Raw genomic sequence first — 1,153,433 nt, 5'->3', positions numbered from 1 at the left:
ACTGAAAGCAACTCTTTCTATTGGAAGGGTGTCAACACAGGCAGGATGAAGAACTGGGACTTCTTCAAGGGAGTGAGGGAGTGACAAAATCTGGGTTGATGAATGCTGACATTCTGAATAAAATCACTCCATGCCTTCACCTAGGTCAAGAAACGACATTGTTTTCCTGAGCCACGGTGACAGCGAGGTGACAGAGATTAATAGCTTGGTATTGACTGAGCAACTTCGAGTTCCTTATCTCTGTCAAGTCAAGGCTGTGTCCAAGGGCTGAAAGTGTTATTAGACTTATAATTGCAAAGACATTTAAAGGGTTTCCCCTTAAGGGACTATGAAATCCAATAAACCTTTCACAAAACCTCAAGCGCTCGAGTGCAAAGCCCCTGTCTGGGAGAGCTGCATGCTCCCAGCCAAGCGCCAGGGAAACCTTGAAGCCGCCAACATTGAATAATGTTTGATTTATGAAGTTGGTTTTGAATTTGTATCAGTTGTTTTATTAAAAATATATGAAAGGAAGTTTTAAATATGAGCAAGCCCTGTAGGCTGTTGCCTGCATTGTGCCACCTGTCTGGCTAAGCCACCTCCTTCTTCCTTGCTCTGCCGCTCAGACCCAGGAGGATGGAGGAGAGACGAACAATGTGGCTAATTTGCGGGGTTAATTTGGTCTGCGAGGGATTAAGTCTCAATTTTTCACCTGGGCTTACAGAAGAAGGTGGGAGGTTCTGAACAATGCTGAAGCAGGCACATGCAGAACCAGTGGATTTGATTTGCCATCTGTAAGGTGGCCCAGGGACATCCCTCAGCATGCTGGATTTACTTGTCAAATGGCAACACAGACAAGCATGTCAACTTCCGGAAAAAGCACTTCCGCTTCCTTCTAGGAAGCTTCTAGCACTGGAGGCTATAGGCAGGGTGAGGTTGGTTTGCAGGAGACCTGCTGGAGGGCACTGGGTGTAGGGATGTGGGATTACAGATTGGTGTGGGACTCTGGACCTCAGTTTCCCTATCTGTTGGATGGACCAGACTCCTCCTTCCAGGGTCACCCATGGATCTAAGACTCCTTGGACCTGTGAGAAGAGCCCACCCAATAGGGCATGACCTTCAGGCTTGGTCCCTTTTTACCTTGTGGCCAGAGAGAAGGGCAGAGGCAGAGGCCTAGAGATCCAGGGAGGTGGCTGGTAAATGCTTCATCCAGGAATGAGGCCATGGGTTGTCAAAGTGTGTTTGTGAAAGGGAATCTCTATTGCTAGGGCCAGAACACAGTCTCTTGGGGGTTGTGGGCACTTGCAGAGATTTGGGGGCTGGGACACCTATTTTGTGTGCAGCCTGGGATGATCCCAACAGGTGGATGCTTCTTAAGGTGCTGAAGTACCATCTGCCAGTCCACCCCTATGCCTTCATGGAGGCGGAAGGACCCTGGGTGGCCTCAGAAGCCTGTCCAGAGGTGCCCTCTCCCTCTCTCTCTGCCATGTTCCTGCAGTGAGAAGAAGACTCAGCACCCTTAGGCATCCACAGTTCCGCTTTCATATCACTGCCTTGTTTCCTTCCCTCCACTGCCTCCGTGTCAGGCACACAGTAGGTGCTTAATAAATATTGGCCCAATGAATGACTGAAGGCTCCCAATCTACTCCCATTCTCCCCTCCAGACCATCAGCGCCAGCCAAAGGTGGCCAGATAGCATGGGAATTCTGCCAGAGGCTGTGGGAACTTGCCAGTATTTCAGGATGGGGGGTTAATTTCAGGTCTGATCTGGGAATCTCCCTATAGGTGGGTCCTTTTGAAAGTCTTAAGGTACTCCCTGGGGCTCTGAGGCTGTGTCCCCAGTGAGGAGGTTGGGAGTAGGGGAATGAGAGCCATAAAGGCTTCCAGAGGTCGGCCCTGGGAACTTTTCTAAGGGTGGTTCTCTCTCTCTCTCTCTCTCTGTCTCTGTCCCTCTCTCTCCCTTTCTCCTGCAGTGAGGGAAAAGTTTAGGCATCCTTGGGGCTCCCACAGCCACTTTTGTGTCACTTTTCCATTACCACAGTGGCACCCCATGCCTGGCACAAGGTAGATAAATATGTGTTGAATAGATCAATGAATGAATGAAGGCCATCCACCAACTCCACTCCTACCCTATTAATGGCCTATCCAAGGATGGCCAGCCTTGGTTGGCTCTGCTAGGGACCTGTAGTTATTTCAGCCTGTGGCTAACTCTGGAGCACCATGTGGCATTGCTGTATCTTCCTAGGTAAGCTCTGTCCTTTGTTAGAACTCACCACCAGCCTTCTGATACCTTGGGTTCCCAGTACCTTTTGGTTATCCTCCAGACAGCTTAGCAGCCTTCCCTGAACACCTCCCACATGCCAGGTGTAGTAAGACCTGGCAGGGGAGACACCAGGGAGGGCAGTAGGCAGGCAACCTAATTACCCATGGTTAATAACATGCCTACCCCAAGGTGTCTCTCCAAACCATGGAGAATGGAGCAGGAGGAGGAGTGCTGCCCTGTGTGTTGGGAGAGTACACTGGGTGGTGGACCACAGTCCAGGTTGGCGGAGAACGGCCCTGGATGAGTGCCTTGGATGGTAGAGGACTACCCCATGAGGTGGAGGAGCGCCTAGGTGGTGAATGACTATCCCAGAGGGTGATGATTGCCCTGGAGGAGAGCCTCCAATGGTAGAGGACTGCTCTGGGCAGTGGAGGAGTACTCTGGCTAGTAGAGGACATCTCTAGGTGATGGGGCAAGGTGCAGCCTGCCCAGCTATCTGACTTCTAGGGTTGGAACCCAAGGCTTGGGCTTCTTCCCAGTATGGCCCTATGGAATCCATTCCCAAGGTGCTCCACTTTTTCTTAGGATAGGGAACAGAGAGCGTCTTCCTGAGGAGAAAACCAGACCAAGACAGGACATTGCATCTCAGCCTGGGCTGCGAGGAGACAAGGGCTAGGTGCAGGGTAAGAGGCCTGCATGCAACATGTGGGTTTTCAGGCACAGCTAGAACTCCCAAGCTGGATGGTTCTCTGGGAGCAGGAGTGAGGAAGGGCCAATCTCTGGCCCTCCTCTCAGTATGACTTCTCCACCTGTTCTGACCAAGAGGGCAGTCATGTCAGTCAGCAAATTCTGGTCTCCAGGACAGACAGAGAGAGGGGCCTCCCTCCCCATCCTGCTGTGGTCAGGAGGCCATTCAGAGAATCTCTCCTCCTTCTGCAGGGCCCCTCTGTTCCTAAAGGAGATGGCCTCAAGGCCTCCTCTAACTCACCCTTCTTCCCTGCACCCCTTCTTTTGCATGTTCATTTGTTTTGGGCTCCCTGGACTTCTTGATAATTCCCCTGCTCGCATGGTCTATTCCTGCACCAGCTGAGCCCTGGTGCCCCCATACCTCCAGTGGATGTGGTCCTGGTAAAGTTCACTGGCAATGGCATCACCTCTCAGCACCAGGTTCTTGCCAACCTTCACCTAGCCAGCATGATTACACATGAACTTGGGGCAGGCCCTGAGTGCCTTGTCCATCACCTACGGGCTTTTGGATCTTATAATTTGCTGAACTCTCTATTCTTCCCTACCTGCTATTTCAGACTGACTCAGGCTTTTGCAGAGTTGAGTTCTCATGACATTGAATTAGTGGGACTGTGGGCTGCTTGGATGTTTGTCTTCGAAGTTGGCCTTCAACAGTCAGTCGTGCTTTGTACTTATATCTGCATTTGAATAAACTTCAGCAGAAGTTTTCAGTGTTCTGGGGATTTGGCCACTGGAGACACCAAGGATTGGGGGAAAGGACAGGAACTTGAAAAGGATGGATAGCGAGACAGCGATCTACAGTTGCCCCCACACTGGCTACAGATCCCAATTAACCTGGGCCTCCTTTGCCTTGGGTGAATTCAAGGCTGGGGTTAGGAGGAAGGTAAAAAAATGTCTACACTCCACCACCAGGTCCTTTAGAGGCCAATCAACTTGCTTCATGGAGGTTCCACTGTCCTGTGTGTCTTTTCTTTGGGATTTTCTAGGGCTCCGTTAACTTACATGATAAACTAGCTTATGCTGCTAGAAGGTCTTCTTCTACCAAGGAGTTGAGCTATTCTTTAATTGCAGTGGAGCAGTCAGGATTCTTTTGAAGCAAATGATAAACTCAAGCCAAATGAAAAACTGTGTGGTCCCTGCAACTGAGAAGTCCAATTGTAAGTTAGACACAGGAGAATTTGGGGGTGCAAACATTGATTTTAGAACTTGGCTTCTCTACTTCTCAGCTTCCTTTCCTATAGGTTCACTCTTTTCAAGCAAACTGACCCCAAATGTTGACACCAGCAGCTCCTGATGTACAACTTTCTTGGTTGCTCTGGCAAAATTCTGGAGGCTGAGTCTCACTGGACTCACCTGGGTTATCTGCCCATCCCTGAGTCAATCACTGGGGCTGGGAGGATATAGCGTATTAATTGGCCCAAGCAAGGTCATGTGCCTGACCCTGGAGTTTGGTCAATGCCATGTGAACACACGGATACAGTGTGGAGACCAGGCAGGGGAGCAGAACTAATGCCCATTAAAGGGGCCTTTGTCATCATTTGAACTTTCTAGCTTTCCTGCATTTGCTTCTATCACTGCTTCTACCTGGAGACGTCGTCCCTCTTCTCTGCTTTGTTCCATGTCCTTCACTTCCTATCTTGGAAGAGATCCTTCCTTTCTATGTCTCAGTTGATACCCAAAGTTAGAATAGGTGGGCTTGATGGCTCCTTGCAGATTCTGAATGCTACATCTAGTTTCATCCTTCGGGGTTCAACTGAAATGCCATCTCCTTCAGTGTTTCCCCAATTTGGGTCTCCCCAATTTGCACAACTCTCATTTGCCCTGAGTCTTGGTTGTTTATGTCCACATTTTGTCTCCCTCTTACCCCATGAGCTCTTTGAGGCCAGGGATCATGCACGATTCATCCCTGGTTTTCTTGTCTTTTTTTTTTTTTTTTTTTTTTTTTTTTGAGATGGAGTCCTGCTCTGTTGCCCAGGCTGGAGTGCAGTGGTGCAATCTCGGCTCACTGCAGCCTCCGCCTCCCGGGTTCACACCATTCTCCTGCCTCAGCCTCTCGAGTAGCTGGGACTATAGGCACCCGCCACCACGCCTGGCTAATTTTTTATATTTTTAGTAGAGACGGGGTTTCACTGTGTTAGCCAGGATTGTCTTGATCTCCTGACCTCGTGATCCACCCTTCTCAGCCTCCCAGAGTGCTGAGATTACAGGTATGAGCCACCGCCCCCCGCCCATTCATCCAGGGTTTTCTAAGAACACCACACACACAGTAGAGGGCTCACAAGACTTCCAGGAGCTCAGAGAGACCTGACTCATCTATCTTTATTCTTTGATTCATCCTGGATAGTAAAAAAATGAAGAGATGCCAAAACAAGGCAGCAAAATTATTGCATATTTTAATTTTTTCTTTGAACAAATTAACACTTTTACACTAAAGCCCATTCAACACAATAACTTACTAGTCTGTGTCCATCAGTTACATAACTGAAGAATTTTGGCTAATGCAAAATATCAGAACATTTATGGCAAAAAAATGACACCAGAACTTTTGATAAAACAGAGTGTGTAGTAACAATTATGGTTTGAATGACAGCTACCCATAATCTCTTGACTTCATTTTGCTTTCAGTGTACTATTGCAAGTGGCAATGTCCTACCATGTAAATTGTCATTCACAAAGTAATTACAGGATTTATTTTTTAAAAAATTCACAGCACACGCCAGGCAGTGGGTTCTGGCAAGGGGACTCACATTTAAAGCTGGAAGACAGGATCTTCTTTTAGTCCTCTTGTGCATTGCTGTGACTTTATGTATAAACATATTTGGTTACAATGTCAATTTTAAGTTTAAGGATCTCTGTGAATATGCAGAAGGCCAAGTAATTACTCCACCCACCCCCTGTTCCCCCACACCCACTATGATGCGTGCTCATGTGAGCTTGTGCAATTGCTTTGAGTGTCGCTAATTCGGAGGTCTGACAGTGCAGTGGAGATTCGGGGACAGACAGTGAGGGAAGGGGTGCTCGGGCTGGCTGACATGGGCACATTTGGTGACAGGCTGTGATCACACTGCGGGTGGCCAGACAGCCTTCTTGGCCCATGCATATGCATTGTGGCAGCCCTGGGGAGCTGGGGAGTTGGCCAGCCTCCAGGAAGGGCACCATATGGAAAGTGTGTGGGTTTTTTTCCCCCTAGGACTTTACCAAAACAAAAGAAGTAGAAAAGAAAAAGGAGAAAAAAGAAGAAAACTTAGAGAGAGGCTCATACAAGGTTAATGATGAAAAACCTAAGGACCAGCTAACTGCCCCAGTCTCCCCATGGCCCGGATGGGGAACGGAGGCACAATGAGTCAAGGAGGCTCTTTGCCCAAGTTCAGATGGAAGGTGGTGCCAAGGGCCACCTTTAAGGTTATGTTGGAGAAACATAATCTTTGGTTCCTAAGTTTCCTCCTGATCTCTCTTGGGAATCTCTGACCTGGAGTGTGGCCATCTGTGGCCACAGTAGATTAGATGTCTGGCCTCTTCTAACAATCAAATAATTTGTTGATAATGTTTTATACTATCCTTTCTCCAAATCTATCGCCCAAGGTAATTCTTTTTAACTATACAGCCTTTAAATTCCCATTTTTCTTACACCATTAAAAAATTTTAATAGTGTCAAAATGCACATAACAGAAAATTTACTGTCTTAACCATTTTTAAATATTGCAGTATTTACTGACGTGGGAATATTTGCACAGTATATTCTTTTTCTATTGTGGCAAAGAAATAACATAAAGTCCATCCTCCCAACAATTTCCAAATGTCCAGTATAATATTGCCAACGACATACACATTGCTGTTCAATACATCACCAGGAGTTCCTACCCTCTAGTGCTGAAACTCTGCACCCACTGAACAGCAGCTACCCACTCTTCCTCCCTGAGCCCCTGGCAATTACCATTTGAATTTCTGCTTCTTTGAGATTGGCTATTTTAGATAAGTCATATGAATGGAATCATGCAGTATTTGTCTTTTTGTGACTGACTTATTTTGCTTAGTATAATGTTCTCGAGGTTCATCCATACTGTAGCATATAACAAGATTTTCTTCTATTCTAAGGCTCAATAATATTTCATCATATGTTTATACCACATTTTCTTTATCCATTCATCCATTGATGGACATTTAGGTTGCTTCCGTTTCTTGGCTACTGTGAATAATGATGCAAGGAATATGGGTGTGCAAATATCTCTTTAATATCCTGTTTTCAATTATTTTTGGTTATATACCCAGAAGTAGGATTGCTGGATCATGTGGTAGTTCTATTTTTAATTTTTTGAGGAACCTCCATACTATTCCTCATAATGGCTGCATCATTTCACATTCCCACCAACAGTGCACGAGGGTTCCTGTTTCTCCACATTCTCACCTTCTTAACCATTTTAAAGTCTACCATCCAGTAGGGTTAAGTACATTCACATTGTTGTACAACCCATCTTCAGAACTTCTTTATTGTGGAAAATGCTTAAATCACTTGGATTAGGTAAACCACTTGGGTTGGCTTGCAAGAGCCCTAGTTTTTGTGCTCCTCCCCCACCCCCACCCCGACCCCCCCAGTAAAGTGCTCCGGTATCTTGGAGGGAGAAAAAGTGAGACAAGTTCCTTTTCCCTCTCAGGTGCATCAACACAGCAGAATATTCTTAGTTTGTAAAGTGGGTGGATGTTGGGGTCACTGGATAAAGTTGTATCCTAGGACTTGTGATAATGTTCCATAGAGGTCAGAGGACACCCCAAGGTGCTCCGTAGGGGGAAGATAATAACCCACAGTGCTCAGAAGCATGGGATTACATATGTGGACCTTTGCTTCCTAACTGACATGGAGAACTGTCACTTTAGCCTAACAAAAACAGATGTTCTTTCCTTAGCCAAGTGGATCCACACCTAGTATCTTCTGGGGGCACTTATTAAATATACAGATGCCCTGGCCTTGTTCTTTCTCTTCAGGATGGGGGATTCTTCAACAGGACATGCCTCAGTTCCAGATAAACTGTTCCCAAACGCAAAGGTTGAAGCAACTGTTTGCCTTTCGGACAGGAACCTTGGCACCTGTCATGGACTTCTCACGTCAGGAGAGGGCTGCTTTTGAGAGCACGTGATATACGATTCCACCTGCATTTTATTTTCTTTTCCTTTACAGGAGGGCTGCTGAAGATCATGTCACAAATAGAATGTGTGTCATAATAGATAGAGTTCTTCCCAGAAAAAGGAGGTAGTTGGGAGAAATGAGTGCTTGGCTCGGTAATTTCAGCAGTCCTGATTTGTCAAAGCCAAGAATAGCCTTGTAATAATAAAGGGGAAAAATTGCTTGAGATTCCAAAGGGAGTCATGATTTAGCAATAGCCTCGAAGGAAAATTAGGGTCTATGTATGATGGCACTGCTCTTTCCTGCTGCCTCCTCAGAGACGATTACTCATTTGTAATTTATTAGCTAATTATGCATGGGCGAAGGAATATGAATCACTTCATTTAGATGATAGCAATTAGCGAGGGCTTGTTGGAGTTCTTTCTGTCGGGGTTCTGGGTATGTTTAGACAACACAGGTGCTGCCAGGGCTAGCACACCTCTGGAGAGGAAACATTCCATTTCTCCCACCCCTACTGGCTTACCAAATAGGTTCCTACCCTAACTCCCCAGACCTCTCCCTACTATATCACTTCCTTATGTCTTCACCACTTACAGACTCTATGAATTTTGACAAGTCACCTTATTTCTCTGGACCCCATCTGTAGATTGGAACCATTCACTCATTCTGCTTGCACACAGTAGGCTGGCTGGATGGACAGAAATGTTAGACCATAAATTTGGAACCACTGGTTGTTTGGTTTACTCCTAACATCCCAGAGGGTTAAGAAAATGCCAGCCCTTAGGACCTAGAGACCCTACCTGCCCCAGAGATGCACTGCATGTGTGCATGTGGATACAGGGTGTTCTTTGCATTATAGCATTTATTAGCAAAGGACAGCAACAATCCCAATGTCCAATAATAGGAGAATAGCTAATAAAATGTAGTATATACAAAAGTTGAGCACTACCAGCCAGTTATAAGGACTGACCTAGGTCTCTATATGTCAACATGGATGGTGGCATGGATAGTGAATAATACATCCAGAGAATCCTGTTTGTGCCAAAAGTTGATATAAAATAATGTTACATGTTTTCTGTGGAAAAGTATATGCCAATCTACGCATCTATTGTATGTATGTATGTATGTATCTTTCTATCTACTATTTATCTTCTGGCAAATGATAAAAATGGTCTAGAATAACATATCAAATTAATAGGTTAATAGCATCAGAACTTCATGGATAAAGTCCCTAAAACCACTTGCTCTGCAATCCCAACTCACTGATAGTGAGTGGGAGCTGGGTTTGGGAGGTTGACAAAGAAGACCTGTTTTATCAGAATGTTCTAAATTTTAAAGATGGTTATTAGGCAGCTATCAACACATGATGCCCTCACTTGCACGGGGCGCTCTGCTCTGTGCCCTGGCAGTTCCTCCTGTCCACTGCCACCCTGCCTGGCCCCTCCCTCCCTCAACCCTGCCCTTCTCTTTATCCTAAGATAGATTTTAATAAAGTTGCTGCATGCGGAAGAGGATTATGGGCTCATCTGATTTCTGCTATTTGAAGTCCTGGGGGAAGGAAAGCCTTGTTTAACTCAATTCATAACACTATTAATCCAACCATAAACCTTCCAATGACTTGAAAGGAGAGAGGAGAATTCATTACAGCACATCTCTAAGTGGCAAATCCTGCATCTCACATGCCAGCAGGTGAAACTCTCTGGGGCCCTGGCAGCTCCCTGTCTCTCCGAAGGTCATTCTCAGAAGCAGTGAGCCCCAGCACTGAATGGGCTTCCTGGGGCTCATGCGGAATCCCTCTTCTGCTCCACACTTCAGAGCGGGGTAAGTGGGGCCCAGAGAGGTGTGTCAGTTATCTGAGAACACAAAGCTAAAAAAACAGAAACCCGATCCAACTCAGTACTCCTGATTTTATGTCAAGGGATCTACGTGTTGTAAAACTGCAAAAACAGTTTTAAATGAACGAGGTTTACATGCAATCATTCTACTTCTGGAAGTCTAACCTCCCTTAAAAATAATTCTAAATATGGAAAAAGCCATATCCCTAACATATTTATTACAGTATAACTTATAATGTAACTTACTTTATTCTTTTTCTACATCCAGGATGAAAGAATCATATGATGTAACATCTTGCTTGAGTTGAACTAAATGTATACCTCTAGAAAAAAGGCCATTAACAACAACTCGATGGGTTATTATGCAACTATTAAAAACGTTTCAAAAGACTCAACTAACATCAATAATAACTATACTATGCTGAGCAAAAAACAGCAGGGTGAAAACTGTGTGTATAAAATTGTTTGATTGTAACTTTATGAAAATATATGCATAAGAAAAAAAGACTGAAAGGAATAGAGCAAACTGTGTTATGAGGGCTTGTCAATTTCCCATGCATTTACTAATACAAGAATGAATGTGCTTTGAATTGGTATACTGGGATTATGATATTTACTTCCCTGTTTTGTTTCTGTTCTTCCCAAATATTTTGTAATGCACTCAGGCTATTTTTTAATCAACATGTTTTAATTTTTAAAAAGTGGCTTCACCCATTGTCTTAGGTTAGGCCTCCTGTGAAGTGAGAGAGAGAGAGTGAGATGAATTTGCACACAGAAGTTTGTTAAGATCAGCTCTCAGGATCAACACCTGTGAGGGGTGAGGGGTGCTGGCTTGAGCAGAGAGAGAAGTTAGGTTGCAATAAGGTGGCTTTAAAGTCCTTAGCTGATCCCACGGAAGCTTTGTAACTGGGATGGTCTTCAGAATGTCCTGAACGATGTTCCTGCTCATATGGTGGTTTAAGTTTCACAGGGCATTCTAAAGTGGTAGTGAATTAGTGAATTGCATGGCTTCAGAGTCCAGGCTTGGGGACCAGAAAGGCTGGGTTTGAATCTGGCTCCCTTCTTTTCAAGCTGTGAGAACTAGAGTGTGTTTCTTCCCTGCCTCATCACATCTTTCTCTCTTTCTCTCTTTTTCTTTCTCTTTCTTTCTCTTTCTCTCTCTTTCTCTCTTTCTCAGAGTCTTACTCTCTCACCCAGGCTGGAGTGCAGTAGTTTGATATCGGCTCACTGCAACCTCTGCCTCCCGAGTTCAAGCGATTCTCCTGCCTCAGCCTCCTGAGTAGCTGGGACTAATAGGAATGCACCACCATGCCCAGCTACTTTTTCATATTTTTAGTAGAGATGGGGTTTCACCATGTTGGCCAGTCTGCTCTCAAACTCCTGACCTCAGGTGATCCACCCTCCTCGGCCTCCCAAAGTGCTGGGATTACAGGTGTGAGTCACTGCTCCTGGCCCACATTTTTCTTATCTGTGAAAATGGGATGATGGTAGCAGTACCTGTCTCTGTGTCCTTTCCAATTATATTCACACACTTCACCTCCTTCAGTTCTTAAAGCACCCCTGCAAGGTGGGCAGGGCATAAATGTAGCCCCCAGGGTCACTTGTGGTGCTGAGGTGTGTGATGAATGTCTCCCAAATCCAGAGGCAACTGCTGCATCCGTGGAGCCCAGATGTTTTGGTGGCCACTGCCTCTTTAATCCTGAGCAGGGAACAGCTGCTCACCTGTTGCCACCCCGACTTGGTGGCTTAGATAAAGGGTCACCTTACATACTCACACATGGCCTCTGGGTGCCCCTCATCACTGGGGGCCTCCCTTGCACCCAGGATAAAGCCAGCCTCAGCAGGGTCTGGAGGTGGGGCTCTTCCCCATGATGGGAAGGTGCTTGAGAAGTCCAGTTTCCTGACTCCAGCACACATTGCCAGGAATCTTCAGATATGTTAACTGCTGCTCCTGTGTATACAAATAATTATCATTTCTTAAATTTTTCTAATTTTAATTTTTTTGAGATGGAGTCTCACTCTGTTGCCCAGTCTGCAGTGCCGTGACACAATCATGGCTCACTGCAACCTTGAACTCCTGGGCTCAAGCGATCCTCCTGCCTTAGCTGCCCAACTAGCTTGGACTATAGACATTTGCTATCATCCCTGATCATTTTTTAAAAAATTTCTTGTAGAGACGGAGGTCTCACTATGCTGCTCAGGCTGGTCTTTAACTCATGGGGGATCCTCCCACCTCAGCCTCACAAAACACTGTGATTATAAGCCTGAGCCACCATGCCCTGCTAGAATTTTTAAATAAGTTCTAAATGTAAATGTAACAATGACATCTGATGAAAACAATTCAGATACCATGAGAAGGTAAACCACAGAAACTACATACCTCTTTCTCCTTCCACAGCCCTCGGAATTTTATTCCCTAAGGAAATTGCTGTTGAGAATTTCTTGTGGCCTCTACCAGCCCACATATGTATGTATTTTTAAAATGTATACAAATGGGGTTATAATATATGTGCAGTTCTGTGTTGTGGCCTTTTTCTTAATGTTTGATAGATGTCTACCTGTTAGTACCCATAGAACTATTTGATCCCTTTTAATGGAGGTAGTATTAATTCTAATGATTTTAAATGCTACCATTAATTTCTAATTCTCTTGAATTTTTCTGTTTGTGTCTATTTCTATTTAATCTGTCCACGATGCTGTATTTAACTAAGAAGCTCTTGATGCCCATTCCAATGCTGTGATGAACATCTTTGAACATGTATCTTTGAGAACATCCACTTAGGATAAATTCCTAGAGTCAATCTTATTTTAAAGCCTTCCATGGGGATTTAAAAAAATAGATTTCCTCTGTCACGCGTTTCTACCCCTAAGATGAGGAAATGTTTTGTTGGAGACAATCAAAATCTCTTGCTGAGTAGGGAGTGACATGAGTTTTGATCATGTCAGTGCTGTAAGAAAATGTGTGCTGAGTCCCATCCCAGTGGGAGTTCAGAAGGAGAGACGATATGTACAACTCCAAGAGCTGCTCATTTACAGGTAGCAGTTGACCTCTGCTCCTGTACTCTAGACTTGGAAGGATTTAAGCACGTGTGGTGGCTTATTACAAACCCATCGTCCCAAATTATGAAATGCTCTTTGTGCCTCTCAGTGCCTGTGTCTGGCAGTAGGTGTGTTGTGGACGTACTTTTTCTAGTTCTTTGGAAGGCAGGTCACTGAGTAGCAGCAGTGCCAACCTCCTCTCGCATACAGGGTGTGTGGTATGTATGAGACCCAGGGCAGATGTCACAGCACAAAGTAATGATTATAGGTAATATGAATTGACTACTTAGTATGTGCCAGATGCTGTTTTAAGGGCTTTGGGTAATTAACTTATTTAATTATCAAAGCAAACCCATAGTAGGTACAATTTTTATCCACCTATTACATGAAGGAACTATAATAGTAATTGGTGCTGTTTGACATTTTTTTCTGGTTTTTCTTCTAAGCATACCATGAGTTTATAGTTTCCCGTTCACTTTGAAGTTAGGTATGTCCATGTGACTTGTTTTGACCAACGGTGTGTGAGCATAAGTGGCATGCATCTCTTCCAGGTAGCATCTTTAAGAGCCAGCCTGTGATTGATTCCCTTGCCTCTGTCACAGAGACTAGCAATGCACCATGTGTGTCAGAGTCCCAAGGGGAGGGTCACTAGTACCAAAAACCCCCAGACAATCCATAATGGAAATGGAGCATGAGCAAAAATTACATTGTTTTATTTTGAATCACTGTGAGCCTGGGATTGCTTGTTATTACAGCATAACCTATTCTATCCTGATACAGGAACCAAAATCACAGAGGTTAAGTTAGTTTCTCAAGGTCACACTGCTGAGTGAAAGAACCAGGGTTTGTACTCTGACATTCGGTCTCCAGAGTCCCTTTGTCTCCCACATTAGTACATAGCATACCTAGCTAGTGGCTCCAAACTGGAGCTTAAGGAGCAGAATCAAAAGCTCTCTCTAAAATTCTGAGTGTGTTTGGGAGTAGTAGTCCAGAATGTTGGGTTGACAGGGATTTCATTATCTGGGTTTAATGAGTGACAAAGGCTCAACTCAAACTGATGTAACATAAATACACACACACACACACACACACACACACACAGTTTTGAGGGTGTTCATATGTCTGAAAAATCTTTGGGTAGAATTGGCTTAAGAACAAGGGGCTCGCTGGGCGTGGTGGCTCATGCCTGTAATCCTAGCACTTTGGGAGGCTGGGGCAGGCGGATTGCCTGAACTCAGGAGTTTGAGACCAGCCTGGCCAACACAGTGAAACCCCATATCTACTAAAATACACACACACACACACACACACAAATTATCCTGGTTTGGTGGTTTGGTGGTCTGCGCCTGTAGTCCCAGCTACTTGGAAGGCTTAGCCAGGAGAATTGCTTGAACCTGGAGGCAGAGGTTGCAGTGAGTCGAGATTGCGCCCCTGCACTCCAGTCTGGGTGACATGGGTAACAGAGCAAGACTCCGTTTCAAAAAAAAAAAAAAAAAAAAAGCCAAAGGGCTCAGAAAACATCCTTAGGACACTGTCTCCCCATCACTTCACTCTGCTTTCATTTGTGTTGGCTTCAATCCTAAGCAGCCCCCTCCTTAGTGGGCAAAAATTCCATCTTTTAGCTTAGCACCCCAGTGAGGATGCATTTTTATCCTTGACAATGTGGTTAAGGACTGGGTGAAATGTGTGTGAAGGTGATTGTGAGGGAAAAGAAGCATACATGTCCAAGTTTAGCTGATTGGAGCTAGCTGATGAGAGTCTAAATGCTTCCCCTTTCACGGGTGAGGGGAGGAATTAAAGATACTGAGGGGAGACACAGCTGCAGAGATCAGACTGAGGGCCCAGCACACAAAGCCCAACGGGATGATTACAGTCCCCAAGAGGCAGGACCCAGCACCCAGGGGGCAAGGCTGCAGCAATAAGCATGGCCAGGTGGGTTGCACAGCAGCTGATTCAAGCCCTGGTTCATGTGTATGGTAAACACAGTTAGGGGGGCTCCTATATTGGGCTCCTCCTTCTCTAGAATGTGTGCTCAATCCCTGAGGGGTGCCCTCCAATGGGCATGTCCGTATGGCATTAGTCAGGGTCAAGGGGGATGTGTGATTAGGTCTGGGTGGGAGTGGAGAAGGATGACCAAGCTGAACTGATCAGATTTCTCCTCCTGGAAACATGACACTTGGAACTGAGACTCAGAAACTCGGGCACAATCATTCTTTTATTTGTAGAATTTTATTGAGCACCTATTATGTGTCCGATATTGTTCTACATGTTGGGGATTCATATCTCTTCATGCCAACATAGATTTTAAGCAAACAAACAAACACACAAATAAATGCAAACATAATTTCATATGATAACTGCTATCAAGGAAATAAAACAGGGAAATGTGTTCAAGAATGACCAGGTGATCAGAGAATACTTCTCAGAGAAGGGTCATGGAGGCTACGTCCTAGATGAGAAGAACTGGGGAAGGGAGTTCCAGGACAAAGGGGCAGAAAACCCCCTGAGGTGGGGACACATGACATTATATAGTATTAGAAGCGGGTCTGACATGGCTGAAGGGTGGTGAGCCAGGGAGAGAGTGTTATGCCATGAATCTGGAGAGTCAGGCAGGACTGGATCTCATGGGGCCTAGCTGGCCATAGCAAGATATTTACCTTTGTTCTATGGGCTCTCCATGGTCAGAGATGAGTCCTGGTAAGGCCAGAGCCTTATGGAGAAAGACTTGCTGCCACTGAGATCCCGGGAGCTGTCCAGGGTTCTGCCTTCCAGAGGTTGGTCTCCTCTGTGTGTCTGACAGGGTGATCCAGGTCCCTTCCCCTCTCCACATCCTCCATCAGATGACCTTCATTTAGGGGAAATGTCAGTCAGGTCTGGCTTCTGCATGAGCCACCCTATTCTTCCTTCTGCTGAAAACATCTTGTCTAGTGCACAAAGACATCTTTGGTCAGATTCCCTGAAATCAGAGCCTGGGATGGGAATTCTCATGCAAGTGATTTATCCAGAGAGTGTGCTAGGAAGAAACAGGTAAGGAAATGAGAAAGGCAGGATGGGGCAGGTGAAGAAGAAGAGATGTCGTTCTAGCTGACATGGAGTCTCAGCTTGGTCTCTCCAGGAGGTCCTGGAACATGAATGGCCACACAGAACTGTAGCTTTTGAACCCCTGTGCCAGGTACTGCTCACAGGCTCCCTGTAGGGCAGAGATGTGGCTGGGACTAGTTCCACTGGTTCCTCCAGGCAAGGTGGTTCCCATCAGTCAAGGGCAATCCTCCAGATCAGGGTAGAGTTGTGAGCCCTTAGCACCCCAAACTTGCAGGGCATATGGTTTATAACTGGCCCAGTGAAGGGGATGTGGTTGGGGCACCAACAACATCTTATATAAGGAGCATGGCATGTTTCCTTGCATGGAAGCTTGAGGCTGAGTCAAAGACACAAGCAACTGTAGAGGAGGTACCCCCCAGGCTTTAGAGGCCAGCCGATCCTTGGACTCTACCTGTTTGTGAGCTGGAGGTGATACTGGGCTTGCTAGCCCAGTTAGGACTGGGGAATGAAAGTAGACCATGACCTGTGCCAAGGGCTCTGCAAATGACTCCATTTATGCTGCTGCCCAGCCTACAATGGCATGGGGATCACTCTCCCTATTTTACATATGGAGAAGCAGAGGCTCAAAGAGGTGGTGTGGCTGGCCTAAAGTCACACATTTCATTGATAGGAGAACTAGAACTTGAATTTTACAGGCTTTGGAGCAGGAGGGACTGTGTCTACAGGAATGGGGCTGGAGAAAGACGAGAAAGAAGAGTGGCCTTGTTTGATGAGGTCCTCTGGGGCCAGCCTTGTGCCAGTGCATCTTCCATCCCATCTGGAAGGGCCTTCCACACTGCAGTTTCTCACTTATCAAGTTCTCATTCCTCTTCATCTCGGGCTGAGGCACAAGATTATCTTTCCTTCCAGCTCCTGCAGATACCACTTATCTCTTCCCATCCCATCGTACATCCTCCTCTCTCACTCAGCTACTGCAGAGCCAGGCAACAGCATGTAAAGTGCATGATGGTAGGTGCAGTGGGAGCTCTGGCTCACCGTTCATTTTCTTCAGGGTCCTCTGAGACCTTGGTGGTGACCGTAAGCCACATGCATGAAGGGGATGAGCTGGTGGCTGGCATGGGAGTGGTACAGAGCTTTCTGTTTGTATATTACTTTCACAATTTTTTGCCATATCTTGTTAAAGCTTGGGATATCCTTTAACTGCTTTTAAAAATATGACTCATATTTAGAACCTGAATACATTTATTTTAAGAACAAACTTATACCATAAATAGAAAGCAGCATTCACTTGCCATACTACATAACTTTACAAAGTTCTCAAATGCATAACAATTAAAATTATTTTGGAGACCAACTGTGTTACAGGTTTGACATTTTAGGAGAAACACTGGCTAGTTGAAAGAGCACTTGATTAGATGTCAGGAAATTATATTCTATTTCAAGCTCTTCTGCCAACAGAACAACAACAATAATATTTAACAATTATTGAGCATATATTATGGGTCAAGTGTTGTGGTAAGAACTTTCCGTGAATCCTTTTGTTTAATCTTCACATTTTAATTTGGCGTCCCAAGAAGCAGACCCTGGAATAAGGATTCATGGGCAAATGATATTTTAAGAAACTTCTTTCAGGAGACACAGGAGGTGAGTGCAAACTCCAGGGTATGACTGGTTTTAGGGAGCTGATGCAGAATGTATTATAGGCATGGAATATTTTCTGTGCTCTTCAAGTTACAGTAAAAAGGCGTTTCATCAGTCAGGCATCTTTTGGTTGTGACAGAGACCCAAGTTAACATGTCTTAATCCAGGGGAATATATTGCCTCATTTTAACTTAAAATTCTAAGAGTAGCTTCAGCCATGGCTGCATCCAGTTGTCAAACAACATCCTCAGAGCTCTGCTTTCATCTCTCATCTCTGCTGTTGGTTTGCTGGCTTCTCCCACCACGCAGGCTCTCCCCACGTGATGGCTCCAGGTTTACATCATGCTAGATTGTCCATAGCAGAGGAGAGAACCTCTTTTGAATGATTCCTTCCAAAGCCCTAGTGAAGGCTCTCATTGGTCCAGTTTAAGTCACATGCCTATTCTTGACGTTATCACTGTGGCCAGGAAACGGGGTGCTCTGATTAGCTAGACTTGGCCACCACGTGCATGCTCTTGGATGCCGAGGAGTGGGGAGGAGGCAGCTGCATCTGAACCCCATGGACTGAGACTGAACATGAAGGCACACCTACAAGAAAAGCTTGCCAGTAGAAAACAAATGTCCATTTCCACCTGTCTGCATGCCAGGTTTGCTCTGCAGGTCAGGGGAGAAGTGCAGAGGACAGCAATGAACCGAACACTTTCAAATGTGCTGACGACGGTCCGAGAGGGGGTTCCCACCGGCAGCTCGGAATGCAATCAACTGGCTGCTTTTGCCAACCCCAGCACCTGTCATATTTCATCTTCTTTTAAATAACTTCAAGGATATGAAAGTCATAAAACCAAACCCAGGTAGGGTCAGAAGTCACCGGCTGCTCTGAATGGAGGGCTATCACTATTTTGCTGTTTACCCTGCCTCACATTTGCATGGCCCCCAGTGAAGCTGAGCACAACCCCAGCAAATATTAATCAAATGAGGCTCATGGGTCCAAGTGGAAATAAATCAGAACTGCTCACCCACCCCCAGGACGTACTCAAAATAAAAAAAGTACAGTGGAGATTACCTTCCTCATAATTGTTATATATTTTGTTGACCTCACAGCAGCTAAAGTTGGCTTTCAAAGGAAAAAGTGTTGTTGCTGTGCAGCAGAGAAACATTTTAATGAACACCACAGGGTTTACTGATCACTGTTAATGAGTGAAGAACGAGTGTCCTGCAGAAACCTTCTGTCTATCTTTAGAAAACAGTCCTGGATGATGGAGGGGTGGAGAGTGATGGAGTGGACACATGTCTGCAAACCAGGAAATAAATACATCATGTCTTTAATGCCATCTGTAATAGACAATTCAGGAGCCAGCCAAAACTCATTTGCACCTTTGTTTGTGCCTTCCCCGATCAATAGCAGCAGTTAAACCAGGATTTACTGACTTCTTTTTTTTTTTTCTTTCTTTTTTGAGATGGAGTCTCGCTGTCTCCCAGGCTGGAGTGCAGTGGCACGATCTCAGCTCAGTGCAAGCTCCGCCTCCCGGGTTCATGCCATCTTCCTGCCTCAGCCTCTCAAGTAGCTGGAACCTCAGGCACCTACCACCACGCCTGGCTAATTTTTTGTATTTTTACTAGAGACAGGGTTTCACTGTGTTAACCAGGATGGTCTCGATCTCCTGACCTTGTGATCCACCCGCCTCGGCCTCCCTACTGACTTCTATAAAGGGTTACAACAGCAATATTTAAAGAAATGAAACTCAACAGAAATATTTCAATCTCTCTGAGCCCTTCACCAACCATTGTTGTTTGGAGGTCACTTGATGCGAAAGGTTCATTCTTATTGCTGTACTTTCTGTAGGGGTGTGTGTGTGCATGGTGTGTGTAAACATGTGCACACCCATGTCTTTGAGTACCCACACATGAGCAGGCTCTCAGTCTGAACAGGGCTGGAGAGCAATTTTGTCATCCAAGGTCACCGGCCCACGCTCCTGAAATCAATTGGAGGCCTCAAGAAGTAAGGAGCAATTTAATATAGCCAGCTTCTTGGTTTCTAGAAATGGCAACATTCTCCTTGTTATCTTATTAAAATTAAGAGCAGGGAAAAGAACAGTCTATTAACTATACATAATAAATATATAAAATATGCTTCCATTTTATTTTAGAAAGGAAGGGAATGAGGGTGACAGGCAGATAGAAAAAGACACACATAGACCTGCACTTAAAATCAGCAAAGAATTACAGAGACAGGTGAGGAAGCAGTAACATGGTGACTCACTGAATGCTGTGAAGGGCAGAGGGCTTTACATTGACCCCTGTATTAATGCGTTCCTTATTGGGGCAGGCACTGTTCATGTCCCCTTTACCCAGATGAGGACACTGAGGTTTAGGAAGGCTGAGACATGTAAGACCACGCTGCTAGGAAGCAGCAGGGCTGTGATCTGACTCCAGGCAGTTCAACTGCAAGGTCTCTGCCCTAGAGCACTTGGGTGTCCCAAATATTGTTGTCCAAGGGATTGTGTGTGTGTGTGTGTGTGTGTGTGTGTGTGTGATTCTGCATCTTTTGTTTTGAATGTGTAATATATTGACTTAGCACAGAAATCAAAATGGCGTAAGAAGATGACAATGAGGAATTACCCTCCCCCTACCCTGTCTACATGTGATGTGTGCTCTGTTTCTGGACACACCTGTACCAATGTTGCCACCTGGCTCCTCTGGGTCCACCAATGCCCCTCCCTATAGCCTTTGCAAGCCTGTGACCCTCCTGGCTTTGCCACACTCTCCCCAGTCCTGGACGCCTGTCCCTGCTCTCTCCTGCCTCCCAGGGTGCTGCACCACATCACACTGGATCCTTTGGTGGGAAAGCAAGCTGGTGCTCTCTCATGCTTTGCTGGCCAGAAAAGAGTTTTTTGTTTGTTTTCGAGGCGCGGGGTTTGATATCTTTAACACCTTTAAAATACTTGTTAATCTCTCATTTTTTTGATTTGTTTTGTTTTGTTTTGAGATGGAATCTGGCTCTGTCACCCAGGCTGGAGTGTAGTGGCGCGATCTCGGCTCACTGCAACCTCTGCCTCCCGGGTTCAAGCCATTCTCCTGCCTCAGCCTCCCAAGCAGCTGGGACCACAGGAGCGTGCCACCACGCCCGGCTAATTTTTTGTAGTTTTAGTAGAGACAGGGTTTCACCATGTTAGCCAGGATGGTCTCTATCTCCTGACCTCGTGATCCGCCTGCCTTGGCCTCCCAAAGCGTTAGGATTACAGGTGTGAGCCACTGCGCCCAGCCTGTTAATCTCTCCTTTATAACAAAGAGGAAGCAGCTCTTAGGTGCAGAGCGTCCCATCACTGACATTTAACTGGAATTGAACAACTCTGCGATGTTTAAACATACATTTTTATGTTTTCTTTCTTTCATTTGTGGCAGACAATACTGGTTTTCCGGTACAATAAGTGAAACAGAGTTACCACGTGAAATGCATTTCTTACAAACTCAATATAATTTCAGATGAGACTGGGCACGTTCAGGGTGGTATGGCAGTAGACCCAAGACAATTTCAAAGAAAAATTTTAAGTAAATAGTCATACAGGTTTTACAAAGAAATGCCAGGATAGTGAAGTTGGGAAGCCAAGGCCAAAGGTGGAGAAACACTGCCTTGGGCTTTAAAGTTCAGACCCAGGTTCACAGGGCCCCGTGCTTGTGAAGCCTTCCTCAACCCCTCCCCTGCCACATCAGCCACCGGCTCCCTCCCGCCTTAAGGTATTTAGCTCACGCTGTGGGTGTTATCGTTGGCTCTGTATCCTTCAGCTGAGTCTGAGTCTTTTTTATCCCTGTTAGCACTCTCAGTTCTTTCTATCCTTATTCAAATGACATGGTTTTGGATCCTTTTCCATTTTAGTCACCCTCTTGCAGATAAAGATGATTTCGTCAATGTTCTTCGGAAATTTGATACTTCAGTTATAGCTCCTGTGGTCTGGTACTTCACTTCTATTGATATAACCCAAGATGGCTTGTGTGTATGTGTCTGTATGTGTCTGTGTGTGTGTGTGTGTGTGTGTGTGTGTGTGTAGGAAAGAGAAACATTTTTCCTCCAATAAAATGGGCTCATATTATACAAATGGTTTCCTAACTTGTTTTTTTCTCACTTAATCACACATCACAAGCATCTTTTCCAAGCAATAAATATGTATCTCCTCCATCTCTGTTAATTGCTACATAATAGCCTATTGATGTGTGTGTCATGATTTACTTAAACAGTAATTTAGATTTCTCTGAAGTTCCCCCAACTATGAACCAGTCTAATAAGCTCAAGCCAGAATTTGTGACAAACTATTGTCATTATCTCTTGGAGGGATTTCCTGGGATCTCTTTTGGCCAGTGTTCATGGTGTGTCTCGCCTCTGTGCCGGGAGCTGTTGGAGAGGCTGGGGAGGATGAGCAGGCTGGGGAGGACAGATCATCACAGTACTGGGTGCTGGAGGGTGTTCCTTGAGATGTGTTGAAATGTTCTGGGAGCAGGAAGTAAACTCTGGCTAACTCTGTCTCAGAAAGGTTGAAGATGGCTTCACATAGGTGGGGATACTTAATTCAGGCTTTAAAGAATAAGTAAGAATCCAGTTTTGAAGACTAAATTGAGCTGTTGGCTCAGCTGAAGCCACTCTGAACATCCCAGTGAATCTAGGACCAAGCTCCTGAACAACTCGGATCACCTGGAATGGTTCAGGTCCTTGGGCCATGACTTCCAAAAAAAAAAAAAAAAAAGACTTGTCCCTGGGCCAATTTCACTTGTTCCCGGACACCACAGTCCTGACTTTTCAGTGTTCAAGGATCTTAGGGGCAAATTGAAGTCCAGGCAGTGTGGATGTAATCTCTGAACCTTCATCACAACAAACCAGAGGATATGGAGCCAGCTTTTGTGAACCCCTCTTACTCCCAGCCGGTTAACTGTGTGTAATCTCCCCCCAGATCCACATGACTGGTTCTGGCTGGTTAGAATGACTGACAGGTCACTTATTACTCCTGTCTGCCCCTACCTGGCCCCTCGAGAAGCTTTTATTAGCCCCGCACCTGGGTGAGTTTGGGCTCGGAAAACACCTCTCCTGGAGGCAGTCTCAAGACGATGTTTTCTCACCTGAAATAACGGGCACATTTATTGTTTTTGAAAGAAAGAAAAATCTCATAATTGAAGTAAAAGAGGAATATGCTTCTGGTTTTCCTAATGTGTGTCTATGGAGCAGGGAGGCAATTCTGCCACCGGAGGGACTGCAGTTCTGAATAAGAGTGCGGTCCTGCCGTTATAACTCACTCCAGCAGGACTCACCCGCCACAGCCCCCATTTGTTAAAATGCCTACCTAATGGTTATGGAAAATGCACTTGCAAATTGACACCTCATTGGGTTGAAAAGCTCTTAAAATTCTGGAATGTCATCACAAGCCTCACTTCTCCTAATGTAATAACGCCTTCCTAGAGAAAACATCCTCCACCAGCCCCCGTCACTGCCAAGGAGAAAGTCGGATGGAGAAGGTTTTCAGCAAATTGACAAACTGAGCTAGAGTTTATTTAATTTAATTTCAAAAAGGATAGATCTGGAAATAACATTGCTGGATTCACGTGCTGGAAAAATCGATGCTACGATTTTTTATCTTCTTCCTTTCTACTCGCTTGCCAGGGGCTGGTGTAATAAGTCATTAGGACTGGTAAAGCAAACAACCAGCACCCCGCCTCTCCAGCTTCTCATCTCAACCCCAGGGGCTCTGGTGATGGACAGGCTTGAGGACTCCAGCTCTTCTTTCAACCAGCAGCTCACATTTACACTGAGCAGGGTCCCCCCTACCCCAAGGAAATATTAATAGAACAGTGTTTACCACTTCTCTGGGCCAGGTACTGTTCCAAGTGCTTTATGTGCATGATTTCAAATGAGCATTACTACTCTCCGAAATAGGAATTTTTAGGAAACTGAGGCTTAGAGGAGTCAAATCATTCACACAGGTGATAGATCTAGCACATAAGGAGTCAGGATCTGAATCCAGGTGGTTTAATTTCAGAACTCAACTGTGAGCAGATGAGGAAAGCAGGTGGAGGTCTGCTCCCAGCTCACTCTGCACTCCTCCTGGGGAGAGGTGGAAGGGAAGGGCTGTAGACCCAGCTGTCCTCAACTTTCTTCAGATGAATTTGTCCGGCAAATGCTGTTTTTGTGCTTTTGTTTGGGTAAAAAGCCCCACCTTTGGAGGAAATCTTCCTTTGTCCCTAGGGAAGGCCGGGGAGGTTAGAAGCGCCTCTGCTCTCCCTGGAGTTTTCAGTCTCCAAGACAACCACCAGGCTGAGAGGAGAAGTTCCTGGGCCACAGGGAGGCGATGTCCAGGCACAAAGCTGGTCATGGGCTGCCTGGCTGGACCTCGCTGGGGGCCGGGAGCCTCCACAGGGATCTGGCCTTGCTCCTCCACTTCAGTTTGCCACAGAGAATCCCTGAGATGAGTGAAGTCTTGAATCCAGCCTCAGCTTTGAGCATTGTTTGGAAGGTGGCAAGAGTCAATGCACAGAAAATCAATTTGTCAAACGAGCAATACAGTACACCAATTGCTCAATATATCCAGTAATTGAGGAATCTGTCAATGTTTAGTTTTACTCCGGCATCTGTCCCAGAGGCTGTCAAATCATACCTTAACCTGGGCCTAGGGCAGCCTTCTTTAGCTGCTTTCCCTCCAGAAAGCAGAAAAGACAGACACCTGCAACTGTAGAGAAGACACAGTGTGCTTAAGAAGAGGCCCATTTGAATTTAAAAACAGCAGCAGGATTAAGGGCAAATAATAATTTTCCTTAACAAAACCTCAGTGAATTCAGTGAGTCGGTAATTTGATGAGTTGAAGGAGGACCATTTCGTCCTCAGTTCCTTGGGCAGTTACTTTCACATGCCTCAGACCAAAGTGCCCCAACAATGACCAAACTACCTCTGTGGTCACCTGGACAAAGCTCCTTCTTGACCTCTTTGATTTGAGCACCTCCAGTGCCAGTGAACTCACGACCCAATTGTTGGAGGTTCTGATGTTTAGAAAGTGGATTCCTCAAATCAGCTGATATCCAGCTCTCTGGAGCTTAAACACATCCTGCGGAGTTTTGCCTTTAGGGGCCTATGGAACTTTTTATGTGTGAGAAGCCAGGCAAGGGTCCAGTATAAAACGGCATGAAAATAATTAATCTTCACTGAAGCAATATATGCATGTGGCTAAAAATAATTGACCCATCAACTGGGCTGATTATGAAAAACAATAGTGCCCCATCTCTCCCTTCATTTTTCCTAGTCCTCTCCCCAGAGGTGGTCACTTTTATTTAAGGAAAAACTTAATTGAAATATAACTTACAAACAGAAAAACACACATATATCATAGGTATGTGCCGATGATTTTCTCAAAGTTAACTGTCTTTAACCAGCACCCAGACCAAGAAGTGAAAGAATAATGCACCCCAGAAACCAGCCCCCACCTCCCAAAGTCAGCCACTATTTTGACCTCTCACACCATAGAGTACCTAGAAGCCACCAATTTAAAGCTTTCTGTCTTTAGTTCCACTGGTGGTTACTTCCACATGCCTAAATGATATAATTACACAGTTGTTCTTGATTAATTCATCCTTAGACACTGTCTTTTGACTTCCTCCCATGATAAAACATTTAGTTTCCTCATAGCAGCCTCTACATTCCGGCTTCTTTTCTCCAAATAGAATTGAATCACGGTTTTCAGTTCCTCATTACTCATTGGTAATCGCTGCAGTTTCAGCCTCATTCTAAAACTTCCATTTCTTCTTTCATCCACCATCAACAATAGCATTTGCCTCCTCATTCCCTCTTGGTCCCCACGACCCTTCCAAGTGCTTTGTATCTTTTATTTTGTTAAATTGGATAACATTTATATTTTGTCCTGTAACTGTAGGTAAACCTGTGGGGTTTGTCTATAGGTTGATCTAAAATATTAAACACAAAAAATTGTCTTTAAAAGTTTTTTTTTCTTTTTTTTACAGAATCTCACCGTGTCACCCAGGCTGGAGGGCAGTGGCACAATCTCGGCTCACTGCAACCTCCGCCTCCCGGGTTCAAGGGATTCTCGTGTCTCAGCCTCTTGAGTAGCTGGGACTACAGGCATCCGCCACCATGCCTGGCTAATTTTTTGTAGTTTTAGTAGAGACCATATTGGCCAGGCTCGTCTTAAACTCCTGAGCTCAGGCAGTCCACCCACCTTGGCCTCCCAAAGTGCTGGGATTACAGGCATGAGCCACCGTGCCCAGCTAGGAGATTTTCATAATGTTATTCTTTGCAGAACCAAGCAGCATCCTCAGATTATAGATCCTTCTCTGTGAGTTTGATGTCATGCCTCTTGTGCCACTAAATATTCTTAGAGTCTGCAGCACCATTGTACATATTTTCACATTCTTCCTGTAGTGACTGCAAGAGGGAGGGACTCATGAGTGTCAAGTAAACAGCCTGAAGCTTTTGGTTTTAGCAATACCAGGATAAAACTCACATATGCTCTCCATATTGGTGGCAGTCTTGTGTTCTGTTTTTATCAGAACCAACCCTGATTGGAGTGTTTGCTTTTACACCAAGATTTCTGAAGGGCTGGTCCTCAAATGAGAGGCAGCATTTACCTTTAAGATGACTTAAATACTTGGGCAGGTGATGTCAAAAGTCTATGGGTTCTTAATTGCAGGTAGTCATAAAATTGGTAGCTGATTGATTTATACCAGCACTCAGTTTTAGGAAAAGGGCGGCTCTGAGTGAAAAATACAGTATGTGAAGTGGTTTAATTTTTTTTGGATTACCCTTTACCAGGTAGCGTGTAATTGTATTAGTAATCAGAGTCCTTCGAGCAGAATCTCAAACAAAGGATTAGTGGGAAGGAAGATGGAAGAATGCTGACTTCACAATAACTCACCGCCTTCCTAACGTGATTATATAAATAAATTCAAGCAATATTTTCCAAGACGCTGGAGCCTGATCGTAAAGGCGTGAGGGGGCCCGGGGCCTCTGCATGGCCCCTGGTTGGCGGGCAGTAACTGATTGCTGTGGTTGCGAAGGGCAGTCCCCAGGTGGTGAAATATCCAATATCTCTGAATTATCTGTCAGCACTCAGAAATTATTGAAGCCGTGCAGACTTCTCCAGTGGGGAGCAGGAACATCTTGGCTTCATTTGGCTAAACAATGGGGCTAAAATGGAAACGCCCCTGCTGTGACCTCCCCACCGGCCCATTGAGGTCATCTGACTAGCCGTCAGCCGTGGGAACCACGCAGGGCCGGCTCTGGACACTGCTAACTTCTTGACCCCCTGAGCCAAGGAGTCCTTGGAGCTGAATTTCAGGCTCCTATCTCACCACCAGCAGGGGATTAGCTAATCCATCCTGTTTTGTTCTTCCCGTCCACATCGACAAAGGCGGCAGGTACGATCCTCCCTCGCTGAATGAAGCGAGGTCTGGAAGACACATCAGAGAGCAGTGACATGCTGTCCACATTGTCTGCCCGAGAGTCTTTGAATCGCTGTTTTCACTTAAGCCCCAGCACTGCCTTTGAGGCCTCAGTCATTCCATTTCTGTTTTGCCGAGCTAGGCATGACAGAACAATGGAGCAAGACACTTTCCTCCAGGTTCCCCCAGACATCTGTCCAGTTGCTTGAGAGAATGGTTAAAATTCCAAGTGCTTCTTAGCTGCTTTCAAAATAAGTCATGGGGCCGAGCATGGTGGCTCACGCCTGTAATCCCAGCACTTTAGGAGGCCAAGGCAGGTGGATTTCTTGAGCCCAGGAGTTTGAGACCAGCCTGGGCAACATGATGAAACCCCATCTCTACAAAAAATACAAAAATTAGCTGGGTGTGGTGGCACACACCTGTAGTCCCAGCTACTAGGGAGGCTGAGGTGGGAGAATTGCTTCAGCCTGGAAGAGGAGGTTGTAGTGAGCTGAGAACGTGACACTGCACTCCAGCCTGGGTGACAGAGCGAGACTCCATCTCAAAAAATGTCATAGAATCCAGGTTACAGGAAGCTCTGGACCATGGAACTCTCCATGGGAGGTGGACGCTAGGCCTAGGGGATTTTGGCAATGGATATCACCCCCAAGGGCCGGGAGTGGTGGATGTCAAAGTTGCCCAGCAAGGCTTGAAAGCCAACCTTACTAGCTGTGTGCAAGCCACTTGATTTCTAAACCTCAATTTCCTCATCATTTAAACAGGAATAATTACAATTACATTAGTGTAGGGACCCCATGAAACAATGGATGGGGCAATGATTCGCAGACTTTATGCAAAAGTGAGGGGTTGGTGTTACTTACCTGTTTGGCTATGCTCATTGGCATATAGGCTGAGGGCTGATCAAATGAGTTTCCTTGGGGCCCCTGATGAATTTGGCATTTTCTGGCTTTGTTCATTCAGCTCTCCGCCTGGAATGTTCTCATCTCCCTCCCTGCCTGATTTCCATCCAAAGCTTGTGGATTATCCATAGCATTTCCTTGGTCTTCATGGAACAAGACCTCGTTCAGCCTCTAATATCCCAATACCTTTGCCTCCTACAGCCCTAACTCGGCATGGTATCCCTGAGCACAGTGGCAACCACTACATTGGTGGTTGCATTGCATCTGACGCTGGGAGTGCCTCCAAAGAGAGGCCCAAAGGAAGCTGGCAGGAGTGGCTCTGTCAGTCTTTGCTGAAGAATAGGAATCATCATGAATGTGAGAACTCCTCCAGCGCAGAGATAGAGATTTACGACCCAGTTGCTGGGTCACCATTAATTTAAGTTAGCTATTTAAATGGAGGCCTTCTGTGTCCAGCCTGCACTTGCACGAAGCTGAGAGTTGTGCCTCCTTACAATTTTTACCCCAGCACTTCACTTACCTCACCCTAGCACCAGCTCTGCTTTTCTGTGCCAGAAATGCTGGGGAATTCAGTGACAAACAGTAAGATACAGTTGTTGCCTTCGGGATACTTGTCGTCTCCTAGGAGGGACTAAGCAGGACTAAGCAGACATATTAGCATAAATAAGAAATTTCAATTTAGTTATTTGTGCAACAACTATTTACTGATCTTTATTCCAGGCACTTGCTAGACACTGGATTCAGGATGGGATGGGCTCAGTGCTGTTGCCCTTGTGGAGCTCACGGCCCTGTCGGGGAGATGGACCTGTGCTTGGACAGTTCAAGTCGAGTGTGATGAGCGCTGTGGTAGGGATGCGCAGGGGTTTGGGAGAACACCAAAAAGACAGTGCAGAGTTGGGAAGTCAGGGAGGCTTCTCAGAGGTGGCAGCATCCAGCTGAGATCCAACAGGAGAGGAGTTGGCCAGACAAGCTCCTCTTGGTAGGTAGATAAGAGAGCAAAACGAAGACAATTTGGTATTGCTAGAGCTCAGAGTAGGATGGGTGGCAGGGATGGAAAGTGTGGTGAGTCATCGAATGAAATCTTGGAATTACCCTGTAAAATCCTTGGAATTACCCGGTAAACTTACAAGATTGTCGTTATTACGTTCACATTACAGATGAAGAAATGAGGTTGGGTAGCTTGTCCAAATCACAGAGCTAGCCCTGAAATTTTGAGCTTGACTGGTCCAGTTCCAAACACCTTGCCCTTGGAGGGGTGTGATAGCATGGCCTGGGCTGTCTGCTTCTACTGCCAACAAACTATGTGACATTGAGCAAGTTAATTAACTGCTCTGTGCTTCAGATTCCTCAGCCACAAAAATGGGGATGCAAGTTAATATCTAACCCACAGGGCTGGGTTTTCCAAGGATTAAACAAGTTAATACATGTAAAGAATTTTATAGACAGTCTAACACATAGTAAGGGCCCAATCAATATTAGCTATTATTATTAGGGTGGATGAGAAAGGAGAGAAACTAAAGAATCACATCTCAATTTGGAGTCCTTTGCAATTGTGGGGCTGAGAGGTATTGGCATAGAGGGTGAAGAAAAGGGTAAGTGTGTAGATAAAATGCCATATTCCCTTCTAAAGCTGTTAGTCTAGAGACAGCCTCAGCCACTTCTGGCCTTGGTTTCTTTGTCCCTTTCTGCTGCCCGCAGATAGGAGGGGACGAACGTGTGCTGCCTTGAGAAGGGTTGGTGCTCCTGATAAAAATATAGATTTCTTTTGCGAGCTTCAGAAAACCGCATCCCAGTGGGCACTGCAGTATTGACTGACCTGCTGGGACGTGTGGTTGCCAGGAGCAATGCAATCAGCTTCTTGGCCCAGTCCTTCTCCCTGTGGCTCCCAATGACTCTATTTCCATCCGAGTGGTTTAGGGCCCTGTCACTTCCCAGCACTTTCTGTTTTCCTTCCTGGAGGTGGGGAGCCAGATGCTACAACGTGGTCAGAGGCAGGGTGGATGGAGGGGTTAACCAGGGACTCCCGAGCTGGGTGAGAAGGAGACAGCTGGTGGAGCGCCGTGCACCCTCTGTGAGTCAAGCAGCTCCAGCTTCGGTGGAATCTGTGGGCACCGAGAAGAGGCGCCACCCCATAGCATCCGCTGGTCCCTCCTCTTTCAGGCCTTGGTGCTCTCAACCTGGCTGGTCATGTCTTTGGGCAACTTGCCTGACCTGTGTCTGTTCACATGCTGGGGACTGTGGTAGAAAAAGTTCAGAGCAAAGAGAGAGTCAGCAAGGTTTGAGGATGTTAGGGGGAGCTTTGGGGAAGAGGGTGGTGAGGAGGGTAGAAGGAGGTTTTCTGGAAAGAGAGGGAGGGAGGGACAGGTGCTGCAGTGGAGGGAGCATCGGACTGAGCTCTGAACACTCTGATGGAATCCTCTCCATCTAGTGTCCTCGCTGCATTCCCAGAACTAGCACAAGGTCAGAGCAGGAGTGCACCAGAGTCCAAAAATGAGTGAATTAATGCCAGGGTTGGAGGTTTGGGTTCTAGTTTTAGCTGTATCATTACCTTGATTTGTGACCTTGACAATTTATATTCACTTTTAGAACTGGGGGTGTGGCCAATGCAACACAAACCACAAGACCTGAGAGTGGAGATGATGGCAGGTCCCCCAAAGAAAAACTGGGGGTCAGGAGGGTGTAGTGGCTCACGCCTGTAATCCTGGCACTTTGGAAGGCTGAGGTGGGAGGATTACTTGAGGCCAGGAGTTGGAGACCAGCCTGGTCAACATAGTGAGACCCTATCTCTACAAAAAATTTAAAAAAGTCATCAGGCATGGTGGTGTGTGCCTGTAGTTCCAGTGACTCGGGAGGCTGAGGTTGGAGGATTGCTTGAACCCAGGAGGTAGAGGTTGCAGTGAGCAGAGATCATGCTACTGCATTCCAGCCTGGGCGACACAGCAAGACCCTGTCTCTCTCCACCAAAAAAAAAAAAAAAAAAAAAAAAAAAAAAATGGTGTCATTACGAGAGGCAGGAGAATGGATGGTAGGAAGGCCTTTGCACACACACACACTGACTCTCACACACACTTACATAAACTCACACACACACACACACACTCACACACACACATAGAGGGATGATTGTTCAGTGGTTCATTGCTCCCTATGACTCTTCCCACATCCCTCACAAAAGCCAAGTTATTCACAGCAATAACCATGGGTCAGTGCATTGTTGGAGGTTCTGAGTAGAAATTGGGACTCCAGCTTCTCAGCTCAGTAGTGGGGCTTCTTCACACCACCCTGGGATAGATGCTTAAAGTCCTGCAGAATCCTGGAGTATGATTTTTCAGGACCTGATAAGATTCCAGAGGGGAAAGAAGGGAAGATGCATTGACTGACTAATGTGTTCATTCACTGTGAAGCATTCCCAAGCATCTTTTCCTTGTCAGGCTCTGGGGTTGATTACAGAAAGTACATGAGTCAGTGCAGGCTACATTATGTTGGCATAACAAGCATCCTCTCACCTAAATCTCCAGGCCTACTAACAACAAAGATTTATTTCTTGCTCATGCTGTGAAATCGCAAGTTGGCTGAGGGTTTATTGTTCACCCTTCCTATGGGATTGAGCTCATAGAACAGCCACTGTCTGAAATATTGCTCTCCTTGTGGCAGGAGAGTAGAGCGGTTGAGGCACAAGCTGGATTTCAGGGGTAGAGGTGAGTGAAGTGGGGAGTGGGGGAGGGTAGGTCTGGTAAAGTGGGTGGAGGCTTGATGGTGAACTCCTTAAGGAGTTCATGGTAGGAGTTGGACTTCATCTTGTAGACAGACCTTCCTCAGAGCTGGCCTCACCTCTAGAGTTGAACTTGAACTTTCCCTTTTGGCATCCAGGATGAGAACAAGTGCCAGCTCAGGACAGGCCCATGGTCCTGGGGAACTCCTGGTCACAATTTCGCACATCATCAGATCCTGCCTTGGTGTGGTCTGACCTGGAAAATCTATGTCACGGAGGAGAAGCCGTTTAGAAGAGATAACTGGAATGTGCTCTCAGTTTAGATTTAAGCTCTCACCATCTCACCATAATTAAGTGCCAAGTGGTTATTAAACAATACATTTGCAGAATTCTGACAACTGTGTAAGAACCGTTCTTCTCCTACAGCGAATATTTTCCCGTAAATAAACTTGTAATACTCCACTGGCTTTTAATTAACCCTACTCGCCTTTAAACCCATTTATCTTTTAAAAAGATTGCTGTTCCATGTGCAATATGTGTCAATAGATAATTAAAATGTTTTTCTTAGAGAATGAACAGGGAGATGTGATCTATGCATTTCAGAACCTTGTTATTAAAAATGTTTATTTATTGAGGTTTAACACCTGTTACTAGGTAACCATATAGTGACCGTGTTTCTTTAATATCCAAATTAAACTGGCACTGCAGACAGAATGTGAGATGTTAGCAAATCTCTTGGGTCATAATTAAGTAGTACAAGTGACAAACGTTCAATTCTTGTTTAGGAATCAAACACCACGATGTGGCTTCCTTACAGTCAGGAGGTGGGAGGGCGTGTCCTTGTTGTTCTGGGAACAGCCTGGCTGTGTCGCTATTTCAAACACAGACATTTTGTGTTTTCCATTGCAGCAGTTTTTTCTAGAAATAATAGCTACAAAGTACTTTGGGAACCTCAGAAGAAAAGATGACGTGAAACTGCTTTGGTGAGTGGAGACTTTTCCAGAACTAGCAGCTGACCCAGTCCCCACTCATGGAAGTATATTTGTGGTCTGGTGGTCTCTACTCTCAGAGAGGAGTCCCCATCCACTGGAAGCAGGCAGCCCTGGCAAAGGGGCTCCTGCCTCACTGGGCTGCCCCTGTCTACCCACCCTGGAGAAGCTTCATGCCCACACCTCAGTTTAAAGATGCCGCTTACTATTTCATTTTCCATTTGCCCCATTATGATTTGAATTGTGTCCCCTGAAAGATGTCAAAGTCCTAACATCCAGCACCTATGAATGTGACCTTATTTGAAAATAGGATGCTCAGTTAAGATGAGGTCATTAGGGTTACCCTCCCCCCACATCTAACATGACAGTGTCCTAGTAAAAAGGGGGCATTTGGGATTAGAGACAGGCAGGCACACAGGGAGAATATCATGGGAAGGGGAAGGTAGTGCTGGGAGTGGTGCAGCTGTAAGCCAAGGAATGCCAAAGATGCCCAGAAAATCCCTCTCAGCAAGGAAAGAGGCAGGGGACAGGTTCTCCCTCACAGCTTTGTTAAAAGTCAGCCCTGCTAGCACCCTGAGCTCAGACTTCCGGCTCTAGAACTGTGAGACAATACATTTCTATTGTTTAAGGCTGTGGTCCTTTGCTACAGCAGGAAGTGAGTCTACCCGCTGACAAGTAAACCTCACACTCTGCTCCTCCTGTTAATCCTCCCCGAGTTCTTGGGGGACCATCACCTGGAGACCGGAGGAGCAAATCAAAGTACTTGGCCATTTAAAGGGACAGGGTACACTGACGTGGGGTGCACAAGGCAGTCGATTTGGGTTATGGAAGAAGATATTATAATACATTGTTTCCTTATCAATTCCCATCTTTGTGTATATTTTATCATGTGCAAAACATAAGCATTGTAGTACATGTATGTGACTTATAAATAAACCTGTACTCATATTAAGGGGAGGTCCATGCTCAATAATTATTTTGTTTTGTTTCACTATATTTATTGTTTTTAGAGATGGAGTCTTACTCTGTTGCCCAGGTTGGAGCACAAGTGGCATAATCATAGCTCAATGTTGCCTCAAATTCCTGGGCCGAAGCAATTTTCCAACCTTGGTCTCCAGAGTAGCTGGGACTACAGTGGACCATCACACCTGGCTACTCAATAGCTTTTGACTGATAGAGGTGTGTGATCAAACAGGTGGGAGGCCACAGTTCCAACAGAGGGAGTCAGTGTTGGAAAATTAGAACAGGTGACTCCTGGTGAGGCAGATTTCAGGTAAAAACCAGAGAAGGGATTTTAAAACTCAGATGAGAAATCTCAGGAATGCAAAAGAAGATTCAACAAACAAAAGGTTGGTGAGGAAGGGGCAGTCCTCCCCTCACACTGCAACAGAGACAGATCCTGCGCTTACTTATGATGTCATCACACTTATCACAATTTGTAATGCCCTGACCTCCTTCAGGGAGGGGCCCTGATTGTCTCTCCTGGAGGTCCCCCGCGCCCCTCCCCACACCTGTCCATGGGAAGCACAGGAAGAGGACAACAAGGCCCTACCTAGAGGGAGCTGCATTTGGCCTCAGTGGGGTATGAGCTCTGGACCCAGAACATAAAGACTCTTTCTTTTCCAACCACCCCATCCTGGGAGTGACAGGAGAACTGCCAGTCAGGGGAGGCAAAAAGGGACAGAGTGAGAGAGAAGCGAGAAGGCAGAATGCAAAGGGAGAGGTAAACAGAACTGTGCAGGAGGACAGTGTCAGAGAGGCAGAGCTAGAGATGGTCAGTGAGGGCTGACAGTGGAGACTGGAAGGCAGAGCAAAACCAATAGACAAGTTCAATGCTGCCGAACGGTCGGTCATTTGGTCATACGTTCTCATTTCAGTTATGTCTAGGGCTTTGCTTCTTCATGATTGCAATCCGTATCTTGTTCACTCATTTGAATAAACATTTATGCACAGACATTTACACCTGGGCATCTGGAGCATTATATTATGCATCCCAAGCTGCACCCTTGTCTTAGAAAAGGGTATCATTTTGGGGGATCCTGAGGCAACAGTCTTCAGGCTGTGGAAGGGAAACTCTGGGTGTCAGCCATGAAGCCACCCATGCAGGTGTCCTGGTCCCTCTTCCCCTGGGAAGCTGAGAGTAGATCCTCCCCCAGCAGGGGTTCTTCCTGTCCTGTAGCTGCCTTGATTCCAGGAGAGAGGAGAAAGAATGCAGAAGGGCTCGGGATGCCTCCCTTCCTCTCCTCCCTGTGTTACCATAGCATCTCGTTTCCTTGGTTACCAGTGGCCAAGGAAAGGACACTGGGTAAGTGCAGGATTTTGATGGAGCTCTCTAAAGAGAGATGTCAGCGAGGACCTTGTCTCTTTTTAAAGCACACACATTCTGAGAGGTTGCTCAAGAATGGGTGTGGGGAGAGAATGGGGCAGTTCCTTATGAAGTTGGAATTTAGAAATTTCATCTCACTTGATAGAAATGAGCACTTAAAAGACAACTCTGAGAAATCAAAGCCAGGGAGACCTTAACCAGCTTTACACATTGCTGGAGATCTAGAATGGGCAGGAAGACCAATATGCTAATTAAGAAATGATTTCTGCAAATGCTCACTTTTTCTGCAAATGGCTCCTAGGTTGGATTAGCTCAGTAACTCTGGCCTGCTGCTTCCCCCTCATAACTAAGCATCCATGGGGACCATGGGGGATATGCCATTTCTGCTGTGAGCATCTTGGCATCAACCTTGAACTTTCCCCAGAAGCCACATGAGACCTATGAAACTTCTCCAGGGATCCTTTGGGTGTTTTGTGGGGTTTTGTTGTTGTCATTTTTTATTTGTTTGACAACTAAGTGATGTTAAAGACAGCAGCCTTCAATTCCACTCATTTTTAAATTATACTTTAAGTTCTGGGGTACATGTGCAGAACGTGCAGTTTTGTTACATAGGTATACACAGGCCATGGTGGTTTGCTGCACCTATCAACCCATCACCTACATTAGGTATTTCTCCTAATGTTATCCTTCCCCTAGTCCCCCACACCCCAACAGGCCCCAGTGTGTGATGTTTCCCTCCCTCTGTCCACGTGTTCTCATTGTTCAATTCCCACTTATGAGTAAGAACATGCGGTGTTTGGTTTTCTGTTCTTGTGATAGTTTGCTGAGAATGATGGTTTCCAGCTTCATCCATGTCTCTGCAAAGGACATGAACTCATCCTTTTTTATGGCTGCATAGTATTCCATGGTGTACATGTGCCACATTTTCTTTATCCAGCCTATTATTGATAGAAATTTGGGTTGGTTCCAAATCTTTGCTATTGTGAATACTGCCACAATAAACACACATTTGCATGTGCTTTTATCATAGAATGATCTATAATCCTTTGGGTATATGCCCAGTAATGGGATTGCTGGGTGAAATGGTATTTCTAGTTCTAGATCCTTGAGGAATTGCCACACTGTCTTCCACAATGGTTAAACTAGTTTACGCTCCCACCAACAGTGTAAAAGCGTTCCTGTTTCTCCACATCCTCTCCAGCATCTGTTGTTTCCTCACTTTAATGATCGCCATTCTAACTGGCATGAGATGGTATCTCACTGTGGTTTTGATTTGCATTTCTCTAATGACCAGGGGTGATGAGCATTTTTGCATATGTCGACTGGCTGCATAAATGTTTTCTTTTGAGAAGTATCTGTTCATATCCTTTGCCCACTTTTTGGTGGGGTTGTTTTTTTCTTGTAAATTTGTTTAAGTTCTTTGTAGATTCTGGATATTAGCCCTTTGTCAGATGGATAGATTGCAAAAATTTTCTCCCATTCTGTAGGCTGCCTGCTAAAGGGTTAATCAAAATATTATTTCCCCTGATAAGTTTTCCCTGACTTCTCTACCCAAGTTAGGCACCCTTCCTTAAGAGCTCAAAGAGCTCCATGAATGTTTCATCATTTACTACATTGTTTACTTATTAGATGATTACTAATCTGTTTCCTCCACCTGACTTTGGAGTTTTCTCATTTTTATGGCTTTTTCTTCACAGTGTTTAAAACACTTCACAGTGTTTAAAACACATACAAGTGTTTTAAAATAATTAGATCAATAGAAAGAAGTATATAATGGAAAGCCTCTTCAATTTGGAGACCCTCATTCCCTGTCTTCCACCCCCTGCCCAGGGGCAACCATTATTTCAAATTCTTATGTATTCTTCCAAAGGGTTAATGCAGAAATAATTCATTTTTCTGCTCCACTTCCTACTCCTTCTTGAGCCTCTATCTTCTTTCTTCCCTCTCCCCGTAACACAAATGATACAATATGGCACCCTATTTTCTCATTACTCTTAACAAAATTAATCTATGTTGAAGATATTATCCTATCAGTATGTATAGAATGGTTTTATTTTTTAAAACCACAGCATAGCATTCTACTGTAGGGCTCTCCCTCTGTTATCCATCCTGGGTTTCCAAAGGCCTCCATTGCAGAGCCTAGTGTGTAGTAGATGATAAATAAAAATTTGTCAAATGAATGAATGAATAAAAATTCTCTATGCCAAGAGAGATTTTATTTACAGCATCAGGAATATGGAAAGACCAACCACCTGAGAAACGCTTTTCCCCTGGAAAGTGAGATATATATGTATTTGGCCAGGGTGGTGTGAAGGAATACCAGTGGACCTGCTAGGGAAAGTGAAAAAAGAACAAAAGGGCCATAAATGGAACTGGACATAAGAGCCAAGCTTGTTGGGACTTTTATTTGTATTTATTTATTTGATGACAGGTGGCCTCTCAGCTGGTGTTCTGTGGATACTGTTTATTCTTTAAAAGGGCTGGCCTTTTGAAGTATGGGGCCTGGATTTGTTCCTTCTCTCTGTATTTTGGGGCTGGGGGCAATGTGAGAGCCCTCTTTGGCTTTTGTCCCTGGCTCGCTGCTAGCCCTATGCAGCTGACAGGTTCAACATGAGGCTGGGCTCCTTGGAAAATGGTGTAGGGCATTCCAACTGGCCTCACATTTAGGGTCACCTGTAGGTATTCCAGGTGCATGGAACTCCTGAAAATGGGACTCCCTTCTCCTACTTTCTTTCAGCCCTAAAGCTAATTGTTTAGGGTGATCCATGTACAGTATAGGTTTCCCCCTTAGAGCCTCTTGAGTTTAATCCTCACCTGTGCCTGCCATTATTGTGTGCCCACTTCGAAGCAAACACGGATATCCAGGCCTCTTGACAGAGACTGTGGTCGCTGCAGGAGGTGGCAGAAGGGGGTGGTGTAGGAATTCAAATGAAGACTCAATCTATATATGTACATATATAGATATATATGCTTATAGATACTTATGTGTACATATAGATATATGGGTAGTTTTATATTATCAAATGTTATATTATTTATATTACTTATATTATAATATATAGATCTGTGTATGATATACAAGTATATCATATGTGTAATTTTATATTATAAAATGTTATATTATAATTTATATTACATATATTAATCTATATATTACATATATGATTATATAATATATGTATTAATGTATGTGTAATGGAGATTAATATATAGATTAATCTGTATACATTATATATCATCTAACTATATATCATCTATATATCATCTCTATATATCATCTATACATATACGTGTGTGTATATATATATAGGAGTTTTTTTGAGATGGAGTCTCACTGTGTTGCCCAGGCTGGAGTGCAATGGTGTGGTCTCGTCTCACTGCAACCTCTGCCTCCTGCGTTCAAGTGATCCTCCTACCTCGGCCTCCTGAGTAGCTGGGACTACAGGCATATGCTGCCATGCCTGGCTAAGATTTTTTTTTTTAACTGCTTTTGGTAGAAACTGGGTCTCCCTGTGTTGCCAAGGCTGGTCTCAAACTACTGAGCTCAGTTGATACTCCTGCCTCGGTCTACCACAGTGCTAGGAGGACAGGCATGTGCCACTTTGCCCAGCTTGAAGACTCAATATTAGTGGTGCCTTGATAGTTGATGGAATAGAAAGGGCCTCCAGAGGCTGCGCTGCCAGTTCCCCTCCCAACTCTGTTTTCACAGATGAGGTCCCATAGTTCAACAGACCTCCTTTTCAAGGGACCAGAAGCAGCTCCTGCTTATTCCTGTGTAGTGGGTTTCAGTGCCTTGCCAGCCCATAGAATTCAAACAAGACATCTGCCTTCTCCTGCAAGAACTGGGGACCACCTCACCCTCTTGACACTGCAAAGGTTGCCTCTCACAGTCCCTGGTTATTCATTAATTTCTTGAGTGCAGCCGCTGTGTGGCCCTGTGTGCCATGTGGTGCCCTCTTCCTCTGGGCTCTGTGTCTATATGACTAACAACTAGTGTGGGTCATCTGTCTAGCATTGGGTGTTGTGTATTCACCCTTGTCCATATCCCTAGGATGGGAATTCCTCCAGCACCGATGAGGTGAACAAAAGGCTTAGAACAAATGAAGGCTTGTCCTGAACTCTTCCTTGAATCAGTATCACCTGGGACGATTGTTAAAAGAGAATTTCTTAGGGCTTTACACCCAAGTGATTCAGTTGGTCTGGACTGGAGCCTAGGAATCTACATTTAATGAGCTCAGGAGAGTCTCACTTAGGCATGGAGGGCCCATGAGTTCCACATCCCCTCCTTGCAGTCTGAGTGTGGATGAAGAGGCCTGAGCTATCCTGTTCACCAGGGAAGGGCAGGAAATACCATATTCTACTCCTCTTGAGTAACCTCCTCTGTTTCCCTGCTGAACTCCACCCTTGCACCTATAAACAAAAATACAGGCTCACCAGCCCCATTAACCTTGGCTCTGAGGGCCAGGGATGATAGCAGTGAAGCATTAATGAGTTTGTCCATTTCAAATTATCCTGGAAGGTTGAGCCATGGATTCCACTGAGCGTGGAGCTCGAGGATCTGCATGAGAGGAGGGGAGTGGGAGTGTAGGGAAGGGTGGAGTACAGATCTACACACAGTGTGTGCATTTGTCAGCACTCACAGAACAGGTGGCCATGGGGTGGGAGTTGCCGCTGTGTGATAGAGGAGCAGGAGGAAGCCTCTGAGGCTGAGTGCAGTGAGGGAGGGAAAGACCAGAGAAGAGCAGCTAGTGATGCTATCCCTTGTAAGCCAGAGTGAGGAGCTGGAGTCTCTGGTGCTATCATGGGAACTCTGGAGGGAGAGATGAGGCAGGACACTCATGTGTCCAGTGGACCAGACTGACTCTCGTGTTTTCACTGCTTCTTCTAATGTCTTTTTTTTTCATATTCTTAACAATTGGCCACACCAATCCAGTACCTTAGAAACCATTAAAAATGCACCACTAATGGAGACTTTGCCCTGATGGGGCTTACAGATTGGTGGAAGAAGACATCAAACAGAACTAAATGGAACATGCTATTGACTGATGCATGTACTATGAAGGAAAATGTGCTATGAGTGTACGAAGGCTTCTTAGTTAGGATTCTTTCATTTGCCAGCAGCAGAAACTCAACTAGAATAGTCCAAGTAGAGAAGATGAACTGGCTCAGGTAACTGGGAAGATAAGTGGTGGCTCCAGGGAGACACCCTCCATTTCGCTACCTTTCCTCTGCCAGCCTTCTCCTCTCAGGCTTTTCCCCAACACTAAGATTTCTAGCAGGGCTATGGATATGTTCTTACAGCGTGTGAGCCAAGGAGAAACAGAGAACTTAACTCTGAAAATCCCAGGAGAGGACTTTGGCCATTCAGCATTCACTCACCCAATCTGTGACCAAGGGCTGTGGGTAGAGAAAACTGAGATTCAAAGCCCCACCTCAGCCACAGGGACTGGGGAAGAGAGACATCTTCAGAGATAGGGTGGTGGAAGGTGGGGAGAAGCAGTGCTGCAGACCGATAAAGACGGTATTTGCCACACAGAAGAATCTCATTTGGATTCGGGTTGTCGGTCTGGGAAAAGCCTCTCATAGGAAGTGCTATTCAGATAGAGTTCTTCCCCACTACTTCTGAGGAGGCGTAGATGCATTAGAGGTGTGAACAAGAGAGGGGACAGCACATATGAACACGTCTCTAATATCTGCAAATCTTTTAAGGAAAGGGATGTGCAAAGAGGGTTTCTAAATAACAACATGTCCATTCAACAACTGTTGAGCTACTCAAGGGAAACTCACCTTGAGTGGAGTGGGTTCCTCCTTCCCCAGAGAGGCGAGTGTCCTCTGTGACTGCTTCCAATGGCAGCAACTTCAACACTACATGGGGACTGGAGCTGGCGCACCTCCATCTTGGATTCATACTTGCTTTAACATTAAAAAAAATTAACTTTTATTAAAAATTGTAAAGGATATATACAATATACAATGTTTATCTCAGAAGTAAATTAGGAAAAAATTAGATAAGCAAAAAACAAAAAAATTACTCTAAATCTCACTTTCCACTGTGAACATTTTAACATATAGCCTTCTATTTCTTTTTCCTTTCTACTCACCCCTCCTCTCTTTTTTCCTTCATTTTCTCTATCACCATACACACACACACCCCCCCCAATATATACCTATACATATGCATGTATATACATATATATTTGTGTATATATAAATGCATATAAAATGGACTTACAAATTGTTCTGGAATCTGAATTACATTTTATATAAATAAGTATAGCATTATACCATCTTTTAAAATGTCTCCATAAGCTTATGAGAAATATTGGTCTGTGGCTTTATGCTCTTGTAATACCTTCGTTAAGTTATGGTATTACAGTTATACCAGCCTCACAAACTGAGTCGGGAAATAATATCTCCTCCTTTATTTCCTGAGAGAGTTTATGTAGGATTAGTTGAATTTCTTCTTTAAAAATGTTGGTAAAATTGGCCAGGTGCGGTGGCTCACACCTGTAATCCCAGCACTTTGGGAGGCCAAGATGGGCGGATCACGAGGTCAGGAGATCAAGACCATCCTGGTTAACACAATGAAACCCTGTCTCCACTAAAAATACAAAAACTTAGCTGGGCATGGTGGCAGGCCCCTATAGTCCCAGCTACTCAGGAGGCTGAGGCAGGAGAATGGCCTGAACCTGGGAGGTAGAGGTTGCAGTGAGCCGAGATCATGCCACTGCACTCCAGCCTTGGTGACAGAGCGAGACTCCATCTCAAAAATAAATAAATAAATAAATAAAATAAAGTAATAAATAAAAAAATAAATAAAAAGTTTGACAAAATTTACCAGTGAAGCTATCTGGGCTTGGATTTTTCTTTGTGTGAAAGTATTAAAATTCACTTTCTTTAATAGATATAATATTACTCTGATTTGTATTTCTTTTTCTGTGAATTTTGGTAATTTTTGTCTTTGAAGGAATTTGTCCATTTCATCTACGCTTTTGAATTTATCAGTATAAAGTTGTCTATAATATTTTCTGTTGTTATGTCTTTAATTTCTATAGGGTCTATAGCACTGTCTCTTCTGTCACGCTTGGTTGGTTGGATGTCCCCCTCCACCCTGCTCTCCCTAATCTCTCTCCCTATTAATCTGCCTATACATTTATCAATTGTATTTGTCTTTCCAAATAACTGGCTGTTGGTTTTCTTGATTTTAAAATCTTTCTTCTTTTCCAATATAAACATTTAAAAGTATAAATTTCCTTCTAAACCCTACTATAGCTGCATCACACAAATTTTAATATGTTGTGCTTTTTATAATAATTTAGATTAAATATGCCTTCTGATTTTTCTTGTGATTTTTTTTTATTTGTAGGTGCTTTAAAGGTATTTTGTTTAGTTTCCAAATATTTGACTATTTTCCAAATATTTACTTGTTAATCATTTTTAATTTCATTTCATGTGGTCAAAGTACAGACACTGTATGATTTAATCCATTTAAATTTATGGAGAATCTTCTTTCTAATGGCCTAGAGTATGGTCTATCTTGGTAAGTGTTTAAAATAAGGTTCCCAGCACTTTGGGAGGCTGAGGCAGGTGGATCACTTGAGGTCAGGAGTTCAAAACCAGCCTGGCTAACATGGTGAAACTCCATCTCTACTTAAAATACAAAAAATTAGCCAGGTGTGGTGGTACGTACCTATAATCTCAGCTACTCAGGAGGCAGAGGCAGGAGAATTCCTTGAACCCGGGAGGTGGAGGTTGCAGTGAACCAAGATTGCACTACCACACTCCAGCCTGGGCAACAGAGTGAGGCTCTGTCAAAAAAAAAAAAAAAAAAAGAAAGAAAGAAAAAAGTAAAGTAATGTGTATTCTGAGAATCTTGGTTGTAGTGTTCTATAAATGTCAGCCAGTCAAGTTGGTTGAGAGTGCTCTTCAAGTGTTTTGTATCTTTACAGATTTTCTGTCCACTTCTTCTATCAATTACGGAGAAAGAACTGGTAAAATTTCCAACTGTAATTGTGGATTTGTCTTTTTCACCTTTTGTTTCTGTCAGTTTTTGCTTCATAGATTTGAAATTCTGTTATTGGGTACAACTGCATTTAGGGCAGTTATCGGGGGCATTGATTGCTATGATCATGAAATAAACTTTTTGAGGCAATGGAAATGTTTCATATCTTGATGGGGGTGGATTACAAATCTACACACAGTGTGTGCATTTGTCAGCACTCACAGAACAGGTGGCCATGGGGTGGGAGTTGCTGCTGTGTGACAGAGGAGCAGGAGGAAGCCTCTGAGGCTGAGTGCAGTGAGGGAGGGAAAGACCAGAGAAGAGCAGCTAGCGACGCTATCCCTTGTAAGCCAGAGTGAGGAGCTGGAGTCTCTGGTGCTATCATGGGAACCCTCCTCAGCAGCCAGCTGTTCACCGAGGGTCTCCCCTGTGTTCAGCACCATGCCGGAGGCTGTGGGCAAACAAGAGTGGATGTTCAGGCCTCTGCCCACTTCCTAGAGAAAGCTTGGTCTAGTTATGGAGTTAAGACTTGCTTGAAATTCGCCCAGCGTGATGGCTCATGCTTGTAATCCCAGCACTTTGGGAGGCCAAAGCAGGCCGATCACCTGAGGTCAGGAGCTTGATACCAGCCCAGCAAACATGGTGAAACCCCATCTCTACTAAAAATACAAAAATTAAGCAGGCATAATGGTACATGCCTTTAATCCCAGCTACTCAGGAGGCTGAGGCAGGGGAATCACTTGAACCTGGGAAGTGGAGGTTGCAGTGAGCTGAGATCGAGCCATTGCACTCCAACCTGGGTGACAGAGCCAGACCCTGTCTCAAAAAAAAAAAAAAAAAAAAAAAAAAAAAAAAGGACTTGCCTATTTGCCTAAAATCATTAATGAGTGGCATAAGGCAAGATCAAAATTCACTAATAGCTTGGATGGCTGAGGAGTACAGGAGTTCGGAGACCGGATGACAGAGCAGACTTGAGTTTTGGAGTTCCTGCAGAGACCTTGATAGAAGATCCCCAAATCCAGTCCAGTTCTACCAAACCTGCTGGGAGAAAATAGACACTCTGGAGTAAACCCAGTGTGGTAGCAGCTACCTCACCTGGAGCTGTGCCTGCCCCACACACTCACACAGACATTCTGCCTCTTTAATACCTGTGATCCTGGCATACAGGATAAGTTCATAGCTGAACATTACTAGTCTGACCTTTAATGTCTGTAGGTAAATAGCAGTGATCTGAGTATGGGAGACGGAGCCCTCAGCTGGAATCATGCAGTCCCTGAGGACTGGCCCTGCAAGTCATGGCCTGATTTCAGTATGTTCAGAAAGCGCTTCTCTGAAGCAACCAACCAGCCAGTAAGTCAATCAGCATTTATTGAGCACCTGCTGCTTGCTTGGTGACACAAGCCTGATGTGTGTCTTCAAAGAGCTCACAGCCTACTAGGAAGGGCAGCATGCACAGGGAACAATTACCAGGTGACAGCGGGATGGTGAAGAGTGTGGCTTTGGACCCAGGGAGTCCTGAGTCAGACCTTCCATCTCCACCATTTACTTATGAGTTGTGGAAACCAGAAGTTCCCCTTTCTGCTTTAGATTCTCATCTATAAAGCAAGCATAATCATAAAATCAATCAATTTTTCTTTCTTTCTTTCTTTTTGAGATGGAGTTTCACTCTTGATGCCCAGGTTGGAGTGCAGTGGCGCAATCTCAGCTCACTGTAACGTCTGCCTCCTGGGTTCAAGTGATTCTCCTGCCTCAGTCTCCCAAGTAGCTGGGATTACAGGCATGCACCACCATACCCAGCTAATTTTAAATTCTTAGTAGAGATGGGATTTTGTCCTGTTGGCCAGGCTGAAGCTCCTGACCTCAGGTGATTTGCCCGATTAGGTCTCCCAAAGTGATGGGATTATAAGTGTGAGCCACTGCACCTAGCCAAAATCTTTCTTTTGGGTTGCTGTGAGAAAGAAGCACAAGTTCTGGCAAATAGTATGCACTCCACAAATGTTAGCCTTTTACAAATACAGCTGTCATCCATATTAACATACTTATTTAGATTGTCAATAATAATTGTGTTTCTTAGCGTTTTTAAAAATAATATTGCTTGTAACTGTTATCCATATTTTCACACTTATCTAGGTTATCAATAATTATTTTATGTTGTAGATTTGGTTAAGATGAAAATATTGATCTTGGACGGGCATGGTGGCTCACGCCTGTAATCCCAGCACTTTGGGAGGCCGAGGCAGGCCGATCATGAGGTCAGGAGATCCAGACCTTCCTGGCTAACATGGTGAAACCCCATCTCTACTAAAAATACGAAAATTAGCTGGGTGTGCTGGCAGGCGCCTGTGGTCCCAGCTACTCAGAAGGCTGAGGCAGGAGAATGGTGTGAACCTGGGAGGCAGAGCTTGCAGTGAGCCGAGATCAGGCCACTGCACTCCAGTCTGGGCGACAGAGCGAGACTCCATCTAAAAAAAAAAAAAAAATATATATATATATATGTATATGTATATATATTTATTTATTTATTTGAAGTTACTTGCAAGTCCAGAGCTCTCTGTGCTGGAGCAACTAGAGGAGGCTTTATGGAGGAGGAGTGGCCTGATCTGGCCCTGAAACGTGGCCAGGGTTTGGATAATCAGAGCTGATATAGTTTGGATGTGTGTCCCCACCCAAATCTCATATTGAAATGTAATCCCCAGTGTTGGAGGTGGGGCCTGGTAGGAGGTGATTGGATCATGGGGTGGATTTCTCATGAAAGACTTAGCAACATCCCTCTTGGTGCTGTCGTGGAGACAGTGAGTGAGTTCAGGTGAGATCTGGTTGTTTAAGTGTGTGGCTCTTCCCTTCTGGCTCCTGCTTTCACCATGTGACCTACCTTCTCCTCCTTTGCCTTCTCCTATGATTGTAAAATTCCTGGCTGGTGCAGTGGCTCATGCCTGTAATCCCAGCACTTTGGGAGGCTGAGGCAGGTGGATCACGAGGTCAGGAGATTGAGACCATCCTGGTTAACACGGTGAAACCCGTCTCTACTAAAAAAAAATACAAAAAAATCAGCCGGGCATGGTGGTGGGCCCCTGTAGTCCCAGCTACTCAGGGGGATGAGACAGGAGAATGGCATGAATCTGGGAGGCGGAGCTTGTAGTGAGTTGAGATGGCACCAATGCACTCCAGCCTGGGTGATAAAGTGAGACTCCGTCTCAAAAAAAATAAAAATAAAAATAAAAGATTCCTGAGGTCTCCCCAGAAGCTGAGCAGATGCTAGCGTCATGCTTCCTATACAGTCTGCAGAACTATGAGCCAATTAGACCTCTTTTATTTATAAATTATGAGGTCTCAGGTATTTCTTCATAGCACTTTGAGAACAAGAGCCAAGAATGGAGGGGTGGTGTCCAGGTAGAGCAGAGCGACAGCTAGGATCCTGGCAGATATGCTGTGAAGGGCTAACTGTGAGATAATAAATGATTTTGTTTAAAGCCACTATGTTTGGGGCAATTTGTTACATAACGCTGGCTGACTGCTGCATCAAGTCAAGGCATAGGAAACAAGTTACAAGCCGGGCACGGTGGCTCAAGCCTGTAATCCCAGCACTTTGGGAGGCTGAGACGGGCGGATCACAAGGTCAGGAGATCGAGACCATCCTGGCTAACACGGTGAAACCCCGCCTCTACTAAAAAATACAAAAAACTAGCCGGGCGAGGTGGCGGGCGCCTGTGGTCCCAGCTACTCGGGAGGCTGAGGCAGGAGATGGCGTAAACCCGGGAGGCAGAGCTTGCAGTGAGCTGAGATCCGGCCACTGCACTCCAGCCTGGGCGACAGAGCCAGACTCAGTCTCAAAAAAAAAAAAAAAAAAAAAAAAAAAAAAAAAAAAAAAGAAACAAGTTACAGCTGGATATCAAAATGTGATCTCCAGTCTTTCCATCCCTGGAGAAAGGAGAAACAGGAAAGTGGTAGCTACCCAGAAGACATCATGAGGACCCTCATGGTCACTGGGGAGAAGGGTTTGATCTGAGCAAGGTGTTCAGAATGGATGACTACCAGGTTGCCTGGCATTGGGATAGAGCACAAGTAGCTATGACAGGACCAGTAAATGAGTTTTGCTTGGCATTTTTTTTTTTTTTTTTTTTTTTTTTTTTTTTTTTTTTTTTTTTTGGGTAGGGTATATAACGAGCACATAGTATACTTGTGCTAAACTCGTCATTTACATCAGGTACACTCCCATTCAATCCCTCCCCCCTCCCCCCCCCCAAATGAGTTTTCCCCTTCCTGCTTCTTGCTTTTTTTAATGTTTGAAATTTGTTGTTTTTGAGACTGTTGCCATGATTTAGGATACAGATTTCATATAAAAATTTAGATTTCCATCTTTTATTGCAAAATTGGATCTAGTAACACTGTCCTGGCGTCCTGGCACTCCAACATGGCAGGGTCTTGTCATAGGAACAGGTAAGTCATCAACCTAGGTGTATGGGGAGATTTGGATATTTATAAAGGTATGGGTCGAGGGTTAAAACCAAGAAGTGGTGCAGCACCCTGAAAAGAAACAGATGGAATGATTACCAACCCTAGGGCTGAAGGGGAAAAGGAGGGAGCAGTTACAAGAGGCCAGAGAGAGTGGTTATTGGAGAGGGCTCCCTGATAGGAGATGGGCCCTTGACAGAGTCACAGTCGAACCCAGCAACCTGGCAGAAAAGAAGCTGGGGGAACAAACATCTTCACTCACTGTCTTCCCACCCTCTGTATCTCCCGCTAGGGTCTTGCCTAGTTGAACCAGTGCTGTCCAATAGAACTTTCTGTGATGATGGAAATGCACATCTGTACCATCCAAAACAGCAGTGCCTTGCCACTTGTGGCTATTGAGCACTTGGAATGTGGTTAGGGTGAGAGGAATGAAAATTTAAATGTTATTTAATTTTAAGTAATTTAAAATTAAATTTACATAGCCATATGTGGCTGAATTTTGTACAGCACAGGCTGAACTATCTGAAAGCCAGAGGCTTAGGGTGCCCTTAGATGCAGTCCACAAAAACTGGCCTCCTGGGCATGGAACAGAGTTGCGGGGCCAGAGGGGTGAGTGGAAGGTGTCCCATAGCTACATCTAGCTGGAGCTGAGACTGACCTCGTTAGATGTAGCACATGCTGCTTTGCCACAGTTCCCACCCAGGTGGGGGTCACTCATGGATGTGACCTTTCTGGCTCCTGTTGGGTCCCTCACACTTGATGAATGACGTCATGGGCTGGACTGTGTCTCCCAAATCTATATGCTGAAGTCCTAGCAACTAGTATCTCAGAATGTGACCTTATTTGAAGATAGGGTCTTTCAGAGGTAATCAACTTACTGTGAGGTCATTAGGATGGTCTATAATCAAATATGACTCCTGTCCTTACAAAAGGGGACATATTAATCCATTTTCATACTGGTAGGAAGAAATACCCCGAGACTGGGTAATTCATAAAGAAAGAGGTTTAATGGACTGACAGTTCCATATGACTGGGGAGGCCTCACAATCATGGCGGAAGGTGAAGGAGGAGCAAAGACATGACTTACACGGTGGCAGGCAAGATAGCGTGTGCAGAGGAACTGCCCTTTATAAAACCATCAACTCTCATGAGACTTACTCGTTATCACAAGAACAGCACAGGAAAACTTGCCTCCATGGTTCAATTACCTCCCACGGGTTGCCTTCCACAACATGTGGAGATTATGGGAACTACAATCCAACATGAGATTTGAGTGGGGACACAGCCAAACTGTATCGGGGGAAATTTGGAGACAGACATGCATAGAGGGAAGACAATGTGAAGAGACACAGGGAGAAGGCAGCCATCCACAAGCCAAGGGGAGAGTCATGCAACAGGTCCTACCTCAGCTTCAGAAGGAAGCAACCTGCCAACCCCTTGATTTGGGACTTCCAGCCTCCAGAATTGTGTTGCATAAGACACCCAGACCGTGGTCCTCTGTTACAGCCAGCTCTGAAAACAAAGACAAATAGGAAGGCCATTTCCCACACCCTAACTTCCAGGATTCTGTCTGCCCATCCCCGCAGAGTCAGCTTGGAGGGATGGTAGGACTCTTGGGGAGAGGAGGTTTGAAATCCCATGAGGCACTGCATACCAGGCCGTCCTATCTCAGTAAGGCCGTATGACGATCCCGCCACTCACTCATCACCACCATGGAGGCCTTCTCTCCAAAACCACTCTCTCAGCCTCGTTTGGCATTGCAGAGCTTTACAAAGGCCATGGGCTGCTAATTGCAGCTCTGTCAGTTGTACTGGGCTTTCAGGATGAGGGAGGGGGATGCCTTGTCTTGTCCTGGTTGCTGTGGTGCCGCTCTCATAGGGTCTGACAAGCCCCCTCTACATGGATGCTTTTAAGAACTCAGCCTCCTATCTGTCTGGATTAATTGGTTGGTAGCTATGAGCTGGACAAGTCTATTTTTACTGCATGTGCCAGCAAGACTTATACCAAATTAGCACTTGAAAAATTTTTTACAACAGCAACCGCCATCACCACAAAAGAACCTGCAGATGTGTCTGTATTTTTGAGCCCCCTTTGAGGCTGTCTTCTCACCCACTTTCCCCTGTTAAACAAGGCTCTCTCATGCCATCACTATGATACGAAGATACTGAAAGAGACCTGGAGGTGCCCTTATCCCACAGCCCATTCTTCTTCCCTTTGGGGTTCCTAAGAAAGGGAGCTTTGCACACAAGGAGCAATCACAGGGTTGAAGGTGCAGTCTCATTTCGTTAATAGCTGAGTTAGCATTCGAAGTGGAGCTCTTCTCCTTTTTCTAAAATGTTCATTGACAGATAATAATTTGTATATTTATAGGGTACAGTGTGGTGTTCTGATACATGTATACATTGTAGAATGATTACATCAAGCTAATTAATGCATCCATCACCACACATGGTTACCATTTTTTAACAGTTACAGTTGTATTTAAAATCTACTATCTTAGTAATTTTGAAATATACAACACTATTATTAACTATGGTCCCCATGCTGTCTAATGGATCACTAAAAAGTATTCCTTCTGTCTAACTGGAACTCTGTACCCTCTGTAATATCTTCCCTTTCCCTTCCCTTCCCCAACCCCAGCCTCTGCTATCCACCACTCACTCTGCTTTATGAGTCTGACTTTTTTGGACTTTTCAGATTTCACATGAAAGTGAGGTGATGCAACATTTGTCCTTCTGTGCCTGGCTTTAATTCGTTTAATCCCTCTGGATTCGTCCATGTTGCCACAAATGACAGAATTTCCTTCTTTTAGTATTCCATTGTGTATATACAATGAATCCTCACTTAATGTCATCAATAAGTTCTTGGAAACTGACTTTAAGCAAAACAACATATAATAAAACCAATTTTAACACAGACAAATTGATATAAACAAAAATTAAGTTCTTGTGGCACATTTCTGATCACAAAAACATCACCAGACTTCTAAAGACCCAAAACACTTCTAATATTGAACCCTGAAATAAATGTGAGCTATATATACATTCAAGAAAGATTAATAAAAACAAGTACGGGAATTATTTGCCTAACTTTTATTGAAACAGTGACTGGCAGCAGTTGTCATAGTGGTGGGTTAAATCAGGAATAAATGTTGGTAAAGTGAAAATTGTCAGGAGCATCTCCTGCCACCACACAGTTCAAAAGCAATCACCAACATAGCGTGTTCACTGAGCACTTTCGAACAGCATTGTTTACTGTCATGCATTTGTGAGATTACCAGAGACTTTACATATTTTGTACAATAATTTGTACTCATTAATTTATTTTCTAACCTGCTTATTCCAGTTCAGGGTCATGGGTGACCCAAGTCTTTCCTGGCAGCTCAGGGTGCAAGGCAGGAATTTGCCCTGGCTAGGGGGCCATCCCATCGCAGGGCACCTTCACACACACACACTTGCTCACTCACGTGCCCATACTCACTCACATACATGCATGCTAACTCACACACACTCACATTCGTGCACACCCATACTCACACCCATACTCATTCATACGCCCACACTCTCACATACACACTTGCTCACACACACTGACACACACTCAGTCACACACACCCATACTCGCTCTCACACACACCCATACTTACACACACACGTGCCCATACTCACACACATGCATACTCACTCACACACACCTATACTCACACCCATACTCATTCATACACCCACACTCGGTCACACACACACTCACACACACTCACACTCGTTGACACACACACTCACACCCACACTCACACCCACCCACCTGCACTCACACACTTGCTCACACTCATCCATACTCACATACCCACACTTACACACACACTCACACACCCACACTCACACATGCTTGCTCACACATGCTGTCACTCACACCCACCCACACTCAATCACACACATCCACACCTGCTCACACATGCCATCACACACCCATATTTACACACACACCCACACTCATCCGTATTCGCTCACACACCCATGCTCACACACACCCACACTCACACACACCCACACTTGCTCACACACACCCACACTCACATACATTCATACACACCTGCACTTGCTCACCCCCACACACACCCACACTCATTCACCCACACACCCACACACACACCCACACTCGTCCACATATACCACACCCACTCCCACACACTGACAGTTGCTCTCACACACACACACTCACACACACCCATACACACACTCCCCCATACTCACACCCACACTTACCCACATTTGCTCACACACTCACACACCCACACACTCACACACACCCACACAAGCTCACACATACCCATACACCCACACTTGCTAACACTCACCCATATTTGCTCACACACCCTCACACACTCACACACACCCACAAACACACATACACACACTCGCTGCCACAACCACGCTTGCTCTCATACACTCACACCTACCCACACTCACACTCACACTCTCACACACCCACTCATTCACACACCCAGCCACACTTGCTCACACACCCACATGTTCACACACAATCACACACACCCACACTCACACCCATACTCACACTCACCCACACTCAGTCACACCCACACTTGCTCACACCCACCCACATGCTCACACACCCAGCCCCACTTGCTCACATACACTCTCACACACACACACTCACACTTACACATACCCATATTCACTCACATTCACCCACACACTCACACACACCCACACTCACACACACCCACACTCATGCTCCCACACTCACATACACCCATACTTGCTCACACACATACTAACACACACCCACACTCACACACACCCACACTCACACACCCATACTCTCTCACACTCACCTACACTAACACATACCCCCACTGGCTCACACACATGCCCACACTCATGCTCCCACAATCCACCCATATTTGCTGACATACTCACTAACACACCCACACACACCCACACTCACACACACCCATACTCTCACACACCCACACTTGCTCATACACACCCACACTCATGCTCCCACACTCACACAAACCCATACTCACACACATACACACCCATACACTCACCCACACTCACACCCACACTCACACATACACTTGCACATACCCACACTCACTCACACCCACCCACACTGCTCAAATCCACCCATATGCTCACACACCCAGCCATACTTACTCTCACACACACATGCACATTCACCCACACACCCACCCACACTTGCTCATACACATCTACACTCACACACCCTCACACTCACTCACATACCCATACTCTCTTGCACTCACCCACACTAACACACATCCACACTTGCTCACGCACCCGTCCACACTTGCTCACGCACCCATCCACACTCACACTCCCACACTCAACCAGACACATGCTCACTCACACACATCCATACTCATACCCATGTTCACACACTCCCACATTCACACACACTCACACTAGCTCACACACACCCACACTCACTCACACTTTCATTGGGGCCATGTGCCCAGGCCAATGAACCCCATGTGCACAGCTTGGAGATGTGGAGGACACCAAAGTGCCCTAAGAAAACACACAGATATGGGGAGAAAGTGCAGACTCCACAGACAGGGACACTGGTCAGGAATCTGTTTTTTCTCTTATCAACCTTGTAGGAAAATGACGTTGAACTAAATGATGTTATTTGAAGACCTGCTGTATGCCACATTTTCTCTATCCATTCATGAACACTTAGGTTGTGAAGTGGAGTTTTCCAGGACCCTTCTCAGAGAGACTGAGACTTGTGTAACAGAGGCCAGAAATGACAGTTCATAAACAGTGTAGGAGCCTCTTTCTCTCTCGTGTGAAAATGTCTAGGCGTGCTGTCTAGGGCCAGCATAGAGGCTACACAGCCATCAGGGAGCTGGGCTCCTTCACTCTTCCTGTCCACCATCCTTTGATGCTTGGCTTCCATCACCAAGTTGCCTCCTGGTCCTGAAGGGCATCTGGAGCTCCTGCTATCACAACCATGTTCCACCCAAAAAGCAAAAGAGGAGGTAGTGATCATAGGGCAAATGTCAGCTGTCATTTTCTCTGGGTGCATGCCTCTGCATCCACCCAACATGTCTATCTGCTTACGGCCCACGGGCCGCTATGAGCATCAAGGAAGGCCAGGGAATGAGGCCTCTTCACTGGGCACATCAACTCCAGAGTAAAACAGAATTCTGTTACTAAGGAAGAAGGGAGGATAGATATCAGGTAGGTAACCAGCCACCTCCACCACAACCTAGACCAGTTGCTACCCAGCTCAGTTCAGCACGTGGAGGCAGGATTTTCAGACAGGGGGATGGCTGGCCCTGTGTGGGGGACTGAACACTTGGTGACATTAAATGCAAGGAAAAGTTTCACCGTGGCGTAACCTGTGAATGCACATGGGTCTCCTGCACTGGAGACTCACAGTAGCCCTGTGTACAACTGTGGCCAAATAATCTGTGGTATACCCAGACTGGAGAATGCAGCATTTATTAGTGAGAGCATCTCCACCCACTGGCATGGAACAACATACACAGGAATCCCTGAGCAGCCCCACTGCCTCCCTCCCCTCAATTTTATTTTCCCTTAGTTGTCCTGATCTTCCCAAGGGTGGTTTAGAGACTCGGGTGGAGAGGTCTGCTTGAAGAGGGAGGGAGGGGTCATCATTTTCAGGAGGCCCTGGGAAAAAGAGAGTCAATGTGGAACCTGGCTGGCCTACCCCACCCCTGCAACGGAAAGAAGTCGACACTCAGCTGGAGTGGAATTGAGAGTCTGTGTTTCTGGATCTGAGAAATGCTTTAAGTTACTCAGAGCCCAGGCATAAAACCTTGAGCAAACACGGGGCCAAGTTATAATCTTCCCCTTAACAAGTCAGCTCCCTCTTTCTGCAGTGAAGTACTTGGAACTGGATGCACTTTTCCCTAAAAATGGTCTCTCTGGGGCTCTGATGTCTCAGGAGTCCACTTGGGACTATTTAGCACAAATTTACAAGTAGTTTCTGCCAACTCCAATTTTAACTGATTTTTTAAAAAGTAATGCTTTTGATTTCTGATTATAAAAGTTTATTATAGTCAACAAGGCTTATGTGAGCAGGAGGATCGGGGTACTTTTGTGACACAAAATTTCTGGTATTATGTTAAAGAAATCAATTACATATTTTTGAAGAATGATCATCAAAAATTTCTCAATGGAAAACTTATTGGGTAACAAAGTAGAGTAAAGATCATTGCCCACTCATCACAAAATATTTTATTGTAGAAAATTTAGAACATACAACAAGCAGGAAGAAAAACAAACAAACAAACAAACAAAAATTACCCACAGTACCACAGCCCAGAGACAAGCATTGCTAACATTTGGGTATATTTTAATTGACTCTATTTCTTTATATGCATGTATATAATTTGCTTTTTTAAATAACTGTATCTATTATGTACTGTTATTTACTCTTAAAACATTTTGCATTGCATCATGAGCACTTCCCCACATCCCTAATTCTTCCTCTGTCACACAGTGTGTGATGGCTGCATGCATGCTATTTCCTTATTGGGATGAACCACAATTGCTCTCCCCAAACCCCTATTTTTGGACAATCATGATAAGCCCAGTTCTTTTCTATTGTAAACAAAGGTGCCTTGACTGTCCTTAAACACAAATCCTGGTGACAGTATCGATTACTGCTTCAGGATACACTTCTAGGAGGAGAGTCACAGTTGAAGGCATGCACATTTCCAAGGCCTTTGACATGAATTGCCAAAGTGCAAAGTTTTCCTTTAGAAAAGCTGGGGCAATTCTCATTCTGAGCATCAAAATGAAAGCAAGATATAAATGACAGTCACAGTTTACCCCTCAGAAACATTTATGGAGCACCTACTGTAAGCCTTCCTCTGTCCTGAGTGGAAACAGTCCCTGCCCTCAAGTCTACTCCAGAGGAGGAAAAGGGCCATGGCACCAGCGACCACACAATGCAATCCATCCCATAATCGCCGGACAAAGGGACCAGGAAGCACAAAGAAAGGCATTTGCCTGGTGGGGATCAGAGAGCATGTCAACAGCCCGGAGAGGACTCTGAAAAGGTAAACTCAGTGTTCCTCTGCAAAAAACTTTAAAACATTCAAACAAGACTATTAAATTATTTCACGGGTATAGCTGCTGGTATCTTGCTGGACTTTTCAAAAGTGGCAGTGAAAATAAGTCAGTTTAGCAGGATGAATACTGCATGATTCCACCTATGTGAGGTATCTGTAAGAGTCAGACTCAGAAGCAGAGAATAAAATAGTGGCTGCCAGGGACTGATGGGGAATGAGGAGTTGTTCGATGGGTCTAGAGGTTCAGTTATGCTAAATAAATACACTCGAGAGATCTGCTGCACGACACAGTGCCTATGGTTAGTTAACAGTGCTGTGTTGTCGTGCACCTTAAAATTTGTTAAGAGGGTAGACATCATGTTAAACATTCTGTTTTTTTTTTTTTTTTTTTTTTTTTGAGACGGACTCTTGCTCTGTCGCCCAGGCTGGAGTACATTGGCTCGATCTCTGCTCACTGCAACCTCCGCCTCCAGGGTTCAAATGATTCTCCTGTCTCAGCCTCCTGAGTATCTGGGACTACAGGCATGCACCACAATGCCCAGCTAGTTTTTTTGTATTTTTAGTAGAGACAGGGTTTCATCATGTTGGCCAGGCTGGTCTCAAACTCCTGACCTCAAGTGATCCTCCCGCCTTGGCCTCCCAAAGTGCTACAGGTGTGAGCCACTGCGCCCAGCCTATGTTAAATGTTCTACACACACCCTTCCCCCAAATAAGACAAAAAGATACAAGAAATCTTTGCGAGGTACTGGATATATGAGTTGCAACTCATCAAGGTTTACGTATAAATGTATGCAGTTCTTTGTGTATCTATTGTGCCTTGACAAAGCTGTTTAAAACTGGCCTCAGCAGAGGCATTCTCCCTCCCTGGTGTCTGGGAGAAGAGCCTGAGGGGCTCTGAGAGGACATGATCGCTGTTCCCTTCTGCCTCCCATACTGTTCCACGTGAACCATCCTAAGAATTGAATTTCTCATTTTCATCCCCATGGGAAGAGGCTTTCCCTATTCCCTTGAGTAACAAAACTTCACAATCTGGACACTCTGCAAGAGTCTTTATGGCTAAGCTAATGCTAACTGTAAATTTGCTATAAAGGGACAGGGCCCGCCTCCACTACCAGACATTTTGGGGCCCAGAACAAAAGGCACCCACAGGCTGAGCTTTGTGAGCAGCTCTGTGCTGTGTGGCTAATCTGGGGGTTTGCTCGGGCTTTGGTTTTCCTGGAGCCGGGGACTGACCTTCTTTCAGTTACTGATCCATGTAATCGCCTGCTGAGGAGAGAAAGGAAGGAGAGGACCATGTGTCTTGACTGATGTCCAGTCGCTTGCCCTGGGATGTGGCTCGTGGGTGAATCCTTTCTGCTTCCTTTGGCTGTCCCAAGATCCACACACAGGGAGCTGGATGTGGCTACAATAAATGCAAAATCAATCAAAACCAAAACAGAGAATGTCTTCAGGACCTAAGTGCGAGCTGAATGACCATAAGGAAGTCAAGAGGTCATGGATGGCTAATCAGCTGGAATCATGTGGCCTGTTGCCCAGGACTTGTTGGATATCACTTTATTTTTATTTTTGTGGAGACTGCAGTCTCACTATGTTGCCCAGACTGGTCTTGAACTCCTGGACTCAGTGATCCTCCCAGCTTGGCCTCCTGAAGTGCTGGGACTACAGGTGTGAGCCACTGTGCTGGGCCTGGACATCAGTCTGTAAAGTGGTCTGTGGCCAGTGCTAGGTAGAGACGTGTTGTTGCTGACTTGTCTTCATTGGCACTGGACAGACCTGAGTGGACCTAACCTACCATGTGTCAAACACTGGGTCCAGGAATATGAGGCAGGCACTCTTACAGTTCTCAAGCTCTGCCAGACAAGCTGAGTAATTTGTCTTGGAAGGCAGAGGAGGCAGGACTGTGTGTTTTCAAAGCCTGTGCTCTTAAATACCGCATTGTAGGGGAACTGGGTCCTGGCTGAGACTCCCTGACTCTGTGAATTAGAAGGACCTCAAGGAAGATATGTTTTTAGTTATGTGGACTGCTTTGAGAGGCAGCATGGCACCAAGTGTGGGTTCTGAGGTCAAACCACAGGCGAGTAAGTCCTGGGTCTGAGAGTGGTGGCACAGAGCCTGGATGCTGCCAGCACTGGGGCAGCAGCCTGATGGTACGGCATTTCTCTGGTGTGATTGTTAAGGGCAAAAGTTGGGATTCATGCAGACCCACTGAGTGACCTGAGGCAAGTGTCTCCAAGCCTCACTCCTGTGTAAAACACGGGTAATAACAGAACTCCTACCTCATAGGGCTGTGTTGAGTATTCAATTAATTAATTCATAGAAAGTACTAAGAACAAAGTCTTGTGCATTAATCCTACTCAGCAGAGCTCATCCTATGGAAATGTATGACTTTCTTGGCATTCTACTTCTTGGACAGCCTTAAAATTCTTCCTTATGCTTTGTGAAAACCCCCAGGTTGAGTCTGTAACGTGCTTCTTGCTTGGAGAGGGCTGGAGATGTGGAGAGAGGGAGGCTCCTGGAACCTGGGCTTCCAGAGTGTGGGCCCCAGAGCCATGCCCCAGGCCAGCAGGAGCACAGGTGGGGACTTAACTCCCCCAGAGCTGTGGAAGCATCTGTGAAATTTCTCAGTCACTCTCAACAGGTCTTCACCTTGCAGCCTCCTCAAGCCCAGCCAAGCTGAGACTCAAGGGGTCTTTCTGCTTTTCTGTCTTTGAGGTCTGACTTTTGCAGACCTGTGATGAGCTGGGTATCTGACCTCAACCCCTACTGTGCTCTAAGCTTCACTATTTTCATTAGGAATTCACTCTGTTGCTAATAATAAGACTAATTTTAAAAATAATAATTCATTACTGATAGCAACTAACCTCTATGGAGGATGTGCTCCAAGATGGGCCCTGTCCTAAGCAGTCTACATGTCCTAATTTAACCCTCGAAGAAACACTACTAATGTTATTGCAACTCCATTTTCCAGATGAGGAAACAGGTTCAGAGAGGGAACTTACTCAAGACCACAGATGGATTCAAACCCAAGTCCATCTCAGCCCCCATATTTACTTGCTTGGGGTTAAGACCTCAAATAGCTCAAGAATATGGAGACACCCAATGGTGGAGAGTAAAGGGATCGGTCAGGAACAAGTCAAGTCCATGCTATTTGTTCTAAAATTAAGGATGCTTTCTTGGACACCAGAATTCAAGGCCCCAGGTTAGTTTTGTTGAGTTTGCAAGGGCCTCTAACAAATACCAAGATGGCTGTTGAGTAAATGCCAGGATCAAATCAAGGCCTAGCCATCCTCCAGCAAGTCAGCTAGGCACCTGGGACTGCAGTGCCCAGGGTCAGAAATGGGGAAGGCCAAAGCATGTACCAACCTCACTTCATCCAGGAAGAGGCCCCAGAGTCCAAATAAGCCAGGCCCCTCCCATACCTTCCTCCACAAGATTCTATAGAAAAAGGCCTTTCAAGACATTTGCCCCACCCCCCCCACAAGATTCTATAGAAAAAGCCCCACCCCCCCACAAGATTCTGTAGAAAAAGGCCCTTCAAGACATTTGCTCCATTTCTGTAGTTTACAGACCTTGTGGCCCAAGAAAAGGAAGGTACGTAGCATTACCTTGAAAGAACCAGGGTCCACATTTATTGAGTGCTTTCTGTATACAAGACCCTGTCCTCATCCTATACCTGCTTTATCCCTGTTGACCCCTGCCACAGCCCTAGGAGGTTTTTTTGTTTTGTTTTGTTTTTTCAGAACTTGAGGTTCTGACTTCCAGATCACAATCATTCAGTTGCACCTCTGTGTCTCCTAGTAGCCACGTCTCAAGAATGTTGGCTGCTCTCCTCTCAGAGGAGCCTGGCTGAGCCCCATTCCGTAGCCACCAGAGGAAGGTGCCCATTGCACCATTTAGCCTCAGCTTGGCCACCTCTGCGAGCCATGCTGCCTGGCTTTCAGTGCCTCCAACAGGCCAATTTTTCTTCCTCAGAACCTTTGTACGTGTGGCTCTCCTCCCTCGGGAATGATCTCGCTGTCCCGTGGCTTCCCCCTTGGCCAGTCCAGCACTACTCATCCTCATGTTTCGGGTTAAATATCTTGTGCTCAGAGAAATCTCTTCTAAGTCTCACCTTATCTTTAAATGAGATATCTTCAGTTATTCCTTTTTGTTCCACCTAATTTTGTTTCCTTCATAGTACATATTCCAATTTGTTGATCGGGCTTATTTGCATAACTCCTCTTTTCTGCTGGACCACGAGGTCATTGAGGGTGGGATGGTGCCTACTTCGCTCACCATAGAATGTCCTTGACCCAGCACTGCGTGGGGCACAGAGCTCACTTGACGTCTGTTGAATAAACGATGGGCAGTCAGAAGGAACAGAAGAAGGTTCACTTAAAAGTCTTTATCTCCACCACAGGTTTCTGAAGTACAGGCTTAAATAGAAAGATTATGGGAGAAATCTGCTGAACTTCCTAAAAATCGATCAAAGTATGTAGAAATCAAAATCAGATTTGGGGGTCTAAGTGGTGCATTGACTCAGAGCTGTCAGAGGCTATCAGGGATGCAGAAGCTGATGTCCAAAGAGTGTGAGTGACAGTTCAATGAGAAACAGGCAAGCTGGGGCTGCCCCGAAGTTTGCTTGTCTTGTGGAAAAGAAAGTTACAATACTGAGTCGTCTTCATTGGTAGAAAAACCCAGTCCACAAAGAGCAAGATTTGAAAAGCAGGGCACACCATGCTTTTGTTGGGTGAAGGGAAAGTCCTAGAAGTTTACACATGGATACAACTACGCTAGAGCATCGGGGAGTTGGTTGAGAGCTCCTGAACAATAGAGAGCTGTTTAGTGCAGCCATTAGCTCTGTTATGGACCTCATTTATGATTTTATTTACTTAACAATTCAGTCTTCCGTGTCATGAATTTTTGAGAGAGACATTCAATTAGGAATTATGACTGTAATTTAAAAAAATATATTGCCTCCCTTCTAGGTGGATGCCAACTTTCTTTTATGGATGTGCCTGGATGCATTCCAGAACATTTGGAAGAAACACATTTTAGCACTTTTTCTCCATTTCTCCCTCAAAACCTGGGACTCCTGCCAGTTAGAAAAACCTTCCTGTGTCCCCTCAATACTAGGTATGGAGTCATGTTGGCAGCAGGCAGAGAGGGCAGCTGGCGCCCTGGTGATGTAGCTCAACTGGTTCCTCTGTACAGATCTTCCCTAAAATCCCACCATCTCAAGTGCTTCCTCAGACCCCACACAGGCACTGGAGTTTCCTCTTTAATGGGTCTTTCTCCAAGCTACTTTCATTCTAATCTTCACTCTCAATGCTTCCCCTCTCATGAGACCCCCAAAATTCATCCTAAGCTTGGGACAGAAAGACTCACAACTCCTCCATAAACCACAATTTTCCATGTGGACTGTGCTCCAATAGTGTTCCTTGGTTATAAGCAATGGGAATGCACTCTGTCAAACAAGCAGAAAAACTGATTAGTGGCTCATATAATCACTGAAAGGCTGAAAGAACTAAGGAAGGAAAGGACAAAGATGGCAGGAAAGCTGAACCATCTCCCCAGTCAAGGCAAATGAACTCCAACCATCACTGCTCTCTGCATCCCTCAGCTCAGGATGGAAGTTCAAAGGGAGAACAGCATTTGGCTTAGCCTAGTAGGTGAGCCCGGGGCACTTTGATTGACGATCACATCAGATTATGTGTGTCCAGCGGGAAAAGTGGTCCCCCCTAAATAAAACAAGGTGTCGTTGTCCAAAGAAGGTAAAAAACAATCCAAGCAGGCAGACAAAGGCCAACACAAGTCCACTAAAACTGGGAGGAGGAGTCTAGACACTATGCCACCCCAGGAATGGTTAAAGGAGTTGAGGCTTTTTAGCCTGGAAATGAGAACACCTATATTGGGGTCTTTAAATTCTTGAAGAGCTGCTATTTGCACGTATTGCTAATTCCTTACAACAATGTAAGGTAGATAGGATTATTATCCCCGTTTTAGTGACTAGAAGACTGAAAATCAGAAAGATTGAGCAGTTGGTACAAAGTCACAGTGCAGGAGGCAAAGCTGGTTCAAGCCCAGGTTTGTTTGACTCTCAAACCCATGCTGAGAACAGCATTTTTCTTCTTGACTCAAACGTAGAGTTAAGAACAGAGAATAGAATGGGTAGAAAAGCCAGGCAGGACTTGTTTTCACATTATGGAAAACTTTTTTTTTTTTTTTTTTTTAAATAGAGCTGTCTAGCAGTGTTCTTTAGAAACAGTGCCATCCCTGGGATGAGTAATTGCTATTTTTATTTCATTGCCCTTATTTACCCTTTCTTTTGCTAATAAGGGGCCCATTTTGCTTTTCAGACAACTTTAGGAATCCCCCTGGCTGGAAACACACTGGTGACTGAAACAGATACTTTAGATCTAGCAGATAATTTGTCTGGGATACTGTGAATAGATTTCTTGAATAAGGGAGAAGCAGAGAGAGACGAATTCCAGGGTCTTATTCAACCCTTGGATTCAAGGAGTCTGTGAATGCTAAAAAGGTGATAGTACGAGACAGAGAGCATTCTACTTGGATTTACTTCTGATGCTCACCAAAGCCTTGTGTGCATACATGACACGTGTGTGTGTGTGTTGGTGGGTAAATGTGCCTGGCTCAGGATCTCCCTTTCTGAGATAGTCTGTCCTTGGCCACAGGCTCCTACCTATCCCTGTTTGTACTATGTCAGGATCCTGCTCTTTTCTGCCCATCTTTTGGTCACAGCTGATTAGGCTGGGATAGATCTGACCCAGTGTACCCATCCATTATCTTCACTGAGCCAATCAACTTCTCTTTATCTTGAATTTAAAGAAAAATAAACTGTATCCAGGGTTTCAACCTGGTGGCCCATAGGTATACAGATGCACTTGCCTGCTTGCTGACTTTTCTTTATAAATTAAACTTGAATACATTTGTTGGGGCATGTATTCTCCAGTTTGGCATGGTCCCTGCCCACCCTTATTGCATCACTCAATGCCTGGTTCAGAGGTTTATATTACCTGTTTGGTCCCTGTGGGCATTTGAATTTGCATCCCTCATGGAATTCACAAGAGCTAGTGTTTTTAAGCATTTCCTTGCCAGGCCTAGTCCTGAGTGTTTTTCATGAATCAACTCATTGGATACTCACATTAGCTTTATGAGACAGAAACAATTATAATTCCAATTTTACAGAGGAGGAAACTGAGGCATACTGTGTCCAAGGTGACACAGGTAGTAAGTGACAAAGAGGGAATCTGAACCCCATTCTCCTAACTCCAAGTTTATATTGTCTTGATTATGGTGGTGCAAGACTTAAAGTAAAAAGCAGGCCAAGCCACCTCATAGTTGATATTTTGGAAGATCAGAGAGGTCACGTGTCAGCAGAAAACGGCAGATTGCATTTTCTCCAGCCAGGGGATGGAGCAGATGTTCCAGAAGAAGTGGAGAGGAGTGATGAGCAGCACCATAAAAAACAGAGATGCAGTCTTGGATGCTGGCTGTCCAGACCCAGACACCATGTGGCCGAGTGTCCTTGGTTTCCTGTCCTTGGCTAGTCACACCTTTTCCAAATCCCTGTTATCTGAGCTGGTTTGAATGAGCCTCTGTTTCTCGCCTCTGTTTTCCTACCAATGACTGCTCCATGAGGCATACCTCCTCCTGGGGACAGTCCACAGAGTCTGCTCTCCACTCAAGGCTGGGACAGCCCAACCAAAGGGTGGGGAGTGCAGCACCCCCAGAACCCTGGACACTCCTCAGGAGAGGACTGTAGAATGTTTTAAGTATCCTTGACTTTGAAAAAGCTCTCAAAATATCCTGTTTGGGAATGACATTTTTGCTTGCTGAAAATGTATGCATGCTTATTTTGGTTTTAGAAAATCAAGGCTTGGCTTACTTCAGCCCACACCCTTAGTAGCAAAAGTTGAACCCTAGACACCCCAGACAGAGCAAGCTCCCAGGTTGTTTTCTGGGGATCAGGCTCTCTCCAGACAGCCATGAAGTCCTCTTTAGGGTGCTGCAGGCTTTTCCTGCTGCTCGCCAATCCCAGGCTGTTAGAGAGCATGGCTGTCAACTTCTTTCTAGGACATTCTGTTCAACAGAAAAAAATGCTCTGAGCCTCTCACAAAACGAGCCTCTGACTGGTGACAGAAGATCCTCTGGGACTGGAAGGAGGATGGTTTCCATGACACAGAAAGGCAGAGGAAACGAATTTCTCACTCCTCTGCAGGAGGGCTCCAAGGTCACCCTCCTACCTCCAAGGTTAAAGGGACACAGGGAACCTGGGAGACTTGCCTAGGCTTATGGTCGGTACCATTGAGAAATGTCCTTCCGTGTGCAGATCAATAAAGAAGACAGGAGGCCACCTTTTGCAAGGACAATTCTGTGGCCTGTTCAAGTGGACCAGAACAGGTTCAGCCTTCCCAAGCCAAACCCAAGGGTGCTGACACTGGAGTGATTTCTCTTATCAGCCCTTACCTGAGATGAATTTCTTAAGGGAGGGTGCTTGTGTGGGGTGAGGAAGGCACATTGAAGCAGGGAATTCAGGAAGACTCCTAAAGTAACTGGTTTGGAATGGCAGCTTCTGACAGGAAAAAAACAGACCCCATGCCAAGCTCTTACCCACATCGTCTCTCTAAATCTTCATTATAGTCCAAAGACATAGACTGTTGTTACCGCATCTGACAGAGGAGGAAACCAAGGCTCAGGAAGGCTGGTTTATTGCCCCAGGGGTAGAGCTGGGACTTGAGGTGGTGATTCCAGCCTCAGAGAGATGGAGCCTGATCACAATGCCGCCTACCCACAGTCTTTGCTCTGGAGGGGTTTTTACAACTCAATTTTCTATCTCCTACCTACCCCCCTGCCCCGGTTTGCCAAGTCCCTTTCTCTGTGGCTCTTCTCTTCCTTCCCCTGTCCTGGCTGTACCCCTAGCAGTCCTCACTGTTTCCTGCCACCTGCCTCCCACCTCTCTGCACACACTCCCTGTGCCACGGAGTGCCCTGCCGAGAGACGGTGATATGATAGCTCAGACCCTCCAACTCTATTTCATCACAACCACCCTCTCCTATCTGAATCATTGACCTTATTTTTCCTTCCTCTACTTCTCCCTCCAGCTTTATTTGTAACCTCTGCATAGAGTTCTGGATTTTTCACTCATCCATTCATTTCCTTATGCATTCATTTAGTTGAATAAATTTTGAGTATTTTTATGGATCTGGGGCCCTGTTCTATGTCTTGGGGATACAACAGCCAATAAACCACAGAAGATCCCTGCTCTCTTAAGTTCAAGGTGTTGAAGTTCAAGTTTGGGAGACAGACCACAGGTAAGAATACAAATTAACAAAGAAGATAAATAAACAAGATTGTAACAAGTGTCTTGAAGAACATACTCAGTCTGAGGAAATGAGGAGGAACCGGGGAGGGGCGACCTCAGATGGGATGACTGGGTAGCATCTTCCCGTGGGCTAAGTGCCCCCACTGACCCACTGATGAGACCCGAGCAGGGGGTGAGTAACCCTTCATCACGCTTTAGTGTAGGTTCTCCAGGTGTCTGTCCCCTACTGACACTTCTTCCTTCCCCAGGTCAGTTGCGAGTTCTTAGGAGGGGAGGGAGTTAGCAGCCAGACTTAATAAAACCTAGTGGAGGAGGAAATTTTACTCCTGTGAATTTTACTCCTCCTGTTCCAGCCCTGGAAGGAGTGTCTAGCCTTCCCATGGGGTTGTTCTTTCCAGCTGCTGGAGAGGTGGTTCCATCACCCACCTGCAAGATTACTTGTCAGTGAAGCAGAAGGTCAGCCTCAAACTCTCTTTTGTCACCTGTCCAAGTTAACCTGAGGCTTCCCACTTCCTTGGTTTTCACCTTTGCATTTCTGGGCACCATTTTGTAACTGCCTCCATTGACCTTCTGCGAGGATATGTTTGTAAGACATTTCATTTATCCTCTGGGGTTTCTGGGAATCTGAAGAGGTTTGAGAATGGCTTAGTCATGTGGGGAGATTTTCTTTTCTCTGGGAACCGTATCCACCTTCCACAGAATGTTCTTCACTCTGAAAGTCTAGGTAAATAGTTGGTGTAGCTTCCTACCCCGTTAGGATAATTGGACTAATGCTGCCCATTAGTGCTATCCTCAGGCGCCTGAACCCATGAAATCATCAACTAAAAACATCCATTCGCCTGCAAAAGCCCAAATGGCTTTCAAACCAAGTCAAATTTTTTTCTCTTTATAGATTTATGAACCGAGCCAAGGTAATTTTCTTTTTTCTAACATCAGCAAAAGACCCTAATGCCCACTGAGCCAGTTTGAACTTATAATGAACTTAAAAATTGTCTGCAGCTTTTGAACCATCTCCTCAAAATAATCTCTGAAATAAGCCTAAACAACCATTGCTGCTAGGCCATCCAAGCTGATTTACCAGTGTTGCTTCTGGCCTGTTGCGGAGGGAGTAATCCTGTGAAATTTGAAAGGTCTTTGCAAGGCCTCCCAAGGTGTGGCAAGGTGCTGAATTGACACACACCAATCCTGAACTGGTTCTCAACAGGGAACATCAGAGGTCAGAGAGCTGTGGACACCCATGTGTCATATCTTCCTCATGTTAGAGTTTGGTGGGAGTCGGGGGGGGTGGCAGTAGAGGACCAGAGGTGGTGGGACAATCCAATTTCTGCACCTAAGATGCATGCATTTTTTTGGACTTTGCCCCATCACAGAGAACTGCATCTTGCAGCACATCAGAATCATTTGGGAGCAGGAGAACCCTTCTGACCATGAAAGCAATTTATTTCCCAGAACTAATCTAGAAGAGGCCGCTTCTCCTACTGATCCTGACCAAGCCAAGAGCCAGGCTTGTGGTGGGCTGAACTGGGTCTTTTCGGATCAGAGCTGGTCAGAATGAGCCTAGGCTGCCTAGACCTTGCCATCCCCAAGCCTCAATTTCATTTCCCTAGCTATAAAGTGCAGGACCTGTTCTAACTTATCCTAGCTGCTGTACGATTCTTCAATTTCAGGGAAAGGACAGGAAAGCTATGTGAGTTCAGAGCCATTACCCCATTCAACTGGCATTTCCAGTGCCTACACAGTGCCTGACACATAGCAGCACACTATAAAGATTTGCTGGTTATGAGTAAATGAATGAATGAATGAACGAGCAAACAATACAAGCATAGGAATAGAAATTCCCCAGACATGAAAACACTTGGGCTAGCCTCTCTCCCATTCTTTGCCGGGTTCTGCTGTAGGTATGTAATTGTTTATTGAGAGAGATGCAGGGTTAATACTGCTTAGAGTCCAATTCTGATTCCCCTATATTCTATCTGTTTGATTTTGATAAGTTCTTGGATCTGCATGAGCTTCAGTTGCTGCTTGTGTAAAATGGGGTAATAATAGTTCCTGTATCACAGTGCATGAAAAAACACTTGGCACAGTGCCTGACATGATAGATGCTCGAATGTTATCTATGATCAGTATTCGTAGAAAGGGTTTGTTTTCGTGTATGTGTATCTGTATCATCTGTATCTATTTTTAGTTATTGACCAGCCATAAAGCTCAGGGCTAAGCAATTGCTGTGTTTATCAAACAAATATCTACAGCTCCCTTTAGAGCTCTATTTGCCCAACTTATTTTCAGCTCTGAAAGAGTTACAGTCCACGTTTTAAGTGTCACATAACACTTTCTTTTTGGTTACCAGAGTTACAGCTTATCAACAGCTCTCTTAAATTTTCCATGCCTGTTTTCTATCACTTGTCTCCCGGAACCATCCACTTGGCAAAGCTCTCGGCTCCCTCTCTCTCTGTATATCTCCCCTCTCCATCATCTGATGTTGTGTCTGTCTCCTCTGTTGTTTTTCTGTTCTTCCTAGGTTCTCCTACTTCTTTGGCAGAAATAGCAAATGGTTTTCATCTCATGCATCAGCTCAGATAGCCTGGAGAGCTACATTGAGACTTCTCAGGCCACATCTAGACTCGGTGAGAAAGAGCATTATGATTGATTAGCAATGTCTGCCACTGTCACAAGAGGGAAAATAGGGCTGTGTGTGGTAGCCATTTGCCATCCTTATTTGGGCAAAGGAAACACTGTGACTCATCATTTTACAGCTTTACTACAAATCTTAGCACAAGATCAAACACAGGCTGAAATACAAAGTTAAATCATCTAATACGATATGCCACAATTTGGACAGGTGCTAAAAAATGATTTCTTCTAATCTCTCTCTCATAGCCAGAGGGAACATCTATATCCCTCTGTCTTTGGGAAGCTGGGCGTCCTCGGTGAAGAATGTTCTTCCTTTTTTCTAGAAAGCACAAGCTACAACAGAAAGATTGTTCCAGTCCTAGTAGTAAATCTGCTAAGAAAATTCAAGGATCAGTTTGGGTAGGAAAGAAGCCAGGCTAAGTGAAGGTGAGTGTGGCCTGTGTGGTAAGGCTGACATCCACTGACCTAAGGTCAGTCCTGACACCTGCTTGCTCGCCTCCTAAGAACCTTGAATAAGGCCACCTCACCTTAGCCCCTTTTGTCTCCTTGTTTCAAGAGGAGGTACCTGGATCAGGGTTAACTTGTGAACAGAGAGCTTAGAAGTGTCCATGGCAGGGTATTAATGCTTGTATTACATTTGCTTGGCATCTTGCCTGTGCTAAGCCAGGGGCTCATGTCAGATTCAGGAGCTGCATCCTTCTTCTGCTCCCGTGCTTAGGACAGACACAGATTAAGCCCTTGCCATGTTTCTATATCCTGCCCCGGCCCATGCTCCCATGCCCGAACCTCAAGGTTCTCTTGCTCAGAAACCTCTTCTCTGTGCAGAGCCACAGAGCCAGCAAGTCCACCTCCGTGCTTGTCCAGACAGCCCTTGTTCCAGGCCACCCCCTGAGCCCTGCCTGTCAGTAGTTACAACCTTGCTGATGATGGCAGCTGCAGAGAGGTTCCTTTATAGTCTGTTAGACCTTGGGCAAGCTTCTCAACCTCTCTGTGCTCAGTTTCCTCATTTAGAAGGTAGAGATTATCCTAAGAATACATACTTTGTAAGATTGTTTTAAAGACTAGAGGAGTTGGCCAGGTGCGGTGGCTCACACCTGTAATCCCAGCACTTTGGGAGACTAAGGCAGGTGGATCACGAGGCCAGGGGTTCGAGACCAGCCTGGACAATATGGTGAAACCCTGTCTGTACTAAAAATACAAAAAATTAGCCAGGCATGGTGGTGGGCACCTGTAATCCCAGCTACTCAGGAGGCTAAGGCAGGAGAATTACTTGAACCTGGGAGGTGGATGTTGCAGTGAGCCGAGATTGCACTACTGCACTCCAGCCTGGGTGACAGAGTGAGACTCCTTTAAAAAAAAATTCTAGAAGAGTTAGAAGAGTTAACACAGGTTAAACTCTCAAAACAGTGCCTAGGGCATAGTAAATGGTGAAAATGTTAACCATTATTATCAAAAGTGTCTCCCCTCTTGTCCTGTTTGATCCCCACAACACTGTGAGGCCAGCTAGGGCCACAGGGTTAGAACCCTTTTTCTAGAGGAAATAGAAGTTCAGGAGAGCTAGGCTGGAAGGGCTAAGTTGGGCTGGAGCCAAGTTCTTTCGACTCCGTGTCCAGGACTCTTGTGTGATGTTACCTGTGAGTTTTAGTATTTGACTTCAGACCACACTGGTGCCTGATATTGTTTTCCCTTATAATTGTTTACAAAAGAGGATTTTATAAACAGTCTGAAATCCTCACAGTCTCAAAGTCAGCCTGGAATAGGCATTTATATATGTAAATATGTCAAGTATACACCTTGGTATTACAATTAGTGATTCAGCATTCTTGGGAGAGGAGACAGGTAAAGGCATTTCTTTTTTTTTTTTTTTTTTTTTTTTTTTTTTGAGGCAGGATCTTGCTCTGTCACCCAGGCTGTAGTGATATGGGGCAATCTCAGCTCACTGCAACCTCTGCCTCCTGGGTTCAAGTGATTCTCCTGCCTCAGCCTCCCGAGTAGCTGGGATTACAGGCACACACCACCATGCCTGGCTAATTTTTGTAGTTTTAGTAGAGACAGGGTTTCACCGTGTTGGCCAGGCTGAACTCAAACTCCTGACCTCAGGTAATCTGCCCGCCTTGGCCTCCCAAAGTGCTGGGATTACAGGTGTGGGCCACCATGCCCGGCTGGCATTTCATCTTTTTATCTTTTCTGTCTGTAGTGGACTGCTGCCATTTTACTGGTTTCAAGACCATTTAACTTCTTTTGCAATATCACCCGACTTTCCTCTCGGGGAATGATCACACAGGGTAAGCAGTGGGGCTCTCAGTTCTTACTCTTCTTGTCTTCAAGTGGCTAGGCCTCTGTCAGACCAGTCCCCCAGCCTCTCCCTTTCCCTCCATTCCTCCCCAGGGAGAGGGAGTGACGCATCTGTTGGGTGCTTTTGAGGGAAGAAACTGGGCATGATCTGCTCAGCTTCCTCTGCCTCCTTCTCTCTTGGGGAAAACACATTCCCTTGTCTTCTAAGCTATAATTTTACAGGGCCAGGGCCCTGAGGGGGAGACCTGCAGTTATCCAGTTCTGCCTGTGATGGGCTGTCTGTTCCTGAGATTTTAATACTTAGAAGCTCTTTGCAGCCAAACAATGAAACTACATTCTCCAAATCTGTGATATTTTGCACCCCATATGCCTAACCCTGTGTCTATCCTCTTTTAATTGTTCTTAATTGAGTCAGGGAAAAGAAGGAGGTAATTTATTAGCCCCTCATACCCTTACCCCCTCCCTAGCTCTCAGTCCATAGGATTTACATGGGGCTGGCCCCCCCACCTACCCAAGCCTGGGTCTGTCATATAATCAGGTCGTGCCAGTCAGCACATTTCCATCCCTTTGGTCGTAGCAATTAGTTCATACTTAGGCACACAATCCAGATTGACTCAATAACTCCTTGAGAGTTATTGAAATATTTTGAGAAAAGAAGTTATGATTTCTGCTGGGATGACTCAGAGAATATAAACCGAGACTTACTGAGCTTCCTCCCGCCATAGAAGAAGTGCCTGCTTGAATAGAGTTGACAGAGCAGAAAGCAGAGCACAACTTGCTGATTGGACCCCCATCCCATCTTGCCCTGATGTTGGCCAATATTTACCATATGCGTCAGCTTCCACTGAGCTTTCTGTGACCTGAGGTGTCCTACAGGGACAAGTTACCCTACCGGATAAATAAAGGCTGACTGAGCCTGGCCTATTGAATGGACTTCTTCATTTGTATAACAATTAATCACAGAACTTAATGTGCTTGGCAACTGTTACCTTTAGCACATTCTGTGTGATTCTGGAACTAATCACCATTTTTGTTATTCTCTTAAAACGCATGAGAAAGACGCCCACACCACTCCCTAATTCCCTCTGCACTTAACCAGAAGAGAGAGAGATGATGATCATCATTGCCATCGACATCTTCTTTTGCTTTTCTTTCTGTTTTAAAGTCATGTCAGATAAATGGCTAAATGTAAACCTAAAGACAGGTGGAGGGAAGTGTTTGCATCCGTGTGTGAACTAAAATTAACATAAGCTTCTGGTCAGGACAAGTTTCAGAAGGGGCTAAATGAATGTTAATCCAATTCTCCAGATGAGAAACTGCCTGACTCCAAAGCCCAGGCCCTAGGTCACTGTGCCACCCACTTCTCTGCATAGACAGACTCTTAGTGCCCAGTGGGTAAAGATTGATTTGCTCCTTTCCAGCTGCTAAGGTCCACTTTACCATGGGCTGTGCCGGCTGGGAAGAAATCCTCTGTCCTCTGCACCTCAGAGTCTTGCCTGTCTGCACCCCTTCTTGGGTTCACTACAAGACATATATTGTCTCATAGAGAGGTAATTTTTTTCCATCTTCACTCCAAATAAGTTGTGATAATATTGCTCAGAAGATCAAGTTTGTAGGAGTGAAATCAAGACAGACTCAGTTCCAATCCTAAATGGGATTACGAAGGTGGTGATCTAGACCCCTTCTTTTATTGCTGGTTGGTGAGAAAAGTTATGACACCTGCTGGCTATGAGCCCCCCGACCCCCTCCCCACCGCTGTCCTTACACGCTATGCCTGAAGTGTGAAATGGTGAAACCTTTTCTGGGGAGGTGGAGGAAGCAATTTGATGTCATACGGCAAGAATAAATGTGCATATATGGCCCATTGGTTTTCTAGGGCCACCGTAATAAAGTACCACAAACCAAGTGGTTTAAACAACATAAGTTAATGGTCTCACAGTTCTGGAAGCTAGAAGTCCAAGATCAAAGTGTCAGTGGGGTTATTTTTTTCTGAGGGATACTTTGTTCCATATCTATACTGTGACTTCTGGTGGTTTGCTGGTCATCTTTGGCATTTCTTGGCTTACAAAATCATTATCCCAATCTCTGCCCTTATTTTCACATGGCATTCTCTCTGTAGGCACGTCTCTGTGTCCAAGGACAACAATTATATTGGAATAAGGCCCACCCTAATGACCTCATCTTAGCTAATTACATTTGCAGTGACCCTATTTCCAAATAAATTTATATCCTGAAGTGCTAGAGGTTAGGACATATTAATTTTGGGTAGACACAATTTCATCCATAACACCTGGGAATTTTGCTCCTAGAAATTTAGTCTGGTTATCTATTTGCATGTGTTCACAAAGACGTATTTTATAAGGCGATTTGGCAAAAGCAAAATTGGAATCCTATGTCTTGAAAAAGAAGGTACATCCACATGTACTACCATGAAAACATTTCTAGGGCATATCATTAAGTAAAGAAGCATCTCATAAAAGGTGATGTGATCCTAAAACAGAACAAAACTCCTAACTTCATAAGTATGCACAGACATGATCAGAAGAACAGACAAACCAAACGGTTGACAGCAGTAAGTCCTGGTGAGAAGAGAGAGAGTAGAGGATTGTTAAAGTGCCATTTGAAGTTTCCTGGCATATTCTGTTGATTTGAATTTTTTTTAAGTTTTACTTTAAGTTCTGGGATACGTGTGCAGAACATGCAGGTTTGTTACATCAATATACATGTGCCATGGTGGTTTGCTGCACCCATCAACCTGTCATCTACATTAGGTATTTCTCCTAATCCTATTCCTCCCCTAGGGCCCCCACCCCCACCCCACAACAGGCCCCAGTGTGTGATGTTTCCCTCCCTGTGTCCATGTGTTCTCATTGTTCAACTTCCACTTACGAGTGAGAACATGCGGTGTTTGGTTTTCTGTTCCTGTGTTAGTTTGCTGAGAACGATGGTTTCCAGCTTCATCCATGTCCCTGCAAAAGACATGAACTCATCCTTTTTTATGGCTGCATAGTATTCTATGGGGTATATGTGCCACATTTTCTTTATCCAGTCTATCACTGATGGGCATTTGGATTGGTTCCAAGTCTTTGCTATTGTGAACAGTGCTGCAATAAACATAAGTGTGCATGTGTCTTTATAGTAGAATGATTTATAATCCTTTGGATATATACCCAGTAGTGGGATTGCTGGGTCAAATGGTATTTCTGGTTCCAGATCCTCGAGGAATCGCCACACTGTCTTCCACAGAGGTTGAATGAATTTAACCTTTTGTAATGCTAATGTACTCACATTTTATTACTTGAGTAAAAAATAAAGATTGTTCTCTTTCCATACCCAGTGGTCAGGCTAGACCCAAAGCAATGTAGTTCAAACCAGACAGTCCCCAGAGGGTCTCCAGGGGTCCAGGGAAGAAGGGGACTTTGGAGGCTGGACAGAACCAAAATCATCCCTTACCCACTGGACACCAAGAATCTCAGTGCAGAGGGGTGAGTGACATAATGGCCAAGGGCCTGGGCTTTGGAGTCAGGCAGGTGTGAGTGCTACACAAATTATTTCACGTCTCTGAGCTTTGGTTTCTGCAGAGTTGGGTTAACACCCACTTTAGGGGATCCCTTCTGAAACCATGCCCTGGCCATGACCCACATTAATCTTAGTTCCCATTCATGTATGGACCAGATCATATTTTAAACATTTGCCAGAAATACTTTCAGACACTGGACCAAGATTCTGGCATTCCAATCAGGCATTTGTGAAATTCTCAAGAAAAAGCAAAACTTTTTGAGTTGGGTCTTAAGATATGGGTAAGATTTCAGTAGGTGAGAAAGCGGAGCTGTATGCCAATGACAGGAGAAGTGAAAACACTCCCTACCACCTCACCATGTCGTCTTCTGTCTTTTTTGCATTTAAACTTTTTTTTATTCAGGTTGGTTTTTTCGCTTTTCCAATTTTTAAAACAATTTACCCATGTATATACTTGCACGTTGTCATAGTATTCATAGAAAAAATATGCACATATACGTGAATCTGTGTGTGTGTTGTGAAAAATGAGGAAGAGAAAGAAAGAGACAGAAATAATTTCTATTAATTTCAAACTGGTTAATGAATAGGAAAATGGGATCACAACTAATAAAATAGAAATTCTGATTCCATAAGATATGGTACAAATACCCCTTATAAATGACCAGATTTCAAAAGATTAAAGTCCAACAAAATTCTCTTAATTGAACATTATACCAATAGCTCTCTAATCTCTCTTTTGGGATTTAGAAAGACCTTCAAGGTTTGAGTGTGCTACGTGTTCACCATTGTAAACCTCCATGAGCAATGAGCACAGTTCTGGTTATCTGAGTGTTCTCGGTGTTTGGATCTGTATAAAAGGAAGCTGGAGTTTCCACCTTTTTCCTCCAGCTATCTGGTGGCTACAGCTCTGTCAGCTGCCTGTGTAATTAATCGTTGGGCTTAGCTAATGCCTTCTAAATTAATGCAATTATCAGTGTCTCCAAATAACCACCTTCATGCACTGCTATCAAAATACACTGTTGACAGATCTGCAGCCAAAGCAGTGATGTTTTGAGACTGGAGTTGGGATTGATTTTAATTAACTTGTTTCTCATATTACAAAGGTGAGAAATACCAATTCTCCATAGCTCCAGATTAAAAAAATGCAAGAGGGGTGTGTGGATCAGAAGAGACTCATGAAAATAATGGCTACAAGGTATTTTTGTTCCGCAGCTTCACATCCACTGGCTGTGTTTTATGATTGCAGTGGCCCGGGCTCAGGCTGGAGCCCTTTAGCGCTCTCTCTGATGCATATTGCAGGGGCCCCTGGTTTAATCTGCTCTGGGCTGAGTGTGGCAGGGGGAGTCTCAGGATCAGGGCAGACACTTCTCCTCCTCACCTCCTTCCATCCTGAAATATTTCATTAAACGTAGGGCATTGGAGCCAAATGAAGGTGACAGAAAGCACATTCTGTTGGTTTGAATTTGTTTTATGCTGTAGCTTCACTTTTAAAGGCTCCTGTTTCCAAGACACACAGCCCAGTCTCTTATGTGGAAGGAACGCTTTCTCTGGGCAGACACTTTGGAAGGGGTGACTATTCCTGGGTCTGGGTCTGAGCAGCATGGTGTGGAATGGTGTTTGCAGTGTGCATTCTGCTGAACATTAGTTTGCAAGATGGTCCCAGGAAAAAAGAAAAATCAAATAGGTGGAAAATACTGTCTATTCCTGCCCCAGGACTTTTCCTATGTACCAGAACATATCAAAGGCTCTGACAAGTCCTGCATTAAGGAAATGTGCTTATCCCTGCTCAGCCTAGTGCTACCTGTGACCACAGGCCCCCATACTTGGGTTTCGTCTGGATTAGCACAGGGCAGAGGTAATGTTATGTGAGGTTCACCTGGGGAATTCCCCTGAGCGAGATAAAACGTGGGCTTGTGGACCTACCTGGGGACCTTGGTTTTCCCCTTCTCTGCCACTACTTACTGTGTGACCCTGGCAAGCTCCTTCCCTGCTCTGGGCCTGAGACTTCCCTTTTGGACAAAGAGGAAGTCCTGCCTTAGATTCTCTGACTCCGTCAGGCCTGCAGACCAGGAACTCAGTTCAAAACCAGAGGATGTGAAAGGTCAGGGAAAGGGGAGGAGAGATTGACTTAAGGAAGTAGGAAAGAAAGGTCTAAGGAGGCTTCATAAAGAGACCATTGTATAAAACTGGCTTTTTTTGACTACAAATTGGGTTCACTATATACTTCTCGGGTAATGGGTACACCAAAATCTCACAAATCACCACTAAAAAACTTATTCATGTAACCAAGTACCACCTGTTTCCCCAAAAACCTATGGAAAGAAAATAAATTTAAAAAAATAAATGGTTGTTGCTTTCTAAAAATTAATAATAGTACAATAATAAAAACTGACTTTTTAAACATTGACGCATACTAGCTGTACATATTTTCAAGGAACATGTGACAATTTAATGCATTCATATAATTTGTAAAGATCAAATCAGTGTAACTGAGACATCCGCCACCTTATATATTTGTCTTTTCATTATTCTAGAAACATTAGAATTATGAGACCATCTTGAGGAAGGTGTTTTTCTGTGGAGAGGGTTCGAATTGGAATGAAGCACCTAAGCTGGTTCTCCTGAACGAGGGTCTCTGATTGTGTTGGAAAAGGGGAAGACTGACCACCTTCCACGTCTGCCATGCCAACAGGACTGTTGAGAAGCTCCCCCACCCCCAGGAGCTCCAGTTTTGCTTTTGATCTTCCCCCTGCCCACCCACCCATCCCACCTCCCAGCACACAGCAGTGGCCGTCATCTTCTGGCCAGGGCACAAGTGAGGAGAGGGCACTCTCCTGCCCAGCAGCCTGGCCCCTGCCCCTCCCCCCGCCCCAAGCCTTTTCTGTAGCTCAAGGCTGCTCCTCTTCTGGCGAATGCTGTCCTTGTGGTGGAAAGGTCCAGCCCCAGAGCTCAGCCAATCTGGCTTTAGGCGACTCAGAAGGGAGAGTGCCACTTTGCAACAGTTGAAAACGAAGGATTAATAATCCTCCATGTGAGTCTTGTTATAACGTTTTTCATAGGCCCGTAACCTGGGGGGATTAGTTGGTGCAAACAAAAGGAGGGATGGAGTGGCAAAGTGAGGCTTATTTTCTTGGCAGGGTTGCTTTCTCAGCCGCTTCTCATTCTGCTCAGATTAATTCTTCTGGGAGAAGGCGCTGGCGCTTAGTAATAATCATCATAATAAATATCTCGAATCTTAAGTAAAATCATTTTCATATACCTGAAATCATTTTTAAAACGTAAGCCACATGGAGCCTTTGCTGTGAGTCAGACACTGAGTAGGAATATCTGTGCAAGATTTTTTAGCTACTCTTACTGCAACCCCTGGTGTTCTGTGCTATAGTTATCCCATTGTAAAGATGAGCAAATAGAGTCCAAAGGTATAGCAGGCCTGAGACCCAAGGCCTGGGTTTTCAGGCTCTTCTCCTCATCCACCTGCTTAGAGCAGAAGCTCTGGCCCAGGTACTCCCTCTTGTCTAGCCTGCAGGACTCAGATGCCCTGTGGATTAACGTGAGAGATTTTGCCTGACTGGTCCCGTTGGTCTCTAAAGGTTCTGAAATCTCAGACAACCAGCTCTCTTTGGGTTTTCAAACCTCTTTTGTAGAATGGTCACTGGCTGCTGCTCCCACACAGTGGCCCTCCTGGTCCCCGATGTCACTGACAGATGCTCCTTGGATGGAACCTTCAGAATTCTCCACGATAGTGACACTGGGAGGAACAAACAACTAGAGAACAAACTGTCATCTAGTTGCACAGCCCCTGGCAGCCGGTTGAATCCGAGCAGAGCAGCCTAACCGCAGGCAGGCCAGCAAACCACAGCAAAGTTGATGTGTAAACTCCGCTGCCCAGGGCTTCTTAGATAACGTGGCAATGGGCCAGTCTGTCATATCTTCTCTTTTGAGTACTTTGAACTTGAGCTATGGAGAATGCGAAGTCAGTAGAAGGAGGTGGAGTGAGACAAAGAGCCACGTCAAGAAGAGTGGAGGCAGGAGGAAAATGGACACACGGAAGGTCAGAGGCGGTGGCAGTGGAATGGTGGAAGCTGAGAGGAAGCACAGATGAATCGGTGCAGTAGGTGAGAGCCATTGGGACCAGGGAGTCAAGGAAGGTCCCAGGGAGAGGGTAATTAGAGGCCCAGGTGCTGGAGTTGCCACCTACCTGCCCCTGCCTGTCTTGTGTCCCGGTGTGGGGCTGGGCAGCTTTGCCTATCGTGCCCTGTATTCTAACACTAATCCTATGTAACCTCTATAAGCGACTGGAACATGCCTCTGGGCCTGGAAACCAAAAAACCAAAAGAACGTACCTCGTGACTCCAGGACTCTGTTAATGACTTCAGCTCATTAGGTGAACTGTCCGCTGAATCACTTCGCTGGCACCCTTCCCGCCCTGTCCATCATCAAAGGAGACCTGGTGTAACTCTCAGAATCTCAGCCCTTGCCCTGTCACCTGCTCCTCTCACTTCTTCCATCCCTGCTGCCTCCTTTCTCTCTCTGTCTGTCCTGCTCTTTCTTATTCTCTCAAATGAGACTTCAGAGCTGCTTGGAGTGGGACAAGGAAGCAGTGATGCTCTTTAAAAAGCCTGTCTGATGAAGGTGTGGGAGGATTTTACTTGATAGATAAAGTGAGAGCCAGAGAGAAAATTTCCTGGAGAAATTTGTCAAGTAGCTTCTTACAGCAATCTGCATGCCCTGTTGGACATGGGGTGTCAGTCTTCAGTGGAAGCAGAAGGAAAATGTCTAATTGTGTTCATTGCACTGACGAAACTTATGTTTTATGAGTGCTGCACCCTGCGTGTCCCAAGCCCCCTTTTAGAAGAACCAGGTCCCCGCAGGTCTGAGACTGGAGGCACAGCTGTCCAGGATGGAGCTCTTGGTGACTGCTCCCACCCTGCTGACTCAGCATTTATGAACAGTACTGCAGAGAGACCTGATGGTGTCCGGTCTCCAGGTCTCAAAAACCAGACAGATTCACATTGGGCCACCAAAGAGCATGCAGCAAGCCACACTTTCTAAGGCAATAGCTGATAAACTGCCTAATATCTTCTCCAACCTTTTTGACCTTTGATCTTGTATATTTAGGATTATCTGGTTGCCAGTGACAGAAATCATTCTTGCTCAGCTGCTTTCGGTGGCTCACATCTGTAATCCTAGCACTTTGGGAGGCCAAGTAGCAGATCACCTGAGGTCAGGAATTAGAGACCTGCCTGGCCGACATGGTGAAACTCCATCTCTACTAAAAACACAAAAATTAGCCAGAAATTGCTTGAACCCAGGAGGTGGAGGTTGCAGTGAGCCAAGTTTGTGCCACAGCACTCCAGCCTGGACAACAGAGAGAGACTGTGTCTCAAAATAATAATAATACTAATAATAAATTAATTAATAAATAAATAAAGAGAAAGAAATCACTCCAGCTCATCTAAACTAAAAACAAAAAACAAAAACTTCTAATAAGAATATGGGATTGCTCAAAGGGAGAGCTTGACAATGAGCCTGGAGACAGACTAGGCTGGTTCTGGTGGGTGAGGGAACAGGGCCTCTGTTTAAGGCACTCCTGGCAGCACAAACCATCAGCCAGTGCTTTTGGCCCTTGTGTCCCTCTGCTCAAGGTCCGCATTGTCATGAGAGAGAGATTAATGGAGCTGGTTGTGATTTGCCTGGCCTTTTGCTGGAATGCCTTTGATTGGCATTTCCATCCAAACTACATACAATGAGGAGAAGGGTGGCTTCTACAAAGGAAAACCAAGGTCTTATCAGAGGAAGACAGCATGGATGTTGGGCAGCTGCGGGCATCATCTCTCCACACTGATCCTGATTTTCTTTCCTTTTTTTTTATTTTGGGAAGGGGAGCCCCATTTCTTATAAAGGGTTGCGGTCTGCAGGGTGGCCATTCTGATAGGCTGTGAAGCACAACCTCCAACCAGAAGCTGGAAACAGATACTTCAAGGGAGGGACAAGAGGAACAGGAATTGATGCTGAGTGGTGTGGCCGGATATACATATTTGTAGAAGGGGAAATGTGTGCATGCACAGTTGAGCTTCATGCCCCTTCATGGGCACCATGTACAATAAATGGCAGTATTAGCATGATCCAAGGGTGGAGTTTTTGACCCTCTGACATCAAAAGGTGACACAGAGGACATGAAAACCCTTACACGTGTTCTCTGTAGACTGGCCAGAACAATTCCATGGTCTCCTATCAGGCAAAAAAGGAGAGGCAGTATCAGGCAGTTGGTTTATGTCAGTGGTGGCAGGGGGGCATCTTTTGAAAGGGCTGGTTTCTGTTCAGCACTTAGGGAAGAAAGGCTGATCTTAGCGAGGGAGGGGTTATAACAAGCCGTGTCTGACCCTCCAACCCCCCATCAGGGCTGAAACTCAGTTTTCAAGTTTTCTCTGGGGTCCCCTTGGCCAAGAGGGTGTCCATTCCATCAATGGAGGGGCTTAGTATTTTGTTTTTAGTTTACATTCTCCCCCTTTTGGCCAAGATCTTCCAGAAGCACCTGTAGGTCGGGGTCGTGGGAGGAATTGTAGGAAAAACGCAAACCTTCTTGGAAGGCCAAGGGGTTTTGCAAAGGTTTGAGGGAGAATGAGCCAAAGGTGGCCGTTCTTACCCTGGGGCAAAGGGCAGGTACAAAAGAAAGCAAGGGAGTTTATCTGAATAGCTTGTTTACTCATGTCTCCAGAAACCTGGCCTTTAATCATCTGCCCACAATTACCCACAAGTATGTTGACTCAAGGCCTTTGTCATTAAATCTATATTGAATTAATGCCCACAGCATAAGTTGGTCGAAGTTGTGGCTGCTGACTCTTTACAGCACCCTCCTCAGGGTCTGTAAGCAGCCCAGTCCCCTAGCCCACTGTTTCACTGGATACCTGTGTCTGTGTCTGAGTGCATTTGTTCATCCGTTGTTCAGCCACGGTCTGCGGGTCGGACCTGGCAAGCATCATCAAAGGCCCAGCTTTTATTTTGTCTTGTCCTGGGTCCATCCTATCCTTCTCTGGAACTCTTATTGCCAAAAGACTTAGAGTCAAAAGACGTAATGCCAATTTAAACATTCCAGGCCAGACAGGAATGGAGGTGAGCACCAATCCTGATTTCCTGTGCTTGTCTTTGTTCAGTCCTCCCTGCTCTCACTATGCCATTCGCTGGATTTGGTGGTTTCCTCCAAATTCCTCCTGAGGTTTTAAGCCTCAGGCCTCCATTATTCATTCATTCATTCATTCATTCATTTGCTCATGCAATGAGAATGTATTGAGCACCTACCAGGCATCATACACAAGGTAAGAGCTTGGGCTTGGTGCCTCCTTTGACCTTAGCATCTTTCATTGCCCACTGTGGTCCCTGACTTGGTGAGACCTTCCTGCCTCACCTTGTCTCTTCCCATCTCTTTGGTGTCCCAGCCTGGCCAATTCTAGGCTCATACTACGCGGGAAAGATGAGGAAGGATTTGGAAATATGTGGTTCATGTCAGTAAAGGCTCTGTGGTCAGCTTCAGCTTTAGCACCTGGGAGTGAGTCCATGTGTGTCCCTCAGATGGGATGGATCAGTTTGGGTGAGGGGATGGGAGAGAAAAGATCTGCTATCTTAGGTGCTGAGGAAGGCAGCTCATTTGGGGGTGACAGTGAAGGTGGTCCCAGGCACCTAAGTGGAGGTGAGGAGCATGCAGGTAGACGTGAAGCATGGCCTGGTGCCAGTGGCTCAGCCTTGTGATTCTAACACTTTTGGAGGCTGAGGCAGGAGGATTGCTTGAAGCCAGGAGCTTGAGACCAGCTTAGGCAACATAGGAAGAACTTGTCTCTACAAAACAAAAAACAAAAAAATTAACAAGGTGTGGTGTTGAGGATCTGTAGTTCCAGTTCCAGCTACTTGAGAGGCTGAAGTGAGAGGATCGCTTGAGCCCAGGAGTTCGAGGCTGCATTGAACTATGATCATACCACTGTACTCCAGCCTGGGGGACAAAGCAAGACCCAGGAAGGAAGGAGGGAGGGAGGGAGGAAAGGAAAGAAGGAAGGAAGGAAGGGAGGGAGGGAGAGAGGGAGGGAGGGAGGAAGAAAGGTAGGGTGAATAGGACAGCACAATGAGGGCCTTGCTGGAACTTAACCCTACCCTCCACCAGCTGAGCATGATGAGCGTCTACCTGGGTCTCTAAAAGGGTCTATCTCCTACGCCTTGCCCAGCTTGAACAATCTCAGCCTTCAGAGCTAACATCTTTATTTCACTCCAGATTATGTTGGATTTACATTTCCTCTTTATGTCAAAGCCAAAGGAAACAATCCCAAGAAGCTGTCACTTAAATCAGAGATTTATTACTTTTAACCAGGGAGAAGCTTGTTACCAATGGAGCAGCTTAGATGTCATCAAGATGGGGGCTGGGCTTGCAGTGCCCTTGGCTGCCTGTCAGGGGCTCATCAGCCATCAACACCAGTCATGCCTTTGAGGCACAGTCATCGAGGGTGGGACAGGCTTACGACCCTTGGCGTGGAGCCTTAGAAAGAGAACTCAGGGTCTTGTCCTCAGAGGGAGAAGGACTTTAGACCTATGCACTCTGGCCCCACATGACCTCTTGTTCCTTAGGATTTTTTTCTCATTTCTGCAGAACTAGAAGACTCGTTTAAAATGACCCTGTATGCTTATTCTCTGGTCAGTCCAAAGCGTGAGTGGGATGGAATTGTTCCTCCACAGGTAAGCCATCAGGGAAGGCTGGCCAAGGGTGATGCTTGCTGGACCACAGGAAGTTGAGCAGGCTGGGATTGGCTGTTGCCCTTCACAGTGCTGGTTGATGATACAAGCTGATGTGGATAGACATAGGGAGTAAGAAGGCATGGGCCTTGCAGAGAACAAGGGGGGTCTTCGTTCTGTCTTTGATTGAGAAAGACACCTCTCCAGTATCTCATTAGGCTATGGACCAGGGATATTCCTGGCAAAGGTTGTGGTGGGCACAGTATTCAAGTATTCAGAATGGCAGATGCTAAGTTTTAAAATGATGTCTGGTTGTGTTTGTGCTGAGTGTTAAAAACACAACCAGTAGAGACTGCAGGAAGTCTCTTGGCATCTGGGAGCATCTGGAAATAATCTCTGCCTCTCTGAGTTGTGGTCAGGACTCAGACTTAATAGATAGGAAAGTGTCCTGAAACTGTGAGGTGGCATGAAAATGTAGTCATGTGATTATACAGGAACAAGCAGGCGGAGAAGTTTAAACTGGGCCTTGTCTCCTCTCGCTGGGTAGGAAGGCGTCCTCCAAGGTCATGAATTCTCATCTAGGTCCTCATATGCCTGCAACTAAACTCAGAGTTCTCTAAGGGTAGGGGTCGTGCCTTTCACTCCATTTAACCTTTCCTCAGTGCTTAGTAAAACACGAGGAACACAAGAGAGGCTCAATAAATACCTGTGGAATAAGAATGAACCGTGGTGTTAAAACCACAATCTATTAAACAAAAACAGCCATCCTCACAAATGTGCATGCCTTCAGGGGTCCCACAAATAACCTACGTGAGTGAGGTGGACTGGGTAGAGCGATAGGGAGTGGTGGCAACTGGGGGGAACTGGAGTGCCCCTGTCCCTTCTCTTCAGGGCAGCTGCTCCTCTTCTTGTTTGCCACAGGGGGACATGTACTCAATGATGCCAGATCTTCTGAGTATTTTTTTTTTAAGCCTGGAATCTACATTTAAAAAATAATGACTCTCTCCATTTTTTAAGTATAGGCAACTAAATAAAATATAAAAATAAGACAAGCATTGTGTGGAGCCCTCAGCACACCTGCCAGCCAGGCTTGGTATGAGGGCCACCCTACAGGGCCTCAGGCTTCTCCACTGCTCCCTTTCATGGGTGAGGAGACCAAGGCCCAGGGATGGGGAGCCACTTGCCAGAATGCAGAACTGGTGACAGCAGACAGTTGTGATGGGGAGGAGAGCAAGTGAGTGGCTGGGAGCATCCATGTGCCTTCTGGGAAGGTGAGATACCTTTCCTTCACTCACGGGGGTCCTTGAATTTTGTTATTCAGCCCCCTCTAAGAAGGCTCTGGAAAGGGCAGCCAGGGCACCGGATCTCACTGCCATGAAGCGGTTGTCTTTGTACTCTGTGCACTAACAGCACTTGTCATGGGGCTTACTCGCCAGGAGGGCCTTGGCACTGGCAGGTGGAACAAGAGGAAAAGCAAGAGCTGTGATGCTGCAAAGGAAAGGGGCTTCCCCGGGACTTAACCCCATTGCCTTGGACCCAGCAGCCTGGAAACAACCCTGCAAGCCTGCAGACGAAGGAGGGACAGGGAGGAGGGACAAGGAAGCCCAGGAATGAGTGTAGCAACTGCCATGAGGTGTTCCCTCCCCAGTAGCCCCCTCCCCTCCACAGAGCAATGGCTTGAAGCCCAGGAATGCTTGGTTTGCCCACAGATCCAAATGGGATGACATGCACATCATCTGATTGGCTGAGAATGGCTTGTTAATTAGGAAATCAAATTGGGGCTGCATGCTCAGAGCTGTTTGTGGGTTTGTGGGAGTTTGTTTGCTTTGCTTTATTGAGTGGGTGGCTCTTGCCATCATAATAGAGAGCTGATAAACAGAGAAAACACAGGAAATCATTTGGCCTTCAGCCCAAAATGAAGGCTGGAGGGAACCAGGGTTTCAGCGCTGGAGGAGGGGACGGCAGCTGTTCTTGCCTGTGTGGGGACAGACTCATCTCTTTTTGGCCAGAACAGACCTCTGGGCCCAGGACGCCACCCCGGCTTCTCATCCTAGCCCAAGTCCCTGCTGATAATCAGGTGTGGATGTAGGCTCCATGGGGAAGCTTGTCTAATTGTGGGATCCTCTTTAAGAAAATTAGGTATGAAAGTGAATATTGATTTAGAGCAAAAAAAAAAAAAAAAAAAAAAAAAAAGAAAAGAAGTAATGAATAAGAACAGTTTAAAATCTGACTTAGATAGTGCTAGTGGCTTCCTGAAAGCTATACAGCACCACAGACGGGCACCACAAACATCAGAAAATCCAGAAAAATAGCGTGACGTTTGTATTCATTAACTGCTGACACACCTCTAAAATATTTTCCAAATTCTCTGTATGTTTTGGCTTTATACTCTTTGATTGCCTCTTCCCATGACAATGATTATGTGTCTACAGAGAAATTAGAAAGATTTTTTTTTTGCAGAAAAAACTCCCATTTTGATGAGGCATCAGCAAAAGCCAGCTTCTTCATTTCCCATTGCACATGTCTCAGGATTAGAGGCACGAGCCACAGACTAGCTTCTAGGACCTACACTTTTTCACTCTTTTCTGGGGTCAAGCACATTTGGGCCAGTTCATCTCATGATGTGACCTCTGGCCTTGTTTCTTCATGTCATGACACAAAAGGAGCCTGTAGAGATATTCCTGGAAGCCATGCCTCCACCAGAACAGCTGGCAAAAGCTAAAGTCTCCATGAGATCGATTGGAAACTGTGTAAATACATCCCTTTATGTTCATGCTAGATGTAACTCTGACACAACCTCTTCCCAGTCAGATCCCCAAATGCCCATGGTTTCCCAACATCGCCTGGCAGGAGCACATGGCCGGGGAAAGAAATAGCGGAGTCAGCTGACGTGGTTCAAATACCTTGCTTTTGCAGGTTGTACAAAAACATCTGAACATGTGAGCCCATTGCTAGTGCCTCTCCCAGGGTCCTGGAATGGGTCAGTGCGAGTGAGGGCCCTGGAAAGGGCCAGTGGGAGTGAGGGCCCTGGAAAGGGTCAGTGCGAGTGAGGACCCTGGAAGGGGCCAGTGCAAATGAGGATCCTGGGGCTTCATCAGCATCATGGTGACTTCCCTTTCATTAGCAAACAGGCTCTGCCAACTCTTTTGGTTCTCCTCTCCTCCACCTCAAAGCTTCTCAGGGTTGGCGGAGTGGAATTCCAATTCCCAGCCCTGGCACAGGCTGGCCATGTAGCTTTCAGGAAGCCATTAGCCCTATCTAAGCCACAACCACCTTGCCTAGATGATGAGAAAACTCCAGTTGCGAAGAGAAAATGAGTTTTCTCCCTTCCATTGGATGCATCTTTTGCAAAAGGAAGAGCAGAATCAGGTTGAATAAGAAACAACACCACTTTAGGAGATGCAACAGACCTTTGAGATGACTTAGCTCAGTATTTCCCAAAGTCTATCCTGTGAAACACTGGTCAGCTGTTTAGACAACAAAATGTATTGAACACCTGCTATATAGCAGACACTGGTCTAGGCCATACAATCATAGCAGTGAATAACAAGGCAAGGCCTCTGCCCTCACCAAGGTTATATTTCAGTGAGGGGGTGGGGAAGGGAAGGCCTTTGAAAAAAATAATACTGTTTCAGGTAAGGATAAATGGCTTGGAGAAGACAGTAAACCAAGACTACTGGTAGAATGGAGGTTGAGGCTGCTGAAGCAGGTCAGGGGTGGCTTTCTGGGGTGGTGACATTTGAGTTGAGGCCTGAATCATGAGGGACAGCCGTGTGAAGCCCTACCGAAGGGGTGGTCAGGTGGGACCCTGTCCACAGCAGTCCTTGCATGTTTGCAGGGCAGACAGAGGCCAGTTGCGCGGCAGCACGGTGGATAATAGAGGATAAGAAGAGATGAGTTTGGTAAGGGAGCTGGAGCCAGCGTGCAGGGACTTAATCCCAGGTAAGGAGGTGGGATTTCATTCAAATGGAGCTGAGAAGCCATTGGAGGGTTTCAAACAGGGGTGTGATGTGATCTGTGGTGAATTTTCATAAGATTATTCTCACTGCAAGAAGAGTCTTTTATATGGGTTTAAGAGCACAGCTGAGACCAGTTCAGAGACCATTGTGTCAGTCAAGAGAGATTAGGGTCACCGTGCTAGGGTTCTAGAGGTGAAGGTGGAGAAAAATGGTTGGATTCAGGATGTATTTTGGAGGCAAAGCCAACATGATTAATATTTGCACTGGCTATGGAGTGCAAGATAAATGAAGAATTCAAGCATGACGCCTATGTTTTTATTTTTTTGGCCTGAAAAGCTGGGTGAATTTTGGTTGAGGAACGTTGAAGTTCGGGGTTTCCATGTTGGAGTAGCTGATTTGGGAGGTACATGTTGCTGGGTAACAAATCACCCCAAAACATAGTGACTTCAAACCACAATAATGATTGATTGTTCTAATGGCTTCTGTGGGTTAGGGATTTGGGGTGCTTGCTCAGGGTGTCTGATGAGGCTGCAGCCTTTTGAAAGCCTGATTGATGCTGGAGATCTGCTTCCAAGGCATCTCTCTCACATGCAATTTGGTGGATGTCTCAGTTCTTCCCTGGGCCCCTCCAGGGGCACTGATTGAGTGTCTTTATGACATGACGGCTGGCATCCCCAGAGGGAGCAAGGTAGAAGCTGCAGGGTTCTTTTTGGCCTACCCTTGCAAGTGACACACAGCGACTTCTGCAATATCCCATTGGTCACACATGTCAGCCCTATTCAACGTACAAGGGGATGGCACAGGGGCCCGAGACATCCATGCCCTTTCTTTGCACATCTACTGAACTGTTTCAGCTGCAAGTGACAGAAAACACAGTTCAAGCCAGCTTAAAATGAAAAGAAATGTATTGGTTTACACAAAAGGAAGTCCAATGGAGGAGAGATGGCTGTTTTGCGGAGCTCAGATAGTGGTGTCAGAACTCAGTATTTATTCTTTTCTTTTCTTGGCTCCCATTCTTACATGGGTCAACTCCTGAAGATGGCGAGGTGGCAACAGCCTCATTAGCTTCATATTCTCACAATACCAAGTCAAGCTGAGAAGACAGCCTTTCTTTCCCAAGAGTTTGAACAAAAACTCCCAGACCTAATGACCATTCCTACTGACTGACTTAATAGTCAGGGTGAGGCAGGATGAGGTGGCTCACCCCTGTAATCCCAGCAATTTGGGAGGCCAAGGCAGATCGCTTGAGGTCAGGAGTTCAAGACCAGCTTGGCCAACATGGTAAAACCCCATCTCTACCAAAAATACAAAAATTAGCTGGGCATGGTGGCACACACCTGTAATCCCAGCTACTCAGGAGGCTGAGGCAGGAAAATTGTTTGAACCCAGGAGGTAGAGTTTGCAGTGAGCTGAGTTCACACCACTGCACTCCAGCCTGGGCAACAGAGAGAGACTCTGTCTCAAAAAAAAAAAAAAAAAAAAAAAAGAAAAAGAAAAAGTCAGGATGACACTGAAATCTCATAGAGATGGGAAGTGGGGCCAGATCTCCCAAAAACACATGGATCGAGAGAGAGCGAGAGCTGTCTCCGTGTCCTGCAGACACTGTGATGGGAGAAATCAAGTGCTCATCCTTACAGAGCTCACACTCTGGAGGGAGAACAGATACACACATATATGAATAATTAACATACGGGTGAGAAGTGCCATACTAAAGGGGCCAGAGTGTGCTTCAAGAGGACCTGAGAGAGGCACCTGATTTGCTTTGGAGATGGCTCTCTGGGTGGGGTCGCACCTGAACTGAGTCTAACAGTGTAAGAAATCACAACATGAGCAAAAGTCAAGAGTCAAGAAATAGCAGAGTGGGGGTGAGTGGAGGACTACAGCCAGTTCTCTGTTTTTAGAGGGTTATAGCAGAAGTGACAAAGAAATGATCCAACCTGGGAAGCTAGGCTTGGACCACTGCCAGGCTTGGGTCACCCCAAAATGCATGTGTTGGAAACTTAATACCCAAAGCAGCAGTGTTGGGAAGCAGGGCCCAGTGGGAGGTGTTTAGATCATGCGGGCTCCACGCTCATGAATGGATTAATGCTGATTATAAGATGGTTTGAGGCTGCAAGTTTGATCTCTTGCTCTTTCTTTGCCCTTCTGCCATGGGATAACACAGCAAGAAGGCCCTTACCAGTTGCTGACCCCTTGATCTTGAACTTCCCAGCCTTCAGAATTATAAGCCAATATATTTATGCTAATTATAAATTACCCAATTTCAGGTTTATGTTACAGCAGCACAAAACAGCCCAAGACAACAAAGGGCCTTGCATGCCACAGTGAGGAATTTGGGTTTTCCCTTGGGATGCTGAGGAGCCTGAGGTTAGGCAGTGGACCACCCCATCAAGTTTACATTTTCAGTAGGTTCTATCAAAGAGTAGAAGCAGATTAGCCAGGGCCGAGGCTGAACTTGGGGGGTGGCCAGTGAGAAACCACGGTGGTGATGGTTGAGGTAAGGGGTGGGTGGGTCTGAAGGAGAGCGGGGCCAATGAAACGGACTAGAAGCTGTGATTTTGGAAAGCAAGGTGAGGTCACCAGCCAGCACTGGTGATTGGCTGAAAGGGAAAAGAAAGACCCCTGGGTTCCTCGGGCTGGATAGTGGATGAGGAGGGCAGAAGTGACTCCATTTCTTGAGAGCTACAAGTCCAGCTATCTATGCTTGTCCCCAAAAAGCCCTGGCATGTGTCCCAAAGGGTCTGTACAAGGAAGTTCCCTGCAGTGCTCTCTGTGACTGAAAAAAATAAAGGTAGAATACAGCCTAAATGTCCTGTGATAGGGAATAATTAAATTAATTATGGTATATACAGCTTATAAAATAATATGCAGCAGTTTAAAAGGTTGATATTTACTTGACTAGGAAGAGAGTGAGTGGTCAAATGATATATTGACTATAAAGTTATTTAAGTAAACAAAACAGACACACATGCATCTACATATCTATATGTGTGCGTTCACGTGCAAATGCCTTTAAAAAGGTCTGGGCTCATGCAAACCAATCACTAATGGGGCTCCCCTCCAAGGAAAGGACGGGATGGGATGTGGTTGAGGGGGTCTTTAGTGGTCTCTCTAACGTGTAGATGTTTACAATATAATGGCTATTGAGTTTAGGGGCCTATAGTACCCCAAGTGGAGAATTCCACCAGGCAGTTAGATATATAACTCTAGGGCTTAGAGAAAATCCAGATTGGAGGCTTATTCAGTATGTCCATGTTGCAAAATGCCATGGTTTCAGACTCTTTTAATCAAGATTGCCTTGGTTACAAGAAACAAAACCACTCAAGCTGCAGTACAGCAGAAAAGGGAAGATGCATTAAGAGGACACAGATCTGAGACTCCAGGACAAGTAGTTTTAGGGCCAGGTCTCAGCAACATCTAGAACCAGGAGCTGCAAATCCACCAGGGATCCAGGCCATTGTCCTGTGATGTGTGCTCTCCTTCTGGTCTGGAGAGGGCTTGTTAAAGATCCTTCCCTGGCCCAAAGCAAGGGGTTCGCTTAGATGGGGCCTTTCCGTCCCTCCCAGCCCCAGAATTCTAGCGGTTATAAACCATGTCTCTAAACCTCACAGCCTCCCCCTCCCCAGGGGGAGAAGACCCTCAGCCCCTCACCTGAAGCAGCCAGGCAGCCGCCTCCCTCCTGCCGGCCCTGATCACAGCAGTATCTGTGCTGTCCCCTGGGGGTGCCACACAGCTTCCCCCGCTCCCACCTCTTCCGTGCTAATTGAGCCCTGGCTTGGTTGCATTTGCTTTGCTGGCAACTTCATAGAGACTAAAGGGAGGCATCAAGGAAAAGTGGGGAAGCTGCTGGAGGCTTTCCTGTGACTCACTGCTAATAAAGTTGATTAGACTGACAAGTCTCTCTTGTCTTATTCCTGACAGCTTGTGTCCTCATTTTGATTTTTCACCACCACCCCTACCTGAGTCAGGAGTGGAGATTAGCCCAAATTAAAGCTTGGGTGACTCAGGAGAGGTGAGACGTGACAGCAGAGGGGGCTGAGGGAGGCGAGTGGGGGGCACAGCTGATGCCCCATGGGTGGGATGCAGACAGGCCGAGGCAGGCCTCCTGGAACCAATGAGGGGGTCCCTATGATTGGTTTTCCTTCTCTTCATCTAGGGAGCTGGGAGGATTGGACTGTTGTTTTTCTGGCCAAAAAGGGAAGACAGTCCACAAATAAAGCTTGTGGGTGTTGCATGTGGCTCTGCCAGTCTCAGGAAGGTAATAAATCTTAGTCAAGACCCATCCCTATGGACACCTGGGAACGTGAGAAAAATTGTCTCCAATATGAAGTTATACATTCTGCCCTTGTCACCCTCTTTAAGAAGCACTGGAGCTGGGGCCATAATCCAACTGTTTCTAGGTGTGGGTTGGTCAGAGGTGCACACGGCTGCTACATGTAAGCCCCTGGGGGCGGCATGGAGCCTTTCTGCAGACCCTCCATAAAGGTCTTCTTAAAGGTTCCTGGCTGCTTGCAATTCCCAGATTTATCACTTAGCTGCAAATGCTGGCAATTTGACCCCAGGCTTTCTGTTTCCCCCTGAGAATCTTAATTCCAGAGACCTCTCAGGTCTCTTCAAAGAGCACAGATAGTGAGTGCTCCATCACTGGAGGTAATCAGGCTGGTCTAGGCAAACACTTGGAGGAGACTTGAGTCATGACTCTTTGAGATTCTTTCCCAAGGGAGCCTCTGGGACATGGTCATGAGCAGTGCAAGGTTAGAGACAACCAGGTCCATGCATGTTTGTGTCTTTCCGCAATGTCAGGTTTTTATTGATGCTGCTTCAATCACAAAAGCCACAACCTCCGTGGAGTTCCCAAGGAGACAATTCTCTTCTCTTCAGGACTTCCCGTTCACTCAGGAGTCAGAGCCCACAGGCACACAGGGTCAAGCCATTCCTCAAGTCAGTCAATATTGTGAACCATATATAATAGTATGCTTAATATACAAATGTTCTAGATTGAACATTCCACAATAAACAAAATAACATTTAACACAAAGAGGAAAAAGGAGAGAAAAGGTTAATGAGCCAGTCCAGGGAGAATGAAGAAGACAAAAGGAGTCCTGGCTGGTACTGCTTCCATAGGTCCCTCTGTCTTGCAAAGAAGAGTCCTGGATGTGGCAGAGCCTTCTGGCCGAGGCCAAGTTCTTATCACGAGTAACTGCAAGATGGTGCCAGTGGAGACTGCCACTTCGAGCTGCGGAAGTTCTGCTCTTTCTTTCTTTCTTTCTTTCTTTCTTTCTTTCTTTCTTTCTTTCTTTCTTTCTTTCTTTCTTTCTTTCTTTCTTTCTTTCTTTCTTTCTTTCTTTCTTTCTTTCTTTCTTTCTTTCTTTCTTTCTTTCTTTCTCTTTCTTTCTTTCTTTCTTTCTTTTTCTTTCTTTCTTTCTTTCTTTCTTTCTTTCTTTTTTCTTTCTTTTTCTTTCTTTCTTTCCTTTCTTTTCTTTCTTTCTTTCTTTTAGATGGAGTTTTGCTCTTGTTGCCCAGGCTGGAGTGCAAAGGTGTGATCCCGGCTCACTGCAACCTCCGCCTCCTGGGTTCAAGCAATTTCCTGCCTCGGCCTCCCAAGTAGCTGGGATTACAGGCATGTGTCACCACGCTTGGCTAATTTTGTATTTTTAGTAGAGACGTGGGTTCTCCATTTTGGTCAGGCTGGTCTCGAACTCCCAATCTCAGGTGATCCGCCCGCCTTGGCCTCCCAAAGTGCTGGGATTACAGGTGTGAGCCACTGCACCTGGCTTGGCCTGGCCTGCTCTTTTATAGTCACAGAGTCCTTCTGGCAAGAACTGATCATGGGAGAGTGCACTTGTGTGTATCCTTATCTGGTTGGATGCAGTCTTTATTTTTTTTATTTGTTTCTTAAGTGAAACATCTTATCCTTGTTGGCAAAGTGCCCTATGAAATATAAAATGGAGTCTTTTTCTAAGATGGAGTTAGTTATGTCAAGGGTGCTCTGTATAGACACCAAACTGAGAAAAATCCTGGAATAAACAAGTAGAACATTGATATTCACTGGGGTGGCCATTCAGCAGGAAAAATAAAATCTAGATAGCCCCATGATATACCAAAGATCCAGGGCTGAGTGGACAGGTCCTGCTTCAAGCCCTGCTCACCTCACTGCAACTCCATCAGCACTGAGCCTAGGTCCTAGAGCACAGTAGACACTCCCCGGGTGCTTGCTGAGCACATGAACACTGAGCTGAATGAGGGAGTGGAATTCAGAGCTAGATGGTTAGAAGGCTGCTTCAGACAATTTAGGTCCCTACAACTCAGCTCTTGATGCCTGTATCCAAGTACCTTCCTGACATTTCTGCTTGAGTGTCAAATAAAGATCTCAGTGTTAGACATTCAAGTCAGGACTTTTGATTTCTCTCCTGTCTTCCTCATCTCAGGAGTGGGCAAGACATCCAATCAACCAGCTGCTCAAAGCCAAAACCTAAGCGCCATCCCTGAATCCTCTCCTGAAATTTCTCCGCTACCACATGCACCAGCCGATCCCATTACCTCTACCTCCAAAATATACCCCATTCAACCACTTCTAACCCTCTCTCTGCTCCCATCCTAATTCAAATGTCCATCACCCTTTGCCTGGGCTACAGCTGTAGCTTTCCAGTCAGAGCTTTCTAACTGTCCTCTCTGCTTCCACGCCTCCATGCTATCCCACTCCAGCAGTCCATTACCCATGCAGCAACCAGAAAGAGCTTTCCAAAACATAACTCAGGACAACTGTTTCCTAACACAATTCCTTTCTATAAAAACTCACATGTTCTTACACAGTAATCAACATGTTACTCATCTTGATTAACTTTCATTTCACTCACTACTTTCTCACCACACAGACATTCATTTTTATTCTTCCAACCAAAACTTCTTTCCACCTAAGGGTCTTTGTATTTGCAGTTTCCTCTGTCTGGAAGGACTTTGCCCCAGATCTTCACATAGTGGCTCCTTCCTTTCATTTAATCTCAGCTAAAATACTACCACCTCCCCACCACTTTTTTTTCCTTTCAGAAATGCTATTCCAAGATTTAGTAGCTCTTTTACAATTTTCCCTATAGCATCCTCACTATCTGATGTTTTCTTGCTTACTTGTTTGTTTGTCTATTTATTTTCTACTTCCTCCTACCAGAATGCAAGCTCCATGAGCTAGTCTATAGTGTTCACTGTGGTATCCCTGGGGCCTAGAACAATGCCTGGTACACAGTAAGAATACAGTGTATATATATATACATAAATAAATGAATATTTATTGAATGGATAGAGGCTGAAATATAGTTGTTCCAATCAAACATTAATTTGGAGGCTGCATGGCCACATTTCTTATTCCTAAAGATGCCAGGGCCATTGTCTTTATGAATGGAGCTTAACTCCTCACTGTTATGCCATCAGCACTGAGCCTACGTCCTAGAGCACCTAGAGCACCTTGGCATCAGGAAATCAGGTCATCTTCAAGGGGAAGCCACAGTGATGGGATAAGGAAAGAGCTCTGCAAGAACAATCCTCTACCTGCTGCCCAGCTTCTCTGTTCTTCTCAACCTTGTGGGGCTTCTCTGTTTTACAGATTTTGTTTTCATCCATGTTGTCCACCCACCCCCTGGAACATTTGCTTTGGGTTTCCAAAACCCATGCCTCTAATTTGCTTTACCTGGACTACAGCCATAGCCATCCAATTGTCTTCTCTGTTTCCACTCCTCCATGCCACCTCACCCCAACAGTCTATTACCTATGCAGATCTGAAAAGCTGGACCAGGCTCGAAGAAGCCTAACTTGCAAAAATAGCCATAAAGTTGAGCTTTCATCAGAGAAGATAAAACTTGTTGTATTGATTGGGGTAAAGGTAGGAGGGGTAAAAGGGAGCAGAAAGCAGCCAGAAGCTCCCATTTCTATGTGATTATAATGAACTCAGAGGTTTGGCTTCTCAATTTCATTACACTGGAGAAAAAAGAAAGTGCCAAACCTAACCCCATCTTCACAATCTAACACAGCTGCAGGTAATATCTCTAGCTTTCCAAATCTTTTTTTGTTGTTGTTAACAATTTTCCTTATTAAACTTGCACTAGGTGAATCTCCACTGGCCTATTGATTTGAGTATCAGACTGTGTATCAAAGATATGAAAATACAAATTGTTGTTTCAGAGAGAAATGGCTGTCTTTATATTGCTTCTGTCTCTAGGGTTCTGAATATTCCCTGGAGTTTCCAGGCTGAATGGAATTAGAACAAGGGCATCTTCTTGGCAAATGTGGAGTAGATTTCTGGGTAGATTCTGAGCGACTTCCTGGTGCTGTTGCTGAGGGGCCACTAGCAGGACAGGTTTTTCTATTTACTTTTTTTTTTTTTTTTTAACCAGCTATCAGAGTTTCATTAGAGAGGTTTTTTTCATTAGAGAGGGATCTGCATTGATACAGTTCCTGGATATGTTGTTTCAGCATTTAAATCTTGGCAGTAGCCTCTGTGTAGGATCCTGTCCGTGGCTGTGTATGTCAGAGTCCTGGTACCTTTGATTATCTTTGGCCAATGTGAAATTAACTCCTGAGTGATGGCAGAGTGAGCGGAAGAGGGACATGGAGATCTTGATGGAAGGAGAGAAGGAAGAAGGTGCAATTAGCTAGTGGGCTTTCTGCTCATTCTTAGAAGCAGGCAAAAGTAATCTCAGGCAGAGCTGGAATTGTGGTTCAGTCCATGGGTCTTTCAGGAAGCATAGGTTCATGATGCTTGTGACATTCCTTCTCCTGCATTGACACTGATTTACACTGGCCCATTGTGTATGGTTTTGCAGATTATGACCTGAAATAAGATGGCTGGCTGATGCGCTGTGGGACTGAAATGCTGCTGATGCTCTACTTACAATCCCATCTTTCATACCCAGTTTTGTTTCATTCCATCTCTACAAAGTACCCTCAGCTCGGATGCTCCTCACCTCCTTCACATCAATTTTAATTCTTTCAAGTGCTTTTTGTTTTTTCATTTTAAACACTATTTTTCATTTCTAGAAGTTCAATTTGGGTCTTGATGTTTTCCCCGTTTGTTCTTATTATTCTTATGCTTTCTGCTACCTTCTTGAACACATACAGTACATTTATAATAGCTCTATTAATTAATGTCCTTGTCTACCATTTATATTCATCTGTGTTATTTCTGGATCTGTTTTTGCTGTTTTTTGGGGGTGGGGGGTGTGTTATATTTTTCTGACACTTTCTTTGTCTGGTAATTTTTGACTGAGTATAAGACGTTGTGAGTTTTACCTTGTTTTGAGCTGGATTTTTTTGTATTCAGTTAAGTGTTTGTGAGCTTTGTTCTAAAATTTATTTAAGTTACTTGAAAATTGTTCAATCTCATTAAGACTTGCTTCAAAAAACTTTGTTAGCTTGTATCAGACTGGTCTTTAGAGCTAGTTTGGTCTTATTAGTGAGGCAATCCCTTTCTGAGTGCTCTCCCTGATGCACTATGTGGTATGAGTCTTCTCCACTCTGGCTGTTGGGAATGTGAATCATTCCAAACTCTGTTGGAGCTCTAGTAATTGCTCTGCCTGCTCATGTCCAGTGGATCTTTCCCCAGCCTTGAACATCCCCCTCACATGCATATGCAGTTCAGTACTATGCAGAACACTAGAGGGTGAATCACCGGAATCCTCTTTCTGTGCAGACCTCTTCTGTGGTACTCTGCCCTGCAAACTCTAGCTCCCTTGCCTTCTCCAAACTTCCAGCTGTATCTCTTCAACTCAGAGAGACCACTGAGCTCTGCCTGGAATGGCCCTCCCTGCACTGCAGCCTGAAAACCCTTTCCAGGCAATAAGCTGACAGAATTGAATGGCTCACTTCATCTGTTTCTTTATCAGGAATCTTGCATTGCTTGTAGTCCAATGTCTGAACGTTATTGTTCGACATTTTTAAATTTTTTTATTGTGGTAAAATATACATATACAGGAAATTTACATAAATAGCATAAAATTTACTATTTTAACCTTTTTTAAATACACAGTTCAGTGACATTAAACACATTTATAATGCTATGGAACCATCACCACATTCTACGTCCATAATGATTTTCACCTTGGAAAACTGAAATTCTGTACCTGATAAATACTACTCTCCCATTTCCCTCACCCCCCAGCCCCTGGCAAACATGGGTCTACTTTCTGTCTCTATGAGTTTGACTAGTCTAACTACCTCATGTAAGTGGAAGTATACAGTACTTGTCTTTTTGTGACTGGCTTATTTCACTTAGCATAATGTCCTCAAGCTTCAGCTACGGTATAGCATGTCAGAATGTCCTTTCTTTTAAAGATGGGTGACATTCCATTGAATGTATGTACCACATTTTGCTTATCTAGTCATCTATTGATGGACACTTGGGTTGCTTCCATATTTTAGCTATTATAAATAATTATATTGTGAACAAGGGCATACAAATTGTTCCATATATGTTGTCTGGTTTCTTAGTTGTTTAAGGTGGGAAGATGAATCTGGTCTCTGTTACTTTATGTTGGTCAGAAGTTAAGGTGCCTCATGTCAATTTATATAATGATTTTGTCTCATTCAAAAATATATTTCTTTTAACAATTCAGATCACTTTTTGTTTGTTTGTTTACCTGCTTGCTTGTACAAGAGTCAGCTGGCTTCAGTGGAACAGATATTAATATTCCCCCACTTTTTTTTTTGTTTTGAGTTAGAGCATCACTCTGTTGTCCAGGCTGGAGTACAGTGGTACAGTGTCAACTCACTGCAACCTCTGCCTTCTGGCTTTAAACAATTATCTTGCCTCAGCCTCCCAAGTAGCTGGGACTACAGGCATGGGTTATCATGCGTGGCTAATTTTTGCATTTTTAGTAGAGACAGGGTTTCACCATGTTGGCTAGCTGGTCTCGAACTCCTGATCTGAAGTAATCTGCCCACTTTGGCCTCCCAAAGTGCTGGGATTGCAGGCATAAGCCACTGCACCTGGCCAATTAATATCCCAATTTTAAAAGCAGAGGAACTCAGGGTTCTAGATGCCTACCCAACAAGATCATGCAGCTGGTGAGTTACAGTGCCAGAAGCCCAAACCCAAGACACATGTCGTGTTCTTGCCCAACTAAACCACTGTGCATGTCTTTACTTCCTCAGGTCTCACCACTCACCTCCTCAGAGATCCATCCCTGACTACCCAGATTACCAGTGCATCAATCATCCTTGCGATTTTTGAGGTTAAAAGTATTTTCCCAATTCTTTCACAGGGGCTCAACGAATATTTGTTGAATGAGCAGAAAAGACAAGTTCCCAAGAACAAAACCTCTTTGATCTAGGGTTCAAGACAGGGTTTTCTTGGACACATGAGTGGCCTTCTTGCTGCCCTATTTGTGCCATAAGAACTCATTCAGTCACAAGTAACAGAAAACGCAACTTAAATTGGGTTAAACAAAAAAGAGTGTTGTCTTACCAAGTTATGTCAGCTTCAGGCATGGCTAGCTCCAGCCACTCAAATGCTCCTTGATCATATCCCAGTTGTGCTGTCCTCCGTGTTAGCCTCACCCTGGGACAGGTTGTCCTCACAAGGTACCAAATCGTCTGCAAGCAGCCATGGGCCCATGTCTGTAAAGATAGCTTCTGGTCCCAATAGTTCCATCTAAGTTTCAAGTCTTTACCTTATTGGACCAGCTGGGATCACTTCTTTACCCCTGAAGCAATCACTGTGGCCAGGGGGATGGAATGTGAAGACTGAGTAAGCCCAGGTTAAGTGCCCACCTATGGAATAAGTGTGGATATTGGGATGTGTCAGCCACACCCTAACCACACAGAGGAAGAGTGAGGAACGGGTCTGTCTTCAGAGGACAGATGAGTAGCCATTGCCAGAACAAGAGAAGAATGAGTTTGGGCAGGCAGAAACAATAGATATCCACTGAGTTACCTTAGATTGTGTGTGTGTTTGGGTGAGGGTGTGGGTGGATAGCCATTACCTAAGACGTCCTCTGATAAGGACTCCCTTCCAAGTACTTCTAAAGTCATGTGGCCAAGTGGAGACTCTTGAGGCTCTCAGAAGGGAAACTACCTAGAAGTGAAAGCATATCCCCAGAGGGCCTGCTATCCATTTCTGGGCACCTGGTTGCCCACAGAGGAATGAGTCAGAAGACCCATGGACCAGCCAAGACTTCATGTGTCTTATCACCAGTCATAGAGGCTATAGCTCAGGGTTAAGTGAGGCTACAGTATGCTCAAGGAGTTCATTTATTGATCTTGCATGTGCTGAGAGTCTGCCACATGCCAGGCACCATGCTGAGGGCTGTGCTGGATAGGACCTGTTCAAGCTGGACAGTGAAGCTGTCTGGAGAACAGGATTGAGCAGGGGATTTAGGGAGCACATCGCCATGAGGCTTGAAGTTCTGGCTCAGAGAGGAAAAGGCAGGTTGCCCCTTCCTTCCACTTCAGGATTTTGGGGGCAAGACACGAGCCCTCTCAGGCCCTAGGACCAAACTGTAGACCTAGCAGCAAGTCCAAGACCATACGCAATAATGTGGTTCAGACCTTGGGTTCTTGGGAGTTTGGGTAGCTCCCTTGCTTCTATGAGATGGCCTACGTTAAATCCCAGGTGGTTAGAAAAGCAGAAATGACTCTGGCTCTAGTCTCAATGCCTTCTGGCCTTGTAGCTCTGAGAACATCCTCCCCGCCACCTATCTATAATTCCAGGTCCAGCTCATGGCACCTCCTCCAGAATGCCTCTTGTGACCCCCCAGTTATATTATCTTCTCCTTATTCCCACGGAACTCTGGCTTCCTTCATGGTTTATTCTGAAGTCCTCACTGTAGTATTGGTGATAATGAGAGTACTAATGATTGATGATGATGACGACAGTGATGATGATGATAAAAATGATACAGATAGCATTTATCAAGTATGCACTATCTGCCAGGAATTTTACATGTGTTATCCCATTCAGTCCTCACCGCGCCACTGAGATAGGCACTGTTGTTATTCTCACTTCACCGAGAAGAAAACTGAGACATAAAAACATGGAGTCTTTGTTGCATGCTAAAGAAATGTGGCTGATGTCCATGTCTGGTTCCTGGCTGCTCATAGGTTGGGCCAAGCTGGGATTCTGAACCTAAACTTTCTGATTCCAGAATCCTGCTTTTAACCTCACTGTGCTATATCTATTGTTGTTGCCCATCCTCCCAAATAGCCCATGTTCCTGATGGAAAGACTCCAGTCTTGCTTATCTCTCTCCATTCCCACAGTGCCTAGGATGCTGTTCACACATAGTAGGTATTTGGCAAACTATCCCAGAAGTGAGTGCCAAGAGCAGGAACCTCTACTCTGAGATAGAGATGGAGTTGTTTACATCAAATCTTCTTCTCTGCCAGGCTCATCTCTTTTTGCATAGACACTAGTAGCTCATGTAAACAATATTAATCTTTTGGAACAGTCAACTGCCTCAGCAGAAGGACTGCAAGGATCTTCGTGCAGGATCTATGTGTATGTGAGAGTTGGATGCCGCATCTTGCTTTGGCGTAGCCCTTCTGTGGTCTCATCCATTTATCATCCATGGAACCGATGGTTTGTCTCTGTTAGAAACAAACCATGTTTGTTTGTTTCAGTATCACGGTCATGGGGAAGGTATTGGAAGGTTTTTGCTGGGACCAACTGGTCCATGCTGTGTGCTGAGGATGTCAGAATAAGTTCACGGATCTGCTTCATGAAAGGTTAAGCCATGGGTTAGTGACAGAAACCCAGTGCAAGCTGGCTCAGGCGCACAGGATGCACTGTCTTATGTAACGGGAGACTATGGTCTCCAGAGGCTCAGGTGAGGTTGTTTTCTTCCTCTGTTTCTCTCTCTCATTTCATGGTTTCTCTTCTTATTGGCCACCATCACTTCTACTAGCACTGATGGACTCTGTCCCTGCAGTGCAGGGAGAGTAGGCATTACCTTGCCCAGATCCAGGCTTGCATCATCTAACTCAGCAACGTCAAAAGAAAGAGTGTTTCTCCAGGCACATGGGAGGGAAAAATCCACGATGGACTTTGATTGATCCAGCTCTGGTCTTTAGGCCAATCCTGGACCAGAGATTGCTGCCTACGGGGAGGTAGACTATGATTAGCCAGGCCCATGTTTATGTCCTTTCCTTGGCCCACTGGGCAGGGCAGTGGGATTGGCAGCTGCTCCACAAACATGTGACATGGGAAGGGAGAATTCACCAGCAGAAGCAGTTTGCTCTTGCAGATGGAAGGGTTGTTAGCCAGGCAAAAACAACTGATATCCTTTGCACACTAAAAAGGCCAGCAAAGAATCTGGAGGGGCCACAGTGCTGGTGGTCCTAGCAGATGGGACATCAGAACAGGAGTCCGAGCCTGGGTTGCTGGAGCCTTCAGGTGGGGATGATTTTACAGCTGCCCTAGGCCGCCTATTGCCTTTTTAGTGGGAGGACCTCTGGTCTTCCCAATCCCACACACACTCTCTGGCCTACCATTCAATTTATAGAAGACCCTGCCAGTCTCTTACCAGGTCTTCAGTATGAGAAGAAAGCTACTAAATTTAAGTTTTTTGTTTTTTTGGTTTTTTTTAAATCGAAATGATTATTGAGGTAATTGTAGATTCATATGCATTTGTCAGAAATAATTCAGAGCAATTACTTTTATACTTTGCCCAGTTTCTCCCAATGAAAACATTTTGCAAAATTATAACATAATATCACAAGGTGGATATTGGCATTTATACAAAAATAAAATGAAAGTTCCTGAAGTTTGCCTACCTTGAGGAAAGGATCAAAGCCTTGGTGTTGACTTTCACTTGCAAATTTCTTACCATGGCCTTGAGCTCTTTAATAAGCTTATCCCCACCTAGATTCTCCACATTGGAATTTGGCTCGTTTTTAACTTTGAATTGAGTTCCCGGGTAATGTTTATGCCTTGGTCATCATGGTGAAATCACCTCGACTTTAGGTTCTTATTTCTCATATGGAGAGGAGGTTTAAAAAGCACTCTTGGAAAAAGGGCAGACAGGGCCAAGTCCTCATGGATTAACCCCCTGACATCCCAGTTGTCCTTCCACCCATAGGTGACATTCAAAATATGTAAACCTATATGGCAAAAGGCACCATGGAATTAGAACAAATGCCAGTCGGTTATATAACCCAGGCCCTACTCTGCCAGCTGTGAACCCTTCAATTTTCAAGCTGCAGGGAGATCTGAGACTCTCAGAAGATGGCCCAGGGCAGTGGAGGTTGCAGAGGAGTTTTTCGGGGAGCTCAAGGTAGTAGCTATTTTAAAAAGAGTCTGGACTTATTTTAGTATCTTAACAACCAATACAGCTCCACTATTACATGCCAACTAAATGCCTCTGCTTCTTCCCTTACCCCAGCACTCTTGATTGCTGAATTATCACATCGTTCATGTCAGGGGCCATGTGTCTGTCTTGGTTACCACTGTACCTAGTGTCTAGCGCCATGAGTAGGTGCTCAGTAAATATTTATTGAATTGGTATATGCATGGTGAGTCCTGCCTATGCCCGGAAAACAGTAATACCTCTGATCACTTCAAGCAATAATGATTTCTCTCCTTTCTCTGACCTGTTATGTAGGCTAGACAAATGCACAAACAATAAGGAAAACAAAGACTAGGATGTAGCAACGTTTTAGTGCTGGAAGGCCAGCCTTCCCTCCCCTCCCCTTCCCTCCCTCCCTGCCTCCTGGCCTCCCTCCCTTCCTTCCTTTATCCGTTCTTTCCTTCATTTTCCTTCCTTTTCTTTTCTCATCTTTCCTTATCTTAAAAAACATACATTTTTCTCAGCAGTGGAGGTGGAATAGTAGACCAGACAGAGAAGATAACAGCTCATGTGGCACTTCCACTCTGGAAAAATAGAGCAAACGAGAATGAGCAGGACCTACCAGGAAGGTTGCATGGATGAAGTAGGCTTACAAAATGAATGAGGTTAGGGTATCAAGAACAAAGTCTAAGGGGGCAAGCAAGTAGAGGCAATAACAGGAGGAGTAGGGTGGGGTTAGGAGCAAACTTGTGGGAGGAAGACCGTGAAGCCAGCTGAACTGGCTGGGAGAAGTTTGCCTTGGGAAGCAGCAAGCCATTGGAGAGAGAGAGAGAGAGAGAGAGAGAGAGAGAGAGAGAGAGAGAGATGCATGAAATCATGGTCCTGGATTGTCAAGAGTCACAGTGCCGGGAGGAGATGGGCACGTGAGCAATTGTCAGGTGGTGCGATCTGTACTGTAGCAGGACTGAGCACAGGGGAATGCTGACACAGGTGTCAGGCAGAGGAGGAGCAGAGCCACAGAGCTGGAAGGGGAGGATGCTGTCTGATCACCATGGACCCTCGATGCCCTGAGGAGGAAGCAAATAATCCCTCAAAGGTTTGTAAGCAGGAGAGTGGCAAGACCAGGGTGGTGCCTCACGAAGAGAATTCAGGGGGTTGTGTGAGGAAAGACTGGAGAGGGCAGAGTCATTGGACAAAGCGATCACATGCAAGAAGGTCGAGGTCGTTCAGGTGAGATGGTAGAGGTCGTTCAGGTGACTGGTGGGGCAGGTTGCAGAGGCAGTCAGAAGACACAACAGGTTGTTCATTGTATGCAGGAGATGGGCAAGGGGAGAAGTTTGAAATGAGTGTAGTTTCCAGCTTGAGGGATGAAGCGAATCAGGATGTCATAAGCCAGGATCGAGGACACTACATGCTCTGCCTGTGTTGCACAGTGCAGGCATGGCAAGGGGTGGTGTGGAGAGGAGGAAGAGGAGAGCTGCATTTCAGACATATGGATTTAGAAGTGCCCTGCAGACCTCCTGGTGGAAGGTTCCAGAATATCTGCTAACTGGAGGAAACAGACAGACAGGACAGGGGGTTCACAGCCGCAGAATGAATGCAAGAAAGAGAACCACAGATTCTTCCCTTCAGGACGCCAAGAGGTGAAGTGGGGAAGGTGCCATCTAAGCAGTTTTAGAGCGTGGTGATGGGCTTTGTCAATATTCTGCTCTGCGATGCTATGACCTCTACCCGGGGTCCTGGAGTGAAGCCTTCCTCCTAGAGACTGTCTCCAGAAAAACATGCAATTTATACCTGCCTCTTCCTGATGTCCCCAACCTCCTGGCACCAATTAATGTATCAGTGGGCCTCAGAAATTTTCACCCAAGACGTTGCTTCTGCTGAGAACATCTGGCAACATCTTTAATTTTATTTGGTTTCTTTCTTTTTTTTTTTTTTCTTGAGGAACATCCTGAAGGGAGCAGATGGCCATGCAAAAGGGCAGATCAATGCTGAGGAAAGCGGCCCTGTTTGCCCTTGGATTCTCAGAGGCGCATTCTCTGTTCCCGAGAGTGGCTGTTAGAAGCAAGCTCTTAAGGCTAATTATTTGTGTGTCCCAAATATCTCTGGGGAGTCAGTGCTTGTTTGACTTGTTTACAGCTATATTTCCAGACTTTAGTGCAGAGCCAGGCCCACTGCAGATGCTCCAGAATTGCATACATTTATGCAGCAAATATTTATTGAATGATAACCATGTTCTAGGCACTGTTCTGGGCACTGGGGATTCAACAGCAAGCAAAATGAACAAAAATGTGTGCCCTCACATAGCACATATTCTAGTCATTTTGTTAATTGGTTGGTTGACAATCAAATTTTCTGTTGCTACCATATGCCAATCAGTGTTCTAGGTGCTGGGGATATGGTGTGGTAAGCAGTCCAACATGCTCCTGACTCCAGGGTCTTGCATTTCAATGGTGATACAACATCTCATCAGATCTGCCCAACAGTTAGGAATCTTTGTTTACAAGCTACAGAAATGGGTGTGGGTTACTTTAGGCAAAGAGTAACTTATTAATATTAGAAGACTACTAGGGTGGCTGGGAGTGGTGGCTAATGCCTGTAATCCTGGCACTTTGGGAGGGCGAGGTGGATCACCTGAGATCAGGAGTTCAAGACCAGCCTGGCTGACATGGTGAAACCATCTTTACAAAAATACAGAAATCAGCTCGGCATGATGGCAGGTGCATGCAATCCCAGCTACTCAGGAGTATTGGGGGAACCTGCCCCCAATATTTCAATGTAGGTTCTTTCTATTTTTCCTAAGTGTTGGCCAGTCTGAGAAATAAAGAGAAAGAGTACAAAGAGAGGAATTTTACAGCTGGGCTGCCAGGGTGCCATCACATATTGGTAGATCCGTGATGCCCACCTGAGCTGCAAAACCAGCAAGTTTTTATTAGGGATTTCAAAAGGGGAGGGGGTGTACAAACAGGGAGTAGGTCACAAAGATCACATGCTTCAAAAGGCAAAAGGCAGAGCAAAGATCACATGCTTCTGAGGAAACAGGGCAAGGACAAAATCAAAGATCACAAGGCAAAGGGCAAAATTAGAATTACTGATGAGGGTCTATGTTCAACTGTGCATGTATTGTCTTGATAAACATCTTAAACAACAGAAAGCAGGGTTTGAGAGCAGAGAACTGGTCTGACCTCAAATTTACCAGGGTGGGATTTTTTTTCCCCACCCTAATAAGCCTGAGGATACTGCAGGAGACCAGGGCATATTTCAGTCCTTATCTCAACGGCATAGGACAGACACTCCCAGAGCGGTCGTTTATAGACCTCCCCCCAGTAATGCAATTCTTTTCCTAGGGTCCTAATATTTAATATTCCTTGCTAGGAGAAGAATTTAGCAATGTCTCTCCTACTTGCATGTCCATTTATAGGCTCTCTGCAAGAAGAAAAATATGGCTCTATTCTGCCTGACCCTTCAGGCAGTCAAATCTTATGGTTGTCTTCCCTTGTTCCCTGAAAATGGTGGGAAGAAGTTGTTCTGTTCTTTTTCAAGGTGCACTGATTTCGTATTGTTCAAACACACATGTTTTACAATCAATTTATACAATAGTGGTCCTGAGGTGACATACATTGCCAGCTTATGAAGATAGCAAGATTAAGAAATTAAAGTAAAGACAGGCATAAGAAATTATAAGAGCATTATTTGGGAACTGATCAATGTCCATGAAATCTTCACAATTTATATTCCTCTGCCATGGCTCCAGCCGATCCCTCCACTTGGGGTCCCTGACTTCCCCCAACATAGGAGGCTGAGGCAGGAGAATCACTTGAACCCAGGAGTCAGAGGGTGCAGTGAGCTAAAATGGTGCCACTGTACTCCAGCCTGGGCAACAGAGAGAGACCCCTCCCAAAAATAAAGAAGACTATTAGGGTATAGTGGCAGAGGGGAGAGAATTCAGCTGGCACTGTTGGTTGTCTAATGCCTAAACCATCTCCCTCATTACCTTTTTCCTTGATAGTAAAGCCCTGATTATATGCATGTGTTCATAGAATTAATCAACCTTTATACTGCTAAACCTTTGAACTTCCAGTCCTGTGAGATAATACAATCCCCATATTGCTTTCAGAAAGCTGTTATTTGCAACCACACGCAGCCTAACTGATGAGAAGTGTTGGCATGAGGTTTAGAAATAGGCAGAGACCGTGAAAGTTTGGGATGACCAAGGTGCAGGATGCAAAAAGCACAGCATTCTTATGACCCAAATTAATTACTCTTCCACCCAGAACACCTGAAATGGGAAAGCAAGATTTTTGTAATTAAAAATAGAGAGAAAATTGCTTCTGGGAGACAAAATTGAACAGCTATGCATTATACTCTGTAAAGTAAAGTTGTGATGGACCAGCACTTGCTATGAGTGACACTCGTAGCCTCTTTGGAGCTATACTGGCCTCTTTGGAGACTGTGTAGTATGGTGGGAAGAAGTCTGGATCAAGAGGCTTAATTTTTTTAAATTATGAATTGTGAAATAGATCACCTTTATGGGGGTGTACAATGGTATGAGTTTTAACACATAGATGCGACTACAGTCAAGATGCAGAACAGTTCTATCACCCCAGAAAATCCCTCTTGCATACTTTCATAGTGAAACCATCACCCTGTCCTGATCCTTAGCAACCACTGATCTGTTTTCTGTCTTTATGGTTTTGCTTTTTATATGTATAGAATCCTAGAGTGTGGAGCAACCTTTGTCTCTGGCTTTTTTCACTCAGCATAATGCCTTTGAGATTCATGCTGTGTGCATCAGTAGTTTGCTCCTTTTTATTGCTGAGTAGTTTTCCATTGTACAGGTGTACCATGTTTTTTAAACCATTGAAGAATATTTAGGTAGTTTCCAATTTTGAGTGGTTACAGAGAAAACTCCTATAAACATTCATGTACAGGATTTTGTCTGAAGACAAGTTTCTATTTCTGTAGAGTAAATACTTAGGAGCGAGATTACTGGATAATATATTAAGTGTATTCTTAATTTTATAAGAAGCTGCCACAATTATTTTCCAGAGTGATGTGCTATTGTGCCTTCCAACCAGCAATGAGTAAGAAAAGTTTACTACTACCTCCTTGGTAGCACTTGGTATCATCAGGTTGTTTTTTCCTTTTCTTTTTTTAAGTTATTCTAATAGGCGTATAGTAGCGTCACATTGTGGCCCTAATTTCCATTTCCCTAATGACTAATGATGTTGATCATCTTTTTATGTAATTATTTGCTATCCACATATTTTCTTTTTGAAGTGTGTTCAAATATTTGCTCACTTTTTAATTGAGTTGTTTTCTTTATTGTTGAGTTTTGAGTTATTTAAATATTCTGGGTACTAGTACTTATGTAATTTGTAAATAACTTCTCCCTTTTTGTAGTTTTTTTTTCATTCTCTTAACAGTCTCTTTTGCAGAGCATAATCTTTTTAGTGAAGTCCATTTGTTTATTTATAAAATTTTATTTTATTTTATTTTATTTTATTTTTAGTGTAAAACATGTCTAAGATCTCTTTACCTCACCTAAGGTCAAAAAGTTTTTCACCCTATGTAGTCTTTTAAAAGTTTTACAGTTTTATATTTAAGATCTGTGGTCTATTTTAAGTTAATTTTTGTATAAGGTGTGAGATATATATCAATGTACTTTCTCCTTCCTCCTTCCCTCCATTCCTTCTTTTCTTTCTTTTTCTTTCCTTTCTTCCTTTTTTTCTAAAAAAGTTAAGTCTCCTTTTCTTCCTTTCTTTGGCATAGGTGTGTTCAATTGTTCATGTACCATTTGTTGAAGAGGTTATTCTTTCTCCATTGAATTGCCTTTGCAAAAATTAATACACTCTATTTATGTGAGTTTATCACTGGACTCTCCATTCTGTTTTATTGATCTATGTGGCTATCTTTGGCCAATCCTGTACTATCTTGATTACTATAGCTTTATAGTAAGTCTTAAAATCAGAGAGTGTGCAATGGAACAGAATGGAGAATCCAGAAATAAAGCCACACACAGCCATCTAATCTTTTACAAAGTTGGCAAAAATGAGCAATGGGGAAAGAACTCTCTATTCAATAAATGGTGCTAGGATAGCTGACTAGCTATATGCTGAAGAATGAAATTGGACCCCTACATTTCACCATGTACAGAAATTAACTCAAGATAGATTAAAGACTTAAAGGAAGACCTCAAACTATAAGAATTCTAGAAGAAAACCTAGGGAACACCATTCTAAAAATCAGCCTCGGGAAATAATTTATGACTAAGTTCTCAAAAGGAATTGCAACAAAAACAAAAATTAACAAGTGGAACCCAATTAAACTAAACAGCTTCTGCACAGCAAAATAAATCATCGACAGAATAAACAAACAACCTAAAGAATGGGAGAAAATATTTGCAAACTGGGTATCTGACAAAGATCGAATATTAAGAATCTGTAAGGAACTTAAACAATTGAACAATCAGAAAACAAGTAACTCTATCAAAAATGGGCAAAGAACATGAACAGACACTTCTCAAAAGAAGATACACAAGTGGCCAACAAACATATGGAAAAATTCTTCACTTCACTAATCATCAGAGAAATGCAAATCAAAACCCACAATGAGATATCATCTCATACAAGTCAGAATGGCTATCATTAAAATATTTTTTTAAAAATAGATGTTGGTGAAGCTGCAGAGAAAAGTGAATGCTTATGGACTGTTGGTGGGAATGTAAATTAGTTCAGGCATTGTGAAAACCAGTTTAGAGATTTCTCAAAGAACTTAAAACAAAACTACCATTCAACCTAGCAACTCCATTACTGGTATCTACCCAAAATAAAACAAATCATTCTACCAAAAAAACACATGCCCTTGCATGTTCATCACAGCACTATTCACAACAGTAAAGAGGTGGAATCAACCTAGCTGCCCATCAACAGTGTACTGGATACAGAAAATATGGTACATACACACCATAGAATACTATGCAGCCATAAAAATGAAAGAAACTATGTTATTTTGCAGCAACATGGCTGCAGCTGTAGGCCATTATCCTAAGGAACAGAAAACCAAATCCTGCATATTCTCACTTATAAGTGAGAGCTAAACATTGGGTACTAATGGACATCAAGATGGCAACGATAGACATGGAGGACTACCAGAAGGGGAAGGGGGGGAATAGGGGGACAAGGACTGAAAAACTAATTGTTGGGTACTATGTTCAGTACGCGGGTAATGGAATCATTTGTACTCCAAACCTCAGCATCATGCAATATACCTAGGTAACAAATCTGCACATATATTCCCTGAATCTAAAATAAAAGTTGAAAAAAAAAGCTGACAGTATGAAATTCTCCAAATTTGTTCTTTTAAAAAAAGGTTTTTGGCTATTTTGACTTTCCATATAAATCTTACAATTAATTTGTCTATATCTACAAAAATTCCTACTGGGATTTTGATGGAAATTGCATTAAATATCTAGATCAGTTTGGGAGAGAATTGGTATCTTAACCGTGTTGAATTTTCCAATACATGAGCACAGCATGTCTCCTCAATTATTAGATCTTCTTTAATCTCTTTCATCATTGTTTTGTGGTTTTCAGCATACAGATCTTGCATACATCTTTGTTAGATTTATGTCTATGTAGCTAGTTTTCCTAAAACTTTTGTACATGTTGCTTTTTAATATTCCAGTTTTTAACTGCTCATATCTGGCATGTAGACAACTCTTGACCTTGCTAAACTCAATAGTTCTCATTTTTGTTTTTGCATTTTTTGAAGATAGAATTCTTTGGAATTTTCTATGTATTGTATACAGTCGTGTTATCTATGAATAAAAAGGGTTTTATTTCTTTCTTTCCCAGTTCTGTGTCTTTTTTTGGTTTTGGGCTTGTTACCTAAGACAGGATTTTCATGACAAATTGGAAAATTGGAGTCGTGTGAGTGAATATCTTTTTCTTGTTTCCTATCTTAGGATGTAAGCATGTAACTTTTTTCACCATTAAATATGATGTTGGCTGCAGTTTTGGTTTTGTTTTGTTTTGTTTTTGTTTTTTTGGTGGATAACCTTTATCAGATTAAAGAAGTTCCGCTTTATTCCTAGTTTTCTGAGAGTTTTTATCATGGATAAATGTTGAGTTTTTAAAAATGCTTTTTTTTTTTTTTCTTGTATCAGTTGGTAAAACCATGGAATTTTTCTTCTTTAATCTGTTAATATGGAAGATTACAGTGACTGATTTTCAAATGTTGAACCAGCTTTGCATTCCTGAGATAAACTGCATCTGGCCATGATACATTACCCTTTTAATATATTACTGGACTGGATTTGCTAATATTTTGATGAGAATTTTGTGTCTATTTTCATGAGAGATATTCATCTGTAGGTTTCTTGTATCGTCATTTTCTGGTTTTGGGATCAAGGTAGTTCTGGCCTCTTAAAATAAGTTAGAAGTGCTTCCTCTTCTATGTTTTTGGAACAACATGTGTAGAAAATTTTCTTTACATGTTTGGTATAATTCACAGAGAGACAATCTGAGTCTGCAGTTTTCATTTTCAGAAGATTTTAAGCTATAATTTAAATTTCTTTATGGATAATGGGCTACTTAGATTGCCTGTTTATTCTTGGATAAGTTTAGTAATTTGCGGTTTCAAGGACTTGAACGATTTTATCTAAGCGGTCAAATATATATATATATGGCTGTTCATTAAACTTTTAACATCTGTATAATCTGTAGTGACATTTTCTCTTTAATTCCAAATAATAGTAATTTGTATTGTTTCTATTTCTTTGAGAGTCTGGCTAGACTTTTATCAATTTTATTAATTTTTTCAAATGACCAACTTTTGATTTTTTTTTATTTCTCTATTTTTCTTTTTTAAATTTTATTGATTTCCACTCTTATTAGTATCTCCCTTTTCTTCTGCTTACTTTGGGTCTTTTATCTTCTTCAGTTTTTTTAAAAGATAAATACTAGGTTGTTAATATGAAACCTTTACTTTATTAAATGTAAGCGTTTAATGTTGCACCTTTCTCTTTAAACATTGCTTTAGCTGCATCCCATAAATTTGATATGCTGTGTTTTATATTTGTTCAATTATTTGTTCAAACTAATTTTTTAATATACTTTAAGTTCTAGGGTACATGTACACAACGTGCAGGTTTGTTACATATGTATACATGTGCCATGTTGATGTGCCACACCCATTAACTTGTCATTTACAATAGGTATATCTCCTAATGCTATCCGTTGCCCCTACCCCATCCCCACAATAGGACCCGGTGTGTGATGTTCCCCTTCCTGTGTCCAAGTAATCTCATTGTTCAATTCCCACTTATGAGTGAGAACATGCGGTGTTTCGTTTTCTGTTTTTGTGATAGTTTGCTGAGAATGATGGTTTCCAGCTGCATCCATGTCCCTTCAAGGGACACAAACTCATTCCTTTTTATGGCTGCATAGTATTCCATGGTGTATATGTGCCACATTTTCTTAATCCAGTCTGTCACTGGTGGACATTTGGGTTGATTCCAAGTCTTTGCTATTGTGAATAGTGCCGCAATAAACATACATGTGCATGTGTCTTTATAGCAGCATGATTTATAATCCTTTGGGCATATTGGGTATATACCCAGTAATGGGATGGCTGGGTCAAATGGTATTTCTAGTTCTAGATCCTTGAGGAATCACCATACTGTTTTCCACAATGGTTGAACTAGTTTACAGTCCCACCAACAGTGTAAAAGTGTTCCTATTTTTCCACATCCTCTCCAGCACCTGTTTCCTGATTTTTCAATGATTGCCATTCTAACTGGTGTGAGATGGTATCTCGTTGTGGTTTTGATTTGCATTTCTCTGATGGTGAGTGATGATGAGCATTTTTTCATGCATCTGTTGGCTGTATGAATGTCTTCTTTTGAGACGTGTCTGTTCATATCCTTTGCCCACTTTTTGATGGGGTTGTTTTTTTCTTGTAAATTTGATTGAGTTCTTTGTAGGTTCTGGATATTAGCCCTTTGTCAGATGAGTAGATTGCAAAAATTTTCTCCCATTCTGTAGGTTGCCTGTTCACTCTAATGGTAGTTTCTTTTGCTGTACAGAAGCTCTTTAGTTTAATTAGATCCCATTTGTCAATTTTGGCTTTTGTTGCCATTGCTTTTGGTGTTTTAGACATGAAGTCCTTGCCCATGCCTATGTCCTGAATGGTATTACCTAGGTTTTCTTCTAGGGTTTTTATGGTTTTAGGTCTAACATTTAAGTCTCTAATCCATCTTGAATTAATTTTCGTATAAGGAGTAAGGAAAAGATCCAGTTTCAGCTTTCTACTTATGGCTAACCAATTTTCCCAGCACCATTTAATAAATAGGGAATCCTTTCTCCATTTCTTGTTTTTGTCAGGTTTGTCAAAGATCTGGTGACTGTAGATGTGTGGTATTATTTCTGAGGGCTCTGTTCTGTTCCATTGGTCTATATCTCTGTTTTGGTACCAGTACCATGCTGTTTTGGTTACTGTAGCCTTGTAGTGTAGTTTGAAGTCAGGTAGCATGATGTCTTCAGCTTTGTTCTTTTGGCTTAGGATTGTCATGGCAATGTGGGATCTTTTTTGGTTCCATATGAACTTTAAAGCAGTATTTCCAATTCTGTGAAGAAAGTCATTGGTAGCTTAATGGGGATGGCACTGAATCTATAAATTACCTTGGACAGTATAACCATTTTCACAATATTGATTCTTCCTATCCATGAGCATGGTATGTTCTTCCATTTGTTTGCGTCCTCTTTTATTTCACTGAGCAGTGGTTTGTAGTTCTCCCTGAAGAGGTCCTTTACATCCCTTGTAAGTTGGATTCCTAGGTATTTTATTCTCTTTAAAGCTATTGTGAATGTGAGTTCATTCATGATTTGACACTCTGTTTGTCTGTTACTGGTGTATAAGAATGCTTGTGATTTTTGCACATTTATTTTGTATCCTGAGACTTTGCTGAAGTTGCTTATCAGCTTAAGGAGATTTTGGGCTGAGATGATGGGGTTTTCAAAATATACAATCATGTCATCTGCAAACAGGGACAATTTGACTTCTTCTTTTCCTAACTGAATACCCTTGATTTCTTTCTCTTGCCTGATTGCCCTAGCCAGAACTTCCAACATTATGTTGAATAGGAGTGGTGAGAGAGGGCATCGCTGTCTTGTGCCAGGTTTCAAAGGGAACACTTCCAGTTTTTGCCCATTCAGTATGATATTGGCTGTGGGTTTGTCATAAATAGTTCTTATTATTTTGAGATATGTTCCATCAATACCAAATTTCTTGAGCGTTTTTAGCATGAAGGGCTGTTGAATTTTTTCAAGGGTCTTTTCTGCATCTATTGAGATAATCATGTGGTTTTTGTCTTTGGTTCTGTTTATATGCTGGATTATGTTTATTGATTCGCATATGTTGAACCAGCCATGCATCCAGGGATGAAGCCGACTTGATCATTGTGGAAAAGCTTTTTGATGTGATGCTGAATTTGGTTTGCCAGTATTTTATTGAGGATTTTTGCATCGATGTTCATCAGGGATATTGGTCAAAAATTCTCTTTTTTAGTTGTGTCTCTGCCAGGCTTTGGTATCAGGATGATGTTGGCCTCATAAAATGAGCTAGGGAGGATTCCCTCTTTTTCTATTGATTGGAATAGTTTCAGAAGGAATGGTACCAACTCCTCCTTGTACCTCTGGTAGAATTCGGCTGTGAATCCGTCTGGTCCTGGAATTTTTTTGGTTGGTAGGCTATTAATTATTGCCTCAATTTCAGAGCCTACTATTGGTCTATTCAGGGATTCAACTTCTTCCTGGTTTAGTCTTGGGAGAGTGTAAGTGTCCAGGAAATGATCCATTTCTTATAGGTTTTCTAGTTTATTTGCATAGAGGTGTTTATAGTACTCTCTGATGGTAGTTTGTATTTCTGTGTGGTCGGTGGTGATATCCCCTTTATCATTTTTTATTGCGTCTATTTGATTCTCCTCTCTTTTCTTCTTTATTAGTCTTGCTAGTGGTCTATCAATTTTATTGATCTTTTCAAAAAGCCAGCTCCCAGATTCATTGATTTTTTGGAGGGTTTTTTGTGTCTCTATCTCCTTCAGTTCTGCTCTGATCTTAGTTATTTCTTGCCTTCTGCTAGCTTTCAAATGTGTTTGCTCTTGCTTCTCTAGTTCTTTTAATTGTGATGTTAGGGTGTCAATTTTAGATCTTTCCAGTTTTCTCTTGTGGGCATTTAGTGCTATAAATTTCCCTCTACACACTGCTTTAAATGTGTCCCAGAGATTCTGGTATGTTGTATCTTTGTTCTCATTGGTCTCAAAGAACATCTTTATTTCCACCTTCATTTCGTTATGTACCCAGTAGTCATTCAGGAGTAGGTTGTTCGGTTTCCATGTAGTTGAGTGGTTTTGATTGAGTTTCTTAGGCCTGAGTTCTAGTTTGATTGCACTGTGGTCTGAGAGACAGTTTGTTGTGATTTCTGTTCTTTTACATTTGCTGAGGAGTGCTTTACTTCCAACTATGTGGCCAATTTTGGAATAAGTGTGATGTGGTGCTGTGAAGAATGTATATTCTGTTGATTTGGGATGGAGAGTGCTGTAGATGTCTATTAGGTCCGCTTGGTGCAGAGTTGAGTTCAATTCCTGGATATCCTTGTTAACTTTCTGTCTCATTGATCTGTCTAATGTTGACAGTGGAGTGTTAAATTCTCCCATTATTATTGTATGGGAGTCTAATCTGTTTGTAAGTCTCTAAGGACATGCTTTATGAATCTGGGTGCTCCTGTATTGGGTGCATATATATTTAGGATAGTAAGCTCTTCCTGATGAATTGTTCCCTTTAGCATTATGTAATGGCCTTGTCTTTTTTGATCTTTGATGGTTTAAAGTCTGTTTTATCAGAGACTAGGATTGCAACCCCTGCTTTTTTTTTGTTTTCCATTTGCTTGGTAGATCTTCCTGCATCCCTTTATTTTGAGCCTATGTATGTCTCTGCATGTGAGATGGGTCTCCTGAATACAGCAAACTGATGAGTCTTGACTCTTTATCCAATTTGCCAATCTGTGTCTTTTAATTGGACCATTTAGTCCATTTACATTTAAGGTTAATATTGTTATGTGTGAACTTGGTCCTGTCATTATGATATTAGCTGGTTATTTTGCTTGTTAGTTTATGCAGTTTCTTCCTAGCATCGATGGACTTTACATTTTGGCATGTTTTTGCAATGGCTGGTACTGGTTGTTCCTTTCCATGTTGAGTGCTTCCTTCAGGATCTCTTGTAGGGCAGGCCTGGTGGTGACAAAATCTCTAAGTATTTGCTTATCTGTAAAGAATTTTATTACTCCTTCACTTATGAAACTTAGTTTGGTTGGATATGAAATTCTGGGTTGAAAATTCTTTTCTTTAGGAATGTTGAATATTGGCCCCCACTCTCTTCTGGCTTAGAGAGTTTCTGCTGATAGATCTACTGTTAGTCTGATGGGCTTCCCTTTGTGGGTAACCCGACCTTTCTCTCTGGCTGCCCTTAACATTTTTTCCTCCACTTCAAGTTTGGTGAATCTGTCAATTATGTGTCTTGGAGTTGCTCTTCTCAAGGAGTATCTTTGTGGCATTCTCTGTATTTCCTGAATTTGAATGTTGGCTTGCCTTACTAGGTTGGGGAAGTTCTCCTGGATGATACCCTGCAGAGTGTTTTCCAACTTGGTTCCATTTTCCCCTTCACTTTCAGGCACACCAATCAGATGTAGATTTGGTCTTTTCACATAATCCCATATTTCTTGGAGGCTTTGTTCATTTCTTTTTACTCTTTTTTCTCTACTCTTCTCTTCTCACTTCATTTCATTCATTTGATCTTCAATCGCTGATACTCTTTCTTCCAGTTGATCAAGTCGGTTACTGAAGCTTGTGCATTTGTCATGTAGTTCTTGTATTATGGTTTTCATCTCTATCAGTTCTTTCAAGGACTTCTCTAGATTGGTTATTCTAGTTAGCCATTCGTCACATCTTTTTTCAAGGTTTTTAGTTTCTTTGCACTGGTTACGTAGTTCCTCCTTCAGCTCTGAGAAGTTTGATTGACTGAAGCCTTCTTCTCTCAACTCGTCAAAGTCATTCTCCATCCAGCTTTGTTCTGTTGCTGGCGATGTGCTGTGTTCCTTTGGAGGGGGAGATGCGCTCTGAATTTTTGAATTTCCAGCTTTTCTGCACTGCTTTTTCCCCATCTTTGTGGTTTTATCTGCCTTTGGTCTTTGATGATGGTGATGTACTGATGGGGTTTTGTTGTGAATGTCCTTTCTGTTTGTTAGTTTTCCTTCTAACAGTCAGGACCCTCAGCTATAGGTCTGTTGGAGTTTGCTTGAGGTCCACTCCAGACCCTATTTGCCTGGGTATCAGCAGCAGAGGCTGCAGAAGATAGAATATTGCTGAATAGCGAGAGTTGCTGCCTGATTCTTGCTCTGGAGCTTTGTCTCAGGGGTGTACCCAGTCGTGTGAGTTGTGAGGTGTCGGTCTGCACCTAGTGGGGGATGTCTCCCAGTTAGGCTACTCAGGGGTCAGGGACCCACTTGAGCAGGCAGTCTATCCATTCTCAGATCTCAACCTCCATGCTGGGAGATCCACTGCTCTCTTCAAAGCTGTCAGGCAGGGACATTTACCTCTGCCGAGGTTTCTGCTGCTTTTTGTTTAGCTATGCCCTGTCCCCAGAGGTGGTCTACAGAGGCAGGCAGGCCTCCTTGAGTAGTTGTGGGCTCCACCCAATTCGAGCTTCCCAATGGCTTTGTTTACCTACTTAAGCCTCAGCAATGGTGGGCACCCCTCCTCCAGCCTCGCTGTTGCCTTGCAGTTAGATCTCAGACTGCTGTGCTAACAATGAGGGAGGTTCCATGGGCATGGGACCCTCCGGGCCAGGTGTGGGATATAATCTCCTCGTGTGCCGTTTGGTAAGACCCTTGGTAAAGTGCAGTATTAGGGTGGGAGTTACCTGATTTTCCAGGTGTTTTGTGTCTCAATTTCCTTTGGCTAGGAAAAGGACTTCCCTTCCCCCTTGCACTTCCCAGGTGAGGTGATGCCTCACCCTGCTTCAGCTCCCACTGGTTGGGTTGCACCCATGGACCAGCACCAACTGTTCAACATGCCCCAGTGAGATGAACCCAGTACCTCAGTTGAAAATGCAGAAATCACCCGTCTTCTGTGTCGCTCACACTGGGAGCTGGAGGCTGGAGCTGTTCCTATTCGGCCATCTTGGGCATGCCCCCCCGTTTGTTCAAACTATTATTTAATTCTCCCTGATATTTCCTTCTGACCAACGGATTATTTAGAAGTATGTTGTTTATTTAATTTCTATATATTTGAAGAATTTTTTCCAGATATCTTTATTACTGATTTCTAGTTTAATTCCAAGAGGCCTGTGTTTTGAGGCTCATATCCTACAGCTGGAGGTAGAAATTGGGGCTAGTTTTGGGAATAGGTACATCAAACTCTTTAGAAATGTTTTTACCCTTTGACTCAACCTTTCCACATCTTTGCTTGTATCCTAAGGAAGTATTTATTAATGTAGACATAAATTTGTGTGACTCCCCCAAATTTGAAAAAAAAAACCCAAATGCCAAACACTAGGAAACTAAACTATGATAATCCAAACAGTGGAATATTATGCAGCCACTAAAACTTATGCCTCTAATCCCAGGGCTTTGGGAGCCTGAAGTGGGAGGATTGCTTGAATCTGGAAGTTCAAGACCAGCCTGGGAAACAGAACAAGACTTTGTCTCTGCAAAAAATAGAAAAATTAGCTGGGCATGGTAGTGCACACCTATAATCCCAGTTACTTAGGAGTTTGAGGCAGGAGGATCCCTTGAGCCCCAAAAGTTGAGGCTGCAATGAACTATAATTGCACCACTGCACTCCAGCCTGGGCAGCAGAGGGAGGCCTCTAGTCTTTAAAAAAAGGGAAAAAAACGACTCATCCTTAGGACAATGTGGAACATCATGGGAAGGAGCTAATGATCTATTAAGTACTTGGTTTTAGGTCAACTCCTGTTAATCTGAATTAAATAACAAACTTTGCCTCTCTTGTTTATTGGTCTTTCTTTAGTGCCTGGAACATAGCAAATACTCAGAAATATTTTAGTAAATAAATAAAGAGGAGGAAAGTATATTTCTCCACCTCATTATTGAGATGTGTGTGTGTGTGTGTGTGTGTGTGTGTGTGTGTGTGTGTACACCTGGTTCTGCTTTTCTTTTCTTTTCTTTTCTTTTATTTTATTTTATTTATGTTTTTGAGACCGAGTCTCACTCTGTTATCCAGGCTGGAATGTAGTGGTGTGATCCTGGCTCACTGCAACCTCTGCCTCCCAGGTTCAAGTGATTCTCCTGCCTCAGCCTCGCAAGTAGCTGGGATTACAGGCACCTGCCACCATGCCCGGCTAATTTTGTATTTTTAGTATAGATGAGGTTTCACCATGTTGGCCAGGCTGGTCTCAAACTCCTGCCCTCAGGTGATCCACTCACCTTGGCCTCCCAAAGTTCTGGGATTACAGGAGTGAGCCACCACACCTGGCTGTTCTGCTCTTTTTATGTGAGTTGCATTCTTGTTTCTCACACTGGCTACATGTGATAAGCATGTTTTCCCTTCTTTTCTCTATGACTCAGTCCCTGATCCATTTCAGCTGATACCCTGACACTTCACATTTGTGGAGTAAGTCCTATTTGGGAGGTATTCACAGTCATCATCTTTGATCACTAATTATGTACAGCATCCTTACAACTAGCAGGTATAAGTAACCTAATTTTTCTGAAGGACAAATGTGGACAACCGTCACTGCCTAAAGGTCTGTGGTGAGTGAATGGCAGAGAAGCATCTTGGGCCAGGATGTCCTGCTTCCAGCCCAGTATCCTTCCCTTCACTCCCCATCCCAGCAGCCCTGGCCTACCCAAGACAAGGGCTCTGGAACGTCTGGGACCCCAATTTCATCAGCGGTGTCTAGCTTACCAGTGCCATGTGAAATGCCACAGTGGCTCTACAATCTTGCTGGTTCCTGTGTTCCCCAAATATCAAAAGGGCACAGTCTTCCATAGCAACTAACAGTCTGAAAATGTAATGACTTTTTAAAAATCTTGGGCAACTGGGCCACTTGTGCTTTGCTGCTCTCTAGCTTATATAAAACCACATAAAATACTGCAAGTAGACTCAGAAACCCTCAGCAGCCTCCAGTGAAAATAAAATGGGCTTGAGTTTGAGCTGATCAAAAGTTTTGGCCCTGTCACTGGGTGAACTCGGGTACATTACTGAATCTCTCTGAAAGTCACTCACCTCACCTGATACATTGTGATAAGTGGGCATTAAGGGTGATATTACAATGAAATGATGACTGTCTTGTGCCTGGAAAATAGGAAGGGTTCAGTAAAGGAGGTTTGTGTTATAACTGTCCTAGTCAGCAACGACGCTCTCAATTCCTAAGTGTCCCACTTTTAAGGGAGGAGTACTCCAGTGGAACCGGAGTGAACTCTGCCTGTTCCCGACCTGCTTTGCCTGTTTGACTCACTTCCCTCTTGTGTTTTCTTCCTTCCCCAAGATCTTGCACAGTCTCAACAAGAGTCCCTGATGGTAGGTGAGATCTTGCAGCTTCACCAGCCTAACTTCTGAGATGAGAGACATGAGTGGAGCTTTTCACCTGCTCCAGATCTGCTCTGAGTGGTCTTTGTTAAGCGTGTGAATTGACACTAGAAACCGTCGAGAGACACTTCGATTTGGGGAACTTTTTCTGAGGCTGAGAAACTGGGAGACTCCTTGGCTCTGAAGGAGAATCTCAGAACTGGTTGTCCATGCTCACCACAGGCCAAGGCTCCATGGGGGAAGGACAGTGTGGATACTGGAGGCCCAACTCCCTTGCCTAGCACCGTTTCCTGCCCTTGTGTTTCCCCAGCATCTGAGAACTTCCTCCATTGCAACAGCACTCCCCCACTGGTAGCATAAGCACCTGGATCCATTTCCACCCTCCCAGCAGACTAGGAGCATCCTGAGAGTAAGGGCTGTGGCTCACTCATCTCTCTATGCCCAGTACAGAGTTTAGAGACGTTCCCTGAAAGAAGGAATGAAAGATGAGTTCATTTGAAGCCTGAACTGCAGGCCACTAGGCATAAAAGGATAGCAAAGCTCTCGCCCATCCAGCCACACCTGAAAATGTGGATCCTTCAAACAAGTTTAGCAAACAGGCTTTGTTCTCAGGTACAGAGACAGCGTGACATTGTGTGAGTTGCTCTTCCTCTCCCTCTGCCTCTTTAGTGTCTGAGCAAAATGTTCTGCTTTTCGTTGTCGCTCTTCAAACAGTATGTTATTGTCATGGTTCTGCCTTCTTTAAATAAAGAGGAATGAGGAGGGTTTTCTTGTACATGCAAAATTAACACAAATAAAAACTGCTGCTGTTCTTTGATCCGTCCTGGACTCTGATTCGTGTCAGCCTTTTCATTTTCCCACTGAGAGTGTTCAGCTCAGGAAGGATTACATGGGGAGGAAAACCGCTTACCACTTCCCATTTGATTAACACAATTTAATGCAGCAATAATGCCAGGGAAGTTCATTACAAGGGAAAAGCTCTGATGCAGGCTGCCCACGGTGTCTGGGGACAGGGTCTTTTTATTTAAAATGCAATCAAGCCCCTATGGTGAGTGGATCCGTGAAATCCTTCCTGAGCTGGGGAAGGTGGAATTGCCATTTAATGTAGACAGACAAAAATCCCTTCTGTTTGTACAGCTTTTGACAATTTATTCACGCTGTCTACGAATATTTAGTGTGGCTTGTTATGCTCCAAACCTTGGGATGAGGAAAACTGAAGAGGACTGTACCTTCATTATGCTTACAGCCTAGAAGGGGCAGTGGACATTTTTCATAGATGAGCACATTGCTGACAGGTCAGGATGTCATGAAGGGGTCACACCAGGAGCATGGGAGTGGGCGGCGCAGCACCTGTCTGGGAAATCAGGGAAGACCACCCTGAGGAGGTGACATACATGCCAAGTTCAGAAGCATGAGTAAGAGTTGATGTGAAATGAACACAAAGGGGAGAAGTAGAGCTCTTGAGGTTGAGAAACTCCTGTGTGAATTGCGAGGCAGCAGGAGCCTGACCCGCTAGCCATACTGTCAAGTTGTCCATGTGCCTGGGGCAGATGGGACAGGGGACAGACAGATGGGGATGGCACTGGAGAAGAGTTCTGACGTGCTCCAGGCCCCCAGCTGCCTCCCTCTTACTCCACGGCAGCCTGGTGTGAACGACGTAGAGTCTCTCTCATGACCAAGGAAAGATCAGGAATGTGTGACCTCTCAGCCTGGGCAACACGGCAAAACACTGTCTCTATAAAAAATACAAAAATTAGCCGGGTGTGGTGGTGCACACCTGTGGTCCCAGCTACTCAGGAGACTGAGGTGGGAGGATTGCTTGGGCCTGGAAGTTGGAGGCTGCGATGAGCTGTGTTCAAATCATTGTACTCTAGCCTGGGTGACAGAGTGATACCCTGTTTCAAAAAAAAAAGAAAGAAAGAAGGAGAGAGAACAAGAGAGGGAGAGGAAGGAAGGAAGGAAGGAAGGAAGGAAGGAAGGAAGGAAGGAAGGAAGGAAGGAAGGAAGGAAGGAAGGAAGGAAGGAAAGAAAGAAAGAAAGAAAGAAAGAAAGAAAGAAAGAAAGAAAGAAAGAAAGAAGAAAAAGAAAGAAAGAAGAGAAAGAAAGAAAGAAAGAAAGAAAGAAAGAAAGAAAGAAAGAAAGAAGAAGGAAGAAAGGAAGGAAGGAAGGAAGGAAGGAAGGAAGGAAGGAAGGAAGGAAGGAAGGAAGGAAAGGAAAGGAAGAAAGGAAGAAAGGAAGAAAGAAAGGAAGGAAATCTGGGGCCTCCAACTCAGAGCACCCCCTGCTTCTCAGCCCCATGGGGACTCTCCTCAGCTCCTAGGGTGGAAACACGACCGCCCAGAAGGCCCAGGCTGGAAGCCCATCCCTGAGTCATCTGGTTCACTTGTGTCTCAGTTTCTGCCTCTGCAAAATGAGCCCACCGGGGTCAGTCTTTGCTTGCCTTGCGGCACTATTGGATGGACAACCTAAGACAGGAGACTCAAGCAGTTCCATGGAGTTCTGGAGGAATATCAGGGCTAATGAATGGTAATCACTGGCAAAACCTGCAGGGTGGGAACCAGATCGGCACTGGCCGGGCATGAGGAAGGTGCCTTGAACTACATAGAGATTGGGAAGATTCTGCCTGACTTCCAGGAATAAATTTGAGTCTTGTGAGGAACTGGGGCTCTGAAATTGTCCTTGTGTCACCATAGGCTAAGATACGTTGCAGTAAAAACAAACCTCAAGTCTCTTAGTGCCACAGAAGCTTATTTCTTGTTCACATGAAACTGGCTTCAGGTCTGGGCAAACATCCAGGGCCACTGTCCTTGATACCGCGGGTCAACTGTCCAGGGGAGGGAGGCTGCAGCTGACTGCCACGGGTCATCAGAGTCTCACCCCACCTGGAAGTGACACGGCCCTTCCACACTCATTGCAGCAGCCCAAGCGGGTCACATGGCCACACTCATGCTCAGGGAGCAGAGGCCCGCCATCGTCCTGCATGGCTGGAAGAAGAGGAGAGCGAGAAGTTTGGGAGAGCAGCGCTCACAGCTACTCTCCTCCTCTTGGGCCTCCTCAGCTGTGTTCACAGGACTCCAGCAGAGTCCATTCCCAGCCCTCCCTCCACTCAGGACAAAAGCCAGACCCTGCTGTAATGAAGGAGCTTTCCAGATGGGCCCCCACTGTGCATCCAGCCCACTCTCCCCCAAGCACCAACGCCAGCCAGACTCAACTGCACTAAGTGCCCTCCCGCTGCTTCCTCTCCTCCATGGCTCTCAGCCAGCTGCTTCCACCTTTGGAACCCATTCCCTGCCTTCCCAGAATAACCCCTGCCGAGGGCAGGCATCCCTGCTTTGCAAACCTGCCCTGCCCTGCCCCTGCCCTTCCCCTCTCCACCCCCAACTTGGGCCAGCTGCTCCTCCTCCAGTCGTGACAGTGTTCAGGCCACTCTGCCACCTGTCCCCGCAGCCCTGACCATGGGCCTCCTGCCTCCTTAGCCCACATGCCTCCTTTGATCCCATAACATTATCACCTTGTAACACGCTACATATTTGTTTGGTTCTTATGCATGTTGTTTGTTTCCTGTCTTCTATTCTGGAATCCGGACTCCACAAGGCGGGGACTTTGCTCTCTTTCACTTGCAAATGCATCCCACATGCCTAGCATGGGGCCTGGCACTTATTAGGTGCTTAAGAAATACATGCTGAGTGTCTCCAGGGAATGCCCAGCCACGCCTTGGTTTCCCCAGGTGTTTAGTTCCAGAGGATGGAAGCCTCTCTTTCCAGATCATCTTGCTTGCATTTACAGGCAACCAAAACCCCTCGGAAAATGCAGGATCTCCTGGTCAGCGTGTCTGCCCGTCAGGATGTTAACAGTAAATGACAATGCCTCATTGAGGCCCAGTGAGAGGAAAGGAATTGTTGAAGGGTGTTGCCACCAGGGCTGCCTGCCTCTGGCCAGGGAAGCCAAAGGAAAGGTCAGGAGAGGACTGATGAGCACCCCAGTGGGAGGGAAGCCCAGGAGAACACGGTCTCCAATCCCTGAATAATCCTTAAAAGGAGAGAAGGGCCAGCTCTTTCTCATTTCCCCTGAATGGCAATGGCAGAGGCCGTCTTGAGGAAGTACAGATTGCTCTGATTACCAGATTCGAACCAGAAAATTAGAGGCTAGAGATATAAAGAAAAAGACACACAGGCCAAGGGTGATGGCTTACACCTATTATCCCAGTGCTTTGGAAGGCCAAGGCAGGAAGATTGCTTGAGGCCAGGAGTGTGAGACCAGCCTGGGCAACGTAGCTGCAAAAAAGTTTGAAAATTAGCCGGACGTGGTGGCACACATCTATAGTCTCAGCTACTTGGGAGGCTGAGGTGGGAGGATTGCTTGAGCCCAGGAATTTGAGGCTGCAATGAACTTGGTCTCTTTGTGGTCTCGGGTGGAGGGGACCAGACTGGAGGGCTTGTCGAAGTTTTCTTGCTGTTTCCTATTGGGGTGAATTCAGCTTTCTCATCCTGTACATAACTGTCACATGCAATCTTAGGAACGCACTTTACTTTCCTCTTGCAGGCAGAAGACACATCTGTAACTAGCCTCCTCTGTGGGAGAGAAAATACCTGCATGAGCGAAGCGAATTGAATAGAGGGAGGAGAGCCTCTTTTTGCCAGCTGAGAGCCTGAGCCTGGCTCTGTGGAGCCACCTGGGCCTTGCATGGTGACAGGAACTCTTTGCTGACAAGCCCTTAGTCTGTGGGAAGGTTTATGTACCAGCACTTTCATAAACTCTTCATTATAGCAACTCACACCTGGTGACCTTTACCCTCTTTGGGGACCTCTATGTGTCACTCACTATTTATTCACTGCCTCGAGACTTCCAGGCAGGAAGGTCGAGACCTGCTGTAATTTGATAAACATTTGGGTTGTCAAATTACAAAATCCAGCTTCTTTTCCCCTTTGGACAACAGAAATAGTGTGCTGATGTTTGGTGGTTCTTCCTCTCCCGTTCCTCTGCAGTAGTGATTATACTCCCCCAGCTTGCTTTCTTTTGGTTTGTCACATCTGTGGGTGAAAGGGAGGGGATGGGCTTATGTTTGGCCTCTGGGAGCACGTGAAGAGTCCTAACATGGTGGCTTCTGTTCATGTGATGCTCTGACCTTCCCAAGGGCCTCCACATCTGTGTTTTGTCCTTACAGCTTCCAGGCCAGGAAAATCAGGACAAGGTGTGTTCTATTTGCAGATGGAGCTGTTCAGTCCAGAGAGGAGCTGTGATCTGCCTTAACGTCCAGAATGAGCTAAAGACAGACTTAGTGAGAACCCAGCTTGCCTGGATTATGTTTACTAAGGTGTCTGGCAAATATTTAGCAAGTTGTTACCCTATGCCAGACATTTTTCTAGGGGCTGGAGAGATGCTGATGTAAAAACAGACAAGGTCCGTGCTCAAGTAGAGTATCCATCGGAAAGTAGAGGTAGTTTTAGGATATTCTCTTGCTTTTCTGCCAAATGGTTGTGTTTTCCTAATTTGACTTTAAAACAAGGCTTAGGATATAGCACTGTCACTTGGAATCTCTTTCTTTCTGTTTTTCCTTTTCTACCCCTTTTCTCCTTCTTTTCCTCTTTCTCTTCCTTTTTCTTTTCTATTAGGACCTGCTGCAGGGGAGACAGGGTACAAATTTATTGCCACAGCTGTCTACTTCTTTTCTTTCTTTCTTTCCTAATGATTTCAATAATTTTTGATACAATGCACCAAAGGTTTTTCTTGCACGGGAACAAAAGGTGAAATGTTAATATGATTTTATTTGGGCTCAGACTGGATGAGGAAGACCTTTTGTTTCCTACCTTTCATCTTCAAGTCGGCACTCGTTAATTAAATCAAGCCCGTGGAAAGTGACCTTTGGGGGATGGAGACTCCTGAGAATAGAATATTTTAATCAAAAATGGGCAATAAATAAACAAGCGAGAAAACAGCGGTTAGACAAAGAAACACTCGGAAAACTTTCAGATGAGAGCTCTTGAAGGAAAGGTAATTTGCTTTTTTGGGGGGTGGTGAAAGTGCATACTTAGGTTACGAGCCACGACGGTCCTGCAAATGGGGCCACTTGGACAAAATCCTTCACCACTTCCTTCCATACATGCTAGAACAGGAAAGAGGCCCCTGCTGATTTTACACCCCCAAGACCACCGTGGTGCTTTTCTTGCAGTCGGATTGCAGAAGGGGCAACCCCATTTCTCTGAGCCCTCGCCTTACCTGGCCACAAGGCGGCGTAAAAGAGTCCTTTTTTTTTTTTTTTTTCCTATGCGTGCAGAGGTAACCTGTGAGGCTGCTCACCTCTGGGCCAGGCGTGGCTGATGAATGACTTGGTCCTCTGGGCTTGGGAGGACTAAAAGGGTGCTGGGCATCTGCCTGCTCATGGGAGTCAGCCTCACCCCAAAGCTGAAAATTCGTTATGCTGGGGTCAAGACAGGCTTCCGCTGTACAGGAAATAAATAGATGGGAGTACTGTGGTGGGTGACAGTGTGGGCTTTGGAGGCTCTGGGACTTATTTGCTGTGTGATTTTAAGTGCAGTAGTTAGCTTTTTTGAGTCTCAATTTTGTGAACTATAAAATGGGGATAATAATCTCACTTTATAAGGTTCTTGAGAGGAGTCCATGAAATTATAAATATAATAAGTTGGCATGAAAGTGACGGGTGCTCAATGCAGAATGGTCATTACGACGTCTCTGTCCCTCCACGGTCCTACCCTGCCCACAAAATGTGCTGCCTGCAGAGAATCCAGGCATATCCCACTGCCTCTTTTTTTCACATTTTAACAGAAAGTTATACTTAAATATACAGTAAGTCTTCTAATGGAAGTTGTCTTTTTTTTTTTTTTTTGAGAGACAGGGTTTCACTCTGTCACCCAGGCTGGAGCACAGTGGCACAATCACAGCTCACTCCAACCTCTACTTCCTGGTCTCAGGGGATCCTCCCACCTCAGCCTCCCGAGTAGCTGGGACCACAGGCATGTGAAACCATGCCTAGCTAATTTTTCTATTTTTTTGTAGAGATGGGGTTCCTCCGTATTGCCCAGGCTGATCTCAAACCCTTGGGCTCAAGTGATCTGCCTGCCTTGGCCTCCCAAAATGTGATTGCAGGCATGAACCACTGCACCTGGCCAGAAGTGGTCTTTGAATCTAAATATATACATATGTGTGTGTATATGTATTCATTTGTTCATGCATGCCTTAACTATTGAGTGTCTAGCATGTGTCAGGTACTCTGGAGGCACTGCGCATAAAATAGAGAGCAGAGAGCAAGCCCCAGTGCCTGCGCTCATGGACCTCCCAGTGTAGGCCAGTAATGTTCAATAGAATGTTCTGTGGTGATAGAAATACTTATCTGTGATGTTCAATATGGTAGCCACTAGCCACATGTGGCTACTGAACACTTGAATTGTGGTAGTGACGGGAAGTGTATTTTCATTTTAAATAGTCATACATGACTAATGGTTACTCTATTGGATGGTAGAGGTCTAGAGGACAAACATGAAAATGTTTAGCACAAAGCCTGGCATACAGTCAGTACTCAATAAGTGCACCTTTTCTTTCCCTCCCTCCACTATGTGGCACCTGGTACCATGTTTGTTAACTCTTCTGCTGCTGTTACATGTTCTTAAGGATGAGTAAGATCATCTCAAATAGACTCTAGAAAGATAGGCCTCAGTTTGGATTATTTATGTGTGCCTTCCAGGATTTTGCACACAGTAAGTGCTCTTTAAATGCCTATTAAAGAGAAAATATGGTGTAAGAAAGGGAACATACTTTGGCGTGAAGAATAAATGAATTTACATCTTGGCTCCATCACTCAGCAGCTGCACAACCTGAGCAAGTTACTCAACCTGTCTGGGTCTCAGCTTTCTCTCTGTTCAATGGGGTGATGATGGGCTGCTACTCTGTGGGGGTAGTTGTGAAAACAGATGAACTCATGCATGAAAATAACCCAGCATGGATCCTTACACAAAGCTGCTCTCCAAACAGGAGAAAGCCAAGCAGAAGACAAATGATGACGCTTCTTCTTTGGATGTTCCCAGCCTCACAGATGTGGGCCTTGTATTCAATGAGTGTGACTCTGTTGTCCTAGCTGTGATGACTTGCTGAGGGAGTAGCAGCTGATTCCAGATAAGCAAATCATATTACTTACCTGTTTGTTGTTGTTGTTATTTATTTATTTATTTTTATTTATTTATTTTTATAGTAGATCTAAGGGGAGAAGTTCATCTCTTCTCTGCTGGTCCCAGCCATAAGAACTTCTCAATACCAAGTTACCCCTTAGGTGGAGAAAGCTGGTCTGCAGTAAGAAATAATAAAATCAACAACGCATGCAAGAGAAACTGAAATACATGGTGGGAAAAGGCATGTGAGTCCTGGAAATGTTCATGCCCTGACCCCTGACCCCTGACCCCTGACTCAGCCTGCAGACCCAGCAGAAGGCCTCCCAGGTGGCAGGAGATTCCTTACCCATCCTTCATAGACATTCTCCTTTCCTCCTGAGCAGATTTGAACTGGGTTTCTCTCACTTGCAATGAAACGATTTCTAATCAAAACAGCAATCATCCAGACATGCTGTCTGTCTTCTGTTCATCTGCATCCCATCAGAACTTTGCCTTGAACTCTGTCCTGCCTTCTCTTTCCACACCTGCTGTGGCGTAACTCAGAGCCTGGAGTGGTTTCAGAGTTGGGGAGAGTGCTATGTCCCTGGGAGTTAATTAGTGCAGTTGGAGTCATTTTCTGTAATGTTTATGTGATGTTGCCTCAGGACAATTTAGTAGCAAAAGAGCAAACGCAGGTGTCTCTGAAGTGCCCCTCCGAGAGGCAGCCCTATGTGTGCAGCAGAGAGCAGGCTGAATCACGAGACAAGAACACAGGTACAACGTCCCCTCCTGAATGCTCACCAGTGTAAACTTGGGCAAGTCATGGCCTGGGCCTCAGTTTCCTTGCTGGCAAAATGGAGGTGATAATATATCACACCTGTCTCATGGCAGGTGCTGTGTGTTTAGATAGAATTCATAAATTCAACACAACTTTATGGAGAGGCTGCCCTGAGCCTGGCACTGTGTCCATGCAGAGCATTTTGAGAACTGTAGGCTCTCATCCATCTTCATCCCCCCTCCCTTAAGGAAGAACTGGCAGGTGCATCTGGGGAGGACAATCTTTACCTGTCCTTTCTCAGATATCAGATGAACCAAGGAGGCAGTGGTCTCATAGCAGTCTCTTAAGTCTCTTAACTTACGTGACAACTGAATGGCTTCCCCCTGAGACCAGCTCACATCTTGGGCTCACCTTTCCCTGAGATGATCACCCCAGCAGGCGCCACCCGCTCTGTTCCCTGCTGCTGAGTGTGGGGGCTTCCTTCCCTTTCTGGAGATCCAGAAACAAGAGGCTTGCTTCTCCCACAGTCCTCTAGTTTCTTGCCCCCGCCTTCCCTTTCTCAACGGGCCAAAGCCAGGGTCATTGTTGCCTTGGGCCCTGTTGCGTCTTGACCTTACACAGTCATAGTTTCTGGGTCCTTCTTTGAATATTCCCAGCTGCAGCTAGCTGGCTCCAGGCATGAGCAAAGCCACACAAACTGAGAGCTGGCAGCCCTGCCTAGGTCCTGGTCCTGGCTTTGCTCTCAGACCTTGGGCACGTCATGTCTCACATTCCCTGCTCCTCAGAGTCTTCATCTATAAAACAGGGATAAAAATACCTGCCCTTCTGACCTCACGGATAGGAAATTAGATTAGAGCTGTGAGATGCAGCAAAGCACTATGTGACTGCAAGGTGCTAGTATTATTTTTTATATAACCTTAAAAATCTTATTACAAAAGAGATATATGCTTATAGGAGAAAACTTAGAAAATGCAGATAAGAGAATGATGAAAATAAAAATGGTCTGCCATCCCATCATCAACAGAGGAATGTGTAAATAATTTACTGGATATCATTCTAAGATCTACACCTATTTACTTGAAATAGGATCATACTCTTTGTGCTATATTTGCAATTTGATTTTTTACATAATAGCAGGTAATCACTGGAGGTATGCCCTGCCAGAAATTAAACGTGTAGGATTTCTTTCCTCAATTCAGAGCCAGAAAATCTCCCTGGAATTGTAGAAAGTCATCCTCCCCATCCTCCAAAGAGTAGATGTTCCATGTCTACTTGACTCACTTGGGACCCTCATTCTGGAGGAAGGGCTGTGGTGCAGTGTCTGGGGAAGGAGGGTTATATAGTCAGACCCTTGGTGCTTTGAGGTTAAAGAAGGAAACCTGCTTGTTCTCTAGAGGAGGGTCCCTGGGAGGTAGGGGTTGGTGGCCCAGGTATAGCGAGGAGGTAAGAAATGGATCTAGGGCTGACCCTGAATCCCTGGAGCTGCCTAAATCCCTCAAGGTGGTGGGGGACCAGGAAGAAGAAAAATGATCTGCACTCCTGCATGTAAAACTCTAGAGACCCCCGGGCCAAGCTTGGCACTGAAGGAGTGATATTGCTGTCTCTCCCTCAAGAATAAGGTGGCCTCTACAGTGATCTAGACTAGGAAGAGATAGTAGCAGCAGCTGACCAGCATTCAGCTCAACACAGTGTTGGATGACCCACAGCAGTGGTCCTTGGATCCTTCCCCAGAGTTTTCTCCATGTGGAGTGCTGGATTGACCCTCTGTTTTCTCTGGACTGCATTAAGTCCCCAGGAATCTTGGACAATTCATCATTGGTTTGGACCTTAAGAGGGAGAGAGTAACACTTCTATCAGTTACAAAGGTGAAGCATTGAACAACTAGTTAGAAAAGTGTAAAAGACGTCATTACTTGTAGTGGGTTGAATGGTAGCTCCCAAAAGATATGTTCACCTAGAAGCTATGGATATGACCTTATTTGAAAAAAGAGTCTTTTGCAGATGCAATCAAGCGAAGATCTCAAGATGATGTCATCCTAGATTTGTGATGGGCCTGAAATCCAATGACAGGTAACCTTAAGCAAAACAGAAGGATATTTAAGACAAGGCAGGGGGGATGGGAGGGAGTCACCAGAGGGGTATGGCTTGGAACATCCAAGTCCCTGAATTGGAGAGCAGAGTGAGAAGGGTGTATTTGGAGCTGAGATTCAGCAGGTGTGGTGTCTGGCACAAGAGCCAATGGTTCTGTCTATATCCACTCCTGGTTTTACAGTGTTCTGTGGACCCTGAAAGTGTCTTTTAGGCTTCCAGGAGATCCATTTTTGTCAAGGCAGCCAGGGTTGCTTTTTATTGCTTGCAACAAAAAACCTACCAGAAACAGATGTTAGCTTATTGGGTCCTGACACAACTCCATGAAGAAAGTAGATAGTGTGATTCCCCTTTTACAGATGAGCAAACTGAGACTTGAAGAAGCTAAGTCTCCTACTCAAGTCTTGATATGGTTTGGCTCTGTCTCCACCCAAATTTCATGTTGAATTGTAATCCCCACAAGTTGGAGGAGGGGCCTTGTGGGAGGTGACTGAATCATCGCAGTGAACTTCTTCCTTGCTTTTCGAACCATCGTGAGTTATCACAAGATCCGGTTGTTTGAAAGTGTGTACACTTCCCGCTAATTCTCTGCTCCTCTTACTCCCAGCATGTAAGACTTGCTGGCTTCCCCTTTGTCTTCCTTCATCATTGTAAGTTTCTGAGGCCTCCCCAGCCATGCATCCTGTACCGCCTGCAGAACTATGAGTCAATTAAACCTCTTTTCTTTGTAAATAACCCAGTCTCAGGTAGTTCTTTATAGCAGTGTGAGAATGAACTAATACAAGCATGGTCAGTGATGGGGTTAGGGCTAGATCCACTTCTTCATCTAAGATCTTTCCTCTCTATTTGCTTCTTACCTGGCCTATGAGGAGGACCAGAAAACGGAAGAAGCTCCTGAACTTCTTCAGGATTGATGATGAGCTCCACGTTTTGCAAAAAGTCTGTTTATATTCCTTGCAGTCAACTGTTGCAGTGAGTCTGTTTAAGCCAAGTGTTGGTCTGCCCATTACCTTGATGGAAGAGAAGTGAGTGTAACAACTTTAAGTTGTTGAAGCAACAACAACTTAAGGCAGTTGAATTTGAGATAAGAGGCCTTTAAATGTATTCCCAGAATGACTTTGAGATGAGTCTGAGAGACAGGGAATGTTGCTTTCCTTCTAAACCCTCTCCTGCCTCGTTTCTCCAGTAATCTCTCAAGTGTCATGAAAAAAAAACAAAAAAAACAAAAACAAAAAAACCCTGGGAAAGTTTATTCCCTAGGAGGGCTCTTTCCTGTGGATTCAGGATGAAGCAAGGGTTTTCAGTCCCTGAAATGAATCTCTTTAGGCATTCTTGAAAGTTGTCCATAAAGACACATTGCAGGGTAAGGTGTCTGCGAATACTCTGAAATGGAATAAAATCTCTTTATGGTTTAGAAAATAAAAAATGACTGAGACACCTATTGATTTTCTTCCCCTCATCTCACACTACTAGGTGAATAAATTATTCTTAGAGGTTTTGTACAAATTACTCAATAAAGTCACAAGCAATGAGCCTGGTAAATGTGGTCTGCTTTGATTCCAAGTTTGTAAGGCAGGAACTGCTGTTAGAAAAGACCTTATGGGTCATGGAATCCAACTCTCACCGCACAGGAATGAACAATGGGAACAGAGATTGGGATACTTACCTGGGAGCCACAGAGCAATTTGATGACAGAGCTATTAGCACTCAGAACACTGGGTTGCACCACAGTATCTCCACATTTGCAGGTATGTGAGGTAAGAAGGAGTCTTGGGGGGTCTCTGTGATGGTTAGTTTTATGTGTCAGCTTGACTGTGGATCCCCAGACACCTGGTCAAACAGTTTTCTGAGTATGTCTGTGAAGGTACTCAGATTAACATCAAATCAGTAGACTCGGCAAAGCAAACTGCCTTCCCTATATGTGTGGGCCTCATCCAGGTAACTGAAGACCTAGATAAAACAAAAAGGCTGAGTAAGAGGGAAATCCTTCTGCTTCACTGCTTAGAGCTGGGACATTGGTCCTTTCCCACCTTAAGACTCAAACTGAGACGTCAGTGCTTCTCTTTTACTTTGTTTGAGACAGGGTCTCAAGACAGAGTCTTGCTCTGTCTCTCAGGCTGGAGTGTAGTGGTGCAATCACAGCTCATTGCAACCTCTGCCTCTCTGGCTTAAGCAATCCTCCTACCTCAGCCTCCCGAGTAGCTGGGACTACAGGTGTGCACACCACACTTGGTGGTGCTAATTTTTAAATTTTTGATATATATAAGGTCTCACTATATTGCCCAGACTGATCTTGAACTTCTAGGCTCATGTGATCCCCCTGCCTCAGTCTCCCAAAGTGCTAGAGTTACAGGCATGAGCCACTGTATCTAGCCATTAAAAAACAAATTATTTTTTCCTTATTTTTTAAGAGATGGGATCTCACTACATTGCCCAGGTCAATCTCAAACTCTTGGCCTCAAGAGATCCTCCTGCCTCAGCCTCCCAAAGTGCTAGGATTATAGACATGAGCCACTGCACCCAACCTCAGCTCTTCTTGGGTCTTGATCCCGCTCGCTTTCATACTAGAGCTAGACATTGGCTCTCTGAGTCTCTAGCTTGCTGGCTGCTGATTTTGGGACTTCTCGGGCTCCATAATTCATGAGCCAATTTTTAACAATGAATTTCTGTGTGTGTGTGTGTGTGTGTGTGTGTGTGTGTGTGTGTATCCTGTTGGTTCTATTTCCCTGGTGAACTCTGACTCATACAGTTCCCCAAAAATGAGAGGAAAAAGTGATGATTTACCTAAAATCTTGACTTGTGAAGAAGGTGAAAAAGATATTCAAGAAATATTCAACATTCTTACCTGAAACATGAATCTTCAAGGGATCCTGAAGGGATCCATGTTTCTTCATGGATTCCTTGTTTTGCTTGTTTTGATTAATACAGAGCAACTTTGGCCAATAAAATTGCTTACCATTTCTTCAACTGCATCTACAGATATGGTTTATAGCAGAGGTTGCAAATGATAGCTTCGGGTTGGTGTTGCCCTAAAGATGTATTCTGTTTGGCCCACATTATAGGCTTTCTTCCCCTCCCTACACACACTGTATTTTTGCAGTTGCTTTTAACACGCTGTATCTAAAGCATTGTTAAATTTACGTTTAAAAAGCCAAGAGATTGCACATAAAAATCCCATGTTTTTGCTTTAAAAACAAAGATCTGGTAACACTTGGCTCCTAAATGGACACGATCAGCGAATGCTAAGTAGCAGCTGTCTTTTCCACTCACATACCTGTTGTCAGTTCACTCTAGTCCCCACCCTTCCCAAATGTCTCCCTGATGCTGGAGCTGAAGGTCAGTGCTATTTGTTATCATGGTTTTGCTGGCCAGATCAATTATCGAATAATTCAGAATATCTTTGGAATGAGGACACTGGTTCAATCTATCATCATTTCTTAGCTACTAACTATAATCCTGGAACAACGTTAGGAGGTGGCAATGCAAAGACAAATTTGACATGGCTTTTACCCACATGCAGTCACAGAGAAGTGGTTTCTGTATTCCTGTCTCAATCCATATTTTTGTAGCCTCATCAGGTACACAGGTTGCTGGTTTGCCTGGAGCAGGTGTGTATTGGAGAGAAGTGAGGGTGGGGTAGAGAGGTAGGGCAGTGTGAGGGCCATATCTGTGGGTGTGGGGATGTTGTGGAATAGTTTCTGAGTGAAAGTACTGCATAATAACAACAAAATAACTGTGGCAGAGACCAGTTGTCCACAAGCCACTCCTCTTCTTCCTGAGCACTCAGCTGGACTACGTTTCCCAGCATTCTCTGCAAGCAGGCAAGACCATGTGACTGAGTTCCCACCAAGGGAACAGTGGGTGGGAGTGATATGCTCTTCTAGACCTGGTTCCCCCAACTCTCCCATGTGAGAGCTTCCATCTTCTTTCTCCTCTCAACAGTTGAATAAATAGATCCTGAGGCTGTAGGTGTATCATGGAAAGAGCTTCAATCCCTGAATCATTGTGTGGAGGGGACACGTGCTGTGGACTGTGATGTAAGCAAGAAACAAACGTTACTTTGTTCAGCCACTGAGATTCTAGGATTTATTTATTACAGTAGATATCATTTTCTTAACTAAAAGCAGTAACAACAACAAGAATGTACTAAGTCTTACTCTTTGTTAGGCACTGTTGTAAGTGCTTTTGATACATTATCAAATTAAATCATCACAATTCTACGATGTAGGTGTTATTATTATTGCTACTTAATAGTGAGGGAACTGAGGTACAGAGAGGTGAAGTCATTTGCCCAAGGTCACACAACTACTAATTAGAATCTATGCTTTATGGCAGGATTATTCTGGAGTGGAGGAGAAGCATGGAGGGAGAATACTTAAAGGAGGCAGAGAACCATCTGAGCACAAAGTGAAATGACTTACAGTTCCATGTGGTTCTCCTGAGCCTAATTCTGAGCCAGCAGTGATTCAGAAACTCAGGACATGTGAGAACATTGCAGGCCCCCATGTTTCCCACACCCATGCTGGGCAGGACAGGACCTTGCTGTGTGGGAGGATAGTTGGGAGCTGAAGTTGCATCCTTAGGTTTGAGGACTCTTTAGCATCACCAGAGAGCCCTTGTTTCTCTCTGGCTTCTGAAGCAGTGAGTACATAATTTTGATAGAAGGGCCTTTGAGGAGGAAGTGTCCCCAGGGCCCAGAGATGGTATTTAGGTGGGAACTTCAATCTGGGGCCTGAAAAACCACCCCGCTGGTGCCTGCCCAGACCAAAGAGAAGGGGCTCTGGGGTTCAGGTGGAGGCCCTGGCCCTTGGTGGGGTTCATTCCCTGAGTTCCGGGAATCCTGCAGGAATCTCTGTGAAGAGTGGTGACTCAGTGACAACTCCCATCAGAAGAGACTTTGCCTGCAGAGGCGTTTCTCCTTCTCATTCCCAGGTCACACTGACCCAGACTTTGAGCTCCGTCATCAGAGAAAGCAGGAAGGAGCGGTGGAGGCAGCTGTCTTCCCTCTCAGCTTCTTCTCTGAAGCCAGATCCAGAGCTCTCCTTAGGGGCGAGGGGTGGGGGTTGCTGCACCGGATCGCGGGTGGGGCAAACCCCCCACCTTGCCTGCTGCCCTCCATTCCTGAGTGCCTCACACAGTCAGCCAACAAGGGCTCATCAAGCACAGACTTTGTGTCAAGCACTGTGCCCAGTGCTGGGGAAAGCACTCCCAGCCCACAGGTGAACAAGAATCTTCCTCTCCCTCCAGAGCTCCCATTCTCCCCTGGGGAGATGGCTGGAAAGCAAGGAAATGGATGGAGGAGATCTTTTCAGAGCTAAGGAACGTGGTGGCCCTGTGGTGGGGAGGGGGGCACTGTAGCCGGGGACTGGTGTCAGGGAAGCCCTCTGAGGAGCTGGCACATGTAGAGAACGAGATGTAGACCAGCCCATGAGCACTGGGGGAAGTACCCCTGGAGGGGACGGCAAGGACAAAGGTCCTATGCTGGGAGGAGCTGCTGCGAATGGCATAAAGTCCAAGCTACAGCAAGGTGGCCAGGGAGCTGGAGTGGGGTGAGTGAAGAAGGAGAGTAGAGGTTGGCGGGGGCAGAGGGGCCTGGTCACGTAAGCCGTGTGGCCACAGGGAGAAAGGAGCACTGGCCTCCACTTTCTCTCCTTTGGGGACTCTGGGGAATGAGATGCCTAATAGGTGGCCCAATGCCCGTTCTCTGGAGAAACTGACTCCACAGCGAGTTTCAGGGAGTTAGGTGAGGTCTATGTGGGAGCATTCCCTGGGGTTGGGGGAGATAGTATAATGATGGTCAGGGAATCTGGGAATCTTCGAGTCAGATGACCAATATTCAAATCTCCAACATTCAAAATTCTAACAATGTGGTCTTGAGTATCTTACATAACTTGGGTTCTACTTTTTTTGTCATCAGTGTAAAAGGAATAATAGTATACCTACCCTTTGGGGCTGTTGTGAGGGTTCAATGCAATGGTGAATTCTAAAAGTGAGCACGCTGTCATGCTCCATCAGTAGCAGCCATGGTTGTTGGTTATGGTTAATGGGATATGTCAACTATTAGGACGGTTTGTTGAGGAAGGTAAGTTCTTAATCTCCTCAGTCCTTTTGGAATGATGGTTCTATTAGGCCATTCTTGCATTGCTGTAAAGGAATAGCTGAGACTGGGTAATTTATAAGGAAATGGATTTAATTGGCTCATGGTCCTGCAGGCTGTATAAGCATGGCACCAATATCTGCTCAGCTTCCAGGGAGGCCTCAGGGAGCTTTTACTCATGGCAGGAGGCAAAGTGGCAGCAGGCATGTCACATGGCCAGAGCAGGAGCAAGTGAGCGAGCGAGAGAGCGTAAGGAGAGGGGCTGCACACTTTAAACAACCAGACCACTCTTGGGGGGGGCTGTGAAATTCCAAGGGGTCACTGGACTGAACAGATGGCTGGCAGATATTGGTTTTAACTCACACCTGGCTGAGTAAATAATGTTTACTCAGGAGCACATTCCTGAGGATAGGAATGTCATGAGGACAGCACCAAGTCATAAGAGATCAGGCCCCGTGAGCCCAAACTCCTCCCACCAGGCCCCACCTCCAACATTCCATGAGATTTGGAGGGGATATTCAAACCCTATCAATGGTGACAGTGGTGGAAACATTGTACTATATCCCAGACTCTGTGCTTGCTGATCTCATTAAATCCTCAGGATCCCAGGAAAAAAGACTCTTTTAATCCCATTTTTCGGATGAAAACAGCAATGCCCAGAGAAGTCAGTTGACTTTCTAACTATCCCATGGCTGCTGTGAGGCAACGCCCAAACTGGACATACAGGTGTGTCTAACTGGAACCCAAGACCATGGCCACCTTGCTAAATGGCCTCTGTAAGAATTATCTCCTCCCTCTTTGAGTTCCCTCAGCTTTACCCACATGGCACATCCCTCCCCACCTCCACACATGAGATGCTACTCAGACATGTGTGTTTCCTGCTTTTCTCCTTAAAGATATGAAGTGAATCCACCATTTCTAAAGCATCCTGCAGTTTTTCAAGGCCATGCACATCTATCATCTTTCTTAACCATCACTGTAACCCCCATCCCATCCCCAGGAGTGTCAGCCAAGGCTCTGAGAGGCTGAAGCACAGCTTGTCCAGTGGCAAGGCTGGGACCAGTCTCCAGTGCCCTGATTTCAGTTCAGTTCTTCTGATGGACAGCACGCTGTTTCCTGGCACCTGGGGCTAGAGCAGACACTCTCAAAGTCATTGCTGAGTTTGATTGAACTGAATTGGGAGGGAGATGGATTCCAGAACTGAAAGCAGGGGAATGCAGCATCCTGGACGCTCAGTCCCAGAATTGTCCTTATCTGCAGGCTTCAGCTCACCAGCTGATGGCCTTGATGTCATGACCAGGCCTGGGTTGAGCCAGGCCTCCGGGAAAACCCAGCCAGGAGCCACAGTGTGGGAATCCACTGCACAGACACAAGCCATGACGGCATCTCTTGCCTGCCGGCCAAGCTTTCCTCCCTCCCCCTGCTGACGGACGCCTCCACCCCAACCCTCACCTCAAGCACCAGCAGGAGCTCTCGCTCTCCTTCTGCCCCCACCCTGCTGCCATCTGCCAGGCTGTGCACTGGCCTAGCTGTGCCCAGGACTGGGCACCAAGCCATGGCAGCACACGGGCCTGCAGGCTGGGCGGCCGGGTGAGCATGTGTGAGCCCTGCATGTGCTGTGAGGCTGCAGCGCAGCCGGGCTCCTTGTGCGGGGGGAGGTGGCCATGTGGCATGATTGGCAGGAGGGGTGGGGGTGGAGGCCTGGGAGGGAATGCAGGCAGGGGGCACACTTCTGCAGCTGCCCCAGTCGGACCCCCAACCTGCATTGGGACCGGAGGAGCGGGTTGAGAAGTGGAGCAGCTGAGCTGAGCTAACAGTGCAGCATCCGGCGTTGCTGCTGAGTCAGCTCTGGGCAGACGTGGAGGGGCTCAGAGGCCTCTGCCTCTTTGCAAAAACCTTGTTTTAGCAACAAAAGAGTGGCTCCCATTCACTGAGCACTTATTGCAGGCTGGGCACTATGCCAGGCAATATCCTTAATGGTACCAAATCCTCACCACAACCCCATGAGGGAGAGGCTGCTACCAAATCCTCACCACAACCCCACGAGGGAGAGGCTACTGCCATCCCCATTCCATGGCAGAGGAAACGAATATTAGGGTTGCTAAAAGTTATCCCGCTAGTAAGCGTGAAAGCTGGAACTCAACACCAAGGCTGCTCAGCTCCAAATGCCGTGATTGCCTCCTGATGGTGCTGTTCCCAGCATCCAAGTCCTCCACGCTCAGGAGGCTCCTGCCGGCTCCCTATGACCTGTGTTTTCTTAAGTGGCATTTATGGGACACTTACAGTTTACTCGAATGTGTTGGATATTAGTGAGGAGCACATAACAGAGATGGCCTTCCAGCCATGTATTGTCCCACCGAGAGAGTAAAAAGTGAGCTGGCAACCAAGCAAAACCAGCTGGCAACTAAGCAAAACAGCTAGACCAGAGCCTTAAACCCTACTAACAATGAGACCCACCAGGAAAGCTTAAAAAATACCAATGCACAGGACCTACCCTGGTTCCCTGAGTCCAAGTCTGTAGGAGAGGGTGCTAGGATCTGGATATTAGAAGGTTCCAGGGCAGTTCCAGTGATATATCAGCCCTGAGATCCTCTGGGATGGAGAGATCATGATACCAAAGCTCAGAGGAAGAAATCATTCCTGGAGGTTGGTGTGGTCAAGGAAGGCTTCCTGGAGGAAGAGAAACTCAAGCATGTGTGTGTGTGTGTGCGCGTAAGCACGTGTGTGTGTGTGTGTAATCACGTGTGTGTGTGTGTTGAGGGGTATAATGGGGGAGAAGAGAGGGTATTTCACATGGCAGATGGAGCAGGGACAATAGGTGTGAGGCCTCAGGGGCAGGCAGGAGCAGCAAGTGTTTGTGGATGGAAGGAAGGCCCATTCAGTCAGAGCACAAGGATGAGAAGTGAAGTCCTCAGGGAAGAGGCCAGAAAGCAAGAAGCCAGTTATCACTGAAGGCTCAGATGCCAGCCTAAAGAATTCCATTTATTCAAGTCAACAAACATTTATTGAGCACCTACTATGTGTTGGGCACTGTTTCAGCCCCTGGGGATTCATCAGTGATTAGACAGATGGGAAGTGGCGTGTTAGCTGTGGAAAAATAAGTGAGCATGCAGTGAGTGAGAAGATGATGCCATACAGGGCGCTGGGTGTGTGCTCCTCAGAGAATGAGTAGGGCTTTGGATGATGTGAGGGAAAGACTGCTGTCTGGAGGAAAAACACTGCAGGCAGAGGCAACAGCAGGAGCACAGGCTCTAGCCCGGGACAAGACGTGCTGGGAGTGCCCAAGGAACGTCTCTAAGTTCAGTGTGGCCGGGGCAGAGTGGGCAAGGGAGAGGGTGGCAGGCTGCGCTGAACTCTGTCGGGCCGGCAGAGCAGGGCAAGGCCTTTAGATGGAATGTGAAGACCTCGTGCCTTTCCCGCTTTGGGATCAGGCCCTGCTTGTAGACTGACTTGAGGTTGTGTGGCTGGAGATGTGGGGCCCAGGGGCCTGGGTGGGGAAGAAGCTCCCGGTGCACTCTTCCCCTGAGATTCCTAAGGATCTTCTCTCTCCCACCCGCCCTCTGGCAGCACTCTCTGCAACCCCACCTTTGCTCAAGCTCCCAAGCCTGCCTTTGTCCCAGTGATTAGCTTCACAAGCCACCTTGCCACCTGGCCCTCCGCAGAGCAGCCCACCCTGCCCACACATCGAGTTAGCCAAGCTCCTGCCCCAGCTGTGGATGGGCTGTCCTCAGGATACCCAGCTCGGCACTGAGTTCCCCTCCCCACCCCCGCAGCAGCCCTTGCTTCATGCCTGGAGTTCCGCGAAGACAGAAGAATTGGCTTTAATGGCGGCTTTGTTCCGTGGGCAGGCAAATTGGAGTGATTTGTCTCCTTCACACTCACGATTTACTGTACAATTGGCCCAATGCAGCAGCATTAAGAAATTTAATGTTTTTAAGTAAAAGTTAATTGATTGAAATTAGGCAAACGGCAACAGCTGCGGAATGGCAAAAAAAAAAAAAAAAGCACTCATTTAACTGATGAAGCTCAAGTTAAACTGGGTCTAGCCATGCAACCACTCAGCTTGGAATGATGTGAGCTGTGTGTGAGGGCACACACATTCCTGTGCCTGCAGTGTGTGTGTGTGTGTGTGTGTGCATATGCTGTGAGCATGCATGGTGTGCGTGTGGTGTGTGGTGTGTGTGGTGTGCGTGTGTGTGTGGTAACTGTGTATGGTGTATGTGTGCACATGTGTGCATGTATGTGGTATGTGTATGTGGTGTATAATGTGCATGTGTGGCATGCATGTGTGTGCATGTGTGTGTGGTTTGTGTGTGGGTATGTGTGAAGTGTACATGTGGTGCATGTGTGTGGTGTGTAGGTGTAGTGTGTGTGGTGCAGGTGTGTGTGGGGTGTATATGGTATGTGCGCATGTGCAGTGCACGTGAGGTCCATATATGTGGTGTGTGAGTGTATGCACGTGTGTGTGTGTGGTGTGTGTGGTATGTGTATGTATGGTATGTGTGATGTGCAGCTATGTGTATATGGTGTATGTGCCCATGTGTGGTGTGTACTTGGTGCATGTGTGTGATGTGTGGTGTGCATATGTGTGGTGTGTGTGATGCACAGGTATGTGTGCATGGGTGTATATGGTGTGTGTGTCCATGTGTGTAGTGTGCACTTGGTGCATGTGTGTGCTGTGTGCATGTGCATGCCTGTGTGTGGTGTGCATGTGTTGTATGTGTGTCTGTTCGTGTGTGTGTGATGTGTGTGGGGGGTGGGAGAAGTGGGAATCAGATTACTCTCAGAATCCAGAGGTTCATCTGGCACAACGGCCCAAGCATGGTCTCACTCGTTCCCTTCCTTAACCCAGGGATATGCAGAAAACCTTTTTGACAAACTTTTTTGTTACAAAAATTCTTTCTCAGGCATCCTGCCAAAGCACCAAGGTCAGGGAGGGGGACACACAGGGAAGAGGGCCAGGACCCATGTCATCACCAAGAGCATCAGTGCCAAGCTCCCTTCCTTGGGAACTGACATTTTGACCAAATCTATTTTGACTTTATTTTGGCGAAGCCCCCCAAGAGCCAAGGCAGAGATTAATGTAATCAGTACATGGGGCTCTGGCTGCAGAGAGCCAGCGTGTCCACTGTGCAGAGGGGGAGTAACTCATTAAAGACATGCAAGAAGGCATGCGTGATCTGTGCCTGGGGGTGCTGGAGACCCCGCCTGGTCCCAGGCTCTGCAGAAGAAATAGACTCATTAGGGCTGGTAAATAATAATGCCCGACACTGATTCAGCGTTTCTGCACGCTCAATACATTCCCTCCCTTTGTCCCTACATATTGAAAAAAATCACAAAAGGTATTTACATAGTGAATCCCTTTTCAAATATTTTCCTTCAATCAAACCAAGGCCAGTTCCACAGATATTGAATTAATCACATGTAGGTTCTTATATGCTCAAGCTCTTATGATCCATTTTTCAGGATCTTCCTTCTCTTTTCCAGTCAATTCCTCCCCTTCCTTCACAAGTCCTATGTTCCAGCCACACTAACCTTCTTTCTGCCCTTAAAACTCTGAGCCCATCTTTGACTGGGTCTTACTTCTGTTTCGACTTTGCAATATTTAGTGTTAGCTGATATTCTGATTTGAGCCCAAATTTCACCTCCTCACAGAGTCACAGCCAGCCACCTTAACTAAATTGGTACCTTCACCCTCATGATTGTGTCACAACACACTGCGTCATTGTCCTGTGTCGTGGCCATGATCCAAAACTGTCACATTTCTATTGATTCCGTACCTATTGTTACTCTTGAACAAGGATCCACAAACCATGACCCATGGGTCCAATTGAACAAATCCAGTCCACTGTCTATTTTTATATGGCCCGTGAGGTAAGAATGTTTTTTATGTTTAAATGTTAAAAAAAGAAAAAGTCATATTCCACGACATGGAAATGATATGCTATTCAGATGTCAGTGTTCAGAAATACAGTTTTCACAGAGCACAGCCATGCTCATGTGTTTCTGGATTGTCTGTGGCTGCTTTCACACGTCCACAGTAGCAGAGTTGAGTGTTGTGACAGAGACCGCATGGGTTGCAAAGCCTCAAATATTTATTACCTGACCCTTTCTAGAAAAATTTGCAGGCCCTTGGTCTAAATGAGAGTTGTAAGCAGTAGAGATTTATCTGCCTTGCTCTTCATTTTTACTATTTGCTGAATGAATTTGCATTTTCCTTGGTCAACTCTTTTTTTTTTTTTTTGGCAGGGTTTCGCTCTGTCACACAGGCTGGATTGCGATGGCACAATCACAGCTCATTGCAGCCTTGACTCTCCTGGCTCAAGTCATCCTTCTGCCTCAACCTCCCAAGTAGCTGGGACTCCACGTGCCACCACGCCCAGCTAATTTTTTGTATTTTTTGTGGAACCGGGGTTTTGCCATGTTGTTCAGGCTGGTCTCGAACACCTGGACTCAGGCAATCTGCCTGCCTTGGCTTCCCAAGTGCTGGGAGGACAGGCATGAGCCACCATGCCCAGCCTCCTAGTCGACCCTTAACTTGGCCTTCAGGACTCAACTGAGATCCTGCTCTCACAGCCCTCACTGACTTCGCCCCCAAGGCTGGGCTGAGTCTTTCTCCCTGTGAGCCCAGAGATCCTAGGCTACTGCTCTCACAGACTTGGTAGTAACAGCAGCTGCCATTTGTTGAGTCTTTGCCCTGGGTGGGTCAGGCCTCCGTGTTACTTATTTTGCTTGCATTTTCTCCATCATCACCACATCCCAGTGAGATAGTGACTATTAAGATGCCCATTTTACAGATTAGGAAGCTGAGGCACAAAGGTCACCACCCCAAGGTCACACAGCTTTTAGATGATAGACAGCAGTGTAAACTTAGGCAGTCTGACCCCAGAGCCACACTGATAACCACCACACGGACAATTTGGTAGTTTTATTCTCTTATCTGTCTCACCGCTCAGAGGAGCTCCTTGGGGGTAGTGCTCACGCCTTATTCACTTCTGCATCCTAAGCTTGATGGAGTAGGAGCTCAAAAATAATTCAGTGAATCCATTTCTGCTATGCCAGCAAATTTGGGCTTGTCCACCATGTACATCTGCATTCTTATCTCCCATTCACACAGACAAGATTCATCCAAACATTTCTTCCCCAGGAGGATACTCAGGACAACGCCAACACCCTCATCGGATGCATGGGCAAACTGAGGCTCGGCAGAGTTAAGAGACTTGCCAAAGGCCAGTGAGTGGCCACTTCAGGATAAAAACTCAGTCCCACCTTGACGTTTCACCAGACCCAGCTCTTTGATCTGTGGACAGAGAAACAATCTTATTGACAGGCAGACCAAGGGGTATGTAGTCATGCCACGTTCTTTGTTATCAAGGATTAAAACACTATAAGCTCCCCCTATCCCAGGCAATTTACCCAAGACACCCTTGATGGTGATTTTGCTTGACAGGTACTGCCCAGGCACACACTGCAATAAAGGGCTGGCCTTCTCCCCACTCCACCCTCTCCCTCCCTCTTTCCGCACACAGGCTCCTGCCTCCAAGGGCACTGGCTTCCTGACCAGCCAGCCATGCTCTAAAGCGCAAACAGGGTAGGAAATGAAAACCCCGGGAAGAGCAGATGATGCGGGCAGGAGGTGGAGGTACCTCCACTCAGTGCGATCTGTCGGCTCCCCAGGCTGGCAAGAAAAACTTAAACATTATTTACTCAGCCATGTGCAAGTTAAAACCAATATCTGCCGGCCATCTGTTCAGCCCAGTGACCCCTTGGAATTTCACGGCCCCCCCTGTGACGTCAGCATCATTCCTTCTCATCTCTCTCTGCTCCCTGGCTCTGCTCCCTTCCCCAGGGCCGGGATGGGAAGGGGAGGAAAAGGTCTGTGGTGACCAGGGCAGCACCACAGAGTTCTTTCCAAACGCACAGCCATGGAGATTATTGTTAAACTTCCCACACTTGGCATTCGGGGTTACTTGTGCCTTATGAGGCTTCTCTCATATTCAGTGGGGTTCAGTGGGAGCCCTAGATCCTACCATTCACTTCCAGTGGCCCTGACTCTGAATGGTGTGACCTTGAGCAAGTCGCTTCCTGGCAGTGCTGGGTCTCGGCTCCTGATGGAGGAAATGGACCAGTTCTTCTTTAACATCCCCTTGAGCTGTAATGTCTCCCCAACTCCTCCTTCTTGGGTTTTATACCCCATTTCTGACTCAGAACCCTCATACCAGACATTGCCACATTCTCCTCCTCCAGGGAGGCTCCATTCCCTGCTGCGCCCATTTATTCATATCTGCCAAGGAAGGCTCCTCACCATGATGCCTTCCTGTTACCTGGCAACCATCATCACCTCACAGGGCTGCTAGCCTGCTGCCCCGCCTTCCCTGTGTGCACACACTTACATACACAAGGCCCGGCCAAGGAGACTGTGAGGCACAAAAGCAAGCTGTGGCGCCTGAGGAGGAACCAGGAGGGAATGCGCAAAGAAAGGGTCCTGGCACAAAAAGCGCTGGGTAGAGAAGGAAAGTGGCGCTCCAGCTGCGGCGCTGAGGCCTACTGCTGTGCACCCTTACATAAACTCTTGCCGACTCTCAGCTGCACTTTCCCACTTGTGCAGCCAGGGTGATGAATTCGGTTATTCCTTACCAGCTCCCCAGTGCAATTATTTTGCACAAGAAAAGACCTGGGTAATCTTGGACGATATCTGGAGTTGGGTATAGTCCTTATAGCTATGGCCCTGCTGCATTTCTCTACTTGCAGACAGGAGTTAAGGAAGTGACTGAGGTCAATCAGGTGGTGGCTCGAGCACAACTAATGGTGTGCTCGAGACCCTTCCCAAATGGGTGTTCAGTGAAATTGTGTCGGAAGTTTGGACACTACATTGGCCATAGTGGGTGTATTTACTTCATGAAAATTGGCGAGTGCTACAAATCAAGGATCTTTTTTTTTTTTTTTTTTTTTTTTTTTTTTTTTTTGAGAGCCTGTTGTTATGCATTTATCAGCACACTTACTGTCTTCAGCCCCTTTAGACGGCCTGCAGGAAGACTTCTCACCAAGGGAACTTCCTTCCTTCCTGGGTTTCCTCCAATGACTTCCAGACCTGTGTGTTTTAGGGAAGGCATTCCATTGCCCACTGACAGCTTTCCTGCCTGGCTTCCCCCGTGGTGGGCTTCCAGGAATGCAGATACAGAGTGGGGAGAGAGAAGGGAAACGGGAACTGGCTTTTAAGGACTACCTGTTCATGGCAGGCCAGAACAAATTGCACAAAGTCTAGATTACTTATGTACGATTAGGAAGATCATTAATATTAGGTGTTAAAATATGTAAATAGCATAAATATGCCCCACATCCTAATTACTGTTTTGCATGATCAAGTCATTTACTCTTTATGACATTTCATGACTGTTCAGCTGTGTCAGTGAAAATCTAGCACAACCTCCTACCACGGATGATGAAGCTGTGGAGTTTTCCCAGTTTCCTGGCCAGGAACAGGGGGATGGGGGTGGGGGCGGCATCAAGGCAAAACAAAGCCTCCCTGTCCCTATTCCAGGTGCCTCCACTGTGGAGGAAGACACCCATTGTTGGAGATTCTTTTTGTGTGAACAACATATGTTCTTGCTTCCTGGCATTTTCCCCGACGTTCTGTAATCCCGATTCTGGTGGAGGCAGATTTATATGCAGGCTAATGAGAGCTGACATTTCTTGTGCTGGTTGCTACACTTGCTGTGTTGATTTAACACAGTGCAGGTGTCAACCAACCGCAAAGCAAGTTTCCCTGAATCTTTCTGTAAAGCAACTTAATGGTCACAATTGGAGAAGCTGCCTGCTCCGTGAAGCACGGTGACTTTCGGGATATCCAACCAGGATCCCAGAACGGAATTCTGCCTGCTCTTTGGGTTTTCTGCTCAGTTTCAAAAGAAGCTTCTTGCTGGCATGGAAGTGTTTGAATTTGATGGCCACTTTGCTTTATTTGAAGAGTTAGTTTAAACCAGAGGTCTCACCTGGGTGGCATAAAAACCAGTTACTGTTCATAGGGATATTTTGTTTGGCTCTCACAGTGTTAAAAATGATTTTGCTTGCCAATTAAAAAAAATGGGATATTTCACATAAAAATTTAGATTTCTGGCTTCTCTGAAAAAATACAAAGGTCTGGAAATGATTGCCTGACATTACCACGAGGCAACCTCCAACTAGGGGTGTAGGAGTGCATATAGCAGAGCGGGCAGGATATAGCTTTGGACTTCATTCAGAGGGCCTGGGTTCAAATCCAAGCTCCACAGCTTAATTGCTGTGTGACTTTGAGCCATTTACTTACCTTCTCTGTGCTTCAGTCTCTTCATCTGTAAAAAAGGAGATAGCCCCCATGCCACTCAGTTATAAGCACTTAGAACAGTGTCTGGCACTTATGAAGAGCTGTTTAAGAATTATTCATTATGACAAACAGCTACTGCCTTTAGATGGGGCTTATGAACGCCCTGTGTGAAACCCTGGAACTTTCCTGAGTTAAGACACAAGATGTGAAGCAGAGACTATCTTGTGGTGAGTCTCATGAAGCTTCCAGCCATCGGTAATATTGAGGGTGAGGGGTTTGGGGTCCTTCTGCACAGCCAGAGAGGAAGCAGGAGGGAAACGGAATATCCTAAGAGTGCTCCTTGCATTTTTACCATCAACTGTTTACAGCAGTCAAGGTCCAATGTATTCCCCCAAATGACAGGTTCACAAATGACAGAGCGCACAACTGCGTACTGGAGATTGTTAAAAATCGGGTGTTGCTGGCAGGAAGAAGGGAACGGAGAGGTGAATGGAAACAATTTCCATTAAAATGGAGTTTGGAGACAAAAGGCACACGGAGAACTATTTTGAGCCTAAGGCAGGTGACACTGGATTCAAAATTTAATGAGCCTTAAATGCCATTGGATGAATATAGCCGGAGACGCACGGTTACATCAGAAAGGGCCCACACAGTTGCATGCTTTCCCACAATACTCCATTTTTTTAAAGGCTCCTTAGAACTAACAAGCTAAACCTCAGTCAAATGAGGGAGTCATAGTCATTTGCAGCTAAGTGATCTTTCGGCTGCTGGGGAGCCGGCAGTGACTCAACCTGGGCGTGGGGACAGAGACTTCCATGCTTGCCTGAAGGTCCCCTGACAGATCGACCATCTGCAAGTACCCACCATGTTTCCTGGCTTTCCAGGTCTTATGCCTCCTCTTCCCCAAGCCTTCACTGGGATGCACCCTTGGCTTCACGGTGGGGTGGGTTTGTCTGCTGTCTGGACAGTTGTATTTCCCTGCAGGGTGCTGCTCAGTGGCTGGGCTCAGGTAAAGAACTTGCATTTGTCCAATGCTTAAACAGGGGGAAGCAAATTCATTTCACAGCCGAGGTTGCCAGCCTCTGACAAGACCAGGGAAGTTGGAAAAAAAATGAAGCCCCCTGCTGCCTGTGAAATGCCTGTAGATTCAGATGCAAGAGCCCCTACGATAGCATAAGTTCCTAAGGGCCTTTCTAGCCTCGTCTGCAAGCCTGGGCAGCCTTCCACATGGACTGTAGCCATGGGAAACAGACATCCGGGGTCGGGTTTTCCAGGGTCAGTTATGGAGAAGGACTAACAGAGGTGTCAGGGCAGACTAGAACCCTCTCCTGCCCCCTTCACGCTTGCTGACTCACACCCCTGCACCACTCCACTCTGCCAATTTCCTGCAGATCAATGCTGCACACATTTGCTCATGAAAATACTCATCTCCGAAGCTTCCGCTGTTCTCACCCCACTGTGCTGATTTTTGCCACGCCCCTCCTGTCAGTATTTACTTAGTGTAGGACATTTTAACACCTCTGCTAGCCTCAGCGTCAGCCATAAAGCCTGTAAAATCACAGGTCTGAGGTGCCAGCTTTATTGTTTTCTACTATACATTAAAATCAATCCTAACCACGTGACAAATGTTTCTCTGCGTGCCACCTAACATGATCCTGTGAACCACAGGTGCTGTAGGTACGATACTTCTGGGACACTGTGCTGGAGGAAGTGGGATGAACTCATTGCTGCGGAAATCCCAGAGGGGATGCGGCAGAAGGTTTGTGGCTGAGGAGGACTTGAATTCAGACCCAAAGAATGAGAAAAGCAATCTCTGGAGGTGTGGTTGGGAGATGCGTTCCACCCCCACCTTGCCAAAAGACTTGACTGGTCTTTCAAGTTAAAGATAGCAGGCATTTTAGGCTTAGAAATCCAGACATGAAAATGGAAGCATAAAGAGAGAGGGGTGGGCTGAGAGACGGGCACTGGCTTTCATTTGGGAAGGAGGAAGGGGCATGTTTCTCAAAGTAGCTCCTGGGAGCTGGCAGGAGGGAAGGTTTGTGCTGCCTTTGGAGCTGTTCTTCCTGGACAGCAGGGCCACAGAACAAAAGGTCTTAAGGCCTGAATTAGTGTGCTTTGGCTGGCATAACAAAGGACCACAGGTCGGGTGGCTTAAACAACAGGACTTCATCTTCTCACAGCTCTGGAGGCTGGGAGGCCGAGATCAAGCTGTTGGCAGGGCTGGCTTCTCTGAGGCCTCTCAGGTCGGCTTATAGCCGGCCACCTTCTTACCGTGTCCTCATATGGTCTTCCTTTTGTACAGTCTACGTTCCAGTTTCCTCCTCTTACATGGGCACCAGTCAGATTGCATGAGGGCCCACCGGAATGACCTCATTTAACCTTAGTTACCTCTTAAAGACGATATCAATCAGATCACATTCTGAGGTACCTGGGGTTAGGGCTTCAACATATAAATTTTGTGGGGTTGGGGAGTACGGGCAGGGAGAAAAGTCAACTCATAACAAGGCCTTTAGAATCAAAAAAGAAACTGATGTGTTAGAACCCCATCTGCTGCCGCCAGTGATGGGAATTCCAGTTCAGCCTCAGGAGTTCAAGGAGAACAGGAACCTCCTGGCATCCAGGAGAGGTTTGTGTTTAGCCCTGTGGGGTCCAGAGGGCTTCAAGGACTGGGGTCCTGGCTCCTCCATAATAGGGATTAGTGGCTCTTTTCCTTTATTTTTCACTGCTAGAGTGCCTCTGTGCTCCAGCATGTCTGCTTCTCCTTAGGGTCTTCTCATCTCTTCCCCTGCCTGAAGCCAGCTGGACTGTCCCTATGTCCTGATTCAAATTCCAGACCGAGAGAATCTGGCCTGGCTGATACCTGCCCCACAGCTTTTTCTCAAGCCTGGCCACCTCTTACTTCCCTGGTCCCCTGAACAATGAGTCAGGGTCCCACCTCAGACACAGGCATTGCAGTCAGGCGGGCTTCCTTTCGCAGGTGACAGTAACTGGCTAACACCACTACTGATACAGAGGAAAAATATCCAGAAGAATTAATCGGGGATCCCCGCTGGTATTTCCTATTATCTCACAACCCTCCCCACTGGGGCAGGAGACCATGGACCCTCCAATCTTCAAGAGAGAGGTGTCACATCAGAATCTGAGGGCAAAGGAATCAGACTCATAACCCAAGGTTAAGGCTGAAGACAAAGACTTAGAAGCACACATGATAGTTTCAGGCAGGTTTTGCTGCCCCAGAGGAAAATTCTCTAGTCTTGGACAGGAAGAGAAAAATTGGACAGGAATATAAAGAGTGACAAGGCCTGTGATGTTCAGAAAGGCCATGAGGCAGCCTCCCAGCACTTCTTGGGATTCCAGACTAAGGTTGGAGGGCAGCCATTCCTCCCCTGCCCGCTGCATGTGAGAGGAGCAGGCAAGTCACTGACAGCAGGAGCTGGGCTGGGAGAGGCCCAAAGGTCAGGAGTGAAGGACGCTGCAGACACAGCCCGCATGTTGTGACAGCCAGGAATCAGATGCACGATGCGCCACTTTCAAGGACACCGGCACGGACACGTCACAACTGAGGACCAGACACTCCCACCCTCATCTCCAGCTGCCTATGAATCCTGCCCCCAAAAGTTAGCAACGACCTTGGGGGAAGGGGAAATCTCAACTTGGCTGAGTGTAAGTTTCCATTATCTGGTGGGATGGAGACCTCAACGATTATTGAAGTTTAATATATCAGTTTTCTATCACTGCTGTAACCAATTCCACAAACTTAGTGTCTTGAAACAAAACACATTTATTATCTTACAGTTCTGCAGGTTAGAAGTCTGACATGGCTGCTCCCCAGGGCTAACATCAAGGTGTCAGCAGGGATGTATTTCTTCTGGAGAGTCTAGGAGGGAATCTGTTTTCTTGCCATTTCCAGCTTCCTCCGGCCTTCCACATTCCTGGGCTTGTGGGCCCTTTCTCCAACGTCAAAGCTGGCAATGGCAGGTTGAGTCCTTCTTACACTGCGTCACCTGAGCATCCTACAAGGTCACATCTCTTTCTCTGCCTCCCTTTTTCACTTTAAGAACGCTTGTCATAGGGACCACCTGAATAATGTTAAAGCAAGTTGATTAGAAACCTTAATTTTATTTGCAACCTTAAGTTCCCTTTGCTATGTGGTCCCGATCCTGGGAACAAAGACGTGGACATCATTCAGGGACCATTATTCTACTTGATACATTTAGTGAATATACAAATAGACATATTCCTTGCCTGGCTGAAGTGGTGGCCTGAGATTTGTGGTTATGAACTGATGTGTCTGTTACAGGGAGAAATTCTGGTTTTGAGGTTCTAGACGGGAGTCTGAGTTTTCATCCCTGTAGGATGCTGCTCTGAGAAGCATGGTCAGACCTACCACTAGGCCCAATCTTGGGAGTGAGACTCTGAACTCAGAAGTCACAGACTCTACAATCTTAGAACTGTAGAATCCGTAACACCTCAGGGTGGAAGTGGTCAGGGAAGGCCACTGATCAACCTGTCTCACCTGGGACAGGAATCCATCTATATTCTTGTACTTCCATCTTCACCTCTACCATCTGCTCCAAGAGTTTATCGTTTCACTCCAAGACTGGCCTCCCAAGTCAGCTGCCTGCCTCTGTTGCTCCCCTGCTGGTCATATGACCACACACTTGTCAGAGAGATCTTCTAAAGGGGAAAATCAGATGTATCACTTCCTCACTCAGACCCCCCAAGGTTCCCCTTCCTGTAGGGATGAAATCTAGACTCTGCACCGTGGCCTCAGTGGCCCACCTGATGACTTACCTGTCTCCCTGACCTCATCTTCCACCACACTTCCCTTCTGTAAGTTCTAGCAAACTCGGTTTTTCCTCTGTTCTTAGCCCGTGTTAAGCTGGCTCTCATCTCCTGATCTGGGACTTGTTGTTCCCCGTACCTGAAAATGTTCTCTTCTAGGTATTTCCATGGTTCCCTTCCTTCTATGGATCTCTGTTCCTTCGATGGGCCTTCCTCAGCCACCATCTACTCCCTTGTTAGAGTCGTTCATTGCCTGTACCAACAGCTTTCACCACAGGACAGGTTTTCCTCTCCGCTCTCTGTTTCCTTCTCTAGAGTATACACTTCTTGAATGCCAGAACTCTGCCAACTTTATCACTGTATCCACTGTATCCATCACATTGCCTGGCACATAAAAGATGCTAAAGATTTGTTGAATGCATGAGTGAGTGACTGCCCCAGTGGGCCCCAGGGGCATTTAAGAAGCTCCTGTTGCCTGGGACTACTGCACTAAGTTATTAATCAATGAGACCTTTACTTCACTCAAAATTAGAGTAACCACAGAATGCATTTCCATCATTAGAGGGAACTGTTCAAATTCAGTGGGCAGTGAGGACTTCCCAGAATAGGTAACTGGGGGATAGTCGGGCTCCATGAGTTTAGACAAGGCTCGCAGCATGAACACTAATCACATGTCAGGACCATTGTCGGTACACAGAGGATAACAAAGACTGACAAGAGACAGCCCCTTCCCTCAAGGAAATTGTAGACTGCTAGGAGAAGATAGACACATACACACATTTTTCTGTGTTTCTGACACAGGAAGAGTGACGTAAAAACATGAAATATGGATAAACCTCAGAAGAAGCAAACAAACTTTGGCACCTTCGCTGCCTCTGCAATGGTGACCTGGGTCTCCTATCAACTGGCTTCAATAGGAGGACTTTAATTATATTGCTTAATTACACCAGAGCACACCAGGATTTTTAATTTTTTTTTAACTTTAATTCCCCTCTGGGTTCCTGATATTTGCCTTACGTTATTGCCAAGCACTGGAGAGGAGCGACAAACACAAGAAGGGTCTTAATATTTGGAATTCTCAGCCCTGCAGTGTGTTATTTGCCTTTCCATTTGGAGCTCGATGATGCAAACCCTTCATCTGTTCATGGTGACCTCTGAGCAGAGCTCCAGGAACCAGGGAGGGCTGGGACCTCATGGCAAAGCATCCAGAGGCTGCCCTAGACTTTGTGAAACACTGAAAACTTTCTCATTTGACCTTTTCAACAACTACATGGAGGACATCTCAGCTCCACTGTTTTACAAATGAAGAAACTGAGGCATAGATTGGAGAATTGATTTGTTTGCCTATAAATAAATCTGGTCAGAGCAAGAGATGGTACTGAAATTTATATCTTTAAACTCCAGCCACTAGTGTTTGCCTTGAAACATGAGCTTTTTGCCAAGATATTTTCATCTGTGCCAAATCATATGACAATACACTGGGCAACTTATTCTTTACAAATATTTATTTTTTGCCTTTTGGCAGCTTCAGGTTAGCATATGTGTTTAATTAACATTTCTAATTAAAATCACAATGTGTAAAAATCAAATATTGTCCATGAGTTACATTCCCCCATATCTGTAAATGGTGCCAATTTGCACATGGTAGGTAAACTATTTTAACTTTTCTAGTAAGACCTTCTGGTAAAATTTTATAAAATAAAATCAGTGGGAAGAAGTTAAAAACTCTCAGCCAGCTCCCCACCAAGGCTGAGATCATGAAGCAGGAGCTGCACTATGGGCATTGCTTACTGAAACTGGAATGCGTAAGCATGTTCACCAGGTGTAATGAGCTAAATCTCTGTGTCCCCCAAAGTTCATATGTTGAAACCCTAATTCCAGCATGACAGTATTTGGGGGTGAGGCCTTTGGGAGGTAATTAGATCATGAAGGTGGCCCTCTCATGAATGGGATTAGTGCCTTAATAGAACAAGACAGAGAGCGCTCAGTTTCTTTCTGCCATGTGAGGATACAATGAAAAGTCAGCAGTCTGCAACCCGGAGAAGGTCCTCACCAGAACCTCACCAGGCCGGCACCCTGATCTCACACTTCCAGCCTCCAGATCTATGAGAAATAGATTTCTGCTGTTTATAAGCCACCCCATCTGTGAGACTTTGTTGTAGCAGCCTGAATGAACTAAGACCTCTGGGCAACATGCATCGTCTCCTTAAGAAATTCATTTGGGGGAGGCAGGTGGTTGGATGGTATGGGATGTAAAAATGGACTTTGCTGCCACACGGCAAAGAGAAAACAAATCTATAAAGCTGTGGTTACAAAGTAGAGGGGATTTTAAATGAGAACTACTTTGATTTGTGACTCTATTTCTACATGGCCCTAGAGGATTAAAAACAAGTTGTAACATTTACCTACCAACACACACAGTGGATTCCTCTTCTCTGCAACAGGATTTCCCAAACCTTAATCATTGCTCAACTTTTGTCACATCTTAGAGCCACCTTTTCACCTAATAGTTTTACTTTAAATTGTTTCATTCAACTTAAATAAATTTTTTACAAAGGAACTTTCACATGACTATCATAAGTGGAAAAGTGGTGTAAATAATACGTATGTCTATATATATGCATATTAAGATAAATAACCATTAAGAAATGTCTGTGGGCCTCCAATAACCATCTCACTACTGTTGATGGCCTGTGTATCACGCTCTTGAATGCACTGGACTACATTCTATTGGGGCATCTTCACAGAGAATTGATAATGTTGTGGAAATGTGTAATAACTTGGTGACAGTAGTCTTAAATTCATAACTGAATTAGTAGACAATTCATGGCTGAAAAAGAATACTGATAAATGAAGGAGCCTCTAAAAAACAAAGCAGTAATGAAACAAAAACAGAATAAAATATGTGACCTAACCATGCCTTTCTTGCAATTGCCCCCTTGGGGAGGCAGATATACCTCTATCTTCCCTTTCCCATCCCTCTTCCCTCTACCCCAGTATTTTGGCTGTGCAAAGTGCCAAAACATTACAAAGCCCCTTGAATCTCAAGCACTGGAGGATTTCTGTGGGGGAGTCCATCATCCCAGCCCTCATGGTCCCTGGAGGCGGTTCTCTGTCCCTTCCCTGCCAAGCCTGGGATGCATGACCCTCACTCTTTGCTGAGGCTGGGATGGGAGACTCTGCCTTTCCTTCCCTGTTACCCTAAAGACACTTCTTCTCTCTCCTGGTTCTTTCACACTAGAACTAGGTAGCCCATCAAACCAAAATCCAGAAACATCAACAACTAAATTTTTTACAGTATGTGTGAAGGTGGGTATTGCTGTCTCCTTGAATGCAAACTGGGCATGATCTGCCTCAAGGCAAGAGTCTAGTGTAGCCTCTTCTTCCACTGCAGCAGGAAGACAAGGAAGGAAACAGAGTTAACTTTCTAGTGTAAAACTAGCTGATTGTTCATGTATTGCTAGTATCATCACAACACAATTTGGTTTTGACTGAGGGATATTACGTACCAGGCATCTCTTCTCAGTTTGTCCACACCACAGCCAGGAGAGAGGCACTGCTGTTATCCCTGCTTTAACACAGATGAGAACATTGAGGCACAGAGAAGCTGAGCAACAAGCCCAACATCACCCAGCTGGGTAGTAAGTGGTCAAGTCAGGATTTGGACCTCAGCCTGGTCACCTGGTTGCCACTTTGCTTAACGGTCACGAGGCTCACTGGTTGGTTTGTGCATCAGAAGCATCTTGCAAACCACAAATACCAACATGAATATCAGACATTATTGTTATTCCAAGGACCACTATAATTATTCTCCTTACTTGCAGATAAGGATAATGAAGGTGGGATGTGAGGAACTCTGTTCCCATTGAATCTCAGCCCGATGGTGCCTATCTTGGCTATTGGTGCCCAAGCTAAAAAAGAAAACAAAAAGTACATTGGAAAGGCTTAATTATTTTCTAATTATAAAGAAATATGTGCTGAAAAAATAGTATTGATAATAAAAGTGATAACAAAACAGTTTGGGACTTTTTTTTCTGGAGGAAAGGGTGGTAGAATTATTACAGTTTTGAAGAGCATGTGGCCTGTGACCTAGCACTGCTGTTTCTAGATAACTCTCCTTGGAAGATCCTTGCCCAGGTACCCAAAGAGGCACAACTAATGAAGTTTGTCTGTAGAGAAAAATTTAGAAATGATGGACATTTTATCCAATGGGATACGTGAAGCGTGTCCATGCTGTGGAGTTCCATGCAGCGGCTAAAAAGTGGGGGCTAGATCTCTGTGAGGACACTGAGAACTCTCGCATAATTAAGAGGAAGAAAAATAATTTGCAGAATAATAGGCATACTGAGGTTCATGTATTATTTGTGCTTTTAAAAAGTGCAAAAAGAAAACCTACATTTTTCTAAGTGTGCATGGACCTCAGTAAATCAATAGCAAATGGTCTGCTAAGACATGAACTACACTGGTGAAACTGGTATTTAACTGATCAACTGAAACATGAAGGGGAATTTTCTTTCTTTGTCTGTACTGTTTGATTTCTTTTTTTATAGTGAGGATATTCATGTTTCCTGTGTAACTCAAAAATAAAAATTAATAATGTTCACTCAGTCCTATGCTTAGTACCCAGATGGTAAAATAATCTGTACACGAAATCCCTGAGTCATGAGTTTACCTATATAAAATCCTGCACATGTAACCCTGAACCTAAAAATAAAAGTTAAAATATTTTTTAAAACATAAAAAGAATTAAAATTTTAAAATAATGTCACTTAGATAATTTTAAAATTACAGATATGTAGGTAAGTTATAAGGAAGATAACGTAAATTAACACCTGGAGACAATCACCATTAACATTTTCACATGTTCTTTTTGTTTTTTTTTTCTTGGTTACACACACTCTCACACATGTCTTTTATGTAATTGGGAACTGATATATCTATTATTTTGTATCCTAATTTTTTTTTAATTTATTTATTATTATTATACTTTAAGTTGTAGGGTACATGTGCATAACGTGCAGGTTTGTTACATATGTATACTTGTGCCATGTTGGTGTGCTGCACCCATCAACTCGTCATCTACATCAGGTATAACTCCCAATGCAATCCATCCCCCCTCCCCCCTCCCCATGATAGGCCCCGGTGTGTGATGTTCCCCTTCCTGAGTCCAAGTGATCTCATTGTTCAGTTCCCACCTATGAGTGAGAACATGCGGTGTTTGGTTTTCTGTTCTTGTGATAGTTTGCTAAGAATGATGGTTTCCAGCTGCATCCATGTCCCTACAAAGGACACAAACTCATCCTTTTTTATGGCTGCATAGTATTCCATGGTGTATATGTGCCACATTTTCTTAATCCAGTCTGTCACTGATGGACATTTGGGTTGATTCCAAGTCTTTGCTATTGTGAATAGTGCCGCAATAAACATACATGTGCATGTGTCTTTATAGCAGCATAATTTATAATCCTTTGGGTATATACCCAGTAATGGGATGGCTGGGTCATATGGTACATCTAGTTCTAGATCCTTGAGGAATCGCCATACTGTTTTCCATAATGGTTGAACTAGTTTACAATCCCACCAACAGTGTAAAAGTGTTCCTATTTCTCCACATCCTCTCCAGCACCTGTTGTTTCCTGACTTTTTGATGATCGCCATTCTAACTGGTGTGAGATGGTATCTCATTGTGGTTTTGATTTGCATTTCTCTGATGGCCAGTGATGATGAGCATTTTTTCATGTGTCTGTTGGCTGTATGAATGTCTTCTTTTGAGAAATGTCTGTTCATATCCTTTGCTCACTTTTTGATGGGGTTGTTTGTTTTTTTCTTGTAAATTTGTTTGAGTTCTTTGTAGGTTCTGGATATTAGCCCTTTGTCAGATGAGTAGATTGCAAAAATTTTCTTCCATTCTGTAGTTTGCCTGTTCACTCTGATGGTAGTTTCTTTTGCTGTGCAGAAGCTCTTTAGTTTAATGAGATCCCATTTGTCAATTTTGGCTTTTGCTGCTGTTGCTTTTGGTGTTTTAGACATGAAGTCTTTGCCCATGCCTATGTCCTGAATGGTACTACCTAGGTTTTCCTCTAGGATTTTTATGGTATTAGGTCTAACATTTAAGTCTCTAATCCATCTTGAATTAATTTTCGTATAAGGAGTAAGGAAAGGATCCAGTTTCAGCTTTCTACTTATGGCTAACCAATTTTCCCAGCACCATTTATTAAATAGGGAATCCTTTCCCCATTTCTTGTTTCTCTCAGGTTTGTCAAAGATCAGATGGCTGTAGATGTGTGGTATTATTTCTGAGGACTCTGTTCTGTTCCATTGATCTATATCTCTGTTTTGGTAGCAGTACCATGCTGTTTTGGTTACTGTAGCCTTGTAGTATAGTTTGAAGTCAGGTAGCTTGATGCCTCCAGCTTTGTTCTTTTGACTTAGGATTGTCTTGGAGATGCGGGCTCTCTTTTTTGGTTCCATATGAACTTTAAAGCAGTTTTTTTTCCAATTCTGTGAAGAAACTCATTGGTAGCTTGATGGGGATGGCACTGAATCTATAAATTACCTTGGGCAGTATGGCCATTTTCACGATATTGATTCTTCCTATCCATGAGCATGGTATGTTCTTCCATTTGTTTGTGTCCTCTTTTATTTCACTGAGCAGTGGTTTGTAGTTCTCCTTGAAGAGGTCCTTTACATCCCTTGTAAGTTGGATTCCTAGGTATTTTATTCTCTTTGAAGCAATTGTGAATGGAAGTTCATTCCTGATTTGGCTCTCTGTTTGTCTGTTACTGGTGTATATGAATGCTTGTGATTTTTGCACATTAATTTTGTATCCTGAGACTTTGCTGAAGTTGCTTATCAGCTCAAGGAGATTTTGGGCTGAGACAATGGGGTTTTCTAAATATACAATCATGTCATCTGCAAAGAGGGACAATTTGACTTCTTCTTTTCCTAACTGAATACCCTTGATTTCTTTCTCTTGCCTAATTGCCCTAGCCAGAACTTCCAACACTATGTTGAATAGGAGTGGTGAGAGAGGGCATCCCTGTCTTGTGCCAGTTTTCAAAGGGAATTTTTCCAGTTTTTGCCCATTCAGTATGATATTGGCTGTGGGTTTGTCATAAATAGCTCTTATTATTTTGAGGTACGTTCCATCAATACCAAATTTATTGAGCGTTTTTAGCATGAAGGGCTGTTGAATTTTGTCAAAAGCTTTTTCTGCATCTATTGAGATAATCATGTGGTTCTTGTCTTTGGTTCTGTTTATATGCTGGATTATGTTTATTGATTTGCGAATGTTGAACCAGCCTTGCATCCCAGGGATGAAGCCCACTTGATCATGGTGGATAAGCTTTTTGATGTGTTGCTGAATCCGGTTTGCCAGTATTTTATTGAGGATTTTTGCATCGATGTTCATCAGGGATATTGGTCTAAAATTCTCTTTTTTAGTTGTGTCTCTGCCAGGCTTTGGTATCAGGATGATGTTGGCCTCATAAAATGAGTTAGGGAGGATTCCCTCTTTTTCTATTGATTGGAATAGTTTCAGAAGGAATGGTACCAACTCCTCCTTGTACCTCTGGTAGAATTCAGCTGTGAATCCATCTGGTCCTGGACTTTTTTTGGTTGGTAGGCTATTAATTATTGCCCCTTATTTTTTAAAATAAGGTACTTCCTGTGTCACTACACAGAAAAGAGAGTTTTTTTTTTTTAAATTTACCTACTAGTAAAGTGACACTTTTCGTACTTTTATACACTATTTTTAAAAATGTTTAATGAGATAAAACTCACAGAGCATGAAGTTCACCAGTTTAACCATTTTAAAGTGGTAATTCAGTTGGTTTTAGTATGTTTTGCAACCATCGCCACTACTTAAATTTCAGAACATTTTCATCACCTGAGAAACCCCATATCCATTAAATAGTCACTTCATTTTTTCCTGTCCCAGCCCCTGGCAACCACTAACTACTTTCTGTTTCTAAGAATGTGTCTATTCTGGGCATTTCATATAAATGAAATTATACAGTATATGCACTCTTGTGACTGGCTTATTTCACTTAGCGTAATGTTTTGGAGATTCATCTATGTTGTAGGATGTAACAAAACTTCAATTTCATTATATTGTGAAATGCTATTTCTTTGTATAGATATACCACATTTTATTCAGGCACTCATCAGTTGATGAATATTTGGATCATTTCCATATTTTGGTTATTATGAATAATGCTGCTATGAGCATCTGTGTACAAATTTTTGTGTGGACACAAGTTTTTAATTCTCTTGGGTACATACACAGAAGTAGAACTGCTGGGTCATATGGTAACTATGTTCAACTTTTTGAGAAACTGCCAAACTTTTACTCAAGACAGGTGCACCATTTTGCATTCCCACGAGCAATGTATGAGAGCTCCAATTTTTCCACATTCTTTGCAACATTTGTTATTTTCCATTTATGTAAGTATAGCCATCCTAGTTATGAACTGGTATCTCATTGTGGTTTTGATTTCCCTTTCCCTAATTACTAATGATGCTAAGCACCTTTTCATGTGTTTGTTGGCCACTTATAAAGCTTTGGAGAAATGTCTATTCAAGTACTTTGCTCATTTTCCAACTGAAATATTTTGTTCTTTAACAAAATTATGAGTTTATCATATATTCCAAATACTACATTCTTATCAACATAGTATACAATTTACAAATATTTTCTTCAATTGTGTGAAATGTTCTTTCACTTTTTTGATTGTGTCTTTTGATGCATAGAAATTTTAATTTTGATGAAGTCCAAATTATTTGTTGTTTTCTTTGGTTACTTGTGCTTTTGGCGTCATATTTAAGAAACCTTTGCCTAATCCAAGTTCACAAAGATTTACACCCATTTTTCTGTCTAAGGGCTTTATATGTTTAGCTCTTCACTTGATCTTAACCAAAAGGCTGAGAAACAATATTGAGCTCTTAAATTCAGATCTTATCCATTTTTGAGTTAATATGTATGTATGGCATAAATTCACTCTTTTGCGTGAGGATATCCAGTTTTCCCAACAGCATTTGTTGAAAAGACTGTCTTTTCTCCATGAATGGTCTTGGTACTCTTGTAGAAAAATCATTTAACTATAGATGTATGATTTATTTCTGGGCTTTCGATCTCTTCCATTGACATATATGTCTACCCTTATTTCGGTACCACACTGTTTTTCTTACTGTAGCTTTGTAGTAAATTTTGAAATCAGTCATAAAGTGTGAGTTCTCCATCTTTGTTCTCCCTTGCAAGATTGTTTCAAGTATGCTGCGTTCCTTGCATTTCCATGTGAATTTTAAAATCAGCTTGTCCAGTTTTGCAAAAACAATGTTTGGAAATGTTATAAGGATTGCATTAAATCTGTAAATTAATTTGGGGAGTATTGCTATTTGGCAGTATTAAATTCTTCAGTCTATGAATGTCTTTACATTTATTTAGGACATCTTTTAATTTTTTCCAACAGCATTTTGTAGTTTTCAGTGTACAAAACTTATACTTTCATGGTTAAATTTACTCCCAAGTATTTTATTCTCTTTTTTACATTATTGTAGATGGAATTGCATTCTTAATTTTATTTTCAGATTGTTCATTGCTGATGTATTGGATTATAACATATTTTTGTGTATGGATCTTGTATCCTGCAACATTGCCAAACTCAATTACCAGCTCTAATAATTTTGTTGTTCTGTCTTTAGGATTATGTATATATAAGATTATATCATCTGTAACTAGAGATAGTTACACTTCTTCCTTTCAAGTTCAGATGCTTTTTATTTGTTTTACTTGCCTATATTCCTTGGCTAGAACTTTCAGTGCAATTTGAATAATCACATGAGAGCAGACATCCTTGTCTTATTCCTGACCTTAGGAAGAAAGTTTTCCATCTGTTCCCATTAATCTGCTGTTAGCTGTGGGTTTTTCATAGGTGCCCTTCATGAAGTTGAAAAAGCTCTCTTCAATTCCCAGTTTGTTCAGTTTTTTTTTTTTTTAAATCAGGAAAGAGCGTTGGATTTTGTCAAATGCTTTTTCAGCATCAATTAAGATGTTCATGTGGTTTTCTTCTTAATCCCTTAATAAGGTGTTGTATTGCACTGATTGACTATCTCATGTTGAACCTTTGCATTCCTGGGATAAATTCAACTTGGTCATGGTGAATAATCCTAATGTGCCACCAGATTTGGCTTGCTAATATTTTGTTGAGGATTTTAAAATATAATTTTGATAATATTTTATGGAGGATTTTTGTTGACGATATATGTATAAAGATCTGTATTTTCTTTTCTTGTGATGACTTTGTCTAGATTTGGTATCAGAATAAATAAAACTGGTCTCATGGAATGAGTTAGGCTGTGTTCTTTCCTCTTCAATTTTTGAAAGAAGTTGAGGACTGATGTTGATTCTGCTGGAAACATCTGGTACTGGGCTTTTCTTTGTTGAAAGTTTTTAAAATTTATCACTCAATTGCTTTATCTGTTGTAGATCTATTCAGATTTTCTAATTCTAGTTGAGTCAGTTTTGGTAATGTGTGTTTCCTGGAATTTGTTCATTTCAGCTAGGTTATCTAATTTATTGGCATACAATTGTTCCTAGTATTTTCTTATAATCTTTTTTTTTTTTTTTTTTTAATATCTGCAAGGGCAATAGCAATATCTCCACTTCCATTCCTGATTTTAGCAATTTGGGTTTTCTTTATTTTTTTGTTTGTCAGCCTAGCTAAATAATTGTCTATTGTATTGATCTTTCTGTTTTCAGCATCAAACATTTATTGTCTACCATGCTCAGCATTTTAAATGTATCTTATTTGATTCCCAAACACCTTGATGAAGTATATACTCTGATTGCCTCCATTTTAAAGATGAAACAGAAACTCCGCGTGACTTAAGTGAAGTATCTAGGGTCACAGAGATGGTATCTAATGCGATCTGGATGAGAACATAGAGCTATCTGCCAGCAGCTGTTAGGCCAGCCCCAGCCCTCCATCACTGCATTATAAGGACCATGTCGGGAGACAGCTCTGGTTGCTGGGTCTCCAGCCACTCAGCCTTTGAGTGAGGCAGCCCTGTGCCTGAAGGCTGTAACCTTGAGTAAGAAACAATGTAATTTCTCTTCTCCCCCAGCCCCTGCTCCTACAGTGAGGTTACCAGAACTCCACGCCCATCACTGGGGCTTGTGTCTGTAGCTTTGGCAGAAATGGGCCTCTCAGTTCTGGTAACTAGACCTGTTCAAAGGACCGAAGACCCTGAAACAGACAGAGTTCTCCCTTCCTGAACTCCTTCCCAGAAGAGTGAGGGGAAGGGAGGAAGAAAGACACTTTCTCAAGGAGAGCAGAGGCCCAGGGAGGAAGGCCTACTGCACTGTACATGTGTGACAGAGCTGGCCACCCCCCAGGTCCCAGTGCCAGCTCTACCTGCCAGCCCTGGATGGGCCTCTACTGGCTGAAATTCAGCATGGCAGTACTCCCTCTGGTGAAGGGCGTCCTTCACTCCCTCAGGAATTCACTTACACCTCTCTCGCTCTAAAAAAACCTTTCCTGAACCCGCAGATCAGGAAGGTCTGGCTTTAGAGTCACCACGCTGGTTGTGTGTCTACCTCCCAGAACGTAAGCTCCCTGACAGTGTGTCTTGTCCTCAGCTGTCTCTCCAGAGCCTTGCCCAGGACCAGGCACAAAGGAGGTGCTTCAATAACTGTAGAATTAATAAGTGAATCAGCTCCCTACGCTTCAGCTTGTTCATCTGTAAAACAGGAATAATAAAATGGCTACTTTGTGGACTTTGTTTTGAAAATTTAGCAATCTTTTTAAAGAACAATTTTTTGTTTTTATTTTCTCTATTTTTTTATACTCAATTTTATTTATATCTACACTAATCTTAATGATTTCCTTCTTTCTACTTGCTCGAGTTTAGTTACTCTTATTTTTCTACTTTCTTAAGGTTGAAGGTTAAGATACTTACTTAATGTCTTTTTATTTAATGAAGGCATTTGAAAATTATTTCAAATAATTTTGTATTGACAAAAACAATTGAGCATTTGAGTATATTTATGAGGTACTTTTTCTTTTTTTTGAGACAGAGTCTCACTCTGCTGCCCAGGCTAGAGGGCGTTGGCGCGGTCTCAGCTCACTGTGACCTCTGCCTCCCAGGTTCAAGCAATCCTTCTGCCTCAGTCTTCTGAGTAGCTGGGCTTACAGGCAGCACACACCACCACACCCAGATAATTTTTTTGTATTTTTAGTAGAGACGGGGTTTCACCATGTTGGCCAGGCTGGTCTCAAACTCCTGACCTCAGATGATCCAACAGCCTTGGCCTCCCAAATACTGGGATTGCAAGCATAAGCCACACATGTTTACATTGAGAGATGATTAAATAAACCTAAGTAACAAATCTATCAACTCACATAATTATCGTTTGGTGGTGAAAACATTTAAAATCTACTCTATTGGTAATTTTCAAATATGCAATGTATTATAATTTCTGAAAGTAATTTACTGCTATAAAGTTCCCTCCAGCACTGCTTTTGTAGCATCTTATAAATTTGATTGTGTTGTCTTTTCATTTTTGTTAATCTCAAGATTTTTTCTAATTTCCCTTGTGGCTCCTATTTTGACCTACTGGTTATTTAGAAATGTGTTTAATTTCCACATATTGGTGAATTTTCCGTTTTACCCTCTATTATTGATTTTCAGCTAAGTTCCACTGTGGTCACAGAAAATATTTTATATGCTTTAACTCTTTCAAAATGTATTAAGACTGGTTTTGTGGTATAACATATACTGGAGAATGTTCCATATGCATCTGATAAAAAATGTATATTCTGCTGTTGGGTAGAATGTTCTGTAGATGTCTATTCGTTCCAATGGGCTTACAGTGTTGTTCAAGTCTTCTATGTAATTGATAATCTTCTGTCTACTTTTTGTATCTATTATTAAAGGAGTTATCAATGCCTTCAACTATATTACAGTTGGACTATTTCTTCCATCAATTCTGTCAGCTTTTTCTTCATGTATTTTGGGGATTGATTTTGGATGCATATGCACTTACAGTTGTTATATCTTCTTGTTGGATTAACCCTTTTATCATTGAATAATGTCTGTCTTTGTCTCTTGTAACTTTTTTTAAATCTTAAGGACTATTTCGTCTGATACTAATATAGCCACTCCAGCTCTCTTTGATTTCTCTTTGAATGATGTATCTTTTTCTTTCAACCTATTTGTGTCTTTGACTCTAGCCTAAGCATCTTATAGACAGCTTACAGTTGGATGATTTTTTTTTTTAATGCATTCTGTCAGTGTCTGCCTTTTGATTGGAGTAAGTCCAATGTTTGGACTTCACCAGGGATAATTTCTATTGATTAGTTTTATTTTTCTGTATGGGTAATACTTTCTTGATTCTCTGCCAGCTTTGTAGTTTTTAGTCAATAACCTCACATTTTGCATATTATAACGTGGTTTTCTGTTGCTGCTTGTTGTAGTTGTTTGTTTGGTGACTTTTCTGAACTGATTTTATAAAGTCTGCATTCTTTGTAATGTGTGACCACTGACATCTCTGTTTTATCAGCTTAATGGTCAGCTAATAACAGAGATTTCATTAATGCCTGGAACCAAAGCATCTTCCAGTCTTTGAAGACGTACTGTGTGTATTGTGGGATATGCCTTCAACAATCAGCCAGGGAGTTTACAAATGTGCTTTAGCCTTCACTTCCTATTTGCACAGAATTTCATCATCAGTCAGAGGTGAGATCTTAGGGCTTTCTTAGTTCTCTCCTGAGCAGATGCAGCGCCTTGGGAATGCACATGGCCCTCTAGATTCCCAGGAATAGGTTGAAGCTTTTCAAAGCCCTTATTCTCCAAAGGATTTCAGTCCTCAGTCTTCCCTCCCAAGCTTTTTGGTTAGTGTATTGCTTGCACCAGCTGTTATCCATTGCCTCAGGTGTTAGCAGCTGAAACATTTATCTGTATGTGTTTTTGACAAATGCCCCATGTAGCTGCTATAGTGCCTGGTGGGCACAGTTAGGTGAGGTAAAGACGAGCCTTTGAGCTGGTCTTCCAGAGAACCACCAGTGGGTACTCGGCTAGTAATTACAATTCTTGGGGCTTATTGTGCTCCTCTTATGCTGGAAATGAGAATATGGGACATTATTTTTAAGGCTACTACATTGAAGACTGGTTAGTTTTTCTTAGTTTGATTGTCAGACATTGATTGCGACTGTTTTTGCAAGTTTGTTTCATTGTTTGATACAGTGGTGGACTTTTTGTTTTCTTTTTTTTCTTTTCTTTTTTTTTTTTTTTTAAGATGGAGCCTCACTCTGTTGCCCAGGCTGGAGTGCAGTGGCCCAATCTTGACACACTGCAACCTCCATCTCCCGGGTTCAAGCAATTCTCTGCCTCGGCCTCCTGAGTAGCTGGGATTACAGGTGCCCGCCACCACGCCCAGCTGATTTTTGTATTTTTAGTAGAGACGGGGTTTCACCATCTTGGCCAGGCTGGTCTTGAACTCCTGATCTCGTGATCTACCTGCCTCAGCCTCCCGAAGTGCTGGGATTACAGTCATGAGACACCGTGCCTGGCCACAGTGGTAGACTTTTAGAATCCCTTAATTCACTATTTTCACTGACATCACTCCATGACAGAGAGTTTTTTAAAACACTCTATTTAATGGTTGCATCATATTTACTGCAATATCCCTAACTATTGTTACATTGATGGACATTCATCGGTTGTTTTCATTACCTCGTATCTAGTGCTGCAACACACACATTCATCTTTGCTCATATCTCTGATTATTTCCTTGGGCTAGATTTCTAAATGTGAACATATGGGTGAAAGGATATAAATTTTCAAGGCTCATGATATATGTTATGTAAATAATTTCCAAAACAATGCTTTTCATTTACACTTCCACCAGCTGTGTTGGAAAGTGCTGCCTTGCCATGGTCTTATCTTCAGTAAGTATTATCACTCAAGACATTTACTAAGCAGGTAGGAAAGAAAATAGTATCTCATTATTATCAACTAGTGCAAAATATTTATGGCATTTATTTGATGTTGCCGTTTCCTCTTCTCTGAATTCTTATAAATGCTCTGTGTTATGAGGCATCTGCCTTTGTATTTATTTATAAGAGCTACTTACATAGGATAATAACCCTTATTGGTAATAACTGTCAATATTTAAAATACAGGGCTCTATCCCAGCACTTTGGGAGGCCGAGGCAGGCAGATCATTTGAGGTCAGGAGTTCAAGACCAACCTGGCCAACATGGTGAAACCCAAGCTTTACTAAAAATGCAAAAATTAGCTGGGCATGGTGGTATGCACCTGTGACCCCGGTTACTCAGGTGGCTGAGGTGGGAGAGTCACTTGAACCTGGGAGGCGGAGGCTGCAGTGAGCTGAGCTCCCACCACTGCACTCCAGCCTAGGTGACAGAGTGAGACTCTGTCTCAAAATAAATAAATAATAATAAATAAAAATACACGGCTCTAATAGTACTTTTATTTCACATACCCAACAAGTTTTCTTTGGTAGCTCTTAGTCATTGTATTAGTGTCCTATTGCTGCTGTAAGAAATTATCACAAATTTGGTGACTTTTTTTTTTTTTTTTTTTTTTTTTTTGAGGCGGAGTCTCGCTCTGTCGCCCAGGCTGGAGTGCAGTGGCGCGATCTTGGCTCACTGCAAGCTCCGCCTCCCGGGTTCCCGCCATTCTCCTGCCTCAGCCTCCCGAGTAGCTGGGACTACAGGCGCCGCCACCACGCCCGGCTAATTTTTTTGTATTTTTAGTGGAGACGGGGTTTCATTGTGTTAGCCAGGATGGTCTCGATCTCCTGACCTCGTGATCCGCCCGTCTCGGCCTCCCAAAGTGCTGGGATTACAGGCTTGAGCCACCGCGCCCGGCAAATTTGGTGACTTGAAACAACACAGATGTATTCTTTTATAGGCCTGGGAGTCAGAAGGCCCAAAGTCAAGGTGTGGGCAGGACTGGCTTCTTCTTGAGGCTCTGAGTGGATAATTTGTCTCCTTGCCTTTTGTAGCTTCTAGAAGCTGCCAGGATTCCTTTGGCTGTGGCCTCCTTTTTTCCATATGCAGATCACATCTCCAGCCTTGGCTCCTGTCATCACATCACATTCTCTGATTCTGACTTCTTCTGCAATCCCTTTATAAGGACCCTTGTGATTACATTGGACCCACCCAGATCATCCAGGATAATCTCCCCATCTCAAGACCCTGAATGTTATCACATCTCCAGAGAAACAGAATCAATTAGATAGATAGGTAGATAATAGCAATGATAGATAGATAACAAGCAATGATAGATAATAGATACATGATAGGTGATAGATAGATAGATTAGATAGATATATAGATATAGACACATTTATTTTAAGGAATTGGCTCACATGATTATGGAGGCTGACAGGTCTAAACTCTGCAGGGCAGGCTAGCAGGCTGGAGACTGAGGAAAGGGTTGATGTTGCAGTTCTGAGTCTGAAGGAAGTCTGGAGGTATAATTCTCTTTTTAGGGGAATCTTATTATCTTCTCCTAAGGCCATGATTGATTGGATATGACCCACCCATTTTATGGGGGGATAACCCATATTACTCAAAGCCTACTTATTTAAATGTGAATCACATCTAAAAATTACCTTCACTGTAATATGTAGATTGCTGTTTGATCAAGAAACTGGGTACCAGCCAGGTGCCCTGGTTCATACCTGTAATCTCAACACTTTGGGAGGCTGAGGCTGGTGGATCACTCGAACCCAGGAGTTCAAGGCCAGCCTGGGCAACATAGTGAGACTCCATTTCTAAAAAAAAAAAAAAAAAGTTTTAAAAAACTGGGTAACGTAGATTTAAGTGGACAAATACAATTAATCACCACACCACATAAGGTAACATTCACAGGTTCTAGTGATGAGGACCTGGACATTTTTGGGGGCATTTATTTAGTCTACCTCAAGTGCCTGAGGATATTTCTTTAAACCAAAAGAGATCATCTTCTTTTGAGAAAAAGTAGATACTAATTCAGACTAACTAACTAAAACACTTCTAAACTCTCCCATGCTCATCAGAATTTTACAGTAACAGAAGGGAATTTTCCCATGATTCATTTTACCTTCATTATGTGCAGTTTTGAGGAGAATTTCATATCATATTATCCTCAGTAATAAAAAGAAAGATCTGCTTCTCTGATTAAAAGCCTTTTTTCCATACTTTTGAAGAAGAAAATCTCTCTCTCTCTCTCTCTCCTTTTCTCTTGAATTGCTATTCTTGGCAGGAAATATTTTATCAGCTCAAGCTCCTAATTGGATAGGAACATGGCTATTGTGGTGCTTTTCTGTTACAGACAGGAGACCTTTAGGTTTGGGAGACTGGAGACATATTTAAGCAGGAATCTTTTCTCTCACACTATTTGAAAATGACTGTGAAGTCGGAGGAATAGGAGGAATCCCAGAGAATGGTTCCAAATTGCCAGAACTTCATTTCTGAGCTGCCTGCTTCCTCTAAAGACAAAAGAAACTGAGAAGGAAGAATATACTTTTAAGAAGATCTTATGTGAAAAACATAAAATAACATGCATTGATGTTATCTGAATTATTACTTCTGCTTCATACTCTTTGCTGCCACAAACCTTTTATTTCTTTACCAAAGGAATTTTAATTGTGTTGGAAATCTTTGTTCTATTTCAACATAGCATTTCCTCAAGACTCGAGCTATGGGAGACTGTGTTAGACACCCACATGGCTGGGGACTAGGTCTGGTCTCTCCTTTCCCAGTTACATGGACAAAGAGGGTCTGATCTCTGGATCAGGTGGACAGTTCCCCACGTGGCTGCAAGGGCAGCATAATCAAAATAGCAACTGCTGTCCCTTGAGGACTTAAATTGTCCCAATTCACATGTTTAATGCACTGTAGACATTATTTTAGCACTGCCTTTAAAATATCCCTCTCAGGGATGGCCTCTTCCTATTCACATTTTACAGATGAGGAGACTGAGGCCTCATAATGTTGAAGAGCTCTTCTAAGTGAGGTCCCACATGGTTGGAATTCAGGACTGTGTAACAGCAGAGCCATATTTAGCGCTGTTATGGGATTAACTTGTATCCCTTCCCAAGATTCATATTTGATCTCATTTGGAAATAGGGTCATTGCAGATGCAGTAAGTTAAGAGGAGGTCATGCCAAAGCAGTGTAGACCCCTCATCCAATATGAATGGTGTGTTTATAAAAGCGGAAATTTGGACACAGGGACAGATAGTTGTAGAGGGAAGATGACATGAAGAAGCACGGAGAGAAGGCAGCCATCTACAAGCCGAGGAGAGAGGCCTGGAACAGACACTTCCTCAAAAGGAACCACCCCACTGACACCGGGACACTGAGTTTCCAGCCTCCTGAACTGTGAAGCAACACACTGCTGTTGTTTCAGATGCCTAGCTTCTGGCACTTCATTACTGCAGCCCCAGAAAATGCATCTGGCCCCTAAACTCTACTGCTTTCAATACTCTTTCATGTCCCCACAAGTGAAATGCCTGTCTGGCCTCTGCTTCCAAATGTGTCTCACCCTTAGAAGAACAATGGGCTCTGTGACGAGTGTCTGAAACATGTCACCTCATTTCCATGCTAGCATCCTCCAGATCTTTGCTCGGTGCTGTTATCCCAACCTCTTATTTTCATGCGACCCTGAATGCTCAGAACTGAGGCCCAGAGAGGCTGTGGCTCATTGAAAGTAGTCTTTCTCTCTTTGCAGTGTTTCCTCATGTGAGTAGAGCAGGTACTCTCCCAAAGGATGTGACGAGCCCATCACAGATGTTTCCCTCACTGACCTGTGGTGCTGCTAAACTCCTACGGGTAGCAAGAGTCACAACAAGGGGGTTCCTGGAGGGGAGACACATTAAGGGCCTAAGTCACCAGCATGGGATGCTGCAACCGATCAACTGCTTCCGCAGGTATGAATAACATCCCCAGAAAAATTGAAGGAGTTTTGAGGGAGTGAGAGAGAGACAGAAGCTGCCAAATTGGAATGCAGCATGCTAACCTTGGAAGGTACAGGGGTCAATGGTTGAAGGTGAAGAAAGTTGAGCAGAGGAACCTTAAAAGCACCAAGACAAGCTCACCAACTTCCCATTTTGCCAGAGCAGGCCCTGGCATGGGGTGAACTGCCCTCTTTCCCCACACTGGGCCTGGAAACCTTCCCAGACTGCACATCTGTCAGAGCTGGGCAGCGCCCCCTCTGGAGGAGAAATCCGAGGGAGGCGGGAGGTGGACAAGTGAACACTTCCCTCACACACCTATGCTGCCACAGCAAACACCTGGGCTGCCATCCCCCGGCCCCCCACCTCCCAAGCCATCTGGCCCAGGACCATCTGCCTGGAGAGTGGGGGTGCTCTGAAATAGCTCCACAGCCCCTTTGTCAGTTTGTATGTTTAACTCTCTACTTGGCCCAGCTAATAGGCTCCCAAAGAGTCAGGGCTTCCCCACGGAGGCAGGAGGAGCTTACTCACATTTCCCAGGATGAAGGATTTAGAAAAAGAAGCAGCTCATTTAAGCGGTGTCTGCTCCATTTTCTACGGTGATCTGGGTGTTTTCATAATCTGTTATCTCACTTAACTCTCAAAATAGTCCAATGAGGAAATTATACCCATTTTATGGATGAGTAAACTGAGACTCTGAAAGTCTCCATGACTTGGTACTTAAAGGTCTAAAGTTCAAACTGAAAACCTGAGGTCAGTCAACTTGCCCGGCTCCTCCCCTGATGCCTCAGTGAAGAGCTGGAGGGAAATTCCAACAGGAAAAAGATGCCCTCACATGCCTGACTCAACGCCCCTTTCTTTGAAGCTGTACTAAGTACCAGCTTAGGGGGCAGGGGTCCTTCAAAAAATCAGTGTCCTGCCTTGAAGGCAGTGTCATTGCAGCAGAGCCAACACGCATAGACCCAGCCCATCATCGTGTTTTACAACAAGGATTATTATCTGGAGTTTTAAACATGTAGCATGTTGGTTTGTACCAAAATCACATAATTGCACATATGTTTTTAAAAATCTGGAGCATTAATACATACTTTTTTTTAAGCCTAGGGCTTTTTTTTTTTTTTTTTTTTTTTTCTGAGACAGTGTCTCGCTCTGTTGCCTAGGCTAGAGTACAGTGGTGTGATCTCAGCTCACTACAACCTCCACCTCCTGGGCTCAAGTGATTCTCCTGCCTCAGCTTCCCAAGTAGCTGGGATTACAGGCGTGTGCCACCGTGTTCAGCTAAGTTTTGTATTTTTAGTAGAGACGGGGTTTCACCATATTTGCCAGGCTGGTCTTGAACTCCTGACCTCAAGTGATCTCCCCGCCTCTGCCTCCCAAAGTGCTAGGATTACAGATGTGAGCCACTGTGACTGGCCTAAATCTAGGGCATTAAAAAAATATCTACAGCCACCAAAACATACTCAGTGGTATCACTATGATTTTGCTCCAACAAGTTCTGAGAAGTGGAAAGCTTTCTTTTTCTCATTTTTCACAGCAACACCTGAGACATGAACCTTAGTATTTGCTTCCTTTACTTATCTGGTGAGCTCCCTGGCAGACACGCCATGTGCCAGGAACAAGATAACATGCAGAGGCAGGAGCATGGCTGGCTCATGCTGTTGCTATCATAGTATTTGATGCCAAAGAAGCACTGGAAAGAGGGTGGAGTACAATGCATGGAGCACCGTAGGATGGAAAAGTAGCCACATCCCTCCAGACCTACTGAGTGCCTAGCCTGAGTGTTCCTTGCACACATCACCTCATTTCATTCCTCAGTAACACAGTCACATCAGGAGCCTCACTGTCCATTGCACAGCTCAGGGAAGAGCCTGCGGAGTCTTTTTAAAACTCTCACCTAAGAGGTCACACTGTCTGTATAGACTTTCAAAACAGAACTTGGGCTCAGGAAATCTGACTCCAGAGCCTGGGCGCAGAATCACTGCACTGACAAAGACGGTCTGGTGGCCGGGAGGCCTCTACAGCCCAGAGTGTGATGAAGGCTCATGAGAGGAGATCACACTGCTTCCCACAAACCAAGCTTTTAACCTGTGGTTCTCAGCTGTGGTTGTGTACCAGAATGACCCGGAGAGATGTTTTTAAATGTTCCAAGCCCGGTTCTGACCTCAGGGTTTCTGATTTTCTCATTCTACCCCTTGGAACTTTTCAGATGTGTACGCTTCCAGGGGTTGAGACCCACAGTTCTAAAGGAGAGGAGCAGGCGGGGGAGCTATTCATCTCCTGAATAAGGGGTGGACCCTGCCTCACCTATCCAAGTGTTGAATTTCCCCACATCTTAGTAATTTATGTATCTGGCTTAATCCTCTGGCTTGATTGTGGCCAGGAGTGAGGGGTGGCTATTGGGTGGGGTCATGTGTGGAGAAGACTGAGTACAAGAGGGAAGGGGTGACCAACATGAGATTGGGTTGACGCATGGGGCTAAAATTTGAGAGTTAATGAGTTAATGCAGTGGTGGCTGCATCCAAGCCCTCGGACCTGCTGAGGGAAGGAGAGCGGCCTCATGTTGATTTGCTGTTGGTGCAGAGAACAGATGTGGAGGTTTTAATGGCTTCTGCACCAGGAGCAGCTGCCAGGTGACTTGGCTGAGTTATGGGCCCAGGCTGCCCCTTCCCCGGCCTGACCTGGCCTTGCCAGGGAGCCAGTTTTGGAGAAGGATGTGAGCCCCAAGGGTCTGGGGTGGGAACTGGAGTCAGCAGGGGGAGATGGGTGGGTGGGGTGGCCCAACTCCAAGCCTGAGATTCCTGACTCTGCTCATTTCCCCTGTTAAGGTTGGACAATATCTTGCTCTTTCTAGCTTCATCCATAAACTGGCCAGAGGAGCTCTCCTGTCATTCTCAGCTCTGAATTCCTAGGACTCTCAAGGTGAAGTTGGAGGGGGGATGTCGGACTTCTGTGACCGAGGCTAGAAGAATAGGCAAGGATTGGGATCGGCAGAGAAGAGGGAGAAGCAACTGCCATCATCATTCATAGAAAGGCATTTACTGAGCATCTCTTATGTGCCAGGCCCTGTGCTGACAGCAGAACAGCTTTAATTTGTTTATCCTTCATCCTTAGCATCTTTACTCCTATTTTACAGATGAGAAAACTGAGGCTCAGTGAGGGCATAAGTGTCAGAACTCTGACTCAAACCCAAGGTTGTTGGCCTCTCAGGGGTAAGCACTTGGCCCCCATAGTGGCTGCCTGCCATGGTCAGAGGCTTGCACAGTGGTTTAGAGCCTGGACTGGCCACTCAGCCAAGGCTCAAATTTTGTGTCTGGCACTTTCTGGCTGATTCACATTTGGGGGAAATCACATGGCTTTTTGTGCCTCAGTTTCTAAGTGTGTAAAATGGAATGATAAGAGTCATACCAATACCAGGGCTGCTGCGAGAAACAGATGCCTTCGCATATACTGAGCACTTAGGATAGCACCTGGTGTACAGGGGCCAGGGAAATGAACTGCCACTACTCTACGTCCTCGTTAGGCATTCTCCCACTGAACCTTGTGGTCCTCAAGCTAAATTTGGAAAACATAAGTAATTAATACTTAGTCCCTGGTAATGAAGCTGTTGGTTTTGTGGCTCCTGAGACGTTCCTCATCTTTAGGCAGGGCCAAGTGTGTTCCTTTAGTTCACATGTCTCCAGTGGTGACCACAGACAATTTGATGAGCAGAGAAGAATGGGGGGAGGGCATTTGCTGCTGCAGCCAGAGAAAGCTGTGGGCGGGAGGGCAGTGGCCGGTGGCCCCAGGTGTGTGGAGAATGAAGATCTGGCCGTCATGGGAGCATACCATGCCGGCATTTCTTTGTGCCCCTAAAGCAGGCCCTTGCCCCGAGGGTGTCCAGCCCTGTGTTTGTTTGCTAGAAGCACATCCCGGCTTCCTGGAGGGGAGCCGTTGTGGCCCAAGAATGAGTCGATCTGGGGGTGCCATGGTCTGCAGTTAGCTAATACGAAAATAGATCTGTTTCCCAGCCCTTTTATTCCACACACAATGGAATCACCCAGCCACTCTTTCTTTCTCTTTCCAACAACAATGATGCCATCAATACCCTCCTGGGGACATCTTTATTTGAAAGCTGGGAGGTATGAATTTTATCATTACAGATAATCCTACTAGTTACAAAATATTCTAACCAAAGTGAGCCACTCCAATTGCTCATGGAAGCTGGTTTTCTGGAATCAAGTGAACTTTTATTTGCCGAGTTTGCCTCCTGTCCAAGCCTCCGGCCCTTCTTCACACATCTTAATGACCTTTGCCAATGGAGGAAGGCTTTCCAGAAAGTCTTGAAACTTGATTTCAGCCCAGGAATGAGCCTTCTGTGGAAACAATGGTGTATTTGAACTGCTCTTAGAGGACACATTCTCAATTTCAGTGTGCAACAGTTTGATGGATGTAATATCGTTCGCCTGGAATTGAGTCAGAGAATCTGAGACTTGGAAGGACCCAAGAGACCACCTGGTAACTAAATTCTAGTCTAAACTTGCATCTCAGGTAGGAAAACTGAGGCCCATTGAAAATAAGTGACTCAGGCCAGGCACGGTGGCGCACGCCTGTAATCCCAACACTTTGGGAGGCCCAGAAGGGCAGATCACCTGAAGTCAGGAGTTTGAGACCAGTCTGGCCAACATGGCAAAATCCCATCTCTACTAAAAATACAAAAATTAGCCCAGTGCAGTGACACGCGCCTGTAATCTAGCTACTCGGGAGGTTGAGGCATGAGAATCACTTGAACCCAGGAGGCAGAGGTTGCAGGGAGCAAAGATCACACTACTGCACTCCAGCCTGGGGGACAGAGTGAGACTCTGTCTCCAAAAATAAAAAGTGACTTGCCTAAAGTCACAGAGTGGGTGGGTGCCACAGATGAGACTTGAAGCTCTGCTCCAGTGTCCCCACCCCAGTGTCTCCCAGGTCCAAGATATTAAACACCATTAAGAACATTGATTCATTTAGAGAGACAATAATTCCCTTTCCAACTTTATTTTACTTTGGCTCTTGATGGCATCAGGGAGAAAGGCTTGACTTGCTGCTAATCTGGCCTTCATGCCTCTGCAACATTATCTATCTCCCTTTGCAACAAACACAGGGCAGGCCTCTGGTTGAGACTAGGGAACAATATCTGGTTTGAATTTAATAACATTCCTTTGTTTTCATTGTGTTTATAGTTAATGTTACCACCTAATATTACTCATTTTCCACTTATAGTTTTTTAATGACTATTTAAAAATAACTGTATTTTTCATAAATTTAAAGTAACTGTATTTTTAAGGTTTGTTTTTTAAGTGGGTTCAATTAAAGATAAGGTGTTAAGTAATTAACAGTACAGGTGGTCTGTGGGCATGACAGAACTCATGACTGTGGCAACAGGAATGCCAGGAGATTAGAAATTGCTGCTTTGTATCTAGTGCTTCTTGTAAGTGGTTTCAGAGCTAAACTAAGTCTGTTGGAAAAAATATTCAGAAAAAAAGATGCTGAACCTGAATTCATTAAGTGTTTTGTGTGCCTGCACAGGTCTCACCCTTCTTGACGTATGTATCCTAGCAGACATTCACTTATTGTTCTTATTAGTGACATTTTGCTCTAACAGAAGCAGGATGGTACCCATTCTAGGTGCACGCATGGAGTATTTCTTGGGTACCGTGCTGGCCTTAGGGTCCCGGATCAGCCCCTTCCTGGCTGTCCCACTGCAGACAGATGACTGCCTACTTGTAACTGACTCTGGCTTCAACTACACATACGAATACTTGTGATGAATAGAACAAGTGCGTGTTTAATTTTTTTTTTTAACTGTGATGTTGTGTAGTGTAATGGGTGTTCCAGAGCCAGTCTGGATGGATTCAAATCCTCTTTCTACTACTTCTTAGCTATGTGCCTAACCTGTCTTGGCTTGGTGTCCATATCTACAATTAAGGGATTGTGACATGGAAGCTGAGGCCCTTATGTCATTCAGTTTTGCACCATGGAATGCTATGCACATCTCAGATTCACAAAAGTCCAGCATCCTGAGGGCATCTGATGAGCTAGTCAGGCAAGTGGGAGAGTCAGAGGAGGCTGGCAAGGTCATCTGCACACAGGCTTCTGCTGCCACAGCCACCATTAATAATCTTCCCTGAGGTTGGGCCCCCACAGTGCCCAACACATTGCCAAGAACCCAGTGCGCATTGATTTAACTGAATTGAATGGGTTTAAATGGGATCATATTGGACCGAGTGGTTCTAATCATTTATTGATTCAACAAATTCTTTTTGAACATTTACTGTGTGACAGCATGGTGTCCTAAGAGGGCCAGCTCTGATGTCAGCCCCACTGAATAGGCTTATGAATCTGCTGCTTCTCATGTGACCTTGAAGAAGTTACTGAATGTCAGCTTTCCCATTGCCTTATCTATAAAAACGGATCTAATGATAGTGCTTACCTCATAGGGCTACGAGGAAAGGAGGAGGGAAAGCAGGGTCATTCCTTAGAAAAGTATCAGCACAGAGTGAGGCACCCATACATTTCACTGTAGCCATGGCGACTGTGCACTAGGGCTGGGATGGAGCAGTGAGCAGTGGATAAATGCATGCAGCCCTGTCCTCGTGGTGCATACCATCTAGCAGGGGAGGCAAACAAAAACAAACAAACAAGCAAAAATGCGCAGTTAGAAACTGCAGAAAACAGAGTGTTATGAGAGAGAATGATGGTAGGGGCTACATTTTTAGATTTTGACATCAGCTCCAACCCCTCTGGGAAGATAATATTTAAGGTAAGTCTGGAGCGTTGAGAATGGACAGACTCTGCAAAGCAATAAGGGGTGGAAAGAAAGGCCTGTGTGCCTGGGGCTGGAAGAGAGGCATGAGCTGGAGAACAGCAAGGGTCTCTCCCTGGAGCATTCCGGAAGGAAAATCTCATAAGGCCAAAAAGAGATGCCACTGTCTTAGCTGAACTGACTGTATGACATCAACCCGGGAGCGGCCTAAAAGCAACTCTCTGGGAAGGGTTCTTATATTCAGCTTTGTTGCGCCCTGTCATTGTCTGTCAAGCGTGATGCTGGAGACAGCCTTCTTCCACCTGGCCACACTCAGCTTCCTAATTCTGCCATTTTGCTCAAGTCAGGAAACACCCTGTGGGAGAGATGTTGCTGTATGAAAAGTGCTGGTCCCTCGGGACGCCAGGGCTCTAGGGACCCTGCAGAGGGTGAGGCTGTGGCCAGGCTGAGCAAGGCAGTCTGCCCAGTGATTCAGGCACCACAGAGCAACTCGGGCACCAGGGCTGTGGAGGGAGATTTATGGCTCGAATTTACATCTTTATATGTCAACCTGAGAACAAGTCTCTTGTTTAAAAAATGCTTTATTATAGGCAGCCCACTCTATCCCATTTAAATCATAAAATCTAGGTGGCTGTTGTCTCTTGGCCTCCAGTGTCTACAGTTTGAGTTTTGAGCAGCTGCCCTGGAATTATTCTTCTGGGTCGAGGTCCGGCAGAGACATAGTTCTGTTTGTGCATTAAGCAACAATTAAGAACAGCAGAGACTGATCAGTGCCTAGGACTCCACCAGAGTGTGTCTCCTGTTCAGGCCTCCCAGCACTGTGACGCACGTGTTATAATTCTCTCCATGCTAAACAGGGAGCATCTGTGGCACAGGAAGGTTGCATAACTTGCCCAGGACCCCACAGGCGGCCAGTGGCAAAGGCAGGACGCAAACCTACGCAGATTGGACTCCAGAGCTCAGCATGTCACAGCAGGGCTATGCTGCCCTCATACTAGTACAGTCCCACCTGTGTATTATTAATAGGAAGGACTTCAACAACAGCCTTTCATTTGGGGTAGAACTTACCACGCACGTAGAGCATTTCACAAAATGTTCTCAAGTCTGTGCAGACTGCTCAGCTGCTCCCCCAAAATTAAGAGTGTGAACAAGATATCAGGCACCCTGACCAACTCACTTCATAAAATAAGGGTGGGGGCAAAGCCTCACTTCTCTGCATTGGTAACAGTGCATGCGCATGTCTTTTATGGTAACATGAACCCTTGCTATTTAAAGTAGGGAGCCAGGACCAGCCGCGGTGATCTCATCTGGGAACTTGTTAGAAATACAAATCCCGAGAATCAGAATCTGCATTTTAACAAGGTACCCCCATGAGTCTATGCATCTAAATGTTTGAGATGCCCTGGTATAGACCATTATTGATTCATTTATTACAAGTATTATGCAGTGCTTAGTATCTGTGCTAGACTAGAGATGACAGAAGATGAGATGGGAGATGAGATCGGAGATGAAAATCGTCAGTGGATTGTGGCCTCTGCCCTCCTGGGACTGCATGGGAAGCAGGCCAAGTGCAGGAAGGGCTAAAGTGGAGGCTGGTTCTACATACCTGGTGCTCTGAGAATGCCAACAGAGACGTTGAGACAGTCAGGGGCAGGGTAGGACATCAGAGAGGGCTGCCTAGAGGAAGTGGCATTTGCTAGTCAGGTGGGGAGGGAGAAACTGGGGTTCCACAGGCAAAAGGAAGTTGATTTAGAAGTTTGTTAGTGCAGATGACAGGCCCCTACCTTTGTCTGGCCCTGGGCATAGGTTCAGATGAGCCCTCTGCCCTTACTAGCTATAAAAACGTATTATCTGTGAATTTATGTTTAACTTTAAGTGTCACTGTGACCTGTCAGGAATGCAGTCTGGCTTTCTCTGTGTGAACCCCAATGCTATACTCAATGGCCACCCACTCCCCAGTCTGCCCAGTGCCCACTGAAACTGTCCTGTGTGGACCTCTCCCAGAAGAGCCTGCCCAGGGGCAGGGGAAGTAGTTTCCCATGAGGGTCTCTCCCATGAGCCACCCAGCTGGGAGCACAAGCAGCTCCCTTTGGCTGCTCCTAATTTCATCATCTGTTTCAATGGCAATGATGCTAATGCAGTAATGATTCCTGCCTATTTCCACAAGCTTGTCAGTTGTTAAATTGTGCAGAACCGTAGGCCAGATCTGTAAAGATTTGTTTTCCTCCTCTGGTGCTTTCTATGGAAATGGCACAGGGCACACTGGGAGTCTTCCGAGAGGTGGCTTGCAGGTAGCCTTGTCTCAAAAGGGAAGGCTGGGCCTGCGGGACACAGGAAAAGAGCTCTGGAGGCTTGTCTCAAGTTTTGAAAAGGAGCTATTACATGCTTCTCTTGAGCCTTCTAAGAGTCCTGTAATTGCTGGTGTCTTTGCAACTGGTCAGATTTCAATAGAATCATTTAAGATTGTGATTGTCATGCTTCTACCTGCTCCCCACGCCTTTTGTTTTGTTTTGTTTTAAAACACACTGTCTCTTTCTGTAGCCCAGGCTGGAGTGCAGTGGTGTGATCCTGGCTCACTGCAGACTTGAACTCTTGGACTCAAGTGATCCTCCCACCTCAGCCTCCCAACCCAAGTAGCTGGAACTACAGGTGGCGCCGTCACACCTGGGTTTTTTGTTTGTTTGTTTGTTTGTTTGTTTTGGTAGAGAAGGAGTCTTTCTCTATTACCCTGGCAGGTCTCTAATTCCTGCCCTCAAGCAATCCTCCCACTTCAACCTTCCAAAGTCCTGGGATTACAGGCATGACCCACTGTGCCCAACCCCTTCTACCACTTTCTAATGCAACCCCAATTCTTGCCATCAGACACTTTAGTGAAAGTGTTTCTGCATTTTTTGTTTCTGAAAAAGCACCAAACAAAACAATCCCAGATTTTAATTTTTTTTATGAATGGATTTTCCATCACCAATTCCTTTTCCCAGGATGGTTGAGTTATGGGAACACCTGATATTTAGCAGAGAGGAAATAAACCACACTTCCTAAATGGTTCGGTCTCATCTTTCGGGTACCTGGAACCAGGCATGAGAACCATCAGACTAGTTTCATACAACTTCTCATTTAAACATTTCTTGAATAAGATAATTTATTTGACAAATATTTACTGAGCACCTACTATGTGCCAAGCACTGCTCTAGCCACTCGAATAAAGTGAATATTCTAGTGGAGCACACAGGCCACAAATTTTTTTTTTTTAAATGAATTGATAAGATTATTTCTGAAAGTAAAGGATGCCACGAAGAAAATGAGATGAGATAATTCTTATGTGAAAGCTTTGGCTGTATAGTTTGGCCCACAGTAAATGCCTCACTTGGGCTGAATAAAATCAAACTTTTCAATTCAAATGGCCATCATTTGGCATATAGAAAAGAGATTGAAATTCAGAGTAAAATGGCTATGAATTGTACTCTAGCTCTCTCACTTAGTGCCTGTGTGTCCTTGAACAAGTTACTTAACTTCTCTGTACCTTGGGGTCCCTATCCACAGCTGGAACTAGGGTGTGGCAAGAGGCACTTAAGGAGCAAAGTTTAAGGAGGCTGTCATGTCAGGGTCATGGAAATGAAGAGCTGACATTGATAGGACCTTGAAAGTGAGTGCTTCCTTAAATCTTGCAGCCTGGATGCTTCTTTTGCTTTAGTCTAGCCCCAGCCCTATTAAAATAGGAGAAATAATTGCACCTACCTTCTAAGGTTGTCATGAAGTAAGGATCAACTGAGATGTGAAATGAGAAATGAGAGAGTGTCTTGCAAACTGGCAGCTCTTTGTGACTATTTGGAGAAGCAAGTTGCCAGATCAGGCTGTGTCAAGGTAGCAGGCTGGGATTCAAACCCAGCTCCTTTGTGCCATTTTCCAGTGCTAGAGAGAAAGTGGAGAAAGTGGGAGAGCTTCCACGTGCTGTGAGTTCTATTAGCACCTAGATCCACCCTCGCTGTTGGGCTGTCCATGTGCTGAGTGCATTTTGCCATCATGGCCAGGGCAAAGCTAAATGTCTGTCTCTGGACACACACTCACATTCACACTGGATGCAGCCAAGACTGAAGGATTTTTGTTTTTCTAATTTCAATTTTTATTTTAGATACAGGAGGTACATGTGCAGATTTGTTGCATGGGAATATTGTGTGATGCTGAGGTTTGGAATACAGATCGCATCACCCCGGTAGTGAGTGCAGGATCCAATAGGTAGTTTTTTTACTCACTACCCCTCCCTCCACCCTCTAGTAGTCCACAGTATCTATTGTTCCCTTAATTATTTTCATATGTGCTCGATGCTTAGCTCCCACTTATAAGTGAAAATATATGTAGTCCACAGTATCTATTGTTCCCTTAATTATTTTCATATGTGCTCGATGCTTAGCTCCCACTTATAAGTGAAAATATATGGTATTTGTTTTTCTGTCACTGCATTAATTTGCTTAGGATAACAGCCTTGTGTTCTATCCATGTTACTGCAAAGGACATGATTTCATTTTTTTATGGCTGCATAGTATTTCATGGCACATATGTATCATATTTTCTTTATCCAATCCACCATTGATGGGCACCTGGGTTGATTCTATGTCTTTGCTATTGTGACTAGTGCAGTGATGAACATATCCAAAAGAAAATAAATCATTCTACCAAAAAGACACATGCACTCGTATGAAGGATTTTTATTTTATTTTGTTTTTATTATAAATATATTTTTTTGCAGGCTCACCTCCTAGCTTTGGAATTAGGATTTTAGCTTTCCTCTGAAAAGATTGGGTAAACCACACAGGATAGACTTCCAGAAAGTCTGTCCCTGTCCCTCCCCAGCCTGGGCACTGCAATCCCCCATGAAGCGACCCTGCCATGTATGACCCAGCATGGGGTTCCTGATGGAAAATGGCCAGAGGCTATTAGAGTTTTGCAAATTAAGGGTCCTTTCATTTATTACCACGCTCTGCTAAGGATGAGCATTAATTTCTTTTCTCAAAGCAAATTCACTGGAAACAGACAGTTTAGAATTTATGCTCCTAATGATGGCTACATGGGCCATTAAGACCACCTCTAAGTGAGCTTAATTTGTAGCAGATAAATGTATATGTCTACATATTTTTCAACATAGTTTATGGTGCATCTTGCACAGCTGCGCCCAACTGATTAAATCCTCACAAAATTTAAATAGGAAACCCATTACGTAGACAGTATTATAGCCATTCATCATGGAAGCTGTTTCAGGTTAACTCTTTCAGTGCCAGGCTGAGAGAAGTGCCAAGATTTTTTCTGGGGTGTGGGGGCAGGTCGAGAATGCAGGGGGTCCCTGTTCCCTTTCCCTTTTTGCTTCTACATTCCTGGGGATGCAGGGAGCCTTAGTACAGGGAACTTTTGAGCACAGGGAGAATAGACCCCAGGCTCATAGAGGCAGTTGGATCCTTGCTGTCTAGTAGTGGAGGTCTTCACAGCACCTGTGCATACCCCACGTTATTCACACAGCACTGGTCAGAGCGTCCGGACCAGCGCAGATCCATCTCAGCAGTTCCTGCAAGCTATTGAACCTGCTTAAATCTCAACAGAGCACAAGAAGCAGCAGAGTGGAATAGTGGTGGAAGAGTGATCAGAGCATGTGCTCAGGCCTCAGTAGCCATGGGGCGAAAGTTCCGCTCTGCTGCCTGCTGGCAGAGTGCAATCCTGGGCAAGTTACCAGAGTGCGGTCCTGCCAAGTGCTTAGTCCTGTGTCTGGGACATCGTCCATGTTCAATTATTGGAACCTTGTTATTATCATTGTTACTATTTCTAATAGACACTGTCACTGCCCCACCCACAGTCCCCTGGTATTTGCCATTCCAATGCTCACCAACTGAAAACACCCAAAGATTTTTGCTTGAGGAAATTTATGCAAGTAAATGATCAGAGCTTATTAGGATGGACCCCAGGTTCTCCAAATTCAAGCTCTTTCCATGACTCCAAATTTCAAGGGAGTTTTGTTTTGAAAGAGGTTATACAGGTGGTATCCCTTTGTTATTTTTATTTTTTAAATTTTATTTTAGCTTCAAGGGTACATGTGCAGATTTCTTATATAGGTAAATTGCATGTCACAGGGGTTTGCTGCACAGATTATTTCTTCACCCAGGTAATAAGCATAGTGCCTGATAGATAGGTTTTTTATTCTTTCCCTCCTTTCCCCCTTCCCCCTCAAGTACACATGGTATAGTCATTTAATACAATAATATATGTCTGAACATTTTCATTAAGATCCTTTAGAATCTTTTTCTAAATGTATCTTCAGGATATGGGGAGGTGGCAATTTAAAAAGAATATGAGAGCCTGATGACCATTCATAAAGAAATCAGTATTTCTTGAGCACCTCTTCTTTGTCAAGTCTTTCAGATCTGAGTTCAGGTCTGTCTCTGACACTGCCTGTGTGATCTTGGACAAGCCACTTAACCTCTCTGAGTCTGTTTCCATCTCTATAAAATTGAGAAAGGAATGTCCCTACCTAACATGAACATTGTGATGGCATTGTGGAATTGTCCACCTGAAGCCTACTGTGCTTGGCACTGGGGTTTTATGACTCAAGGACACTGACGTCAACTTGTTCCCAGTTTGAAATAGAGATCAGGCTTGAATACAGAGAATTTTAATTCAATGATATTCATTCAACAATTGAAATATATTCATGTCATTTCAAGAGAAACTGTTTCTATGAGAGGTGACTCAGAGAAGGCTTCCTGTAGGTGGTGATGTCAGAGCTGAGCGTCAGAGGAGGGGAAGGGATGAAGTTTTCCAAGACAGCAAGGAAAGGAGGGCATGCTGGGATGGAAGCGATATGTGCATGGCAGGGCAGAACCATGAGTCTTTTACAGCCACCACTGCTTTGGTCTTGCTAAAGCCTCTACCTTACAGCAGCAAGGAGGGAGCAGGAAGGCGAGTCGGGGGCTGGGAGGCAAGTGGCATCAGTATCTTGATGGGTACTCCCTGCCGTTATCTGAAGCTGAGACTTGATCCTGATGTTAGCAGGGAGACTTTGGACAGTTTTAATCAGGAGCATGATGAAACTGAATTTGCATTTTAGAAGGATCTCCTTTGCAGCCACACGGAGAATAGCTTGAAAGGGAGTAGAATAGCATCAGGGGGAGCAGTTAGGAGACAATGGCAGGTGTCTCATTAGTGCTGGAGATGAGGGTCTGGGACAGTGGGAATATGGGTGGAGAGACGCTTTGGAAGCAGAATCATCAGATTTGGTGACTGATTACAGGTGGGGAGTGAGGGTGGGGGCAAAGAGGATGCTGAGTCTATAGCTTGGAGCCAGCCAAGGCAGAAGGGTGGCTGGCTGGGAAGGAGGAGGGCAAGGACGTGGGACCACTTGGGACCTGTTATGTTTCGGATGCCCTTTGGTGGTAAATTTGTATTTTTATCTTTTATTTTTATCTAGCAAGGATCCTTTGGCCTGAAACAATACCTCCCCAAACAAAAAAAAAAAAAAAAAAAAAAAAAAAAAAAGAAGAAGAAATTGATGGATGGGTAATTTACTCTAAAACCCCAGCAGATCAGCAGATGACTGTTGGCACCCAGCAAATCTCCTTCCTGTAAACTGTGTTTCGTTACAGTGAAGACTCTGACTGGCTGTTTATTAACTCCGGGGTCACAAGTAAACAGCGTGCTTCAAAATGTGGCCAATTAAAGACAGAGTGGAGGTGTGGGCCGCCTCACTCTCTGTTTGAAAGGAATCAAGTGAAATGTTCTAAGTGTTCAATTTCACCTGTCAGAGATACTGAGCCATCACTACTGGGTGCCCAGTTCTCAGAGTCTGTGCAGTTTATTAGCACATCGTCCTTTTTCTAAAGAACTGTGCAATTCACTCCCTGGATATCAGTCAGGGGAGCAGAGGGGAGGCTTCCTCTTCCTCTGTGACCTTTTAAAACTTTCTGTCTTCTATCTTGAATGAACAGGCACAGGAAGCAGACTTAAGAAAAGGGAAACTGACACGGAAATACCCCATATGTGGCAGGCATCATGCTTATAACTTCATTACACTCATGAGTGAATGGTGAGGGGGGTGGCATTCACCACTGCTTGCTCGGGGCTTATCCCTGGCCAGCACTGTGCTAAGCCCTGTACATGCATTATCCCATCTAATACTTTCAACAACTCTAAAACTCTGCAGATCCTATGGTTATCCCCATTATACAGATAAGAAAAATGAACTGGGTTGATTAAATAACACGATCACCATATAGTCAGTCAGCGGCAGAGCTGGGTTGCTATACCATGATTGTGGGCTCTTTACAAACCTTTGGCTGCCTGAGCCACATGGGCTGATGTCCCTGCATTCTTCTTATTGTCCCCAGTGGACACTGAGCAGCTATGGACTGCACAGAGTAGGTGCTCAGGAAATGTTTGCAAATTGGGATACCCCAGGTTCCCTCTGCCTCTGTGCTTACACAGCTATCCCTCCTCCTGCCTGGAAGGTCACCTTGTTCACTATCTGTCTTTCCCTTTTTTCAAGTTTAGCCCAGTTTTACCTCCTCCAGGAAGTGCCACCTGATTAGCTTCTTTGTCTGGTATCTCCAGGGACATTGGTCAAGACTGCTCCTGCTACCACATCCATCTATGCTGGTCTAACTTGGGTTCTTCAGTGCCTGTGTGTGAGTGTGTGTCTATGCATGTGTGTTTTAGTGTGAGTTTACCTGTGTGTGTCTGTCCTTGAATGGATCTCCTGATCTTCTAGTCCAGAGATCACTTTCAACATTTCCTCCATTGGATAAAATTCATCTCTGTGACTGGCAACCCAGGCATCTATTATCTGGCTATTTTCAATCAAAACTTATCTGTTATTTGCCATTTTCTGTGTAATCTTGGACAGGATTAATTTAACTCTGTGATTAATATTCTCATCTGTAAAAATGGGGGGTAATATTAGCACCCACCTCCAAGGATTATTTTAAAGATTAAATAAAATAATATGTAGACTGCTTTTAGTATATCACCTGGTACTAAGTAGGTGTTTAATAAATGGTAGCTACTATCATCATGGGGTCAACAAAGAGCTGTAGAACAGCTTGCATGTTAATAAGAATAGCCCCTTACATATACAAAGCACTTCACAGGTTTTGAAGTTTCTTCATTCATTGCCTCCTTTGATTCCTATAACCACATTGAGAGACAGAGAGAGGGAGAAACAGAAGAGTTTATCATCTCCTTGTGCAGTTGTTATTTCTGGAAAAAAACTCACAGCTGTACTGTGGCTTATCAATGGGCTCTAGAAGATGTCTGAACTCCTAAAATTAAATGTGCATTATTTATGCGTGCATGTTTATGATGTTATTCCGAAGAGAGGACCCCACTACTGCCTTAGATTCTCAGAGGTCCCTCGGATCTCAAAAGGCCAAGAACCATTGGTCTAAGCCAACTGTCCTTATTTTATAAGTGTAGCTACTGTAGCCCAGAGAGAGAAAGGGACATGTTCTAATGCTCACAAGTTAAGCAGAGCAAGGCCTGGGGCTTGGTGTTTTGAGCCCCAGGCCAAGGTTCCACCTACCCCCGACTCAGCCTACCCTAGGCGGGTGTGTGGCGAGGACAGCCATCAGCTGGGGCCTGTCAGGGCCTGAATGAGGGCAGCCTGGCTGAGGACCATCACAGCAGAAGGAGGAGAGGACTTCAGGGCAGGGGACCTGGAAGCCACTAGCGCCTGCTTTTTGTGTGAGGTGGACACTGGTTCCACTGGCAGGGAGTCATTGACTGGCCACTGGGGCTGCTGTGATGAGCTCCTGGAAAAGCTCTGGAGCTGTGGTGACTTAGGGAGAGCAGGGCTCGAGTGCCAACGTGGGAACAGGGCCTGTCGGCCAGGCGAAGGAGAGCTCCAGGCTTTTACGCATTGTTTATTTTCTCCTTAAGGAGAAATGAGGGGCATAGATTAAAAACCTCACCTACCCACACACATGCGTACACATGCGCACACACCTGCTTGGGCACGCACACACGTGCACATGCACATACTCATACCAGCATTTGCATGTTAAACAACTGGGCTTCTTTCTAAGAAGAACCTTCCACCTGCTCTTTTTTCTACCCAAAATAGTCGGGTGTGAGGAAATGGGTTTCAGCTACTGGCAGAGAGAAAGAAGTTTTCAGGAAGCCCTTGGAAGCATTTCCAACCTGGTAGGCATGATGCCAGTGGCCGTGACAAAAGTAATAATCTTTCAATTCAGAAAATACATTTCCAAAGTTCTTTCATATACATATTCCCACTTGAGTCTCAAATAACCCAGAGAGAATAGGACACATGTTTAATATTTGCACCACTTTTATTTATTTAGTTTGAATTATTCACCATTTAGTGTGGTTTCATTGTCATGTACATGGGAACTAAAAACAACCATAGAAACAGGATTTTAAAATTTTATTTGTAGGCACCAAAGGTGTTAAAGTTTATTAATTGGGGCACGGTGGCACATGCCTGTAATCCCAGCACTTTGGGAGGCTGAGGCGGGTGGATCACCTGGGGTGAGGAGTTCAAGACCAGCCTGGCCAACATGGTGAAACTCCATCTCTACTGAAAATACAAAAATTAGCCAGCTGTGGTGGCGGGCGCCTGTAATCTCAGCTACTCAGGAGGCTGAGGCCGGATAATTGCTTGAACCTGGGAGACGGAGGTTGCAGTGAGCCAAGATCGCACCACTGCAGTCCAGCCTGGGTGATACAGAGAGATTCCACCTCAAAAAAAAAAAAAAAAAAAAAAGATTATTAATTGGCCATCAATTTAGATTTTGTTAAAGAAATGTCTGTACATATTTAGAAAACCAAATGGGAGAGAGAGTGAAATGTATATTTAATGTTATAAGAGTATTTATAATAAATATTGATAGTATTATGCCTTCTAGGCATAATAGGGATGATATAAGGTGGGATCGATAGACTAATATTCTCAGCAGTGATGTAGTATGTTAATATAATATTGATATAAATAGAGGGCATTTGGTAAATATGGTCTATCATATGTGTGGTGTGTTGTGTTTAAATCTACACACAGCATAAAGTTTAAAGAGTAAAGAAGCATATCAAATAAACTTTAAAGATCTGTTCTCCAACTTTCTAAGACCTATTCCCCAGAGGTAACCAAAGGAAAGTATTGTGAGCCCCCTCTTTATAGTCTCAGAGAGGGTAATCGGTTAGCTCAACATCACACAGCTGGGCTGGAGAGCGCTGAAGCCCTGTTGTTCACCGCATGTGTAGCCTGTTGTTGCAGGCTTATTTTAGCAGATTTTCTTAGCCTGGGGTCCAGGAATGAGCATGAACCAATTGAAATAATATACTCTGGACTCAATGACAGCAAAATGCAAGTAAAATTCTGTGTGCACCTGTCCACATGTACTTTTCTGTGGCAAGGACTCATACAATTTTAAAAATCAGATATCCAAAGGGGATTTTAAAACAAACAAGAAGATTAAAAGCCATAGCATTAGAGGAAGCCACTTGGGAATTTTAATCGTTGTCAGCGTTACAGTTGTCGCTCTAAATCAGAGACGTAACAAGAACCAAAAAAAGCTGTGTAGTTTGGAGAATATGTCGCTGCTTCTAGATGATTCTAGGAGAGGGATTATAAGTGTGATCCTGGACTGGCATCGTCAGCATCACTTGGGAATGCTTTAGAAATGCAAATTCGCAGGCCTCGCCGGACACCTACTGGATTGGAATCTCTGGGGATGGGGCAGGAGAATGGCATATGTGTTCTAACAAGTCCTCCAGGTACACCTGATGTCCCTTAATGCTTAAAACCACTGACCAAGTCACTAATTTATATATATGTTTCTGCTTTGAAATTCTTCACTGGTGTTTTAAAATGATCTATTTAGGTTAAGTTTATAATTCAATTTCTAAAGTAGATTTTCATGGAGGGTTTAACAACTTAAGTGCAGCTAGTTTGAATTTGGGGTCAGTGTTCAGACTGGCTCTGGTCCTGCCCCTTCAACTCCCCATCCACTCCTGCAGTTGCAAAATTACCTCCAAAACAAGCTTCTTCATCAGCAGCTTGCTGGGAGGTCAGCCAGGGACGCTCAGAAAGCAGGCTAATAACAAATGGTTCAGACACTTCCACCAGGACAGGGCAGGTGAGCAGAGGGAACAAACATCCTGAAGCCATGACTAGAGAGCCCTGCGTGACTGTGCAGACTGAGTACTGCTAGGTGGTGAGCTGCTGAGTGCCTGACTGACAGCAGGGATGAGAAGACTCCCCCCACCTTCCTGCACAGTTGTCCTCAGCAAACCTTTATTCCACCTGTCCCCATAGGTGACTATGCTATAGACCAACAGGCTGGTAAGACTGCTGTGCAGTAACGGACAATTACACTGAGACAGTAGAGTTTGCTGCAGAGAAAGAGTTTAATGATCACAGCATGCTGAATGAGGAGATGGGAAGAGACCCTCAAATCCATCTCTCTGACGATTCTGGCCTGGGGTTTTTAAGGGGATGGTGGAGGGTGAAGGGGTTGAAAAATTGGATTGTTGATTGGTTTGGGAAAGGGGGATGAAGTCTTTAGGATGTGGAAGCTGTATTCTTCAGTGAGTCAGCTTCTGGTGGGGTCCATGAGACCAGCTGAGTCAGCAGTTTCATCAGTATATAGGACCTGAGGGATCTTTTGAAGGGAAAACTTAACATTTCATTAGGTTCAAGCTGTTACCTATAGATCACTTAAGAAGATCGATAATCCTGTAACGGGGTCTATGGGATTCTAGGACAACGGGCACTAAACAACCTGGAGCAAGCAGCTCAGAGAGCGGCTGACCTTGTGATGAATGCTGGGTGTGCAGCAAGCTGGGCTTGTTTCCTTTCTCCCCCTACCTTCTTCCCTAATTAATTTTATAAAGTTTATAGGGACGATTTCAGTTACTAACACAAAGTATAATATGGCTCAAACCAGGCTTCCCTCCAGAGTCTTTTTCTTCTCATCTGAATCTTCCCTTCAGCTTAGTTCTGTTTTCCTCTGATTTACGTGTCAGCATCTGAACCATTTTTGGAGACCCAGTTCAGAGTTTACCTCCTCCAGGAAGGCTTCCAAGACTTCTCCAGCCCATCTTGTTCTCTAAGCACCTGTTCACATCAATAGTATCTCACGATTTGGAACGTACATGCTTTGTTTGAACTGTGATCTGGGTTCATTGATTTCCTTCCAGTTCACTCATACATTCCAATTCAACCATTCAATAAAACACTTTTATAAATGTATCTGGGCACTGTACTCGAGGCTAGGAATGATTCAGAGCCAATTTGGCCTTCCAGGATCCCATAGATTGATAAAACAAACAAACAAACAAAAAAAAAATGACAGCAGCTGCTAAGCATGTTAAAAACATTATCTGGTCATATCTACAATCTGAAATGATCTTGTTTCCTTCTTTGTTTATATCTCTATTGACTACCTATTCCATTAGCAATTAGGTTAAGTTTGGAAAAGATTTGTTAGGTCATAGAGTAGTTGTATAGTTAATTTTATAAGAGACTGTCAAAGAATCTTCCAAAGTGCTTATAACATTTTACACTCCCACCAGCAAAGTATGAAAGTTTTCATTGCTTCGCATTGTTTTCAACATTTAGTGATGACAAGTTTTTTAATGTTAACCATTTTAGTGGGTGTGAAGTAGGATCTCATTATAATCTTATTTGAATTTCTCTGATGACAAATGATAATAAATATCTTTTCGTGAGACTCTTGGTCATTTATATATCTTCTTTTGTAAGATAAGTTTTCAAGTCTTTTGTTCATTTTTTGGAGGGTATTATACTTGTTTAAATTATTATATGAATTATATATACACTGCAAGTTCTTTGTCAGATATATGTCAGATATACAAATACTTTTTGCTCAGTGAATGGTTCACCTGTTTGTTTCTTTCTTTCTTTCTTTCTTTTTTCTTTTTCTTTCTCTCTCTTTCTTTCTTTCTTCTTTCCTTTCTTTCCTTCTTTTTCTTTCTTTCTTCTTTTTTTGTGACACAGTCTTGCTCTGTCACCCAGTCTGGAGTGCAGTGGCATAATCATGGTTTATTGCAGTGTCAACTTCCCAGGCTCAAGCAATCCTCCCACCTCAGCCTCCCGAGTCACTGGAACCACAGGTGCACACCACCACACCCAGATTTTTTTGTTGTTGTTGTTGGTATTTTTGGTAGAAACGGGTTTCATTTTGTTGCCAGGCTTGTCTCAAACATCTGAGTTCAAGTGATCCATCCACCCCCACTTCCCAAAGTACTGGGGCTACAGGCATGAGCCATCATGCCTGGCCCTTTTTCTTAATCATGTCTTTTGATAAAGAGATATTTTAAATTTAGAAGTTTAATTTACCATTTTTTAAATAATTTGTGCTTTTAAGGCCCATTCTAAAAGCTCTTTGCCTACCTCAAAGCCATGATGATTTTCAAAGATGTTTCCTTCCAGAAGCTTTAGAGCCTAAGCCTTTACATTTAGGTCTATGATCTAGTACAAATTGAACTTTTGCATGGTATGACATAGGGGTGGAGGTTAGAATTTTTCCCATACAGTTATCTAGTTGTTCTACTACCATTTGTTGAAGTCTTTCTGTTCCCCTTTTGAACTGCCTTGATACATTATTGAAAATAAACTAACTGTAGATCTTGTAAATCTATCTTAGGCTTTACATTTTATTTCATCGTTCCATATGTCTATCCTTATGCCGATATCACACTGTCTTGATTTTTTTGCTTATTAGGAAATCTTTAAATCAGATAGTGTGACTCCTCCAACTTTGTTCTTTTTTAAAAATTGCTGTAACATTCTAGGTCCTTTGCATTGCTGTATATTTTACAATTAAGTTATTCATTTCTTTAAAAATGCCCATTGGTGTTTCAGTGGGGTTTGCATTTAATATATACACTAATTTGACAAGAATTACATGTTAAGAATATTGAATATTCTAATCCATGGTATTGTATAGTTCTCTATTTGTTTAAATCTTCTTTTAAATTTATCCCAGCAATGTTTGCTGGTTTTCAATGCAAAGGCCTTGAATATATTTTGCTATAGTTATGTCTAAGTATGTATGGTTTTACATTTTGCAAGTGGAATTGCTTTTAAACTATGTTTTCCTGTTGTGCACCGCTACTATAGAGTTTATTTTTGTATACTGACCTTGCGTCTGTTGACACATTGTTATCTTCACTTCTCTCCTGTCACATGTTCCCTGTGTCTGTCAACTGACCTGCATCTTAATATTTAAAGAGCATGTCTTAGAGAGCATATAGTTATGTCTAGCATTTTTATCTATTCAGACAGTTTCTGTCTTTTAATGGGAATGTTTAGTCCATTTACATTTAATATAAATATTGACATAGCTAAGTCTGTTATCTTACTGTTTTATGGGCTTTTTGTTCTTTTTTGCCTTGTTTCACACTAATTAAATATTTTGTAGTGTTCTAGTTTATTTTCTCAGTTGGCTTTTGGCTATACTTTTTTGTGTATTTTTATTTGTGGTTGCCCCAGATAGAAAAATATGTATCTCTAATTTTCCATAGTCAATTTAGAAGTAATATGGTGCTGCTTTTCATAAAATGTGAAACCAAATCAGTATAATTCCTTTTACCACTCCCCCAAACTTTGTGCTATTACTGTCATATGTTTTACTAATACATAAGCTACAAATTCTACAATGCAATGTTATTATTTTTTGCTTTACATGGTCAGGTGTCTTTTACAGAATTTAAGAAATAAAACTGAGTCTTTTATTCATATACATATATTTACTATTTATTAGTAAAGGTCTCCCTTTCTTTTCTTACAATAGACTGGATTTCCTATTTGTTGCTAGTTCCCTTCAGTTTGAGAACTTTATTTAGCATTTCCTATAACACATATTCCCTGTTGGGGCATGGCTTCAGCTTTTGCTTATCTGAACCTCTTTCTATCCCTCTTGTTTTCGAAGAATATCTTGTTTTGTTTGTGCTTTGCTGTGTGGGAGTGTAGGACATAGAATGTTGCGCTGGCATTGTTCCCCAAGCATTTTAAAGATACCATCCTTCTGTCTTCTGGGCTCAATTTTTTTTCTGGTGAGAAATCGGCTATTATTTAATTAATCATTCCTTCATACATGATGTGACTTTTTTCCTCTGGCTGCTTTACAGATTGTCTCTTATTTTTGTTTCTTAGCAGTTTGACCGTGATGCACCTAGACCCTGTCTTCTTTGTAGTTATCCAACTTGAAGTTCTTTAGGATTCTTGGATCTGTACATTGATGTTTTTCACCAGTTTGGGAGATGTTTTGGAAATTATTTATTCCTGGATTTTTTTCTCCGTTCTTTCTTCTTCCTCTTCAGGAAATTAAATTGCACATATGTTTGACAACTTGATTTTGACCCACTAGTTACTGAGTTTCTGTTCATCTACTTTCTAATATTTTATTATGAAATTATTCAAACATACAAGAAATTGAAGAAATTATAGACTGAACACCCATATTCTCACCGCTAAGATTCCATAATTAACATTTTGTTTTATCACATATCTAACCATCTGTTCATTCTCTAGCCATCCATCAGTCTATCTAATTTTAGGATGGCTTTCAAAGTAAGTTGTGGGCATCAATATAGTTTGTCTTCAAATCCATGTAATAGCATAGACACTATTACAAGAGTTTAATATTTGTTTACGGTTTCTTTTTAAGGTAAGATTTATATCTAGATATAAGTATATACATATAAACCTTATACCTATAGATTGTCAAAACTCATCAATGATACACTTAAAATTATAAGTGTACCACTTGATGAATTTTGACAGATGCATACACTTGCACAACACAAACTGCTGTCAAGATGTAGAACACTATCATCACTCCAGAAAATTCTTTCATACTCTTTCCTAGTCAATTTCCTCCCTGGAGACAACCACTGTTGTAATTATTTTTCACCAATTATTTTTCACCAGTTTAATTAATTTTATATTAACCTGTGGAAAATTGAAGTTATTTTAAAGTTTCTTATAAAACTTTGTATAGGCCTAGCATGGTGGCTCATGCCTGTAATCCCAGCACTTTGGGAAGCTGAGGCAGACGGATTATGAGGTCAGGAGTTCAAGACCACCCTGAACAATGTGGTGAAACCCTGTCTCCATTAAAAAAAAAAAATTTAAATTAAAAAATTAGCCAGGTGTGGTGGGGCATGCCTGTATTCCCAGCTACTTGGGAGACTGAGGCAGGAAAATCACTTGAACTCAGAAGGCGGAAGTTGCGGTGAGCCAAGATCATGCCATGGTGCTCCAGCCTGTGTGACAAGAGTGAAAATCCATTAAAAAAAAAAGTTATAGAAATAAAATAATGCAGGATATACTCTTTTTTTGTAAGTTTTTTTTTTCTTTGCTTAATGATTTTTTGAGAGTCATGCTGCTGCATGTAACAAGAGTTTGTTCATTTTTGCTTCTTAGTAGGATTCCACAATGTGAAGTTGCCACAGTTTGGTTAGCCAGTCTGCTGTTAATGACAACCTGGGCTGTTTTCTGCTTTTAGATATTATAAATAAAGCTGCTATGAATCTTCTTATATAAGTTTTTTACTGTGAATGTGTAATTCCCTTTGTCTTGGGTAAATGCTTAGAAGTGGAATTGTTTGATCATAGAGCAGGTGTTTATTTAATTTTATAGGGAACTGTTGGAACTTTTTTCAAAGTGGTTGTACTTCTTTATATTTCTACCAACAGTTTACGAGAGTCCTAATTGCTTCATATTGTTTCCAACACTGAATGTTTTCTGTCTTTTGAATTTTAGGTATTTTGTTGGATGAATTTGTACAGACACTGAATGTTTTCTGTCTTTTGAATTTTAGGTATTTTGTTGGATGAATTTGTACAGATCATGGTTTTAATTTTTATTTTCCTGAAGACCAACAATGTGGAGCACTCTTCATGTGGTAATTGACCAATGATGGACCTCCTTTTGTGAAATGTCTGTTCAAATTTCTTTTACTTATTTCAAAAACTGGGGATTTAGGCTGGGCACAGTGGCTCATGTCTATAATCCCAGCACTTTGGGAGGCTGAGGCAAGATCATTTGAGCCCAGGAGTTCCAGACCAGCTCAGCAGCTTGGGCAACACAGGGAGACTCTCACCTCTACCAGAAAACAACAAACAAACAAACAAAAATTAAGCCAGGTGTAGTGGCATGTGCTTGTAGTCCCAGCTACTCAGGAGGCTGATGTGGGAGGATCACATGGGCCCAGGAGTTCAGGTTGCAGTGAGCTATGATCACGCCACTGCAGTCCAGCTTGGGCAACAGAATGAGACCCTGTCTCTAAAAAGTTGTATGCATTCTTTTTATATTTTGGACACCAATCCTTTGTGAAATATATGTTTTGGGAATATTTTCTCTTAATCTGTGGCTTGCTTACTCATTTTCTGCTTGGTGCGTTTGAGAAACAAAGGTTTTAATTTGATGATATCCAATTTATCATATTTTTCTTTTATAGTTGTTGTTGGTTGCTGTTTGTGTCCCACTTAAGAAACTTTGGCTTACCAAAATCACATCCTCTTATGCTTTCTTTCAGTGTTTGTATGGTTTTAGACTTTACGTTTAAAATCTAAACCATAGATTGAAAGATGAATCATCTTTGATTCATCTCAAGTTGATTTTTGTATATAGTTTGGGGTTCTTTTTTCCACATGTCACTATCCAGTTTCTTCTATACTATTAATATTTGCTGATAAGACTTTCTTTCTCCATTGAAAATCTTGACACATTAAAGTCAATAGCAATGGTTATTCATTTTTTCTAAAAAACTCTTTTTACTCTCTGTTCTTCAGAGTGAATAATTTCTATTGATCTATCTTTACATTTCCTGACCCCTCATTTATAATAGCTGTTGTAGAGTCTTTCTGTTAATTACAATACCTGTGCCATCTAAGTGTATGTTTCTATTGACTACCAGTTGCTTGATTATAGATAATATTCTTTTTGTTTGTTTCACTTGTCTCACTGTAGGTGGGATATTGTGGATGATACCTTGTAGGGTGATTGGATTATGTTGTTTTGCTTTAAATGTTATGAGTTTGGCTATTAATTTAGACATTTAAATACTGATGAATTCTCATGATCCTATTACACTTTGTTTTCTTTTGTTGTTTTGTTGTTGTTGTTAGGACTGGTCTATTTTCATTTCATCATTAGTCATAAGATGTGGTCGTTACACTAGGGCAGTTATTCTCAACTGAGAACAATATTGCTCCCTGTTCCAGGGACATTTTACAATAAGAAACATTTTGGTTTCTCATACATGGGGGTGGGGTGCTACTGGCATTTAGTGGGTAGAGGGCAGGGTTGCTGCTGAACATCCTATAATACCCAAAACAATCTCCACAAAAAAGATGACCTGGGCTGAACATGGTGGCTCATGCCTGTTATCTTGGCACTGTGGGAGGCTGAGGTGGGTGGATCACCTGAGGTCAGGAGTTCGAGACCAGCCTGGCCAACATGGTGAAACCCCGTCTCTACTAACAATACAAAAATTAGCAGGGCATGGTGGTGCACACCTGTAATTCCAGCTACTTGGGAAGCTGAGGCAGGAGAATCACTGGAACCCAGGAGGCAGAGGTTGCAGTGAGCTGAGGTCATGCCATTGTACTCCAGCCTGGGAGACAAGAGCGAAACTCTGTCTCCAGAGGGGGAAAAAAGGACCTGTTTGAAATGCTATTATTACTGACACCAAGAAACTCTGTGGTAGGGTGTAGTCCTTCCCCTAGAAGCATAGTCTTTACTGCTAATACACAGCCTTTATGCAGTCTCCACTGAGATGCACACCAGGTTTCTCCGTTCTAGCTGAGCTGGAACTCCCAGCCCTGCAGAGAGTCTCCCTACGTTTCCATTCTGTTCCCCAGCCCTTAGCAGCTGCTCTCTGTTAGGCTCCACCAAGTCTTGCTCTGTTCTTCAAAGCTCAGGCTTCAACCAACAGCCCACAGGACATACGCATACACATTTCTGGGGTTTTTGTTCTCTCCCTCTGCAGCTTTCCTTTCCTGTTTTCTGCCCCCACAGATGCCAGCCACTTCAGCAGCTCAAGCTCCGAATTCTGCTCAGCTCCATCAGACCACTGTGGTCTGCCTGGGTTTCCCCTCCCTGTGCTTCACCGGGGCAGAACCTGGGCAAACACAGGTCTCCCTCCCTTAAGTGTTGTCCTCCTCTCAGAGATGACAGTTCTGCACTGTGCCTCTGGTCCAGTGCCTGGAAATTTTTGCCTCATTAATTTCGTTCATTTCTATTTTCATGATGGTGAGAAGGTAAGGTAGTTGGAGTTTTTAAAAACACAGCTTCCCTGAGCCCCTTTCTGAGAGATTCTGATTCATTGGTGTGGGCTGGAAACTGGGGGTTTCTATTTTAAAAATCCTTGGAAGATGCTGATTCAATACCTAGATTGGGACCACAGTGGGGCAGGATAGCCATGTCTCCTTGCTCTAGGTCCTCAGATGCCTTCCATGTGGTCGCACTACAGATTTAACAGGGAGAGAGGTCCTTCCACATCAGCACGCTGTACATACTGTAGCCACAGAGGCTGAGAGAAGATGTCGCCTGAGGGTAAGGCCTCTCAGCACTTTATTTCTCTGGGCCTCCCTGAAGGAAGAGATTCTAGAAGCTGCAATGATTTGCTGTGTTGGGGGACGATGGATCCTTTGAGGTTCTTCCCTGATGTCACTTCTGGATTCTCAGAGAAAGTCCCTTTCTGCAGCCACCAAACCTTCCCCGAGGGCTCCTGAGACCTGGATCTAAAATAAAAGAGATGTTTCCAGGTTCACTATGTGCTCACTTTACCATTAATGGTAATTTATGAGTTTTAATCATTCTGTCACACAGGAAAAATATGACTAGGAGTAGTTGCAATAAGGAAATCCATCTATTTTTATACCCTAGTCCTCATCTCTGCAGCATCCTCTCCAAATTATCTGCTCCAAAAGCCTCATTAAATGTTTAGAGAGGAGAAGCTCAAAGTCTTCCTTTCCTCCCTACCTAAAACAGGCATCTCCGAAACTGAGGTACAAATTATCCATAAACTCCAACCAGCCTAACTTTCTACAGCCCAGTATGCAGGACAACTTTGCAGAATTAGTTGACGGGTGAATTCACTACTAATGCATTAGATGGAGCCAGCCCAGGATTTTATAAACACATTTTACTCATGTATTCATACTCAGTCATTCTTTGCTCATTCATCCCCTAGTGTATTCACTGATGTGGTAATGATGTACACATTCAAAACAATATTCACCCTTAATATACTACGCACTGTGTCTGGCTCTAAGAATGTGGATATTGGTAAGCGTTAATTCATTAACTCATTTATTTCATAAATATATTTCACCACTGGGCCACTGATGTCAAGCAGGTTACCTGGTACAGAGTAGGTTCTCAATATTGGAATCAGTGATCCGGTGGTGAAAAGACAGATAATATTACCATTCTTGTGGCTTATTTTTTTAAACTAGGGGACAATGCAAATAAACAAATGAATAAGGAAGTAAGTGAGATCACTTTAGAAATAACAAGTGTGATAAAATAAAATAGGTCAAAGGAATAGGGAATTGTCAGGGTGATCCAGGAGGACTTCCCTGTAGTGGTGACATTGAGCTGAGACCTCATTGACAAGAGGCAGCTGACTGTGCAAAGAATCGGAGGCAGAAAGTTCCAGGCTAAGGCAATAGCAGATGCAAAGCACCCCAGAAATGCACTGTGGCTGGAACCCTGTGTATAAGGGGAAGAGTGGCAGGAGATGAAGCCAGAGAGGCAGGGAGCAGCAGATCAGGCTGGGCCTTGTAGATTAGGGAAGAGTTGCTGGAATTTTTTTCTTCACAGGAGATTTGTCTATTCTCCCCTATTTATGTATGTATTTATTTATTTATATCAGTTTGTACTTATGGATATTTATTTTACACTTTGAGTTATAATCCAATATTATTTTTATTTTGTTGCTGAAATTGTTCCCTATTTGGCCATTGGGAGCTTTTTTCAGTTGGCTTCTATGTCCCTTTGACATATTCCCATAGTTGTGGTTTTTTTTCTTTTTCTTTTTCTTTTTCTCTTTCTCTTTCTCTTTCTTTTTTCTTTCTTTTTTCTTACTTTCTGGCACTACAAGATGCTTCATGCTAGGAGTTTTGGAGAAGTACCTGGAAGCTACCAGAATGCAGTAGGGTGACTTGAACAGGTTTGTAGGGAAACCCCAGAAGCCCTAGAAGTTAATATTAATGACAAGGATGAGTTCTCCCTGGTACCCAACAAAAAGGTGACTTTTCTACCAGCCATAATTCTGTTTGACACTTATTCATTGACTATCCATGAGAGGAGAGGAGACATAAAGAGATTTAAGACTTCTATGTCTGTGTACCTACAACCCCTTGAAGAACTGGATGGATCTTGCAAGAGAAAAAAAAGACTCACAATGCTTAACCTCTCCTTCCCCATCTTGCATAAAGAGAGGCCTTAGGACCAAAGGCCTGTCAATCATGGGGTGTGTGGATGCTGGAAGTTTCCTTTTATTATTATTATTATTATTTGATTCTAAAATGGCTAAACTCAAGCACAGGGTAATTTCTCAGTAGGTCACCATGCTATGTTAAATTGTTAACATCATTCTACCATAATACTATGAGGCCTTAGAATCTAACCACAACTCCACTCCTCCACCAACTTGTGCTATTTTAAGGAACATGCTGAGTTTCTTAACGTCTCTGGGCTGGGGTTGTCTCATCTTTCTGAGACTGTGATGTTACATTCATAGCCATGTGGCGTGGACTGCCTGGACTTTGGGGACCCACAGGGCAGTGAAAATATTCAAAGTAGTTATCTGCTGCTTTCTGGATATATTCCCAGCACCCAGGACACCCAGCATGTTGGAGGCCCTCAGTGAGTGTGTGTTGAATGAATGAATTGTTAAAGCCCTAATGAACTTGCTGTCCAGCTCACACCTATAATCCGAGCACTTTGAGAGGCCAAGGCAGGTGGATCACTTGAGGTCAGGAGTTCAAGACCAGACTGGCCAACGTGGTGACACTTCTTCTCTACTAAAAATACAAAAATAAGCCAGGCATGATGGTGCATGCCTATAATCTCAGCCTCTCAGGAGACTGAGGCAGGAGAATCACTTGAACCCGGAGGCAGAGGTTGCAGTGAGCCAAGATAGCACCACTGCACTCCAGCCTGAGCAATAAAGCAAGACTCTATCTCAAAAATAAATAAATAAGTTAACTAATTAATTAAATGAACTTAGTGTCCAAGAGAAGTCTGACAGATTTCAAAGGCCCTTGAGTGATAAGTACTAAAACAAGAATCTTCCTCTTCTTTCCCCCATCCAGATCCAACAAAAATCCTAACAAGAAATGAGCCCACTCCACCAAACAGAACTGCAATCATTCCATCCCATGCTCCACATCTTATCAATCGCTCTTGCATGCATCACTGTATCATGTTACTCAGTCCACGTGAGATAATTGGAGTGGCACCATTTTACAGAGATGGGAAACTGAGGCCCAGAGAGACCTCAAGTCTCACTTAGGGTCCCATGGCACACCCAGGACTAAGACCTAGGCCATCTGGCCACATATGTGCACTGTGGCTCTTGATGTTCTGAGCTTCTGTGAAGACCCAGTGGACAGTGCTGTGGATGGAAGGAGGAGGTCTTCACTTAGAGGACGATTGTGCTTCTTATTCTGCTTGGCATCTGACCCTCACTGCCGGAGCCACACACTCCCGGGCTGTGATGGGCACCTTTTTCTGTTTCTGGCAAGGATGACTGTCAGGTAGGAAGGTACAATAGCAGCCCCCATTAACTGAGCCTGCATGTTGTGCCTGGCACAATTCTAAGCACCATTTAATCCTCCCAACCAGCCCCATGAAGAAGCTTCTGTAAATATTTCAATTTTTTAGATAAAGAAATTGAGACTTGGTAAAGTCAAGAAACTTCCTTAGGGTCATGTGGTCAGTGATGGAGCCTGGCTGTAAACCCAGCTCTTCTGGATCCTGTACTCATCTTCTTAACCTGCCTTCTCCTCAGCCACCCTGAACTCCTCTGGACAACTTGATGCAGATGACCTTGTGTCAAGTCCAGGCACATAAGTAGTTCCCCATCATCTTGTCCCTCACTGACAATCCAGTGGTCACTGCACTGCTATTGATGGGAACTTGTGGCTGGAGCTGGAACCTGTCTCTCCTGGTTGCTTCAGTTCCTCATTTATATCTCATTGCCCATACTAGCAGAGGTCTTTTTTAACTGGGAAAGGGTTGCAAAAGCTCCTTGAATTGACCTGGCTCTGAGGTTCTCTCTCCGGGGCTCAGAGTAGCCTTCGGAGAGACATCGCTCATCCCCGTTGGTCCAGTCTTTGCAAAATTGCCACATTCTCTAAGCTTTCCTTCTCTCAATATTCTGATTCACATCTGTTGTCCCCTTTTTACTTGTGGATGTTTAGGCAGCATTGAGAAAAGATTTGGGGCTATTTTTCTGATATTTTTAAAATCATGATGTGTACTTAATAAAAATTACCTCATTACTTGACTAAACTTATTCACAAAATAATATTTTGTAAATAGTTATAATACCTTTTGTAATATATTTTGTTTTGCAAAATAATATTCCATCTCAATTCCAATAGAGTAGAATTTTACCTACACATTTATTGAATACCTACTGTGTCGTAAGAAATGTTCTTGGTGTAAAAATGCAGACAAAAATAAGTTAAATAATCCCTGCGCTGGAGGAATCCCACAAAGCCCAGCCGCAGTTCAGCATGAGAAATGTTCAGGAAAAGCCAAGTTATGCAGTATACACAGGGACAGGAGAGTCCCACAAACTCTGCCGGGAGTATCACAGTAGGCTTCAGGGAGGAGCCACAACTGCAGCTGAGTTATCCAGGAAGATAGCAGAAGGGGAAGGGCATTCCAGGCAAAGGGAACAGCATGTGCAGAGACCATGTGAAGGGACATGTGGTGTCTGGGGACAAGGATGGAATGAGTAAGAGATGAGGAAAGCACCCCATGACTGTACCTAGAGGTGGGGGAAAGGAGATCCAAAGGTCGAGCAATTGTGCATGGATTTACCAGCGCCTGTGTCTTTCATCTGTTGATGAGTCCTCCCCTTACTCCCAGAAGAGGAACCACATAGAAGAGCAAGGCAATGAGTTGTTCTGAGGAGCTGCACTGTGTGCTGCATAGATGGGTGGGTGTGCACACACACACACACACAGACACCGTTGTGCACAGAGGTCTGCAGAGTTCAGGACAGGGTGAGCCATCTCCAGCATCGGTGGGAATTCTGAAGGCCATGATGAAGTCATGCCAGTGTCTCACCACATCTTAGCTACTGGCAAGGAATCCCAACAGGACAATTAGGATTAATTGAAATCGGCCTGATTGATTGGTGTGTATGAACTTTCATCAGAGCAACCTCAGGGCAGAGGTAAACAGCTGAATCGGCTCTAACAGACCTCAGCCTGCAAGAGTAAATGCAAACCGAGGTCTGTTCTGGCCTCCAGTGAGGCAGATGCCAGAGTCAGCTCCCAGCTTCCCACACTTGGTCATGGTTTGAGTCTCTACTGCTGTTGGAAAGGTCTGGGGGTTATATGTGGAGAAATTTAGGTTAAGAAGGATCTTTTCTCCCTTGTAAATGTAGTGTGGGTGTGGGATCTGCCTCTCTTGCCTCATCTACCACTGCCCCTGGCTGGCTTCCTGGCTGATCTAAGATTCTTGTAATTCCCTGGACAGGTCCAGATTTCTACCCGCCCTTCTTCTGCTCTGTTCTCTCCTCCTACACGAGCACTCTCAGGTCTTACTGTGCCCATGAATCAGGCAGAGATCTTGTTACAATGCAGATTATGATTCGGCACATCTGGGAGGGGGCTTGCGGTTGTGCATTTCTCATAAGCTCCCAGACGATGATGATGCTGGTCTGTGGACCACACTTTGAACAGGAAGATCTGAGAACACTTTTTCCCTTTATTTATTTTCCTACCTCTCTTTCCACCTGCAGAATTCCTATTCAGTCTTGGAAACCCAGAACAAATATGTTCCCCAAGAGACCTTTTCTGATACCCTTGCCCTATCCTCTGTGTGGATGCATCATGTGATAATTACTTTCAGTATAGTACTTATCCTTCTAGATGGACTTTATCTTTGTTGGATTAATCTTTTGTCTCTCCCGCTTTACTTGTGCCCTTTAAGGCCATTGACAGGTCTTTATTCACTCCCAGTGCCCAGAGCAGGGCCTGGCATGCAGCAGGCATCAATACATGTTTGCAGAACTGAATTAAACACAGCAATTCTCACTTTTTCATGCTCTTCCTCCTTTACCCTGCCTGAATTTGTCCTGTGTACCATAGGGGTACAGTTGCATACAGGTAGGGTTGGGACAGGAGCCTCTGAGCCCAAACTAGATTCAGAGTTTGACTGTTTACAGAATGATAGGCATCTATTTTCCTGACCTGAAATGAGGCTTCTTTTATTTTGGCTAACAGAGAAGGAAGATGCTTTAAGTAAAGAGATTTATTCTGGAAGATTCAACAGGATACAGCAGGGACAATGATTTTTTTGTTTGTTTGTTTGTTTTTGTTTTGAGACGGAGTCTTGCTCTGTCACCCAGGCTGGAGTGCAGTGGCGTGATCTTGGCTTGCTGCAACCTTTGTCCCCAAATTCAAGTGATTTTCCTGCCTCAGCCTCCCGAGTAGCTGAGATTACAGGTGCCTGCCACCGCGCATGGCTAATTTTTGTATTTTTAGTAGAGACGGGGTTTCACCGTCTTGGACAGGCTGGTCTTCAACTCCTGACCTAGTGATTCACCCGCCTCAGCCTCCCAAAGTGCTGGGATTACAGGCACGAGCCAGCACGCCTAGCCAATGGTGGCCTTTTAAGCTACCTGGCCCCTTGGGTTTTGACCAGGCAGATAAAGTCCTGGACTATAATTTATATCTTAGGAGAGGCACTAGAGTTAGGAGAGCTGCGCTGGGGCAGGCACAGGGTCAGGAAAGGGCCATTGTCTGTGCCTGAGTACAGAAGCCAGCCCTGCTCAGGCCCTGGAGGCTGGGTGGCTTTGGAGAGGTGGAGGAAGCACCATCAACACACACAGCCCTTCCTTTGAATGCTTGACAAAATTCCTTCCAAATGGACAGAGCTAGCTCGATTTCCTTCAAAGGCACGGGACCCAGGATTTTGTTGGGAAAAAAAAATAGAAAAATAAAATCATATTGGAACCTAATTAGATATGAAAATGAGCTATAAGATTTTTGCTAACCTAGGTTAAGGTAAGGGTTAAATTACTCCCTAAGTCTGACATGTGTTTAAAGCTTCTCCTTTGGGAAAAGCAAGAAACTGACCAGATATACTTACTTCTCTGGGATGGTACCTAAACATTTCTAAACATATGAATAGAAATGGAAGAAAATCCACAAGTTGTTTTCAAATGTCCAGATATTTGGATTTGTGTCAACTCTTGATTTGGCTACAGAATTTAGTTTTTAATTGATGCATTATGTGTTCTAATGAATAAAATATAATAACCAGCATTTGTGAACATTTAGTAAAAACTAAATACCATGCTAAGCATCTTACATATGTTTTCTCATTGAACCTCCTAACAACTCCATGAGGTAAATATGACTTTTGTTTTACAGCAGTGGAGACTGAGACTTTAACAGGGTTTTAAATAAACTGTGCAAGGTCACACAGCTAATAAATGATAGAGTCAGAATTCACTCTCAGACAATCTGAGACCAGCACCCACTCTTTTAACCAACATGTGCTTTTCCCCAAGACTCCTTGGATCCTTGGAAGGCCCCCATGTAGTCTGGAATATGCTTTTATACTCTTTCTCTCGAAGCAAGAGAGTACATGGAGGGGAATATGGCCTTTGTGAAGTACTGAACCTTCCAGAAAATCATTTCTGTCCTCACCTTGTATGTTTTGTTTCTCTCCTCCTGATTGTCAGCCAATTTGGGCCATCTCTTTAATGACCTGGTCGAGATTGTCCTTCAAGTTATGTCTGTCTCCCTTGGAGATATAAGTACATTAAGACTACATATTCTTTGGCTAGTATTAGTGTGAGCCATTTACTATATTAAGGATAATTCTAAACACTTTATATGTATTTATTTACTTAATCCTCACAAAAGCCATAAAAAGTAAAGATTAACAACCTCATTTTATACGTAAGGAAAGGAAGGCACAAAGTGATTGCAGACCTTTCCTATCTTGGTGGAACTGTTTAATTAGTTGCTTTACTTAATATTCTTTTCCTTACTTTCTCAAGAACAGTCAATGGCTTCTGAAACTCCTTAGCCTGTCCCCAATCTGGTCTCAAATTACATTTTCAGAGTCATTTTCTGCCACTTGTCCCCTTCATATGTCCTTGTCTCTAACTAAAGTGTGTGTCACAGTTATCAGACACACCTCTTGCTTTCTGGCCTGCACACCTTGCTATTGCTGATCTCTCTACCTGTAGCACCATCTAAGGTGTGGAGAGATTTATAGCAACTGATCTATAATTCTCATAATGCATCAGTCATACTCTGCCATATGGCATAATTCTGTAAGGCTTTTTTTTCCCAATTAGGCTGTGAGTTCCTTGGTGGGTGTGTTCATACCCTTAAATCTCTCTCACCAGCAAGCACCAGTGCCAGCACATGAGTGTAAGGCAGAGACTGCCAAATGTTTACATCTACCCATGTGCTTACATCATCTACCCATATGCTTACTTCTACCCATGTGCTCTTCTACATTTCTCAGACTCCCTTGCAGCTAGGCAGTGTCAGGTGACTGAATTCAAGCCCAGAGAACGTGAGTAAAAATGATGCAAGTCACTTCCAAGCTAACTCCTTAAAATCATCCAATACAATTTTCCACTCCTCTCTTCCCTGCCACCACAGCCTTGGAAGTTCCTTGTTCTGACAGCATAGCTATAAAATGGGAATGGCCTGGATCCCTGTGTCACCACCTGTAGCACAACTATACATGGGGGACACCTAAGCTTCACAGGAATTTGTACAAGTGAGAAATAATCCTTACTGTTATAAGCCACAGAGATGTGAGAGGTTTCTGTTGCAGAAGTCAATATTCACTACTTTGACTTACAGAAGTGGTATAATGCAAAAGAGATAAAAATAGGCATATCAGACATGTTCTTGACTAAGTGGTATTACTTTTGATAACATATCTTACCTCCATTCATTTATCTCCAGAAAGAAAAGAAAATGTCAGGCCAAAAAAAGATCGGCTTTATGTTGCTACAATCAGTGCCTAACATCATTTACAAATACATATCCTTCCTCCTTTAAAAAAATGCTTAAGTTTATTTGTAATCAAGAAAACGTGAGAAATGATGAAACCCATGAAATTGGCAAAATTACAAAGTCTTAGGACAAGAATAATAAACTCACACTCTACTTTTTAAGAAAAGAAGATTCCAGGTTTGGGTGACTGCCCAGGAATTCCATCCCAGCTTGAACTCCTTACAGCCAGCATCTGTGAATGACTTCAAGTCTCCGATGCACCTTTACACTTTATTGCTTTGCTCTTTGCAAATATTCATAGGATGAATCCAGAGTTAGGGCCTGCAGACCAGCGTGAGGCTGCGCAAATCCTCAGGACCCTGCTTTGCAAGTTTGTAAATTCACGGTTCTGCATTTCCCTTTGGTGTAGAGGGAGAGTATATAATGTGATTTCTTTCTAGGCTACACCAACTACCAAGAGGAAATCTCTGGGTGCTTAGAAATGAGGCTTTCCTCCTGGAGCTACCCAAGTGCATCTTCAGAGTGGTTATGGCTGTCTTGCAATGGCCCATTACACATTTCCACATGCCAGGGAGCAGGCTTTATTTTAATAGCTTGTTAGTTTGGAAAGGAACCAGAAGGAGCAATTCCTGGGGACTACCTTATTCTGGGCTTCTGCTACCTGATCAGTTCCTAGCTCACAAATCTTTGAAGGACAGAGTTGGTCCATTAACAGCCCATCTGGAATCCAGGAAACAGCTAGGAGTGCTTTGAATCTGAGTTCCCTGAAAAAGCACCCCTGGACGTAGAGCAGCAAACAGGGAGTGTTAAATGAATGAATAATCAAGTGAATGAATGAATGACTAAAATAACAGACCATGTAAGTTTAATGTCTTACAGTTCATAAATGGCTTTGGGCTAATTATTTAATTCTCACAGCCACCACATTCACACTAGAATAAAATTTAAACTTCTTGCCCCAGTCCTCAGGAGCCCAAAAGTCTCACCCTGCCTACCTCTCTGATGTACCCCCTACAGCTCTTTCCCTCACATGCTCTTTGGTGTTCATCACACACACCGAGCAGGTCCTGACACTGGGCCTTTGCGTGTGCTCGCCCCTGCCTGGAATGCCCCTTTCAGACGTCTGCTTGCAGGGTTCGTGCCCTACTTCTGGTTCACTGCATGGCTCACATAGAGTTCCCTCAGAGAGGCCTGTCTTGTCTACCCTTCCTAAAAGAAAAGTTTTTACTTTTTTATCCCCACTCCAGCCTATGTTTAATCATCTGTAATAGGGATCATCATACAGCATAAAGGTTGCAAGAATTAAATAATTGATGTAAAATGCTTGCTTAACACAGGGCCAACCCATAATGAGTATTTAATAAATATTTGATAGTGTTGATGTTGTTATTATTTTATTCTCTGTTTTTCCAACCACCCTCCTCCTGCAGCCTCTGCTCTGGCCAAACTTAATCCCCAGAAACTGATGTTAAGTTTAAGCTGGGGAGTCCCTTTGCCCTAGCAGTGTTATAAAATGAGAATGAAGGAGGCAAGGGGACAAGTAAGATGGAAGGACCACACTGCGTGTGTCAAGTACATGATGATTTCCAGAGCTATTCCAATGTGTCAGCAGATCCGTACTCAGAGGGTGCTTCCATGGGGAAAATTATTGCTGCTTAGCAAATGACACAAATGAAACCTAGAGGGGCCAAATGTTTGGAGAAAGACTCCACAGCCCAAGGAAGGAAGAGCAGAGGACTCAGACCTCCAGCAAAAAAGAGATCTGAGAGCCCAAAGCACATTTTTCTAGAAGGACAAAATTCCTCTTGGCGTGATCCTTACTCTGCTTCCCCAGGGCCTACGTCTAGGGCGGAGGAGAGGGTGAGTCCTCAGCCACGCCAGGGCATTGGCCAATGCTCAGCTCGAGTACCTTTCCCAAGGGCCACAGGCATGGGTGCCTGCACTCACACACACCTTGACCAACCTGGCTTCATGTCGATATAAATGTATTTAAAATTGGTATTTTCTTTTCTTCTGAGAATCGTGTTATTTACTAGCTATATTGATTGCGGTCATGTTTCTATTGGTGGAAAAGTAATTTATCTCATCGGAGTCATCTGTGTGGAGGTAGTGAGGGCCCGGTGGAAGCCAAGATATTAGCTGGTTTTGCCAGCAGGTCCATCTTTATTAGCAACAACATCTCTCATCAAAAATCCTATTTCAGAGCAATATAAGCTATAACCCTGTGGCTCGTTGACCATGCAGAGACCAGCCACAGGGCTCTGAAGACACAGAGTTCAAACATTACTGAAAAGGCAACCACTCAAGAAGCATAAGGCAAGGGTGGAATGAAATCCGTACTTTAGACGAGGCTGGCAGGTGGGAGTTCGTCATCGTGGGGATGGCTCCAGCAGAACATTGCCTCTTGAGTCATGGCACATGGAGGAAGGGCAGAAAGGTGGGTCTTTGTGACAATCCTTAATCCTGCAATTCTATGAAACTGAGAATCTACATTTGTGATTCTAGGATTTGCACAAAAAGCAAAAGGACCAAACAACTAGTCAAACTTTCCTTATGGAAACTTTAATAAATACATAAAATATTACAGAATCCACTTTCAAAATTCACAGCTTGGCTCTAAGTCTGTTCTCCTTCTGAGACACTTCCTGCCTTCTTCATGCTCTCCGCATTGTCAGAGGCCCGCCCTGCAGAAAAGAGAAACAAGATGTACACCAGTCAGAACAGCTATTATTAAAAAGACAAAAAATATCAGATGTTGGCAAACATGTGGAGAAGAGGGAACACACATACACTGCTGGTGGAAATGCAAATTAGTTCAATCTCTATGGAAAACAGTATGGAGATTTCTCAAAGAACTTAAAAAAAAAAGCAGCAACAAAAAACTACTATCAGATTTGGCAATCCCACTATGGATATCTAAGGAAAAAGAAATTATTGTATAAAAAAGGTAACTGCACCCATACCTGCACGTTATGCACATGTACCCTACAACTTAAGGTATAATAATAATAAATAAATTTTTTAAAAAAAAGGTAACTGCACTCATATATTTATCTCAGCACTATTCACAATAGCAAAGATACGAAATCAACCTAAGTGTCCATCAACAAATGATTGGATTAAAAATGTGGTATACATATACCATGGAATACTATTCAGCCACAAAAAGAATAAAATCATTTATTTTGCAGTGACATGGATGGAACTGGAGACTATTATTAAATGAAACAGACACAGAAAGATAAATATTGCGTGTTCTCACTTACAGGTGGGAGCTAAATAATGTGTACACATGGAAGTAGAGAATAAAATGTTAGACAGTGAAGACTTGAAAGGGTAAGTGGGTAGGAGGGAGTTAGAGGATGAGAAATAACTGAATGGGTACAATGTAGGCTATTCGGGTGATGGATACCTAAAAGCCCTGACTTCACCACTACGCAATCTATGCATGTAACAAAATTGCACATGTAGCCCATAAATTCACACACAGAGAGACTGCCTCCCTCCATCCAAAGGCCCACCACTTGGGTATTTGATGGCAGCAGTCCCACTCCCCCAAGATGAGGCACCACTGTCTTATCTCCCCTGGCCCCACTCCAATGTGTCTCATGCCTCTCATTACTGTGGGGAGTCCACAGAGAGGTACAATACTTATTTCCCATATACAGTTATTCATCAAAGACTCACTGAGCCACCACTGTGTGTCCGGCACTATGCTAGGTATTGGGGATCTGCTGAGGAACAAAACAGAATCTCTTCCCTCGTGGGACTGCCAATCTAGTGGGGAAAGAGGACAACTAGAACATTACCAAAATAAATACATTATTACAAACGGCTACATGCTCTGAAGTAAATAAAGCTCAAGGGTGTGTAGAATGTGTCACAGAAGGGCCTGCCTGCCTTGGTCTGGTGGACATGATGTCTGAGCTGAGATCCAGAGAGTGAACAGAAGTTACCCAGGCAACATAGGAGTGGAGGAGAACATTCCTAATAAAGGTAGCTTCAAGAGACAAGACTGGGACAACTAACAAAGGAAAACCAGGGCCAGTGTGCCTACAGCAGAGGGTCTACCTTGTGCAGCTCAGAGGGGGACTTGCAGTGAATTAGTGCAGACTATTTTGGGTCCAACGGACAAAATCCAATTCAAACTGGCTCATGACTAAAAGAGACAGTGATGGCTCACACAACTGAGAGTCATGCAGAGCATCTAATTTGAGGCTCAACTAGATCTGGCTGTCTAAACTAGGCCAACTAGAGGATTGTCTTCCATCTCCTCTCTGCTCTTCCTCTTCACTGGCTTCCTATTCTCAGGCAAGCTATGCCCATGTGGTACAAATAGGGCCACCAGCAACCCCATGCCCATTTCCTACCAGCTGGACTTTCCCAAAGGAAAGGGCACCTCTTTTCCAATTATTTATTTCGAAATCCCAGGGCTGATCTGCATTGCCTTGAATCATTCCTGTGCCCACCCAAAGAAACTGCAATAGTCCAATTTGTCAGTGCTCGTACTGGGGGTTTGGGGGTCAGGGGTGGCATAAACCCTACTAAAATCACAGCATTGAAAGTGGTTCCCAAGAGCAAGAGACAGCTGCTAAGACCACAGAGAGGATAGAGAGCAGGCAAAAACACCAATGTCCATGACAGTCACCTTCTGTGTGCTATATACTATGCTTCTACTGTACAGGTGGAGATTATTTGGGCACCTCTAAATAATAGCCCTTTCTTGCCCTACTCCAGGATAAGCCTTCATCCCACTTCTGCTAAGTGGTAGCACATGCTGCCTCCTCAAGTGTGTTAACTCCTAAGGGTTCTCATCAAATGTGAGACCAGACAGAGGGCTCTAAAGACACAGCTCACGCATTACCCCAAAGTCACCCCACTCGAGAAGTGTAACAAAAGAGTGGAAATGGACCTGCCTTTCAGAAAAGGCTAGGAGGTGGGAGTTCCTCATCACAGGGACTGCTCCAGCAGAACACCAACTCTTGAGTCATGTCAATGGGGGCTGGGGGGTGGGCAGGAAGTTGGATTTCTATGATAATCCTTAACCCTGCAATTCCAGGAAACTAAGAATCTATGTTTTCTATTCTTTGAACATAGAGTAAAAGGACTATACAAGAGGTTGAACTTTTCTCATGGAAACTTTGATAAATACATAAAATAGCATTACATAATATAAATACATAATATGGTAAATACAGAATCCAACTTCAAAATTCCCAGCTTAACTCTTAGCTAGCTCTTTCTCATACTGAGTCAGTACCTGCCTCCTTGATACTATCTGCATTGTCTGAGACCCACCTTGCAGGAAAATAGAAACAAGACTGCCTTCCTCCATCTGAATGCCCACTCTTTGGATATTTGATCACACCAAAGGAATTGTCTATCATACTGGAGTTACATATCATGGGGAGATGGAATGTGGGAATGCCACGCTAATTGCCAGTCGCTGGCCTGGGAGTATGAGCTGAGCCTAACGAGCTGTCTTAGCTAAGGGAATTGCAGCGAGAGGCAGGATAAATGGCCCTAGGGATGGCAGTAGAGGACAAGTTGCCAGTTTTGAACAAGTGGAAATATTGATCCAGGTCAAGGTGAAATTAAAGCATGTGTTATTTAAAAGCCAGGCTTTCCCCACTATCTTGAGAATGAGCTGGAGAAGGAATTAATAAATGAAGAGGCAAAGGCTCATTCATATAAGGCAAAGAAACTCTTTAGGGAGAAAAATCTTCCTAAGACACACCAGAAAGGGAGGCAAACAGGCAGGAAAAGAGCAGAGACTTTGCTATTGAAACCTATTTATTTTCTCATTCCTTCTAGAATAAACTTCATAATGTCCTCTGCTCTTGGGTGGAGCAGAGAAGAGAAGCTTTAAGATCAGAAAAACCAAGAGTCAGACTTGGAAACTGCCCTCTGCAAACTTAGTGACTCAACAAAACTGCTTATATCTCTTGAATCTCAGTTTTCCTGTCTGTAAAGTAGGAATAATAACTCCTAGTTTTAAGAAAAATATTTGAAAACTATGCATCCAACAAGAACTAATATCCAGAATCTACGAGGAACTTACACAACTCGACAAGAAATAAAACACAAATAACTCTATTAAACAGTGGGCAAAGTACATGAACAAACACTTCTCAAAAGAAGACATACAAACAGCCAATAAACATATGAAAAAAAGCTCAATATCACTGATCATCAGAGAAATGCAAATCAAAACCATGAGACACCATCTCACACCAGTCAGAATGGCTTCTATTAAAAAGTCAAAAAAATAACATATTGATGAGGTTGTGGAGAAAATGGAATGTTTATACACTGTTGGTGAGAATGTAAATTAGTTCAGACCCTGTAGAAAGCAGTTTGGAGATTTCTCAAAGGACTAAAAAGAGAACTACCATTTGACCCAGCAATCCCTTTACTGGATACCAAAAAGACACCTGCACTCATATGTTCACTGCAGTACTACTCACAATAGTAAAGGTATGCAATCAACCTACATGCCTATCAACAGTGGACTGGATAATGAAATGTAGTACATCCTCATTACATATACACCATGTACACTGTAGTGTTCATATATACACCTTGGAATACTACACAGCCGTACAAAAGAATATATCCTTTGCAGCAACATGAATGCAGCTAGCAGTCATAATTTTAAGTAAATTAACACAGGAATAGAAAACCAAATACTGCATGTTTTGCTTACAAGTAGGGACAAAACTTTAGGTGCACATGGACATAAAGATGAGAATGATAGACACTGGGCACTCTGAAAGGAAGGAGTAAGGGAGGCAAGGGTTGGAAAACTGCCTGTAGGGTACTATGTTCACTATTTGGGTGATGGAATCAATATAAGACCAAACCTCAGCATCACACAATATACCCACGTAGTAAACCTGCATGTGTATCCCTGAATCTAAATTTTTAAAACCCTCCTAGTTTTAATAGTAGCAGTAGTGATGATTAAATTAAATTGTATATGTAAAATACTGAGTACAAAGTTGGTAAGCGTTTGAGCGTTTGATCATTTCTGTCCCCTGTGGGTAGGGTAAACGGATAATAACTTACATTTGTAGCACTATTTGTGCGAAAAGGTAACAAGGCAAGCAAATCGGGAGACAACTGCCACTAAAGAGACAGCTTGTTATTCACCGTTCCCAAGAGGAGAGGGCATGCCATAGCACAAGGGCCACACAGGGAGACACCAGGGTGGGTCAAGAGGCAGAGGCAGTAAGGAATGGCAGCAACAGCCTTGGTTGTGGTTTCCACTGGAAGGAAGTGGCAAAACAGGGTGGGCAGGTTTAGGATTGGCTAGTTTAAATAATTTCAGCAGGCTCTGGAGCACAGGACTGTGGGATGATTAAGGCAGAAGGATACTGACCCGGAGTGTGAGAGCCCCATAAAGGAGGTGATTGCAGGTGTGGATTCTGGGTTGGTTGGTTTGTATATAAAGAGCACACCCTCAGGTGAACTGCTTGCAGTCTCTAGGAATTGGCTAACCCTGGGATGGGTAGTCTCAGGGTCAGCCTCAGATGTCAAAGCATCGGAATACAGAAAGTAAAAGCCATAATAATACACTCAGGTCTTTTCATTGAGTCGTCAAAAGAAGCTTGTGGGAGATGCATTGCTTTATTGTTATTATTTATATTTTATTATTTACCAATCTTATTTTACTATTAATTATTATTATTTGGCAGTTACCATAGAGGTTAAGAGTGGATTCTGGAGCCAGACTGCTTGGGTTTGATTTGAATCATTTTGACCCAATTACTTAATTTGCCTGCGCTTCACTTTCCTCATCTTTAGATTGGAGATAACAGCAAATACCTCACAAAATTATTATCAGGATTCATGAAGTTTATAATATAAAGCAATAAGGCAGCATCTGACATGTAAGAGCTAGCTATTATTTATGCAATTTTGCAGATGAATAAAGTGAGGCTCGAAATGGATGTGATTTGCTCTGCACTGCCCAGTGACTGATCGGGTCAGGTTTAGAATGTTGATCTCCTGAGCCAGAAGCCACTTGCCCCTACCCATCTCATCTCTAGGGCTTTTGTCTCCAGGGTCCCTTATGTGAATGTGGAGCCTCCTCATCCACAGAATGGCCCAACTCACCTGTCCCAGGAAGCCAGAGAGAGGATCCAATGTTCTATATAACAAGTAGCCATTTCTGCTGCTGTTAGCCACTCCGCTACCCTGCCCTGTCCATTGGGAAGAACAGTGGCTGAAGTAACAGAAGACCTTGACTCTGCCCAGAGTCATTCAGGAACTAACTTTGCTGAGTGCCCCGGGGAAAATGTCTGGCCCTCTTTAGGCCTCAGTTTCCCTAACAGGACTAGCAGCCCCTAAAAGGCCCTTCTGGCCCTTCATCTTAGGGTACTGTAAGCCAGCTAGCCAGCTGCTAGCACCATCCCTGTCTATATCCTAAGCCCTATCTAAGGTCAAAAGGTAGATGTTTCCTTTTTTCTTCCATGATGCTTCACTTTGTCAGCAGGGCTGAGAGCTGGACTTGCAGGCTCCATTGTCCTCAGGGCAGTTGGCCCATTTCTGAGCTGCTCTCTGACTTCAGCCACTTAAACTGCAAAAGCTACAGCACAGACATGAGTCTCAGTGGCCCCTAAAAAATGGCTGTGCTGTGTAGCTTAATGGAAGCCTTTCTAGGCATCAGGAACGATTGTGAAAGGCAAAAGCACTGAGATATCACGGCCCCCTCCCCTTTGGCCCATTAGGGAGCCAAATGGGTGTTTTTGGCAATGATTAGACTTAGCTTTGTTAGGTTTTATTGGTTCTCTTTGCTGTTTACCCCCAAATGGATCATAGTATTGGGTTCTCAGGAGTTTGCAACTCAGGCAAAAATGGATACGTGTCAAGTGCAAGAGGGAGACCTAATAAATACTAAATTCATAAAAGGGCTTTACATAAACCCTCAGAGGATGTCTCAGAGAGAAATTGAGAAGGAAACGGCTGAACAGGAAAGTGTGAGCTCTCATTGGCTATCGGCTCAAACAATAGGCACTGACAAGACAACACAGCTGCTGACAACAGTGAGGACTTGCAGCTGCATTGATTGGGGTATCGTGGTCTATTCAAGGGAGGCGATAGCCCCACTGTTCTCTGATTGGTCTGTCAGCTAGAATTCTTTTGATAGAAAGTGTCAGAAAACCTGACCCACTGGCTTAAGCAGAAAAAGAGAAAATGTATTGATTCATTGAATTATTCAGAACTGGACTTTAGATTTTGCTTAATTCCAATGTACAAATGACATGCCTTCATTCTCTCTTTCTTCATTTCTCAGCTCTACTTACTGGAATGGTTGTCTATTCTTGAACAAGCTCTCTTTCCACAATCCTTAAGAGCTTGAAGCTCCTAAGACTCCATATTTCAAGTTAAATTCAGTGACAGAGGATGACAATCTGAACCCAGCATTCCCAGCTCGATACCCTTTCTCTCTCATTGGTTCAGATTGGATCAGTCACAGTGGGGGATGGAAGGCACTGACTGGCTTAGACTTAGGTCTTGCATTCTGTTTCTCAGCCAAGAATGGAGCCCACTCTACCTGATGCACATGAGCTAATAGTGGGATGAAGGAAACCTTCCCTGGGGCAGAGACTGGCAGCAAAATGGCAACACCCATACATGGTGTGCGGCTGCATGCTGGGTTCTATGTTTAATGAGGCATGGATCAACTAGAACAGAGCCAGGAACGGGTAGTAAGGGTGATGAGGGAGATTTAAAATTTTGTCATGTGGAGAAGAGTTAGAAGAAATGGAACTGCTCTGCCCAAAGAAGAGGAGATAATGGGGAATCATAAACACTGTCACCAAGTGTTGGGAAAGGCTAGATTCACTCTGTCTTCATGGATGGTGTCAGAGGCAGGGAGGGAAGAACTGATTTCTACAGACATAAATTTTGGCTCAATAGATCAGATGGGGGTCAAGGCACTATCATCGCTTGCAGAACTGGCTCCAAAAGCCATACAGTTGGTTTCTGCTATTACCGACTCATTCCCCTACAATTCAATTCCCACCCTGCAGCCAGAGTAACCATTTGCAAGCGTAAATGAGCCTCTATGGTTCTTCAGCTTAACAACCTTCACAGTTCCCATTGCAGAGTTTAGATTTCCCAAGGCAGGTGTATCTGGTCTGTCCCTGTTCACCTCGTGGGTTCATTCCACAGCTTGCCTCTACTCATTCTTGAAGCTTCTACCATGCTAACTAGCTTTCCCTCTGTTTCTCAAAAATGCCAAACATATTTCCACCTCAGGACCTTTGCACTTGTGGTATGCTCTACCTGAAACAGTCACTGGTCTAGCTTCTACATGGCTAGCTCCATCTCCCTAATCAGATCTCAGCTCGATACCTACCAGCAACCTCAGAAGTCAGTGCACACATCACCTCCACCACCCCACAGCCATTCTCTATTATCTTTCCCTGTTAGACACAATAACCAATGCTCCTCACTTTCTGAAATTGTCGTATTTAAATTGTTTAATTATTAACTTACAGACTATCAACCATCACAAGATTGAAGCTCCCTGAAAACAGTGATATTGTTTCTCTTGTTCACTATGATATCCACAGTACCTGGGGAGTCTCTAGGCGCATAGATATTTTGTCTCACGAATGCATAGATGGATAATTTCTACAGCTGTTTGGCTGGGTGAGGTGATAGACTTCTAACATAGAGTGTGTCATAGCTCAGACTGAGTGAGCATTTCTCAGAGATGGATTTCTGCAATGAGCAGGAGCGGGGCACTTCCCAGATGGAAGGAACCTGTAATGTACCTCACAACAAGTAAATGACAATCACCTTGGATGTAATTCCTCTGCTCCTGCCACATGCCAAATGGCAATTTCTTCCTGGCCTATACTGCTGGTAGCAGGTATTTTTTAATTAAAGACACTCTTTGAGGAGTTGTGCTAATCCTGCCAGGATTAACGAATTCCTCTTTTCTCTCTATGAAGGGAAGGCATATCGGCCACCCTGGCCCCAACTGAGTTGTTTTCCAAGAGAAGAACTTTAAATCCTTCCATGCACAATAATGAAATATGATACAAAACAGGCCGTGTCAATAAATCTACAGGAGAAAGGTCAGGTTTACATTGCTGGACGGGATTGGCAAATACATTTGTTCCTGCAATGTCTGTGTTTTAAATGCCACCCTCCAATGAACCTGGCGCTGAAACACACTTTGGAGTTTGATGAGATGTCAGTTTTGCTCAGCCCTGATCAAATAAGATGAATGAAAGTGAAACAAGAACAAAAGTATTACTTCTGTCATTTTTTTATGCATTACAGGAATTGGGTCAGTCGGCGAGATTTCTCTTAAACAAATACCAATCGCTGCACAATGTGACCCACTGCTCTGCCAGTCAGCAGACAATGATGGCTTTGCATAGGAAAGGGCACACCACTGCAAGAGCAAAGACCAGGGCAGCACCTGTATCAGACCATCTACCCTTTCAAATCTTCAAATCCACCCATCTGCCTTCCATTCTCACTTCAAATAGTGCCATATGAGGATTTGGATTTCACCCTGTATTGAGCAAACATAGTTAGAGAACAAAGTGGAATTTCTCCTGCAAGAAGGAATTACAATCGTTAATATTCCATTTATCCAACTTAAAACATGTGGACCAAATTAAACAGAAAACCAGAGACCTCTCTGACTTAGCCTGAAGGACATTGGGGTTACAGCATGAGGTCAAAATAAATGATGAGATCTGACATGAGAAATAAATAGTTATTCGAAAGGAGCCAAAGACTAGGAATCAGGAAGGTGTATGAGGCAACAGGAGACAGTGGGAAGCTGGAGACACATGGACCGTGTAAGCCAGGGACTGCTGGGGAGCATCTTCGCCCCATGTGGGTAAAGCCTGGGAACAAAGGCAGCACAGAGCCAAGCAGAGCCAAGAGAAAGATAGAGGCAAATTCCCAGTGACATCACTTGGATACCTGGATCCAGTCTTGGCTGCAGGCTGGTGTTCCAGACTTTTCAGTTACATAAGATAGTATTTTTTCTTTCTTATTAAAATTTTAAATCAAAACATAAATGAAATAAAGACATGAGTACTTGCCTGCCTGATTACACCACAACGGATCTGAGAGCACCACACAGGACCCAATAACTTGCGTGCTGGGAAGGCAGGCTGACTCTTCATATCCAAGGTCCTGGATTATACAGGGAGAGGAAGAGCTTTGAGTGTTGTACCTCTACTGTCATAAGGTCCTCTGCTTTCCCAGGCTAGACCAACATAAAATCCAAGGGCCAATCTGAGAGGTATGTCCTAAAGTGACTATTGTGCTGGAAGATTGATGGGTTTATTCAGCTCTTTACAACTTTAAAGATTCACCAAGAGTCATTGTGGAAAGTACTTTCCATGTCTTGTGAACAGAAAGGTCCCTAAGCCTCTCAGGACACAGAGATGGGCAATCCTAGCTCTGAAGCCACAGCTCTTGGCAGTATTCTTTCCAGAGCAAGGCCACAGTTCACCTTGGTATCTCTGTGCTTGGTGTAGGGTCTGGCAGAGTTCAAGTATATACATCTTCTAAGTGAGCTTATCTGTGTCAGAAATCCTGCTCCCAGTTTGGCTATTTCTCAAAGAACTAAAAATACAATTACCATTCAATCCAGAAACCCCATTACCGGGTACATATCCAAAGGAAAATAAATCTTTCTACCAAACAGACACCTGCATTTGTATGTTTCTCACTGCACTATTCGCAATATCAAAGACATGGAATCAACCCAGGGGCCCATCAAAGATGAACTGGATAAAGAAAATGCAGTACATATACACCATGGAATACTATACAGCTGTAAAAAGATTGAAATAATGTCCTTTGCAGCAACATGGAAGCAGCTGAAGGCTATTAATCTAAGCGAATTAATGTGGAAACAGAAAAGCAAATACCATTTGTTCTCACTTATAAGTAAGATCTAAACATTGGGTACACAGGGACACAAAGACAGGAACAATAAACACTGGAGATTCCAAATAGGGGGAGGGAAGGAGGGGAGGGTAAGGGTTGAAATTCCCAGTGACATCAGATATATATATACACACACACACACACACACACACACACACATACACACACACACACACACAAATACCACAATTTCTCTACCCACTTGTTGATTAATGGACATTTGGGCTGATTCCATATTTTTGCAATTGCAAATTTTGCTGCTAAAACATGCGTGTGCAAGTATCTTTTTTGTGCAATGGCTTCTTTTCCTCTGGGTAGATACCCAGTAGTGGGATTGCTGGATAAAATGGTAGCTCTACTTTTAGTTCTTTAAGGAATCTCCACACTGTTTTCCATAGTGGTTGTACCAGTTTACGTTCCCACCAGCAGTGTAGAAGTGTTCCCATTTCACTGCATCCACACCAACATCTATTTTTTTTTATTTTTTGATTATGGCCATTTTTGCAGAAGTGAGGTTGTATTGCATTGTGGTTTTGATTTGCATTTCCCTGATCATTAGTGATGTTGAGCATTTTTTTCATATGTTTGTTGGCCATTTGTATGTCTTTTTTGAGAATTGTCTATTCATGTCCTTCACCCACTTTCTGATGAGATTTTTTTTTTCTTGCTAATTTGTTTGAGTTCATTGTAGATTCTGGATATTAGCTATTTGTCAGAGGTATAGATTTTGAAGACTGTATCCCACTCTGTGAGTTGTCTGTTTAGTCTGCTGACTGTTCTTTTTGCTGTGCAGAAGCTCTTTAGTTTAATTCCCACCTATTTATCTTCATTTTTGTTGCATTTGCTTTTGGGTTGTTGATCATGAAGTCTTCGCCTAAGCCAATGTCTAAAAAGGTTTTTCTGATGTTATCTTCTGAAGTTTTTATAGTTTCAGGTCTTAGATTTAAGTCCTTGATCCATCTTGAGTTGGTTTTTGTATAAGGTGAGAGATGAGGATCCAGTTTTATTCTCCTACATGTTTGCCAATTTTATAAAAGTTTAATTTAATTTAATTTAATTCATAGAAGAATCCCCTGCTTCCTCACAGAGGAAATACTGGCTTAAAAACACCAAAATCGTTATCTGAGCTATGAAGCTCAAATTAGAATGTTTCAAGATACTGGGTATCTTGCATCAGAACTATGTTGGAGAAGGATTCTGGCCTACAATGAATCAAAGCATTGATGTGGTCACCAATTCTTCTCTACTACCACCATGGATTTCAGAATTTGCTAATTTTTGCCAGAGCTTCTGAATAATAATACTAATATACATTCATTTTTTGCACTTAGAAAATTTGCCTTTCACTTTTCCCCAGCCATTATGTTAGATTTACGGATTTTTCTATTATTCTATTCAACTAATATTAGACCTGAGGGAAAGAAGCCAAGAGATACTCTTGGTGCCAAGATTTTTAGGAATGTCTGCATTTTCTAGGCTTGTGAGTGTAGTCTTGTGACTTCTTGTGGGCCCATAAGAAGACAACAGAAGGGGCCATTCACAAGGGTGTAGGAAAAATGTCATGGGTGGCAGTTCTCAAGTCTTCCCTGATAATGTGACTCCCACTCCCTGGCTTACAAAATGGATTTCACAGAACTGAATAATGGATGAGACTGTCTTGGGTCTAGTTCCCTGGATAGTAGGCTATAAGACAGAGATATGCATGCAGGAAGTTGATCAGGGAGTGACCTAGGGATCAGCATCTGTAGAAGAATAAAGACAGTAAGATTGGGGCTGCTATATCCCTATTAACATGTCACTGAATGCAGACTGCAACCCTCCTTTTCCAGGTGGTATGTGATATAGGGTAAGGTGCCTCTCTTTGGCTGAGGGTGATTCCTGGAAAGGGATTTAGCTGATATCCATTAGCCTCCAAAACTTCCAGCAGTAGAGAATGCATGCCTTCATCTTGAAGGGGAAATCTGAGCCATATACCACAGGACCACAAAGACCATTTCTTGCACCATTCAGATTTACTCTCTTTACATAATAAGTTCTAGGAACAGCTTCTCCAAGATTCCACTTGGTCTGTTTGCTCACACCTGATACTCATTATCTCCCTTCTCTACCCATTCTAGATTCCCCTTATCCTTGGATGAGCACTTCTGCTGGTCTAGGTGACTTACCTGGTCAGTGACCCAGACCCTTGTCCCTGAGAGGTCCAATACCCTAACCAAATTAGAATGCTGTAGTTGTTTACTTACTATCAAAAATTGGGAAAGGAAGTGCCAAGAAACATAAAACACCTGGACACCAAACATATTATTTTCTGCCTTCATATTGACATCAGAATGACCTCCACCTGATGATCCGGGTCAACATCCCTGCCAGAATGGTCTCCTTTGCTTTGCTGCTTGTCTCTCAGCTTGAGGAGCTCAAAGTGACTAAGTTGCAGCTTTAGAGTTGGATGGGCCTGGACTGCATGCTGTGTCACCTAGTGGAAACATTCATCTCATTCTCAGAACAAGAACCTCTATCCCCACAGAGACCAGAGTCATGGGGCAGGAAGCACAAATTCCCCAGTAGGGCCACTGAGGGCCATGGCAAGTAGAACCACCTCTGCTTCCAGCCTTTGGTTCTCAAATCCATGGGTTCCACTTACTAGAGACAGAGCAATACATAATGGCCATTAATTTGGGGTTTCTACTGTGACCTAGAGGATAATGCCCCATCTTCTCAGGGAGTCATCACCAAGCTGTTGCCTCAATTGTGCTTTCAAAAAACCCTTGTATGACTTCCTGGTGGAAACTTCTGAAAGGTCCAGTTTTGATAGGACCAGTGAATCCCATGGTCACAGATCCATTCCCACACTTCTTTGCTATAAAGTGGAGCCTTGTTTAGAGGTGGTAGTATATAGAGTCCACGTCAATGGATCAAGCACTCGTAAGCCTCAGATCCTGATATTGGCTGAGACCTTGAGAGGAGGAACGACAAACTACTACCCAGATATGTGTCATGTCCAGTCAGGACAAATCACTGATCCTTCTGGGGAGAAGAGGTCCAAGGTAATCAACTTGCCTATGGCAGATGATTGGTCTCCTCAAGGGATGGTGCCACACTGGGGGCTCAGTATCGGTCTTTGTTGCTGCAAGTTGACATTTGGCGGTGGCAGTAGCAAGATCAGCCTTGGTCAGTGAGAGCCCATGCATAGCCTCAGTCCTGTTGGGCCCATACATAGCCTCAGTCTCTGCCATGTGGTTCCTCCATTAGTGTGCCAGCACTTTGGCAGCTGATGGCAGACACTGGGTGATTTCAACCATCAGGGATAACCCTTCTATGTATTTGGTTATTTAGTAGCCTGTTCATGGTGGATGCTCTCTCATGAGCATTCACATGATGCACAAAGACCTTCAAACTTCATATTTATTTATTTATAGCAACATGCCTCTTCCTTCAACCCCTTTGACTCTGATCTTCCCATTTTGCTCCCTCCAGATGCCTAACTCAGACATTTGCCACTGTGCGTGAGTCCATATATACACACACTCTTACTTCAGGTCACTTCTCTTTCCATTCAAACCTAGTGCAATGTTCAACATTCCACTAATTGGGAGAATTTCTGTATTACAAAGACACCTCTACATGGAGCTGTAGTTAAGTGGCAATCCATTTTTGACTCACAGTGACCTGATGAGTGAGTACATCCATGAACCAAGCTCAGCCTTTTCCTCCTCTGTCCCTGGTTATAAAAACCTTCCCATGGGCCCATGTGTATAAACAGAGGCAGATGTGTCAGTGCAACAGTTTTAATAAGTGGGGGTCTGGGTCACACTTATGCAGTCTACTTGTACCTCTTTCCCTGATAATGCCTGAAAGTGCCACTTCAATTATACATTGGATTGCTCCTGGATCTGCTCCACCTTATAGCTAGGTGGGTCTGACAATCCAGTTCACAATAACCAGTCCTGGTCATAGGCTCACTTTGTATCTCATGTTCAGGAGCTTCATTCCTGCCAGAGGTCTGCAGCACACCAGAAGTGTATATATATGTGTGTGTGTGTGAGTGTGTGTGTATATATATATATATATATGGGATGGTATATAATTCTTTGCTGCAGATGTCATGGTTTTTCTCTAAAACTCTAAGGTCGATAAACTTGACACAAACTCCAAGTGAAATCCTGAGAGCCACTACCACTACCTCTAATACCGTAGAGTCTGCTGGGCCATATAGCCCAAGTGGCAGAGCTGCTTACACTACAGCCTGTACCAAGAGCCCTTTTCTGCTCTTGGCTCTACCCAGAGTTAGCAGCCTTTCATGTTACCTGATAAATGGGTGGTAGCATTTATTAGCGTTTAAGTATGGAATATGCTGCCTCCAGGGCCCAAAGAGGCCAACCAGGATTTGTGCTTCCTTCATTGTAAGAAGAGGAAGATGCAATATTTCTTTTTATAGTTGGATGAGATGTCCTAGCATATTTCAAACTTCTGGACCCCTAAAATTTTCACTAATATTGTAGGACCTGAAACTTTGAGGGGTTTATTTTCCACCCTTTTGAGTACCTGTGCCTCCAATGGATTTGCCAGTTCTTGCTCACCTAGTATGACCAATATGATGTCATCAATATGGTGAACCAACATGATGTTCTGTTAATGTCAGAATGATCTATATCCCTTTGGACACTCAATTATAACAGAAGGTGGGAGAGTTAACATAGCCCTGGGGCATGACTGTAAATGAATGCTGTTTCTTGCCCCAACTGAGTGAAAACTCTTTCTGACCCTTCTTACTTACAGGAATGAAGAAGAGTACACTCATTCACCAAATACATGGGACCATGCTACACATCAGAGACTAGGTTAATCTACTTTGGCACATATACCACATCTGGCATAACAGCTACAATTGGGATTACTATCTGGTTGAGTTTCCACAGTATATTTTCTTTTTCCAAGATCTGTCTGGCTTTTTTAGGAGCCAGATCTATAAACCAGAATATTATGGGGGCCACCACACCTGCATCATTTAGATTTTAAAGGTAGTACTCATTTATGCCAATTACCTGGTTTGTGATATTGTTTGATATACTATATTGGGGGACAGTTTCAGTGGCCTCCACTTGGCTTTTCCACAAGCACGGTAACCAGTATGGTGGCTCTATTATTTACCAAATATGTCAGTTGGCATTATATATTTGGGAAGTGGGGAAATGACCCCTGGGTGAAACTGTGGACCCAGTTAACCCAACATGATCTACAACTGGGTTAAGACTGCATTTAATACGTGGTTCCTAGCTACTCTCACTTAATAGAAGGATTATAACGTTGCTTTAGTTCCTGGTGCAATGTCAACTCCAACCCTGTGTCTAGCTCCAGTGTTTGGATGTTCTCTTTTTTTAGCATGACTGTTAAATGGTCATAGGTCCCTTTTTAGAAGAGCTGTGTGAATCATTTCCATATATCCCTGCCACTGTATTACAGAATACTTCTTCCTGGAACCCTGGCCTCTCCTTAAGTCAGTTACAGGTCTAAAAACTAGTCAGATGCAAATCTCCTCTGTGGACTATAAATTTTTATTGTGTCAATTGCTCCCAACTTCCTGATCATTCATTCTTCATTTATTTTGATTGTATAGGTGGAGCAATGTAGTTGTTGGCTGTCCATCTGTCTCATCAATAGGAATACTGGGTTCTATTAACCCTCTTCATATCTCTCAGAGGGCCAAGGCCCCCTGACTACCACTCTGACCTTGTCACTTACTACAATAATTGCATCTTCCTTGCTTCTGATGGCTGAATACTGCCATCTCACCTTGGCTGACTGGAGATTCTGTCGGCATCAACCCTACTGCTATCAAGGAAATACGATAGGCTAATGACAGCATTTCTTACCATTACCCTGGACTATAGAGGTCAGCCATCAATGGACTTCTGAACAATGTTCATGCCCCTCTCACCAGTGCATTCCTTTTCATTTTGTAAATAGAGTGCCTTCTGGTACCACCTGCAGAGCATAGTTGGCTGATGGATTTTGGGCTTTAAGTAATATATCAATTCGAACTTGCCAACTTCCTTAAGCTTTTCGATCCCTTCCTTCAGAATTATCCTAGAAGTTCTATCATTTTTACTCAACTTGGACCAAGATTTTGTCCATTCTTCCAAGAGCAGTGCATGCATGTGTTACAATCTTTTGTGTTCCCATATTGATAAGTTATCCCTTATTCAACTGTCCCTTTGACCCGGTACCCTCAGTATCCAGTTTCATTCATACTGTTCTATCTCCTCCTGGGATACGTTTGCCAGGTCCTATGGCTCCTTCAAGGTATATGCCTGTCCTCTCTTAGCCGGACCAGGGTTTCCTCTGCTGACTTTTTTCATTTGTAATTTAACCCTAGTAATTTGTCTGGTGACAAGGAGATGAGGTGAGGGTAGATCCTGAGGTGGGGGGAGGCAGTGTATGTTTTCATGCAAAGTAGGGGCTTCTACATAATCATCAAGCGAGGAGAATGCTATGGACTGAATTGTGTACCCGCCCCCCCCCAACCAAATTCATGTGTTGAAGCCTTAACCCTGAATGTAACCATATTTGAAGATAGAGCTCTTAGGCAGTAATTAAGGTTAAATGATGTCATTAGAGTAGGACCCTAATCTGATAATATTGGTGGCCTTATAAAAAGAGGAAGATAATCTCCTCTCTCTCTCTCTCTCTTTCTCTCTTTCTCTTTCTCCATCACATGAGGACACAGTGTGAAGGCAGCTGTCTGCAAGCCAGGAAGAGAGTCCTCCCCAGAACCTGACTTTGTTGGCACCCTGATCTCAGGCTGCAAGCCTCCAAAACTGTAAGAAAAGAAATTTCTGTTGTTTAAACCACCCAACCTATGGTACTTTGTTATGGAAGTCCAAGCTGACTAAGACAGATTTTGGTACCAAGGAGGTGCTAGCCTTTAATGGGGAGGAGTGGATCCCTTCTTTCAGCTCAGGGTATTAAGAGGAATCTGTGGATTCAAGACTTTTGAATGCCTCAACCAGACGTTCCCACATCCCTCATCTTAGTGTCCCATTCCTTCCTAAACTTGACCCTTGTAGGGCAGATTTGCCAAGGTTGAGAATTCAACCACCACTAGTCCTTGATGCCCTATTAATTAAATATGAGGCTTGATGCTTAGCGTTTTATGTCATTAGGTCACAAAAGATGGAAGGCTCTTTTATATGCAGCCAAAGATGCCATATGACTTTCAACTTTGCCTTTACAAACTCAGCCAGCCATTCATTGTCTTTTCTTAATGCACGGACTGTCACAAAAACCATCTAATTCTAGACAGGGCATGGCGGTTCACGCCTGTAATCCCAACACTTTGGGATGCCAAGGCTGGAAGAGCACCTGAGCACGGGAGTTCAAGACCAGCCTGGGCAATATGGAGAAACCCCGTCTCTACTAAAAATACCCCAAATTAGCAGAGTGTGGTGGTGCATGCCTGTAGTCCCAGCTACTCAGGAGGCTGAGGCACAAGAATCGCTTGAACCTGGGAGGCGGATGTTGTGGTGAGCCGATATTGGGCCACTGCCACTTCAGCCTGGGAGACGGAGTAAGACTCTGTCTACACAGATACACACACACACACACACACACACACACATACACACCCATCTAATTCCACAGTCCTTATAATCATGACTTCCCTTACACTTCTCAAAAGCCTGAGACAATGCCCCTTCCAGGATATTCTCTTCCACTGCTATCCCACCTTGTTCAGCACTGGTGAGTTTTAATAACTGCACTGCTCCAGCATTATCCATGCTTCACCTACAGCCAGTGGCAGTGTTCTCACTGTCAGGTGCTTAACAGGGGATCCAGCTCCAAAACTCCATTTCAGAGTCTGCTTCTTTAAACTGCTCTTGACACCAATTGTCTTAGGCTTGGTTTCTAAGGAAACTGACTCTGAAATAGAGTTTCCTCAGAGGAAGCTGATTGAGGAGGATCTTCAGGACCACATCTGTTGGGGAGGGGAAGAAGTAGGATTGTTCAAAAGGATAGGCTGGGCTATGATGCAGCCACAGTTAGCATCAATTAGCTTCAGTTAACCCCAAAGGAGCTCTGGGGCTGGGAGCACCACCTTTGTCCCACTTTGAGGCAAGGGGGTTGGGTCTTTATATCCCACATAATAATGGAGTCATTGTCTGGAAGTTGTTCCTGTGAAGAGGTCATAACCTTGGGTGAGACTGCTCTCTTCATCTGAGGACAACTTCTGGAGAGCATCTCAGCTGACATCTGTCAGCCAACGACAGTCCAGCACCTGGGGGATGAGCACCTTTATCCTATAGGAACCTGGGTGGCGCATCCCAGCATCCACTAGAGAGGGGATTATCAGAGGCTTCACTGGGATGAAGTCTTGTTTTCCTCTTTTTCATGAATTATGTCTTCTTCAAGGTATCCATGTGGAGGCTGAGCCAAAAACATTGATTGCCGTGGTTCCTGGGCAATCCAGACAGGGAACATGAAATCAATAAAATCATCAAAAATTTTGTAAGCTAGAACAATGGTTATTTTATAAATGTGGCAATGACTTCTATTTGTTCAACAAAACCCATTTCCTCCTGAGCACACATCTAGATTGCATCCCCCATCTCTTTCGTAGTTATGTAGTCATGACCGAATTCTGGCCAAGGAAATGTGTGTAAAGTGAATGTGTCTGTCCCAGTGGCCCATAAAAACCTTTCCATATGCAATTTTTTCTCTCTTCTCCTGTCTTCCAGCTGAATTTAAAGGATGCAGCAGGCCACTCTAGGGCCACAGAGGATGCCAACGTTGTAAGATAGAAGGACTCTGTGTCCCTGGATCAGCACGTGAAGGTCAACAACCAAACACCTACAGTGCATTATATGAGCAAGAAATAAAATTCCACTGTGCTAGACCACTGAGATTTTAAGGCTGTTTATTACAATTCATCTGCCTGGACAAAGACAGTAATTTATCCCAGATGCCAAAACTTTTTAGAAAAGAGTCATTGTACTAATAACAGAAAACCTAATCGACAATAGAAAGAGTTAATCCAAACACAGCACACTCTAAACATTTAGCTCCCATTGTCTGTATCTTCAAGGTCCTTATTCAAGGTCCATATTCTCTGACCACATTAGGAAACAGTAGGGTACAGCCTGGACTTGCACTGTGAGTTCAGATCCTGGCTCTGCCACTCATTTGTTGTATGACCTTGGGAAAATCATTGAATTTCTCTAAGCCTGAGTTTTCTCATTTGCACAATGTGCATAGCAACATGGCCTACCTCATAGGGACCTTGTGAAGTTTCAATGAGGAAAGGTAGGCAAGATGCTGAACACTGTGGCTGACACATCAATGAACACAAAATGTCATTCTTTACTACTATTACTAGCCACCTTTGAGCCTCAGGAAGTCCCAAGAGGTAGGAAGGTATCTTTATTCCTATTTTACAGGCTGGGAACTTGGAGCTGTAGACTTTCTCAAGGCCCTTATCAGCAGCAGTAGTCCACCCTGGACTTTGGATCTTGCAACTCCTGATTTCCTGTTATTCCATACACGATGGCCACTTTCCCTCTATGTCTCAGTCATGACACTCACAACCACCTCAGACATGGTTTCACTGTTTCCTGTTAAGATGCCTTTTCCGATGAAGGCTGCTGTGGCACAGCTGATGCCTAAGCTGACAACTCTCACTGCTAAGGTGCCATGTCATTGCCAGGCTTGCAGGAAAGTCTGCTCATTCCTGCCTGCAGGCACTCTCTGGCCTCTGCTCCCCATCATCCTTCCTCCTTCCAACAGCAAGGTCTGCATAGGGGGCCAGGGCATCTCATTAGAATCTCCCGCAAGCACAGGTGCTAGACTTACATGGGAGGACTCTCCCTAGGGAGACACATTCAAGTATTTAGTGGTTACTGTACCGTAGTATTTTCTCAAAAGGCAACATTTAAGAGGCAGAGTGGTGTATCAGAAGAGGAAAGGATTTATATTTTATATTAGTTAGGATTCATTCAGGTACAAATAAACGACATCAACCCAAGACAGCATAAGTTATTTCTATCTATTGCTCTATCTACCTATCTATCCATCTCTATCTATCATCTATCGATCTATATACTATCTATCTTTCTATCATCTATATATTTATCCATCTATCCATCTCTACCTGTGATCTATCTATCGATCTATATATTATCTATCTATCTATTTAGCCATCTATCCATCTCTATCTTTCTACCTATCTATCATCTATTTATCCATCTGTCCATCTCTACCTATCTATCATCTATCAACCTATCTATTATCTATCTTTCTATCATCTATCTATCCATTTCTATCTACCTATCTAGCTATCTATCATCTCTGCATCTACCTACCTATCATCTATCTACCTATCATCTATCTGTCTGTCTGTCCATCTAGTTGTTATCTATCTACCTACCTACTATCTATCTATCACCTGTCTATCTATCTATCTATTATCTTAGCTATCAATTCCTCCCTCTTTCTAGTAGTATGACTGGTTTCAAGCTCTGCTGGATCCAGAAGCTTAAATAATTGTATCAGGACCTGACCTCACACTGTCTCTCAGTTCCAGTTTTCCTTGTCTTATGTCCATTCTCAAATAGAATCTTTTTGGTGGCTTCCAGACAATCCCTTTAGAATGGGAGATTTTCTGTTTTCAACAATTTCAACAAAAGTCCCAGAACCAAATCTTGCCAACTCCACTTGGACTGTGTGCTTCTTCCTGAGCCTGTCACTGTCATGGTGCTCTGGCTGGCTAGGCCTGGGACTCCTGCTTCACCTGCTTCTCTCTGGAGCTTGGGGGAGTCAACTGCATTTGAAATACATGGACTGAAAATAAGAGAAGCGTGATTCTATAAGGAAAGTTAGGAGGTGATGTTGCTACCAAACAGAAAAAGGAAACAGGCCAGGCAGAAAGAAATAGATGCCAGTACATCTAGGATTTTAGCAGCGTGGAGTCTGTTTCCTGGCCCTAGCTTTCATCATTTCTAGGGACTCAAACAAGTCATCTTTTTCTTTGCTGCTGTTTCTTTGTTGTGGAGATTTATCTCTTGAATCCTAATTTTCTGTACTTTTACTTGGATACTTCCCAGGGTACTCACTATAGTATCCATTGCAGTGTTCAGAACTGACTTGTGTTTGCATTGAGGTGCAATGAGTGTTTATATTTTTATTGTGTGGTAGAAAAATTGCCTAATCAGTTTTTCAAATTACTTCACATCAAGTAACACATCAGTGACATGTTACATTTCTCCTTGATCTCAGGAGATGCCTCCTTCTTAAATATCAGCCGCTGGTGTTGGTTTTAAATTTCTTCTGTGTAGCTGTCCCCATAAGGTCTCAGTTGGGTTCCAATTTTTGAACTTGTAATATTGCTTTAGAAAGCAGGATCTTTCTGACAATAAACATTCTGTGTGCTTCTAAAATTCAGATAACCTGCTTAGATAACAGAAGGGTTATTAAAAGGTACAAATTCTCACTGTTAATATTTTTAGTATACAATAATAATTATTATGTATCATTTGTTGAATACTCCTAGGTGCCAAGAACCGTACAAAATATTTTACATACACAATCTCACTTTATCTTCTCAAAAAGGTCCCAAGCCCTCTCTCCAGTCTGAGTATTGGAGGTTCTTGTGTTTTCTCCTTTCCCTTTTCACCATCTGCACCATTCTATTCCTTGTGACCAGTGTTTTCTAATATATAACTCACCTTCTTCTCTGGTTTCTCTGTTTGTTTTTGCTTCCAGATTTATTCATTGCTTCTGTTAGGGTCACAAGTGGCCAGGTGATACCCAGGTAACATATACTCCTTTTGAATGCAGGAGGCAGGGAAGAGGCATCAAACCCACAGCTCCTTAGGCCAGAAGTGGCTTCCCTCAAACCAAAAGCCATGCTCACTTGCAGAGGCAGGGCAGAAAATCCAACACACAGGCCCTGTCAATGTTGCTGAATGAGGGTGGCAGTGCCGTGTAAGTCAGGGGAGATTGTGGTTACCTCTGGGAGTAACCTTTTCCATGCCACATGTCCACAGAGCAGGGCAAGGCCAGCCCTGGAGCTAAAGGGATTCACACTGGTGGGAGAACAGACATTCCAAGGAATGCCAGAGGGGCCTCGTGGGCTTAAATCTAACAAATGAACAAAGTCAGTTTTAGACAAATAATTAGGTAGGTGTCCTCAGTGCCTGGCATTAATATGTTTGTATTTGTACACCAGCAAGCCCTTAATAAATACGTTCTCTCCTGTCCCATAAAAATAGTCTGTAAATAAATAACAGGACACCCCACTTTTGCTGACAAATCATTTTTCCTTTCTATCTGGGTGCCAGTCGCACTTTATAAATGACTTTAATTTACAGTGCATTATGTTTCCTTGTATTTCTTGCCTCTAAATCCCCATGCAATATTTTGTATCCATTCCCGTGATAGTTTAACTGTCTTTAACCTTTTCAGTGAGGGGTGTGTGTATGAGTATAAATATATGTGTTTGTGTGTAAGTATCTGTGTGTGTCTGTGTGTGTATGTTTGATAACACCATATATTTCATTCCATCATTTCTAAATGGATCAACTCAACATTGTCATTTTTGCCATATGTTTTATAATCATTGTCTTTCCATTAACATCAATTGTATTTGCTGGTCCCTGGATGGCTGCACTCAGAGGAAGCTGATCACCTTTGGTGTGAATGTCAACGCAAACACTGAGTTGGGTTGGGGGAGTTCATTGTGGAAGTCAAAGCAGATGTCACTGACCAGACTTCTCATCCATTTCAAGTGAAATTCTCTAAAAACTCACCTGAAGCTTTCCCCCAGAAAACACCAAGGTGCAGTATTCAACAAAAGGCAAACTAATACTAACTACTATTTATTAGGCACCTACTGTGTGCAAAGTCTTCTACTTGTACAGTTTCACTAATCTTCATAAAGATGCCCTAGGAGGTGGGTATTATCATCACCATCTCCACTTGAGAGCTTGAAACTGAAGTTCAGAGGAAATGAAGTTAGTACAAAGCTCAGCTGCATTTGAATCTGTCACCAAAGCCTGCCTCATATCTCTGACCAATATAGCCAGAATCTGACTCTAGAGGGTACAGGGATAAGGACTTTGCATACAGAGTCAGATTATTTGCCAGTGTTGTGTGCTCTTCCCTTGTAGCTTGGTCCTAGGCTGCCCATGAGTTTGCCAAAAGTGTACTGCAGCCCGCTCTGAGGCAGGGCAGAGCAGGGCACTGAGGTTGGGCGGCTGAATGCATCTGACTCTGGTGCCTGAGATTCTCACAATCTAGTGGACCCCTAGACAAGCCAACAGATACCCCTACCCCACTGCAAAGTAGAGATCAATCCATCCATCCATCCATCCATTCACTCATTCATACAGCAAATATTTATTAAACTCTGTGCCAGGTACTGTTGTCAGCACTGGGGTTACAAGACAGACAATAGCTCTGAGCTCACACTAAACAAACTAGCAATATAACAGACAATAATTAAGAGGGTTCTGTCTTAGTTTTCTATTGCTGCCACAGCACACTACCATGAATCTAACAGCTTAAAACAACAACCATGTATTATCTCACAGTTCTGTAGGTCAGAAGTCCAGGTAGGCGCATGTGAGCTCTCTGCTGCAAGTCTCACTAGGCCAACATCAAAGGGTCAACCATCTGGGCTCTTCTCAGGAGATTCTGGAAGGAATCTTCCAGGCTTATTCCGATTGCTGGCAGAATACAGTTCCCTGTGGCTGCAGGACGGAGGTCCCTGCTTCCTTGCTGGCCATCAGCCTGGGGCGACTCTCTCAGCCTCTGGAGGCTGCCCGCCTTCCTTCTCATCTCATGGACCCTACACCTCTTCTCATCAGCTACTGTGCATGCTGGAATCGTGCTGGTTTCCTTTTCTGCCCTTACTCTCTGCATTTAAGGGCTCATATGCTGGTATTACATCTACTTGGATAATCCAAAATTATTAATACCTCCCTATCTTAAGGTCAACTGACAAGTAACCTTTATTACATCTGCTGAGTCTCTTTTCCCCATAAAATTACACCTTCATAGGTATACCAATGGCAAAGAGGGCCAAAAACACAGAAAAAAATAATGTGATCATCATTCATTCAACGAATACTTATTGAGCACCTATTATACACCAGGCACTGTTCTAAGTGCTGGTTATACAACAATGAACAAAACAGACAGAAATGCCTAGCGTCCTGGAGCTTACCTTTTAGTGAGAAAAAGACACCAAAAAACAAGATAAATAGGTAGAAATATATGCTGTGTCTGGCATTGATACATGCTATGGAGAAAGATATATTGAGACAAGTCTAGGGAGGCATTGGGAATGTGGTTATACTTTGAAATAGAGTGGTCAGGGAAGGACTCACTGAGAAATTGAAGGACGAGAGAGACCATGCCATGCATGTAACTGGGAAAGAACTTTCTAGAAAGAAAGAACAGTAGGTGCAAAAGTGCTGAGGTGGGGGCATGCCCCACAGGTTCAAGGAGCAGCAAAGAAAGCAGTAAAGTCTAAAGCAGGAAGGAGAAGGCCCCTCAAAGAGAGCAACAGCCAGGTCATGTGAGGCTGGGGCATGGCGTGATGGTAACAGGAGGTGCAGGGTGGAGAGGGAGGTGCTGATTTAATTTTTGTGGTCAGAGAAGGTGTGTGTATTGGTTAGCTATTTTTGTACAACACATTAGCAATTCAAAACCACAAATGTTTGTTTTCTCAGTTTTTAAGGGTCAGGAATCTGGAAGTGGCTTACCTGGAGTGGGTCAGGCTAAGGGTCTCTCACAAGGCTGCAATCAAGTTGTCAGCTGGTAGTTCAGTCATCTGAGTCTTGACTGAAGCTGGTGGATTTCCTCCCACATGCAGCTGTTGGCCTGCAGCTTCTGCTCCTTGCCAAGCACGTCTCTGCAGAGGACAGCTGGAATAGCTTCCCCCAGCGCAAATGATCTGCAGGAGAGGAAGATGCCACACTGCCTTTTATAATAGTCTCTGAAACACACACACACACATGGGCACACACACACATACACACACACACCTTATTTTGTTGTTTAGACTCAAGTCACTGAGTCCAGCCCTCACTCAACAGGAAGTTACTGCACAAGATTGTGAATACCAAGAGATGGGTATCACTGGGGCCACCTCAGAGACTGGCTGCCACAGAAGGCTTCTCAAAAGATGGGATATTTGATCTGAGAGCTCAATGATGAGAACAGTCCAGTCAGCTCTTCCAGGGCAGCTGACTCTTTCCGACAATGAGCCTGAAAGAAGCACCTTGGACAGAGGGAAGGAGATATTCGCACAGACTGTGGTTCTCTTCATCCTCACCAAGTCCAGACTCATCATGCCTCCTCCACCTCTTCAAATGCTTCCCTTCTTCCTCCTCCACTTTCCTTTCCCATCAGGCCACTGGAGTTTGTAGTTGAAACCACATGCCCCAGGGTGTTCCTGACCCCTGCTCTTTGCTTAAGCTATTCTCCTACCCAGCATGCCACCACCTCTTCCCTACTTCCCTAAACATGGACTATACTCAGAGCCAACCCAAGCCACCACGTCCTCTTAGTAGCCGCCCCTGATGTTGCAGCCCACACTGATGGCTTTTCTGAATCAAGGACACCTCATAGCAGGAAATCTGGTCCCATTTCTATCGGTGTCTCATGTCTCCAACTCCATTGTAAGCTCCCGGGGGCAAGGACTGTGTTATACTTACTTCTGACGTTCCTAAAGACCCCTGCCACAGTTGGAGTCCTGGTGGTCAAGAAATGGCTCACCCAGATGGGGTTATTTGAGGAGTATTAATAAAGGAACTTGTTTACAGAGTTTAGAGAAACTAATAAAGGATAGTATGGTGTCCAGGACTGGCTAAAGCAGGGAGCCGATACCCCCACCTGCACCCCACCGTCTGAGGCCTGGAGGAGCAAAGGGAGCTGGCAGTTTCCCAAACTGGAGAGAAGAATGTAAAGGAAGAGCCACCTGATGGGTGATGTGGCCTGCAGGGCCAAGCCACAGTGACCTGGCAGGAGAGAACAAGGAATAAAACCCTCGCCTCTTGCTCCTCCCATCTTCCTATCTTCATTGGCAGCTTTCATTGGCCAAATGCAAGCAGAAGCCAGAAGGCAGGGGAGTCAGATCAGTTCACATAGGTCAGCCCCTGAGCTGCAGCAGAGTGGAGAAGAGTAGAGAAGGAATCTGGACAAGCCAATAGACTCTACAGTGTAAGACTCAGAGCTGGAAGCCTGCTTAGTTCTCTAGTGCCTCCTCCCAGCCTGGTACCCAAATCCCTGCTGACAGGACATCTGCCCCATCTGCAGTCCTTCTCCTATACGGTTAACATGGCTCCATAGCTGTCTAAAAAGTGCATCTCTGAACCATTGACTTTGTGATGTAAATATCCCAAGAAAGCAAATCGTGTTTGTGCTGGGGTTGACCCTTTTCGTGTTCATGGTAAGCTGACAATGAAAGTAGCATCCTTACTCCCTGAGGAGAGCAGGTGCCTCCATGATTAAGGAACATGTTGGAAAGGGTGGGAACATTGGGCTCTATGATAATTGGCACATTCTTCCATCTGGTCCCTTTACAATGCTTGGAATTTATAAAGCCACTGCTGGAGTTTATGCAAAATCTCTTGCTTTTAATTAAGTGGCCTAGTTTCAGTAAATAGTGTGACAGGGAGGAATCTATCAGTAGGGACTGATGTTATGAGCAAAAGAGTTGCCAGGCCCAGTGGAAATGCAGTCTCCATATGGAGAGACTTGGAGGGAGCTGCTCTGGCAGGACGTTGCCATTTCAGTGATCACAGACCAAACAGAAGCCTCCAGACGCAACTCTGGAGTGAAATGAAGCCAAGACTGTCTGCTTCCAAGGAGAATAGCTGCAGACCCCAGACTGCCCTGTGGACACCGCAAGCCCAGAATTCACACAGCTGAAAGGGGCTTATGGACCATCTTCCCAGCTGCTGGCCCAGGGCCAAAGATGGGGCTGGATCCATGGTGCAGTTTTCACCACAGTCCAAAAAGAAGTGAGAAAAATGACAGCAAAGTCAGCTCTTTAAAACTAATGTAAAATTTGGCCACGCAAGGTGGCTCATGCCTGTAATTCCAGCACTTTGGGAAGCCGAGGTGGGTGGATCACTTGAGGTCAGGAGTTCAAGACCAGCCTGACCAACACGGTGAAACCCCGTCTTTTCTAAAAATAAAAGAAATTAGCTGGGCATGGTGGTGCACACCTGTAATCTCAGCTATTTGGGAGGCTGACGCAGGAGAATTGCTTGAACCCAGGAGACAAAGGTTGCAGTGAGCCGAGACGGTACCACTGCACTCGAGTCTGAACGACAAAAGCGAAACTCTGTCTCAAAAAAAAAAAAAGAACAAAACAAAAAACCCAACAAAAAAAAACCACCACTAATGTAATTCCATTTAACGAACTTTTTAAAATTTTGTATTTTTATACATTGTATTATTCCTTCTTTCTTTGCCTGATGTGAAACTGTCTTTTGTTTAACAAGAGATTTTAAAAGTAGACAGTCAGGGTTTTTAAAAATGTAGTTTCCTAACTTGAGCTCCATCCCCCCCACCACACACATACACATTAAGAAATATGAGTGGTCCATGAAATCCCAAGCACTGGCCACTCATGGTCTAACGATGTGTCAAGATGCCCATGTTCAGATGGGGAAGATGAGATTCTGAGACTTAAAACAGGTCCAGGAAGGTAGGTGGAAAACTGTCATCCCACAGTCTTGCTGCTTTTCCCCAGGCCCCACAAGGTTGTGGTGACTTAACAGTGGGGAGAGGAGGCAGGGAGCCTGGGAGCTCCCCCCGACCTCTGCTGGGGCATGCCTCCTCCAAGTGAGTCACCCCTGCCTGGCACTCCAGGAGCAGCATAACAGAAATGCCTTCACCGCATTAGAATCAGGCTGTGGCCCCTCCCGCTCTCTTCTTCTTTGACTTCCACGGGATTCAGATGGCATCCACATCTTCAGCTCACATTTTTAAGGTTCATGCTTTACTGCCCAAGAAGATGGACCAGTGATTTGAAGTTAAGCAGGCCTGGCCTGGCCACTTAACCAACAGAAACTTGTCTTCGGTGAGCTTCCTAACCTCTCTGATTCCCCAATGCCTGATCATTTATTTGCTCTCTACTCCACTAAAACTCCAGGTGGGCAGGGACTGTGCCAATCTTGTTTACAGATCTGTCTGTAGCACCTAACACAGGGCCAGGCTTATAGCTAGCACCTAGAAAATACACTTTAAAAAAAACCTCATTCTGTAAAGGTTTCAAGACTACAAGCCCACATCTGTGGAATGGATGTGATAATGATACCTTTCTCTTACGTTTCTAGGAAAGCTTTGCAATATTATGATAATTATGGCCACAGGTACACTTGCAAACTGTCAGTTCCCTACCACCCAGACACCAAGGACTGTAGCAGGGAGTGTCAGCATGACCAGGGAACAAGATTTCCCATGATCCAGTCCTGGGAGACATCAGCTGTGTAGCAGAATTCATGGAAATCCGGCAAGGTCCAGAGCAGCTCCCCAAGAAAACAAATCAAAGGGAAGGCTTTGGGCACACCCTGCTCTCCACCAGACCCAGGCTGCCTGACTCAGGTGTCTTTCCTACCGGGAGATGCTGTCACAAAGTTGGTATTTGTGTCACACAGGGAGATTGTAAAATGCTGTATTTGGAAACATGAATGTGTAATGTCTCCCTGGAAATCTACACACCTTCTCAGTGAAAGATACAAGTGCAGTCCAAGACAGACATGTTTAATTAGTGGGCAAACTTGACATTTCCAGTGTTTGGACTAGACAGAGGGAAAGCCAAGAGCAAACCGAGGTCTATTCTTCATCCCCTCCCCCCAGCTTGCTGACAGAGAATAATTTATTGGGTTTAAAGAAAAATGAATGTCTTTACAATAACAGCAGAGAAAAGGCCAGGAGATCCAAGGGTGGTTATTAAATAATTGTCACCACTAAACACGCATCTCCCTCATCTTCTCCACTCCTGCCCTTCTTGGGACCCTGCTTGATCAACATGCATATGCTCATCCTGGCGTTTCTGTCCACCCAGTCTCTTGGGTGCTGGGTCTCAGAGGTGCTCTTGTGTTACCCACATCTGAGATCTGCAATTCTAATTTTTTGATATCTAAGATATCTGAGTCCTCCTTATCTTTCTCAGGCTCATGATTGCTTGCAGTAACTTTCTTCTTTCTTTCTTTCTTTCTTTCTTTCTTTCTTTCTTTCTCTTCTGTCTTTTTCTTTCTTTCTTAGAGACTGTGTTTCACTCTGTGGCTCAGGCTGGAGTGCAGTGGCGTGACCTCACTGTAACCTCAAACTCCCGGGCTCAAGTAATCCTCTTGTCTCAGCCTCCTGAATAGCTGGGACTGCAGGTGTGTGCCACCATGGACAGCTAATTTTAAAAATTTCTGTAGAGAAAGGGGTCTCGTTATGTTTCCCAGGCTGGTCTCAAACTTCTGGGCTCAAGCAATCATCCCACCTCAGCCTCCCAAAGCACTGGGATTACAGGCATAAGACACTGTACCCAGCCAGCTTATTAACTGGTCCCCACCCCTCCTGCCCTCCCACCACTCTGAGTTTACACATTTCTGCCAGAACAAGTTTTGCAGAGCATGGCTTTGTTTGTGTCTCTTCCTTTTACCAAGGTTTTCAGTAGTTCTTTATTTATTAAACAAAATCGATTGTATACCTTTCATGGCCAAGCCCCGGGAGTCAATGATGTCTAAGGCTGCCTTGAGATGAAGCCCAAATATTTAATCTGGCATTTAGTCATACCTCAATGTACCCTTCTGAGTTTATCCCTCCTCCCTCCAATCTTGTACTTTTTATTTATTTATTTGTTAGAGACAGGGTTTCACCTCTGTTGCCGATGCTGAGTGCAATGATGTGATTACAATTCACTGCAGCCTCGGCCTCTAGGACTCAAGTAATTCTCCCACTTCAGCCTCCCAAATAGCTGGGACCATAGGTGTGTGTCACCACACCTATCTACTTTTTTATTTTTTGTAGAAATGAGGTTTTGCTATGCTCCCGGGCTGGTCTTAAACTCCTGGACTCAGATGATCCTCCTTCAAAATGTTGTGCTTTAGACACATCCACAACCCGCTGGTTCTCTGATACTCCCTGCATATCTCCATCCTCAAATGCACCTTCACTGAAGAACTTCCGTGCACAGTGTTGAAGACTTTTCATCTATTTTTTTGTTCATTACTGGCCATTATTTACAAGACCAGGATTCTTACTGCTCATGCCTTCATTTACACAAATCCCTTCACCGAAATGCTCCTCTTTCCTCCAGCTCCCTCATTCTTTAATGGCCAAGCTAAATGTCACATGTGATGCTCCTCGTGGTATTATCATTCACCCACCTTCATGTTGCCATAGAACCTTCCTTGAAGTCCCCTTACACTACCTGACACACTTTACCCTATAGATCATGGAATAACTCAGAAATTGATAACCAAAAGAACATATCAGTCAGAGTTCAATCAAAATAAATGAATCATATGATAAATGTTTGAGGTGATGAATATCTTAATTACCCTGATTTGATCACTACCCATTGTATGCATTTAACAGAATATCACATGTACCCCTAAAATATGTACAATCATTATGTATCGATTAAAAAGTAAACCACTCTGATATGTCAAACAGAGGGAACATAATTGGTTACACAAGTAATGGAAAAACAGAAAAATCAAGCAAACGATGCAAGTCAGCCAAAGATTGGTGATGGCAAGAAGCTGCTACCACCACAAGACTGGTGGGCAGGCAGTAAGTGCGGTTACCAGAGCCCTGGTTTCAGGTCATCCAGCAGAAGCTGGAAATGTGGTAGGTCATTCAGTAAGGGCTAGAGCCTCAGAGGAGACGTGACCTCTAGCAGAGATGTTGCTGGAGGCCATGGAGGGAGATGCCCTGCTTCTCTCCTCTTTTCACCATCTGATTCGCCCCAAGAGCTGCCTGTGGCTGAACCCAGATGGAGGTGAGCTGGCGTGGGAACCTGAGACTCCTGGCTCCATGATATAGAGCAGGGCAGGGCAGGAGTGGGGAACTACACAGCTCGCATGCAATACCTCATGTTTCTAAAACTAGAACACTTCATTAAAGTAACAGCGTGTTTCATTAACTCATCTCCAGCATGAAACCTTACATAATACTTTTAAGGAAATGCAAACCCTTCAGTGTAGCTTATTTCCCTCGTTCACCCTCCATTCCTAGCAATTCTTCACTTTGCTCCAGCTGCCTTGAGCCTGACGCCAAGGAGAACCACCGTGACCTTTTCCTGGGCTGAGGCTCGTGACTCATTTCCCACCAAGCTCAGCTCTTGGTTTGTGGAGTCACTTCATTTGCCCTAAGGAGACTTCAGTGGGTTATTCTCTACTAATGCTCATGACCCAAAAGGCTTACACTTGCCCCGTTGGTCTCTTCCAGGACACCACGTTTTCCTGCCATGGCAAGGCTAAGGGAAGTGCTCCACCAGGGGACAGCAGAAAGTAAGATGAAGGCTGTGGGCTCAAATCTCAGGGTTTGAACTTCAAACGCACACCCTGCTGTCTTGGCTACTGACCTTGGGCATTGACTTGATCTCTCCAGAGTTACAGCTTGCAATGGGAGCATCTACCTCATAAGGTTACTGTGAGGATTAAGTAAAATGATACATGTAAAACAGTTGGCCCAATTCCAACTACGTAATGCATTTAGTAGCTGTGAGCTATCATCATTTTTCCTTTACAATCAGAACAGCCAAACCATCATGAAAGCCCATGGGTTGTGTGGATGTAGCAGCCAGCTCCACATTCTCCAACAACTTTGTTTTTAATCAAGCAAACATTCTTTTCATAATTACTTTGTATGTCACTAAGTCCAGCTAATTTCCAATGCTTCAGAATCATCTTGGAATGTTACAGCTGGTAGAGAGCTTAAAGATTGTCTGGTTTAGTTCTCTCTCACTACGTAAAGAGGGCCAAAACACAGGGTAAATTCGTCTTCTGTATATACGTATATAGATAGATAGATAGAGAGAGATATCCATATATACAGTCATGCATCACATGGCATTTCGGTCAATGATGGACTGCATATATAACGGTGTCCCTGTAAGATTATAGTATCACATTTTTATTGTTCTTTTCTATGTTTAAATATGTTTAAGGACACAATGTGCTGCAATTGCCTACAGTATTCATCACAGCAACATGCTGTCCAGGTTTATAGCTTGGGAACAATAGACTATAACACATAGCCTAGGTATGTAGTCAGCTATACCATCTAGGTTTGTATAAGTACACTCCATGAGGTTCACACAAATGATGAAATTACTTAATGGTGGATTACTCAGAACATATTTCCTTCATTAAGCAACACATGACTGTATATATCATGGCAAAAAGAAACAAGAAGAAAACATATAAGCATTTATGAACTTACCACTTAGAGATAAATAAGTTATCATTTTCTACATAACCATTTAGTGTTTCTTATAAATATTTTTAAATAAAGATGAAATTATAGCATACCTACTCTTTTAAAAAGTAACTTTTTATCCAAATAACACTATTTCTTCATCATCTTTCCATGACATTACATATCATTTTAAGAGCTTCACTTGTTTATTTTATTTAATAAATTCCACTTTTTAAAAAATTGGAAACATTTAGGATGGTTCCAATTTTTCACCATTATAAACAATGGCTTCAAAATGCTTCTGAACGGGACCAAATACCACCTTTTCCTCTGAGCACTTTAAGTCCTTTGGGCTACAATAAGATGCTGAGTTTTCAAGCAAACTGTCTGGTTTCTTCAAGCTGCCTCCTCCAGCAAGGAGATTTCTCACCTGTTGTTACATGAACCTATTCTTGCAGCATGTCCATGAGGTCAGCCCTTGCAGAGCTACAATGAGTGAGTCTGAGGAGCAGGTCTCAGCATGGCTGGCTTCCTTGGCCTTTTGCCAGATGAAATCTATCCACATGTTTTCTTCAGGTGTGGGCCCACGTTACAGGCACAGGGGCATTATGTGAATCTCCACAAATGCTTTCTTAAAGATGATGCGTGATATCACAAGGTGACTCTATGATGTGTTTTCCCATCCTCTGCCTTTTCAGGACCTGCAGGGCAGGCTTTGTGTTATATAGGAAGCTTCTGAACTGAGAGCAGCCCCTGGGAGCGTCAATCAGACTCCCCAGACTAGAAAGAACTTAGAAGCAGTGGCCAATGTTCTTGGGATGTGGCCAGTGATGCTGCAGTCTCTAATTCCAGGCCTTTTGTGTAGTCATAAGAGGCTGGTGTCCTGGAGATAATTATGGGGCACTGGGAACAATCCCTAGCCCCAAAACTTATTCTCCAACAACCTGTGACAGTGCCTCAAGCTCTGCCCTAACAAGATATCAAGGTGATAGATATGAAGGCTTTCATAAATTCCTCTGATAAAATCCACAAATCTCAGGAGAAGGAACATACTAATCTACGACCAGCCCCTGGTCCTCCCCTAGGATTCCCTTGTGAGAAGGAGTCAGTATTCGTTTGCTTGGACTGCCATTACAAAGCATCGGACTGGATGAAGAACAACAGAAATTTATTTCCCACAGTTCTTCGGGCTGGAAGTTTGAGATCGAGGTGTTGATAGGGTTGGCTCCTTCCTTCTGAGGCCTGTGAGAGAAGGATCTGTGCCAGGCCTCTGTCCTTGGATTATATATAGATGCTACCATCTTCTCTCTGCATTTTCACACGGCCTTCCATCTGTAGGGGTCTGTGTCCAAGTCTCCTCTTCTTATAAGGACATCAGTCATAATGGATTAGGGACTGCCTTTGTGACTTTATTTAAACTTAATTGCCTCTTTTAAGATCCTATCTCCAACTACAGTCACAGTCTGCAGTACTGGAGGTAGGATTTCAACACATGAATTTGAGTGTGTGACACAATTCAGCCTGAAATGGAGTCCAAGTACAAGAATTAACATAGAAAGATCTCCAAAGAATTGTAGACAGAAAGAAAAAGCAAGCTGATAAATGATATTCTCTACACTATCATTTATGAAACAGTTTGAAAACATATAAGTTTATATCCTACATTTTTCTATTAATTCATAAATGATAGAGACTTAGACAGGAAGGATAAACACGACTTTCACAATAGTTCCTTCTGAGGAAGAAAAGAAAGATGGAATTGTGAAGATTTCAAAGGGTAAACTTTGCTGTATCTATCATGCATTTTTTAAGCTGGGGCACGTATAGCAAGCCATCAGTACTTGTTCCATCTGGAGGCGATTACATATGTGTTACGTAGAATACTCTGTATTCTTCTCTGTTTCTGACATTTTCCATGATTTGGGCAATGAAGAAAAGAGGCCAGGGATCATCAAGGAAACCCTTGGTCTCCCTGGCTTTTCTGATACTCTGGGGCGTGATGGGATTGAATCATTTGACCTCTAAGGGTCGGTGGGAGGGCCGCGAGAGATGAGAATGTGCATGCTTCAGGAAAAAGGCTCTCAGCACTAACAACCCTGCCCAGGCTCCTCAGGACATGACCCTGGAAGCCTCTGAGATAGAAGCATAAAAACCACAAGATGGAGCCTGCCCCTATCCCAGTAAGAGGAGTGAGGGTTCTCCACAGCCTGTTCAGTTTCCTTGTACAGCAACCTCCTCATTGTTCCCCAGAGCTCCCACCTCTGCCATCTTCTTCTCCAAGGGCACCAAGTGCCTATGAAGTGTTTACCAGCCTCCATGGGAAGAAGGAGCCCCATGGTGACCTCATAAGAGAGCAGTGGAGCAGCTTGTGTCCAGGTCTGTTTTATGCCAAGCACAGAGACCAGCCAGGAAGGGTGATCTACCAACTCCGTGCAAGCAGAAAACTCACCAGGAGGTGTGCCAGCCACTTAGAGGGCACCTGAAGCTCTTTTAGATTTTTTAAATTTTATTTTTATTTATTTTTAATTTTTGAGGATGGAGAACATGTCTTTTCGCCTTTACACTTATTCTCTCCCAAACATCCAGTCAGAGTCCACCTATTACATGTCTTAAACAATATTTTTGGTAAGCAGTTCTGTGGAAAGTATACAAAAACAGCAAAGTGAGAATAGAAAACCAAAGTATGAATGAAGAAGCACAAATATCAACATTATTTACAGTCTTTCTGGCTTTTTGGTATTTGTAATATCATTTGATTCTCACAATAAACTGTGGGCCAGCTGGGATAGAGAGAAACAGACCAGCTTGCAGTCACAAGGCCCAGAGGCCAGAGGTGACTTGCCCACTCTCCCACCTACCCAGCAGCACGCTCTCCTCAATTCACCTAGACCCCATCACACTCCGTTGTCTGCCCCATTCCTTTCACACCTACCACCCCTTCTCTGCCTTGCTTGTCTGATCCCCTCAATTAGGTTAAAGTGTGAGAACAACAATTCAAATGCTATCCTCAGATGTTCAAACATGTGGCATTTTTTACATTCTGTAGCTGAGTTAAATTTCCTATGAATCCCTTACTACTGACTGATAATGGAGCATACAGAATTTAGGCTTTCCAATCAACATCTCAGTATCAAATGGTTGCTAACATTGTTGAGTAAACATTTAGGAAATTCAGGTTTAGTCAGGGCTGTCTCTGCTACATCTTTTCTGGCTTTGTATTTTAATGAAGCTAAATTCCAGGGAGTTTTGTGTGGCAACGTAGTGATGATGAGGTAGGAGCTGCAGAACCAAATGCCATTGTTTTGTTTGTGGGGAGGGAATTCTGGACCATTTGTTTCTGGGGTGGCCATGTTCTGGCACATACCACTAAAGTCGTGGTAGTAAAATGTATAGTGCCCCAAAGAACCAAGCCTGTCTTGGTCCCAGCTGACACAGTCCCTCCAAAGCTGTAGGGATCCCTGCAGTGCAACTCAACTGCCAGCATCACTCCCTTTGAAAGGCTATGAGATCTCGGTGCTTCTTTCATGGTTCAATATAGTCAGGGTGATTGAGAGACACCAATGTCAACCCTCTCACTTCCTACATCATCACTGCAGCTGGTCCCAACTACAGTCTACGTGAGATCATGCTATTCCAGCTCCATGTTAAACATGAGGATTTTTCTCAGAAGCTTGCAATATTTTTCAGGTTGACCCCCATGAAGTAAGAAGCAAATTCTCTAATCCAGAAGTTCTCCAAACCTATGAGAGCTTTTCTAATTTTGTCTAGGTCTCCACAACTCCTCCCCTCAAGGGGGTACCTAGAACCCCAATTTGTGATCTCTTGCCTTCCTTCCACCATTTTTTTCTCCCAAGAAAATCTCTTTCTCTTCTTTCCTGATGAACACTCTTTATTTTAGCTGCTGAATTTTCTCTGCCTGTGGTTACTAATGAAGCTGTAGGGTCCAAAGTAGCTAGAGCTGGTTATTGATTTATAAATAAGGCAGCTCTTGGAACTCAACCTAACTGTGGTCTTAAAAAGTCAACTTTGAGATTCAAAACTGACTAGGAAAACAAGATGTTTGGGTAATGAATACACATCAAAAACTACAGTCTGGTAGTGTAACCATAAGCATCTTGGAGGGTAGGAAACCACCACAAACCTGAATGAAGAGTATCATATCAACCTTTGTTAAATTGGGGAAAGAAGGTATAAAAGATGCTCCTTTCCACCTTTCTCACCTCCTGCTCTGCCACACCAAAATGTCTCCAGAGGTATACCAGACGGTGGAAACATCACTCCTACATTCTATTTTGCCATTTTGTGCAACTTAAATATATTTTCTCAGGTTCTTTTCTTCACTCATTTATCCCTTCCCCCTCTCTCATCTAATAGAAAACTGGGCAGCTGCTTTGAAATGTCACACCTGAAGTTAGCTCAGCTTGAAAAGTTTAAAAATAGTCAACACAAGGAACAAAGGTGTTTACCAGAAACAAATACTGTTAACAGCTCCTCCTAGACACACTTCAGGTTCCCACAGGGTGACAGAATTGATGTGTGAACAAGGACTCTCCTGCTTCTGCTAGGCTATGACTTTCAAAGTCCTTTCTTCACGGGCAAGTCAGGTCTGCCCCAGACCCAGAAAGCTGAGCACAAGGGAGGTGGCTCTTCCCACATCTGAATCCTTGGACCTTTGTCACAGTTTGATTACTCTAGTGTCTTTCAATATCAGTGGCATAAAAAGTACAAGTTTTATCTCAGTACATATCATTCTATATTATAATCATTCATTTTATTTGTTTGTAGAAAGGCAGTGTAGTGACTAAGGGTATAGGTTTTGGAGCAAGATTGCATGAGCTCAAATTTCTGGCTCTGCCACGTGTTAGGTGTGTGACTTGAGCCAAGCAGTTAGCCTCTCTGTTCCTCTGTTTCCTCATCTGCAAACTAGGATAATAATAGTTCTTACCTCATAGAGTTGTAGTAAGAATTAAATGACTTAATATAGTTAAAGTCTTACACTAGAACTTGGCAGAAAGCACACTTTATTGTGAGTGTTTGCTATTAATAATGTACATCTGGACCTCTTTCCTCCACTAGGTAGCAAGCTCCCTCATGGCAGGGACTCCATGGTTTGAGGGCTTCAGGACCATGGACAGGGCCAACACCCCATAAAGGTCTTCATTCTTTTTGTTAATTCCCTCTTAGTCATATTTCTAAGAACATTTTTAAAATCTAACTACAAGATAAATATATATTATTGGTATAAATGGATATTTGTTGAAAATTGGATTGATGAATGAATAAAACAGCTCCACGTTTTCAGGGTCATCTCTGCACCCCACACTCCCACTACTGCGTTCTTCAGTGGGTTTTTTCTCTGCTCACCCTTTCTATTGCTATTCTTTGTACCAGTCATGTGCACATCCTGGCCATTGTTTTGAGTTTATCAGAAAGGACGGCATGAGATGGGCCAGGGCAGGGGCATTTTCAAAGTCTGGAGATGCTGATACCTGGATATGTTCAAAAGTTCTCTTTTCATGGGGACTTCCCAAATCACCATATCTAAAATTGCACCTTCACTTTATTTCTTATTCTTCTTCCCTGCTTTAGTCTTTCTCCTTAGCATTTATTGATATCTGCCTTCCTATTTATTTTACATATCTTGCTTGTTGTCTATATCCCTCATAGAATGTAAGCTCATGTAAGCTCCCTGAGAACTGGAATGTTTATCTTTTGTTTTTCCTTGTATCCTTAGATTCTTGAATAGTGTTTGATGAATTGTAAGGTCTTGATAAATATTTTTGAATGAATGCATAATATACATGCATATATACTTTAAATAAAATAAGCTATACAAATCTCCAAGCTGAAAATGTGAGTTTGTGTTAACACATGAACCTGATTAAACTTCCCTCCTCCAACTCCTAGCATGCAGTCTGCAAGTGAATCAAGACTGCCAAGCCCTTCTCTCTAGGGTCACAGAGAGATGATCTTGGTGAGGTCTGAAAGCAGGAGGAAAACATTCACTTGACATTTAACAGTTCATTGAAATAGCAAACCTGATGTAGAGAACCAGTGCATTTTCAGCAGCTGCCTGCTTCCTTTCCAGTAAATGTCTTGGTTCTGTGTCTGACATAACTCTGCCACAGAATCTGGCAGACTTAGAGGGAAAAACATTTGTTATCTAGAGCTAAGTGCCACCCACACTTCATCAAGACATCTGAGAGACAGCTGTGAGGCTACAACTGGCTAGCAAAGGGTAACTTGTACTTGTTAAGCCGCTACTACATTCTAGGTGCTTTAGTAGGAGCTTTATTTAGAATATCTCACTTAATCCTGGGTACCATTTTGTATCCATAAAAATGATAACTCTGGGATGTTAAGTGACTTGCCCAGTGCCCCACAACAGGTTAGTTAGAGCCAGGATTTGCTTCAAGCCCCAGCTTCCACATCATGTTGGTTTCCTGCACCATCTGAAGAGGGTGAGATACAAACAGGTTGCCAGTTTTGTCTCATGGGGCCAAGGCTCATAAAGGATCAGTTTCTCAGTATCCTTGCCCCAGCTTCATCACTTCCACTTACAGCTCATTGGTCTGAATGAGCCATCAAGCCACACCCAAGCACAATGGACTCAGAAAGTGAAATCATGCCATAGTCCAGAAAGAGAAAAGGGAGCAGAATAGTTGACAATCAGTATTGACAACTACCTCAATGAGTAAAGCACCAGCAGATCAGCCAACTCTGGAATGTGGGGATATCTCCTATCCTGACCAAGACTGAATTCCCCACTGACCTGGTGGGACGGGAGCTCAGAGTTCAAAGCAAATAAAGGATAAACATAATTTCTGGTTTCAGGCTTCTGTGGACTGAGGTTTACCCCTGCTAAATGTCTGAATTGTAACAAATGCATTTGAATTTCATACCAGAGATTCAGGCTTAGTCAACACTCCACAAATGAATATTATAATCAAGTGCAGCCTGTGCTATAAGCTAACAAAAGGTCATTCTTCATAGCAGAAGAATGAGTCTTGTTCTATTCATTGTTCTTCCCATGTGTCTTTGTTTACTGGTAACACCAAGGTCCAAAAATGAACAGGCAAGAGGCTTGGGATAGTCGTCTGCTTTTGAACTGATTAAAACGACTCTTTAGGATCAAGAGAGTCCCTTCTTCAGTTCTAAAAGCAATAATTGACTGCCTAAAATGAATGAAAGTGATCTGGCATGGGGCCACAGAATGGAGACTATGTGTAGATGCAAGTGCCATATATCCAATTTCTTCTGTAATAATTCAGCAAAGAATCATTGCAAATATGCTTTGTGTATTAATAATAGAAACACAAAGCTCAGGAGGACAAGAGACAGAGACAGAATGACAGGGAGAGACACAGAGAGAGGCACTAGGGGTTAGCCTCACAAGGCAGTATTAAACATTTATTGAACACTCTGTCAGGCGTTGCCACATACGATCTCATTTAGTCCTCATTGCAATTCAGTGGAATAAGCATATAATTATCTCTACTTTAGAAGTGAGGAAACTGAGAGTCAGAGAGGCAAAAGTGACTTTCTTAGGGTGTTGTGGTTAATAAAAGACAAAACTGGGACTGGAATCCAAGGGTTTTTTTACTTCAAAGCATTCCCCCCCGACCATTTTTTTTTTTCTTTAGAGACAAGGTCTTGCTGTGTCACCCAGGCTGGAGTGCAGTGGCATGATCATAGCTTACTGCAGCCTAGAGCTCCTGGGCTCAAGCAATCCTCCCACCTCAGCCTCCTGAGTAGCTGAGAATATGGGTGAGTGCTACCATGCCCAACTAAATAAAAAAACAAAAATTAGAGACAGGGTCTTGCTACATTGCCAAGGCTGGTCTTGAACTCCTGACCTCAAATCCTTCCACCTCAGCTTCCTAAGTGACTGGGAACCGTGCTAAGCCAAAGTATGTAGGTTTAGGCACAACTCTGGCAGCCTGCCTCTTGGCAGATAAATCTGCTCATATTACCAGAGCCAAAAGTGGAGACTGGTTGGCCAATTAAATAAAGGGAAGAGCCAACAAGATGAAAACAGGGTCTGGAGCCTGGCCTAACTCAGGACAGATCTGACCACATCTTTGGGCTCCCAGTTAGGGTGACACTCCTTCTCAATTTTGCATGTTACATCAGCATAATATAGTGTCCCTTCGCATTCTGAAAGCTGTTTTTGTTTGTACTCTGAATTCTATGGTCATCCTAACTTGGGCCCAGATTGGGATGGGACTCCTCATTGGAGCTAACCCCTGCTCCTTGGTTGTCTTTTGTGACTTAGCAGCTTGCTTTGGAGAAACAACTTTGAAGCAGAAAAATGTGACTAAGAAGCAGAGCTGAGGTCAGTAACACTCCCCAGGAGACTGTGGGTGAGCAATTATTTGTCCAGGGAGCCTGGGTGGTTGAAAGGATTGCTGAGCAGCCCAGCCAGGAGAACCTGGTTGTTGGCTCATGGAAAGAAGGGCTTGGAGACCCCTCACTTTCCTCATCCTAAGCTCCAGTGGGGCAGGAGTGGGGGCTGTTCTCACGTTCTCTCTGACATTTTGAGCATGAGCTCTGTTCCACACTGCTAGCCTGTGGCAACCAGGCAGCAAGATGAAACTCTACTGCGTCCCCCAGCCCATAAGGCCTGCCCCTGCTCCACAGTGAAAATTATAGGCTGATATTACAGGGTGTATGATAAGGAAGTAGCCGGAGGTTCCTGAAACAATCAGAGTTCAGGTAGCTTTATTGAGAATTGTGAAATGAAACTACGTTACCCATGTGCCCAAATTTGAACGAGAAAACTCCCCATCCCACAAAAAAAAACAAACAAAAACAATAACTGAAGCTATGTTTTTTCCTTCTTCTTCTTTGTAGAATTATTGTAGCAAGCTATAGCCAGGAGCCCAGAATCTTTTTCCCACTTAAAGAGAAAGCAGCTGGGCATGGTGGCTCATGCCTGTAATCCCAGCACTTTTGGAGGCCAAGGCAAGTGAATCACGAGTTCAGGAGATTGAGACCATCCTGGCTAATATGGTGAAACCCCATCTCTACTAAAAATCCAAAAAGTAGCCGGGTGTGGTGGCAGGTGCCCAGCTACGTGGGAGGCTGAGGCAGAAGAATCGTTTGAACCTGGGAGGCGGAGGTTGCAGTGAGCAGAGATCGCACCACAGCACTCCAGTCTGGGGGACAGAGTGAGACTCTGCCTCAAAAAAAATAAAAACAAAAATAAAAATAAAAAAAGAGAGAGAGAAAGCAAGTTTCCCAAGAATAAAGCAACACTCTAAGGACCAAAGAATATTAAGACCATCTTTGCTGCCGTAGCCCCCAGGGCCGCAGTTTCACGTGGAGTTCCTTGGAGCACTAGAGATAAAACAGACAACTCGAGGGATTTGGGGAACAACACGGAGGCCCAGGGCCCAGGACTCTGAATTCACACACAGCTGTAACTGCAGCATCTCCACATTAGTCATTGGAAATACCGATAATCTGGATATGAGTTTGCTAGAAAACCATTTTTTGTTTTACTGCTTTTTAAGGGTTGTTTTTTATTAAGGCAAAACTCAACTATGGTAGAATACATGAGAAAATTGTAACTGAGGAGTAGAGGCAGAGATATTCCAGGAAGGGGTATGAGAGAACCTTCGGGAGTGAATAAATGCACTAAAGCTTAAGAGGGTTTGGGTATATGCATTTGTCAAAATTAGTTCAATGGTACACTTAAAATTGATGCATTTTACGCTATATAAATTTAATCTGAAAAGAAAAATAACTGTAAACCCAAAGACTGAACTCTAGTTAACAATAGGCATGCTGTAGTATTTAGGGGAAAGTGTACTGATGCCTACAATTTACACTAAAATGCCCCAAAACAAAGACAGCCTGGTGGATACAGAGAGAAGTGGATAGATGGATAGATATGTAATAAACAAGTACCTTCAAATGTCAGTGGTAGAATCTAGGCTGTGGAAATACTCAAGTTCACTTTAAACATTTTGCCTTTTTCTGTATGTTTGAAATTTTTCATAATAAGATATTGAGAGAAAATATTACATTTATTAGATCAGTACTTCCCAAGCTTTGCCGATTAGAATCTCCTGCAGTATTTGTTTTAAAAATACAAATTCTAGCACCTCTCCTTGCAGATTCAGGTTCAGTAGAGCTGGGGCAGGCTATCTGCGTTTTTATTGAGTCTTCCCCAGGGAATCCGAGGATGAGGAAGATCTGGAAACACTGGGTTATATTAACTTGCCCCCAGAGAAACTGATGTTGGATGGAAAGAAGAAATACAACTCAGTGAACTCTGACAGTGGGAACAACTTCACATACAGATCAGACTCAGGTGTGGCACCAGGAACCTCAGGTTGAACAAACTCCTTGCATGACTATGAAGTACAGGAAGTTGTGAGAATCATCAGTTTTGGAAACATCTGCCCCAAGAGAGAAAATCTCAGCCCAACTCTGGCTAGTCATGTTCCTAAAATTCCCCCAAATGTGTGAGTAAGCCATAAGTTAGGGGAGAGAATGCACCAGTGAGTCCACAGTCCTCTTCGCACATGTTTGTTGCTGGCTGTTGCAAGTCGGTGTCTTTTGCTTCCCCTTGGGCCCTCCTAAGGCCTAGAACTTACAGTACAAATTACCCAAGACTAGATGAGGGAGACAATTTACCCCCTCATGCCTTCACTGCCCACAACCCACTAAATGAGATCACTTAGCAACTCCCACTCAAATCCGGTATTGTGCTGTGAGGTGGGGTAGGAGAGAGGAGTTGCAAAGACAGATGAGTCTCAGTGGCTGCCCTCAAAGACAAATGAGCCCAGTGGTGGGCAGGGCAGGACAGCCAGTACCGAGTGGGTCCAGACAAGAGGGGAGTCGGTAAGAGCTGGGGCACCCATGGGACCTCCTGAAAGACTGCAGACTCCAAACGGGCTCAGAGAATTGGGACAGATTTCTTTACAGTAGAGCAAAGAAAAGTAGCAATAAAGCCAGCCACAAAGAAGCATGTGATGTCTGGTATCATTATACAAACGCAAGCATACATAAAACGGTAATCTATGTCAGCATTAATGAGTGAAGTATAAAACTATGCAAGGGAGAAACACAGAACAACGTCAACAAAAAGTGCCTCTGGAGAGGAAGGGGACACTGGGAGGAAGGCAGCAAAGGAAAGGGCCCTTGGTTGCATCTATGCCAATTTATTTCCCAGGAGACAGAAGATAAAGAGTAAAAGGCTCAGAGAGGTGACGTGACCCTGATCTTTGCATTGTATTCTCTCCCTGAGACACTTGATGGGTAATTTCCACACCCCTGATTTTGGTAAACCCTGACAAAATAGAAAACTGAAGCACAACTCTGTAATCCCACAGCCAACCTCATAGCCTGGTAAATGAAGTATCGGTTCCCAGTGCCCTAATGGAACCTCTGTTCCCTCCATTCTGACTCAAGCATGTCTTTGCTATCACAAGGGATGCAAGATGCAGGGGTGCTACATGTGTGTTTGCATCAGCTCTAAATAATAATAATAATAGAAGAAGTCTAAACTTACCTTCTATTGAGCTTAGACAGGATTGGGTTCTCTCACCAGATGTTGGGTTCTAGAGACTAAGGTAAAAATCAAGTTAAGTCCAAATAACTCTCGAATACAGCTTAAATCATCCATTAAGCCCAAGGTTCAACGTCATATGGGAATAGGCACAAAATAGAGAGTGGCACTTCTCAGTTGGTGTTTCAGACAACGTGTAGTTTGGAGGTGGAATCCCACTCCTAGTGGCAAGGGGCATTTTGAAACGCTGGCGGCTGAGGAGCACCCCAGGCATGCCCCTGGTTTCATGCACATTCACTCCTGAGCAGAATCATAGAAACCATTCAAATTGCTCTTTTCTTCTTTAGAAATTTTTTCTATATAAAGTGTAGATAGTTTCCTTACCATAGAGGGTATGTATGTGGAATGCAGCTCCACTGAACTCAGTATAAATGGCTGGGAAGCTGCTGAAAATTATGGCAGTACCACCTCCAGCAACCACCAGCATGATTTATAATGTGAGTTTCTGCATTGCATTTAACATTCATGGTGGGGGCTGTGCCTGTATCCAGTGACAGTGTAGGGGGCAACTGCTAGGCACAGATATTCTAGTCAAGGGTCCTGCTGTAAGAAGGAGTGTGAGTAGTTTCTGCTGCAATCAGAGAGACAGCCTGGGGAAGTAGGGAGATCACTCTGATTTAGAGAAAATCCCACCCATCCAGATAGACTTGTTTTCATTATCAACCTGTCTCTGATGGCCAGGTGAAGGGGACACTACTAGCAACCTTGATGGCAGAAAGTTAGTGAGCATGTGGGGAAAAAAAAAAGTGGTTCTGGATATATCTGCTTTGAAGTCTGCCCCCAATACAATACTGGGCCATTTCCTGAAGAAGGCATCAGTGTTCTTGGTTGTGAAGTTTTCTTCTAATGAAATTTGAGCAGAAATCTCACTTCCAACTGGCCAAGAAGTGATGCCCCCTGCTTGGCAGAGAAAACTGACAAGAGCACACTCATATCCCAACCAGGCAAAGGAGGCAGGTGGCTCCCAGCACCCATCTCTTGCCTTCCCTTCTAGTCCTACATCTTCCTGTGAGTGGGTTTTTGTGGGGAGGGGAGTTTAGGACCTGAGGCAGAGGGAGGTGAAGATTAGTAAAAGGTAATTGTTGAACAGGAGCATTTGTGAATAATTTAGCAACTGCCTAGCTCCCCTTTCTTCCACATCTACTATAATTTTAACTTTTGCAGTACATTAGTAAGTGAGAATTGCTCTGCAAACAGCACAGCTCCAGATTCATTTTTGTAGAGACAGACAATGAAGAAACAGAGATTTGAAAAAGTACTTGCTTAGCTAGTTTCTATCATGGCCCACTCCTCACTCATAGAGCGCTTGCATCTTCCAAATCATTTTCACATCTGCTTTGTTTATTTCTCAGACAGCTGGCAAGGATGGGGAGCTTTTACAGAGCTGGGGAAACTGAGGCCCAGATAAGCTCAGTGGCAGCCCAAAGGACACACTGATGGTAAGCATCCCAGCAGAGACCTGGATTCAAGAAACTCCTTGTGGATGTCCTTTTTCCTTGAGGATTTCATGGCAAAATAATTAACAAGGCTTGGTTACCATGAGCCCTGGGGATGCCTTACTCACCTAGTGCTTGCACAGTGACAGACTTTACCTGTGGCTGCAAACAGCCCCAGACAGGAATGAGTTCCAGCCCACAGGGGATGCCTGAATGAGCTGTCACCACCCTCCTCCCTTGCATGCTGACAGGGACTCCTGGCCCCTCCCTGCTGTGACATTTCTCAGCATCAGAACTCAAGCAGACAAGCTCCGCTGGGCCAAGACAGTTTGGGCTATCAAAGTCTGCAGCTGTGATGGAGGCCTGGCATTTGAGTCTATTGATCAACGACAGAAGGAAAACACGAGGCGAAATATGCACCGGGAGATCTTGTTGTCAGAACCAAATAGAGGCTTCTCCTCTCTGTTTTGAAGGCAGCTGAAAAAGCGAGAGAGAGGGAGGAGGAAAAAACAACCACAAAGCCAGGAGAATGTGGCACCTAAAGATTTTTCTTAGTGTTTAAAAGTCTAAGGTAGGGGCTGCTGAGAGCAAAGGGCACTCGACGAGGCTCACATGGGGACATGGTAGGAGACAAGTTGGGTGAAGTTCTAAATTTTCAGATGGAGGCGAAGTCTGTTTGTGTTCCGCAGCCCAAATGCAAATGTTGTGGCTGTATGCTCGCAAGGTGAGAACTTTTTGCCGTAAGTGCAAGACAGGCCTCGTGCCTTCCTGAACTCTACTGATGTGATCCAGTTGTGGGCACTCTTTTCTGTCTCTGTAAATGCCAGCCCCAAAGAAAAACTTAGGCTCAGTCCATCTTGCTTGAATGAGAAAAGATGCATCTGCCTCAAAAGGAGGGAAAAGAAGGGCCAGAGGAAGTAAAGGGACCCTCAGCATAGGGGAGACCACATTGGATGGAGAAGCAAAGTACTTGGGCTGTTCTGTGATCTAGATCAAGTCAGTCATCTTCCCCGAGCCTCAGTTTCCTTATCTAAAATATAAGCAGGTGAAGGTGATGTTTTTGAAGATTCCTTTTGCTCCCATGAAATGACTTCAGTAATTCATCAGCTTGCAGAACTGGACTGGAGTGGAGCAGAGAGCCAGGCTGACCCTTTCAAGTAAAAGAAGATGCTGTCTGGGCAGAAGTAGTACCTTGGAGGAAGGAAGCCCAGGAGGCTGGGAGTCCTTAAACTTTAGTGAACATCAAGGAATGCCCAATGAATCTGCAGAGATTCTGACCCAGGGTGGAGTCTAAAAATCTGCATTTTTACAGTTTGGCTACTCCAGGTAATTAAGATGCTGGGAACCTGTGGCCAACACGCGCTGAGTGAAACTGGCATTACTGTTAAAGACACGAGCTTTGGACTCAGAAAGCTGGGTCTACCTCTGTCACCTTCCAGCTATGTGCCCTAGCCTGGTTGCTGACTCTTTCCGAGCCTCAGTTTCTTCATGTTGTTGGATAGGGATGACCATACCTGCCTTACAGTGTTGGGGGAATTAAATGAGCTAATGTGTGTAAAGCACTTAGTCAGATCTAGCATGTTATAAATGGTCAGTAAATAGTAGTTGATGCTATTATCATTATTGTCATAATTATGATATTAGAGGGGCTTCTGTAGTGAACAGTTCAGCTAAGAGAATTAGTATGAAGATTTACTCCAAGAACAATAATTCCACAGCAGCCCATATTCATTTTTATCAACAAAAAGAGTGCTTACTGATGCTTAAATTTCATGTGTAATATTTTAAGATCATTCACTTTTATCTTTGTAACCTCATTACTAGTTGTTCCTGAAAGTGGCCACACATTCTGGTTTAAGGTAAGGAATTCCACCAGCCAGAGGTAAAAGCTCTTCACCACTTTCATCAGCAGTTGTGCCTACTCATCCCCTGCATTAGTCCATTTGTGCAGTCATAACAGGGATTTATAAATACCTGCGTCTGGGTATTTATAAAGAACAGAAGATTGTTTTCCCACAGAGGCTGGGAAGTCCAAGATCAAGGTGTCAGCAGATTTGGTGCCTGGTGAGGGCTGTTCTCTGCTTCCAAGATGATGCCTTCTTGCTGCACCCTCTTCACATGGGGGAAGAGTGGAAAGGCAAAAATGGTGAACATCATGTTCTCATGTGGCAGAAAAGATGGGAGGGCCAGGCTAGCCTCTTTTGTAAGATCATTAATCCCATTCACAAGGGCCAAGTCTTTATGCCTTAGTTACCTCCCAATGGCCCTAGCTCTTAATACCATGACCTTGGGGTTAAAGTTCCAACATACGAATTTTAAAAGGACACAAACCATACACATCCAGATGCTCTGGTCAAATGTTGTCCTTCAGCCTTGAGCCATAATTAGTTAACTCTCTTTCCTGGCATGAAACTGAGGGGTGGGGAGGAGACAATATAAAGGAACCACCATAGGCTTTAGAGGATCTCAAACTCTAAAACCTACAGGGGCCAGGTAGGAATTGCCAATGTATGAAGCAGCCCCAGTGGGTAGATACTGAATGGCAAACTGGAAAGTGTGTACCCCATCTAAACGAAGGAACCCCAACTCAGTGCAACCACTTCTCATGGTGTAGAAGTGGGGTTCTGGGTTCCCAGATGTGATTTAAAAAAAAGACTGCTATGATCAGAATGTCTGCTTCTTCCTGACATTTTATGTCAAAATTCTCAGTGATGGTATTAGGAGGTGGTCCTTTGAGAGGTGCTTAGGCCACAGAGGCAGATCCCTTATGAATAAGATTAGTGCCTTATAAAAGGGATCCCAGAGAGCTGCCTTGTAACCTTCCACCATGTGAGGACAAAGTTAGAAGAACAGTGTCAGGAAGCAAATGCCCATTAGGCAGCACCAGTGCCTTGGTCTTGGACTTCCCAGCCCCCAGAACTGTGAGAAATAAAGTTCTGTTGCTTATAAGTTACCCAGTGTAAAGTATTTTGTTACAGCTGCCTGAACGGACTAAGACAAAGACATAAATCCATTTTTCTTGGTAAAGCCTTTTCATAAATGTTGATTGAATTATTTCTTTTTCAAAACACACACAAAAGATCCAGAAATCCTCTACCTCCTCCAGAAAGTCATCTCTTTTTCCTTTATCCGACACTGTCTTTCTCTCTTCCTTATCCTCGCCATCCTCCCTCCCACCCCAGTGCTCTGTGTCTGACCCGCCCTAGTTACCCACAACATCCTGTCTTGTTCAGGTTGTTCATGTACTTACTAAGAAGCATGGAGTTTGCCTTCAGACAGTCCTGGGTTTGAGCTCTATTAATCTATTAGTCCCAGCTCTATTAGTCAGTAGTCACGTGGATGTATCTAAGCCTCAGTTACCTCACCAACAAAATGGGGATCATTGTAGTGTCTAGCCACAGTGCTGGCATAAAAGTTGAAGCACCGGGCCTGACTATAGAAAATGCTGCCCAAATTGTTGCTCTTTGAGTCCAAGAACTGCATTTACTTCATCTCCCCCACAATGCACAGGACTAGGCAAAAGGTAACATCAGTTTCTTTATTCATTTTTTAAACACAGAGATTTTTAACTGAGAAATGTTGATTTTAAAGATTTTATACATGTTACCATGCAGGTCATGCACAAAAAGGAAAGAAGCACTGGTTTCTAACCATGAATACTAGGAGTAAAGGGATTTTGGGTTCCTATGATATTGACAACCTATAGCCACCAGCCCATCATGTGAGCTCAAGTTGACTTAGCATCGTTTGGAAAAAGTGAGAAGAGTCAAAAATGACCTCAAGATTGTATATTTGCATATTGTCTGTGTTTTGCTGACAAAACAGGATAAGTTGGAAATTGCAGTCCAACCAAGCTGAAAATGGGTGCCCAGGACATTTCTTTCAAGGAAAAATGTCGCTTCTACTTACGATTAGCTTATTCTGTGGCCTTTGATTTCAAAGGCATCAGAGGCTCAGCTTCTTAAAGAAGTGTGTATACGTCAAGCATACAGGGAAAGTTTGTTCGTTAGACAGTAAGAACAAATATTTGGGTAAAACAGACCAAAGAAGGCAAACATATTTGGGATTTTGAATTTTTGCAAGACTCCTTCCTCTAATGACCTAATCAATGATGGAAAAAATAAGTGCCACTGGAAGAAAATAACCAGTGACTATTTTGGTCTAAGTGAAGTAGAGAATTACACCAAATAGAGTATATAGATAATTCATATCTGCTATTACAGGACTGGATTGGCAGATGAGAGTGGGAAAGAAACATAGCTTTAGGGACAAAGACACCAAAGTTATGAAATCTAATACTGGAAAATCATGTCTTTTATCTGACAAATGTTTATGCACTAGACTCTCACAGGCTAGAGCTACTATTGATAAACAGCATATAGATGTGCTTTCCACTGAAAACTACAGCTCAAACTAGAGTGTCTGGTCTGCTTTAATCCAAGCCTCGATTGTCACTCAAAATGCAGAGTTCGATTCAATAATCACTTAATGCACATCTATTTGTTATTGCAAACGCTGCCAAATACTGTTGAGAATAGATAGATGAACAAAGCAGATGTTGTTCCCAGGTAGCCCTTAATAAAGGGGTAGAGATAAGCGAGATCTACATACTAATGCCATATAATGTAGAATACATAAACACCTATAAACAAAGCATGAGCAGAGTGGTGTGAATGTATGAGAAAAGTACTATTTCAAACTGAGAAGTAAGAGAAAACTTTATGAAATGATTAGTCATGAATGAGAAACGGAGGATACATAGAAATTCGATGAAAGGTGATTTAGAAGCACACTAAATAGAAAACCACATGGGGAAGACTCAGAAGAGGAAAGGCCATTTTAGGGGAACCCAATAAGTTCTAAAAAGAGGTTGCTAAAGGATGTAATTATCTATCGAACCATAATATTAGATTAAATAGTTTTTAATTCTCCAAGATTAATTATGTCATTTTTTATTATGTGGTCCTAAGAAGATTGTAAACATCTTGATTTCATGGAATTCTCTTTTCAATTTAATAGTGCACCCTCCGTAGGAGTTTAGTAATAACATTTGATAATGAGTTAATCGTACCCAATAGAGTGTAAGTTCCTCCACTGGTTTGCAAATGTATTGAAAAATGGATTGTAAATTCAATAAAAAGTTTATTCACATCATTATATCCAGATTTTAGCTAAGTTCTTTGTAATAGTTCGCCTGGAATAAATGTAGTTTTATTGTCGTAAGAATATGTGGGGTTTGTGATCAACTGTTCTTCTTTAGATCTCATCAATTTCTGGCTTCTGATGTTACTTGCTCACACCTGGTTCCCAGTAAGAGGTTTGCTTCTGCAAAACATAACGTGCAGCTTGGTCAGCAGAGCTTTTCTCTCTGTGTCCATTGTCCTTGTAAAAGGTGTTGGTCCAGTCTGCTAGACCCATCCTCTTCTCTGAGAACTGCCCACCCTACCCCTGCCAGGGATTAGCATCTGGCAGGTATGTTCCTAATTATATGACCTCGCCCCCCTGAGGTACAGATATTTGGATCAAGTGGATGCCAAATGTGCCAAATTCTCTCTCCTGGAACATTCTGATTGTGAGATATAGAATAAAGGTGGTAAGCAGACTCAAGTCAGTGGAAACTTTCTAGAGGGGTGGCCTATGTATTGATCAGGGTTCCTTTGTTGCCAGCAGAAGAGACTGACTTTGGTTGTTTATTGCAATGGGTATTTATGATAATATAGGTATCTCATATAATTGTTGGAAAAGCTAAAAACTTGATAAGACACAGAACCCAGGTGACCCTTTAATAAGTGGTAACTTTGGGAATAGTTTCATGGTAAGAACAAGCTGTTCCAGGCACTACAGCCAAAAGAGATAAATCCCAACTGTTTTGAGTCTCTTAAATTTCTGATTAGGGTTCAACTTTCGGGATTAAGCAGCCAATTGGACTCTCTTGTGTGATATGGCTTTTTCTTAACCAGGGCCTCTTTTTATAATTCCACCAGGCTGTGTTCGAAAGGGAAATAATACTTTTTCAGAAGGAAGTTTGGAATGGTGTTAAAAAGAGGAATCAATGTTGGGTAGCCTAAAATAACAGTACTCAAAGATGTCCTGCTCCAGCCTTTTCTAGAGATGTGATTTTTCTGTCTTTCTGTGATTCCACGAGAGGCCCCACTCTCCTTCCAGCAAATTCCTTTTTCTGTTTAAGCTGACACGAGTTGGTTTATGTTACTTTCAATCAAACATTTATTAACCAAGACACCATTCATCCATTTCTACAAGAAATTAACCTCAACCTTGGCCCTCCATTGAAACAGACCCAAGTATCAATTGGGTAGCCCATAAGAAATTAGTAACCTGTAAGATTAGAGTTGGTGTGCACCAAGTGAGCTGTGTGTGTTGGCCTTGGATCAGTGTCTCTAGTCAGTTCATTTCCATTCACAGAGACTCTTTATGTCCATCCATGCCCTCTTCTCCAGTTCCTGAGTGGATAATAGAATAATTTTTAAATACAACAAGGAGTCTAAGGTTGCAAATGCTCTCGCAGCAAGCCAAACGAGCCCATGGAGCCATGGTAACCGTGCAGATGTGTGCTCCATTACCTTGAATCCTACAGAGAGATATACTCACTGAATCCCAGGGCTGCAGGGCCAGTCAAAGATAATTTTAGAGCAAGGATATTCTGCAGTCCATTTTCCCTGGATTAAGAAAAGGAAATTCTCTGTTTAAGTGAGGGAACGGGTTGGGGCAGCAGCCTGAACCACATAAATTGGGTAGGGTGTGTGTAAAGGCTTCGAAGTCTTTTTCCTTAGAAATGTTCCTATTTGAAAGTGTAATGTTAATATAACAGTAGCAACATGAGTACTAACAAGAGCTCAACTGCTTCAAGTAGTTTCTACATTTCTAGCTCTGTATTAAATGCTTAAGATTAAGTGATTAAGATTAGTCATTTCTGTTAATGGATTGGTCATTCATGCCCTTAAGAAGAACAATAGTCATGTACTATAACTAGATTCTCCCATAGATACACTTTTAAAGGCCCTTGTTTGCACCTCTTTTTGGACATGTAGCATGTTCTGTGGGTTTTGTGGTTTTCTGGCTCAATCAATCATCTCTTAACTAGCTGTGGTGTTGTGTGGATTTTGGGAAACTAAAATTGGGGAATGGCACAGAAGAGTAATTAGACATGTGCCTGCCCTCAGGGAGCTCACAGCTGAATGGGAAAGATCAAAAACAAAAGAAGAAAAGAAATACTAATAGCCAAATAATAATATCCTGTGGGTTCCCACTGATATATTTTCCAGTCCTATGGCAATGGAGAATAGATCCAAATGACAGAATGTTTCCTTCTGGAGTAGGAACAGGCATGGAAGAATAGAACACCAAATCCATCCCTGAAGGCTGAAAAAGTCTACAAGGTGAGTGAGATGCTTCTTATTTCCCCTCATATGTCATGAAGATTTGAAACATTCAATTCAACTTTGAATTCTCTTTCATGCTCACCAATCTCAGGTCCTGGGAGAGGACATTGCACACAGTAGGTGCAATGTTTCTTAAACTGGCTCAAAGGACATGAAGTCTCAAAGTCAGACTTGCTTGTTTTAAAAATAAAATTCAACAAGTTGTGCTTTGCTGTGAAAGGTATAGACTGGCATGTTTAAGTTGAAGTGTAAATCATTCTAAGTTTGGACTGTGTTAAAGACTCTTGAGATTCCTTCTTTTTTCAGAAGAGGAAGAAGGGGAGGATATATATAGACAGATGCAATTAATGATGGAATTTTCCAAAGCGAGGGTAAATTTAATATATTACAGACAGCCTCCCCTGCTCATACTCAAGGTGTGTAGGCTTCCAAAGGGAAAATCCTACATTTGTTAGACATTCTAACTTGATGTCAGCTCCTACCACTCTTTTTCTGCTCTCCATACAGCCACAGAGGCCTTACAGATGCTCCTCACACAGGATACACCTTCCCCATCTGTACTTGCTACCATCAACATGCAAAGTCTCTGAAAAGCTAAGGACACTAGGAATCCTGATGCTTTCCATTACTGATTGAGTGATCTCAGACAATGACCTCCTTGGACTAAGGCTCATTCTCCTCACTGGAAAAATAAAGAGGATGGGTCATGCCCACATCCTTTACAGAGCTGTCGAAAGGATTAACTGGGATACTATGGATGAGGGTGTTTTGAAATCATTTCCAAGGGTTCTACATTTTAATGAATTATTGTTCTAACATTGCCTCATGTGAATTAATTGATAAGGTTACAAGTCCCTTAGGAGGTAAGGTGGAGGACTGGGAAGTTTCAACAGGGGAGCATGAGAAGAGAGATTCAAGAGGAGTTGGAAAGAGACTATGAGTTCTGTACCTAGAACACTCAACCTGGGCAAAGGAACTCACAACTGGATCCCAGAGTCTTAAAATTGTACACAAAGCATACATAAATGTAGAGTTGTGCATTTTCCCTGAGGGACAAAGTCTTTGCTTTCCTCAGTTTCTCAAGTAGTTCCATTGTTTAGGATGCTGATGAGGCATTGACCTGTGGTGGTGGGAGTCATGCAAGAGCATAACTCCCTGCATGGGATCAGGAAGGCAGGAGCAAATTTGGGGTTAGTTTGGAGGGAGGGGTGCAGAAGAGCTGGAAGGATGATCAAATCAAACTGACTCTGCCATCATTTTGCCTGGTGCCCAACCACTCAACCAATACACCTAGTACAACCAGCTTTGTATTTTATCCCTGGATTAATTTGCTCCTGCTGCATAACAAAACATCCCAGAACCTAATGGCTTAAACAATAGCATTTATTTACTGTATGATTCTATGGGTCAGCAATTTGGACTAGACTACGCTGAGTGATTCTTTGGTCCCAGCTGAGCTCACTAGTGAATCTACAGTTAACTGCCAAGTTGTCTGTGGGCTGGTTGATCTGGGCTGGCCTCAAGTGGGGCAGCTCATTGCTTGTTCATAGGATAGCTGGGCAGGAATCTATGATAGCAAGAGAAAGCTTCTGGGGCCTAGGCTCAGAATTGGCACACCATCACTTCTGTGGCACCGTCACGGGCTATTCTGTATTCAAGGGAAAGAGGAATTGATTCCATCTCTTAGACTGGGCATGGTGGTTCACACTTGCAATCCCAGCAATTTGGGAGGCCATGGCAGGAGGATCACTTAAGGTTAGGAGTTCAAAACCAGCCTGGGAAACAAAACAAGACTCTGTCTATACAAAAATAAAAATAGATTATCTGGGTGTCGTAGCACGTGCCTGTAGTCCCAGCTCCTCAGGAGGCTGAGGTGGAAGGATTGTTTGAGCCCAAAAATTTGAGGCTGCAGTGAGCTATGACTATACCTCTATACTGTAGCCTGGGTGACAGCAGGAGACTCTATCTTAAAAAAGTACACCTCTTGATGGAACGAGCTAGATAAAGTCATATTGCAAAGGACATGGATATGGGGAGTAATGAGGGATGGAGGCTATTTTTGCAATCAACCACATCTCTCAATCCCTCGCCTAATTCATCAGCCAATTTGGGATTCCCTTCCATTTAACAGGAATTCTGTTCTCCTTGATCTTATACTGATATCTTTGGTAAAAAGAGAAACCCTCAAAAGGAGATTATGAATGGGCTTAGAGAGGAGAGTGACTTTCCCAAGATCACACAGCAAGGAAGCAGCAAGGCCAAGACCAGCACTCCCTTCTGTCATTTCTTTTCCTTTATCAGCTACACACCTCACTCGATTCCCAATGTTTGGGGACTTCTGAAAGCAGGAATCTTCATCAGTGTTTCTCAAAGTATTTGTGAAGGAGAACAAGTTTCTGTTGTTGTTGTTTTGTTGGTTTTATTTCTCACCCATCATGGACCACTGGCATGCAGCTCAGGCCAGGTATGCTGTATCCTGTGAATTTGGCAATACCTAAACTGCCTCATGATCTATTGAATGAAGCATGTCCCTGGATCACACGCTTGGATGTCACCACAATATTAAATTGCTATAGAAGTTTCTAAACACTTACTCTTACTTTCTGCAATCATCCTCCTGCAGACTGGTAACACACACTTGGCAGGGTGCTATCACACCCTGAGTGGCTTTTGCTCCACCTCCATTGTCTCATTGTATTTCATCCTGAGGAGGTAGGAAAACTGAGGCTTGGTGGCCCTTCTGAATCAGATAAGGAAAGTGGAAGCCTGGAAAAGTAAAAGGGCTTATATAAGATCACAAAGGGATAAGCCAGGAGTAGGATGCAGGGCTCCAGACATCAGTGCTCTCCTTAGCTTGCACCATGTCACTCTGCCTGCCTCAACTGCAATTAAAAAAAAAATAACCAAATGGGTTTAGTCAAAGAAATCAGCTTTCTCTTCACATCTCAAGCCTAAAGCTCAACCTGAGTTGCTGAGGCTGATGAAAGTTTACCTTGCACATTTGGGATTTATGCATTATTTACATAATCAGATTGATCTCCCTATGCTCAGAGAAACCAATTCAAAATGTAGCTACACGATATTTCACGTTTAAGCCTTTAATGGGCTCTTCATCACTCCCCTAGGAGCATGTGGGCCCCAGGGCAGTGATGGGAAGGTTTCTCCCAGGTGCTTCACAAAGCCAAGCTGCTGATGCAGCAGAACCAGTCCCCACTTCCCTGCAACCGGTGGCTGCATTCTCCTTGGCTGACACCAGCAAAGTCAGAGAACAGGAAGTGGTGGTGGTGGGAGGGTGGCAGCTCCACAGCTCGAAGAGGTCCCAGCCCCGCTTCCACTGTAGAAGGGATAAAGAATATTCACCTGCCATGTGCACCCTCCACATGGTCCAGGGAAGGGCACGTTCTTGCACCACACTGTCATATTCCATGACTTAATACAGGAGTAAATGGTTCCAGGCTGAGGTCTTGCCTATCTGTGTTGCTGCGCTGTGGAGACCATATGACTCTGGTCTTAGAAGAGGCAACACCCGCCTGCCCTCAACCAAGTTCTCTTCTGGGCCTGTGCTCTGTGATGCTTCAGAGTTGAGAGGAGCCCTTTTGCCCTGACTTATCAGACCTTACACTCCCCAGACACTATGCCAACATATAGGCAAGACAGCCAGGACCTCCATGGGGCAAGCTTTAGGGGTCACAGTTTGACATGAAGACATTGAAGAAACCAGCAGGGTCACTCTTGAATCTGAGAGTTCAGCAAAGAGGCCTGGATCTTTGGAATTCTGAAATTCCAGGCTGATGGAGGAAGGGTCTTTAAGCATCATCTCATCCAGGATTTAACTGTGCTCCGTATCCTCACTGTTTTATATATTAACCATCAGACAAAATTTGCCTTGGGGTCAGGCATGGCCATTCATGCCTGTAATCCCAGCACTTTGGGGGCAGAGGCGGGCAGATCACTTGAGGTCAGGACTTCCAGACCAGCATGGCCAACATGGTGAAACCCTGTCTCTACTAATACATTTTTGTATTTTGTAAAAAATAAAAAAAAATAGCTGGGTGTGATGGCACATGCTTGTAATCCCAGTTACTCAGGAGGCTGAGGCATGAGAATTGCTTAAACCCAGGAGGTGGAGGTGGCAGTAAACCGAGATTGTGCCACTGCACTCCAGCCTGGGTGACAGAGGGAGACTGGGTCTAAAAAAAAAAAAAGGAAATGAAAAAAATTTTTCTTTGAATAGAAAGCTCAGTAGCTGGAAATACAAAAGGAAACCACTGAAGTATTTCAACACCCTAATTTCTAGTTGGGGATTGGGGAAACTGAGGTCTAGGTGGGGAAAGTGAATGCCCAACAAGAGTAACATGCTCAAGGCCACCTAGCTAACAGAGACCAGACAAACCACAAGGATCTAGTAGTTTTTCCCAGTGGTCCAAGGATCTTTCCTCCACACTCTCCTAACATTCCAGTTCCTCCCTATTCCAATGCCTTACCTGGCCTCAGGTGCAGGGGCATCAGTTTAAAGGGGCAGAGGCCTCCAACACTTTGAGGGACCTCACTGCTGCCTCGAGGTCTTACACATTCCCTCTGGCTGAAAGGCTCTCCCTGTAGATGTTCATTTGGCTGGCTTCTTTGTGGCACTGACATCTTGATCCAGTGTTATCTCAGAGAAGTTTTTCCTGCCTTTCCTTTATAAAGTGGCTTCTCTACCATCCTTACAAACACATGCCAGGCACCTTTTTCCACATTTTATTTTCTTTATAGCCCTTATTAACAACTGAGCTTGTCTTGTTTGTTTGTTAGACTAATTAACATCTGTCTTTCCCAAAAGAATGTAAAGTCATGATCAGGGACCTCGTCTGTCTCATCTATTTTATCAGCATGCTGCCTGCCACATAGTAGGCACTTCATATGTCTTTGAATGAATGAGTGTTCACTTCATTTTGTATATGAAACCTAAGACTTTCAGAGTCATTGCAATTTGCTCCAGTGTTCAGTGGGTTTGTCACCTCAAATTGCTCCAATCACACTCATCACACACATTTGTGAAGGAATCTGCATGAATCCTTCATCTTCAAGATGCTCACAGCTGAGCTGCTCTGGCAACATCTCAGCTGCTAAATACAAGGGCCATAGAAAAAGCATCCAGATCCACTTGGCCTTGGTTTCCTGGGTAACCAAGGTTGTGTGCTTAGATGCACATGACCAAACAGGACTCTCCCAGGGGACATGGGTATTGAAAACTAAGGCACCAGCTGTGTGTTTTCTACTTGCTCAAGTAGCCATGGCCTGAGACTCTGACAATCAGCTCAGTGGCTTGATCTCCAGGGCCAGACCCAAAATATCAGTGGACAAGATGCCCAGCCCCAATACCAAATGTTTACATCCAAGCCCAGGGAATGTATGGGCTCCAGTCTGTTGAAGATGTAATTGTATATTCATTCACATTTTGTTGTATGTGTACTATTATAATCAGACAAAAATTAAATGCCCCATTCTTCTATGCATGGAACAAAGTCACACTTAATATGCTAACCTAAAAGCATTCCCTTTCACGTCAATTCATCAAGAAGGTAGGGCAATTGTAAATATTTATGTACTCAACATTGGAACACCCAAATATATAAAACAACTACTAACAGAACTGAAAAAAATATAAACAGCAATACAATAATAGTAGGGGACTTCACTATTGACCCTCAACAATGATAGATTACCCAGACAGAATAATCTATCAAGGAAGAAATGACAAATTTGAACATTACTCCAGATCAAACAGACCTAGCAGACATATACAGAATGTTTCATTCAACAGCATTAGAATACACATTCTTCTCAAGTATGCATAGACATCCTCCAGGACGGATCATATGTTAGTCCACAAAACAAGTCTTAATAGATTCAGAAAGATCGAAATTGCATCAAGCATCTTATCTATTACAAGGATATCAAACTAAAAATCAATAAGAGGAAAAGTTGAAGACTTTACAAATAAGTAGAAATTAAACAACACACTTCTGAAAAACCAATGGATCGAAGAAAACATCAAAAGGGAAAGTGGAAAGATATCTTGAAATAAATGAAACTGGAAATGCAACATATCAACACCTATGGGTCACAGCAAAAGTAGTTCTATAAAGAAAGTGTATAGCTATATGTGACCTCATTAAAAAAATGAAAGATCTCAAATAAATGACCTAACTTTACACTTGAAAGGTCAAAAAACTAAGTCTAAAGGTAGCAGAAGAAGGGAAGTTACAAAGATTAGGGCAGGAATAATGAAAGACTAGAAAAGATCAACAACACTAAAAGATTTTGTTTTTTGAAAAGATAAGCAAAATTGACAAACTGTTAGCTAGATTAACCAAGAAAAAAAGAGAGAGAACTCAAATAAATGAAATCACAAATGAAAAAAGGATATATTAATCCATGCCACAAAAATATAAAGGATCAAAACAAACTTTAACAATTTTATGCCAATGAATTTTGTAACATAGCAGAAATGGATAAATTCCTCAAAATATACAACCTACAAAGCCTAAATCATGAAGACATAGAAAATATGAATAGACCAATAATGAGTAAAGAAATTGAATCAGGAATCAAAAATCTCCCAACAAAGAAAAGTCCAGGACCTAATGGCTTCAATGGTAAATAATATAAAACTTAAAGAAAAACTAATGCTAATCTTTCTCAAACTTTTCCAAAAAATTGAATAGAAGGGACCATTTCCAAACTCATTTTATAAGGCCAGCATTACCCTAATACTGAATCCAGATAAGGACACCACCAGAAAACAACATTGCAGGCCAATATCCCTAATAAACTATATTAGTCTGTTCTCATACTGCTATAAAGAAATACCTGAAACTGGGTAATTTATAAAGAAACGAGGTTTAACTGGCTCACAGTTCTTCAGGTTGTACAGGAAGCATGGCTGGGGAGGCTTCAGGAAACTTTTGATCATGGAGGAAGGGGAAGCAAGCATATCTTATTAATAACTGAACTTGACTGGACTGAGCATGGCTGGAGCAGAAGGAAGACAGTAAGGGAGGAATTGCTACACACTTTTAAACAACCAGGTCTCATGAGAACTCACTCACTATCACGAGAATAGCAAGGTGAAAATCCATCCCCATGATCCAGTAACCTCTCATCATGCCTCTTTTCCAACACTGGCAATTACAATTTGACATGAGATTTGGGTGGGGGCATAAATCCAAACCATATTATAAATATACGTGCAAAAATTCTCAACAAAATGCTAACAAACCAAATTCAAAAGCACATCAAACTATCATTCACCATGATCAAGTGGGATTTATCCCTGGGATGCAAGGATGGTTCAACATAAACAAATCAATAACTGTGATACACCACATTAACAGAATGAAGGATAAAATAATATAGTCCAAATAGATGCAGAAAAAGCATTTGACAAAATTCAGTATTCCTTCACGATAAAAATTCTCAGCACACTGAATATAGAAGGAATAAACTTCAGTACTGCATGGCCATATATTACAAGCCCATGAAACATCCTACTCAATGGTGAAAAACTGAGAGCTTTTCCTCTAAGATCAGGAAGAAGACAAGGGTTCCCATTCTTACTACTTCTATTCAATGTAGCACTGGAAGTTCTAGTCAGAGCAAGTAGGCAAGAGAAAGAAATAAAATACATCCAAATTGGAAGGAATAAGTAAAATTGTCTCTGCAGATGGCATGACCTTATATATAGAAAATCTCAAGGACTCCACCCAAAACCTGTTAGAACAAATAAAGGAATTCAGTAAAATTAAAGGATACAAAAGTAACATACAAAAATTCATGGCATTTCTAACAATGAACTAACTGAAAACTAAATAAAGAAAATTTCATTTACAGCAGCATCAAAAACAATCAAATACTTAGGAATGAATTTAACCAAGAAAGTGAAAGATCTGTACACTGGAAACTATAAAACACTGATTCAAGAAATTGAAGAACATACAAATAAATGAAAGGACATCCCATGTCAATGGATTAGAATAATTAATAATGTTAAAGTGTCCATACTACCCAAGTGATACATAGATTCAGTGTAATTTCTATCTAAATTCCAATGGCATTTTCCACAGAAATAGAAAACAATTCTAAAATTTATGTGGAACCACAAAGAAATAGCCAAAACAATCTTGAGAAAGAAGAACAAAGGTGGAGGAATCATTTCCTGATTTCAAAATATATTACAAAGCTACAGTAATCAAAATAGTATGGCATTGGCATAAAAGCAGACATGTAGACAAATGGAACTATATTGATACCCCAGAAATAAATCCATACATAAGTACAACTAATATTTGACAAGGGCCTCAAAGATAGTCTCTTCAATAAATAGTGCAGGGAAAACTGGATATTCACATGCAAAAGAATAAATTGCACCTATCTGATGCCACTCACAAAAATTAACTTGAAATAGATTAAAGGTTTAAACTTAAGGTCCAAGCCATAAAATTCTTAGAAGAAAACATAGGAAAAAAACTCTTTGACAATGAATTTTTTGGATGTGACACCAAAAACACAGTAACGAAAGCAACAATAAATAAGTCGGACTACACCGAACTAAAAAGCTTCTGCACAGCAAAGGAAACAATCAACAAAATGAAAAGGCAACCTATAGAAGGGGGAAAATATTTGTAAATCATATATCTGATAAGGTTAATATCCAAAATATATAAGGGACTCATACGACTCAATGGCAATAAATAAATAAATAAATAAACAAACAAATAAATAAATAAATTTTAAAATGGACAGAGGACCTGAAAAGGCAGTTTAAAAAAAAAAAAAAGACATGCAAATGGCCAACACGTTCATAAAAAGGTGCACAACATCACTAATCATTGAGAAAATGCAGACAAAAACCCCAAGATATCACCTCACACCTGTTAGAATAGCTGCTATCAAAAAGACAAGAGATAAAAGTGTTGGCTAGAATGTGGAGAAAAGGGACTTCTTGTGTACTGTTGGTAGAAATGTAGATTGGTACAGACATTATAAAAAACTGCATGAAGATTTCCTTTAAAAATTAAAAATAGAACTGCCATAAGATCCAGCAATCTTGCTTCTGAGTATATAGCCAAAGGAAACAAAATCAGTATCTCAAAGAGATACCTATACTCCCATGTTCATTGCATCATTATTCACTATAGGCAAGATGTGTAAACAACCCAGGTGTCCATTGATGGGTGAATTATTGTGTAAACACATATATGTATCTGTATATACACACATAATGGAATACTATCCAGCCATAAAAAAGGAAATCCTGCCATTGTGAAAATGTGGATGAACTGAAGAACATTATGCTAAGTAAAATAAACCAGGTACAGAAATACAAAGACTGCATGATCTCACTTGTATGCAGACTCCAGAAAAGTCAAACTCATAGACGTAGAGAGTAGAATGGTTGTTGCATGAGACTAGCAGATGGCAAGGTGATGAGGAGCTCTTGGTCAGAAGGTATAAATTCTCAGTAATAAGATAAATTCTGGGCATCTTGTGTACTATATTGTATACTTGAAGTTTGTTAATAAAATAGATCTTAAATATTTTAATTTAAAAAGATAACTGAGGTTATGGATAGGTTAATTAGCTGGTTTGTGGTAACCATTTCACTATATACATATATGTATATATACATATATGTATATATGTGTATATACATATTTATACACATATGTACATATATATAAAGATTACATTGCATATACTAATTATATTCCACTTAATTTGTCTATTATACCCCAATACAACTGGAAAATAAATAACTTTTAAAATATAAATTTTAAAATTAATAACTTTCCCTTTCATTTTAGCTACCCTTTTCCTTGAGAGGAGGAAGAAGACCATGAACACAATTCCCTTTACTCCACCTTATCAGCCTAAATACTTATGTCACCAAAACCTCTACATATTACCAAATTTCTACATGTTACAGAAATTTGTGGAGAAAACGTTGCACACCAGTGGTTCATGAAAACAAGAATGAATAGCAGATGTATTATGATTAGCCAACATAGTATTTTTTCTTAAGTAATTGCCTCCATTAAAAATCAGGAGTTTCTCAGAGAAATCCAGATTTCCAAGTTTGCTTAACAGTAGGAAGATCTGGCAACAGCAGGCCTATATCATGGCTTGGTTTCCTCTGAAAGCAGGCAGTGAGACAAGGGCTTTGGTGTAGGTAGTTTATGCAAAAGGTGATCCCAAAAATCAGTATGACGGGAGCAGGAAGGAGAGAGGGCTGACAAATGGATAATTACTGCTGTAACCAACAGGCTTGATTGCACTGGAATTTCTGGAATGCAAGCAGAATGCTTTCCAAAATTAATGGCCTGAAGGACAATCAGCTACAGCATTTATGTACCAGTGCCCCTCTCCCCTGGAGACATTTTGCAGACTTTTGAAAACTGAGCCACATTTGCTCATAAACTGACTGGGTTCCCATGACTGGAGAAGAGTCTATGGCTAAAAAGAGTGACATGTGGAGAATGACAGCTCGCCATGTTTGAGGGGAGATGCTCTCCTTGGTAAGTGAGTCAGAATTGTCCACCACAGCTGCAGTGGAAATCAAAAGTGGAATATGGAAATGTGACACAGTACCAAAAAGCATCTGCTACAGTCCACCCCTTGGACCTGCCAGGTAATCATGGCTAGTTTCTGATAATAGCTAATAACTGAAGTTATACAGTTAATAACTGTAGCTAATCACTGTAGTTTCTCCTAGTAGGTAATACTTCTCTGATATTCTATCTTGGCTGGAGGATGGGATGCTTTGTAGATTCCACTCAGCCTTTTCTACTTCAATGGCTCATTCCACAGGTCAGGGACTGATATGAGCACTATATCAACAGTTTAGTATATTCATCCCACTTATGTACTCAGAGATTGGGTAGATACATGGACCCATGTGTCCACTGTGAGATGAACTTGAGTCAGAATTTCATTTATTATGTGTCCTCCTAACCTCTAATCTAACCAAAGGGCCATGATGGTGTTTAGATTCCCCTACATCACTGGGATCACTGACTTCATATGCCCTAGTTAATTAATTGCAATAGCTGTAGTTAATCTCTGGGCAATTCTTCTTTTCTCTGTTTACTCAGATAAATCACCACCAGTTCTTTTAGGAAGGTTTAAGAGAATATTTATTGAATAAAGAAATAAAATGCCACTATGGTGGAATTTCAAAGTCTTTCTTCAAGAGCAACAAGTCCCTCTTTAACCAATAGGTTCTGAATTTGATAACTGATTTACATCTAGAAATTGAGTAAGAAATTGCAATTTTCCATTTCTGTAGCTGATGTCAGCTTCTGCTCATCAATTCTAAATTATTTCTCATTGTACAAGTCAAGGAATACCCTCATCCACTTCCTGCTTATCTCACCCCTAAGAACGTCATCATCTATCAGCCATGCTGACCAATTCTTGTGAATCAAAGAACTCTGGTCATCCTAGCTTGGCTGCCAACTGAGGTCATCATGATGACCTTTCCTCTGGTGTTAATGCTGCCAGTTGGCTTCTTGATCCTGGAGCCCAGTTCCATTGCACTGCCTCCTGGCCTATAGCAGTCAGCCACCACTGAGCTTTCTATTCATGTGGGTGCCCCCTTACTTATATATTCCTAGTTACCCAGTGAAAGGCCTGACCTCTGAGTCCTCCCAGGGAAACAGTCAGGAGAAGGTACTCAGTGGTACTCCATTCCAACATTTTTACTTTCTTCTGCCTTATTACTCATTCCACAATACTGCATCATACCCAAATTACTTACTGTGTCTACCACCATCCCCAAGCTTCAAGTAATTATTCCAGAAGCTTTATAGGACTAGCTCCTGGTATTTTTACCAGGATGCTAAATTCTAGATTACAAGAATGTGCTTTCATGTCAGTAAACCCACCCTTACACATCTTTGTGTTCTGTCTTACCTGATCCACATCCATCAAGGTCTTCTCTTCTGCATATTTTTGGGGGTTTCTGCTGGCACCAATACCCAGGCCACACACTCTTTTAGTGAATAAGCTGTTTTTTCTCTGTAAGTGGATTATATTTACTCACTTTACCTATGCTTAGGACTGTTATCGATCCAGTTTTTAGTATGAAAGCAATGAGGGGAGGCAGAGGTGGATATTTGGGAAGAAAGCATCATTTGGAGAAACATCCACCCCAGGAAAGGACTCTTGGAGACAGGAGGCTATTCTCCTCTACCAAGAGAAAGGGGCTGCATCTACTACCTAAGAGGGCCCAGGAAAATATGGGGGTTCAAGTTTTATAGACATCCACCCAAATGTCTTGAGTCCATGTCTCAGGGACCCACTCCTTCTCTAACATGGTCCTGACTTTAGCACGGGGTATCCGTTGAAGTTGTGCATTCCATCTGCAGCCATAAAAGACAAGAGTCCTTTCGAAGTTGTCGTAGAGACTTTCTACATTTCACAATAGAAGGGTGAATTACCAAATTTCTGCTAAAGGCAATGAGGGCTCAATTCTACTCTAACCTCTAGAAGGCATACAGAATGACTCTTACAATTATCTCCCAGAAAGATAAGAGGCCAGATCATTTGTTCATGAGCTCCCATCCAGTGGCCCCCCAGGGTGTTAACCTGCCCACATTTCTAGATTCCACTTGTATGCAAGTCAGTACATCCCACAACTTTTGGGAAGACTTTGAGGCAGAAAGATGGGATGTTGTCATCACAAGATGACTTAGAGCTCACGTGGATCTGTCCTCTAGAACTGAACTAAGAACTAGGCCAAGAGGACTCAATGTGCCATCTTCATTTACCTCCAAAGATCTTCTAATGTCTAGAACATGGCAATGGTTACCTGGAGACAAGGGGTGCGTGACCACCTTACGTGGCACATAACTCTTCAAATTTCCACACCCTCTTCTTGACCAACTTCACTAACTTAGAAAAATTTACTTTGCCTCTGTAGATGTTAGAAATTGGGAGTTAGAATAGCCAGGGAACGTAAAATTTGAAATGAACAAAAAGATAACATGAACCAATATTTTCATTCTATGACTGAGAAAACAGGTCTATCTATCAAGATACAATTGACTTGATATTTAGATATCCAATTTTGTGATTCTTTCTCATTTGCCTCTCTCCATACCTCAAGCCCCAGCTAGTTGTCTTATGAGAGGAAGTAAATGACTTCATGGAGCCCATAACTGTTTCTAGAAACATATCTATGTTCACCAACCAGACTTCTGGATGGCCGCCAGGACAATTGTCCCCTGCTTACCTTCACTGTGATACTTCACAGCCACTTCAAACACAAAGCTATCCCAAAGAGAACCCTCTTTTCCACAAATCTACATCTCTTCCTAAATTCCTGTTAATTCCATATTTTTCCTTTTCTCATACACTGTTGCTCATATCTATTTTGGGTTTGAAACTCATTGTCATCATCTTTTCCTTCAACCACTGCAATAATCTTTTAACTGGTCTTCCTGTCATTAGTTTCCCTCCCCTCTAATCTGTCTTCCAAAAAGCACTGCCACAATGATGCTTTATAAAATGCAAAAAGGAACAAGCTACTACACTTTCCAAAATCCAGTGGTTCACTATCACACATAACATACAATTATCTTTTCTTTTAACAAAGAAGTACTGAGCACCTGCCTATTTTCTTGCTAGGTGCTATGTTTACAATGGCAGACAACACAAACGTGCACCCCTAGTCATGGAGCTTTAATTGCCATGAACTTTTAAAAAGTTTTATTCCCTTAAATGTGTTCTACTAGTACAGTCATGTTGTATTTCCTGCTCATGTCCTAAAATTATTTCTTGAAACACTTCCACCTCTGCAAAATTGTTTCAGTCATATTGACTTGTAGATCCTTTAAGAAACAAATCCCCATGAAAGAAAAGTTTTATTAGCTGGCCAGCAAGTTTGCTGAATGGACAAATGAACAATAAACCGCTGCAGGGTAAAACTAGGATGAGCCAAACAAGGCACCCAAGGCACAAAATGTAAGGAGGCACTCACTCTCAGGGTGTGCCCTCCGTACTCTGTTGCTTTACTCTAGTTTGGGTCCTGGACAGCCATTGGAAGCGAAGGATGACCGGGGGTGAAAGAAAGAAAGGTGTTTGTGTGAGCTGTCTATGGTGCTGATTAGGCAACTGCCATTGTGCACTGTCCAGGGTTCTGTTTAGAAGCTGCACGTCTACGGTTTCCTTTGCCCGTGTGCAGCCTTGGCTTTCCACAGATCTTTGTTTGAGGATCAAAGTGGCTAAGGTATGTGGCAAACCACAGGTTCCAGGCTTCATTCCAAAATGCACCAAGAAAACCGGACAGAATATGTCTCTATCATTTGGTTTCTGGAAAAAAACAGGTGCTGTGCATTCTCTGGTGCCTAGGGAAGCTGAAATATCCACCCCTTAACTCTGCAGGGCCTTTATAAAAATGTGTTCTCTAAATTGTCTCTATAAATAATATCCAGGAATTTTCAAATGTCTCTGGGATGCCTTTCAATCCTGAGAGCTAGAGGTGCTTTAAAGAGTTATTCTGAATCTACTTAAAAGTACTGGCCTCATTAACAACTCAAAACCCCTGTAAACAACCCAAATAGTCTCTACTCACATTGGGAAAAATCTAGGTAGATTAATATTTTTTTCACTAAATTTTACCCTACACGACACAAAGTTTATCCAGAATGAAGATAAAAATAAAGTTAAAGGAAGAAGGAAAAGAATGGATTCCTCTATGGCAGCCTGCATTAAGCAGAAGTTTGGCTTGTTTTTATCTGTTTGTGTGGTTTTGTGATTCTTTGAGTGAAAAAAAAAATCTGTTAAATTGTGCATTGGTTTTGGTTGGTCTTGTCTTCTGCAATATATACACAGACTCAATTTCGTGGGAAATTTCATATAGTAGTAGGTGAATAGAATCCTAAAATGACAGGCCTTGAAGATAACTAGTCTAACTTCTATATTAAACAAATGAAGAAACTGAGGTTAAATGGAGAGTATTTTCTCTATCAAGGTCATAAAATGAGCTATGGCAGAGCTAGAATCAGAGTTTAGATTTTCCAACTGCAAAACAAAAATTCTCTTCTCACATGAAAATTCACCTTTCCCATAAGTTCTGGTCACCTGACATTGGAACTATAAGGAATATATAAGGGAAATAAGATTGCAATATATCGTAATAGTACTATGTACTAAACACTGTGCTTTAATCAACGACTCTATAAAGTAGACATGACTACTGTTGTTTTATTATTTGTTGTTTCTTATTGCTGTTATTCTTATTATCATCATCATCACACTTCCTTTACAATGAAGAAATTAAGGTTTAGAGAGGTTAGGTAACTTACCTAAGGCCACAGAGATAGTAAGCAGCTGAACAGGGATTTGGATTTAGATTTGGCTCCAAAATGTGTGGCTCCTTCACTAACACACTGTTCTACCTTCCTATTTTCTTCTTTGCTTGCTTTGAAAACATTTGGTTTTATGTTCATCTACGTGAAATGCACTAAATCTCTGGTGATGGCAGTGTTTAACATTTCTAACCAGATGAGACTGAGCAGATCAATGCATGAAGTAAATCACAAAAGAGAGATTGAACGTAACAGGTAAGTTTTCCTATTGTCTATAATTATATAAGCTCAGTAGAATTCAAACAAATGGTGCTTATATCATGATGTTTGGCCACACGTGGTTAAATAATGCCTGCTATTATTTTTTATATTATTAACAAAAATAATAAACACTATCAAATTTCTATCATATGCCAGTCAATTTATAGATGAGACTTCACATAATCTGCAAAACAACCTTGCATTATAGGTACAATTAACCTTGTTTTATGGATGGAGAAACTGAGGTCCAGAGAATTTAGATCATTTGTCCATCTTTTAATGTCATTTTGGCTGATTTTGATGTTTTCAGGACTTGGCCTGCTTCAAATGACAAACCATTCTCCAGTGGGGCTGTGTCCCACATTTTGCTAATTTTGCCAGGGCAGCAAGTGCCTGGCTTATTTCGTTTTATTTTTGTTCCAATGTATTTCGGTGTATATTGTGATAGTCGCTCAGCAGAACTGGATGGCTTACACATGGCCAAGCACATCTCTCATTATCTCACTGCTGAGTGTGTGCTCATGTTCCCTTGTCCTGGAAAGCCCTTCCTTTCAACTCTAGATACTCAAATCTCAACTGTTGAGGCTCAAATGGCAACTCCTCCATGTCATTCTTCTTGACGTCTGCCCCAGAAAAATAATTTCTACTTACTTTTGATTCCCATAGAAGCTCATTTAAGTGACTCATTACATATTCACTTATTAATTTATTAATTGAGCAAGAGAGGATTTATTCCTTGCCAGACATTCTACTTAAAAGTTAAGTTGGTTTTAAAAAGCCACTTATTAAAACATCTTATGGGCCAGGCGTGGTGGCTCACGCCTGTAATCCCAGCACTTTGGGAGGCCGAGATGGGTGAAATCATCTGAGGCCAGGAGTTCGAGACCAGCCTGGCCAACATGGTGAAACCCTGTCTCTACTAAAAATACAAAAATTAGCTGGGTGTGGTGGTACAAGCCTATAATCCCAGCTACTTAGGAGGCTGAGGCAGGAGAATTGCTTGAATCCAGGAGGTGGAGTTTGCAGTGAGCTGAGATCATACCATTACACTCTAGCCTGGGTGACAGAGTGAGACTTCATTTAAAAAAAAAAAAAAAAAAAAAAAAAAAAAAAAAAAAAAAAACTTATGGTATTTATTGCCTTCTATTTTTTGAGCTGCTTATTCACTTTAATTTTACTTCCATACTAATACACACCAAATTCTCAGGACAAAAATCACATCTTATTTATATTCATATTGGGACTTGTGATACCAAACAAATTTCCAATAAATCATTATTAGGAAAAGTGTATTATTTGCAAAAATGAAAATATTGGTTAATTTTACAATTTACATAAATTACTAAATCATTATTTCTAATAACAATTGGTCTAATCACATACACAGTAACCCAGCAAGGATGTCATCAAAAAAAAAAGAAAAAAAAAGAAAAAAAAAAAGACCTAGAAATGAAGGCAGAGCAACACTCCTCATTTCATTTGATTCTGGTTTTGTTTTTCCAAAAATGTTTTATGTTTATCTACGTGACCTGTCCCAAATCTCTGGAGAAAGCTTATGTTATGCAAACTGGTGCCAGAGGTAAATTACAAAACAGAAGTGAGCCTTAAGAACAATTGAGGTGCATCATATCGCTGGGGCCCATTGAAATTCTTCTTCCTCTCTGAGGCCTTGCTCTGCGAAGAAGTCAACAGTTGAACCTATTCCTAACTTAACTTTCATTCTTAGTACCTGGGACACCTGGCTTGGTGTGAGTTTGTTTTTGTTTCTTTTAATATGACTGTGTGGTTCTCTGGCACCAGGCAGGCTCTTCCCCTCAGTTGGTGACTTTACTTTCTGCCATCTGTGAGCTCACCACCTGCAACTAGAATCTATAAAACTCAGTGGGGTAAAGTTCTGGTTTTTGTAATTGTTGCTGAAGCATATTTTTTCCCTCTTTAAAAAAAATTTCCTTTTTAATTTTAAAAGAGTCTTTAGCCATGTGCAAGGTAAATAGCATCTATGAAATCAACTTCAAAACCTCCAAGTTGTCATAACGCTGTCTTAGGGAAATGTTAGGTTGACTCTTGATGGACATTGAGTCTAGATCTTTTTCCTATCTGAATCCTATTTTCTATTCCTATCCTAGGAGCACACTGGAATCTACAATCTCAAGGTACTAGGGAAAAATCTTTCTGAACATACCACCTATCCAAAGGATGAAAATCTAGCTCACTTCCAGCCTTTTCAGTTGTTATTTCCATACTTGCTTTACAAAATTCTGTACTTTTCTGTTGCAATTGGCAACAGTAATCATGCATGTGTGTATGGAGGGGGCATCCTCTTTAGGGAACATATTAAATTGACTGTGCACATCTGAATATCCTCTGTGATCACTAAATGAAAACCTCCAAAGGAAAGGGATAAAAGGAAGAGCTCAGAGAAGGGGGCAGAACATAACTGTGGCGCAAAGGAAGTCTTCCAAAGAGTTCTATTTCAGTAAAGTATGTCTCGTTTTGATGGTACAAGTCTCTCTATATGTTTTTTAAATCGCTGGCAAAAGAGTTTGAGAATCAATTGGTGAAAAGATTTCCAAAGGCTGATCTGTTTGTTGAATTCGTCTTCCGTCAATTACCTAGGAAAATACACCTGATAGAAGCCTTCCCCATTCCTGGACACTGAAAAATCTGCATATAAATAAAACATCTGTTAATCTCCTGACTGATTTCCTGCCCCACTGGAGGCACAAAGCTGTGTTGTTATGGAAATGCAGCAAGATGGGGGTCACAATGCACTTTTTGTCTTTATTATCATCTTCTCTGCTATAGAAAGTGTTTCGATGCAAGGCCACTAAATTTAGTCTCATTTCATAGATGTTATAGAAACACATTTATTCCACCTGAAGGACTCAAAGGCCATGGTGAATGGGTTCCTATCTAGGAAGAAAGTCAGCCTCATTGAATGGAATCTTGTGTAATTCTAGATGTGATTATCTCCTCCATTCTGATAAGAGCAACCACATGGCTCAGGTTTACAGCAACGCTATCTGTACTTGTGGAAGCAGGAGACAACTGTATGGAGAAGAAACCTCCTTGGTTCTTTAATTTGCTCTTGCAGGGAAAATATGGAGAATGCAGGAAAACATCCAGATTGAAATTTGGCTGCCCAAGCTGCAAATACTTAGGAAACCAAACAACTGGTGTGTTGTAATTGATGAAATAAGGAGTAGGGGGAAATGCACTTTTAAAGAGATGGAAGAATACACTGTATGAGTTAATAAGCAATGCTGCAGAGACCTAAAACATGAGCCAAATTTCACCATTTTAATAAAATAATTCCATTGGTTTGGGGCAAATTTTTTTTCCTTTAAAAAAAATCCTCATTTTACAATAAATATTTGTTGATCCCTTTTTGCATGTCTAGCCACATAAATTTTCCATGAAGTAGTTACCTTTTGATTCTGTGGTTTGAAACCTGACTTGTCATGTTGCCTCGATGAGCCCTTTTCTTTCTTTATAATAAAGAACTAATAACAATGCTGAAGTTGAACATTATTATGAGGAGTTCATCCCTAGGATGAGCAAGGTATCTATAGACCTGAGTTAGAATCCTTGCACGTCTGTTATGACCTTGAATGTTATTTTATTTTTTTGAAACTTGCTTCTTGGTCTATAAAATGAAAGTAATGAGATCTACCTCTTAAAGGTGCTCTGGAGATGAAATTATATAATGCATGTAAAGGTCATATCCTGGTGTGCCACACATAGTTTAGGAAATGTGAGGACTACTGAAAAGGTGACACAAAGCCACTTCTTTCCAGAGGCTAACGTTTAATTAGAACAGACAAGAAGTGGAACCAGAAAGATTCCAGTTCTGTTCACCAAATGCAACTGAAAACCTGGATAGAATGCACGGAACTAAGTGAGGACTCCAAAAAGTAAACAGTAGCAAGCACACAGGAGAAGGAAAAAGAACTTGAACTGTATGTTTTCTAATGTAACACCTCCTGAATTTTCTTCCTTCTGATTCTCCAGGCCTGACATGAAACACAGCCCAAATTCTGGAACCTCATACAAAGTGTGAACCTAAGATACTTTAAGAGAAGCCACTAATTTGTGGTTCAGAGTGAAAAGGAGGGCACCTACAAAACAGGGAGAGAGGCAAATTCCCGAATTTTTTTTGTGGTTTTCTCTTCCTGTCCCATTCCAGTTCCCAGGCAATCCCCAGTCCCAAAGCTGTAATCCCACAGCCGTTGAGAGGCAGCAGGACAGGGGCAAGACAGAAATGTTGGTGGTTGCCAGCAAATACCTAAAACTCTAAGGGAGGGTAAGTACTATCTGAACAAGATAGAGGGGCTCACTGTTGCATTCAGCCTTTCTCTCTCTTCCTTCTGTTTGACCACAGAGACAGAGCCCTTTATTGGAACTGTGCAACAGAGCAGGGAGACTAAAATCTCGGCTTTTTAGCTGGAGGACCAAGATGCAAAAATCTGGGGAGCCAGAGAGTGTCAGAAAAATTGAAGAGAGGAGGCAGCTTGAGAAATGAATTCACAGTCATTTGTGAATTTTGGGCTCACCCACAAGCTGTGCATGCATGGATATGACTCTGAACAGCATATCTGAGGCTTTCAGAATTGAACCACAGAGCAAACGTTTCCCAGAGTTATGCACATTGGAAGAAATCTAGGCAGCACTGCAAAAGCTTTGAAAACGAACTGACATGGGAACCACAGCCCATTAAAGATTGGCTACTGCCTGAATGCAACTGAGTTGATTGTCTTGTTTTTTAAAAAGAAAAAATCCATAATATTAAAACAAGAGCAAAAGTCATAACATAATACTCAAAATTCTTAGGCTATATACCAAAATTATTTCCCATAGGAAAAAAAACCTCAGCAACTTGTAAAGGAAAAGAAAATCAACAGACAGCATCCAAGGTAACAAAGATGTTGAAATTATCAGACAAAGACTTTAAAGCAGCTATTATAATCATACTCAGGAAGTAAGGGCAAATGGTCTTGAAACAAGGGGACTATAGAAAGTCTCAGTAGAAAAATAAAAATGATGAAAATAATGGAGAGGAATATTATAAATAAAAACAATAATAACCAAAACAAAAATTTCACTTGACGCATACAAAGTAATTTCCAGAGGAAAGAGTCAGTAAACTTGAAGATAGACCAGTAAAGAGTATCTAACCTGAAAAATGGAGAAGAAAAATGAGGAAAAAACCAGAATAGAGCCTAAGGAAACTATGAGAAAAGACCCCAAAATTTAACTTCTGTGTTGCCAGAGTATCAGATGGAGAGGAGAAGGAGTGTGGCACAGAAAAAATGTTTGAATAAATAATATCTAAACATTTCTAATTTTGCAAATGATATAAATTTGCATATTCAAAAAACCCCAGTCCAGTGAACTCAAAACAGAAAAAAAAAAAAAAAAAAAAAAGAAATCCATGCAAAGACACATTATAATCAAACTGGTGAGAACAAAAGACAATAGAGAAAAATCTTGAAAGCAGCCAAAAATAAATAAATAAATAGAATAAAGAGGAAAGTTACCTATAGGATAGCAGCAATTCAAATTACTGCTGACTTGTCTTAATGAACCATGGAGGCCTTAAAGTAGTGAAACATTTTTTAAATGCTGAAAGCAAAACAGATTCTGCCAACAACAACACACCCTGCCAACCCAAAATTCTGTATACAGCAACTATCTTTCAGGAATGAAGTTCAAATGAAAATATTCTCAGATAAAAGAAAACAAATAGAATCCATGACCAGCATTAGGAGTGAAAAAGAGTAATAGAAATGGCAAACATCTGGGTAAATTTAACAGATTATTTTTCTCATCTTAAGTTCTTTAAAATACATATGATGGTGTAAAGGTATCTGTATCTTCTTGGGTATGTTTTGCTTGTTTGAGGCTTTAGAGGAATTGGTTCACTTTATTTAAGATATTAAATTTATATGCATAAATATCCATTTAATGTTTGTGGGGCCTATCGTGACATCTTCTTTCTCATTCTTGTTACTGGTAATTTGTGTCTTCTTGGGTTTTCATTTGTCTGGTTAGATGTTTTTCAACAAATAGTGATGAAACAATTGCATATTTCTATGTCCCCAAAAGTTGCATATTTCTATGTCCCCAAAAGTGAGCCTCATGCCTTATACAAAAATTAAGTCATGCCTTATACAAAAATTAAGTCATATCTGAATGTAAAACTATAAAACTTCTAGAAAAATGGAGGAAATGTGTATAATATTATGCTAGGTAAAAATATTCTTAATGATTCCAAGTACATGATTCTTAGAAGAAAATACTGGTAAATTGGACTTCGTCAAAAATTTTTAAATTTTTTTTAATTTTTAATTTTTGTGGGTACATAGTAAGTATACATATTTTTTAAAAGATTACTTTCCAAAAGACACTTAAGAGAATAAAAACTCAAGCTACAAATTGAGAGAAAATATTTACAAGTAACATATTCAACAAAGGACTTAAATCCAGAATATATAAAGAATTCTTAAAACTCAACATTAAGAAAAATAACTCAATTAAAAATATAAATGGGCAAGAAATTTGAAAAAAAAAATGCTTCATGAAAGAAGACATTGAGGACAAAAAAGCACATGAAAAGATATACATCATCAAACTTACATCATGAAGTAAGTTTACTATCAAGTGCTACCTACAATACAGAGCAATTGGAATTCTTGCACATGCTCTTGGTGGGAATGCAGAATGGTATAGGCTCAGCCACTCTGTAAATAGACAGTTTCTTATGAAGTTTGACATATGCTTGCCTTGAACCAAACATTCCACTTTGGCCAGGTGCGGTGGCACATGCCTGTAATCCCAGCACTTTGGGAGGCCAAGGCAGGTGGATCACTTGAGTCCAGGAGTTTGAGACAAGCCTGGCCAACATGATGAAAACTCATCTCTACTAAAAATGCAAAAATTAGCCTGGCGTCATGGCTTGTGCCTGTAATTCCAGCTTATTGGGAGGCAGAGGTAGGAGAACCGCTTGAACCTGGGAGGTGGAGGTTGCAGTGAGCCAAGCTCCCACCACTGCACTCCAGCCTGGGGGACAGAGCGAGACTCCATCTCAAAAATAAATAAATAAACAAACAAACATTCCACTTTTAGGTAACTATTCAAGAGAAATGAAAACATATGTATACAAAGACTTGCACACAAATGTTTATGGCAGGCTTATTTATAATAGCTAAAAACTAGACATATTCCAAATGTCCATTCGCAGGTGAGTAGATACATTATGGTATCTACATAGAATGAATTACTACTTGCAATAAAAGGAATAAACTACTAATATGCAACACAACGTGAATGAATCTCAAAGGCAGTTTGTTGAATGAAAAAAAAAGCCAGTCTCAAAGATGACATGTTGTGTGATTCCATTCACATGACATTCTGTGAAAGAAAAATTATAGGGACAGAAAATCCCAGTGGTTTCCAGGGATTTGGGGTGAGAAGGGTTTTGCCTACAAAGGCACAGTACAAGAGAATATGGGGGATCGTTAGTACTGTTCTGTGTCATGATTATAGTGGGAGTTACATGAATCTGTACATATGTTAAAACTCCTAGAGCCATACACCAGAAATAATTAGTTATTTGTATATGTTTAAAAATGTAAACGATTGTTTAAAGTAGAGGTGAATATCATCTAGGTTGGGGGACTAGTGATTGGCTTTATGTCAGAGATGACGTTTGCCTAGAAATTAAAGAAGGATGTCCAGGATGGGAATGTTGAGGGGAACAAAGAGTTTCTGGTTGACTGACTAACACAAAAGGTGTTAAGACAAGGCATAATATATTTGGATAAGGGGAAATAAAATTGCTTCTATTATAATAGCAAACAGTAGCAAGGAAAAAAAAGTAGTGGATCATAATTTTGAAGTAAGTTAGAGGCCAGATTAAAGCACCTCCTGTTCGGAGGTACCACATTAGGCCCTGGTTCCCAAGAATTTTCCCTCATGGCCCCTCAAATGGATAACAACACATGACCTTCTCCAGTTTGCATTACCATATTGGATGTAATGCCCCCCAAATCACTAAAATAATTATAATTTCCACAAATATAAAAAGTAACTCAGTAAGGGAGACTCACTGCAGGTTGTCACGTGGTTTAAAGGCTCTTGTGCTGCTCATAATGCCCCCACGCCCTTGTAGTCTCATTCAGAAAAGCATCTTGGAATTTTAGTGACAGTGATGCTATAAGGACAGTCTATCATAGGTTATTAAAAATAAATAACTTACCAAAAATTGCAAACTTTAGCACTTTAGTTAATTTGACTATTTTTTCATAATAAATTGCTTGCAACAGTATATTAGGTTATTAAAACCTTAGAACGAATTTTTACAGTCGTTTCAGTAGGCCCTGAAGAAACATGGTATCATCTCCTGTGTTGTTGTGGAGCTTATTTCACCCCTCAATTCTGTTGGTATTAAGTGGTAGATAAAGTAGACAAGATACTAATCCTCACGGAGCTCTGTGCCTAGTGAACATGAAAAAAATATATGAATGAGACATGGTTAAGGAAAGACAAGGTTAGAGGAGATTGAAGGAAGGGTAGAAACCCATGCTGCCAGGAGGTAATTTGTATGTGGATGGAAAAATTTGTCAAGACTCTTTTTGGTTGCAAATTATAGAAACAGAACTCAAATTGGCTTATGCATAAGAGGGCTATCATTGGGTCATGCAACTGAAAATCCAGGGCTGCTAAGCAGGGCTAAGTATATCTCATCAGCAATCCAGCTCCACCTCTGCACTCTGCTTTCTCCGAGTGACTATACTCAGACTGCCTTATTCCACACAGTGTCAGGATGGCCACTAGCAGTCTTATACTTACCCCATAATCCCAGAAGAAAGGGACTTACCTTTTTCACCTTTTCCAGAAATCACAGGACAGACCTTTATTGTCTCAGATTGGCCCATAAATCATGTAACCATCTCTGGCTCAATTTCAGAAACACAAAAATGATGATGGGTTGAGTGGCCAAAGCCAAGCCATATATCCATCAATGGAGCCCGAGTCTAGGGTCATTCAAATTTGACCTGATAGTTGGGAATGGGAGATTTTTCAACCCAAATGTAGCTACTTTATTTGGATGAAGAGGGAATAGCTGATGGCAGGCAAAGCAATGAAAATAGAGTTTTGGGGGCGTAGCAAGATGGCCGAATAGAAACAGCTCCAGTCTCCAACTCCCAGCACGAGCGACACAGAAGACCGGTGATTTCTGCATTTTCAACTGAGCCTCTGCTGCTGATACCCAGGCAAACAGGGTCTGGAGTGGACCTCAAGCAATCTCCAACAGACCTACAGCTGAGGGTCCTGACTGTTAGAAGGAAAACTATCAAACAGGAAGGACACCTACACCAAAACCCCATCAGTACATCACCATCATCAAAGACCAGAGGCAGATAAAACCACAAAGATGGGGAAAAAGCAGGGCAGAAAAGCTGGAAATTCAAAAAGTAAGAGCCCATCTCCCCCGGCAAAGGAGCGCAGCTCATTGCCAGCAACGGATCAAAGCTGGACGGAGAATGACTTTGACGAGATGAGAGAAGAAGGCTTCAGTCCATCAAACTTCTCAGAGCTAAAGGAGGAATTACGTACCCAGCGCAAAGAAACTAAAAATCTTGAAAAAAAAGTGGAAGAATTGATGGCTAGAGTAATTAATGCAGAGAAGGTCATAAACGAAATGAAAGAGATGAAAACCATGACATGAGAAATACGTGACAAATGCACATGCTTCAGTAACCGACTCGATCAACTGGAAGAAAGAGTATCAGCGATTGAGGATCAAATGAATGAAATGAAGCAAGAAGAAAAACCAAAAGAAAAAAAGAAGAAAAAGAAATGAACAAAGCCTGCAAGAAGTATGGGATTATGTAAAAAGACCAAATCTACGTCTGATTGGGGTGCCTGAAAGTGAGGGGGAAGATGGAACCAAGTTGGAAAACACTCTTCAGGATATCATCCAGGAGAACTTCCCCAACCTAGTAGGGCAGGCCAACATTCAAATCCAGGAAATACAGAAAAACGCCCCAAAGATACTCCTCGAGAAGAGCAACTCCAAGACACATAATTGCCAGATTCACCAAAGTTGAAATGAAGGAAAAAATCTTAAGGGCAGCCAGAGAGAAAGGTCGGGTTACCCACAAAGGGAAGCCCATCAGACTAACAGCAGATCTCTCGGCAGAAACTCTCCAAGCCAGAAGAGAGTGGGGGCCAATATTCAACATTCTTAAAGAAAAGAATTTTAAACCCAGAATTTCATATCCAGCCAAACTAAGTTTCATAAGTGAAGGAGAAATAAAATCCTTTACAGATAAGCAAATGCTTAGAGATTTTGTCACCACTAGGCCTGCCTTACAAGAGACCCTGAAGGAAGCACTAAACATGGAAAGGAACAACCGGTACCAGCCATTGCAAAAACATGCCAACATGTAAAGACCATCGAGGCTAGGAAGAAACTGCATCAACTAACGAGCAAAATAACCAGTTAATATCATAATGACAGGATCAAGTTCACACATAACAATATTAACCTTAAATGTAAATGGACTAAATGCTCCAATTAAAAGACACAGACTGGCAAACTGGATAAAGAGTCAAGACCCATCAGGCTGCTGTATTCAGGAGACCCATCTCACACGCAGTGACATACATAGGCTCAAAATAAAGGGATGGAGGAAGATTTACCAAGCAAATGGAGAACAAAAAAAAGCAAGGGTTGCAATACTAGTCTCTGATAAAACAGACTTTAAACCATCAAAGATCAAAAGAGACAAAGAAGGCCATTACATAATGGTAAAGGGATCAATTCAACAGGAAGAGCTAACTATCCTAAATATATATGCACCCAATACAGGAGCACCCAGATTCATAAAGCAAGTCCTTAGAGACTTACAAAGAGACTTAGACTCCCATACAATAATAATGGGAGACTTCAACACCCCACTGTCAACATTAGACAGATCAACGAGACAGAAAGTTAACAAGGATATCCAGGAATTGAACTCATCTCTGCAGCAAGCAGACCTAATAGACATCTATAGAACTCTCCACCCCAAATCAACAGAATATACATTCTTCTCAGCACCACATCGTACTTACTCCAAAATTGACCACATAATTGGAAGTAAAGCACTCCTCAGCAAATGTACAAGAACAGAAATTATAACAAACTGTCTCTCAGACCACAGTGCAATCAAACTAGAACTCAGGACTAAGAAACTCAATCAAAACCGCTCAACTACATGGAAACTGAACAACCTGCTCCTGAATGACTACTGGGTACATAACGAAATGAAGGCAGAAATAAAGATGTTCTTTGAAACCAATGAGAACAAAGATACAACATACCAGAATCTCTGGGACACATTTAAAGCAGTGTGTAGAGGGAAATTTATAGCACTAAATGCCCACAAGAGAAAGCAGAAAAGATCTAAAATTGACACTCTAACATCGCAATTAAAAGAACTAGAGAAGCAAGAGCAAACACATTCGAAAGCTAGCAGAAGGCAAGAAATAACTAAGATCAGAGCAGAACTGAAGGAAATAGAGACACAAAAAACCCTCCAAAAAATCAACGAATCCAGGAGTTGGTTTTTTGAAAAGATCAACAAAATTGACAGACCACTAGCAAGACTAATAAAGAAGAAAAGAGAGAAGAATCAAATCGACGCAATTAAAAATGATAAAGGGGATATCACCACCGACCCCACAGAAATACAAACTACCATCAGAGAATACTATAAATGCCTCTATGCAAATAAACTGGAAAATCTAGAAGAAATGGATAATTTCCTGGACACTTACACTCTTCCAAGACTAAACCAGGAAGAAGTTGAATCCCTGAATAGACCAATAGCAGGCTCTGAAATTGAGGCAATAATTAATAGCCTACCAACCAAAAAAAGTCCAGGACCAGATGGATTCACAGCCGAATTCTACCAGAGGTACAAGGAGGAGTTGGTACCATTCCTTCTGAAACTATTCCAATCAATAGAAAAAGAGGGAATCCTACCTAACTCATTTTATGAGGCCAACATCATCCTGATACCAAAGCCTGGCAGAGACACAACAAAAAAAGAGAATTTTAGACCAATATCCCTGATGAACATTGATGCAAAAATCCTCAATAAAATACTGGCAAACCGGATTCAGCAACACATCACAAAGCTTATCCACCATGATCAAGTGGGCTTCATCCCTGGGATGCAAGGCTGGTTCAACATTTGCAAATCAATAAACATAATCCAGCATATAAACAGAACCAAAGACAAGAACCACATGATTATCTCAATAGATGCAGAAAAGGCTTTTGACAAAATTCAACAGCCCTTCATGCTAAAAACGCTCAATAAATTCGGTATTGATGGAACGTACCTCGAAATCATAAGAGCTATTTATGACAAACCCACAGCCAATATCATACTGAATGGGCAAAAACTGGAAAAATTCCCTTTGAAAACTGGCACGAGACAGGGATGCCCTCTCTCACCACTCCTATTCAACATAGTGTTGGAAGTTCTGGCTAGGGCAATTAGGCAAGAGAAAGAAATCAAGGGTATTCAGTTAGGAAAAGAAGAAGTCAAATTGTCCCTCTTTGCAGATGACATGATTGTATATTTAGAAAACCCCATTGTCTCAGCCCAAAATCTCCTTGAGCTGATAAGCAACTTCAGCAAAGTCTCAGGATACAAAATTAATGTGCAAAAATCACAAGCATTCTTATACACCAGTAACAGACAAACACAGAGCCAAATCAGGAATGAACTTCCATTCACAATTGCTTCAAAGAGAATCAAATACCTAGGAATCCAACTTACAAGGGATGTAAAGGACCTCTTCAAGGAGAACTACAAACCACTGCTCAGTGAAATCAAAGAGGACACAAACAAATGGAAGAACATACCATGCTCATGGATAGGAAGAATCAATATCGTGAAAATGGCCATACTGCCCAAGGTAATTTATAGATTCAATGCCATCCCCATCAAGCTACCAATGAGTTTCTTCACAGAATTGGAAAAAACTGCTTTAAAGTTCATATGGAACCAAAAAAGAGCCCGCATCTCCAAGACAATCCTAAGTCAAAAGAACAAAGCTGGAGGCATCACGCTACCTGACTTCAAACTATACTACAAGGCTACAGTAACCAAAACAGCATGGTACTGGTACCAAAACAGAGATACAGACCAATGGAACAGAACAGAGTCCTCAGAAATAATACCACACATCTACAGCCATCTGATCTTTGACAAACCTGACAAAAACAAGAAATGGGGAAAGGATTCCCTATTTAATAAATGGTGCTGGGAAAATTGGCTAGCCATAAGTAGAAAGCTGAAACTGGATCCTTTCCTTACTCCTTATACGAAAATTAATTCAAGATGGATTAGAGACTTAAATGTTAGACCTAATACCATAAAAATCCTAGAGGAAAACCTAGGTAGTACCATTCAGGACATAGGCATGGGCAAAGACTTCATGTCTAAAACACCAAAAGCAACGGCAGCAAAAGCCAAAATTGACAAATGGGATCTAATTAAACTAAAGAGCTTCTGCACAGCAAGAAACTACCATCAGAGTGAACAGGCAACCTACAGAATGGGAGAAAATTTTTGCAATCTACTCATCTGACAAAGGGCTAATATCCAGAACCTACAAAGAACTCAAACAAATTTACAAGAAAAAAACAAACAACCCCATCAAAAAGTGGGCAAAGGATATGAACAGACATTTCTCAAAAGAAGACATTCATACAGCCAACAGACACATGAAAAAATGCTCATCATCACTGGCCATCAGAGAAATGCAAATCAAAACCACAATGAGATACCATCTCACACCAGTTAGAATGGCGATCATCAAAAAGTCAGGAAACAACAGGTGCTGGAGAGGATGTGGAGAAATAGGAACACTTTTACACACTGTTGGTGGGATTGTAAACTAGTTCAACCATTATGGAAAACAGTAATGGCGATTCCTCAAGGATCTAGAACTAGATGTACCATATGACCCAGCCATCCCATTACTGGGTATATACCCAAAGGATTATAAATTATGCTGCTATAAAGACACATGCACACGTATGTTTATTGCAGCACTATTCACAATAGCAAAGACTTGGAATCCACCCAAATGTCCATCAGTGACAGATTGGATTAAGAAAATGTGGCACATATACACCATGGAATACTATGCAGCCATAAAAAATGGTGAGTTTGTGTCCTTTGTAGGGACATGGATGCAGCTGGAAACCATCATTCTTAGCCAACTATCACAAGAACAGAAAGCCAAACACCGCATGTTCTCACTCATAGGTGGGAACTGAACAATGAGATCACTTGGACTCAGGAAGGGGAACATCACACACCGGGGCCTATCATGGGGAGGGGGGAGGGGGGAGGGATTGCATTGGGAGTTATACCTGATGTAAATGACGAGTTGATGGGTGCTGACGAGTTGATGGGTGCAGCACACCAACATGGCACAAGTATACATATGTAACAAACCTGCACGTTATGCACATGTACCCTAGAACTTAAAGTATAATAATAATAAATAAATTAAAAAAAAAAAAAAAGAAAATAGAGTTTTCCTGAATGGGATTAATATGGGACATAAGCTCAACCCACTCTAGATATATTAATAAGATTCCAGAAAGACTCTAAAATGGGAGAGCTCTAATTCAAAAGTCTGCCCTCCACAGGTACTCATATTATGAAATTTGTTACTTCTTCTCACACTTATTTCACTTAGGAGTTGGTATCTTTTCTGTTGTGTCTCAGAACTTCAGAGTTAAGATCCTTCCTGGGTGATGGACAAAGGAAGTCATTGTCCAGATGAAAGACTCATGAACTTGGAGACAGGTGATTTGCACATGAATCCTGAATATCCCTACTTTCCTGGCTCTCAGCCCCTCATCATGACAATGCAATTGGTGTGAAAATCAAATGAGCCTTATGTTTCATGTCAGATTCTAGAGGAAGACATTATTGTTGTTGGCTTCTCATAAGTTAGTCTTGCATTATCAGCTTTACTGCATACTCCTTAAGGAAGGAGAATGATTTCTCGCCCTATTTGGTATCCCAAAAGGCCTATTACAAGCCTTTGTAGGTTCTTTGCATTCGCATAGTAAGTTCTTCCTAATTGCTTATGAAGTGAGTAAATCAGTGAGTTAGTGAAGGAAAGAGAGAATGACTTTGGGCTTAGATGCCAATACAAATTTCTCAAATGATTTATTTTATCATGATCACATTTTTAACATCAATGAGCAAAGATAAAAGCCTAATTCTCTGATCTCTGGAAATATTATGTGTAGTTCTGGCCATACCTTTAAAAGACATAAAGAAGCTAGGGGAAGTGAGGGGGAGGACATCGAAAATGATCAAGGAGGTGGGGACAGAGATGCCATTCAAGGATAGATCAAAATGAGCCACTTTGTTCTGGAAATATAAAGGCTAAGAAAGAAATGATCAAAGTCTCTGAGCTCCTGGAGGGGATAGATGGGGTGGAGAAGATTTCCTCTGCCTCCCCCTCCACCAAGTGTCCCTTAATGCTCACATCACAGGCAGAATTTGGGGATTAACCCAATGGGGTCTTTCTCATGACTTTCTCATGCAAATTGAGAGCCATTTTTGAATGAGCCATTTTCAAATTCACCTTAGGAATGAAACCATTGAAGCAACTTGGACGTCGGGAATTCACTGAAGACCAGACTAAAGAGGGGCTTGTTCTAATAGTAATTCATCTAAAATGTTGGAGATTCTGTAGAAGATCTGATGAAGAGGGCCAATCACTGAGGAAAAATGATAGCATCCTAAAACAGTGGGTAGTAAGGGAATCAATATGTCTGATCTTTTAAAGGAAAGAGGAATTGAAGAAATCCTTACAGTCTCCTCCTGGCTGAATTGTAGGCTCAATTTCTTTAAAGAATCTTCTACTCCCATCAAACTTGCTGACACCTGTCTCTCTGGATCATACTATTGTACTAAGAACAGAGATTCAACATCGGATTAGAGTTTAAACACTGGTTTCTACAATAGTTAGGAGTCATTGTGTCACAAGTGATAATCTAATTCAAATTGGCTTAAGCACAAAAAGAATTTTTGATTCAAGTCCATGCAATTGTAAAGATGAGACAGGACTCTAACAAATATCATCAAATCAAAATATCTCTTTATCCTTTCTCCTCTGTGACTGTCTGTCTCTAACTTCCACCCTAAGATAAACTCTGATTCCTACTTTGTTTAGCCCACAGAAGCTCATGGATTACTCCTGTGTTGCCTAACAACTCCAAGGAAATTAGAACTCCTTTCCAGGAACTCTCATGAAAGTCCTGGGATTGAGTATCATGGGACCAACTAGGTCACAGGTCCCTCACTGTGGTTAGCAGGAAGAAAAAACCCAGCTGGCCAGACCTGAGCCACAAGCTCATTCTTGAAGCTGAGGGAGTGTGGCCACCCCCATTTGAATCATATGGACTAATGGGGAGAGCCCCAAAGAAAACTTAAAGAGCTATTAGCAGAAGAAGAGAAAAACGGAAGTAGGTCAGCTAAAATAGCAAAGGTACATTTCAGTTGATGAACATGCCCAGCATCTCCTCTGAAAAGCATTTTTCCAGTACCTGTACAACTCCTATGCCTCTTTGTAAGCCTTGCTCAAGAGGCCCTCCCCCAAAAATCACCCCCACCATCACCCTTCAGCTCTTTCTCCTTGCTCTGAATTCCAATGGCACACAATTTGGCAGCCTGTCTTCTCTCTCCCAGAGAGGTCTTCAGAGATGGGGACCATATATCACCCTCCTCTTATAGTGTCTGTCCAAAGCAATGTCAGCTGGAACAAATCAGAACACATAATGTGCCCCTGGAAAACAAGCCTCTTTCTAAACAGGGAGGTGAATTTCAACTCAAACTGAGGACAGGCTTTCCAATAAGCAGAGTTTCCCAGCAAGTGTGAGACAAGGACTGGACCTCCCTGATTAGGGAAGCACCAGAGGAGACTTATGCTCCATCAGGAGAGTACCTGAGCTAGATGAATTTAAAGTTTTGTCTTAAACCTGGTCCTACTGAAACAGGAAGATTTGGAAAGTGCTCTTGGGAGATACACCTGTAGAGATGTAAGGAAGATTGGATTAAACAGAAGGAAAGGCTGACCCACAAGAAGGCTTCAGCTGAGGATGCAGCCAATCCTAAAGGCAGTTCTGGAACCAGGATGGCTCTTCAGAGTTGTTACAAATTGAGACAAGGTGCTGGTATTTTGCATCAGCCAGTCATTGGCTGTGAGCTCTCCTATGGGTGGGTAAGGCAGTTCCCCACTCCCAAGGGCAACTTCCAGGGAGGGATGCAGCTGTGAGCCCATGCACCGGACATTCCCAACAATGGAGAATGGATATGTTGCTCTTGAGGAGTGGATGTGGATGGAGTATCCAGTAGCCATTACTTGTTCCATCTAGCCTAAGATATTTTGAGATGCCCACTTGTTTTTGAGACCTAGTGAGAATTATTTGTCATTCTCTATCTCTGACCCGCTCGTGCCAAATCTTAGTACCAGATATAAGTGGAGTCTGGTTGCTTGATCAGTTGCTCAGATCAAAGTGGGAAAAATAAGAAAATAAATAGAAAAGTTGGACTTGATCACTTTCCCTAGAAGTTATTTCCATTAACAATAAATCATTTTCCATATGGCTTAACTTCGTGCTAACAGCTCTCCCAGCCTCCCTAGCAACCCCACCTCCCATTTAACTAGCATGACATAACCATGAGAGCAACTTCTTAGATACTGAGAGGCTTTGATACAAACATCTTGATCACTGCTAGAGGCACTGCCCAGCCAGAGAACCCACACTGCCCTCTGAGACCCGGTTGTGTGACATGCAAGTAAACGTTCCACAGCAGGCTCTGGCCAGGGGAGGGCATTATTGTAGCATTCGCCTATTTCTGTGGTGTAAATACTCCCACTGTGGCCAATTTCAAGCTAACAAAGTGTCATTACTGAATACAGAGTTGGAAAAATGTGCACACAATCGTTTCTTGCAGGTCTAGGCTTGCATTGGATTAACTCCAAGATAAGGTTTCCCAGAAAAAAAAATGGTTAAAATACCGTGGTATGATTTTTGAAATTTGCCCAAATCTATGGCTGAGAAAGCATTAGAAAAGATTTGCATTGGGTAAAGATAAAACTAAGAGCTAACTTCACCCAGTCGTAGCCACATCTTCAAGTATTACAGTGATAGGTATATATGCAGATTAACTTCCTGGAAAATCCCTGTCGAAGCTAATTTATTTTCTCTAAGGCTTCAGCCCCATCCTTGGGTGAAGTCACATAGGCTTATAGAAAGCTCTTATGACTGTCAGCTCTCTGCCTCCCACTCTCCTCCCTGAACTTGAGTTCTTTCTTCTAATCTCTCTTTTTTATTTTTAGTAGAGATGGGGTTTCACCATGTTGGCCAGGCTGGTCTCGAACTCCTGACCTCAGGCGATCCGCCCACCTTGGCATCCCAAAGTGCTGGTATTACAGGCGTGAGCCACTGCACCCAGGCTTCTAACCTCTTATCTCCCTGATTTCCATCCTATTTTCTCGTATCTCTTTTAGCATGTCTTTGCATTAATGATCAAACTTGACTCTCTGCTAGATTCTCAATCACATTATTTTCTTCTGGGTCTTTCAGGTGTTTTGTGACTCCACACTCTGCCATTCTTAGGACCAGCTGGTGACTTTGTCCTTCATTTATTCATTTAAAGGACCACTGAAAAATACCAGGAGAAGGCCTGATTCAGCCCTTTCTGCTGGGGCATGTTTGAGGAGTTTTGGAAAGGAGCAATATGGATGTCTTCTGTGATGTCATTTCCAGAAGGCTGAGATGTGTCACGAAGACATTCCTTTCACTCTCTCTCCCCTAATTTATTTCAATACCCTCTGATGGGAAATCCTTCTACACTTCCCAGTTCAGGTTGGTCTCACCTTCCTCAAGTCCCTGGGCACAGACCAGAAGAGGTATGTCTCTGCCTACACGTCTCTTCTGCCCTATGAGAAGGAAGGACAGCTGTACCTCCTCCTCGCTTCGCATGTCCAGCAGCCCTCACCACAAGGCTGGGATGTGTCCTGGAGTAGAGCTCTTCCTCCCAGATGCATGACCCTTGTAATCAGAAATAACGCAGGCTTCTGGGAGAAAGTCCACTTTCACTCATCCTCAAATCTGGCTCGGCACTCAGCAACAGCCAGACAGTGACCCCGTGCTGGGACACGAGAACGTCTTAGGATTGTTCACTGCCACCTTTCTCTATAGCAGTCAGACATCTCTGCCTCTGGGTATTGGCTGAGTTCTTCATGAGGTCCAGGGGAATAGCCAGAGCCCCCCAAAGCCTTTTTTCTTTTATTCTATGATTACTATAAAACAGAGCCATTCTTTAGTTATCTTTTGTGGGTTGGTGCTGATGGTGGCAAATTTACGTTTCTTCTTTTCACCTTTGTTCGTTATGACCTGAACATGACTTGAACATGGAGCACCCAGGAAACTTGTCATCTCAGTCATGGGCAGTTACTGGCACAAGCACAGCCATGCTGGAGACATGGAGAGAGTATCCAGAGGAAGGGCTTGGGCCCCACATGGCGGGGCTGCAAGGGAGTCATTCAGGAGGGATTGGAAAGAGGACACCAAGAAGGTTTCAAATTTGCAGGCCTTCCTAGGTGAGAGACTGCAAACCAGTGGCCTACAGGCTAGATCCAGCCCTTACATACATTCAATCGATTCATCCCGTGTTTCTCTTTTGATTGAAATTCTTGCCAAAATTTAAAAATCAAAAGACTGCATATATATATCCAATTTCCTCTTTCTCTTGAAAAGTCATATCTGGTAATGCTGCATGTATATTCCCTCACAGCAACAATGTTTAAAACTAGGAAACTGCTGCCTGCTTGATACAGAGCGAGAGCTCTTGGCTTCACCATGCCCCATCAGGCCCACCTTATCCATTTGTAAGTGCTGTGTTTTATGTTTGCCACCCTCACCCTGGGTCTTAAAGTGAGTTTTTGTTGTTGTTGCTTTGTTTTGTTTTTTCTTCCATAGCTTCTGTCTCCTCTTCGCTCCATACCTCCGCATTTTTCCCCTTGGTCCTTCCTGAGATCTCTTCCTGCCTGTCTATCTCACTGCTATCCAAGGTCAAAGCATGCAAGCCACAGTCTTGGGCACAGTCAACCCGACCTTCTCTCCCTCATGGCTGATGACTGCAAGTGGCAATCTGAAAGAACACAAGCTATGGAATCAAATTGGGTTTAAAATTCCAGCTCTCCCCATCAACTTCTCAGTCCTGATCTATAAAATGGGAATACAAGTCTCTAAATCTATGGCCCTTCACTTTATCTCTTCCTCTTAGAATCCTACCCATCATCAAGACCCAAATAAGAGCCCACATTGTGTTGAAAGGTTTTCCCATTGGGCCGTCTTCTTCATATCCAGTCTTTTGTTGGAACAAAATATGTCTCTTTAGAGCAGAGGTCATCAAACTCTTTCTGTAAAGTATTTTAGGCTTTGTGAGGCCATTTGGTCTCTATCCCACCTGCTCAGTTTTACTCTTGAAACACAAAAGCAGCCACAGACAGTATGTAAACAAATCACAGGGGCTGTGTGCCAATAAAACTTTATGGACACTGAAATTTGAATTTCATATCATTTTCACTCATCACAAGATAACATTCTCTTTTTATTATTTTTCAACCATTTAAAAATATGAAAACCATTCTTAGTTCACAGGCTATGCAAAAACAGGAAAGCAGTAGGCCAGATTTGGTTCATGGGCCTTAATTGGCCAACCCCTGTCCCAGAGAGTAATTGCTTGTAATTGTTCATTCTCTTCTCCCTGCTCCCCATTCCTCCCTCTCTTCCTTCCTCTTTCTCTACTTTTCTCTTCTCCCATGTACTCTGCCTTGCTCTCTCCCCCACCTCCCTCTCCCCATCCCAACTTTCTCTCTTTCCCTCCCTCTCCCTCCCCTACTAGGCTTTGAGCTCCTCAACAACAGGCACATATTCACCTCTCCACCACCCAGGCTTAGCACAAGAAAGGATTTCTCCAGAGTAATTCACATAATTATCTCTCCGCTTTAAGATACTGCTACAACTTCAGGCTAGTGTTCAGATCTTGCCATTGCCTTTATGCCTTGAGTGGATTCATAGGAAGCACAAATTCTAATAGAGAAAACATGTTTTTATGAAATTTCATTTTCTCATTAACAGTTGGCAATGTAGAAGAAAACATTGCCAACTGTTTTGAGAGTTGGGGGGAAGTTTGCTCTAAACCCTTCAGATGACTAAACCTATGAAGACCCCAAAGTCGTGATGCCACATTTCTAAAATGCTGTCTAGCCCAAAACCTGGAAAACCTTTGTTACAGATCCTGTTCCCTCCAGCTCTCCCTGCAGCCCTGAATGGGCAAAGATTGTCATCCTATTTTTACAGCTGAGGAATCACTGCTGAGAGAGGTTAAATAACTTTCTCAGAGGCTCAGCATGCCAAGGAGAGAAAGCAGGTTGTCTATGCAATTTTTCCTCTCCTAGGGCTAAAGAGTTAGAAGTTCATCCAAGACTGCAAGCAATTAAGTTGGGCTTCATTTGCTGAGTCTGGGGCAGACAGCCTGCTCTGCCAGGGTGATGTTTTATCATAAATTCTTCTCCACCCTAGCGTTGTGTTTGGCATTTCCCTGGGTCTCCAGAACACAGTTGCACATACTTTCCGTATCAGCACAGAGTTTTAAAAAATTATCAAATCATCTACTTCATCGTGATTGGTGCCATGACAGAAATATGTTGTTTTTCCTTTCCCAACATTGATCTTCCCTTTTCAGATGACACCACCTTAGATTTCTTCTGAAGAAACAACCCCTTCTTCAGGCTCAGTCCATTGGTTCATGTGAGGTCTCATCTTTCAGTTTCAAAAGAGATGCATAGCTCAGTCCTGATCAATCAGAATATTTCATCTCCTTGGGCCTGGGAATTAGTTCAGGAATGGAGATGTGACTTCTTCAGGTAAATAAGATAAGAGTCCCGGCCGGGCGCGGTGGCTCAAGCCTGTAATCCCAGCACTTTGGGAGGCCGAGACGGGCGGATCACGAGGTCAGGAAATCGATACCATCCTGGCTAACACGGTGAAACCCCGTCTCTACTAAAAAATACCAAAAACTAGCCGGGCGTGGTGGCGGGCGCCTGTAGTCCCAGCTACACCGGAGGCAGGAGAATGGCGTAAACCCGGGAGGCGGAGCTTGCAGTGAGCTGAGATCCGGCCACTGCACTCCAGCCTGGGCGACAGAGCGAGACTCCGTCTCAAAAAAACAATAAAAATAAAAATAAATAAGATAAGAGTCCCTTGGTTTTGTGGGAACTATTGACAAGGAGAACCCATCTGCACTAGCTATCTATTATTACGGTTCATGTTACTATTAGCAGTACTGCTACTACTAGTTCCTTATACTTATATATTATTCCTTATAATGTGGTCATAAACATAAATCCAAACACAGGCACCATATGGCAGAAATCCATATAAAGAGTTTACCTTCATGATCCAGAGTATTATCTTTTTTTTTTTTTTTTTTTTTAAGATTCTCTTCAAAATGGGACCACAAAACTTAAAAGAAATCAAGATCCTGAGACTACAGAAATAGCAACCAAATTTGCCAAAATTTGAAAGTCTGTGCCAGTCACGTGCTGACCCCGGGGGATCTTTGAGGAAGAAGTTGTTAGAAGGCTGTAGATAGGGGACACACAGTCAGAAGATTTAGCTGAGAGAAGGTTTGGGGGTGCAGAGACGTAAGACAGTAAAAAATAGTACCTTTTCTTGATATCAGACTGACCATATAGCTGACTATGGCCCCAGAAAATGTTATTAGAAATGCAGCACCAGTGGAGTCCAAATGCATTTTTAATATCTTCTAAATGCTTAATTTGGTTTTGCTGGAGATGTGTTTCATCATTCCCTCCTGTCCCTTAATTAAGCTAATGACTTTATTTCTTTCTCCTTTCTGATCAGCTCTTAACACATTTCCCAGGCTGGTCTCCCTCCTCAAGCCTGTTGTTTTTGATCTGGTTATTAGCTTTCAAGCTCTCATTGTTTTCCATGTGTCAGAATGTTACTGACTGACACTGATCCATTCCGGAGGCTCTGGGGCTGGGGGGACTTCAGCTGGCACCATCCCTCCCACTCTTACAAAGAACAAAATCCCTTCCATGTGCATGCCACCTAGCAATTCACCAGGCACTCACACACACATTATCTTGATTGACTCTCCTGAGCAACCACCAAGGTAGGCCTGATTAACCCCTCCACTTCACAAACCATGAGCCTGGAAGCCAGAGCAGTTAATAACCAACCCAGGCTAAACAGCATGGAAGTAACAGAGCTGAGACGCCACTCGCCTGCCTACGCTCTTGACTCTTCATTCTGCACCACTGTGCCTACTGCAGGCTTTTTCATTTGAGCCCATGGTGCTTCTCTGGGCACTGCAGGTGTGCACACAGTCATGGCATTTCAGCCAGGCAGGCGTAGACCACTAAGGATACCTCAATAGGATCAGAGAAGAGCCGTACTCTGAGTGGATGCCCTCACTCCATTTGTGCTCCATGGAGAAGTTAGCCGTTGTATAAACCCAAAAACAACAGCTCTATCTTTGATGGGTCAATTAAAGGAAGTTCTGAAGATGCCTTTCCTCTGGAGAACGACTTCATGAGGATTATCTGAAAACTCCCCTGGCATGACTCAAAAACTCTTTTGGGGACCAATGAATGGGGTAAAGGGGGTAACTAATACCCCCTTCCCCAAAAAGTCAGCCTCGCACCATTAAGAACTCCAGGAAATAAGAACTTACTTCCTTGGGAATGTGTGATGATGACTCCATTTCCAGATTAATGAGTAAATTCAACAATGAGTTGAAGGACCATGAGAAATCTCTAAGGTCCCTTTAACAGCTAATCTATGGACTTCACTAATTTAATCAACTTACTTTACAGAGGAAACATCTGCTTTGATGGGGCAAGTGACTTATCCAAGATCACCCATCTAGTTAGAGATGGTTATCTAGAAAGGGAACACACTCAGAAGGAGAGGATGGTGTAAGGGTGAGAAAGTAGAAGGATTAGATCACTCTCAGACAACTTATATTGCCTCCTTATTGTAAGAAATGCCAGTGGAACGATGTCATCTTACAGGAGGAACAGAACTGCTCTGTTTGCTTGTGGGTCTTTGTGCTTGGTAAAAACAGAATCATTTAGAAAACCAAAGTTTTCTTTACTACGGAGATGAATCTGCAGAAGTCCCAGGGATATCCTGGTCGTAAGAAGTTTCAGGTACACTTATCCAAGATGGAACAGAAGTTCAAGAGCACGTCTATTCACTGGACCAAATAAAGCTCCATGGTAAGACAGTTTGCATCTGACAGTCCACTTGTGGCCCTTCCCCCACATCCCACACTCTTGATGAGAGCTGAGACCTTCACCTCAGTGGTACCTGGGCCCAGGAATAGCCTGAAGGTAAGAGCTCTGCGCCACCACCTTGGACAATAAGGACATTTAAGGAGACTTAGTGGACCAAGCATGATGCAGAGGAAGAAAGATGGGCTCAGACTTCCGTGCTGAGAAGCTGAGAAGCAGAACAAAAGGAAGGAAGGTTCCCCCAGGTTCTAAAATAGTTAAGCTGAAACTCAATAAGATGAGAGATTGGACAGTCACAGAGAAAACAGAGATTTGGCCAGGGATTTTGCCCATGGAATCACAATCTGGAAATGTTTCTTTCTGGCTGTCCTGGAAGTTCACCATTTCCAAGCTGCATGAGAAGCTGAATGGGCTCTTTCTCCAATGGATTGATCATTGTGCCCAAGCTAATTACTGCCTTAATATCCTACCTCCTGCAGATGGCAAATTGGGCACAGATAAGACAAGTGGCTTGTCCAAAACCACAGGCTGAGTCAGTGGCAGGGATGGGAGTAAGGTTGAGTAACCAGTGGCCCTTCCTTTTGTTACCCTGGCCAAGAAGCAAGCCCTGCCAGAGCAGCTGCCCTTCCCTGGTGCACTGAGATGGGCTGGGATGACACAGTTGAGCCCTGCTCCACCCTCTGCTCCCTAGCTGCCCAGGTGAGCTGTGGCCTGCAGATCTGCTGTGCTGGGAGAATCTTCTTGCTGCAGGATAATATTAGCTCACTTTTATTGCCATGGATTGGGCGCCCTCCAGCAGCTTGGCTGTAAACCTTTGATCCACTGGGCTCCAGGAGCTGCAAATTTTGACTGTGTGCTCAGCCCTAGACTGCCCACACACTGCGTGGGGCAGGTGGAGAAAAGAGGGTCCCAGAGGCAGAAATTCAACTCATCTGCAGCCACCTCAAAAAACGGCAGCACTCTGAGGTAGTCAGGTTAGGAGGGGAGAGGGACACTGTTATACCATCGTGTTCTCTAAGACCCACAAGTAAGTGTTCCTCAGACCCAGATGCTTGTATGCCATGCTCGTAATTTGCCCCATAATAACTGCATTATTTATTCTATATTTGTATTTAAATTAATTTAACATGGATGGTAAAACTCAAATTTATTTTGAAAGAAGTTTCAGAATACTTCCACAAATAGAAAACTAATACCACTTGCTTTTAAAAATCAATATAAGATCACGCCTATAATCTCAGTGCTTTGGGAAGCAAAGATGGGAGGATTGTTTGAGTTCAGGAGTTCAAGACCAACCTGTGCAACATAGCGAGACCTTATCTCTACAAATAAAAAATAAAATATTGGCCAGGCATGGTGGCTAATCACTTGAGTCCAGGAGTTTGAGGCTATAGTGAGCTACGATCCCACCACTGTACTTCAGCCTGGGCAACAGAGTGAGATCTTGTCTCAAAAACAAACAAAAAAACCAATGTAAGAAAAATGAAAGTACTTGCTAAATTTCAGCTAGACACTGTTTCTTACCTTGGACTCTTGGAGTTTCTTACCTTGGACTACTTCAAGTTTGAAGTCTGGAAAGTTAAGACAGGCTAGCGCCAAACTCATACTTTCTCCTTGGCATAATGAGAATTTTTAAAAGAACTGTGGAGACAATGAGGTCATATACCACCTAAAACCAACCACTGTCTCTCCTGAGTTACATAGACCACCTCTCAGGAAATACTGCATCCTTTTGGTTTCCCCCACCCACTAGCTCCTGGATCCATCAGCACTTTTTACCTAACATTACATGTGTTTGTAGACATATGTGCTCTTTCTCATGAGACTGAAAACATCTTAACTTCTAGTCACCCTTTAATATCTATTTGAGATTAGGAGTTTGTATCAAAACATCTAAATAAGGCCTGTCACAAAGTAGACAAAAAAATAAGCATTTGACATTTCTCTTGGATTTGGTTTCGTTCATCTTAAATTTCTTTTCTTTTTTTTTTTTTTAATTTATTTATTATTATTATACTTTAAGTTGTAGGGTACATGTACATAACGTGCAGGTTTGTTACATATGTATACTTGTGCCATGTTGGTGTGCTGCACCCATCAACTTATCATTTACATCAGGTATAACTCCCAATGCAATCCCTCCCCCCTCCCCCCTCCCCATGATAGGCCCCTGTGTGTGATGTTCCCCTTCCTGAGTCCAAGTGATCTTATTGTTCAGTTCCCACCTATGAGTGAGAACATGCGGTGTTTGGTTTTCTGTTCTTGTGATAGTTTGCTAAGAATGATGGTTTCCAGCTGCATCCATGTCCCTACAAAGGACACAAACTCATCCTTTTTGATGGCTGCATAGTATTCCGTGGTGTATATGTGCCACATTTTCTTAATCCAATCTGTCACTGATGGACATTTGGGTTGATTCCAAGTCTTTGCTATTGTGAATAGTGCTGCAATAAACATACGTGTGCATGTGTCTTTATAGCAGCATAATTTATAATCCTTTGGGTATATACCCAGTAATGGGATGGCTGGGTCATACGGCAGCAAAAGCCAAAATTGACAAATGGGATCTCATTAAACTAAAGAGCTTCTGCACAGCAAAAGAAACTACCATCAGAGTGAACAGGCAACCTACAGAATGGGAGAAAATTTTTGCAATCTACTCATCTGACAAAGGGCTAATATCCAGAACCTACAAAGAACTCAAACAAATTTACAAGAAGAAAACAAACAACCCCATCAAAAAGTGGGCAAAGGATATGAACAGACATTTCTCAAAAGAAGACATTCATACAGCCAACAGACACATGAAAAAATGCTCATCATCACTGGCCATCAGAGAAATGCAAATCAAAACCACAATGAGATACCATCTCACACCAGTTAGAATGGCGATCATTAAAAAGTCAGGAAACAACAGGTGCTGGAGAGGATGTGGAGAAATAGGAACACTTTTACACTGTTGGTGGGATTGTAAACTAGTTCAACCATTATGGAAAACAGTATGGCGATTCCTCAAGGATCTAGAACTAGATGTACCATCTTAAATTTCTATCATCCTCCCACCTGCCAAAAAAGAAAGCACGGGAACTTGCAGTAGAAACCGATCTGTTGGCTGGTGTTCACATACACACGGTGTCAGGAAGAACTGCTAACATCCGTTTGATTGATCCAGGCCTGGAATTCCGCTACCACAAAGGAGACTGAGCTCCCTAGCATTGAAAGCATTCAAGTAGAGGCTGAGAGGCTGCTAGCAGTGGATAGGGATTTGGGTGAGATTACTCAGAAGTGCATTCTAACCCTCAAAAAGCCGAGACTCCAAGACTCTGGGCTCAGGGTTAACTAACCTTCCCGAAGTTAGTAAGAGCCGTGCATGGCCAGGTTTGGTGTATGTGTGAGCACAGATGTGTGCATGTATGTGGTTGCGAATGTGCACAGGGTCACTTGTTCCCTTAGGTCCAGCATTTCTTCATCTCATCTGGCAAGGCCAGTTTAACCCCTTAGTGCCAGGCACTGGGATCGCCTGCTGTCTCTCTGCTGACAAGCTTCCTTGCAGAGGCCCCAAGGGGTTAATTACGTTTTATTGAGCCAGAGTTTATTGCAGCTGTCTCTTGTCTCTCTCCTTAAACACCTCTGCTTCCTGGGAAGCCAGAGTCCTCTGGGACAATATTTTTAACTCTGTTTAGTTTGCCTGTAACCTGTATTTTATTTTATTTGTTTTTCGAGATACTCTAAGGGGAGGGTGGGTGAGGTCATTTCCCCCTGTCCTGCTCTTTATCTGTTGGTGACTCCATTAAATCAGATTGTTTAAATGGAGCGCAGATGTTGCTGATTTTTCGTATAAAGGAATGCATATTCATTTACATAAATTTCAGTGAATGATGGCAGTTTGGGTTTTATACTGCGTGTGTGTTTGTGTGTTACACAGACTTGCCGGGCTCCCTCCAGTAAAGAACTGTCAAAGGCTTAAATAGGAAACCTTTCATATTCATGATGTGTTCATTTCCTTGCCTTATTTTATTTTATTTTTGAGACTACCAATCCTTTTCCAGTTATCTCTAATAGCTTAATACGATTAGAGATTTCCTCTAATCACTGCTCAATGTGTTTCTGCTCTATTAAAGATTTATATGAAAGCTTTATGGAACACACCTTTTTAGAATTCAGAAGGATTTTGCAGGTTATTATTCATAACATCTGCCACTTACTGCAAAGAGCCTTAAAACACCCTTTTAATGTGTATTTAATGCTTCTGATACAATATAATATCAAATAAGACGTGTTTTATTATGGCAGCCGTGTTTGTGTAACCGCACTAAAGATGTGCCACTGTTGTACGCTGCGGTGGAGGGTTTATAATGGTCATAAAAACCTGCATAGAGCTAAACTTGGCATTTAAGGACACACAGAGAGAAATGGTGCTTTAGGGTTTTTCTTTCTTTCTTTCTTTTACTTGTCTTGGTGCAATGTGGAAAGAAGCAATTTCACAATTTAAAGAGCCACTGAACATAATCCGGGAATAAAACAGTGGTGGTCTTTGGAGAAGTATTAAGGTAAACTGTTGTTTGAAAATAGACCTCACCAGCCTGCACTCACAGATCTAAGCTGTGGCCAGTCTGGGCCAACCAAGATTGTGGGGTTCAACTGATTAGTCCAGGGGTTTCTCTGACCAAAAGAATGTAGTGCACCTTTTATTATTCTTCCCCATTAACCTGACTTTTTTTACCAAACAGCATCTCTTAACAACTCATTTTCACATTTTAATGTATGAAAGATGTACACAGTATATATATCTTTAACTAAAAAGGTGTGATACATATTTATCAAGATGCTAACGACAGTTGTGTTAGGGTGGCGGGATGGATTCTGCAGTGTTGGAGAGGGAGCAGAGCAGAAAGAATGCAGAAATGGGCTCAGCTGCTAACTAACTTGCATGACTTTGGATAAGGTATCAATCCCTTTACCCTCTGTTTGCTCACCTGTGAAATGGGAATAATGCTTATGAACAAAGTTTGCCTAATTAAATGAAATAATGTATTCAAGGTGCTTGGCAAAGTGTCTGGCACTTTGAAGGTGATCAGTGCTCTGTCCCATTTTTACAAGATGTTAATAGTATGTTTGGGGTGAAAGAAATACATATTTAATTCTTTGTTATAGGGTATCTGTAACTGCCAATCAGAACTTTGGGTCACCAACACTAGCACACTGAGTAGGCAATTCCAGCAATGACTGTCACTTCTTTATGAACCTGTGCTGCTTTGGTGTCTAAATGCATGCTGTGTCTTAGGTTTTAGGGAATACTGCAAATAGACTACAGAGTCTTAGAAGGCCCTATATGGGAAACTTCTGAATGAATCTGGACACCCTCATTTTGCAGAAGGAGGATCTGGGGTCAAGAGATGGAAAGGGACTTGCCCCAGTCACACTGGGAGAAAGGTGTAAACCGGGGTCCCTACCTATCTCTCACCCCTGACTCCAGCCAGGGGCAGATGTGGGCCTTCATTGTCTTGAGGCTGAGGCCACTGCTCTTTAATGAAAACATATGGTAGCAGCCCCTCGGAATTGCAAGCTCTGCTTTTCTTCACGTTTGCTTATCCCTGTATTCTGGTCCCACGCATTCCTTTTTTGTGGGCTTAACCCAAGAAGCCCTGTGGTCCTGGTAACCATCTCCAGAATCTGCAAGCTCCACAGGAGGAAGCAGACAGTTATCTATCCAGACCTTGGGTGTGCCCAGGTGGTTGCTGCTGGGGGTAGCGAAAGTGAGCAGCAGCGGCCCCTTCAGGTGTATGCATTTACTACACCTGGTGATTCTGAGGTTGGAACTCCCTAAGTGCCCACTGGCCAAATTTGCTGAACACTTGACTCTCAAACAGCCTTCATTAACGATACACAGCCATCTCCTTTCTGATGGGTTTGGAGTAAATATGTAATCGGGGAGTTTTTAAGCCATGTTCTGTAAAGTGCCGTCTGTGTCTGCTATTTGGTTATTTTATGCGGTCGTCAAAGCTATTCCAGGGACAAAGGGGAGGAATGATACAGGCAGGGTGGGAACTGGGTAGACATTGATACAGGCTGCCTGATCTACGGGGTTCAGTGACCAACATGGGTAAAAATCCTGAGGACCTGAAAAACACTCATTCGTATACAGAAGGTTACATATCCTTTCAGCACTCCTTGGAGACTCAGAAATGACAAGGTCACCCAGACATAAATGACAGCTCTGAAATATTTTCTTTCTCAAAAAACATTTTAGAGTTCTTTTATTACCAATATTTTATTATGAAAATATTGAAGCATATAGTAAAGTTAAAGGAATTTTACAGTGAATCACAATATCTAGATTCTACTATGAACATTTTACTATCCGTGCTTTATCACGTTATCTACCCATCTATCCATACTTTTAGCCATCCATTAATCCATTTTATTTGGGAGATAAGTTAAAGTAAATTGAAGACTTTTATATTTTCCCCTAAGTAGCCCAGCGTGGATTTTATTAAAAGAGTTCAAATTTTGTTTGCAGTTTCTTTGTGTTGATATAAAATTTACATATAATAAAATGTAAAAATCCTAAATGCATTCCATGAGTTTCAATGAGCGTGCACACCTGCGTAACTCAAACCCCTACCAAGTTCTAGAACATTACTATCACTGCCAGGGAATACCCTCTTGCCTTTTGACTATAAATTCTTACCCCCATTCCCCAGAGGCGACTGCTATTCTGATTTCTCCCCACTGTAGACTGGTTTTGTTCTGTAGAATTTCATATAAATGAGTACATAGTAGACGTACTTATGTAAGGCTTATTGCATTCAAAATAATGATTTTGAGATTCATCCATGTTATTGCATATGTTGGTAATTTATTCCTTTCTATTATTGAGTAATATAGCATTGAACAAATATACTGCTTTATTCATTCTCTTGTTAATGGACATGGGTTGTAACTATTACAAATAAAGCTTCTGTGAACATTCCTGCACAAACCTTTTTGTAGACATATATTTTCTTTTTCTGTGGGTCAATGCTTAGAAGTGAAATCACTGGGTCATAGGATAGCATGTTCAGTAAAGTAAGAAATCACCAAATCTTCTTCAAAAATGATTATAGCATTTTATGTTCCCATCAACAATATATGAGGGTTCAAGTTGCTTTACAATCTTACCAATATTTGGGGTTGTCCATTTTTTCAGTTTAGCTATTCCAACAGATGTAGAATAATATCTCAGTGTGGCTCTGATTTGCATTTCCCTAATGACTAATGATGTTGTCCATTTATATGTGTTTATTGGACATGCATATATCTCCTTTTGTGAAGTATCTATTTAAATCTTTTGTCCACTTTTAATTAGGTTGTTTGTCTTTTTATTGTTGAGTAATAGGAGTTATTGATATATCCTAAATGCCAGCCCTTTTCCACATATATGCTTTGACAATATTTTCTTATCTATGACTTGTTTATTTATTATCTTACATTTACCTTTTGGTGAACAGTTTTAATTTTGATGAACTCTAATGATTTTTTATTGACATGGCTGTCTGTGACCTGTTTATAAAATCTCTGCTTATTTCTCTAAAAGATGTATGATTTTAGGTCTTGCATTTACATCTAAATATATCTTGAATTGATGTTTGTGCATTGTATGAGGTAGGAATTGTGATTACTTTTTTAATAATATGGGTTCAGAGTTCTTCCAATACAATTAATGGAAAAGATTTTCACTTCACCATTTGATTACTTTGCTGCATTTCTGGAAAATCAAATCACAAATGCATAACTGGGCATTCTCTATTTCATTTTAAGGACCTATTTGTCAGTCTTTATGCCAATATCGTACTGTCTTCATTACTGTAGCTTTACAGTAAATCTTGAAATCAGGCTAAAGAAACCCTCCAGCTTTGTTCTTATTTTTTAAGATTAGATGGTATATTTTAGATCTTTGGATTTTCATGTAAGTTTTATAATCAGCTTGTCAGTTTCTACCAAAAAAATTTAAAATCCTGTTGGAATTTTGTTTGAGATTGCATTGAATCTTTAAGATGATTTGAGGATAATTGACATCTGGATAGTGTTGAGTCTTCCTATTCCTGAGCATGGTATCTCTCACTATTTCTTTAGGTCTCCTTTAATTTCTCTCAGCAATGTTTTCTAGTTTCTAGGGTGGAGATTTTACGTAGCTTCCTTAAATTTATTCCTAAGTATCTTAGGTTTTTGACACTATTTTAAATGAATTTTGTCTTTTAAATTTTATTTTCTAATTGTCAATAGTTTATAAATATACCTTTTATTTGCGTATATTAAGTTAATGCCCTGCAGCCTGATTAAATGCATTTGTTAGTTTTAACAATGTTTCTATAGATTCCTTAGGATTTTCTACATAAATAATTATGTCAGTTTATGATAATAACTAAATTTTGCTTCTTTTTTATCTTTATGATTTTTATTTGTTTTTCTTGCCTTGTTGCAATAGCTAGGGCCCCCCCAATATCATATTGAATAGCAGCAATGAGAGTAGGCAAACCTTCCCTTGTTACTAATCTCAGGAAACTTGCATTCTTTCATTATTAAGTAGGATATTAGCTGTAGGGTTTTTGTGTGTTTCTTTTTAAATTTAAGCCAGAATAGTATTTTGTTTACTTAGAAAAATAATTATAAATGTGGCACTGACTGAACTGTCATATACTCTGATTTTTCCAATGAAGAATTCTATATTTAGACAGATCACAATCAGAAAAAATAACAATATTAAGATTTGACCAAAAAAAATCTAGCCTATGAAATCCAGTTTACAGTAGAACCCCAAAATAAAATATGCATGTGTATTTTTATTGTTGTTTGGTACTATATTTTAAATTTATATCATCTCTGAAAGTGAGTTTTATTTTTCCAGCTTTATTGAGGTACGATTGACAAATAAAAATGCATATATTTAGGGTGTGCACTATAATGTTTTGATATATGTATACATTGTGAAATGACTAATGTAATCAAGCTACTGAACACACCCATCACCTCACATAATTACCATTTTTGTGTGTGGGGGAAGAACATTTGAGATTTACTCTCTTAGCAAGTTTCAAGTAAATGACTCAGGGTTATTAACTACAGTCACCATGCTGCACATCAGGTCTCCAGTACTTATTCCTCTCATAACTGTAGGCTTGTACCCCATGGCCAACATCTCTCTTTTTCCCAACCTTCCAGCTTCTGGTAACCACCATCCTACTCTCTAAACAAATGCTGTATGATGTCTCCTATATGTGGAAGCTAAAAAAAAGTCAAACTCATAGCAGTAGGTATTTTTGCAGATATCTTTTATCAGATTGAGAAAGTTATGTTCTATTTGTAGTTGGATGAAAATTTTTTACCAGAAACTGATTTTGAATTCTCAAATGCTTATTCAACATCTATCAAAAGGACCATATTTCTGTTTTTTTGTTTTCTGTTAAACCATCCTTGCATTCCTGGGGTAAATGCTGCAATGTTATGTTGTCAACTATAATTTTTATTTCATAATTGTTAAAAGTATCCTTTTATACATATTTAGACATAAAAATAAAATATCACTCTTGTACATGCATAAAAACAAAAATATAAACTACACAAATAGGTTAAAGTATTCACAAAATTTCTTTACATTCAGAGTCCAAATCTTGTTGATTACTTTTGTCTTTGAATCATTAGTGCTGCTGTTTTTCTGTACAGTGTTGTATTCTTTGCAAATCAAAAGGATTGTGATGTAGAATTTACTAAAATTATATTCCATTATTATCTTCAGGATTTTCTTCCAGGTTGTTGTCACCACTGCTATAAGCTCTGGTGTCATGCACAAACATTGACAACCACATAATAACTCTCATCTGCCAAACACAATTGTAGGTTAAAATGTAAACAAAATGTAGATTATACCACTGCTGAATATAGTAATAACTTTAATTTTTCTTGTATTACTAGACAGATTTGTAATGGGAAATTTTATTTACCACATGTTGGATGTTTGGTCATGTTTGAAATTTTACAGGGAGAAAATACTCAGACAAAAAAAAGTTATTTTATCTTTTTAAAATAAAGAACATGATTTTTTTCAAATAAAAATCACATATATTTATTATATACAACATGATGTTTTGAACTATGTATACATTTATAATAGCTAAATTGAGCTGATTAACATATGCATACCTCACATACTTATTATTTTGGAGTTGGAGAGATATTGGTCAAAGAACACACAATTTCAGTTAGGTAGGAGGAATAAGTGTAAGTGATCTATTGTACAACATGGTGACTATAGCTAATGAGAATGTACTGTATTCTTGAAAATTGCTAAGAGTAGCTCCTAGGAAAAAAATTTAATAAATACTTAAGAAAATTAAAAGCCTTCAGGAATAGTTTATGCCCACTTTTAACTCTAGAGAGTTTACAAATAAAGGGAGCTTTGGAAGATCATCTAGTCCACTGAGATCATTGAAAGTTTGGGATATGGACACTTGACTAGTCAATTAGACCATAAGCTTCATGAGTGCAGAAACCAAGTGTGTTTTGGTCATCATAATAACACCTGTGCCTTCATATCTTTTGATATGCAGTTAGTACACACTAAATACTTTGTGAAAGAATGGATAAATGAATGAGGCATAGAGAAGGTATCAATTTGTCCAAGGTCACATGGAGGAGATTTACTGTCCGATGGGACTAGAATTTGGGTCACCTGACTCCATTGGCCTATACTCGGTCAACCACCACATCCAACTAAGAGTTGGAACAGTTTTCTGGCCTTGCACAGGTTCTCTGTGTGTGAGTTTATGTGTGTGTGCCTATGTGTGTCTGTGTGTGCCTGTGTGTGTGTTATAATTTTGGGATCCTTTGTGTGCACCATGGATCTTTCCTGATATAGCATCAAGTACAAAAGTCTAGACCTTGTTGTCATACCATAATGGGAATTTCTGTCTTTCTTGTCCCCGTGCCATCACTGAAAGTGAGTCACAGCTGCAGTATGCAGCTATTAATCACTCCTGTTAGCCAGACTGCATCTCAGTGGCATGTTGTGCATTATTAAATTATGCCATCACTCACTCTTGGGCTGCTGTGTTTAACTGCATGGAAAGAATTACTGATCAAATCTCCCCAAATACTTTCTTCCCTAGCACAAATCAAGCCCTGTTTGTTTGAGCAAAGGTCACATGGCTAAATGCCATGGATAATGAAAACCTCTTCAGGCTCTGGCACAACCATCTCCAGATACACACCAATTGAGCCAACCCCCCTCTTAGCTTAACTTCTAAACACAGGCATCTCCATTTTTCCCTTGTTCCAATCCTTTATTCTTATCAAGGCCCATGTCAATCTGAAAGCTGAACTCATGATCCCTCTGCTGTCAATCACACTTGTCCTGTCTCCTCTTCACCTCTTCCCCATCTCAGTAAATGGAACCGCCATCTACCAAGATACTGGAGCCACAACCCGGGAAAGAACCTTGCCCTTTTCTTCAATCCCTAATTGAAAAGTAAATTATATTTATTCCACTTCCAAAGAAATCTCAAATCTGTGCATTTCTCTCTATTCACCTGCTCTTGCTCCCTGTAGCCTGTTCTACCCACAGCAGCCACAAAGATCAAAACCCTCAAAGAGAACATGTCCCTTCTCTGCTCAGCACCTTTCATGCCTTCCCATTTCTCATGGCATACAATCCAAACTGTTTACCACAGCCAACAAGACTGCATATCTTGCTACTGCCTAACTCTTCATCCACAGCATGTAGGACTCTCCCTCCATGACCACGTAGCAGTCCCAGCCTTTTGTTTCCTTCAACACACTAAGTTCATCCCTGCTGCAGGATCTTAGCGTATGCTATTTCCTCTGCCTGGATCACTCTTAAGCTGGCTCTTCACACTGCCAGACCCTTGTTGTAATTTGCATATTAGCTTAAATACCACTTCCTCCAAGAAGTCTACCTAAGCTCCTTATGCAAAATAGGATCTTCCCATGATTCATTTCTCTCCGAGCACTTATCACCATCAGGTGATTATTGTATCTGCCCAGTTATTTGCTTTAGATATGTCTCCCCTCATTAAGCTATTAGGTCCTCTAAGACAGAGCTTTGCATTGGTCAATGCTAGCACATATACCTGCGGGTGCACATATACATACACACATATATTGGAATAAAATCCCACTTCCTCCATGAAGTCTTCCCAGCCTGCTCACCCACACTCATCCCTCCTCCCTCTTATTTGTCCTCACTGGATCCAGCAGAGGTTCCCATAACTGTATACTTCACCATCTCTACTTCTTTTCTGGGTGCCTCTCATCTAGCCAATGTGATTGTAATTTCCCTCATGAAGGGGATTTCTAACTCCTTTGCATGTAAATGCTTTTTTCATATAAATATTTGAAGAAAATTTTACATTCTACTTTGTGTTTTAGTGATTTCTGTATTTTTTATGTTCCTCTGATGGTTGGCAGGCCCTGGCCAGGACCAGCAGGCCTATTGAAAGCACTTGGTGAGAATTACCACCAATTCCAATGTTCTGGAATGCTCTTCCAGAACATTAACAAGGAGAGAATGTATTTTAACTGATTAATGCAATGAAAAGGCCAGGGTAGTGCTGCCTTCAGGTACAAATGGATTCAGGTGCTCCCATGATATTATCAGGACCCAGTCTCTCCCATTTCCCGCCTCTCCTCTTCTTTAAGTTGGCTCTCCTCTCAGGCTTTACCAGGGAACAGGATAGCAGTTAGAGGCTCTATCCATTTATCCTCATTTCTGGACACTCTCAGAGAAGCTCTGAAGTTTATTCCAGTTGGGTAGAATCTAATCATCTGCTCTCTTTTAAGCCATCACTGAGGCCAGGGGAAGAGAATTCCCAGGTTATTTTTGACCTGGTTTCTATTTCCACAGTACAGGGTATGGGTGGGTCCCCAAGTCAAAGCCAAGGACTGAACTAGAGAAAAGGAGAATGAATGCTCAGGAGACCATTGGTTCACTCAGTAAACATTTATGAGACTCTCCTGTGAACCAGATGCTGGAGACACAGAGATAAGTAAGCTGTCAGGTCTCAGCCCTGGAGGAACAAAGGAGGAAAAGAGATATGTGATCAAACACTGTATCACATGAGACCAATTCCAGGGTGGTCTGGAAGCTTACATGAGGGAGGAAGAGGGTTTCAGGAAGACAGTGGCATTTGAAATGGGTCTTCAGGGAAAGGGGGCAATTGCACTTGAAAAACAGGAGAAAGGACTTCTCAGGGGAATGGAATGCAAGTCCCAGAGATGTGAAAAAGAAGGTCCTGGTGCTTGTGCTGGGATTGGAGGAAGCATGAGCATGGGAACATAAGAGATAGAGGGAAAGTTCTAGAACAAAGGCTCGGTGCAAAGTTTATAAACTGGCAACCTGCCCCCAAATCCAGTTTACACCTATGTTCTGTTTGACCCATGTAGTGCTTTAATTTTTAAAATGGCTTTTAACTTTAAAAATTAGGGGATTTTACATCAAATTCAGATATTCAGCTTCTCTGAAAATATTAGATGGGACATCACAGGTTCATATTCCCTCATGTCCATAATCAACTGGAAATGCATTATCCCTATCCCACATAGATGGGAATGGGATAAGTGAGTCTCATTTCCTCACAGCCCCCACCAAGCTCTCTGCATGCATCCCTATTGCCTGCCTGGCCCTAGAAGTCATTTGAGTTTCAGATCTCTGGCCTGATGAAAGAACATGAATCTAGAATGGTGAGTGTTTTCTTTGCCAAGTGAAGATATTCAGATTTTATCCTCAGCAATGAGTATCCACTGACAGTTTCAAAATAAGTGAATGTCATGATTTGTTTTTATTCATCTTTATATTTTCTTCAACAATTAGCACAATGACTCTCACAAAGCAGATGTTAAGTCATTATTGAATGAATTAATTAAAGAAGGAATAAATCTTAAAAATTAATGAGTAACAACTACTTCAAAAGCTTTTTGGAAGTATGTACCAAAGCTAAATATACACTAACCTACGACCCAGCAGTTCCACTCCTAGGAATATCTTCACCAGAAATGCATGTGTGTTTACTATAACACATGAATGAGAATGTTCATAGCAGGCAAAAACTGCTCAAGGGAAAAACACATAAGTGTTCATCAACAGAAGAATGGATAAATACATGGTGGTGTATTTACACAGTAGAATGCCACTAAATGGCAATGAGAATGATGATCTACAGCCACAAACAAAAATATGGACGAATCTTACAAGCATAATATTGAGTGAAAGAAACAAAGAAGTACATACGCTATGATTCCATGTCTATAAAGTATAAAAACAGGGGAAATTATTCTATCCCATTGCAAGTTAATAATATGGTTAGTCTCGGAGGAGGGCTTAGTGACTGGATAGGAGCCTGTGGGGGATTCTGGGCTACTGTCTTGCCTGATTCTTGATCTGGTTGCTGATAAACAGGTATATTTTGTTTGTGAAAATTTGGAGGCTATACCCTCTAGATAGGCACACTTTTCTGTACACAAAACAAACCTATGAGTCCCTTTCTGAAATCTCACAACATCCAGCATAGCAATTGCTCAATACATTCTGAGTGATCAATTCAAGCCAAATCTGTTCTCCTCTCATAAACTATCCTAACAACCTAGTAAGTGCATCTTTTGTTAAACTGATTAATTTGGGAAAATGGAAGACACTTCAGCAGTGTGGAGACTTTGGGAATAGCCAGTATGGAAGCGAGGGGCCAGGTTACAGCAAGAAGTGAGTGAGAGAGACCTCAAGCCTCTGATGGTTGGCAGGCCCTGGCCAGGACCACCAGGCCTAATTAAAGCACTTGGTGAGAATTAACGCTCTTCCAGAACATTAGCAAAGTCTGAGAACTCGCACTTCGTGAGGAAAAAGAAATTAGTCTGATGCCAAGTGAATCCATTCAGTAGAGCTCTACTGAGCACTTGCTACAAGCAGAGCTGGCTGGATCCTACAGGGGTGGCAGCAACGGGAAGAGGAGAGCCTGTCGTTTAGATGCTCAGGATATGGTAGGAAGCAAGCAGATGGAGGCCTGGGATAACTGAGATGTCAAGAAGAGGATGAGCAGCTTGCTCCTGAGAGCCATTCTAATTTCAGGACCAGAATAGAAAGTGGGAGATGGTCCTGCAGGGTGGAATCAGAGTTCACTGGGAAGTGACAACGGGTAAACATTCTCCAGCTGGAGGGATTGTAGCAGCAAAGCCCTGAGGAGTGAGGGTGCCTGGTGTGTCTCCAAGGGGGATGCAGTCCAGGGTATCTAGAGATCCAAGTGCATGGGACACTGGAAGGGATAAGGGACAGGCAAGATTTTCCAGGTCCCGAATGGCTTTGAATGAGTGCTTGGCTTTTTTACCCTGCAGGTGATTGGTGATGGTGATGGTGACAGTGCTGGTGGTGGTGGTGTTCGATGGGGGAAGACCTCAGGATTTTGAGGAAATGGAGAACACATTTCAACCTGTATTTTAACCAACATCAGTCTGGTGATCTTATGAAGAAGGGTGAACCTGAATAGGGGTTACAGACTCAGTGCCCAAAGAATTAGGCATCCAGTGCAGGAAGAGGGCTAGGCAATATTGTAAGTGCCATAATAAATGGGAACTGCTATTCTGTCGTTACTGCTGGGGAAGAAGAGGGAGTGGTGGAGATTGCTATAAACCGCTCACTGGTGCACCCAGTGAGGCAGTAGATATGCACCTCCAACTGACGATTGTCATACAGAGACTGGGCCCGGTGTTATAACACAGTCCAATTTTATAGAAAAGCTAGCGATCTGGATGTTAACATCCATACAATCTATTGTGAAGCATCATGCAGTCTAAAAAAATTGTATCCCTAAAGGCAGATTAGGCCAGCAGCTTGTGACCTCTGAAAAATAAAAATCCACATCACTGAGATATTCTACTCCACTGTCCTGTCTTAGGAAGCTTGGTAAAAACACCGGATGGAAAAAAAAAATGTGTGAGGACATCCAAATACTGTTTTGCAACAGCTAAAGAGAACTGGAACAGCTGCTAACTGTTCTGCTTTGCAGACGTCTGGGGTATACTCGGGACAACATTGATCATCACCACAGTGCTTTGTGTTTCTAAGTCTTATTCATTTGTTATCTGCACTGCTGGGTTTTTTGCCATCAATATTTTGGGTGAAGAGAGACATCTCCCTCTAATGACGCCCTAATCGTTACTAACTTCCTCTGCATGGATTGTGCGCCATCAGGTATAATGAGCACATTTGCTTTTAATGCTCCTGCTACAAAGAGTTCCTGGGAAATGGTTTGCAGGCACGTGCCCAAGCCGACAGCAGACAGCAGGGAGTTCAGAGGCATCGCCCATGTGGGAGTGAGCAGGAGGTCAGCCCATGGCAAGAGGGCTGTCCAGCCAGGGGTAGGCAGGACACGAGCCAGCCGAGCGTGAGCCCTCCTCACCCCCAGAAGCCTCCACTCACATTAATAATCTTAACTCCCTGATTTGCAATTAACCCAAAAGCTCTGTAATGATAATGGGATACGTGCGTAATTTGGTGCCAGAAGATGATAGATCGGCAGGACTGGAATCTTTATTCATCTCTCTGTGTTGTCGCGCTGAGTGAGGTGAGAATCATCTGATCCCAGGCTCCCTGCAGAGGCAACCGTGAGTCAGGCCTCCAGGTAGCCCAGCCTGAGAGACCTTCCAGCGAGGAGAGGTGGCTGCTGAATTTGCCCTGGGAACGATGAAGTGGGGTCCTGAACTGCTCCTGCCCTGGAGCTGAGTGTACCCAGTGATCATGTTTTGTTTGGCCTACACAATGATCTTGGGAAAATTGGAAATCATTATTAACATCTCCAAAGCAGGAGATTTCTTATAAACATCCAGATTTCTGGTTTCTTTAGGAAAATAGGAGTATCTGGCAATAGGGGACTCATATTCCCACAGGGCAAGTTTCAGCTGGAGCTGAAGCACCGTGGGGTGTGTGCTTGCTGTTTGCCCTGTTCTCCACCCAGCCCATTTCACCTCCCTTCCTGCCTGGACCCACAGGCAGACATGTTTGTGACCACCTAGAATAAGGAGTCCCATTTCAACCTCAAACATGGGAAGGGCTCCCCTTGCCCCATCCCTGGGTTGAACCTGGCTTTTATTGCTTTCATTTGCTTGGATTTTGCTTGGGAAAAGAACATAGAAATGATTTCTCCTCCAGAAATCCACTGGAGCCTGTGCCTGTTCATTTGGCAAACCTGTTCTGATGTCTGTCCAGATGCAAGGAATCAGAGTAGAATGGGTCAGATATAAGGTGACAGGGTCAGACACATGGGAAACCACTGGACAAGGATGGGGAGCAGGGGCTGACTTATTTTATGGACCTCCCAAGGATACAACAGCATCGTCTAGTGACAGGATGGCAAATGGACTGCAAATGGAAACCCAGCCCTGATCAGGTAGCTGTGACTTCCTATAAAGAGTCCTGTGGCTCTTTACAGGCTCTTGTGGCTGAGATAGGGCTCAGGAAGAAAGAACTCTGTGATTAATTAATGCAATTGCCCTTGGGCACAGGAAGAAGGGCTTGGAAGCACACAGCTTCTGTGTTTGAAACTCCTGGTCCAGTGAAAGAACAGCAAAGTGAGGCTCAGGAGACCTGGGTCATAGTCCAATCTCTGGAACCTCTTTGGCGTGTGACCCGGGGATACGGTTTGATAGGGTTTTGCTGTGTCCCCACCCAAATCTCATCTTGAATTCGTATGTGTTGTAGCAGGGGCCCCGTGGGAGGTAATTGGATCACAGGGGCGGGTCTTTCTCATGCTGTTCTCGCAGTAGTGAATAAGTCTCATGAGATCTGATGGTTTTAAAAAGAGGAGTTCCCGTGCACAAACTATCTCTTTTTTTGCCTGCTGCTATCCAAGTAAGATGTTACTTGCTCCTCCTAGCTTTCCAGCGTGATCATGAAGCCTCCCCAGTCATGTGGAACTATAAGTCCATTAAACCTCTTTCTTTTGTAAATTGCCTAGTTTCAGGTATATCTTTATCAGCAGCATGAAAATGGACTAATACAGGGTTACCTGAGACAATACAGAATCTGAATTCCAGGTAAACAAGCATTTCCTGTGCAACATTGGGGATATACATACTAAAGGATGATTTGTTCATCTGACATTTGAATTGAATCAGGCATCCTGTACGTTCGTGGCTAAATCTGGCAGTCTTGCCTGGGGCACATAACTCCCTTTCCCTCTCTGCTCCTCAGTTTCCTCATCTGTCAAATGGACTCAAATAAGATCAGTGGCTGTCAAAGGGCTTTAGCTACAGAACCTTCCTTCAAAATTAAACTATCAATAGAAGCTAAAGGTATAACACAGATAAAACCGAGGCCACTCTGATGGAAGATGGGGTGAGGCCTCTATTAGTCACTGATAACATTCACAGCTGATGTTCTGTGGTATCAAGCATCATACAGTGAGATAGAGCTCACCTTAAGGAAAGTAGTTATAACAACTCCATGTAATATTCCCTGGGTGCTTCCCATGGCTGGGTTCTTTACATACATTACGTTTTTGAGTACTCACGACAACTGGAGAAGGAAATACCACAACTACTCCCTTGTAACAGATGAGAAAACAAAAGCACGGAGAGATTCAAGAAGAAGCCCAAGCTAGTGGTAGATCCAGGAGTTGGATTCAGAAAGTCGGATTCCACAGCCCACACTTTCAACACCAAACAGTGATCTAGATATAGTGGATTAGTCCACTAGTAGGGCATGAGCCTATCTGGGATGAAGGTGGGCAAGCTGAGGCCAGGTAACTGTCTTTAAGTCTTGTGTAGAGTGGTTTATTGATCTATCCTTTTGGCAGGAGTTGGACTTAGCAAAGCTTCAGAGTCCTTTTCTGCTCCAAGACTGTAAATCTGTGGTTCTCAGGGATTTTACTGAAGGACATGAGACCTTGATCTTCATTCTCAAAGATATAAAAATAATAATAAAATTCTTCCCTAATGACCAGTCCCATTCATTTCCCATAATAGTTATTTGGTAATTACCGTCAACCCATCAGGAATCTCAATACAGCTTTGTTGCGACTTTTGACTTCTCACACTAAATTATTATTGTACATATAGGGACCATTAATTGAGGTGACATTGCACCTGTCCTGGCTGGCAGAGGTTGCTATAGCTACTTTCCTCTGACCACTCTCCATTTGGAGTTGGACTGGACCATCTTGAAACTTTCCAGGAGGTGGAAATGGCACTTAGGCTTATCTCAGAGGCAGTTTCCACAGCAAGAGAGTGTGTTCCTGCCAAAGTCCAACATGGAGAAAGAGCGACAATGAAGAAATGGCCCAGAAAGATCAAGCATGAAGACCTACAGGGGTGTGGAAGTGGAAGGGCTCCCAAGTTTAGCTGGTCCAACCTTGCCATCTGATGGAAATGGAATCAGAGAGACCAAGACCCTAATCCCATTTCTGTTGCCTACTGCCGTTTGGTGATGCCAGCCCAGAGTTCCCAGACTTTGTCATTTTTTTCAAGAGAATCTAGAAATAGGAGTTGTTTTTTTGAAGATAGAATTTCCTGATCCTTCAAAATTGGCAGCTTATCTTTAATTTTTAAACATTCTTTGGGACACATGAGACATGCCTGTAAGCTAGTTTCACTAGTGGACCCTCCCTTAGGATCCTCTCTGGTCTAGATAATTAAAAGAGCCTGTGAAGTGCTCCTTCTTGAAAAGACACAATAGCTGCAATGTAAAAGCCCTGGTGGCATGTGGAAATGTTGACCCCAGGCTAAATTATACCAGCCTCATGATTCTGAGTAAGAAATCCCTTTACTGCTCACCAAGAGCATGGAGCAGATCTGGCCCTGAGCCTCACACCCAGCACAGCCACCATCAAAAAGAGAAATACAAAGAGTCAAAGTCTTGCAAGTGCACCTAACACCACCACCTCTGCCTTAACTCCGGCCTTGCCACAGCTCCAGAATCTAGAGGCCAGAGCCCCCAGTGCAGCACAGGCCCATCTGAACACCATGGTCTTCTACACCCTTCTCACATATGCATGTGTGCACACACACACACACACCCCTTGCCTAGAGAGCCCAGGAAAGGTGTGGGCAGAGGCCGGGCACGGTGGCTCAAGCCTGTAATCCCAGCACTTTGGGAGGCCGAGACGGGCGGATCACAAGGTCAGGAGATCGAGACCATCCTGGCTAACACGGTGAAACCCCGTCTCTACTAAAAAATACAAAAAACTAGCCGGGCGATGGCGGGCGCCTGTAGTCCCAGCACTTGGGAGGCTAAGGCAGAAGAATGGCGTGAACCCGGGAGGCGGAGCTTGCAGTGAGCCGAGAGGCCAGGCACTCCAGCCTGGGGACAGAGCGAGACTCCGTCTCAAAAAAAAAAAAAAAAAAAAAAAAAGAAAGGTGTGGGCAGGATGCAGAAGTCACCATCCTGGGTTCCCACTGAAATGAAATCATTGGCTTTGGAGAGAGATACCTGTATCTTTCACCCATAAACAATAGCCATTCAACCCAAACAGGCTTTTGCAGTACAGGGGATAATTTTACTAAAATAGAAATGCCTAGAACAAAAATGGTTGAATCCAGCAATCTTGTCAGGAATCAGTCTCTCCCCATGTCTTTCTTCTCTGTTGGCTTAATTCTCAGCTAATGTGGCCACCAGTACTTCCAGGCTCACATCCTACCAGCTCACATCCTACTGTCCCCAGCAGAAAACGAATACTTCTTTCTCCCTGATTCTATAAAAGTCTCCTACCCACAACCCTCAGCCCTCAGTGGCTGCACCTGGGTTATGTGCTCACCCTTGAGCTAGGGGCTGAGTCAGCCTCACTCAAACCTAATGGACAGGAGTGGGAAGGAGTCAGGTCCCTACAGGGAAAACGAAGGAGCCTGAGCAGACAAAAACAACTGATGCTCCGAGCAGCACCCCACCCCAGATGGGAGCCTCTGCCCTGACCTAACAGGAAGAGAGAAGTGGGGACACCTGTCTCAGCTGGGTGGAGCTGTGGCTCCTGTCTGTCTGCTTTGTGTTGTTCTCTGATAGAATCCTCCTCCCCCTGCCTCCTGGCTCTAGCATTCCTAGGTCATCTCTACTTCAGTCTTCCCCTACTAATCTGTACCAATTCAGCTGCACAATATCTCCACATAGCGCCCCAAAGGCAGTGCAACCCCTCCCCTGCCTATGCTAAGGCTAGTGTATGCTTGTGATGAAACCTGTGAGCCAGACCATCCAAGCTTTTTTTTTTGAGACAGAGTCTCACTCTGTCGTCCAGGATAGAATGCAGTGGCGTGTATGATCCTGCTGGGGACATCCTGTCATCCCCATCATCAGGTCGGGCTTCCAGGAGCTGCCCCACCCCCCGCCTTCTCTGCAACCTCTTCACTTTGTAACTCTCCCTCCAGGGAATCCCAGCCTCACACTTGTCAGGCTGCCCCCACCTCTTTGACTGTCTCTCTGCTGGCAAGGTTCTGCCCCAAATGCTTACTCTTCCTTCAGGATGCAGCTCTCTATCAACCCTCCCAGCACCTGCCCACCTGAAGGCCAGGCTAGCCGACCTCCTGTGCCTGTACCCCCTCTGCCCCATGTTCCCCAAGACAGTGGCATGATCCGATCCTAAGCTCATCTTCCCTATCAGACTGTGAGGTCCCCTAGTATGGGCTCTGTGCCCCGGGGCCTTTGCCCCTGCTGTTCTTGTTTCCCGGTTCCTCTTTCTCTACTCTTTGTTTAGCCAACTCCTACTCATCCTGCAACATCCCTTTCATAGCTTACTTTCCCAAGCCCCCCATTAAGGTGCAGTTCCTGGGTTACACTCTGTTATTGACTGAATCGAGTCCCCACAAATTTCCTCTGTTGAAGCCCTAACCCTCAGTACTTCAAAATGTGGCTGTATTTGGAGACAGGGAGTTTAAAGCAGTGAAGGAGTTAAAATGAGGTCATTAGAATATGTCCTAATTCAATCTCACAAGTGTCCTTATAAAATTAGGAAATTTAGATACACAGAGAGACCCCAGGGATGCGCTTGCACATGTGAGGACCCAGCAAAAGGGCAGCCGTGTACAAGCATAGGAGAGAGGCCTCAGAAGAAACCAAAGCTGCTGCCACCCGGACCTTGGACTTCCCGCCTCTGGAACTGCGAGAAAATACATTTCTGTTGTCTAAGCCACCCAGTCTGTGGCATTTTGTCATGGCAGCTCAAGCATCAAGGCACACTCTATCACAGAATTCTGTTCTGTTCCTTTATACACTTATCCCCATTGTAAATACACATTCACAGGGGACACTACTGCTGCTAACCAAGATTTCTAGTCCTCCTCCCTCTGAGGACATGGAAGGATTGGACTTCCTAGCCCCTAGAAGCTAGGAGAGTCTATATGACTGGCTTTTGCAAACAAACATGAGTGGACGTGAGACATGTCACTTCCAAGTGACAGCATCTAAGAGGCACAGCCGGTTCTCTGTGCTCTCTCCACCACAGTGACAATTGTGGAACACATGTCAGCACAGAGGTGCCACAAAGTCAGAGCAACCCAGAAGGCTGAGCCACCACATGGAGAACAGCTGCCCTGGAGAGCCACCTGGACCTGCAGTCAAACTTGAGTGGGCAAGAAATAAACTTCTGTTGTGAAAACTCACAACACAATGTTTGGTTTGTATTTGGAACATAACCTAGCCTGTCTGTCCTGCTGTGACATATATTTGTAGCTCTTTACTGATTGTCTGTCTTTATCAATAGAATATAAGTCCCTTAAGGGGAGGGACTTGGCTCTTTTGCCCATCTCTGCATCACCAGTGCCTAAGACACTAACTGGCACATCTTAGGGCACTTGGGAGAGTTTTGCAGAATGAATGGGTCTGGGTTCCCTCCATTTGCCCAGGACAAAGGTTGCCACAGTGCATGCTCAGTTAGTGTTTCCTGAGCCTAACAGAATAGAATGGGGTTGGACCTCCTCCCCCATGAACATTCATTCCTCCTTGCCCCACTGCCAGACCCCAACTGTCCCTCCTCCCCAGAGGAGGCAAGTTGTCACCCTGCCTCAAACCGTCACTATGGTGTGTTGCATGCTCTTGGGTTTTGCACCTCTCCATTTGCTATCTCAAGATTAAGTCTGGCAGGTTTTGCTGAAGCTGCACTTGCACCGTGCTGAGTTAGGATGACGTCCCAGCAAACAAGATAGACAAGGCCCTTCCCTGGGAGAGGATCACACTCAGCAGAGGCATTTTTGAACTCCTGCTGAGTGGTGGAGTAAGATGAAAGCCAGAAGCCTGGCAAGCGGGTCTGCATCTCTGCTGCCTCTCCAAGAAGCCCTCTGTCCTGAACTGAATACAGTCTCTTGGACCCAGCATCCACATGAGCAAGAGGAAGCAAAGTGGGGTGGACACCATCCTGGACATTTTGGCAAGATCAAAAAATATGCTCACATCCTTGGCATAGCAATAGATCCGGGGTGGCCAAAAGGTCTCATGTTTCATATCAACTCCATGAAGTTGAGTTGACCCAGTTTTAAAAAGTTCTGGCATCAATGTGTGAGGTCTCCCTTGGCTATGGGGTCGTGATGGAGACAGGGGGAAGGCATGTACACTTAATTTCAATCATTCCCATTGTAAATACCCAATAAAGGTTGACAGAAATCAATAAAACACCAACATTAGATTTCCCCCCGAAAGAATCAAAGATTATTTGAAGATTAAAAAGTCCCCAATTGGTCATAAGTATAGATTGACTATCAACTCTGTGCCCAGCTCTCTGCAAGGACAGACAAGGGGCCTTTGACCTCGAGAAGCTTGTGTCTTTCTCAGGACACACACACATACACACACACACACACACACAGAGACAATGACAGCCAAGGTAGATGGGAGCTCATTGTTCCTTTTCAGCTATGAGAATAAAGGTCACTGGAGGCCTGTTGTTTGGGGTGAGGATGAACAGGGAGGAGGAGTAGTCAGACAGGAGGTACGGAGGTGCTTACCAATATGCAGCTGAGTCCTGGCTCCCCGACTCTGTGGAAGGCACTGCCTGATCACAGGGGAGATGGTGTGAAGAGAGGCAGTATCCAAAACCCTGGGTCATTGACAAGCCACAGTTTTTGCCATAATGCTCTACCACCCCTATTATCATGTACTTAAATTGCTTTTGTAAATCAACTAACTTTGTACCTTAAATAAATTTATCTTTAAAAATAAACTTTATAACATTCCTATGCATAAAAGCAGTATAATTTGCCACCAATAGAAGATTACTGTCAAACAATTACATAATTATTAAAACAGGAATATCTATACCTGTATCTCCTGAAATCACTTGTATGACATTTGGGGAATGCAGGTCCAATGGAAAGAGCACTAGATTAATAACCAGAGCAATGGGAACCAGTCCTAGTGCTGCTCTAACACTAAAGGTCTTTTTTTGTTTGTTTGTTTTTTGAGTGCTGACTGTCAGGCACTGTGCAGATTTATCCTCCAGTCCTTATAACACCCATATCAGGCAGGTGGTAGAATCTCTATTGCTCAGATGAGAAAACTGAGTGTTAAGAAGGTAAGTAATTTGCCTGAAGTCACACAGTTAAAAAGCGTCCAAAGGCTGGGAGCTGTGGCTCACGCCTATAATCCCAGCACTTTGGGAGGCCGAGGCAGGCAGATCATGAAGTCAGGAGTTCGAGACCAGCTGGACCAACATGGTGAAAACCCGTCTCTACTAAAAATATAAAAATTAGCTGGGTGTGGTGGTGCGCGCCTTGTAATCCCAGCTACTAAGGAGGCTGAGGCAGGAGAACTGCTTGAAGCCAGGAGGTGGAGGTTGCAGTGAGGCGAGATCGCGCCACTGTATAACAGAGTGAGACTCTGTCTCAAAAAAAAAAAGCATCCAAAGTGGGATTTTCACCCAGGTCTGACTGAGCTCAGGTGCTGGGTCTCTCCTATGACACCAGTCTGACCTCTCCAAACTGCTGGCCTCTCTGGGCTTCCATGTGGTCACTGTAAGATGGGGATACCAGACCAGACATCCTCTCCGAGTTTTGGTCTCCAGTAGCTGAAGACAGGACCACAAACCCGGAAGCATTTCCACTTCAGGCTCCATAGAGTCTGGGCCAAATGACACACTCATTTGAAGAGACCCAAGCAGGCCGGGGCAGCTGAGGAGATTATTGGAATGTTCTGATTCATGCAGGATGCTGATATAATTGACTATATGCCTAGAAGAAAACAGAGTAAGACCTCTGTCTGACACTAGCTACAACAAGAAACTTCAGGTAGATTGACAGCTTAAATGTAAAAAAGACAACAAATTAAAAACTTAGTTAACACCTATACCTATTGTCCACAATGTATTAAGTGGGATTAACGAGCAAGCTGCACAGAAATGTGTGTCATAAAATCCCACTGGGGGAAAAAGACAAAACGTAAAAGCCCATAGAAAACGTATATATGTCTGTAATTGTCTATCCAGGCTTGGAGAAGGATCTGGAATCACTGACACCAGGCAGTTAGCACTGATTTCCTCTGCACGGCAGGGAACAGAGAGTGGGGAAAAGGAGACAAGCAGAGGGGGTGTAAGATAGAAAATTTAAAAGGATTGCTACGAAATGGAAGAGAAAAAAGCATGGTAAGTAAAAATACAAAATATAAAATACTATCTACATTGCTGCTGCAAGTATTTACAAATTAAGTGACCATGTAGACAAGGGTTCTAATGGAACAGACTCAAATAAAAAACATTGCCTTGATTAGGTAATAAAATTGTAGGTGATTTTTATCTTAGATTTTCTGCTATGTTAATTTTTGTTTGTAATTTTGCAACACAAACATAATGCTTTGCCATGCTTAAAGTCATTAAAAAATATTTTTAATTTTTTAAAATATTTTTCTGGATATGCCCAGAAAAGAAAAAGAGATATTTCACTTACACTGCACGAGGTGTTGCAAAGCTAGCAAGGTGGCTCTTAATGGTGAGGTTAATACCCTGTTTACAGTTATCCTCAGTCTAAATTTCAACAGGATTTTCCAGACTAAAACAAGACCCCTTATGAACTATGATTTCCTCTGTAAAACTTTCATTTTAGACATTTAACTTGAATTAAATGAGCGAGAGAAACTGATGACAAAAATTTCTGGGAAGCAAAGGTCACATTGGCAAGGTGGGAAATATTGCCATTGATTGACTTTCTGATTTCGACTTCTCCAAGGCACCCCAAGTCTGTGCTAATCAGAAGAAAGTGGTCACAGCCTTCCTTAGTAGAGAGAATGAAAGTTTTCATCTTTTATTAAACACTAGAAATCGCTAAAAGTGCTACCCCTGAGAGTCAAGGTTTAAAGAAGCAAACTGATATATTTTGCTAATTAAACCATTAAAAACCTCATTTAGGTGTAAATAAGGAAGGCCCATTAAATCTTAATGTACAGCATGGGGTGTGAGGTTGGCTCCAGTACTAAGCACCCACCCCCTGACACCAGGAAAATGATTAAAAATAGAACTCCCATCAAAGCACTTCTTAACCCCTACTGGAATAGGGGATGCTCCTGAAAAAAATGAGGTAGCATTTCTATACATCACTCCTACATACACTCACAGAACACAGACCACCATGGAAGGGAGGATAGTCCCTCCACCCCACTTGATTACTCACAATTTTAGAGAAGGGAAGCTGTAGGATCCAGCTAGAGCCAGAGAGACCCTGGAGATCTTGAGAAGCCTGTAAGTCTGAAAGGGAGCACGGCTCGCTGTAGAGTCTAAGACAGCCCCTTGCCATCTGTAAGCTTTTAGATGACTCTGTGTCCCTGAGCTTTTGCTCCACTGGTAAAATAGGATTGAGACGAATCAACCCTGTCCGCAGAATCTAACGAGAATTGAATGAGATAATGTACATAAAATCAGTTACAGCAGGGCTTGGTCTGTTGTAGGTGCTCAATAAATATTTTAGAAACACACTCCAAAAACTAAGAATACAATAAAAAGTCTTGAAAAATATACACTGAAAATTTCCAGTATTCTCTTTGTGGTATTATTATCTATGTTTTCTAATTTTCTACAATAAATATGTATTATAAAAAGTTTTTAAATACTGGGGAGACCTTAATTTTCCGCCAGCTTACCACACTGTGGTAAAGACAGGAGATGTGGATTTACTTCTCACACTGTATGCTTCTGTATCTTTCTTTCAACCATGTGCATGCATTAGCTTTTGCAAAAATGTGTGAAGGAATTAATTAATTTTCAAATAAAAAAAGTATATTATAAATGGGGGAAACGAGGCTCTGAGAGACAAAAATAATTGTCAAGGTGGTAAGTGAGGCCTCCCTCATCCTAGCCTGTATTCCCTCAGCATGACTTCTGTTCATATGACCCTCTTAAGAAAAAGAGTATTAGAAAAAGAAGTTGTTCTTGCTTTTGGAGATATATGGCTCTTAAGTGGTGAGGCACAAATAATAAAGGGGAACAGGGAGGCCCTGTGTCCTGGGGTTTGGCTGCACCTGCAGAGCGAGTGTGGGAATAGATGGAGGCAGCTGCCCATTTGCTCAGAGAACTGTAGAGAAATAACGCTGGAGGCAGAGGGTGCAGTGCACCCCTAATGATCGATGCATTCATTGGTTCATTCAGCAAATATGTCCTGAGAACTCGCCATGTGCTGGGCACTGTGCTGAGGACACAGAGGTGAACGGCACAAGCTTTTAGGGAGTTTAGAGGCTGGTGGGGGCAGCAGCAAGGAGTTCAAGACCAGCCTGGCCAACATGTTGAAACCTCGTCTCTACCAAAAAATGCAAAAATTGGCTGGGTGCAGTGGCTCATGCCTGCAATTCCAGCACTTTGGGAGGCTGAGGCAGGCAGATCGTGAGGCCAAGGGTTTGAGACCAGCCTGACCAATATAGTGAAACCCCATTTCTACTAAAATTACAAAAAAAATAGCCAGGCGTAGTGACATGTGCGTGCCTGTAATCCCAGCTACTCAGGAGGCTGAGGCAGGAGAATCGCTTGAATCTGGGAGGTGGAGGTTGCAGTGAGCCAAGATCACACCACTGCACTCCAGCCTGGGCAACAAAGTGAGACTCTATCTCAAAATAAATAAATAAATAAATAAACATGCAAAAATTAGCTGGGTGTGGTGGCACGCACCTGTAATCCCAGCTACTCAGGAGGCTAAGGCTGGAAAATAGCTTGAACCTGGGAGGCGAAGGTTGCAGTGAGCCAAGATCGTGCCACTGCACTCCAGCCTGGGCCACAGAGCGAGACCGTGTCTCAAAAAAAAAAAAAAAAAAAAAAATGCATCTCACTTATGCAGGGCAAGGCCATAATGGACAAGCCAGGTGACCTGGTCGGTGGCCATCCCAGAGAGGCTCTCTAAAGAAATAACTAAAACTGACACCTCAAGGATATGCAAGGATCAGCCAGGTTACAAGTAGAGGGAAGATCCTTCTAGAAGGAGGAATTACATATGAGAAGGCCCTGAGACAACAGAGAGATTTCTTTGCTTTCTGGCCAGGGTGGTTGAAGGGTAGTGAGCTTGAAGGTGGAAGGATGGGATCCATCAGGGATACGGCTGGGTGAGACAGGGCTGTCGAGCTGGATAATATCGAGATTATCCTAAATGCCATGGGAAGCTGTAACAATTTTAAGCAGGGGAGTGACATTATCTTCCTTCAATATGTAAAAGGCCTCTCTGGCTACCGTGTGAATCTGGTGGCACATCAGTTTCCCTTTCTGGCTTCTCTATGACAGTTCTCATGCCAGCAACCTAGAAGTCAATGTGGACTCTTCTTTTTGTCTTTTGTCTCCTTCAACTTTTTTTTTTTTTTTTTTTTTTTTTTTTTTTTTTTTTTTTTTTTGAGACAGAGTCTCGCTGTGTTGCCCAGGCTGGAGTGCAGTGGCGCAATCTCAGCTAACTGCAACCTCCACCTCCTGGGTTCAAGTGATTCTTGTGCCTCAGCCTCCTGAGTAGCTGGGATTACAGGCACCCGCCACCAGGCCCGGCTAATTTTTGTAACTTTAGTAGAGATGGGTTTTTGCCATGTTGGCCAGGCTGGTCTTGAACTGCTGACGTCAAGTGATCTGCCAACCTTGGCTTCCAAAGTGCTGGGATTACAGGCTTGAGCCACCATGCCAGGCCTCCTTCAACTCTTTATCTACTCTAGCAACAAGCTCTTCCAGTTTTGCCTGCTAAATATATGGTGAATCTGTCCACTTCTCTCCAACCTTAAAGCTGTTATTTGGGCCTCAACTTATTAGACCCCAAATTTATTGAAGACAAATAGACCAAGCCCTGCCCTAGCTGGTTTTACATACATTATCTCCTTTATTCCTTGTTAGATTCTGTGAAGAGGCTTTGATTTTTCCCAGTCCTCTATTATCAATGGAGTAAAAACTCAGGGACATGCAGTCGTCTAAAAGCTTACAGACAGCATGAAGCTGCCTCCGAATCTACGCCTAACCTCCTAACTTCATTCTAGGCTGTCACCATTAACTGTAATCTACACTCTGATCGGGAACCCTAAAGCAGCTGAAATGATGTGCAGACTGGCTGTGGGTGAGAAATTACACTCTCCACACCCTACAAAAAAAAATCCCTTATACATGCTGTGGACAGTTAACCTAGGGCAACAGCCAGAAGTTCATGGGAGCAGCTAGCAAATGCTGAGTAGTTTGGTGGAATTGCCCTCATGACCTTCTGGATCCAGGTCTTCTGGATCCCCCTGACCCAGTTGGGCCCTTGTCACTATGCACACAGCCTAGGCTTATTACTTGAAGTCTAGGCAGGGAGCAGCAAGAACTAGGGCAGGGGAACTCTCAACCCATCTGGGTGGAAGTTGAATATTTTCTGTACGCCCAGCATGCTCTTAGGACTTTGGTAGAGGATACAAAAATTCCAGAGTTCAACATATATTCTTGTTGAGGAAGCAAAACACATGAAACAAGGTGTCCCATCCAGATCCATCTCGCTCAAAATAATCTGTGCTGTGCTCCATTCTTTCAGGTCCAGGTAGGTAAGGTGCATGCTAAGGTATTTCTGCCTTGAAATCATGCATCAATAATCCCTGCACTTTAGCAGGGCTAGGGTTTAATGTTGTAAGTCAAGAAAGACCACTAGTGGGTATTAAGGTTCTATGGTAGAGACTGTGGTTATGTGGGAGGCCTCTGGTCTGCCCACTAAATGTGTGACTCTAGGCCCCAGGAAATCATTCACAAGGCCCTGCAAAGTCAACTCCTGTGTTTCATCCTCTCTCTCTCTCTCTCACTCTCTCTCTCTCTCAACTCTGTCAGCCTTCCTTTAGCTCCTGGAAAGTGCCAAGTTCTTTCCTAGCTTAGGGCCTTTGCGCATGTGTAACCCTTCTCCTCTTACACACTTTCCCCACCTTTATCTCACTCAGCTCCTCATACTTGTTCAGCAATCAGCACAAGCCTCACAGCTTAGGGCAGGTCTCCTCCAACTCCCTCCTTCTTCCCAGCCAGGTTCCTTTGTTAATGTGCACTTAGAAGACTCTGTCCTCTCCCTAATGGGGATTCCCCAGTTCCTAATAAAACATCCACTCATGTCATTATTTGAGTAATGTCTGTCTCTTCTACTCCTCAGTATGTCCCATAAAAGCATAAAGTCTGTTTTTTGCTCATCCCTGGTGACTAACCTATACCAAGACCTTAAAGAATGAAAAAAAAAAAATGAGTCATGAGTGCATGAATAGGTGAATGGATGAATGAGTGATTCCTTCATGGCAGCAAATGTCTTGGATATGCTTAGTGGTCTTGGTGCTGGGGTTATGCCTCTCAGAGGCCACCCAGGGCAGTTAGGCAGAACCAGCCCTGGCCAGAGCAATCAGAGGAGCCAACTTTGCCTCTCCAGTGCTTGGTAGGGTGCTTTGTTCTTCAGTTCATTGAGGCCATAAATGAGCCAGCTACTGGGCCAGAAAATGATTGCTGTGGCCACTGCCTTCTGAATCCATGATATTGAACAATTCCATCATTTCTGACTAAGTAGTTCTAGACCAGTAACTCAATGAAAGAGCAAAAAAAAGTGATGGATAAACCTCCCAGCAGTTCTCCTGCTCCTGACCAGCTGAGATGGTATTTAGGATATCAAAGCAGGTAGGATCCTCAATTTGATCTCTTCATCCAGGCCAGGGATCTTCCTTCCAGTGGAGGTTTCTGGTCTCTTGTGCACTGTTATCCTGGCAAACAAAATCCCAATGGCTTTGCATATTTATTTTCTGGTCCTGTGGGTATCTAAGTCCTGCTATTCTCTGATAGTCTGTAGTACTGGGGAGTGGAGAAGCCCTCCGAGCACAGAGTAAAGCCACTGGGATTGGGAAACAGGATGAGAAGAAAGATCAAGTCAGAATTCAAATCAAGCCCAACACACTGGGAATCTTTCTGGAGGAAATGGGATGCAGCCTTCCTGCAGGAGAAGGTAGGAGTCAGAAGGTGGGGGAAGGGGAGAGTGGACGAGGGGGAGGTCTCTTGTCTGTGCAGGTGTGGTGATGTGTCAGGCTAGCTAGAGTGACTAGGGGAGTTGTGCCCATCCCCTGCTTTGATGTTAGAACCACAAGGAAGCCAGCTAGTGCCCTTTGGAGAAGGGAAGTTTTCAGGTAGACCAGCAGGTTGTGCAGCGTCTAATCCACCTTCAGAGTTTGTGGTTGTGTCTGCCTTCATGACAAAGTGAGAATGGCTCTGGCTATCTCCATTTCAGACGCTGTTTTTGATGTCTGGCTGACACTCAGAATGCCCCACTGCACTCTGCAACTCACTGGCCCAAGCTGAGTTGTAGCCTTTCAAGAACCAGCCGTTCATCGCATAATAATCAAACCAAGATGGATGGAGGAGGAATACAAAGAGCATCCCACTGGCTTGGCTCCAAGTCAGGGGGCCTTCCCTAGTGTGACAGACAAGAGAAGAGGCTTCAGTAATCCCACTGTCTTCCCCAGGATGAGTGGAATTAGCATTTGTATGTGTACTCCATGGATTCAGGCAGCAAAAGCCCTGAGCTAGGAGGTCACAACCATGCCCTCTCATCCTGGGTCCCACTACACTCTCTGGCTTTGGGGCATCAGGCAAATTGTTACCCTTCCTGGATAATTCTGTTCCCATTTGTAAAATAAAATCTATAGAACCTAGTGGCCTGGGTAGCCCTCTCCAACGAGGCAATATTTAAGCAGATACCTAATTTGGAGAATAAAAAACAGAAGTAAATTTCTGGTGGAAGTACTTTCTAGGCAGAGAAAATAGAAAGTACAAATGCCCTAAGGCAGAAGAAAGCTTGGATTATTTGAGGAATAGCAACAACAGTAATGAAAGCTGGTGTGGATGGATCAGAGCTGGGGAGAAGATTATATCAAGAAGTAGTGAGGAGCCCATAAGTACGGCCTTAAAGATCATGGTTTATATTATGCATGATGAGAACATGTCAAAGTATTTTGGGCAGGTGTGTGAAAAGATGTGATTTACATTTGTAAAAAAGCTATTCTGGCTGCTATGTAGAAAATATGTTGGAGTAGGTGAGAGACAAGATATAAATATGAAGAACATTTATGAGGCCACTGAAGTTATCCAGGCAAGAGATGGTGACAACACAAATAACTGATGGTACCTTGGGCCAGAATAAAAAGGTGGAGATGGAGAGGTAGACAGATTGAGGACACAGGATTAAAATCAGTAAGACATAGTTCATGCATAGAATCTTAGAAGTCCAACAGCCTTCCTTCACTTCATCCTATCTCTGTCCCCTTCAGTTCAAGCTGGTAGCATTTCTACTGAGAGAGTTGATTAGATCCTCAAGTCACACATCTAATCTCTTTAGTGAATGGTTGTTCAGCCACACCCTTGAGTGTTCTTTTCATAAGATACCTTCTCATTTTTTGCAATACGGGTAGGCTGAGAATTTTCCAAATCTTCCAGTTCTGGTTCCATTTTGCTTAACAATTTCTTCTTCAATTTCTTCCTTTCCTCTTGCATTTTACTATAAGCAAAAAGGAGAAACCAGTCCACACCTTCAACACTTTTCTCTCTCTCTCTTTTTTCTTTTTTCCCCAAGATGGAGTCCTGCTCTGCTGCCCGGACTGAAGTACAGTGGCGTGATCTCGGCTCATTGCAACCTCTGCCTCCTGGGTTCAAGCAATTCTCCTGCCTCAGCCTCCCAAGTAGCTAGGATTATAGGCCGCACCAGCATGCCTAGCTAATTTTTGTATTTTTAGTAGAGATAGGGTTTCACCATGTTGGGCAGGCTGGTCTCCAACTCCTGACCTAGCGCTCTGCCCACCTCGGCCTCCCAAAGGGCCGGGATTACAGGCATGAGCCGCCGCACCTGGCCTTCAACATTTTTCTTGAAATTTTTCTCAGTTAAGTATCGAAGTTCATCACTCACAAGTTCTACTTTTCACAAATAGTGTGCAGTTCATCCAAGTTTTCTGCCACTTTATAACAAGGATCACTTTTTCTCCAGTTTTCAATATGATGTTCTTTATTACCATCTAAGACCTCACCAGAAGCAAGTTTAACATTCACATTTCTAGCAACAGACTCTTCAAAGCAATTTAGGCTTTTTCTATCATGTACCTCCTCAAAACTCTTCCAGACTGTATGTATTACCCAATTCCAAAGTTACTTCCACGTTTTTAGGTATTTTTTACAGCATGCTGGTGCATGGGGTTAGCGAAAAGAAGATGGGGGGGAAAAGGAATCTCAAATAATATCAAGATTGTTTAAGCTGGAATAACTGGGTGAATATTAGTGCCATTTATTTATTTATTTATTTATTTATTTATTTATTTATTTGTGATGGGAGTTTTGCTCTGTTGCCAGCCTGGAGTGCAGTGGCACAATCTCGGCACACTGCAACCTCTGCCTCCCAGGTTCAAACAATTCTGCCTCAGCCTCTCGAGTAACTGGGACTACCAGTATGTGCCACCAAGCCCAGCTAATTTTTGTATTTTTAGTAGAGACGGGGTTTCACCATGTTGGCCAGGATGGTCTCGATCTCTTGACCTTGTGATCCACCTACCTCAGCCTCCCAAAGTGCTGGTATTACAGGCGTGAGCCACTGTACCTGGCCAGTGCCATTTATTAACATGAGAAGACGCAGATGTAACTTCAGGGAGTGGCTGTTAGACATCCATGTGGAAATGGAAATAAAGCATTTAGAAATACAAACTTTAATTTATGGGAGAAGTCTAGGTTTAAGGTAGATATTTGGGAGTCATAAGCAATATTACCAAATATTTGGTAATAAGGGCATCCAGGGAGATGCCCTTAGGTAAAGAGATGGCCAAAGACTAGCCCCTGGAGCCTCCTAATCTTTATGGGTCATGAAGAGGAGAAAGTACCAATCAAGGAAATTAAGGAATAGCAGCAAGTGAGGTTGGTGGACGGGCAGAGAGTCAAGTGTTTTAAGGAGGACGGAGGGATCAATTATACCAAATGAGGCTGAGTGGCTGGGTTAGATGAGAATAAAGAGGTGGCCGCTGGCTTAGGAAACATGAACATATTGGTGGATTTGACAAAAGTACTTTCAGTCAAGTAGTGTGAATAGAATTTTGAACATCACTGGGATGAAGAGAGAATAAAGGTGAGAAAGTGGTGATATGGTTATGAATAACTCATTTGAAAACCTTTGCTGCAATAGGAACAGAGCATTCAGATAGTACCTGGGAGAAAGTGGGGAGTGAAGAAAGGATTTTTAAAGTTAAAATCAGATACTCAGATAGAAACAGAAAAAACAGAACAGTGGCTGGGATTTAGGCATAGGGTGAATGAGAGTCAGAAAACAGTTCCTGGTACTGATACCGGAGATTTCCATGGAGGTCCTACATGTCCCTGTGGAGAGGGAGGGGCTCTGCAGGGCACCAGGTGCAGCCAGGCATCTGCCTTAGTAGTCTCTCTCCTGTCCTTACCCAGGAGCCTGAAGAAAAGGAGGGAGAAAGACTCAGAGAAGCAGAGATCAAAGAGCCAGGAAGAGAGCCATTTAAAAGGAGGAAGAAGAAAGGCAAGAGCCAGCATGAGTTCTGATTCTATCAGGATACAAGCCAACCGGTGAGGAAAGAATCTTATTAAACACTGCTTTTCTATCTTCTACTTGGTTTATCTAGCCAGTAAGTTTAGTTTACTTTGGAGACTTTCCATTTATTATACATTTGGGTTTTTTAAAGCAAATTTCTAGCCTTAAATGAATCTCTCTTACACACACACACATGCACACACAGGCACACACACCACCTCCACTCAGTACATGTGGTAATGTTGTATCGGGGCAGATGATCCTAAAATCTGCCCCAGAGGGTTAAACATCACTCATCTCCAGTCAGATATCATATTCCATTATCTGGGTGACAGTGACTGACTCAGACATGACTGCTTTTGACCAGTACGATTCAATCCTGGGAATTTGCCTGAATTATTGGAAAAAGAAACCCTCCTCTTTCCAAACAAGTGTCAAGCTAGTAGAACACAAGCCCAAGGCTGTCAGATACATGTCTTGGCCACTGCGTAAGTAGAGCCTGTGTATTAGTGAGGGTTCTCCAGAGGGACAGAACTAGCAGGATAGATGTATATATGAAGGGGAGTTTATTAAGGAGTATTGACTCACATGATCACAAGGTGAAGTCCCACAATAGGCTGTCTGCAAGCTGAGGAGCAAGGAAGCCAGTTCAAGTTCCAAAACCTCAAAAATAGGGAAACCGAAAGTGCAGCCTTCTGCCTGTGGCCAAAGGCCCAAAAGCCCCCTGGCAAACCACTGGTGTAAATTCAAGACTCCAAAAGCTGAAGAACTTGATGTTCTATCTTTGAGGGCAAGAAGCATCCAGCATAGGAGAAAGATGAAGGCTCAAAGACTCAGAAAGTCTAGTCCTTCCACGTTCTTCTGCCTGCATTATTCTAGCCTCACTGGCAGCTGATTAGATGGTGCCAGATTGAGGGTGAGTCTGCCTCTTCCAGTCCACTGACTAAAATGTCGATCTTCTTTGGGAACACCCTCACAGATACACCCAGGAACAATACTTCGCATCCTTTAATCCAATCAAGTTGACACTATTAACCATCACAGCCTGCTTGAGAACGGAGCTGAAAAGACAAAAGCAGAGCTGAGAGAGGGAGATGAAGCCAGAACTACTTTTGAACTTCTAATTTTCATGAATACAAAAGTGATTTTTCTCCTTTCCCCCAACTCAAGTAAACCTGAGTTGGTTTCCTGTCACTTACAACCAGAGTCCTCCTGGAACCACCCAATGCGCATAGCACAGACTTAAATACTAAGATAGCAGAGGTAAGCAAGGCAACCTCAGGATCACTGGGAAGGCCAGGACAAAAGGAGGCTCACCTGACCTAGGCTTAAAGGTAGATAGAGGAGCATTGAATGAAGTCCAGAGAAAGAGGAAGCTCCAAGACTAGCCACAGGCAGTGTCAGCATTTCACAATGTGCTGTGCATCTTTTACATCCATGGTCTCATTGGAGTCGACAGCAACCCTGTGAATAGTGAGGAAGCCACACTCTGTTTTATGCAAATAAAACAGTCTCAAAGGAGAGAGAGGACTCACTCTAGCAGTGCCCAGATCCCAAACCAAGTTTTCTAGCTCCAGGAAGAGTACTTGGCAGGATCTCCGCCAGCTCAGGTGGAACCTTTGTACTAATTAACAAAACATGCACTGTCCAGGCACTCACACCCCCTGGGCAGATGGGCTGGCTGCTGTCTTTCTCTAATTCCTGGAAAGGCATTGCCTCTTCTCATCCCAGGGCTGTTGTGCAGAGCCAGCCTGCACACTGTGTCTTGAAATTCTGGACCACTCACCTTCCTTCCCTCTTTCTCCCTCCACTTACATTCTGTGTTTCCCTTCCTGTCTCTGAGCCTCAATAAGCCCCACACAAAATGAAGTTGGGTTAAACACAGGTCCCCAATAATCTTTTCTATTTTGAAATTCTATTACTGTGCTTCAGCTGACGTGGTAAGAAGCAGCCTCCCATGAGATATGATGTTAGCATCCCAACAGCACCCCCAAAATTGCCTTCACTGGGATCATAACTTCATCTTCCATGGAATCCTTTGGAATTTAACCATTGAAGACAATCATGGCAACATGAAACTGGGGGCTCACAATGGTTGACTGTTGGATCCTTATTGTGTATCATTCCATTTCATCTGAGATACATATTATTATTTCCATTTCAATGATGAAAATGCCAAGATCAGAGAGGTTTAAGTGTCTTGTCTAAGGTCACATAGGAGGCAAACCTAGTTCTATCTGATCCTAAAGCCAGAATCTATCCACCAGATATCCCAATCATCACCGCTTAATGCTCGATACCACTTCATCCAATTTCACCCAGGACATTCTAGAGATGCAGAGCAGTTGAGCTTTGACAGGGAAACAGTGAAAAACAAACCCTGAGCAAAGCCAACATCTCCAGGCAAAGTGGAGTGGAGGTATGGAGGCTGCAGCAGCATGACCTCTGCTCTCAGAGTCCCCCACTGAACCACCCCTCCCCACATGTTGTGTGTCTGCAAGCAAGTTCCTTCACCTCTTTGGGTCTCAAGTTCCTCATTTGCTGGAAGGAGACATCAAGCCATTTTTCTTCTTACAACACGGAGCTGTCACATGGGCATAGAAAGATGACATGTGACCCAATGCCATGCAGGCGCAACATCCTCAGTCTTACATGGTCAGCCTTTGTGATGACTAACAGCCTCTCTGCTCTCACCATGGCTTCGGGTCCACTCTTTAAATTGTTGGCCTTAGTCATGAAGCTACAGAATTCAACTGAGGAATGCAGTCATCCCTAAAGAAAAAAGAACTGTCTCCTTCCAAAAACCCCTTGCAAGGATAAAACTACATTTGCCCTTGTCCCTCGTTTCGAGGTAAAGTCACATACTCAATTATGCTGGCTTCTCTGTCTCCCTTTGCAGGTGCTGGGTGAGGTTAGACCAGGGTTATTGATGCAACATTCCTATTTTAAATGCAAAACAAAAGAGACATCATTTGTCTTGAATGTAAAATGAAGCCCCAGTGCATTTTTCAAGCTGCTAAGGCACAATTGGTCTAGTATTCATTTCTGTGGCAAATACAGAAACAAACGAAAACCTAGCAGGTTTGAGGTATTTTTTTTTCCTGTGAATATAATCAAACAAACTCTAAGGAGGCGTTTTCTAATTTGCTTTTGCATTGGATCCTTAAGTTTTTATAAATAGTGCTGGAAATGAAACTCTTGTGTCTTCATAATCTTACATCTGATGTCGAAACCAAACTCTCCCCGGATTTAAAAAAAAAAAAAACTGGAAGTAACTTAACATCAGATGCATCTCTCTAAAGTATTGTTCTTCATCATTTTTGTAATGGCTGAGACAGTAGTGATCTTACAGCAGCCTTTCCACTGAAGCTTTGCATTTGCATAGGATCAAATCATAAGTATCTGTTAGAAAACTCATGGCTCAAAGGACCCATTCCAGGCTTCTACTATCTGTAGCTGATTTCCTTTTCATAACAGAATTGTCTTTTTTCATTGACAGAACGAGAGAGAGAGAGAGAGACATTATTGAATCATTAGAATAATTGGTCCCCAATAAGTAAAATTTTCTTTAGATGGTTAAATTAATTATAGGGGGAAAAAAGAGAATTTTTCCAGTAAGCTCTTATGTCTTGCTTCTTACTCAAAGAAATAGTCACCACTTTTGCCACCCCACCCTCCTTATTGTACACAAACACAGACAGCAAGAATTTGCTTTCTATTAAGGGGCAGGTGTTTAATTTTTCTATATTCAGAAGCCAATGCTTTGGTTCTCAATGCTTCTTTTCAATGGACGCCTAGAGACAACACATTGATGATGCTGGTGGGAGAGGGGCGGCATGTGCCTGGGTGATCTTTCAATCATTCTCCTCTCATTCCTTAAGGCCACACACCCAGCTCAGTGGCAAGCAGACATACCACTTTCACTCAGTTCCATAACTGTCTACTAAGAAAGAGACTGGACAACACCAGTCTCAGAGCTGTAGGACAGACAAAGAAACATGAGTAGTGACTCTCTCGTGTGTGCAAAGCTGTTGTGGGTCAGGCCCAATACAAACTTTGGGTGCCATGTGGTTAGTGGGTATATCAGGAGGGCCAACAAAGATGTCACAAGAGAGTAAAGAAGCCCAAATCCAGGCTGATCTGGTTTTCAATCTTGACACCACTTCATAATAGCTCTGAGATCTCAGACAAATGAATTCACGTTCCAAATTTCCTTTCCTGAAAAATGTGACTAATATCCTAGTGCTTCTAATAGAGGTAAGGCAATGCAGTAGAGATGGGTGTTTAGCACACAGTGCCTGGCACCCATCAGATGCTCAGTAAATAGCACAAAGTACACCTGGGTCAGAGACAAGGGAAACACTGTGCTCATTGAGATTAGCCTCAGAAACTTCTTGGAGAAGGCAGGTTTTAAGTGACAACGAGTAGCTGAGTTTGACCAGGCCAAAAAAAGAAAAAAATCCCTTTTACCGTATGAATAGCTGAACCAAAGGCATAAATGGGACGCTGGGCATGACTCATAGAGAAGACACTAAAGAGAATGGCCTGACACCCACCCTGAAGCCTCCCTGTCACCAACAACCCAACTGCCTCAGTCTGGATGGTTCAGGAAACATAAGATGGTTCTTACCTTTTGTCCATTTGACATAATGATAAAGGCAAGATTGCAAAAAACAAAATTTTCAGAGCATTTCAACTTGAGATATGCATGTTGATTCAAATTAGCACAAGGCTTACCAAATAGCTGCTCAATAAACCCTTGTTGGTAAATGGCACTGCTCTCTCAATTACTATGGACAACAATGAGTAGGATGCCTTGCAAATTAAGTATCACATTCATTCACCATAATTACCCAATATACTAGTGTTGTTGTTCCCTGCATCTACTTTTGAGAGGAATACACAGACAATACCAAAAACAGCTCTAAGCTGACATGTAGTCTTTTTAGAACTAATCACCTTCCACAGTTTGTTCTGTGCTCAATGAAAGTTCAATCTCTGATAAACAGCAACTCGCATTCAGGATGAAGACTTAAGGTTTACCAGACCCTTTAAGAGGGAAGAAAGATTTCACTATGGCCACTAGTCTGTTTTTGCTAGGGCAGGAAAGTGGACTCATATATTTTCATAGAGTATAAGAGCTGGAAGTAACCCTAGAGGTCACTAAATCCAGTCTTCTCACTCACAGATAGGAAAACCGAGACTTATCAAGAAGATATTTATTTTAAATCAAACAGTTAACAAAGCACAGCTAGGGCTCAAATCCAGGATGACTGACCCTTGCTCAACTCATGTGTGCTGGAAAGATGCTTAGCAATAAAACTTAAAGTCAACCCAATAAAGTTAGATACATTCTATTAGATAGATTCATAGAAAGTATATTAGATAGAATCATAGATTACATAGATTCATCTATTGATGACTGATTGATAAGGATGACAGAGATAGATACACACATACATAGATACATAGATAGATACATAGAGATGATAGATAGATAGATAGATAGATAGATAGATAGATAGATAGATAAGAGAGAGATTATATGGACAGGTGATAGGTGGATAGATAGATAGAAGACAGAGATAGATAGATGATAAATAGAAAGATAGATGATAGAGATGATAGGTACACGATAGAGAGGAATCTCCATTCCTCATGCACTTGGATAAAGTTTAACCACTTATTAACCCCACTTCTATATAATGGATAGTTTCATTCTTCACCTATGTCCTCACGAAGCCACCCCTAAATCTTTCCCTTTAGAACAATCTACTTTTCCCCTTCCTTCCTTCCTTCCTTCCTTCCTTCCTTCCTTCCTTCCTTCTTTCCTTCCTTCCTTCCTTTTTGAAAAGGTCTTGCTCTGTTACCCAGGCTGGAGTACAGTGGCACAATTGTGCATCCCAGGTAAATCCTGTGAAATGGTAACTTCAGGCAAGGAGCCTGCCTCTCTTCCCCTCACATTCTCTATAGCAGAGAATCCAAAACGGTTTTATGGACTGGCTACACCGGAAAATTCATTGGGGAACTTTCCAAACATTCCTATTTCTGGGCTCCACTCACAGAAATTCTGGTTCAGGAGGTCTGAGGTGGAACTAATAATCTGTATTTCTGCAAAGATCTGGGTGTGAATATGAGGATTAGGCAAGTTTTGAAGCACCCTGCACAGAGCTAATATGCCATGAGGTCTCAGTAAATACCTTCTAAATGACCTTTGAAAGAGAGATTCAAGCCTTTACCTTAAAACCAACAATTTTTCAGAAATACGAGAGGATTTTCATTCTAACAGCTGCAGGACATTGTCTTATCATTTTCTTATTCAAAAATCATAAAGGAATTAATCTCCTTTTTGAGATAATTTGTTACAGACTGTGCAGGTGGATGACTAGAAGATATTTAATCATTTATAATCCCGCAGAACTTAGCTTCAGCGTGATGTAAGGGTATTAAAAATTACCTTTGGATCATTTGACAAACAATGTCAGAGAAAGAGGGAGAAAGAAGATGAAAGCCTGGGGAATGGGGACATTCCTTTGCCAAGACCAAAATAAATTGCACCTACTCTATTATGACAATGGCTTTGCCTGAAAGAGGTTGAAAGGAAGATGATAAATAAAGATGTTCATGGCCAGAGGCCCAGTATCTGCCTGGAAGGCAACGGCCAAACCCAGGCACACCTTCCTTGGCCCATGCCAAAGCTTCAAACAGATCACCAATAACTGAAGCCACCAAGGTGACCCAGGACTAAGACTGATCTATCCAGATATTCCATGTGATCAGTTATTTTAATATTTACTAGCAATAAGCAGATGGCTTGAAGGGCAGAGGCAGTTAATGTAAAGATACAGGGATACATCATGGGGTAAAGTTAGAATGGTATAAAGGTCCCAAGAAGTACTCCCACCTCCAAAGTCTAAGTCTTGAACCTGGTAAGATATTTGAGACAGGGTAGCTAAAAGGCTCTTTGGTCTACAGTTGTGGAAGAACCAGCTCCTGTTGCCTAAAGAGACACCATAGAGGTCAAACTTAGAGACAAGTTGATGGTATATCATGCATATGAATAAGCACTGTCACATCTTGATAGATGACAAAGAAGACTTCTAAGATGAATTTTTTTTCAACCTGGTGGCCTTTTCCTGATTCTAAAATAATAATACCACAAGAAGAGATGAGCCAACTGGCAAGCATCCATGAGCAAGTGATCCCAATGAGAACTGCTCATGCTCTGCCCTGCTGAACAATGTGACACTCTGCTCCCCAAACTGCGTGTTCAGCAAACCTTCCCACATCTGCATGTCGGCACCTCAATACAGCAAAGTCATCCTCAGAGCAGAGGAAAGCTCAAGGAATTTGGACGAAAATGGATTTGGGAGTCTAGAGACAGGAGACTCAGAAGATTCATTGTTTAGTATGTGTCCTCTTCTATGCACAATCAGGAATACAAGAAGTGGTAAGAAACAATGAGCAATTCTCTGTTTATCTAGTTGGACCCTGTATTAGTCCATTCTCACGCTACTATAAAGAACTGCCCAAGACTGGGTAATTTATAAAGGAAAAAGGTTTAGTTGACTCACAGTTTTGCAGGACTGGGGAAACCTCAGGAAACTTACAATTGTGCCAGAAGGAGAAGAAAACATGTCCTTCTTCATATGGCAGTGGGAAGGAGAAGAGTGAGAGCCAAGTGAAGGGGTATGTCCCTTAAAAAACAATCAGATCTCATGAGAACTCACTCACTATCACAAGAACAGTATGGAGGTAACCACCCCCATGATTCAATTACCTCCCACCGGCTCCCTCCCATGACACCTGGGGATTATAGGAAATACAATTCAAGGTGAGATTTGGGTGGGGACACAGCCAAACCATATCAGACCCATGTTAGAGGACTCAAATAGACTCCCAAATTTTTCTGGGATTCCTAAAATCACAGAATGTCAGAGAAGGGCATGCTTTTAGACATTTCATAAGGCAATCTTCTCAATTGACTAATGGAGAAACTGAGGTCAGGTTTGCCTGGGGACTAGGTGATGAGTTAAGACAAAGCGAATTTGAGAATCTCATTTTTCTAAAATGCTCAATGCTCTTTCACATATGCCATGAAAGAGAAAGGCATGATGGGTGGGTGGGTGGATGGATGGATGGATGGATGAAGAGGTAAATGGGTGGATGATCCTTTGGCCTTAGTACATAGAAAAAAATGAGACAATGCAGAAATATAAGATCTAACATTAGATCTTAGATAAGCAGTTTCTTCTTTCATTCATTCTCGCATCTCCTTCAATTGCCTCATTCCCCCATAGTTAAGGTTATTATATTCAAAAATTGGAGGCTCCTGGTCCAAGTTTTAAAGCTATTCTCTCTAATATACAGTTTACCCTTGAACAACACTGGGTTAGGTGTGCTGACTTCCCACACAGTCAAAAACCCATGTATAACTTTGTACTCTCAAAAACTTCGCTACTAATAGCCTACTGTTGACCAGAAGATTTGCCAGTAACATACACAATCAATTAGCACATATTTTATATCTTATTTGTGTCATACAAGTCTATATTCTTACAATAAAGCAAGCTAGAGAAAATAAAATGTTGTTAAGAAAATCATAAGGAAGTGTAATATATATGCTATTCATTAACTGGAAGTGCATAATCATAAAGGTCTTCATCCTCATATTGTCTTCACATTGAGTAGGCTGAGGAGGAGGAAGAGGACAGGATGGTCTTGCTGTCTCAGGGGTGGCAGAGGTGGAAGAAAATCCATGTATAAGTGAACTAGCACAGTTCAAACCTGTGTTGTTGAAGGGTTAACTGTATATCCTCACTCCTTTACTGAGCTCATTTCATCTCATGACTTTACATTATTATTTAAATTGACAATTCCCCTGTCTGTGTCTCCAGACTGGACCTCTATCCCTATCTTCAGACATACATCAATTGCAACATCTGCCTTTGAATGTATAATGGATGTCATAAACTTAGCATGTCCTAAACTCCTGATCTCCAGTCCCCCCACACTGGGTCCTCCCACAATCTCCCCCATATCAGTTAATAACAACTCTGTTCTTCTGAGAGTTTCTAAATCCTTGGACTCATCATCATCGAAAATTACATTTTTTCTCTTACATTCCTCATCCAAACCATCTGCAAATCTTGGTTGTTTCTACTTCAACAAAACAATCAGATCTTACAATTGTTGCCACTGACACTGATTCCAATCCTGGTTCAAGCTACCATAATCTCTCTGCTGGAATCTTGCAATTACCTCTTAATTCTGCTCCCTGATTCTACCTTGTTCCCCTTTGAGATATTCTTAACACAGATCAGAGGGATCCTCTTAGTGTGTAAGGTAGATCATGTCACCCTTCTGCTCAACACCCGTGAGAAGTTCCCCTCTCACTCAGAACGAAAGCTCAGTTCATTAAAATGAGCCAGAAAGCCCCACATGATCCGGACACCCTTATCTCTGACCTCATCCTCTACTCTCTCCTGCCATTCCAGTCATACTCAACTCCTCATTCTTTGGGCACAGCAAGCCTGCTCCAAGCTCAGAGCCTTTGACTTTTCTGCTCTCTCTGCCCAGGATCCTCTTTCCCCTGTTCCTACCTGGCTCACCTTCTTGTCTCCTGCATGTCTTTATTCAATGTCACCCTCTCAGTGAGGCTTTTGCAGGCCACATTTACAACTGCAGTCCCCACACTCAAAACTTCATATCCTCTTCTTTGCTTTATTTTTCTGAAATGCCTTACAGCTTCCCAGGCAGTCCATATTCTGCCAAGAAGTAGAAAAGAATTAAATTGTTCCTAAAAATAGATGCTGAATCTCCCTTGGTCTTCTGCTGCCTTTTCATGGAAAATGTGCAAAACTTATGAGGCTTGACTTTTTCTACATTTCCCTGGAAATCAGGCACTAAATCCAGAGCAACAGGCTGGAATTAAAGATTTTGATTTGCTTAAATGAAGCACATTCTCTGAAACCTAGTTTAAAGGAGAAAAATATCTCTCGATGCTGTCAAGACACTCTACATTTTGCAGCCTTGAAACAAATGCCAGGAGAATTGGTTCTTCTTTTGACTTTTTTCCCTCTGTAATATTTTTATTGTATTTTAATTTACCTTTTTGTTACCTAAGAGCAGCAGAAAAAAAAAATCGAACAAAAGTACTGCCACGGCTTGGGATAAACTGAAATGTCAGTCTCTCTCTCTCTCTCTCTGTCACACGCACACACACACACATGCACGCACACACACATTTCTGACATGGTCCTCTTTACAAGTTTATTTATCTCTTCTTTTTGACATGGAAGCATCAACAGTCCAGCCTGGGAAGTGTGTCAACAAATGCTGAGACCCTTCCTGGGTAGTGGCAAATTCAAGAACAAGGTTCTGACAATGTTACTGTTCCCAGCTTCATTCATGTAAGGACATTTTGGATTATTTATTGCTTAAGAGGCTTGGCAATCATACATTCATAATCACTGCAAACAGGCCAGCTGACTGGCCACTCCTATCCCATCATCGTCATCCAGGCTTCTCCTTCTCTGTTTTCCACACTCACTACCTTTTGATTCGTTAAGGAACACAATGACTTGAGAAGACTTGTCTCTAAAAATTCTCATCTTGCATTTTACATGACTGACCAAACCATTTTTCTCCTGCTATCTATAAATGTATCTCCTCAGGGGCTAACTCCTCTCTGAGATGATAATAATTTGTGTAATAATCCAGTATTTGTTGAGACCTCAGTATGTCCTATAATAGGAGCCTCCTAACTAATCTCTCTGTTTCTAAACTTACCTCCTTAGGTCAACTAAGAATGCCTTTTTAAAAAGATAAATGGAGGGAGGTTCCAAGATGGCCGAATAGGAATAACTCCAGTCTACATCTCCCAGCGTGAGTAATGCAGAAGACAGGTGATTTCTGCATTTCCAACTGAGGTACCAGGTTCATCTCACTGCGGCTTGCCGAACAGTGGGTGCAACCCACGGAGCATGAGCTGAAGCAGGGTGGGACATTGCCTCAGCCAGGAAGTGCAAGGGATCAGGGATTTCCCTTTCCTAGCCAAGGGAAGCCGTGACAGACAGTACCTGGAAAAACGGGACACTCCCACCCTAATACTGCACTTTTCCAATGGTCTTAGCAAACAGCACACGAGGAGATTATATCCCACACCTGGCTCAGAGGGTCCCATGCCCACGGAGCCTCGTTCACTGCTAGCACAGCAGTCTGAGATCGAACTGCACAGTGGCAGCAAGGCTGGGGGAGGGGCATCCACCATTGTTGAGGCTTGAGTAGGTAAACAAAGTGGCCTGGAAGCTCGAACTGGGTAGAGCCCACCACAGCTCAAGGAGGCCTGCCTGCTCTGTAGACTCCATCTCTGGGGGCATAGTTGAACAAAAGGCAGCAGAAACTTCTGCAGACTTAAACATCCCTGTCTGTGTCTGACAGCTTTGAAGAGAATAGTGGTTCTCCCAGCACGGAGTTTGAGACCTGAGAACAGACAGACTGCCTCCTCAAGTGGGTCCCTGATCCCCAAGTAGCCTAACTGGGAGGCACCTCCCAGTAGTGGCCAACTGACACCTCATATGGCCTGATGCCCCTCTGAGACGAAGCTTCCAGAGGAAGGGTCAGGCAGCCACATTTGCTGCTTTGCAACATTTGCTGTTCTGCAGCCTCCGCTGGTGATACCCAGGCAAACAGGGTCTGGAGCAGACCTCCAGCAAACTCCAACAGACCTGCAGCTGAGGGTCCTGACTGTTAGAAGAAAAATGAACAAACAGAAAGGACATCCACACCAAAATCCCATCTATATGTCACCATTATCAAAGACCAAAGGTAGATTAAAACCACAAAGATGGGGAGAAACCAGAGCAGAAAAGCTGAAAATTCTAAAAATCAGAGTGCCTCTTCTCCTCTAAAGGAATGCAGCTCCTCACCAGCAATGGAACAAAGCTGGATGGAGAATGACTGACAAGTTGAGAGGAGAAGGCTTCAGACAATTGGTAATAACAAACTTCTCCGAGCTAAAGGAGGATGTTCAAACCCAAAACAAAGAAGCTAAAAACCTTGAAAAAAGATTAGACAAATGGCTAACTAGAAAAAAACAGCATAGAGAAGACCTTTAATGACCTGATGGAGCTGAAAACCATGGCACGAGAACTATGTGATGCATGCACAAGCTTCAGTAGCCAATTAGATCAAGTGGAAGAAAGGGTATCAGTGATTGAAGGTGAAATGAATGAAATGAAGCAAGAAGAGAAGTTTAGGAAAAAAAAGAGTAAAAAGAAATGAACAAAGCCTTCAAGAAATATGGGACTATGTGAAAAGACCAAATCTATATCTTATTGGTGTACCTGAAAGTGACAGGGAGAATGGAACCAAGTTGAAAAACACTCAGGATATTATCTAGGAGAACTTCCCCAACCTAGCAAGGCAGGCCAACATTCAAATTCAGGAAATACAGAGAACGCCACAAAGATACTCCTCAAGAAGAGCAACTCCAAGACACATAATTGTCAGATTCACCAAAGTTGAAATGAAGGAAAAAATGTTAAGGGCAGCCAGAGAGAAAGGTCGGGTTACCCACAAAGGGAAGCCCTTCAGACTAACAGCAGATCTCTCAGCAGAAACTCTATAAGCCAGAAGAGAGCGGGGGCCAATATTCAACATTCTTAAAGAAAAGAATTTTCAACCCAGAATTTCATATCCAGCCAAACTAAGTTTCATAAGTGAAGGAGAAATAAAATCCTTTACAGACAAGCAAATGCTGAAAAATTTTGTCACCACCAGGCCTGCCTTACAAGAGCTCCTGAAGGAAGCACTAAACATGGGAAGGAACAACCAGTACCAGCCACTGCAAAAACATGCCAAATTGTAAAGACTGTCAATGCTAGGAAGAAACTGCATCAACTAATGAGAAAATAACCAGTTAATATCATAATGACAGGATCAAATTCACACATAACAATATTAACTAAATGTAAATGGGCTAAATGCTCCAATTAAGAGACACAGACTGGCAAAGTGGATACAGAGTCAAGACTCATCAGTTTGCTGTATTCAGGAGACCCATCTCACGTGCAGAGACACATATAGGCTCAAAACAAAGGGATGCATGAAGACTACCAAGCAAATGGAAAACAAAAAAAGCAGGGTTGCAATCCTAGTCTCTGATAAAATAGACTTTAAACCAACAAAGATCAAAAGAGAGAAAGAAGGCCATTACATAATGGTAAAGGGATCAATTCAACAAGAAGAGCTAACTATCCTAAATATATATGCACCCAACACAGGAGCACCCAGATTCATAAAGCCAGTCCTTAGAGACCTACAAAGAGACTTAGACTCCCATACATAGTAATGGGAAGCTTTAACATCCCACTGTCAACATTAGACAGATCAACAAGACAGAAAGTTAACAAGGATATCCAGGAATTGAACTCAGCTCTGCACCAAGCAGACCTAATAGACATCTACAGAACTCTCCATCCCAAATCAACAGAATATACATTCTTCTCAGCACCACATTGCACTTACTCCAAAATTGACCACATAGTTGGAAGTAAAGCACTCCTCAGCAAATGTAAAAGAACAGAAATCACAACAAACTGTCTCTCAGACCACAGTGCAATCGAACTAGAACTCAGGATTAAGAAACACACTCAAACCACTCAACTACATGGAAACTGAATAACCTGCTCCTGAATGACTACTGGGTACCTAACGAAATGAAGGCAGAAATAAAGATGTTCTTTGAAACCAATGAGAACAAAGATACAACATACCAGAATCTCTGGGACACATTTAAAGCAGTGTGTAGAGGGAAATTTATAGCACTAAATGCCCACAAGAGAAAGCAGGAAAGATCTAAAATTGGCACCCTAACATCAAAATTAAAAGAACTAGAAGCAAGAGCAAACACATTCAAAAGCTAGCAGAAGGCAAGAAATAACTAAGATCAGAGCAGAACTGAAGGAGATAGAGACACAAAAACCCTTCAAAAAATCAATGAATGCAGGAGCTGATTTTTTGAAAAGATCAACAAAATTGATAGACCGCTAGCAAGACTAATAAAGAAGAAAAAACAGAATAATCAAATAGACACAATAAAAAATGATAAAGGGGATATCACCACCGGTCCCACAGAAATACAAACTACCATCAGAGAATATTATAAACACCTCTGTGCAAATAAACTAGGAAATCTAGAAGAAATGGATAAATTCCTGGACACATACACCCTCCCAAGATGAAACCAGGAAGAGGTTGAATCCCTGAATAGACCAACAACAGGCTCTGAAATTGAGGCAATAATTAATAGCCTACCAACCAAAAAAAGTCCAGGACCAGACAGATTCACAGCTGAATTCTATCAGTGGTACAAACAAGAGCTGGTACCATTGCTTCTGAAACTATTCCAATCAATAGAAAAAGAGGGAATCCTCCCTAACTCATTTTATGAGGCCAGCATCATCCTGATACCAAAGCCTGGTAGAGACATAACAAAAAAAAGAATTTTAGGCCAATATCCCTGATGAATATCGATGCGAAAAACCTCAATAAAATACTGGCAAACTGAATCCAGCAGCACATCAAAAAGCTTATCCACCACAATCAAGTTGGCTTCATCTCTGGGATTCAAGGCTGGTTCAACACACACAAATCAATAAACGTAATCCATCATATAAACAGAACCAAAGACAAAAATCACATGATTATCTCAATAGATGCAGAAAAGGCCTTCGACAAGATTCAACAGCCCTTCATGCTAAAAATTCTCAATAACCTACGTATTGATGGGATGTATCTCAAAATAATAAGGGCTATTTATGACAAACCCACAGCCAATATCATACTGAATGGGCAAAAACTGGAAGCATTCCCTTTGAAAACTGGCACAAGACAGGGATGCCCTCTCTCACAACTCCTATTCAACATAATGTTGGAAGTTCCGGCCAGGGCAATCAGGCAGGAGAAAGAAATAAAGGGTATTCAATTAGGAAAACAGGAAGTCAGATTGTCACTGTTTGCAGATGACATGATTGTATATTTAGAAAACCCCATCGTCTCAGCCCAAAATCTCCTTAAGCTGATAAGCAACTTCAGGAAAGTCTCAGGATACAAAATCAATGTGCAAAAATCACAAGCATTCCTCTACACCAATAACAGATAAACAGGAGCCAAATCATGAGTGAACTCTCATTCACAATTACTTAAAAGAGAATAAAATACCTAGGAATCCAACTTACAAGGGATGTGAAGGACCTTTTCAAGGAGAACTACAAACCACTGCTCAATCAAATAAAAGAGGACACAAACAAATGGAAGAACATTCCATGCTCATGGATAGGAAGAATAAATATTGTGAAAATGGCTATACTGCCCAAAGTAATTTGTAGATTCAATGCCATCCCCATCAAGCTACCAATGACTTTCTTCACAGAATTGGAAAAAACTACTTTAAAGTTCATATGGAACCAAAAAAGAGCCCGCATTGCCAAGACAATCCTAAGCCAAAAGAACAAAGCTGGAGGCATCACGCTACCTGGTTTCAAAGTGTGCTACAAGGCTACAGTAACCAAAACAGCATGGTACTCTCCTATATAACAGCAGCCATCTCATGGATGATGGCTCCACCCTCATGACGTAATCCCCTCCTAAAGGACCCATCTCTTAATATTACTGCATTGGGGGTTAGGTTGCAACCTATCAAATTTTGAGGTGACACAAAGATTCAGACCATAGCACCACCTCCTTTCTCCTCATTTTTTGTGCTCCTGCCATATTGGTCTTCTTCCTGCTCTTCCATAAGTCAAGCTTATTCCCTCCCCAAGAGTTTTGCACTACTGTTACCTTTACCTAAAATCTTCTCCCAAATGCCTGCAAATAATTCAGGTATCATACCTTCTCTTTAAGAGCCTTTCCTGACCACCCAGTTCTCCTACCACTCCTGGGAGTTACCTTCTACTCTGTTACTTTTTGTAGCACTTATCCCAAGCAACAATTCTCTTTATTGATTTACTTATCTGTTTTCTTTATTTGTAATATAGGATAATAATAGCACCCAGTTTATTGGGGTTTTATGAGGAATAAGAGAACACAATTAAAGTACTTAGCCCAAGTATCTGTTGTATAATAAGTGAGCAAAAACCAGCAGTTATTGCTGCTATCATCATCAACATCTCCTTCAAGTAAAGTAACGATTATAGGAGTTGGGAGAAATAAGAAAATAATCTCTCTGGCTTTTCCAAGCCTTGATTCTGTGATTCTAGAATTTCTCCAGACCAGCCTATCTCTCTACCTCTCCTTAGGGCTGAGACAATGCCCTCTTGAATCCTCCAGATTTGCCACCTTGAGCCCTCCCTTTCCGAGACCAGAGCCAGCCACCTGTCCCTGAAAACTCAATGCTTTCCTTAAAACTGCCCCACAGAAACACAGACATGGGCATACACACTCACAGGCTCACACCTGCTCTTGGAGTCCTGCTTAGCTTTCAAAGGAAGGAAAAAAGTTGTTCATGATGATATTGATGTTGCTCTTTATCAAATTGTGGCAGTTTATGTTACAGCCCCCGCATGCTCCCCCAGGTCCCTGCCTGCAGAAAACACACTCAGTTTTAGTTTTTCTTCCTCACTACCAATTGGACAGACTTTGAAGACCCTTTTAGGACATTTTGGGGTATTGTTTCCCATCATACGTGGGCAGCATTACTATTTCCATCCCCTCAGGACTACTTAACAACATCAGCAAAGCAATTAAGCCCAGTTTTCAGGAAGATGCCAGCGGCTCTGCAGTGTCTGGATGGGAGTCTCAGCCCAATTATTTCCAGCTAGTTGTGAACTGCAGAAAAGTGGACTTTACTTCATTAAACTTCAGTTCCCACTGATTAAAAGTCGGGTGTGTTGGAGACAGTAAGGAAAAATGAAACAATTAAACTTGTCATCAATAAAATTGCTGCATATTCCTCAACACAGGGTTTTACTTCTCTCCAGAGGAGTGATTAAAATGAACTGATTGAACTATAATTTGACTGACTAGAGAGACTCTATCCATTGCATTGAAATGGAACTTCCACTTATGGCTCTTCTTGGCTTGGAACATAAAACCCTCCTGCAGGCCTACCAGGGCCCAGTGACAGATGCTGTGAATCCATCAGGTGCTGGCCCTGCCCAGAGATCTGCTGAGGTACTGTGGTGGGCAGAATAATGCCCCCACCAAGATGTCCATGCCCTCGCCCCAGAATCTGTGAGTGTACTAGGGGACTAAGCCTTGATTCTGTTATTCTAGAATTTCTCCCATGGCAAAGGGGACTTCGCAGATGTGATTCATGTTACAGACCTTGACAATGGGAGAGTATCCAGAATCATCCAGGTGGACCCAATCTAATCATATAGATTCTTAAAATCAGAGAGCTTTTCCCAGCTGGCTCAAAGGGTTATGTGACTGCAGAAAAGTCAGAGATTCAACATTGCTAACTGTGAAGATGGAGGAAGGGGACAGCCGGTAGGAGCCTGAAAAGGCAAGGAAACGGATTTTCCACTAGACCTTCGGAAAGAAATGCAGCCCTGGCAACGCCTTGCTTTTAGCACAGTGAGACATTGCCAAACTTGAACTAACCTACAGATTGAAAGAAAATAAATCCATGTTGTTTTAAGCCACTAGGTTGGAGGTAATTTCTTACAGCAGCCCTAGAAAGCAAATTCAGAGATCCAGGCAAGCTTGGAAAAGAGGGGCAAGCACTGGAATCTCCACGCTCCAGAGGCCGAGGGCTGGAACCAGATACGGGAATGTGTGATACAGGGCAAGCATTTGGGAAGAGGGCAGACAGGGGGACACTCCTCATGCCCCTAGCATGCTGCAAAGGAACCCAGGGTCTGAAGGAGATTTTATTTCATTTGTTTAGCCAAGACTCTGCACACAACAGGTGCTCAATAAATGCTGAGTGATTGAAAGGTGAATGAAAAATATGTTAAAAGAATGACTAAATGGTTTAGTCTTGGGAGAGTGTAAGTGTCCAGGGAATTATCCATTTCTTCTAGACTTTCTAGTTTATTTGCGTAGAGGTGTTTATAGTATTCTCTGATGGTAGTTTGTATTTCTGTGGGGTCGGTGGTGATATCCCCTTTATCATTTTTTATCGCATCTATTTGATTCTTCTCTCTTTTCTTCTTTATTAGTCTTGCTAGCGGTCTATCAATTTTGTTGATCTTTTCAAAAAACCAACTCCTGGATCCATTGATTTTTTTGGAGGGTTTTTTGTGTCTCTATCTCCTTCAGTTCTGCTCTGATCTTAGTTATTTCTTGCCTTCTGCTAGCTTTTGAGTGTGTTTGCTCTTGCTTCTCTAGTTCTTTTAATTTTGATGTTAGAGTGTCAATTTTAGATCTTTCCAGCTTTCTTTTGTGGGCATTTAGTGCTATATATTTCCCTCTACACACTGCTTTAAATGTGTCCCAGAGATTCTGGTATGTTGTATCTTTGTTCTCATTGGTTTCAAAGAACATCTTTATTTCTGCCTTCATTTCATTGTGTACCCAGTAGTCATTCAGGAGCAGGTTATTCAGTTTCCATGTAGTTGAGCGGTTTTGATTGAGTTTCTTAGTCCTGAGTTCTAGTTTGATCACACCAGTTAGAATGGCGATCATTAAAAAGTCAGGAAACAACAGGTGCTGGAGAGGATGTGGAGAAATAGGAACACTTTTACACTGTTGGTGGGATTGTAAACTAGTTCAACCATTATGGAAAACAGTATGGTGATTCCTCAAGGATCTAGAACTAGAAGTACCATATGACCCAGCCATCCCATTACTGAGTATATACCCAAAGGATTATAAATCATGCTGCTATAAAGACACATGTACACGTATGTTTATTGCGGCACTATTCACAATAGCAAAGACTTGGAATCAACCCAAATGTCCATCAGTGACAGACTGGATTAAGAAAATGTGACACATATACACCATGGAATACTATGCAGCCATAAAAAAGGATGAGTTTGTGGCCTTTGTAGGGACATGGATGCAGCTGGAAACCATCATTCTCAGCAAACTATCACAAGAACAGAAAACCAAACACCGCATGTTCTCACTCATAGGTGGGAACTGAACAATGAGATCACTTGGACTCGGGAAGGGGAACATCACACACCGGGGCCTATCACAGGGAGGGGGAAGAGGAGAGGGATTGCACTGGGAGTTATACCTGATGTAAATGACGAGTTGATGGGTGCAGCACACCAACATGGCACAAGTATACATATGTAACAAACCTGCACGTTATGCACATGTACCCTAGAACTTAAAGTATAATAATAAAAAAAAACATGTAAAAAAAAAAAGAAAATAAAGTATTATATTTTATGAATGTAACTCATGCTAACCATGGCAATAAAAGCTCCATCAAGCAAAAAAAAAAAAAAAAAAAAAAAAAAAAAAAAAAAAAAGAATGACTAAATGAAAAAATATGTAAATTAAATGAATGTTAAATGAATAAAATTATCATATCCAAGTTTATTAGTGTGGACACTTTGACATTGGGTTAGGAAACTACATGTTTTTGACAGGGCAGAATTTCGTGGAAACGAAGAAGGATGAGAAGGAGGCAAAGTATGAGGCCGACTTTCAATTTCCATGATGCCTCCGGGTGCTTTGAGCCCATTTCTAGGGCTTGTCTGAGATTTGTACCTAGATTTGGGGCCAGAATATGAGTTGGGACTTACTGTATGTCTTAATCTGTTCAGGCTGCCATAACAAAATATCGTACACAGGGTGACTTAAACAACAGAAATGTATTTCCTGTAGTTCTGGAGTCTGGGAAGTTCAAGATCAAGGCACTCACTGATTCAGTTCCTGGTGAGAGCTATCCTCCTGGCTGCAGACCAATGACCTCTCACTGGTCCTTATGCAGTCTTGGTGCATGTATGCTAATTTCTCTCTCTCCCCCTCTTCTTAAAGGCCACTAATCCCATCATGAGGGTCACACCCCCATGACCTAGTTTAACCCTGATTACTTTCCAAAGGCCTCATCTCCAAGTAGCATCACACTGGGTATTAGGGATTTATCATATTAATTTTGGGAAGACACAAACATTCAGTCCTAACACCACAGCAGCTGTGTAACCCTGTCTGAATCACTTAACTTTGGTGACTTCTGTCAACTCATCTGAAAGTTGGAGTTTGGGATACAATAGGCAGTACTTAACGAGTGCCTGTCACATCCTAGGCTCTGTGTTAAGTGCTCTTTGGGCATTAAAACTCTTACTACTCCCGAACACTCTGTACAGACTGAGAGCATATTATAATTTCCATTTCATATATTAGGAAGTGGAGGCTTAGAAAGACAAAATGACTTGTCCAAGATCACAGCCACGCAGCCAAAATTTGGACTCAACTCTGAGTCCAGAACTGGGATTCTTAACTGGGTATGCAGAAATATTATGGTTGAGGCTGGTGTCATGATTACTTGAAAGTTCTTCAGTGGTGGAAACATTTTAGGGAATTAGACAAAGGCAGTTTAAGCCATGTGACTCTTCTTGCTTATTAAGGAAGTTCTGAAATATCTATAAATGAATAACCAAGGTGTGTGTGTGTGGTTACTCATGTACCTTTGCAGACATTGTGCAGAAACTATCATTGTGCAGCAGAAATGTCATAGGTAGAACAAAGCACTGTATAAGGCCTGCCATTCACAAAGCATCCCCTAACAATTTATGCCTGCTACCATTTTCCACCGCAAGAGAAATGTGATTTCTGTACATCAGGCGACAGTGTTTAAAAGGCCTCCAATGATTCATATTTCAATGTATATTTACTCCACTCTGACAAACAGCCTATGCAGTGCCTCTCCACTGCCTTCTTCCTAGCAACCAAGGCCTCTTGTCGTCACAGTGTCAAATGGGCTCATGGTCTCTTTGTGTGTAGGACTCAGGTTCCTAACGCCAAACCTGTCTCTCCTCTCCAGCTCACTGCCTTGAAAGACGAATCAGTGTGGCCACTATCTGATCAGTGTGGCCACTAACTGAATGAGTTCAGTGTTAAAGGCCCATGTGAATCTTGTTTATGACAGTCCTCCAGCACAACCCAGTGCATCCTGTTGCTCAGAAGTAAGGACCTTGGGTAAGACACCTGGTGTTGAGACTGAGCAGAAATTGTGCTGTTCCTCTCCTTTGAGGCTGGATTATCCCCACTGGCCTTTGCGCAAGCCTCCAAGGGGCCCACACACTTGATCCCCATGATGGAAGGGAAAGGAGGAAGAGAGAAGGGGAAAGGCAACTTGAACTTCCTAGGCTCCATCTGACTCTGCAAACAGATCTTCTCTCGTCTTTACAGATAACGTCTTTCCCTAGGCTTTCAAAGAGCACCTCTGTGCCAATGACTGCCAAGTCAGGCTTCACCAAAATGGCTTCACCAAAGTCTAGACTCAAATAACCAATACCTAATAGCTGTCTCCACCTGCACGCTTTACAGACATCTCAAACTCTACATGTCCACCTGTTTGCTCTCCCACGTGCATATACACGTGTTCTTATCTTAGTCTTACCCATCTCATCTATTATTGTCTATCTTCTTCTGTAGCCTGAAAGTTCTGAGCAAGCTTGTTTCATCCCTGAAACAGAATCAATGCTCTGTGACTATTTAATTAGTCACCATACAAATGAATGAGTAACCTGCCCGAGATCCCACAGCTGACAAGTAATAGAACAAAGATTCAAACTCAGGGCTGTTCCTCTCCAACACCCATGACTTTAAGGTTGAATCATGGGCCTCCGGGCTGGTTCTTGGCAGAGTTTTACATCTCCCTGTCTCACCCTGTGATGCTGCAAGTCCAGTGTTGCTACACTGCCATTCCCACCAAAGGTTTCAGTGGAAAAGGTAATCCTCTAACAGAGGGATCAGAGGAAGAATTCCAGGAACCAACAGGAGGAGATGTGGGGAGATTCAATGTACCTTCCAGGTAGCTTTCTGGTCTACCTGTGTTTTAAATTGTCCCCCTCTAGGACACATACTCTGCCTCTGTGTATGGCATTGGAAAGTACAGTCAACTACTTCCTGAAAACTTTTCCACTCATCTATGTGTACTCAGAGACTGAGTCCCAAGTGTGTGAGACTATGAAGGCTTTCAGACCCTTTCTGGTGGTCTGGGGGGGTTATTATAAATACCTTATGTGTCCCATGCCATATGCCCACTCAGTTTCTATGCAGCTATCAAGGAACCACTGAGCACACAGCTAGCATCTTACCTCAGATATGCTGCAGTGTCTCTCCCCTTCTTTCTGTGCCAAGATGCTTTCCACAGCCAAGCAGGTCCTTCAGCTGTTAGCAGTTGTAACCTGAAAATGCGTGCTAGACAGTAGCCCCAAAGGAGGTCCTCAACCAATGGGAGTGAAAGTCAGTGGCTACGCTTTAGCTTCCTGTTCTGCAGAGGGACAATTCTGCAGTGCATTCTACACAGCTCTTGAGGAGCCCCAGCTGCCCGCTGTGGCTGCCCACCTTTTGCTGGCTTTTTCTCTTTCACTAGCTCACTCTCCCTGCTTCCTCACTTTGCCCATTGGGTCACCCACAATTAAATGACTTAGACCCTGTATTAGTCCCTTTCACACTGCTGATAAAGACATACCCAAGACTGGGCAACTTACAAAGAAAGAGGTTTAATGGACTTACAGATGCACATGGGTGGAGAAGTCTCACAGTCATGGCAGAAGGCAAGGAGGAGCAAGTCACATCTTACGTGGATGGCAGCAGGCAAAGAGAGAGCTCGTGCAGAGAAACTCCCATTTTTGAAACCTTCAGATCTCATGAAACTCATTTACTATCAGGAGAACAGTGCAGAAAAGATCTGCCCCCATAATTCAATCACCTCCCACTGAGTTCCTCCCACACACATGGGAATTGTGGGAGTTACAGTTCAAGATGAGATATGGGTGGGCACACAGCCAAACCATATCACACCCAACTCTGTGTCTCAGGCTCTTCATTCAGTGGAAGGCAAATTAAGAAAGCTTGAAGCCCACTGTAGTTAGTCACCACCCAGAAAAGTATAGAGGGTTTGTTGGGAACTCAGGCTGCAAAGAAAAAAAGCCAAGTATTGGCTCTGGTTAGTGCCCCCAGAATAAGTAAGTTTGCAAGTACAAGTCATTGCAATGTGAGAAAACCTTTCCAACCTGAGGTAGTCCTTGGCCCTAGACCATCAGCGAGCTTGAAATTCTGAGATCATCACACTGTGCTCTAAAACTTTGCATAACTTCCTTGTCCCTTACCCTGGCTCTTAGGCCTTTTATAGTCTGGCTCTGCCTAACCTACAGCCTCACTGCTCTTCCTACAGTGATTCCTTCTAACTTCTCCACTACCCATGGTCCACTGGGACACCAGCACTTCCCCAACTCAGGACCTTTGCTTTTTATGCCACCAGATAAGGCCAAACTTCATGGCCATTAACTTGTGCAGTTACATTGGGTCCCACCTTTAGAAGGGCCCTGTGCTTGGTTGAATGTTCTGCTTTTGCCATTTAAAAATTCTTAACCATTTATTAAACAAGGGGTTCTGCATTTTATTTTGCACTGGGCACTGCAAATGATGTCACTAGTCCTGCTTCTGGAGTACGTAGAATGAGATCTAGCTTTCAAATAATAGTAATTTACCATACAGGGTTATTAAGAAATTGTCATCTCTCTTATTAGGATGGAATCTCACTTTTTCATTCCTTATCTCTCACACCAAAACACTTCTTTAAGTCAAAAGTGGATTATTTGAAAGAAGGAGAAAACTGTTTCAAAGTTGTCACTCTACCCATTTCCTTAGTGAATTTGGGGCCAAGGGCAGAGGTCATTCCCAGGGGTGTCACATATTCCCAGGTGCACAATAAATATTGTCTAAAGGTAGAGGTTCCATCTGTGAGTTGCAAGGAAGGGAATTCCACGAGCATTCTTTCATTCTTCCTTTGTTGAATCTCAACATCTTATTCTAGTATTTTGCAGGTCTTTAAATATCCATGTTTTATTTATGAACTGAGGGTTATTAACTGTTTGAAACTTCATTAAGTCCTTCCCTGGGGACAGTCTCGGCTGAGGTCCTTTTAGATGATCCCTCCCCAAATATCTAATTTAGATTTAATAGAACAGTTTATTGTATGTTGATAAAATAATAATGAATTAATAAAGCCTTCACTGAGACTTAGGTAACAGATACATAATCTATCGTTCTTAAAATGCCATGCAAATGTTTTTAATAATCAGCATTTAATATGCAGCAACCCAGACGTAAATCCAGCCTAAACACACATTTGGAAACTCATTTTAAGCAGCTCATGAGTTTCTTGGAGATGGGTAAACCTTAAGGCTGACTGTACAGCAGGCCATCTGGTGTCCTTGAGCCCCTTAAAACCTGGTAGGGATACAGGGACCACAGGAGAGGCAGAGAGTCCATTGTCAGAAGATGCCCCTGGCTTTCTCTCCCCAAGCTTGGGGTTTGTGGATTCTTGCTGCTGTATCATGCATTTTAAGATGTTCCACCCATAAAATGCATCAAGGACATTTTTAACCAGGAGATTCAGAATCCATGATTATTTATAACATGACAAATATAACATTACTGCAAAGCTTCCCAGGGCAGTAGGTAGGATCTATAAAGGGTCAGTCTATATGTATATGATAACTAAGTCTTATCTGCTTTTTACTTTCTCCCAAGCTCAGACTTGCTCTCTGGCTGGAGTTTTCCAGAAAGGGGGATCTACACCAAATATTTAACCAAGATATTATAATAAAAACTATCTTTTATCTCCCCCTTTACTGTATCTTATCCTTAAAAGAACATCAATACATGGGCAGCTGACACTTGTGGTCATCTTAGATTTGGGCAAAAGGTCACATGTCAGGTTGGGGTTTTTATTATCTTAGACAAGTTCCTAAGAGAGGTGAAGGCAAGTTGTCATGTTGAATCCATTCAGGAGGGCTTCTGTTCCCACATCTCAAGAAAGTCACTCTACTCACAGATAAAGACCTATAGTACAACCAAACTATCTCCGCCAATGATCAGTCTCAACCTGAAGCTCCCACTATCATCACACTTCTTTAGTAAATCAGAAGTTGGTTAAGTGAGAAAAGTACTGGGTTTGAAACCACAAGACTTGAGTTCAAGGCCAGTATACCGCTCACTAGCCATGTAACCTGGGCAGGTTACATGTCCCTTCTTTAAGCCTAAAGAGATGTTAACTTGAAGTGCACTTAGGACTTCTGTGGTCTGTCCTGGAGAAGTGAGACATTTAATGTCATTAGTAGCCACACTCACCTTACCACTGATTAATTTGCTCGATATGGAAACAGCTTGGGAAGCAGAGAGCAGGTCAATAAGAGATTGGCCAGCACCACAGACGATTGTGATGAAGGTGAAAAATTGGGGTTTGCAGTGGCACTGGTTAGAGAAGTTCTAAATGCAGCAGTGCCCCCTGTAAGAAGCTCCAGGTGTTGATGGATGTGGTGTGGACACCTTCAGAGCAAAGAGAAGAATGAGGACAGAAGGGAAGAAAGGCAAAACAAAAACTTCGCTGGGTTGAGCTTTCAACCAGAAATGACCTCTGGTCACTGGGAAGAAGAAATCTTAGAGCTGTATGGCTCCTCCTGGAGAAGCTTTGTGCCTAAGGTCACAGCCAGAGCTCTCCTGCCTGCCGTCCAATCCTGCCAGGTTACTTGCACTCACTGTGCCTTCATGTCTTCTTCTGGAAATTGGGACTGATAATTCACCCGAAGCTGTTGTGGGAATCAAATGGGTGCATACATGTAAAACTTGGCTCAATGTGGGTGTGCTATCACTAGGATTCCCCCACCCCTGCCCCTGGGCTCCTATTTTGTGGGGAGAAGGAAGCCTGGTTCCCCTGCTGATATTTGTATATTTGTTTCTTCCAACGCCCATGCTGAAATGTAGTTCCAGTGCTGAAGGTGGGGCCTGGTGGGAGGTGCTTGGGTCTTCGGGTTGGATCCCTCATGAATGGCTTGGTGTCCTCCCCAGAGACATGAGTGAGTTCATCCTTAGTTAGCTCACGTGAGAGCTGGTTGTTTAAAAGAGTCTGGCACCCCCTCCCCTCCCTCTCTTGCTCCCTCTCTCACCATGTGACACACCAGCTTCGCTTCCCTTTGGCCATGAGTAAAAGCTTCCTGAGGCCCTCACCAGAAGCCAAGCAGATGCCAGCACCACACTTCTTACACAACCCACAGAACCACCAGCCAAATAAACCTCTTTTATTTGTAAATTACCGAGTCTCAGGTATTCCTTTATAGCAACACAAAACAGACTAATATGCCTGCTCTGTGGTGGCAGGCCTCTTCCTGCAGATCCTGCCATCTCCCAGACTCTCAGGCCAGGACCAATGTCTGGGACAATGGCCTTGGGCGACATAAAAAGGATTTATAGTCTAGCTGGCAACTCAGGCCTCTGCCTCCTCTCAGGGAATTTTGTCCTCAGAGGCTCTGAAATTCCCAGGAAGAGATTACAGTGTCAGCTCTTAGTCCTGCCACAAGCACCTCCCGCACGCTTGTCAGCATTTCCAGATATGTGTATACACAGACACATGTGCACACACAGGTATGCAACAATACACATAGGAACACATGTTCACAGACGTAAGTACCCATATACACATATACAAATCTGTAGAGAGATTCATAGACTAACATGCACGCATATACATGAAGCAAGATATACATCCATATAGAGAGACATGTACTTACAGCCTAATGCACATACATCCACAAAAGATAAACATGCATATATATGTGTGCACTAGTAAAATGTCACCTGGCACACTGTTACACTGTCACACACTGTGCAGTCATGAACTTGACCACATGTGCAGCACCTTCAAGAAACAGAGAACCTAGGAAGCCCCCAACCTCTGTTCTAGCTCAAAGTCCACATTACACAGGTCCAGCTTTGTAGCTGTGCTGATGGCCCAGAGCAGAGGGAGGAAGCAGATGAAAGGAGACAGTGCTCTACTGCTGGGAAAATCCAGCTGTAAGATACTTAGGCTTGGAAGCCCTGAGACCCCAGGGAAGTCAACTCTAGCAGCCAATGGCTGTGCTGCCCAGAGTGCTGGGCAAGAATTGTTTCTTAAGGCTTTTGGTCCCCAAACCAGCTTTCCTACCAGCTATGAAAAGGAATTTCTGAGCAGCTCCTGGTTGACTGAGGGCAGAACCAGCCAAGAATGTGGCAAGCTTTATCCTGATTGGCTTTACTGAAGAAGAAAATGAAAACCAGCACTCTGGACAGAGTTCACCAGGAGTGAGTGGGAGGGGATGGGTGGGAGGTGGGAAGCAGAAGAAGCAGGACCTAGTCAGGAGGTACTTGTAGGATGTGGGAAGACATGTGGGAGGGGCCAACCTATGGTCCTCTCCAAACAGAAGACTCTTTCTGGATTAAGCATTATGATTTGCATTTTAGATAACAATTCTGTATTGCAAATTTCTGCCTATTCCAAAGTCCTGTGCCTTTAACATCATTTTGTAGATTCATCATTAATTCCCTGAATTCATCAGGATGTCATGGCCATTCAGACCAGCCCTTTCATGATGCATGAATCCGCAATCCATGGATCCTCCAGCATACCTTCTGCTTTTTCTATTAGAAAGCCCCACTGTGGAATTTCTGTCACATTTCTCTCTGATGCTGGATTATGGCTTACTATTCCCAAATGCTTTCCTTCTCCCCTTCAATAAGGCTTTCAATCTCAGAACCAGCATCCTCACCTGGCAGCTGTTGCGCACCTCAAGATGACAACTTCTGCCTGCTGAAGACCCCAGAACCATGACCAAGACAAATGAAAAGTTCTAAATGGTGGAGAAGATGACCAGTGTTGCTGGCCCCACTGAAGATTCGTCTAAAACAATCTACATTGCATGTTATCTGGAGGCACAAAGGAGAACCAAAGCACCTACAAAGAAACTGTGCCCGCCTTGACTGCTTAGGGTGATTCAGAGAGGATGTTGATTCTCAGGAATTCCCCCACGTTGTTTGCTATATTTTGTCTGGGACCATTTAAAAAAATCATTTATGGGAGGCTTCCATTCAAATACACTTGGAACAAGTAGTATATTTACTGTCAGGAGCTATTAGTGAAAGGAGAGCTCGTGGGAAATACGCATTTTGACGGAGGGCACCCTGAAATATTCGGGATTCTTTGGACCTCTCATTCAACTGGGCTACCAGGAATGAGTTTACATTCCCTTCCTGCCCAATTTTAAATGGGAGTCCTCAGGCAGAAATTAAACAACTCACCAGTTAAGAGGTGCTTATGGCAGGATTCATGCATCTTTCAAGGGTGGTCTGAATGGCCACAATATCCTCACCAATTCTGGAGTTTAGAATCTGTGAAACTGTGAAAAAGGCACAGGGCTTTAGAGTAGGATTTGGTTCTGGATTTTGCAATAGAGAGTTGGTATTTGAGCTGCAAATCCGAGTGCCTAATTTGGAAAGAGGTTTCTGTTTGGAGAAGGCCATAGGACCAAAGGATCAGTTGGCCCCTGCAAGGCTTCCCACATCCTACAAGGTCCTCATGACCAGCTCCTGATTCTTCTGCCTCTCATTTACACGGACACTATGCTCCAGTGTGGAGTGAATTGGGATCTGAGAACACACTCAATGCTCCATTTCCATGACTCTGCATTTGCTGTTCCCTAAGCAAGTGTTCTAATTCTCTTATTTTTTACCTGCTGGTTCCTACGTATCCTTCATTCTCAGTTTAAGGGGGATCCCTTTGGAGTAGTCTTCTTTGACTCACTTTTCCTAGAGGCTTAGTGTCTTTCCTTGAGCTCCCTGAGTATACGGTGGGAATTTTTGCTTTTGTCTCAATTTCTCCACTTGACTGCATGAGCTTTTTAAGAAGAGAGCATTTAACTTACTTATCTTTATATCCTTGACAGTAGCATGAAGCCTGCATGCAGGCAATGTTTAATAAGTATTAGCTGCATGCATGCATGGACTGCGTGAAGAAGAGGTAGCTGGTGTAGCAGTGAGCTTTGGGGCCAGGCTGCCCAGGTTTGTATCCTAGTTCTGCCACTCCTTGATAATTGGACTTTGATAAATTCCCTTATTTTCTCTGCACCTTAACTTCCTTAGTCTGTAAAAGTGGAATAATAATAGGGCTGTTGTAAGGATTAAGTGAGCTAATATATGTGGAAATAGTGGCTAGTTTATAGTAAGCGCTCAACACATTAGTCATTATGATTACGTCAAATGAGTCCAAATCCATTCCCATCTGAACATCATCAGTGATTCTGAAGACTTTTCTTCTAAGTCAATATCACCAGAGAGGAATCAAGAAATGACTCTACTTGCCCTTTGGGTCTTGTAACAATTTCTCTTCTGGTGCCCAAAAACCCTCTATTGAGGCTGAGTGGACTTTATTTACAAGGGCCTAGTTAATCAATTCCATCTGTAATGTAAATGTGCTTCTCATTATGCTAATACAAGCACTAGACATGCAAATCCATAAGCATTTGCATGCCTAATACAACAGTTCTTGTCCATCCTGTTCTGTTGCTATTTACTATCTAGTTTTTATGACTTATGGATTTCCAACCCTTTAAATTTATATCAGCGCCGTGACATATCTGCAAGCAGTGACAGTTTTATGAGCAGTAAAAAAGCTGCAACATACCACCACTAAATACTAATGACATAAATGGTAGTTGTAATGGCCCCTATTTTTATTACAATACCAAACCTCAATATATTGCAATTACCTCTGCATTCAAACTAGACCAAGTCAAACTGTACAGGAGCCATCCCAGTGGGGGAAAAGAGACCAGCAGCAGAATTTCTGGGTCGAGCCAGTCTATAGCCCTGAGAAGCTGAGGTCAGCAACTGCGGCAAAAATTTCCTCTGAGAGGCCACTGGGCCTGCAAATTAGAAGCCTTCATCAGGGAGAGATGTGCCCAAATGCTAAGGTGGTCTCACAAGGCTTAAGTATTACTTAAAGGTGGTTCATAAGTTTTAGCCATCCACTCTCTGCCATCTCCATGAAAAGAACGATTGGAATGGAGAAGGAGGCACCAGGACTACCCAGTCCCAATCCCAACCGAGTCCCTAACCTGTGTGACCCTGAGTAAGTCCCTTCCTTATCTGAGCCTCAGACTCCCCATCAGGAGGGGTAGGAGTTCATCTCTCTAAGGGACTTTCTAACTCTGACACCCTGAGACTGACTCTATGAGAAATTCAAGCCCAAGATGTAGCCATTAATTTTCTCCAGAATGAAAATATATCCACCAGGACATTTTTATGCTTGGTTTTATAAGTTCTGATTTCATGCCTTAAAATAATAACACCTTGAATTTATTTTATGGCATTTTCCATCTAAAACACTTGTCTGCCTGTTATGGCATTCATTCTCAGTGTCCCTGGAGGCTTATCCTTTCAGCTGTGCCAGTAGGGAAACTGAGGTCTGGAAAAGGGAAGGGATTTGCCCAAGGTTATGTAACACATCAGGGCCAACATCAGCATTAAGGCCCAGGTCTTTTTTTATGTTTTTTTTCTTTTGAGTCTCTCTCTGTTGCCCAGGCTAGAGTGCAGTGGCGTGATCTCGGCTCACTCCAAACTCTGCCACCCAGGTTCAAGTGATTCTCCTGTCTCAGCCTCCCAAGTAGCTGGGATTATAGGCGCATGCCACCATGCCCAGCTGATTTTTGTATTTTTAGTGGAGACAGGGTTTCACCATGTTGGCCAGCCTGGTCTCAAACTCCTGACCTCGTGATCTGCCTGCCTCGGCCTCCCAAAGTGCTGGGATTACAGGCATGAGCCACCGTGCCGGGCCAAGGCCCAGGTCTTCACTGGTGACCTTCTATTAAGCTATGTTTCTTCCTCTCCAATAGCCACCCCTTCCAGAATCTGCAAGTAAGAATAACACCTTCTTGGTGCAATGAGAAGAGCAACAGAAAGGACTTTGAAGCAGCCCCTCTTCAATGCCTCAAATTCCACCACGAGGGTTTTGTTCATTTGGCTCCTGAACTGGGCCCCTGGGAGAGGGAGCTACCTAAACAGTTACCCATCACTAATATTTCAGTGTGGACTTGTTTACAAGCTCACTTTCCCCAAGGATAGGTCATTAAGGGCAGCCTCGGATGGGCAGTTGTAGGATGCATCAGTTAAGTGCAGAGGGGTATTTTTGGGAGACAGGAGGCCTGGAAGGGAGATACTGGATGATGAGAGGACAACAGGAGAGGAACGGGCTTGAGAGGGAAGAGGAGGGTCCATGAGAACAAACTTCCCAGTCCTACTTTCATTTGTGCTCTAGGCTGGGATTTCTTTCTGCTGGCTGAGTGCAGCAGCTGATACAGAGAAGGTGCTTAACCAGTGTCTGCTGAGCAACATTTTCAACACTAGAACTTCTGATCATCATTCTCCTAAGGCAATTAAAATCCATCTGGAATTAAGAGAAATTGCTGGGATTGGCTGAAAGGTGGTGTTATGCACTGAATTTTGTCCCCCCCAGAATTCTTACTGAATTGGTTGGGGGGACACATAATCCCCAATGTGACTGTATTTGGAGATGGGGCTTTGGAGGAGGTAAGTAAGGTTAAATGAGGTTACGAGGGTTGAGTCCTAATCTAATAGGACTAATGGCCTTATAAGAAGAAGAAAACACATGCATGCACAGAGAAAAGGCCATGTGAGGACACAGGAAGAAGGTGACCATCTGCAAGCCAAGGAGAGAGGCTTCAGAAGAAACCTAATCTGCAGACACCTTGATCTTGACTTGTGGCCTCCAAAACTGTAAGAAATACATTTCTGTTGTTTAAGCCACCCAGTCTGTGGTATTTTGTGTGGCAGCCTGAGCTAAGACAGACAGAGAGAAGAGGTTTGATGCCATATCCTGCTGTGGATGGGCGGTTGATTGATCCACTGCCCAGGACACATTTACGTAGGAATGGAAAGAGTTGTCAGGCAGCAAAACTGCTCTTGTGGAATGGCAGGTGTCAGGTTGCCACTGAGAGACACTGGAGTGCACCTATGCTCTCTATTTAGAGGGCAATTTGGGCAATTTGGGGTTTATGGAGGAATTTCTCCCCACTTTATGAGGTGGTGGCAGTGGGAGACCTGGTATGCATTTATCCGGCAGAGAGAAAAAATTAGCAAATCAACGGATCATTGTTCATGAACTGAAATCCTAGTTCTGCCACCACTCAGCTGTGTACCCCTACACCAGGCTCATCTTGGTGCCTCCTCTTTTATCACTAAAACAAAATCACTGGGTAAATCAGTGTTCCCAAAATTTGGTCACTAAAGTACTTGCTACAGAATGTTTGCCACACTCATATGCCGATTGAACTATTATCTCCTGGATTCATTTCCTAGAATTGCCATAGCAAAGTACCATCTCTGAGGTATCTTAAAACAACAAAAATTTATTCTCTCACAGTTCTGGAGTTGTGAAGGCTGAAACCAAGGTGTTGGCAGGGCCAGGCACTCTCTGAAGTTTCAAGGGAAGATTCCTCCTTTGCCTCCTCCAGCTTCTGGTGGTTCCTGGAGTTCCTTGGCTTGTGGCAGCATCAGCTTAATCTCTGTCCCCGTCTTCTCACAGCTTTGTCTCCCCTGTCCCTTGCCCTCTTTTATAAAGATGTCAATCATATGGGATTAAGAGCCCAATCTTCTGTATGTCATATATACTATGCTTAGCTCATACTATATAGTTTACTGTTATTACCCATTTAATTCAGATTTCCAGAGAAGAGACTGTATTCAAAATGCCTCATACAGTAACTGGCACAGAGCCCATAATCCTCCCCATGTGTTTCTGCGTCCTCTCCTCCTTTTATAAGAACACAAGTCATTGGAGTTGGGGCCCACCCTAAATCCAGTTTATCATCTTGAGTTTAACCCAATTACAACTGTAAAAACCCCATTTCCATATAAGGTCACATTCACAGCTCCTAGGGGTTAGGACTTGGACATATCTTTTCAGAGGACACTATTCAGCTCACTACATATGCCAAATATTTTTATTGTATTAACTTTAAACCAGTCCCTCTTTTACTTGCCTTGTAGTATCCGTGAAGCTATAGGTTTGATGTGTTCACTATATTTTCCTTAAAAATATTTTTAAAAATATATTTCAAACCTGCAGAATAAAAAATTTAAACATAATGAACACTTGTGTATCTACCTTTGGCTTAACAAATCTTAGTATTTTGCAATATTTGTTTCAAATCTTTATTTCTTTCAAGATATAAAATATCATAGAACTATGTTAGGCTGGTTTTGTATTCTTTCAGATCCCATTATCTTCCCCAGAGGCAACTACTCCTTAAAGTTGGTATGCATTATTCCTATTCATATTTCTATACTTCTTAGGATGTTAATATGTCATATAACATATATATCTGTCATACATAATCTCAAATCAATCTGGACTCCCGTGTTTGTTACAACACTGTTCACAATGGCTAAGATTTGGATGTAATCTAAGTGTCCATCAACAGCTGAAAGGATAAAGAAAATGTGGTACATATACACAATGGAGTACTATTCAGCCATAGAAAAGAATGACAGCCTGTCATTTGCAATAACATGGATGGAAGTGAAGATCATTATGTTAAGTGAAATAAGCCAGGCACAGAAAGACCAACATTGCATGTTCTCACTTATTTACGGAATCTAAAAATCAGAAAAATCGAACTCATGGAAGTAGAGAGTAAAATGATGGTTACCAGAGGCTGGGAAGGGTAGTGGAGGATTTGGGGTGAGGTGGGAATGGTTAATGGGTACAAAAACAATAGAAAAAAATGAATACAACATACTATTCGATCACATAACTGGGTAACTATAGTCAATAATAACTTAGTTGTACATTTTAAAATAACTAAAAGAGTGTAATTGGAATTTTTGAAACACAAAGGATAAATCGTTGAAGAGATGGATGCCCCATTCTCATTGATATGATTATTTTACATTGCATGCCTGAATAAAAACATCTCATGCACCCCACAAATATATACCCTACCATGTACCCCAAAAAATAAAAAATAAAAAAAATCTCAGATTACATATTTTTAATCTTACATAAATACTATCATTATACTCTTCATTTTGAAACTTGATTTTATCATTCAACATTATGTTTTTGAGATTTATCCATGTTGTCACTTGTATCTATAGTTCATTTATTTAACCTAGATTTGACAAATTTTTTCTATAACTAACCTGATAGTAAATATTCTTGGCTTTGCAGGCCATATGGTCTCTATTGCAACTACTCATGAGACTTTGCTTTTGTAGTATGAAAGTAGGCATAGATAATATGTTAATGATACTTATTGGAGCATGACTGTGTTCCAGTAAAACTTTATTTATGAACACTGAAAACTGATTTTCATATAATTGTTACCTGTCATGAAAAAGTATTCTTTTAATTTTTTTCAACCATTTACAAAAATAGGTAGTACGCTGGATTTGGCCCAAAGTTTGCCAAACCCTGGGTTAAGCGATCTCCAAGTTGCCAGCGGGAATTCTGAAAGTCTGTACGTACACTCGCTCAATCCCCCTCTCATCATCTGACTTGAATGAGGCAAGATCCCCCACCATCCCATTGCTTCACATACTGCAGGGCCCCTGGCAGTCCTGTGAGTATAAATGGCTCTGGTTGGCTCCCTCAGAAGAAAAGCTGCAGAGGTAGGCTAAACCCCACACTAACTGGGGATCTGTGTCTGAAGAAGCTGAGGGTATAAAATGACAGAAAAAGGCAGAATCATCTTCAAGAAAGTATTTTAGAACCTCAAAATCCCATGCAAGAATGGCCCACCTAGAATCAGATACTAAGAAAACTTTCTGGGAAAATGTGGGTAAATGGCAGGTAAGAAGAAGGAAAAAGAACCTCAGCAAATAAGCACGCACCCTGGTGCCACATACCGGGATACAGTCACCAGGGAGTGGGCACATATTTGGTGAATTGTATCTCCCCTTATGAGGTCTGAAATTCTTCCATTAAAGGGTCATCTACAGCATTTAGGCATTGTTCTCTGTTCTCTGGCATGACAGAGTTTATTGACCACAGATTTCTCTTGCATTCAGAACTTTTATTTGGTAGACAGCAAAAGTAAACCCAGTCCACATGACCTGAACAAAAGAGAATCCTGTAATATGAGGATCCTGTAAGTAAAAAGTTCATGAGTAGAAGAGTTTTCAGGAATAGCTGGAAGCAGAAGCTTAAACAATGTCACTAGGATATGGTTTTCCTCAGTATTACTCAAGTCATTTTCCTCCATATTAGTGTGATTCTCATCAAGCTCCTCCCTTCTGATCTCATAATGCTTGCTACTAGCTCCTGTCACATCTCATCAGCTTCAGTGGGATAACAGGAACATTTATGAACCATCACGGTGTTCAGATAAACTCAAGCCTTTGATTAGCCTGGCCAGAGTCACATGCCTGGCTGTACAGAAGGAATTGGTTTCATCTGAAGCACACAGATTGTTGCCTAGGAATGGGGGTGCATCACTAATAGAAAATTGGGAGCTTCTACAAAAGGTAGAACATATGTATGGTTGGATGGTCAAAATACAACCAATGTCCACACAGACATGACTCTTTCACAGGTAAATTCTTGAGTGATAACCTCAGAGTCAGAAGAGGAAAAATAGATAGAGGCATTGTTCAAGGAAGACCAGTCTGGATGGGAGATCTGGATCTCCCTCTGGAGGTGAGGAAACCCAAAAGGGAAAAATGTCAGGCCTGGGAGCCAGAGACCCGAAGGGCATTGCCAATGTTCTCAGCCCCCATTGCTTTGGACACCTTCGTGATGATGGCAGGCCCCAAGGGGTGGTGAGGGTGATCTTTTCTATTGGAGAAGTCATTTTCATCCTTCAGCACCCAGCTCAAAGTCACCTCCTGGACTTTTGGTTTTAGATCTTACATATAAAGGGCTTGGAAGTCATCATTCTCATCCTTATAACAACAAAAAGGCTAGCAAACCAAAAATTAATGGCTTTTCTTGAACTTATTAGAGAATTAAGGCTGCAGGGCAGAAATCTGAAGAGTCAAGCAAATACAGAGAAACAGTCAAGATCAGCTTACTTGGAGCAGAAGCCACTGGAGTATAAACTAGTAGGACACTTAAATTCTAGCTTTGGTGAATTGCTGGAGGTTGAGTAGGGACTAGCTTAAGATTGAGAAAATCATGGGGTCCATAGTCCCAGAAATACTCCCACACTTTCTTGGGTTTTACCTCCAGGAACCCCACCAGATTCTCATGTGAAGAGCCTGTGTTTCTGGCGGGGCGAGTCCTGTGTTCCTGTGTTTCTGGCGGGGCAAGTAGGGGACAGTGGAAATTAACCATTTTGAAATATGCTCACTCTACCCTCCATGGCAAAAGCCTACTCTCCAGTGAAAATACTTTACTAGAACCTTATCTCACATAAATAGAAGAGCAATTACCCAATCTCAGCCCCGTCTAGCCTTCCTGTCTCACCTAAGTGTTGAGGAAGGAGTTGCAATAAGAAATACTTGTGAAGATCACAGCCCAGGATCCAAGGCCCACTAAAAAACTAAGATTTAATCATAAAATTATAGAACCCCTCCCCTTATCCACACCATACTACCACAATAACAGAGTGGCAGTGTAACAGCAGTGGAATATAGCTGAAAGAGCTGCAAGGCTCAGATTGTGCTTATTTAAGAAGTAAATTTTAGGAAAACTCAAAAACAGGAGAGACAAAAAAAAAAACCCACAAGGATACAAGAGGAATTTGAAGTCCGTAACACTTATGGCTACAGAAAACATTAAACGTACACCAATACTTAGCCAGATTAATATAAAACTTTACACTAAAGGCCTACTTACATCTCGGTTCCTATTTCCCTAGATATCATATCTGACTTTCAACAAAAAATTACAAGACATGTTAAAAAGCAGAAAAAACACATTCTGAAGAGATAAATCAAGCATTAGTATGAGACTTAGATATGACTCAGATTTTGGAATTATCAGATAAGAAACTTTAAATAACTACAATTAATACATTAAGATCACTCATAAAAAAGTAGGTAACATATAAGAACAGATAAGGAATGTAAACAGAGAGATGACAACTCTTAGAAGAAATCAAAAGGAGATGCTACAAATCAAAACCTCTGTAATAGAAACAAGGAATGCCTTTAATGGGCTCATCAGTAGACTGGACATGGAAGAGGAAAGAATTCACTAGTTTGAAGATGTGTCCATAGAAGTTTTACAGATTAGAATACAAAGAGCAAAAATAAAGGGGAAAAAACAGAATAGAATACCCCAAAACTGTGAAGCAATTTCAAAAGTTTTAACATAATTCAGCTTAGAAGGAGCAAAGAGGATGGAGCAGAAAAATACCTAAAGTAATAACCACCAAGAACTTTCCAAAATTAATGACACGCACCAAACTATAGATCTTGGAAGCTCAGAGGAACGTCATGCAGGATAAATGCTAAACCTTCTACACCTAGGAATATCAAACTTCATATTCAAACTTCAGAAAAAAAACAGAAAAAGACAAAGAGAAACTCTTGAGAGACGCCAAAGAAAGACAAACACCTTTGCCCCTACCTATAGAGGAGCAAAGATGAGAATTACAGTGGACTTCTCATCAGAAACTATGCAAGCAACAAGAGAGTGGAGTTAAATATTTAAAGTGTTGAAAACAAAACAAAACAAAACAAAAAAACACCAGCCTAGACTTCTACATCCAGCAAAATAATCCTCCAAGAGTGAAGAGAAAAATGGGGACTTTGGCAGACAAAAACAGGAAATTCATGACCAGCAGACATGCCCCATAAGAGACGCTAGGAGAGATTCTTCAGAAAAAAGGAACAGTATATAGGTCAGAAATGCAGATGTACATGATAAAAGGAAAAGTATCAGAAAAGACATAAATAAAAATAAAATACAATATTTTATTTTTCTTATTCTTAATCTAATAAATAAATGTTTACTCAAAACAATAATAGTAACAATGTACTATGTGATTATAACATATAAATAATTGAAATTAATTACAGCAAGTTTATAAGAGATAGGTGGGAGGAATTGGACAAATTCTATTATAAAGTACCTGTACTACCTGTGAAGTATTATAATGTTATTTGAAAAGTACACTTAGATTATTTGTGAAGATATATTGCAAACTCTAGTACAACCACTAAAAAATTTGAAAAAGAAGTTTACTTGCTATGAAAAAAGAGGAGAGAAAATAAAATAATATATAATGTGAATTAAAACCAGAGAATAAAAAAAAGAACAAGTACAATGAATAAAAACCATTTACTAAGTAGATAGATATCAATAGATACTTCAAATATTACTGTTTCAAGTACACCAATTAAAAGACAGAAATGTCAAAGCTGAACTTCTTTTAAAAAAGAAAACCAAACCAAAACACACATATAGATTAAAAGTAAAATTATAATGTATTGTGTATCTCAATAGCTAAAAGAGATAATTTTAAATATTCTCAACACAAAGAAATAACTATTTGAGGTGATTGATATGATGACCAGCTTGATTTCATCTTTCCACAACATATACATATATTGAAATACAACATTGTACTTCATAAATACACAGTTGTTATTTGTCAAAAATGAAATAATGCTTTCAAGTCACTTTTTAAAAGGTAAATGGGTACAAAAATGGGTACCAAATGATACCAAAGCCAGACAAAGACACCACAAGAAAAGAAAATTACAGGCCAATGTCCCTAATGAACATAGATGCAAATGTTTTTAACAAAATAATAGCAAACAGAATGCAACAGCACATTAAATGGATCATTCACCATGATCAAGTGAGATTTATCCCTGGTATGCAAGGATGGTTCAACATGTGTAAATCAATAAATGGGATACAACACATTAACAGAATGAAGGACAAAAATCACGATCACCTCAGCAGATGCAGAAAAACATTTGACAAAATCCAACATCCTTTGATGATAAAAACTCTGAGAAAATTAGGAATAGAAGAAATGCACTTCAACACAATGAAGACCATATATGACAAGCCACAGCTAACATCATACTCAGTGGTGAAAAACTGAAAGCTTTTTCTGTAAGATGAGGAACAAGGCAAGGATGCCCACTCTCACCACTTCTATGCAATATAGTGCTGGATTTCTTACCCAGAGTAATCAGACAAGAAAAAGAAATAAAAAGCATCCAAATCAGAAAGAAAGAAGTAAAATTGTCTACTGTTTGCAGATGACATGATCTTATATAGGGAAAACCCTAAAGATCCACTAAAATACGTTTAGAACTAATAAATGAATTCAGCAAAGTAGCAAGATACAAAATCGACACACAAAATCCAGTTGTATTTCTCCATATATAATAAACTAACTGAAAAGTAAATAAAGAAAATCCCATTTGGAATAGCTTACAAAACAATAAAATACTTAGGAATAAATTTAACCCAGGAGGTGAAAAATCTATACACTGGAAACTATCAGACAGTGATGAAAGAAATTGAAGAACACACAAATAGAACAATATTCTGTGTTCATAGATTGAAAGAATTAATATTGTTAAAATGTCCATACAACCCAAAGTAATCTACAGATTTAATGCAATTCCTATCAAAATTTCACTGACATTTTTCATAGAGGTAGGAAAAACGATCCTAAAATTCATATGAAACTAAAAAATTTTCCACATAGCCAAAGTAATCTTGGGCAAGAACAAAACAATATTGGAGGTATCATATTATCGAACCTCAAAATATACTACAAAGCTATAGTAATCAAACCAGATACATAGACAAATAGAACAGAATAGAAATCCCAGAGATAAATCTACACATTTATGATTAACTGATCTTCTAAAATGGTGCCAAGAACACACAATAGGAAAATGATCATTTTTCCAATAAATGGTCCTGAAAAAACTGAATACCTATATGCAAAAGAATGAAATTGGGCCCTTATCTCACAGCACATACAAAAATCAATTCAAAATGGATTAAAGACTTAAATATAAGACCTGAAATTATAAAACCACTAGAAGAAAACATAGGCAAAGGCTCCAAGACATTGGTCTGGGCAATTATTCTTTGAAGTATAGCTCAAATAGCACAAGTAGCAAAAGCAAACATAGACAAATGGAATTGCATCAAACTAAAATGCTTCTGCACAGCAAAGAAAATAATCAACAGAGTTAAGAGACAACCTACAGAATGAGAAAAAATATTTGCAAGCCATACATCTGATAAGAGGTTAATATTCAAAATACATAAGAAACTCAGAGAACTCCAAAGCAAGAAAATAAATAACCCAATTATAAAAGACCTAAATGGACATTTCTCAAATGAGGGCATACAAATGGCCATCAGGTGTCTGAAAAGGTGCTCGATGTCACTAATCATCGAGAAAATGTAAATCAAAACCACAAGATATCACCTCATATCTTAGAATGGCTATTATCAAAACGACAAGATAACCAGTGTTAGTAAAGATGTAGAGAAAAGAGAACCCTTGTACACCGTTGGTAGGACTGTTCCTCAATGTATGCACATTTTTGAAAATTAGGAGTTTTGAGAATCCCTGGAAAGAATGCAAATGTGACAAGAGAATCTTATGTACAATATAAGTGTATGAAGCAATCTCAGTAAAAGGAGTGGGAGAAAAGGTGCTGACCTAAGAAACCTTGGAATGAGCAGAGTCTGTAAGACTAAGGGCAAAAGGAACTTCACACAAGCTTTGTACTGTATTTGAAAAAGTTATTTCCTACATGAGTACAGGTTAACAATTCTGAAACCACTATTCATGTATACCAGAACTGAACAGTTAAGTAAATAAATGGTGGATGGTTGGAGCTAGATTTCTTGCTGTTAGAGTGAGAATTTACAGAAAAGCAACGGGAGGAGGCTAGAATGATCCATGTGGTAAGAGACATCAGTATGAACTCATCTTTAGCCTAGTATAAATATAGATATTTAGGCACAGAAATACTTATTAATATATGTATATACAAGGGTTAATATACACATATATTTTCTTTCTCTGTCAGCTAAGAGGTCCTACAAGCAATGACACCCCATGACAATGAAAATACCCAATGCCCAGATCTTGGTTTCTAATACCAAAAAAAAAAAAAAAAAAGAAACCAGGGCTTCTCCGAGAAATGGCTGATTCTAGGATGGGAGCAGGAAATGTTTAAAATGATCCTGGAGTGTCTTGAAGTGCCAAAACGTGAAGAAGTCAAAAAAAAAAAATGCATTGAAAGGGGTATATTAAGTGAACACAGCAGCTAACTGAAAGAATTCCTAATGCCCCAAACTGGAAGAATTTGAGCAATGAAATTAAAAAGTACTGCCTTATAATCTAATGTATAAAATAAATATCCATGAATCAATACCGATATAAATAAATGATTGAATAAAGGGAAGAGACAAATCTTTCTTGCAAGAGAATTCAAAATAATTTATGTTCTTGGCTTTCAACAAGAGGAAGAATAGTTCTTCACTCCTTAAATATATGCTGGACATAGTGACTCCCTGCCAAAGAATACAGTATAGAAAGGAGGGAAGGAGGTGGAGATTAACTTTACAGTGGAGAAACCTGAAAAACACTACCTAGCTAGGTGACGAAGGTCAGTATCAACAGTGATAAGTCACGCTGATAGCATGCACTATTAATATATGTGTTGACAAAGCACTTTACTTTTGCGGTCTTCCTCCCAAAAGTTTGTAACTCGTCTATAATCATGAGAAAAATATTAGATACATTCTCATAGAGGTGTATCCTACAAAACACTTGCCAGTACTCCTTGGAACTGTCAAGGTCATCCAAAGGGAAGTTCTGAGAAACCATTACAGCCAAGAGGAGCTTAAGGAGACGTGCTCACTAAATATAATCTAGTGTCCTGGATGGGATCCTGGAACAGAAAAAGACATTAGATAAAAACTAAGGAAACCTGAAAAAGCATGGACTTTAATCATAATTTATGATTATTAAAATTGGCTCATTAATTGCAATAAATGTATCATACTAATGTTAGATGTTAATAACAGGGGAAGCTGGGTGAGAGGGAAACTCTCTGTGTTTCTATATGGAAACTTTCTGTGTTATCTTCTCAATTTTTCTGTAAACCTACAACTATTCTAAAAAATATAGTCTATTGAAAACAAAATTACTTCCTCCCTGAAATCCTCTGCCTCCCCTGAGATCCCATGGGACTTGGCACCTCTGTCTACTGTGGCACTGACCACATTTGTGCATAAATATCCCCAGCAGTTCCTAAGCCTCTGCCACAGCACCATCCCTGCCACTGTTTGAGAAAAGGGGATTGCATTTTCTGAGAACTGCTTTGAAGACAACAACCTGTGCTTGCTTGCAGATGTCCTGGTCTGTTCCTGAAATAGCCTTTCCTACTTCCTGTCACCAACTCCAAGGACACTGCTGTCTCCATTAGGGGACTCAGGTGTCCCATGTGGACTGATACCTTCCCTTCAGAGGCCAGGGAACACTTTGGCCCATTCCAAGATGAAGCTCCAGGACCAGAATCCAGTTAAGCTCCCTCCCCTTTTGTCCAACTGCTCTCCACCTCCTCTCTGGGGCTCAGGGACCCTCTCTGCCTCAGTGGTGATCAGTTGCTTAGAATAAGGAATGCCAGCTTTAGTTGGGATTGTTTTCCCCACCTGAAGCAGTTAAGAGGTTCTATTTTTAAAGCCCTGGGTTTCTGTCTGTCTCGCTCAGAGGGTGGCTGGTGCTCCAGGACTCTGCTCAGGAGAAATGCTCCATCTTTTGCTCTTCTCTCTCTCCTCAGCTTTTATGCCATCGCCAATATCATCCTCCCCCTGGTGCTATCAGGGAAGAGGGGCTCGTAATTCTTCCAGGGAAGGCATTAGAAAGAAAGAAATTAAGTTCAATCAAAGTGTCAGGCCTGAATTGTTTGTGTGTGGAGGTGCAGGTGAGAGGAGCTTAATAAGATCACCTCTGTGCCTCAGTCTTCCCCTAGCTTCTCTCCCCACCCCCACCCCACCGTACTGTAGGCCCTTGACCTTCATTAGGTGACCAGAGAGGCTAATCAAATAAACTAGTCCCAATCCTCTATCAGAAGCCAATCACAGCAGCAGTCTCAAGGGGATAGACTTGGCTACAGGAACACACATACACACATACACTCACACAACACATACACACACATGCACATACACAGGTATATACATATACACACACATATACATACACACATACACATATGCATACACATACATGCACACACGTACACATAGACACACATACATACACATACACACAAATACACACAAACACACATACACACATGCACATACATACACATACACACATACACACACGCACACACACACAGAGCAACCACTGAAGTCTTTGTAACACAACAACACGGGCTAAGACCCAACTGTCTTGGTGTCCCCCTCAGCCAGCTCATCTCTGCCAAGGCTTCTTGACCCACTTTAACGCTGGTGAGGCTGAAGTCTATTCCTTCAGCTCAGACCTGTCCTCTGGCCTCCAGACCCTGATATCTTGCTGTCTGTTTGCCATTAACATGTAATACCTCAAAGGAACCTCGAATTCCACATGTCCTCACTGACCTCACTTCCCCTCCCTACCATTTAGTTCTTCCCTCAAGGAGTGGCAGTGTATAACATAACCAGAAATCTCAGAGAAACCAGAGACCACGCTCCATGCCTCTCTCCCTGTGCTGCATCCTAATCCATCACTAAATCCTCAGGATTTAGCTCCTAGATAGCTCTCAAATCCATCTAGTGTTCTCTAACCTCACTGTCACAGCCCTAGTCCACCTGCCTTTATCCCTGAGCCTGGTGACCATCACAGCCTCTCCAGCATCTGCCTGCTTCCATTCCTGTTCCCTTCCAGGCCATCCCCTTCCCCACAGCCCCCATGGTGTTCTATAGATGTACAGACAATTGTAGCACTCCTCTACTTTAAATCTCCCCACAGGGGCCCATTGCTCTCAGAATGAAGGCCTAAATCTTCATCCTGGCCTGCCAGGACTTCCACGATCTGACTCCTGCAGCTCTCCAGCCTCATCCTGACCTCCATCCCGCCCTTACTTTTGGGGCAACACTATCCCTTCCTCAGTCTTTCCAGTGCTTCCACACTGGATTCACAATATTTTCCACCCTAGGGGTGTTGCCCATGCTGTTCTTTCTGCCTGGAATGTTCTCTCCCCACCCAATCTTGGCCTACCTAATTCCTAACTTCAAATCTCAGCTCAATGTCACACTCCCTGAGAGCTCATTGTTCTTCATGTAGGCATTTACTCCATCGTATTTATAACTCTTTGCAATTACGTAACAATATTATTATTGAATTAAGGAGTACCTACTAGCTTGAGGGCAGGGACTGTGTCTGGTTCATGCTGTAGTCTAGGCCCCTGGAACCACGTCTGGCTCATTGTAAGGGTTCAATAGCTGCTTTTTTTTTTGGTTCCTTTTTTCTTTCTTTTTTTAAATTATACTTTAAATTCTGGAGTGCATGTGCAGAACGTGCAGTTTTGTTACTTAGGTATACATGTGTCATGGTGGTTTGCTGCACCCATCAACCCGTCACCTAAATTAGGTATTTCCCCTAATGTTATCCCTCCCCTAGTCTCCTACTCCCCAATAGGCCCCAGTGTGTGATGTTTCCCTCCCTGTGTCCATGTTTTCTCATTGTTCAACTCTCACTTATAAGTGAGAACATGTGGTGTTTGGTTTTGTGTTCTTGTGACAGTTTGCTGAGAATGATGGTTTCCAGCTTCATTCATGTCCCTACAAAGGACATGAACCCATCCTTTTTTACGGCTGCATAGCATTCCATGGCATATATGTGCCACATTTTTTTTTCCGGTCTATTATTGATGGACATTTGGGTTGGTTCCAAGTCTTTGCTATTGTGAATAGTGCTGCAATAAACATACATGTGCATGTGTCTTTATAATAGAATGATTTATAATCCTTTGGATATATACCCAGTAATGGGATGGCTGGGTCATAAGGTATTTCTAGTTCTAGATCCTTGAGGAATCACCACACTGTCTTCCACAATGGCTGAACTAATTTACACTCCCACCAACAGTGTAAAAATGCCCCTATTTCTCCACATCCTCTCCAGCATCTGTTGTTTCCTGACGTTAGAATGGCAATCATTAAAAATGGCTGCTTTTCTATAAAAACATGGGTCCTCCTAAGAACTCTGACAAGTAGGATTTTATTATCCTCCTTCATATCTGGCTCAGAAATACTCTACAACTCGCCCAGGTCACACAACTGTTTGTAACAGAGACAAGCTTTGAACAAGACCTAGATGCCTATAAAGCCATGCTCCTGATCAGTATTTATACTGCCTTGTCCCTCTTCATTCATGGGACCTATGGGCCAGGTATGTCCTGAGACTTCCTTCCTCCTGACCAAACACTACTCATGCAGGGGTAGGGGGTAACGAACCCCACAGAGCCAGGGTGTGGAGGTCAAGACATACACAAATCCCATGGAGAAAGCGCTTGCCTTATTGGCCACCCAGCATATCACCATATGTGCACACCTTTCGTTAGTCTTATGAATAATAACTACAAATGGCCAAAAAACATATGAAAAATGCTCAACATCACTAATGATCAGGGAAACGCAAATCAAAACCACAATGTGATGCCGACTTACTCCTGCAAGAACGGCCATAATCAAAAAATCAAGAAATAGTAGATGTTGGCATGGATGTGGTGAACAGGGAACATTTCTACACCGCTGATGGGAATCTAAACTAGTACAACCACTGTGGAAAACAGTGTGTATATTTCTTAAAGAACTAAAAGTAGAACTACCATTTGATCCAGCAGTCCCACTGTTGGGTATCTACCCAAGGAAAAGAAGTCATTATATGAAAAATAAAAAAATACTTGCATGTACATGTTTATAGCAGCACAATTTGCAATTGCAAAAATGTGGAACCGACCCAAATGCCCATCACACAGCAAGCGGATAAAGAAACTGTGGTACATATATACAGTGGAATAGTACTCAGCTATAAAAATGAATGAATTAATGACATTCACAGCAACCTGGATGAGACTGAAGACTATTATTCTAAGTGAAGTGACCCGGAAATGGAAAACCAAACATCATATGTTCTCACTCATAAGTGGGGGATAAGCTATGAGGATGCAAAGGCATAAGAATGACATAATGGACTTTGGGGACACAGGAGAAAAAGGTGGGAAGGGAGTGAGGGATAAAAGGCTACAAATTGGGTTCAGTGTATACAGCTCGGGTGATGGGTGCACCAAAATCTCACAAATCGCCACTAAAGCACTTACTTATGTAACCAAACACCACCTGTTCCCCAATAACCTACAGAAATAAAAAAATTAAGAATAATAACTAACATTTGCTGGGTGCCTACTGTGTGCCTTGCACTGTTTTAAGTGTCTCACATATTCCTTTAATTAAGCCTCACCACCATCTGAAGATGTGGTCATTATTATTATCTCCATTTTCAGAGGAAAAAACTGAGGCCCACACAAAAGAGTAAATAACTTACTGAAAGCTACACAGCTGATCAGGGCAGAGCAGCTGGCAGAATACAAACCCAGACAGGCTATGCCTCAAAAGCCCACATTTTCAGCCATCACTTCAACCAGAGGAGCTTACTTGGCTCCGCTGTCTACAGCTTTGAACAATCAAGATGCCCAGTCTGCCCCTAGATGAAGCTATCTGGGTTTGTATCCCAGCTCTGCCCTGATCAGCTGTGTAGCTTTCAGCAAGTTATTTATTTTTTGTGTGTGGGCCTCAGTTTTCTCACGTGAAAAATGAAGAGTCCTCTCTCCAGGGACATTAAATGTTAAGTCTAGTGACACAAGAATAAAAATCACATCGTTGATGCATCCTGAAGGTGGGATCCCAAAGGCACTGTCATCTGTTCCTGTCTCCTAGAACTCCCAGCTTAGAGCTGTCCTCCTGCTCCCTGTCTTTTCCTGAGCCCACTTCTTTAGCCTTCACTTCAATGTTGTGTGCCTTCTGAGGGCATAGGAAGAAATTCCTTTTCTGCCTTAAATAGCCAATTTCTGTTCTTTGCAACTAGAGTCCTCATGGAACTCCCAGTTGAGGCTCAAATCATAGACTATGGCCTTTGATGTTCTATGGCAGGTTTCCTTACACTTGGAAATTAAGCCAACATTCTAACAAAAAAAGAGGGCAGCAGGGAGCTCAGTGCCCATCACAGGGAAACTCAAGGAGGTGGTGGAGAGTGGACAGGGGCCTCCTAGACCATGAGGGGGATCAGAGATGCACAGCCCAGGAATGGGTGTGAGAAAGGCAAGAAGGTGGATGCTCACATTCAAGGGGGCAAGCAGATCCAAGAGTGGCCACGGGCAGGGAGGGACAGCAGACAAGGTGGCTTTGGCAGTGTTAAGGGCCAAATCCAAATGACAAGAGTCAGGTGGGCAGGCTCTCCAGCAGGTACAGTTTATATAAGGGCCTTTGTGAAGCCGCCTTCATCATCGGTGCAGAAGCCAGGCAGAAACACAGTGTGCAGCAATGGGCTGTCACCATTAAGGCAGAAAGTGAAGGATGCAATAACCACATAGCCTGCCTCCCAGGCATCCTATGGAGAGGTGAACATGTTAGCCAGTACAGGCAGGATGCCCCTTTCTCCTGCAAAATGCATTGATGCTAATTACACTTCACAGATGAACTCCTCAGTATTACAGAAGTAACATCATTTGTATAATCAAATTTCACTATGGGAAATAATAAGTAACCCCATTTCCCTCCCACATTCCACTCCACCCTGAAAACCACACACAATCAGAGGGAAAGATGAGATGCTGATTCAGCAGATGTTGATTCACTACCTCTATGCCATCACCCACGCCAGGTGTTGGGAGCACTTGTTTACAAAACCGGGCTGCAAATCAAAATCACACATAGAACTTGTAAAACTGCAGAGGGTCCAGACCCAGCCCAGAGGTACTGGATCAGAATAGTAGGAGGAGGAGCCAGCAGGTGCACTTCACACAAGCTACTGGGTGAAGCTACTGGGTGAACAGTAGATGAGGCCAAAGATTTAGTGAGGTAAGGTGGGATGTGGGACAGATCATAAAGGGCCATGACAAATAGCTTAAATTTTATTGTAAATGAGCAGGAAACCCATTCAGAAGTTTAGCAGAGGAGTGCCATGATCTGACTCACATGCTGTGGCTGCGGTGGGGAGAATAGATGTAGGGCAAGACAGCAGGCCAGGAGACAAATGAGGGACTGCCATTGTCCAAGGGGGAGGTGATGGTGGCCTGGATCAGCTGACTTTTGGGTTTATTTTAAACATAGAGCAGATATGACTTTGGGGATGGATTGGATATCAAGTATGAAAGAGTAAGAGGAGTTCAGGATGATGCCAGAGTGTTTGGTCTGGGCTACCAGAAACATGGAGTTACCATTAACTGAGAAGGAAAGGACTTTGACAGGAGCAGCTTTGGAGACCAAAGACCAGGGGCTCCATTTTAAACATGTTATATCTGAGATACATGTTAGCCATGTGAGTGAATATGTGGAGTGAAGAGTTGGGTATCAGAGTCTAGGGTCAGGATTGAGGCTGGGTGGTCCTTTAACTTCCTGTGCTATTTTTCAGTTTTCATTTCAAATCCTCCTCCTCCTCCTCCTTCTACACACACACACACACACACACACACAATCCTTGAGGCTTAAATGAAGTGGACTCCACTCTCTAACGTGATGAGGGGGATATGACTTAGACCCTGCATTGCCTTTCCATAGAAATGGATTTAGAGATTGGCATGAGATTCATTCACAATTTCTTCCACAAAAGATTCCTTTTCTTATGTGGAAAAAAGACACATTTGTGACATAATTAAATAACAATACCAGGGTGCATGAGCATGAGAACTTTTCAAAGACTTTTGGGATGGAGAATTTGAAGCAGAGACAATGAAAGGGTTGGAGCTTCTGCAGCTTTATTGTGACTGTGAGGAGTGAAAACTGAGTGCATGAGAGACAGAGACCAGGCGTGAGTGATCAAGTTATGTCTACAGTGATCTTTGTCTTTCATACTTACTTTTCTGTTATATGAGCCACCAGTAAATTCTCTTCCAAAAGAAAAAAAACCTTCCAGGTCCGCTATAACTCATCTGTGGACTGGTATTTGGAAATAACTATGGTCTATATATGGTCCTATGCCATCACAACTCAAGCGTGGTGTGCAAACTCATAACTTGGGAGCTTGTTAGTATCAGGAAATCTCCGGCCCTAGCCCATATCGAAGGAATGAGAATCTTCCTCTTAATGAGGTCTCCAGATGATCTGTATGCATGAATAAGCATTATTAGGCCACAAGGAGCTTGGGCTCTTCTGCAGAAAAAAAGACACATTTGTGATATAATTAAATAACAATGCCAGGGTGCATAAGCATTGGCAAAATTGCCTTGGGAGCAACAGTAATAACAACTACTATTTACTGTGCACTAACTCTGGGAAAGAGCTGCCCATCTCACTATCAGTTGGCTCCAGAGCAATGCAAAGAAATACCAGCTGACTAATGGTATGGGATCCAGCTATAGCTGGCATACAACTGTGAGCAAAGAAGAGCCTTTGGAGCATGCTTCAGGAGGCATCTCACAATTCTAACAAAGACCAAGACATGCTCAAAATTATGTTACACCATTCAGTAAAGTACAGACATTTGCTTTTGAACCCCTGTGGAAATTCTAGTTCCCATTTTCATAGGTAATGACTTATCAATCCTAATAGAACTAGACATTACTGCTCGATTCATTTTAACAGATGAGGAAACCAAAGCCCAGAGATGTTAAGCTCTCCACCTAAAGTCACACAGCCAGGAAGTAGCCAAGCTCGCATGCATTCCCCTTCTTTAGTAACACCTGCTCCCGGGTAAGGCTACCTCTTCTCAACTCCATCTCCACCCCCACCTGGCTCCATGCTTGGCCAATTAGCTCATTTCTTTTTCTGTGACCATAGATATTGGTTCTGGGAATGTACATGACTTAGAGTTGGTTGAATATCCATCAACCGTGGAATTTTTGCTGGCACTGTAGGGGAGAAAAGTGCTCTTTTCCTAATGGGGAAACTAGGCAAGGAGAATGTGAGCTTGTTATTGCTGGAGTCAAATTGTCACAATTAGGGACCTAGAAATAGGCCTGCATGTGTGAAAAAGGGCTGATTTCTGATGTATTTAAGCACCTGGATTCAGCCATACCTGAATTCAACACCCCTTGGATTTTTCGGTTCTGGGAGCGAGTAAATTATTTTGGGAGGGTGGTACTAAAGCCAGTTTGAGCTGAGTTTCAGTCATCTGTACCCACAAGAGTCCTGAGTACAGTTATAAAGTCAGTCTTCAAAACTAGCTCTGCTTCAAAGCCTGTTCTCTTAATCAGTGCTTGCTACTCTGCCATATAACAGGGGTGAAATCCAAAGGTCATGAAAATTGAGTTGGACCATGAGGCACTTACTATGGTGTGGGAGTGGCTTAATGCAAGTGAAATAGACAGTCAAGCCCCAACCTTACTTTCTTATCCTTCTCTGTACTACACTCTCTTCTGCTGGACCGTGGGTGAGGCAGGCTCCCCGCCTGGTTTTTCTACAGGACCTGCAGAGCAGAGCTGCTGCTGGGCAGGCACGCAGCGATTCTGAGGTCAGCACTGTCGAACCAATGTTTTGATTGGCAACTCCAGGCCACCTGGGTATTTCTGTGGTGGATATTTTATAGTCTGAGGATAAGTATCTTTTCTCAGCAGCTTTAGACTCACATTGCTGCTATTTCTGCCCCCATTGTTCCCTTCTCCCATCTTGGGGAGAGTCACGAAGCTGCTTCTGTCTCGTGCATGACCCTTCAGGCCTCTCTCTCAACCCTGAGTCCTCACCTCACCAACCACTTCTGCTCCGTGTTGAGCAACAGCTTCAGGAATGACATCCAGGCTGCTTTTCACCTCTGCCCCAGACCAAAGCCCCTCTGCTCCTTGTTCTCTGTTTCCTACTTGCAGGATAAATTCTGCAAGAAAAAATTCAATAATTCACAGCTAACTTCAGTTTTCCCTAGCCCAATGACATGTTAGAGCTGAATTATGCAATTTTAACAGCAGATATTAACAAGGAAAAGGCCCATTTATTGGGCATGTGGCTAGGACACCAGTTTTCCAGCTCCATCATTGAGCTCACAGCTCCCAGCGCACTTCCCCTCAATATGAAGATGGTTTCCGGTGGGTGACATGTTTAGTGGCTGCCATGGACCTCAGCTTCTCCTGAGCTCCTGAGGAGAGGGACTAATGAGGAGATGGCTCTGCTCTGATGGAGCAAAAACCCTGAGCTCTGGGGACCAGGACTGGATGGCTGGTTTGCCATTCCATCATTCATACATGAATCAAGCCCCTACTATTCTAGGCTCTCTTCCAGTCACTGGGAATAAAGTAAGGCACAAGACAGCAAGGTTCCTATCCCCAGAGAGGGAGAGAGGCAGGAAACAAGTGAACAGATAAATGAGCATTTTCCAGGGTCACGACTGCTATAAGGAAAATAAAGCAAAGCAGTATGATAGAGCTCAGTTGGTAGAAGAAGAGGTGTCTCAATATTAGACAGAGTGATCAGGATGGCCTTTCACTGCAAAGGTGACTTTTTAGCTCAGATACAAAAGTAGAGAAGGAAATGGCCACAGCAATAAGTGGGAGATGGAAGAGTATCCCTTGCCCATAAAGGATCGACAGGTGAAAAGATTCTGTGACAGGACACAGCTTGGCATATTCTAGAAACTAACAGAAATCCAGAATGAGCTACTCTGCAATAGAGAAAAACAATAGAGGATGAGGTCTCAGAAGTCAGCAGAGGCCCCATCATGGAAGGCTTGGAGGCTACTCTAAGGAGTTTTGGTTCACACTGGATAGTTTTAAGTAGAAGAGTCACTTGGCTTAGTTTACATTTTGAGAAGCTCACTCTGGCAAGTGAAGAAAAAAATGTAAGAGGAGTCCAAAGAAGACTCACAGCCAGGCTCACGCATGTAATCCCAGCACTTTGAGGCAGGTAGATTGCTTGAGGTCAGGAGTTTGAGACTAGCCTGGCCAACACGGTGAAACCCCATCTGTACTCAAAAAAAAAAAAAAAAAAAAAAAAAGTAGCCAGGAATGGTGGCACATGACTGTAGTCCCAGGTATTGGGGAGGCTGAGGCAGGAAGGTCATTGGAACCTACAGGCAGAGGCTGCAGTGAGCCGAGATCAAGACACTGCACTCCAGTGGGCAATAGAACTAGACTCCACCCCCCCACCCTCCCCAACTACCACCTCCCAAAAAAAACAAAAACAAAGAAGACTCCCATCAGATCTCTAACAGCTGGCCATCAATGGCTTTTTCTGTGGGTTGGGGCTACAAGGCAGGATGCTGGTGACAACTTTAAGCTGGAAATGCAGACACAAAGACCCTCATTGCTGTCTGCAGAGTCTTGCATTGCATAAACTTCGAGTTAGCATGGGACCCTAGAGGCTGTGTGGTGTCACTCTTCGGGGAACAGACTTGTTTCTGCTCTCAGCCTGGATCCCAACTTTTCATGACAGAGACAGGGACATATTTAGGCAATCAAGGAAAACAGCTGCAAGCTTCACAGCCTCAAAGAGCACCACTGTCACTCAATTTGATGCAGGAGGTTATTGAGGCCCACATGCTGGTGAACCTGCCAAATAAGTCCCCACTTGGGAAGCATCAAAAGCCCAGAAGGGAGGAAGAAAATGCATCAGACACCCAGATGCCACGTGAGGATGAGCTGTGAGTTTGCACCCACAGCTCAATTGGTATTGCTAACATGCCCTTTCCCTCAGCACCTTCAGAATAAGTAAATAATCCATCTACCTGAAATGAACTCCAAAAAGAGAGAAAGAGAGAGAGCATTTGGAACATTTGCTGAGACCTAAATTGACCAACTTTGATCAAGATGAGTTAGTAAAATAGCAGGCTCCTCATCAGCTGCATTTTAATGCCATATTTGGAGCCACTCAGTCATTATAAAATCATCTGAACTTCTCAGCAGAAGTACACATTGGGGAGTTTATTTTTGAGTCTCTCAGAATACAAAGGAGAGTCTTTCCAATACAAGATCTGGGCAGAGCACACAGCTTCTTTTTAAATGAGGAGGAAGAAAATGTCCAGTTGCCTCTCCTTTGTTAGTAATTCCCTCTTCCCTCTTTGAAAGTTTCCCTGAAAGTGTGCAGTAATTTCTGATGATGGAAGAAAAGGCTCTTGAACCTCACCTGAGTAAGCAGGTTGCTGCTGCTAGCAGAGCATTCCAGAGACCCTTTGTCAGGCTGAACTCCCAGCTGGACACTGGGTCTGAGAAATGTAGGGGGTTGGGGGAGTCTTTGATTTTATTTAGAAGAAACCAGCAGAGCCCACTCCAACTGCATGTTCTGAAGCAGAACCCAAAGCTATGAGGGGATTTCAGAGTTCATTCTGTATCCAGCTAGAACAAAAACCCAGTGACCTTATGGCCATCTGTGAACAAGGAATTACCAGCCCCCTCATTTGCCAAGACCCTGTATGTACTTTTTACATCCGACCAGTGTGCCAATATCATGGGAAAGCCTGCTGGTTAGCACCCTCTGACCTTTGTTACCTACCACTATCAGTAAGGTGTCAATGCCCATTCATTGCCACAGGCTGAATGGCTTGATCCTGGATTAAACAACCAATCAACCAATACCAAATCCCATTATTAAATGCTGGTGGGGAAAGGAGAGTATCCCTCTCCTTTAAGGAAAATAAAATATGGCCCCTGCCCTCTAAGGTGCCCACAGTATGTTGGGCATGGGGACAAACAGCATACAAAAACAACTCGTGCTATAGAGTTGACTCCAGACAACAGGTACAATGCAATTCCATTCCAAAATAAACATTCAGAGGAACAGTGAAGATTTAGAGAGGAGCACAGTACCAAACCTACACCCTAGAATCTCATAGTCCCATGAGTCCCACTTCCAAAGTATTATAAAGGTAATTCTTCATTCATTGAAGAAACGCTTTTCATGCTGACCATATTCCAAACACTGTGCTAGGCACTGAGGACACAGCTATAAACAAGGCAGAGAAGACAGACACCTTTGTGGAGTTCCCAGTCTGGTGGGCCAGGAAGATGCATTCACAATGCAACCAGTAAGCCCTCCATCCATCTGTCTACACAGTCATATGTTCATTTACTCATGCATTCAAGGAACATTGAAAGAGTATTTACTACCTGGCACTGTGCCAGGCATTGGGCACACTGCAGGGAGCCTGCAGATAAGGGCCTGATCCTCTTGGAGCTTAGCATGCAGCAAAGATGTGGTCAGGGCATGATCTGAATAGGAGAGTTCAGGTGGTCAGCAGATGACAAGCTGCTGAGTAGGGGTCAGGGAGGGCTTTGCCAATGAGGTATAGGGTATAGGAATGTGCTCAAATAGAGCACTGAGGTCAGGTTGGAGTCTGCTTAGATGAGACACCCTGACCCTCAACCTACACCCCTTCCTTGAAGTCTTTGGAGCTTAGCAAGATGAACAAAGATCTCCCTAGGCTCTGGGCTGTGGCCTCACAACCGGAAGGCCTCTGCTTAGAATCACGAGGCTCTCCTTCCTGACATCAGCAGCGTTGTGTTTCCTTGCTGCCTCCTGAAGTGCAGGCAGCCTCATCTATGCACAGCAAATCATTTTTTCCAGTGAGAAGACCTAGCAATAAATCCAAATACCAGCCCATACATCTGATTCTGGCCTCTTTCTCATTGTCCCTGCTCACTGCCTTCTCAGGATCACAGCTGGGACTTGCTGGGGACAGGCTGGGCTCAGATTGAAATGGGAAGAGGAGATAAAAGCAAGTGCAGGTACCTAGAAAGGTTTCCGTCTCTGCCCAGGATCTGGGAGCGCTTCCATTTCAGCATTGTTCCTGTTAGTGATATAGGGGGTGGGGAGACGGGAGGGACTGAGAGGTCCAGGAAGTCCCCTGAAGGGCACTTTCATTGGCTGTGTCCATATCCTGCAACTGTGCCAGACACAGTTTGGGTTAGCTTATGACATGATCACAGGCCACCTGCTCTGTGCCAGGCACTGTGTAGGTAGCACAGGACCAGGCAAGATGAGGAAGACACAGTTCTCACTCTGAAGGGCTCACCCTCTGAAGGGACGCAGACATGCCAACAGAGCTCTTGGTCTGATGGGAGAGTCTACAGACATGCAGACAACATTCATCCACAGTGGTCGATGCAAATATACAAGCAAAGGGATGAAGAGGAAAGATATTTAGGGGGTAAAATCTCCTATGCTTGTGGTTGATGTGGGTGAGGATGGGATCAGTATGCAGGAACAAGAAAGAACACAGGGTCCTTTTCCTACATCCACCATTCAGGTTCACTTGCTCTCTGGTTTCAGTTTTCACATATGTTTGATGCCGCTGGGATTACCCACATGTTCCCCTACGTCCTGTTTCTGTGATTGTGGGATATGCCAAGTGTTGATCGCTCCTTGGTATTGCTAGTTTTATTCAGCACCTACTATGTGTCAGGCAGTGATGAGCACTTTCTGGACCTTTTAGCATAGTCTTCACGACTACCCAGTTGTGAAGGCATTATTGTTCCCATTTGAAATGCGAGGACGCTAAGGCTCTCCGGGAGTGCCTATGTATCCGCTATGCAAAAAGATTGAGAGATCTTTGTAAATGCCCCTGGGCAATCCCACCCCAACCCCCCGCCTTTTTTGTTTGTTTGTTTTTTGTTTTCTTGTTTTGTTTTTTTCTCCGTGGAATTAGCTCAAAGGGAGCTGTGCCTGAACTTTGGTTCCGGGGCACCACTGCCCCCCTGCCCACTTTCCCACCCAGAATCAGTATTAGGTTTCAATGTTTTGTTTGAAAGCCTGTTGAGGTGATTAGGCCCAGCACCTGCGGGAGACAGGTGGCTGGACACCAAGATGAAGGCTTAAACTCACCCACACTGATCATAAAAGTAAGACCGCCTGGAAGTAGCACTAGACGTCTTCTAGCCCATCTCTCGCATTTGTGAGTTGAAAAAAAGTAAGGCTGGGATTCGGGGAGTATTCTAAGGTCTCATATGAAGCCAGAGGCCAAGTGCAGCGCACACGTCTGCAGTTCAGGGTCTTTCGCCTTCCACTGAGTCCGCCCCACCCCAGGACCCAACCTGAAACCTGTGGGAGAGTCCCACGCCTTCCCTCCGCCCCGCACTATCCCCTACTACCACCCCATTAAGGCAACAATTAAGGAGCGGGGTGAGGCTCCCTCTCCATCTGGGTAATTATGTTCTCATTAAGAGCGGATGCGCCCGGTCTCTGAGCATTAGCGCTCCAGAGCAGCTTGAAAGGCGCGCTCCCAGCTCGGCTTACGGTGGAAGCGGCGGCCGGGGAGCAAGCGAGCTGGGGGGCCGGTGCGTGGCCCAGCGCAACCCAGCAGAGACCACAGTGATCACCCTCGGCTCCTCGCCTGCGCGGCTCCCGGGCCGCTTAGCGTGGTGTGGAGAACCCGGGCGGAGAAGGTCTGGGCTCGTTGGGTCCTAGAAGCCTCCCTGAGTTCCACTCACCGTAACTTTAAGCCTGGCTGGGTGCCAGAAACGCTGTGCAGAATAAGACACAGCCTCTGCCCTGGGAGAATTGGCGGGGTGCGGGAAGGGAGGAGGCAGGCTGGTAAGAGAGGCCACACTCCAAAGAGGGAGGCTGGAGAAGAAAGGCATGAAAGGCTTCCGGGAGGAGGTGACCAAGGTGACCTGGGCTGGGGAGGAGCCTTTGGGACCAGGGTAAGGCTGAATGAAGGGGTGGCTTTGGAACCCCTACAGGCTTTGTTCTGAAGGGGTTTATTTTAGATGAAAGCAAGAGGCGGGCCCCAGATCCAGAAGGGCCCAAAGGATTCTAAGCATGAAAGGATGCCACTGTGAGGTATGGGTTTCCGAATGGGTCCCCTCCCTAACCTCTGGCTGGGGGAAGGAAGGTAGTCTCTACCTAGTGCTCCTCCTCTTCCATCTCTCTCAGTCTTCAAGTCTCTGGTTCCCTTCCGGCTGAAGCCCAGTGCTCAGAAGATGGCTCCCCTGCCTCTAGCAGAAGTAACACTCACCTCACCTTCACCCCAGAAGCCAGGGAGGTGGCCCAACCACACCTGCCAGGACCCTAAGGACTCAAACCTCTAGGTCCCTGGGGAGAGCTATCCACAGCCCTACTCAGGCCACTGGTAGGCTCAGGCCTGGCAGTAAGGGCAGTTTGGGAGACATGGAGCCCCACATCTCCCCAGGCCCTCTAGGGTGGGGATGCCAGGTTAGCAGGCTAAGCGCTGTGTGGGCTCTCTCTGCCCCCATGGAACCCACACAGTAAGAGACAAGCTCAGCCCCAGATGTCTCCCTTCCCAACCAGCACAAAACAAGGCCTGGTTGGAAGGTGCCGAAGGGGTGTTGAACCTCGGGGAAGCAATGCCTGTATTGTGTGGATAGAACCTCCTCCCAGAGCAAGCAGCCTTTCAGCTGGACTTCTTGGGTCCTCAGCAGGATAGGACTTTGCAAACTGGAGGAGAGAAGGGGTGCTTCAACTTGAATCAGGAACAGCAGGTGTGGAGGCATAAAGACAACAATGGGAGGTGGAATCATCAGATGGCAAGGGAAGGGGTCAGCAGGTGGAGAAAGAAGAGGGAGGCTAGAACCCAATTAAGAAGGTTCTCCAATACTAGGTTCGGACATTGTGGGAGGCAGGAATCCTTTACCAGGAAGGAGGTCTGCTGAGCTACAGCAGAATCAAAGGAAAACCAACCCCTCTTCTTCCAATCTGGGGACAATTTGCTCCCACTGTACTCACCTTCCAGGCTCCAGAGCTGGGGCTCAGAAGCGAGTCCCAGTTCCAGGAGACACAGGCTTCCCCTGGCCTGCACCCTAGCCCAAGGCCTAGTACTCAGGAGCTGCCACTTGGCAGCCAGGTAAGCACAGGCTGCAGCCAGGACTCACTCACCCAGGCAAAAGAATCTGCAGACTCCCAGTCTGGGAGCAGAGGAGGGCTGGATCCACAGAGCAGGAGGAACTCTGAGAGGTGTTTAGATTTCTCCCTGTCTTTATATAAATGGGCAAATTTAGTGCCTGAGAGCGGACTTGCCAAAGTCACTCCACCGGGACACAGCCTGGTGACCCCACAGAACAGGCAGCCACGGAAACCAGAACCCTGGTGGTTCTCGCCCTCAGAAAGAGAGTTGACCCACCCACCTGCAGCCCGGGTAGCGCCAAAGCGTTCAGGGGCAGCTTCCTCGAGCGGTGGCTCTCCAACCTTCGCGGCCCTAGAGCCTCGAGCTTACACTCACCCTACTGACTCTAGGGTCTCCACAAGCCCGAAGGGCTGGCCCTGCAATGGCAGAGCTGCTGGGTGGAGCTAGTTTCGCTGCCAAAGGCTCCAACTGTCTCCGACCTCTCCTTCCCAACCAGGAGACTTCGGAAAAAGCGCGTCTCTTTATTGAAAACAGTTTTTCTTTAAATCCCTTTAAGGTCCCTTATTTCTTCTCATTCCCACTTCCCTGGGGCCTGACAGGGTAGAAGGGAAACTGTTGGGCAGAAACAGAAAAGTACTCGGGTCCACTCCTCACTCGCGAGTCCCTATCTATCTCTGCGGGTCCCGGAGCCACTGGGTTGGAAGGGCTCCCGCTATAGCTGCTCCGCGGCTTACCGGATTGCATGCAGAGAAGAAACGGGCCTGGGTTTCAACAGAGGCCCGGTGCTCCGTGAATTTCTAACTCGAACCAGCCGCTGGGATAAATCCGAGAAACGTTGCTTATTGTGCTATTACTAACTCTCCCTTCTCCCCACGCCCCTTAAAGGAAATAAAATTCATTACTGAATATTGGGCCAGGAAAAAGTTTCTCTGAAAGGAACCACAACTGCAGGGGACCAGCCGGCTGCAGCTCCCAGCTCCTGGCCCTTCGCCCCAGGATGCCCACTCGCTCCGGCTCCCGACCTCCCCGCTGCCGAAGCAACTGGGTCAGCCTTCCAGACTTAAAACGAAGTCGTTTATTTCAATTTTGCTTTCACATTATGTTCCGATACAATTAAAACTCCTGGACGAACCTCTTGAATAAAGTCCTGTGAATGACCGGAATCATAGGTCCTGGGCGCCCGAGTATGCGGCGGGTGGACTCCGGATTCAGAGGCGGTGTATAAAACATACGCTGCTTCGGGAACTGCAGGGCGGACGCGGTGGGAGACATCCGGGGACAGAAGGCGTGAGGAGTCTGCCGCCCCAGGTAGAGTGGTTTGGGTCCTCAAACTGGAACTATTCCTGATGCATTTGGAACGCAAAGAAAAAAAATCAAACTTCGCTCCCGGGTCGGCGGCCGCGCCTGGCCAAGGAAGATTTCGGCCACGTTTCTTACGTTTGCGTCAAAGCTGTAAACACAGGCGAATGCAGTGCTGGCCCCTGGCCTGGCACAGGAAGGAGCGCAAGGCTGGCTTTGCGAGGAAGCCCTCGCGCCCAGGCCTTTCTATGGTTGCGTTCCCCCAAGTCTCCTGCCCTTCAGAACCTCGCCCTTTGGCACCCCCGACCCCCAACCTCCCAGCTGGGGAAGATGAGGAGTTTAGAAAGCTGTTTCAGAAAAATAAAAGTCCCGCTTCGACTTTATTAGATTAAAGCAAAATTAAATCTTGGCTATTCACACATATGTTACAGAGGAAGAGGAAGCGTCCCGAAGAAGCTCCTTGGCGTTTCGTTGAGCCGCAGAGCACGACGGCATTGACAAGCATCAGAACATCAAGCAGCCTTAGATTTCACGATCACTCCGAGTAGGACATAGAAATACGGAAACACAGCCAGTTTCCACTGGCAAGAGTTCTTCGTGTACAAATGATATATATTTATATTTTTTTAAACCAGTCACCACTAAGGTGAGTCCTTTCTCTGCTAACAAGCAGCCGAGGACACTAAGTATCTTCAGCTAATTAACTTGAGCAGTGTTTTAAGAAGAGCAACACTTGCCAAATTAAAAGTACCTTCCCCATCCAAAACAAAACAAAACAAAACAACAACAACAACAAAACTTACCCCCTCTCCCAACTGAAAAAAAAGGTTGGGGGCGGGGAATATATTAGATTTCAGTAGGCAGAAGGATTCAGAGGGGGCTAGGCAGAAAGATTTGAGATTATGTAGTGAAATACAAAGTTTCTTTAAATAAATTGCAGGGAACATGAAGTTGGGGGATAAGAAACAACGACAAGGCCGTCTCTTTCTTGATTACTGCAACTGGAATGGGGGAGGCGAGTTTATTTTTGGAAATGGGAGTGCGCAGAGCTAAGCGAAATTTATGTCTCCTAATAAGGAAATGGACAAAGTTGTCCCACCGCTGGCGCGCACCTTTTTACCCAGATACAGTTAGAGAACATGTAGGAAGTTTCAAGTCGTGCTGCTTTCTCTCCCTCTTAATTTCAGCCTCTTTTTCACTCCCCTTTCTGCCTTCGCCCTCTCCCCACCTCCCTTCAGGCTATGAGCCAGTCAGAGAGGAAACACGAGGAATCCGGAGAAGGTCGAGTACTTCCAGCCCCCCATCAAGTTTCCCCGCTCCAGCTTGAGGTATGCTCGGTCGCCTTTCTCCATTTGGATTAGGACTCCGTTGCTGGCGGCCTCCCGGGTCACGTCCTGGTCACCAGCGAAGGCTGAAATCACCGGCCACCCGTTTAGCATGAGGCTCACCTGAGAAAGAGAAAGGCCCGCTTCAGAGGCGCAACCTAGGCAGGCACTGAAGCCGCGGTGGAGCGAACCTCCCCACTGCTTGGCTAACAGCCTGTAAGACCTGGAAGCACGGAGAGGTGGTGGTGGCGGGGGGCGGGGGCGAATGGTGGAAAACGGGCTTTGGAGTTTACTACTGAGGCTCCAGTGGGGCGAAAGACCACACATCTGGGTGACAGGAAGGGTCTGTCCCCAAAACGGGAGTTGCTCTTATTCCAGTTTCTCAAATGAGCGCGCCAAGCGAATCTCGACTGTGCTCTGTGATCCAATTTAATAAACTCATGAGGTGGCTCTAGCGCCCTGAGACCTTTGACCTCTCTCCCGTTTCCCCTCAGCCTCAAAAAACAAAGAACAAACAAAAAAGCCGCAGGAACTCAGGCTCCCTCCGGCGCTATCGGAAAAACAAAACCGAACAAACAAAAAGCCCCTAATCCCTCCTGGACCCAGTTGCCAAGACACAGCGGAGAAGCCACTGTGATTTCTGATTAGAAATCTCGCACCGAGCGGCACAATGTATTTTCTCCCCAAACCACGGGCTCAATTCCAGCCCCCATCCAGCCGCGCCCGCCACCGCCTGGTTTTGCCCTTGTGGTGGCACCGTCAGCCAAGGGCCTCGCGCCCTCTCCCCAGCTGTGCGTCCCGCCTCTCTCGGCGCCCAAAGGAAACCTGGACACCTCTGGGGACCCTAAGAGCCGGCGAGTGCTTGCTGGGACACGGCTGGAGCCGGGAAAGAGTAGCACTACGCCCCCTCCTTCCCTTCTCTCTCCACCCCTCACCCCCCCGGGCTAAATGCTGCTAGCTCAAAAACCCAGAGTCCGCACGGGGTGGGGATGGGGGCAAGTGGGAGAAAACGGGGGCCCTGTCCGTGGTGCTGAAGACAAGCATCCAAGTCCGGGAAGGCTCCCCAAGCGGCAGCTGTCTGGGGCGCTAACAACAGCAGTTACAAGGAAGTCCCTGCAATCCAGGGAACCCTTCGGAGGGGCCCGGAAGGCGGAAGCAGAAAATTCTGTCTCTGGAGGGATGGAGCTGGATCCCAAGATCCAGAGACAGGGAAAGCAGAGGGCAGTTGAAGCCACAGAACTGAGAGGCCCCGCTATCTGTCCCTCCAAGCAGCCCGAAGTACATGCAGCCGCCACTTCTGCCTACCACCTCCGGACAGCCCGAGCACCCCTGCGGCCAGTAACCCCGCTACGGGGCCAGGGCCCGGCCCGAGGCGGCGGCTGACCTGTATGGTCTGTCTGTTGTAGACTTTTACCACGTGGAAGTTAAAACTGTAGATCCCTTTTCGCGGGGCGATGAAAGTGCTGCGTTCTGAATCAAAGTTGCTCCCAATGTTCACTAGTACCTATAACGAGACGGGAACGAAGGGGAGTGGGCAGCAATCGGTCCCGGACTGTCGTCCCCGCGCCTCCGCAGAGCCCTTGCAGAGGACCGGGCATCGGTCTTCCATCCACCCCTCCCTCACCAGCCCAATCTGCACGCCGCGGGAGGAAGGATCTCTCACCTGGTCGAAGTAGATGATCATGGTGCGATTACTCATCTCGGACGGCTCGTGGTTGGTGCTCCTGATGGCAGAGAAAGCCACCTTGGCGCTGCCAGAGCGCACAGAGATGCCCAGGGCTGTGCCCGTAGGATCGGACGTGGGGTTGGAGTCGCACACCACCAGGCACTTGCCCTCCAGCACGATGGGCTCCGTCTCATTCTGCCCGCGGGCCGGGCCCGCCAGCCACGCAGCCCCCAGCAGCAGCAGCTCTACGGCGCCCAGCATCGCGCCTCCGGCGCCCACCCCGCCCCCCACCCCCGGGGCTGCTCGCGCCAGCCGCCCCCCCCGTCCCAGTTCCTCTCCGAAGCCCCCTCCTCAGCTCCGTGCGCAGCTCCGCCGCCGCCGCTCTGGACACTACAGCTCTTCCTCGCACTCTGGACGAGCGTCCCCTCCGCGCTGTGTTCCCGGAGCCCCGCCCGGGCCTCAGGGGTGCCGCGGCTGCCCAGCCGCACTTGGATGCATAGCCGCTGCTGCTCGCTCCCACTACTGCCGCCACCTCCTGCCCGCAACCGCCGCTGCCGCCGCCGCCGCCGCTCTGAATTATTGATGCAGCCAGCGCTGCAGCCGGAGCGGGCGGAGAGCGCGCGCCGGGCACAAAGGCGCGGACCGCGGCCTAGACCCGCCCCCGGCGCCTCCCGGCCCGCCTCCCTCAGAGGCCCTGTCCCCGCCCTGGCCGAGGCCCCGCCCCCCAGCCAATCCTGACGCGCCGCGCTCCCCACCGAGCCAATGACGGCGCTGTCCGCGCGCGGCCACCTGACCCCGGGCGCCGTTGTTATTAGGCTCGGCGAGGCGGGCGGCGCGCGGCAGCAGGGTTGGGCTCTGGCCGGGAGTCGACGAAGGGAGCGCGGGCGCGCGCCCGCGTCCGCGCACAGACGGTCCGCCGCGGCGGGTCACTTTCTCGCCTCCCGCCTCGATCCTGTTCCGCCCCCCTCGGCCCTCCCACCCGCCCCCGATGCTCGGCCCTCCTGCCCGCCCCCGCTGCTCGGCCCTCACGCCCGCCCCCGCTGGTCGGCCCTCAGGTAGGAGGAGGCGCGCGCCGGGGTCGGGAGTGGAATAGCTAGAGGCCGCGAGTCGCCAGCCCGCCTGTGGGCGCGCCGGGTGGGAGGGGAGCGCCTCCCAGCGGGCGCGGGCGGGAGGGCAGCCGGCGCGCTGGGCGAGTCTAGCGCAGGGTCCCGGCGGCGGGGCTGCAGGGCGCGTGCGCGCGCGGCGGGGCGGGGCCTGCGCGGCTTGGGGTGGGCGCACGTGGTACCCGGGAGCTACTAGGCAGGCACTCGCGGCGCCGGGCGTCTCCGCGTCCCTCTGCTCCACCAGGCGGCCGCGACGGTGGAGCTTGGCCTCTCGCTCTCTCCCGCCTCCCGCAGCGACTGCTCTGCTCTGCCAGGCGCGGAGGTCGGATCGAGAGGTCATTCATTCATTTCTTAATTTGTTCACTTATTCAGGAGAGATCATTGAACCCGTACGGAGTACCGGGTACTGGGCCGGGCGCTGAGGACGCGGGGCTAAGCGAAAACAGCTGAGGCCCGCCTTCGTGCCCCTTAAAATCCAGCGTGCGGGGCGGCAACGAGCACTGCTTTTCTGTTTTGCACTTAAAATTTACATTTTGCATCCGTACTTTTTATTTACTGTGCACCCTTACGGCGTGCTTTATGCACCCGTGCCTGCACCTCCTAGCCTTGAGTGTAGAACACCAGATGGGCGATTTTTCGAGAATAATTTTTACCCTAAGTGGATTTTCGTGCCACGCATGGACTTGGAACTATACACACGTAGTCAAAAATGTGAAAGTCAAAATGCAGCTTTGCCAAGTGGCAGGGAGAGAGGAGAGCTGCGAAGATGGGGAGAGGAAGGGAGCGATCCAGGCGTTCCAGGCCGAGTGCGGGAGACTTAGCCCTGCAGGATGAACGCGGGCTGGTAGCCGGGCGGCGGGAGGGCGGGCGGACCTGTCCGTCAAGTACAAAGCAGAAACGCGGCTCCGGACCCCAGGCAGAGGCCGGCTGGAACATTTACCACCGGCTCCCGGCGCTCCGGTCCCCACTGGGCGACCTTGAACCTGGCGTGATCAGTGGAGTTAGCGCAGCCTTGGGAGCTGGAGAGACGCGGGGCGCCGGCGGAGTGCTCCTGCCTTGGGCCTCGGGGCTAGCCTCTGGTCCGGCCTGCCGGCCGCCCCCAGGGTACGCTCTCCCCCACGCGGGTACACCAGCTTTGGGATCGCCAGCAGCCATGTCTCTGCTTCTAGATCTCTTTTTTTTCTTTAAGACTTAGTTGATAGCTGTTTAAGGAATTATGTAGAGGAAGTCTCACCTCCGACCGCCGCCTCCGTTGAGCATGGCCGGGGTCACTGGGTGGGCCAGGAGGAAAGGAAGGGGCGGGGAGGAAGCAGCAATTTTACTTTAAATAAATATGACACAAAAATATTTTTTCAACTCAGATCTTTCTGAGACATCCCCAGAAAGCGTTGCCAGCTGTGATTACACCTAATGTGAGAGCATGAACTAATTTAAGAGGTGAGAGCTGAATAATGAGGCAGCATCCCGTGTAGCGGCCAAGACTGGCGGCTCTGGCAGCGTGCTGGAGGGCACCGGGAGGGGCACCCTTGTAGAACCAGCCCCTGGTGCCCCGGGGTCTTCTCAGTGCCCTAGCGCTGCGTTGTCGGTCACTCCACAGATATTTACTGGATGCCTCCTGAATGCCGGGTTGCAATCAAGAGCAAGAGATGGGGCGAGTGAAAGAGCCTGTTTTCAGGAGCTCACGGAGCAGGATTACGATTACTCAGAGGGAGGTGGTGGCCAGCCTCTCCCTCTTCTCTTCATGCTGAGGCTCTGGTGGGCAGTGCCCAAGTCTGAACTGCCATCTGTATGCCAGTGGTTACCCATCTTGTATTTCCAGTCTTAGCCTCTCTCTGGTCCAGACTTGTCATTCTAAGGGCCCTGTTTCACTGACCCACACTGTCTCCTCCCTCCCTGCCTTCCACACTCAGCCCTTCCTTTTTCCCTTTCCCACTGACAACAGCTGCACCCACCCAGAGCTGAAAACTCTCAAGAACCCCATGTCTAACCTAACTCCCTCTCTATGCCCTGTTGCTTGAGCCATTCTCATTAGGCTGATTGTTAGGAGTTCATTATCTCCTAATTTTTCATCCAGGAATTGAAGAATCACCTCCTGCCTCTCCCATATACTGTTTATTCTTTCATTTGATGATGTCTGTTAAGTGCCCTGAGATATGTAACCTCCACTTCCCTCCCATATAAGTGAGATTTCACACTGATTGCTCCCTTGGCTTTCCCCATCCCTTGTCCACATAGTATGTGTTCAAAATAATGAACATTAATTTAATGTTAATAGACATGTGCTTTTTTGAATTGTGAGGATTAAATGAAATCATGTGTCTAGGGAGGAAAATCCATTAGAAACCTCAAAAGCAGTCATGTTTGTTTTTGCTATTGTCACATTGTTAGAGTCAGAATTCTTTTAGCTGCAAGTGACAAAACTTAAGGACTTTACTTGGTTGATGCAAAAAGCCTCGGGTTAGGTCCTGCCATTTAAGGTAGGGCTGGATCCGTCAATCCGGGTTACCAGGATCTGTTTTCTAGTTGTGGCTTCATTTTCAAACAAGTTGTTTCCATATGATAGCCTCCTAGAAGGTACTACCAGCTTAATCCTAGCAAGAAAAAAGAGTACTTATTCTTCAATATTTGCAGCAGAAGTCCCAGGTCTGTCCTTATGAAGGCAGTTTGAGTCGCTTGCTCTTCTCTGAACGTGGAGAAGGGACTGTTTAGATAACTGAAGTTGGATTCAGGTGCATCCCCTGGAATGGGGTTTGGCATTAACTTCACGTGGTCTAGAATAAAGGGGTTCTCCAAAGGAAAATTAGGGTAGGAATGCTGAGCAAGCAGAACCAACAGATGTCTACTTTAGTCCTTCCCAAAGGGTGAGCTGCAATACATTGCACACCATCAGAATGGTGATGAAGACGGATACAGTAGCCAAGACAATAGATGTGCGTTTGTCATGGTCTTTTTCAGTCTTCAAGACCTCAGCTAAACATGAAGTCAACCACTCACTATGATGTTATTTGAGGTTTAGCTTTGAAGTGTAAATGTACCACAAATAGTAGAGCCAGATAAATATAAATAAATAATGTTAACAGTCGACTCTAAAAGATTTCTTTGGTAACATTCTGTTGGAATTGGTTTCTATCTTTTCATTTGTTAGGTTCCTGGAAAGTGAAAATTTCATTTCTTTGTGGACAGGCACCTAAAACATCTCATAATTCATCAATTAATGAAAAGCAAATGAAAATTTGAGAGAGATATTCTGAAGAATAAAAGGATCAAGTTGGGTCATTTCTAAAATGTAAGACTATAAGGTTTCACTTGCTAAGGCTATTGAGGGGTTGAATTATTGGTAAATTATTATAGAACCGCTTCTCTGAGGCTTTTAAAAGTGATGTGTTACAGAGATTTAGGGAACTGCAAGTTTGCAGATAAAGAATTTGTACTGTTAACTGTTCTATACTTCACCTGCTGCTTTAAATGTGGCCTTATATTTTGAAGTCAAACATTTATTTTCTCTTATTGCGTTCTGAATTTCCTACTACAATGCATTTTGAGAAATGAATATAACAGCAGTCTTGATAGATGCCGTATTCATGGCAACTCTGTCCACCCCCGACACCACACCCTGGAAAAAAAACCAACTCTCTATTGTTGGAATGAGACAACATTTTCAGGAAAAGGGAACCATTTTCTCACAGGATATAGAACAAATTCATCCTTTTATTAAATCAAAATGGATTCTCTAATGTTTATACATATCATATAGGATTTCATCTCTTTCAGTCTTGGTTCAAAGGCCCAGACAGTACCATTTCCTAGTATTTAGTCCATTTGCTCATAAGGCAGAAGAGAAAAGCTACTTTGTTCTGAAGGGTGTTAGATTTAGGATTTCAAGGTTATTTCAGATTAATGCCTGGAACTAGACTATAAAATGCAGGAAAGATTCTAAGTTGTTCGAAGATGAAATATCTTAACTTTCACCAAAATCTCTGTCTTCTGGGTATATATATATATTTTTTGCCTGTCCAGATTTATTTTAAATACAGTATTTTGGCTGTTTACATTTTTAAAAGTTACATTTCAAAATTGTTTGTAATTGGACACTTTCATAAAATGTAGGAAAATGCAGTTTTACTTTTTAATGAAGGACAGGTCTGTTGATAACATTTTGATTCTTAAAATTATTTTTATCTTATAAAAATGAAACAGTGCATTTAAAGTGTCTTCAGCTCTTATGTTAATACCAAATTATACATTTTCTTAGCCCATGTTCAGGAGAGACAATATATCTTCCAAATTAAGAGATGCTGGCACCATTTTTAAAACAAGGCCTTGAATCTGCTGTGGTATGTGCTGGTAGGAATTTTGTATGAAGCTGTTATTGAAGTAGATGACATTAAGGTCAAAGGGAAAAAAAAAACAGAAAATAATGTAATCCTACAGAGCTGCTCTTGAGAGAAAAACCACATAGGTAACATCAAACACTAGCTGGAATCTTTCCAAGAAGTAATTATCTGTGTGCTGTTTGCACTGGTTGATTATGGGGACAAACCAAGGTTTAGCCAATTCAGCAAACATTTATGGAGTGCCTGCAATGTGCATGTCACTGTTTTAGGGCCTGTGCGTACTGTAAAGATGACCCACACATGATGTCTGCCTTGCCGGAGTTGGTGTTTAGCGATAATAAGAGATGCATACCTGAAAAGCCTATTTAAGACTCCTCCAGTTCTACAAAGAAGGCTTCTTGAAAGTGGTAGGTTTAATTATTCCTTGGATTTATTTACATTTATCCTATAATCAGAAGATATACAAAACAGACTCATGCATATATAAAATTAATAGATTAGAAAGCACTTAAATATGTCAGGTATTTATTTCAAATGTATTTGGCATTTATCAAAGAAACAGTAAGTGCTGTCATCCATGGGTGGCTGGATTAACATGTGGGACTACTTATCACCAATTTTGTTAGGGATCTTAGGGAAATTCCTGGATCTTACATTCACTGGCAATTGTGTAAATACTTCCCACAGCTCAGAGACCTAACAGGGTGGGGTCTTAGAGAAACGTCTGTTGAGCCACAGACGTCTTTGTTACCAGAAGGAAAATGAAAGAAGGAATTTAAATACAGCTTGAAGAGAGGAAAATGCATGGGAAATGGGGCTGAGAGGGCAGCTATTTTTTAAAAAATTTATTAAATGGAAAAATCCCCAAATGTTATTTCCGGTAGATTTCTTAGAAATTAGGTCAGAGAAGCATGCTCAGTCTTCTCACCCTTATCAGGCCTCAGTGACAGGTATTTGAACAACTGAACCCCTAATGTGCATGATCCCCCACCCCTGAGCCAGTCTCTGCCCTCCTCTTCCCTCCTGTTGCCCCTGGAAACTGATCGCCACCAACTGGCCTCTGGGAGGATTTGGCCAATGGAAGGCACTGGCAGAGGGAGGAAAGTGAGGTTAGGATATTTCTTCCTGCTGTCTCCCTGCTTCCCTGCAGAGAGTGTGAAGAAATGACCCTGAAAAGTATCTGGCAGAGGATTCTTCTTTCAGGATGGTGCCTCCTGCTCAGCAGCCCATCCTCCTCCCTTAGGCTCAAGCTCTCACTACAGTATCACTCCTTCCTCCTCCATCTTTAGGGAGAGGTTTGCCAGTTGGTGGGTTCTAAGCATATCTCACTGATTCCCCCTGACCCTGCCAACACCTCTGTAGGTTGTCCCTTCATTAAAATCTCTCCATTTGAACTATCTGAGTTTAATTCCATTTCCTTCTGGCATCTCAGTGATACATGGTATCAGTATAAAATCTCGCTTCACCTTCAGAACCAAGAGATTTGAGACATTTTATCCTCTGTGGAACCATTAGTTATTTCATCATTTGTTGTATCAGAAAAAAAAAAAGGAATGCAAATCATTCTTACAAATTCAGATTTTCATATTACCAATGTTCCATATTTTAAACAAAACTGTTCATCGTAAGTTTTAAAAATTAACTACTGGAATAGTTAAAGAATCTGAATGTAATTATGTAGCTTTCATAATATTAAAGTAAAAATACTAAAAGAAGTATTTCTTTTTTTTTTTTTTTTTTTTTTTTTTTTTTTTTTTTTGAGACGGAGTCTGGCACTGTCGCCCAGGCTGGAGTGCAGTCGCCGGATCTCAGCTCACTACAAGCTCCGCCTCCCAGGTTCCCGCCATTCTCCTGCCTCAGCTTCCCGAGTAGCTGGGACTACAGGCGCCCGCCACCTCGCCCAGCTAGTTTTTTGTATTTTTTAGTAAAGACGGGGTTTCACCGTGTTAGCCAGGATGGTCTTGATCTCCTGACCTCGTGATCCGCCCGTCTCGGCCTCCCAAAGTGCTGGGATTACGGGCTTGAGCCACCGCGCCCGGCCAAAGAAGTATTTCTTAAAGAAGCAAATGCTCGATCTCCAAGTAAATTTTATTCTCTGCTCTTCCAGTATAAGAATACGCTAATATCTTGAAAAATATATTATTTTGTGAACTCATGAAGCTATTTGAGTTTTTGTAAAATGAAAACCTTATGAAAATGTATTTTATTATTGGAAAGCTTGACCATTACTACGATTTAATTTTTTAAGCTTGTAAACTTTATTTGTGCATATTTTCAGCAAAGAAGGATTTTATTGTTATTACATAAAATAGGCGATTTCTACATTTTAAAATCACAAATTGAAAGTAAGGCACAATAAAGTATATTTCAAGATATAGGTACTCAGGAGGCATCCTTTTAGTCATCTGTTCAATGTAGCCATCTATTTTATACCTACTGTCTACTATTGTTTGAGGTCCTTGCCAAAGTATTACAGGCTAGTTAGGAAACATAAAACAATTAGAAAGTAATATTTGACGAGTAAGCTATCTATAAATGGCAATGAAGGGTAGAATAAATTCAATGAAAATATTTATTTAATCCTAGTGTTTATAGGTCTAGAAGAATAGGCTGAGTAAATTAGTGTTTCTCTGGCTGTTGTGGTAACACATTGCATGCTGTAACAGTTTTAAGTAATTACAGTTGCATTAAAATTTATCTATGGCTTTGTCATTATATTCTAAAATGTCATGAGTACTTTTTTCTGACTTCAATTAGTATGAAATTGGTTTCCCATATTTAATTAACCAAGAATATCAAGATGATAGGGTGTTACTGAAGTGAGACATCTGTAGCCTTTTCAATAAAGACCAGAATTTTGGAGTGCCTTGAACCCTAATCATTGATCCTTAATTCTTATTAAGTCAACTGCCCACCTTTTAAAGACTGAGGCCCAGGAAGAGTAAGTTTCTCTGAGACAATGTGTACAGTACAGTGGTTCTTGGGTATTGGCTCTAAGACCAGATACAAAGAAAGGCTAAAGTTCCATTTCATGACTCATGAGGTGAGGGCCCTTTGTTAAGCTGTATAACCTCTGTGCATAGTTTCCTCATCAGCAAAGTCAGAAAAAGTATGTACCTAAAGGACTGATTGTAAGGCTGGGATTAGAGAATCCATGTGATCAGCCCTCACCAACAGGTGCTGCCCAGTTCATGAGTGCTGCTGCTGTCCTGCCCAAGTACCCAGCTTGCAGGAGTGCCGGAATTAGAGTCCCAGGGGTGTTCTCCACGGCCACATGCTTGATCCAGGTCTATCAGGTGAGTTGGCTCTTTGCTAGTGGTTTTTCTTCTCTTGCTGTACAAGAGTCCAGACAGTAATGTCTTTCTTTCATTTTTATAGATATATTCCATTGAAAGTCCTCATTCTCAAATTTAAAACAAAGACTCTTTGTGTACCTCAATAGCAATGTACACACAGTTGGCTTCACAAACATACTGTACATTTCTTTTTTTCTCTATTTATTCAACAAATGTATATTGACTACCTACCATATGACAGGTGTTGTTTGTTGGCAGAACCAGGCATCATCAGCAAACAAAACTGACAAATCTTCCTGCCCTCTGTGGAAGGCATCTGAGGAAGAGACTGGATTTTGTAGCAACATGTTATTCTCATTATAAACTTTATTATTGGAATACTAAAGCCAAATCATCCCCCATCTCCTTGATCAGGGTGCCCACCTAATCCAGGCAGCTACACAATTGTGAGAGTCCTTGTTTTTTTCTGCTGAAACATCCTTAAAAGGATACCTCACAATCCAAGATTTGGCTTTTCTTAAATATGATTTTTAATTTTTTTCATTTCTATCTAGAGATTTAATTGGAAATGGAAAATCATCAATTTTCCAATTAAATATCTGCTCCAATCAACATTATACCTTTTAGGTTGTCATTGTCATGTTTAAGTTTAAGCAACTTTAAGGCTTTTGAATCTGGCTGCCTGTAAATTAAAGGTGAAAGTAATTGTGTTGCATTGGTACATTTTGTCAATTGAGACTGGTTAGCTTGTTCTTAGTGTACGAAAAGTTTATTTTTCTAATGTAGATTAATAAAGGAGATAAAGAAAAACAAAATTAATGATTTATGTGGATGAGAAAATAATCATTTCCTTAAGGATTAAATAAAATTCATACCTTTTGTTTCTTTTGAAAAGTTTTTAAAATAAATTTTAATGTGTCCTTTAAATATTCCTTTAAAAATATATCCTATTTTAAAATATACTCTCTCAGAGAAGGAATTGATATTGATACCTGTGTTTGAAATAAAAAATAGCATGCATAAGGACTGTTTTTCTAGTTGGCTGAAGCTTTTTCCCTTTCTCCTTTACATCAGTGAACCAGCATCTTGCCCTTCAGACCCTACAGCACACTCTTGGGCTCATGAAGTGTATGACACATCCTCCTTGGAGGATCGGCCATGTCCTCGCTGTCATGACCACATGAATTCTTCTGTATGTCTTTTCTCACAGCTGAGTACTCCTTTCCTGACCCCCTTGTGGAGTGGGGAAAGGAGGCTCTGACATTATGCTTGTGCAAACATAATCTAGAGTTTTCTGAGTCTCCTGCATCTTCATAAATGATTTTTTGTTTTATGCTGGGACAGTAGTTCTTTAAGTAGAATATTCTCCCGTGGAAATCGCCCACAATGCTGAGAGTACACCTTGCAAAAGGTAAGTCTAGAACATAGGGTGCCTCCTCAGCATTGCCCAGAAGCTGAAGTTAGGACTCTCTGGAATACCAAAAACAAATTTATAGCAGTTCATGAGTGTAAGGAATTATGAACACCATGTGCACCATTATCCATAGATGAAACAAAGAGCCACCACGCAAGTACAGACACAAAGCCCTGAAGAGGAAGCCATTGACGGGGCTCTCATTTATTCTGTAGAAACCCACTTGCCTGTTTTTGAACCAGTTTTCTTTGGAGCATATGTCTCACTGTGCAACCAAAGTGGTGTTTATATCCTAGTCACTTGGGAAAAATTCTGTCATTGCTTTTTAGGCCTGAAGCGTGGAGCTGGTAATAGATGGGATTTGGTACTTCCGAAGAAAAGACCCTACTGCAAATTTAGAGAGTTAATTTTTTCTTTTGTTCACCATAATATTATTGTTAGATGGAACTACCTTTTTTGACTAGAAGTTAAATATAGAGGCCTAAATCAGTTTGGTAACTCCCACTCATTCTAAATGAGAACATGTTTGTTTCTCTCCAATGAGATGGGAAATATTTGAGGCTCTTCATGGTATCTCTATCACCCACTGCATTTTTTCATTTGATGTGTGTTTCCCCATGTATTTGAGATCATTTTCAAATAATTGCCCTATAGAAATCTACTTGATATTTAATGTAAAAAAAAAGCAAGATGCAAAATTATTATAGGATGCATTTACAGAAATTACAAAATTTCTGTAAACTATTTATGGAGGAAAACTTGCAGAGTATATGTCAACACATTGCTTTATTATTGTCCTTGGTTATGAGTTTGGTTTTCTGAAACCTGCTTTGTAGTTTTGGTGTTTTCTCATCATTGGTACAATCGAGGCATTTTTCCCTCTTCTTCAATCTTGCAAATCACACGTGAGGATGCTCATAGAAGTGCCTCTCAGATAGGCTGTTGTTTTGCTTACACCAATAAATCATTTATAATTAGAAGTAGAAAACTTTTCTTCCCTGTGCAAATACATCCCTTTCAAAAGCAGTTCTCTTTTTTGTGAATGATGTCTAGGGTCTAAGAAACTAGGGTAACCTTTATTATATGCATTGCTCTAATCAAAGCATTGTTTTGTATAGTGAACTCAAGGTTACATGTTTAAGAAAAGCATCGGGTTAATTCCATCAGGAAAATTGTCTTATTCATAAACCTTTAGCCGTTGGAAAAACACCATTAGGAGGCCACGCAGATGTGTATAACTGTATAGAATTTGACAACCAGCAAAACACAACAATAGCCTACGTTTGCAGAGTGCTGTTTAAAAACCAACATATCTTTCACCAACAAATACATATTCACCTCAACACGAGACTTTCATGTGGTTATTAATATCAAATTTTTGAATGTCTAAATTTTGGAGTGTAGTCTACAAGAGGTAAACTGATTTGCCTAAGGTCCTTCAATTGACAGAGGTAGAATTATTTTCTGTCTCCTGGCTCTGAAAACCTGTCAAGATCCTCTTGCAACACTGTCCTTCAAAAACACACTTCTGCTGACTCCAATGCTGGTGATGTCATGCTTTAGCTAGTAGTTATCTGTGACTTAACTTTAAATATGGAATCTTTTTTTCCTATTAAGCAATGAGGTTTAGTTTGAAAATTCTTAGAGATGATAAACCCCTCTCCTTTTTTCCTTCCTTCTCCTCTTTTGTCCTGAACAATGTTCCATATATGTTACTGCCAGAAACAGATTCTTGACATTCCTGTTATGCTTTTCCTACCTTGTAATCATTTCTACAGCTGTTAGCATTGCCAACAATTATATTTCCACTTTTAAAAAATTGTTACAAAGATGCAGAGAGAAAAGAGGAAAGCCAAGGAATAAACTACAAGCAATTACAGGATATTTTTGTGATGTGACATTTTGGGAACTCAGGGGTAATGCATCACTGATACTGCACTACTTTTTAATATCTAGATTTTAATATTTTGTATGAAGATAAAAATTCACATGCCTTAAACCTGACCACAACATAATAGGGCATTTATTTTTCTAATTTTCATACCATCCACATTCCTTAACTATAAGAAGAATGCTTATGTTGTACTAGGTATATGATGGTGCCAAGAAGTAGATGTGTACAATTTACTAATACATCCTTTTGGAAAATGCATATTAATAACATATTAAGGAGTAAATTGACATTGTGCAAAGTGAGCCCGTGAGTTTAAATGTATGGATTGTACACCTTGCTCTTCCCAATTGCAGATTTAACGGGATTTGATGACCTAATGAGTTTATTTCTGAATGATTTATATTTCTTTGTCAGTTTAATGATTTAGTATTTTAAATATTCCTAAATCACATTTTATTGAGATATGCTATTACTGTTTCTTTCCCATCACTTAACAAAGTTAAGTCACTCCTCTCGCACCCCACTTTTGTACCTACCAATGTTTTTTGACAGTTACAGGCTGATTGGCTTGACATGTCTTAGGATACCCACCCAAAGAGAGCTTCATTTTATAAATACCAAGCTCATTTTCCTAAATATTTTCAAAAAGATGGAATTTATCCTCATATGGTGTATTCAGATTAATAATTTCAGAAAGGGTCATGTGACCATGGTATTACATAGCTGTGGAAGTCCCTCCAAGATCTTGTTTTGGGATAGAAGGACTCAGACATCCCAACTTTTAAATTAATGAACTTACTAAATTCTAAAACTTTGTAACAGTGTTAATTTGAGATGTGTGTTTTGCCTAAGGTGTGTTTTGCTTTGCAAAATGCATCTCCTTCATTTTCATATTATGTTGGAAGCTTAGCGTGAAAGAACATGCCTCAGAGGGAAACCATAGGTAAGCATACGTTAACAAAAGTTAGTGTCATCATGTTTTTGTCTTTGCCTGTGGTTTTTTAAGTGTATAATGTTTAATGTTGATTTGGCTATCAAATTACATTTTCTTTTGTTAAAAAATTCTGTAAATTAGAAATGTACTGAATCATTTATTTAGCAGACCGAAGGTGGGTAACGATGGCTAAAAGGTTTAAGCTACAGTAATTTGAAAACGAAAATACATAAAATAATGTCCTTTCTCTTCTACTCAATGTTTCTTCACCAAATAAAGTCCAGCCTGCTCTGAATTTGTTGCCAGTAGGACCAATGTTCCAGTGAATCATGGTTTAATATACCTTGAAAATGGCACATCTGTTCTGCGATAGCATACCAATTTTAGCCTCTTTATAAAATATGAAGAGTTTGTCAACCAGAATAATCTAGAACCTGGCAATTCAAATACTATTCAAAGCAAATGTTTTATCTAATAACTAGAACTAAATGTTAGGCCTCATGACAGTTCAACATTTACTAAACAAGTTTAATAACAGGGTAAGCCCTCAGTATCCAGAGCAGAGATAAGCACACCATATTTACATATACAAATTCTGCCTTTAGCCATCTGAAGGGGCCCCGAACTATTGCAGCCAGCAGAGAGTCTTTGCATTGTCCTAAAATCCATACTATACTTTATGTTTTACACATTTTAATAGCTAGTTTAATAAAAAGTACCATGCTTAATTCTCTGTATGCATTATTTCAAGTAATTATTGGAATAATCTTATAAAGTGGGTACTTTTTGTCTCAGCTTACAGGTGAGAAAAGTTAAATAGATCACCCAGGGCTCTGCTAGAACGTATTGAGCATGGATTTCATCCTGTTCAGTCAGACCCCAGAAGTTGTGTTCTTAACCATTAGTAACACATCATCCCAGGCAGGCCCTACATGAGCCTCATAACGAATTTTATGCTGGATAATATTATCCCTATTTCACAGATGGCAAAACTGAGGTCCAGAGACTTTAAGGGACCTACTCAAGATTACAGTCATGAGCAGCGGCACTGGGATGTAGGGTCCTGGCACTCTACCTCACGTGGTCCTCTTTCCTGTTTTGGGTAGGTCTCTACTACCACTACTCATTTCTGATGCTGGAAAGGCTGTGTTTTATACATTTCTGTTTCTGGCTTGGAACGAAACACTCTCTGGGTCTCTGCTTGATCAGTGACCCCTCTAAACTGCACCCCACTACAGCAGGGATGGCATAAACTTCTTTACACAGCATCTTTTTGTTCCCACCTCACCCCCAGAGCTGTAATAAGTAGAGCCTGCCAAATGTCAAAGAGATGATTTGTCTTGTCACCACTAGTTTCCCTTTTCTCTGCCTTGTATGTAACAGGAATATTCTTTAGTTCCCCCTTATGTTCTAAAGCAACTTCCCAACCTAAAAATAGAAAAGGAGCTGTGAGTCATTTACACCTTAGTGTGAATGTGCTCTTGTGACTGTGCCAAGGCTGTTGTGCCTAACTCTTTTAATGTAACAGCAGAATGAGAGTCTCTGGATTCTCCTTGCTCCTTCCCTGAGAAGAATGAAGTGGGAATTGTTGGTCTAGACATCAAGACTACCAGAGACCTATTGCTCAGAGATGTTTGGGCTGTACAATTGCTGTAGATATGCATCTGGAGCAGCCTTTTCTGAGCAATGGCATTATCAGTCCAGGTTCTCTCACTCTTTCCATCTCTCCACTTGACCCAGGTGGACTCTTGCCCTCCACCCCTTCCAACTTGTCAGTGATTCAGAGAACATTCTCCATCCTTCGAATAATTACATTCCTTCATCTTGCGGGGGACCCAATTCAGTGATGGAGCGGCTCTTGGGAGCAGCCTTGGCTTATAGTGCAGCTCTCTGCTATCTTCAACAGGCTAGTATTCGGGGAGCTTGGATGTAACTGGTTGCACACTCGTGTGTGTATGTGCATGTGTGTAGAGCAGTAAAAGCCTTCAAGGTAGATGCTCAAGGAAGCCTCAGACATCTAGCCCCATTACTGGGGCAATGTCTTACTTGGGTTTTTCCAGAAACAGACCTGGAGACCAGGATTCAAGTGCCACTGGTATATTTGGGATGTGACTCCTGCAGTGCTGGTAGGAGAGTGGAGAAGCGAGGCAAGGAAAGGAAGGCTGTCAAGGAGCATGTTAGGAAGTCATTCACCCCCGCAGGCAGCCCGCTGAGGACCTCTGGGAGGAAGTGTGGCACACAAGCCTCAGTATTGCTGCCCTGTGCCTTGAGGGGTAAGGGATGAGGATTTTCCCCACCGGTTCCCTATAGTCCTTGGTGAGAGCTTCTGGGGTGGAGGTTAAGGCCTTTAGGTCAGAGAAATTTTCTTTAGTTTAGGAAAAACCTTTCAGGCCAAAGTCCAGACACTCACTGGAACACACTGAAGTGGTTAGGTCCAAGGGCTGTAGGCAGAGCTCCCATATGCTTCTGCAGAGGTGTTTCAGGTGGAAGGAGTAGAGAGAGCCTTCTCTGCTTGCCACCGTCTTCAGCAAGGGTTTCTGTATCTGTGCATTGAGAATTAAATTATTCACATGGTCAGAGAAGCCCATCACCACTGATAATTATTGTAGGTATGGAAAACTAACGACTCAGAAGGGAGAAAAAAATACCAAGCAGTTGGTTTGGCTGAACACAAGTAAAGCCTCTCACAGTCACTGATGTGAACTGCTTATTATCAATGTCTGATTACAGTGCTGCATACTAATGATTATGCGTGTCATTAAATGTGTCAGATTAACTTTGTTATAAAATTTATGACAACATTAAATTTTATTACATGCTCAGCCTTCATAATGTATTGCTTCTGTAGCATGGTTATAACTTCAGAAAAACCTCCAAGACAGTGTTGTCTTGATGACTACACTGCTTATCAGTGAGTCTAGTTTCCCTGTTCATGTAAAATATTCACATTACATGACATTGTCACCAGCTCTGTCTCAGGCACTAGCAGTGCCCAAGCGATTCAACTTGCCCAGTGATTGAGGCTGGGGAGATTACTCCCCTCTCTTTGTGAATTATCTTGCTGTGTATTATTCATTAATTCAACCAACTCTTATTTAACCCTAACCATGCAACATGCATTGTGCAGGTGGTGTAGATTTAGAATATGGATTAGAACCTGATTCCATCCTCAAAGAGCTCCTGATCTAGTAGAGAATCACATCACTTTATAGATGATTGTTCAAGAAGGAAGCTTGTTCAAACATGAATAAAAGACTGTGCATCTTCTGACTTTGTAGGTGTGGAATAACAAAGCTGTTCCTTTATTTGGTTTCCAGAAAACATCTCCAAAGCTATACCAGTCATCATGTTGTGCTTTCAGAAGTGAGTAACATTGTAGGACAGTACTTACTGCATGGCCTTAGCTTTGTGTGCTAGCTGAGCATTTGTAAATGGAAGGCATTCACGGGTAAAATGTGTTTCTTTTAGTCAAACGCACAGTGGTAGTGCCTTTTTAGAATCCAAGCTAAAGATGTCATCAGACGCCACATCCACACACTTCTTAACAAAAAGCCAACTGGAAGAACTTTACTATTTACAACAAAGGCAAATGCTTGTATCAAGAAGTAGGCTTAGTACCACAGGAAGCAGAGTCAAATATGTTCTTGAAATTTATTAGTTGACCTAAAAATAATGTTTTGGGAAGCCATGGCTTGCTGTTGTCACCTCTCAAAATTGAGCTTGGCAGGAGAAATCAGGGTCAGGAACAGAATAGAGATAGTCAACAGCAGACAGAACAGAACATCCTGCCCATTACAAAGGATGGGCAGGATACAGGGAAGCCACCAGGAACAGCCGCACTCCAGGCTACTGTTGTTCCTGGAATCCAGTGACCGCCCAGGTTTTGGTGAGGTACTGGCAGTGGACTAAATAAGTGGATCCATCCTAAGGTGGAGAGAAGGTTCATATGGAGAGAATTTAGAGAGCTGACTTTTAGCACTTCCAAAGAATTATATATTCCTAACTGCCAACCTAGGAACATCCTGGATTAACTTGCAATTTAAGGCTGTGGTATATCAGTAGCAAATAAAATAGCCCCGTGAATAGCAAGGAAGTCAAATGATAGCAACCACGTTTGAAACAACCTCCTTCTCCTGAATGGAACAGTGATTAAACACAAGGCATCAGCTTAGAAAATGCATGTATTAGCAAATGCCTAAAATGAGGAAAGATCTGGGCATGCCTAAAGCCAATGCCATTTTTCCAAACCTGTGCTATGTGATGAATTGCCAATATTAAAAACATTGCCGCCACCTACTTCTTCCGGCTGGGACTTCAGGACCATCTTTGAATCCTCCTTGACTCTCCACAACCAGCAGAGCAGCAACCCCACACATCTCTCTCTCTTTCTTTCTTTTCTTTTTTTTTTTTTTTTTTTTTTTTTTTTTTTTTTTTTTTGAGACAGAGTCTTGCTCTGTTGCCTAGGCTAGGGTACAGTGGCGCGATCTCGACTCACTGCAACCTCCACCTCCTGGATTCAAGCGATTCTCCTGCCTCAGCCTCCTGAGTAACTGGGACCACAGGGGCATGCCACCATACCCGGCTAATTTTTTGTATTGTTAGTAGAGATGGGGTTTCACTGTGTTAGCCAGGATGGTCTTGATCTCCTGACCTCGTGATCTGCCCACCTTGGCCTCCCAAAGTGCTGGGACTACAGGCATGAGCCACTATGCCTGTCCTATCCCTCACATCTCTTTAAATATTTTTCAAATATCTGCCTTCCCTTTCAATCTCATGACCTTGGCTGTGTTTATAGCCTCTTGTGAGAGAGTTTCTTGCTTCCATTTTTCTCCCCCTTCAATCCATCTTCCAAACCCATGTCAGTGGCTTCTCCTGCTTGCACAGAAAATGAAGTTCAGACAGTTTGTATTTGAGCCTTGGCTCACTTTCCCAGCCTCACTTTCCCAGCCTCACTTGCAGTGACCCCCTTCTCTGCCCAACCCTAGTCCTTCTGAGCCCATCTTCTCAGGACACTCCAGGCAACTTCACACCACCATTCCTTGCCTATGCTCTTCTCTTGGCCCAGCTCACTACCTCTCTGAAATGTTCCAAAACACTTCCAGGCAGAATTAATCATTTTGTATCTGTATTCCAAAAAGCAAGTTTCCATCCTCTATTTATCATGGTGATGATAGTGATTTACTTATCACTCTTACTTAGCTTTGTAACACCTAGCACAGTAACTGAAACAGTAGATGCTCAAACATGGATTTATTTTTAACTTAAAATGAGATGAGTATTTTAGGATGCCAGAATCATTGGGTCAAAAAGATGTTGCTTGGTTTTCATATCAGGCATGGCTCTTAGTTTCAAGCAGTGAAACAACCCTGGCTCATTCAAACAGGAAGGGAAAAAAATTCAAGGCTATTGAGTTGCTCACAGACTCTGAGAGGTTCATAGAGGCAGATGTTGGTGGCCCCAGAGGAAGGAGTACACAGACTCTCCACAGAGAACCCATTCTGCCACTGCTGCTGGGTGCAGACTCTGGTTGCACCTCCCACACCCCAAGCCTGATGCCAGATTCTGCTTCTCCCTCTGGAAACTGATGTCACTCCCAGTGCAGCTGCCACCCCAGCCCAAATGGATTCCCTGCAGCCCCTCCTTACCCCATGTCGTGCCAAAAGTTAGTGTCATCTGATTGACTGAGCCTGAATCACATGCCTGAGCCCTAGCTGCAAGAGAGGCTGGGAAAGCAAGCATCTGGCTTCTGTGGAGTTGTTGGTCTCTGCCCCCCATCAAGACTCATCAGGTGGCTAGGCATGGACATGGTGGTTCACACCTGTAATCCCAGCACTTTGGAGGACCGAAGCAAGGTGATCACTTGAGGCCAGGAGTTCAAGACCAGCCTGGGCAACAAAGTGAGACCCCCATTTCTGTAGAAAGAATAATAATAAAAAAAACTTACTCATGCATGGTGGTGTGCACCTGTAGTCCCAGCTACTGGGGAGGTTGAAGCAGGAGGACCACTTGAGCCCAGGATGTTGAGGCTGCAGTGAGCTGTGATGGTGCCACTGCACTCCAGCCTGGGCAACAGAGTGAAATCCTGTCCCCACCCACCAATAAATTCATACATACATACATATACACTTGAGGTGGGAAATCCACACATTCAGCTCAGATGCTGGGTGGTGCTGCAGATGGGGGACGGGGGTGAAAGAAGGTGCAAAAAGAATGAGAGATGTCCACTAGAACTTTCTTTCAGAACACCAGAACCCTGGTTAAGAGCTTCCTTTGATGGTATGTCTGAGACTTAGCAGGAAAAGCATGGCATGCTCAAATTGAGTAACTTGAGGAGAATTGAATAAGGGGAACATTTACAAAGGATGGGCAGGATGCAGGGAAGCCACCAGGAACAGCTGCACTCCAGGAGCAGTAACACTGGGGAGCTTTTACCACCCCAGGCCTGAAGAGGCAAGGAGAGGGACAATTACTAGACCTGGAGACAGACACAGGGTTGTGCGTGTGGAGAGGTCCCTGGCAGGAACCGAGACTGCATTAGATAGACACAACCAGCACTGGGCAACTCCTCAGTAGGGAGTAAATGCTCCAATTCTCCCTTCCTTCCCTGTGGTCCCCTGCTGAGGCTTCCCGTAAGCCCCATGTGGAAGCCAGAGGGCCAGGGAGCCCCACTCCTCAAAATGAGCAGAGTATGTTGAAGAAGGGCAGAGAGTGGATCCAGAGGGACAAGTAGAAGACAGCCTGCCCATGAGGCTTCATCAATATGTCACCAACATTTTTCTATTCATTTTATTCAATATCTCCTTTGGGGATGTCACTTCATATTTTAAGTACCCGAGCCCACAAGATCGATGTGATCTTAAAGTGTCCTTCTGCTATTGAATTTAACAAGCTGCTATTTTCTCCTCGTTTGCTGTTTAGAATGCTCTATCATATGGTTCAACAATTTGTACCATTAAAGGTTAACAAATGCCAGCCAAAAATTCATTTTTTTCCTTCCTGGGCTTGGTAAAAGAGGATGTGACATGTGACCTACACAAACACAATGTCAAGAATCTCCCTTTGCGAGTCTCCACGTAGAAATCCTCTCTAGGATTTGTGTCGGCACACGAGATCTCCTGCTGCTTGTCTCTGCCTCCTCTTCATTAATATCTAGCCTCCTAAATAAGGCAGATAGAAGAATGGTCATAAAATTGAGCCATACACAATTACCAGCAGCTGTAGGTCTCCCCAAGGATTCAGGTGCTGTAACCCCTGATTCTTTCAAAGCATCTGGTAACTGTGTCCTCAGGGATTGCTGAGGATGTGGTCTTGGAACAGTATGTACTCTACTTCTCCTTCAAGGTCTAGTCAGCCCTCAGGTCTTCAAGCCCAAGACAGAAAGTGCACCCTGTATCTCACTCTGGGAGGACAAAACCCATTTGCAAAGCTGTAAACTTGGGTGGTGTCTCATGACAGCCACTTGCTGGGGACTCTAGAGCTGCTTATATCTATTTACTTATGTGTTAATTGTACATTTCTGATTTACCACTGTCCTACCAAAATAGGAATTTGCTTTCTTATTTTAAAAAAAAAAAAGAATATAAATATATTCTTATAAATATAAATATAACTAACTATAAATATCTGAAATTCTTAGGTATGATTTTTGGCATTTGTAGACATTAGTTGTTTGCCAGGAGGAGAATATGTATGCTGTCATTAGAAAGAGTGTCATGAAATGAATATAATTGATATTTAATGTGAACATAAGAAATACTTGTTTCCAGTATTACACCAAACACATAGAGTTTTCTATATGGATTTTAGGGATGTGTTGCAAGGATTTTGAGAGCTGCCTCTCTGTGCTTTGTCCTTCAGGAAGAAATCCCTGACCTGGCCCACCCTGGCTCTTCTCTTGACTCCTAGATCACATGGTGTCAGTATCCCTCATAATAGCCCGTACTCATCTGATCCCAAGTACTGTAAATGAGCTGGCATTTGTGTACCAGGCTCATCTTAGCAGATTCTAAGTTCCTGGAGGGCAAGGAATTTGTTCCAGGATGACACATAGCCATTTGACTGAGTTCTTCCATCCTTCTTTTCCATGGCTTTCCTACAAGACCCTAAACCTTTGTCTGCATTACAACTATGGCAAATATCCATGCTGGATTAATACAAATGCCCACCCTTGGCAGCTGTCTCCTTCACCCGTAGCCTGTTCACCACAGATGTTACCTCCTTAAAACACACACACACACACACGCACACAATGGAATGAATCCATCTACTTTTTTATATCTTCATTGCCACAACTTTATCCAACCAACATCATCTCTCCTAAGTCACTGTAGTAGCCTTCCAGTTGGTTTCCCATCATCCATTCTGAAGCCCTTCCATCAAAGAGCCCTTCTGCTCTTTACACAGTGGAGTTACATTTTCAAAATGCAAATCTGATCATATCACTCCCTACTTAAAATTGTTCAATAGTTTCCTATTTACCGTTCAAGAAAGACAACACTTTTCCTATAGCCTAGAAGGTCTTGCATGGGCTGACCCCACTTGCCTCTCCAGCTTGTCTTATGTATAATAAGCTCCCCTTTGTCTCTGACCCCCAGTCCAATTGGCCTTCTTCCAGTTCTTCGCTGCTTTCCCCTGCCCCTGAGATCTTGCACATGCTAAGTCTCTGCCTGGAAGGCTCTTCCAATCCCCTTCACTTAGTAAAATCTCCTATTCATCATTCTCTGTTAAATCAACACTTTATGAGTGAAACGTTCCTTAAGGTCCCTTGTGTATGGATCACTTTGCCATGCACTTGTCCTTAAGATTTCCACAGTTTGTTATTAAGCAATTATTTTTTGAGCATTTGTTTAATGTCTGTCTTTCCTACAAGACTGAGGTCTGTGAGGGCATATGCCAAATCCACTGTATTCGGATCCAGTTTTTATTCATCATTATGTCTGCTGCACCACATCTAGCATATGGTAAACTGTTTCGTAAATATTATCGTAAAATACAGAAAGAGGTCAGGTGTGGTGGCTCATGCCTTTAATCCCAGTACTTTGGGAGGCCAAGGCAGGAGGATCACTTGAGGCCACTAGTTCAAGACCAGCCTGGGCAATATAGTGAGACCCTGTTTCTACAGAAAATACAAAAATTAGCCTGTTGTGGTCCCAGATACTCGGGAGGCTGAGGCGGGAGGATCACTTGAACCCAGGAGTACTTGGCTGCAGTGAGCTGTGATCAAGATACTGCACTCCAGCCTGGGTAGTAGAGCGAGACTTCATCTCTTAAAAATAAAATCATAAATAAAATATTAAAAAATAAAATGCATAAAGGGGGGAAAGAAGGAAGGGAGGGAACAGAAAGTAGGAACAGAGTAAAGAAGGTGGGAAGGAAGTTGAAAGATCGTTTTTATTTATTTATTTATTTATTTTTATTATACTTTAAGTCCTAGGGTACCTGTGCAGAACGTGCGGGTTTGTTACATATGTATACATGTGCCATGTTGGTGTGCTGCACCCACTAACTCATCATTTACATTAGGTATATCTCCTAATGCTGTCCCTCCCCCTCCCCCCACCCCACCACAGGCCCCTGTGTGTGATGTTCTCCTTCCTGCGTCCAAGTGTTCTCATTGTTCAATTCCCACCTATGAGTGAGAACATGGGGTATTTTCTGTTCTTGTGATAGTTTGCTGAGAATGATGGTTTCCAGCTGCATCCATGTCCCTACAAAGGACATGAACTCATCCGTTTTTTGTGGCTGCCGAAAGATTGTTAAAACACTAGTTCAGGTGCCTACTTTTAAAACTACTCAAGCGCTTCCACGCTTACTACTTAAAATTGCTTCTTTTGCTGTGGAATTTGCTAAAATCAGTTTCTTTTAATATCTTCCTTTGGACTACATGCTGTGTATAAAATTAAATGTTTGTCATGTAGATCCTCTTATTCAGCCTGACTCAAATACCCAGCTGCCTGCTGGATACCTCCACCTGGATTTCCCACCAACCAGTATGCGCAATACTTAACTCATTGTATCCCTTTCCCTCAAAACTCTGATCTCCTTCTCATTGCAATACCCTCATTAATGACTTTACATCCCACTAGGAGCTAGATTCCTTGCTCGCTGACTGGACATCCAGTCAATCACCAAATCCCACTGATTTGCCCAACAAATACCTCACCTACCTCTCTATTCCTGCTGCCATCTTGCTAGTGCAGTCACTTATTTTGTCTCACCTGAAGGATTGCGGTAATCTAATTGGCCTCTGAGTTCCAAATTCAGGAACCTCCAGCCCAGCCTCCCCTGAATTGCCCCCAGAGTTCTTTCTTGAATGTGCAAATCTTATCATGTCAGTTTCTGTAGATAATTCCTCAATGACTGGCTATTGCCCTTGGATTAACAGGGAAACATAACATGGCATTCAAGGCATTTTATCCCTCATCCCATGTCTTGCTCTCCAGCCTTAATATCTTATTGCTTCTTGAACTCCAGTCACACGGAGCTGCTTGCCCTCTCCGCACCAACCACATGGTGCTGATAGACACTGCCATGCATTTATACATCATGTTCCCCTGGCCTGAAATGCCTCCACCCCAGCTGATCTGGCAAACTTCTCATCCTTCAAGTGCAAATGACATTATTCTCTTTACACTTGCTTTGTTCCTTGTGACAGGAATGGGGCAGGAAGTCTGGTTAGAGGTTACTGATATGATCCAGCTGAGACTAGGATAGTAACTGGGGAAAGGGAGCGGAGAAGGCCTAGGACATGCTCTAAAGGTAGAGTTTTCAGGACGTGCCGATGGCTTGGATATGGGGGTGAGAGGAGGGGAGGGATCCAGGAGGAATCCTAATCAGAGCAGGCAGCTACCACAGCAGGAACAAAATTATAAGGAAAAATAATTATATACGCATTATCCACTTCAATAACTATCAACTCCTGAGTCAATTTTTTTCCCTTTATGCTCTTACCTGCCTCTTCCTCCTGCCCACCTTTACACACATAATGGATTATTTGGAAACAAATCCCAGACATTTTGTAATTTCATCTATAAATATTCCAGCCCCATCTCAAAAAGACTCTTTAAAAAACATAACCATAGGTTGGGCATGGTGGCTCAAGCCTGTAATCCCAGCACTTTGGGAGGCTGAGGTGGGTGGATCACCTGAGGTCAGGAGTTTGAGACCAGCCTGGCCAGCATGGTGAAATCTTGTCTCTACTAAAAAATACAAAAAATTAGCCAGGTGTGGTGGTGGGCACCTGTAATCCCAGCTACTCAGGAGGCTGAGCCAGGAAAATCTCTTGAACCCGGGAGGCGAAGGTTGTGGTGAGCCAAAATCGCACCACTGCACTCCAGCCTGGGAGACAAAGTGAGACGCTGACTCAAAGAAACACACACACACACACACACACACACACACACACAAACACACACAAAACATAGCCAAAACATAACCATATAATATCACTGCTAAAAACATTAATGAAGAAAGAACAAATGAAAAATTAATAATAGGACTTCATATCACCAGGAATACAGTTTCCTGCTTGTCTTATTTTTTCCAATTTTTTTTTGTTGTTTGTTTGTTTGAATTGGGATCTAAATTGTCCTTGTATATTGATTCATTGCTGTGTTCCTTAAGTCTCTTTTAACCCCCATCATCTCTTCTCTTCTTTCCCTTCCCTTCCGTTCCCTTCCCTTCTCGTCCCTCCCTTCCTCTCCCCTCTTCTGCCCTCCCCTCCCCTCCCCTCACCTCACCTTCCCCTTTCCCCCTCCCCTCCCCTCCCCTCACCTCACCTTCCCCTTTCCCCCTCCCCTCCCCTCTTCTCCTCTCCCCTCCCCTCTCCTCCCTTCCCTTCTCTTCCCTTTGCTTCCTTTTTTCTCCCCCACGTTTTTTCCTATTTTGTTGTTTTCATTGGTATTGTTGCTGTGTTAAAGAAACCTGAATGTTTGTTTCATAAAATATCAGAAATTATCTGATTGCTTCTTTATGGTGCTGTTTAACCTGTTCTTGTGTCTCCTCTATTTCCTGTGGATTGGCTTTATAAGACACAGGGGTTTTGTTGTTTTGTTGCCTTTGGAAGGGGACAGCAAGATTGTTTCATAGATTATGTTTTATACCTCCATCAGCAAGTTCATAATGTCTTATAATCTCTATTTTTATGGCATTAACAGCTGTTGATTATTGCCTATATCTGTTCATTTATTACAGGTTGCAAAAATGACAATCTGTAATAAATATTCTCATTCTATTATTTTTCTCTTCACACGTCAACTTAAATGTTCTGTAAAGAGAAAATTTTCCCCTTCCCGCATTTGACTACCGTGGGGTAAAGTTTATACAGAATAGGTAGGATATATGCTTTATTTTTCCCTGTACATAGCAGTTTTCAAATAATGAGGTGTTTCCTGGCATCTTCCAAAGGTGTGCTTGTTACTTTTATAATTAATATTATTAAGAGTTTATGTGTTAAATATGTTTTATATGGTGATTGCAGTTACTGTATTTTATAATATTTAAATTGTTCAATCTTTGACCAGTGGAAGCCTGATCAAGTCAGCTCTGGACTACTTTTGACATGGCCCTAATTGTCTTTGATAGCTTCCTTGCTTTCTAGTATCTTCTAGGTTCATCTTGTATATATCCTACCCCAGACCTGGAATCAGCCATTTCTCTTAGGGATTCCTGGTTCCTTTTAATGGGAGATATTATTTAGAGACCACATTCTGAGCAGTAAGTGTGCTCATTGCTTCTGGGCTGGTTATTATTTACAGTGGACAAAGATAGAAAACATAAGTTTTTAAACAAAATGATTAATCCAATCTGATATGTCCAACTCAAATTCAGGACAACCATGTTTTTACTTTACTTCATGGACCTTACATTCGTAAATATCTCCCTTCTTCTGTGCTGAAAATCCTGATTCTAAATAATTCCAATGTAATTACTAATTTAATTTGCCATGTCCCACACAACATACAATCAGCCTCAGAGTAATTATACAAAAACTGTGATAACAATATGGCTAATGAAAACATTTCTCTTTGTCTTTCAGATATATCCCACCAAGGATGTACCGTCAAATTACTGTGTTGTAGAATTACTTAGAATTGTTCCTCTGTGTGTAGCTATACCACCAACTGCTTATATAGTTAGGTTCACTTGCTTTATTTTGCTTTACATTTTTAATAATTCATTTTTAAATTAAATTTAATTTATCATTATAAAAATATTTACATGATTACAAAGTCAAACTGACAAAACAAGAGCTATTCAAAGTCCAGCATCCCCTCACTTCTATTTTCCTATAAATGACCATTTAAATATATGATTTATCCTTTCCCTTTTTATATAAGAAAATGTGTTGACATACTTTTCTCCTCTGTGTCATTCTTATTTGGTATATCCTGCCCGGTGATGACCTCATGATGACAAATACAAGTCTTTGTATTGGGCTTCTGGCTGTAAGTACCAAATAAGGACAGCAAACGAGTGTTTAATAGATACCTGCAGATTCTCACTCCTCTCTCTCATATGCCACAGCTGGTCTGTCAGGATATAACTTCAACTCCAAAACCTGATCCCTTCTTACCACCTCACTGCCACCATCATGGCCCAGGGAGATCACCTACTGCTGGGATTATCACAGTGGCCTCCTTACTGTTGTCCCTGTCTCTCCTGCTCCGTGACCTGTGCTTTGTTCTCAATACAGCAGCCATCAGGCCCAGGAGAGCAAGGATCTTCTCATGGTGACCAGAGCATTACTTCTTCCTCCGCCATGTCCCGATGGCTCTGGAAGTAAGAGATGAGGGCCATGTGGTACTTCTTTCCATCAGGTAGACAGCTGACAGATATAATAAGTGCTTGCAGTTTATATAATGTTTATTGTGTTAATATAAGCTTTGCATATATCAATTAAGTCCTTTAATCCCTACAGCAACCCAGCAAGGATGGTTTCACAATTTTCCTAATATTAGAGATGAAGCCATTGAGACACAGACGGATTTCAAAATTGCTTACAACCAAGTAGTTCACAAGTGGTAGAGTTGGGATCAGGATCCAGGGAGTTTGGCTCTAGAGTCCATGCTTTAAGCCAATGCTGTCCAATAGAACTTTCAGTGATGAAGGAAGTATTCTGTATCTGTGCTGTCCAATCTGGTCACCTCTAGCCACAAATAGCTATTGAGGACTTGACATGTGGCTAGTTCAACTGAGGAACTGAGGAACTTTTTTTTTTTTTTTTAAACAGAACTTTGCTCTGTTGCCCAGGCTGGAGTGCAGTGTGCTATCTTGGCTCACTGCAACCTCTGCCTCCCGGGCTCAAGTGATTCTCGTGCCTCAGCCTCCCAAGTAGCTGAGATTACAGGTGTGTGCCACCATCCCTGGCTATTTTATTTTATTTTATTTTTTGTATTTTTAGTAGAGACAGGGTTTCACCATGTTGGCCAGGCTGGTCTTGAACTCCCAGCCTCAAGTTTATCTGCCTGCCTTGGCCTCCCAAAGTGCTGGGATTACAGGTGTGAGCCACTGCACCTGACCAGGAACTCAGTTTTTAGTTGTATTTAGTTTTAATTCATTTCGATTTAAATGAGAACACATTGTAACACGTATTAGACAGCTCAGTTCTAAACCACTATACTATTGTGCTTTTTAGATATGACCAGAAGAGTGGCACAGAGTTATTTAACTCTTAGTTGCAACTGTTGTTTAAATCCAAAGATACAACATCTTTATGGGATTCCGGCTGCCACCTGTGAATTTGAAGTCTTCTAAACAGTGCCATCCATAATCTATGAAACATATGCCTCTCTAATGTCAAAGCTCTGTTAGACCAAAAACAGTTATCCAAATACATTATGTTCCTGTTTATTGAAGGAAATGGAGGACCAAAGTGTTCTGACTCTGATTTGTCCTTACTTAAGAGCATAATTGTGTAAAATAAAAATAAAGAAAAGCTAATCACAAGAGGTAGAGCATGACATTGCAGATTTAGTTGAAATTTACGAGTTGTATTTTTTATTTTGGAAAATTGGAAATGTATAAAACTATTTTTAAAAAGAGGAGGAAAGAAAAATCCAAGAAATCTTCACCAACAGGAATTAATCACTGGCATATTTGAGTCAGTCTTTTTTCCTATGTATATAATATTTTTTAAACTGTATGAATTAATTCTTCACTTTAAAAAAAAAGCGCATTATTGACTTAACCCTCCCCCTCCTTGTCTATCACATTAATCACAGTAACTCTCCTTATTCTCCAGAAATAGACACTATTCTGAACTTGGTGTGTATGCCTTCAGCCCGTTTTGTAAACTTTTACATGTATATTCACATATCTTTAGAAACACGTAATATTGTTGATGTGGGAACTTTTTAAAACACATTTCTGTAAATGATATCACACTGTATGTTGTTCTGCAACTTCTTTCCACTTGTCATTTTTGAGCTGTATGCATTTTGGTAGATTTACATCTAGAGTCATTCTATAACTATTATATCTTAAGAACATACCACAGTTTATTCATTTCTTGCTGGTGGATATTTAGGTTGTGTCAGTTTTCCATTATTTCAAATTATGTTGCAGTGAACATCCTTGTACATATCCCCCAGTGCATCTGTGCAAATATTTCTCTCTGCAGATAATTTTAAGATGATAGAATTCGCTCATCTTCAATATTACCAGGTACTTCCAAAGCACCTCCAACTTGGCTATGATGTAGACTCCCACCAGCAGCGTATGAAAGTGCTCATATCCTTTGCCCACTTTTTGATGGGGTTGTTTGTTTGTTTCTTGTAAATTTGTTTGAGTTCTTTGTAGGTTCTGGATATTAGCCCTTTGTCAGATGAGTAGATTGCAAAAATTTTCTCCCATTCTGTATGAACAGACATTTCTCAAAAGAAGACATTCATACAGCCAACAGACACATGAAAAAATGCTCATCATCACTGGCCATCAGAGAAATGCAAATCAAAACCACAATGAGATACCATCTCACACCAGTTAGAATGGCGATCATTAAAAAGTCAGGAAACAACAGGTGCTGGAGAGGATGTGGAGAAATAGGAACGCTTTTACACTGTTGGTGGGATTGTAAACTAGTTCAACCATTATGGAAAACAGTATGGCGATTCCTCAAGGATCTAGAACTAGATGTACCATATGACCCAGCCATCCCATTACTGGGTATATACCCAAAGGATTATAAATTATGCTCCTATAAAGACACATGCACACGTATGTTTATTGCAGCACTATTCACAATAGCAAAGACTTGGAATCAACCCAAATGTCCATCAGTGACAGATTGGATTAAGAAAATGTGGCACATATACACCATGGAATACTATGCAGCCATCAAAAAGGATGAGTTTGTGTCCTTTGTAGGGACATGGATGCAGCTGGAAACCATCATTCTTAGCAAACTATCACAAGAACAGAAAACCAAACACTGCATGTTCTCACTCATAGGTGGGAACTAAACAATGAGATCACTTGGACTCAGGAAGGGGAACATCACACACCGGGGCCTATCATGGGGAGGGGGGAGGGGGGAGGGATTGCACTGGGAGTTATGCCTGATGTAGATGACGAGTTGATGGGTGCAGCACACCAACATGGCACAGGTATACATATGTAACAAACCTGCACGTTATGCACATGTACCCTACAACTTAAAGTATAATAATAATAAATAAATTAAAAAAAAAAAAGAAAGTGCTCATTTCCCCACACTTACACCAAACATCTGATACCAACCAACTTAAACATTTTGCACATCTGAAGTAAGTAGCTTATTGTGGTTCCATTTTGAGTTTCCGTAATTGCTAGTGAAGATCAACATCCTTCCATGTTGACTGGCTGTTTGAATTTCCTTTTCTCTGAAATCCTTGAACCTATTATTTATGCTTCTTCCTTTTGAGTTGCCTGTCTTACTGACTTGTAGGAGTTCATTGTCATTTCTGGTTAACAATCTTCTCTTACTAGGCATGTTGCAAATATTTACTCCCTATGTATAGCTTGTCTTTTAACCTTTTTTATGATGTATTTTGTCATGCAGAAGTTTTAAGTTTTAGATTTAATGATGGCTTCCAACAGGCTTCTCTCGTTCTTGTTGAACTGATTACAAGCCTTGTTAAATCTTCATGTGTTAAATTCTAGGAAAAGAGAGGAGGCTCGTGTGTGACTTGCTGATTTATTGGCTGATTGCCATTTCTCAGAGAAAAATATTTTCTTGTGCATATTTATAGCATTTCCTTAAGGAACAAAGTCCGTTTTTATATCATTGTGAATGTTTTGTTGTGGTGGTAATGATTTTTTGATATCTAACAATAAAATGTTGACAGGGGTAAAATCCTTGCGATAGCTTATAAAGCAAGAATTGATTTTGCTCTTCATTGCACGCTCTTTGAAAGTGTATATTCATGGCTCTTTTTCCTGGATTTTTCTAGTTATTTGGATCTGCTATCTATAATTATACTGAAAATGAATTTCATATGTTTAAAAATTATTTTAGATATCATCTGTCTTCAGGCAGAAAGCATAGCAGACTGGCAGAAAGCATAGCAGTCTACCAGCTTTAAATCCCAGCTGTCTCACCTATTAGCTGGAAACCTTAGGCAAACCACTTTAGTTTTTGCTTCTCAGTTTCTTAATCTGCAAAATGGGGTATGTGTAAAATAATAGTGCAAGTGTCATGAGACTGCTGTGAAGATTAACTGAGTGGTAACACATCAGAGGGTCCTGGAGCAGTGGTTGGCATAGAGAAAACAGTCTACAGGGCCTGGCAGTCATTGTCCTTCAACTACCTTAAGATCCATACGAATGAGGAGAAACACTGTAGATTTAGTGCTCTCTGGAAAGTATATTCAAGTCAAAGAGCAGCTGACGTCTCTAATTGTCATTTCATATGCCGTTAGTGACACCAAAAAGTAGATGAATATAGACAATGCCGAGCACAACTCATCTATACGAAACTATCATTTATAGATTCTCCATCACACACTTTCAGCCACCCAAGCTCAGTGCTTTCTTACTACAAACACTTAAAAAACAAGTTAAAAACAGACACACACACACAAAAAAAAAAACTCACAAAAGATATATCCTTGAACCACAGCTCCAAAAGTCTGGCCCATCACAAGTATGATCGTAGAGTTATCTGGGTGAGAATGTGTTTGACCCCACCTGCCCCAGGAGTCCACGAAGCTCTATGAAGGCCAAGGCCGTGTCCATGCCAAACACATGTTGGTGGAATTCAGTCATTTCTAGGTGCTTAGCATCAGGTGGGTGCTGCCTTCATTCTTTGTTTTAACTGACAAATAATAATTATATATTTATGGAGCATAATGTGATGTTTTGATATATGTGTGCAATGTGGAATGATTGGTCAAATCATGCTAACAAATCTATCACCTCACATACTTATCTTTTTTTGTGGTGACAACACTTAAAATCTCCTCTTTTAACAGTTTGGAAATATACAATGCATTATTACTTATTATAGTCACCATTCTGTGCAATAGCTCAGCAAACCTTATTACTCCTGTCTAACTAAAATTTTGCACCCTCCTCTCTCACCTTTTTCCCTCCAACCCCCTTTCCCAGTCTCTGGGAACCATCATTGTGCTCTCTGCTTCTGTGAGCTTGATGTTTTAGATACCACATGTGAGAATTACAAGTTAGATCATGTGGCATTTGTCCTGTGCCTGGCTTATTTCATTTAACATAATGTCCTCCAAGTTCATCTCTGTTGTCAAAAATAACATAATTTCCTTCTTTTTGAAGGCTAAATACTATTCTCTCATGTACACACACGTTTTCTTTATACATTCATCCAATGGTGAACACCTCGGTTGCTTCCATAACTCAGCACTGTGAATTCTGCAGTGAACATAGAAATGCAAATATCTCGGTGGCACACTGAGTTCAGCTCCTTTGGATCTCTACCCAGAAGTGGGATTGCTGGCCCCATGGTAGTTCTATTTTTAGTTTTCTGTGAAACCTCCATGTTGCTTTCCATCATGGCTGTGCTAATTTGCATTCCTACCAACAGTGCACAAGGGTTCGCTTTTCTCCACAGCCATGCTAACACTTGTCTTCCATCTTTTTTAATAGTAGCCATTTTAACAGGTGTGAGAGAAAGGGGCCCCTTTGTTCTTTCCAAACGTTTTCACGTGTTCTTACCCCCGCCCCTGGCTGGCTGGATGCCGGGATCAGGGCGTTTTGAATGCTTTCCACAGCTTCCCAGGAGTGCTGGGCTCAAAGTGGGAAGAGCTGAGTTTGAGGCCCGGTCCCTTACTAATGAACCAATAATTAATATAACCTCTCTGGCTTTAGGGAGTCTGGGGGACGTATGTCATTAAAGATTGAGTGAAATTAAGATGTGAAATGATGTAACAAAGTGGGACTTTAAATAGTGAAAGCGGAATTTCACCAGAAATTACTTTGATAGCCACAACTAGATGTTAAAATGAAAACTGATGCATACATAGGACAGCACATGAGCCACATTATTTTATTTTTGCATTTCTGCACTCTCTTCTTACTTCGGTAAGTCATTTTGAAACAAGCACCCCCAACCCTGCAGCTCGTCCATTCATGAATGATGCAATATTGAGCTATGATATTTTCAGAAGTGTTTGCTAAGCATTGGCAGCTTAACTGAAAGCATCCTCTCTCTTTTGCTCTTGCTGTTGCATATGGGATCACTGCTCTCACCTGTTAACCCCTAGCAGAAAATCCGCCTGCTGAACAATAGCTTGCAAACGCAGCGTGGCACTCAGTGCCGGCATAAAGGAGTCAGCGAGCAGGGCGTTGGGTCAGCCTGCTGTTGGGGGCAGGCTGTTTTTGTTGGCACATCCCTTTTGTGAAGGATGTAGTCCTTGTTCTACCATCTGTACCAGGCTGCACACCATCTATTTATTTGCTATCCTTGAACTAACGGGGTATTTTTCCCCAGCCATAAATGGGTTGGTGTGAGAGAAGCTTCTCCTGCTGAGGGACTCACTTCTGCACCGCATCCTCTTTGTTAATCTTCTGCAAAATAAGGCAGTTTTCTGTTGAAGAGAAGGCAATCATTAATTTTTCATAAGAGCAGCAAAGTTGTGAATAGCAGAGGACCTCTTGAATAAAGAGCTTAGAGGTTCCAATGAGAGACAAATAACAAACCCCTGGGGGGAAGGAAAAAGTATATCCTTTTGTATACTATTTATCATCAACCCCCTTCCACGCCCCCGCCCCCCCATCATCCACCGTTAGGAAGGAAGAAGCCATTTATGCAAGCTAACAGTCCTTCAAACCTCATGAACCTTAATTTTAATCCTTATCAGTGCCTTTTTAAATGAATAATACAGTGACCTTCAGCTTTGTCCTATATTATGTGAGGTTGATTCGTAAAGACTGCTTTAGTTTTTTAAATTAAGGCAGAAGCTATATGTATCCTACTCAATTCTAGCATTAGTGCTATCCCAAGTGTGGCATTTATGTTCTTTTGCTTCTTCGGTATAAATAAATATCAAAGTAGGAAGACCAGTGTGAATTCTACAAGGAATAATAAACTAAAATAATATGGCATTGATTTTGTTCAGGATGTCTAAATGTGTTTTTATGATTGTGTATGTTTATAGCTTTTTCACACAAGTGACATGAATTCTGGGCAATTAAAAAGGGCATGAATTTCAAGGCATTTAGGAAGAGAATCTGTTTTCTAATAGCTGTACCTTTTACCAAGTTGTGATTTTTGAGAAAAGCATTGTCGATTTCAGACCTCCACCTTGAGAAACTGGCGAGTTATTGCCATTTTGTGTTGTTTTACAATATTATTACCATGAGACCACATTAGAGAACTTTATTTTGGCTGCCAAAGTGCCATATGTGGATATAACAATCTCATAAAGAAACAGAGAAAGATTCCTTTACACTGCATGTGTATTATCTTTTTGAGTTTCTTCTGACTAAGGGTTCTTAGACTGTAGCTTTGAGTCGTCTTAGTAAGGTCTCAACCCTTCCTACTGTTGAGGGAGGCATGGGCCCCAGGAGCCTGTGAGCCTTGGACAGTCACAGAGGCAATTCATTTACAAATGGGAGGGGAGCCCAACGTGGATGGCTTTCCACATGATGAATTTATGACAACTCATGTTCTCGTGAATTTCATAAACTAACAGACAGTAACAGACCCTATGCTGCTGGTCTAACTTCTCTATCCCCTTCTCTCAGTCCTTCTTATGTTATTAGTGCTTTTTTTTAATCAACTTGTTGTTGCATTACATAAATTACTCAAGTATTATTTAAATTACTCAAGTAATACATAAATATCAGCCCCTTGAAAAAATTAGAACATTACAGATAAGTTAAAAATCACCTTGAACCCCTACGGCCATAAAAGTTCCTGTTCCCCCTCCTCTCCTCAATACCCTCCACCTTCCCAGTAACAACTACCAGTTTAGTCTGAATCCTCTGAAATATTTTTTATACATTTAAGCACAGTACTGTGAATCTGTAGCACTAAACAACTAGATAGCATTATTTTTAAATGGCTTTTTCACCTATATAGGCATAACATTGAATGTGTCTTCTGCAGCTAGCTTTTTACTAACATTTCTTTAAGATCTTTCCATGTTAATTCATATAGCTCTACCTCATTGTTTCATAGTATTTCATGTTGTGCCTATGCTGTAATTTATGTAGCTTTTCTCTTATTCAGGGGCATTTGTGTTCCAATTTTTCACTATTAAAAATGCCACTGTGGTGTGTGACTTCTTATGCACATGAGTGCCTCTCTAGGTTTATACCTGCAGATGGAATTTCTGGGTTACAGAATTGTGCACATTTTAGATAGGGTCAAATCGCTCTCCAAAGTGGAGTTAATGTACGTTTCTCTTATTACTAATGAGATCGAACCACTTGTCATGTGTTTATTGGCTATTGGTATTTATTTCCTCCCTATTATTTGCTTATTCAAACACTTTGACCATTTTTCTATTGGGTTATTAATTTGTCTAATTAATTTGTAGGAGTTATTTGTGTATGCATGTGTATATATACATACACACATAAATACACACACACACATATGTATATACACATATACACACTGCATTGTGATCCTGTATCTGTTACGTAGGTCTCTCTCCCAGACTATGGCCTGTCTTTTCAGTTTGTTTGTGGTGTCTTTTGTCACCATCGTTTTTGACCTAGATTTATATTTTTCAATCTTATTCTTTTTTCTCCAAATTTCCTTGTAAATGTGCTGTAATTATCATCGTAAACTTATTATACACTGGTTAGTAGAGAAATAACCAGATTCATTTGCGGTTTGGAGCTGAGACTGTGCTGACTCCTTGCTGTCCATGCCTCAATTGTAGGGGAGCCTCATGTGGGGAGGGCATGGTCATTGCTCCTGAAATCCATTTCCAGCAGCCTAGATGATAAAGCAGCTTTGGTGTGAATCTTTTCTTTTGCAAATTTATGTGGATTGAAGGCTTGAAGTTTGGGGCAACATATATGTGGAGAGGGTGAGCGCATTCATTAAATGTGGGAGGGTTGTTTCGTTTTTATTTTATTTTTTTTTTTCTGGTATAATTGGGAAGAAAAAGATACAGCTCAGCACTTTCCCTGCCATCTACTTTTCAGAAACTATGGGCCCACAACTCCCAAGGCTGTATTCTAGGTTTTATTGTATACTTCAAATTGGGATATATCTCAAAACAGTTGCATTTAATTGGGAGATTATTAAAAAGTGTGAGCAAATTCAGAGTTTCTCACCCAGAAAATGCTGCCAGTGTCCAACCTAAATGAGGACATTCTTCCCTTCCTGTTTCATGGTCCTGCCAGGAGCCATATGAAGAAGGCAAGCCAGTACGGGTGATGGGTACACCAAGGCTCAGACTTTACCACTATGCAATATACACACATGAGCAATCTGCACTTGCACCCCCTGAATATACACATATAAAATAAATAAAAACAAATTTTGATAAAGGTAAACGAGGACAGGGCTTTTACCAGACTGGTGTTCCCTAAACTTCAGTTATTTGCAAACCATCTTGACAAATGTTGCCATAACAACTTGCCTCCTATTAATATGCTTAATATTCTTCTAATATTAATATCCTCCTAAGAATGTGCTTAATATTCTTCTTAAATTACCTACTTATTGCTTGTAAATTTATTTAAAAGGATAAATTTAACCTTTGTCACTAGCCACAGATGGAAAACCAGTTTCACTTTTCATATATAAAATAGACAGTAACCATGAAAATAAACACAAATACAACAATCAAATATTAGTGAAATACTCTGAGCCAGAGGTCTGAGAATGAAATCTTTTAACAAGAGTTCTTGTTTAAAGGGCTACCAAACTAACATTTTTCTCCTTGATATGCATAGAATTGAAAGAGAATTGAAAAAGGAACAACTTTTCCCATGAGACTCAGGGTCATACTGATTAAAATCTTGCATCAACTTAGAATGAATCAATCATACAGAACTTTGGGTGTCTGCATGTTCTTGTTGGTGTGAGGTCATCTGTGTATCTAGGTCACATACTTTGCCAGGCTACCTTGTCCCCACACCATTTGACTTCACACATAAGCATTTTTCCATCAGAGTCACAGAACAACAAGGCTCTTTGTCACCATGAGAGAGAGAAAGACAGGGGCGAGGTGGGGGGCAGGAGGGAGACAGCACAGTAAATTCAGTGGAATTGAAGCTTATATTGGTAAGAAAACAGCCGACTATTAGCTGTAATATAGACATTCACGGCCATATGTAAAGTGCAGCCATGTTACTCAATGGTCCATTTCATTTGTTCTGGGCTCTGATGTCACCATGCACCCACTGAGGTTTTTTTTAAACACATTGAAATCATACAAATAGTTAATCAAGTAATACCAATAGGGTTATTAAGTGGTTGCCTATTAAATTTTATTTCCTACCCCATCTTTTTTCTCCTCTCATCATACTTCCAAAGGCAGCCAGTTTTAACCCATTCTATTGATAGGGCTTCTGGTGGTTCGCTCCACGTTTATAAATAATATGCTTACACCTTTATTTGGTAGTTTGCCACCTTAAAACAATATATTTCAAATTTTTGCTGTGTCAGATGAGAATTTAATTAATGTTATTGTCCTAACCTTTTCCTCTAACTTCATTATGTTTTGACCATTGAGAAGTCCCTTGTCAGTCTGATTCTCAGTTCTTTATAGGCGATCTGTTTACTCCCGTGGAAACTTTCAGGATCTTTATTTTTGTGGTTCTGAAATTTCACAGTAATATATAAGATTTTATGCCCAAGTATTTTGGATTTTTAAAAAGATGCCAACTCAGTTATTTTCTGTAATTTCTTAGTATTTCATATGTTTTGATACTGTTGTAAATGCTATCTTTTTTAAAATTTCATTTTCTGATTATTCATTTTAGCATATAGAAATGCAACTAATCTTTGTAGAATGATCTTGTATCCTACACCTTGGTCAACTCACTTATTATAGCATTTTTGTACACTACATTGGATTTTCTATGTTGGCAATAATGTCATTTGTAAATAAACAAAGCTTTGCTTCTTTTACAGTCTGGTCTTTTATTTATTTTACTTTACTTTTTCCACTGGCTAGGAATTCTGGTGCATTATTGAATAGAAGTGGTGAGAGCAGACATCCTTGTCTTATTTCTGATCTTAGGGAGGGAAATTCAGGTTCCATAAGTATTCAGTCTTAAGTATTACACCATTAAGTATGATGTTAGCTGTATGGTTTTTTTGTATATGCCCTTTATAATACTGAGGATATTCCCTTTAATTCCTACTTTATCGAGAACCTTTCCAGGAAGGTATGTTAGATTTTTTCTGATGCCTTTTCTGTATCTATTAAGATGATCATATGGTTTTTCTTTATAGTTTAGCAATATAGTGCATTATATTGATCTTTGATTGATTTTTGAGTGTTAAACCAATTTTGCATTCTTGAGACAAACTCTGCTTTACCATGATATATTATTCTTTTTGGCGTATTGCTGGATTCAATTTGCTAAAATTTTCTTTAGAATTTTTCTAGGTTCATGAGGATATTGGTCTGTCTTCTTTGCTTGTAATGTCTTTGTCTAGTTTTAGTATTAGGGCAATGCTAACATAGAATAAATTGGAAAATATTTCTTCCTTTCCAATTTCATGGAAAAGTTGTGTAGAATTGGTATTATTTCTTCTTTAATACTTGATATAATTCACCTCTGAAGCCATTTGGCCTGGAGTTTTCTTTGTGGAAAGGTTTTTTTGTTTGTTTTTTTTTTTTTAATTGCAAATTCAATTTCTTTTATAGATAAAGGGCTATTAGGTTATCTATTTCTTTTTGAGTAAGCTTTGGTCATTTATGTCTTTCAAGGAATTTGTTCATTTAAGTTGTTGAATTTGATGGCATAAAGTTCTTCACAACATCCTCGTTTTTATATTTTCAGCATCTGAGGACTGAATAGTGATGCAACTTCTCGCACTTCTGCTGTCAGCAGTTTCTTTCTTCTCCCTTTTTTTCCTGATAAGTCTGGCTAAAGGTTTATCAATTTTATTGATCTTCTCAAAGAACCGGCTTTTTGTTTCATTAATTTTTTTCTATTGTTTTTCTTTTTTCTATGTCATTGTTTTCTGTTCCTATTGTTGTTATTTCCTTCTGCTTAAAGTTTGATTTGCTCTTTTTTTTTTTTTTTTTTTTTTTTTTTTAGTTTTTTAAGGGAAAAACTAAGACATTTTTTCTTTTCTGATATAAGCTGGTATTATAAAATTTCCCCTAAAAACTGTTTTAGTGGCATCCTCCAAATTCTGATATATTGTATTTTAATTTTCCTTCAGTTAAAAATACTTTATAAATTCCCTTTTGAATTCATCTTTGACCCATGAGTTATCTAGAATATGTTGTTTTGTTTCCAAATATTTGAGCATTTTCCAGAGATATTTCTGTTGCCATTTTTTAATTTAATTCCACTGTGGTCAGATAATATACTTTGTGTGACTTTAGTTATTTTCAATTTAAGAGGACTTATGGACCACTGTATGATCTATTGTTATAGATGTCCATGTGTTATTGAAAAGAATGTGTATTCTGCTGCTTTGGGAGTGAAATGTTCTATAAATGTTCATTTTAAAAGTTACTTGATAATGTGGTTCAGATCTTCTATTACTGATTTTCATTTCATTTGTTCTATATATTATTGAGACAGAAGTGTTAAAATATCTGACTATAGTTTTGGATTTGTATGTTTCTTCTTGCAGTTATACCAGTTTCTATTTCGTGTCTACTGAAGCTTTGTTAGTAGGTGCATAGACATGATTTGTGATTATTTCTGTCTTTTTGATGAAATGACTCCTTATCATTATGAAATGACATTTCTCATGCCAAGTAATACTCTTTGATCTGAAACGTCTTTTGTTTGATATTACTATAGCTTTCCTTGATTGGTGTCAAGCGTGGTATATTTTTTCCATCCTTTTACTTTTAACCTGTTTGTGCCATCACACTTGAAATGTGTTTTGTGTAGGCAACATATGGTTGGGTCTTCCTTTTTAATCGAATTTGACAATCTCTTCCTTTTAATTGGGGCATTTAGACCATTTCTATTTAATGTGATATGTGATGTGATTAGGTTTACATGCTAATTTTGTGGGAGGGTTTTGTCTCATCTCTTCTTTGTTTTTTTTTTCTCTTTTCCTGCCTGATTTTAGATTAAATGAATAATTTTACAATTTCTTTTTGTGTCCTTCGTTGGCTTGTAAGTTATAACTTTTTGTTTTGTTATTTTACTTGTTACTTTAGGACTTATAGTACATATATTTAGTTTATCACAGTTTACCTTCAAGTGATTTTATGCTCACATATAGTGTAATAATCTTGCAATAGTATATTTTGATTTTTCCCCTCCCAATCTTTTTTGAAATTATTGGAAAACATTTAACCTCTACAGATTTTATAAACCCCACATTATGTTATTATTTTTATTTAATTAGTTAATTGTGTTTTAAAGAGATTTTTAAGTTAGAAGTAAAATATGTATATATATGTATGTGCGTATACATACACATATGTGCACACACACCCATTTCCAATACTCTTCATCCTTTATAGAGATTCCTATTACCATCTGGTGTTATTTTCATAATTCTTAAAGGATTTTTTTTAATTTTGTGGTGAAATCTGCCAGTGATGAATTCTTTTAGCTTTTGGTGCCTGAAAAAGTCTTTATTTCCCCTTCATTTTTAAAAGTTATTTTACTAAATATGAAATTCTAGTTTGACAGTTTTTTCCTTTTAGTACTTTAAAAATGTTGCATCACTATCTTCTCACATGCATTATTTCTGTCTAGAAATATATTATACAATAATCCCTGCCTTGATTCTCTCCATATAATGTGCCTTCTTACCTGAAGCTGCCTTTAAGATTTTCTGTTCATCACTCCTTTTGAGCAAGTTGATTATGATGTACCTTGCTGTAATTTTCTTAATATTTCTTTCACTTGGGGTTTATTGAATTTCATAGATCTCTGGTTTTATTGTTTCTGTCACATTTGAACATTTTATATCCATTATATCTTCTGATTTTTTCTGTCCTGTCCTCTTGTTATTTCAGGGACTCCAGTTTCCTAAGTACATGCTACTTGAAGTTAGCCCACAACTCACTGATGCTCTACTCATTTTATAAATTATCTTTTTTTGTCTTCCATTTTAAATATTTTTATAGCCATGTGTTCAAGTTCACTAATCTTTTCTTCTGCAGTCTCTAATTTGTCATCATTCCCATCCAGTACAATTCTTATCTTAGACTTTGTTTTTTCATTGCTAGAAATTTGATTTTAGCCTTTAAAAAATATCTTCCACTCGTATCTACTTAACTTTTTGAGCATTTGAAATGCAGTTATAATAACTGCTAATTCTATGTTAATTTGAAGTTCATTTTGATTGATTGATTGCTATGCTCTTATGGTCCTATTTTCCTGCTTTTTGTGTCCTGGTTGATTGTTGACTGGGTACCAGATATTGTATATTTTACTGTTTTGGTACTGGACATTTTTGTATTCCTATCAACATTTTCAAGCTTCAATCTGAGACACAGTTTCATTGCTTAGAAGCAGTTTTATCCTTTGTCCTCACTTTTAAGATTTATTAGGTGATACCAAAGCAATGCTTGGTTTAGGTGTTATTATTCCCTACAGTGGAGGCAAACTTCTCTATGTCAGAGAATCTTAAGGTTTCCCAGTCTGACTAGTGGGAATAGACTCTATTTCTGGGTCTGTGTGAGTAGCAGGCACTGTTCTTCAGTCTTTTTGTGTGGGTTTCCACCTGACCTTAGGTAGTTTCCTCACATGCATACACTTTTCAGCACTCAGCTGAATACTCAAGGAGGACTGTCTTTATTTTTTAACATTTATTTATTTATTTAGAGATGGAGTCTCACTCTGTCACCCAGGCTGGAGTGCAGTGGTACAAACTCAACTCACTGCAACCTCCTCCTCCCAAGTTCAAGCGATTCTTCTGCTTCAGCCTCCCAAGTAGCTGGGACTATAGGTGCAAGCCACCACACGTGGCTAAATTTTTTGTATTTTTTTCATACAGATGAAGTTTCTCCATGTTGGCCCAGGCTGATCTTGAACTCCTGACCTCAAGTGATCCACCTGCCTCGGCCCCCCAAAGTGCTGAGATTACAGTGGGAGCCACCATGCCCAGCCAGGACTATCTTTAGATCTTTGGAGTGTTCTCTTTGTGAAGCCTTCTCCTCTCCAGTACTCTTCTCTGTAAACTCTAGCTGCCTAGGTGTCCTCAGACTCAGCTTCATCTACTCCACGTGAGAAGCCCACCAGGCTTTGCCTGGATTTGCCCTCTCATGCTGTAGCCTGGAACTTCTCTCCAGGCAGTAAGCTCAAAAATCACCAGGCCCATCTCATTTGCTTCCCTTCTCTCAAGGATCCCTGATTGTTGGCTGATGTCCAGTGTCTGGCGTACTATTGTTTAATATATTTTGTCCTGGGATGGGGGGAGTGATGTTAGGTGGGAGGATAAAGCAAGTTCCTTTTACTCCATTTTGGCTAGAAGTGGAAATTTGGGATTTACTCTCATTTTAGTGGGGTTTTAGTTAGGACAAGAAATAATGCATGTGCTCATTGCACCATATTGAGCCAGGAGCACATTGCACATTGCACATTTTTAAAAAGATCCTGCTGCTTGTATTATTGGAGCCTCTATAACACTTAGCTCATGGTTTTGTTAATTAATTGTCCAAGTTCATATTCTCTAAATGGACTTTTTGAGAAGTGGAAACTGTGTCTCATTCACTTTGGGATAGTCTCATTGCTAAATTGGAGCTCTATAAATATTTGTTGAATGAATTAGTGAGTTAATACTGTTGTCTTATTGGTAAAATTGCACGTTTAAAGAGTCAGGACTGAAGGTAAGAGTGCTTTTTAATTAAAACCTTTGTAGGGAAATACAATTTACCCTTCAGGACATTATTCGTTTCAGGCTGCAGCTTTTTGAGAGCTGTTAACATTAGCACCCACTTCTGACTTTGTGGCAGGAAACACTTCTTAAAAATGTTGTCACACATTTTCTGGTAGAATGTATATGCAACACTTGGGGGAATTTTATTCTTGGCCATTTATCCTGGTCATTTTCTAATCTGATCTCAATGTAAAAGTTATTGTGGAATAACAGAAAAATATATCTTTCCAATCCATCTATTATCTTGTTTTTTTGTGTGTATGAAATACTAATTTACTCTTTTAAAGGATTCTTAAGGTTCCATGTATAATTATAAAGACAAATGAATATATTTTAAGATCAAATTTCTTCAAATTTTTTCCTGTTCTAAAGAGTGTAGAATTGTATCATGTATTCACTTAATCTTTCAAAGGTTCAGAAGCTAAGAAATTAGAGCAAGATCATCAAAATATGTCACTTTTTAATTCCCCTGCTTATAAAGGCGGCATAGCATAGTGATTCCAAGTACTGTAGAGCCCGATGGCCTGTGTACAGCTCCCCCTTTTTTTTTTTTTTTTTTTTTTTTTTTTAACACGGAGTCTTGCTGTGTCACCCAGGCTGGAATGCAGAGGCGTGATCTCGGCTCACTGCAAACTCCCCCTCCCCGGTTCCAGCGACTCTCCTGCCTCAATCTGCCAAGTAGCTTGGATTACAGTCACCTGCCACCACACCTGGCTAATTTTTGTATTTTTAGTAGAGACGGAGTTTCACCATATTGGCCAGGCTGCTCTCAAACTCCTAACCTTGTGATCCACCCACCTCGGACCTCCCAAAGTGCTGGGATTACAGGCGTGAGCTACTGCGCATGGCCACAGCTCCACTTTTACTAGCTGTGTGACCTTGGGCGAGTCACTGAATCTCTCCAAGCCTGTTCTCATGTGTAAAAGGGCTTAATAATAGTACATTCTAGGGTTGTTAAGGAGATTAAATGGGTTAATGTTTACAAAGTGTTTTAAATGGTGCCTGGTATACATGGTAAGTGTAATATAAGCAAAATAAAATATAATGAACTTAAATAAAAATAAAACTTTATTTTATAAATCTTTCTGCATTTTATTCTTCTGACTTTCCCAAGAAATAAAAATTACCCTCTTTCATGAAGTTATGTCATACTTTAATAGCTTGCATTTTTGGAAATCAGTTGAATATTGAGGGAATAAAGAACCCTTTATTGGTGGAATGAGCACATGCATTGTACTCTAATTTTCCTTCAAGATCTTCTATATAACAATGATGCCTGTCTCCCTATTTGTCTCACAGGGTTGTGTTTAGCAAGGTTTTTTGCTTGGTACCTTTATTTTTCCTTTAGTCTAAACCTTCGGTTGTCCATGATTCAACTTTAAATTATATCTCTGAACAGCCTCCTCCTCACCACGAAGTTGATTCTAGAGATTTTTTCCCATCATAATATTTAAGATCCCTTTTTTCTTCTTCTTCTTTTTGAGACAGAGTCTCACTCTGTCACCCAGGCTGGAGTGCAGCGGTGCGATCTCGGCTCACTGCAACCTCTACCTCCCAGGTTCAAATGATTCTCCTGCCTCAACCTCCCAAGTAGCTGAGATTACAGGCACCCACCACCACGTCCAGCTAATTTTTGTATTTTTTTAGTAGAAACAGGGTTTGTCCATGTTGGCCAGGCTCGTCACGAACCCATGAGCTCAGGCGGTCCACCCGCCTCGGCCTCTCAACGCGCTGAATTACAGGCATGAGACACCATGCCCAGCCCAAGATCTCCTCTTCTCTCTGTTATATTGCTATTACCCAGGACACTTTAATACCATAAATATGTTTTCTAACCTTACTGAGTTCTTTTCTAATTTAACATCCTTATTTTCTATAGTGCTCCAATTATGAGCATCTGTGGCTTGCAGAATTTTGTCAACTTGTTAGAGACAGACTTTTGATTTAGCATTCGTTTCCATTTTTATGCTTATCTGTCTTTTTTATTTGTGTTTGCAGAATTTTCAATTTCTTATCAACCTCTCTGGGTCATTCTTGTCCAGATTGTCAAGAAGTTAAGAAAGCTTAGTCAGCAGTAGATGGTTGACTGTATTTTGTAAATATATGACTCAGCTAATGGCTCTTTGAAATTTACATGGACTTTTTTTACTTAGTAATCTCAGTCTGTGTAATGCCATCTTTGAAGGACTTCTGTGCACAATCTCATATCATCTCCATATATTTGTTTCTAACTGGGTATTTGAGGCTAGATAGACTCACAAGGAGTTTACAGAAACAAAGATGCATCAAAAATCCAAATCTCCTAATTAGTGTAATTTTCAATACAGCCCAGTCCTGTCCAGCATCAGGAGACTTGACAGCCCCCAGACCAAAAGGGCATCTGAAATACATATTGCTCATCCCTCCACCTGCCTCCCCCATGTGGAGGCAGGAGCTGTGGTGAGCGTGTGGATGGCATAGGCTCTGCGGGTGTCTGACTACAGAGCCTCAGTTACGTGCTCTCCACCTCATCATACAGCAGCCCCGTGTAATAGAAATCTCTTATTATGAGGGTTGGCTAAATAAAGGCACATTGTGACCGGTCACAATTTCTAAATGAATCCTCCTGACCGATCTGGTCCTGACACTTTCAAGGTTATTACTGAACCTGAACGTGTGGAAAGAACAAGTCAAGACAGAATGATAAAATTCTTGAATGCTTTTGCTTAAAATTATTCATTCTCTTGTGTGTGTGTAAATGAGGACACACACACACACACACATACATTCCATAGACACTCTCGCATACTTAAACGGTTCCCTAGGTGCACTTTTATCATTTTATCTCATCTCACTATGGTAGTTTCTATTGTAGTCCTTCTGTAGACTAATTCTCTAAATATTTAGAAAAATAAGAGGATCTTTTGTCTGTGTGTAGTCGTGGATTTTGCTGCCTCTTAAAGCATTATCTTTTCTAAGTTCTTAAGTGTTAGAAGTGGGAAAACCATCTTTCTTTTAAATTTAGCAAATGACACTTATGTGCATATGTACTGATGCCATATACACACTTACACTGTAATAGAAACATCGTGGAATAGCAAACTGTAGGCTTTTAGCACAGGCACGAGCTTTTTCCCTCTCATCTCCGCCTGGAAAGATGTTTAGGAGAATGAGAGGCCTCTCTGAGTCTGTATTTATAAGCCTTACTGGAAAAAAAAAAAAAGTCAATTATTTTTTAGACTCAGATCACACCATAATAAATGTGAATCTAAACAATTGCTCAAGTGCTTTCTAAGCAATGGTTCTATCTATGATCACTCAGACTTCCTTCTTTTATTGAGTAAAAAGGTAACAAATAAGAATGGAGTGCCATTTGCATGTTTCATATTTTTACTCAATATGGAATCCAGTGGTTGAGTTGGCTCATCTGGTAGCAAAGAGAAGCAAACAAAATTGATTTCCTGTAGCCCTCAGTGACTTTCCCTAGGTTTAGAGAGCAGGTGATTCTAAGATGGTTGTGGGGTAAAACTCTCAAGGTTTTGCTAGTGAGAGACCTGGGCATGCTGAAGGAGAAACCAGATGTCATCCTTGGGAAGTTGGGGCCTCTCTCCTCCTTGAATGAGCTCTGTTTTAGGATGTTGCTCATGTGAAAGTGTTGCACTGACCTTGGCATAAAATGTCAAGCCATCACATCCTTGGGATAGAAACAAGGAAGGATTTATGTTTGTAAAAACATGTGCCTATTAAGGTAAGTAATTAGGGCAAATGAAAGAAAGATAATATGGAGATGTAAAAATTGGGGGTTCTGCAGTCAGACCCCCTGGATTTAAATCCTAGTTCCACTTGCTGAGTGACCTTGGGCTAGTCATTGAAACTTTCTGAGCCTCAGCTTCTTTCCCTGTGAAATGGAGAAACCAATGGGTTTATTGTGAATATTAAATGAGTTAATACATGCAAAACAATTCATACATAGCAAGCATGAAATAAATACTAATTATTATCATTGTTATGCACTAAGAAAGGATTTTTGCAACTAAAGTGTCAAAAGAAATAGAGATGCTAAGGAATTCTTTGGCTTTACAAGATGAATTCCAGTACAAAATGAGGCTATTTGACAACCAGATTCTATATGACAATCAGAAAGTTCCAGCACAGTACCTCAGGCTTCATCTAGGGAACATGTTTAAAGGTACCAATAATTTTGGGGTTTTTTTCCCCAATTTTAATAAATTAAATTCTCATTCCTTTCTGTCTGTCTCTCTGTTAGCACTGTTGCTTTCTCTTACTCTGTAGTCTGTATTTCTCTTCCTAGTTTCTTTTTTTTAGAACTAGTTGTGAATTCTTTATTCTCTCACATAGACATATGACAGTGGGGGAGGAGGGCATGTGTGTTTCCTAAATGTTAGCAGAAGTCTGTCTTGCCATCTCCATAGAGTGGAAAATTCAGCAAGTAGAGTCTGTTAATGTCATTCCCCTTCAAATCACATTCAAAAGTGTGCTTAATGCACTGTGTACATTAATCAGACATTTTGATCATGAGTAATGATGATGCCTTTAGAAGTTTGGGATGAGGGTGTGGGTTTTATATGTACTGGAAGGAAGTCTAAGTCCTCGTGTGACTTTGAAACAGTCTCTATGGGCGCTCCACCCACATCCACTGTATCTTTGTCAGATACATGGACCCTAGGCTCCACTTTGTCCATAGGCATGGAAAGATGAAAGTGCCTGGGAATTAATATCTCTCTGGGGACACTCTTAAGCAATGACTGCTGGTTGTATGGGTATAAATACCCCAGCTCCCTCACCCCTTAGCTAAAGTAATTCCAAGGCATGTACTTTGCAGTTTTCCAGTGTTACCATGTGAGAGTCAACTGTCGTCACCCACTGTGGTAGCTGACTCAATAATGCATCCTATATTGTGTGGCCACCTTCCCTTCCCTGTCTAACTTCTCCCTCACTACCCAGGCTCTCTGTGTCTCCTGATACACCACTCACTTGTTCGGGGTCACTTCCGGAGTTTCCAACCCTAGATGATGTGCACACTTTCAGACGAAGAAGGGAATCTACTAAGCCTAGACTAGGTATCATCAAAACCACTCTGAGCCACAAATTGGCAGGGTGCAGGCCACAAATTTGGCAGAGCTCTGCTTTCCCTGGGTTTGGAATTCCACTGACTCAGAGTCTGAACTATCGTGGAGGCAGACCTATCAAGGTGTTACCTGAAGAGCTGCTGGGGAAGTGGACCAGGACCACAGTTGCCCATTCTGTCACCCCACCTTCCTTCTGCAGAGTGGCTCATTTGTGCTTCAGAAGGAAGAGTGCAGGAGCAGTGGTCAGCATGCTGTGATCGTTGCTTTCTGAGTGTGGGTGGGCCTTGACAAATGCTCCTATCCACTTCATTCCCTCTTAATAGACCCACCAGACAAGTGCTTGTTGTTTTCCAGTGCCAACCTAGGTAAACCAGTCATCATGTGCCCCAGTGTGTCAAAGGAAACACCTGCTTCCCAGAAGGTTTCCCACTAATGGGGAAAAGAAAGTTGATTCACACAGCCTTTTATTGCAAACCAGCTTATTCTTTGGCAATCTGAAACCAAGACTGCACATTTAGCCAGGCAGGTCTTTTAAAAGCATGTCCTTTACCATATTGTCCATTGAAGACTCTCATCCGTATCTTCTTGTTTTGTGTTATCATTTTTGTGATGTTTTAATGCTCAATACACGAACTGAAGCTATGTGGCATCTGTATCACAGTGTATTAGGATTCCAAAAAAACATGCAATCCCTGAACAGGCAATAAATTTGATTTTGCACAAGTGGCATCCTTTATACTTTGCTCATAAGGCGATCTCTCAAGTGTATTTTTTCTTAAACACAACACAAATAGTCTGATGAAGTAAAAATGGGTTGTATGATGGGTTTTGTGCTCAGCAAAAAGAACTTGGACAAAGCAGCCATGCTGATGTTCTTATTTACAAAGGTTGCCATCTGGGAAATTAATCTCTGCTGTTGCTCAGTAATTAGGAAAATTTAGGACCCCTAGTGCTCCAACATCTTGCGTTAAAGGTTGTATGTCATTGGTGTTTTCATGAGAATTTGCTGGATTTCTGTCATTAATAACCGGCATAAGCCCAGCAAGCAGTAGAATATGCATTGCATTTAATCAATTTGCTATTTGTATTCATTATGCATGTCATCCATTTTGAGTCATGAAAAATTGAAAGGCCATTACGAATAGAAAGAGCATCATGGATTACAAATGATGTAACAAGAGCATAAACGCTATTAATTGGTCAATTGTGCTTGTCGGTACATTTAAAGTGATTAAGGCAGAAAGATTAGAAAGGACACGAATGTGATTGGGAAACAGAAGCATAGCAACACAAGGGCTCTCCCAAGTCCTTTGTGCCCAAATAAATGCAGCAAAATCCAATGACATTTATTCCAGCTAATTCATTCAACAGATATTTGTTGAGCACTTACCATGTGCTGAGTACAGGGATAGCACTGAGTATAGCAGAAAACAAAATAAATGAAGCCCTTGACCTCAGGGATTTACATTCCAGTGGGGAGGGGGAAGTATGAAATGAACAAATAGATATACAATATAATATATTGTAGTTGTAGAGACCATGAAGACCACCAGAAGCAGAGAGGAAGCCCTCTTTGGGGAAATGACATTTGAACAGAGGATTAAATGAAGAAAATAAAAAGACAGCGGCGCTGAGCACAGTAGCTCATGCCTGTAATCCCAACACTTTAGGAGGCCAAGGCAGGAAAATCACTTAAGCCCAAGAGTTTGAGACCTGGGCAACATGGTGAAACCCATCTCTGCAAAAATACAAAAATTAGCCAAGCATGGTGGTGCATGCCTGTAGTACCAGCTACTCAGGAGGCTGAGGTGGGAGGATCGCTTGAGTCCAGGAAGTCAGGCTGCAGTGAGTCGAGATCGCGCCACTGCACTCCAGCCTAGGTGATAGAGTGAAACCCTGTCTAATAAAAGAAAAAATAAAATTAAAAGGCTATATGGATATCTGGGGGAAGAATAGACCTAATATCCCCCACTCCCATTCCAACACTCAAGAAGAAAAGAAAATTCTTGCAATTATTTTTTTACTCAAGTGATTTTGTGAGGCTTGACCCAATAATGGAATGGCTTCCCCAAGGCTAGAAAACTCATTCAGCCCATTTTCCCATTACAGGCCTCTTGCGTGGTAGCAATTCTGTTAAAGTGGAAACTGATGGCATCATTTGCCATTTTTACTGTCCCCATACATAGTCCTTACCATGGCATGCAGACCCCTATGCTATCCGGTTCCTGCCTCCCATTTCATACCACTCCTTCTCCTGCCAATTTCTAGCCCCTGGACTTTCTGTTGCTTGCATTTCCAGCTCATTCCTGCCCCTGCACCCATCATTTGCTGTCTCCTGCCCTCAGAAATCCAGACCTAAGCTCCCAGGCCACATCCTCAGAGACACCCTCCCTGACTGCCAGGGCTGCACTTGCTGCCTCGCCCCTGTGATTTGATCCTCACTACACTTATTATTGCCTGCATTCTGTGCTGTCTGCTTACTCGTTTCTTACCTACCTCCCATGTTTGAGTGTAATTCCATGAGACTAGGCCCAGGTCACTTGAGTTTACTGTGGTATCCCGTCACCTGGAACAGTGCCCAGTACAAAGAGGCTCAGTACGCCCAAATCAAATGAGTGAATGAGTGGATCAATCAATCAGCCAACCAGCCAAAAATAAAGTGAAAAATTGACAGTTGGGTTTCTGCTTTTATATTCAGGTAACTATTTTAAAATTTTGTGCTTAAGTAGCTATTTTTTAAACCTCATGGAAGAAAGGGATGTTCATTCTGCACAGCATTTTCTGGAGTGATTAGGTAGCATTGGTATTTGTTCTGTTTTGCTCATGTGTCTACAATCTATTGCCATGCATTTCTAATAACATAATATTCCTTTTCAATATACTGACTTGTTTCTTTTCTTTTTTGTTTTTACTGGCTAAATGCTATAGCATTGTCTTTGAATATTAACAAGTAATGAAACATGGGCCAATGGCGAACCATGGCAAATTCGTGTTCCAGCAATCCTGCTTCTTTAGAACTGACAGTCTGGCTTTTTGGTTAATTCGAAGCATCTGAGGAATACATCAGGAGAAGGTGATACTGTGGCATGATGGCACCAGGATTCCAAGTTCATTCCAGGTACAGTCAGTGCATCATTCACAGCAGACTTGTGAGTGTCCGTCCTGTGCCAGACTCCATCCCAGGTGCTGGGGATAACAGGCAGAGGACACAGTGTTGCCAACTGTCAGGAAGACCTGACGGTCAACAATCGTGCTTCCAAAGCCACCTGCATATTATACTTCCTTGGGGGTCGGCTGTAATATACCTGTGCCTAGGCCCCATCCTATGCCAATGGAATCAGAGTCTCTGGGCCTAGGGCTGACACCCATCTTTTTTAAGCCTCAAGTGCTGTTCATAGGCAGTCAGGGCTGAGACCCCCTGCTGGAGTAGAAGGATGGTGCATAGGTAGCAAAACCACAAAGCAATGGGCAAAGGCCAAGCCGCAGATGGCAGTTGTGTAAGCTGGAAGTGGTGACATTTTCTGTTCAGTTCATAACCACAACTCAATGAAATATTTGTAGGGATCAGGAGGCTAAGTGACCTGGTATTGAGCCATAGATAAATGTTGCATCTATTCATCACCACCCCCAAAAAACCTTTTAAAAATGGCAAATACCATTCATTAAATGATTACTTTTCCTGCACGAGGTCAAACAAATAATCTCAATTTTCTCTATACGCCCAAAATGGGATGTTGTATAGTAAGTCAAATAAAGAATTTTAATAGAGACATAATGTCTTTCCTAACCAGCAGGTATGAGAGAAAGGAAAATAAGAGAATCTTCCTGGTAACCATCAGGGGGAAGGAATTAACGTGTTCTCTAAGACTATGTTAAAAGGTCAGAGCCCAGCACAGTGGTACATGCTATAATCCTAGCACTTTGGGAGGCTGAGGCAGGAGGATCACTTGAGCTCAGGAGATTAAGGCTGCAGTGAGCCATGATCACACTACTGTACTCCAGCCTGAGCAACAGAGCGAGACCCCTTCTGAAAAATAAATAAATAAAAGGTCAGAATTTCATGAAGTGGGATGGCAAAGTTGATGTGAAATTCTCTCCCTCAGATACCCTCTGCCTTTGATGGTAGGCATTAAAATGTTTAGACTGGAAAAAAAAGCAAATATTTCTGGGTAATTAATTGAAATTTATGTTATTCATTTGAAGATCAAGCTTTGCTTCTCCCCTTGAACACAGGTGAAAATAACAGGCAAATGATAATAACTTTATAAGGGCCAAATTATTACTCAGAGTGGTACTTGTGAGTGTGTGTTGGAAAATTACATCTTTTGTCAAGTGATAAACTCTGATTTTTTTTAAAAAAAAAAAAAAAAAAAAAAAAAAGCAATGTTCGTGATCTAGTAAGCACTTTACAAAAGCTAACATGCTTTATGAAAGTGTGTACACAGAGTGCTTAACCTCACACTTCAGCCTCACTCTCACACACTCTACAGCCCTCCATGGGGGAGCAGAAGCTTCCACCCACAGGATGACTTCAGACGAACGCTTTTGATGCTGGGAGCAGCAGCCACCCATGTCTGCAGATACCTGTTCCTCTGATTCTGCCTCCTTGGATTTTACAGTTACCAACAGTTCATCATGATCTTCAGATATGTTCACAGTTTCAGAGGAGCCACATACTTGAATGTTTAAAGAAAGCAATATTTTACAAAACACAAGGATGACCCAAGAGAGCCACAGGAGGATCTAGCAGCCCTTTGTTGGGAAATGAAGGTAACCAACAAGATCAGGCCCGAGAAGACCTTCCTGGCCATCCCCCACCTCAGGACATGCTCCCTTCTGTGAAGCAGCGGTTCTCAGCCCTTCCTGCTCATTGAAGTCATCTGGGGTGCTAGAATAATACTGATGCCTGAGATTCTCACTCTATTTCCCAGGCTGGAGTACAGTGGCATGGTCATGGCTCACTGCAGCCTCAAATCTCCTGGGCTCAAGTGATCCTCCTGCTTCAGCCTCCCAAAGTGCTAGGATTACAAGCATGTACCACTGTGCTGGGCTCTGACCTTTTAACAGACTTTTAGAGAATATGTTAATTTCTTCCCCCCGATGGTTACCAGGCAGATTCTCTTATTTTCCTTTCTCTCATACCTGCCAGGATCTCATATCTATGCCAGAGATTCCTGAGAAAGGAGGGGCAGTGTATTTTGGAAAAGCTCCCAGGTGAATCTGAAGTGCAGCCAGGGTTGGGAACCACTGATGTAGTCCCAGATTAGTGACTGAAATGGGTAATAAGGGAAGCAGTGTTGGCAGCACATTCTACCAAGCTCAAGGTCTCGACATGTCCTGGGGTCAGCAGAGGGCAGAGACTTCATTGTTAAGGGAGAAGCTTTAGTGGGAGAAGATAAATAAGTCTGTGTCCAGGCAAATGTCCCCTTTCTGCTGTCGGCTTCCTGGCTATTTCTGCCCTGCCTGAGCCTGAGGATTTAAACGTCACTTTCACGTAAATGCAGGCTTTCAGGTCTCTCCACACGTTAATGACATTGTGGTGAGAAAAGCCACTTGCAAATGAAGTAAATCCTTGAAAGAGTCAGACAATAGTGGGCTTTGTTAGCTCTACCTTACAGTAGAGCCTGCAGGGGGATTTTCAGTGATCTATGCAGGGATCAAGGTGCCATGGCCAAGGCTCTCAGGGCAAAGGCCTCATGGAGTGTTTTGCTTGCCACTGCATGTGACTTTACACCTGCATCTCCTACAGAGCTCTCCCAGGACAGATGAGTAAGAGAGTGGAGAAGCAATTGGGATGAAACCAAGACTCAGCCTGATCCCAAGAGGGGCTTTGCAGCATAACTTACACCTCAGAGTTAGTCCAGCCTGGGGCAAAGGAGCTGCGAGGCATTTTTCTCCACATGGGTTAATCATTGGCTACCTGGGCTCTCGGTAAGAGTGATGCCGCTCCAGAGCCTAAGAAAGAGTGGCCCCTGGGGTCTTGGGGTGGGGAGCTGTTAGCAGCACAGCACTCAGAAGCTGCGAGATGGGTGTGCAGAGCTGATGCTAGGGATCTGGGAGTCCGGGCAAACACCACTGCACGTGCTCCGCACGTGAAGCCTTGCCTCCTCCATCCATCAGCTCAGCACCCTGTACGGAAATGCAAACTGTGACATGTGCTTCTGTGTTTCCCACCTCTGATATGATAGATGGCGCCTCAGTGCTTTTTCTCTTCCTCAGGGCCCATTTTCAGGCTGGACTGCAGTGGTGCAGTCTACCCTTATTGCAGCCTCCACCTAAAGCAATCCTCCCGGGCTAAAGCGATCATCCCACTTCCCACCTCAGCCTCCCAAGTAGCTAGGACTACAGGTGCATGCCACCACACTGGCTAATTTTTGTATTTTTTGTAGAGACAGGGTTTTGCCATGTTACCCACGCTGGTCTTGAACTCCTGGACTCAAGCAATCCCATCTGCCCACCTCGGCCTCCCAAAGTGCTGGTATTACAGGCGTGAGCCACCGTGTCTTCATTGTTGTTGGTTTTTTTCTTGTTACTATCACAGTAGAAAATCTAGCATGTTGGGGAAAGGGTGTGACTAAGGGAAAAGAAACAGGGAGGTCACTTCAACTATGACCTGTGCATCAGTTAAGATGCTAGTGGCAGCAAGAGACAAGATGCCCAACCACAAGGGAACCCCAACACCAGAGACTTTTTCTCATGTATTGGGAAGTCTGGCAGCAGGTGGCCCAGCGTTGTGTTGCTCAACAACATCAGGGCTCTTGTTGGCCACTCTGCCATCTTCTTGGTGGCAGGGTGGCTGCAGCAGCTCCTGGCATCATATCCTCACACAGTAATATCCAAAATCAGGGAAGGAGGCCGGGCGCGGTGGCTCAAGCCTGTAATCCCAGCACTTTGGGAGGCCGAGACGGGTGGATCACGAGGTCAGGAGATCGAGACCATCCTGGATAACACGGTGAAACCCCGTCTCTACTAAGAAATACAAAAAACTAGCCAGGCGAGGTGGCGGGCGCCTGTAGTCCCAGCTACTCGGGAGGCTGAGGCCGGAGAACGGCGTAAACCCGGGAGGCGGAGCTTACAGTGAGCTGAGATCCGGCCACTGCACTCCAGCCTGGGCGACAGAGCGAGACTCCGTCTCAAAAAAAAAAAAAAAAAAAAAAATCAGGGAAGGAGAGACAGCTTCTTGTCACACATTGTTCTCTAGTTAGAAAGGAAAAAAATTCCCAGATTCAGCCACAGACTTGACTTTGCAGGAGAAGGGTTGCCCAGGTTTGCATCTGGAGGCTGGGAAAGTGATTATCTGGCATTTGAGCTTCTGTCTGCCATGCCCTGAAAAAGAGGAGGCGCTGGCTTTTCTCCAGTTATCCCTTTGGGTCCATTCTCTGTCCCACTCTACCCTCTTCCTGGCTCCGTGCCCTTGGAGTGCCCTGGATTTCATCACTGGGCGCTGCCCTTGGACTTATCATTTACTTCAGCCAAAGGGAGGCACCAGGAGGAGATGGGAGGCCCAGGGAGAGAGGCTGGGTGTTTCCTCCCTACCAAATGCCACCTTTACCCAAGGCCATGAAGATACTGCCCTTTGTCACTTTCTGAAGCATTGTGTTCCCTCCCTAGTTAGACCTGCTGTCCACCTGGAAGTGATTTCCCCTCTGATTTTTATTATGAAAATTTTCAAGTCTACCGAAACGTTAAAAATAGCTTAATGAACACTAATATCCTTCCACTAAATTCACCAATGGTTAATGTTTTGCCGCGTTTTTTCGAAATATAGATAAATAGATAGGTAGTAGACAGATTGTGCATTGAGCTGTAAAATTTTGTTTTATTCCGAACCATTTGAGTGTTTTAAACATTTTGACATTTGCCTCCTAAATATTTCAGCATGCTTCACCTAAGGATAAAGACATTATCCTAACAACCCAAAATTAACATCAATTCAATAATATCACCCTATTACACTTTTTTGCTTAAAATATACTTTCTTAATAATCCCTGATATTTGATATTGCTTTGCAGCTCACAAAGCACTTTCTCTCTCATTATTTCCTTTTATTTCCACAGTAGCCTCTGAAGCAACTGTGATCAGCTTCCTTTTCTAGGTGAGGAAAAGAATCAGAGAGGCTAAGTGACCCACCAAGGTCACACAGCTAATGTATAGAGCAGTCTGGGATTCAAAGGCCGGCCTTCCAACTCCAAATGCCTCGCACTTTCTATGGCATTACAGCCCCTTCTCACAAGTGTGTTAGTTTTCCTAGAACTTAGACCCCTAAACACTTCTTATATTTGCCCCCCACCAACCTTCCCATCCACCAAAAATGAGGATCCCCTTTCCAGCTTCAAATAGCAATACTCTAGTGATGCTGGTGTTTAACCTGGGCCTCTGTTTGATGTGGGAAAATGCTAGGCAATGCGTTTGGACATTGCATTTTATTTAAGCTAGTGTGATTGATTACATGATATTTCTTAACTGCATTACTCCTGATTCTCCTCTCATTCCCTGGGCTCAGAGTGAAAGAAAGCTTTCACTTCTTTTCACTTTTCACCTCTGCAAACCCTTGGGTTTATCCTCCTTGATGGGGAGGAGCTGGTTTGTACTTTTCAGTAAGCAGGTGAGAACGAGTGTCCTTGAAGCCAACAAGGGCAGGATCTCTGACTCTCCTTGGCTTACCGGATCTGCCTCCCAGCATCTCTTGAATCAGCCCATGCCTCTCCTTCACCGTTGCCGCTGCATCCGTTCAAGCCACCTCCGCTGGGAAAACGCAGCAGCCCCTCGCCTGGTCCCATGTGGCTGAGTGTCTCCTCCATTTGACAGCTGAATCTCATCAGGCTGCTATTCCACCCAGATCCCTTCTGTGGGGTTCACTACGTGTAGTAAATTTCAGTGCCAGGTGTGGTGGGTGCACCTGTAGTCCCAGCACCTCGGGAGGCAGAGGTGGGAGGATCACTGGAGCCCAGGAATTCAAGGCTGCAGTGAGCTAGGATCATGCCACTGTACTTCAGCCTGGGTGACAGAGCAAGACCTTATCTAAAACATAAAATAAAACAATAAAATAAATTAAATTAAATATAAGAAAATAAAACACACAGTAGAAGGTGTGCTGTGGCCTTCATAGCCTCCTTGGTCTGACCTCAACTGGCCTCACTGCCTCCTCTCATACCATGCCCCCCTCCTTACTCCAAGCTCAGCCTCATTTTCCTCAAAGAAGCCTGGGTCCCGTCTCAGAGCCTTGGGGCCTGCTTTCTTCCCTGCCCCTCATTTCCACCCCAGTCACCTCCTGATGCTTGTGCATCCTTCAGACCTCAGCTTGAGCACCAGCCTTGAAGCCTGCAGCTGGATTCCACAAGTATTTCCACAATGCCCTGCCCTTTTCCTACATGCACCCCAGCATCTTCATACAATAGGTGCTTAATAAATTGTCCAGTGACTGAATCCTCACAATATCTCTAGAGAAGATGGCAAGACACAGAGAGGAGGAGTCACGCCTGAAGCCACACAGCTGGCATCAGAACCAAAGCATGAGCCTCAGTCTCTCTGACCCAGAGCTGCCACCCTTGCTGCCTTGGGAAGAAGGAGGCCCCCTCCTGTTCTATCCTTGAGCTGCCTTGGCAAGGAGGGGCCCCTTGCTGCCACCACCCTCACAGGACACCACCCACATGAGAGGATGACGAGCTCCACTTCCACCTTTTCTTCATGTCTGCTCTTCAAACTGCACATGTTGATTCATTCATTCATTCATTCATTCATTCATTCCCTTCATATTACCCTTCATTTATTCATCAAGTATTTATTGAGCATATTTATCTGCATGGCATTGTGCTAATCATAATCATGATCATATTCATCAATGCTGAGCAGAACAGTCAGGGTGCCGCCCTCAGGGAGTTACCGTGTAGTAAAGGAGACAGATGGAATCACACAAAGGAATGCACTTCTGATTGTAGCCCGACGGGAGTGCCATGAAGGACACCAAGAGGGCAGGGTGAGGGAGAAAGCACGGGACGAAGTTCCCGTCTTCCTTCCAACAGAATCTCAGTTGCACTCAGTTGTTGCCCTCCTCGAACCTCCCTTGAGCCTCAGGAGAAACCACCCTGACTCCCAGGTCCAGAGAAGACCTGACTAGCCCAAGGTAATTCCATCCCCTTGCCAGGATGGCTTGGGCAGGGACACGGGACCCATTTCAATGAGGCCAATGAGACAAAGGTAATCCTGCTGGGGAGACAGGGGCTTCAAGCAAAGTGTCCTTGCTTGAAAGGGAGAGCCACTGGAAGAGGCCTCTCTCCTTCCTCAGGGTGTCACCATGTCTGGATGTGATGCCTGGAAGTGCTATAGCCACTCACGCCCAGCCTGAAGATGAAACCAACTCCAAACACAGCCAAGCAGAGAGATGGAAAGAACTAAGACCCTAATTATACCACTGAGCAGCTATAGCAACCAGTCCCCAGAGCCCTCTGACTTCCCGCCAAAGTGAGATGATAAGATACTGTTTAATTTCTCTCTTTTTATAGCCAAACGCACCAAAATTGACACAGAGATGTGAGCCATACCTACTCCTCTTACTGCTCCATCCCTAGCTCCAACCATAGTGCATGGCGCATGGTAGAGAGCCAATAAACACTTGAAGAATGAATGGTGCATATTGAGTGGGATTTTCCAGAGGCAGACCTGGAGACAAGGCTTGAAGTGCATGTGTTGTATTAAGGAAATGCTCCCAGGGGACAATAACAGAGTGGCGGAAATAGGACAAGGGGGCCAGGGAGCCAAGCACAGGGAATCAATCGTCTAAACAGAGCCCCCTGGTTTTTGTTTCACCTAGGAGTAGCTTCCACCTGATCCCCAGGGGAAATCTAGGATGTCAGTGACTGCTCAGCATTGTCCCTGAGGCAAGGGAGCTGGGTTTTCCTAATCCCCCACTCCTCAGTCTCTGGCTAAGCGCTGTCCCCAGGGGACTTAATCACCCAAGCACTTCCCCAAGAGCGGCACCTGCTGACCACTGGAGGCACTGGTACAGTGAAGCGACAGAAGAGATTAGAGAGGGTCCAGGTGGGGTACAGCAAAGTGGCTGAATAATAACTATATTAATTCATATTGTTAATTCTCAAGCAATGGCAAAGTGTAGGCAGCTTCTTGTCTACAAACGTTTCCACGATATCTCTCCTGCGGCCAGGCGAGTCTTTTCCTGCTGCCTACACAGAATGGCCACGGAGCGTCCAACTCTTATTAAAATGGGGAAAAAAAGCCTTTGCATTTCAATCTATTATTGCACTTTATGACTCATCTCCAGGTTCTCTCTGCAAAACGTTGAAAGCCAGATCATAATTTGATGATGAAATATTGATTATGCATTTGTATGTAGAGGTCTATATAGATAGAATTCCCACCCTGTAGTATCTTCTATTTTAAGTCAATATGAAGATGGATGTTCCCCCCAAGCACATTTTGATAAGATACTTGTGTCAATACAAAAAGACATTAATGCCAATGTGAATCAATACGCGCTTACTGGTTTGGGTTGCTTCTTCTCCACGCAGCAGCTGGCTCCAAGAGGGGTTTCCAAACACCAGCAGCTCCCGGCCAATCTGCATATTTCTGTATTTAAATCATGAGAGTGGGAAGTGGCAAGGGAATGGTGGGTTGGCAGGGGCCTGCCCACGCCCACTCCCAAATTGAAAAGGGAATGAAAATAAAGCAAACGCAACTTGTCAACAAATCTGGGAGAAGCTTTATTACCATCATTAGCAGTGTGCTTGTCCTCTGCTGCTTCCAAAAAGAATAAACTTAAAATGACAGAAGAAGAGCAGTCTCCATCCTTGCTGGGTTCTCGGCATACAGCAGGGACTGGGCTTATCTTGACTGTGCATCTGCTGTGTTTCCTGCCCAGCCCCCACTGGCACCTGCAATACCCTGTATTTAGTGCTTCTTTAAAATCTAATTTATTGTCTCCCATCCCCACCAAAATGTGAGGTCCAAAAGCACAGAGGTATTTTTTTTCTTTTTGTCTTTTTTGTTTTTTTGTGGGGCGTGGGGTACTTTTTGTTTACTGCTGAATTTCCAATGTCTGGATTTTGAATTAATTTCTTTCTGCTTCATTCATTCATCTAACAAATTGAGCGACTACTATGTGACAGAACCCTCCAGGTTCTTAGGATACATCAGTGAATACAACAGACATTCTAGTGGGTGATAGGGCAATAGAGATAATAAGTGCCATATGGAGAATATTAGAAGGCAATAGTTGCAGCTGGGTGCAGTGGCTTACGCCTGTAATCCCAGCACTTTGAGAGGCTGAGGTGGGCGGATCACCTGATGTCAGGAGTTCAAGACCAGCCTGACCAACACGGTAAAACCCCGTTTCTACTAAAAATACAAAAAAATTAGCCAGGTGTAGTGGTGGGCGCCTGTAGTCCCAGCTACTCGGGAGACTGAGGCAGGAGAATCACTTGAACCCTGGAGGTAGAGGTTGCAGTGAGCCAAAGTCGCACCATTGCACTCCAGCTTGGGCGATAAGAGCGAGACTCCATCTCCAAGAAAAGAAAGGCAATAATTGCTATGAGGGAGTGGAAAGCAGTTATGGTAAGAAGGATTGGGTGGGCTGAGGAGAGGAGTTCTAATTTTAAATAGGGGGGTCAGGATCAGCTTCACTGAGAAGGTAAGTATGAGCAAAGCTGTGCAGGAGGTCAGGGAATGAGGTATGTAGCTATGCAGGGATGGGCATTAGGAATTTCCAGACACATAGACTGGCTAGTGCAAACATCCTAAGGTAGGAATGTGCCTGCTTTATTTGAGGACCAGAAATAAAAGGAATGGCTGGAGGCCGAGCATGGTGGCTCACGCCTGTAACCCCAGCCCTTTTGGAGGTCGAGGTGGACAGATCACCTGAGGTCAGGAGTTCGAGACCAGCCTGGCCAACATGGCAAAACCCCATCTCTACTAAAAGTACAAATATTAGCTGGGCATGGTGGCACATGCCTGTAGTCCCAGCTACTCAGAAGGCTGAGGCAGGAAAATCACTTGAACCCGGGAGGTGGAGGTCGCAGTGAGCTGAGATCACGCCACTACACTCCAGCCTGGGTGACAGAGTGAGACTCCATCTCAGGGGAAAAAGAAAAAGGAATGACTGGAATGGAATGAGTGGATGACGACTGGACAATTAAACAATTGAGTCTGAGGCTTCCAGGGGCCACCTTGCCCCCCAACCAGCCTCTCCCCATAAGAAGAATGAACTAAGTAGAGACAGATCCAGTCTCTTGCTCTGATCCAGCTATGCCTCAAGCAACTTCTACCCAACATTTTTTCAGTGCTTAAGGTGATTTAATTCCTTTTTTAAACCACTTTAACTGAAATAATATTGACAAAACACTGAGACTTGAGTGCCTAGAACACCTGAGCTTCTGTGCCCACTGTGGGATCTTAACAATGCCTGCTGGCTGGTCCTGGGCAGTGGGATGCTCAGCCTTGGAGGGCGAGGCCTGGAATCCATCTGTGCAGGGGAGGCCTGGACAGCTGACAAGTGAGAAGGAGCCTTTCAAATTTGCAATTTTCAAGTGTCAGAAGGATATTGTGCTGCTCCTCTGACACCTGGCATCTTAGGCAGATGCGCCCCATTTTCTATCAACACGTCTGCTGTGTAAGGTGTGGCCTTTGCACTCACAGGATCCGGAACCCACACCTGAGAATGAGAACTCCAGGTGTTAGCTTCTCCAACAAGTCACATTGGAAGGACCAGGCAGACCCCTTTCCTTCAATTACCAAAGTTGGTGACACGACAGTTTCAAAGGATTCTATTCAATTCAACAAGCGCTGTAAGCAGTGTCTCTTCAAGATGCTAGGGGATTGGGAGAAACACATGATTTGGTCTGTCCCCTTAAAAAGAAGATAACCCAGTGGGCAAGTGACTTAATTCATTCCATTCACTATGTGTTCCATGCTAAAGGCAAGACACTAGGGGCTAGGATGGAGACTCCCCAAACAGAGGAAAGAAGAAGTTTGCATGTGCGTACTTTGTGTGTGACCACTTGTTATTCATCCAGCAAACATGAAGTAAGAACTTCCTGCATGCCCTGCACTCTTTGAGGCTCTAAGGACACAGCAGCCAGCAAGATGGACAAGATCCCAGTCCACACAGAGCTTATGTCATGCTGGAGGATAAAGATAATAGGCCAGGAGAGGTGGCTCACGCCTGTAATCCTAGCACTTTGGGAGACCAAGGCAGGAGGATCACTTGAGCTCAGAAGTTCGAGGCAAGCCTGGGCCTCCTGAGCTCAGGAGCTCAGGAGTTCTAGGCCAGCCTGGGCAACATAGCAAGACCCTGTCTATACACACGTACAAAAAAAAGTTAGAAATAAATTAACCAGGCATGGTGGTGTGCACCTATAGTCCCAGCTATTCTGGAGGTTGAGGCAGGAGGACCACTTGAGCCCAGAAACTCGAGGATGTAGTGAGCTATGATCATGCCACTACACTTAGCCTGCGAGAAAGAATGAGACCCTATCTCTAAAGAAAAAAAAGATAATAAAGTGAAACTCATTTTTAAAAGAGTGATTTCTGAAATTAATTCGTGCAGTGAGGAAAGACAGTGGGATATTACAATGGAGAGACGCTGGGCAGTGTGGAGCAAGACGGAGAAGTCAGGGAGGGCTGAGCTGGACGGAAGTGGCCGGAAGGAACCAGCCTGCAGAAAAGCAGGGCGTGTGCTCTGGCAGAGGGAGTGGCGGGGCAAAGGCCCTGTGCAGGGGCAGGGGCAGGGTCACAGTCACGGCTGTGTGGCTGGAGCTCAGCGGTCCAGCGGGAGAGGGATGGAAGGCAAGGTCAAGGTGGGCCAGGGCTAAACCCTGCAGTTGCTTTGTCAGCCATGGAAAGGATTTGGGGTTTTATTCTAAGTGCATCTCAGAGTGCCGGCACCTTTATCTTGGGGTGATGTTGGCATACTCCCACCAGGATAAATTAACATTCTCACCTTAACAGATCATTGGGTAGAGACTAGAAATGTACCGAGCAGTGCACAAAGAAGATGAGGAGGGCTCTACAGTTTCTCCAGATACATACCATAGCAATTTGGTTTTTTGTTTGTTTGTTTGTTTGTTTTTGAAGAAGAAAGCCTGCAGATAAGTACAGCCGAAACTAAAGGGGGCCACAGCAGAGGAGGGAACAATACCACACAATGTGAACAGCAAGGAGGGAGCATTCATTCTGAGCAGAGGGACGTGAGGAGGTGGGAGGACACGGGGCGCTGACTGCCCGAGGCAGGGGAGATGTGCCTTCTCTGGGAGAGAGCGGCTTGGGACGGTGGTGGGGCAGGTTCCCCGGGGAAGACCTGGACCAGGGGTTGGGGGTGGGAGTTGGAAAGGAAAGTGGGGTCTTGGGAGCAGATTTAAAGTTAAGTGGCCTCCATGGAGCCCATGTTGCCCTGTCCGTTTCGACCCTCCTGGGAGATCCTGAGTCCTAAGCCTGGGCGGTCTTGTCCTGTCTCTGCTGAGCACCCGGGCCATGGCAGCCATCAGGATGCTGCAAGGTGGGGTCCCGTCCCAGCAGTTGGGAAAGCATGAAGGAAGTTCATTTCTCGGCAGCAGCCATAGTGATCATGAGGAGAAGTAACTGAAAAGGTCAGACACACACTTCACTTACACAGCTCGTAAGTCAGTAAAGAAGCAAAGCCTGAGACTTCCTCAGGAGGAGAGTAGATCCTCTGCCTTGCCAAGGCCTGCAAAGCTAGGCTCGGGGCCAGCCAGTCTAGGGGAGTAGCTTCTCCTGCTCTGGTTCCCAGGGCCCTCTGAAGACAGAGTGGGCTAGAGGAGCTGTGCCTCTAGAGTTGAAAGGAAAGGTACCTTAGGGAGGGAGTGTGGGGTTGCAGTCAAAAGAATGGGCTCTGGACTGGGCTCTGGACTCATAAAAACATCAGTTCAAATTCAGACTTCACCACGTATTTGCTGTGTGATCCTGGGCCACTCACACAACCTCTCTGAGCCATCGTTTCTCCTCCATATTGTAGGGCTGATAACAGTACCCAAACCATAAGCCATTGAGAGGATTCAATGAGGATCATACAAGTAAAAGAGTTAGATCAATGCCTAAGTTCCCACTGCATATTGACTGTGGTTACTATCTTTATCATTTAAATCATTCATTATTATTAACACTTTAATTGTACCAGCCTCCAAGATGACCCCTGTGACCCCTTCCTCCTGCTATTCATGCCTGCCATTCAACTGGAATAGGGTTGATCTGTGTACTGATAGGAGATTGTGGGGATGGCAGAATGTGACTTCCAAGGTTAGGTCCTGAAAGACGCTGTGACTTTCGCTTGAGTCTCTTGGGTCACTCGCTGTGGGGGAGGGCTGCTGTTATGTCATGAGGACACTGAGGCAGCCCCATGGAAAAGTCTGCATGGTGAGCACCCAAGACCTCCTACCCACAGCCAGCATTAACTTACCTGCTCTGTGAGCAAGGCAGCTTGGAGGAAGATCCCCCCACCCCAGATAACCCCTAAATGACAGCAGCTTCCACCAACATCTTCTCTGCAAGCTCATAAGGGAATCTAAGCCAGAATCACCCAGCTAAGCTCCTGAATTCCTGACCTGCAGAAACAGTGCGAGATCACAAATGTTCGTTTTTTTAATTGAAGCCATTAAGTTTTGGGGTGATTTGTCATGAATCAATAATTGATACAATTATTATACTGAAAATTTCTCACTAGGACGTGTCCACTCATTAGGCAGCCCCAGCCTTCAGGCTCTGTCCAGCCCAGTAAAAGTCAGTTATTTTTGTGCCAAAGATCCCTGAAAGAGACCGCATCCTGTTTGGGTACCACCTCCTCCAGGGAGTCTTCCTGAGCCTTCTTGACCAAGTCAGGAGCTTTTCTCCATGTGCCCACAGAAAGGTCCTTTGTAATCCTCTACCACACTGCATTGTCATTATGGAACCAATCATGTTTTCATCTACGCTTTGGCTACTGGGAGGCTCAAACTCAAATTTTCAGGCCACTGTGAAGACTTAATTTATTCTTGCCCTGGTTTACTCATCTATTTACTTGTGTAAATTATCACACATCCTTTGTGTTCCTTGTGTAAATTATCACACATCCTTTGTGAAATGAGGTGGCATGAAGCATGTCCTCGCTGAAGGTCCAGGGCATGGTGAGATAACCTGAGTTTAAGACACAGACATTGGCCGGGCGCGGTGGTCACGCCTATAATCCCATCGCTTTGGGAGGCCAAGGCAGGCGGATCACGAGGTCAAGGAGATCGAGACCAGCCTGGCTAACACGGTGAAACCCCATCTGTACTAAAAATAAAAAAAAAAAAATTGGCTAGGCGTGGTGGTGGGCACCTGTAGTCCCAGCTACTTGGGAGGCTGAGGCAGGAGAATGATGTGAACCCGGGAGGCAGAGCTTGCAGTGAACTGAGATCGTGCCACTGCACTCCAGCCTGGGCAACAGAGTGAGACTCCATCTCAAAAAAAAAAAAAAAAAGATGCAGACATCACCTGCTGGCAACAGGCAGTATCCTCTCAGTCAGGCTTGATGTCCCCCTCCCTGGATCCTCACTTCTCTCATGGCAACCTCCCCCTCTCTTCGGGTGGGGATGGGATGCACAGGCTTGATCAGCCCTTCACTGTAAATGCCTGACCTCTGTCACTGCACCAGGACTGATATGGTTTAGTTGTCCATGGCTGTCATCCAAACATCAGGGTGGCACTTGTGAGGCAAAAACAAACCAACAAGCTATCCTAAAAGGAGGCTGGCAGCATGAGGAAGGGGTTTGCTGTCCCCTGTGCCAGTGTGGGAAGACCAACCCAGTGCCCACCCCACTGTGGGAGCAGACTCAGCTGTCCCCGCACCCAAACGCAGGTAACAAGGGCAGCAGCCTGAGCATCTCAGAGCACAGAGCAAGAGAGTTAGCAGATTGCTTCCAGCATCATCTGGGGCACAGTGGGATCTTGGTTCCTCAATGGGCCTGAATGGATCTAACTCTAGGAAGTTAGATCCCAACAGCCATCATAGTTTGCAGACAATGTCATTAAGACCATCCATGTGTCTGTTGGCTGCATAAATGTCGTCTTTTGAGTCACTGGCTGTCAGAGAAATGCAAATCAAAACCACAGTGAGATACTATCTCACACCAGTTAGAATGGGGATCATTAAAAAGTCAGAAAACAACAGGTGCTGGAGAGGATGTGGAGAAATAGGAACACTTTTACACTGTTAGTGGAACTGTAAACTAGTTCAACCATTGTAGAAGACAGTGTGGAGATTCCTCAAGGATCTAGAACTAGAAATACCATTTGACCCAGCCATTCCATCACTGGGTATATACCCAAAGGATTATAAATCATGCTGCTCTAAAGATGCATGCACATGTATGTTTATTGCGGCACTATTCACAATAGCAAAGACTTGGAACCAACCCAAATGTCCGTCAATGATAGATTGGATTAAGAAAATGTGGCACATATACACCATGAAATACTATGCAGCCATAAAAAAGTATGAGTTCTTGTCCTTTGTAGGGACATGGATGAAGCTGGAAACCATCATTCTCAGCAAACTATCACAAGGACAAAAGACTAAACACAGCATGTTCTCACTCATAGGTGGGAATTGAACAATGAGAACACTTGGACACAGGATGGGGAACATCACACATCTGGGCCTGTCGTGGGGTAGGGGGAGGGGGGATAGCATTAGGAGATATACCTAATATAAATGACGAGTTAATGGGTGCAGTGCACCAACATGGCACATGTGTACATATGTAACAAACCTGCATGTTGTGCACATGTATCCTAGAACTTAAAGCATAATAAAAAAAAAAATGTTAACAGAAAAAAAAGACCATCCAGGTAACTTCGTAACTCCAGTTTTGTGCCCACCAAGCATCCTTTTGATTTCAAATTGGTTTCGCATGCCATGTTCAACTGGGAGAGAGTGTGTGGACAGAAATGGGACCAATTGACTATTTCCCTTGGCTGTCGTATTTTTCACTAATAAACTAACTCTCCAGACACACATACACACTCAAAATGCCTCTTGCTACTCCAGATCCTCCATTCACTGTGAAGGCAATCATGGGGATTATGAATTCCATCTCCCAGGTGTGGATTAAACTGCATACCAGGGGAGGTTTCTGTGGTTGCAATCTACCGCGCTTAGTACATCAGAGCTCAACAGGATCAGGTCAAAGCTGGAAGGACCCTGAGAGCCCACTGAAGTAATGACTGCTGTGCTGAGGTTCACAGGAGTAGCACTGGGGTCTGTGAATTCTTGGCAAAAATTCAGAAAACCTAAGGGAATCCATGCATTAGCCGATAATGAGGCCACACAGACTAACTAAAGCATCAGCCACCTCATTAAACTGGAAAGCTTAATACTGTTTTTATTGCACAATCATTTCTTAATGCCTTTTATTAATAAAATTGGGGAAATGAATTTGTTATTCTTTAATAAGTGCAGTGTGTTTAACTGACAACATTTTTACAAAGATGGGGATCAATGGATTGCAAGAATACTAAAAGATGTTCTCGTTCTGCAGGGTTGGAAGCCCCTAAGCCACAACCAACTACCCATTATTTGGAACAAATAAATCCATATTTTCCCTCAAGCTTCAGATTCCCTTTAAACTCTGAGGATATCCTATAACCCCCTGTGGCCTATGGCAACTAGATTCATGAGAGACAATCTCTCTAGAGTCAATCTGGTTTTTCTCTTAATTCACTCAAACCTCTGGGAATGAGAGGTCTAGTCCTTGAAGGCTGCTTTTGGTAGAGGAGGAGGTTCAGGATTAAAAAGGAGGACAGAGGATGGAAAAGAACACAACTACATCAATAGTTTATCCATGTTATTTGATGTTCAGAACAGTCCCATGAAGAAGGTATAATACTCCCTTTCTACAAACCAAAAAATTAGCATTTGGAGAGGTGGAAAGACCATGCAAGGGAACACATGTTTAGACAGCCCAGTTCTGTCTAGTGTTTAAGTCCTGGCCCATTCAGCTACTCTGCTCTGTTAACTATCACCCATTTCAGCACCGCGGACAGAGGCAGAGCCCTCAGTCTTCCCTGTAGGTGGGATTGGGGCAGACAGTGGGAAGATGGGTGCTGAATCCCAGGCAAGATATGTATCCACCAAAATGCCTGAATGATGAGAGGGAAGTCAGAGCTGAGGAAGGACACATCATGGTCATCTCTTTACATCTGTATCAAATTGTGTTCTGTTTAGAACCATTTTCTAGCCTCCCACCAAGGACACAAGACAGGACAAGCACTGTCATCTGTAAAGTGCCACTCCCAGACTGCCACCCAGAGTTCATAAAAGGCACAGATGAATCAATAGGTGGGAAAGTTATCTGAAATTTATAAAAATTCACTGTTAAGGAGACGATTGTCACGGACAAATCTCAAAATCAGTGGTTTAACACAATAGACATTTTTTTCTGACTTGTGTAAAGCCCCAAACAGGGATTGCTGCCTGTCCAAAGGCTTGCCTGGTACTTGTCATGAGGCACACTCTGGCGCCCAGGTCCCTTGCTCCTTGTTGCTCTGCCACCTCTGACTTGGCTTCTAAGGTCACTGTATTTATCTGTGTCAAGCCACAGGAAAAAAATCATGAATAAATAAACCCAGGGAGATTTGTATGAGCCAAGTCTGAAATTGGCACACATCACTTTGGCTCACACATGGAGGACTGGGAGTGCAGAAGGATGAGGAAATGGGTCTTACTGAACACAGAACCACAGAACTGTGTCTCCCTCCTGTCCAAAGCTGAGAAATTGCCACAATCAGAAAGTGTGAGTCCCATCTGAGAGTTTAAGAGCAGGAACAGATTAAGAACAAATCATGTAAAATACGTGGACTCCTGGGCTTGCCAGTGCATTCAGCCTGAGCCATCTTTACCTGTGGATAATCTTGGATTTGCCAACTGGGTTTCTTGCACACTCCATGGTAGAACGTCAGAGGAAATTTTTTCAAGCGAGATCTGTTAGATCATGAGATTCCCCAGAAAAATACAGATACAGGTAAATGTCACATTACTGGAGATTCTAATTCAGCTACCTTCACAGGCCTGGGAATGTGTTTTTGACACAGGGGTATTAGGATTGTTTCAGCTGCAAGTGACAGAAATCTATCTCACACGGTCTTAAGCAAGAAAGGAAATGTATTGACTCCTGTAAGTGCACCAGGGTCTAGGTCCACTGTCAGGCACAGCTGGATGCAGACTCCAACAGTCTCATTGGGACTCCCACCCAATCCTCCCACCTCTGACCATCCCAGGCAGGCTCCCTTCATGGGTCAGGGTGGCCACCAGTAGCTCCAGATACATCTTTTATTCAACAACCCCAGGAGAACTTCTCTTTCTCAGTAAAATCCCACAATGTATTTTTTGGCACTAACTGTCCTGGCTTGGTCCCATTCCTATCCTGAACCAACCACTGTGACCAAAAACATGGTATCCTCTACTTGTCCAGGCCTGAGTCATGAGCCCACCCCTGAGTCTGATATGAGGTCCAGTCCATGCAATACACATGAGCTAGGTGTGGGGCATGGTGGTTCCCCAAGGACAACTGGGGTGCCCTTCCTAGAAGAAGGGGGGCAGGGAATGGGTGCTGGGCCAGTATCAGCAGCAGAATTCTTATGCACTAGACTGGGGGGGGCTCAGAGAGGCATGGGAGCCCTGATGTCCCCACAAGGTGTGGGATGGTCTTTCAGACCTTCAGGGGGGTCTCTGCTCACCAACCTGCTCAAAGCACTGTGGCCCACACCGTGGACAACTGGAAGGTGCCAGTTCACTGAACATGTGTGATTGGCATGAATCTCCTGTCTTCCTTTGTCAGAAGGCAAGGAGTGGATTTGACCCCTTTACCCAGACCCTCTCAGCAGCCCTGCCCCCACAGGCTCGCCGCAGCAGGGCCCAGTGCTTGGCTGCCAATGATGCCAAGGACATTAGCTGACAGTGACTTGAAGCAGGGGTTCATGACCTCAGGGTAACCCAGGAGTACCTGAATCTGAATTCATCAGTCTGTGTATATGAATGTGAGTGCCTCTCCTTTCCCCACAGGAAAAAATCCACAACTTTCATCAAATTACTCAGGGAGACTTATGCTAAAGAGATTGAAAACCACCAACATCAATTTTGGCTCCTATGGACATCTGTAAATAGCTTCAAGATTTTCAAGGTGAAATGTCATGTACCATAATACACATTCTGGAGAAGCAGGAAGCTACAGGCCGACTTGAGATGAAAATCTCACATCAACATCTTCCCAAGTGTGTTCCTTGGAATACAGGTTGATGTGATATGATGCCCAGTGAGGGAAACAAAAACATACTCATGTTCAAATTAGTTGGGGAAATGCTGGACTAAATAAGGTTTGATGGGATTCTTCTTTCTGCAGGACTTCCCAGAGCCTTTAATATTCTAACATGCTTTGTGACTCTCTAAAAGGGGCTAGAGTAGGCAGGGTTTCCCAGATTTACTTAATAAAAGCATTGTTTCTGTGGGAGTTTCATTTGGTTCACAGCATCTTATTACATGTTTCCTGAATGCAGATTCATAGACTATCCGTTGGGGAAGCCTCATCCTCACAGGATGTATGTTCATGGTGGTGTCTTCAAGTTTGTGCCATTGTGAAGCATTCTGGCAGCAAGCATCTGAACACTTCCAAAAGGGGGCGATATTTAGGAGAAATCGCTCAGCCTGAGTTAGAACAAATGCAGCCGCTGGTGTCTCTTGGTGCCTGGGAGCCCTGAAGTGTCAGAAGGAGGAGCGTGCACACTGGAACCAGCAGCCTGGCGCTGCGTCTCAGCCCTGTCGCTAACTGGCTGTGCATCTCTGGGCATGGCCCTTAACCCTTCTGAGCCCCAGCCTGCCATCTGTAAAAATGGCTTGATATGAGGATTGAATGAGATCATGCAGGGAACACAGTGTCTGGCGCTTGGAAGTGTCTACCATAAACAGTCAAGGCAGTAGATGGCCCATCTGGGTTTGGTCTGTGCAGAGTTTACCCTCTGCCCTGGCGGCTCCAGGAAATGCTGCCATGTAGCTCCTATTGCCTTAACCACATCTGACTGGTTCCTGACAGCTCCCTACATCTCCAGCTCCTTTGCTGGTGCTCCAGGCACCTCCAAACGTGGCGAGACCCTCTCCCCTGCCCTCTTGTGGCAGCTGACCTGGCAGGAGTGGGACCAAGACGTCCAAGACAGGCTCCTTCCCACCTGCATGGACACTTTCCTTAGGACATCCTTGCTCCCTGCACCACCTAGGGCCAGCAAGCCACATGGAAATGGATACAGAGGCACCATTGTTTGCTGACAATCATACACTGTCCTTAAGGTCACCCTTGGCGATCTGTCACCAGGACCAGACAAACCCGCACCGTGTCTGTCCCATCAGAGCTTGTTTCTATCTGCATCTGTCATCGCTGATCGCATTTGAATGGGTTTAGTCTCTATTTTAAATAAAAGATTTATGCCTTAGCTGTCAGAGCCTGCCTTTATTTGAAAATTTAATCTTGTTTCTAGGAGTCTAGATTAACTTATTAGATTTAGGCATCCCTCGTGTGTCTCTGAGAGAGGAGGAGTAGATTCTCTTCCCTGCATTTGGCCCTGCACACGCGACAGTGAGAGCCAAGAGCTGGATGGGCTTCTCCTTCCAGCACACCCAGGTTGGACAGAGGCCCCCATCTCAGGCAGCTTTGTTGGGTAACCGAGTGCCCAGGGAGTGTGCTTTCTTGCACCCTCCATCTCTCGGTTGGCTTCCAGGGCCTGTGCTCACTGCAAGGGACACCCATCAAGCTAGCCCTTTCTCAGAGGTTTTGGGGAAGCTTCAGGAAGGACCCCCAGTGGGGGCCCAGCTTGTCAACATGGGCTGTGCCAAGGAGTTCTGAGTTTCCTTCAGGTCTGTATTGTATCTTCCACCCCCTCAGAGCTCCCGCCCTACGGCTTAGACCACACGAAGCTGTGGGGCCGTGGGCAGCCACTTCACTTGGCCGACCTTTTCTGCAGGTGGAGACAGCGGCAGTGCCCCTCCCGGGCTGCTGCGTCACTCAGTGTAAAAGCGGGGAGGCACTGGAGAGCTACTGTCTGCAAGTTTGTCGCTACTTCAGCAGGTGCAGGTGGGCCGTCACCTTCTTTAGAGGTGAGGATGAGCTACCCAAAGGGAGAAGGAGCTACTCAGCGTCGCAGTGGAGTCACAGCCAGGCTGCTCACACCAGGCGTCCGGACCTGCACCAGTGCCACGGGCTCTGCGCCACCTTCTCTTCCCTTTCCTTCGCTCTCCCTCTCTCCCTGTCTCTTTCTCCTCTCTCCATGCTATTGACTGAATGTTTGCATTCCCCTCAAATGCATTCCTAATCCCCAAAGTGACTGTTTGGAGACAGGGTCTTTAGGAGGTAACTGCGGTTAAATGAGGTTGTAAAGATGGGGCCCTGATCCGATGGGACTGGGGTCCTTATGAGAAGAGGAAAAGCGGTCCCTCCCCATGCCGGGACAACCACAGCGAGGCAACAGTCACCTACACACCAGAGAAGAGGCCTCAGAGGGAAGCTTTGCTTCACCGGCACCTTGATCTTGACTCGTAGCCTCCAGAATTGTGATAAATTTCGGTTGCTTAAGCCCCCCCCACCCCGCCCCCCAGTTTATGATATTTTGTCATGGCAGCTCCAACGGATTCAGATGCTCGCCCTCCTCCCTCTCATTCATTCCTTCCTTCCACCGACTCCCCAGCACCAGAGGTCCCGGACTTTCCCGTTGCAATTCCGCCATCTGCTGGTCCGTCTGAAGATAGCGGGCAAGATCCGTGCCTCGGAGCCGCTCTGTCTCCTCTAGGGCAGCCCAAGCCAAGGGTGGCCCTTCCACAGCCAGCAACCCCCGCCAACGCACACACTCATACGCACACGCACATGCACACACACACATGAAGAGCACAAACGCGCACACTCATACATGCAGACAGGTACACACACAATGCACACTTGCACACTTACACGCATACAGAAACATGCACACACACAAGTGCATGTGCACACTCATACACATGCCCACAATTACATTCACACACACACCTGCACATTCTGGCACATGTGAACACACAATCATATACTCGCACACACACATGCACATTCTCACACACAAACATTCACACATGCAAACACATTCATACATGTGCACACATACTAACATACATGCATTCCACAAACACCTACCACCCACCCCACTCACATATGACACACACACACACACAGCCAAGGATGCACCAAGCTGGCTTCTCGCCACCCCCTAGTCTGCCCTCCGCACACTTTCCCCCACACATCTCAATTCCTGAGGAATGAGCAAAACTCCTTTTATTGAGCCACAAGTTTCTTAAAGTCAGGACCATGGCCAGCTCCTCTCCTTATCAACCCTCATTGCCACCCGCTCAGAGCCTAGCACACAGTAAAAGTGCACTGAGTGTTCAATGACTAAAGGAGGCAGTTCTCTTTGGGGGATTGAATTGGTTTTCATCTCTTTGGGGCTATGAGCTCAGAAGTGGGCATCTTCCTCCTGGTTGGAGCCCAGGCTCACAGGCTGGTGTCCCCATACTTGAGCCCCTGCACACAGCCCCGGGCCACCTAAGGAGTAACTGACAAGAACATTGTCTCCTGTCTCATTAGAATAGCCCCAAACCAATCTCTGCAAACCAGCTTTGAGCCGGGACACATACCTCTTGCTTTGTCACTTGGCAAAGCAACTCAAAGGGAAGGAAGACACAGTGACTGTCTCCACAGTTCAGCTGCATGGGAGGTGCTGTTATCTGGTGGGCTAATGAAGGTGGATCTATCCAAGGGGAGATGGATCTATCCAGCTTCACTGTGCAACCTGGAGCCTCCTCCGTGGCCCTAGCTCCTAAATCAGCCCAGTGAGGCTGGGGAAGATGAGGCTCCCAGGCCTGGAATGCTCAGCACAGTCTCACTTCAATCTCTGGAGGGAGGGCCAGGCAGAGGGTAAGGGGAGGAGGGCCCACCTCAGGCTCAGCCTAGAAAGGGGCATAGTAACAGGATCATGCACAGCGAGCACTGCCCATCCTCCACTGCCTGTGCTCTGATATGGCTCAGTACAGTGACCACGGTTACTGATCTTGTCTTTATTTAAAATTTTGAGGCCAGGCACCATGGCTTATGTGTGTAATCCCAGCATTTTGTGAGGCCGAGGCCAGCAGATCACTTAAGCCCAGGCGTTCAAGATGACCATTCTGGGCAACATAAGGAAATCTCATTTCTACAAAAAATATATATATATAAATTAGCTGGGTGTAGTGGCACACACTTGTAGTCCCAGCTACTTGGGAGGCTGAGGCGAGAGAATCACTTGAACCTGGGAGGTTGAGGCTACAGTGAGCCATATTTGTGCTACTGCACAGTAGCCTGGGTGACAAAGCAATACCTTTCTCAAAAAAAAAAAATGATATTTTATTCATTGTGGATTTTTTGCACAAATTTTGATTTTTTTAAAAAATTACTTTAACAAAAGTGAGTACTCAAACAGATACATGTTCACCTATGTTCCTGGCAATGTTATTCACAACAGCTGAGAGGTGTCAGCAACCTAAGTGCCCATCATCAGATGAAAGGATCAACAAAATCTGGTCTATCCACACAATGGAATAATATGCAGCCTTAAAAAGGAAGGACATCCTAACACAGGCTACAACATGGCTGGACCTTGAGGACATTATGCTAAATGAAATAAGCCAGTCACGAAAAGACAAATCCTGTATGATTCCACTGCTATGAGGTACCTAGAGTCATAAAATCATAGAAACAGAAAGTAGAATGGTGGTTGCTGGGCAGGAGGGGGAAGGTGGAGTTTTTGTTTAATGGGGAAGAGAAAGAGCTGGGGAGATGAGTAGTGGTGATGGTTGCACAATGGAAATGCACTTACTGCCACTCAACTGTTCACTTTAAAATGGTTACAGTGACTAATTTTATGTTATGTGTACTTTACCACAATAAAAAATACTGCGTGATTTCTTCATCTTGATTATTTATCTTCATTACCAAGTTTTTTTGTTGCCCTCTTAAATTTTACGCATGAGTTGAGCGCTTCCTGTCTCTCCCATGTCCGGCCTTGAATTCTCCATGTCGTCTTTGTTTTACAGAGGGTGGGGCTGAGCCTGAGGAATGTGAGAAGTTAAGAGGCCTGCCCAAGGCCATCTAGCAAACTAGAGGTGAACCAGAAACTCAAAAGTCAAGCTCTTAGCTAAGGGCTTAGCCGGTACAGCTTCCTCTGCTGCCCACCCCCAAGAAGCTTACAAGGAGCTCTGTCTACACCACCATCCTTTGCTGCTCCTAGAGGGGAGACTAACTCCACAGGACAGGGCCTCACTGGACCCAGAACTCCTAGGGTCCAGCTGTGCCCACCCCTTTTGAAGATGGTCTCCACATCGACCCCACAGAGAAAGTTCTGGGCAGATGCAGGGTTGCTGGACAAATGGGGAAATCAAACTGGGTCAAGTCCAATTTTTGCATTCTCTGACTGTGACAGTGGCTGCGACTTATGCTCCTTCATCCTTCATCCTTCTCTTTTCCTCCTTCACTAACAGAATCCATGTTTTCTAGCCTAGACACAGGCTGTTGGGAAACAAAGCCCACATTTCCTAACTTCCTTTGCTGGCTGTGGCTGCCTGCGACCTTAGATCTGGCCAAAAACCCAGAGTCAAAACATCATGTACAACTTCAGAAAAGTGTCCTTATAAAGAGCAGCGCCCCCTTTCCTCTCCCGCCCTCATTCTGCTGTCTGGGAAAGCAGGTGTGATGGCCAGTGCACGTGCTGCCACATAGGAAGAAGCCATGTACTGAGGACAGCGGAGCCCAGGATAAAGGGGGCTTGGGCCAGCCCTGCACCACCAACCTGCTCTCTTCTGTTTGAGTTTTGGGTCTCAGAAGGACATAAGGCCATAAGCCCCGTGACAGCAGCCACCATAGCTTTCCTCTCCATAGGGCAAGGCCTGTGTCACGGAGACAGTATGTAGATCATTCTCCAGCCCCTGCTGGTCTTTCCTGGAACACTTCCCAGTGAATCACTTTCACACAAGTCCTCTCTGGGTGGATTTCTGGAAGCCCAACATAAGACTTCTCTCCCCTTCCCAACTGGTCTTTCATAGGCCACATGGTGTCCAGTACAGCTGAGGGCCAGCTCGGGATCACCCTACCCTGTAAGTGAAGACAGAAACTTCTACCAAGCGTAACTCACTGCTGTGTGCCCTTGGGCAAGCCTCTTGGCCTTGGTGGCTTTAAGTTTCTCACCTGTGAAATGCAGATAAAGCTAAATGAGAAAGTTGGCATGAACACATTAAGTAAAATGTAGAGTCATGTCACAGACTGAATGTTTGTTCCCAAAAAATCTATGCTGAAATTCTAATCCCACAATGTGATTAGGAAGTGGGGCCTGTGGAAGGGGATGAGGTCGTGAGCGTGGAGCCCTTGCGAGTGGGATTAGTGTCCTTATAAAAAAAGACACAGAGGCTGGGTGCAGTGGCTCACGCCTATAATCCTAGCACTTTGGGAGGCTAAGGCAGGTGGATCACGGGGTCAGGAGATCGAGACCATCCTGGCCAACATGGTGAAACCCCTTCTCTTCTAAAAATACAAAAATTCGCTGGGCGTGGTGGTAGGCACCTGTAGTGCCAGCTACTCAGGAGGCTGAGGCAGGAGAATCACTTAAACCCCGGAGGCGGAGGTTGCAGTGAGCAGAGATCACGCCACTGCACTCCAGCCGGGGTGACAGAGCAAGACTCCATCTCAAAAAAAAAAAAAAAGAGAGAGACACAGAGAGCATTCGTCCTTTCTCTGCCAGGTGAGGACACAGGGAGAAGATGGCCGTCTGCACCCCAGGAAGACAGCCCTTACCAGAACCGAGCACACTGGAACCCTGATCTCAGACTTCCAGCCTCCAGAACTGTGAGAAATATGTTTGCTGTGTAAACCACCTTGCCTATGGCATTTTTGTTGCAGCAGCCCAAAGCAGTTAAGATGAGGTACTTATTTGTATGATCTGGTAAGTGACCAAACTTTAAAACCAACAGCTCTCCACCAAATCAGTGACGGTCTCTGAGCCCAGGGTGTGTATTTATTTCCAGCAATTCTGGCTGAGAGATCCATCCCTCAGACTCTTCTATGGGGAACATGCCCTGAATGTCCTCTGTGCAGCACCAAGACTGTGGGGACCGGCTTGTCCGAGGTGCCGAGGACCTGCCTGCCCTCCACAGTCATCATCACATCAGCCATTCCCCAGATGCCCCCACACCCTCACCCGTGGCCACCTGGCCTCTGTCTGCAGGCACCCTGTGTGCTGCCAGTTCTGCTGACTTCTCAGCCAGGTCTCCTCACTGGGCAATGAAGTGACAAGGTGCTGGGGCAGCTCACAGAGCAGCCTCCTCAGCAGGAATGCAGGGACAAGGTCCTGCCCCCAGGGCGAAGAGCTGGAAAGGAAAGAGAGGGAGGACACTGTGGGGAGTGGGGTTGACACCAGCAACTCCCTGCTAAGGTGTCACAAAACCCACACACTTCACACTTTTCAAAGCACTCCCTGTCTACACGGTCTCCTTATCCCCAGTGAGGAGACAAGGGTTCAGATACTTCAGATGGTGTGCCAAGGTCACACAGCAGTGAGAACGGTGGTGTCCCTCCTCGTCTTCTGATTGCAGGACACTGTGTCCACTCACCTTCAACATTCCTCAGAATGTGGAAAATGGTCCAGATACTCGGGCCCTTGGTGGTAGACGTAGGAAGGACAGGAAAGGACATGCACCTGCTGACCATTTCCCTGCTGTGACCCGGCCCCTTAAAGAAGGGCCTGAACAGATGTAGAGGCAGAGGGAGGGCATCTTTCTGGGGCTCCAGGCCCCACCACATGCTCCTCCCAAAAACCTGGACCTAGCTTAGTTGAGGAAATGCCTCAATATCCACTCCCCTCTTCTGATGCTAGCACCCCAGTCTTGATTTGGGGAACCATCCCTCCTTATGGGATACACTCTGAGTCTCTTGGCAAAGGTCCTGCCCTCCCCTGACAGAGGGGTATCCTGTGACCAGCAGCCAAGCTGACCAGCTGTGTCCCCCACCAAAATTCGAGCAGAGGGACACACAGATGGAACAGCCAGCGGAAGCAGATGGCACGTGGCTCTGTCCCCAGCTCGGGCTTCCCAAGACCCAGATTTCCACCTTTTCCTGCTGCTCTGAGAGCTACTCCAGCTCCTTCCAACAAATGTGTTTGGTCCAAGTGAGTCAGGGCCAGTGGCTGCGGCTTGCAACCCCAGTGCCTGCCCAGTGGCCCAGCCAGGCCCAGCAAAGGGAGACATGGCGGAGTTCAGACCCAGCGGGCCACAGGGCCACAAGCCTTGTATGAACTTTTCCTGTTGGACCATGGGGACTTGGAGGGGGCAGGGCGGGGGCAGCATTCATGATGCTGAAGTCACAGCTACTCCCAATCATGTACGGTGGCACTTAATCAGAATCAGGAGCCAGGGAACTGGGTTGGAGGGCATGACAGCCCACACGGCTCCAGGGGTGCCAGCCCAGGGTCCTCCATGGAGACGCAGTGCCTGAGCTGCTCCCTGCAGCTCTGCCTAGAATGCAACGTGGGGGCAGCTCCCACCTGCCTTTCAGGCCCCCCAGCCCTCCCTGCCTCAAGGTCCCATGGCTCTCAGTCCCCAGCTTCCTTCATCTGGAAAGAGCCTCTGAGACATTGGAGCCAAAATCACAGCTCAGGCTTATGGCCCTTCCTTTCTTTCCTGGGCAGAAGTGTCTCTCTGCTTTGCAAGCTAATAGCATCATTATTATTTCCCACATGTTTACTGTGTTCAAAACCTTTATGTGGATTAATCCTCACCACCACCTGGGAGCTAGGTGTTATTATTAACCCAAATGTTGCAGGTAAGGAAACAGAGGAAGAGAGGTTAAAAATTGTGTCCATGGTCATATGGGCAGTAAGAAGCAGAGCTGTATTGTGCAGTCTGGCAATCTGGTTCTAGCACGCCCCCTAACCTTTGGACCACACTGCCCTGAGATAAAGAGGGCTGTGCCCTCTCTCCCAACCCTGAGCTCAACCTGAGACTCCACCCAGGACCTATGGCTAACTCCCTCCCTTCTTGCCACCTTCCTGACATCTCATCAGGCTCAGCCTCCGCCTGCATGGTGGTCACTAGATGCTGACAGTGCCCCCTCCCTTCCTCTCCAGCCCCACCCTGCCCAGCCTTTGCAGTGATGGCCACACCTTCCTCCTCCCACCAGAGTCCCCTTTCACTCTCTCCTGTAAGCTTTAAACAAGAGGCACAGCTGGGAATCTGCTCAGCAAACTGCTGGGACGCCTACACTGGGGCTCCCAAAGCCCCCTGCTGGGGCTGGCCGCCGGAAGGCAGACATTTGGAGCTTCTCAGCTGACTCCAGCAGAGAAGTCACCGCCTCATCACCGACTGCCACCATGCTGTGATTAGTTAATCACTAAGTGTGTGGAGCTTTTAATTAACTGCCAGCTCTGCACGGGCAGCTGTTCCACGAACCACATCTGATCATGGCATCCCCAGTCCGGGCTAATAGAACACTTCAATCACACAATTGATGCTTGGATATTTTGATGCTGCAGGGATGGCAGCTGCCACTTCTGCAGCTGTAATGGAAGCCACCAACCATAGAATAAAGAATACACCATATTCTGTATGGAGGAAGAGAGCAGCTATGAGTTGGTGGGCCATCAGGTGCACAGGGGAGAAGCAAACTCTGCTCATGATATGTGAGTGTGTTTCTAGCATAATGTTTATCTATTTATTAGAACTAAACTCAAACAAGTCTAAGGAATAAAGAAACCTAGAGGTGCCACATGACCAGAGAGTACAAGAATTCAGGTATGGCTGGCTCCAGGAGTACAAATGAAATTACCAGAGCAGATGGGGCTTGAACTGTCAGAAGGGCTGTATTTGCAGGCTTGACAAAATCAACTGAAGCTCGGGAACATATTTGAGACACAGAGGAGACAAGGATATTGTCACTTCCCCCATGGGCGCTGCCTTTGCTTTCCTCTGATGCGGTTATTCCCCTTACTTCTGGACCTTGAAATAATTCTGTCCCTGCTTCTGCCATAGCCTTCTCGCATTTAATTTAACCATTCGGCCACATGTCTGTGTTGTCCAACAGACTAGAATTTCCCAATTTCAGCACTATGGACAATTTTGGCTGAACAATTTTTTGTCGTGGAGGCTGCCCCATGCCTGGCAGCATGTTTAGCGGCATCCCTGGCTGGAGTGCACACCATGGCTCCCTTATTGCCCATGTGACCAGAGACACAATTTTTAACTTCTCTTCCTCAATGACCTTACCTGCAAAATTTGGGTTAATCATAACACCTACCTCCCAGGGTGGTGGTGAGGATTACTCCACGTAAAGGTTTGAACACAATAAGCATGTGGGAACTGTTAACAACACTATTAGCTTGCAAAGCAGAGAGACACTTCTTCACAGGAAAGAAAGGAAGGGCCATAAACGTGAGCTGTGACTTAGGCTCCCATGTCCCAGGTGATCTTTCTAGGTGAAGAAAGTTAGGGACTGAGAGCCACAGAGCCTTGGGGTAGGGAGGGCTAGGGCAGCAAGAAAAGACAGGTAGGAGCTCCCTCCAGTTCGCATTCTGTAAGCAGAGCTCCACAGATGGCAGTAGCACCCACCAAACCAAAAATGTTCATTGCTAACTGTCTGCTGGAGGTTGGAGGGGGGAAATCACCCCCGCATGAGAGCTCCTGCAGGGCAGCGTCTATCTCTGGTGCAGGGCCTGACACCCACGGGGTTTCAGTGATGCTTTGTGGGCAAAGGTGAGAGGGAGGAGGTGAAATAAATGCAGCCATGAGAATGCCAGGGGGAGCCAAGCACGTGGGCTCACGCGCTACAGAGGGAGATCCATGTGATGCTGTGTGTCCCGTGCACTGGAAAGATGAATTCTTGTGCTGGGTCACTGAGAAACTCCTGTGGCACAGCAAAATTGCAGACTCGGAATTGGAGGCAAGTGGGTGCTAAGAAACTGAGCAGCAGCAGGGAAACAGACTCAGGGAGTGGAGAGTCTTGGGGGGTGGGAACCCAGCTCCCCATGTTCTCCCTGCAGCTCCACACCACTGTTCACATGCACCAAAACAATGGCGGCCGGCAATTCCATATGCCAGGCACCGCTGCAAGCACTTCACACCTATGGCCTGATTTCAGAACTCTAAACAGTGATCTATGAGGTTTGTTATATCGTTTTGTCCCATTTTACAGAGGAGGAGAGGGCAGCAGAAAGGGTTTTGTTGTTGTTGTTTCTGTACTTGTCAAAGATGTCCAGTGGCAGAGCTAGGATTTCAATCTTAGTGACCTGGCCCCCAGGTTCATTCACGTGCCTGTTACACTCCATTTGCCCCTGCCAGAGGACAGAGAAGCTGGCCTCTTTTTTGCAGAACTGCATAGAGGAGATGTCTCTGGGGACAAGAAGTGGCAAAACACCTGTGTGAAGCTTTTGAAAGGGGCTGGCAGTTCCATCGTGAGGGCCTTCCCCATTGGGCTAACTGGAAACGGCTGTGGATTCGAGACCTGGGGGCTAGCTTAAATTCTTGACCCTCCACTGATCAGCTATGGCACTGTTGCTTCCCTTCCTGGGCTGCAGTCTCTTCATCTATGCAATGAGGAAAAGAATTCCAGTTTCCTGAGAAGCAAGAGGAATGGGGACTCCACTCCCTGCCACTGGTGGGACCTCAGTCAGCAACTTCACCTCCATGACACTTGATTTCTCCAGCTATCAAGTCGGGATTATGGTACCTCTTTTGCCAGTTCGCTGGGAGAATTAAATGAGAGAATACATGGAAACGTCTAGCACAGCACCTGGTTGGCAGCGAATGAGACCACCCAAGAACCAGTATCAGCCTCGTATCACACCCTAGATGTTTCCTCCAGGGCCTGGCAGCCTTAACCCCAGCTCCAACCCTCACTCCCAACCCAACTCTCATATCCTAGGGTCAAACAACAAGAAAGCTGGGACACCTATGAGCAGCAGTCAGCTCAGCCTCCTCTCCCCACCCCTATGCACAAAAACTTCACACCCAGGGCTTTTTTTCTCAAGGAGAGAATTGCAAGACTGGTTCCGCAAGATGGCTTCCTATAAAACAGAAAGGCAGTCACCGGCATGCCTTCCTGCAGTGTGCGCGGCTGTAAGCGGCCACTGCCCTGAGGGCAGCAGAGGGTGGGGGGTTGTTACTACTTAAATTACAATGATTATAACCGGGCTGGGACTTGCCAACCAGGCCACCAGTATGGAGCAGGACTAGCTTAAGGTGGCCAGACTAAACCACCCCCGCTTGATCAATTTACCAAGAATCTGGGTTCAGTCACCCTCTGTCTACCCACTGGGCCAGACCTCTAGGCTACCAGGCTGGGCTTTCTCTAGGAGACTGGTAACAGAGGGAAATGAGCCCTGAGTTATCATCCTGGACAGCAGGACAAACCCTCCGAGAGCCTACACCCGGCCCCAAAGCACCTCCTCATGGATTCTTGCCTCCCTGCTCCAGCTGTAGTGCTGATGACCTGCGGGAGGAGGAACCAGGGCAAGGCCATTGCCTGGACTTTGCTGAAGGTGTTTCTGTGCTTATCCCCCTGCACTGGTCCCCCTGGTTTGGCCTTCCCAGGGCCTTCATTCTGTGCATTTCAGCATCATTCCCACCCTTGGTCATCATAGGCCCATGTGTTTGTCCATATTCTGTATGAAGAACCTACTGGAAGCCTGGCACTTGGTAGAGATATCTCATTGGATGCCCACAGTCGCTTGGAATAGGGATTATTATTGACTTTATTTTACAGAACACAAAACTTGGGCCAGAAAGATTAAGCAATCTGCCTGAGGGCACACAGCTGGCACATGGTGGATTTGCCTACAGAGCCTGTGCTCTTAACTCTGATGCTATCATCATCATGCTGTCATGTGCCCTGAGTTTCTGCAACTTTGCGAAGCCCTTGGTTGTCTCATGAGCACCTCCACAAGGAAGCAAGGGTGATGTTAATGCCATTTTACAGATGAGGAAAATGAGGTCTATGAAAAACTGGCCTCCCTATAGTCAAGAGATCAGGAGGCCCCAAGGAAAGGAACAGAGTCCGTGAATCCCCTGATGCCCAGCCCTGCATTCTGCCCACTACCCTGCCCAGCCTCTCTATAAATCCCTCATCCAAAGGCCTCCCTCTCCCTTCTAGTTCCCCTATGGCATGCAAAAACAGGTGCACCAGAGAACTTTACATGTGTTCCCAACCCCTTAGCCTTTCCCTCTCTCCTCCCAGTGGCAAGCAGTGAAGTGTCAGGGTTTCACTGGCAATGAGACCTACAAGGACCCTTAGCCTCAGTCAGCTCAGGTATGCACTGCAGATAAATCTCCCACCTAATGAGAGCTTGGAAGGAGGTGGGGCTTGAGCTCAGACAGGTGTGAGTACAGCTGCACCGTATAGTAACTGACAGCCTGAGTGAACACATGTCTTGGAGCCTTGGGCTCCAAACCTATAAAATGGGATAAGAATCTCTACTTCTCCAGATCAAAGATAGGGAGATACAACTTTGTCTTTGTAACAGTAAAGTGGGTGGAATTATTACCTAGTCCAGGGGTCACAAACACATGTCTTCAAGGGATAAGTAGGTTCCATAGATGGGTGAAGCTGGCCAGGAGGGATTATAGCAACAGGTGGCACCCCCACTGCTCAAGGGGGCCAGTGCTATCCAGGCCATCATATCAGACTATTTATTTACTTAAATCAGAAATCTGAGAGAGAGAGAGAGAGAGAGAGAGAGAGAGAGAGTGTGTGTGTGTGTGTGTGTGTGTGTGTGTGTGTGTGTGTGTTTTTTATTCCCTGATTTCTAAAACACTTTGCAGGTTGAATAAAATATATGTGTGGACTAAATATCACTTTAATATGGTTTCTCTGTGTCCCCACCCAAATCTCAGCTTGAATTGTAATAATCCCCATGTGTCAAGGGTGAGGCCAGATGGAGATAATTGAATTATGGGAGTGGTTTCCCCCATACTATTTTCGTGGTAGTGACTAATTCTCACGAGATCTGATGTTTTTGCAAGTGGGAGTTCCGCTGCACCAGCTCTCTTGCCTGCCACCATCCACGTAAGACGTGACTTTGCTCCTCATTTGTGTTCTGCCATGACTGTGAGGCCTCCCCAGCTATGTGGAACTGTGAGTCAATTAAACCTCTTTCCTTTATGAATTACCCAGTCTTGGTCATGTCTTTATTAGCAGCGTGAAAACAAACTAATACAACTTGTGCCAATTTGCAACCCCTAAACATATCCTTTTCACTTCATAGCAGAAGGGCAAGACTAAAGAGGCCATGTAGTAAGCCCAAGGTCATCCAGCGAATGGACACAGAGCCCAATAGGCCTCATAGCATATCTCTGGTTCCTGGATCAGCCTGATCTCCACAGTTACATGCTGTTCCTTGCCTGGTCTTTAACATCACCCTCAAAGGCATCCATCTCCAAGGCCTGTGCCCCTTGGGAAGCCAGTAGTCTCCTCAAGCGCCCTGCAGAGCCAACGAAGGATATTTCCAGAGCCAAAGAGACTGCAGGGCTCTGAGTATGTAAATCACAGTGCACTCCACAGCACATCCATCCTGCGGCCTAATTGAGACATTTGTTTGTAATGTCCTAGAAAATAGGGCAAATGTGACATTCCAAGAGTCAGAGCCACTCGCCTGAGATGCCCTGCTGAGACGGGGGACCAATGGCTTTTCTCCGGAACTTAGACCAGCAACAAGGAAGCCAGTTCTCACTAATAAGATTATATGTTCTTTAGATGGTTTTTGTTTATTGCAATGATACCGGATATTAAAACAGCAGAAAGTAGTACAAAATAAAAACAAGACAGCTGCCCCATCTTTTCGGAACTGTGCAGCACCAAGGTGAAAAATCCTGTGGATTTCACCCTCATGAACACCCCAGGGCTGGAGATGTGTTCAGACCTTTCTCCACTTTCAAGGCCCCCTCATCCTTGAGGGATGACTGCTACCTGAGTCCTGTTTCTCAGACTCTTCTCTTGTGGAACCCCACTAGACTGGGGGTCAGGAGAACTGGGTTTGAGTCCTGACTGTTCTTATTCCCAGCCGAGTAGACTTGAACAAGTAGCCTTCCCATCTCTGTGCTTCAATTTCCTCTGCAGTCACTTGGCCTGACGTGCCTCCTAGCTGTGGTGAGGGTTGAACGAGGCAGAAACTGCAGATCGGCCTGAGCACGATCACATGAATTTTGTCCAAATAATAATAACAATAAATTAGCATGCTTTTCTTTTTTTTTTTTTTAGAGACAAGGTCTCACCATTGCCCAGGCTGGAGTGCAGTGTCACAATCATAGCTCACTATAACCTTGAACTCCTGGGTTCAGCCTCCTGCTTCAGCCTTCTGAGTAGCTGGGACTATCGGTGCACACCATCACACCCAGCTAATTTTTAATTTTTTGTATTTTTTTTTTGTAGATATAGGTGTTTCATTATGTTGCTCATGCTGGCCTCAAAACTCCTGGCCTCAAGCAATTCTCCCACCTCGGCCTCCCAGAGTACTGGTACTACAGGCATATGTCATTGATCTCTGCCAACATTTTTTTTCAAATTGGTTTCTGTTGCAGTTTGGACTTTTGTCCCCTCCAAATCTCATGCTGAAAGTGATTTCCAATGTTTCACCTGGTGAAAAGTATTTGAGTCATGGCGTTGGATCTCTCCTGAATGGTTTCGTGCCACCCGAGTTAATGAGTGTGTAGTCCCTCTATTAATTCACATGATAGCTGGGTGTTTAAAAGAGCCTGACACCTCCTCTCTGACTCTCCTTCTCTCACCATATGACACACTGGTTTCCCCTTCTCCTTCTACCACAAATACAAGCTCCCTGAGGACTTACCAGAAGCCAAGCAGATGCCAGTGCCATGCTTCTTGTATAGCCTGCAGAACTGTGAGCCAAATAAACCTTTTCATAAGTTACTCCACCTCAGGTAACCTTCATAACAACACAGAATGAACCAAGACAGTTTCCAACTAGTGTCACATACAAATCAAAATTTCTAGCTTCCCAAAAAAAAAAAAAATTAGAAGATCTGACCACACTGGGCTCACCTTCTCACATGGCCACGGCCACCTGACACCAAGTGACAGCCACCCTTTTAGGAAGGGCATGTGGTTGACAGTTCACTCCACACACTTCCTACTGCCTTATACTCAGCCAGCTTCATTCCTCTATGTCACCTGCATGACACCTGAATTTGAGACCCATGACCTAGCACAATAGATATGAAAAGTCTTCATATTGCCCACCTCTGGCATCTTGTACCCCTTTCCCATGATTCTTCCCTTAGGGTGGGCTGCCCACGAGTGCTGTGCCCTCCTTACCTTTGGGAGGTGAGCACACACAGTGTGTCTAGGAAGTTGTATGCATGCCCATCTGAGGCTTTCTTCCCTTTACCTGTGGTGTGCCCTGGAAGGTTATACTCCACCATTTTATCTCTTAAGGCATGTGCCCAGGAAGTTGCTTCTCCCTGGTACCTGCATTCAATTAACACTTTCGTGCAACAACAGGTGTGGGCCATCAAGAAATGGCCTCTCCCTAGTGCCAGCTGCCAATTTATCACTTTTAGAGAGGCAACGTGATGACTGCCAAACCATCACCCAGCATCCCTAGTGCATGAGAGAGAGCCCGCTCCTGCCCCACTCATACCTGTCTAACTATGTCTAACAGTACCAGATGACCATCTGGAGCATGGTGGGCCTGGCCTTTGGTGTCTTTTAAAATAACAGAGAAAGGCCAAGTACAGTGGCTCACCCCGGTAATCCCAGCACTTTGGGAGGCTGAGGTGGGTGGATCAGTGGATCATTTGAGGCCAGGAGTAAACAAATTAGCTGAGCATGGTAGCACATGCTTGCAGACCCAGCTACTCAGGAGGCTAAGGTGGGAGGATCTCCTGAGCCCAGGAGTTCAAGGATGCAGTGAATTATCATTGCACCACTGAACTCCAACCTGGGAGACAGAGCAAGACCCTGTCTCTAAAAGATGAAAGAGAGAGCTAATACTTTGTATTTGCAAGAGTAGAATTCTGGTAACCCAATCCCCAATCCAGCCCCCGACAAGGCCTCCAGTTGCCTTCTGTGGAGACAAGGGCAAGGCTTCCAAAACATGTAGCTGCTGGTCTCTACTACAGATTTGGGAAAGAGAAACTTTGGGTGAAGAAGCCTGAGAGTCACCCCCACGTCTTGTTCATTCACTCATTCATTCACTCGCTGGCTGTATTTTTGCCTGTTTATCATCGCCTCCCCTACCTACAGACCTGCTGAATGGGAACAGACAATGTAACTGTGGCCTGCCAGCCTGTGCCCACCCCCACCACCCTTGAAAAGATTGGGATAACAGTTGACCCAAAGAAAATCAGGTCTGAGCCAAAGAGAGTGGACTGAGTCCTTTAGATTTCTTTCTTTTCAGGGGGCTGTTGGGGGAGGATTTGAACCAAGAGAAAATGCAATTTTTGGTGTCATCAAGTCCAAAGCTCACACCACTTGCAGCACAATAGCCGATAAGTCAAGAGACAAGGTCTTGGGGCAAGGAAAGTGACTTTATTTCAGAGAGGCAGCAAACCAAGAAGATGACAGACTAGTGTCCTAAAGACATCTTACGCGCATATGAATTTGGGATTCCTTAATATTATGGGAAGGGAGGAGGGAGAGGGTAGTGGTCAAAAGGTGACTGATGACGACAGACATCTGTGCGTCGGCAAGGGTAACTTTCTTTGGCCTTGGTTAGGTCACGATGCTCCTATAAACCTTTAACACAACACTATTAACCATGTATATACCCTCCTTATCTTCTCAGGGGTTAATTTTGGGAAGGGGCTATTGTCGTCCTTGCTTTAAAGGTAAACTATAAGCTAAAATTCCTCTCATACTTGGCTTGGCCTACGTACAGAGGCAAGCAAAAGCAGTTAACCTAAAAGATAATCATTACATGAGGCGGGAGATTAGAATCAAAATAGAGTTTGTGATGCTAGACCTCCTTTTCACTGTTACAGTGGTAGGCACCTACGCTGAAACGTCTTGTAAAGAAAAGGATGTAGGTAAAATGATCTAGAAGACACTAATTGTGATAGAGACAGAAGCAGAAAGCCAGAATAAAAGGAGAGAAGGCACAACAGCTAGACAGACAGATGGACAGGAATGAGAGGGATGTGGAGCCCTCAGCCTTGGCTCCCATCTATTCTGTTTCTGGTTCCAGTACCCTGAGGCCCAGCTGGGTACCCTGGAGCCTTGGGTTCTAAGATTATCAGTAAAATTTCCGAGTGGACATTTTGGGTGTGGGCTTTCCATCCCAGTTCACGCGGTATCATTACTTCTATGTTCTTGTGGAAACTTCCTTCCTTCTCAACAGAGAAACACTGTGTTAAGTTGTTAAGCAATAGCCTGCCCTCTCCTAGTGCTATTTTTACCTGGGCTAGTCTGAGTAGGTTTCTGTTCTCTGCATCTAAAAATGCTTTGACTAGTACAGATATTGATACAGTGATTCATTCTAACCTTAACTCATTGATTGATGCCCTCACTGGTTTTATCTACTCAATATTTCATTTGGACAATTCAGTCATTCATTTACACATTGATTTGCTATTTATTATAGCAAAAAATAGTTGTCAAGCACCTGCTATGTGGCAGACCCTGTGCTTGACACCCCAGGTGATGTGGAAATGAACCAGGTGTGGTCTTTACTCTCAAAGTCTCATGAATACTAACATGGATGGAATACAATTAAGTATAAGGTAGACATTACTAAATATCAATGTTGGTAAGTCAAGTTTAGCCTAAAGCTCCCTCCTTACATATTTTAAGTTTTGGCCTAAAGGTTTTTCTGTATATCATGAACTGTAACAAATGGAAGTGTAAACAGACCATAGCCTACACTTGTGCCAATTACTGAGTTTTGGCAATCAAATGTAGCCAACTGTTCAAACGATATTCAAATAAGGCAAATGCCAACCTGTAACCAATCTAGCTGTTTCTGTATTTCACTTCTCAGAGCCTACTCTGGCCTGGGAGGCTGCCTGATTCACAAATCATTCATTGCTCAATTAAACTCTTAAATTTAATTCAGCTGAAATTTTCTTTTATCAATGTGCATTGTACATTCAGTAGAAAGAAAGGATTTCAGGATAAAAATCAGAAAAGGTTTCTTGGAGAGACTAGGCCATAAAAGAGCTTCTACTTCATTTTGAATTTGGAAATTAGAAAGAAGGGAAAATAAGAAAAGCCAGTGATGTTTCTTAAGTTTAATAGTAGCAGCCATTTGTGAAATGAGAGGGTATCTGAGAGATTAAAGAGCCCAGATCATTGGAAGAAAGTTTCTACTCTTGGAGACATAACTAACATCATGGCTTGACTTTGATGGCTTCTAAATACACCCTTATCCCACGAGGCCAGGAGCCCACTAAAAGTGCCTTCTAGTCCCTGGGCCAAGTCACTCCAGACCCACTCTGCCTCTCCGTCCTGTTGGGAAACTAACCTGGGCTTCTGTTTCCCTCCTACCACCAGTGTTTCTGAGGTGTTCCAGTCAGAAAAAATGTAATAAAGCTTTTTAGCCCAAGGTTAATATCCTTTGAGGAAAGTGCATTTCTTTTTCAAGGTTGATTTGTTTGCATGAATGTTCAGGGAAAAAAATAGACCTTGGAAGATAAACTTTCATCCATGGAAAACTTTCAAAACAGAACTTCTCCCCACAAAAACTGCAGAAATAGAGTCTAGACAGTTTTGATTATGCTGTTAGTTTTCAGCGGGGTTGTACCATTCTCTAAGAGACATTTAGGAAATTTGGGGGATTACCTTTGTAAGCCAAAAATAAAATCCTAAGTCACCCTAATTGACTGCACAGACCTCTCTGGGACAAGAGAAACCTGAAAAATTGAATTCTTTGTCTTGATAAGAAGGAAGATTGAATATGCCTCAGGATGGTCCCTCCCTTACTGAGTTTAGGCACAAAAGAACAGAATTAACATTAAAATAGAGATCCCTGCCGGGCGCAGTGGCTCACGCCTGTAATCCCAGCACTTTGGGAGGCCAAGGCAGGTGGATCACGAGGTCAGGAGATCGAGACCATCCTGGCTAACATGGTGAAACCCCATCTCTACTAAAAATACAAAAAAATTAGCCGGGCGTGGTGGCGGGCGCCTGTAGTCCCAGCTACTCGAGAGGCTGAGGCAGGAGAATGGCGTGAACCCAGGAGGCGGAGCTTGCAGTGAATCGAGATCACGCCACTGCACTCCAGCCTGGGCAACAGAGCAAGACTCCACCTCAAAAAAAAAAAAAAAGAGATCCCAAGTTTCACAAAACAGACTCTTTGGCAATAAGATACCAAATTCCAACCTAACACTGGTATAACATCACATGACAGATAGAAGACCCTGAAGGAAATGAAACTATTTTATCCCAAGAGATTTTTCTTTGACATACTTTGAAATGGCCCTGCAAAGCCATCTTTTGTAGGGGAAAGTTTGCATCTGTAAGGAACCTCTGTTAATGCAGCCAGGCCTATCCCTGATCTAGAAGAAATTAGATACCTTTTAAGGTCTACAAAGAGACATTTACCATCTATTCTTTCTGAAGCCTGCCACCTGGAGACTTCATCTACATAACAAGAACCTTGGTTTCCACAACCCCCTTTATCTTAATTCAAGCATCTATTTCTACTGACTTCAAGTCTTTAGCTTAACTCTTTCAACCTATCACTAATCAGAAAATCTTTGAATCCACCTGTGACCTGTAAGCACCACCCCACTCCACTTCAAGATGTCCCACCTGCCTGGTGGCTCACACCTGTAATCTCAGCACTATGGGAGGCTGAGGCAGGCAGATCATGAGGTCAGGAGTTCAAGACCAGCATTATGAAACCCTGTCTCTACTAAAAATACAGAAAATTAGCTAGGCATGGTGGCATGCACCTGTAGTCCCAGCTGTTCAGGAGGCTGAGGCAGGAGAATTGCTTGAACCCAGAAGGCAGAGGTTGCACTGAGCTGAGATCACACCACTTTACTCCAGCCTGGGTGACCAAGCAAGGCTCTGTCTCAAACAAAACAAACAAACAAAAAATATATATGTGTATATATGTGTGTGTGTGTGTGTGTGTGTGTGTGTGTATAAATATCCCAGCTTTCTGGGCTGAACCATTATATGTCTTACATATGTTGATTTATGCCTTTGCCTATAGCTTCTGTCTTCCTAAAATGTATAAAACCAAACTGTAACCCAACCACCTCAAGTACGTGTTCTGAGGATCTTTTGAGACTCTTCCCTGGGCCATGGTCACTCATACTGGCTCAGAATAAATCTCTTTATACTACAGAGTTTTCTTTTTTTGGTCAACACAACTGACCAGCATTAACATTAAAACAGAGATCCTAAGACTCTAGTTAGGAGAAAATCATAATCCAAATTTGCTACAATATTTTTAAATTGGCAAATAAAGTTGTATACATTAATAATAAACAACATGATGATATATTGTGGAATGACTAAATTATTATCAATTATTTTAGTTGTGACCAGATATTATAATACTGAAATATACCCAAAGGGAGACTGTATTGTTTAAAAGTTTCTTTTTTATATTAGTTTAGAGGATTATAGCAATTTTTTTAAATGTATGTATGCAAATAAGTTTTATATGGGTTTCATTTCCAAATAGCAAAGAGGGTATTACAAAATGTATTAAAAGGGCATTAGCAAGGGAAATTGTCTATGGCCAAGTGAAGCAATAATAAATCCTCTTCCCAAAAAACAACTATAAAGCTCAAAAACATTGATCAAAACCATTATACAGCACTCCAGAAATCAACTGGAGGCATATAACAGTTGGAGTAACATTTATGCTTGAGAACTGCAGAAGTCTGGGTAACAACAGTGAGAATCTTTGGCACTCTAGCCTAAGGCTGCTCCCATCTCCTGCTCCTAGCTAAGTCAATAGGGAGGCTCCTCCAGGGTGGGGCAGACTGGGAGGAGACACAGTTTCTCGGCGGTAAAGGGAGCTTACTTGACTTAGAGCACTGGGCCACATCCACTCTTGGCAGCCATGTTGGTTTAAGTAAAAGTTGCCAAGGTAGAAAAGCAGGAGGGCCAAAAGGTCCTTTAGACTGAGAACATCACTTTAGTCATGACTGGGGCAAATGTCTCTAGCTAAAGCTGCATGCTTGCATAGCAGAAACCAGAAAGGGCCCAGTCTAGCCAGACTCTGCTGGCCAACTCTGAGGCTACACAGATATACAGAGGAGATGAAAAAGAGCCCAGTAGAAAGCAAAAAATAGAGGAAAGCATGAAAATAGACTGAAGTTTGAATGTATTCCTATGGTAGGCTGCTTCTAAAATGGCTCCCATAAATGCTGTCCTCAGTATTAGCACTCTGTGTAATCCCCTCATTTTGGGTGCAGCTGACATAGGGACTTGCTTCCAATAAATCATATTCTAATATGGCAAAAATGGTGGATGTCATTTCCAAGGTTAGACTGACTTCTGCCTTGCTCTCACTCTCTCTCTGGTTCTTCCCCCTTCTTGTGCTGATGAAGCAAGCTGCATGTCATGAGCTATCCTATGAAGAGGCACATGTCACAAGGAACAAAGGGTTTCTTGTGACAAAGAAGTGATGTTCTCTGTTCGATGGCCTGCAAGGAACCCAATCCTGCCATCAATCACATGAAGGGTATGGAAGCAGATCCTTCCCCAGTCAAACCTGTAACGTGGCCACCACCTTGATTGTTGCCTGAGCCAGAGAACCCAGCTAAGGCACACCCAGATTCCCAACCCACAAAATCTGTAAAATCTTTCTCTTGTTTTAAGCCACTAAACTTTGAGATAACATTAAACAGCAATAAGATAACTGATACAGCTCCCATACCCACATGTAGATTCATCAGCAGATCTCAGATGGCGTTACTCATTTAAGGTGTTTAAGAACAATTTCCGTCCAATTAGATATGCAGACACAGAGATAATGCTTAGGAAGCTAGCCTTAAATATTTTTAAAAAGCAAGAATGTAAGAAATGTCATCAGAAATTTCAGCAGCTTCACACAACAGAGAAGACAAGATTCCCAGATAGCAATTCCATGATTCACAATAAAACATGGAGTAGGGAAAATCAGAATCCAAAGTTTTTGCAATTTTTTTAATTGGCAAATAAAATTGCATATATTAATGGTGTACAACATAATGATACATTATGGAATGGCTACATCAAGATAATTAACATATCCATTACATATCAATTAACATCCTTTGCAATATTTTCGATGCCCAGTTTTCAACAGAAAATTACAAGATATGCAAAGAAATAGGAAAGTGTGACACATACTGAGGAAAATAGCAGATAGTAGAACCTGTCTCTGAGTTTCCCTAGATTCTGTATTTCGCAAACAAAGATTTCAAATAGCTATTCTAAATATGTTCAAAGAACTGTTTAAATTTTTAAATAAAATTATGATAATAAAGAATCAGCAGAGAAAGATTCTAAATAAGGAGATAGAAAGTATAAGGAAAGAAATGGAAATTCTGGTGTTGAAAAGCATAAATTACAATTTTACTGTAAAGACCTATTACAACAGATTATATATGGCAGAGGAAGGGATCAATGAACTTGAAGACAGAGTGATAGAAAGTATCTATCTGAGGAACAGAGAGAAAAAAATGATTGAAGTAAAATGAACAGAACCATAGGGGCCAGTGGGACAACAACAAGCCAACAGATGTATAATGAGAAAACCAGAAGTAGAAAATAAAAAGGAAGGAGCAGAAAACATATGGAAAAACCAATGGCCAAAAACTTTCAGAATTTGACTTTAAAAAATTAAATACATATCCAAAATGTTCAATAAACCTCAAGTAGGATAAATATGTAGAGATCCACACCTAGACAAATTATAGGCAAGCAGTCAGAAGACAGAAACAAAGAGAAAAACAAGAAAGAGAAAAATGACTTATTACTATAAGAGGCAACAATACAATTAACAGCTGACTTCCCAAATAAAACAATAGAGGGCAAAAAGCAATCAAATGACATATACAAAGTGTTGAAAAGACTGTTAACCATGAGTTCCATTATCCAGAAAATCTTTCTTCAAGAATGAAGGTAAAATAAACATATTACCACATAAACAAAGACAAAATAATTCACTATTTCAAAATCTTACAAAAATATTGCAAAATTAATAAATTCAGATGTAAAATATCACATGTATATTATTTTGTTTATATAAAACTCAATAACAGGAAGAAAAAGTTTGAAATTGGATGATAAGGCCAGACACGGTGGCTCATGCCTATAATCCCAGACTTTGGGAGGCCGAGACATGTGGATCAGGGTCAGGAGTTCAGGACCAGCCTGGCCGACATGGTGAAACCCCATCTCTACTAAAAGTACAAAAATTACAGAGTGCCTGTAATCCCAGTTACTCGGGAGGCTGAGGCAGGAGAATCGCTTGAACCTGGGGGGCGGAGGTTGCAGTGAGCTGAGATCCCACCACTGCACTCCAGCCTGGGTAACAGAGAGAGAGACTCTGTCTCAAAAAAAAAAAAAGGCAGAAATTGGATGATAAGATGATATTTACCCTTGGAGGGTGCTAATAACTACCAGGGGCTGTAGGGGAGATTCTGGGGTACTGGTTACATAGATGTCTTCATTTGTGATTCTGGCACATTTCTGTATACTTAATTTACTTCAGTAGAAGTTTACTAGAGCAAAAAAGGGAAACCTGACCATGCCACTCCCTCCCCCTTTTTTTTGAATTCCTTTATTGTTTTCCTTTTGCTCCCTTTCCCTTCCCAGTCTGAGCAGAACCCGTGGCCACCAAGTTCCTGGATGGCCTGGCCTCTGGCCACCTCTGTACCATTGCCTCTTTCCCCCTGGTACTCTAGCCACTCTTGCCTTCTGCTGTTAGTGCTATGCCTCCCACTTTGCACAGGCATATGTCTCTGGTCTAAAGCCTTTGCACAGGGCCTTTGCACAGGCATATGTCTCTGGTCCAAAGCCCTTGTCTTAATCCACTCGGGCCTATGACAAAATAGCACAAAGTGGGTAGCTTGTAAACAACAAACATTCATTTATCACCTTTTTGAAGTCTAGGAAATCCAAAATTAAGGCTCTGACAGATTCTATGTCTGCTGAACCCATTTCCTGGTTCATAGGTGACACCTTCTCACTACATCTCCACATGGTGGAGCTCTCTCTAGTCTCTTCTGCAAGGGCACCAATTCCAATCATGAGAGAACTGCCCTCATGACCTAATTACCTCCCAAGGCCCCACGTTTTAATGCCATCAAGAGGGACACAAATGTCCAGTCCATAGCAGCCCTGTTGAAGTCTATTTATCCTTTAGCTCAGAGCTCAAAAGTGGCCTACCCACCACCCCATCCCATCCAAGTCTAGTACCATTGCTATGGCCTTTCTTAGAACTACATTCCTTTCTTTGAGAGCACTCATCTTCACTTGTCATTATGGATTCATAGGGTAATTATCTGCCCTGCTTTTCCACTAGCCCATATGTCTTAGGAAGTCTGCCTATGTTTTTCTCCTGCATCATATCCCCAGCACCATTCCCAATACTTAGTAAGTGCCTGATAACCACATGTTGGATGAATAAATGAACATAGACGAATTGGGCTTATAAAAAACTTTCTTCTAATTAGAGTACACTGTAGAAAGACAGGATGCCAAACTAAAGAATTTAGACTTTTTTTAGATAGGCAACAAGGAGCCATCGAAGGTTTTTGAGAAAGTAAGACACATGGGCTGACCTTTATTTTAGTAAGATCTGTGTGGAGATGGAGGTGGAAAGGCTGCAAGGAGGCTGTGGCAGATTCCAGAGGAGACATAACGCCTGAAGAGGGGTAGTGGCCACATGGGGAACAGTGGGAGGTGGCCAATGTCTCACCTCTACTCTGACCCCAGAGCCAGCTACCAAGCCTGGCAATGACCTCACAATCACTCCCCAGGCCTTCCACCCTTTAAAGCCAATATCCCAGTGTCTTTGCTCACTCTGCCCTTTATGTTCACATCTTGAGGCCACACCTTACCTTCTGAATCACCAGGCCATCGAGTCCAGATAAAGGGATCAAGAGAGTGAGAGAGTGCCAGCCGCCTCCCACCCAAGCCACTAGCAAGACTCCACAATGTCAGAGCAACCAGTGTACCTGAAGGATTTAATGCCCACAAAGAGGAAATCCATGTGGAAGACTGTCGAAGAGAGGCGCATGTCTGACCTCACCCGTGTGCTGGAGTGGCTGGAGCGGAGGCAGGGGAAGAAGAAACAAGCTCCCGAGGTGGGTACCATCCAAGAGAAATGGCAGGAAGACTTTGCTCAAGATAGTTGCAGTAGGGGAGAGAGATTGGACTTGACTCTCCTGAAACCAAAGGCGGGATGGTTTTGAAGTGCTGGGATAAGCTAGTGAGAAGTACCCAAGGACATTAAGGGGGTGGGGGGATTAGTTAATATGATTAGGCTGTCTGTGTTGCTAATTTGCACTTATCAATGTTAGGCTCCCATCCTCTCACAGAGACTGAGAGACAGGATACAATCTTTCTTGATGATTATATTTCAAAGGGTCCTCCCAGGTCCTTGAGAAAAACATTCCTGGATTGTAAAACTAGCAAGAGGCTGATAAATTTACATCTCAAAGGGGCAGAGAAAAAATTTACAAATGCAAGTTTTCTAGAGGAAAGTTTCTCAGGAAAAGGAGGCCAAAGACCTATCATCAGGAAGAAACCTGTCTAAAGTTTAGTTAAGCTGGGCAAATGTTAGTATTGGTCAGAATTCTAGAAGGGCCAAGGGGCAGTGGCTTCTGGGTCTCCGTATTGCAGGATGGGATCTTCCTACTGCCCTCAGCTCTTCCCTCCTTGTGATGCCTTCAGAATCAAAGAACATTCATTCCTCACTGCCATTACTGCAACTGCGACTCCAGCTAACATACCCCCTTTTCTACTCTACATCGAGCTAGTTCTAATCTGCCCTTCCCTCTTTCTCCAAGAAGTATAGCAACCAAGTTTGCCTCAGTTTTTCCCAGAGCTCCCCCAAGACCCATCATCTATGAAGAACCAAGCCATGTCTTTGGAAAGTGGTGTCCTCTGCAGAAGATGCCACCTGGTCTTTCTTGAATCTCCCGACCCTAGAGCAAAATGAGTAAAAAATGCCATTACTAATGACAATGCTCATCACATCACTAACTTTTAATGTTTACTGTGGTGAAGGCCCTGTGCTTAGATTTGTACCTGGGTTATGTGGTCAACTGCTCCCAGTCAGGCCACCAGGGAGGCGCTATTTTTACCCCCAGTTGAAGGATAAGGAAAGTGAAAATAAGTCTTTTTATTGCTCTCACAGAAGTAATAAAGGGCAGAGCCAGGGCTCAAACTCAGATTTATCCAATTCCCAAATGCATGGGCTTTGCTGGGCCAACTCCCCATAACTGCCTCCACTTCCTCTGCTTTATCCAGGTCAGCACCTGCCTTTGGGGAAAGCTTCCATTCTGTTCATGTACTTACTTACTATATTAGTCCATTCTCACACTGCTACAAAGAAATACCTGAGACTGGGTAATTTATTTAAAAAAAAAAAAAAGGTTTAATTTTCTCATGGCTGTACAAGAAGCATAGGGGATTCCGCTTCTGGGGAGGCCTCAGGAAGCTTACAATCATGGCAGAAGGCAAAAGAGGGGCAGGCACTTCACATGGCCAGAGCAAGAAGTGGGAGGATGAGGTGCCACACACACTTTTAAATGACTGGATCTCACGAGAACTCTCTCCTTCATAACACTACCAAGGGGAATCATGTTAAACCATGAGAAACTGCCCCCAAGATCTAATCACTTCCCACCAGGCCCCCACCTCCAACACTGGAGATTACAACTTGACATGAGATTTGGGGAGAGACACAGATCCAAACCATACCACTTACCATTTATAGTCAGAAAGATCTCGAGTGCCAATTCCATCAGACTCATCTGACAAACATATTTTACTCTAAGGTGCTAATGATTTACAGATAGCCTACCCACTGCCTTGATTTGGGGGCGAAGGGGAAGCTTGACTTCTGGGTCTCTCCAAACTCAATTTAGTATCGATCACAGGAATTACATTCACTTCCATGGTTAATATGTTCAGGTCTATCTCCTTTTACCAGGATAAGATTCTAATCATCACATTTTAACAGCTTTACCTTAAAAGTGGCTTTTATTGTAAATAACTTTGGACCTAGAGAGGGAGAAAGTTTACATGGGAAATATAATTAAGTCATCAAGCATCATTACCTTTCCCAGAAGCATCTGGGTTTTTAAAGAAGCTTCTAAGAGGAAGATGACGTGTCTTGGCAGGTCTCTGATAGCAGCAGGTGACGGCGGAGGACCCTCTAGTGAGAAGGTTGGGGTCTATCTTCACCACTCAGGGCCCTCTGTGGCCTCCTCTCCTGGGGTCTGGCCTGGCCATCCAGATCTCCCCACAATAGACTGCTCATGGTATTTCCCCTTGTGAGCCATTTGGCATCAGTGAAGACCGCTGAGGTCTGAAGTCTCAGCCATGGAGGATGCTGAATCCGTGAATGTTGCACTTTCCTTAAGTCTAAGGCATTGCCATGTCGATTCCACTCAGGCTTCCCCAAAATGGGGGCTGTGTGGGGAGCTACTCAGATGACTTTTCGGGGGAGGCTGAGGATTGAGCTGGGGACGGTGGAAAGGGCTGCCCTGGAGGAGATGGGTCATCCTAGCTCCTCATAGCCTGAAAATGCAGCCTTGGTTCTGAGTTGCACTGTTTCTCCACTAAGCCAAACAAAACCCCAAAGCTAACCAGCATTACCTTCCTTAGAAGGCAACTTGCAACATGAAGCAGAGCCTTGGACAGCTTCCTTCCACACTCCCAAACGGCTTATCGAAACTTCCCTTCCACCCACCCCGCATAATAACCCACCCCCGATAATTCATGGAGGGCATTGCACATGCATGTCATAATTCAGTTATTGCTCTCAGTAACCTTATGAAGTAGGTCCTCCTATTATCCCCACCTTTCAGACAAGGAAACTAAGCCACAGAGAAAGCAGAAACTTGCCAAGGTCACTCAGCTCTCAGCCGTGGATAGAGCAGGAATCCAGGCAGTCTGACCTGGAGACTGCAGTCCAGGCCACTGTCTCCCCGTAACCATAAGCAGCACATTCCCAGAGGAGACCCAGTCTATTTAGTTTTTCCCATGATACTCTGGCACCCACCCCTACTCCTTATAGACTAGGCGGGATGCTTCCTGGGTGGCCCGCCCTTTATGTGCTTCTGCTGGGCTCCTGGACTGTGGGATCCTGGAGATCCCTAATGACCCTGCCCTCCCTGCATAAGAGCAGGAGGGCCAGGAATGTGCCATGCACAAGGAACTCCATTCACGGCAGGGTGTGCTCAGCTCTTGGGCGGGTGGTAAGGAATACCTGGGGAAAGAGAAAGACAAGGTCAGTGATGACCACCCCTCCAGGAAGACTGAATGGGGTGGGTGCCTGGGGTGCTCCGGGACCAAGGGAGAGGCCGGGCTGAGCAAAGGCCCAGAGGTCTGGATCAGCAGCACCTGCTCAAAGTCAGGGCAGCCTTCCTGTGGCTCCAGACTGGAGGCAGGGGCAGGAAAGTCACAGCTGGTAAGGCCACATGGAGGCTGGAGGGGCTTCTCACCAGGCTAGGGAGTGAGGCCCTTATGTGGGGGCGGTGATGGGGAGCCCCTGATGGATTCTGAGGTTGAGAGGAACAGGACCAGGCCTGAAGCTTACAACGTCGCTCTGTGGGCGGCGACATGTATACCAGGGTGCATCCGGAAGCAGAGGGACAGTGACAACGGGACCTAGAGTGTGTGCACTGAAGCCTGTGGAGGGGAGGGGCAGCCCCTCACCTGGGAGCTTTCTCCTCGGGGAAAGGGAGGGGACGCTGTCAACACAGGGATGGCTGCAGGGCTCTCTTCCCTTGGCTTTTCAGAAGCAAAAGCCCAAAGTGGTGATAGTCGTTAAAGGAAATGAGAAGAAGGAAGAGAAGAAAGGCAAAGGCCTCATGACGGCACGGAGAGGGAACCACAAGGCCACGGAGACTTCCCAGCTGGTAATGCGGCCCCCCCATCCTCCCCTCACCCGCACTGGGTCTTCAAATGAAGGAGGGGGTCCCCGCTTCTCTCCTGTATAATGTCTGCCTGCTTTCTAAATTTTAAGGCTCTGAAATTCACTCTGGCCCCACATTAACACTCATATAAAATCTCCACCCTTCCCTACCCTGTCCAGCTGTGCTACTCAATTGCTGCCTCCCTGTAGTTTCATTCTTCACTAGTGTCACATCCTCCCTCGCCCATATTTGTCCCCCGAAACCATTCAGGAAGACCACTTGGAAGATGAGAACACAGTGGCTCAGTGAGGGACAGGAGCTTTCTGGCTAGGCGGCTAACAGGGCAGACCCACCCAGACCTAATGGCCTCCAAGGGCCTGTGTTTCCAAGGCCCCCAGGGACCCCTCTGATATATGGTGGGAAGAAGAGGGAGGCGTTGGTGAGCAAGCGCCCATGGGCAGACCTTGCCCCTCCGACCTCTGCCAGGGCCCGGGGAAGCTCCCTCCTTGGTTGCCTTTGCCTGCCTTTCAGCAAACCTTTGAAATCATTGTTTGTTTGCTTGGGATGGAGGTGGGGAGGGTGAGCCAGGTCCTGTAACTGGGGTGTGACTTCTCACCTGTTCCCTCCAAGGCCTTAGGAAAGAGGTTCAGGATGGACAAGGACGCGGTCTCCTACCGAAGGCTCTATGGAGTGGAGCAAAAGGGAAAACGCCTCAGCATGGTCCCTGGCAGCTACATCAAGGATGGCCCCAAGAAATCTGGTAAGGGAAAACCCTTGGCCCAGCCGCCAGAATCCTCCTCCATAATCTCTTCCTCTCACGCCATCCTTAGAGCAGTAGCGTCCACCGCAATCCAACCATTGTGCACACAGGAGTCAGAAGCCCGCATGGAGGCTTGGGAGGGACGCTCCTGGGGTCGCTCTTGGCAAGCGGGATGTGACGTGAACAGGAGGTGAATGTCTGTCAAGGCCCTGGCCCTCCCAAGTGTTCCCTTCTCAGGAAACCAACCTCATGTGTCCAGGTTCCTGAAGCCATTTTGGTGACATCAACTTCATGAGTTACAAATCATCTAATTAATTCAGATACTGTGACAATATCAACTACAGAAGGTACCACTCCTGCTGGCCTGAAACTTGCCAGGAGTTGCTCACCTCTAGGAAGGGACGAGCTTAGGCTGTGCCAGATCCCCAATTTCAAAGACTGCCTGGGTCCTGACCCTGGCTCTACCACTTTATAAGGAACTCAGAGTTGTATAATCCTGGACAACTTATTCCACCTCCGGAGTCTGGTTTTTCATCTGTAAAATGGGATGATAATAATACCTGCCTCATAGTATGGTTGTGAGGTTTAAGCAAGATGAGGCATGAAAAGTAACTAGCCTGACCAAGAGGAGGAGCTGAATGAATATTAGTGGTTTTTTTCTAAGTAAAAATTTTGCTAAAGTTTCAGGTGGTCTTTATTGTGGTGTTGGAAAAACAGATGCGTTTGTTATGTCAGGCCCTTTGGGACAGAGGTGTAGGGTAAAAGAGAAATCTGGAAGGGATTCCAACTAGCCCAGGAGAAAAGTGCACAGGAGCCTTTAAGCAGAGGCTGTCAATTCTCATACATAAAATTGCCCCCATTGTGCCCAACAAAAACAACAAAATCTTTTCTTCCCCTTTTCATTTAATATACCAAAGCCATTGTGACCAAATTGCAGTCACTTCCCTTTAAGATTTAAATGCAGTCAGCTTTCAGTGCAGTTTAGGATCCCAGATTAAATCCTAGAATAGCACTTTAGGGGCATTACTGGTGAAATCTGAAGAAGTTCTATAATATACAAAAAAATCTTAATTTCTTAGTCTTGACAAACATGTCATGGACGTAAGATGTTACCATTAAGGGAAAATGGATGAAGGATATACAGGAATCCTCTTTATTTTCTTTGCAACATTTCTGTAAATCCATATGTGATGGTTAATATTGAGTGTCAACTTGATTGGATTGAAGAATGCAAAGTATTGTTCCTGGGTGTGTCTGTGAGGGTGTTGCCAGAGCAGATGAACACTTGAGTCAGTGGACTGGGAGAGGCCAACTCACCCTCAACCTGAGTGGGCACCATGTAATCAGTTGCCCGCACAGCTAGAATAAAGCAGGCAGAAGTTGGAAGGATCAGACTTGCTGAGTCATCTGGCCTTCATCTTTCTCCTGTACTGGATGCTTCCTGCCCTTGAACATCAGACTCCGAGTTCCTCAGCTTTTGGACACTTGAATCTATACCAGTGGTTTGCCAGGGGCTCTCAGGCCTTTGGACACAGACTGAAGGCTGCACTGTTGGCTTCCCTACTTTTGAGGTTTTGGGACACTGACTGGCTTCCTTGCTCCTCAGCTGGCAGACTGCCTATTGTGGGACTTCACCTTGTGATTGTGTGAGTTAATACTCCTTAATAAACTCCTCTTCATATATACATCTATCCTATTAGTTCTGACCCTCGATGGAACCTTGACTAATACACCACAATTATTCTAAAATATTTGAAGTTTATTTTAAAAATAAACTAGATTGCCTTATGCCTTATGGGAAGCCCCATACCTTCCCCAAACTTTCTGTGACTACCAGTGTAATGTCTGGCTCCAAAATCCCGGTCCTGCTGGGCCCTGGAGCTTCTGTAAATATTGCTTCCAGTGGCTGCTATTTTGTCTCTTTGATTTCTCCTAAAACCTCTTACATGGAAGTCATTGTGTGTAAATACATTCTGTTGAAGGCTTGGGGCCAACAGAGGGAAAGAATTACATCACGAATCATACAGCAAACAAATTAGAGGTTGATGATTAGACTCCCTTGTTCTTCAAAGTCCTTTATCCGACCCTGCCACCAGGAGATTTTTCCCTAGCTACATGTCTTTGCAGGAAGTAGCCCCCTGATGTTTTTCTCAACTCCAAGACTGGGTAAGGCGAGGCGAGCCGGGAGTTGAGGCCACCAAATTTAAGGAAGCACTCACTCTCAGATGCCAATCATGCACTAGTGTGAGTCTGAGAGTGAACGCCTGAAAAGATATTCCACACAAATGGTAACCTAAGGAGAGCATCAGTGGCTATACTAATATCAGATTTTAAGTCAGAAACTGTCACAAGAAAAAAAGAAGGTTGTCATATAACAGGGGATTGATTCATCAAGGAGACATAACAATTGAAATATTTATTCACTCAACATCAGAGTACCTAAATATGTTTAAAAAATTAACAGAACTGAAAGGAGAAATAAACAGCAACACAATAATAGTAGGGGACTTTAACACTTCACTCTCAACAATGGGTAGGTCATGCAGGCAGAAAATTAATAAGGAAAAGAGCAGATTTGAACAAAACTGTAGACCAAATGGACCTAACATATGTTTACACATCCCGTCATAATACACATTCTTCTCAAATGTAAGTAGAATATTCTCCAGAAGTGATCATATGTTGGACCACAAGTCATTTTTTTTTAAGTGCAGCAGTACATGTGCAGATTTGTTACATAGGTAAATTGTGTCATGGGGGTTTGTTGTAGAGATTATTCATCGCCCAGGTGATGTACCCATCAGTTATTTTTCTTGATCCTCTTCCTCCTCCCACCCTCCACCCTCAGGTAGGCCCCAGTTTCCTTTGTTCCCCTCTATGTGGCCACGTGTTCTCATCATTTGGCTCCCACTTATTAGTGAGAACATGCAGTCTTTGCTTTTCTGTTTCTGCATCAGTTTGCTAAGGATAATGGCCTCCTGCTCCATCCCTGTTCTTCCAGAAAATATGGTCTTGTTCTTTTTATGGCTGCATAGTATTCTGTGCTGTATATGTGCCATATTTTCTTTATTCATCCTACCATATATGGACATTTAAGTTAATTCCATGCTTTGCTGTCGTGAATAATGCTGCAGTGAATGTATGTGTGCATGTGTCTTTATGGTAAAATGATTTATATTCCTTTGGGTATATACCTAGTAATGGGATTACTGGGTCAAATGGTAGTTCTATTTTTAATTCTTTGAGGAATCACCAAACTTCTTTCCACAATGGTTGAACCAGTTTACACTCTCATCAGCAGTACATAAGTATTCCCTTTTCTCCACAACCTCACCATCATCTGTTATTTTTTGACTTTTTAATAATAGCCATTCTGACTGGTGTGAGATGGTATCTCATTGTGGTTTTGATTTGCATTTTTCTAATGATCAGTGATGTTGAGGTTTTTTTCCATATGCTTGTTGGCTGCATGTATGTCTTCTTTTGAAAAGTGTCTTTTCATGTCCTTTGCCCACTTTTTTTTTTGTTTTTCTTTCTTGTAAGTTTGTTAAAGTTCTTTATAGGTGCTGGATATTAGACCTTTGTCAGATGCATAGTTTAATTTTTTTCTTCTATTCTGTAGGTTGTCTGTTTACTCTGTTGATAGTTTCTTTTCTTGTGCAGATTTGGTTTGTCAGTATTTTGTTGAGGCTTTTTGCATTAATGTTCAAGGAATTGGCCTGACATTCTTTTTTTGTTGTGTCCCTGCCATATTTTGGTATCAGCATGATGCTGGCCTCATAGAAAGAGTTAGGGAGGAGTCCCTCCTCCTCAATTTTTTGAAATAGTTTCAGTAGGAATGGTACCAGCTCTTCTTTGTACGTCTTGTAGAATTTGGCTGTGAATCTATCTGGTCCTGAGCTTCTTTTGTTGTTGTTGGTAGGTTAATTACTGATTCAGTTTTGGAGCTCATTATTAGTCTGTTCAGGGATTCAGTTTCTTCCTGGTTCAGTTCATTCTCGAGAGGGTGTATGTGTCCAATAATTTATCCATTTCTTCTAGATTTTCTAGCTTGTGTACAGAGAGGTTTTCATAATATTCTCTGATGGTTATTTGTATTTCTGTGGGGTCAGTGGTAATATCTCCTTTGTAGTTTTTACTTATGTTTATTCGGATCCTGTCTCTTTTCTTCTTTATTAGTCTAGCTAGCAGTCTATCTGTTTTATTAATTCTTTCAAAAAACCAGGCCGGCTGTGATGGCTCACACCTGTAATCCCAGCAGTTTGGGAGGCCGAGAGGGGCAGATGCCTTGAGCCCAGGAGTTCAAGACCAGCCTGGGCAACATAGTGAGATCCTATCTGTATTAAGAAAAAAATTAAAAAGAAAAAAACCCCACAACTCCTGGATTCCTTGATCTTATAAATGTATTTTTTGGGTGTGTGTGTCTCAATCTCCTTCAGTTGAGCTCTGATTTTGGTTATTTCTTGTTTTCTGCTAGTTTTGGGGTTGGTTTCCTCTTGGTTCTCTAGTTCTTTTAGATGTGATGTTAGGTTGGTAAATTGAGATTTCTCTAACTTTTTGATGTGAGTGATCAGTGATATAAATTTCCCTCTAAATACTGCCTTAGCTGTGTCCCAGAGATTCTGGTATATTGTATTTTTATTTTCATTTGTTTGAAATAACTTCTTGATTTCTGCCTTAATTTCATTATTTACCCAAAAGTTATTCAGGAGCAGGCTATTTAATTTCCATGAAATCGTATGGGGTTTTTCTTCCTAAGATAAGGTCTCACTTTGTTACCCAGGCTGGAGTGAAGTGGCAGGATCGTGACTCACTACAGCCTCGACATCTCATGCTCAAGCAGTCCTCCCACTTCAGCCCCTCAAGTAGCTGGGATTACAGGTGCACACCACCATGACCAGCTAATTTTTGTATTTTTTTGTAGAGATGAGGTTTTGACATGTTACCCAGGCTAGTCTTAAACTCCTGAGCTCAAGTGATCTGCCCGACTTGGCCTTCCAAAGTGCTGGAATTATAGGCATACCCCTTGTGCCCAGCGAAATTGAATGGTTTTGAGTGATTTTCTTGGTCTTTTTTTCTAATTTTATCGCACTGCACAAAACACATCTTAACAAACTCAAGAAGACTAGAATTATATTAACTATCTTTTCTTACCACAAAGGTATAAAACAAAAAGTCAATAAAATGAGAACAATTAGAAAATTTAAAAATATGTGGAAATTAAACAACACATATCTTCACATGTGTTTCTAGCTTGTTCCATCTATTCTTTGCTTTCTCTTTCTTCTTTTCCTGCCCTCTTTTAGACCAAATAATGTTTATGATTCCATTTCATCTCCTTCATTAGCTTCCTATTTATAACTCTTTGTTGCAGCCGGGTGTGGTGGCTCACGCCTGTAATCCTAGCACTTTGGGAGACGGAGGTGAGTGGATTACCTGAGGTTAGGAGTTCGAGACCAGTCTGGCCAACATGGCAAAACCCTGTCTCTACTAAAAATACAAAAATTAGGCAGGCATGGTGGCGCGTGCCTGTAGTCCCAGCTACAGGAGGCTGAGGCAGGAGAATCACCAGGAGGCAGAGGTTGCAGTGAGCCCAGGTCGTGACACTGTGCCCCAGCCTGGGCAACAGAGTGAGACTCCGTCTCAAAAAAAAAAAATACAAAAATGAGCCAAGTGTGGTGACGCACATCTGTAATCCCAGCTACTCAGGAGGCTGAGGCAGGAGAATCGCTTAGACCTGGGAAGCGGAAATTGCAGTGAGCCAAGATTGCACTCCAGCCTGGGAGACAGGGCAAGACTCCATATTTAAAAAACACAAAATCATTTTAGTGATGATGTTAATGTATATAGCATATATCTTTAAACTAGCACAGTCTATCTTCATTTTATGTAAAGCATAAGAACCTTATGAGAGTATACTTCCATTTCTCCTCTCCCCTTCTACATGCTGTTGTTGCCACACATTATATTTTTCCATATTATAAATCCCACAAGTGTTATGATTTTTACCCTATGCAATTATGTTTTCAAGAGACTTTTCTGTTTACTCACACATTTAATATTTCCAGTGCTCTTCATTGGATCCAGATTTCTGTCTGGAAGAATTTTCCTTTTACCTGAAGATTTTCCTTTAATGTATCTTGTGGTGTGGCTTTGTTGGTAATAAATTCGTATAGCTTTTGTATATCCAGAAAGGTCTTTATTTCACTTTTGTTTCTGAGAGACACTTTTGCTGAGTGTAGAATTTTAGACTGTCAACCTTTCTTCATCCAATACTTTAAAGTTTGGTCTACAGTCCTCTGGCTTGTTTGCAATGGGAAGCTGGCTCTCTTCTTAATTTTTGTTCCTCTGTAAAGTATGTTTTTTCCTCTGGCTTCTAAGATTTTCTTTTAAGAAAGGAGCTTATGATGTGCCTTAGTGTCATTTGCTTAATGTTTCTTGTGTTTGTATTTGGGGTTTGTTGAAATTCTTGGTTTACAGTTTTCATCAAATTTTACCAATTTGTTGGCCATTATTTCTTCACAAATTTATTTCATTTCTCCATTCTCTCCCCTCTCTTTCAGGCACCCAAATTACACATATTTAAAGTCCCAAAATTCATGTTGTGTTTTTCTTCATCTTTCAGTCTTTTCTCTTTGAGTTTCATCTCGTACAGTTTCTTGTGCTATACTTTCAAGTCCACTAATCCTTTCCTCTTCTATACCGAATCTGCTGTTAATTCCATCCAATAGAATTTTTCATTTCAAACATTGTCATTTTCATCTCTAGAATTTCAATTTGGGTCATTTTAAATCTTTTGTGTTTCTTCTTAATGTGACCCTGCCTTGGAGGGCATAACAGCAGTATGCCATACTAGCTGTTGCCGTATTCTTGTCTACCAATTCTTTCACTGGAGTACTTTCTTTTCTGGCTTGTTCCGGCTAGTCCTCAGCTGAGAGGAATCTTTGCATAACTCTGCAGTTCTTGGCGCAGCTTTTTCCTGTTGTTCTAGCTCTTACAGTTTACCTAAACTATCTGGTCTCTCTCCTCAACTCAAGGGGACTCCTAGGCTCTGTCTAGGCTTCCCTGCTACCCCACGCTGCAACCTGGAAGCATCTTCCAATTGAAGGCTGGGGCAATCATGAGGCTCCCCTCATTTCTTTCCCCTCACTCAAGGATCACTGCCCTGTGTCGTGTGTTGTCCAATGTCTAAAAACTGCTATTTCATATGACATGCCCAGTTTTTTAATTGCTTAAGGTGGAAGGATAAATCCAATCCCCGCTACCCCATCTTGACTGAAGGCAGAAGTCTCAAATTGGCCTTTCCACAACATAAACCTGATTAAATGCAATAACAAGTCACTGAAAAGTTTTACGAAGGAAATTACTAAGTTGAATTTAAATTTTAGAAAGGTTGCCCTGGCTATGAGCCAGGAAAAGATTCTGGGAAAACAACTGTAACACCTTGCCAAAGTAAATCTTGGTAAAGTCTGAGTAGCTAGACTGGGAAAGGGAATTCCCTCCCTGGGCACCTTATGTCCAGGACATTGTGTAGACACCAGGCCAAGGATACATTCCCTAATGCACAGGGCTAGAAGGCCATACCCTCTTTTGTCTCCACGAGCACAGAGTGAGCTTCTGGTGTCCCGAACATGGCTCATTAGAAATATAACCTATCTCTTCAGCCACAAACCGAGGAATGTGGGTCACTTTTGTCCAAAAGAGTGGCCAGGACAGGCTTCCAGAAAAAGGCTCTGACAATGTGGGCTCAGGTCCTCAGTTCACCACTGATAATCTGTGGCATCTTGAGCACATTACCTAATCCCTCTGATCCTAGTGTTCTCCTTTGTCAAATGGACATGACGTGGTTGTGAGACTAATGTGTCCCCACTGCCAGAAAGCCCTTGAACACTGCCTGGTATGTGAGTCACTCAACACATGTCAGCTAATCTGTGTAATTGTCATTAATTTTTATATTGCTACTGCTCTTTCCTTCATGAGACCCACCTTGCACGGAAGAGGATCAGATGTTTCAGGAAAGGCAATTGCCCTTTCTCCAAGGAATTTCCTTATTTGTGTCAAGGAGAATGTGCAGCTCATGATCCTCCCATAGCATAGCGCCAATTTCCTGCACGTACAAACGGACTGCTGAGGCCACCTGACCTGATCACCCTGTCAAGGACCAGCTAGAATGCCAGAGCACCATGTGCCATAAAGAGTCCTAATTCAGCTACTAACTCATTGGGACACTTTGGGCAGGTCACACCCACTCCTCAGGCCACTGTCTCCACATTTATGTAATTGTGGGAGGTCTAGATGCATTTCGACTAGGAATATCCTGATAAAATTCCCAAACTTTGTTGATGAAATCTTACAAGCTTACAGACAGAATAATTTACTTACAAGGGGAAAAAAAATCAACCTGCCATCAACCTGGAAGTGGAATAGCACACATGCATTGCTAAGAATGAAAACTCCCATAATACTGGCCCCAATTCACATAAGTCACTATCAAATGAATGAATTATATTTGTAGATTCAGAAATATTTAGGGATTTTTATAAGCCATACATTCTTTCATCTGCAGAAAATTCTCTAGGAGAGACTGGAAACAACATATTGGCAAGTAATTTAAAATCAATATCTAGATAAACATTTAAAACCAGGTGAGATAGAAAGGTTGACGACAAAAGGAAAAGCAAAGAAACAACAAGGAAGTGCAAGTAGATGAGTTAGAATTGAGGCTAAAAGAAACACATAGAGTAAAAGAGAGACCTTTTTAAATGTTAGAATAAGTAATAACCATAAACCTACATGCATCAAAAAATGTAGAAGCTAAATAAATAAAGCAAGACATTTAGAAATGCAGGGAGAACCTGTTAAAGATACAGTTATGGTGGTCCATTTTATTTTATTTTTCTTTTTTGACTTTTAGGTTCTAGGAGTACATGTGTGGGTTTATTACATGGGTAAATTCTGTGTCGCTGACGCCTGGTGTATAAATGATCCTATCACCCAAGTAGTGAGCATGTGATGTGGTTTGGCTGTGTCCCCACCCAAACCTCATCTTGAATTGTGGTTCCCAAGTGTTGTGGGAGAAACTGGTGGGAGGTAATTGAATCATGGGGGCGGGTCTTTCCCATGCTGTTCTCGTGATAGTGAATAAGTCTTATGAGATCTAATGGTTTTGTAAATGGAAGTTCCCCTGCACAAGTTCTTCCTGCCTGCTGCCATGTAAGACCTCCCTTGCTCTTCTGCCATGATTGTGAGGCCTCCCCAGCCATGTGGAACTGTGAGTCAATGAAACTCTTTCCTTTATAAATTACCCAGTCTCAGGTACATCTTTATTAGCAGCATGAGAACAGACTAACACAGCATAGTAACTGGATAGGTAGCCTTTTAACCCATATCTCCCTCCCATTCTCCCCACTATGGGGGTAAATTTTAATACATCTCCTTCAGAAACAAATAGAAGATCATACAGACAATAACAGGAAATACATAGAAGAATGTAACTATGCAGTTAACAAACCATAGCTTTACATCTTAATAGAGAACATGTATTTTTTTATATCCAAATAATATTTACAAAAATCTCCTGTGTGCTTCATCACGGAGAAAATACTAACATTCACAAAAGTAAAGATTTTAGGGCTACCTACATCATCCCAAACCAACAATTAGAAATAACCCTTAACTATAAAAATTGGAAATTAAAAAACATACATCCAAATTACCCTTGTGTCAAAGAAAATAACTAATGAAATAAGCCTGTTTCATACCAAAACCTATGAGACAAAGGCAAAATATATGCTCAGAAGAAAATGTACGGTAAAAACTAAAAGTAGTAATTCTTTATAAAACACATAATAAAAGAAATTTCCAACACTTTTATTAATTTAGTAAGTAGAAGAATTATGAAAAAGAGAAAATTAATATATTAAATACTGGCTGGGGTTAATGAATAATATCAACATCAAAAGTTGTTAAAAGCCTAAGTATAAAGCTAGCTTTTTGGCTTTTTGAAAAAGCAAGTGACATGAAAGCAATTGCTATGAAGTAATCATAAGCCTTGTTAAAAGGAAGAGTAAAAATACACAAGATTGTATATGAGAAAGGATGTAAATAAAAGAACTGTAATAGAATACTATACCTCTATACAATATACAATACATTTTAAAACCTAAAGGAAATGGATGATTTTCTATTATACTATATATTATCAAAATTGGTACAATAAAGAGCAGAAAAATTGAGTAGGGCAATTTCTGCAGTGAAGGTTGAAAAATAATTAACATTTTCCCACTAAAAAATGGCACTAAGACAAATGGTTTCATGCAAGGTTTTAACATTTAAAGAGCAAATAATTTTAACGTTACTTCAACTATTACAGACTGTATAAAATATAGACATTTCTGCACTAATTTAACAAGCTATTAAATTAATGCAGAACTTTAATATTAAAACTTATACCAAAAAAGTTGGCCAATCTCACAATAATATAAATGCGAAAATCTAGAAATTTTTAGCAAATATACTCGATGTATGAAAATACATCACATGTACAATGTCTGAAATGAATTCCACCATGAACAAGTGAGCTTTATTACAGCAGGTAAGAAGTGGTTCATTATCAGGATATCTAAGAACACAATTTATTACATCAACATATTAAAGGAAAAATGTGATTATATCAGTAGATGGCAAAAAAAAAAATGCAATGAGTAGAATCAAGCAATTATCACCAGTAAAAACTCTATGTTAACCAGGGATAAACCACTAAAATATTATAAAACATATACCCCAAATAGGGGCAAATGTCATTCTAAAAGATGCAATGCCCAAATTACTTAAAATCGGGAACAAAATGAGGCTTAATCCCTATCATCATTATTGGCAATGTTTTAGAGGGTCTGTCAAACGTAATATATATTAAAAAGAATATGTAATTTTGATAAATATTGGAGGAATGATATGTTCATTTTTTCCCCCTAATATGATTGTATATCTGCAAAACTCATGAAATTCTAGTTAAAAAATAATAAAATTTACCGTGGTTGCTGGTATACTAGACAAATACAGTTTTTTGTTTGTTTGTTTGTTTCTTTGTTTTTGAGACAGGGTCTCTCACTCTGTCACCCAGGCTGAAGTGCAGTGGTGTGATCATGGCTCACTGCAGCCTTGACCTCCTGGGCTCAAGCAGTCCTCCCAAGTCAGCCTCACAAGTAGCTAGGATGACAGGCATGTGCCACCACACCCCTAATTTTTTTTTAATTTTTTTTTTTTTTGGTAGAGATGGGGTCTCACTTTGTTAGTCTTGTCAGGTTAGTCTTGAACTCTTGGCCTCAATCCATGCTGCCCAGGCTAGTCTTGAACTCCTGGGCTCAAATGGTCCACCTGCCTCTGCCTCTCAAAGTGCTGGAATTATAGACATGAGCCAGCATGCCCAGCTGACAAATATAGTTGTTCAAAAAAACAGTATATTTGGCCAGGCATGGTGGCTCACGCCTGTAATCCCAGCACTTTGGGAGGTTGAGGCAGGCAGATCACGAGGTCAGGAGATCGAGACCATCCTGGCTAACAAGGTGAAACTCCATCTGTACTAAAAATACAAAAAAATTAGCCAGGCGTGGTGGCGGGCGCCTGTGGTCCTAGCTGCTCAGAGGCTGAGGCAGGAGAATGGCGTGAACCCAGGAGGTGGAGCTTGCAGTGAGCTGAGATCACACCACTGCACCCCAGCCTGGGTGACAGAGCGAGACTCCATCTCAAGAAAAAAAAACAAACGGTAGACTTCTCTCTATATACTTGTCACACCAGTTAGAAATGGAAATGAGTACAAAATATTCCATCCTCGTAAGTAAAAATACATAAAACACTTAGAAGGAAATTTAGGAAGAAAAAAATATTAAGGTGTCCAAGCTCTAGTCCAACCTTCACACTGGCCACATGGGACCCAGGACGGATTTGAATGTGGCTCAACATAAATTTGTAAACTTTCTTAAAACATCACGAGATTTTTTTTGCGTTTTTTTTTTCTCATCAGCTATCATTAGTGTTAGTGTATTTTAGGTGTGGCCCAAGAAAATTCTTCTTCTTCTAATGTGGCCCAGGGAAGTCAAAATGTTGGGCACCCCTGCAAGTCCAACAACATTTTGTTTGGTACAAACCCCATATTTGGGTCACATCAGACACTCACCATTTCATTTCGTGTATTTGTGCCTTCACACATTCTGTTCCTCTGCCTGTGATCCTTTCCTTCCTTTTCTAACTGATCAACTATTCACCCTTTCAAACCCAGCTCAAAGCTTTTCTCTTCTGATACCTTCCCTGGGATATCAGAAGATATCCTCTAGGCTACCTCCCCTATGCTCATTCCACTTAGGGGAACTCCCACTGGGAAGGATGGAGAGAACAGACAGAAAGAAGCAGAAAGAGGGAAGGAGGGAAAGGAAGGGAGTTGGAACAAGGCAAGGAGAAAGGAGGGAGGGGAAAAAGGATTGAACAAACAAAGAAGGAGAACCTGGGTTAGGCGCGGTGGCTCACGCCTGTAATCCCAACACTTTGGGAGGCTAAAGCAGGTGGACCATTTGAGCCCAGGAGTTCAAGACCAGCCTGGGCAACATGGCAAAACCCTATCTCTACAAAAATATAAAAGTTTATCAGGAGTGGAGGCATGTGCCTATAGGCCTAGCTACACGGGAGGATGAAGCATGAGGATCACTGAGCCTGTGAGATAGAGGCTGAGGTGAGGTATGATTGTGCTACTGCGTTCCAGCCTGGGCCACAGAGTGAGGAAACTCAGTCCCAAAAAAAGATAGTAGGGAAGGGGTGTAGAGAACCTGTGAAAGCCATGAAAAGACCTCATATCTCAGAACAGGTATTGTTTGAAGTCCATGCATTCCTCCAGCATTCATCCCCTTCCTGCCTACCCCATCTCTCAAGTCTCCCATGATCTAACTCTTTGATGACATCTGTCCAATTTCAGTTACAGATATCAAGGATGCAGTCGACCCAGAGTCTACTCAGCGGCCAAACCCATTCCGTCGACAAAGCGTTGTCTTAGATCCCATGTTACAGGACGGTACCTTTAGCAGCCGGAGGGCAACCTTCATGAGAGACTGGTCCAACAAGATGCCTGACACGGCTTACGAACGCAAGCTAAAGAGCCTCATGGAGAAAAGCACCGAGCCTAAGATGGAAACCATAAGGATGCTGAAGCCAGAGGAGGTGCTGAGCTGCCGGTGAGAGCTGCCACCCCCTGGGCAGGGGGGTGGGATCCCAGAACAGGCTTTGCTTACTCCTGTCTCTGGCTCAAACACCTTGGCTTAATCTGAAGATCTAGGAGTAGGGGCTTGGCGTGGCTGAGCTCTGCCCTTTGGTCCCAAAGGACTGCTCCAGGGCTCAAGCCAATGGGTCTTCAGCAGCTCACCTGCTGGTAGACCATCGCCTGAATGGGCATGTCATTTAGGTGCTGCCATTTTGATGCCACACCTTTCAACAACCCTCCCAATATTTCCATTTGTTTCAATATTACTCAAAAAGGAAAGAATGTGGCTTTGTCTTAACAGGAAGATTTCCCTACAATCCTTTGCACTGTGGGGTTGAGTTGCTGGTGATGGTAGCCACCATCCCCAGTGACCTATCTGCTGTATGTTTGGGCTTTTAGACTGTCTAAGGGATCATGAACAAAGTGTGAAACCATTTGCTATTTACTGCTCTTCCCAAAGAGTCTCCCTTCTCACTTGCTCTCTGTCCCGTTTATCAGGGCTTTCTGCGTTTTAGCAGTGGAGCCCAGATTCCCCCACTCCTTCCAAAAACAAGCATCCTTCTCCCTAGCCCAGTGTTTTCCTTTACTCTAAAGTTGTAACTGACAAAGTTCGGAAACTTTAGCAAAGAAGGAAACAAGACAACAGAGTAATGTAGTTGTTATCATCCTTGTAAGGTTGACATCAGTAAACTCATCTGTAGGTTTAAGATGGCCTTAAATGTCTGGTAATCTAATAACCCCATCACAAAGTCCTGCTCTGCTCACTGACTGGCAGAAGGTTAACGCTTCAAGATGAACAGGCAGAGACCTCAGCAGACTGCCCTTGCTAGTTAGTTCCATGACTGGATGACTTTGGCCATGGCTTTCAGATGGACCATGTGGTTCTAATTGACTCTGGGCAACAGGCAGCCTACCTGGGTTCCATGGTGGGGGAAAAGAGATTTGGACAGGACTCCTGCCCTCCAAAGAGACGGAAAGAATATTTGAAGAGATAGCATACAAAACCATTCAAGAAACAACCAAGAAAAGAATGGAGTGGTTCAGAGTGAGATTTATTATTATTGTTATTATTATTGAGACAGTCTCTCTCTGTCGCCCAGGCTAGAGTGCAGTGATACGATCTCGGCTCACTGCAACCTCCAGCTCCCAGGTTCAAGCAACTCTCATGCCTCAGCCTCCTGAGTAGCTGGGATTATAAGCGTGCACCAACAAACCCAGCTAATTTTTGTATTTTTAGTAGAGATGGAGTTTTGCCATGTTTCCCAGGCTGGTCTTGAACTCCTGTTCTCAAGTGGTTCGCCTGCCTTGGCCTCCCAAAGCGCTAGATTACAGGTGTGAGCCACAGTGCTTGGCCAGGATGAGATCTTAACGAGTGTCCCCATATACTTATGCATGAGACCCTCAGAGGCTGATCAGGGAAAAAGTAGTCCAAGTGTGGGCACTCGTGAGGGAGTCTGAGCTGGCCATAAGAACAGATAGGCTCTGGGAAGACCTTAAAGAACAGTGGCCATTCCTAACAGGCAGAAAATCACATTATATCAACACACAGTGCCTCTCCCATAGTCTGTGGCAAAGTAAGCAACCAGCAGGCAGCCTGAGTAGGGGCCTACACTCTGTACTAAAGCTGGGACCAAGGTCAGGGTTGCTGGTAGAATAAGAAGCTCTCTGGATCACACAGTATAAATGGGATTGATCCCATTCTTCAGTATCAATCAGAATTTTGGGGCTCTAGCTAATATTCTAGATCAATGGTCTGATTTTTAAATTGTGTAGATATTATTTAAAAACAAATGCTCTCCGCTATGCCTGCAACTTTGCTCAGCGGTTATTTCCACTGTCTGTATCTTTCTCGGCCCGTGGCCTCTCTCAGTGTATGTGCGCATGACAGTGACAAATCACGTAACAATTCACATTCTGCCTTTTCTCACCACTTGGTACTGTCACAGCCATGTGACATCATCTTCTTCTTAATGCCATTCTAACTATGGCTTTTTAATTAAGCTCCTTGACATGAGGTAGTCCATTATCAGATTGACTATTTCTCTGTTAGTGGATTTACTCATTTTCCTGTTGTTGACAATCCCAAAATGAACATCTTTTATTTATATAGCTTTTCTTTCCATTGACTTCTCTTCTTAGGATACATCGAGAACCTGAGTGGGGTTACTGAGTCAAAGATAATGAATGTTTTTTTCTTTGGAGGCAACTGACTGCCAAAAGAGTTACACCAATGCAAACTCCCACCTCCTTTGTGGGGTGTCCCACTGTCTTATAAAGTCTCTATCAGCTCCACGGATGACTGGGAGAGCCAGCCCCTTGCAGAGCACCCACACTTACTGCTGCTTAAATCTAAGCTCTTTTCAATAAAGTTAGAAGCTGCTGTGACTCCACCTTCAACTGACCTCTTTTGCCTTCTCTTGAACAGATACCTGAGGTTGTCCAAGGAGAACATTCGGACCTTGCTCAAGCTGTGCAAGGATGCAGGAATGGATGTGGATATCCACCCCCACATGGTCGAAGCGGACATAGACGCTAAAAAGGTGTTCACCGGAATATGCAGTGTGGCACTCTAAAAAGCTCCTCTCGCCGCCACCTTCAGGCTCCTTCTGTCATGGGACCCTTCGTCTCCAGATGCCATCCTCTGGCACACTACAAGTGATCCTTCCAACCTAGTGCATCCCTTTAGAAAATAAGCAATCAGAAAACAAGCCTCAGTTGTGTGATCATTGTGCTGCGGTAAGACTGGTCCTTGACATCCAAGTCAGAACCAGCTTAGGAGAAACTGTAGTTTTTCTCCTGACCAAAAGAAGAATCCTTAGAAAGGGCTTCTTAGGAAGGAAGGCTTAGGAATTAAAAAAAAAAAAAAAAAGTTGGGGGGGGATCCAGGGTCCTCAGAGGGAAATTAGAAAGGACAAAGTGTAAAGGGGCTGGTTGAGAACACACACACATGCCCCACGCCCATGTGCAGGACTTGGCTTTGTGGGGACCTGGCCTCCTTGTGTGCAGAGTGGGGGACTGATCAGGGGCAGTGAGAGAGGGAAATGCTACCAACATATGGAGGCAAGGAAGGAGACCTTTGGGTGCTTACAACCACAGACCCCAAAAGAGGCCCGAAACCTTTCAGAACTGGTAGGTGCCTCAATATCAGCAAGTCCAGGACCTTATTCATTTCAAGAAAAGAAGCTGCAGAGGGCAAGGAACTTGCTCAGAGTCACATAGATGAGAAATGGCAGGGTTGAGATGAAAACAGTATCTTCCCCAAGTCTCCTGCCCTGCTGTCTTGCATGATTGTGGCCAATCCTGCAGAAATCTTTTGAGACAGAGCCTTCCCATCTGGGTATGCTGGCCAACCAAGGTCACAAACTCAGGCCCTTCCAGTCCCTGCAAGTGTTTCAAGCAAGTCTGAATCCCAAGTGTTCTACTTAATCGCTGTGTGACTTTAGGAAAGTTCCTTTACCTTTCTGTGCCTCTGTTTCCTCGCCTGTAGAATGGGGTTAATGACAGTATGTGCTGAGCAGGGGTGCTGTGAACAGCACATGAGAGCTTGCATGTGAAGCAGGGAGCACAGTCAGTGACAACCGAGAACTCCATACAAATATGGGCTGTTTCCTAGTTCGCTGGGGTAGACGAGGAGCTGATTTTCCAGCCGCTGCTTTTCTGAGAGGGATCCCCAAAACTAGGCACGTCAATCCCCATGGAAAAGCTGCTAATACCAAGTCCATATCTGCTCATGGCAAACCTAAACATCTAATGATCTCTGGGTCTCCATGAGCTAGGACACACCCCAGAGAGACTCCCGTACAGAATCTCCGCTGGGCAGCCACTACTCCAGCCAGTCTTGTGAGCAGGTTTTACTCCTTGACTCCGTGTACTAAAATAGCAGGGATTTTCCTTCCATGTACTTTTAAATTTCCATATCCTACTCTGAGGTTCTAAAGTGATCCCTTGAAGGTAAGTAGTTCTCTCCACTGAAAGTCATTGCCACTGGGGCTCAGAGAGAGGCCCTGGAGGTTGCCAGACCAATCCTCCCCCACCCCATGCCAGCCCACCCTAGGGCTGCTGTCACCACTAAGGAATACAACCCCCCTCCAAGGAGCGAGCAGGCCAGAGAAGCGTGAGCCCGTGTAACTTGCCTAAAGTCACACAGCTACTAAGTAGGCCACTTGGGATCCAGCAAGCCATGTTTAGACAGAACTACAGTGAGACCCAAGCCAGAATCCAAGGAAACAGCTGCAAAGGATTAAGAGATACTCCCTCTCTCCAGCAAATACCAGTCCCTTGGGTAGAAATGGCGCTGCAAAAAGGGGAAAGGAAACGAATTTTCTGAGCATCACAAGTGTCAGGCACTTTGTCAATATTACCTCAACCAAAATCAAACCTGAAAGCATCCTCAGAAGCCTTCACTTCAGTATCACAGATCTGGCAGCCAGGGAAAGCAATGCCAACCACTATCCTGCATTGAGGACCCTAGCCTTGATTGTCTGGTAAATATTCACATTCAGGCAGGACTAGTGATGAGGAACAAATTAAACAACAGATAAAATGGCCCTAAAAAGTTAAATGTCAGATATATTAACCATAGTGATGTAATATGACAGTGACCATTTAACCATTTCATCTTCAGACTTGTTTTTTCCACAGTTTTCTGTGATACAATTCAGTTTGATTATCTCTGCAGTATCCTTAGTGTGTCCCTTTTAAAAATTCAATAGCCAAAAATGGAGCCAGAATAAGGCATGAAGCCAGTGGCTGGATTCCTTTTTTGTAATAAGGACTGACTTCAAGATGACATGTAGATTTTATGTATTCATTTTTCTCCTCTACCAGCTGTATTATATGGCTGATGTGCTATACTTCCCTTATGGTCCACTAAGACCCCTGGATCATTTACTGAAGAGCTGGAGTCATACATCAGTTCCATTCCTCCACAACTCACTAGGAGCCCCAATGTGTAGAAAGGTATTCAGAAAAAAGGGAAGCCCAGCCCTTCTGATGTCACAGAGAAGCTGAGGGAGATGCCAGCATTCTGGCCTCAATCAGGAACTCTCCTCACTGTGTTGAGGTTGGTAGTAGCAGGAGGATGTATGTGATCCCAAACACTGCATCCACTCTCCACTTCTCCAAATCCACCCAGGGCCCACATTGTCCCTGAATTTTCACAGATTTCGATTCATGTGCGGTCAGAGAAAGAGGGCAAACCTTGAGCTCCTCTAGTCCATTGGCCTCCAGTCATATTCCTCAATCCTGACACTCAGCCATTACATAGCTACTAAGCACCCACCTATGGGTGTGTCATCCCTGCCCCTATGGGAGTCCAGGGATGCCGATATTAAGAAGACCTGGTCCTGCCCACATGGGGTTTATAGTCCTGAAGACAGAGGAATAACCAGCTATTTAAGAGCACCGTGTGATGAGTGAGGTGAAGGGAATCCAATGTCCTCAGAGAACAGGGGGAGGAGGTCCTTCACCATGGGCTGGGAGCAGCAGATGATGGAAAAGCTTCTTGAAGGAGGAGATGTATAACATAACACTTTTACGGATAAATAGGAGTTTCCAGGATCTTTGTATAGGAGGGAAGAGCAGACAGAGGGAACAGAATGTACAAAGGCTCAGAGGCCAGAGACAGCGTGGCATGGCGGGAAAACTGCAGGTAGGTCAGTCTGAATGGAGTGGACGATTAACAGAAAGCACAGTGGCAGGAGCTAACATGCTCAAAGGGTTTGCAAGCTTCACGACAAAGGCTCCCCTCACCGCTGAAGGTTATTCATTTGTTATCCATTCATTTAGCAAATATTTATTGAACACCTACTATGTGCCAGAAACTGTTATAACTGCTAAGGACACAGCAGTGAATCAAAGCAGTGCTTTGATTTGAGCTTACATTCTAGTTGGGGACACAAATAATACGCACTACAGCAAAGGCCTTTTTTTTTTTTTTTTTTTTTTGTGCAAGTAATGACAAAGATTTTAGCAAGTAATGAGAAAATAAAAACAGGGTGGGATGCAAGAAAAGTGACTGGGAGGAGGGTAGGAGAGGATGGCTTTAGTCAATGTAGTCAGGCCAGGCCTCCTGGAGGAAGTAATTGGGTTGGTACCTGAAAGATGAGAAGGAGCCACTATGAGCAGACCTGAAGGGACAGCCGCAGCAGAGGGGATGGCAAAAGCCAAGACATGTTCATGGGACTTGCAGGAAGGTCAGTGTGGTGGAAGCAGAGTGAACAAAGGAGAGAGTTGGGAGAACTGATCGAGTCAGGCCTTGAAGGCTATGGCCCTGAGTTTGGAGATAATTCTAGTTGCAACAGAAAATCATGTTGGAGGGCAAAAGTACAGGAGAGGCCCCTCTGGCTTCTGAGAGAAGAAAATATTCTGTGAGAAAGAAAGAGAAAGCCTGGAGATGATTGTGGAGGTATATCAGTCAGCTACAGCTGTGTAACAAATAACCTCCAAAATATAGTTTAAAACAACACAAATTCTCGTGATTCCACTGGTCGTTTGAGCATCTCTACTGATCTTGGTTGGCCAGGCTTAGCTGAGCAAGGCTGGAGTTACACGTCTGCAGTCAGCTAGTGGGTTAACTGGGTCTGGCTGATCTAGTGTGGCCTTGTCTGGGATGGCTGGCCTCTCTTCCATGCAGATCTTCCTCTAATAGGCTAGCCTGGGCTTGTGCTGATGGTAGCAGCATTCCAAGAAGTGCACAAGGTCTCTTGAGTACTAGGCTCAGAAATGGCACACAATCACTCTCACCTCACTCTAGTCTTCAGTGCCCAACACAAGTCCCAAGGTCAGGTCAAATTCAAGGATGGAGAAATAACCTGTACCTATAGAAGGAAAGAGTTTCAAATAACTTGGATGCAGGAAGTAGTCCAAGACTGTGGGCAATTCTGCAATCAGCCTACCACAAGAGGCTAGTGTGCAGTTCAAGAAAGAGAAGGTTGGAGGCTTAAAGTAGGATGACCATGGTAGAAGCAAATTACTGAGAATATATTTTGGAGGTAGAGCTGGAAGAATTTGTCACTGGGTTGAGTGTGGACATGAGGGAGAGGACTCAGGAATGACCCTTGAGCCATCCTTTGGCCTGAATGACTGTCGGGTGTGCCATGAGATGCGGTGGGAAAGAGCAAAAGAGAGAAAGACATGAGTTGGGATTTGGGTTAGAATTGGTTAGATGGGAGATGCTGCCAGCATCCATGATGTTCCAGGGGTTAGTGAAGAACCACTAATGGGTTTGGAGCAGGAAATGATGTGGTGAAGGACAGATTGGAGAAGCAAGCCCGGAGACAGGGTGCATTCATTTCTCAGAGCTGCTAGAATGAAGTACGACAACTGGGTAGCTTAACACAACAGATATTTCTTCTTTTTTTTTTTTTTTTTTTTTTTTTTTATGAGATAAGGTCTCACTCTGTCACCAGGCTGGAGTGCAGTGGCATTATCATGGCTTACTGCAGCCTTGACTTCCTGGGTTTATGCAATCCTCCAACCTCCACCTCCCAAGTAGCTGATACTACAGGCATGTACCACCACACCCAGCTATTTTTTGTAGAGACAGGGTTTCACCATATTGCCCAGGTTGGTCTCAAACCCCTGGACTCAAGCAATCCTCCAGCTCTGGCCTCTCAAAGTGCTGGAATTACAGGTGTGAGCCGCCACACCCAGCCCAGGCATTTTTCTCACAGTTCTGGAGAGTAGAAGTCCAAAGTCCAGGTGTTGGCAGGACTATGCTCCCTCCAAAAGCTCTCAGGGAGAGCCTTTCTTATCTTTTTAGCTTCTTGCAGCCCTAAGCATTCCTTGGCTTGTGGCAGCACAACTCCAGTCTCTGCCCCCATCTTCACAAGTCCCTCTTCTCCATGTGCCTCTGTCTCTTTTTAAGGGCACCAGTCCTATTACATTAGAGCCCACTCTATTAACATGATTATATCTGTAAAGGCCCTGTTTCCAGATAAGATTATTCCCAGGTATCAGGGGATAGAACTTCCACATATCAATTGGAAGAACACAACCCAACCCATAATACAGAGACCAAAGGTGGAGTTAGAGGCCCAGAGACGGGTGGAGCATCCCCTTGTGATTCCCTGAGTTCATGGTAGAGTCACTGCTGGAAGCCACATGCTTAACACTGTCCTCGACCTGCCCCCAGAGCCACACCCTGCTGCCCATCTGTGCCCAGTGAAAGTGCCAGAGCTTGAGCCCCAGGCTGATGGCCCTGCGAGGCAGGTCCATCCCACTGCCCCTCCAGTGGTACATTGAGAGCCAGGCCTGGGGAGCTTCTCCCCCTGCAACTTCAAGGCCCCTGTTTGGGGACCTGTACATCAACATGAAAACCCTGGTCATGAAGTAATTTTAGCAAGAGATCTAGCCCAGCCCCTGCAGAGCTGAATGCCACATCCTCAAGAGACTGACTCGTGCCTCCAGAACCTCCAAGGAGGAACTGCTGTGGGAAGCCCACCTCTCAGATGCCAGATGCACCTGTAGCACCGGACTGAAGGCTTTTCTGGGGTTCGGCATGAACTGGAAAAGGGAAAGAAAATGAAAGCAGAGAAGAGACCTTTCCCCGCACAAAACAGCTGAGGCTACACAGCTCCCTCTGTGGGTGCAGAGTCCTTTCATTCTTGGACAGCACAAACATAAGAAGCCTCAGATTCATGTTCCTGACATCCTGGCTAGGCGAGCCCACAGTGAGCCCTAAGAGTCACAGGTCACATTGAGAAAGGAATTTTTATCAGACAACCCCAAGCCAGCGTCCATCAGCAGACAGCACCACCTGCAGCACACTCTAAACTGGTGTTTTACAGACTCTGAAATTGCCTTATGAATAGTATAATTCTATTGCCCTCTCTAAAACAGTTACCACCAGATACAGAAACAGACAAACACATACACCAGGAACAGATTCATGCGTGTACTATCCCCTGGTTTATGGCAAAGGTGACACTGTGGTGCAGTGGAGAAATGATGGTCTTTCCAATAAATCAGGCTGGTCAATTAAATATCCATATGGAAAAAATATTGACCCTCTGCTTCCCACCATATGCAAAAATCAATTCCAGATGGATGCAGACTGTGGAAGTTTTTAGAAGACTGGTAGATGACAATCTCCATGACCTTGGGGTAGGCAAAAAGATTTTGAACACAACACAACAAGCTCCAATAATAAAAGAAAAATTTAATAAATTGTATTATATTAGAATTCAGAATTATTTCTGGCCAGGTGCAGTGACTCACACTTGTAATCCCAGCGCTTTAGGAGGTTGAAGTGGAAGGAATGCTTGAGGCCAGGAGTTCAAGACCAGCCTGGGCAACATAGAGAGATCCTGTCTACACAAAAGAAAACTGTATTTAATTAGCCAGGGATGGTGGTGGATGCATGTAGTCCCAGCTGCTCAGGAGGCTGAGGTGGGAGGATCACTTGAGCCCAGGAGGTTAAGGCTGCAGTGAGCCATGATCATGCCACTGCACTCCAGCCTGGACAACAGAGCAAGACCCTATCTCAATAAAAGAAAAGAATTTCTGCTTATCCAAGACATCACTAAGAGAGTGAAAAGGCCAGCAACACAAGCAAGAGAAGATATGTCTTCTGACAACATATCTGACGAAGGACTCCTATCCACGTGATATATTTTTAACTCCTATATATTGGTAAGAAAAAGGCAGGTCACTCAGTGGGAAAAAAACAGTCAGAAGTCTTCTATTAGTATAGAAACTTCACAAAAGAGGATAGCCAAGTGACCAATAAACATAAAAAAAAAGTCATTAATCATCAGGACATGCAAGTTATAAAACACGATGCAGAATCACTACCCACACAGTAGAATGGCTAAAGACTGGCAATGGCAACGCCCATTGGTGAGAATCTGGAGCAATCAGCACTCTCACACTCTGCCATTGCCCCTGCAGGTTGGCACAACCACTTAGGAAAACTGGGAGCATCCAGTAAAGTTGAATATACACTCCTCTATGGTCTGGTATTTCCTATGCATACATGCTGAACAGAACTGCATGCACACGTGCACCAATAGATGTGTGCAACAATAGACGTATGCACCAATGGATGTGTGCACCAATAAACGTGTGCGCCAGTGGACGTGTGCACCAATAGACGTGTGCACCAATAGAAGTGTGCACCAATGGACATGTGTGCCAATGGACGTGTGTGCCAATAGATTTGTGCGCCAATGGACGTATGCACCAATGGACGTGTGCACCAATGGACGTGTGCAGCAATAGACATATGCACCAAGGACGTGTGCACCAATGGATGTATGCACCAATGGACATGTGCGCCAATGGATGTGTGCAGCAATGGACGTGTGCATCAATAGACATATGCACCAATGGACATGTGCACCAATAGATGTGTGTGCCAGTGGATGTGTGCACCAATAGACATGTGCACCAACAGACATGTGCTAAATTTTGCAGCAATTTTATTCTATATAACCAAGAACTGGAATCAACCCAAATATCCATCAGGCAACAGTAGAAAGCATATCTTGCAGTATAATCATACAATGGAATACCGCATAAAAACAAGAATGACCAAACAATATGGATGAATTATACACATCATATTGTGCAAAAGCAGCAAAATACAAAACAGAACACCTGTAGAGTTCCATTTATACAACCTTCAACCCAGGCCAAACAAAAAGACCTAGACCTAATCTATAGTGTTGGAAGTCAGGATGGTGGCTATCCTTGGAAAAGGCAGTATGTGACCGACTGGAGGCCAGTTAGCTTAGAAAATTCATTGAGCTGTGCACTTGGGATTTATGCCCTTTAGATGTGCATATTGTACTTTAGTTTAAAGTACATTTTAAAAAGAAATATACTAAGTGTTTTTTGTTTAAAAAAAGTTCTGGTTTCATTTGCTAAAAACAATAGGCTCCTCAATGGTGAAGCTATTCTAGTTCCTTTCACCTTCCAGAGGCAGAGGCTAAACCTAAGTCCCTTAAGGCCTGGCCCATGTCCTCCATGTGTGCAATGACTGGCTGGGCGTGGCCTTGTGCAGCTGCTGGGGTAAGTTTCTCCCCTTCCATTTCTTTCCCTCCTCTTCCCCGTCCCCTTCCCTTCCTGCGCCACCAGGTGGGGCTCGATCACAGCAGAAGGCTACTCTCCTGACGGTGCCCACACAGTCTGGCCCGGCTGCTGGCGAGCCATCAGCCCATCCAGGCCCTCCAGCCTAAGCCTCGGGTGGGTGGACACAAACCCAGCTACTCACTAACATCACTTTTCTGAGACTTCAATTCTTTTCCTCCAAATCAGGGCAAGAAATACAAGTTAAAATAACCACGAGGTATCACTCTATAAAACTGAAACGTGTTAGAAAGCTAGGGAAGGCCAATGTTGGCATAGATGTGGAAACGAAGGAAGCTTCATGCCTTGTGGTAGGGAGTGTGAGCCACTGGAGTCGCTCTGGGTTAAATTACACATGGACACTGCAGGGACCTAGCAAGCAGCCCCACTCCTGGACGTATATTCCAAAGTTCTAATCCAGGAGATCTATTTAAGGACCTCAGCACTGGCAGGAGTGTCTGGGTGCTGGTGGATGGCAAAACGAGGTGAGTGAAAAAGATGGGAAACAGGATGAGAAGTGACACTCTAGTCTTAATACAAATGGAAAATACACACATATAACAATACACTGCTTACAAGAACACATGCAAATACATTCAGACAACTGGAAAAGGATTAGGAAGGGAAGAAGGAAGAAATGAAGGAAGGAAAGGAGGAGAAATAAAATGTGAAAGAAAATACCAAGTTTCAAGTGTTGGTGTGAAAAGAAGAATCCAAATGAAGTTTCGAGAGTCTCTAGCACTTAGCAGGCACCCAGGAAATTTTCATTTTCTACATGTGCCTTTAAGCACTAACATTTCTTGAGTGCCTACTGTGTTTTAGGCAATGTACCAGGCTTTGTAAAACAGTAATGAACAAAGACCAAAAAATGAAAATTCCTGCCCTTGTAGTAACTTTGAGACCTTATTCCACAAACTTGAGTATAGGAGAAAAGGCACACCCCCTAAATCAAATCACTAAAAATCTGATTTCAGGTCCCTGCTGAGCTGGACTGGTGGAAATTCAATTTCCATCCCTTAGTGGGGCTCCCTCTCTTATACTCCCAAGGTCCTGGACAGAGCAATACCTTGGGGTGTGTAGGATTCCCAGAGTCTGGTGCCAACCTACACTGGTCACTGCTGAATTACTGCAGGTCACAGCCCAAAAAGCTCAAAAAGTCTCCACTCACAACAACCACTTCTCTACCCTCTAATCCCGCCGCTGCCACATTATCTTCTGAGGCTTATGCCTTCCTCTCACCCCAGTTCTCAGCTCAAGGAGTATGGGCTTCCAGACCAATGCAGGCAGGCTGTCTGTGGACCCCTTCAACTCCCTGCCTGGCATCAGAACCTTTCTGTGGCAGGTAACTGAGCGCAAAGCTACTCTCCTCTGGTAAGGTGGGCAAGGGAGGGAGACAGAGAACAAAGGTCATCAATTCTCAGGCTTTCAAAATCTTCTCCAAGATGATGAACAAAACATAAGTTAAAATCACAAGAAGCGGCCCTGACTTCATATTTCTAGGATTTTAATTTATCCGACATGCACTGGTTGGGCACTTACTGAATGACACGTGTTCCAGGGCCTAATATGAGTGGTGTGGTTGCTGATGACACTGTGAAGATGATGCTAGCGATGGCTGTACCTAACTTTGGCAGAAAAAGGAAAATATATGTTCATGTGTATACATATGTATGTTTATATATGTATGGGTGCATGTGCATGTGGTGTACATAAATATTTGTATGTGTTTATATGTATATATGTATATGTGTCTATACATATATATGCATGTGCGTTTCTACATGTGTGTGCGTGATGTCAAGTAGCTTCTGGAAATCAGTCCAATCATTTCCTGATCTAGTCTCTCTGGCTCAAGATACAAATTCCAGAGAGAGGGTCTCATTGTCCTCTCTAGGGTCAAGGCTCCCATCCCTTGGCCCAAGGAAGATGGAACACCAAAAGTGCCAGTTCCACCAAGGCCACACACAGTGGAAGAAGGATAGTTCCTAAGGGGAACTGAGATACTTATTGGTTCTTTTGCTGGTTAATAATTTCTCCCCAAACAATAACAAATACATATCATCCCACATGGTTCCTGTGGATCAGGAACACAGTGGTATAGCTGGGCCTGTGATGAGGTTGGCATCAAGCTGTCAGCCAAGCTGCAGTCATCCGAAGGCCTGGCTGGGCTGGATGATCCATTTTCCAGGTAGCTTAATCTCACAGCTGGCCAGCTGATGCTGGCTGTTGGCTGGAGGTTTCAGCACCTCTCCACATGGGCCTCTTCACGGGGCTCCTTGAGTGTCCTGACAACATGGCGGTTGGCTTCATCCAAGCAACCAGCCCAAAAGGGAACAGGGCAGAAGCTAGAGGGCCCTTGCTGCTGTCCCCTGGGAAGTCACACACCCTGCTGCATTGCATCTCTTCTGTAATGTCCTATTGGTGACACAACTCAGCCCAGGTCAGTGTGGGAGGGAACAACACAAGGGTATGGAGACCAGGAGCCAAGCATCACTGGGGGCCATGGTGGGGACTGGAGACCACAGGTGCTATTACAGAGCGAAGTGGATCTGGAGGCAAGGCAGGCAGGAATGACAGATGCTGACCACAATGATGATGTCTTTGGAGCTCACAGTCTAGAGGAAGACAGAAGATAACACTGCCATCAGTAATTCAGCTGAGAACACCCTAGTAATGGGAAAAAGAAAAAAGAGGGTAGGACCTAAGAAGGGGCAGCAACTGACCTTGTCTGGAGGAGTCACGGGGGTCCTTGCAGAGGAGGTGACATTTGCATTGGACCTTGTAGGGAAATAGAAGATGGGATGAGGGCACCCCAGGCAAAGGCAGGAGATGGGAAGTGGGTGGAGTCTAGCTTTGCTGAGTGGTTGAATGGGGCTAGCACAGGAGAGTGGGCAGAAAAAGACTTTCAAGCCTCCCAAGCCCCATCTGCCTGTGCGAGACCTGCTCCCAGGCCCTCCTCTGCTTCCTGCCCCCAGAACTCAAGATCTCTGACTGCCAAGGGAGAATGGGCCTGGTTTCTCTGCAGCCAGGACCCATTTCCCCCAGTGAAGTGGCCCTCTAGGAGGACAAGTTACAGGCCCTGCCCTTCTGGGAGAAAGACCTGACTCCTGCTGGGTCCTGCCACCCACCCCAGCTGAGAGGCAGGGGACAGGGGAGTGGAGCTCTTTGCTTCCCGGAGTCACTGGGCCCTGGCCAGCCCCACCATTCCATGCCCCTTTCTGGGATTGATAACAGCCAGTCAGGGTCCTGCCATTGCACTTGGCCATTCCCGAGCTCTCCCCACCTGCTGCTACAACACACACATGAATTCCCACTTGCTCCAGGCCAGCTGGGATCAGCTTCAGCAGGGCCAGCTCGAGACACTTTGCTTAAGGCATCACCCTCCCCAGGGTGCATTAGGCAGGCTTCACTGGCCAAAGAAGGATCAGCCTGTAGGGAAACAGGCTCCAGGGGTTCAAATCCCCAAAGGGAAGGGGCTGCCCGGCCCCAGCTGTAGAAGCAACAAAGGGGTGCAGCACACAGCGGCCCCTCCCTCTTCGTTCAGGCGGGCAGTGAGGCCATGCTGCATCCTAAATGGTCAAGGCCAGAGTGACGTCCATGCCTCCCATGGGCAGGGCTCAGTACCCAGGACCTCTCAGGCCCCCTCCCCACAGGGGCCCAGCAGCAGAAAGCCTGCCACTCTGGACCCAGGCAGGAGGGGAAGAGCAGCTGCCTGCTCCCGGCATGCACCCTCTGGGCCCCCGCACTGAACACCAGCCTGCTAGCACTGCCCCCAAACCAACCCGAATCCAAGATAAAATTCCCCACGTCCTCCAAGCTCAGGAGGGTAGTCTTTGTCCCAGATCCTCCAAAAGCTCCAGAAGAGTGAAACCTCTGCTTGAACAGCTCCCAGCTCTGGAGCAGAGAAAAGGGGAGAAATCACACCAAAAATCACCACTGCCAGCATTTGCCTCTGAGTTACAAAATGTTTTCACTTATTTTCCACCATCAGACACCCACTGCAACTCTGCAGAAGGAACAATTTCATCCTCGTTTTACTAATGGGGAAGCTGATGCCCAGAGAAGGGGAGGGACCTGTTCAAGTGCACAGTCAGGAAGCTACCGAGCCAGCATTAAGCCAGGCATTTTGACAAAACCTGGGTCCTCTTTTTAAATCACTCATTTACTCAAGCATGCAGTCAACTTGCAGCAAACATGCACTGAGCTCTTACCACAGGTCGAGGGATGGGCTCACCACCCCACTGCAGTGATGAGCAAAGACAGACATGGTTCCATAAGGTTACAGCTTAGTTGGGGAAGCAGTTCTTAAATAAGACTTTAAAAGTACATAATGGCAAGTGAAAGAGCACCGTGAATAAAAGAATGATTATTTAAGTTATTAAAAACAAAATTGGAAGAGGAATGACTTCCCCCAGAGGGTAACCAGAAAAGAGTGTTCTGAGGAGATATTTTGAAACCATATCAAGACACAGCAGAAATGAGCATCAGGATTGATTAATAATGTCTGCCATGGCCAGTGGATTCAGAAGTGGTGGCATGCATGGCAGACACTTGTTTATCAAGTTTATGCCCTCACTAGGATCCTTGATATCAAAAAGAACTAGACATAATTTTAATTCTCCTGGAACTCACCATGATGTAGAGTAGATAAACATTAGCAGAAGAAGCCATAATACAAAGCAGCTCACTGGCTTCATTAATAGAAAAATCAAGGAAGTAAAATACAGCCAGTGAGGGAGTAACTGGTACCCGATAGGGTGATGCTAGCAAGGCTTGGAGGACTCTTTGCTTGGGACATGGGAGCTTGTTGAAAAGAAGGCCCTCCTTTTAAAGAGGAGAAGGCACTTAGCACCAGAGGATGTTGAGACATTTCTGTCTATGGCCTAAGTTGGGGGGACAGCTGGTTGCTGCTCTGACCTCCTCCACATTCCTAACAATTCCAGGCACAGTCTCTGCCTGGAGATACTTCTCCACTAGCGCTCAGAGCACCAGCCTCGCCTCAGATCCACCGTGAGGACTGAGTTTCTTCCAACAGTCCCCCTAGGCTCAGCATCCCATTAAGTGGCCCATCAAGGCAGCTTATGGCTCCTTTTGCCACTGGTGTAGGGCAACCTGCTCAAAACCCACCAGATGTAAAACAGCATCCTTGAGAAGCAATTGTTAGGTCTTTCTAAATATTCAGAGCAGCCTGCACTTAAACTGTCATTGCACTTATTCTGATGGTAATCAGACATTTCTGTGGCTCTTAATTCATTGTCTGTAAGTCCCAAGACAATGGAGCTGGGTATAGGATACTCAACCCCAGATCCCCAGTGCCTGGCACACAGTGGGCCACTCAACAATTTTATTGAACGAATGAACTATTCTGCAAAAATAAAAGAGTTGTGACAACACAGAGAGGCTGATAGTTTGGGTTTTGCCCCACGGGATAAGGGGCCCTCCAGGTTTCGGGGTGGTCAGCAGAGGGTGACAGCACTATGGTGGCAGTTTCTCTTGAGTTCTTCCCTCCATCCTCAGGGATGGAAGATCTCCAAGACAGGGTGGTGAACCACATCATGTGCACCCTCTGGTCCACAGCCTGGCCACTTCATGCTGTTTGGAAGAGGCCATTACTTTCTTATTGTGCCCACTCTGTTGGTCTTGTGCCATGTGCTGGCACCTCCCAGCCAGAACCCTTGTTTTGAAAGAGTTAAAAAGTCCTCTTGGGAGAGTAGACTAGAAAGACAGTCAATGAGATGGATCAAAGGCACCTAGAATCGGAACTCACAAGAGCTCAGTGAAGATGGGCTCAGAAGGCTCCTGGAAGTCAGGTTGTCCAGGACGAGTAAACCTCACACAAGCAGACAGGAGAATCTTTGGAGAAGGGGACCTCCATGGAGGAGGAAAGAATAATGTGGGATCAGGGAGAAGATTGGTCTGGTGGGAGTAGGGTCTTGGGAAGGTGTGGGGACTGGCAAGAGAAGGCGAGGTGGAGCTAGCTCATGGCAGCCCTTGGCTGCTGGCCGAGAAGTTCAAAGTTGAGCCTGTGGGCACCAGGATGCAACCATGAACCTTCAAGAAAAGACAGTCTGAGCTGATTGTCTGGGGCTTTGAGGGGTGATGGGCAGAAAACATATCTGTGCCTCCTTGGCAGCCGGATTTTGTAGAAAAGGGGAGAAAGGCCCCAGGGAGCCAGCCACGGATGACTTCTGTAGACCTTGGTTTTCAGAACATGCCCCATCAAAGCAGTCAGTCGTCTTGTTAGTTCTCCAAACAGCACATCTTCCCTAGATCAAGACTCCAGTGGAAACACAATGGCCACAAAAGTGGTTTTTGTGTCTTGGTTTTCTGGGTCTCCCACTCCCTCCTCCCTCCAATATCTATTCTCCATTATTGGCCAGACAAAGCTCATCCCAAGATCCCTGCGTCTCCGTTGTAGCGAACATCTGTCCTTTCTCACCTGCGCATTTACCCATCTGCGTCTCCACGAAATCTTTCATCCCATCGACAATGTAAGGATTCAAAGTAAGGAGGTTCACGTTGTCAAAGAAGCCTTGATCTGAATGCCTTCCCCCCACTTTCTCCTTAAATGAGTTGTTAACAGGAACCCAAGTGTCTGTTGAACCTAGAATACTTTTTTTTTTTTTTAATAACATTTCAAGGTAACTTACGGGCGCACTTTAAGAAGCGAGGACTCAGCGTGTCCCTGGCGGCTTCCTCCTTGAAGCTCTGGTCTTCAGGGCTGTGGGAGGCATCCAATCAGACAGGCCGCCGCTGAGGGCCAGGGGAGGAGGGCTGCCAGGGTTTTATTTCAGATTCGAGCTAAGACCATGAAATGGAAGGCAGGAGGAAAAGTGAGTGAGTGCGTGTGTGTGTGTGCGTGTTTCTGTGTGCGTACGGCCAGAATAATGAGTCGCACTAATTCATAGAATTCCATTTTGGCCATCACACACGGCTCCCTTTTCTCTTGAAGGCCACTTTGAAAAATCCCGTTTTCATAAGTCATTTACTTCCCCTAGGAGGGCAGGCCTTCTAAAAATATTCCCCACTTCTTACACCTCAGAAGCAAATTATTTATGTTAAAGCAGCTTCGTTATCTGGGCCCCACCGGGCCAGCTTGGAAATGGAGGTGACTTCCAGATAGCGCCATTGTCAATGGCAAAGTCCTAGAAGGGGCCCATTCCCAGTGAGGCAAGGCTTTCCGCCAAGCCCATGGGGCCCAAACAGCACTTGCGGATCCATAAGGAGAAGCTCCCTTCTATTTTTCTACAAATATTTACCTACCAGGCACTGCCCTAGATCATGAGTAACCACCAAGCAGACAAGGCTGCTCTCACAGAGCTTGCATTTCAGTTAGGGGAGACCGACCGTTGATAAAAATGCAAATAAATATACTGAGAGCGTGAGGGCAAAATGATGGGAGAGGCCTCCAAAGGATGCACTGGACATTCTGCAGGGTAAGTAGTCAGGGCCCTTTGCAGCCACACCCAAGTAACAAGGAGGATGCTCTACAAAGATGAAGGAAGTTGTGTTTTCCAACTAGAGGGTACCGCTCAGGGCAGAGGCGCAGAGGCCAGAGGAGCTGGGTAGCCCGAACGCTCAGGGCAGAGGCGCAGAGGCCAGAGGAGCTGGGTAGCCCGAAGGAGCATGAGAGGCCTGTGTGGCCAGAGCAGAGGGAGCAGGGTGGGGTGCAGAGGGAGGGGAGGCCAGAGGGCCCAGGGACAGAACCACGAACCTTGAGCCCAGGGATGAGAGAGGGGAGTTTTTGTGTGCCTGTTTGCTCTCCATGCTGCCCTGGACCACAAATTTACTGCAATTACAAGCCCCACAGGAACAGCGTGCCCCAGTAAGAACCAAGATACAGGGGCTGCTGCCGAATGTGAAATTCCCCGCGCACCCCTCATCTCCACTCCCTTTCTCCACCTGGGAAAAAGCAATTAAAAATCACCTCTGAAAAGTCGGAGGGAGGAGGAGTGGAGTTGAGGAGGGGGCATGCTTTAAATGTAGGTGGAACCTGTCACTGGCCCCCCAGAGGGGAGTTTGTCTTCCCCCTTTAATCAGTCACAAGTCCTGTCATTATCCAGTGGGGGAGAGAGAAAGCACGAGGCGAGGAACCGCTCCCTGGAGAAGCCCCTCCATTCTTTCCATGTCCATAAGGCAATTAAGTCTTCACGTTCTCAAACCTGAAGGCTTTCATGGGCCGAGCCAATTGGTGTGTCTCCATAACGAGGGGGGCCTTCTGCTCCGGGGGCACATTTTCCCGGTAGTTTCCAGGCTCATCCTGGCCTGGCAGAGAGGCATCTGCTGCAGGCTCTGAACTCTGCTGCCCACCCAGCCCTGGGAGGAGAGGTCGGAGCAGGCTCGTTTCTCCCAGGGTTTACCTGGGACCGCAGACACAGCCCAGGACACCTCACAGGCTGGGGGGTGGGCCGCAGCCAGGCTAGGGGTGCAGGGCCGAGGCCCTGGTGAGCAGGAGGGTGGGCTCTGACACACAGCCAAGGCGGGGGCTCTATGAGCGGCACAGGGCTGGGGCCCAGATGAAAGGCCTTCTGTGAACAGGCTCATTACCAACGAGCCCCAGATTAAGCCTCTATTATGGGCCTATAATTGGAGAGTTAATTATTCAGCTGCCATTGTGTGCTGCGATGGAACCAGGATGGTTCACTCAGATACCAGGCCTCGGCTCGGGGGTCTCCTGGGTTACCTGGCAGGACAGGACCCGTGTCAGGTGGGGAAGGGCCTCCGTAAACCAGGTCTTACCCTGGAAGCCAGGGGTATAGTGGGGAGCAGCGCAGACCCTCCCTGCCTGCCCTTATGGGGTGGGCAGTCGCACAATGGAGAGGGAAGCGGGGGAGATATGGCCACACAGATAAGAAGAGAAAAGGTGTGGTTGGTGCAGTGGCTCACGCCTGTAATCTCAGCACTTTGGGAAGCCGAGGCAGGCAGATCACCTGAGGTCAGGAGTTCAAGACCAGCCTGGCCACCATGGTAAAACCCCATCTTTACTAAAAATACAAAAATTAGCTGGGCGTGTTGGCACACGCCTGTAGTCCCAGCTACTTGGGAGGCTGAGGTGGGAGAATCACTTGGAGGCGGGAGAATCACTTGGAAGTGGCAGAATCACTTGAACCCGGGAGATGGAGGTTGCAGTGAGCTGAGATCGTGCCATTGCACTCCAGCCTGGGTGACAAGAGTGAAACTCCATGAAGAGGAAGAAGAATAAGAAGGAGGAGGAGGAGGAGGAGGAGGAGGAGGAGGAGGAGGAGGAGAAGGAGAAGGAGAAGGAGAAGGAGAAGGAGAAGGAGAAGGAGAAGGAGAAGGAGAAGGAAAGGAGAAGGAGAAGGAGAAGGAAAAGGAGAAGGAGAAGGAGAGAAAAAGTGCTGGGAGGAGATAGTGCGGGGTGGCCCGTGAGTGGCTGCAGAGGCCGTGGCTTCAGACCCCCGCTGGGAGAGCCAGGTCAGGAAGAGGCATTTCAACCTGGGGGAGTTGAAGCAGGGGAAGAGAGGCTCCCAGCAGAGGGAGCAGCAGGTGCAAAGGCCCCAGTGAGATATATGAAGAATGGGTTCGGGGTATGAGGTGGAGACCCAGGCAGAAACCAGACTAGTCAGGAGTTTTGTGTCTTAAAACAAAGGAATGACCAGGCCCAGTGGCACAGGCCTATAATCTCAGCAATTTGGGAGGCTGAGGCAGTAGGATCGCTTGAGCCCAGGAGTTTGAGACCAGACTGGGCAACACAGTGAGACCCCATTTCAAAAAAAAAAAATTAAATTAAATAGTTGAATGTGGTGGCACACACCTGTAGTTTCAGCCACTTGGAAGGCTAAGGTAGGAGGATGGTTTAAGCCCAGGAAGTTGAAGCTGCAGTGAGCTATGATTGCCCAGAATGCACTCCAGTCTGGGCAACAGAGCAATACCCTGTCTCTAAATAAATAAAATAAAATAAAATAAAATTACAGAAGACTGGCAGGTTCAGCTTGGCATTTCTTACAGCTAATCAGGGCCATCATGTGGAGAGAAACAAGGCAGGGAGCAGAGAGACTTAGCAGGAAAGTACCATGGGCTCACCAGAGCTACCATCCGTAGAGAACCCAGGGGTGGCAGGGGAAGGGAGAAAAGTAGGCACTGAGGGCTACGCTGATGTTACTAAGGCCAGAGACACAAGAATACCCAATCACTTCCCTACCAATTACCACCAACTCTCCACGCTGCCAGGAGAGCTACACACAGGACCAAAGAGCAGGGCACCTCAAAACCCATCCCGTCTTGGCCATGGTGAGGGAGGCAGAGGGCAGAACCTGTGGGGCAGTTGAGGCTTCACTGATCCTTTCAAACGCCTTCCTGGAGGAGGCGGCAGTGAAGGGGAGACAGGCAAGACTCCCAGAGCAACCAGATCATAGCCACCACCTCAAGTCTTCAGGAATCCCAGGGGCTGGGCTTTCTGTGGTCTCAGCTGTGTGAGTTTTGAGGCAAGGGTGAGCCATCCTAGGAGTCAGCCGTGGCTGGCAGTAAGGAGTGGGGAACTTGGAGACTCTGAGAGACCTTCCAGTCCTAAAGTCCCAGGATTCCCCTGAGTCTGGGGGTCAAAGGGCCTGGGAGAATGGATTAGAACAGCCACTCTCACTGCTAGGGAAGGGGCTCTATGGTCACCACCCTTCCAGGTGCCAGAGACAGCTCTGAGAAGGGAAGGAGCCCAAGCCAGTGGCTCACACAACCCCAAAACCCTCCTGGCTGAGGTTTTTCACACCCAAGATCACCGTGGTGGCAGTATTTGCCATGCCGTTCTTCTAGGACTGCTGGGGGGAGGCCTACTGTTTGTTGATAAGGAAAGAAATGATGCACACAGAGCCCAGACATGCCATTACCCCTTATGGGCATCCTTTTTTTTTTTTTTTTTTTGAGACGGAGTCTCGCTCTGTCGCCCAGGCTGGAGTGCAGTGGCGCGATCTCGGCTCACTGCAAGCTCCGCCTCCCGGGTTCCCGCCATTCTCCTGCCTCAGCCTCCTGAGTAGCTGGGACTACAGGCGCCCGCCACCGCGCCCGGCTAATTTTTTGTATTTTTAGTAGAGACGGGGTTTCACTGTGGTCTCGATCTCCTGACCTTGTGATCCGCCCGCCTCGGCCTCCCAAAGTGCTGGGATTACATGCTTGAGCCACCGCGCCCGGCCAAGGGCATCCTCTTCCTAGCCCCATTTTACAGATAAAGGACAGTCTTAGAGCAGTGATGGGAGCTGACGATAGCCTCAAAAACTGAAACTGTCTGGTGCCGGGGCTGAGCTCTTGACTTTCTCAGCGTGGCACAGTACCAAGATGGCATTTGGTGTCGGGGGATGCATGGAGCCACTGTGGCCGCCCTGTGCACTGAGACCACCAACTGGCACCTTCACAGAGCCAGCGAAGAGCTGGGGCCCTTCTCAGATGGGCTCTACCCCAGAGGCCCAGGGCCCCCACCACGGGCCCCAGGCTCTCATCACACCCGCCCGACACCCCACACAGGCAGGCGTCTTGGCTGGGAGTCATTGTCTCTAACAAGTTAATTGTGATGGTGGAGTGCGCCTCCCCCTCTCCGGCATTCTAGCGCCCCATCAAAGCATTCCCATAATGACAGGAGGCCGTGAAAGGAAACTTGCAGGTGGTTAAATGCAGTTTCTTGCCTGTGCAAGGCAGCAGGGAGGGGAAGGACTGTTTTGTTTAAGGAAAGCTGCCACGCCACTTTGATGTGAGGTTCATTCTCTCACAGAGAAGATGCTGGTGAATGAAGCCGGCACCAGGGCGGGTGGAAGCTCAGAGCCTCACTTGCCATGGCAGACAGAGGCAACAGGCAGAGACAAGGTGGCAGAGCCAGGCCAGGGTGCATGTGGGCAGCCTGCTCACTCCTGCTCCAAGAAGCACCATAGACATTGTCTGGAATGAGGCTCAGGGCTGGCCACTCAGCTCAAAAAAGTGCAGCAGCTCCCCATCCACAAATGGGTTTTTCAAACTCCCAAGCAGCCAATATATTACAGCCGTTAGAACTCTTTGGTTGCAAGTGACAAAAACTACAACCCAAAGTGGCTAAGCAAAGAGGGAAATGTGCTAGCTCTTGTTAACTGACAGGTCCGTGGACAACCTGACATCAGATACAGCTTGATCCAGGAGCTGAATAGATCAGCTCAGCTCTCCTTCCTTTGCAGGCTCTCTTCTCTGACAAGGTCTCCCCTCAGATAGTAAGGGGGCAGTGCCACCCTGAATTTATCCCTTTCTGGCTTCAAGCCCAGCAGGAGGGAGCCAGAATGCTGCTTCCGGGTCACGCAAATGCCCCTTGACTGACTCTGACTGGCTAGGCTTGGATGACAAGGCCTCCTCCACATTGATCACTTTGGCCAGAGCTCTGGAGGGCCTCTAAGAATCAGAACAGGGAGATGATCTTGGAACTTCTAATCTAGCGTTCCTCCTGGGATGCCACCTGGCCCTAGCCATGCCTAACTCTGCTCTTACTAGGGCACTAGGGAGCAGCATCGCCTGATGTTCAATCACAAACCAGTGTATGCTTAGGAAAACATTATTTTTTCCAGCCCCCACAGGAAAGGCACAGACACTGGCTGCTTCATGTCCAAGGCGTGAAACTGGCTGCTTTTTTGCCGTCAGCCTTCCAAGCTCCTGTAGGGTTGGCCCCTACGGGCTGAGTCTCCCTTGTAACTTAGCCCGGATGATAGACAACCAGTGACTAATAGCTCAGGTTCTAGAGTCAAGTCTTGATTCTACCAAGAAAAGTTATTCCACCTCCAGCAAGCTTAGTTTCTCCATGTTCAAAATGGGGATAATAAAAATACCTAATTTATAGCATCATCAGGAGAATTCAGTAAGGTTATGCATGCAAAGTGCTTAGCCCAGTGCCAGCGTGTCTATTGTGAGTTTGATTCTGTGCTAAAAGCATTTTATACACTAGTCACTCAGTCTTCAATGAGTTCTACAAATACATGTTTTTAACTCTTTAATATGGAAATATTTACACCTACCAAAGGTAAGAGAATAATAGAATTAACCCAAGTGTACTCGTAACTTTCATTGTTGTCAACATTTGGCCGTTGCTGTTTTGTCTCCTCTTGCCCCCATCCTACTTTTTTCTTAAACTGGACTATTTTAAAGAAAATTCCATTGGCTGGGCACAGTGGCTCATGCCTGTAATCCCAGCATTTTGGGAGGCCGAGACGGGAGGACCACTTGAGCCCAGGAGTTCGAGACAAGCTTTGGCAACATAGAGAGACTATCTCAACAACAGCAGCAACCGCAACAACAAAACTTAAAAAGAAAAGAAAATCCCAGACATGCCATTTTACCCGTAAATACTGCAGCTTGTAACAAACAGCGAAGGCTTCTTTTTTCATCCTAACCCAAATGCCATTATTATACTGAACCAAAGTATTAATTTCTTCATATTATCTAACACCTAGTCCTTATTCTATTCTTCTCAATTCTCTCCAAAATGTCTTCTTACAGTTAGCAAATATTTTGGAGCACCAACTGTGTGCAAGGCTCGCTAGCAGGCACCTGTAGGAGCAGCAAACAAGAGACAGAGTCCCTGTGCTCGTGGAGTGCCCTTGGCTGTCGGGGAGGAAGATCACACACAAGAACATAAATAAACACTGTTATTTCAGAGACCAGTGAGGATCAGGAAGAAAACTAAAGCAAGATGGAGGGTGGAGAGATGCGAGGGGTCATTCCAAGCAGATCAGTCCAAGAAGCCTCTCTGGGAGATGACGTTGGGCCCAGAACTAATTGATGAGAAGGAGCAGGGCATGAGGCACAAGCAGGGAAGATGCTCCAGGCAGAATGAGCACCAGGGCCCTGCTCAGGCATAGGCTTAGTGAGCACTTGGAAAATGTGGCTGGAGGGGCTGTGAACGTGGGTGGGGAAGGGGTGGGAGGGAGAGAGGGTCAGATCACTGAGGACTCTATAAGCTGCTGCAAGGAGCTGAACGAGATGGGAATCACGATAAGGTTCACAACAGAGAAGTGGTGTGATTGGACAGAGGCAGGGTGAGTCTGTCAAGAGTCCTGTGTGGGGCACATGACATTTTTGATGAATATTAAGCATTCGGGATGAGCTATCAAGCACATTTCTAATTCACAAAACAGCCCTTGAGAAATATGGATCATGAGCCCATTTCATGGGTGAGAAAACATGGGCTCCGGGGGTGAAGGCCACGGTCGCTCAGCAAGCCCATGGTAGGGACAGGCCCTTACCCTCATCATGGTGCTCTGCAGGTTGCTGCTGGTCTGGGGGAAAGGTAGCAGAACAGACGAGGAGCCCAACCCATAGGTGGAAAGATGGAGGCTTGGAGGGCTTGGGTCAAGGCCACATGGGCCAGCAGCAGCAGAGACCATGCCTGCTGCTCCCATCAGCACCATTTGGAATGGCTGGGGTTGCCCACTGAGTGCATCTACACTGAGAGGCGCCCACAGTCCAGGCATCGATTCCATTTTCTGGAAAGCCAGCCTGGCCACAAGAGTGGGTGTGCACCTGAGTTTGTTCCTATCGATGCTTGGATTTCAGGAAGCTGCTCCGCACTCCAGATGGATTCGCCAAAGGCAAGGAGAGTGCCTCAGGAGGCCTGGACTCTTAGGAGTGGTGGCTGCCTTTCAGGTGGATGTTCCTGACAGTGCCCTGGGTCACATGCTAAGGATGGGAAGGAGCAGCCTGGGAGGCCCTGACAGGGAGGGCCAGCTGGAAAGGCAAGGTTCAGGAGGGAGGCAAGATTTGCCATGAAAAGTGGAATTCAGCTCTGGGTTACTCCGAATCAGAGCACCTCGCCTGGAGCCTTCACCTGGGTCTTGGACAGAAGATATCAGACCTTCAAGATGAAACATGGTATTTGTTCCCCAATCTCCTAACAGCCCTTAACACGATACTATGACCCACATTTCAATACGAGAAAACTGAGGCTCAGCTTCATGGAGTCTGTGAACTAGGATAGAAAAGAAAGGTGACATCTTTATTTTCACCCACCTCTAACTAAAATTTCCTATTCCCTTAAATTACAAATGTAGTAACAAATTAAAATAGTCTGATCAGTGCCTTCCACTTCATCACCGCAAGAAAGCACAGACACTGTCCTCATCATACCACGGTGTTGCAGATACCTCTAGACAGCACTTATGCTTATCGCTGCTGCAAAATGATAGTCACTTGACACGAGGTAAGGTGCTAACAAGGAAGCCTGTTCCTACTTCACGATTTAAAAAAATATTTTCATAATTGTGCTTCCATAAAATTGGCTTCATTTACAATGCCATATCTTTTATTTTATGCATTTCAAAGCATTGTTCTGAGACTGTGAAGTGTTCCATGGCACAATAAAGGTTAAGACCTCCATCCCCCACAATGGGTGAATGCAGTGCCCGGTGCAAGGTAGGGACCCAGGAATGGTTCACCCATCATCCTTCACAGGGTGACAGAGACAGATGGTGGCTCAGTCCAAGAATAACCTGACTGCTCCTCTTCTGGAGGACCCTGGAGAGCCCCAGAGGAGACTCACTGAGTCTTACAGATCAACCTGAGCCTCTACTCCCTCCGCTAGCACTCCCTTGCCACTCAGGGCTCTGCCTGGGGTCTGGCTATACCACAACCCCACCTCCCAGCTCAGTGCAGACCACCATTCAGTGCTGAGCTCCCAGCAGAGCCCAAGCCCTAAGAAAGCCACCTGGACCTCCCTATACCCGCTGCCTTGTCTCCCTGCTTCTATTCTGCCTCCCCTAACCCCACCCCACCTCCAAAACCACCTACCACATTACAGCCTAGTGAGCTTTTAAAAACATCCCAGCACTCTGGGAGGCCAAGGCAGGCAGATCACTTGAGGTCAGGCGTTCAAGACTAGCCTGGCCAACATGGTGAAATCTCATCTCTACTAAAAATACAAAATTAGCCAGGTGTGGTGGTGCGTGCCTGTAATCTCAGCTACTCGGGAGGCTGAGGCAGAAGAATTGCTTGAACCTGGGAGGCAGAAGTTGTACTGAGCCAAGATCACGCCACTGCACTCCAGCCTGGGCGAAAGAGGGAGACTCCGTCTCAAAAAAATAAATAAATAAATAAATAAATGATAAAAATTAAAAAAAGTCCCGTCTCATATGTCCCCAGTCCACTTCCAATGCTCCATCACTGTCCTTGCTCTTAGGATAAAGACCTAAATCCTCAGCCTGCTCCATAAGCCCCTGCCTCATCCCACACCCATTCCCCTCTCACTTCCACTCCCTCTACTTTCTGTTCCTCAGATGTACACCCACCTCGCAACTTGGGACCTTGCAGGTGCTGTTCCCTCTGCCTAGAATGCTGTTCCCCTTCTCCTCACCTCCTTAACCCCTGCTGCTGCCTCACTAGGCCAGCTCCTTCTGACATGTGCTGTCATGGCTTCAGGGACCTTTCATCAGAGCACTTGCTGTGGTTATATTTTACACATTTTATTTAGACATATTTATAATACATAATTCTGGTCTCAGTGTGTATTAGTCAGCTTTAGCTAAGATATGCTTAGATAACAAACCAGCCACAAACCTCACCAACTTACAACAATAAGGATTTACTTCCTGCTCTGGCCACACATCATCCCTGACTTGGTTCTGCATGTCATTTTCCTTCCAGGATCAAGGCTGAAGGAGCATCTCCACTCAAGACATGCATTTGCCATGGCAGAGAGAACACAGCAATGGCAGAACCAAGGGATGGTCCTTCTGTTCACAGTGGCCACACCTTCCATTGGTAAAGCAAGATCCATGGCCTGGTCAGAGGGTGGTGTGGAAGCCTCACCCTCCTGCAGTGTGAGACACTGCAAATTCCAAGCAAAGTCCTAGTGGGCAAAGGTCTTCTGATCTCCTTCCAGGAGGCAGTCAATAACTGGGGACAGAAGAACAGCCTGGCACATCTCACTCAACAACTGTGTGCTCCTTAGGGCAAGATTGAGGCTGGGTTTTCTCATCACCGAATCCTACAGGACGTGTGGATGGGTGGCAGGCAAAGGAAAAAGAATTATGGAGGATGAATCCCAAGTTTTATATCCACTGAGGACAGGGGCCCAGCCCAGGTTGTCAGGGGTGAGGAAGGGAATCACACAGGGACAGCTACACTAACTGGTGGTCTCCTGGCAGCTACCATATAGGCCTGAAAAACCTGGGGTTCTGGAAGGAAGGGGGCAGAGAGAAAGATGTTGGGGTTGAGCAGCCAAAGGTCTCTACCTTGGCAATGAAGAGATGGGGTAGCCACCATTGCACCAGCACGTCCTCAGCTTTTTGCTCAGAGCATCCCATAGCGCTTGTTATCCCTTGTCTGGCTAAATGTGTGCAGGCTCCCTTTCCTCCCCTTCACTCTGGGCTTTCCCTTCTATTTCTGTTCTGTTAAAATTATCCAAGACTTCCTGCGTTGTTGGCTGACCCATATCCTTTTAGGAATGTAATGGAATCTTTTATTTTTTTTTAACCAAACTTATAACAGAGGGAATGGAATTTCTAACCTGATTTTACTTAGAGAGAAACTGACAGTCAGAACTTATGAAGTGACTTCATCAATCTGTCACATCAAGCAGGAGTGCTCAGAGCTCAGTGCTCCTTCTGCGACTCTGCCCTGGTTGGGGGGACACACCCTCGCTCCACCCCTGCCATGTCCCGCTGGAAGCAGAATTCAGCCGGTGTGGCCAGGGTGTGACTCAGGGTCACATGTCCCAAGTTCTCACTGCTACTTTGGGGTCCCAAAGTATCTGGGAGTGGGAAGAAGCAGCCACTGTCCCCTTCCCCACTTCTACCACCAGATTAATCCTCCTGCCACCACACAAAATCAGAACTAACACCTGGCTGAAGGATTACATGTTTCTAAATCTTTCTACTCCTCAATTCTAACAATCAGTGGAGGCCAGGCATGGTGGCTCACACCTGTAATCTCAATACTTTGGGAGGCTGAGGTGGATGGATCACTTGGGGCCAGGAGCTCAAGACAAGCCTGGGCTACATAGCAAGACACCGTCTTTACAATAAAAATTTTAAAAATTAACTGGGCACAGTGACATGTGCCTGTAGTCCCAGCTACTTGGGAGGTTGAGGTGGGAGGATCACTTGAGCCCAGGAGTTTGAGACTGCAGTGAGCTATGATTATGCCACTGCACTCCAGCCTTGGTAACAGAATGACACCTTATCTCTAATAAATAAATAAATGAATAAACACATAAAAGTAAAAGTCAGTGGAGAAATCTGATGTCAAATTTTCTATGATTCTGGGAGCTGTCATATCTTTGGCCACATGCTGACCTGGAAGGTGAAAGGGGATGGGGTGGGGCAGTAGGAGGGTGATGCTTTGGACTAGATTTAGACAGAAGGGCACCCCAAATCACAAAGCTGCAGAGTAGCCGATTATGGGAGGAAGCGCAGCCTTTGAGAGTGTGGCCTCCTAAAAGCTTTGACAGTTCCATATCTCTGAGCTCACTTTGGGAAAGTCTTCTATATTACCAAGACAATACTGTATTAAGAGAGATTTTGTATTTGGTGTATTTAATGAGCAAGCAACTCCCAAAAGACCTTTCAATAAAGCCAGTAAATTTAACAGGAGAAATGCATCAATCGGCTTTGCTTTGCTGGTTGAGAGGCCGCCGCTTTCTGCGTTTACAGACCCCAGCATGTATTATGCTAAGAAAGCCCTGGAATCAGTCTCTGAGAAGAGGGCTGAAAGATGGGTGCAATTAAGCAGCTAACATTCAGCCCCCACTTCCCCAGGTGAAGTGATTATTTTAATGTAAAAGCAATGAAGTTGATGAGAAGTCGCTCAACTTAGGGAGCCACCCACTCACCATCAGAATGTCCCTGCTCTGAAGAGTCTCTGAGAGTCAGGCTGTTCATAAAGGCAGGCCAGAGACCAAATCAAAGACTAAATACATAAAGGTATGCTGCACCCCGGACAGAGTGCGCGAGTGAAATTGATTTATGGAAAGCAATATTGTGGGTTTTGACAAGAAGGGAGAAAAGATAAAATATTCATATCCATCATCTTTTTAATGTGACTGCAGGGCCATCTTGGTGCCCTTGGGTGAAAGTTATGTATGGGATAGAGACTTTGGAGGGTGACCAGGGCTCTGCACTGGGACAGAAGAATGGCCCTGTTGTTGTCCATGAGCATTGCAGAGCCTGTGCCAATCACTTCCCCCACCCAGCTCCCAAACTCAGCTGAAAACTCTGCTGGTGGTTTTCTCGTCTTTTTTTTTTTTTTTTTAATTAATAAACTTTATCCTTCAAAGCAATTGTAGATTCACAGCAGAATTGAGCAGAAAGTACAACAAGAGTGCCCGTATGCCTCTTGCCCCACCTTCACACAGCCTCCCACTATTGACACCCACACCACAGCCATACATTTCTTACAATGGATGGACCTACACTGACACATCATCACCCAAAGTCCATAGTCTGGTAGTGTTTTGTAAATGGAATTCAAACACTCATTCTTTCAACAGACATTTACTGAGTACTTACTACAGGCCACACTCCAGGTCAGGGACTGAAGAAACAGAAGTAACAGGCAGCTCCTACCCTAAAGTAGTTACCATAGTAGACATCAAAAAGGAAAATTTGGTGAGCTCAGGCCTCCAGTAAAAATTCACAGATAATCTTTCATCATGAAACACCTGGATTACGCAGGCTATATCACTTAGCTTTTTCTGCAAAATGAAGTATCCCAAAACGCAGTAGCCTGAAACAAGTATTTATTTAGCTCCCGATTCCAGAGGTTGGCTCATTGGGCTGGACTCAACAGGGCAGGTCTTTTGGGCTTGGCTGGGCTGCCTCTATGGTCTGCTACAGGCCACAGGTTGGTAAGGCGGTTCCACTTGTAGAGTTGGCTGGCTGTCGACTGGGGCAAGGTAGGGCTGGAAAGGAGTCCCTGGCACACAGGTCTGCCATCACCCAGCAAACTAGCCCAGGCTCGACCACAGGTTGTCTCACGGTTCCAACAGCAGGGAGTGGGCAAGCCCCAAGCACAAGCTCTATTCAGGTTCTTGGGTCAGGTTCACCCAGGCCCACTGGTGGAAGCAAATCAAAGGGCCAGCTGGTTAAAGAGGTGGAGAATGACTCTCCCTCTCAGTAGGAGCTCCAAGGTCTTTTTGGATGGCTACAAATACAGAATGGGGAAGAATTTGGGGCCACTTTTACCCTCTGCCACATAGATGTGTCTGGTTGGAAAGAAAACACAGAAGTAAGAGAATCATTCAAATCCCTCTCCTGTTCAGCATTTCTTCCCAGCTACCACCCTCCTTATCCATCTTTCTTCACCTTGCAAACTTCCCAAAAGAGCAGATGACTCTTGCAGTCTTTGCCCTGGCTACTTGCCTGTCTCTGCTGCAGTGGGGACACCACTCCACCCAGCCTGCTCTCAATGAGTCTGGTGGAGATCCAGTGGGGACATCACCCCACCCAACCTGCTCTCTGTGAGTCCGGTGGAGATTCAGTAGGGACACCACACTATCCAGCCTGGTCTCAGTGAATCCAGTGGAGATCCGCCAATTGCAGCCCTGGACAAGGTTTTTCTATCTTTATCATCCCTCTGTCTCGGCTACATTTTGCTCTGCTGGTGTCTCCTGTCTTCTGCATTCTCTGTACCTGTGCTCAATTGTATGTCTGTGCAGGACATATGTGCCCCCACTCTGGGAAGGATTATAATTCCCTGTCTTGTGGACCCCAGGTTTGACCTGGGACTGGCTTTGGTCAATAAAATATGAGCAGGAGTGACATCTGCCACTTTGGAGCAAAAGTCTCAAGAAGCAGTGCATGGTTGTGATTGCCACTTTACCTCTGCCATGAAACAGATGGCATCACAGGGAGAAGCTATGTTACCCACACAATGACTGGTCTTTCTCGCTTGGTAGGTGACAGTCCAATGACCACAACCAAGGAGAACTTAACAAGGGAATTTTATGACTTACAACAAGTAAGATGGACACAAGGGATAGTTCGCAAAGCAGTGCCTCCCGGAACACAGGTAAAAACTGGGCTGTGTTGGGCTGGAGAGCTGAGTCATCATATGCAGAGGTGGAGTAAAGTCAGCGCAGGTGCAGTTGCGGATCATGCTTCTACATAAGTCACATGTATAGAAAACAGTGAGTAAGCTCCTTTCTGGGCAGGGTTTTTAGTATGGATATATGGGTAATTCTTCAAAGATCACCTCCAACTCAGGCATTTCTGCATCCAACCAGTTTTTGTTTTACCAGGGCTGGGCTTCTTCCTGGAACTTTTCTGAAACAGCAAGAAGTCAAGGTGTGACAGTTGCAAGTGGGTATTTTTTTCACAGTGTGTACCCGAAAAACCAAAACCCAGAGACTCTGGGTTACAGCTGCACCATGCCTGGGCCCTGGCAAAAGGCAGAAGCTGTCTTGACATGGTTATGTTACTCGATCTCTGTTTCTGAGATTTGGGGGCTGTTTGTCACTGCAGCACAACACAGCAGACCCTGACTGATGCAGAATTCCCATGGTTTCCATTGCACCACTCTTCTTTGTTTCTGGGCTGCCACTCTTGCTGTTCCTCTCTTTCTGCCCATCCTGCAAATGTTGCTGCCCTTATTCTGTGTTTGGCCTGCTATTTCTCACTCAGTTGCTCCCTGGTTTCACTCTCTCTCAATGATCCCCAGGTCCAGATCTTCAGCCCAGACCTATCCTTCAAGCTTCTACCTCATATGTTTAGTTGTTTCTGAGTGATTCATCTGGATGTTTCATGGGTACCACAAGACCTGCCCCACTGCTGCACTCCAGATCTCCATTGTTGGCCCCTTGTCCATTAGCTCACCAAGTTGTTTTGTCCTTGATATGTCCCTCTTCCTCAGTAGCATCTCAGCAACCGAACATCCCACTCAGTGAATGCAACATCCTACATCCATCCCCCAACTCCCCTCCTATTCATTCTGCCTCCACTTTCTCAGTTCCAGCTACCAACCACTATTTCCTGAACCATGGCTACAGCCTCTGAAAACCTTTACTTTTCTCTCAAGACTTGTTTCCCACTCCCTCCATCTGCCACCCAGTACAGACCATAGCTCATCTTGGCAGTGCGTGAGAACTATCAAAAATATACATCTGGCGAGGGTGATGTGTTTGCACCTACCAAGGCTCCCCATCGCCCAAGACACAACCCAAACTCCTCACCAAGGCCTGCAAGATCCCCACCAGTGGGATTCCTACCAACCTCACTCACCCACCCCAGCCTACACATCTGCACAAGCCAGGACCCTTGTCTCATTGTGCCTCCCTAATGGCAGCCTCTCTAGCTGGCTAGCACGCACCATCCCCTCCGTGTGCCCTGAATAAGTCCTACTTACTCTTTAACACTAAGCTCAGATGTCATCTCTTCCAGGAAGCCCTCCCTTACCACCACCACACACACATACACACACAGCGGATTAGCACCCACCCTCCAAGCCTGTCCCCACCACGCAAATCTCCAGCACTGTCATCGTCCCACTAAAATGTACTTCACTGTTTAATGTCCCTCTCTCCTCTCTGATGACGCACTTCTCTGCCAGGCTGGCATTTACATGTCTTCCCCGTGACAGCTAACGTGTGGAGCTGGTCAAATGTCTGTCTGAGTGAGAGTGAGGGCAAATAAAACAGCAACCATTCAGGCCGGGCACGGTGCCTCATGCCTGTCATCCTAGCACTTTGGGAGGCTGAGGCAGGAGGATCACTTGAGCCCAGGAGTTTGAGACCAGCCAGGGCAACATGGTGAAACCCCATCTCTGCCCAAAAATACAAAAATTAGCCTGGCATGGTGGTGTGTGCCTGTAGTCCCAGATGCTGGGTGAGGTGTCAGAGCCTCATCAGGAGGCTACATCAGGAGGTAGTCGACTCACAGGTTGGTAAGAATAATTTACCAACAACAGTACAGCTTTGAAAAAGGGAAGATTTTTTTTCTTTTTTCTTTTTTTTTTTTTTGAGACAGAGTTTTACTTTTGTTGCCCAGGTTGGATTGCAATGGTGCATTCTTGGCTCACTGCAACCTCTGCCTCCCAGGTTCAAGCAATTCTCCTATCTCAGCCTCCTGAATAGCTGAGTTTACAGGCGCCCACCACCACGCCCAGCTAATTTTCATATCTTTAGTAGAGATGCGGTTTCGCAATGTTGGCCGGGCTGGTCTTGAATTCCAGACCTCAGGTGATCTGCCTGCCTCAGTCTCCCAAAGTGCTGGGATTACAGGCATGAGCCACCGCGCCTAGCGGAAAAACGGAAGTTTTATTAGAAAAGCAGAACAATGCAGAAGCGTGCAGTAGGGCACCTCGGCAAGCGAGGACTGCATGCGTTTACTTCAGATCCCTCAAACAGGAGTTTCGTGTGTGTCTGGATGGCCTACTCGATGGCTGCCAGGTGGTCTTTGCTCCCTTCATTACACCCGGATGTCACAGTGAGCCGTGATCAAGCCACTGCACTCCAGTCTGGGTGACAGAGCAAGACCCTGCCTCAAAAAATAAAATAAAATAATAAAATAATAATAATAGCAATAAACCTTGTCCAGTTTTCAGCCAGTCTGTGAATCCCAGGTTCCAGCTCCACACAGCACCCTTGCCATCCTCCAGGTCGGCGTTCCCACAGTGGTGTGCTGCCCTCAACATCCCGAATCCTGACGTCACCACTCTAAACGGAACACTTCCCAGCACTCTCCCACGGCAGCACCGTGACTGCCCGCACAAGGGCCCCCACGTGTGAGCTGTCCTACCCACTCCGTTATGGGGCTGCATGTCCGGTACACGCCTGCCGCCCAGCTCTGATTTAGAACCATGTGTGCGAGAGCTGCTGTGCCAGTGCTGTGTGCTTATCTCATTAATCCGGAAGCAATCCATCAGGTCGGCTGGAACAGGTCCCTTTCACAGTTAGGAATCTGAAGCACAGGTAGGTGAGTAAGTTTCCCCAGGGCACACAGCTTCTAAAGGGTTTAACTGGGTTCTGAACCAGGTAGGCAAGGTCAGCCTCCAGGGCTTGCTCTGAACCACATCCCACCGAGCATGAAACATCTAAGGGCTTGAGTCTGGGATAGACTGATTGGTTATTCAGATTTGACTTGCCCCATCATTTTGGCCTAATATCTGACCATATTATTTTTCTGAAAATTCAGCACCCTGAGACATGGGTTGCAATGGAAGGAACTGGCTACAAGTCTCAGTTCAACTACACCATCCATGTGACTAACCCCTCTGACCCTCGGCTCCTCTTCTGTAAGATGGGTGGTATTGCAGATGCTGGAGCAAGAATTCCCAGAGGTAGCAGGGGCACCCCATTGCCCACCCAGAGTTCTCCTGGGGAAACCTCCACTATCCATTTCCACTGGAGAAAAGCCAGGGGCACAGTGCCCTGCCACCCTGGGGCTGTCTAGGGAACAACCCAACACAACCAGCCAAATGGCAAGAGGAAAGCACCAGTTGTTCCATCTACCCTGCACTGCAAATGGACTTGGCCATTTCAGTGTCTTTCTCAGCTGAAGTGATTGATTGTTTCGGCATCATAGGGGCAACCTGCACTGGATGCCAGAGTATCTCATCAGTTCCGTCAGACCAGGTGTCGGGCTGCCGGGCGCCAGCCACCAGCGCTCCGAGGATGCCTTCCCTCACAAACGGGTCGCAATGTGGAAGAACCGGTGGAGCTGAGTCGGTAACCAGGTGCTAACCAGCTGTTCAACTGGAACCAGCTATTTTTGTGTGTTTGTTTAATCCATTCATGCAAGGTATTTGATCAGCCCTACTCTGTGCCTTGCACTAAGGATTCACTAGCAAATAAAACTGGGCTCTTTCCCCAAGAAGCTCACCATTCAGAGAGAAGTCAAACAAATAAAAACGCAGCCGATGCACGCACCACAACAGAAAAGATGCAGCCCCATCTTGCCCAGTGGCAGCACGGTTCTGACCAGCATGGCATGCACACTGTGCCCTGACAAGAACACATTCCCCATAGCTCTGCTTCTCTCCTTACTGATGCTTCCTCCCCACTCTACACAAAGAACCCTCCTCCTTCCAAGCCCGCCTGCCCTAGGAGCCCTCCAGGGACTCTGTCACCCCCATGAGTCCTCCTCCACTGAATGTTTGGCTCTCTGCACGCATGGTATGACCAGTCTCTTAGGAGGGGACTACGCTGCCCTGTACCACAGGCTATGCTATGTGCAAACAAACACACAAACAAAGCCTGTTTCGGGTAGCCCAGATCATGTGTCTTCATTTTATTACATGTAGGTAAGCAACAACAACAAAAACTCACCTGTTAATATGAACAATGTGATGTCTAACCTTCCAGTCCTTTGTTCTGTGAATACATTTGCTTGTCTGGATATTTCATTGGTGTGGTGTTGTTTTGTAACCGCTTCTTGAAGGCAGGAATCATGCTCTCCCGATCTCTGCACCCCCGAAGGACCTCACCTCCAGTGCAAGCTCACAGCCTTGATGGGTGATTATTTTCAATGACAAGGGCTCGCAAGGCTGAGAACTTCTCATGCCCAGGCCTACTGCCACTCAGGGCTTCAGGGCCCTTGAGAAGGAGCTGCTTCCGGGCAGAGGGCACTGGTTACCCAGTGAGGGACCTACCAGCAGGCTGCTGAACTCTGGTTCCCCTATAAAGGGCTCCTCTCAAGGAAATCTCACCAACCGGGCTATCAGATCCCCAGTTCAGACATCTCCTCTATGCCTGACCCACTGCGGGAGGGTGAGCTAAATAAATGATTGGTGGCCCCACCACCTTCTCTTGAGGAACTCATCTCTCACGGGTGATACAGACAAGGGAAACTCAAAGAGGAACACCAAAAGGAAGAGAAGGGAGGGGTGGTGAATTTAACCTGAGGGTGCCTCCAACGGGTGTAAACCTCAAGATCTTACACTGCCCCTTTAGAATCAGATCTTGTTCATTCATTTATCCGCATCCTACAAGTGTTCTTGGAGCACCTACTATATTCCGGGTCTTTTTCTAGTCTCTGGGGATGCAGCAGCAAACAGCACAGATAGAGGCCCTGCCTTCATGGTGCTCACATTCTCATGAGAGTACAAACAAGTGAATTGATAAGCAAGCTGAGCTCCAGAGGGTAGCATAGGCAATAAATGGAGAGACAGGATAGAGTGGCGTGTGGTGGGGAGAGGGAGGCTTCTCCACAGTGAGCGGTCAGAGAAGGCCCCTCTGAGGAAGTAAAACGTGATCTCTTACAGAATAAGAGATTGGTCATGCCAAGCAAAGATGGGGGCAGAGGCTGCAGTAAGTGCAAAGGTCCTGGGACAGGAACAAGTTCTACATATTTGAGGAGCAGAAAGTAGGCTCCTTTCTAGAGTAAAGTGGGGTGGGGAGCACAAGATGATATCAGTGAGGGTGAGGACCCTACAGGCATGCTGGGGAGCTGGGATTTATTCTAGGAGACATAGAACAGGACTGGAGGGTGTTGTTCACCAGGGGCTTCACAGAGCAGAACATCCTAGAGCTGGGCCAGGCTTGGGTGCAGCCCCAGGATAAGATCTAGAGAAGATGAAAGTGGAAGGAAGATTGAACAGCTACACATAGTTCACCAAATATCTTCATTTTCTCCCTTTAAAATAGCACCATATCCAGGCACAGCAGCCCATGCCTGTAGTCCTAGTTACTTGGGAGGCCAAGGTAGGAGGATTGAGTGAGCCCAGGAGTTTGGGACCAGCCTGGGCAACATAGCAAGATCCCATCTCTACAAAAAATACAAGAATTAGCTGAGCATAGTAGTATGTGCTTGTTGTCCCAGCTACTCGGGAGGCTGAGATGGGAGGATTGCTTGAGACCAGGAGTTTCAGGTTGCAGTGAGCTATGATTGTGCCACTCTGCACTCCAGCCTGGACCACAGAGTGAGACCCCATCTCCAACAAAGTAATAATAATGCATTTTTTAAAAATGGCCCGACAGCTAGAAATATGGGGCACTGGCTTTCCAAGCTATAGATGCCCCAAACTCACTGACCTCCCATGGGATGCCATCCCCGCCCCGTCCCCCACCTTCATGCAACCCACCTCCACGCCACCCACCTCCACTCATCAGTGGCTGGAGGGACTGTAGTTCATTCTGCCAACAAGTCCTTACTGAAGGGCTTCCATGGGACCTATGATAACCAAGCCCCATCATGCTGAGGTCACGGTCACGGCCTCTGACCTCACGAGGCTATACTTTGACAGGAAAGCTAGATACTAAGCAAATGCTCACACATATGCATCATTTCAACCCAGAAGAGTGTGAAGAAAAAGATGAAGGTGCTAGGGGAGCTTATTACAGAGGCCTAGTGTAGACCAGGGCTTAGGGGAGGCAGCTTTTCATCCGAGATGTCAAAGCCCAGTGGGAATGAACAAGGCGAGACCAGAGAGGGGTGGGGACAAGTCCCAGAAGAGAACAGCATATGCAAAGCCCTGAGAAGAGAATTTGTTGAACAAGGCAGACATGTCCCCTGCCCTACTGGAGCCAACAGCCTACCAAGAAGAAGAAATGAGTTCAAGTCCAGCCCAAGCACAGGTTCCAGCTTCCACCACCGGCACGGAGGCCCACAGTTGGCCTGGATGTCAAGGCCCAGCCTCAGTACAATCCCACTGAGACTCTTAGAAGCATGTTCCTTAAAAAAAAAAAAAATTAAAGGCCAGGCGCAGTGGCTCAAGCCTGTAATCCCAGCACTTTGGGAGGCCAAGACGGGCGGATCACAAGGTCAGGAGATCAAGACCATCCTGGCTAACCCGGTGAAACCCCGTCTCTACTAAAACATACAAAAAACTAGCTGGGCGAGGTGGCGGGCGCCTGTAGTCCCAGCTACTCGGGAGGCTGAGGCAGGAGAATGGTGTGAACCCGGGAGGCGGAGCTTGCAGTGAGCCGAGATCCGGCCACTGCACTCCAGTTTGGGCAACAGAGCAAGACTCCGTCTCAAAAAAAAAAAAAAAAAAAAAAAAATTAAAAATGTTTTGGGCAGAGCAGTTAGATGCCCACAGCACAGTGTGGGGACCATCACCTGATCCCAGGGTCTTCTTAGAGGATTAGACACAGAAATTCTTTATCAAGCTCAGGCTTTTTCTTCCACTCAGAGGGCAGCCCTTTCTGGGCCTTGATTTCCCCATCCCTCAAATGGACATAGCAGCCTGACCTACTCCACAGGTATTTCCTGGGGGCCAGACAAGATAATAGTCATGAACACACTTTACAAAAGCACATTTTTGAAAAACAGCCCAACAGCTGGAATAAGGAAGGCACAGTCCTTCAGTGACTGGGGCTCCCAAATCTTCCTGCAAATATCCTCTGAGGAAAGAAATCCTCAAGGGAATCAAAAGTCACTATAACGTAGACTGCTTAGGAACATGGATTTTACAATCAGAGCAAGGTAACACTGGGCCGGTGCCTCTACCTTTCTGAAACTCCATTTCTGCATCTGTAAAATGGAGATGGTAAGAGTGCCCACTTCATGGAGCTTTGGTGAAGATTACATAAAAGGGTACATGTGATGTATCTAGGACACTAAGGCCTCATTGATACTGGCAATTGGTATTATGATCCAGTTTCCCCCAGATCTGACATTTCTAAAGCTGGCAGAGTCACCAGTCCACAACTACCACAGTGCTCCTTGTCCCCTGCCCCTCAGTGTCACAGTCAACATCAGGAGTCAGGACAGAGGTGAGTGAAGGTCAGAAGGGTGCCTGGGCAACCTTTGTGAGAAACCTGAAGAAAGGGGATGATTTCAAGTTCTTAGCTTCTAGAGAACCTGGGCTGCTCCCCATCTGGCCTAGCCTTACTGTGGTAACCCAGGTTCTGGGCTTCCCATGGAACCAACCTCAGGTTAAATCTACTGCAAAAATTCCAGAAGCCAGAAACAGAGAAGTGCCGGTGGTGGCAGCTGAGCCCACCAGCAACAGGGGACACCTATTGAAGAGGACAGTCCCAGCCACTAGGTTCAAAACCGGACTGAAGGCAAATGGAAAGAATCCAGGATCCACGTGCTTATTGTTTGTTAAAATCAAAGATAACATTCCAAGCCTTGTTAAGGTGAGGGCACATACTCTCTAGACTCGAGCAAAACAGTTTCAAATACAGATGCGACAGAAAAGGGAACGAAACCCAGGGGAATCAATGATCCTGGGTTTTGTGGGCGCAGACATGTGCCTTAGGGCATGGTGAGTGTGTGCACCTGTTCGTGCACATGAAGGTACCAGTGCATGCTTGGGGGAAGGAGGAGTTGCTGGAGAGTGTGTGCTGGAAGTGGCCGCAAAAGAAAACTTTTTCCCAACACAACCTTGGAAGACAGTGTGAGCTTTATTTCAGGCAAATGGCTGTAGACAAAGGGGTCCAGTTGAGACTTTTCATGCTTGACCTTCTCCCTTGCTCTGTCTCTGTGTCTAGTTTTCTTCTCTCCTGTCTCTCTTTCTGTGCCCCAAGGTCTTTTATTCTCAGTTTCTTTATGTTTGTCTCTGCCTGTATCAATGTCTCCATCTTTCTCTGTCTCTACTTCTCACTGTCCGTCCATCTGTGTGTCCCTGTCTCCTGTTTCTCTCTCTCTCTCTCTCTCTCTCTCTCCACACACACACACACACACACACACACACACACACACACATACTCCTTTGGGACTCTCCATTCCTCTGTTTCTCGGTCTCTCTCTCCCTCCACGTGTCTCCTCTCATCTCTCCCCCTACCAATCTTATATCTTCCTTCATCCCAAGAACGCCTTTTCTTTCAGCTCCATCAGCTGCTTCCTCTCCGTTTGTGCTAGGAGAGGTGCTGTCTTCCAAAGGAGCAGAATCCCGGGAGACACAGGGTTTCCGGGTCTGAATGCTTAATTTCCTATTCCCGTTCAACAAGGGCAAAGATTCAAGCCACATTGTATCCTGACTTATCACACACTCCCCACTGGCCCTGGTGAAATCACCCTCTTCTCCTCCCCAAACGGGTGCTTGGCTGTTCCTCCTGAGAAGCGGGTATGTTGCAGGGCTCTTTTCAATGGTTTTTGTCCCCAGAAATTCCAGGCAGGATCCTCTCCCACTCGGTATCCAGAGAGTGGGCCTGGGACTTGGGCAAGGTTCAGCCAGCTTGGATTTCCTGAGGTTCACATCCAGGCTCTTTATTTTGTTCTCTTCCATCCCAAGAACAAGTGCTTGCTGGCTTCCAATGGTAGTTAGCTCTAGTTATAATTTGCAAAAATGAAGACCTAAATAAAATATGTACAAGTTCCTGGACAATTCAGATGAATACATACACACATAATTCTAAACACTTTACAATATGAACTCATGTACTCTTTATAAAGTACCCCCATTTTTCAGATGAGGAAATTGACACACAGAGAGGTTAGATAACTTGCCAAGGTCACACAGCCACCCAGTGTGGATTTGAGCCCAGTCATCCATCCTGGGGCTCCAGTTGGAAATGCCTCCCTCTGCTGCCTTCCCGTGGCCTGCAGTACAGTCCTTCTGGTGGGCACAGTGCCCTCCCCGCCTCGGTTCCTAGAACAACCAAGCCCTTCGCTCCCCAGAGCTTTGGGGCTAAGCTTCCTTTCCCCCACTTTTCTGCAGGGCTTGTTGCCTCTCACCCTTCGGGTCTCAGCTCAAACATCATTCTCAGGGGCCTTCCCTGAGACCCCCCAAGGAAAACAGCCCCCTACCCCAAGTTCCCCAAGACATCACTACTTATTTCCTTCAAAGTTTATCACGTTGGGATGTCCCTGCTAGTTTTTATCTGTTTTCTTTGTTACTACCTTTTTCCTTTCCTGGAATGGAAGCTTACTACAGATAGAGACCTGATCTGTCTTGTTCCTACCAATAATCCCAACAGAACAGAATCCAAGCTGCAGAAAGGTCTAGTAAACTAGTAAATGGAAGTAAATGGAGCTGGCACAGCTCAGAGGAGTGAGGTGGTCAGGGATGTTTCAGGAGGAAAGGATGGTTGAGCAGAGGCACAGAAGTCCACAAACGGATGTGGGATGGGCAAGGTGGCTCATGCCTATAATCCCAGCACTCTGGGAGTCCGAGACAGGAGGATCACGTGAGGTCAGGAGTTTGAAACTAGCCTGGCCAACATGGTGAAACCCCATCTCTACTAAAAATACAAAAATTAGCCAGGTGTGGTGGCAGACACCTTTAATCCCAGCTACTGAAGGGCTGAGGCAGGAGAATCACTTGAGTCCAGGAGGGGGAGGTTGCAATGAGCCAAGACTGCAGCACTGCACTCCAGCCTGGGTGACGGAGAGAGACTCTGTCTCAAGAACAAACAAAAAAACGTGATGTGTACCAAGGGGTGCAGTCCCTCTGTGCCACGCACTTTCAGGGGTTGTGCTGGCAGGAAAGATCCATCAGCTCCGATCCTGTATTTGAGGATGAAGATGATCATGAATTATGGGCCTTGAATGCCAGGCTTAGGAGTTTGGGCTTTACCAGCAGGTAATGAGGAGCCAATGAGGGAACTAGAGAAGTGCTGTCTGCTCTTGTTTTGGGAGCTTGACCCAGCAAGGTGGTGGGACAAGGGGAGACTGTAGCAAGGAGATCCCCCATAGGACCTAGAGGAGGACTCTTCCTGACAGGAGAGATGCAGGATCTTGGGGAAGAGGCAGGGGTGGGGGAGCAGAACTGAGAGGGAAAGAGCCTCCCATTGCCGGAAATTGCCCAGATGTATTTTCTAAAAATCAGAGCAGGTCGGGATCTTTGTTTTCTATTTTCCCCCTGCCCACTTCAGGGCGATGAGGAGTAGATTGTGTTTCCAAACACATCACAAGAATCTGCAGTGGAAGTTGGAAGAATAACCCCAGGCTTCTTGGTCTAATTCTCAAGGTCAACTGATATCATTAGAATAACATGAACTCAATTTGAGTTACAGCAGGGAAATCATGTTAGGAAATATGGGTCACTCATCACCGAGTAATGAAGCTGTTACCTTGCGCGATCGGAAACACACTTGCACAGAAACCTGTCAACTGTCCTCGTCCCATTGTAGGGCTGGCTTTTAACAATGGAGTTGCCCACAAAAACCAAAGCCCGCTCCGAGAGGGAGGATTGAGCAGGGACAGTTTTCGTACCTGCAGCCTCAGAGCCAGCGGGAAGAGCAGGATGTCCTGGAACAAAGGCCGGATTTGTTCCCGTTGGTTTTCATTGAGAAGCTATCTCTATGATTCTTGAGATTTTCTTTAAAGGACACAGTGGGAAATAGGGCAAAGGGAAATGCCCTAAGGTCAAAGAACAGGCAAAACCCTGTTGATTGAAGAGAGAAACACCAATGCTTAGCACAGAAGAACTAGGCTCCAACAGTAGCCCCTGCAGGGAGTAAGACTCATGACATGGATAAGTAAATGAGGGTGGTGGGTCAGGCCTACAATGGAATGGTGAGACACCCCCCAACACACACACCTACTTTGCAAAAGGGACCCCTCCCGCACAGCCAGAAAGTGTCCCAGCACGGCCAGGTCTCCCAATATTTCCATGAAACTTAGGAATTCAGAAGTTTATGTAAAAATCTCCTTATTTTAGAACAGTGGTAACTCACTAAAAATAGTGCTACGCAAAGCATGAATCGGTGCTGCCAGTTTGTGGCTTTTGGGGTTAAGAAATGCTGATGGTACTCTGCCAGAGATAACAGCCCTGGGTTAGGAGGCCTCTGTTTCCACAGACTCCCAGTGCCACCATGAGGGAGGGATGGCAGCCCAGCTAGGGAGCAAAGCTGGGCAAGCACTCGAGCCCCTTACAGCGGACACCATGCTCTTCCCAACTCCCCTCCAGGGGCTTTAGGCATGCTGATGGCTCTGCTCCTGGCTGAGCCCCTCTCAGAGCCTTACCCTCAGCCGAGAGACGCTTCACACACTGACACCCCCCCACCCTGGGGTGGCCACATCTAATGGTTAATGTTGGGGGCTGGTAGAAAAGCCTGGATTCTTCACCCCAATTTGGAACATCTCTGAATGATCACAGCCATGCCAGGGCTCCCAGGGGATCAACAGAGGCCTTTGCTGTGACTGCATCATGGCCCAACTCCTTCTCTGCCCCATCCTGAGTCCCTCTCTCCCTACAGAGGCTGGTTCTGCATACAAATATCCACCCCAGAGCCTACCTCCCAGGACACCCAACGGTGACACCCTCTAAACCCTCATGTTCTCATGTGTCCTATGGAGAGATTCACCCACCTTATCATGCCTTTGAGGATGTAAGGAGATGACGCAGGCAGGCAGCCTAGCTGGGAGTGTGCCACGCGTATGGGAAGTGCTCAGTGATTCCTTGCTGAACATCGTGGACCGAGTGCTTAGAAGAAGGCAAGAAATATGTGGCAATGGCTCCGAGCCACCTGGAGTTCACTCCCCTAAACCAGAGCTTCTCACCCTTGGCACTGTTGACATTCTGGGCCAGATAATTGCTTGTTGCAGGGGAGGAGGGGCTTGTCCTGTGGGCTACAGGGTGTTTAACAGCCTCTACCCACTAGATGCCAGTAGCAACCCCCAATTGTGAAAACCAAAAATGTTTCTAGACACTGCCAAATGTCCCCTGAGAAACAAAATTGCCCCCGGCTAAGCAGCGCTGCCCTAAATCATTAAAGTTCCCTGAGCCACCGCTGGGAGAGAGTCATGGTTTGGGGCCAAAAGTCAATCAGGGCCCTTCCTAGGCCCCTCCACAGGGATCCAGGAATCTCAAGTAAGGCCAAGGGGAAACGTGGGGCAACGGCAAGAACCCACGCATGGGGGTGGGGACACTGCTTCAAACCCCAGCCACTCATCCTGCACCCCGCACAAACCGGTCCCCTTCTCCCAGCCTCAGCACCCTGAGACGGGAAATGGAGACAGCAATTCTTAGTGTGTCGCGTGTGAAAGTATTCCAACAGCAGTAAACGTGCTGTGCAGAAGTACAATGGGGTTGACTCCCACAAACAACCATCTTACCCATATTCAGCTAAGAGAATGCAGACAAAGAGAGGGAGAGAGATAGGCACGCAGAGGCCCATGTATTGACCCTGTCGCTCTTCCCTCATCCCCACCGCCCCAGGGATGGGGAAGCCACAGCTAAAATACCCAAGAGACAAACAAACAAAATAAGTGAAATTCTCAGAACCCATCAGGACTTTTGAAGGTGAATTTTACTACAGAAGATGTTGCCGTATTGGGCAACTGTCCATACCTTGAGTAGGGATATGACTGAGTTTTGTTTTTTACTCCAAAAACAGTGAATAAAAAGCATTTCAAAGAAAGTAATGCCAACTTGACAAACCCATTCCACCAGCAGTGGGCAGCAGAAACAGGAGGAAAAAAAAGAAGTTTGCCTCTGAAACACCTGGTGGATGTAGACCCAGGCCTCCGCCTCCTCTCCACTGCCTGCCCTCCATCCTGCCCTCCCCGGCACAGAAGGAAGCAGCGAGATCCTGAAATAGCCTTGTTCTCAGCAGTGAGACAGGAAGCCACCAGCCCCAGGACTGAAAGCCATCATGCAGTTGACACAGGGACCCCGCTGACGCCCCGTCATTTACCTTCGGGGGACTCGCAGCCGCCCCCGCAGCCTGGGTTGGGAAGCCGGTGGAGGTCAGCCAGAGGCGTGCTTCCTGGGGACATCCCAGGGAAGGCCCAATGATTAGTTGCTCCAGGGCAAGTGGCTTTTTCCCCACTACCCTTCTCTGAAACCCCACACTCTGGTTCTTCCATCCCAGACCCAGGGGCTTGATTTACCCCATAAACAGTGTGGGGTCTATAGATTCTTTTCAGGGGCCATTAAACATGCTTGAGATCTAAAAAGAAAATAATAATAATAATAATTGTGACTCTAAAATATAAGAATAAAACTGAAAAATCAAAATAAATTAACAAGTTCAAAACCACAATTCTAAAACCCTTTTCACTTTTTAAGCAAAATAATTGTACAAAACAATTGCATTCTATGTAAGCTGAGTCGATTTTTTTTTAGTCTATTGCTGTAGTGTGGAAAAGGGTCTCACAGAGATCTTCAGTTGAACCCCCAAAAAAACTTACTCCTTTTACCTCCTAGAGGTAACTTTCTCTTGTCTTGCTGTGTCTAAATGGGACAGTGAGAAAGAAAATCTGCCAGTCCGTACAACACTTCTCTTCCTGAATCCGCAGGACAGTCTCTGAGACTCCAGGGCACAGCCACAGTGAAAGCCAGTCTTCTGGAGCTACAGAGTTTTAGCACAGATCTGAATTCTTGGATGCATCCAGGAGCTAATTCTAAACTTCTGTCCCCCCAACCCAAGCTGTCAGTCACCTGGTTCATCTCTGCAAGTTTAATGGAAGACTCCAGGCTAGAAGTTAGGGGTGGGGGTTCTTAGACAAGCCTGGCCCTCTGTCTTTCTTATAGAAAATGGAAATGCCATCATTCTGCTCCAATGTCACCACCAAAACTAGAGAAAAACAGGACAGACTGAGAGGGCCATTTTCATTAAGAAATAAGAGCAGGAAATAGTGCCTTTCACCTGCGTGAAAGAGACCCAGTTCTTTGTGGAAGAGAAAACGATTCTCACTGATTTCAGATGCAAGCAAAGCGTGCCTGTGTCTTCCATCTTGACATCCACTTCCCTCATTTCCCTGACCTACAAGCCCTAAGATAGGTCCATCCCAGCCCTGCCACTCTGCGATTCTCTACTGCCCCTTCTCCTCCAGGAAATCACATGCGGTTGATGGAGGGCAAATGCCTGCCCACTGCCTGCGGGGTCCCCCAGTTGGCAGAAATCTTTCTCCACAGTCGGTGGGCAGGGTTGTGTTTATTTTGCAATTAACAAAGAACAAAGGAAGTGGCAGGGCGCTTGGATGTGGTGCTTCTGGCTTGCTTTTGGGGACCTGAATTCCTGCCTTGCTCTTGGCTCTGTCGCCTCCGGCTCCTGGGGTGGGAGGGGAGTCACTGCCCTCAATCATTTCACAGCGGTCTGTGTCTTTTTTGGCCAGGTCACCAGCCGCAGCAGATGGGCCCTTTCCTTTAAAAGCAAAGCAAAGAGCAAAGCTCTGCCCAAATGGGGCCCAGGGCCTGCTCAGGTCTGAGGTGATGAGTAAACGTATCCCCCTCTACTCATTGATGGTGTCATTGAGGGACCAGTGGACCAAGAAATTCCCTGCCATGCGAGTGTCAGAGAACAGCCCCTTTGTCATGCCCTCTTCAAAGCGTGACCAGTGTCCCTATGCACTACGTTGGGATGGGACAGAGTCCTGCTAACAAAAACTGGGAGATTTGGGGTGCTCGGGGGTGTTGATATAGCAGATAGGGCTCCAAGTTACCTACGGTAAACAAAGCAAATTATATTTACTTCCATGGGAGCCTGAGATTTTGACAGCAAAGAGAGACTTATGGTAGAGTTGTTGCTGCATTTATATTTAATAAATTTAAGAGAGAGATGAAATAGACTTTAGCAAGGCTGGTGAAATATTTATAAAAGCACACCGAAGCCGTGTAAGGGAGAGAGAGGGAAATAAAACAGCTCGCATGTGGGATCAAATCGAGCAAGCCAGCTTTTAACCTGACAGCTCCCTGTGCACTGCGGGCAAGAGAGCTGCCAATGGGCCACAGATGCACCACACCTGAGCTAGCCGGGAAGACAGGGAGGTGTAGGGAGGGGAGGACGGGGTGCGGACGGGTGTGTGTGCACAGGCACAGCCAGCTCCATGCAATCCAGGGCATCTGTCACACCTGTCCAGCTGCTCAGGTGCACCTGGCACCTTGCAATGCCAAGCAGAGCACATTCTCCTGCCCCTGGCCTACATCCAGTTAAGCCTATGGCCTGGTAGGAACATACGGGGATCCTGGGGGGGCCTTAGACAGTAGGGGCTGAACACCCTGGGCTTCCATCTCTCAGGAGAGCCTGTCTGTCTTCAAGCCACTGTCCAAAAAAGGTCTAGTCTTGGGATTATGAGATTGAAGGGAAATGCATTAGATTTGTTAACTTGCAGATTTATAACATTTTTTAAATGCACAAGTACTGCATATTCATAGTGGAAAGGTAAAAAAAAAAAAAAAAAAAAAAAAAAAAAACCACATAAATTAACAAACATGCAAACCCCATCATCTATACTCTCAATCACTGTTGGCGTTTCCAGACTGGCTGCATATCTTTTATCAAGGGTGATTTTAATATTATGCAGGATCATTTCAGAGCAAGCTCTACTCACTACTGACATGTTACAGAACGTGCTGCTCTTTGTACATCTCATCCTTACCTTCAGATCAGGGCCTTTCTCTCTTTTCCTGTCCTGATCCAAATCTAAATTTATCTTGCAGACCCATCTTAGTCCTGTCTCTCCAAAAAGACACTCACAGGGGCCTGTGCTTCCCTTCCCACTTGTTTTTCCCTCCCCACAGTCCCCATGTCATCTTTTAAGTCACCATGTTTATTCTTAGACTGTCTTGTTTGTTGGCCACGCTGTGTGTTGACCTTTCTTGTCTTCCTATCCTCATGGAAGGTCCTGCATGACCTTTTATTTCTCTCTCTGCCTTCATCGAACATCCCTAGTACAGCTTAGGCCCACTGTGGGCTCCGGACAACACCCAACACCGCCCATAAGCACATCTTCTGGCTTCCGTAGAGTGCCATGAACGACTTCTGCCCTCCCTTAGGGATTGCGACGACACTTGTCCTTCCAAGTGGCTGGAGAACGGGGCCTGAAATGGGGAGGTGGGAGGCAGGAAGAGAAGTGGAAAACTGCTTTGCAGAAATCCCTTTGCCAAAAGCCAATCTGTAGAAATTCAGTTCACCAGACGACTGGCTGACCAGGCTACTGTGGGATAGTTTGGAAAGTTTTTGTTCTCTCACCCCAGTCTCTGCCCCTACTTCTGCCGTTTCTCATGCAAATACACAAGTTGTCCCAAAACTCTGCCTCTGCACCTGGCTTTTGGACTCACAATGGCTCCAGAGGACTCTGCTGGATGGAGGCTAAGATGTGTGTCTGACAGTTCACTCAACAAAATGGACTCTGCTCAACAAGTTTTCTGCACATTGACTTCGTGAATTGACCTAGTTCTCCTGGGCTGGAGTGTTGACCCTTCTGTCTTCTCATCCTCATGGAAAACCCTGCATGGCTCTTTATTTCTCTCTCTCTCTCTCTCTCTCTCTCTCTCTCTCTCTCCCCCGCCTCCCTCCCTCTCCCTCTCTCTCTCTCCCCCTCTGCCTTTTTCTCTCTCTGAAGGAGGCTCCAGGGTCCATCTCCCTGGCCCCTAAAGCCTCCACCTCCAGCATCTGGCCTTGTGGCCCTGGGATCCTGACACCTTCTCCTTCTTCCAGCTGACAGCCTCTTTTCTGCAGTCCCTGAGCCCTGACGTGCAGGCTCTGGCTCATTTGAACAACTGCAAGGAGGGGCTGAGTGTTACAGGCACCTAAAAGAGGCAGAAAAACAAGATAGAATTGGGCCAGGCCCGGACACTGTCTGAAGCTCCCTGGAGACTTCCGAATGAGGCATAGAACACAGGGTAGGATAATCAGCTTCCTTCCTGTCTCCCACCTCCCCATTTCATGACCTATTCTCCAGCCGAGCCAAGACGCCCTGTTCCTTCTCACGTCCAGGCCTTTACAGAAGCTGTGACCTCTGCCTGAGCACCTCCACTCCTCTCTCCCTCTCTACTTTCTACTTTTAACAGCTCTAGTGAGGCTGTATTTACACACAATAAATTGCAGACTTTTAAAGTGTTCAATGTGACAAGTTTTGATACATGTATACATCCATGAAACCATCACCACAATCAAGGTAGGAAGCCTGTCCATCACCACCAAAGTTTCCTGCTGGCTCGGTAATCCCTCCCACTCACCCCTTGTCCCCATAGCTAAGCAACCACTGATGGGCTTTCTCTCGGTGTAGACTAATTAGCAGTTTCTAGCGTTTTATGTACGTTGAATCATATGCTATACACTCTTTTTATCCCTGGCTTCTTTCACTAAGCATTTATTTTGAGATCCATCCACATTCTTGTGTATGTCAGTAGCTCATGCCTTTCTTTTGCTAAGTGATATTCCATTGTACAAATGCCGTGCCATTTGCTTATCCATTCACCTGTTCATGAGTATGTAGGTCGTTGACAGTTTGTAGCTATTAAAAATAAAGCTGCTATGAACACTCATGTACAAGTTTTTGGAGGTACACCTGCTTTAATTCATCTTGATATACCCTAGGAGTGGAATGGCTGGATTGTACGACAGGTGTATGTTCAAATTTCGAAGAAACCACCAAATTGTTTTCAAATCAGCAAAATAAAAGAGTTCCAGTTTTTCCACGCCCTGACCAACAATTGGTCAGTCTCGTTAATCTTAACCAGTCTAATAGATGATCAGTGGTAGCTCCTAGTGATATGAATTTGCATTTCTCTAATAGCTAAAGATATTGAGCAGCTTTTCCTGTGTTTATTGCTATCCATGTATCTTCTTTTGTGAAGTTTCTGTTCAAATCATTTGCCATTTTCCATTGGTTTGTTTTCTTATATTAAATTTTGAAAGGTCTTTATGTATTCTAGAAACAAACCTGTTATCAAACATATGGTTGAAAATATTTTATCAAATTTTGTGGTTTGTCCTTTCATTCTTCTGGTGGCAGCTTCTAAAGAGCATCAGTTTTTCATTTTAATGAAGTCTAATATATCTTTTTTTTCTTTTAGGAGTCATTATTTTTGTGTTGTCTCCAAGAAACTTTTGCCTAATCCAAGGTCACAAAGACCTTCTCCTGTTTTCTTAAAGAATTTGTATGGCTTGATATTTTACATTTAGGCTTATGATATATTTTGTGTCAAAGTCTGTATGTGTAAGGTATAAATCAGAGTTGACGTATTTTGTGTATTGATATCCTGTTGTTTCAATGCTATTTGTTGAAATGACTATCTTTTCTCACTGAATCACCTTTGCACCTTTGTCAAAAGTCAGCTGTCCACATGTAGAGTCGGAGCTCTATTTCTGGGTTCTCTATTCTGTTCTATTCATCTCTTTCTCCGTCTTTACTCCAGTACTACAGGCTCTTGATTACTATGGCCTTATTCTCAGTCTCAAAATCAGATAACATTGGTGCCAACTTTCTCTTTTTCAAAATTGTTTTGGCTATTCTAGCTCCCTTTACATTTCCAAATCAATTTGAGAATCTTCAAAATCGCCTACAGGAATTTTGATTAGGGTTGCTCTGAATCTATAGATAACTTTGGGAAGAATTGACATCTTAAACATATTGAGCTTTCTGACCCATGAACAAGGCATGTCTCTGTTTCTTTAGATCTTCCTTAATTTCTCTCAGCATTGTTTTAGAGTTTCCAGTGTACAGATGTTATATGTCTCTTCTCAGACTTATCTCTAAGTGTTTCATGGTTTTTGATACTACGGTAAATGGTATTTTAAATTTTCAATTCTGATGGCTCCCTGTTAGTGTCTAAAAATACAACTGCTTACGTATATTAATCTTGTATTCTGCAACCCTGCTAAATATCTTTATTAGTCCTAGTGGTTGTTTTATAGGTGTCATCAGATTTTCTATATAGACAACCATATTATCTGCAAATGCAGACGTTTTTACTTCTTTCTCTCTTTCTTTGTCTTCCCCCTATTTCACTGGCTAGAGCCTCTAGTACAATATTGAATAGAAGCAGTGAGAGATGATGACATTCTTGTCTTGTTCCTTAAGAGGAATACGTTCAGTTTTTCATTATGTATGATGTTACCTGTAGTTTTTTCCAGTTAAAGAAGTTTTCTTCTATTCCTAATTTGTTGAGATTTTTTCTTAAAATCATCACTGGATATTGAATTTCATTGAATGTTTTTTTCTGTGACTACTAAAGTGATCATACAATTTTTCCCTAGTTTATGAATAAAATGAATTGCCCTGATCAATCCAAATACTAAACCACCTTGGTCATGATATGTTATCACTGAATTCAATTTCCTAGAATTTTACTTAGGTTTTTTGCATCTATGTGCATAAAGGATATTGGTCTGTAGCTCTCTTTTCTTGTAATGGCTTTGTATGGTTTTGAAGACAGGATAATGCAGACCTCATAGGATGAGACAGAAATATTCCCTCTTCTTAAATTTACTGGAAGAGTTTATGTATAATTGGTATTATTGCTTTTTTAAATGTTTGACAGAATTCACAAGTGAAGCCACCTTGGCCTACAGCTTACTTTATCAGAAAGTTTAAAACTACAAATTCAATTATTTTACTAAACATGGAGCCATTCAGGTTATCTATTTCTTCTTGGATGAGATTAGGTAGTTTGTAGTGTTTAAGGATTTTGTCCATTTCATCTAAGGTAGAGAGATGTTCATAATACTCCCTTATTTCCCTTATTATCCTTTTAATATCTATAAATTCTGTAGTGATGTCAACTATCTCATTGTTGATATTTGGATATTGGGTCCTTTTTTTTTTTTTTTTTTTTTGAGATGGAGTCTCACTCTGTTGTCCAGGCTGGAGTGCAGTGGCACGATCTCGGCTCACTACAACCTCTGCCTCCCAGCTTCAAGCAATTCTTCTGTCTCAGCCTCTTAAGTAGCTGGGATTACAGGCACCCACCACCATGCCCAGCGAATTTTTGTATTTTTAGCAGAAACGGGGTTTCACCATGTTGGCCAGGCTTGTCTCAAACTCCTGACCTCAAGTGATCCACCCACCTCAGCCTCCCAAAGTGCTGGGATTTTAGATATGAGCCACCACAACTGGCCGATATTTGGTAATTTCTGTCTTCTCTTTTTCTTGATCAGTTTGACTAGAGGCTTACTATTTTTACTGATCTAAAAGAACTAGCTTTTGGTTTTATTGGTTTTCTATTCTCTATATGCTCTATTTCGTTAGTTTCTACTCTGATCTTTATTTTCTTTATTCTGCTTATTTTAAGCTTAATTTGCTCTTGTATTTTCTATTTTTTAAGGCAAAAGATGAGATAACTGATTTGAGACCCTTATTCCTTTCGAATATAGGAATTTAGTACTATAAATTTCCCTGTCAGCACTGCTTTGGATATATAATGTATTATCACTTCCACTCAGTTAAAAATACTGTCTTCCTATCAGGCGCAGTGGCTCACGCCTGTAATCCCAGCACTTTGGGAGGCTGAGGCAGGCAGATCACTTGATGTCAGGAGTTCGAGACCAGCCTGGCCAATACGGTGAAACTCCGTCTCTACTAAAAATACAACAATTAGCCAGGCATGGTGGTACACGCCTGTAGTCCCAGCTACTTGGGAGGCTGAGACAGGAGAATTGCTTGAACCCAGGAGGCGGAGGTTGCAGTGAGCTGAGATCACGCCATTGCGCTCCAGCCTGGGCATCTCAGTGAGATTCTGTCTCAAAAACCAAAAAAACAAAAACAAAAACAAAAACAAAACAAAACAAAACAAAAATATATATATATATCCTCTCTTTCTTTTCCCCTTTTGATTTCTTTTTTGAACCATAGTTTATATAGAAAGTGTCACCTTGTTTCCAAATATTTAGAGTCTTTCCAAAGATCCTTCTGTTATTCATTTCTAATGTAATTTCATTATGGTCAGAGAACATATTGTATGGTTTAAATCATTTTAAATTTATTAAGACTCATTTTATGGCCAATAATATGGTCTATCTTGGCCAATGTGTATTCCATGTGTACTTGCAAAGAATGTGTATTCTGCTATTGTTGGGTGGAATGTTATACAAATGTCAATTTGGCCAAGTTGGTTAATACAGTTGTTTAAGTCTGCTATACTCCTACTGATTTTCTGTCTGTTAATTATTGAGAGGGGGTATTAAGACCTCTGTCCATAATTGCAGGTTTGTCTGTTTCCCTTGCAGTTGTCTTATTTTTTCCTTCATTATTCAAAACTCTGTTAACAGGTATATAAAAATTTAGAATTGTTATATCCTCTCAATGTACTTACCCCTTTATTTTTATAAAGTGACCTTTTTACCCTAGCAATATTCTTTGGTCTGAAATCTACCTTGTCTGCTTTCTTTTGGTGACTGTTAGCATGTTATACCTTTTTCCATTATTTTACTTTTACCCCTATTTGGGTATTTCCATTTAAAACGGAGTCCTTAAGCTTTTGTGTGTCTGAACAAATCTTTATTTTGCTTCATTTTTGAAAAATATTTTCACTAGGAATAGAATTCTGAATTGACAGTTCTTTGATACTTAAAGTTGATGTGCCACCATTTTCTTCATGTTTTTTGTGTTTGGAGTTCATTGAACTTCTTGGATCTGTGGGTTTATGGGTCTCATAAAGTTTGGAAAAATGTTGGCCTTTATTCCTGCCCTGTCCCCTTTGGGCCACCCCAATTCCACGTATATTAGACCACTGAATGTTGTGCCATGGCTCATGTATGCTCTTTCAATGTATTTTTTCAAACTATGTTTGCTCTCTTTATTTCATGTTGGATAGTTTCTATTGCTATGTCTTCAAGTTCACCAGGTTTTTTCTCTGCAATGTGTCATCTTCTATTAATTCCATGCAGTGCACTTTTCAGTCTCAGACACTGTGGTCTTCATTTCTAGTAGTCTGATTGCATCTTTTTCATATCTTCTATATCTCTAATTAACTTCTTGAACATGCAGGATACCATCATAAGACTTGTTTTAATGTCCTTGTCTGCTAAGTCTAACATTTACATCAGTTCTAGATCAGTTTTGATGGAATGATTTTCCTCTTCATCATGGATCATATTTTCTCACTTCTTTGCACAACTGGTAATTTGTAAATGGATGCCAGACATAATGAATTTTACCTTTCTAGGTGCTGGGCACATTTGTATTCCTATAAGTATTCCTGAGTTTCGTTCTGGATGCAGTTAAAGCACTTGGAGACAGTTTGATCCTTTGGGGTCTTATTTTCTAGATTTGCCAGGTGGGGCCAGAATAGGGCTCAGTCTAAGGCTAATCATTTCTCACTACTGAGGCAAGAGCTTCCTGACGCTCTACTCATTCCCTGTGAATTATTAGGTCCTCTAGTCTGGCTGGCCAGAACAGGCACTATTCTTTGTGTGAGCACCAGATACTCTTCACTCTGATCTTCTGAATGATTAATTCCCAAGCTCCAGGTAGTTCCCTCACATGCACATGCTGACTGATTTTCTGCTGAATACTCGAGCAGAATCTCCAGAGCTCTTTCTGAGTGCAGTTCTTTCTCAGACCTTCCTGCCTGCAGACTCTCACCACCTTGGTCCTGACTCTCAGCTCTGTCCCCTCAACTCAGAAGGCCTGCCAGTCTTCCTCTTTGGTTCCCCCTCCTTGTGCCATGGCTCAGAAGCCCTCTCAAGGCAGTAAGCTGGGGCAATCACAGGGCTCGCATCATTTGTCTCTCTTCTCTCAGGGAACACTGTCCTGCATTCCTTAATGTCCAGTGTCTTACAAACCGCCTTTTCACACATTTCATTCAGTTTTTTCAGGCAGAAAAGTAAGTCTGGCTCATGTTATTCCATCTCGGCTGGAAGTAGAAGTTCCCTCATTAATAGCTCATGAATCTTCACAATTCAGCCCATGTGTCACCTCCTCCAGACAGCCTTCCCTCATGGCCTACAGACCAGGTTAAGTGTTCCTGCTATGGACCCCCCACAGCCACAATGCTTCACCTATCACAGTTCTTATTCGTCTATATTGTTATTGCTTATTTATTTGTCCACCTCCTCAACTAGACTGAAGGCTCCCAAACATAGAGGTCTGTGTCTTGTTCAGTGGACTCTGGCTGGCACATAATAAGTGCTTGACTAATGCTGACGATTTTGAACATGTCTTTTAGCTCTAGAAGATTAAAACAATGTTATCAGGGTTTTTCCCCCTGTGTACAATCAAATACTGGGGGAACAGGGAAGTTTCATCTAGAAAGGTAGGGGTGTAAGGGGCACCTGAACCCCCTGGGGCAGGATGCTAACTCACCTGTTTGTGTCTTCAAGACCCCAGAAATCACAGCTGGTAGGTAGTCAAGCAGCAGTGCGCTAGGGGCGATACTGAGGTAAGGATTGCAGGCAGAACCAGGGAGGAGGTTAAACAAGGGCTGGGCTTCCTTAGGATGTAGGGAGCTTCCCAGTCTCATAATGAAAATCCTGTGGCTATGCAGCCATGTCATCCCCGCTTCTCCCCAAACATCGGGGTTCCCAAAGCCTCAAGGTTTTGTGGAGGCCCTCCAGCCTAGGTAGTTAGGGAGTAAAGCAAGTTTTCAAAATGACGGGATTTCGAATAATATTCAAGTCTGTATTTGGTGAGGGGAAAAAAAAACTCTTTTTCAAAGAATGAAAGGTTCCCCCACCCTCCCCTTCCTTTCTCTTCAATGATGGCATTTCCATAAGAGAAACTGCTTGATAGGCCTGTTCCCTTTAAATTATTTTCTAACGATCCAGGCAGTCACACGCGCCGGCTGCCTCTCCTTGGCTCACCTTTCCTTTCAATTACTTTCGTTCTTCAGCTGAACAATGGCAGCGTCGCAGCCCCTCCTGGCTGGGACTGCTACCACTCAGCGCCTCTGCAGCCAGGTGCCCAGGCTGGGCTCCGGCTTTGTTCCCCTGGCCAGACGGCCGTCGTTTCATCTTCCTGTCTCCCCTTTCTGTGCCATTTAAACTTTAACCTGGTAGTAACTTTGCCCGCCTTGATTCCCGATTCAAAGCCTGGCAGATGAAAAGCCCTCCCCTTGGATGTGGCTTGAAAACTTCATCCTCAGTCTCTCTCTGTCTTTGAACTGCCTTGGAGCCTTTTTGCTCAGGCTGTTTTATTCTCCCTGGGACTCTAGCTTTTAGGCCTGGGGGCTTAGGAAAAACAGCAATAGGGGCTTCCCAGTTGGGGCCCTGGAGGACCCCCAAGTCCCCCTGAGGTGGGCAACTCAGGTGCCCCCAACATACACACCATCCCACCCCAGGAGCCTGGGAGCTGTAGACCAGGAGATCGTCTCTGGCCTTCAGGGCCAGTCCCCTGCCTCCACGCAGCCCTCCCCCATTCCAGCTTCCCTTCACAAGCCCCAGACCCACAGCAACTTCAAGGCTTCTAGCCCCAGGTGGGTCTTCCAGAAACTTTTTCCTTTTCATTGCCAGGCAGACCACTCACTGCTCTCAGATGTCGGGCAAGGCACAATGGGAGAATTTTGCAATCACAGAAAAATTCAGGAAGTCAAGACCAAATGGGACCGTGGGGAAAATAAACCACGGAGAGGGTCAGAAGTAAACTCAAAAGCAGACACAACTTTTCCTCCTCCTCTTCCTCCAAGCAGGCCCCATATGACCAGGCCAGGCAGCACCGCACGTCAAAGTCTCATGTGGCCCTGCTCTGTTGGATCCTCAGCTATGCTGGTGTTTGTCCAGCAAGAGTAGACTGTGCGCCACCTTTGTCTCCGCCGACAGAGGTAACGAATATTGAAGTGAGTTACATGGTGGCCCTCAAAAAAATATGTCCCCATTCTAACTCCCGGAATCTGTGAATGTTACCTTATAGGGAAAAGGGTCTTTGTAGGCGTAATTATTTAAGGATCTTGAGATCATTCCGGACTACATTCAATGACAAGTATCCTTATAAGAGACACACAGTGAAGAGATGCAAAGACAGAGGCAGAGATTGGAGGGATGTGCCCATGAGCCAAGGAATACCTGGTGCCACCAGAAGCCAGAAGAGGCAAGGACCAGATTGTCCCCAGAGGCTTCAGAGGGAGTGCAGCCTCGTGGATACCTTGATTTTGGATTTCTGGTCTTCTGTTACTTTAAGCCAGCAAGCTAGTGACAATCTACCTTCAGGAAACTAATGTAAGTATGCAAAGTGCAGAAAGGAGATGCTATGGTCCTTACTGGAACCCGGTGCTGGGTGATGGCTCAGCCCCTCCCCACCTTGAGGACAGGCTCCCGCAAGTCTCAGCCTATCAGGGTTGTCTCAGGTCCCTCACCAGTGATTGGCCTAAGGGTGGGCATGTGACCCCATTTTAGCCAATGAGAGGGGAGGGGAAGGTGCCCTAGGGGAAAAATGGCCCCTCTTCCTTCCTAGAGCGTGACCATCTGTACCTGTGTGCCCACACGGCTGGCCTGAGCATGAGGGTGAAAGGGAGCGATGGAAAGGCCTGCAGAAGGTGGGGCAGCAACAGGTTATGATACAAGCCAGAGCCTAATCTCAACTGCAAACTGCCCACCAACGTAGAATATAGGAAAATGCTTCCTAAAGGCGAAACTCTCATACAAGACACTGGGGTCCCTGACGGGACAACCTAAGCCTGAAGCATGTCTCCTGATGGAAACAGAATATATCCAGGTATTGGGGGTGGAAGGAGCAGGACAGGGCCACCAGGAGTCTCCTAGCATCACGGGTTGGGAAGCCCCCTGGAATACAGTGCCTTCTAAAGGGAAAGCTGGGAACACCAGCTTAGCTTTAACAAAGGTCTGAGCTCGGGGCAAGGAGAAGCCAGGACTCTAGTGTCTGACAGGTATAGATTCGTCTTCTGACCACACCTCCTGGATTCATGCTCACTCTAAGTCCTTGGGAGTGAGAAGAGCGTCTCTGCAAAAATTGAAATTTTGGTTTTCATGGAGATTCAAAAGACAGTGAGACTAAGCAGCCTCTAACAGAGAGCAGCAGTGACGGGAAGCCCACTGCAGCTCCAAAGTGTGGGAGTGTCAGCCCACCAGCACTGGGGGCGAGGCGCTCAGAGGCCTCTAGGGTCAGTGGGGAGGATGGCCCAAAGGAGACAGCCGGGGGGCCCAAGGTGTGTCTAGCTGACATCACGGTGCCTGAAACAGGTGCGGGATCCCGCAGAGCATGGGGACAGGAGCCATGGGACCCCAACAACTGCTTAGGCAGCAGACATAGATGCCCCTTGGTAGCTGACAGACACGTTTGTGAGTCTACAGGAGGCAAGCCTGGAGTGTCCCCAAAATAATTGGGTGACAGTTTGAGGGGGTTTCTGGGAGTCTTGCAATATATAGTGAAAGCAAAACAATACAAATATATGTCACTGCTGTGGATGCCCCCTCTGTGGCCCTAGGTTGGTGTGGCCAGGCAAACAGAGGTTGCTTTGACGGCAGTTCAGTCCACAGCTACTCCTTTGAACCACCCCTTGGTTCTCAATCCTGGCGTACCTCAGAGCCATGTCACCTGGGGGCCTGTGAGAGACAGCCATGCCCAGGCCCCACCCCTACCAGTGAAATCAGGAGCTCTAGGCAGAACCCAGGCTCCTATTTGTTTGAAGCTGCCCAGGAGATGCCACACAGGCAGAGTTGACACCCATTCTCTTCTGGTGCATTCTGTCCACCTCAGTGGGAGGCGAGACAGAACCCCAACCTCTTCCCCAACCAGGGACTCTCAACTTCTCCAGCTCTAATGTGGGATGTTGGGCTCAGCAGCTTCCCAGGACCCACCTGGCTCTGCTGCACCGTGAAGAGTTGGAGAGCATGAGACTTCCCCAAACTGAGAAAGAGGAAGAAGGGTGGGGAGAGGGAGGCAGGAAGGGGGTGGCAGGGACAAGGACTGCAGAACCCCCTCCTCCCAGCTCGCATCACAGCCACTGCTCATGCCCTCTTCTCTGCCAAGGCTGAGTCCTCTGCAATGCACAGGCCTTGGGTGGGAGGGTGGGGGTAGAGTGGTAGGATGTCCCCCACCGGGGGAGGAGTTGCCCCTAGTGTGCCCATACGGGAGCTTAAAAACTGCTAATGGGCCTGCGTGGTCATTAGGCAGAGGACATACCTGCTCACGGTGCCATCTAAACCCCATTTAACTCATCATTTAAATTTACTAACAGATGTAAATCCCCCTCAATGAGAGAGAGATGGGCCATCAGCACCCTGCTTCTGATGCACTCCAAGGAGACTGGGCTTTAATTTCAGGGCGGACGACCTTCTGGAGAGCTCTGGGCCCTGTAATGGCCATTTGCAGGAGATGATGACAGGCAAAATGGAGGGCAGGCAGCCTCGATGCTCTCCTTGTGAGAGGCATCCCCCGATCGAGAGGCTCCCTTCCACCCCACGAAGGTCTCAGTGCCCTTCACCAACCTGCACCAGGGCCTCCCCCATACATGGCAGCAGCCCTAGGCTCAGCAGGCTTCCTGGTCCCAGGGCAGTGACGGTGACATCCAACTCCCTGGAGTAGAATCTATCTTTTCCCCACGGGAGAAGTGGGGGTCCTTGGGATGCCTAGGATCCCCTGAGCTGCGCCCCAAGATGCTTGCTCCCTGAGGGACTCAAGGGGCTCAAGGGGCCGCTCGGGCAGTGCTTGAAGAAGGAGCCATTTGCAAGCTTCACCATTGCTTGTCTGTTGAGGTAGAGCCGCTGGCCATTTTGGAATGGTCTTCTCTGCTCAGGAAAGGGCCTTTGCTTTAGTGGACACATGTTAGCAACCATGGCTAAGGAAAGGATGTGGCCCCAACTTTGGGAACCTGACTGGGGCTAACCCCATCCTTCCACACTCTCTACTTGCCAAGCTGTGACACACTGTTCTGGGGCCAACAAGCCTGAAGGGGAGAGAATTGACACTTGCCTTCTTCCTTCCCAAAGCAGTGACTCCTGACTGGAAGGGACCCCGAGGACCCTAAATACCCAGAGGAGGCTCACCACAAAGAAAGGGGAAGTACAAACTGTCTGAATGGCTAGGATGGGAGGACGTCGGTTCTGACACAGCTTGGGGCCTACTCCTGACCCAGATGCATGGCTCGGAGGATGGGTTTCAGGAAGCCTGGCTGAGGGTGAGCACAGCAGGCCGAGGCAGCCAGCTTGCTTGAGCCCGGGACTTAGAGATCAGCCTGTGGCAATGTGGCAAGACCCCATCTCTACAAAAAAATTCAAAAATTAGTCAGGTATGGTGATGCATGTTTGCAATCCCAGCTACTCAGAAGACTGAGTCAGGAGGGTCACCTGAGCCCAGGGAGGCCAAGGCTGCAATGAGTTCTGATCATGCCATTGCACTTCAGCCTGGGTGAGTTAGTGAGACCCTGTCTCAAAAAAAAAAAAAGCTGGAACCAGAGGAGACTAAACATGTACAAAGGCAAGTAGGAACACCCTTCTTTAAAGAGCCTCTTCCACCTGCTGGGGCTGGAGCAGCCGCAGCCTCAGCCTCAGCAGACGGGGACCCAAGTCATCCACAGCACGACAGGCAGTGGCCCAGGAGCCTGCGCAACATGTTACCACCATTGGTCCTGCTCATTACCTCTCAACCTCCACTAGAGACCTGTGAAGACAGGTGTCTTGTCCTGTTCTCTTCTGTCTCCCCAACACCTAGTACATAATTAATAATTCATAGCTTTGGATCAAACAATGAATAAATGATACATCTGAAACCCATTTAATGTGCAGACACACCTTGTTATCCACGTGCATCTCCCGCTCTGTGGATTTTCCACAGCAAACACCTCCTCCTCCTGGCTCCCAGCCCACTCCTGGGCCATCCCACCCTCACTTTCTGTGAGCTCAAGGATTACAGACTAATCCTAATATATTTGCCTGAGCAGAACCTAATTAGGAAGGTAAATCTGCAAAAAATAAAAGGTAAAACAAAATAAAAACCCAAGGAGAGTGGCCTCTAACCCCTGGAGCAGAAGGAAAGATCGTTTGGGCGTCCTTGTTCTATAGTGTCCCTCTCTCAGCTCAAATAAGGGGAAAAGCCTTCTCTCCCCAACAGGCAAGGCCAAAGGGAAGAGCAGAGGGGGGTTGGTAAAAAAGGCAGCTGCACCTGCAATCCCACCATGGAAGTGGCCTTGGGGGTGCATTTTGCCTATCTTCCTGCTTCCAGGGCTTAGAATTTCAGATCCATCAGAGACTCCAGCAAATGGCTAGATATTTTTATTGCAAGGTAACTGAAAACCCAATTCCAAATGGCTTAAGGAAAAAAAGGCAGGTATGTGTGTGTGTATGTGAGCATGTGCAGACAAGCAGAATTTATTGGTATATGTAACCAAGAAGTCTGGGGGTAGGTAGAAGTGGCAAAATACAGCGACTTGAACAAATAACTTATTCCCCATCTCTCCTCCGTATCTTACAGGCAGACTGTCTGCAAATGGTGCCTCTGCCAGCAACCAACCTCGACCCTCCCCACTCCATGGCCAATGGCCAAGAGTACCTTTTCTAGTCCAGGGAGCAAAAGTACCAGACTGGCAGTGATTGAGCCTGCTTGGCTCCTCTTTGGCCACATGGGCATCCATGAGCCAATCATATGGTCGGAGGGACTTACGACTTGAATGACTCAGCTCTTGGTCACACGTTCTTCTCCTGGGAGCAGGGTAGTGTTCATCCACCTGCTGCCCAAGGATGGCAAGTAAGAGAGCGTGTGGTTCCTAAAGGAAGATGAACAAACAGAACGTATTTGCTCTAATAAAGGGAAATGGAGGCTGCATGACCAAGAGGAGATGTCCACCATAAAACTGAATAGTGAGAAGGACAGGGGAAGTTTTAAAGTTCTATGGGCTGGGCAAACAATGTCCTGGAGATGGGAAAAGAATGACATGTGTTGAGTAGGACTGGTGGAGCTGGGCTGATGACAGAGGAGGGTTCCAAAACCCAGATCCTCAGTCTCCGTGTGTAACCATCATTGGCACATGGCCTGAGGTGCTCTGGGGCCCCATGGTGCTGTAGAGTCCTGAAGGGCCTGGGCTGGCTGTGGAAAGAAGTATCTGAAAATCCTTGCTTTGGGGGACACCAAAATGATGTGTTAGCCTATGTCTGCTTTCTAGGGTAAATAAAGGTACACACACACACACACAAACTAGCAAAAGAGAAGAGGAAGCAGCAGAAACATCAATCATAGGGCTGAAGGTGGAGCTGAGGAGTTGCTTTGTCTCCAAATCCATGCCTACTTTGGGTTTTCTGAGGTAGAGGAGCCCTCAAGGAAAGCATCAGGACATAACAGAGAGCTGGTCCCAAGGCACTGGGGACTGGCTAAAGTGTGGGGCAGCCCAACCCGGGGCAACTCTGACGGGTTGAGTTTCCAAGGATCAGACATAATTCAGTCCGGGGGCATTTAGTAGGCATCTAGCATGTGCAGGCCTATGGGCTGTGTAGTACAGAGCAAATGGTCAAGAGAAGTGCCATATGGCCTCTGAACCTTGAGCCAGGCTCATCACTACCACATCACAGGACGTCATCACTCTGCCTGCATCAGCTTGTCAGTGTACCTCTGCAAGGGCAGAGATACCTCTCATTCCTCTGGGAGGTCTCCTTGAGTCTGCACATAGCAGTTACTCAATATTTGCATCTGTTGACAAATAAGTGAATGAATGAGTTCCTCAACAAAAATGGACGTGATATAAAGGAAGTTGCCATTTATTGAGCACTATTTATATGCCAAGGAGTTAAGAATGCTCAGTGATCATCTATGGTCAGGTGTTTATTGAGTGCCCACAGTGTTCCCATGCTGGAAATATACAGTGCATTTCCAGCCAGTCTCAAGAACTTACGCTATAGAAGGTATCACCACCTCCATCTTCAAATGAAGGAAACTGAGGCTAAGAGGGATTAAGGAGAATGCTCGTGGTTGCACAAATATGAAATGGAAAAGCTAGCACCTGCCAAAAATTAGATTAAGATGCAAATCTCTCTGATTCTAAAGACAGACCAACCCACCACTTGCTCCATTATTAAGTGACATAAAAATCAAATTCACTTATACAGGCAGAAGGCCGGGTTAATTCTTACTTGGGTTGGGGAGGTAAAGGTCTCCCGGAGAGGGTGGCATTGAGCTGAACCTGAAGGATGGAGGAGTCTTCCCGCGTAAGGTAGCATGAGAAGGGTGCCAGGAAGAGGGACCAGTGTCAGCGTTGCAAAGGTGCCAGGTGAGTGGTGGCACTACTGGGATGGCACTTTGTGAGCAAAGAAGATTCCAGATGGGCTAAGCAGCTGATGAGGATGGATAGAGAGAGAACGGCCAGCTCACAGGGGTCTGAGAGCCCAAAGACTTGCCCTAATAGGTTGTATTTATTAAGTCTTCACTCCGTGCCAGGCACTATATCTAACACTTTCCATGTGTCATCTTATAGCATAATTACTTATACGATTCGTAAGTACTTATTACTGTTATCTTACGGTAAAGTATTACTTTCTCCACTGTACAGATGGGGCAACTGAGGCTTAAAGGGTACAAGTAGCTGCCCTAAGTCATGTGGCTAGAAGCTGGAACACAGGCAGCCTGCCTGCAACCATGAGGTCTACTGCTGCTGCGTGGAGAAGGGGAGGTTTGGGGGAGGCAGGAAGATGAGGACCCCCTGCCTCTTTCTCCATCAGCACCAGCCCAGCTGGAGGGGAGCTGAAAAGGAGGTTGTCGCTTCAAGGCCCGCCCCAATCCCTGAAAAGGGGCTCTCACTTCGTGTGCCCCTTCTAAGCAGACAAGCAGAGCAAGGAGCAGATGGGAAGTTGCCCACCCAGGGACCAGCTCCAAACCTTCTAGAAACCTGCAAACATGAAACAATCGTAGATGAGACGAGGCTTGAAAGCCACCATTTTTAAAATAAAAGGAAATCGCATAAAAGCTCTGGCAAAGATGACAAAAAAAAAAAAGGAAACTTGTTAAGATCAAAAATGCAGGCAAACCTCAAAAAAGAGGCTTGGGATAAAGGAAGTGGGGGTTTTACCTGGGGGCTTCCAAGGGGGCTTCTAAAGTGGGTGAGGGCGGGGCTGTCCCCAGCCGGGGCTTGGGCGAGCTGGCGCCTCTGTCCTCCATGGGCACCTTTCATGTTACCCCCCTGCCAGGACCGTGAGGTGGGAGGATGGTGTAGAGAGGCTGGACACCCATTAAGTTTTCCAACTTAAAACTTATTCCTTTCCCTTTAAACTCAGGAAACTTGGAGCCCTTTCAAGGCACAGACAGGAATTCAAATGGCACCCATCTCTGACTTCTCAGCCCTGCACAGGGAGATCGGGTGCTTTTCTGTCCCTGCCCCAGGAGAAAGTTAATTCTTCAGCAAGGTGACGAAGCACTAGCCTGGTGGGACGCCTCTGACCAGAGTCACATTATCTGCCATGATGAAGGAGCTTTAGCAGGGCCTTTCTTGTCCTCAGACCCTTAAGGTGTAGATGGCAAGACGAGTGGCCAGCGCAGTTCTAACTTCGAGCAGGCATCCTGTGTGGATTTGCTGAATAACATTTGTAAAGAAGAAATTCGCCATGCCACACAGCAGAAGGCAGAGGTCAGGGTGTAGGGTAGGAGAAGGGCAGATGGCAGCCTCCAGGCCTCGAGGCTTAAGGACTCAGAGTGGCGCAGTCCTCCCAGAGGGCCAGGGGGATCAGTAGGGGTTTGCACAACCTTTGGCTGTAATGGCTGACATGTTTGCTAAGCCTCCCTTTTTCGCAGCACAGAGATAAATCCACAGGGCCCACTGTATGCCAACAGCAGCCACTCTGGGCCTAGCCTGTGATGCAGATCAGGGAGGACCTGGAGGACACAGGTGGGGTGGAGGTGGGGGCCACAGGGATTAGGGGGTGTGGCAGGTACCTCAGGGCAAACTCAGCCACAAGCACACAGACATGGGCCCATGCTCACACGGACCACAGAGGCTGGGGCTCTCATCCAGGTCCGCCTGACGGCGGGGGATAAGGCACACCTCACCTCGCACGTCCCGGCTCAGCTTCCCCAGCCTGGGCAGGGACCAGGCCCTTGCCCTGCCTGCTGTGTGGGACGATGACATGAGGGTCACCCGGGACTGGTCTGTCATGATGTGCGGGGCTTGCTGAGCCTGGGAAGGGGCCACAAACTGCATGTTTTGAGAATTGAGGGAGGGGGAAAGGGGAGAGACAGAGATGGACAAAAAATTAGAAACAGGGGCTGGGCACGGTGGCTCACACTTTAATCCCAGTCTTTTGGGAGGCCAAGGTGGGCAGATCACTCGAGGCCAGGAGTTTGAGGCCAGTCCTGGCCAACATGGCGAAACCCCGCCTCTACTAAAAACACAAAAATTAGCTGCGCGCGGTGTCGCACGCCTGTAATCTTAGTTACGTGGGAGGCTGAGGCACGAGAACTGCTTGAACTCAGGAGGCAGAGGTTACAGTGATCCACGACTGCTCCATTGCACTGCAGCCTGGGTGACAGAGTGAGACCCTGTCTCAAAAAAAAAAAGGGGAAGAACTGAGAAAGAGAGAGCAAGAACCCAGGAAATATGGAGCCAGAGACACACAGTCAACAAGACAGAGAATCTAAACGGAGACAAAGCGGGAGACGTAAAGGAGATGCAGTTGGGGGAGATCAAAGACGGAGCAGAGACAGAGAGAGAGGGGCAGAGCTAGACAGAGAATCAAAGACGAGAGGAAGGCAGAGAGAGGGCACAAGATGTAAAGAGACAAAGGGAAACTGAGACAGAAAGAGACATGGACAGAGGAACGAGATGGAGACCACAACAACGAAGAGAGAAAGACAGAGAGGTAAGAGTGAGAGCAAGTCCCAGAAACCCAGAGAGAGGGAAGGATTCAGACAGAATGCCAAGCCACCTGCTCCACCCCACAATACACACACTCACAGGGACAAAGGTCCAGGGAGCAACAAACACGCTCAGTGCCCATCCATCCCTCCATGCCTGCATCCAGTCAAGGGACCCAGGCACAGTGCTCACTACCTCCAGGGTCACAGGGCACTGGACTGTGAGTCCTGGGCTCCAGTGAGATTGGAAACAGAAGGCATTGCAGCCAGGAGCATAGGCTCTGGGGCCAGACTGCCTGGGTGGAAAACCAGCTGAGTGCCCCTTAGCTCAGTCTCTGAGCCTCAGTTTCCTCATCTGTGAAATGGGGTCGCCATGTGCCTCCCTGGATGTGGCTCAGTACTGGCCAGGCCTCGTGAACATGGGCCCTCACCCCCATGGTCTTTGGCCGCCCTTTCTCCTTCTCTTCTCTGTCTTTCCAGTAGGATCCTCTCCAGCCCTCCCCTGTGCCTGCCAGGAAGCAAGGGAGGCACCAGATCAGCCGCCGCTCTTTCCACTCTGACGGACACCTGCCCACTGCAAGCAACAACCAAAGGCCTCCAGAGGGGGTCTCACCTCAGTGCACTCTCCCCAGGACTTGTGCTCTCCCTGCAGGAGACCTCCTCCCAAGGACAGCCACCAGTGCAGCCCACGACACACCCCACAGCTCCAACCCCTCAAAAGCCAGGAACATAAATGTCAAAAATCGTATTTCTCCCCTTAAAAAAATAAAAGTGGTACATTCACTGGCAGCAGGGAGGGATGGCAAGGTAGGGGGAGAGTGCAGAGCGTGTGGGCCTCACTAAACCTATGAGCTGCTTTCATTCAGGGATTTCAATGCTCCAGTTACAAGAGAGTTGTTAACCTCGTGATTAAAACCTCTGGACCCAAGTCTGAGGAAAGGCCAAGAGGTCGGGATGGCTCAAAAGTACAAGATTCATAAAGGCAAGGGAGGGAGGCTAAGGGACCTGCAGGGAGATGGTGGCTGCAATGTCACTCCCTCAGAGAGGCCTTTCCTGGCCACACTCCCCGAGGGGGCCCCCTCCCCTTCTTCTCTGAATGTCACCAGGGTAACGCATGCATTTCATGGCACACCTGGCTTTCTATCTGCCCTGACAAGATTGTGGGTGGGAAGTACATCTAGTTTGTTCAGTCTTGATGCTCTGAATCTGGCGGTGGAGATGCCCTTGCAGTATTTTCCGAAAGGAAACGTGTATTAATTCTGGCTAACAGGGCAGCTTGCAACAGATGAGCAGATGGGTTTCTAGAAAGGGGAAAAGTCAGCTGAATGTGGTGGTGGGCACCTATAATCCCAGCTACTCGGGAGGCTGAGGCAGGTGAATCATTTGAACCCGGGAGGTGGAGGTTGCAGTGAGCCAAGATCGCGCCATTGCACTCCAGCCTGGGTGACAGAGTGAGACTCCATCTCGAAAAAGAAAAAAAGATTTAGAAGTCAAAGGGAAAGTTCCAGGCAAGAAGCCTCAATCCTAGGGGACAAGCCAACAGGATCTCAGCCCTCTGTCACTGCCTGTGCAGCCTGGAAGACCCCCTGACCTCCCTGTGCCTTGGTTTTCCTGTCTGTAGAAGGTGGGGGTGGGGGCCGGCACGTAAGTGGGGTAAGTCCCTGGGAACACTCTGGCCCTGGGATTGGATGGGGTGTGGCAGGTGTCATATAATTAAAAATTAGCATTCTATTGAACCAGGTGAAATTGATTTCTTGTGGATGAAAAACAGTCAAATACAGGCAATTTCATATGGTTCCACCTACACAATAATTCTAATAATCAGACTTTGCAGGGACCATGATAATAGGGTTGAGTCATACAGTAGATCCATTTAATACAAATAAATGAGGGGCTGGCTAAAAGGATCCCTGAGTTCTCTTTCAGACCTGTCTATTTTGGGGTGTTGAATTTGCCCTGAGTGGCACAAAACAAATCACCCTCTCCACCTGTGCCAAGCAAAGAGGGTTCACCTGCCCCGTTTGGTCCACAGGGCTGTTTCAAGGCGACAGAGGGGTAATGCTTGGAAGATGGAAAGAGATGTACAATGCAAAACAAGATCCCCTCCTTTCAATGCTTGGGACCCCGCACTCCCACCCCATTCACCTGGCATAGAAGCAAAGATCCTGGGGTGGAGCAAGAAGGGTGGAGAAACGCCTAAAACGGGAAGGGGAAGAAAGGAAGAGCAAATACACAGAGCAGGACACACAGAGCCACACGGGGACACAGGCAGGGACACTCACAGGGACACACTTGGATACACACGCACACGCTTGTCAGTTCATTGCTGAAGCACGTAGAGTGTTCAGAAAAGAGGGGGATGTTGAGACACAGGTGAAGAGCTCTGGAAACGCTGAAAGGCCCCGGGGCCCAGTAGGTGGCGCTGTGACGAGCGCCCGGTGAGGGTGAGGGCTGCGGGCGAGAGGGGCACTGGCATCAGGCTGCGAGGTGGCAGGCGGGGCGGACTGCGGGGAGGCGGAGAGGGCTGAAAAGCCCCGGGGCAGCCTGAGCGCGGGGTTCCCTCGGCTGCGGGCTGGGAGTCTGGTCTGGCCCCGCCCTGCTGTCCCGGGTTCTGACACTGACCCAGACAGTGCCAGACCCCAGAGACCCTGAGGTGCCGGGGAGGTGGGGCCGGACCCAGGAGTGGCGACCGGCGGGGCTGTGGCTGGTCCCTTAACGATGATGGCCACCTCACACCTGGGTCTTGTTAGAAGAAAAAAGCTCCGGGATGTGAGGGCCCCAGCGGCCTCTGTGAGCTTCCCTGCACCCGGCTGTGTGAGGTGGGGAGAGCTGGGATCCACCTACAAGGAGCAGAGGCGCCAGACAGCAGCACGAGGGTCCTGCTGCAGGCGGCCATACACACGGCAGCCGAGAAACTCCTCTCCCCCTTCAGGGAGTCCCCAGCTCTTACGTGCAATTACTGCAAGAGCCCACATCGGCCAGGGGCCCCACCTCCCAGCCTCCGGGGATAGTTCAGGGGTGTGCAGCACCCCAGGGAGGACAATCGGAGTTCTTCACTCCAATCGGTGTTGAGAGGTTGGGAGCTGAACTGCGGGTTGTTGGCAGCGGGTATTTTCTGCTGCATCAACCAAGAAGTAGAAAAGCCTGATCATCAGAGAGAAAGGAGTAAGGGCAGGAGATAGACTTCCAACAGGGTCTGGGCGCCTAGCTCCTGTTCTTGAGATCAACACAGTCCTGCTTTTAACCTCCACCAGTCACCACAGGGCCTTTGAGCCAAAGTCTGTTTTTGCTTGAGCTGGTTTGAGTTCTGTCATTTGCATCCCAAACAGCACTGATGACTACACAATACACACACACGCACACGCACATGTGCACACGCACACGCACGTACACACGCACACGCACACCCACACACACACGCACACACACGCACACACATAGTAAAGTAAAACAAGAAAGGACAAATGTGAACAAGCTTTCACGGGAAGAGCTCTGAGAACTCTAGCTTCCCCACCTCCCTGCTGTGTGACCTTAGGCAACTTCCTAACATCTCTGAACCTCAGTTCCCTTACCCGTGACATAAGAACAATAATATCTATTTTGCAGGATTGTGCAATGCCCTCCAGCCAAAGGCTACCAGGAACATACCTTTCAGTTGAACAAAGTTGGCTTTATTGACTCATTGCACTGGAGGGGAATGCGCACCCCTGGATGTCTTGGGGAGGGGATGTTAGCAGCACAGATCATGGGATTGGGGCTTGAGTTAAGTGATTTTGCAGGCTGTTTCTCTGGGCTGGATGCTGTCAGGAAGCAAGGGTAATTCTGTGATTGGGTATGTCCATGATTCTTTTCTAGATGGCAGGAGGAATAGAGCAAAGCTACAGCTGTAATTAGTTAAGAAACATTTGAGCCAGGAGGGGGAATGTTTGGGCAGTTTTGTCATTTGGACAATGTTCATGTTTTCGTCTGCATTCAGGCAGGACTACAGAGTGGTCTCATCTTTGTTTGATCCTTCATGGTTACCGAGCAGTCTTGTCTGATGTTTCTGGGCTGTAGAACTGTTCATGTCCAACAGAACACTGTGGCCTGGCTGTGAGTGCCAGGCCAGCCCAGGCTGTCAGAGGGCTTTCCCCTTTCTCGGTTGTTATGAGGATAACGTGCCCACACTTGGCAAACCATAGGCGAGATTTCAGTTATGCTGGAGCAGTGATGATCTGGAGCTTGACACATTATGTGGCAGAGGCTGCCCGCACCACAGAGTCTCAGAGAAGGATGAAGTTGCACAAGGACGCTTCCAGCAGCAGTGTTTAAGCTGAGTTTTTAAGGATGAATATGAGTTGCAAGAGGAGGAAGGATGACTCCAAATAAATTAGAGCAGAGGGCTGATTACCTCACTTCGGTTGGTTGTCACGGTGCCTCTCTGCCGAGAGACAGTAGTCCCCCATAGTTGGCTGGGGGTCCCCCGTCCCCATTTCAGACAACGGGATCTGGGCTGCACCAGGAGGAACACATGACCGTGCCAGTCAGCACTTCACATCCCCATGGCCATGGCTGTTTAGGGCAGGCGTATGACTGACTTGTCCAATAAGATAAGATCTCAAAACAAATCACCTCTCCACCTGAGCCAAGCAAAGAGGGTCCGTTTGGTCCACAGGGCTGTTTCAAGGCCCTGTTCTCAGCTTCCTGTTCAGGATCGAGTTTCACAAATGGATCCTTCTCCTATGTCAGGCCTTCTTGACTTCTCACCCTCTTGGCTACTCATGTTAATGGCAGGTCTCTGTGAGAAGAAGCCCTACACAGGCGCTTATGGGGCTCCTACTGGATGCATCCTCGCAGCCATCTGCAGGGGAGGAAGGAGCACCCCCATTTTATGGATAAAGAATGGGCTCACAGGTCCAAGGTCCCATCACCGTTAAGTGGTGAGGCTACATGTAGCTGATTTCAGAGATTTGCTCACTATGCCAGGCTCCTCTCAAATGCTGGCTTCTGGTCAAGTAAATTAGTCCAGAAAAGTTATCCGCAAACTGTTATTGAGCACATAGGATTGCACCCAGCTTTGGGTCAGCGTCTGGCACAACCCTTTGAAGATGGGGCATCCTAGGATTAAGAAACCAGCTCCCCTCACATAGGACCACCCATCAGCATAACAAAGATGCTGGGTCTGGGGTGCCAATAGCCATGGAATGGGAGCTTCACTACGGACAAACAGCAGCATCTGCTTTACAGAGGAGGGCCCGAAGATCAGGCAGGAATGGAGAAAGGAGGAAGAAGGTGAAGTCTCTTGCTGAACAATAGGAAAACACTCCCTTGAGAGTCTGGACCTGACTCCTGGCTTTGGGGTCAGGCACAGCTGGGTCCCTACCTATCCTTCCCTAGCTGTGTGACTTTGCCTGCCTGAGCCTCAGTTCCTCTAACTGTAGAGTAAGGATAATAATGGTGCCCTTTTCTCTGGCTATCGGATGGCTATTCTAAGCTGCTCGACTCATTCCCCCCTCCCAGTCCTAGAGCCTAGCACCTGGGCTGGCATTAACCTTCCAGGAGCTGATGATGCACCCTGCTGGCACCAGGGTGCCTGATGGACCAAGCTGCTGCTTGAGGAGGGACTTGCTGGCTGTTTCCTCCTTTGAATCCCACTGGACCCATGAACTTGGGCCTTAGGCTGAGCTGGTGAGGGAAGGACACGAGGCAAAGACTGAACTTGTAGTCAGGTTCCTGGGAGCCAGTTGGCCCCAGGAACTGACCATATAGGACCCAGTCCCCATGCTCTTTATAACTTCCTCTCACTATCCCGGACCACATGAATGGAAGAGCCAAGAAGACAGGGCTTTTGATTGCTTGGTTCATTGATCCATGCCAGCACCTGGAACAAGGTCTGACAAGGATGAGGTGCTCTGTACACATTTGTTGAATGAATGAATGAGCCTCACCCTGGCAGAAAGGTGGCTGTTTGGTAAGGTAAAGAAATAGAGATGTTATTAGCCTCCTGCACACAGGAATTTTCCTAAGAGAGGCCATTGACAAGGTCTGTTTGTTTTTCTTCCGTGAAGAACTTGAAATTGCTAAAGCCGGGTGCTCAAAAACAAATGCCTTCAGAGGCCAGGCAGGTGATGGAAATGGGGATCCGGGCACAGGTGTTGACCAAGAGGGATGTGTGGGGACTATGGGCAAACAGAGAGGGCTTTTTGCACCTAAAGACATTCAAACTGCAAAAACTAAGCACCACTTCTACAGCCAACAAGAGGCCATCTGAGGGCCATGTCCATCTGAAGGCCTATCCCACTCAGGGCCTCCCAGGCATGGTTCCTGAATCCTGTCTCCCTCCAAGCCTAGCGAGAGGCCTGCCAGAGTACTGCCTTCATGTGCAGCATGGGGACATCCAGGCCCCAGGTCACAGCTCCAGCTCCATCTGCATCCTTCATGCACCCTAAGAGCCTGGCAGCCCAACTCTTCAGAGGAAGTAGAGTCCCTTCCCTACTGCTGTTGCTGCCTTCATAGCCTGAGCTGGGTCCCTGGGGTCAGCACCTGGCAACCTTATACCCCCAGGGCCAACACTCAGGCCTGCACATGTGTGCACAGACACAGGACATGGCTGTGTGCACCCGAGCACCTGCCCCCAAAGGCATACTCAGGTGCTTTTGGGTACCTTCTGCTCTATTCATAGATCCCCTTCTCCAGGAAGTCCTCCCTGACTACACTCCCTCACTCTGCATGCTAGATCTAACCCTCCCTCTCTCCAGGCCTTCATCATACCTCACACTGACCTGTGGCATCCCCTTACCTGAGGACAGTGGCTCTGGTGTGGAGGAACTGTATATGACTCACCTCTGTGCCTCCAACACAGGCTTGGCACAGAGCAAGTGCCTGCAAGTGTTTTGTTTGTTTGTTTGTTTTTGAGACAGAGTCTTGCTTTGTTACCCAGGCTGGAGTGCAGTGGCCCAATCTCAGCTCACTGCAAGCTCCGCCTCCCGGGTTCACGCCATTCTTCTGCCTCAGCCTCCGAGTAGCTGGGACTACAGGCGTGCACCACCACGCCCGGCTAGTTTTTTGTATTTTTAGAGACAGGGTTTCACCGTGTCAGCCAGGATGGTCTCAATCTCCTGATCTCATGATCCGCCCGCCTCAGCCTCCCAAAGTGCTGGGATTACAGGCGTGAGCCACCGTGCAAGCCACCGTGTTTTTTAAGTGCACAGGAGAAAATTAAGCAGCATCACAGATATTAGGCTTCCTCGGTTCAAATCCCTGTATGGCTACTACTTGCTGTATGACTTGAGCACGTAGCTCAAACCTCTCTGTCCTCAGTTTCCCCACATGTGATATAGGGATAATAACAGTGTTGGCTGGACACAGTGGCTCACGCCTGTAATCTCAGCACTTTGGGAGGCCAAGGTGGGCAGATCACCTGAGGTCAAGAGTTCGAGACCAGCCTAGCCAACATGGTGAAACCCCATTGCTACTAAAAATATAAATATTAGCCGGGCTTTGTGGAGTGCACCTGTAATCCCAGCTACTCTGGAGGCTAAGGCAGGAGAATTGCTTGAACCCAGAAGGCGGAAGTCGCAGTGAGCGGAGATTGTGCCATTGCACTTCAGTCTGGGAGACAAGAGCGAGACTGTCTCAATAAATAAGTAAATAAATAATAGTGCCTAACTCACCAGTCTGGTGAGCATTCAGGGTTTGTGCAGCTGGTCTGGACACACTGCTCTATGCACGAGTGTTTGCCACCATTGCCGCATTGGTTCCACGCGGGTGTGGGAGGATTCAGTACAATCCGGAAATATTCCTGTGGCCTTTGCAGAGACACCCCAGCAGAGGGGCTGGACAGCAACCTCCCAGATGTCCTGGCCCAGCAGCTGGGCTCCCTTAGACTCAGTATTGACCCCTCCTTGTCATGGGGCACGTGGCCTCTTCCCTGAGCAGCACCACGTGGCGGGGATGGGCAGGCCTCGCAGGTCGAATTGATTTTGAAATCTTGTCTCTTACACAGGAAAAGGTCATGTTTGCAGGCGGGTGTCCCAAGGCCTCTTTCCAGCAGGGCGCCCTGTCTGAGCCACGGGACTTCCATTAGCATTAATGGGGGGCCCTGGGCAGAGGGCTTCGGCTGGGGGTGCCTGGGGGCCTGGGTGTGTATGGCAGACGTGAAAATCATTCCTGATGAAGCTGCTTAGAGAGTTGGTCTGCAGGGCAGGGGGGCTATGAGGGCAATTCCGGCCTTGTCTGCCTGAGTTTGCCAAGAGCAGGTGGGGCTGTGATGTGGGGGGACCCTGGTAGTCCCCTCAGCACTGGGGTCCTCAAAAAGGCTGGAGTAGAAGGCTCTCCATCCTCAGACCCTCAGACAGGGCTGCATCCAGCTGCCTGCTGGATCCTGCCAAAAAAAAGAAGCACTGGTGCTGCCCTGGGAGTGGGGCACAGCTTCCGCACCCTCTGTATCAGCCTTCGCTCTCATTGGGACAGGCCTGGGAGAGGAGGCTCCTGCGAGAGAGGAGTTTGGACCAGCCCTCAAGACCCCTGAGGCTCTAAAGTTAGAACTAGATTTCAGATCCCTCAGCTCTGCCCAAATTCCCACCACTGAAGACTTCATGCCCCCCTCTGGCTGTCCCCTGGGAATGGAACCAACAGTTCAGAATCATGCCCTGCAGGGACCTCAGAGCTGATACCAAAAGCCATGAACTCTTCACAGGCTGGCTCCGATCTGTCATTGAGTTTTGTCTAGCCATAGCAGAGGTTTTTTAATATCATTTTTTTAAACTAGGTGTCAACATTTCAAAGTTGGAGGATTTCACATTTTAAAAGATAGAGGTTTGTAGCTTGGCTTGAAATATTAGAAGCTCTGGCTACTCCAGGCTGGCATTCCCACGTCACCAGCCAGTTGCCTGCTACAGACCTGCCTTGTCGCCCACAGTCCCCACCGCTCCCTATCACCTCCCTCACAGGCATTGAGTGTAGGGTGTCTTTGTCATCACAGTTCTACCTGGTTCACCTCATTCATTTTTTTTTTTTTTTTTTGAGACGGAGTCTCGCTCTGTCGCCCAGGCTGGGGTGCAGTGGCCAGATCTCAGCTCACTGCAAGCTCCGCCTCCCGGGTTCACACCATTCTCCTGCCTCAGCCTCCTGAGTAGCTGGGACTACAGGCGCCCGCCACCTCGCCCGGCTAGTTTTTTGTACTTTTTAGTAGAGACGGGGTTTCACCGTGTTAGCCAGGATGGTCTTGATCTCCTGACCTCGTGATCCACCCGTCTCGGCCTCCCAAAGTGCTGGGATTACAGGCTTGAGCCACCGCGCCCGGCCACCTCATTCATTCTTATTGCCTGAAGCCATGGGTGTTGGAATTCATGACCCTGGCTTGTTGCAGTGACTGAGGGCCAGAAAAGCCAGCCCATTTGCACCTTAGAGCTTTTGCACTTGCTGTTCCCTTCACCTATGTTTTGTTTTAATAGAGATAGGAGTCTCCCTGTGTTGCTCAGGCTGGTTTTGAACTCCCGGCCTCAAGCGATCTTCCCATCTCAGCCTCCCAAAGTACTAGGATAACAGGCCTGAGCCACCACACCCGGCCATTCCCTCCACTCAGAATGCTCTTCTCCTGGATGGCCACATAGTTTGCCGCACATTTCATTCAGATTTCTGCTCAAATGTCCTATAAGCTGTTCCTGCCCACACCCATTATTTCCCCCTCCGGCTTACCCTGCCTCATCCTTCTCCAAAGCGCTAATTTCCTCCGGGCATAGAACACATTCATCCGTTTATTCACCCCTTGTCTCCAGTCCACCCCCACGGAATAGCTCCGATAGAACGTCAGCTCCCTGAGAACTGTCACTTTGTGTGTTTTATTCATTGTCTTGTCCTCAGCCCCTGGGTAGGACTTGGTACACAGCAGTGTTCAATGCATACTTTTGAACGAATGAAAGGGGAAAAAGGAAGGATGTGAGGCTCTAGACAACGAAGGAGCCTTGCATGTCAGTCTAAGGAGCAGGAATGGAACCTTTCCATGAGCTACGGACAGGAGAGGAATGGGTCAGATTTGCTTTGCTGACAATTTCTCTGGGAACAGCATTCCAGGCAGCTCTGTGGCCCCTTTAGGCACCTCATTTCCACATCAGCCTCATGATCTATATAACAGGCAGCCACCATGTGGTCAGCAATCTAGGGGGTGGGTGCAACAGCCATGGCTTCTGCCCTTAGGGAGCTTCTGTTTAATTGGGCAGAGAATAGAGCACAGGATGAAACAGGGAGAGGGAGGGAAGAGAGGAAGAGGGAGCACATTCCCACCAGCCTGTAATCTCTTTGGGGCAAGGTCCCCTACATCATTCAACAAATATTTATTGAGCACCTACAATGTGCCAGGCCCCTGCCCTTAGAGTTCAGTCTGGTAATAGTGATAGGCATTTGACCACTGAACACACACATTCTAAATACAGGTCAATGGGGGCTTGGGAGGAAAGGAGAGAGGCTTTGCAAGCCTCTAGCTTGCTCTTCATTCATTGAACACACAGTAGGTGCTCATATCTATTTTCCAAGTGAATTAGTGAATGAATGCAGGGCTCTCTTGGGGGCTAGTTCAGAGAACAAGGGACCTTGGGGAGCTAGCTGCAGGAACAGTGCTCGAAGACAGGAGGGGAGGAAGATGGAGGACTAGGGAGGGTGTTACCCCAGAATCAAGGGTTTGCTCTTCCCTACATGTGACCCCACACTGGGCACTGGGCCCTGGGCAGGATTCTCCTTGGGAGAAGAAGGGGACCTCCCTCCCCTTTCTTAGGAATGCATGCTGCCCCTACCCCACCCTGGGCGAGCGGGGCACCACTTGGTCTGCCATTTTGATGCTTGTGGCGGGACCAGGATGCTGTAAACACCCATACGCGACTCTCCTGCAGGGTCTCCGGGTTGCCAGCAATCACGGCCATCTGCTCACATGGCACTGCGCCCAAGCCCCTCACCCGGGGAGCCGTGCCAGGCAGCGATTGGTTCTGAGGCGTGCCCCTCAAACTGGCGGGGAGCCTCCTCTTCTGAGAGGCCCCTAGGGGAGTAGGCGAACAAAAGACAGATTTCTTTTTCCTAGGGAAAAAAAGATCAATTTCACTTAAGACTCAGCACAAAATGAGGAGTGGAGGAAGAACCAGAGAAGAGTGTCTGTGGGGTCCTGAATATTCAGGAGCTGCCTTTGCATAGCTCAGAGTCTGGGGTGATGGGGGAGGCAACCAGGGCACGATCCATGTTTAAAACATCCTTCGAAAGTGGCGGTTTCTTCTCAGAGGCACCCCCTTCTCCAGCCATCCCTGGTGGCTCGGCCTCTGCAGGGGACCAGGGGAGGGGAGCCAGGAGGCCTCTTCTCCTGAGAAGCCGCAAAGAGTACTGGCCTGGGAGCCCACCCAGCTGGACTATGCAAGAGTGACATGGCTTTGCACAGTCCACTGGCTTCTGTGAGCCCCTCATAAGACAGAGGTGACAGGACGGTTGTGGGGATTACATGGGACAGGAGGCAAAGTGGCATGTCTCTGAAGCAATGAAAGGCCCAGCAGTGGTGTGGCTCGGTGCTACGCATGTCCCTTGCATGTGTGCATACAGTTGTGCATGTCTAGTGAGCATGCTTTTCTACATGTGATGTGCTGGGATCCAGCTGTGTCTCTGTGGGCATGCCTGTACTTGACCATGTCTCCAGGTGGGTCCCTTTGGGTTTGCATGTGAGACTCCAGGAGCTTATCTGGTATGTTCTGGCTCTTGCCCATATTTGTGCCTACGGGTACGTGGAGGTTTGAGCATGCACCAGTGTGTGTGCACACAAAAGGCTCATGCTCTGGGCTCACCCGCCTGTGGGAGCCCCAGTGACAGTGGCAGATAGCGGAGGGGGGAGCTGGCTTCAAGTGAGGTCCTGGACCCCAAGTTCTTTTCCAGCCACTCTCCCTCCAAGGTGGGCCCTCCTGGAGCAGGCAGAGGCCATATCACCTCCCTGGTGGCTTATCCTCAGCACACCCTGCCTACTGTCCAGCTGGCATATGCCAGAGGCTGGCACTCATTTCAAAAATCCACACCAGAAAGAGGCTGGCCGTGGTGAAATCACCCTGGGCACCCCAGCTCCACACGGTGCTGTCTACACCAGGCCCTCACTACCAGGACAAGCAACCTAACATCCCCGCCAGGCGACAGACACAAAGGGGTCCCACTGTGTTGGCCCTGTCTCCGTGCTCCCTGAAGCAGGCTGGAGATGGGAGAAGAGCTATGGCTCAAGGGCCCAAAGGGAGGTCAGAACAAGAAGGGCAGGGAAGAGGAGGCCAAGCTGTTCACTGCATATGACACACAACAGTTTGTCAGTTTCCCTCCCCTGCAGTGGCCTATTTCATCCTCTGCCCTGCCAGGCCAGAATGATAATCAACGCCACTGCACGAGTGAGGAAGTTGAGGCTCCAAGAGGGGATGGAAATTGTACTGTGATGACATTGGCCCTGGCTCCAAAACCTCTTCTTTGGCAGATGAGGAGGCACACGCATGTCAGCTTTGTGGGTGAGAGCCTTGTTTCCCGGGACAGTTTAAGTAGTGGGGGCCAGCTGATTGCGCTGATGAGCCAGACACTGTTTTTGTGTATTTGTTTTTTTGTTGTGGGGGGTTGTTTTGTTTTGTTTTGAGACAGAGTCTCACTCTGTTGCCCAGGCTGGAGAGCAATGGCACAATCACAGCTCCCTGCAACCTCCACCTCCCAGGCTCGAGAGATCCTCTCACCTCAGCCCTCTGAGTAGCTGGGACTACAGGCTTGTGCCACCATGCTTGTCTAATTTTTTGTAGAGACAGGGTCTCACTTTCTTGCCCAGACTTGTCTCAAACTTCTAGGCTCAAGCAATGTGCCCACCTCGGACTTCCAAAGTGTTGGGATTACAGGTGTGAGCCGCTACACTTGGTCCAGATGCTGTTTTAAGGACTTACTTAATCCACTCAACAATCCCATGAGGTGAGTATCAGTATTACCTCATTTTACCCATTGAGACATTGAGGCCCTCAGAGGTGAATTAATTCACTGCAAGTCACACAGTGAACTTGGTGCGGGTAGTTCATGGCCACCACCCTGGGCTGCCTCCCACAGAGGCTGAGGGATTTCGCAAACTCATTTAAAAGAACAGATAGAGGAGGAGATAGAACCACTTCTTGCCTCGTCTTCCTAAGTGAGGTGTGAAAGTCGCCTGTTCTGCTGGACAGAGAAGTTCCCAGCATCCAGATGCCGCCTCTGCCCATGAGTTCCAGGTGGGAATCCACTCCCAGTCAGAGCAGGAAGCGAGTGACAACTCAGCCCCAGGACCAGCCAGGGCTTCCTGGGCACTCCTTCCCCTGGGGACCCCCACCCTCCCCAGCCTGCTAGAAGGGGCAGCTCTGACAGCTGCTCTGCTCTCAGTGATGCTTTGGCGAGGGGTTCCTTGTCCACACCGCTCCAGAGTCTGTAGCAAGGGGGTGGCTGGAGGGGATGGAGGGGCAAGGAGGGTGTCAGACTGGGATGGGCACCCGGCCCCACATCCGCCAGCCCTCCACAGCTGCCTCTGCCTACACTGAGCACGCTGGATTATTCAATGTAACATTTAATTACACTGAGAGTCTAACGAACACAAGGAAAGTCAGATGTGGAACTCGCGCCCCCCGCTGAGCCTCCTGGAAACTGTGGGGGAGGCAGGGTTGCTCCATATGCCACTACGTGGGTGTGCACAGGTGCGTGCACGTGTATGCATGTGTGTTTGTGCAGCCCGTCTCTGTGTGTGCCTGTGTGTCCAGGCGGGCAGTTCATGCACATCTGCCCGGTGTGTGCTCATGTGTGTGTGTGTCCACTGTGTATGAATGTGTACCTCTATGTAGTCCGTGCAGTGTGTGTGTGTCTATCTGCTGTGTGTGTACCTCTCTGCTGTCTGTGTGGTGTGTGTGTGTGTCTCTGCTGTGAATGTACACTTCTCTGTTGTCAGTGCCGTGTGTGTGTCTACCTGCTGTGTGTGTGTATTTCTCTGTTGTCTGTGTGGCGTATGTGTGTTTCTCTGCTGTGACTGTGCACTTCTCTGCTGCCTCTGCAGTGCGTGTGTATTGTGTGTTACTTGCTGTGTGTGTGCATGCCTCTCTATTGTCTGTATGGAGTGTGTGTGTATGTGTGTGTGTCTATCTTCTCTGTGCTTGTGCACCTCTCTGATGTCTGGGCAGTGTGTGTGTGTGTCTACCTGCTGTGTGTGTACCTCTGTGTTGTCTGTGTGGCATGTGTGTGCCTATCTCTGCAGGTGTGTGCACCTCTCTGTGTGTGTATGATGTGTGTGTAGGTATTCATGTCTGTGGTACAACTCCAGGCCATTGTGTGTGTGTATGTCTGGATGTGTCTGGGCTGTGTGTGTCTGTGCGGGCCTGGGTGTGTCTTTCCACATGTGCCTCTGTGTGCCTGCCCATTTTTGTCATGGCTGCTAAAAGCAGTTTTGCTTCTAGTGATAATGTTTTTCAGGCCCCCAGTAAGAGTGGACTGGTTGGAATTCCTCTGGCGTTCATACTGCTGTATGACACTGTTCAGCAGGCCCTCTTGGGGACTGCCAGGTCCCCAAGGATTAATAATTCCATTTGCTCCATCTTCTTTTGCCAGGGACCAGGTAAGAGTGGGCACCGCCTCTTCTCTCCTCTCTTCCCTCCCCATCTTTTCCTTCAGGACTTCTCCCTTGGCCAGGCCTAGACCTAGGTGGCCCTCTGGGTGGTCTTTTTCCTATGTGCTCCTTTCCAGAATGTCATATTGGACCCTGAATTCCTCTACTGACTTTGTGTGCAGAATCAGATCACCAGGGACTGAGTTCTGCAGGTGTCTTCCCTGGTGTGTGACCTTGGAGGAGTCATTTGACCTCTCTGAGCCTGCCTTCCTGCATGGCAGGGAGCTCCAAAGCAGAAAATGTGTATAAAGTGTGTTGGGTGCTATGGTGCAGTCAGGGGAGTGCATTCCCCTTACAATGGGAATGAACGAAGCTGGATCCTTATCCTGAGGGAAGAATGACGGATCCACAGGAGGACATCCCTGAGCCCTTACCAGGGCTGCCCCTGTGGGGGCAAGAGCTGCTGGCAGGGAGAAAGGTGCATATTCTCACGTGCTGGCTTCTTTTCTGATCTCAGGGAATAGGCCTTGAAAGATGGCAGTCACAAGGTGCCATCTCCTAGACACAGGGTGAGGCTGCACCAAGACTCATCAAGAATTTTCCAGAGATCTGTGCAACACTCTGACATAAATTGAGGCAGTCTACTTGTTGTGGGACTTGATGCATGCTCTCTCTGGTCAGTACCAGTCCAGCTCCCTCCACCATCTTTCTCTCCTTCTTTTCTCACCAAAATCTTCTACCCTAAGAATCAAATTATTAAGTGAAATTCAATCTGCTCAGTTACAAATCCATAAAATGTTATACACACACACAAGGACCCAAAGATCTAGGCACAAAGATGTTCACTGCAGCATTGTTCACAACACATAAATGATGTCAATCAATTATGACTTATTCAGCCAATGAGATGCATTGTGGCCATTATAATAAAACAAGATCTGGAGGAACTTCTGCTTTCAGCAAGATGGAATAGACATATTTCCCTACTTTTCCTGCTAAATATAACTAAAACCCTTGGACAGTAAATATTTTTAAAAGGAGATGAAGAAGAAGAGGAAGAAGAAGAAGAAGAAGGATGAGGAGGAGGAGGAGGGGGAGGGAAGAAGAGGAAGAAGAAGAACAAGAAGAAGAAGGAGGAGGAGGAGGAAAGAACAAGAGGAGAAGGAGGAAGAGGAGGAAGGAAGAAGAGGAAGAAAAGAAGAAGGAGGAGGGAAGAAAAGGAAGAAGAGGAAGAAAAGAAGAAGAAGGAGGAGGAGGAGAAGGAGGAGGAGGGAAGAAGAGGAAGAAAAGAAGAAAAAGGAGGAGGAGGGAAGAAGAGGAAGAATAAGAAGAAGAGGAAGAGGGAGGAGGCGGAGGGAATAAGAGGAACAAGAAGAAGAAAGAGAAGGAGGAGGAGGGGGAGGGGAAGGAGCAGGGGAGGGGAGGGGAAGGGGGAGGAAGAGAAGGAGGAAAGAAGGAGGAAGAAAGAAGGAAGAAGAAGGAGGGGGAGGAGAAGGAGGAGGAGGGGGAGGGAAGAAGAGGAAGAAGAAAAAGGAGGAGGAGGAAGAAGAGGAAGAAAAGAAGAAGAAGAAAGAGGAGGAGGGGGAGGGAAAGGGGAAGGGGGAGGAGGAGAAGGAGGAAAGAAGTAGGAAGAAAGAAAGAAAGAAGAAGAAGAAGAAAGGGGAGGAGGAGGAAAAGGAAGAAGAGCAAGAAGGAGGAGGAGGAAGAGGAGGAAAAAGAAGGAGGAAGAAAGGAAGAAGAAAAGAAGAAGAGGAAGAAGAAGGAGGAGGAGGAAAGAAGGAGGAAAAAGAAGGAAGAGAAGAAGAAGAGGGAGAAGGAGGAGGAAGAGGAGGAGGAGGAGGGAAGGAGGAAGAAGAGAGGAAGAAGAAGAAACAATAGTAGCAGCAGGAGGAGGAGGAGGAAAGGAGGAAGAAAGGAAGAGGAGAAGAAGAAGAAAAAGAAGAAGGAGAAGAAGAAGAGGAAGGAGGAGGAGGAGGAAAGGAGGAAGAAAGGAAGAAGAGAAGAAGAACAAGAAAAAGGAGGAGGAGGAGGAAGAAGAAGAAGAGGAAGAGGAAGAGGAAGAAGAAGAAGGAGAAGGAGAAGGAGAAGGAGAAGAAGAAGAAGCAGAAGCCGCCAAAAAGTGAAGAGAAAAGACTGACTAGAAACCTCCGGATCTAAGGAACAACATTATGGTGGGTTCCTTTGGTTTTCTTTTTGCTTCATATGTCCCAGAAAGGGCCAGCAACACGGAAACACCAATGTGCCTAGACTGAAAAGCCCCATCAAATGTCTGCTTTTTTTAGCCAAAGAACCAGTAAAGAATCAGCCTAGCAAAACAAAATCTCTTGGGTAATAACCATGCTACTCTAGCTAAATGCCACAGAAAAAACTGTGGCTCCGCCTGCACACTGCTTTCATTCTCACCAATCTATAATGAGATTCCTCAATGCTCCTCACGAGGGTGGGAAATCAGAGAAGGCCAAACAGGAACCTAGGATTTTCCTCCTTGCTGTGCAATGACAAGGCCCAATGCCGTACTCCACAGTGCCAGGGGAGCCTGAATTTCCACTCCCCATCCAGTAGTATTAAGGCACCTCCGCCCCTGTCCCCATGGGGATGGTATCAGAGGAAGTGCTCTGTAGAGGCAGGACTTTTGCCGCTACCCAGTTGTAACAAGGTCACCTGCCCCTCTGTGGTATCAATGGAGACTACTTGGGAACCAGTAACTAGACACTCCTACCCCTCCCAGCCAGGGACGTATCAGTGAAGACCTAGTGGGGAGCTGGAACTCCCACCCCCACCCAGCTATAGTAATGAGCCCCCCACCTAAGGTGTTAATGGAGGCTTAGTGGGGAACTTGGGATTCCACTCCCATCTGGCATTAAGGAGGCACTGAGATCCCGCCCTGCGCCACTATCTTTCCCTTCTGGGGAGGTATTAGAGGAAGCCAGCTAAAAAAGGTTTAAATAAGACCCAGGGTTTCATAACATAATATACAAAATGTAAAAGTTTCAACAAGGGATCAGTTGTCATGCCAAAATCCAGGAAGCTATCAAACAGAATGAAAAAAGGAAATCCATAGATGCTGAAAGTGAAATGACAGAGATGCTAGAAATGCCTGGCAAGGGTTTTAAAGCAGCAATCATAAAAATGCTTTAACAGGAAACTACACACCTGCCTGAAACAAAGGAAAAAATAGAAAGTCTCAACACAGAAATAGAAGGTATTAAAAAGTGCCAAGTGGATATTTTAGAACTGAAAAATTCCACAACTTAAAAAAAATTAAATCAACAGGCTCAACAAGCAGAATGGAGGGAACAGGAAAAAAATTTGCAAACTAGAAGACACAATAGTAGAAATTATCCAATGTTTATTTTTTTTTTTGTATTTATGTTTCCACCTAACTATTAACAATCTTAATTTAAAAAGAACAAATAAACTGGGAAAAAATTAAACAGAATCTTAGGAAACTGTGAGACTATAACAACAACAACAACAACAAAAAACCCACTAACATTAGTGTCATCGGAATTACGGAAAAAGAGGAGAAAGAGGCCGAGCGCAGAGGCTCACGCCTGTAATCCCAGCACTTTGGGAGGCCAAGGCAGGCGGATCACAAGGTCAGGAGATCAAGACCATCCTGGCTAACATGATGAAACTCCGTCTCTACTAAAAATACAAAAACAAAACAAAACGAAACAAAACAATTAGCGGGCGTGGTGGTGGGCGCCTGTAGTCCCAGCTACTCAGGAGGCTGAGTCAGGAGAATGGTGTGAACCCGGGAGGCGGAGCTTGCAGTGAGCGGAGATCACGCCACTGCACCCCAGCTGGGTGACAGAGCAAGACTCCGTCTCAAAAAAAAAAAAAAAAAAAAAAAAAAAGAGAGAGGAGAAAGAGAGTAGAGCCAATAAAACACTTGAAGAAATACTGGCTTAACAAAATTTCAATTCTGGCAAAAAAAAAAAAAAACATGAACCTATAGATTCAAGAAACTGAGTAAATCTCAAAAAAGATAAAACCCAAAGAAATCCACACCCAAGACACATTACCGTCAAATTTCTGATAACTAAAGACAAAGGAAAAGTCTTCCAAGCAGCAAAAGAGAAATGACGTTTACCTAGAGGGGGAAAAGCAATTCAAATGAAAGTGGATTTCTCATCAGGAATCACAGGAGTTAGAAGAAAGTGGCACAACATTTTTCAAGTGCTGAAAGAAAAAAAAAAAAACTGTCATCAGAAACCTATATCCAGTGAAAACATCCTTCAGGAATTAAAGGGAAATCAAGATATCCTCAGAGGAGGAAAAACTAAGAAAATCTGTAGTGAGCTGATCTTGTTAGGGCTGATCTTTTGCCCTAAAACATGGCAAAATGAAGTTCTCTAAACATAAGAAAATGATAAGAGAAAGGATCTTGGAACATGAGGAAGGGAGAAAGAACACAGTAAGGAAAAATATAGGTAATACAACAGAGTTTCTGTCTCCTCTTGAGTTTTTAAAATTATGCTTAATGGCTGAAGCAAAATATTTAACACTGTCTAATGTGATTCTAAATGTGTAGGAGAGTATTTAAGATAATTGTATTATAAATATAACTTATATATATAAGGGGAGGGTAAATTGATATAAAGCGAGGCAATTTTTTTTTTTTTTTTTTTTTTTTTTTTTTTGGAGACAGAGTCTCACTCTTGGGCCTGGGCTGGAGTGCAGCGGTGCGGTCTTGGCTCACTGCAACCTCTGCCTCCTGGGTTCAAGTGATGCTTCTGCCTCAGCCTCCTGAGTAGTTGGGATTACAGGCATATGCCGCCATGCCCAGTTAATTTTTATTTTTAGTAGAGACAGGTTTCACCACATTCGCCAGGCTGGTCTCAAACTCCTGACCTCAGGTGATCCGTCCGCCTTGGCCTCCCAAAGTGTTGGGATTACAGGTATGAGCCACTGTGCCCTGCCTGGGGCAACTTTTCTACACTTCACTTGAACTGGTAAGATGACGAAACCAGGAGATTTTAATATGCCACATGTATAGCATATATATAGTAATATCTACAGCAACCACTAGAAATGCTGTAGGAGATATACCCAAAACACTGTAAATAAACCAAAATGAAATTCTAAAAAAATGTCTAAGGCAGAAAAAGGAAATCAGAGGAATTAAAAAAAAAGAACAGAAAAAAATATAAAATAGCAAATTTAAGTCCCAACATGCCAATAATTATATTAAATATAACTAACCTATCACAGCAACTAAAGGAGATTGGCAGAATAGATAATCCAACTATATAGTCTTTACAAAATATTCACTTCAAATATAATAATATAAACAGGTTAAAAATAAAAGAATGGAGAAATATCTATCACGTAAACATTAATTGAAAGAAAACATGGTGGCTATATTAGCATTAGATAAAGTAGACTTCAGAGCAAATAAAACTAGAGACAAAGAGGTATCTTACATAATGAGGAAAGGATGGATTTACCAAGAAGATATAGCAATCCTAAATAGGTACACACCAAACAACAGAGCTGAAAAATATGTAAATGATGGAACTGAAAGAAGACATAGACATATCCACAATTACATTTGGACCCTTTAACAACCTTTTCTTGACAATTGATAGAACAATTAGAAAATCAGCAAGGATACATAACTCAACAATATCACCAGTTTCAGGATCTAATAGACACCTATAGAACATACCACCCAACAATAGCAGAATATACATTGTTTCAAAGGCCCTTGGAACATATACCGTGATAGACTATATCATAGGCCATAAAACATAAATCACAACAAATTTAAAAGAATTGAAATCACAGAGTGTGTTCTTCAACCACAATGGAATCAAACTTGAAATTAATAACAGAAAGATAATGAAAAGTCACCAAAAACTTAGAAACTAAACAACACAATTCTAAATCCATGGATCAAAAACAAAGCCTCAGTATAAATTTAAAGATACATTGAACTGACTGAAAATGACAATACGATGTATCAAACATTTTGGGACACAGCCAATGCAGTGCTGGGAAAGAAATGCATAGCACAAAGTGTATATATTACAAAAAAGAGAAAGTGTTAAATCAGTCATTTAAGTTCCCCCCTCAAGAACCTAGAGAAACAAGAGCAAAATACATCCCAAGCAAGCAAAGGGAAGGAAAAAAAAAAAAAAAGAGCAGAAATCAATGAAATTGAAACAGAAAACCAACAGAGAAAAATCACTGGAACAAAGAGTTGGCTCTTTGAAAAGATCAACCAAATGGAAGAACCTCTAACAGGACTAACAAAGAAAAAGAGAAAACACAAAGTACCAGCATCAAGAATGAAATAGTGGATATCACTACAGACCCACAGATACCAAAAGGATAATAAAGGAATAGGATGAACAACTCTGCATGCATACATTTGACAAATTAGATTATAATACCCAATTCCTTGGAAAACAGATCACCACAACTTACCCAACATGAAATAGATCATTTAAGTAGCCTCACATACAACTTATAACTATTAAGGAGGTTGGATTCATAATTGAAAAACTCCTCAGAAAGAGCAAGATCTGTGAGTGCTCACATGAAAAGAAAGAAACGGAATATTTATAAGAAAGTGAAAAGTCATAGAGCAATTCACAGAATAACATAGATTTTATGAAAGAAAGGAAAGAACTATCTGTAAATGTATATATGTGTACAGATTATCTTTGGAAAGAATGAGACTGGGAAGAGTGTAAGACGGACAATTGATTTTTAGTGACTTTTTACTTTATATCCTTCTAAGCAGTTTACTGTTTTTTTCTTTTATTATTTAACATTGTTTTAAATATCAACACCCACATGGTTTGCCTGGCTGCTCAGTCCAGAGTAGCACAGAACATAGGAGCCCAGCCTTTACAGACACATCACCTATTTTCCCATCTCAACTTTACCACCCACTATCGGGTAGAGGTGACCCCAGCTTCCCTTACTGTCAAACAAGGACAAAGATCATGAGGAATAAGTGTCTGGGAGTGCCAGGACTCTGAAACTAACAGAGCGGCACGGTGTACCTCGCACTGTGCTGGGTGCTGTGAAGATTTAGGAGCAAGAACAAATCCAGAAAGCACCTGAGGGGAAATCGCAGGAGGGCGGGGGGGCTCCCTGAAGGTGGTGGCTCTTGAACTGAGCCCTGAAGGAGCTATAGGATCTGTTTGGGCCCAGGAGAGGAGAAATGTAATTGTAGACAGAGATGTCAGGAGGCAAGGCAAACCCACCGACAGAGTGGCCAGGGGGCACCTGGGAACCCAGCCAGGAGTTCTTAAGCTGTCAGGGCGGGCAGTTCTCCTTCAAGGAGTCCGATCGGAGCTCTTACTTCGTTAAGAAGACAGTAGGGCCAGGGTAATGTCCTCATTGTATTCTCAGAGCTGATTTTCTTTTCTGTTTTCTATGAGGCTTTAAAAACTATCAGCTAATAAAACTGTACTTTGGGTGCTCAGTGTGTTGCCAAGTGCAGCACATCCTCATATCCCCTCCACAGCTCAGGGTGCAGACATCCTTGTCCCCAGGTACAGATTCAGAAGCCATCTATGAGCCCCGTCGCAGATCCAGCCTCCCAAGGAAGCCTCATTCGCACAGAGAGCTCCAAAGCCAAGATCATCTCAGACAGCTGTGATTAAACCCTCATTTCACAGATGAGGAAACCGAGGCCCTGAGTAGGAAAGGGGCTTGCCCAGAGTCACAGGGGGAAATGGTGACAGAGAAGAGCATGGATGCCCAATCCAGTGCCCGTGGCTCTGCATGAGAAACACACAGCAAGGCCCTGGTCCATGCTTGCTCAGGTGATGCAGGGGTTACCATCGGTGGCTCTGAAATTCTCTCAGTGTTTCTGGGGTTGTCTGTTTTGAATCAATGGTCAGGTCATCCCTCAGAAGTGCAGGGAGAGAAACCCAAGTCCAGGGAGGTCCAATGGCCAGGCAGAAGTCACAATGCTACTGAAAGGCCCAACTGGAAACTGTCCACAGTTCCAGCAACCCCCGGGCCCTGACTGTAAGCCCCATTCTCAAGGCGAGTGCATGGGTAAGGGACGGCCCCATCAGATGGGAAGCACCACAGGTGCGGAGAGCCAGAGGGGCAGGAGTTTGGAGGACCGCACGGACTCTGCAGAATGTTCTGGAGACTCTGACATCCCGGAAACCCTCAAGGGTGGGGGCCGGTGGAGGGGAGGGCTAAGCAGGCCACATGCCTCAGGACCCAGCCGGCAGGCTGGAGGAGGTCCTCCGCTGGGAACTGTCTCTAGGTCTCCCGAAAATGCCAGGCCAAAGAACTGGGCAGCCGCCACTCTTCCACCAGTGACCTTGACCCAAGCTGGGCTGGCCTCTCAGAGACGACACGGCCCCTTCCCCTCTGATCCTCTTCCCAAGGTCGCAAAAGGAGTCGGCTTCTGGGTGGCAGGACTTTTGCAGAGACCCTCGTTTGCAGTTCTGGGGCTGGAGCAGGGTGGGGCCCGTGACTGGGCTTGGCGTGAAACTAGAAGCGGCCAGGCCAGGTGTAAATTATGCATAGCTATTTCTGGAAACTTCTCAGATTTCTCAAGAGAGAGAAATTAATTTGCCTGTTTGGGCAAATAACACCAATTTTTTTTTCCCCTGCTTAAGGTCATTTTGTTAAAATAAAATTGATTAACGTTCTCTTTAAAGTTTAAGTAGAAACTACTCAAACATATTTTTATGCACAGAAGCACGCTTTGCGCCCTTCAGTAATTAATAACTCCACAAATAAGATAACACCACGCCGCTCGCAGTTCGCTCAGCCCGCGGCCCCCGGTGGGTGGGGCCGGCCCGAAGAGGGCCAATCAGGGCTCAGGGGAGGGAGGGGGCGGGCCGGCCGCGCACCAACCCCAGGCTGGGGCCGCCCGGGCGCTGTCCCGGCTCTGGCACGTCAAGGATCCGCCCAGCCAGGAGCGGTCCAGGTAGAGGCTGACCCCAATGGACTATCATCTCGAACCAACCCCAGTGATGAGTATCAGGAGCTAACCACTTCTCTCCTTTTCTCCTTCTCTCCTTCTCTCCCTCCCTCCCTCCCTTCCTCCCTTCTCCCCTTCTCTTTCTTTCTTCTTTCGAGACAGGGCCTCGCTGTGTCATCCAGGCTGGAGTGCAGCGGTGCAGTCACAACTCACTGCAGCCTGGAATTCCTGGGCTCATGTAATACTCTGCCTCAGCCTCCCGAGTAGCTGGGATTACACGCGCGGCACCACGCAGAGCTAATTTTTATTATTATTATTTGTAGAGACAGGGTCTCGTTATGTTCTCCGCACTGGTCCCCAACTCCTGGTCTCAAGTGATCCCCCCGTCTAGACCTCCCAAAGTGCTGGGATTACAGGCATGGGCCACTGTGCCCGGCCTGGAGCTAGCCATTTCTTATGTGCTCTGCTCAAGGGCTTCTTGGGGCTGGGAACAGGGCTTTGGAGCCAGACTGCCAGCATTAGAATCTGAGCGTTGGGCAAGTTAGCATCTCTCTGCCTTAGTTTCCTCAGTTGTAAAAAAGAGATAACAGTACCCACGTGATAACGTTGTTGGGTGGATTAAAGGAGTTAATACACGATGCCTAGGAGAATACCAGACACCGATAATGTTATTAAACGTCACCATCATTCTTATTTTAATTTTACCACTTTGTGAGATAAGTACTATTTTTTATTTTTCCCATTTACCAATGAAAACACTGAGACTCAGAGAAGTTAAGGGCTTTATTTGAGGTCACACCGCTAGTAAGTGATAGAGCTGAGGTCGGAATCCAGGTATCATAGTCCACAGAGTTTAGGCTACAAGTTGTCTTCATACACATGCTTATCTTCCCCTAGACCTTTTAAATTGTCATTAATTCACTTTCATATGCAATATCTGCATTCATTTATTAAATATCTTATCTGCTCCAGATCCTGTGTAGGGTGCTGGTTATAACGACATTTACTAAGAGTCACGCTCTGCCCTCAAAGATAGTCAGAGGCAGGTGGGTGGAAGGTGAAGGCAGCTTGGGTAGTCATTAGTGCAGTGTTCCAAGCCTTGTTGATTCTCACTTCTTCCAGGCACAGAGCAGGATTGCACTTCCTGGCTCCTGTGATAGAATGGAGCCATGTGACAATTGCTGGCAATGCATTGTGAATTTAAGAGCTCTGTATTTGTGTAAGTCCTAGGCAAGAGCACTGAACTGCCAGTTCTCTCTCGGTCTCTCTCTGCTTGGTTGCTGACCATATTTAAGGTGGTGGCTGCTCCCTGATCCTAACTTCTGAGTGACCATGATGAAGAAAGCCCCCTGGATATCCAAGATGGCTGTGGAATATGAGTCGGGAAGTAATCTTTGTCGTGTTAAACCATGAGAATTTGGGCCCTTTTGTTAATGTGCCATATCCTAGCCTGTCCTGATTGATATACAGTCCCAGAGACAAATAGGTATAAAAGGCAGTACTGTGCATGCCCAGTGATGGACTTACACACCAGGTAGTATCGGAGTTCTTATTATGAGAGCATTTTACTTAGCTGTGGGTGTCAGAATAAGTAGCCTAAAGAATAAACTGGGCCAAGACTAGGGTGAGATGAATGAGGCACTTGCTTTGGACACAAAATTGAAGTGAATACAAAACAAACAAACAAAAAGCCAAAGTAATACTTTCATGTTTCTGAAAATAAGTTAATTAAAAAAAAAATTCCATGATGAAAAAAATGGCAAAGTGTTAAGTAAAGACAGAATCTGATGCTACATTTGTGCCATCCCACCTCACTTGCCAAATCCCAATCCCAGCCCTGGTTCCAGTAAAACTTTATTTTCAAAAATGGGCTGCCAGGCTGCAGGTTATAACCTGCCAATGTGATTTTTAAAAATATTACATGAAAATATTGTTTATTTTGATTACTTAGCTTTTTGGCACCCACTTAAGTTTTGCTCCCAGGTGAGTGCTTCACCAACGTCACCAAGTCTTGGCCCCAAGAATTAGACAGCTGAGCTGGGTCTAAAAGTAGGAGTTAACCTGGGGTTGGGAGGGGGAGAAGGGAAGGGCATTCCAGCAAGAGGAAGCACCATGAGCAGAGGCATGGAGGGAAAGGACAGCCAGGGGCGTGCATGGCAAATCATACTTTATTTTTTGGAAAGAGATCAAGCAAGATAGAGTTGCAAATATTCAGCCATTGTTGAGTGTTTTCTCCCGTTCTGTGACATCAAGAGAGCTGTGCAGGGTGTATAATCATTGAGCACTCTCCCGGCAAGCCTGAATGAGCCAAAACCAACTGTAAGTTGTAAAATAGTGGCCCCATGGACTTGCTTTGAAGGGTAACAAGCATCTGGGGAACAAATCCTTGTAGGGTGTCTCTCTCTTCTCCAAAGGTAAGTTCCAAGCCATACCAATAAACACATAACACCACATGTCACAGGTGCTATGATAGACAGGAACCAGAAGTGATTACTGGGGTAGTTGTTACCTCATGGTTCAAATGGCTTCTGGAACACCAGCTATTGCAGCCACGTTCCAGCCATCAGAAAGATGGAAGGAATGAACTCATTTCTTCACTTTCAGGACAATTCTTAGAATTTGCACATACTCCTGTTATTTACACCCTATTGATAGAACCTATGGCTACCGATAGTAATAGGACCACACCTAACTTCTGGGAAGGATAGGATATATAATCTGCCCCTTCCCCTCTCCAAGGTAACCTCTGCTCAGCTATAAATTGGTTACTGTATTAATGAAAAGAAAGAGAACCAGCAGTCTTTCCTGTACAGTACAATACCACTTTATTGATTGTCATCATCATGATTATTATAATAAAATTAACAATGGAGTCAGACACCCCAGGCTGGAAGGTGAGGCACCGGAGTTATAGTCGCAAGTCTATCCTGAATGGTATGATCTTGGACAAGATTCTGAACTTCTCTGGGATTAAGTCATCTAGAATTGAAACTCCATAGGAATACAGATCTCTCAGGGTACTTCTGGCTTGTTTCCAGCTCATGGCTTCTGCATTTGCAGTGCTCTCTTCCCACTGCTCTTGGACTGCCCACCTCCCTTCTTTCTTCAGGTCTCAAGCCCCTGCCTCAGCAAGGCCTTCCTTAATGCACCCCTGTGTCTCATACATGGGTCCCTCCATTAATCCCTGGCAGCTTCTGGCTTTGCCATCACGGCACTCATGACGAGGGGTCGCTATGCATTTACTGGCATGCTTGCCTGTGCCACTGTGGCCTCCGTGAGGCCAGGGGCCACATCTGCTGGTCATCTCCTTATCCCCAGTGCCCTGTACAGTGCCTGGCACATGGGGGCAGCTCAGTAAATATCTGCTGAATGGATGAGTGGAGGAAGGCATGGATTTGAGTTTTGGTCCTATTTACTGAACATTTGTAGGTACAGGTCCCATTCCTAGGAACACATACCTTAGGAAGGAAGAAAAACAGGTGAAAAGTTCAATATTATGCAACTGTGAGATTAAAAGGAGAATTCTTTAAGGATGGGGAACTCGAGAAGATTCCTCCCATGACAGTGTCTCCACTGAGACTGAAACCCTGCCCTGCCTGCTTCTGGGCACTCTGGGCAGGTGCTCCGTGACAGGGGCCTGTGGTCCAGGGTCCTGGTCCACTTCCCAGCCCGGGCAAAATTCCTCCACCCAGAGTGCTGCTAGAAACTGACAATTTGTACATCTAAATACAGCAGCAATGAACCTCAGGCTTTCAGTCACCTCGCCCACTCCCCAAAGCCAAATCCACATGAGAGGCTGATTCCATCGCGCCCTCCTGGCTGAAAAGGTGCCCCCCTGCAGGATGCCCGGCGCCATCATTGACGACCATGCTGCCTGCAGGTCTCTGTGTGCATCCCTTTGTCGGGCATCATTTCATACAAGCCTCCCAGAGACCCTCCAAGGCTCCTCACAGTTGAAAGGCAAGTGTCTCATCCCAGCTCCAGACCATTTCTCTGGAAAGGGGTAGCGAGTTCTCCGAGGCACAGGTTTATAACCCTACACTGCTCCCCAACCCTAATACCGCCTGATGGTAAAGAATGCCAGTCCCAGGAAGGGCCTCAGTGTCCCCACTGCCAGCCCCCTTCCCACACGAAGTCACGAGGGGCTCTCGGTCGTAGCAGCGGGGACAGAGCCAGCCAGAGAACAATAGGGCCGGGGTGAGGGGGGAGTCGGTGGGGTTCCCTGGCTGCCTTGTCACCGCCATAAACCTCATTACCTCGCGGTCCCCTAGGCCGCCTCTCTCCTTACCCAAGGCATCAGCCGGCTTCGCTGCTGATTCCCACATGGCGTGAAAAGCTCTTAAACCCCCCGCTGTATTTTTAATGGGGGCAGTGACTAATTTAGCCCTACGCCACCAACCGTCAAATCAGATCTTCTATTGGTACTTACTGAGGGCTCACCTGGGCTCCATGGGGTTTGGGATAAATCCAGAGCTGGAGAGGGCCCTGAGTCGGAGATGTGGCAGGCCCTGGGACACACTGGTCCCATCGACAGTCCCAGCACTGCCCAAAAGGCAGGCCTGGCTGTGGACATGTGACAGCCTCACTCAGACATAGCCTGAGCCCCAGGCTCCAAGCCCCAGTCCATGGGTGGGCACACTTAGGGGAACACTGGTGTCTACCCTGGGGTCTGACCCCAAAACTGCCAAGTCTCCAGAGGCTGAAAATTGGCATTCACAGCCTTCAGTTTCCAGGAGGCAACAGCCCACTACTGGCAGGGTCTGCTCTATGATTCACACGTGTAAGATGCCTTTTGAAAAACTGAAAGCCCCGCCCGTGTGAGAACATTACATGAGGTGACAGAAAGAAAGGGGAATTCTTATAGGTCACCAGAAGCCCCTTGATATGGGAGTCTTCTAGAAGATGATGGGTATAATTGCTCCAAATTCCACGCCCGTGACTTAGTATTACATTATAATTAGGTGCAATCTGTCTGCCTGTTTCATTTCCGCTCTGCAGAGGGTAATAACCAATTTCCATGCCCCTTGTGAAAAGTTAGCAAGGAAGGGTTTCCCCGTGCAAGTTCCGGCCTCTGATTGGCAAGTCAGCTGAGCACCAGCATGAAGGAGGTGTGGGAAGTAAAATGGAGGCAGCCTGGAGACCAAGGCTGCTGGGTGGGCCCTGGGATGCCAGCAGGGCCAGGAGTAGGTGAAATAAGCAAGGTACCTAGAGTGTAAAATGCAAGAGGACACTCATTCCCAGCACTTGCAGGTGTAAGGGGGCTGTGACAGTGAGTGCCCCCTGAAATAATGTACCCCAGGCCCCTACCTGCCTCACTCCAGACCTGGCCCCGGCCACCAGTCTCAATGCTCTCACATCCCACTGATCTCTATGACTGGGAACCTGCGGCTCCTACTTGGCTCTGCTCTGCGGTCCCCAATCACACATCTCCTCAGAACCCAAGTGCCACCTGGAGTCCTGGCGAGGGAAGGGCTAACCACTTGCCTGCCAGTATCCAACACAGGAGAAAGCCAACCCTGAAGGGAAAACCAAGAAGACATCGCGATGAGCATGGTGACCAACCTGCTGCGTGGCCTTGGGAAAGCTGCACGTTACCCCTGGGCCTCTGCTTCCCGATCCATGAGTGGGAAGATCAGGGTATTCCATCATTAAGGAGTCTCTGCTTTGACTTCTATGGCCACTGCCAGCCTGTCCAGTCTGCGTGCATTAGGTTACTACGATTCTTTTCCAAGGGAAGCAGGGTCTATGGTGTGCAGGTCCCCAAGGGCGTATGCAAGCCCACAGGAACTTGTAGGGGAACACACCTCACAGGAGCTGACAGCCCCCCACGCGGCCCTAGGCTGGGGAGGAGAGAACCAGGCAGCCGGATGCTAATCGCATGGATTCCCTTTATTGAACTGTACTAGTTACTGCAGTCAGATTAAGTCACATTTAAAAGCAGACCATCCAGTTGCACTGAAACCGATTATATTCATTACATAGTTTTAATCACTGTCCGGTGAACTGGCAAATCCAATCAAAGCATTAGTCTTTAATTAAAAAATTAAAAGGAAATATTCAGACAATAGCCAAGCAATCACATCACAATGCACAATTACCTAGAATTGCAATTAAAAAGTAGTTAACTGAAGGGGGAGAAAGAAAAACAAGAAAGAAAAAAAAAGAAGCAAAGAAAAAAAATCACACTAATTTTTTTTTTAAACTATCAATATAATACATGAAGGAACAAAGGACAATAGCCTTAAAAAGCGGGTTTCTCTAACTCTAGAAATGTAGTCTGCGGCGGAAACTCTAAAAGCACACTAGCTGTAGCAGGACAATAAAAAATACTGAGCATGGAATACTTTTAATCTCTGCCATTAATATTCATTTCCAGCTGCTTATAATAGCAGCGCCTCATGGCCAAATCATTAGAGTTTTACATCTGGGTTGCAAATGACACTTTGATTGGATGTAATGTTCAAATGGCCCTCCCCACGGCGTCTCCGGCAAGCCTTCTGCGGAGAGGTGTCCTGTTGAGCGATCCCTCACTGTGCGTGCTGGCTCATCGTGTGGTTCTGCAAAGGCGAAGAAAGGAGACACACATGAAGGAGAAGAATGGAGAGCATGCTCGTCCCTCCCACTCAGTGCATTTACGCCGGGAGCCGCAGAAAAGCGTCTCGATTATAACAAAACAAAATGCAACAAGGAAAAAGTGCTCCAGGGACGCAGCTGCCAAGACGCCACGTTGATTTGGGGCTTGGGGATAGGTTCCTGTTACTGCCAACTTGGACTCCCTATATGTTGTTTTTTGGCTTTTTTGCTTTTGTTTTTTTTTTTTTAAAGACCATTCAGGTCTTACCACGGGGACTGGCAAGGTGGAGGGAAAGGGGAAATGCCGGGGAGGAGGCAGGAATTAAAAACATCCCTGTTCACCTCTCCATCTCCCTTTTCCTCTAATGATGAGGAGGAAACTCTGATAGCCTGCAGGCTGCCCTTGCATCCCCCTCTCAGTCCTCCCCGTAGCTGCTCCGAGCCTAGCAGAGGGAGATAGCAGATGTGCTGTGCAGCTCTCCGGCCAAGAAACACCCGAGCGGGCACAGGCGTGCTGGGGCAGTGGGCGGCCGTGGTGCCTGCGGCCCAGGCAGGGGATGGGTCACCCGGCAGGAGGACGCGGGAGGAGCCTCTGCTGCTGGGCTCTGGGAGCCTGCCTGCCTGGTCGCATGGCAATGGCCCAACCAGAGACAGGGACTCAGTGCAGTTTGGCCCAACGCACCTAGGAATCCAGGGCCCAGGTGGGACCCTGTGGCCAAATGTTTCCCTCTCATTACAGCCAATGGCATTTCCTCCCCCTGCTAGCCAGAGGGGGCCAGCAGGGTTGATCTATTTCACAGGAGCCAGCGGCCTGGGACCAGGGGTGGGATTTGGCATCTGAAAGCCCAGTCTTTTTGTTTCTTTTCAGTGGTTCGTGTTCCAAATTTAGACCCATTTCATCAAAGCCTTAGGTGGTGCTCCACCTCATGACACCTGGAGAAAGGAGGCAACATCCACCAGGGGCAGAGTGGCCCTGTCTGGGGCCGCACAGGACCCTAGATCCCCGGGAGAGGCTCCTTCTGGGCGCCCTCCAGGGCCCGGCGACTCCTGCAGCTGTGCCGCTGACCACCAGGGGTCAGCAGAGGCGCCGCGTCTCTCCCGGGCTCGGGTCCGCGGCGAGGGCGACCAGGGTATGCCAGCAGCCTAGTCCGGAGGCCGGGGCCAGGGCCGGGGCCGGGACCGAGACGGGCCACTCCTGCTCCCCGGAGCTGGGCTCCGCGCAGCCCCTTCCCGTGACGGGCACTGCGAAGGCTGCGGCCCCCGTGGTGATGTCACCGACGCTTCCTGCGAGCTCCTGGCCGGGAAGAGGCAGCCCGCGCCTGCCTCCCAGCAGATGCCCGCAGCGCCAAGCGCCAGCGACAGCCTCGTGCTCGTGCGGGCCAGGCAGGCGCACGGCCGGGGCTTGGCGGGCATGCGTGCTCTGTGCCGTGGCAGGCACCACTGTTTCAATCCTCACAACAGCCTTGCGAGGTGGGGCGTCTTAAGATGAAGACATTGAGGCCTAGGAAGGCAAAAATTACAGGCCCAAGGTCACCCAGGTTGGAAGCACAGTGCACTGAACCAGACGGCTGGAATCCACGAGAGCAAGGGGCTTTTCAGGGGAGCCGGGCTTCCCAGGGCCTGTACCCCATGGGCACCGCGGTCTGCAGATCACCCGCATTCTGCACTAGACACAGCGCCACCTCTGCCGGCCAGGCCTGACACCTCAGTCGGGGGTGTCAGGGACCCAGAGGCGCAAGGCAGGTTGTCTGAGGCCACAGATGGGATGCCGGCGGTTTCCATGGGAACCCGCACCCTCCAGCCGAGGCACCTCTCCCTGTACTTGTGCAGGGACAGCCAGCTAGTCCTGTGGGGAGCCGAATCCACACTCCGCAGCCATCCTCCTGCTAGCTTCAAGCCTCTGCTGACTCAGTTCCCGCCTCCCTTCTCCTCCCTCCCAGCCAAGCCGCTCTCAGAGTCCTCTAGGCATATGGAAACTTCCCCTCCCTGCAGACCTCTCCAGGCATCTGCAGCCCACCTCCCACACAGCCACACACCTCTCATGAGCTAGACTGACCTCCTCTGCTGAGCTGCGCACAGGGGGGTGGCAATTCCTTTCTCAGGACCCAGGGCTGGGCATGCACTGTCCTGACCATACCCCTGGGCCTCCAATCCCCAGCAGGCACAGCTGCCCAGAAGCAACTTGGAGATCGGCACTTTCGCACCCTGCCAACCGCCAGTCAAAAGCTCCTGCTATCTTGGTGTGGCTGGGTCATTCTTTATTAGGGGGAGGAAAGGGAAGAGGAAGAGAGGTGACATGATGAAGGGAGACATGGACAGCTCTTTCTTGTCCTCAAAGCATGGTTCCTAGGGCCTAGCACAAAAGAGACACTCAGGCAGTATTTGTGAATGAATCAACGGAAGGAAAATGAATGAATGTATGGGTAGGATGTGGATATGTGGAAAGGGGAGAGGATACTCCAAGAGGAAAGAACAGCAGAGATGGAGGTGTGGAGCCTAGAATCCAAGTGGCAGATGCAGGCACAGGTCCCAGCACAGAAGTCACAGGAAGGCTGGTGGGCACATGGCCTATGGACAGTGGAGGCCCTGAGTACCGATAAACATAGACTTTGTTTCACAGACCACAGAAAACCAGACATGATATTCCATCTCCACAAAATCCCCAAGGACCACCCACTACCAACATGGGCATAGGGGGTGCCTAGGATCTCTGGAGAATGAAGCAGCCTGTTGCCAGGATGCCAAGAACAGGGTCGGTGTGAAACACGTGGTCCACACTGGCTCACCAGGGCACTGCTGGTGCAGATGTGCTGAAGGCTGGAACCCACGCTTGGGACCACTGGTGAGGAAAACTCCAGAAAGCCTATGCCATGGCTAAGCCACAGTGTGCCTGCCCACTTAAATAGCAGTAGCAGGGGGCTCTGAGGTTAGACTCAAGAAAGAACTTCCTCCTAGAGGGTTCAGAGACAGAAGGATAAAACTTCCTTCCCCGAAGTTTTGTGACAGGAACAAAAGCCCAGGATGTCACAGCAGATGGAAATGTCAAAACTTGATGCCCCAAGGGGATCAGCCACCAGAATTCACTCAGCACTACGTTATTAAGCACCTGCTGGATGCTCTGCTCTGCGCTGGCACATTGAGGGGGAGGGCAAGACAGCAGCTGGGCCCACTCCTTGAGAGGCCTGATTTAGAGGGGCTAGACACAGACACCCAAACATTTGTGAGATTAATGGTGCAGCTGGCAGCTCAGCTAGGGAACTGGTCAAGGCCACCCGATCAGTTTGTGTGATGGTGGTGGGGGGCACAGAGGTGCCCAGGTGCTCGGCCAAGGAGGGCACCAGCTCCTCCATAGGCCAAGGGCAGCATCTCAACAGGCGGAGGGGGTGGTGGGACCCCGTCCCCAAGACTCACCAGTCGCCCAACACCAGGACACAGAGCAGCTCTCGACAGCCACTGCAATCAGCACAGTTCAATAACCCTGAAAGAACCTGCGGTCCGTCCCCTACAGCTAGAAGCTGTGATTTGAGGAACGTAGGGAGGTTCAGCAAACCTTCTTAAAGAGTTCTTTCCATCTAGCATAGTTCTCACAAGGGCCTTCTGCCTTAATGTCTTTCTCTGTTTATGCCTGTGCTATATTTAGCCCCTTTAGAGAAGGAAGAAAATAATTTTTTAAAGATGCTACCCACCCCACAGATGAACATTTCCCAGCACCATAAAGGCCGGGGGTGGAGACAGGGGCCCAGGGAAGGACTAGAAAATGCCTAGAGGGAGAACTGGCATCCACTCGGCCTCGCTGCCTGCCAGGGAGACACAGGTGTGGGCCAGAGAAGCAGGTGAGAAAAATAAAACGGGAGAGCAGGAGGGGGTGGGTAGCAATGGTTTGCAGCCTCGATCCATCCACTCGGCAGAGCTTGTGTGCTCTCCTGGATGGAGATGTCTGGTACAGCCTGTTTGGGGAGCCTCTGCCTGGCACACGGGGCCAGGGACACAAGACAGTGGTGGCCAAGGGGATGGCATGGGCCTGGGCACAGAAACCTGTGTGCTGCCTATGCTGGGGGCAGGCCTACTCTGGGTCTTGTTGAGACCCACAAAAAGAGCCCTCTCTGTGCAAATCGTCAGCAGAGCACTCAGGAACTGGTTCCCCGACACACCCTCAGCCTCTGGAGGGAAAGAAGCCCAGCATTCATTTACATGGTTGCTCATTCATTCATTCATCTTTGAGCCAATGAGCCACTATGCTTGTGGCTGGGAATTCAGCAGCAAAATGATCCTGATCCTGAACCCAATCCAGGGTAATGCTTTGTGCATGGAAGGAGCGGGACGGAGCACAGAGCCTGGTGGCTGCACTGTCCTTCCCAAAGCACCACCACACACTAGAGTGAATGGGCTCCTTGGAGGTTCAGTTTTGCCCGCCCCAGGAGGGGGCCCTGGCTCAGCGCACCTCCATGCCCAACACAGTCACAAACAGGAACACTGTGTGCCTCTCCCCGGTCTGAAGCCCAGGATTGCTTCTCAAGGTCTTGGCTCCACTCTCTGTTGCTTAGGCGTGGGACCCTGCCTGGTCTCCCCGTGATACCTACCCATCGCCGTGTCAGGTGGGAGAGACATGAAGGGCTTAAGCATGCCGGCTGCAAAAAGCAAAAAGCTTCTCCACACACCCTATTAGCTGCCTCTCCTGGCTCTCAGCTACTCTGATGACACTGTCTGTAAAATCCTAGCACCTTCCCTTGTTCTTAGCAAGTGCCCCATTGCTGCTAGCCGCTGCCCTGGTAACCCCAAGGCAGGCAGGAAGCTTTAGTGGGCCAAGATGGGCTACGCCCTGGGTTTGAATCTTGGCTCTGCCACTTACTGGCTGTATGGCCTTGGGCAAGTTCCATGACCTCCGGGTTTTGGGGGTGGTTAATAACACAGCCGTCTTCCTAAGATGCTGATAGGGTTTGGATGTTTGTCCCCTCCAAATCTCATGTTGAAATGGGATCCCCAGTGTTGGAGGTGGGAGGTGTTTAGGTCATGGGAGAGGATCCCTCATGGACAGCTTGGTGTCCTCCCTGCAGCAATGAGTTACCACGAGATCTGCTTGTTAAAAAACGTCTGGTGCCTCCTTGCAATCTCTCTCTCTCCCCATGTGACGCACTGGCTCCCCTTGCCTTCCATCATCATTGGAAGTTTCCTGAGGCCTCACCAGAAACAGACGGCGGCACCTTGCTTCCTGTACAGCCTACAGAACTGTGAGCCAAATAAAACTGTTTTCTTCATAAATTACCCAGCCTCAAGTATTTCTTTATAGCAACACAAAACAGACTAATACACATGCCCTGAGGACTCAGGAGATAATGCCCGCATGCGTCCCAGGTCTGGCTACAGTAAATGCTCCGCAGATCTCCATCGTGGTGTCTGTGCTGGTCTTCCTGACCTGGCAGGATGCTCTGTGGCATAAGGACTGTCTTCTGGTCTTCCTGACCCAGCAGGGTGCTCCATGGCAGAGGGACTGTTTGTCCCTGCTGCTTCTGTGGGACCAGGCACGATTGGGGCTTACAGTGAGGGCCTCATAGAGGGGTACACCTGGACTGACCAGCTGTACCCCTCCCCCTCCCCATCTGGGTGTCCAAAGGGCTGGCAAGGTCTTAAGAACACTCCTGAGATGGCTGAACTTTGGATGGTCCGGCCCATGGAGCAACAGGCGTCATTATCCCCTCCCCATAATCCCCCCTGTCTAGAACCCCTGTACCCACAAATCACTGCTTTCTCCTCCCCACCTCAGGAACAGAATGCCATATCTTCAGGGGAGGACAGCCTCAGGGAGACTCCATGGGGGATGGAGTAGGTGTGCACTCATCCATCCATTCACCCACCCATCCATCCACCCATCTATTCATCTATCCATTCACCCACCCATCCGTCCATCCACCCATCTATTCATCTATCCATCCACCCACCTATCCATTCATCCACCCATCTATTCATCTATCCATCCATCCATCCATCCATCCATCCATCCATCCATCCATCCATCCGTCCATCCGTTCATCCATTTCTTCCACAGACGTTCACTGAGTTCCTGTCTGTCAGGCCCTGGGCTGGGCACTGAGCACAGACAGGTTAAGAAGCTCCAGCGCCCTCCCGTGAGGGGCTCACAGTTTCATGGTGAGGGTGACGACGGCCAAACTCATAGACCCTGAAGACCCTGAAGAGGCAAAAAAGAAGGCTTGGCTCTTCTCTGGAGACTAGGCTGTGGCTCTGGCTCTTGAGTCCTTGAATCCCTACAGCATATGAAGGCACAGGAACACTCAGCCCCACACCCAGAGCATCCCATTCTGCTCTCCCGGCCCCACCTACAGAACCACCTGGCCCGCACATCACCTCACTATGATTTCCGGTTGGGAAACAGGTTGTGGCCAATCCCCCTTCTCCCCACTGCCTACCACTGGCCACTCCCTGGCAGGCTCCAGCCACAGTGGCTCTCACAAGGCTGGCTTTACAACTCACTTTCTCCAGGAGCTGGAGCCAAGCCCGAGAATGCGCCTTAACCACTGAGAGATTCCCTTCCCAGGGGAAGAAGTAGCCCTTGAGACTGAGGTGGCAGCCATGTTCATGCTCGACAGGGGTGAAATTGGGTCCCGTTATTTGTTCACTTAGCAAACAAGGCACCTGGCCCTGTACAGTGGATGGAAGAGAGCAAGTGAGGCACAATCCTGGCCTTTTAAGGACTATAGAGAGAGGACTTCCGATAGGAGATGCTTAAGGAAGAAGCTGGCCTTTTAGCTGCCCTTTAAGGACAGCCCCGGTGGGGATTTGCACTGGCTGTGTGTGTGTGAGCTCGAAAGATGGCTTTCCAGGCAGAATGAACCACCTGGATAACAGCATGAAGGTGGGAATGGCACTGAGCGTGATCACCGCTAACACTGATCGTGGACTCACTGTGTGCCAGACACCATTCTTAACCTCCACCCATATGAACTCATTTAAGCCTCATGACTGCCCTGTGCATTAAATACTCTCATCATCCCTATTTTACAGATGAGAAAACTGAGGTGCAGAGAGGCCCAGGTCCTGCCACTGGTGACGGCAGTGCTGGGTCTGCACCCATGCAGTCTGTCTGCAGAGCCCACTCTTCACCATCGTACTGTTCTGTCTGTGAGATGTGAAAAGTGCAGCATATGTTGGGGGAACAATGAATAATTCAGCTTGGCAGAAGCACAGGGTATGTGCCATGGAGACCAGCCTAGAGAGGAAGGCGGGGGCCTTATTGATGAGGCTCCTTGATGCCAGATGAGGCAGCTTGCCCTTAAATCTGGACCATGGGGAGCCATCGAAGGTATTTGAGCTGTGGAGTTACAGGAGAGGCAAGACACAGGGAGATGCTCATGCCTCCAGTCAAAAAGGTGTGTCAGCAGGGCCTTCTCGCCCATCGTTTCCCTCTGCTCCCATCCCCTGTTCCCTGGAAAATCTTCCCCTTTTCCCCCACACTTTCTTTCTTTCCCTTTGGGGAGGGTAGAGATACAGGCAGCCTTGCCTCCCCTATCTGCTGTGTATCACCTGGGCAGCCCCTCTCTGCTTGTGAGCACTTATTTTTAGAAGCGTTTGACAATCGTCCAAGGGTCTAAGACGAACAGATGGCCTGTCTTAAAGGCTCATATGTTCACTAGTTTGCACTTCTGACAAACGGTAAGCGTACTCGAGAGCACACCATAAACAGCGCCGAATGAATACTCAGAACACAATTTAGCTAATGCATGTCATTAAAATTAGGAGTGAGTGATGGCCAAGGTTCCCTCTAAATGCCTGCCCGGTGACGCAGCCACTCCCCTGGGACCCAGGCTATGACGTGGACACACCCCACTTCTCCCATGGCCCCCACCCAGCAAGCCGGGGTTTGCCTCGTTTACTCAGAGGGCAGGGCGAGATTTGCCCCAGTGGATGTGACACCCATCCGTAGCCTCAGAGTGAAGCTGGTGGCCCACTGGCCTTGGACAAAGCCCTGAGATGTCCTATGGCAGAGGGAGCAGCAGCTCTTCCATGCACGGGATGTGCATGAGATTTTCCCGTCCCTGCCTCCCAGACAGTGAGACAGCCTGTCGTCTGCCACCCCGGAGCAGCAGGAAGTGAGTGTTGCAACGCTCAGCCAGGGAAGCTGTCTCTTATGTGAGAGCCTCAATTCATCCGGAACTCCCGGCCTAGAGGGAGATTCCAACTTCCAAGGAGCAAGGGGATTGGCTTGAGGTGGGGGTTCTGCAGCTTCCTTGCCGAACCAATAGCAGAAGCAGATGCAGCGACCTGAGTCACCTGGGGTAACATTCAAGAAAGAGCCACATCCACACAGCCTGACCCAGACTCCTTTTATTGGCGCCAACTGGATCTAGGTTTTCTGTGTTCTCCAGATGCTCTATGGAGGCGAGGCGGGGAGGAGAGTGCCCCCCACTCTCTGTGAACCCCCTCTTGCCAGGACACAAAAGACCAAAGCACGTGGTTTGGTCAACAATCAGTTCCATGAGCGGGAAACTCTTCCCGCATGTGAAAACGTGGGAGAAAATATTGTGGGGAAGAAGAAAGCCCAATAAACTCCCAAGGGGGCAGGTTCTGTACTGCCCGTACTTTATAATAAAACCCACCAGGGAATAGATTATTAGGAGGGAACCGAAGTCTTCTATTAGGAACCCAGCCCGTAAACAGGCTCCCATTCAGAGTCACCCAACAAAACAAGGGGACTAATATCTGCCTGGAGGGACAGGGACTCAGGGGAACTGCACTTCAGAATGCAAATGGGCCCCGTCGGTCTGTTTGTGAGCAGAAAATCGGGTGAGCGGTGAGACTTTAGATAGCAGCCGTGCAAGGGAAAATGAGAGTTTTATGGCTGTTGTCACAAGCAAAGGAAGATGGAATGCTTCCAGGGCTGCTTATCGACTCGCCCCTCCTCAGCAACAGAGTCCATGCCTGACTCCGAGTCCTGAGTGAATGTGACCCCCCACTACTGCCGCTGTTTCTCCAAAGAAGGTGGGGACACCCAGTGGCTAAGCCCCTTGGGGACAGGGTACCTAGCAGCAGATTCGGGACTGAAAATCGGGGGTCCCAGCAACAATGTGCCAGGTGACCACAAGTTCACTTCTGTGGCTTTTGGCCCCCTCCTGGGTAGGAATGCTGCACTGGTCTTGTCAACCTGTGGCCACTGTGAACTCCATTCTAAGCACAGTAGCCTGCTTGGAACCAGGCCCCCAGGGAACAGCTCATCTCAAACAAGAATTGGTACAGTCTCCTGCCCTAAAAGAGCCTGAATCAGACCCCTAAAAGATGGGACCCCAACCTGATGCTGCTGGGCCAGGAATCCAATCAAGTGTACCTCTTGCAAAGCCTTGGAAGAGCCCATTTTTTTACGAAACTCCATAAAAAATGGCACTGGAGCTGGGTGAGTGGCTCCCGCCTGGAATCCCAGCACTTTGGAGGCTGAGGTGGGAGGATCACTTGAAGCCAGGAGTTTGATTCGGTCTGGGTGAAACCCCATCTCCACAAAAAAATAAAAATTAGGTGGGTGTGGTGGTGTGTGCCTGTAGTCCCAGCTACTCGGATGGCTGAGGTGGGAGGATCACTTGAGCCCAAAAGTTTGAGGCTTCAGTGAGCTAAGATCGTGCCAGTGCACTCCAGCCACAGGGTTAGACCCCATCTCAAAAAAAAAAAAAAGGCTATTGGGTGGATGGGTTCTCAAAACCAAAAAAGGGTTCACTCTTCTCATCTACTTCAAAGTATATCTGCCGCTCTTAGTGTGGGTCAAAGAAGATCATGCATGTGAAACAGTTTGGGAAGACGGAAGCACCTGTCAGCAGGGGTACCAACAGTTGGAAAATGTTTATGTCATGAAAAAGAGCAGGTGAATCCCAGGAGATCTGTCTGCAGTGAGCAGGATTCCTTTGACCACATGTAGCTGCAAGTCTGGATGGAGGCCTCTAGATTAGGGTGTGGGTGTTGTCAGGTTCACACCGTGGACAAATGCAGCCCAGGCCAGGTGCAAAGCAGTAAGACCCAGTGGGGTCTGTGTCAGCCCCAAGAACTCAAACTTTGTCAAGAAAAGGCAGCACTTGTCAGCTCTAGGCAATGACTGCCACACGTGAATATGGGCCCAGTGTTGCTTCTGGTTGTGCAAGAAAATTGGAAATGTAGGTTTTTTTAAATATAAACTTTCTTATGGGAATACACTGTTGTTGGGAATGCAAATTACTTTAGACACTGTGAAAAGCAGTCTGGAGATTTTTCAAAGAACTAAGAATTGAACTACTATTCAACCTGGCAATCCCATTACTACAGATGCATTCAAAGGAAAATAAGCATTCCACCAAAAAGAAACATGAACTCATATGTCCACTGCAACACTATTCACAATAGTGAAGATATGAAACCAACCCAGGTGCCCACCAAGAGTGGGATGGATAAAGAAAATGTGGGGTGTGTGTGTGTATATATATATATATATCTCTCTCTCATAGAATACTATGCATCCTTAAAAATGAATAAAATCAGGTCCTTTGCAGCAACATGGATGCAGCTAGCAGCCATTATCCTAAGTGAACTAACGCAGAAACAGAAAACCAAATACCACATGTTCTCACTCATAAGTGGGAGTTAAACACTGTGGTGTGCACAGACATAAAGTTGGGAGCAACAGAAACTGGGGAATAAAAGAGCTGGGAGGGAGGGAGGGGACAAGGGTTGAAAAACTACCTATGAGGTACTATGCTCACGACCTGGGTGATGGATTTAGTCGCACCCCAAACCTCAGTAGCATGCAATATATCCATGTAATTAACCTGCATATGTATTCCCGGAATCTAAAATAAAAGTTGGGGGCAAAAGGACGTAAAATAAATCCATAAACTTTCTAGATGTTTAAAGCACTATGCAAGTCCACGAAAACATATCTGCAGGTCAAATGTGGCCGTCGGGCCACCAGCTTTAGACCTCTGGGCCTCTAGAAGCCCCAGACACCCTGAAGTGAGGTGGGGAGTGGCGCCATTAAGCAGCAGATGGCCCAACATTAGTTGAATCCTCACCCAAGGGGCTGGGATGCGGGACTCGGTGTGGTTAAGTTCTGATGAAGAGGGTAAGGGTAGAGGATGAAGTTCTGTTAAGACAGAACTATCCGCATGTCCTGGGTTCTGCTGCCTCATGGTCATGTCCCACCTAGCCAGCCCAAGTGTTTCTGGGTGCGCCAGGTGCTGGCAAACCTGGGAGACCAAAAATTCCCACTTTCCTAGAGCCACCCAGGATGCTCAACACGACTGTCTCGGTGGTTGTCCATGGGCCATCTGGAGACACCAGCATCAGAGTTTGCCACATGACAGCATTCAAGAATCTGGACCATAAGTAACCCCCATACCTTCCTTGCTTCAAAGGACCTGAGAGCCCTCCCTTCTACCCTCCACAGTGTCCCATGGGGAAAAGGAGAGGCCAGGCATGGTACAGGGGCAGCCCCTCGGGGTGCTTACGAAAGCAGCCTGCCAAGACAGCGTTCCTATTACTGCGCACACCCCACTCTATATGCATGCACACACACAAATACTCTAGTCACACACACACACACACACACACACACACACACACCCTCCCCACACACTGATACCCCGCAATCCCATGTGCACACACACACAGGTCCCCACAATCCCACGCGCACACATGCACACACACACACACACATGGATGCCCCACAACCCCAGGCACACTCACGGATACCCTACAACCTCATGCAGGTACACACTCATGGATACCCTCAAATCACCCCCCCCACACACACCCCAGTCCTGACACTAACCGTGTACTGCTAAGCGGTTAGAGGCCAGTTACTGTTACTTTGGCCTTCTGCTCCCCACCCTGTGTGGCTAACCTGCCCCACGTTCACCCCACTGCTGGGTCCCTCCAGCAGCCCCACCTGCCCAGGAAGCAAGGGCCCCTTGAAGGCCCCCTTTCTGGCAAAGGAAAGCTGAGAAAACAATGTGAAGCACAGTCTGGATTGTCTCCTCGAGGAGGCAGAGCTGTACGAGGGTTTCTGCTTTTTAAACTCCCCGGCGGGTCCCACTCACACCCAGAACACATCCAGACTCTGACCACAGCCCAAATGGCCCTCCATGGTCTGGTTCTTGCTGGCCCACAGCCTCAGTCACCACCTTCTGCCAGGCCCCCAAATACCGCAGCCCGGTACCCCCTCCTCCCCCCAGCAGCACTCCCACTATCCAGAGTGGTGGATAGCGCACACCCCCCACACCCCAGTTTTCCCGGGGCTTCTCCACATCAGAGCCATCCTCCTGGAGCAGGCTTCCTGTCCACTGACTACAGACTCCCATCACAGCATCGCTCTGCACCTTGCAGAGGTGTCAACTCGGCACGTCCTGCAACTTGCAGTGACCTGGTTGTTGATGCACCATGGTCAACTGCCCCTCATGACACCATCAGCGCAACAAGACAGGGACCTCATCTCAGCTCTCCACTGTACCCCATTATCTCAGACCCTGTACTTGGTAAAAACTCAATGAATGTTTCTGAAATGATAGCCTGCAAGCTACTGTAGCAAAGCCAAGCCTCCACTGATAGGGTCAAGGGAGAAGAAGAAGAAATACAGTTGCCCCCACTCCACTGTCTTCCCCATAACCCTTGCCTCGGCCATGCCCAGAGCAGGTTATACCTTATTCTTAAAGCTGGGAAGGATCCTTTGAGGACATTAGGCCAGGTGGAATGAATTATTATATGATTTCTCTTGCATGAGGTGTCTAGAACAACCAAATCATAGAGATGGAAAGTGGAACAGTGGCTGCTGGGGGCTGGGAAAAGGGGAAATGGGGAGTTAATGTTTAACAGGGACAGAGTTTCAGATGAGGAAGATGAAAAAGTTCTGGAGGTAGATGGTGGTGATGATCGCACAACAGTGTCAGTGTGCTGAATGCTACTGAACCAGCACTTTAGAATGGTTAAGATGATAAATGTTATGCTATGTGAATTTTTACAATGAAAAACAGGTCAGGCACAGTGGCTCACACCTGTAATCCCAGCACTTTGGGAGGCCAAGCCGGACAGATCATTTGAGGCCACGAGTTCAAGACCAGCCTAGCCAACATGGTGAAACCCCATCTCTACTAAAACAACAAAAAGTAGCTGGGCATGGCAGCCTGTGTCTGTAGCCCCAGCTACTTGGGAAGCTGAGGCAGGAGAATCATTTGAACCCAGAAGGCGGAGGTTGCAATGAGCTGAGATCATGCCACTGCACTCTAGCCTGGGTGACAGAGTAAGACTCTGTCACAAAAAAAAAAAAAAAAAAAAAAAAAAAAAAAGTGAGCAGGATCTTAGAAGGTAAGAGAGAGGGTTGCTGCACCAATAGCTAAGACACTCAGCGACATTCCTGGCTGGAAGGTGCACAGATCATAGCAGCCTGAGACATCCTCAGCTGGGTGGGAGGGAACCACAGCATCGCAGGACAACATGCCACCAGCTAAGCACGAGCAGAGGGGCTTTCTCTGTGCTGCCCGGGCTGGGCCATCCACTGTTGTCTACAGTGTGGCTCCCAGTGCCAGCCAGTGGAAGAACAGAAGACCTCAAGAGACTCGTGGAACTGGGAGCTCTTTCCCCTATGGAAAGGCCTCACCTGCAGTCATAGGCCAGTCCAGCCAAGGGGGTCCTGATAGTTTACAAATGCTGCAGGAAGTGTCTGGTTTGCTCTGGCAGGGCAGGTAGGAGACAGGAAGGTGAGCACAGGGCATACCTACACATGACATATTTTGCCAGGTTGGAAAAAAATAAGTGAGAGAAAATTTTTTTCTGACTCTGCAAGCCTTTACCACTTTAAATATTTATTCATCAAAATATGATGAGAAAACTGAGATCCACATAGAGTCACCATATTCCACAAACCAAAAATCAGGACGAACAGCCAAGAGCTGGGATGGAGTACTTGAAATCAGGACTGTACTGGAAAATCTAGGTCACACGGTCACTAATTATACAGAACACATATGTTCAGGTCCCCAAACTAACCCAGTGCTTTTAGGATTTGCAAATGATATAAGGAAACTTTGATCGTATCCATTTCTACTTTCTTCCACATTCTGGTTAAAAGCAAAACTTTCCTGCATCCTCAAAATTTCTAGAAAATTAAGTCCTACAGACTAAGAAGTGTTCTGGTGGATATTCTGAGGGGGCCTCATCAGCAAACATGGCCCATCACCCCCCAGGAATGGCCCCCAGCCCCACATGGCCCAGCCCCCTTGCTAACAGACCCCCAGGCTGCGGGGCAGGAGCTTGTAAGGATGGACCTAATTTGCTGTGATGAATTGTGTGCACGCACCAGTGATCAAAACTGCAGCTGAGACCGATTACACTTTATGATTGCAACATTTCTTGGGAAACACGTAGGTGTACATCCTTGCCAGTCCAGAGAGGGGGTCCAACCTGGCACCCAGCAAAGGGTGATCCCATCATTCAGAAAGGCAGGGCTCCATGGGCTGCCCACTCTTTGGAAGTTGGTCCCACTGATGAGGCTGAAAAATGCCGTGGTCTGGCCCCAAATGCCTTGTCTGCCCTCTCATACATACCCAGCTTCCAACCAAACAGTGAGCACATTGTCACTGCCCAGACACCTGCCCCACAGTGACCAAAGGTCCACCCTGTGCCCTCCCTTCCATCACCAGGCAGAAGCCACTGCTTTTCATGATGTAAATCAAGAATTAACTGTATCCCTAGTCTGTTCCATCCCACTCATCTCACCAGAGGAGTGTGTGTGTTCGTGTGTGTGTGGGTATACGCACAGTTTTAAAGTAAGGAGAGGGATAGGTAACAGTGAAGTGTGAAATTAAGAGCACATGAAGAAGGCATCCTAAAAGCTGTGTGGTTCTTGACACTTAGCTCACACTTGATACTGGAGGGTGATGATGGTGAAAGAATGTGTAGCTGGATGGATAGGGAGATGGATGGTAGACGATGGATGGATGGATAAATGATGGATGGGTGGGTAGATGGGTATGGGGGAATGGATGGTAGATGGATGATGGACAGATGGATGGATGGGTGGATGGAGGAATGGGTGGGTGGAAGATGGATAGTGGATGAATTGGTGAGTAGGTGGATGGGTGGACAGATAGGTTGGTAGGTGGAGGAGAGGAGTGGATGACAGATTGATGGGTAGATGAATGAATAGATGGATGGATGGATAGATGAAATGGTGGGCAGGTGATGAACAGATGTATGGATGGATGGAAAGGTGGGTGGATAGATAGGTGGAAGGATCGGTGGACAGATTGGTGAGTGGATGGGTGCGTGGAGAGATGGGTAGGTGGATGAATGGGTAGGTGACAGATAGATAGATGGATTGATGGACAAGTGGATGGGTGGCTGGAGGATGGATGAATGGATGGATGCATAGATGGATGGATGGGTGGATGGACTGGTGAGTGGATGGATGAGTAGATGGATTGGTGGGTGGATGGATAAATGTGTAGATGAATGGATGAATGGTGGGAAGAAGAGGAGTGCATGAATATAAGTGGGTAGGACAGTAAATGGGTCAATGAGAAGACAATGGGCTTTGGAGTTCAAATCTTGCCTTGGCTAATTACTGTCTTTCTGACCCTAAGCAAGTCACTCGCTTCTCTAAGTACTCCTTCACTCACCTGAAAAGTAAGACTAATAATATCTACCTCATTGCCTTGTTAGAAGCTTCAAGTTAGATAACATAAGTAAAAGGTTTTGCAACATGTAAAATGCTATATAGACACTTAATAGGGTCATAACTAATACTAACCACAGGGCTTTGTCATCTCTGTCAACTAAAAATCATGGATGGTCCCAAATTTTTTTTGTAGAGACGGGGTCTCATTATGTTGTTCAGGCTGGTCTCAAACTCTTGACCTCAAGCAATTCTCCTGCCTCAGCCTCGCAAAGCACTGGGATTACAAGTGTGAGCCAGCATGCCTGGCCAATACCACATTTTTGATGCGGCAGCTTCTGAGGCAAAGATGAGGAAACAAAGATGGCACCACAGGTCAGGGCTGCAGCTGTCTAGACTAGACTACACCTCCAGGTGTGGCCTCAGCTGGGAAACCGGTCACTGGGCAGGAAGCAGAGAGTTTCACCTGCCTCCCCCACTCAAACACTCAATCCCTAATGAGGAGGACACATTCCCCACTCCCACCACAAGCCCCACTTCTCCCTGCCAGTATTCTACTTTAACGCCCAGGTCCCAAGCCTGTATTCAAGTCTGCAAAATGGTGAGAATCAAGAGCATTTCTAGCAGCTCCTAGAAGGTTGCAGAGGCACCAATGAGATAATAATTGCAAACTGTGAAGGGTTTCAACAGGGGTTACAAACTCACAGTGCAAGTTGGTAACAAGCCAGGTAAGGAAGGCCAGGTATAGGCTGTGTTGAACCAGGAAGCACATCCCAGTATCCAAAGGGGGTCACACAGAAATGTCGGCCAGGGGCTGCCAGGCCTGATTTATAGAAAAATCCATAAATCCAGCCATTTAGTGTGGTGGTGAAGAGGACAGAATCCAGGGCTGGTGGTCTGGGTCCAGCACTGACCAGCTCTGAGGCCTTGGGAGGTTAGTTGACCTCTCTGTGCTTCATTTTGCTTGTCTTCATATTAGAGGCATTGTGAGGATCAAATGTTTCAATGCCTAAAAGTACTAAGAACAATGCCAGGCACTCAAAAAGCACTAGCTAAATATGACTCTTTATGATGATGGGAACTCTCTGTTTTAAAATACAACCAGCCAGGCGCGTGGCTCATGCCCGTAATCCCAGCACTTTGGGAGGCCAAGGCTGTAAAACTGCTTGAGGCCAGGAGTTCTAGGCCAGCCTAGGCAGCATAGTGAACCCTATCTTTACAAAAAATTAAAAAGTTAGCTGGGTGTAGTGGTGTGCACCTGTAGTCCCAGCTACTCAGGAGGCTGAGGTGGGAGGACTGCTTGAACCCAGGAGTTCAAGGCTGCAGTGAGCTATGATCACACCATTGCACTGCAGCCTGAGCAAGATTCTCTTTCTTAAAATAAATAAATAAATAATGAAAATAAAATATGCACAACCCTCTGAAAGTTCCACAATCTCCAGGCCATGGACTGTGAGTTTTCACCCTCTGTTCTATAAAAATGTTCGTTGTTTTAAAGACAGTGACTTTTCCTTGTGCGTCCCTTCTCCCCTATGTGAGGAGAGACTGGGTTAGATTGTTCTGGATGCTCCTGAAGGGAGGGCAGGGGCAAGCATGGTTCCTTATCCCACTGGAAATCCCCTCCCTGCCCTAGAAAATTTCAGCATCTTGCTCCTCACCTTCCACCATGCTTCCCACCAACGCCGTATTTTATTTACCCTAGAACCCCAAAGAGCGCAAGATGCTCCAGTACTTTATGTATCACAACAAACAAAAAAATATGACCAATTAAACTACAGCACACAGATGAGGTATTGCAACTTAACATAAGAGAGGCTCTACGGAGGAAAGTTGTGTATCTTAAAATATAACCGTGAAACACGGCAACAGCTCCCATATACTGAGCTCCTATGATGTGTCAGAAACTGGGCTCTCTGCTCTTTATATATTATCTTTACTTCTCCCAGTTGTTCCCATTTGACTGATGAAGAAATTGAGGCTCAGAAAAGCAAAGCAACTCGCTAAGTCATCTAGCTGGTAAGAGGTGGCACAAAGATTTTAGCCCAAATGGCCCAGTCCTAGGATGACTACCTCCTTCTCTCCCACTGTTCCCTGCCACTCCCATCCCTGCTGTCCTCTGGGACACCTAAAGGAGACACCAAACTGAAACCATCACTTTCCCTTGCTCATATTGCAGCTACACAGTGAATCTTAATGCAGTCCCGGACAAGCCCCAGTCCGTCCATGATTGATTCTGTCTAAACTTCAGAAGCAGAACGAGTGGAGCCATGTTCATTATTGACACAGCGAAATTAATTTTCTGCCATCTCCTCCTCCCCATGCCCGGCCCCCAGCACCTCGCCTCTCCTGTGAGCATTGGCGCACGGCTGCTGACGGGTGCTCCTGAAATGCCAACTTGCATTTCTCATCATTAATTTCTTTGTAAATGTCATTAGTAATTGTTCCTGCTTGACCAAAGAGTACAATCCAGGTTCCGCCCAGAGCACCCTGGTCTCTCGTGGATGGGGGCTAAGACATTCCCATCCATGCCAGACCCCAGCCTCCTCATGCAGGCAGCCAGTCCCACTCCCAAAAAGTCAGGAACACAGGCTGCTATTTTAAGAAAGTTCTGACACAAATGGAGTTCAGCAACACAAAACATCCTGCCCTTGGTGTTAGGACAATGGTTGCATGTTCAGGCTGCCTGGGTTCAAATCTCATCTCTGCCCAACTATGCCTCAGTCTCCCCATCTCTGAAATGGGGATAACAGCAGCACTGGCTTCATAGGTTTGTCCTCAGAACGGGAACATCAAGGCAAAAGGATTCCCTTAGTGCCTGGTTGGTGGTGGTGCTACCACCGTCCTTCACCTCCTCCTTGCCTCTTACCACCAGAGTTGCAGGCTCAGCTCTGTCACTTACGAGCTGTGGGACATGACATCAAGTGAGTGGCTTAAACTCACTGTTGAGCCTGTTTCTCCCATCTGTGAAAGAGGGACAGTGATACACGCCAACTCTGCCAATTCCACCCCAGATGTTGCTTCCTCCATATGGCCTTCCTAGGGGACCAGGCACCGTGCTCAATGATCCACAAGCATGATGCTGTATCCCGACAGTAACCCTCCAAGAACGGCACTGGCGGCCCACTGTCCAGGTGATGACAGTGAGTCACCGTGAGGGAGGTCACATGCCCAAGGTCACATTGACAAAGCAACTCTGAGGCCCCTAAACCTCATCTCTGGTGAGTGGACGTTGACTGTGCTCCTTGTCCTCAGAAGGCCCAGGACACAGGCCTGAGCCCTTCGCTGCGAAGTAGTAAAAATGAGGCAGTGCTTCCTGAGTGCTGCTAAGGACCTCAAAGCAAGCCATTCTCGTGAGTACCTTCTTAGGATCTCACATGAGTGTGTCTCCTTGTCGTAAATGGGTAAACTGAGGCTCCCCATGTGGGCAGAGCTGCCAGGGCGGCAGAGCTGTGAGCCCAGGCAGTCTGACAGGAGTGTCTGTGTCTGTGTCTGGGGTCACCCCCTTAGGCCCCCAGGCCCCATGTCTTCCCATCTGAGAGGCTCCCTCTTTGTCTGAGTCAATGCGGGGCAGGGCTTTGCAGGGTGCAAACCTCTGTGGATGTGGAGCCAGTGAGGCGCCACTGCTCGCAGTGTTGTCACTGTTACTAAGAAACTGAAGGCATGTGGTCCCGGCTAAGACAGCGCCGGGGAGGGGCTCGGCTCGCCACATATACAATGGCCACCGGCCGGAGGCTCCTGGCAGCTCCCCCGTGCCCATCTGTCGAGATGGCATCGTGCCCTCTAAAGTTGGTTGGCCCCCCGCCCTAGGGCATGAATGACAGGCTCCAATGGGCAGACGGGCAGCCCGAGGCTGATTCCAAGTGCCATCTCTGCCTGGAGCTGGGCCTTGAGGGGAGGCTCCCCAGTCCCCACCTGGGCCTCCACACACTTCATTGCTCAGGCGAGCTGACCCTCAAGGCTCACGAGGGTATCTGAGCACAGCTGGGCACAGACTTCTGTTTCAACACTACCCCTCCAGTGCCCGCTCCTCTCTGCTCCTCTGTGGTGACCAGGGAGAAGCCATTGCTCACCCAGGGCTGTCCAGACCAGCAATAGTATCATGCCCCAGGAGCTGCATGCAGCCTCCACGTCACCCTCTGGAACGCCTGCCTCGCTGGGAGGGGAGGCCCACTCAGAGACCCCTGTGCCCAGAGACCTACCCTTGGCTTCTAAGGGCTTTGAGAGTCGTCTCTGACCCCACTGCCTCAGCCCGCAGGCTGCAAACACAGGCACTCGTCCACTGGCAGCTATGTGTACATGGGGAGCCTCAGTTTACCCATCTATGACAAGGACCTCATGCCTGAGGTCCTAAGAGGCTGCCCACATGAAGGCTTATGGTCAGGTTCCCAGTAAGTACTCAGGAAATGCTGTCTCATTTGTACTACTTTGGGGTGAGGGGCTCAGGCCTGTGCCTTGGGCCTTCTAAGGACAAGGAGTGTGTCCACCCCAGCCTTCTCCCAAGGCTGACCCCAAACTGCCACACATGGCCCCTCAGGAGACACAGCTGCCCCCAGTGGTGGCAGCAGTAATAATAATGTCAATGACAACAGTGATGATGATGATGCCACACCTTATTAGGTTGGGAACACCCTTGCCCCACTTGACAGTAAATAAACCAAGGCTTAGAGACACAGACTAACTGTGCTCATAACACAGTAACTTACAGTGAGCAAGGGCAAAGCTCAGGCTCCATGGTTCCCCTTAATGTCATGTGGGGGCCCAACTGTGGGGCTCTGTTGTGTGTAGCACTTATGTTGTATTTAGTACACAGTATGAGTGATATGATATGATGCAGCACTATACTATACTATATACTATACCATATTACTTCATATCATATTCCACAAACACATAAGAAATATTCTGTTTGTCCTTATTAGCTTACTTTCCCCTCCCTGCAACATGTGAGGGGCTTAGTCTATGCCTTTGTTTGTCTCCAGCACCTGTGCACAGCTGGCACAGATCAGGTGCTCAGTAAACACTTGCGGGCTAGATTGAGCACGTCCACACATGATTGATTGAATGAGTCAATGAACGCATTAACAGAAGGCCCACCACCTCCAGACCATAGGCAGAGCAATGACTACATGGACTGGGGCTCACCTACCTTTGACTCTGAGCCAGACCCAATGCTGGGAGCTTTTCAGTCATCACTGCCTTCAGCTCCCCCAGTACCCAACAAAGAAGGGATCTTCAATAACCCTGGTCTCCTGAAAGCAAGAAAAGGCCAGTGACTTGCTCACGGTCATGGAGCTGCTTGGTGGCAGGGCTGGCATCTGAGGCCAGACTGTGAGCTCCACAGCATGGGCACGGCATTGCCACAACATGCGGTCACATTCAATAGAATTCAGCCTGTGCTGGGCTCTGGTTTCCTGCCCTAGTGGGAAAGGCAGGAAGCACAAAGTGATCCTATTGGAAAAGGGCCACAATGACCCTCAGCGATCCTTATATCCTAAGTGCTACAAAGTGCTTTACACACGCGAACTCCATCTTCACAACAACCCAAGGCAGCAGGTCTTACCCCATTTAACAGATGTGGAAACTGAGCCCAGAGAAGAATAACATCTGCAATAGGAAATGATGGGCGGCAGGGCACAGTGGCTTACACCTGTAATCCCAGCACTTTGAGAGGCCGAGGCAAGTGGATCACTTGAGGTCAGGAGTTCGAGACCAGCCTTGCCAATATGGTGAAACCCTCGTCTCTACTAAAATACAAAATGAGCCAGGCCTGGTGGTGGGCACCTGTAATCCCAGCTACTCGGGAGGCTGAAACAGGAGAATCACTTGAACTCGGGAGGCGGAGATTGCAGTGAGCCGAGATCGTGTTACTACACACTCCAGCCTGGGTGACAGAGCGAGACTCTGTCTCAAAAAACTAAAAAAGAGAATAATGGCGATGGGGAGACCTCGAGGGGTCAGCAGCCAGCCAAACTTTCAGCCCTCCCCAGGCTCCTGGCCTCACAAGTGACTGACTCCAGCGTGAGCAACAGGTGCTCACTCTGGAACCACCACTGGGTGTCAGCCAGCAACTCCAGGCCACGCCCAGCCAGGCCCTGGTCTCCCAACAGAAGTCACGTTGACAAGGACTGGGCAATCTCTAAAGCAGGAGGGAGGAAGATGCCGCTACTCACAGAAAGCGCAGCCAAAGTCAAATGCTAAGTAATGCGCCTAGAGCACTTTTGATTTTTAATTATTATTAGTTATAATTATCTGGCTGGATCCAACAGCAGCAGTACAAGGAGACAAGGAAACGGGCCTCTTTGGTTACCCATCTTATAAGGACCAGGGATTTTAAAAATGGGCTCCCGGAATCTGTGGGTTTCCCCCCTCTTTCTTTTCCTCCTTTCCTGCTTGTGTTCTCTTTCTGACTTTGTAGGAGCTCAAAAAATACGTCAACACATATGGGGAGGGAGGGAGGGAGAGATGGATGGATGGATGGATGGATGGACGGATGGATGGCAGGCAAAGGGTGCCTTCACTCTCCAAAAACTCACATCAGAGTGGAGAGTTTGGTATAGACATAGTGACTTACAATAGATATTGGCAAAGGAATCAGGAGGGTTAAACCAAGGGCTGGAGAAACCAAAGGAAGGAGAATCAGAGAGGCTTCTCAGGGGAGGAGGCGCTGGAGCTGTGCTGACGCATTAAGAGAAAGAAAGGGTACTTCCTGCAGGCGGATGGGCAGGTGTACGTGCATCTAGGTAGCCCTGTCTCGATCTCACTGGGTAGGCAATGCAAGGCCAGCCCAGGAGAATGATGCCAGAAGGCAGTGGCCGTCTGTCCTGCTTGCCCCCATCTAGTACCTCTGCCCTTTTATTCTGTTCCGTGAATACCCCATATCTGCTTGGGCCTCAGATACTTGGTACTGGCTCTTCCCTCTCCTGGAGGATCCCCTAACTCTTCCCCACACTGGCTCTGCAACTTCCAGGATTCGGCTGAAATGCCAGCCTTTCCTGACCTCCCAAAAGACACACACACACACACACACACACACAGATAGACACAAATGCACGCACACACACACGCACATACACACACCACTCTCCATCACAGTACACCGTTTTATTGTCTTCAGAACTCACACTCTGAAATCTCCTAGTTCATATATTTACTGACTTATCATCAGCGTCTCCCAAAGCATGTCAGCTCCATGAAAATAGAAACCCTGTCTCCTTGTTCCCAGCTCTGTCTCAGGCCCTGAGGTGGCGCCGGGAGTAGGTACTCAGTAAATGGAATCAGGGCAAGGGCCGAATCAAATGTTCTCAAGGGCTAGGAAGGAAGGGTCCCAAGGGAGCTGAGATCCCGCCCCTGTCTCAGAGAGCCCTCCCTCTGGCTGGGTACCAGGACCCAGCCTGGCAGAGCCCGGCTCACCCCATCGGAAGGGCTCCGGGTTGCTTGTTAGAATACCTAGCTCTGCTTTTAATCAATTGTAATCATTTAGCTGAGAGCAGCATGATTAGGCACACACAAGCAAACAGCGTGAGCTAATCCTTTAAATGCGCCGGCTCAACGCTGGGCTGGCCGCTTTGCCACCGCGGGCCCGGCTCACAGAATCGCTTCCTGCAGCCCCTGGCTTTGTCAATGAGGGAGTCAAAATTCCAGGGCGTGGCGCTGGTCCAACACCCCAAAACTGGCTTCATCAAGGACAGGTGCGTGTGTGCGTGCACACAAACATGCGCTGCGAACCCTGACGTGCCCTGGCAGGCAGTGCCCTGCAGCTCTGAGATCCCAGAAGTTCTGTGTCTAAAAAGGCATCTCTCTAGTTCAAGTTCTATTCCCCCATGATAGGACCAAGCAAGTCACAAAGGGGAGAAAGGTGGCAGCACCAGGAGCCTGAGGTCTTAGGAAGTCCCTGTCTCCATGATGACAACGAATCCTTCCTCTCCCCAAGCCCAGCCTAAGCCAAACCCATCCTGATGCTCATTTGCAAGCAACAGGGTTTGCACAGTCCTAGCCTCGAGCTGCAGCCTGGCAAATGCGGCCATGCACATCCCTGGCCCCGTGTGCACAGGCCCCATGGTGTTCCCACCTGGGCTCACCCAGGAGCAATTTTTTTTGCATCCCCTGTTACTGCTACTTGTGCTACCTGCTTGGCCCAACTACTAAAATAGTTTCTGGGTCCCCTGACAACGAAAGCTTTTTATAGTTCAGCACTGCAGGCCTCATTTAAATCTATTAGCTCATATAAATGGCAATTTATTTAAACTTTGGAGGCTTTCTGTTTGCCTTGGTGGCAAAGACAATTCAGCTTTATATGTGGCTCTGCCATTTGCAAATGACCCTGGGCAAACTACTTAACTTCTCAGAGCCTTAGTTTCTGTATCTGTAAAGGGGGATAAGAGTACCTTGTTTATAGGGCTGTGCTGACACAATCCATGCAAAATGCTTAGAACAGAGCTTGGCCCACAGCACAGACCTAGGGCCCAGGGGTGAAGGCTGTGAGAGTTGTCTCTTGTACAATTTCAGGGGAGCTTGTCCACTGTCTAAGTCCAGCCCTGTATGGCTGGTAAGCCGCACATGACCCTCATGCATGCATCCCCGCAGTGAGGATGAAGAACAGGAAGCAGCAAGGCTATTAGGATGGGGAGATGGAGGCATCATCCGTGCCCAGTGTCTGTGGGCACAGAGGTGCCCATGGGGATGCAGAGACAGCTGGGCTGGTGGGCAGAGGCTGCCCCTCCCCTCAGGTTGGCTAACCGCTGGCATGGGGCCGATAGGGCCCCAGGCTTTCATCTGCTGAGGCCTGAGGCTGGGAATGCAAGGCCAATAGCTCTGACATTTGCAGGCTGTCCTGCACCCCCAGTCAAATCTATATACCACCCTTCACGGTGCCCGGACATGGCTCAGAAATAGAGGGTCCTGAGAAAAGAGCCCAGGCCAAAGGCGCTCAGAGAAGTAGAGGAAGGGGGACCCGAAGCCCCGGCCCTCTGACCCCCATTCCATGCCCTTTATGCCCCGTCTCACTGCCCTGGGTACCTGGCTCCTCCCCATGCCCCAGTGTGGGGTCTCCTGTGCCCACAGCCCTGAGGCTTGGTGGGATACCGCACAAGGAAGGACTTGGAGTCTCACTTTGTTCAAACTCAGGCCAGAAATCATGAACGCAGAGCAAACTCCAAGGGGAGGGAACCCCCAAAGCCATCTGATCCTCAAACTGCCCAGACATCAATGTCAGTAATAACAGGCAGCGTCTGCTATGTGCTCTGTGTGCCAGCCACTGTGCCTAGGGCCTTTTGCAGCTGAACTCTTAAGTAGGAACTACTCACACCCCTGCCTTAGAGATAAGGAAACTGAGGCTTACAGCTGTTGCATGACAGAGCAAGGTTTTAAATACGGAGCTGCCCTCACAAAGACCCGGCCACTCCCTGCTTCACTCTTGGCAGCATTTCAGACACCATGCATTGTTTGTGCACTTCTACCAACAGGGACCTCAGCACTTTCCATTTCTAGACAGTTTTCCCACATACTGCAAATGCACAGTGTCCATCCAGGTCATACACTCCTTCCCTGAACAGCACCCTGAACTTGCTGGTTTATATCGCATGGCTCTACCCCCGGCCACAGCTCACTGGAACAGGGTGGACAGCTGACCCAGGCTCACCTACCAGATTCCCCTTTCCAGGGATCTAGCACCTGTTGCCTGAGGGCTGGCTGCCACCACTGTCACTATCTCTGGGGTTTCCTGGGTGTTCCTTCTGGCTACCCATGTCACCAATCCTCACACTAAATCCTCTCTGTTGAGCTACCTAGGGTGTCTGTCTTAGCTGAATTGACAGGAGCTGTGGAACCTTGACCACCTTCCTCCTTGTGCAGAGGAGTCCAGAAAGTCAGGCTGTAGAGAGAACAATAAAAGCCAGAAAGAGGCAGAAGGCAGGGACCAGGCAGTCTTAGAGAAGACAGAGCGTTGCTGCCTTATTTAAGTGACACTTGGCTCTGGGAACAGGGCTGCCAAAAACCCAACACTGCTTCCTGATCTTGGCATCCAAAATCCATCCATGTCCCTACAGCTTAATTTCCCTTCTAACTTGAGCCAGGTCCAGAGAGTGATGCCTGAGCCATGACTATCGAAGACCAAAACCCCTGCTCTGAGTTGGTGCCCACTGCCAAAATTCTTGGGACCACCCGAAGCAGTGAGAACCCCTCCAGGACCCAGAGTTCTTAAAATGCTCGAAGACAACTGTCCCTGCACTTCTTCTGCAACCCATCCAAGTCTTCTCCTGGTTAAACAGACACAGGACAGACTCCTCGAGGTCAGACTGGATCCCCTACTGCCTGGGTTTTCAGGGTGTGGGGTGAGCGTGGGCAAGTGTATATGTGGGCGGGGGTACAGGTATATGGACCAACCTTAGTCTCCCCTATTTCTTTCTTTTTTTTTCATGCTTTCGGTCATAGGATTTATTTTGTTTTGTGAGATTGAAAGCTTTAAGCTACAACAAAATGAGAGAAAACTTTGTTTTTTTTCATTGTTAGATCAGGCCAGTTAATGGTGAGTTTCTTGGTAATATCCTTTCTCCACCCTGTGGCTTCGATGTTATCACTTGGGCTACTTTCACTCTGTGACTGGTTGTTGTTACTACTGCTGTCTTCTGAGATAGATCTGCTGCTTACTGTTCCCGCTTTACTCCAAAATCTCTTCATTTTATTCCATTTAAGACTAACAATAGCAATTAAAATGAGCAAAGGTAAAAAACATGTAGAAGCTGAGGAAAAGACCATTGTTTTTAGGAGCAGCATGTCGTTTTGGAAACAAGGGTACACTGTTTTCTACCATAAGCCAAAATCCGCCATCGACACTTCCTCCTGGTGATGATATCGCCGGCTCACAATCTGGAGGAGCGTAACCAGGATCACACTGACAATGGAAAAGTTCCTTGCAAGCCCCATTCTCTCTGCAATTTGTGTTATATCTTGTTATATTTATGTCACTAAGATATTTGCATCCTCAGAATCTACATACCCTGTGTTGACCACATGCAGTTATAGCTTCTGCATAGATCCCCCATTGTTTTGAACCATTTCTTGCATGTGCAGACAAACACACATGACCCCCAAGGTAACTATATTGTATATCAAAGTCTGTCACTGGTACTGGTTCTGAATGTGTCCAGTCCACAAAGAATATCATAAAAATGACAACGAGAACCACAGTTTCCAAATTTGTCATTTAGAAAATTCACTTTTTCTGTACACAGAACACTAGCAGACTTAGAAAATTTTCCAAATAACTGTGCACACTGTCTATCTCTATCTCTGCACACTCCTATAAAGCAATATCTAGTCATATTACTGCCGTATTCTATATCAGCAGCTTTCACATCAGGTACACAAAACTCAGATGTTCCATTGCAAAAAAAAAAAGTCTCCCCTATTTCCCTGTTTCTTCCCCCCAACTCTGACCTGCAGCCACTGACAACTACTGGTCTGTTTTCTATTGTGATATATTTTTGCCTTTTTCCAGAATGTCATGTCAATAAAACCACACAGCATGGAACCTTTTGAGTTTGGCTTTTGTCATGTGGCATTTGAGATTTATCCATTGGGCCAGGGACAGTGGCTCACACCTGTAATTCCAACACTCTGGGAAGCCAAGGCGGGAGGATTGCTTGAGCCCAGGAGTTTGAGACCAGCCTGGGCAATATCGTGAGACCCCATCTCTAAAAATAAAAGTTAAAGTTAAAAAATTAGCTGGGTGTGGTGGTGTGTACCTACAGTCCCAGCTACTCAGGAAGCTGAGGTGAAAGGACGACATGAGCCCTGGAGGTTGAGGCTGCAGTGAGCCATGATCACACTCCTGCACTCCAGCCTAGGTGACAGGGCCAGACCCTGTCACTTAAAAAAAAACAAAAACAACAACAACAAAAAACAAGATTCATTCACATTGTTATATGTATCTGCAGTTGTCTTTTACTGCTGAGAATGTACACATGACCTGTATGAATGTAACATATGACCCCATCTTTTACCCATCCTCCAAATAAGGGACAACGAGGGGGCCTCCGGTTTGGAGCCATGACAAAGCTGCTATCATCATTCATGTAGAGGTATTGGTGTGAGTGTAAATTTTCCTTTTTCTTGGGTAAACACTAAGAGTGGGATTACTGGGTCTTATGGTAAATGAACGTTCATAAGAAACTGACAAATATTTTATCACATGGCCGTACCATCTCGCACTGCCACCGGTAATGTGTGAGAGTTCCGATCCCATCCTCACCAACTCTCAGCATTGTAAGTTTTTCGTTTATGTGGGTGGCATCAGGCTATGGTTTTCACTTGCCCTTCCCTAATGACTAATGATGTTCATTTTCTTTGGTGAGACATCTGCCAGAAGATTTTTACTCTTTTTTTGGTTGTTCCGTGTCCCCTCTCATTATGGAGTTTTGAGAGTTCTTTATATAGTCTGGATACAAGTGCTTTATTCGATATGTGATTTGCAAATATTTTTGCCCAATCTGTGACTTTTCATTCTCTTAACCACGTCTTTCAAAAGCAAACTTCTTATATTTTGATTCAGGGTGTAAATCAGGTAATATCTGTCCTCTGCTTGGTTTCCCATCACGATAGAGATAAAATCCAAAGTCCTTCACTGTCCTGAAAACCTTGCCATGATCTGGGCTCCATTGCCTCTGCCCCAATTCACTATGCTTCAGCCGCACTCTGCCTTCTGTCATCCTAGCCCTGGCAGCCAATGGCCACAGGGCCTTTGCACTCACAGCTCTCTTCCACACAATCCTGCCTTCATGCCATCGGGCCTCAGCTTGCATGCCACCTCCTCAGGGAGGCCTTCCCCGACCACACTTACCAAGGAATGTCGGACTTCACTCCCCCAGCATGCTCTAGCCCATTATCTGGTTTTATTTTTTTCATGTCATTGGCTCTTACTGGAAAGTGCTCATCAATCTCCTAGAATGGGGACCTCATGGGTATTTCTTCATCTTTTCGCCACTGTTTTCTCAGGTGCTAGAAACAGGGCCTGGCACATCATGGGACCTCCACATACTTGCTTCAAACAAATGAATAGGAAAGCTAGTTCCCTCTCATGTTCCTAATCATTCTATTGTAAATTTGCAACAGTTTGTCCAAACTCCTTTAAATTAATCTCAGCCCTCCGAACTTGGAATCAAAGAGGACTCACACCTCCCTCATACTGGCAACCGTGCTCCTGTTAAAGCGTCCTAAGAAAACACTACGTTTGGAGGGAGACATGTCAATGTTGACAGAGACCAAGCCTGTCGTGATTTAATTCTACCTCCTATACTTCTATTCCTGCAGCAGCACTTCCTGGTCCTACAGTGAGCTCAATCCTAAGCCTAGAATCTTCTCAAGCCCTCACAGCCCATAGTCCCTTGTGCCTGCAAATACCAGGTTCCCGGAATTTCCGTGCATGACCTCAAACTAAACATGGCCACAAGAAACCAGCAAGGGTAGAACTCTAGCTGGCCTTGCCTCCCACTGCCCCACCCAAACCCCCAGCTCGTTCCAAGAAACAGCACACTTGCCTGTTCCACCCAACCAGGGCTTTCCAGCTCCAGCTTCTGTGTAGGGACAACGAACACTCCAATGCCTGAAAAACCCTCCTCTCAAAAACCAGAAAATTGCTATTCAAGTTACTTAACGAGAGCTATTATTTGCATAGATTTGGCGTTGCCACAACACTTCCATATTTAAACGGTCTACAATTAAAATCATTAATTGCAGAAAATAGTGACTCGTTAAGGCTGTAATTTAGCGGTTTCTCAGTATTTGAGGATCTGACTTAAAGGTTAATGGGATGACCCAGGAAACCACCAGCTGACATGAACCATTCTCAGGTGAAGTGTGGCCCACAGCTCAAGATAGGTGGGATCGAAGCGAGCTCCAGATTGAAAGCAGCAGCTTCCCACCACCTCTGCGCTTATGAGCTAGGCGCCCAGCCTGGTGACACTGATGAAGCTCAAAGACGTCAGGACGGGAAACCTTCTCTGGGAATAATCTTAAGGCCAACAGAGAAGAGACCTCTTGGCATTTGGGACAATACAGGGGAGCCAGGCAGGAGCTGAGCAAGTCCAAAGTGTAAATAAATCGTAGTTTATATGCACCAATGGGTTTAAAAGAGGCCTGACCTGTTGGACCATAGAAAGCTTCCTCTCTCAGGGGACCCAGGCCTATTTTGATAGCTGAGCCATGCAGGTAAGGCAGGTAGGATAAGGCGGCTGCATGGACTGCACTTGGGAGAGGGTGCACATCCAGCACACGAGCAGGGAGGCTTCCTGGATGGCACCAACACCCCACACATCCTAAGCACAGCGACATCGGCTCAGTTAGTGGATCAATGGGGAGACAGCAGTGGCATGGTCACGTTCACTAGCTCAGTGGTGGCCTTTTGGAAGTGGAACCCCCTCTCTGGGCCGGGTCTGTATAATTGGTTTCATAACTCTGTCCCACACTGTGACAATGGGATAAAGGCCTCATGTACAATACACATATTTATGAGCACCCTAAGCATGAAAAGAAACAGGCTTTCCGCCACACCAGCTGGATGCTCCTCGGGGCCAGCCCTGAGCTCAGCCTGCCCAGCCCTGGCATGGGGCCAGCCTATGGAAACAGGACTTGACCATCGAATGGTGAATCCCGCCGGCCCCCACATCCTCCAAGGGCCTGTTTGCATGTCCTCCAGGCAACAGCCACCAACAGCTGTGCAGACAGGCAGGCCCAGGCCTGGCAGTGTGGGTGGGCCGCAGCACAGTAAGAAGGGGGCCCCCTACAACAGGCCACAGCTGTGCCCCTCTAACCCCAGAGACGGGGGCACCACTGTGGTCATTCAAGTGACTCTGCACAGGGTGAGTGGCCCCAGCCTTGTAACCTGGGTGGCTTGGAGACTGCTGCATGCAGGTGCGGCAGTGGCATGGGGATGAGGGAGGGAGCTGCTGGGTGTGGGGGGTCTGTCCTGGGGGGCCAAACTGGTGTGTGTGAGTCCTTAGGGCTCCCTTCTCCTTCCAGGCAGAGGGTAGAATTCCCTGCCTCACCCACTCGGAGGTTGGGCATGCCCGCGGGGGTCACTCTAGTCCATACAATGTGAGAGAAGGTGGCAGGCATCATTTCTGAGGGGAAACTTGAAGAGCTGGTGCAGAGGTCACCATCTCCCTCTTCTCCCTGCCTCAGTGACTACGGAAACGGGGACACACATGGACCCTCGTGGGTCCAGGTCACTGAGTAATATCATGAACAGAGTCCCTTCCCCATCACCTGCTTGGCTATGTCATGGGCAACAAACAAACCTTTTGTTGAGGATAGAGAGACCAAGAGGACGTTTGTTATTGCAGCCTAACCTACCTGTATCCTTTCCGACAGGCCCATTCTTGGTACGTGACATTTCAGCATGTCCGTCTGCGTGTACGTGTGATCTATCTGTGGACGTGAGTGTGGTCCTTCTTTTGGGGGTGCAGTGTTGTGCTGCATGTGTGTGGTATTCCTCAGTGTGCGTGCTGTGTAAGTGACATCTCTGGGCATAGGCACTGTGATAGGAACTGTGTGTATGCACCTTCCCTCTGCGTGTGTGATGCTACAGTCCAGGTACAGTGAATGTGAGATTTTTCTCTGTGTGTGTGCTGTATTTCTGGCGGGCATGTGATCTCTCCAGTGTTACAAGAATTTTTTGCAAAATCCAGGGGGAGAGAAAGCGGTTTCACTTGGGCACAGATCTTGCTCCTTGGAAAAATCAGTAACAGGTGAGAAGGGGCCCCATGGGATTCCAAGGGAGGCAGCTGGGAATGCCTGGGAAGACCGTCGCAGCAGCTTCCTTTCCCAAGGTCCTCTCAGCTACCACAGGCTGGGGATGAGGATGCAAGGAAGTTGGCTGAGGCCCCTGTCCCTTGCCTGAGGGCCACATTGGTCTCAGGACCTCTGGTGACTGCCTCCAATTTGGGGCACTTGGGCACCACGACTCTTACTTTTCTGGCTTTTCTGGGCAAAGCTGGAGGCTCCAAAGCCCCAGAGCTAATTTCTGTCCCCACACAGCCCCAGGACCCAGCCACAAAGACAGCATGAGCTACTAGCCACAGAACCAAACTCAGTCAAATATCATTTTACAATAGACGCAGGGAAATGGAATCCCCAGGAGCAGACAGGACTTGCCACGGAACACCTCAAACGTAAGCTTCTGACTCCTGCTCTGGGTTAGCTGGTGGCAGTTGGTTCTTTTGAGAACGCTGGGCCGGCAGAGGCCAGGGGGCTGACACTCCATGCCTGCCAGCCAGGAGGTCAGTCCCTGATTGCAGACCTGCCAGCATAAGATGCCACCATCTTGCCTTAACCCTGAGACCCTCGGTGCTGACAGGGGAACCGAGGACCATCAGGCGGCGTGGTACAGCAGATGTGGGCACCCACCTGCAGCTCAGTCTGGAAGAAGAACTTCTGAGGGCACTGCGAGCAGTCGTAGATCTTGTCCTCCTGCCCGTGCACGGCAAAGATGTGCTGCTGCAACTTGTTGGCCTGGACAAAGACTAGACACAGACACGGCCGTCAGGGCCAAGCTCAGGACACCAGCCCAGCCTCTTGAGGCAGCTGCCCCCGACAACACTCGCAGGCAGGGATCACTGTGGTGTAGGCACAGTCAGCCAAATAGTGGGCTACTGGGAGCATTCTTAGCACCTACTAGAGGAGGCTCGAGTTAGATAAGCTGAGCTCTGGTAGTTAGTGGCTGTGCAACCTTGGGTAAGTCACTTAACCTCTCTGGGTTCCATTTCCTCACTCAAAAAATGAAGATTATAGTATGTCCCTGGCCGGTGGCTGGGAGGATCAAATGGGTTAATACTGATAAAGTGCTTAAAAGATGGCCTGCCACAGACAAATGAATGCTGTCCTCCTCATCCCCGTCATCAACAGCCAGACACCTACAGGGGCGAGCTCCTTGAACCTCCCCCAGGCCTGTAGGACAGGTGCTATTATCCCCATTTTATACAAGAGAAAACTGAAGTGCCAGGAATGTTAAATGGCTTGTCCAAGGTCCCACCACTAGCAAGTGGCAGAGCCTAGACTTGAATTAAATAAGCTCAGCACAGGGTCTTGTACAAGAAGTTGCTCAACCAACACAAATTCCTATTTTTATTGTTGTCAGCATCCTTGGGCCCCCACACAGAGGCCCCCGTGTCCTGGGTCGGCAGACAGGCAGCTGGGGCCCCTCAGTGCCAGCCTCAGAGTGTGACAGTGACAGATGGGTGGGGGCTCCTGAGATGAGGGGGAAGAAGGCATCAGGGTGCTCAGGGACTCTTGGGAGCCCCAGGGGTGTGTGTTTGGGGGATTTGCCCCAGACTGGATACCCCTGGGCCTGGCATGGAGCAGGTCTAGCCCCGGCTTCCCGGTGGCAGGAGTCCCGAGGTGGCCCCGGCCCTGGGCACACACAGGAGGCGGCCCAGAGCAGCTGTGTGTCTGGGAGGTGAGCACTTCAGAGATACCCTCCCGCCAGGCGTCCTCCCCAGGGTGGGCTTCCTGCCGTGGCAGACAGCAGATGTCGGGGGAGGCAGGGAAGGCCAGGCTCTCCCACGCACACCGGCTGCCATCTGGGCAGCAGGAGGGGGCCGGCAGAGCCCCTGAGACTTGCCTCGGGCTGGGACAGCCATTTGCCTGGGCTGGCAGCCAGTCCTGGGGCTGGGGACTTGGCCAGCAGAGCTGCCCTTGACCCCTGCATCCTGGAGCACGGATGGGAGCTAGGTAGGCCAGGGAAGAGGGGAACCAGGAGTATGTGAAGCTGGGAGCCCCAGCAGAGCTGAATAGAGCTCAAGGCTCAGGGAGACAAACACAGGGCCTGGGAGGGGAAAACTGCAGCACAGGGTTGAGGCTGGGTTGGACAAAGGGCTTCTAGCCACTGTGTGCAGAGGGCGAGGAGAGGGTGCCAACCAGCCTGTTGATGAGGAGAGGCCAGAGAGCACTGAAGGAAGGCTTGTGTCAGCTCTGAACTGAGGGACGTGGGGCAAAGGGCCTGTTAATCCCTCAGGGTATCCCCCATGGAGTCCTGGACTATAATAGGTCTGCCAAGGAAAGAGGAAGAGCACACGCTGGGATTCTGAAACAACAGGACAGGGCTCCTGCGTCCATTTCTCTCCCCCGAGGGGCACACGCTGGGTACCTTACCTGTGAAACACACAGGGCATTTGAAGGTGCCGCCCATGCCCTCGAAGCTGTGCTCAATGAGGTGACAGAGGAGCTTGGCCGGGGAGTCGAACATCTGGTTGCACAGCTTACACTCATGGTTGATGCCTTCCTCTGAAAGGAAAACCCGTGACCAGTCAGTGACCAGGATGCCATGTCCCCCAGACAGGTGCCCACAAGGCCTCCCATAGACCCCAGGGCTAATCCCCCTCCAATCCCCAGCACCAGGCTTGGTGAGGGGACCGCAGACACCAAGACTCATCCTGGCTCCACATGGCCTCACCCCTAGAGGCTTACAGACCCCAGAGGACCGGCTCCAAATATCTGGCCCTTGGAGGTGCCATTTGCTGTGATTTCTCCTGCTGATCAAGCAGCCAGGTGTGCAGGCCATGGTCAACAGCGTTAGTCCCAAGACTGGGTCACTGTGCAGAGGCACCCAACTTGAGGCACCAGATGGAGAAGGTGGTCCAACCAGGATTTTTAAAATTCCAATCAAATATTTATTGAGCATGTACTACGTGCCAGGAACTTTGCTCTAAGGATTCTTTAGGCAACTAAACAAATCATGTCTCTGCCCCCATTCTGGTGGTGGGGTAGACAGATGATAAACAAAATCATCAGCACATAATGCAGTGTCAGGAAGTGATGTGAATACGTGGTGAGAGCACTCTAGGAGAGGGGTGGGGGCAGGGCCCTGAGGTGGGTCGACGCCGTGCTGGGCGGGCTTAAAGCCCAGCATGGGAACAGAGTGCCTGAGCTCGGAGGGCCAGGAGTGAGGTCAGAGAGGCCACAGGGATGCAAAAGAAGGGTCTTGTCAGCCCCTGGAGCACTTTGGAATTTTACTTCGAAAGTGACGGGCAGCACAGAAGATATTGCACCAAACGCTCTTTTTATCTGCTTTTCTTTTAAACAAATGGTCTATGCAGTGGATGATGGACAATGGGCAAACTTGCCATCCTGCTTCAGATCAGAACACAGCTCCTCCATCACCCCACCTGGGAGCCGCTGAGACCCCAAACCTTCACCCAAAGGCGCCAGAGGACACACAGCGCCTGAGCACCAGCCTTGCCAGCGTGGAGGAGGCTCAGAGCCCTGGTGTCCTTGCCCACAATCGAGCAGCACCAGGTTCAAATCCTGGCTCCTCAGCCCCACACAGCATGCTGTGGGCACTAGCTCATGTGCAGTAAGATGGGGACAACCTGTCCTCCCTGCCTCACGGGCTGCAAGAGGACAGAGGGGCCCAGGGGTCAGTGGTGGGGATGGGGAATCCCCTGGTTTGAGCCTCACATCACCTGGGGTTGGAATCCGGCCCTGCCCCTTACTGGGTGATCTTAGACAAGTCACACAACCTCTCTGTACCTCAGTTTCCTCTGTCTGAAACACTCCATCACAGCTTTTCTCTTATAGTTGCTATGAGAATTAAATGAGCTAATACATGCACAGGGGTCTGGAACAGACCCTGGCACACGGCAAGTGCTCAATAAATGTTTACTGCCTGGCATGTCAGTGTTGGTGAGAGTATTATCTGGGACAACCAAGGACACGGGTTCCCCTTTGGGCTCCCCCAGGGAACCAGCCTCACTGAAGGCGCCAGGTGCTCTGATTTGCCCTTAAAGGCAAGAATTAGGTAGCAGAGGGGTTCTGCCGGTGGCAAGACATGAACACAGATGGGCTGAGGCTTCTGGCGAGTCCCTGGGTCCCCAGGCCCTGGCAGGGGCTGGCAGAGGCAGCAGGCATTCCCCCCGGCCCAGCCATCCCCCGCACCCCCGGGCACCCCACTGCAGAGGCACACACACACACGTGCACACACAGGTGGGCCTGCCCCACATAGCCCACTGGCTGGAATCTACCGGGTGTTTGTCATGCCCCTGGAGCCCTGGCAATTAGGCCACATACACCCGACAGAGACTCAAACAGATCTTCCATTTATACTAGCGGAACAGGAATTCATTGACAAGTTTTGGGACACAGGGCAGGCACAGCACGCTTGCCCTGCAGGCCCCTTGCTCGTCCTCCGCCTCCCTTGGGGAGACTTTCATCATAATTAGAGATGGCCTCCAGTGTGGGGGGGCTGCCTCGAAAGACCCTCCAATGCATCCCCTGCCCCCTGCCCAGTGCCTGGCACAGGGTGTAGGATCAAGGAATGAAAGAGACTCCATCCTTAAATGTGACCTTAGTAGAATGAGGACACCCCTTGGACATTAAGGAGGGAGGGGGTATGTGAAGTTGACAACTGTGCAGAGTTTTCTGTAAGAATAGTTTATAACATATTTCAATCTCAGAAATAAGCCAGCTTGCTCGGAAAACTGCACTTCTGGGAAGAAGAAATGGGTTCAGAGAATTAGACCATTTACTCAAGTAACACAGCCAGATGGGGGTGGTGCAGAAGAGGATACAAAACCATTCCTATATGCATGTACCCCCGCCACCGTACACCACCTCCAGGCAGCCTTCCTTGACTTGCACCCCGCCACCGTACACCACCTCCAGGCAGCCTTCCCTGACTTGTACCCCGCCACCGTACACCACCTCCAGGCAGCCTTCCCTGACTTGTACCCCGCCACCGTACACCACCTCCAGGCAACCTGCCCTGACTATTCCAGTTCATGAGCACACACACACACACGCACACACGACTACCCCCTCACTGGGCACAATGACCCTTGATTCATGTAACCATGTGAGTTTTTCTGACCCTGGCAATTAGGCAATGGGCATGGATGATGTTTTCTCCTCCTGTGGCTTGAAAAGCATCAGGCCCCTCCTGGGCTCACCTGAGGGAGGGGCTTGGACATACTCACAGAGGAGAGACACCCCCAGGCGGGGCCCTCTCTCCCTGCCCAGCTGGGGGCTCTGGGGGCTGAGATGGCAAAGAGGATTTACTGCTCTCTGCCGAGCGGGGGTCTTTAGCCACTTGGCTGTGAATGGCGGTGTGCCCATCTGATACACAAACACCGAGAGGACAAAGAAGCCTCCTGCAACTTATAAATCAGAGAAATCATGTCTGACAGTCACTTTCCGTTCTCCGAGTGCCGAGCAATTCATCAGCCGGTCCCCCCTGATTCATAACCACAGCTACACCCAGCGCCCACGTTCATAAATATGTGCACAGTCAGGCAGCCCTGGAGCTGCAAGCCGTGCGGGGCCCGAACGGCTACCATTTAAGCAGATCACAGCCCCAAACCAGTGTCAAAGTAAGGTTCCAGGCTAATTAGATCAAGAGCCCAACAGACCACTGTGTGTCTCGGGACCCTTTCCTCTCTCTCCCCCAAGTGTTTTAAGAGAGTCAAACCTGGGGAAAGAGGGGAGGAGAAATAAAACAAGCAAAAAGTGAAAGTGAAGGGAGGGGGTGGAATAAAGCCTGAGGGGTTCCCGCAGAGCTGGGACTCGCTCCCACTCAAGGCAAGACCTTTTGATTTGCAAATCTTTCTGAAGACGAGGCCTTCTCCCCACTGGAGGGGTTCGAGGTACTCCCTTGGGTGTCCATTACGTGTACCTCTGCCTATGAAACCATCCAGGAAAACAGGGGGAGGGCCGGGGAGGCGGAGAGGGCGGGGAGGGGCTGCCCTAGTTAGTGTGACAAACACTCCTTTGCGTGCTGGTGACCCAATGTGAGCCAGCCCATGGATATTGATAGAATTTGCTAGCACCATCACTCTCACCCCGCAGGCGCTGACAACCTCTCGTTCCATCCCAAGATGCAGGGTCCGCCGATAGCGGCACCCTCCGAGAATCACTTTCCTGAATTATATAAGATCGCATGGTGCTCGGCCGACACCTTGGAGCAGAATGACAAAGCTGTCTGGGAGCCCGCAGGCCCCTCCGCCCCGGCGTGGGGACTGGAGGATTTTGTGAGTTAAGACGCACGATCGCTTCCCTTCCTTTTCGGTGCCTTTTTTTTTTTTTTTTTAAATAGCACATGACAGGCATCCATAAGAGAGACCCACACAACTCAAGTGAATTATGCAGCCCCGCTCATTTGTAAAGTGAAATGCAGATTTCACCTGCTGAAATTCAGATCTTGCCTCCTGTTCCCTCTAAGTCGAGGCTGGCACAAGGAAATCTATTGATTTATTATGATTTAAAAAAAATAAAAATAAATAAAAACCCAAACTGCCAAACAAACAACCCGCCAAGCACGAAAATCCCAAAGTCCCTGTCTCTCCTTTCTCCCTCCTCTGCTCAGGAATAATAAGCGTTAATTTTACACTTCATTTCTCAAAAAAATAATAGGATGTGCTTTTGCTTAAAACCAAGTCAGCCTGCTGGAACCTTTCAGGCTGAAACTGTGTCAGCCCAAAAGAGGAGCAGAGGGCTTTGTGGAAGAGCATCGTGCCGAGATGATAGCTCCCTGTAATGTCCCTGGTACCGACTTTTGTCTCCAAAAGCATTTGATCCCTGGCAGACACATACTTATTTCCATACGGGTCTTGGGGGAAGCCGGGAGCAGAGAGAACTGATTATCAGAATCCTGAAGGTGAAGCTCAGGTAGGCCCCACTGATGTCAAAGGCAGGCCTTGGGCACACATTCGGAGGCCATAATTTGCTGCCTGGGAGGGAGAAGCGGCGGCTGCAGCGGGGTGTGGACGGAGCATTGTTCTCGGGCTCTGGCGCACTGAGCGTGACCTGCTCCAGCCACAACGGATGGTCCCTGCCTACCCCCTCTCTTAGCAGGAACCCCCCTCGGGAAAGCTGACCCCAGAGTGGCATCATTAATGCACACACCTGTCTAGGAGAGGACCAATGACTTCCGCCTGGTGTTGACAAGGGCATGACTAGCCACCCACATCCAGGACGTGGCAACGAAGGACACAAAAGCTAGAGCCGGAAACACTTGGGTTTGAGCCCCAGTTCCACCACTCACCTGCTGTGTAGACTGGAGTAAGTTACTTTGCCTCTCTGAGCTTCTGCTTCTGCCACTAGCAAACAGGCAGAGTCATTACAGGGCAGCCAAGCAGGCTTCTTCGGCCACAGGACATCTGCCCTTGCTGAGACCCCCCAGACCATCCCACACTCCTTCCCTCACTTCACTCAGGGGTCTGCCTAAAGGACACCTCCTCAGAGAGGCCTTACTAGAGACCCCCAGCGAACACAGCACACGCCCCCAACCTTTCCAGCACCCGGCCCACCTTTAATTCCTGGACAGCGCTTACTACCACCTGGTATATTACAGGGTTCATTGTTTAACTAATTCATTCTCATTCCCTCCCTCCCTCCCTTCCTCCCTCCGGCACACAGACAGAGTAACATAAACTCCACGAGGGCTGCTTTGCCCACTGCTGTGTCACCAGTGCCTAGAACAGGATCCGGCACCCAGGAGATGCTTGATGAGCAGGAAATGGGAGATTTATGTCAAGCACTTAGCACAGAGTTTGGGGGAGGGTGGGAGTGCTGGTAAATGCCATCACTATGCACCCATGGTCACCCCTAATCTCACAGGACTCGGCTTGTAAAACCTCAACTCCAGTAACACTTTCTGGATCCCCACAGAACAACAGCCTGCTCCAAGACTGCGGGCATGGAGAGGCTCCCTCAGCTGACAGAAGAGGAAGGGACACTTAGAGAGGCAGGGCCCCTAACAGGGATGTGGCAGGGCAGGGCGGGGCAGCAGCAGCCCTGCTGTTCACCCCCAGCAGCCCTCTCTGGCTTTAGAAAATTCAAGAAACAGTGGCCGGGCGCGGTGGCTCAAGCCTGTAATCCCAGCACTTTGGGAGGCCGAGGCGGGCAGATCACAAGGTCAGGAGATCGAGACCACAGTGAAACCCCGTCTCTACTAAAAATACAAAAAATTAGCCGGGCGCGGTGGCGGGCGTCTGTAGTCCCAGCTACTCAGGAGGCTGAGGCAGGAGAATGGCGGGAACCTGGGAGGCGGAGCTTGCAGTGAGCCGAGATCGCGCCACTGCACTCCAGCCTGGGCAACAGCGTGAGACTCCGTCTCAAAAAAAAAGAAAAAGAAAATTCAAGAAACAGCCACAAGACTTAAAACCTGGGACCCAGCAATCCACCCCTGCTCCCTGATCACCCAAAAAATCCGGGTGAGAAGGAAGACAGAGCCGCCCTCTGCATCTCCATGTTTGAGCCTGGGGGTCCCCTCGCCAGCACAAGCGCCAGTTGGCCACAGGGCTGGGGCTTTCCCTGAGGAAGGGGAGGAGGTAGCCCTGCATGTGACAGCATGGGCCAGTCCAGGCTGCACCTCCTCTCTCCAAGAGTGCGTCTGCAGGTGGAAGCAAGGCAGGGAATGCACAGGCTGCTTGGCTGAGCTGAGGCCCCTCCACTACCAGCCCCAGAAATAAATGCCCCAGAATGACATTCCACAGCACCAGGGGCTCAGCCTGTGGCCCACATGCCTAGTATCAGGTCAGGTCCTTAGGTCCCAGGGCTCAGACACACACACTGCAAATGGGCGCTGCACATGGTCCTTGGAGAGAGGAAGCATGGGAGTAGAGGTCCCAGCACTCATCCGGGCAAATCTTGCCAGGAGGCAAGAGGGTGAGGTGAGGGTGACCCCAGGAGAGGACCCCTCTGACACCATCCCAATAGATAACCACAAATAGTGTGGAACAGGAGCTAGGAACCGGAGCTGGGAACCTGAACTGGTGGGACACTCTGTCCTTTGTTCCCTGTAAGAAACAAAGACCCCTGGGGAAAAAGAGGAGGGCAGGTGATAATACCTGGGCAGCCAGATTGGGCCGTTTATCTATTGATCTGTCATTAAATGACATGAGGAAATTAACCAGGCCAGGCTGAGGGGAAGGGGAGAGTGACATTTAGGCTGAGAGTCAACCAAGGTCATAGGAAAAATCAGGGTCTGAGGAGTGTCCCTTGTCAAAGGCTGGGCAAGAGCTGGGAGAAGGTGAGTGGTGATGAGGGATGGCCATGGGAGCCCCCACACCCCCAGCCCTGGCAGCCCACAGGAACCCACTTCCCTGCCAAGCAGCCCTGGCAGCACCTGGGAGCTTGAGAGAAATGAAGAGTCTCAGGCCTGCTGCAGAGCTGCAGCATTTGAAAAGTGCCCCCATGTTTGGGGCATCCATTAACGTGTGAGAACCACTGACCACTATACAAGGGGCTTAGGGACGCTGATCTTGTTGGAATCCTGCTGCCCCAAAGCTGGTTTGGGAACTGTCCCACTGCTTTGACCAATATTGTATGTGGAAGGATCTCTTAAAAGGCGGGAAGTTTTCTAGTCACTTTTTGTCCACATTTTGCAAAACACTGAAAAATCGTCAACAATGAAAAATAATTCCCTGTGGTTACTCCAGGGATGGAAATGAAGTGAGTATCTTTGAAGAGGCTGCTGGAGACTCTGAGGGTGGGTGGCTAACACTCCCCAAAACCATCCCTGCATCGCGGCCCTCCTGACCCCAAATGCCAGGGGCTCTCCACCCTTCGATGTCCTCGTCACTCAAGACCACTCAGCCATGGCTTGAAGGCACAGCCCACCACACTGCTCCCATTTGGGGCTCACATTTTCCTAATTAATGCTGGAGGATGGGCTGTGCCCTTCCTCCTCCCCCTGGGGGCACCTTCCCAGGCCGTTCTGCCCAGAAGGGACCCGTCCTATGGTCCCCCGTGTTTCACAAAGGCTTCTAAATGAGCTCTGGCAGCCTGACCGGGCCCCACGGGGGACCCAGAGCCTCTTCAAAACAGAGCCCTGACAATTAGGCAGTCTGAGTTTTGAAAGGCTTGGGATTGATGGTGTGGACAGTAAAAACATCACCTGGGGAGCTGGGTGTAGTCCTCCGAGGGTTGCCTGAGGTCAGTTGCCATGGCAACGGAGAATGAGCTCAACCTTGTAACTGACCCTTATCTTTTTTTGATCTGTGGGCCACTTGGGGCCAGGGCTTGAAATCAACTGGAAAATAATCTGGTCACATATCAGAAAGAAAACTATTTATACTTATTTACCCAGGTACCCACCAACGTCCCCCTTCGACAATGCTGTCGATGCCGCAATACACCGACATCACATGTGCAAAGAACGCTACCCGATGGCAGGAGGAAGGGGGAGACCGAATTCCCTATCTGGGTAGAATGTCAATTCCACACACGGGCCTGTAGGTGTTGGTGGGAAGGATCACCCCCGCCCTGCAGCCCCGCCCTTCATCGCTACCAATCACAGCAGACTGGACTCTCCTGCCTTCCAGCATCCGGTCCAGGCCCACCAAGCGAGGGCCTCTGTGATCTGCCCTCTCGCTTGCTATGCAGGCATGTTTCAGCCTGGCTTGATCACTAGGTTGCCTTCCTTGATTCCAGCGTCCGACAAGTCTCCCCTCTGCCAGAGGCTGGACAGAGAGGCCAGGTGGAAGTTCATCACTTTCTACACCTGGGGGTTGCAACGGGATTCAGGGAAGGAAGGCTGAGAAAAGAGGAGGACGGAGGCCTTCCTTCCTGGTCCCACACCCCAGGAAGGGCTGGGTGGCTCGACCACCCCAGCATTCACCCCAGGGTTTCCATGGCAAGGTCGGCCATCTGGCCAAAGCCCATCTCCAAGACACTGCTCTCCTAAGTTATAAGTACTTTGCTCACTCTCTCCTTCTCCGAAACTCAAATCTGAAGACTCCAGATGGTTCCATTGACCAACTGCTCCCAAGAGCCAGGTCAGACGGATCTTAGCTAGGGATCAGTTAAGCCTGAGAATGATTCCGGGTAAACTCCCTGCGAGATTTCCCATCACAGCAAACAGGACAGCTCAGCGGACAGCCCCCCACTCGCCCTTGTTTCATCAAGACTAGATCCTTCAGGGAGGGGGGAAAACATGGCTGCATGGAGGAGGATCCTGGCTCTGCTGCAGACGCCCAGGGTGACACTGGGCCAAGCGCTTCCCTCTGTGTCTCAGTCTCTGACTTTGAAATGGGGAGAAGGTTGTCCACCTCACGGGGCTGTTATGAGAGTAAATGAGAGCCAAGTAAAGAATATGAATCATGACCCCCAGCACAGTGGCTTATGCCTGTAATTCCAGGACTTTGGGAGGCCAAAGCAGGAAGATTGCTCAAGTCCAGGAGCTCGAGACCAGCCTGGACAACACAGTGAGACCCCATCTTTACAAAAAAGTAAAAAATTAGACGGGCATGGTGGTAGGTGGTACAGGGAGGCAGGAAGATATCTTCAGTCCAGGACTTTGAGGTTACATTGAGCTATGAACCATTGCACCCCAGCCAGCCTGGGTGACGGAGGGAGACTCTGTCTCTTAACAAAAGCTCAAACAATTTTAAAAACTAAAGAAAAACTAAAGAATACTGACCATAATGCTACCACCACAACTACTATTACTGCTATTGTTACTTCTTCTTTTTTCTGTGGTTTTTTTTTTTTTTTTTTTTTTTTGAGACCGAGTTTCACTCTTGTCACCCAGCTGGAGTGCCATGGCACGTTCTCAGCTCACTGCAACCTCCATGCCCTGGGCTCAAGCAATTCTCCCGCCTCAGCCTCCCAAGTAGCTGGGACTACAGGCGCACACCACCATGCACAGCTAATTTTGTATTTTTAGTAGAGATGGGGTTTTACCATGTTGGTCAGGCTGGTCTCGAACTCCTGACCTCAGGTGATCTGCCTGCCTTGGCCTCCCAAAGTGCTGGGATTACAGGAGTGAGCCACCACACCCAGCCTGCCATTGTCACTTCTGACATGATTCTACCTGAAACTCCATGCCTAGGCCTGGTGACATGGCACATACAAGCCCACTGTGGGGGCCATCAAGGCAATGGAACCCTGTTTCTCTTTCAGGGCACATGGCCAGCCATGCCCATGCCCCACCCCCAGTAAATGTTTAAAGACCCTTAGCACCTGGGACATTGTGCATTCTCTCATGGCACATCCGATGCTACTTCCATCTTCAAAATGCCTCTGTGTCAGCTTTCTTTGTCTCCATCCTCCTCTACCTCCACACCACTCCCATATTTGCAATAGCGAAATTTGTGTCCAGATTTCAAGCCCTTTTGTTCCCTCGTGGCTGGCTGCAGCTTCCTACTTCGGGTCATATGAGTTGACTTTGCCTCCCCTCTGATGCTCCTGGACCCAAGTTTCCTATTTCTTTATGGTTCTCCTTGCTTCTCTCTCTTGAAACTCCCTGAGATTTTCATGAAGGTCAGAGCAGGGCCCGACTGAGACAGGGGCGCGATCGGCTGCATGCACCCCCCCCCCACCCCTGGGCCCTTGGCCAGCCCTTCCCCGTAGCTGGGCCCATGCAGAAATCTCCCTAACTTGAAAGGCCTCGGTGCCAAAAACCGCAGAGAGAGGGGCCCAGCCTGGATGGGATTGCCAATGGAGGCTCCTTCCAGCTCTGAGAGCTGATTCCACACTACCAGGGAGCTAGCCCTGTGGTGCAAGCGGCCCCGGGTGGTTAAGGAGAACATCACCATCACAGAGGGTCCTGCTTGCTAACTTCCTATGACGCTGGCGGACATGTCCACCTCCTGGCTCTCTGAGTGATCAGCAATTGCTCAGAGACCCATCGCTGTCAGACACATCCAAATCCCGGCTCTCCGAGCAATCAGCAATCATGACGGGTGGTGTTTGGCAAAAGAAAAGACAAAGATCAGGTCCTGGACACAACACCAAGAGACAGGAGGTAACTATCTCAACTACTTAATGGAAAGAGAATGGATGTCTGAGTGATGAAATAGACCACACACAAGAGAACAAATGGGACTTCACTGAGAACCGAGGAAAGAGAACTCTTGGAGTTCTATACAACTCAGAATTTCTCAAGCTGCACACTTCCAGAAGGCATTCCACAGCCCTCCTCACACACATCCCCTTTTACCTGCAAAGAACTGAAGACCGATCGCCTCAGAAAATGAAGATTCCACTATATCCCTGGGGATCCACTAAGTAAAAACAAGTCGCTTATTCTTTCTTAACACATCAAACACTTACTGATGTATATCACTGATCTTCAGATTAAAGTTTTCAACAAGACGATTGCCTAAAAATCCATCATGTTAATAATCCTCAGATTAATGGCCTCTAATAATATACAATTAACATGACAGGCAGGTTGCAAAACCCTTATTGTCACTGACCCTGCCAGGGACACATGAATTACCCCTGCTTCTACTACAAGGGTTTTCTCTACTGCCGACATCATTTTTTGTACTCACCAAGATCATTTTTTAAAATGAGCAACAGCAATGTGTCAAAAAGCCTGACAGTTACCAATGAGCACACACAAACACAACACACACCTGCAGAATGCAAGAAAGCAACATTTTTCAAAAGTTCCCCATCCAGGTAAATACAGACAGAACTTCCCCTGCAGTGACTAGTACTCAAAGCAAAACAAACAAACAAACAAACAAATTCCAGAGTTCAGCTTGGAAACTGGAATTCACCACTTTCTCGAAGTCCACCTTGACCCGGTTCACTGGACACCGAGCCGTCCCCATCCTCTAGCTGAAAAAATAAACAATGAGACTAGAAAATAATGACTGCTATTGAAAAGCTTTAAAAAATATGAAATATGTATCTGCTAGATCCACACTGTCAGTCTAGTAGAGCCACCTGTGGCTCTTTTGTTTCTGGGTTTGTTTTTTATGTGTGGGTTTTTTTTTTTTTTTTTTTTTTTTTTTTCGAGACAGGGTCTCACTCTGTTGTCCAGCCTGGAGTGCCACAGTATGATCACAGCTTACTGCAGCCTCAAACTCCTGGGCTCAAGAGATCTTGCCGCCTCAGACTCCTGAGCAGCTGGGACTACAAGAGTGCACCACCACACCTGGCTAGATTTTTAGTAGAGATAGGATCCTGCTGTCTTGCCCAGGCTGGTCTCACACTCCTGGCCTCAAATCCCAAAGTGCTGGGATTACAGGTGTGAGCCACTGTGCCCAGCCTGTGGCTATTCAAATTTAAATTAAAGTTGAATATATTTAAACATTCAGTGCCTCAGTTGCAATAGCTAACGTGGCCAGTGGCTACCACTCTGGGTAGTACAGAATATTTCCAACATTTTAGAAAGTTCATTTGGAAAGCATTGTGTTAGAATACAGGCAAGGTGAGGGCAGGGGCTCTCCCTGTCTTATTCAACACTGTAATCCCAGAACCTACAACAGCACTGGCGACATAACAAGTGATTAACAAATATTTATTGAACTGTGGAATGTGAGTGTCAAATATTGTGAAGAACGCCTCAGTCCTTTTGCTGTTAGCACTTGCTTGCAACTGCAATTGCCCTGCCTGGGAAACCACTTAGATGTGAACTTTCCCAACGTTCAGCATAAACCTACACCCTGATAATTATGTGGGCACTTTGCCCAAGGTGGGTAAGAATATGATGAACACAGGAACACTGCAGAGTCATGAAATTTCTCTGAAGGATGTAACCCAAATACCGTAACTTTGAACCAATAGGTCATATGGTGGATCAATAGCACCTGGGCTCCCAGCCAGTCAAGAAGCCCACAGGCCACAGCACTACTGAGTTGCCTTTTAAGCCGGCTGAGCCCCGTGGCTCATCGAGGAAATAAATGCTTGGATTTCCGATGCTGAGCTAAGTGGTCTGTGCAGTTTCTCAGCTCTGCTTCTGCAGGCTATGTCTCAGAGAGCCGGGTTTTTGCTGTGACCCAAGTAAAATGAAAATTGAAGCTAAATTGGAAATTCAAACGCAACATGGAATAAATGAATACATTCAATTCAATGATACTCCCTTCAAGTAGTCACATGATTCTGATGCTAATACCAGTGTTAGGTCTACTCTAGGGGAGTGGGTCTTTCTTCAGTTCGGCTGAAAAGCCACCCAAGCTAGCGAGGCTTACGGTCACAGTGCACGGGGCCCTCTTAAGGTCTTTTCTGAGGTCACGTTTTCCTCTCGGATCTACTCACCTCTTCCCTTCCTTCACTCGCTCCCCTAACAAAATACCACCTTCTTGAGGCCAGGCCCAGTGCTCGGCCCTTCTCTCTTCAACAGACCCAGAATTGAGACCAAATGAGGCCTATGGGATGCCCAAGCTCACACTGGCTTGTTGATGTTTTCAGCTCCCAGAGCTGAGCCCTCCGAGACCATTTTCTCAGATGGTTTGGGACCAGATGAGGGGTCTGTCACTTCTGGGCAGCTTAGACCCCATCGCCAGCTCCCAGAGCCCAGCCAGCCCTCCTGTCTGCCCTTGGCTGTGCCTCCACCCACCAAGCAGGTGCCTGCAGCCTAAGGTCTAGGCTGATCCCATCCAGCAGCCACTTCTGACCCACAGAGGCAGAGCTTACTGACAGCTCCTGACAGACCCCACCAGGAGAGGCAGGGACAGGCAGAGGGGGACTGGGCAGGTGAAGAATGGGCTCATTGCTGAGCGGCAGGGGAGCGAGGGGTGGAGGTCACCTCCACGCAGCCTCCAACTCTCCAGCCCGGTGTAGCGAGCAGAACAGCTGCCATTAGCTGTGATGAGATGTGAGCAGTGCCAGGCCCACGCACCATAGCAGGAAAACGCCCAACCACACGGCTCTGGCTGGCATCTTGCCTTTTTCCTACTTGGAAAAGACATCTTCATAGACACCTTCATCAAAAAGCACATGCGACAGACACCTGGCAATTCATCCTTTGCTCTCCGCCCCTGGCCCCACCTCATCATGACTGCTCCAGTCTCTCCCCCTGCCACATTCAGACCCACCCCCCAGATAATCCTCCCCAGGCTCCGCAGCCATCATTTCCCTCTCCTGCTCAAGAATCTGCAGTGGCTCTGTTTTTCCCAGTGCAAAGCTGCACTCTTCTGCTAGACGGCCCTGGCCCTACCTTCCTAACACCCCTACTTTTGGCCACACCCACCTTCTTCCTGCCCCAAGAGCTGCATTCACAGGGTCTCACTCATTCCTGAGGGTTAGGGCTAGAGTTAGGTTATGGATTCTATACCCTTATTCAAGCAGCTCTCGATGCCTTGCCTCTGTCCTCCAAGCAACAATTTTCCAAAAAGGAGTTTTAGTTGCACCCAAGTTATTCATAGCTATGTGAAATAAAAAGGTATCTTTCAAAACATTCCTTCTCTTTGCTTAAGTTAACTTGACTTTCTGTCACTTCCAACCAAAACAATCCTGGCTAATACATTATCTGAGGATGAAAAACCAACTCTTTCACTTTCCTGGTATTTCTTACAGAGCCAGACAAACGCGAGGTGCTCAATAAACGCTAATAGTTCGCTGTGCACATGTGTGTCCATCTCTTGATCATGTCCCGTGGGAAGAGCGATGTCATCCCTATAGACCATGCCCTTCAGTGGCAGCAGGACACTGGTCCCTCACACTGGCCCCTGATGGATAGAGTCCTGCCTCAATTATACCCCCCATGGATCTGGACATCAGCCCTGGAGCATTCAGGTCCAGGTCTCAATGCTGTCCCAAATGCAGGAGCCCAGACACATGGCTCTGGGTCCACAGATGCTACTCTTCATGCCCAAGAGTAAGGCTTGCTTTGTGGGGGGTGATGCAGCGGGCCTGCATCTTCCCAGAAACCCCATACCACCTCAGCCACCATGCCATTCTCAGGGCTGGACACACCCCCTCATTTGCTCATCAGCTGCATTCAGCTATTGCTTTCTGGTGGCACAGCATACGAACAGAAGTGCAGTCTCGGAGTCAGACTGCACAGGTTCAAATCCCCCACCACCATCTACTAGCAGTGGGATCCTGGAACCCCACCTCCCCGGGCCAATGTTCCCCACCATGTAAAATGAGAATGATCGTAGTGCCTACATCATAACTGTTGGGCGATGAACAGGCTTAATAGCTTGAGTTATTAATATCACTGTCATGGTTATTACTGACCCTGAGGCAGGCACTGTGCAAGGCGGTGGGTGTGGGGGATTTGAGTGTAACAGAGACCAGTGAGACGCTGTCACACCCAGCTTGCTTAGGAGGAGTCTGGGAGGCCAGGCCAAGGGACATACTTTGTGTGACAACACAGTCACCCAGAAATCCTAAAAACCCAAAACCAAGCCCTTTAGGACCCCAGAGTATGGAAGTAGAGCTCGAGGGGAAATGCCATGGACATCTGGGCTGGCAGGAGTTGGAAGCCCAGCAGCTCAGCCCCGCCTGGGCCAGAGCTGTCTGTCCTGCCTGTCATGCCACAGGACAGCCTCAGTGACCCAGGGCCCAGAACGCAGGAGCCGCTCTAAGAGGGCAGGCAGAAGGGCAGAGGGCCAGTGTGAGGGACCAATGTCCTGGTGCCACTGAAGGGCTTGGTCTAGAGGGATGATACCTCTCTTCCTACTGGACATGACCAAGAGGCAGACACACACGTGCACAGCCTCTAGAATGCTGGCCTCAGCTGGGGAATCTGATAGTTCACTGCTCCAGAACCTATTTCAAGGTCCTGCATACTAAGGAATTTCCAGTAAGAACCTCCAGTCACAGTAAAGACTGTGGCCCTGAATTCCATCCACAACATTTTTTTGTTTCGTTCTGTTTTTAAGACAGGCTAGAGTGCAGTGGAGCAATCACGGATCACTGCAGTCTCCAACTCTCAGGCTCAGGTGAGATCCTCACACCTCAGACCCCTGAGCAGATGGGACCACAGGCACAGGCCACCATGCCCCACTCGTAATCTTTTTTTCTTTTTTTGGTAGAGATGGGGCCTCACTATGTTACCCAACTGTTCTCAAACTCCCGGCCTCAAGCAATCCTTTCACCTCGGCCTCCCCATGTGCTTGGATTCCAGGCATAAGCCAACACACCTGGCCCACAGTGTTAAACTCAGATTTTTGGGGGAAAAGCAAATCCAAAGCCGATTACTCTGCCTTCACTTCATGCTTTAATCATACCCTGAACGCACAAGGGCCGGACTTGAGTGACAATTTAGAATTCCAGAAGCCAGGACTTTGTGAAGCCTGTTGAATCCCACTTCCAAAACAGACTGTGTCTCCGACCCGTGCCTCCATACCCTCAGGTGGGGACCCACACCCGGCCCTATCCTGGCCTCCATGTGGATGGCTCCCTTCTCCCCATCCAGAACTGAGAAAAGTAGGAATCCCAGACACCATGGAGGGGCTGTGTATGTGCTGATAGAAACAAGCTCCAGCATGAAAATGGGGGTCCCAGTGGCCCTCTGTCTAGTTGACAACAGAGAACACAACACCTCCCCAACTTTCCACGGCTGAGCCCCTCCTACCGAGAGCAAGATGTTCTCAGAACCTGGCTGAAGAACTCAGCTCCACAGGGACACTCCCTGCCCACCTGCCCCTTGTGTCTGCCCCATCAGGGACTCCCACTCTCTGCACCCAGAACGTATGCTTCCCTCCTCTAGCATAGGCAGGGAGGAAGGATGGACCACCATCTCTCTCACACTGCATAGGCAATTCCCAGCACCTAACAACCTGGCACACAGTGGCACTCAATTAATGCTTGTTCAATGGCAGGGAGCTTTCTTTTTTTTTTTTTTTTTTTTTTTTTTTTGAGACGGAGTCTCGCTGTTACCCAGGCTGGAGTGCAGTGGCCGGATCTCAGCTCACTGCAAGCTCCGCCTCCCGGGTTCACGCCATTCTCCTGCCTCAGCCTCCCGAGTAGCTGGGACTACAGGCGCCTGCCACCTCGCCCGGCTAAGTTTTTGTATTTTTAGTAGAGACGGGGTTTCACTGTGTTAGCCAGGATGGTCTCGATCTCCTGACCTCGTGATCCGCCCGTCTCGGCCTCCCAAAGTGCTGGGATTACAGGCTTGAGCCACCACGCCCGGCCGGCAGGGAGCTTTCTAAAGACAAACAACATTTAGTCCCTGACCACAGCCCTGTGGACCAGAGACAAACGTCTTCTCTAAAAGGACAGATTAACAATCACTCAGACTAACAATCTCCCACTTCACCCACAATTAAGTGGAAATACACAAAACCAGGTACTAAACACAATGCTATTTTGGTTAAGAAAGAGAAGAAAAGAAAGTGGGGGAAAGAAGGGAATGACTATATTTGTGTGTGCTTGTGTGTGCTGAGAAACTTGCTGGAAGGACACACATTAAGGTGTTAGAGGGTCGTCTCTGGAAGGCAGGATATGTTTTTCTTATTTTTGCTTGGCTGGATTTTCTAGTTTTCCTGCAGTGAACATGTATAGCCTTTGTAATTGATATAGTTTGGCTCTGTGTTCCCACCTAAATCTCACCTTGAATTTTAATAATACCCACCTGTCAAGGGTGGGACCAGGTGGAGATAACTGAATCATGGGGGCAGGTTCCCCCCATGCTGTTCTCATGACGAGATCTGATGGTTTTATAAGGGGCTTCCCCCTATGCTTGGCTCTCATTCTTTTCCTTCCTGCTGCCATGTGAAGAAGGACACGTTTGCTTCCCCTTCCATCATGACTGAAAGTTTCCTGAGGCCTCCCTAGCCCTGCGGAACTGCAAGTCAATTAAACCTCTTTCCTTATAAAGTATCCAGTCTCAGGCAGTTCTCTACAGCAGCATGAGAACGAAGTAATACAATACAATAAAAGTTTTTTAAAAATTTGAATCCACTGACTAGTGATGGAGACAACGTTGGTAATGACTAGGTCTGGGTCTCTCTATCTATAACTGGAAGTGGTTGGACCAGAGAGCTCCACAGCCCCACTCAGCCCCTGCCTTGCAGATTTTCAGACCAGAGATTCCCAGTGGCAGTGACTCTTCACTCAACAGCTCTTCCTGGGCTGAGGCCTGGGCAGATCTGCCTTCTGGTCCCTGCTGGGTCTCTGCCTTCATGGGGGCAAATTGCTCCCGCTGGCCTGGACTCCGTTCCATCACCTGTCAAGTGGAATGGACAGGCCAATTTTCAAGCCCGGGCTCTGCCACTGAGTGCCCCAGTGGCTTCATCAGTAAAATGGGGATATAATTGTTTTTGATGCATAGGGTTGAGTGATCCTATGCATTTGTAGAGCTTGGAGTGAATGTACCTGCTGGGCTGGTCCCTATGGATGGTCTTGAAAAGATGTGAGTCACCATCCACTCTCATACCTCACACAGTGTTCTGCCCCATGTGAGCTAGAATGTGCCTGCTGTGACGCATGGCCAGAAGGCCAGAGACCAGGAAGTGTGAGGAGCTGGGAGGTGAGGTTCGGAGTCAGGGACAGAAGCCAGGGAGGCCTGGGACCCCCCATGAGGAGGCTGCCACGTGATGGCTCCCATAGCCAGTTCAGACACTCTCAGCAACCACTGCATGTGGCTTGGGTGCAGGCTGGGCCCCAGCCCACCCTGGGGAGGAGGCAGCTCCACAGGCTCACCCGGCCAGATGCCGCCTGCCCAGATCTGCGTCCTCCATGAGATTGAAGATGACAGGCTCTAGGGGTGGGGAGGAGCCAGGTCAGCGGAAACTTGGCAACGAGAGAGGCAAGAGGAACAGCTGAGCTCAGAGAACCCCGTGGCCCCCACCCTTTCGAGGGCACAGCAAGTGGTTCTCCCTGCAACCCCTCAAGTCTCCTAGTGGAGTGGAAATGTTCCTCATCTGAGGCTTGGTTTTGTCACCCCTTCCCAGCCTACCAGCTTCCAAAGAGACAGCAGAAAGTGATCCAAAGATCCAATGTTTGTATTTTGAATGCTAATTTGACATAGAGGAGTGGGCATGGGGAGTGTTTATAATCAGCACTCCAATAAGCCCACAAATGACGCCAGTATTTTATAAGCTTGTTAGAAACAAATCACCCCCTCAGCTGATATTTACTTACTGATGAATCATAAAAGGGCTCAACACACAAAGAAAATCCAAAAAGAATGTCTTTCTTCGGTCCCATCTTCAGCAACAATGCTGGGAGCCTGGCCTGGGTAAGCCTGAGCACCGGGCCTTCTCCAGCACCGGTCCCCAGCCCCCTACACCCCACAGCCTCCCCAGGGCCGGCAAATCATCGGTGCCAGCCCCATCTCCGTGCCCACTCCTCACCCCTGCCCCTACCCATCAACTGGCCTACTCTGAGGCTCAATTCAGCGCTCCAGAGGCAGCTCCGTCCTTCTGCTGCCCCCAGAGTCCCCTGCGGGAGCAGATCCAATCCAGCTAATTTGCATAATGATGAAGCCCTCCAGTGCGGGCTGGGTCTTAAGAGGGTTGGGAAGAAATATGCCCTGTCCTTTGGAGAGGCACACAGAAGGCTCAGTGCAGCCCGGGAGGAATGGGGCGCCTGGCGGGTGGGCAGGGGCAGCATGGAACCATCAGCTCGCCCGCCAAGGACAGCTCAGCCCTGTCGCCCGCTGAGCCTATGTCCAGCTGGCCCAGCTGAGGAAGGACTGCCCAGGGCTGTAAACCAGCAGGAACTCAGGCACAGAGCGCCAGCTCCAGACGCAAGCCGGAGTCATATGACCCTGGTCACAGCGACTGCCACTCACGGGCTGGCTGACCTTGGGCAAGTGGCTAACCTCTCTGAATCTCAGTCTGCTGATCTGTAAAAACAGAGGGAGATCTACCCTACAGGGCTCTGTGAGGACCAGCAGAGGCGCCTATAAAGCACTGAGTAGAGTGGGCTGATAGAATGCAACAACTGTCAGCTGTTATATTAATACCGTCATTAGTCTAATCCCCGTGGTATTGGGTCCATCCATGCACACATCCATCTGTCCATCTACCCATCCATCCATCCACCTATCTGTTTATTCAACAAATGCCAGGTATTGTGCTAAGCAGTCTAGAGAAGAGAGGATGAATTAGACACACCTGCCTTTAAATCACCTCTAGCAACAAAATGACTGTAGGGTCCAGAGGTGAGGCCAGTGCTTGCCTTTGAGGGAGGCAATAACAGGAAGGAGTGCAGGGAGCTACCAGAGGCCACTGGGTTCTGATTCTCGATCTGGATGTGTTCTATATCTGCAAACTCATCAAGCTGTGCACTTAAGAGGTACACATTTCTCTGAATGTATGCTATACTTCAACAAAGTTTTAAAAAACCCTCGCATCTAATTAGGGAGGGAGATCGGCTGGGTATGCACATAAGCATTACACCAGGCAGGAAGGGGTAAGCTCCTTAAGAAGGGTGAATAAAATATTTGGGATGGGGGTCGAGGTAACACCAAGGGGGAAGAAACTTCCTTCTTGACAGGTGAGGATCACCTTAGCACGTGTCTGGTGCATAGGTACCTACTGAATGGATGAGTGAATTAATAACTTCCTGGATGAGGTGGCCTTGGATGAACAGGCTGAGATGTGCAGGCAGGGAGGGCGTTCCAGGGGAGGGTGCTTGCAGGGGCTAAAGGCTTGGGAGGGTTTTGCTCACTGAGCCAGGTGCCAGCATGCAGCAGTGACCTGGGAGCCAGGGCTTTTGCCCTTGCTGGGCTCACAGTCTATAGGCATCAGACATCTAAGACATAACTCCAGGGGGTCGCATCCTTCTTCCATTCTGCAGAAACTGAGTGCCCAAGCGCAGGGTGCAGCACTGGGTGCTGGTGATGTGCAGCAGAACAGGACGACAGGACCCCTAACCTCACAGTGTGACCAGAGAATCAGAGCTGAAGCGAAGCCAGCTTGACACAGTCACTTGCTCATCACAGCGGCACTATGGGGCTCGTGCCGTTATTATTCCCACTTCACACACGGAGAAAGTGACACTGAGTGAGGTAAAGTGATTGTCCCACATGGCTGATCCAGGACCAAAATGCACCTCTTAACCTCTGCCAACACCGGCCCTTCCCCCTGGCCTCTACAGAACACTTTATCCCCAGGTCTGTTTCTCAGTCATGTGAGTAAGCTGGATGGAGGTGGCATGCTTTGTCCCATTCTGCAAGCTGGAACACTAAGTTTCTAAGTGTCAAGTTGCAAAAGATAGTAAGTGACAGAGGAAGTGAATCCTAGGGGCCTGACTCCTTGTTCAGTGCTCCTTCCCCTGCCCGTTGCTGTTGGACAGGACAGTGGGGACTGTCATGAAGAGGAGGGGCCAAGCAGGCTTGACAAGGGCAGCCCAGCACATGTTAACGTGTGCAAGCCTGGGCCCTGGCTCCCACATGACCATGCCACCCCATCAACCCTGCTCAGAGTCTGTGAGCTACACAGGTTGTCATGCTCAGCCCTGCCAGCCAGGGTGACCGCCCACTCTAACCGTTCAGCACCGAGCCTCCGACAGAAAAGCAACCCCAGACTGCAGGGGTAGCTCATGCTGAAACAATTCTCCCAAGCTGCTTTAAATGGCGATTTTGCAGTTTGGGGTACAAAATTATTGTTCACGGCACATGGGGAGTGGGCAGAATGGATTTGCCTGTGCTGAGCCACAGTTCTGTCTCCCAAGCAAAGCTGAACGGACACTGGCCAAGACTGGGCTCGCTAAGTTAATAATGATTAGGTCTCCTGGACTATCTTAGAGGTATTCAAGTGCTAACTACCTGCCAGGCATTCAGCTAAACACTTTACATCTGGGATGGGCTCATAAAGTCTCTACGAGGAGGTCACAATCTTGTCCTCCCTTCACAGTAAGTGACAGCGCCCAGGCGCTTCAACCACAGAGCTGTGCTCTTAACCCCAGGGCTGTGCTAACTTCCTTACCATTATTCATAATCGCCATTGGTAGCATAAGAATAGAGGCAATTCAATTCAACACTTAATTTCTGTTATGTGCAAAGCATAGAGCCAGGTGTTGAGAACATAAGCAGAAAGAGAACTGACCTCTGTCTGCAAGAAGTTTCAGATTTTTATACCCACAAATGCAAGATGTCTTTTTACTAAGATTTTTTTAATGATCAAGCACATTGCCCAGCATCTTGCATAATAAATGTCTTCTGACTATACAAACAAACAAAAGTTAACATTTTTTAAGGAGAACACATTTTCCTTTCCTACTGGCTGTTCTCGATTCCATTTCAACACCCCCTCCATCCACTTAAACTGTGACTTCCTTCACTTCCAAACAGTACAAACGCTTTCATTAAGAAACTGCTCGGTGGGGTGTCCTTGGGTAAGTTGGTCCCTTTTCTGAGCTCAGAGACCTCATTTGTGAAAGGAGGAGGTAGGATTCGATAACTCACAAGGTCACTCGGGGATAGAGTACTAGGATGTTAATGGCCAGTCCCCATCCTAACTGTAGAGGACTTTATCAGATAGTTGGCGGCTATAAAGGGATGAGCATGTGAGACTTCCATTACAAAGTTCAAGATTTAAACTCGAGGGCAAGACATCAGAAGGAGGCACTCATAGTGAGCGTGCACAGCAGCTGAAGCTATCCGTGGAAGCTCGAGATGTCATCAGGGGGCACAGAATTAAACGCCAAGGCTGAACCTTAATGCTTTTCGAATATTCCCCACACTTCTTACCAGTCCCTATTGTCCTATACTCCTCAGCCCCACCCCGATCTGCTTGACCTCAAAGGTCACTGAGTTTGTGACCCCTGCGAAAGAGAATTCATTCTTCAAAGGCAAAGCAAGAGAGAAGAAAGAGCATAACATTTGTTAACTGGGGGACGTCGATGCCTGGTGCCTGGAAGCTGTGTGATCTTAGGAAAGTCACCTAACTCCTCTGAGCCTCAGTTTTCTCACTGTCCAGAGGGGACAAAAGTTTTATCTACTTGATATTCTTTGCAGAAAAAAAAATAATAATAATCAGCCAGCTTTCCCACACTCTCAACACCCTGCAGAAAGTCATGAACTTTAGAGAAATCAATAAAGACCTGTGTATTAGGATAGGGAATGTTATGTTGTAGTAACAACACCCAAAATCTCAAGGGGTGCAAAGGTTTATTTGTCACCTGCCCTTCATGTCCATTGCAGGGGGTTCTGCTCATGAAAAACACTCAGATGCTGAGAGTGCCCCAGGGAAAGAGAGAATGCTGAAAGGTTCCACCCTTTTGGTTAAATGCTCCACTCACAGCTCTCTGGCCAGAATCAGCCACAAGGCTTCACCCAACACAAAGGGGCCAGGACCAGCGTGATCCTCCCACATACTCAAAGACGACTCTAAGGATTACCATGTTAACAAGAAGAGCCACGAGGCTCAGCAGAGCACTCTAAGAATCTCAAGGGAGGGAGTCAGGGACATAAGAAAAAAGATGAAACCTGAAAACTCAGGATAAAAACAAAGGATGGTAACAAAACTCAGGATGGAACTCAAGAGGATGTTCCCGTTCATCAAGGCCCAGGAAGAGCAGGGGTGAGCAGCTGGCACCATGCTCTCCAACTCCCTGGGTCAGCTCCACAGTGGCGAGTGGGCCCTGATGGGGAACCTCCAGCCCCCACGCCCTCTCCTGAAGGCGGAGCGTGGCGCGCTCCTTCCAGCGCTCCGCCACAGCCACCCGGCTCTCCAAAGAGCACAGCAGGTAAATGCCGGGCGTTGTCCTGGGGCTTCCCGCAAAAGTCACTCTTGACGATAATGGCTTTAGGAGGCTATGCAACTGCACGCCTGGCATCTGAAACATCATCTGAGGCCAGGTGTTGCATCTCTAATTAGGATGGGGATTTTTTTCACCCCACACAGAATTTACATAATTGGGAAGGAGGTTACAACGAGGACCATCCCCACCAATTGTGCGTTTTCCACAGCCTCCTTCCATTTTCCCTTGCACACCTCAAATTTAAGGCAGAAATGAATCGATTTGAATTTTTTGAAATTAATTATCATCATTGCCATGGAAAATGTATCTGCCGCTTTCCTTGGGGAGTTGAGAGAGGAGGGGTGATCTCATGTGGAGGGGTGCTGGGAGTGCCACATGTCACCCACTGTCCTCTTAAGGAAAAACCCCCACCTCACCCCACCTCACCCAATGGGTCCTCCAAGCACCTCCCAGTTTGGTCTGAGCATTCTTCAGAATTTTTTTTAGCACCAAAATTAATGCTTTAAAATGTCACTTGCTACAGTAAAATTTATCAACATTATTATATACCATAGAAACTGCCATCCCAGACAAATGCACGACATTAAAATTTGGTCTAGAGCTCCCCAGAGGAAACGTTTGCTGCAATTTGTATAACAGTTTATATATTTATGCTATTTAATGGTACAAAGCAATAATTATGACTTCATTCACTGATAAGCAACGGCATTACATAAATCTGATGCGGATTTAGAACATGCCAGCTCTGACACCAGTGTACTAGTTGTAAATTATGTTGCCGTTAAAAAAAAAAAAAATCCAAGCAAATATGAAGGAGCAGCAGGAAACTAATAATGCATCTCCAGCTGTTCCAGTTAACCTGCAAATGTGGCCATCTGCACCTCGGGAGAAAGAGAAGGGGAGAGAGATGGGGAAGGCAGAGTAGAGAGAAGGGAGAGAAGGAGACAGCCGCCTTCGGGGAAGCACAAAGCCTTCCCCTGACATCGAACCAATGACCTTGCTCCCTGCTGCCAGGCAAGCCGTGCCTGAACGAGGAAAAGTTTCCCAAGAGCGCAGGGTCCGTTCTCCACTCCTCTGGTGTCCACACTCGGACCCACACTTCTACCCCTGGCCAGAAAGGCGGCCCCAGTGTCATCCCTCTTTGCTCCGCCTCTCTAGAGACTCATCTTGCACCTTCCAGTTCCTAGTTACTGCAACACTGGTCTGACCAGGCAGCTTCCTCTACAACTTCATTTCTTTCTTTTTCCTTTTCATTTTAACACTTCCTCACAGGCCTATCTTGCATTTTTTTTTCTTAAGTGGGAAGAGTAGTGAAAAAAAGTAGTTATTGTCATAGATGTGTGCCCACTTCAGATGGTTGAAAATGGAGCCACAGGGTTCAAAGACTCAAACTATCGAACAAAATGGAAATGCTTAGATGGTGGCAGATCACAGATCTGTATGCGGGGACTTCCATTGGCTTTGGATTCCTGGGGCCGTGGGGCTCTTGACTCTGCCCACTGAATGGTGGGCAGGAGAGATGGTCTTGGGGTCACCAAAGACTGAGGGTGGGAACAGGCAGGAGCTGCAGGCTGGGGGTCTGGGCTGCAACTCAGGCCATGCCCCACCCTGCTTGCACCCCCCAGAGCAGACAAAGGTCCCACCTGACCTCTAGCTAGAGGGCAGAGAAGAGCTCTTACCAGGAAAGTGCATGATTCTGCTTAGGGGCATGGGCTCCCCTGTGAACGTGCCCACATCAGCTGCAGCTCCCTGGGACTGTCCCTGGGCCCAAACAACTGAGGCACAGCAGACCCATTTCCTCTCCTCCCCTCCAGAGGTTGGCTGACCAAGAAGGTGACAGGTCTGGGACCGCACCTCCTTCCCTAGGTAAAAGGGTGCATCTACAGCTTCAGCAACAGCAGCTAACATGGAGCATGGATTGTGTGCTAACGTGCTGAAGACGTTACATAAATTCACACATCCGGTCCTTGTAACATCCTTTTGTGCTGGGCACTACTGTTATTCCCATCTTACAGATAAGGAAACTGAATCACAGAGAGATTATGTAACTTGCTCAAGATCAATCCAGCTACTAGTGAACTAACTACATTTCTGAACTATAAGGCTTAGAAGAATGTTTATATAAGCTACTCTGTATTTTTCAAAAATGTTTTGATTTTTCCTTTTTTTTTTTTTTTAGAGACAGGTCTCATTCTGCTTCCCAGGCAGGAGTGCAGTGGCGCAATCACCGCTTGCTGCAGCCTCGACCTCCCAGACTCAAGTGATCCTCCCACCTCAGTCTCCCAAGTAGCTGGGACCACAGGCACACGCCGCCATGCCCAGCCCATTTTTTTTCAATATAGACAGAGCCTTGCTATGTTGTCCAAGACGGTCTGGAACTCCTGGCCTTAAACAGTCCTCCTACCTTGGCCTTCCAAAGTGCTGGAATTATAGGCATGAGCCACTGAGCCCAGCCTTAAATTGTTTAAACTGCAACCCACAGCAAGAAGCATATACATGATGACCTAGCAGCACATTAATACACATGGAAACCAAAGCAAGTTTCAGGGAACCACGTGTGAGCTTATTCAGTAGGATGGATTCTGACATTATCCTTCCTTTTCCCCTTTTCTCATCCCTTCTGTGTTCCGCTCTGCCCTACTGTTTCCTCTTTCATTTTTTTTGGCTGTGGCTGCCTAAGTTGATTTCATGATTTGCTAATGGGTTGCAGCCTGCAATGTGGAAAACACTGCCTATTTCGATTCCCTCGTTTTACAGCAGGACAACTGAGGCTCGGAAAGAGAAGCCTGCTTGGCCAAGGCCACACAAGTCTGTGGCCCAGCCAGGACCAAAGCCCATGCCTCCAGCTCTCTTTCTATAGCACCTGCAGTCAATGCCATCCCTAAGCCTTTCCTGGACCTACTCAGTGCCCACTTCTAACCACACTGGGGATAACTGGGTCCCTGGCCATAGCATGGGGACATCATTTGTGGATAAGGGACAGCTGTGGGCCAGCAAGGGACAGATAAGGGAAGGCAGGGCTCCCCAAAGGGGCTCTCTACTCATGCCAGCAATGATTTTGGGGATGTGGCTGGCTCAACGAGTCTAGCCCTGAGGGCTGCTTACCAACTGCCCACAGCCTGCTGGGCAGAGCCCATGTGGTCACACACACAGAAGGGGAGGCACCGCCTGCCTGGGAGTGACCTGCATCAGGGTGGGTCTCCCTCTGCAGGCACCTAGAGGGGCCCCTTGGTGGCTGGGTTTGCAGGAAGTTGCTGGACTGATGAAGACATAGAGGAGGAAACAGGTGATTCTCACAGGGCCACAGGCAGAATCAGCACCATCTCTCCCCACTCTCCCTTATCATCATGTCCCTAACAGAAGAGCCATCCCTTTCCCACTTTCAGGTGGGCCCCCCACGGAGGGCCCTCAAGCTGGGACACTGGGAGGGATGTGTGTTCCCACTACCCTCCTTCCTGCTCACAACTTCCCATCATGTTGACAAAATGTTTTTGCAACTAAGAAAACAGCATTTTTTTGGCTGTTTTAATTCTCACAGATTTTCAACCCCAGTTCCAACATCCAACACTCCGCTTTTCTGCCAAAAAGTTTCTAAAGCTTCCATCAGTCATTTTTGCAAGGTGCAAGGAATTGGTTCCTATTAGCATCTCAAAACACAATTTCATCCCCCCTCCCAAAATACACACACATCAGCTTCTTCAAGAGACACACTCTAAGTACCCAGGATACGGTCTTTTTCTTTTTATGATCTAAGCAGAATCATTCCAAGGACTAGAAAAACAATCCCTCAGTGAGAACCTATTCCGTGACACTCCCAGGAGGTCCCGGAGGCCAAACTAGTAGCTCTGTCTCCTTGGCAGCATGGGGGCAAAGGACAAACCAGGCAGGAGGTGGGATCAGACCTGCACCTGCTGCAAAACGCAGGGTGCGTGGAAGCTGGGATCCAGAGAGGAGGATTGCTTAGGAAAGGCCTCCTTTCCTCCCAGGAAGGGTGAGGAGAGCCTCAGGGGCACAGCTGAGCCACAGTGGGTGGGAGCTGGAAGACAAGGAGCTGGAAGGGACACCGAGAGCGGGCCCCTCAACTCTGTGGCTGGGACAAGTGGAATGGCCAGGAAGTCATCTGACATGGATGGAAGTCAAGGTGTTTGGACACCTGGACCAAGGGAGTGACCTCCCACTTGTACACTGTGCAAGTCTTGTACCATCTTCAACTCAAATCTGTGGTTCTGTTTTAGGGCCACATGTGTGTGTGTGCATGCACTCAGGCACTTTGTAATTAGTTGCCAACATTTAAAATACAAGAAATTTTATATTAAAATCTGGGCTTTTGGCTTCTCTTGAAAACTCAGAACATCTGGACTCTCCCATATGCAATTCCCTGGGCAGCCATGGAAGGGGTGTGGGCTCTCTGCAGAGTCTGCATAACCCTCACTGTCCCATGTGCAGCTGTTGCACCAACTTATGTTAATGCCTGGCCTCCGCAGACACAGAGTTGATGACCCTTGAACTAGGAGACCAGGGTACCAGCTTCCTTTGCCACTGACTCACTGTGTGACCTTGGGCAAGCTCCTGCCCCTCTCTGGGCCTCAGTAAAAACTGTGCAATGAGAAGGGTAGAAATCAATTCTCTTATACTCGATGCCTCCCTGATGCAATCTTAGGCCCCTGCAAATGGGGGGTGGGCCAGGAGCAGTTTTCCTGGTGAGAAGACAGGGTGGAAGGGGGGTAAGGGGCCGGCGCAGCTCCTGCAGCCAGCCCCGCCATGCCCAGGGACCGTCCCCGAGGCTGTGCTGACGCCACTCCTCCAGCTTGATATGAATATTGTGTCAGAGATTGGAGATATTAAGAATGACAATGCATTATTACTGCAGAGGGAAATCTCAGGAGTCCTAGAGATAGGATTTCGAAATCCTCAGCCAAAAATCAATAGTAATGCCCAAGAATTTATAAAAGAAGCACGTCAGTCTGCATTTGAGAAGACACACTTTCGGTTTTCAGCTAAACCAAAGGGACAAGTGCAAGCGTGTCATTCAGGAAGGGCAAGAAGCAAAAGGCAAAAACCTCACACAGGGTCCTGCCTGGGTGATGGAAGGCAGCTTGTAGGCTCTCGCTCAGAGGCTCAACCACGATCCCACAAGGCAAGCGGAGGAACCAGCGGTACTCCCCAAGGGCCCCCTCCCCTCCAGGAGTGATGGGGGATGCAGGAGAGACCCGACCACACCTGGACATGCTCTACCCTGGAAACCAGCATTTATAGTGCAAGCAAGAACAAACAGAAGGCCCAGGGCAGAGGCACCAGCAGGGCTATTCCGGGCTGTAAAATGGGTATAGAAAAACGGCCCCAGCTTTCTCCTGGGATGCTGTAAAGATTAAATATTAATTTTTAAAAAATCAAACATGCTTTCGGGAGTGTTAAGATTCAACAGAGCACAGACTCTGAAGGCAGAAGGAGCTGGGTTCAAATACGCATAAAGCCACTGGAAAAATGATAATAATAAGGCTTACCTTATACAGGGATGTTAGAAGTGTTAGAGGTACTACCCATGCAGTATCTGGCACAATACTGAGTTCTAATAATTACAACAGTTTCAATATTATGGTCATGATTAAAAATATAACCATTATAATTTTATATATATTTCTTTTCTTATGTTTTGTTTTTTTTGAGACAGCGTCTTGGTCTTGCTCTGCCACACAGGCTGGAGTGCAATAATGCAATCATAACTCACTGTAGCTTTGAACTCCTGGGCTCAAGAGCTCCTCCTGCCTCAGCCTCCCGAGTAACTGGGACTACAGGCATGCACTGCCCCCACAAGCTAATTTTTTACTTTTTTGTAAAGGTGAAGTCCTGCTAGGTTGCCCAGGCTGGTCTCAAATGCCTAGGCTCAAGCAACCCTCTCCCCTTAGCCTCCCAAAGTGCTGGGATTACAGGCATGTGTCACCAAGCCTGGCCTATTTTTAATTTTTTTTAGATATGGGGTTGCCCAGGCTGGAGTGCAGTGGCATGATTAATTTTATATGTATTTCTTAAAAACAGCCACTCTTAGTAGATTAGACAATAATTTTAAGTCTTTTTATGAAATAACATCTTTCCCCGGCATAGGGCTCCCCTGTTTATAAGATTCTCTCATAACATTTTCATTAGGGTTGCTCAGAAGATGAAGTGAAAGATTCCCCATTACATGGGGGAACTGAAGCCCCCCAAAAGTGATATGACTGAACCAAACAAATTTGCCAAGTTAGCAAAAGGAAGAGCAACGCCTTCAGCCCATTACAGTCCCGCCTTGGAGGCGGAGGGGACCCCCAACAGCCCCTCCAGTGCCCATTCCTTCGCTGGGCTTCATGGTCCCCCCAAAACAATGATATCTTTTCTCTCCCGACACTGGCACTAGGCAGACTTAGAACAGGATGCTGGAGAGCCCCAGAGTCAAGCTTATCCAGCTTCCAACTTTACAGACCCCGCACCTGAGGCCACAGCTCCAACTCCACGTTCAAATCAGGAGTCTGAAGCATGCCTAAGGACTTCCTCCCTTCCCCAATCCTAGATCCTCAGGTAGTAAGGCCAGGCACAGCAGGCCAGGGAGCACGTGCACTAAGAATGAGAATGCTACCTCTATCCATTTGCCATAGCTCGGGGCAAGACCCACACCACCTTCACAGCCCACCTTGGTGACCACACCTTGACCCAGGCCCCCAAATCCCAACTACCTCCTAAACAATCTGGCCGAACATCCTCTCCCTACTTTGTCCAGTCTAAACCATTTCAACAGGGTGCTCTAAGTGCCAAGAATCAACTGGGCAGCGGGTGGTGGGCACCTAGGGTGTCTCCAGGACCAGTTGTTCTGAAAACGCCAACTCAATGTTCTCCATTTGTTTTCAGGGACTCATTACATTAATACACTCCTACGGTATCACTTTGGCTATTATAAATGGCTGTTCTTCTGGTTGACTGTGAGCTCTCTGATCTCCCTGAATTATTTTCAGTTGGCTTTTCTGATATGAAATCGTTATATGATTATTCTAGGAAATTTGCAAAATACAAAAACAGATAAAGATCGCCCTTAATTCTACCCCTCTTAGAAACCGACTGTCAAGATTTTGGTCTATTTCTCTCTGAAGATATAAATCTTACACGAGACCTTCAGGACAAAAGCACCTGGCACAGTGCCTGGTACACAGCTGGTGCTCAACACATGTAGCTTGAAGAAATCTGTGAGAACAAGCAAAGAATGAGTGAATTTGGATGTAAGTGGCATTGAGCCTGTGCTTTAAAATGGCACTTTAAAATTAAGAGCTTGGTCAAGATGGAAACTGGGATGTAGACAACTCACTAAGGAGTATCATTTTCTTCTGTCTTTCATGGGTTTATTTCATAATTAAATGTTAAAAAAAAATTAAGAGACCTCATGGACACATATTAAACACGCCTACATCAAAAAGTAGGATAAACAATAAAACAACAATAAAAACAAAATATACTGGTCATTCCTTAATGATCCTTAATGCCTATGTCAGTAGGTCCCTCCTGCTCCAAAATCCTAGCCCTTGCCACAGGCAGAAGCTGGGAAGGAAACTCTGCAGTCTATACCTGGAGCACCAGTAATTCAGTTCAGGCTGTGCAGGGTGGCATCCAGCCTATAGGCATCACTCAATAAACAGAGGCACCATTTACTGAGCCCTCACCATGCCAGGCACTGTGCTAAGCACTTTGCATGTAGTATCTTATTTAATTTTGACAACTAGCTTCTGTTGTCCTCTGCTATTTTTTCCCATTTTGTAGATGAAAGGGTTAACATACGGGTTAAGTAGCTTTCCTAGGACATAATGCTAGTAAGTGTTGAAGGTAGGACATTAATTCAAGAAATCTGACTGCAGAATCCTTGCTTTTGATCCATATACTATAATGTCTCATGGATTATAAACAGATAGATGGATAGATGGTGGATGGGTAGATGGACATCTGGCAGGTGAATGTAACCATGGACAGGTGGATGGTAGATGGTAGATAGAAGAATGAATGATTGGGTGGATGGATGGATAAGTGTATGGGTGAATAAATAAATGGATGGGGGGATGATGCATGGATGGATGGATGAATGGAATGAAGAGGTTGGGGAGATGGAGAGATGGATAGGCTGATGGGTGGATGGATGGACTGATGGGATGAAGAGGTTGGAAGGATGGATGGATGGGTGGATGTCAGGTGGATAACAGTCATGTGTCAGTCCAGATCTGCCATGTGTCAGTCCAGATCTGCCTCCTTTCCTTAACCCAATGCCTCAGCACTGGAGCACACACAAGAAGATGATCCACAAGGCTGCTCCCATCAAAACTACAATAACATGAGAACCACAGACCTGCTTCCCTCCCATTGTACCTAGGGATTATTTCCACTCAACCCATCAAAGGGCTGAGTTTTCAAGCCCACCGGATCGCTTCGGAGCTTTCCAACTGTGGGCAGTAAAGGATTTAAAGGGCATTGGGGAAAGGCAAGCCACATACAGAAAGAGGCAGTCCATGCAGCTTGCCCAGAATACCGCTCGTGTGCTGAAGACTGACTTTGGTTTTGTTCATTTCCAAACATTCCCTGTGGCTCTTATCACCCTTCAAGTCAGAGCAGAAGTGTCCCCTCTTCTCCAAAGCCCTCCCTCTCGCCCTAGGCAGAGTCAGATGCCCCTTCTCAGAGCTCCCATACAGATTTTTCTATCCCAGCATCTCTCGCATCGATTTGCTGGCTGTCCTCTCCCATGGGACTATTCACGTGAGAGTGGAGATTTCTGCCCTATCAACTTGGAGGCCCCCACAGCCCCCAGCTCAGTACTTTGCACATAGAGGAGCTCAATAAATATGTGTGGAATTGATTCCAACATCCCAAACTGAGACCTCCACAGACTCTGCAGCCTCCCGCCGCCCTTCTTGGCCACAAGTAAACAAGAGTCCAGCCACTGGGCTGCGGAATTTAGCCACCTGCAGTTACTTCTTTATCCACAAGAGAGCACAGTGTCTTGAAGCTCAGCACAAATTCTTTTGTAAATGCCTGGTGTACTTATAGAACACTGTATAACTCAAAAATTATAATTAAAATGTCTTAGCTCCTGTATTTATAGTAACATTTAAACTACTGTGCTTTCTTGAAGTCAGTCATTTACTTGAGAACAGCACACTTTATGGTGAACAGATCTTTGAAACAGTACCACGGGGATCTAGCCCAGGCACATGTAACTCAATATATGTCAACAGCTGTAAAAATATTGGTGGGAGAAGGCAGGAAAAAGCTATGAGCCCAGATCAAGTGCCCTGTCTCTCACATCTGACTGTTTTCAGCTGCTCCCTCCTCTTCCAAATAATTGGGCCATTTTGGTGCCCGCTGTCACACAAGGCGGGCCCTCTTTGAGGCTGGATGATCAAAAAGGTTATAAATGAAAATGATTTCGATGTTGGCGACCTGGAGAGTGACCAGGGCGTGTGGGGCGGCAGAGGGGCTGTTCTAATCTTAACAACTGCACGCCACCATAGCAGAGTATTCCTAGGGCGCGAGCAGCTCCCCAGGGTGAGGCCCTGGTAAATTCCGCCTAATCCCTTCTGCATACAAATGAGCGCCTGGCAGGAGGAGGGAGGGGGGCAGACGCCGCAGCCCCTGCCCGCTCCTCCTCCCCAGGTTGGCTGTCTTGGCTGAACAAACAAGCCAGCGACAGTGGAGAGGGCTGCAGGCTGGGTGGAATGAGAAGGAGGAACTCCTGGGGCCACCAGGGCTAGGGGAACCGCATGAGGGGATCCTAGAAGCAGGTGCCCTCGGGCAGTGCTCTGACCCTCTGACCCCAGGGGCTGGTGGTGGGGACACGGGTGCTTGGGTGGAAAAGGATGGCATGGCTGCAGGGCCCCGAGGTTGGGCCAGGTGAGAGAATCAAATGGCAGCAGAAGCAGCCTCTGGGCCAGGGCTGGAGGAGCTGTCAGGTGATGGGGCGGTTTGGGTGGGAACCTGTCCTTCTGAAGACACAGCGCTGAGTTCAGAAAGTTGCAGAAACTCATCTCCCACAAAGGCCTCACGGATGGCAGAAGGCCTCCTCCCACCCACAGGATGAGACCGCAGGAGTCCCAGGGAAAGCCACGAGGAAGAGGCACCATCCTGAGCCCCCTTGGTTGCAGCCCTGCAAGGAAATGATCAGTGCTGGCAGCCAGATCTAGAGAAGGAGCCCAGGCCTGGGCACCTGGGGTCCCCAAAGCTAGAGAGGGCTGGCTCCAGAGGGGCTGAGCCTCAAACAGGGAAACAGCCCACAGAGGGGAAAAGGCATGCATCCCACCACAGAGAGAGTCAACAGACAGCGGGACTGGAGCTACACAGTGTCATCCTGCAGTGGTGGGGGTTTCTGAAGCCAGTTTTGCTTGCATAAAAACAAAGGCAAGGACTGTTTTTGAGATCAATTCTGAGCCGGGTGATCAATTCACCAGGGCAGGCATTCATAGGACCTGTGGATGGAGCTTGCAGGGCCCCAGACCCCTGCAGTGGTGGGCAGATTTCACAGGTGCACTGCATTTGATCGTCACAATCTCTGCACAGGGCTAAGGGGTGACTTAATGAGTTAAATAAAGGATGCACAGCACTTAAACTCTGCTTGGCACACGAGCACTCAAGGAGCATTAGCTAGTATTGTTTACTTGTTGGGGGCAAGGAAAGAAAGTTCTGTGGCATGAAAAAGGTGAGTTGCCCTGGCAAAGATCCCAGCCCCAGCCCTGGGTCACTTCCCAACTTGAAAGTGATCCAGGATAAGAGGAGTAGGCCCAGAAGTGGCTGTAGGGGCCCTCCCCAGTGTGCAGGAGAAATCATGCCCTTTGCTCAGTAATGGACCCATCAAGAGGCCCACGCACCTGCACAGATATGCAAATCCACACAGCTCAAAAGCTAGCATCAGCCCAATTCTGCTCAGGGATCCACACACACCCACACACATACGCACACACTTGTACATGCACACACATCCCACGTCCACATCTTCCATGAAATCAGCAGGAATTGCACATTTTGAGGACCCAATTAGGCTCAGTGTGTATTTGACAACCTTTCAACCTCCAGAAGACATTTATTTTTACAACACTCTCCAGCTGAGAAATTACTAGGTTTCTGCCCTTTCCTGAACAGTCTTGGCATTGGGAAGCACCAAGGTATACCTGGAAGTGAGTGCAGTTTTTTGAGGGGGTCCCAACCTGGAGGGGCCCAGCAATGACATCAGAACCACTCAGAAAGGGAGTCTCAGAGGCAGGGATGTCCAAGGTGGGGGCAGGTCTTGAGCTCCTTAGGGGCCACACGGGCTTCCCCCAACCTTGGACATCCCTGGCCCAGGCTGGCCCCAGGCATGGCCTGAGTCAGCTGCCCCTTCCACCTTCTCACCATCCCCTGGGCTCCTAAACGCCGCTCTGAAAGACAGTTATGTGTCTGGGGTGGGGAGTACTTTCCATCTCACAGATAGAGAAACCGAGTCCCGGAGAGGTCTACTGACTTATCTGTGGCTCGGCCACACAAAAGGGGCAAAGCCCTGGGATATTGCCACTTCCTGCTTTGTACTTTCCCACTCAGTACCAAGAGGGGTCAGGGAACAGGGTAGAGTATGGGAAATAAAAAGAAAAACAGAAAACAAAGCCTTCCCTGCTAATGAGGTATGGTGGGCTGGAGCATCAGCATGGGGCCAGATGGCGAGAGAGATTCCCCCTAATCTTTCTAGGAGGCCCCAGGGAACATCCTCACCAGTCTCCATCCATCCCTGATGAAATTACTCCAACTCCCTCCTGCTGCAGAATGAGTGGCTGGACCCAATCCTATCTCAACATCACTGACTTATCTCTGTCCCAAGAGCATGAATCTTCCCCCCCTGAAAAGACCAGGACTTAATATCCTTGTCAAGGAAGAAGAGTTGATGACAACGTGTTTTCCTGTGGGCGGTCTGCTCCTGACTCCTGGCTCTGTGGACCTTCGCCAAGCTCCATCTTTTGTGCATTTGAACTAAGGTCTACTGTCTACATCAGTATCATCAGGACATTGCTGGCCATTGGTACCCAGATGCTTGAATTTCATGGGTATTTCGTAGCAAGGTCCCGTACTCACTAACATTTTCAAACAAAGCTGAGTGAAATGAAGGCACGATCCCAGTCAAGAAAGCCCACAGACGTCCTCCCAAGAGAGGTGCAAATGATACTACTGCTTGTAGATTTACCCAGTGCACATCTATGATTTCAATGTCAGCCTCTCTTTGGTCTTTGGCCATCTAAATGTCATGGTGACTTTGCCTGGGCAAAAGGTGTGCCCAGAAAATTGCCACCCTGTCACAGTAGCCTGAGAGCAGGGTACCGAGTAGAACATATGCTCTGTATGGCTTTGTTTGCACCTCTGACTCTGCTATCTCACAAGCAGCAGGTTGGCGATTAACAAAATAGCAATAGCGTCGAAGCCGGTGACAACTGCCATCATCACGGCAGTGACGACAGCTGTCACCAGGAGCCAGTGAGCCTGCTCCTTCCCACCCCCGGAGTCCCCAAATAGGCAGGAGCTCTGAGCATTTTAGGGAAACTTGGCCAATCATTTCCGTGAATCTTTACTGCCTGGACAGATTAAACCCAGGCCCCAAGTGGCTCTCCCAGTTGACAATTTTTCTTTCAAAAAGGCCGAAGTTGCTGTGAGCCAAGTTCTTGCAGCCGAATTCCTGGACACAGTTTCCAACTATTCCAATCAGCCGGCTCTGCGGTTGGGCTGGGATTTCAAGCTTGCCACAGTATGAAGTCCAGTTTGGGCTATATTCCCTTCCCTCTCGCAGCGTGATGAAGGTTTCCCCGCAAAATCAAAAGGCTTACTGTCAAGTTTTCGATTGGTCTGGGCTCCGTGCTATCGTGTGTGGTGTGGGAAGGAATACGAATGTGGTGCCGGCTCTACCATGGGGCCTTGAGGCCTCGTCCAAGCCATCCAGGGACCTTATGAAAGTGGAACGGAACTCTTTTCATGTATATTCCAACTGCTGAAATTCCCCAGACGCGCCACAGTGTGCAAACTCGGTGTAAAAAGAACAATGGCTGGATAAAAACCGAGGCGAGTCCGCCGAGTACGCTGAAGACAAGCCAGTGTTGCTAATGCAAGGGAAGCCAAGCCTGGATTCTCCCCCTCCTTCTTCACCTCTTCTTTTCTTCTTTTCTTTTCTCCTTTTGCATGTGGAACTTAATGAAAATAAAGTCACTGTGTTTCCAGGGCAGGAGGCTGCTCTTTACTTGAATAAAATGTACATGCAAATTCACTAAAGGAGGCTGGCACTTGGGAAAACACACAGATGATACTCAGGGCTCAAACTGATGGATAGCATTTATGTTTCCTTTCTTTTTTTCTTAACCCATAGAGATAATATGTGTCTGTCTATATGCACGTACATGTGCACATATAAAACAGGGCTGTGCTAGAGCCAGTTCATACTGACTCCTGAGAGCCAACTGTGAGTTTCTCTTCCCAACTCCAGATTCAGTGAAATGATATTGGTAGACTGAAATTGGCCCACAGTGGGAGTATTTACACCACAGAAATCGGCAAAGGCTACAAAACCAAAATTCTGTTTTTTATCGGACAGTGAGTTATTAAATATTTACCAACTATATTGCTACTACATCTACTTTACTGTGGGTATGTGTGTATATAGATGTATAGAGGGATATATAGATATATACACACACAAATTACATATATGCACCAGATACATAGAATACAGATGGCATGCACATACTTTTCACCTTTGTATATTCCCCTTAATTCATAACCTCTTTATTCTTTGAAAGCAATATGAAAACCATGGATCTAAGTGAATCTGTATGCTTTTATCACAAAAAAGCATGAAAAACCAATCTGCTCTTCCAAAATATAAAAGCAATCACTAAATTGATTCCTTTTTTGCCAGGCATTAACTTTCTCCTATTACTGCAAATTTGGTGCACTTGTATTTTCTTCCAGCCCCAGAATTAAACACACTTCTAATTTCTCACTTCAGGTGCATTAAGTGCAGTATAGGGCACAAATGAATAATTTTATTGATAATAAATTTTATAATCCATGCAGCACTTGCTGAAAAATGGATGTGTTCTGGATGCATTCATTATTTCTCCTCATTTGAAGACCCCAGGATTGCAGCCACCTTGCTCACTGAGCCTCTGGTAATTGCTGGCTATTTTCTACTGCTTTGAGGGCCGATTGACAATTCAGGCACATGCTCTGCTTTACGGGGATAAATTACAATAACCAGTTTATCAGATTATTACTTTTATTAATTTAAGAGACTAGACAACAGTGGTGAGTGGTTTCTGTCTCCTGCAGACAGAATTTATCCTACCAGTTTAATGGTGCTGTGAGAAGCTATAGATGTAATATCTCACAGAAGGTAACATCCCTATACAGTCTCCCCAAATCACGCAAATAAAACATCAATGGGAAGAAACCATTATGGGAGACTGGGCTGACTGCAGTTGAGAAGGGAGAAGCAGAGAAAAACACCAAAGAATTGGCTGGTTCTGAGCTTGCTTGGAAAGGATAATGGTTAGGACATCAGACAGATTTCAGTCCCAGCCAGCTGAACTGGATCTGTGTGAGTCTTAAACAAATTAACTCTCTGACCCTTTATCCTCGTCTGTAAAATGGAGGCAAAATAATATCTGTCTCTTAGGACACAGGAGGATGGATGAGATCCTGTGGGTAAAGTGTTTGGCACAGTACCTGGCCTGATACGCACCCGATGGGTGGCAGATTCTTGGGAATCTATACTGAAGAAGCCAGGAAAGTATGTGTATCAAGTGAGAACCACCAAAAAAGTACAGTCTGGAAACTAGATCCACAAAGAGTTGTCTATGATTGATTGTAATGGCAGCCTGGGGTGAGTTCACCATCATGGCAGGCATTCAAGAAAAGTTGGGCATTTGTGGAAGAGATTCATGAATGGATTCTAGAATCAGATCAGATGCTTTGAGGTTCTACGATTCTTGTCAAACTATTCAAGATTATGGAAGAATTTGACCACATAGCCAACGTTCATTGGGTACTTAAATGCCCAGCATAGCTGTAAGCACTTTTTTTTTTTTTTTTTTTTGAGATGGAGTCTTGCTCGGTGGTCAGGCTGAAGTACAGTGGCACAATCTCGGTTCACTGCAACCTCCACCTCCTGGGTTCAAGCAATTCTCCTGCCTCCCCCTCCCGAGTAGTTGGAATTACAGGCATGAAACGAGCCACCAAGCCCAGCTAATTTTTTTGCGTTTTTAGTAGAGATGGGGTTTCACCGTGTTGGCCAGGATGGTCTCAATCTCCTGACCTCACGATCCGCTCACCTTGGCCTCCCAAAGTGCTGGAATTACAGGCGTGAGCCACCGTGCCCACATGGCCAGCTATAAGCATTTTACATGTTGCTATAGTTTGGATGTTTGACTTCTCTAAATTTTATGTTCAAATCTAATCCCCAGTGTGGTGGTGGTGGGAGCTGGGGTCTAGTGGGAGGTGTTTGGGTCACAGGGGCAGGTGCATGAGTGAGTTCTTGCTCTGTGAGTTCCCGCAGAGCTGACATGACCTCTGCACAGGCTCTCTTCCCTCTTATCCTATGAGTGGAAGCAGCCTGAGGCCCTCCCCAGATGCTGGTGCCATGCTTCTACAGCCTGTAGAACTGGGAGCCAAATAAACCTCTTTATAAATCACCCAGTCTTGGGTATTCCTTCACAGCAACACACAAGGTCTAAAACAAATGATATCTCACTTAATCGTCACAACAACTCTCTGAGAGAGATGCTGTCATTATCTTGATGTTATAGTCAAGGAAAGTGGGACAGCCTGTCCAAAGTCATAGAGCCAGGAAGGGGCAGAGCCCACACTCAAACCAAGGTGGTCTGCCTCCCAGAGCCACGTCTTTGGCCTCTAGGCCTGTCTGCACCGTCCCAACCGCACCCTTGGACCAGGCCAATGGCATCCACCTGCACCCCTCCCTCACCCCTGAGACCCCTCCCCATGGCCTGCCACTGAAACATAGACATTCCACTGGTATGGCCAGCTCAGGAATCCAAGAAAACATCTGCAACCTGATTGCTCATCAGGCAAGAAACCACCATTCCACGTCTGCTCAAGAGCCTCCAATCACGCCATCAACGGGCAGAGCTTATTTCCCACCATCTGACGGGCCAAGGCCATGCACAGCAGCTTTGGAAGCCAGGCCTCTTCCCAACATAAGACTGCCACAGTTGATGTGTGATACCAGCAGGCTCTTTGCCCAGGTTTGTGTTTCCTTGATGACCCAGTGCACCTGATGCTTAGAGCCACACCTGCAGCTGATGGACTGCCCAGTGGCCTGCCCAATGGCCTGCCCGAATGAGGACACAGCAAGTTGTTAAATGGATAGATTTGCTATAGATGTACCACAAACACCACTGCCACTGAATTATGGCCATATATTGTACTATTTATAATCACAATGTAGTTAAGTTGGATTTATTCCTTTTTTTCAGCAAAGACCTGACTCTTCCAGCAGGAAGTATTTTGCTTATTGCAAAAATAAGTACATATCAAAAAAAAAACAAAAAACAGAGAATATTTCCAGATCTCTTTCTCAGCATGCTGGGGTTTTTCTAAGGATGAGGGTGTGCTAGATTTGTTCTCAAGTGGCATCTGTGACAATGGGAAGGACCCCCTTCTCCAGCCTTGAGTCAGACTCAGGGGCCAGGACCCGATCCCTGCCAAGAGCCTTTCTCAACACAAGAGAAGTAGACATCCCTTAAATGTATCAAGCCCAAACAGCCCCCATGTTGTAGCCAGGGAAAAGCAAAGGCCAGCTGGCAGCAGGTGGCTCTACAGCGAAAATTCCCAGGACAAAAGTAGATCTGTGCAGCTCCCCAGATCCGAGAATCACCCTACCATTTCAGCCACGGGGTCTGAGCATGGTGTGGTGGCACTGAGCTCCTGGAGCCTTTGGACATAGTGTGGAAACACGCAGATGTCCTTCTTATTCACCCAACTCCCAAGACATGCCTGGAGCAAGGCAGAAGGAGGGGGTGCTGTGCCCAGCCCTGGGTCCCCTGCCAGCAACAGCTTCTTTGCTCCCTGGCCCCAGAAATCACAGTTCTGTACAAAGTTCCTGGTCTGGGCGGACACTTCCACCAATCTCCTCCTTGTCCTTAACTTCTAAGTCCCCGGCATTCCATGGGTCCCTCTTCCCGCTCTCCTGATTAACAGCCGGCCACCTCATTTAGAAAGCTAACTTTTCTCAGAGTTCCATCCTGTTCTTGAGGTTTCGGTTGGAAACTTGGCCTAGATGACAGCTGTGTGGGCCTCTCCCCAGCTCGACCCAGCAGGAGTTCTAATACACTTCATTCTGGGGCTGGTTGCTGCTTTTAATCTATCAGCACGGCGCCGCAGCTGCTGTAAGCTAGCTGAAAATTGTCTGCATACGGGCAAACCGTTTGTAACCCTTTTCAGTGCAAACCCACACTTTGGCAGAAATGCACTGTCCAGCTCTCCCACACCTACGAAACGTGTGGGCCCAGAGTGGCCAAGGTCTTCCCTTACACCAAGAGGTCCCCCACCTGAACAACCAGGAAACTTTCAAAAAGCCTGAACACATTATTGGCTTGGAAATTTCGCCTCCGGACCCAACTTCTCATCCCAAGGAAAGCCAAAATGCATCTTCAAAAGCTCAAGCCTGAGTGCCAGAGCACCATGGGCCCCTCTCACTAGGGCTCTGCCCAGGAGTCCACTGCCACTTCTCTTTGATTCTCAGTAAGAGAAAGGGGGTCTTCTCCCCTAAGGAAGCAGGTTGAGCTTTGCAGAGGCCCTCCCACATGCTTCCCACCCTCAGAACCAATAAGGACCTGACTCAAGGCAACACCACCTGATTCTCAAATCTGCTGGTGCCATCAACTCAAAGGGTCTCTAGTCGATCCACTCAGCAACATCAGACCCAACGGGGCTCCGTGAACAGGGGAGGGCAGGAGTTGAAATGCTTGCCAAATATTAATAGTTACAGTTCTTACACAACAGCCAGTACCCTTCAGGCATCAAACACAATTTTAGATGTCAATAGGGAAAGAGAAAAAGGAAGAAAAGTAGGAAAATAAAATGGAAAAGATAAGGATGGAAGGAGAGAACGAAGAGGAGAGGGGAGGGGTAAGAAAGGGAGGGAAGAGAAGGGGAGGGGAGGGGTGATAGGAACAAGGTGGGTGCCCCCATCAGAAGGCTCCTTCCTTCCTTCCTTCCTTCCTTCCTTCCTTCCTTCCTTCCTTCCTTCCTTCCTTCCTTCTTTCCTTCTTTCCTTCCTTCCTTCCTTCCACCCTTGCCTCCATCCTTAATCTGTCTTTGCAAACCCCCTGGTGGTCAGTAGTAGGAGGCCTGGTCTAGCCCCGCTTCTAGTGGAGATACTCAGAGAAGAAGTTGACTCCTTTCCCCCAGGCTTCCATCACTAGAGGAAGAGACAGGCTTCCTGGCTTCTCCACCTACCACAGAGGCCGCCAAACAGCCCTCACAGCCACCTCTGCTGCCCAGTGGGGAGAGAAGCATGGAGAAGGTCCTTCCTCTTCTACCACTCAAAGAAGGCCCACGGCTCTCCAACCTGGCTCACTGGTCATTAGATTTCTCTGCTTGCATAGCAGCACCCATAAGAGTCTGGATCACCCAACTGGGGCAGGACCCACACCCTGTTCCTGGAGCAGATGGGCGCAGACTGCCTAGACTCTCACCCCACCTGCAGCCCAGCCCCAGTACTGGCTGGGGGAGGAGGGGCTACGAAAGACTCCACGACCCAAAGAAAAGAAGGGCTGCAGGGGGCCTGTGGGGAGGGATGTCCCAAAATGAGTCCAACTCAAAAATCCAGTCTTCCCTCAGAATTGATACGGCAGCAGCTGTATCTCTTTCATTTGAGTAATTATCATATAATTAAGTGCATGAATTACAAGAGAGCCAAGGCATTAAATTAAAATATTTAATGCTTGTAAATCTGAAAATGATTACTGTGCTGATGCGCAGCCAGTGAGAAGGGAGGCTAATGGCTTGGCGGGCAGTGCTGGGAGGTGGTGGCAGTGCCAAGTTTCACCTCAGAAGTCAGAGAAGGAGAGGGGAAGAGGGTGTCAGGGAACTTTGGGGAGGGGGTCAGCAGCAACCTTGAGAGGGGGCAGCCTGTGCACAAAACTCACAGCTGATTTCCTGAGTAGGGAGAGCCATTTGTCCTAAAATGAGAGCCACGTGTTCCAAAGCTGCCAGCAACAACAATGGCACAGAAGAGGGGTAAGATGGGGTCCTCTCACTGGGACTTTCATTGGGACAGAAAGGAATGGGACCAAACTGATGACATCACTCGCGAATTAAGTTTTACCCTTCAGAGAGTATTCGTGTTCCTGTGTGGACAAATAAGGAATTTAAGGCACAGAAAGGAACGGAGACTTGCCAAAGATCACAAGGCAAGTTGCAAGCAGGGCTGAGGCTAGGACTAGGGCCTCTGACAACCTGAACCTCCACACCTGAGAAGCTGTGATGAGCTAGCTCACCCAGCTTTAGCTGGCTTTGATGTGACCCAGGATGGCATTAGCTGATCCTTTCATTTCCCAAGCCAATCTGTCTCCCTCTCAGGACAAAAGGGAGGTACAAAGCTGCCACTGCGATGCTCCCATGATGCTGACGCACAGCTCCACAATGTGGAAACAGGGGTGAGCTTTGGGTTTCTGTCCAGAAAACACTATGCGCTGCCCAGATAAAATCAGGCTAGACAGACCCCAGAAGGGTTCAAAAGAAAAAGGTCTCCCAGTCAGAGCCAGCCCTTCCATGTCGGTCGCTGTTCATGCTGGCCAACCAGGAATCCGACCACAAGCGGCCTTAACAAAAGCTCCCATTCCCACCCTGAAATGCACTCACCAGGGAAAAGGGAAGGCATTGAAAAGAGCCCAGCCCCAGTAGGGAGGATGCAAAGAATAACCGTTCAGTGCAGGCGGAAGCAAATTAGGTGCATGAGATGTCAAGAGAGGCTAGGGCCTCCTCTGCCCTTGTGGCCTCCACCAGGTGTGGCCATTCCTTGGCCCAGAAGACCCCCCTTTGCATGGACCCAGCCCTCTCTGATGGCCAGCTCCTGACATCCCACTTGACAGCGTGGACCCCACTCTAAGTACTCATTCCACTACTTCCTGCAGGGGAGAGCCAGTCTATACTTCTACGGAAGTGGACCTTGTTTTTATTCCTGCCAGCATCCATTCTCCCTCCTTTTGGGAACAATGACCCAACTGCCTTTTGGGGAACCCCCATCAGAGAATAATGGCACTCCTGAATCATAGTTGAGCATGTGATTCAGTCCTGGCCAATTAGTGTATTCCATGTCTCTGGATAAAGAGATTGGATCCGGGATGAGCATGTGACTAAGGCCTGGCCAATGAGTGTTTTCCATGCCTCTTGATAAAGTGATTGGTTCAAAGATGAACATGTGACCAGGCATGGCCAATCAGAGCCAATTGTAAGAATTTTGTGGTATTATGGAGGTTTAAGGACTCTCTTGTCATGGAACCCATGGAACTACCAGCTAAGCTGGTAGGATGTAGGCCTGGAGGGGCTAGTGGCCGTTTTCCGTACCATACTGCAGGGTTTTGGCAGAGAGGGAGGCTAACAGAGAAAAGGAGGACCGAGAGCTGGAGAGAGAGGGCAGGGCTGGGCCTGTTGCACCTTGAGAAGCCCGAGTTTCAGCAGCAGTGAGCCCTTCCCCTTGTTCCCTAGACCAGCTGGCAGCAGGGTTCCAGCTCTTGCAACTCAAAAAACCTCTGACAGCTGTATGCCTCTTAAACCTTCAGTGCCTCCCAGGGAGGGCTTTTGTCCTTTTTTGTCTGTCTCCCTTCCTGCCTCCACCTGGTCTCCTGCCCCACAGTATTAGGACATTGATGGTCTAACAAATGAATGAATGAATGAATGACAAATGCTGTCTGCACAAGCCTTTGGGTCCAATGAGGGCTCCCCAATCTCTCCCACACCCATTCCTATCCCTGGAAGCCTCTCCTGGGCACTAAAATTCACAGCCCACCCAAATCTGTGGAATAGCTGGTGTTGGATGTCACCCTGCTTGTGCCACAGTTGGCTGCAGTCCTCTTGTCCCAGAACACACAGGGAGCTCCTTGAATGCAGGAATCTTCTCACATCCTCCTCCTCGGCTCCCCAAAGCTGGTCCCAGGGCCTTCCCACCTCCAAACCTTTACTCTTCATGTCTTTACTGTGTGAAATGACTCCATCCCTCCTTCAGGAGTCAGATAAGACCCCACCAGCCCCTTCTAGTCAGGTTTCCCAGAACAACATCCCTCTGAGGAAAACCTCCGCCTCTAAAGAACTCCAGCACCTACTGCGCATGCCAGTGGTGACCAATCCTGTTTTCTCCACAGTCTACCCTCTCCTTTCCACCTCTGCTACCAGCATCCTTCTTCAGGCCGCCATCTTTTCCCTCCCGGATGACAAAATCCTTCTAACCAGTTTCCCCTCTTCCAGGAAGGATGAACCTGTCCTATCACCTCACTCAACCCAGAATGAGCTTTTCATGGACTCCTGGAGAAGGCAGTTGCTAACGGTCAGAATGTCCCATGAGGGTCAACATAGGAATCCTCCAAGATTTGTGGACAATCCACTGATACTGCAGATGTGAAAGTCTGCACAGAGCAGATGCCCAGTTAGGTTCAGGGTTGGGAGGTGTGTTTTTCTGAGTGGCAGCATGGCAGAGTGAAAAGAGAGCCGTTTTGGGGCTCCACAGGCTTGAGTACAAATGCTAGCCCTGTAACGTCCTGGCTGCCTATATGGCCTCAGCTAGATTACTTTAAGAGCTGAAGTTTCCTCCCCTGGATGATGAAAGTAACAGCAGGCTTGTTGCAACAGCCATGGAGAATGGATGTTAAGCACCTCCTCTGGGCCTTCCACTGACACATGGTAGGCACTTGATAAATAGGCACTGCTGTTAATCTGGGGCTGGTTGTGTGGTGTATCCCTAGCCTAAATAGTGGAGTGCCCATGGAAAAAAACCGGCAGCTTAAAACGGGCCATTCTTTAAATAAATGAATAACAAAACTGACATGTATTGGGAGCTTTTACTATGTGTCAGGCACTGTTTAAATGCTTTCCATTTTTAAATTCATTGAATCCTCACAGCAACCTAGGAGGTCAGTAATAATTAGTGATATCCCATTTTACAGAGGAGGAAGTTGATGTGGCAGGAGTGTAAGCAACTTGCCCAAGGGATTCAGAGCTGCTAAACCAGGACCTGAAGCCATCTGAGGTCTGCATTCTGACCCTCCTCACCTATGGAGCCTGCCTGCTCTGAGCTGTGGACTATGGGTGTCACAAAATGAAACAGGAGAGTCCTTACCCCTGCTCCTAGAAACTCACAAATACACTAGCACACTCGTGAAATGCATTTGGTAGAAAAAGGACGCCGAATCTGGTTCTGACTGATGAAGCATATATCATCCAGCCTCAATGCACCTCCATGCCATCATGACCCTTTAGTGAAGGCCTGCTTTGTGCATAGAACTGTACCAGGCAGCCTCTTTCTTTCATGATCTCATTTAACTCTCACGGCAACCCTGTGAGATGGGTGTTACCATCCCCATTTTACAGATGAGAAGGCTGAGGCTCAGAGAGGTTAAGTAACTTCACCATGGCCACAGAGCACCACAGTGCTAAAAATTAAAGCCCATAGTGGTTCCAATAAATCAAGCTATCTTCATTTATATGGTAAGTTGGGGGGGTATTTATTTAATTCTTTTTCTTCCTCTCCCTCATTTTTAGCTCACAGGGAGTCAAGAGAGGTGCCTGCTAATGAAGAATGAAACAGTTTGCTATAATTTGCTCCAAAACAGTATGCTTAATTACCACAACCTCTTCCCCAACCAAACCACTTAATTGAATTCAGATAGCATGTTTGATGTTATATATAATATTTGGCAAGTTGGCCCTCTTTGGGGAGTGTATTGATTGAGGAGGAAAACAGATGTTCTAGAAGATGTTTCCATATCATGCTGGACCAGACAGCTCTGGAGTTGAAAAGATTACAGAAGTGCAAAGAGACTCATGATACCAGGGGTCAGAGGCCAGGGCAGGCTCCATCCCATCACTCACCAGAAGGCAGCCCCCAGCACAAGTGGGTCAGCAGAGGTCTCTAGGGCCCCATGGCCACGCTCCCCCAGGTCCTGCCTACGTGCTGGGGTAGAACAGGCAGGAGGGTCAAAGGCATGGCCATGCATGGCCTCCTGAGCTAACAGGGCAAGAGCAGGAGGGCAGGATGGACAGACAGTATCCCTGGTCTGGAGAAGGCCTAACTGGAAGAGTCATTGGCCGGGCTTTCCAAGAAGGTACTGAGCCTTCTTGATTTGCTTGGGTTTTTTGGTTTATCCAACAAGAATTTGATAGGCATCTATAGTGTGTTGTCCATTTATTCATTCAGTAAACATCTACCTACCTTGTATCTATTTTTTATCCATTTATTCATTCATTCAAAAAAACAAGCATCAAATGCTTACTGTGCATAAAGCCTCAGGTCTTGGTAGGGCCTGCCCACCAGCAGCTCCCAGTCCAAGCAGGGAGGAAGATATTCACCAGTTGCACACACGAGTCACCACCTAACCGCAGCCTGAGAGATGGACGTCCAGGAGGGTAAAGAAAGGGGCAGCTGCTCCAAGGGCATCAGGCCTGTGTCTTGGCAGGTCTGACATGTGAAGAGCAAAGTCCCAGAAGAGGAACAGCATGCACAAAGGCCTGTGGCTGGAATGCAGAGCGAGGGGCAATTGTCAGATGGAGGGGAGAGGAGGATGGGGGTGTCTGACCACCCTACAGAGCCTTGTGGGCTACATTGAGGATCTCTACCTAAGGACAATGGGAGCAACCGAAAGCTCCGAACAGGGAGACACATTCAGAAGGCCACTTCCAGTTCACCACAGAGAACAGATGAGCGGTGGGGCACGCAGAATAGACCAGAAGAGCAGAGAGGATGCAGGTTCTGACTGGAAGTTCAGAAGTGAAATGCACAGCCCTTCCCCACTCGAACCCATAGACCACTCCAAAACAGGGACAAGGGACATAGACCACTCCAAAACAGGGACAAGGGACATAGACCACTCCAAAACAGGGACAAGGGACATAGACCACTCCAAAACAGGGACAAGGGACATAGACCACTCCAAAACAGGGACAAGGGACATAGACCACTCCAAAACAGGGACAAGGGACCTAGACCACTCCAAAACAGGGACAAGGGACATAGACCACTCCAAAACAGGGACAAGGGAACAGGCAGCTGCCCTCCTAGATGACCAACACTGTAGAGGGCAAGTTGGGTTCTGAATTTTTAGTATTACTCCTGCTTTCTTTGCTCCGTATTTATTTTGAAATTACAAACATTAAAGGAGAAGGTAAACATTTTCATTCATTCTTCCACTCAAAAAATACTGATTGAGCACCTACTATGTGCCAGGCACTGTGTGTACTAAAGGGAAAACAACATTCAAGGCCTTTTAACCCAACCGTTAGACCCCAGTAGCCCTTTTTAGGTCTTTCCCTTACAACACGCATCTTAGACACACGTAACTAAGCCCTGAACTGCCGGATTCAGAAGCAGCACCTACTATGTGTCAGGCACCGGGCAGTGACCTGGAGTGGAGATGACACAGACCTGCAGCTGCCTGAAATCTGCTGTGAGCAGGAGACTTGCAAACAGGAGTCAGAAACATGACAATTCCCTCTGCAGAGAGAAGGTCCCATCCCAGTGGGACACAAAGACAGACCCCATGAGTAAAAGGAGGGGGAGGCATTGGAGCAGGACCACGGAGAGTGGGAAGGATTTTAACTGGGGAGAGTGAGGCACACGGGGTGAACGTGTTTTCCACAGGAAATGGCATGCAGAAAAGCATGAAGCCAAAGCACATGCCAAAAGCAGTCTGGAAACAGCAAATCACCCACTCTGGCTACAGCACAAATTGGAAACCAAAGGGCCATAACATTGATACCTAGACTGGGCCAAGCACAGAGAGCATCAGATAGCTGAGCAAAACAGTGGGCTTCTTTCTACAGGCGCTAAGGAGCCCACTGGAGTCTTTGAGAAGTAGCATGATCAAGTGTGGTACTTCCAGATTGTGAGTGATGGCATGAGTTGGGAGAGGTTGCTTGTGGGGAGACCAGCTGACACACCTCTACCATAGCTCAAGGAACTGTGAGGAAGGTGTGGATGGAAGTAGTGGTGGTACAAAAGACGAGAACATGAGGCTTCCCACAGTGCATAGTGGAGAGGGATGCTGTCAATAGGAGGAATGGAAGAGCAGGTCCTAGGAAGAGCTGTGGAGAGACTCAACAACTGTAGTCATAATCCTGGCTCAATGGTCTCTTACAGAACTCACGTGACCAACTCATGTGACCTGGGTTAACTTAGGTTTCTACTGGTTGAGAATGATATGGAGTGCCTAGTACATGTAGGCTCTTCATAAGGGAGAGTGGGAAGGTTTGGCTAACTAGTGGACAGGTAGATGGATGAATGGGTGGGAGGTGAATAAGCAAATGGGTGAGTGAATGGTGACTTAAATATTTGGATGGATACATGAACACATGGACAATGGATGATGGATGGATGAATAGACTGATGGAAGGTAGAAGTGGGTAGAGGAGTAAATGGATACATGGATGGACCAGTGGATGCGTGGATGCGTGGGTGGACTGATGTATGTCCTGCAGTAACTCCCAGCAGAACATGTCTAGAGGATGCTGGGAGACTCCAGGCCAGTGAATATATTCTGGGTTTATAAACCATGGGGCATCTCCTTGGCTTACCTAATCACTTCCAGTTGAAACCTCTTCTCTCCCAGCTCCATTGTCTTACTCCATTTTCTTTTGCTATAACAGAATGCCACAGACAAGTAATTTATCAAGAAAATAAGTTTATTTAGCTCATGATTCTGGAGGCTGCAAAGTCTAAGAGCACAGAGACGACATCTGGAGAGGGCCTCCTTGCTATGTTATAATGTGGTGCAGGGCATCACCTGGCAAGAGGGCAAGTGTGTGCATGTCTACTCAGGTCTCTCCTCTTCTGGTAAAGCCACCAGTTCCATCATAGGTCCCACCTCCAAATGACTCAACAACAGATTTTGGGATTAAATCTCCAACTCATGAAATTTGGGGGACACATTCAAACCACTGCATCTATCCTCTGCATTCAGAAAGATAGTCCAACGGAAAGATCTGGAATCAAGAGACCTAGCTGATTACTAATTCCAGTTTTGCTCTGATGTGCTGAGTGGCCTTAGACGAGCCCCTTCCCCTCTCTGGGCTTCTCTTTGCTATCTAGTTCAGTGAAGGAATAGGACTAGATCAGGGATGCCTACATGTGGTGAGCCTGCTGATCATCCCCACGCCCTCATCCATACCTCACAGCAAGCCGTACCAATCTCTAAGGAATCATTGCATGCCTAAGCCCCATTTGCTAGGTGATCTTTAAGGAAAGTGGTTCTCAAACTTTAGTGAATCAGAATCAGCTGGAGAGTCTTTTAAACCAAAGATTACAGGCTGGGATCAATGGTTCACACCTGTAATCCCAGCTCTTTGGGAGGCTGAGGCGGGAGGATTGCTTGAGGTCAGGAGTTCGAGACCAGCCTGGGCCACATAATGGGACCCCTGTGTACACAAAATTTTAAAACTTAGCCATGCATGGTGGTACACACCTGTGGTCCCAGCTAATCAGGAAGTTGGGGCGCAAGGATCACTTGAGCCAGGAGTTTGAGGCTGCAGTGAGCTATGATAGCACCACAGCACTCCAGTGACAAAGCAAGATCCTGTCTCTAAAAAGACAGAACACTGATTGCCAGTCCTCATCCAGAGTTTCTGATTCAGCAGGTGTATGCGGGGCTGGGAATTTGCATTTCTAGCAAGCTCTCAGGTGAGGCTGATGCTGATGCTGCTGGTCCTTGGACTCTACTTGGAGAACCACTGATCTAGGGACCCCTGCTCTGAGAGTCTTGGTGAAACCCAGTAGATATCCCCATGTCGGGGGCAGCTTGCCATACCTAAGACAGGAAGCCTGTTGGAGCCACTGTTCCCTCCAGTCATTCAAAGGCATCCTTGAACCCAATGACAGGGGCACTCTCTGCCTACAGCCAGCTGCACTCCAGGTCCTGTGTCCGACCTCGCCCTGCCTTGCTCCCTCCTGCCTTCCCTCTCTCCCAGAGCCTGGGAAAGCACCAGGCCTTCTGCTGCCTGTGTGCTGCCTGCCCCTGCCGCCCTCGGAACAGCTGTGGGCTTAATTATCAAAATAACATTTTAATAGTCTCATAACCAAACTCCCTTCAAAACATGCCAGCAGAGGAGGTGGGAAGGATTCTTTTTAGCACCTCTTCCTGCCCGACTTGCTAATCGGAGGCATTTAAGCTGCTGGAAGGCCCAGATGCCCGGCACTGCCCACAGAGCCCCTCCTGCCACCACACAAGGATGCAGCTTCCACACACGGATGGAGGACCCATACCAGACTGCCAGCCGGAACCAGGAGGCATTGCGGGAGCCGCTCTGCACCTTCGTAATGAGAAGAAAGCGGCTCATTCACGCGAACCCAGGCATCACTCAGGGAAGTGGATATGCTAAGAGAACTTAGGCAATTCATTTGCAATCACCAGGGGTTTCACTTGCTTTCAACACATTCTTTTTAGATTTAAAAAAAACTGCTATCACCAGCATTAACTCTGGCTCCCCATCTCCCTGCCATTTCATGTAATAATTCCACAGGGAGTCCTGGTGGGTATTTAGCTCCTAAGTTAAGCTCCACTAAACAAGCCCAGCGCAAAACTAGCTTCTCAGATCAGCAGTTTCCCCTCCCACTTGCCACAGCCACTTCACTCTCTAGGTTCTTAAGGCCTCTAACATCACACCCAGCCAGCATTCACGATGCCCAGGCTGTGTGCTAAGTGCAGAGCATGTGTTAGCAGTGCTGCCCCAGTGTTCGTTCAGCAGCACAGTGAGATAGGCCCGACTGTGTCTAGGAGGAAATGAAACCAGGACAGGCCACATCCCGAAGCTGTATGGCTAGCAGTGGGCAGGGCTTCGACAGAGGCCAGGCGGGAGGGCACTGTGCTACCTCCCGCAGCGTTTGCCCTGGGTGTCCTCACTTCCAAGTCAGCCCTTCTCAAACTTGACTGAGCATGCAAATCACCTGGAGTTCTTTTAAAAATGCAGATTCTGGTTTGGCAGGACCAGGTGAAGCCTGGCCTTTGGTGTTTCTTACACACTCTGAGACACTGCAGATGGTGTGGGACACTGGACCACACTTCGAGGAGCCTGAAGGAGGCACGGGCTAGCCCTCCAGGGTGGTTAGATCAGAGACCAAGTGCAGGCTGGGAGAAGCAAAGGCCAAACTCTGTCTTGGGGTGGGGGTTCTGGTTCTCCCCTAGCTCTCTCCTGATCACCCCAGACAGTGCTCCCGACTCCTGGGAGAGACAGAGGGGCGGGGCTATTTCAGAGCTCAGGGTTCTAACCCTACCTTGTTCATCCCGTTTCTCAAACTCCATACCCAGACGTGGAACCAGAATTTTCCTTTGCTCTCTGAAGGAAATTGCCAGAACCAGACAATTCCCTTTGGCCCTCATCATATTTCCTGCTGCCCACGTTGACCACTTACTGTATACCAAGATAGACACTGGGAACACTGGGAACAGCAATTATGGCTGTGGTCCCTGTGCTCAGGCAGCTGACTGGGGGGTCTGGCCAGCTGCTGTCCAAGGCAGCTCATGGTGCCAGGTGGACTCGTGGTGGGGGCAGGGGCAGGGGTGCAGGCAAGAGCAGCAGCTGGGCTGGGCACTGCCGGGTGTCCTGAACCTTGAGAGAGTCAAGTCCATTGAGTGTTAGCCCCAGTGCAACTACATTCACTACCAATAAAAACGGAAGTCACCATGCCACCCGTGGACACTACCTGGAGGCAGGCACTCTTTCACAGTCTTGCAGACTCAGGCCACGGCAGCCCCTAGTCCAAGGTCAACCCTTAGCAAATTGGCCCCTACCCATCAGAAAATTGGTCCTGTTGGAAAACCCCCAGAGCCCAACTCTCTGCTGCCCACACAGTCTGCCCCAGTAGAGTTCAGAGCCCTGAATTCAAGTCCTACCTTTGACTTTCCAAGTGCTGTGACCTTGAGCAAATTAGTTTTCTTCTCTGAGCTGAATTTTTTCAATTGGCACTGGGTGTGATTCCCAGGGTCTGGCCCAGAGCAGATACCGTATGATAAGGAATAGATGCGCATATATTCTTTATTATATATAGTCTTTGAAGTGAAAGACCTTTACCTTTTAAAAAATGTAGTTTAATACTATTCAATGAAGGAAGTGATTACTAAACATTTACCAAACCCAGAATTTGGGGGCCAGAAATGGGGCACAGATGAGAAGACAGGCAAGTCCCTGTTCTCAAAAGAATCTGGAAATAACTGAGATGTGCCAAATGGATGTGACAACATTAAAGACAACCCGGGCAGACAACGAGGCAGTAAGGCTGGGTGTCCAACCACCCAGGGCAGACAATGGAAGACCTGGGGTCAGGCCAGCCAGCGTTGGGGGGGTGGGGTCCCTGCAGGAGGGGTGCTGCGAGCCAAGTCTCCAGGAATGGGAAAGAGTTGTAGGAAAAGAAATCAACCACCACAGCCATAATAAGGTCAAACATTTATGTACTCATTGCTACTCCATGTCAACACTGATCTATGCACTCTACATACTTAGCTTATGTAATTCTCACTAGCACATAAGGAGAGGGTACCGTTATCATCACCGTTTTACTGAGGAGAAAGCAGGCACAGTGAGATTACATGACTTGCCTAGCTGCCCAGAGAGCAGGGCGCAGAACTGAGGCTCACACCCAGGCAGACACCAGGGCCCCAGTCCAGAGAGGCCCAGCGGCCAGCCAGGAGCCAGCATCTCCACAGAGAAAAGGAGGGCTGGGACATCCCTCCGAGCAGGGTCAAGAGAGAAGGGAAACGTGGTGGCAAGACTGGGAAGGTAGGGCAGGCAGTCCAGCAGCCTCTGAACTTGCAGCAGGTAAGTGCAGGAGGACAGCAAGGCCAGGAGGTGACTTAAGGCCCGCAGGAAACCTTGTCGGCAGCCACAGGCAGTGCCGACCCTCCTCACTCACAGAGAGAAGGATTTCCCCACGCCTCACTGATGGTATGACAGGGAGATCTCCACTGTAGAAGCAGCTTCTGTCCTTCCACCATGCAGGTGCAAGAGGCCTCTCCAGGACATAACAACCTCTCTAGTTCCTATTTGCCAGCGATAGAGACCCAGCTCCCAGCCGCCCTGGACCAGGCTGCCTCTGAAACTCTGCACTCACATTGCAGTAAAGGCCAGTGCCTGCTCGATCTAGACACATGGCAGGCACACACTGTGGGCGGGTGGAAGAAGGCGGCAGCGGGTGAATGTCCAGCACCTGCATTTGGAAGAAAGGCAAGACCAACAGAGCCTAGAGCCACAGTATTCCAAGATCCTCATTTCTCTGGGCAGGGAGCTGGGCATGCCATTGTCCAAGGTCTTTGAAGCCACACAAATGGCACCAGTCCCAGTAAACATCCCCCAAGACAGGATAGGAATCTGAATCTTTGTCCGCAAATGGCCACCTACCGGGGACCCCCTTTAGCAAGAAGCTCCTTCTCCCAATCCCAGAGGCGGCCTCTGTCCAGCCTATCCATAGCAGCTGGAATAAGGCATCCCAGTCCCCTGGTTCCAGCGGGCGGGAGAAGGACTGCTTCCATTTGCTAAGGGTCTTCTTCATTTCCTTCACCTTCTCACAACTGCACTTTCTAAAACAGGATATTAAGGGAAGAGAAACCGAGGGCTTTGGGGTTTTTTAGCCTCCGCTCCAGGGAAAAACAGACACTCATCCCTGTCTGAAATTGCTTCACTCCGAGAGCTTGTGGGCCGCAGGAGCCTCCCGCCACAGATGAGCAGAAAATAGAGTTTGTTTCTCTATTTCCCAGCCCCCTTGCCTCTCGCCCTCTCCTTCTCTCTCCCGCCTCTTCCTTTCTGCCTGGTGCATGGCTGGGGGCTGGGGCCTCGTGGCTCCACACGGCTGCCTGGTGCCACAGAGCAGGGCATGGGCTCCCACAGCACGCAGCCTGGAAGGGAGGGGGATCAGCAGAAACCCTGCTCGCTTCCTCCCATGCCCCCGAAACCCCTCCAAACCAGTCTTCAAATAACCCTGGACGGAGGTAGACCCAAGGACCTTTTGTTCCCTGAAATATTCAGGTTTTCAGGTCATTCTCTGGCCTTGCCAGGAATGCAGTGTGCTCCTGGCTTGAACAAAACGCACTAGTGTTAAAATATTCATCTGGTTTTGGTTGGGACTGAGGGGGTGTGTGTGTTTCAGGGAAACAAAAACATTATTTTCCCCGCTTCCTGTGCTCCTAAGCACACCTGGGAGGTTCATGCTCCACCTTGATTTTGGCAACTTTTTTAGATTCCTCCATGTTCCCCAGGATGCAGAGGGTGGGAGAGACACAGATGGATGGATTCAACCAGTTGTTGCTTCTCCAAGGGAAAGGGGAGGGACATTAGATATTTTCTTGGAAGTTAATTCAACTCGAAGCTGGGCACTGGGAATATTCTGTCCAAGCAATTAATCCCTGCCCCCCCACCCCCACCCACTGCTTCCCCGCCCCAGCCCCTGGTGGTAGCTGCCTACCCTCCAGAAGGTCAGGTGCACACATGCCCACTGACCAGACCCCCATGGGGCAGGACCCCTCTTGGGCCAACTGGACCAGACTAGGGCCCTCAGGATCCTTTAATTATGAGTCACTCCACTTCCTTTCCCTCCGCTCCTCAGTCCCAGCACAGAAACCTGTCAAGTGTCCACCCCAAGGACTGGGAAAATCAGCTACCTACTGGCCTTGGTCTTTAACTAAAGGCTTGAGCTAAATTATATTGCAGACCATGGGGAGCTTGGGAGTGGTGGCTGGAGGAAGGGCTGTTGGTGGGCTTGTGGGGAGACAGAAGGGAGGGTCCAGGCAAGCTAAGCATGCTGGCATCCACTTCTCAAGAAAAGTTGGGGAAACTGAGGCTTGAGTAGGAGTAACATAATTCATGGGGGGCTGGGGAGGCAGGGAATCCAGCCAGCTCCTGCTCCATCCTTTCTCAGGGACCACCATAAAGGGTTTCAAACAGTCTTTGGGGAAAGAAGATAGACATCCCAGGTAGTCAGTCCTGTGAGATGACCTCCCCCATGGGAGGGCACAGGGAGGGCTGGCAGAGGACCAGCTGAAGAAACTCAGTGGCCCAGAGTCATCCAGACCAACACACCTTCCTGCCTCGCATGCAGTTTACCAGTGAGTTTGTCCACCTGCCTTTCAAATTATACCTTGACGCGGCCTCCCCAGCCACTGCCACCACTGTGGACTGTCATCTCCAGCCAGTACAGCAGCAGCAGTGGCCACCCATGGGACCCTGAGCTTTCCCTCTCGCCCTTGGATGTTCCCATCTCCACCCAGAGGCCGTACCAATCTTTATACAAATTAAAAATAGGAAAATGTCACTCACAGCTTATAACATTGCAATAATTTCCTATTGCAGAGAACAAAATCCCAGTTCTCGGCCACGTCCTGCAAGGCCCAGTATCTCCTGGGTTCTGCTGGCCTCTCTCACTTCGTGGCAGTCACTGTCCCGGTCACTACCCACACTCCAGCCCCACACCCAGCTGGCTCCCTCTCATCCTTTCAACCTCAGCTTGACCAACATCCTCCCAATTTTCCCTATCCCTGCACCAATAACACGTCTCTTAGTTTGTAATTATGTATTTACTTGTTTTCCTGTTTATTCCTGGCTTTCCATCAACACAGTAAACTACATGGAGGTGTGGAAAATACATGTGTTCATTCCCCCAGAGCCCAGCAAAGTGCCTGAAGCAGAGCAGTCTCTCAAATGTTTGTTGAATGAATTAAAGAACACAGGGCTTCCAGTTAGCTCAAAGCAGAACTTCCCCATTGTCAAGGGATAGAGAAAGGAGAGCTCTGAACACTCGAGACCTGTAGAAACAAATACTCTTCCACCCTGTGATGTATATCAACCTTCCCTGCTCCTTCTTAATTCCTGATCACATTTGGATTCAGATATTTAAGAAGCCAGAGAAGCAAATGTTATACAATGCCCTGAGAAGGCCCCAGAGATTCCACATTCGAGGGTAGAAAAGTTTCACTTTCATAAAGCCTAATAAAATCTTGCTTCCACCGAGCAGGCAGCGGAGAACGCATTCAGAGAGCCTACAGGGTGCTCTGTGGATCGTGAGAGCATAGAAACGTGGACTGTGACCAGAATACCGGAGTTCACAGGACCCGCCAGGAGGACAGCCCGAGGCCTTGCCAGGCCCACCACACACAGAAAAAGGGCCCTGAGAGTTCACGGGCTGAGTAGATGTACGCTCCAGCCATGATATTTATAACAATAAATGATTCACGAGATTGCCACAGCCCACCGCAGTCCTCCTTAAGAACCGTGGACAAAAACAAACACGTACTCACCGCCCCCTCCCCAAAAAATAAACAAGGGGGGAAGACAGGCGGTATGTTCCTCCAGCCCCACTGATGTGGGCTTACCCATTACTCTAATGTAATCAGAAGAACATTAAACATTTCTAAAGTCTCCTCTCTTTTCCATGGCTGATTAAGCAGTTGGGAGCAGAGAGTTTACTGTGAAAAAAAGCAAACAATTATGTGCTATCCGAGGTAAACATTACCTTAGTAATGGAAGCTGAGATGCACAGCCCCATTGTCAGTAGGGATTATCATTATAATACTTAAAATAACATTTATAACACTTACTGAAATTACACGAATGAAGTCTGCAGAGACACCGAAATGAAATCAGCTCAATGTGTTTTTATAAGAATACTGAAATCTCTGTCCCTTGGAGGAAAGTTATAGGCATTAACAGTTTTTGCTGGGCCTCCATTAACTGGTAAAATTTGAATACTGTTTCTTAGGTAAGCTCTAATCTTCTTTGAATCCTCCCAACACATTTTATCTGTAAAAAATTGTAGTTAAAAATTTAGTTTGATGGAATGATATTTAAGTGCTTTTCCTCATCTAACTCTCTGAAAGCGCCCCAGAGAGTCTCCCTGTAATTTGTTCAAACGAAATAATATTTTCGTTTCCCCGTTTCTCTTTGTTGTCTTGGGTGATGAAAAGTAACATTTCTTTTCTTTCAATCCTATTAAGCGAGGCTAGAGGAATGCCAGCCACTCAATCCAAATGCGATCTGGCAGACAGGCACTCGGCTTAAAAAACAGGACCTGCCAACCCGGGTTTCTGTCAGGAGCTGACATGTCACCAGGCGTCAGTTCCGTGCAACATTTCCAAAGCAATAACCAGGGTTATCAGCAAGCTGAGTGGGATTTTTCCTTCTCTCTCGCTCTTTTTATTTCAGTTGACATGCTGGGAAACTTGGCTCAAGTATCTGGTTAGTTGCACATACTCTGTCTGCACCCCCATGCAACTCACCATGCTCACACAGTCTCCTGAGCCCACCTGACGTCTACACGCAAGCTGGGGATGCAAGAAACTGTCCCATTCTCCAACTGCAGGACTTCCTCCCAGGGGAAGGCCCTTCCGGGCAGGAAGGTGGATGAGATCCTACTGTACTCCCTTCCTGAATCCACTGAGTCTCCTATTCCTCTTCTCATCCCCCATGGCTTCCTTCCACATTGCAGTCATTGATCAAACTTACAAACTCCAAGCCACTCTTCAAAACCTGTTATCAAATGTCACCTCTTCTCTGAAGCCCTCCCCAGCATCCGAGTTGTATCTGTGCTCCCATTGCATTCTGCAGATGCTTTTACTTCATTCAGAAAGGTGTGATTAAATAAGTTATGGTGCAGCCATAAAATAAAACACTATGCATACTCTAATTTTTAATGAAGCAGAACCAAATGGGCTGAAATAGAAAGAAGTCCACAGTGCAGTCCTAAAAGGGAAGGAAGCAAGATGCAGAAGAACCAATGTAATTGATCCCATCTGAATGATACATGGGAATGGGCATAGGAAATTCTTGGAGGCAGATAAACATCAATAAGACTGGTAGGTGGCTTCTAGGGAGTGGAAACTGAGGGAGGAGTCAAGAGGGGTTAGAGAAGGGAGAATTTATATTCTTCTATGTTATTAAAAATCTCTTTTTCCACAAATAGGCATTACTTTTGGATGAAAAAACAATAAAACCTACCTATGTTGATGAAAACAAGACTTACCAGCACCATTTTGAATTTCTACATTGAACTCATTGGAATGAATGCTATCATGGGATAAATCACATCACCAAAGATCAGTTTTATCACACAACTTTCTAAATGACCCATACTCCCTATCCATATGTGAATGTCTTGCTGACATCACAACTGTTCATTTATTGTATGTATGGAACCCCTCTGAAGATAAAATTATCTTAGCGACCTACTCAAAATTGGGCTCTGCCTTCCCCTTTCTGTTCCTTCCTGGCTAGTAAACAGAAGAAAAGGCCAGCCAACAAGAACCACAATGAGACCTCAGAGGTCACCTACGGAGCGCAATTTCGGACCCTAGCAAAGGGGCAGTACCCTAGGAACCCTCCTGGACTGATGGAAACAAATGGTCATGTGTTTGAGGCATTTTGGCCAACTTCCAATAGTGGGTTTTTTCATTTCCTGTGTGTTCCTATCCTTGGATGAAAGAATAGCAAGAACAATATGACCAGGGATGCTGGCAGGACACTGACATTTGGGTTTTCCAGATAAAGCTGCCATTTGACATTAGAAAAGCATCTTGTGATGATGCTAATCACACCATAAGTGGGGGCAAAAAGTCATGATGGCAGCATCATTCCCATTCTATAAGAAATGCCTATGGATTCCAAATGATTTGAGAATAAATACATATGCACAAAAATATTAAGCCTATCAATTTTATTCTAATGACATAATTTTCTTTACAGATGCATTAACCACCTACCAAAGTACTAATGACTGTATGCGTATTTCATATATATTCACACACACATATATATACACATATACATAAATACATACATACACACACTTATATGTCGTCAAGCTCAATGACCATTACCCAGGGAGAAAGGGTGGATACTGTACCAAATCTATATCCAATAATGGCAAATGCCTAGCAAGTGTGACATAGTACCAATGAAAACCATCAATAAAATATATTGATCAGGTTTAGGCTAATGATCCTATAACCAAGTACCACAACCTTGCAAATATCAACAATCTGTCCTGAAGTTGGGAATCCAAATGTTTACTGCTACTTTGCTAAGTTATAAGAGAGCTAAATTATTTTAAATTATGGACTGGAGCTAGGGACAGGAGGAAGTTGGAGCCTGGGGTGCTCACGAATGCGTCAGTCCCAGACCCAGCTTGTTCACTGAGCAGATACCAGGCCTAGAAGATGCTAGAATAAGCTCTGATAACCACAAGCATTGTCTTCCAAACTTAAAAAGTCCCTTTTGTAAATATTGGTTTGTAGGCACCAACACCCATGTGCTTAGAGAGGGAAGATGCAAGAATGAAAACTTCTCCCACACTTCCCATGAAAATGAGAGCTATAGCTGGTTGGTGCAAGGGTGTAAGGGGCCTCTGTGGAGCCCATTTCAAATGACAAAGAAGATCCCTCCGTCAGCCCCCACTGTGTCCCTTAGTAGCTAACTGGATATAATTGTGTCCCTTAGTAGCTAACTGGATAACTGGATAACTGGATATTCCTTTTAGGAGCTGGGCCTCTATTGTGGAATGAACTTGGAGTGGCTGCTATCTTCTGCCTAAGCTTAGGGCATCCTGTACTTTGTCTAAAAACTGTATTTTTCAAGCTTTAAGGGGGCTGCTGAACTTCGGTTTTCTGGGACTTTTCTAACAGCCCATACCACAGCCTCCCCAAGTCTCCTAGAGCTACAGGGATTACCTGTACTTATACACTGGGGCTGCCATAACGAAGAACCACATGAAGACTGGGTGACCACGCAACAGAAATTTATCTCCTCACGGTTCTGGAGGCTGGAAGTCCACGATCAAGGTGTCAGTGTCAACAGGGCTGGCTTCCTCTGCGGCCTCCCTGCTTGCCTTGTGGGTGGCCCCCCCCTCGCTGTGTCCTCCCATGGTCTGTCCTCTGAGCACATGTGTCCCTGATGGCTCTCTGTCCAATTTTCCTCTTCTTATGAGGACACCAGTGAGATTGTATTAGGGCCCAACTGAGGACCTCATTTTGATTAAATTACCTTTGTAACAATGCTATCTCCAAATACGGTCACATTCCCAAGTACTGGGGGTTAGAGCTTCAATATGTAGAATGCATCGGGAACATAACTCAGCCCAGAACAGTGTCTTCTTGGGTCTCTGTTACTCCGGAAGGAAGGAGCCTCAGCTGTCTTGTCTGTGTCAGATCCAGAGCCTCCTCCCCGACACTCACTTCATTAGCTAAGTGCACCAGGCTTCTCTAAGCACTGCCATGGCTTTCTCAAGGCAGAAGGGTCAGAAGTGCTCATGAACTTCCAGGGGCGATGACCCTGACTTTCTCCCCCCACCACCCTCTTTCTAAATTACCTTTAGGCTACGGCAACTGGGACTTGAAGGTACCTTCATCCAATCTCTTCCCCCAAGACCCCCTCAGGGTTGCAAGACCTGATTGGAAGACCTTGCAGAAGGAAAATTATAGGAAAGAGCCGTGGCTGCCCCCAGAACACAGATCAGGCGTGGGTGAGAAAGCGCTCAGGAGGCAGGCACTGACTCGGCCTCCCAGCCCCCTAAGGAGCAGCCCACACCTTCCCTCCCACTCCCAAGGTCCCCCCAAGTCTCACAGCTGCCAATGGAGGGTCAGACCCCCCCACACTCGCACCCACAGCCCCTGCACAGCCAGCCGTTGTTACACAGGTCTCGATGGGGGGATGAGAGTTTGGGAGGTATTTTTTAGTTGCATGCATTATGAAAAATCTGTTCATGTGTGAGATGCATCCTGCCTGTGCTGCAGAGAGCAGGCTTTGCAATCTGAATCGGCAAATTTGTTAACTGACTGTTGAGTCTAATGTTATACCACTATTCTGCCTCTCGTTAGCAACACAAATTACCGGCAATTAGCCGGCTGACTGTTCAAAGGCAGTTCAATTTCATGTATAAAGAGAACTATATAATGCTTAATGTATCTATCAAATGTAACAGCCCAAACAAAATTAATGATATGAATACAATGAGTGCTTATAAGGGATAATTACAAGGTGTCCGTCTTGAGAGGCGAGCTATGGAGTCAGATGCACAATTCAGGCAAACAGTCACCAAAGTTCTCGAGGCTGGCCTAGGCTGTTAGGAGAAAGAAAAGGAATTGTGATCCAGAAGAGGCTCAGCCCTGTCACTGAACAGGGTGGGAGGGCAGGCCGCTGTGATGTCTGAAATATACAACTGTGATTTCAAGCCCTGAGTGAAATGAGACACTGGGCTCCATTTCCTCATCTGTAAAATGGGAACAATAGCATCTGCCTGCCACAACCTTAACCTGGCACAACACAACCAGACGGCAATGAAAGAGCACAGCTAACTCTCCTGGCCTCACCTGGAAGAAGGTGGCGATGCTGTTGATGTTCTTATTATTACATAAGAATTTCCGAGGTGAGGCCCAGCAGACCTCTTCCCGCCTGCCTCGCTGACAGAGTAGCGTGGCGTGATACAAACGACACTTCGATTTAATTACCACCTTTTTTTTTCCTCCTGTAACTAAACATTTTCCTCTGCTCAGTATCCCTGGAATGACTGGGCCATTCCCAGTGTATTACTTGCATATCTATAATTAAATAATTAAGAATTGTTCAAGCCCTTCCAAACACAACAAAAGGCGATGATTATTTCAAAGCCACTTTAGGAAGAGTCAAGCCCCTATCAGCTCCATTTTTTGCTAATAGTTATGCAAGGCTGCACCGGCAGCATTCCCTCTTGCATGCCAGCACACCAATAAATTAAGATATTCCTGGCCGCATCTGCACGAGGGAAATTAGAGCATTACCTGGTCCCCGCCAGTGTGCCAGCTCCGAGCGGCAGGCGCAGCCCACGCTGGGCGACCAGCTGTCTGCGAATGTGGCGTGTGGATCACAGCTCAGAGCCAGGGGATCTCTTAGGAGGTCTGCTCTAATATCACAACTGCCTCGCTGCAGGACTGTTCCCTTCACAGCACAGTATTCAAACACTTCTTCCGCCTCTTTCTTTCTAGCTCCGAACCAGGGAGAATCGGGACCTGGGACCTCCAAGCCAGTCCCCGGTTGCCAACATGAGCCTGGCTGATTTTTCTTGTTCACATCGGAATCCTTAATGGTGAGGACAGCACCAAGGCACTTGGTTTTCTGAAACCGCAGCCCCAGCTGCCTTGGAGGAGGGGCGACCTCATTCCTGGTGGGTGTAACTCCACCAGGCACAATGTCTCGTTGGTTTTGATGAGGGACAAGTGGCCCTTGTGGAGACTTAACAGCCAAAATGATTCCACAACGGTTTACACAAGCACAAACTCACTGTCCCAAAAAGAGGGAAAGACCGATTTTCCCAGAAATGGGTGGAGGCTTTCAGCTTGGGAGGCCAAGTCCCAGAGTGTGTAACGTCTTGAGGGTCAATATCCAGTTTCCTGTGCGTTCCTTTAGGTCTGAATCCCTCTCCCTCTGCAGAGCTCCTGAGCCCCTGACCATGACAGACAGGCCTTGGAAACGGTCCCTGTGCTTTGGACAAACAAAAGCAAAAAGAACGAAGTGCCACTGACCCTGCATTTGGCAAAGGTTCGAGGCATCCAGATGAAGCCTCTTTGGCAAAATGACCTGAGGTGCCACAGGCCTGAGTCAGAGCTGGGGCTTGGCAGCTGGGAAGAGTGAGGTTATGAGCATCGGGGGTCCAACAACCATGTGGGTAGAGGGTGTGGGGACAGGTGGAAGGAGCTGATCTAGGAGCTGCTGCTGAGTCAGAAGCACTGAGATGAGGGGCTTTGACACTGGTGTGGGAGAGGGTGAAGACAGTTTCAGGCAGCTGGCTGTGGGGGTGGAACAGGAGAGAGAAGGAAGCCAGGGCTGGACACCACTGATTTGGGGGTTTTCAGACATGCCTGAGGACAAGAGTGTTTAAGGAGTGGTCAACAGAGTCTAATGGCCTGGAAAGACTACAAAAGTCATCAACTTCTGCAATCAGGAGTCACCGGTGACTCTAGCAAAAAGAATTTCAAAGAGCATCATGCTCTTTGCAATGCCTCTAACTTTTGCTGTACTTAACACCTAAGAATTATCTTTCACTGTTTCTTTGGGTGAACTCCTATTCATCACTTTAGAGGCCCAACGCAAATGCCCCTCCTCTTTCAAACTTCCACTGACCACCCCCTATCTTCACATATCTATTCCCACGCACACATAACCAGGACAGGCAATCACTTCCTAACCCATTCATACTACTTAGGAATTTGCACATCTATGCATCTACCTCTCCCATCAGATTGGATATTCCTCTAGGATAGGAGCTGTGTTTGCCTTAGCTCAGGGTCCCCAGCAATCAGCAAAAAGCCTGGCATGGAGCTGGCAGAAACAGACCGGAAAGCATGAGAGGAAAACTATTCCAAGCCTGGGGTGGAGAGTCTGAGAATCTTCCCCGCTGCAGGAGGCTCCCTTAGTAAGTTGCACTGGGGGTCAACTCCTGAACCAAAAGGGCCAGAAACCAGAAGACCATAGGCATCCATGTGTTTGTACTCAGTGCACGAGATGAACGTCTTCTTCCCAGGGCACACTGAGGGCATCTGCCCAGAGGGGTGGCAGCTGGCTCCTGACCTTACATACACTGAGGCTAAGCCCCATCCCCAAAGGACAGAGCCCTCACCAGGTCCCATGAGGTCCACAACAAGTGAAAACTGGATTCTTCTCCCTTTCACTCCATCTGGGTATGAGCTGTTGCAAATTATGCTGCACCTTCTTGGCTTCATGAGCAGGTTAAATTCCACCCAAGCTGGTCTCATCAGTACCCAAGCAGGCTACATCCTTCTAAACCTTTTCTGACTACATCATCCTCCACATTCTCTTTCCTGTCAAAAACTTGGACTCTAGTATTCAATCCTAAACTGCCTATAACATGAGATGTTTTACGGTAGCTATGTCTGCCTCCCAAATATGCTGAAAGTTTCTACAGGGCAGCAACAAATCCTATACCTTTTTAAATATCTACCTTAATCCAAAGTCGAGCAAGAATATTTGATAGGAAAGTAGTGGGAAAGTGCTGCCTGCTACCACTATGCCACCAGTGGCAGACATGGCCAAACAAGCACCTATCGGCTATCTTGTGATGAACGATTCATGCATGCAACTTGATCACTTCTGCCAGTTTTATCGGACAGCTGCTCTCCAACAGAACTATGAAATGGATGACTTCAAGGAGGCCCCAAGAAGGTACTGCTCACAGCAGCAATGTGCTAGGATGTAGCCCCTCTCTGAGGTCCTCCCCAGCAGCCCTTCTCTGTCAACAGCTGAAGGGGCCACAGAGAATCAGGAGAAACAAAGACAACAGCCACCATCCCCATTCTTGGCATTTCCCCCAAGAGTCACTGAAACCCCTCTTCCCACTCCACATTCCAGTCTCAGTAGGTCAAAGTCCATTGCAAAGGGGAAAACCCAGCTCGCTAGGATGTGCCCTTGTCCAAGCTGTCCCATTGCCTACACAACCAAAATCAGACAAAGAGATAAGACAAAAGGTAGGAACTCTTGAGCCATCCATCTGCTGTCTTTAATATTAGTTTATAAACATGATTTCTTCCTCCTCTGCTACTCGCTCTACTCTGGGCTAAGAAACATAGCTCAAGACCTGATCTGGGTATCACTTTTCAAATGCCCAAATCCCTGTAAAGGTTTAGTGTCTAGCTGTGTGCATTTTGCTCAGTATTAACATGTTCAATGGAGTACTTTGATTTTTTTTTTATCTAGACGCCAGAAGCTGGTGAATATATGCTTCATAGCTTCAGATAAACCTTTTGTTCTTCTGGGGCTGATCAGCTGGTGGAGCAGCGAGAGGGAGAAGGGGAGGGGAATTCACAGGGGCTCAGCGGTTTCAAAAAGTCAAATTACCTCTGAGCCATAGCAAGGCTGATAATTTAAATGAAAAAATATATATACAGGCTGCAGCACACAACACCGTCTCTGTTAGGACTTTTAATGAAGCCCCAGTTGTGATGACACTGAAGCCGGGAACGCTACAGTGGGATAATTACTTGGCTCCCACACAGCTGAGTTCCATAGATGCATTATTAACGGCACATTCCTCGCCATAACGAGAGCTGAACAGAGGTAGGCTCCGCAGACCTTGGCGTCCGCCATTAGCGGCCTGGCGCAAACACAAATGAGTGTTTTCACAAAAGCACGCAAAGGTTGTGAAATTCCAACGAGTCCTGTGCTGGGAGGTGGAGACGGGGTGGGGTGAAGGGGAAGTGGTGAAGGAGTGTCTGTGTGTGTGTGTGTGTGTGTGTGTATATATATATATTTGGTCCATACAGACGTGACCAGAGATGTCACCTTTCCCTGCGCAAGGTACTTGGAGTAAAGCAACCTGGGAAATTATGGAGTCAGAACACATTGATTTTCCCGCAGCAGATCCAGGCAGCAGCCCTGATGAAGAATTACAGAGGAAACGCAATAACCTAATTCTCCTCCAACCTGGCCCTGCCGCGCCTGCAGCCCTGAGCGTACCTGGCTGGAGTCGCGGGCTGCACCTCCTGACCCGGGCATGCTGCACAGCTGGACTCCCGTTTGGCACTGCCGGGCAGTCCCTCCTTCCCAACCCCGGCTCACACCCAAGCCACAGCACTCACACTGGCCACGTTTTTAAGACATGCAGGCATCACGGCTGCTTCGGGGGCAAGTGTCTTCTGGAAAAGAGAAAGCCACAGATATGGGCATTCTTGCTCCCAGCTCACCCCAATTACAAGCAGGGATAAAGACACATACTCATTATCATCCGGGGCCAGGGGGAGCCTCTGCACATCCCATACGGGGGCTCCAGGACACCAGGGTGACTTAGCAGAGGCTGGTGGGAAGCCGTCCCCCCAGCCCTGCACTTCCCCTTGGCCTTCTCCTCGATTTCTCTTCCCCTGGAAGCGTCTGTTTCAAGGTGACCCTGTTTCGCGAGTTAGCCCCAGCATCCCCCGCCTGCTCACAGAACCAGGGGCCTCCCAGTAATTAACACCCGCACTTGATGAGGTCCAGCTGGCAAACTGAAGCGATGCCAGCATCCTCACGCCACAACCTGGTCTCCAGCCGGCCCAGTAAGGGCCTTTCCCCCACCACCATTCTGGCCACTCTGTCCCCAGAGGAGGAGGGGAAAGTCACCCATTTGGTTAGCATAGATGTTCAATAGAGAGTTGTTTCTAATAGTGAAACTACTAAAAGCTCCAACGGGAAATTTAAACTGTGGCACTTCTTATAATGGAACACCAAGCAGCCACTAAAAATGATGGTGTAGAGACATGTGGCTGACACAGAAAACTGTCACTGTCTACTGTTGGGGGGAAATGATTACAAAATAGCACGGGCATTGTAACTCCACTAGAAACCAAACCAAGTGTGCTAAAATAGTATGGACAGTATAAGTCCACTGCAAACTAAACATAAGTGTGCAAAAATAGTATGAGCATTGTAACTCCACTGGAAACCAAGCCAAGTGTGCAAAAATAGTATGGGCATTATAACTCTACTGGGAAGCAAACAAGTGTGCAAAAACAGTATGGGTATTGTAAGTCCACTGCAAACTAAACATAAGTGTGCAAAATAGTATACGCATTATAACCCCACTGGAAACCGAGCCAAGTGTGCAAAAATAGTATGGGCATTGTAAGTCTACTGAAAACGAAACATAAGTGTGCAAAAACAGTATGACCATTATAACTCCACCGGAAACCAAACCAAGTATGCCAAAATAGTATGGGCATTATAAGTCCACTGCAAACTAAACACAAGTGTGCCAAAATAGTACGGGCATTATAACTCCACTGGAAACCAAGCCGAGTGTGCAAAAATAGTATGGACATTGTAAGTCCACTGCAAATTAAACACAAATGTGCAAAAATAGTACGGGCATTATAACTGCACTGGAAACCAAACACAAGTGTGCAAAAGTCTGTGCATTGTAACTCCACTGGAAACTAAACAGTATGGGCATTAAAACTGCATTGGAAACCAAACACAAATGTGCAAAAACAGTATGGGCATTAAAACTCCGCTGGAAACCAAACACGAGTATGCAAAAGAGCAGGCAGTGATTCCGTTTCTACACAGGAAAAAAAAAAGGCACCACTGTCTTTGCTATTAGAAGTCAGGGTTGTGGTCCTCTGGGGGCTGGGATGGGACGGTGCAGGAGGTGAACTTCTGGGATGTGGGTCACACTGTGTCATGATGTAGTGCTTACCTGGGTTTGGTCTGGGAAAATTCAGCAAGCTATCTGTTGCTTATGACAAGTAAGCTTTTCTGTAGGTAATGCATCAATAAAGGGTTATTACATTAGATTGGTGTAAAAGTAATTGCGGTTTTGCAATTACTTTTAATTTCTATGTATTGATATGTCTACTTTTCTGTATAAATATCAAACTACAATAAAATGCTTTTTAAAACTGTATCTATGCATGTGTGAACACACAGAATTGGGAAAGGTAAACACTAAATTGTTAACAGCAGTTTTCCCTGGGAGGTGAGATTAAGGGTGATTTCTATCTCTTTCTTCGTTTATCAGCATTTTTTTTTCTTGTAAGGAAAGTGTAGTACTTGAGTTTTTTAAAACACAGATTTTTTAAAAACAGGAGGGGCGGTTCAGCTGAAATGTTAAGGAACACAGGCAATTAGCAAAATTAATAACCACCACCACATCATCATCTACTCAACAAATAAAGCACTACCATGCAGTTTGGGACCTGTTCAACCCCGGAGTCTTCTTAATGCAGGCTCCCCTAAAACACGGTGACAGAATTCTTTTGCAGAAGTCACTTGCAGGAGTGAATTCTTTTTCCCTGGCCTGGCCCATAAGCCATGAACCAAAACATGAATAAGACAGCTCTGTGTGCCAGGGCATCGCTGTAAAGCCCATCCTGGTCACCCACACCAGCCAGGAGTCGGCCACGTGCAACCAGAGAATAGTCACACAAAAGACAAAGCAGGCAGGAAAACCCACTCAGCAAAAGTGTGTGACGCCCCCACCTCTGCCAGAACCCGCGGACCTGCGGGGCTATCCCCTCCCCTCCCATCCCCTCCCCGCACGCTCCTTGCTCATTTTAGATCCATTTCTAACAGATCAGTCTTCACTCTGCAATTCCCAGGTTCACAGGCTTAACTTCTCACTGCCATCCATAAACAGGGAAGAAGATAAGCTGGCAAGATGTGGAGAGAGAGCGCTCATGAGGTTGTGGGTCTGGAGAAGGGTCAGTCATCCAGGTGGAGTCATCATTTCACCCTCCCCAAACCAAAATCCTTTAAATACCTGATCAAGATGGATTTGGAGGAAAGGTTGTGTTGGGGAGTGAAGAGAAGGGGGACCCCTGGTGGTGACTGCTGTCCACAGCAATCCAGCTCTGACCCCAAACTCATCCCCACCCCACAGAGGCAAACCTCTGGGCTCTGCGTGGTGGCTCACACCTGTAGTCTCGGTGCTTTGGGAGGATCACAAGAAGCCAAGAGTTCAAGACAAGCCTGGGCAACATAGCAAGATCCTGTCTCTACAAAAAAAAAAAATAAAAAATTAGCCGGGTGTGGTGGCACGTGCCTGTGGTCCCAGCTACTCGGGAGGCTGAGGTGGGGGGATCGCTTGAGCCCAGGAGGTCAAGGCTGCAGTGAGCTATGATCATGCCACTGCACTCCAGCCTGGGTGACAGAGTAAGACCTTGTCTCAAAAAAAAAAAAAAAATCTCTTTCATTCACAGACCTCACTCTTGTCCCTTGGAGGTCTCACCCCTGCCCCTCCGATCAGAACCCTCTCGAAGTCTGGCGGGCAGGGTTTGCAGAGATCTCTTTCTGGTGGGATTGTAGCACCTCCCACAGGTCAGCTTCCAAACTCCACCCTGACTCTCTGCAACCAAGCCATAGGCCCTCTGTGCCTTGGTTTCTCCATCTGTATACATGAAACACCAAGCACCAAGCCTGTTCACACAGAAGAGAGAATGGCCTTAGGTCTCCGAGAAGCCCCCAAGACCAGCACTGCTGGTGTGGGACCTGGAAGAAACCCACTTCCTTTGCAAAGTGAGTAAAGCTTATTTAGGAAAGCACAAGGCAGGGCGGCGGGGGGTGGGGGGGAAGGGAACACACTACTGAAGAGAAGACCAAGCACTCTGCCAGGGGCTCAGAAGGCAGCAGAAATCTCTATCTGTAGGAGGCTCCTCCTGGCCCCCCATGGCACCTGCAGGGCCCCCAGAGGCAGCTTCCTGTCCCCTGAAGGAGAACAGGAGGAAATGTTGTCCTAGATTACTGGGAATGGACCAAGCCAGAATAGAACTCAAAAACTAGCAGTGCAAAGCGAGTCCTTGAGAACCATCCCCTCTCCTCAGCCCCCTAGCTGCCTGCCCTTCAGCTGGGGAGTAAATGGAAGTGGGGACATTTCTGGATTAAGAACCCACAGCAATAAATGTTCCCTCTCAGATTGTGCAGGGTGTTAGACCCTGGTTCAGTTGCCTCTCTCTTTATTAAAATTCCATACTTCCTTCCCATGCTCTATCCCCTCTGGCCCCTCTGGAATCTCTTCCCTGCCTCCTCTCTCCTCTCCTTCCATCAGAAAGTTTGGTGGAAAGAGATGGCCACACCCTTGTGGTAACACAGCCAGCTGCTTCTAAGCTGAGAAGCTCCCAGGCCTCTCAAGAAAGGGTCTGTTTCCTCAACAGAGGGAATGCTTACCTCTCTCACACAGATACACACACACACACACACACACACACACAACTGCATACTGACACAAACGGAAAAACACAGGCACACAGAAGAGGGGTTCACTGTCACATCCAACACACACACAACACACAAACAGGAATATAGAGACACACACTCCCAGACAGGCACAAAAACACAGATAAATAAACTCACAGATCCAAATACAAAGCGTTAAACACATAAGGCCACAAACACACTCAAAGACAAACACAAAACACAGAAAGAAGCATCCAGTGCGTTAACCCAAAAACACACCCACAGGCACAAAGACATCTAAACACATAAACAGAAGACTCAAAACAAACTCACAGGGATGCAGATAGGCAGGCGCAAATATAACATAAATCAGAGCACTCATGGCCAACAGCAGCAAGAACAACATGAATACGCAGAGGCCACCACTCAGGTTCAGAGACATACCCTCAGGAGCTATGACAGGCACACACAGGGCTGTCAATGCAGATGTCTTGGGAGAGCAAGAGGGTGGAAGGAGGCTGGTTCTTACAACACTGGACCTTGGTCCGTTGCTTCCAGCACACAGGCAAGGCCCAGCCAGGCTCTTTCAGAACTCCTTGGCATCCTCTTTCTTGTTTCGGTCCTTAAGTTCCTCTCCGCCCCACCACCTTGCCGTTTTCACCCTGAACACCCAGGTGACCCCAACAGCACGATCTCCATCACAGCTAAAGGCAGGAGGGCAGGGAGTGCTGCTGAGGTGGGGGTGGGTGGTCTCTCTTGTGTCCCCTCCTGTTGGTTTTCCTCCCCAGTGAGGACTGTACAAAAGAGGGGCTCAAGAAGTTAGGGTTTCCCTGCCACTCCCAGCTCCAGATGGAGCTCACATGTGGCAAAGCCACACTGGGACATTGTCGCTGGACACAGTTCAGTGGCTACAGACAGAGGCTGAAAATCGAGGTCAAATCTTTCCCGAAACCCCAGGGCTAAACTGCCCTCCAAACAGCCCCTGATCCTGCCTGAATTTAAATTCCCAGGAGCACTCACTAGCATCTTCCTGCCCTCCCAGCCACAGACCAGCTTAGCCTGACTGATTAATAGGGAGAGATATGCAACTCATATTTAGCACTCAATTGGCGGGATTCACAGGTAAGAATTCTATTTAAAAAAATAAAGTGCCCACCAGTATCTGCATCCAATGATAGCTAACAAAATTTTTGTATGCAGTTAGTTCTGAAACAGTCAAGTAAGAAATGAACTCAAAAACCAAACCTAGATTCACTAATCTTGAAACATCCACCAAAATAGCACCAAACTTTTAAACCATGCTCGCTTGCTGGAAAATAAAAATATCAATTGTCTTTTTAAACCTCTATAGTATTTTGTCAATATTTTTTTATTACAGCAGAGAATGTATAAATATTTTATTATAAACCAAAGGCCTAAAATAAACAGTTTAGTAAATAGTTATTACATTACAAGGAAAAACATCTGTGGAAACTGCTTTCCATGTAATTATTCTTGCTATTTTACATTAGCACTCAACGTGAATTTCTTTGGCACTAATGTTTCACTTGTTCTAAATCTTCCTCCTTGTTGCTATTATTAAAATCTTAAAAAGGTGCCAAATCTTAAATGAAGAAAAAAAAATGATTCACTAGAAATTATTCATATCACAGTGAGCCGCTACTAAACCTGGCAGGGGTGCAGTATTTTCGGTGAAATTAACATAAAATATACAACTGCAAATTATCCAGGAAATAGCTATGTTCTTTACGGCATGCTTTTACATTGGGAAAAAAAAATGTTCTTCTCCATCTCGCACAAAGCCGCAAACAGCTCCATTCCGGCAAGTTTTAAAGGGAAAGTAATAGATTTGTCAAAGGAGCATGGGCTTTGAAAACGGACTAACAAATAGCTCAGGGGTGGATCAGCCTTAGGTAATTACCAGAGACAACGTCAGCCCTGGACAGCCGAGGAGATACAGAAGGCAAGAAAAACAACAGCCCGCAGCTTCCTTCCCCCTCGATTCCAGAGAATGTATTTTCTCTCGAAGGCCTCAGCCCTTTCTCCTAAACACAAGAAAAACTGTAACACCATGTAAAATGCAAATCTCGCTGTAAATATTTTATAAAATTGTTGCATACATCCCAAAAGCTATAGGTCTTAATTGAGAGCAGGCGATTTTTCTAGTCAATATATGGAAATGGAAAATGCTAATTTGTGTTTTTCTACTTATGAAAAACCCTGGAGAACAGCAAGCCACAAATGCACTCACTTTAATATTATAAATATAATTTGGCTCCCTCTCTACCATCCCCACAGCCCTGGCTTTTATCTCCCCGTGGCTGCAGGAGAGACAGAGAATCGCTTTCACAGCATCAGCCGGGGAAGGTGGCCTTGGATGCTGTGCGGAGGAGGGGGATGTCAGGCACAGGGCTGTGTGCGTCCCCACCCCCACCTCTTCACCCCCTCGGGACTGGCAGGCAGGGATGGTATATGGCAGGGCCACATGCCAGGAAGCACAGCCCAGCCATTCTGTTCCAGCAAGGGGCAGAAGCAAGAAGGATGGCTGGGGCTTCGGCCACGTGGCTCCTCTCTGCCCTGTTGGGCCGGCTTGGGCTTCGGGCTCCATCCAACCACCTAAGAGCTCTCTCTGGGCATCGAGAGGTCTCTCTGAAGGTCGGCCCTGGAGCAGCTGTGATGAACAGGAGCAGCTGGCAAGATGGCTGGAGCACTCCAAGTTGGGAGTGTCCGTTTCCAAACCACAAAAAGAGTAACGCCACTGCCAATGTTCCCTAAGAGCCTTCTCCTCTGGCCAGGGGGATATCAGCCCACAGTCCAGGCCTCACAATGCACCTCCCAGTAGGAACCTAGGGGAGGAGGGTCTCCTACCTAGAGCTGTCCTATCCACTCCAGTTGCCACATGTGACTACTTAGCAACTGAAATGGGGCAGGTCTACCCTGAGACGTGCTGTCAGTCCAAAATACACACCATGTTGTTAAGGTTTAGTATGATCAAAGAATGTTTAAAAAGTCTTATTCATAATTTTTAAGTTGATTATACAGTCCATCATAATATTTTGGATATATTAGGTTAAACAAAAAGTATACTATTTTATTTCACCGGTTACCTTTTAATTTTTTTTAAATGTGGCTAGTAGAAAATTTGAAATTACACTTGTGGCTCAAATCCCATTTCCCTTGGATAGCCTGCTGTAGAGGATGCTCCAGTCTGCCATGGGCAAGCCTGCCTGGTGTCCATGCACGTCGGTGCAGTTCTCTTAGGTACCATGTAAATGGGAGGCCCCCATTTACATTATGATTCTAGTGACATTATGATTCTAGTGACATTATGATTCTAGAGCTCTGCAGTTCTCAGAGTTTGGGATTCTGCGATTCCAACAATCTGCAAGTCTACAGTTCTAAGAGGGCACAATACTCAGAGATTATATTACTATTAGTTCTCTGCATTTAACACAGACTTTACAAATACCATCATGAAGAGGGCAGGACCGCAGCCCTGGCCTTGTTCACTCCTCAGTTAAAAAGGGCTGGAATATTTGGTAATCACAGCTACCTTCCCCCATCCTCTCCTAAACCAAACATAGCTCAGCCCTCCCTACAGCAGCCTCCTGGGTGACTCCTACCCTCCCTTACTCTACCCTGCCCAGAATGCAGAACAGGTCCTCATGGGGAGAGCTTGTCAATCACGCACAACCTCCTTCCCTGGATAGTATCCGCATCCTGGAAACTACTCCTCAACTTCTCCTCAAATGTGTGTACTTGAAGAAAACAGCCAGAAAGAAGACAGGAGTGGTGAGAAGGACACATTTAGAGTTAGGTAGCCTGACTACACCTCCAGGCTGTGCAACTTTCTGAATGTGAGAGCTCAGGTGTGTTACTGAACCTCTCCTTGCCTCCATTTCCTCATCTGTCACACGGGAACAATAACTCCTACTTTATAAAACTTTGAGGGAAAACTGCAATAATGCACGTAAGGTGCCTGGCCATAGCATACACTCCATAAAAAGTAGCTCTTATTCCTTTTACCGTCATTATCATTTTTGTCATTCCAGAGATGGCGCTTGGAGCATCATTCCTGGGGGCAGAAGCAGCGAAGGGAAACAGGTGTCAGGCCAGAGTGAAAGCCTGTGTAGAGGAGAAAGGGGGCTGCCTGGAGGAGATTTGTGGCCCCTCGCTGCTGACAGACACCAGCTGGCTGATGAGCATGCGCACTGGGGATCGAACTGGGTAGGGCATTCCACTGTGTAGGAAACCCAGCAAGGGAGCCCATCACACCAAAAGGCCCAGGCCTAGCCCTGCAATCCTGGCTGTGCAGAGACACCTTAAAGTCCAAGGTAAGGGCTGTCTGCTGAAGAAATTCACTGCTTCACTTCCACACACTTTTGGAAATATCCGGGGAAAAACTGAAATGGTCGGGGGTGATGTTAGGACTGGATGCAAGTTGTCTATAACTACTGCAGCACTGTAAATGACTGCTTCTAAAGGGTCTGAAAGTATTAGTCTGAACCATATGAAAATGTCATTTTGGTAGGTTAAAAATTGGATGCTCAACTTGCTATCTTTAACACCTGAAAGTGGGGTGACTATTGGCAGGAATCAAAGGCTACATGGTTTCTAAGAAAGCCCCAGTTTCTGAACTGTGAGTTGGAGGCCACACTTCACACCAGGCACCCCAGGCTCAGCAGAAATCCCTCCCTAACTGTACACGTGTGTGTGCACACACATGGACACACACAGACATGCATGCAACATGCTTGTCTGCCTTTGAAATTGCTTATAGGTTGGGAGTAAATTAAAAACCAAGAAAGAAGGGAGGGAAAAGACACAGACCCATCTAGGCTTGTGCAACTGCAAATTTCCATATTCCAAAGAAAAAGGCTGGGTTACTCAGCAACCTTTAAAACTCAAGGGAAACCTCCCCTGCACGCTCACCCCACTGCAATCAGTACACAACAATCTGCACCTAAGTGAAGCTCATTGACGTAAAAGGCTCTAATCCCTCAGTGTTTCCCTGGGACTGTGCTGAGCACTTGACCATAGATTCCTTAATCCCCTTATTTCACAAATGTGCAAACCAAGACTCAGAGAGGTTAAGGAACCTGCACAAGGTCACACAGCAAGTGAGTGGCAGAGCCGGATCCCAAGACCCCAGAGCCAGGACTCATAAACAACATGGAACACAGATGGGCTTAGCAGCACTGTGAATAACAGCCCAAATCCAGGTACAATCCAAGCACCCAGCAACAGTAAAATGCATATTTTCCCATATTCACACAGTGCAACAAACACACGGCAATACAAAGGAATATACTCCTGATACACACACAACGCGGATGGATCTCACCAACTAAATGTAGAGCCAAAGAAGTTAGACACAAGGACCACAGGATGCATGGGGACAATTCAACAGAAATGACACTCAGAAACAGACAAAACTCATCCATTGTGGAAGACATCAGAACAGTGATTGCCTTTGGTAGGGGTACAGGGGTATCAGCGAGAAGGAAGCCTGAAGAAAACTGCTGGTGGGGAGGAAGTGCTCGATTTGTTGATGTGGGTGCTGATTACACAGGTGTACACACTTGTAAAACTGTATCACACAACACCATAAGATCTGAGCCCTTCACTGTATGTAAGTTAAGCCTCAAATAAAAGGGGCAAGAGGCCAGGCATGGTGGCTCACTCCTGTAATACCAGCGCTTTGGGAAGCTGAGGCACTTGAGGTCAGGAGTTTGAGACCAGCCTGGCCAACATGGTGAAACCCGTCTCTATTAAAAATACAAAAATTAGCCAGGCTTGATGGTGCATGCCTGTAATTCCAGCTACTCGGGAGGCTGGGGCAGGAGAGTGGCTTGAACCCTGGAGGCGGAGGTTGCAGTGAGCTGAGGTCGCACCACTGCACTCCAGCGTGGGCGACAGAGCAAGACTCTGTCTCTAAAAAATAAATCAATAAATAAAAATTTAAAAAATAAAATAAAAGGGGGCAAGAGGGACAGATCCTCCCAAGTTGTGGAGGCAGCAAGGACCCTCACTTGGGCAGCTCTCCCCACAGGATGCGAAGAATTGGTGCAGCCCTGCGGGAAGACACCCCAAAGCCAAGCCAGCAGAACCAAGAGCCCTCTAACCAACCTCACACTTCTAAACTCTGGGTCAGATAGGCACAATTCTGGGCAACTTCTTGGTCTCAGTCTTCCAAGGCAAAAAGTGACAGGAAGGGCCCCCACAGCAAGGGGAGACGAGGCCCAGCAGGGAACCATGGGCCATGGCCTCCCCTCTCTCGTGGGGAGCAGGAAGGAGCCGGCCGACGTTTATTACCCGCCAGCAGCAAGATTGACTGCAGCCCTCCTCTGCCCACACTGCGCCATTAGCTCGTAATGGCCCCGAAGGCTCCCTCGGCCACAGACCCAGGCCAGAGTGAGTGCTCCGGCTCCGACACCAAAGATACTAATGACTACCACATTGCCGAAATAAATCACCGTCACTCAGGAGGGGCTCCAGCCCGGCCGGCGGCCTCCAAACTTCATTTCACGAATTTCCCCTTAATACTCAGCTGCCTTAGTGAGGGGGTTCTCGGGTGGATGGATCATCAGAGAATTTCTCTGATATGATGTTTATAAAGAAGGAGAAAAAATAAGAAATGGGGACTATTAATCTCTGCAACTCCACAGGAGTCCACATTGGTGGGAATATGGAGGTTGGAACAAAATCCTTGTCTGAGACTGGACAAGGCATTCAAGGATTCAGAAGGGCCCATGTGCTGACGACAGACTAAAAGGGTCTCCTGGAGAACCTGGCTCCCTCTAGGTAGATGCTCCAAATTGAGGGCAATTTGGCACAGTGGTGAGGCACATGGGTTCCACAGCCATACCACCTGGGTTCCCATCCTGGCTCTGACACCCGCTGGCTGTGTCACCTTGGGCAGGCCACTTTGCCTCTGTATTCCTCAATTTCCCCATCTATAAATGGAGAGAATAAGAATAGGGGTATCCCTTTGGGGCTGATGTGAGAATTAAGTGCTTAGAACAGGGCCTGGCATGTAAGTGCTATATACTCGTTTGGGATCAATATTACTGTTGTTATTATCGTGTTAAAACTCGGAAACTTCCCACAGGAAGGGAACCTGGTTAACATTGTGAAATGCTCCTTACTCCAATTCAGCCCTGGTATTGTTGAAGTGTGGATCCCGGAAGGGGAATGACTTGCTCAAGGTCACAAGGCACATGGTGGGGACAGGCTGGAGTCCAGGCTGCGGCTCGTTCACATAAAAGGCAGTGCTCTCTGTAAACATGCAACATCAATGACACAGGGGTCTGCGCAGCACAGCAAGTGAGCCTGGGAGAGCTGCAGGCTTCTCTCCGGGTTCAGTCAGCCTGTGGTCCCCCCTCAGCCTTGGGACCTGCAGGCGGTGCTCAGGAACACAGCCGCAGCTGGACAGCATCCTCCCAGCCTGTCTTCCTAGAGGAAGCAGGAGCCAGGGTGGAGGAAACAGAAGGGCAGCCTCAGGCAGGGGCTTGTTCCTCAAGACCCTGAGCCCTCCTCTTCCTCCTTGACACACAACCCTCATCTCTCTAGGTGATCTGGAGTCTTTCCTATAAACCTCAATTTTGGCTGTGGAGACTTGTTCCAGCTCTGACTTAACTCTGGTCCCAGCACTGGGTCTTGCATACAGTTGGTGCTCAATTACTGTTTGGGTGTCATTACATGTCTGAGCCATAAAGCTATCCCAGCCTAGGCTCCCCAGCTTCCTGTCCTGGACCAGAGATCCTCTGTTCTGAATCTGACTCCCTGGAAGCTCTGAAATAACAGAGAGAGGGCTGGAGACCAGTGCATCACTGCCTCTGCCAGGAAGGCCTCCTGACTTCTTCAGCACTTCCTGATGGCTGTTCTGACAACCAGTCCTCCCCAGGCTGCTCATGGCCTAATTTCCCACGCCCTCAGTTTTGCTGCCAGCCCCTGGAAGGCAGAGTGTGAGGAGGCCCTCCTCATCTGTTCTGCACTGGGAGGGTTTCACAATAGATGTCCACAGCCTTGGCAGCCCAGGCTGAGGGTGGGGGTGAAGGTCAGGAGGGGCTGCACGGAACCAAGTGGGTCGGCTGGCAGGTCATGAAGGTATCCGTAGACCCGGGCACACTCAGCGAGTTTTGGGTGGGGGTCAGTTTCAGCAGATTCCTCCAGGTCGCCTAATGTGGGAGCAGGAGTATAAAACCCAGCAGCCCCATCCAAGTGCCTCCTACCCAGGAAAACAAGTGCCTGGGCCCCAGCCTCAGGCCCAGGGCACAGACTGGGTATGGACAAATTCCTTCTCAGCAGCCATGCGTTTCCAGCATGCAGGAATTGCTCCTGCCGATTCAAAACCAGGTCAGAGAAAACCGGCTCTTGTTTCCGGCAGGGGTGAGTGTTCCTCCCAGGGAAGGGCTCCGCAAAAGTCTCCAAACCGAGCACAAGAGACAAGTGGGAACCAAGCCTCATTCCCTCAGTGGCCCCGCGGCTGCCAAAATTACTGACAAACTGACCTACAAAGAGAGTTTCTATTTTGTGAGCAAACCCCAAAGGTTAACAGCGGAGCTGCCGGCGGGCGATCAGCACTGAGGAGCGGAAGCTTCCCCAGCAGCGCCCGCGTGGAGCCCTGGCACCTCGGTTTCTCAGAGAAACGTGTCCCTGAAATGCCAAGGAGAAAGGGAGGATGGGAGGAGGAGGTTCTGAAACACTGGTGTGAGAAAAGGGTCTGGATGGGAGGACACCAGCCCATCACCAAGCAGCCTCTCTGTCCCAAAGTTCTGGATCACTGTCACTACCAGGGGCCGGCTGCAGTGATCTCTGGCAGGGCCGCCATGGACCACAATGTAAATGGTGTCCCCTAGAGTTGTGCAGTAGACAACCCGCACAACCATACCCTGCAGTCCTGTGTCCTGTGGGGTTCCTGTCACTCAAAGAATCTTGCCTCCACACAGCACTGGCTTCAAGAACGTGTAATACATGCAGTTACATAGGTTCCTGAATTTAGAAAAGCCCAGCATATAGTTTTATACCCTACTGTCACTGTCTATATATTTTTTTTCAGATGAAGTCTCACTCTTGTCCCCCAGGCTGGAGTGCAGTGGCGTGATCTCAGCTTGTTGTGACCTCTGCCTCCTAGGTTCAAGTGATTCTCCTGCCTCAGCCTCCCAAGTAGCTGGGATTACAGGCGCCCGCTACCACGCCCAGCTAATTTTTGTATTTTTAGTAGAGACGGGGTTTCACCATGTTGGCCAAGCTGGTCTGGAACTCCTGATCTCAGGTGATCCGCCCGCCTCGGCCTCCCAAAGTGCTGGGATTACAGGCGTGAGCCACCGCGCCCGGCCTAGAAATTCTTAATCATTTTCTGACATACAGCCCACATTTTCATTTTGCATCAGGTCCCACAAATTATACAGCCGATCTTTCTTCCATGTCTGAGAGTACCAGAGCCATGCCCGAATAATTTATACCAAAAGTAAGAAAATAGCCTCCTTCCTCATCCTCCAAGCGGTCCCCTTATGGCTTGCCAGGAGCAGGGGCAGGGCTTGGAGAGCCCTGGGGACAGGCAAGGGCACAAGGATGCCAGAAATCTCTAAAGCCAAGCCCTGATACAGGGAGAAGCTTTCGATAGCAGGAACCCATTTGAGACGAAAGGCCCTTGGGTGTTCTCATACGATACCGGTGTCTGAGCTGCAAGCACAGCCCCTGGTTGTGGCACTGTTCTGATAAGCAACAGAAAGCAGGCTGGAGAATATGCACAGGCAGGCAGCAAACAGGGTCACCACTGGTACCCCACTGGCGGGCACCCGGGCCCCTCACCACTGTCTCTCAACCCAGGCCTCTCGAAGCACCCACAGCCACTGACATTTCATCACATCTGCCCAGCCACCTGTGAGAGAGTGTCCTCACCATTGGGGTCGCAGAGGGCTGAAGACTGGCCACAGTCACCCTCCAGGACAGACCTAACCCACACCTCCCCTAGCCCTGATAGTGGCACAATGGTCCAGGACAGAACTTTCCAGCGAAACCTTCACAGAACAGAACAGAGCAGGGCGCCGCCCACCCCCATCTAGGTGGCCCACAGGCACCTGCCTTGAACACACCACTGCCACACTGCAGTTTGAGAACCAGTGATCTAGTGGCCTCGTTTCTAGTCTCCATCAATATTAAATAGTTGCATCACCTCAGCAGGTTTCCTAAACCTCACTCTATTTCTGTATCCATAAAAGGGGCATCCTGGGTTTGTGCAAGAGCTCAGCTTTTTTGAGGGATGCACAATCACGGTCAGTGCAATCCCTGCTCCCTCTGCCCCGTCCCAACTTCCAGTCTAGCCATCTGGTCCTGCAACCTGAGATTCTTCTCCTATCCACAAGGCTCAGAATTTTGCATTGCTCTGCCCCTGTGTCCAACCACCAAACACCAAGAAGCCTGCTGCGTCCACCCCGTTCCTGGGCTGCCATGACCACTGTCCCTACTGGTGTGATGAAAGCTGGACACTGTCCCATCCAGACCCCAGCCTGTCCACATCACCAGATCCTCGGAGGGCAGAATCAGAATGCAAAGAAACAGTTGAAAGAAAAATAAATCACACCCCAGAGGAAAGGGGGAAATGTATTATCACTTTCAACTTTTGCCTTGGATGCTGCCTGGCTTAATGTATTGGCTTCCATGCCCAAAACAGCTGACTCTTCTCCTCTTGCCAAGGGTACTGAGGGTTCCAGAAATAGTCCTGGCCCTGGGTCTGGCCCACTAGGTCCCAAAGTCCCAGCTCCCAGGTTCCCACTGAGCTCCAGGTCCCACCACCAGCAGATGTAGTATCAACCAGAATTTCCCAGACTTACCTGAAGATACAAACCCTGGGGATGGAGGATACTTGTTGGCTACCCAGATTTCCAGGCCTCCTCATACCCAAGTTCCATCTCTTCTCTCATTCATTAAATACTTATTGAATGAGATGGAACTTGGGCGCGAGGATACCTGGTTTGCATCCATCCCATCCTCTGGCCAGCTGTGTGACCTCAGGAAAGTGTCTGTCCCTCTCAAAGCCTCAGCTTCCGGATAAGGAAAATGGACCACTTAGTCCTGAAGTTTTGATCTTTTCCTTGGCTTCAACAGAGCAGCAAGCCCCTTCTAGGCACTACTCCTAACAAAGAGGGAACTCCAACTCAGCCTCCTAAAAGAGAACCAAGCCCATCCCACTTCCTTCCATTCCTCAGAACAGACACTCAGGCCCACTTCTGAGAGACAGCAGACCCTCCCTCGAGAGAATTAAAATACTATTTTTAAATAAATGAAGCCCCGGCCCTGCACCAGCCCCAAAGACTGTGAGCTGGGTGAGGTGGCTTCCTGCATGTGCCTCACTTATTAAGACATTGCCACTCTGAAAAGTGGAGTCATTCCCAAGACCCCGTGGTCACTGGCAGGCAGTGGTTGACCGACAAGTGTCAGTTTCAGCTTGCTGATCAGCAGAGGCCAATAGGCTGTGAAACAAGGAGCGGATGTGCTAATGACAAAACTTTCCAAACTGAAAACACGAGGAGCAGATTCCCAGGAAAGGTGTTTCCCCAACCTCTACCTTGTGATGGGACGAATGAGAAAAGCACCAGCCAAACACAGAGTCCGGAGTCATCAAGACTTCGTGATAAGAATGCAACAGGGGCTGAGCAGAAAGAGGGGGGCCACTGTCACAGCCGCGTGCACCTACAGCCGGTGCCGTTGTCATTGCAGCTCTGAGGATGTCACGAGAAGCAAGCAACTGTCATCAAACTGTAAACAGAGTGAAAACTGCGGAAGGACATGTAGGAGTCACGTTCCTATGGGAAAGTCCCATCCTTTGGGGTTAGAATTAGAGCAAAATTAAGTCCTCTCTTAGACTCTCTCTTGTGCAGTAAGAAGAAACATCTGTAATGCCCACCGACAGCACAGGCACAGAAGGGGCCTGGCATGGGGGTAAGTGACTGGGAAGACACATGCTAGACCTAGAGAAGCCAGCTTAAGAGCGAGGAAACGGTGTCATGCCAAGCCCAGGGTTAGAATTCAGTAACACTTGCTGAGGAGTGGAGGGACAGAAAGAGTAGAAAATAGGGTAACAAGCAAGGTTGATATGCAGAATGTTTCAACAACTGGTGCAGCAGCGTCCCCACCAACCTGAATTATCCAAGGGAGTGGTGTGGTAGCCCTGATGGACTGCAGGTTATCCCCTCAAATGCTGCGGATGCCCAGGGGGCCCAGGTCCCAGAGGGAGAACCTGCGGACAGGGGTCTCAGTGCAGAAACTCTTTGCTAGGTGGTTGGAAAGCATATGAACATTTTATCAAACAGTACAGTGGTACTGGTGCACACCAGCTAAGGTGTCCTGACACAGATACCTTGGTGCACAGTGATCACAGGGGCCCTGGGATGGGTGAGAACACAGCGAGGAACATTCTAACTATCTTTTCACTTATTTGTTCCTTTAACTGACTGAGTAATGCTCCTGCCACCCCTGAAACAAGGCTTCCCAAGCCTCCAAGCAGAGAAGTGGGGACCATGCAAGCCGTGCGAAGGCCATTGGAACCAGAGCAGAGCCCACGGGGTGGGGGTGTGCAGAGAGAGGTCACCAGAAGAGATGCACTGCCCCAGGAGAAGGAGACAGAGCCAGACGTCTGAACCCAGATTCTCATCCTCATGCTGCAGAGACAAGCCCCAAAATGTTTTATGGCGAAATGTTAAATGTTTTGTTTTTGTTGTTGTTGTTGTGGTTGTTGTTTTGTAAAACAGATCTTGACAGCTGAGAGAGTCAAGGTCCTTCATTCACACAGGTGATTAGTGAGTTGTTGCTTTGTTTTTCCTTTAAGGAAGCAGGCCTTATGATAAACCCTTCATGCAAACCCCACTCAGGAGAGCATTTCTGGGGGTCCTTACGTAGTGAAGGGTGCCTTTTGTGGCTCACTGCAGCCCTGCATAACAGGCCACAGAATTTAGAGTTCATAAACATAAGAAGATTAACTAAGCCCAGCATGGACTGAGGACCTCAACTTCAGCATCCATTAAGGATTTGTGTTATCAGTAGAAATGACTACCTTTTCCCCAAAGCTATGGGTTCTTTACTGTGTATGTTGATGTTTGATGGGAATCCAATCCTAACTCAGATTCTGGGGGCAGATCATCAAAACTGAAGAAGCTGGGTTTGTGTCACGGAGCTTCTTGATTTCTATCCGCTCCTGCAACTTTAAAAGAGCAGCCCACAGAATCCTCTTCCCAAAGTGAAAGGGTTGAGTAATGGGGTTGTTTTAGTCATATGAAAGTAAGGATCATTCTGCATCGTAATAGGCCCATAATTAATTCACACATTCAACTGTTAAGTCCAGAAATATGTTCATGTTGACAATTTGCATTTGATGCTTCAAAAACAATCTGGCATGTTTTTATTTGCGTCGAAATCTCAGAAACATCCACCCCTTTCCATTATCCATCCAAATGCTACAATTCCACTACAGCTTCCTGAGGCCCTGCCTGTGGGAATGAGGGGAGGGGGCTCAAGATGCCCAGTTGGGAGAAGTGGTGTTAGTGCGAGAGCTGTCCTCCTTTGAAGGACAAGACCACCATATGGCCAGTGGAATTTCCATCTGCCCCTCCCAACTCCCATGACAGCTTTTAGCCCTAGGCATGAATGACTGGAGATCATTCTACCACCCCGTGTCTTCAACACTGGATCAGTGATTTCCCCCTCAATCCCCAAGCACTAATAATGCCCCACCTTTGCCCAGCTCCTGGTCTACACTATGAGTGCACCCATCTGATATGTCAGGTGGGACCCCACCCCAGCTTGTCTACCTCATCAGCCCCTAGGAGGATAAAACCAGAGTGAGAAGGACCATCGGAGGGAAGAAAATAAAAAGCAATGCTGGCACAAGAACAAGGGATTGTTAGTATCAACGTTTACTGCTAGGCTTGATTTACAACTGCCACCAGGTGAGTCAGAAGAGGAGGGGAGAGGGAAGGAGGAGGGGCCTGAGCTCAAGCCCTCAAACTCTTAGCTCCAATTTCTGCACCCTGAGTCCTAGAAGCTAGCACAGAAGTTGCTGTGGAATAAAACAATGTTTATGGAGATTCTCAGTTGCCTGTGCTAGTTCCAGATCACTCCCATAGACGTACTATTCCCTATTCCTCTGTCTAAGTACAACTAAAACCCTGAACACTATATACGAAAGAAACAGAAGAAGATTCAGAAAGGCAGAGAGAAGAAGGCAGACCAGCGAGGGACCCAAGGAGTGACACAGTGGTGAGGACCCTGGGTCTGCTTTTTGCTTCATATATCCCAGACTAGGAGCTGACAAAACTGGCAGCCCAGAAACACCAACAAGGATTTTGTTTTAAGCTTTAACCAAAGCCCACTCTCTCTAGCCAAAGAACCAGGAAAGATTTTTGCCTGGCAAAACAGAAAACTTTTAGACAATAATAGCTCTGCTCCAGGCAAACCCCCCAGAAGAAAACTGTGACCCCACCACCATCCACTCCAGCAAAGGCTGAATGGAGATCTGAGACTCCCATGCTGGCAAGGCTATAATGAGGCACTCTTCCCATCCCTGTTAATGTGGTGTCAGAGAAACCCTAGCAGGGAGCCAAGCCAGTCATACTTGCTGGGCAGTAACAAGGCCTCTCCCCATGGTGTCAGTAGAGACCACATGGGGAGCCTGGACTCCCCTCCTACCCAACAGGAGCAAGTACTCCAACCCATCCTCCTGGTATAGTGGAGACCATGTGGAGAGCAGAAATGAGGCATTCCTACCATGACTGCTCAGAGAGGTATGAGTAGAGACCTAGGGAGGAAATGAGCCTGGAATTCTGCCCACACCTGGCAGTAGCAAGATGGCATCTGCACCCCTTCTGCACTGGAGTGGGGTCAAAGGAGGGTTTAAATAAGATCCACAGTGTCATTATGTAATACATAAAGATTTCAATTTAAAAATCGTCTATCCTACCAAGAAACAAGAAGATCTCAAATTCAATGGCAAAAAAAGTCAATCAATATATGCCAAAATCAAAATGACAGAGATGTTGGAATTATCTAACGGGGAGTTTAAAGGAGCCACCACAAAATTACGTCAATAAACAATTATGATCATCCTTGAAACAAATGGAAAAAAAAGCAAGTCTAGCAAAGACCTAGATAGTTTTGACAAAGAAATAGGAGATACAAGGCGGCACTAAATGGAAATTTTAGAAATGGATAAAGGAGAAAATCTTAAAACTCAATGAATAGGCCTAACAGCAGAAGAGAGGAGAGAAAAAAAGAATCAGTGAAATAGAAGATAGAATAAGAAAAATCACCCAGAGTTTCAGGGGCCTGCGGGACTACAACATTTTTGTGATTCAAGTCCCAGAAGGAGATTTAAAAAAAAAAAAAAAAAAAAGAGGGGAGGATTGAAAATGTACTCAAAAGAGTGATGGCTGAAAAATTCCCAAATTTGGCAAGAGATGCAGATGTATTCAAGAAGCTGAGTTAAACTCAAAAGGAATAAACACAAGGAAATCCACACCAAGACACATCATATTCAAACTCCTGAAAACTCCAGGACAGGGAAAAATATTGAAAGCAGCTAGAGAAAAAAATGACACCTTATATATAGTGGAAAAATAATTCGAATGACAGCAGATTTCTCATTAGAAACCATGGAGGCAAGAAGGAAGTGGCAGAGCATTTTTCAACTGCTGAATAAAAAAGGACTGTCAACCCAGAGTTCTTCTACATCCAGTGAAAATGCCCTTCAAGAATCAAGGGAAAATTGAGATATTCTCAGATAAAAGGAAACTAAGAGAATGCATCACCAGCAGAATCACCCGAAAAAGGATGGTTAAAGGAAGTTTTCTAAACAGAGAGGAAATGATTGGAACCTTAGGTAGTAAGAAAGAACATGGTAGGGAAATTACACTGTAGATACCACTAATTTCCTTCTCTTCTTGAGTTTTCTAAAGTATGTTTGATGTCTAATGTAAAATGTTAATACTGTCTGATGTAGTACTAAATATATGCAGAAGAAATAGTTAAGACAATTATAAGCAGGGAAGAGTAAAGGGACCTACAGGAGATAACTTTTCTACATTTCACTTGAACTGGTAAGATTATGACACCAGTAGTCTTTGATAAGTTATGTGTATTTAATATAATACCTACAGTAATCATGATAAAAAGCTGTATCAAGAAATGAAAACACTACAGATAAACCAAAATGAAATTCTTAAAAACGTTCAAGTAAGTCACAGGAAGGAAAAAAGAAAACCAGAAATGAAAAACAGAAAATAAAATATAAAATGGCAGACTGAAGCTCTCACATATCATTAACAACATAAATATAAATAACCTGAATATACTAATTAAAAGACAGAGATTGGCAGACTGGGAGGAAAATGACTCACTTAAGTGCTGTCTACAAAAAACTCACTTAAAATATAATAATACTGCCAGGTTGAAAGTAAAAGAATGCAAAAGGATATATCTTGCAAACATTGATTGAAATAAACAAAAAGACTATATGTGGAACTGGTGTTGATTCTTCTTCAAACATTTGTTAGATTTATCCAGTAAAACACCTGGGTCTAGAGATTTCTTTACAGGGAGTTTTAAATTATGAATTCCATTTCCTCAATAGGACTATTCAAAATATCTATTTCTCATTACATGTATTCTGGTAGTTTGTGTTTTTTGAGAAATTAGATCATTTCATCTAATTTATCAAATCTATGTATGTAGAATTTTTCATAGTATTATTCCCTTATTATCCTTTTGATGTCTGTAGTGTCTGTAGTGATATCCTCAGTTTCATTCTTGATATTGGTAATTTGTGTCTTCTCTCTTTTTTGTTTTCTTAAAAGAATTGTCAATTTTATCAATCTTTTAAAACACCACCTGTTTGTTTAATTGATTTTCAATTTTGTTTTACTGTTTTCTGTTTCAAGTTTCTGATCTTAATCTTATTATTTTCTGCGTTCTGCTTGTTCTATGTTTATCTTGATCTTTTCCTAGATCTTTGAGGTGGAAGCTTAATTAATGATTTGAGACTTTTTCTCTTTACTAAGCATTTATTGCTACACATTTCACTCTTAGCCTTTACTTAGCTGTGTCTCACAAATTTTGACATGTTGTATTTTATTTTTTGTTCAGTTCAGTGTATTAAAAAATTCCCGTGAGCTTCCTCTTTGACCCATGATTATTTAGAGGTACGTTATATAGTTTCTATCGTTTGGAGGTTTTCCTACCTTTCTATTACTAGTTTCTAGTTTGGTTCCATTGTGATAGGAAAAAACACTATGTATGATTTCAGTTATTTTAAATATGTTGACATTTGTTTTATGACCCATGATATGATCTGTCTTGGTATTTGTTCTCTGCACACTTGAAAAAAAATGTGCATTCTGTTATTGTTGGGTGGAGTGTTCTATAAATGTCTATTAGATCCTGTTGGTCAGTGATTTTGAGTTCTTCTGTATCTTTTCTGATTTTCTGCCTGTTGTCCTATCAGTCATTGAGAGAAAGGTTCTGAAGTTTCCTACTATAATTGTGGATATGGCTCTTTCTCCTGTCAGCTCTATTAGCTTTTGCTTAGCATATTTTGCAGTTCTGTTGTTTGGTGCATACATATTTAAGATTTTCTTGGTAGATTGACCCCTTTATCATTGTTTAATGTTCTTTTCTCACTTGCTAATTTTTTGTTCTGAAGCCTTCATTATATAATATATTTCGGAAAACAGAAGAGGAAAGGGCACTTCCCAGTTTATTTCAGTAAGTTAATATTGCCCTATACCAAAACCCCAGTCAAAGACAGGACAAGAATAAAACTTCAGACCAATATCCCTCATAAATACAGATACAAAAATCCCTGACAAAGTATAAGCAAATAGCATTTAGCAATATGTAAAAAGAAGTATACACCAAGACCAAATGAGATATACATATCAACGATGCAAGGCTTACTCAATATTTGAAAACTGGTCAATAGAATCCACCATATTAATGGACTTAAAAAATTGCATGGTCTCACATTAGGTACAAAAAAAAAAAAAAGACAAAAACTCCAGACATTTGACAAAATCCAACACCCATTCATGGTATAATAAATAAATAAATAAATAAACCCTTAGATAGAAGGGGAATTCCTCAACTTGATAAAGATTATCTACAAAGAAAACCTATAGCTGTTATTTTACTTAATAGTAGAAGACTGAATGTTGTCCCCCTTAAGATCAGAAATAAGGCAAACATACCCACTCTCTCTACTCTTAGCATAGTGCCAGTAGGTCTAGCCAGGGCAAGAAGGCAAGAAAAGGAAATAAAAGGCATACAGATAGTTAAGAAATAAATAAAACTGTCCCTATTTATTAATGGCATGATTGTCTATGCTGAAAATCCCATAGAATCTGCAGAAAAATTCCTACAACTAAGTTGTGCAAAGTCAAGCAATATTTTTAAAAATGAACTTCAAAAACCAGCTGTATTTCTATGTACTAGCAATAAACACATGAACACTGAAATTAAAAATGCAATACCATTTATAATTGCTCAAAAAATTAAAATAATTAGATAAATCTACCAAAATCTGTACCAAATTAGGATGTTGAAAACTAAAAATAAAAAGATGAAAGAAATCACAGATCTAAATAAATAGAGAGACATACCATGTTAATGGATTAGAAGACGCAAGACAGTCAAGATGTCATTTCTCCCCAAATCAATATACACATTTAACATGATTCCAGTCAAAATTACAGCAAGAATTTTTGTAGATATAGACAAGATTATTCTAAGATATATATAGAAAGGCAAAAAGAGCTAGATAGCAACAATTTTGAAAAAGACAATCAATAAACAAGGAATCAGCTTATTCAATTCCAAGACTTATTCTATAGCTATAGTAATCAAGACTATATTGTATTTGGCAGAGATCTAGATTTGGGAGGCCGAAGCGGGTGGATCACCTGAGGTCAGGAGTTCAAGACCAGCCTGGCCAACATGGTGAAACCCCATCTCTACTAATACTACAAAAATTGTCCACGTGTGGTGACGCATGCCTGTAATCTCAGTTACTCGGGAGGCTGGAGAATCACTTGAACCTGAGAGGCAGAGGTTGCAATGAGCTGAGATGGTGCCATTGCACTCCAGCCCGGGCAACAAGAAAGAAACTCCATCACCCAAAAAAAAAAAAAAAAAAAAAAGGCGGGGGGGGTGGTAATAAGCACCCGCATTCTTCCCAAGCTAACTGGCTTGAGGCATGGGGATGGTAGGGAGGGTGCAGGGTTGCCAGGTAAAATACAGGACAGCAGGCAAATGCAAATTTCAGATAAGAAATAATGCTTCAGTAGAGTATGTCCCATGCAAATGAATGGAGACATACTTCGACTAAAAACGTATTGGCCGTTTATTTGAAACTCAAACTTACTTAGCCTGTATTTTTAGTGGCTAAATCTGGACACCTAGAGGAGAAGGCTGAGACAGGAGGGTTCTGGAGCCCCCCAGGGACAGTGGGTTGAAAAAGGCAGGGTGGAAACAGGGAGAAGTGAAAGAGAATGAGCAAAGGGATGCCAGAGGACCAGAAAGGCACACAAGCTAGGCAGTCCCACGGTGGGGGCAGGGGGCAGTCACAAACTGGGAGGCCTGAAGTCCCCGATCTGCTGGTGAAACAACCCTGTGTGGGGCAAGCAGGCAGAATCCAGAGGTCTAAAGAGCGGCCTGGCAGCCTGACCAAGGGGCTCCTCGAGGCACCGGGAGCATCACCCAGTTAACCCCAGGCCGATCCGTGGGCCTCTGTCGCCATGATCTGGCTCCACCCAAACGGTCTCCCCTCCCTACAGGGAAAGGATGTGCTGAGCAGTGGGTTCAAGTGTTCAGGTCAGTGGGCAGCCACGTGCTTGATCGAAACAAAAAATGCTCTCATAAGACTTAGCTATCAGCCTGCAAGTCAGCTCCAGGGAGACCGCTGCACACCTTCCATTTTCACCTCGCTCCCACACACACCCAGGACCCGCCCTTCTGTGTCCACTACTGGACACAGTCAGGAGCTCCTTCCACCAGACTCTATGCTCTGGGACAGAATGGCAAAGATTGCTCTGCTTGCTGCAATATTCATGCTTAGTGCCTGGCACACAGTAGGTATTCAAGAAAGAAAAATAACTTGGAACTGGAGGACATTATGTTAAGTGGAATAAGCCAGGCACAGAGAGACAAATGTCCCATGTTCTCACTTATTTGTGGGAGCTAAAATTTAAAACAATTGAACTCATGGAGATAGAGTGCAGTGATGGTCAGCAGATGCTAGGAAGGGTAGTGGGGAGGGAGGGGAAGTGGGGATGGTTACCAGGTACAAAAGTATAGTTCGACAGAATCAATAAGATCTAGTATTTGATAGCACAACAGGGCGACTACAGTCAACAGTCATTTATTGCACATTTAAAAATAACTAAAAGAGTATAATTGAATTATTTGTAGCACAAAGAAAAAATAAATGCTTCAGGTGATAGATACCCCATTTTCTCTGATGTGATTATTATATATTGCATGCCTGTATCGAAAGATCTCATGTACTCCATAAATATATACACCTACTACGTACCCATAAAAATTAAAAAAAGAAAACTGAATGAATGAAGGAATAAATGAAAAATCGGTTTGATTGGAGCTACTCCTTCTGGGTCTGTCCTCCAGGCCCAGCCCCTCGGAGTCTTGACATGGCAGAGAGAGGGGACCACTCTTCGTCCAGGAAGGCTTTAGGAGCATCCTCTGAGCTGCTGAGTGCTGACATCTGGGACATAGGCTTAGCATGGCCAGTTTTTTCCTCTCTAAACAGGGACTCTATCATCATCATCATTGTCTAATAACACTAATACAATATTGATAGATACCATTTATTCAGAACTTACATGTGCCAGGCAGTGTGCTGGGACCTTTGCATGTATTTTAACTCATTTAATCCTCCAAACAGTGCCAACGAGTAAGTGTGGTGAGTTGCATTGTTTGTGCTGCCCCTTCTTGTGGAAATAAAAGCCCTCCTTCTTTTCAATAATACCCTTCCTACTTCCACTGCTGGGGGGCGGACCCCCAGGAAGGGCAGGGGTCATCAGCCTGACCAGACAACCAGCTCCACCTCCCTGGCCATAATGATTGGCTCATGGGCAGCTTCAGGACGCTACTGAGGCCAGTGAGCTTCGCTCCTAGACCTTCACTGCAGATGAGGATGCACATGGCCCTCTCTGCTACTGGTTGCCATCTTGCACCAGGGGAGCCCACTTGAGAACAAAGGCAACAAAGAGGGAAGCAGAGCTGAGAGATAAGAGAGAGATAAACTGATAATGACTTTGTTGGAGCCCTTGGAACCAGCCATGCCTGACGCCTGCTATCTAATATATCCCTAGACTTTTCTGTTACATGAACCAATAGTAAATTTGTTTATGCTTTAGTCAGTGTGAGTTGGATTTCTGACTTGCCACCAAAAGGGTCCTGCCTAAATTGTTATGTACTATTAAGATGAAGATATTTTATAGATGAGGAGCTACAGTATATGAAGATGGCATAACTTAGGCATGAATAGACACAGCTGGAGCCAGAGCCCTCTCACTGCAGAGCCTGTGCTCTTAACCACTGTGTTTCACTGTCGAGTTCCACATTCAGTGTGTGTGCACACACACATGCACACTCTATTGCCCATTAATATTCACACCTGCAGCAGGTTGAGCAAACTGTTGAAGCTTAAAAATCTACAGGATAAATTCGAACCAGTAACTTCCTATCGGACTCTCTGTTTAGAAAACGCTCCTATCAGTGATGTCAAATTCTCACTGCAACCCAGGCTCACAGCTTGCCATTTATCTTCAGGGGATCACTTCCCTTCTCCCCACCTGTTTCCCCAGATAGGTGAGATGGGAATCACACCAGGCAGGACACTTCCAGGACTGAACAGCCATTGAGGGGCATCCCAGCTCCTTCAGAGGCAGGGTCTGCAGTCAGAAGAGGAGGCCTTCCACTTTCTCCCCACTGGGCCCCAAGGATCCAAGGCCAGGTCTGAGGCTTTGAAGCCCACTGGATGCTGAGGACAGAGGAAACCAAGCTCTAGGGCCGCTGGCCACAGGACCCTTGTTGTCCACTGTTATTCTAGTAAGGCTCAGCCAGAAGCAGGTATGAGGGAAATTGTCTATGTATCAGCTGCTGCCAAGCAGTCAAATGACATTAAAGGACGCTTAACAAAGTCAGTTCAACAATCCAGGCCACCAAGTCCATGTGACGTGACAGCAAGAAGAGAAGGACATGCTTATAAGCCGGCTCAAGCAACATGGTGCCAGGGCTCCAGTGCCGGCCCCTCCAGGACCAGCTCCATCAGCATCTCCCTCACTTCTATCCTTCCTCTTCCCCTCCCTGCTGGCTCTCTCTCCCAAACCTAGAAACACACTTTGGTCTCTCTCTCTTAAAAATGCAAACACTTCCTGTTACCTTTGGAGCCTTCCAGCTCCCGCTTCTCTCCCTCCCCTCCCAGCCTGGAACCCGGAAAGTCCATCGACACTGCTGGTCCCCCATCTCCTCCTGACCCCTTCGATCTGATGCCACTGACCCTGCTCACACCCAGGACACAATGGCCACTTGTTGCTGAGCCACATAGACCCTCTTCAACCTCCCTCCCAGGGCACCTTTCATGCTGCACCCAACTGATATTCCTGGAAACATTGCTCCTTCAGCACCAACAACCCCACACTCCTCACTCTCCAGGCTCCTCCCAGATGTTCTCACCATCTATGCTGATGCCCCTGGATCCCCTTCCTCAGACAGGGCCCTGCTGGCCAGACACCAACACTCAGATCTCCATGGGTATCCTGTGCGAGACCACATTATCACAAACTCAAGCCCACCAAACGTGATGAGCTTTCAGGTGCAGGAGTTAAGGGCGCAGGCTCCGAGTCACACTGGCTGAGTTCTGGTCCCTACCCTGAAACTTAGTGACATTGGATATGACATCTCAACTCGCCATGGATAAAAGGAGGTAATGACAGCAAGTCTCACAGGGTGTTGTGAGGATGAAGTGTGATAACACCTGCAGATATGGAAAGAAGGGCCTGGTGCTGAGTGAGCTTCATTAGATGGTACTGATTGATACGGTTTAGCTCTGTGTCTCCACCCACATTTCATCTCGAATTGTAATCCCCGTGTGTGGAGGGGGAGACCTGTAATCCCCATGTGTCGAGGGAGGAAGGTGATTGGATCATGGAGGTGGTTTCCCCCATGCAGTTCTCATGAGTGAGTTCTCACAAGATCTGATGGTTTCATAAGGTGCTCTGCCCCCTTTGCTTTCTCCTCTCTCTCCTGTTGCCATGTAAGACGTGCCTGCTTCCCCTTCCACCATGATTGTAAGTTTCCTGAGGCTTCCCCTACAGAGCTGAGTCAATTAAACCTTTTTCTTTTATAAATCACCCAGTCTTGGGTAGATCTTTACAGCAGCGTGAGAATGGACTGCTACATGAACCACTGCTAGCATCACTGTCTTCTTTACCATTCCCTAAGAGCTCTTCCTCTGGCAAGGTATCGTCTGCCACCTGTCACCCAAAACCTGGTCACCTGAGACCTTTGAGTCTTCCTAACTTCTCCCCCTCCCATGTCCACTCAATAGTCAAATCCTGCTGGTTTTGTCTCTTAAATGTTTCTCCAGCCCATATCCTCCTATCCAATATCCTCACCTTCTCTCACCTACTCTACCTCATCCCCTGTGCTGTGATCCACCCACCTCCTGCCTCACAGTTTTTTCTGTTGCAGTACTGAATTGTCTACAGTGTCCCTACATACTACATGGACCTCTTTTCTCTATAATTGGCTTGTACTAGTTTCTTTGCCTGGAATTCCTCTCCCACCTTACTTCTTATACTCTGAGACCCTGATTAGGTGTAACCTATTCCAGGAAGTTTTCCTGGAATACCCAGATTGGGAAACATGCCCATCCTCTGAGCACCCTTATCTTAGACTTGTGATGTTACATTGAACTTGCAGGTTACCATCTCCTGAGTTGGGTTAGCGGCCCCTCGCAGAGCCCACCGAGGATTTTAATGGTGTTTACTGAACATGAAGGTATGAGGTTGCTATTAGAAGCAACCTCAATGACAGAAGCCTTCCCCCCAAACAAACAAACAAACAAACAAAAAAACATATGCATACAAAAGGAACTCATGAAAACGAGAAAACTTCCACTATTTTAAAATTCAGAACTGATGGATTCTCCATAGACCTAAACAGCTTCCTCAAATGAACCAACGGGATTCAAAGTCAGGGAAACCGAGTCCTTTGGGCTGGTTCTCACACCCGGGAAGACTGTTGAAGGGGAAGTGACTATGCCCTAGTTTGGGGGTTTGGCAAGGAAAAAAAAAAGAATAAAAAAGAATTGGATTATAGGCTTGCTGTACAGGCTTGTTATTCTGACAGAACAGTTCCAGAACCTGAAACATGATCTCCGGAGGGAGAGGGAGACATTTTTATCACATATTAAGGTTAGACAGATGTTTTGGGTCTGGTGTTACCTGAATCAAAAGCACCATTGAAGAGCCTGACACAGCCTGGTTCAGCAACACGTGATCCTGGCAGAAAGGAGACAGGAACCCCTTTTTCTTTTCCTGTTCATGAGGTTTTCCTCTGTGGTTCTATTTGAGAGTTTTTTGTATCTCCCTGGAGCTGGGGCAAGACACCGACTTCCACTCCAGACTGTTCCCCTTGGACCAGAGATTCCTTCCCCTCCAAAATGCTGCAGGCTGCGCCTTCAGCACGGGGCCAGGGTCCAAATGGCAGCTTGAACGGGTGGGCCCTGGCTCTGCGAGGCAGTTTGAAAGTATCTCCAGGGATGTGCTTCATAAAGACTTGTAAGGTAGAAAAACCTTCTCTCTGTCTCCCTCTCTCTCTCTTTTTTATACACACACACACACACAAACACACACACAACACACACACACATACACAACACATACACATACACACACAAACACATACACACACACACAAACACACACACAACACACAAACACATACACACACAACACACATACACACACAACACACAAACATACACACACACAACACACATACACACACACAAACACATACACAACACACAAACACATACACACACAACACACATACACACACACACAAACACATACACATACACACACAACACACACACACACACAAACACACACAACACACAAACACACATACACATACAACACACATACACACACACACACACACACACACACACATAACACACATACACATAACACACACAAAACACACGCCTCCCTCGAGGTGGGCCAGGGCCAGTCCTGTCACAGTGACAGGGGAGGGCTGTGGACTAGAGGGCACACAAGGACAGAAGCTGGCACTGGGGATACTTTAAGGGCCTGGGCAGGAGGCAGGAGGGGTTGATTTTCCAAACACCCACTTCCTCCCCCATTTATTTGCCCCTGACAGCAGAGCCCAGCCCTTGAAGGCACCCAGGGAAAGGGCCGGCGTGAGCATGAAAAGCAGGCCTCCGGAATGACTAATGCCCCACCGGGACAGGCCTAGCTCTGGCCTGGCTGCCCGCCAGAGAGTCCACAGCCACTTTCCAAGGACAGCAAGGGCAAGCTTTCCTGACAAGACTCCCTGAGGACCATCCCTTCCCAGCCCTGACCCTCCCCGGGGCTCCCCCAAGGGGCCTGTGAGGCCCTGCGTGAGGACGTCCAGGGACCCAGAGGCTGAGTCACTCCCTTGGGGCCAACCTGGGTCATGACAAGTTTGTTATCTCAAGGACAAGTTCTCAGACCCCTTATCCAGCCATCCCCACCCAAAACGAACTAAAAGTAAGGCCTCTCCAGCAAATCGGCTTCCTGGGGGTCTCCAGACTCAGGCTCTGCCCCCCAGGGTGAGGTGCCACGTGCTCCAGGAGGGCAGTGTACACACATTGTACATATATGTTCAACACATGTGGGCGGACGCACTGCTCCTCCCTTCCCAGCCGTGGGGGGGCCAGCTGCCTCTGGGCCAGGCCCCCCACAAGCCTCCTTCACTCTCCTTCAGCAGCACCCCCCGGGAGCCCAAGGCAGGGGCCTCCTGCAGAGCCATTTCCTGGGGCGGTAGAGGTGGGGGCCATCCTCCCAGAGTCCTGGGAGCGGGTGAAGGGGAGGTGGGGAAAGGGTGGCTGGGCAGAGCCGGGTCACCCCGGCAGGAGGCCACAGCACAGAGCTCTGGGCTGCTCCATGTTTTTCATGTGCTTTCTGGGGGAGGGAGTGTCAAAGCCATTTCAAAAGCTGGGGGAGTCCCAGGGAAGGGGCCTCATTCTTCATGGGGAGGGGGGATTTCAAAGGAGACCCTGCTGTTGAAAGGTTTCCAAAGACCCTCGCCTTTCTATCAGATCCCAATCACTCCCCACCAGCAGCAGCCGGGAGAGGGGTGCTGGGAAAATGTTTCCAAGGAGACATGTCCCTGAGTCATCGTAACTCCCAGGGTCTCTGGGCTGCAGAGCCATGCAGAGGCCCCCGCTATAAAAAGGCCGGTTTACCGCCCCCCAGGGGAGCTCTCCAGCAGTCTGGGTCCCAGGAGAGGCCTGCCTCAGACCCCCAAGTGCCCTGAGTTTATGAGAAGGCTGCAGAGCTGAACAGGACCACTTCTACCCACCAAGTCCCCCTGGTGCCACTAAGGGGGACTTTTACCCCTGTCAGCGGCAGGGCGGCCACTCTGGGCTCGGACCATTTAGCAGGAGAAGCCATCCACAGGGACACTGGGCCCCAACAGATTTACTGGGATTGCAGAGCCAGCCCCAAAGCAGGCCTGCTGTGCCTGCCTCTCACCATTCCCCCAGCAGCCTTTCCAAGCCACCAGGGCCGGCCAGACTCACAGCACAAGCCACATCTAAGTTCCATCAACTCCTTCTCTTCTCCCCCTGCCTTGTTCCCTTACCCCAGGACCACACCAGGTGGGTCTTCATTCTCTTCCCAACTGGTTCCTTCTCAACACTGCAGCCAGATTCATCTCCTAAAGCTCAGGCCAGGCTACACCCTGCTCCAAAACCTTCAACGGCTCCCTAGCGCTTCAGTCCAAGGTTTAAACTCAGGTACCCACAGGGACCAGGCTGGAGACTTAAATGCGCAAGACCATGATGCCTGGGAATGCACGCCTTGCCTACAGGAAACTGCTGCTGCTGCTAAGTCACGCCAGGTGGGAATGATGATTGCGGGAATGTGAAGCCCTGGCTGCCACCTCTTGTGGTTTTTCAAGAGAAGCCTAATAAATCATAGCCAAGGGGCTCCCAAAGTTGGACCCTGGCCTATGGGGTGAAGGCCAAACCCTAACCCCTCCACTTGGTATCAGGGGTGCTCCGTGGCTCACCCCAACCCCCTCCCCACTGTCACTCCCCACAATGTCTCCATCCTGGCCAGGCCAGGCACCTACGGCCCCCCAGACTCACCTGCTCTGCTCACCCCCCATCCTCCTATAGGCAGTGGCTCACCACCCTCGCAGCCTGGCAGCAACGCACTGCTCCAGAGCCTCCTCCTGATGTTCAGTCCTCCCTCTGAAGGCAACGTCCCCCCTCTTCATCCTTCAACACCCAGGGGGCCCTGTTTTGGGAGCACCTACACCACTGCACTGCACTTACCTGCATGCCCATCAGCCTTCCCCTGGAGAGGGAACCCTGAGGTCTCTCCCACCACAGGCCCTGGCAGGGGCTCCAAACACAATGGAGGGACCCTAGCTGTGGTTCAGACCTTGCCTCCATGACTCAGGCTGGAAGGACTTGGGTAAGTCACGTAACCTCTCTAAGCCCCGGGTTCCTCATCTGTCAGATGGGGAACTAGTGCCCATGTAAAGTGCCTGGCACGTAGAAAGGCTGAGTCAGTAGCAGCTGTTGGCATCCTTAGCCAATGTGACCTCTTTGCTGCATGGTACGTGCAGTGTCTTCTATGGGATGATCTCTGAGGCAGAGACCGTGTCCCCTGTACCCCCATCACCCACAGAGACCGCTGCAACTCTCAGCATGCCACAGGTCCTCAGTCAAGGTCCTCTGGTAGATTGGGTTGATGAGACTTGGGGAGGGCAGGCAGGTAGGGAGCACAGGTTAGAGCGAGAGGAACTGCCCAGCCGCCAGAGGTCTGGCTCACCTGGGGTTCCAGGTCGCAGTGAACTGGAATCTCCGCTCGGGGACCAATCAAGCACTCCCTGCTGCCTACTCTCCACGCCCCCAACTCCCACATTCCCGGGCTCCAGGTCAGGGCAGGAATGGGCAAGGAGACCTGTCCAGCCCCCAGCCAAGGCGCCTTCCCTCGGAAGCCCAGCCCGCAGCTCACACACAGACCCAAATGCCCCTCAAACCCTCCTTTTGTGTTTCCCGAAACTCTAGTTAAGAGCAAACCCCTCACCTTGCACCTGAGGACACATAGCTTCCAGGCTTTGCACAAAAGGCAAGGTGGAAGAGAGGAGGGAGGGGGCAGAAACACCTTGGAAATCACTGCGGTCCAATTAGCCAGGCTTGCGCCCTTCATGCTTACAAACAAGAACACGCATTAACACCTGCTACAAAAGCAAACATTTTGAGATATCTTCATCTTCACCTCTCTGACACTCTGTGAAAGGACTCTCAGCAGCCAGTGACTGACAGGGGATTGCTCCTTCTTATCCTTCAGCAGGGGCCTTTCAGACGGAGAAATTAAGAAGCCACCAACCTCCCTGTCAGGCCAAGCTCCCAGGGCCCCCACCCGCTCTTCCCGGGCCCCTCCTCCCCACTCTCCGCCAGGTGAGCCCCACCACACACACGAGTGGGAATCAGTGGCTGCAGGAGACTGGCTCCAAGGCACTGGGGGCAGAGGCTGTCAGATAGGTTGGGGGTCAGGGGGACTGGGATAATGGGCATGAGCATGGCCAATGCTGTGGCTAGGTAGGGACTAGGGGACCCATACCTGCCCTGAGAGCACCTTCACTAAAGAAGGGCCTTTGCAATGCAAACCTTAAACAAAACCTTGACGACTGTACAAATTTGGAGCAAACTGAAACTGTCATATACCACTGGTGGGGGCGTAAGTTCATACAACCACTTCAGAAATGTATTTGTCAGTATATACTAAAGGTGAACATCATTTAACCTGTGACTAAGCAAGTCCATCCAAATCCTGTATTCCCACTTTATATACATATTTACATGTATAAAGAATATAGTATATAACACTATATTATATATTATATATAAACACAAAATATAGTATCTATATATTCCTATAATCACAATAAAATCACATACATATGTTCATCAGTAGACACGTACATGGGGCCGGGTGCAGTGATTCATGCCTGTAATCCCAGAAATTTGGGAGGCCGAGATGGGCAGATCACTTGAGGTCAGGAGTTTGAGACCAGCCTGGCCAACATAGCAAAACCAAGTCTCTACTAAAAATACAAAAAAATTAGCCAGCGGCGATGCCATATGCCTGAAGTCCCAGCTGCCTGGGAGGCTGAGGCAGGAGAATCGCTTGAACCTCCGGGAGGCAGAGGTTGCAGTGAGCAGAGATCGCACCACTGCACTCCAGCCTGGGTAACAGAGTGAGATTCTGTCACCAAAAAAAAAAAAAAAAAAAAAAAAAAAAACAAAAGAAGACATATCCATGAATGTGCCAGCAGTATTTCAGAATGGGCCCATCAAGAATCAAACAGATAAATGGTGGCTGACATGCTCCTGTGACAGATTATTACAACCAATGAGAGGCATGATCTCCAACTAGAGGCAATAATGTGAAAAGTGAAAGGTGTCAGGTGCAAACGAGTAGAAACTGTGATTTCATTTCCATAAAGTACAAATCAGGCAAAACCAACCTATATTATTAGACATCAGCATCATGATGACCTGTTGGTGGTAGGGGAGGGCCTGAAGGAGGCCAAGAGGGAAGCTTCTGAGATGCTAGAAATAGTCTGTTTCTTGATCTGTGTGTGGGTTACACAAGTGTGTTTAGTTCATGAAAATTCATTAAGCTGCTCACTTATGACAGGTTTTCTAAATGTACGCAGTAAAGGGTTTTGTAAACCAGTACTCTGATGGCACAGTTGTTAAGACAACAATGAAAACATGCTAGAAGAAGAAAAACAGAGATGAAGTAAAGATGAAGTTCAGGCCAGGCGTGGTGGCTCACGCCTGTAATCCCAGCACTTTGGGAGGCCAAGGTGGGTGGATCATGAGGTCAGGAGTTTAAGACCAGCCTGGCCAAGATGGTGAACCCCCTCTCTACTAAAATCTACAAAAATTAGCCAGGCGCAGTGGCAGGTGCCTGTAATCCTAGCTACTTGGGATGCTGAGGCAGGAGAATCACTTGAACCCAGGCGGCAGAGGTTGCAGTGAGCAAAGATTGCGCCACTGCACTCCAGCCTGGGCGAGACAGTGAGGCTCCATCTAAAATAAAAAATAAAATATTAACAAAAAGATGAAGTTCAACCCATGGCTGCAACTTTACTGCTCAAACTACAGAGTCTTGGAGAAAGTGATCACATATCCAACGAAGACCCAGGGTACCAGACTTCTGGAAGCTCTCCCAGGCCCCAGCCCATCCCAGGCCAGCCCCTTCCCTTAGAACCTCCATGCCCATCAGAACATCCAGCTGTGCCCTCCCCTACAATGAGGGCACCCCTAGCTGCCAAGGAGACCACATCCACCCATCCAAGGTAAAGGGGACTTCACAGTTTCCCGGGTCTCTCGTGCCAAGTGTGTGAACTCTACAGAACTTTGCAAGCTGCCCTTCTAGAGAGGCTGAATTTTCCAAAGTCCAAAACCACTTGAACAGGAATGGGAAAAGTACCGAAATAACTTTGTAAGCGTTCTGTTTTGACAATGTGCCTGAGGAATTCACCATGTTGAGTGGGGAAATGTGAACAGTTAAATCTATTCAATGTCATGACACACAAAATTGAAGCGTAATTGCTCCTGAGTGCTTGACAACTGGAAAGCACTTTGTTTCAGAAATGGAGGGAAATTTATGCTGGAAAATGGAAGAGATTGTCAAAAGTTTGATTGTAATGTGAGTGGAGCTGCGACAAGAAGGCTCATATGGAGAAAGGGCTCCCATTCTGACATTTTCACTCCCATGTGCAATGTCTCAGAAACAGCAACAGTGACTCTGTCCTTTGGCCTAAAAGCCAGTAAAATGATGATTGGAACCGCAAATTTCAAACCGCAAAGAGTAGCTCCAGCATGGCTGGGAGGAAATGCTCTCTTACCAATCATGTGGTTGGCAACATGGATTTGGATCTCTCTCTCGTTCTCGAAGGTCATCTGGCACTTGATGCACTGGTATGTCTTTTTCTGTTTGGAAACCAAAAATAAAAGATTTAGAGAGGAAGGAGGTAGGAAAAAGGAGAAAGCAAAAGTTCCTAGGGGGCCTGGCTCAAGACTTTCCAGAATGGTTCCAGCCCCCTCCTAGGTCTCCCCAGGCCATTCTCTTCCCACCTCCCTCTAAATCCAGCTCTAACAGACTGGGGAAGGGGCATGAAGCTACATTCCAAGGGAGCTGCTCCTCTGCTAGATCTGGGAAAACTGCCATCCCAAGGTGAAGCTGTAAGGCAGTTGAGGGAAGCCTCCTTGCTTAGAAGGGCAAATCCATCTACCCATGCCCCCTTCCATCCATCCATCCAACCACCCATCCATCCTCCATCTACCCATCCACTCATCTACATACACATTCACCCATCTACCCATTCATCTATTTACATACACACCCATCCATCCACCCATTCATCCATCCACCTGCCATCCATCCTCCATCTACCTACCCATCCATCTACATACACACCCACCAATAGACCCATCCATCCATCCTCCATCAACCCATCTATCCATCTACTCCACCCATCCATCCATCCTCCATCTACCCATCCATTCATCTACATACATACCCACCCATCCATCCTCCATCTACCCATTCATTTATCTATATACTCACTCACCCATCCACCCATACTCCATCTACTCATCCATCTCCCCATCCATACATCTACACACACATTCCCATCTACCCATTCATCCATCCTCCATCTACCCATCCATCCATCCATCCATCATCCATCTTCTATCTACCCACCCATCCAACTACATACACACCCATCCACCCGTCCACCCATCTACATACATACCCACCCATCTACCCATTCATCCGTTTGCATACATACCTATCCAACCACCCATTCATCTATCCATCCACCCATCCATCCTCCATCTACCCATCCATCCATATACCTATCCTCCCATCTACATACACATCCACCAATAGACCCATCCACCCATCCTCTATCTATCCATCCATCCATCTACATACATACCCAACCATCCATCCTCCATCTACCCATTCATTTATCTATATACTCACACACCCATCCACCCATACTCCATCTACCCATCCATATCCCCATCCACACAACTACACACACATACCCATCTACCCATTCATCCATCCTCCATCCACCCATCCATCCATCCATCCATCCATCTTCTATCTACTCACCCATCTACATACACACCCACTCATCTACCCATTCATCCACATACACATCCACCCATCCATCCATCCACCCACTTATCCATCTATCAGTCTATCCATCCATCCACCTACCTATTGTCTGTCTATCCATTTGTCCATCTACACACACATCCATCCATCCATCCGTCCGTCTATCTATCTTTCTACCTATCCAACAACCTTCTTATCCATTTACTCACCCTAATAACCATGTGGCTGAGCAGGGGACACTGTTTCTGCCAACTCTGGTGTTCAAGGGTGGCTAGGGCACTCCTCATATGCCCTAAGCACACAGGGCCCCAAGGGTTCCCACAGCTGGTTTCCACACACAGGGGCTATTACCAGCTGCCTGTGAGAGCTGAAGGCAGAAAAACTGAGATGAGAAGCTTCAAAGCTTCTCGAAGAGTCATTCCAAAGAGTGAACCTCACTCTCACAACTAATCCCGGATGGTTCTGAAACACCCCAGGGACAGAGGTGGTGTTGCCCATCTGAGGGAAGGACTGTGGCTGTGGGGTTTTTTGAAGAAAGAGGGGTGGTATTGGGAATCAAAATATTCAAGTTCTTTGAAGACCACTTTGGTTCCTGGGATGAGAGGGCTTCTCTTACTTCTGGAAAAGGGAGCAGAACTTCAGATTTCTTGGCCGAGGTCCCAGGCCCAACCCTCAACGATGCAGCCAGATGATCCACCAGGGAGCTTAACCGTCTCAGCTCCCACCTCCCTCTTTATCATTCTGAAATGCTATGATGAGTTCTTGCAGGGTGCACATTTTTCTTTCCTTTTACTTTTAACCTATCTGTGTCTTTATATTTATAGTCCAGGCCCTGTAGATAGCATTCAATTAAGTCTTGCTTTTTCATTTGCATCAATCTGACAATCTCTACCTTTGGATTGAAATTTTAACTCCATTTATACTTAGTGTAATTGTCAATACGGTTGATTTTAAATCCCACCATCTTTTGAATTAATTTCTATTTTATCCTACCTGTTCTCTGTTCCTATTTTCCCCTTTCCACCCACATCCACAGTTCCCTAAGTAACTATAGGCCTTTGCCTGTCTGGTTGCTCTACGTGCAACACCCCCTCCATCCTTGACTCAGTTCAAATGTCATCTCTTCTGAGAAGCCTTCTCTTTTCATGCAGAATGGGTCCAGGATCCCCTCCACACCCCTGCACTTATGCTAAAGGACCCTAGGTAATTAACACATTATTGTGTCATGGCAGATTGGCTTATCTGCTCCCTTCTTGCACCATGAGCACCCAGAGGGCCAGGAATGTGTTTTGTCTACCTTTGAGGCTGCACAGGCACATGAAGTGCTTAACAAGCCTTTGCTGAACACATAAAGTTGCAGAATAACATATGCAGAGGAGTGTATTCAGGCAGAAGTGACAAAGAGAACCAAAGATGACTTCAGTGTCCTGGACCCACACCACCCTAACACAGGCCTGACCTAGGGTCAGCGCATAATAATTATTTCACTTTTATTATGATTATTATCGGTGCTAAGAAAATGCTTCTTGAACAAATGAATGAATGAAGAAACAACTAGAGAAACTGGTGCTGGATGCTTCAGGCTCCAGGACCTGCTCTGACAAAACCAGGGGCTTTTCCCACAGTGTTTCAGAAGACTTGGGGTATCTGCTGTGACCTGGGGCCCAGACACAGGCACTCTGCATGGAAAGGCCCTGGGAAGAGTTAGGTAAGTCAGGGGCAGGGTGGAGGGGAAGACAGGGCTGGGGAGTCCGGCCTTACCACAGACAAAGGAAGATGTCCAGGCCACAAGGAGACTACAGGGCCTGAGGTCTTCTCAGGGGATGCAGCCCAGAGTACCTATCTCAGGTCAACTCCAGGGCGATGGTCGTGGAGAGGAACCACCTCGAGCGTCTCCAGCATCAAAACCATGCCTTCTGCTCACATGTGCCCCCACCCACTCTGCTTGGCAAGGTGCAAAACCCTTGGTGGTTGAATGAATGAATGGAATGAGTGAATTAATGAATGAAGCACACCCCAGGAAGGGAAGCTTCATCACAAGGAAGCCCACGGGAAGCCTGCTGGACAAGTCACACCCAGGCCTGTAGGTGGGCGGATGGGAGAAAGGGGTTGGCACCAAGCCGCAGCGATGGCTGGGGACAGAAGACCATGTCCTCCCTCCAAAGATGGGGATTTGCTTGGGTACAAGTCTCTGGAGGTTGCAGTCATGACTGGTCCAGAGACGTGCAGGGAACAGTCCATGATCGCAGTGACTTGGTTGATCTTCCCAGGGGCTGGTGAATAAAGGGAGCTCACTGTGCTTGGAAAATACATCCCCAGGGGCTTGGGCAGTAAGACAGGCTGCCCCCAAATGCCTCTCTGCCACCCTTTGGTAATAGGAGGAAAACTACCCAATAACTGAGCCCCTCCTGGTGGGGCACTGGGCTTCAGAGGGTTCAGAGGGTTCCCAAGGGAGGGGCTGGGGGAAGGGCTGACCCCTCACACACACACAAGACACACACACAGATGTGCAAGCACATATGTGTGCATTCACATGCTCACCCTCACCCCAACTCACCAGCAACACACAAGACCTTCGCAGACACACCCACGACCCCTACACACAGCAACCTGTAACACAGATACACACGTGCAACCCCCAGAGAAGCAGGGCCATCCACACGGGTGAACAAGGTCACACAGATGGACATGTCTACACTCATCCAGAGACCCTGCCTTCAGCTCACTCACCACAACCCCAGTCCACACACCGGTACTCCCAAATACACCCACAGACGTGCACATAGCTTCTGACACAAGTGCACACACGGACCCATCCCCACACGTACCACACTCTCATGTACACACATGTAGACTCATAAGTGCACACATGTGCACTGACACACAGGCACATACACATACAGGCTCACCAGCCCCCAAACCCTCCAAGCATGGCTGGACTCCAGTCCTCACCCCAGCATCTATTCCTGGTCTGTCCCCACTCTCAACCCCCCTGGAGACCCCTTCCTCCTGGAGCTTCAGCCCCCACTAGGCGACATAATTACAGAAACATAGAACTTGGCACTCAAAGCACCTCCCCTGCCATAAGCCCCTTCCCTGGGGCCCAGCCCAGGAGAACTAGAGCTGAGTTCCAGGGCCTGTGGCCAGGGTGCCTCCCCCAACACGGCCCTGAGCAACTGCAGAGGGAGGCCCCGGGCAGGAAGAAACACTTGAGAATGGCGGAGACAAGAGAGGGAGGGCAGGGAAGAAATGGCTGAGCCCTTCAAGACAGGAAGGAGAGAAGGAAAAGCCAGCCAGAGCTGCTAAATTTCCATGATCGTGACCACTGCCAACGTTCACTGAGCACCTGCCATCTGTGGGCAGCATTTATGCTAAATACTCACAAACCCTCTGCAAGCTCCACTCTAGGGATGGGGTAAGTGGAGTTTCAAGAGGCTGTATCACTTGGTCAGAGCCTCTTGCTGGTGAGTGGGAGGACAGCAAACACTTCGATGCCCACTGTCTGAGCTGCCATTCTCAGCTCCGTGTTTCAGACCTCCTGTCAAGCCTGGTCTAGGTAACAGAAAGCCAGTGAGATCTGGACAGGCCCTCTAACCTGGATATCTGTTTACTTGGCTGTAAAATGGGTATGAGAACACCTGGCCTGCCCCACCCAGCAGAGAAAGGCACCGTGGGGATCTGTGGGATCGATGGATGGTCAGGGTCTGCCTGTGCTGGTCTCGACTTGGGGTGATGTTGTCATTACCCATAAACAGAGGCGGAGATGGAACTTCAATGTTTCATGCTCCAGCCGACAGCAGCCTCGGCCCCACGGGAACCCAGTCCTCTGAGAGCTGGTTGCTGTGGATACACTCCCGAGGGTCCCAGCCTGCCAGCCCCCAAGCCCCAGTGAAACCCCCAGAGTCTGTTCTTACATGAGTGGGTCCTCAGGGAGGGAAGGGGTGGGCTAACTGACATCTGGGCCCCTGCCCCCAGGTGTGCCCACGCAGGGGGCAAGGCCCCAGAGAATGCCGCCTTGGCTAGGGAGGCACCTGGGCTTTGTCTAGCTCCTTTCTGCAACAGCCCATCTCCCCGGGCCTCTAGGCAGGCAGAACCATGATTTTCAGCTCATCCCTGCTCACACGAGACCCGAAGGCAGGGAGAGGAAGGCCTGGGGGCCTCCAGGAAACACGCTCCCCTCGAGTTTCAGTCCCTGCACAGCCGTGCACAGCTGTGCATCCTTGCACATCCTATATGGCATCTCCTATCTGAGCTGGCCCCTCTTTGCCAAAACACAGGCCACAGCAAGGTTCCTGGGTTGTTGCCACAGAGATGAGCTAAAAGTTGGTGCCCAGCAGAGCGCCTCTCACGTAGTAGGGGTTTTCACAAAGTGGTGCTTGATGCTGAATGCAGAGCACTCCAGGGAGGCTCACACAGCCCAAGGCTTTGGAGGCTCTAGAAACAGCTCCTTGGCCATCAGAAAACCCAGCACCATGGTGGGCAGTGCCAGAAAGGGAGGGGTGATCCAGGTTGAGGGGCACCCAGGAGAAGCGGGCACAGTGACCCAGCCCAGCTGCACTGCCCCACAGCATGAGCACAGCTGTGACCACCCGGGACCCCACCACCGCTGGGCTCTCCCTTCTTGTAGCCAGGATGCGTTGCAGAGCTGTTGGGTGGACTGTTGGTCAAGACCAGGGGCTGTGGTGCAGATGCTGCCTGTCTGGGTTCAAGTCCCCTCTCAGCTCTGGAAAGCTGGGGGCTTGAGGCAAGCGACATCATTGTGCTATGCCTCAGTTTCCTCACTTACAACATGAAATATTGTAAGGATTAAATAGAAAGTGCTTGGCAAGTCCTTACTCCTCAACGAGTGTGGATTGCTATAGTAAAAGGAAAAAATACCAGCGGCATGCACTATGTGCACTTAATTTACACATTTAATCCTCAGAGCAAAACACTGAGGTCAGCATGATAAATAGTCACGATGGTTCACAACCGATGGGGAACAGGCAGTGACCAATCAGAGCAGATAATGGTTAGAAAAGCAGAGAGGCCCCCAATTTCTCCCCGGATGCAGAGATGTCAGCCCAGGAGAGATTCTATTACTATTCCATTATGATCACTATTCATTACCACTGCCACTACCTCTGGCTTCGTAGTGGAGCACAGAGGCCCGGAGAGGTCAAATTACCGCTGGGTCACGGGAAAAGGAGATTTTAGCCCAGGCCACCTGACTCCAGGACCCAAACATTCCCTGAGAGCACCTACGCCCCCTAGAAAGGCTGACGGGGACAGAGCGGGGCAGCAGAAACCAGTACCCATGCTCAGCCCCCTGGAGGGAGTCCTCCTGGAGCCCTGTTTAGAACCCTGGCTCAGCCAAACGGTCCTGAGAGGGTGGGGTATTGCTATAGCCCCTACAAAGAGCTCTCCACTCCAGAGAGGACTTCGAGGAGAGGCCCCAGGCCCCAGCCAGACATGCAGCTCTGTTCTTTTCTTTCTTTCTTTTTCTTTTTTTTTTTTTTTGGAGACGGAATCTCCCTCTGTCACCCAGGCTAGAATGCAGTGGTGCGATCTTGGCTCACTGCAACCTCTGCCTCCTGGGTTAAAGCAATTCTCCTGCCTCAGCCTCCTGAGTATCTGGGACTACATGCATGTGCCACTATGCCCAGGTAATTTTTTTGGATTTTTTTTTTTTTTTTTTTGAGACGGAGTCTCGCTCTGTTGCCCAGGCTGGAGTGCTGTGGCCGGATCTCAGCTCACTGCAAGCTCCGCCTCCCGGGTTTACGCCATTCTCCTGCCTCAGCCTCCGAGTAGCTGGGATTACAGGCGCCCGCCACCTCGCCCGGCTAGTTTTTTGTATTTTTTAGTAGAGACGGGGTTTCACCGGGTTAGCCAGGATGGTCTCGATCTCCTGACCTTGTGATCCACCCGTCTCGGCCTCCCAAAGTGCTGGGATTACAGGCTTGAGCCACCGCGCCCGGCCTGGATTTTTAGTAGAGACGGAGTTTCACCATGTTGGCCAGGATGGTGTCGATCTCCTGACCTTGTGATCCACCTGTCTTGGCCTCCCAAAGTGCTGGGATTACAGGCGTGAGCCACCGTACCCGGCTTTTCTTTTTTTAAGAGACAGGGTCCCACTCTGCCACCCAGGCTAGAATGCAATGGTGTGATCGTAGCTCACTGCAGCCTTGATCTTCCAGGCTCAAAAAGTGCTGGGACTATAGGTGTGAGCCACAACGCCTGGCCTCGCTATTTTCACCCAAGTGCTCCTCTCTTCAGGCAGATATCCATGGACGGGTCCCCTGGCCCTCTGGGCTCCCGTGGGCCTGTGTGTAACACCAGAAGGCAGGGTCAGCAGGCGCTGAGGCCCCTTCCACTGTGGGGTGTTCCCTTCGCTCTCTCTGGCCCTCGTCTCTCTCCCTCTGCCCTCCTCACCCCCTCAAAATCACAGGGTCCCAGGAAAAACACCCTCAGCAAACACTCCTGTGTCCCAGCAGGCGCCTGTGGCACATGGCCCTTCCCCAAACCCTGCCTCCCGGCCAATGGTGCCAGCAGCGGTCCTCGAGGGAAAGGTACTCCCGAGAGCCACCTCGGTCTGGAAGCAGACAACACAGACTCAGTGGGAATCCCAGGCCTGTGCTATCTGACACCCAAGGGCCACGCAGACTCCAGGCCCACCACTGGGTGCCCCTCAGGCCCTGTACTCAAGGCCTGTGTGGGCCCATCTGCAGCCTAGACTTCTCCACAGCTCATTGAAAGCCACTTACTATGGGCCTGTGGCTCCCTCTGGTCCACAAGTCCCAAGTCAGGGTCCATTTCTGGTTCTCTTTGGCTCCCAGGCACCTCCAAACATAACGGGTGCTCAGGGAAAAATTGATGAAGGAATCAATCAGTCATTAACAATAACAGCAATTGAAACCACGTCGAAGGGCCTTCCACATACCAGCAACTGCACTAACAGAAATGATGCCGCTGGTGATAAGAGTACCAGCTGGTGATGACAACCAGCACCACTGAGCCCTGAGTGCCAGGCGCTCGGTCCCTTGTGTGTGTGTGATCTCTATGAACTGTCAAAAGAATCCCAGATCTAAGGCCCAGAAAAGTCAGTGACTTGCCTAAGGAGACCCAATAAACAAATGAGTATGTCTACCCCAGCTCATCAACAAAGACACCAGCCACCACCCATAATGCCCTCACTGTGCATCAGCCACTATGCCAGGCACGTTACCTGCATGATGTCATCAGCCTCTCACAACAATTCTCTGAGGCTGGGACAATTATTACTCCCATTTTACAGATTAGCACTTGACAAATGAGGCCCAGAGAGATAAATAACATGAGCCCATCACGTGGTTGGAAAAGCAATGGCAATGCTGAGGTTTAAACTCAAGGAGTCTACAGCACAGCAGTTGTGTCTCGCCCACTGCATGATAGTGCCGCTTCTCGGAAACACGGCACTCAGGGTACGTGGCTCCTGTGGGGACCAGAGGAGCCCCAAGGAGAGGAGCAGGGAGCAGGATGAGGTGGGCTGCACTTACCCGGGGCACTGGCGACGTCTGGGTGGCTTTCCGGGGCCCACTGGTCTCCGGCGTGAGGTCACGGTGGTCCACCTGCATGTGGCTCTCCAGGTCTTCGGCACTCTCGAACTTGACACTGCACTCGGGGCAGCGGAGGCCGGCACAGGGCCGGTCGGCGGGCTCGGGCGGGACCAGGCCACCCACCTGTCCATTGGCGCTGCGGGCCATGCAGCCGGCGCAGAGGCCATAGGGCAGCCCATTGACGTCGAGCTTCACCAGGTCCTGCTTGCTGCGGAACTCCTTGAGGCACAGGGCGCACTTGTAGAGCTTCTGCAGTCCCTGGCCATTCGGGGAGGATGCCGCCGAGCTGCCTGCCAGCTTCTGCATATGGAAGGTGCCGTGGATCTTGAGCTCGAGCGTGGAGGTGACTGTCTGCATGCAGACCACACAGCGGAAGCCCGTGAGCGAGTTGCGCAGGTCGGGGTGCATCTGGCAGTGCTCAATAAACTCCTCCTCGCTCTGCAGGGGCATCTTGCAGATGCGACAGGTGCCCGTGTCCAGGCTCTTGCTGTGGGTCACCTTGTGCTCAGTGAGTGTCAGCAGCGAAGGGAAACGCTCACCACAGATGGGACACATGTAGTGCTTGGCAGGGCCCCGGTGCGTCTGCAGGTGCTCCCGTAGCCCGTTCTCCGAGAAGAAAGTCCGTGAGCAAACGTTGCATTTGTGGCTGCCCTTGATAAACTCAGCCTTCTTGCGTGAGCCATCATCCTCGCCCGGCCGGATGTTGTGGTCCCGCAGCCGGTGGTTCTGCAGCAGCACCTCCATGGTGTAGGCCGCCCCACAGATGTCGCAGCCGTACATGGGCTCCGATGCGTCCACGTCATCCTCGCTGGCCTCGTGGCTGTTAGGCGCCTCAGGGTTCTTAAGCAGCATGCCCTGTAGGTCAGCAGGCTCAGCTTTCTTGGTGGCCGTGGGGGGCACCCCGTTGGCCGTGCCGTTCTCAGTTGCAGCATCAAACACACAGTGCTTCTCCCGCAGGTGCTTCTCCAGCAGGATGATGGCGTGGAAGGCCTTGCTGCAGAATTTGCAGTTATACTTCTTGCTGTGTGTGGTGATATGGCACTGCAGCTCCACCTCGGTGCTGAAGGTCTCCCCACAGAAGATGCACTTGTGAGCCTTGGCTGGGTTGCCCAGGTGGCTGTGTTTGACGTGCACCTGCAGGTCAGCCTCCTTGCGGAAGTCCCAGTTGCAGGCCGTGCAGCGGTACATCTTCTTCTCATTGCTGTGCTTCACTGCCAAGTGCACCTGGATAGACACCTTGGAGTCGAAGACCTCCTGACACAGGGTACAGTGATACAGCACGAAGGTGTGCATGTCCAGCAGGTGCTTCTGCAGGTCATCCACCGAGGAAAATTGCTTGTCGCAGCTCTCGCACACATAGTGGGTCGACGTGGTCATATAATGCACCGTCAGGTGCTGCAGGAGGGACTCCTGGGAGTCAAAGTCCTCTTTGCACTGGGGGCACGCCTGCTTCCGCAGCAGCAGCTCCAGGTGCAGCTTCAGGTGGGTCTGGAAGCTCTCAAAGTTGGAGAACTTGAGGTCGCACTGATTGCAAGGATACTCGCCATTGGAGATGGAGTTGGCGCTTGCTGAGAGCCGCTGCCGCTTCGGGGAAGACACTTCCACGTCGGATGAGACTGGGCTCTGCTCAGCCTTGGACTTCTTGCTGTGGGCCAGTGGAATGTTCTTGTGGTTCTCCTTGATGTGCTTGGTGAGCTTCAGGATGGAGCCAAAGATGGGGGAGTTGGTGCAGTAGGGGCAGGAATAGACCTCCATGAAGGACTGTGTGGGCTGCACCACTGGAGACTCTAGTTTGGCACTGCCCACACTGCAGTGGGCCTGCTGGATGTGCTCGGTGAGGGAGGACTCAGTGAGGAAACCCATGGAGCACTGGTTGCAGAAGAAGGCGTTATTGCCGTCGGAGGGGTTGGTATTGGGGCCGCAGTGGGAGACACGGATGTGCTCCTGCAGGCTATTGATGTCGGCGAACATCTCGGGGCAGTAGTTGCAGTGGAAGGCGGAGATGTTGCCAAACTGCATCATGGGGTAGGCATGGTTCTTGTGCAGCTTGCGAACGTGCTCGTTGAGGTTATAGAGGGTGGGCATGGAGTCCAGGCAGATCTGACACGTGTGGCTCTGCTGGGGCTTGTCTGCGTGGATGGTCTTCAGGTGGATCTCCAGCACGGCCAGGCTGTTAAAGTCCCGCTTGGAACAATAGGGGCAGCTATAGACCACCTTGGTCCAGCCCTGCCCGTCATCCCGCATCTTCTTCTGCCCCCGCAGCGGCTTCAAGGTGGAGTCCGGTGTGGAGCCGCGTTCCACAGAGGCGCTGGAGTCAGGCGTGGCGCTACTCATGGAGGCCACGCTGCCCAGTACGGGGTCGGGACTGACGCTGTGGTTGCTGGAGTCGGGCTGCCGGTGGCTGTCCAGGTGGCAGTAGACACCTTCCACCGAGGAGAACTGCTCAGGGCACATGGGGCACTTGTGTTTCTGGTTGGCGTGGGCTTGGTGGATATGGGTGAGCAGCGTGTTCTCGTCGACGAAGACCTCGGGGCAGTGGATACACTGCAGGTCTGCCTTCTCGGACAGCTGTGGGTGGCGGGTGAGCACGTGCTTCTCCAGCTCCTCCGTCTGGCTGAAGGTGTCCTCGCAGTAGTCGCACATGAAGTCGTCCTTCTTGGCTTCCTTCTCTGACTTGGCCAGATGCTCCTTGTTCTTTTTGTGGGCCTGCATGTGGCTCTGCAGCGAGCTGGTGGAGGAGAAGCCACGCTTGCACACAGTGCACTTGAAGGGCTTGCTGGAGCTGTGGGTCTTCAGGTGGATCTTGAGGTGGTCGCTGCGGGAGAAGGCTGCCTCGCACTCGTGGCAGTGGTACTTCTTGTCGCCCGTATGCAGCTTGATGTGCCGGTCGCGGCTCCTCTTGTGCTTGAAGAGGCGGCTGCAGTAGGTACACTTGAACGGCAGCTTGTCGCTGTGGATCTGCTCGTGCCTCTTCAAGTAGCTCAGGCGGATGAAGGACTTGTCGCAGAACTGGCAAGGGTACGGCAGGCCTGTGCCCCCTTCCTCCTCACCGAGGCCGAGGTCACAACCATCTCCGATCATCTGCGTGGGTGACGCAACATCCTTGCTGGAGGGAGACGAGGCCACCCAGGAGAGTTGTGGGTCGTCATCACCATCTGCAGGGGAAGGCAGAGAGGATATTAGAGGCAATTCCCAGGGCTGCCGAGAAACAAGGACAGAGCCAGCTTCTCGACAGCGCACGGGCTGAGGCTGTGCAGCTGGCCAACGGCTGCGGGGGGCTGTGGGGAGGGGCAGGGGCCGGAAGCAAGTGGACACCAGGGCCTTCCTGTCTGCAGAGGGCATGCCAGAGGGGCAGCAGATAACGAAGGGGGAGCGCCTTTTCCCTTAACAACACTTGCCTGGACCTGGCAGGACGTGGTACCCCCCCATCAGAGGGGAGGCTCTCGGCCACTTTCCTGATAGGGAAAGGCGGGGCAGCCTGGACAAAGTCACTGAAAACAAACTCACAGACCATCAGTCCTATAGGCCAAAAGGAGGACAAGTCCTGTCACTTGATCCACACCTGGGAGTCAACTCCCCTCAAATCCCTAATCCCGGAGGGAAGGAAATCCCACTGGTCCTTATGAATACAGACAAAATTTTGCAACAACAACAAAGATTCCCTTATCAGATTGGCCATAGCATGCACCATTCTCTGGGGATGGGTGGACTGATGAAGCTGGAAGCTGCTGCTTCAGGTAGTAGACAAGACATAGGAGGTGTGAAATCACAGGGCCCGAGACAGCAGATTCCAGTGCTCAGGCGGGAAGTGAGCCTAGGGCACTGAAGAGGCATCTGTGGGTTTCCCGGCGCAGGCCATCCTGAGACCCTTGTTTTCTTTGTTTCCACTGCACCCCTGGATTCGCCCCAATCCCACCCAGGACCAAAAGAAATGGAGAGATGGTGAGTGAGTGGAGGAAGAATGAGGACGTGGACGACCACAGAGCTCAGACCCAGGCAGACCCTTAACTCCACTGCAAAGGCAAGGAAGAGGCAATCCTTGCATAGACTCCGGCGCGTCCCACCCTCCCTGGGGACAGCCCCCGCAACCCCCTCATTTGCTGGCCCGCCCAGCCTCAGAGGAAAACTAAACAAACCTAAGGGTAGACCGTTTCTGGGAAAACAAAGGCACACAGGACACAGTGAATAAAGCCAGAGACATTCCCTGACGGGGGCCGAGCAGAGCCAGCCCGGGCAGGGAGTGAGTTCCAAGGCTCAAGTTTCTCTTCGGCTGGATTTAAAACTTAATAATGAATGAAACAGACCACAGGCTGCTGCGGGCAGGGGAGAGACAAACAAAAGCTGAGATTCGGCTGCGCTGACCTTGCTCTTGTAACCCCGAGGAAATAAACCACTGCCCCCGCCTCTCCAGCCGCCAGCCAGCCCGGCTGAGTCTTCAGAAGAGCCTCACAGACGTAACCCAGACGTAACCTTGGCCCAGAGGCAGCCCAGACCTTCAGAAAGGGATGGGGCAGGCGCACCATGCTCCCAGCACGGGTGAACACTGGCACACACATGCGCGTACACACACGCCCACCTACATACACACACAACACCCACCATCACACACATTCATTCGCACCATCACTCCCACACACTACACTATCACTCACAAACTTAAATATACATGCACACGCTCATGTACACACATTCACCTGCAGACGCGTGTGCACGTGCACACACACACACAGACACACACACACACCACAGACCTGTGATTTCCCTACAAGGCTCTCCACACAAGCTGCCTCTGCTGTCCCAGGCCGATCCCAAGACTTAAAGAGACAACAAGGGCTGACTGGAGGGTCTTGAGGGGTTCCTCACAGCTGGGGCTGAGCCTGGTCCTAGGCCCCGCTCCCACCCCCTACCCCCCACAGCGCTGACCGTGTGAAGATCCACCTGACCCCCCTGGCACCATTGGCACAGCTCAACCCTGATGCATGCAGCTCTCTGAAGCTTGCAGTTCTCCAAAGCTCCTGGCTCCAAGGCTCCCGGCAGCCAACCCACCTCTGAAGCCTGGCTCCCCAGCCCAGCTCAAGGGGCCTCCCGGAACGCCCTCCCAGAGCACCAGCACCTTCTCCCCTGGGGGCCTCACATGACGGGTTCGGCAGACGGGAAGGACGCAGCAGTCACGGCCAGCTCCCCAGATGACATGCAGTGGGAGGCGCCCCAGCCCCTGCCTGCCAATTCCCAGCTCTTGCCAGCTGGGCTCTGTGGGGCACAGACAAAAGGGACCCCAGAGAGGAGATAGCTGGGGCCAGGGGACCTGCTTGGCCCCCGCTCCAGGCCAGGTTGGACTGGCTTCTTATTATTTTGATGTCTTTGCTCAGACTCACTCAAGCTGCCACCGAGTCCTTCCCGTGTGCCCAGCACTCTGCTAAGTGCTTTCTCGCAACTGCAAATGAGTGGCCAGGGCCACTCCCACTGGACAGACGAGGAAACCGAGGCACAGTCTCAGAGACTTGCTCTGGGAAATGACAGTGCCAGAGACTGATGCCAGGACTGTCCACATTCAGTCCCCTCAATCATGACGTGGGCCTGGACCAGCTTCTGGGGGTCAAACAGTCAAGTAAGACCACTCCTGCGTGGGTCAGAAGGGGAGAGGGCTCACGTGTAAAGACTTCAGGGTCCTCAGACCTTGATCTCCTTGGAGCCTGCCTCATGAGGAGGACTGGGGCTGGTCCATGATTTGCATTTCTGGAAGGGGCTCATCAGGGCTCAGAGAGACCCACGAGCTCACTGGAGCCCACCCAGCAACTGATGCGTGGAGAATTCTCAACAACTGGGCAGGTGAAACCACTATCACTCTTGTCCCAAGGACAAGCCTGAACAGATATTTCTGCCAGGGTTCATTTGCTCCTAAACCTTTCGAACCACCTGAGGACCCAAGGACACTCACTCAGAGCCAGAGCCCTCCCGCTCCTCTGTGAATTCATCCATGCCCTCAGTATTCCTCTTAACCACTCACTTTATGCATCTGAAAAAAGGGAACCACTGGGAGGAGTGGACGAGAAAAATTATTGGGAATAAGCACTATTATGTCACTGACATGAAATGTCCAGAATAAGGCGCATCTTAGACAGAAGGCAGGTTAGCAGCTGTCTGAGGCTGGAGGTGGGAGCAGGGAGTGGCTGCACAGGTGACAGGGATCCTTCTGACATGATGGAAATGGTCTAAAACTAGACTGTGAGTGAAGACTGCAAAGCTCTGTAAACTTACCAAAGACCGGCTGAGTTGCTCACTTCAAACAAGTGAATTTTATGGTATGCAAATTATACTTCAATAAAGTTGTTAAACAGAAGCACTATTTTGCCAATAATAAGAATTAGTACTAATTAGTACCACAAGTGCTAACAATATTAACAGCTCCATTTATTGAGAACGTCCCACGTGCCAGCACTGTGCTAAGTACGTCTATTATCGCAATTGATTTCTATTCATCCTCACAACAACCACATCTGGCTGTCTGTAGTAACGTTCCCATTTCTGAGACGAGGAAGTGGGGTTCAGGGAGGTGAGGAACCGGCCACCAGTACCAAGCCAGATGCCCCACTAGTGTCTGGCCAAACTGTATCTTGTAGGAGTACAGAACCTGGTCCCCAGGCCCATCAGTCATTCACCCAGTAGGCTTTGGAAAGGAGAATCTTAACCTGCCCGGCGCCAGAGTACCCAAGTTTCATTGCAGGCTGGCTGCTTGGCTTTATTTTTCTGCAAACAAGTTTCGAAACTAAAGCAAAGCATATTATTCTGGGAGCAACAAACTGAGCCACTGCTGAGATTATAATCATCTGAATTGAAATGAAAATAAGGCTCCTTAAATTGAAAAGGCCCAATCAGGGAAAATGGGCATGTTGACATATAAAGTCCCAAACTCAGATTGCCCTGTTTAAAGTCTCTTATTCAAAGAACATTCAACCTCGTCTGCTGCCATCCCACCCCCTCCAAATGCATTTTGCTTTGGGGGCGCTTAGCTCAGTGCTCTAGAATCACGCTAGAGAGATAAGCTGGGGCCAAAGCTCAGGATGTATCTATAGGGGCATCAGCAGATAAAAAGGTTCTTTTTTCTATTTTTTTGTTTGTTTGTTTTGGTAGGAGGGATGGAGTCTCGCCCTGTGGCCCAGGCTGAAGTGCAGTGGCGTGATCTTGGCTCACTACAACCTCCGCCTCCTGGGTTCAAGCAATTCTCCTTCCTCATCCTCTAGAGTAGCTGGGATTACAGGCACACGCCACCACGCACGGTTAATTTTTGTATTTTTAGTAGAGACGGGGTTTCACCATGTTGGCCAGGTTGGTCTCAAACTCCCGACCTCAAGTGATCCACCTGTTCCAGCCTCCCAAAGTGCTGGGATTACAGGCGTGAGCCACCATGCATGGCCTGAGGTTCTCTTCTCTTAAAGCAACGACACTTTCCTCATGCTGGATGCTGGACACCACACACACACCTGCAACTGTGACCAAGGCAATCCCAGAGTCCTTTCCAACATGAACATTCCAGAACTCAGGGAGAAGGTGGGTTCAAGGAAAGTCCTGTTCAGCCGCTACATTTTTATTTTCAAGTAAATACTTGCATTGATTTTGCTGTGTGCCAGGCATTCTTCTAAGAGTTTATGTGTACTCACTCATTCAATCCTCTCAATAGGCTGAGTTAGGTACTGTTATAATTTCCATTTACAAATGAGAAAACCAGGGCACAGAGAGGCTGAGTGACTTGTCCAGTTCCACATACCCGGCAGGCAGCAAAGTCAGGATGCGAACGCCCCTGAGTCCTGTTCAGTCAGTGTTTTCACCCACAAGGCTTCACTACACCCCCAACCCCTCATTACCCGCTTTGGGAGGAGAAGCATGAGAAAATCAAGTGGGAAGTACAATGACTAATGCCAGACCCACGCTTCTCCCCACCCCCCAGAGTAAATGCAATCAAAGAACCATAACAAAAATGAGTTTCACACACACACACACACCACACACACCACACACACACACACACACACACGCAAGATGGAGATTAAAGTCATTTAAAAGTGACTAATACTGCAAAAAGGACAAATAGGAAAAGGGTTATATGAGGCTTTTGCTGTCAGCTGCAGGAAGAGAAAGAAAACAAGCAAAAAAGAGGAGAGAATTTTTAATAAAAATTCAATTAAGTAGAAAAAAGAACATCAGCTGGGCTTCAGAACACGTCAGCAGCAGAAAGAGCCAGGTGATTGCCAAGTTCATGTTGTCACACTTGGTGACCAGCACGGAGCAGGACATGAATTCAGCAGGCTGATGCTATAGTGTGTAAAACTGCCTCGGACACACCTCACCTAGGCAGAGCAGTGCAAGCGGCCACCCAGAATGGCTGGGAACCACAGCTCACAGCTCCTCTGTCACAAAGAATCAAAGTCAGGGCTGCTGGAGAAGGTGCTCAGGCCTAGACAGGAGAGTGACCCACAGACTCACGGGAGTGAGCTGAAAGGGGAACCTTCCTGCAATGGGGGGCACAGATGGAGGAGGAAGTGAACTGTCATCGAAGCTATGCAAGAGACCCTAAAAAGAACACTAGGGGGACTCTCTGCATTGAGTTATGGGGGAAGACAGCTGAGCCCAGGAAGTTCCAGGTGACTAGGACATTCCTGAGCTGGGCAGTTCCATCTGTGTGAATAAAAATGATCATCCAGCCGGGTACGGTGGTTCATGCCTATAATCCCTGAACACTGGGTAGCTGAGCTGGGAGGATCGTTTGAGGTCAGGAGTTTGAGACCAGCCTGAGCAATATAGCAAGACCCTGTCTCTAAAAAAAGAAAAAAAAGAAAGAAAAGAAAAGAAAAAAATTTAATTACACAGGCTTGGTGGTGTGTATGTGCAACCCCAGTTACTTGGGAGGCCGAGGCAGGAGGATCACCTGAGCCCATGAGTTCGAGGCTGCAGTGAGTTATGATCACGCCACTCTAGCCTGGGTGACAAGAGTAAAACTCTGACTCTTAAAAAAAAAAAAAAAACAAACATGAGCCTACAGAGGGAACAAGAGCTCATCCAGCCATTGGAATGAGGTTTCCATCCCAGTCTGCAGGGCCTCTTGTGCCCAGGACTGTGCTGGATGCTGCAGGGCCACCTGGGTGCATCCCACCTTGGTCCTGTCACATGAACATCCCAAACCATGCAAAGGAGAGACCAAGTAGAGCAAGAAAGGCACCAGTGGGAGTCATGCTGGGGCAACAGGCAGATAGTACATCAGGAGGTTGGGCCTCCATTGCCTCTGCTGGCTCATGGGAGGCTGGAATTCATCCTCTCTACAGCCCCTGCCAGACAAATATAAAGTTCACCTTATACAATACTCCAACCATCAAGACTGTCTTCATGATACACAAAAAAAGGCCTTACAGTGCTTCACAAAGCCCCCAAAAAGACTCCTTGCCACTCACCTGTTTCTTTAGAAAAATGAAAATTGCCAAGGAGACCAGTTCCCAACAGGACAAAGCTTTATAACACACCAAGCAGAGCCTCTCTGCTGCCCCTATCCAGAGCTCCAGGAATGGGAATCACTGTGGCCCTTCCCTAAGCTCAGAGGAATGGGACCCTAGACTCAGGAACCAACTACCAAATCCCACATGATACAGATGGAAAAGCTGAGGTCCAGAAAAGAGAAGAAAACTTATAAGCCTAGCTAATTGGTAGTGGTTGCCTAGAATCCTGTGTTCAGAAGGAATCTGAGGCCTTCTCTAAGGTCCAAAGAAATGAGTGCTACAATCAATTGATGATGTCTGCCATGAGCAGAGACATGTGGGAATGGAATAGTCAAAGGCCCCTGAGCAAACTGGAAAAAGGAGTCTCCTGACTCCCAATGCTAGATGCTTTTCAGGTTTCCTCTTCCAAAAAAGGAGGTGTCCATTCTCTTTGAGAGATGAGGCTTTGTTGTTCCCAAAATCCTGTTGGTCACACAGAGACAAGAGGCCCTGAGAGATACCGTATGATGTGGTTTGGCTGTATCCTCACCCAAATCTCATCTTGAATTGTAGTTCCCATAAACCCCATGCATGGTGGGAGGGAGTTGGTGGGAGGTAACGGATTCATGGGGGCGGTTTCCCCCATGCTATTCTAGTGATAGTAAGTTCTCATGAGATCTGATGGTTGCATTAAGGGATTTCCCCCTTTTCTCAGCTCTCATTCTTCTCCTTCCTGCCACCATGTGAAGAAGGACATGTTTGTTTCCCCTTCCACCATGATTGTAAGCTTCCTGAGGCCTTCCCAGTCATGCACAACTGTGAGTCAATTAATCCTCTTTCCTTCATAAATTACCCAGTCTTGGGTATTTCTTCACAGCAGCATGAGAATGAACTAATATACTGTAGAACTATGTTGGAGTCTAGAGAGAGATCTCCAACCAGAGAGGTCAGCTGTGACCCCAGCCGATGGTGAGGGTTGCCCAAAGTGGGACACAAAGCAGCCCGGACAACCGAGGGAGAGCCAGTCAATGTTTCCTAGAGCCTGGGGTAACAAGAGCTCCAAGACCTGAATATGCTTCAGGGCACAGGCAGATTGTGGTTCCCGCAGAGGTAGCCAGAGCCTAAGCGGGTGGCCTTCCAGACATGAAATGATCTGAGTTGAGCTCAAGGGGCATCTGGGCATATTCCTGATCACTTCTTGGGAAACCAGGGGTATCTGCACACACTTGATGCCAGAACTAGTCATCTATCCCAGAATACTCCTCAACTCAATTACATCCCTGCCTGTAAAACTAGTATCGGTGTATTGAGGACAAGAGAGAGTGCATAGCTTCTCCCCCATCTTATTTCACTGATGGAGAAACTGAGGCAACATGACAAGTCACAGGCAGATCTAGTGGTTACTGTTTATGGCACATTTTCTTCTTCTTCTTTTTTTTTTTTTGTTTGTTTGTTTGTTTGTTTCTTTGAGACAGAGTCTCGCTCTGTCACCCAGGCTGGAGTGCAGTGATGATGCGATCTTGGCTTCCTGCAACCTGTGCCTCCCGGATTCAAGCAATTCTCTGCCTCAGTAGGACTCCTGAGTAGCTGGAATTACAGATGCCCACCACCACGCCTGGCTAACATTTGTATTTTTAGTAGAGACGGGGTTTCACCATCTTGGTCAGGCTGGTCTTGAACTCCTGACCTTGTGATCCACCCGCCTCGGCCTCCCAAAGTGCTGGGATTACAGGCGTGAGCCACCACGTCCAGCTGTATGGTACATTTTCTATGTGCCAGGTCCTTTGCCAGCTTTTTCTCAAGTGATTCTCACACATTCTCTATGAGGTAGGTACTATTAACAACCCCTTTTTATAACTATGCAAAGTGACACTCCAAGAAGGAGAGTAACTTCTGAGCACACAGAGATTGCAAGTGGCAGATGCCCCCACCCACTTACTAACCACCAGGCTACACTGCTTCACCAAACCCTAGAGCCAATCCAGGGCCCATATCCCTGCTGGACCTGCTCCCTCTTTCTTGAGGTCCACCATGCACAAGCACAGTACCAGGCCCCATGACTTGAACCAGGTACAGGTCTTAAGCTTTACAACCCCACCAGCCATTGAGGCAAAGTCAGTGGTGGATGACCAGGCTAGGCTGGGTCTGATGCCAAGCACTAATGAATGTTGCCGGCCTCTTTCCTCACTGGATGGCAGGTAGAGCAGCCTGCTGCTTAAATAGCCTGTGCAGAAGCAAACCTGGAGGTTGTGGTAGGCAGAATAATAATTACCCCAAAGATGTCCAAGTCTTAACTCCCAGAACATATAAATATGTTACGTTACATGGTAAAATGGAATTAAGGTTGACAATCAGCTGACCTTAAAATAAAGAGATTATCCTGGATTATCCACATGGGTCCATTGTAATCACGAGGGTCCTTAAATGTGCAGGAGGGAGGCAGAAGAGGAGGTTGAAGTGATGCAATATGAGAAGGACCCAACCAGCAATTACCAGTATTAAAGATGTAAGGAGGCCATAAGCCAAGAAATGTGAGCAGCCTCTAAGAATTAGAAAGGCAAAGAAATGGATTTTTCCCTAAGAGCATCCAGAAAGGAATGCAGCCCTGCCAACACCTTAATTTTAACCCAGTGATATCTGGGTCAGACTTCTGACCTACAGAACTGTAAGATATTATTTTTTTTGTTTGTCATTTTAAGTCACTGTTTATGGTAATTTGTTACAGCAGTAATAGCAAACTAATACAGATTTTGGTACCAGGAGTGGGGTGCTACAAGAACAAATACCTAAAATCACGGAAGTGGCTCTGGAATTGGGCAGCGATCAGAGGGTAGAAGAATTTTGAGGAGTATGATTTATTTTAAAGCCTAGGTAGCCTTGAACAGATTAATGGAAACGTGGATATTAATGACTCTGTTAATAAAGACTCAGAAGAAAATAAGGAACCCATTAGAGAAAACCTAAATCACCTTAGGAAATATCTAAATCATCATGAACAAACTATTAAGAGAAATATGGATATTAACAAAGGCACTGATAGTGACAGCTTATCAGGAAATCAAAAATATGTTATTGGAAACTGAAGGAAAGGGGATCCTTGATATTTGGTGGCAGAAAGCTAAGTGAAATTATGACTCACAGTTATGTGGGAAAAAGAACTTTCATGGATAAACTTGGATACTTAGCTAAGTAGATTTCCAAGCAAAATGTGGAAGGTATGGGCTGGTTTCTTCTTGCTGCTAAAAAGAAAAAAGATTAAGAAAAGAACTGTTAAACAGGTGGGGCGCAGCGCTCACGCCTGTAATCCCAGCACTTTGGGAGGCTGAGGTGGGTGGATCACATGAGGTCGGGAGTTCAAGACCAGCCTGACCAATATGGAGAAACCTCGTCTATACTAAAAATACAAAAATTAGCTGGGCATGGTGGCACATGCCTGTAATCCCAGCTACTCAGGAGGCTGAGGCAGGAGAATCACTTGAATTCAGAAGGCGGAGGTTGCGGTGAGCTGAGATCATGCCATTGCACTCCAGCCTGGGTGACAGAGCAAGACTCTGTCTCAAAAACAAACTGTTAAAAATGAACCAGAAATTAATGATTTTGCAAATTCTCAGATTGCAGAAATACTCTAACAGATTTACTTACAAGAAAGTATGCTCTGGAGAAAAAGCTGAAGGTAGGACTGCACATATTGCTAATATCTCAGAAAAATCAAAATACCAGGGTATTGAGTATTGAGTCACGCCAAAGGCTCTTTGACGAGATTAAGGGTGTGACTTGCAGATCTCCTAGATCAAATTAGAGAGCATCTAGGAAATTTGGGGGCATTGCTCTGGAGCGATCTCAGCAAAAGACAAAAGTAGAGAAGGGATTATCCAGGAAATATCTGTGGAGGACCATCTTGAATAATGGAGAAAATACCCATGACATACACCGGAGACTCACAAGGTTCTTGAAAAGTTTATACTGGCAGAAACACTGCCAGCTTGAACCAAAAAGGACAGAGAGAGTACAAGATGAAAGAAGTCTGTTGGACACCCAAAACTTCACAAGCAGGAAACAGGTTAATAAAACTACTCAGATGGAAGTACATGCTACCTTTCATGGGGAAAAAAGGGATGATTAAGGGGGCAGAACCTCAAGCCCAGAGGGTGGTGCCACAACCCATAGTGGATGAGATTACTACTGGACCAGGTTCAGATTCCAGAACTGTGTAACCATGGGCAAGCATATCCCCTCTTTGTGCTTTCATTTCCCCAACTCTTGATAGAGAGAATCTGATGAACAGGTCTTTAAGAGGCTTTGTAGCTCTTAGAGTCTGTTATCAATTAATGATGTCTATGCCTGTCCTGGGTACAGAATAAGTCTCAGGTGGTAGGTATCCCAGCTGTCTACTATCTCCTAGTTTGGGTGGTTTTTTAATTCAGCACATATTTAGGGAGGCTGCTCTAAATACCCAGTTTTCCAAAGGGTGTAGAGGTACCCAGCATTCTTAAGTTTCTATGCTCTTATCTGCCCAGTCTCTGTGTCAATTAATCACTGTTTAAACATTAAACACTAAAGCAACCCTTTACTGCTTTGAAGTAATACATACACACAGAGAGAGAGACAGAGAGAGAGAGAGAGAGAGAGAGAGAATTCCTTTAATGGTAGCATCAGTACTGCATCTAGATATCTGACTTTCCTAAAGGGATAGGAGAAGTGTAAAGGGTTAAGTTTGACCCCTGGGACATCAAAAGCCCACCCTGGGAAAGGAAAGGGATGAGGCTGTCAGGGGTTCTTTCCTCAGAGGTAGGCCAAGGAGCCCCACAAAGGTGACCAGAATCTGACATGGCTCTGCCTGAAATCTTGAGATAGAATTATGCTATTAGCAAAAATAATAGCAGCTCCTATTCACTCATTCCTCCTCCAGGGAGCTGAGACTTTCTTACGAATGTGATCTCATCATCCCCAAGGAATACAGCAAGGAAAAGTAGGGATCATTCTTTCGGTTTGGGAGAAAAAAGACTCAGAGGTCACTGGACATCTCAAAGATAGAGAATGGCCAGGCCTGCCCTTCTCCAGCCAGCTCTGGGGGCTGCTGAAATGCCATGTGACAGTGAACAGCTGCCACCAAAGCCCTTAACAAAACTTCCAGGGACTCAAAACTTAGTTTAGGCTGCTAAGCTTGAAGAAACTCAGTCAATTGCAGGGAGACGTCAGTCCTGAGGGACAGCAGAGCCATGAGTAAGCGCGCGCACTGGCTTGCTCAGCCATCATTAGCTGTGAGACCACAGGCAAGTTACTGCCCCTCTCTGAGTGCGTATGTCCTCATCCACAGGATGGGGAAACTAAAAGCAACTACCTTACAAAGTGGTTAATGTTTACATACTGCTAAACACTGTAAACTAAAGAAAATAGTTTAGTTTATTTGGCTATATGGCTAAAGAAAATAAAGGGGTTCCTAATGTAACTGACAGTATTATCATTCATCATAAATCCCATCATCTATAGGGCATTTAACATTTTGCACAGTACCTCACACCCATTGTTTATTTGACATCTGGAGCAACTCTGTGCAGTGGTGGTGGTCGTGGTGGTTTTGTTACTGTTATTATCCCCGTATTACAAGTAAGTGGGGTGCCACATACCCAGGGATGGAACCCAGCATCCCATCCCGTTAGTGAATCCCTTTCACCCTCATGAACAGCTGAGCTTACACAGTAAGTTGTGTGGTCACCCCAGGAATGAGGAAAAAGAACAGAGAGGTTAGGTCATATCCTGACATCGCAAAGTGACTGGAAGAGCTGGACTTGAACTTCCAGCCTAGGGCTCTTAGCCAGCTGGACAAGGAGAAATGATGCCCTGAGCAGTGGGTCATAGGTTACCATGGCTATCCTACCACTGGACAGTCCGGGGGCCACCCAGTTATCAGTATTAGTGATTTGGTAAAACTGCCAACATTTACAAATCAAGAATTCCCAATTTTTGTTGTTGTTGTTGTTGTTGTTGTTGTTCCCTAATTCACAGTCACTTTTTTGGTTTTTTGTTTTGTTTTGTTTTATCCTTAGAGACAGGGTCTCCCTCTGTCACCCAGGCTGTAGTGCAGTGATGCAATCATGGCTCACTGCAGACCCAATCTCCTGGGCTCAAGCGATCCTCTTGCCTCAGCCTCCCAAGTAGCTGGGACCATGGTTGCGTGCCACTATGCCTGGCTAATTTTAAAATTTTTTTTGTAGAGACAGGGTCTCTCTGTGTCACGCAGGCTGGTCTCAAACTCCTGGCCTCAAGCGATCCTCCTGCCTCAGGCTACCAAAGCACTGGGATTACAGTCATGAGCCACCACGCCTGGCCCACTTTTGGTTTTTCTTGAAGGAGGCCTGGGAGCACAGACTCTGTATCTGGCATGTGGAAGATGGAGCTCAGCTGGGGCTTCTTGGAGCAGGGCCCCCCACCTCCCTGCATGTCCAGCACCCCAGGACTTCCCTCCCCATCAGGGGGTGTCCCGGGCCCTGAAGCCATCTGTGTTTGTCTGGTGGCTGAGAGCCAGCAGCAGGGCTTAGACTCCCAGCTCCCCGACTTACGATGTGTGTGACCTTAGCCAAGTGAATGACCGTTGCTCCGTTTTACAGATGGAGAAACCTGTCTCAGTTTTCACATCTGTAAAATGGGTATGACTATATATAGACCCAGCTATAGAGTTGTTTTAAAGATGAAATCAGTGAATATCTGTAAGGCGTTATATATGACAAATGTTCTATAATGCCTAAAATAGTCACCGGCTACCGGCTCCCAGCTCACCATAAGGTGGTCACAGGACAAGGAGAGGCTGGCAATGGCTGGGATGGTTTGAATGGACACAAGACACAGTGTCATCTCCCTGAGCCCTGATTGATAACCAAGAGGGTCTAAACTAAACCTACAGTTACCCGTGCACAAGATGGTTTTCAAGCAAAGCAAACTCAACCTGGCAAAATTATCAGAGGGCCCCTGCCGTTCACAATCCCAGGACATCAGCCCTGAAAGGAGTTTCAAGACCCCTCATTATAAAGGTGGAACCCAACGCTCTCATTATACAAACAGAGAATCTAAGGCACCGGCAGCCGTCCATGGCTTGGACGTGGGTCCCTCAGCTCATGGTGGAGGGGGTGGGGGACAAGGCTCAGACTCCCAGCACACCCCCTCCCCCGCCCCCACACGGCTCCTGGACATGCAGGGCAAGGACGCGTCCACCTTTCCCCTTGAAGCCTCTGACCTCGCAGAACACACAGCCTGCCAGGCAGCTCCATCCCTTAGACAAATTTACTTAGCACTGATATTGAAAATGCAATCGAGCTCGAGTTTTATTGCAGAAATTAAACAGACTAGGAAAGGGAAGAAAAAAAAAAAAAAAAAAAAAAAAAGCCAGTGCTCATCAACTCACCCGAGAGCTGGCTGTGATCAAACTTGCTAAAGAGGAGCGTAGTGATCAACTCCTGCCAGCAAGGAAGAGCCCCCCAAGTCTGCCCCTACAAGGGACTCCCCAAGGGTGCTAGGAACTCAGGAGCTCTGGAAGGTTCTCCTGCCAGCCTCCTGCTGTGGGCCTCCTGTGCACCCTGACATCGCCTGCCCGCCTTTTCACAAGGAGTTGGTGCCTTGTGAAGTCATCTCTGTGAGCTTCAGGAAACAACACCGCCAAGGGCCTGCGCGAAGGGCGCTCTGCTCCACTCGAGAGAAAGGAAAATGCTTTCGGGGTTGAATCACTGTTTTTCTTGACTCCCTTTGGAGATCGGCAGAGCCCACATTCGGCCGTGTTCGTGGACCTGGGACTGGAAACAGCTGTGCTCTAATTACATGTAAAGTGTACCAAAACATCCCTTTTATCACAGACTGGAAATCTGTTAGCATCTGTCTCTCCTTTGTTTCTTCCACAAGATACAAGCTTGTTTCTACATTTTTCTCACCTGTAGCGGTGATTAAAATTCATTATAAATGAAAGGAGTGAACAGAGAAACAAGTTCCTCTGTGTACCGTTCTAAACTCAAATTAGAAACAGCTGTTTGCTAATTCATGCAGTGATGTTTTGTCGTGCTCTGTGAATCAATAATAACTCACCCTATTGCTGCAGAAATTTTTGGATAATCCATATATTTAATGCGGCATTGGATTCTCCAGACAGGGTTGCAGCGGCGAAACCTCAGGCGGGTGGGCGGGGACTTGGGCTCCCCACTCTGGAGGTGTCCCCTGCTGCCCAGAGAACCCTGAACTCAGAGCTGCCCAGCACTTCTACGCCCCACGCAAGTCTTGGGAGGACCAGAAGGAAACCCTGAACGGGTTCCTCATCTCCTTCCCTCCCCAAGAACCACCAAAAAAAAAAAAAAAAAAAAAAAAGGACTCAACTCTGATTAAACGCAAACCACACACATCCTCCAGCCGCCGGAGGGAACAGCAAAATTAAAAGTCTAATTGCTACCCGGAACAATTTAAAACTATTAAGTATAGGTGAAGCTTTTCTGTAAGAAAATAATCCTTTGATTGGGATTAGGCATGTTTGGATAGCATTTTTCCCATCTACACATTTTAGTTGCAGAAGTTAGAGCTAAGGTCTGGACGTGCTCAGGAGCCTCTGAGAGATGTTCAGGCATCCCCTTCGCCACTTCCAGGGAAAGGGTTGGGTAGAGTTCCAGAGCTACATCCCCATCTGATGACTTGTAGGAAGCAGATGTTCTTTCTCCTTTGCAGGGAGGGAGATGGACAACACTTTTGGAGGCTTGTACTGCCACTGTGGCATGCCAAACCTGCCCTATCCTGGCTAACACATTCCCATCCTTCAAGACACCGCCTTCAGGAAGCCTTCCCTGACTGCCTCTGTCATCCTCACTGACTTCAGGGCACTGCCTGTTTATATTTGAGTGCCTGGGGTGTCCCTGTGTCTCCTGCACCTTTCTGGGTCTGGGGCATGGTCATAGTGAACCACTTTTTGAACTTCAGACTGGTAGCCTCTGCAGAGCCCTTTCTGTGGCCAGACATGGTGCCAAGCTCTTCGTAAGCTCCACTTTGTTAAACCCTCACCTCCATCCTATGTGGTGACTACTACCACCATTAACCCCCATCTTACAGATCAAACATATAAGACATAGAGAGGGTGAGGGCCCTGACTTCCACAGCAATTAAGTAGAAGGAGCCTGGAATAACTCCATAGTTCTCCAGAAAGCCATCAAGACCACCCACTGTCATCAAAGAGGTACACTGAGCATGCCTCGCCCTCTCCAGCTCCTAAGCCTTCATTCAAGCCGTGGTGGTCACTGCCCACCGAAGCCCAAGCCATGACTTGGGGCCCAGCTCTGCCCACCTCCCCAAGCATCTCACAGGTGGTGGTGGCAGGAGTGGTCTCCCGTGTGGCTAAGAGTAGGTCCTCATTTCCTCCTTTCCTGGTGTTCATCTGGGCCTACGAAGATGGCGGTCCAATACGTCCCGGGGGGCGCAGGGCACAGGCCCCAGGTAGGGGCACGGACAAGGAGCTCATGCTGTCCCTGCAGGGTTGTAGGGAGCTTTCCCTTGGCCAAGGCCACTGGGCGCCAGAAGCTCCAAGCCCGGGAGGGCTGGGAATGGAAAGGCACAGATGAGGCGCCATCATGGGAGGTGGGGGCACTCAAATTGGGCTTTGAAGAAGGAGTAGGAGCTCCACTGACCTGTGTTCTTCCAAACATGGGCTACCTCCCATTGGTAGGACCTGTGATCATTTTAGGGAGCAGCCAAGATGGTCTTAAATAACCCTGATGCACAAATGAGAAAGTTAGCGCCCTTTCCATTCTGTTGTCAGCCTTCAGATTAGGCCAGGGAGAAAGGCTGTCTCTAACTCCTCTCCAGCATTTCAACAAGAGAGGGCAGAGCCCATGCTTAGCATTTCCAGAACACAGCGACTCCTGGCTGGAACAGCACGAGCATGGAATTGTCTTCAGTTTTGTTTTTTATTTACTTTTAAGGTTACTGTCATCTTACAGTAAATGATACTGGTTTTCCATGTGCAGAATGAAGTAAATGAATTAGTTTAACCACAAAAAGAACCAGCAAAGAAAAATACTAAGTGAATCATAGCATCAGTGATACTCAAGTGTTGCAAGAATCACAGTAGAGATGTGCAAATGACTAAAGCCTGGGACCCCCAGATACAGAGAGATGGGAGGAGAAGGCCTCCCGGAAGAAGGAATGGTGGGAGCCATGGCTGAAGCTTGGGTATCAATGGGAGAAGCAGCTTAGAAGATGCAATGAGAGCCCATCGTCAAGACCTTAAATACCAAGCAAAGGAGCCAAGAACTCCATTCCACAGGCCCCGCAACCACCAACACTATCTGAAAAACTAGCTCATGAGTAAATGGGATCCGGACTCCCCAGCCCAGGGCTCTTTCTAGACCTCCTGTAACTCCAGGTCTACAAATGACTGAGATTTAAATGATTACTAGCCTATAAGCAGAACCCATTTCAAGGAAAACAGTGATCAGTGGCCCCAACAACCCAGGGCTCTCGGCAGCCAAGATCAGGTGCCCCTGCAGGAGAAAACCCTTGCACAATCAGCATGGGGTCCCCTTCCAAGTGGGGGCTGAACACTCAAGTCACTGTGGACAGCAGAAGTATCAACTCCCCCCACAAGGACCCCTGCTGGGGCACTGAGGGGGATGGGCGCACCATCCTTCAATGAGTCCAACCTAGTCAACTTTTCCTCCACTTTTGGAATAAATTGCCATGTCCTCTGTGTGAAAGAGCCACAGTGTTCTCAAATACACACCATAGACCTCAACATGCTGGACAAGCGTCTGCTCCCACAGGAGGGGAGGGTGGAAGTCGAAAGCCCCAGAACAGCATCCATCTCACGGTCACTTCGCCCCTGAACCCACACTGCTAAATTACTTTTCTTCCACAAACCCACGCAGTCTTTCCCTTGCAGAGCACATACAATTGAAGCGCTGAATGCTAAGTGGGTGCAAGAGGTAACTCCAGTGGGGATTTTGTTCATCCCGTCCAGGGCAAGTCTCCAACTCTCCAAGTGTCTGTCCCACCTTCCTCTCTCCTCCAACCCCCACCCTGGCTACCTAGGGACCCGAGTCAAAGGTCTTCTAACTTCCAGTCCTCCATACCATCTATACTGGGATGGAGGACTGAATGCAGCTGGTTTATGTGACTTTCTTACCAGAGATGCCGACAGAGGAAGCTCTCAATGCAAATGGGCAAGCAGAGGCCACGTGCGGTGGCTCGCGCCTATAATCCCAGCACTTTGGGAGGCTGAGGTGGGTGGATCACTTGAGGTCAGGAGTTCGAGACCAGCCTGGCCAACATGGTGAAACCCTGTCTCTACTAAAATTATAAAAATTAGCCAGGTGTGGTGGTGCACGCCTGTAACCCCAACTACTCGGGAGGCTGAGGCAGGAGGATCACTTGAACCCAGGAAGCAGAGGTTGCAGTGAGCCAAGATTGCACCACTACATCCAGCCTGGACAACAGAGCAAGACTCTCTTAAAAAAAAAAAAAAAAAAAAAAAAAGGCAAGCAGGCGAATGGATGACAAAGTTCATCTTGTAATTTTCCCAAAAACCAGTATCAGAGAAAACCCCATAATGCCTCCAAGCTAGAACTCTAAGCTTAGACCAACTGGCGACACTGAAGAATAATTAATAGGCTATATTTTGGATTCTATATCATACATTGCATATGACAGATAGGTCTAATCAATGACATTTATTAAGTGCCACATATTTCTTGGGTGTTTGATCCATGCCACATGTTGTCTCATTTTATTTTTTGTCTCCAAGAAAAAAAATTGAGTTGTCTCGTTTTAATATTTACAGCAATCTGATGTGTTCCTATTACCAGCCCCATTTTATAGATGAGAAAACTGAGGCTTATAAAGGTTAATTGACAGGCTCAGGGCCTTACAGGTGGAAATGGCCTAGCAGGGCTTTGAACACGGGTTCACTGACCTCAGAGGCTGTGTTCCTAACCACCACGGGATGTGAGTTTGTGAACCACCATGTCCCAGGGACAGAGAGGGAGTGACACCCACTCAGGGGCACAAGCATTCTCCCAAGGAGGTGGCCTCCCGTGGAGCCCGGCCTGAAAGCATGTCTGGATTGGGTCCATATTCTCAGCCCAGACACCTCCCAGGGTGACACACTCCTTTGGCTGGAGACTTCCATAGACAAGGTGTACACACTGTCTGACCTCAAATCACAGATCCCCTGCTTCTCAGTCAAATCCCATCCAGGGCCCAGCCCCAGGGTCCCACCCCATGCACCTGGAGGATGGAGAAACTCCCCAAAAACACTCCCTGTCTCTGGCCATGTGCCAGGTGCCCTCAGCAGCTCCAGGAGACAGTCATGAGCTTGGTCCCATTTTATGGAAGGGAACGCTGAGGGACAGAGGAACTCAGGGACCTGGTGCGTGCATAGCGGCCAGTGGCCCCCTGGGAGTTCAGCAGCTGAGGGGACAGTCTGAGTAAAAGGGCCTGAGGCCCCACCTCCAGGTGTCTCCCTGTCTCAAGCTTGACCCCAAAGGCAGGAGATGTGATGCCCCCAAGGACAACTTTCACCTAAAAGGACCTGGAGCCAGTGGGCTCCTCTGAAGACCATTCCTGGGGCATCCTGCACAGACACGAAGGTTTTGGCAGGTTCAAGACCCGCGGTCTATAGCAGCAGGCTCAACACTGCACCCCAAAATCGGCCTTTCCCTGGCCCTGTCTGCTCCGTCCTACTTCCTGGGAGTGCCTCCTCGCCACATACACTGCACTAAGCCCTTGCCTCAGGCTCTGTGTTCAGGGGCCCTCCCTGCCACACTGACTAAGGTACAACTGCCACACATGGTGGCACCAGACTCGGAAGCCACGTCCTTCAGCCTGCACAGCCTCCTCCACAGCCCCCTCTCTGCACCTGTCAGGATTTGCCATACTCAAGTCACTGAGAGGCCACCGTCAGGGTCTGTGTGCTATACTATTACTCAACCTTGTCCTTTCAATGACCTCAGGACTAACAATGCCAGGTACCCAAGTGTAATCCTAAATCATGACATTGAGGAAATCATGAGTATGATGTTTTTGTAATGCTCATTAAAATAAAGATGTAGTTGGGTTAAACATGCATGAACCACCAGAAACTGGGCTAGGCAGCCCTAGATGTGGCACAGGTCCTGCTGCCCTGGCCCATACTGCAGTGACTGCAGCTCTTGGTCTGTCCCTCTCCCTCTCCAGACAGGGCAGTGCAGGGACGGGGTGCACCTTCATAGCTGCTGTATCCCCAGCACCATGCCTGGCCAGAGGCAGGTAGAAGAGAAGAGGTGGGCTGGGCGCTGCAAGGAGCCCAGGGCCTGAGGAGGGCCAGGAAGAGAAGAGCCGGAGCATTTTCGAGGATGTACTGGGCTAGCCAAGCGGCCCCTCTGCAGGCCCCACTCACCCCTAAACTCACCAAATCTACGACATGGCAGAGGAAATCCCAATTTTCCCCTAATTTTCATGTTTCCACCCCTAGAGTAATTGTCATCGTGGACTTTGTGGCTGGGCTGTCAAGCCTCATGGCTGAAGGCTGCCCCAGCCCTGCATGTGGGTCTTCCACCCTTTCCCAGCATCGCTGACCCTTTCCTAGGAACCCCATCCCCAGCGCCCTGCCTGTCCCTGCTTTCTCAGCCTGAGTGGCCACCACCTCCTCCCACTGGAACCAGGCCCTCATCTGTGTGCCTCATTGTGTGCCCCTGCTCAATAAACAGACCTGAACATCAGTCACACTCACCGGATACTTCCTACATGCCAGACTTTCTTAAAACCTATATTATCTATTTACTTATCATATTAGTCTTTGATGTTTTACTTGTTTGGGGTGGGGGTTGGGTTTTAAAATTTCAAATAGAGTCCCACTCTGTTGCCCAAGCTGCAGTGTGGTGAGGCAATCATAGCTCACTGTGGCCTCAAACTCCTAGGCTCATGTGATCCTCCCACCTCAGCCTCCCAAGTAGCTGGGACTACAGGTGTGCCACCACGCCTGGCTAATTTTTTTCATTTTTTTTTGTAGAAATGAGGTCTCACTATGTATGTTGCTAGGCTGATCTCAAACTCCTGGGCTAAACCAATCCTCCTGCCTCAGCCTCCCAAAGTGTCAGAATTGCAGGCGTGAGCCACTGTGCTGGGCTGTTTTACTTATTTAATATATTTAAGCCACACATAATCCTTTCACTAGACCCATTTTACAGATGTATTGTGCACTGTACACATCAGGATACTGAGGCCCTTGAGGTCTGAGGGAGGGACTTGCCCCAGGGCAGAGTCCGGCAGAGCCAGGAGAATCTGGTCGCCTAACTCATCAGCTGTATGAAACGCTGAGATGTGGGGTTTATGGGAAACACACCCCTGACACACATATGCTCAAGAGGAGGCCGGGTGGACAGATGTAATGCAGGGGAGAGAGAAACTGATGGAGAGCTATCAGTCATCCTGGATCCTGCACATGGCACACGGGGCGCTTCACGTGCCCAACACTACAGGCACTGGTACACTCCTCATAGTGGGGTCTGGAAAGGGGAGATGCCATCCCCATCCCAGCTCAGGCTGACAGCACCCCTGAGGGTGGTGCTGGGCCTACAGTCTGCCACGGGCAGCCTCATGGTCCCCAGCTGGTTCCCAGCTCCTCCCAGCACCCAGCACACAGTAGTCCCTCAATATTTGCGAAATGAGTCAATGGATGCACACTTTAGTCAGGTCTCTCGTCAGGGCGGGGTACGGGGCCAGAAGGGAGCGGCACCTTCCTTCCTCCTCCTCCACCCGCACTATACCTCTCAACCACTTCCCTTATGCTTTCTTATCTTCTTCCAAGAATGTGATTAAGGTTTCCTCGAAGGTACTCCTGGCTTAGAACTGCCTGGAGACAATTCTGATAAGCCCTGGATTCCTGGATTCCTGGGAGCCCCCACAAGGTGCCTGGCAATAACTATCTGCTTGATGAATGAATGAATGAATGAATGAATGAATGAGTACCTGGTCTATGGGAAGCTCTTGGTAACTGTGGTATGAATAAATGAATAAATGAATAAATGGATGGATGGATGGATGAAATATTGAAGTCCAGGGCTTTGTCTAAAGGAGGCACTTGAAAACTATGGTATGAATGAATACAGAATGAGAAAATGAGAAAATGAATGCATGAATGAATGAATGAATGAATAGCCTAATCACAAAGAAGCAGCAAGGAGTCACTCAAGAGACCCCTGTAAGGTGGGGCTGAGGAGTTGGGGACAGAGCTTCCAGCTGGAAGCCAGGGAGTAAATGAGCCTGACTTGACCACCCTCCTGACCACCTGGGTCCAGTGGGGCTGTCCCCAGCAGAGCCTGTCCAGTATCACCAAGGTCCCTGGGGCCCCCTCTCATTACAGCAGAATGCAATTACTCCAGTCTTCAGTGGGGCCTGAATTTGTTACGAATTTTTTTGAAAGAGTCTCTTGGAGCCAGGTAAGCAGCAAGGGTATGGGGGTCAAGATGCGTGGATGGAGGCAGAAGGAACAGCCCAGCTACCCAGCCTCAGCCTGAATCCTGGAGAAATGGCATTAAAACAAAGGAGACATGGAGCTGGGTGGGGTGGGGTGGGGTGGCGGGGGGCTTACTTATTCAGACCAGAGCCAAACAAATGGATAGATTTAATAAGATAATAAGCTTAGATTCCATGCTCTTAAAGATACAGACTCAGGCTGGGTGCGGTGACTCACACCTATAATCCCAGCACTTTGGGAGGCCGAGGCGGGCGGATCACCTGAGGTTAGGCGTTCGAGACCAGCCCGGCCAACATGGTGAAACCTTGTCTCTATTGAAAACACAAAAATTAGCTGGGCGTGGTGGTGGGCACCTGTAATCCCAGCTACTCAGGAGGCTGAAGCAGAAGAATTGCTTGAACCTGGGAGGCAGAGGTTGCAGTGAGCCGAGATTGCGCCACTGCACTCCAGCCTGGGCGACAGAGGGAGACTTCGTCTCAAAAAAAAAAAAGATACAGACTCAACAGTGGGATTTGGGGTGGGGGTCTCCATATTTTTCCAGGAAAACCCCCTCAAGTGGATGCCTTTCTTCACATACCACACTGGAGAATAAGGGTATGTGAGTATGCATGTATATGCGTGCAGGCATGTGTGTCTTCCCCACCAGGGGGGACCCCCAAAACTCACCAGAAACTTCCTTACTTCCTAACCAGGACATGTGAACAAATGCACCCCTCCACAAGGAATGCACAGCCAAGCAGCACCCTTGTAACTTTTTCAGGAGGAAGTCAGGCCAGTCAAGCACAAGTCGGTGTCACCTCCTTCCCAGCCTGGGCTTCCCTCTCTCTGTCCAATGGACCAACAGTAAAAAGTGAGCACTTCCCGCTCATCTTGGGAAACTCCTCGCATCCACTCACTCGATCAGCCAGCGACTGCACTGTTGAAATATTTATGGAGTGCCTCGTCTGTGCCAGGCTCTGCTGCAATTTCTGGGGCAGTGAGCACACCCAGCAAAGCCCTGCACCATGGAGGCTGCATTCCGGGGGCATCAGGATCATGTCCAAGAAGGCTCTGGAGCCAAAGAGCCTCCGTTCAAATCACAGCTCCACCACTGACCAGTGGTGTAAACCAGGATACATTAATGGACCTCTCTAATCTTCACCAAGAGGAAAAACAGGCAGAATCCCTTCTGCCTCCTCGGGTTGTGCAGAGGATGAGATCAGATACCGCAGGTGAAGCACGCTGGCCCCGCGCCTGGCACATGGCACATGCTCAAGGAACAGATCATTGTGTGTGGTTTCCAGACCACTGGCAGCAAACACGGAAACCGCTGGGCAGAGCCGTGGTTCACCGTGAGACCCCCGCCCTTGGGAAACTCCACCCCTACTCCGAGGTTACCCTTCCCATAGGCATCCCCAATTTACCACCTCCTTACGTCACTCCTGCCAATGTCATGTCATAAAGCCAGTGACCCCAAGGGCTCTGGTCCACCCCACGCAGTCCTTAAATCCCTTCTCCAAAGAGGTTTGGTCCCTTCCAGTGAAGGGGAATCCACTCCCTTCTGAACCCCCTTAGTCTCCAAGAAGAAATGATCTCCTGATGAGCCCCAAAGGAGGGCCTGCAGACCTCCTCTCAGGGACAGGAATAACAGGACCCCCCTGACTCCAACCATCCTCCAAGAGGAAGGACAAACAGCGAGTCACCTGCTATATGGCAGCCATTTTTTAAAATGACATTGCAATTTACATTCATTTATTCCTTCTATAAATATGAATAAGTGCCTACTCTGCCAGCCCTGTTCGAGGATCTGGGGATAGGGTATGAAGAAACAAAGTCCTTACCCTCAGTGAGCTTACAATGCAAAGAGAAGAGACTAAATCTTCCTGCTGAAGAAGGAATAAATCAGTCTGTAGTAAATCACGTGTTGCTATGAAGAAATGCAGGGCAGGAAAAGGGTGGAGGGTGGGGTGCCACTCCAGACAGGTGACAAGGCAACACTTGAGCAGACACTAGAAGCAAACAAGGCAGCAGGCCAAGGTGGAATCTAGAGAGACAGGATCCTGGGCAGGGATCTAGCAGGTGCAAGCACCCTGAAGCCAGAGCACGCAAACTTTTCAGGGCACATTTTCTGAGATGCCTGCGTGGGGCTCAGTGTGAAGGTATGTGCCCTGCCTTCTAAGATCACAGACCAAGCTGTCATCCAAAACCCCACAGGGACCCAAAATCCAACCCCAGCATCAACTCACTGTGTGATCTGACGCTGGTCTCTCAACCTCTCTGGTCTTGGTTTCGGCAACAGCTAATCAGAACTGAGCATTATCCAAGCAGGCGCTGGCAGAAGAGGCCCCCAGAGTCCTCCCAAGTCTGCAGCTCTGTGCAACGCGCACCCACCATTCCTCTCCACCCCATCGCGCCATTCTCACACCCCGCGCCAGCAACACCACGCAGGATTGGTACTCCTGCCAAAATAGCTATTAACCCAGTAGCCAATAATAACACGTTATCCTATCAATTTGCTTCTGAAACGCTGTGTAATTGCAGAACCTAAGTTTGCCATCTCGGTAGCCTGGTTACCACATAAACAGAAAGAAACTCACCATCCTCTTCCTGGGGAGAACAAGTGGCTGGCCACGAGAAACACCCGATTACCACCGAGGCTCCCCAGCCCCCCTCGAGGCCCTACGGAATCTGTCAGGAATCACAGTCTGGTGTTCAGTAGTTCAGAGGCTGGTCTCAATGTCCCCTTGGCATGCCGCCCCTGTGACTGGAGAGGGGACCAGTGCCCAGGATGGGATGGCTTTTTAGGTGGCGAAGTCAGGCCCGGCAGCTGCACTCTGGTGGCCTCCCTCCTGGCCAGTGGTGCGGGAAGTGGGACAGACATGAGGCTTCGGGAGGGCACGGGAGAGGGCAGGAGCCAGAGGCAGGCAAGCACTTGGGTGCAAAAACCATCACAGATGCAAGCCCGCCCTCCCCACGGAAGACGGGGAGGGGATAGGAGGTCAATGGGTGGGGCACAGAGGGAAGGACAGGAGAGAGGCAAGGGAGGGGCTCCAGACCTAGCAGTCACGGTGCGCCCCAGGGTCCGCCCATCCCCTTGCCGCAGGGCCCGACCCAGGTCTGACACACTGGCCACCACCACCTGCTTGGCAGCTGGCCGCCCACTTTTCCTCTCTCATTCCAGAGAAAACGTTTCCTTCCTTCTGGATTTCATTCCACTCTCAGCAAACATTCTGCTCCCCAACGCGCCGGGAGCCTCTCTAAGGGGACTCGGCGTTCCGGTGCAGACACCAGCCTGTTTTATTCATTCTTCCCCCTTCCAGCCCAGCCACCCCCTCATCACTGTCCTGTGCCTCCGCTTACCTCTCCCCCTGCTCACCAGGGCATCCCAGGGCAAGCTGGCCGATGCCAAGAGGGCCAGAACCTGAGCCCGGGTTCCCAGGACCCGGCGGCAGGGCAGGCGAGGGCTGGAGAGGCGCTTCCCACCGGCCCACTGGTGATCTCAGCCACGGGACGCATCCCCACCCGCCCGCCTGGGCCGGCGGAGAAGGATGGGCCGAGGGTGTGCTGCTCCCGCGGCGGCGCTTGGCGGAGGACCCAGCTAGCGGGAGAGGAAGGGCCTTGGGGAAGAAAAGGGGCTGGGAAAAGGCACAGATGGGGAGGGAGAGGACAGAGGAGGCCCAGGGCTCAGGCCACGCGGCCAGATGTTGACCCAGTTGAGGGATCCAGGCCCCGGGGGCGACCAGGGAGTTCTGGCCCCCCTGCCAGCTCTGAGATTCTACAGAGATGGAGGAGGGCCTGAGGCCGGCGCCATGCCAGGGCCTGGCGCTGAGGCTGGGGTTAAAGGGAGGACCACGGAGAGGGAGCAAAGGGTCTCTCTCGGACACTGCCCCTGTCTGCCAGGACAGGGTGGGGGGACGGCCCCTGGGAGGCCCCTGGGTGGGGTGGGTGGGGAGCTGTCTGCGGGAAGCAGCTCTCAGCAAATGAAAACCAGGCCTTGGAAACTGGCCGGGCCACAGCCAGGGCACAGCTCCAGGGAAAACCCCGCTGCTCACCGAAAGGTGCCCCAACCAGAGCGAAAGGTGGTGTTAAAACGAACGAGCTAGGAGGGGCCAGGCAGCTTGAGCGAGATCAGGGGTGGCCCCTGGCTGCAGCCCCACGGTCCCTGCTCTTTTGTGCTCTGAACGCCCCTCATTGTGGGCACATTGTACTCCCAAGGCCTGCTTGCCTGTAAGTGCTGTAAAAAGCCAACTAACTGCGCAATTTTCTTCCCTTGGCTTCCCTCTGCTCAGCCTTGGTCAGGTTCTCAGCAGAGCTGGGCCTGGGGCTGGGGACTGGCCTGGCCGGGCAGGCCTGGGTCCCCACTACCGCCATATTTGGAAATTCAACTCTCAACAGTGCATTGAGGCCTAAGGGGCGGCACTTCCAAATTGGTGGGACCCCAGGGTGGTGCCATCAAGAGCTTGGTGGATAGCGGCATTCAGTAAATATAGACGTCACCCACACATCCTTTCATTCATTCATTCATTCACCCATTTGGTTATTCACAGGATATCTCCGATGTGCCTACAACCCAGCAGGCACTTAGGTGGTGAGGGTAGGAGGGTGAGCCACACTGGCAGCTCTTGGCCTGCAGAGCTCACAGCCTAGCGAGAGGGACAACATTTGATCCTCTGTGTTTGCTAGGAGAAGTGTATGGGGCCTGGGGGGAGAACAGGGGCGCAGTGAGGGTGCCAGAGCCCTCCTGGAAAAAGCAGGCTCTCCGTGGAGACCAGCAGGATGAAGAAGAATTCGCCAAGTGAAGGAAGCAAGGCGCAGAAATGAGCTCCACGCAGCAGGACCAGCAAGAGCAAAGGCCTGGAAGTGAGACTGAGGTCTCTGACAGGCTTCATAGAGCCTCCTCGGCTCCTCGCTCTCAGCCACAGTGGGTGGCCCAGCCCTGGCATCGCCGCCCCCCACCCCAGCTCACAGTCTCGGGGAGCTCCCCATCAGCACCTCTAGAGGCCAATCCCACAAAGCCATCATCCAGCTGTCTCTTTCCCAGCTGAAGTTCTAGTTAAAAATGTTTTCATATGTTTATTTTTAAGGGGGGATGGGAAGACAGAAGGGAGACCTGAAGGTCTTTTTCTTTTCAGAAAAAAAGAAAATTAATAAATAAATACAGCCTCAAGAAAAGGGCATGGAAAGGTCTCTGCATCTGTAACCACTGAACAAATTAAAATTAGCTCATTTAATCAGCTCCTAATGGCCTGGCTGTCCCGAGTGGGTCTCAGAACACAGCAAACTTCACAGCAGAAATGTGCAGGCCAATGTCAGTTTATCCTACAACAAAGGGATTTTCTAAATAGTGCGATCAAAACGCAGTGAAGGCCGGGGAGAGCTGGGGAGACGGAATGCGGCCCCCCAGATCCTGGCTGGCCCCCGCCTCCCAGCTTCGTCCCTTTGAACGGAATTGTTCTTTTGGCTTTTGTTCTAATTATCTAAACATGTGTGTAACTCTGTTCTACAAAGAGTGTTTTAACCAGCAGAGGCAGTAACTGTAGCCCCTACCATACGTTCCTGGGGCCCCGCTCCCAATCCTCATGCCTTTAATACCTCTCCATTCCCACCTGCCTTCAACAGAGGCGTAAACACACCTACGACACACAGTCACCTACACACGCCAGTTACATTCACAAAGAGTTACAAACACACACAGTTCTATATACACGATCACGTATTACACCAGCTACATACACATAGTTATAAGTGAACAGTTACATACATGCACGGTTGCCTATTCTACACGCATAAAGTTACAGACACACAGTTCTATACACACAGTCACGTATAACACATTACATACGCATGGTTATATAGACTCAGTTGCATGCATGCATGCACAGACATACCCAGAGTTATATACACCACACACAAGTACATGTGCACACAATACACACAGCTCCTCCAGCTCCTGCCTAACAGCTGGAGATGGGGGAGGCTCAGCTCACCAGAGCCCCAGGGAGGGCCGCTGGGTGCACACCTGAGGCCCAGGCTGGTAGTAAGGACTCTTATTTCCCTGGAGTAGTTTCTCTCTGCAACTTGCCACCTGGGCTAAATCATTAGGGCAATGGAGGAGGGGAAACAAAAGGCCAGGGGAGGGGGGCTGGGACCCCAGAAAAAAAGGGCAAGGTGGGAAAGCACAATGCCGGGGGTAAGCACAAGCCCATGGCCCAGTGGGGAGGAAGGCGGCCAGCCCCATCACCGACTCCGTCACCAACACCGACCTCAAATTCTCTTCCCATGGCCTCTAAACCGGCCAGTCTGCAGCTCTGCCTTTAGGCCCAGAGCCGCCTTGGGTGCTCAGCCCACAGGGAAATAAGCCTGGAGTCAGCCAGATCTGGTTGAAATCCCAACTCCACCACTTACTAACTCTGAGCCTCCCCTTCCTCATCCAAAAAACAAGAAACAATAGTAGTCCCTATCTCAAGGGGCAGTCGTGCTGATTTCATTAGAGACGCCAGTAAAATGCCTAGTCCAGAACAAACTGGGTCAGTGTTTGCCACTCTGGCAACTGAAAGGTGTGGGCATGGAGGCCCGAGAGGAGACCATCAGACAGCGCGGGTCAGGGCACAGCCAGACAAGAGCTAGCCATTTGACTACTTTCAATTTCTTATTCAACCCTCATCCCCAGAGTGTGGAAGGGGAGAATTTTAAAACTGGATAAAAGAAATTACAGGGTAAAAAGAGGAACCAACTGGGATGGAGGGAAGCCTTCAGAAAACTTCTGGCCCAGAGTCAGACCGTATCTTCTGAAGACCTGCTCTACTGGTATTTACAGCAACACCCTGGGGTAAAAGCAATTGTTATCTCCATGTCACAGAAAAGGAAACCGAGGGCTGGGCACAGTGGCCCATGCCTATAATCCCAGCATTTTGGGAGGCTGAGGTAGGAGGACCCCTTGAGCCCAGGAGTTCAAAACCAGCTTGGGCAGCATAGCAAGACCCTATCTTTACAAAAAAATTTAAAATAATTTAGCCAGGTGTGGTGGTACACACCTGTAGTCCCAGTTACTTGGGAGGCTAAGGCCAGGGGATCACTTGAGCCCAGGAACTTGAGGGGGCAGTGAGCTATGACTGTGCCACTGCACTGCAGCCTGGGCAACAGAGTGAGACCCTGTCTCAAAAATAATAATAAAGAAGAGGAGCATGAGGCTCAGGGAGGTGAGGAGGCTGGGCTGGCAGAGGCAGCGTGCAAACAGGCCTGTGTGGCTGCAAGCTGCATGCTAACGCCCAGCCCTGCTCCACCTTCCTTCCCGAGGCAACCTGTTCTCCCAACTGCAAACTTTCCTTAGCAGGACTCCGGCAGGTAGGAGAGCCTGAAGTTGGCTTCTGGCTCTGGGAACTTCAAGAGCCTCAGACCACCCAACCTAGACCCAGGAGTGTGGCCCTATTCCATGCAGTTCACCAAGTCCTCACGCCCCTATCCCCCACCCCCTCCCATGCTGAGCAGGAGGTGGGAAAGAACCTGTACACTGTAAAATGGGAAAACATTATACAGACTTGGAAACTGAGGCCCCGAAATGGCAGGGGCGGGAGGCTCAAGCTCCCACAACTCAGGGGCTGACTCTGCAAACCTTGAGTCCTCCCGGGATGGGACTCCTACCTTCCTTGCCCTGCACCTATTAGGTGAGCAGCATTGTTGAGACCCCAGGGAGTGCTCAGAAAAAGAACCTGGACACAGGCTCCATCCAAAAGGTCCCACTGAGCTAGTGGTAGCTGTCCTGGTCCTGTTTAGGGATCCTGTTTTCCACTTGATTGGTAGGGCCCAAACTGACTCCTGGAACACCTGGAGGTCAGCCAAGATACAGGGCAGGTGGCAGGAGGGTGAGAGCCACCTGAGGCAGCCTCAGTACAGGTAGTAGGACCTGGGGAAACAGCTCCCACTAACCCACTAATGCTGCAGACCCACAGCCTGCAGGCTCTCCCAGCCCCATCCCCAGTAAGCACCAGGCCCCCAGGAGGAAGAAGGGGTGGGCAGGGAGGTGAGCACATGGGCTTGTGTTTGAAATCTTGGCTCTGTCATCTATATGCTGTGTGACCTGGGGCAAGTGACCTCCCCTCTCTGAGCCGCAAACCTCAACTATAAAATGAAGATGGTAACAATGCATGACTCCTTCCTTGCTTGAGGACTGAAGGGAAGTTTCTAGCTCAGTGCCTGCTCCCCCTTCCCCAATGGTTAACCGTTAGTAAGCACAGGAAGTGGGGAGGGGGGAGTGCAGCATGGTCTTAAATCCATCTCGACCAGGCACCGACAGCTCATGGCTGTAATCCCAGCACTTTGGGAGGCTGAGGCAGGCAGATCATCTGAGGTCAGGAGTTCAAGACCAGCCTGACCAACATGAAGAAACCCTGTCTGTACTAAAAATACAAAATTAGCCAGGTGTGGTGGTGCATGCCTGTAATCCCAGCTACTCAGGAGGCTGAGGTGGGAGAATCACTTGAACCCGGGAGGCAGAGGTTGCGGGGAGCCGAGATCGTTCCATTGCACTCCAGCCTGGGCAACAAGAGCGAAACTCCATTAAAAAAGAGAGGAGAGGGGAGAGGGGAGAGGAGAGAGGGAGAAAGAAATCCATCTTATCTCCTACATGGCGTCCCTAGAGGCCCAGGCCACCATCCCCAAGGAGCGGGATATGGGGCACCCTTCCTTCAGATGCAGCAGGACTGTCCCCTGCCTGCCATGGACTCCTCTCAGCCATTCTTGAGCTAAGCCCAGCAGGCAGCCTACAGGGCAGCCCAGAGGATGTAGCCAGGCCAGGTGGGGTGCAAACCTCATCCTTATGGGATCTGGGCCCACCAGGCAGGAGTTGGACCTAGAGACCCCTTGGAAAGCCCAAAACTTCACTCTCTTACCATCAGGATTCAGAAGAGAACCACAAGAAAAAACAGTTGGTGATATCTCCCCCCGCACCCCCTCACCGTCTATGTCACCCCTCACTGTCCAGGTCACCCCACACACAAAGCCCAGCTGGGCTAGGAAATCGGGCCCTAGTCAGGGCTCCTGCTTCCTTACTCCAGGGCCAGACAGCCCTGCACAAGCTTCCCTTCTACTCCAAGCCTCAGTTTCCCCTCCTTGGCTCTGCTTACTTCACAGGGCTGCAATGAGGGTCAGAGGGGAATGATGGCTGTGGAGATGCTTTGTAAACTGTTGATTGCCATTGCCACACACGGGATTATTGAGGATAACCAAGATAGAAAGGGGAGGAGACGCCAAGGGCAAGCCAAATCTGTGCGTTCCCCTGCATCAGGGCAGTGGCCCCGCCACGAGAAGAGAGGAAAAAAGGCCAAGAAGACAAACTCAGGGAGGCTCACGCCAGGGCTGGACGCTCCCTCCAGGGGCCCAGAGTTGCAGGCAGCAGCTGCTGCAGTCCGGCAGTTCTGTTTGGTGACACTGGAAGGGGAAAGCAGACAGCACGGGTCTCTGGGATGTGACCACCTGGCTCGGCACCCAGCACACAGTAGGTGTCCCCCACTAGTTGAGTTCTCCCAGCCACCAACCCTCAGACAACCTGTCTCTGCGAGAGATCAGTGCAGACGCCCACAGATGGAAGCCAGAGATAAATATGGCTCCTTGCAAAAGAAGCGGGCTGCACCACATGTGCCCCAGCTCAGCAGGTTGGTCCCAAGGTCTCAGACCCCCTAGCGGCTGTGGCCGTGTAAGGATGGGAGGGCGTGGTTTTCCCACTTCGTGGGTCACCAGCGGCTGTCCCTACCTGCCCAACTCTGCCAGCAGCCAGGCTCAGCTAGATGCAGGCAGCCACCCTAGTGCCAAGGAATAGGCAGAGGATGAGTTGGGGCTGCATTCTAGTCCTGCCCACTTTTGCCCCCTGTGCCATCTGCATCAAGGGAACTCCTCTGTCAGGGACTCAGTTTCCCCACATGCTCCGGCTCCCCTGCCCCATAAGCTGTGAAACCCAAGCGAAACAGCACGCTGCCTCATTCTCAGCCAACGTAGGCTACAATTAATCTGAAGCAGATTTTCTTAATTGCTGGGTTTTACAACCCAAACGCAGAGATAACCTACAGCTAGCTGACAACACCGGCTTGAGGCGAGACGTTTAAATCATCCTTTTTAAGCGTGTGGGCTCTTTAAAAAGCCAGTGTGATGGGAATGGAATTGTGCCTGCAGCCTAGAGCAGAGGCTACTTCCCTTAGGGAGTCAGGCCAGCAACGCCAGGGGACAAGCCTCTCTAAGGAGATGTCTTATTGGGGAGTAAAAGTAAATACATAAAAGAAGGGCGGTCCACCTGCAGCCCTCCTAATTGCCTTCCTTTGCAGGCAGCTGCAGTTCCACATGCCACAGCCCCTTCAGGTGTTTCAGCGCCAACAGGATTCCTGGGACTAGGAAGGCCCAGCTTCCCTCATTAGCTGTGCCTGGTCACCCAAGGGGCACAGAAGAAATGGTGTCAGCATGCACTTGGCAGTGCCCTCCAACACAAGGATGACTGCCCCCTGGGAGAGGCAGTGAGGGTAAGGGATGATGTGTGAAGGGGGTACCCTCTGATCTGGTTCTTGCAGGGAGCTCGAGGCCTGGCAGCAGCCACGTCCAAACCAGAGACAAACCATGGGCCCCAGGTCCTATAGCCCACCCTAGGACCGAGCCCGGCCTTGATGGTTTCATGAGGTCCCGAGCAAAGCGTCCACCCGCTACAAGGTGTCCCACCTCCGGCCAAGAGGAATAGCATGGGTGTGCATGTGTGCGTGCACACGACTTCCAAGCAAACAAGCCTTCCCACCGCCACCCACCCCGCCCTGCATGGCCAAGAGTGGGAGGAAGAAAGGAGTAGGAAGAAATCTGGCAACGCTGCTCCGTGAGACGGGTCAGGTGATGGCTCCACCTAACGTCTGCTCAGCATTTATTCCAGGAGAGGTGCCCCACACATTTTATTTTATTTCATTTTATTTTATTTATTTTTTGAGGCGGAGTCTCGCTGTCGCCCAGGCTGGAGAGCGCTGGTGTGATCTCGGCTCACTAGCAACCTCCACCTCCTGGGTTCAAGAGATTCTCATGCCTCAGCCTCCCGAGTAGCTGAGATTACAGGCACACACCACCAGGCTCAGCTAATTTGTGTATTTTTAGTAGAGACGAGGTTTTGCCATGTTGCCCAGGCTGGTCTCGAACTCTTGAACTCAGGCAATCTGCCCGCCTCAGCCTCTCAAAGTGCTAGGACTACAGGCATGAGCCACTGCGCCCGGCCCACATCTTTTATTTGCCTGTCCACAGCTGCCTACCCCAAACCCAAACCATCAGATATGCTCCCGAATTCAGACTTTTTCAGATTCTAGAAAGGTGAGACAGTGCATTTGCTGCATATTTGGGAACGCCCCAGAAGCAGTCAGGCACAGTGTTATGTCTGCAGCAAAACAGACAGGCATTCACCGATGTGAACGAAATAAAGACCATAAATAGCTTCACATCGGCTCAGGTCAAACTTGGCTGCCAAATACATTACAGAAAAAAAAAATTCAGGTTTCTGGCTTTCTGGAATTCAGAATTGTGAATAGGGGATTCTGGACCTGCACTGCCTCTTTAATCTTCCTGGTGACCCTGTGGGGCAGGTACTGTTGCTACTCCTGCTTCCCAGAGAGGAAAGCGAAGCACAAAGAAGTTAAGAAATAATTTCCCCATAGTCTGTGGAGCAGCAGGGTGGAAACCATGGCCGTCTGGCCTGGAGGGTCTGCACTCTCCATCCCCAGGGTGTCCCACAGTTGACCAAAGTACAGAGCTGCAGTTTAAAAGCCTCCTGAGGCCGGGCGGGGTGGTTCACGCCTGTAATTCCAGCACTTTGGGAGGCCGAGGAGGATGGATCACCTGAGGTCAGGAGTTCGAGACCAGCCTGGCCAACATGGCGAAACCTGTCTCTACTAAAAATACAAAAATTAGCCAGGCGTGGTGGCACGTACCTGTAATACCAGCTACTCACAAGGCTGAGGCAGGAAAAACACTTGAAACCCTGGGCGACAGAGCTTGCACTGAGTCGAGATCGTGTCACTACACTCCAGTCTGGGTGACAGAGTGAAACTCCATCTCAAAAAAGTTAAAAAATAAAATAAAAGCCTCCGGAAAAAGAGTGGAGCATCTGTAAATGTACCCAGAGTGTCTACAGCCTGTCACACGTGGTGTGATCTATGGGCCACCCTCCACCAGGAGGCACCCGCCTAGGAGTACACAGACCCTGGGTGGCATTCCCACACCTGCCCAGGGCCTTGCTGGAGCCCAGGAGCCCAAGGCGGGCTCCCACCAGCAGGTGAGGCTCATCACCCCGCCCTGGTACCAAGGTAATTACTCCCTACCTGACACTGTCTGCACAGATCATTTTACCCACAACAAATATGCAAAACACAGCCCCAGGCCAGGAGAAACAGGCTGCAGGTAAATCCCATTTGACAGAGGCTGGGACTTCCAGGAGAACTCCCAGATGCCTTTGGGAGGAGTGGCGACCCCATCCCATCAAAATGACATTGGAGCCCCACCACCACCCTGGTCACTCCAACTTCTCTTAATTCTTTCACCCACTGGGAAAGATTGTTGCATAGGCAAAATCCTGGCATTCCATTACCAAATAATTACATGATCATTTCATAGGCATTAAGACACTCCCACCAGTGCAAGCGGTGGTGTCCAGCGCTAACAGAGGCTGGCCTGGACTGCGGGTGCTTGTTAAGGAGAACTCCAGCGTTGAGGAAAACCTCCAGCTGCAGCTGCCTGCTCCCACACTGCCCTGATTCCTAATTAAAAATTAAAGCAGGCGTCTTTCCTCAGAAACACAATTAGCATCAGGCTGATGGTACACACATGTGCACACACAAACACATGGGCACATGTACGTATGCATGCACATGATTATGCAAGGCATGCAAACATGTATGTATGCATGTGCACACACTTGCACATGCACACAAACCCTTCTTCCCATGGGGGGCTACAAACTCCCATCTGGTCATCCATTCAGTCTACCCTGATGAGGATCCACCAAGCATTGCGCGCTCCACATGCCCCACAGGAAGAAACCCAGGGCCCTGCCTTCAGGAGCATGAGCTCTAGAGGAGGCTGAGAAAAGTGCACAAGGTAAGGCAGTCCATGGTGGGATCTTAAAAAGGTCCCTATCAAAGCCAGAGAGCTCAGCTCTGGTAGGGGGATCAGGGGCACCCTGGGACATGAAGGCCTGGTGCTGGGTCTTAATTTATAGAAAAAAATATAAAAGGCCATGGAGCAGGTAGAGAAAATAGCCAGGGCAAAGGCAAGCAAAGGTAACTGGCACTCTGAGAGCGAAAATTATTCCAAGTGAAAGACAGGCAGATGGAAAATGAGTAAATGTAGATATCACAGTTCTAGCATGGGTACTTTTTTTGAAATATATGAATTTAGCTGTGTGCTGAGCAAAAAGAGAAATATGTGCACAGGATCTGGGATAGGAATGAGTGTGAGATGCAAACAAAATTTTGCAGTCCAGTCCAACAGCTGATGTTCCAGTAACCTCTCCTAAAGCAAGTGTCACCGAGTGCCTAAGGGATTTGTGATGTGTGTGTGCAGAGCACACAGCGTGTTCTCAAATAGGGAGCAGCCCAGTTGGTAATCCTGGCCATGTGCATATGTGTGCTGCAGCCGATGTGTACACTGTGCGTCATCCCACTTTACAAGGGAGGACAGGGTGGCTCTGAGAGGTGATGTCGCTCTACTGGAAACAAAACCAGTCAGGGCCAGAGTCCACATCTGACCCCAGGCAGTGTGGCCCAGAGTCCACCCCCTGCACCACCAGACGGAACAGGGATGTGAACAAAGCTGTATTTCAGGGAAATAATCAGGCAGGGGTCCTCAAGGTGGGATGGGACAAAGCGAAGGCACAGACCAAAGCCCAAGAGGCAGCCACGCAGTGCCATGCAGAGGGGCGGAACAGGGCTGCAGCCACGGGGATGCTCTGAGGCCTTGGAACAGACGGGAAGGCAGGGAAGAGGGCACCAGGGGACTCTGCGGTCTGAATGAGATTTTCTTCGGTGACTACAGCCTGTGAGCTCCCAGTGGCCAGTTTGTCTTAGAAAGGGACTGAGTCCCAGCCCTTCCCCTCCAATCAAGACCACCCCTGCTTCCTCTCATCTCACCCTTGGTGAGACAAAACTCCAGCACACCAAGATGTCCTGGGAAGTCCATCCTTTCCACCACCCAGGTAGACAGGGTGGCAGGCAGGCAACTGAACAGCTGCCCAGGGCAGAGCAGGAGGCCTGTGGAGTGTGGAATTCATCTGCTGTGAGATGATGCTATTTCTTCATGCAAAATAACCAGGGTTGGAAAGATAACACTGGAAACAAAGTCAACATTTCCGGATGGTCTGCTAACATGCTGTGTGACCCTGGAGACATCACTAAACCTCTCTGAGCCTCAGCTTCCTCTAGCTGTTGACTCACTCATGTACAGAGGACCCACTAAATGCCAGGTATAAGCTCTGTAGTTGGTGACCTCTGCAGTTGGTCAGTCCTGCATGGCTCATGGGTCTGAAGCCCACCCTGGATCATGCAGGAAAGGCACGTACACACCCAGGTGCTGGAACCATTAACCTGGCCATCTTTGACTAGGAGGCTTGGGAATTGCAGCGTTCAGCCACTCCCAGAATCCCCTGCCTGCTGGGGTGATAACCAGTACTGGGGGTGACCTGCCCCACCCCTCCCTCCACGGTGCCCTCAGCCGGAATTGGGCACGTTAAAACTCAGACTCCGGGCTGCCACGGCCTCCACCACCACGCTGCACCGCCCCACCCCCCTCCAGCTGCCTGTGCGCCGGCTGCTGCTGCTGCTCATTTCCAGGCAAATGTTCTAGTTAATTAAAACACACCCAAGTGCTCACACGCACATGGAGCCAAGCTACAAAATCAGCTCTACCAAACAGCAGCTCCTCTGCTCCAGCCTGGGATCGATGCAGGCCAGGACGGGGGTTCCAAAGTTGATGTTACTGGCACCGAGGCTTTGCTCATAAGACCCTACGTGTATACACACCTGTACACAAATGTAAAAGCATATGAGTGCACCTACACATGAGCCTGTGTGCACATGCAAGCCATATGCGCATGCACATGTGTGTGTTCTGAACACGTCCATGAGTGCTCCACACACAACACTGTGCAGAGGTGTGCAACATCCACGCACACACACACCTGCATACATATGCATGCACATGCTCACACAGGCATGCACACACCCCACAGTGCCTCCTTCTCCAGGAAGTCTTCTCCAGCTACTTGGGCCTTCCAGCTCAGAACATCAACTGTGGTTAGTAAATAAACACTTGCTGCACGAGGGAGAGAATGAATAAATAAATGAATCAGCTGATCAATGATACAGTGGGCAAACGGGAACAGCCCACAAGTACAATTCTGCGTCACCACAGATTGGATTTTCCAGAGACTGGAGGTGCAGCTCTGCCCGTGCACCTGTGCTGCAGAGCTCCACCAGGCACTGACTGAGATACACACACACGCACACGGGCATGTGGCTGGAAAATGCACATTCCCAGATCTGGACATTCATAACAACCAGGAACTGGCAAGGGAGGGCTGCGGCCATCGAGGCTAGGAGACAGAAATCGGTCGCCTTTAATGGGACTTTAGTCCCAGAAGGGAAGGTGCCTGGCGGTCCACGAAGCTGCCTGACATTCTGGGACTAAATCAGACACATGGCCTTCACGCAGGCAGGTGACTCTAGGGAACAAAAACAGCCTGGAGTGGGTCAATCCTGCCCTAGCAAGCATGTCCAGTATGCTCCAGGTCCACCGAGACCACCTTGTAGGTGGCCACGTCTGCAGCCACAAACAATGGTGTTCCTTATGAGGACCTGACAGTCATATACAAGTGTCAACCACTTGACACCCTAGATGGGCATGGAAAGGATTTCTGTTCATGGAGATGGGGACAGCCACGCTGGGCACCTCAAACCACATCAAGTGAACAACTGACCTTCTAACTCATGCCACGAGGCTGGCAAAGCCATCTGCAAAGAGCAAAGGACGTGGGAAGGAGGGCTTAGAAAGGAGTGGGGATGATGGACTTAGGGGCCATGGGAGTGAGCCACTCAAAATGTGGCCCTGGATCAGCAACTCAGCATCACCTGAGAGCTTTTTAGAAACGTAGAATTTAGGCTGGGCCTGGTGGCTCACTCCTAGAATCCCAGCACTTTGGGAGGCCGAGGCGGGCGGATCACCTGAGGTCAGGAGCTCAAGATCAGCCTGGCCAACATGGTAAAACACCATCTCTACTAAAATACAGACATTACCCTGGCATGGTGGTGCGTGTCTGTAGTCCCAGCTACCAGGAGGCTGAGGCAGGAGATCTCTGGAACCCGAGAGGTGAAGCCTACAGTGAGTCATCATCACACCACTGAACTCCAGACTGGGCAACAGAGTGAGACTCCATCACAAAAAAAAAAGAAAAGAAAAGAAAGAAAGAAAGAAAAATAAAGAAAAGAAAATGAAAATGAAAGAGAAGGAAAAGAAAACAATAGAAAAGAAAAGGAAAAAGGATTTTGTTGCCAGGCACAGTAGTTCATGCCTGTAATCTCAGCACTTTGGGAGGCAGGAGGATTGCTTGAGCCCAGAACTTCAAGACCAGCATGGGCAATAAAGTGAAACCCTGTCTCTATAATTTTTTTTAAAAAATTAGCTACTAGGGAGGCTGAGGTAGAAGGATCGCTTGAGCCCAGGAAGTAAAGGCTGCAGTGAGCCATGATCACACCACTGCCCTCCAGCCTGGGCAATAGAGCAAGACCCTGTCTCAAACAAAAAAAAAAAAAAAAAAAGAGAGAATAATTAGAAATGCAGAATTTCAGGTCCACCTGGACCTGCTGAATAAGAATTTGAATTTCATACATTCCATTAGTAATTGTGTTAAGAATGAAATTAAAACATGACATTTTTCTGGCCAGGCACAGTGGCTCACACCTGTAATCTCAACATTTTGGGAGGCCGAGGCAGGTGGATCATTTGAGGTCAAGAGTTCAAAACCAGCCCAGCCAACATGGTGAAACCCTGTTATCTTCTAAAAAGACAAACATTAGCTGGGCATGGTGATGGGTGCCTGTAATCCCAGCTACTTGGGAGACTAAGGCACGAGAATCACTTGAGCTTGGGAGGCAGAGGTTGCAGTGGGCTGAGATTGCGCCACTGCACTCCAGCCTGGGTGACAGAGCAAGCCTCCATCTCAAAAATAAAATAAAATATTACGTTTTATTTGAATGTACGTATTTTTTTTTAAAGCTACTATGTTGTTAGGACATAAATACTTAAGTTGTTTAGACAACTGTGAGGTTTTTATTGTTTTGTTTTGCTTAAGGGGCACCATTAAAAAGTTACCAATACTAAGGTGCCATGAGCCAGGAAAGTGGGGGCATCTGAGCTCTGTATCAGGCACGGTTTTGGGTGATGGCAAAACAGCAGAGAATATCACAAAGTCCCTGCCCTCGTGGAGTTGACAGTCCAGTGGGGGAAGCAAAAGTAAACCAGTAAACAAGTGATTGGGCAAGATGTCAGGGAACTGTAATCGAATAAAAAAAATTAAGCAGGGCAAAGTACTGATTGCCACCTGCCATGTGTGAGACCCTGGCTTCCCATGCTCTCCTCCCTCTCCTCACCCCTGCATTGGGAACAACCTCCAGCTCGTAATTTGCACTGACAGACGTTGGGTATGGCTGCCTTTCGCTCGAAATTTTCAAAGATCCCACAGAGGTCCTGTAGGTTAGCTGTGGCACCCTGGGGTGCCGCAGCACACAGTTTGGGGAAACCAATCTCAACTATTTATTAAGTGAATGAATACGAATCATGAAGAGGATCTGACATGAGATACAGGAATCAATTCTCACTCCATACAAACGCTCAGAGACACCTTGGAGTGCTGGCTCACTGCCCTCACTGCCCCGAGCCCATCAGGCTCTCTGGGCCTCAGTCACCCCAGTGGCATACAGGTCAGGAGCCCACAGCAATTCACAAACACACTCCTGGGCTCAAGGGATCCTCCCATCTCAGTCTCTCGAGTAGCTGGGACTACAGGTGTGTGCCACCATGCCAGGAAAACTGTTTTTGTTCTGTAAACACAGGGACTCGCTATGTTGCCCAGGTTGGTCTTAAACCCCTGGGCTCAAGAAATTCTCCCACTAATGGCAGCAGCACCCAGTCTGGAGCGACCGCTGCAAAGACACCAGCTGCAGTCGGGGAGGCATGGCCAGGGCTGCGCCCTCCATGGAGCTGGTGGGAACCAGGAACAGGTGGGATCTCCGCCTCCTTCCAAGTTGGCAGGGTGGGAATCAAACCCTCCCCAGCACAGCTGTAGCCACCTAGCTCTTGGGAGCCTGGGAAGCCCCCCTCTCCTGTCCCCACGGGCTTGGAAGTGCCTGCTCCTGCTGCCTGGCTTCTCCCTACTCCCTCTCCAATTTTGGGGCAAAGTTAAGGCCAAGCCCGGACACTGTCATGACCCAGCCAGATGTGCACACACTCAGGGCAGATGCTGACATGCCAGCCCCTTGCCACCTCAGCCCCCTCCAGACTTTGGGCACAGATGAGCATGGGAGGGACACTGAGAGGGGGCTGAGGGTGGCTCAGCGTGGGCCTGCAGGTGCCCCTTGGTGCAAACAATCTGGGTGCTGTGGATGACATGTGTCAGGAGGCAGACAGACTCCTGAGCAGCCAGGGGCAGGTCCCCAGTGAAACCCCACCTTCTAGCCAGAAATGGCCTGAAACCTAGGGTAGGGGATGTCAGTTCCAGGTGGAGTTCCAGCCCAGAGTGAGAACTTACGGTGCTGTTTCTGGGCCTACCTGTGACCACCCAAGGATCAATCAGTACGTCCTTCCTCCCTTCTGAAGCCCATTACCCCAGACTCAGCCAGACTCACAGAGATGTCAGAACTACCAGCTGCAGGAAGGAGCTACCCACTTCGGATCTTCTGACTGTTCGGGACAACCTGACTGTAGAAAGGAGCTGTGGGTCTCCTCTCAGCTGAGAGCTGGACACAAGTTGGTATGACCTGTCTGTGGAAAGAAGCTATCCACTACAGTCTCCTCTCAGCTGAGAACTAGACACTCATGGGGATGACCTGCCTGAGGCAAGGAGCTACCCACTACAGTCTCCTCTCCACTGACAGCTGGACCTGCCTGCAGAAAGAAGCTACCCACTGCGAGTCTCGTCTCAGCTGAGAGCTGGGCACTTGTCGGGCGACCTGCCTGTGGGAAGGAGCTGCCCACCTGAGGTCTCCTAAGAGGTGTTCTATCACTCAATGAAGCTCCTCTCCACCTTGCTCACTCTCCAGTTGTCTGAATACCTCATTCTTCCTGGACACGGGACAAGAACTTGGTACATGCTGAATGGTGGGACGGAAAGAGCTGTGACACAAACAGGATGGAAAAACACTCCCTGCTCACCATGTTGCAGGCAATGAGGACAGAAGAGCTGCAGCCCTTCGGGGATCCCAGACCTAGAGGCTCCCCAAGCCAGGGCTGTGACACCCTCCTTGGGGCTCTGTGGTTCCTGGCATCTCCAAGCTTCCAGACACTACTGCATTCCCCAGCACCCGCAGTGGAAGCCACTTGCAGTACACCTGGTCCAGCCGCAGTCTCACATGGAACCAGCACCTGTGCCAGCACATGGAGCTGCCTGCCCCACCACAGCAGCCAGCATGCCTGGCTGTGTGAAGTGGCCAGACCCCACGCTCACTCGCCTCACCACTCCGCACCTGGATCACCCTTGGCAGGTATGGGATCCAGGCTGGTAGTACGAGCCAAGCACAGTCTGCCAGGCCAAGGGTGCAGAACGAGCCCAGCAGGCATGAGCAATATACTCAGGCAGAAGGCGCTGCCGGCCACAGAGGTTTCTGGCTGGTGAAGCAACACCCCAAGGATCCTGTGATACCACCTTAGGCTCCCAAAGTGCTAGAATCACAGGTGTGAGCCACCATGAACAGCCAAGGGTAAATTTTCTAAGAAATGTCGGTGTCCAAACAGGGCCCCTCAGCTCTACACACCTTAGAGTTGGAGCAGCAGGCCTCTCCAGCTAGGAGACCAACAGGCTTGCCCAAACTCGAGGGTCCGGGGTTCCCACTTCTGGTGAACAAAGCGGAAAGCACTATGTGGCAGACTCAGTACAAATCCCAATAGGAAAGGAAGCGAAAAGTGAAGGGTGGATTTCGGGAAAACCAACTGAACACCAAGGTATCTTTTATCCTGAGCCATGACCGCAGCTGCTCTAGTTTGGGGAAAATAAAATCCAACAACATCCAGACTACATAGTTCCCGTGTCTAAATAACAAAATGAAACATGGGTTCTCTTTTGGCAGCTTTCTTCCCCGTCAGCAGAACTTTGGTAACTGAGTGCTTGTGGGGGCTTACAGAGAGGGGAGAAAAACTCTCATGTACTAATGCTGCCAAGTTCACATCAGCGACAGGCTTTATAAAGCAAATGGGGCGGATGTACAAACCTTGGTGCTGGAAGGATGGAATGGGAGATTAAATGACAGGGTGTGTGCAGCAAAGTAGAGACTAATGAGACCTCAGGCCGGATCGTTTCACCGCGATGTCAGGGACTTCAAAGAGATGGCTCCCAGGCCTGGCCTGCCAGCAAGGGTGGCCCACGGGTGTGCCCACCCCCACAGCCTCGGCCACTCCCCTAGGTGCCCACGGGTTCCTGGAGGTTGCAGGGATCTAAATGCTGGCTGCCTGGCCTTTCATATTATAATTTTCTTTTTCTTTTTCTTTTTCAGACAGGGACTTGCTCTGTTACCCAAGCTGGAGTGCAGTGGCGCAATCACGGTTCACTGCAGCCTCCACCTCCCAGGCCCAAGAGATCCTCTCACCTCAGCCTCCCAAGTAGCTGGGACTACAGGCATGCACTGCCATGCCCTACATTATGATTTTCAAGCATCAGAATTCTTTCTGTACCTAACAAGCTCCCACCCCTCACAGACTCCATCTCTATTTTTCTCCCCTTTTGCTCTCTGCCTCCCCTCATCCCTCCTCCATTCACTCCATTTCTGTCCTCTAATTACCACCTCCGCCCCACCCCCCCCCACCACCATCTCCTGTTCCTCCTCCCCTTCCCCTTCGGGAACCAGCTCTTGCCCCTCCCATGTCTTTGCTAGCTCTTGGCCAGTTTCCTTTCTGCTCTCCCAGAGGGTTTCTCCTGCCTTTCTGCCTGCTCCTGTCTTCAGCCTTCCTCCTGCCCCTTTTTCTCTCAACCCCATTTTCCCCCCATTCTCCAACCCTCTCCCTGGACCTCAAGAAAGAAAGTGCCAGAGAGTGGACGACGATGCTGGAGCTTACTGTGAGTGCCAGGGCTGGCTGAGCACATCCCATCCCTCCTGTTCAGGAAAGGAGGGTGGGCACAGAAGGCCTGCCCCAGGGGAGATCCAAAGGCTGTCAGACCCTCCCGGTCCACACTTGCAACGCCAGGGTATGGAGCAGGGCCACAGCTTGAAAACTCGCTTCACCTCCCTCTACAGCAACTGTCCTGGTCTAGGATCCCAGGAGAGGCCTTGCATCTGGCCTGAACAGAACCTCTGACAGATGGGATGTCCCCCCGAGTATGACAGGAGGGCCTGAAAGATGGGAGGAGAGGAGAGGTTGGTGGGGGTCCTGAGCCGAAGGAAGCAGCAGAGGTCAGTCTTGCGGACTGCCCAGGTTCAAACACCATCCCTGCTACTCCCTGACTGTGTGGCCTTGGGCAAATTCCCTAGCCTCTCTGAGCCTCAGTTTCCTCATCTGGAAAATGGGAATGATGGTCACAATATCTACCTCCCTCCCAGGGCCATTTCAACGATGAGACAAGATGCTGCATGTCCAAAGCACTCAACAAACAGCAATTATTTTGTCATGATGGCAATTCTTACAATCTGCACTGTGCATTGGCGGCTCTAAGCGGGTGTCAGGGCTTCGACAGAGTGGGCATCTAGGAGATGCCCCTACCACAACCAGCGCAGGGCTGCCACCCCACCGGGCACCCATGTTACCCAAGGGAGTCCTCAGCCACTTTTCTGCCTGTGACGATAAAGAAGGGACCCTTCTCTAGGCTGCAGAGCTGCAGTGCCCAGAGAAGAGGGGACCCGCCCTGGCCATCTCCCTGTTATTTCTCCCCAATAATAACCTTATGAACAGGTGGCAGAGGGGTGCCGGGCATCTGCCTCCAACTTTGCTATCTGACTATTCACTCAACAAATACTCAGCTCTCCCGTGTGCCATCAGTGGGGCACTCAGCAGTGACCGAGGACAAGGCAGCCCCTCAAGGAGCCCATTGTCTCATGCAGGAGACAGACACTGACCAGCAAATTACACCCTGGAAGTGTAAAATCACTACTAGAGTAAGAGCTACACATAACTAAATACAAATATATTCTCATCTTAATATTGAAATGCATCCTTATACTTAATATAAGTGTATTCCTTCTTTGGAATCACAAATTTTAGGATATGGGTGGTGGAGGAGACCAACCCTCATCTCTAGACAGAGAACCTGACACCCAGAGGACAAAGGACCAAGTTCACTCAGAGCCGCTTGGTGGTAATCCAGGCTAGAACTGTTATCCTGACTCCAAATTAAAGAAGTGCTTTCCTCTATGCCACAAGGTACATTGAGAAGAGTTCCCTTAGGGGCCACTGTCCAAAAAGAAACTGGGAGGAAGAGAGGCCCCCTGTGTAATTCCAATATGCCCGGCACGATGCTCAACACTTGATCCACACCTAGCGCCAGCTCCTCGAGTAGGCATTAAGAGCAGCTACAGGCCAGGTGCGGTGGCTCGTTGCCTGTAATCCCAGCACTTTGGGAGGCCGAGGCGGGCGGATCACAAGGTCAGGAGATCGAGACCACCCTGGCTAACACAGTGAAACCCCATTTCTCCTAAAACTGCAAAAAAAAAAAAAAAAAAGGCCGGGCGTGGTGGTGGGAGCCTGTAGTCCCAGCAACTTGGGAGGCTGAGGCAGGAGAATGGCATGAACTCAGGAGACGGAGCTTGCAGTGAGCTGAGATTTCGCCACTGCACTCCAGCCTGGGTGACAGAGCGAGACTCTGTCTCAAAAAAAAAAAAAAAAAAATGAGAGCAGCTACAAGCCAACCTGGCCAACCCTGTGAGACTCTGTCTCTATAAAAACTTTAAAAATTAGACAGGCATGACGGTGTGCGCCTGTAATCCCAGCACTGTGGGAGGCTGAGGCAGGCAGATCGCTTGAGCCCAGGAGTTCGAAACCAGCCTGGGCAACATGGCAAAACCCCAACTCTACTAAAAATTTTAAAATTAGCCAGGCTTAGTGGCATGCACCTGTAGTCCCAGCTACTTGGAAGGCTGAGGCAGGAGGATTGCTTGAGCCTGGGAGGTTAAAACGGCAGTGAGCTGTGACTGTGCCACTGCACTCCAGCCTGGGCAGCAGAGCAAGATCCGGTCTCAAAAAATTAAAATAAAATAAATAAGAGCAGCTACAAGGACCACAGACCACAGAGGCAGGTCAGACCATGAACTCCCTGGGCAAAAAAAGCAGAATATATTAGACACCCTCTGGTTGGAATCCTGTAAACTCACATGTGTGCAGACAAAGACCAACACAAAAGAAATATCATCAGGAAAATAGGGTGTTTGGGTAATGAGGAATTTTTTTCTCAAATTTCAACTAACTGTGTTGTCTGAGATTCATCTATTGAATTCTCAGGTTGTAAGACTATAACAACAAGGCCAGATATATCAGGGATATTTAGATTCTCAAATTGCCCCAGGGAAAATTAAAGAGACATTGATAGCCATCTTGAGGATGCCATGCCATTAATTAAATGTTGAATGATGAGGGAAATGGGGCTATGGTGGGTGCCTGATGTTCCCATTTTACAGATGAAGAAACCTCCCCATGGTCTGTCCAGACCTGGTCACGCCTCTGTTGAAAGCATGCTTTGGGGTGAAGATGAAGAAAAGAGAAGCTGAGCCCCTCAAGGTTCTGGTCAGGATGTGAGTGACCCCAGGACGTAAGTCTCCTTCACCCCAGGCAGTAAATCTCGGAGAGTTGCCTGGACCCAACAGCAGCAGTCCAGTTCATGTACAGGGTGGAGCCCACATCGTCCTACAAGCCCTCCCCTCAACTTGAGCCCTGGGCCCTCCACCAGGCTAAGTAGCACCCCACTTCCACCCCAGCCCAGCTGCAAGAAGCTGCTGCCAAAGTTGGTGGACATAAACGAAGGGGCCCTGACACGTGGCCAGCTGGAGTGTGCAAGGGCTGGCGCCAGGCTCTGCACACACCAGGCAAAGCAGATTTGTGTGCAATCTGGACAGTGGGCAGAATCTACAGCCCAGAAAGTCAGGGGCATGCAAACCGCCAACACCGGCTGACGGCTGTCCCCAGCCTCAGAGGCCCAGCCAGGCCAGCCAAGAGGATTTACAAGGGAGTTAGGAACACCGGACAGGCTGCCTCCATCTGAGGTCACAGCAAGCGGGCATCCGGCAGCCCAGCCAGGCATGACAGCTCGAGCTCCAGCTCAGGACCTCCCTCTGGAAGCCAGCAGCCACCAAAACTCAACACCTGAAGCTGGAGGAGGCGGCGGCCCAGGGCAGAATCTTCCCGCATCAAGCAGCACTACCATCCCAGCGTGTTTTAACTGCCCTGCAGCCTCCTAGAGCAGGTCTCCTCAACAGACATTATGGGGCACCTACTGTGTGCCAGGCATGGACTAGGTGGGCTCAGCTAGGGATAGAGCAACGGAGGTTCCTGCCCATATGCAGCATGGGGTCTTGAGGGGCTAAGCAGCAGCCAGGCTCTATCTAGCTCCTTGGACTGACACCCCACTGTCCCTACCAGCTTTGTCCCCAGGCCCCTGCCCTGGTGCAGTTCAGTCAGAAAAGGGGAAAGATTTCTCTGCCTCCAAGCCTATTCCTCCTCCAGCCCTACGTATTTCAGGAAAGATCCCCCTGTTCACCTCGATGCCCAAGGCAGGAAATCAGGGGTTCTCCTGGGTTTCTCCAATATTTAATCAATTTCCACACCTTGTCAACGTGGCCCCTACGACGACTCACACACACCCTCTGTTCTCGGTCCCCACTGCCTGCAGCACCATTCTCTCCACGTCCCCACCTGCCCACGCCCGTCCTTGACAGGGCATTGGCAGGAGCTCTGCAAAGGGCAAATCTGAGGATGCCAAGACCCCCACTGCCTACACTGCTCCTAGAACATAATACAAATGCCCTACCTGGTCCCACCCGTACATACGCTCTGCTGGCTCACCATGCTCCCCCATGGTGCCTACCACTGGTCCCCCCAACATGCCAGCACCCTCCTGACTTGTGGTCTTCAAACCTTCCCTCTGAATGGCTAGTCCTATAATTTCTATTCATTGTTCCGCCCTCGTTTCCAGTGTCCATTCTTCAAAGAAGCCTTTGCTTCTCTCTCACGCCCCACGCTCTTCCTTCCGGACGCTTTCACGCCTAGAAGATAAACGTAGCTATTTATGGGGTGGTTTGTCTGGCTGTCCTTCTCCCCCACAGGCTGGAAGCTCCACAGGGGGAGAATCCAGGCCTGTCTGGTTCACCATTGTGTGCCCAGCACTCAGCACACAACCTGACACAAAGTAGGTGCTCAATGAATTTGCATTAAGGAGTTCAGTGCCTGAAAGTCCTGCTGCTTGAGTCTCAGGTAGGCAGACAGGAAGGCCAGCCTTGGAGCCTTCCTTAGCACCATCTAAGGTACAAGGCGGGTCTCACGGGGGCTCTGTATTCCACGCTGGGGTGGGAGGGGACCACGCCCACATGAACACTGGGCATGCAGTGGACGTGACATGAAGCCTCAGGTATCGTGTGCAAAAACCTTCTGGCCCTGTGGAGCTCACTGCCAGGAAGTAGCCCTGCAGCCACTTTGGGGCACACAGGCCTTCTGAGTATGCCCCACACGGAGGATGCAGGTCCCCTGTCAGTGCCCTCCCAGCCTTTCCTGCCAGACCCACCACACTCGGGCGGCCTGGACACTCCAATCACTCCCTCTTCCGTCACACCTAGGCTTCCTACCTCCTAGCCTACTATCACTGTCCCTGGCCAAGGCAGACCTCTTCTTCTCATCTCTAAGAAATTTCCCATAAAGACCCAAGTGACTGGCTTCTCTTGGAAATCTAGAAGCTTGGGTGACACCTGTACCCACACTTCCTCATCTCCCAGGCAGAACCCCCGTCATCATCAGAACCTGCGATCCCTGCACCAGCCTTGCATCCCCATCCCAGCTTGGATCGCAGGTTCCTAACCATGGAGGAGGCCTCACCTTCTCATCTCTGTCTGCCCCACGGTCTCCTGCCTGGAGGGAAGCCCCAGGAAGGGTGTACAGACGAACCAGATGGCGACACCCTCTCCATGTCTGCCACCTCTCCACACCTGGCAGAGCACTCCCATTTCATCTTGGCTACCAGAGTTACTGTTCATATGCCACCCCCGTGGTTTGTCCCTTACAGTTTATTAACATCCCCTAATAAACAGTGTGCAGGCCTCCCAGGGCGCCACCAAGAGACGCCCGGCTGCCCTCTCTCAGCACATTTTTCACCATAAGGGAACAATTAGGAAAAACTCCCTCCAGGTTATATTTAGGAAGGGGTGGAAGTGGGGGAAGCTTCCTCTAGTAATTTTCATTCAGTTGCACGGGACTGCCTGTCCCCACCTACCCCCAGGCTAGCACTGCAGGGCGGGCAACCGCTTCTCCCCACACACGGGTGCAAACCGAGCCCAGCCTCTGCCCAGCCCTGATTATGCCCGCGTTTAAAAATAAGATGTGAAAGATGCATTATGTAAGACCTGTAACACTCTCCTGCCCACCTCCGACTCTGGAATCAAAGATCATCATTTCTGCCATCAAAAAAGAATGAAAGAAAGGCAGGAACAATGAAAATAGCCGCCCAACATGAGCCAGATCAAAGACGTGGGCACAGAAAATGAGGAACCAGGGGGGCCTTTAATTACTGCCTGCATCCTCCGAGTCATGTGGAGAGAGGGGAGAAGAAAAGTTTTGAAGGCCACCAGGTTCCGTCCTGCTGCGGCTCCTGTTTCCACAGCCAGCACCAGTTCCCGACAAACTCGCGCCTTTCATTTCCCTCCCTTTTTTCCCTCCTTTTTCTCTGCCCCCCACATGCAAGACAGGACTCCCAGACTCCCCAGTGCTTGACGTCCTCCAGCAGAGAGAGCTCGGAGGGGCTCCTTGGAGACCCCAAGGGAGGGACACGGCTGCACCTTGGAAAGCCCTGGTGGGTCCCAACCCATCCGCCCTCCCAAAAAACAGCCAGAGGGCCTCCGGGAGGGACCCGGGGACCCACAGTGGGATCGGACGCTGCAGACCACGGTGCTTTTTTTTTTTTTTTTTTTTTTTTTTTTTTTTTTGCAAGTCTCCCTGGTTGAGAGGGAAAAAAAAAACTCTTCAAATTCACATTGGGCAGGGCTCCGTGGGGCAGCAGATCAAACCTGAGGCCCGGCTGTTTGAGCTCAGCGGCAGAAAAAAGGATTGCCCAGGGACTGAGCTTAAGTAGAAGCTGGATTAAACTTCAAACGCAAACTCCTCCTTTTTCTACACAGCAGACAGTCATGGCTAATATTGCAATATGGACTCTAAAAATGCATTACAAATAACTTACTCTGGACCCAGACTTGGGTCTTTTGTATCAAGGGGAGGAGCAAGAGAAATCATTTCAACAGAAAAGACATAGGAGCCCGCCCTCTTGCTCCGCAGAGGGAAGCCAGCGGAGGTTTGGGCAAGGGAGGCCAGCGAGATCCCCAAGCGGCAGGAGGCTTCAGGAAGAGGTCTTGCTGGCAGCCCAGGCGGCTCCCCTAGAAGCTGAATGAGGCTTAGGTCTTCCCAAGTTGGGAGACTCTATGTATATTTTATCAAGGAAGAAATGCCAGGCCAAGGTGACCAAAAGACCGGTATATTTAAAATGTCTAGTGACTTAAATAATTAAAGCATTTACAACACCCACGCTCTTAAAACACATCCACAAACAATGGAGGATGATTGTGTTATTCACGTGATAAATGAGAGACTCATTAAAAAAGGAAAACTTACAAACTCCCGATGCCAGCAGGCGGTATGGTGGGTGGGGAGCAGAAGACAGATTTCAAGCTGTAGGATTTGCTTCTTTCAGCACCTCCAGAGTTACCCTATGGTTGGTGTCCCATTTCTTTGGGAATGGCCACCCTAGTGTCCACTCCAAGGAAGCTCCTGGGCCAGCGGCTGTCCTCCAGACACTAGCAAGAGCCTAGGGCTGGACCAGGAGCCGCCTGCACTACCCTGGCTCCCAGGACAGCACACTAGTCACCTCAGGAGATCTTGGCCAGGAGCACAGCCACACAGGTGAGGATTTGGGGGTTTGGGTGTAGGGATGAGAAGGATTTGTTCCTACTGATGTGTTGATTCATATGTTTACTTACTCAGGGCATGGGCCTAAGATTGTGTCATATAATAAAGAATTTGGGGCTGGACACAGTGGCTCATGCCTGTAATCCCAGCACTTCGGGAGGTCAATGCAGGAGGATGGCTTGAGCCCAGGAGTTCCAGACCAGCCTGGGCAACATGGCAAGACTCCATCTCTACAAAAAAAAAAAAAAAGGTGGGTGAGGAGAATTAGCCAGGCGTGATGGTGCCTGCCTGTGGTCCCAGCTGCCCAGGAGGCTGAGTCGGGAGGGTCACTTGAGGGGTCAAGGCTGCAGTGGGCTATGATGGCACCACTGTACTCCAGCCTCGGCGACAGAGAGAGAGAGACCCTGCCTCAAAAAGGAAAAAAAAAAAGAATTTAGGACAATATTTGCAAAGAGATGCTGCTTTCCTGGAGTATTTTCAGAAATATTAAAAGCCCGCCCCACACCTCCGTGACCTCCAGGAGGTTGAGGGGTGCCACAGTGTCTGTGAGGGAACAAGGACATTGCCCTCTCCCTACACTCCACAACACCCAGCCAGAGGCCAAGAGGCCCTGAGAGTTACTGCGAGCAATCCCGCGTGGCACCCCAGGGGCCCCATAGGCATGGTACACCATTACTGGTGTCTCCACATAACTTTACCAAGGTAAGGGACAGGCAGGGTGGCACCTGAGGAGGCATCCAGGCTGGAGGTGCATCTGGGAGGGGTGGCTGTCCTTCCCCCGACCGAAAAACCAGGCAAGTCCTCCCTCAGAATGGCCACATCTCTGGACCACACAAGTCCTGAAAGGTTCCCAGGCAGTGACCCAGCTCTGCCACCAGATAGCTCAATAGCCAAGGACACTCTCCCAGGTCCACTGAGGATGGTAGCCTGGACTGCTTCACTCTGCCCCACCTGCCATCCCCAGGAAAGGCTTCCTCTCCACACCCTACTCCACCCCCTGCACCACCAGGGGTGTCCTGTTCTACACAAAAGGGCACAGAACCACCATCTACTAAGTGCAGCCCAGTGTACGAGGCAGTGTGCCAGCCCTTCATGCCCATTACTGCCCTGAACCCTCATCGCCACACAAGGGAGGCTTCAGTGGCCCCATTTCAGAGGGATAAACTGAGGCTCACAAATATGTTAACTGCTAAAGACTGTGGGCAGAGAAAAAATGTGAACACAGAACTGTCAAGATCCAAATCACTGGGAGGCTGAGGCAGGAGAATCACTTGAGACCAGCCTGAGCAACATGGTGAGATCCCACCTCTAGAAAATAAAAAGCCAGGCATGGTAGTGCGCACCTGGGGACTGGCTACTTGGGAGGCTGAGGCAAGAGGACTGCTCATGCTTAGGATTTGAGGCTGCAATGAGCTAGGATCGTGCCACTGCACTTCAGCCTGGACAACAGACCAAAACTTTATCTCTAAACAAAAAATAATAATAATTCAAATTATCTGCTTTTCTTTTCATGATGTGATACCATCTCCCAGGGATTCTTCAGAGCTTCCACCCCTCTTAATAAATCGCTTTGCAGAGAAAGTACAGACCAGAGAGGTTCTGGAGGAGGCAGCAAGCGGGTACCACGGGGTTACCACTGGATAAACAAATGGGTTATCCATGCCCGGCAGGCGGTGCCTCCCGGAAGCCTTCCTACACCCTGTAGGGGTGCACAGAGAGGCACCCCCATGAGTTGCTAACAGGAGTCACTGGAGGATGGGAGGGGGATGGAGACCTGGAAACAAGGAGACGGCAGGCCCGGGTGGAGTGTGGCAGGTAGAAGGAGGCTGCAGCTCCAGAGACGACCAGGAAGTCCGCAAGCAAACTAAAGCAACCTGTCTCACCAGCCACAGGCCCTGGGGAGTGTGTGGAGACAGGAGTGGTGATCTCCCCGGCAGCCCATGGTTCCAGCCTGAGGCCCAGGCATCTGACCAGAGGCACTGATCACGTCCTTCTCAGAAGCAGCCGTCGGAGGGGGCTAAGGGGCCTTTCCTTAGTGAGGAAGAATCAGCCGACCAGGGCAGAGTCAGACAGATGGACATAGAGAGTGGGTTCATCTATCAGAGCCCTCACCCTCTTGGCAAGTTCTGGTCTTTGTTGTAGCTAGAAAATCGGCCACCTTCTATGCCTCTCCCAGTTGGGAGGATGCTGGGGTCTATGCAAACATTCACTCTGTGGGACAGTACAACTTGGTGACCAATAACTTGGGCTGTGTGATCAGACAGGTGTGGGTTTGCCTCCAGGCTCCACCACATCCTGGCTGGGTGATCGTGAGCAAGTTACTGACCATCTCTGAGCCTCGGTTTCCCCATAGGTTAAAACAGAGGATCCTCAAAGTTCACATGTAACAGAGATGTTCAGGGTACAGAAGATGGGGTACATGGAAAGGATCAGCAGAGCGGCTGCATGAGGGAAGCGCCATCATGCAGTGACTGAACCTGGGGCTGAGCACTTGGCCTCCTCCTGCTGCTGAGGGACTGGGTGGCTGTGGCCCCCTATTCCCACACTGCCCCATTTCTTTCCTTATTTTGTTTGTTTATTTATTGAAACAGAGTCTCTCACTCTGTGGCCCAGGCTGGAGTGTAGTGGTGCAATCACGGCTCACTGCAACCTCCGCCTCCCAGGCTCAAGAGATCCTCCCGCCTCAGCCACCAGAGTAGCTGGGTCTACAGGTGAATGCCACCATGCCCAGCTTATTTTTGAACTTATTTTGTCGAGACAGGCGTCTCACTGTGTTACTCAGGCTGTTCTTGAACTCCTGGGTTCAAGCAATCCTCCCGCCTCAGCCTCCCAAAGTGCTGGGATGACAAGCGTGAGCCACTACACCCGTCCTGCCCCATTTCTTATGCAGAGCACTTGACATATGAGGACTTCTTCCCATGGGCTATAAGGAGGAAAATGATCAGGCTTTCTCCTTCCCCACTCCTCTCTGGCAGACCCCAGCACGCAGCCCGATGCAGAGCCAATAGGTCTTCCCCAGGAAACAACCCAAAAAAACCAGAGTGAAGCCAGGCCCAAGACCCTGCCCAAGCCAAGGTAGGACAAAGGACTGAGGTCCGATCAGTGTTGGACCCAAGAGCCAGCACCTTAACCCATGCCTGACCCCCACTGCCTCCCCTCACCATGCGGGGTGAAGACTGAGAAGCCTGCAGCCACCTCGTCCATCTTGCTGGAGGCACAGAAGCCAAGGGACCAGCCACACACAGGAAAGCCTGAAGAAAGGACGAGGAGGGGGTGGGGGAAGCTACAATCCTGGGTGGACACCCCGATGGACAGGCCAATGCCTACCCACTCATAACACGCTAGATAAAAGGCCACTTGCAGGTTTTTAACATATGCCCACATCTATTCTCTCTATGCAGTCTCTCTGCAGAAGACAATATTGTCCCTAGTGTTTAGATGAGAAGTGAAGAATGAACGAAGATACCTCGTACTTCTCCATGAAGGCAGGAACTATTTCCTTCACCCATGTGTCCTGAGCTTAGCCTAACACTGTGCCAGGCACATGGCAGGTGCTTAATACATGTTTCTTGAATGAACGAGTGAAAAGCAATTGTAGAATGCCTCTGTGAGTTCCACAAGGGCAAACATTACGATGTATTCACTTGCTTGGCTGAGCTATAGAGTTCATGAATAAATGTGTGAATAAATAAAAACAATGATAGCTAATATTTATTTAAGTGCTTATTACATGCCAAGCATTGTTCTGAGCACTTTTTTTTTTTTTTTTTTTTTTGAGACGGAGTCTCGCTCTGTCGCCCAGGCTGGAGTACATGCCAAGCATTCCGTTCTGAGGCGCCCGCCACCTCGCCCGGCTAATGTATTTTTTAGTAGATTAACACATCTCCTGACCTCGTGATCCGCCCGTCCTGCTCCCAAAGTGCTGGGATTACTTCCATTTACTTCTCCCTCCTGCTTCCCCTTCCTACTTCCCTCCTTTCCATTCATCAAATATCTATTAAGCATCTTTATTCCCTATGCTAATAAGAGGGGTCCACAGAAATGAGCAGGGTGTGGGAAGAACCCGCAAGTATGAGGTATATGCTATTGTTAGTTCCATTTTACAGATGAGGAAACTGAGGCTAAGAGAGTTAAATAACCTGCCCAATGTCACACGGTAAGAAGGACGCATACGTGGGATTATAACCCACAGTCGGGCTCCTGGCCCTGTCTTGTGCGTGAATAAGGTTCAAAGGATGCTTATAAATGACTGTGGTGAAATGCTCCATGATTTTCAGCCTGGCCAGCATCTATCCCTGCATTCTGTAGACCAGCCCTGTCTTCCTTGAGCAAACACTCCCCACCCGCTATGTGATTCAGGTACTTCAAGCCCGGCCATATAGCACTGCACCCTCCAGCCACAGTGATTGGCTTAAGGATGAATACATGACCAATCGGGGCCAATCAGAGTGAATCCTGAGACCTCATTACACTACAGGAAAGAGATGCTCTACCTCAGCAAGGAGGCTATGAGCTTGGGGCCACTGTGGGCAGGGGGATTAACTTGCCCTCTTTTAGGAAGAGCCTGGCAGAGAATGAAGCCAACAAAAATGAAAGCAGAGACAAGAACACTAGAGAAATGAACTCCTAAGGATCTGGCCAGGCCTGAAGGTTTATCCTTAAGCCAGTTTGAGATGTGTCTCTATTCCTTGCAACTGAAAGATGCCTGCCCAATGCTATCATTGTTCAGTTCAACATTCTTCTTTTATAAATGAAAGCTCAGAGCAGGTCAGTAACTTAGTCAAGTTCACAGTCAGTATCAAGGCCAAGGCTAGAGCCAAGCCTCATGAAAACTCCTCTGCCAGTGCAACATTCCTCCTCAGTCTTTGTCTAACAAGGTTCTCCCTGTGCCCTGATCATTTCTAGGGACCCCTATTATTAGCATAGGAAATAAGGATGCTTCATATATATTTAATGAATGGAAAGGAGGGAAGTAGGAAGGGGGAGCAGGAGGGAGAGGGAGGGAGACTGAATTCCCAGAGACCAAAACCTGTTCTTACTCAGCTTGGTATCGCCAAGTGCCCAGCACAGTGCCTGGCATACAGAGTCCCCTCTCAAAATAACCAGATGTGTGGCAGGGTGAATGCACAGAACAAAGCCTGAGTCTTCACCATACCAAATGATACAGAGGGGGTTCCATTAAATCCCCCAATTGCTAGGGGCACTAGCAGTAGAACTGGATTTGTAAAACTACACACATGATTTTGTGCCTCCAGCCCTCAACACCTTTTTGGCTACATGGCGAAAACATCCTGCCTCTGCTCGTCTGCAAGCAGGGATTGGGAATCATGCCCCCCGCTCCCCGTGCTCAGCTGCCTTCAGGGGATACCTCTTCTTTCCCATTCTTTATACCCCCAGACTTCTAAGGGTCAAATCCCCTACACCTTCCTCTCCTGTAACAGACACACCACACATGGAACTCCACTGGGCTCCAAGGGAAAGGAAGGGAGGCCCTCCCCTGCTCCATCCAGGAAGGGCTCTGATGTCCTCTGGCCAGGGGAGGCACCCCCAGCCACAGTGAGGGTGGAGGATTACTCTTAACAGCATCTTGAGGTAGGGTAGGGAGAGCCTTGGGAAATACTCGTGAGCATTTCGAACACACAATATAGGGTCTGGTTTCATGTGAAGAAATGTGTCTCTGCAACTAAGGGAAACCAGGCAAAATATGACCAAGCCTTACAAATACTTGTCCACCTAGTGAAGATGTGAGAGTGTGATCCTCAGAGGCAGCTTCTGGCTCCCACATCCGTACCCCACTTACCCTGAGACCCACAGCCAGTTCCTTCCCCTCCCTGGGCTTCCATTCCCCAGTTCTGCACTAAGCAGCTCAGGCGAAGGACCCCTCAGCAACCTTACAGGTTTTGGTTTTGGTTTTTGTTATTGAGACATAGTCTCACTCTTGCCCAAGCTGGAGCGCAGTGGCACGATCTGGGCTCACTGCAGCCTCTGCCTCACAGGTTCAAGTGATTCTTGTGTCTCAGCCTCACGAGTAGCTGGGATTATAGGTACGCGCCACCATACGTGGCTTAATTTTTGTATTTTTAGTAGAGGCAGAGTTTCGCCATGTTGGCCAGGCTGGTCTCCAACTCCCGACCTCAGGTGATCCACCCACCTTGGTCCCCCAAAGTGCCAGGATTACAGGTGTAAGCCACCAGGCCAGGCCCCTTACTGGTTTTTATTTTGTTTGTTCATAAAGCAAAAAGAGCACTCACTCTGGAGCCTGGAGAGTGTGGACTGGAATCCAGACTAGACAATTTAGTACAAGAAGGACAACAGCTACTATTGAGTGCTTGCTCTGTGCCAGGCACACTACAAGCTCTTGCATACATTATTCCAACGCATCCTCCCTACAACCCTGAGGTAGGTACTATTATTATTCCCATTTTATAGATGAGGAAACTGAGGCACAGAGACCTTCAGGAAATTCACAAAAGTCATAAAGTCTGCAAGTGCTGGGGCCAGACATGTGATCTCAGGCAGGTTTACTCAACTTCTTTGACCCCAGTGGACTCATCTGAACAATGGGAACCCATGCCCAACTCTCACTGTTACTGTGAGATCCCACAAAGGGAATGAAGGGAGAAGAGCCAGGCATGGAGCCCTGGAACTGTTCTTTTCCTTTCCTCCCTCTCGCTTGAATGACAAAGGTCCTCACGCCTGCTCCCCAGCCTCACTAAGCAGGCAGAAAAGTCATTGCGATGGTGGGGGGTGGGGTAGCATGCTCAGAATTCAGTGACATGCATCCTCATACATGGGGTATTATTATTGTTGTTGTTATTATTGATATGAAAGGCTAGAAGGCTCTGATTTAAGTAATTAGGCCACACTGAGCTCTAGCTTCAAACAAAGAAAGTGAAACAAGGCTGCCAGAGAAGGACCTCATACCAGAGGCTCCCCATGGTGCCAGATTCCAAAAACCTGACTCCATCAGCCCTGCTCTCAAGGTGTTTTTCTACCTCCAGTGGCTTTGGGAGAAGGAGGCCCAGGCCCACCAGGCCTGGCTGGCCTCTCCCCTAGCCCCTTTGAAGTGCCCAGCATGGGGTGGGCTGGAAGGAAACCCTGGGCCACAGAGGCTGTGACGGCACCTACCCACCCCCACCCGGCCACCTCCTCCTCATTGTGCAGCCTGACTGGGCCTTTGTTGCCAGAGTCCTGGCAGGGGAGAGCCAGGGACCTGGCCTCATTAAGTGCCTGACCTCAGGCAAGCCCCCCCCACCCAGGGTGGAAGGTTAATGTGGCTGCCCGCCATGCAGGCCTGGGCCTCCGGGAGGCTCCTCGAAGGGACAAAGGACCAGCCCCCTGTCTCCTCTCCAGGCCCCAAAACAGCTGCCAGCCTGCAGAGCCCTTCCAGGAGGGGGGCTGGCTTTGATGGCTCAGAAGTCACCAGGGGGGCCTCCTTTCCAAACCCTCCTTCCTCCCACCCTGTCAAGGAGACAAAGCTCACAGGGAACCGCCGGAGGGTTGACACAGGAATGCAGTCCATCGTGGGGGAGGAGGCTGGCTGATGACAGGCTGGCCCACACCTTTCTTCCACCTTCCAGAATTCCCCAGGGCTCAGGACCTTGCTTCCAAGCGAGGCTCATTTCAGCCCCTCACCAAGGTGGGATAGAGTAAACAGGACAGGTGGTCAGAATAAGTCAGAAGCCTCCCAGTCCCTGCCCCACCAGGTCCCTCTGTCACCTGGTTTCTAGGTACAGAACTGATGTCACCCAATCGAGATGGGCTGGGAGCAGAGCAGCTGCCAGAAAGGGACAGAAGGCCAGGAATCCTGTGCAAGGGAACAAGCACATGATGTTTTTTAAAAGTCCCTCTGGCTTATCACATCACCTTCCAATAGGAGGGCTCACTCCAAAATGCTAATTACCTACGAAGTAGGCTCCTGGAGCCCATGCCAAGCACCAGGTAGAACCACCTAGAAGGCCATTCCTAATCAATTCCCTCATACAATTTCCAGTTATTTGGAGGCCTGCGTCTCATATGCCAGACTGACATGCAGGTTTACAGCACACTGATTTTAATTTCAAAAGACTCTAGGGAAATTTTTTGGAGTGTTTTATTTGCTTAAGATCCTGGAGCCAACACTGGGGCTCCCTGGGGTACAACGGGACTGGCCCAGGAAGCAGCACCCCAGGCCATGCAGTGGGATGGGCAAGAGTGCCGGAGTTGTGCGTTCACGCGTGTTTCTGCAAGCAGGTGTGTCCCAGCATGTGCACGTTGTCGGTGACACAACAAAAGGCCGGCTGAAAGCCTTACCTACGGTGCGGGCAGGCTGCATGAGCCCGCCGCAATGCGAATCAGCCTGGTTAGTCCATTGTTGGGGAGCAATGCCTTTCAAGGGACAAAAGGTAGAGGGGACAGGAGGACACACGGGGAGAGGCGGGCACATCTGTCTGTGGCATGAACCGCTGTCCCATTACACCGCCTTCCCCCACAGCAGCATCTGGGGGTGCGTGTGTGTGTGCAGGGACCGGCCCGACTCCACATTGTCCTACCCAGCCAGGAGACGCAGAGCACGGCACACTTACAAAGACATCGATTTTCTTCCTTCCCTTCCAGAGCAAGATCAGATGAGCTCCCGGAGTGACACGTCCTTAACTTTTCAGTGGGGTTTTCATTTTCTGACTTGTTTGTTTGTAACATTTTTTTTAAACCAGGTCTCTAATTGTGTCTTTTCTTGGCTGCATCTCCTTTGCTCCCGCCCCCCAAAGCAAGGAGGGCATGTGCTGATTATCTGAGTGTGCAGCCTGCTCACGGGGCATCCTGGGCTCTAAGAATGCCAGGGGGTTAGAAATTGGGGAGGGGTGGGGGAATTAATTGCCAAGAAAACACAAGGCTGTGCTGCGACTTTGATTCCATCAATTACCATTATCTTTCTCCGCAGGTCCGCCAACCATCCCCCGGATCCGGCCGTGTTTAACTTTCTTTGCCAGTCGTGATACCCCGTCAGATTTCTGGCGCTGCCGTGCCGCCCGCCTGGGCTCCTTCTGGGCTCTTATCAGCCTCTCCCAGTCAGCCTGGCCCACCACAGCTGTTCCAGGCCCTCAGCCCCTCACTTTATCTGCTCACACAGACCTCGGCCTGGCAAGCGGTGGGCCCGGCGCCTGCTCCACATTCCCCAGGAAGCCAGCTGGGAACACAGCCGCCCTGCTCCCGGACCCTCTGAGAGTTCATTACCAGTCAGGGTACCCCAGCCCGTCAGCCAAGGTGCCAGCCGCACCGCCCAGCCCGGCCGCCGGAGCCGCCTGCATCATTAAAACTCCAACCTTCTGAAGAGAAGAAAGAACAAAACCACAAATTTAGATTAATAAAGCATTTGTTGATTCTACAGCAATTTAGCAGGCCCCTAAGAAACCCACCAGAGACCCGCGGAGCTCCAGTAATTTTCTGTTATATTATCTTTCTTGTAAAATACTTCCCCAGACAGAGTCCCCAAAGGGGCTCAAATATCACTGTGACTAACCAAAATCAATGTGCACTCACCTATTGACATTTTTACATAGTTTTTGGATTTAGTATCCAGCCGAAAACACAATCAACTCCTCTGCCAAGGAGCCGACAGGCACTTAGCTAGTCAGCTATTAGTGTTACAAAGGGAAAAATGGAAGCACCCAGGGGAGCTGGGCGAGGCGGCACTGACGTCAGGGGGTAATTGGGTGTCTGAGAGAAATTGCCAGCGGCTGGCCGGCTCCCCCGGGGGCCGCACAAAGCTGAGCTGTAACTCTAATAAAGGAAAGGAAATTCTAGAAAAGGGGGCTTTGCTACAAAGGAGCCCAGGCAGACGCCAAAAATAGCCCTTTGGAAATAAATAAATAAATGCGGCCAAAACATCTAGATCTAAAAAATAAAATAAATCACTGCTCCGCGGAGGCTTTCTGGCCTCGCCTCCCTGGACATCTGTTTGGGGGCTCAAAGGCTCCTCCCACACCCCCCCTCCACCTGCCCCCGTTCTTCCCTCGAACCACATGGATTTTGATGCTGGAAGGAGGTCTGCCATCTGATTTGGCAAATAGGATGGGTTTTCAAAAGAATCTAAGTTTGTCATGTCCTCTTTCCCAAAGGTGGTATCTTCATTGTTTACTTTGAGGCTCACAAGGAAAAGGAATTTCTATTGTCCGGCTTTTAGTTGTTTTGATGTTTTCGGTTTTGATTTGTTTGTTTTTGAGTGCTCTTACCACACCACCCACACTGGATGAAAATTGAAGGGGCTCTGCTGCCTGGTTCAGGCCTCCTTAGGAAAAGTCTGTGTTCTTGGGAAGTGGGCTAAATTTTTATCTTATGGCTCTTCCACCCACTGACCCTGAGGCCAAGCGAGGGCCAAAGTCTCCAAGACGGAGGAAGACAGGAAAATAGTGGACCCCACCCCACAGCAGCTCCGGGGCCAGGGCCCCAGGCCAGGATATCAGCCTCCCTGGGGAGTCTGCAGCCCTCAGAAGACAGGGGCCAGGGGCTGGGCTAGAAACAGGGATTCAAGGCCAAAGACCCTATGAGACCCCAAGGCTGCCGGAAGATCCAGGCCTCCCTGGTCAGACGGAAGAGGGTGGCTTGGGGAAAGAGACGGCAAGAATGGGATTCCCAGGGTCAGATTCTATCTCATCGCTTTGAAAGAAAAAGGAAAAAGAGGCCCAGGATTTAAAAAAAAAAAAAAAAAAAAAAAAAAAAAAAAAAAAAAAAAAAGAGGACGAAGAAGAAGAGAAAGAAAAAGGAAAAGAAAAAGAAAAAGAAAAAAAACAGAATGCACTCCAACCCCAAGCTACTTGGAAATTGGTCGGAACAAAGGTCTTCAGCTAAAAATGTCAAATCAGCACCACAGGGCTCCCTGCCCTCTCCGTCTCCAAGCCCCTGCTGAAGCCCACAGGGCCTGCCATGAGCAGAAAAGACCCCTCCTGAGGTCTGCTCAGGGCCCACAGTCCCACCCATCATGACACCCCAGGAGGCACAGGGCTTCCTGACTGGGGCAGAGGGGCAGCTAGAATACAGGGGGCCGCTCCTTTCCTGATGGAACATCCAGGATTGGCACTGGGGAGGAAAATCCGGCTGGAGAAAGGAAAGGGATCCTGCAACTCACAGCCGAGGGAGGGGAAGCAATGCTCAGGAACGCAGCCGCCAGCGCCCTGGCACCAAATCACAAACCTTGAATCAATGATGCAATTGCTTAATTAATCAGCCTGCTCGGGGTGGGTGCAGAGGATCTCTGTGAGCATCTGACCCAACCAGCTCCTGATGGGCAAACCCCCCTCCTTGGGCCGCCTCTGCTGGGCCCACGGGACCACAGATGGTTGAACACCGTCTGGGAGTCTCACCAAAGGGGGAAAATGTGAGTTCCTGAGTCCCCTGTGTGATCCAGTCACTCTGGCAGAAAGGAGGGAGGAGGCAGGAGAAAGGAGGAGGAAGGAGGGAAGAGGGAGGAGGGTGGAGGAGGGAGGAGAAGGGAGGAGAAGGGAGGAGGGTCTTATCAGCAACTTAGAATTTCTTGGCCTTGGCTGCTGTAAGTTAGCTTTCTCAATGTTATTTTCTTGTCCCAGTCAATGAGATTGTAATAGCAATACAGAGGCCTCTTTTCAGCAAGCTAGTGAGTGCCAGATTTAGAAGGAAAAAAGGCAGCTTAAATTAACCCTAAGGCTTAACATGTTTAAAGTCTTGTAACTTTTAAAAAAACAGAACCAAAGGTGAGTGTGCAGGTGGAGGCTGAGATGAGTCACGTGTGGAAGCCGGTGTGTGCGCGTGTGCGTGCATGCGCACGTGCGTGTGCAGGGTGGGGGACAGGAAGGCACCCCTCTGTCTTTTCAAGACTTCAGCAGCAAAATGCTTGCAAAAAAGTAGCAGGCAGCCTTGATATTTCCTATGCTGACGGCCCCAACCAGCGACGAGGATTTGAAACCAGTTCGCACGGGAGATTGGACCATCTCCAAGGTTGATTTTCTCATCTTTAATGTGCAGAGGGGAGGTGAGAGGAGGAGAGGGGAGGGGAGGGGAGCAAGTGGGCCACTATCTCAAACCGACCCCAAACGGTTAATGATAATGAGACTGCAGAGCGCTACAGGAGCTTAACAGCTCTAAGGAAGAGGGGAGACCCGGGAGAGGGGGACGGCGGAGGTGTTTTCAATTACCAAAAAGAAAAATAATTTATTTTTAAACAATACCCCTTTCGACACTGGGTGTTTAAAGACAACATACTCTGGCCCCTAAAATATCAAAGTGAGATTTAAAAATAGAAAAGTCATTTCCCCCCTTCCCCGTTGCAGATTTTACTGTAGCGTTCTAGAAGGCAGATTAAATGAAGGAAGCTCAAACACACTCAATTTTGTCCTTTAGCAAATTCTTCTCTTTCACTCTTGCATGAAGAAAAAAAATCTCCCCACAGAGTTTTTCTCTTCTTCCTGGTGTGGATCTGGGCCCCTGCAGTGCCCTGTGTAATTTCCAGTTCCTCAGAATTCAGGTATTAATAAAGACCCCATGGGGACTTCCAACAATATAACCCTACATTTTGAGGCATTATGAAAGGAAACCCCCAGGGGTCTGTGGCTCAAATTTCTGAAATGTAGGCATTGTAAAAGGCACCCCAGGGGATGCCCGCAATAGAAATCTGCTGAATTCAAAGCATTTTGGAAGTCCTGGTGGGAGTCATTACTCCCACTGGAAGCTTTTTACAAAACATGTGTTGCTGACATGTTGACAGATTGCTCAGTGAAGTGTTTAGGTGCATGCACAAGGCGGGCCTTTGGAGACGCTCACACTGCCAGCGAGTCTCCGAACGCTGGAACCGGTACCATCCATATTTCATAACAGGGGAGGCCAAGGCAGCCGGGGACGGGAGAAGTGTTCTCCAAATCAGCAGCGAGCCTCGCACCCCTCCGCTGAGGAGCCACTTCGAGTGGGCCAGGCCCCATCCTCGCCTTTGGAAGCCGGTTTGTGCAGCACAGCTGTGACGGCCCTTGTATCCCTGCCAAGGGCTTTACTGAAGGAATCTTGAGGCGACCTCACTGATCACTGCAAGGCGTCGTACAGATCAAATTGAGGAGGGGGCAGGGTGGGGGCAGGGGGCTGGCAGGACCCTCACCTCCACCCCCAGCCCTCAAGGAGAGGCTGGATGGCGGGAGGGGGTCGGAACAAGGGGCACGCTTGGTCTTGACAGCGTTAAGCTCAAGAAAGTGATCTGTGACTTTAATAAGGCTGAGAGGCTCTGAGGAATTAGCTGCCTAGGTGATGGGGGCCAGAGATGGATGAAAATGTATTCATGGCCTGGTGGGCCAAGGGCCAGGCTGGGGCCCTGGGGAGACCAGCTCACCCACAGCCCTACACGCTTCCAGGCTCTCATCTCCAAAGGAGTTTCTCGGCCACAGACCCATGTGTGCTGGAGGAGTGAGTGCCAAGCCGACCTGCCTGTGCGTGCGCGCGCGTGCGCACACACACACACACACACTCCATGGCAGGATAATGCACCATATGCTCATGTTCATAAAATTTTAAAGGTAAAAGCAGATGTAATTTGATAAATGTGTACATGTGTTGATATGAACACATGCACCAACACACACGTGCAGGCATGCACACGTCCGCATTCCAATGCTGAGCCCTCCTCCCTCCTGGGCTCTGCGGTTACTGCTAGGAGCTCCCCACAGGTGCACCAGGACGAGGGAGGCAACCTGCTTAACCACGTCATGACCACTGGAACACACAAAGAAATCTCCTCTAGAAATTTCTTTCTTGAAAAAAATTATTATTTTTGAACTGTACTCTATCCATGACGTCAGCTTGGGGTTTTCCTTCAATGAATTTTTTTAAAGCACATGAAGGAGTAAAAATCATTTCTGACTTTAATTTAATTTTTAGGCACAATGGTATTTAGAGTCAGGGATGGGGCGGGGGTTTCCCGGGTCAGGGCGCCCATCCACCCAGCCCTACATTTTTCAAGGACTTTACTTGCAGGCTGGAAATTTACTCTGGAGCCGGGACCAGAATCCTATCCTCATCCTGGTGGCCTTTCCTGTCTTTTTCCTCCTTTCAGGAGAAAATTGCATTTCAATGGACAAATGGCTCTTCCTAGAGAAGGGTGCAAGATTCCACTCTCCCAAGGCCCCTCACAGACTTCCAGGGACAAAGGTTCCAGAGAGGCGCCTAGCAGGGGAGCCCCCTGGGGTCAGCCCGAGAGGCCCAGCGGGGGTGGATCCGGCTCTGCTGACTTAATGGATTCCTTCCCACCAGCTGCCCTGGGTGAGAAGCTGCTAAGGCTTCTGGAGCTGGCTGGCTGCTAGGTCGCCCCAACTCGCTGGGCTGGCGGGGGTTGTTTATCTCCCAGCTCCTCTATGCCCCACCCTGAGCTCGATGCATCACCAGCTTGTGCCCAGCCCAGTGCCTGGCACATAAAAGATGAACAGGAGCCCTGTGCCGAGTGAAGAGGTGAGTGAAGAAACTGCTGAGTGATGCGCCCAGGCCATAAATGAAGCCACCGAAGTCCACCCCAGTAGACTCCATTCAGTGCAAGGGAGGAAGGGCAGGTTTCTCCTTCAGAGTGGACTTCGGAAAACCCTGTTCTTCAAAGAGAGCCTGGAGGCAGGAGGGGATGACTGAGCCCAGGTCTCAGAGATCCACTTTCCAGAGGGTGATCTTGGCCCCTCTGGAAAACCCTCGGCTATGCCATAGCCAGAAGGGGAACACAGGAGCAGGGGCATAAAGAACTGAAAAGGAGAAGGGAAAAATCTTCACCAGAACCCCCTTCTAGGACATCTCAACTCCACTCCATGACACTCCATGAAAACACCAAGCATGCCACACCTGTAACAGGAAATCCAGAGGTGACCTCCCTCTTCTGGGTCCCTCAGTCCTACCCACAGTGTTCTGACCCCTTTCTCCTCGGACGACAGTAACCCAGTGACCGATTTGTCCCAATTTGTCTAGGACTTCCCCAATTTTAGAACTGAAAATGCTACATATCAGGAAGCCCATTAGTCAGTCAGTCATGAGCAAACTGGGATAGCTGTACCCTCACCCCCAAGACTGTGAGATCCATGAGAGCAGAAACCAGCGTAGAGCCTGATAGAGAGGAAGATACAGTGAACATTTGCTTACTCCATGCACGCATGCTTAAATAAATGAAGGCTTTGTTCCCAGGCTCCAACAGATCTGGAGGGAGTATGAAGGTTTGTGTCTCATGACACACAGAAGACAGAATTCCACTCCCATGTGACCTATGTGCAGCATACACACACACCAGACTCCCAAACACCACAGCGCCACCTCGGCTGCACTGTGAGCCTTCAAATATGGCTGCCAGAGCTTGGAACCAGGCGTGAAAAGTTCCCAGCTCCAAGGGACCTCCACTTCCAACTGGAGTCTCTCCTGCTCATCAGCGGCTCCAGGCCACCTAGAACTCCCTGGGCTCCCTCCTGGCCTGGAAGCCACTTACAAGCTGGTGCCGACACTGCCACCTCCAGGAGGCCACCTGTGCACCCACTCCAGCCCAGCCCTTCCAGCTTCTTGGTTGCCTGAGCTATTGGCCTGCACTTTTAAAGGCTAAATGATAGCATGGTGGGCTGTCGGGTCTCCCTTCTGGGAAAAAGGTAGAAGGGTACTTGGGATGGGAGAAGAAGGCCTTAAATACAGGCTTATCTGGTATATCAGGAGACAGATGAGAAAGGAGGAGAATTCATTCATTCAACAAAGGCAAGGCTCTAGCCCTTCACAAAGCCTGCCATGGTCACAGCATGGCAGGTGGATCCCTGGGATGGGGCATGCCCTCTGTCTAGCTATAGGGGACTGTAATACACCCCTGAGCACAACCTCACAATGGAACACTATAAAGCCGATTAAAAGGACGCTTTCAGACAATATTAACATGATAAGCTGTTTACAACCTACGGGTAAACAAAAAGCAGATTGCAGAACAAGAATGTGGATGGATGAATGCCAAAATAACTCTCTGGATCTCTAGTTTATAACTGGATTTTCTTCTTTTCACTTCTCTGTGTTTATTTTATTTTTGTGTGTGTGTGTTTGAGACAGAGTTTCGCTGTGATCACCCAGGCTGGAGTGCAGTGGCGTGATCTCAGCTCACTGCAACCTCCACCTCCTGGGTTCAAGCAATTCTGCTGCCTCAGCCTCCCGAGTAGCTGGGATTACAGGCACCCACCACCACACCTGGCTAATTTTTGTCTTTTTAGTAGAGATGGGTTTTCACCATGTTGGCTGGGCTGGTCTCGAACTCCTGACCTCAGATGACCCGCCCACCTTGGCCTCCCAAAGTGTTGGGATTATAGACGTGAGCCATCGCCCCCGGCCCCACAGTAAGTTTATATAGCAAGCATAAAACAAGAAAAATGTATTTTGAGAAACAAGGGAGTGTCCAAGTGCTCCATTGCTTCTGGGAGCCCCAGAGAAGGCGTGTGGACTCCATCTGTGTAGAGGTCAGGAAAGGCTTCCGGGAAAGGAAGGACGGGATGGCTTTACAGGGAAGCACACTGCAGGGTGGTGTTTAACACAGAGAGAATGGCGTGGGCAAGGGCATCACACACTTCAAAGGCAAGGGCAAGGTGGGGAAGTGGTGAGATAGCCTGGAAAATAGGGACAGACATGACCACAAATGGCCACCCCAGCAAAAAAGGTGAATTTTGGTCTCATGGGCATTGGAGGCTGTCATCCCTCAGAACTGACCCCTCACCACTCCCCATCAAAGGTGAAGCCAGTTTGCCTTGAAGAACTAGTTTCCATTTAACAATTGGACCCTCCATAAGATGCAGGACTGTAGTCCCAAAAGGATAGAGCCTTCAAGTTCCCACCTCCGAGCCAGCCATGGCCACAGCTGCCTGGCCGATCAGACAGACACGCTGGAACCAGTCCCATCCCTGGGTACCAGCACTGACCCTCCAGTTCTGTGCTCTAAAGGCGGCTCGCTGCCTTGTGGGGGCAGGGCATGGTGCCCCTGCATCCACAACAGAGCCAGGTGCGAACTGGGCCCAGGGCCACCCCACCGCCTGGAGGCAGACTTCCAGCCACTGGCAGGATGGCTGCCACCAAACACAGAATCCAGGTGTCAGAAGGAAATTAAAACAAATGACCCTGCCACATTTTTTATCATCCATTCATAAAAAATACAAGAGCAACATGGCAGAAAATAGGTCACTTCAGTGAGATTTACAGTGACTTAGAAATCTAAACATCACCCGAAGGTCTTCTGCCTCCATCTGGCTTCAAAAGGCCAGGTCTGCCTGACCCAGAAAGAGAAGAGAAAGTCCAGAAACCCAGACCAGAGTGAGGTAATGGCCCCGGGCACCGACAACACAAGGGCACCTTCGGCCTCACATGGCGGGTGGTCCCAGGACCCATGACTGCCAGCCAGGAAGGAGAAACCTATAAACAACGCCCCAGGACAACACACACACCCGCCCAGGCTCTCCACAGCAGCCGGAGGGATCTGTTAAACACACACATCGGATCATGTCACCCTTCAGCTGACCTCTTCCAATGCCTTCCCACTGGGCTTGGAATAAAATCCCCACCCCTTTCCATGGCCTGTGAGGCCCTGTGTGATCTGGGCCCAGCCCCATGCCATGCCCTCACTTTGCCGCTCCCTGGGTACCTACCCCCAGCCCCTGCTGGCCCGCCCGACACCCTGTATCGCCTCTGCTTCCCCAGGGCCTTTGTACGTGCTCTCCCCACTGTCTGCAGTATTCTCCTCGCTAGCCTCCACCCACTTACCTCTTGCTCCTCTGAGACCCAGGGTCAAGATGTGGGGAGAACCTATATACAGAAAAGAGCATTTGTCGGGCACAATGGCTCAAGCCTGTAATCCCAGCAATTTGGGAGGCCGAGGTGGGTGGATCACCTGAGGTCAGGGGTTCAAGACCAGCCTGGCCAACATCTTGAAATCCCGTCTCTACTAAAAATACAAAAAAATTAGCCAGGCATGGTGGCGGGTGCCTGTAATCACTTGAACCCGGGAGGTGGAGGTTGCAGTGAGCCGAGATCACGTCTCAAAAAAAAAAAAAGAGAACACTTTCCCTACTCATAATTCAAAATAAAAAACACTAAATTATCAAATAACTATAAAGAAGTCTTGTTAAAATTTACTTATTATTTACTTATGCATCCTCTAATGCTTAAAAAAAAATACTAGTGCCCTAAGCACTTCCTTGCAGATTTGCAGATCTTTTTCTTTTTTTTACACACAGTCTAGCTCTGCCACCCAGGCTAATGTGCAATGGTGCGATCCCGGCTCACCGCAACCTCCACTTCCCGAGTTCAAGCGATTCTCCTGCCTCAGCCTCCCGAGTAGCTGGGATTACAGACGCGCACCACCAAACCCAGCTAATTTTTGTATTTTTAGTAGAGATGGGGTTTCGCCATGTTGGCAAGGCTGGTCTCGAACTCCTGACCTCAACTGATCTGCCCATCTCGGCCTCCCAAAGTGCTGGGATTACAGGCATGAGTCACCATGCCCTGCTCTTCCTTGCAAACCTTAGCTCCAACTCTACCACCTCAGGAACTCCTCCCTGCCATCCTCCACTGCCCACACGCCACGGGGACCCGACGCACGTTACCTGCACAGCCTTTCACAGGTCACAGATGTACCTTCCCCTAGAAGCACTCACGGAGGCTGTCATTTTCCCACTGCTTGACTGATTCTTGAACTAATGTCTGTTCCCCCCAGCACATCCTCAGCTCCACGGTGAGGACAATGCCTGCCTCCTCCTGCTTCAGCACAGGGCATGGGACTTAGTAGGTGCTCAGTAAATATTTGTTGCATGAATGAATGAATGAACTAATAACTCCATGAATGAATGGGAAGGTGTAAAGATTCACATTACAAACTCAAACTTCAGTGAAACAGAAGGATCCATCACTGAGCTCCTGGGAAGAGCCGATTTCCCTAAGGAATTCAAATAGCTCTTCAGCAAACATTTACAAGACACCTACTATGTACCAGGCACTGAGGGCATAATGATGAACAAAACAGGCCTTATCCTTCAGCAGCTCGGCCCAGAAAAGACAGACAGACGCATAAAAAACTCAAACATGCAGCAACCATTTTTTAACAAGAAAACGGAACTTCTGAGCCCTGGGGGAAAGCCAAGGAAACAGAGCTGACCTCAGAAGCACCATCGTTTCCTGCCTCTTGTCTCCCTCGACCATCCCTTGAGGTCAGGATGCTGCCGTCCTCAGCAGGGCCACCCTACTGTGTATAGCAGAGGCACACAAATCTGACTCTTCCCTGAAGCAGGGGTTCTTCGCAATGACATCCTCTGAGTGCCCAAGAGGCTGTCTTTTTTCATGGAAGACACATTTATCAGGTTCCTATAGCACGCCAGGCATGATGTCAGCCACTCCAGGTATGGAAACCAGACCGTGGTCCCTGCCCTCAACAAGGGGTGCATCTAGTTTAGCGGCTCTCAGCCAGGGGCAGCACCCTGCTTCAGGAGCATTTTTCAAGTGCCACTGCTATCGTCTGAATGTTTACATCCCCCCAAAATTTGTATGTTGAAACCTAACCAAGATGATGGTATTACGAAGTGGGGTCTTTGGGGGGTGATTAGGTCATGAGGGTTCCATCCCTATGAGTGGGATGAGTTCCCTTATAAAAGAGTCCTGACAGAGCTTATTAGTCCCTTTTTGCCTTTGGACTAGAGGGCACATAGAAGGCTCCATCTATCAGGAGTGGGCCCTCACCAGACATGGAATTTCCTGGCACCTTGATTTTGGACTTCACAGCCTTCAGGACTGTGAGTAATAAATTTCTGTTGTGTGTCAATCATACAATCTGTCTCAGATATTTTGTTATAGCAGCCAGAACGGACTGAAGCAGCCACAATAATCAGGGAGGTTGCTACTGGCATCTAGTGGGCAATGCCAAGGATGCTGAATATCTTGCCAAGCAAGGAGCAGTCCTCGGAATGAAGAATTATCCTCCGCTACATGCCACACCACGGTGGAAACTCTAGCACATATTTATCAGCTGAAAATAAACCAACAAACTCTCCCTTGACTTGCACACAGTTGCTGGAGAATAGTGAGCCAAAAGTACAAATAATAATAATGACAATAATCTATAGTCTGAAGAGGTGACCTGCTCGTCATGTCCAGCTTTGGACCCTAGAAAACCTCAGCTCTCACCAAAACTCTTCTTCCACACTTCCCAGGTCCTCCCTGCCTCCATAGTTGGCCTGTCCTTCCTAAAGTCATTGCCACTCCCGTGTGGTTCAGCAGCATCTGCATCCCCAGGGAGTTTGTAAGAAACACAGACTCTCCGGCACCCCAGGTCTGTTCAAACGGAACTGCATTTTCATAAGATTCCGAGTGATCATAAGGACCTAAACACCTGAGAAGCACTGCCTGAAGCCACTTCAGGGCAGATTCTGGCACTTTCTGCTCAAAAGTCACCAGGCGGCAGAAGTGGTGAGGGAGGCTCCATCCCTCCATCCTCTCCATCCCCTGCATTCTGGTGAGATGGCACAGCATCTCTGTGCAGAGCAGCCAGGTGCCACCGGAATGACGGGTGGCTCTTAATGGCGGGAAAACAAGAGAGGGGACCTCCACAACAAGCCAAACAGGTGTCCAGCCTTAAGGAACCCACCTGGGGAAGATTCTCATTTAAGCTCCATACCAGTCAAGAGGTGACAACATGGGGCAATGCTGAGGCACTCTCTCTTATTCCCGAGGGGCTTGTCATCCTGAGAGGACCCAAATGAGTGTACAATGAGGTTGCAATGTCTCCCTCAGCACCAGACAACACCTGTGCCCCATCCCCAGGCTTCACTTGAGGACGTGGGGCTTGAATCCAAGTCTTATTTCAGGGTTTCTCTCCCAGCTGCACCAGAAGCTGCTGGGTAGGCAGGTACTGACTCCCCTCTGCGGGCCCCTCAAGCACAGTAGGTAAAGCCAAGTTGGTATTAGGGTGACGACTGTGGAACAGGGTGAGATGGGGTGGGATGGGACAGGGTAGGATGGAATGAGAGGGGTGGAATGGATGAGTAGAGCAGGCGGGATGAAATAGGATGCAATGGAACAGAACAGTTGGAATGAAGGAAAGAGAATGTTGTACAGGCTGGGCCCAACGATGCCCCTTCTCCTTATTAACCATGGAAAAAAGTGTTCCTACAGGGAGACGTGCACAAGAATGTTTACTATAGCGAACAACTGGAAACACCCCAAATGCCCACCACCAGGGGCCCCGCTGCATAAAGCATGGGGCAACCACGCTACACAAGCCCCACAGCAGCTAATAAGGAGTAGGGAGATGTATCCGCCGAGGTGAGAAGCTCTCTGAGGCCTAGTACTAAATGGGAAAAAAGCAAGTTGCAGAATGATAGATCCAATATGGTATCATTCATTTTTTAATCAAAAATCAATACGACATTGTTTCTATGGATACACATAACACTATATTTCACTGAATGTAAGACACCGTGGATGGTAAAATGCACCATTATTTTACAGACCACTGAAAAAGAAAAACAAAAGACACTGTCGATTAAACCATGACAAGCCATTAGTTGAAAGATGCACCTCAATTTCAGAAATGTTAAAATGTGTCTTAGAATCTGTGAAATACGGTATTATGTAAAGGTGTAGGAGAAGGTCTGGAATCAAGAAAGCCAAAATGGTAATAACAGTAGTTAACAAGGGGGTGGGGGCAGCATGAAGCCTTATCCATGATCTTTGAAATTTTCACAAATAGAATACATTTATGGCCGGATGCAGTAGCTCATGCCTCTAATCCCAACACTTTGGGAGGCTGAGGCAGGAGGATGGTTTGACCCCAGGAGTTCAAGAGCAGCCTGGGCAACGCATGGTGAGACCTCAGCTCTAGAAAAAATAAATAAATAATTTAAAAATTAGCCAGAAATTGGGCCACATGCCGGCAGTCCCAGACACCTGGGAGGCTGAGGCAGGAGAATCGCTTGAGCCCAGGAGGCTGCAGTGAGCTATGTTCACAACACTGTACTCCAGCCTGGGCAACAGAGAGAAACCCTGCCACTATTTAAAAAAATAATAATAATAAAGAATACATTTATGTATTACTGTGATATTTGATCATGTTTAATTGTTTTAAAATAATGAGGGGGCCGGGCGCGGTGGCTCAAGCCTGTAATCCCAGCACTTTGGGAGGCCGAGACGGGCGGATCACGAGGTCAGGAGATCGAGACCATCCTGGCTAACACGATGAAACCCCGTCTCTACTAAAAAATACAAAAAACTAGCCGGGCGCGGTGGCGGGCGCCTGTAGTCCCAGCTACTCGGGAGGCTGAGGCAGGAGAATGGCGTAAACCCGGGAGGCGGAGCTTGCAGTGAGCTGAGATCCGGCCACTGCACTCCAGCCTGGGCGACAGAGCGAGACTCCGTCTCAAAAAAAAAAAAATAATAAAATAATGACGGAAGGCCTTCTCTGCTCCTCACCTGGAGGTAAAGTGATGCTGATAACATAGGGGCCTGCACTGGTCACAGAAGGAATGGACGCCCGCACCGCTAACGCAGGGTGGGGTTCGCGTGCCTGAGCAGGTGGGGTGCCGCAAAGCTTTGTGAAGAGGAGAAAAAAAGCCTTAGGAATGTGCAGTGGGGAAAGTGCCATTGGAAAAAAAAGAAACAACAGGAAGAGAATTTGATTTGGGGAAACAAACAATTCATAATCCACTCATAGAAGGCTACTTAGGGGCTGAGGGTTGGCCCCAAAAACAGCTCCTCCATCTCCCCTCGCTGCCCTCTGCAAAAGCGGTTTGGAAAGTCATAATGCTTTCCTGAATGCATCCCTCGCTAGGGACCTCCTTGGACTCAAGCTTCTAATTCCACCTTAATATCCAATTCTGTGTGTCGGGGACGGCTGAACCTCGGCCTGCAGCTGCCACATCACCTTGCCCTGCACACAAATAAAAATAGCTTTGGTGCTCAGAGCACCAGTTCCCTTGTCTTATCCTCTGGGGGTCCCGGGAGCGGCACGATCCGCGAATGGAAACCACGTGTGATGGAAATGCATAATGAACAAAGAGGCTCCGCGGATGCATCCTTGACCTTCCTGCTTTTCCTTGACTTCTCCACTGCCATTGTTCCTATGAAGCCACAAACAGAATGACACTGTCCTGTGGGTGACAGCCACAGAATGCCTTCCATTGCCAGTTTCTCCAGGAGTCAAGCAGAAAATGGATTCAATCAGAATGATAACTGATTCACATCGCCATTTATGCAAATAACAAAGTTTTGGCAGCTCAGGCCTCAATTTGTACAGCTCCACCTGCCAGGCGCTGGGCCTCCAGTCTGACAAATTTGCTCCTCTGCTCCATCATCTGTGGCCTTACAGAGTAAGACCAAAGTGCCGACAATTGACTTGTCCCAGGAAAAGGGACTACCAAAAGCTAAAAGCCCACAGTCACCTGACACAGCCTCAGGGTCCAGGAGCAACGGCGCACCACCCACTCCCCAACACAAATCACACAAGAAACTGCTATAAACTGGGGCTGATCTCCAAAATCTGACTTCTGAGCATTTGCTCGTCCACAGGATCTAAGAAAGCCCAGGGAGTGGGGTGGGTACAAAGGATATTTGCCACCGTCCCCTCCAGATCCGCCCCCACCTTGGTCCATTCCTGCTCTATGTTCTTGCAGAGTCTGCAGTCGGGGAGGAGACAGAATTGGGATAGTTATTCTCCCAGCCTCTGCCCTGCCCTGCTGCGTGCCTGTCCCTCAGCAGGCTTCCTACAGCCACTTTCTCCAGGTGGCCTAAACGCCCCTCCCTGCACCCTGGCAGGTTCTCAGGATGATGCCCCACTCCTGGACAGCTCCCCTTCTTCCCCTGCAAATGGGCCCTTTATTAAATGCTCCTCCATTTCCCGGTTTGAGCACGCCATCTGTTTTCTGTTGGGACCCTGACTAAGGGGGTATCCTTTAAAGAATTTTTAAGTAAATATGTCTGCAAGGTGTTTGTTGAGACTGTGATAAAAAGGCATTCGAGGAAGCAGTGTGAAAGATGCCATCCGTGAGACTGGAGACAGAAAGTCAGTGATCAGACATGCGGCCCCAGACAATGTGGTCGAAGAGGGAATCTTCCAGTAACTCACTCCCCCGCCGGTGGGGCCCCCATCCCTCCCCTGTGATCTGGCTGTGTGGAGTCAATAACCAGTGCCTTTCTCCCTGCAACTCCATCACGCCTCCCACAGGGCAGACAAGTCAGCCCGGCAGTGTGGTAAAGGAAAGAGGAGAGAGTGAACCCACCAGGCACAGTTGCTTCTGAGGCCCATTTCTGGGTCTCTTGCTTGACACCCCATCAGTGCTTCTCAAATCCCACCCCCAGGAGCGACATCTTCCTGTGCTCTGCAGACAGCTCATTCTCCCAGGAGACCATGGGCTCCGAAGGGCGGGAGCCAGCTGTATTTATTCATCACCTCACACATGATGGTATGACGGTATGACGAAGCACCCGCTGTTTACCTCCTTATTATCTGTCTCCCCAACCAGGGCAGGGATCTGGTCTACTCAGGTTGCCACTGTATCTCAACACCCAGCCAGGGCCCAGCACATAGTAGGAGCTAAATTAACTGATGGGGCCAGGCATGGTGGCTCACATCTGTAATCCCAGCACTTTGGGAGGCCAAGGTGGGCAGATCACCTGAGGTCAGGAGTTCAAGACCAGCATGGCCAACATGGCAAAACCCCATCTCTACTAAAAATACAAAAAAATTAGCCGGGTGTCTGTAATCACAGCTACTTGGGAGGCTGAAGCAGGAGAATCACTTGAGCCCGGGAGGTGGAGGTTGCAGTGAGCCGAGATCTTACCACTGCACACCAGCCTGGGGAAAAAAAAAAGAAAGAAACTCAAAAAAAAAACAAAAAACAAAAAAAAACTGAGGAGGCCAGGTGCAGTGGCTCATGCCTGCAATCTCAACACTTTGAGAGGCTGAGATAGGTGGATCGCTTGAGTTCCAGATCAGCCTAAGCAACATAGTGAAACCCCATCTCTACAAAAAAAAAAAAAAATTAATTTAAAAATAAAAATGGGGCCAGGCGCAGTAGCTCGTACCTGTAATCCCAGCACTTTGGGAGGCAGAGGCAGGCGGATCACTTGAGGTCAGGAGATCAAGACCAGCCTGGCCAACATGGTGAAACCCATCTCTACTAAAAATACAAAAATTAGCCGGGCGTGGTGGCGGGCACCTGTAGTCCCAGCTACTCAGGAGGCTGAGGCAGGAGAATCACTTGAACCCAGGAAGCGGAGGTTGCAGTGAGCCAAGATCGCGCCACTGCGCTCCAGCCTGGGTGACAGAGCGAAACTCTGTCTCAAAAAAAATAAAATAAAATAAAATAAAATAAATAAAAATGGGTGGTCCAAAATATGAACTGCCCCCTCCACTGAAGATGGAAATGCACCCTGGGGTTTGCCCCACGGGCCCTGCTCCCCAGCCCCCAGGAAGCCATGGGAAGACCCATTTCTGGGGTGGGAAGGGAGATGTGAGGAGGGTGTGGCTTGGTAGAATTTGAGGAGGGGGAGGCTTCTTTCCAGCCCTGAGGAGACGCCCAGCTGCAAGCCCCCAGGGATTCCTGGTGCTCGTGCCATCCAAGGGAACAACTTAGCACCACCCAGGCCACTTCCAACAAATCACCGAGTATTTCCTGAGCACTTACTATGTGCCAGGCCTGCCACAAGGCCAGAGACAGGAACAGGCATGAGGGAGACAGCACAGCACAGGACTCCTAAGAGGGTCACCTTCGAGTGGCAGTGACAATAATTCAAAAACATCAAGCGATACCTGCCATAAAGGAAATAAATGGTGTGATGTGTTTGGCGTTGAAGGGAGCCACTGCTGCGGGAGACTGGGGAGGGTGTCAGCAAGGAGGACCACGATGAGGAGGTGACCTTGGAGACACAGAAGGAAAAGAGGGAGTTGTCCACGTGAAAAGCTGAAAGAATACCCAGGGAAGGTGGGTGGTGCAAAGGCCCTGCAGTGGAATGAGCACGGCCTGTTGACGGCTCAAGAGGAGGAAATGAGGCTGGGCATGGCAGCTCACACAAGTATCCCAGTGCTTTGGGAGGCTGAGGCAGGAGGATCGCTTGAGGCCAGGAGTCTGAGACTAGCTTGGGTAACTTACCAAGACCACATTTCTTCAAAAATAATATAAAATAATTAGCTGGGCATGGTGGTGTGCACCCATAGTCCTAGCTACTGGGGAGGATGAGGTGGGAAGATGGCTTGAGCCCAGGAGTTACAACGATTGTTGTAAGCAACAATCGTGCCAGTGCCCTCCAGCCTGGGTGACAGAGTGAGACCTTGCCTCCCAACAAAAAAAGCCAGACACGGTGGCTCACACCTGTAATCCCAATACTTTGAGCGGCTGAGGCAGGAGGAATTCTTGAGGCCAGGAGTTCAAGACCAACCTGGGCAGCACAGAGAGACCCCATGTACACAAAACATCAAAAAAGTAGCTGGGCACAGTGGGGCATGGTGGCACAAGCCTGTAGTCCCAGCTACTCGGGAGGCTGAAAGGGGAGGATCGCTTGAGCCCAGGAGGTCGATGCTGCAGTGAGCTGTGATCATCAAGCAGGAGGAGGAGAGGCCACAAGAGGCACTGGGCCAGGCAGGGGAGCGGATTCATCCCCAGGGCAGTGGGGGAGGAGCAGAGTCAGGTGCAAGCTGTCCTGAGGACAGTGGAGGGCAGTCAAGGAGAAAAGGTTGGATACAGGCTGGGTGCCCACAGGCAGATGCTGGCCATTGCTCCTCCCCAGTCTCCCTGCTGCCTGCCCCTCAGCCACCTTCCTTCCATCTACCCCCAATAAGACCCCCCACAGCACCCCCCACTGACCCTCAGAGGGGTCAGACCCACTCCAGCAGATCTGACCTAATCACCCCCATCACATGCAGCACCAACCCACTCAGCCAAGCCCTTGGAGAGGCTGAGACACTCCACATCGAAGGGCGGGAGCGGGGGTGCAAGCGTGCTCCCCCAAGCCGGCTGCCATTCCCCCACCTGCAGAGCCACCTCGCCTGCCTCGGTCTTCCCACATGCACCCCCACAGCCATGACATCATTTCCATAGGCAGCCAAATCCTAGCCAGTCAACTCCAAAATAAAACTGTTTAACACAAAATGAAGCATTTTATAATCCCCTGTACGTTTTTTTCTCTGAGCTGGCACCGAGTATTTAAAAACACTGCCAAAACACTCAACCAATAGTAGCGCTTTATTTTAGACTGGTGCCAGAGTTAAATTTCCTTGCTCTTTTCCTGTTCCGAATCCCCCGCCTCTCCCTGCTCTCCAGCTTTTGCTGCGACACTGGAAGAAGTTCCTCCTGATCGCCCCTCTGAGCCACTAGGCCAGCGGGCTGAGGTGCTAGGGAGGCTGTGACCAGAGGACAGTGGAATCCGCATTACAGGTTGATCCCCTGCTGGGAGCACTCCTTGAACTGCAAGCCCCAGTCAGCGGGAGATAAATTTGGTTGGTTTCTCATTTTGTTTGGGGATGTTCTTTATTTTTCTGGGTTAGGGTGTCATGTAAGGGATGCCAATCACAGGATCTCAAGGTTTGAAGGAACCTGATAAATCCACCATGCCCATCTCTCAGCCCCAAGCCCGCATCCCGCTCTCCTCCCCCTGCCACCCTCTGATGTGTTCATCTCCAGGCTTGCAAAGACTCTCACCAACCAAAACATCGCTCCTTACACATGGGCCAGGCAGGTGTCCCTGGGGCTTCTGGAATTGGTCCTGGTCTGGCCCTTGGAGTATCAACATTAATGGAGAAATGGGTGGACGGGTCTCATCCTCGCTCCCCCACTGCCCTAGCACACAGAGGCATCTCACCCAGAGGCAATAATAAAAGCATCAGTCACTCAAGCCATACCTTCACCATCATAGGAACAGGCCCCCATGGAACTGGTAGGGCTGGCTGGACTTCCAGCCAACCGCTTGCCTACCCCTCAGTTCAGGAGGTCGGGTCACCTGCTCTCTAGGTTAAATGTCCTCAGCTCCTTCTCTCTTTGGGCTGCTTCTACGGCCAACATCCATCCCCACTTCTGCTAGCAGCACCCTGATTTCCTCTGGGGAACGTTTTTAGGTCTGCTATTCAGAGCACTTGACTTGACCTGAGCCAAAAGCCATCGTGTCATTCCTCAGAGCCAGGAGATGCAGGAAGACTGGGTCCTTCACCCTTCACTGGAGTCCCCGGATTCAGCTGCACCTGAAGCTAGTCCTACACCAAGGGTTTCTATTTACATGAGCCAATACATTGCACTGTTTGATTTCAGCTGGTTAGGATTTGGTTGTCTGACACTGGTCGGCATGGAATCCCAACCTTCCAACTTGCAAGCATGACCTTGAGGCCTCTCCTTCTCTGTCCTCCCTGAACCACTCCCCCCAGCAACACACAGTACAGACACCCTTTCTGCTGCTGCTGACGCAGCGTCAGAGCACGATAAATAACACTTTGGCAGTGAACCGGCTCCTGTTGTTCATTTCTGCACCACTCATGCAGGCGTTGGCCAGTACTGAACTATCCCACAGAGGGAGGAGACCAACCAACTCACAGGAGTCCATTCAACAATCCCCAGGCCAAAGTTATCAAGGGGCCCAGTAAGCTACATCAGGGCAGGAACTGTTGTCTGTTTTGCTCACCCAGTTCTCACCCAGTGTTTTGCTCACCCAGTTCCCAGCACACAGTAGATGCTTTTTAAAAAAAGCCTCTGTGGCTGGGCGTGGTGGCTCATGCCTGTAATCTCAGTACTTTGGGAGGCCGAGGCAGGAGGATCACCTGAGGACAGGAGTTCAAGACCAGCCTGGCCCATATGGTAAAACCCCTTCCTACTAAAAATACAAAAATTAGCCAGGTATGGTAATCCCAGCTACTCAGAAGGCTAAGGCAGGAGAATTGCTAGAACCAAGGAGGTGGAGGCTGCAGTGACCCGAGATTGTGCCACTGTACTCCAGTCTGGGTGACAGGGTGAGACTCTGTCTCAAAAAAAAAAAAAAAAAAAAAAAAAGCATCTGTGAATGAATGCACACATGCCAGGGGATGCTGTGGTTCTAAGGAACACATTTTTCTTTCATCCGTTAAGTTTGCTTGTTCCTTTGGGTGCCTGGAATTGTAGAGTAAGGGATGGAGGAAGAGCACATCAATACTTTTCAGCTCTGTCTTAAGTCTGTTCAGGCTGATATAACAACAATACCATAAACCGGATGGCTTGTAAACCACAAACATTTACTGCTCACAGTTCTGGAGGCCGGGAAGTCCAAGATCAAGGTGCTGGCAGATTCTGTGTCTGGTCAGGGCGCATTCCTCATAGACAACATGTTCTTGCTACGTCCTCACATGGTGGGAGGAGCTGGGCAGCCCTTCGGGGCCCCTTTTATAAGAGCACTCATTCCATTCTTCCAGAGCCTTCATGACCTAATCACCTCCTACAGGCCCGCCGCTTAATATTACCACATTGGGGATTAGATTTCAACAAACGAATTTGGGGGAAAAACAAACATTCAGAACATAGCCAGTTATAATAAAGGACTCTTCTAGAACAACTCCCCTCTATTTGCCTCTTTTACCCCAAAATCAGGTCAGGATCCCAGCTGGAGGCTATTCCTATCCTCACCCACAGGCATTTCTCAAAGCTTTTGCAAACCTCAAATTGGTAGTAACCGAGATTGATTACTCAGGGAACACAATTTTCAGATCTTTATGCCCAACAGAATCCAGAATTAGCACAAGCACCTCCAGGAGAAAGGCAGCAGGGCCTCTCTGGGGGGCTCTGGCCTTTGCTTTTCCTGCCCAGGGGTGAGACAGAGGATAAGGAGGGCAGAAAGTGCTGGCCTAATGAAAAAGCAGACCTGACGGGGAAGGAAGAGCAGCTCCACGTGATGGGCCCCGAGCTGGCTCGGTGACACTAAGGTTTTACAGCTATACACTAATACACTGGGGGGAAAAAACTTATTATTGAAATATCTACAGAATAAAGAAAAGACCTTGTTCGTGCAATTTTAGAATATGTAGCTGCATCCCTCTTTCTCCCTCTGGCTGATGGCAGATGATGTGGTTCTTTGGTAACACTTGGGTGATACAGCCTGGCTCTGTGTCCTCACCCAAATCTCATGTGGAATTGTAATTCCCAATGTTGGGGAAGGGGCCTGGTGAGAGGCGATTAGATCACGGGGGCGGATTTCCCCCTTGCTGTGCTGGTGATAATGAGTGAGTTCTCACAAGATGCGGCTGTTTAAAAGTGTGTGGCAGGCCGGGCGCGGTGGCTCAAGCCTGTAATCCCAGCACTTTGGGAGACCAAGACGGGCGGATCACGAGGTCAGGAGATCGAGACCATCCTGGCTAACACGGTGAAACCCCGTCTCTACTAAAAAATACAAAAAAACTAGCCGGGCGAGGTGGCGGGCGCCTGTAGTCCCAGCTACTCGGGAGGCTAAGGCAGGAGAATGGCGTAAACCCAGCAGGCGGAGCTTGCAGTGAGCTGAGATCCGGCCACTGCACTCCAGCCTGCGCGACAGAGCGAGACTCCGTCTCAAAAAAAATAACAACAAAAAAAGTGTGTAGCACCTCCCCCTCACCCTATCTCTCCTGATTCACCATGCTATGACGTCATTGCTACCCCCTCACCTTCCATCATAATCGTAAGTTTCCTGAGGCCTCCCAGCCATGCTGCCTGTACAGCCCGAGGAAATGCAAGTCAGTTAAAAACCTCTTTTCTTCATCAATTACTCAGTCTCAGGTAGTTCTTTATAGCTGTGTGAAAATGAACTAATGTACTGGGTTTCTCAGGAACGCATGGGGGAGGTTCACCATAGCTGGCTGATTTTAGAGTCGCCTCTCAACACTATCTGGGCACCTGAGCCACTCAGGCCCAAGGCTCTGACTAACCTGGTGACTGCCCAGCCTCTCTCCAGCCTGGCCTGAGGCCTGGACATAATGTTGTAGGGGCCAAGCTGCTGGTGGATGCCACGAGGGCTTGAAACACCGTTACCCCACCCTCTACCTCCCAGAGCACTGCCCCCAAAGGACCAAGTGGCAGAGGTTCAGAGGGACCATGGCTTTATGGAATATGCAAGGTGGGGGCGCAACTTCCATGAAGTTTGTTAGAATTCAAGGGTCAAAGTCACTCTTCCACAAGATGCAAATAAAGAAAAGGTCCAGTGCAAACGGTGTGAGGTCCGTGGGTCTGGAGACCTCAAAGACGGTGAGCTGGATGTGGCATCCCCAGAAGCACCCATGAGCCAGGCTGAAGCTGCACATACATGGGCACCTCCCGTCAGAGAACACAGGCGCCCTGCAGGCTGCACTAGTCTCCTGTCCACCCTGGGAGCTGCAATCCCACCCTCTACCCCACCAGCAGTTAGCAGATAACCTCAGAGGGTGTTGGCTAAGCTGCCACCTCCCTGTGTGACCTGGGACAAGCATTACCTCACTAAGGAGCCTGGTCCAATGAGTGCCCTGGCTGTGTTTGAGAGACTGGTTCCGCCATTCTTTCAACCGCGTTCAAACCAAAAAAGGTTGGAGGATAAGGACACCAAGGATTTTGCCTCCCTAAAATTCTAAGATTACCTGACTAGACACTGTCAAAAGCAAAAGTATTGGTTACCAATTGATAACTGATACCTGACAATCTGGTATTTCACTGCACTCTTTTACTACTTCCTATTTGTCTACACGTAATTCCTACCTCCTAAAGAAGATGTCTGTGGCTCCTGATCACCATTCAGGGGAGCCCCTCCCCAACTCTCAGGCCCAGTGGTCTGCATGGAGCTGCCCTGATTCCTCGCACCCAACCCTGAGGCTTGCTAACAAGTATGTTGTCTCCCTGGCCACATCATGGGCAGGGGTGACTCTTGGTCCTGGCCATTCTACAAAGTCAACCTCAGGACTTCTACCCTGGCAATGGTAAGCGGCTGCTCGTTCCATCACCACTGCTGAGTGAAGAGGGTGGAGCCTGGAGGTGCTGGGGCACCTCTGCTGATGTATACATGGTGATGGGGTTCATAGTGACAGACTTGGGGCAGTGTCTCTGGCGGCCCTGGAGGACCAGACTTGAAGCCAGCCTTACACCCACATTTCTCAGCTCCTGGAGCCAATGAATCCTCTATTTTCTGCTTGTCAATTTGAGTCAAGTCTCTATGCAGACAGCACATTAACTGAGGACCTACTATGTGCTGGCAGCCAAAAGGATCACAGCAACTTCACCTTCCAGCTAGATTATACATTTCCCTCGACGGGAATGAATGAACACCCACGCACACGCATGCACGGCCCTGAACACACAGCAGGTATGGTATCACTGCTTGCTGACAGGTGCCCTCTGGAAACTCCCAAGATGAAATGGACAACAGCAGGCTGGACCCAGACCACACCAGGAACACATGTACAACCAGCCTAAAGGCCAGTTTGGTGTACATCCTGGGCCCAGGAGGACGTTGGAAGCTTTGGCTGCTGCCAGGAAGGTAACAGAAACCAGGGACAGCCCACCTTGGTACCCCAGAACCATCTCCAAAATTGACCCCCAGGCTCATCCCAGGGGCTGTGTGCAACACCCATGATGCCAGGTGCCACACTGGATCCCACTCTGGTGCACCCTTGGAAACCAAAGAATCCAGGAAGCTTAATTATTCAGAAAATCATGAAGGTAGTCAAGCAGGCTGGGTAGGAAAGAAGCAAAAACCTCCTCCACTTTGGAGAGTCCCCAAAATCTCCAGAAAGACACACAGACTGTAGATGCATAGACACGGTGTATGCCTTTTTTCCCATGGAAAACAAAAGAAATGCAGACTCTTCCCACCTTAACCCCTGCCTTCTACATTGTTAGATTTGTCACCCAATTTTGGAGAGATTTACAGGCCCAACAGTGTGATAACAGCATTCGCTCTATGTAATCAAGTCAAGGGAGGGATGCTCTGCAACCTGCGGACTTCACAGGTGGTGAATAAAAATGTCAGCAACTAAGAAACAAGTCCCCACCACCACCACATTACCACCAGGAAGGAACCCAGGACACAGCTGTCCGAGCCAAGACTCAGAACAACCGTCTATGCAGCCTGCTGGTTCCCCAGCTTACTCCGGATGGTTCCCCATCAGAAGCCATCAGAGGGCAGGGGGCAGGCAATTTAGGGAAGGTTTTCACAAATGCCACCAGCCAAGCAGACCCAGACTGGCCGGTGGTCCACCCTGCCCATCCACTTCGCTCCCAAGTGGAAGTCTGCTAGCAGGTCAGCATCTTCCTGAGAGCTACAGAGAATAACCTCTCTGTTCATCAAAGCCCCTCTTAAGGACACTAGAGGAGGGGGCTGTTTAAAGACCACCATGGCACTTCATCACACAAGTCAAAGCATAATTTTGTGAGTGAACACCTTCTCCACTGAGCTACCTTTTATAATGGCCTCTGCATCCCTAGAGCCCAGAGGGTCCCTGCTAATAGTACACACTAAAGAAACACTTATTGAATGAATGAACCATCTCTTCCATCTCTAAACTTCCCCTTCTGATTACACATTCATTGAGGACCTAACTGTGTCCAGAACTTCTGTTTTTTCTATCTCATTTCCCAAAGCACTGTATCCGTGGCATTTCTACTTTCTTTATTGCACATACCCCTTTGTCTTGCAGGAGGGCTGTAGCCACCTTAGCCACAAGATCAAACATTTCTTGAGCACCTACTATGTGTTCTAGTCACAGACCAAAGCAACCCTGCAGAGAGGGAAGAGAATAAGACCCCAAACCTGGACATCACGGAACACAACCTGACCAGTGAGATGGTGTTGGCAAACTTTCTGATCTGTGCCATTCCGGTATTTTTAAAATGGTATTTCCTTATGGTTTAAACTTGCAGTTCCCTTACCATAAACAGGGTTCCAAATATTTTTTAAATATTTAAGATCCCACTAGTATTTCTTTCTCTGGTTCCATTTCTGTCCATTTCTGTAGTTTGCACATGGGAGATATTCAAAATGTCTAACCACCAGTGTGGCACCAAAGGATCAGAGATGGCGCAGACCTTGGGGAAGGCCAGGCACCTCAAGCAGGCTTGGCTGTGCCTCAACCCAGCCTTTGCCATGTTTTTTGTGTTGATTTATTGGCTATTTTCTTAGCATTTGTAGGAGCTCCTTACACATTAAGGAAAATATTTTTGCCTGTGATATGTGTCCCTGGCTTGATTTATTGTGGTTTTCACAATGTAGACATTTTTTATTTTTATGTAGTTGAATGTTTTGACTTTGGTTTTATGGCTTCTGACACTGGGGTTATATTTAGAAAGGCCTTCCTCACTCTGATACTATTGAATTAAAATATTTAAAAGCTCTCTGTTTTCTTTTAGTATTTTAAAGTTTTCTTTTTAAGCTTAGATTCCTGATCCACTTGGGATTGAGTTTGGTGTCAGGAGGGAAGGATCCAATTTCCTTTTTGCAGGATTGCCACCTCTTCATCCTAATACCAGTTGCTGAGAGAGCCATCTGTCCTCCACTGTCGTGCAGGGACACCCTTCTCATACACTAGATTTTCAGTTGTATTTGGGTCCATTTCTGTTTCACACCACTTCAAATCCTTTCCGCTCCAGAGCAATCTGAGCTGGTTCCTGTCCCCACTCCCTGTTCCTTTCCATCAGAAGATTCCTTCTGATGCCTGCATACCCACTTTTTCTTTTTTTTTCTTTTCTTTTCTTTTCTTTTTTTTTTTTTTTTTTGAGATGGAGTCTCACTCCATCGCCCAGGCTGGAGGGTAGAGACGCAATCTCGGCCCACTGCAAGCTCCGCCTCCTGGGTTCACGCCATTCTCCTGCCTCAGCCTCCCGAGTAGCTGGGACTACAGGTGCCCGCCACCACGCCTGGCTAATTTTTGTATTTTTAGTAGAGACGGGGTTTCATTGTGTCAGCCAGGATGGTCTCAATCTCCTGACCTTGTGATCTGCCCACCTCAGCCTCCCAAAGTGCTGGGATTACAGGCATGAGCCACCACACTCGGCCTCACTTTTTCTTATGAAGTATAAATTCAGCACATCCATTTCTAAACAAATCTTACCATTGCTTTCATTGGCTAACATTAAGCCAATAGGTTCGTTTCGAGGAAATTGACATATTTATGTACTGAATTCTTTCCACAAGAATAAGAATAAGGTATCCTCTGTGTTCCCCGTCTTCCCCCCATCCCCCGCCATAATTGATTTTGTTTTTCTGTCCTCTCCATGCCGTTTGAATGTTTCTTACTGGGTTTGCTCCCTGGTCTTTATACATTTTGTGGCTGACATAACAGGACCACTTCTTGCTCTGTGTTTCCTAACTGGAAGCTGTCTGCATGCGGGAAAACTCTGAAGGTGCGGGGGGGATATCAGTTGTGCTCAAGCCCCCAGCGTCTTGTGCCATGTGAAGTCAGCTGACACCAAGGCCCCGAGCACACTCTCTGTGGACAGAAGGAGCTCACACCCAGCACCTGTGTATCAGGTAGCACAGTGTCTGGACTGGCCCCAGCCCCACGCTGCACAACCAAAACAGAGCCAGTTCGAGGGGCGCCGCAAGCCAATAAGGCAGGGAGCCCCTCATGCTGTTGGAGCAAGAAAGGGGCCTGAGTCAGCACACAAAGGCAAGCGCTGGCCAGCCGGCCGACAGCAGCATGGCTGGCAAAGGTGCCAGCTCCACACAGCCCCAGCCCTGTAATTGGGGCCCACAGGTCGCTCTGGCCACAGCTGAACCAACCAGGGTGTAATTAACTTTCCACCCGGCTTGTTACACAGCAGCATTTCACCTTCGCCAGAAAAGGAGGGCCTACCTTTCACAGGGGCTAGGGAAACACTCTTTGGTCCCAGTCCTCAAGAAGGGACAGCAGAGAGGGGAGCCACAAAATTAACCCACCGGGAACACCCTTTTTGCTGTTGCGATTTGAGCAAAGTCCCCCCTCTTGTTTTTTTGGAAGTTGAGCATTCAAAAAAGCCATCTGGAGTTTAGTTTGAAATTGCTCACAGTCCCCAATCTGTATTCTCAAGCATAGGCAAGCTGTTCCGACCTCAGAGCTTGCCTTTACTGACAAGATCTGCAACCTTGAGCAAGATCCTCCAGCTCTCTGAGCCTCAGTCACCCAATTGCAAAATGAGGACGAATGGTGGAAAATAGTGCCTAGCTTTGGGAGGCCCAGGCAGGAGGAGTGCCTGAGGCCAGGAGGTCATGATCAACCTAGGCAACATAGCAAGGCCTCATCCATACAAAAAAAAAAAATTAAACATGAGCCAGGCGCGGTGGGGCACACCTGTAGTCCTAGCTCAGGAGGCTGAGGTGGGAGGATCGCTTCAGCACAGAAAGTTGAAGCTGCAGTGAGCTACAAATGGCACCACTGCACTCCAGCCTGGACAACAGAATAAGACCCTGTCTCTTAAAAAACTAATTAGTTAAAAAAATAAAGACAGTGTCACCTTGGACACCAAAGGTGATTGTTATGAAGACTAGGCAAGATGATTCATTCATTCAACAAACATGTTAAATTCTATTCAGCGCTGGGCTAGAACACAACAGGGAACAGAACAGGTATGGCTGTTGTCCTCATGCAGCTTAATAGTAGGGAGGGAGATGGGTAAGAAATATGTGAAAGACAATTAGAGAAAGGGATGCACACTCTGGACTGTGTGGGCGTTGGGGCTGCAGAGGGCCAGCAGGGAGGGCTGCAGGGCATGTGTTCCAGGCAGAGTCCCATAGCGCCTCGCCGGTAGTAGGCACTGAAAATACAAAGAATGTCAGGACTACAGCCCTCGCTGCAGTGTAGAGGAGGCAACACCTGCTCACACATTTGCCCCCAGCACCAGAATGCCAGCCCCTGGAGGGCAGCACGCACCCCATCTGCTTCAGAGCCACCTCTCTAGGGCCCACCAGGAGCCTGGCCCAAGTCAGAGATCAGGGAACGGAGCTGAAGCGAAGACACCAACGCTAAGCTCCAAACTGGTCCTGAAGGCGAGCGATTTCTATTCCAAAGCAAGTGCCTGGAGCCTGCAGTCTTACCACCTACAATGAAAAGCCGTATCAGGCCAGCAGCCCCTTTAGCAAAGAGGCCGAGGGCCCCGAAAGCTGTCAAGTGCTCCAGCCCCGGGGACCTGGGGCACAGGACTGGCACAGCACAGACCCCTGCTGACAGCCCACTGCGGGCACTCTGAGGAATGGCACTAGGAAAGTCAGGTCTCAAGCATGACAGCGCAGACAGAGCACCCACACGCCCTCCAGCAGCCAGCCTCTTAATTCAGGCCAAAGCAGGGGTCAACCTAAATTGCAGTGTCTTTAAAAGGAGTATTTGCACCAGGAAGCGATAAATCCAGACTACAGGCTCACAGGTGACTGGCTTCAGTGAGCACATAAAAAACCACCATCAGCCCATGGGCAAACCAAGCCTCCCGCACCTGCTTCTACGGTACCCCAGGTAGTTCCTAGAGAAATTTTCTAAAGCAGTCCAAGTCCTCCTGGCTCCTAGAAGATGATGATAAATATCCCCTGCTAGAGCTTAGAGGACTCAAATTTGCTTGGCCAACAATTTTGTTTTTCTGTCCTCTCCATGCCGTTTGAATGTTTCTTACTGGGTTTGCTCACAAATTATGACGTTATTTGTTCCAACATGATTTAAATCAGTGAGACCTGAATTGACAGGGAAGGCCCATCCTTGGCAATTCATATAGCCACAAATCCTTTGCCATTTCCTGACTTGGTGCCTACAAACAATGTCTCCATTAGAAACAGAGAAGCCCATCACACTTACCCAGTGAGTCCCTATGTACACTGTGGCAAAAAGCCTCATCTACGGACATCTTCGTCAAAATTTAATATTTTCATAGGGTATGGACGCAGTACCTGCAACCCCAGCTTCCTGTTCTTGAGCACTGCTATTTAAAAGACAGAGTTCCCCACCCCGCACCGCAAAAAAAAAAAAAAAAAAAAAAAAAAAGAAAGAAAACTGGCAAAGACCAGGTCACCACATGGGAACCTGTTCATAACATGTTATGTGACAAACACAGGACGTGAAAACGTATGTGCTCACAACCCCAAGCATTCGAACGTGTGGCATCCTGTGGCCAGGGGCTGGAGAGGAACAAAGAAAAATCAAGCAGACATCAGGGCGAGAGAATGAATGGAGAGGACTGGATTTTTGCTCTTTTCAGTTTGTGTCATAAAAATGCAATGTTTGATGCCTTATGGGTTTAAGGTTGGTTTCTCCTCAGACACAAATGAGAGCAAGAGGGAGAGAGAGGAACAGAACTTGATGGAGTTGTCCGAGATCTTAAAGTCCACGCTTCAACAGCTCATGGGCCCGGCACGCCACTCCTGCTGAGGAACAACAGAGAGGTGCCTTCTCGAGCTCCCAGCTGGAAATGAAGGCTCCTTAGTGCAGGGGCCGGGCTCCAGGTTGGGGACGTGGGGGTCTTCCATTGTGGCCATTCTGGCATGAAGCTCCCCTCCCACCCCTGAGGGGTGAGCATCCCCCCCACCTCAGAAAACCCCCAAACCTCACCACAGCTGCTCTCCCAGATTCTGAGGGAGCAAAACGCTGCCCCTAATCTCTCCCTCAACACCACCCCAACTGCCACAGAAATACACAGACAGAGTCAAGCCCTCACTGCAGAAGCAGTTCTCAGGAAGAACCACATTCACAGTCACCACCCACAAACGCACCCCCGACACCCCAACACAGCGCTCTCCCCAGAAGGCCAATGGCTCACAAGGGCTGACCCCGCCAGGATACACCCATCTGGGGAGGCGCGTGCTGCCTCCACGTTCCAGCAGCGACAGTCCCTGTGATGGGGAGGGTTGTTCACACCCCAGGTCACGATTCCTGAGGAGCAGACCCTCTGCTCCAGGCCAAGTGGGCAGACCCTCTGGTTCCCACAGAAACATCTGCAGGGCACCGTGACCTGCCCAGCCTGCGCCCAGCGTGGCCCTCCCGGACACAGTGTCTGCTGGGCTTCTGTAGAGTGACCAGTGGTGAGCATCCAGCAGACCCATCAGCCTGGCCAGGGGGAGCCTGTGACTGCACGTTTATATCAGTTCCAACCCTTTAAATCAGAGGCCAATTTTCAAAAAACATCTTATGCTAAAGCCCCAGGTATAAAACAGACTTTTAAGGTGAATCGCTCTGACTAGACTGGACATCAGCGCCCCCTCAGTCTGACTGGGGCCCCCTCAGCCCCAGTACTCACCTCCTATTCCCCAAACATACCATACCGTAGCCCCCTGAAATACCTCTGGGAACACAGTTCGAAAACCATTTCACAATGGAAGGGTGTGGAGGCATTCCAGGTAGGGAACTGTTTTGAATAATACATACACAATTCTCGGTGGTTTATCCCATCACTGGGTAATCCTAAGAACCCAAGACCTGGGGGAAAATAACTCCTCACACGGCTAGGAAACTATCCCAGGCTGGGTCACGCCTTTACTGGGTAGTAATGAATTTCTCAGGGATGCACTTAGGCAAGGTTGTTTCCCTCACTCTTTCAAGGAATTTCTGACTCCCTTCCAATGCTCCAGGGTCTGGGGGTATTCCTAGCTCCTGCGTCCCCACGGAGGTCATTAGCAGGGTCCTGTTAGGAAGCGGGCAGGAGTGTCGGTGGATACCACCAGCATCAATAAGGACAGCTGGGGACGCTGCAAACAGGGCTGTGATGGATTTCAGCCAGAGTCAGAGGCTGATGAGAGAAGGGTTTGCCACTGGGAGGAGGATCCTTCCTGGGCACCAAAGCACAATTAGCTACCAGTTCTTATTTCTGGCTCAGACCCCCACATATAGCCCAGTTTCACAGGTTCCTTTCTCCACCTAGAAATGCCACCACTCTTTTTCTTTTTTCTTTTTTTTTGTGAGATGGAGTCTTGCTCTGTCACCCAGGCCAGAGTGCAGTGGCGTGATCTCTGCTCACCGCAACCTCTGCCTCCCAGGTTCAAGCAATTCTTTTGCCTCAGCCTCCCAAGTAGCTGGGATTACAAGCACGTGCCACCACACCTGGATAATTTTTGTATTTTTAGTAGACACAGGGTTTCACCATATTGGCCAGGCTGGTCTCGAACTCCTGACCTTGTGATCTGCCTGCCTCAGCCTCCCAAAATGCTGGGATTACAGGCATAAGCCGTTGTGCCCAGCCCAAAATGCCACCATTCTTAAAAGTGAGACTGAAAGACAGGAGAATCTCCTTGATTTGAAGGGCTGGAGGAAGGAGCAGCCTCTAAGAGCTGCAGGGATTCAAGAAAGTGCAGCTTAGCAGAGGGCCTGGGGCCCCACTCTAACAACTACACAGAATGGCCTGTTGTTCTCTTGAATTTAGAAAATAAAGAGAATAACTTTTCATTAGATCAATTAGTTGATTGTAAAGTAAGTGGCAATATTTCATTCTCTTACAGTCAAGTTTCCATGTTAATTCTTGGCTAAATCAGGAAATATACCAATATCTATAATATTATTCCTCAAGTAGGATGAAGGTCAATAGTCCAGGATCCAGAGGAGGTCCTAGCTTGGCCACCAAACAGCTATGTGACCTTGGTCAAGCAATCATCTTTTCTTCCCTTTGCCCTAGTATTTCCCTTGGGGAAGTGAGTAGACTTAAAAAGCTAACCTCATAGGTCCCTTCCAATTCTGATTTAGAATGGAAAATTAACCATCATCTCTGCCTCTGGTTGAAATATCACAAATTCCAAATAACTGGGGTTTGGACTACTGGGCCACAAAATGTCCAAAACTGTAAGATTCCTCTTAGGTCTATTATTATTATTATTATTATTATTATTATTACTACTACTACTACTACTACTACTACTACTACTATTTTTTAAACATCTGTTCCTCCAGAGGTTGAGAATGGGGACTTGGTCTAGCCAGTGCTGTGCAGGCACAGGTGACACTAGAGGGCAAATCATAGCAGTTCCCCAACATTTAGTTTCAAAATTCCAAGATGACGTGAGGAGTAGAAAAAGCAAGAACTTTGGGTGCCAATCTAATCCCTACCAGTAAATGTTCCCCTCAACAGGTGATGGGTTCCCTTTAGAATGCAGTCCTGAGATTTCAGGCCTTCTTCCACAAACCAGTATCCAAGAGTTTCATCAAGAACCCTGATGGAAGAAGGTATCTCAGAAAGACTGTGTAAGGAGCATAGATGCTATGGACTCCCTCTGCAGATCTCAGAGCCCAGAAATGTGTCATCCCTGTAGCATGGCTGCCACATTCCAGGGAATGCACATGCCTTCTGGCTCCCCAGCCCAGTCACCCCAAACACACATATACACACACAGCTCCTGAAGTCTTCAGTAGCTCCTAGAAAACTGGTCTTGCACACTCTCTCCAAGGCACCAAGTAAATGGAGAACAGAGCTCCAGTCAAATCTAGCAGAAGCAGCTCCCAGCTATCCTCCTCCTCCTACTCAGAGAAGCATAAGGTCAAGCACAGAGTTGGAACCAGGTCCCTTTTTCCTTGGCCTTTGAAATTCTCCTTGTCCCGTCACAAGCTCTGCCTCAGAGCTTACTCCTTTACGCAGCTTTCCACACTTAAACTGCTTAACTTTGCACTAACAACCTCTTAATTACTGCGTTTCCAAAAGGCCTTCCAGAAATTCAGGGTGCAGATCCACCTACTTGTGGCCTGAGTACCAGAGCACAGCTTGCGGGGAGAGGGGGCCGGGACAGAGCACCACCATCTAATTCCAGCCTGCCGGAAAGCTGTTGCTTTTATTTTTAATTGTATTTAAAAGGCGGATACAGGGTACCCAAGACACCACAATAAAATGACATTAACTGTAAAATTACATTATTAATTCTTTAATCTCACTTGAGGCTTCAAGCTGTTGCTATGTCCAATTACCCGTGTAACCACCTGTCAGAGTCCCGGGGCTGTTTTGCATTACCTCCAGGACAGCGGTGGGCCCGGTGGTCCGTCAGGTCTGCCAGAGACTCGAAGTCCTGCTGACAGTGATCGCAGGTGTAAATTGATTCATCCTCCATGTCTTCATCATCCTCATTTCTCTCCTCTTGACTTGTCACGCTGTTCCTGTCTTCCAGCGCACGGCTGGTTTTCCGATCGCACTCCGGCTCTCCTTCTAGGCCTCCTGCCAACAGGAAGAATACAGTCCATGTCAGCTGATGGGGTCTTGGGAAAGGGTTTTAAAAGAATCGGCCGGCATTTATTAAGATACATTTAATTACTCTACCTCCCGGGGTCCATTATCCTTGACACCTCTCAGTATATTAATAGATGGGGTTTTTTGTAGCATGTGGTGCCATAATTCTCAACTAGATTCTTTAATTCTTGGTGCAAATCTTCTAGGGGGACTTCCTGTCATCTCCCCTCTGTGCACGGATGCTAGGGGTCGTGACCCATCAGAGAGGTGAAAAACCTTAGTATTTCATCTCCTAAAAACCAGATTCAGTTACACACCTTTTTAGATCCTCCATCAGCTGTTCCTAACACACCTAAACTTTTCGTTTTCCCCACAGCCTTGCAATTTAGAGCTGGGAGATCTCTTAGCCAAGTTCACCTTCCACACAACAGGCCTCCCAGGGCAGTGACACTGGCTCAGTTCTTTGCAAAGATGTCCAACGCTGAAATAAAGGAAGTACACATGTTTGAAGACCCACGGATGGTCGAATCTCAAGCTTAAAATGCATCCAGGCTGGGCATGGAAGCTCACACCTATAATCCTAGTGCTCTGAGAGACCAAGGTGGGAAGATTCCTTAAGGCCTGGAGTTTGAGACCAGCCTGGGCAATATAGCAAGACTCTACCTCTACAAAAAAAAAAAAACAACTTAATTAGCCTGGCATGGTGGTGTGTGCCTATAGTTCCAGCTACTCAAGAGGATTGCTAGAGAACAGGAGTTCCAGGTTACAGGGAACTATGATCATGCCACTGTACTCCAGCCTGCGCCTGCACCCTATCTCAAAAAAATATAAAATAAAATAAACAGTCTGTCTAACCCCTCACCTGTGACCTGGTACAGGCCTAGACACTGAGAATCACTCTTGGAATAATCAGACTGATTTCTTTAAAACAAAACAGCTACTATGCTTAGCACTGTGCAGAGAGTGGCTAATCTATTGGGAAAAGTGAATTAGTGATCATAATGATGCCTTGCAATTGTGTTGTGTTCGGTGCTTCTTCGAAGCCACCATTATATATGCATAGCTCCATTTCACAGCCTTGCATATCCTAAACTCAAAGAAGGCTCAAAGGATCATGTGATCCAACCCCCTGCAGAGAGGGACAGCGTTGTTATTTCTGTCTCACAGGTAAGGTACCTGGCATCCAGCCAGAAGCAGCAACAGCCCAAGCACCCTACAGAGGCTCAGTTCAACTTCATGACTCCTGGTCTAGTTCATTTCCCTGCACAACTGTGGGAAATGCAGCACAGCCCCAATCTTACAGATTAATAAGACACACCAGGAACTTGTAAATCAAAGTGCAAAAGCGCGTGGTAAATATAACACACAGAATATATCAGTAATCCTAACAAATGTCAATGGATAAAATTTGTCTGTTAAAATGCAGAGACCTTCAGATTGGAAAATAAAAGTGTGTGTTGTCTCTTCCCACAGCCTGTCCTGGAAAACAGATCTACCCATCTGGAAAGTAGCTGCACTAATTTAAATCAAAGAAAGAGATCCTATTACGCATAAAGGTGTTTTTGAATGCATATATGCATATGCAAAAGTGCGTACATGTGCACTTGTATGTACATGTGTGTACATGCAACATCACAGTTACAGGAAAAGGCTCAGTACACAACTTGTAAACCCCTGAGTGCTGGGCGCCAAAGCAAGAAACAGAGACAAAGCAAAGAATGCACTCAATTCAAGGTGGAAACCACAGTCCTATGAATATTTCAATTTGGAAACAGATAATGTTATAAGGGCTCTATTTCTCCCGCCTGCACAGAACATGCCCTTCCAAGTACCCGACATCAACAACCTGGGAACACAAATCAGCTCATCAGAGAGCCAGCTGCTTCCTTCCAAGGCGGGGAACGTTGCACGACACGCAGCCTGAACTGCACGGAGGCAGTAAAAATCAATGTTTCCATTTGTGGCCCATCAAAACATCTCTCTTCTTACCAATTAAGGGATGTACAGTTTTTAGGTTCTTTTATTATCAGAACGCGCCAACTCCTGGCAATACAGAAATCCCATTAAAAGCCAGGCAGCATATTTATCTCAGGGAATCTGATCTGCTGCTGCGGTGAGGGCAAGAAATAGAAAGCAAAGAAATGAGAAATATCATTTGGAGCCTTCGATATTATAAGTCATCACACAACCATGGTTACACAGTCAAGTGCCCGTCTCTGAAATTCCTCGTTTACAGTCTTTCCTTAATAAAAAAAATGTTCTGTAGAAGGGGAAAATAAAAGACCCATAATTCTGGCTTTATCTACTACACCGACTCTCCAGATAATAAGTTACAATCAGCACCACACTTGCGCTACTTTACTTAACACACAATTTAATAGACATATTTAAATTATCCCCTTGTTATTTTTTTTGCCGTATTTACTTGGCAGCACTTTCTATAATAGCTCTTCTAATCCACAACTGGAACCACAAACATTACAATGCATTTGATCTCTTTAAATCTGGTACATCCTGTTGACTCGGGAGTAGATAAATCAGAATGTCAACTCTCAGGTTTTTATAAGGCAAAAACCCATAAAGTCATCCAAGAGTATAAATCTGTTTTAAGCAACTGTCACCTCCCCTACGGCCGGCTACTAATGGGAAGGGAGGGTGGCTGTGCAGAAAGGGATGGGACAGAGGTGAGCTCAGGCCACACAAAAGCGCGGACCTCATCCTCTGGGCTCCCAAGGGGTCAAGAGGTCAGCCAGCCTGGCCCTCCGGAAGGTGACACACGAGAGGGAAGACTCAGAGGCCTGGAGAAGTTTTGGGGAGTGGGACTTCCCTGAAGACCCAAGGGCCCCTCTGCTGATTCAGCAGAATCAGGCGCTGGAGAACAGGAAGCTCTCCACCCCAGGCAGGGTTTGCCTCTCGGCACTTTCATGCCGAGGAGTTTCTGAACTTCACCATAAGACAAAATAATAAATGGTGTTATTTTTCCATTTGCAGATGAGAAAACTGAGCCTCTGCAAGGCCACCCAAAGCCATGCCAGGATTGAATCTACACATTCACGTGTTCATTAAGCAGCACACCTTTCCTGAAGTCCCAGGGCCTGTCGGAGCCCTAAGCTCTCCAAGGCCCGGGAGGTGGGAGTTCTGAGAACAGGGAGCTCCAAGGACATCAGTCCTACCTGGAGACTCTCTGGGGTTCCTCTTTTCCAGGCCCACCTGATCGGTTGCTCAGTAAGTCCTGGGAATGGAGTGGTTGGACCTTCCCTACTCCTTCAACCCAGCCCTGCCTGTGCTGCTCTGTCCAGCGCCAGAGGCCCCCCAACTGGTCCCTGTCCTGAGGCTGGACATCACCTGTGCAAACTCAGAGAAGGCAGGGCCCAGAGGCCCAGCATCTGGACCTGCCTTGTGAGTCCCATCACAAAAAAGCGCTGGCTCATTTCCAAGATCTGGGCTAGAACTGTAGCCCACTGGTTCCTCCAATCACCCCAGAGCCCAGTGAAGCAACTTCAGCAGGCCAAGGAGAAGACCAATGGCTCAATGCTTTTCTGCAGAGGCCTCTGGGGCTGGGGAGGGATTCCCGAAAACAGCCGGCTGGCTCCTTTCCCTCTGGCTCCTCCCCTGTCCTCCTGGGGGCTGTCTGCAGCAGCATGAAGACAGCCCACTCAGGGAAGGCCCAAGCCAAACGGATTTCAAATCAGGGACCTCTCCCTCAGGGCCACGTGCATGGGACAGAAACCGAACTGGTGCTGTGAACACTGACCTGTCCATCCAGCTGACAAGATTCCCTACCTCCCAGAGCTCATGCTTTCCACAATGGACAACTATTTTCTGACATGCACACCTGCATCCTTTTGCCCAGGCATCCCCCAAGAACAGTGAGCATTGATTAAGCACTTAATGCTTAATCAAGTGCAAGCACCTTACGAGTTGATGCCATCATACCCCCATTTCACAGGTGAGGAAAGCAGAGCTCTGGGAAGTGACAGAGCCTAAGTGAGGCCACAGAGAAGTGGTGGGGCCAAGTTTCAAGCCCACTGCATGTGACTCTCTTAATCACTCTACAACATGGTTTCCTCACAGCAAGTCACAATGAACACCTGAGCCAGGCACTGGGGGTTTGTAAAACCCCTCAAAGTCCCATATAGGGTCCTGGTCACAGTCCCTAAGGTTCAGCAATGGCTCTGCTGACCTCTCTCACTTATCGCCCATTTCCACAGCCTTGAAGGTCATATTTCAACCCCATAAACTGCCAAGTCTCTTGGTCCAGGGCTTCCCACTCCTGATCTCTGGCAGGAAGATTTCCGTTAAATCTTCACACAGCTCCCAAAAATCTCCACCAGCCTGGGCACCTATGGAACTCGGGGACCCACTACTCTTTCCCCAGGGCTCTCTTCCTTTGCAGTCAGAGCTCTCAGCATCATGTGCACTTATGCGTTTGTGGGCTAATTTGTCTACTCTCTCTTCCTGTGGCAGGCTGCATTTTCCACAGACTTCCACAGCAATATCTCCCACCCCACCTGCCCTTCTGCAGGGAGACCTTGACTCCCCCATCATAAGAAGGGACCAAATTCTCCTCCACAATCCCCCTCAGGGCTGGCCAGCCTCAGCAGCTCATTGACCAACAGGATGCAACGGAAGTGCTGTTCTAGACTTCTGAGGCTAGGTCAGAAGGAGGCTTGCAGCTTCCCCCTGCGTCTCCTGGGACACTCCCCCTTGGAGCCCAGCAGCCATACTATACAAAGCCCGAACCACATAGAGAGAGAGCACACGGGGACTCCAGTCAACAGCTCCCAGCTTCCTGCACCAACTTCAGCCATGGTAGCACCCCATCTTGGACATCCCACTACAAGGAGCCTTTGGATGACAGCAGCTCCAAACCCCATGTGACTGTAACCATACGAGAAACACCCAGTGAGACTGCCAGCTGAACCCAGTTAGCTCACAGTACTGTGAGAAGCAGTAATAAACTATTGCTTCAGGCCATTATGTTTTGGGATGGTTTGTTACATAGCAATGGATAGCTGACCTTCTCCCCCGGCACCAGACTATAAGCTCCATGAGGGCAGGAGCTTTGTCTAATTTAGCTCAGTGCCACCTCCCCCAACCTTGGCATACAGATGGACATATAGTAGGGGCTCAATAAATGTTGAATGAATGGATGAGTGAATGAATTGATTGGTTTCTAATTTAGCTCAGTGCCACCTCCCCCAACCTTGGCATACAGATGGACATACAGTAGGGGCTCAATAAATGTTGAATGAATGGATGAGTGAATGAATTGATTGGTTTCAAAAAAGCAGGCCTCTGAATCCCCACACAGGTGGAGCCAGAAGGAGGGGAAGGGGTCACAGTGCAGTTTATTGTCTGATGATAAGTATTAGATTGAACCATATAAAGGTGCCATCTTTTTAGGTCAAAAAAGTTGAATATTGGCAATCTCTAATGGCTCAGCTTCACATATGATGAGGTTGCCCTGTCCTGCCTGCTTCTTCCTGCAGCCAGGAGGAAGAGGGTACACCCACACCAGGAAACCCCACTACACCACACCCAGCCAAACCCAGCTTCCCTGAACCCAAGATATGGACTTGGGAGATTTTCTTGAGCAAAGAGAGGCAATAACAAAACCTTTCACCTCAATCACGTTTCACTGGAAAGCAGTGAATTTTCAGGCCGGTTACAATGGCTTACACCTGTAATCCTAGCACTTTAGGAGGCTGAGACAGGAGAATCTATTGAGTTTGAGACCAGCCCAGGCAACACAGTGAGACCCCATCTTGACAAAAATTTTAAAAATTAGCCAGGCATGGTGGTGCACACCTGTGGTCCTAGCTACTTGAGAGGATGAAGCAGGAGGATTGATTCAGCCCAGGAGTTGGAGGCTGCAGTGAGCCGTGTTCGCATCACTGCACTCCAGCCTGGATAACAGAGCAAAAGTCTCAAAAAATAAAGTAAAAGTAGTGAATTTTCCCACCCCACTGAGCTACTGCCCTTAAGAAAGGGCTTGCATTCAAGATGATGACGTTGAGAGGAGACAGCAGACCCTGCAGAAATGCTGCGCAGCAAGACAGCTGGCCCCGTGCCCTCTGGAGGGAAGGAGTAGCAGAGGCCTCGCCAGGGACAGAGGGAGGTGGCACAGCCTCCCCTACACGGCGAGGGGATTCTGAGCACTGTGTGAGCATCTCCTGATACCATTTTACATTCACACTGCTCCATTTCGATGGGCACAGAAACTATGTGGTAGGTACAACGGATATCCCCACTCTGCAAGTAGGTGCAATGGATTCGCCCGCTTTGTCAATGAGGAAAAAAACAAGGCTCAGGAGCCCATGCAGAGCATGTGCCAGGATGGGCAGAGCAGGATTTGTACCCAGGTCTTCTGACTCTAGATCCTCTTTTTTTTTTTTTCCCCTGAGAGACAGTTTCACTCTGTCACCCAGGCTGGAGTGCAATGGCACAATCTCGGCTCACTGCACCTTCCGCCTCCCAGGTTCAAGCGATGCTCCTGCTTCAGCCTCCAGAGTAGCTGGGATTACAGGCATGCGCCACCACGCCTGGCTAATTTTTATATTTTTAGTAGAGATGGGGTTTTGCCATGTTGGCCAGGCTGGTCTCAAACTTCTGACCTCAAGTGATCCACCCACCTTGGCCTCCCAAAGTGCTGGGATTATAGGTGTGAGCCACCGCGCATGGCTGATCCTGACTCTTAACCATTATATGGAAAGGCAGAAAGGGAATGCCTGCAAAATCACAGGGCAGGGGACAGCCGGCTGGGTCCACTGCCAGGAAAAGGGGAACAGGGAGAGGCCCCAGGGGACCAGACTGCCCACAGGCTGCCAGGTCTGAGAATAAGACATTTCCTGCCGGGCGCGGTGGCTCAAGCCTGTAATCCCAGCACTTTGGGAGGCCGAGACGGGCGGATCACGAGGTCAGGAGATCGAGACCATCCTGGTTAACACGGTGAAACCCCGTATCTACTACAAAATACAAAAAACTAGCCGGGCGAGGTGGCGGGCGCCTGTAGTCCCAGCTACTCGGGAGGCTGAGGCAGGAGAATGGCGTGAACCCGGGAGGCGGAGCTTGCAGTGAGCTGAGATCCGGCCACTGCACTCCAGCCTGGGTGACAGAGCGAGACTCCGTCTCAAAAAAAAAAAAAAAAAGACATTTCCTACCTTCTCAGCAGGGCTTCGCGAGCTCATGAACCAGGGCCGCCAGGGCCCCACCCTCACAAGGGCCAGCTAGGAGAGGATCAGTCAATGAGTGTGCCTTCCCTCTAAGCCCCTGGCCAGCACGCGAATCAGAAAGAAACTCACCTAGAAGGACGCCTCTTCCTCGCCCTGGTGTTCCGGGGTCAGCCAGCCAGCAGGGAGCCCTGGGCACACTGAGAACCTCCCGGCGACCATCAGAGGTCCCACCTCTGGGGCCGTGTGGCTGAGTATCCAAAAGATGGAGGCAGGGGGCCAGGAGCTGCCTCCATGCACCCAAGACAGAGAGAACCAGGGCAGAGCTTGAGAGGCGTAAGACAGACCTGGGTCAACAATCACACACACTCGCCCATTCTTTCCTTCATTCATTCCACAAATATGTATGAAGTGCCTCCTGTGTGCCAGGCGTAACACATGCACACTTGCTACAACGTACAGGGTGCTCCCCAACCCTATTTATCCTGGCGGCCTCAAAGCCCACACAAAGGCTGGCAGAGAAAGATACTTAATAAATATGGGGTGGGCGAATGAGTGATTAGATGAATAAATGAATGCCCAAGAGAATATGCTAATTAGTAAGGGCCAGCATCCAGGGCTGGGGCTGGTCGGAGACCCAGGTTCCAGTCTTAGTTCCAGTATCCCTCAGCCCCCAACCATGAGTGACCTTGGCCAAGGCAAGTCCCCTACCTGAGCCTCTGATTCCTCGTAGGCCCAAAAGGAGCCTGAATCTCATGAATGCCATCCTCTCCAACCTCACAGCGGGGAGGCGGGGCTCACCTGAATGCATGGCCACTATGAGACAGGCACTCAGCTCAGCTCCACATCAGGGGTTATAGGAGCTTTGTGGGATTTCGAGGGGATAGGGGATGCCAGGGCAGGGATGGGTGGAAGGAGGAAGGGAGCAGGGGAGAGGGGAGAGCAGTGGAGCGGAGAGAGTGAGAGAGCCAGGAACACTACCAGGTGAGAGTGAGAGGGCAGCAGGGTCAGCAGGGCCAGCAGGGCCAGCAAGCCCTGGGAAGGCCTCCCCACCTCTCACTTCTTCTCCCAATCAGATTTGGATGGGAGACCATACCATCCACCCCTGCAGAAAGCAGAACCACCAGGTGCCACATTCTAGGCACATCCAGGGGTTACCAGAGAACCCAACTGTACAGGAGCCATCGGGACACTGGAGTAGAGGAGTGCAGTGGGGCTGATGGAACCAAGTTGTCGAAATAAAGACAGTCATTAAGTAATGACACACACCAGCAGCAGATGGCTGGATGCATGTTCCAGGGACTGTCAGGGATGACAGAGAAAAAACAGAAAAGAATTACAGGCTCTGAAGCCAGCCTGTCTGGGTTCAAATCCACACTCCACCATTTAGCAGCTGGGGGACCATGAACAAGTCACTTGCCCTCTCTGGGACTCATTTAATTAAGTCACATAATTTTAATAAGGTGATACATACAAAGCCGGATGCTTGGCTCACAGTACAGCTTGAGACAATGGTAGCTGGTGAGCACTGTCTTGTTGCTGCGTTATGATTCAAATCAACATGTGCAGCATCGTGGTGCAGACAAGAGCTGGAGGCATCAAACCCGGAGGGGTCTGGCAGGAGGCCTCACATGCTCCTGAGGATGCAGGAGGACGAGGAATGTCGGGGCACAGGCCCTCTTGCAAGGCACGAAAATGTCCATGCATACCAAAAGAAAAAAAATCCACTCCACCAAGAGAGGAAAGTCCTGGGCCCAAGTGTGAATCCTCGCCTTCCCAGACTGTGCAACCCTGAGTAAGGTGCGAGCCACCTCCTCCGTGAAGGAGTGTGATCAGCTTACAATCCACAAACCTGCCCAATCCACAAGCCTGTTCCTGTTCCAGCTTACAATCCACAAGCCTGTTCCTGTGCCTGCCCACTGTTCCTGTGGCCGCCCTCTGTAGGTGGCTGAGGGAAAAACAGTTCAGGAAGATACCTACCATTTCCAAAGTCTTTACCCTGGAGCAATATGTTTGTTGTTGTTGTTGTTGTTGTTGTTGTTTTTTGGAGACAGGATCTTGGTCTGTCACCCTGGGTGGAGTGCCGCTATGCAATCGGCTCACTGCAGCCTCGAACTCCTGGGCTTAAGCAATCCTCCCACCTCAGCCTCCCGAGCAGCCAGGACCCAGGTGTACCATCAGACCCAGGTAATTTTATTTTCCCCCAAGATGGAGTCTTGCTGTGTCACCCAGGCTGCAGTGCAGTGGCACAATCTCGGCTCACTGCAACCTCTGTCTCCCGGGTTCAAGGGATTCTCTCGCCCCAGCCTCCCGAGTAGCTGGGATTACAGGCGCCTGTCAATGCGCCCGGCTAATTTTTAAAATTTTTGTAGAGACGGGGTTTTGCTATGTTGCCTAGGCTGGTCTCAAACTCCCAGCCTCAAGTAATCCTACCTCAGCCTCCCAAAGTGCTGGGATTACAGAAGCTGGCCACTGTACCCCATGACATTTCTTTTTCATAAAAAAATATATCCTCTACCCTAATAGCCTGCATGTTTCCTAAAAACATGTTCCCAAAGGCAAGATGCCTTTTCTGAACCTGGGCGCCAGGTCAAAGCCCTGGCTTAGCCTCTGCTCAGTGCTCGTTTAGGCCCTGCTTGCAGAGGAGAACCCTCTCCTCCATGAACACTCTCTCAAGCAGGCCCCCGCAGGGGCGTGGCCAGGGCTGGGCAAGGAGCCCACCAACCCCAGTCCCGCACTCAGTGTGTGCATCCACTGCTGGCCCCAAATTCTGCAAGGCAGCCGTTATTTATCTTCAGGTTTAAAATATTTGCAGTGCAGGCAGCGGGGTAACATTTAACACTCAGCCTAAGGGGTCCCCTTGGCAGCAGAGCTCTAGGCAAATATTTTAACACATAATTTGCTGTCCAAGTTCGGCTTCTTAAATAAGGAAGCAACTTCCCGACGGCTGTCTGGGGAGCCCCGGTGTCCCTTTCAGTGCCCATGGCTCTGTAGGTGGAATTTCAAGCCAAGGTCCATCAGAGACACTGAACCTGACCTCGGCTGCATCACACAAACCTCACTGGGCTGCTCCATCCTGGCCATGAGGCACTGGATACAGGACAATCCTCTACAGAGGCCCATGGAAATGACTAGAAACTTACAAAGAAAGTATCTTCAGTTGTCAGGAAATCTAGAACCTAAAGGATGAGCAGTGTGATGGCAATCGCCTCCTTCAGGCCAGACCTGCCAATTCATTTGTATCCTTCGCCCAGGGACCCCCAGCCCCCGTCAGAGAGACGTTACCACAAGACCTATTTTACAGAGGGCAAAACTGAGACTCCGATGGCTGAGACAGCCCCCTCAGTCACTCGGATAACGAATGGAGAGAAGCTCTCAACCCCAGTTCCCCCACCACCACCACACAAATTACAGAAATGAGTGTACAAGCGAACGGGGTGTGGAGGGAGCATACAGAAGCCCAGGGAAGGGGCTCAACTCCTCTAGATGGTCAGCAGTGCAAACACACCTGCTTTTTTTTTTTTTTTTTTTTTAAGAAAATCCATGGCTCACGCTTGTAATCCCAGCACTTTGGAGGGCCAAGGCGGGCGGATCATTTGAGGTCATGAGTTAGAGACCAGCATGGCCAACATGGTGAAACCCTGTCTCTACTAAAAATACAAAAAAAAAAAAAAAAAAAAAAAAAAAATTAGCCAGGCATGGTGGCACATGCCTACAATCCCAGCTACTCAGGGGGCTAAGGCAGGAGAATCACTTGAACCAGGGAGGCAGAGATTGCAGTGAGCCAAGATTGTGCCACTGCACTCCAGCCTGGGCAACAGAGTACGACTCTGTCTCAAAACAAAAAAAAAAAAAGAAGGAGAAGGAGGAGGAGGAGGAGAAGGAGGAGAAGGAGTCAAGGAGAAGAAGGAGAAGGAGGAGGAGAAGGAGGAGGAAATCCACCGTTCTCCATAAAATTTCCGGATGATTTCTAAATGTTGACTTCAAGTTTTAAGGAACACAGTATGCGCTAAACAATACGCCTTGGAGGGCTGGTCCAGCCTGGGGGCTTCCCAGTGAGAGTCTCTGCCATGGGGTGCGTCCAGCAAGAGCCCCTCAGAGCTCCCAGAGCACAGGGTCATTTGTTCATTCCTCACCAGAAAGAGCAGTCAGCTGAGCAGTGATGAAAGTGTCTCTTTAGAGATTTAGGAACTGAGTTCAAGTCCATTTTTGTGCAAGACCTTGGTTGCTTGTACTTCTGAGCCTCAGTTTCCTCACCTAGAAAATGAGGATGGTCCTCACGCTGTGGATGCTCCCTATGGGGCCACCTTCCAGGTGACCTCACTCCAGGTCTCTGCCCTCCAGGCCCTGGTCAGCAGTGAGCTCCCTAAACACTGGAACCATATGAGACACAAATCCTCCACATCTTCAATCAGTCAACAAACATTTACTGAGCACCTACTATGTGCCAGCCTCTGTTCTAGATGCAAACACATGAAAGAACCATGCACAGCTCCATGACCAGGAGAGGCTGACATTTGGTTACAAGCACCTTGATTTTTATGGGTGTTCCATAAATACAGGAATGAATTACTCTATCCTCCTTGCAGGGCAACACAATCTAGGAAAGCAAAGAGAGATGGCAGCTTCCCCGACCTCACAGACACTTGCACTCAGCTTTCAACTACAGTGGGTCAGGAATGAGTGGAAAGAAAAGAAGGCAGATGAGAGGGAGGCAAGAGGGGAAGAGGGAAGCAGGGGGGAGAAAAATAAACCACAAACACCCCCTGCAAGAAAAAGCAAATCTATTTTTCCAGCAAGTAGTTAACAGTGTCACTCCTCCAAGCCTTACAATCTTAATAAAGCTGATCTCGCCGCGTGCAGTAATGAAGAACGGTCAGACAAAGCCACCCTGGAACCATGAAAATTGTGCACTGTTACCTCCTCGTGACCTCCTCAGGCAGTGACCATTCTGCCCTGGCCTTGCTGTCATGTTTTGTCTCTGGGAAAGGGGAGATGGGGGAGCAGGGCCGGCGGTGGGCAGGGGAGGGAGGATGGTCAGGCAGCATGGGGAGCTCGATAAATCCAGCTAATCTGTGGCCAGTGTCAGTGCCTGACACTCCTAATTGCTCTCAGTCCTGGAGCAGAACTCAAGGCTAGGATCCTGGAGCGCAAATCACCCTCCTTGTGGCTGCAGAAGGATCCCGGTTAGGGGAAGAAAAGCGGGGAGAGGAGGGATCTGTACCCCTAAAAACGGAACCAGTGGCCAGGCTAATGGAGTCTGGTTCAGAGCCAAGGATAAACAGAGGCGGTGTGAATGGAGAGCCCAGAGCCCAGGGGTCACGCATGATTCCTGTGCATTCCGTGCAAGGTGTGCCCTCTCTGGACCTCAGCTGCCCCATCCGTAAATTAAGGCATGGACCACAGAGAAGCAATTTTAAAAACCATGCACCTTAGCAGCTCAACACTGTGCCAGGGGCAGGCCTGAGGGCAGAACTCTAAGACAACACCTCCACACCCAGGGAGCCCCGCTGCCGCCTTCCTTCCACGCCACGGTCCCGCAGCAGCGCTCTGCAGAAAGAGTCTCACTGTCAAAGTATAAAGTGTACAAAAGTTCACCCAGCCAACTCCTCCTCACCGTCCAGGTCTCAGCTCAGTGAATCTGCACCCCCACAGGGTCAGGCCTCCCCGTGAGCTCTGGGAGCTCACTGGGCACCTCTCCTTCCCCACTTATCATAGCAGTCCTCATGATTTTATTTGCTGGATGTGCGAAGGTCTCCTGGGCATGCAAGCTCCAGGCAGGCAAGTCTACATCAGTTTTGTTCACTCTGCTTCCCCCTTCCCCACCCCTCAGCACCCAGCATAGAGCCTGGTACACAGCAGGTGATTAATAAGGATGTGTTGAAGAAGCCGTCTGGAAGTGCCCTTCCCGCTCAGACATTTAAAGATCCAGCCACAGGTCTGTATTTCCAGGGAGGGATGGGACAACAGGAATGAAGCTAGAAGCAGGCCCCTGGCCCTGCCTGCTGCCCCGGGACACGGGCGGGGGCTCAAGGGACTCCCCAGACCCGGCTCTAGGGCCTCTATTGTAACCCAAAAGCCAGCAGCTCCCTTCCCACCAATGATCCTCCTACCAACGAGCCTCCAGGTGGGCCTGGAGGGCCAGGGGAGCCCCCTCTCCCTACAACCACAGTGCAGAGGCTCCGCAAAAAGCCTTTAAAAATTAACCAGTTGCCAGGCATGGAGACAGCCTGGCGCACAGCCACATTCCAGGGAATATGGAAGTGGCACCTGGAGAAAAGGGAGCTGGCCTCATGGAGTGGCTTTCCCGTGCCGTCCCACCCCAGGAGAAGCACACTCAGATTCTAAGGAGCCACTTCCAGCAAAATCCCATCTAGGCACCCACTCCCTGTAAGAGGGCGGCAGCCTCCGCCCACCTCCAAGGACGCACGCAAGCAGCGGGCTCCTCCAGGAGACCCCAGGGGTCTCCCCACCACTTAACTTCATCCATTTGCTCAGGTCTGCCGGCTTTCTGCTGACTTCCCATCAGTCCCCAAGAGGGTGTTTGGGGCCCCACAAGTGGGCTGTAAGACATTCCCGGATGTCTCCAGAAACCTGGATTCTGGAAGCAGGGCACAGAACAAAGCCAATGGCCTGGGCAGCATGACATGTCCGCCACAGAGGTCCGAGAAGCCTCAGCACACATGTTGCCAGGCGGGTTGTCCCCAGGCCGAGCACACACATAACCAGGCGGGGTGTCCCCAGGCCCAGCACACACAAGGTCAGGCAGGGTGTACCCATGCTCAGCACACACGAGGCCAGGCAGGGTGTACCCACGGTCAGCACACACGAGGCCAGGCAGGGTGTCCCCAGGCCCTCACACACGAGGCCAGGCAGGGTGTACCCACGCTCAGCACACACGAGGCCAGGCAGGGTGTACCCACGGTCAGCACACACGTGACCAGCCGGGGTGTCCCCAGCTCGGGGTTGGGGTTTTGATGGGGACTGCACTCAGACCCCCCCAGCCAATGACAGCAGGGCCTGTTTGGTAGCCTAAGACCCCTGGATTCACATTCCTAGGCAAAGAGATGCAGGGGGGATTAGCCACAGGCCAAAGGTCAAGTGAATCGCACCAAGGAAACTTCCAGACCCACCCCAGAGGCCTGGCTGCCTCTGCCTGATGACCAATATCAGTGTGATCTATATGCACATGCACACCCCACACCCTACTCACTACCCCCAGGCTCCTCCTCAAACCGTCACTTAACTCGGATTTCAAACTGCTGGCGATGTTCTTTAGTCAACATGAAGCAGAAACCTTTTATTAAATGCTGCTAATTTTTTATTGATCACACTGTGAATCATTTCATTTTCCATTACCGCAAATGTCTCCTATCAGAGCTCCACGATCAGGCTTCTTTCTTCATTCTCGAGTAACTTGTCACTTTTAATCAGTTTTCAGTTTCGGTCTGGCTCAAAAATTAGAAAGCGGGCTCTTTGTATCATTATTGCTTTTGTTTAAAAAAAAAAAAAGTTTCCATGCAGGAAAGGTTATTATACTCAGAATAAATATACATGAATCAAATTCAAATGAAATTCCTCCCTGGCTCTAACCAATTTTAGCATTAGCTTTTATAATTTTTTTAGGTTTATTTTCACGGAAAGACTGTTCGTAATTATTGCTCGTGCTCTCCCAAAACACTTATGTTACTAAAGTGCGAAATGTCTTCTAACACAAAGACAGATCTCTGGGAAGTAATTACAGAAATGCATTCAGGGGCAATAATTCTATATTAGCTGTCAGCAGCAGACATCCTCTGAAAGGCACTTGTTATGAAGGAATTATTTGTGCTACTATTGAAGGCATGGCAGGCAAGCCCAAACTGAAAGACTGCATCCGATCAGAAACATGGGCTCCCTCATCAAGGGTCAAATTAAGTTTAAATCATTACCTTGAAGCCCAGCAAACTCGTACCTGACTGTCTATTGTGAAGACGTTTTTGAGGCGCACTCGAGCGCGACGTGGTCTTCCCGTTCGCAGCGTGGTGCAATTACCCTTAGTCTCAAAAGGATTCTGCCAGGAGCTTGTCACAATAGGGAGAGAGGAGGTGGCAGGGTGTCTATTAAATGCTAACTCGTGTCACCAAACAGAATTTTCAAGAATTATAAATTGCCGAGATGCCTTGCCGCTGACCCCCTCGCGTTAAGAAGAGCCCAGAATATTATCGGGAAAGTGCAAGAATTTGCATCAAAGGCAGGAAAGGACTCTTTATGGGGAGCCCACAGAGATGGAGTTGAGGGGACTGGGACCCAATGAAACATCTCCTCACCCCACAGAAATTCCAACTGGGATCTGCGCCGCAACACCAGCTTCCTCGGGGCTGAGAAAGACCCTAAAATGAGGACAGGTCGGGGGGGATCTGAGGAGGTCTGTGATTTCATCTGAGCTTTGTCCCTAACTCTTGGCATGACCTCAGGCCAGTCACTTCCTCTCCCTGAGCCTCAGTTTCCCCATCTGTAACAACATCCTACATCAACTCTGTCTGGAGGGCATTCTGTGAGTGAAATGCAACGTTGGCCCCTGCTGTTCCAGGCTCTGTTTTACCACCTATAAAAAGGCAGGATTAATTTCCAGCACCGTTAAAGGAATCACCTGGCCACTGGGTGCAGGAAGAAAGCATGGGATAAAGAGCAGAGCATCTTCCTGGGCTTAGCAGGTCTCACAGATGTCTCAGGGGATCTGCTTGGACTCATCGAGCCTCAGTTTCCCCACCTCAAAAGAGGACAAGCTAAAGGTCATGGCCTGGAGTTGCCCTTATCAATCAGAGCGAAGCATGAACCCAAGCTTCTTTCATCTGCTCACCTACTGCTATTTCCAAGAAGACAGGGTACTTTCTCTTTTTTTTGAGACGGAGTCTTGCTCTGTCACCCTGGCTGGAGAGCAGTGGCACAATCTCAGCTCACTGCAACCTCCGCCTCCTGGGTTCAAGAGATTCTCCTGCCTCAGCCTCCTGAGTAGCTGGGACTATAGGCGCCCACCACCACGCCCGGCTAGTTTTTGCATTTTTTAGTAGAAATGGGGTTTCACCATGCTGGCCAGGTGGGTCTCAAACTCCTAACCTCAGGTGAACCACCCATTTCGGCCTCCCACAGTGCTGCGAATACAGGCGTAAACCACCACGCCCGGCCAAGACTGGGTGCTTTCTAAGATAGCTCAGGGCAAGAAGCAAAAGAACTACTTCCTCCTAACAGCTGAGGCCCATCTACCCCGAGCAGCGACCTACGGTGCCCAGCAGTGCTCAGCAGTTGTGGCACCCCTAGACGTAGCATCCTGACCTTTCCCCTGACCTCCAAGCTCAGCCCATGACCCAAGTGGGGACACTAAGACACAATCCGGAGACATGCTAGAGCCACCGGGAAAGAAAGTACTTAAAGTGGGGAGAGCAGAGCGGGCAGACAGAGATCGGGGAAAAGAGTTTGAGCCATGCCCTTCGACTCAGTCACTGCCCACAGAGGCTTATATCCTAGAAAACTCCTGTTTGTGAATCCGCCGTGAGAGTATCTGCTGCAGAATGATTTGTAATAGCCAAAAAAAAAAAAAAAAAATTAGCATCTACATCTCCATGAACAGCAGATCGACAGATAGATTGTGGTACATTTACAGAGTGGACACCATGCAGCAATTAAAATTAATGAAACGGCTACATGTATCAACACAGATTAATCTTCCAAACATAACGTTGAGAGAGGAAAAAAAGCAAGTTGCTAAACTATATGTATGGTATCTATATTGTTTTAAAACATGTGTATCAATAGTATTTAAATATCATTTTTTATGTATTTCCAGAAACAAGACATACAGGGAAATGATGAATGGATATCATTTATAATTAAATATCACTTATATATATCTCTCTCCAGAAGCAAGGCATACAGGGAAATGACGAATGCCAAGCCCTAACGGGGCAGAAAGAGGAAGGCACTTCAGTGCTCAGCTGGGTGAATGACTCCTTAAGCTGAAAAGTACATCCTGGATGATCGTTATTCTCTTTTGTTTAACTGAGATATTTCATTAAAAAAAAAAAAAGACACCATTGCTGAGCCACTAAAAATTTTTAGATGATAAAAGTTTTTAAAAGAACAGTGAGTAAGTTGGAGAACCACACGGGAATCACAGAACTTTAGCTAGAGAAGGCACTGAAGAAGAGAGCCGATCCAATTCAGCGCTTTCTCAGAATCTGTGATGCAAGAGATTGTCCCTAGGGCACAAGGCAAGTTAGTGGCAGGACCAGGGCTGGTGCCCAGCCCTGTGCTCCTTCCCTCCCTCCAGTGTGGAGGAGCCTAGCCCTGGTTAGGGGGTGAGCTTGAAAAATTTGTACTGAGGTGCACAGTGGCTTTTGCTTGTAGTCCCAGCTACTTGGGAGGCTGAGGCAGGAGGATCACTTTAGCCCAGGAATCCAAGGCCAGCCTGGGCAATAAGTGAGACCTTGTCTCTATAAATAAATAAACAAATAGGACCTAAGTATATTGTTCTCTCAGAGCAGGAACTTCTATCTGTTCACTGTGGAATCCAAAGCACCTAGAACAGTGCCTGGCACGTAGCAGGTGCACAATAACCCCTTGTTGAATGGATGAATGAAGGTAGACTGAGATGATTAAAGTCATGCACTTCATTCCATAAAGTAGACCTTCTTGGACAAGCCCCGTTGCTGGACAACACCAAGTTAGTCATTTTTAAGTAAATGCAGATTTTCCACCTCTGAGTTTAAAAAGAAAATCACTTCTCACCAATTTTCTGACCCTCCTGTGGGGAGGCTGAGATTGTGAGTCATAGCTGAGGCTGGAAAACCACCTTTGGGGAGATGAGAATGGAAAATGGCCTAATTCAAGGAGAAGCCAGGTACTGCCTAAAACGCATCTTGGCCCCCTTCCAGGAGTGCACATCGAACGGAAAAAATTACTCCAACTCTCTCTGTAGGAGAGCATCTGCCGGCTGGCTGACCAAAGTAGCTGGTTGCTAAGAAATCACACCGGGTGACGTCACCTGATCACTTACTACAGGCAAGACATGGCCAGGGTCAGAGTTCAAAACAGTTTCTGGAAATCTTTCCAGCGAAGCCCCTTTTCCGTGCAGGGATGGGAGGATGGGAAAGTATCTTGATGGGTACCCACCTGTGAATCCCTGCCCTATGACAGAGGTACTACTACAGATGGGGAAACTGAGGCCCCAAGGGGGGAAGGTCACTACTAGAGGATGGTAGAAGAGGGGTTCCAACCTCTAAGAGACCAGTGCTCCTTCTGAGCATGGAGGTGCTTCCTGGGATACCAGGTTCTGAGCCCCTCTATGTTCACCCCTCTCATGCAGAAAGAGGTCAGCAGAGAAGTCCAGTGCATGGTAAAGACCAGCATGACCACAGGCTGCAGCTTTTCCACATGGACAATGCGGTTTCCATGGAGTCCAGGGACTACGGTCCCATCTCCACCACATTAAAGTAAAGAGACGAGGAAGGCGGTGAAACAGCACAGAAGAGTAACCTCCTCTCAAGCCGAGGCACCACCCCACAGGGGTATCTAGCAGCACCAAGTCTCACCAAAGACAGAAGCCCCAGAAGTGAGGTCCCCTGGGAGCCCTGGGCTACGCTGGAAACAGGAGTGGGTGCAGGAAGGACCCAGCCCCCCTACCACAAGAAATGCCCACGCCAGGGAATCTGCCCACACTTGCAACAAGCATCCCAGGTCCTGACTTTGACAGGGATGCAGGGCGTGCATTCCGCCAGCCTGTGGTTTCACCCGGCTTTCTCCCCAGAACTGCTTCTGTGTTTCTGAGTATCTTTCTTTCCCAGAAAAAAAAACGAAGCTTTACTGTTATTTCTGATTACAAAGATAACTGCGACTGATGTCAAAGATACAAGCCATACAGAAAAGTATAAAGAAAAATAGTAAAAATCACCTGAAATCTCAGCACCAGAGCTTGGGGTTGTGACCACTTTGATGAGAGCGATCCCGCACATCCTCTCCTGCATTTATGGACACGCGCAGCAATCACCGTGTGCGAATGGGATCCTGAGCCGCACGCTGATTTGTAACCTTTCTACACTTTGTTCCACTCGCCCCTGGGCCGTGGTCATCTCTTCCAGGGATCGTTTTTAGAGTCTGCCTTTAAAGTTTCGTCTGGAGGGAAATCACACCGGTCCACAACTCCTAGTTAAATGTGAACAGGCCCCAGTAGTGAATTGGGGAGGGGTGGGGGCGGGGGCGGTTTCTATCTTAGAAAAGGTTTCCTTGCTTTGCAAATGGGTTCACCCTGGGAGTCTTTGCATTAAGGAGATTCTCCCTCCCGCAAACGCCTGTGTCTCTGGAGGTGCAATTCAGGGGGCCACCTGCATCAGCATTGCTACCATCAACTCTCCCCACATTCCAGTCCATCCGTGCAGATGGAAAGGGCCATGTGGTGGAGAGTCTGGGCTGACCTTGACGGGAAGGCTGCTGTCAGCCCATAACCTTGCCGAACAGCTCATCTCTGGCTGTCACTCACACCTGTGCAGGCGAGTGCATGCTCACCTATCATGCTCCTGCTCGGGGTGAGTCACATCGGGGCTGCTTCCTTGCACCCAGTGATCTGGGGGAAAGTTTAGGAAATTCCTACTCTGGGAATTCTCAGCTGGCGGCTTCCCCTCCTGTTTCTCCTCCACCAATACCCCTTCCTAGGCACAAAATTGTGAGGCTTCCTGGGTTTTGTCACTAACATTTAAATATAAGGCTCCAAGTCATCACCCTCCAGGGGCCAAGTCAGGGGTTTCCAAGAAGTCCCTGCATTCTTCTGTCCTAGGGGAGCCCAGGTGGGGGAAGTGGGCTGGGTGTTTCTGGGAAGCGAACTCCTCTGGGAGGTACCTTCCTCTCTTTCTGCCAACTGCCAGCACTGAGTCACAGAAGATGTGTCAGCCAGACACAGGGAGGAGGGCCGGGGCCCCCAGGGCCAGCCGGACGCTCCTCTCCAGAAGAGAGGCGCAGGGGCATTTAAGGCCATCTGTGCGCTCACAAAACACTCACGGAGACCCTGCAATGTGCCAGGGACTGTCCCAGAGCAAAATCGGGAACGAGGTGGACAGATCCTCTCGGGGAGATTTACCCTCTAGTGGGGAAAAAGACAGAAGATGCATAAATAGAGAAATAAAATCATTGCTGTGAGTGATCAGCGCATCCAAGGAAATAAAAAAGGTGACGTGACGGGGCTGGAAGAGGCCAGCTCCAGCCAGAGTGGTGAGGGAGGGAGAGCCTCACTGAGGAGGCAGCGTGAGCCAAGCTGCAGAGGACCAGACGGTGATGGTGACAGTGATGGGGAGCAGCGAGCACAAAGGAACCTGAGGCATGGAGCATCGTGCACTCCAAGAACCAAGCGGAGGCCAGTGTGTCTGCAGCACAGAGCAGAGAGACAGAGGCCTGATGGCGACCAAAGGCCCGAGGAGGGCCCAGGACACGTCATCAAATCCTGAAATCAGAAGGTGCTGGGAGAGCCCCTCAAGCCGCCCAGAGTCAGTGCATTCAAGGCACATGTGGGAACTCCAGACAGAAGATAAACTGCGGGTGCTCATGTCACATACAACACTGTTTGACAGCCTCCGTACTTTAAAATCATTTAACTTGGTCAAATCTTTTATTTTTGCTGCTGTTGTACGAGACAGGGTCTCACTCTGCTACCCAGGCTGGAGTGCAGTGGTGCTATCACAGCTCACTGCAGCCTCCAACTCCCGGGTTCAAGTGATCTTCCCACCTCAGCCTTCCAAGCACCACCACACCCAGCTAGTGTTTTAAAAAATCTGTTGTAGAGATGAAGTCTTACTATGTTGCCCAAGCTGGTCTCCAACTCCTGGCTGCAAGCAATCCTCCCACCTCGTAATCCTAGCACTTTGGGAGGCAGAGGTAGGAGCCCACATAAGCCACCGTGCCCAGCCTAAATTGGTCAAATCTTATTGGGAAACATTTTTTTTTTTTTTTTTGAGATGGAGTCTCGCTCTGTCGCCCAGGCTGGAGTGCAGTGGTACGATCTTGGCTCACTGCAACCTCCGCCTCCTGGGTTCAAGTAATTCTCCTGCCTCAGCCTCCTGAGTAGCTGGGATTACAGGCACCCGCCACCACGCCCAGCTAATTTTTGTATTTTTAGTAGAGACGGGGTTTCACCATGTTGGTCAAGCTGGTCTTGAACCCCTGACCTCGTGATCCACCCACTTGGCCTCCCAAAGTGCTGGGATTACAGGCGTGAGCCACCGCGCCCAGCCGTGGGAAACATTTCTAACATGAGAGTTCTGAGATAGCAAGATGTACCCAGCTCCATGCAAAGTGCCTTGGCCTGGGCACTGGCTGCAAGGTCAGACCTGGGTTTGAATCCCATTGTGACCTCAGCCAGAACTAGTCTTCTGATTTATTAAAGAGTAAATGATCTTCAAACCCATGCTGGGCTTCTGAGTGTCGGGAGAGAAAGTAGCAGCACCACCCACGCATGGGCTCTGCTTCCCAAAATAATGATGGGGTCAGTCCTGCCAGTTGAGCAACTATGACAGAGAGTGGGGCTTGGGGCTGTCTGCCCCAGAGGTGCACTGGAGCCACAGTCTGTTTTTCTTGCTTCCAAGGCTAAGGTTCAGTGGTTCAGACCTCGAAGTCCCACCCAGGCAGGACAGTGAAGAGGCCCCCACAGTCCAGAGAGGGCAAGGTCTTGGCCAAAACCCCACAGCAAAGAGGGAGCAAATGCAGAGCAGCAGCTCATCTCAGGACCCCTAGTGCCCACCCCAGGCTCTCCTGGCCCTTATCAAGGTGCTCACCCCCAAATCCAGCTCCTGCAGAAGAAAGCAAAATTGTGTGGTCACATTTCCCCCTGCCCGATATTCACTAACTCAAGAATCCAAGAATGTGGGCCACTGTGCCCGTGACATGGCCCAGGAAGGCATTGCAAACAGGTGACCTGGTGCCTCGCCTGGCTTCTATGGCCCCCAGGCAAGAACTGCACACCGGAATTGGGAGAGGGGGTGCACACCAGTGGCCCTCCCCCACCCCATGTGGCTTGGGCCTGGGGTCTTCAGCAGCCCTTCCTGACGGAGCCCCAGCCACAGAAGCCCTTGCATAACTGCCTGGGCATTCACAGCACCAGCCATTTGACACAGTAGGGATCTGGGGGAGCCAGGCTGGTCGCCTTTCTGACTATAGCAACATCACCAGAGAACTCTGGCCCTGGATATCTCTCCAAGCCTCCTGTCCTTTTCAAAGGGAGCCCAGGGAGGCCAGGGAGACTGTCTAGGGACCACAGGAGGGTGGCCCATAGAGCGAGCAGGCTTGCTCCAGGAGGTCACAGAGCACAGAACAGACCCCATGGGCCGACCAGGAGGAGAAAAAACCTGCACAGGTTCATCGGGCAACTGAAGGCGTGGGCTTGACCTTCTACTGGCTGGAGATGCATCCCCATGTGACCCTAGATGAACTACTTAACCTCTCTGAACCTCTGTTTCTTCATCTGTAAAATGGGAGGTTGTTGTGGAGCTCATTCAAGGTAACAGAGAGGGTGGCATGAACCTCACATGTCCTCACCCACTCAACAATTCAGGACTGAGGGGCTGCTGTGTGCCAGGCAACGTCCTGGGCTGGGGACACAGCAGTCAACTGCACAGACAAAATCCACTAGGCAGCAAGGAATATAACCATCAGAAAATCGGCCAAGCTCAGTGGCTCATGCCTGTAATCTCAGCACTTTGGGAGGCTGAGGCGGGCAGATCACTTGACGGCAGGAGTTCGACACCAGTCTGGTCAACATGGCGAAGCCCCATCTCTACTAAAAATACAAAAATTAGCCAGGCGTGGTGGCATGCGCCTGTAGTCCCAGCTACTTGGGAGACGGAGGCAGGAGAATCGCTTGAACCTGGGAGGCAGAGGGTACAGTGAGCCAAGATCATGCCACTGCACTCCATCCTGGACAACAGGGCAAGACTCTGTCTCAAAGCAAAATAATAATAATCAGAAAATCTCAGGGGGTGATAAACGCAAGGCAAGTACTGAAACAAAGGTGATAGGAGGCTAGGCACAGTGGCTCACACCTATAATCCTAGTACTTTGGGAAGCTGAGGTAGAAGGATTGCTTGAGCCCAGGAGTTCAAGATCAGCCTGGGCAACATAGCAAGACCCTGTCTACAGGAAAAAAAAAAAAAAAATTAGCCAGGCGTGGTGATGTGCGCCTGTAGTCCCAGCTACTTGGGAGGCTAAAGCAGGAGGATTACTTGATCCCAGGAGTTAGAGACTGCAGTGAGCTTTGACTGCACCACTGCACTCCAGCCTGGGCAACAGAGTAAGACCCTATCTCAAAAATAAATAAATAAATAAATAAATAAAAGGTGTTAGGATAGGAACTGTTGAAAAGCAAAGAGGCAACTTGAGGCTCTGGCTATCAAAAAAGTCCTCTCCGGGGAAAGGACATTTGAGCAAACACTTGAATGGCACAAAGAAGCCAAGTATTTGGCCGGGCACGGTGGCTCACGCCTGTAATCCCAGCACTTTGGGAGGCCGAGGCAGGTGGATCACCTGAGGTCAGGAGTTGGAGACCAGCCTGGCCAACATGGGGAAACCCTGTCTCTATTGAAAGTACAAAAATTAGCTGGGCATGGTGGCAGGTGCCTGTAATCCCAGCTACTCCGGAGGCTGAGGCAGGAGAATCGCTTGAACCCGGGAGGTGAAGGCTGCAGGGAGCTGAGATTGCACCATTGCACTCCAGCCTGGGCAACAAGAGCAAGACATCATCTAAAAAAAAAAAGCCATACATTAAAAAGTGGAGGAAGAATAGTCTGTTTATGCAAAGGCCCCAACCCAACGCCAGGTCAGGTGGGGTTTTATAAAGAAACGGGGAGAAGTTTGGCTTTAGTAACTCCTCCTTGTTGAGCAAGGCAGTGGCGTTGCCCCCACCTAACCTGCCCTCTCTCTACCCACTTTTAGTTTTCAAAGCACTCATCATCACATTTATCAGTTGCCTCCTGCATGCAATCCGGTATAAGCTCCAAGAGGGCAGGAAACCTCCATCCAGGGTCATTGATGAATCCCCAATGCCTAGCACAGTGCCTGGCCCAGAAGAGATTCTCAATAATGTTTGTTTAATTAAGTAATTATTGGCACTCAGTAAGTGCTCAGTAAATGTGATCATCAGGGCTGCCAATAGGGATCAAGCTGCTTTACAACGAGATGAGACTCCCATCCCTGGAGGCATCCAAGCAGGACCTAGAAGAATACATGCTAGGGACCCTCAACCCCAGAAGAGGCTTCCAGGTCCTCTTCTACTCTGAAGGCTGTCAGGTCTGCCCTATGCCCAGTGCAAGGGATGGAGGGGCAGCTCGGGCTGCAGCTGCAGGACAGACAGGGACGGACAGTGTCTAGCAGCCGGAACACATGTGAACCAAGCCGGAGAAGCCGCCTGAATTTCTCAATCACTAGAGATGTATTTGCACCTCAAAGTGCGGCCTCCTACACTGCTTAATGAGGAAAGCAATCATTATGGGGGGTTTGCGGGCCTGGGGTCGAAAGGAAAGAAAAAACTTTTTTTGCCAACATTGTGTACAGAGTGCCAGGCAGAATGGACTTAAATCCTCCCTCAAAGGGCCCCCTGGGCAGGGCACTTCCTGCAGACAATTGGAACTTGGCCTGTAGGGTTCGACTTCCTTTGTGTTAACTAATTTCTGACTCGGGGTTTTCAGCTATTTATTTCTAGAACAATACACTCACTGCAACAGTCCGCTGGTGCGGCTATCTTCCATGGTGGCAGCAACACGCTCTCCCCTGCTTCCCTCCTCAGCAGGAGGGGAAGGAAGTGTGAAAAGCCATCGAAAAGAGGTGGCTGGAAGCGGTCAAGCCCTGTCCCCCCACAAGTGCAAGTCTCATTTTCAGCTCTCTGGAGCCAGAATGCAAGAGAGGACCCCCGGAGGGGTCTCAGAGCCCCCAGGATTTCTGGGCAAGTAAATGACAATGCAGGGGGGAAAGAGGGCACAGCCCCCAGAAGAAAACCTTCTTCCCTCAGTCATTAATCGAGCCCACCAGAACCCTCCCGCCTCCTCGCCCGCTTTCCCTGTTTCTGTCATCTTTTTCTAATCTGCTTGCCGCTTCCTGCTTCCTCCAAACCACCTTAATTGGGAACTCTTTAGTTCACAAGGAAAGTTCCTTTCTGCTCTCTGAGGACACCTATCGAGGGTGAGCCAGGCTCTTCATCATAATTCTTACCAGACATGGCTAATAATGACCCTCTTTCGCTAATGAAAAAAACACACACATGCACACATTGTGGCTGCGGTAATTAAGCCTGTGACGAGTTGAGTTGGAGGGAAATTAGATTTATTTACACGCTGTTCTGCTGCTGATGAAGCACAAGCTATCGGGAAGCTTTCTCATTAACCCTCGTTTACAGGGTGTGCGCTCTTTTGTGCCTCTACGAACCCTCTGTAAATTGTAGTTGGTTAAAAAATAATAATAATTAGCCATTTTCAGAGTGGAGTTTTCTCCTATAACTCTGTTAATCCTCGAGTTACACTGTCCAGATGCTGATGGTAATAAAATGCCCAAAGGATTTCAGGTCTGAGCTGCAGCCACATCAACGCATCAGCCAACAAGTGTTGCCAGAATGCCTGCCTCCAGGAAGGCCCTGTGCTAGGGACTCAGTGGATCAAAAGTGGAGTCAGACATGGCCCTGCCTCGGAGGAGATCATGAAATCTTCCCACTGGAAAGGAACTGGGTGAGTGGCTGACTGAGGTAGAAAGAATGATGCAGGGGCCAGACTGAAAGCTAGGCTGAGTCCAAGGTCCAGGTAGAAGAAATAGGGAGCCATTGAAGGTTTGTGAGTGAGGGAGGGGAGGCAAATGCAGTGTTTAAGCAAAATTAGGTGAGAGCCCACAGAGATGACTGGAAGGTTTCAAAGTCAAGGGTTTTCAAAACGGACTTGCTGTCCGTTGTTGGTCGCCTCCTTTAAGTACAGAAAGAGGCGTAAGAGGCCATGCTGTGGCTATAATCACACAGGTCTAGGGCTTGGTATTCAAATTCTGGAGGCAGCCTGCACCAGCCCCGGCTGCCTATCACCAGTTAGGACAGCCCCTGAGGTCTAAGGGGCTGTAAGTGCGTGGCCCACCACTATCTTAATGACAGCTCTGTCTTTGGAGGGACTGTCATTTTGTTAAACACACATACATAGACACTAAAATGCTTCCCAATTTCAGCAACGTTAGGCAATGACACAATACACATCTTAGAATGAAAACAGCATGATCATCAAGCACTTGGAAAACAGCCTTTTGGAAGGCCAGTCCCGCCACACTGACACGGAATCGGGCCCTCCCCTGAGTTCCAACACTGGCCAAGACAAGGAGCACCCGGACTGCCATAGGTAACTCCGTGGCACCTTTCAGGGGCATCTTCCCACCAAATGCATGTCTCGAAAGGTCCCTGCCCACCCCTTAAGCTTGGACCCAGGGAAGCTTCAAGTTGGAAGGGACCTAAGAGAACACCTCATCCAGCCCAGCTCTCACCTGCATGGAAAGGAGGAGGTGGCAACCATCACCACCTCCCAGGGCACACGGGCAAGAAGGCAGGGGTCGCGGGTGGGCTGAGAATGGGGAGAAACACCCATGATGAGTTCGGACACTTATGAGCATCCCTGAGGACAAGTCCATTGCGAGATGGGGGTGGGGAAGCCAGCATGCGCGGGGGGGCAGACATGAACAGGCCTCAGAACCCGTGTCCACGTGGCTGCATAATTCCTTGTTTTCTTCTAGAGTGTGTGGCACTTTTAAAAGTCAAAGTCCTGCCAAAAGACAGAAACCCCACCTAACTATAGTGAGAAGTCCCATTTTGTGTCACCAACACACAATAGACAACTGGCCCTGTGCTCAAGTGTTTTGTTTTTCTTATAAATTACTTGTCACGATGCACAATGACAGTTATTTCTTTTCCATTACACTATGCAGTGTTGGGACTGAATCCAACACTTCTGTGTCCTCCACACCAAAGACAAAAAAGCAGACTTTTAATCAATGCTTATTTATAAATGAGGCCAAGAATTTCCATTCTCATTTTTTCTGTGTTTCCATGTACTATTGGAGATTCCATAGGTTCATGATGCTCTCCCCCACTCAGCTTAGAACTGGCTACACTGACATCTCCTATAGTCTGAACTTCTAGCAAAGGGAGCCTTCAGTAATGAGTCATATAACCACTATCATGTTCCCACGTAGAGAAGATTAGGTGAATAAGGAGACCAGCCCCTCGCTCCTACCAACAGCAAGGCTTGATCAGCCACCTGCTTGAAGTTAAGTTTCTAGGACATGAGGAGCACCTGCATGGTGAGGACTGCAGAATGCTGTTGACCCAGCAGTTGAAAATCACCATGGCCCTCTCCCATAGAACTCACCTGTCGGTAACTTCTAAAATTCAACACATCTCCACAGGCTACTGTGGACACTTAAACCAAGCCAGACACGTGACCACCTGCCTCCAAATCTTCCTTGGGTGGGGTGAGGAGCCTGGCTCAGCAGGAAATACGCCCCTGTCATCAATCCCGGTGAAGAATGGCCTCAAAGACAAACACCCCACGTGCCCTGGACAGCCCCAACAGCAAACTCAGGTTTCCCCGCCATGGCAGGTGAGAGATTAATTTCCCCCAGTGTACTGAAGTGGAAAGAAAGGGAAAGAAAGAATGACACACAGCTCCTTCTCTCTTCTCCCTGCACGTTAATCCCTCCCTCAGACCCTCCCTCGGCTCCTCCCCTCCACATTGTTAGTCCTCCTGGCCGTGGTCACCCTGGTTCAGGACTCCGGTACCTCCTCCCCAGGTGACTGTAAAACATCCCTGGCATCTCCAGCCTCTCATCAAACTCTGAGTGGACACCTGCTAAGTGGTAGGCACTTCCTGCCTCGCCTTCACCTGCCAAAGGTAGAAAATGGTTTAACCAGGAGCCTAATTGCCAGAAGCTTCCAGATCAGGAATTGTTATAAAGGATTTTTTTTTTCTATGAGACAAGGTCTCGCTTTGTCGCCGAGGCTGAATGAAGTGCAGTGGCTCAATCTCAGCTCACTACAACCTCTGCCTCCTGGGTTCATGTAATTCTCCTGCCTCAGCCTCCCGAGTAGCTGGGATTACAGGCACTCACCACCATGCCTGGCTAATTTTTGTATTTTTAGTAGAGACAGGGTTTCGTCATGTTGGCCAGGCTGGTCTGGAACTCCTGGCCTCAAGTGATCCACCCCCCTCGATCTCCCAAAGTGTTGGGATTACAGGGGTGAGCCACTGCGCCTGACCAGAATTTTTAAAATAATCAGCTGGGCATGGTGAATCACACCTGTAATTCCAGCTACTTGGAGGGCTAAGTAGGGAGGATCGCTTGAGGCCAGGACTTCAAGACCAACCTAGGTCACATAGCAAGACCCCATCTCTACAAAATTTTTAAAAACTATCCAGGCATGGTGGCATGCACCTGCAGTCCCAGCTACTCGGGAGGCTGAGATGAGAGGATCGCTTGAGCCCAGGAGTTTGAAGCTGCAGTGAGCTATGATGGCGCCACTGCACTCCCAGCCTGGGCGACAGAGTGGTCTCCAAAAAATGTAAAATAATCATCATTGCAAAAAATATTACTCCCTCATATTCCTTAAAGAATGGCACTCCAAGACTAAAAATTATAGCGGCAAGGGGTACGCATGTGAGTGACAGAACTTTAAAACAAAGCAAGGGAGCAATAACCATAAAAGTCAAGCTAGTGATTCTTTCTGGAAGGAGAAATAGGGACGGGGAACAAGGATAAGCCTTCTGAAGTAGCTTGCAAAGTTCTATTTCTAGACCTGGGAAGTGGTTTCAATGGCGTTCACCTTATAAAAATCCACTAAGTTCTACATTGACTTTGTGGGTTTCTAGATCTGTATTTCATTTTGCAACAAAACCATATTTTAAAAAATAATAATAGAAGAGCTTGCTGGCTGGGCACGGTGGCTCATGCCTGTAATCCCAGCACTTTGGGAGGCCGAGATGGGTGGATCACGAGGTCAGGAGTTCGAGACCAGCCTGGCCAACACGGTGAAACCGTCTCTACTAAAAATACAAAAAATTAGCTGGGCGTGGTGGCTCACACCTGTAATTCCAGCTGCTCGGGAGGCTGGGGCAGGAGAATCGCTTGAACCCGGGAGGTGGAGGTTGCAGTGAGCCAAGATCGAACCACTGCACTCCAGCCTGGGCGACAGGGCGAGACTCCACCTCAGAAAAAAAAAAAAAAAAAAAAAAAAAAAAAAGGAAAGCTTGCTATCCCCTTGCCTAGGGGCAATGCAACACAAGAGCCTTCGAATGGCTGCAGGGTGACATCTATCCAGGCCAGGGTCAGCTTACAGACAGGTGCCACAGACCCTAACAGACAACCCTGGCAGGACCACAGCAGCCTCAGGAGCAGCACACACTCATGAAAGTTCTCAGCCAGGAGTGCGCTTTGCAGGGCAATGGCTGTTGTAAAGCATGGAGTTGCACTTCTGCAAATCCAGACACACTCTGAACCTTCCTGCTTTTAACCACTGTGCCAGCTTAGAGTTAAGATCTCCAAACTCTGGAAGTGTTATGAGTTTGGAATGTGTTGGGTGCCTAACATTCCAAGTATAAAGTCCTTTTTTGTGTAATTCCACAACCTCCTTCAGACGTCACAGGAGGTGGCCCTGTCTACGCAGATGAGGCCAGGGTTCCTGCTGCGCCTGCCCTTTGGCCCTGGTTCTCTTTAGAGAGATTTCGAGTTGTGGGTGTTCCCGTGGGCTGTAGCTCTGAGGGCCAGGATCACTTTAGACTTGCCTACACTGTAACCCCAGTGTCTAGTGTTTGCCTAGTGAATGGGTGGATGGATGGGTGGATGAATGGGTGGATGGGTGGGTGGCGTGGGTAGATGGATGGATTAATGACTGGATAGATGGTGGAGTGGATGAATGGGTGGATGGAGTGATGAATGGATGGATGGATGGGTGGATGAATGGGTGGATGGGTGGGTGGGGTGGGTAGATGGATGGATTAATGACTGGATAGATGGTGGAGTGGATGAATGGGTGGATGGAGTGATGAATGGATGGATGGATGGGTGGATGAATGGGTGGATGGGTGGGTGGTGTGGGTAGATGGATTAATGAATGGATGGATGGATGAGGGCATGAATGGGTGGATGGGTTGATGAATGGCTGGAGGGGTGGGTCGGGTGGGTAGATGGATGGATTAATGAATGGATGGATGGATGGATGGGTGGATGAATGGGTGGATGGGTTGATGAATGGATGGATGGGTGGATGGGTGGATGGGTGGATGGGTGGGTGGGAGGGGTAGATGGATGGATTAATGAATGGATGCATGGATGAACTAACTAACAAATTTGTCACCCTTCCACAAGAGCTTTTCTCTCCAGCATATCCTCTAGCGGATTAGGAATCATATCTGCCTTACTTGCCACGGGCCCATCAGCACCTGAGTCAGGGCTCAGCACACAGTAGGCCTCCAATATATTTTTATAAATGAATGAGTGAAGAAAAACCAAATGTGCTAGGGATAGAGGATACGAAGATGACCAAGACATGGTCCTGCCGCCAAGGACCTCACCATTTAGCCAGGAATGGAGAAATACACATCAGACAATGTGATGAGGGCAAGCAGCACAAGAGAGGAGCACAGATGGAACTTGAACTGAGCAGAGAATGAGGGAGGGCTTCCCAGAGGAGGGGGCCTGGACCTGACTCGACCGAAAAGCCAGAAAGTCTCCCCATGAGACTCAGGACAGCATCCCCCAGGTGGTAGCTGGGGTCCCCTCCACCCCACTGACTTCTCCCCCTACCATCTGCTATATCCATTGCTTCCAAGTCATCTCCCTAAATTCCCCCTGCCATGCCATCACCACCAGCTCCCTCCAACACACACACACACGCGCATACACATACATGTATGCACATGAACACATATGTATATACGCACACACATGCACACGTACACACATAAACACATGCACACGTACACATGCACATGCACACATGCACACTCACACACACACATCCACACACCCTCTGAGAAGGCCCTTTGCCTCCCAAACACAGTGTGACCTGAGAGAGGTTCGGCCCAGGTTACTTGCCCTTTCTGTGACCTGGGTCTCCCCAGCAATAAAGGGAGACGATGACAGTGCCTACCTCATAGGGCTTCTGGGGGTTAAATGTGAGAAACCATGCAAGGGTCCTGCACAGCACTGGGCACCATCGCTGCCAATAGCTCCATTCTGACTGTCATTGCTAGGACTGAGGAGGCCATACTACAGAGGAAAGCAAACCTGGCCTGTGCCAGCCTGCTCCCGTGCCGCAGCAGGGCCTTCACCCTACACACGGATCCCCAGCAAGCCTGCTCAAATGCAGATTCTGCTTCAGCAGGTCTGGGAAGAAGCCCAAGTTTGTGCGTTCCTAGAAGCTCCCAGTGAGGAGAACGACGCTGGTCCCAGGACCACACTCTGAGCAGCAAAGACTCAGCCCAACTGAACTCGTTTCCTCACCTGCAAAACAGGAGCCATAAAAACCACTCCCAGGGCTGCTGTAAAGAGTAAATGCAGCAGCATGCGTATGGGAGCCCTCCTGCACCCAGACAGGCACAGAGTGGGTGCTGAGAAAATGGCAACTCCCTCCCCCGTTTCCTCCCTCTTCTCCCACTAACCAGCTAATTCTGAATACTATTCATCTCTGCACATACACCCAAGGCACAGTAACAGTGTTCAAATAAGGCTTAATGAGGGAATGAATAAATGAACCAATCCTTTTAAAAAAGAGATAGAGAGACGGGATCTCATTCTGTTGTCCAGGCTGGAGTGCTGCGGCACGATCACAGCTCACTGCAGCCTCCAACTCCTGGACTCAAGTGATCCTCCCACCTCAGCCTCCCAACTATTTAGGACTACAGGAGCATGGCCAGTTAATTTTTTTTAAATAATTGTAGAGAAGACTTCTCACTATGTTGCCCAGGATGGTCTCAAACTCCCGGCCTCAAGTGATCCTCCAGCCTCGGCCTCCCAAAGTGCTGGGATTACCAGCATGAGCCACTACACCCAGCCCAAATCCATATTTAAAAGCTGCTCAGGAGTGGCATTGAGGCCCAGCAGGCTGAGCCTCCATTCCAGACACGTAGAGGAGCATTATGTTCAGAACTCAGCCCTGTCAGGAGAGGCCTGTGAACCATAATCCCCACACCAGGTTACATTAGGCATGATGCACGCCCCCCGGCGCCCCAGAAGGAAGCAGGCCTCCGTTGAGGGCCTAAGCTCAGGCAGTATCCACCTTTCCCCCTGTCTTCCCTCCATCTCTGGCTACAGGAGCCCCTGGTGCCCAGACAGAATGCCCCACACAGAAGCCTGTGGCCAGCCCTTCGCAGGGCACAAAGACCCCGAGTGAGCTTCCCAACCTCTCTGTGAGGCTGGTGAGCCAGGAATGACCATGTCTGCGTCTAGACAAGAGGACTAATGTTCATGGGGTCAAGCAATTTGATAAGGTCAGGCCAGAAAGAAGAAAACATAGGCATCCCGCACCTCATTCTAGAATAATTTCCCCAGCATAAAAAGGCCAGAGCCTTACTTTACAAGTGCAGAGGGGAGGAATGGAGGGCTGGCAGCTGTCACTCAGGAGGTACAAGGACACTCTAGACTCTCCCAGTACCTTCCACCCTTGGGAACGGCCTAGGTAGGCCTTTTGACTCTTATCTCCAACACCCTGTCTGAAGGCTGGCTGGGCCCAGGCAACCAGCCCAACGCTTGGTCTTAGAAGATCTTATTCTAATAATTGAGGGGGAAATGAGCCAAGTAAAAAGCCCACAACCGACACATCACTGAAATGAAAATGTTTAATATCATCGGTTTATTTTCACATCCCTTTCATGATCATAGCTCACTGCAGCCTCGGACTGATGGGCTCAAGCGATCCTCCCACTTCATCCTCCTGAGTAGCTGGGATTACAGGCATGCACCACCACGCCTGGCTAATTTTTGTATTTTTAGTAGAGATGGGGTCTTGCTATGTCACCCAGGCTAGTCTCAAACTCCTGGCCTCAAGAGAGCCTCCTTCCTCAGCCTCCCAAAGCACTGGGATTACAGGCATGAGCCACTGTGCCCAGCATCCCTTTCTTATTCAGGTTTAACTTGCAAATCTTAAGCAAACTGGGTGACAGCAGGTATTTTTGTTGTTGTTGTTCTTTGTACTCTGGGTTTTTCTATCTTTTTTTTTTTTTTTTTTTTTTTTTTAGACAGGGTCTCACTCTGTTGCCCAGGCTGGAGTGCAGTGGAGCAATCATGACTCACTGCAGCCTCTACCTCTCAAGCTCAGATAATCCACCCACCTCAGCCTCCCGAGTAGCTGGGACTACAGGTACATGCCACCACACCTGGCTAATTTTTGTATTTTTTCTAGACGTGGGGTTTTGCCTTGCTGGACAGCAAGGTTTTACATAAATGAGCACACAAATCAAGGTATGGGACATTCCCTACACCCCAGTAGGTTCCCACATGCCCCTCCGAAGGCAGTCACTTCTTCGCCTCTATCACAGACATCCACTTTGCCCGCTCCCCGGGGTCACAGGAACGGGCACATGCACCCCCCTTCTCTGCTGCCTCTGCTTCCTTTGCTCAACATGATGTCTACACGAGTCACCCACACTTGGGGGGGTGGCAGCTGGCTGTTCGTCCTTATTGCTGTGTTCATGCCTTCCTGTTAATTTTTGTTTTCCAAAGGGTCGATTTCCACCCAATCCTTTTGCCCCATCCACGTCACCATGAACAAATAGAAGACCACAGATCAGATCAACTCGTTCCTTCCTTCCCACCATTTGCTGAGTGGCTCGTTTAAGGTTTAAAGCATTTCCATCACCATGTCTGGCAACCAGACACCACTCAGCAGAGAGCTCCCTCTCTCCTCCGACAGCCCCTTGTGCAGAAAGTCTCACGGCTGAGGCAGCCTCCTGGCCCCAGGGACAGGAGGAGACAGGAAAGGGGCTGTGTCTGTGAGTCACCCACTCCCACAGCCAAACTGCAAGAGAGAGGAGGTCGACATACTTTTCTCAGGCCAAAGGGAGGATGTGTGTGGGGAAGACGGACACTGGCAAGAGCCCCCAACCCCACAGAGGACCCCTCGCTCCCATGCCCTGCTTCGGGGAACCTGAGAGCCACAAACATGCGGCCTCTCACCACCAGTCCCCTCCATCTGGGCCAGCATAAGAGAAGAACCTGCTGCACTGGGTCCCGCTCACTCCACCAGCAGATGAGCCTTAAAAACACGAGAGGGTTTTACATGGAAAGCAGTATGACCATTCCTGAACAAATTAAGCAACCCAGTGTCTATCAACAGAGGAAGGGATAAACAAAAAGTGGGCTAGACACACAATGGACTATGATTCAGCCTTAAAAAAGAAGGTGGGCTGGGACTGAGCTCACGAGGTCCTGCAGAGTGGAGACTTAAATCCAAGGTCAGGGCAAAACATCTGGAGTTCATTGCCAGGACTGTGATGTTACAGAAAAGGACTATGAAAGGTGCATGCGGGACCCAAGATAGAATCGTGGCCGTGAATGGGCTCACTGAGGACATTCAACATCAGTGGTGCCAGGAGAAGCCATGCCACTGGCAACAGTGGGAAAGCTACGGAACTTGCTGGCAGATCTACAGCATGGAGATGGCTCCAAAGATCAACCTCTTGGTTGAAAAGAACTGGCTGAATCGGCAGGGCTGCTGAGCCTGTGGATAGGACACCCACCTCTTTTTTTTTTCTTTTTTCTTTTTCTTTTTTGAGATGGAGTCTTACTCTGTCCCCCAGGCTGGAGTATAGTAGCACAATCTCGGCCCACTGCAACCTCCGTCTCCTGGGTTCATGCGATTCTCCTGCCTCAGCCTCCCCCAGTAGCTGGGATTACAAATGTGCACCACCACGCCCAGCTAATTTTTTTTTTTTGTATTTTTAGTAGAGACGGGGTTTCACCATATTGGCCAGGCTGGTCTCGAACTCCTGACCTCAAGTGATTTGCCCACCTCGGCCTCCCAAAGTGCGGGGCATGAGCCACCAACCTCAGCCAAGTGCCTCCCCCTCTTTTCTTCCTACAACCCCATTCTTGGTTACCTTTCTCTACCTTCACCTCAATCCCATGTATGCAAAAAGGCCACCACATGGAGAAGCAACCCCATGAGACAGCAATGAGCCCTCTCTTTTATTAAGTGAAAGAAAAAACAGAGTAGAACAGTGTTTGCCAGGGCCTGGGAAAGGGCAATGGGGAGTTTGTGTTTTAATGGGAACATCGTTTCATTTTGGGAAGATGAAAACGTTCTGAAGATGGATGGTGGTGGTGGCTGCACAGAAAGGTGAATGTACTGTACTTAACGCCACTGAACTGTACACATAAATTGTTACAATGATAAATTTCATGCGACATATATTTTACTATAATAAAAACAAATTTTCCTGGGTACAGTGGCTCAGGACTGTAATCCCAGCACTTTGGGAGGCCAAGGCAGGAGGATTGCTTGAGCCCAGGAGTTTGAAATGAGCCTGGGCAACATAGTGAGACCTCATCTCCACGCACACAGAAAAATTTTACTTAGCTGGACATGGTAGCAGGCACCTGGAGTCCCAGCTACTTGGGAAGCTGAGGCAGGAGAATGGCTTGAGGCCGGGAAGTCGAGGCTGCAGTGAGCCATGATCACGCCACTGCACTCCAGCCTGGACAACAGAACGAGGCCCTACCTCGAAAAATAAAAAATTAAGTCAAAGAAAAGGGAGAAAATTCTGATATATGCTACAAGCTGAATGAACCTTGAGGACATTATGCTAAGGGAAACAAGCCAGGCACAAAAAGACAAATACTGTATAACTCCACTCACATGAGGGCCTGCCTGCAGTTGTCAAATTAATACAGATAGACAGTAGAATAGAGGCTGTCAGGGCCTGGGGGACAGGGAATGGGGAGTGAGTGTTTAATGGGAATAGAGTTTCACCTGGGAAAATGAAAAGAACTCTGGAGATAGATGGTGGAGGCAGCTGCACAAGAATATGAATGTACCTCATGCTGCTGAACTGTGCACTTAAAATGGTTATGACAGTAAATTTTATCTTATGTATTTTACATCCAGCGAGCCTAAAGGAGGAGCCAGGCACAGCAGGTGAGGAATCTCCTGCCCAAGAAGCGACAGGAAGGCTCCTCTCCCTGCTCACATGTGCTCCCAACATCACTCCCAGGAAAGCAAGGTTTGCGGAGGGCAAGAAAATGCGCGTGCTTCCGTCAGCTAGAGGGAGACCTGATGCCACAGCACTGAGAGACCCTCCTTCAGACATCCTCACCCATGCTTTTTCCAAGCCTGTGGCCTTCAGAGCAAGTCCGAGGCTCTGGGGTACTCCCAGTCCTCTGGCTTCTTCTAAAACAAAGTTTCAGACCCTGGAAGGCCCAGGAAACTCAAAACACTACAGGCCTGAGCCTGAGCCTGAGCCGTGGGGAGGCTGCTAGCCTCTAACCCAGGCCCCGTCTGAAACCAACAGGCAGATTCCCTGCATCTCGGCAACAAAAGCAACAGCTCCAGCGCTGCAGACAGAGCCTCAGTCCCTCAGAGGCCAGGCTCATCATAGCAGTATCTCCTTTCTCACTTCCCGGCGGTGCTATAAACTGGGACCTCTGATCCCATTTTACAGATGAGGAAACTGACGTTCACAAGTCAAGTACTAAGGTTAAAGTCCCAAGTAGGAGGTCCTGGTATACAAACTTATGACCTGGCAGACTCCAGAACCCAATTTCTTATTTATTTATTTATTTATTTTAGAGGCAGGGTCTCACTCTGTTGCCCAAGCTGTAGTGCAGTGGTGCAAACATAGCTCACTCACTGCAGTCTTGAACTCCTGGGCTCAAGCAGTCCTCCCACCTCAGCCTCCAGACTGTCTGGGACCAGAGGCGTGTGCCACTCATGCCCAGATAATTTTTTAATTTTTTTTTGTAAAAATGGGGTCTCGCTATGCTGCCCAGGCTCATCTCAAACAGCTGCCCTCAAGCCATCCTCCTGCATCGGCCTCCCAAAGTGCAGGGATTACAGGCCACCGTGCCTGGCCCCAGAACCCAATTCTTAACCATTAGACTATGATGGTCTTCTGAGACGTTCAAACAACATGGGGGACTTCATAGCCTCGAGATCAGGGAAGGCCGGGGAAAGCAGAACTCGAAGGGCCAAGGCACCTACATCTTTGTTCCCAGCCGAGAGGCGGCATCAGGTACAAAAAGACCAAACTATCCCTTAGCTATCACCACACTGATTCCTATGGACCATTCTGAGATTTCACAGCACTGGGCTCTAGGAATCTATTTGATCCAACAACCCAGGGAGTGTTGTTCATTGTCATTGACATCTAATTAGATGTCACTCACTGTTATCCACAACTGATAAAAAAAGGGAACTAGTGGAATGATCAGAGAGGGGCATGCACAGTCAGAAGTCACACAGCAAGTTCCCACTGAGTTAGGCCTCCAACCAGGCCTCATCCTTTAATCCCAGGGAGAGTCGGACCCCACCAGGACCCCCAAGAACATGCCCTTGAACATAGCATCAAGGACAACATTCCAGCAGGCACCAGGACACAGAAGGAATCCTCTGAAGTCCATGCATCCTTCCAGCCAGGCCAACACACACTGTCTGCCTGCCAGCCTGACACTCGGGCCTTCGTATTTTATTGCTAATTAATTTGGATGGAGATGTCTTTAAAATGAGGCTTACGTCGGGTCCTCCCCACTGTCTGTGAACCAATTTCATTACAACAGAAACCGTGTTGCCAAAATGAGAAATCCCCTCCTTTTCAGGCCTGTGCCCTTGAAGGCATCTTATTAGAAAAGACCATTTCTTAATTAACATTTTTGATCTTTAATCCATTACACATCCCTCTAATCCTGTACGGAGGTGCGGCTGGCCCACTTCCGCAGGCTGGCTCTGGGCTGCATGAGGATGGCAATTTGAGCGCTGAGGGCTCGTGCACAGCTGGACTCCGCCGCGGACAGTCTGCAGCTCCCAGACACCACCTCTGCTCCAGCCATGGGTACGTCCCCGAGCGGGAGCCAGGAACGGGGGCGTGGCGCGGACACCCCCGGATGGGCCAGTCTGCAGACGAGAGTTCATTTCATTAACCCCTGAACCCCATCTCTTCTCAGCCCAGAATGGTTTCAAGCAAAGGCTGTTTTAGCAGATCCAGCTCCCGCCAAGCGGCTGGGCTTCCCTTCCACATGTCTCCTGCAACGTGGCCACATCTAAACAGAGAGCTGGTGCCATCAAGGTCACAGCACACGCACTCCCGCTCCATTGCCTGCTTTGGAAAGCACTGGACCTGCCCAGTGACCCTGTCCCTCCTGGAAGATTTTCTTCATGGAGTTCTAAGGACCTGCCCATTCTCAGTTTTCCTCCTACCTCCCTGACACCTTTCTCCATCTCCTCAGTCTCTCCTCCTCATCCCGTCCGTCAATGTCAATGTCCCAACCTGCAATGTCAATGTGGCCCTAGACCTCAGCTCCTCTGTTCTCAGTCTATGCTCACCCCCTAGTGGGTGCATGTGTCTCAGCCACACACTCATGGCACCCAAAACACATCTCAGTCCCATCCTCCCCTGATTGCCAAAACACACGTTCAAGTGCCCCCTCAACATCCACGGGCATCTCAAGCTTATCATGGACAAGCCACACTCTTGAGCCGTGCCATCCACACCGAGCTGCCCTTCGCCCTGACAACTTCTCCCAGCGCCCTGCATCTCAGTGAGCACAGCCCCAGCCACCAGCTGCCCAAGCCTAAAACCTTGCAGGCTTCCTCAGCTTCTCTCCTTTTCTCATGTCCAACATCCAATCCAGAGACAAACTCTGTTCAACCCGCTTCCAAAAAGAAACTTAGGCTCACATCTGTAATCCCAGCACTTTGGGAGGCCAAGGTGGGTGGATCACCTGAGGTCAGGAGTTCGAGACCTGCCTGGCCAACATGGTGAAACCCCGTCTCTACTAAAAATACAAAAAGTAGCTGGGAGTGGTGGTGCACGCCTGTAATCCCAGCTACTTGGGAGGCTGAGGCAGGAGAATCACTTGAACCTGGGAGGCGGAGGTTGCAGTGAGCTGAGATCGCGCCAATGCACTCCAGACTGGACAACAGAATGAGACTCTGTCTCAAAAAAAAATAAAAGAAAAAAGAAACTCAGAGTCTGACATCTGCTCACCTCCTGACCTTGCTCCCAGCCCCATCAGCTTGCACCTGGATGAGTACTTGGTCAGCCCTGACCACCTCTTCCCCACACACAACTAGAGGGATCTCTTCCAGATATAAACTTGATCATGCTGCTGCCCTGTGCAAAGCTCTCCCTGGTTCCCCATCAACTTAAAAGAAAAGCCGAGGCGCCCACTAAGGCTCCAAGGCCTGAAATGAGACACTTCTGCCTGCTCCCCTTGACAATCTCCTGACCTCACCTCCTTCCCCTCTGCTCCGTCTTTCCCCTCTCTCCCCTTCTCATCTCCCTGACCTCACACTTCCCCCCACCACCTCATTTCACACCCCCGTCTCCCTCCCTCATCTCCAAGCCCATCTCTCCCTCCTCTGCCTGGCACTTGCTCTCCTCCAGGCACAGTGATGTCCCTTCTGTCCCACAGTGGGGAACACCTGGGACACCGCTTCCGCTGCTGTGCATGGCTCTAACGCCCCCTCCTCGGCACAGAGGCCTCTCTGACCACCCCAACACAGCCGGCCCTCTCCTCCTCACCTCCCACCACTCTATCTGGTCACCCCGCTGGCCACCCCTAGTGAAAACATGTGGTGCATTTTTATTCATCGATTCCTTTTTTTTTTTTTTTTTTTTTTTTTTTTTGAGACGGAGTCTCGCTCTGCCGCCCAGGCTGGAGTGCAGTGGCCGGATCTCAGCTCACTGCAAGCTCTGCCTCCCGGGTTTACGCCATTCTCCTGCCTCAGCCTTCCAGAGTAGCTGGGACTACAGGCGCCCGCCACCTCGCCCGGCTAGTTTTTTGTATTTTTTAGTAGAGACGGGGTTTCACCGTGTTTGCCAGGATGGTCTCGATCTCCTGACCTCATGATCCGCCCGTCTCGGCCTCCCAAAGTGCTGGGATTACAGGCTTGAGCCACCGCGCCCGGCCTCATTGATTCTTTTTTTCACTTTTCTAGTGCCATCTCCCCACAAGACTGTGAGCTCTGAGCACAGCAGAGACTTTGTCAGTTCTGTTCCTGGATGTTCACCAGCACATGATAGGTGCTCAATAACATCTGTGACTGAAAGAATGAAAAAAGAATGAACGAATGAATGAACGAATGAGTGGGCCCTCATGGATCCTGCCAACGGTGCAGGCTCACAACCATCATAGCCCTCCAAGGAGAGGTCTTGCAACAACACCACTGAGGCTCAGCCAGCAGCAATGGAGAAGGTGGTTAGACATTAAGTAGAACTTCCTGGTGCTAGAAGTGCTGAGAAACTGTCCATCCATGAGTAAATGCATAGCGTGAGCCTGGTGCTAGATTACCGGGGATGGGGGGAGGGGGGAGGGAGAGAACCTGGTCCACAGTGGGAGGGAGAAGAAGCCTATGAACGGCCGAGGAAAAGGGACAAGCCAGCATGTGGTCGCCAAAGGCTCTGAAGGGCAGGATGGGGGTTCCCGGAAAGGACAGGTCCCCACAGGAGACACATGTGCAAAGGGTTTGTGGAAGGCAGGAATGGCAGCTGGGCCTTGGAAGACTGCCGCTTTGGAGTAGGTGGGAAGCGGGAGATAGGGTGCTTTGGGAGGGGCACAAGGCACAGGGGCCAGGATACAGGCGAAGGACAAAGTGGAGGCCTACAAGAGACCATCTGCAGGCCCCGTGACATCACTCACCAATGTGGGTCTCCCAGCCAACTGCCCCAGTGAAGCCTCCGTTGCTTCCAGCTGGCCCAGGGCACTAAGACTTCCCAAGGTTGTTGGTGGCCTCTGAATCCAGCCAGCCAAAGCACTGGCCCAAGTCTGGGGCTCTGAACTCCTCATCTAGTGCTCCTGCTGTTTACCATGCTCCAAGCTCCCCCATCATCTGGCTGACCAAGCTACCAGCCCAGATCTTGACCTGGGCCCCTGAGGCCATCACGCCATGAGTATAAGATTAAGAAGCCTCTCCACAGCAGCAGGAGGCCCCCTGCTTTCCCTCTCTCACCCCAGAGCTTGGAGGGGTGCTGGATGGCTGGAGGAGTTATGGGGCCAAGGGATGGAGGAGCAGAGAAGCCAATCTTCCCCTCTGCCAAGGCCCAAGGCACCTCCAGGTCAGGCCCCAGGAATTGGGCTGAGAGGTATTGTTCAGGTGTAAGACTAAGCATAACACCACTGATGGAGACTGGTATCATTTGGCTGTGTCCTGTGTCCCCACCCAAATCTCATCTTGAATTTCTTTTTTTTTTTTTTTTTTTTTTTGAGAAGGAATCTCACTCTCTCACTCTGTCACCCAGGTTGGAGTGCAATGGCACGATCTCAGCTCACTGCAACCTCCACCTCCCAGGTTCAAGCGATTCTCCTGCCTCAGCCTCCTGAGAGTAGCTGGGATTACAGGCGTGCACCACCAAACCTGGCTAATTTTTGTATTTTTAGTAGAGACAGGGTTTCACCATGGTGGCCAGGCTGGTCTTGAACTCCTGACCTCAAGTGATCCTCCTGCCTCAGCCTCCCAAAATGCTGGGATTACAGGCATGAGCCACCGAGCACAGCCTCATCTGAAATTGTAGTTCCCATAATTCCCACGTGTTGTGGGAAGGACCCTGTTGGAGATAACTGAATCATGAGGGCAGTTTCCCCCATACTGTTCTCATGGTAGTGAGTAAATCTCACGAGATCTGATGATTTTAGAAGGGGTGTCCCCCTTTGCTTGGCTCTCATTCTGTCTTGCCTGCCACCATGTAAGACGTGCCTTTGCTCTTCCTTTGCCTTTCACCATGATTGTGAGGCCTCCCCAGCCATGTGGAACTGTGAGGCCATTAAACCTCTTTTGCTTTATAAATTACCCAGTCTTGGGTATTTCTTCACAACAGTATGAAAATGGACTCATACAGAGAAAATTCAGCTCCCACATACCTTCACCAGGGTTCTCCCAAGATCTAGAGCCTTAGCCAGGGTTCTCCCAAGAACTAGAGCCAAGGGGATCCACATATGGATATACCAAAAGAGATGTGTTATGGGGGCCTGGATCACACAGTTATAGAGGCTGGAAACATCCCACCCTCTGTGGTCTGCAAGCTGGAAGCCCAGGAAAGTCAGTGCTGCAGTTCATGTCCAAGTCCCACAGCCTGAAACCCAAGGGAGCCAATGTTGTCAATCCCAGCCCCAGACTCAAGGCGCAAGAAACAAGAGTGCCAACGTCCAAGTGCAGAAGATGGATGGCCGGGCTCAAACAGAGAGACCAAAGTCACCCCTCTTTTGCCTTTTCATTCTATCCAGAGCATCAGTGGACTGGATGATGCTAGCCTGCACTGATGAGGGCCGTCTGCTTTATTCAGTCCAGCCATCAAAATGCTCATCTCTTCCAGAAACACCTGCACAGTCACACTCTGAAATCATGTTCCACCAGCTGTCTGGGCAGCCCTTAACCCAGTCATGTTGACACAAAATTGGCCATCACACCTGCCCTGGCACATTGGTCCAAGCACCCTTGGTGAACCTGTGGGTCAGACACAGGCTCACCCCTGTTGTCCCAGCTTCAGGGGCAAGGGAGTGCCAGGTTCCAAAGTCAGTCTATGAGGCAAATGTGTCTTAGAGTCAAAGTTAATCCCCAAAACTCTTTCCTCTCCCCTAAGATACAACTGCTGTGGCTTGAGATACATCCATGGCGAATGGCTTGGTTCCTACATCAAGCATGTGGGATGAAAACACATCTTAAAACCCCAGAGTGGAATCCACCTGCCCCACAAGGGGCCACAGAGACCAACACCCGAGGGAACAGAAGATTCTCACCCACATCACAGGTTGTATTAGTCCATTCTCACACTGCTATGAAGAAATATTTGAGACTGGATAGTTTATAAAGAAAGAGGTTTAATTGACTCACAGTTCCAAATGGCTGGGGAGGCCTCAGGAAATGTACAATCACGGCGGAAGGCAAAGGAGAAGCAGGCACCTTCTTCACAGGGCGGCAGGATGAAGTGAGTGCTGAGCAAAGGGAGAAGCCCCTTATAAAACCATCAGATTGGCTGGGCATGGTGGCTCATGCCTGTAATCTCAGCACTTTGGGAGGCCGAGGCGGGTGGATCCACTGAGGTCAGGAGTTCGAGACCAGCCTGGCCAACATGGTGAAACCCTGTCTCTACCAAAAATACAAAAATTAGCCAGGCATGGTGGTGGGTGCCTGTAATCCCAGCTACTCAGGACGCTGAGGCAGAAGAATCGCTTGAATCCAGTAGATGAAAATTGCAGTGAGCCAATATGGCACCATTGCACTCCTGCCTGGGTGACAGAGTAAGACTCCATCTCACAAAAGAAAAAAAAAAAGAAAGAAAGAAAAAACAAAGCCATCAGATTTTGTGAGACCTCACTCACTGTCACAAGAAGAGCAGGGGGGAGACCACCCCATGATTCAATTATCTCCACCTGTTCCACCTGATACGTGGGGATTTGGGGGATTACAATTCAAGAGATTTGGGTGGGGACACAGTGCCTAACCACATCGCAGGTTCCCTGAGTAAGCCAGCTCCTATTGACTGCAATTACCAAATCTCTTTACATTGTTATTGTCCTCACTTTTTGGCAAATGTGTCTATCTAAGTTGGAGGAAGTTAAATGATAAATGACCTATACGTATGCATATATTGCTGTCAACAAAGTAAAGGGCGAGTGGAATCTGTGCTATAGTGCAGCTCTGCCACAAACTTGCTGTGTGACATTGGGCAAGATGCCTAGCCTCTCTGAGCCTCAATTTCCACATATGAAATACAAGTTCCACATATGAAATACAATGATAATACCAATGGTCAAAGCGCACCTGCAAGAACTCAGTGAGGCAATGCCTATGGAAATGCCTGCTTGAGGAAGGCAAGGAGGCAGAGTGACAACCACATGGGCCTTGAGGACAGTGAACTGAGTCCAAATCCTGGCCTAGCCATTTACCAACTGGCTGGCCCCGAGTCTCTGCAGGAGCATGCAGGGAATGCCAGCACAGACAGGCAAGAGCTCATGGGCAGAACTGCAGGAGCCTACAACAGTCAGCTCCCAAAGCAAAGCCACACTACACAGCTGTGGCCCTATCTGAGCTGTGGCCGTCCCTGATGGGTGAGTCCTACGCAGCTCTGCCCCAGGCTCCTTGGGGTCCTCAGGCCCTGTGGCTTTGCAGAAGTCAGGGACTGTGGCTGGAATCCCAGGCCAGCCACCTCTCTTTGCTTCCTCTTTCCACGTTTGGAGAAGGCATTTCCTCCCCTTCCAGCCCTGAGCCAGTGGGTCAGGTTTCCACCCAGATGGAAAGTCCCACCCAGGGCCCCCAGAGGACAGCTCACCATGGAAACTCCACAGGGCGCCTGCCAGCCACGGGGTAAGTGGCCACTGGCAGGCCTAACTGGGGCGGGCTCCCAGTCCTGCCCACCAGGAAGGGGAGGTGGGCAGGAGAAAGAGAGGGGGCTCCAGCCAGACTTTAGATCTTAGACACAGAACAACATCCCTACATACGCAGAGCAAAAAGTGGGTGATCGTGCATACATTCAGGTGTGTGCATGTGTGTGAGCATGCGTGTGCATCTGGGTGTGTGTGTCTATGGAATATGGGGCAGTGGAAAGACCCTGAATTAGGAGCCACAGCCCTGAGCCCTCTAAGCACTCTGAGCCTCAGTTTCCATAACTGCACCCCTGCTGGAGGCTGGATTGGACTCAGATAAGATGAGTAAATGCAATCATCCAGTAAGAAGTAAGCAACAGGTAGGATCTGCCAGATGAAGACCCCCAGGCCTGTCGGAATAAACCACAGCCAAACGACAGTCTGGGCAAGGGGAGGAGGGGACACTGTGAGTGAGGTGCCTCCCGTGGTGTTCAGTTCAAAGGAGAAGCACATAAACAGAGCTTCCCAAACTGTGTTCCAAGATTCTGGGCTTAGGGATAGGTGGTCCTCAAAAACAGGGATGAAGGACAGATTCTGAGTCCAAGAGTTTTAAGAACCCTCCCTATAACTCAAAGCATCCACAGGCATGTTGAAGGCCCTTGGAGATCCTGCCTTAAAGAAACCCATTTAATTGCACTTAACCAGGCACTTAGGAAAGTTACCTGAGCAGCTGCCCCGCCAGCCCCCAGACGCAGCCTAGTGAAGGCGGCATCCAGGCCGGGGGAAAACACTGGTCTGTCCCAAGCTCTTACATCAGATGGAAGCAGCTTTGATTCTATTTCTCTTTGGGCCTTGGCTGCCAGGAGGCTCAAAGGCATCCTGACCCTTCCCTTAGGTTTTGACATAATTAGTCTCTTCATCTATTATTTGAGCACCCCAGTGACCCACAAGCCACCTCCACTGCCTTTCATTAATAATCATCACAGTTAGCGTTTACTGGGGACATGCTGTGTGCCAGGCACCATGCTGGACACATGCCATCTACCCTCTCACCTGTCCTTATAATGGTGACACAAGGTAGCGGCTTTGTTATTCCCATTCTACAGATCAGGAAGCTGAGCTCTGGGAAGGTGCAACCACTGAGTCAAGCCCATTCTCGCAGTGAATACACTCTTAATTTGTGCAGTGTGTGTTCACCTGCCCACTGCTGCCTCCTCACTCTAGAATGTGAGTCCTGGAAGTCAGGGACCCAACTGTGCTCTTGTGGCCTAGAAGGACACAGACGCCTGACAATTCTGTGATGAATAGCTGGTGGTGAATCAGGATTGAAATAAAGACCTGCCTGCCTGAAAACCCATGCCCTTAACTCATATGTTTTTTTTGGTCTGCAGGTTTTGGTAAACCTAACGCTAACCTTAAACTTCAGTGTAACCCTAACCCTGGTACCAAACCTATGCTTACCTCTAGCATAATCCCAAATGAATTAATTAATAAGCCATGAAATGCTCCCTGCCTGGCCCTGTCCTCGGCTCTGTGGGGCAAGGGCTCTGACCACAGCGGCTTGGGCCATTTAGGGACAGGAGATGCAGGAGCTCAGGTGACAGCATGGATGGACTCAGCGAAGATGGTGGGAGCACATGGAGTCGGCAGCAGGGAGAGGGCAGTGGAGACGGAAGGCTGAGTTTCCCTCCTGGGAGGCCTGGCCAGACCTGAGTAGGGCAGACCAGGCCAAGCGGGGCTGGAGCGGCGGTCACGGAGCAGGAACGCCAAGCCGACCCCCACTCCCAGAAGCAGCTACTCTGGCCTGCGAGGGCCAGCCCAGCGGGTGGGGAGGCGATGCCCTGCCCAGCTTCCTGTCCCGTTCCAAGCTGGCCAGAAGCCCCACAGCCAGCACAGGAAATAACAGGGGCCCCCAGAGGCCGCGCAGGCAGGCCCTGCTCTGAGGCCACCCGGGGAGGGAAGGAGGCCATTGTCGGCCTTTGTTTCAGTTTCCCCAGCGTTACCCAGGCTCCAAGAGGCCGCTGGGAGCTCACAAAGCTTCCCCCCAACCTGCAGCTGTCCAGCCTCCCCCAGCCCCGACCCTGGGGACAGGCCCACCAGGCCCCTGGTCTCTTAAAGAGGCAGGTGCAGAGTGGAAAATGAAGTCACACGCAAGTTGGGGGTTGGGGGGCGGTACATGCAGGCCACAGCAGGCCAGGCAGGCGAACAGACAGATGGACCAAGACTGGGATCTAGGTCCACACCCAGGTCAGCCCAGCACTGGGTCCAAGAGCAGGGGTGCAAATCTTTGGATGGAAAGAACATCTAGGACCCTGAGGGTACGACAAAGAAACGGAAGAAAGAAAACAGAGAGCAAGGAGACGATGTGGACATCTTGAATACCCCGCCTGGGCACTGTTCCTGATCCTTCAAGGGAGACAGCCTAGAAACGGGCTTTTTCTGCTCATTTGCATGCCCGGATGTGGATGAGTGAATGCTGCATATGTGTGTGTGCCTCTGTATGTGCATGGATTTGTAAGTGTGTGTACATGCGCACTATGTGTATGTTGGCAGTGTGAGCACACTCCTGTATGCATGTATAGGCATACATCTGTGTTGTGCATGTGTGTGCACACCTGTGTCTGCAGGCGTCCGTGTGGGTGTACATTAAGCATATGCATGCACTTGGCTGTGCATACATATGTGTGTAGTACGGAGGAACACATATGTGAAGGCCCATATATGTGAATGTATTGTGTGAGTGTGCATATGCCAGTGTGCACATATGTGTGTGTTTACATGTGTATGGGGGTACATGTGCATTGTGTGTAAATGTGTACCTACGTGTGTGTGAGTGTCCATGTGCATTGTGTGGAGTACGTTTGCACTGAGTGGGAGTATGAGCATATATATGTGTGAATGTGTGCATGCGTCCTTGTGTTTGTGTGCATGTAATATGTGTATGTTGCGTGTGCACATGCATGCACACACAATGACTTGTGAATTTACACGTCACCACCAAAGAGCACTCACAGGCTTGTGCCCATCAGCAATCACTCATTCCCACACTGATCCTGGTGGCTTCTTACTAGTGATGTGTCGCTGCAATGACATTAGGGCTCACAGCACATTCTAGTGCTGCTCATTCCACAAAGATGCAGTAAGTCTCCACTGAGTCCCAGGCACTACGAATTAGCAACTACAGAAAGCATGCCCTAGACTCAGACAAAACCCCAACTAGCTGTGCAGACTGGACCAATCTCTTTACCTCTTTGGCCTCAGTTGCTCATCTGTGAGATGGGAATGCTAATACTGTGGTTAACAAGGCTTAAATGAGATAATGCATGTCACAGCCCGCTGTCTGGCACTGAGTGGATGCTCACTAGATGGTTATTACTTTTTAATTGTTATTGTTAAGACAGTGCCAATTGCTGAGGATACAACAGTAAGCAAATAGGCACTGTCCCTGCCTCCACAAGCTTGCCAGGTTTGCAGGACATTTAGCCTTGATAAGTAGAACAGCATAAGTAAAATTTATCATATTTGCCAGACTAAGCATGAGTCTGATGTGCTAACTACTACCACATATGGCCAGCAGCCATCAGTTAAAGCAATCAACCATGACAAAGGAGAAAAACTTATTAGTGGAGGTAAGATAATAATTTTTTGAACCAGAGAGGCATCAGATAGCCAGGCTCAGCCTAATCTCGTGTGTGTGTGAGTGTGTGTGTGTGTGCGTGTGCATCTCCCTGCACACTCAAGGATTTTAAGGGAATGTCAGCTGACATGACAGCAGCCTAACCCCTGTGGGCTGCCTGCAGTCTATAGCAGGGCACCACTGACCGTATCCAACCCAGGAGCTGAGCCCTTCAGAGTGTCCACCCAGGAAGCCAACACATGCCAGGTGGTGCGGTCAGGCTGACCCTGGCCATTTCCTACCGGGCACTGGCCCATGGCCGCACAGTCCATGTGTCCAGCCCCACCCAGGGAAGGAATCTGATCTCAGGACAGCCTCAGGCCTCTGCCTTTCAGAGCAGACCCTGCCCACCTCCCACCAACCCCCACCCCACCTGGCCTGCCCCACTTGGGAAACAAGCCATGCCTCACCAACCAGGGTAAACAAGAATGGTTCCCTACAGATTCAGTTCCACCCCAAACCTGCAGGAAGGTGAAGCAGATTGCCCCAGGCACTGTGGCCATGCCTAGAGATTGCCAGTCAAGATGTGGGGAGAAAGGCAGGGAGCTGTGACGATGTGATGAGAAGGAGGGGCCCGTTGGAGCCTTCTCTGTCACCCCTACAGACCCAAGCTCAGAGCTAAGCTCCTATGGGCACTTCCCGCCACATGGTGTCAATAGCAAAAGTAAAGGTCAATAGCAAAAGTAAAAGTAGGGGTTAAGCACTCCATGTGGATTCCCTGTGCCATCCTCACAATGGCCTTAGGAAGTAGGACTATTATTATCCCCATTTCCGATGAGGAAATGAAAGGACAGGGAGGTTTAGTAACTTACTCCATATTGAACGGCTAATAAGTATCTAGACCTCAAACCCAGATTTTGCTCTTAACAAAGTGAACAAAACTCAGGCCCTGCACTTCCCAGGACAAATACAGACAAAGAAGTGGAGGTGAGGTTCTGCATCTTGGCAGACATTTGCCAGGCACCTGCCAACTGCCAAGCCAGGGCTGAGCTATGGGGATGCAGAGAATCAGACTCGGTCACTGCCCCTAGGAGTGAGCAGAGCATCAGGGAGCTGGGTATAAGAAGAGAAGGAACGCTAGAACCAAGCAGAAGGCAGTGGGAGCACTGAGGGCCAGGATCAGGAGCTCTTAGGCTCAGGGGGGCACAGAATTATGGCAGGGCTATCATGGGAAACTTCCTGGAGGAGGTGTCATTTAGGCTGAGCTTCAAAAAATGCCAAGGGGTCACACACAGTCTGTGGGCCAACAGCATCAACATCACCCCGGAGCCTGTTAGAAATGCAGATTCTCAGGCCCTACCCAGACCTGCTGAGTTAGAGTCTGCATCTTGACCATTTGTACACATGTTCAAGTTTGAGCAGCGCTGGTGCAAACCACCCCAGGATGCACGCACAAGGCTGGGCAACACTGGAGGGAGTAGGATGGGCACCGACTCCCCCAAATGCATGAGGAGTGATGCCATCATCACCCCACCCCACCCCACACACCCCAACCCACAGACACAACTGACTGTTTATGGGCAGGCTTCAAGTTGCCAAAGAACTATTGATTTCCAGTGTCCACCAGCAGGACAGCAGGATCCCTGGGGACTTGGGAAAGGGCCGACACCAAAGAGAGGCCTTTCCATCCTCAGGGAGCACCCAGCTTTGGAGGAAGTAGGACTGGCTCCTCCTTGTCTTTACAATCCTCATTACTGATGTCCCCCGAAAAGCCCAACAGCACCAGGAGAGGAGGGGCAGGGCCATGGGCTTGCTGGGGCAGATGGTCCCAAATCAACTGAGCAACTGCGCTGCAAAGTCCCAATGCCAGGCCAGGGACACGAGACAAACGACAGCATCCCTGCCATCAGGGAAGCCCCAAGTCCATCTCAAGAGGGTAGAAATCAGCAAGACAAGGCTAGCTCCGTGGAAGTGAAGTCATCAGCCAGGATAGAGGTACAGGAGGAAAACAGGAGTCAGAAGACGCACTGCACACCTGTTCATTTCCACATGCCCTGGGTACCAGCACACTTGAGTCCTGAGCACACATGTGCACATATATGCATGGGCTCTTCATACACACGTGCACAGCAGGCATGTCAACGAGGAAGCCAAGTACAGCGGAGCCCAATGGGGGCCCCAAGGCTGGTGCAGAGCCAGAGGAAAAGGGTGGGCAGGAAATGCCACCTCCTCCTGAGAGAACTGGTCCAAGGTAGCACCAGGGAGCCCAGGATGCAGCACCAACCAGCAGGCAGAGCACAGGGGCACTGGAGTGCCCCCCTGCCAGGGGTCCAAGTCAGGGTTGCAGCTACCTGGGCATGCTCACACACAAGCACACACACAAGTGCATGCATCCATGTGCACACGCGGCACAGAATGCCCTACGCCGTGGACTGCTCACCATGGTAACAGAGTGGCCACCTCTCAGCTCCAGTCACCACCTGACGATTTCTGAGGCCCCCTGTGCTGTAGAGGGAGCAGCTCTAACAAAGGCGCAGCCCAGGCTGCCTGGCCAGGGGTCCGTGGAGCTGACTCGCTGGCGCATGCCTGCCACGCTCCCCCGGTGAGCTCGGGGCCACCGCGTCTTCCTACCCAGCCTGCCTGGCTCCACTTAGCTCAACTCCCCACAGGCTCCCCAGCCGAGCTAATGAGAAACTCCCCAGCTGGCCCCATATAAAAATGCATTTCATAAGTCTTTAAAATACCGGGAAATTCTACATCTATTTAGTGAGACTTTTCTGCTCCTTTAAAATGTCTCTTGGTCCTCATCAAAAAGATGATTAGGTTGGGAGCTCAAGCACAAAAGGCAGACGCCACCAGCACACCAGGCCGAAGCCAAAGGGTGCCCAGGCAGCTTGCACCACGGGCCACAGTCACATGGCTCTAGGCAAGTATCATGGGTGGGTGAGACATCCCACAGGCGACCCAATGCAGGACAGTCACTTGGGGAAGTGTTCAAAGTGAGACCCAGTGGGGAGCAATGGACACAGATGAGGGGAACAGTCTCTCTAGCCTTGATTTGGGGATTGAAAGAAAAAGTTAGAAGGTGCTGGGAGCCCCTAAGAAAATCTCCAAAGGAGAAAAAAGAGACCACCCACACAAAGATGTTCATCATGGCGTTATTTACAACAGCCTAAAGCAGTCCGAACGTCCAACAGGGGAGAGGCGGAGAAGAACATTCACGCCCATCCACTTGAGGGCTCCAGTACAGACACTAAGGTGGGAGGTACATGGGTCCCAGGACCACAGGAAGCTCAGGTCCAACAGGAACTACAAGAAAATCCACTGCGAGTTCAGTGTGGACTTCATGTAGAAGCTTATAGACGAACAGAGCTCGAAAGGGGACTGGGAGAAATGCAAACGCAAGTGCAGAAGCGCAGGGGTGTGGGTGGAGTTTCTGTGAAGCCATTGAAATAATAAATATGCACTCCAGCAACACACAAGCAGGGTGGGAGGCAGCTCCGAGTGGTTCAGAAGTGCAGGCGGGACTGCACGGAGTAGCCTCGCCCGCCCATGGTGAAAGGCCCAGGCTTCTGGACATTTCTGTCCATTTTCCCAGCCAAAACCTGGGGGCAAAGGACTGCAGGGGATGAGGCTGTCGCCTTGGTCAGGAGCAGGGACCCCGACCATTCTCCTCACCCCACCTTTTACCCAGAACCAGGCTAAAAGAAAAATGAGAGGCTTCAAGGCATTCTTCTCAAGGACGTCCCAGGACACCAGCTACCCCAATGCCGGCTCTACCTCCCATCTGAGGAGGTCCCAGAGCCTGCAGTCCTATCCCCACCTTCCCCTGCAAACTGCCCCCATGCCCAACACCGAGATGTGGAAGGAGGGCTGGGGACGGGGGCTGGAGGTGGTGTGAGTCCCTGCAGAGAGCCTGGCCCAGTGCTTTCCAGGCCTGGCTTTGAACATGGGAGATGTGTGCAAGGTCTTCAAAACATGCACCTCCTCTCCTTCCAGGCAGCAAATCCCGAGGGCTGGCTTCAGTTAGACTCTTTTACCTGACCCAGGAGTGACCGGGGCACAGAGCTGACTCCAGAGATTCTCCTCTAAAACAAGGCATGGGACCCGCATTGTCACTGGCACGTCTGCCCTCTACAGTTGAGGCACTAAATTCATGCATGAGCTGCCTGGGTTCAAATCTCTGCTCTGCCGCTTCTTGGCTGAGTGACCTAGAAGCAAGTTACTAGCATCTCTGTTTCTCGGTTTTCTCATATGCATGTGAAAAGCAAAGGAGACCTGGCTCCTAGAAACACCTCATAAATGGGAGTGACGGTTCCTATTAACTGGGGCAAGAACACCTGTCCCACGGCAAGAAGGCCTAAAAGTCTGATCACAGTGCAACACAAATAAGGTCTCAGGCTGTGGGGCCATCACAGTCAACTGATGATACTGAGTGTTCCTCTCAAACAAGTGTGTCTGTCACCATGCCAGAAATAGACTCACCTAACCTGCCCAGGCGTTCACAAGAAGTATGTGTCAACGAACTAACTGTGTCCTATCTCTGGCCCACCCACAGACCCTCTTCTTACTGCCTCTCCCTGCTGCTGTTCCAGAGCTGCCATGCTGGACGGAAGCCATGGAGCAGACTCTGCCCAACCAGTCCCAAAACCCAGCCTGGCGAGGTGGAAGATTCCAATGAGACTCTGACTAGACAATTACATAAAAATGATCCCCTTACCCACTTCAGGCTAAGCATGGTGGTGCATGCCTGTAATCCCAGCTGCTTGGGAGGCTGAGACAGGAGGATTGTTTGAGCCTAGGAGTTCAAGACCAACCTGGGCAACATAGAAAGGCCCTGTCTCAATAAAAAAATAAATAAATAAAAATAAATAGATGCGCAGCTTCAGCTCCCAGACCAAACTCAGTGACGGGGAAAGAGGAGGTAAATTTCCACGTGGTTGTGTGGGTTCCCTGAAAGCCCACATCATAGACCTGAGGATCATGCATGATGTTTCTGGTGTCTGCCACTTAGAGACCTCATTCCAAAGGGCTTGTGGGAAGAGGGAGGAAATGCTGAAGGCAAGATGCATCTCCCTACCAGGCTGGGATGGGCGGGAGAGATAGGGGTTAGGGGTAGGGTTAGGGTTATTACCAGGCTGGGATGGGCAGTAGAGGTTATTAGGCAGTAGGGTTATTACCAGATGGGTGGTTAGGGTTAGGGTTAGGGTTAGTGCCAGGTTGGGATAGGCAGCAAAGAGGGGGATTAGGGTTAGCGTTACAGTTAGTGTTAGGGTTAGTAGCAGGCTGGGATGGGTGGGAAAGAGGGGTGTTAGGGATAGCGGTAGGTTTAGTACCAGGCCAGGATGGGCAGGAGAGACGGGGGTTAGGGTTAGGGCTAGTGCCAGGCTGTGACGGGCAGGATACAGGGGATTTGAAGACATTGCTAGGAGGTAGGTCAAAGGCACTGGGAGCCTTTGGAAGGCCGAGGCTTGCACATCACAAGGTCAGGAGATCAAGATCATTCTGGCCAACATGGTGAAACCCCATCTCTACTAAAAATACAAAAATTAGCTGGGCTTGGTGGAACATGTCTGTAGTCCCAGCTACTGGGGAGGCTGAGGCAAGAGAATCGTTTGAACCTGGGAGGTAGAGGTTGCAGTGAGCCAAGATGGTGCCACTGCACTCCAGCCTGGCAACAGACCAAGACTCCATCTCAAAAAAAAAAAAAAGAAAAGAAAAAAAAAATCCATGAGTTGTTCAGAATGAGATACCTTCACACCTACTAGGAAGGTTAGAATTTGCAAAAAGGAAAATAATAAATGCTGACAAGGACCTGGAAAAAGTGGAATCCCTATGGGCAGTGGGAATGCAAAATGCCTGGGAAGGTCTGGTGGCTCCTCCAAAGGTTAAACATAAAGTTACCCTAAGACCCAGTAATTCCAGGCCTACAAATACACCCAAAAGAACTAAAAACAAGCATTCAAACAAAAACTTGTACATTGCCAGGTGCGATGGCACACACCTGTAGTCCCTGCTACGAGGGGAGGCTGAGGCAGGAGAATTGCTTGAACTCAGGAGGTGGAGGGTGCAGTTAGCTGAGATCGCGCCACTGCACTCCAGCCTGGGCAACAGAGTGAGACTCTGTCTCAAAAAAATAAAAATTAGAATAAAAAAGTAAGTGGATCAGTGGTTGCCTGGGACTGGCAGGGGTAGTAGCTAAGGATACAGTGTTTCTTTTTTATTATTTTTTTTTCTTTTTCTTTTATTTAGTTAATTATTTTAGAGGCAGGCTATCACTCTGTCACCCAGGCTGGAGTGCAGTGTCATGATCAAAACTCACCGTAACCTCGAACTCTTGGGCTCAAGTGATCTTCTTGCCTCAGTCTCCCAAGTAGCTGGGATTCCAGGTGCATGCCACCATGCCCAGGGCTATTTTGTTTTGATTCTTTGTAGAGACAGGGTCTCACTATATTACCCAGGCTGGTCTCAAACTCCTGGGCTCAAGCAATCCTCCTGCTTCGGCCTCCCAAAGTGCTGGGATTACAGGTGTGAGCCACCGCTCCTGGTCAAGAGTTTCCTTTTAAGGACATGAAAATGTTCTAAGTTCACTCAAGTAATGGTCACATATATCTCTAAATATACCAAAATTCACTTTAAGTGAGTGAATTGTATGATATGTGAATTATATCTCAGTAAAGCTGTTTTTAAAAAGATATAAGCTGGGCTGGTTTAAGAATCTAAAGATTTCTTATGAAAATCCAACTTTCTGGCTTTTCTTTTAAAACCTCTGAAGATCTGGCAACTCTGGACCCAGCCAGAATTCTGGCAATTCATGGCCCAGCCGGCAGGAGCTGAGGGCCAGCCATCCTCTTTGCAGGGTCTGTGTCACCATCCACCGTGGTCCCTCACGTATCAGCCCACCTGGGCCATCAGCCCGCCTCAGGTGGGCCTTTGAGTTTGTGACCCTGGCAAGGTTTTCCCATTTGCAAAGGACTTTCACATTTGTAAGTTCACACCTATGGCCTGGCAAGGCGGGAGAAGTTGGGGTTGGCTGGAGAAGAAGAATGGCCCACGAACAACCATGAAATCACACATGAAATCCCGTATGTGTCTGAAAGAGAATCCACACACTGCCACTGGATGCTCAAAGGCACCTGTGGCTCAAAACAGGTTAAGAACTCCAGTTCCACACCTCCAAGGCAACCCCACATCTTGACTTCAAATGAAGTGCTCCTTCCCCTGGGCCTCACCATCAGCAGCCCCATTCGCCAGCAAGCGGCATGAGTGGGCCTGCGCGCTCAGCTCCCCACGCCCCCGCCTCGGGACTGCGGGATATTGCCATGAGCTCATCATTTCGCTCCTTTCCCTGCCAGGCAAGGCCGGGCTCTCCATCACTGTCAGGGCCCCTGCTCAAGGGCACAGAAGGAGCAAGCCTGGTTGTTCCTGGGGGCTGAGGGCCACAGGGTCCCCACTAGCAGGGTGGCCAGGGCGGGCCAGAGGTGAGTGAAGACGCAAACTGCGCATTCTGCTTCTTTATTGCAGTTCTCCATCACACACCCAGGGCTGGGCAAAGCAGAGGAGAGGAAGGTGCATGAAAAGCTTGCGCTCTGGGCCAACAGGGCCCCCCCAGAAGAAAAGCTACTCTATGCCTTATAGCTCTCCCTTCCTCCTGGTAAAATGCCCTCAGCCCAGGGCCAATGGGGGCCTGTGAGCAGGACCCACCTATGTTCTGCAGCCACCATGCCTGTCCTGCCAAGGACCTTTCAGAAGTCGCCATAATGCCCCGCTTTCAGGTCCTGCTCAGCTCTCCACCTCCTGATGCCAAGTGGTGCAGAGGTTAAACCACAGGCTCTGGCTTCCGGAGGACTTGGGTTCAAGTCCCTGATGCACAGCCTGCCAGCTGGGGACCGTGGACTCACTACTGTACTGCTCCGAGCTCCTTCCCTCATGTGTCAAATGAGGATGGGGTTTCTCAGTAGCAGTGCCAAGGGTGGCCTGGGAGGTTTTGCTCCCCCATAATCTTCTTTGTCACCTGCTGCCATTCTCTGATGTGGCCAAGTGACATTTTCTCAGTTTAATAAAAAGTATTAGACAAAAGCGGCTTTCACCAGGCCTTTGGCCCTGTTGTCCACCAGATGGCTGTCCCTAAGCCAAGCCCACAGAGAAACGATGGAGCTGCTGCTGGAAACGGCACCCACCTCACAGAGCTGTCACCATGGCCCAGCGAGACGTTGCAGGTAGAGTGTTCACTCAGTGCCTGGCACACACTAAGTAAGTGCTCAATAAATGTGACATTGCCCACGTCCAGGGCCACCTCCCACACTGACTTCTGCCTGCCACCCAGGCTTGGAGCCATCTCACACACCCCATGCTCAGGGAATACAAGCTGACTTTAATAGCTCAAGTCCAATAGAACTGGGAATGAAAATGTATCACATGCATGGCACAAATTAAAAAAACAAAACAAACAAACAAAAAAAAAAAACACCAGCAAAAATGAGCCAAAGAAAACAAAACAATTCCTGGCCTGGCTGTCTCGTTGTGGATTATCCACCGCCGGGGATGCTCTGCCCTGCCTCTCCCCATCGCTGAGCAGAGAATCCGAAACTGACTGGCACCATGGCGAGCTGTGGCTGCGGAGTCACAAGGAGTATGCATCCTCCTACATGCACGAGGCATGCTCAGCTCTTGCCTGGAAACTGGCAAATCCCACAGCTCCCACTACTCCCAGGCAGCCCAAAGAGGCCCTAAGACTGGCCGCCCAACTATGGAATTACAGAACTGCAGACTCCAAGGCCCCACCATCAACATCGCCCTTGCCTTCTGCAAGCTGGAAGACACCTCACTGCCTAGGCATGCAGCCACCCCCTTCCCAGGGCTTTCTGTCTATAGCAATCACTGCTAGCACCCCCCTTGCAAGCCACTGATGTTCCCATCTGTCTGCATCACCTCCAGCCCCACTGGGAAAGCAGCTGGGAAGGAGGACCTTCTGTAGACAAGGCGGGGCTGAGTGCTTTCCGAGTTCAGGGGTTTGGGGTACAGTGGGATCCTCTCCAGAGCAGGCAGCAAGCGTGAGCCCCTGCACCCCTCATCTCCCAGGAGGACTACATCTCTGAGACACGGCGCCTTAGGGTCTTGCTGTTGCCCCCCACCATGGGGAACGCACTTCCTGCACAGAAGGAGACACAAAGGGGGCTACACAGCCCCTTCCCCCAGCCTCCTACCTGCCCAGTGCTGACCCCAAAGCCTGTCCTAGTCCCGGACCCTCCTCCCCAGAATTTGAGCACCACTCACCATGTTGGCTTCAGACAAGTCCCCTCTCTGTGGAGGAAGCCCCTGTCACCAAGGGCCAGGGCACCTGCAGCCACAACAGTGCACAAGCCTGGGTCAACCAGGACCCTGTGGACTCTGCAGGCAGCATCAGCTCCTGCTGGAAAGGACATGGAACCAGGGGCCACAGGCTTGGGTTCGAGGGCTTAGTCTCCTTTCCCAAATTTCACTGAACCATCTTCAAACTCCCGGCTGAATCTCCATATTCTGTACCACTAACACTTTCTTGTCAACTCCGTTTTTTCACTTAAATGAATTTAGCATCATAGTTAAGTCACAAATGTCTATAATATCACACATTAGACACATAACCATGAAAACATTCAATGTTTATATACCCAATGCCTAAGCACATTTTTGAAATACTGACCCAGAGCAAATCTCTCTTCTTGCTTCAGTTTCCACAACGAAAAGAGGAGAAGCTTGGACTGAATGTTCCATCATAGGCTTCCTCAGGCCTTAAGATTCTGCAAGACTGAAGCAGCTCCAGCTCCCCCACGAATCCAGAAAAAGCTGGTCAGGATCCCAGGGCAGTCCTGGCCCAAGGCAGGGGAGGAGGACAAGCAAGGGGATCCCAGCGCCTGCCGGTCAGGGAGCCGGGGGCACCACTACCAAGAGAGGCCCTGGCTGCATGCGGAGCAAACAGGGGACCCTGGCCCCCAACTCAGGAGCTCCCCAAAACCCCCCAAAGCCGGTTCTAATCTCAGTACTCATGGGAAGGCTCTAAGCTGCAAAACTTCACAGTTAGAAAAACTTTATTCATCCACCTATTTTTACAGCTAAGGAACTGAGGTACAGGGAAGAGCTTATGCGGGAATCCCATGTCCTGACTGTCATGTCTCCCCCGACACCTCACGAGTCTGAGCTCCCTCTGTTACCTCTCCCTGGAGGCACGAGCTCAGCTCTGCCAGCCCTGAGAGTGCAGAGCAGCCCCTTCCAGGGAGGGAAAGAGGAATTCTGATGTAGACTGGAGTTTAAAAGTCCTATTAAAGTGGCTTTTATGCAATTAGATTGGAATGAATGTGCAGCGACGCCCATAGCAAGGAGCTTCAAGGCTTGTACAGTGGGAAAATCACCGCCCATCTGAACTGTGCCCACAAGAAGGAAACGTGGCCCTCAGGAGAATAAGGGAATATTAGTCTCCGTATGTAATAGATTTTATTGACCATATGGAACTGATATAAAAATCGTGTTGCATGGGGTAGTCTGGACTGCAGGCAGGAATGTGACACAAAGAATATCATTTCCATAACCAGTTGGGTGGCTTTCTGAGTTCCTGGACCAGCTCCAAGACCCCCTGCAACTCTTCCACCAGCCCCCGGGCATTTACCTGCTGCTGTCACGGAGGAATCCCAGGCCAGCGAGAAGTCTGAGGCCTCCCCCTCTTCAACTGAAAGAGAGAACAGAGATGGGCCTGTGAGTTTGAAGACTGTACAAATAGATCAGGTGAGGTGCAGGGTGAGGAAGAAGGAATATTTGTGGGGGTCCTTATTATAATACCCATGACCAGGGGAGAGGGGGCAAAGCCTACAAAGAGGCCTTTATTGGTTTCACAGAGATGTAAAATGATCGGAATAAAACAGGAATAGCAAGTTAAGTGCTGGATCAGTTATGGTTTCCCCAGCCCTGTGCCCCTGGCAGACATCACTAATCAATCTCAGCACTGCCTCAAGAAACCAATAAGGTTGCTTCAGGGATCAGCAAAGTGGTGAGTGCTCATGACCCTGCTGAGACCTGACCCACAGACAGACCTCAGGACACGCTGAGGTCAACTCTCCCAATGACAGCACATCTGAGCACTGCAACTTATGAGCTGACAACATCAGAAGGCAACCAGCCTCCCCCCACTCCACCCAGGACCCCACAGAACCAAGCCAGGCAGAGACAGGGTGTCCCCACCATCCCACACCCCAGGACATAAGCCCAGGCTGGTGGAGGCCATGCACTAGGAGAATATGGGAGAAACACTACACAGCATAATAACACTCTTGTCCTGGAATTAATCCCAGTCTGGGGCATGTAATAATATTAAAGCTGGGTTATGGACTTTGTAAATGGGACTTTGTTTAAGCCAAAAATGTGCATACACAGTATTTTTCAGATTTAATGGCCTTTCTAGCTCTGCATATGTGCAGGCTGAAGCCACCACGAACCACCCAGTTCTCTCTGCACTGTCGATGTTCTTGCTGGCACCACATGGGTGCACACTGAGCCAGGCACTGTGCTAGGGCTTTGCAGCTATCACTGGGTTTAGTCTTCCTCAGCAGTCTCTCAGAGGGGTGCCTGAGGTCTTACAGGTAGTGAGAGCCATGAAGAGTTTGGGCTCAAACCCAGGGTTGTCTGTCTCCAAGGTTGCTTCGAAAACCATGGTTGACCAGGGTACAAAAGATGCTATCCAGAACCCTAGCAACTCAGACTGGAGGGCAGTGACCCCAGCCCACCACATGGAAGGCGTGTACAATACGCAGGCAGCCACCTTGCGAGTGGAGCAAGCAGGCTGGTTCGTGGTCAGAACCTGAGTTCTAGCACGAGGCGCAGCCTGGCTTCAAATCTCCGTTCTGCCTCTTACTAGCTGTATGTGACCTGAGCAAATGATCTAACCTCTGGGTTTCTGTTTTCCCACTTCAAAAATGGAGACAATAATGGTACCTAAGCCATAGGGCTGCTGGGAGGATTAAATGGGATAACGCCTGTGCAGCATTGGGCACTGCGCCGGCACAGGGTAACTGCCCCCATAATAATGTCAGGGCTGTCATCTGCTGGAACAGTGGCCCAACCAACCGAGCGGGGGTCGCTGCCGTGGCTCAAACAGTGCTGCCTACGCAATGCTCAAGCTACCCACTTGACCATCTACCCATGGTCTTCCTCCCCTCCAGAGCCTCACAGAGCGGGTTTCTCTGAACCCTGAGAAACAGCACATGCAAGAGGGAACATCCCCGAGCAACTAGCCAAGGAATGCTAATGAAGTGTGCTCTCTTTTCCAAGCCCGCATCCTGAAAGTGGACAGGCAGGATCAACACAATGAAATGCACAGATAATTTGAGCTGGGACCCAAGCTATTGTTTTACTTAGCTAGTTACAGCTGGAGTGGGTTCTCAAATGTACAGCTTTATAAATAGCAATCAAGACCTTGTGTCAGACAAAATTGATATTATTCACTAAAATGATTCCAACCAGACAGCCTCCAAAACACGGGTGGCTAATGCCTAAGCTGTTATTAACAGCGTTCAATGCCGTGCCAAAAAATCAGTTTCTCTTACATTTCACCTTTTACTTACACACACACATATAAATATATGGTGCTTCTATGAAGAGACTGCTGCCAGTGTGCAAGGTTACCATGCTGCCATTTTGTTAGACACCTTCAACAAGGTCTCCATGGGTTCCTAAACCTTAAGAATGACATAAAGCTATATGAGCTGATAAAGATCTCAGATATGTTAAATTTGAAAGAAAAAGCACAAAAAAATATGTTCAGCAGAATCCCTTTTGTATGCATTAAAAAGACATGTCCAGGGCCGAGCACAGTGGTTTATGCCTGTCATTGCAGCACTTCGGGAGGCCAAGGCAGGCAGATCACTTGAGGTCAAGAGTTCGAGGCCAGTTGGCCTACATGGTGAAACCCCATCTCTACTAAAAATGCAAAACTTAGCCAGGCATGGTGGTGCGTGCCTGTAGTCTCAGCTACTCAGGAGGTTAAGGCAAGAGAATCGCATGAACCTGGGAGATGGAGATTGCAGTGAGCTGATATTGCACCACCGCTCTCAGCCTGGGCACGACAGAGAAAGACTCTATCTCAAAAAAAAAAAAAAAAAAAAAGGCCAGGCACGGTGGCTCAAGCCTGTAATCGCAGCACTTTGGGAGGCCGAGACGGGCGGATCACGAGGTCAGGAGATCGAGACCATCCTGGCTAACACGGTGAAACCCCGTCTCTACTAAAAAATACAAAAACCTAGCTGGGCGTGGTGGCAGGCGTCTGTAGTCCCAGCTACTCGGGAGGCGGAGGCAGAAGAATAGCGTAAACCTGGGAGGCGGAGCTTGCAGTGAGCTGAGATCCGGCCACTGCACTCCAGCCTGGGCGACAGAGCGAGACTCCGTCTCAAAAAAAAAAAGAAAAAGAAAAAAGAAAGAAAGTGGATCGGTGGTTGCCTGGGGCTGGGAAGGGTAGGAGGGTAGGGGTGATAGCTAAGAATATCGAGTTTCTTTTTTATTTTTTTTCTTTTTTTATTGATTTAGTTATCTGCAGGTATCAGGACATTAATACATGACCCCAGTTCTCCTCTGACCTCTGTGCACCCAGGTATCAGGGCAAACAGTCTGCACACTTGCACCCACTCAAGGCGGTTTAGTTAAGAAGTGTGACCTCCCAAGTCACTGAACTTGAGGATGTCCCAAAGACGTCAAGTCATCCTCTTAGGAAGATCTGGCCTCGGCCATGATGGGAAAGAGAACAGGGAAACATCCACCATTTTGGAGCCCTGGGGGAGGTCAAGGCTCTGTGCTGGGTCCCAGAAGTCCAGACAGGCCTGCAGGGGTGGAAAGAGGAGGAAAGTGGCCCAGTGCTAACTGGCTGGGGAGGTCCAGTGGCAGATCTCACTACAGGCTTCCTGTTCCCTCACTGCAAGCAGCCGCGTGACACAATGCAGTCTCTGGAACCACATCCCTGTGTGGTGAGGGATCTGTGGGTCACCTTACTTACCACTTGGGTGTTAATGCATTTTCCTACAACTGCAGGCACCACCCCACTCACATGCCCTCCTCTAGCCCCTATTCTGTTTTTTGAAGGTAGAAGCACACCTTCAAAGGTGAATATGGGCTAGAGGATTCAAAAAACAGAAAAGCAAAAACAGAATATGGGCTAGCAGATTGTTTTATGAGACAGGCTCATGCTCTGTCATACAGGCTGGAGTGTAGTGGCGCGATCATAGCTCACTGCAGTCTTGACCTCCTGGGCTCAAGTGATCCTCCCACCCAAGCCTCCTGAGTAGCTGAGCATGTGCCGCTTCATCTGGCTAAATTTTTTGTTTTTATATTTTTTATAGAGACAGGGTCTTGCTATGTTGCTCAGGCTGGTCTCAAACTCCTGGGCTCAAGTGATCCCCATCTCAGCCTCCCAAAGCACTGGGGTTACAAGCATGGGCCACCACGCCTGGTTTTTGTACACTCTTGATGAGAAAGAGTCAACACCCAACCCCCACCACCCCCATAAGCCCCTGTGCTACCCGGCAATGAGAGTGAGGTTTTTTCTCCCCACAGCTGCACTCTTCTGTCCAGACTGGGTCTCCAGCAATGGCATCACCAGCAGAGGCAGCAGGCACAGAGGAAGGAGGGCCCGTCGGCAGCTGGAGCTGGGTACAGGGGTGGCCCGAGCCCACACTGGCAGCAGGTACTCTCTGGGGGCCCAAGCAGTGAGCCCCCGAAATCCCTAAGAGAGAGTTCTGTGGCCGAGCCCCGCTGCACACTGAAGACTCGCAGCTCAGAGAAACCCCAATCCGCACAGGGGCCGATATGGAAAATACACCAAAGGGGCTACTCAGCTGGTCTGCGGCACCTTCTCCAGACGTCCCCAGCTCCATGTCTAGTTTTGTAATGCATACAATAATTGGCTCCACTGAAGCCAAGAGACACACACCCCCACCCTACCCCACTTCAAGGGGAACACAGGGACATCCAATCCTGTGGATGATGGGCATTTGTAAGGTAGGTGGGTGGCCAGGGTGTGTCCACACTGGAGGGTGCACAGAGTATACAGGCATAGCGAGAGTACGTGAAGCAAGTGTGTGCACACAGAGAGGAGGCATGAGGGCAAGTGTGTGACACAGAGAGGAGGCATGAGGGCAAGTGTGTGACACAGAGAGGAGGCATGAGGGCAAGTGTGTGACACAGAGAGGAGGCATGAGGGCAAGTGTGTGCGCCCAAGGAGGGCATGGAGGGTGGATGTGAATACACAGGGAGGGGGCACATGGCAGAGCCCGATTCACCACGACGTGAATGAAGCCCGAGCTCCAGAGCCCTTTGCAAACACAAGCCCCCCTGTGCACTGGAAGGGGTCCCAGCAGTGGGGTTCTGTAGCCCTACATCTTTTGTAACCTTTGCAAAGGAAAGATCTGTTACCTACTTAAGACCTCTCTCGCTCGCTCGCTCTCACTCTCGCTTTCGCTCTCTCGCTCTCTGAGACAGGGTCTTTGTTGTCTAGACTGGAGTGCAGGGGTGTGATCACAGCACATTGCAGGCACAACCTCCTGGCTAAGGTGATCCTCCTGCCTCAGCCTCCCAAGCAGTGGGGGCCACAGGCACATGCCAGTACACCCAGTGAATTTTTGCAGGTTTTTTTTTTTTTTTTTTTTTCTGTAGGGACAAGGTTTTGCCATGTTGCCCAGGCTGGTCTTGAACTCCTGACCTCAAGCAACCCTCCCGCCTTGGCCTCCTAAAGTGCTGGGGTTACAGGTGTGAGCTACTGCGCCTGACCCGCTTTCTCTTTCTACTCCAAACTCTCTTCCATCCCATTTCCTCTCCTGTCGGGTCACCTTGAGAATGGCCACAGGCATTTTGCATTCTTTGTCTCAAAGGACTCCCCCAGTTGTTTCAGCCGTATGGCCCCACACACGAGCTCTGTGCTGGGGCCAAGCAGTGGACTTCGAGGACCCTCTGCTCAAGCACATGTGCAGGCGCGCACACGCTCATGTGTGGGATGCAGAAAGGCTCTGCAGAGGCCCCAGGTCACGTGGCCATGCTGCAGCTGCCCACTCCTGCCCCGTGGTCTACCAGCTCCTGCTTGTGACTCCCAGACCTGACCTTGCAGGGCAGCTCCCGGCTTAACCCCTCCATAACCCGAACACCTCTTATTATTCCTTCCACCTATTGGTTTCCTGGGCTCTTATCTGCCTCCCTCACTAGGGCATGAACCATGCCTGTCTTGCTCATTGTTGTATCCCAGTGCCTAGCTCAGGGCAAACATAGTAGCAGGTCCTCAACAACAACAACAACAACAACAACAATTTTTTTTTTTTTTTTTTTTGGAAATGGAGTCTCACTCTTGTTACCCAGGCTGGGGTGCAATAGTGTGATCTCAGCTCACTGCAACCTCCACCTCCCGGGTTCAAGCAATTTTCCTGCCTCAGCCCCCCGAGTAGCTGGAATTATAGACGCTTATCACCATGCCTGGCTAAGTTTTGTATTTGTAGTAGAGACGGGGTTTCACCGTGTTAGCCCGGCTGGTCTTGAACTCTTGACCTCAGGTGATCCACTCGCCTGAGCCTCCCAAAGTGCTGGGATTACAGGCATGAGTCACCACACCCGACCCAAATTTTTTAATCAATAAGCACACAGGATGTGTGGTGACATCCAGGAGGGCCTGCAGCAGGGCTGGGCTTTGTTCAGAACCAGGCAGTGGGCAAGGCAGCCACAGATACACCTGACCCCTCCACACCACCACTGTCCCCACCCCATCACACTAGAGTCACACCAGCTCTGGGAACAGGAGTTCACACGTGCCAATCCAGCTCCCTCATGGCGCTCACACCTGCCCTGGCCTTGAGCACAACCATTCCTGCCTGGGGTCAGGCAGGCACTGAACAGAAAACTCCGGCCACAGAATCTGGTTACAGGGTGGATAGAGCAGGGAGTGCTTCCTGCCTATGCAATGGGAATCATCATCGCTCATTAGAGATGGGATCCTTCCCAGGGCTGAGTGTGACCTCAACAATCAGGTGGCCCTGGGAGGGCCCAAGGGCACCACAGTAGCCCCACGAGGAGCTCCTGCTAAAACACTTCACCGGACAGGGCCTTGGAGGCCCCGCCCCCGCAGGGATGGAGGGGGCTGCACAGGAAGGTAGGAATGGGTTCGATCTTAAGACTCCCAGCTGTCGTGGGATAATCCCCCCAAGCTGTGGAGCCTGGTGGGCGACATCCAGCAGCCTCTGGACAAGGGCTGCTGCAGAAAGCCCTTCAAAGGAGCACTGAACACGTCCGTTAAGAGAACGGGGGTGTTTGCGTCCATCTCTGAAGTCCTGGGGGCTTCCAGGTCCCTTTGTGAATCAAGACCCTCAACGATGGACAAGGGGCCTAAAGAGGCCAGAGGGCCCTTAGAGGGCACCTGCTTGGTGGCAGCAGGTCTAAGACCAGTTCTCACTATTAACCATGATTCCTGGCGTGCGTTAAGAAGGATCCTAGGGCTCTGCCAGGGCTTCAGGCAGATCAGGACTCCACGTTGACTCAGCTCTGGGGTCACAAGTTGTGGGAGGCTGATTGATGAATGGGAGTATAGAGTCCCCCCAAATGCTGTCGCCCCAACTCCACAGCAGGCGCATAAGGAGCTGCAACTCTCCTGCTCTGGGAGTGGCCACAGCTCATCCCCATGCACTAGCACAGGCCTTGCCACCACCGAGATCCCTTGTGTGCTGGGTCTCTGGATTTCGGATAGCCAGTGGCACAGAGCAAGTGGCATTAGGCAGACACCTGCTTGCACCACCTCCTCCAAGTCACTTGCTCCTGGCCTGGAGAGCAATGCCCTCCATCCACAGGACTCCCCAACACCTCACAGAGGCAGAAGAGATGGAGCTGGGGAGGGAAACAGAAAGGGAAGGTGAAAGCCAGGCATGGGGTCTGGAAACAGGGCCCAGAACACAGCAGTGGAGCCCAGACAGGGCTGGGGCCCTGCTCAGGAGTTTGTCAAAGTCAGGCAAGATGTGTTTTGGCAGAGAAGGTTCAGGTCAAAGGAAGGAAAGCTTTGGGGACAGATTCTGAGGCAGACAGTGGCAGGAGGTGAATGAGAGACAGAGGCTAGTGCTGGTCCAAGGGTCAGAGGAGGCCTCTAGTAGGGCCAGGGAAGAACCAGAATGTTCCCTTCTGAACTCCAAAATCCACACTAGGGCTACGTGCTCAGCCTGGCTTCACACGGGCACACAGGCACAGAAGGGCACTGTTCTGGGGAAAGGATCCATAGATTTCATCAGAAGATCTAGAACCACCTCCACCCCCAAAATAGCTTTAAGCACTAATAGACCAATGGCTCTCATTTGCGGACTTTTCTCAGCTGCTTTCCCCAAGGCCTTGGGAAACCTCCCCATGCTTTGCTGGTCCCTGGGACGATCCCATCCTTACAGCATCCCATGCCTCCCCCAGAGACACCCCTGTCCCAGCAGAGGTGGTGGCCAGGCAAGGGGCACATGACTGCCCCTCCTTAGCTCACCCTTAGTGAAACCCTCTCACACACTGCAGGCCAAGGCCACGACGGGTAAAGGGGACAGCGAGAGCCCCAAGTCTCATTGTCAAGCATGAAACAGAGCGTCACTGCTCCTGACTTACTACCGAGCAACCTCCAGGAATGGAAAAGCATAGACCAGGTAGGGAGGCCCAGCAGGGAGAGCAGTATAGGCCAAGCACTGCACAGAAGGCCAAGCAAAGGTGGCAAGAAAGAGCTGAAATGTGACCCACACTCTGGCCACCCAGCACTGTGTCCTGGTGCAGGGCTGCGAACGCCCAGAGAAATGGGTGTCCATTCCTTTGCACAAGAGCATAGCAAATCGCTTTTCTACAGCCCATGATCATCTCTGGCATCACGCTCCTAGGTTAAATGACCAGGGTGAAGTACAGACAAACCCAACGAGGAAGCCCACGTCCTCCAGGCTCCCTTCAGGTGGGGATGTGTTCAGGCAGTGGGTGGGGTGGGGGTGACTGCATGCAAAAATGAAGGCCCCCTGCAGCTAAACCCAACACCCCCACTGACAGGCCCGTTGCCACCAAGCTCAGACCCTCAGAGAAGCCACAATATGACAGTCACATCACAATCACCTTCGTTTAACTCTCGTGATTCACCCTGAACACTTGCTGAAAACAGAACACGCTGTTTCAACAGCACAGGTGAGACCGCCTGCCATTATGCCCTGAAGTGAGGGTGAAAGGGACGGGACCCTCTGGCTTTGTCTCATGGGTCTCTCTGTCCACACCCCACCCCCCAAAATATGGGCATCTCACCAAAAGGAGGCTGGGTCTAGCATTTAAAGAAACCTATTTTTTAGGCCAGGCACAGTCACTCACACCTGTAATACCAGCACTTTGGGAGGCCGAGGCAGAAGGATTGCTTAAGGCAAGGAGTTCCAGGCCAGCCTGGGAAACATAGCAAGATCCTATCTCCATTAAAAATTTAAAAATTAACCAGACATGGTGGTATGTGCCTGTCATCCCAGCAACTCAGGAGGCTGAGATGGGAGGATCACTTGAGCCCAGGAGTTCGAGGCTGCAGTGAGCTACGATCACATCACTGCACTCCAGCCTGGGTGATAGAGCAAGACCCTATCTGTTAAAAGAAGAAAGAAGGCCAGGTGCAGAGGCTCATGCCTGTAATCCCAGTACTTACGGAGGCTGAGGTGGGCAGATGGCTTGAGCTCAGGAGTTTGAGACCAACCTGTCCAACATAGTGAAACCCCATCTCTACTAGAAATACAAAAATTCGCTGGGTGAGGAAGAGGTTGCAGTGAGCCAAGACCACACCACTGCACTCCAGCCTGGGTGACAGAGCAAGACTCTGTCTCAAAAACAAAACAAAAAAAGAAACCTGTTTTCAGACAACATGACTCCTAACCAGAAATCTTCTACCCAATCTAGTACTTTTTTTTTTTTTTTTTGAGGCAGAGTTTCACTCTTGTTGCCTAGACTGGAGTGCAGTGGGGCAATCTTAGCTCACTGCAACCTCCGCCTCCTGGGTTCAAGCAATTCTCCTGCCTCAGCCTCCCGAGTAGCTGGGATTACAGGGATGTGTCACCACGCCTGGCTAATGTTTGTATTTTTAGCGGAGACGGGGTTTCTCCATGTTGGTCAGGCTGGTCTCGAACTTCCAACCTCAGGTGATCCACCCACCTCGGCCTCTCAAAGTACTGGGATTACAGGGGTGAGCCACCACACCCAGTCCCAATCTAGTACTTTTAAAAAATAAATACAAACAATTTTTTTAAAAAAATTAAAGCAGAATATTCCAATGCTTGAAGAAAAATTGTTACTAAGACTCACTGAGAGATGGTCAGTGAGTCTCCACGTCGGCACTTGTATAACAGGTAATTTTGGCAATGCTTGACTCTCTCCTTAAACACTGATTTTAGAACCAGCACCTCTGGAAGCTGCCACGTTACTGGAGACTCCTTATAAACTGTTCCCCTGGAGAATTATAGGCAGAGGGGCTAGAAGTCTAAACCTTGCTTAGCCACTGTGCCCCTTCCTCTCCTTGCCTTGCTATATATAAAATAGAACAGAAAGACACCAGGGAATAATCCAAGAATTCCAAAAAGGAAGTTGTCTGTCCTTACAGGAAAAGTGACCCTTGCAGAAGTCGCGCAACAGAGCTCATCTAGCTACAGCAGTGAGGTAGAGGAGGGAACCTGGAGAGACACTATCAAATGTAGGGGTGTGGGAAGTGGGTCCTGAAATAGGTTGCTGTCCCCCCAGTGATCACTTACAGGTCATCAGATCTCAGGCAAGAGACTTGATCCACCCTGATCTTCCATCTCTGTAAAATGGGGATAATCAGAATACCAACCCCGCAGGAGGATGGAGAGGACGAAATAAGATGATACCCCAAAGCACTTAGCTCCAGGGAAACATGCAATCAATGTGAGCTCATGTTACTGGGATAATTCAAGCTCCCCTTCTCCTGCCAGGTTCCTGGCTGGCTGCTGAGGTTTCACTCTGCCTGGAAAGACGAAAGAGCTGAGTTTTGAGCAGTGAGACCAAATTTCCCACTGAGATTTAGCCCACCCCTGCCCACCCACAGGAATGCCCAGCTAGAGCCACAGATGCCTCATCATCACTGCTTTCCTTTCCCACTACAGTGCAGGGATGGTGTCCCTAAATGTGGAACTGTTTGGAGGTGACAGCCAAGGGGCTCAGCTTCTGTGCCAGCTCATCTCCCTCTCACCCTCCCATTCCCCATCATCACCTCAAAAGAGAAAGGCTAGGAGATCTCTGCAGAAGGAGCAGACACTAACCCCAGTAAAATTTATATCTTGGGCAACTGCAAAAATGTGACTCCTCTCCTCCATTTTTCCCTAATAAAAACATGATGATGATGATGATGATGACGACGATATGTAAAACAGGACAATGAGTGTGAAACACTTGAAGTTTTCTTTGTTTTGTTTTACTTTATTTTATTTTATTTATTTATTTTTTTTAAGACAGAGTCTCACTCTGTTGCCCAGGCTGGAGTGCAGTGGAGCGATCTCGGCTCACTGCAAGCTCTGCTTCCCGGATTCACACCATTCTCCTGCCTCAGCCTCCCGAGTAGCTGGGACTACAGGCACCTGCCACCACACCCGGCTAATTTTTTGTATTTTTAGTAGAGACGAGGTTTCATCGTGTTAGCCAGGATGGTCTCGATCTCCTGACCTCGTGATCTGCCAACCTCGGCCTCTCAAAGTGCCGGGATTACAGGCATGAGCCACTGCGCCCGGCCATTTTATTTTATTTTTTAAGACAGATTCTCACTGTGTCATTCAGGCTGGAGTACAATGGTAAAATCTTGACTCACTGCAGCCTCAAACTCCTGGGCTCAAGGGATCCTCCTGCCTCAGCCTCCGGTGTAGCTAGGACAACAAGCATGCATCATTATGCCCGGTTAATTGTTATATTTTTCTGGTCAAGCACGGGAGCTCACACCTGTAATCCTAGCACTTTGGGAAGCAGATCACTTAAGGCCAGCCTGGCCAACATGGTGAAACTCCGTCTCTACAAAAAATATAAAAATTAGCTGGGCATGTGGATGCACACTTGTAATCCCAGCTACTCGAAAGGCTGAGACATGAGATGTGCTTGACCCTCGGAGGCAGAGCTTGCAGTGAGCAGAGATTGTGCCACTGCACTCCAGCCTGGGCGACAGAATGAGACTCTGTCTCAAAAACAAAAAAAGATATTTTTCTGTACAGATGGGTTCTCACTATGTTGCCCAGACTGGTCTCAAACTCCTGGTCTCACATGATCCTCCCTTCTTGGGAGTTTTCTGTAAGTACTAGGAAAATGGTTTTTCCACTAGACCCAGGACAGCACACATGTGGAACACCTGCCCCAGCTCCCCTATCCTGAACCTGCTATAGATATTGCCAACTGATCGGGATTCTCTCTCTCATTTGGCACAGATGCAGCTTCAAAAGGCTCAACAGCAAGAGTTAAAATATATTGGGCTTCTCTGTTCTGGTCCATAGAACTTCCCTGCAAGCACCTGGGCATGATACACACACACACCTGCACACACACTTGAGGATGTGCCCAACGTGAGCAGGAAAAGATACCCTTCACTGAGCCCAAGTGGTACCTGGCATGGTGCTGGGTATCCCACCTACTGGCTCCCCTTTCATCCTCCCAGGCCACCTCAGAGGGAGCCCTTAAAATCCTCACTTTTGGCCGGGCGCGGTGGCTCAAGCCTGTAATCCCAGCACTTTGGGAGGCCGAGACGGGCGGATCACGAGGTCAGGAGATCGAGACCATCCTGGCTAACACGGTGAAACCCCGTCTCTACTAAAAAATACAAAAAACTAGCCGGGTGAGGTGGCGGGTGTCTGTAGTCCCAGCTACTCAGGAGGCTGAGGCAGGAGAATGGTGTGAACCCGGGAGGCGGAGCTTGCAGTGAGCTGAGATCCGGCCACTGCACTCCAGCCTGGGCCACAGAGAGCGAGACTCCGTCTCAAAAAAAAAAAAAAAAAAAAAAAAAAAAAAAATCCTCACTTTTCTGGTGAGGAAACAAAGCCCCAGGGAGTCACAGCCTGGTGCCAGTCACGGACTCCCCAGGCCAGGACGGATGTTTCCAAGCATGGCTTCAGCTCAAAGGCAAAAGAGGGAAAGGAAGGAAAAAGGGGAGCCGTGAACACCCAGCCACTCACCCCTCGTTCCGCCCTGGTCCAGCCCAGCCATGGGGTAGGAAAAGAAAAGGAAACTGAATATCGCAAAGCCACCCGATGTGGCAACGTTAGTGGAAAGCCAGAATCAGGAACTGAGAAGTGAAGACAACATCGCAAAGGCAGGAACCCACGTGAATTAAAACAACGTCTTTTTTCTTCTACTAAAAGAGACCCTCGCAGCACTGTCAGAAGAGGAGCCAAGCCTGGGTACGTTGGCAGCCCCAGGGGACTGAGGAGAGCGTGCCCTGCCACAGCCTGCCCCTCTTTGCCGGTCCCACGTGGGTGAGGAGACAGACGCCAGCCTGGCGCAGGTCCCTCACATCCTTCCCCGCCACCCTGCACCAAAACTGTCTGGCACTGGAAGTTTTTACAGATGTTTCCTCAGTTCCTGCCTGAAAGTCAGGGCTTTACTGACCCATTTAACAGAAGGAAGAACAGAGTCCCAAATAAGAGAAATAGTTCACCTGGGGGCCCAGACGAGGCGGCAAAAGCAGACTCAGAACCTGGTGTTCTAGCTTCCAAGCCCCGGAATCCTCCTGGACAATGCTGCCCACCTCTGAATAAGCAGTGAAGTGCAACTGAGCCTCACATGTGCCATACACTGTGATGTGCACTTCGGTTGCACAAAGTACTTCTCAGAATATAGTTTCTAGACCAGCCATAGCAGCATTACCTGGGAGTTTGTTGGAAATGCAGAATCCCAAACCCCATCCCAGACCTACAAAATCAGAATATCTGAGGGTGGGACTCAGGAATCTGTGTTTTTGCAAGACCGACAAATGATCTCGATGCGTGCTTGAGTTTCAGAACCTATGAGTAAGTACATTTATTAACCCCATTTTACAGATGAGAAAACTAAGGCTAAGCAATTTGTCAAAAGTCACGGAGCTAGGATGGGGTGTAGCCAGGACTGGTTTTTTTCTTTTTTTTCTTTTTTTTTTTTTTTTTTTTTGAGATCCAACCTTGTTGTTACCCAGGCTGGAGTGCAGCGGTGTGATCAAAGCTCACTGCAGCCTCAAACTCCTGGGCTCAAGTGATCCTCCTATGTCAGCCCCCCAAGTAGCTGAGACTAGGGGAACATGTCATTATACCCAGTCAGTTAATTTTTAATTTTTTTTTTAGATGGATCTCACTGTGTGGCCAGGCTGGTCTTAAACTCCTGGCCTCAAGCAATCCTCCCGCCTCGGCCTCCCAAAGTGCTGGGATTATAGGAGTGAGCCACCATGCCCGGCCAGGAATAGAATTATTAACCCCTTGATTTTACTTCTGCTTCCAACAGGCAGCAGCTGTGGTTCCAGATTGAGCAGATCAGTCAACATAGGACTGGACTCTCACTCTCTCTCACTCTGCCCCCCTCCCGGGAATCTTAAGATCCTTAAGTCCTTCGCTGTGCCAGCCCCAGGGGACCCTAAGAAGAGGAGAGTTCATCTCTTGGGTCTCCCCAAGCACTCAAGATCCTTGGGGTGAAACCATGAGAGACAATGGTGTGCTGGTCAATGTCTAACAGGGAGTTCTCCAGGAGAACAAGAGGCTCTGGTTTGTGGGGTTGCCGCTTTCTGCGGTGTAAATGCCCCCACTGCGGCCAACATCAAGCTACCAAACAGGACACTGCTGAGCGGAAGAAAGGCACAGTGTCACAGGAGTAGGAGGAGGAAGGAGGGAAGGGGCTTTGGCAGCAGAGCGGGGAGCTGGAGCCAGCCTAGGATGGCACAGAGACCTAGGATGGCACAGAGACCCCAGCTCTCCCACCCCCCCCCACCCGCCCTGCCCAGGCTTTGTCCCTATGTTCCAAATATGTCAGAAACACAGAATTCACTCCAAGTGGCCCTTTGCTTATTGTTTCCTAGAACAAACATCTTTTTCTGTCTGTAAAAGTTTCTGACATAAGTAATCCATGTACAACATAGAAAACTAGGGAATACATGTGCGTTAAAATGAAGAAACTAAAAGCACAACTTTCCCGTATGTAAATACATTGTTACAACATTAAAAACAGGTAGTGCTCTGTACTCCGCTTTTCTAACTCAGCAGTACCCAGTGAACATCCTTTCACATCAAAAACAGAGACCAAGGCCCAGCCCGGCGGCTCACACTTGCAATTCTAGGGCTTTGGGAGGCCAAGGTGGGAGGATCACTTGAGGCCAGGAGTTCAAGACCAGCCTAGGCAACATATCAAGATTCCATCTCTACAGAAAAAATAAAACAATTTAGCTGTGCATGGTGGCACGCATGTGTAGTCACAGCTACTCAGAAGGCTGAGGCAGGAAGATCATTTGAGCCCAGGAAGTCAAGGCTGCAGTGAGCTATGATGGCACCACTATACTCTAGCCTGAGTGACACACAGCCAGACACTGTCTCAAAAAAATAAAAAATGAAAAAACAGAGACCAACACTATTATCAATGATGGCCTGAGTCCCATCACAGGAGGCTCCAAATAACCAACATCGTGTTGCTGGACAGCCAGGCTATTTCCAGCTGTCTCCTACTGTAAGAGAATCCACGTTGCAACACATGTATGGCCACGAGCCTGTTCGATAATATTCCTTAGGATTACTTCGGAAGCTTGATTGCTAGGACAAAGAGTGTACCCATTTTTAGGCTTTTGGGATACACTACTAGGAGGCATTTGGCCATTTCCTCCTTTAACAAGCACTGAGCACCTCTAGGCTACCTAGAACTCTGCGCTAGGTAGCATGAGAGAGATGAGAAAAGGAAGTTGGGTTTTGACCTTCAACCATGAGATAGTGAATCCACAGTGAAAAGTGTTGCCCAACACTGTGCCTAAGGGCTGGCACACAGGAGCTGAGTGAGTGAATGAATGAATGAACAAACTAGGGTTCGCTGGAGGATGCTAAATGCATCTCCCAAACTCAGAACAAGACAAAACCAAGTAGAAATGGTGAGGACCCAAAGTGCAGACACGGGGAGGGGCAGGGAGCTAGAGAAGGGGAAAGGCAGGCCCTGGACAGGAGGGACCCACCACCCACAGCCCACAGCCCAGAGCTCAAGGTGGGGTCTCTGTCTCCACAGCCATAGCCCCAGAGCAGACTCAGAGGTGGGGAACCAGTCCAGGGCTAGGATAAGTTTCTTTCTTCTTCTTCTTTTTTTTTTTTTTTTTTTTTTTTTTTTTGAGACAGAGTCTCCCTCTGTCACCCAGGCTGGAGTGCAGTGGCGAGATCTCAACTCACTGCACCCTCCACCTCCCGGGTTCAAGCGATTCTCCTGCCTCAGCCTCCCCAGTGGCTGACATTACAGGTGCCCGCCACCATGCCCAGCTAATTTTATATTTTTAGGAGAGATGGGGTTTCACCATGTTGGCTAGGCTGGTCTCGAACTCCTGACCTCAGGTGATCTGCCCACCTCAGCCTCCCAAAGTGCTGGGATTACAGGCCTGAGGCACCGCGCCCCGGCTTCGGATGAGTTTCTACTTCAATCACAGTGAAAATTCTGATTTTTTTTACACTAATATGCAAATCCCATTTTCAGGAAGAATGATAATTGTGGACAAAATCTTAAAAGTCCATGGGTCTCTTTTTTAATGTAAGCAAGTTTTCTTGCTCAAAAGTAAAGTTCAGAAAAAAATCTAATCAAATTGAATTTAACTAAGCAAAGAAATTAATACTAGAGGAAATCCAGGTGGCCTCGCCCCACCCAGCCTAGCATCACCTGGGATCCGGCTTATGAGGAGACCTGGACACAGGCCCAGGGCTTCCAGCTTCTCATCCAAGTCCCCAGAGTCAGCCTGACCACCGGCTACAAGGCCATCTCCTCTCCTGGTCAGAAACAAACACTGCCCAGAGCTCAAGGTCACCTCCTCCAAGAAGTCTTCCCCAGCCACGGACTGAAGTTAGTGCTCACCTGCAGCAGGGTGTAATTAAAGCAAGATGCCTTAGGATCAAATCCCAATCCACCACATTTTGCTGTATGACATTTTGCTGTATGACTACCAACCCTGCAAGGTAGCTCTGAAGATCAAACAAGATGGTGTGTATAAAGTGCATGGTTCAGGGCCCAATACCCAGTGACGGGCAAATGGAAACCCTGATCCCACAGTTTTTTTTTGTTTGTTTTTTGTTTTTTGTTTTGAGACAGAATCTTACTGTCGCCCAGGCTGGAGTACAGTGGCCTGATCTCGGTTCACTGCAACCTCCACCTCACAAGTTCAAGTGATTCTCCTGCCTCAGCCTCCCAAGTAGCTAGGATTACAGGTGCCCACCACCGCGCCCGGCTAATTTTTGTATATTTAGTAGAGATGGGGTTTCACCATGCTGGCCAGACTGGTCTCGAACTCCTGACCTCAGGTGATCCACCTGCCTCGGCCTCCCAAGATCCCACAGCATTATATGTTGCCCCCAACCATACTCTCAACCGCTTTCCAGCCTCTCCATCTCCTCTTTCTCCCACCTTCCAGTTCACCTGGCAGCAGGCTGTGCATATCAGAGACACTAGTGACAACCATCACATGCCTGTAGTGAGAACACACTGAGCCACCTCTTCACACATGTTACCACGTTCATGTTGATCCTCCCAATGGCCCTACAAAGGTGGGTACTCTTCTTACAATGGAAAAACCAGGGCCTAAATTAATTTTTTTAAGTGGACCAAATTATAGAAGCAGAGGGAGATAGAGCCCAGATTTGAAGCCGGGTCTATATGGCTCTGAAGTTCACCAGGCCATCCTGCCTCTCTCGGCCCTTTCGAAACAAACAGTAATTGACTGGCCGAGCTTCCTAGATTGCCTGTACCTTCTCAAAATAAGGCAAAGCTCACCAGGCAGGTAAGGGTTGAAATGACTCCTCTTTTCTGAACCCTCCAGAGACCAGTCTGCAGAGGTCGGTATTGAGTGTGCCAGCCCACGTTGATCATAAACTCCACCTGTTGCTTGCTGTGCAACCTTGGGCAATGGACTCTTCAAGTCTTTATTTCCACGTCTATAAAATGGGGATTTAAAAAATTCTATTTATTTTAAAGACAAAGTGAAATAACGCAGGTAAAGATCTCAGCTTAGTGCCTGGTATCCAGCGAGCAACAGAAAACAGGATGATTGTTTCTGTGGCCCCAGCCAGTCCATCCAGGGTTGCAATGTGTGCTGAAAATTCCCTTTCTGGGGAACCGCCTGCCTGGACCTTAAGAGGGAGGGCCCCTGGCCTCCCGGGCTGCCCTCCCATTTAATCCCATCTCTCCCTGAGGTTAATCTCCTCGTTCATACGTGTATTTCATTTCATACAGTCATCTCTGCATGGTCTCGTTAACCAGAAACGTGCAGCATATAAACGTGGATTTATGATGGGGTCTGGCTCCTACATCCTGTTTCAGGGGCAACACTGGGCTCTCGCCCACCAGCTGGGAAACACTGATGGAAGGTGGCGCAGCGGAGGGCACCCCAGCCCCCTAGGCAGGGGGCCACACAACAGCCCACACAGCCGTCAGATGAAAGTGGCCTCCCGTACGTCAGGAATCTGACAGTGGGCACAACCTGGGGCCCGGCCCCTCACTCAGGGTATGGTACAGAGGACCCACATCTGCCCAGATCTGTTTGCTGTTTCGGGTGGAAAGGAAGAAGCGGGTAAGATTGGCACCCCACTCTCTTTCCTTCTTTCCACTTTCATTTGAAGAAAAAGCACTATAAAGTAGAAACTAATATTTTTTTACAACCCCTTAACAGCTTGTCCTCTGTGCTGACAAACTGTAAATAAATGTCAGTTCCTTGTTATACATGTGGTTTATTTTAAACACAAGCAGAGGAAACTGAGTCTGTTATTGAAAACTGATTTGTGTATGTATGACGTGTGCGTGTGTGTGCTTCCATCTGGTTCTGAACACACAGATCACCCATCCATCTCTCTTTTTACACTTTGCTCTTCTTCCTCATACTTTTTTTGTGGTAAAAAAAAAAAAGAAAAGAAAAGAAAAAGAAAAAAAATGCACAGCAGGTCAGGCGCTGTGACTCACGCCTGTAATCCCAGCACTTTGGGAGGCTGAGGCAGGCGGATCACGAGGTCAGGTGACCAAGACCATCCTGGCTAACACGGTCTCTACTAAAAATACAAAAACTTAGCAGCGCGTGGTGGCGGGCACCTGTAGTCCCAGCTATTCAGGAGGCTGAGGCGGGAGAATAGCAAGAACCTGGGAGGCAGAGCTTGCAGTAAGCAGAGATAGGGCCACTGCACTCCAGCCTGGGCGACAGAGTGAGACTCCGTCTCAAAAAAAAAAAAAAAAACAACCCAAGCCTTCCACAGAAACGAATTGTAATGTCTGGTTCCAAACACTTTTTCATTCCACATAGACATCCCGGGGTAGGGGCAAGCACAATACTTCATGGCTTAAGGAGTTTGTATTTTTAATGTCTGATTTGGGAGGGGGACATTTCACTGGCACAGATGTGCTCCCAACTTGGCCCTATCACCCACCCACCATGGGGAGCTTGCACGTGGAGAAGGCCTTCGGAGGACCCCAGGCAGCTCCTGACCTGGCAGCTGGTCCCACCAAGGCAGGCCTTCCCTAACCCAAACCTGCCTTCCATCCCAAGACAACCCCAAAACCTTCACTAAGCATGCCGACCATCCCAGGGGCTGTGACAGGGTCTACCTTGGCACAGGCTCCTGAGCAGCGACTCAGCCTCTCCACTGTCCCTGCCCCGGGGCTGGCAGGGACCTCCCCTCCCTAAGCAGCGTTACTCAGGAAATCACACATTTGGTGTGCTAGTAACAATTTTTTTTTCTTTTTTTTTTCTTTTGTAGGGACAAAATCTTGCTCTGTCACCAAGGCTGGAGTGCAGTGGCTCCATCATAGCTAAGTGCAGCCTTACCCTCCTGGGCCCAAACCATCCTCCCGCCTCAGCCTCCAGCTACTCAGCTGGGACTACAGATGTGCACTACCACACATACCTAATTTTTTAATTTTTTGTAGGGACAGGGTTTCATGATGTTGTCCAGGCTAGTCTTGAACTCCTGGCCTCAAGCAGTCCTCCTGCCTTGGCCCCTGGAAGCACTGGGATTACAGGTGTGAGCCATCATGCCCGGCCCAATTTTTCTAATAGACAATAAAATAAACACAGGAAGTAACATGTTCCTAACAGATAAAGGAATAAATATATATAAGTAAGAAGAAAAGAGAACCATTCACCTATCAGCCACCTGAATCCCACAAGCCTCCGGTGCAATGTCCCATTTTGGGGACGGTGGGCATGGGAAGTGCTAGGCACCTCTGATAAAGAGGTGCACGTCAGTTGTCCTAAATGGATCTCCAGGAACCCACCCAGCCCACTGGAGTTGAGCAAGGGCTGAGTGTCGCATGCCAAGGGCGGTGCTGGGCAGAGGACAGTGGGAGGGGTGGGGGACTTGCCGGCTACACACTCTGGCAAGCAGTGAAGCACTCCCCCAGCCCGTGGCTCATCCACCCCCAACGGCCGTTAGCAGAGGGGTGGAGAGGGTTGGAAATCATGACAAGTCCGACTACTTCCCAAGTGTGCCTGACCACCTGCCCCCAGGGCCCAGGGACTCGGGCTGTGCATTCCCTACGCACACCAGACAGGGCCAGAGAGACCCACCAGGCCGCGGGAAGGCTCAGGGGAAGCTGAGCCAGAAGGCACGGCCTCAGAAAGGTTCGGCGATGGGAAGGGATACCACTGAGGGCCAGAGCCCCTGGCAGGAGGTACGTCCCTGAGCAGCGGGCACACTGAGCCCTTCCTGCCCCAACCACATCTGTCTCATCCCACAGCCCTGCACGGCCCCACACTTGCCAGATGTGGCCACCCGTAGGGACCAAGTTCATTTTCTGCGTGTCCTGTGATAATACTTGGTTATGTTTATTTAACTTTCTGCTTCGAATGACGGAGAGATGGGCCAGGAAAATCAGTTTGGCTCCCTTCAATCAAAACATAGCGGCCCACACATCATGCGAGGACACCCACACAGAGAAGCTCTCCCACACCATCAGAAAAAGCACATCTGGTCCACGTCTGGCAGGGGCCGGCCCTGGGGGCCCTTGGAAAAGCTGCCTGGTGCAAAGCGGCATAGGCTGCAGCGGTCCCATGCTCTGTGTGTCGCCCACAGCGCCATGCTTCAGCGGGCAGCAACAGGTTCAATCTCCCCACCCAGGCAGAGAGGCCTCAGAGAAGCCTTGTGTTCCACCACACACAAGCCGGTGCAGCCTGTGTGTAGTGGAACCAAAATGTACACCCAGGTCCTGCTGGCCCCAGAACCCCCAAGAAGGCGAGAGGGGGACTTTGGGGAAAAGGAGCATCCGAGAGGAAGGTCCCAGAGGCTCCGCTCTGCACCTGGGAGCACAGATGTGGCTGCCTCCTCCTCCCCTAGCAGACCACACGCTGGCTCCCAGAGGGGAGAGGTGGGGATCCCCAGATGGGTTAGCACAGCTGGAAAAGGCATTCCTGCTCCCACTTCTGATGGCCTCCAAAGTGCCTCCACCAAGCCCTGAGGCATCTGAAGCCTGCTCCTGAGACTGGAGACAAAGACACCAGGGGCTGGAGGGTCCCCCCAGGAGCTCTTAGCAGGACACCAGGGGAAGCCTTCTGAACAGCATGAGCGTGAGAGCTCACCCAGCCGTCAGGACCCAGGCCCCCAGCCTGCATCCACCCATCTTCTCCTCCCACTCCCAGCTCCTTCCCTCGAGGACAGGGCACCCATGTGTCAAAGCTCTGCCCATGCCCCATCTCCTGCTGACAGCACCCCTTCCCCACTGCTTGGCCTAGAGATATGCACACGGAAGGCTTGGTCCACCCTTGGGAAGACAAACACAGGGAGAGGCCCCAGAGGTCTAGGGTGGTCTGGGGTCGGGGAGGCTGGGGGAGTCCTGGCACCTGGAGATAATCTAGAAGAAAGAACACGTTCCCAGGCTCACAGACTCCTCGCCCCAAAGAGGACAGCCAGAGAGGGGCCTCTGCCAGCTCCTCTGCCCCCAGCCCTGACACACACCCTTCCTACTTCCTGATGCTCCAAGCCATGCACCCACCTGCTCCCTTCCAGACAAACACCTTCCTGTCTCAGGACCTCTGCAACTGCTGCTCTCATTACCCAAAACACCCCCTCCATGTTGAAGGCCCCCACCTGACCTCCGCTATCCAAGAGGCCTTCCCAGATCCCTAGATAAACAGACGCCTCCTCCTCTGGTCCCCATAATCCTCTCTGAGGGCGTGGCTCAGTTGAGACCCCTGGGCACATCAGGGTCCCCTATGCTGTGAGCTCCCTGAGGGAGAGCCCCATCGTGTTCCTCCTCCTTGCCCCTCACGCCCAGCTCAGGGCCTCGTCTCTGCAGGCAACTGCCATAAGTTGGTTAAAATGAATTCATGACAAGCCCTTTGCGTTGTTACTTTTTTTAATCTTCCAGATTGTAGGACAAATAAATAAATACAGGTGAGTACTCAGGGAAAAATAAAACTACCGGTAATGCCCCTCTCGGAAATGCCGTGGGTATTTGAGGGCAGTCGGCCCTACCGGACACTTCCTGTGCATTTACACTTTCTCTCCTTTAACAGAAGTGGGGCCTGGGGCATGTCTGAGTGGTCTTGAGGCCCTCGGGGTGTGCAAGGCAGCGCTGAGAGTCCGGCCACAAGAAGTTCACGGGCCCACGAGGACGTGGCCAAGGAGGGGCATCAGGGTAATGGGGGATCTTGAAACCACATCTTAGGAGGGGAAGTGAAGGAACTGACGCTGTTCAGCCCAGAGGGGCAGGCTCAGGGGGCCCTCAGAGCTGTCTTCAGGCATCTGAAGGGCTGTCACAGCAAAGACAGACTGCGCTGGCTGTGTGGCCTCAAGGGGTCAAACCGGGACCAACCAGTGGAAGGCACTACAGAAAGATTGCAAGAAGCAGCAGATGGGACGCTATCAGCAGAGGCAATGAGGGGTCTGCTTGGGGGTAGTGAGGCTCCCGGCATGGGAGGGGACCAAGCAGCGGTAGAGAGACCCCCAAGCAAGTTAAGGCTCAGCCAGGAGAGGAGTTAGAGTTGGCTTTGATGGGATCTCAAACGATCACAGGGGAAATAAGTAGGTACCAGAAATAAATACTGGAGGTGGAGGAGACAATGGCATCACTCTACCCCCAGCCCAGCCCACGCTGCCACCCAGAGTGTGCTTAGCAGGGTCCCATCTTCTGGTTTCTCCAGGGAGACCAGAGATCTGAATGTTTATAGGAATCACTCCAGTTTTTAGATAGGCTGACCAAACTTCTCGCAGGCCAAATACAACCACTGCAGGCACTGCAGGCTGCAGATCCCCTGGTCAGACAAGGAGCTCACAGGGCAAACGAGGCTACTGAAAGAAAAGGGAGCCATTTCAGGGCCCGGAGGAGCAGCCATCCCCACGGCACCGGAATGGGTTAAAGTCTGAGTTGGCTCTCTGCTGCTCCAGGACTACAGCTGGCCTTCTACCCCCACCCCCGCCCCTGGAGGCCCTGTCAGCTGCCCAGGCCCCGCCTGACCGCCCGCCTCAGCCACCCAGCCTGGAACCCCAGATCTGGGAACAGGGCAGCTGTCCTGAGGCTGGCTAGCCACCGCCAGCCAGAAAGAGATTCCGTTCCCCATGCCCCGCTGAGAGCCATTTGCTCATCTGGGATGGATGCCACAGGGGCAGAGAAGCAAGCTCTGTCCCGCTCTCCTCTCCCCTTCCTCCTGCCCCTAGGCCTGTGACAGGGAGCAGACCTCTGGTGCCACCACAATCAAAACTCCGCTGAGCACCGGCGACTAGGCGGGGTGCTCCACACACAAAGCACTCCTGTCACCTTCCTAGTGATCCTGCGGAGAGTCATCAACCATCCTCATTGCACAGGCAAGAAAACCTATACTCAGAGAGGTTAAGACACTCACTCACAGTCACACAGCCAGCAAGTGGCAGAGCTGGGATTCAAATCCAGACCTATGCAATTTAAAATCCCACACCAAGCCACTGGGCTAGAGGGTCCTGGCTCCCCCATGTCCACATTCCCCATCCACCTGGTTGTTTTCTAGAAGCTACAGGCACCTGCTGCCTGACTGGCTGTGAGAGGGGAGAGAAAGGACATAGCCAAGGCTACTGATAAAGACTGGGATAAGGAGGCTGGGCGTGGTGGCTCATGCCTGTAATCTCAGCATTCCGGGAGGCCAAAGTGGGTGGATCACTGGAGCCCAGGAGTTCAAGACCAGCCCAGGCAACGTGATGAGCACATCTCTACAAAAAATACAAATTTAGCCAGGTGTGGTAGCATGTGCTACTCAGGAGGCTGAGGTGGGACGATCTCCTGAGCCTGTGAGTTCTAGGTTGCAGTGAGCTGTGATTGTGCCACCACACTCCAGCCTGGGCAACAGAGTGAGATCCCATCTCAGAAAACCTAAGTAAATGAATAAGTGAAGTCCTGAAGCAGTACTGAAGTAGCTGATTGGGAATCGTTTCTCATAGTCTGGAAAGTGAGAAAGGGTGAGGGGCTGTATAGTGTACTTCCATTTGTGTGGGGGAGGGAGAGAAATACACACATTTTCATGTGTCTGAGCATATGTAAATTGCTGTGGAACCAGACACAAGAAACTAGGACCAGCAGTGGCCTCCAGGGAGGACAGTGGGTGGCTGAAGGAGTTTCTAATTTTGCTCCTTGTGCATTCATTAGCAATTCGTGTGTTTAAAAGTGTGTGTGTGCTCTACTTAAACCCCCTGCCACACCACCAGGGGCATCCACCCTTGCCTTGGGGTACTGCATTTTTGCCTTCCCACCTTGGTCCACTCCCCTAGTTCTAGCCCTACTAGGCGGTGGGGCTTTGGGGAAGTTCTTGCTGCTCTCTCTGAACTCCCAATTCCCTGTGTGTGTGAATGACATTAGACTGGACTTCCCCCAAATCCCCACTCACCCTGGTGCCCTACAGGTCTGCCCTGGTGACTCCAACCCCACAGCCCAGAGCTGGCCTAACAGGCAATGGCGCACTTCACCGCCAGCCCACCCTGCGCCCCGACTCCAGGTACCCGGAGCCTTCTGAGGTGGCAGGACAGGCCACCAGGAGAGCGGTGACAGCCAAGCAGACACATCTGTCCTCCAGGTATCCACTGCCCCAGCCTCGGATAACAGCAGCACCCCGATCGCGCCCTGAGGAACCACCCCTAACCCTAACCTCAATGGACTGCCAGTCAAAATGCCCTGCCCTCCCCTGGGCCATGGCCCAGGCTCATGCTTAGATCTGCCCAGGGATCGATCCTCAAGCAGAGCCACACAGGAGACACGGGAGGTGACGAACTCCCGCTCCGTGGCAGCTCCCGGAAGAGAACATCCATTACCTCTCACTCCTGCATCTCCAGAGCTGCCCCAAGGCCTCCATCTCTCCATGCATTCATACTGTTGGCTCCCCCTTGGCCTCCTGTTCAAGTCTCTTTTGGCTTAAGTTGTCCAGAGTTGGCTTCTGTCACCTGTACCACCGAACCCTGCTGGACAGGAAACCAGCACAGTGGCCGAGACAGCAGCTGAGACCATGGGGACGGTCCTGCCATTGCAGCTGACTCAGAAACCACCCAGGAAAGGCCAAAAGCTCTTTGGGCAGGAGTCAGGAGTCCACACCCACCCCCAACTCTATAAATGCCTTGGAGAATTGGGAGGCCCCAGGTGGGCTCCTGCAGAAGAAGCTGGAGAAAGAAAACAAACAGCTCCTTCCTCAAGGACATTAGCAGGATTTGCTGAACTCCCACTTCTTCCTCCTGGAAGGCCCAGAGGACGCAGGAAGTGACAGCTCCAGGGAAGGCATGAGGTCAAAGGCTGTGGACTGCCAGGGTCTGAGAGCCAGGCCCTGAGGAGCCGGGGCTTCAGAGACAGAAGGCCCTGGGTCAAGGTCGCAAGTCCAGCCCTCAGCAGCTGGGGGACCCCAGACGGGGCCTGTAACACTGAACCTTTTCAGGCATCACCTGTAAAATGGACATGATTCATCTGCCTTCCCGTGGGCTGTGGGGGCTGGGGAGATGACATCCCCAACATGTCCTGTGCCCAGGATAGACCGCACCTACCCTTTCCAACACTAGGGCAGGATCGGAGGACAAGCAGGACAGGCGTGGGTTGTGCTTTCTCAGGTGGGCAACGGAGGGTCAGATACTTGTTCCTGAGAAGTACAAAATTACTCCAATCCTCCAAGGTCCTCCTGAACAACCCAATCAATTGGCTTGCCTATAAGATTTGATCCAGAAAAGTTTTGCAAGTCACTATTGTCCAAAAAAAAAAAAAAAAAAATTAACCCAAAATGAGTTTACAGATCGACAGGCCTAGCACCCCATTTCTCTACCTCACTCGAACCCAGGAGCATGACCCAAAACAGGGCTCTGATAGGAGTGAGCCTGGCATGTGAGCAGGCAGCCAGGAGGAGGTGACATCCCCCACCTCGGGAGTGTGGATGACCAGCGAGACGGAGGCGACAGGAGGCAGTCGGGTCTCTTCCGAAGCAGCCCCGGAGCACTGGCCCTCTCGACTCTGCAGCAGGCATCTCTCCTGACCTCCTCTTTCCCACATGTGTGTCCCGGAATGCCACCTCCCAAGCCACCTCAGGGAAGGCAGCCTGCTGGTTGGGTCCTCAGGGTCTGAGATGAAACCAACCAGGCTCACAGCGGGGCTCGGCCACTCATTGGCTGTGGGACCTTCGGCAAATTACTCAGACTCTGAGAACTTGAGTTTTTTAATCAGTAAAATGGGTCAAAGAGGGCCTACCTTAGTGGGAGAATAGGCTGCTCAGTAAATTTGGCCATTCTTATTAATAACACTATTATTATCCCTTTCCTGCCCTGATACCCCCAGCCACTCCCCCAAAACGAACCAAAAAAAGCAGCCCCCTAGGCAGCAGCTGCGCAAACATCTTGATACCGGGTCAGGACAGGAAGTTATCTGGGAGTTCCCTAACTTTCCATGAGAAATCTAAGGCAAAGACCTAATTTACAAGGGAAGTGGGGGGCCCGGCACCTGCTTCTGCTTCATCAGGCACAGTGGGAAACCGCCAACTCAGTCTAGTGCCCCACTGGACAGATGGGGAAGCTGAGGCACAGGGAGGTGGTATGACGGGCGCCAAGTCATACAGCAAACAGGAGGCAGGGCTGGTGCAGGAGATCCAGGCAGACTCTGGCAGGGCAGCACTGCCCAGCTGTTTTAACCCTTGGAGTACTGACAACTTCGAGGCTTCCAGGGCCAGCCAGGTAACATTAAAGGGTGAGGAGGGCTTGATGCATACAACAGGGAGTCATAGGTACAAGGAACAGAGCACGCGGGCGTGGGTATAAGCAGGCAGCACCGGCCCATCCTCACTGTACGGGAACCGGATCTCCTGATTGCTCTGAAGAACAGCTAGAAATCTGGATTTTTGTGCAACTTTCCTGAATTTTAAGTGTTACGTCCTAATTCCAAACAAAAAAAAAATATTTTTTTTGAGACAAAGGCTCACTCTGTTGCCCAGGCTGGAGTGCAGTGATGCAATCTCATCTCACCGCAAACTTCACCTCCTAGGCTCAGGCGATTCTCCTACCTCAGCCTCCTGGGTAGCTGGAATTAGAGGCGCCCACCACTATGCAGGGCTAATTTTTGTATTTTTAGTAGAGGCAGGATTTCACCATGTTGGTCAGGCTAGTCTTGAACTCCTGGGCTCTAGCGATCAACCAGCCTTGGCTTCCCAAAGTGCTGGGATTGCAGGTGTGAGCCACTGTGCCCAGCCAAAAACAAATTTTAATCCTGAGCAGCCAAGAAAACAAAATGATCCTGACACTGGATGCACTCCTTGGGTTCTCAGACTGCAACCCTCCCCCAGGATTTCAATGTAGGTCCTGAGTATTTTTGTTTGTTTGTTTTGGCATTGAGCTAAAATGACATGAGAGGTGCTTGGAAAGTATTTTTCCCTATAAAGCAATGTCTTGCTCAGGTGACTGAAATTCCACCTATAGCTACTAATTCCTTTGGGTCAAACAGTGCTCTCCTTGGATATTCTTTTAAAAAGAAGATTCAGGCAGGATGCAGTGGTTCATGCCTGTAATACCAACATTTCGGAAGACCGAGGAAGGAGGACTGCCTGAGTCTAGGAGTTGCCAGCCTAGGCAACATAGTGAGGCCCCATCTCTACTAAAAATTTAAAAATTAGCCAGGCATGGTGGCATGCACCTGTAGTGCCAGCTACTGGGGAGGCTGAGGTGGGAGGATTGCTTGAGCCTGGGAGGTTGAGGCTGCAGTGAGCTATAATCATGCCACTGCACTCCAGCCTAGGTGACAGAGCGAGACCCTGTCTCAAAAAAAAAAGGAAGATTCCAAAGCGTTCCTTGTAAATGTCTTAGTCTAAAGGAGAGGCCCAAGCAATGCTTCAGTCCTGGAAAAACAAAGTAGTAATAATAACAATAAGAGTAGCAATAACTAACCTATACTGAGCAATCAGTATGCTCAAGGCACTATCCCAAGTACTGAGGACACAGTTGACTGCAAAGGCTTTTGAGAGGGTGAAGAAAAGCATGTGTCTATTTTAAATAAGAAGCTGCTAATATCTCCCCAAAATACCACCCCCAAGGCTGAGATCAGACACTTGGTGTCTTTCCAGCAGAGAAGCATCGCCGCATTTGCCATCTCGAAATAAGTCTGGCGTCTTCCACGGACAAAACTTTTGGCTGCCAAAGAGCTGGGGCACGCCTGAGGCTCTGGCCACCTGATGTCCTGGAGGGAGGGCCTTGCACAGAGTCCTAGCGCTGGAGAGGGGAGAGCAGGGGGAGGCAGGGGAAAGTTTACCTCGACACTTTTCCCTAAAATGCTGATCCTAGGTCTAGACAACAGAAAAGATGCTGCTAAAATTACTATGAAGTCTTTCCCCAAAAGGCATTTGGTTACATCTGATTTTAACTTGCGCTTGCAGAAGTCCATTCTCTGGGCCCATCCTGGGCTTCCAGATGAGGGTCTGGAAAGGGCCCCTGAGATTATAAACCCAATAAAAGAGACGCAGAGGCCTGGGGAGGACTTTCCAGGAAGGAAATGCAGAACAGCAACAGGAACACAGGTCCCATCAGACCAGGGTGCAGGTCACAGAGCCACAGAGCCACAGAGACAGCCTGATACCGCCTTAGCCTGACTGAGGACAGCTGGGGAGAGCGGTGCTGGGCAGGAGGTGCTCAGGCAGAGCTGAGACCCTGAAGATAGGAGAAGTAGAGACAGCACAGTTACAGAACAAAGAAAATTAAGTAAGAAACAAGACCACCATGTCACTTATCCCAGCGTTCGTGTTGTGCACGTGTGCTTTGTCCGTGCAGTTTGAGTCCATCCATCTTTGGACCCTACTAGATAAGTGCATGACAAGGTGTGGTTAGCTCCATTTTATCAATGAAGAGAATACGAGGCCCAGAGAGGTTAAGATACCATTTCAAGATCGCACAGCTGCAGCACCAGGCCTCCTACCTGCCAGTTCACAAATGCTCCATCTCTTCGCTCCAACATTCTGACCTTTTTTGAGTTCATCAGCTGTGCCAAGCCCTCCCCACTGCTAGGCATGGTGAGGCGTGTTCCACCACCACCAAAGCCCCATCCGGTGCCAGGCCTGCCATGGTCACCTCGCTACTCGTGTCTCAGTCACAGCTCACCAGTCCTTTTTCTCAGAAGGCTTCTGTGCAGTTGAAATCTAATTCCCCTACTCCTTGATGCACCGCCCCCCGGAATGGATCACATGATAGCATCACACCCACACCTACCTTTCCTAGAGCAAGGCCATATAAAAATCACTTGGAGGGATTGCTGAAACTCAGATGCCTGGGCTTCCACAGAGATTCTGACTCAGCAAAGCCTGGGTGGGGCCTGGGGATCTGCACTGCCACCAAGTTCCCAGGTGAGGCTGACCCCATGCTGTCCAATACAGTCGCTACTACCCTCATGTGAGTATTTAAATAAAAATTAACCAAAAGTAAAACAAACCGGGCATGGTGGTGCATACCTGTAGTCCCAGCTACTCGGGAGGCTGAGGCAGTAGGATCGCTGGAGCCCAGGAGTTCAAGTCTATAGTGAGCTGTGACTGCACCTGTGTATAACCACTGCACTCCAGCCTGGGCAACACAGAGAGATCCCATGTCGAAAAATAAAAAAAGCTGGGTGCAGTGGCTCTCACCTGTAATCCCAGCTACTCTGGAGGCTGATGTGGAAGGATCCCTTGAGGCTAAGAGTTTAAGACCTACCTGGGCAATATAGCAAGATCCCATCTCTTAAAAAATAAAAATAAATTAGCTGAGTGTTATGTGAATGCCTGTAGTCCCAGCTACTCCAGAGACGGAGTTGAGAGGATCACTTGAGCCCAGGAGTTCAAAACTACAATAAGCTGTAACCATGCCACTGTACTTCAGCTTGGGCAACAGGGCAAGACCCTGTCTCTAAAAAGAATAATAATAATTAATAAATAAATATTGTTAAAATAAATATTTTTAATTTTTTTAATTAAATCAAATTAAAAATGGCAATTCCTCAGTCCCACTAGCCAGGTGTCAAATGCTCAAAACCCACATGTGGCTAGTGGCTACCATATTGGACAGTACAGATATAGAATATTTCCATTATTGCCACAGAGGTCTATTGGACAGCACTGGTCTAGACTCTAGAGCACACGTTACTGTTAGTAATCATACGCTCATCAACGAGCATCTTTTTTTTTTGAGACAGAATCTCGCTCTGTCGCCCAGGCTGGAGTGCAGTGATGTGATCTCGGCTCACTGCAACCTCCGCCTCCTAGGTTCAAGCGATTCTCCCTGCCTCAGCCTCCCGAGTAGCTAGGATTACAGGCACCCACCACCTCGCCTGGCTAATTTTTGTATTTTTAGTAGAGACAGTGTTTCACCATGTTGGCCGGGCTGATCTCAAACTCCTGACCTCAGGTGATCCACCAGCCTTGGCCTCCCAAATTGCTGGATTACAGGCATGAGCCACTGCGCCTGGCCCATCCATGAGGAGCTAATTACAGATGGTCCCTGACTTAAAATGGTTAGACGTGCAATGGTGCGACCTCACAATTGTATGAAAGCAATACACATTTAGTAGAAACTGTACTTCAGTACAGTACTCATTCAATTACATGAGATATTCTTCCCTTTATTGTAAAATAGGCTTTGTGTTATATGAGTTTGCCCAACTGTAGGCTAATGTAAGTGTTCCAAGGATGTTAAGATAAGCTGGCTAAGCCCTGATGTTTGTAGGTTAGGAGTATTATTAAAGGTATATTTGTTGAATAGGTGGATGGATGGATGGATGGATGGATGGATGGATGGATGGATGATGAATGGATGAACAGATGGACGGATGGATGGATGGACAGACGGATGGACAGATGGATGGAAGGATGGACAGTGAGCTGAATGGCAAGAACTCCAAAACGGGCAGAGACTCCCAGTGACCTAACTCCTCTTGAAGGCAGCCCCCCTATCTCCCTTGATTGTCCTGCTAGAGCATGAACCCTCTGCTTAATCCCATAGCCCCTGCCCCAAAATATGAGCAGCAGAGGAATGTCCGCTAGGCCCTGGATAACCATGTCCTGCTTAACCAAGAGGAAGCTCTGTTGGAAAAGAAAGTCAATTCTAAAATGCCTTTACTATTTTGAGTTCTTGGATACTTAGCAAACAAGAGCTGACAATCTGACTTCAATAGCTCCAGTTCTGAGTGTCTTAAAGACATTTCTTTCCAACTAAGTAACCCAAATAAATTTAGCTACTTTTTTTTAATAAGGAGAAATAATTAAAGAACAGATGGTGTTGCTTACTTTGAAATTTTTGCTCTAAAATAGATTTTGTGTGCACCTTGGTTGGAGTTCAACTCTCCCCCTCCCCCTTGCATTCGTGTGTCAGGAAAGGAGATCAGTTCACTAATTACCTGGCTGTCTTTTCCCTACAAGATCCCAATTTAAGAATCTCGTTTCATTCTAAGAAAATTAATTCAAAATGCCAAATAATTTAAAAATGTATTAAGATTCCCCTTAGACTAGAAAGCAAAAAGGAGCTTTCATTTGTCTGTTAAAAATCACCTTGGGTAGTAGATTGAAGTTTAGCTCTTAAGACTTGATCCCCACAATTGGGCTTTTGGCAAAAGCTATTGGTTCCATATGTCCACAAAATGTTTCATTTAAAATATATGTGCTTTTAAATTGGTCTCTGACCATTTCTATGCCACAGTCTCTAGCCGCTCCACGCATTTTCCCAACCCTTGGAGCCTTGTTCGCCTCGGAAGCTAGACTCTTTTATTTGCATTGGAGGTAACCTATTTCCAGCATGCCAAAACCTGTTCACTTTCAAAGCCACTTTTGGAGATTTTATAGCCTGAAATGGAATAAAATTTAAATTTAATAAAATTTGAGACCTGAACAAGAAAAAAAAGAAAAACAGAACGGGTTTAAAAGCCAGCTACCCAGACACGGAGGAAAATATTCTGAGAAAACCCCACAGGGCGATGGGGCGGGGGCAGGGGCGGGGGGCGGTGGGGAGTTAGACCATGGTTAGCCTGCCAAATGTCATCTGGGGCTGGCTTTAGAAGAGAACCAGAGCTGGGGATGCAATGCAATTATTTAAATCCAGAAAGAAAAATGTTTGCTCCCAAATTTGGCAGCAGATGATTGCCTCTGATTCTTCCCGTTTCCAACTGATTCCATGCAAGCTTAAGTGGAGGAAGCTTCAGGCCCAAGAATGCGCAGGACGAGGATCCCACACCTGGACTCGAGGCGTGGTTTGCAAAGTGAAAAGTCCTGCTCTGTGATCAGGTGAACCGAGGGTCTCACTCTAAGGCCTTCAGGGGTGACAAAGCACATTTTTCTTTAAACCACAGGTTGTAACAAGAAGGGATTTCTCTCTTCCTTTGTTTCTCTCTGTCTCTGCCTTTGTCCCTGGCTGGCAGCCCCCTCCTCTGCCCCTGCCGCTCTCTTTTTCCCTCCTCCTGGCTCCCGGGTGTGCGAAGGCCAAGCCTGGCTGTCACTCAGGCTCTTCTGTGGGCCCAGGGAAGGAGGCCACACGGGGCTCCCCAGGCCTCAGGGTATTTATTACCATCCCCAACAGCCCAGTCCCTCTGCAGCCTCCAAGGCTGTGCTCAAAGGCCGTGAGGTCTGCTGTGCACACCCATGAAAGGGACTCGGGGGGGCGTGTATTCAATGCCTCCAGTTGGGTTTTCCTCCTTCCCCCAGAGATGGTTCAATCACTTCCACATTTCCTGTCCTACTAGGGGAAAGAGCTAGGAAAACCGAAGACGAGTAAGAAGAAACACTCCAGCAGTCCCTGGTTGGCTATTGGAATTGGTGAATTCCAATAGCATGTGGGCAGGATCTCCTGATACAGGAGACCGTGGGAGTATCTGGGCTGAAAGGACTACCCGTTTGTCTAAGTCACCCCTGCAGGAATTTTTTTCTTTAAACGGAGTCTCTCTCTGTTGCCCAGGCTGGAGTGCAGTGGCGTGATCTCAGCTTGCTGTGACCTCCGCCTCCTGGGTTCAAGCGATTCTCATACCTCAGCCTCCTGAGTAGCTGGGATTACAGGTGCCCGCCACCACACCCGGCTAATTTTTGTGTTTTTAGTAGAGACAGGGATTCACCATGTGGCCAGGCTGGTCTCGAACTCCTGACCTCAGGCGATCCAACTGCCTCGGCCTCCCACAGTGTTGGGATTACAGGTGTGAGCCACCACGTCCGGTCCCCTACAGGAATTTTTAAATGCAAGTTAGATGGGGTCAAGATGACGTTGCTCCTTCATCCTCCCCCGGCAAGGCTCCTAGCTGAGTCAGAAGGGATGAGACCCACATTGTCAGAGAGAACTAAGCTCTAGTTCGAGCTCCTTCTGTCTGCCTACTTCCCTTGCCCCACCCCTCAGCCCAAGGCCTCCCCTGCTCACCCCTCTTCTTATGCATCCATGTCTTTCTTCTTTTACAGGGTAAAATCCATCCTTCTCCAGGAAGCTTTCCTGGGGGAATAAATACAGAATTTCTTATTGCAGGCTAGTAAGCATGTGCAATCTCCTGATGAAATACTACTTGTATGCCTATTTGACAGATGAGCAAACTGAGGCTCAGACTACTTAAATGACTTACCCAGGTAGTCAGCTACGCAGCCAGGATTTAACTGTTTTTCCAGATACACAAGTGAATTTTCAAAGCCTCTGGATGGCCGACCCCCTGCCTTGAGCAAGGCCCTTCCCTGGGGTGTGGCCCAGAGGTCAGGATAGGAGGCCCTAAGGCATCCCCACTTTCTCATCAGACCACCCTGGTGACTAATGACTCTGGGCAAAGCAGAGAGGCCCAAGTGGGGGACAAGGCCTGTGATCGACCTTGAACTTAAGAAGCTCCAAGCTCTCACCAGCGTTGCTAATGGGCCAGGAGTAACCTGAGCCAGCCCTTGGATGGAAACTCAAGCCATTATGCCTGGCTGGCCTGCCGGCCGGCTGGCATCACTACCTGGACAGCAGCCTCACTTCTCCATTTCACGGGGCTTCTGTTCAGAGCAACCTTTTCTCTTGCAACAACAAAGCAGCTCCCATTTATCAAGCACTGACTAAGTGCCAGACACTCTGCTAAGCACTTTACACACATTATCTTGTTTAATCTTCACAGCTGTGCAGAAAAAAATGAGTGTTAATGCTGCATCACAGGCGAGGAAACTGAGGCTCAGAGAGGATAAGGAAGTTGCCCAAGGGCTCATGGATAGCTGGTAAGTTCAAAGCTGGTGTCTGAACAGGCCTGTGTTCCTAACCAGATCCTATGCTGCCCTTGGAAGGAGATTCTTGCTTGAGATAATGGGTAATTTGTTTTAACATTTTTTCAAAATGCTCTGCAACATTCTGAAGGGGAAAGAAAAAAGTTGTAACTTGTTAACTTGTTTGGGGGGGAAAAGGAGGAGAAGGAGGCAGAGGAGACAGTGAGAGGAAGGTTGAGTAATCTGTAAAGTTATCATGATATCTGGTGGGAAAACACACACACACACACACACATACACACACACGTACACGCACCAACAGGCTTCATCTGCCATGTATCTGGGATTTTGTTTTAAAGGGACCGGACACAGTGACTGACACCTGTAATCCCAGCACTTTGGGAGACAGAGGTAGGAGGATCACTTGAGCTCAGGAGTCTGAGACCAGCTTGGGCAATATAGTGAGACCTCTCTACAAAAAAATAAAAATTTGGTACACACCTGTAGTCCCAAGCTGCTCAGGAGGCTGTGAGAAGATTGCTTGAGCCTAGAAAGTGGAGGTTACAGTGAGCCATATAATGCCACGGCACTCCAGCCTCGATGACAGAGTGATAATGTCTCAACAACAACAAAAAAAAATTGTTTTTAATTCAAAAGGGTAATTTTTCTCATCTAGGGCTTAGATTATTAGTGTCAAAACTGGGGGGGGAAGTCCCAAAATAAATTATTCCCTGTCATGCTTCTAAGCTACCCAAGAGACTACTGAGCCCACAGCCAGGCATTGCATCCCCAGCCAGACACTGCACACGCCTCCTCAGAGTCCTCCCAGCAGTCCCAAAAGCAGAGATTAGAGCCCCCATCACAGGTAGGGACTCTGAGCCTCACAGAGAGTAAGGTACAGGCCCATGGTTCCTCAGTTGACAAGGGACAGAGCCAGGTTTTGAACCCAGGTCAGCCTGCTTCCAAAGCACTTCCACCCCGCTTCCAACTTCCCATCATGCCAGTCCCAAGTTGGGGGTGGGGGAGGTGTGCTGTTGCTCAGTGGTCTTGAGCCAGGAGAGAGAGCTACAGAGGTGCTACACAGAGCCCGAGTGGCAGGAGAGTGGCACTCAAATCCTCAGCTCTGGCCGGATTTCAGGAAGGCAGGAGCACTGGGTGGGGAGCCAGGAGACCTGGGTACCACCAGAGCTCCAAGATAAACTTGGGCAAGTCGCTTCCCATCTCCAAGCCTTTCTAAGCCTCTGATGCCGTTTTCCTGCAGAACAGGAGCTTTTCTGGGTCTCTCTCCCAGAAGGAAACCTGACCCCTTCCCTTTCCCTTCCTGGACCCCACCTCTCCACCAAATGCCATGCTGCCTAGAAAACGACAAGATTCCAGGGTGTCCCGTAAGCAGAGGCCCTGAGAATCCAGTGGGCGGGCACCTCCACACACCAGCAGCTGCCCTCCTCTCTGATGCAAAAGAAACTCGTGGGCTGGTTTTTAAGACTCGAAATAAAGTTTAAATATTACGTGGAAATTACTAAACAAATCAAATCACTGTTAAGTAGATGTCACGGCTTCCTCTAGACAATACATTTAATGAAGATTATTGTCCTCCTGGTTATAGTTTTAGATTTGCATTTTATTATCAGAGAACCACTTATGCATTACTCCAGGATTTTCATTAGGTAAATAAATTTTTATGTGGATTTCATTATATTCCCTTGGCTGAAATCCTGATCACTTAACAGCAAGAATGCTGCTCCGACATCCTGTGTGTCAATCAGGATGTAACTGTTTCCTTTGGTTGTTGAAAATTACTTTTTAAAAAACCTAGTGTTGATGGCAAAAGGAAGAGAGACAGGGTCAGAACTCTGGGTAGATTTTGTGTCCAGTTCTTTTGCTGAAACACACACACACCCTAAAAGAAATTTTCTATTTAAAAATAACACGTATAATTTTACATACATGGGATATATAAGCTCCCGCTCGCTCTTTCTCTCCATACATATATATGAAATATACTTCTTTTTTCCTGGTGTCACTTTGGCCACTCAGATGTAAACTGACACAATGGCACGGGGTCTAACAGGACTGAGGTCCAGGCCAGTACCAGAGAAATAAAGTTGAAAGAAACAAGCTTGGAAGAAGCAGGAAGGAAAGCAGTGGGGGAGACATTCCGGGAAACGCAGCCATCAGCAAGAAAAAAAAAAAAAAATCTTTTCTAAGAAGTCTAATATGAAGCAATTAAGCTAATTGGAATCTAGATTGTAGTGGGTGCCTCCGGAAACTTGAGACCAGGGGACTCTCTTGCTGGAAAATCACACCTCAATATCAATGAGTAAGGGAGAGAATGAATGAAGCGGTCAGAAACAGACCATAACATCCAGACCTAATCCATCCAGCCCCCGAAGACACAGGCGGTTCCAGGCCCTTTCCTATGGACCAACAAGGTTTCAGAAGAATTTACTAATAATAAAATTTCTTGCTTATTGAAAAGGGCTGGCCAGGTGTGGTGGCTCACGATTGTAATCCCAGTACTTTTGGAGACCAAGACAGGTGGATCTCTTGAGCCCAGGAGTTCAAGACCAGCCTAGGCAACATAGTGAAACCTCTATCTCTACAAAAAATACAAAAATTAGCCAGGCATGGTGTCATGCACCTGTAGTCCCAGCTCCTCAAGAGGCTGAGGCCAGAGGACTGCTTGAGTCTGGGAGGTCGAGGCTTCAGTGAGCAGAGATTGCACCACTGCACTCCAGCCTGAGTGAAAGAGCAAAACCCTGTCTCAAAAAATAAAAAAGAAAGGGCTGTAACATGCCAGGGATGGGCTTTGATGTGCATTATTACACCCCTCTTTGGTCAATCCAGCCCAGAGGACACAAAGAGAACCTTCCAAGATGCCTTTCTTAAGAGCAAATGAGAGAGGCAAAGCTCTCAATATGGCCGGGGCACACAGCAGCAGGGGCTACCCAATAAGCGGTGAAGGGGAAGGGGAACAAGTCAGGCTGGATGGCTTCATGGCATCTTCAACCTTAACTCCTGCCCAGAACCAAGACTCTGATGTTGAGGTCCCAGTCCCTAATCACCTGTGTGATTTGGGGAAGGTCATTACCCTCCCTGACCCTGTTTCTTGCCTATGATAATAATAATAACAGCACCAACCTCACAGAGTTGCTGTGAGAATCGAAAGAACTGAATAGGGACTGCTTATGTCTAGTGCCTGGGACGCAGGAAGGAATCAATACATGTTCACCATTACAGGGAATGTTTTCTACACAAAACCATCAGCCTGAATGTGAGTCACTTTCCGACAGTTCTTTCCAACTGTTGATGACTTACCAAAACTACCTGGACTCCAATGCCAAGTTCTTTAAGGATGCAATAAAACCTCCTTAATCTTCGATCCCAAAATTAGTCACCTGTGATGCTCAAGTAGAGATTTGACTAAGCATTTCTCTCTGACCTTTGAAAAGGCCAATGGGGAAGAAAGCAAAGGGAGATGACAAAATGAGGATGCCTGAAAGGAGGGTCCCCAAGTGCAACAATGGTCCTCTTCAGGGGGACGTTCCGGAGGGTTTGATTTTCTTCTCTATAGTTTTGTGTAGTATTCTTATCTGCTGCAATTGAGCAAGTATTGCAACATTTTAAGGATTTTACCATTCTGTGAAGGAAAGGATATTAAAAAATATAATTGCCAAGCAGCTCAGAAACATCTTCCGCATTTAATAAAAGAGATACATCTCCCGGCCCAGGTCAGCCATCTGACCTCATCACCCCACTTCTCCCGATCACCTGCTCACTCCAGCCTCCAGCCACAGACCAGGCCCCCACCTCATCCCTCCTCAAACACGCCAGACAGTCTTCACCAGTTCCCCCACCCCTCATCCTTCCTTGTCTTCCTGAGCCCTTGTCTCTAACAAACTGTATACATTTCACTTCCTTGTCTGGTTACCAACAACAATAAGCAGAACATCAGCTCCAGGAGGGCAGGGGTTTGGATGTTTCCCACTCCGGCAGCAAGAACCCTACCTAGTCTGGGACATGACAGACGCTCAGTAATACTTGATTGGATGGATGAATGAATGAATGAATGAATGAACAGCTAACTTTTTTTTTTTTTAGAGTTGGGGTCTCATTCTATCTCCTAGGCTGGAGTGCAGTGGCTCAAGCATAGCTCACTGAAGCCTTGAACCCCTGGACTCAGGTAATTCTCTCACCTCAGCCTCTCGAGTAGCTGGGACTACAGGCATATGCCACCATGCCAGGCTAATTTTTGGATTTTTATTTTTTGTAGAGATAGGGTCTATGTTACCTGGACTGGTCTCAAACGCCAGGCTTCAAACAATCCTACTGCCTCGGACTCTGGAAAAATTATGTTACGTTGCCCTTTTTTTTTTCAGTGGGGGTAGAGAAAGAGCTATTCCATTCTTTTTCTGGGGGTAGAAAATCCCCTAACCCTGGGATTACAGGCGTGAGCCACCATGCCCAGTCTGAATGATTAACTTGAAATCATCATTACCCATTTATTAAAGCAGCCCCAAGAATCTCTCTTTACACACTTTCTTAGTGACCCTAGTGCGAACGGCTAAAAGAACTTCTTGGAAGGACAAGCGCAAGCCACTTCGTTGACTCTTCTCCGATTCAGACTTTTCACGAAATTCAGAGTGGCCTCCTGCCCAAAGAGCACCACGAGATGGCCCATCTCCAGGGTCCTGACCCCACATTCCAAATTCGGGCATTTTTCTTGAAGAGCATTTATCACTCAATCAAGCCACCCACCCTGCCAACCCTGAATAACACCACTTACAGGAGGCTCGGCCATCACTGCTTAGAATCTCACTTGTCCTCAAATATCTCCTGTTTATCTTGGTAACAGTCTACATGAATAGTCCGTTTGTTGGAAGAACATAATATTTTCCTTGGCTTTTAGGCAACAGTCTGGCAAATGAGCATTTCCCCATGTAACTTGTGATGGCTTTATGCGAGCAGTTAATTAGAATTACACAGACATGTTTATAGAAGTTTAAATGAAGCATAGTTCGAGTTTGTGAAAATATATATAATTACTCACACCGACACTTCCCACTGAAAAAGAAAAGGCAACATAACATAAGCAAGTTCCCTAAAAGCAACAGCAGGGGTCTAGAAAAGCCTCCGCCAGCTTACACGGCTCCACTTTGAGGGACTTGGGGAGACTGCGCCCTGTTGGGGAACCCACAGACCCACCACCGAATGCTTTGCTCATTAGATTGACAATGCAGCCAACATATTCCCAAAAGAGCCCCTGGGTGGGCGCCATGCTCCAGGCGAGTCCTGTGTGGATCCATGTACATATGCTATACTCCCGCCCACACACACGCAGAAAGGCCATAATTCGTCCCACAACCAGCTACGGAGGAGGGGTCTGGAGACCCAGGGAGGCTCCTTCTCTACCCTCAGGGAGAGTGAACAGTATTTTTGGCAGCCTGAGGACTCAAATTAGGGAGGCTTCATGGCAGGCTGGCCTGTGGCCTTCAAGACTCTTCCTAGCCTGGTTCCACTCGCCTCCTGGTCTGATCCCTGCTCCCTCTGGGCCCTCTTTCACCCTCTAATGTTGCCAACCCAGCCAGGGCAAGCCATTTTCTCCTCTATCCCCAGTCCCACGCCAACAATGCAGCAGCACCCACATCATGTGGCTGTCCCCAGACCCACGTCATCTGAGCCCTGGAGATGGTCAAGCCGGCTATTCCAGGCAGGGCATGCCTTAAAGTTATTCAGATTGCTTGTTAAACTTGAAGGAACCACAACCAACTCTTTCCACCTCTGTGTTGTGTAGAATGACCAACTGGCTCCCAGCTCAGCCTTACAATCTGGCACTGGCAATCCTCACAACGGAACTGCTTTCCCAGGAGTGGGCTGGGCTGGATAACCCGGAAATGGAAGGATCCCACTATCTCATGGGCAGAGGGAGTCCCCAGCAGTGTAAACGAGCCCTCCTTCCTTGAGCCCGAGAGTTGGAGGTGGCGGTGAGCCATGGTTACACCACTGCATTCCAGCCTGAGTGACAAAGTAACACCCTGTCTCTAAATAAAAATGTAAAAATAAAAACTGTCCTGGAGCAAAGTGACCAAACCTGTGCAGACAAGGGTCAGATTCAGATATCCAGACCAGCATCCATGTTGCCCCCTGGCTTCAGGGCCACCTACCAGGCAGGAAGGCTGAACTGTGTCCAGACTCCCTTCCTCAGCCCACTCTGCTGCACAGGCGTGCCCTACTTCCACAAGTGGATTTTTTCATAGAAGTGGCCCTTGGAGAAGCCCTGCCACCAATCCCAACACTGTCAAGAGAAGTCAGGTCCATGGGCTCATGGAGACGTTTTGTCTCTCCTCTTCCTCAAAGAACAAAGAATAGGAAGAAATGTGGGGGCTCCAGTGGAGAGGAGGACAGAAACGGGAAAAAAGAGACAGGAATTCAGGTAAGATGGGGGACCAGCGGCTCCTTCATTCAGTCAACATCTCCTAAATGCCAGCTACATGCCAGGCACTGTGAATCCCTTCTCCATCCCACTGACCCTTTCTCCTGAAGCCTAGGGACACAGGAGCGGACAAGTCAAACCTGGCCCCTGTCCGGGGACAGCTGAGCGGCCACTGAGGAAGGAACTGTAAACAAGTGAATACATCAATAAATTCCTACTGAGAACAACTAACATGACATTAAAAAGAGCAAGAGAGAGACAGTAACAGCAGTGGGCCCACTTTGGGAGAAAGGGGTCAGGAAAGGCCGTGAAGAGGAGGGGACATTGAACCTGAGTCCAGAAGGAGGAGAAGGAGCCAGGCAGGCTAGTACAGAGAAAGAGTCTCAGTCACAGGGAAAGCAGTGCAGAGGAAGGAACGGCACAGTCCTAGGACATGAGTTGAGGCCGGGGGACTGATGAGATGTGAAGGAGAGCTCCCATGACATAAGGGAGATGCTCTGGAACCTTGCATGGGAAGAGACAGCCGCTCACACAGGCTCCCCCAGACAGTGCTGGGTGCTCCCCAGCAGTCTTTCCCCCTCCTTCTTTCTTGTTGGCCTAACTCAAATTTTGCTCGAACATCCGCAGAGCCACTAACTCCAAACGGAGCTCCGTATGTTGGCCTGAGATTGGTGCAGGATGTTCAAGGGATGCCGTTGTCAACACAGTAAGATGCAAGGGAGGGAACATGGGGCCATTTAGGAGAGGTATCCTTCCCCTAAAGACAGGCCTGTGTCAGGGAGCTTCTCTCTCCTGGTCTTTGGACCCTGATGTGTCGGGGGTGATGTCTGGCACCACAGCAGCCATTTCTTCTTCATGAGGAGACAAATTCGAGGGCACCAGTCAATGTGTTGAGCAGGACAGAGCATAAAGACAGACGGCAGCTGGGTCTCTGCTGACAGTACTGAGCTGCTCAGCTAAGTTCTCTGCAGCCACACTCCCTCCACACTTTTCATCCTAGGAGATCTCACAGCCCCTTATGCTTGAGCTTTTCTGAACTTGGATTGCATGTCTTGCAGCTCAAAGCATCCCAGGTGATACAATCCTGTTTCAGACAGCCAGTTCCACCAAAATGGAATTTCTGGCCTGACTGCTTGCTCTTCTTTCCAGAAGATGCTGCAGGTTTCTGCACCACTACCTGCCAAGAGGAGCCCCAACTAGCAGAGATGCATCCCTCTCTCCAGGGGAATTCCAGAACCTCAGGGTGTGAGGGGGAACACCTGGCCAGAGCCAGAGCAGTGACGTGGTCAAAGTACAGCTCATGAAGACTGAGGCAGGGGGAGAAGAGGAGAAAGCGTTATGCTTAATGACACCACCCAGAAATAAAGAGTTAAAGAAACCTCGAAGCGCCTGAGTCCACGTTTTACAGTGAAACTGTTCTTTGCTCATTTTATCTTTGTAAATCTCTCTTTACTTATTTTATCTTTGCCTTCAAGAACCCTAGGAGATGGGTTCATTTTCCCTATTTCATAATTGGAGAAACAAATCATATAGGGCCAGGGTTAAGAGGGCAGATCAAATAAATCCCAGTATCTCCTATTATTTACCAGGTTGGTGACTTCGGGCAGCTGTATGACCTTGGGCCGCAGAGCCTCAGTTTCCTCACCTATAAAGCGGAACTAATGTAACTACCAGCTGGAGCTGCTGTGAGAACAGCATGAGACCACCATAAAGGGCACGAAACTCCCAGTGACTTCCCAAGGTAGTCCATGATGAAGGCCTGGAAGCACACTGGGATCAACAGGAGTTGTTCTCCAAGGGGACACCTGGGACACCCAGACTATGGGGCAGAGTGCTGCATGGTGAAGAAATTATCTATAAAGTCCGAGCACGGTGGCTCACACCTATAATCCCAGCACTTTGGGAGGCCAGGGCGGGCAGATCACCTGAGGTCAGGAGTTCTAGACCAGCCTGGCCAATACAGTGAAACTCTGTCTCTACTGAAAAAAAAAAAAAAAATACAAAAAAATTAGCCAGGCGTGGTGGTGCGTGCCTGTAGTCCCAGCTACTGGGGAGGTAGAGGCAGGAGAATCACTTGAACCAAGGAGGTGGAAGTTGCAGTGAGCACTCCAGCCTGAGTGACAGAACAAGACTCTATCTCAAAAAGAAAAAAGGAAGGTGTCGGTATTCATCAGTTTCAGCTGCTTTCTTTGTTGCTTCTGACTTTTCCTCCTCTAAAGTGGAGGCTCCATAAACGCACCAAATACCTGAGGGCCCTGGCCGCCAAGGCTGGGTCATCTGGGGTGTGGCAGGCATCATTCCTCAGCTAGAAATCCAACTCCAGCCCTGACGCTTTGTCAAACCATTCCCTTAATGGACAGGTATTATTCTGGGCCCACTTAACTCCAGTAGATTCCAAAATCGGGCCAAGCCAGCTGACCGAGCTGGGCGGCGATGATGCCTGAGTCTGAAAAACAGATTCTGAGCTCATGAAATGCCTGTCTTCTGGGGCAGCAGGCTCCAGAGAGATCTGCTGAGGAAAAGGCCAGGAATGTTCTGAGCAAAGACAAACTCCTGGGAATAAGAGTGTGACCTCGCAAAGCGACTCCCTGTCCATATCTCCACCCTCAGCCAATATGGACCTCAGGAGAGCTTGAACTCACAGCCACTGGGTCAAAGCCAGAAGGCCCAGGAAAAGCTCCTCAAATAGGCAGGGCCTGTGCGGGGCACAAGGGGGAAGGGTACAGCCAAAAGATGCAGGAGCAGTTATGACAGGTCAGAACAGGGCACCCGAGGGGTCAGGTGAATCGCTGACCTCAAGTCTACAGGGCACATGGTGAACAGAGAGGACCCACTGCCAGCAGGACCCTAAATTCCCCAGGGGCCAGGCAGGGATGTCAATGAGTGACTTCAAGCAAGGTCTGGACTGTGATGGTCAGAACAGACATGCCCACCTACAGAAGCAGTCACCACCCCTAGCCCCAGGATGGTAGCCAAGCCTGAAGGGGAACCTTAAAGTCCCAGATCTACCCATTGCTTAGGAGACATAAGCAAGCACTCTGATTTTTTTCTGTGACATTTCCAGATCTCTCAATGTTGATTTCTTTCTTTCAAACACAGCGCAAGCCAATCAAAACACATCTGTGAGCAATACTCAGCCTCGAGCCTCCAGTCTGCAGCCTTCATCTAAAAGTTGGAAGGGTCACATAAAGGAGTGGGCGCTCAGGCGAGCAACCCTCCTCCTCGCCCAGCCCTGCCATGCCTGGCCTCTCATGGGACGCTGATTGGAACTGGGGTCCACGTACAAGCTTGGGGAGGTTTATCAGCTTTCACAAGCTCCGCCCAGCAGGCAACACCCAGAGCGCAGGACTCCAGCCAGGGGAACACCTCTCCGCAGAGAAAACCCTCAGCACTCGGCTCTTCCTGGAGCCTGAATTTCCTCCCCAAACAGGATGGATTTACGTGCGAGAGCAAAGGCCTGCGCATGCGCCCAGCTCCAGACCCCGGTATTTATACAGTTTCATAAACTGCAAGCGATTATTTTGTTTCCTAAGAACAATCACTATGCAAATGAAACCTCCAGCTAATACAAACAGGGCTGTTAAATTCACTTGCCAATGTTTATGAAAAGAAACTCAGCCTGGCCCTGACCAAGCTCGCTAAGAAAATGTTTAATCACAAGACACATTTGAGTGAGGAAATTAGGCAAATAAGAAAAGATGTCCTGACTTCGCTCCCAGAGCCCCCTCCCACCCTCCCACCTCCCAACCCCTCCTTTATTCGGCAAGACAATGATGGTGAAATGAAAAGGTTCCCAGAGGACAGACAGATGTCAAGGCTTAAGAAGGAAAAGGCAGAAAATGCAGAGATTAGGGAAGCACTGGTTCCCAAATTTCAACAGCCCCCTCAGGACCTTCCCACTGTATATGTTACACTTGTTTTTCAGGGATTTCGTGGGAAGGGAGGAGGGGAGCATGTGCAGGGGTGCAGAAGGGCTGGGTGGGCAGGGAGAGCAGAGAGGGCAGGCAGAAACTCCAGGCTGCTCCTGGATCCTGGCTCTCGCACTTGGCTCCCGTACTCAGTCAGGCCACTGGACCACAGAACTGGAACTCAGGATGGAGTGAGTTCCCAGCTGGGGCGGGCAGCGGCCTTGGCTTCCCACAGCCTGTCACAGGGCAGGGGACAGGCTTGGGGACCCAGCCAACACCCGAGCAGGACAGGGTGAAGATCCCAAGTCCTCAATGGGCTGGGAGGTTGTCCCTGAAGAGTTAACAGCCCCTGTGTCAGGATCGATTGGAGGATGTCAGAGCGAAGAAAAATCATCTCTTGCCTGGGCTTAAGGCCCTGCAGTTCCACCACATACAGCCTACGTAACCTCAAACAAGTGATTCCTCTCTCGGTGCCTCAGTTGCCTCATCTTGAAAATACAGACTGAGAGAGCATGACCACAGGACTGTGACAATACAGAGAGACCCTAAACATAAACAGTCAGCAGTCCTGGGAACACAGGCATGTTTGATGGAGGTTAGCTATCTGCTCCAAGTCCCTCAATGCACAGATGAGGCCCAGAGAGGGTTGGTGGAGTTTCCTGAGTCACACAGGTCAACAGCAGACAAAGGATTTGACCCTGGCTCCAGCCTCTCCAGCAGAGATTTAGGGGAAGAATGGGTGGAGGCCAGGACTGGGCCCTGCCCTGAGTCCCCTCTGGGAAGCACGCTCGCCAAGGAGGCGGTGGTAGGAGGGACCTCTGGAGCCACTGCTCCCTGGGGTTGGGGGAAACCAGAGCCTGGTCCTGGCAGGGCCTCCCAGGGGCCCAGGCAGGGGCAGCTGTCCAGAACTGTCTGTCCACAGAGGGGGCAGGGAAGCTGCCACTCGGAGCACGCTGTGTGCCAGTCCCTGGGGCCGGGCCGGCTCAGCCTGCAGGCTCCATCCAGAGCCCGCCCCAGGGGATGCTGGGGGAGAGCGCCAGGATCAGAGCCGCAGGCTGCACGCTCCCCTCCCCCAGCAACAGGGGACTAAAGTGGGTCAAGGAGGAAGGAGGGGGCCCAGGAGGGCTGGGGGAGGGGCCAAGGAGCTTGAGAAGGCACCCAGGGGGAGGGGACCAGGGGAGGATGCCTGGAAAAGCAAAACCATGTGTGCAGTGCGCCTTGGGGGGCCAGGGCTGAGCGGCAGAGGGGCTGCTGAGGCCTTGGGGGGAGTCTCAGAATCACCTCCGGATTAACACCAGGGGGGCTGAGCCTTGGCTCTTGCCCCAGAAAGTCGGTCCTTCGTTTTCTCCTACCCCCTGGCCTTGGGGGGCCCCCTCTTCTCCAAGCCCCTCAGCCTCTTCCAGAGCCCCCACACTCCATGGGCCCCCAGCCAAGGGGTCTGTGAGGAGCACTTTCAATCAGTGCTGGTCCCCTGGCTCAGCCCTGGCCTTGGGCCCAGCTGTCCAGCCGGGAGGTGGGGTCTGAGGAGGGTGGAGAGAATACAGTCAACCCCCTCCTGGGCCCAGACTCAGCGGGACTGTGGTGGTGCCAGGCCAAGTCAGGCCCCGTCACCGGGAAGAAGGGTGAGCGTGGGCCCCATGTCCCCGCAGAGGTGTTCCAGGGGGGCCCGGTGCAAAATAAAAGGGAGGAAGGCAGGAAATGGTGAAGAGCGATGCCCCCTAGACAGGAGGGGAAGCCAGGTCCCGGGCCCCTCAGAGACAGGGCTGGGGGCCCACAGTACGATCCAGGGAGATGTGAGCCAGTGGGCAGCCTCCACCCCCAGCTGGGCCTGACCCAATCGTCAGCTTCTCTCCCAGCTCCCCCACCCGGCATGGCCCAAAAAAAGGGAAGCAACCACCCAAGCAACTCGATATGGTCCAGAAACCTCCAGGGTCCCCAGGTTCCAGGAAGCCTGCATAGGAGGTGGTGGAGGGCAGAGGATGCAGAGAGTCCAGGCCCCGGGAGTGAGGTTTCAGCGGGGAGGGAAAGAAAAGCTGCTGCTCCCGGGTGTTGGTGCCAGTTGACAGGCAGCCGGGAAAACGAGGCCCAGGAGGGGCACACACCCACAGGTTCCAACTCAAGCCCCAGGGAAAATGCTGATGGGAAGAAGAGGCAGGCTTCTAGGCCAGGTCCTGGGCCCAAGGAGCAGTTTGGGTGGAGACAGAGAGAGGCCCAGAGAACAGGGCCCGGTTTTGAATCCCTCAGCAAGGCCACCTACCCCGACAACCACAGCTAAGATTCCTAGCTGAGCCAACTGGACTCCTAGGGCCTTGTGGGGAAAACACAGTAGAAAGGAGGACTCCCCAGCCTAAATACCCTAAATGCAGCAAACACCTCCCACCTTGCACCTAGCAGAACAGAGGGGCTGGCCTAGCTGTGCCCGGCCTTGGACCTTGCTGGGTATGCAGTCCCCAAAAACTCAGGAAGCAAGTACAGCCCTGCCCACCACCTGTCTCAGATGTCCCAGGCAAAGTCCTTGCCTGGGACATCAAAGGACTTTGCCTGGGACATCCTCCGCCTCCAACCTGTCCAAGCTGCTTCTCTCCCAAGTGAGCCTCAGGAGCAGGCCCATTGGAGGAGGGGGTTGGCATGCAGGAAGGGGGACTTGGTCACCAGCTGGGTCTCAGGGGGATCGAGGTGTTGTCAGCCTCAGAGTTTACAGTCTGCCTCCAGGATCTCTGGGAGAAGATTCCGGCATGGCGCTGGTTCACCAGGTGTGTAGACAGTGACCCTGGCAGTTACTCAGGCAGGCAACCAGGCATGGGGCAGCCTCACTGTGACATGTGACCTTGGACTTCAGGTTGACCTTCAAAGCTGCCTCGCCCACAGGATGGCGAACATCATGGTACCAACCTCACGGGGCTGTGGAGGGGCTTGGAACTCTCCTACTAGTAAGAAGGCAGGACAGGATACAAAGAGAGGTCTGGGGCCAGGCCCAACCTTGTCCAACACATCCCAGTAGGAAAATGAGCTCAGACCCTGGGAACCCAGAATAGGCCTCTACATTCCCCTAGGAGAGCCTGAGCAGTGGGTATTTTGAGTCAACAGATACAGGAAATTCAAAATAAAGCCCATTCAGATTCCCAAGTCAAAGTGGACCACGGATGCTGGGACACATGGGAGCAGCTGTTTTCTCACTGGCCTGGTTTGATGTCTGGGGGATGGGGGCAGCTCAGTGTGCAAAGCCAGGCTGAGGGATGGGGTGACAGTGATGGAGCGTCAGCATCCCCCTCCACCTCCCACCCCAGTAATGTACAGAGCGGGGCCTGGGGGTCAGGGTCCCTGTCCATGGGATATGGAGACCTTGGAAAGGAGCAGCCTGCCTGCCAGCTGGACACAGGTCCTGCTACACACGGCTGTGTGAGCCAGGGCAAGGCTGTGTGCGTCTCTGAACCTCCTTTCCTCAACTGGCAAATGAAGAGGGACAACCCCTCCCCAGCTCCCCACAACCTACTCCCTGGATACTTGGAGGTGCCTGTGAGAGCCTCTGGAACCACACAGTGCACAGAGGTTGTGCAAACCTTAGGGGTCATTTAAGCACAAGGTCCCAGTGGCTTTCCCTGGGGACTCCCCTGAAAGAACCATGCACCATGCTGTGTGCACGCATCAACAGGCCACCCGCAATGCCACCCCAACCTAGGCATCTCTCCCAGTACCCGACCCTGCCTCTTCCTTCATCCCTGCTCCAGACCTTCCAGGGGAGCCTGCCAGCACTTGCCCCTGCCCCTCCAGTCACACTCAAAACTCCCCCAGATTTTGTCCCATCATGTCCTCGTGGACAGAGACTATGGCCTCTTCTTCTCCCTCCTTCCCCACATGGGGCGGGCCCAAGGCAGGCAAAGGCAGCCCTAGTGAATGAATTCAGAGCCAGAGGAGACTAGCCACTGTCCTCTGCAGTTCCCTCTCATCTTCCTACACCAGCAGTCACGTCACTTCCTCTGCAGTGCCCTCCCGGGAGGACCTTGTTGAAGTCAGATAAGCCAGAGCAGTCTCTCAATGAACAATTACCATCCAGGGAGCTGCTCATTCTTAATTGTCTGTCTCACTACTATGCTGTAAGCTCCCTGAAGGCAGGGACCCAGCACTAGCTTTTGGCCCAGCACAAACTCAGAACTATCCATCCAGTGAATGAATGAAGTCAAGAAGCCTCCATCCAGAGAAGGAATTTTAAGTGGCAAACCCAGAATCATGACTCAGATTCGTGTGCCAATCTTCACCTGTAATTTATAGGACTCGTGCTGATGCACTGGAAGCTGCACCCCCAGGGCCAGGCCTCCAGCCCACCATGCAGGCCTGGGCACCTTGCAGGGGCTGAGCACGGGTGTGGGGCCGGAGTGCCTCCGTTCAAATTTTGCCCTAGTTGTGGGACACTGGGCCATTTATTTTACCTCCCCGTGCCTCGGTTTCCTCCTCTGTAAAATGGGGATACACATCATGTACCTATTTCACAGGGATGCTGTGAACCTTGAATGAATCGACGAGTGTTACGTGCTCAGAACAGTTCTTAGTACCTGGGAAGTGCGCTCAGCGGCATTACGTGTATGAGGACGTGCCAGCGGATGGCCCTCCAGCTGTCACCCGCCTTCCCCCAGCCCCATCCCAAAGCAGAGGGCCGATCGCGGCTCTGGTGCCCCAGGGCTCCCGAGGCGCACATCTGGCTGGTGGGCCGGCAGCCCACCCAGGGGCGGCACCAGTTGTGGGCTCGACGCCGCCGTCCCCAGCGCTGGGCCTGGGCCCCGAAGTCCTGAGGGCGCCAGACCCCGAGGGGCGGGCGGCGCAGAACAAGCCAGGCCCCACCCGGGCCGCGTGAGCGAGCTGCGCAGCCTGCGCCTTCCCAGCCGGCCCCCCGCCGCGGCCGCTTTGTGCCCGAACCTGGCCCTGAGTGACTGCGCCGAAGCCATGGAGCCCTCCCGCGCGGGGGGCGGCCCAGCGCGTTCCCAGGGCCGCCGCCTCAAAGGGGTCCCGGGGCCGCCCCCGCGGGCCAGGCAGACAAGGGCCCGGGAGGGGCCGCGTTCCCAAGCGTTGGCCGGGCTCCCCTCCGGTCGCTGGGCGGGAAGAGCCCCGAGGCCCCCTCCCCTGCTTTTCCCCGCCTCTTCCCAGCCATCCCCCTTCCCCGCCTCCTCCCCAACTGCCACCCCACCCTGGATTTCTTCCTCCTCTCCGACCCTTGACCCCTTCCCCTCCCTCGCGGTTTCTCCGTCCCCTCCCCTCATCCCAGGACCCGGATCCTACAAGGCAACTCCGCAGTCAGACTCCAGGAGGACCCTGGAGGGCCCAGATCCCACCTCCCGTCCGGGAAGTCTCGGCACCCCACACCCAGACACTTGCCCCCACCCCACAAGCCTCAGGCCACAGCCCTGGCTTGGCGAAGGGCTACATGCCTTGGAGAGGGGCCGGCCTCTGAGGGAACGGGCTGTGGGAGCCTCCTGGCCCCATGTGCCCATCTGTTAGATGGGAGTGGGAACGTAGTCCAGTGCCAGACACAGGGAGCAGTGCAGTGACCGGCACAGGCAGGAGTTCTGCTGGGTGGCGCTCACATCAGGCAGGCCCAGGGAGGCCCATCCCCAGAGCACTCCCGGTCACTTGTGCATTGAGAGGCCTGCATGTCTGCGACGGAGGAGGGGGGCATGACACCGAGGTCCCCAGGGCAAGACTGGGACCCAGAAGCGGCTTCTGCCCAGAAACAGCCCCAGGGAACTGACTCACCGCCCTAGGGAAGCCTCCAGAGAGAACAGAGCCGGGCCCCACCCAGCCTGCTGGCTGGAGCTGTAGCCTGCACCTTCCCAGACAGCCCCCCGCCTCCCAGGGTGAGGAAACAGAGACTCAGAGAAGTACCCCCACCTGCCACAACCTCCCAGCCTCCCAGAGCATCAATCACAAAGACCTCCAGGCTCCCAGCTCCCCTCATGAAGCAGCCCCCTTCACCGTCTGGGTTCCAGCATCACCTCCAGGATGGCCTTCTGTGCACAGCCTCCCTGCCTGCCCCAGAACCTAATTTGCTTAACAGAAATGTGCTTGCAGATGGCTCCTCCCTCAACTAGAATAAACCTGTCCACCTGGTGGCCACAGCACCTTGAATACTGCCTGGTACATGGTAGGTTCTCAGTAAACATGTGAGAGGAATGAATGAACAAATGAGCAGCAGGTAATGATAGCAGCTCCTAAAAGCCTTGAAACCTAAGTGCCCCAGATAAGAGGATTCCATGACAAGTGATCAAATAAGTTTGGAAATCACAAATTATTAACATCTCTGAGAGTCCCATGCTGGCATTTTAAAGTCGGCGAGAAGCCCTGAAGTAAGTTTAAACAATTTTTTTTTAACTCTGTTTCATCCAGTGTTTGCTAAATGCATTTGGCCACAGAAAATTTTTCTCTTTTTGGGGGGTGGAACATCAACAAAATTCTGGAATACATTTTGGGAAACACCAATATAAACTCGTTTCCCACCCTCACAACCACAACTTTATACATGGCCAGCTGAATCTTAGAAAGAACGAACTTGCTTCTTTCTTTTTACAGGGTCAGGTTTAACACAATGCTCCAAAAATATCTGAATGAATGGATATAAAGCAAATTCATGAGCAAAGTCTACCACCCACTAGTATGTTCTCTGTCCCTGTACTGAGAGTCTGAAACAGGCAAGCAATTTGAAGAGTCTCTTTGCTCTGGAAGCTGGCACACATGACCACTCACGCCGGCACACACACGCACACACACATATGCACTCATGCACACCTGTACACACACACTCTAGCATGCATCTGCATGCACACACTAGTACACACAGACTCACATGCACACACATGTACCCAACAGGTACCCACACAGACTCAGACACACGCACAGACATGCATGCACACGCATGTGCACACACAGGCACACACAGACTCACACACATGCGCACCTATTCTAGGGCATATGCCCTCCCACACAGCCCCTTCCCTGAGTCTGGCCAGGGAGCCCCTTGAGAAGGGCAACTGTCTTCTGGTGGGGTGGGGAAGATGGATTCGAGGAGAGATCCAAAAGCCCCCTTCAAACCTGGTGTCTCTAAAAAGGGCAGGGTTGCCCCAGCAAGTGGCAGGCTAAAGCCTGACCAACAAGCTCTTCCTCACCTGAGATTTCCTCCTTACCTCTCTCCTGGGAGTAGAGTCCATTTCAAAGAAAAAGAAACTGAGGCTTACCAATAACATGGCAAGGACGTGGGAAAAGGGTGGGAGACCAAATCTGTCTGCTCAGAATCTTCCCCCCGCCCGCCAACTCCAGAAGCTTGGGGGTCCTAGGTTGTTCCGAAGGCAGGACAGTGGCAGCAGCAAGATCCTCCAGCTCCCCCTGCTCCTATCCCCAGGCACAATCCTGCCACAAGGTCACTGTATGACCTTGGACACTAGCTTGCCCTCTCTGAGCAAGTTTAATCATCTATATGAAAAGAAACCTCGGCTGAGGATTTGCCAGGCTCTATGATTACTGGCAAAACAGAAAGCCTAAGGTCTCCACCTCAGCAGTCAAAAGCAAGTGTCAGGATTCCATGAGATACTGCCCGTAACGTGCATAGCCCAGTGCCTGTATATAAGGGGTGCCCATTAGAGGCTAGCTACTCTTGGTGTTGTGATTCCATCCCTCAGGGACCAAATAAAAAACGCTACCCCCTCTTCCAGGCTTTACCTGATTCCCCTACCAAAGGAAATCCCCCCAACTCTCTCACCCCTCCTACAGCCCTCAGCCTACATTTCTGTCCTAGGCTGCCTTGTCTGGTCCAGTGGTTAGGGTCTACTCCCCTCTCTGGCCTCCAGGCTTCCTGAGGACGTGGTCTCCTCTGCATTCTCTCTGCATCTTCCTTGGAGCCTAGGCTGAGCCTCACTTGAGTCAGATGCTCAGGATTTACATGGAAGGATGGATATGAAAGGGAGGGAAGGAGGGCAGACAACCAAAGGACTCACCAAGGGAAAGAAATGCCCATATCCCCAAGCTCTATAGTGCAGTGACCCTTCAGAAGAAGAAAGAAAAATGGTCAGGCACTGTGGCTCACGCCTACAATCCCAGCACTTTGGGAAGCCCAGGCGGGCGGATCACCTGAGGTCAGTAGTTCGAGACCAGCCTGGCCAACATAGCAAAACCCCATCTCTACTAAAAATACATAAATTAGCCGGGCATGGTGGCAGGTGCCTGTAATCTCAGCTACTCGGGAAGCTGAGGCAGGAGAATCACTTGAACCTAGGAGGCAGAGGTCACAGTGAGCCGAGATCATGGCACTGCACTCCAGCCTACACGACAGAGGAAGGGAAGGGGAGGGGAGGGGAGGGGAGGGGAGCGCATAAACATAAGAGGCCAGGTGTGGTGCCTCACACCTATAATCCCAACATTTTAGGAGGCCAAGGTGGAAGGATCAACTGAGCCCAAGAGTTTGAGACCAGCCTAGGCAACATAGCAAGGCCTCATATCTTGGGGGGGAAAAAAAAAAGCAGTATCACTTATAACTAGGGAAGTGCAAATTTAAACACTGTGCCATTTTTTGCCTGCCAGATTGCCAAAAAGAAAAAGGAAAGAGAAAAAGACCAGGCGCGGTAGCTAATGCCTGTAATCCCAGTGCTTCTGGGAGGCCGAGGCAGACGGATCACGAGGTCAAGAGATCGAGACCATCCTGGTCAACATGATGAAACCCTGTCTCTACTAAAAATAAAAATAAAAAATTAGCCGGGCGTACTGGCATGTGCCTGTAGTCCCAGCTACTCGGGAGGCTGAGGCAGGAGACTCGCTTGAACCCGGGAGGCGGAGGTTGCAGTGAGGCAAGATCATGCCATTGCATTCCAGCCTGGCGACAGAGTGAGACTCCGTTTCAAAAAAAAAAAAAAGGAAAAAGAAAAAACAAAACATCATCACATACAGGCAAGGATTAGGAGAAACATGTATTCATGCCCTATTATTGAAGAGTAAATTAGTACAGACTTTGTGGAAGGCAATTTGGAAATATTTATCAAATTTTTCAAGTGAATACCCTTTGACCCAACAATTTCACTTCTAGGAATCCAGCCAAAGAAAAACTCAAACGAGAACACAAAGGTTTATAAATGAGGATACTCAAAAAACTGGAAAGCAACTAAATGTTCACCAATGGAAGACTGTAAATAAGTCTGGTGCAATGATTCTGTAGACCTCCTTATGGCTATTAACATGGAACAGATTTATATACTCTAGGTGCTGTCTCCTAGACTAATGGTTCCTAACCCTGGCTGCACATTCCAATTACTCCCATCCTCAGAGATTCTGGATTAGTTCATCTACGGTGGAGCCTAGGTAATGCTGTTTTTTAAGTGCCTAGGATGATACTGATGTGCAACTAACCAAGATTGGAAACTTAACTCATGTAGCTAACCCTACTAGTTCTATCTTATTTCAGACAGGGAAACTGAGGCCCATAGAAGGAACTGTCTTGCCCAAAATCAGAGAGTATGTTTCCTCCAACCCACTCTCCTCCCCAAGGAGAGAAATGAAGGCATCTTGACTCAGACCTTCAGGGAGAATAGGGTCTTTCTTTTCTATTCTGAGTGATTGGCAGGTTCCCTGCCAACACATCCCATTTTCCCCCTTCCGACCACTTAGCTGGCCCCACCCCTCACTCCTAGTGCTGTTCCTAGGGCCGACCCCCGCCACTCCCCGCAGAAGGATGAAGAGGGTCCCAAGGCCACTTAATGGTGGCTGATCCCTGGCCAGGATCGAGCTGGTCAAATGTGTCTATTCTGAGCCACGGCAATGATGTAGCAGGATGAGGGTCACGGGCAGGATGGCAAGGTTATTGAGCTGAACATTCTGTCTTATTTAAAACTAAGGCCAGGCGCAGAGGCTTATACCTGTAATCTCAACATTCTGAGAGACCGAGGTGGGAGAATCGTTTGAGGCCAGGCTGAGCAACACATGGAGAACTCCATCTCTTAAAAAAAAAAAAAAGAAAGAAAGAAAAAGAAAAAGAGGCGGGCATGGTGACTCGCACCTATAGTCCCAGCTACTCAGGAGGGTAAGGAAGGACAGCGTGAGCCCAGGAGTTTGAGGTGGCAGTGAGCTATGATCACATCAATGCACTCCACCCTGGGTAGCAGAGCAAGATCCAAACTTAAAGAAAATAAATTATTAAAATTAAATTAGTACAAAAATCTCACATTGCTTTTATGTTTTACAAGCCCAACACAATCCATGACACAAAGCCCTCGATAAACAGCAGCTGCAATCTCACAGCACAATGTACCCTGAGTATGAAGGAGAACGGGCACCAGCCTCTCCCAGCCCAGAGTCCTGCAGCTCCCACCTCCTCATCAGGAACAGAGGCTGAGGCAGCGGGAGGGGCCCACAAAGACTGATGCCCACGGTGAACCCAAGTTCTGCGAAAGCCTGTGCTCCCTCTCAGTTCACCCACTCGCTCATCCACTCATTCACTTATGAATCTATTTATTCATCATTGAGTCATTTACTCACTAGTCACTCATTCATTTGTTCACTTGTTCCCCATTCATATTTATTCCCTCAACAATTCACACATTTACTCATTCATTTAAGAAATCTTGGGGAGGCCCTGTGGCTCACACCTGTAATCCCGGCACTCTGGGAGGCCGAGAAGGGCGTATCACCTGAGGCTGGGAGATCAAGTCCAGTCTGGTCAAATGGAGAAACCCTGTCTCTACTAAAAATACGAAATTAGCCGCATGTGGTGGCGCATGCCTGTAATATCAGCTACTCATGAGGCTGAGGCAGGAGAATTGTTTGAACCCGGGAGGCGGAGGTTGCAGTGAGCAGAGATCGTGCCATTGCACTCCAGCCTGGGCAACAAGAGCGAAATTCCATCTCAAAAAAAAAAAAAAAAAAAAGACATCTTTTAGACATAATGACCCAGAAGGTTGAGGCCAGATTGGTTTTGTGTGTGTGTGTGTGTGTGTGTGTGTGTGTGTGTGTGTGTTTTGGGTTTTCTTGTTTTTATTTTTGTTTTGAGACGGAGTCTTACTCTGTCACCCAGGCTGGAGTGCAGTGGGTTCCAGCAATTCTCCTGCCTCAGCCCCCCGGGTAACTGAGATTACAGGCACACACCACCACGCCCGGCTAATTTTTTTATTTTTAGTAGAGACAGGGTTTCACCATGTTGGCCAGGCTGGTCTCGCCTGACCTCAGGTGATCTGCCAGCCTCGGCCTCCCAAAGTGCTGGGATTATAGGTTTGACCCACTGCGCCCAGCAATTTTTTTTTTTTTTTAATGGATGAGAGGTTTTTTTTAATGTTGCCCAGGTTGGCCTCGAATGCGTAGCCTCGCCTCCTTATGCACCAGGACAACAGGTCTGTCACCGCGGCTCCCATGTTTTTTGTTTTGTTTTGTTTTGTTTTGAGAAAGGGTCTCATTCTGTCATTCTGTCACCCAGGCTGGAACACAGTGGCACGATCATGGCTCACCACAGCCTCAACCTTCCGGGCTCAGGTGATTCTCCCACCTTAGCCTCCTGAGTAGCTGGGACTACAGGCGCCTGCCACCATACCCTCCTAATTTTTTTTTAATTTTTTGCAGAGAGGGGGTTTCGCCATGTTGCCCAGGCTGGTCTCAAACTCCTGAGCTCAAGCGATTCACCTGCCTCGGTTTCTCAAAGTATTGGGATTACAGGCCTAAGCCACCACTACAGCCAGCCAAGGTCATTTCTGAATGAGCACGGGGCCCTGGAAGCCCAGGAGGCAGCTGGTAACGCATACATGAGATCCTCCCCCTGAGCAAGGCAGGACATGGGGCTGCTGGAGGGACTGTGGCCCCAGGAGGTAGAACCAGGACCAACACAGGGAGGAAACTGCAGCTTCATGTGTGAAATTCAAGCTAAAAAGGCACAGATGAGGCCGAGGCGGGCAGATTACCAGAGGTTAGGAGTTTGAGACCAGCCTGGCCAACATGGTGAAACTCTGTCTCTATTAAGAACATAAAAATTAGCCAGGCATGGTGGCACACGCCTGTAATCCCAGCTACTTGGGAGGCTGAGGCAGGAATTGCTTGAGCCTGGGAGGTGCGGGTTGCAGTGAGCCAAGATTGTGCCACTGCACTCCAGCCTGGCTGACAGAGCAAGACTCTGTCTCAAAAAAACAAAGCAATAACAACAACAACAAAAAGGCACAGATGTGCCACAGAGGTAGTGAGCTCCCTGGGAGTGAAAGTGTGTATGTCCAGGCTAGATGAAACCAAAGATGCCAGAAACACACCCAAAGAAGTGTAAATGAAGTGACCTCCAAGGTTCCTTTTCAACCTGTGTTTTTCAGGTTCGGAGAGGTTCAAAGGCAAAAACAGTGAATCTTCCCAACATGTGTGTCTGGCCCCCTGGCTGGTCGGTGTCTTCCTAAGGGGCACAGGGCATCTGCAGGGGCTATCCTGGGCACTGAGAACCCGTGCACTGCTTGCTGCTCTCCAGAGACCCCAGCACTCTCTGTGGCCTCCACCCCAGACAGAAACCTGCCTCCTCTTTCCATCTCCCCACTCCTGGGCACCAGCTTCCCCTCCCTCTTCCCCTCCCTGGCGACTCTCAGGAGCTGATGATTGTCTCTCCTCTCTCGAAGTTCAAAACTGCAGCCATAGGGGGCAAGGGACAAAGGCACATATCTTGTTCAGGAACCAAAAATATACTGTATGTTGCTGGTGGCTCCAAGGTTCTGCAGCCTCCAGGCCAAGGAGGTCTCCCCGCCCTGTCTTCCAGCCTGAATGTGGCAGTCATACCACCCCAGTTGCCCTCTCCGGCCATGCCCAACTCCCTAACTAAGCCCAGATGGTCATCACTCTGCCTTCAGGCAGGTAAAATTCAGTGCAACAGGAGTTAGGTGAACAGTATGTTTTATTTAATTAGGATCAACAGAAGAGATAAACCTCACAGCAGGATAGGGAATGACAACACTGCAAAAAATAATTCATGCCCAGGTAACGAAAGGGCAAATTTCAATTACAGAGAAAACAGGGGGAGAAAAAGTTTCCCGAGCACCTCCAAGGAGGGAGGCAGTGAAGAGTTTGCAAAACCTAGACCTGTGGGCCCAGGATGGTCTAGAAAGCAAGGCAATCAAGTGGACAAAACACCCGTTCCTCTCTCTCCTTGTCATAGACAAACCAGCCTAAGTATGCAGGACTGGGTAGGCCAAGGGAGCTGAGTCCTGGCAGACAGGCGTAGGGGCGACAAGAGATCTGCCAGGGCCACTGGGCAAGCTCACAGCCCACCAGGCACAGTCTCAAAAAAATGCTGTCCCTGCATGGAGACAGAACAAATGTTCTAATCCTAATAACAGTCATCAGATCACTCAGCAAGTCCTTAGCACCCCACCTGCCCTTGCCCCCAGCCCCACCAGCCCTGACAGAACCCTAGTCTTATGCCCTGCCCTAGCCTTGGACAATCCAATCTCACCTCTCACACTAGAACAAGGCAAAGAAACCCCTCCACCCCCTGCCGAGAGAATGGCCTCATCTTCTAAGCCTCTGTTTCTCATGCTTACCCTGGAAATGGGAGGCTGGCCTGGATGACCTCCTCTGGGGTGATGGGCTGCAGATCCCTAACCCACCATCACTTGGGTGCCAACTATAAATGAAAAGTGCATAGTGATGACAGCCCAACAACGATGTGTATGTACTTAACGCCTCTGAAAAATGGTTAAGATGGGCCATGCAAGGTGCCTCATGCCTGCAAACCCAGCACTTTGGGAGGCCGAGGCAGGAGAATTCCCTGAGGCTTGGCATCCGACACCAGCCGGGGCAACAGAGCCCCATCTCTACAAATAATAAAATAAAGAAATTAGCCAGGTGAGGTGGTGCATGCCTGTAGTCCTAGCTACTCGGGTGGCTGAGGTGAGAGGATTGCTTGAGCCCAGGAGTTCAAGGCTGCAGTGAACTATGATCATGTCACTGCACTCCAGCCTGGGGGACAGAGCAAGATCCTGTCTGTAAAAAAGGAAAAAAAAATGGTTAAGATGGTAAATTTTAAGTTACGTATATTTTATCAAAATTGTTTAAAAGCAGGAGTTGGGGGATGAAGAGATCTGAGCCCCTCCTCAGACCAGCCAGGTGAGCATCTTCAGGACCTGGGCCCAGGAACATGCAATTTAACCAGCTTTACTGTAGGTGATGGTGATAGGCATGACAGCTGGGGATCCACTCAACTGTATGAAGCCGCCCTCTCCCCAAATGAAGGCTCCCCAGCATAATGCCTTGGATTCCTTCAATAAATACTTCTTCTGCAAATGAATATTCAAAACAGTGAGTTCTCCAAGTTTCACAGCACAAGCAAATCTTTTTCTGTATGTGTTCCCCCTCCAAAATGAACCCTCAAGAAGCACGAGCATAGCCCAGGCCTCTCTGTCTCCCTGCTCCTAGTCTTTGCTCCGAAGGTGACGTCAGCCCCAGCACCCCCATTATCTGGGAGAGGGAAATTGCTGTTAAATTAGCACATCCACAGAGCCCCATTTTATATCCCAATTCAGAAGATGACATGAACATCTGCTTTCACTTCAAGACATTAATTTTCAATTATTGGAGAAAAACAAAATTAGTCCTGACAAATTGCTGGCGAATACAGGCTCTTGTCTGGTGGTTCATAATAATAACTTCGGGGGCCCACAATTAGTGTCTCGGACGGAGTTTCCTGATGGATCCCTGTCATCTGGAGGCAGTGGCAGCAGGGCAGCGCCTCACACCGCGCTGTGTCAGGCAGGAGGATGCTCCAACAACCCGCAGCTGGAAGGTCACTGCTTCTTGGACGACCAGGTTTAGAGAACTAAGGAATTAAGGTTTCCTCTTTCTGGGGAAGGCGGGGAAGGACAGAAGATAGGGGGCAGGCATCTAAAAAATATCCACCTTAACCATGTTCAGCTTTGAATATTTTTCAAGGTTTTCTCCTCCTGTTCAGTAGCAAGATTTTGCACACTTAGACGGGAATGCAAATCACTCCTGAGTCCTTACTGGGCACACTGGGATCACCTGATAGGATCGCCTTATGATTGGAGTTTGCCGTCTGCAATGGGAGAAGGACAGATGACATGGTTTTCTTATGAGGCCCCTTCTACCCTTCTATATGACGTCATTCAGGATCCCAAATCCAGAACTCAAAGGCTCCAGACTCTGAGATACAAATGCCTATTAATCTTCTATAAGAAAAAAACTGTTTGCCGGGGTCCCATCGACCCAGAACCTGGTTCAGCCCGAGTTGTAGTCTCCAGAAAAAAAAAGAAAGAAAGAAAACTCTGAATTTGCCAGCCTCAATGACCCCAAATCCAGAGAACAACCCACTTGATAAGAGATTATCAACACTGTAATCTCATTTGATGGGTTTTTATGTATCTTGGCTGCTTTAGTTACTATATCAATAAGAAGCCACTGAAATGTGAATGAGTTGAAGAATTCAGAGATAACGACGTGGCCGCCTTTGAATTTGACTTGTCACAATTGAAACCAGAGTGTGTTTGCCTAGCTAAGATGTTCAGACTCTTGAGGGGGGTGAGGCAAGAGGTAGGGGAGGTAAACAGAGGGAGGCAGGTTAAAAAAGAAAGAAAGAAAACAAAACAACAACTACAACAACAAAGGGAAATTATATCTTTAAAAAGAGAATGAAAGACATTGTTACTTCCAAAGTCAACTTGGTAACTGAGCTCCGACATTGTGTAATTGACTTTGCAAGTAGAACAACAGCAACGTAACAAAGAAAATGTCAGTGTTTTCACAGCACCAATCTATAACGCTGGGAGGCCGTCCCGCTGTCAGCCAGGGCTGACAATACAATAGCTTTCAAAGGGATATTACCATCATGCTTTTATTCCTGACATCAATCAAGACAAAGAGAATCCTTTTCACAAGACATTAAAAATCAAACCTTTGTACAAGAAGATAGGTAAAACAGCATTCTCCTTAAAGACAGCCACATGGAGCAATCAGCTAATTGGCGCTCCTTGAAAGCAGTAAAGTATTTTTATTTACTGAGTGTACAACCCCAATCGTTGGCTGCCACCGATCCTGGCAGGTAAGCTATGAATCAAAAGTTTCCATTAGCATTTCCTCACTCACTTCACCCTGCCTCTCTCCCACAGTAGGCTGAGGGAGCTGACAGCCAGCCCCAAAAACTTCAAGCGGGATGTAACCAATCCAGCCTCAATTGATCCATTTTGGGTGAGAAACTTCTCTGATTACCCACTAACGTGTCCATGCACAAGATGCCCTTGCAAGCTGATGGGAATTTGCAAAAATTGTCCAATTCTCCAACCACAGTGTATCAGGGTGTTCCTGGCTACTCAAATAATGGGGACCCCACTAACAGTTTTCAAGGTATTCTACCGTAATCGCCCTAGACTCACAGATATGAAGGAACCCTGATATCTTCTGCAAATGTTTTCAAGACATAAAGATAATACTCTTTGCAAACACCAGCGTACCGTGGACAAGGCTGGGCTTTGCTTCAACCAGTGGCCAGGAAAGGGAAGTCCATTCTAACCTACGTCAAACAAAGAGTGAACTAAAACCCACCCACCACCTTGACAAAAATGATGGGCCCATCAGGAAATCCAGCCATCCTCTGCCTGCTTACTTTCAAGACAGTTTCAGATGCCTGCATCTCAGACGTTGTTGACACTTACAGAAAACTGCAAGTCCAGAAGCAGGAAGTTAGAGAGCCTCATGTTTCGAAGAGGTCATTTCCTAGACACTTTCCAAGCCACTGACATCTTACAGCCTTCCAACCTTCCAAGATGCCCTGTCCCCACATCCAGTCCAGGCTTGACAGAGCCACTGGTCTAGGTGGTCACAAGTCTCAGACCGTTGTTGAGGAGGAGTGGGAGCAAGAACTCTCTCTGCAGGAGGGCTGTTGGGAACTCAGAGCCGAAGGCTCTGTGTCTTGCCCCTTTGGTACCCTACAGACCATCTGCCACAAAGTCCAGTCATTCAAAGACAGGGACAGCACTCTCAGCATCTGCAGCAAAAAAGGATGTTTTTACTTTTCAGCTATAATGGGATACCGTTGTTTATTTTTAAACAGAATTTAAACAGGTGCCGTTCACTTCACTACAGAATGGACAGAAATTTTAAAAGAAGAGGGAACTGGTCCTAACACTGCCTTGAAAAAGCATATACTCCCACCACCACCACCTAAATCAGCCTTTTTCAAAGAGCCAGGCAGCATGTCTGCACCATCAGCCTCAGTGGTAGGTTCCTTTCATTTACACATCCAAATGAACAGTTAAGAGAAATCAATGCATCTAATTGCCAGACTATTAAATCCTACATCAGGGGAAGAATTCCACAGCCACTAGCTTAAGAGTTGGCTACCGATATAGCAATTATTGCAACTTTCTATTAGATTGAACCAGATCCCCAGCCTTTCGTCTCCAGCTAGGAACGCTGTACTCAAGTGCTCCAGTTTCCTGCCTTCCTGGTTCCCCCTCCTCCTCCTCTGTTAACACACTGTAGCATGCCACAACATCGCCAGGGCTGGCTGCTTCTTCTGAATTACTTTATGACTGTAAAGTCACCGGCATTTTGCACCTTTCATTATCAATGCACGCTAGGCACCTTATGGTTAACCGTTTAGCAGGATTCCTCTGCCAGAGGCACATAGTTATCTTATTTTATTGCTTATTAAGTTTTTGCAAGGAAACAGGTGTAAGAATCTAAACAGCAATTACTAGACATAAAGGATGTTTTCTAGAATGAAACAAGCCCTTCCAAAGCTGGGAATCAATAACTTAATTGAGGAGGGGGGATTAAATATTAGGATTAAATGTTAGCTACCCCACTCCACATAGAAAGCTAAAGACCCTATAAAGGATTTGTTTTGCCCTTCCTACAAGATCACGTACATTTAGCCAAACAAATCTCAACAATTTATACTTGTATGTGGTCTCAGCTGAATCGAGAAACCTGTAACCTCAGAACGCCTCTATTTATTACATCTCAATTATTTCCATGGAAACACGCGCAATGTTCCCAAGTCCCTAGACCACCAAATTTATAAGATGGACTTTGAGGAGCTACACGCTGGCAGAAGAGGAAGACAAAGAAGGGGAAGGGAGTGCCGAGAAGTCACTGTGGGTACTTTGGGATATTAGGGTTGGGGGGTGCATGGACATAGCCTGAGCGCTAATTAATATTAAGAACTGTAATTAACAGGCAGTTGCTAGACAGAGAAAATTGACAGTATTAAAATTATTCAAAAGCTTTAAGCTAAGGCAAGGGAAAAGATGTATCCGTTTTCTCTATAAATGAAGAGGCTGTTGCATGGATCTAAGAAAGCCATGGGGTGAAAGGGGATAGGCCTCCTTAATGTTGAGTGACAGAGAGAACTGCAGAGGTAATCGTTAACCAAACCACCTGATATCATCAGCCGAAATAACATCAGTGAGCATGATGAGAACAGCCCGGGAAAATGAGGCCAAAATTATCAGAGAGCAAATCACTGCAACCACCACACCACACCACACCACCAGGAAACAAAAAAGGGGAGAAAGGTGTATGGAGGGAAAATCGGTCAGAAAAATGTGACTTTTATAACACTCCTGGCTTTAGGGTTTTTTTGTTTTGTTTTGTTTTTCAATAAAATTACAAGGCTTTTGAAAGCCTTGAGGCTTTCTCCCCTCTGCCCTACTGCCCCGACCCCCTTCCCTATTTACTAGGTGTCCTCCCTGTGAGCTGGGTTTTCCAAAGGACAAACACACCGCAGGGACAAGTGACCCCACTCCAGAAGAGACGTTGTGTCCGTGAGTGGGAAGTGAGACCACCCCAGCCCCCAGAGGCCAGTTTTATTTTCAAAGCAGCAATGCCTGTGCTTTCAAATCACACTTTCTGAGCATCCATTCGAAATTGTTATATTTCTGTCTTTCCTTCCTGCTATGGGCTTTCACATTTCCGAGATCAATTACAAATTACAGTCAAGTGACTTTCACAGCAGAATGCTCCGGGCTGGGGAAGTCCACAAAGCCTCTACATTAGCCCTGACACACAGCAGTGGAGGCAAAATAAAATAAAATAAAACGTAAAAGACACCGCTGTTGCTTAAGAAGCACTTTCAAGCATCTTTAAAGGTGAAGACCTTATTGTTTCAAACACTTGGTGTGGAGCTGTCCACACTCAAGCACACACTTTTGAATATTGCTTGAGAGAAGGAGGGGGCAGTTCTTGAAAAGCAATAAATTCCTCACCTGCTGGAAACTCTTATCTATCCAAATTATCTTCTCTCTTAATTTCTCCCTTGATAAGCGGCCACATCTCCACCCTCTTCACCCCAGTAAACTGAATAAAAGGTAAAATGGTGAGAGACAGGGGTTGTAGCTGCTTTTGGGAAATGCAAAAAGCCATGGGAAGAATGGGGGGTCTCCGACTCCGCAGACAGAACGGCTCTGTGTGGCTGATATTTACAACACCCAGTATCGAAACGCCTCCACTGGTCTCCTGTTCACCTTGCTGTCTTTCTCCTATCAACCTGCTTGAACCGTCTGCTACACATACACACATACACATTTGAGAGAGGCACTCACTAAAAATCTTTTCAAGGCTCATTTCATGAAAGGCTGAAGACCAATTCTTAAGTCTTTCTCAGAGATCCACAGAGTGGTTTTAGAACTCGGTTCAAGCAACTCTGAAACACCCACCCATCTGTTCACTGCAAACTGCTCTCCCTTTACTTTCTGGGTCTCACCTTCTAACATAAGGAGGTTTGGAGAAATTGATTGGAAATCTAGGTAAGCAAGCTTTGCATCTTGACGGAAAAATCGGCTTCTATACTTAGGTTTAACTCAAAATCAACTGCCTGAGTTAAATAAAACTGTTTTTCCAACCAGAAATTCCAATTCCACATTTTCTTCTGGGTCGCCTCTTAAGTGGCTCCTGAAGGAGTGAGCAGTGAGCCAGGGAAAGAGAAAAGAAATCCAGTATTATTTCAAGCCGTAGAGCCCTTCCATCAGCAAAAGAGAAACATCCACCCTTCTTTCCCGTCCTCTTCTTGGAGTCTCTCTTCTGGTTTCCCTGTCCCCCAATCAACACCCTCTGAACCCCCAGGTCTGTGGAGCAGGCCAGGCCGTCCCGGATTGGGAGACCTGCCAGGGTGAGGGGAACAAGACCAACTTCTCTCAGGGAAAAGGAGGAGTAGGAACGGGTCGGGCGCTCCGTTTGGATTCAGTTGGTCTTCTAATATGACGGGGAGGGTCTCTGCTGGGCTGGGGGCAGTCCCTCCGGGGACTTCAGGAGGACAGAACTGACGGGTGTCTCAAGATCCTCCTTGCCAGATTCAGTTCCAGCCATTCCAGCCAGGCGCAAGGTTGGCAGGAAGGGAGCGGGGCCCCAGCGCCTTCCCGCGCAGGCCTCCAGGAAATGAACTTTTCAGAGCAGAACTGGGCTCAGGCCAGAGGTCATCAGGGGAGCTGGGAGAAGACAAGGGCCTGGGGGCTTTTGGCTTCGTAGACTTAGCTGCGCTCATCGTTCTCTCCCTCCTCGATCATCTCCCATCTCACAGCCGGGCGCCCGGGCACCCAACCGAGGGGCTGGAATCGGGACAAAGCAGCAGGCAAGGCCTGGAAAGGCCAGCCGCGGGGAGAGGAGGCCAGGGGAGGGGCTCCGCTGCAGGCGCGCGGCCTTTCCCCGGGGCCTCTACTCTCCAGGGGTCCCCTCAGGCCGGGGGCCCTCGGTGGAATTAAGAAGCAAAGCGTGGAGACGAAGGGATGGGTGTGTGTATCCATATATCTGCAGCTCCCCACAAACGCGCGCACCCCGGGGAGCCGGCACAGAAAGCCGGCCTGGGTGTCGAGAGTGCCGGTGCCCGGGGTCAGATCTGGGACGCCCTCCGCGGAGAGGCGCGCACCGCGGCCGCTGCGCTCCCCTGAGGACCCGCGTCTCGCCGGCGCGGCACAGACAATGAACTCCTGGAGGAGGCTCCCTGCCCGGTGGGCCTCGGTGGAGGAGGCAGGAAGTGCAGGGGCCCGGGCCTGGAGAAGGCCTGGGCAGTAGGCGGGAGGGGGCGCCTGGCAGCCGGGGCGAGGGCGCGGCGCCCGGGGCGCTCGCGGGCAGCGCCCGCCGCTCCCCGCGTCCTCGGGCGACCAGACAGGGGCCAAAGAGAGCCAGCGAGGCCCGGGGCCAGCGAGGGCGGCCTCGGAGCTGTCGGCCTGCCGGGCGCCCGTCCTCGCCACCTCTTCCTTCCTCCTGCCGCCCGCCCGCCGCCGCCGAGATTCGCAATCCCCGCCAAGTCGGGCCCGCACCCCTTGATTGGCCACACGGGCCCGGGGCCCGCACGGAGGGAGCGGCAAGGGCCCCTTAGCGGCGCCCCCAGGCCTGGGTCCCCCGCGGGCGACGGCGCCGGGTCCGGGCGGGGAGGGTGTCCGCGGCGTACCCCCTCCGCCTCCGCCGCCGCCGCCGCCGCCGCCGCCTCCGCCTCCCGCTCCCGGCTTCCTCCTCCCCCTCCTCCGCCTCCGCCTCCGCCTCCGCCTCCTCCGCCGCCTCCTCCTCCTCCTCTCCGCTCGCTCGCGCGGGTCCCCGGCCGCCCGCCCGCTCGCCGGTCCCTCCTCCCTCGCTCCCTCCCTCCTCGCTCGCTCGCTCGCTCGCGCCTCCGCCGGGCCTCGCTCGCTCACCTTTCACCGAGCGCGGCTTCGCCTGCTTCCGCCTGGACATGTCCGGGGCTCCGGGCGCTCCGTCGCCCTCCGCAGCCGGCTCCCCCCGCCGCCCCCCGCCGCTCCGGGCAGCCCTTCTCCCCCTTCTCCTCCGCCTGTCTCTTGGAAACTTTTTTTTTTGCAGCCCGGTTGGCGGCTGTGGGGAGCGGACCGCAGGTCCGGGGCGGCCTCCCTTGGGGGGGCGGCCCGGGCCGGCCGAGGCCGCTCGAAGGCGGGGGGAGGCCCGGGGGGCGCGCCGGGGCCCTGCCTGTTGCAATGCGGCAGTCGGGGGCTCCCGGTCCAAGCGGCGGTCCCAGCGGCGCGGGGAGTCCGGAGGCCACTCGGCCGAGCCGAGTTATGCAAAAAAAAAAAAAAAAAAAAAAAAAAGCCGCCCCCCTCCTCCTCCCAACCCCCCGCCGGCCCCCTGCCCCTGCGGCCCCCTCCTTCCCTCCCCCACCCTACCGCCACCCTCACCCTCCTCCTCCTTCTCCTCCTCCTCCGCCCCTTGCCGGATTTTTGTGCAAAGTTTGCAGGCGTCCGGCCACGCAGCCTGGTGCGGAGCTCACAATGAACCCATCTGAGGAGGGGGAACGGGGCTGGAGTTGAGGGTATCTCAAGGGGGGAGGAGACCGGGAGGCGGTCGGGAGCGCGGAAGCTCAGTACCCCCCAGAAAAAAAAAAGCCTTCAAATTATCCCCTGCCGCACAAAAATAATAATAATAAATATTAATGGCTCAAAAATGCCCAAGCGCCTGGTTTGGAGATTATGATGGGTGGGGGGCGGGGGTCCCTCAACTCAGCCTACTTGGTGGGGAGGCTCGAAACGGCCGCAGTGGCTCGGAAGCCGCGGCTCGGGGCCCCTGGCTCACGCCCCCTTCTCTGGCTCTCGGCTCGGTCCGGCGCCGGCCCCCGGGAGGAGGAAGGGGCGCGCGGGGGCGCTCAGGCGGCGGCCGGCAGGCGCGCCCGTGCCCGGGGCATCGCTCAGCCCGTGCGCCGGGCCGCCGCTGCCTGCCCTCGGGCTGCGGTGCTCAGCGCGAGGCGCGCAGCCGATCCCCAGGCCGGTGCCAAGTCGCCGGCCCCGCTAGCTGCCTCCATGGGCCAGGGGCTCGGAGAGGGGGGAGGCGGCGGCCGCGGTGGCGGAGGAGGAGGACGAGCAGGCGGCGGCGGCGGCGGCCGGGCTCCCGTCCTCCCGGGCAGCGGCGGCGGCGGCTGCGCCCCGGCTCCTCCGCGCTCCAGCCGGCGCCGGCCCGCCCGCCAGCCTCCCTCGCGCTCCTGTCTTCTTTGTGGTCGCTGGCTCTCCTCCTCCCGATCCGGCTGCTGGGGCTGCACTGCAGAGACACATAATAAAGCCAGGCTTGGCTGGAAATGTAGCCGGGTCCCAGCAGGAGGATGTGAGGAGCGGAGTCCCGGCGGGGGAGCGCTCTGATCCCGTGGGGCGCCCCGCACTGCTCCGGCTCGGATCAGACGGAGAGAGGGCCAACAGCACCGAGCGATGGACAGCGCTGGAAATACAGCTCCGGCCGCCCGCAAAACCCGGACCGCGGCGGCGGCGGCGGCGGCGGCAAGCACGGCGCGGGCGCGGGCACCGCACCGGCACGCGGGGCCGGGGCTCGGGCGCTGGCGGCACCGGGGGCAGGAGGAGGGAACAGACTTAGGGCCCACGCGGCTGTCAAGCTCGCCAAGACTCATGAGCCTCACAAACTGCAAAAAGTGAGAATGGGGGAGCAAATCGAGGTGGGCTGCCCTAGCATTGCCACCTCGCGATGTATGCCCCACGCACATGAACTATCCCGGTACCTGGCTCTGCCAGGTTGGCTTTTGCCCACGGGTCGGTGTTCAAAGACCACCCCTGCCCCACATCCAACAAATTCTTCCACCACTGGGCTAACCCCGTGCGCCCCCTACACCCGCATCTGTAGAATTCTCGCGCCTGGTGTTCACTTCCTCTGTCCGACTGTAAAAGAAACACCTTACCCCCGAGACACTGCAGGAGTACCCCCTCCCCGCGCAGTTGGTAGAAGAAATAAACCAGCTCCTACTTTCTGCGAGGTTTTACCCAGCCGCCAGGGGGCGCCGCGCGTCCCCGCAGCTCCTGAACCGGCTGAGACTCGGGTCTCCCGGCAGGCCCGGGAAGGGTTCAGATTTGGGAAAAGTCTTCCCAGGCGGCTCCCCTAAACCGTTCCTCTGGAGCCTCTCCCTCCCCCACTAACTGCAGGCGGCCAGGTGGGGAGCGGCCCCGACCTCGCCCCCCTCCCGGGCGAGTGGCGCCACCTCGGGCCGGCGCGCCCCGGAGCCAGGAGAACGGAGCGGGTGCACGGCGCGGCGCTGGGGGTTATCAATCTCTCGGATCGATAAGTTGCCACTTGGAGAGGGGAGGGCTACGTCCCCTCGGAGACGAGTTACCCAGGGCAACCTTTCACGGAAAAACCCGCTGCCCGCCGAGAACAGCGCCGGGGCCGGCCGGGCCGCGGCGCCCGCCCCACGCAGGGTGCCCGCTCCCCGCCGCTCCCCAGCCTGCCCGCCAGCCGGGTTCGGCCCCGCTCAGCTCTCTCCGCGGTCCCGCCGGGCCCTGCTCGCCAACCCCGTGCTGGGCTGATTGCCGAGGTAGATGCCACCCCCGCACCCCGGCGGCTGGGGAGCGCGGGCTGGAGGAATCAGAGAGGCCTGAGGCAGGGGGGCCAGGCGCGCGCACCCTAGGCAGTCTCAGAGGTAGAGTCGGGTGACGGGCTAAACGCGACGCCTAGGTGGACACCCTGACAGCGGGAGCCGGAAAGCGAGGCTCCCCGGAGGGGCGGGGGCCAGGACGGAGACGTCCCCTAACTAGACCTAAGCTCTGAGGGCCGCCCCTCCCCGGATTAGCGCTGCCATCCCCAGGCCACAGTCCTCCCCAGCTCGTGCGTTCAAGAGTGTCCAACATCTCGGCCTTCCCAGAGGGAATGGGAGCCGCCCCCCGCGGCCCAGAGATGGACGGGGTTAGGCTGAACCCGGGGTGCCAAGGGCCGAAGCGAGGGCAGGGGCCGCGAGGCGCCTGGGAAGGAGCCAGGAAGGAGGGGCAGAATCAGCCGCTCCCCCCACCCCCGCCGGCGCCTGGGATCGAGGCCCGCGGCGAGTGGCTGACAGGCGGCAGATGGCACACGCTGGGGGAGGGGGGCGATTGGCCTCGGTTCTGGGGTGCCCCCGCCGTGGGCTGCCTCTGCTAGAGGGAGGGGGCGGGGAACGGCCCCTAGCTCGCCCGCCCAGGCTCTCTGGGGGGGCTAGAGACTGCCGATCCAGCCCAGCCGGGCGCCTGGAGAGTGAGGGGGCGGACAAAAGGAGCGCGGTGGGGAATGCGTGTGCGGGACCAAAGAGGGGCCGTCGGGGGAGGGGGTGGTTGGAGTCCCACGGGGCTATCCTTTTCCACCCGTAGGGGCCTGCTGAAGGCTGAGGACGGAGGTAGGGGCAACAGGATGGGGGGCCCGCAATAGCCCACCCTGACCTAATCTGAAAGGACGAGATCCTAGAGCCGCGCACAAACTTTTCCGGGCCCCCTCCCACGAGTCGCCTGCACGCACGCCGCGTCCCGACGCTCCCCCCTCCCCCGCCAAGTTCCGCGTCTCCCAGCTCAGCAGCAGTCAGGGTGCAGAGGGAGCCGACCTTGTCCCCGCCTCGGCCCGGCCTGCTTCCTCTGAAGCTTGTTTCATTTTTAACTCCTTCCAGAAAAATGTTGTTTTAAGGAAAATCTCAAAGGAACAAAAAGCCAATAGTGCCTTCCTTATTTGCAATCCCCACTCCCACCGCTGAGCTCGGACTGCAAGGGCCTCAGGGGACACCAGGTGACACCTGGGCCTTGCTTCTCAAGGGTGACCTTGGACCAGAAAGGGTCAGTTTCAGGTGGTGGTTCATACCCCCCACCTGCCTACTTCTGGCAGGGAATAGGGGGTTCGGTCCTCTCCCCTGTGAGAAGGGGCCCCTCTGGCCTCTCCTTCCTTGTTGGAAAGTGGACAGCTGCTCCTGCCCTGCTCGGAGGAGCGGCGGTGGAAACCCACTGTAAGCTGTAAGGAGCAGGAGCCACCATCATAAATGCAAGAGAAATTCCAAGTTGAGCTTTTTGAGAACAAGTAAGACTTTGCCCACAAAAAGGTGATCTTCCTTCAAAGTCATAACTTGTCTGGAAGAGGGGAAACCTCTTGCCCAAGGCGGTGCCTTCCCCAACCATGGGATGCTCCTTAAGAATGTTTTTCCTAGACATGCAGCAACTGAGGCTTCTTCCTTGAATTTTCAAGAGGCAGGCGTCATTTTGAGCAGGCTGGTAAATGCACCAGGGTCTGGTGGGCTATGAAAACAAGATAGGACAATAAAGAAAACAAGGCAGTGTTCACTTTGTGGCCTCTGACCTAAGATCCCTGCAGAGCTCCCAGAGTTGCTCAAGAATGTTTTCCAGTAAGTGATCAAATGCCCACCTTTGGCCGGGCACCGTGGCTCACACCTGTAATCCCAGCACTTTGGGAAGCTGAGACGAGTGGATCACCTGCTGGGGAGGCCCTGGCTTATGCCTGTAATCCCAGCACTTTGGGAAGCTGAAGCGGGGGGATCATCTGAGGTCATGAGTTCGAGACCAGGACATCAGGACCACCCTATGAGATCCATGCTATCCGTTTTCTCATTTTGCAGATGCAAAAATAGAAGTACCGTCTCCCTTGCTCCAGGTTCCTCAGCTAGGTGGTGAAGGAGGCTGGATTGGAAAATGGATGGAATTGGCTCCTAAGCCTGGCCATGGTAGCCTTTGTCTGAGCTGTGACAACTCTGGCTTAGAAGCCCCCCAGCTCCTTTGTGCCCCAGGTCCTTTGCACACACTCTTCACAGCTGGGAACTCTATTCTCCATCCCCCTGCTTGGCTCCTTCCTCCTTCTTCATAGGGCTCCCAGTAGACCACCTTTGAGACTGTTCTGTGGCCTTTTTGTACTGTATTTTAATTTATTATCAGAATTGATCAAAACTATAAGTAAATAATTATCTTTGTGGCTATTTATTTATTTATTTGAGACAGAGTCTCACTCTGTTGCCCAGGCTGGAGTGCAGTGGCGTGATCCTGGTTCACTGCAACCTCTACCTCCTGGGCTCAAGCAATTCTCATGCCTCAGTCTCCCGAGTAGCTGGGATTACAGGCGCCCACCACCACGCCCAGCTAATTTTTGTATTTTTAGTAGAGACTTTCACCATGTTGGCCAGGCTGGTCTCGAACTCCAGACCTCAAGTGATCCACACATCTCAGCCTTCCAAAGTGCTGAAATTACAGATGTGTGCCACCGCCACTGGCCTTGTGTGGCCGTTTATTAAGTCAGCCACCCCCTTCACCCCCTACAACTAGAGGGCAAGCCCCAACAGGGAGGAACCGTGATCCTTCTCATTCATTGTTTTACCCTCAGTCTTGGCACACAGTAAGTGCAAAATCGTAAATAAATGTTGAATAAACACAGGAACAAAGCAGTGAACTTACTCTCTGGGGAAAGGCTGAAGGGAGAAATTGTCCCTCCCCAAAATGACTGTTCCTCATAGGCTGATGCAAATTCTCCCCAGTAGGGACTGGGAGTTTCAAGTAATAAAGTGGTAAACAAAAACCACTCATTCTAGATTGTATATATTCAAGTGACTGTTGTCATTTAAAGTAAGTGATGTGTGTGTGCCTGGAAGGGGGAAAAGGTGGGCATTTGTTTTTTCTTTTCTTTCTTTCTTTTTTTTTTTTTTTTTTTTTTTTTTTTGAGACAGAGTCTTACTTTGTCACCCAGGCTGGAGTGCAGTGGCATGATCTCAGTTCACCACAACCTCGGCCTCCCAGGTTCCAGTGATTGTCAAGCCTCAGTCTCCCGAGTAGCTGGGATTACAGGCATGTACCACCATGCCCAGCTACTTTTTTTGTAATTTTAGTAGAGATGAGGTTTCATCATATTGGCCAGGCTGGTTGTGTTTTATTTTAATGATGCATAAATTTGTGGAATCCAAGTTTCCCTGAACACTCCTGTCCTCAGGGTACTAAGGAAGCAATGGCCATGCTCTCTGGTCAAGCCTTCCAGGAGATGGCCTGGCAGCACGATTGTTAACCAGAAGCTGCCGCAAGCCCAGGTCTTCCTCACGTCTTCATCATTATTTGCAGGGTTCTTCTCACAAGACTTGGTCTTAAAGCTCCTGAGGGTTCAGAAGAGAGGAAGGCAAGATCGAAAAGAGAGTCCTTTTCTCTGCTAGTTCTCAGCCTGGTGTTTTGAGGAGGGAAATCCCTGCAGATGCTCCCGAAATTCCCCAGAGGTCCCCGTTGTCCCCCTCCCCATGACCACAACTCAAAGAGACCAGCAGTGGGCCCAGACATCTGCCTCTCTGAGGCTCTCTGGGGCTGTAGTAGCATGGTGCCAAAAACAATAAGGAGGGTGTGGGAACCTCCTTGTCTTCTCTGGTTTCTGTTCAGCTGGGAAAGCCATTTCTATTTTATCATCATTATTATAATTATTTAATTCTTCAAGCGTCAGCAGTCTTTGCAGGGAACACCCACAAGGCAGCAAGGAAACCAACTTGGCGGGAGGATCCCCATGGACTCATACCCTCAGAAAGCTTGAAACTCCGGCTCTGGCCCTGAAAGCATCTACCCTGACCACCTATAGCTGCCCAGGTGTACAGCAGGCTCAAGCCTGGGGTCACTTGGCTCAGAGTCACTTCCTGTTTTGTTCTATTAAAATACTTATTTTATAATGTTTGTGATTCGCTTTACAATTTTTTTCAGTACGATTTTTATGTTTATATTTTTATATATATATATATTTTTTGAGATGGAGTCTCGCTCTGCGTCACCCAGGCTGGAGTGCAGTAGCGCAATCTCAGTTCAGTGCAACCTCCGCCTTCCAGGCTCAAGTGATTCTCCTGCCTCAGCCTCCCAAGTAGCTGGGATTACAGGCACCCACTATCATGCCCAGCTAATTTTTGTATTTTTAGTAGAGACGGGGTTTCACCATGTTGGCCAGGCTGGTCTCGAACTCCCGACCTCAAGTGATCCACCTGCCTCAGCCTCCCAAAGTGCTGGAATTACAGGCATGAGCCACTGTGCCTAGACTTTTTAAGAAATTTTTTTAAAAATTCAGTTTAATGAATGTGATGTGATGCCAAATTATCTCAGCTTTACCCAGAAGTGGTCAGGCAAAATGCTCTGTAGCATGGAAATTTCACGATTCACACATTACAGGACTGGTCACAAGTCCTTCCACCGTCAGTAGCTCAACCAACTACCATCCAACCTAATTAGCAAACTATATGCTAATGTGATATGTTTAGCAGTGGGGTCTCATTGATGAAACTGAAAGCACTCACATACAGTTTAGCAAACGTGATCTAGAGACACACCCCACCTTGCATGAACAGGGACTATAAAGCCAGAGAGGCTGGGATAAGCTGTATCTTTAGGGCAAACCCCCTGCACACATACCTTGAGCCCTAAGGGGCCCTGAGTCCAGCCATTGAGTAGGATTTTGGCTGCATGGTGGCCAGTAGAGGACACAGATTCCTGACTGGAAATGTGATGGGTATATCTGGAGTGTGCCTTTCACACTGGAACTGGTCAGAGAGTCTGAAAGGATAGAGAGCTGAGACTTCATGGAGCTCACAAAAGTGGTTGCAGGATCTGTTTTGTCCTTAAAATGGTTCTACTTTGCTACTGGACATCTGGGTTTTTTATATTTTTTACTTACTCATTTTTTTGAGACAGGGTCACCCTAAGTTGCCCAGGCTGGAGTGCCGTGGCATAATCACAGCTCACTGTAGCCTCGACCTCCCTGGCACAAGCGATCCTCCCACCTCAGCCTCCTAAGTAGCTGGGACCACAGGTACACGCCACCATACCCGGATAATTTCTGTATTTTTTATAGAGACAGGGTTTCACTATGTTGGTCAGGCTGATCTCGAATTCCTGGCCTCAAGCAATCCGCCTGCCTCAGCCTCCCATAATGCTGGGATTACAGACATGAGCCACGGTGCTCAGTCAACGTCTGTTTTATAACGGTCAGTGTGTGCAGCAGAATTTGGCCTTCAATATCACTTGGTAGAGAGGTTGGGGGGAGTAGAAAACCTTCATCCACCTCTAACCTCTTTTGTGACCACTATTATCTACTGGAAAGGATAAAACTGGCTTAGATCATTTTGGGGGGAAAATCTGGTATTTATTTCTTTCCTTGTATAAATACTCTTTCCCACTGTCATAGAAAGAACCTACTAGATGGCCAGACCTAGGAGAAATACCCTGGAGATTTCAGAACATCAGCATGTGTGGTCCCTGTACACGGCACGTATAATGCCCTTAGACACCCAATGCCTCCAGGAAGGAGCGAGAGAAAGGATTATCAGGGCTGAGTCTGCACTGCTCCCCATTGCATCCCTAGTACCCTGCAGATGCTCAGAACTTAGGGGTGGCTTCGGGAGAAAAAATGTCAATCTGTGTGGCACACAGAGGAAGTGCCCAAATACCTCCCTGGCAATCAATCACTGTTACGTGAAGGCTTTCTGCCAGATAACAGAGGCTGATTATAAGGCTTTGAGCCAGGCATTCTTTCACGCACCTGTAATCCCAGCTCTTTGGGAGGCTAAGATGGGCAGATCACTTGAGGTCAGGAGTTCGAGACCAGCCTGGCCAACATGGCGAAACCCCATCCCTATTGAAAATACAAAAAGTATCTGGGCATGAGGGTGTGCACCTGTAATTCCAGCTATTCAGGAGGCTGAGGCAGGAGAATCACTTGAACCCTGGAGGTGGAGGTTGCAGTGAGCTGAGATCATGCCACTGCACTCTAGCCTGGGTGACAGAGAAAGACTCTGGAAGGAAGGAAGGAAGGAAGGAAGGAAGGAAGGAAGGAAGGGAGGGAGGGAGGGAGGGAGGGAGGGAGGGAGGGAGGGAGGGAGGGAGGGAGGGAGGGAGGGAGGGAAAAGAAGAAAAGAAACAAAGCTTTGCCCACCCAACTAGGTCCAACACTCTTTCAGGGCAGAGCCTTCGATTTTGCTCTATGCCCCTTTCACACCAGGGTGCCCACTGCCTGCCCAGTGAGTGCTGGTGACTGGAAAAGCTGGCAGGACACTAACCAGGGGTCAGCAATGGGCTGTAGACATACAGGGGAAAGAGCTGGACAGGTCTGAATTCAAATCCCAGCCTTACCTTGGGCAAGACAACCTTACCTATAAAATGAGAGGATAGTGTGCCCTGGCACAGGGTGGTTGTAATCCATAAGAAAATGTCACCATAGTGACCTGCCTCTGTGATACGAAAGGGGCATGGAATCAGCTCATGCTGTAACACCGCTAGCATGCAGTACTTTGCACATAGTAGGTGCTTGATCAATGTTCATTATAAAGTTTTGATTGTGGTTCCTTTTCAGTAATGGGTATGGCTGAAACTCTGCTGAGGGGTGGGACAAGGAGGTAAGTTCATTCGCAAGGACCTGAACTAAGGCTAGAGAAGATAGCAGGTAAGCAGCTTCCTGAGAGCCCCAGAACACAAGCACCAATTTTAATTGTTCCCCAGTTCCCTGGATTCCTTCCCTGGGGCCTTCATATTATGAGGGCTTAATTCATGTTAGCTATTGTTAATATTTATAGGCAGAGCACACACAACAGCCACTCAATTAGTTTAGGTCCCTGGCCATGGCTCACACCCATAATCTCAGCACTTTGTGAGGCTGAGTGCTTGATCCCAGGAGTTCAAGACCAGCCTGGGCAAAATAGAGAGACCCCCATCTCTACAAAAATAAAAATGGCCAAATGCAGTGGCTCATGCCTGTAATCCCAGCACTTTGGGAGGCCAAGGCAGGAGGATCTTTTGAAGTCAGGAGTTTGAGACCAGCCTGGCCAACATGGTGAAACCCATCTCTACTAAAAATATAAAAATTAGATGGGCGTGGTAGGTACCTGTAATCCCAGCTACTTGCAAGGCACAGGTTGCAGTAAGCTGAGATCATACCATGGCACTCCAGCCTGGGTGACAGAGTGAGACTCTGTCTCAAAAATAAATGAATAAATAAATAAATAAAAATATAATTAGCCGGGTGTGGTGGTGTGTGCCTGTGGTTCCTGCTACTCAGAACCTGGGTGGAAGAATGGCTTGAACCCAGGAGTTCAAGGCTGCAGCAAGTTATGATTGCTGGATGACAAAGCAAGACCTTATCTTTTAAAAAATAAAAAAGTTTAGGTTCCCTGGGTGGCCTTGGGCAAACCCGCTCACTGCCTCAGTCTCCCCATTTGTGAAATCCCCCTGGTTCTCTGTCTGAATGAAGAAGCTCTGGGCTTAGTCCTACCCTCTGGCCCAACTGGCACCAGGCCAGAGTTCAAAGCCTGAGGAGCAGAGGAAATTCAGGGAAAAGGTCACCAAAGGGAGGTTATGGGGCTTGGGCCCCACTGGGATGGGAGCAGATGGGGCAGGACTCAGACCTCAGTGGACACAGCCTGGTGCAATAATTCCCAGGGCTACCCCTGCCTCCGCTGGGCGGCCCAGCCCCATCCTGGCCATGCGCTTTGGGACATGCCAGGGCCTGGCTTCCCAGGGGCCAGAGGGAGCTCCCGCAGGGGACTTCAAAAGCCCAAATGCCTTTCAGAAAGGAACTAAAACTTTCTGCTTAACCAAAGCCTCCGCAGGAGAAGAACAGGCCTAGCCCTTTTCTTTTTAAGTCTCTTTATTTTCCAGCCGGCTGGCCTGGTCATTCTCTTTTTTTCCTATTATAAACGGTCCCAGCTGCAACACACAGGAAAAAAAAAAAAAAAAAAAAAAAAAAAAAAAAACCATCTCCCAGGCCTGGGCAGGGGCCGGTTGCAGCCGCAGCCGCCTGGCTGGCCTCCTGCAGCAGACAAAGGCGGCTCTGGCCTCCGGCACCCACTGGGAGAGGCCCTGGAGCCCCCGCCCAGAGCCAAGGCCACAGCAGGAGTGAGGGGAAGATTCAGGAGGTTTCTGCCTGCACTCCAAACCTTCTCCTGCCCCTGGGAGCAGAGCCACCATTTGGTCAAGCCGAGGACTTCTGGAGGGCCTGTTTGTCAAGGGCAGAAAATGGACAATTAGGTCCCCCTTACGAAAGCAATAGGATTCTGGGCTTTAGACCTGGAAGGGCCTTATAAGATGATCTAGTCTTGGATTAGAAAGGTGGAGAAACTGATGTCTAGCAAGAAACAGATTTGTCCAAGGTCACATTGCCAACTAATGGCAGAGCTGGCCTTGAAGCCAGTACTCTCAATTCCAAAACCAGATAACAAAGAAATATTGGGGGACGGAGGGCAGGTGAGGGAACTGAACATCCTGAAGTTGCTAGATGTTGGTGGGGGGTGTCATTGCTTTTAGTCCTGGGTGAGGCCGACATCTGGTGATCTGAATGCAGACAGCCTGCTTTGAACTCAGCTCCTCTGCCTCCCAGCAAGTAATTTCATTTCTCTGTGCCTCAGTTTTCTTATCCGTGAAAATGGGGGTGTGCTGGTACCTACCTGGTAGGGCTGCTGTAAGGATTAAAGGAGCCCATAGATAAAGCACTTAGAATAGTGTTGAAGAAAGTGACCTCTTACTATCATAAATGCTTTCTTCACCAAACCCATGTTTGCAACCTCAGGGGGGATGTTGCGGGGCGGCGGGGGGGTGGTGTGGTCCCTGCTGTGACAGCCACTGGGCCAGTGGTGGGCGCCAGCTGGGCAAGGCAGAAAAGTCCCTGGCCTGATGAAACTGCCTGGTGGGGATGGAGGGCCACACTAACTGACACGCTGGCTTGTTAGCCCAGAGCTGGCACGTAGCACACGCTAATGCTAATCTTCCATTCTCCTGGTGGGAGGTTAGCAGGGACCACAAACTCAGCTGTCCCCAGCTGTCCCCAGATCCAAACTGACCAAGCAGGACAAGGCAAGCAGGCTGGGATCTGCGTGGAGTCAAAGGGAGTGTGTTCCCTGCAGAGACAGGGTGAAGCCACCCTGCAGCGCCCCTTATAGGCTGTCATCATGTTTGTAAGTGGGACTAAGCCCCAGGCCCACAGTTTGCGACCTCCCCAGCCTGGTGAGTCTGGCTCATTCTCGTTGCCAGGCACGGTGCCAGGGAGGCAGGGGTGGTGCGCGAAGAAGAGGGAGCCCTTGTTCTGGCGCCCTTGCGGTGTTCCATTCCCTGCCCCCCATTCCCACCCTAAAAGGCTCTCCAACTTCGCACCACCTCCCAGCGCTAGAAGCGGAGGGGCCCCGGGCGGGCGTGGGCTGCGAGCTAGGCGTGCGAGGGCCGTGGGCGGGGCCGCAGCCAGGTGCCCCTTGCTGCGCTTGGCTCCTGCACTCTCGCCAAGCCCCGTGAGCAGCGCGGCCCAGGCTCCTGCAGTGGCCAGCAGGGACACTGCTTCCCGTGGGGCGCCAACCAGCCCTCAAAAAGCCAGCAAGCCCGAAAACAAACTCTCCTGATCTTCTGCCCTGGGAACCCCATGGACCTCACAGAAACCTTGTCTGAAGCCGGAGGTGGGAGGAAGAGGACCCAGATCCCCTGGGCTGGGGGAAGGACAGCTCCCTCCTTTCCACACTTTTCTCCCAGTGCCCCACTTCCAAGGCCCAGCCCAATATCCTGCAGAGTGGTCTTCCTACACCGTTTAAGTTCATGCCCATGATGCAGTCATTATCTCCATTTTTCGTGAGAAAACCGAGTCTTAGAGAGGCCATGTAACTGGTCCAAGGTCACACAGCCCTTAAGGGATAGAGCTGGGATTGAAATCAAGGCAAATCTTCCTCCAAAGCTGGAGATGTTCGCCTGCTCCTCCAGTTAATTTCAGTTTCTGCAACTTGCCTGAAGCATAGTTGATGTATTGATTTTAGATGGATGGATGTTTAGATGGACATATAAACAGATAGATAAAGATGGCATCCGGGAACCACAGACAATTGTATCAGGTGTCAGATTGGGGGCACAGGATGTCCTTCCTCTAAATCTCCATCAAACCCCAAATTCTTTTGTGTTCATGTTTAATTAGGAAAAATTTTGAACATGCAGAAAATAATGATAGCTGACATTTATGTGCACCTAATAGATGTGAAAATGTTACATTTGTTGGGGGGTGGGGTGGTGGAGGGGGTGGGTTATTTGATATGGACAACTGATGTTTTCTCAATCTTTCTCACATGTAGCTTCAAGTCAAATCTCCTACTTTCCCTGTACCCCTCCAGTTAGACCTAAGCCCATTTAAGAATGCCACTACAGGGGTTAGGGGGCTGCACTGGTAACCAGCAGGGCTGGCAAAGCCTCCAGTGTTAGGTATTCATGGAAGCTGCAGGGGCCTTGACTGAAATACCAGATCTTGAACATACCACCCTCAGGGGAAAGCCCCTATGAATAGACAGCAGAGATAGCAAGGGTCCTGATTTACAGGGGTGCAACCTGAGGCTGGAAAATGACTTGCCTGGGGCCAAAGACTCTGCCCTTTCTTTCTCTTCTCCATTCCTGCTTCCCTGTTTCCCCCTTGCTTCCCTTGGAAGAGTGGATGCAGAAAGGAAGGGAGCACTTGTTGAGGGAGGGACCCTGGAAGACAAAACCCCTGGCAAGAGGGAGGGAGGCAGGCTGTGCCTGGCCTCCAGGGAAGAAGGCTGCAGGGCCGTGGGAGTCAGCTGCTCTGACTGCTCCACGGGGCTTCAGGGCTCTGTTGGCCCCTGCAGAGATGCTGAGTGGGGATACTCAGCGGAGCATCTGGGAGTTGGGATTGGGGTATTCACAGGCACCCTCAGGAACGACAGACAGGCAACATGTCAGGCAGGTTTGTATCCCTAGACATGAGGAAGGGGCCGCCTGCCACTGTGGGACGTCCACCTGGGTCAGGTGGTAGGTGGTGAATCTCAAGCATAAGACCCTCCGTCTTTCTTTGGACACTCCCCGCACACACACACTTTTTGGGGGACATTCTTGTGTGAGTATATCTGTTCAGCTAGCCTCCAGTTTTGGGAATCTGGAGCCAGAAATGCGGAATCCTCTCCTGGGCAGGTCCCTGGACTCACTTGAGCTTTCAGAGAAGCCACAGAGTTAAAGCAGTGAGATGATAGCAACGAGAAGAATACTAACAATAACAATTTAGGAATTTTTCTGTTGCAAATGATTTTTTTGAAAAAAATCTGGCTTAAACAAAAACTGTGTGGTTCCAGATTCAGGCTTGAGAGGATCCAGATATTCAAATCATATCACAAAGGACACCATCTTTCCATCATTTAGCCTGGCTCTCCTGCATGGTGGCTTCATTCTTAGACTCCACACAGTGACAGCATGGCTGCCAGGGTCCAGCTGTCCTGACGGTTTCAAGGTCAATGAGAAAGAGTCGGCCAGATGTGGTGGCTCATGACTGTAATCCCAGCACTTTGGAAGGCCAAAGTGGAAGGACTGCTTGAGCCTAGGAGTTTGAGACCAGCGTGGGCAACATAAACAGACCCCTTCTCTACCAAAAAAAAAAAATTAAAAATTAGCCGGGCATGGTGGTGTGTGTCTGTAGTCCCAGCTACTCAAAAGGCTGAAGTAGGAGGATGGCTTGAGCCCAGGAGGCTGAGGCTACAGTAAGCTATGATTGAGCCACTGCACTCCAGCCTGGGTGACAGAGTGATTCCCTGCCTCAAAAAAGAAAAGAAAGAGTGAACCTCTTTCTTCAACTGTTTTGTTTTTTTTTTTTCTTTGAGATGGAGTCTCACTCTGTCACCCAGGCTGGAGAGCAATGGCGTGATCTCAGCTCATTGCAACCTCTGCCTCCCAGGTTCAAGTGATTCTCCTGCCTCAGCCTCCCTAGTAGCTGGGATTACAGGCATGCACCACTATGCCTGGCTAAGTTTTGTATTTTTAGTAAATACGGGGTTTCGCCATGTTGGCCAGGCTGGTCTCAAACTCCTGGCCTCAAGAGATCCGCCCGCCTCCGCCTCCGAAAGTGCTGGGATTACAGGTGTAGGCCATCGCACCCAGCCTCCCCAACTCTTTAAATTGAGCGTGTGGGGCTAGCCAAGGTTTGGCACCCACCGCCTCCCGTGTGCCAGGCTGTCTACATGGTTATCTCATCTTACCCACTTGGTCTCCTATTTGTTTGTGTTCTTGCTTTGTTTTGTTTTGTTTTTTTAAACAGGGTCTCACTCTTGTCACCCAGGCTGGAGTGCAATCATAGTTCACTACAGCCTCAACCTCCCAGGCTCAAGCAATCCTCCCACCTCAGCCTCTCGAGTAGCTATAACCACAGGAACATGCCACCAGGCCTGGCTAATTTTTTTTTTTTTTTTTTTGGTAGAGACAGGGTCTCACTTTGTTGCTCAGGGAGGTCTCAAATCCATGGGCTCAAGCGAGCCACCTGTCTCGGACTCCCATGGTACTGGGATTGCAGGTGTGTTTGTTCTTGTTTAATATCCCTCTTTCCCATTAGATTATAAGCTCCATGAGGACAGGGACTTCTTGAATCTTATTCATGGCTCTGTCCTCTGTACCTAGAGCAAGCCTAGAACAGCAAAGGCACTGAAACAATTTTTTATCAGAAAGAACACAATTTTACCCTCCGAGAAGCAGAAAACGTGGAGGTGGAGGGAGCAGATAGTTGTTCTCACACTCTCACCAGCTCACCCAAAATTAAAACAGTGTTATCCTTGGTCCCTGTCACTAGCTTCTCAATGTTTATATGCAAATTTGCTTTTACACATTTACAGTAGTATCTTGCATAAGACATTAGGTTACATGATTTTGGTCAACATTATGCAGTAGATACTTTTCCACTTGGGTTTGTAGACCAAGCTGTTTTCCCCCTTACTTATATATCCTTTTCCCACTCCTCACTTCCAAGGCCAGCAGCCTGGTTTCCAGAAGGATTCTCCATGTTCACAGGTCATATTCAAACAGAAGTACCTGTATGGGAAGGGGCTGGGCTGGTATTAGCGTGATAAGGTGCATCACGCTGAAGACGCTGGTCACTTGCCCACCTCTGGCTCTCCTCACTGGACTTAACTACACATCCTAGAAGCCCTTCCAGGCACTTGAAATAGTGCTAACTCAGGCGGATGCGGTGGCTCATGCCTGTAATCCCAGTACTTTGGAAGGCTGAGGCAGGTGGATCATGAAGTCAGGAATTTGAGACAAGCCTTGCCAATATGGTAAAACCTTGTCTCTACTAAAACTACAAAAATTAGCCGGGCGTGGTGGCGGGCGCCTGTAGTCCCAGCTACTTGGAAGGCTGAGGCAGAAGAATCACTTGAACCCGGGAGGCGGAGGTTGTAGTGAGCCGAGATTGCGCCACTACACTCCAGCCTGGGTGACAGAGCAAGACTCCATCTCAAAAAAAAAAAAAAAAAAAAAAAAAGAAATAGTGCTAACTCGTCATTTTTACATGGCCACATAATACTGCACATGTAAATGTATCACAATTTAACTTTGCATCTCGGGTATAAATGTTTCCATGCTTTCGTTCCTTCATAAAAACACTTTAAGGGCTGGGCATGGTGGCTTACATCTGTAATCCCAGCACTTTGGGAGGTTGAGATCAGAGGACAGCTTGAGCGTAGGAGTTCAAGATCAGCCTGAACAACATAGCAAGACCCCATCTCTACAAAAAGTTTAAAAATTAGTGGGACATGCTGGCATGTGCTTATAGTTCCACTTACTTGGGAGGCTGGGGCCACAGCGTAGTTTGAGCCCAGTTTGAGGCTTCAGGCATGCCACTCCACTCCAGCCTGGGTAACAGAGTAACACCCTGTCTGTCTGTCTCTCTCTCTCTCTCTCTCTCTCTCTCACACACACACACACACACACACACACACTCTATAATAACTTTCCTGGTATATTTACCCTTAAGTCTCAGGATGGAATCTCAGGAGTGTAACTGCTGGACAAGGGGTATGTTTTTTGGTGTGTATGGTTTTGTTTATTCAGGTTGAATATTCCTAATCTGTAAATCCAAAATCCAAAATGTTTCAAAATCCAAAACTTCTTGAGTGCTGACATGATGCTCAAAGAAAATGCTCATTGAGGCATTTTGGATTTCAGATTTTTGAGTTAGAGATATTTAACTAGTAAATATAATGCAGATATTCCAAAATCTGGGGAAAAAAAGAAATCTGAAACATTTTTGGTCCCAAGCCTTTCAGATAAGGGCTACTCAACCTGAATTAATATATATTGCCAAGTTTCTTTTCCCTCAAAGCCATAACAATTCCTATTTGCACCAACTATATATGACAGTGCCTTCTCCCCCAGATGCGCCCAGGACTATCACCCATTTTATTTTTGCTGATCTCATGGCATACTACTGGCATTTTATGTGGCTCTAATTTGCATTTTTCTGGACCAAGAATCATATTTTCTTTTCATGCGTTTTTGGCTATTTGAGTTTCCTCTTCTACGAAACACATGGTTGTATCCTTAGCTTGTTTTAGGGGGTGGTCAATCCGGAAGAGCCCTCTGACCATGCACTTACCTCAATGGATCAGAGTTATTTATGTTCCAGAAGGCTGTGAGTTCCTCCCAGGAGGGGCTGTATCTTATTCCCCCCGCCCCAGCACCAGCACCAAGCCCACCGCCTTGCACAGAATGTCGCCCAGGCTGGAGTACAGTGGCACCATCTCGCTCAACTCACCACACGCTCCACTTCCCGGGTTCAAGCGATTCTCCTGCCTCAGCCTCCCTTGAACAGGATTTCAGGAAGCACTGAATGAAGAAAGGAGCCTCTGGCAGCCCTGGGATGCTCCAGCAGGCCTAGTCCCCAGGGCAGGTTGCTGGGGGATCTGAGCACATTCTTACACTGAAGGCTATATGTTATTTCTCCCAGCCCATGGTTACCCCTTGCTAGGACCTTTGAAGAGCTCCTTGGCAAAACCGAGTGGAATCTCATCATGGCAACTGCCCCCAGTGAGCCTAGGGCTCCTCTGCCTCCTCTCTCTTCTTTCCTCCAGGAGAGGAAGATCCAAAGCCAACAACTCCTTTGCCATGGAGCGCCCTCTCCCCAGAAGGTCAGGGAATCCATTCTCTCTCTCTCTCTCTCTTTTTTTTTCTTTGAGTCTCACTTTGTCGCCCAGACTGGAGTACAGTGGCACCATCTCACTCAACTCACCACACGTTCCACCTCCCGGGTTCAAGCGATTCTCCTGCCTCAGCCTCCCGAGTAGCTGGGATTACAGGTGCGCGCCATCATGCCCAACTAATTTTTGCATTTTTAGTAGAGACAGAGTTTTGCCATGTTGGCCAGGCTGGTCTTGAACTCCTGACTTCAAGTGATCTGCCCACGTTGGCCTCCCTAAGTGCTGGGATTGCAGGTGTGAACCACTGCAACCGGCCCCAAGGAAGCCATTCTCAAACTCCTTCCAGCCACTTCACTGCCTGCTGTGAGTCTGCCAGAGGGGGAGGGAAGGAGTGGAGACCCCCCTCAGTGATGACCCCAAGTTTTCCCTCCCTAGGGTGTGGTTTGGCTGGATAGAAAGGATGTGGTTTGGACCATGTGAGTGCCTCACCTAAAGCAAGGCTAAACTCAGCAGGAGCAACTTCCCTGTGGCCAGTCTGATTTTTGGTCCCTGTTTAAGGAGACTGAGGGGTTGGGGGTTGGCAAATTCTTTCTCCTGATCTCACTACAGACCCCCATGCCAAGCTCAGGAACATTGGCGCCTCTGCCTCACCACTGCCTGGGGCCAAACTCATTCAGGCAACAAATACTTATTGGGCATCTATTATGTTCCAGGCAGCACAGTTCCAGGCGCTAGGGATACTACACTAACGATCCAACAAGCAAAAATCTCTGCAATCTTACAGCTGACCTTGTCCAACAGGGCTCGACAAATTTTTTTCTCTAAAGGCCAGATAGTGAACATTTTTGGCTTTTCAGGCCATAAGGTCTCTGTTGAACCGACTTAACTGCCTTTGTAGTGTGAAAACACCCATGAATGGGTGTGGCTGTGTTCCAATAAAACTTTATTTATGGACACTGAGATTTGAATTCTGTGTAATGTTTATGTATCCTGAAATATGAGTGTTTCTTTTTCTTTTCCCCAACCATTAAAAATGTGTAAAGCACTCTTAGCTCAAGGGAGGGCTGTATAAAAACAGGTGGTGCCAACCTCTGTTCTAGAGGGATAATAAAAACTGAAACTTACACGGCACTTACATGTGCCAGGTACTGTTCCAGTGCTTATGTAGATTGACTCATTCAATCCTTACATGAACCCTGGGAGGTGTGCAATCATTACTGGCTCCACTTTACAGAGAAGGAAAGAGGCACACAAAAATTGACATAAAGTTATATTATCAGAAAATTGTGGGGCCAGGATTTGCGTCCAGATCCAAAGTGTATGCTTTTATACACTATTCTATACCTTTGCCTCCAAAAAACCAACAAAATTATAAACAGCTGTCTTTGTTTTTTTTGTTTGTTTGTTTGTTTTTTTAGATGGAGTCTCGCTCTGTTGCCCAGGCTGGAGTGCAGTGGCACGATCTTGGCTCACCACAACCTCCGCCTCACAGGTTCAAGTGATTCTCCTCCCTCAGCCTCCAGAGTAGCTGGGACTACAGGTGTGTACCACCATGCCCGGTTAATTTTTGTATTTTTAGTAGAGACAGGGTTTCACTGTGTTGGCCAGGCTAGTCTCGAACTGACGTCGCGATTTGCCCACCTCGGGCTCCCAAAGTACTGAGATTACAGGTGTGAGCCACCACACCCAGCCCAGCAGTCTTTGTTTAATACTTATTATGCCCAGACACACCGAGGCATTAAATATACAATAAAGGAAATAGACGCAAACAGCCTTATGAGACATACGACCCACTTCACAGTAGTCAGCTCAAGGAGAGGACACCCCTTCCCTGGGCCACTCTGCCCCCCTGCTCTGTTTCCTTGCCTTGCCCACCTTCCCCTAGAGTGCCCTCCAAACACCCTGCCCCACAGCCTTCCACAGGCTGGCTAAGTTGCAACTTGAATTCCACAACCAGAATGATGTTGGCATCATTGTAACACACCCAGATATTTGAGGAAGAAGATTCAAAGCTCAACAGCCCAGGGAAGAGACAAAGACTGGGGAGGTTTCTAGGGCCTGAGAAAGCCTTTTGTGGGTAGGGTTGTGGTACAGGCACGGGGAATTGGATTCTAAAAGAACCACTTCTTTGGTGCACCTCCCTCTCTTCCCCGCTCTCTCCCAATGCAAGCAAGGCCTCCAGGTCTTTAAGAGGGGAAAAGGAGGGACAGGTGAACGCTTCTGGACTCCCAGAACATGGGGGAAATGCTTCTGGCATTAAACAAAGCCTTTTTATATTTAAACTGCCAGCCCGGGATTTTCAGAAAAGTTTCCCCAAGCGTCATTGAGTGTGTGTGCACAAAAAATTATACACCAGTGTCTAAGCAGAGTCGGATGCAGAAACACGCACGTGTGCACGCTGAAACACCCAGCCAGGTCCACGCAGCCGCGGCTGCCCGCGAACCGCGTGTTCATCTGCGTGCACGCGCGCGCCCCATCCTGCGCCCCCGGGCGCACGCTCGGCAGGACTTGTTGCACGCTTGGGTGCAGGCCGGGATGGGGGAGTAGGCTCCACCAGGAATTCCAGAGCCACGGGGGGTGGGAGGAGAAGGAAGCCGTCGCAGCGGGGGTGGGAGGAAGGAGAGGGGAGGAGGGGAAGTGAAGAGGGAGACCCCGAGCTGGAAGAGCAGGGCGAAGGCCCGAGGCCGGGGGCTCCGAGGCCCCCGCCCCTAACTGAGGAGCCGCCCAGATGGCCGAGTAGGGGAGGACCAGGCGGCGGGAGACAAGAGTGAGATCAGAGGGTCGAGGGCCCAGCCCAGGGGGCGGGAGAGGGCGGGGACACAGGAGGGAGCTGGGCGGGGGCCGCAGAGGGGTCAGGGTACGGCATGGCGGGCGAGGGGCGGGAACGGCTGGCCAGGGTAGTTCCCAGGGCAAGCAGCTGGAGACCCGCCCCGGGAGGCGTCTGCGAGGGCCGGGAGGACCAGCGGTCAGCGCGGGAGCTCGGGCGCCCCCTGCCGCCAGGCCTGGGCATGGGCCCCGCAGGCCCTGGAGCTCCTCTCCAGCGGGGATCCGAGAACCCAAAGCCCCTCAAGCCCCTGCGCAGGCCCAGTAGGACCCGCAAACCGGGGGCCCCAAGGTTTTCACTGGCCCGCATACCTGTGTACAACTTTGTTTTTTCTTTTTGGAGACAAGGTGTCACTCTGTCGCCCAGGCTGGAGTGCAGTGGCACAAACATGGCTGACTGCAGCCTCAACCTCCCTGCCTCAAGCCTTCCTCCCACCTCAGCCTCCTGAGTAGTTGGGATTACAGGCGCATGCCACCACACCAGCGTTTTGTTTGTTTGTTTGTTTGTTTTTTGGGTTTTTTTTTTTTTACAGGCAGGGTCTCCCTATGTTGTCCAGGCTGGTCTTGAACTCCTGAGCTCAAGCGATCCTCCCACCTCGGCCTCCCGAAGTGTTGGGATTACAGGCATGGGCCACCGCACCTGGCCTGTTTTGTTTTTTGTTTTTTAACGTGAGCCGAGTCTTTGTAGCTGGAACCTGGGCTCTTTAGGTCACCACATCACTCCCCACACACCCTGCTATAAACCCAGCCCTTCTCTCAATGGCTCACCCAGCCCCTGAAGGTATCCCCTGCCCTAATCTTGGGAGTCAGATACACCTGGGTCCTGGGTTCCAAAACGAGCTGGGCCCCTCTCAGACTGTGTCTCCCTGAGGGAGCACCATCGGTCAAATGGGCCAACCATACCTACTCTCTCAGGCTGCTTAGGGATTTCCCAGGGAAACACAGGTAGAAGCTTCGACTTGAGTCAGTGCCTCCCCTCAAATAAATTGGGGTGAATATTGAGCATTCACAATGAAGGCAGGCCCAGCCAATATGATGTTCAAGAAAGTAGGTGATGCTGAGACTCAGAGCAGAGAACATCAAACCTCACAGCTGGTCCGAGGTAGAGGTGGCGCCCAGACTCACATGCTCCAGCCCCCAACCTGGGGAAACTTTCCACTGTCTCAGTCCTGAAAGCCAGAAGGTTTGTTTTCCAAAGCCAGGTTCAAGCTTCTAAGTCAAAAGCAGCTTCCCATTGCTTTTCACCCTCACTTCACTGGGCACCTTTTTTATGTGCCAAGCCCTTTACCTAAGAGAATGCTGCCTGTATGCCCACTGCCCCACTGCTCACATGGCTAAGACAAGGCTCAGTGGTGTGACAGAAACTACCCCAGCCACCCAGCCAACCCAGGATTCAGCCCTTCAGCTGTGCCTCAAGTTCCTCAAGATGCTCCACCCCTGGCCAGTAAGTCAGCATTCTGGGGGGTGTTTTTTCCCCTAATCCCCAGGTAATTACAATGTGTACCCCTGGTGAGAACCACAGTACTGAATGTCAGGCAGAAATGTTCCAGTCCAGAGTTAGCAAGCAGTGGTCCCTGGGCCCAGCCTGGCTTACTGGCACGAATCCTTAAATCCCCAGAGTAGTTCATAAAATTGTGAATTCATTACTAGCAGGTAAAAGTCAGGAAATTTCTTTATTATTATTATACTTTAAGTTCTAGGGTATGTGTGCACAACGTGCAGGTTTGTTACATATGTATACATGTGCCATGTTGGTGTGCTGCACCCATTAACTGATCATTTACATTAGTTATATCTCCTAATGCTATCCCTCCCCCGTCCCACACCCTATGACAGGCCCCGGTGTGTGGTGTTCCCCACCCTGTGTCCACGTGTTCTCATTGTTCAGTTCCCACCTATGAGTGAGAACATGTGCTGTTTGGTTTTCTGTCTTTGCGATAGTTTGCTGAGAATGATGGTTTCCAGCTTCATCCGTGTCCCTACAAAGGACATGAACTCATCCTTTTTTATGGCTGCATAGTATTCCATGGTGTCTATGTGCCACATTTTCTTAATCCAGACTATCATTGATGGACATTTGGGTTGGCTCCAAGTCTTTGCTATTGTGAATAGTGCCGCAATAAACATACGTGTGCATGTGTCTTTATAGCAGCATGATTTATAATCCTTTGGATATATACCCAGTAATGGGATGGCTGGGTCAAATGGTATTTCTAGTTCTAGATCCTTGAGGAATCGCCACACTGTCTTCCACAATGGTTGAACTAGTTTACAGTCCCACCAACAGTGTAAAAGTGCTCCTAGTTCTCCACAGCCTCTCCAGCACCTGTTGTTTCCAAAAGTCAGGAAATTTCACACTAAATCTGGATTTCTGCCTTTTTCTCCAACCGTTGGAGAACCAGAAGACACTGATTACTGACTCATGTTCCCTTTCACTGTGTAGACAGGGACACTCAGGGCAGAGAGGGGCTAGGTGTGTCCAGATACTCCCAGGTCGGATTCAAGGGACAGAACTGGAACTCTGAAATACCCAGGTCTCCCAGCTCTGGGGCTTGTGCTCATTTTTGACCCCATGCAACTGCCAACTGCCACTGAATCATTTTGAGATGAACCCCCCTGCAAAGAACACCCTCCCTCCCGAGACAAGCAGGAGTGGTGCCTCTGTATGTCACCTGGGAAGGCCCCACGCCCAGCAAGCCCCGTGGCCTCCACTGCTACGTACCGTTTCCTGCTTCAGAAACTTGTAGCAGGACATGTAACTCAGAGCCACGAGGGTACAGCACATGAGTCCACCTCTACACGGTCACTTTAAACATCCTAATACCTATACGTGGGTGCGCTGTGCTAGCTATTGGGAGCTCTCAGGGGTCAGAGTGGAAATCCGTGGATAGAAGGGGATATTCTAGGACAAGAGGCAGGGCAGACACCAAGGAAGCAGATACCCAGGTGAAAACAGCCACCTTGATTCACACTCTCAGCTCCTTGGGATGACAGAGGAGGCAGGGATCTCCTTCTCCCCATTCTACAGAAGGGCAAATTGAGGATGGAACAGTCTTAGAAAGCAGAAGGGGCGAGCTGAGAGGGACTTCGGGATTTGAACTTGTGCATGGGTGGCCAATGGGTTTCATTTCACATGCCACCTGTGATTGACTGGTATTGCCTGCCCCAGACATTGGGGGACACTGAGTTTCCAAGCGGGCCCAGTGGAAAAGAGGACCAAGATCTGTTGGTCTACAGCCATGGTCTGGGGAAGGGGAACAGGCAGGGAGATAGGAAAGTATTTTAAGCCGAGGGGATGTGCCAAGGCCTGCAGGACCCACAGAGAGTGGCACATTTGAGGAGAAGTGGCATGGCCTGGTGGGCAGGAAGGGGGTCAGATCGGGCAGGCCACAGGGCCAGTTAAGAAGCTTTGGTTCATCCTATTAATAGGAGCAGTGCAAAATCACTTAAAAGGATTTTAGAGGGTAAGCACCAACTGAGGACAGAGAGTTCCTGTAGGCTGCAGAGACAGGGCAAGACCAGTGAGAGGCTGTCCCAGCCTCCAGATGAGAGATGATGGTGCTAGGACAGGGTGGCCAGATGGGTACGGAGACCCAGAGACCTCCCACCCCAGCACAGGCCAGGTGACAAAGGCCTGTGGGTGGCCAGCGGGGAGCGAGAACTTCTAGTTTCATAAGTCAGATTGGGAGCAGCTAAACCCTTTCTTGGTACCTGGCTCTTTAAAACAAAAACAAACAAACAAAAACCCAGCAGCTCAGATGCCCACGACCAATGCAAGTGAGAAGGTGAGGGGTATACATGCAGCTGCCCAGCCTGTTTCACTGTTTTAGTCTGTGGTCTAAAGAACCATGTACCCAGGCCGGGTGCGGTGGCTCAAGCCTGTAATCCCAGCACTTTGGGAGGCCGAGACGGGCGGATCACGAGGTCAGGAGATCAAGACCATCCTGGCTAACACGGTGAAACCCCATCTCTACTAAAAAATACAAAAAAAACCTAGCCGGGCGGGGTGGCGGGCGCCTGTAGTCCCAGCTACTCGGGAGGCTGAGGCAGGAGAATGGCGTAAACCCGGGAGGCGGAGCTTGCAGTGAGCTGAGATCCGGCCACTGCACTCCAGCCTGGGCGACAGAGCCAGACTCCCTCTCAAAAAAAATAAATAAATAAAGAACCATGTACCCACCCTCCAGCCTTAGCAGGTAGAGGGGCTGACAGTGGGCCCTCCAAGGTGACAGGATCTGCTGGATTTTCTTGCCTCCATCATAAGCCACCCACTTTCTGATTATGGCATGCAGAGGATGCACCGCTTACCAAGTGGAGAGGAGATGGAGCAAGGACATTCGTGTCTGGACATAAGTTGTTGTTGTTGTTGCTGCTGTTGAGACAGGGTCTTGCTCTCTTGCCCAGGCTAGAGTGCAGTGGCGCCATCATAGCTCACTGTAGTCTCAATCTCCTGGGCTCAAACAATCCTCCCACCTCAGCTTCCCAAGTAGCTGGGACTACAGGCACATACCACCACACCTGGCTAATTTTTTAAATTTTTTGTAGAGACAGGGTCTTGCTATATTGCCCAGGCTAGTCTCAAACTTCTGAGCTCAAGCGATCCTCGTGCCTTGACCTCCCAAAGTGGTGCGATTACAGGCATGAGCCACCACCCCTGGCTGGACACAGATCTTTCCAGAGAGGGCCACAAGTCTCCCAAGATGTCCCTCACAGCCCTCCGTGTCATCTGGGACTCTGGGCTCATGGAGCGGTTTTCAGATGTCTGTGGCTGTTACTGCAGCAGGTGTGGTGCTGCGGCAGCATTTGTGGAGGCCAGCACAGGCCTATATATCCCGGCCCGCGGGATAGTCAGAGCAGGCCCTGGAGGAGGGGGTGGGAATTTGGGGAACAAGAGACACGAGAATTAGAGACAAGACAGTGCTCTGATCAAGTCTCGTTTAATGGCGGTAATGCACTGCCTTATATACACTTGGAAGGGAAGGGGTTGGGCTAAGGCGGAAATGATCTCATTGCCGAGGGCGTGGCCAGGTTAGTTTCGGTTTCTCCGGTGGGACGTCATGTTGCGCTTGCGCTATTAAGTAACAATTTTCCCGGGCGGGCGCGGGAAAAGTGAGTGAAGAAGAAGCAGGAAGAGCGCCATCTTTAATGAGGTATTAGTACAGGGGAAAAAAGGCAAAGATAGGGAGAAGGTGTGGGGTGGAAATGAATATAGCTCAGGCGTTTAATCCTCAATTATTATTCGCTATGGCTGGGGCGTGCAGCTCCGGGCACCTATACCCAGCAGACACCACGCAGGGTCATGGTCCCCTCCCACAGCCCCAGGTAAGTCCCATCTCCCTCCTGGAGCTCCTTGGCCTGGGAAGCCAGGGGATGGGACCTGAGGTTGTCGGAAGGGCAGAGGTCTCCTCCCTATTCTGTGTATCCTTGGGCAAGTGACTCACCTCTCTGAACCTCACATCCCCTGCCCCACCCAATGCTCAGGGCTACAGGGAGCATTCGAGGCAGAAATGAACAGAAGAGGGTAAGGCCTGGAGATAACCTCAGGCCGAGTACAACTTGAACACGGTTCCCAAACATCCAGAGCCCTGTGTTCAGAGCTGGGGCTGCTCCGGTCCCAAGGAGAGGCTCGAGGCAGCAGGGGAGGCAGACCCCAAACAGATCTTGACAGTGGCATGGCCAGCTGCAGTCCAGGAGTATGGCAGGCTAAGTCACAGAGCTGGCCACTATGTGCCTGGGAAGCAGAGCAGGAGGCAGTGGAGCAGCATAGTTGAGTTCATTTGCAGTCAGCCTTGTTTGGGCTCCAACATGGCCCCACTGCCAATGCTTGCTAGCTGTGTGACCTTGAGCAAGTTACTTAACTTCTCAGAACCTCCATTTCTACATCTGTGAAATGAGAAAAATAAAAGCCAACACTTAGTGAGCACCAACCATGTTCCAGGAACTTCTCTAAACCCTTTTCAAACCCAAATCATTCCTTAAAACCACCCTGGGGTAAGGGTACTACTCCAGCCCCGGAGAACAGATGAAGGAATGAAGGCCCAGAGAGAGGCAAAGTAATTTCACCAGGCCACACAGCTGGCGGGTGGCAGAGCCAGGCTGGCCACAAGGTCCCTGATCTCTAGGGTTTCTAGGGTTAGTGAGGATCATGAATGGTGACACATGGATCAGGCTTGTCACTGCACCTGGCACCCGGTAAGCCTGCAGTTGTCGTGGCTGGTGTTATTGCTGTGAGGGTGACTGCATTTGTTTCTAGGGCTGCCATCACAAAGTACTGCAGACTGCGCAGCTTTGGCACGAGAAATTTCCTTTCTCACGATTCTGGAGGCCGGCAGTCCATGGGCAAGATACTTACTGTCAGCAGGGTAGTTTCTTGTACGAGCTCTCTTCTTGGCTTGCAGAGGCTGTCCTCTCCCCAGCCTGCATGGTCTTCCCTGAGCACGAGTCTATGTCCTCATCTCTTTTTTTTTTTTTTCTCGTTCTCTCTTTTTTGAGACAGGGTCTTGCTCTGTCACCCAGACTGGAGTGCAGTGGTGTGATCTTGGCTCACTGCAATCTCCGCCTCCCGGGTTCAAGCCATTCTCCCACCTCAGTCTCACGAGTACCTGGGAGCACAGGCATGCATCACCACGCCTGGCTAATTTTTGTACTTTTTGGTAGAGATGGGGTTTTGCCATGTTGGCCGGGTTGGTCTTGAACTCCTTACTGCAAGTGATCTGCCTGCCTTGGCCTCCCAAAGTGCTGGGATTACAGGCATGAGCCACTGCGCCCCACCTGTGTGTCCTCATCTCTTTTTATAAGGCTGGTAGACATACTGAACAAGGACCAAACCTAATGACCCCCTTTTAACTTCATGACCTCTTTAAAGGCCCTGCTGCCAAATACATTCTGAGGTGCTGGGGGTTAGGGCTTCAGCACATGAAATTTAGGGCGACACGGTTGAGCCCCTAACAGTGGGAGAGCGGGTTGCCTGTTACCATGGCAGGGCTGGAGACAGAACAGGCTGGAGGAGACATGGTGGCTGCCCAGACGCCCCCTATCCTGAATGCCTGGCCGTCAGCGCCCCCGAGCCCTGGTCAGTGGGAGGAGGGCCAGGGCAGCCTTCGGCTCTGGAAGCGGGTCAGGGCTACCTCCATAAGGATGGAGGCTGCAGGGCAGAGCCCCCTTTTCCAGCTTTCACACACTCAGGCCATCACTGGGGCTCTGTGCCCCAGCACTTTGGGGACAGTCTTCCCAGGCCCTGTGTGGATGAGGGCCTTGTGTCCAGAGCCAGAGAGGGCACCTGGGCCCCAAATACCATCTGGACAGCTCGCCAATCATCCTTCCTCCTGGCCAGATGGAGCAAGAGCATGCTTCACCGAGTTGGGAAGCTGCCTCCAGCGCACGCTCCTCGGGAAGGCTTTTTTTTTTTTTTTTTTTTTAGAGAGAGTCTGGGTTTCACTCTGTGGCCCAGGCTGGAGTGCCATGGTGCCTTCACGGCTCGTGGTAGCCTCAAACTCCTAGGCTCAAATGATGCTCCCACTCCAGCCTCCCAAGTAGCTAAGATTACAGGTATATGCCATCACACCCAGCTAATTTTTTTATTTTTATTTTTCAGAGATGGGGTCTGGCTATGTTGCCCAGACTGTTCCCAAACTCCTGGCCTCAAGTGTTCTCCTGTCTCCGCCCACAGGTTGCTGGGATTACAGGCGTGAGCCACCACACCCAGCTCAGGAAAGCTTTCTTCAACCTCCTCCTCGGAAATTCTGCCTGGAAAGAAACAATGACAATGAAAAGATTCCGTAAACACACTCAGGGATTCAGGGCTCTGCAGCATTCATTTTTATTCTTGGCCTCACACGTGGCTGAGTTTGGCTGGCCCTGGAATGTGCACCGATCCCAGTCCCAGGACCCCACCAGCCACAGCGCCAGTCTTAAAACCTTCCAGGATGCAAATCCTGAAGCCACGAACAAAGCCAGGCCTGAGCTCATCCTAGCAGGAAGGGGCTTCCCACTGGCTCTCAGCTACCCCTCCTCCCACAGTTGTCCCAGTCCCGTCCAGCTTGCGGTCACCACCCCAGTGCCCCCCCCCGCATTGCTCTCACACTAACTGCAATTTGCCTCCTAGGTGACCCTTTGTCTTGCTCCTCTCCTGTGGATTGGCCACAAAACAGCCAGAGGGACCTTTGCACCATAGGTTCCTGCTCATATCTGATCATATCACTCTGGTGTGATGATGCAATTGTTGCCAGAGGAGGAAGACGCTGGTGTAATGCCTGTCCTTTTTTTCTGCCTTCCCCATATCCCGTCAACCTTTTTTGTCCCCTTTTTCTTACCTGATGCAGTGGTCAGGACCAGGGCGGCAACTCCAAGTACTGGACACTGGGATGATTCCTAGGCAATAAACTATAACTGTTTTTAAACTTCGTTGGAATTCCTAAGGGCCTGAGGGGGCGTGTTGTGCCTTCACACCCTCTGGCAAAATCGGGGTTCACAGTGAAAGCAGCTATATTGACTGGTGCTAAAAATAGCCTACTAACTCCACACCTGGGTAACCTGACTTTTTCTGAATGGGAGTGGACTCAGGGGGAGGCGCTTATTGGACTAGCTCTACTGCCTGCAATCTGGATGAGCATGGTGGCCAAAACTAGCATCCCTTCCACAGAGGGAAAAGCTTGGGCATAAATGGAGAGAAGAAGAAAGAGTAGCTGAGGATAAAGGCAGGAATGAAGGGGTTACATAATGAGGGAAATCCAATGTACACTAACATCTTGAAAGAGGCACAGAGCAAGAAACGAGAGTGTATCTTAGCTCAGTCATAGCAGATGCCTGAAAGGGTGAGGCTATGTCTGCCAAGACCACTCCTGCTTTTGGAACCTGACAAGATCAATGCAAGCCTGCAAACCCGAGTGGCCCCTCCCTGGGAGACATTTTCATATGATGGGGTGGTGGACTGGATGAATTATTAATGACTGAATGGAATTCTAGTAACATGCCAGTATTTTTTTGTTATATGTCCTTTTGCTGTAAGGGATCCGTGTCTGAAGAGTGAAAGGTGGCTGTGATATTGTGATTTATAATATGAAATATAGGGCCGGGCACAATGCTGTGTGCCTGTGATCCCAGCTACTTGAGAGGCCAAGGCAAGAGAATCGCTTGAGCCCAAGAGTTCGAGACCAGTCTGAGTAACATAGTGAGACCTCGTTTCAACAAAAATTTAAAAATCAGCTGGGTGAGATGGCACACGCCTGTAGTCCTAGCTACTCAGGAAGCTGAGGTGGGAGGATTACTTGAGCCGAGGAATTCAAGGCTGCAGTGAGCTATAATTGAGCCATTGCACTTCAGCCTGGGTGACAGAACAAGACCCTGTCTCTAAAGAAAAATAAGAATCATATTTGTATTTTGGTCTTTATCCCCAGTTCCTGGTACTGGAGAAATTCCTAATCCCTTGAAATTTCCTGGGTGATGGGAGTGTCTTTTGTTCTAATGAAGTGAATCTTGGTGGGTTCCTGGGTTCCTGGGTTCCTGACTGGGACTGGACACCAGAAAGACCAAGCCACGACTAGAAGCTTGGATCCCCCACTCCCATCCTCTGGGTAAGGGAAAGAGGTAGGAGAGTGAGTTAAAAATCAATCATACCTAAATGATGACGTCCATAAAAATTCCAGAACTACGTGAGCTGGGAGAGCTTCCAGGCTGCTTGAAGACATCCACATGCTGGGACAGTGGTGCACCCCGACTCCCTGGAGACAGTGGCTGCTACACTCAGCATTCTCCCAGACCTCACCCTGTGTGCCTGTTCATCAGATGTTCAGTCCACACCCCTTATCACATCCTTCATAACCAATAAGCTGGCGAGTGTGTTTCCCCGAGTTCCCTGAACCATCCTAGCAAATTATCAAACCCAGTGAGGGGGTTGTGGTAATTCTGATTTACAGCCAGTCCATCAGAAGTACAGGTGACAGAGGCTGGGCAAGGTGGCTCACGCCTGTAATTTCAGCATTTTGGGAGGCGGAAGTGGGAAGATTACTTGAGGCCAGGAGTTTGAGATCAGCCTGGGCAATACAGTGAGACCCCACCTCTACAAAACGAAAGTGAAAATAAAAATAAATTAGCCAGATGTGGTGGTATGTGCCTGTAGTCCTGGCTATTCAGGAGACTGAGGTGAGAGGATTGTTTGGGCCCAGGAGTTCGACGGTGCAGTGAGCTATGATTGTGCCACTGCATTCCAGCCTAGGTGACAGAGCAAGACTTTGTCAAAAAAAAAAAAAAAAAAGAGGTACAGGTGAAAACCTGGGACTTGTGATTGGCATCTGAACTGGGGGGTAGCATTGCGGAACTAAGTCCTTAACGGGTGGAGTCTTCGGTAGCTCTGGGTAGTGTCAGAATGGAAATGAACTGTCGACACCCAGTCGATGTCCACAGACAATTGGAGAATTGCTTGATGCAGGGAAAAACCCTAGACATCTGGTCGCAGGAGTGTTCTGTGTTGAGGGTTGAGAGTGTATGGGAGAAACAGTTTGTTTTCCTATTCTGTAAGCGCTAGCGTGCTCCCACTCGCTGCAGCTCCCACTGGCTCCCATGCCCAACTCCTTCTCCAAGGGCTTTGATCTTCTCTGCTTCTCTGCACCCACTACAGGGCCGACCCTGGGCCAGGCCAGCATCCTCAGCAGCTCGGGCCTGGGTCTGCCAGGCTCGGTTGGTGAAGAAAGCCTGCCTCTTGCATTCACCCTAGGAATGCAGAGAACTTGGGAATGTTTGGCTTGGTGCAGACATCTCTGAGTTTTGGGGCCTCCCAGTGCCTAGCTGCTCCACTGCAACCTTGAGAATATCTCAGCCAGAGCCTGGGCGTGAGCTTGGGGCAGAGGTCTGGGGGTGTAACCACCTGCCTGGGAATCCATATCCTCTGATAGGCTCAGTCTATCCCCATTTTCCCTGGACACCCTACACCCCCTAATTGCTTTCCAGAGGCTCAGACATACCTTCCAGAAGGGCTTGGTCAAAGTCACTGTATTAGTTAACTATTGCTGCTGTAACAAATTATGACGAACTTAACGATGTAAAGCAACATAAACTTATTATCACACAGTCTGTGAGATCAGAAGTCTGAAATGGGCCTCGCTGGGGGTAAAATCAAGGTGTTGGCAGGACTGTGTTCTTTCTGGATAATCCATTTCCTTCTTTTTTCTAGCTTCCAAAAGCCACCTACATCCATCACTTCATGGTCCCCTCCTCCATGTTCAGAGTCAGAATTCACTGCACTGCCTTCAAATCTCTGACACTTTCCCCTCTTCCTCCTGCTTCTGCTTTAGAGGACACTTGTGATTCCATCAGGCACCCAGATGACCAAGAGGATCTTATTTTAAGGTGAGCTGATAGCAACTTTAATTTCATCTGCAACCTTAATTCCCGCTTGCCATTTTACATAACATACCCACAGGTTCCAGAGACTGGGATGCAGACATGTATGAGAGCCATCATTCTGCCCCAGTGAAAGGCATCATGGCCCAGTTAGAGACAGAGAGAAGGTACAGGTGGTAGTTAGGAGAGTGGGTCCTGATGCAATCACCAGGGTTCAAGTTCACCAGCAGCGGAACCTTGGGCAACTCACTTCACTTCACTTTCTGAACCTCAGTCTCCTCGTTGTGTAAATAGGACATGAGGCCGGAGGCCAGACTCAGTGGTTTATGCCTCTAATTCCAGCATTTTGGTAGGCTGAGGAGGGAGGAGTTTCTTGAAGCCAGGAGTTGGAGGCCAGTCTGAGCAACATAGTGAGACCCCATCTCTGCAAAAAATTTAAAAATCAGCTAGGCTTGGTGGGATGCACTGTGGTGACAGCTACTCAGGAGGCTGAGGCTGGAGGATCACTTGAGCCCAGGAGTTCAAGGCTGCAGTGAGCTATGATTGTACCACTGCCACTGCAGACAGGGTGAGGAGTCCCTATTGCTAAAACAAATAGATAAACAAACAAATAAGCTATATTGGGAGATGATGTGATACATCTATACAGTGGAATACTGCTTAACAATGAAAAGAAATGGACTGCTGCTATTCCACAGCAATGTGGATGAATCTCAAAAGTACTATGACAGAATGAAACCAGACCAAAAAAAGTACATACTGGGCCAGGTAAGGTGGCTCACGTCTGTAATCCCAGCTCTTTGAGAGCTCAAGGTGGGCTGATCTCTTGATGCCAGGAGTTCGAGACCAGCCTGGCCAACCTGGCGAAACTCTATCTCTACTAAAAACACAAAAGTTAATCAGGCATGGGGGTGCACGCCTGTAATCCTAGCTACTACTCAGGAGGTTGAGACACTTGAACCCAGAAGGCAGAGGTTACAGTTAGCTGAGATTGTGCCAGTGCACTCCAGCCTGGGCCACAGAGCAAGACTCCATCTCAAAAAAAAAAAAAAAAAAAAAAAAAAAAAAAAAAAAAATGAAAAAAAGAAAAGAAAATGCAAACTAATTTATAGATATGGAAAGCAGTTCAGTGATTACTTGTGGCCAGAGGGAGGAATGACAAGGGGCACAAGGAAACTTTTGAGGGTGACAGATGTGGTCCTTGTCTGACTGTGTTGACAGTTTTGTGGGTGTATGTATACATGTCAAAGCTTATCAAACTGTACATTTTAAAATGTGTAGTTTATTGCGTGTCAACTATACCTCAGTAAAGTTGTTAAAAAATGGGAACCGGCCGGGCATGGTGGCTCATGCCTGTAATCCCAGTACTTTGGGAGGCCGAGATGGGTGGATCACCTGAAGTCAGGAGTTGAAGACCAGCCCCAATATGGTGAAACCCCATCTCTACTAAAAATACAAAAATTAGCTGGATGTAGTGGCACACACCTGTGGTCCCAGCTACTCAGGAAGCTGAGGCAGGAGGATTACTTGAACCTGGGAGGCAGAGGTCACAGTGAGCCAAGATCACGCCACTGCACGACCCAGCCTGGGTGATAGAGTGAGACTCTGTCTCAATAAAAAATAGGGGGAACTGATAAACTGATGACAGTGTCTTTGGCATAGGGTTGTGGTGTGGATTAAATGAGTTAATTCATGAAAAACCACAGGGCAACACCTGGCAGGCGGTAGGTGCTCAGAAAGCACTACCCAATCCCATCGTTGATGGTTTTGTTGGGGATAAACGGCAGTGGTTTCCACCTGGCTGCACATTAGGATCACCTAGCAAATATTTTTTTAAGTTCAGTGGCCTGAGCTTCCCCCAAAGAGAATCTGATTCAGCTGACCTGGGGTGGGGCTTGGGGCTGGGAATTTTTAAAGCTCTGCAGGTGATTTTATAGGATTTTATAGGATTTGAATAAGTCAGGATTTTTCTTTTCCTTTTTTTTTCATTGAGATGGAGTCTCACTCTGTTGCCCAGGCTAGAGTGCAGTGGCACAATCTCAGCTCATTGCAACCTCTACCTTCCACGTTCAAGTGATTCTCCTGCCTCAGCCTCCCAAATAGCTGGGATTACAGGTATGCGCCACCATGCCCAACTAATTTTCTTGTTTTTAGTAGAGATGAGGTTTCACTATGTTGACTAGGCTGGTCTTGAACACCTGACTTCAGGTGATCCACCTGCCTCAGCCTCCCAAGGTGCTGGGATTACAGGCCTGAGCCACCGCACCTGGCAAGTCAGGATTTTTCTTCACTGCACCAATATCCATCGAGTCCCATGATGCGGAAACTATGCTAATATCTTCCAGATGGTTCTGTCCTGCAGGCCAGCTCTGGCCACATTAATTTATTCTGCAAATGTAGCTGACTATGCTGTGCAGCCCTGACCAGACGCTGGGGACATAAAGTTGGATCCAAGTTCCCACCCTGCGGGATGCCTGGTCTAAGGAGAGAGACGAATGCAAAGCAAATCCACACAGGGAAGAAAAGGCCATGGGAGTCACGCACACAAGAAGCTTCCAGGGCATAGAGGAACTGGGGAAAGCTTCACGGAGGAGGAGGTGACATTTTTGCAGGGTTTTGCAGAATGTATAGGAGTTTGCCAGAGAAGAAGAAGAGCATCGTGTGCATATCAGTTATCGCTTGCTGTGTAACAAATGACTCCAAAATTTAGCCGCTTAAAACAACAATTTTATTAAGTTCACAGACTCTGCAGGTTAGGAATTTTGATAGGGCAGAGAGGAGACAGCTTGTCTGTACTCCTCAATGTCTGAGGCCTCAGCTGGAAAACTTGAGGCTGATGCAACTCAAAACCGAGGGCTGAAATCATCTGAAGTCTCATTTACTCACATGTCTGGCTCCAGACCAGAGCGACTCAGAGACTAAGACTGCCAGCCAGGGTGTCTACACCTGGCTTGTCTATGTGGCTTGGGCTTCCTCAGATCTTGGTGGTCTCAGGGTAGCCGGACCAAAGCTCAGGGCTCTAATAATGAGTATTCCAGTGGAAAAGATAAAAGCTGCCTTTTATAACCCAGCCTTGGAAGTGACAAAGCAGCACTTCCACTGCCTTCTTTTTTTTTTTTTTTTTTGAGACAGAGTTTCACTTTTGTTGCCCAGGCTGGAGTGCAATGGCACGATCTCGGCTCACCACAACCTCCACCTCCTGTGTTCAAGCAATTCTCCTGCCTCAACCTCCCGAGTAGCTAGAATTACAGGCATGTACCACCACGCCCAACTAATTTTTGTATTTATAGTAGAGACGGGGCCTCTCTATGTTGGTCAGGCTGGTCTCGAACTCCTGACCTCAGGTGATCCACCCGCCTTGGCCTCCCAAAGTGCTAGGATTACAGGCTGAGCCATTGCGCCTGGTTTCCACTGCCTTCTATTGGTTGAAGCAGTCATAAGCCCTCCCAGATTCAGGATGGGAGCCATGAGCTCTGGCTCTTGATGGGAAACGATGTTCGAGATCTGCTATAGTGAGTTCAGAAAGTAATAAAGATGATGATAGTAACACCTTACATAGATATTGAGCACTTACATGTGCCAGACATCATCCTAAATTCTCTTCATATAGTAACTCATTGAGTCCCCACCACTGCCTAAGGAAAGTGGAGACCTTCTGCAAACTCAGAGCTGACGAGCAAAAGAGCTGAGACTGAAACCCAGGCAGCCTGGCTCCAATGCCCAACATAGCTGCTACCCTCTTCTGCCTCCTAGCTGCAGAGACCAGTGTGGCTGGATCTTGCGGTGCCTGTGGGGAGGGGCTGGAGCGTCACCTGGGGAGATGGAAGTGCAGGGGCCCAGAGGCCCTTCCCAGTCTCTTGGAAGAGTCTGGAGTTCAACCAAGAAGAGTGGGGACCGCTGAGAGGTCTTACCCCTTCAGAGGCTGGTAGAGAGTGACTGGATGAAGTAAAGCCAGTGCTGGGAGACGAATCAGCAGTTGAATCAAATTATAATATGTACTATATCTTATACTATATATTATTTATATATAATATAATTTATATATTTTATATATATCTAAAAATACATATATATATTTACTATATAGTACAGTATATAGATGTATGCATAGTATATTGTTACAGGATCTTTGGGGTGTTGCTTTTCTGGCTGGAAACCTCTGTGACCAGTGGTGCCTTTGCCCGAGTTCTTGTCCTACATCCAGGAAGAATGAGGTATGCAAGCAAGTGGAGGGTGAGCCGGAAGAAGAGGAGCTTTACTGAGGTTAGAACAGCTCAGAGGAGACCGGCAGTGGGTAGCTCCTCTCTGTAGGCAGGTCGTCCCCTGGATTCCAGCGGGGATATTAGGGTAGATGAGACACAAGGTAGGGCACTGTCATGGGGGGAAGAGGGTAGTCTCCACTGGGGGATGTTGAGCTTAGGGGTCCTGTGTGGAGATGACCTGTGTACACTGGGCATAACGGTTTGGAGGGCCAGGTGCAGTGGCTCACACCTGCAATCCCAGCACTTTGGGAGGCCGAGGCAGGAGGTCACTTGAGCCAGGAGTTGCAGGCTGCTGTGGGCCATGATTGTGCCACTGCACTCCAGCCTGGGTGACAGAATAGGATTCCATCCCAAAAAACAAAACAAAACAAACAAAAAGCTTCGAGGGGAAGAGCTAGATGGAGGAGAGAGACCTAGAAGGATCAGCAGAGGAGGAGGTGCAAAGAGAAACTTGGGAAGTGGAAAAGGCCACCGTTCCGTAAACAGAAGGGTTTGTGGTGTAAAAAGAGCAGATGGTGGAGGAAGGGGTCACTGGAGGAGCACCACTGGAGGGAGTGTGAGGTAGGAGGGAAGAATGTGGCATTTGCAAAGAAAGAGCGCTTCAAAATGCAACCGGCCTTGGCATGAGGACTCTGAAGCCCTGGGATGTGGCCAGGACCCCAGGACGGACCTTGCAGCGAGAGAGCAGCTCATGTTTTCTGACTGCTTTCCTGAGTCACACTGGCTAAGAGTGTCCTCATTCCATCCTTCCGTGGATCCGGAGCAGCACGACCCTGACCAAGATTGTTCCCTCACGTTCTCCAACCTTGGGAAGCCAGTCACCAACTGCCTATGGGAAGAAGGGGTGTTCATGTAGGTGGCTCCAGTTCCTTGGGGTTGCTCTGCCAGGCTTTTCCCTGTTTTTTTCAAGAGCTTTCTTAATTTCCTCCTCCTCTCTCCACACACCTGTCAGGGGACCTAACTTTAGAGGAACCCACTTTTAAACAGACACTTAACAGAAACACACTCACAAATCTACACTTTCAGGCTGGGGTTCCTCTTAAGATCCCGTGTCTTCTTGAGTCATTGCAGTGGTAGCAACTTCAAGGGGAGGGAACAGCGCCTTAAAGACCCTTCGTAGCATCTATGTGAGGCTAACGTTGCTTCCCTGCGTTCTCGAAGCCCAATTTAATCCAAGCTTATTAACACATAACATATTAATTTGCCTTTTAAATATGTTCTGCACTGTATGAGCGTAACAAATTTAATAATATTGGAAGTAAGAATTTATATGTTAATTACAATGTTTCCCTTTCTTTGAGAAGCTCTCTCCAGTTGGGGTTACCCTCTGTGGACGACAGACCACTGGAAAGGGAGACAGTTTCAGATCCTTCCCCAACTCCGTTCCCAAATTGCAATTAAAAAAAAAAAAAAAAAGAAAGAAAGAAGAAATGAGCTGGGCACCATGGTCCTAACTACTTGGGAGGCTGAAGCAGGAGAATTGCTTGAGCCCAGGAGTTTGAGGCTGCAATGAGCTATGATCATGCCACTGCACTCCAGCCTGGGCAACAAAGAGAGACCCCATCTCTAAAAACAAAAGTGACTGGGTGCAGTGGCTCATGCCTGTAGTCCCAGCACTTTGGGAGGCCGAGGTGGATGGATCACTTGAGATCAGGAGACCAGCCTGGCCAACATGGTGAAATCCAGTCTCTACTAAAATAACAAAAATTAGCCGGGCATGATGGCACAGATCTATAATCTCAGCTACTCAAGAGCTAAGTCACGAGAATCACTTGGACCTGGGAGGCACACATTGCCGTGAGCTGAGGTTGCGCCACTGCACTCAGCTTGGGTGACGGAGCGAGACTCTGTCTTAAAAAGAAAAAGAAAAGAAAGAAAAGAAAAAGAGAGAAAAGGATGTAACGAGGAGACTCTTAGCCAGAGGGACTCAGGACAGAAGCCAGGTGTCAATTTGGTTTCTAGCTCCAGCTGCAGAGCTCACTAAGAGCTAAAAGAAGAGTGGGGGCTTATCTCTGACTCCCCTACAATGGCAAAATGGTCTCCAGTGCCCAGAGAGCACCCACAGGCAAAGGAACGCAGGACCTGGCAGTTGGAAATCAGACTGGTGTGTACTGAGGTGGCCCAGGTGAAGGAACCTGTGTGAAGGAATCTGTGGGAGGCACAGGCATCGGTGATACAGCCTAGATCCAATGGCCCTGGGCACAACCCCGGTCCCGGCACATGCTGGTAGGGCCGTTAGTTCTTGGATTGTGCTATGTGTTGAAGGACTTCGGCCCTAGCTTCTCCTGGCCAGAGGAGACTCTAAGCCCCTAGACCTAAACCATTCAGCAAGTAATTTTCAGCAATGATAAGGCACTAGACACTTGTTAGATCTGGAGCCTCAGCCGTGGGTGACACTTGGCTTTGTCCTGTACATATAGGTAGTCTGGGACCTCTATGCTACCCAGAATGGCATGTGAAGCCCTGGTGACAGGCAGGGTCACTCCAATGGTTGCAGACACGCTTGTTTCTTTTTTGCTTTGCTAGTTATATATTTACTTTAATGAGTATTGAAAACAAAGTTTACTATCCAATTCTTGCTTTCATGGATATTATTACTTAGGGAATAGCTGAGTTTAAAAAGTGAGCCAGCCTAGCCAGGTGCGGTGGCTCACGCCTGTAATCCCAACACTTTGGAAGGCTGAGGTAGGTGGATCACTTGAGGTCAGGAGTTCGAGACCAGCCTGGCGAAACTTTGTCTCTACCAAAAATACAAAAATTAGCTGGGCTTGGTGGCGCACACCTGTAATCCCAGCTACTTGAGAGGCTGAGGCAGGAGAACCATTAGAACCCAGGAGGTGGAGTTCGCAGTGAGCTGATATTGCGCCACTGCGCTCCAGCCTGGGTGACAGAGTGAGACTCCATCTCAAAAAAAAAAAAAAAGTGAGCCAATCTGAATGTCCATCAACAGATGAATAAACAAAATGTAGAATATATCTATGGTGGAATATCAGTTAGCCATGAAAAAAATGAATTCTGATACGTGCTACGACATGGAAGAACCTTGAAAACATTCTGCTAAGTGAAATAGGCCAGACACAGAAAGACAAACTGTGTGTGATTCCACTGATTGGAGGTCCCTAGAATAGAAACACAGAAACAGAAGGTGGAATAGAGGGTACCAGGGCTGGGGGAGGGGAGGATGGGAGTCAGTGTTTAGTGGGGATGGACTTTCTGTCTGGGGTGATGGGAAAGTTCTGCAGATGTGTAGTGGTAATGATTGCATAATTTTAGTGCCACTGAATCACACACCTAAACATGGTTAAAATGGCAAATTTTAGATTATATGTATTTTGTCATAATAAAAAATGTGAGTCAATTAAAACATTGATTTAGGCCAGGTGCAGTGGTTCACACCTGTAGTCCCAACACTTTGGGAGGCCGAGGCAGGAGGTTCACTTGAGTCCAGGAGTTCAAGACCAGCCTGAGCAACATAGTGAGACCCCTGTCTCTACAAAAACTTCAAAAAAAAATTAGCCAGCATGGTGGCATGTGCCTATGGTCCCAGCTACTCAGGAGGCTGAGGTAGGAGGATCGCCTGGGCCCAGGAGTTCAAGGCTCCAGTGAGCTGTGATTTTGCCACTGACCTCCAGCCTGGGTAACAGATCAAGACCCTGCCTTTAAAAACCTAATAAAAAATGTTAAAACATTGATTTAAATAAAAATGCCAAGTATGTAATAGTGCCCCTGTGTACATCTGTGGCAAAGGAAGTTTGAGAAACTGTCAGGTGAGCTTAGAGGAAAAGGAACCAGCTGCTGGGCAAGATGTCAACAGAACTCTGGAAGTGGACCCCTGAATTTGCCAAGGGGAGGAAATGGGGAAAGACAGTCCAGGCAGGGCAGGGAAGCGGGGGCAGAGCATGCAATTGCCCTGGTGGCCGCTGTGGTGGCTGGGGCATCCTGGGAGACACAGTAGGGTGCTCGAGCTGCTCGGAGCTGGCTGGGAGCTGCTCTGGGGAGCTCCTACTCCCCACCACCCTGACCTGCCTCCTGCACAGGGGCCAGAGAAACTCATGGGCTGGCAGCAAAAGCCATCAGATGGGCACCCCCACCTGGGGAGTGCTGCGGGGCTACAGCAGGGGCCCACAGTGTTGGTGACAATAGTGAAATTCCATCCGAACTCATTTCAGGTATGGGACCACCTCTCAGGATGTGAGGTGGGGGAAGAAAGAGAGGAAAAGGGTCAACTTTTATGTATGTATGTATGTATGTATGTATGTATGTATGTATGTATGTATTTGTTTGAGAGAGAGTCTCGCTCTGTCACCCAGGCTGGAGTGCAGTAGTGGGATCTTGGCTCACTGCAACCTCCACCTCCCAGGTTCAAGAGATTCTCGTGCCTCAACCTCCCAAGTAGCTAGGATTACAGGCACCTGCTATCATGCCTGACTAATTTTTGTATTTTTAGTAGAGACAGGGTTTCACCATGTTGGCCAGACTGGTCTCATCTTAACAGGCAGGCTGCTCTGCCCACTGCTCCGTCCATGAATGAGTGTGAAATAGAAGCACAGCCCCTCCTCCCTCGATTGGCCTCAGGGTACTGGTTTCTCTCACAATGCAACCACCTCCCTGCACTGGGGACCACTCTAGTGTTTTTAGTGTATATTTTCCCTACCACTTGACCCCTGAACACAAACCAAAATGTCACCCAGTCCTTATCCATGGAAACTGGCCATGTCCCAGGAGTTTGAGACCAGCCTGGTCAACATAGTGAGATCCCACCTCTAAAAAATAAAAATTATCAATAAATAAATAACAATAAAAAATTAGCTGGTGTGGTGGCACACCCCTGTAGTCCTAGCTGCTCCGGAGGCTGAGGCAGGAGGATCAGTTGAGCACAGGAGGTCAAGGTTGCGATGAGCCATGATCACGCCACTCATTCCAGCCTGGGCCTCAGAGTGAGACTCGAAAGAAAGAAAGAAAGAGAGAGAGAAAGAGAGAAAGAGAGGAAGAGAGGAAGAGAGAAGGAAGGAAGGAAAGAAGGAAAGAAGGAAAAAGAAGGAAGGAAGGAAAGAAGGAAGGAAGGAAGGAAAGAAGGAAGGAAGGAAGGGAAAAGGGAAGGAAAGGAGGAAGGAAGGAAGAGAAAAGAAAAAGAAAAAAGAAACAGGCTATGTTACTGTTCTGGGAGACACTGGGGTGGGGGCGTCTCACACGGTGCCTCCCTAAGGGGAGTTACTGCCTGCTTTGGGGCACCTCCCTACCCTGCCTTGCCCCTCTGTGGGTTCGTCACACTTGCTGTCGCTGACTCGAGGATTGCTCATGAGTCCAGCTTCACGGGGATAAGCTATAGGTCGCTTGTGTTCCCTGTGGAATCCCAGGTCCTGGCACTGTGAGACTCACAGTAAGTATCTATCAAACAAAGGAAAGAGACGTGCCCTGTGCCCCACCCTGAAGCACGAGTCTTACAGGTATTCTCATTCGGTCTCAGTCACCTGAGGAGACAGGCTTCTTACTTATTTTTTTAAAGCAAGGTTGCTTTTATTTCCCCATTTTAGAGATGAAGTGGTGGAGGCTTGGGCTACATAACTCGCTGCAGCAGACACAGTGGATGCCGCACCCATATGCCCCCATGCAGCCCTCAGCCAATGGTGGCAAGGGCTGGCATATAAATGCCCCAGCTCCCCCATCCATCTGGATGCAGCCAAGTGCTGACTCCCAGAGCTGCTCAGAAACAGACCTGCTGAGAAACAGACCCTTTACTGGCTTCCTTCCTGCCCTGATCTTTCCTGTCTCCCCTCTGGTGCTCTCTGAGATTCCCTCAAAACAAACACTTGGATTCATGTCCTTGTCTCTGAGATGGCTTCTGATGGAGCAGCTCCCAGGGTCAGACTGTAGATCTAAACACAGGAGTGCTCGCTCAGCACCCAGTCTTCGCCCCATGCCACCCTGAGTTCACTCAGTGACCCTCAGATTTCTCCAGCCAGAGCTTCCAGGGTTGGCTGACTTCTCCACACTCCCTGGGAGCACCATCCAGACTTGTGAACAGGGAAGCCTGCAGTTAGAATTTTAAGCAACTATAAGGGACTCTTTCTGCGTGCTATTCCAGAAAGATAGTTATTCCATCCCTATTTTCCAGAACCTTCGGAAGAGCAAAAGCTTGGCAGGGCCCTCTACTTTTTCCTGCTATTTCTCTGCCTTTCACCAGACCTAACTTGAGATTTCCTCTATAGAACTCACAAGCAGGTATCTTTTGCCCACTGATGATCAGAGATGGGACCATCCTGGTGACTGCAGAGCCTGAAACGAGCTGGTCCCCAAGTGAATCCTGCAGAGAGGATTATTACCAGAAAGAAACGTGAGCTGGGCAGCAAGCTTCCGTTTGCCCTCTGCACTGGCCCCAGCTAAGTACTCCCTTTTCATTCCAAGGGGCAGAGGTGAAATCAGCCTCCCATGCCTCCTTCACTGGGCTTTGCCCCGGGGGTGGACTGGTCATGGTACCCACTGACCAGCTGCCTGGTCTGCCCTGGCCTTCTCAGGCCACTGTTGAACTCAGGTCCCTTCTTGCTCCACAAAAGCAGAATCTTTGTGTGTGTGTGTGTGTGTGTGTTTGTGTGCATTTGTAGAGACAGGGTGTCACTCTGTCAGTCAGGCTGAAATGCAGTGGTTTGATCATAGCTCACAGTAACCTTGAACTCCTGTGCTAACGCGATCCTCCTGCCTCAGACTCCCACACCTGCTGGGATTATAGGTGTAAGCCATCATGCCCAGCCCTTCTATACATTTTAAAACAATAGCCTGAAACCCTCTTCTAACCATACAGCAGCCACAGATGGTTAATTAAAACACAGGGTAAGATCAGGCACAGTGGCTTACGCCTATCATCCTAGCAGTTTGGGAAGCTGAGGTGGGAGGATCACTTAAGGCTAGGAGTTCAAGACCAGCCTGGGCAACATAGCAAGATTCCATCTCTACAAAAAAAATTAAAAATTAACTGGACATGGTGGTGGCACATGTAATCCCAGTTACCCAGAAGGCTGAGGCAGAAGGATTGCTTGCGCCAAGGAATTCAAAGCTACAGTGAGCTATGATTGTGCCACTGAACTCCAGCCTTGGCAACAGAGCAAGACTCTGTATCTAAAACAAAAACAAAAAAATACCAGGGTAACCCCTATAGTTGCAAATGCCTCCATAGGCCACTCTTTTGTTACCTCGAAGTCTGAAGTGGAAGCCAGCACTGTGTCTCACCCACCTAAGAGGCCTCAGGGCTCTTAAGGAGTCCCTCTGATCCATCCTCTGTACGCCCTTACTGGCCCTCCAACGTGCTCCCTTCATGGCCTCTAGGACAGTGCCCTCCAAATGCAGAGCTGATCACATCAATCCCAGCTAAAACTTTCCAGGGGCTTCCCTGACTATCAGAGTAAAATCCAACACACACTCACTGCCAGCCCAGCCCGACGGGCCCCTGCTGATCGCACCTTTCAGATGCCCCCTGACTGCCACGCCCGGCACTCGGGCCATCTCACTGTTTCTGGAATCTGCCTTAGGGCCTTTTCCCTTATAGGACCTCAGTGTATCCATCAAGCCTCAGAGGAAATGTCTCTTCCTCACACAGGCCATTCCTGATGGTCTGGTTTAATATTCTCCTACCCCTCGCTTTCCATCACGTCGTTCTGGTTCCTGCCAGCACAGCCCCTATCACAATTAGAAGCCACTGCGTTTGTTTCTGATTTCTCTGTTCATTGCTTGTCGGCTCCTTGAGATCAGGGCCTCTGTCCATCTTGCTCAGTGCTGTAGCTTCAGCACCTGGCACGGAGTGGGTGCCCAATAGATATATGCTGAATGAATGAATGAGTAAATTCCACTGGGGGCAACCAGCAAGAGAAGGTGAATGAAATAGACAACAGGAGCTGCTGCTTGGCACCTGTGTCCCTGGGGAGTGTGGGCTCCCTCTTTCCACTGGGAATCCTAAGAAGCAAACGTGTGTCGAGGAGGCCCCGTAAGCTGCTGCTTGCAGATCCTTGTGTCATCGTTAACCACTTGAATATTGCATTTTTTTTTTTACCAAGGCTTCTCGTGGCCCCCAAGGAGGCCCACCCTCTGGAACCTCTGGGATGCAGCTCCAGTCTCCAAGTGGTGGCCCTGGCAACGGGTCCTGGGAGCATTGAGTCCTCGGGGCTCTCTCCAGCTCCTCCTGGTCCCCTGGGTCTTTGGTGGCCTCTGCTCAGCAACCTGAGCCGAGCCCCAGCCCGAGAGGGGACACGTCCCTGAGGGAAGGGACTGGAAAGTGAGACTCCGAGGTCAGGGCCCTCCTAGGAAGGAACTCGGAGGGAGGGGAGGTTTGCCTGGGAGTTGTCCACCTCCAATCATGCAGAGGCCCGTCCCCAGGGCCCCGCACCCACGGGGGCTGAGCCCAGGGAGGCAGCAGGCCGTGTTGTCAAAGGAAGCCTCAAGTCACTGGAAAGTTGCTGGGAAAAGTTTGCCAGCACTCTCCCCCAGGTGCCCTCTGGGCCTCTGGGCCCCTGGGTCCCTGCTTCTCCAAGGAGGACAGAAACATGGGTCCCCTGAGGCCTCATGCCTGGCTGGCCTCACTCTTTCCGAGGAGGGTCTCAAGAGCCAAGAGCTCAAGGAGAATTAGACCCTAGGCCTGAGAGAGCCCCCCAGGTGGAGGCCCACCGTATCCAACCCTCCCAAGACAGTATTTTATCATCTACAGTCAGGAAGTGCTTCCTTAGGTCCGGCTGCCGCCCCTTCTGCTTTCATGAAGGTATGTTCTGCAAACGTGGTATCCAAAGGTCAGGCCATATCTGTATCTTGGGTGATAAGGAAGTCTGCTTTAAAGACCAGACACTTGAGGACCCAGTGTTTGGAGGTAAGGAAGTGTCAGAAAACTGGAAGGTGCTGTCTTCCCTCCTTCTTTGCCTTTTTACTTGAGCAAGACTGAGCAGGGAATGGAAGGGTGGGGAGCCGGAGTTGGAGTACGGCTGCCACCCTGCTCCTTCTGCTGTGTGGCCTCTGGAAGGGACCGGAGCTCTCGGAGCTTGCAGGTCCACATCTCCAACGAGGGTGGCATCTGGGTACTCATTTCAAGGGTGGGATTACACGGGACAACTAGTGAGCCTTGAGTCCAGCTGTAGCTGCTACTAATGTAGCCACTAGCACATCCTCCAAGGCAAGCTTTGCCCTGCAAAGAGTGTGCAGGGGGCCAGGCCTTCCTCCTCTCCCTCCTCTGGGCTTACAGAGCCTAAATGTGCATATTCTCCGCAGCTAGAGAAGACAGCGTGGAGGCTGGGGAAAGGAAGAGCAGCCACCCTCTCTCTTCCTCTCCCACACAGTGGACGCTTATTCATTCAACAGACACCACTGCAACCAGCTTGTGTCCCAGGTGCCAAAGTGGGAGCCACTTTCACCAGCTGGGACTCACCAAGGAGGCCACTGGCAAGTCACCAGGTCACCAGGTGAGAAAGGCTAGGAAGGGAGCATGGGGTGGGGCTCGGGGGCTCCACCGAAAAACTTCAAGGGATGGGGTCAGGGTGGAGTTGATACTGGAGCTGAGTTTGAGAGATTGAAGAGAACCTCACTAGATGAGGGGTGAGGGAGGACCCCAGGCTGCAGGCAGAGACCTTTGGCCCAGTGGTTCCCATCCCAAGGCCCACTTTTTTGTTTATATATTTTACATATATTAATATTATTTTATTTAAGGTTTAAAAACTGGCATTACAAATAGTCCAGTGACCCATCTTTGGGGTGCAGCTCACAGAATTTTTATGCACAAGCACACCCATGGGACCACCTCCTGGGTGGAGATGTAGGACTCCATCAGCTTCCAGCAGGCCCCTCCTGCTGCTCCTAGTGTGCGCCCCCACCCCCAGGCGACCCTCCTCCAGCTTCCATCACCCTAGAGGACAGGATGCCCCCTTTGATAACACATTTGTATAACACCCCTTCTACTACCCTAACATGAAATTCATAGACTGGCCCTAACATGAATTAAGAAGATAAAGTATAATACATGCATATGTATTTATAATGAAACAAGTACAGTAGTTCAGGATGTCAATGTCCCCATGGGAATATCCCAGACCTAAACCTCCGGAGAAGGCACTTATACCGCTATGGAGAACCACACCCTTGATGGTTAGAGCTGCAAACTTCAGAAGCGCTCAACCAGCACCCTCCGCATCAGAGGGGCAGAGTACAGCTCCAAGAGGGAATGGGACATGACCCAGATCCCAGGGCCATACCCCAGGTCAGTGGGATAGCATCACACAGTGTTCAACAGCTCGAGCTTTAGGGTCAGACATACTCAGTTTCAGTCCTAACAACGGCGGGTCACTTGTCTCCAGAAGGGTGATGACAGAGGAGCCTTACAAGGACTAAATAAAATGATGCGTACAGAGTGCTCAAGATCAGCATGAATAAGGGCCTTCATTTACTTGATGGACATTTATTGAGTACCTACTATGTTCCAGGTCCTGAGCTGAAGTGAGAAGTGGACCAAGATGGATGAAGCTTCAGAAAGCTTGCACTCTGGTGGGGGAGAAGCAGGACATAGGTAACCAAATTCATGGAGAAGAAGGTTGTAGATGGTGATCTACAGCCAACCGATATTTAAATAGGAAGTAATTGAGAGTTTCTTAGATGCTGGGGCTCAAGGATGTCTTCTCCGAGGATGAGACACTTGCACTGAGACAGGAATAATGAGACATAACCCAGGTAATGTTGGGAGGAAGCAGCCCTCGAGGCAGAAGGACAGCCAGTGGAAAGGCCCTGTGGCAGGGACTTGAGAAGATCTAGGAAAACAAGGCATAGAAAACAAGAGCATTAAAGCCTGAAGTTGGCCAGAGACCTGGGGCCAGATCGCGCAGGGCCTTGTGGCATTTTTTATTCTGGTTGAAAGGGAAGCCTGTAGACACTTTTAACCATGGATGCAGCATAATCTGATTTACATCTTCAAAATATCCCATTGTTGGCCAGGCGTGGTAGCTCACCCCTGTAAACCCAGCACTTTAGGTGGCTGAGATGCTGAGGTGGGAGGATCACTTGAAGCCAGGAATTTGTGGTCAGCCTGAGCAACATAGCAAGACTGCATCTCTACCAAAAAAAAAAAAAAAAAAAATTAGCCAGGGGAAGTCAAAGCTGTAGCGAGCCACGGTCACACCACTGCACTCCAGCCTGGATGACAGAGCAAGACCTCATCTCATATATATATATATATGAAGGTTATTTTATTTATTTTTATATATATATATGTATGTGTGTGTGTGTGTGTGTGTATATATATATATAAACCTTCCCACTGGCTGTTTGTGTGAAGGGGTTGAGGGGGCAAGAGTAGAAGGAAGGAACCCAGGGAGGAGGCTGCTGTGGGTGTCCAGGTGAGGGGTGAGAGGTGTTGGAGGCCGGGTCTAGAAGGCCCTGGGTGGGCAGATGTAGGTTACGCATGACTCAGTCAACAGGAGGTGGGATCAGTACTTCCTCCCAGCGCTCTTCCTGCTGTACATTAAACAGACATTACCCTAGTGCATCCCAATAGTACCTTGCTCATTCAGTGCAATGGATATTTATTCAGGACCTACTGTATGCAAGGCTCCGCATTAGACTGGGTAGGAAGGGGATTGGTCGTGAAAGAAGACAGAAACTGCCTCTGCCCCACCCTGCCAGCAAAGACCAAAAGGGCAGAGCCTCACATCCCAGACAGCTTTCACTCCCAGCTTCTGCACCACCTGCAGGAGCGTCCTCCTCCCGTTAGACCACAGGGCTCCCCCTGTATCCCGCCTCCAGGTGTCCTTTCATCCCCTAGCTTATGTCCCCTCTGCCTCCAAACTGGTGAGGAGGCTACAGGGTACAGGGACTGTGCCCCCATCCTGCTTCCTCCACAGCCACCAGGCCTCCATCTGCAATCTTGGCAGTGCCCTGGGAAGAGAATGGGAGGCCCCTTCCTCTTCAGCAGGCCAGCCAACTTATTTGAGCACTGATAATAAAACAGGTAGAGTAGTATTGTGGGCCTTCTTTTTGTTTGTTGTTTTTTTAGAGATGGGGTCTGGCTCTGTTGCCCAGACTGGAGAGCAATGGCGTGATCATGGCTCACTGCAGCCTCAAATTCCCAGGCTCAAGCAATCCTCTTGCCTTAGCCTCCCGGGTAGCTGGGACTGCGAGCTTGTGCCACTGCACCTGGCTAATTTAAAAATTTTTTGTAGACATGAGATCTTGCCACGTTGCCCAGGCTGGTCTGGAACTCCTGGCCTCAAGTGATCCTCCTGCTTTGGCTTCCCAAAGTGCTGGGGTCACAGACATGAGCCACTGTACCCAGCTTGTGGGACTTCTTGAAGAAGTAGAACAAAGGGGGACAGGCGCTCCCCAACCCCTGTTCCTCCTGCCCATGGTCCCTGTACCTGGAATAATGGCAGTGGCTTCATCAATTACACATTTCGCCTTTGCCAGGCCTTTCATATCCTCACTGATTTAGTTTTCACAGCTCTGAGAGCTTGGGTCCTACTGCCTCTGTTTTACAGATGAGGAAGTAAAGGCCCTGAATTCACTCAATCGCCTGTCATCCGAGACCTCAGCTTACACTGCACCTTAGTGACACTCAGCTTCCCTGCAGCCTCCCTGGGTCACAGGCAGAGGGTGTCAGAGGCCTCCGACTCTGCCCCTCATCTCTCAGTCCACACACCTCGCCATCCCAGCTCAACAGATAGCGTCTGCCCCAAGTACCCAATCCACACACATCTATGAATGCCCCACGCCCATCACAAACAGCTTCCAACGCTCCTAGAATTCAACCATGTCTGGCACCTGGCACAGCTGCCATCCTCTTCAGCTGTCTGACCACGGCCTCCTAACTGTCTTCAGCTTCTGTCCTTGGCCCGTCCTGTCTACAGCAGTGCCGTCAACTAGAAACATAATATAAGCCACGTAAGAAATTTTCTAGTAGCCACACCCAAAAAAGTAAAAAGAAATGGATAACATTAATGTTAATAATGTATTTTTAACCAAATATATCCACAAGATTATCATTTCAATGTATAATCAATGTTTTTACATTGCTAATAAGTTTTCCTTTTTTTCATGGTAAGTCTTCAACACCCAGACCATATGTATACATACAGTGCAGCTGTATTCAGACAAGCCACATTTTAAGCACTCAACAGCCACACGTGGCCGGTGGTTTTGATAACGAACAGAGTAGCTCTATTCCCATCACAGCAGCCAGAGCAGTTCTTTTAAAAAGTGGACCAGTCAGGCACGGTGGCTCATGCCTGTAAGCCCAGCACTTGTGGGAGGCTGAGGCTGGCTGATCGCTTGAATTCAGGAGTTTCAGACCAGCCTGGCAACATGGCAAAACCCTGTCTCTACAAAAAATACAAAAGTTAGCTGGGTGTGGTGGCATGTGCCTATGGTCTTGGCTGCTTAGGAGGCTGGGGCAGGAGGATTGCTTGAGCCCAGGAGATCAAGGCTGCAGTGAGCTGAGATCACACCACTGCACTCCAGCCTGGGAGACAGAGCGAGACCCTGTCTCAAAAAAAAAGTGTATCAGTGCATGTCACTTCTCTGCTTGGAACCTGCAAAGTCTCCCCATTTTTCTCAGAGTAACAGTCAAAGTCCTGACAAGGGTGAACCAGCTCCCATGCTGCCCTCTTCCCGTCTGCCTCCCACAGAGCCCTTGCATTTGCTCTTTCCCTCTGCCTGGAACACTCCCACTCCAGGTTCCTCCTGGCTTGCTTCCTGGCCTCCTTCAAATCTTTGCTCACATGTCACATTCTCAGGGAGGGCTGCTTGGGCCACACTGTTTAACCTGCAGCTCCCCTCTACTTTATCCCTCTCCATCCCGATTAGTTTCTCTCCAAAGCACTTAATGCTTTCTAATATAATGTATAATGTTCTTATATATTGTCTTTACTGTCTTTGTCTCTATTGTTTAAATGTTGGCTCTAGAAGGGAAGGGATTTTTGTTTGTTTTGTTCATTTCTGTATGCCCAGTGCTTGGCACATAGTAGGTACTCAACAAATATTTCTTGGTTGGGTGAATGGATGGATGGTTGGATGCATCGATGGTTGGATGGATGGATAGTTGGATGGGTGGATGGATGAATGGGTGGGTGGATGGATGATTGGTGGATGGATTGGTGACTGCATGAATTGATATATGGATGGATGGATGAATGGATGGATGGATGGATGGATGGATAGATGGATGGATGGATAGATGGTAGGATGGGTGAATAGTTGGAAGGGTGGATGGATGGTTGATGGATGAATGAATGGGTGGAGGCATAGATGGATGGAGGGTTAGATGAGTGAATGGATGGATTGCTGAATGAGTGAATAGACAGATGGATGTATGGTTGAATGGATAGGGATAGATGGATGGGTGGTTGGGTGGTTGGGTGGATGGATGGATGGATGGATAGATGGATGGATGGATGATGGTTAGATAGGTGGATGATTAAATGAATAGATGGATGCAGATCTACTATGTGCTGATCAGGCTGAATGACTTGGTAGAAAGCCGTTATTTAAACACACAAACACACATGTGTGCTGAGAGAACTGGGAAGCCTATTGCCCCATTGCTCTTCTGTGCACAGTGGCCACCTTCCCTGGAGAATCCAAGATGCAGCAAGGAGAACTGCAGAGATGACTGGCTGCCTGGGATGCCCTTGAGCAACTCATTTTCTCAGGTCATTTTCTTGTGGTCTGGAAGGATTTAAAATAGACTGTGATTTAAAAACAGAAAATCTCCCAGTCTGCCCAATTAATGCTCACAGTTCATTGTTTGTAATTGCACATAAAATTTTATAATGGGAAATTACAAGAATTCGCTTTGAAGACTTCCCCCAAGGAACAGATTTGGGAGAAAAAATCCCATTTCTGCTTTCAAGGGATAGGTCTCTCAGTACAGAGTTCTGAAACCTTTCCAAGAGATGAGCTTATGGGGGCAGAGGAGTGGTATACAAAGAGCAGGAGCTTTGGGGTTGGACTCCAGCTCTGCAGGTGAACCTGGCAGCCAGTATTTAGTCAGTCCAAAGCATTTCACACCCATCCATCCTGAAATCAGCTCTGTGAAATACAAAGTGTGCCCATTTCTAGATCAGAAAACTTAGTTCATAAACGCTCCCCAAGTGGGACCCACACCCTGGACCATCTAACCCTGGCCTGTTTCAAGGAAAAATGGACTTTGCCACAACTTCAGGCTTTGAAGAGTCTCCCACTGGACTGCCACATATAGTCATAGGGACCCACTTCATGAATAAATAGAAAAGACAATGTTTGGCTGGGCGCGGTGGCTCATGCCTGTAATCCCAGCACTTTGGGAGGCCGAGGCCAGTGGATCACGAGGTCAGGAGATCAAGACCATCCTGACCAACATGATGAAACTCCGTCTCTACTAAAAATACAAAAATTAGCTGGGTGTGGTGGCGTGCACCTGTAGTCCCAGCTGCTCGGGAGACCGAAGCAGGAGAATTGCTTGAACTGGGAGGCGGAGGTTGCAGTGAGCCAAGACCGCACCACTGCACCCCAGCCTAAGCTACAGAGCGAGACTCCATCTCAAAAAAAAAAAAAGACAATGTTTATCTTACAGCAACATCCATTTGCTCCCAGATCACCCCTGCAGGACGTATGAGTTGATCATTTTTCCTAAAAATTATGATTAACTTCTGAAGAACATGATGACATTGCCTGATAATTTTTTAATGTATTAAAATGTTAGTTTGTTCAATGCAAACATTTAAAATTTACCCCGATTTCTGAAACCCTGTCTGGGCATTTGTCTGTTTGTTTTCATCTATCTAGAGACTCAGAAATGACAGTGCCTACATCTCTCTGGACTCTCAGAGGCCCAAGGTGCAGGCTCTAAACCCGAGAAGACTCCTGTGTCCACGTGGACTTGCTGTGACCTGGGCCAGGTGTCCCTTCTCTGAGCATCAGTTTCACTCTCAGCTGCAACATTCTAGGACACCTTGATTCTCACTGCTACCACGAAGATGCTCTGGGAGTGGTGAAACACACACCGCAGGCCCTACCCTGAGCCCACTCAGCCAATGACACCCTCTTGCCAGCACGCAGCCTCTCCTCCCTGTACTGGTGGCCTTGCAAATCATTGTACATATGGATTCCCTTCAGGGTGAGCCGTGAGACTTCCTCCGACCTGGGGCTCCAGAGGGCAGCTGTGCCAGCACCCCTTCCCCTTCTGCCTCACCTCACTATCATGGAACCTCCTTCTCATCACCCCTCCTCTGTGAGTTCCTAAGGATCAGATACCCGGATATGCCATTTTTCATTCGTCATGTATTGTATTTTATTGTATTGTATTGTATTGTATTGTATTGTATTGTATTGTATTGTATTTTATTGTATTTTATTTTATTTTATTCTTGTTCTATTATTCAGACTGATGTTGAACTCCTGGGCACAAGTGATCCTCCCACCTCAGCCTCCCAAGTAACTGGGACTACAGGCATGTGCCATTGTGCCCGGCTCATTAAAATATGTTTTATACAGATGGAATCTCATTACATTGCCCAAGCTTGTCTTGAACTCCTGGTCTCAAGCAATCCTCCTGCCTCAGCTTCCAGAGTAGCTGGGAACACAGGCGGGAACCACCATGCCCAGCTCATCCCTTCTTTTAATAATTATTGAACACCTACTATGTGCAAACCATGAGGGTATAGCGGCATAAAATTAGGTCTCTGCCCTCAGGGAGCTTAGTTCCCAGGGATGAAAGAGAGAGAATACACACAAAAGCAATAAATAAACAAGATGATTCCAGAGGAACATGAGGCTGTGAAGACCGGGTCACATGTGACCAAGCCCCTGGTGATAAGAGGAAAGCAGGACCATGAAGATCTGGGGGAGAAACAGCAGCATCGAAGCCCAGAGGCAGTGTGGCTGAGCTTCTGGCAAAGCTCTGCAGGGGACTGAGCTCAGAGGCCCTGTTTCTTGGAGGAGGTTGAGGGACAGAAAGGAGCATTATGTGGGAAAGGAGAGAATATCAGATCATGTGGTGCCTTGTATGCAGCTTGTACAAGTTTTTGGGGTTTTTTGTTTGTTTTTGTTTGTTTGTTTGTTTTTAGACTTGGTCTCACTGCATCATCCAAGCTGGAGATCAGTGGCATAATCATAGCTCACTGTAGCCTTGAACTCCTGAGCTCAAGCGGTCCTCCCGCCTCAGCCTCTGGAGTGGCTGGGACTACACGTGCGTGCCATGATGCCAGGCTAATTTTTTAATTTTTTTTTTTTTTTTTTTTTGAGATGGAGTCTCGCTCTGTCACCAGGCTGGAGTGCGGTGGCACAATCTCTTGACTCACTGCAACTCCACCTCCCAGGTTCAATTGATTCTCCTGCCTCAGCCTCGCAAGTAGCTGGGACTACAGGTGCACACCATCATGCCCAGCTAATTTTTGTATTTTTAGTAGAGACTGGGTTTCACCATGTTGGCCAGGATGGTCTTGATCTTCTGACCTCGTGTTCCACCTGCCTCGGCCTCCCAAAGTGCTGGGATAATTTTTAAAATTTTTTGTAGAGACAGGGTCTCGCTATCTTGCCCAGGCTGGTCTCAAACTCCTGGCCTCAAGCAATTCTCCTGCCTCTACCTCTCAAAGTGCTGGAATTACAGATGTGAGCCACTGCCCCTGGCCCATCCAAGGTTTTAGACAGGGAGTGGTCAGTAAGTTATTTTGACTACAAAACTTGTCATCCTAGCAGACCAAGAAAGGAACAACTGGAGAGGGCCAAAGGGCACTAGTGAGGTTGGGCATTGGAGCCAGCTAGACATGGGTTCAAAGCTGGTCTCTTCCAGTTAATCACCTGTGTTGCACAACCTACCAAACCCTCTGTGCCTCAGTGTCCTGATCTGTAGAGTGGGAGTGGAGCCTGTCTCATGGGTTCCATCTTTATCAGCTAAGACTGCTATAACAAAACACTATAGACTGGAAGGCTGCTTAAACAGGTATCAATTTTTCACAGTTCTGGAGGCTGGCAAGTCTGAGATCAGGGTGCACGGTCAGGTTCTGGTGAGGGCTCTCTTCCTTGTTGGTAGATGGCCACCTTCTCACTGTGTCCTCACGCAGTGGACAGAGGAAGCTGGTGTCTCCTCATTTTCCCATGAAGGGCACTAATCCCATCATGAAGGCCCCACTCCATGACCTCATCTAACCCTAATCACCATCCAAAGATCCCACCTCCAAATACCATCACATTGAGTGTTACTCTTCAACACGGGAATTTCATGGAGACATACTCCGTCCATAACAGGCTCTCACTAAGAGTACTTCCCACCGGAGAATTTGAGTAGCCCCCAGAGACTGCCCTGGGCCACTTGCACTCCTTCTTCAAGCTTCTCCAGCCCTGAGTCACCATGTGCTAGGAACAGAGAATTGGAATGACAAGACGGAGGCTACAAACTCAAGCCTGTGCAGGGCCTTGCTGGGAGCTCAGTGACCATGCAGCCTGGTACACTCTTTCCCCATCACCACTGAGAAGCAGGGGCTCTGAGCTCAAACCCCTGCAGAGCTTTGCCAGAAACTCAGCAACCCTGCTTCTGGGCCTCTGCACTGCTGTTTCTCCCCCAGATCTTCACAGTCCTACTTCCCTCTTATCACCAGGGGCTTGGTCACCTCTTCCAAGTAGCCTCCTTGGTCACATGTGACCCGGTCTTCATAGCACTCATGTCCCTCTGGAATCATCCTTGCTTATTTATTTGCTTTTGTGTGTATTCTCTCTCTTTCACCCCTGGAAACTAAGCTTCCTGAGGGCAGAGATCTAATTTTATGCCACTATACCCTCATAGTCTACACATAGTCGGTGCTCAATAATTATTAAAAGAAGGGATGAGCTGGGCATGGTGGCTCCCACCTGTGTTCCCAGCTACTCTGGAAGCTGAGGCAAGAGGATTGCTTGAGGACAGGAGTTCAAGACCAGCCTGGACAACACAGTGAGATCCCACCATACCTACCATAAATGTCATCCATCACTCCCACCAAAAACCCCACAAAGTGTACCCTCTCCCTCTTGAAACTTGCTCTCTCTCTGTCCCTGTCACTCGCCCATGTTTTTAGAGTTATGAGGAAAGGAGATAGTTCACTTTCCCACTAACTTCACTGTAAGAAAAACAACAGTGCAAATCCAGTCATCAATAGCAACTGCCATTTGACTTCAGGGCAGAGACGCAATAGGAAGGGGTAAGGTCTGAAGCAAATTGGGGCCTGCAGCCTCTGCCTCAAAAGGCCAGGGGCTACCTTGATTCTAGACCATTGTTGCCACTGGAAACAAAAGCCTGTGTAACCAGATGTCCTGATCTTTCGGTAGAAGCCAGACATCTTAAAATGTGTGAAGCATCTTTGAATTTTTTCAATGTTGGCAACCATTTCAGACTTTTTGTGGCCATTGCTCAGGCCACAGAAAACATGGCAGTAGGCAGGATTGGGCCAATGTGCCATCTCTAAGGAAAACAGACAGGTGCATCTTTCCTCCAGAGGGTTTTGGCGTTCAGAAGGAAGCTTGAGTTCAGATGGGACCTATCAGGCAAGTCTCAGGCTGGAAACCAAAGGTCAGGGGTGAATCCAGAAGGCAAAACTGGTGTAGGGAGGTGGAGACCCACTGAGCAAAGGCCTGGTGGCCTAACAACCACATCTGCTGTGATCAGGACTGGCCAGCGGTGAGGTTAGGATAGAACAGAGGTGATCAGAGGAACTGGCCCCAAAGACAGGCCCAGGAATCTAGCATTTCCTCTGCCTGGCTTTTACCTTCCCTGGGAGGATTTCTAAATCTTTAGGTTTTAAGGAAAAAATGCCTAATGGACTTTTGCTAAATCCTCGGCCATGTGCCCCCCTCCCCGCTCCTGCAGCAGAACTCCAGGCATCCCTTCCCTCTGGTAATCTCCATAGCCCACTCATAAATTATGAGCACATTCATTTGCATGTCAGAAGCTCGGCCAAGAAATTAGATAAAATTGATCCACCGCAATTTATTCTCTCTATTTTTCCAAGAAATGGCCTCCCTCCCATGTTTTATTCATGGAGATACCCAGCTCTCTCTTTTATCTCCAACCCTCAGTAACATTTTCAATTTACTCAATTTATAGCTGCAAGACGCCCTTGGGCTGGGCAAGAGGGGAGGCCACCCAGAATGGGCCGCAGCTCCCCATGGCTTGCACGGGCTCTGGGGCTGCCAGGCAGACGCGCTGAAGCGAGACAGAGGGTGGTTCCAGCAAGATCCGCCAGCCCTGGGCCTGGGAGAAAGGTTTCCAAGGGGCAGCCTGCGAAGAAGGCGCCGAGCACTAATGAGGGGCCTCTGCTCCAAGGTGAGCTGAGTGGGGAGCCGGGGTCCCTGCTGAATTCAGAGGAGCTCCCGACAGCTGCTCCCCCTTCAGCGAGTTAGGGCCACCTTTGGCCTGACACAGGGGTTGCCGGTTAGGAAGAGGGAAATGCCTGCCTCTGTCAGCCCTCCCTGTCTCCACATGCCGGAGATGCCTTCTCAAAGAAAAGAGAAGGTGAAAAAGGATTTTTTTCACATCTTCCCTCTCTGTTAGAGAAGAACATGGGACTTTGGGAAGGTGAGTGGATTTGGTTTGCTTTTTTATTTCCAGAGCCATTTTCCTCCCTGAGAGGCACAAATTCCAGTGAGTTCTCATCTGCAAGGGTGGTTTTCGCAGCTCACTGTCCAGCCACCCACCCGTGTCCCCACCATGGCCACATAGGTATCCTCAGTGGTGTGAGGCAACAGAGTTGGGTGGGGACTGTGGTCAACAGGAGAGGGGCCTTCCTAGAAAGGGCAGCCACTTCTCCAGTCAACTGCTGCCATGATGAAAGAATGCAGGCCTTGTGTTGCCAGAGCTTCAAATGTTAGAAGAGACTCCAAAATTCCAGAGCATGTGTGAATTCTCCCAGGTTTCAAAGATGGCTATATAAACCAAAACCAAAACAAACAAACAAAAAACACTCTGTCTCCCAAACAAACTCATAACTATGAGAGCCACTTTACCTGTGGTCCGCCATCGCCCTTGATTGCTGGCTCCTTGAGAGTAGGGACCATGTCTTGATTATCTCTGTGTGGCACAGCCCAGCCCTGTGCCTGGCATACACTAGGTGACCAATAGATCTGTGGTGGCCTAAGAGGTAGGTTGAAATCCTTGTGGCAGAAGCTGTTCTTGGCCTTCCCCACCACAAGTTTTCCTTTCCTCCTTGAGGTTATCAAATGCTAATGTTTAGCCTGCATATTTCTCTACTTCCCTTGCAGCCAAAGATAGTCCCAGCCAATGAGAAGCGAGCATAACTGTTGAGCAGGACTTCTGGGAAGGGTGTTGAAAGGGAACTGCCAGAGCTGGGAGGGGCCTCTTTTTGCTCTTCTGCTTTTCCTGTACCTATGACTTTCCCGTAATCCTGGTCATGATGGCTGGAGTTCTGGCAGCCATCTTGGGCCATGCAGTGACCTTGGGGATGAACACCACTGCTGTGTTTGGTGGGACAGAAGAGGAGAAGCATGTCACTGATGGTAGAGCTATTTTACCACCCTCAACTGCCTATATCTGGGCTTGTTTTATAGGCGAGAGATAAACTTTACCTTCTTTAAGGCACTATTATTTTGAGTTTTCTATTATGTGCAGCTGACCTGTTCCTAGCCTATATAACCTTTTCCAAAGGGTGACTGCTCAGTTCCACTTCCACCATTCAGAACCTGGAGAAAGATGGGGAGAATCCAATCCAGTAGATGTCCCCTTTGCAAGCAAATCCCATGAATGGGCTGAAGAGGAGACTAAAGATGGTTTGCAGACCTTCTGGGATCCTTCTGGGTCCTCTGTTCACAGGATGCCCAGGGAAGCTGCTGTCTCTGGTAGGAATCCAGTCATGACTTTGACTGATCAGCCTGGTATGGCTTAGGTATGTGCCTGCATGGAGTTGGGAGATGGACCAGATGGCTCTGGATGGAACCATTCTGTAAGAGTGGAGAGACTGGTCCGGCAGACTCCTTCATATGCAGTGGCCCTCAAAGCCCAAGACAAAAGCCACTGGATGGGCCCCTTTCCCCAGTGAGGTATCAGTCTCCCCAGAGGAAACCAGCCCAGCTCCTCAGGGCCTGAGCCTTTCCCCAAGACCACACCCAGGGCTGTGGGTAGCACTTCAGATGTGTGAGGCCATAGCACAGAGCAGGAGTCTCTATCTGCATCCCTGGCCAGGCCAGCCCTGTGCATGACAAAGCTTCCTGTGGTCTGGGGTTGCAGAGCAGGAGGTCCAGTCACATCCTCTGAAACATAACCAAGGCCCAGGACACCAAGGCACTGCAAGAGGCTCAGATCCAGCCTCAGCTCTACCCATTTCCAGCCAGGGGATCTTGGGCATGTTAGCAATTCAGGGGGTGAATACAGAAGACTTACCACTAACTGACTTTAAAAAAATAAGAACTGTTTTTTCTTCTTTTGATATCTTTGGTACCAAAAATAAATCTTATTTTGTCTTTCTTTTTTTGTAGAGACGGAGTCTCACTCTGTCTCCCAGGCTGGAGTGCAGTGGTGCAGTCATGGCTCCCTGTAGCCTCAAACTCCTAGGCTCAAGCCATCCTCCTGCCTCAGCCTCACCAGTAGCTGGACTATAGACATGTGCCACCACACCTGGCTAATTGTTTTATTTTATTTTTTTTTATAGAGGCAGGGTCTTGCTTGTTGCCCAGGCTGGTGTCAGACTTGTGAATCCTCAAACGATCCTCCTGCCTTGGCCTCCCAGAATTTTTTTTTTTTTTTTTTTGAGACGGAGTCTGGCTCTGTCACCCAGGCTGGAGTGCAGTGGCGCGATCTCGGCTCACTGCAAGCTCCGCCTCCCGGGTTTACGCCATTCTCCTGCCTCAGCCTCCCGAGTAGCTGGGACTACAGGCGCCCGCCACCTCACCCGGCTAGTTTTTTGTATTTTTTAGTAGAGACGGGGTTTCACCGTGTTAGCCAGGATGGTCTCGATCTCCTGACCTCGTGATCCGCCCGTCTCGGCCTCCCAAAGTGCTGGGATTACAGGCTTGAGCCACCGCGCCCGGCCCCAAAATTTCAGGATTACAAGCATGAGCCATTGCACCCAGCTTTATTCTTGAATAACCAATGGCTTCAAGGTAGGGCAGCTCCAGGCTTGATTAATTCAGCAAGTCAACCACATTATCAGGGAGCAGGTTCCTTTGATCTTTCTGTCCTGCCATCTGTGGTAGGTTAGAATAATGGCCCCCATTTTTCATCCCTACCCCCAAATTCATGCAGTAACCACATCCCTGGGTACTCATTAGCCCCAATCTCTTGACACGGGGCTCAGTCATAGGACTGACTTTGACCCATGCATTCTAGCACACAGACACAGGTAGAGGCTTGAAATGGGCATGATGTATGCTGGGGCTTGTCCTTTGCACCTCTGCCATTTCTCTGAGAACCCGCTGCAGGATGAGAGACACAAAGGGCACATCTGAGGCAACCTATTTGGTTGGCGAAAAAGTAGTGGCAAAAACCGCAATGACTTTTGCACCAACCTAATAGATCAGCTGACTCTGGTCACATGGGCAATAAACACTTCTTGCTGAATGCCATTCGATTCTGAGGTTGCTTGTTACACAGTATTATAATGGCCATAGATAACAGATACACATCCTTAGTACAACTTGCACCTTGGACTAACTCTCCTCCTGACTCCAAGATGGCTACAGTAGTTCTAGAAATCACATGTAGCTGACGACGATCAAAGGCAAAAAATGAAAGGGAGTATTCTTAACTTGGGTCTTTTTATCAGAGCGAGGGAAACCTCCCCGCCAGCACCCAACCGGCTTCTCAGCCAGTACCGGATCTCATGCCCTGTTTATCCATCCTTGGCAAGAAGAAGAGGTCAACAGGGCTTGATCAGTCAAAAATCACTTTCTGGTCTGTGGAGTGGCCCACTCTCCCTGGAAAGAACAGGCCCCTGGGAAGAAGAAAGACAAGCAAAATGGGGATGAAGAAGAGTCTGTGTGTGAGGGGTGGAAGAATGGCTGTGGGACAGGCAACCAACAGCCTGTCCCCCACATAGTATCTTGGAGACTCAGTTCCCCCATCTGTCAAATGGAAATAACACCTGCTCTACCTACTTCCCTGTGTGAAATGAGAAAATAGACGTGAAAACAGCATAGCAGATCCTGTGATTATGTGACTAGCATTTAGCTGGCCTGTAAGTCCATCAAATATTATTCTTATCCCTTGAAAGAGGACTCTACTAGTTCTTCATGGGGACTAGAAACCATACTAGAATATTTTCCCAACTTTCTCCCAGTGCCTAGTGGGGAGGGCTCGGCATGGTGATCTGGTGGAGCCCTGCTGCAGTTTATCCAACAGGGGCCATGGGTGAGGCCACACTCCACCAGTGAAGCAGGTCTCCTTTGAGGAGATGAACACCTCACTGTCAATCATCTGCAGAAGAGGCGGGGCCAGGGAGGAAACAGGAACTGTCTGGCTTTGGCTTATAGGGGCAGGTCTGTAGCCTGAGGTGCAGCATCTGTCCCAGCAGAGGAGGGAGTGGTAGGGCAGAGCCCGTGGGGGAGCTTTACAAACTGGACAGCCTCCTAGGGTATCTATGACATCAAGAGTTTCCAAATGCACAAGAATCTCAAGGCATGGGAGGCTCTTTAGGGTCTTGTACGCTCCACCTGCTCTCCCTCAGGTAGACCCCTGGGAATTCAGAAGTCTCTTCACTCAGCATGATGGCAGCGTCCTTACAGATGTTCCTCCAGGGTAACGAAGGGCTGGATGCCTGTAAAACTCATCTTTGTATGTGGTTCAGCTCACATCATGGACAGGTACAAAATCAGGTTTGGGTTGAGGAAGATTTGTGAATAGTCAGCAAAGCCAAATCCTGAACCTACTGGCTTCGAGTCCCAGCCTTTTCCCCACCCTTTGTTCAGGTCCCCAACAAAACCTCTTAAGTTACAGGGTGCTTCCCACTCTCCAAAGCTTTTGCACACACGAACCAGGCTATTCACCGCAGCTTAGATTTCAGCACTCAAATGCCCGTAGGTGAGTGACTGCTAACAGAGCATGGGACAGCCACATGGCAGAATCCACGGCAGCCACTGAAAAGGACGAGGCCACGCTCTCTAAACCAACGTGGAAAGCTCCAAGGTATATATAGGCTTTCGTGAAAAAGCCAAGTCCAGGACAGTGTGTACACGTGTGTGTGTGCATGGAAGCAACATCTCTGGAGGGACACGCTCTGGACGGGAGGAAGAAGCCAGTGTCCAAGGGCAGCAGGGAAACTTACTCTGTATCTTAGAGGCTTTTGCATGGCTTGAAAATTTTTTTCTTTTGGGACTTTTGCCTGTTTAAATAATAAACTCATTTTCAAAGTGTTTTAAGGCTGGGCAGAGTGGCTCAGGTCTGGAATCCCAGCACTTTGGGAGGTCAAGGGAAGAGGATCATTTGAGGCCAGAAGTTCAAGACCAGCCTGGGCAATATAGTCAGACCCTAACTCTACCAAAAAAAAAAAAAAAAGTTTAAAAAGTCGCCACACATGGTGGTGCCTGACTGTAGTCCCAGCTACTCAGGAGGCTGAAGCAGGAGGATTGCTTATGCCCAGGAGTTTGAGGCTGCAGTGAGCTATGATTGCACCACTGCACTCCAACCTGGACAAGAGAGTGAGACCCTGCCTCTAAAAAAATCCCAAGTGTTTTAACCCCTCCTAATATTGTTTATCCCTCCCTGTGGGTGAGTGACAGGGTTTGGATATTTGTCTCACCTGAACCTCATGTTGAAATGTAACCCCCAATGTTGGAGGTGGGGCCTGGTGGGAGGTGTTTGGGTCATGGGAGTGAATCCCTTGTGGCTTGGTGCTGTCCTTGCCGTCATGAGTTTTCACAAGGTCTGGTTGTTCAAAAGTGTATGGCACCTCCCTACCCTCCTTGTTCCCACTCTGCCATGTGACAGCCTGCCCCCGCTTCGCCTTCTACCATGAGTAGAAGCTGCCCAAGGCCCTCCCAGAAGCCGAGCAGATGCCAGTGCCATGCTTCCTATATAAGCTGCAGAAGCATGAGCCAAGTAAACCACTTTTCTTTATAAATGACCCAGCCCCAGGTATTGCTTTCAAGCAATGTAAGAACGACCTAATACAGTGGGTATGGTTATCCCCATTTCAAAGAAAAGAAGACTGAGTCCCAGAGAAGCAGAGTGACAGACCCAGGGTCCCCAGGAAGATTCTAGCCAGGGCTGGCCAGCAGCCTCCTGGTTCTCCATCAGGAAGGGGTTCCAGCATCAGCGTGACAGTTACCCTCAAGTGTGACACCCCCACTGGCCGGTTTCCCCAGCTGCCAGCAGCCTGGCCTGAAGGACCCCTCCAGTCTAGGCATCCAGAAGGCTGCAATGCTGAGCCAGAGATAGTGGACCCACTAAAGTGTCTGCAACAGGCCTCACTGCACGTCTCAGCAGCGCAGCCTCAACCTGCCGACCAGCCCTGTTCCCATCACAGTGCATTGCTTGGAAAATACATTCTTAAAATGCCTGTCATATTTTATCTGATGTTTAAAGTTGATTTTCCTTTGGATGACACACAGTATGAATGGGCTGCTCAGTGATCTCTTTATCAGCCATAGACTCCAGCATGATGCTCACCACCCGTGTCTGGATGCTCTTTGAGCAGGCCTGGATTGGACCCAGATGCAGGATTCCAGAAAGGCTGTGAGTGTGGGGTGCCCAGTGAGTGTGAGGGGCCCAGTGAGTGTGTGGGGCTGGGACTGACCAGGGACTTTCCCAAATGACTGACAGGGCTCCTATTTGCCTGTGGAGGCCATGGAAAGGTCCACACTGAGACATCTTCACTACGACTGAAAGAGAGCAAAGACCTGAAGGAAAACCTCCACACGTGTACTGAGGAGCTACTACGAGCCGGGTCTGTGCTTGGCACTGTTGCTGACCCTTCTCATTTATTCTGCATAATAGCCAGTGAGGAAGTATGTTAATCTACTTCTTGTTTTATTTTATTTTTTTAATTTAGCTGTATTTTTTATTTCTTTTCGAGACGGGGTCTCTGTCACCCAGGCTGGAGTGCGGTGGCATGATCATAGCTCACTGCAGCCTCCAAATTCAAGCCATCCTCCTGCTGTGGCCTGCTGAGTAGCTGGGACTATAGGTACATACCACCACAACCAGCTAGTTTTTATTTTTATTTTTATTTTTTATTTTTTTGAGATGGGGTCTTGCTATGTCACCCAGGCTGGAGTACAGTGACCTGATATTGGCTCACTGCAACCTCTGCCTCCCGGGTTCAAGTGATTCTCCTGCCTCAGCCTCCTGAGTAGGTGGGATTACAGGCACGCACCACCACACCCAGTTAATTTTTCTATTTTTAGTAGAGACGATGTTGGCCAGGCTGGTCTCGAACTCCTGACTTCAAGTGATCCATCTACCTCGGCCTCCCAAAGTGCTGGGATTACAGGTGTGAGCCACTGCACCCGGCCAAAACCAGCTAATTTTTTAAAAAGTTTTTGTAGAGGCAGGGTCTAGTGATGTTGGCCAAGCTGGTCTCCAACTTCTGAGCTCAAGCGATCCTCCCACCTCAGCCTCTCAAAGTGCTGGGATTACCAGCGTGAACCACCATGCCAGGCCCAATCTACTTCTTTTGGTTGCCAGAAGTCTCGCTGAAGCTAGCACAAGACATGCGAGGGGCTGTGGAGCAACAAGGGAGGACTTGTGTGGGAATTTACTAGTTGCTTCAACAAATATTTGGTGAGGGTCTATGATGTATTAGACATCATTTGGGGTCCTGTAGATACATCACAGAACAAAATGCAAAAGAAAAACAAAATCTGCCCTGCAGCGGGAGGCACTTTAAACAGACGTGATCAGAGATGGCCTTGGCATGGAGGTACCATCTGAGCTCAACTCTGAATGACATAAGGGGCTAGGCAGGGGAGGACCTGGAGTAAGAAGAGTGAGGACGGCGGTGGCCCAAGTCACAGAATAAACTATTTGCCCCAAGTTATAGCATAAACTATTGCTAGCCTGGGATTGGCTGCCCTTGGGCTAGGTGCCCACTCCTGGTCCAATCAGCTGTAGCCATGAGGTCCTGTGGCCTATGGGCAGAGCTGATCCATTAGGAGGGGCTGTTGATGGCTCTCACCCCCCAGTAGTGCCCTCATTTTACAGGTGGCCCCTCTGACAGCCTAACTGAGAGACTGCTCTGTCAAGTATGGCTTGCAGAAACAGTGTCTGCCTTGCTCTGGTTATTTTTCTGTTTTATAATTGAGCCAACATTTCAAATGGGAAATTTAGGCCAGGTGTGGTGGCTCAGGTCTATAATCCCAGCACTTTGGGAAGCCGAGGCAGAAGGATCGCTCGAGCCCAGGAGTCTGAGACTAGGCTGGGGCAACATAGCGAAACCTCCTCTCTACAAAAAAATAAATATAGGCCAGGCACAGTGGCTCGCACCTGTAATCCCAGCACTTTGGGAGGCTGAGGCAAGTAGAACACCTGAGGTTAGGAGTTTGAGGCCAGCCTGGCCAATGTGGTGAAACCCCGTTTCTACTAAAAATACAAAAATTAGCTGGGCATGGTGGTGTGCGCCTGTAATCCCAGCTACTCAGAGGCTGAGGCAAGAGAATCACTTGAACTCAGGAGGCGGAGACAGCAGTGAGCTGAGATCACGCCATTGCACTCCAGCCTGAGCAATAGAGTGAAACTCCATCCCTCCCCGCAAAAAATAAAAATAAAACAATTAGCCAGGCATGCTGGCTCATGCCTATGGTCCCAGCTACTCGGGAGGCTGAGGTAGGAAGATCCCTTGAGCCCGGAAGTTCGAGGCTACAGTGAGCTATGATTGCGCCACTGCACTTCAGCCTGTGTGGCAGAATGAGACTCTGCCTCTAAACAAAATAATAAAGTGGGAAGTTTTTTTTTTTTTTTTAAACAATCATCAAATCTGACAACTCATATTTCTGCCAGGCACCAGAGGCTAGAGTAGCCACCCCTTCAGGTGGGGGTCTTGCTTTATCTGCTGGACATGTGAGACTCATTTATGCTGCCACCTGGCCCCTGTGGCCACATAACTCACCAATTTGATTTAACGGTTTGTCCAGGAACACAGAGGAGCTGGTGGGAGCTGGGACGGGGCTTCCCATCTGCCAGGGTGCTGCTTGCCTGTTGTGCCCCACTCCCCCTTAACTCTGGCAACCACTCCTGGGGTGCCTGTCCTATGTCCTGCTTCCAAAGGATCCTCTGAGCAGACAGCATAAGAGTGGGCTTCTAGTAGGCTCCGTCATCCTCTTCTGCCAGTGACATGTCATTCTTGCTGGCTTAGGGTCCTTTAATCCCTTCTCATGAGCCACTAAAATATATTCAAAAGTCTTTTCCGAGCAGAAAGGATGAGAGCTCCTGGGATAGGCTTGGGGCTATGGAAGCAGGGTCCACATTTACTCCTTGTGTCCCCCAGGTCTGAGCACTGTGCGTGGCTCAAAAAACCAGTCTGAATGGTAACTGATGCACCCAATGCTATCTGCCAGGCCCTCACAGAGGGACCTGGGCCTTGTCTAGGGGAAGAGACACTTTTCCTTCTGGAAGCCAAGGGGCTTCCAACAAGAGGCTGGCGGTGGGAGCTTAGTGGAGTGGTGGGGCTGGGGCTCCTGCTTTTCCAGGAAGGTGGGCTTCAGAAAGTGAGCTAAGGAGGGTGGTGCGGGTAAGTCCTGAGAAGTAAAGCCCCAGTCTCTCAGGCGGCCTCCAGAATGTCCATGCCTGCTCCCTGCCTAGAAGCTTGCAGCTAGCCAGCTCAGCTCAGTTCCTGCGGGCGGTTCTAGATCTGTAGTGAATGAAGAAACTGCATTGCAGGGGAGGCAAGAGGGGAATCATGGGCAGGTGGAGGCCTAAGGTTGGCTCAGATGTCCCTCTTGGATACCCTTCGATTTAGTGTCAAAACCCCCTCAAGGTATGCCTCTCCCAGAGAGACCAGACACATATGAGGGCACATATGGGCTCCTGCGTTCACATAACACATGTTTGTTGAGCACCTACTATGTGCCAGGCACTTAGCTGGGCTTGTGACTGTGGTAACATAAATAAGTGATGATGAGATCTGTGACAGCACCGAGCAGAAGGACAGGACTGAGGGTCCTGGTGGGCAGGGAAGTCCTCTTGGAATAGGCCATATTTTCGCTGACCCTCAAAGGATGAAGAGGAGTTAGCTACATAGAGTGGGGGTGAGAGAGTCTGGACAGAGCACGGCAATGTGGGACGGTCCCAGGGCAAGCCCAGGGATCCAGAGACTGGACGTCCAGGTGGCTGGTAGTATGTGGAGGGAGGAAGTGGAGAGGCCAGAGGCCACACAGAAACACAGTAAAGGCCTGGATTTTGCTCTGAGGCTGCAGGAGCCATGGACATGTAACCAGTGGGGTTGGGGACTAGACACACAGTGCGTCTTGTGCTGAGAAGGGACAGCATGGAATCAGGACACTCAGGGCAGACACAGGTCTGGGGACTCTGGTGCTGGCACCACTGCCTGGGCAGCAGTGTACGGTGGGATGTGAAAAATACCTGTTGTCCTAGAACCTCCCCTGCAGCCCCCAGGGACAGTGAGGTCTGTCCCAGTGGATGAGTGTGGGCTGGGGAGGTTTTCTGAATTGTTGTGGAAATCCATCTTCACCCTGGGAAATTGAGTGCCCTTCAAAGGCCCATGCTGGAGCTCGCCTTAATCTGGGCAGACACCTTGTGATTGCATCTCCAGCTCGTGTCATTTAAAAATTCTCTTTGAGCTATCCCAGGGCTGGGGTTGCTTTGTGGCTTAGGGAATCCACAAAGGACTCAATTTCAGGAGGGACCGGGCCCAGCAGGACATACTGCTGAAAGGCCTGTCCACGAGGAAGCTCCAGACATACCATGGGCCCTTGGCGTCCTGCAACGCCTGTGGAGCAGTGGGCCCTGTGTCCAGGTTTGGGAGGGGAGGCAGTTTCTAAGTGACAGGCCCCCATCTCCCAGCACCTCCCACCTGGAACCAGGATGCACAAAGGCATTTAGACATTTGCATCTGTGTCTGTCTTCTACGCAGGATGATTAGCGGCTCAGGGGGTTTCTGAGGCTGGAAGGGTTTCCCTGAGCAGTGTCCAAGCCAAGGGGTGGCTTAGGGGAACATCTGTATTGTTGTAGAGACAGAGTCTCCCTGTGTTGCCCAGGCTGGTCTCAAACTCCTGGGCTCAAGCGATCCTCCCACCTCAGCCTCCCAAAGTGCTGGGATTACAGGTGTGAGTCACTGCACCTGGCTGACTTCAGAAAACTTAAACCCACCTCAAATCTCCACCAGCAACCTCCAACCCCCCAGTTAAATTTATGGTCCAGGTAAAGACAGTGTGCCTGTTCTCCAGCTTCAAGACCAGCCCCAGCCCCTGCTCCTAAAGGCAGACTGCCAGCGCCCTAGCCTGTCAAGCCCTCCCCTACCTGGTGACCTGACTAAACAAGCAGTGGGGCTGGGATCCTCTGTGCTAGCCCACACCTGAAGCTTCCGGACAGCCAAGCCTAGCTGATGGGGGCCCAGCTTGTCCCAAGGTGGAGGAGGTGGTGATTGCAGCCTGGCCCCACCGCCCCCTCTTCCCTGGCTCCTCACAGACCCATTGTGTCCTAGCTTCAGAAGTCACCGTCTGCCCCCTTCTGGTGGCTGGAAATTCTCAGGCAGCCTCCGATGGCAGGAACTCCAGCACAGGTGATGGGGCGAAGGTGCAGGGCTCCACCACCTCCCCGTGCCCCTCCCCAACCCTGACTGTGGCAATTGGTTGCCTACTTTACCAGGACAAGAGCCGCAAAGGTATGCCTTTCACCTTCCCTAAATACTGTCATAAACAAGTCACAGGAACAGGATGGAAACGAGGGACATTCTCCACCTTGAATCTTGGGGCCCATTGCCAGGCCAGGCTCCCTTCAGTGACCTATAAATTAATTTTTAAAATAATATACGAAGTACCCTGGCATAGTTAAATCACACTGTGTGTTGGAAGCATTAATCTGTGAAAGCTGTTTATGTAAGTACACTACAACGGTGGAAATTTGTGTTGATGCTTCTTCATTTTTACCAAATAGGAAGCCCCAAAACTGGAAACAGCCTGGCCTTGCACCCCGCCCAGGACCAGACACCAACTGAGATGTGTAGATGGAGGGGCTTTGTCTCAGAAAGGCCTGGAGCCCGGGACAGGATCTCCCTGTGTTGGCTCTCCGGAAGCTTCAGGTGTGGTCTGGCTCAGAGGATCCCAGCCCCACTCCTTGTCTCATCAGCTCACCGAGTAGGGGCAGGCTGGACAAGCTAGGAGACTGGCAGTCTGCCTTAGGAGCAGGGGCTGGGGGCTGGTCTTGAAGCTGAAGAACAGGCACACCGTCTTTACCTAAACTGCAAATTTAACTCGGGAGTTGGAGGGGCTGGGGGAGACGTGAGATGGGTTTAAGTTTTCCTAGGCCAGCCAGGTGTGGTGGCTCACACTTGTAATCCCAGCACTTTAAGAGGCCAAGGTGGGAGGATCACTTGCCCAGAAGGTTGAGATCAGCCTGGGCAACACAGGGAGACCCTGACTCTGCTCTACAACCACAACAAAAACGTTCCCCTGAGGCACCCCTTGGCTTGGTCACTGCTCAGGGAAGCCCTTCCAGCCTCAGAGAGCCCAGAGCCTAAAAGCTAGGACCCAGGGCTTGGGGGTGAGCAGATCTGGGCTCAAGGGCAGCCTTCTTTGATGACCAGCTGTGTGGCATTGAGCAACTGACTCAGCCTCCTGTGTCTAGTTTGTTCATCAGTAAAATGGAGCCTTCTGGATCCAGTAGTAGGGAAGTTTGGAGGGCACTGCAAGTGTAAAGCACGCAGCTCTGGGCGAGTGCCTAGGGACTAGGATGAACCTCTGTGAGAGCCCCACACACTGGCTCTGAGCATGCTTTCACTGTGACACAACGAGGGTTAGGCCCATGATCTTTCTGCCATGGACGAGGCAGCTGACGGTCAGGATTTGCCCAAGCAAACAGCCGGATAGCTGCAGTGCCACGATGCCGCCCTTTACTTTTGGATTACAAGACCAGTGATCTTTCCTCGTCCCATGCCTGCTTTCCAGGTGACTTGGTCTGCTTTCCTTTTCCCATTCAGTTCACGGAAAACCGGGCAAGTGCCAGGCAGGGTGCCCAGGCCTGTAGGGGAGGGAGGACTGATTGGGCTACAGCTCGCCAGGACTCATATTCTCTGGAAGAGAAGACAGAAAGACAGATGCCCAAGCAGCTGCGTACCAGCTAGGTGCTGCTCAACGTGATCGCCAGGCAAGGCTGCATGGGTAATGTGACTCGGAGGGCATGCAGGTCAGCCCCACGTGTGGGGAGTCAGGAGGGACGTCCTCAGGTTCTAGGAAGTAGAGGGAGAGGCACAGACACAGCCTGTTTTCTGAGAGAGTTGAGAGTTTGTCTTTCCGGAAGGAAGTGGCTGGCTGCACACGGCCAACTGCACAATTCTTAGAGGATGTCAGTCATGTGATAAACACCCAGTCAAACAGGATTCAGTATGAAAGGGGGTTGCTGGTTCTAGTACCTGAAAATGCCAGGGTGTGGCTGCCTTCCAGCACCAGGACCCAGGGCCTCAGACAATCATATCAGGAACCTGCTCCTTGCCTGCGCTGTCCTCTGTGGTGGCTTCACTCTCAGGCAGGTCTGCCATCCCCTCCCTTAGGCTGTTCCCTACCCGACCCCAGCTCGAGGATGACGTCCTAAGGGTTTGGCAGTCCCGCCAGAAAGGGAACACCTGCGGGTTTCCCGGGAAGTCCTGGCGGAAGTCCTGAGGAGGGCTCTCATTGGACTAGCTGGAGTCAGGGGACCATCCCTGAACCAATCACCAAGGCCAAGTCAATGGAATATGCTGATTGGCCAGGCCCAAGTCACATGACGGCCTCTGTAGCCCTGGGTTTGAGAAGTCGGTCCCTGGGATTGAGATGTTCTAAGGGGCTGTGTGCTGAAAATCCCTGCAGAAGGAAACCACACATGTCTACTGCAAAAAGCGGTGTTTTGTTATCCCTGGGTTGTTCTTTGTGCATTTGTTTGGCTCTTTCATGCCTAGAAGTTGATATGTTATGCCAAACCCAGAAAAAAGTACAAGCACCAATTTGGCAACCTGTGGACTGAGACCCCTGCTTGGAAAAGGCCCAGAACACCAGGCTTTTGGCCCCATGCAGATCTGGGCTGCCCAGACACCCATAGCTCCCCAGACAGCCTGGGTCTTAGCTCCTGGCATCCCACCCCTGGCAACCTGGAGCCATGAAGCCCCAACACTGATGCATCTTCTACTCTAAGAAGGAGTTCAGGGTGCGCTGTGCTCCTAGGAAAGAGACTGATCTAAGATGCATATTTTCTCACATGATATTTTAAAGTTCCTTAAATTAGTATCTGTTCTACAATTATTACGCACCTTTAACGGCAGGATAGCTCTTTTTCTCCTCTCAGCTCCTACCCATTCCCCAACAAAATCTATCACTAGGTAGATGAGATCTTAGTAGCAAAGAAGTAGGGTATAAGGTTTTTTTTTTGTTTTTTTTTTTTTTTGAGACGGAGTCTCGCTCTGTCGCCCAGGCTGGGGTGCAGTGGCCAGATCTCAGCTCACTGCAAGCTCCGCCTCCCGGGTTCCCGCCATTCTCCTGCTCAGCCTCCTGAGTAGCTGGGACTACAGGCGCCCGCCACCTCGCCCGGCTAGTTTTTTGTACTTTTTAGTAGAGACGGGGTTTCACCGTGTTAGCCAGGATGGTCTCGATCTCCTGACCTCGTGATCCGCCCGTCTCGGCCTCCCAAAGTGCTGGGATTACAGGCTTGAGCCACCGCGCCCGGCCAAAGTAGGGTATAAGTTTTAAAAAACTGTTCTAACTGCAGAAAATCCAAAAGAATAGAAAAAAATTCCTCTTGGAATTAAGCAATTATAGCAAGGTTGCAGGATATAAGGTTATTATACAAAAGTCAGTCACTTCCCTATATACTAGCAATGAACAAGTAGAATATGAAATTAAAAACACAATACCATTTACATTAGCACCCAAAAGAATGAATTAGGCATAAATCTAACAAAATATGCAAGAATATTTATACGAGGGGAACTAAAAAACTCTGATGAAAGAAATCAAAGAAGAACTAAATAATAGAGATTATTTGTTTATGGATAAGAAGCCTTAATAGTATCAAGATGTCCGTTCTTCCCAAATTCTATAGACTCATCACAATCCCAAACAAAACTCCAGCAAGTTATTTTATGGATACCAATAAACTGATTCTAAAGTTTATATGACAAGGTAAAAGATCAGAATAGCTAACTTCATACCAAAGAACAGTCAGAGGACTGCCCCAACCTGAATTCAAGACTTACAGTAAAGCTACAGTAATGAAGACTGAGGTATTAATGAAAGAATAGACAACTAGATTAATGGAACAGAATAGAGAGCCCAGAAATAGACCCACATAAATATAGTCAATTGATCTTTGACAAAGGAGCAAAGGCAGTTCGAGGGAGTAAAGATGGTCTTTTCAACAAATGGTGCTGGAACAACTGCACATCCACATGCAAAAAGGTGAATCTAGACACAAACCTTACACCCTTCATGAGAATTAACTCAACATAGACCTTATACCCTTCACAAGAATTAACTCAAAGTGGATCAGAAATCTAAATGTAAAATGAAAAACTATAAAAATCCTAGAAGATAACATAGGAGAAAATTTAGCTGACCTTGGGTTTAGCAATGACTTTTAAAATGCAACATCAAAGGCACAATCCATGGAAGAAATAATTGATAAGCTGGATTTCATTAAAACTGAAAAGCTTTGGCTCTCTGAAAGACACTGTCAAGATAATGGGAGGGCAAGCCACAGACTCTGTATGATACCATACTGAAAGTATTTGCAAAACACATATGTGATGAAGGACTGTTATCCAAAATAGACAAAGAACTCTAAAACCTCAACAATAAGAAAACAAACAACCTGATTAAAAAATGAGCAAATGACCATCTTTTGCCAAAACAGACACCTCACTGAAGAAGATATACAAATGGCAAATTAGCATATGAAAAGATGCTCAATATCACTGTCATTAGGGAAATGCAAATTAAAACAACGATGAGATACCACTACACACATATTAGAATGGCCGAAATCCAGAACACTGACAACACCAAATGCTGGTGGGGATGTGCAACAACAGAGACTCTCATTCATTGCTGATGGGAATGCAAAATGGCACGGCCGCTTTGGAAAGCAGTCTGGCGGTTTCTTACAAAATGAAACATACTCTAACCATATGATTCAGGAATAACACTCCTTGGTATCTATCTCAAATGGATTGAAAATTTGTGTCCACACAAAAGCCTGCTCATGGATGCTTATGGCAACTTTATTCATAATTGCCAAAACTTGGAAGCAACCAAGATGTTCTTCAGTAGGTAAATGGATAAATCAACTGTGACACATCCAGAAAATGGAATATTATTCAGTACTAAAAAGACATAAAGCCGGGCACAGTGGCTCATACCTGTGATCCCAGCACTTTGGGAGACTGAGGCAGGAGAATCACTTGAGGCCAGGAGTTTGATACCAGTCTGGGCAACATAGGGAGACTCCATTTCTACAAAATATAAAAATAAATTAATCGAGCATGGTGGTGCACACCTGTGGTCCCAGCTACTTGGGAGACTGAAGCAGGAGGCTCGCTCGAGCCCAGGGTGTCAAGGATGCAGTGAGCTGCGACGGCACCACTACACTCCAGCCTGGAGTGAGACTGCGTCTCAAAAAAAAAAGAAAAAAAAAAAAAAAAAAGAATTATCAAGCCATGAAAAGATGTGAAGGAATCTTATATTCATGTTACTAAGAGAAAGAAACCAAGCTGAAAGGATATATACATACTGTATGATTCTGACTCTATCTATGACATTCTGGAAAAGGCAAAACTACGGAGGCAGCAAAAGGACCAGTGGTTGCCAGGGGTTGGGGGAGGAAAGGATAAACAGAGCACAGAGGATTTGGGGGGCAGTGAAACTACTCTGTATGATACCAGAATAGCGCATAGATGTCATTATGTATTTGTCCAAACCCATAGAATGCACAGCACCAAGAGTGAACCCTAATGTAAACCATGGGTTTTGGGTGATAATGATGTGTCAGTGTAGGTTCATTAGTGGTAACAAATGCACCTGTCTGGTGGAGGATGTTGATAATGAAGGACGCTCTGCATGTGTATAAACTGGGGATATATGGGAAATCTCTGTACCTTCTGCTTAATTTTCCAGTGCACCTAAAACTGCTGTTAAAAAAACAAGTCTATCGCAAAAAGAAAAGCTAATTGTTCTGATTATCTACTGCAGCACAGCAAACCACCCAAAATTTAGTAGCTTAAAACAACAGTCGTTTTTGCTATCTGTCATGGTTCTGGAGCTTAACTGGGCTCAGCTCGGTTCTCACTCAGGGTCTTGTAGATGGTTGCACTCAGGTGGCAACTGAGGCTGGAGTCATCTGCAAGTTTCCCTCACTCACTTTTGATGCCTTAGGTTCACTGGGACCTCAGCAGGGGCTATCAGCCCATATATCTGCACGTGACCTCCCCATGCACATGACTACACACGACCTCCCCATACATGTCTACACACAACCTCCGCATACACATATCTACACACGACCTCCCCATACATGTCTACACACAACCTCTGCATACACATGTCTACACACGACCTCCCCATACATGTCTACACACAACCTCCGCATACACATGTCTACACACGACCTCCGCATACATGTCTACACATGACCTCCCCATACATGTCTACACACAACCTCCTCATACACATGTCTACGCACGACACCTCCCCATACATGTCTACACACAACCTCCGCATACACATGTCTACACACGACCTCCCCATACATGTCTACACACAACCTCCGCATACACATGTCTACACACGACCTCCCCATACATGTCTACACACAACCTCCGCATACACATGTCTACACACGACCTCCCCATTCATGTCTACACACAACCTCCGCATACACATGACTACACACGACCTCCCCACACATGTCTACACACAACCTCCGCATACACATGTCTACACACGACCTCCCCATACATGTCTACACACAACCTCCACATACACATGTCTACACACGACCTCCGCATACACATGTCTACACACGACCTCCCATACATGTCTACACACAGCCTCCGCATACACATGTCTACACACGACCTCCCCATACATGTCTACACACAACCTCCGCATACACATGTCTACACACGACCTCCCCATACATGTCTACACACAACCTCCGCATACACATGACTACACACGACCTCCCCATACATGTCTACACACAACCTCCGCATACACATGTCTACACACGACCTCCCCATACATGTCTACACACAATCTCTGCATACACATGTCTACACACGACCTCCCCATACATGTCTACACACAACCTCCGCATACACATATCTACACACGACCTCCCCATACATGTCTACACACAACCTCTGCATACACATGTCTACGCACACCTCCCCATACATGTCTACATACAACCTCCGCATACACATATCTACACACGACCTCCCCATACATGTCTACACACGACCTCCTCATACACATGTCTACACACGACCTCCGCATACACATGTCTATGCACGACCTCCCCATACATGTCTACACACAACCTCCACATACACATGTCTACACACGACCTCCCCATACATGTCTACACACAATCTCCGCATACACATGTCTACACATGACCTCCCCATACATGTCTACACACAACCTCCGCATACACATGTCTACACACGACCTCCCCATACATGTCTACACACAACCTCCGCATACACATGACTACACACGACCTCCCCATACATGTCTACACACAACCTCCACGTATACATGTCTACACACGACCTCCCTATGGGCAAACCTACACATGACTTCCTCATGTGGCCTGGGCTTCCTTGAAGCATGGTGGCCAGTTTCCAAAGGTGAGCATCTCTGGAGAGGGAGGGGGGGTGGGAGGAGGAGTGTGGGGAGCTGGTGGAAGCGTATGACCTATGCTCAGAAGTGCAGAGTGGCAAGGTCACATTACAAGAGAACATAATGGACAGAAGACAGTCATGGCTCTCTTTAAAAAATAAAATCTGTCACGCTGATCTACCTTCTGGTATGGCTGAGGTCAAGGTGCCAGCTGAGTGGGTCACAGGTTTCTCTCCTGCCCTCCCCCTGGGAACTGCGCTCCCACTGTCTACCTGACTCCAGCCCAGGTGCCTCCGTTTATTAGCCCTGGTCTCCATCAGACTCCCCAAGCAGAGTACGATACATTCCCCTTTTCTAGGAGAGACACTGTAGCTTCCGCAGGTCTCAGAGCTCAGGAAAGCTGGGTCCCTGAGCATGAGGCCACCTCCCTTCTACCTGCTGTGCTGCTCTTTGCCTTGCCTGAAGGAACCCCTGCTCTTCCCTCTGCCCATGTGTCCACTTCAGTTCTTCCCGTGGGCCCTCCACATCCCCACGCCACACCATCTGACCACCTGCCAGATGTCAGTTTCTGTCCAGAACCTGGTAACCACAGTGCCTCGCTCGGGGCCTGGGAGACAGAGTCAGGCCAATTGCCCACCAGTCCCTCTCGTGCCAAGCTCACGAGGGGTCGCCCCACCATCCCTCCCTCAAAATCAGCTACTGTGTCCACACAGTGTCCGGGCATCCTCCCAAAGGCCCCTCTGCCAATGACTGACACCAACCAGGCCCACAACACACGGAAAGCCAATGATAGCATCATGTGCATGCGTGTCCTCAGACTACACTGTGAACTTCTGGAGGACATGGACATGCCTTGTTTCCTTCCGCATTCTCTAGCACACAGGGACACTCATCTACTGCATGAAGGAGTGCCCGACTGAATGAATAAACAAACCCGTGGGTGAGCACTTATGAGTTAAGCCTTGGGAAACTAAGGGAACCCATTCCCAGCCACACCTCCCACAATTTGCTTCCAGTTGGGCCAAGACCTGCTTGCAGCTTTCTTTAACGTTGAAATGTGTAGACTTGGCAGAGCTGCTTTCTTCCCTCCCTCTCCACACCCCCGCCTGTCTTCACCCCTCCCCAACTCTGGTTCCCACGTGGCTGCAGCCTAACTTCATGCTGCTCAAGTGGAAATCATTCTGCAGGTTGGATTCTTTAAATTAATGTTTGTTCCTTAGACATTCATATAATGGGTACTTTAACATTTTAAAGAAAAGAAAAAAGATTGCAGAATAAAATTCATGCCTGTTGCCGTAATTACTATGAAAGTTTTTACATATTTTCTTTCAGCATTTTTCAAAGCATAAATATACTTTACACTGTTGAACCCATACTGCTTATGTACTTTGTAGCCTATTTTTTCAAACACATTTAGCATAAATCCAATCATGAGGTTTTTGCCATAAATTTAATTCTAATGTATATTTTAATGGCTGCATAATATTCCACCTTAGGAATAAGCTGCAATTTAAGGCATTCTTCCAGAGCTGCTTGTGGGTTGCACTTCTCACTTTTTTTTTTTTTATTTATTATTATTATACTTTAAGTTGTAGGGTACATGTGCATAACGTGCAGGTTTGTTACATATGTATACTTGTGCCATGTTGGTGTGCTGCACCCATCAACTCGTCATTTACATCAGGTATAACTCCCAATGCAATCCCTCCCCCCTCCCCCCTCCCCATGATAGGCCCCGGTGTGTGATGTTCCCCTTCCTGAGTCCAAGTGATCTCATTGTTCAGTTCCCCCCTATGAGTGAGAACATGCGGTGTTTGGTTTTCTGTTCTTGTGATAGTTTGCTAAGAATGATGGTTTCCAGCTGCATCCATGTCCCTACAAAGGACACAAACTCATCCTTTTTTATGGCTGCATAGTATTCCATGGTGTATATGTGCCACATTTTCTTAATCCAGTCTGTCACTGATGGACATTTGGGTTGATTCCAAGTCTTTGCTATTGTGAATAGTGCCGCAATAAACATACGTGTGCATGTGTCTTTATAGCAGCATGATTTATAATCCTTTGGGTATATACCCAGTAATGGGATGGCTGGGTCATATGGTACATCTAGTTCTAGATTCTTGAGGAATCGCCATACTGTTTTCCATAATGGTTGAACTAGTTTACAATCCCACCAACAGTGTAAAAGTGTTCCTATTTCTCCACATCCTCTCCAGCACCTGTTGTTTCCTGACTTTTTAATGATCGCCATTCTAACTGGTGTGAGATGGTATCTCATTGTGGTTTTGATTTGCATTTCTCTGATGGCCAGTGATGATGAGCATTTTTTCATGTGTCTGTTGGCTGTATGAATGTCTTCTTTTGAGAAATGTCTGTTCATATCCTTTGCCCACTTTTTGATGGGGTTGTTTTTTTCTTGTAAATTTGTTTGAGTTCTTTGTAGGTTCTGGATATTAGCCCTTTGTCAGATGAGTAGATTGCAAAAATTTTCTCCCATTCTGTAGGTTGCCTGTTCACTCTGATGGTAGTTTCTTTTGCTGTGCAGAAGCTCTTTAGTTTAATTAGATCCCATTTGTCAATTTTGGCTTTTGCTGCTGTTGCTTTTGGTGTTTTAGACATGAAGTCTTTGCCCATGCCTATGTCCTGAATGGTACTACCTAGGTTTTCCTCTAGGATTTTTATGGTATTAGGTCTAACATTTAAGTCTCTAATCCATCTTGAATTAATTTTCGTATAAGGAGTAAGGAAAGGATCCAGTTTCAGCTTTCTACTTATGGCTAGCCAATTTTCCCAGCACCATTTATTAAATAGGGAATCCTTTCCCCATTTCTTGTTTCTCTCAGGTTTGCCAAAGATCAGATGGCTGTAGATGTGTGGTATTATTTCTGAGGACTCTGTTCTGTTCCATTGGTCTATATCTCTGTTTTGGTACCAGTACCATGCTGTTTTGGTTACTGTAGCCTTGTAGTATAGTTTGAAGTCAGGTAGCGTGATGCCTCCAGCTTTGTTCTTTTGACTTAGGATTGTCTTGGAGATGCGGGCTCTTTTTTGGTTCCATAGCACTTCTCACTTTTTTGCATGATGCTATGTGGAAATCATGGGTTTCAGCAACATTTGCCTGTCTGGTATTCATCCTTCTTTTTCTTTTTTCCTCAAAAGAGCCATGGTCTCACTCTGTCACCCAGGGTGGACTTTGGTGGTGCAACCACAGCTCACTGCAGCCTTGACCGCGTGGTCTCAAGTGTGATCTTCCTGCCTCAGCCTCCTGAGTAGCTGGGACTACAGATGTGCCACCCTGCCTGGCTCATTTTTAAGACTGTTTGTAGAGACTGGGTCTCACTATGTTGCCCAGGCTGGTCTCAAACTCCTGATTTCAAGCCATCCTCCTGTTTCAGCCTCCCAAAGTACTGGGATTATAGGAGTAAGCCACCAAGAAAGGTCTCACCCTTCTTTTGACAGGAGCACTCCAAATACCCTCCAGGATCCCTGCCTCACAGTGTGGCCCACGTGGGGATGGCTTGCCTCCTCAGGTCCAGGAGAGGGAATGGCTGAAGCCTGACCAATTGGCTTATTCCATCCCTCTGGACACAGCAATAGGTCAGCATGAGCAAGTGGCCCAATCAGAGCCAGTGCTTTTGTTCTAGGACAAGTGTGGAACCCTTCTCTCCTCCCATCTACTGGGGCTCCTTCAGTTAAGAGGAAGGCCCCGAGCCGCTGGCAGGCATTCTGCCACCAGGAGAGCAAACAGCAGCACATGAGCCTTGGGTCCAGCTGTGCCAAAGGCCAGATACGCCTTGACATTTCTCGGTCACATTAGCTAATATGTTCCTATGCCTGTCTCTGTTTGCATTGGGTTTCTGACCCTCAAGTTTTGACAGATTTGTCAGAAGCATTTCTGTCCACAGTTCAGATCCTTCATTTCCTTAAGAGGTGGACCCCAAAGAAGAAATCATGGATCGAAGCACAATGTTTGTAAAGCTCCTATGATGCACTGATAGAGTGTTTGTTTTCCAGAAAGCCTCTGACCATCGATCCTCCCCTACAGAGCAGGGAGAGAAGCCCCTGCCAAGCATCATGGGATGATGCTCCCAGCGTGCCCTCTGCATGTTCAGAAACAGCCACACTGGAATGCAGTGACCCACAGGGGCAGGCAAAAAATGAGACTTCCAGCTGCCCAGCGTGGGAGGTGGTGCAGCTTAGAGCAGGCACATGGGGCTGGGCGAGAAGGGCTCCAGCAGCCTGAGGTTGCTTCCAAGGGGACCCTGAAGCCATGGCTGCATCATGGGTAGAATAAGGGAGACCTGAAAGGCAGGTGCATGGGCTGGGTAGGGCTGGGAAGCAATAGCTCCCAGAAGCCTCTTACCAAATCACTCTGTGGACAATCACAAACTGCAGCTCCCCAAAATGGGTCTTTCTCCTTCTCTACTAACTCTTTTTGGTCGACTTTTTGGAGGCATCCAGAATCTTTTTCTCCCAAGAACCAAGAGCCTGAAACAAATTCTCAATGTGTGAGGACATTTGTTTCTAGGGAAATTCTGAAAGCAATGGTACTCACCAAGGAGGGGACACCAGCTGGAAATGTGATTTAGAAGCATGAGAACGGCTCACATGAATCAGGGCAGGGCTGGGTGTGCCGGCTTCTCTGTCCATCCTGTAAAGGAAAGCCTGGATGGGGGGTGCCTGCTGGTTCCTCGGCCCTGTGGCAGGCAGCAGGGGGGGTTCTCACTGCTCTGTGCCCATCAGCAGGTGCCTGTTGGTCTGCGTAACTGCCTCTCTCCCTCAGAGGACAAGCCACAAGCCCAGCAACATCTGTGCTACTCTGTCTGCTCCGTGCCCTGGGCATGAACACTGCCCAGATGCCATTCCTAGGTGGTGCAATGTAGGAGCACACACATGGGGTCCAGATGGGAAAGATGGAGCCGCTCCCAGGTTCCAGCAGTGGCTATCCCCCTCTGTTGTCTTTATTTTTTTGAGACAGGGTCTCCATCCTGCCTGGAGTGCAGTGGTAGGGTCACTGCTTACTGCAGCCTCCAACTCCCGGGCTCAAGCAATCCTCTCACCTGAGCCTCCCAAGTAGCTTGACTACAACTGCATGCCACCATGCTCAGCTAATTTTTTTTTTAAGAGATAGGGTCTCACTGTGTTAGCCCAGGCTGGTCTCAAACTTCCAGCCCCAAGCCATCCTCCTGCCTCAGCCTTTGACTATGCCATGTGTCTCCAGACATCAAGGCAGCTCAAATATTCCAGAATTGGAACATGCAAAGCTCTGAAAGTCTTAGAAATGACACGAATCCTTTCTAATTGTTCAAATGGGAAAACTGAGGCCCAGAGGAGAGGGGTTTGCCCAGGTCACACAATGTGGTTTATTGACAAAGCCAAAATGAGAAGTAAACCCTCCCCTTCAAAGTCCCCCTGCTCATGGCACGGGGGTTAAACACTGGGGTTTACCATCACACAGACCTGGGCTCAAGGCTCAGTTCTGCTCCTTGTTAGCTGGGTGGCCTTGTCCAAGTGTTCTAACCTGAGATCATAAGATGTACCCACTCCGGAGTGTCATTGTGAGGATTAAATGAAATAATGTTCGTAAGCACCTATACGTTTATACATTTAACTAGCAGCTGTCAAGCTGTCACAAGAGACTTCTGTACTGAGGTCTGTCAGTTGCAGGGTGAAAATGACCGACATGGGCACCTCTCCTGGCAATGAAATGGGCCATTTTACAATGGAGGTGGACACAGAAACCAGCTGGTTTGCGGCTGTGAAAGGACAGGGCCTGGTTCTAGAAGCCCCTCCTCAGTACGTGGGCCCTGCTGGCCAGTGTCCCATCCCTCTTCCTGGTCCTGTGGGTGACTGTGACCGCCATGCAGTGAGGGACCACTGTCCTGGCAGAGCCCAGGTCTCCTTGCTGAAGGACTCTGCGTAGGGCAGAAAAGAGGAAACAGAAGGATGGGATGCGGGACAGGGAGGGAGCTCGTAAGTCACGGTGGCCTTCTGCTTTCCTGAATGCTGTTCCAGAAGTCGGTGACATGATGGAGGCTGAGACAGAGGCCTTGACCTTGTGAGTCTCCCCTTAAATCCTGAATTCCTCATTTTAAAAATGAAGCTGCAGCCCAAGAAGGGAGGCTGTGTCCCTTCGGGGACCCACAGCTGCACAGTCAAGCTGCTAAACTCGGCCTTGAAATGCCACATTCCACCAAGTTCTGCAGGGGATCGGTTTGCATTAGGTGATGGGCAGAAGAAGCGGTTTCATTTAACTTTTGTAGGAACTTTTAGAGAGGTCCTTTTAGAAAGACCTTTTAGAGAGGTTTGGCAGCTGGAGAGAAAATAATTGCCCCTACACGTGATGAGAGGCATTCTGTTCAATCATTTCGTCACAGGCTCATTCACCACTGACGGATGTTAACACCAAACATTCTGCAGACAGGTTAAGAAAAATGAAAGCCATTTTACACTGTTATATGAAAGAAGCAAAAGATTGAACAATGTTGTAGTATACTCTTATTCCTGGAAAACCAGTAAGGACACAGCTGTATAGGAGTAGAATTTCTAGAACATACAAAACGCATAACAGTGGTTGCCTCTGGGAGACCAGGGTCTTTGGGAGGAGAGGGATTTACTTTTCATTCTAAATTTTTGTTAACTGTTAGTAAGATTTTCCGTGAATTATTTTTCCAGTTAAAACATTCTAAAGGATGAGGCAAATTAAGACAGAAACAATAAACTAAACAATTCCTTCTTTGCTGTGGGTCCTGACTAGCTGTCAGTTGTTAGATAATTTTCCTTCTCAAAAGTCCCTGTGTTTTCTGTCCTATAAAAGAGAGGCGGAGATGGTAACAGTAAGAGACAGTTCTGGAATTCCTGGTTGCTGACATGCATTTTGGCCTCTGGGCCAAAGCGGCAGCTCCTCACAGCTGTAGGAGTCTCTGTTACTGAGTTTAACCATAAAGGCTAGGCTCCCAATTGTTTTCACAATTTCACTTCCGCCCAGGTGATAGGATGAAGCCACCCATCAAAGCACAACACTTTTGGACACAGTCATAGGAAAACAGTGGTCTCACTTTCAAACAGGCACAGTAAGTCCTCCTTCTGAAGATGTGATTTAGAAATGTCTACCTAAAGGCCATTAAAAGGGGGCCCATCCATTGCAGCTCTAAGAGTGTATTGCAGGGAGATACTAGCAAGAGGCTCAAGATCAGTTTAAAAAATTAAGGCACACTGTTATTATAGGATACTAGAGAATAATTGGATCTATATTTACTGATAAGCAAAAAGTGAGTTAAGTGAAAAAATGGATATAAAATAATAGTAAGTACTTACATGGTACTTGCTATGTGCCAGGGCCTCCTCTGAGCTCTTTATGTATGGTAATCCATTTCATTTTTATTACAATTTTATGAGGTAGGTACCTTTATTGTCCCCATTTTGCAGAGGAGGAAACTGAAGTCAAGGGCATTAAAGTGAGTCGCCAAGGTCACGTAACTGGTGAGTGGTGAAGCAGAGCCCAGAGTCCAGGCATGTAGCTCAGTTCTGTGTTCTTAACCACTGCTTCCCAGCATGTACCCCACAACCCTATCCATGAGAAATTGAAAGGCGACTCACCCGGCTGTTAACGTTGCTTCCAGATTGTAGGACTGCAGATTCAGTTTTAATTTTCTACATGAATGACACTGATTAAGTAAATCTGTTCTTATTTTGGTTTTTAGGGAAAATGTACATTCTCTTTGATTCAAAAACTCTGATCTCTCAGAATTTTTCCTCAGGAAATTATTAAACAGATGTCAGCAAAGATGGATCAGTAAAGATGCTTATCACAGGAAAACTCTAGCAACAAAACGCTGGTGCCAAACAAGATGTTCAACAAGGGATTGATTAAATGTGGTATCTACATATGGTAAAAGAATAAATATTGACATGGTGAGATGTTTATGCTCTATTGATGAGTGAAAGAGACAGTAAGCTACAGTTGAAAAATAAAACTATATATATCCGGAGGAAAAGCATGGAGGGAAACAGAAGAAAGAGGACCTGCGGCCACCTTGCGGTGTTCAGGCTGTACCTTTTCACTTGAGATATTTTTTAATCTTCCAAGTTGTCTGCCTTGAGTGCATATTACTCCTCCAATAGCAAAAAGATGTTATTCTTATAAAACGACTGTCACTATCACCCAACTCAAGTATAAGATCTAGAACCCCTGAGGGTTATGGTGTCCTTGTCATTGTGATTCTCAGGAAAGACTATGCAAGATTCTACTAGAAAAAAAAATTAAATTAATTTCTACCTAAAAGGACAGCCTCTGCCAGAGGGAAATGGTCAGGATGCAAAGAGCCCTTAGGTGCCATCCAAGGCGCGTTCCTTCCCTGTCCCTCCTGCCATAGTCCAGACAACCAGGCAGCTCCGCACCAGTCCGACGCGCTGACAGGTACAAAACATTGATCAAATAAGGATGCGCAATTCAAACATTTACTTTTCAAACATCTTTGGAAAGTTTATCATACACAAACAAGCACAGGAGAGAGAAGAGGGTTCAAGTTCAAGCCAACTCATTTGCCCAGTGGCTCCAGGGAACACAAGCATCATACAGTGAGTCGACCACAGAGGCCCTGGGGGTGGTTCCCTTCAGCAACCGAGGAGCAGGCTGGCGGGACTCTGTGGATTGGCTGTGAAAAATACTGTGGAGCTCTTCCGGGGACGCTGTCTAGAGGCACCGGGAACAGCCCTGTGTTTGACACACCGTGGTAGGCTTTCCCACAGTGCAGCTGCTAACAAAACAAGGCTGTCCCGAGGCCCTGGTAACAAAACCATCCATTCCTACACCAACAAGGCTGGGAAGGCACCTGAATCTACACATGGCGTGTGCCCAGGCGGATGTTGAGGGATTCCTGCTGGGAGACCCAAAGTTCCTACGAGTTCCTCCAAAGCAAAAACCCGTCAGCAAGGCCTATGGTGGGTCCATGGGTGCCAGAGGTATTCGTGACAGCAGCCGACATGTTTTCCCTATCAGGAAGCAGAAAATCTTTGTAAAAGTATTGAAGGCACAGGCCTGGACGCGGTGGCTCATGCCTGTAATCCCAGCACTTTGGGAGGCCAAGACACGTAGATCACTTGAGATCAGGAGTTCAAGACCAGCCTGGCCAACATGGCGAAACCGCGTCTCTACTAAAAATACAAAAATTAGCCAGGTGTGGTGGCAGATGTCTGTAGTCCCAGCCTTGAACCCAGGAGGCAGAGTTTGCAGTGAGCTGAGATCATGCCGCTGCACTCCAGCCTGGGCAACAGAGCGAGACTGTCTCAAAAAAAAAAAAAAAAAAAAAAAGGTATTGAAGGCACAAGCACAGAGAGAAAGTTAAATTGAAAAAGTGAAGCTATTTGGGGTAATAAAAATCAAAAGACTTTAAAAATACTGTGGAATAAGTATAACCACAGTCACATGAAAAAGGTTAAGTGAAATGCCAACTGAACACAGGAGTGGCCTCCACTGGGAAAATAATCCAAGAAAAACCTCAATGTGTCCAGCATTATCCACAAGTGACGCATTCAGTATATTTTCATGAACACTCCAAGGCTATACTCGAGTGAGGCAAATCTTAACAGGAACTGCAAAATAACATGCCAGCAATGCTGCTTTAGAATCTTAATGGACAGTTCTGATTTAAAACAAAAAAATTGTGAAACAGTTGCCCATAGAAAATTACTTTCAGATCTGACAGTCTGGAGCACAGAAGTCAGACAATGTTAGCTAATCACACACAGCAGCAGATCTCCCAGCTCCTGAGGACACAGGAGTCAAGGCTATCCTGGGAAGGGAACTCAAAGGGCATCTGGTGCAACCACAGACTTCTGGGCCTAGAAAAATCATGGGAAGTTCGGGCATGGTGGGTCACACCTGTAATCCCAGCACTTCAGAAAGTCAAAAAGGGTGGATCACTTGAGCCCAGGAATTCAAGACCAGCTTGGGCAACATGGTGAAACCCTGCCTCTACAAAAAATTCAAAAATTAACTGGGCATAGTGGTGCATGCCCGTGGTCCCAGCTACTCGGGAGGCTGAGGTGAGAGGATCACTTGAACCCCAGAGGCGGAGACTGCAGTGATCCATGATTGCATCACCGCACTTCAGCCTGGGCAACAACAGAGTGAGAATCTGTCTAAAAAAATAACATAAAATAAAATAGGCGGGGTGCAGTGACTCATGCCTGTAATCCTAGCACTTTGGGAGGCCCAGGCAGGTGGATCACCTGATGTCAAGAGTTCAAGACCAGTCAGACCAACATGGCAAAACCCTGTCTCTACTGAAAATACAAAATTAGCTGGGCGTGGTGGCACGCACCTGTAATCCCAGCTACTTGGGAGGCTGAGATGGAAGAATCACTTGAACCCAGTTCACAGAGGTTGCAGTGAGCTGAGATTGCACCATTGAACTCCAGTCTGGGCAACAAGAGCGAAACTCCGTCTCAAAAAATAATTACAATAAAAGCAATAAAAAATAAAAATAAAAATAAACTAAAATAAAAATCATGTGACAAGTGTGTATCAGGCACCTTTTGAGGTCCAGGCACTGTGCTGGGTGTTGGGAACACAAAAAGGCAGACAGCAGTCATGTCCCCTGGGAGCTCACAGTCTTCTGGGGAGATGGGCAGGTGGACTCTTGATGGCATCCCAGAGATGCTGTCACCGAGGGCATTCTAGGAACTAAGCAAACTTGGGAGGAAACATCCACCTCTGGGAAGTCTAAGGAGCCCTGGGAGAACGCACTGTGTCTGGAATGGGAAGGGGAATGCACTAAGGGGGGAAAATTACAATTTTTTTTTAAGTGGCAGCAGGGAGGAGGCTGCAGCATGGGACCCACATGGATGGGACAAGACCAGGCTGGAGAGGTGGACATGATGCTGAGTGCAGAGGTCCCTGTAAGCTGGACTTAGGAACGTGGCTTTAGCCCAAGGACCACTGCTTCCCAAAGCTGTGTGTGTGTGTGCGTGTGTGTGCACGCACGCACGTGCGCGTGCGCACACACACACACAAATGCGTCCATAGACCAAGTGTGATAAAAACCTTACATGAACAGTTAGAACCCTACCATGTTGGATGTGCTCTTGGCCTCAAAGCAAGCCAAACAGAAATGCACACACTGAAATTGCACTACCGTGTCAGTATCAAGTAGTGATCCAGATAATCCAGAGTAGGCTTCTTTTTTGAGATGCAATCTTGTTCTGTCACCCAGGCTAGAATTGCAGTGGCGCCATCTTGGCTCACTGCAACCTCTGCCTCCCAGGTTCAAGCAATTCTTGTGCCTCAGCCTCTTGAGTAGCTGGGATTACAGACATGTGACACCATGACTGGTTAGTTTTTGTAATTTTAGTAGAGACAGGGTTTCACTATGTTGGCCAGGCTGGTCTCAAACTCCTGACCTCAAGTGATCCACCCACCTCAGCCTCTCAAAGTGCTGGGATTACAGGTGTGAGCCACCGTGCCTGGCCAATTCAGGATAAGCTTTTATTAAAAATGTCTTAAAGGTGATCATTAAAACCGAAGCACGAAATTAAAAGATCCGTATAGAACTCACACTCATCTTGACACACGTTCCTAGACCCCCAGGGGTCTGGAAATTTGAAAACACTTCCATAGGCAATGGAAGGCTTAAGTGTAGGGGGCGGGGAAGGCGCGGGGACTGGATTAGATGTCCAGTGTTTCCAGGACACTGAGTCAGTTGTATAAAAAACGATGCTGACAGCAGTCTGGAGGGGCCTGGAGTGCGGTTCCTGGACATTTTCCATGTTCAAGGCCAGCAGCTCCCTGCTGCAGACACTGAACAGAGAGTGGGACCCTGCCCTCCTGGAACCTGGATCCTGTTTGGAGACCTAAGACATGAGCCTCACCAAATAAGAGGCTGAATACATCATTTTAAAAGCCCACTAGAAAGTATTCTATTGAGTTGTCTAGACTGCTACCCGTGAGAAAGAAAGCCTTCAAGGAGAGGGAAGATGTATCAGTCCGTTTTCACACTGCTGATAAAGACATACCCGAGACCGGGCAATTTACAAAAGAAAGAGGTTTAATGGACTTACCTTTCTTTTTTTTTTTTTTTTTTTTTGAGACAGAGTCTCGCTCTGCCGCCCAGGCTGGAGTGCAGTGGCCGGATCTCAGCTCACTGCAAGCTCCGCCTCCCGGGTTCACGCCATTCTCCTGCCTCAGACTCCCCAGTAGCTGGGACTACAGGCGCCCGCCACCTCGCCCGGCTAGTTTTTTGTATTTTTTAGTAGAGACGGGGTTTCACCGTGTCAGCCAGGATGGTCTCGATCTCCTGACCTCGTGATCCGCCCGTCTCGGCCTCCCAAAGTGCTGGGATTACAGGCTTGAGCCACCGCGCCCGGCCTGGACTTACCTTTCTACGTGGCTGGGGAAGCCTCACAATCATGGCGGAAGGTAAGCAGGAGCAAGTCACATCTTACGTGGATGGCAGCAGGCAAAGAGAGGAGAGTTGCGCAGCGAAACTACCTTTTATAAACCTATCAGATGTCATGAGACTTATTCACTATCACAAGAATAGCATAGGAAAGACCTGCCTCCATGATTCAATTACCTCCCACCAGGCCCCTCCCACAACACATGGGAATTCAAGATGAGATTTGGGTGGGGACACAGTCAAACCATATCAGAAGACTTCAAGACTTTAAAGATTGAAGGATGGAGGCAAGAGGAGCAACAGAGGATGTGTGGAAACAAAGGAATGAGTCCTGCTCCGAGAGGCACCCAGCTGCCAGTGGTGGGAGCAGAGGCACCACTAGAGCTGGCGTGGGCACCCCCAGCTCACAGACCCAAGGCCTGAGCAGGACTGTGGCCTGGCCTGGCCTGACCTCCTTCACCATCAGTGACCAAGAGATGATGGCAGCCTGAATTCCGCAAGGCCAGTTCTGCAGATTTTAGTAGATTTTCCACATTTAGGTCATTCCTACACAACCTTCACCATTTTTGCCAGATCCTTGCATCTCTTGTAGTATTATTTATGTCCTATTTTTCTTTAAGTTGATTCACTTTTGAAATGTAAATAAGTCTATTTTAAAACGAAACTTGGCATGACCATGGTTGTAAAACTGGTGGCACTTGTCATAAAAGAAAAGTAATTGGGGGCCGGGCATGGTGGCTCATGCCTGTGATCCCAGCACTTTGGGAGGCCGAGGCACATGGATCGCCTGAGGTCAGGAGTTCGAGACCAGCCTGGCCAGCATAGTGAAACCCCATCTCTACTAAAAATACAAAAAATTAGCTGGGTTTGGTGGTGAGCGCCTGTAATCCCAGCTACTTGGGAGGATGAGACAGGAAAATCACTTGAACCCAGGAGACGGAGATTGCAGTGAGCCGAGATCACGTCATTGCACTCTAGCCTGGGTGAGACAGCGAGACTCCATCTCAAAAATAAATAAATAATTAATTAAAATAAAAATTAAAAAAGATAATTTAAAAAATAAAAGAGCCCACAGAGACATAATAATTGAATATATTATGCAACCCTGAATTGGATCCTGGAGTAGGGAAAAGGTTGCTTTTAAAGAATGCTACTGGGAGAATTGGTAAAATACACATACATAGATAATAGCACCATATCAACATTAAATCTCCTGATTTTGATCACTGCACTATGGTTAATAGAATAATACCCTTTTTCTTAAGTGCCTCTGAAGTATCTAGGCATGAAGGACACTACTGCAACTTACTCTCAAGTGGCTGAACAAGCAAAAGAGAATTCAGATATTTTACATACATATATTTAATATATATGTCTATTTTATATATATGTAAAATAGTGACAGAGACTTAAGACAAATGAGATAAAATGTCAATAATAGGTGAATGTGTGTGAAAATTATACGGGAATTTATTGCAGTGTTAGCATTTTTCTGTAGGCTGAAAATTTCCAAAATAAGAGCTATTACAGCTGGGTGTGGTGGCTCATGCCAGCACTTTGGGAGGCCAAGGCCGGTGGATCACCTGATATCAGGAGTTTGAGACCAGCCTGACCAACACGGTGAAACCCTATCTCTACTAAAAATACAAAATTAGCTAGGTGTGGTGGTGGGCACCTGTAATCCCAGCTAATCGGGAGGCTGAGGCAGGAGAATCGCTTGAACCTGGGAGATGGAGATTGCAATGAGCTAAGGTCGTGCCATTACACTCCAGCCTGGGTGCCAGAGTGAAAGTTAGTTTCAAAAAAAAAAGAGCTATTACAAAAGACATGTGTCCACACCTATGAATGGAGCCACAACCACAGCAAGCACAGGAGAGGCGCTTAGCAAATGTTCGCTGTTGAGTGAGGCTGATGCAAAAGTAATTGTGGTTTTTACCATTACTTTCAATGGCAAAAACCGCAATTAGTTCTGCACCAACCTAATAATAAAAATGTGTGTCTGTGTGCCCCCTAAAATTATCTCACATAATCACCAGTGGTTCACACTCCACACCTGGGGAACCCACTGTGTCGAGAGACAGGGGCTTGGAGAAACCACTTGCAGAGACAAGCCACAGGGAAGGGTGAAAAGCATCATTTGGGGCCGTTCCAGGACAAAGGGCGTTCCTGCGCCCACTTCTTCCACCAAAGAAGAAGATAGGATAAACAGACCCCAGGAGCTCCCGCCCCTGGAGATGAAAAGCACTACAAGAAAATGGAGTGTGGCAAAGGCACGACGGTGAGCATAGCAGGGGTGCGGTGAAGGGGTGTTTCTGTTTTCTTCTTACACACACCAACATTCCAATCCAAGGTAGTGGCTGAAGATAGTGTGTGAAGCTCAGCAAGTTCAACTCCAACTAAAACTAATTTGCTGGCCGGGTGTAGGGGCTTATGCCTGTAATCTCAGCAACTCAAGAGGCTGAGATGGGCAGATCGCTTGAGGCCAGGAGTTTGAGGCCAGCCTGGGCAACATAGTGAGACCCTTATCTCTACAAAAAATTAAAAATTAGTCAGGCATGGTGGTGCATGCCTATAGTCCCAACTACTCAGGAGGCTGAGGTGGGAGGATTGCTTGAGCCTAGGAGTCCAAGGCTGCAGTGAGCTATGATCATGCCACTGCACTCCAGCTGGGTGACAGGGTAAGGCCTTGTCTCTAGGAAGGAAAAAAAAAAAAAAAAGTAATTGCTACTTTGGTGGGGAAGAGCATAATCAAGCTGTCATTATAAAATGAAGTGAGGTGAGAGCACCCAAGCAGGAAGACCTGACAAGGTCAACACTGGCTCCTGCCTCTTCCCACTCTCAAGGGGAATCTTTGGCAAGGAGAAATCCAGGTGCCTGCTGTCAATTCTTGATCTGTCACCAGTGAGAACTCATTAATCTAGAAATAGGCCAGGTGTGGCTTATTTCTGAGATCAATGTGAGACTCACCATTATTTTACATCACAATAGCAAACAAAACTGCCAGCTCTGTGAGATGCTGATATGGTTTGGAGGTGCAGCCCCTCCAAATCTCATGGGCTTTCCTCTCTCTTTGAGTGTAAGTCATATCAATTAGTATGATGCGTATCACTTTCAGTTCATCAAAAGAGAGATGATTCAATTCAAAATAGATCAAAGACTTAAATGTAAGACCCGACACTATAAAACTACTAGAAGAAAACATAAAGGAAAAATTCCACGATACTTGGGCAATGATTTTTTTTTATATATGACCCCAAAAGCACAGGCAACAAAAGTGAAGCAACAAATGAGATTACATCAAACGAAAAAGCTTCTGTACAGCAAAGGAACCAATCAACAGAGTGAAGACACAACCCGCCGATTGGGAGAAAATACCTGCAAACCACACATCTGAAAAGGGGTTAGCATTCAAAGACACGAGGAACTCAATAAGCTCAATAGCAAGGAAATAACCAAACTCAATTTAAAAATGGGCAAAGGGGACTACGCACAGTGGCTCATGCCTGTCATCCCAGCTACTTGGGACGCTGAGGCAGAATTGCTTGAACCTGGGAGGCAGAGGTTACAAGGAGCCAAGATTGTGCCATTGAACTCCAGCCTGGGCAACAAGAGCAAAACTCCATCAAAACACACACACACACACACACACACACACAAAAGGATATCACTTACCAGGGGCTTGAATGAGGGGTGGATATTGATCAACGACACAAAATTTCAGTTAGGAGCAATATACTTAAGAGATGTATTATATAACACAGTGACTATAGTTTCAAATGTATTGTATTCTTGAAAATCATTGAGAGTAGATTTTAAGTGTTCTCACCACAAAAAATAACTATGTGAAATAACACGTTAATTAGCTCCATTTAGCCATTCCACAATATATGCATATTTTAAAACATCATGTTGTACATTATAAATATGTGTAATTTTAAAAACAGGGCCAGGTGCGGTGGCTCACACCAGTAATCCCAGCAGTTTGGGAGGTTGAGGCAGGCAGATAGCTTGAGCCCAGGAGTTCAAGACCAGCCTGGGAGACATGGAGAAACCCTGTCTCCACAAAAAAAAAAATACAAAAATTAGGTGAGTGTGGTAGCACACACCTGTGGTCCCAGCTACTCAGGTGGCTGAGGTGGGAGGATTGCTTGAGCCTGAGAGGTCAAGGCTACAGTAAGCCAAGATCAGGCCACTGCACTCCAGCCTGGGCAACAGAGCAAGACTGTCTCAAAAAATAGTAGTTAAATTATATATATATATTATGTATAAATATATATGTGTTTGTATATATGTGTATATATATGTGTGTGTATCTACACAAAAAATAAGTATGTGAGATAACACATGTTAATTAGATACACACACACACACACACACATAAAAAAAATGCTGCATGGGTGAGTGTGACATAGGCAAGCTCTTTAAAAGGTGAAGCATCGGAGACTCCTTCTGACTTGGGAGAAAGCAAACAGCCACAGGGAGAGAACAGGTCCACATGGAAGGGACGTGAGGACGATCTCTAGGAGTTGAGCGGGGTTTCCTGCTGACAGCTAGCAGGAAAATGGGGACCTCCGTCATTTGGCTACAGGAAATTAATTCTGTTGACAACCAGGGAGTATCAGAGGCCCTGCCGATACATTGATTTTCAGTCTGGTGAGACTGAGGACTCAGCTAATCTGTACCCAGACTCCTGATCCATGGACACCTTGAGATAATAAATTTGGGTTGCTTTAGGCTGCTAAGCTTGTGGTCATCTGCTACACAGCAATAGGAAACTAAAACATCTGCATATCAAAGGACTCTGAATGATCTGGACAGAGGTCCTGGCCAGGTTCTTGTTAAGGCTTACACAGCAGCTCAAGCCTGCTTTGTGCTCAAAGAGATTTGAAAAAAATCTGCTACAGCAGAAAGCGAAAATGTAAGTAGTAGGCTAGAGAAATCCAGTAAATTCTTTCTTATCCAAATCAGTGTCTATAATGACACCCCAAATTTTCTAGGCAAGAAAGCATCTCATTGGACTTACTTTCCAAATGTTAGCCTCATCTTCTAATGTATAGCTTGAAGACAAGCATGAGTGTTTAGCCAAGTTACAAAATAGTTTTATTTGTAAAATTCACACCATGAGTTTTCATTTTATTCCCATCTAATAGCAGAAACCCAATTGTGTTATTTCTTATTGGGTAATGGGAATGATGAAATTGGCTCTAAACTTTGTAGCTCTATAACTGAAAAACAAAACCAACTTACATCAAAATAAAACTCCCTTTTGCTTAAATAGCAAGATTAGAAATGACCTAAAATATCTATCAATAAAGACCTAATTGGCTTCCTTGGTAAATCAAGCAATACAAAGCAAAAAAATATATAAAGAAATTAATACATGTAAAACAAAATGTTTAAAAACCAAATGAGGTAAATTATGGCACATCTAATACTAGGCAATAATTTGCAATCATTAGAAAGAGGCAATAGCATATCTGACATACAATAATTTCCAAGATATAATGGGAACAATAAAGGGGTAGAATAGCGTTTATAATATGTTACCATTTATGTATGAGTTTACATACACCTGCCTGTGGATAAATATCTCTAGAAGGACACACAGACTGTTAAGTTATGAAACGGAGGTGGAATAACTACTTTTTGCTGTTTACCTTTTGTTTCTTTTGAATGTTGTATCATGTGTATGTATCACTTATTTTTTAAAAGACAACTTTTCAAAAAAACAAGGAAACAAGCCATCATCACAGAAATCTGTGCTTTTAAAAATATACAAACTAGTCCAGGCGCGGTGGCTCAAGCCTGTAATCCCAGCACTTTGGGAGGCCGAGATGGGTGGATCACGAGGTCAGGAGATCGAGATCATCCTGGCTAACACGGTGAAACCCCGTCTCTACTAAAAAATACAAAAAACTAACCGGGTGAGGTGGCGGGTACCTGTAGTCCCAGCTACTTGGGAGGCTGAGGCAGGAGAATGGCATAAACCCGGGAGGCGGAGCTTGCAGTGAGCTGAGATCCGGCCACTGCACCCCAGCCTGGGTGACAGAGCGAGACAACATCTCAAAAAAAAAAAAAAAAAAAATATATATATATATATATATATATATATATATATATACACACACACACACACACACACAGACTAGCCAGGCGTGGTGGCTCACACCTGTAATCCCAGCACTTTGGAAGGCCGAGGTGAGTGGATCACCTGAGGTCAGGAGTTCGAGACCAGCCTGACTAACATAGTGAAACCCCGTCTCTACTAAAAATACAAAAATTAGCCAGGCATAGTGGCAGGCGCCTGTAATCCCAGCTACTCAGGAGGCTGAGGCAGGAGAATCGCTTGAACCCAGGAGGCAGAGACTGCAGTGAGCCGAGATCATGCCATTGCACTTTAGCCTGGGCAACAGAGTAAGACTCCATCTCAAAAACAAATAAATAAAATAAAAATAAAAATAAAAATATATATATATACACACACACACACACACACACACACACAAACTGTCTTCAAATCCTTAACTCAAGTTACTGTACTGATCTTGTTCTACGAAATTATTTCGATGACTATTTAAAAAAAAAAAAGTTTTTCAGCCAAGTGCAGTGGCTCACACCTCACACCTGTAATCCCAGCACTTTGGGAGGCCTCCTTTGGGAGGAGGATCACCTGAGATCAGAAGTTTGAAACCAGCCTGGCCAACATGGTGAAACCCTGTCTCTACTAAAAAGACAAAAATTAGTTGGGCGAGGTGGAGTCCACCTGTAATCCCAGTTACTTGGGAGCCTGAGGCAGGAGAATTGCTTAAACCTGGGAGGCAGAGGTTGCAGCGAGACAAGATCGTGCTGCCGCACTCCAGCCTGCCTGGGCAACAGAGTGAGACTTGTCTTAAAAGGAAAAAAAAAGAAAAGAAAAAGAAAAAAAAAAAAAAGTCTTTCCCCCTATAGATGTTACTGATCCATCCAACTCTGAAAGCCCCTAGAAAGTTTCTAAATATTTATGTGCAAGGGAGGGCTCAAGAGTCCCTGAGGAAATCTCTGTAAGACAGGAGAAGGGCTGGGTGACTAACACCTAGGAAACACCAGCACCTGAAGACAGGACCTCAGGACAGGACACAAGGACTTCACCAGGATGAGTTTCTCACCATCCTGTCCCTCTATCACCTGGTTTGTGACAGGACCTCAGGACAGGACGCAAGGACTTCATCAGGATGAGTTTCTCACCATCCTGTCCCTCTATCACCTGGCTTGTGACAGGACCTCAGGACAGGATGCAAGGACTTCACTAGGATGAGTTTCTTACCATCCTGTCCCTCCATCACCTGGTTTGTGACACCTGACTAGGGACTCCATCCTACCACGTCACCCATTTTGTAGGATGATAGGACACATAATAAACATCAACAGAACAAGCTGAAGCACTCTCAGGCCAATGGAAAGACTTCACTATGTGAAGGAAAGACCTTGCTTCACGTAATCTCAGGAGATGCCTTGAGCCAAAGGAAAGAACATTTCTTTCAAAAGTTGTAGAAAGGCATCCATCCCAAGCTCCTAATCCTTATCTTTAAAATTATATATATATTATTTTTATTACTTTATACATTTTTTTGAGACAGAGTCTTGCTCTGTCACCCAGGCTGGAGTACAGAGGTGTGATCTCAGCTGACTGCAACCTCTGCCTCCCGGGTTCAAGCGATTCTCCTGCCTCAGCCTCCCAAGTAGCTGGGATTACAGGCTAGTGCCACCATGCCCAACTAATTTTTTGTTGTATTTTTAGTGGAGACAGGGTTTCACCATGTTAGTCAGGCTGGTCTCGAACTCCTGACCTCAAATGATCTGCCCACCTTGGCCTCCCAAAGTGCTGGGATTACAGGGGTGAGCCACTGCACCTGGCCTAAATGTATATATTTGTAGAGACAGGATCTTGCTCTGTCACCTAGGCTGGAGTTCAGTGGCATAATCATAGCTTCCTACAGCCTCAAATTCCTGGGCTCAAACAATCCTCATGCCTCAGCTTCCCAAGTAGCTAGAACTATAGGCAAGTGCCACTATGCTTGACTTTTTTTTTTTCTTGTAGAAATGGAGTCTCACCATGTTGCCCAGGCTGGCCTCAAGAGATCCTCCTGTCTCAACCTCCAAACATTTGGGGAATACAAGTGTGAGCCACCATGCCTGGCCTCTACAATATATTCTTACCAATCCTCCCTAATCTCCAAATTAGAAGTGAATGAATCTGTGTCCTTATTACTGACTGCTATGGTTTGAATTGTGCCCCCCAAAAGACATGTTGAAGTCCTAATCCCTATTAAGTCAAAATATGACCTCATTTGGAAATAGGGTCACTGCAGATGTAACTAGTTAAGATGAGGATGGGGCCTCCTATACAACCACGAATGTCCTTAAAAGCAGAGGGAAATGTGGACAACACATGCACAGAAGAATGATGCCATGAGGTCACACAAGGAGGATGGCCATGGGATACAGAGGCAGAGATGGGAGTGGTGCATCTACAAGCCCAGGAACACCAAGGACTGCTGGCAACACCTGGAGCTGGAAAAGCCACGGATGGATTCTCTGCCTGGCCCATGCCTTGACCTTGGACTGCCCAGCCCCCAGAACTGTGAGGCAATACATTTCTGTTGTTTTAAGCCACCCAATTTGTAGCACTCAATTACAGCAGCCCTAGGAAACTAACACACTGACAAAGGCGTCTTTGTAAGTCTTCCCCAGGCCATTTCCTAAACAGAAAAACAATGAAAATGAAAAAGGTGCTCAGCATCATTAATCATCAGAGAGATGCAAATGAAAACCATGACAAATGTCTCATCCCTGTTCAAAGGCTAAAATCAAACACTGACAGCACAGAAGTGGGTGAGGATATGGAGCCACAGATATTACCGGTGGCAGCGAAAATGGTAGAACCAGTTGGGTGAATCTCATTACACTAAGCATCCATCTCTCCTATGACTCCGCAATTCCACTCCTAGGTATTTATCAAGCAAAATGACAATATATGTCCACAAAAGGACATGTACAAGAGTGTTCATAATTATAATAGTCAAAAAGTGTAAACAACTCCAAAGTCCACCATCACGTGAAAAGACAAACAGGTTGGCACAACCATACAATAACCTCCTGCTTAACAACAAAAAGTAATGGTCTACGGGCTCATGTGACAAGATGGATGAACCTCAAAAGCATTCTATTAAAAGAAACTAGTCTCAATGAAATGCCTATTGCATGATTCCACTTATATAAAATATAAGAACAGACAAAACCAAGGTGATGGGAGTCAAAAAAGGTTTGCAGGAGATGGTGCATGCTTGGAAAGGGACACAATAGGACATTATGAAGTGAGTCAAACATCTATACCTCGTTTTGGGTGCAAGTTATATGGGTATAATTTTCAAACCTCACTAAACTGAACGTTTAAGATAGCATACCTCTGGCTGAGTGCAGTGGTTCACATCTGTAATCTCAGCACTTTTGGAGGCCAAGGCAGGTGGATCATCTGAGGTCAGGAGTTTGAGATCACCCTGGCCAATGTGGTGAAACCCCATCTCTACTAAAAAGACAAAAATTAGCCGGGCATGGTGGTGGGCACCTGTAATCCCAGCTACTCGGGAGGCTGAGGCAGGAGAATCATTTGAACCTGGGAGGCGGAGGTTGCAGTGAGCTGAGATCGCACCATTGCACTCTACCCTGGGCAACAAGGCTCTGTCAAAACAAACAAACAAAACAAAAACAAAACAAAACAAAAAAAACACCTCAATTAAAAGGGAGGGCAGAAATTAGTCAGGTTGGTGGCAGACACCTGTAGTCCCAGCTACTTGGGAGGCTGAGGCACAAGAATCACCTGAACCTGGGAAGCAGAGGTTACAGTGAGCTGAGATCACACCACTGCACTCCAGCCTGGGTGACAGAGTGAAACACTGCCTTTAAAAAAAATAAAAGCAGGAAGAGGGCAGGTCCAAGACAACAATTGAGTCAGGTGAAAATCAATGGACACAGTTAGGTAAAAGCTGGTGGGGGGCTAGAAGCAGTGGCTCACTCCTATAATCCCAGCACTTTGGGAGGCCAACATGGGGTTCAAGCCCAGCCTGGGCAACATGGGGAATCCCCATCTCTACAAAAACAAAAAACAAAAAAAACAAAAGTTAGCCAGGCATGATGGCATGTACCTGCAGTCCCAGGCACTCAGGAGGCTGAGGCAGGAGGATCACTGGAGCCCAGGAGGTAGAGATTGCAGTGAGCTGAAATCATGCCACTGCACTCCAGCCTGGGTGACAGAGTGAGACCTTGTTTAAAAAAAATCAAAACAGGGTGGGTATTGGTTGGTGGGGAACAGGATATTTGCTTGATACCAGGAAAAAAACCTACCTGCACCAGGCAGTCACCACCTTACCCAAGTGACCAAGCATAGGAGCCCTCCCAGCAGGACAACAGTCATGTATGTTTTGATATGAAGCCATATAAACAGGCAGCACCATCTGTGAAATCCCCTTGCCAAAAATGTATAGCCTGACTAATCAAGCCTGTAGGCCAAACTTCTGGGATACAGAAAATACAGGGAACAGAGGAACAGTTAAGTGACACCAGGAGGAAGCCATCAGACACATAACAGGTGCAGTAGATTCTACAAAACAAGGAAACGGTGTGGACTCAAATCAGTATCATGAGAAAACAAAGAGAGGTAAGAAGGCTGTTTTAGATGAAAAGAAACTGAAGACATATGAAAACGAAATGTAATGCACAAACCTTGATTAAATCCTAGTTTTAAAAAGAAGCCATAAAAGCATTCTTGGGATAACTGGGGAAATTCAAATATTAGAACTAGATATTAGAGATTATATAATTGTCATTAATTTTTAAGGTGTGCTAATAGTATCATAATTACATAGGAGAATATTCCCATTCTTAGGAGATGCATGCTAAGGTATTTAAAAGTGAAAGGTCGTAAACTCTGCAACTTACCTCCATGGTTGAGGAAAAAGTTAAATTTACACAGACATATGTATAAGTTTTTACAAAAAATCATGTTTACTTTTGAATCTAGATACAAGATATATGGGTGTTCACTGTACTAGTTATTCAAATTTCTTTATATTTAAAATGTTTCAAGCCAGATTTGGTGGTGTGTGCCTATAGTCCCAGCTACTAGAGAGGCTGAGAAAGGAATATGGCTTAAGGCCAGGCATTCAAGACCAGCTTCAACAACATAAACAAGACTCAGTCTCTAATTTACCAAAAAAAAAAAAGTTTCATAAGAAAAAATGGCCAGGCACGGTGGCTCATGCCTGTAATCTTAGCACTTTAGGAGGCCAAGGTAAGCAGATCGCTTAAGCTCAGGAGTTTGAGATCAGCCTGGACAACATGGCGAAACCCCATCTCTCCAAAAAGTACCAAAAATAAGGCAGGCATGGTGGCGTGCACCTGTAGTCCCAGCTACTTGAGGGGCTGAGGTGAGAGGATCACTTGAGCCCAGGAAGTTGAGGCTGCAGCAAGCCGAGATCACACCACTGTACTCCAGCCTGGGTAAAAGTGAGACTCTGTCTCAAAAAAAAAAAAAAAAAAAGAAAAAGAAAAAAGTTAAAAGAAAATAAACTGGAACATAATAAAATAAAAAAGGGTCTAAATCTAAGTGGTACCCAGAATAGGATCCTGAAACAGAAACATTAGTGGAAAAATTGGTGAAATACAAATAAAATGTGTAGTGTAGTTAATATTGCTGTACTAATGTTAATTTCCTAGTTTTGACAAATGTATCATGGTTATATAAGATGTTAGCATTTGGAGGAAGCTGAATAAAGGGAACTCCCTGTATTATCTCTGTACATTTTCTGTAAATATAAAATTATTCTAAAATAAAAAGGTTTTAAACAGGGGTAACCAGTATGTAAAAGTCAGACATTTTTTGTTGTATTTTAATATGCACATAATTGAACAACTTCGAGGCCTACTGTCTACAAAATGACTTTCCACAAATATCTAGTTCAGCACAGACCCCAAACGTGTAGAAGTTTCCATGGGACCACATATCAGACAGACGGAAGCCACATTTGTACCCATAACCTGGACATCAGTGCTGCAGGCCAGGCAGGGGCCTTCAAGGAGGGTGACACCACCATCTGGGCAGAAACCACCTTGTTCTCCAGGCTCAGTGGAGCTTCCCTTAGTTCAGCGGAGACACAGGCTGAGCTGCCCACTCCTGTGGCTCCAGCTGCAAAAGAACTGCAAAGAGGAGGAAACCACAGCGTCGGCTCACATCCAACCAGCAGCCGGAGCCAGTTCGCCCAACCACACCCACCAGCCTTTGCAGGCAGAATCGGATTAACCAAGCACCAACAGACAGATATCTGTGCAATTCTTGGAGAGTCGAGAAGATTTTCATTCATATGATCTCATTTAGGCCAGGCGCGGTGGCTCACACCAGTAATCCCCGCACTTGAGAGACCAAGGTGGGCAGATCACCTGAGGCCAGGAGGTCAAGATCCACATGGCCAACATGATGAAACCCCATCTCTAATAAAAATACAAAAATTAGCGCGGGTCGGTGGCAGGTGCCTGTAGTCCCCGGTTCTCGGGAAGCTGAGCGAGGCAGGAGAATTGCTTGAACCTGGGAGGCGGAGGTTACAGTGAGCCGAGATTGTGCCACTGCACTCCGGCCTGGACAACAGAGCAACAATCTGTCTCAAAAACAAAACAAAACAAAAAAATCTAATTTAATCCTGGTGACAGCCAAAGAATATGCGACATCTACCCTACCATCGACCCACCTTCAATAAGTCCTAAACCCTTGTCACCTGAAGGTCCCCCTCTAAGTAGGAGATCATGGTGCCTTCTCCCCTCCAGGCACCCAAACACTTGACTTCCTCTAAGACTGGCTCTTCCATTAGGCTTCTGTGGTTTCACCCAGACCCGCACTAACAACTTCGCTCCTTCCCTCTGAACTTCTACACTGTGATGAATCAGAAGATACAAGTGACATGAAAACACTTCTGGTGTTTTGTCAAAGAGGGGCTGTGCTGGCCAGGCATGGTGACTCATGCCTGTAATCCCAGCACTTTGGGAGCCTGAGACAGGCAGACCACTTTAGCCCAGGGGTTCAAGACCAGCCTGTACAACACGGTGAAACCCCCTCTCTACAAAAATCACAAAAATTAACCAGGTGTGGTGGCGCTTACCTGTAGTCCCAGCTATTTGGGAGGCTGAGGTGGGAGGATCGCTTGAACCCAGGAGGTGGAGGTTGCAGTGAGCCGAGATAGAAATCGAGCCACTGCACTCCAGTCTGGGTAACAGAGTAAGACTTTGTCAAAAAAAAAAAAAAAAGAAAGAAAGAAAGAGAAGAGAGAGAGAGAGAGAGAGAGAGAAAGAATAAAGAAAAGAAAGAGAAAGAAAAAAGGAAGGAAGGAAGGAAGGAAGGAAGGAAGGAAGGAAGGAAGGAAGGAAGGAAGGAAGGAAGGAAGGAAGGAAGGAAGGGTGGGTGGGTTGTGGATGTGGTTGAAATCCAAGCAAAAATCTAAGATTTTCTTTGAAAGCAACATCAACTTGATAACATGTATGTGCCACTGAGACTGTGTGGTGGTGAAGAGCCCAGGCGGTGGGGTCACAGGGCCAGTGTGCAGTCTCAGCTCCACCAGACACCACTGCATGAACTTGGGCAAGTTAATACCCTCTGTGCCTTGGGTGGTTCCTCTAGCCTCATCTTCTCTGCTGCACAGGAGAAAAGGCAGCACCTGAGGAGGTGAGAGCTCGCCACGTCTGCACTGAAAAGGAAGATAGAGAAAAAGCCTTGATTCCCCTGCAAGCTCCAGTCGGTACCTTAAACATGGCAGATCAGACCCCTGTCGTCCTCCCAGGCAAGGGAGGAACTGTGTGCTTCCCTGAGCCAGCAGATACGGGGCATCCACACCTCCAAAGGACTTAAGGATTCACAAGCCCATGATCCAGACACCAGAACATCATTAGAAGATGTTCCCTTTGCCAACCGAGCATGGTGGCTCATGCCTGTAATCCCAGCACTTTGGGAGGCGGAGGTGGGCAGATCACCTGAGGTCAGGAGTTTGAGACCAGCCTGGCCAATATGGTGAAACCCCATCTCTACCAAAATTACAAAAATTAGATGGGCATGGTGGTGGGTGCCTGTAATCCCTGCTACTCAGGAGGCTGAGGCAGGGGAATCACTTGAACCTGGGAGGCAGAGGTTACAGTGAGCTGAGATCGCGCCAATGCACTCCAGCCTGGGCGACAAGAGCGAAACTCCATCTCAAAAAACAAAACCAAAAAACAAACAAAAAAGAAGATATTCCCTTTGCCAACCTCTTGCAAGCCTTCTGAACAAGTCAAAGAGAGGGTTTCTAGCAGTGTGGGTATGCCCTAACACCTCCTTGACCCTTAGTAACCCCCATTTTTAACCATCAAAGAGCAACCCTTAAGCTTATTGGGCAGAAATTTAGTAACACTGTTTTGTGCTTTAAGTTACCTTCTTACTTTATAGCAATTAACAATTGCACCCATTTGTGAAAGAGATATATTTCCTTTTTTAAGCGCATTTGCAACTCTAAAAAAGAAAGAAGGAGGAGGGGGAAGAAACTAAGTAACGAATTTCTTGGTAAAAACATCACACCATTCCTACCCATTGTTAGAGTTTCTTGAGACCTCTAATAGCCTAGAACTGTGCTGTCCAGCATGGTAGCCAGTGGCCGCATGTGACTGGTCGTTTCAATTAACTAAAATTAAAAATTCAGTTCTTCAGTTGTACTCTCCACATTTTAAGTATTCAAGAGCTACATGTAGCTAAGGGCTACTGTATCAGATGGCACAACCCTAGAGTGTTTCCACCATCACGGAAAGTTCTACTGGACAGCACTAGCCTAGAATGCCACTCACAGCTCATCTGGCTACTCACCTGGTGGCAGTGCTAAAACGCCTGGCTTCTCCTCAAGTACTGGGTGCTTGGCAGACTTGGGAAAGGCTAGGTTATCCTTCAGGGCACCCCAAAGGGTTATGCCTCTTGAAGAGGCCTGCCACAAGCAGGGGAGAGGGAAACAGACCTTTGGGGTTGACCAGTCCTGCAGAGAACAAAAACAAAATATAGACAGGGGTACACATGATAAATCCAGTTCTGGCTGCCCTCCCCAAAAGGATCTTTCCTCATCTTTAGAGAGGAGCTAAGCAGGGAGTAACCTGCCCCTCCTGCCAGGCTCTGTCTTAGCCCTGCAAGCTCCACCAAGTCTTCTTTAGACCCAGAGAAAGCCACTGGGGTCAGCAAACCAGAATCTGGGACCAGATCAGCCCTGCTGCCTGGTGAGGCCTTCAAGCTAAGAATGGTTCCACCCTACCCCCACCTTTTTTTTTTTTTGAGACAAAGAATCTTGCTCTGTCGCCCAGGCTGGAGTGCAGTGGCACGATCTTGGCTCGCTGCAAATTCTGCCCCTCCGGGTTCAAGCGATTCTCCTGCCTCAGCCTCCTGAGTAGCTGGGATTAGAGGCGCCCGCCAGCACAACTAATTTTTGTATTTTTAGTAGAGACGGGGTTTCACCATTTGGCCAGGCTGGTCTCAAACTCCTGACCTCAAATGATTCCCCTGCCTTTGCCTCCCGAAGTGCTGGGATCACAGGTGTGAGCCACTGCCCCCCACCAGTTTTCCTATTTTTAAATGGTTACATTCTAAACAGTTACATAAGTATATACATAATATCCTTGATTTTGGTTCTTGGCCCACAGAGCCTAAAATATTTACTCTCTGGCCCTTTATACAAAGAAGTTTGTGGCCAGGCATAGAGGCTCACGCCTGTAATCTCGGTACTTTGGAAGGCCGAGGTGGGAGGATCACTTAAGCCCAGGAGTTTGACACCAGTCTGAGCAACAGGGTGATACCCCTATCTCTGCAAAACAAAAATTTAAAAATTAGCCATGCATGATGGCCATTGACACTGCAGTAAGCTATGACTGCATGGCTGAACTCTAGCCTAGGCAACAGAGCAAGACTCTGTCTCTTTAACAACAAACAACAATAGAGTTTGCAAACGTTTGGTCTAGTCCAAGCCTGTCATGATGTCCTGGTCTTCCATTCTCCTTTGTACAAGGGGGTTTTGTTCTAAATGTTCTGTTTTGAAGGTTTTTGTTTTTTTGGTTTTTTTGTTTGTTTGTTTTTTGACACCTGGAATACATATTGTGTGTGTGTGTGTGTGTGTGTGACAGAGTTTCACTCTTGTTGTCCAGGCTGGAGCACGGTGGCGCAATCTCAGCTCACTGCAACCTCTGCCTCCTGGGTTCAAGCGATTCTGCTGCCTTCAGCCTCCCGAGTAGCTGGGATTACAGTCAGCCACCACCATGCCCGGCTAATTTTTTGTATTTTTAGTAGAGATGGGGTTTCACTATGTTGGCCAGGCTGGTCTTAAACTCCTGACCTCAGATGATCCACCTACCTAGGCCTACTAAAGTTCTGGGATTACAGGCATGAGCCACCGCGCCCGGCCTGGAACACATAACACATATTCTTAAACATTCAAAGCAGTAAAGTTCCCAGATGCGCCATAACGGCTGAAATCCTCTGCTCCTCAGAAGCTGGCCTCCCTCCACCCATCCAGAACACTGGCCTGGCACACCACCCAGCACCCAGTCTTGTCCCTCTTGGACAGGCAGGCTGTCTGGCACAGCCCTCACCCTGCTACACAAGACATTTCCTCAAAGTGCTTACCATAAAGGCCCTGAACCAGGCCCGCTATGAAGGTCAGAAAGAGCTTTGTTCCTGAACTAACGGCAAGGATGGGAGGCAAATGAGAGCAGAAAGATTTCTTCCTGAGCCCTTCTCCCCATTCTCCACTCACTCCTCACAGGAAAAGTCCAGATATTCACAATGGGCCTGTGGGTGAGCCAAGAAGGGGCCTGAAGCAGGAGACACACCCAGTCTCAGGGAGGCTGGAGCCCATCGGGAGTTGGGAGGCTGAGTCCAGAGGGCCAGGGAGTAAGGCGGGGCCCAGTGGAAGGAAGGGAAAAAGCAAAGGCACGAGAGCAAGGAAACCCAAATAGGAGAGCATGGGGGGGGGGTGGGGAGGCAGAACTGGATTCTCACTCATCTCCAAAGGCAACAGGTCAAAAGGGAGTGGGGCACAGAAATGTTCACTCACAGGGCTGAGGATCATCAATACGGGCTGACCTTGACAATCAAAGGCGTGCACACGTACAGCTTCCAAAGCAAGCTGGCATATTCCCTCTATTTGAATCCCCAACAGCAGTCAAGGTTGAAATGTTGTGCTCATAAGAAAGATTTTTGGCTCAGAAGTTCCCTGCTCCTATAAAAGGTCAAAGCAGTATTTGACTCTTATTTATAAAGACATCCCCAGATCTAAATTTTATTTAGGGTCCAGGTGAAAGCTACCTTTCCATAAAGACTTCACTTGCAACTTGCTTTTTAACATGGCAGATTGAAAACACACTCTCAGGCAGCCACGGTGGCTCACGCCTGTAATCCCAGCACTTTGGGAGGCCAAGGCAGGCAGATCACTTGAGCTCAGGAGTTTGAGACCAGCCTGGCCAACATGCCAAAATCCTGTCTCTACTAAAAATACAAAAATTAGCCAGGCGTGGTGGTGCATGCCTGTAACCCCAACTACTCTGGAGGCTGAGGCAGGAAAATCGCTTGAACCCGGGAGGCGGAGGCTGCAGAAAGCCGAGACTGTGCCACCACACTCCAGCCAGCCTGGGTGACAGAGTGAGACCCCCATTAAAAAAAAAATACATATATATATATATATAACAGCACATGCTGCTATCGCTCTAAACTGCCCGCTGTCTCCGGGGAGCTCTCTGAGAAGCAGAAGAGCTACTCATCTGCTGCGTCCCTAGGGGGAAGCACTGAGCTGGCAGTGGAAGGAGGTGTCCCCCAGGCCTATCACCTCACAAAGGGGACTTGACAGGAACTGGGGGAGGGGCACCCAGGAAGGACTTCCTGCCAGGAGTTGGAAGACGTGGAGGCGGCTTGCCCACAGTGGGGGCGGTTCCTGCCTTGAAATGAGGAATGCTCACTGCTGGCTAAAGGATCCAGCATCTCCAAGCCTGGAAAAAGGAAGAAAACAAATGGTTAGCAAAAGCCTGCAGTCCTAGCCTGCAAGCCACACAAAGAATAACTCAGGCTACTCAAGAAAGATCTTCACGTTTACTGACTTTGAGATTTCTATAATCAAAAAGAAACATGACTGCTGTTTTAAATTCATGGGTTCCACCTGCCCCGAGAAAGTAGGTACAATAAAATTGCGCCAAAATCAATCACATTCTGTGTTTTGTAAGACGAACAATTTCTTTACAGCTTTAACATGGTCCTATAACACAGCCTGCTGCTTTTTTCCTAAAAGGGACAAGTGATTATTTTTCTTCTCACCCACTTAACTCAAAACAAGCAAATGAAAAAGTCACTACTTCAAGGGTTTAGCTTGTAATTGGAATGCTCTTTAAAGTCTTTAAGATTACGTAGAAGTGGTGGCTGATGCCTGTAGTCGCAGCTATTCTGGAGGCTGAAGCAGGAGGATCGCTTTAGCCCAGGAGTTCAAGACCAGCCTGGGTAACATAGCAAGACCCCGTTTCAAAAAATAAAATAAAACCTTCCAAGATTAGGAGTTGCTTCTTCACATTTACCCTGCACTTAAAAGTAACCTTACACATGTCTCAATTAAAAACTGAAATCTAGGCCAGGTACAGTGTCTCATGTCTGTAATCCCAGCACTTTGGGAGGCCAAGGCTGGTGGGGTGAATCACTTGAGGTCAGGAGTTTGACACCAGCCTGGCCAACATGGCAAAACCCTGTCTCTACTGAAAATACAACAATTGGTTGGCTACAGTGGCACGTGCCTGTAATCATCCCAGCTACTCAGGAGGCTGAGGCAGAAGAATCGCTTGAACCTGGGAGGCGGAGATTTTAGTGAGCCGAGATCATGCCACTACACTCCAGCCTGGGTGACAGAGCAAGACTCCATCTCAAAACAACAACAATAAACTATTAAAAAAATAAAAATAGGCCAGGCGCGGTGGCTCAAGCCTGTAATCCCAGCACTTTGGGAGGCCGAGACGGGCGGATCACGAGGTCAGGAGATCGAGACCATCCTGGTTAACACGGTGAAACCCCGTCTCTACTAAAAAATACAAAAACCTAGCCGGCCGAGGTGGCGGACGCCTGTAGTCCCAGCTACTAGGGAGGCGGAGGCAGGAGAATGGCGTGAACCCGGGAGGCGGAGCTTGCAGTGAGCTGAGATCCGGCCACTGCACTCCAGCCTGGGTGACAGCGCGAGACTCCGTCTCAAAAAAAAAATAATAATAATAATAAAAAATAAAAATAAAAATAAAAACAAAAACTGCAATATAGAATCAGGAAAATAAACTGATAGGGAACTGGAACTATTTCTTACATACCCATCTATCTATAGAGGTCATTCTATTTATATATTTAAAATCTGGTTCAAAAGAAAATTTAGCTTCAGAAGACGCATTTTAGTCCATAAAAGTGAAATACTGAAACAGTCTATTCCTATCTGAAACACACTCAAATCCAATGCCTCTGTATGATATACACATTACAGAGGCACACTCTCTCATAAAGGAAAATTTTTTTGGTTTTCCTTCACACACGGGTGTGCAGAAAAAGGACTTTCTGGGATCTGAAATGGGAGGGAAAAGGGACAGCCCAAAATACCTCCCAGTTGTCCTTTTCTGGTCTTCAGGCAGTCAGTGATCAGGCTCAACTCATCCCTGTACAAATGTATCCCCAAATTTAACAGGAAGAGAAGGGGCCGAGTGCACGGAAGCCAGAGTGGCTGCAGCGGCACTCCTGTCCTGGAATGTCATCTGCCTGCTCTCCAGCCCTCTGAGAAACTGCAGCACATTCCTGCTGCCCCCAGTTCGCGAGAAACCTCCTAAGTGCTTCAGCCACCAGCCCCAGTGCATCCTCGAGGGGCTCAGGACGATGTACCAGGGACAAGAAGAGCCTGTTTTACCACACGGGCACCCTGATTTTTTAAAAACACATTTACAAAAAAAGGAGAAAAAAAAATCAGAAAACACAGTTAATCTAGCCACAAGTTGTTTCAACTGTCTCTGCTTTTTGGTGGAACTGTGACTGTCTATGGATGAGAGTGACTGGGACCCGCAGCAGCAGGGACTCTGTTGAGTTTCAAAATCAAACATTCCACTCTGTTTCAAAACCATAACAACTGGCAGCATGGCTCCCCACTTCCACACAAACCCTCATTTTACAAGTGGACGCCTCCAGGCTAGGCTGGCGGAGTGGGGTCGGGGGGGATGGAGGTGCTGTATGTCAGTGGGAATTCTTACGTCTAAACAAACCTGGCCTGAAAAACCGGTGAACGCTGCTGGCTACTCAAAGACGGAAAAAAAAAAAACTCGAAAAGGGAAGGTGTTTTATTTGGTTCCAGCATCAGGGTGCACAATTGAGATGCGTGTGATTCACAGAAGAAAGAGCCAGGGGCTGGGAATGACAGCCTTTCCAGAGTGGAGTGGGGACTAGAGAGAGTGTGACAAGGCACCGCTATTTTTCTTCTTCTTTTTTCTTTTTTTTTTTTTAAATGAAGTTTCACTCTTGTTGCCCAGACTGCAGTGCAATGGTGAGATCTCGGCTCACTGCAACCTCCGCCTCCCGGGTTCAAGCGAATCTCCTGCCTCAGCCTCCTGAGTAGCTGGGATTACAGGCATGCGCCACCACATATGGCTAATTTTGTATTCTTAGTAGAGACGGCATTTCACCATGTTGGTTAGGCCAGTCTCAAACTCCTGACCTCAGGTGATCCACCCACTTTGGCCTCCCAAGGTGCCGGGATAGCATGTGTGAGCAACTGTGCCCGGCTTGACCGATGTTTTTCATTGTGAACTTTGTACTGCTCATTTTTCTTCTAACTTTGTACAGGCAATGCATTAATAAAACAGACAGACAGACAGATGGACGTGCTAATGCTGGGCTTCAAGCACCCTCACTGCAGTGTGCAGGGTAACCCACTTCCTCTGCGTAGTTCCGTTGTCTTCAGCTCAGCCCTATGGGATCTTAAGCCATGAAAAGGCCTTTCCAGGTCAGGTTGGGAATGCTCCAGGCTCTAAATACTACATATAAAATAAACTTGAGACACCAAGAGTGGCTTTCCCATAACTTAATGATTGTAGTCAACACACAGATGTCTTGTAATCCCTCCCAGGTTTATCTGCTGAGAATAAGACTTCATAAAAGTTTAATCTTAGATGGTAGCCCCCTACCCTGGCTTGCCATAGATCATCAAGTTCTGAACAAATTTAGGACCCAAAAGGCACACAGAGCTGCAGTGGAGATTACAGCATTGGCTAAATCTTAAACTGTGTCTATTAAGGTTACATTCAGGAAGAAACAGGAATACGTATTTGCCTTTAGGCTCTGAGGTTTCATTGTTTGACTGTTTTAAGTATTTGTCTTGGCACATGCTTCTGAATAATGGCTGCATGCAAAGTATGAACTGAACTGTTGGCCACAAAGCATTGTGAAAGAGAACCCAGCTAAGAGTAATTTTCTAAAATAGATGCAGCTTTCTGGAGAAAACAGTACTCTTTTTATTTATGATTTGAGTTCAATAATTAAATTAATGGATGACAAATGAAATGTGTCCCTAACAATACTATTCTGGACACGAAAAAGAAACTATTTTCTGAATTTGTAATACGTTAAAAGTAAATTATATGCTTTTTTGAAGTAGCGTAGTTTTTGTTAAAGTATTTTAGTAGTCAACAAATTATTCAACCTGCTTACTTTAGTGATAATTTCCTAAATGATCTTGCATGAATGTAAACACTTAAGTAACTAGACATAATTAGTCCTGTTCACAACCGGCTCAAATTAAACTGTTCCTCACCCCAGGAGACTGGGATCTGCACTTTGTGAAATCTGTGTTCTTTTACATTTCCAGAACTTCTGTATGACATAAATGTGGGTTAGATTTATAAATTAGCCATTATTAGCTCAGAAAAACCATGATTTCACACTCTTGAGAGTAGTATGGAGCAAGAGCTGGCCAGGTGGAGATACAAAAGCACAGTAAATAGAAAGGTGGGAATAGAGTTGTCCTGGTATCCCTGAGATGATGGGGGACAAATGTCCTTCACTTTTCACTCTTCAGACCCAATATTATGGCTTGATTTAGAACACCAACCCTGCATTCCCTTCTCTGCAGGCTCTGGAAGCTACAGGCATGATATAAATCTAGCTACTGGTGCTCTCTACACTCAAGGGAAGTTTCGCCCAACCTAGCAATGAAAATCCAACACTGCTAAGGAGACATGAGCCGGGACGGATGAGCCAGGGCCTGTTGGAGAAGCCTGCCTGACGGCTGCTTACCTGCAGAGAAAAGAAGCAGCACTGGCCTGACATCACTCACAGTGCCTAGCATATAGGAAGCATTCAATATGTCTGAACTGACTAGAACAGTACTGGGAGCTTCTGCAAAGAAGAAAGGAATGGAAAACCCATGCTTGTTGGGATGGGACTGCAGGTGAGCTGTAAAGGAGGCTCTCTGCAAGGCAGCCCCCTCCCCTCTTTAAAGGGAGAGGAACAACAGTTTAAGTGCCTGCAGCTGGGAGGAATACCATTCCCAGTGTCCATCTACTGTCCAGGGCAGGAGATGGGGCTGAGAGAGATGGAAGCAGTAGGTGTGACCAGGAAGAAGGAGACGAAGGGTGACCTTGAATATACAGACATCTGCCTAAGTCTGTATATTCTAGGGAGGAGAAGAGTGGTCATTTTTGTGCATTCTTTTGAGCCTAACAATAACGGAGTGGATGAGATCTTGTAGACAAGGCAAAGCTGATAAAAAAGGAAGTCTAAGAGAATGCAGGGAATTGCTAAGGGTAGAAAAGCTGGGGGTGGAATTTGGTCAAAATTTCTGTGTAAGTCTGTAATCCCTGCACTGTGGAAGGCCAAGGCAGGCAGATCACATGAGCTCAGGAGTTTGAGACCAGCCTGGCCAACATGGTGAAACCTCGTCTCTACTAAAAATACAAAAAGTAGCGAGGTGTGGTGGTGTGTGCCTGTAATCCCAGCTACTTGAGAGGCTGAAGCAGGAGAATCACTTGAACCCGAGAGGTGGAGGTTGCAGTGAGCCTAGATCCCACCACTGCACTTCAGCCTGGGCGACAGAGTGAGACTCCATCTCAAAAAAAAAAGAAAGAAAAGAAAAATCCAGATAAGAGAACTGAATTAATTACATAATATATTGGCTGAGATGTTTTGGATTCTTAAGTAAGAGGCAATGAAGATGATGTAAGTTTCAATTATTAGTAATATACAGGAGAGTACTTTGTGATTTTTTCCCCAATTAAATTCAGTTTAGTTATTGACCAGCATGAACCTTCAAAGTGTACCGGTGTACAAAGAAAAAACATTACATTTTTTAAGTAGGATATGTCTTAAGTGATGTGATAGACTCGTGAAGCACAATCATGGTGCAAGAAAAAAGTTTTCTGTTAGACTGTTCGACAAGAATACATAATGGGGAACCATCATCTTTCACTCTTTGGAGTGCACAAGTAAGACCCAATCAGAGGTAAGGTGGATTGTTTCTACCACGAGGCAATGATCCCACAAACGATGACCTATAACTGCTGCATATTCCCTTAAAACACACACACACAAGAAAAAGGCAGGTTACTGTCAGTCAACAAAAGAAAAGAATCAATGTCACCAAGCAGCTGTTATATAGATAGTTTGACCCACAAATTTAAGTAAGGGATAAGATCCTATATTTTTACGGTATTTAGGTAAGTGAGGTATAAGATGCTATACATTTTTTTTAATCATGCATTGGCTCAGCACTGTGGCTCACACCTGTAATCCTAGCACTTTGGGAGGCCAATACAGGAGAATCACTTGAGCCCAGGAGTTCGAGACCAGCCTAGGCAACATAGTAAAAAGCCCCCCATCTCTACAAATAATTTTTAAAAAAAATTAGCCGAGCATGATGGCATGTGCCTGTGGTCCCAACTACTCTGGAGACTGAGGCAGGAGGATCATTGAGCCCAGGTGGTTGAAGCTATGGTGAGCTATGATCACACCACTGTACTCCAGCTTGGGTGACACAGCAAGACCCTGCCTCAAAAAAAAAAAAAAAAAAAATCACGCAAGTCCCACAACTTGTTTTCACTCTTAGACACACTGAAACACTTAAGGCTATGCAGTCTGTCTGATGGAATCAGTTAAGAGAACTGGAAGCAACTCTGACGAACAGGAAACTTACTTTTTTGAAGATGTAGTGTCTCCATGGGGTTGACTATGTCCATGATTGTACAAAGAAAGCAGGAGATGTGTTTTTGTTTGGCATGATACACTGGGTAAGCACCATGAATGTTCTTTCTCAAAATGAAAACATTTTTAAAATGTCCTTCTTCAAAATGGAAACATTCAAGTGCTATTTGATGAAGTCATTTCAATTGAAAGATCACAAAAGAAAATTAAAGATTGTTTTAAAGAACAGATGAGAAAATTATATTCAGAAAAATGAGAGAAGGCTCATCCACAATTAGTTCCCAGCACAGACCCATACTTCTGGTCATTACCACCAAGATGATTCCTTGCTAAAGAGTAAAAGAATGAGCTCATGCTGTCCTCTCAACACTTTGGGAGGCCGAGATGGGAAGATCACTTGAGGCCAGCAGTTTGAGACCAGCCTGGGTAACATACTGAAACCCTGTCTCTACAAAAAAAAAAATTTAAAAATTTAGCCAGGTATGGTGGCACATGCCGATAGTCCTAAAAGTCAGGAGGCTGAGGCAGGAGGATCACTTTAGGCCAGGAGTTCAAGGCTGCGGTGAGCTACAGTGAGACCCTACCTCATTTATTCATCCATACACATATCCATACATAAAAGTGAAGGAATGACACGGAAGCCACTTCAGCCAACATTACCCATCCTGTAACTAATACTGTATCAATATCTGAAGTCATCTCATCTCTCATTTCCTCAGCGCCAGTCCCCTAGTCCCAGGGAACCTATACTAGGCCTCTCCACCGGGTTCATGCCTCCATTCTTGCCCAACGCTTGCTTAGAAACTTGTAAAGGCCTCTACCACAATTTCTTTTCCCACTCCAATCCATCCTACACTTCAGCCTCTGAGTAATCTTGTTGAAAGTATTACTTTCAAAAACGCCACAGTAACTGCTCGGCATCCTAAATGTCTTACCCTAGCACTCACAGTCCTGGCAAGACATGGCTTCAACCTATCTTCACACACTTTGTAACCTATTGGGCTCCAAACATCCTATTCTCTTCCCAAATGTAATTTCTTGTGATCCTTGGACTCTCTCCATCCTTTTCTTCCAGCTGTGTCCTCTCTGCCTGTCTGTTTGTTGGAGACGTACCAGCCCTTCCCTCAAAGGCTCAATTCAAATGATGTTACTCCCTGAAACCCCCTTGATTTATCTCCTTGAACCCCATACAATGAAAATTCACTCTTCCTCAATTGTACCGTCTTCTTAGAGTGGAAAAACTCTCTTAGCATGTCAGGACTTCTATTGTTATTTATGTACATGATTTATCTTAAGAGACCACATGTCCTATGAATAAGAATTATTACTTAATTATGTTCCTTCCTGTGCAAGCACAGAGCTCTACATATAACAGGTGCATATTAAATGTATGTTTTGTGAATTACAAATTAATATGATAATAGGAAAAATGCTTTTCTGATAATTTAGAAAAGGATGGATGATTCCAGAAAATAAATCCGAAAGGAAAGCAAGAAAAACATGACATGGTTCATATCTACGGAGTGACATGACAGCCCATGATTCAAAATGATGACAAAAATAAGTCACATTTGGATGGCATGATTTGGAAATTAATTACTGTTTTGGAGTATAAAGGGATGGATTAGCCAACTAATTTATCACCACACACCTTCCTGACATCAGAGTGACAGCAAAGCCAGCAACATACCCCAGCTCAAGGCTTCCCAGCTGGCTGCAGTCTACATGGCAGCCAAAGAGTTCCAAAGCTGCTTCCATCCAGTCCCCTAATCTATGGCTAACTGCTAGAACCCAGATCACTAGGCTGGGTGACATCTGAGGAGTCCTTTCCTAATACCACTCCAGATGGAGGGGGAGAAGAAACACAACCTCCACTCCTCCACTACAAAAGGTGGCCTTCAAATCAACACCAGTTGGCCTGGCTCTGTAGATGGGAAGGTGGCAAGAATATCAGGGCTGTGTAAGTCCGATAGCAGCTGGTGTCAGTCACAATTCTAAAAGAATCCCATGGCAGACTCGTTGGCTCACACCTGTAATCCCGGCACTTTGGGAGGCCAAGGCAGGAGGATTGCAGGAGGCCATCAGTTCGAGACTGGCCTGGGCAACATAGTGAGACCCCCCAATCTCTAAATTAAAAAAATAAAAATAAGTAAAAGAAGGACCAGGAGCGGTAGCTCATGCCTGTAATCCCAGCACTTTGGGAGGCTGAGGCAGGTGGATCACTTGAGGTCACGAGTTCAAGACCAGCCTGGCCAACATGGTGAAACCCCATCTCTACTAAAAACACACACACACAAAAAGTAGCTGGATGTGGTGGCACGCCTGTAATCCCAGCTTCTCAGAAAGCTGAGGCAGGAGAATCACTTGAACCCCATAGGCAGAGGTTGCAGTGAGCCGAGATTACACCGCCACACTCCAGCCTGAGTAACAGAGTGAGATTCTGTCTCAAAATTTTTTTAAAGCGTAAGATGCTACAAGTCAAATGTGATGGTTGCCACAAGTCTTGAGAAAGTGAATCTGGTCAAACATTAATGCAGTGACCCTGGGTGATGAACAGTATTGTAGCAAAGTATTACAGTTTTGCAGGAAACAAAGCTACTGTGCACGCTGGGTCTTTACTGCCTCTGGGTTCAAAATTGGTTTAAATTACTATCAAATTAATCCTGGGCATGTCTGGTTGTCTTTCAATTATTAAAAAGAAATTCCATCATTTTTGAATGTAAAAGGAATTGTCCTTTCCACCCGCATGCTGTGACTGACCTCATTTCTTCTAGTACACTGTCTCCCAAGGTCCAACCCAAATACCCTCTGAATGAGATGGAGCTGTATTTTTGCTTTCAAAAACTGTTAAAGAAAAGATGCTATCTACAAATAAAGTCAATTTCTGCAAAGGGGATATCACGATAAACATTCGAGTCATCTTAATTTAAGATTGCAGACTTTCATATTAAAAAGGTGAGAAAGCCCAGTGCAGAGCTGTGTCCCGTGTGTGCCTGGTCTCCTGTGCTGGGACTGTCCGTGCTCATCATGCCTGGGTCAGCATCCCTTGTTGAGCTGCTAGCTCGGAGTAAGTGTGCATCCCCCCACCCAGCCATTTGTCTACAGACCAGGCTGTTTGTCAAGCACAGTGAAACCTGACATCACCCAGAGACATAGTTATCATCACATATTAAGTCTGTCTGTCCTCGAGATAGGAGACAGAAGCAAACCAACATGTCTAACACAGCAGAGCGAGTGCCAGCCAATGCTGCCTGACACCAGGACACTACATAGGCCCAGGGGACAAGCTGAACACGCTTAGAGGGCAGGGGCAGTGGGGCAGGACTCCCATAGGACTAGCCTTCCACTGCGCTTCAGTTGTCCACATGAGTTCAGCAGGTGGAGAGGAGGGAACAGGCACCCCAGACTAAAGATAAAACCACACAGATAAAGGCAGAGAGGAGTTGGAGAAACAGTTCAAAAAAGAGAGGAACCCTTCTTTGAAAGCTCAGCAGCTGCCAGTGCCCAGGGGCAGTGGTTTTGCCTGTTGTGTTCACCGAAGTATCCCCAGAGCCCAGAATAGTGCCTGGCACATGGTACCTACTCCCCATCCCCCAAAATAGCTTTGGTTTTTTTTTTTCTGATTGAAAAATTGATAGATGTTCATTGAAAAAAAAAACCCTCAAGCAATACAGAAAAGATGCACAAGACAGTAATCTTCAGAAACATCCCCACCCTCAGGTCACTCCAGCACCACCAGTGACACTACCACCAGTGACGCCAAGAACATCATTCTCGCAGTTCCTAAAGCAGCGACAGAGCACTGCGGGAGGCCCAGCTCTCAGTGACTCGTGTGCTCAAGGCTGGACACTAAATTATGCGGTTTGTACACAATCTCACTTGACACGCTACAAAGAAATAACGCCACCTCGGTTGTTTGTCGATACAAACGATAACATGATCCAAAGGCCTCTCTCACTGCCACTTTTTCTGAATCACTTGATAAAAGGGCTGGAGGGCATCATCTGAAAAACATCAATGCGTTTGTGTTTTTGCACAGCCAAAAAGCAGTTGCTGAAAGTTCTCAGGGTCTCCTTCCAAAAGGGTAAATGAAAGACAACACTGCAACCAAGAACAGACAAGGAACTCACTAGAAGTGTGACAAGATTCATTTTGTTAGTTTGTCTGTTTTTGTTTTTGTTTTGAGACGGAGTCTCACTTTGTCTTCCAGGCTGGAGTGCAATGGCGCGATCTCGGCTCACTGCAACCTCTGCCTCCCAGGTTCAAGCAGTTCTCCTGTCTCAGCCTCCCAAGTAGCTGGGATTACAGGCACCCACCACCACACCCAACTAATTTTTGTATTTTTAGTAGAGACGGGGTTTCACCATATTGGTCAGGCTGGTTTCGAACTCCTGACCTGCCTCAGTCCTCATCCACCTGCCTCAGCCTCCCAAAGTGCTGGAATTACAGGTATGAGCCATGGCGCCTGGCCAACAGGACTCTTACTGAAGGGAGAGCAGTAGGGTCATCACCCCTGGTTGTCTTCATTCTCTTTTGAAGAATCTTCCGCATTTCCCCCGTAATCCTTCAATGCTGTTAGATGCATGAAAATATTTTTTCAAATATTGTGCAGATGTATTTTCCCCTCTAAATGTACCCCCAAAAGCCAAAAAGCAAATACTAGATCACCAGTGCAATCTATAGTCACTAAAGCCTGTGTCTATTTGCAGGTCGCTCCATAGTCTGCTCTGCTCTCATTTTAGTGTTTTACAAATTTCTAGGATTTTCTGCCCTTTCCATTTGTTTCCTCTTGCCCATGGGGATGAAAAGGGCTATATGGAGCCATTGATCCTTGTTATAGATCAGATAGAAAGATAGCTAGAGCTATATATTCACACTTTAAGGTGTTTAGTCCAAAGGGTTTGAGATAATTTTATCAGAAGCGTTCATCTTTAAAACTGGGGGTGCTCCTCTTGGAAGGTCTTCATTGGATATGGATATGGGTAAAGAATGAATGAACAAGATCTGCCCCCTTTACTTATAAACGCTCCACAGCGCCTGTGAGCAAGCCCTTTTCCCTTGCTAAAGGCATGCAAAATAGTGCACAGATGCTGGATCATCTATCAGCCGTCTAAATAGTCCCTTTTGCTGTGATTTAACAGAAGAAAGGGAGAAGTAGATGCACGCTGTACCCTAAATCAGGCGTTTTTACTGTGGCTCCCCAGGATCCAGTCACCAATGTTTCTGTCCACAAGGAATGTCCTGACAGGGACTGAACCACGCTAGCGGGCAGCAATTAGCTGTTTTCTCACAAAAGGCATCAGGCTGCACGGCGAGTGCACTCCGCAAACCACGACTACTCAGCAAGCTGCCTGCGAGCCTTCGTCCCTGTGCTTCTCCCCTTTCCAATGTTTATTCGGGTTGCTGTCCACAGCCAGCCTCCCAACAGACGTTTCCAAGCAAAGCTCTCGCCTGAGTCCGTGCCTCCCCCTACCGCCCTGAGAATCCTGAGCTGCACACAATGCTTCCCTCTCCAGAGCAGGCTTCGTTTGTCTATTTGTCTTTGATCAACACCAGCCATTGATTCTAGAGGCCGTTCTGTACGCCACCTGCTTTTCCTAACCCTTGCTGCCTTTTGTTCTTGCTGGCTTTCCCTCACACTTTCTACACTTTCTTTTGTTGTCGTCGTTGTTTTTAGAGACAGGCTCTTGCTCTGTTGCCCACAGCCTGGGCACCATCAGTAGCGCGATCCTGGCTCACTGTAGCCCAGAACTCCTGGGCTCAAGCAATCCTCCCACCTTTGCCTCCCGAGTAGCTGGGAGTATGGGTGCTCGCCACCATACCTAGCTAATCTTTTTATTTTTTGTAGAGATAGGGTCTCACTGTGTTGCTCAGGCTGGTCTCAAACTCCTGGCTTTAAGTGATCCACACACTTCAGTCTTCCAAAGTGGTAGGATTACAGGCATGAGCTACCATATGTCCATAGACACTTTCTTTTAATGAAGTGGTAGGTAAACACCACCACCACCAAATAATTAGAGGTGACTGGGAGGAGCCTGGGAAGCCAGTACCTGGTCATCCAGAGAAGGCAGCCTAATGTTGACAATGCAACTGTCGGGGTTTGAATCTCAGCTCTGTCACTTACAAGCTGGGTAGCCTTGATTAAGTTATTTGACATCATCGTGACTCTTTCCTCACCTGTAACATGCAGATTATTAATAGACCCTACCTCTTAGTGCTGTTATGAGATTGAATGAACTAATACAGGCGATATCCTCAGAATGGTGCCTGATGCAGTGTGGACCCTGAGTCAGTGTTGGTCATTGTGATCCATCTCTGCCTTTAGGTTTCTTTCAGGTCAAGGCTAAGAAAATCTCCTTCAGAAGACCACCCGACAGTGCAGGTATTCCAGGTCTCATCTTTAGGAAATGTTACTGAGAAAAACTAACCTCCGTGAACAGTCATTCCTAAATTCTACACTTCCAAGCGCTTCCGCAGTTGAGAAAAGCATTTTTCAATTCTGAATTATTAATCTAATCTGACACAAATCTCATCTTTAATGCAAGCGAGAGAGAGGCCCTGTCAAGGTTCATATATATAAAAATCAATTCAAATACAGTTCAAGGAAAACTGCTTTTACCAAAACTACAGAGAAAGATTCAAGGCAAGAATCTTGAACTGCCATGTTGATTTACCCATTTAGTTACTTAGAGGAACTTCATTGCTGAATATAAAAGCCAGAGTAAATGAAATAAAGTCGCCTTCAAAAGTGATTTACATACTCGAGGCTGGACGTGGTGACTCATGCCTATAATCCCAGAACTTTGGGAGGCCAAGGCGGGCAGATCACTTGAGGTCAGGAGTTCGAGACCAGCTTGGCCAACATGGGGAAACCCTGTCTCTACTAAAATACAAAAATTAGCCAGGGGTAGTGATGCATGCCTGTAATCCCAGCTACTCAAGAGTCTGAGGCAGGAGAATAGCTTGAACCTGGGAGGAGGAGGTTGCAGTGAGCCAAGATCGTACCACACATTCCAGCCTGGGCAATAGACTGAGACTCCGTTTCAATTTTAAAAAGAAAAAAAAAGTGATTTACATACTGAGAATGCTATGCAGTGGTTACAAAGAATGAGGGTGAAGACTCCTTCATGATACACGGTTAAGTGAAAGAAACAAGTTCAGGACAATATGCCAGGGCCAACCATTTCAGTTTAAAAAAACAAGGGAAAAAAATGGGGCCGGGCGCGGTGGCTCAAGCCTGTAATCCCAGCACTTTGGGAGGCCGAGACGGGCGGATCACGAGGTCAGGAGATCAAGACCATCCTGGCTAACACGGTGAAACCCCGTCTCTACTAAAAGTACAAAAAACTAGCCGGGCGAGGTGGCGGGCGCCCGTAGTCCCAGCTACTCCAGAGGCTGAGGCAGGAGAATGGCGCAAACCCGGGAGGCGGAGCTTGCAGTGAGCTGAGATCCGGCCACTGCACTCCAGCCCGGGCTACAGAGCAAGACTCCGTCTCAAAAAAAAAAAAAAAAAAAAAAAAAAAAAATGGGAGAGTGGGAGAGTTCTGAAAAGGGATTTTTATTTTATCTTTTTATTTTTTGTAGAGACAGGGTCTCACTATGTTGCCCAGACTGGTCTCAGACGCCTAGCTTTTGATCTTCCCTTTTCCATTTTTGTTCAGACCCTTTTTGTTCAAGGGTCTGCTGTGGATAACCCACTTTTTATTATTACCTGCTCTTATGTATCTATCCCATTCCTGGGGTTAAAAAAAAAATACAGTTTTAAGTCACTTATATTTGCCTCTGGAATTCTGATTTGTATCACAACAGAATACATTTGCATTTTTGAGCATATACTGATGGTTTGAGGGTAGCAAAATCAAGAGGGTGAGGTGTGAGGGTGTGGAGGAAGGGATTCAAGGGTCTGCTATGGATAACCCACAAAGCACATGACCCAGTCCAAGACAATAGAAGAACAAAAAGGCCTGGGGGACTAAGTCCTTCAGTCTGTAGGTATATTTTAGCCACTAAAGTCTAAGCGACTATGGAAAGGTAAAAGTTAAAGCAGCATGGCTTAATCTGATCAACTTGAACTGAGGGATGTCCCAAAAGCAAATATTAATGGCATCAATTTTAACAAACATCTAAGTCTGCACAGAAAGAAAGCATTTGAATTACTACTAATGCTTTTAGCAAATTGCGCCACAACAATAAAATTTTACCTTAGCATGTCTTCATCTTCCTTTAAGTAGCCCTCTTGGGGTGAATAAGAAGTTGGCAGAAAAGGTTTATATGGCTTACTGGAAAAAAAAAAAAAAAAAAAAGACAAAATTACACTTCAGAAGAGATTATTTCCCATAGTTCCTACATTAGTTTCCACAGTTCTGGTACACTCAGGGGTGATTAAATCCTCAGTTAAACTGGATTTTAAAATCTCAAACAATGGCCTTTCTCAAGGTTTTTTTTTTTCAGAAGCTCTGACTCTATTTTGTAATGCCTATTTCTATTTCTGCCTAGCTTGTTTGTTCAACTACTTTCGCAGAGTTGACAACTGAACGCTCGGCACTGGCACAAGGAGAGGCAGGAAACTTACCAGCAGAAAAGAGCTTCCACACAATGCACCTGATTTGCCCAACTGAACGAAACTCGACCTGAAAGTAAATAGGTAAATGCCGGTAGTAGTTGGCAATTATAAAAAACAAGCATCACTGGTTTTGTTTAAAATGTCTCTTTGATAGATGCTCCCTCAACAGCACTATACATTTTTGTGGATCATCTGCCACCTTTAATGTATCTGACACTGACTTCACAAAGGAGCTTATGATAGAAAATTCCTACACAATCCATGTGCATCCATTCCAAGTGTTAAACAACCTCAAGTAAGACCGTTTTTATCAATATTTACTTGCCAAATATATTTTGACATACGTAGCCACCATCCTCCTCATTTAAGAGCTATATGGTTAACAGAGCTCTAAATCTAAGACAAAAATAAGGGGCAAAACCGAAGAATAAAATGCTTGCTCCAAACCACTAGCTGAAAGAGACCAGGAGCTGTCCAAGATGAACTGAATGAATTTGGACTGAGAGGGTTAAAGAGTTATTAGAAAGCATTCTGTTTTCAGAAAGGATAAGCACAGATGCTCTGCTCGACCCTCTTCTCGATGCTCCTCGCCAAGTTTGAAGGCCACGAGAAGGAATCAGCAGATGGTTCAAAGTGAGTAAGTCAAAAGGAAGTTGCATTTGCCCTATTCCGCTTCCTAGCAACTAAACCAAATGATGCCAAGAAAGCCAGCCGGCTCTAAGGAGGAACGCTGCAGGGGTTTTGAAACTCAGCGGTCGGGCAGAACAGAAAAGGCCTCAAGACACCCCCACCTGGCACAGCAAATCCCCTGCCTACCAACACCCACCCTTCATACTCCCCTCACAGTTCCAGCACCAGCCTACCTGCCCATGCTAACGTCAATCTCCTGACTGTCCATTTTGCAACAACCTTTCAAACTCCAGCAACATCAGTGAGCAGTCTGGCCCAGCCATCAAAGAATAGGCCCCCACTTCTCCATGTGAGGGAAGGCTCCATGCACTTTCAACACACAGCTGGACAAAGGATTATGCAGGCCAAGAGGCAGCATCCTTGCCACCCGTGGGCCCAAGTGCTGCAAAAAGCAGACAGCACACACCGGCCAGAATCCCAGAAGCCTGGGAAATGTGCCTCTTGGAGCCAAAGTGTGTTCCTGTTCTCCCTAAAAACAGACTAAGCGGTCCCTAAGGAGGCTGGGGATTCCCAAACAGGCCACGTCGAGGAATTACATTGAGGCAGCAATTGCCTTGGTGGAAGTACATAAATATGCATACAAAATACATCCCCACCACAGTGCAAATGGCCAAAGCAGGACGGAGACATTGCTTTTGTTTTTGAGATCGAGTCTTGCTGTCGCCCAGGCTGGAGTACAACGGCATGATCTTGGCTTACTGCTTCCTGGGTTCAAACCATTCTCCTGCCTCAGCCTCCAGAGCAGCTGGGATTAGAGGCAGTTGCCACCATGCCCAGCTAATGTTTGTATTTTTAGTAGAGACGAGACTTTCACCATGTTGGCCAGGCTGGTCTTGAACTCCTGACCTCGTGATCCACCCACCTCAGCCTCCCAAAGTGCTGGGATTACAGGCATGAGTCACTGCACCTGGCCTGAGACATTGTTAAACATTGCAAGGTTACCGTAAGTCCTGGCAAAGCCACTGCATTTCACCATATTTTCTGTGGCCTCCCTCTAACAGTGGCACCCATGAAAATGTCACTTCCTCTCCTAGTCACTTAGAGGGTAGTAGGTCAACCACTGTTAAATAGAAAATGCAACTTGTAATTACAAGTATAACCCTGGAAGATTAATACATTATCCCAGATATTCAATGAATGAAGATGTTTTCAATGCATTATATTTAAGCTTTATAACAACCATGCAAGCTGGGTAATATCAACCTCTCCACACATACTTTTTAAAAACAGAGGAGGGGCCGGGAGTGGTGGTGGTATGCTTGTAGTCCCAGCTACTCAGGAGGCGGAGGCAGGAGGATCACCTGAGGCCAGGAGTAGGAGGCTGCAGTGCTCTGTGATTGCTCCTGTACTGCACTGCAGCCTGCGCAACACAGCAGGCCCCATCCTCTAAAACAAACAAAGAAAAGTTTTTAAACAGATGACAAAACTGAGGCTCAGCTCACGTGACTTGCCACACAGCTAAGCCGTGAAGCCTAAATTCAAATCCGGGTCGGTCTGACTTTAGAACCTAGATTTATTTTAATACATTACAGCCCAGAAACCCTCTCCAGGATGTCTGCAAGTAAATAATTAGGAAAAGCAACGTAAGAAAGACAAGTCAGAGCATACATATATTGTCATTCTAAATTTTTCTGGAAAGCACATTTAACACAGGCATAAAACAATTCTCATGTGACTTTGGACTGCAGGTAAGGAAAAAAAAAAAGAAAAAGAAACCTAAAGATTCTCATATGACAACATGAAGAGTATGAGGGAGGGCTCCAGAGGGAAGCAGCTGCCTGCCCTGCCTCTCCTGGCCACGTCATAAACCAGCGCTGAGCCCTCTGAGTGGACCAGCTAAGGAAGAGCAATTCCAAATTCAGGCCTCAAGTCTGATGTGGAGGAAGCGGAACGCTCACACACTGCTTGTGTGAATATAAAATGGTACAGGTGCCTTAGGAAACAGTTGGGCAGTTTATTAAAGAGTAAAATATACACCTACCATATAACCCAGCCAGTCCACTCCTAGATATTCACCCAGTAAAAGTGAAAGCACATGTCCACACAAAGACCTGAACACAGCTGCTCAGAGCAGCATTCTCTGTAATAGTCAAACCAGAAACAACTAAAATGTCCATCAGGCCGGGCACGGTGATTTATGCCTGTAATCCCAGCACTTTGGGAGGCTGAGGCGGGTGGATCACCTGAGGTCAGGAGTTTGAGACCGGCCCGGCCAGCATGGTGAAACCCCATCTCTATCTACAAAAAATACAAAAATTAGCTGGGTGTGGTGGTGCACGCCTGTAATCCCAGCTACTCGGGAGGCTGAGGCAGGAGAATCGCTTGAACCAAGGAAGCAAAATTGCAGTGAACCGAGATTGTGCCACTGTACTCCAGCCTGGGCGACAGAATGAGACTCCGTCTCAAAATAAAATAAATAAGTAAGTAAATAAATAGAATGTCCATCAACAGGTAAATGAAAAACAAATTGTGGTGTATCCATGTCTCAGTCAGCTTGGGCTGTCACGGCAAACATCATAGACTGGGTTATCATAGCTTAAACAACAGATATTTCTTCTGTCCCAGTTCAGGAGGCTGAAAGTCCAAGTTCAGGGTGCTGTCGTGGCCAGGGTCTGATGTGGGCCTTCTTCCTAGCTTGCAGTCAGCTGCCTTCTTGCTGTGTCCTCACATGGCAGAAGGAGAGATCGCTCTCTCTTCCTCTTCTGGTAAGGCTACCAATCCTAACGAATTACGACCCACCCTTATGACCTCAGTCAACCTTAATTACTTCCTAAAAGCCCTATTGCCACATACAGTCACACTGAGTGCTAGGGCTTCAGCATATGAATTTAGGGGTGGGGGGGGCACAATTCAGTCCACAACGTCATAGAATAGAATGAACACTACTCAGCAATAAATAAAGGGCTGATCCACCCAACAGTATGCATGAGTCCCACAGTAATTATGCCAAAAAGCAAAAAAATTACTCCCGACCAAGAGTATTTTCTGTATGATTCCATTTATATAATTTATATAAAATTATATGTAATATATAAATTTACATACAATTCTAGAAAATGCTAACTAATCTATAGCGATTAAAAGTGGCAGATAAGTTGCTGCCTGGAGACAGGGACGAGGGGATGGATTACAGAGAGGCCAGAGAACACTTCAGGAGGTGACAAATGTGTACATTATATTGATTGTATGGATAGTCTGACGTCCATAAGCCAAATCTCTAATTTGGACACTTTATGCACGTGTTATTACATGTCAGTATTATAAATCAATAGTTATAAAATTATAATCTCATAATTGAAATGACAAGAAGTAAAGCTGAAAAAAAAATCCAAGCCTCTTTCCTGTTCCATTTTCTTCCTACTTTTACAACAATAGGTTTCTGACATGTTTCAAGTTTTTGCACCGGTCAGAAATAATTTAGATTCTAATGTCCTTACATGGAGAGAACCTTAAATATCTCCGGAAATAAAGTCCACTGAAACACCTTCCTTGCAATTTCAAATTAAATGTACCTGTCACTCCCAAAGCCTCCAGGAATGCTAGTATGATTATTTTTAACTTTTTACTCTTGTATCTCAATTACCTCAACTTCTAAGTCAGCCGATCTATTAAATTCTCAGGGTAGAACCCACCGGGGATAAATTTTAAAATTAAAAAGATTTTTAAGAATCTACTCTTAGAAGTTCCATCATAATTTTAAATTTCACTGAAAACAATTTGAATTTTAACACTCCTCTGGAGAAATTCCAATCAAGGCTCCAGAAATAGAAAAAGAGTAACATGGCGTTGTAAAAGGGACACAGACCAAAAAAAGTCACAGTTTCCTTCCATAATATTCTAAAAAGCAGAGGTACATGGACAGCTAGACACAGCCTTACCATAATTCTCTTAAAAGCAGAGGTCTAGTTGGGTGTGGTGGCTCACACCTGTATCCCCAACACTTTGGGATGCCAAGGCAGGCAGATCATCTGAGCCTGGCCAACGTGGTGAAACCCCATCTTTACTGAAAAATACAAAAATTAACCGGGTGTGGCGGCATGCACCTGTAGTCCCAGCTACCCAGGAGGCTGGGGCATGAGAATCACTTGAACCCAGGAGGTGGAGCAAGCCGAGATTGCATCACTCCAGCCTGGGCAACAGAGTGAGACTCTGCTTCAAAAACAAAAACAAAAACAAAACGCACAGGTCCATACACAGCCAGACACAGCTTTACCATAATACTCTAAAAAGCAGAGGTTCACACACAGCTAGACATAGTCTTACCATGCCAGTCCCACCTCTAGATGTTTACTCAACTGATCTGAAAACTTGTATGTGCACAAAAACCTGCACACAGAAGTTTATAGCAGCTTTATTCATAATCACCCAAAACTGGAAGTAATCAAGATGCCCTTCAATAGGCGAAAGGATAAACAAACTGTGGTACATCCATTCAATGGAATATTATTATGCAATGAAAAGTAATGAGATATCAAGACAAGAAAGTCACAAATGAACCTTTTCACTTTGCAATAAATACATATTGCAAAGTGAAAGAAACCAGTCTAAAAAGGCAACATACTATATGATTCCAATTAGATGACATTCTGGAAAAAGCAAAACCACAGAGGTGGTAAAAAGTCTATGGTTGCCAGGGGTTTAAAGGGAAAGGGAGGAGATGAACGGTGATGCACAGGGTTTTTCCAGGGTGGTGAAACCATTCTGTGTGACACAGTAATGGTGGGTACATGACACTGTGCATTTACCAAAACCCATTGACCTTTACGGCATCAAGAGTGAATCTCAAAGTATGCACCTTAAAAAAAAAAATCATTTAGGAAGTTAGGAAGATCCAAGGATGGAATATACAATTTGACAAAACAATTACAAATGGCATCACAAAAGTATAAAGAAACCTCACTGACCAGGTAAGAGGCAAGTTGCTGGCTCACCTGTGCACAGCTTTGTAGCAAAACAAGTGGATAGGATTTGGCCCAAGGGCTACAAGGCTGCAGGTGGTGGACTTCCGCTCTAAAGCCTGGCAATGACCTCTGGGGTAACTCAAAAGCCCATGGAAGGAGCGCTATGGTGATGTGGACTCCATGCTGCAAATAAGGCCAGACCCATGGCTTTGCCGACATCTGGTCCAGAGTCAATGCCAAAGTCCTCACTGGGACCTAGAAGGTTCCCCATGATCTGGGGCTCCCGTGCTCCACACCCCACCCCCAGCCCCCCAACCTTGACCTTGTTCTCTAATGGGCTTATAGTTGCTCTCTCCCACAAGGCCTTGCCCCTTGCTATCCCCTAGATAACCTCATGGCATGCTCCTTCCCTTCCACGCAGGTCTCTGTCCAAATGCCATCTTCGCAGTTGGGCCCTCCTTGCCTTCCCCCAACTCCCACCTGCACTCCCTGTCCGTCTGCCTCGGCTTCACTTTTCTCCAGGACATTCATCAACATCTGATACATGACCACACACATATACATCATCGTCATTACTATCACACACACACGTCATCATTACTATCATCACACACATACACGTCACCCTCATTACTATGATCACACACACGTCATAATCATTACTATTATCACACATACATGTCATTATCATTACCATTATACACACGTCACCATCATCACTATTATCACACCTACATGCCATCATCATTACTATTATCACACACACACATCACCATAATTACTATTATCACGTACACATCATTACTATTGTCACACACACATCATCATTACCATTATCACACATACATACCATCATCATTACTATTATCACACACACGTCATCATTACTATTATCACATGCATCACTATCACTATTATCACACATACATGTCATCATCATTACTATTATCACACACACATCATTACTATTATCACACACACATTACTATCATCACACACATAACCATCATCATCATTACTATTATCACACATACATGCCATCATCATTACTAATATCACACACACATGTCATCATTACTATTATCACACACATACACATCACCATCATTACTATTATCAAACACACGTCACCATCATTACTATTACCACACATACAAGTCATAATCATTACTATTATCACACACACACATCACCATTACTATTATTACACACACATCATCATCATTACTACTGTCACACACATATACATCATCATTACTATTATCACACATACATGCAATTGTTACTATTATCACACACACATCATCATTATTATCACACACACATCATCATCATTACTAATATCCCATATACTCGCTATAATCATTACTCTTATCACACGTCATCATTACAACTATTATCACACACACACGCCGTCATTACTATTATCACGTGTCATTACTTTTGTCACACACAGTGTTATCATTACTATTATCACACACATACACATCATCACTATTATCACAATACACATCATTACTGTTATCACACATACACCATCATCACTGCTATTATCACACCCATGTCATCATTAGTATCACACACATACACATCATCACTACTATTATCACACATACATGTTGTCATCATTACTATTATCAACAGAAGTCCAACTTCATTCAGGTTTCCCTGATTTTTACCTAATATCCTCACATCTCCTTAGGCTCCTCTTGGCTGTGGCAGCTTCTCAGGTTTTCCTTGTTTCTGATGACCTGGACAGCTTTGAGGAATATTGGTCACATACCATGCATTTTCATTTATTTGGTTTATTTTATTTTATTATTATTATTATTATTTTTAGAGATGGGGTCTTACTCTGTTACCCAGGCTGGAGTACAGTGGCACCTTCTTAGATCACTGCAGGCTTGAACTCCTGGTCTCAAGCAATCCTCCCACCTCAGCCTACTGAGTAGCTGGGACTACAGGTGTGTGCCACCACCCCGGCTAAGTTTTTACATTTTTTGTGGAGACAGGGTCTCACTGTGTTGGCCACACTGGTCTCAAACTCCTAGCCTTTAAGGTATCATCCCACCTCGGCCTCCCAAAGTGCTCGGATTACAGGTGTGTGCTTCACTTATTTGTGTTTTCTCTAATCCCTAGCGGGAGGTTAAACCCCTAGAAGACAGGGATTTCTGCCTGCCTGTTCACTGCCATTTCCCAGCAACTGGAATGGTGCTTGCCACAGCGTAGGTGTTCCATGAGTAACTGCCACCCAGATGAGTTTGCCAAGCAAATAGTTTATATCTCTGGGTTTCAGAGAGCCCAGTCCTTCACATGCTGTACATAAAGACAGTTATGGGCCTGGCGCGGTGGCTGACGCCTGTAATCCCAGCACTTTGGGTGGCTGAGGCACGTGGATCGCCTGAGGTCAAGAGTTTGAGACCAGCTTGGACAACATGGTGCAACCTCATCTCTACTAAAAATACAAAAATTAGGCAGGCCTGGTCATGGGTGCCTGTAGTCCCAGCTACTCAGGAGACTGAGGCAGGAGAATCGCTTGAACCTGGGAGGCAACGGTTTCAGTGAGCCAAGATCACGCCACCGCACTCCAGCCTGGGTGACAGAGCGAGACTCCATCTCAAAGAAAAAAAAAAGACAATTAGGTCTCCAGTGATGTGGTAATTCTCTAGTTTGAGGAACCAGCACCGGAACCTCCTGGATGCTTTGTGACTGCCACGTCTGGAACAGCCACACTTCGCTGTACGCCAGGGCCCCTCAACCACCTTCGGGCCAACACTTCAGGTGGTCCCATGGGGAGACTTCAGAGCTGATCTGCGTTCTCAGCAACCTTGACAGCTTCTTCCGTGTAAACTGTTTAAATGGGTCAACAACTTTAATATTTTATTGCATGTTGCCCTTATTATTTTATAAATGTAAGTGGAAAAAATAGAAGAAAGAAAATGCTGACCCTAGTAATTGGGAGAAGTTATCTAATATCTAAAGAATGCAGATGACGAACAGGAGTGAAATCTTTCAGGCTGCATCAGAGGCTTCCTAGGCCCTGGCCAACGATCTGAAACCTGCACAAAGTGCTAGAAACCCTATCAGAGTTAGTGTAAATGGAGAGACGTGGTAAGGGACTGGATAGCGTTTCCTCTCCCTCTCGGAATACCTCACCATGTTAGGCAGAATGACAGTTCTACTTTCTACTCTGTCCTCTTTAGTTCCCTAGTATCTTTTCAGAAACAGACACACCAAGAATTCCCTGCTCATTATACCTGCTTGGCAACTTTACAGTACGTGCTTTAGGGACACCTGTGTGAGCTGGGAATCCAATTTCATTTATTCATAAGTAATTATGGAGCACTAAAAATTGGCTAAGCATGTGCTTCAAAATGAGTGCTTTCTTTCTCACCCAGTGCCCAATATACAGCATGCTCTAAATATTTATGAGCAACATAGGCTGGGCACGGTGGCTCACGCCTGTAATCCCGGCATTTTGGGAGGCCAAGGCAGACAGATTACCTGAGGTTGGGAGTTCGAGACCAACCTAGCTAACATGGGGAAACACTGACTCTACTAAAAGTACAAAAAACATTAGTCGAGCATGGTGGCAGGTGCCTGTAATCCCAGCTACTCGGGAGAATTGCTTGAACCTGGGAGGCAGAGATTGCAGTGAGATGAGATCATACCACTGCAATCCAGCCTGGTCAACAGAGCGAGATTCCATCTCAAAAAAAAAAAAAAAAAAAAGCCTGGGCAACATAGCAAGACTCTGTCTCTACCAATAAATTCAATAAATTAAAAATTTAGCCAGGCGTGGTGGTGCACATCTAGAGTCCCAGTTACTTGGGAGGCTGAGACAGGAGGATCACTTGAGCCTAGGAGTTCAAGGCTTCATTGAGCCATGATCACGTCACTATACTCTAGCCTGGGCAACAGAGTGAGACCCTGTCTCTAAAACAGAAATAAATAAATATTTACAGAATGCATGGAAAGTCTTCAATTCCTCGAATAAGAGAGTAAATGTCTATCAAAACTGATCTCATATTTGCCTAGAGACAAGTTTACATGTCCTGTAAAATTCTAGCCTTCAAAAAAGCATACAAAGCCATTCACAGTGGTGTGCACCTACAGTCCCAGCTATTTGGGAGGCTGAAGCAGATGAATCACTTGAGGCCAGGAGTCTAAGGATGAAGTATCCTAGGATGGCACTTGTGAGTAGCCACAGCACTCCAGCCTGGGCAACACAGTGAGACCCCATCTCAAAGAAAGAAAGAAAGAAAAGTACACAACTATTATATATCAATTTTAAAGATTTTTTTAAAAATGTTAATGTCATCCAAAGACCCCCTCACAGAAACATCCAGAATAATGTTTCACCAAATATCTGGGCACCCTGTTGTCCTGTCGAGATGACACATGAAATTAACCATCACACATACAATGGAATACTCTGATGCCTTTAAGGAAGGAAATCCTGTCACACACTACAATGTGGGTGAACCTTCAGGACATGCTGAGGGAAATAAGGCGGCTGCAAAAAGACAGATATTGTATGATTCCGATTATATGACGTAACTGAAAGTAATCAAATTCACAGAAACACAAAGTAGAATGATGGTTACCAGGGGGTGGTCAGGATGAGGCATAAGAGAGTTAATGGATATAGAGTTGCTTAATGGATATAGAGATTCAAATTTGCAGATGAAAAAGGTCTAGAGATGTGTTTCACAATGATATGGACATATTTATTATTACTGAACTGCATACTTAAAAACAGTTAAAATGGTAATTTTTTTTGAAAGGACATGTTGTTATATGCTACAACATGGACAAACCTCAAAGATATTAGGCTAAGCAAAATAAGCTAGTCCCAAAAGGACAAATACTATATGATTCTATTTATATGAAATGCCAAGAATAGCTAAATCTACAGAGACAGAAAGTAGAATGATATCTACCAGGGACTGGAAGGTGGACAGGAGGCATTGTTATTTAACAGACACACGGTTTCAGTTTGAGAAGACAAAAAACATCCTGTATATGGATGGAGATGATGGCTGCACAAAAATGTGAAAGTATTAATGCTGCTACCCTCTACACTGAAAAATAGTTATGATAATAATTTTTATGTTATGTATATTTTACTACAATTTTTAAGAGACATCTAACAAATGCAATATATAGGCTTTATTGAAATAAACTGTAAATTCAAATAAACTATATATGACTGTACAGCTTAACAAGAAAATACAGTGTCTGGATATTTGATTATATTAAATTAGTAATTTGGAGGAGGTGCATTAGTAAACTGTGACTACATCATACATAGACTTCTAGCAATACATATTGAAACACATATAGACAAAAATACGTTTGCCGAGATTCACTTCAAAATAATTTCAAACTAGAGAAACAGGGAAGGTAGAGAGGACACAAGATTGGCCAGGAGCTGGTAATTACAGGAGCAAAGTGATGGGTACATGGGGTAAGTTATACTGTTCCTCTACTTCTGTTTATGTTTGAAATTCTCTAGGTTTTTTTTTTTCTTTAATGAATGACATCTTAGAATCAAAGAAATAGGGTAACTTCAGGCCTGTAATTCCAGCACTTTGGGAGGTGAGGTGGGCAGATTGCTTGAGCCTAGGAGCTCCAGACCAGACTGGGCAACCTGACAAAACTCATCTCTATAAAAACTACAAAAAATTAGCCAGGTACGGCTTTGCGCACCTGTGGTCCCAGCTACTTGGAAAGCTGAGGTGGGAGGACCACTTGAGCCTGGGAAATAGAGGCTGCAGTGAGTCAACATTGCACCACTGCACTCCATCCTGCATGACAGAGGGAGACCCTGTCTCAGAAAAAAAAAAAAAAAAGAAAGAAAGAAAGAAGATAACTGTTGTGCCGTGATGGAGTGCTGCTCTCAGGGGCTACTGAGACCATCTGTCCTAAATGACCCACAATAGGCAAAAGGTGATGGTTCCCAAAGATGTCTCCCACCCCAAATCCCTGGTCTGTGACGATGTTAACTTATATAGCAAAGGGATTATGGAGGTGTGGTTAAAGTTACAGACCCTGAGATGGAGATTGTCCCGGATATCCGGATGGGCCAAATCTAATCACAGGGGTCCTTAAAGCAGAGAATCTTTCCAGGATGCAACGAGACATGAGTTGGAGGAGGAGGAGAGACCATAGGTGTCGTACATACCCATGAAAAAGTTGAATTTGTAAATTAGACACAGTAAGAGATTCACGACGATAATTAATAATAAAATAGAACAATTATAACAATATATGGAAGCGTGAGATTGACAGGTTGTTGCTGGCTTTGAAAATGGGAGAAGGGGGCCTCAAGCCAAGGAATGCAAGTAGGCTCTAGAATGGCCCTCGGCTGATGTCCAGGAAGGAAATGGTGCCCTTGGTCCTCATAGAGGAATTGCCCTTTGCCAACAACCTGAATGGGCGGGGAAATGGATCCTCTCCCACAGTCTCCCCAGAAAGGAATGCACCTTGATTCTAACCGAGTGAGACCCATGTTACACTTCTGACCCACACTACTGTAAGATAATCAGTTTGTGTCCTTTTAAGACTATGAGGCTGGGCATGGTGGCTCACGCCTGTAATCCCAGTACTTTGGGAGGCTGAGGAGGGCAGATCAAGAGGTCAGAAGTTTGAGACCAGCCTGTCCAGTATGGTGAAACCCCGTCCCTACTAAAAAAATACAAAAATTAGACAGGCATGATGGCGCGCACCTCTAGTCACATGTACTTGGCAGGCTGAGGCAGGAGAATCACTTGAACCTGGGAGGTGGAGGTTGCAGTGAGCCGAGATTGCGCCACCGCACTCCAGCCTGGGTGAAGAGTGAGACTCCATCTCCAAAAAAAAAAAAAAAAGAATATGAATGCGTGGGAATTTGTTATAACAATAGAAAACTAACAAACAAATGGCCCAAATGCCTTATGGTTTTGAATGTTTCTGTCTGCATTTTACAGGGTTTTTTTCTATTCTCCTTTGGTAGGAGCCTATACAATAGTTCCCCCTTAGCTGCAGGAGACATGTTCCAAGACCCCCAAAGGATGCCTGAAAAACCTCCAACAGCACTAAACCCTATATATACTATGCTTTTTCCTATACATACATACCTATAATAAAGTTTAATTTATAAATTAGGCACAGTAAGAGATTCACAACAATAATAATACAGTTGAATAATTATAACAATATACTGTAATAAAAATTATATTAATGTGGTCTATCTTTCTCTCTCTCCTTCTCTTAAAAGATCTTACTGGACCAGGTGCAGTGGCTCACACCTGTCATCCCAGCACTTTGGAGGCTGAGGAGGGCGGATTGTTCAAGACCAGCCTGGGCAACATGGCAAAACCCCATCTCTACAAAAAATACAAAAAAAAAGTTAGCCAGGTATGGTGGCATGCACCTGTAGTCACAGCTGCTTGGCTGGCTAAGGTGAGAGGACGGCTTGAACCTGGGAGGTTGAAGCTACAGTGAGCCATGTTCATACCACTGCACTCTAGCCTAGGCGACAAAGCGAGACCTGTCTCAAAATACATATATTTATATATATGTCTGTGTGTGTATATATATGTATTTTATATATAGTATATAAATATCATATTTAATATTAAATATTTGGAGGTCAAGGTGAGCGGATTGTTTGAGACCAGCCTGGGATGGTCTCAACACCATCTATACAAAAAATTAGGCAGATGTGGTGGTGTGCACCTGTAGCCACAGCTACTCAGGGGGCTGAGGTGGGAGGATGGCTTGAGCCTGGAAGGCCAAGGCTGCAGACAGAAATATTCAAAACCATAAGGCATTTGGACCATTTATTAGTTTTCCATTGTTATAACAAGTTCCCACATATTCACTTTCTTAAAAGAACACAAATATTATATATTATATAAATATATTCATAAATATATAAATATTTAGATATATTTATACTTATATAATATATAAGTATTTTTATATAATTATAAATATTTATATATCTATATATATGCTTTTATATATTTATGTCTTATTGTACTGTATATACCTACTTTAGGCCTGCAGTTGACCATATGTAGCTGAAACTGTGAAACGAAACCATGGATAAGGAGGGACTATTTTAGTGTATATGAATGCTGCTTATTTACCATTTGAAATGTGCGAAGGGAGGGAAAAGCAAATAGCATTGGCTCGCTCACTCAGCGACAGCGAGCAGGAGTTCCTGTTTCATACCAGGCAGGCAGCAGGCTAATGACCAGGGCTATCATGGTGTCAGCCAGAGCTGGGTGTGCACACCCCGATCTAGAGCAACACCCTACAGGCTTTTTTTTTTTTTTTTTTTTTTTTTTGAGATGGGGTCTCGCTCATCGCCCAGGCTGGAGTGCAGTGGCGCGATCTCAGCTCACCGCAACCTCCGTTTCCCAGATTCAAGCGATTCTCCTGCCTCAGCCTCCCAAGTAGCTGGGATTACAGGCATGCACCACCATGCCCAGCTAATTTTGTATTTTTAGCAGAGATGGGGTTTCTCCATGTTGGTCAGGCTGGTTTCGAACTCCCAACCTCAGGTGATCTGCCCGCCTCGGTGTCCCAAAGTGCTGGGATTACAGGTGTGAACTACTGCGCCCGGTGCCCCACAGGCTTTTATTACAGGCAGCCTGACTATGACCAAGAGCATCCAGCCAGGTGTCGCATGCTGGCTGCAGCTGGGGTTAGCAGGCTGCAAGGCTGCCCAGAGAATTGGTGTTACCAGTAGAGGGTGTCCAGGTTCTTGGCATTTTGAACAAAGAATTGGACAAGACACACAAAGAAAGCAAGGAAAGAATAAAGCCACGAAAGCGGAGATTTATTGAAAACGAAAGTACACTCCACAGGGTGGGAGCGGCCCAAGTATCTGCTTAAGGACCTGAATGTAAAATCTTCTAGAGTCCAAATACCCGCTAGAGGGTTCCCGTTGGCCACTTGGTGTTCACCCCATGTAAATAAAGTAGTGGCCTCCAATCAGTCTGATTGGCTGAAGGAAACAACCAATCAGAGATACTTTCAATTTCCCATCTGCCGCACAGAAAAGGTGAGGGTTTGCAAAGGGAGTACTCTCTGGTCCTTTGGTTACTTAGGCATGGAAAGTTAGGGTTTTCCTTTCGATTTAGTTCTAGAAGTCGGCGTGAAATGGCCTCAGATTCCCTGCCTCCAGACCCTATTCTCTTGCCTCATTGGTACCATCAATTCGTTGGTGCAGAATTTTAAAATGTTTCCAAGACTACTAGCATGAGTTGCCTGAGCTGAGTACCCTGGGCCCTAGAATTTAAAAAACAGCAGAGATGGGGCCTGGGAAACTGCATTTTAACAAGCTTTTCAAGTGATTCTTAGGCATCCGGAAGTTTGAGAAGCAAAGCCACGGTGAGTGGGGGGCCCAACTCAGGCTCTTTGGGTATAACCAGCTCTGAGTGAGAACCACTGAACTTGTAAGTAACGCATGAAAATAACAACGAAAGGGAAAAAGTGCAAAAATTTGAGGGTATCTATTTTGATGTTTGCAGAGGTGAAATATTAATGACAGCTCATAAGCAATTAAGTCTGCAAACTACCTTCAAACACACAAAAACCGACAGTATACTTTGTTTATAGATTTCTCCAGCAATGTAACAAAAAGTTTAAAGAACACACATCAAACCATAAACACTGGCAAATGCTCAGCGTTGGGGTTTCAGTGGATTTGCACTTTTTTGTACTATGCACTTCGATGTGATTTGAATATTTAAAAGCAAAGACAGTCATACATCACTTAAGACCAGGGATACAGCACTTTTGAGAAATGTGTCCCTAGATGATTTCACTGTTGTAGTGAAATCGTGAACATCAGAGAGTGCACTTACTGATCTAGATGGTATGGCCTACTACGCACGTAGGCTATATGGTGTAGCCTATTGCTCCTAGACTAAAAATCTGTACAGCATGTTACTGTATCGAATACCATAGACAATTGTAGCACAATGGTATTTGTGTACCAAAATATAGAAAAGGGACAGTAAAAATACCAGTATAAAGATAAAAAGCAGGCTGGGCATGGTGGCTCATGCCTGTAATCCCAGCACGTTGGGAGGGTGAGGAGAGTGAATCACTTGAGGTCAGCCTGGCCAACATGGTGAAACCTCATCTCTACTAAAAATGCGAAAATTGGCCAGCTGTAGTGACACACACCTGTAGTCCCAGCTACTCAGGAGGCTGAGGCAGGAGAATCGCTTCAACCCAGCAGGTAGAGTTTGCAGTGAGACAAGATTGTGCAACTGCACTCCTGCCTGGGTGACAGGGCGAGACTCGGTCTCAAAAAGATAAAAAGTGTACACATGCAATATGGTTTGGATGCTTGTCCCCTCCACATCTTATGTTGAAATGTGATCCCCAAGGTTGGAGGTGGGGCCTGGTGGGAGGTGTTGGATCATGGGACCAAATCCCTCATGAATGGCTTAGCACCATCCCCTTGGTGATAAGTGTGTTCTCACTCTATTAGTTCATTGTGAGAACTGGTTGTTTAAAAGAAGACTGGCACTTCATCCTCTCTCTCTGGCTCCCTCTCTTGCCATGTGACATGCTGGCCTCCCTTCACCTCCACCATGAATGGAAGCTTCCTGAGGCCCTCACCAGAAGCAGAGGCCAGCACTACGCTTCCTGTACAGCCTCCAGAACCATGAGCCAAATAAATCTCTTTTCTTTATATGAATAAATTACCAGTCTCAGGTATTCCTTTATAGCAACTCAAGCAGACTAATACAACCCGTATAGGGCACTTATCAAGAATGGAGCTTGCCATAACTGAAAGTTGTTCTGGATGAGTCAGTGAGTCAGTGGTGAGTAAATGTGAAGGCCTCCAGGGCTGTCCAAGGGAGAGAACACAGTCATGACTTCTTAGTTTCCGTTTCTGGCTGGGCCAGTAAAGCCCCTTCCTCGCCCGTCTTTTCTGCTTATCACTAGAAACAAAAACTAAAAACTATGGCTTCACGCTGCTAAAAGCTAAAACAAAACCGACCAACAACAGCAAAAAAATAAGGCAGGTTGGACGAGCTTGGTAAGAAATTACTATACACTACTGTAGACTTTATAAACACGGACACTTAGGCTATACTACATTTTTAAAAATTTTCTTCCTTCAGTAATGAATTAACCTTAACTAACTGTAACTTTTTTTAAAGACAGGGTCTCACTCTGTCATCCAAGCTGGAGTGCAGTGGCACAATCGTAGCTCACTGGAGCCTCGACCTCCTGGGCTCAAGCAATTCTTCTGCCTCAGGCTCCCAAGTAGCATGGACTACAGGCACACACCACCACTCCCAGCTAATTTTTAAAAAAATTTTTTTGTAGAGATGGGGGTCTCACTATGTTGCCCAGACTGATCTTGAACCCCCAGCCTCAAGTGATCCTCCGCCTCAGCCTGCCAAAGTGTTGGGATTACAGACGTAAACCACCAGGCGGCCGGGCGCGGTGGCTCAAGCCTGTAATCCCAGCACTTTGGGAGGCCGAGACGGGCGGATCACGAGGTCAGGAGATCAAGACCATCCTGGCTAACACGGTGAAACCCCGTCTCTACTAAAAGGTACAAAAAACTAGCCGGGCGAGGTGGCGGGCGCCTGTAGTCCCAGCTACTCAGGAGGCTGAGGCAGGAGAATGGCGGGAACCCAGGAGGCGGAGCTTGCAGTGAGCTGAGATCTGGCCACTGCACCCCAGCCTGGGCGACAGAGCGAGACTCCGTCTCAAAAAAAAAAAAAAAAACCACCAGGCCCGGCCTAGCTTCCTGTAACTTTTTTAACTTAAAAACTTTTTCATTTTTTTAACTTTTTGACTCTTTTGTAGTAACTGCTTAAAACACACACTGTACAAAAATATTTTTTATATCCTTATTCTATGAGGTTTTAAATTTTTTTATAACTTCTTAAACTTTTTTGTTAAAAACTAAGACACAAACACAGACATTATCCTAGGCTTACACAGGGTCAGGATCATCAATATCACGGTCTTCCATCTCTACATCTTATCCCACTGGTAGGTTTTCAGGGGAAATAACACACATTGAGCTGTCTCCTAGAGTAACATTGCCTTTTTCTGGATACCTCCTGCAGGACCTACCTGAGGCTATTTTACAGTTAACCTTTTTTTTTTTTTAATTGAGATGGAGTCTCACTCTGTTGCCCAGGCTGGAGTGCAGTGGCACAGTCCCAGCTCACTGCAACCTACACCTCCCAGGTTCAAGTGATCCTCTTGCCTCAGCCTCCCAAGTAGCTGGGGACTACAGACACCCGCAACCATGCCCAGCTAATTTTTGTATTTTTAGTAGAGACAACATTTCACCATGTTGGCCAGGCTGGTCTTGAACTCCCGACCTAAAGTGATCTGCCCGCCTTGGCCTCCCAAAGTGCTGGGATTACAGATGTGAGCCACTGCACCTGACCATGGCTAACGTTTTTTAATAAGTAGAAAGAGTACACTCTAAATGATAAAGTGTATAGTGATGATCACAAGTATAATATGGTAAATACATAAACCAGTAACTTAGCTGTTTATTATCAAGTATTATATACTGTACTAGACTAGATTATATGTATATACTAGACTTATACATGACTGCCAGCACGGTAGATTTGTTTACACCAGCATCATCATAAACACACGAGTAATGAGTTGCAATACAACTTTAGGCAGTCAAGTCACCGGGTTATAGGAATTTTTCAGCTCCGTTATAATCTTACGGGACCACCGTCATATATGCGGTCCGTCACTAACAGAAACGCTGTAATAGGTCGGGCGCAGTGGCTCACACCTGTAATCCCAGCACTTTGGGAGGCTGAGATGGGTGGATCACCTGAGGTCAGGAGTTCAAGACCAGCCTGGCCAACATGACGAAACCTCATCTCTACTAAAAAATATAAAAATTAGCCAGGTGTGGTGACACAAGCCCATAGTCCCAGCTACTAGGGAGGCTGAGGCAGGGGAATCGCTTGAACCCAGGAGGTGGAGGGTGTAGTGAGCCGAGATCATGTCACTGAACTCCAGCCTGGGTAACAGAGATGCCATCTCAAAAAAAAAAAAAAAAAAAAATTCACTTTAGCTACTGAAGCCTTCCATATTGTTCTCTATGAAGCCTGACCAATGAAGAAATCTTAAGTCCTAAAGAAACAAATTGGTTATTTTTTAGAGTTAAATTAGAAGACCATTTTCATAATATTAATAACACAGAAAGCTTTACAAGTCACAATGCTTGCTTCAAAACCCCCCCACACCCCATTATAGCCAATTTTCAAACAAGACCAACTAATGACAACCCAGAGACACCACCCCAACTCTATTTCTCGGCCAAAAAAAAAAAAAAAGTTTAAGTCAATAAAATCATCTACAGAAGATCAAGAGAGTACTGGCAGAATATTCCCTTAGACTGGAGAGAAGGAAAAGAAGTAACTAGGAACTAAAAATCCACTTATATGAGATATCTAGAGTAGTCAAAATCACAGCAACAGAAAGTAGAATGGTGGCTGCCAGCGACCGAAGGGAAGGGAGGTAAGGGAGTTGTTTCATGAATGACAAGCCTCAGTTTTGCAAGATGAAAAAGTTCTGGTGATCTCTCACAACAATGTGAATATACTTAGCACTTCTGAGCTGTACACTTAAAAGTGGTTAAGATTGCCAGGCACAGTGGCTCACACCTGTAATCCCCGCATTTTAGACTACCAGGCACGGTGGATTACACGCCTGCATTCTGAGGCGGGTGGATCACTTGAGGTCAGGAGTTCAAGATCAGCCTGACTAACATGGTGAAACTCCATCTTTACTAAAAAAAAAAAAAAAAAAAAAAAATTACCTGGGTGTGATCTCAGCTACTCAGGAGGCTGAGACAGGAGGATCACTTGAACCTGGGAGGCAGAGGTTACAGTAAGCTGAGATTGCACCACTGTACTCCAGCCTGGGCAACAGAGGAAGAGTCTGTCTCAAAAAAAAAAAAAAAAATTGTTAAGATGGCAAATCTTATGTTCTGTGCATTTCACCAAAATAAAAATTCACAAGGAGACCAAAAAAAAAAAAAAAAAACCTACAATAAGATGCCTCTTCACACCTACTAAAATGGCTACAATAAAAACAAGTGTTGGTGAGATGTGGAGAAACTGGAACTCATGCATTGCCAGTGGGAATGTCAAACGCCATAGCCATTTTGAAAAGCAGTTTGGCAGATTCTTAAAATGTTAAACATAGCCAGGCATGGTGGCTCACACCTATAGTCCCGGCTACTCAGGAGGCTGAGTTGGGAGGATTGCTTGAGGCCAGGAATTCAAGACCAGCCTGGGCAACATAGTGAGAGCCCATCTCTATGAAAAATTTAAAAATTAGCCAGGCATGGTGGCATGCACCTTAGCCCCCCCTACTCAAAAGGCCGAGAGAAAAGAAAAAAAGAAAAGAAAAAAACGTGTAGTATATCCATACAATGACATATTATACTATTCACCAATAAAAAGGAATAAAGTATTGATACATGCTGTCAGATGGCTGAACTTCAAAACATTGTGCTGAAATGAAAGCCAGTCATAAAATGCTACGTATTATATGTTTATGATTCTATTTATATGAAATAGCCACAAAAGGCGAATTCATAGAAAAAGAAAGCAGATCATTGGTTGCCTGGGGTGAAATGGGGAATAACTGACTGAAAAGAGGCTCAGGGCATCTTTTTGGTGTGATAAAAATATTCTTTCAATAGCAAACTGGTGCTAAAAAAATTAATAATAAAGAAAATAATCTAAAATTGATCGTGGCAATGGTAAATGTAAGTTTACTAAAAATTGTTAAATTTAAAATGAGTGAATTTTGTGATATGTAAATTATACCTCACTAAAGCATAAAACTTTTTTAATAAAATGAAGTCAGACTTCTGGATTACACACTGAGGCCCACGGTGGCCAGTGAGCTGCTTTGCCGGACAACTTCCATAAACTAAATGAACAATTTATAACTCCTAGATTTTGCTTAAAACATAGTTAAAACATATGTACAATTAATACAAGATAGGATGGTAATGATATCCTTTATAACTCTTTAGAAGTATAATGAAAAATACTTTACTGTCAACTTACAAAGGTACAAGAGAAAAATTCATTTTTCCACCAAGAGGTTGGGAATAGGGTCCCCACCCCGTGTCAGCTCACTGCCATGTCCTGGGAGGATGACATCTCACTCTAGGAGCTAGAAGTCACCTGCCCCAGAGAAAGTGCTGGGGATTTCAGTGCATTCTCAATATTAACTGAGAGAACCATTAGATGGCCAACACTAGGGCGGGCACAGTGGTTCATGCCTGTAATCCCAGCACTTTGGGAAGCCAAGGAGGGAGAGTCACTTGAAGCTAGGAGTTCAAGACCAGTCTGAGCAACACAGGGAAACCCCAACTACACACACACACACACACACATGCACACACGCATATAAATTAGCTGTGCATGGTGGCTCATGCCTGTGGTCCCAGCTACCTAGGAGTCTGAGATGAGAGGCTCGCTTGAGCCCAGGAGGTAGAGGCTGCAGTGAGCTATGATCGTGCCACTGCACTGCAGCCTGGGTAGCAGGGCAAGACTGTGACTTGCTCTGATGCAGCTCATTTAGTTTACAGGAAGAGAAGGAGAAAGAGAAAGAGAGAAGAGAAGAAAGCAAGCCAGCCAGCCAACACCGGATGTCAGGTTGCATCTTTCCTCTCATCCTTCCATTATGAGAAAGCCCGACAGGAGGCATTTACCTTGCAAAACAACTCTTGGCCTCCACTGCCCCTGGGACTGGGACAAAGCTGAAATGCAAAGATAACCAAAAATAAATAAATATATACAAATTAAAATTTTTAAAAAGTGTGAGGCTTTCAACAACCCACGTCCTTCAATGGTAATACTGACCTTAACTGATTTTCCCTGGAGACTGAGCTTCCATATCAGACCCAACCCTCCTATACAGCAGCCCCCCAAAGTGATATGTTCCAAGACTCGCAGTGGATACTTCAAACCATGGATAGTACTGAAGCCTATGATTCTGTAAAAAAATAAAATAAATAAAATAAAATAATAAAAATACTAGGATTTTTCCTATACACACATAACTATGATAAAACTTAATTTATAAATTAGGTGAAGTAAGAGATTAACAACAACAATAATAAAAGAGAAGAATTATAACAATATACTATAATAAAAGCTATGTGAATGTGTTCTCTCAAATTATCTATCTATATCTATATCTATATCTGTCTATACATATTTTTTGAGACGGAGTTTTGCTATTGTTGCCCAGGCTGGAGTGCAATGGTGCAATCTCGGCTCACTGAAACCTCTGCCTCCCGGGTTCAAGTGATTCTCCTGCCTCAGCCTCCCAAGTAGCTGGGATTACAGGCATGCGCCACCACACCCTGCTAATTTTTTGTATTTAGTAGAGAGGGGGTTTCACCATGTTGGCCAGGCTGGTCTCAAATTCCTGACCTCAGGTGATCCACCTGCCTCAGCCTCCCAAAGTGCTGGGATTACAGGCTTGCGCCACTGCACCCAGCCAAATTATCTTAATATTTTCAGACCGAGGTTGACTGACTTAAACGGAGGAAAACAAAACCGTGGATAAGAGGGACTACAGTACTTGTTGAAATTCTTCTTTCAGACTGACGTAGAACCATCAAACTCGGCCGGGCGCGGTGGCTCACGCCTGTAATCCCAGCACTTTGGGAGGCCGAGGCGGGCGGATCACAAGGTCAGGAGATCGAGACCACGGTGAAAACCCCGTCTCTACTAAAAATACAAAAAAAAAAAATTAGCCGGGCGCGGTTGTGGGCGCCTGTAGTCCCAGCTACTCGGGAGGCTGAGGCAGGAGAATGGCGTGAACCCGGGAGGCGGAGCTTGCAGTGAGCCGAGATCGCGCCACTGCACTCCAGCCTGGGCGACAGAGCGAGACTCCGTCTCAAAAAAAAAAAAAAAAAAAAAAAAGAACCATCAAACTCACCTCTTACCCCCTAGCCTGACCAAACTTGCCTCAGACTCCTCCGCTCAGACACCTGCTAGGTGCTGGGATACAGGGTGAGCAAAGTTGTCTTTGCTCTGTCTTGCGTCTTGGGGAAAAAGTATTCATCAAACGTTAAGCAGTCAGAATAGTAATTAAGTAAACCCAGAAGCAAGATTATAACTGTGGTGACGGGCAGGGAAGTGAAGGCAAGTGGATAACTGTGCATCAGAAGGTTCTCTCTGGTCCAAACCTTTATTCATATTAACTCATTTAACCACCAAATGGTCCTACAGGTACGTTCTGTTCTTATCCCCATTTTAGGGATGAGAAAACAGATGCACAAGGAGGTAAAGTGCCTTGCCCTGGGTCACACAGCTCAGCAGTGGTCCAACCAGATTCACATCGAGGTCTGACTCCAGAAGCCAGGTATAATCCCCAAATTCACTGCCTCCATAAATATTCTACCAAGGGCTGATCCAGATGGCACCAGCCTGCACGTGGGGAGCATGCGCCAAGATGGGAAATCAAGCGGACAAGCCCACAGGCCGCAGGGGAGGCTGGAGGGACCCTGAGCAGCTGCTGGATCTCCCCGAGTTCTGGGGTCAACGTGCCCATTTCTTAGCTAGGGAAACTGAGGCCCACAAGGAGTAGGAAAACTGAGGATCTAAGGTACCCCTGGGCCTCCCCAAGCTCCCCCTCTGTAAGGTGGTAGGAGTGCAGGGGCTACAGAAGTCAAGGCCGCAGTGAGCTATGATTGCCTCACTACTCCAGTCTGGGTGACAAAGACCCTGTCTCAAAAAAAAAAAAAAAAAAGGAAAAAAAAAGGAAGCTGGGTGTGGTGGCTCATGCCTGTAATCCCAGCACTTTGGGAGGCGGAGGTGGGTGGATCACCTGAGGTCAGGAGTTCAAGACCAGCCTGGCCAACATGGCAAAATCCTATTTCTACCAAAAATACAAAATTCAGCCGGGCATGGTGACAGGCGCCTGTATTCCCAGCTACTCGGGAGGCTGAGGCAGGAGAATGGCTTGAACCTGGGAGGCGGAGGTTGCAGTGAGCTGAGATCATGCCATTGCACTCCAGCCTGGGCAATAAGAGTGAAACTCTGTCTCAAAGAAAAGAAAGAGAGAGAGAGAGAAAGACATTTGTGTGCCAGAAATTGTTCAAAACATTGGGGGTATGGCAGAGAAGACAACATTTCTGTGGTATTCAGCTTACATTCTAGTATGAGAAGACAACAATGAACCAACCCAGCTTATCACCCACAGCTGAGATTCATTTTACATCACTTCTCAGTACACACACAGACACAGACACATCTATATAAAACGGAAACTCAAGTTTTACAAAACAATGCTTACCTCATAGCCTGTTAGCTCCTCAAAAGACCACCAAAAAACCAGCCATCAAGCAAAGCTAACTTTGTTAGATGTTCTGCAGTCATGGAGACCACCACCTTGACAACCTTAGTAGTATCTCAGAAAGGGGAAGGCGAGGAAAAGAAATGTATATTATTGGGATCTGGGCTCAAATGGTTCAAGGCAGGTCTTTCAAGACAGAAATTGATTGGGATTGGGCACATTTCATGACATAATACTTGAGGATTGGTGAACGCCTCAAGGCAAGGGTCTTAAAACCAGTCTCAATCAGTGAAACTGCTATTTGATAGGCAAGCTGTTTTCCCAGATGAGCAATCTATTATCCAGATGGGAGAGCTCATTCAGCAAACTGTCCACATAAATTGGCTTAGATGAATTCCCTAAAGCAAAAGAGTTGGTTCTTCCTGGCTTACAGCCTTATCTTACTACACACAGCATCATTTTTGCTGTATTCTATAGATCCAAGCAATAGCAAAGAGAACCCCGATTCAAGAGAAGGGGACTTAGACCCTGTGATGTAAGGAATGTTAAATAATTCACAGCCATCTTAAATTCTCCATGCTGGGATTACTTGGAAAATAACAAGTTCCTTCTTCTGAGCTAAAGAAAGAAGAGGAACCAAGGAGAGGCAGGCAGCATGGATTGGCTGGGCGTGGCCAGTGGAACTTTCCTTCCAGCACGGAGAACTACATGTGACTTCTCCTGCCCTTGCCAGTCTCGCCTTTGGGTCTCAGAATTGGCTCTAGTCTTCCTGGACACTTTCTCTCTCCTTTCTTGGGAACCACATCATAAGGTGAATTAGGCTGTTCCTTGGGTCTATGATTATAGCAATTTTCAGAAAAGTTTTTAAGGAAGTCTTTTTCCCAAGTTCTTGTCTCTGAAAGGGTGTTCCACTTGTTCAGGGTATGGAATGGGAAATAATGAGGTGACCAGCCTACAAAGCTGGAAACATACACAGCAATCATTTTTTTCCTTTGAACATTGGCTATTGAATGAGCCATTTATAACCACCTATTAATATCATACCCAGAAATACACAACAAAATTCATAAATCTAGAAAAATGTTAACAAAAGCAATTATTGGCCAGGCACAGTGACTCATACCTGTAATCCCAGCACTTTGGGAGGCCAAGCCAGGAGGATCACTTGAGGCCAAGAGCTTGAGACCAACCTGGGCAACATATCAAAACCCTGTCTCTACAGAAAAATTTAAAAATTAGCCAAATGTGGTGATGTGCACCTGTAGTCCCAGTTACTTGAGAGGCTGAGACAGGAGAATCACTTAAGCCTAGGAGTTCAAGGCTGCAGTGAACTATGATTGCACCACTGCACTCCAGCCTGGGTGACGGTGAAACCCTATCTCTTAAAAAAAGTTATCTCCATCTTTACTTTCAAGTAAATGAGCAAAGAATGGAGAACAGAGTGACTAGACTATATCAAAGAAGATTTAAAAGGCAAAAAAAGAAAAGCAAGGTGAGGTTTTGATTTGGAATTTGGAGTAGAAGCTGTCTATTTCACATGTCATCTACTTGATCTCAGTCTCATGTAGCTGTTTTTCTTCCTGTTACTGTCTGTTTCTAGAGGACTCTGAGCATCTTCCGATGGCTGTCTAATTGGCAGAGGATGAAAGTCTGTGTTCTTCCAGCTGAGAGACATGAATCCAGGAATGGGTACCCTGGAGCTTCACCACTGTGCCAGTGCTCAAAGTACCTGGTGGGTCAAGGTGGCACAGAACAGTTTCTCCCTACTTCTCCCCTCAAAGCAAAACTATAAACCCTGAAAATAATACAAGAGGCAACCAAGAGAGAACTCTGAAAGACAGTAAGAAGAAGGCAAACTGGTCTGGGGCCCCAAGACTGGAAGAACAACAAAGCAGGAGGGCATATTATATTCCCCCCAAACCCAACCCAGACCTGGCATTTCCCAGCCCACACTGTTGATACAGAAATCAGCCCAGATATGGTCATTTCTCCCCCAGACTGAACAGGACCTCTGACAACATCAGGGGAGTCCAACACCACCAGCTGGGGGACAGATTGGAAGTCCCACCAACACTAAGCAGCCAGGGTGAGCATTCGCTGGGCCCAAGAGTCCTCTCCCCTGCCAAGACATGCCAAAGCAGTCAGGAGGAACTGGCAAGAGGCACCCATCCACACAGAGCAAGCAGCCTGCTACAGGAGCCTCTTTGTCCCCGTGGAACCAAGACTCCATTTCCCCACATCTGGGCAAGAACTGTAAGAGGGACATGGGCAGGATGAGCAACCTGGCTCTGGGAGCCTCTTTGACCCTGTGGGCCTGAGACTCCCCTCTTCCACCCGCTCAGGCAGCGTGGGCAGAGACCAGCAGGAGCTCCAGAGGCACAGAAAACCAAGCAGGCCTCTAAGATACTGAAAATCAAACTGTCATTGGAACCACAGCCCACAAAAGGTTGGCTAGGACCTCCATACCAAACCTAAAAAAGATGCTTGCCTGCTAAAATAAGAGATTTAAAGAGCCCAGAGTATCCTAATGTGATATCTAATTTACAATCCAAAACCACCTGTCACTGGGCACGGTGGCTCATGCCTGTAATCCCAGCACTTTCCCAGGCCAAGGTGGGTGGATCGCTTGAGCCCAGGAGCTCGAGACCAACCTGGGCAGTATGGCAAAACCTCGTCTCTACAGAAAATACAAAAATTAGCCAGGTGTGGTGGTGCGCACCTGTGGTCCCAGCTAGCTGGAAGGCTGAGGTGGGAGGATTTCTCGAGCCTTGGAGATAGAGGCTGCCATGTGCCGAGATTGCACTACTGTACTCAAGCCTGGGCAGTACAGTGAGACCCTGTCTCAAAAAACTAAATAAATAAATCACCTGTCGTACCAAGAACCAGGAAAAAATGACCGTTTGAATGAGAAGATGCAATCAACTGAGAAGATGAATCCGATGTTGGAATTATCTGACAAGGATTTCAAAGCAGCCAACACAAAAATTCTCCAACTATCAATTACAAGTCCTCCTAAAACATGAAAAATGAAAAATTTCAGCAAAGAACCAGAAGCTATAAAAAAGAAGCAAATGGATTTACTTCTGGGTATATACACAAAAGAAGTGAAAGCATCCCACTTGAGATCTGTGGAAGAACAATAAAAAATAAATAAATAAATAAATAAATAAATAAATGTAAAACTGAAAGTGGTGTACAGTCCTACGGCATTAAATGCATTCACATGTTGTGCAACCATCACCATCATCCATCTCCCAAACTCTTTGCATCCTGCAAAACCCAAAATATTTACATATTAAACAGTACTCCCCTTCAGTCCCTGGCAACCACCGTTCTACTTTCTATCTCTATGAATTTCACTTACTCTAGATATCTCATATGATCCTCAAGCTTCATCTATGTTGTAGCGTGTGTCAGAATTTCCTTCCTTTTTGAAGATAAGTTTCCATTGTGTATTGTTTCAGACTGAATATTCATGTTCCCCCAAAGTTAATATGTTGAAGTCCTAATTCCTAGTGTGACTATATTTGAAGATGGGGCATATAAGGAAGTAATTAAGGTTAAATGAAGTCACAGGTGTGGGCCCTGATTGGACAAGACTAGCGTACTTATAAGAAGAGACATCAGAGAGCTTGTGGTCTCTCTCCCATGGATATACACCAAAGAAAGGCTATGTGAGGACACAGTAAGAAGGCTGCCTTTTGCAAGCCATGAAGAGAGCCCTCATCAGAAACTAAATTGCCTGGAATCTTCACTTGGGACTTCCTAACCTCCAGAACTGTGACTAAGTAAATTTCTGTTGTTTAAGGTATTTAAGGCATGTAAGGTATTTTATGGCAAGCTGAGCAGACTAACACGTGTGTATATACCACACTCTCTTTATCTATTATCTGTTGATGGACACCTGAGTTGCTTCCAATTTTTAGTTAGTGTGAATAATGCTGGTGTGAACGTGAGTTATCTCTTTGAGATCAGGCTCAGTGGTTCACACCTGTAATCCCAGCACTTTGGGAGGCCAAGGCAAGCAGATCACTTGAGCCAGGAGTTTGAGACCTGCCATGATTGTGCCACTGCACTCCAGCCTGCATAACAGAGCAAGACTCTGTCTCAAAAACAATAAAAAATAAAAATAAAAACAAGTATCTCTTTGAGACCCTGCTTTCAATTCTTTTGGGTATACACCTAGACATGGAATTGCTAGATCGCATGGTAATCAAATCTTAGTTTTGTGAGGAAGCACCACACTGCTTTCCACAGCAGCTGCCTCATTTTACCTTCCCACCCAGTGTACCCAAAGGTTCCAGTTTCTCCACATTCTTCTCTCACCTTGTCTTCCTGGACAAGATTTCCCTGGAACAAATAATTAAGCCAAGTGGTCTCAGCTCTCAGTCCTGATATTGAAGCAGTATGAATGGAAATAGTCTCAGCCATCACTCTTATTAAATGTGGTAGGCTCTCATGTTTTCTATTTCATTTTTTAATAAATTTCTTTTTTTTTTTTTTTGAGGCGGAGTCTCGCTCTGTCGCCCAGGCTGGAGTGCAGTGGCGCGATCTTGGCTCACTGCAAGCTCCGCCTCCCGGGTTCCCGCCATTCTCCTGCCTCAGCCTCCCGAGTAGCTGGGACTACAGGCGCCGCCACCACGCCCGGCTAATTTTTTTGTATTTTTAGTGGAGACGGGGTTTCATTGTGTTAGCCAGGATGGTCTCGATCTCCTGACCTCGTGATCCGCCCGTCTCGGCCTCCCAAAGTGCTGGGATTACAGGCTTGAGCCACCGCTCCCGGCCTTTAATAAATTTCTATCTAAAATTGTTAAATACTTGTCCAGGCCCACTGGATTTCAAAACCCAGTAATGAGTGATAACCAGCAACGAGAAAACATCACTAAACTAGATAATTTCAAATGTGTAATTACTCTGAACATCAAAAAATGAAAGAAGATAATGTGATAAGAGTGTATAGGTAAGGTTAATGGTGGGCCTCCGCAATATATGTCCACCCAGAACCTGCGAATGTGACCTTATTTGGAAAAGGGGCTTTGCAGGTATGATTAAGTTAAAGATCTCAAGATAAGATCATCCTAGATTCCCTGGTTGGGATGTCAATCTAATGGCAAGTATCCTTAGAAGAGAATAGAAAGGGGCCGGGCGTGGTGGCTCATACCTATAATCCCCGTACTTTGGGAGCCTGAAGCAGAAGGATCACTTGAGCCCGGGAGTTTGAGAACAGCATGGGCAACAGCAAGACCCTGTCTCTACAAAAAAATTAAAAATTAGCCCAGCGTGACGACATGTGTCCGTAGTCTCAACTATTCCAGAGGTTGAGGCAGGAGCATTGCTTAAGCCCAGGGGTTCAAGGCTGCTGTGAGCTGTGATCATGCCACTGCACTGTAGCCTAGGCAACAAAGAGAGATCTTTTCTCAAAAAAAAAAAAAAAAAAAGATAAGATAAAGGTAGAAGACTCAGGGAATGAGGTGATGTGAAGATGAAGGCGAAGGTTGTTGGAGTGATGCATCTACAAGCCAGTGAATGCCAAGGATTGCTGGTAGCCACCAAAAAGTAAAAGAGAGGCATGGAACACATTCTCCCTCAGGGCTTCCAGAAGGAAGCAATTCTGTGAAGTCCTTGATTTGGTACTTCTAGCCTTCAGAACTGTGAGTGACTAAATTGCTGTTGTTTTAAGCCACTCAAGTTCATGGTAATTTGTTGTGGCGGCTCTGGGGGATGGGTTCAGAGATGGATGGGCAGGTCAGGAAAGCCATTCTGAGGAGGCGACTTTGAAGCTAGGTTTTGGATGAGCAGTTGTCAGCCTCATGAAGAACTGGGGGAAGAGATCCTGGCAGAGAGAACAGCAAATGCAGAGACTCAGGCGGGACAGGATTGATAGGTGTGAGAGCTGACAGAAGGCCAGTGTGCCTGGAGAACAGAGGTGAACCTGCAGTTGCAGATGGAGGTGACCCTGGCTGTGAAGAGGGGGATGGTATGGAAGAGCATGAAGCAGGAGCATTGGGTGGGCGAGCGGGAGGTGTCAGCCATGGAACACAGACTTTCAGTTACGCCAGATCAATCAGTTCTGGGGATCTAATGTACGGCAAGATGACTGTAGCTGAAAATACTGTATTATATACGTGAAATTTCCTGAAAGTGGCTGGGCACCATGGTTCACACATTCTAATCCCACCAATTTCAGAGGCAGAGACAGGCAGATTGCCTGAGGTCAGGAGTTTGAGACCAGCCCTGTCAACGTGATGAAACCCCATCTCTACTAAGAATACAAAATATATATATATATAATATATACATTTATATATATATATATAAAAATAAGTCAGGTGGGGTGGCTCGTGCCTGTAATTCCAGCCACTTAGGAGGCTGAGGCAAGAGAATCTCTTGAGCTTGGGAAGCAGAGGTTGCAGTGAGCCGAGACCACACCACTGCACTCCAGCCTAGTCAACAAAGTGAGACACCATTTCAAAAAAAAAAAAAAAGAAAAGAAATTTGCTGAAAGTAAATCTTAAGTGTTCTCACCAGGAAAAAAAAAAGTCACTATGTGATGATGGGTATGTTAATTAGCCTGATTGTTGTAATTATTCCACAATGTGTGTGTGTGCGCACGCGTGTGTGTATCAAAAAATCATGTCCTAAACCTATGTATTTTTTTTTTTTTTTTAAAGACAGAGTCTCACTCTGTTGCCCAGGCTGGACTGCAGAGATATAATCATAGCTCACTGTAACCCTGAGTTTCTGGCCTCAAACAATCCTCCTTCCTCAGCCTCCCAAATAGCCAGAACTACATATGCATACCACTACATCTGGCCAATTTTTACATTTTTTTCGTAGAGACAGGGTCTCACTACATTGCCCAGGCTGGCCTTGAGTTCCTGGCCTCAAGTGATCCTCCCACCCACACCTTTCCAGGGGCCAGAGTTGCAGGCGTGAGCCACCTCACCCAGCCCTTACAAATCTTATTTGTCAATTACACCTCAGCAAAGCTGGAACAGTTTTTTCAGTAAATAAAATTATGCTTGATCCTTTCAAAAAATAAAAAATAAACAGGAGAGTTTGACCTAATTTAGGTGAGGGTGTAGGTAGATAAATTTGTGTAGGAGAGCAACTAAGCAAAGGATGTTGTGGGGAAGAAAGGAGTTCCAGGCTGCAAAGGAGTTTGTATAAAGGCCTTGAAGCAGAAACAAAGCAGAGATTTAGAGGCACATGTATTCAAAGTGGCCAGGTTCACACATGCCCGAACTCACGCTCATACACTGTTGGAGGGAGTTTGCACCTCTTAGTCTGTAGCCCCTTAGAAGTATAGTGTAGCAATATCTTTCCACAAATTTGACAATTGTTCATATCTCTTGAAACAACAATTGCATTGCTAGAAATCTAGTTCATGTAAAAGTTTATATATTTGCACAAAGATATGTGTTCACGAATGTAATGGTTAATTTTGTGTCAACTTAACTGGGCCAAGTTATCCCACTATTTGGACAAACATTATTCTGCATGTTTCTGTGCAGGTGATTTGAGATGAGATTGGCATTTAAATCAGGGGACTCTGAGTAAAGCAGACTGCCCTCCACCATGTGGGCGGACTTCATGCAATCAGGTGAAGGCTTGAATCCAATGAAAAACTGACCTCCCCCCAGCTAGAGGAAATTTTCCTGCAGAAGGCCTTTGGACTTGAACTGCAACATCCATTGACTCTTCCCTGGGTCTCCAGCCTCACAACTACCCTGTAGGTTTTGGACTTGCCAGCCTCAATAATCATGTGCACCATTTACTTCAAATAAATATCTGTGTGTGTCTGTCTCTCTCTCACACACACACACACACACACACAGATTTTTATACATATGTGTATTAGTCAGGATTCTCCAGAGACACAAAACCAAGAGGAGAGAGAGAGAGAGAGAGAGAGAGAGAGAGAGAGAGAGAGATGGATTGGCTCACACAAGAATTATGGAGGCTGAGAAGTCCCATAGCAGGCTGTCTATAAACTGAAGACCATGGGACACTGGGTAGCATGGGATGCTGGGTACCATGGCCCAGCCCAAGTCTGAAAGCCTCACAACCAAGGAAACCAATGGTGTAATTCTCAGTCCAAGGGTAAAGGCCTGAAAGGAAGGTGGGGGCAGAACGGTAAAGGAGTCTGTGGGGATGCCCGTATAAGTCCTAGAGTCCCAAGACCCAAGATTCTGGAGTTCTCATGTCTAAGGACAAAAGGAGGAGTGTTTCAGCTCCAGGAGAGAGAGAGGAAACACTTTTCTCTCCTCTTTTTGTTCTATTCCAGTCCTTAGCCAATTAGATGGTGCCCACCCTCATTGGTCACTCAGTCCACTGACTCGCACACTGGAATCTCCTCTGAAAACACCTTCACAGACACACTCAGGAGTGATGCTTTACCAGCTATCTAGGTCATCCTTAGTCCAATCGAGTTAACACCTAAAACTAACCATCACAATATGTATACAGTTGATCCTTGAACAACACGGGTTTGAACTATGCTGGTCCATTTATACACGAATTTTTTTTTTTTTTTTTTTTTGAGACGGAGTCTCGCTCTGTCGCCCAGGCTGGGGTGCAGTGGCCGGATCTTGGCTCACTGCAAGCTCCGCCTCCCGGGTTCACGCCATTCTCCTGCCTCAGCCTCCCGAGTAGCTGGGACTACAGGCGCCCGCCACCTCGCCCGGCTAATTTTTTTTTGTATTTTTTAGTAGAGACGGGGTTTCACCGTGTTAGCCAGGATGGTCTCGATCTCCTGACCTCGTGATCCGCCCGTCTCGGCCTCCCAAAGTGCTGGGATTACAGGCGTGAGCCACCGCGCCCGGCCTTATATACACGAATTTTTTTCTGTCCCTGCTACCGCTGAGACCTGAGACGGCAAGACCAACCCCTCCTCTTCCTTCTCCTCCTCAGCCTACTTAACGTAAAGACAAGGATAAAGACCTTTATGATGATCCACTTCCACTTATGAATAGTAAACAGTTTCTCTTCCTTATGATTTTCTTAATAACATTCTCCTTTCTCTAGCTCACTTTATTGTAAGAATACCATATATAATCCCAGCACTTTGGGAGGCCAAGGCAGGAGAATCACTTGAGCCCAGGAGTTCGAGACCAGCCTGGGCAACACGATGAGACCCCATCTCTGGAGAATAAAAACTTAGCCAGGCATTGGTGGTGTGTGCCTGTAATATCAGTTACTCACGGGGCTGAGGTGGCTTGAGCCTGGGAGGTCGAGGCTGCAGTGAGCCATGATCATGCTACTGCACTACAGCCTGAGTGACAGAGCAAGACCCTGTATCTAAAAAAAAATTAATAAATAAAGATTCAGTATATAAAACATATAACATATAAAATATGTCTTAATTGATATGTTATTAGTAAAGCTTCTGGTCAACAGTATGCTATTAGCAATTAAATTTTTGGGGAGTCAAAAGTTATACACAGATTTTTGGCTGCTTGAGGGGTAGGTACCCCTAACCCCCACATTGTTCAAGGGTCAACTGTACATGTACACACACACACACACACCCCCCCACACACACAAACAGATCATATTGGTTCTGTTACTCTAGAGAACCCTGACTAATACAATGAACATCCATTTCAACCTAATTTTTCATCACAAACTATTTCAGCAAACTAATGTCTATCAACTGGGGGACCATTTAAGTATCCAACAGAACTGAAATGGAAAGATATCCATGCCATATTAAGTGAAGAAAGCTTTGCACACAACAACTAGCCAAGCATGAGTCTATTAATGGTTTTTAAAAAGAAAAATAGATCTATATGTATACAGATATATATTTGTATGTATACAAAAATATATAAGTAGATAGAAAGGATTTTTGAAGATATTCCACCAAACTAATGAAAAATAGTGGTTATCCTGGAGAAGGGGATGCATTTGAAGAGGGGGTGATGAAATGAAATTTAAATTTATATCCCTTATATTTCTATATCATTTGAATCTTTGACAACTAGAATATATTCTACACTACGTTGTTATTATTATTATTATTATTATTATTATTATTTGACACAGGGTCCTGCTCTGTTGCGCGAGCATGGCTCACTGCAGCCTCAACCTCCCAGGCTCAAGTAATCCTCTCACTTCAGCCTCCCAAGTAGCTGGTACTACAGGTGCATGCCACGGCACCTGGCTAATTTTTATATTTTTTATAGAGACAGGGTTTTGCCACATTGCCCGAGCTGGTCTTGAACTCCTGGGCTCAAGCAATCTGCCTGCCTCAGCCTCCCAAAGTGCTGGGATTACAGGCAAGAGCTAGGGCACCTGGCCTTATGATGTAATTTTTTAAAGCCTGTGTTAGTCCATTCTTGCATTGCAATTAAAAAAAAATACCTGAGGCTGGGTAATTTATAAAGAAAAGAGACTAATTTGGCTTGCAGTTCTGCAGGCTGTACAGGAAGCATGGTACTGGAATCTGCTCAGCTTCTGATGAAGCCTCAGGGAGCTTTTACTCATGGCAGAAGGTAAAATAAAAGCAGCCATGTCACATGGCAAGAGAGGGAGCAAGAGAGAGAGGGGAGGCACCAGACTCCTTAAACAATCAGCTCTCTGCTGAACTAACAGAGCCAGGATGCACTTATTATTGTGAGGATGGCACTCAGCCATTTATGGGGGACTCATCCCCACAACCCAAACACCTCCCACCCACCAGGCCTATTCTCCAATGGTGGAGGTCACACTTCAACACGAGATTTGGAGGGACAAACATCCAAACTATATCAAAGCCCATGCTAAATAAATTCACTCATTTTTGCTCCTAATGTCCCTTATTTGGCTTTGTTTATTCTTTCCTCACTATAGGATAGGATGGAAATCCCTACATCCCTCCCCCTTCTCTACCTCCCTCTTTTCCATCCTTCCTTTAACAAGCATTTATTGAGCATATATTATGTGCTAAACAATGTTCCAGGTGCCTTGGTGAAACAAACAGCCAAGACCCCTCAGGGAGCTTTCAGGCTGTTCAGGAAGCCAGATATTAAACAAACACACACTAGTGAATCATAAACTGCCAAAAGTGATTAACAGTTGGAAGGGAGAGAGCAGGGTGTTCCTTCTGGCTGTGAAAAGGCTGTGAAAAGGACGATATTGAATAGGATGTTCAAGAAAGGTCTCTTAGAAGTAGAGGCATTTGGCCAGGCATGGTGGCTCACACCTGTAATCTCAGCACTTTGGGAGGCCAAGGTCGGTGGATCACCTGAGGTCAGGAGTTAAAGACCAGCCTGGCCAACATGGTGAAACCCTGTCTCTACTAAAAATACAAAAATAGCCCGGCATGGTGGTGCATGCCTGTAATCCCAGCTACTCAGGAGGCTGAGGCAGAAGAATCACTTGAACCCAGGAAGCAGAGGTTGCAGTGAGCTGAGATCATGCCACTGAACTTCAGCCTGGGCAACAGAGCAAGACTCCATCTCAAACAAAAAAAAAAAAAAAAAAGGGAAGAAGAAGTGAAGCAGTAGAGGCACTTGACATAGATGTTAGCCAGGCAGAGGGTGGGAGCCCTTCCTACCAGAGGGTAAACCCTGCCTGGCTGTTGCAGTTTTCCTGGACTGAGCAAGAGGCACTGACCAGAGTCATGAGACTGGCCAATCTTGGATGAGGTGCCAGTTTTATAAGATAAAATTGAAGAAGTAGCTGGGGCTAGGTGGCACATCCAGGTAAGGAATTTGGGCTTTATTTCAAGAGCAATGAAAGGGAGGAGATCTAACTTATATTTTGTTTGTTTGTTTTGAGACCCATAGTGTCACTCTGTCATCCAGGCTGGAGTGGCCTGGCGTGATCATAGCTCACTGCAGCCTCAAACTCCTGGGCTCAAAGGATCCTCCTGCCATGCGTGCCATTTTTTTCTTTTTTTTTCTTTTTTTCTTTTTTTTTTTTTTTTTTCTTTTTTTTTTTTTTTTTTTTTTGGTAGAGATGGGAGCTCGCTTTGTTGCCCAGGCTAGTCTTGAACTCCTGGCCTCAAGCGATTTTACCACTTCAGTCTCCCAACGTCCTGGGATTGTAGGAGTGAGCCACCATCCTAGGCTAATTAACATTTGTAAAGCCCTCTCTTAAATCCACAGTATGGATAAAATGACAAATCATTATTGAAGGACATTAAAGAACGTGTAAAGAAATGAAAAGCTGTCTTTCGTTTCTGATGGAATAGTCAGTATTATCGAGATGTTCCAAAATGACTTCTAGAGTCAATGCAATTCCAAAGTCTCAACAGAGCTTTTCATAAAACCAGTTGGGTCTAAAGTGGATACGGAAGAACAAAGGGCCAAGAACACTCAAGATACTCCTTAACCACGATGGTGTGGTATTGACAGGGATAGACATATTGACAAAGGGAACTTAGGGGAGGGCAGAAAGGAACCCATACGCTTGGTGAAGCTTGATCACGACAGCTTTGCCCCAGCAGGTCAGTGGGGAAAGAATGGGCTATTTAGTAAATGGTACTGGGACAATTGGTAACCCGTATGGGAATAAAGAGAACTTGCATACATGCCTGGTGTTAAAAGATTCAAAGTTTTAAAATTTTCTTTAGCAGAAAACTTAGGGCAATATCTTTATGACCTCAGAAATGAGAAGAATTTTTTAAACAAGATCCAAAAATTACTATAGAGGAAACTATTGACAAATTTGACTAAATTAAAATTTAGAATTCTGTTCATCATCCTTTGCTGATAAAGGATGTGAAAAAATGAGATATAAGCTGGGAGATGATACATTAAATATAATCAATAAAATATTAGTATCCATAAAATATAAAGAACTTTAACAAATCATGAAGACAAAAAAAATCCACTAATAAAATGGCAAAAAAACATGGAAAGGCATATCACTACATCATAATGAGATATCATCTTACGCTGACTGGACAGGCACAAATTAAGAAGTGAGGATGCAGAGCAAATGTCAATTCTTATTCTGGTTTGGGGAGGGGTCAATTATTATAACTACATTGCGGAACCATTTGGCTTATCTGATAAAGTTGAACGTGTCCATATATACCCCATGGTTCAGCAATTCCACTCCTGGGTACATGCCCAAACTGCCCTATGCCTCATCATCTCTGTATGTGTACGTATATGCACTCAAGATTTTTCACACTATGAATTTGTTAGTCATGAAATCCTTTTGTAACCTGTATCAGCTTCTTCTTCTTTTTTTTTCTGTAGAGACAGGGTCTTGCTCTGTCACCCAGGCTGAAGTGCAGTGGTGTTATCATAGCTTACTGCAGCCCCGAAATCCTGGGCTCACACAATCCTCCTACCTCAGCCTCCCGAATAGCAATGCAATGGACAATTGCAATGATTCCCACTCCCCACTTCCACTCTGGAACCCCTGCACCCCCAGTAATTCTCCATAGTGCAACCCAAGAGGGCATGTTCCCCTTTTATTCCTTTTAAAATGACAAAATATTTAATATGTACAAAAACATGTAAGTACATATATGTAAGCATACAGAGGTGGTGAGGCATGACCATAAAACAGTCCCTGTGAGCCCTCCTTGCACCCTAGGGAATGGAACAGTAGCAAATCCTCTGATGTATCATTTGTCACCTCCAAATGCTTACATATATGTACTCATATTTTTGTACCCATAAAATATTTTTTCATTTTAAAGAGGATAAAAGGGGAACATGGGTTCTATATATACTATATATAGAATTATATATAATATATATACTATATATAGAATTATATATAATATATACTATATATAGAATTATATATAATATATACTATATATAGAATTATATATAATATATACTATATATAGAATTATATATAATATATACTATATATAGAATGATATATAATATATATACTATATAGAATTATATATAATATATATACTATATATAGAATTATATATAATATATATACTATATATAGAATTATATATAATATATGTACTATATATAGAATTATATATAATATATGTACTATATATAGAATTATATATAATATATGTACTATATATAGAATTATATATAATATATGTACTATATATAGAATTATATATAATATATGTACTATATATAGAATTATATATAATATATGTACTATATATAGAATTATATATAATATATGTACTATATATAGAATTATATATTATATGTACTATATATAGAATTATATATAATATATACTATATATAGAATTATATATAATATATATACTATATATAGAATTATATATAATATATATACTATATATAGAATTATATATAATATATACTATATATAGAATTATATAGAATTATATATAATATAATTCTAGATATATAATAGGGTTGCACTATAAAGAATTACCGGGGATGCAGGGATTCCAAGTGTGAGCCAGTGTACCTGGCTAACATCTTCTAAAAAAAAGAAATAGAATAGCATAGAAAATGCAGCCAAAGTGCATCGCCAAAAGTCACAATAATTACATGTGTCTGTGTGTACTGGGTCATGGCATTAAAGACACTGCTTACCAAGAGTAGAGGGAGAGAAAAGTGCTATTTTTTAGCCACTACCCAAGAGAAACTCCTGTACAAGTACACCAGGAGACAGGTACAAGCATTGTGCATAAGAGAAACAAGGAGAACGAAAAGAAGCAGCAACAAGCAAATAGCTATCTATTTATACATACAGATTTTACAATGGATCATTCAATAGTGGTGAAAATGACTGACTGATGGCTACATACATCAACTCAGATGAATCTTAGAATTAATAATGGTAAACAAATCAATTTCAAAGGAATATTCACAACATGACACTATTTTAATAAAATTTACAAACAAGCAAAACCAAATAATAAATTGCTTAGGAATACTACATGTGTAGTAAAGCTCTAAAAGAAAGCAAGGGAATAATTTTAGAAAGAACCAGTAATCCTAGCACTTTGGAAGGCCAAGGCAGGTGGATCATGAGTTCAGGAGATTGAGACCATCCTGGTCAACATGGTGAAACCCCATCTCTACTAAAAATACAAAAAAATAGCAGGGTGTGGTGGTGTGCACCTGTAATCTCAGCTAAGGTAGGAGAATCGTTTGAACCCGGGAGGCGGAGGTTGCAGTGAGCCGACATCGCGCCACTCCCCTCCAGCCTGGGAGACAGAGCAAGACTGCGTCTCAAAAAAAAAAGAAAAGAAAAGAAGAAAAAGGCCGGGTACAGGGGTTTATGCCTGTAATCCCAGACTTTGGGAGACCGAAGCGGGCAGATCACGAGGCAAGGAGTTCAAGGCCAGCCTGACCAACATGGCGAAACTCTGTCTCTACTAAAAATACAAAAATTAGCCAGGCATGGTGGTGCACACTGGTAATCCCAGCTACTCAGGAGGCTGAGGCAGGACAATTGATTGAACCCGGGAGGTGAAGGTTGCAGTGAGCTGAGATCATGCCATTGCACTCCAGGCTGGATGACAGAGCAAGACTCCATCTCAAAAAAGAAAAAAAAAAAGGAAAGAAAAGAAAGAAAAACAAGGAAGAGGAAGAGGAAGAAGAGGAAGAAGAGGAAGAAGAAGAAGAAGAGGAAGAAGAAGAAGAAGAAGAAGAAGAAGAAGAAGAAGAAGAAAGAAGAAGAAAGAAGGAGGAGGAGAAGGGGAGGAGGGGGACGAGGAGGGGGACGAGGAGGAGGAGGAGGAAGAGGAAGAGGAAGAATAGGAAGAAGAAGAAGAAGAAGAAGAAGAAGAAGAAAGAAGAAGAAGAAGAAGAAGAAGAAGAAGAAGAAGAAGAAGAAGAAGGAGGAGGAGGAGGAGGAGGAGGAGGAGGAGGAGGAGGAGGAGAAGGAGAAGGAGGAGAAGGAGGAGGAGGAGAAGAAGAGGAGGGAGGAGGAGGAGGAGGAGAAAAGGAGGGAGGAGGAGGAGGAGGAGGAGAAGAAGAGGAGGAGGAGGAAGAAGAAAGGAAGGAAGAAAGAAAGAACCAGTTTCCAAGAGTATTGAGAAGGGCAAATGAGGCATAAGAGGATTTGCTACTGTTCCATTTCCTAGGGTGCAAGGGGTGCTTACAGGGGCTGTTTAACGTCCATGCCTCACCGCCTCCATATGCTTACATATATGTACTTACATGTTTTTGTACATATTAAATATTTTGTCATTTTAAAAGGGATAAAAGGGGAACATGCCCTATTGAGTTGCACTATGGAGAATTACTGGGGGTGCAGGGGTTCCAGAGTGGAAGTGGGGAGTGGAAACCATCACAACTATTCGGTTGAAAAGTAATAGCCATAAAAAAGAACACAATCATGTCTTTTGTGGGAACATGGATGGAGCTGGAGGCTATTATCCTCAGCAAACTAATGCAGCAAGAGAAAACCAAATACCACATGTTCTCACTTGTAAGTGCAAGCTAAATGATGAAAACTCATACATCAACACAGATGAATCTTAGAATTAATAATGGTAAACAAACCAATTTCAAAAGAATATTCACAATGTGACACTATTTTAATAAAATTAAACACAAAGAAGGGAATAAGACACTGAGGTCTACTTGAGGGTGGAGAATGGGAGGAGGGAAAGGAGCAGAAAAGATAAGTATTGGGTACTGGGCTTTATTCCCGGGCGATACAATTTGGCTGTGTGCCCCCACCCAAATCTCATCTTGAACTGTAATCCCCACATGTCAGAGTAGGGGCCTGGTGGGAGATGAGTGGATCATGGAGGTGAATTTCTCCCTTGCTGTTCTCATGAGAGGGAGTGAGTTCTCACTAGAGCTGGTGGTTTTATTTTTTTTTTTTTCCAAGCCAAACTGTATCCAGCTTTATTAAAGATACTTTCCATAAACAATCATGGTATTTCAGGCAGGACATGGGCAGACAATCGTTAACAGTATACAACAACTTTCAAACTCCCTTCTTCAATGCACTACCAAAAATCAGAAAGCCACTATAAAACCCAATGAAGTCTTCATCTGATGCTCTGAACAGGGAAAGTTTAGAGTGAGGGTTGACATTTCACATTTAGCATGTTGTTTAACAACTTTTCACAAGCCGACCCTGACTTTCAGGAAGTGAAATGAAAATGGCAGAATTTATCTGAAGATCCACAATCTAGAAATGGAACCAATGCTGTTTTGACAGGTGCCATCTCAGTGGCATTACTGGGAAGTCCAGGTTGCCACACTGGTAACCAATGACTAGAGGTCAGGTCCCAACAGATGTCTGGGCTTAAGGGAGTTAAGTCTATGCTGAAAGATGGAAAGGGAGAAGAGGACATAAAAACAAATTTGTTTTTCCATACCACAAGGCTTTTGTGCCAAGGTGGCCATGTGTGTCAAAGTCAGGGACTCCCTCCTCCTGGGAACCAAGAGGAAGTCTCTCAAAACTAGAAAGGAAAGGTGTTTTCCCCACATCAATTCAGCTCTGGAGACATTCTATTAGTGACATGTGCCCCTTCCCCAAAAGCAACAATGAAGTGTTCTGTGTGCTGACAACATAGCTTTAAAAAAAAAAAAAGTAAAACAAAATTCTGCATTTTTATAAAACTTGATAAAAAATAGTATTTCAAACTGTACAGTCACCAGAAGTACACAGTTATCAAAAATGCACACACTTCACTTGGCATCTCCAGCACCTTCAGCTTTCTGTGCCTGGTCTGTTTTGGCATCTCCGTTTTCTGCAGGGTTCTTCCCCTCCTTGCCAGCATCAGCTTTTCCCTTTTACCCTTTGGGTACCTTCTCTCCCTTCTTTGCAGGGGCCTTTTTAGGCTTGGGCTCTGGCTTTGGAGGAGCAGGTTTAGCAGACAACCTCGTGGATCTTCTCTGTGGTTCGTCCTTCACCTTGGCTTTATCTCCTTTAGCATCCCCTTCAGCCTTTCTCTTGGGCATGGTGGCGACGGCGGCGGGACGTAGGTGCTGGACGCGGGATGCAGCGCGCGCGGGCTTTGGTCGGTCCGGGGGTCGTTCTCACCTCTTCTTCACACTGCTCCAGCTGGTGGTTTTAAAGTGTGGCACTTCCCCCTTGCTCGCTCTCTCTCCTGCTGCCATACAAGATATGCCTCCTTCCCTTTTCACCCTCCATTATGATTGTAAGTTTCCTGTCTGGGCATGGTGATTCACAACTGTAATCCCAGTACTTTTGGAGGCCCAGGCAGGTGGATCACTTGAGGTGAGCAGTTTGAGACCAGCCTGGCCAACATAGTGAAACCCCATCTCTAATAAAAATTTAAAAATTAGCCAGATGGTGAAATCTTGTCTGTACTAAAATACAGAAAGCTAGCCAGGTGTGGTGGTTCACCTCTGTAGTCCCAGCTACTCGGGAGACTGAGGCACGAGAATCACTTGAACCTGGGAGGTGAAAGTTGCAGTGAACCAAGACTGTGCCACTGCACTCCAGCCTGGGTGACAAAGTGAGACTCTGTCTCAAAAAAAAAAAAAAAAAAAAAAAAAAAAAAAAGGCCGGGCGCGGTGGCTCATGCCTATAATCCCAGCACTTTGGGAGGCCGAGACGGGCGGATCACGAGGTCAGGAGATCGAGACCATCCTGGCTAACACGGTGAAACCCCGTCTCTACTAAAAAATACAAAAAACTAGCCGGGCGAGGTGGCGGGCGCCTGTAGTCCCAGCTACTCGGGAGGCTGAGGCAGGAGAATGGCGGGAACCTGGGAGGTGGAGCTTGCAGTGAGCTGAGATCCGGCCACTGCACTCCAGCCTGGGCAACAGAGCGAGACTCCGTCTCAAAAAAAAAAAAAAAAAAAAAAGGGGGGGCCAAGGTATAGCTCCAGCTTTTGCTTCAGAGGATGCAAGCCCCAAGCCTTGGTGGCTTCCACAAGGTGTTGGACCAGAGGATGCACAGAAGACAAGAGTTGAGCTTTAAAACCTCCCCCTAGATTTCAAAGGATGTATAGAAATGCTGAGATGTCCAGGCAGAAGTTTGCTGCAGGGGTGGAACCCTCATGGAGAACCTCCACTAGGGCAACGCAGAGGGGAAGTGTAAAGTTGGAGCCTCCACACAGAGTCTCCACTGGGGCATTACCTAGTGGAGCTGTGAGAAGAGGGCAGTCTTCCAGATCCCAGAATTATAGATCCACCTACGTCTTGCACTGTGCACCTGGAAAAGCTGCAGGTACTCAATGCCAGCCCATGAAAGCAGCCATGGGGGCTATACCCTACAGTGCCACAGGGACAGAGTTGCCCAAGGCCTAGGGAGCCCACCTTCTGCATCAGGTGCCCTGGATGTGAGACATGGAATCAAAGATCATTTCAGACCTTTAAGATTTAATGACTGCCCTGCTGGGTTTCAGACCTACATAAGGCCTGTAGCCCCTTTGTTTTTGCCAATTTCCCCCACTTGGAACGGGAACATTTCTCCAATGCCTGTATCCCTATTGTATCTTTGAAGTAACTAACTTGTTGTTGATTTTACAGGTTCATAGACAGAAGGGATTTACCTTGTCTCAGATGAGACTTTGGACTGGGACTTTTGAGTTTTTGCTGGAATGAGTTAAGACTTTGTGGGACTGTTGGAAAGGCATGATGTGTTTTGAAATGTGAAAAGAACATGAGATTTTGGAGGGGCCAGAAGCAGAAAGATATAGTTTGGCTCTGTGTCCTCACCCAAATCTCACCTCAAATTGTAATCCCCACATGTTGGAGTAGCAGCCTGGTGGGAGATGATTGGATCATGGGGGCAGATTTTTCCCTTGCTGTTCTCATGATAGGGAGTGAGTTCTCACAAGAGCTGATGATTTTAATGTGTGGCACTTCCCTTCCTGCTCACTCTGTCTCCTGCCACAATGTAAGACATGCCTGTCTTCCCTTTTCCCCTTTTCACCTTCCACCAGGATTGTAAGATTCCTGAGGCCTCCCCAGCCATGCAGAATTGTGAGTCAATTAAACCTCTACTTTATAAATTACCCAGTCTCAGGTATATCTTTATAGAAGTGAGAATAGACTAATACACAGGGTGCTGAATTAATCTGTACAACAAACTCCCATGACATGGGTTCACCTAGGTAACAAACCTTCACATGTACCCCTGAACCTAAAATAAAAGTTTAAAAAGAAAAAGAACAACAGTAGGCCAGGTGCAGTGGCTCATGCTTGTAATCCCAGCACTTTGGAAGGCTGAGGTGGAAAGATCACTTGAGTTCAGGAATTTGAGACCAGCCTGGACAACATAGAGAGACTCCCATCTCTATAATTTTTTTTTTTAATTAACCAGGCACGGTGGGCCATGCTTGTAGTCCCAGCTACTTGGGAGGCTGAGGAGGGAGGATCACTTGAGCTAGGGAGGTTGAGGCTTCAGTAAGTTGTGATCGCACCACTGCACTCCAGCCTGGGTGACAGAACAAGACCCTATCTCAAAATGAAAAAGAAAAATAGCAGCAGCAGTGATGAAGAGTGGAGTAGAAGGGCTTTCGCTGTGTTTGGAGGGAGGATGGACTTGCTGATGGATTGCATATAAGGAGTGAGGAGGAGGGAAGATCAATAATGACTGCCCAGGCCAGGCACAGTCTGTGATCCTTGCACTCTGGGAGGCCGAGGCTCACGCCTATAATCTCAGCATGCTGGGAGGCCCAGGTGGGCAGATTGCTTGAGCCCCAGAGTCAGGAGTTTGAGACCACCCTGGGCAACAAAGTGAGACCCTGTCTCTACAGAAAATACAAAAATTAGCCAGTCATGGTGGCTCATACCTGTAATCCCAGCACTTTCAGAGGCCAAGGCAGGTAGATCACCTGAGGCCAGGAGTTCGAGATCAGCCTGACCAACATGGTGAAACCCCATCGTCACTAAAAACACAAAACAATTAGCCGGGCCTGATGGCACATGCCTTTAATCCCAGCTACTCAGGAGGCTGAGGCAGTAGGATCACTTGGACCCAGGAGCCAGAGGTTGCAGTGAGCTGAGATCATGCCACTAAACTCCAGCCTAAGTAACAAAGTGAGAGACAGAGAGAGAGAGAAAGAGAGAGAAGGAACGAAGGAAGGGAGGAAGGGAGGAAGGAAGGAAGGAAGGAAGGAAGGAAGGAAGGAAGGAAGGAGGAGAGAGAGAGAGAGAGAAAGAAAGAAAGAAAAGAAAGAAAGAAAGAAGGAAAGGAAAGAAAGAGAAGAAAGAAAGAAAGAAAGAAAGGAAAAGAAAGAAAGAAAGAAGGAAAGGAAAGAAAGAGAAAAAGAAAGAAAGAAAGAAAAAGAAAGAAAGAAAGAAAGAAAGAAAGAAAGAAAGCAAGCAAGCAAGCAAGCAAGCTACTCGGGGGGTGAGGTGGAATGATCACTTGGGCCCACGAGGTTGAAGCTGCAGTGGGCAAAGGTCATGTCACTGCATTCCATCCTGAGAGACAGAGACTCTGTCTCAAAAAGAAAAAAAAAGAAAAAGAAAAAGACTTCCTAGTGGAACAGAGGAGAGCCCAAAAACAGACCCTCACAGACGTAGAAACTGGCTACAGCTATGATGGCACTGGCCAAGCAGGGCAACAAAAAAGGGTTTGGTAAATAAACAGTGCTGGCCCAACTGGTAGTCTATATGGAAATAAAAAGAGATTGAATACGTTCCTGACCAGTCTAAAGGCTTCAGTGTGAAAGGCAAAACTTGAGAACATTTAGGAGAAAAAGTGGAAGACGTTAAGATACATTTTGAAGAATGGATTTGCTGATGGAAATGGGGAGAAAGGAAGGGCACGTATAACTCCTAAATTTTTGGCCTAAGCAACTGAATGGGTAATACAAACATTGATTTTTTGATAGAAACAGGGTCTCACTATATTGCCCAGGCTGGTTGTGAACTCTTGGGTTCAAGCAATCCTCCTGCCTCAGCCTCCCAAAGTGCTGGGATTACGGGTATGAACCACCAACTCCAGGCCAAAAATATGAATAATAATAGCTAATATTTATATAGCACTTGTGGGTGTAGGCGGGGCACTTTTATAAACATTTTTCAGGTGCTATCCATTCAATCCTCACAGTCATCCTATGAGAAAGCTTCTCTTGCTATTTCACTCCACAGGTGAAGAACTGAAGCACAGGAGGGTTGGGTAACTTGCCTGAGATCACACAGCTGTTAACTGGCACAGCACTGATCACCTGCAGAGACACCACCGTGGAAGAGTGACAACACCAGATATGTGGAGCTCTGCCTGCTGTGGACACACCTGGACAGAGCACTTCAGCCTTGCAGGGTCTCCTGGGATTTCCGGTCCCCACCTTCGCCACCTCAGGAAGGTGTACGTGCCAATGAGAGGTCATGAAAAGGAGGGGTGTTAGGTAAAACGGGTCCCAGAAAGCCACAAGCCCAGGCTGCGCCCTCTCTGAGCAGCTAATTCCTCCAAGAGTGCCCAGACTTAGCTTCATTCACTTTCACTTTAACCTAGGAAAGTTATTAAATATTTATTATGTGACATCAGTGTGCTTTTTTATGGGGGTAAATATACACAACCTTAAAATACATATATAGCATGCATTTCACCATTTTAGCCATTTTTACACATGCAATTCAGTGGCACATGTACATTCACATTGCTGCGCAACCATTAAGTTTCATTCTCTGAACATACACCTTGATCTCCTGATATGCATCAGGCATGGCTATAGTCACTGAGGAAAGCAAAATAGATCCTTGCCCGAATGCAGCTCACATTCTAGTTGGAGAGACAGACAGTAAACATGGAAGAAATATCAACAAATATGATTGTCAGATATTGACAGGTGCTAGAAAGAAAACAGAACAGGGTAATTATGACCGTTTGTATGCAGCACTTTCTATGTTACAGCAGTGATCCTAGGGCTTGGCAAGAATTATCTCACGGGATCCCTTCTACAGTTCTTTGAGGACAGCACCTGCCTCAGTCATGGGTAAGGAAGGAAAGCACTTGAGAGCTTCAAACTGCACAGCGAGTAAGCAAGATGCAGTGGTCCAGGTGGTGATGGCAGAGGAATACTTACGGCCGGGGTGGCGGGGGTGTAATCCCAGCACTTTGGGAGGCTGAAGTGGGTCACTTGAGGTCATGAGTTCAAGACCAACCTGGCCAACATGGTGACACCCCATCTCTACTAAAAATACAAAAATGAGCCAGGCATGGTGGCATGTGCCTGTAATCTCAGCTACTCAGGAAGCTGATGCAAGAGAATCACTTGAACCCAGGAGGTGGAGGTTGCAGCGAGCCAAGATTGCACCACTGCACTCCTTACTGGGCAACAGAGCAAGACTCTGTCTCAAAAAAAAGACACAGAGATAGAGAGAAAGAGGTAAGTACTTAAGCTGGAGTGATCCAAGACCTCTTTGCAGAAAGGGCATTGAGCTGAAGCCTGACATTGCAAGAGGAAGCTAGTGCAGGAGAGTTCCAGTGAGAAGAGACAGCAAATGCAAACATCCTAAAACAAGCATGGCTCTTTGAAGGATCCAATGGGACTGGAGCCAAGTAAGCCTGGGAGGGTGCGGGGAGTGAGGATAGAGGTGGGAAAGGGGGAGGGAGACCGGTGAGAAGCATCTGCAGAGGTAGGCAAGGTCCAAGCCTACAGCGTCTTGTGTAGGGTGCCCAACTGTCTTGGTTTGCCTGGGACAAGTTGGTCACCCTACAAGGTGGAATATTACTCAGATTTTATTTTAAGTGTAAAGGAAAGCAATGGGGAGGTTTTACATAAGGAGGGACAGGCCCTCTCTGGTTACTGTACGAAGGAAGACCAGAAGGAGAGCAAGAGGTGAAGCAGGGAGGTAGTGATGAGACGCTTGCCACCTTCCAGGCAACTGTGATGATGGCCAGGACTTGGGTGACCATGGTAAGGGTAAGAGGTGACTGGATTTAGGATCCATTCTGGAAGTAAGGTGACAGAGCTTCATGGATTGGATAATGGATGTGAGATTAAGAAGGGGACGCAAGGATGATCCCCAGTTCTTGCCTGAGCAAATAGTGGGTGGACACAGGGCCATTTACCAAAATGGTGACCATGGATAAAGAGCAGGTCTGGGGAGAATCAACTTGAGCCCCGTGTCCTCTGAGAATCCTCCTCTGATCTCCAGACTGAGGAAGAAGGGAGGGAGCCTCTTGAGGGCAAGAATTCCCAGTTGTCCTGTTCCAAGACCTTGGTCCTACTTCCCTCCCCTGCTTCACCATCACCCTTAACCCCAGTCTACAGAAGAAGGACCCACCTCTCGCCCCGCTGAGTTACAATGAGGCTGTGCCCGGGTCCATGGAAGACAGCACTGGCTGCAGGAACAAGAAGGACATCTTATTCGAAACAAGGACACGCTTGAAGCCTCCTCAAACCACGATGCAATAAATCCATCCTACACTCTTGGCTTTCTTGTCTTGTTTAGATTCTCAGTTAAGAGTAAAGCACTGGCTGGACACGGTGGCTCATGCCTGTAATCCCAGCACTTTGGGAGGCCAGGGCAGACGATGGCTGGAGCCCAGGGGTTTGAAACCAGCCTGGGCAACAAAGGGAGGCCCCATCTCTACAGATAATTTAGAAATTAGCCAGGTGTGGTGGCACCCGCCTGTGGTCTCAGCCACTTGGGGGCCTGAGGCGAGAGAATCCCTTGAGCTCTGGAGGTTGAGGCTGAAATGAGCTGTGGTCGCACCACTAAATTCCAGTCTGGGTGACAGAATGAGACCCTGTCTCAAGACAAAGGTCAGATGTGGCGACTCACGCCTGTAATCCCAGCACTTTGGGAGGCCAAGGCAGGCGGATCACCTGAGGTCAGGAGATGGAGACCAGTCTGGCCAACATGGCGAAACCCCATCTCTACTAAAGATACAAAAATTAGCTGGGCCTGGTGGCACATGCCTGTAATCCCAGCTACTCAGGGGGCTGACGCAGGAGAATCGCTTGAACCTGGGAGGTAGAGCCTGGGTGACAGACCGAGACTCCGTCTTAAAAAAAAAAAAATGAGTAAAGCGTTGCTTTGAATACAAACAATTTTAGCTCCTGTTGAGTTTTCACAGGGATTTGCATTGAAAAATGAAGTAAAGTTTCTGAGAGAAATGAAGTCTGATCTTACTGATTGGTTTGACAATAAGAACTGACTTTGTGCATTAAAGAAAACGGTCAATAGTGTCTCCAAATCAAATGAACTAAATTGACTCCTTCGAGGTTTTGATGAAAATATATTTAAGATATGTGATAAGATAAAAAGCTTTTCTATTTTTCAAAAAACATTAGCAAAGATGTATCTTGTATCACCAATATTACAATTTCCCCAATTGTTTCTGAGCCATTGAGCTAAACAAGTTGTCTCTAAGTGAAGAAAGAACAGGTAACATTTGTTCCAATTTGACACATTTTAGTAAAGCCTTTTTGACACATTTTCTAGAAACTGAGGGTGTAAGAGAGTCGAATGACCAAGTAAGAAACCTTTAGCAAGGCCGGGCGTGGTGGCTCAGGCCTGAAATCCCAGCACTTTGGGAGGCCGAGGCAGGCGGATCATGAGGTCAGGAGATCCAGACCACCCTGGCCAACATGGTGAAATCCTGTCTCTACTAAAATACAAAAAAGCTGGGGGTGGTGGCGCACAGCGGTAGTCCAGCCTACTTAGGAGGCTGAGGCAGGGAAATCGCTTGAACCCAAGAGGCGGAGGTTGCAGTGAGAGGAGATTATGGAGAATGCACCACTGCACTCCAGCCTGGTGACAGAGCGAGAGTCAAAAAAAAAAAAGAAAAGAAAGAAAGAAACCAAAACAGGAAGTTTCCACAATACTGCAGGTGGATCTATCTAGAGAGAGCAAGACAAAGATTTTTTTTTTGATAATAGGTCAATATGTGACTTTAATTTTTTTGAACTGTAGTAAAATACACATAAGTTTACCATCTTAGCCATTTTAAGATGTACCGTTCAATTCAGTTCAATATTAATACCTTCATCCTGCTGTGCAATCATCACCACCATCCATGCATGAAACGAAACTTCATCTTGCAAAACTGAAACTCCATATCTATTAAACAGTAACTCTCCATTCTCTCCACCCCCAGCCCCCGGAAGCCACCATTCTGTTTTCCTTCTGTATGAGTCTGACTACTCTAGGTGCCTCATATAAATGGACTCAGTATTTGTCTTTTTGTGACTGGCTGATTTCACTTAGCACATCGGCCTCAAGCCCCATCTACATTGTAGCATGTGGCAGAACTTCCTTCCCTTTTATTGCTGAATAATATTCCATTGTACAGATATATTATCACCTTCTGCTTACCCATTAGTCAGCTGGTAGACATTTGTTCCCATTTTTTTACTGTTATAAATAATGCTGCTATGAACATCACATACAAGCCTTTGTATGGACATATGTTTTCATCTTTCTTAGGTAGATGAGAGTTGAACTGTTGGGCCATACGGTGATTTTTATGGGTTCGTTTGTTGTGTGTTCGTTTCAGACAGTGTTGCTCTGTCACCCAGGCTGGAGTGCAGTGGTGCCATCTCAGCTTACTGCAACATCCACATTTATTTATTATTTGTTTCTTTCAGACAGAGTCTTGCTCTGTTGCCCAGGCTAGAATGCAGTGGTGTGATCACATGTCACTGCAGCCTTCATCTCCTGGACTCAAGCTATCCTCCCACCTCAGCCTCCCAAGTAGCTGGGACTACAGGCCTGCACCACCAAGCCCTGCTATTTTTTAAATTTTTTTACAGAGATGGGATCTCCCTATGTTGCCCAGTCTGGTCTCAAACTCCTAGGCTCAAGAGGGCCTCTCACCTCAGCCTCCCAAAGTGTTAGGATTACAGGTGTGAGCCACCTCACCCAGATGACTTTATGTTTTTAAGAAACTGCCCAACTGCTTGCCAATGTGGCCACATCATTTTGCATTCCCATAAGTCATACATAAGGATTCCAATTTACATATATCCTCTACCACAACTGTTACTATGCTTTAATATTATCATGACTACTGTTATAATCATCCTAATAGATGTGAGTAGTATTTCACTGTGTGGCGTGATAATTTACTTGCATTTCCTTGGTGGTTAATGATGAACATCTTTTTCTATGCTTCTTGGCCATTCGTATGCCTTTTTTGCACTAGTATTTATTCATATCCTTTGTCCATTTTTTATTTTATTTTACTTTATTTATTCATTTATTTCAGGTTCTCACTTTGTTGCCCAGGCTGGAGTGCAGTGACACAATCATAGCTCGCTGCTGCCAAGACCTCCTGGGCACCACTGATCCTCCCACCTCAGCCTCCCGAGTAGCTGTGGTTACAAGCACGTGCCACTGCGCCTGGCTAATTTTTGTATTTTTAGTAGAGATAGGGTTTCACCATGTTGGCCAGGCTGGTCTTGAACTCCTGACCTCAAGTGATCAGCCCACCTGGGGCTCCCAAAGTGCTAGGATTACAGGCATGAGCCACCACACCCAGCCCTTTGTCCATTTTTAAATTGGGTTACTTATATGTTTGGTTTTTTGTTGTTGTATTTTGTTTGTTCGTTTGTTTGTTTATTGAGATGGAGTCTCACTTTGTCACCCAGGCTAGAGGCAGTGGCACAATGTCGGCTCACTGCAACCTCTGCTTCCCAGGTTCCAGCGATTCTCCTGCCTCAGCCTTCTGAGTAGCTGGGACTACAGATGCGCATCACCACACCTGGCTAATTTCTGTATTTTTAGTAGAGATGGGTTTTCACTATGTTGGCCAGGCTGGTCTCGAACCCCTGACCTCAAGTGATCTGCGCGCCTCAGCCTCCCAAATGCTGGAATTACAGGCATGAGCCACCTGGTTACTTATATTTTTATTGTTGAGATATAAGAGGTTTTTTTCTTTTAAAAAATAAATTCTGGATACAAGTCCCTTACCAGATATATGATTCGCAAATATTTTCTTAAACTCTGTGTGCTGTCTTTTCACTTTCTCAGTGTTATCCTTTGAAGCACAGAAGTTAGAGGTATATTTTAAAATTAAAATATAATTTACATGCCATAAAATTAATCCTTTTAGAGCTAAGCTATGAGGATGCAAAGGCATAAGAATGACACAATGGACTTTGGGGACTTCAGGGAAAGAGTAGAGGTGGTGAGGGATTAAAAGCTACATATTGCATACAGTGTACACTGCTCGGGTGATGGGTGCACCAAAATCTCAGAAATCACCACTGAAGAACTTATTTGTGTAACCAAACACCATCCGTTCCCCCAAAAACCTATTGAAATATATTTTTTTAAAGTAAAAAATTAACCCTTTTAAAGTATACAATTCAGGCTGGGCTGGGTGGCTCTTGCCTGTAATCCCAGCACGGTTGGGAGGCCAAGGTGGGTGGATCACCTGAGGTCAGGAGTTTGAGATCAGCCTGGCCAACATGGTGAAACCTTGTCTTTACTAAAAATACAAAAATTAGCTGGACGTGGTGGCGCATGCCTGTAATCCCAGCTACTTGGGAGGCTGAGGCAGGAAAATCACCTGAACCTGGGAGGCGGAGGTTGCAGTGAGCCAAGGTCGAACCAGTGCACTCCAGCCTGGGTGATAGAGTGAGACTTCATCTAAAAAAAAGAAAAAAGTATACAATTCAGTGTTTTAATTATATTTACAAAGTCGTGCAACCATCATCCCCATCTAATTCCACAACATTTTCATCACTGTCATAAAATATCCTGTATCTATTGTTAGTCACACCTGATTTTCTTTTTCTCTGGCAACCACAATTCTACTTTCTGCCTCTATGGATTTACCTATTCTGAATATTTCATGTGAATGGAAACATAGGGTTTATTCATTTTGTAACATTTCAGTACTTAATTCCTTTTCATTGTTGTGAAATAGAGTAATAGCCCATTGTGTATTTACCTCACATTTTGTTTATCCATTCATTATCTGATGGACATTTGAGCTGCTTCTACTCTTTGGCTATTATGAATAATGCTACTATGCACATTCGTGCATAAGGTTTTGCTTGAATGTATGTTTTCAATTCTCTTGGATATATACCTAAGAGAAGAATTGCTGGCTCATATAGTAACTGTATGTTTATCTCATGCTCCCCTTTTTGAGGAACTGCCAAACTATTCTCCGAAGTGACTGCACCATTTTAAATTCCTACTAGCAATATATGAGTGCATCCTTATCAAATTGTGTGGTTTTTGTCCTTTTTTCCACTGATATGACAATGTGAACTCATTTTCTGATGCTAAACTAACTTTGCATTCCTGGGATAAATCACATTTCATCATGGCGTATAATATTTTTGATATGCTGCTGAATTTGATTTGCTAATTTTTTTGAGAATTTTTTGTCTATGTTCATAAGAGATATTCATTTTTTTTCTTTTCTTTTTTGAGACAGGGTCTCACACTGTCACCCAGGCTGCAGTGCAGTGGCGTGATCTCAGCTCACTGCAACCTCCGCCTCCTGGGTTCAAGTGATTCTTGTGTGTAAACCTCCCAAGTAGCTGGGACTGCAGGCACACCCCACCACACCTGGCTAATTTTTATATTTTTTGGTAGAGACAGGATTTTGCCATGTTGGCCAGGCTGGTCTCGAACTCCTGACCCCAAGTGATCGGCCCACCTTGGCCTCTCAAAGTGCAGGGATTACAGGTGTGAGCCACCACCCCTAGCTGAAATATTCATATATTTTTTTAAGGATGGTAGTGAATATCAACCTGCCATGGTATTTCTATTCCATTGAATACATTTAAAAGAATGATGCGGCCGGGCGCGGTGGCTCACGCCTGTAATCCCAGCACTTTGGGAGGCCGAGGCGGGCGGATCACAAGGTCAGGAGATCGAGACCACGGCGAAACCCTGTCTCTACTAAAAATACAAAAAATTAGCCGGGCGCGGTTGTGGGCGCCTGTAGTTCCAGCTACTCGGGAGGCTGAGGCAGGAGAATGGCGTGAACCCGGGAGGCGGAGCTTGCAGTGAGCCGAGATGGAGCCACTGCACTCCAGCCTGGGCGACAGAGCGAGACTCCGTCTCAAAAAAAAAAAATAAGTAAATAAATAAATAAATAAAAGAATGCTGCAATGGGCCAGGTGCAGTGGCTCACACCTGTAATCCCAGCACTTTGGGACGCCAAAGCAGGCAGATGACCTGAGTTTAGAAGTTGGAGACCGGCCGGGCGCGGTGGCTCAAGCCTGTAATCCCAGCACTTTGGGAGGCCGAGACGGGCGGATCACGAGGTCAGGAGATCGAGACCATCCTGGCTAACACGGTGAAACCCCGTCTCTACTAAAAAAAAAAAATACAAAAAACTAGCCGGGCGAGGTGGCGGGTGCCTGTAGTCCCAGCTACTCGGGAGGCTGAGGCAGGAGAATGGCGTTAACCCGGGAGGCGGAGCTTGCAGTGAGCTGAGATCCGGCCACTGCACTCCAGCCTGGGCGACAGAGCGAGACTCCGTCTCAAAAAAAAAAAAAAAAAAAAAAAAAAAAAGTTGGAGACCAGACTGGCCAACATGGCAAAACCCCATCTCTACTAAAAGTACAAAAATTAGCCGGGCGAGGTGGCATGTGCCTGTAGTCCCACTACTCAGGGAGGCTGAAGCAGGAGAATCGCTTGAATCCGCGAGGGAGAGGTTGTAGTGAGCCGAGATCAGGCCACTGCACTCCAGCCTGGGCAACAAAGTGAGACTCCATCTCAAAAAAAAAAAAAAAAAAAAAAAAAAAGGAATGATGCAATAGCTTTCTTTCCAAATGTCAATATCTACAACTTACCAGCAATTACATAGTTTCCAAGTATTTAAACCCATGATGAAGATTTGTGATGTCATTTTAAAAACGTGTGATGTGGTATACAATCTTGTCAAAATTATTTTACAAGGTACAGCAAGAGAAACTGTCTGATGATCACTGTCACTGTTATGGTCATTTTGGGGAGCCACCAGAGGGTTTTGAGCAGGACAGCCATGCTATCTTTTAGTGTTTTACAAAGCACTGTTGGGGATGGAGTAGAAGCTGGAAGCCAGTTAGAGGCCACTGTAGTAATCAAGCCTAAATGGTGCTGTGGGCCAGGTAGTAGTGAAGGTGGTGGGAAGCGATTCTTTGTTGTTGTTTTTGTTGTTTTTGAGACAAGGTCTGGCTGTCACCCAGGCTAGAGTGCAATGGTGTGATCATAGCTTACTGCAACTTCAACCTTCCAGGCTCAAGTAAGCCTCCTACCTCAGCCTTCCCAGTAGCTGGGACCATGTCCAACTATTATTTTCTTCAGAGACACACTCTCACTGTGTTGTCCAGGATGAAATGTTTAATATATGTTGAGGGTAGAGCTAATAGGGTTTGCTGTGTGATCTGATGTACCACGTGGAAAGAGAGAACGAGAGAGAAAGAATGTATCTCCAGCTACAGGGTTCAGGGTTGATCAACTCATCTACTGATCTATAAACTCATCTCTAAAATGAATTTGATAGCACCCTTTGGCTCATAGAGCTGTTGTTGTGAGGTTTAAAGAAGATTTAATGCTCCTGAACTAATAAAAGGCAGAGTGGCAACCCCCTAGTAAAAGATAACCTACTTTAGCTATTTTATAGACTGTCTCTCTTAGCAACTGATCTTCATCTTATCACTGCTGTTTTAAGGGTCATTAGTGTTTTGTCTTCTTTTGTTTTTACAATAAACTCTGCCTTTATAGACAGTAGGAGTGAGTCTTACAGATCTTTGCACCCTCAGCTCATACCCTAGTGCCTGAACATGTCTTCCTTAAATATGTGTTACTATCTTCTCCTTGCCAAGTCTCATGTATATGAAGTTCTGAAATCCGTTCCTTTTCGTCTCTCCAACTACCTCATGGTCCAAATTCCTTAACCTGACTATGAGACCGTATTTTCCTGTCTCCCTCCCCTATGCCCCCCAATCCCTCTATCCATAAATGTAGATGCCAATGACAGGCGAATAACATACGCCCTTTCAAAAGCATGTTCAACATTTATTTTAACACAGTTGAGAGTGAAGGATAGAGAAGCAACACCCCAGGAGGTAGCTCTTACTGTTCCCTCTGTTGTCCCAAGCTCTTGCTAGAAAATTGCACACCCCCTTCAGGCAAACAAAAGCCCTGCAGTTAACAGAACTGTCCCTTTTGAAGGCAAGTTAGCAAAGCTTCCACTCACCACAATGCTTTGCGATGCCCTATTCATCAGTCTGTCTTCACTCCTCACCTACCCAGGATCTAGCCCAGGAGAGCCTGTCATATAACAGATGTTCAATAGCCATTCTCTAAGCACTGCTGCGTGCCGAAGGGAAATGTGATGAATTAGACTTGGAGATGGAGAAATGGAACATTGAGCAAGAAGTCGAAAGGGGTAGTTTGACTTAGGGCTTAAATTCAGGCTATGACAATAATTGTGAGATTCGGGCAAACTGATTCTTACTTTCTCTGTTGTGAAATGGGCCTTGATGACTTTCGAACTTTCAAACTTCTTTTAACTGGTACGCTCAGGTATATGCTTTGTACTGTGATGAGAACACGGTGAGCATGCACACATACCCACACACAACAGAAACAACGGGCCATGAAACCACACATCCTAACTTCCAATTAAGTTTCTTTTTAGTATTTTTTTGTTTTTGTTTTTGTTTTTGTTTTTTTTGCCAGGGTATCACTCTGTCACCCAAGCTGAAGGGCAGTGGTGTGATCTCGGCTCATTGCAACCTCTGCCTCCTGGACTCAAATGATTCACCCACCACAGCCTCACAAGTAGCTGGGACCACAGGCACACACCACCATGCCCAGCTAATGTTTTGTATATTTTGTAGAGATAGGGTCTTGCCGTGTTGCCCAGGCTGGTCTCAAGCGTGAGCCACAGGGCCTGGCCTTAATTCATAAAAAAAAAAAAAAAAGTAGTCATCATGTACCCCATAAACAGCTACCATGTACCCACAAAAAAATTAAAAATAATAATAATAGTCATGACTCAGTACATAGATTTTACCAACCTCTCATAGATTTCAACCCACAGTTTAAAAAAATATCACCTGAAAGGGTTAAGGGTGATAACGCATGGAAAGGGTTTGGTCCCAAAGAAGGCTCCTTAAATGGAAAACTGAAAAGTGCTATAGTAGAGGAACCTTCAAAATGAAGTGGTAGGGAGTGTCAATTAATTCTGCTGACAAAGGGGAAGGAGGAAGGTTGAGGATGAATTAAATACACAAAATACCAATGGGGGAAAATTGTGGTGCTGCTTAGAACTTTCCTAGCCCTCATCTTTGCATGGCTGGATTCTTCTCATCCATCTTTTGGTTCTCAGCTCAAACGCCTCTGCCTCATGAAGCCCTCCCAGAGCATGAGCTCCTGCTAACCTTCCTTTGTCTCACTGTACCCTATTACTGTTACTCCCTCCATAGAACTGTCAACTAAAGAATCATGAGGTTCATAAATTTGGGGAGGAGAGCTTTATTTCTGTTTGTTTGTTTGTTTTTTGAGACAGGGTCTTGCTCTATTGCCCCAGCTGGAGTGCAGTGGTGCAATCATAACTCACTGCAGCGCTGAACTCCTAGGCGCAAGCAATCTTCCGCCCTCAGCCCCCTGAGTAGCTGGGACCACAGCCACATGCCACCACGACCAACTAATTTTTAAATGTTGTGTTTTTTGTTTTTTGCAGAGACCACCCAGGCTGGCTGGAACTCATGGACTCAAGTGATCCTCCCACTTCAGCCTCCCAAATTGTTGGAATTACAGGCATGATCCACTGTGCCCGGCCTGAAGAGGTTTATATCTGAAGGGTTGGAGCCTGCAGGCTGGCCATCCTGATAAGCTGGGAAGTATGGTCTCTGGCAGAGACCAAAAGCAGGCACTTTGAAGGAGAGAAGGGTGAAGCAGGAACTTATGCCAAATGGGTTGGCCAAGTATACATATTTAACAGGTTATAGGAGAAGCTATGAATATTCAGGAAAGAGGGGTGCACACATGCATAACAAACAAACATGCATGTTACGTGGGTCACATGTTCACTGTGGGGTAGAGACTTAATATTTAATTGCATTATGTCAAAAGGCAAAGTAGAGAACATAAAGGCACTCAGTGTGCAGCCTCTGCAAACCGGCTAGGGCCAGTCTTTGGTGAGTGGTCTCTTATCAGGAGAAAGTTACTGAAATCAGTCTCTTGTCTAATCAAAGCAGGAGTTATGACTTGTGGAACAAAGGGATCAGTTAGTCAGTGACTGGTAGTTGGTAAGCTGCAATTGTTTTAATATTGCTTGTTTAGCTGCTAGAGGAAAAAAACGAACATTGTGGCAGTTAGAACATAGTTTATTCTTTAAGCGTCTGGGTGAGTGACTTAACCCTTGCCTGGCAGGACCTTAGGTCTTGTTTATAAGTTGGTATGTTACTGCCACAAAAAAATCTAGTCCATCAGTCTTAGGATTTTTTTTTTTTTTTTTTTTTTTTTTTTTTGAGACAGTGTCACTCTATCACCCAGGCTGGAGTGCAGTGGCTCACTGCAACCTCTGTCTCCTGGGTTCAAGTGACTCTCGTGCCTCAGCTTCCCAAATAACTGGGATTACAGGAATGCACAACCACGCCTGGATAATTTTTTTTGTATTTTCAGTAGAGACAGGGTTTTGTCATGTTGCCCAGGCTGGTCTCAACTCCTGACCTCAAGTGATCCACTCGCCTCAGCCCCCCAAAGTGCTGGGATTACAGGCGTGAGCCACCGCGCCCGGCCAGGATCTCCATTTTAACAAAAGTATTCTTATTTGAAATAAATTTCTTATTTGCATGTTTGTTGCCTGCTGTAACCCTTCCTCTTTGTGGGCAGGAATCCTGTCTATCTGGCTCATACCCGTATCAATACAGTGTCTAGCATGTTAGGCAATAAAATGGTTTTGAATGAAAGAATGCCACCAATAAATGAACAAGCAGGCCTTGTGATCAAATATAAATGTAGTCAAATCCTTACAGATCTCTTCTTAAGCTATAGGTATTTGGGCTTATACTTTGCCTCATTTATGAATTATGAAAGTTAGGTGACGTGAGAAGAAAGTAACCAAGAGAGAAGTGTTTACTTAAGGAGTTGGTTATCTAGGATACCATAATTAAGGAAGCTGGTTATTTAGGGTTCTAGTTAGTTCTGTACAGATTTCATTACTCCTTGAGATCCTTGAGGACAGAACCAGCTCTTTGATTTCTGTATCCCTCGCTAGCGACCAGAATAATGCCTGGAAGGTAGTGGGCGCTCAATCAACATTTGAGGAATGAAGGAACCAAGCGGCGAACGGGGAATAAATGAATGAACGATCTGGCTCCGGAGGGCTGCAGTTCCTCCCCGGGGCAGGAGGCGGCGCCAGCGTTACGCCAGCCTGGCCGCAGGCAGTTCTTGGTCCCTCCGGCTGACCGTCCAACGCTAAGCTCCGAGGCTGGTGCAAGAGATAGCCAATAGAAAGCCGTCTTAGTTGGCGGTCTACTAGAGGAACCCAATGAGCGTAGCGGGTATAGGCAAGGGGCGGTGCGACGGGGAGGGGCAGCGGGGAGCGGTTAGAGGTGGGAGTTGGCGCTGCGGGCCGGGCGGGGGCCGCGGAAGCTGCGATGCGGACGGGGCCGCGGCGGTGAGCTGAGCTGCCGCCAGACATGAACTCGCTGGAGCAGGCGGAAGGTAGGGTGGGCCGCCCGGGCCCGTCCCACGTCTCCTCTCAGAAGCTGGCGGCGCTCCGGAGGGGCCGGCGTCGTGAAGACCCCCGCCCGGGGAGGAGGCCGCAGAGGATGGAGCTCGGGGCCCGGAGCTTGGGGGCGCGGAGGCAGCCGTACCTGGCCGGACGCGGGGGGCGGCGCCTCAGCTCCCTCTGTCCCCACAAGCCTAGAGGGTTTTGAGCTCCTCGCCAGCTACTATTTTTATTTTCTATTCATTGGCAGACACTTGCACTCCGTGCATTG

The 1,153,433-nt window shown here is 46.7% G+C and overlaps 4 protein-coding genes, 2 long non-coding RNA genes and 1 pseudogene across 17 annotated transcripts in view; 3 read left to right on the top strand and 4 right to left on the bottom strand.

Moving 5' to 3' along the window:
- Positions 1-218,120: 218,120 nt before the first annotated feature.
- Positions 218,121-242,714, bottom strand: LOC126944940 (uncharacterized). The gene is made up of 4 exons (XR_007722238.1): positions 241,827-242,714; positions 240,561-240,626; positions 233,728-233,918; positions 218,121-218,209 (listed from the first exon to the last, which is right to left on the bottom strand). It is a non-coding gene; the product is annotated as an uncharacterized LOC126944940 (long non-coding RNA).
- A 153,049-nt stretch (positions 242,715-395,763) lies between these two features.
- On the bottom strand, positions 395,764-1,076,308 carry CBLN1 (cerebellin 1 precursor). 2 transcript variants are annotated; one of them, XM_050774829.1, is made up of 4 exons: positions 1,076,294-1,076,308; positions 398,999-399,570; positions 398,720-398,839; positions 395,764-397,458 (listed from the first exon to the last, which is right to left on the bottom strand). In XM_050774829.1, the coding sequence occupies exons 2-4, from the start codon at positions 399,260-399,262 to the stop codon at positions 397,261-397,263; spliced, it is 582 nt and encodes a 193-aa protein (XP_050630786.1). In that variant the 5' UTR covers positions 399,263-399,570; positions 1,076,294-1,076,308; the 3' UTR covers positions 395,764-397,260. The 2 variants fall into 2 exon arrangements, with proteins under 2 accessions (XP_050630786.1, XP_050630785.1); XM_050774828.1 differs by lacking the exon at positions 1,076,294-1,076,308 and having other exon boundaries at positions 398,999-399,682.
- LOC126944938 (uncharacterized) lies at positions 399,838-442,460 on the top strand. Of its 7 annotated transcripts, XR_007722233.1 has the most exons (6): positions 399,838-400,056; positions 403,250-403,390; positions 404,708-404,845; positions 407,616-407,734; positions 425,013-425,793; positions 442,025-442,460. It is a non-coding gene; the product is annotated as an uncharacterized LOC126944938 (long non-coding RNA). The 7 variants fall into 7 exon arrangements; XR_007722235.1 differs by lacking the exon at positions 425,013-425,793; XR_007722230.1 differs by lacking the exon at positions 425,013-425,793 and having other exon boundaries at positions 440,547-442,460.
- Positions 494,534-515,341, top strand: C20H16orf78 (chromosome 20 C16orf78 homolog). The gene is made up of 5 exons (XM_050774827.1): positions 494,534-494,826; positions 498,493-498,612; positions 499,240-499,369; positions 512,334-512,589; positions 515,041-515,341. The coding sequence occupies exons 1-5, from the start codon at positions 494,677-494,679 to the stop codon at positions 515,186-515,188; spliced, it is 804 nt and encodes a 267-aa protein (XP_050630784.1). The 5' UTR covers positions 494,534-494,676; the 3' UTR covers positions 515,189-515,341.
- Positions 608,203-973,600, bottom strand: ZNF423 (zinc finger protein 423). 4 transcript variants are annotated; one of them, XM_050774809.1, is made up of 8 exons: positions 973,223-973,600; positions 907,110-907,169; positions 847,934-848,134; positions 752,778-755,992; positions 743,978-744,062; positions 642,680-642,811; positions 640,937-641,052; positions 608,203-608,891 (listed from the first exon to the last, which is right to left on the bottom strand). In XM_050774809.1, the coding sequence occupies exons 1-8, from the start codon at positions 973,260-973,262 to the stop codon at positions 608,862-608,864; spliced, it is 3,879 nt and encodes a 1,292-aa protein (XP_050630766.1). In that variant the 5' UTR covers positions 973,263-973,600; the 3' UTR covers positions 608,203-608,861. The 4 variants fall into 4 exon arrangements, with proteins under 4 accessions (XP_050630766.1, XP_050630767.1, XP_050630768.1 ...); XM_050774810.1 differs by lacking the exon at positions 973,223-973,600 and adding an exon at positions 940,468-945,454; XM_050774811.1 differs by lacking the exons at positions 907,110-907,169; positions 973,223-973,600 and adding an exon at positions 867,248-867,478.
- A 58,877-nt stretch (positions 1,076,309-1,135,185) lies between the features above and the next one.
- On the bottom strand, positions 1,135,186-1,135,658 carry LOC126944935 (non-histone chromosomal protein HMG-17-like; annotated as a pseudogene). Its single transcript, XR_007722229.1, has one exon. The product of XR_007722229.1 is annotated as a non-histone chromosomal protein HMG-17-like (transcript).
- A 17,362-nt stretch (positions 1,135,659-1,153,020) lies between these two features.
- The window catches only part of CNEP1R1 (CTD nuclear envelope phosphatase 1 regulatory subunit 1), an 11,953-nt gene continuing 11,540 nt past the window's right edge, over positions 1,153,021-1,153,433 (top strand). Inside the window, exon 1 of the mRNA XM_050774830.1 lies at positions 1,153,021-1,153,155. Coding sequence (XP_050630787.1) covers positions 1,153,131-1,153,155 — 25 coding nt within the window. The 5' untranslated portion in view covers positions 1,153,021-1,153,130. The remainder of the gene's footprint in view (positions 1,153,156-1,153,433) is intronic.

Source organism: Macaca thibetana, chromosome 20 (assembly GCF_024542745.1).
Source record: "Macaca thibetana thibetana isolate TM-01 chromosome 20, ASM2454274v1, whole genome shotgun sequence".
NCBI classification, from domain to species: domain Eukaryota; kingdom Metazoa; phylum Chordata; class Mammalia; order Primates; family Cercopithecidae; genus Macaca; species Macaca thibetana.
This window is presented reverse-complemented; position numbering and strand designations above follow the sequence as displayed.

Excerpts from the sequence above, each read along its gene's own strand:
- C20H16orf78 (XM_050774827.1), top strand. The coding sequence starts at position 494,677 with ATGTCAGAGCAACCAGTGTACCTGAAGGATTTAATGCCCACAAAGAGG. Across the intron at positions 494,827-498,492 it reads AGAAGAAACAAGCTCCCGAG|AAGCAAAAGCCCAAAGTGGT; the intron begins GTGGGTACCATC and ends TTGGCTTTTCAG. Across the intron at positions 512,590-515,040 it reads GAGGAGGTGCTGAGCTGCCG|ATACCTGAGGTTGTCCAAGG; the intron begins GTGAGAGCTGCC and ends TCTCTTGAACAG.
- CBLN1 (XM_050774829.1), bottom strand. The coding sequence starts at position 399,262 with ATGCTGGGCGCCGTAGAGCTGCTGCTGCTGGGGGCTGCGTGGCTGGCG. Across the intron at positions 398,840-398,998 it reads TGATCATCTACTTCGACCAG|GTACTAGTGAACATTGGGAG; the intron begins GTGAGAGATCCT and ends GTCTCGTTATAG. Across the intron at positions 397,459-398,719 it reads ACAACAGACAGACCATACAG|GTGAGCCTCATGCTAAACGG; the intron begins GTCAGCCGCCGC and ends TCTCTTTCTCAG.
- ZNF423 (XM_050774809.1), bottom strand. The coding sequence starts at position 973,262 with ATGTCCAGGCGGAAGCAGGCGAAGCCGCGCTCGGTGAAAG. Across the intron at positions 848,135-907,109 it reads TTCCTCCGTGACAGCAGCAG|GAGGCCTAGAAGGAGAGCCG; the intron begins GTAAATGCCCGG and ends TCCTGTTGGCAG. Across the intron at positions 608,892-640,936 it reads TCTTCCAGACTGAGCTGCAG|AACCACACGATGAGCCAGCA; the intron begins GTGGGTGCCCAC and ends TCGCCTTTGCAG.